This window comes from Heterocephalus glaber, unplaced genomic scaffold, assembly GCF_053883595.1.
Source record: "Heterocephalus glaber isolate CG9 unplaced genomic scaffold, H.glaber_assembly_v1.0 deba00000331, whole genome shotgun sequence".
Classification (NCBI taxonomy): domain Eukaryota; kingdom Metazoa; phylum Chordata; class Mammalia; order Rodentia; family Bathyergidae; genus Heterocephalus; species Heterocephalus glaber.
Window position 1 is genome coordinate 22,816,977 of NW_028258142.1, and position 1,153,433 is coordinate 23,970,409.

General features: G+C 40.6%; 5 protein-coding genes, 4 long non-coding RNA genes and 1 pseudogene across 63 annotated transcripts; 4 read left to right on the forward strand and 6 right to left on the reverse strand.

The window, feature by feature from the left end:
• Nucleotides 1–1,090: 1,090 nt before the first annotated feature.
• Nucleotides 1,091–63,429, reverse strand: LOC101712794 (O-acyltransferase like protein-like). Its single transcript, XM_004858465.4, has 15 exons — nucleotides 61,510–63,429; nucleotides 43,392–43,531; nucleotides 41,775–41,853; nucleotides 35,026–35,167; nucleotides 33,354–33,583; nucleotides 28,764–28,943; nucleotides 27,984–28,086; nucleotides 24,420–24,521; nucleotides 18,433–18,595; nucleotides 16,949–17,028; nucleotides 14,669–14,782; nucleotides 12,560–12,692; nucleotides 9,423–9,609; nucleotides 6,643–6,785; nucleotides 1,091–6,347 (listed from the first exon to the last, which is right to left on the reverse strand). The coding sequence occupies exons 1-15, from the start codon at nucleotides 61,658–61,660 to the stop codon at nucleotides 6,225–6,227; spliced, it is 2,070 nt and encodes a 689-aa protein (XP_004858522.4). The 5' UTR covers nucleotides 61,661–63,429; the 3' UTR covers nucleotides 1,091–6,224.
• Nucleotides 63,430–70,732: 7,303 nt separating this feature from the next.
• Nucleotides 70,733–188,833, reverse strand: Znf532 (zinc finger protein 532). 16 transcript variants are annotated; one of them, XM_087192026.1, is made up of 12 exons: nucleotides 187,890–188,147; nucleotides 186,271–186,352; nucleotides 186,075–186,184; nucleotides 136,598–136,759; nucleotides 132,422–134,775; nucleotides 123,729–123,910; nucleotides 118,993–119,169; nucleotides 111,464–111,626; nucleotides 107,080–107,361; nucleotides 77,315–77,427; nucleotides 74,707–74,854; nucleotides 70,733–73,245 (listed from the first exon to the last, which is right to left on the reverse strand). In XM_087192026.1, the coding sequence occupies exons 4-12, from the start codon at nucleotides 136,683–136,685 to the stop codon at nucleotides 72,751–72,753; spliced, it is 4,002 nt and encodes a 1,333-aa protein (XP_087048152.1). In that variant the 5' UTR covers nucleotides 136,686–136,759; nucleotides 186,075–186,184; nucleotides 186,271–186,352; nucleotides 187,890–188,147; the 3' UTR covers nucleotides 70,733–72,750. The 16 variants fall into 16 exon arrangements, with proteins under 16 accessions (XP_087048152.1, XP_087048154.1, XP_087048158.1 ...); XM_087192028.1 differs by lacking the exon at nucleotides 187,890–188,147 and adding an exon at nucleotides 186,667–187,058; XM_087192032.1 differs by lacking the exons at nucleotides 186,271–186,352; nucleotides 187,890–188,147 and adding an exon at nucleotides 188,629–188,833.
• A 111,219-nt stretch (nucleotides 188,834–300,052) lies between these two features.
• Nucleotides 300,053–375,565, reverse strand: Malt1 (MALT1 paracaspase). Of its 2 annotated transcripts, XM_021239239.2 has the most exons (17): nucleotides 375,135–375,564; nucleotides 368,525–368,691; nucleotides 349,813–349,934; nucleotides 346,564–346,723; nucleotides 345,535–345,704; nucleotides 344,950–345,046; nucleotides 344,342–344,374; nucleotides 341,623–341,649; nucleotides 339,000–339,032; nucleotides 334,148–334,351; nucleotides 322,998–323,175; nucleotides 321,989–322,063; nucleotides 320,566–320,693; nucleotides 312,983–313,132; nucleotides 309,194–309,351; nucleotides 307,659–307,784; nucleotides 300,053–306,376 (listed from the first exon to the last, which is right to left on the reverse strand). In XM_021239239.2, the coding sequence occupies exons 1-17, from the start codon at nucleotides 375,341–375,343 to the stop codon at nucleotides 305,936–305,938; spliced, it is 2,478 nt and encodes an 825-aa protein (XP_021094898.2). In that variant the 5' UTR covers nucleotides 375,344–375,564; the 3' UTR covers nucleotides 300,053–305,935. The 2 variants fall into 2 exon arrangements, with proteins under 2 accessions (XP_021094898.2, XP_021094899.2); XM_021239240.2 differs by lacking the exon at nucleotides 344,342–344,374 and having other exon boundaries at nucleotides 375,135–375,565.
• A 47-nt stretch (nucleotides 375,566–375,612) lies between these two features.
• Alpk2 (alpha kinase 2) lies at nucleotides 375,613–545,852 on the forward strand. Of its 8 annotated transcripts, XM_087192050.1 has the most exons (14): nucleotides 375,613–375,735; nucleotides 415,496–415,575; nucleotides 425,107–425,234; nucleotides 427,754–427,871; nucleotides 460,541–462,215; nucleotides 500,169–503,595; nucleotides 508,739–508,886; nucleotides 514,018–514,145; nucleotides 514,245–514,280; nucleotides 520,405–520,679; nucleotides 522,631–522,719; nucleotides 524,930–525,147; nucleotides 529,915–529,963; nucleotides 544,196–545,851. In XM_087192050.1, exons 3-14 carry the CDS (start codon nucleotides 425,126–425,128, stop codon nucleotides 544,410–544,412), a joined length of 6,489 nt encoding a protein of 2,162 aa, XP_087048176.1. In that variant the 5' UTR covers nucleotides 375,613–375,735; nucleotides 415,496–415,575; nucleotides 425,107–425,125; the 3' UTR covers nucleotides 544,413–545,851. The 8 variants fall into 8 exon arrangements, with proteins under 8 accessions (XP_087048176.1, XP_087048175.1, XP_021094893.2 ...); XM_087192049.1 differs by lacking the exon at nucleotides 415,496–415,575 and having other exon boundaries at nucleotides 375,613–375,845; XM_021239234.2 differs by lacking the exon at nucleotides 415,496–415,575.
• On the forward strand, nucleotides 440,346–443,036 carry LOC101717803 (cyclin-G1 pseudogene; annotated as a pseudogene).
• Nucleotides 545,853–548,964: 3,112 nt separating the features above from the next.
• Nucleotides 548,965–607,439, forward strand: LOC110344629 (uncharacterized). Its single transcript, XR_002387306.2, has 3 exons — nucleotides 548,965–549,100; nucleotides 601,974–602,160; nucleotides 606,063–607,439. It is a non-coding gene; the product is annotated as an uncharacterized LOC110344629 (long non-coding RNA).
• On the reverse strand, nucleotides 562,721–568,265 carry LOC101717596 (uncharacterized). Its single transcript, XR_205795.4, has 2 exons — nucleotides 567,748–568,265; nucleotides 562,721–564,677 (listed from the first exon to the last, which is right to left on the reverse strand). It is a non-coding gene; the product is annotated as an uncharacterized LOC101717596 (long non-coding RNA).
• Nedd4l (NEDD4 like E3 ubiquitin protein ligase) lies at nucleotides 606,621–960,506 on the reverse strand. Of its 31 annotated transcripts, XM_087189008.1 has the most exons (33): nucleotides 810,057–810,158; nucleotides 803,748–803,818; nucleotides 762,274–762,355; nucleotides 759,801–759,839; nucleotides 757,410–757,463; nucleotides 754,692–754,807; nucleotides 686,950–687,000; nucleotides 678,932–678,993; nucleotides 678,681–678,783; nucleotides 676,919–677,085; nucleotides 670,985–671,117; nucleotides 669,704–669,880; nucleotides 666,999–667,073; nucleotides 665,424–665,483; nucleotides 660,390–660,521; nucleotides 659,664–659,783; nucleotides 658,357–658,554; nucleotides 653,184–653,261; nucleotides 651,077–651,131; nucleotides 650,921–650,974; nucleotides 647,029–647,087; nucleotides 640,066–640,131; nucleotides 638,215–638,444; nucleotides 636,567–636,688; nucleotides 634,224–634,294; nucleotides 632,782–632,877; nucleotides 623,223–623,296; nucleotides 621,138–621,198; nucleotides 619,594–619,653; nucleotides 617,992–618,099; nucleotides 616,655–616,751; nucleotides 616,261–616,333; nucleotides 606,621–611,814 (listed from the first exon to the last, which is right to left on the reverse strand). In XM_087189008.1, exons 6-33 carry the CDS (start codon nucleotides 754,692–754,694, stop codon nucleotides 611,712–611,714), a joined length of 2,688 nt encoding a protein of 895 aa, XP_087045134.1. In that variant the 5' UTR covers nucleotides 754,695–754,807; nucleotides 757,410–757,463; nucleotides 759,801–759,839; nucleotides 762,274–762,355; nucleotides 803,748–803,818; nucleotides 810,057–810,158; the 3' UTR covers nucleotides 606,621–611,711. The 31 variants fall into 31 exon arrangements, with proteins under 31 accessions (XP_087045134.1, XP_087045112.1, XP_087045172.1 ...); XM_087188986.1 differs by lacking the exons at nucleotides 754,692–754,807; nucleotides 803,748–803,818; nucleotides 810,057–810,158 and adding exons at nucleotides 840,978–841,051; nucleotides 960,096–960,481; XM_087189046.1 differs by lacking the exons at nucleotides 650,921–650,974; nucleotides 665,424–665,483; nucleotides 754,692–754,807; nucleotides 810,057–810,158 and adding exons at nucleotides 840,978–841,051; nucleotides 960,096–960,497.
• Nucleotides 865,334–868,828, forward strand: LOC147830059 (uncharacterized). 2 transcript variants are annotated; one of them, XR_015442067.1, is made up of 3 exons: nucleotides 865,334–865,795; nucleotides 868,148–868,349; nucleotides 868,470–868,828. It is a non-coding gene; the product is annotated as an uncharacterized LOC147830059 (long non-coding RNA). The 2 variants fall into 2 exon arrangements; XR_015442066.1 differs by having other exon boundaries at nucleotides 868,148–868,262.
• Nucleotides 960,507–1,077,208: 116,702 nt separating the features above from the next.
• On the reverse strand, nucleotides 1,077,209–1,082,431 carry LOC110344644 (uncharacterized). Its single transcript, XR_002387322.2, has 3 exons — nucleotides 1,082,159–1,082,431; nucleotides 1,078,721–1,078,834; nucleotides 1,077,209–1,078,590 (listed from the first exon to the last, which is right to left on the reverse strand). It is a non-coding gene; the product is annotated as an uncharacterized LOC110344644 (long non-coding RNA).
• Nucleotides 1,082,432–1,153,433: the final 71,002 nt, after the last annotated feature.

Genomic DNA, 1,153,433 nt, shown 5'->3' on the forward strand with positions numbered 1-1,153,433 from the left:
TAAAGTGAAATAAATAGGACATGTGTAAATACCGAATAGTTTCTCTAGTGTGAGAAACTGAAAGTGTAAATAAGGACTAAAAGGTATAATAGATAATGTGAAATAGAAAGAAAAGGGGCAAAGGGGAAGGGTAAGTGGGAGGGGTAGGGGACAGGGAAAGGAGGGAATGGAATTAATATGAGAAAATAAAAAAAAGGAAACAAAGTCTTTGTAAATAGGGAAGGGTGGAGGGGGTGAAGGGAGGGCAGGGGAAGGGGGAAAATAAGAACTAAGAAAGATTATATAAAGGTGCAAATTTCCAATGATGAATGTCATTATATTGTATACCTAAAATGTACCAATAAAATAAAATTTTTTAAAGAAAGGAAATTAGTGAAATTGAGACTAAAACACAATACGAAGGATAAGCGAGTCAATGGTTCTTTAAAAGGATGGGAAAGGGATCTGAGGATGAGGGAGATGGAAGTGGAGGTAGGGAAATAAAAGGACCAAGATGTGATATGTATCTGTACCGATTCCCCCATGCTGAATGTATTTCCTATGCATTGCAAGCATACTAGAGTTTAAAAACCAAAGTACTGTGTACCATTTGTAAACACGTGCATATTAGTAAAAACAAAAACAAAAACATATGGGTGAAACTTAAGAAAAGGGAGGAAGGAAATGGGATACATGGGGTCTACAATTGTGTTTTTGATGATTTGTCTTTCAAACAAAAACATCAAGAGGGCAAATAACAAAATGTTAACTTATTTATAGTTGGGGTGGTGGCTATGGAAATTATCAATCCTTTCATTCTTTAGACCTTGAATGTTTGAATGTTTTCTATTATAAAAATTAAACATTTAAAAATAAATATGTCTGAAAAACATAAAACTACAGGCATTGGAAACAGGTGATTGCCCTTAATATAAAGGGGCCATAGGAGTTCTCAGGGGCACCAGGACTGTTCCATGTCTGCTTGTGGTGGTAGTTACACAACTATACGTATTTCTCAAAACTCACAGATGTGCTCACTTTTTAAAAGGTGAATTTTATTATATGTAAGTTATACACTCATTTTTTAAATTTTTTTTATTTTTTGCTACCAGGGATTGAACTCAGGTCCTTACACTTGTGCAGCAGGCAGCAAAACCACTGAGCTAAATTCCCAGCCCTATACATTCATTTTTTAAAAGAAAATGAAAAAATACAAAAAATGGTAGGAACAAAAGGTACAGAGTTAGACATCAATTATTTTATGAGGTCATTACTTAATGAAAAAAGAAATGCTACATAAAATTGGAATATTATTTGGGATTAATTTATTCTTAATCATAATCAATACATTTTTAGTTCAATCAATATTTGAAATAATAAGAATAAATGCCTCTATCTGTACTGCAGAATCTGCTGAAATGCCCAGCACTTTGTCTTTTCCTTCATCCAAAGCAAGATGCAAACTCAGACTATCCTCTCCTGTCCTGACTATCTAAATAAATTTAAAACAAGATCTCTGACATTCCTATGAATATTACTGAAGTCCTTGTAACCACCTGGCTTTCTTGGAAACATTTGCTTATTGACCAAGTGACTGAATAAAAGAAGCAAGAAGCACTTTGGGCAGCCCACTTCTGCTTTACTGTGTGCAGTGTCCTCTCTCTTTGACAGTGTGATGGTTTACAATTTTTCCTCTTCTACATGATTGCCTCTATGAATTTCCTTTAGTTTCACCCTTCTGGATGTCAAAGGCTCTTCTCTGGTTTGTGGGAGCCCTTGGTTGTTCTTCTCATGATGAAGAATGAAGGACTGAAAAGCCGACTGGAAGCTACAAGTTAGAGTGACTGACCGTTCCTGTCTGTCCGGCACTGAGGGCTGTCCCAAGGTAAGGAAGTTTCAGCTCTCAAACCGAGAAAGTCTCAGGAAAAAGTGGACTAAGTGGGATACTCTTCTCCATGTCCACTGTCTGAGTTTGTCAATGTTGAGCTTCACTGGGACATTTTGGAACAGCATCTTCATTCCATATTTCTAGAGTCTTCATCTTGGGCCAGTCAGAATCCCCAAAGAAACAATTTCCACCTCCTACCTGAAGAGCCAAGGCCTACTCTGCCAAAGTTCTGGCAGCCTCCATCATTCTTCAATTTTAATGTAGAATCCACATCACCTAATGTTCCCAGCATCCCTCAGTCCAGAGATCTCTCACCTTGGTGCACCAGCTCTCTCATGTCAGTTCACCAGCCTTGGCCACTCCCGTGTTTACAAGATGCCACCACAGTTCCAGATATCATGATCTGACAAAACTGAAGGAGACAAGAACAAAGTCTTTCCCCAAATGCCTTTAGCTTCTCTTCAGGCGAAACAGTCTTTCCCAGAAGTCTCCTGTGTACTTCTCTTTGCCTTTGATGGGTCAAAGCCGGTCACATACCCACACCAGGACCAATGACTGGCAAAGACAAAGAGGAGGAGGATGATAGACTTATACCAAAAATGATTCTTTCCCTTGGTCTGGACACATTAACACTGGAACAACATCAGAGTTTGCTTAGGAAGAGAGGAGGACCGTAAATGCGGGTCACTTACGGTGGCCTACTCAGCATATACAAGAAAAGCATTCACTTAACTCCTACCTGGAGTCTAGGGACTAGTTTCAAAGGCTTCTCACCTCTTCAAGTACCCTATAGTATGTCACCCTTGATAGTTGGCCCTTTTAGGGGAATGATTCTTATAAACTGGGAATATCTGAAACCTGGTTGGGAGGGGCCTATCAGGATGAGAAGCTTCCTGGAAAAGACATTTCAAGGAAGTAAAGGTTTCCATTACTGTGTCAAATAATGTTTATTAGGGCCAGGGATTTAGCTCAGTGGTTCTGCCCCGAAAGTGTAAGGACCTGAGTTCAATCCCTGGTACCAAATAATAATAATAATAATAATAATAATAATAATAATGTTTATTTAATACCTGCTACAGTACTTTGTTAGTCATAGTGGTAAGGGTTACAAACATGATGGTAAGCAGGACAAATGCAAAGAGAAACCCACTGTCACTCGGGCATCTTGGCACCTATACACTCTACATCCAAGGGAGATTAACCTATGTTAGAATGAGTGGAAATTCCAAGAACAGTATCAGTAACAATCTGTTTTCTTCTTTTTATTCTTGTAAGTTTTGCAAGGCTATGTTAATCACTGGAAAGCTATTTCCACGGGTTCCCGGGCTCTTGCCTCATAAGTAGAAGCATTTGGCAACCTGGCTGCAAAACTGCGTTGGCAGGTGAGTCATTTCCCATTAGAGTCCACCCACATTGGTGTGTTACCTAGTCAATGCCCCTGACCCTCAGTAGCTCCTCTGAGGCCTAATGAAGAGGATTGCGGTGCCCACAGAGCCACCAGGGGGCGCCCGAGGACCTCGAAGAACTTCAAGGTTACCCAAAAGCCAACCCGCCAGCTCTCCACCCCACTCCCAGTTGGCATGGTTTCCTTTCTATTTTTTTATTTTACTCTTTTTTTACTCCCCTGCTTTGTAACATGTGAAGCTTGACACCTCCCTTGCTCAGGTCAGATTCTGTCAGCAGAGACCAGGACTCAGGGAGATGTGGCAGATTCACTGTCAGTTGCTTCTCAGAGGATTTCAAGTTTCCTGCCCTTCCCACCCCTCAGTGATCTTCCTGCTCAGTGCAGAGCACACACAGGGATAGCACATTTTGTGCCAAGAAGCACCTTATAGTCCTGAGACCTTGCTCTGTACTTCGGTTATAAAGCAAATAAGGAGGAGCTGTGTGCTAGAAGCAGAACTAGACATCCACAAGTGTGGGCAGTTGATGTGAAGTTATACACCTAGGGAAACACTCAAGCCTGAAACCCTGGGCACCAAGATGTTCCCTGTGGCCTTGCGAGTGTCCCCTGTCTCTAGACCCCATTGTCAGAAACTGAGGTTGGGGCAGAAGCAGTTCACTGAGGCCTCCTGCTTCCTGGTTAGTTTGCGGGGGACTTATACCTGCAGTTCTGCTCTCTGCAGTTTCAGTTACTTCCAGTCAACCACTGTCTGAAAGTATTAACAAGAAAATGCCAGAAATAAACAACTCATAGTTTTAAATCACACACTCTTCTGAGTGGCGTCATGAAGTCTCTCACACCCTCACCTTCTCACTTGGGCTTTCGGACCATCCTTTATGCTGGGATGTGGCTCAGTGGTAGAGCACTTGCCTGGTACGTGCAAGGTCCTGGGTTCTATTTCCAGGGTTGATGAGGGGAAAAAAATCATGAACCATCCATTGGTTCAGGTGTATACACTGCCCACCTGCCCATTTGTCACTCTGTAGCCTCAGTTATCAAACCAAACACGGCAGTGTAAGAGTGCTTGTGTTCAACTAATCCTGGTTTTGCTTACTAATGGCCCCAAGAACAAGAGTAGAGATGCTTGGATTTGGATACTAAAGATCGGCTACAAAGTGCTTCCTTTGTATGAAAAAGGGAAAGTCCCTTTTTCATATTTTGAGAGACAAATCCACATTCACTTAACCTTCATTATAGCATATTGTTATAATTATTCTATTATTAGTTATTGCTTATTTCTTACTGTACATAATTTATAAATTAATTTTTATCATAGGTGTGTATATATAGGAAAAAGCAGAATATATAGAGTTTGGGACTTTCCCTGGTTTTAGACAACCCCTGGGCATCTTGGACCATAACCTCTGTGGGTAAAGGGGAATACTGTAGTTTCCTGAGGCTGCTGTAGCAAAGTACTAAAGCTGGGTGGCTTCAATGGAAATATGTAGTTCTCTCATAGTTTTGGAGGGCAAAAGTCTGAAATTGAGGTGTTCCCAGCACCATGCTCTCTCTGGGGGCCCTAGAGAAGAACCCCTTCCTGATTCTTCCAGCTGCTGGTGTTTGCCAGCCATCTTTGGCATTTCTTGGCTTGTAGATGGTTGTCTTCTCCCTAGGTTTCTTTCCAGCATCTTCCCTCTCTGGATATCTGTCTCTTTTCATAAGGAATTGGTCATTAGATAAAGGTCTTGTGCCCCAGTGACTTCATTTTAACTTAAGTACCCCTGTAAAGGTTATCTCTAAACAAGGTAACATTCTGAGAAACTGAGGGTTAGGACTTCAGTACATCTTTTGGGTGGAGGGCAGTTCAACCCACGGCAGCAACCACAATGTAGGAAAGACAATGTTCAAAAGCTTAGGATGACAAACTGTGTCCACATCACTCTGAGGTCCCAGGGTAAAGCTGCAAGTCTCTAACCACGCATGGTTGGCACATGCCTGTAACACCGGCACACTGGGAGGCTGAGATGGGAGAATCACAAATTTGAGCCCATTAGTGACTTACAGAGACCTTGTCTCAAAATAAAAAAAGAGGCTGGAGATGCAGTTCAGTATGAAGGCCCTGGGTTCAATCTCCAGTACTGGGGAAAAAGAGTTATGAGTCTATCAAGAGCAATGATAGACAATTGTATTGTGGAAAACTACAAATGGTGATTTCACAAATGGCAGACATCATAGCCCAAGTGAAAATCATAACCCAAATTACAATAAATTTGCTACATTTACAGACCATCTTGGATTGTTAAAAATAAACTCAGGGACATTTCTAGAGTTTATTTGAGCAATCATGATCAAGCAGCTCCAAATCAGAAGTGGCTCAAGAGCGCCACCTTTGGGACACAAGGGGATGAGAGGAGGCCTTTCCAGGCACAGAAGTAGGCGAAGACAACGTGATCGATTTCTGTTCACAAAGGCTTCCTTCTTTGTTCTCTCACTGGAAAGCTCCTATTTACATGACACTTGAAGTTCACTTGCTGCTCCTGATTGGTGGAGCTTAACTTCTGTTTTTCTTTACTATAAAATAAGCATTTACAAGAAATAACTCAAGTTAAGTCTTGGTTATGTTTGCAAAATGACCAAGGTTGAGGTCACTTAGGAGGGTCCACTGGCTTTGTCATTTAGGGAATCCCTTGGGCGTGGTCTCCATTGTCCTTTGCTTTAACACTGTGATCCTCAGAGGCAACCTAACTCCCAAAATATCCAGGTATTTTTGCTTAAAAGTTTCAACACAGAGTGATTATTGTACTGCTACAAACATTGTCATAGAGCTCTTTCCTACAGTTAAGCACAGAGAACTTGTACGTACTGGGTGTTCACAAAATCAGGTTCACATCCTCTCAGGAACACTTTACATCAGGAGGCTGTCCCTGCTTCTGCTCTTCACTATCAACAAAGGGCCATCCATGCTTTTGGGTTTCAGCCAGAGTGCTCAGGGCCCTGCAGGCACTGCTTCAGCTCCTGCCAGGGCTTCTCAATGAACAGTGTCAGGGCCAGCCCAGAGACCAAGGTCAGCACACAGTGTCCAGAGAAGAGATAGAACTGCAGGGAAAGAGAGCAACAGTGCACCGTTATACTCCATGATCTTAAAGTGCACCACACTGGCTATGTAAAATGGATCTGTAGAACAAACAGTCCCAAACATTAGAAAGAAAATAAAGATGTTATCCTGTGCTGAAACCCTCTCTCCTTCTCCCTCAAATAAAACAGAGAATAATAAGGCTCTTTAGAAAAAAGCAAAACAAAACAAGCTTCTATCAAAGCCAGTAGTTTGCTTTGTTGCTAAGAAAACAAATTATGGCATTACCCTAGAACTCAGGGTGGGGTGCTGTCTCACCACGTTGGTGTCGGTGTAGTGAATGGGTGTCTCCTGAAGTCCATTGTAGAGCATGATCAGAATCGGGTGCACCAGGTAGCAGGCGTAACTGATGCTGGACAGGAAACTCCAGAGGTCACAAGAAAGCATCTGGTTCACCAGACCTGGGGAAAGGAACAGTCACTGATTCATCAACCCCAAGCACCTCTCTGGGCTGATGAAGACCTGATATCCTGGAGTCTTCTAGTCTCCCCACTACCCTCACCCATGGCAATATCCTGGAAAGAAGGGGTTTCTTTCACATTTATTGCTATAGCCCCAGCATCCAAAACATTGCCTGTCACAAAACAAATACACAAAAGTATTTCATGTAATTAAATGAATAAGCAAAGACAAACTCATGGACAAAAGAAGCATTTGCCCCAAGTGAAAACCAAATAAGGTGAATCAAGATGTAACTGTGGAACACAACAAAACAAAGGAAAATTAAGTCAGCAAAGAGTTAGTGCTCACACAGGTAGGTCAAACGCACAGTAACATGCACTAAAGCCAACAGCACCAAACGCTCGTGGTCAGCTACAATCAACTCCCGACATAAGCTTCATGTTAATGCAGATCTCACTGGTTTTGTAGTTTTATGGTCACTTTAAAAATTCATTTTGGGGCCAGGGATGTAGCTCAGTGGTACAGAACCTGCCTGGCAAGCATGAGGTCCTGAGTTAGATCTCCGGTACAAAAAAAAGAAGAAAAGAAAAAAATTCCTTTTGGCTTTACAAGTGTGTATTATAGACAGAAAATCTGTATCTAGTTTTATTGTTTTACATGTTTAGGTAAAATTAGAATAAAAATAATTTAGGCCAAACTTAAGGATTGCTGAAAGTGGCAACATATCCCTGAAGAGTTTTAACCAAAAGAATAGCATGTACAGAAGATGTCTAACAACTCAGGAAGACAAATTTGTGTTTAACAAGACCTGCATGGTCCTTGTTGCTACGAACCTAAGATGGTTGACGTAATTATTTGAACTATCAAGATCTTTTCTAGTCCTGAGAGTCTCAATTAAAACTTTCTTCAACTGTTATTTTTTTTTTCAAAAGATTGAAAGATGTTTTCCAAAAATTCATTTAAACACTCACCTCCTCCATTCACTTACTACTCATTGATCTTGACATCTTGTAGAAAGAACTGGAGATATAAATCGATCATCAGTTGTCCCTATCATTGGGGGTAGGCTAGTGACAACACACTTTTGATATATTGCTCAAGAATAAGCAAAGGGACTCATTTGTCACTTAGATGAAAAGAGATGTCACTCTCACTCAGACTAATGATTGAGGGAATTTACTAATTCCTTTGTAATGATAAGGCTAAAATTTGTTTAATTATCACAACCAGTCATTCCTCTCTCGTCCTTGGCTAGCCAGTTGTTCTTGACAGCAGCAAGACTTCTGTGTGCCCTAATACCGTAACCTGCCTCTCATGGGCCTGTTCCGAGGCTCTGATCCGAAGCAGTTTTCTGGGGTGGGGAGGGGTATAGAGCTGTGGTTATGAGATCTGAAGTTTCCCATGAATACAGATACATCACTCAGAGAGAACACAGCCCACTTCCTGTTCAGCATCATTTCCTCATATAAGGGGAAGCTTTTTAAATTGTAATATTAAAGAGCAAATCTTTCATCATTTTATTAAAATACTCAAAGATTCAAGAATGATTTTAATCAACATCTCAGAGGGGGGATATTGTGCAGAAATGAAGAGCATTGGCCTTTGACTCTGCACTTGGTCCTGGGTGCATTTTCCAGCTGAGCGCCTTTCACCATGTGGCTCCATCTCCAGGCACCATTGTTCTCACTGAGAAACAGGAACTGGTTACCTACCAGTCCATCTCAGAGGAGTGTGGTCACTGTTACCTGGAGTCCCATGAGTGACATTTTCCCCAGGACCTGGTACATAGTATGTGCTCGATCAACAGGAGTTGTTAGGATCAACTGTTTTTTTCTTCTTTAAGCCGTGATTTCCAGCCACCTTTGCTGAGGATAACTGGTTTCAGTGCACAGGCTCAGTCTGAGCGTACCCTGGTGCTGTCCCTGGAGGGTAAAGCTCCTGTGCCTCCCCCAACTCAGCTCTATGGCTTCAGGACTTCTGGGAAGTTTGGGGTCAAAGCCTTTTCTAGATGCTGCCCGCCAGCCTTCATCTGCCATTTGCTGACACCACACGTACCCCATTCCCACTTCATGCTTAAACAAGGAAAAAGGAAGGAAAGCATCAGGGATCTTGAACATACAGTATCTCTCATCTGAAAGAAATTCCTTTCTTTCCATTTACATCCTTGATTTACCGGACTCCTTGCACACCAAAGCTGACTCAGTTTCCCCTTTGGAAGAGGATCTTGGCAACATTTATGTCTCCTCCATTCAGACAAGGAAACTGAAGCCCCAAAGCGTGGCTACCAGAAGTCTTCTTGTCCATGGTACTAAATTACCCTCTTTTCTCACTACACCACTCTGCCTGAGTCCTTTTGTAACCTCTAAACTAGTCACTGGAGAGACCACAAGTTTTTCTTTCAGAACCATCATTTGTACAGAAACCAGTATAAAAACTGTGCAGAGTGTTTTCCCCAAGTATACTTTCAAATCAATGTTTCTGAGTCAGTATGAATCATTCATTAACCACTCCAACAGACAGAAGCCCCTCTGAGTATGTACTTTATTTTAAATGTGTCACCTTCACAGAGACAGGATATGACCCCAAGTGTAGAGCTCACCTTCCTCCATAGGTAACATAGGTGTAACACCTCCTACCTCCATAGCCTTCTTGGCAGGCAAAGATGACCCAGCCCACGGCCACTGCCCACAGGGTCCGGTGAAGAGCCTGGTAGACTGCAGCAGCCACAGAAGAGACAGCAGAGATATCATCCATTACATATGCCAGAGCAACAACTGCAAACAGAGTCAGTAGGGAGAAAATCCACCCCAACAGGGCCTGCACCTATGCGGAAAGGAGAAGCAGTTCACAGCCCACGTTAGCCACGTATGTCCTTTTGCATAAACTCCCTTTTTAGGTGTTATTTCTGTCACTTCAGATCTCTATGTGTGAACCTGTTGTTGCACAAATCTGACTAAAATGAAGGTGCAGATTAGTGGTCACCAGGGATTGGGAATGATCTGGGAGAAAGGAAGGTGAATGACTGTAAAGGATGGAACGAGGAGGCTACGTGGTGACAGAAGAGTTCTGCTCCTTAGTCATGGTTGATACATGAATCTCTACATGACACAACATTGTCTAGAACTACACACATATACAAGGGGTGCAAGTCAAACCAGTGGACCTAAGGTCTATGGATTGTACCAATGTCAAGTCCTGGGTGTGAATGTGTACCGTGGTTATGTCACATGGTACCAGAGGAGGAACCAGGCTGAAGGTACATAAGACCTCTCTGTACCATTTTGACAACTTCCTATGAATCTATTACCATTTCCAAAGAAAACTGAGAGAAAAAAGTAAGTAAAGTACTGCTCAAGTCCACTCCCATCAATGCCCCTTATCCAAAGAGGGCTTCTTGTTTGGTCCTGCCCTCACCCTAAATGTGAGGGCTACAGTGTATAGCCCCTGCCTGGGCTACACCTTAGTCACTGGGACGTAAAATGGCTGGAGGATTAAGAAAATGGAGAAGTTGTCTTCTCAGAGAGCAGCCCCATGATTTAAATGCTACTACTGGCTCTTTAAGGTCGTGCCACCTTTCTTGACCTTTGTAGACCCAAATCCATCTTCCCAGGCTCTCTTTCTTCTCTGTATTCTAGTTCTGCTGTGATGGTGCCTCCCCTGAACTGAGCCAACATTTTGTCTCTGAGACCATGCTGGGTCCCCAGGTCCTACCATAGTTTCTGGCTACAGAGAAAGAAAGGTGACCTTTAAGGCACCGTCAGCCTAGGATCCCCTTTATACCTTGGCTAATTCCTTGGCTTCTACAGACCTGTAGTCTTACAAAGTACATCCAAGATACATGTTCCCTTCCTGTCCTTGCCTGTCTGTCTAGTCAGGTCGGCAGGGAGCATGCCATCTCATTCCTAGCACATGGCACACACCAGCTCCCTCTAGCTCAGACTCTGGCTCCTTATTTTCCAACTTCTAAAGGTTTGAGTTGAGTCTATCCAACCTTTCTACATTGTTTCTCCTGCTCAGCTTGGCTGGATTCTACCTCTGTGATTTCTGGTCCTGACACGGGCCCTGGAAGTAGTTCCCCAACGCTCCTTTTTAATCTTAGCTTTTCTCTTTCACTCACACCCATTTTCTCCCTGGCCTCCATATAACCTGGACTATGTTGAAATGACTCTGTTATAATCTACAACTGAACAGTGCATGGCTAGGGAATATCATAAGTCTAACTTATAAAAAAGCCACACAGCCCCTCTCCATCATTTCCATCTGGATAAATCCCGTCTCTTGTTCCTGCCATGAGCAATACAAGGTTCTCCCCATGCCAGGGCTTCTTCCCTGAGAAGCCTAAATGAGGTACACACAAGACCAAGGCAAGCAAATGTGGGCCTATCAGGAGCTGTATCCTAATAGTGCAATAGGATTCCTGGTCTCTTTTCCATTGGGAAACAAATTATTGATTCATTTACTTATTGAACATCTTCAGTGAATCAGAATATCTCAGAACCAGATGCTGGAGATTAAGAGGTGTGTAACAGATGGTGTGTTCAAGGAGCTCACAGTCTCTGGGTAGAAGAGTGTGCTACCCTGTGCTAAGAACAGAAATGGATAGAACATGGTGGATTAGGAAGAAGAGACACAACCTGGCCAGGGGTGGTGGGGGGATAAGGGAAGACTTCCTACAGGAGAAAACTCCAAGTGAGCTTTTAAAGCTAAACAGAATTAAGTCAGAGGAAAGGAATGGGTATTGAGAAAGCTGGAGAGTAGAAAAGCATGTTCCAGGCAGAGTGGGAAGCATGAGCAAACACATAGATGCCAGGATAGTTTGTGTGTGAGTGGCGGTGAGCAGGTCAGTGTCATTGACACACCATACTCAAGGCAGATAGCAGGAAAAAGATGACGCTGGAGAGACAGAGCCTCATTATAGGGACCTTGAGGACTTTCCTGAATAGATCAAACTTTATCCTGGAAGCCACTGAAAGGTTTTGCACAGTTCAAAGTCACAGCCAAGTAGCTTCTAAAGTAGATTTGAGATCAACAAGGCTGGAGGCAAGTAAACTAAACTAGGGAAGAAATCCAGACAAGACATGAGAAAATCCTCAACAAGATCAGTTAGAGAGGCTCAGAGAGGGTGGCAGGAGAACCCATCTGCAGGGCTTGTGGTTGCCTAAGGTGGGGGGAGTGATCAATAAGAAGATGGCTTGCAAGTGAACCTAGGCATCCAACTTGAATAGTGAAGTTGGATGGTGAGCCAGAATGATTGCCCACAAGGGCACCAAGGAAGGCAGTATGTGTTCAGGGCCCACATAGAAGGCAAAGTAACAGCTTCTTCCATTCTAAACACCTCATATCCTAATTCCCAGATGGAACCATCAAGTAAGATGAAGAATCCTGTCTATAGAAACCACAGAGCTTGTGCTATTAAAAATCCAACTCAACTCACTACCCCCTCCCAGAGAGGACCTTGTCATTTTCATTTCACTGGGTGTGCACGCCCAGATCACTGGTTTCTCTGGGTCTGTACCGAAGCTCTGTGGAGGAGATTCCACCGGGCTCCAAATCTGGAGTTTCACAAGGGAAGCTCCGTAAAGAGAATCAGAATTTGGCAAAAGTAAGTTTGTCCCATCTTTCACCGTGAAAAGACATCCACAACACACTACAGCACAATAAAGTACCTAGCGATCCAGTTCCTTCTATCCAGGCTTGGAAGAGCTTGGACAGATGGGCCACACCAATCCCACCCAGACTCTTTCCCTTAAAGGGAGGTATGAAGAAACCATACCTTAGTTTTAAGAATGTTCGGCTGATGGTTTTGATGCATGAAAATACTAAAAAAGAGGCCCACAAGGAATGGTCCACACCGGCAGTAGGGTTTGGTATAATATTCCAAGAAATACAACACAGTCTCTTTTTCACTGAAAAATATAAGGAAACAAGGCCAAAAGTTATGTTTGATCTGGGCATAGGAAAAGGAATCCCTGCAGTGTCCTCTAGAGTAACCATCAAATCCAAGGATAGATTTGGGGCACATTTGTTCATTTCCTCCACAATGGTCCACAAATGGTGGCCTCACGATCATGCCTTGGGTCCCAGTTGGTTTATTCAGATTCCAAGTTCCTTTGGGCCCCTGGACCCCAGATCCCAAGGAAATATTATGACTTCATCTTTCATTTTAAAGAGTCAATTCTGGTGACTGATACATCAGGATAATTCTAAGAATGTGGCACCAGAAGAGACTGTCCTAGAGAAAAGAGTTGTAAGAGGTCCAGGCTGGGTCCTTAAGTGAATACCAACAAGTATTCTTTGATGCTGTGATTTCCAAGGTAAGGTCCCCTGACACCAACATCCAAATTCATACCTCCCCAAACTTACTGAATAGGAGGAAACTGGTGGTGAACCCAGCTGTCTATGCAGTGACACACCCTCCAGGTGACCCGATACCCCTTGTTCGAGAACCAACATCTAGAGATTGCCTGTCACAGGCAATGTTCAAGTTGCACCCAGGCCCACTGAATCAGGATCTCTGGGCATAAGACCACAGAGGAGGACTATTAAAGCTCCCCTGGGCTTCCTAAGTGCAGCCTAGATTGACAGCCACTGCTTTAAATGTATCTTGGTTACCCCAGAAGCTAGAAGCAGTCTTAGCTCTGAATCCCATCACTGTCCATGCAGGGATGATTAGAGGCAGGAAAGTCTCCTGAGGATTAGTGAGTGGTTCTTCAGCCAGGGCTTCCCATTAGGATCCTCGGGAGCTGCCGAATAAGTCAGTTGCCTGGGCCCCACCCCCAGAGATGCTGATTCAATCTGACAGAGGGAAGGATGGAAGCATTCAGAGTTGAGAACATCCAGCTGAAAGTGCATCCAAGGTTGAGAACCACAGGACTAGGCATGTGAAAGCTTCCTCCTGGGTCACCTGGACGTGCTCACAAAGGCAGACGACAATATATGAAAAGAGTTTAGTGTTCTGTCCAGAAGGCTTGCAGTGTAGCCATTCATTCATTCATTCATTCAATCAGTCACACATTCCACCACTCACAAATACATACTGAGCACTTACGTGCAGGCACTGTTCTGGACAGTTTTATATGGGGAGGACACCTGCTCTGGGAATGTGACATTTGCAAAGAAATCTGGAAAAAGTGAGGAAGAAAGCCCTGCAAAATCTTAGACTAATGGAAGAGTATTCTGGGCTGAGGGAACAGTAAGTGCAAAGGCCCTGGAGTCTGGGTTGGGGGCAGAGGGTTAGTGTGTTCAGTGAGGCCAGGGTGGTTGGTCTGGGGTCAGCAAGTAGGAGGGTGATAGGTGAGACTAGAAGGCCACTGGAGGAATTTGAGCAGATGACCAACATGTGTGATTTTCATTTGTGTCACTCGACTGCTGCATTGAGACTAGACAAGCCAGTAATCATATTAAGTAATACTTGTTTAATACACGGGATGATTATTAGGAAGAATCATCATCCATAACTCATTGAGGAGGCAAAATAGAATTGTAGGTAAGGTTCTATGTTCAAACCACGCCTATACCACCTAGTATCTGTGTGATCTGGAAGAGTTTAACCCCAACATAAGCATCAGCCTGCATCTTATAACGGAGCTTCCAAGCAGATTTGCTACTCTAGAAGTAAACATTTCAGCCACGCGGGGGCACTCCTTCCTCTGAGAAGGATTTCAATGGACAAATGACTTCAAGAGGACTCCCAGAGGTTGAGATGTCGGGAGGCAAAATACAATCAACTTTCTCTTCCTGGCCGAAAATTCCACGTCCAGATTCTTCACCAGCGATGGGCACAGTGCAAACAGCCTAGCATTCCGCAGCCCTCCCTGGGAGATCCTGGCCCCAGAAGGGCAGACGAGGGACAGAGAGGGGTAGGTGTGAACCGGTTAGTTACCTGGCTGCAGATAGAGACGCCACTGGAAGTTTATAAGCCAGGGTGAGCATTGCAGTGACAGTGAAAGACAACAGGAACAGCATGGCCCCGAGCAGGACAAGGACATGTTTACTTCTGCAAAGAAGAGAGGTCATGAAGAAAAAAAAAAAAGAGAGAGAGAGGAAATGGGGAGGAGCGGCCCTCAGTTTGCTTCACCACAACATTTATGAAGGTGAGGATCAGAGGAGCCTCTGCCACTTGCTTCTGAGAGAACAGGAAGGGCTTGTGGAGGGGCAAGGGGAGCTGGGCTGGGGTGGGAGAGGCCTTTTACCTTGACTCTTTACTCATTATGTGACCCTAGATGGGGCCTTGAACTCGAGTTTCTCCTTCTAGACAGGAATGATAATAACATTCTTGCCACCACACCGAAGCTTACCATGCTTGGGAATGAAACCATGCCTGGGAAGGTCCCTTGTCATCTACAACACACTATGTGGACATGCACGGTGGCTGATTTAGGAGAGAAATTAATTGTTCAACACAGGGTGGGGCAAGGGTGGACACAGGCATGCACTCCAAGGATGGAGGAGGGAGGATAGAGTAGGAAGGGACCCTGGAGTCCCTGACAACCTGGAAGCAGAGTCTGAGACAAAGGCCTAAGCATGGGTAATCATGTGGGATTCGGAATAAGGGGTAGGAAACAGGAGCAGAAGAGCAGGAAAAGCCCATACAAGGGTGTGCTCTCAAAGTGGCCAATGCTCAGTTCTTCCAGGATGTTCTGCAGAGCCTTTGGACCTGTGCCTTAGAACTGTCCTGAGGGATGAAAGAGAGAACTTTCTCAGTATCTTCTATTCCACCTGGGTCAAGTGTGGCCCCATGCAAATTGATTCCTCCACACTTCAGGATTCTGCATGTGTGAGAACAGAAGGGTCCCTGAGAGGGTCCCAGTTGTAATACTAAAAGGTTCTGGCTAAAGAAAGAAGAGATTTAAGGACATTGGCTCGGCGTGAGGCACTGTCTGCTTGTACCGGATCAGAATTGTAAGGGCTGGGACTAAGTGAATCTCCAGTGATGTAGAAATGTCAAGCACAGGTCTCTTGAATTTTAAAAAGTATTTTATCATTATGATTCAAAATCCCCAAAGATATTCATATCCTGACCCTAAGAAATATCAGAGTTGGAGACAAATGTTTGCCATAAAAATATTCATCAGGCCATTATTGATGGAAGCATAAAATTGGAAATAATCCAAATGTTTAACAATGGGAGAAGGTATAAGGAAATTGCTGTATAAATCACTTAAGAAATGGAATGTTACACAAACATTACAATTATGTTTACTTAAATTAAAATAACATAGGGAAATGCATATGCTACAAAACTATCCAACAAAAGGTAGTAAAGTATATATGCAGAATGCTTTCATGTATAAAAAGCTAAGCAGAAAAAATATTAGAAGAATAAGCACCAAAATATTAACCATAACTTCATCTTGCCTTGAGTGACAAAGGACTCCTGTGGTGAATAGTCACGCATGAATATTTCCCCCTTCTCTTAATCCTAATATTTTCCAGTGTTTCCTACACTGAACAAAATTGAACAAAATTATTGTTGAATTACTGATATTCTAACAAAAAGAATAAAAATCTCTTAAAATATGGCATGAGTAATCTACAAACTATAAACCTCCCCGTGAATTATTGAGGCCATAAACTGCTTCTAAAACTAACAAAAATCAAGGTGATAAATATCCAGCGTGAGGAAGCAGCTACACTGTTACATTGCTGAGGGCACTGTAAATTCACTTCATCCTTCCCAGAGAGCAATCATCTCACACTGTGTAACAAGCACCACAAAATTGTTCCTACCCTTTGACCTAGTAATTCCACTTGGAAATATGCCCCAAGGCAATAACAAGGAGAAAAAAGTAGTGTGTTCAAAGATATTCATTGCGGTGCCATTTATAATCATGAAGAATTGGGCACGATCTAGATGCCTAACCATAAAAAGGGCATATAAATCCTATAACTGGCAGGTATGCAGGTTATGTCAATAGTGGAAATGTTTATAAGAACAGTTGGAATGAGGTACTGCACATACACTGATTGTAACTGCAAAAATGCACTGACTTGAGTACAACAAAGATTGGAAGAGAATGCGGGAGAAGGTAAATGGTAGAGGATGCAGTACCTCCTTTTCTGAAGTTAATTTCCTTAATTTAATAAAAAGCTGCTCTACACAGAGCTGCAGTTTCAGGAAAGAGGCCACATGAGGAAGAAATCTTGCCTGGGTTAGACTCACTTTCCATAGATGAAGATGAACACCGGTGTTATGAGATGGAGCTGGAAGTCGTTGGCCAGGTACCAAGTCCAGCCATTGCACTGAAAAGAGAGAAGCAAGGTGGCAGGTGCACTCCATACTGTCACCAGGAGAAAGAGCTCAGTGGGAGGGGCTGGGGGACTGCCTTGGGCAGAGAAGGAAATTTGAGTTCCAGTTATTTCACATTCCTCATCTTATCCATCCTTGAACAAGCCTGGATAGTGGATATCATTATTGCTATTTTGTAACACGGAGATTCAGACAAGTTCTCTCTTTTGTTTGTAGAAACCAATAATAGCTAGTTTTCTGGGCCAATTGTGGGAACTGAACTCCTTCATGTTACAGGAATGTATGAGGTTATCCTTATGGTATGGTTGAAACTCAGAGGGCTCAGCCTTGTTCTCTTCCCGTGCCTGGCCCCCACCCCCAGCTCTAGGTGGAGAGAATGTGTTCATTTGGCACCAAGGCCTGGCTCCAGATGCACTTTTGTGGGAACCGCAGAATTCCCATGCCAGATTGACATGGGATTGTCTGACCAAAGCCACATGGTTCTACAGACTGACCATACTTGTGCAAAATAAGGCAGTGCTTCTATTTTGTCTTCCATGTGGGGAAATTCCTGTAGGCAATTCTGTTCTTTGGACCCCAGAGTCCCAGGGAGCCCAGACTTCTCTGACAGAAGAGGAAGCTGTGTCCACAGATCGAGACAAGCCCTCGTGGTGGGGAAGAGGGTCAGTGGTTGGGCTCCAGGTCCCTGGCACCTCTCCTTCCAGGTAGGATGCATCTCGAGAGGAGACTGGCTCCTGTCTTTGCAACCGGCTCCTACAAACGGTCCAAGCCAGTCTGCATCTGAGAACACACAAAGCTCTTGGGCACTAGCCATCTTGGTACTAAGTGGTAGGTGCAATCAGTAGGGACCTGCCACGCTTTAGAAATTTTCTTCTCAGCCCCACTTTCAAAACATATGAGGAATTGGTGACATGATTTAACTTATAGCTATTTCACTTTCTATCACAATGAGTTCTTTATGCGGACACGGAGGCTTTGGGGAGACCATGCCATTTCCAGGTTTTGTGCCTGTAAACCTACCTTGTCAGGTCTGGCTTGAGACTGAGTAGAATTCACCATGATGAGAGTACAGTGTGATATTCCACCCCAGTAGAGGATCTTTGTGCACAAGAAAGCAAAGTGGCCTTCCTCATGGGATGACAGGGACTGGCTCAGGAACCACAGTAGAGTGGGAGCAGCTGCCTCAGGCAGGACACGCATGTAGACTGTCACCCCTCACTAGCACTACTGTGACCCATTGTCTCTGCTTCCAGCAGCTTCCCTGGGCATAAATGGGCAGGGTCGCATCTACCCCTACTCCCAGAGATGGGCCTCAGGTTGGCCCTTGGAAAGTTCACCAGACCGTGTGATCAAGATACCCTCTTTGCACCCATCTGCCCTAGCAACTGGAGACTCACCGCATTTCGAACCAACACAAAGTTATTCAGCAGCAGCAGGTTTGTCCACCAAGCTTGCCGGCAGCTATCCCAGTGGAATTTGGGCACTTCCCAGACAGGTCCCCAGGGAACAAGAGAAAACAATCCAACCAAGCACACTGAATACAGGTGAAGAGGCTGCAACCTGGCAGGAGACAGACGGGAGACAGAAGGTGACTGTCCAGGAGGGTTCCATTCAGTCCCCTCTGTGGGCATGTGGTAGATTGCATGGATGGCAGCCACTTCCCTACCAGGCCTCAAGCACCCATGCATTCAGGGATTCAGTACAATTTGCTGAGCACCTGTCATGTGCTGCTGTGGGTCTGCTGATGAAAAAGTACTACGATTTATTGCGCAAGTCATCTAGTCAGTCACTGTGATGGGAGCTTTGTAAATATTCTATCAGGCAGCTCTTACTTCCATGTCCTCTGAGATTAGAGCGCAGAGAAGTGGGGGCAAGTTGCCCATGGCCACCCAACCACAGAGCAGCACTAAGATCTGACACCAGTTTGTGTTCTTTCCACATGGCTCACTCAGTAGAAACCCCTTTCCTCTCCATCTTTCCCTTTCCTCTTTTTCTTCCTTCCTTCACATCCTTCCTCCCTCCAAGCAGGATACGAAGCAGCTACAATGGTGGTGAATGAGGCACAAGGGATCTAGAGCAGTGTGGCTCAAAAGAAGTAGAACTGTAAGGCACAACTGCCACTCATGTAGCATTTTCTAGTAGCTGCATTTTGAAAAGTCAAATGGCACGGGTACAATTAATCTTAATGTCATTTATTTAGACTAATATGTCCAAAATATCATCATTTCAAACATGTAACCAATATAAATTATAATAAGCCATTTTATGTGTCCTTTTACTGAGGGTTCGGTTGCACAAATACATTCAGTTGGCCACTGGTGTCTGTGGCCACATACTGAACGGTGAATGTCTAGGGTTTGGAAATGAGGATGTGGTGGGGAGGTGCATACAGCTCTGGCATAGATTCTGGGCAGTCTGGAATCAGATCGCTCTTTTATTTGTTTTTTTTTTGTACCGGGGATCGAACTTGGGTCCTTGCACTTGCACAGCAGGTGGCGATAAGATCGCTCTTTAAACATTTTGAAACTGGATGTGATGGTGCATGCCTGTAATCTGAGCATTCTAGGAGGCTGAGGTAGGAGAATCACAGGTTTGAGCCCAGCCTGGACAATTTAGCAACTTAGCAAGACTCTGTCTCAAAATAAAGGAAGGGCTGGGGACGCAGCTCAATGCAAAGGTCTTAGGTTCAATCTCCACAACAAGGGAAAGGAAAGGAAGGGAAGGGAATATTTTGGCATGCTTTTCCTGGTATGTAGAATCCAAAACTTTTTACAAAGGAAGAAAAAGATGACATGAAAGTAGGAAAGAGATTATTATTAGATAAGTGAGAGGAAATCGATCGGGGGGGGCATGCAGGAGAAGGTAATGGGATGGAAATGATCAAATTATATCATATACGTGTATGAAAGTTATTGAAACCCAATATTTTATAAAAGTAATGTGCACTGATAAAAATATATTTTAAAATTTATTTGGGGCTGGGAGTGTAGCTCAGTGGCAGAATGACTGTTTAGCATGCACAAGGCCCTGGGTTTGATCTCCAGCATCACAAAATAAATAAATAAAAATAATACACTTAGAAACTCAAGGTAGTTTTCACCCAATGAGGACAGAGGAAATGACCCCCAGCACCTTTAAACATCTGGGTGAGGGGTCAGGCCCAGGTGGGGTGTGACAGATGGGAGCTGGCAGGACTTGTAGTGTCTCCACTTAAAGGTGTCCCGTCCTTCAGCAAGGTGGCAGAACAGCACCAAGACTCTGGTCTGCACCTGTGGCCCAGACCTGTTGAACTCTCTGTCTCCTTGCAGTGACATCATCCTACACAGAGCAAGGCCACTGGGCTTTCAAGGAGCTGGAACAGAGCTGCTGACCAACGTCAGAAAGAGTAGGCAACTGACTGTGATCGTTAACTGTGGTGTCAACTTGCATAAGAAGTGCCCAGCTGATTGGTTTATAACAGTTCTGGGTGTGTCTGGATGATGGACTCTTACTGAAGAGGGAAGACCCACCCTGGGTGTGGGTGGCACCAATCCATAGGCTTGTAGTCTGGGAGAAATAAAAAGGGGAAGAAGAAGGAAGTCTCGCTTCTGCTTCTTCAGAGAAGCTCCAGTCTTTGCCATCGCCTTTGGACATCCATCTCCAGGCCTCCAGCTCAGACTCTCCAGCCTTCCAGTTCAGATTCTTTGGCTTCCACTTTTGGCTGGACCCATCAGACCTCCAGCAAGCAGACAGCCCTTTTGTACTCTTTCCCACTTGACTCTGCAGGCAGCCATTGTAAGCCTGCCTTGTAAATCCTAGATAGTGACTATGTCAGGGTGCACCTTTCCAGATCAGCTCACATGTGTGTTTGCTCAGCTAGCAAGAGCCTCCCTGGGCCTGCCTGGGCCTGCCTGGGTCTGCCTGGGTCTACCTTGCTGGCCATCTGACCTCATGGCTACTCCTGCAGGCCTCTGTCCCCCACCTCCTTGAACTCCCACCTGTCACCTTCTTCTCCCCAGGGGGGATTCAGCCCTGCTCCTCTCCAAACAGTGCATGGGACAGACATCATCAGGAGGTAGCAACCTCCTGCCCCCACAACAGTGTTCCCAGCTATTGTGCACCCTCCAGTCAGGATGCACATTAAAATGAGAGCTCTGTATCAGGGGTCCCGAGGGGGCTGAGGCTGCTGGGAGGGACACTCCTTAAGTTGCAAGCCTACAGGAAAAAAACAAAAAGTGAGTTCTAGTTTTGCCTAAATTGTGCTAAATACAGCCTAAAAATGTATGACTTCTCCTTTTCCCTCTTGCATCAAAGGTGGGTCATGATGGCACTGCATTTGTCTAGCATGCACAAAGCCCAGAGTTGACCACCAGTACTGCCAAAAAATGGGGGGGGGGATTTCTCTTTCCTAAGACTTTTTGAGAATCCAATGAGATAAAAGACAACCTTTGAAACATCTGTAGTACCATAGAGATGGACATGTACTATACCTTTAGCCAAGCTTTCAGGAGGATTAAAGTCAAAGAAGGTTTTTAAAAGTGGCATCCTGAGACTAGGAGTATAGGAGTGTAGCTCAGTGATAGATCTCATGTCTAAAATGTGTGAGGCCCTGAGTTTGATTCCTGCACTGGGAAAAGGATAAAAACACAACAAGAGGATCCTAGCCAGAGTCATGCAGCTGTGAGAAGCAGGCATCCTCACACTTGGTGGGTGGGACAGTAAAGTGGAAAACATCCATCAAAATATTAGATGCACCCAACCACCATCTCCACTGCAGGAATTTACCCCACCAACACACTCACCCACATGTACATATATGTGAATGCACTGTCTTCTTGTCGAAGAGAGCAAAACATTTGGAAACTCCCTCCATGCCCACTAATGGGTTCAGGTGAAATACATATTGGGTCACCCACCATACAGTGCCATAGAAGCCACCTTTAACATCAGTGATGCCTTGCAGGTGGACAGGGAATATTCCAACACCTTATCATTAAGTGAAAAAAACACATGCAAAATAATGTAGTAAGATAGTGCAATCCTACTCGTGGGGGGAGAAACAGTGCTTATAATTCCATGTAAAGTTTCTGCAAGAATTCACAGGAAACTGTTATCCAAAGTGACCTATGAGAGGAGAGACTGGAAGAGGACTCTTCATTAGAGTTACAACTTTCCACTGCAGTTACACATCTTTATCATGAGCTATAAGAAAGACAAGTTTTTAATGTGGCTCCTAGTTGGAGTAATCATGCAGTTATAAGGCTCTAGAGCATGCACTGTCTCCGGTTCCCATCAGGTAATCTCTATTCTGAGTCATCCCTAAAAGGTGGGTTTCTGATGTTCTTACAATTTGTGGTAGGTCCTGCTTTCTACCTCTACTGCCTCACAGCCTGCTTTCTGCCCTGTGGCCAGAGTGACTCTGGCAAAATGTAAATCTGACCATGGTGAGACCTTCCAAAGGCTTCTGTCTCAGAATAGCAGAGCTCCTACACCAGCCCAGGGCCCCACACAATCTGCCCTCATCCCTCTCTGACTTTGGGCCCTTCCGCCTGCTCGCCACATTGCTCACTGCACTACAGGGAACACCTTTGGGCTCTTTAGGGGTCTTCACACCCACCAGCCACAGTCTGTCCTCAAGACTTCACTTCCCCCTGCATGGACTGTTCTTCCTTCACAGCATTTTCTTTGCTTAGAACATTCCTTTTCTTCTTTCAATAGGGGAAACAGTGAGTCCTACCAGCATGAATGAGAATATCCAAAGGGTCAGGATGTGGCTGCTTTGTCTCCACACAGCTCAGAGCTGGGGAGTCGGGACTGTGTGTGCATGGTGCCGCTCCCCTCCAGTTCTCAACAGAGCTCGTGCGCAGGTCAGATTTGTTTCCTTCCTAGCTCCCACTCAATCCTTTCCAGAGTTCTCTATCTCCAGAACGCCATCATCCACCATGTTGCTCCAGCTGGGAATTTTCACATCCTTGATTTCCCCCATCCTTGTTCCCATTGCCCATCACCAATCTAACCCTGCTCTCCTGCCTGGATATTGTGATAATTTCCCCAGTGGGTGACGCACCTCATCTTGCCCCACAGCATTCCCACCACCCCGCTCCCACCTCATGCTCCTCCAGCCCACACCTCTGCTTCTCTGTCCTGACTCCTGTGCAGCAGGTTTCCTGGGCACCCCTGCCATGCCTGTGGATGCCTTTCCCCACCCCTAGCTGACCCCTGCACTAGTCCCTCTCCTCCAGAGAACCTCAGTGCAGGACAGCTACTTAACCCCAGGCATCACACGCAAATGACTCGAGGGGAATGGGCAAACTGTTCTTGCTGGGACAAGGGCTAGGCTTGATAGAGCTTAGAAGATCATGGTGAAAAGAAATCAATAAAAGTCTATTTCTTAGCTCAACCTCATCCTCATCCTATCTGAAGGAAAAAGTAAAAGGTAGAAATAACAGCAACAGTAAAACAAAAGCTTATGTTTATTAAGGACTGAATATCCATCGGGCACTTTTCTAAGTTCTTTACCTACATTATCACATTCAGTCCTCACAAGAGCCCTGTGAAGTAAATGCCATTATTTTCTCCAGTTCAGAGATGAGAACACTCAAGCACAGAAATTCTAAAACACTTGAAGTCACACGGCGGCACAAAACTGAGCCAGAGTATGAGCTCATCAGAACTCTGGAGCCTACTCTTGCCCTCTCCATGTTACGAGCCCTGACGATCATTTCAGCTGTTTTGTGACCGTGCAGTGTACCAAGATGGGCCTGGAGCTGGAGCGATGAGAGCTGGATTCCAGCCCAGCAGTCATCATGACTGAGAAAATGCATACACGAGAGAACTGAAGTTTCCTCTTGTCCCTTAACTATGACTCTCTCATTGAATCACTGCCATTCTGCTGTCACAGATTCTAAATTCTGTGCCTATATGGAGAGTCCTTCTGCTTCAACCAACCACACATTCCAAAGAGAGGGAGACCAGCATTTCCTGCCTCCCCCTCAGCAGAATGACCATTGTCCCAAGATTTGCCCAGCTCCTTTCCTGATCATATTTTGTCATTTGCATTAATCCTCTGATTTATAGGATCCATTGTCTACTAACTTGCAGCCATACTAATTTTCCTATAGAGTTCATAGATTCTGTGGAAATTGTCGGTACATTTATTGAAATCTGTTTCCTATCAGCTGAAAGACAGTTTTTGCCAATGAGACACACCAACTCTCATAGCATTTGTCTTACTGGAATTTGAACCCTAATAAAACAGCAAAAACCAAATGTTTTTAAGATAAAAAAACTATCATTCTCAGTTTGTCTTAGGAAATTCTTTCAAACGTGGATTAAACACTGAAAAAATAGTAATGAATTATTGCATAGCAAACAATTAATTGAAAAATTATATAAATGAACCTACCTTATAAGGCGATTGAAAAAGTATCTGAATATGACCTTCAAGGTTATTCTTTTGTCTGAATTCTGATGCATCTTTAGAAATGACCTTGCACTTAACCAACCACTAAGAGAGAAAAAAGAATTACTTAGCAATAATACAGTTCACTAGTTAATTGATTAGGTTGTCTCACTCAGGATAGACTAAGTGATATTACAGTAATAGAACACCGCCAAGTCTTATAGCAACAATCTCCCCCCCCCCCGCCCCCCTTACTCACATAACATACTGATGGCCTGTTGCTTGGTTTCTTCCTCACCATGGGACCTGGGTTGATGGAGCAGCCACTATCCAAAAGTTCATCAGTGACCACAGCAAAGGACAAGAGCATTCTGGAGAATGCTCTCAACCCAACAATTAAATCTACCAGCCTGACAGTGATATCCTTAAAGTTCTTAGCATAAGACTTTAAAGCACTTTGCATATAATGACAATTTGATACCACTTGCTGGTCAGAACTAGGGGGCCAGGAAAGTAAAATTTTGCCGAGTGCCTAGAGGGTGGTAAGCCAAACATCTCTGGCTAACAATGTGGGAAAGTAAGACGCGGAGATTATTAAATGGGCTTCCCCAGATCACAGTTAAAATTCTGAATCAACACATTTGTTGGTGCATTCACGACCCGGAATGCTCGGCGAAAGGAACTAAAGTTGCAGACTTTACATTGTAACTTGAAGGTAAGCCTATTTGTGAGTTTCCCAACTTTTTGACATTCAAACCAGTGAGCTTTGTGAGTATTTCTCTAAGGAACAAACGTGCTTCCTATTGCAACACAAGACTATGTGTGCTGGGCCTGACTTGGACAGGATCCTGGAGGGTTAGAGAATGTCTCTATTCTCTGCCTGTTAGATTTTCCTTTGAAAAGCAGCAAGTTGGAGTCATTGAAATAGGAATGAAATTTATAGACATCTAAAAGAGACTGCTGAGAGGTGGAAGTAGAGCAGCCAGTTCTGCTTCTGGCCTCTCTTAATTTCAGGAAAGGATGAATGGGGCCATCCTTTCTTTTCTGCATGACTGGTGCTCCCTCCCCCTACCAGCCTGGTTGCTAAGCAAAACCCAGGTCTCACTCTGTGTGTGAGCATACACTGCCCAGCTTTCTAGCTCATAAGAAGGCCAGAGAAGCCTGGTGGGCAAACAGGCTGTGAGCAAGACAGCTGGTTACAAGGGGCTACAGCCCAGTGTCTTGAAGAGGGTGAAAAGTGACAACCACGCAGTGGAGATGTGTGAAGCCCTCCTACAAGGGAGAAAGGATTCCAAAACAGTCACCACTAAGTATTCTTAAAGACAATCAGAAGTCTTTGGTTTCACCAGGCATGATGGCACATGCCTGTAATCCCAGCTACTCAGCTGGCTGAGACAGGAAGATCACAAGTTCAAGGCCAGCCTGGACAACTTAACAAGACTCTGTCTGAAAATTAAAAATAAAGAGAATTAGAGATGGACCTAAGTGATAAAGCATTTGCCTGTCATGCATGAGGCCCTGGGTTCAATCCTCAGTACTGCAAAAAAAGAAGCCTTTGATCCCATTGTGTAATATCAGTGACATTCTAATTAAGACATGGTTTCCTTTGTGAAACAAACTACAGTTTGAATATCCCTTCTCTGAAATGCTTGTTTTCAAATTTTGGAATATTTACACATCCATAGTGAAATATCTGGCTGACGGGACTTAAGTTTAAACACAAAATTCATTTCTTTTTCATACTATCTCATTCACAGAGACAGTATTTTTGATGTGCCTGCATTTTGTCTGTGACCAATCACATGAGTCTGGGAGTGGAGTTTTCTCTTTGTGGCGTCATGTTGGTGCCCAAAAGTTTTCAGATCTTGCAGCTTTGGATTTCAGATGAGGGACACTCAGCCTGTCTTTGTTAAGTTCTGGTTGTGGCCTTAATAGCTGTGTGCACTTGGATAAATTACTTCATCTCTGAACATGGAATTTCTCATCACCAAAAGTGGGATGATATTGTTTCATTGCTCAAAAGAAAATTTTAAATAAAAGAAAATGCGTGCCTGCTAAAGTAATAAAATAAAAACTAAAGGAAAAAAAGAGTCACAGGGACTGGTGTGAGAAATGGAAACCAGCAGGGATAAAGGAGAAAGCAGTGCCTTTCTCTGCCTCTAGACTGGCATCAGGATCTGCCTGTCTGTATCATCCTCAGCTATTTCCCCTGGGCTCAAGCAGTGCTTCTCAGACTTTAGTGGGCATCAGGGTCACCTGGGGGATCTGTGACAGCCCAGATTGCTGGTCCCGCCTCCAGAGAGTCAGACTCAGTGGTAGAGGGTGCCTGGGAATCTGCATTGCTACCAAGTTCCTGGGTGGCACAGGTCTGAGCACCATTGATGAAAGGCAGGGCACTCCCTGGCCCAAGCCAGTCTGGATGTGAGGGAGGTAGCCTCCCTGCATTTGCAATATGCCTGGACATTTGGTATCTCAGCAACCTTAACCTGTGTCTTCGTTATCTTGAGGCTGTCCAGTGGCTCCTCTGCCATCTCAGACTCCCACTGCCACCCAAGGATGACCAGTGGCTTTTTCCCCCTTCATCTTTCCCTATTCCTGGCAGACTTCCTAGTCTCCAGATTGAGTTTGGGTTCCAGTCATCCTGATCTGTCCTTGCCAGCCTCCTTCCCAGGGCTCAGAATGCTGCGGGGCAGACCATCCCATCGTATGACATCCTTTTTTACCTGGTTTTGCCAGGGCCCTGTGCAGGGAACAGAGTTCTGATGTTTGCTATCTCCTGGGCACAGCTCCCCACCCTCCAGGGGCCCTGTAGCTGTGTTTCACCGACCCAGAGAGACCCAGCTGTGTCCTCCCAGAAACCTGGTGCCCAGTGAGTATCACTGCTAGGTTTGCTGCACAGCACACTGACCTGTGCATGTCTGGATTGCTCTCTGTTGTCACCTTGGCTACCTTCTAGCAGGAGCTGCTCCCCATGCAGACAGGCCCAGCTCATTCTGCACCCCACTTGCTCTATATTATAAGAAACTATCACACCAGAATCCTGAGATAAAACAGTGAAGAAATCATTCATTTTGACAACAATGTATTGAGCAGTACTCCATGGTCAGCACTGCTTTAGGCCCTAGTGACATCACAGCACACAAAACAAAAACATTCTTTACATTCCAGTGGAGAGAGAAGGACAATTAATCAAACAAAAGTGTGTCTACAGCACGGTATAGAAAGAGAAAAATAAATAAATCAAGAAAAAAATAAAGTAGAGAGTGCTGGGTGGGTTCATTTTAAAGGGAGGGAAGAGGCAGGAATGCCTGGTTGTGAAGGCAACATTTGAGAAAAAAACTGAAGCAGAAGAAGGTGTGAGGCACCAGGATATTAGGGAAGTAGGAGTTGCAGAAGATAAGTGGGGATTAGAAATCCCTTACTTTTGCTCTGCCCAGCTTGGGAGCTAGTTCTGTCCTAACCTGGTGGTTCAGGCACTGTGGAATTTCATGGATTTGTACCTACTTGTCCACATACACAGCTCTCAGAATTAACACAGCAAAAGGGGACACCGCTTAACCTTATTACCTGATCAGGAAAAATGTATCAACCCCGAGATAGTATGGGCCACTCGAAGAATAAAGGTATAGTGGGTTTTTAGGCACCTTGGTTTTCCATTCAAGCACGTTATCTGTAACAAACATAAAAAACAGTATTTTTTGTTTGGTTAATGGAAAAATACATGTGATTTCTCTTTGCAGAAGAGAGGGCTTTGCACTGGGAGGGCTTTAGGAATCACTGTCATTCACTTAATAGAGAAATTAGGTTGGGAATAAATGCGGTGCCAGAGGTCCCTAACTGCCACTCGGGCCTTAAGCTCCTTTTTGCCCTCATGGTGGATGCAGCCCCCTTGGACTGTAGCGACATCAGGATGCGTGCACAGCACCTGGAAGGCCCCTTCAAGCTTCCCTAGACTGGCCCCGCCCCTTGTTCTGTTCATATGTATGGTCCCCTGTGGAAAAAGTGCCCCGTTATTGATGAGAGGGTCAAGAGTGTGGCAATCGGAAGTGGTAGAGAAATGCTGATTTACTGCTAGCACACTATGTATACTTGCCTATTTTGCAGGTAGGAAAAAAAACATTACTTCCTTCCATTAATCAAGACAGCACAGGTCTCTGATAGTGAGCGTGCAATACTCAGGAATTGCTCTGTGCCACCTTATTCCTAGGAGGAGCCACTGAATGCTGGCCTGGTCTCTAAAACAGAAGGAAGCTGCCAGCCTCCCGCCCCATGGCCCAACATGATCCCCATGCTGAGGGTCTCTCCTCCCCAACCTCTCCTAGACTGAAGGGATACCAGTTCCCGCACCCAAAGACAGCCACGCCGTCATCTGGCTGGTGTGTCCCGAGATAATCCAAAGGAGGCTCAAGACCCGGATGCCATTCAGTGCAGGGAAGGTGCCTTCTGGCATCTTTGTGGTCCAGATGGCTGGCATATTCTTCTGCCAAGAAAAGCACTGCAGAGCATGATTCATGGCTCCTAGAAACCCTGGGCAAGAGCAGAAGCATTACTGTTTATTCCGAAGGCCAGCAAGCCACACAGAAAGAACTTGGCATTCACCTCCAACCCTGGAAGCTTGACTTAGATCTCTATGGTCCCCATTTGACCAGTCTGGGCACTCTTGCACTTGATCTCCCTCCACTTTGAACCTTGACTTCCCCAAGTAGACTCGACCTGAGCTTGGTGCCCCATAATGCCTTGCACAGAACATACTGCCCAAGCCCAGGTCCCCAGATGCCAACCCTTGACTACTACCTAAGCCTGCTTTTCAAAAGCCTGGGGAAAGCAGAATAAGGACTTCAGTTAGAAATCACCTGTTATGTCTTGTGTCCAGATGTCCCCTCAAAGCTTCATGCAGTCATAGGTGGGGCTTTTTCAGAGGTGGCTGGACATAGAGTATGTGATACCAGGATCAAGGGTGCATGATTACTAAATCAGACCGCTGATTGACTTGGCACCCTTCACTAATCCCAGTAGCCTAGATAGGATATAAAAGGCCCAGAAAGAAGCAGCTAAGATCCTTGCTTGCTCACCTGCCTGCTTGTCATGTACTATTTCTCTTCTAGAATCCCCTTCTGCTATGCCCCCTTGCCTTGGAGTCAGCCAACTATGGACTGAAACCTCTACAAACTGTAAGCCAAATAAAACCCTTTCTCCTTTAACTTTGAGTGTCAAGTGTTTTATCTCAGCAACAAGAAAAGTAACCAAGATACCACCTGATCCACTGAGCCAGCATTTTACTTGAATTGGCATCCCTGGGTTCTCCCAAGGATGAACCACTTATAAATAATATCTCTAACATTGGTCAGTGCACAAGTACCCAAACAGGAGGGAAAGCCAGGCCTGGTAAGCACTCAGGAGGCTGAGCCAGGAAGATCACAAGTTCAAGGCTAGCCTAGGCTACATAGTGAGCTCAAGGCCAGCCTGGACTACTTAGCAAGACCCTGTCTCAAAAAACAAAAACAAGCAAAACAAAACAAAAGCAGGAGGGAGTTGGTCTGGTAACTAAGGTAAAGGCTTTAGAATTACTCCTTGCTCTGAATCTGCCTGTCTTTTATTAGCTCTGTGACCTCTGGCAAATAAATTAACTTCTCTGTTTCTAAGTTTCCATATCCACAAAATGGGAGTCAAATTTTTATAATCACAAGACTACATCATGAAGAATAGATGAGGTAAGGCATGTATATCGATCTGAAAAGACACTTATAGAATCTCAGCTATTATTAGCACTATTTTAAGCCTTACCGTTTTAAGAATGTTTAATCCCTGCTCCTTAGTTTATTTCCTATATTTTTTCTTTAAATTTTACTTGACCCATTCTGAGTCATAAAGTGGCTGGAATTTTGGAACAGAAATCTCTATCACTGAAGAGGGCTCCTCAAGACTTGTACTTTCTCCTGAACAGCGCTCAAGAGCTCAGTACCTCAAACATTGTAGACATCAGTGTGTCCTTGCAGAATTAAAACTTATTCACATACAAGATTTGACTTAAAACCAAGTTCTGGGGATCTAAATCAATTTCTTTAATTGAAGGATTTAATCACCTAGCCTTTTGCGGTTCCAGCAGGGATTCTGAGCTTCCTATTTAGGTCACTCCCTGTGATGTTGCCTCTGCGTCAAGGCCAACCCTGGCCCTTTCATTTGGAAAAAGCACCAGGACTTGGCAATGAATGCCACACAGGCAGCAGTCCTGTACCTTTCACCTGGCTCCTCCCATTTCCTGAGAAACTCTGTGTTCTCATGGAAACACTTGGGACCAGGCCTCTGTCAGGTTCAGCCAAAGCTACTTAACCTCCTTGAGCCTCAGTTCCATCAGTTTTAGAACAGGCATAATTTTTGGCAGGGTTGTTGTGAAGATGGTGTTAAATGTCCAGCTCGAGGCCTACATTGGCAAGCAAGTGCTTACTATCTTTTATTATTATTTTGCCATCTAAATTCTACTGGTGGACGAATGTAACCAACAGTGGTTTATAAAATTGTCTGAAAATAACTGATCTATAGGGGAGATAGTCTTCCTGAGTCCCATCTGGCTCATTTGTAAATGGACAGTACTGTAAACCACGAGGGAGGACTCTAGGGAGGACTGGCCTAAATAGTGCATGGGTCACTGGTTCTCAAGATGGAGGTCCCCAGACCAGGAGCTTCAGCCTCACAGAAAACTTGTCAGAAAATGCTCATTCCAGGCTGTAGCACACTTACCAGATCAGAATCTTTGGGGCTGGGGCCCACAGGCCTGCACTGTACTGTGCCAAAGTTTGAGACCCACTGGGTGTGATCATGCTTTAAAAAACCTGGCAGCCCCTTTGGATTCTCTTATTATTATTGTGAGCGCACTTTAAGCAATGGCCTATGAAGTAAAAAATCCTGGTTTCCAGAAGCTGAAATCCATAGCTATTAACTTCATGACAGCATCCTCATAGTTTGCTTTCTCACTTGTGCCTGGCTTATCTAAATAGCAAAAGAAAGGCATGTGTAACAGAAGACCACTCAAAGTAAATGCAATGGTTATTTGGAGGATAAAGAACCAGGACTCCCAAATTCCCAATTTGGCTCTAAGCTTCCAGAAGACACGGTGGTCTTAGGTTGATTTGACTTGCTGCTGACTGTAAAAGGGGAGAGGAAAATTGCTGAAGCTCGGGTAATTTTTTTTAAACTTGCTTTGGAAACAACACAGAGGACCTCCAGCTCCTCCCAATTCTGAGGCTACAATTAGATGTAACTACTGAAAAAGCAAATGTAGCCTCAGTGATTTGATCATAGGAATTTCAGGTTGAGTAAGGAACCTTAGTTTCTGCAGTGCCTGCCTGACACCACGCCAGGTGTGTGCTCCAAACCCTGTGATCCAGTCTTAAACAAGCTTAACACTGAGGAAAGCAATGGGGATTATGCTGCCTGTAGCCTCCCAGTCAGTCTGACAGAGGCCCCTGAGTCCAGTTGACAGCACGCTCTGCAGCCCATGTAAGAGGTCTTGGCAGATGAAAGGTCCACCATCTTTTCCTTTTCCTGCCTTAACTGAAGAGAATGAAGAAAAGGGGGATAAACTTAGGAGGATGTGAGTCCACATTGTCTCATTTCTCCTTCCACAAATCCCCTTTGGAGCCCTTATTTTATACTTGTGGAAATTGGGGGCCATAGAGATCAAGCGATTTGACTGGAGATTGCTAAGCACGCGGTCCAGCCACAACGCCGACCACGGACCTGTCTACGGGGCAGCCAGGGCAGAGAGAGGCCACCAAGGGCAAGGCCACCATAACTGTCCTCTACATCTGACAGGGCTGTACTATAACCAAGAGGGTGGGTTTATCTTCCGGGCTGTTGGGAGATATCACAATGTAGAGGGAACCTGAACAATCATCACTTTCCATCACAACTAACAGAACTGCTTCTGGGTATGAGCAGGAGCTTGTGCCAGGGGACTTGGAGCCTCTCAGCTCCTCCTTAGAATATCTTCATCCCAACCCAAATGTGTTTTCTTGTTCTTCTTCTTGTAGAGCTTTCATGTTACTGTCACTGCTAGTTTTGTTGAAAACTCAAATAGGAACTAAAAAAAGTAATTGTCATGTCTTCTGCATTAGGCATGCTCCCTGTATCCACCTCATCTCATATTCATATTCTTCCACTTCATTCATTGAAAATTTTGCTTTTAATTTTTATCTCCTTCACTGGAATAAGGAAGGACAATTGTGTAGATGACCTAAAGGGGATCTGCCAATAATTATTCCATATGTTCTAAAGGTATTTGTATGGCCAGGCAATTCTTGTGTAAGGCATGTGTGTGTGTGTGTGTGTGTGTGTCTGTGTATACATACACAAGTGTACATGTATGTATGTATACTTTTCCCTTCCATGTAGGCAAATGGAAACAAAGGTAATGCTCTTGATGTTACACTGGCACACAACAAAGGGAAACACATTGAATCTAGCCTCTCACTACACAGTTATCTGTTTCTGGCCCAGCTATATTAGTTAATTTATGTTGCACACTCACCACCCCTGTCAGTTTATATGTAAAGCATTTACCTTAGTGGTGGCAGAAGCTTCTATGAGCTTTCAGTATCCATGACACTGAAAATGGATGTTGCCATCATGGAATTGTTCCTGAGAGAATTACTACAGTGAGATCCTGAGCTCTCCTCTGATCTAGTCTCTGATTAGCACAAACACACACTGGATAATTGTACCCAAGAAATAAAGGAGCATTTTTGGTGGCCTTGCCTTGCCTTAACACTCAGATGGTCAACAAAGACTGAATTGTAAGGAGCGGAGATCCAACCTCCATGCTGACATTTGGAAGCTGCTCAGTGTTCGCTAGAACCCAGCACTGTTGGGGTTATTTTCCAGCCATACACTCATCTAAGCCACCTCTCTTGGGTGGTCCTGCTTCAATAAAATGCTCACTTCTTCCTCTGCTTGGAGGTCCGGCAGGGGAGAGAGGGGCCCGGGAAGCTGCCCCCCACGCCCTGCTTCTGTGCCCATTGCTCCCCATCTCTCTCAAAGGCAGACTCCCGTAGCTGGTCGAGGGGGCCCCGCCTGCCGGTGACAGCACCCTGAGGTCTGAGCCCCAGCCCCTGGCAGCCATCCAGAGCGTTCCAGCGAGAGGGAGAGCGAGGCCCAGCAAGGTGATGAACCTATGGGAGAAGACACAAAACCAGGCTTTCCTCACATGCCACCAAAATAAGATGCAGAGGAAACAGGTTCACGAAAAGCAAAACCACTGACCTTTCCGTGTGGGGGTAGGGAGTGATACTAGAGATTGAACCCAGGCCCTTTGCACTACATCTAGCTACACCCTCAGCCCTTTTTTATTTTATTTTACTTTTTATTGTGAGACAAGTTTTTGCTAAGCTGCCCAAGCTGGATTTGAACGTGTGATTCTCTTGCCTCAGCTACCCTGCTTGGCTACCACTGATTATTTAAATGGTAAATATTTAGCAATTTTAATAATGTGAAATGACATTTTAAGAGCAAAAATAATTTAAAAATTCACACAGGAAAATATGAGTGAATTTCACTTAACTCCTTAACACTAAGGAAGCAATGCGACTGAAGATTAATATACTTTAAAAAAAAAATTGATATGGACCCAGTTAACACATTTGGGAAAAGAGGTGAAAAATGTAAAAATTAACTCACAAGTGATGGATGAACTTAGAGAAAAACTCTCCTCACCAGCTTCTTTAAAGATGTAATTTAAACCAAGGTATTCACCTAGCAAATTGGTACCAGTTTTTATATGAGCCTTGATGCTGGCGAGAAGGCAACAAAGCATGTGTGGCTGTTTCTATTGGGCAGTAGGAATGAATTGTTCAGCAAAACAACATCAAATGATTCCATTGCTATGAGCCAGCAATTCTACTTCTATCGAGGATGTCCTAAGGAACAGTCCAAAATGCAAAGAAGCAGCACAGGGCAAGATTGCAAAGTGGGAGAGGTAATGCCTTCTGTGAAGGAATTAATCTTCAACATGGTCACCTGATGGTGAGGCGAAGGGATATTTCTCACTGGTCCCAAACCCTGGTGTTTGGGTGTGGTCAACTCCCCCTGGGATGCTTCCATATTTTCTTGTTTAAGGTGCATACATGGTGACCTCCCTGTGTCTTAGTGACCTCAGGCTCCTGTATACAATGCCATAGGCTGAGTGGCTTATGAACAACAGAACTTGATTTCTCACAGTTCCAGAGGCTAGAAAGCCCAAGATCAAGGCCCCGGAAGACTCAGGGTGTGGGAAGGGCCAGCTTCCTGTTCACAGCACCCTCTTACTGACCTCACATGGTGGAATTGCCTGAGGAGATCTCTGGATCCCTTTTATAAAGGCACTGATCCCATTCATGAGGGCTCAAATCACCCCCAAGGGACCCACTTTCTAAGGTTGTTGCGGGGAGGCTAAATTTCAATGTAGGCTTTTGTGGGGGCCACAAACATTCAGACCACAAAGCCCTGCAAACAAGCAGCACTGGCTAGACATGGTTCAGTAAATAAAACAAAATGGCTAAATGCACTTGCTGAGGGGAAATTGATACATAAGAAACAGACAAGATCCTAGCTGAACACCTCAGATGTTTATACTCACAGACACATAGCGGTGAAGGTGTCCAGGGGGAACATTCCAGCAGCACATCTGGCCACACTTCCACCAGCCAAGGTGGAAGAATTTGATGCAAAGAGGGAAAGGGAAGGGGCTGAGAATGACGTGTTTCTAAATCTTAAAATACCTACCAAGAGAAAAAGAAGCTGTATCAACATCTTAGTTTCACTTTTTTTTTTGGTTCCGGGGATCGAACTCCGGTCCTTGCACTTGTGCAGCAGACGGCGAAACCACTGAGCTAAATCCCCGGCTAACTTCTTAGTTTCTAATAATGCTTTACACTTTCCCAAGTGCTTTCCTTTTGTTTCAAATAAAACTTTGATATTGAAAAGATGAGCTGGCCTTTAATATCCAGTCAGCCCTCTGTGTCCATGGATGAAACCAATCTTAGACTGAAAATATTTTTTAAAATCACATTTGAAGGGCTGGGGATTTAGCTCAGTGGTTCCGGCACCTGCCTTGCAAGCTCAAGGACCCAAGTTTGATCGCCTGTACCAAAAAAAAAAAAAAAAAGAAAAAAAAATCACATTTGTACTGAACATGTACACTTTATTCTTGTTGCCATTCCCAAAACAATACAGTATAACAACTATTTACATAGCATTATGTACTATAATACCTAATTTAAATGCTATGTAAATAGTTAATGATTTAAAGTACACAAGAGGATGTACATAGGGTTATATGAAAATACTACCCCACTTATAAAAGGGCCTTGAGCATCCATGGCTTTAGATATCACTGGGGGAAGCCTAGGAATCCTCATTGCTTAAAGTTATCAGGAAACACTCTGAGAAGCAGGACCAGGGTACTTCCAAACTCTCAGTGAAGTGTGAGACACAGAGAGTTTCATAATCACCAATGCCAACCGTGAATAACAAGAGATGCCGCTGCTTGTTAAGTGCCTACTAGATATGAGGCACGTTCTGTTCATTATTTCTGATCTTTCAACAACCCTACAAGGAACTTCTATTTATCTTATTTTATAGACAATGAGAATTGGCCTCAGATAAGTTTATGAATTTGAGCTTGGCAGCTAAGAATATAGGTTCTGTGGTTTGGGATCCTGAATTCACCCCTTATGATGTGACCTTGGACACGTTACTTAATATCTCCATGACTCAGTTTCCCTCCACCGTGATAAAATTGGAATAACAATCGTACCTACCTCATGGGGTTGGTGTGGAACTAAATGATGCAGTCATCGTAAAGCACATAGAACAAAGTCTGGCGTGCAGTAAGAGCTTAATAAATGTGGGCAGTTCCCTGTACTGCCTCATCCACCACTGCACCATGACTAGGCTTAGATTCAAGAGGTTGAGGTCAGTTGCTGTGGGGCCTGGGCAAGCCCCTTCACCTCTCTAGGTCTCATTTCCTCTTCCGTGCAACAAGGAAGGGAGAACTGGGTACAGTGGTCTAATGTCTCTTTCACCTCCAACTCTCACTGTTCCCATGAGTCTGTGGTCCGAGGGTTTCCAAAATGTCCAAATAGGCCGCTAAAAGATTAATACTATGTGATTCATTGTGATTCTTAATTGTAACATGTTGAGGCTGGAAACAAGGAAGAGAAAGCATCTGTGTGTCACCAGCCCTGGCCCAAAGTAAGGGTTTGATTTAGGTTTCCACCAGGTCCCCCCAGGGATGTGACAGCAAAATTCCTCATTACTCAGTTCCCTTTGCTTTTTGAAATGATGCCCCTGGAGCTGCTTCCTGTTTATATGTGGATTTCCCAAATCAACTTCTCCCCTGAAGTGAAATGTACTGAGCCACCACCACATGTCCATTCCCCTTTGAATTTCTATTTCTAGTTTTAAAGGAATCGACTCATGCTATGTTTCCCCCTCCCCTTCCCTTTTCTTTCCTTCTCTTCTCTTGCATCGAACACTCCCCAGCCTTCAGGCAATGTGCATTAGGCCTCTGGAGCCTGCTGCCTGGAAGAACCGAGTAGATCCCTCCTGAGCCTGCAGTGCTAAGGCCCAGCTCCAGCACCTGGTGAACTTAGGCTGTGTAGACCCCTGTCCTGCGAGGCCACAGCAGCCAGTACCTTTGCTGTCATCTTTTAGCTGAACAGCAGGCACTGAAAGCCACAGGGAAGTTTAACACCAATATGAAAAAGCTCTGTAGTTCATCTGCACTGATACAAGAGAAGTTTTTTTGGGGGGGGGGTGGTACTGGGGATTGAACTCTGGTCCTTGCACTTGCACAGCAGGCGACGAAACCACTGAGCTAAATCCCTGGTCCAAAACAAAGTTGTTATTTTTTTTTTTTTTTTGGTACCAGGGATTGAACTTGGGACCTTGTGCTTCCAAAGCAAGCGGTGGAACCACTGAGCTAAATCTCCAGCCCCAAAAGAAGTTTTTTGTTTTGTTTTTTTAACTTTGGGCCTTATGTGCAACAAAAAGGAAGAGACAGCAGAATTGGGAATAAAATGATAACATATATGTCTGGGATCCCAGATTAAATTTCCTTCACCTTTCATTGTTTTTAAAAGTGTCTTTTGGAAACATCTGAGTCCTCCCTGCCTACAAAGCACAGACTTACTGGCGTCTTGAAAATGTATCCTGGTTGTCTTCCCAGACAGTCTAGAAGTCTAAATCTAGGAGCTGCACTTACAGGCACCGGGCTAAAGGTAAAGCGAGTCACAATGCCCCACACAGGAGCCCTGGGGCTCCCTTCTGCACAGAGAGCTGCTTGTGGAGAAAACTGAGGGGCATGGAGACCCAGGACCTTACTACCAAGGTGGACAAATCTGAAGTTGACAACTCCTTCCTAACGCAGGTTGACACTCCCTTACTCCAAAGATGCTTAGGCTGATTTCTTACAACCTGACTTTTCCAGTTCTGTCCAGCTCTACAACCACAGCCACTTTGCAGTGTAGCAGTGACTTGGGAACCTGCACACTGCTCTGGCACTCCACGAAGCCAGAAGGATGCTGACAGCTTTATGAGAACTGTGTGTGTATCTGTGCCTCTGTGTGTGCAAGTATGTGTTTCTGTGTGTGTCTGTATGTATGTGTATGCATGGTTGTAGGTATGTTTATGTGCAGGTGTATGTATATATGTGACTGGGTATATGCATGTGTATGTATCTAAGTGTGTGTGTTTCTATGTGTAAGCACATACCTACATAAACGTACATATACCTATGTGTGTGTATATATATATATGTGTATAGACTATATATACATATATATATGTGCTGTCCTTTACCTACTCAGTGTTCTAAAGCGAGAGTGAAAGGAAACTTCTGTGAAACCCACCCACCAGCTCCTGCCCCTCCCTTCCCTCTGTCCACATCTTCTGTTCCTGCATCTTCAGGGGCCTTAGAGGTATAAGTGTGAACAATCTCAGCCCCACCTCCTACCTCACCTCTACCCCAGTCACTCCTTAGTGTACCTGGGCAGGGAACCCTGAGGTCCTCCATGTTCAGACTGTGGACCAAAAGAGAAGGAGCAGGCTGTGGACAGGTACGTCCTCTTGGTGCTGCAGACATCGACCCATGGGGACAACCCAGCCAGAGGAGCCCCTTTCTAAAGGATGCAGCCAGTCAGGGAGCTCCCTGCCTTGGTCCAAGTGTGGCGCTGTGGGTGCCACTCCCTGCTTCCTCCAAAGCGTGCACCATGCCTCATGTTGACCATGTGATCCCACAGAGCCTAAGGGCCTGGGAAGGAAGAGAATGTATAGTCCAGAACTGAAGCCAAGGTCTCCAAAGCAACTTACTAGGGACTTTACAGAGACTCAGCAAATCACTGTCCTCCACAGAGGCAGCCCCGGGGCTGGCCACCTGACCCAGACTCTCAGGATGAGGCTGCCATGATGCTATGGGTTTTCTAGGCCTGCTCAGCCTCGCCCAATAGCTGAGTCAATCAGTATCTGCAGGGCTCCAGAGATGGATGGTCCCGGCAGCGCTGCAGACAGACACCACACCCCAGCTCTAAACTCTTCCATACTTGACAAAATCAATCTGAAGCCCGTGCCTGTTCGATCAGTATGTGTCTACACCGCACTAGGTTCCAAGTCTATACAGGGAAATAAGAAGCCTTTATTAGAAACCTTTAGCTGGGGGTGTAGTTCAGTGACACTGTGTCCACCTGACAAGCACAAGGTCCTGAGTACTGAAAAAAGATTTTTTAAACACCTTTATTTGATCTGCTTCCCCCAACTCCTTGCCCTACCCACACTACGCTCCCCTAAAACAAGGTGCTCAAACCTCTCAGTAAAGTTCCCACACCCACCATACCTCTCCTCCCCTACCCTCCCACCCCTTCAAATTATACAAAGTGTGATCAAACAATACAGTGCCACATCTGTAATCCCTTTTTTAAAATTCAAACATTCATTGTACATTTTGTTCACCCATTGAACACTCCTCTCTAGTGCTCAGTCTAAGGTCGAACATTTATTTCCTGATAGTTTCTCCTAGTAACTCGGGTTCACATACTTTCCCTGCTACATTGTAGGTTTCCCCTAAACGAGTAATCCCCAATTGTTTTGGGCCTCCCAGCATACATGTGTCATGTCTAATACAAAGGCCTGATATGAAATTGCTCAGTAAATACTGTCTGAATTAAACTGAGAATAGAAGGCGATGTTCTGTGAAATGTTTTGGGTTCCTTTTGAATCCTTAGCAAGAGAGGCACTTCTGTGAATAATTCAAGGAGTTGCTATAAAATACTTCCAGGTTTTCAAGCAGCATGAGGGAATCCATAAGAGAGAGCTGTGGGGAAAACCATCCTTGGCAATGTCAGTACCATTGTTCCACTAGTGGGCTGATAATTCTGATTATAATAGGTGAAGCAAGGTGAATTTAGCCCAATAGACAGTAAGCAAGAGGACAGTATAAAGCTTATTATAAAGGACTGTTAAACATCGACTCTTCAAGCAGCTCAGAATTCAATGCTTTTGGTTACTGCAAAATGAAACAATGTGATCATCATAAAATGTACCTGGGAAATGAATATAATAAGTGATACTGAAATGCATGGATCTAAATTTTTATAGGCTCAAGTTGGATTTTATAATCATCATATCAAAGGTTGATCTAAACTTTCCATACTCTGGAATTACACATTTTTATTCTAAGAGACGAGAATAAAGTCTGCTGTGAGTCCCCTGTATAACATCCTGCGACGACCCCTGTGTAGTGCTTTGCCCTAGCCTCGGGCCACAGGCAGACCATTCCATCTGCCCGGGTTCTCTCCCCCTCCAACACACAATCTTCTGTTGCCCTGTTATGGATGCTCCAGCTCTGGCAAGGTCACCTGGCACTGCTGAGCTGGTCATTCTCACATCTGTAGAGGAAACACTGGCAACTCTATCAAAAAGCTTTAAGAAATAGCTTATAAATCCCTTCCAGATGGGGACCTTTTCCCCTGGGAAAAGAGGCTCTCATTTCACCGCTGTGTCTATGCTGGAGCTAGAGAAATGTCTTGGCCTCAGACTTAATTCCACCAATACAGCCCCTGTCAGCTCCCCTCACTCTAACCAGAGCCCTCCCCCTTTTCAGTTCCTTTGTCCCAGTGCAACTTTCTCAAAATATCTATTTACTGATAGCAATTATTTCTAATATGGCATTTTATTCTAATGGCAACTCTGGCAAGTGAGGTTAGCAACAGCCAGGAAAATGAAGGTGACTGATAAATCTCTTAAATGAGAAAGCCTACTCATGAGCCTTAGGGAGTCCCTTATTCACTGGAAATGCTAATTTTATAATAATTACAAATATATCTTTGTTTCAAGGATATTTATGGTTTAACCAACAAAAACTGGAATTTGAATTTGATTCATAGCAATTTTTTTTTTCTTTCAGTGCTGGAGATGGAATCCAGGGCCTCACACATGTTAGGCAAGCACTCTACTACCAACTTGCACCCCCAGCTCTTGTTTGGCTTTTCTGTTTTAACAGTCAGAAAATACTCAGCTAGATGGATAATGTACCCAGAGCTATAAGGACCATCCCATAGTCAAGGCAATTTAAGATTACCATAAACTAGAGCAGTATCAACACCTTAAAAGAGAATAAATGTAAAAGACACTGGCAGCAGAAAGTTTTGGCTTTAAGGTTCTTGTGTGGAATATTTTGAAAGACTTAGAGGAAATCAAATCCATTTCTATGTGGACTAAAATATATTCCTTCTACATGGCTAAGGTTAGAAGTGATTATACAGTTAGAGCCAGCTGAGCTTCAGAGCCACCCATACTTCACAGAAGAGGCTGAAGCTTGGGGAGATTAAGTGATTTGCCCAAGCTCACACAGCTGGGAAGTGACAACCAGGACTGAATGTGAGGCTCTTAGCACTAATCCGTGACAACACATTGGCCTAGACAGTCCTACTTCAGAATGGCCTCTGGGTCCAGCCAGTGCCAAACACATGGGCCGGGGCAGAGAACATGCACAACATGGAAACTGGACATCACCCACCTCCGGTCTCCAGGCTAACCAGGCAGCTGTGGGTGAGGGAAGACTGTTCAACTTTACATCTTAATTACATAAAGATTCAGCTCCTATCTCCTCATTATGGTCTTTCTCTTCCCTTCCTACCTACTCAGTTGCTATGCCAATTGAACCTCTGTTCCCAAGCCCCCCAGGATTCCATTATTCTCAGGTTAGTGGACTGATGAGGATGAAAATTTGGTTCAATCCTGAAAGAACTGCCTTTGTTGGCTGTAAGGAGTTGGGGTTTTTCAAACTTTATACCGAGGAAATGGTTTCACTGTGTATTCCTTTGTACCTACCCAGCTGAGACATCATAGTCACATCCTCTTCGGTACAAGAATCAGGGATACATACGCCCACACTGTAATCAGCTCCATCCTGGGAAACACAATGCCACAGTGCTTTTTAATTTTAGTGTTCATAGCACATATGCATAATCATTTCTAAGTAAGTCTGCTGCTGTGCTACTCATACATTAAGCAGATTGAGAGAGGGAATGGTGTTGAAAGAAGAAAAAGTTTCTAACTTCCTAAGACATGGCTTTTCCATTACAGGGTGAATTTCAAGACATTAGATACACTTATATTTAAATTAAAATATGCCCCCAGGTTCAATGTAGCTGATTAAGAAGCAGTGACTGGTTTTGTGTAATCTGTCCCACTGAATCTCTGTTCCAGATGAGAGGTCATTAACAGATGATTCCACTATGATTTTTACCAATTGCCAAGTTGTCATTTCTGGATAGCAGGCTACGATGTATCGAGTAAAGATTTTATTAATAAATCAAGCCAATAATTAGAATGTCTGTCTCAATAAACAGAAGATCAAATTGTAAATAAAATTTCTGGGCTATTTCTTATAAATTCATAACTTACATGATTGTGTAAACCTGACCTTTTGCTCTGATATCAAAACCATTAATCTGCTTTGAAAGTGATATTAGTATACACTGATTAAACCCTCAAGCAATCAGTATCCCAATCCTCAATAAAACAAAGGAGGCTGAGCGATAATCTCCCTGCGTCCATGGTTTACCATCGTAAGCGTTTTTAGCATTAATTCACAAAGCTTGCATTTCTTATTTCAGACAATAGTTTTTAGCCAACTAGTAATGTAATTTCCTTTTACTATTGTGTTATAAACATAAAATTTATCCTATATTTAATAAGAGACTGTGCTATTCCTGTGGTTTCTTTCTCCCCTGAGCAGTAAAAGGATTAACGTGCTTTGAAGATAGTGAGCTCGAAACATAGGTCAACTGATTTAGGAATGGATTTATAAAGTCATGGTCCAACTGCTAGAATAATCCCAAATTTGTGTTTAGGGCTCTGTTTCTTGGAAAAGGTTAGTGGGAAGTCCATCCTCCATCTGGTATTCCAAAAATTGATGGGAAGTCAGGAGCTGGTGCTCAGGAACTGTGTTCAAAGCTCCTTCCCTTGATCAGCATGGTACCGACCAATGATGAGGCTCCTGATGGCAAGGATACAGAGTAGGGATTTGTTAGGAAGCATGGTGAGAGCCCTCAATACCCCAAGAACAAGAGAGTCCTTGCTGGATCCCATCAGTGACTGTGCCTGGAGGGAGCTGCCAACCAAACCAATGAACACGCACAGGATTCTTGCTAGTGAAGGTGCTAGCCAGGACTTGAAGTTGGGTTCCCCATAAAGGTCATCCAGAAGTCTTGCCCCATACTGTGTGTTTTGTGGACAAGTCCCTCATATAACATCCAGCACTCAGAATAGGCTAAGCCAGTTTCTACCAACTATTAAAATTTAGCTTTATCTTTTTGCAAAACATTGTAATATTTTTTGTGTTCTTAACTACAAAAAGCAATTGTATTGTGGAGTTGTAATGAGTCCCATATCATGACATTCACTTGTTCTTCAAAAGCAATTGCACAGGACCCCCATGCTCACCTGAAGTATATGAAGCTTGCAATACTGCCCTCGGAAGCTTCTAGTGGGGCTGTGGGCGGAGAGGCACTCGCTGTAAGATCCCAGCCTGTCCAGGTTGCCATTAAGAATGTTGCTCCCAAGCTTCCCCACAGAGTCATACACTGAATTTCAAAGGAAAAGAAGCTTGCAAAATTAGCTTCCTGTATCACTTTCAAATAAAGTTACAGGAACTTGGCTCTACCTTCCAACCCTATAAGCTTAGATAATTGAAAAAAGAAGAGAGACAGATTTATTCAGATGCCACTCTTTGGCATCTCACTCATCACCAGGAGAGAACAATGAGGTACACACTGTTACACGATCTGTTAGCAGTTGCTGAAAAAGATGAAGAGTTGGTATTTTATTTATTAAAAATAAATGCTTTCTGGGGAGTGAGAAGATGTAACTAAACTTTGTTAGCTTTTTATTTTCTCTCCTTGTACAAAACCCATAATTTATCCAGTTTTGTGGGACCTTACTTTGTAGAAAGTTAATTTTTTTTAACTTTAGGAGAAGAAAAAGTGATCAAGCCACAGTTAGTGGCATTCTCAACCCCATCCTACAAAGTCCCTCTTTGTTTGTTTGTGCTTATTTATGTCTTTCTTTTCTTTGTTTTAAAATTCATTTTCTTTCCTATTTCTTCATCTCTTCCTATCCCTTCATCAGATTCCCCCCAATCTTACAGGTTTGATGTATATCCTCTTGTTTGTGGATGTGTATAGGTTGTGTGAATACTTTTTTGTTTCTTATCTCTTGTTTCTACATCTATCACTGAGGGCTACATTCTTACTATATCATGATGTTACTGTGCACATCTAGTCCGGGCCTTCTAACTGCTATATAATAATCCATCACTAACTTTGATCTAGCTATTCCCCAGGTGATGGACACATATTGTAGATGCCCTCGATCTATGCAAACACATGGTGATAAATTTCTTATACTTGGCCCTTCCCAGAGCAATGTAATATTGAGCTCAGCTATATGAGTGGAACCACAGGATCAGAAGACACACACGTACTTAGTCTTTGTGAACCCTGCCAGAATACTGGCCAGAGTCACTGCCCAGTCTACATTCCTCAGAGATGCTGGGTGATTGTTTTTTCTTTATACTGCTCAGCTTTCTTTTATGTGGCAGCTAATGGATATAAAATGGTATCTAACTATTGGCTTGCTTACCATTTGTCTAATTACAAATGAGTCTGGATATTTTCATTAGCTGTTTAGATTTTTCTTTTCAGAACCTATTTGCATCCTTTGCCCAGTTTTTATGGATTTTTTCTTTTTCATTTCCAAGAACTGCTTATGATTCTGTATGTTGATCCTGGACTATCTGAATCATTAAAAATATCTACTCTAAGTTATCTGTCAGTTAACTTTAGCTATAATGTTCTCCAGTGAACAGAAATTCATATTTTTGGTATAATAAAATCTGTCAATATTTTGCTTATTGTCTATGTTATTGGTCCTTTGTTAAGAAATTCTTCCCCATCTGTAGGACAGTAAGAGACTTTTCTAATATTATTTCCTACTATCTTTATATTTTTGTCTCTCATACTTAGGTCTTTAATTCATCTGCATCACTTTTTTGAGGGGGGGGTACTGGAATCAAACTCAGGACCTTGTGCTTTTGAGGCAGGCATGGCACCACTAAGCTAAATCCCCAGCCCTGCAAATCTTCCTTTCCATCCTTATGATTTTTCATTTTTGCCTTGATAAACTTAAAACAGATTACATAACACAATTAATTCCTGGAGTGTATACTTGGTTATTTTCCTTGGTGTTTTATTTTCAATTACATCTTCTAACTGATTTGTTGATAAGGTTTTTTGCAATTGATTTTTATAACTTCTTCTAGAATCTGGTAAATTTGCTAAATTTCCTGATTAGTTCTGCAGTTTTATTTTCTCCTCCCTAATCTTTATATCACTATTTTTTCCTTTTCTAGTTTTATTTTTTGTTTTTTGTTTATTTTTTGTTTTTTGAGACAGGGTCTCACTATGTGTCCCAGACTGGCCTCAAACTTGAGGCAATCTTCCTCCTCATACTTTTTAATCCCTGAGTTCTGGGATTACAAAAGTGTGCCACCATGCCCATTTCTAGTTTTGGAATCAAAGTAATAATCAAATTTATAAAATGAGTTTGGGCAAGTTTCACACTTTTATTTTGTGGGAAAATGTAATTATTACTGATTGCCAGGGGTTAGTGACAGTGGGGGGTAGAAAGTATGTGGCTATAAAGATTTAACACGACTTTTGTGGTAATAGAATTGTTTCTTTTTCTTTCTTTCTTTCTTTCTTTTTTTTTTTTTTGCAGTACTGGGTATTAAACTCAGGGCCTTCACACTGAACTACATCCCTACCCCCTTTTTTGGTATTGGGGATTCCCTTTTTATTTGAGACAGGGTCTGGCTAAGTTGCCCTGGCTACACTTAAACTTGTGATCCTCCTGGCTCAACCTCCTAAGTGCTGAGGTTAAAGGCATGCACTGCCACATCTGGCATAGTTCCATATCTCTATTGGCACTGGCTTACACAAATATACACATACAGGCTATAATAACATAGAACTCTAGATACAGATTACAATGTCAGTTTCCAAATATTGTACTATAATTATGTTAGACACGATTGAGGAAAAGTAGATGAAGATACACAGAACCCCTCTTGTTGTGTGTTGTCATAGATTCTGTATTTGTCTAGTTGCCATCCATGCATCACAGAATCAGTTGTATTAACAATATTTTCTTATTTTCTGTATTTTTGTCCCCTGACATACCTTGTTGTCTGGGGAGAGACTCAGCCAGGCAATTTTTACAAATGGCATAGTCTCACCCCAGGAGCTTTCCTTTGATATGTAAACAAATCAATCCAAACCCCACAGTCCCAACCATGTCCTGATTAAACTCTCATGCACCACACCAATGTTCCTCAGCTCTACATCGTGCCAGGGCCAGTTGCCAGGCAACTAGAAGCCACCCTTGCTACCCAGAGCCCACTAGCATTACCCAAATTAGCCAGCTCTAAGCTGTTTACCCTCGCTGTTCTGTCTTCTCCACAGAAACCTCAATACGGTGAGCAGCCCAAGCTTTTCCCTTGATCCTCCTGCCTCTTGCCTAGCCCTGCAGGTCCCTAAGTGGCCCTGTGTGGCATGGCTTGTCCCCTCCTCACAGGAAATGGAAGTGATAAAAATTTCCTTTCTTGTTTTTGTTGTTGTTGTTTTGTTTTGTGTTTCACTGAGACAGGGTCTCACTCTGTAGTTCTGACTGGCCTTGAACTCACTATAGCCCAGGCTGGCTTCAAACTTGCAGTAATCCTCCTGCCTCAGCCTCCTGAGTGCTGGGAAGAGAGGTGTGCACCACCATGCCTAGCTCAAAAATCTTTCAATGGCATCTGCCTCTCCATGTGCTCAGTTACCTCCATAAATTAAACTCCCTTGAAGACAAGTGATATACCTCCAAATTATTTTTGCATCTGCCTGCAAATCAGTAATTATTTTAAAGTTTTATAAAAATAAAGTGAGCTGGGAAGATTTCACGCTTTTGAAGTTTCCTGGAATAACTGGTATTATTCTAGATTACAAGGGAGTAGAACTCAACTGTTCCAACTACTGGTTTGTACTTTACTGAGAAAGAGGAAGGTCTTTAATTACTATTTAAGTTTATACTTAATAATCTTCCATTTTTCTATTTCTTTTTTAACACATTTTAAAAATATTTTTTCAAAAATGTATCCCTTGGGCTGGGGATTTAGCTCAGTGGTTTCGCCACCTGCTGCGTAAGCACAAGGACCAGAGTTCGATCCCCGTTACCAAAAAACGAAAAACAAAAACATATCCCTTTTGTTTTGGTTTCCAAAGCCAAGATGTCTTAGTTACTTTTTCTCATTGCTGAGACAAAATACCCAACACCCAAAGTTAAGTTAAAGGAGGATAGGTTATTTGGCTCACAGTTTGCAGTGGTTTTAGTTCATAGTCAGCTAGCTTCAAGGCAGGGTGGCATGGCAGAGGGGCATCACAGAGGATAAATAGTCCATGGCACAGCAGGAAAGGCAGAAGGCAGTAGGAAACAAGGAAACAAACATACCAGCTTCTTTCTGTACCTTTTACATTCTGTCTAGGCTACCCACCCAGTGGGTAGTATTCACTCAGAACTATGCCAAAGCGATCAGTGGATTAATTTAGTAAACACACACCCTTAATTCCAGCATCAAACTCCAGATCCAGCTACCTTGGAAAAGCCCCACCTAGGACCACATGAGCCTTTGTGGGGACATCTAGACATAAACCATAACACAAGACTTTGCTGTACCTATACGTACGTCTAGTTTTTACTTTTTGTGTCTTTTCTCGTTTATCTGCCTTCAGTCTTGCCTGAGGTCTCTCCAACAACAACTTTCAGTTTTTCTTATCTTGGTTTTCTTTAACTTTTTCTTTTCTTTTCTTTTTTAATGCTTTCCATCCTGTTTTATTATGTCCTTACTGTTTCCTTGACATCTATCTGTTTCTCTTTTTAAATTCATTGATTTGAGCACTACCACAAGTGTTTTCAATCTTTCTTGCATCCTGTCACATATTTGAACACCATCAATTCTAAGTCCTGCTTTACCTGCATCTCTTATGTTTTCATTGTCATTCAGTTCTAACTCCGTGTATGTTTACTTTTACTTTTCCAGTATCATCTTTTGAACACAAAGGTTGTATGGTTAATGTGATACTCAGCTTCCATATATATGTATAGGATTCTGCTTTTAGCTTTCCTTGTCATTTTGAAGTCTGGTGTTCATCTGATTACCTCTCTCTGGGTGGAGGGGGAGGTTTAGAATTTCCTCATTGCATTTAATGTTCTTATTTTCAGTCTGTCCTGATAGGTACAAATTCGGGTGTAAATTTTCTTTATTTGACTTAGCATTCTGTAAATGCTTTCAATCTGACATCTTTTGTCCTCCTTTAATTCTGGAGAAAGAATGGTCATTATTTGTTCAAATAGATTCGTCCTTTTGTTTGCTTTGTTATATTTTTCCTTCTGGTTCCTATTATCCAACCATGGCACTTTAGTCTATATCTCTAGTGTTTGTTTTCAACTGTCTCTTTATTCTTCCCTACTATATCTGAGAACATGCTCAAACTGAACCAAGTTTTCCTGGCCTCTGCCCATGATATTATTTATTCCATTAACTGCATTTTATCTAAACTGTAATACCTGTACTATCTTTAATATTTAATAGTTTCTGTAGACTTTTTACGATTGCTTCTTCATGCTTTGTATTACCAATATTCTCTTATCTCTTTGATCACATTTATTGTGCTTACTTTAATTTGTCGATGACCCATCTCTCTCTGCATTTCTGCTTCTCATCGTACCTATTTTACTCAATTTGCTGCCATATCTTTACCTGTTTGATCCTCAGTGGTTTTAGTGTTGTGGCTCATGCACTCTTATTCCCTGCCTGGCGAAGTGTGCTGAGGGAAGTGTAGGAGCCCAGACCACAGTGTGTGTCCTTCAGGGATTTAAGGAGTGTGCAGAAGAGACTGGGAGATTCTGGCAGAAAGCCCAGCCCCACACAATCACTGGTGACCCCATTTGCTGCTCTTCTGGGCAACTCTCTGAGGCAGGATTTTCTCTCAAATTATTTGAAAGAAGTGGCACCAAGAAGACAGTCTACTGACACTGACCAACCAGCCCTGAGGGCAGAGAGCAGAGGAGCAAATGGTTGGATGTTGGATCCCCAGGACCCTGCTCAACCCTCATTGCTTGGCTGGGGAAGGAGGGGTTCGGCCCTGTGGTGAGCACCTCTGCCTGGGGCTGTCCTGGCTGTTGCAGGGGATTTCTTTCCAAGTGGCAATGGTGCCCTGTAGTATCCAAGGCCAGCTGGCATCAGGATCACACAGATTGCTGGGCCTCATCCCAAAGTTTCTAATTCAGTTGCTCAGGGGTGGGCTGAGAATTTGTATCTTACCAAGTTCTCGAGTGATGCTGCTCTTGTTGGTTGGAGACCACAGTTTGAGAACCATCATGTAGACAGTGACACGTGCAGGCACTTGCACCCATGTGTACATGCGTACATACTTGCACAGGTACACACACACACAGATCCCAGGCGACAGCCTCCAGGACCCCACAGGCTTCTCACAGTCCTGACATCTTTTCCCCATGGATGCTTCCCTTTTCCTTACTGACTCCAGGATTATTCTGACAAAGGAAAATGGTTTGCAAAAGGGAAAGTAGCTCTGGCTAATTCATTATTTTATCAATAATTTCTTTCTTGTGGGACCTGATTTGTCATTATTCTTAATTTCATCCAAACTAAAATGTCTTTGATATTGTGAATGAGAATAAGCTTTAAGAACACAGTAAACAGTATGCAGTTGGAGTTTCTTTTAAGCTTGTTGTACAGACATTCCTCATTTAATGACTGAGTTCTGGTCTTGCTACTAGGTTCTTAGATGGATTGGTCACTAAATGAGGAACCGTATAGTATGAAAGTAACAATTTTCAGAACAAAGAAATGCTCAAAGGAAGCTCCAACTTGATGATCTTGCTTTTATTTGTTTAACTCTTACATGCAGTACTATAATATATAACAGAACATAAAACTACAGCACTGTACTGTACCATACAGTACAATCAGCAAAAATTACAGGACTATATAAACAACAAGTACTGTACAAAATAAAGACATTGAGGTCTATAAACAAGATGTACAGATGTACAGAACTGTACAACAACAACAAAAAAAGACAGGTCATAAGTCCAAACAACATATCCTGGTTGTAAGTCTGAGCAGTCGTTAAACGGGTAGGTCGTTAAATGAGGAATATTTGCATATGATCTATCTGACTTTTTAAAAAACTTATGTGGCAAGACAGACACTGCCAGAACTCTGTGACAGCTAACATACCAGGCCTCGCTATGCCGGGCTTGATTTTAAGTATTTTCTGTGCCCTGCCTCAATGAATGCTCACGTAACTCTGTGAGATAAGTAACAATTTTAATCCCCATTTTGCATCTGTAAACACTGGGGCACAGGGAAGTCAAGTTACTCATCCAAGGTCATGTTAGTAAGTGGAAGAGTAAGGGAGAAGGGCATGTGAGAAAACCGAGTCACAGGGCTGGCAGGTAATGCTGACAACAATGTAAACCTGCATCTTTATTGTTTGTTTATTTGTTGATTCTTTTTTCCCCTTTCCCTTTAAACCATGAATTTATCTCTTTCTAAATGCTAGCAAAAATCAGAGCTATATATCCAAACTCAAAGATCAAAACTGGGTACTCAAATCCAGTTAATCTGCACCCATAACCTCTTACTCTCTAAACTACACCAAAAGGCCCTGTTTTGACCTATCAGTTTGGTAGACAGATCCTTATACATAACTAAAGTGCGCAGAGAAAAAGTCCCAAAGATAGTTTGTTAAAACTGCCCATTGTCTGTCTTCACAATCACGACTGAGTTCCTAAAAATCAAATTGAGAGAACTGCCTTTTGCTCACAAGTATGATTTTTTTTAAAGTCCTTTGTTATTTGGAAAATCTCCTGGCCATAAGTGGCCAAATGTTCTCTCGGCTGTTTGTAGCCAGCAGTTTTCTAACCTAAACTATGTCACAAAGACTCATGTGGCTTCTTCTCTTAAACTCTTCAAGGCACCATAAACAAAGTTAAAAGGTAAGGAGAAAGCAAATTTACCATATTTATAATATAAAGAGTTGCATTCAGGACATATACCTAACCCTTACAAATCAATCCTTTTAGAAAAGTTAATGAAACTGATTTAAAAGCTACAAAAGATATAAACAAGAAACTTCTGAAGATGGGGATCCAAATGACAGGAAAATAGAAGACAGCTGTTCAGGCCCACAAGTAAACAACAATTACACACCACAGTTCTATACCCATTGGATTGGTAAAAATTTAGAAAGCTGACGCAGTTAAGTGTAGGCAAGAATAGGAAGACGTGGTTCTCCTAATTTGGCTTCCTGGAAGCCATTCTCTCTCCTAACATAGCACGTAAGTTTTCTTGGGGAGAATTAATACTCCTCAACTGTGTGAAATCTTGACAAAAAGTCAATGTTCTCTCATTATAGAAGCTGATGTTTCCCCGAAGCAGCTGTTTCCAACTTGCCTTCTCCCTCACTGTAACATGAGGTCAACCCTCTCCCAGAATTTGAAAGCTGTGAGACAAGGGCCAGAGCCTAGCGTGGTGGCCGAGTACCTGCTGTTGGTCCACCGAGAGGCTGCAGAGTGGGTACTGGCATGGAGACTCTTCAGTCCTGACAGGTCCAGAGACCATGCCTCTGACCCCTCTCTCCATCCTTCGAGCTGCCCCATAGCCCACCAATAGATCCTCTTTTAATCAAAGTTGCCAGAATTGGTATGCGTAACTTAAACAAGGATTCCTCCCTGATATGCCCAGTCCTCAAAAATTCAGTATCTCAGAATCTGCCCCAGGGAAACACAGGTAGACACACTGCAAGATGCTCATAGCAGAAATGCTTGTAGTGGTCAAAAAATAGGACACAGACTATTAGGTTGAACTATATGAAAATAATATTTTCAGATCAAAACAAGTTTAATGTCAGCAATTTCAAATAGTTCAACCTAACGGGATAGCTTAATAAGCAGTGGGACTTTCATATTTCACAATACTATGCAAAGACAAAGAAGAGATAAACCTTACCATGTAGGAGAAAGTAAGTTTAAGAATAATACATGTTGGCACCTGAGAGCCCTGCAGCTTTTGTTAGTAAGGTTTTGTGGGAGATAGGCACACTCATTTGTTTTCTTATTGTCCCATCTGCTTTTGCACAAGTGGCTGAGCAATTACACCAGTGACTGTCTGGCCCTCAAAGCTGAGAATGTGTTTTATGTAGCCCTGTAGAGACAAATGTTGCAGACCTCTTATTTAGAGCTATGGTTCTCAGCCCTGACGAGTATTGGACTCATCTGAATTTTTCCCCCAGTACTGGAGACCAGACCCAGAGCCTTCTCACTAAGGTACCATCCCAGGTCTTTTTATATTTTATTTTGAGACAGAGTCTCACTAAGTCAATAAATTGCCCGGGCTGGGCTTAAATTTGTGATCCTCCTGCCCCAACCTCTCAGAGTGCTGGGATTAAAGCTCCATGCTCACAAAAGATAACTGGTCAAGGGTGGGGCTTGGGAATTGTTTTCCAGGTGATTTTCATGTATTTCCAGGTTTGAACTTTTCGATTAATTCCAGACACCTGAGTACATCTTAAAAGGCCCTTCAAGCCCCGACTTTCCCCTCCAGTCTCGCCCTCCCCATCCCCACCCCCTACTTCCTCTGCTTGGTTACAAGGACACAGCAGGCTGGCACTTGTCTGCCTTTCCGCCTGGGTTTTCCCTCGTTTTGTTTCCTGGCAAGTGCTGACTCATCCGTTACATCTAGTCAGAAGGATGTCCTCCCCAGGGAACAGTCCAGACTTGCTCAATGCTGCACCCTGAAAGGTATGTCACTGTGCGCCCGTCTGTCACCCATGAAGGTAGGGTCAGGCATACCACGTCTTAGTTACTTACTGTATTCCTCAGAGAAGGAGTTTGATGAACAGTTGCTGAATTGAGTTAAAATATGATCAAATTAGACTAAATGTCCTAAATCCAGTGTCACAAAGGTATTTTGAAGTCTTTCTGTGTCAGAAAAACAAGACAATCCCTGGGTGCATTATAAATAGCCTAGGGCCGGGGATTTAGCTCAGTGGTTCCACTGCCTGCCTCGCAAGCGCAAGGTTCAGAGTTCGATCCCCAGTACCAAAAAGAAACAAACAAATAAATAGCCTAGTAATTTTCAAGTTATCTTCTGAGTCACTGTCTGGGTATTCCAAACTATAGCCTAAAGTTTAAGGGTCTGGGACTGTAACAGTTAAAGGGGACAGAAACAAAGAGGTGTCAACATTGAGCTTGTCTTTCTCCTTGGATAAAACTCTGAAGGGCACTTAGTAGAAAGGTATCCAGTTCTTCTTTTAAAAAGATTAAATTCTAGTTCTCTTTCCAAATAGTATTTTACTTCAAAAAACTGGTTGCATTTATAACTTTCTTACTGAGTTTATTTTGTGTGCTACACAAGTTGTAAATTGCATTTATTTTTGATTATGAGTTCGAGTGGACAAACTGCCCCTCTCCAGTCTCATCCCCTACTAGTTACTGCCAAGAACACAAGATATTCCAGGGCATGAGCAACATCCAAATCAAAATGCATTGTGATTGTCATGGTGGGGGGAGAGAATAAACTAATGACTAATTGCACCTGCTACTTCAAATCACGCAGCAGTTGTTCCAAGTTTTCATTTTCAAAAGATGAAAAAGAACTTGTTTTAATTTTGCTTGGTTAATTGGCAGACAGATCTATCTCACATGGTGACAATGATATATGGATATTAAAATGTACAGTTGATTAATTTCCGGGTTTGAATGGAGAAAAGACCTCGGTCAACTGTCTTAAATTTGAAAATGTGACTGGGGATTGGCTATGCTTCAGTGGTAGAGTGCTTGCCTAGCATGTACAGGGCCCTGGATTTGAGCCCCAGCTCTGGGGGGAAAAAGATGGACTTACATTATTAAGTTAAAGACAGAAGCTATTACAGTGCTAGGCCAGAAACAAAGCCTAAAAGACACTATCATTTTCAGCATTAACAACAAATATTTATTAAGTATCCACCAGATTTTGTTTTGTTCCACGGGAGACTTTTTAAAACTAGAATCTGATGATCATTGCCCTGTTGTTGATGCCTCAGGACACACATGGTAAATTCTGACACTCTGGTGCCAGGGATCTCCTTGGGGTGACAAAGAGATCTGAATATGCTCTTAATTTCATTTCCAAGTTTCTGAAGCAGGCTCTTTGCAGACACCTCCTGGTAGTGCCCTTTGTGTCTGCTCAACTATTAATCTTAGACTTACAGAGAAGAATAGCATGTGTATTTGTTTTCTATGGCTACTATAAAAGATTCCCACAATCTTGGTGACTTAAAAAAAATAAAGATTTGTTTTCTCACAGTTCTAGAGGCCAGGAGTCCAACATCTGTCTATCACTGGGACAAAATCAAGGTGTCACCAGGGCTGTGCTCATTCTGGAGGCTCAAGGGGAGAATTCGTTCTTTGCTCCTTCCACCTTCTGGCAACTGCTGGCCTCCTCGGCTTGTGGCCACATGAATCTCTGTGGTCACATCACCTTCTGTGTTGGTATGTGTGACACATTTCCTTCTGCCTCACTCTTTTAAAGGTACATATGGTTGCATATAGGGCCCACCTAGATAATCGTTTCCTCATTTTAAGATCCTTAATCATATTTTGCAAAGATGCCGTTTCCATATCAGGTGAAATAAACAGGTTCCAGAAATTAGGACATAGCTATCTTTTGGGAGGGTGTCTATGGCAACATGAATGTTTGATAGCTAACAAACCCAGAAATCTCCATGGAGTGTACATATCACCCTCTCTCTAATATTCAACTTTCTTGGTCTCAGCATCTTTTGTTTCCCAGGGTCCAGCCCTGTAGAGGTGCTGGCCCTCAGAACAGTGCCCTTCAGGCTGACAGCTGGCTGGGAAAGCGGCCATGTGTCCAGAGACTGAAGTCAACTAGATGATCCGTCCACTGCTGGTGACAGAAACAAAGGCAAGGGCAAGGACCAATGACTGGCACCCACCCATGCGGTGTCTTCCTGCCAACTGCCTCCTCTGACGAGTGTCAGCTGTGGGCCTTGGCTTCCAAGAGAAAAGATGAGGCACAGAGACAGCATAAAGAATTGTCTCTTCAGGAGAGAAAAGATGAAATCAAAGAGGTATGCTCGGGGCAGGAAGTGCAGCATCCTGACCTTCAGAGTGGACTCAGGGACTTGCTCCAGGGACATAAAGGGTTAAGGAAGTTTGAGAGCAAACCTGGCCTGGGGGAAGATTTCAAGGATCTTATGAGCTGAGAGAAAACAGGAAATGAAAAGCTTTGCAGGCAGCTTGGGAACAGTGGCTGGCCTTCCTCCCTCATCCTTCTGTCTAGAGGAATAAAGTGCAGGAAAATGCAGAAATCATGTAAAGCCACAGGGCCACACTGGGCAGAGCAGAGGAATAATTCCATGTGTGCCACTGCCCCTGCAAAGCCTGTGCTGCAGACAGTGTCCGGAGTGAGTCACCTTGGGTTTTGAGAAACGGCTCTGTGAGTCTGCTGCATCTCCGGGAAAATGAGGCCCAGGCTCTCCCCAAGACCAGCTGGATGATTTTTTTTTCCTATTGCACATAATAAGGCATGCTTTTACTTCTAAAGAGTGTATTCGAGAGGCCACTGCACTCTATTTTCGTTTTCCAGAGCTGTGGAGCTAACAGAGCTCCACAAAGTGGTGACTTTAAAACAATAAAAATTTATTCTCTCCGTTCTGGAGACCAGAAGAGTGAAATCAAGGGGTTGGCAGGGTGGCCTCTTTTGGAGGTTGTGGGGGGAAGAGTGTGCTCCCCGCCTCTCTCCTGGCTCCTGCTGGCTGCCAGCAATCCTTGGCTTTCCTTTGCTTGCAGATGCAGTGCTCCAGTCTCTGCCTGCATTGTCACATGGCATTCTGCCTATGTGTCTCTGTCTGTGTCCAAATTTCCTCATTGAATGCCACTGATCATTGGATTAGGGCCTGCCCTAATCAAGTAGCAAACCTCATCTTAATTTGCTGTCTGCAGAGGCCCAAGTAAGTTTACATCCACAGGAACCAAGGATTAAGGTTCCAACATCTCCTCCTGAGGACAATTCAACCCCCTCTCCAAGTGGGTGGTATTAAAATTATACTGATATAAAGGACATGGGGCACACTGCATTAGTTCGCTAGAGGTGCCACAATGAAATGCCACACACTGGGTGCCTTAAACCCAGGAACTCATTGCCTCACAGACCTGGAGGCTGTTATGTCCAAGAACCGAGTGTGAGCCGTGCTTTCTTCTCAGGGCTCTCTCTTTGGCTTCCAGATGGCTGCCTCATTGCTGTGTGTCCCCACATGGTCTTTTCCTGGAAGCAGGTCTGTGTCCTAATCGCCTCTTTTATAAGGGTACCTGCCCTTGGATTAGGGCCCTCTCTACTCATCCTTTCAACTTAAATTATCTACCAGTGTCTGTCTGTCTGTATATCTCTCTGTCTATCTCTCTACCTATCATTGCTGGACATTGAACCCAGGGAGGGCCTTTGCACTAAGCTACAACCCCAGCCTCTCCTTTTATTTTTTATTTTGAGACAGAGTCTCATAAAATCACTAAATTATCCAGGCTGGGCTCACCCCTTCCAGAAGGCTGGGATTACAGGTATGTGCCACCACATCCAGTTTAATTATCTCTTTAAAGGTCCTATCTCCAAATGCTGAGGTACTGGTGTTAGGACTTATGGATTTGGAGGGAACACAATTCAATCCATAACACACACATAATACAAATAATAATGAAATCTACAATAATCCTTATGTGCAAATACCCAATTGACTCCCACAAAATACTTTCATTGGTTGTGTGTGTGTGTGTGTGTGTGTTTTGACTGAACTCTTGTATCTATAGCCAATCTGTGGTTTCAGTTGACAAATAAGTATAACCCTGATATAAATATTGGTGTTTCTGTTCGCCATAATGAGTAATACTAATGTGAAACAAGAAAGATGTATGTCAAAACTACAAGCACTGGTCCATGATATGAGAAACTTGTGCTGATCAGATGACAGTTTGAATACTGCAGAATATTTCCTCATCTTTTTTGTGGTATTGACAATGTGATGTCTACTGCTGTTACACAACTTTGTTCAACTTTCGTACCTCACAATGTCTCCAATTACTTAAATCTAAACAGTTGACAAAACAATGAACCCCACCTGCAGCAATTGCAAGATACTGACTCCACAGCTGACTACCAATTCCCACAGTGCTGCTCCCAACTTTGGAGTTGGGAGGCCAAGCACAATAGTGTAGCAGCAATTCCCACCATACAGAAGCAATAGGTGGAAATAGTTTCAAGAGCACAGGTAATAGGGGCCTGGGGAGGTAGCTCAGTGGAACAGCCTTTGCCTAGCTTGTGTGAAGCTCTGGATTTGATTACCAGCACAATCTTACAAACTGACTGTAGATAATGGTAACATATATTCAGATAGCCAGGAAATGATGAATTTTGACTATTACTTTTATTCTTAGCATAATTTAATTATAAATATATTTGATTTAACCCATAAAAATAACTGTTCAACAACCAGCTTGACAATTTAACAATTAACTCTCACAAGCCCGCACGGACCAGATGTAGCACACACCTGGGCCTAGGAATTGGCATTTTTTTAAAGCTGCTGTTGATTTTTCACAGTAGGGGAAACACAGCTGGCCATTTCACGGTGAGGAAACTGGTTGAACAAAGTGAAATGGCCTGGGAGAAATCACGTAACTCTACTGCCAATCTAGCACAATTTCTGTGGCTCAAGAGCTTAACCGCTGGTCTCCAAACCTAGCTTATAAGAAAAATTAAGATGAGGAAAGGAACACAGAACCTGGTTCTGGAAGGTTCTGGAAGTCAGGTGGAGAAAGAAGATCATCAGCGTAGGACAGTGGTGGTAAACCTATGGCATATGTGTATCATTGAAAGCTGTTATTTTTTTTTCTTTAATGTATGAGTGGCTTTTTCTAAATTAAAACTTCAGTATTCAAGTTTAATTGCAGTGTTGCCACTTTAGGATAAATAAGTCATTTTGGGTTGCAATTTGGTAACTCGATCTCTGAAAGGTTCACCATCGCTGGCATAGAACATTGCAGACAGGGAGGGCACAGTCCCTTAAATGGGAAAAGATGAGGGTCCGGAAGGAGGAAGACAGCTAACACAGTAGTGGTGAAAGAGAAAGAAAATGGAGAAGAAAATGATGAATCAGGGGGAGGGTGCCAGCCATTACTATGTGACATGCAGATTTCTAGAATTTCTGTGGATTGTAGAGTTTAAAACAAAATCAGAACCAGAGGGAAGAGAATGCTCAGGGCTGGATAGTGACAAGAGGTATTAAGTAAGAGCCCAATACCCTATAAGGTAGCAAAATCAAAGCACACAGGAATATCTGGTGGATTTTTTTTCTTGTTAAGTTGGTAGATAATTGTCTGTTAGCAAAAGGAGACGAATGGAGGAAAGACGCTGAGCCTCATTACTAAACTTCTTTCCCACAATATCTGTACACTTTAACCTGTCCTGCCCACGCAGACTGAGTCTCTAAAGACCAGCCTTTCTCCTGCTCTGCAGTGACTCTAATTTCTGTCTGCAAGGCCAAACACCTCTGTGTGCTTCAAGGGGCATCTTCCCACCTGATTCCTCGGGTTTCTGCCCATCACCTGCAGCCTACGCGGCCCCATGTGGGTTGTCATCTCTGTTTTGAATTGGGGCTGGCACTTTAAAACTGTAATTATGTAATGCTTACTACATTAAAAAGGCATAAAGAGCCAGGGATTTAGCTCAGTGGTTTCGCTGCCTGCTGTGCAGGCGCAAGAACACGAGTTCAATCTCCGGTACCAAAAAAACCCCAAACAACAAAAAGGCATAAAGAATAATACAATCACCTATGTTCCCATCACTCAGCTTAAAACGAAACTCAGCCAATCCCTTGAAACCTAGTGTGTCCCCAGTCACTCGCTCACCTCCCTCTCCAAAGCTATCCCCAACTGAACATAGAGGTTGTCATTCTCATGCTTTTTTGAAAATTCAGTACTGGGGATTCAACCCAGGGCCTTTGCACTGAGCTGTATCTCCAGCCCTTTTAAATTTATTTATTTTGAGACAGGATCTCACCAAGTCACCTAAGTTGCCCAGGTTGAGCTCAGACTTGCCATCCTCCTGCCACAGCCTCCCAGAGTATTGGGGTCACAGGTGTACGTCACCACACCCAACTCTCAAGCATTTCATAACATTTGAACTATGTACATTTAGCAACAGCCAGCCTTAATTTGCGCTGGTTTAAATTTAGCTGCTGTATATAATCCATCTGTCTGCAACATGTTTTCTTCTTAATGTATCTCGGTGTAATCTCAGTATTGATATATTTTGGCTGCTGGGTTTGGTTTTGTTTTCTTGCTTCTTTTGTTGTTGCTTATTTTTTAGGCAAAGATGCAAAGTACAGGCCCAGGAATGAAAACCTATCCGTACCACTTTGGGCAAGATCTTTCACATCTCTCTGGCTGGGTTCCCCATTTCTAAAATAGATGATAAAAACTCTCCCCACCTCCTAAAAGAGGAGCTTTGGGACTAAACGAATCAACCCCTGCACAGGGCTCAGATGGGTGCCTGCCACTCAAAGAACTTACCACTAACTCTTGTTTTTCCATCCACATGACTGCCAGGAAAACCTTGCTGAGAACCAAAGTCAAAAACACATGCTGTGCTCAAAGATCTCAGGCAAAATGTCAAGGCAGCAATGCCAAGTATTTTCTGGTACATTAGAATGAAAATCAGTTCAGATATCTACAGACAGATGTATTTATCTATTAAAATAAGTTAATAATCCTCTATTCCACTTATATAAGTCATTCAGTTCTTTCTTTGGCTTTATTTATTTATTTATTTGGTACTGGGGATCGAACTCAGGACCTTGTGCTTGCGAGGCAGGTGTGGTGCCCTGAGCTAAGTCTCCAGCCCCATTCAGTTCTTCCTTGAACCATTTATCTTGAGGATTTTTTGTTTGTTTACTAAAAAAGGAGAAGATTTTCTGTTTTCAGGCTCCTACAGTAGATGGAACACGGTTGGTGCATGACTACAGTAGCTTGTAAGGCAAATAATGTTAGAGGGGCTGTGACTAATGATGACAATATGGGCCGCCTCTTCATTACCAGAAACCCCAGCCAGCATCACACCTTCTGGAGTCTCTTGGCCAGCTTATTTGGCCTGGGTTTGTCGCAATGTTGCCTATCAGTATCACCAAGTGTTGTAGCAAAACATAACCAATTCCAAAATGGGACTTGAAGAAAATGGCTACTGAATTAATTGGATTTATATTTTACCACCATTTCATTAAATACCAGGGCATCTGATCCAGTGTAGAATAGCAACTGTTTCAAATCATGTGCTATTTTGAATTACCCTATATTAGATAAAAACTTTTAACTTTATGGGGTATGTTATTCTACTAAGTGTTTTTCAATAAAAAATTAAGTAGTCCTGCATTCTAAATGGAAATTGCTAGGTTAGTTTATCTGGTTTTAGAAATAGTTTCTAGATTTTCTCCTTGTCTGTGCCTTTCACTAACAACAATGAATCATTCTCCTGAAGGAGAGGTTACTTCCCTGGTGTGGGGGGGTGCCGCTTTTTGGCAGAAAAGTATGTATTCCTTCAGTTGTGAGAATGACTTTGGGAAACATTTTTTAAAAATTGCAGGAGCCAGGCTTGATGGCACACACCTATAATCCCAGCACTTGGGAGGCTGAGGCAGGAGGATCACCAAGAGTTTGAAGCTAGGCTGGGCTACATAGAGAGAACCAGTCTCAAAAAAAAAAAAAAAAAATTGTAGCTACCTGAAATCCATACATATTACATGCAAAGTGGCTTGGCTACAATCTCCTTCTAGCCTGAGCCAGGGCCTTTACCAACACACTCCTTAGAATTTATTTATTTATTTAATTTTTTTTTCCAGTGCCGGGGATTGAACTCAGGACCTTGCACCTCCAAGGCAGGCAGCGGCACCACTGAGCTAAATCCCCTGCCCTCCTTACAATTTACTATTATGCATAAAATGGACCAGACTTTCTCCCTGAACAATAAAGACTTATTATCAAAAGCAGAGTAAATGTCTAAAAAAAGAAATAAACCAAGCTATATCATGTGACAATGAGGTTATCAACTTCGATAATAAACAGCAACACCCAATCTAAATAATTCTTAAAAGCTTGGTTCTCAGGAAAGGCCTCTGGCTAGACTGACAACACACGCACACACACACACACGCACACGCACACGCACACACACGCACACACACGCACACCCCAAGCAACTTGTAAGCTGAGGCTTGTCTTCTCATCCCTATTTGGTGCTGCGTTTTTAATTCTCTCAAGTTTGTGGAGAATGCTTCTAGCACAGACATCAGACTGCCCTGTTCACCTACCCAATGGGCTAGGGAAGCCTACTTACTTCTCAGGGCGTATTCTTTGGGCGTCACTGAATTCAGATCAGAAAGAAATTCATCAGTATCTTGCATGCACTTGAGAGAAATGTTTCTTGCAGGAAAAACAAAAGATAATTGAAAAGAGAGCAGGCAAAAGAGTAAAGTGGAGACCATCATTATCTCTCAACCTGTCAGGATGAGCCTCCCTTCTTAGACAAAGAACCTTCTATTTATGAAGCACTTGTCTCTTACGTGTTGGGGTAAATGTGACATTGCTCACTCCTTAACAAGCAGAGAGACAAGCCATGTTTCCTCAGCCACCTGCAAGGCGGCAGAGATGAACAAACCATGGAAACCAATTTATATACAACTTGCTATTGTTAAGTAAAATAGCACTGTGGATGTGGGGGCACCGACCACCTGGCCTGCTTTAGTGATGCAGATTAACGTTTCCCACTAACGTGGATACAGCTTAATTTTCTCTGGTTGGATGGTCTGGTCTATATCTCTGGGTTTAAAAAAAAAATATGCCAGTGATGTTAAGTGGCGACATTTGATTTTTGCTCAAGAATGATGACAAATCCAATGTATAAAATGCTTAGATGGGTAATAAGCAACAGAGGGTCTCTGATCATCTGGGTTATGCGACTCAGTGAATTTGCTTGACTTTGGAAGTGGCGTCTCCCATGGAAGGGGTGATCACAGTAGGAAAAACACACATACACTCTCACTCGTAGGTTTAGGACACACATCCTGAGGGGAAAGGACACTGACAAAAGGCCACCACGATGGCATTCAGTTACCCTAAAGGATGGTAAAACATGTCAATCTGGATTTCTCAGTGTAAAATATTCTTTTTCCAGAAATGCTTTCTTTAAATAGTAACTTTTATAGTTCCATTTAAAAGGTGATGCAATGTCTGCAGATCTTGTTTACACTGCCAGACCGAGTCTGCACATGTGGGTGGCTGTGACTCTGCTCCACTTCCTGTGGGCAGCAGAGCATCTTCCCGCACCCGGCTGGCTGCTGCTCTTCCAGCTCACACTGTCTGTCCGCCTGGCTCCTTTGTTCCTGCCTGGCCCTCAGTGCAGAGCGCCTTCTCTCCAACCCCTCCTCTGGGGCTGTACTCATTCACCCCTGTTTATTTTTCTGAATAGGTGCTGGCTCTTCAAGGACCCCTCCTGGGCTTCCCTTGGGGTGAGACTAGGGCGTGAGGACAGCCTTTCCCTGTGTTCCCTGATGACTTTGCATGCTCTCTACCTCTTCCTGCCTCTTGTCTTACACACCAGGAGCTCCAGCTGGCAGCCATCATGCTCTTTGTATTTTCCTGGGCTTGGCTCAAGAGGCAGTTGGTGTCATTGTTAAGAGACAAACCTAGGTGCACACCTGTGATTCCAGCTACTAGGAAGGCAAGGCAGGATTGAAAGTTTGAGGATAGTTTGGGCAGTTTAGCAAGACCTTGTTTCAAAATAAAAAGAGATCCAGGTGCTGTGGCACACGTGTAATCCCAACACTCTGGGAGGCTGAGGCAGGAGGATCACAAGTTCCAGTAAAGCCTGGGCAACTTAGTGACTTAGTGAGACTCTGTCACAAAATTTAAAAAATAAATAAAGGGGGGCTGGGAATGTAGCTTACTACAAAGGCCATAGGTTTGATCCCTACAGCTTCAATGAACAAATGCAAAAAAAAAAGGAAAGAAAGGAATAAGGCTATCACTACCTGTGTGTCCTAGGCCAGCCTCACTGACTTTATCTGGAAAATGAGAATAATCATAGTCTTTACCTTTTGGGAATTGTGATATTTAAATGATATATTTAAAGTACTAAAAGAGTATTTGACTCATAAATATTCAAGACACGTTAGCTATTATTTATATATTCTAAAATGCCTACGACCACCTGGCAGATTGTAGTATATATTTATATCAGACATCCAGATAATGTACAATAATGTACAAGGAAGCTTTGCAGTCCTGGACCCATAGGAGCCCTTAGTGGATAGTAGCTATTGTGGCAATTTATTATGGTGTGGTTTTGGTCCAACAGGGGAAAAATAGCACTCAGGCTTACAGGCTGAAATAGTTCAGGTATTGATTAAGTGAACTGAAAAAACAGATTGTTGGATCCAAATGATAAAGGGACAGTTTCAAAACGACAGAAGTCTCTAGTCAGAGTGATCCAAGATGAACTAGGCTCTTCTGAGTGGAACAGAGGCTCCACCCTTGGAGGTGCTCAGCCAAGGTGTCAGAGGCCAGAGCTGAGCTTCAGTGGTTCTTGGGCAAAGGAGGGCTCCTGTGACTGAACCCTCTGCATCCCCTGCACCCACGGGAGAATGCCCTGCCATTATTATGTGGGTTGCTGTGACACACCTCTGATGATGGTGCCAAAGGTAGGAGAGCTTGAAATTCCAGTGGAGAAAGGAAGATAGCATCCAGCTGGAATTGTATTTGTGGTAAAGGAAAAACCTAATTTGGCACCAGAAATAGGATTTCTGTCCTGGCTCTGTTGGAAGCTGGTTCCATTTCACCACCTGTAAAATCATAAAGTCAGCCTACCTCATGCAGGTGTTTCATAGTAGTCTGTCAGCACTCATCACACGGGAACATTATAGACTCACGGGTCATAAACATACCTGTTAGCATTAGACTTCTCAAAGCTGTTATTTCCTGTGCTTAACTGTCTTTCTGCCTTTTAGAAAGTGTGAAGGGAAGGAATTCAAAAACTGGAGGTTAGTTTATTTGAATACGTATAAATCATTAAACAGAAAAGGTTTCTGAAAACTGGATTTATTCACAAGAGACAGTTGCTGACATTGTGCAGTCATTGAAAATAAGAATAAGAATGATAATTGGTTTTAGAATTGTGTTAAATACTCCAACTTTTGTTGAATGGGATAAAAAGCATAACGAGCAGACCCTGTACCCATATTTTAATCATTTGTCAAAACTACATAAAATTGTTTTAAAACAGCTCCTAAATAAAAAGGGAGAAAGAAAATCTTATTTTTGAGTAATTAATAGCACAAGGCCCTCTTAAAGTTTGTCACAACCACTAAGAAATAAGATCATGACTAGTCCATGTTTGAGAAAACTTAATAGTTTTCCAAAGATATTTTAGGCCCCTGTTTTATGCAAGGCAGTGTCCTAGGCATGAAAACGGGACAGGAAAATAAATAATGTCTTCCTTTCCTGAAAGCAGGCCTTTATCATTTCTAGCAGCAATCAGCTGGCTGATGCTATTGTGAATGCCACAGTCATTTTATTCAAGAACTACTGAAAAGGAAAGGGCATTAGGCCTCTATCATTTAGTAATGAGTTTGAGAACACAGAAATCTGTCTTTGCTGACAGGAATAAAGACCAACTAAATGGAAAAAATGAAATCCCTCATGCTCTCAGGTTGCAAGATGAAAAATGTCTCTTCCCTTGAGAGGAAAAGATGACTACAAATTAGGAAGCAAGCAGAGCCCATGGACATGCTTAGAACATTCATCCAGAGGGTGGCAGACAGTCAGCAAATAGGCACGTAATGCTGGGCTGAGGCAAGTGCTAGGAAGAAAAATAACAAAATGTCGAGGGGGGGGGGGGGAGCAGATGTGTGCTGCTGGTTGGGCAGCACATTTCAGCAGAGGAGCTGTGAAAGGCTTTCTGAGTCAGGAGACCTCTGACTGGAATGAAGTGAAAAAGCCCAAATGGAAAAAACTGAGGGAAGAACATTCCAGAAGAGAGAGCCATAAGGGCCAAGGTCCTGGAACGAGAATGTGAACAATGACAGGAACAAAAAGGGTGGAGGTGGGAGTGAGAAGTGGCAGGAGATGAGGTAGGGGAGGTGACAGGATGTGGAGGAGGCAGGTCTGGGATTAGTCTCTCGTTATTGAAAACAACACTTGTTTATCTTGGTAAGCCTCTGCTAAAATAATTGACATTGGCATATTATTGGAATGGCGTCTTATTCAGAAGGCAGAAGTCTAAAATTCAGTGTCCCACCATGGTATGGGGACCCCTTGCACCCAAGATGGTTCAGAGATTCCTTAGAAGCAGCCTGGCCTCCCTCCCCCGACCAAACAAGTACAATTCACAAAGTAGCTTTCAGTCAGCAGTCACCAGGACGTTGCCACTGTGCCAAGAGAACGGATTCATTTACTCTGTTCCTGCTTCTTTGTTTCGAGGCAGGAACGTGGTTTTGGTCAAGATCAGTCACCCTCCCAGGCTGCCAGGGATAAAGCGAATGACCATCTGGCCTCCATAGCAGGAGTGAGATATATCTTTGGCCAAGGTTCATACAAAGGCAGATGCCCCAGCTCTAGAAAGGATGTTAAGGAGGCTGAACTGGCACAATAAATGTCGATCATGTCTGCTTATAGGTGGCAGTAGATATAGCTCCACTCTTCCCAGTCCTTCTCAGCTCACAATGTCCCCACCAATTTGCAGATCTATGCTTGCCTTGCTCTTTTTCATAAATGATGTTTATTTTCCAGAAATAAATAGACCAATTAAGCCTGACTTGACCTGAATGTCAGAAATTACTTGTGGGCTAAACCCACAGTACCTGGAACTGAGTGGAAGGTGTGCTCTGGTAGATTCAAATACAGTCTTTTTTCCACCATAGTCTTCTAGACATGGTCTTTCTTGTATTTAGAAGTAGATCTGCCATGGTAGTATAATTTACAATTTTAACTATAACAAAAACTTAGGAATAAGCAGCTTTTAAAAAAAGCAAAGCAAATTGAATAATCAGTTCCCTTAAATACCATGAAACATTATACATAGTGTGGCATTATGACTCAGAACTAACCTCATACATTGAATTTAGAAACTGGATATTTTCTGGAAAATACTATTGTTTCTTTGAGTAAAAATAAGGTATAATTTCAGGATAAACCTGGTGAGATAATTAGAAAGCAAAGGTAAATGTAGAATCCTAAACACACTGTTCCATATGACAGCCTACCAGGAAGAGATAAAATGTGTGTTGATAATGAAACAGGTGTAATCTTTCATCCCCCCTTCTCTGTCCTCTTCTGTGCCCAGCATACTGACATCTACAGACTATCACTGTAGCTACCTGTCCTTTACTTAGCCCTGACCAATGTGGGAGGGGTGCAGCCGGAACATTTGTGAGGAAACATGTTCCTGGTAACTTGCCTCCCCACTTCCTCCCAGCGGCACCATGGACCTGCCAGTGGCTGTGTTCTGCTCTGGCCACGGATGCTGTCAAGTAGCCCTGATCTGAGGCTCCAGCTTCCCTACCTATTTAGGTTTCTCATGCCTGAGTGGCTCCCCATTTTGCTAGTCTCTAGGTGCTTCAGTGTCCCACTGATCTATATATAGTCACTTCCTTAATTTCTTTAAAGTCAGACCTTTTCTAATGTGCTATCTGTATCCTGCTGGGATCCTAATTGAAACAAGATGTTGTGTCAGGCATCCCCAGCTCTACCCTTCCAAAGAAAGCAACAAATATAAACAAGAAAACTCCCACAAAAATGTAGGTTGATTATGAAGATTTTATCATCCAGTGTACTGAATTTTTACTAAAATATTCACCAAAATTCAGAGATTGTAGGGAAGGAAAAATAGGTATGAAAAGAATGCTTAGGGAAGACAACAAATGTGAGAGGAAAAAAATGCTTGTTTCCCGACACTGACCGATCTCAAATTCAGCCCCACACTCAAATCACGTGGATGATGCTGAACTGTTCAAAATGAGTGGGTTTGGGGTAATGGTTACAGAATTACATCTGCTAGTCTAGAATCTTCTAGGAGTGGGAAGAGGTTCTACAGAGATGTAGGGATTTATTGCTATACATTCCTTCTTCAAACCACTTTTGCTGCATCCCATACCTTTTGGAATGTTGTGTTTCCATTTTCATTTATCCGAAGACTATTTCTTTTCTGATCGATTCTTGTTAGTAGCATGTTAATTTCCATATATTTGTGAATTTCGCACAATTTCTCCTGAATTTCTCTTGATTTCTATCCTCTTAAACTTGTTCAGACTTGTTTTGTGGCATAATACGTGAATTATCCTGGACAAAGTTGTGTGTGTACTTGAATATGTATTCTGTTGTTTCTGGATAGAATATTCTGTACATGTCTGTTAGGTCTCTTTGGTCTGAAGCATAGTTGAAGTCCAATTATTTCCTTAATTTGTCTGGATATGTCTATTATTGAAAGTTAGGAATTGAAGCCCCCTATTTTTGTATTACAATCTATCTCTCCCTCCAGGTCTATTAATATTTTCTTTATATATTTAGATGTTTCAATATCGAGTACATACATATTTACAACTAGTATAACCTCTTGATAAATTGATTCCTTTTTATATTTTTGTTTCTGTTTTTTGACTTAAAGTCTATTTTGTGAGTTACAAGTATAGCTACCTCTGTTCTCTTTTGGTTTCCACTTATGTGGAATACCTTTTCCCCTCTATCACTTATTCTGTGTCTGTAAAGGTGAAGCGAGTGCTGTACATAGCATATACAAAGGTCTTTTCAAGTCACCCAACCACTCTTAATCCTTTTTTTTTTTTAAAAAAAAATATAGTCCATTTACATTCAAAGTAGTGACTGATAAGGAGGACTTAATACTGCCATTTTGTAATCTGTGTTCTGGTTTTCTGGGATATAATTTGTTTCTACCTCTCTTGCTATCTTCTTTGTAGTCTGATAGTTTTGTAATGGTATTCTTTGAATGCTTTGCATTTGTTTTGTGTATCACTGAACATTTTTTGCTTTGTGGTTACCATGATCTTTGCAGACAAATAAGTTCATGTGGTCATATCCTCATGGCTTACAATTCAATTAGTAAGGATGTGAGGGCTGTGACAGAATTTTTTTTGTGTGTGGTACTGGGGATCAAACTCAGAACCTTGCGTTTGCCGGGGTAGAAAAATTTTCTAAGCAAAAAAAGAAGGTTCAATAATCCATTTGCATAAACAGCAAGAATGCCAGAGGAGGAGCTCAATTTTTAAGGAAACTAAGTCTAAGTTTCCTTATTTAGATGTATGCTAAGATTAAGAGCTACAATCCAGAATCTTTATAGCATCTGAAATTTGCTAAGCGGGTGTGCATATGTCATGGAAACCACTGCACATCTGAATTGGCATACTCCACTTCATTTTCAGATTTTCCTCTGAGATAAGTGATACGTTTCTCCGAGTCACATTTTACAAAATCCTTCAGGCATTTTCTTTTATTTCCCTTCCAAGTAGGCATTTTTAAAAGTGCTCAGGACATGATTATATTAATATTAATATTTTATATTAATATTGGCTTCCCAAATCTTTCAAGAGGAAATTTCACTGTTGGTCAGTTCCCATGATGGAGCTCACTAGTGTAAATATAGGCAGTGGTGAAATGTATCCACCAGAGATTTGGGAGGAACAGTTGTTCTTTTTTTGTATTGGGGATCAAACCCGGGTCCTTGTGCTTTCGAGGCAGGCGACGGAACCACTGAGCTAAATCCCCGGCCTAGGAACAGTTGTTCTTTATACTACTTAACTATGGTAGGAGTTAGGAATCTGCAGAAAATGTGTTTAGAAGGGAGGAGAGGTCAATGGATGTAGTCTAAGCCTATGTTTTCCTTTTTCTCTTTTTGCTGCCATTCTTTATGCACTGCTGTTACTGTATTCATTGCTGTTAACCACCCACCATCTAGAAACAAAAACTTGTCTTGAATATATATCTAAAACTCAAAGCATATTATCATCCCTATAACCAGGTCTTCTAATTTTTACTACCATGTTTCTATTTAATCTAAACTGACAAACTCATTTAAGCTTGAACTTTCAGATCTGACATCCTTCTCTTCACTCCACTGTATGAAACGCTTTTGTTACTGTTTTGGAAATTTTCATTACAACTGAAGCCTCTTTCCAAACCTGCTCCTACTACATAGGTCAAGTCCTCATACTGTGTCAGCACCAGACCTGTAGTAATTAAACTATTCCTGTGATGGTTATTTATGCTGTCCAAATTTTTTTAGCCTTTTGGGCACATGGGAAGCAGTACTTCCTGGCTCCCTTGTGACAGTGAAAAACATGACTGGTTTTGATCAGTTTGAGAAGTGGCACCTCTCAGTTCTGGGCCAGAGCGTTTAATCACACTTTCCTTTTACCACAGTCACCAGTAATTTTTAAATAGTGGGGAAATGGGGATCAGGAGATAGGAAACCATATGTCAAACAGTCCACACTGGACACTGAAGATGAGCAAATAAGAAATCTGGTGATAAGCCATTTAGACTTGAGGTTGCATGGCATAGCATAGCCTACCTATCCTGATTGATACACTTCCTCACCTTCCATCCTAAACACTGCCACCAACTCAGCTGCTTATGTCATTACTCAGGCCAAAAAACTCATTTCTAATTATCAAAGGACAAACCTTCAGTATGTCATTCAGGCCCTTTTTTTTTTTTGAGGGGTTGGTATAAGGATAGAACCCAGAGCCTTTGCAGAGCTATATCTCTAGCCCTTTAATTCTGAGACAAGGTTTTGCTAAGTTGCTGAGGCTACACTTGATCCTTCTGCCTTGGCCTCCCAGACTGCCGGCATTACAGGTGTATGCCACCTAGCCCGGCTTTCAGTCTTTATAACTTGGCCTAAGCTTGTCTAGTTTCACTCCCACCTCTCCACTACAAAGCAGATGGGCTTCCTAAAAACTCACTGAGCATACCCCCACAGAATTCTGCTTTTGGTCTGACTGCATTCTCTCTCAAAGGCCCACACTTAGCATGTCAACCAATGGAGAATGGACAGAACTTCAGTCCCAACCTGTGTGTTCTTGCTCAGCACTGTTAACCCAAGTATTCGTGTATTTCATTAATGGCTAAAATTTCCATTCTAATCTTTCTAAATTGTCTTGTTCCTCTTTCTGGAACTATTAAACCTAAGTGGGAGCTTTTCGTTTTGTCGTTCTTGACTATTAACCTCTTTCCTATGCTCCGTATCTCCTTATCTCTGTGCTGTATTCCAGGTGACTTCCGTAAGATGTGTCTTCCAGTTCAGCGCCAGCTTCGTAAGACTTGACCATCCAGGTTTCCCTCCAGAGCTATAGCACTGTGTAGTGGTTTTTAGTCTGGATTTTAGTTTCTTCGCTTTGGACCAGAGTATTTTAAAAAACTTCCTTATACATTCAACCAGGCATTTAACAGATAGCGATTCTATATTATCAAGCATTTCTGGGTATTTACAAGTGGAAAGACTTTCAGGTTACCTTATAAAAGCCGTAATGCCAAAAACAAAAGTTCTAGTATCATGTTTTACACATACTTTTATTTGTTGAATAAATGAGTATTTGTCCATATGTACATAACCACATAGAGCGAGCACTAGATTTAGAGCAAAATATTTGGGTTCTAATATGCAAAGCCACTTACCAGCTACGAGGGCTTAGGCAAAGAACTTAATCTAAGCTCAGCTTCCTCAACTGTAAAACTAGGCTATACAGACCCATGCGGCCCTCCACACAGGTTTATTGCAAGGTCCAAATGCAGAAACATGTGAAAGTGCTATGGTTACAACTCAGAGCAATACAATATTACTTGGAACAAGTAACAGCAATCAAACTTCAAGTTGAGGAATACTTAATCACACCCTTGGATTGTACTGATGGAGTCAAGAAGGAAGTGACAAATAAGCTGATTATTAACGAGAATGAATATGCCATTCTTCTGAGTGGGAAGAATATGGCAGTATCCTGTAGTCCGTCCCAGCAATTAATCACTTCCTTAACTTCATGAAGATGTCAGAGACCCACCATCAATAACTCTCTCACAGAAGCACAAGGGCCAAATGTCCCACGTTTATTTACATATGAAATGTGTTTAATACAGTTATGATGGATGTAGTGTGTAACACCTGACAGCAGCAAGACCTTCTGAGGAACCGAACACCAACTACATTCTATCATGCAAGTATCTATATATACACAAAAGAATTTCTTTACTTACAAAAAAAAAAAGTACAAAACACGTTCAGGGATAAATACAAGATATAAAATGCAAAAGAAACCACAAAACAATAACCAAAAGAAAACAAAAAACCCCAAACATATATATAACTCTGCCAGAGAACTACAAACAGAAGGGACAGAAGAGTACCTCGCCGATGCTTCAATACGCAGAACTACGGATGTGAGCTGTACTTACTGAAATGACTAAATGAAACCCAGGTGGCTCAGTGCTTCATCTAATGGCCAACTGCAATGTGCAGGCTGCTGCTTTAATAAGTCGGTGGTTAAAGTTGTGCATCCCAACTCTAAGTACCAGAACGTTTGGCAGTAGCACCCAGAACAGGAAACGCCAACTGGTTAGACAGCAAAGGGTTAGGTCAACTGTGACTTTTTTTCCTGTCAAGAGCCAGAGAAGTACTTGATATTCTTAACTGTGTTATAGTTAATAAGTTACAGGACAAAAACCTGACTAGACATCTACTGGTCTAACTACATATTTGTAACTTTTACAGTAGTCTAGCCCTTTCAAAGCTTTATCTCCTTGTGCTCTTAAGTCAGCCTCTATCAGCCTCATTTTTTTCCCTTCAGAATTCCCTTCTTCCCCATTTCGCAAGATGGAAATAAGCAAATCCACACTCCTTACTGGATTCCTGGCCTGTTCTGTCCACTGCTGGGAAGAAGGTCCCTGCAAGGCTGCTTTAAACACACTGGGTTGGGTGCTGGGTTGGTGCGGCCTGAGCCAACCCACCACCCCATGCCCACCCTGGAGTGCAGCTGTCCCAGCCACCCCTGCTCTCGAGTCAGGCCCACTGGGAGTAGTGCTAAGACACTTAGAAGTTCCCAGTGTTGTTGAGACCCACGATCACCTACAATTTATGTAGTGAGTTCTAAAACTTAAAAACCCTAAAAAGGCATTATGTTAGCCTCTGATTAGCGAACCTATTCAAATCTGTAACATACAAAATGGTTTGTCTGAAGTCAGGAACTGCCCCTAAGAACTCTGTTTTAAAGAAACAGTACAAAAAGAAAAATTCTAACCCAAAAAACTCAAAACATTTTCCACTAAATACTGATACAAACATGTAACAAAGAGTATAAAAAGTTATTCGTTTAAATATATACAAACTCTTTTAAACTCAAATACTGTCATAATACTTATGGAGGAGATAATCCGACAGGTGAAGAAGATACACTGAGAGGAAATATATTGCAACAGCCTAGACAGTACTGTTAACTCTATTACACTGCAAACTTTTTGTAACAAAAATGTTTTTTTAATTCCAATGTGGATGGGGATTTTGCTTACAGAACATCTGTGGCTATTTCTCGGCTGAACTCATTCTTTTGGACTTAATGAAGGCCATGCCGTGTGTCCGCATGTGCGTGTTTAAGGCAGCTTCCGTTTCGAAGGTCTTTGCACACACCTTGCACTTCCTGTCTGATGTAGGGCCGTCCGGGGCCTCGTCCTCAGGGCCGGGCTTGTTCTCTTGCTGGCTGTCCTCCCCAGCCCCGTTCTGCTTGGACACTGGCTGGGGCTCCTTGAGCTTGTGCACGATGAAGAGGTGCCGGGACAGGGAGACGTGGGATGTGTAGCAGAGGCCACACTCCCGGCACTGGTAGGACGAGCCATCCGACTTGTGCTGGGGGATGTGCTCATGGAACTGCAGCAGATTCTCAGTGGTGAAGCCGCACACCGCACACTTGTGAACCTTGAACACGTTGATCTTGAGCTTTTTCAGTGGTTGAGTGATGGCTCCTCTGGGAGGTCTGAACTCTAAAACCGGTTCTTCCAACTTCCGCTTGGGACTGGGGACCTTTGGGGGGAAAAAATAGCAAATAACACAACTGGAGCTGCCCTGCTGTGTCTTTAATGAATGACTGGAGCTGCTAGGAAAGTACAGACTGTAAGTGCAGGACTAGGGCTTCTGAAGTCATTCATCTGCTCCGCCAGAGGAGCAGATCCCTTCATCCCACAAACAGGAACCCAGTTACCGTGTCCAGGCATAGGACAGGGCAAACCAAAACAGGCACAGGGATCTAGAGCACACAGGACTCAGGAAAACAAAGCAGGTGGGAGAGGGCATGCTGGGGAGAGCAGAGGTATGGTATATGGGGCCAGGGAGGGCTGTGGTAAAGGTGGACAGGAACCTCATTCAGGGAAAGAAAGGAGTTAGCCCCAGGGAGTAGGAAGCCACACCCCGCCTCGGCCCCACGTTCTGGGGACAGCAGGGTGACTAGAGGGGCAGAGTGGCCCCAGGGAGGACAGGAGGCAAGGTCTGGAGAGGCAGAGGAGGAGCTCATGTGACAGAACACATCAGGCTCTTGTTTTCATCATGACTAAGCAGGGAGCTGCTGCTCCCACCCCCAGCAACTCCTCTTGCAGCCTCTTCATTTGTCTTTCTCCTCCATTCCAGCTTTCCTAATCCCTGCCCATATCAAATCCTCCACAAGTCCAAGCCCAAGTGACATTTCCTCTCCATTCCCTGTGGTCCAGCTTTCTCTGCCCTGTGCCTAAGCTCTCTTTGCACGCATGTTCTTTTAACTTCTGTGGGGAAGGACTAGGTCTTGATGTGACACTAGTCTGATGAACTTTTTACACAACGATTAACTCCTTTGAAAGCAGTTTTTGGTGAATTTCTTTATCTAAGTGCTTTCAAGGTGTAGCGTGGCACCAAAGCCAGCGATGGCTGCTGAATGGTGGCTTCCCTTAACTCCAACAGCACATGGTATACACTATGCCTTGTACACAGGCTCACAGAATATGAGGGTAAGGCCTGGGGGCTGGAGATTAACTCAATAGTAGAGCACTTACCTAACACATGCAAGGCCCAGAGTTCAGTCCCCAGCACCACAAAAAAGGGTGGGAGGACATAAGTTTGTGGTTTTATCCTTTATCGCTACAAAGAACTAAGGAATCACCTAATTGTTATTAGGAACCTATCACCACTGACATACTATCAAAAGAAGAATCTGTCTTTAATACATTCCTCTAGCTAAAAGACAACTTCCCTAAATCATCATAAAATTTTTAAGTTATATAAGCAAGTAGATCCCTAAAGCTGTTTCTGGAAGGGCACAGAACAAACTTAGCAAGTTACCCTTCAGGAGAAGCTGAGGGGTCAAAATGGCTGTAGAGGGGATTATCCACTGTTTTATACTTATATATAATCTGAATTTGTTAAACTGTAACCATAGTCAAAGGTAGATGAAGAGAATGCATAGAGAAAACAAGTCAACAGAGCTTCACTGTGAAGAAAAGAGCTATAATGTTTAACCTTGGTGTCTTCCTTTATTTCGGTTTCTTCCTCATTGCTGGCTTCAGTCATTTCTTTCACATCCGGATCCTTGATTCCGTGCATCAGCTGGATGTGCTTCTCCAGCATCAGCCGCTTAGTGAAGGTCCGCCGGGAGTCGGGGCAGTGCCTGCAGGGCACAGACAGGGAGAGAGACCACTCTGCTACAGTAGACCGCCTAGAGCTGGAGGGCCTGTGTGACAGCCCCCGGAATTCACAGAAGGCCACCATGAGCTAGATTAACACCAGTGGCTCAAAGAGAAACAAGCAATGTTGCTATGAGTCATAGTTCCCAGTTTGTGAAAAAGGTTTTGAAGAAATGTAAAAATGCTTTTTTGTAAAAAGCACTGTTGGTGCAGAACTAGACTAATTTGCTTCAGTTGGAATATTTTCTAGGTTTAGTCAAAGTATGACTTAATTTTAAAGTGCTGAATATTACATTTCCGAAGTTTTCTTTACAACAACACAGAACACCTTCAGAATTTACACCATGACTGACCCATCAGGCGGAGGACAGTGCCTCCTGGGCCTGCCATGCTGTTGTTAATTCCCCTGTCCACTCTGCTGTGATGAGACAGAGCCTCTAGCCCAGACTTCTTACCAAAACACAGATGTAACCTGAGTCTTTATCACCACAGCACTTGAACAGGTTTGCTCACTGAATACACATTCCCAAAGTACATGGATCAGCAAAAGGGTGCTTCTTTCTCAAGTACACATAGGCTCAAATGTAGAAAACTGAGAGACCAATTCTTTCAGTTTTCATTTTGTCTTGTGCTAAAAATATCGTAATTATGAAGGTAGTTTGTTTGAAAGATAGGAGTTTACTGTTTTCTTAAATCAGGCCAAAAACAGTTTTAAAGAGGCTCATGACCATTATGATGATGGACACTATGCATCACATCAAAAGTACCACTGCAATGAAGGAGGATGAAAAGCATGGTCTTATTTTGAACCAAATCTGCTTTCAAATAATGACTGGCCCAAATCTTGACCTTCTTTGGGGCAGTGGCAGGACATGAGCTCTTGATCCATGAAGAGATTTTTGCTGGCAGTAAATTAAGTAGGAAGTCTTGGCATCTTACTGCCTTACAGTGACTTCACATGGAAAGAAACAAAACCTTTCAGTAAAGGATTATGGCTGAGCAGACTCCTTTCTCTCCTTTCTCAGCCCAGGGCATCCTAAATTCTCATTCTTTTAATTCAGTCTCAACATAGACTATTTATGGAGCACTGTCACCTCACCAAAATCACTTTACCTCTTTGATTTCATTCCTGTTTGGCTACCTAGGAAACTTTCCCTAATAACCAAGCCCCACTGAACTTTCCCTGGGGTGACAGTCAGCTTCATGTCTGTCCCTGTGCGCAAGGCCCACAGCACCTGCTCTGACCCTGTTTGTGTGGCCTTACACACTGGCTCTCCATATTTGAGGTCCTAGAGATCTCTCTGATGAAAAGTACCTTGTTCTACCAACTCCCTTGAGTGGGTAGCAAAGATTGTCCACTAACAATGACATGACACATCTGGTCTTCACATCCAGAGAGGCAGTTTGTGACTGGCCACTGAGGCATGAGACTTTACAGCCCCACTCAGTCCCTCACATGTGTCTGGTCTCAGCCAATGTACCGCCAAAGGGCCCAGGACCTGGTCTGGACTGGGCCCTTTCCAGGCTTCCTCTGAAACTGAATAAACTTACCTGCCAAGTCAATCTACAATGCTGCCCAATTGCTACGGGCAGGGACAAGGACATCCCTACTGCCTACCCACAAACCCCTCCCAACTCTCAGTAATAAAAATGTCACTAAATATTATAAAAGCCTAATGTACATGGTCTATGCAAGTGAGTTGAGCCAATCAATAAAACTGTATGCCAAAATAGAATACAGTTAAGAAATTTAATCTAAAACCTGGAACAGAGGATGAAGAGTCAAAAAGTTAATGGTAAAATATGAAAACACATGGATGCACATTGAAGCCATACTCTTAGATGAAATAAATAGCACACATGTGTAAATACTGAATAGTTTCTCTGGTGTGAGAAACTGAAAGTGTAAATAAGGACTAAATGTATAATAGATAATGAGAAAAGGAAGAATAGGTCTAAAGGACTAGGGGAAGTGGGAGGGGTAGGGGAAAGGAAAGAAGGGAAAAGAAAAAATATGAGCACATGAAAAAAATGGAAACAGCCTGTAAATAGGGAAGGGTGGAAGGGTGAAGGGAGGGCAGGGGAATGGGGAAAACATAAGAACCAAGATACATCATGTAAAGGTACAAGTTCCCAATGATGAACGTAACTGTATTGTATACCTAAAATGTACCAATACACTTAATGGGAAAAAAAACCGAAAACACAGCTGCAAACGGTGGTGCACACCTATAATCTCAGCTAACTGAGAGGCTGTGGCAGGAAGATCAAAAGCTTGAGGTCAGTCTGAACAATTTAGCAAGAAATTGTCTCAAACTGCGAAGAACTAGGTATTCCCTGAATTTAATCTCCAGTACAACAAAAGCAAACAGAACAAAACAAAAACCTTCAAAAGGTGCTGACAACCCTTTCACTTTGCTTCCATGTTAGAAATCATGACTTACGAGCAGGTATAAACTTTCCTGATGCCTTTGTGCTTGATCCTATTATGGCGGCACAGGCTGTGGGAGGAGCTGAAAGACTTGTCACATTGGCGGCAAGGATGCTTCTTCATTTGCTATCAAGAGAGAGGAGAAGGTCACTTAAAACAATAGCAATTTTAAGAACTCTCATATGCTATAAGCTCATCGTTACTTAGGAATACACTAACAAAACCAAAAGGTCCTTTTTAAAAAACGTAGTTAAAATGAGGGCAGCTCTGGGGTAACCATGAAGGGGCTAACTTCAGGAGGGTGGGATAAACAGAGAAAGAAATTACATTCTGTCCCCAGGCACTTATGTTTTAATGCAAATGTCCAAGAATATTTAATAGAGAACATTAGTGTCTTTTTATGCAAAGAGTGCTATTTTAAAAAATGAGACAATATATGAAAACACTACATTTAGAAAATAAAGCCATTACATATTTGTTGTCAATAGAAAGAGCATGCCCCCTTATCCAATGTTAAATTAGACATGTCAAATTAAATCCCTGGCTAGTTACAATTCATTATATCATGGAAGAGTTTTCTAGAAGTCCTTTTGTTTTACCTAATACCATTTGATTATCTCAGGAACACAGAATTTTGAAGCCACTTTAAGGAAGCTGTCAGTATGTGTAGCTGATAGGTAAGAAAGCAAGCTCGCACATTTGCATACAAGCCTTCAAGCTCCTAACCCTAACTTTGTTCGTATTTAAAAGTTTCCCACTTGGCTAAGAGATAATTACATTAATTAGATGTATTTCTGCATAGAACTTATGAAATACATTAGCAGCTTAACTTTAAATTCTTTGAGTACGACATACATAGTATGGAATAAACAATGTCATATCACAAGGAAATTAAATCATAACAGCTGTCACTCATGAATGGAACAAAATTGGCTTAACCCTCACTAAAAATAAGGTGGAAGTGGCAATCAGTCCTCGTGTGTGATAATACCACTATTCTTGGCAGTCAGAGATAAGTAAACAAGTGCAAGATAAGTGATAAATATTTTTTAAAACTTTTTATTAACCAGCTGACAAGAATGTTTTAAATTGGCAAGCAAACCTATTTAAGTGGTGAAAGTTTGGCGCTAGATAACCAAAGATTGGGTGGCACCTGTTTCTGCCATTCACCATCATGTGTCCTAGATCGTGTGACCCAGGGACAGTTACTCAACCTATCAGCAGCACCCCCCCCCCGCCAATGTGAGGTGCGGGTGCAATATTATCTTCCTCAAGGGGTGCTGCAGGAAGATAGGAAACAAGGGAAAGGGAACATAGAAAAGTGACTAAAGTTACGTGTCCAAATTTCACTTAAAGAGTGGGAAACTGTCTTTTTAGTAAAGCAAACTAGTCCAATAGTGACATGAAAGGTTCTTGAACCCAAAGGGAGGAATTTTGTCCTGTTAAAAATTACAATTTTATCAGTGTTTTTACTGTTTTTCTAAGCATAAAATCCTGCCTCTGAGACATGCTGCTCCTGTTCCCAAAGGTATTCCTTCATAACAACTTTTCATCACACACAATAGACCATTAGTAACCCTTGGTCTATTTATGCAGCCAAAAATGAGTAAGAGGCAACAAGTCTTTATTTTGGAATAAAACAAGAACAGAATCATTAACAAACAATATTTCAATAATAACATTTAAAAATCAAATACCTAATCCCTTTTAACTTTGTGTATATTAGAATAACAATAGTAGTCCAAAGAGTCAAAACACAAAAACAAGAGAGTTTTGGCAAATAACAGATGCAGGGGATGGAAATGTGTCTTTCTAGCAGTTTAACAGGGTGAGAGGCAAGGCCCCAGAGAAAGGGCAATTGGATTCTCTGAGGTGAACGGTTTAATATTCTCTTTCTACTGAGTAGATACATTAATATCAAAGCAAAAGTCTAATGGAGGACATCCTCTGTGGACAGTGGAGAAAAGCAGCACAGCTGGGTGAGCAGACAACATATGAGGTACCTACTTCTCCTCATCTCAGTCCCAAAACGGAGCAGAGCTTCAGATCAGGGGCGGAAGCTGAGAGGATGAGAGGTGTAAATACTGGTTTCTAGGTCAAGCCTGCCAAGCTCCCATTACCCAACACCACAAATGACTGGGGGGAGGGTTGCCAGAAATTGAACCCCGAGCCTAGGGTATATGAAGCAAGCACTTTAGCACTGATTTTCTTCTCTGTAAAAATTTAAATACTAATTTATTCAAGGTGCTTGCGTTTATTTTCATAATTTTTATCTTCAATGTTATAAATTTATTAACTACTACTCAATGACAGAAAACAATTCTTAAAAGTCAAAAATGGAAAAACTGTGTGAAGAAAGTATAAAGCCCATTTTGTTTCCAATATTTTTAAGGCCATTTGCTTGTCTGGCTCCAGTGTAATGGAAGTTGATACTGAGTGAACCAGGACTTTGAGTTTCTAGTTATGTACACTTAAAAAAGGAACATGTTTTCTCACTCAATTCTGAGTTGTTTCATTCATTTTTAAATGGAACTCTGAAGGAACAGCTAATGTATAAGCTGTCAAAAGTCCCAAAATTCACATAAAATTTTGGCATATAATACCAAATAAAACAAACATGGGATCCCTCAACATCCTTTCTAATCTCTTTCCCTCTCTCTCCCCCACCCCTCTCTTTCTCTCTTTCTTGCAGTGGTGGGGTACTGGGAATTGAACCCAGAGGGTACTGAGCTGCAGCCCCACCCTTTTTGAGACATGATCTCACTAAACTGCCTTGAAGTTGCAATCCTCCTGCCTCAGCCTCCAGAGTATTTGGGATTACATGTCTTTACAAGATATGATCAAAAAGCTGGTGGGTGCTGCTGCCGAGTGCCATTCAACAGGCAGGTAAGCTTGTAACAACACTGTGATATGTCCTGTTCCAGTTTATTCACCAGATCTGGGACTTGTGATTCCAGCTCTTCCTGAAGTGAAAATGGCCATGAAAGGTCAATGTTTACAACTGATTCAGGACATCAAGGCAGCCATGACAGCCTAAGAAAGACACTCATGAAAGAGGACTTTCAGAACTGCTTCAGAAAGTGGTAAGAATGATGGGGTGTATTCAAAGTGAAGGGGAGCATTTTGGAGGGGAATAAGGGTAATGTGTCTTTTACTATAATAAAATTTTTAAAAACTGTTTTAAACTTTCACCATATTTTCTGATCACAACATAGGTATCTGGCAAGACATCCACTTCACCATATCACCTGCAAGAGGTATCTGCCTCACACCAACATACACAGAGCCTCCTTAACTGTCAAACACCCAGAAACAGCCACAAACTTCCTATTAAAGGGTACACAATTTTCGTAGGCCATGCTGACACATGCTCTTCAGCTCTGCTGTAACATTTTATGAAAAGAAAAGACCAAACCAATTATGTGATTTAAATATATCTCAACACCAGCTCCTCGGTGGTTAACTCCTAAGAATCTGAACTCTTCCACCTAGGAGTCTGTTCTGTTACTCAGTCCCCTCGCCCTTTATTGCTGGGGACTGAGATACATTTCAAGTGTCCCCACAGATGCCTTGAAATCTCAGATAGTACCAAATCCTGCCAAACATATACCATTCTTTTTCCTATATAGGTGGCTCCCTTGACTTACAATGGAGTGTGTCCAAACAAACCCAGCTTAAGTGGAAAATGCATTTAATGCCCCAGTAAATCTATAATGTTGAAAAGTTGCAAGTCAAACCATGGTAAGTTGGATAGTTTGTACGTGCATACATATGATAAAGAAGATTAACTGATAAACTAAGCACAGTAAGAGATTAACAACAACTAAAACACAACAGTTGTAATAATACACTGTAATAAAAGTTAGCTGCTGTATGTGTTTCTCTCTAAAGATTTCACTGTACTTCAGCTTCTCACCTAAACAAAGCACTTTCCAACTTCTCTTTGGCATATCTGAGCTGCCAGTTTCACTACTCTTGCACTTTGGAGCCACTATTAGTAAAACAGAATTACCCGAATACAAGCAATATAAAGCCATACCCAAGACAACAGGTAAATATGCAGTGTGGATACCCTGGACAAAGGGGTGATTCAGTTTCTGGGTGAGATGGCACAGTACAGCACATAATGTAATCAGGCTACCCAGAATGGTGCAATTGAAAATGTGCCTTCTTTGTATCTGGCATCTTCTACTTTATATTCAAACTGCAGTTGACCATGGATAACTGAAGGCTCAGAAAGTGAAACTAGATGTGGGGGGCACTACTGTACTTAAATAAAGAAACCTGAAAATATGTAAGAAACTTGGTGATTATGGGTGCTAAGGGTAGGATGAGGCTTCGTTGTATTTTTTCATGTTTGGTTTTTTGAACCATGTGAATACAGCACATACCAAAAAAAAACATCAGGAGGCTGAGGCAGGAGGACTGCCATGAGTTTGAGGCCAATCTGGGTTACATGTGAGCTCAAGACCAGCCTGAACTACATAGCGAGACCCTGTCTCAAAACACGCCCCCTCCAAATTAAAGTTAGGCTTACCCTGAAGTATAACTTACAAAACATAACATTCACCTTTTTTAAAGTATAGCTCTGAGGGTTTTTTTGTGGTTGTTTTTTGTTTTGGTACCAGGGATCGAACTCGGGTCCTTGCGCTTGCACAGCAGGCGGCAAAACCACTGAGCTAAATCCCCAGCCCAAAAGCTCTGAGTTTTGACAAATGGATACAGTTGAGTAACTGCCGTGGTACTCACGATACATAATAGACACATTATCCCTAAGAATCCATGAGCCCCTTCATAATCAACCCCCTCCTCTTAAGTCTGGCTCATGACAATCATTGCCAATTTTGTATCCCTCTAGTTTTGCTTTTCCATCTGTCACATACATGGGACTCCACAGCAGGGAGCTTTCTATGTCTGCCTCCTTCACTCAGCGCCATAGGTTGATAATTCAGTTTCTGTTCATTTTCACTGCATGGAGGTTATCCCACTGTTTGGATGTACCCCAGCTTGCTGACCCCTCTGCCAGTGATGAATGTCTAGGTTGTTTCTAACTTTTGGAAATAATGAATAAAGTGACTGTAGACCTTCCCACACAGTGTTTTGGGTGGGCATGTGATTTCACTTTTCTTCGACAGATACTGGAACAAGGTTACTGAGCCACATGGTAAGTTCAATAAGAAACTGGCAGACTACTCTGCATTTCCACTGGCCCAGGAAAACAGCTTCAGCTGCCCTGTATCCTTCTCAAAATTTGGTGCCACCCTTTTATTTCAGTCCTTCTAAAGGGCAGCTAGTGGTGTTTCATTATGGCTTTAATTAGCTTTTATCTAATGACTTATGGTATTAAGGTTTAAAATAAAGTTTCAATTAATAGATAAAACATCTATCTACACAGTGTACCAAAAGAAAAACCCTGACCATGACAAGTTTTGATTTCCATAAAAGTAATGTCTGGGCATTTTTACTCCTCCATAAGCTCCTTGAGAACAGAAACTGTGACTTACTCTTGTATCCTTGCTTTGTAGCACAGAGAATATACTTAGTCTTTAAGAATAAATAAAGAATAACTGAATATATCATTATCAGAAATAGCGATAGTTGTGCATAATAATCAAAAAGTAAACTCAGGTAAAAAACAAACTTAGAGCAAACAATGCTTATTTTCCTGAAGACGGGTCACATCAGCATGTTTGCATGCAGATAAGAGGAATAGGAGAGGTGAGAGAGGAGTCAATGGGCAGGGAGGTGGGGAGGGGTCAGGCAGAGGAATAGCAGCTCTTCCCACAAGACAGGACCCCAGGCCCTGTCCCTAGACAGGTGCAAAGCTTATTAAGCCTATGGTGGGTCGGGGAGGAAGAGACCAGGAAATTGGGGAAATTCCAGTTCCAAAGTGAAATTGTATGGCACATCTAGATACACTGCCCTTCAATTTCTTTCTTATTATAAAAGTAATGAATGTATATTGCAAAATAAAATAAACATGAAAGAAGGCTTTTAACCTCACCATAGTCAATTTCTAGTTACTGTATATCTGTCCCATTTCTTTTCTAAATACATGTATATATTTGTATTTGAGTCTATATCATAGATTTTAGCCCATTTTTTTCCACTCAAAAACTGAACACATCTACATATGTTTTAATATTTCTATTTCTTCTTAATGCCTGCAGAGTATTCCATTCCATAAATGGGCTGTAATTTATCTTCTATTACTGATTTGGGTTGTTTCAGTTTTTTCATAATTACAGATACAAATTTCTGTAGTCCACCAATTATTCCTGAAAGTAGTCTAAATCTAGCTTAGTTAGAAGCTGTGAAAACATTCAAGACTCTTTGATACTCTCTGCCACTGGTACTTGTTCACTAAGAGTCTCCAGCCAAGATCACTATTTAACTCCAACAAAGTGATCAGTAAAATGTATTTCACTTTTTTCCAGTGTCCAATAATGTTGAACACCCATCTATGTATTCCTTGGTCTGTGTTTCTTTAGTGAACTGCCCAATCATATAGTTTATGTAGTTTTCTATTTCTACTAACTGGGAAAGACTTGGGGAGAAACAGGGTTAGTGATAGGGAGGAATCAAGAGTTACATTTTGGATATGCTAACTTAAAGGAGCCCACTGGAGCTCTAAGCAAAAATGCTGAGCAGGGGGAAAGGAAGGTTGAACAGACTCTGAGGTACATGGACCATGGTGAGGGAGGGAGGGATGTCCTTGTATGATGAGAATATACCAGAGAGTGTGAGTGGAGGAGTCACGTGACCAACACATTAGCTAGGGTCATTCTGACTGCCAAGCACGGAAGCTAGGAAACCAGTGACAAAGCTGCATTGCAACAATCTAGGGGTGACATCATGTGCCCTGGACTTAGAACCTAGAGAAGGTGAAGCTAAATGGGTGTATCTGGTAGGATTAGTGCAGGTGCTCAACGTGGATGACAAAGGAGAGAGTAACAAAGATCAAGAATAATTCTAAATTTTTTTGGACTAGGCATCTGGTAGGAGTGTTGCCAGTTACTGAGAAAGATGGGGAGAAACAGGGTTAGGAACGGAGAGGAATTAAGAGTTACACATTTTACATATGCTAACTTCAAAAGCCCACTGGCAGTCTAAGCAGAGATGTTAAACAAGTGGTCAGATTCAAGTCTGGGACTCCAGACAGTTCCACATCAGAGATACAAACCCAGGAACATTCACAGACTGGATGGATGGGAAAGACTGAGCAGGGGTTATCGATGAGGCAGGAAGAAAACCAAGAGAAAATGGTATCCTAGAGGCCTGTCAATAAGCATTTCAGTGGACAACTGCTTCGGACAGGCCACATAACTCAGCCAAAACTCCTGGGCCTGGTGACATGGAAGTCACTAGAGACTCTCACAAGATTGTACTGATAAAATGGGAAGAAGACCAGAGGCTCAGTGGGAGAACAGAGAGGGGTGATAAGGGTAGGAAGGTACTTCAGGAAGATTGGCTGTCAGGGAGGCAGAGGAATAAAACAGCATAACAGGTTAAGAGATATGATAGCATACTTTATGATTTTGAGAATGACTAGGAAAAGCTTAAGATGCAGGAGAGAGAACAAGTGTGGCTGTAATGCACTGGGATGGTCAACAAAGGGGCTGCAGATAAAGGCACACAGAGTTACCCTTAGATTAAAGAGGACCAAGTATGTGAATTCAGATACTAGAAGGTTTTCTTTATGTGTACTGCCAAATCCAAATTTTCTGGTTTCCATGACTAGCCATGACTTAATGGAAATAGAAATTCATTCTTTCCTTCCCCTCCGGACACAGCCTCCATTCTTCCTGAGCCCATTCAAACCCTTTCCAGCCTTACACTGGGTGACCACTCGGCTCTGTGACCTCTCCAGCCATCACAGTCCCCTCCTCCTCTTGTCCATATCCCACACAGCTGCCCGAGCAAACTGCTGGAAACTAACATCTTGATGGCTCACTTCTCTCTGTAGCTTTAAGGAGTGATGTCCTTGGACCTGCCCAGTCCCCAACCCCAACCTCTGTCCTCACAATATCTAGCATGTGATGCTCAAACTATTAGCAGCCGCTGACCACATCATGTGGCTTGTACCACATCCCCACTCTTCTGGCTGCTTGGCACATGGGCAAATCCCTCTTGGGTATCTGACAAACACCCTCTCACCAGTCTTTCTTCTGCTAATCCCCCACAGAAGTCACCCTCAAACTCTGCTTCCTTGTCTCCAATTCTTCTCTGCCATCTGTCACACTGAATTTTATTTTTTCATACAAGTCTCTCCTCCTCTGACCTCTGTGAAGGCCAGACTGTATTTTATTATTCACTCTAGTCATAGGACCTCAACAGCACCAAGCTGAAAGTGGAATTCTAAGCAGCTCTCATTTAGCAGTTAATTATATACCAACTTGTGATTCTTCTAAGTCACCCAGCTCTTAAAAGAGTTTTAGCTTTTATAATGTTTCTCTTTTTACCAAACTAATCATCTGTAGGGCATGACTTCATTTAGACTATTCATAGCAAATGCTATGCAATTTAGTAAATATTTGTTGAATAAAAGAGGGAGGTACATTCAGAAGAACAAACATGCTTAAAAGTTAAACATCCCCAGGGTGTGAATGAATGGCCTTTTTTCAGTTTCAGAAGCACACATTATACCTATAACATGCAAGTATCCAGATAAAACAAAAGAATGCAGCAAAAAAAGAAAACAGAAGGGAAAGGGAAAAGAAACAGAGGCTGAACATCCCTAATCCAAAAATCAACTAGTAAAATCTATGCAAACATTCCAAAATTTTTAAAAAATAACGATCTGAAACATACATACTTCTAGTCCCAAATATTTTGGAAAAGGGATACTCTACATGTAGCATACACTGGTAAACTGGGCCGGGGATTTAGATCTCAGTGGTTTCGCCACCTGCTGCACAAACGCAAGGACCTGAGTTCGATCCCTGGTACCAAAAAAAAAAAAAAAGAGTGCTTTCGCCGCCTGCTGTGCACTGATAAACTTGAACAGGGTCCTCCACCACCACCACCACCACCGAGGACTGAACTCAGGACCTTGCACTTGCGAGGCAGGCATGGCGCCACTGAACTAAATCCCCAGCCCTTGAATAGGTTTTTGTGGGGAGGGGCGTGGTGAGACAGGCTTTCCCTATGAAGTTGAAGCTAGCCTTGAACTCAGTGTATTTAATACAGCCCAGGCTGCCCTCAGCCTCCTAAGTGCTGTGATTATAGGCACGCACCACCATACCTGGCTTGAACAGGTTTGTTTGTTTGTTTTTTAAAATCTGTAATATATGTTCTATAAAGTAAGTCAGATTTTCTACAAAATAAAAATAACTAATATAAATGACTTCAATAAAGTTGATTTTTTAAAAAACTCACTTGAGTATGGTATTGCTAGCATACTTATTAAATAAAAGTTATAATTTTCACTCAGATGCTTCAAGCTTTTCATCAAGAAAACAAAAACTACTACTTCATAGGAATTAAAGTTTCTCATTAAAAACAGCTCTGAGTCTGTCATGTAGACACTATCAGCAAAGCTTGCTCTCCAGGGCAGACAAAAATTTATGGACAAAGATTTATCACTGAAATTAAATGGTAGCAAACATGTTCAAGGAATACTATGGGGATCTTGTTCCTTCATGAATAGGAGAAGAATAATACTGGAATGGTGGGAAGGCAAGGGATTGTGCCCATCATGTGAGAAGCCTTGGGACGAGTTTAAATAATGGCTCAGCAGAGAATACAGATATTCTCTCCAAACGGCCTGTTTCACCATGATGTAAAAATTGGGTCGTGTACATTTTTATGTTAAACTTTTTGTTAAATACATTTTGGTAATAGTTAAACAATTAAAAAGGTTTCTCATTTATTCCTATTTGATCTGGGTATAATCAATATATGCCTGCAGAACTGGAAAGCTTTAGCTCCTGTTACATAAATATAACCACCAGCTAAACATGGTAAATTGTAGGAAATAAACCTGCTTGCCCAAGCCACCAGTGCTCTCTTAGCAAGTGATCTTACACACACAAGTAGCCTTTCCCTGAAGTGTGGAGTGCTGTGGGTCATAAACTCTAAAGTCCTCACTGAGGGAATTTAACACCTTTGGCACTGTTGAGATCTTGCAATTCCAATTTCACTGTATCTAAGAATAGACATGGGAGTGTTTTTGGTGTACACAGCACAGCAAATTCAAACTGTCTACATGTGAATGCTTTAGGAAACAGAATTTTTTAGTACTAAAATTAACCAGGCCATCCAGGTTTCTACAAATTATAACTGAGTGGTTATGGGGAAATATTTAGGCACAGAGTATGAGTTTAGACCACAGGTCAAGCTTTTTCTGTACAGTGCCAGAATATAAACATATCAGGCTTTGCAGGCTGTAAACTACTCAATTCTGCCCTTGCAGTTTGGAACCAGGAAATAATACATAAGTGAATGAACACGGCTGTGCTTCAACAAATTATTTACAAAAACAGGTGCAAGCCTGTGAAATGTAGTCTGCCACTCCTTGATTTAGACCATTGTCTCATATTCAATAGAAAACAGGTAAGTCAGAGTCATCTAGAACCAAATCTATTTAACGAAGTAGACAATCTAGGTAAAACAAGTCATAAATTATAAGGCAAGGGGGATGCTTGCATTGTTTCATGTAATACGGTCTGTACAGGTTGTAAGTATTAGCAATATAATTGTAACGTGCCTAGATTTTTGAGGTGACAACTTTGAAATGAACTGTGTTCATAACAAATATGTGCTTGTTGCTATGCTTGTTTAAAACAAAACAAAACCAAGTCTCCCAACTTTCTGGTTAAAGACTATCTGGTTTGGGCTGGGATTTAGCTCAGTGGTTCTGCTGCCTACCTCGAAAGTGCAAAGTCCTGACTTCAATCCCTGGTACCAAAAAAACCCCACAAAACTATCTGGTTTGCTGGACACTGTGCAACTGAAAAAGTTTAATGACCCAGAACAGTAATAAACGCACAACCACAAAAGAACAAGCCAGAGCTCATGAAAAAGAAACATGTTGTTCCATAGTGTACATGCTCAGAGCAAGGCCAGACACTCGGCAGTGGAAAGAGGAAAGTGCTGAAAGGAAGCTTCATCTCCTAAGGAAGTTGCAAGAATTAGGGCAATGAAACTCAGCAACACCCTGCCCTGTGTGGCAGAGTCACCAAGAGGTCCATGCCTGCCTGGGACCGCAGTGTCTTTCCCCACTGAGCAGTGGCCACGTGCAGCCAAAGGTTGGAACTCCCACTACATACCCTAAACAGACCCTGTGTCTGTGCCCTGTCAGGAGAATCCTGGGTCTCTATTCTCCTGCCATCCACTTGACTACATTTTCCTTCACCAATCCTCATTAGGAGGCCGGCACACAATTCATCCTGCCTAACCATTCCTCCGGCTCCTTCACAATTGACATTCCAGGAAGAGAAGATGAGGCTGAGAGTGTAGCTCTGTGGTACAGTATGTGCAAGGCCCAAGGTTCAATCCCCAGCATCACAAAGGAAGAAAAAGAAAGTGGACACACAGAGGCCAAGGGCACACGCCAAGGCTTTAGGAATCCTTAAACCCCTGCAGGGCCATGTGACTGTGAAGCCCATCTTGGCTCAGCTTAGTTTCCCTTTCCTACTTACAGGGATTGGTCTTATCTCTGAGATCTCCTTGGTTCCTAAAATGTTTCCTTACAGCCAGGGATGAGCTCAGCAGTGCTGCACCTGCCTGGCAAGTACAAGGTCCTGAGTTTGATCCCCAGTACCGAAAAAAAAAAAAAAGAAAAGAAAAATGTTTCCTTACAGGGATGACACAGTATTTCTCTATTCTTCCCATTCTCAGAACATCCACTCTTCCAGGACAGACCAATGGAAAGAATATATGAAATGTTTTCTTTCTAATGCAGACCTTTTCAATCCCAGGTACCAAAAAAAACAGCAATCTCAAAAGAAAAACGTCATTATGATCAATAATGTAAAATAGGAATAAAAGGTCCAAAGGGGTAGGGGTAGTGGGAGGGGCAGGGGAAAGGAAAGAAGGGAAAGGAAAAAATGATGAGAAATGGAAAAAATGGAAATAAAGTCTTTGTAAATAGGGAAGGGTGGAGGGGGTGAAGGGAGGGCTAGGAATGGGGAAAAAATAAGAACCAAGATGCATCATGTAAAGGTACAATTCCCAATGAGAAATGCAATTGTGTTGTATACCTACAATGCACCAATAAAAGAATTTAATACAAAAAAAAAAGAAAAAAAAGAAAAACGTCATTGTGAAAGACAAATATTGAAAAATAAAAAAAAATCTGATGACTTAACTAGGGTCTTTCTAACATGATTCATTTCCATGAAAGACAAAAAAACTAATACATCCTTTAAAGATAATCAGTGTTTTAATCAGATCACCTGTTAAAAAACTCTGTCAATAATGTTAAAAAAATAAGTGATCATATTTTAAATGTCCAAAAGCAAACATTAAACTTGATTAATGACAAATTACTTTTATATGATTTAGTCCTACATCATACAGGTTTTTCCAGCTGTCTAAATAAGCTGTTTTAATGAGGTAAATGCTGGTAGTTATAACCAACTATCAAATCCGACTGTGAAAGAAGACCAGGGCCAGAGTCCAAAGGACCCCTGGAATGATCCCTGGGGGCATCACACACCTGGTGTGAGAATGTGTGGCCAGACAACTGTGCAGAGGCACTTCTGCGCTCCCTTTGAGGGGATGAGATGCTGTAGATTCCCTTTTCCTTCCAACTCTTTGTTTTGCAGCAACGTGCAAACACACCCTGGGCATTAATGTGTACTTGCTGGATCTAAGGAATCAGAAAGACCGTTCCTCAATGCCAACATTGCACACTACGCTTTGGCTCTTCTGCCAAACAACAAAAGTTTGTTCTCCTCCAAAACCTGGGGTGGCTACTTTAAAGGCACACCCCTAGGCTTTGGCACAGGGCTAAATGCTATTAAAAAAAAAAAGTTCTTCAGCCCTCCCAGGTCTGAAGTTTTCCCACTCATAAACTAAACTGAGTGAGAATCCATGACCTCTCAGCAACCTCCAGGTACTATTTTATAACTCCTTTTTAAGTCAAGCCTGGCCCAGAACAGCCTTTTATTTCCTTTAATGTCCCCAGTTGAGGCATGTAAAGTTATTTTCTGTTTCAAGTTTCAAGGTAATGTCAATTTACAGACAAAATCAGGGGTTAAAATCTGGTCTGCCGGCTGGGTTTAAGAACACATTTTCCTAAAGCAATCACAAAGGACAGTTGCATTCTTGGGCAAATCTGTAACAGTCCTGCCATGTACTGTGGCAGAACCACTGTCTTGGAGGGACATGACAGAGCCTAAACCACCACGTTCAGTGCTGGTTCCATCAAGAAACCTAATCCCCAAGCAAATATGGGCTCTTCAAGGGAGGAATGACATAACTCTCCTCCACCTTCCTAGCCCATAGGACCTGCAGCTACCTGCCAGGAACCCCAGGGACAGGGAAGAAACCTGCAGCACAGGAGGGACTTGAGGTCTGAGAGATGACAAGGGAGGCATCCGTAGGCTGGGAAAAGCAGCAGCGAGGTGAGAAGCCAAGGCTTTGCCACACAGTAAGCTCCCCAGTGTGGTGGGCAGCACAGAGACACCAAAATCCAACCTCAAACAGAAGAAAAGAACTAAGAGCTAGACTCACTGCAATCATGGCAGTGGAAGGAAGCACAGCTAAAGATAAAACTGATTTTCTGTACAGTGAAGAAGGCAGCCTCTGGCTGCGGGTAATGTTTTTAATAAAGAATGTTCTTCTGAAAAAAATCAGACCCCCCAAATTCAAAGTCCCAATTCAAAACTGGGCACCTGAAATGAACAGACATTTCTCAGACAAAGAAGTAAAAGCAGCAAATAAATATATGGAAAAATGTTCAACATCACTGGTCAGTCGAGAGATGCAGATGAAAACAACACTGAGATTCCACCTCATCCCAGAAAGAATGGCTGCTATCAAGAAATCAACCAATAACCAATGCTGGCAGGGGTGTGGGGAGAAAGGAACCCTTCACTGTTGGTGGGAGTGCAGACTGGTGCAACCACTGTGGAAATCAGTATGGAGATACCTCAAAGAACTAGGACTGGAAGTCCCATTTGACTCCGCTATTCCACTGCTGGGGATCTTCCCCAAAGAATTAAAAGAATCATACCACAGTGATATATGTGCCCCTATGTTTATAGGGGCACAATTTGTAATAGCTAAAGCTTGGAAACAGCCCAAGTGCCCACTGACTGGAAACTGGGTAAAGAAGATGTGGGGTTTTTTTATAAAATGGAGTACTACTCAGCCATAAAGAATGAGAAACTAGAGTCATTTAAAGCTAAATGGATGCATATTGAGGCCATACTCTTAAGTGAAATAAATAGGACACACATGTGTAAATACCAAATAGTTTCTCTGGTGTGAGAAACTGAAAGTGTAAATAAGGATTAAAATGATTAAAACGAATAACTGATAATTTGAAATAGGAAAAGGTCCAAAGGTGTAGGGGTGGTGGGAGGGGAAGGGGAAAGGAAAGAAGGGAAAGGAAAAATTATGAGAAAAGAAAAAAAATGGAAAAGAAATTTATGTAAATAGGGAAGGGTGGAGGGGGTGAAGGGTGCACAGGTAACGGGGAAAAAATAAGAATCAAGATACGTCATGCACAGGTACAAGCATCCAATGATAAATGTAAATGTATTGTTTACCTAAAATGTACCAATAAAAGAATTTTTAAAAAAATAAAGAATGTTCTTAGCCAGAAAGTCCTAGCTGGTCACCCAAAGCAGACTGTGACAGGACCAAGGCTCCTGTTTTTCCTGTCTAGGCAACAGCACCAGGCCCCAGCCTGGCATCAAGGAAGCCTCTACCTTTTGACTGTCCTTAGAGATAAACAAGAAAGGCTGTTGGAGGAATCTTTTCTGCCTCCCAACTTAACAGCAGAACCCATTAGGCATTATGCTGTGTGTGTCTAGATGTCTGTAAACATCTCAGTCGCTGATTTGAGCACCCAGCTTTAACCAGTTACTGCTCACGTGCCTTTTAAGGTACAGACTCTTCAGAGACAAGTGCCATATGTGCTGTACTGCATGTGCAGACATCCAGCTTGCTATCTACAGCCTGAGTGACTGTCTAAGCCCTGTGCAGTGAGCCTGCACTGATCACTCCCTTTTGACTGGTGATTCTGGGCAAAGGCTTGCATCTGCCAGGCGGTGAGGTATAACCAAAGGTGAAGGTGCAAACATTATTATGCAAAGGAGAGCAGGTGGCCATGGTAAGTTTTTGGCCAAACACTGGGGCCTGAACCAGTCTTACTGGCCCAGAGTGGCACAGGAGACAGACCACTTGTGTATCTGCATCCCTTCCTTCCACATCTACCAGGCTCTGGGTTTAATATGCCAAGATCTCCTTGCCCCGAAGGACATTATAATCAGGAAAAAATAGGAAGAGGATGCTAGCACAACGTGAGAAATCACTGCAGATTCATGAAGGCCATAGCAGGCATAGTGGGGATTGGGGCCTGCTACTGGCCTCTGGCGCTCACAGGCAAGCAAGGAAAGGACTTCCTGGCAGAAAGAACAGAAAGAGCAAAGACAAGGGAGAATACAGCACATGTCAAGAAGCCACAAGCAGCTCTGTGTCACTGGAACAACACAAATGGGGACGGCAGAAGGTAAAGTGAAGTCCACATCCTTGGATTTAACAACCACAGAATGAAAGTACCTGGAAAAAACTGCACCTACACGAAACATGTACACATTTTTTCTTGTCATTATTCCCTAAACAACATTGTGTAACAACATTTACATAGGATTTGCACTGCATTAAGTATTACAAGGGTAACATACGCAACTACTTAAAGCATCCTTGGAGTTTTGTATATGTAAGGGAAACAGCAGTTCTGGAACCAACCCCAAAGATATGAAGAATGACAGTTTTGGGTCCAAATCCAAAACTGGATTGATTCTGCTGGGGACCCTCCACTGGGATCCCCAGTTACTCCAGCTCTAGGAATCCCAGCCCCAAAGCCCTAAAAGACTTTTGGGGAAAGGCCCGTTGAGTTGATTACTGGGACTCAACACATTTGCCTTACTACTCTGTGTCACAAATTTTATTGTACATCTCTCAGTCTGGGGTTTTTAAACTTAGTAGTAAATGCAATGAACTTCAATATACTTTCTTACAGAGCACAATCAGAAAATGGTGTCTATCATGACAAAAAAGTTAATAAAGCCATGTCTTTTTCTTTGGAATGTATAACTGAACGTGAACAAGTATTTATTTGCAACCCTTCCATTTATTTAGACAAATTTAGGTGAGTTTACAGAAAAATGCCTCCTAAATGGCAACAACAGACATTTGACAGATACAAATAACTTACCCTAAGAGCAAATACTGAGAAACATCTGAGAGATAACCCTTCTGGTTATAAACAAAGTACAGAATAAGAATTGACTCTTACTTGAGTCACATTTTCAAAAATAACAACATTCTTGAAAGACTTTATTTTCCTTCATTTCTCTTTCCCTCATGGGAACAAAAATAATCGGTAATTTTAGACATGGAAATCAGTTACTTGTTGTCATTTTATTTTCTTTCATTTTAGAGAACTCAAGCTCACTGTTCTTTTTCTGAATCCTTCACTTTATTTTGCGTCAGTGAAACAAAATAGAAATTGCCTCAAAAAGGGCTGTCCAGCTTCTCGTTTGTGACCCCAAGACAAGCAGTTTGCTGAAATAGTTTTGTAAACTAACATCAAGGCAAGTCATTTTTTAAGGTAAACTTTTAAAATGGAGGGTAAGGCCCACAATAAAGGCTTGTGCACTTTCTAGCTATTTTTAATATATACAACTGGGGGTAGCTCTGTGGTAGTTCTTGCCTAGCATGTAGTTGCCTAGCGTAGTTCTGGGTTCCCAAAACTACCAAAAATAATAATACATTAGCTCCCCAACTGAAGTTGTTCTCCAACTTCATCTTCCTGCTAGGGGAGCTTTTACAAGCTCTCCAGCATTAAGAACTAAGTACCCTAAATAGCTTCTCTCTTAGCGGTCAGATGACTTAATACCTTTACAGCAGAACTTCTCAGCGGGGGGAGAAAGGGCAGGAGAGTGGGAGAAAAGGCATGTAAGAGTGCAAAGGTATTAGAATTATCCAGGAGGAGCTAAAGATAGACTTCACACCCATTTAGGCCCAACTCACTTTCCCAGCCCCAAATCCTACAAGTACACCAGCAGGAAGATGGGAAGGGGCCTTGTCCGAGGACCTTTGCTATAACACCTCTCCTCAGGAGGGGCCTCTCCATGTTCTCAAACTCCTTCAGGAAGAGCCTCTTTCTCCAAGAACTATTCAAAGTCTCTCCCAGGTGGTCCAGGCCTGCTACAATCCATTCAGCTTCCATGTCTATCCCAGGCAACTGCTAAGAAATACAGGGTACTCTAAAATGTGGCAGGCTCTGCAGGGAGACTCGCCCAGTTAAGTGACAACACCACAGCACTGTTAGCCACAACTGCAACCAACTCCAGTGAAGCACTAGGTCCCTGCTGAGAACTCTAAAGCCATTATAACCAGCCCTCCCTCCCAGCTATACATGTTCAATGATGATGACCATGACAGAATACCTCAGCTAAGATAACTGTACCAAAGCAGAAGTAAAAACTGGATGGAAAAGTACATTTACTAACTAGTTCCTACTTACAATGAAAGATTCAGTAAGACAAAAAAAACATCTTTTGAATGCCAAGTTTTTATGCTACACAATCAGTAACTGCTCATCTGGGGCTGAGGTGCCTGAGGAGTAGGCTGGAACTCACCCTGTACAGAGAGCAGGACCTGGTGGATCCCAACCTGTCCGGCACCTCACTGCTCATCCAGAAAACCAGCTTGTAACAGCAAACACCTCCACAGGCCCACTAAGACAGTATTTTCACAACCTTAACTAACAGTCATCACCAGCGTGAAGGAGGACAAAAGGGAGATGAGATATTTTTATTTCACAAATTTCATAAAGATTAAGGGAAGAACTTATGCACCACCATTCATTTTACAAACATGACTACGATCCAGGTTGGGTGAGTTGAGTTCCTTAAACAAATTATATATGTTTGAAGACACACATATATTTATAATCCTGTGCAAGTGTGAGGCCCTGCAAAGCTCCATGGTAAGCCTGACTGAGCATGCTGTCTCAAGCTTGAAAACAAACTCAGAGTTGTTTTAAAAGATGCAAGATAGCTCCTTCACGTCAATGGTCTGCTAAGGCTCAAGCACTAACCTTCATTCTTTTTTTTTTTTTTTGGGTACCGGGGATGAGACTTGGGTCCTTGCGCTTGCACAGTAGGTGGTGAAACCACCAAGCTAAATCCCCGGCCCCATAACCTTCATTCTTCTATTTCCTTTTCTGCCACTAGCCTCTTTTTCCCTACAGCTCCACATACTCTGGAAGCATATTTCAGAATAGAAAAACTAGTATTAGATATTCCAAATCACCAGCACTTAGTATGGAAAAAGCAGAAGGTATGATCTGCGGCCTTCCTTTCAAGGATTTACAGGGCCAGGGATTTAGCTCAGTGGTTCCACCACCTGCTTCGCAAGTACAAGGTCCCGAGTTCGATCCCCGGTACCAAAAAAAAGTCACTTTTCTAATAGCTTCTCAGCCTTTTGGCTAATATCAAGTGTGGATTTACAAACCCTTTGGGAGGAGAAATGTCAAGACATCCTAAGATTGCGTAGTCAGGCATTAAATTGTATCAAACAGACTTTGGGCTCAATAACGCTGAAATTTCTTCCTTCCATGGTGTTGCGTCCTGTGAATTCAACACCAGGAATGAACACCCAGTTGGGAACAAACTTTCCTAAATATAAAGTGGCAAATGTGCGTGGATACTTTAGAAGTCACATGAGCAAGGCTCTCAATCTTGGGTACACACAGAATCACCCGTAAGCTTTAACAATGCCTGTGCAGCCCCGACCCCCAGAGGTGAACTCACTGGATGGGGAGCAGGTGTGCTGGGGTGTGGCTCTCCAGGTGACTGTGTGTGCAGCCCTGCACTACACTCAGGCTCCACCTGCAGCTGCTGCTGACACGATGACTTCTTTCTACAAGTTGTTTCCATCTACAAATTAGATCAACTGGGAAAAGAAATGTTTTCTATAGAGTCTTTGGTTAGTTTAAGGAATGACTTTTGGAAGGTGGCTGGTTTAAAACTGCTCCCTCACTGTAGTTACAGCTCTACTCCACACACTGCTTCAGGCAGCTTCACTCCATTCTAGTGTCAGTCTCAAAGGCCAGCGTGGCCCTGGATTCCACCTCTTCAAAGGTGGACATTTGGCCGCTACTAATTCCAGTGACAGGTAGACATTTCTCCCTCACACAGCTCCAGACAGCCTGTAATTATCCTGCACCTGTTCTCCTATGGAGGCCATAGACCTCTGAGGACAACCATCCAAGCTCACTTTGACCCTAGCACCTCCTTTCCTCTGTCTTTAGTCTCTCACCATCCTGGTCACCCTCCTCTGAGTGCTCGTTTGTTAGCATGCATCTTAAATGGGTACTAAGGGAACCTGAGCACATCATCTCAGATTCAGCATAGCCACCTTGCTAGGGATGGTAAACTCCACCTGTCATTCCCTCCCTTGGGGTGCATAGGAGAATATACTTCTTAGCCCCCTTCCATTGTGGTTGCTCACATGATAGGTTCTGGCCAATCACATGTGTTACACAGAAGCAGAACGTGTGAAGGCCAGGTATGATTGTCTAGTGTGCACTTCCCCCCCATTAGGTAATACCTGTGTTGAGATAGCGGGGCTCAAAGCTATTTAGCTTTGATCACCAAGTTCCCAATGTAATGGATGACTCCCTGGGAGAAATGCTCAAATCCACAGCAAACCTTGCATGTACAAGACATGAACTTTCATTGTATAAATCAATGGGTTTTGGGGAATTTCACTGCAACACAGACTAAGCCAGTGGTTTTCAAAGTGTTGCTCCAAGACCAGGAGCACCAGCATCATCCATCACAGGGACAAGCAAAAGTGGAAATGACTGCACTCCAGACCAGACCTGCTGAATCAGATACACTAGGGATGGTGCCAGCAAGGAGGAGTTAACAAGCTCCAGGGAATTCTGATGTACACTCAAGTTTTGAGAACTGCTAACTATCCTAGATGTGAATGCTATTTCAGCAGCTGCAAAAAAAGGATGAATTAAGTCAGGTGTGGTGGTACATGCCTATAATCCCAGCACTTGGGAGGCTGAGGCAGGAGGAATACCATGAGTTCCAGGCCAGTCTGGGCTACATAGTGAGTCCAAGGTTGAACTACAAAGCGATACTGTCTCAAAAAAAACAACAAAAAAGGATGAATAGTGTTAAGACTTGAATAAAAACAAAATAACTTTTCATATAACTCACCTAAGCCACATCTACCTCACATAGTAATTGCACTTGATTTTTTTCTAAGTGAAAATCTATGCATTATTTAAGACTTACTACATTTCTTTTCCTACAATCAAGTCATTGGTAGCAATGTTAGGTAAAATCTGATCCTAGCTGGAAGTTCTCTCTCCAGCAAGCAATTAGCCACAAGTTAGCTATAAATATTTCATCCAGGCCCTTTCACATGTCCTACAATAATATTAAAGGGAATCTCTCAAGAGATATTTGCTGATGCCCAGTTTCTCAGTCTGTAGGGTTAGTCTACCTATTGCAGAGTTACCTCTGTGAAGAAAAGGAGACATACAAAATCATGTATTCTTAGTCTTCATCAAGTTCTTTGCAGCGCTCATTCAGGACCCAGTTACCTTGCAAACTACTCTCTGAAATGGTTGGGCTCTTTCAAGTCAGAAAGACTTTAACTCCTGTGAACTTAGCAAACCTCTTTTACATAAGCAAGATACTCAACCACACTTCCTGCTCCCACAGTACATATCTGCAAGCTCCTTTAGCACATGTAAAGATGGAGAAATGAACTTATACTGGGGCTAGGCTACTCCTTAGGGCTTTGCTCTCTTTTTCAAACTGCTCATCAATTCCTAATTACACTGACTCCCTTTTATTGGAAAAGCAAAATGGAGTTGAGTGGATTATCTTCTCTTAGTTAACTATAAATGTCACATAATTTCTTTCAAAACAATCGTTTGTGCCTGTTCTGTTCATTCATATCCTAAAACCTATTAAATATGCCTTTCAATAATCAGACACATTTTACAAGCTTCAGCTCATTTTAATTTCAACTGGAAGCATCTGATAAGACCCCACTAATTGCCAAATATATCACTACCTCACACTAAACAGTTGAGAAGCCACTTTGAGGCTTGTTTCTTTTTTCCACCCACACTCTATTTTCCCAGTTACAGTTTCCCACGCTCAGTAATGATCAAAATACACGTACCAAGTCTCTTAAAAATGTATTTGCTATCAATCCTCAAAGGATCCAGACTCACAGAAGAAACAGATGACTCTAGGCTGGGGTAAGGGAAATAAATGAAGAACCAGGCATACACCATGACACCAGAAAGGACATCTTTGGAAGGGGCTTACCAAGAGGACACAAGAGCTACAGAGAGGACCTCCTAATGGCCACATCCAGGGCCATTAGGGAAAAAAAATAACAACAGCAATGGATTTTAATCCATTGGGAAAAATAATTTTTCATAAGTCCACTCAGTTCTCAATAAAAAAAAATGAGCATCCTTACATCAGAGTTTCAGTGAGCAAATGTAGAGGCAGAAATACAAACATCAAGTCCCAATGAGGCAAATACCACAATGATAACTGCTACAGGCAAGAATGAGGCTGGATATTTAAATTAGTAGGTAAAAAAATGAGAAACAGGGTATTTACATGGTCTCACAGCATCTCCTCACAAGATACCTATTAGTTACAATGGGAAAACAGCAATTTACAGTGGAGAAACCTGGCAGACACCACAGTAAGCAAGTGATCAGAGCTGGCAGCCCAGGAGTGAGTCACATTACCACCAGGTGCCTCATGGTAAGGTACACTGAGAAGGGCACAACCTCACTTCCGTAATATCCCTGCAAAAATAAATGACCAGAACTAATCATTAGGGAACATCAGACAAGTCCAAACTGCAAGACACTGTACCAAATAACCAATCACCTGCAGGTGTCAACATTATTAAGAAAAGGAAGGAAAATGTCACAGATTCGTAGAGAAGACAAGGCAGCTGAATGTAGTCATATCATGGACTGGATCCTGGAGGAGAAAAGGAGCATTAGTGGAACAACTGCCAAATCTGGAATAAAGCCTCAAAGTTTGTTAATGATACTGCATCAATGAGGATATATAAAGAACTCAAAATCACCCAGACCCCTCAAATTTAAAGAACCAATCCAAAAATGGGCATCTACAATGAATAGACACTTCTCAGATGAAGAAGTAGAAATGGCAAATAAATATATGAAAAAATGTTCAACATCACTGGTTATTCGAGAGATTCAACTTAAAACAACACTGAGATTCATCTCACTCCAGAAAAAACGGCTAATCAACAAATCAACCAATAACAAATGTTGGCGGGATTGTGGAGAAAAAGGAACCCTTCTCCATTGTTAGTGGGTGTAGACTGGTGCAACCACTGTACAAATCATGGGGAGATTCCAAAAAAACCCTAAAACTAGAGGTTCCATTTGACCCAGCTGTTCCCCAAAAGAATTAAAAGCATCATACCACAGTGATATATGCACATCCATGTTTATAGCAGCATAGTTTATAATAGCTAAATCTTGGAAACAGCCCAAATGCCCATCAATGGATGACTGGATAAAGAAGATGCGGTTTTTTTTATATAATAGAGTACTACCCTGCTGTAAAGAAGGATAAACTTGAGAAATTTCTAGGTATATGCATGTATCTTCAGACCTTACTCTTATGTGAAATAAATTGGACACATACGTTCAAATATCACATAGTTTCTCTGGTGTGAGAAACCAAAAGTGTAAATAAGGACCAAAATGTATAATAGATATATTGGACTGGGGATTTAGCTCAGAGGCATCGTGCCTGCCTCACAAGCACAAGGTCCTGAGTTCGATCCCCAGCATCAAAACAAAAACAAAAACAAAATGTATAATAGATACAACAGATATTGTGAAACAGGAAGAAAATGTTCAAGTGGGAAGGTGAACTGGGGGAGAAGGGAAGGGAAAAGGAAAAAAGAGAACAGAACGAAAATATGGAAACAAAGCTTTTGTTAGGGAGGGGAAGGGAAAAAAAGAAGAATCAAAACATATCATGTAGAGGTACAAATTCCCTATGATGAATGTTATCATTATCTATATCTAAAATGTACCAGTAAAATTATTTTAAAAAGTTTATGTGCCTGTTGCAATCACTGTACTATGGTTATGTAGATGCAAACAGCAGGAAAGCTGGGTGATGGGTATCCAGAAACCACACCATTTCTGCAGCATTTGCTGTACTCTAAAATCACTCCAAAATGAAAATTTAAAAAATATATATACTTACAAAAATATATATACTTACATGTTGTAAATTTATAATGTCTATACATTATACATTTATCTTGGTCAGCTTCTTGCATGAAAAATATAATTTTTAAAGATCTAGTGTTCAGACAGAAAATAGAAAATAGTTACTATGTATGATACAAAATATATGATTTCATTATATTTGATCTTCAAAAGAGCCTTCTGTGGTGAATATTACTATTTCCACTCTAGAGGTGTATAAAATGAAGCTGGACAATTATTTTCTTAGAAAGCCACAAGACTTGCAGGTGGCAGTGCCAGAATTCAAACCCTGGTCTGTCAGGCTTCCAAACCCAGAACTCCTTCCACATTACAGACACAGAACTAACCTGCGTCCACATGAAGAAGAACCTCAAAAGATAGTAAGATTTATTTGGATGGGTCTCAGCTCCATAATTCAACATATGCCCCTCTGCTTTAGAATCTTCCCGAACAATTACTGGTTCTCTCATTGTGTAGAGGTCATCAAGCAGCAAATAATTATAATAGATCATACTGCAATTTTAAAGATTTGAACAAATACAGATAGCTTTTACTACCAGTTCACATAATTGCTGAATATTTGATCCATAGGAATGACCTCAGATATTACCTTGTACAGGGGATTTTAACTTGAGGTTCCTAGAACGACTCCTCCTAAGGGGCAAGCAAAAGAGACCCACCTAAAACTATATAATACACACACAGTTGTATGAGAAAGGGCTCACAGTTTGCATGAGATCATCAGGTTAATGACACCAACACAACAAAACAATTTTATGGCTGAGAGCAGAGACTTCAAAGGTAAAGGTTTTCTGTGGTTAGAAAACTATTTAAAAGCCTAAGCCTAGCTTCAATATCTGTACTCATGACTAACACAACGCATTCAAGCAAGAACCAAAAGAAAACTGCTTCAACTGCTAACTCCAGAGGTGGTTCCCAAGGCACAATGCCACAAGCCAGAGGAGGAGTCATAATAAAACAGACAGAGACCTTGCTCTCCAGAGTTTATCACTAAAAAGAACAGCTAAAACTGGCCACAGAAAGTGATTCATTTTTCTTGTTGGTTTTCTAAATAAGAAATCTGTGGGCCAGGGATTTAGCTCAGTGGTTCCAGCGCCTGCCTCGCAAGTGCAAGGTCCCGAGTTTGAGCCCTGGTACCAAAAAAAAAAAAATTCAAACAAACAAGAAATTTGTGTAACCATCTTTTCTTTTGTTGTTGTTTTTGGTTTTTTGGTGATACAGGTGAGTGAATCCATGGAGCACTGAGCTATATCCCCAGCCCTTTTTATTTTATATTTTGAGACAGAGTCAGATTAAGTTGCCCAGGCTATCCTGAAACTTGTGATCCTCCTGCCTCAGCCTCTCAAGTAGCTGGGATTAACATACACAACCCTGCCCAACATTATCACTTTTAAAATGCTGATGTTGGGAGATGGGACAGGGAAGTAAAAAGATGGGATGTATATCTATACCAATACCCCATGATGAATACATTCATTATGGATCACAAACACACTAACAAAAAGAAAAAATACTGATGTTTTAACTATTTCTCTTTTTAAAAATGGCCAAAGTAACCACTCATCAAATTACAAGTTTTTAAATTATACCTTTAATAAATATGCATTATCTGTGCAAAAATTGAAGTATTTGACATATCAGATTATAACAAATTACTGGAAAAGAATTTAAAACCAAAAGTTGTATTAGTAAAGAAAAAAATGCATTTGGGATATAGAGAAGGTAGCTACTGAATAACTAGCAAGCTGAAACTGTATTTTTGAATTTTAGTGACAAAGCTGCTGAATAACTTCATCTAATAGGTATAGCTTCATATAAAATATTTCTTTTAGTAATGATATTTTGGTTGGGAACATGGAGAAAGAGGAGAGGGGGAGAGGGGGAAAGAGAGAGACAGAAAGAGAGAGAGGGAGTTCCTAGCACTGGAGAGGCTGAGGCAGAAAGATCACCCTGAGTTTGAGACCAGCCTGGGCTACATAGTGGGTTCAAGGCCATTCTGGACTACATAGTGAGACTCTGCCAAGAACAAAGGAAGGAAGGTCAAATACAATTAATAGCCGGGCATGGTGGTACATGCCTGTAATCCCAGCACTTGGGAGGCTGAAGCAGGAGGATCCCAGTTCAAGGCCAGCCTGAACTATATATATAATTAATAAAACTAAAAAGGCCATTTAAAATGAGAAGCAGTTATTCTGATAAAATTTTAATTTAGCCAATTAGGCTTACCTCTAACATAATCTTTTCTCTAAACCATATCAAAATAATAATCCATACTAGAAGGAAAAACACTGTGGTACTGACTGTATTGTGTTTGGCAGAAAATGTTTAGATTAATCAAAAATTCTTCTACACATTTTTAAGGCACAGTTACGGTATTAATAAAGTATCCATTCATAGTGCACTGGTTCAAAACCTTTACATACTTGTCATAATGCACAGTGATAGCTCATTGAGCAATCTGGTATAACTTCTGGCCTGGTGGAAGTAAACAATTATGCTCTTCTGAGACCTTTAACCAAATATAATTTTCAGTACCCTATATGTGTATTAGCACCGTTCACACTTATATCTCATATTAAACCCAAAAGGATTGCCGGATGTTTGTCATTTCACATGTAGCTCTTTTTAGGTAGTCCCCCCCCCCCGCACCGCCTTCTCGTACTCATGACCTTGTGCTTGCCAGGCAGGCGAGGTGCCACTGAGCTACATCCCCAACCCCCTTTTTAGGTACTTACAACACAGGACACTGAGGCCACTAAAGCATCTATAGCTCCCATTTTAAAGAAGAGGGGTTAGATGACTTCCAAATCATAACTTAGTGTAGGTACACTGATTCAGTATTTTCCAACTGACTACTAGACATGTACTAAAATCACTACAGATGGCAACTGAAGAGTGGAAGAAAACAAAGTCTAGTGGGAGAAAGAGATAAGCAGCCTCCTTCATATGATGGTGTTCTGATTAAGGAAGTAAGTGCTGCTATGGAAACATTCAGGAAGAAGACCCCATTCAGTTTTAGGAGACCAGAAGGAATTTCCAGATGAGGTGCTAACCTGAGACCTAAAGACTTAAGAAGTTCCCCACTAGCTGATGGAATGTCACCTGAAAAGCCCTAGAGGCAAATGAGCAAAGGGTGTTGGAGAAACTGAAAGTTTTGTCAGGATGACCATATGAAGATATATTTTTTTTTGTACCAGAGATGGAACTCACAACCTTGCACTTTGTGAAGCAGGCAGTACAACTGAGCTAAATTCCCAGCCCTGAAGATATCTTCAGATGCAGGCAGAAGGAACAGGCTCGGTAAGTCATGCGATGAAGGCTAGACTCTTTTGAGGGAAAAGAGAACATAACATTTTATTCAAGAGAGTGACACAAATGAATGCATAACCTTAAAAAATGCCTTCTGCTTAAGGTAAGAATAATAATCAGGCAAGAATTGACAGCTGCCTAAACAAAGGCAGTGGCTGTGAAAGCAAAGATAAATGGCGGGAAGAAAGAGTATTTAATATCTGGCTGGGCCCCAAGATAGGCTGGCTAGAAAGGAGAAATTACCAAGTTAGGGTGGACAAAAGCTAAGGGATCAGTGTGGAGGAAGACTGTAAGTTCACTGTTAGGCTTATATGAAAGCTTCTGTGAGGTATGCAAGAAGTTAAAAAGACTTCATCATAAGTGGCTGGATTTGGGAGACTGAAATTTAGGCAAGAAACCACAGATTTGGATGCTATCTATATATATGCTATATACATGACAGTGGCTGAATTAGAGAGAGAGGGGGGAGAGAGGGGAGAGAGAGAGAGAGAGAGAGAGAGAGGATATGCAAATATGTGAATATGTTTCTATGACAGAAGCCTGGTAAATATTCAGCAACTAGGAGAAAAGCCAGAAGAGCTCAACAGTAAGGTTCTAAAAAGTGTTTTTTGGAAATAACTGCCCATCATGTGAGTTACGACAATGTGCTCAAGTGAGATACATCCAATGGACTCAACAAGCAGGTGGTCTGCATGAAATGGGTGCAGCTGAGACATACACAGGACAGGAAGATGTAGAGACCATGTGCTACACTGGTTTTCAGAACAGAGGAGAGGGAACAAAAAAAAAAGACAGCTGAAATTTGGCCCTGAAAGGGAAGAGTATTCTGATTAAATAAAGGAAAAAAATATGAGAATAAATGTAAGTATGCTTATAGGTAAAAATCTCTGAAAGTGAAGATTTCCAGTCCAATTCAGCATCACGGAATATAGTGCTGGTTTCTGACACTTCATTTTACTATCTTATAAGGTATATCTTTCCTTCCCTTAGTTCCTTCAGAAAGCTGACTAAATAGAATTGAAACTGCAGGGCCGGGGATTTAGCTCAGTGGCACCACACCTGCTTCACAAGAGCAAAGTCCTCGCAATCCCTGGTACTGGGAGAAAAAAAAAAACAAAAAAACTGAAACTGCACTCTAATCTGATATACCTCATCCCAAAAGGCAAGACCTCAACACCTCCAGAGCTAATGCTAACATCTCTTCCAGCTAAGTTCACACCCATGCACATATACACATAGACATACACACATTTTTAAACATGTGTAAGAAATGAAAGGATTGGACTACTAGATAATTATTAAAGTCACCTCCATTTTAACATTTATGAAATCCAGCTTGAGTATCAAGTACAAAAGATTCTTCTAGAATCACCACACTGGGCTCTAAAAGAACTGCTGCTGATGTGTTTATACAGTGGGTTGATGAGATACTGCTCCCTAAGACCCACCCAATATTTACAACGGTACTGTAAGAGGCTACAACAGAAGCCTAAAATTGAGATAATTAAATAAACAATTGTGCCACTAACACCAAATACATCCCATTAATAGCTACATTTTATATGAAAGATACTGTAGTTACATCAGATAAAATAAAAACATCTGTACACAATTTGTGATCATAGTGATCGATCTTCAAAGGTACATTTATACCATTTGGATGAGACCAATATAACACATTAGTTTCATGAGTAGCTAAAATAGTACAAATAAATGAAATTAATAAAAATAATTAACATGTAATATAGTAAGATTTTCAAAGATCTAGTATATACTTTTTGACCTATGGATTATCTCTATTTTATAGATCATTCACTATGATAATTAATCAATTCCTATGTACTCTTTATACATGTTTCCAAAATATAAGTTTTGTTCTACTGGTTTAAGTTAAACAAATAAAATAGTTTTCTGTAAAAATATTGTGCATCTGAATGCAAATTTCAGTATCATTAAAAGCGGGACATACTGGTATTATGTTCCTCCTGACATCATACAAAAAGAATGCAGTACCTATGACAGATCTAAAAGCTTCAATCTGAATCTAATCAAAGTTCTAGTAATTATAAGATACAGAAGAGGGCTGGAGATTTAGCTCAGTGGTTCCAGCACCTGCCTCGCAAGCGCAAGGTCCCGAGTTTGATTCCCATAACCCCCCCAAAAAAGATACAGAAGAGCAAGTTAAATAATATTAAAAAGAAGCAATTATCCAAATCCAACAATATGAGGGATACTCTATAGGACAAACAACTCAATTTTTCAAAAAAATCAATAGTATATTAAAAATTTAGAAAGGAGGACTGCTGTAGAATAAAGAGATTTAAATTATACAACATGAAGACTTTTTGGATCTTGACCAAACAATAAGAAAATATGAATGCTGCCTAATATTGTATCTAGATATACTATTAAATCATATTAAAAAATAATTTTGCTCATTATATTAGGTCTAAAGAGAAAGAACAGGCATATTGTGACTCTATAATTTTTCAGGGTTTTGAAGTGTAGAACTTCTGAAGTTCAAAGATGAGGTTCATCTTCCCACTACAAACTCAAGGAAGAATCACATTAAGTCATACAAATGCTACTACAGCTCTCAGCACACCCACTGCCTTTCTCTCCTCCCTTCTTCCTTTTTGGTCACAGGACTAAGAAGTACATTCAGACATGTGTAACTTTGTTTTGCCCCTGTTTACATTCTTTGGCTATCAACACAGACATCTTACCAACTTACTCCTAGACTTGGGGTAAACAAATGAAAGTAGTCAGCAAAATCATAGAACAAGATTGGGAAAGGTTGGGAATGTCCATTTTACAGATAAACTGAGACACAGAAACATGGAATGATTTGAGGCTTCACTACTCATTACCCACAGGGTTGACCCTGGTGTGGAGCCAATGTGGTATTTGCACCCCTCTTGGCCCAGACAGTCACCTCCACTGACCTTCCCATGTTCCTTCCGCATGTGGGAGATGTACACATCTCTCTGTGTGAACAGGCGGTCACACTCCCAACACGTCCACCCGGGACTGGCCACCTTCTTGGATTCTGCCGACTTTTTCACAGGAGATGGAGACTTCTTTTCCGATTTCTCTTTCCCATTCATGGACTTGGTGTCCTCTTTGTTGTGGTTTGCTGAATTCTGAGTTGCAGGCTTAATGCTCAAAGGCAAGTTTATGCCCAAGTTGGGAGGCCCTTCGATACTTTTCAATGTTCCGTGCATAGACTGCATTACAAAAACAAAAAAAGTATCTATCACAAATCACAACAACCAAAGAAAGCACATGTAAACTATCTTAATGCTTTATAGATATTTTAAAGAGATTATTTATCCATTCAGAAATATTTTCTAACATATAAAGAAAACCTAAGCTAAAATTACAGTTTAAAAAGAGGACATTTTTTAAAGGACATTAACTTTTATTATCACTATAAATTATGGGCTTCTAGTTCCTAATAATTTTTAAAAACTTACGTATCTGCGCCATTTTAAAACCTCTGTATTGAATCCAATTAGTCCTGGTACTCTGTGTTCCCCTTGGTCTCAGAGCAAGTCCCTTGTAAGACACCATTTTCAGAGGGTCTTACTTTCCTGTCTGCAGATATGTTTAAGTAAGTTACTATACTGTAGGTGAGAGAGCCTTAACTCACCAACCTGAACTGACATCTGAGACTATTGTCAATGGCAAGCCTTTCACATCCTGGGAATATGTGGAACCGGGTGGGTTTCTTCTGCTGGGTTTTGGAGGTAATTTTCTTCTCTCTACTCCTATCCCAGTCATCCCTTCTTACTAGTAACACCCGACCTGCAAACTGTACATATTAGGTACACACAATGCCTTTTATAATTGTTTAGCTATTTATTATCATTGATAGTCACAACACCCATCTCAAACTCACAGGATTTAAATGCAAGTGGGAAAAAATTATTGCAGTTTGATTCTGAAGACTAACCCACTTTAGTTTTTTCTTTTATTTGCATGTTAAAGGCATGGAATCCAAATAAATATAAGGCGGCAAGTCTGTCCCTCAGTATCCATTTTATGTTTGCCTTTTTTTCTGATCAGGATGCAAGTGAGCCACTCCCTTCCCCAGTCCTGCACCTACTGAAGATGCACACACCATCCTTCCCCAGGCCCCTGTCCCAGCTGGCACTCAGAGATCTGAGCCCCACTTCCTCCTGAGTGCTCTAGGAAGCAGCTTCGACTTCTGCCTACTCCTGCATGTCTCCTCTAAGCAGTGCCAGCATTAGCCAGCCTTCTTCAGTAGCATCTTTCCCCAAAGGGAAAATAAGCTTCTATAACCTATAGCAGAGACTACCAGCTCTACCCAATAAACAACTGAGAACCTGACCATAGGAGCAGAGAGGAAGGTCTAACAGTACTCCTTGCACAGAGAAAAGCTGGGCAGAACTGGTTTCCTGATGGCCAAAAACTGTACATCTGTTTCTTTACCATATAGGTGGAAGGCCTCTGTGTTTGAATGCACCTCAGGTTTTTTTATCATAAGTTTCTAGGTGAATGCACTTTGAGTAGCTGAAAAGCTGGTAAGAGGGTAAAATGTTAAAGAATTCTTCTGTAAAATAATTTTAAAGTGCTATAGAAATTATAAAAAAGCAGCACAGATTCTGTCATGACAGAAGAGAATGGGGTGTGTGCATGAAACGAAATTACTAATTTTTATTTACATAATGTAAGCAAAAAAGACATTATTAAAGCCAAATCTTTTTTTAATAAAGGAAATGCAACTTGACTGGGGGTGTAAGTCTGTGATGGAGCACTTGCCTAGTATGTGCAAGGCCTTGGGTTTGAGTGACAGGACTACACAAAAGAGAACAAAGAAGCCTGGCATGATGGTGTACACCTATAATCCCAGCAGTCCGGGAGGCTGAGGCAGAAGGGTCGCAAGTTCAAGGCCGGCCTAGAAAACTTTGGGAGACCCTATTTCAAAATTAAAAAACAAAAAAGACTGAGGATGTAGCTCAGTGAGAGGGCCTAGGCTAAATCCCCAGTGCTTGAGGGGTGAGGGGAAAAAATAAAACTTAGTTCTTTTAAAATTGATTTTTTTGTTAGCACATAAAACAATAAACAACTTAAATATGTAAAAGTTTACTTCAAATGTGAATGTCAATGTCAACAGGGAATACAAGGAACCTACAAAAGAAAGAAATCTGAACTTTGGTAGAACAAAGAAATGAACTGAGGCAGATGTAGTGGCTCACGACTGTGATCCCGGCATTTGGGAGGTTGGGGCAGGAGTATCACGTCAAGCTTAAGGCCTCCCTAACCTACACACAATTGAGTTCAAGGCCAGCCTGAACTACATATCAAGACCCTGTCTCAAAAACAAACAAAACAAAAATCTTCAAAGAAATGATCTGAGTTGGGTTAAGTTGGACAAATAAAGTCCACCCATAAATGAGCACGTACCAGCCCACTGCCTCTTCGTTTCTTTCTCAGAGGCACCAGGCATGGTAAACACACAGCAAGAACTACATATATCATCTTAAAAGTAAAAACAGGGTGCTCCTAAAACTATATATATGTTTTACCCACCCTAAGCACATAAATGCAGGATAGTATTTTAAGATGCACATAATATTCAGCAAATGAAAATAGAAGTGAACATTCCCACTGATTTCATATCATGTAGACTAGTAAAGTTTCAGATGAATACAAACAACCCTCTCCTCCTTGTGGCCACAGGACTTTGCCATAAATTTTAATTCTGTATTCCTCCAAACTCACCATTAACACAAAGAAGACCTCAACCACAAAGCCCATAACTCCACATCCAGATGTGAAGATCAGTTCCAGAAAGAAATTCTTTAAAAGTCACTTACGAGGCATGTTTCTTTTCTTTGTGTGTGTGTGGGGGGGGGGGTGTCATTGACCCATATACAGTGGTGCCTCAGTTCTCGACCTTGATTCTTTCCACAATTCTAGTCACAAACCGAGCTGGAGCAGAATCGAATCAATGGTTAGGTTCAATGTTGACCTTATGAGGAAATCTGATTTGGTTCTTGTCCAGTTCAGCTTGTGACTAGAACCACGGAAAGAATTGGGTTCGTGAACCGAGGTTCCACTGAATAGTGTATTAAAACATTCTAGTCTAAATCCAAAGTTCCCATATCTTTATTTTCTTGATCACTCATTAAAATTTACTGTCAAAAACAATTTTATAATTTTTGCTAAAACACTTAAAATATCCTTCGTGGATTTTATTGCACTTCAAATGAGAATGACAAAACACATCGCCCATGCATTTATCCACCCTTGTAACGCCACCACCACCATCTTCACTTTGCCTACGGGAGCAGAATCTTCAAGATGTTAAGTTCCTTTCTAGTAGCAAGTATTCTTTATGACCTCAAATATGTTCAAGACAGAAGCTTTTAAGAATTAATAGTCTATTCATTTAACAGACACAAGATGAGAATAACTGACTTTATTTGCTCTTTAACTGACCATTTTGTACAATATATGTTTAAAAGACAAAAAACTAAGAAAAAGTGATTGAGTTTATGATGATAATTGGTTTCTGTTTCTCCATTTAAAAGGAAATCATTTTAATCTCTGAAAGCCAATGGATATTACCTAGTAACCACACAAATAAAAATGTTAACCTATCATAGTGGACAGTCAAGAAGCTAGAACTAAGCACCAGTCTGAGTAAGCTTAACAGACTGAAAATAGATCATCATGGCCCCTTTGGAGCTGGGAGAGTAGATAGTCCAAACATGACATTTATTCATTAACGGAACACCCGCTAGGTACAGGAACTTGCTATATCCTGAATATTTAGTAGTCAACTTACACAGAATTTTTATAGTGAGAAAAAAATCCTAAAAGATCCAAGCACACCAAATATAACATGAATTTAATTGCTTAGGTAATTTCAAGGGAAAAACTTTCATTTTTCTAAGTACACCAATATTTATATGAAATAACATAAATTGTCAGAGCTCTTGTCCATATCAAAATCCCATACAACATGGAGTTCTCAAAAGTAAACTTCAGTCATCATTTTCACTTATACATTTATGTTTATAAACTCCTAATATTTTATTACTTTTATTTTATATATATATATATATGTTTATAAACTCCTAATATTTTATTTTATTTATTTTTAATCCGGACATGCACGCATCCCACAGTCAAGTGAACACATGCTGACCAAATGTTTTTCTCACCGACAACAACTAGCATCCATCCCTTCCCTGGACAGTGTGCCACACTATACAGCAATCTGCAGCTCAGGCCTGGCTGATGCCAATGCATGTTATCTGCAATTCACTTAAGAGGAGAGGAGAGATGCACACACACCTTGATATGGTCCATCATAAGTTGCTTCTGTGCATATAAAAGAGAACAGTCTGGACACTTGAAAACAGACACCTTCTGGTTTTCAATGTGCTGGTCAAAGTGGCGGTACAGCAAGGTTTGCAGGGTGAACACAGTGTCGCACATGGAACACTTATAGATTATTCTAAAACAGAAGAAGTGCAGCGAAATAACGTCAGTCAGCCTCATGTCTCAAGTCAAAGAAGTGCCACTTGGCATCTGAAGAACTCAGGAGGTAGAAGCACGTTGAAAACACACAAACACAATTAAAAGAACAACATTTTAGCTGTGAAACAAACTTTTCAAGACAACTGGCATCACTCAATCACAGATCAATCTTAACATTCTAAATAAAGATATATTCGGCTCCATCTGTTTAAAGTCTAAATTAATGACCATTTTACTACTAACAAATCTGTAACTGGCATGTATTTGTCAAAATCTTCACATGTTACTTTAACCCAAAGCAAAAGGGTCCTCTGAAGAGGGAAGCTTAAGATCAGACAGGGCTATCCAGCTCAAAAGGGGACCCTAACCTGAAAAAGAATTTGATTAAAGAGCTCTGAAGGCCCATTCAGCACAAATGCCTGAATAAGTTATTTGTTACAAGTTTTACATTAAAGTTAACAGCAATTTTATACATGAATATCAACATTTCTATCCCAGTTCTTTAAAAAGGAAGCTCTATGCCAGTAAAGTTATACACTGAGATAAGGAAAGAAAACATAGCCCGTACTACAAGAAAATTCATTGCTTCTTATGCTTTCAATGATTTAAATTACTCATTTGTCCACTACAACTATTTCCACACCTAATGTCACGCCAAACAGCCCCTTACATTAATTCAGCAGACCTGAATCTTCTGAACGTAATCCCTTCTACTCGCCTACACCCGCCACTGAGGCTTGAGTCTGGCAGAGGTGAACTGCACAACTCTCTCTGCCACCCTTCGCCTCTGACGGATCTGACTTGTCACTGTGAACAGCTCTGACCACAGCAGATCACCCTTTCTCAGTAAATGCTGCTGGTCATCCAGGCCTGAGGGAAGGCGCTATGGGGTTAGTATGGCCTGTGAACAACCATGGGAACAGGCTCAAAGAATCTAGGGGACAGCTTAGGGAAAGGTCAGAGAAAAACAGGTGGAAGGTGAAGGCCATAGAAGAAAAAGGAAAAGTTGCAGTTTCACTTGATATTCCTACAGCAAAGTCAGAGAAAGAAATGCCCTATAACACCACTTGTCTTTCCTCTCAGGCTCTTCTTAAGACAGTACTTCTCACTCAGCTTCAAACTTCACTGTGCAATGCTGTCAAAAAATTACAGATTTAGGGCTGGGGATTTAGCTCAGTGGTACCACGTCTGCCTTGTAAGCGCAAGGTCTTGAGTTCGATCCCCAGTACCAAAATAAAAAAAAATTACAGATTTAACTTTTTTTTTTTTTTTGCTTTTTCCACATAACATTTATAAACTTAATCGGAGTAGCACATATTTTTCCAAGGTCTTGACACATTAGTTTTCACCCCTGATTGTGGATGCTGCAAAGATCAGACAAGGTCTTGTGGAACTTTACCACACAGCCCAATGTTGGTAGTCCATGGTGCAGCTCAAGGAGCATAACAGGTGTGACAAGGATGTTCGGTCCCCACCATCGCAAATTATTAGGGTTGTGAACAGCCCCAACATCCAATAACATAAAAGGTTAAACAGAGCAACCATGTAATGTTTTATTAAAATGTTGTTCCAGACACATACCAATGATATGGAGATTTTCACAAAAAATAAAAGATTAATAAGACAGTATTACTATATAATCATATTTTTAAAGGTATAGGAGAGAACTAGAAGGCATATAATTGTTATCTCAGCTGGATGATGATATATACATTCTTTTTATTGATTTGCTTGTCTGCACTTCTTGGGGCTTTTTCCCTCCCCAATAATTAGAATATAACCATTACAAAACAACTTTAACAAAAGCATTGAGATTTACTAGTTGGATGAAATTTTTCTCAAGATTCCAGCCTTCCATTTTCTTTTTTTTTTCAGTCTTCCATTTTCAGAAGTAGCTTTTTTTTTTGGTACCGGGGATGGAATTCAGGTCCTCACGCTTGTGCAGCAGGCGGCAAAACCACTGAGCTAAATCCTCGGCCCAGAAGTAACTATTTTGTGAAAAAATGGCATGGCTCTCATTTCTTTCATGCTACATTCCTCTAGGGAGGGGTTTTGTCTCTCTTGAGGTGTTATCTTATATCTGCTAACCAAGAAAGTACAAAACTAGAGATAATGTATGTACTTAGCATCTTCCCGAGGAACCTGAGAATTAGGTTGCTGCTATGTTATTGGAGTATCGTTCCACACTATGGCCATACCATCCTGATTGTGCTTGATCTCATCTGATCTCGGAAGCTAAGCAGGGTCGGGCCTAGTTAGTACTTGGATGGAATACCTTTCCACAAAACACTAAAAAATATAAAGCGGGACATTTCCCCTATGACATTACAGTGGAATAACATGGCAGACACCAACCTGGCTTGGTGATGAAGGTGACACCACCAATAATGAGCAGGATGGGGGAATGCTGCCTAAGCCCCCAGTGGGACCCCATGGGAAAGAGTTCAGCATCATTTCTGAGGCAATTCTTGCCAAGAGTGTATGTCCTGTGAGAAAACTGCCATGGACGGATGGAAAGTCATTCTTAGAATGAAAGGCCTGTATCCTCTTTTAAACAGCCAAGACATGACAGGGGTGGAGGGACCAGAGTTGAGATGGAGCAATTATATCTGAAGAGCACACCCAGATTAGAATCTTAGAGACAATCTCAACAGCTGGAGAAGTGTGAATGCAGTCTACAAAATGGATGGTGTTGTGACTAACACCACCTTCCTAACTAGGGACTATGTGGTGATGATTTACATGCATGCCCTTTTTGAGGGGAGGAGCAGAACTCATGGAAGTATGTAGGTCACAGTAGGATATAAGAACAGCGAGCTGGACCTAACACTGAAAGTGCCAACAACTACAGAATCTGGTAAAGGAGGTGCAAGAGTTCTTGGTACATTATTCCAACTTTTTTGTAGGGCAGGAACTATTAAAAATTGCCGCTAATGTTTAAAAATACAAAGAGCAAAATGAAGGTACCACAAAGACACAGGCGTGGTTAAGGGACAGATGAAGATGGAGCAAAGTCTCTGACAACAATGGAAAAGACCCAGGGAGACAGTGTGGGGGGCGGAGAGAAGGTGAGGCGCTCCTGACGGGGGAGGGGCCCCTACTGTCAGGGCTGAGCTCTGCACAGGCACAGCAGGAGGAGGGCACAGCCCGAACCCCAGTGAGGCTGACTGAGTTCCTGGGGTGGGGCAAGGCGAGGAGGTGCTGCCCAGTTGTGCAGGGCTCAAAAAGCAAACCCCAAAACCTAATTCTACAATGAGTACAAGCAACTCTATTGTAACAAAGGGGGAAGAGGACAAGCAGGAGGACAGAAAGAGAAAGCAAAGGGAGAGGGAAAGGGAGAGAGAGGAGAGGACAAAGGGAAGTATGGAAGGAAAGAGAGAAGAGAAGAGAAAGCTAGAACCAAACACACTCCTTAAGGTCAAACTCATAGCAGCCACAACTCTCCAGAACACAGCGCTACACCTGAGCTGGAGGTAAAAACAAATAAGAGATTCTACCCCTCCAAACTGCTGCCATAAACTTCCTACTTTACTACTGATTGAATCCAACGAGGTGCAAAGTAATGTCCTCCACATCACACAACTAACCCTCACACCCTGTTAGGTGCATTTATACTGCTAACCAGTTCACAGATGGCACATTAAGACTTAGAGTTATTAAATCATTTGCTTGATGCTAAATAAATCCCAGGGCCATGGTTCAAATTCAGCTTTTTCTGAGACCTCCTCCCCCGAGTCCTCCACCATGCAGACATTCTAGTTTTTCATGTTCTATTTTTTAGGAACTTGTTTAACAACTCTGTGTCTCCTATACAATTCTTAACTTTGGAGTTCTCATTTCTCCACTCACACATTTAGCAAATAAAAGGCGCAGCAAAATAAACTACTGTTAATCAAATACTGATGAAAAAATATAAAGACAAAATTTTATTCCCATAAAAGTGCAGTAGTAGATATTCAGAATGATTTAAATTACCCAGAAAATACTACAGAATGTTCCATGTTTTTGTTTTTCTTCAGAGACAGAGTCCCATTATATAGTTCAGCCTGGCCTTGATTGAATTCATGATCTTCCTACCTCAGTTTCCCCAGTACTGACAAAAAGTATTGGGCTGGGGATGTAGGTCAGTCGTGGAGCATTTGTCTAGCACGACTGAGATCCTGTGTTTAATCCCCAAGACCACAAAAACAAAAAAGAAACAAAGTGCTTACAACAATGCTTGGTATACAGTAAATACTATATAAATTCATGTTAACTTAAAATCTTGCATTGTGGGCCAGGGATAAAGTATAAGGGTAGAGTGTTTACCTACAGGTGCCAGGCCCTGTGTTCGATCCTCAGCAGCACACATGCACACACACACGCACACACAATAAATAAATAAATGAATGAATAAGTGAGTAAATAAATAATCAATCTTACATTGTGCTTTTCAAATTGAGGTGCTGGGGCTGCAGAACTCTATGGTGTATTTTCAAACATCCATATGTTCACTAAAGACAATGGGCGGAGGATTATTTTAATACTGATTGTTAAAAATTAATGCAAATCACTTGTGTAATTTTGGATCGTTTGCATAAACGCCTGTTAACCAAATACTCCTGGAGATTTCAGTGCCCGTTTCCTTTGGAGTGAGGACCACTTACTTATTTTGGACTTACTGCCAAAATGCTTTGGACTTAACTGCTTTTGGGTCAAATGTAGACCCAACAGCCCCACAATGAGTTTTACAGTATGGTGAGTTGAAAGTGGTGACAAGGGAAGTACTGACTTGGGCTCGCAACGTAGAGGCCTGCCAAGCCCGCATGGGCAAGGCAGCAGTGTCCTTTGCTGCAGCAGTGGTGTCAGCGAGAACTGGATACTGCCAAAGACCAACCATATATCAGACTAATGCTGGCAGCTTAAACTTCATCGGTTTTCCTCTGTAAACTCTTTAGTTTTATAGCTTACAATACAGTAGTTTATATGTAATTTTAGGCTTGCACTTGTTAAAGAACCATGGTAATTTAAAAAAATTTTTTTTAAATACTGAAACAACCTTTTTCCTATAAAATACAGCAGTCCTCCTTTATCCATGGGGTAGGGTATATGAGCCAAGAACCCCAGTGGATGCCTGAGGCTATCCTAGCACCAAACAGTATAACTTAATGCCATTTTCATCTTAGCACTTATCATGCACTATGACTATAACTTTTGCTGTTGGAAATGTGACTGCAAAACTAATACTAATTTCTTCTTACTTCTTCATGATTTCATGAATAGGTATTTTTCTTATCACAGATCTTAGCACCTCAACATATACAATATTTTTTCTTTCCTTATTAAATATAAAGAACTTTAACCTCTTTACGTAAAGGAAGCACTTTAAAATTCTCTTTGGCATTATCTGAATCACCAGCATTACTACTATTGTGCTTAAGGATCACTGTTAAGTAAAATAAAGATTACTTGAACACAAGCACTGCCACACTGCAAAAGTCAATCCAATCATCATGTTGGGCTCTGTGTTGTTAACAGGCAGGTAATATATACAGCAAGGATACACTGGACAAACAGATAATTCAGGTCTTGATGGAGCAGGATGGCAAGAGATTCTGTTACACTGCCCAGAATGGTACACAATTTAAAATTTAAGAGTTTGCAGGGCCGGTTGTCAGTGGCGCTGCACCTGCCTTGCAAGCTCAAGGTCCTGATCCCCGGTACCAAAAAAAAAAAAAAAGTTTGTTTATTTTTGGAATTTTCCATTTAATATTTTCAGACCATGAGTAACTGAAACCACAGAAAGTAAAACATGGGCTGGGGATTTAGCTCAGTGGTTCCGCCGCCTGCCTCACAAGCACAAGGACCTGAGTTCGATCCCCGGTACAAAAAAAAAAAAAAGAAAGTAAAACAGTAGTTAAGAGAGGGATTATTGTACTCAAATTTGAGGAATATTGTTTTAGCTTAATCATCTGCTGTCCTAAATTCCCAAGTTACAACTACTATTTCAGATTTCATATACATTTCAGCACCGAAGTTTAATTTTTTGAATATGGAACCAAATAATTATATTCACTGGGAGGTAAAAGCTGCATTCATATCCAGTTCATATCCAGTGTTGTTATCATGAACATTGATAGATACTAACATTCACTAATCCCTGTCTTCAAAGCCAAGGCACCAAGTTGTTCACACATCCCTAATTTCTAATGTGTTTCATTTTGCATGTCAAAATACAAAAGATCAAAGTGAAGGTCCTATTAGAATAAAATTAGAATTTAGCATTTTAAAAGTATATAATCACTTCTATTTATAAGGATTCAATCACATTTCCTCATAACTAAATGTTATAATAAAAGCTATGTATCTAGGGAGAGATATACAGATATTATAACACATATCTGCTTATATTCCTATAACTCCTTCATAATGTAGTTACAGACAAAAATACACCAACAGATTTGGACATGAAATCTAGCCTCACATAATTATCAAACTACACTTCCATAGTGAAACCCTAAATAAGATGAATACAACCAGAAGCCTCTAATCCAGAGCTATATAAACAAGGAGTGAAGAAATGCAGGAAGGAACTAATGTTTCCACATTCCCAACGGAGGGACAGTGCAGTACACATTTTAAATATGTCATCTCATTTAGCCTCTCATAAACCACAGGATGCAAGCATTACTCTCAGTTTATAGCAGAGAAAACAGAAGCTAAGGCTGGTAAATAACAGACCCAGGTACACAGCTTGCAGGTGGTAGGATTTTGACCAGCCCCTGTGCTCATGGTTCCCTCCTCTCTATAACCCTCCCCTCCTGCAGGAAGGCATCCCCTGTCTGCCGAAGAGCCAATTCATTTTTAAAGACTCTACAAAGCAAAATCAGTAAAATGAAGACTAAAATTAAGGCAAAAACAAGTTTATACCTACTAATGAAGGACTTAATACTGGTGATGATGTGAAACTCATTAACCAGTAATTTAAGCTGACTTTGTCTTGTAAATACTACTGGGAAAAGTGTATCCTATTAGGAAGAAACTATGAAAAAATTTTCAAAGGACAGTTTTTTAAAAAATAATTTTCCTAAAGCTTACTTGTGAAAATCATCTAAATAATACAATATATAAATATTGACTTTAGCAAAAACTGATAGCATAAATAATAGGTGACATTTGAGGACAAAGGCTTTACCTGGAAAGAATTGAAAGGTTTGCATGAGCTATGAGCTGTACTTCATAGAGCATCAAAATTGGAATAGCTACATAATTTTTGTATCTTAAATTTTATTCAAAGGAAGGACTACCTCCTCTAAATTACTAATAAAGTAGAGGAGTACAAATTGGAAGTTGGTATGACTTACTTTGGTTCTCCTATCTTGACGCCAGGATGCTGAGTGTAGGCGTGGGAATGTGTACTCGGGGCAGACTTAAATGCCATTGGACAGATAGAGCACTTGTAGAAGACTTCACAGTGAGAGCCTTGAATGTGAGATTTCAGTGCAGCCACATCAGAGTACACAACATTGCAATGTACACATCTGTTAGAAAAATAACACAGTCATTAGCATAGTCCTCTAAACACGTATGTCTTCTCTGTGTAAGACCTCGGTAAGATGAACATATTTTATAGCCAATTTAGGTTTCTAATGGCTTTTTGAAAGTTTTTTGTTTTTTTCTATTTACAACAGATTAAAATTATTTTTATATGTCTATGAGGGAAGGTCATGAAGAAGAAAAGTGAAACTCAAAAGGTCAATTTTTTGAGCATCTTTAGGCCTGGAGACTGATGGGTCGTGGGAGCCAAATCAGCCCAAAGAACATTAACAAGCCCTCACAACTCCTGGCTCTGGGAAGGACTTCCACATGCTGTATTCTGATACCAGGACCTGAAGCTCCGACCCATCCCAGTTTGCAAATGGCATTTCCAATGGAAGAAGCCCTTGCAGCAGGCAGAACCTATATCCTCTCACAGAGAGGCAGAGAAATGCAAAAGAGCACCAGCTCCCAAGCAATACCCACTGTCTCTTGGTGCACAATGTGTGGTCAGTGCATCTGATGTACCTAATGTATGGTGACCACAGGGTGGAGAAGGTCAACCCCCTAGGTTTTTTGTCTCCTAGAAAATAAATATGAATACACTTGGATATGCTCAAGAAAGTACATGAACTACAAGCTTCCGAAAAAATTATACCTCTAAAAAAATTGCCTCTAGATAACTTCCTTACTTTTTGAATTTCAAATAATTTGACAATTAGGTCACTCTTTATTCCAATCTAACCCACAGAAACAAACTTTAAAACTAAGGATTCATTTCTCCTCTACCTCCTCATTTCATATACATGACTCAGTGGCACTTATATCACTTCCACTGGAGGACAGAGTCATCTTTGTTCTGAAACCTATGCTACAGTGTCTCTCTGCAGACTTGGAAATCTCCAGAGATTTACTTGGATGTATCTGAACATGTGTGTTCCTGGACATGTGCGTGAATTACCTGGGAAGACCGCAGACAGGCCCTTCTGTCCATGAAGCAGTGCCCACTGACTTCCATGGTAGCCTAGAACACTTCCGTGCTTAAAGGCTCCCTTCCAAATCATGGAGATACTGTACTTGCAAAGCCAGACAGGTGTGGCATGTTCTGTACCATATGCATTATATAAAGCATGCCTAATTAGGCTTTGGATGCAATTTTTTAAAAATATAATTAATGCATTAGTATTCTGAATGTCTTAAGGCATAGTGTTCAGCAACACAAAGACACTGACAACAGGAAAACAGAAGGAAAGCTTCACTATACTATCTACTAGAATTGTTATTTCAGGCAATGCAGGAGCCACCCAAGATACTGGAACTCTTCTGAGTTAACTTGTCTTGGATAGGTTAATGTTCCTTTATGGACCAGTTCTTACAAAATGAGAAGAGCTGAAAAAGATTGTTTTTAGTCCTTCTCAACCCTAGAAGCTCATGACTCCAAGGAAAGGGGAGACTGGGCAAAACAGGAGTGGAGAGGTTAGTAAGAAAACTAAGGATCCACCATGCCACAAATCACAAAGATCTTCCCATCAAGAACAAGAAAGTGATGCTCAAAAGACCAGGGAAGGACGAAAAGGAAGAAAGTGAAATGCACCAATTCCCTGAAGTCATTTTCAGAGACAAGATGGTTTAATTAACAGAAAGTACAAAGGAAGTTAAAGTATTTAAACTACAAGTGGCATTTTTTATGGCAGAAGGAAGTGGTATTAACTCAGTCCAAAACCACTATGGAGGCCAAAAGCATACCCTCCTTTTTTGGGAGAGCAGGTGGGGGTGTGCTGAGGATTGAACCCAGGACCTCTTAAATGCTATGCAAGTGCTCTATCACTCAGCTACATCTCAGCCCTATTTATTTTAAGACAGGCTCTCATCTAGTTGCCCAGGCTGGCCTTGAACTTGTGCCTCCTGCCTCAGCCTCCTGAGTAGCTGTGATTATACATGTGCACCACCCATCCCGGCCTGAAAAAGTTTTCCTTTGTGTCCTGGCTACAATTCAGTCCCTTGATTTTCTTTTGTTTCTTTTTTTTTTTTTTTTTTAAACAGAGTCTCACTATGTAGTTCAGGCTGGCCTTGAACTCGCTATGTAGCCCAGGCTACGGCGATCCTCCTGTCTCAGCCTTCCAAGTGCTGAGATTACAGGCATGTGCCACCATGCCCAGCTTCATTATTTTCTGAATATAGTTTTAACTTTTTTTTACAGTACACAATCCTGTAAGATGCAGACCCAATGTATCAGAAGGCAAGAAAATTCAGAAAAAGACTTGACTTTCATCAATATTTGACTTTACCAAGTTAACCAGAAGCCAAAGGACCCCTTAGTATCTGAGAAATGCAGTATGAGCAAGAAAGAGACTAAGACGCTTGCATCAGAAATAGACAAAGGAAGATGTGGGAACCATGTGACAGACTTCTTTGGCTACAGAAAAAACAAATTGAAGATAATTAGCTATGCAGCCAAAGAGAGAGACAAACACAACAAGGTCTACAGGCTGTCAAGCCCCAGTGAAGTATCAGACTGGACCATTATTTAAACAGCAGGGAAAACAATTAAGCTTAAAAATGTTTCTCTCTCTTTTCGAGGAGATATAAACATAAACTAAACTTCATAACAGGCTTAACAGTATTAATACATAATAGCACTTTTAGTTTGTATAGCCTCCAGTTGGGCAAAGGCAACTCTACACTTAATATAAAACTTAAAAATTTGAATCTGTAAAGCACCACATTTAAGAAACTGTGGACGGATCAAAAAGGGAATCACAGATGGTCTTTTCCAAGTGAGGTGATTACTTTAGGGTGCATGCAGAGTATCTGTCTCAGCAAAGACACCATGAAAGCTTCACTACAGCCTTGGTTTGTTTTCATATTAGAAGAATAAAGTAAATGCTTGAGGAAAGTTTGGCATTAATGAAAAAAGCAGTATGTCGCAGAGCTGCCTTCTATCATTATGCATGGAATGTACCAATAACAGTTTCAAAACATGTGATAAGAAACAAAATATTATCCAGCATGGACTTGAAGCTCTAAGGCATCTGATTATCCTGTTTGTAACATCCTAGTGGTGCTGGCCGCAATCAGCCCACCAAGTTTATAGACAGGGCACCACAGCACAGAGAGAATGAATGAATTTCCACACAATCAGTTACAGGCAAAACAGGTACTGTACATGAAACTCTGATTTCTTGATTTCTAAACCAAAGGTTTCCTACCAGGCTAGATCTAGTCCATAAAGCACGCACTACAGGTTTGGAGGCATGAGATAAAAAAGAGAGGTCAGTTTCATAATTTAGTATTAGAAAAATCGGCAAAGCCACTCAGTGATATAATCTAAATTTAAATAAAATAAGACTACAAAACCATCGAATCATACCAACTGGACTTCATTTTTATAAAATATAACCAGATTATAACTAAAAAAATATTATTGCACATTTAACAGTCTAATATTAAAGTTACTGGTTGAGCAAACAACACTAAGATAAACATACAATACAGAAATACCTCCATTAACAAAGACACTGTGCTATATATGACGTTATCTTGGGAGATTTTCATGGAGTCAAAATATATATGGCACAGGAATGAACTTCAGAAGGTCATAAAGTAGAGAATAAAGTTCATCGCTCAATACTGAACTAACATTAAATTTGCCAGATATGGTAAAACACATGTCTGGGAATCTTTGAGAGCAATGAAAGGGGCCACAGTTAATCTGTGCAGGAGACAGTAGAGAAACCTAGACTCCAGGAAAGGAGGAGGAGGACACAGAGGAGCAGGAAGGAAACGTTATTTGGAGTAGAAGATTCTTCTATAAAAAGCAATGTTAGAAAATGGTTTATATCAGGTTCTTCAGTATGGATAAAGTAAGCAACCATCTCACCATTTGTTTTCATTAGCAGAAGGAAGGCATTAAGAGATACAGAAATGGGCCAGGGATTTAGCTCAGTGGTTCCGCCGCTTGCCTCAAAAGCACAAGGACCGGAGTTCGATCCCCAGTACCGAGAAAAAAAAAAAAGAGATACAGAAATACATGGTATTCTTCCACGGGTTAAAATTTAGGGAGTGTGACAACAAAAGTGTACTAAACTTGGTGTAATGGCACACACCTGTAATCCCAGCACTTTGGGAAGATGAGGCAAAAAGAATCCAAGTTCAAGTCCAGCCTAGAAAACTTGGCAAGACCTTGTCTCAAAATTAAAAAAGAATAAAAAGATCTGGGGATGTAGCTCAGTGCAAAGGCCCTGGGTTCAATCTCCAGTAGTCCCCCACACCTGAAAAAAAAAGTGTACTAAAAAGGATCCAGACAGAAAACGTTATGACAGTTGATCAAAGCCGAGCCTCCACACATGCACACTATTAACTAAAAGGATTGGCCCACCTGTCCTCAGCTCTGTGTGGACAGCAGGGCCAACACTTCCTTGAAAGAATTCAAACAGGTCAACTCTAGTACAAATGAGCTAGGCTTCCAGAGAACTGTTAATTGAGGTATTACTGCATGACCCTAAGAGCTATGTGCGTAGATCACTCCAACCACAGTGTAGTTATTAGTGAACAATATACTGACCGAAAACCAACTCTCCGCGTGTAGTGCAGACAGTTCTTGGTGACGTGGGTCTGGAAGTGCACCGACCTGCAGATGGCCCCACACTCGGGACAGGTATAGGGAGATTTGTGCTGATGGATTCTCTGATGTGATGCATAACTGCACTGGTTAGGAAGCAGCATCTGGCAGACAGTGCAAGTCTTCTAAATAAACCAAAGGGGGAAACAGGGTTGGTCCTGCTAAGTATTTTCTAATATGCAAAGAACCTTGGTTAAACCTCACAGCAATTATACCTCTCTCATTTCAAATCCTACTATAATTGATTCTATGCCCAACAGAAGAACAAACTTGAAAATTGTATGTTCAATGGAAAAATTCTTTACCCTGTAAAAAATAAAATTTATCTATATTGAGCAGTCAGGCTCATCCGAAAGTATGAGCTAAAGAGAATGCCAGCCTTAAACAGTTCCAATTTAGTAACTTTTGCATTTTGTTTAATGCAAGAAAGAGGCATTCTTGCAAATTATGTTAGCAAATCAACTTTAATGTATATTAACAAGTTTACAGGCATATGTATCTTGTGGGTAATCACAGCTCCCATGATTCATAAAATTTCTTTTAAAAAAATAAAAATTAACCAGAGGCTAATTCAGTTTCTTTGTTTCTCCCCTAGTCATTTTAGTTATTTGAATTCTGCAGCACAGACTGCAAAAAGAACGGCCACAGCAATTACTTTCCTTCCTGCACTTAAATTTGGCTTTTAAATGGTCAAACTGGCCATAATATAATTTATAATTCAGACCAATGAACTCCAGCTCTGAAACATAAATGTAGGCATTTAGTTGAAATTTTACAGAGATCAGATACATACAAAATAAAATAAAGACTGAAATCTCTTTGGAAAAGACTATATAGCATTACTTAGGAAAAAAAAGACTAAAATATATTATTTTCATCCCCTTAGATGTTAACACCAAACATGGTATAATTTTAAAACACAAAACCAAAAAAAGTTAATATAAACTGAGAACTTACTTCCATTCTAAAAATAACCCTAAAATAGCATCAGATAAAATGCTTCAATACTTTCAGACACTCATGCAAAAACAAGTACCTACTATCTCTAAAATACACAATTTGTATCAAAGTCAGAAAAAGCTTCAAAATACAGATTTGTGCTAAGATTTTAAACACTCTTGAATATTGACAACAGAGTTACAAATTTTAAAAGCTTCTACGCTTCTGAATAAGCCCAAAATGTAAAGTTTAAACTTCAGGGTGACTGAGACCAAGAAAAATAAGAAACTCACTTGAAAATTCTTTCTTGGTTTTCTCCTGAAAGGTCTAAAATACAAATTTTATCCCATATAATGTTTATTATAATCACAAAATAAGAACATTACAGGTAGCTTTGATGAGGTTAGTGTCATTTAAAAATAGCATTCCTTTTCTAATAACACATATTTCAAAGGTTAAAACAAGCCACAAGGAAACAACAGATTCATCATCACAAGATCCTGTTAACATCTACATTATCACCAGCAATCATTTGTTTCTTTGAACTAAAATAGTCTTCTCTCTAATGTCACACAGTGCTTAATCCCAGGCTGTGAATTAATGATGTCTGCATTTCTGCAGGCATCTTAGAATGTCTTGCACTTACTTGGAAATAAAGTTCATATTCTGATACTAAAAGAAGTAAAAGAAATTATATATCTATACATATATCCACAATACACATTATGCATTTATATACACACATACATATTATATGCATATGTATATATAAAATATAAATATAGATTGATCCCATTTCACCAATGAACCAAGTGATAAATTAGGTACTTTAAATACATAAATAAATTTAAGTACCTCTCCCATTTATTTCTCACAATAACCTATGAAGTACACAGTATCTCCATTTTACAGATGCAGAAATGAGGCTTAGTAAAGAAACTTGTCCAAAGCCCCACCAGCTATTAAGTGCAAAAATCAGGGTTTGAACCAGATTCTAATAATTTTAAGGCTTTTGATGGAGCAGCGATGAAGGAATGGATGGGGGTTATAAGGAATGAACAACAACAAGAAAAATACACAAGACTGAAAACTAAGCAAATAAACTTAAATGCCAAAGATGACCATGTCATGCTAGGATTAGAAAGAAATCTGTACCCTCTCCCGCAGCAGCTTCTGTTATCTAAAGTATTGTGCTGTACAATACTAGTTTTATAACAGTACAAAATAAAAAGAAAATTTAAGAATATAAAGTGTTCCCTTAAAAGCTTAAAAAAAAACTTTTCACATTATCTTTCAAGATGTAACAACAAATGGTTAATCTCCACAATACACATGAAATGCACAATGCGTTGTTACTTAAGTTCATCATCATGTCTCCCCAGTTCCCAACCACAAGAATCAGCACTCGTCCATTGCACCAGCCAAGGTTCTTCACCCACATTAGATACGGAAGCATAAGGAGAAAGGGGAGCCAATAAGGACTACAGCCTCAAATCAAAATGCTTTCATATTCTGCAATTGCTGAAATGGGAGAACATGGTCATTTGAGAGTCATGCTGAACACACAGGGGCCTTACCTTGTTTACACAGATGCATGCATATTTTTATACGTACACTGCATCTACTCCCACATCTGTTTACCAGCTTCCACACCTTGCCTCCACTCCATGTGAGAAAAAGTATGCTCTTCTGTTTATAGACTCCTTAATATTTTCACAGTACCAATAATTTTACACCCTTGACACGGTTTACTTAGTTGTACTCAACTTACCTAACTGAATCTGTTTTATAGTAAGCATGTCATTCCTGCGCCTCAAGATAGTAGTCAAATGTTTTCACAGCACAAGGGCGTATTCCACTAGTTTTTCTGAGATGCTCTGAATTCAGAACAAAGGTGCACATTTTTTGGATTTAGAGGATACACTTGAACACTGTGGGGGCGTGCAAGGATTTTTTTGTGGTTTAAAGGAACCTGATTTTCCCTTTCCCCTTCTTTTCTTTTTAACCAAAGAATCAAAATATATCTAAAAATCCTAACTCCACTGTACAAGTTGAGACTCCTGACTAGAGAAGGAAGCAGTTTAATTTGCTGGCACCTGCCTTTCAGATAGAAGCACAATAAAAGGTACTGAAATGGTCTTCTGTGCCTCTTGATATTTTACTTATGTCATCAGATATTTTGCTTATGTTTTTGATACTCAGGTAATAGCTAATTTCTACTCTGGGACACCCTCATTTGCTCAGACAACTGTTACTTTTTAAGGCAGTTATTACTTTTCAGTAAAGTCAGGTGGTACTAAAAAACTATAGGAAAATAAAGCTGAAAAGTTATCATATCCCACACTTTACAATTACCCTTCTTGAGCCCTTTCAGCCCAATGCTGGCACTGAAAGCAACTGCTGATATGTAGATATATAGCTATAAATATACACAGGCCATGGGGAAGGACGAGGGGCCCGAGATGGGCCTGTTAGGGAGTCAATAAGGTGGAGCTCAGCATCCTCTTTCCATCATGAGGAAATATCAGAGTAACAAAGAAAGTAAGTGTATGTGTTTCAATTCATATTTTAGAAAGAAAAACAGCCCGAGAAAGAGACAAGGGAAAAGGTGAGAAATGTGAGTAAACATGGCATATATTCATACTTAAATTCAAATAGACCAAAGCCTGCAACATGAAATACTGAATTCAAAGGTCAGAACACTGCCAGTTTAGTAATCAGCCAGATGCTAAGTAAACTACTGTCCCCACATTAACAGCAGTTCCATAATCTAACTACAGAATAATTACCAAAAAACAGGAATAATAAAACATACCAGTTTGTTTTCTGGTTTTCATTTTCATCCAATTTTACAGTAAGAACACAAAGAAAATATTTCACTTCAGATCTTACTTAAATGGGAATAACACAAAGAAAGCATTATAGGAGAACTGACTACAAATACCCTTTGTTCCCAATGCTAGGTGGGGTAGCTTTGGCCTCAAATTATTCTGCTACATTTAAAATCTCTAGAAAGAGGTGACAGTTAAATGAGCAAGTTGATTGAAAGCTATATGGATGATATACATAAACTACTTAAATGATTATCCTTGGAAAGTACAGGTATATTTGAGAGTTGGTAACACTAAAATAAAAACTGGAACAAGACTAGTTTGAACAAAAGAAAAACTGAGAGCAGGGCCAAAAACCCAGTCATGAGTCTTCAGGTAATAATACTTGGGGAGGGCTGGAGGGGCCTCCACGATTTCCAGGAGAAACTGCTTGAGGAAAGTGTACATAGAAGTGAACTCAATATTCTTAACGTTGTGTTAATGATGTCCAGAAAGTTCCTGAAACTAACATGAACAGTAATCCCTAAAAATGAGGACAACTGCAGACATTTCACCCTTATTCGAACTCTTAAAGCCAATCTGGATATAACCCAAAGAGTTCTTTCTTATGTGAGACTCTAGCTATGATATTCTATGTTTCTGTATCCTAGGAAATCAGCATGATGCAGCAAAAAAATAACAAGCCAACAGTAAAGAAACCTTGCCTTAAAAAAAAAAAATTTTTTTTAAAGAAAGAAACCTTGCCTTGAGTCCTGGTTGTCCTACTAAACTGGGCATTTGTTTTTCCAATGTAAAATGGAAGAGCAGCCCAAAGGGACCTATTACATTCTCTGATTCTATGCCTGACATAGATGCTATAGAAAGAAAACAGATTTTTAACAATTAAGAGGTTACAGCAGGCACTTCCAGTCTCAACTCGACTATATTTAATCATGGTTTTACTAAGAAGTGAAGCAATGATATAAATACATTTAAGTATCAATTATTAAACTCACAGTCATCAGCTCTTAAAACACTTCCTGGACATAAAGAGCATTTCTCTGGCCTCTCTGCCCACTCCTTTTCTCAAGGTGCCCCACAGCAGGTACAATGAATCAGACGGGTCAGAACAGAAGCCCCCAACTGGGACAAATTCACTGGTGTGAAAAAGTCAGTTGGCCACAGTCCATTTTCACTGCACTCCTTATTTCCGTACAGCCTGCGGGGACGTGACCCTCTTTCTCCTTCGGCTGCCCTGCTACTCCGCCTCTGCTGTGCTAACTCCAGACAGGCGAGGGAGGCGAGGAGGCATTCTAACCTCGGCCCAAGCATGCTTTGGGTTCCTGGACCTCATCACTTGCCTGGGTATGAAAAAATTCCAAACTTGTATTCAAGCTTGGGCAAAGGAGAAAGAAAAGAAGGCTTAAACTAGGTCCTGTATTCAACCCAGCTTGTTGGGGACCTGATAGGGGGCATGGCCTGAGCACAGAGCTGGGCCCCATAACCGGGCTCTGATGCTAAGTGATTGTTACTTTTGTATAGACCATCACAGAGTGCAGAGGAAAAGCAACTGGCAAAGCACAACACAGCAAATGCCACCAACACCTTCTTCTGGCCCATGACAGACAGGCACGGCTTGGGAAAGCTGAACAGCCCTGCACAGGAACCGGCGGAGATGCAGCACACACAGCCACCGTTGGGAGTTCTCGGGACCAGAAAATGGGAGGAACTGTTCTGAACACACAAAAGGCATGAAAGATAATGGAAAGAAAGATGAGTGCTTAAAAAAAGGAAGATGAGGCTGAGCTAAACCAAGAAAAGCCATTCTGAGGACGACTGAGGGCCCCTGGTAGATTCAGCAGATTAGAGAGGGAAGAAAGGCAAGCTCCTTCCTAACCCAGGTGTGAGGCCAGGCAAGTTAGGACAATCTGGGAGAATCCAGTTTCTCCATTCCTCATTGAGTTACCAAGAATATAGATGGCAGTGGTGAAACAGAAAGGAAAGGTTTTTGATCCATGGAACACAACACACATGAGAGAAAAGCAGAGAGACTCAGCAAAGTCTTGGTGCTGGAAGTGCCACTGGCCCGGGGAAAGGAAGCCTTTCCCGCCTGGGGCGGGGGGAACCTGGGCCCTCCTGCAAGCTAAGCCAGCACTCTATCCCTGAGCCACATCCCTGCGATTTTTAGGGTCTTATTAAGTTGCCCGGACTGGCCTTGACCTTGTGATGCACCAGAGTTAGTTGGTAGAGTAGCTAGGATATCAGATGTACACCACCGTGCCTGCAAGGAAACCATTTCTGTAGGTATATTTTTTCCCAGCTGAGTTCAAGTTCACAGTTATAAGCTGCCCAATGGTTGTGTGACTAGCAAACTGAAAATACAGAATGAAGACTATGTTGCCTTCTCTTTTGTGTGTGTGTGTAGGGGGTTTATTGGAGACTGAACTCAGGGTCTTCACACTGAGCTACACATCTCCAGCTGTTTTTTGATAGGATCTGCCTAAGTTGCCCAGGTTGGGCTGGAACTTGGGATCCTCCTACCTCAGCCTCCCAAGTGCTAGGATTACAGGTGCACACCTGCATGCCTGGCTTTTTTCCTTCTGCCTTACTGCAGCCCTACAGTTAACAAATACTTCACTTGGTGACAAGTGATAAGGGCCACCCCACCTCCCACTACATCATGAGGCTTGTACACCATGGCTACACGTACGCTGCTGACCTCCTGGGGCTGTGGGAGAGATACAGGTGGGTCTCATAGTAGATGTTAAAGGAGTAACTGCTGGAGATGCTAGGGTAAAACCAGACTCCCCACCTGAATCCAAGCGAGAGCCACCTGGTTTGTGTATGAAAACAAGAAAATGTGCAGTCTTCTGGACCATGACTGTAAGACAGGGGAAATGAAGCTAGGAGAAACTGCGGGGCATTTTTATGTCTCTAACCCTGTAGGACATGGCCACACTGTCAGGTGAAGCTCACTATCTCCTTGCAGGTGCTAGCATGAGAATTATGTTGAGCATGAGAATTACGTAGACATAATAGGGAAGGACAGCAAATAGGAGCAATGTGTTTTGCTTCATGTGTAGTTGGCCTTACAGTTAATGTGCATCCTGCCATGGCTCATTCCTTAGGATCCAAATGATATGGGGGACTTGCATATTTTATGTGTCTCAGCAAAATATAAAAGTAATAGCAGGAGGCCGGGGATTTAGCTCAGTGGTTCCACCACCTGCCTTGCAAGCACAAGGACCCGAGTTCGATCCCCGGTACCAAAAAAAAAAGTAATAGGGTTGGGGATTTAGCTCAGTGGCGCCACGCCTGCCTCACAAGCGTAAGGTCCTGAGTTCGATCCCCAGTACAAAAAAAAAAAAGTAACAGCAAAGCAACAGCACACACAACAGAAGATATTCATCTCCTTCCCATATGGAAAGAACATCCTTGTTTGATAGCAGTTTGGATGTGAGTCTAAAAGGTAAACAGAGAACAAAAACTGAAGGGATATGAGGAACACGGGAAATTTCTACCTATAGCCTTTCGTGTTCCTGGAGAAAGAAGACAAATACATCTGAGGGCAGTTCCAAACTGAGGAGGGCTACTAGTAAAGTAGTGTGCAAACCCTTATGGATCAGGACAGAGTCCATCATTCCACACTACCAACAACACAGAATCAGGAACGTAGGGCAAACTGGACTAAAAAAAATGGCTTTGGGGCTTTTCTCTTTTTCCTTTTATTGTATTATCTTTTGAGGAAGTGATGACAAGATATAGAGTTGTCCGCAAGCATTATCACTAGAATCTAACCCAAGAGCCACAGCAATCAGGGCTGCCCCAAACTACATAGCTGCTTTTGTATTTTTAGAGTGTACTGCTGCAGAGCGGCCAACATATTAAACATCAAACCTCCAAGCATGTTGTCTAAAGTCTTCATTGTTTCCATTGCCACTAACCTGAAAATCCAAAGTAAACTGAGGTACTCTTGATCTTTTATTCTCCAAACTGAAACTCTTACAAATAATTTAAATCAGTAGTAGCACTTGAAAAACTAATCGACAAGACAGTACCAGACTTCTGAACCACAGCATAAACTTGAGGAAAAGAAAAAAGGATCATTGCACACATTTGCTGATTTGAAAAATATATTATGTGGTCTCTGGAGCTTGAAATTATTTCATTTGGTATGTCCAATTATTCCAAGTATTAGGTATATCTGTTGAACACATTTATCTATTAGACAAAAATTCCTCATGGTGAAAAATAAATGACCGAGATAAAAGGCTGATGTACACTGTGGAATATACTTCACTATCACCAACTTGCACTTCACTGCAAACACACATAAAGGTAGGCTATTTAACTGGACATGAAAAGCTTAAATTCACTCTAGCCAAGAGTACTGAATAGACTTCTGAACCACTGTCTTAAGTAGACATGCCATAAATATGGGTACTTATTAGGTGTATTTATAAAAGTCATTTTGGTATTATAAATAACAACAGTAAACAACTTTTAAGCTTCCAACATTGTCACTAATAACTCAGAACTGTACGATGTAACCCAAACTGAGCACTTAATACAACTGAGTGACACTGTAATTAGCTAAATCTGAGGCTTCTAACACTAATTCCAACAACTGAACAATTATCTAAATCTAAAGTAGCATAACCCAACCAATATATATATATACTTTGTAGCTGGCTTAAAATAATCATCTTCATGTTTCAACACTGCTTCTACTATGAAAACAATCCCTTCTTCTGTGCTTACTTACACAACATACATGCACCTACTCCTCCACTTAATTCCTCTGCCATCTCTAAAAATCAAGGCATCTTACTGAGCACTCATGGCTACACTCATCACTGAAACATCAAAATTTAAATGATACTCTACTTGTCCACTTGTATCTGCAGCCTGCTGGAAATGTGTAGCCAGTGATGTCTCGTCCTGGAAGACTTCGTTACACTCCAAACATTTGAGACTGTGTCTACAGAGTTTGGAGGGGTCTTCGTCTAGGGGCATGGCTGGGGTGATGGGTGTGCTTGAAGGAGCTGATATGACTGTCCCAGTTATGCCAGACTGGATTTTTGTTACAGTGTGTGTGCCAGCTCCCACAGAGCTCTGCAGAGTGAGAGATGAAGTGGAAGTATTGCTAGACGGAGACACTATCATCTGATCTGCTGGGACTGGCTTTAAAATTAAGTGGGAGCACTGCATTACCACTCCTTTTTCCTTATGCCCGCGAGCATGGGAAAGGAGGCTGCATTTGTTGTAAAAAACAAGGTTCTTTGTACAATGGTTGCACGTTACTTCAATGCGCACACTACGCCTGTCATAGTGCTGGGTCAGGCTCTTTTCTAGCGCGAAGGAGTCCCCACACTCCAAGCACTTGTACCCACGCGTTGGTAATGAGATCCCCGCATTGGCGGGAGGACTGAGGTTTGGGATGTAAACTGGGACTGGATTGACACTGCTCAGCACCTTGTTGAAAGCTTCCACCACAGAACTCTGCAAGGACGACACCACTTGGACTCGAGACACCTTTTTGGGTGGTTGTGAGGCCGCTGCATTGATTATTGCCTGCTTTATTTGTTGCTGAGGTTTAGTTAGCACTTGGCGGAGTTCAGAGGTGGCCTGGGCACCCTGAGGCAGAAGGTTAAGGTTGGCAAGGTGCACAGTCTTTGGCACGAGTTTGGCATTGGCCAGGCTGGATGCCGGCACCACAACGGTTTGCTGCTGAATGGCGTTGGCGGCTTTAATGATGGCACTGCTGGCACTCTGAACAGAGGCAGCAGATATGACTGTGGCTTTCACCGTTGTGTTGTTAGCAAGCTTCAGATTGATGACTTGGGACCCTGCTGTCTTGACAGCAGACACAGGCAAGAAAGCAGTGGCCACAGGCTTGATGGTGACCTGTTTGGGGGTCAGCTCTGCAGGGGAAACTGCATTGGTAACCATGGCTGACTGGAGAGGCGCCCTGGGGGGAGAAGATAGGACGGCTGCTGATGCTGGAGATGACAGAAGGGATGTGACAGAGGCCATCACAGACGCTGTCTGCTCAGAAGGCTTCTTCCCAGAGTCAAGATCCACTTCTGGCAAAACCCTAGTCACTGTTCTCTTGATCTCCCCAGAAGACGTCTTAATGGTTTTGATGCGGACTTTGGGGATTGCTGGAGTGGATCCTGCAGGAGAGGATGGGGAGCCTTTACTGCTGTTCTCACTTGAGACGCTCCTAGGACTATCCGGTGGCTTCAAGGAAGCTTTCTTGGTGCCATCGATGAGACTCTGGGATTCGGGAGACTTGTCGGTGGCTCTTGGACTGTCATTTACTTCTTTTGGTAATGGAGAGGATTCCCTGGAACTGGCTGCAGGTTCTTTGCAGGAGTCTGAAGCTGCCTTTTTGGCACTCAGTGCTGCGATGGCAGCTATGCATGAGGAGAGTTTAGAAGATGACTTTGTCTTAGATGTGACGCCAGCAAGGTTGGTATCACTCTTCTCGGAGTTGAGTTTCCCATCAAGGACCCTGTTTTCAAGCATCTTTTCAGAGTTTTCCTTCAACTTATCTTCTGATTTTCTGACTTTAAATGGTTCATAAACACTCAGATTTATGGAATTTGTTTCTGTTTCTCTCTTTACTTTATTTTTATCCATATTGCCTGATGTAGAGATTCCAGTTTTGCTTGCATTTTCCCCAAGTGCCTTTAGTTTATCATAGTCCTGTTGGGAAACTGACCCTGTCAACACATTTGATCTGAAACTTGAACGCACATCCTCCTTATCAGGAGGGTCATCCACCTCTATTTTCTCATCATCATCAAACTCTTCAGCACTTGATATTGGGCTGAACTGGCTGAATGCTGAGTCCTTTAGAGTCACCTCTGAGGTAGACCCATCTCCTTTCAAGGACTTCACTCCATCTTTAGTGTAACCATCCAAAGAAGATGCTGTGAGAAACCCATTATGTAAGCCATTACCCGTGGGATTGTGGCCATCTTTTTCCCCACCCTCAGAGGAATCTATGTTCCGAACATTCTTAACAATCACGCTGACACCGACATCAGAAGATGATGGTGTATGAGAGTCATCATCCACATGAGCATTCTGCTTAATGTGGCTTTCGTGGTCATCATGTCCAGACTCAATAGCTGCTTTGGGATCGACCATATCTGGGATGTCAAATGCTGCCAGGAGGTCATCAAAGTCTGGGGTCTTCATATCCCCCATGGTCATGAATTTGATCAGATGTTCTGTCAAAGGAACAAAAAAGTATTCCATTAGCAATTAACATTTGTAATGATGAAGTAAATGTCACTGGAGAGTTTATACTAACACTGTAATGATTATCATTAAAGAGGAAGCTGGTAACTGTACTTAGTACAACGAGGAAATCTAATTCAAAATAATATCTGGAAAATATATACAAAATCCATGTAATTATAGCTTCAAAAATAATCCCTCCTGGCTAGGCATAGTGATTTGCGCATGCCAATAATCTCAGCACTCAAGAAGTTCAGGTAAAAGGATTGTGAGTTCCAGGCTGGCCTAGGCTACAACATGAGACCCCCATCTCAAAAAAAGAAATCCTTTCTGAATGCAGTACAGTATCACCAGTGTGGCTCCTACCTAAGAATGAAGTTGATCCACACTGTTATAGCAGAAAAGCAGGTTTTGGTGGATCAACTAGAAAATCTGTGATTTATCAATAGATTCATCATACTGTTCTCACAAAAAGCTACTTTTTCAAACATATTCTAATCTTGACAGTATTTAATTCCACTGGCAAAATTATCATTAGTTTTTGGGTTTGTTTTTTTTTTGATACCAGGGATCGAACTCTCGGGACCTTGCGCTTGCAAGGCAGGCGCTGGAACAAAATTATCATTAGTATAGTCAGTGCCAAATTTAGAATGCTATATTAAAAAGAAATAGATTATAATACAAAAACCAATTAATTTTAGATTTCAATATTCATCCACAGAAAAAAATGAGCATCCGAACTCACCAAAAGAGATCTACTAGTAAATTTGCCTGGGATTTTTTTTTTTAACCCCTAAGTAGGTGATTCACCTCCCAGAGATTAGATCTAAAATGTCCCCCAAAGATTCATGTGTTCAGAGATGCAGCTTCTGGAAGGTGATCAGATCAAGAGGCCTCTAACTTCATCAGCGCACTGAGATCCATTAACAGATTCACAATCTGATGGCATTATTGGGGGATGACAGAAACTCGGCAGACAGGACCTAGTTGAAGGAAGCTGTTCATAGAGGTATGATCTCGAAGACTATCTTGTCTTCTTTGGTCTCTGTAGCTGTCTGTCTCTGTCTCTCTGTCTCTCCCTCTCCCCCAAGATGAGCAGCTTACCATGCCCTTTTGCCCTGATGTTCCTGCCTCAACACAGGCAAGGAATGGAGCAATGCAGCTGGATACCCATGGACTAAAACCTCGGAAATCATGAGCCCAAACAAATCTTTCCTCCTTTAAATTGTTATTCTCAAGTATTCTGTCACAGCAATGGAAAGCTAGCTAACAAACCATCCATTTTTATTTCATTCTAATTTTCCTTTCATGTTGAAATACTCTTAGATGGGAAGATAAGAGTTTTAGGAAAATGGAGAGGCAAAGCCATTACTTAAAATGAAAGACATGTAGGGCTGGGGATTTCGTTCAGTGGAACTGCGCCTGCCTCACAAGCACATTTGATCCCCGGTACCGAGGGAAAGAAAAGACATCTAAATAGGCTGGGTGTGATGGCACACGCCTGTAATCCCAGCACATGGGAGGCCGAGGCAGAGAGATCGACAGACTGGGCTATATAGTGAGTTCAAGGCCAGCCTGGACCACATAGCAAAACGGAAGGAAGGAAGGAAGGAAGGAAGGAAGGAAGGAAGGAAGAAGGGAGGGAGGGAAGGAGGGGGGGGAAGGGGGGAGAGGGAGGAGAGGGAGGAGAGGGAGGAGGAAGAAGGTAGGAGCAAGAGGGGGAGGGAGGGAAGTGGGGAGAAAGGCAGAAAGATGACAGACAAACAAATATATGCAATGCTTGGGGTCTTTTAAAGGGACCTTCCACCTCACCTGGAAAGGACAAGTGATAGTGGAACTCAAGTAAAACTTCCACCACAGAGAAGATCACTGTCCTATCTGAACCCCAAAAGTGCTCCATCTTCAGACTCCATAACCTTCCAGACGTCCTCCAAATGTGTGCATTTGTCTCGTCTCACCTAGTAAGCCTATACACTGAGCGAGTACAAGCAATGTGTCATTCGTCTTTATACTATAAATGCCAAATAAGTAACAACATCAGGTGGCACAAGAGAGGCCAGCGGCTAGATTTACAACAGCAGAACAGGCCTGGGCCTGGCTCAGTCCCTCACTAGTGCTGAGACCCTCAGGAAGTAATGGGATCTCACTGGACTGGGTCTTCCCTTCTGCCCTGAAAGCAAGCAGCCATGAAAAGAGCAAAAGATGGATGGAAGGAAAGGCAACCGGGAAGAAGAAACAAGGCTTAAACATAGGAGAGAAAAAGAAGGAGGAAGGAAAGATAAGAGAAAAGTAGAGAGAAGGGATAGAAGAGAAAGAGGAACCATGCAAGTAACTATCAAAGTCAGAAAGGAAGAAAGTTAAAGCTGATTTGGGCAACTTTCAATGGAAAAATGAGCCTAAATGATTTACAGATAAATACTCCTGGATTCTAGGCTCTTCAGTATCTACTATGTTATTCCTCCATTAAATCTATTTTAGTGGTCCCTGTGAAGCTGTCTTTCACATTTCAGGTAAGTATTTAATGATTTTCTTTCTTGTACAATCTGTAAAAGATCATGCATTCCTGATGAAAATAACAATACTGGGGTCAAGGTAGACTTTCTACAGAGACAAGAATATACAACCCTGTGAAAGTGATATATACCACAAATGCATACCTGCTAAGACCCACAGCATATTAACTCTGGGGAGATGTTCAAACCCTTTAAAGACTAGTTGGGAAAAGCTGTTGCAGATGAAATAAACACCTGAACTATAAATCACCTTCCATTTGCACATGTGTCCATTATACAGAGTTTAAGAAGCCTTGTGTCCTTTTTTCCCAGTGGTTTGTTCAACTCAGGAAAAAACTATGGTCACTATTTCCTGCCTACAGGACCAGACACAGAATAGCATATCCCCAGCATCAAAATATCACCAATATGACAGGCACATTGGAAACAAAACATTCCTAAAGAGATACTGACATGAAAATAGCTATGAAGTCACACCCAGGAGGAAAGTCTGTGATTATGATTTTCTTTTTAAAATGAAACTGAACATTTAAACTGAAAAATGTGGAGGATGAAAAATTCAGCTGTCAGATACTATATTCATGTAAGAATTCACCCACTTAAGAATAATCCCTGAATGTCACTACTTTTATTTTTAAGTATCACATTTCTGTTATAAATTGAATACCCACAATAAAGCTATATTAATAAACCATCCCTGTGGTCTATCTTTACCAACCACGTGATTCAAAGTTGTAGATCACAGTTTTTAAAAAAACCTAAGACACAGGATCAGGAACCACTCCTTGCCTCCACCACCATTGGTTGAAAGGGCCTAAAAGATGGATCTTGAGTGCCACCACTTATCCAAAGTCACTAGGACCTAGGCTCCAGATATACCCAGTGGTTAAGCGAGGCCCTATCTAAATCCCTCTAGCCTTTCTTTATAGCTATGCAGAATTCATGTCATGATTTGGTAAGCAAGAGACATCATAGAGTTTCATACTGTTCTTCCCAGAAGACAGTCAGATGGTAAAAGATAATTCAAATACCAGGAGGTTGGCTCAAGACACGTGACCAGAAGAAATGACAAAAGGTCACCATGTGAAATGAAACAAGTGACTGGCAGTTCACATCAGTAAATGAGTATTTGTAAGATTAAAACATGACTCTTTTCACCTTCTCCTGTTATATCTACCAGGACCTGCCTGATTCAGACACATGCTCACCACAGCAGCATGACATCATTTAGTCAGGACTAGCTTAATGCCCCTATACTACGTAAATTCTAGTCTATCTGTCCAGCTCTAGCAGAGATAAGGTCTAGAAAGGCTAGAGAGGATCCTCCCAGCCTGCAAACTGCCCCTGGGGGTGAGAAGGCACTCCCAAAACCAGAGTAGCTCTTTCTCCAGGGGGACAGAGCCGCACCCTGCTCCTTCCTCCTCTCTCCACCTAAGATTTAACCTCTTGGCGGGGAAGGCAGGACACTCTGAAGCTATGCAAGTAAATTACCAATGGTTTAAAAACTATAAGTCATAGAGGCCAGCCTGGGCTATCTAGTGAGTTCAGGGCCAGTCTGGACTACATAGTGAGATACTGTTTCAAAAAAGGAAAAAGAACAAAAACAAAAACAAATACTATGAGCCAGCAGTCCTAGTTCACCTGAAGGAAGCCTGACTGTATGCTGAAAGGTATAAGGGACACTTTTAAAAGGCCAGTGCAGCAGCCAATGGAGGGCACATGGTCCCTCTGAAATCTGAGATCCCTATGGCAGGTAGACTTGCCTCTTGAGGTTGCATAATTAATGTAATAAATACCACTCTGTAACTTCATACTCTTTTTGGGTTTCTAGAAATGTTTTTCCTACCCACAATCACATTGTCCTATTACCTTTTCCTTTCCCACACTCTGGAAGCCAAGAGAAAATGTTCCCCTTGGAGAAAAAAGTTCTTAACCCCCACCCCCACTTCTCAGTTATACTGAATGCAAAGAGAATGTTTACGTCTGAAAGTCTCTTTCATTTTCCACCTCAATTCCTAGGTACCATTGTCTTAAAAATAAATATTTTGTTTAAAAACATTACAAAAGTAAATCTCAGTCCTCTCTTAAAAAACAACATAGGAAAAATCTCACTTTAGCTTCCCTTTCCCTCAACAGCTTGATTTTCAAACAGAATTAGCTTTACTTATTATAACGATGTCATTCATTTCATTTATATCCTATAAAATGTATCTTCCTGGGCCAGGGATTTAGCTCAATGGTTCCGCCTCCTGCCTTGCAAGCGCAAGGACCCAAGTTCGATCCCCGGTACCAAATATATACATATATCTTCCTTTAAAGGTACCAATGGTCTTTGATTTTAAGCTACACCTTATATAAATCACAACACTTCACTAATTGCATCTATGCTTAATGTAGAATGCCCTTTCACCCAAAGACACTGAAAATATCTACAGGAAAAAAATGCTGGCCGGGGATTTAGCTCAATGTTTCTGGCACCTGCCTCACAAGCACAAGGTCCTGAGTTTGATCCCTGGTACCAAAAAAAAATAAAAATAAAAATAAAATAAAGATAATAAATTTATTATTTTTTTTTAAATGCTGGACCTGTTTACAAAAGAAGGAAGTCGAAAAGACTGAAATTTGTCATGTGATCACTTTATTCCCTTCTATGACAGAGACAAAACATTTCCTTCCCTACCAAAGCCTCTTAAAATTATAGAAAGACACTGCATCTTTGTTAGCAGAAGCCAAAAGTTATCAAGTGTTTAAAAAAAGACCTATTCACTCTGTAATCATACTTCTTATAGTTTGCAATAAAAAACTTTCTTCTTTGTAATAAATGATGTTGGATTCCCAATTTCAAACTAGAAAGTCAGTGTTAAAAGGCTCCAGATAATCCAACCAGTGAGTCCTAATTTCAATAATCCCCCAAGGAAAAGATATGCCTAAAGCCAGCCCATTCTGCCTTAATGAACAGGCAAAGGTTAATCTAATCACATCAGATTCCCATTTGCACAAAGAAACTAATATTCCTCTTAATAAAAATCAATGAACTCTAGGCCGGAGATCTAGCTCAGTGGTGCTGCCACCTAGCTCGAAAGCAGAAGGTCCTGAGTTCCATCCCCAGTACCAAAAAAAAAAAAAAATCCATGAACTCTAAATCCTAACGGTCTTCCTGACCATCTTGACCATATTCTACCTCTTTCCACAAAGCCCCAGTAGTCATACAAAGTCTGATTTTTTTTTAGAGTGGGGGGTGAACCAGGAATCAAATTTAGGGCCTCGCATTTGCCAGGCAAAGTCTGATATTCTGAATGCAGCACCTTAGACCACTCAGCCATCCTGACAAAGCCTGATATTCTGTTTAGGGACTTTCTGTCTTTTTTTTAAAAGACACTATCTGGTCATTTTGGGTTTTTTTATCCCACTGAATTTTTAAAGAAGTAACAAATTTATAGTGCTAACACTTTTTATCCTTCTTTCCTTCAAACATAAAAGGTCTTATAACATATGTTTATACTATGCAGTGTTTGAAATTTAGCTTCCCCAATCTATGCATTTTCAAAAGGAACACACAGGGATTGTCTTCCCTCGGCTGCCTATATTCACATTCTTCTTCCTCCCACTGCACCATTACGCAAACCTTACCTCTGCCTCTACCACTAATCTCTTTTTCACCTTGAGGATTCTGAGGGCTTTCTAAACCAAGGAAAGAAAAAGAAATCTCATCTCTCTTTCTCCAGCTGACCTTTTGCTTCTATCCCACTTCAATCTGAACTGCTCATCAGGGAAAAAGTATTTTCTCACTGTGATACCATTCCTAACACCACCGCAGTTCAGTTATGCAGCCTGCCTCATGGTTTCACTCTTCCAAACCAGCAGTGGCCAAGTGAAAACAGATGTGGCCAGCCACATCTCCGGAGCAGCTGTTAGGACTCTTGGTTTACTGCTTCTCCATCGGAAAAGAGGAGAGGAGAAACAGGCTCCAAAACTAGTAGATTCAAAGAGAAAAACTAGTAGCGCCAGGAATTTAGTTCAGTGGTTCTGCCACCTGCCTCACAGGCGCAAGGTCAATCCCCAGTACCAAAAAAAAAAAAACCAACTAGTAGATTCCCAGATTTCACAACATACACATAAAAACACATACACATACATACATACATGAATATCTAAGTGTAGAGTTTTTAGTAAAAGGATTTATGGAATCTCTTCAAAACTGCATGCCATCTGAAGGCCACATGCCTTCACGGACTGTTCTTTTTATCTTTACCCTACATAGACAGACTCTGCATAATCTCGAGAGTAGCCTTTAATAAAGTAAAGGTTATTTCGCAGCCACACGGAAGAAAGCTGACACACAGGGACGCGCGCACACCCCTAGGCCCTCTCACCTTGCAGCACAGGAGGAAGACTGACAGCACAGCCCCACACAAGCAGAAGAACTTCACCATCTAAGCAGCGTATGCTGGGTAACACAGTGTGCAACCACAGAGTGTGTGCAAGTGAAAAAACAAAATACATGCCCTCTAAGAAGAAATTAGCAATTACAGTTGCCACTGCCTAGAATAGATATTTACCAGTTTTGTTATCCCCATGTTATCAATTATGAAGACAAATTGATATTTGGCCAGGGAAGTGTTTTCTTCTTTTACAATATTCCCCCTTTGAAATGTAACAGATGTGAATATTCAAACTGCTTCTGGAGATAGAAATGTGGACATACTTACTACCACCATTAATGGAGGCACAAACTTGGGAAATACAGAAATAAACCCACTCCTGGCCCTTCCCTGCAAGGCTCTGCAAACTGGCCTGTACTGACCTGCAGGAGCAGTTAAGGAAAGTGCCCTGCAGAGGCGAAGTTCCCTACAAACCTCAGCCCTCCTCACTAACACACTTGCCTCTCCCAACCCTCAGCTCCATGCACTCCCAGATCCAGGGGAAAGTTCAACAAGAGCCAGCTCTTTTGCTTTTTCCAGCTGCCCAGGGAAGCCCCAGAGAAAGGCAGGTAAGGAGAGGCCAGACTGCAAAGCCCTGCATTCACCCTCCAGTGGGGCCTCAAGGACATACAGCACTGCAATCCCTTTTCGATCTTCCTTATTGACTGCCATGCTGTCAGGGGAGAGAGGCTGTTTTTAACTTTTCCCTCTGCTGAAAGCTATCCTTTTCTCTCTCTGCAGTTAAAAATAATAATCACCAGGCAAGAACTCTCCAGGTGCTTCCTTCCTTCAAATCTCGTCTATCCCTCCCCTATTGGCCCATCCTCCATCCCGAGCCAGTGGAATGTTTTTAAACTTTTGATGACTGCATTATAATTAATGCAAGACATTAACCTTAAAGAAAGTTGTTGATGGCACATGGAAATTCTCGGTACATTTTTTGCAGCTTTTCTACAAGTACAAATTATTTCAAAATAAAGAGTCAAAAAGGAAAATCCAGACAATGGGATATACTAGAGAGAAGGCAGGTTTGGAGGTGAAGCTCTTCTGGAGTTCTTCACTTCCTCCTCACTTCCATCAGCCAGTGGCCTGAGGCCACCTTTATCCTTTCTCTACCATCTCATTCCTCAGAGGTACAAATCAAGATGTAAGTAAAGGTTAGGCATCCCTAATCTGGAAAGGCAAAATGTGAAATGTTTCCCAATTCAAAACTTTTCCAGCATCCTGTAGGTGCCCAGAAGTTTTGGATTTCAGCCAGGCATGGTGATGCATGCCTGTGATCCCAGTACTCCAGCAGGCTGAGGCAGGAATATCAAGTTCAAGCCCAGGCTGGGCAACTAACTTAGTGACTTAGCAAGAGCCTAGCTCAAGGAGGGGGGTGGGGGGGTGGATAGAGATGTAACTCAGTGCAAAGGTCCTGGACTCTCAATAACCAGTACCAGAAAAGAAAAAAAAATTCGGATTTTGGAGCATTTTGGATTTTTTTTAGATTGAGGATGTTCAACCAGTGAAATCCATGAAAATATTCCAGAAACTGAAAAACTGTGGAATCTGAAACTCTTCTGATCCCAGAAATTTCAACCTATTGTTTAGAGCTACTAAACGAAATAAAGCAAGTGTCTCACAGCTAGAAACCCTCCAAAAAGGCTGGAGTGTGGCTCAGTAATAGAACCCTTACCTAGCATGTGTGAGGCCACAGATTCCATCCTCAGCACTGTCAAAAACAAAATAAAACAAAAACTCCAAAAGCCGTCCATTCCTACTCTCTGTTTGCTTGTCCCAGCTCTCACTGCCTGGGTCCTTACTGCAGAATTCATTTTCCACTCATCTTTCCTCTCCTGGATCTCACAGCACTGCCAGGAACCTGTGGGGCTTATCCTTACTTACTAGGAACCTCCTCTTCTCTCTTCTCTCCAAGAGTCCCTTCAGACATGATCATCTACCACCTCAAACCTTAGCAACTCCCACCAGTCACAGCAATCACAAACATTCCAAGCTCACAGGTGTCTACATTGGGCCCTTGTTCTCCTGCCAACTGCCAGCAGAACAGACAATCCACCTGGCTCTTCCCAACAGCACGTCAAACTTAAACTTCCTTGTGTTCCCTACAACCTGTTCCTCCTCCCAGCCCTGTCTGTATGCCAATGACATTTACCTTCTCTAAGAAAACATTAGAAGTCCTCAGATAGCCTTTCATAAACTATGAAACATGACACTTGTTTTGTAGGATGTTACAAGGCTTTCTACAAAGACAAGACTGAGATACATATAGCAAGTGCTACATTTTTCTCAGTTAAACAGATTTCTTTCATAGTTTCTCTTATATTAATGCAGATTATAAATCTAAAAAAAAGCAATAATAAGTCCTCCAATTTTGATCTAACCACAGGTTATCTTTCCTGACCCATGAACACAAATGCCAAAATGGTTTCCCAAAGGCTACAAATTTTCATTGCTGCTAGATATGTATTAGCTATTTTTAGTGCATCTGGTCCCTCAACTTTATAAATATTTATTAGCTAATGTCAAAGGCAACAAAATGATCCTACATACTATTTCAATTTTTATATTAGAAAGTTTTTATTTTTCCCTGTTTTGCTTAGTAGTTTTAAGAGAAATACTTTCTTGGTGAATGATAAATGAATAACTAGATGAATGGAAGAACATAACAAGTTTCTTATTTACTTCTTTCTACAGCTCTATGAAAACAACTTTACTAACTTACATTCTTGTTGCTTATCAATAAGTAAGCAAGAGCACGCAGAGCACATCCCACAGTTCCCAAAACTAAGTTAGTGTCTGAGGACAAACTCTGGTGCACGGATTAGACCTATAATGTTCTGGCTACACAACACCCCTTCCAGCATAGCTCCATTCCAGCACCAGCAATCCCTTTTTTTCCCAGGCTTCTTTGTATCCAAAACTCTTCCACCTAAAAAATGCGGGTAATAGCATACATGCGGATATGGAGAGGGACTGCTGATATTTAGTGGGAACCTTGTCATAATCAGACACAACACAAAACAGTAAGTATAAAATTCAAACAACAAGGAACCACTGGTTTATTCCTGGAAATGTTCCTACCCTTTTCATCTCACAATCACAGGCAGCCCCACGGGCCCCTTAGTCAAGCCCACATTCTAGAGAAGGTTTGTGATGATCCTGTCATTAAGGGAGAAAACCGAGGAGCTAAGGATGGGTCATCCTCAGTGGAGAGGATGGGACTGGGGTGAAGAGGGTCAGGGGGAAGCCCCTGTCAGACACAGGGCCCAGGCTGGGCTATGAGCCTGCCCAGCTGGGCAGGGATCAGAAGGAGATGCTGAGGATAAAGGACTGACCTGCCAGGTTAAAGGCAGGAAGGTGGACACAAGAAATGTTCAAACAGGAGATATAGCAGCAGCACCTCACCTGGGCCCCTAAACCACAGTAAAATCACAAAAGTCACGAACATCACACTTCACAGTACACAGGAGGTTCCACAAGCAGCAGCAGCAGCTCTGGCAGTCAGGTGTGAGGAGCCCAGCTTCTCCAGGCACAGCAGAAGGTAGGCTCTCTCCTCGGCTGGGGACAGGTCAGGAAGGGAGTCCCGAGAGCCATCATCCTGCACAGCTTAAGGACTGCCAAGGGAGTGTTCCCCAGGAGCCCCAAGGATTTACAGAAATATAAAATTCTGACTTGTGGGTTATAATTCATTTAAAGATTAATCTGGGCAGGCTTGTTGTTGCTCACCTATAATACCAGCTCCTTGGGAAGCAGAGGCAAGAGAATCTCAAATTCAAAGCCAGCTGTCTCAAAATAATTAATGTGGCATGGGACGTAGAAAGAGAAAAGAAAAAAAAAAAATAACCTTACATCTGTTTCTTTTTTTTTTTTTCCTTTGGTACCGGGAATCGAACTCGGGTCCTTGCGCTTGCGCAGCAGGCGGCGAAACCACTGAGCTAAATCCCCGGCCCTTACATCTGTTTTGAGAAAAGAAGTAAAGATTATATTCTTTTCAGTTTACAGTTTATTCATATTCAGCAAGAAAGTGGTTCTCAAGTGAGGTTTCTTATAAAGGACAACATGTAAATTTTATATTGTCTCAGTTGCCCACAATTTAACTGCCTCCTTATACAACCTCACAATCCCTGGCATCTCTATGATCTAAGCTGAATCATGAACTGGGAATAACAAACACAAACCTCTAGTTCCCAACATGATTTTATTTCATCTATTTATTTTGCCTTGATAAAACCAAATACTTCAAATTTAACTTTCGGCCAGCCATGGTGGCGTACACCAGCATGCTGGTGTAATGGCCAGCACTCTGAAGGCTGAAGCAGGAGGATCACCTTGAGTTTGAGACCAGCCTAGGCTACATTTTGAGTTCAAGGCCAGCCTGGACCGAATAGCAAGACCCTACCTCAAAACACACACAAAAATTTTTTAATTAAAAATTTTAAAAACAAACAAATAAATACCTTTTGTACTATATCCCCAGGTTCATCCATCTGTAATCTCAGCATTACAGAGGATGAGGCAAGAGGATCACCCCAAGTTTGAGGCCAGCCTGAGCTACATAGTGAGTTCAATGACACCCTGAACTACATAGCAACTATGTCTCAACAAAACCAAACCAAAAAAAAAAGTTAAATAGAACTTTCAAGTTTACATTCTCCATGCTTTCTGCACACAGAATGACTGAGATGATCTCCCCTAACTACAGCCAGCCCCAGTCTACAGCCAGAGACAATAAATTATTTATTTGGTTTACTTTGTTAACCAATGAATGGTAGGCAACATGACAACTGTACACCAAAATTGTAATATAGAAAATGACTAAAATGACTACAGTACCTTTAAAAAGAAAACAAAAGTGTGCTCACTTCGGCAGCACATATACTAAAAAGAAAACAAAAGAAAGACAGTTCCCTCACTAAAGATTTGGTCATGCAGGTCACATGGAAAGAAACGGAACGTTTCCCTCTCTCGCCATCTCTCAGATATGTCCTAACCAGGCCAGCCTCTCCTTCCACAACAGCAATATAAATGGATTTTACAATTCCGAAAGTTAACAGCCATAAGTAGGATACGTAAGTTATACACAGGATAATTTCTCAATTAAACATGAAAAATCTACCCACATCACAAAGCCAACCTAATTATATTAATGACCTGCATTTAGGAACAGAAAGCTGGGTATATGTTTAATTTTTTTTATTTAAACAGACCTAACATAAAATTTATTATCTTAATGTACATTTTATTTATTTAATGGGGGGGGGTACTGGGGATCAAACTCAGGACTTTGTGCTTGCCAGGCACTGTGCTACAACCCCAGCCCTGTACATTGTACTTTTATATGAAAAGTATATAATAAAAGCAAAAATGCTACCTGTTATTACTAGCCAATGGCATGCAGAAGAATTAAAGAAAACAATTATTTGAACAATCACATCAACATAGGCTCAAAATTTCTTAAAACTTTCTTAACATACTGAGTGCAGGGGTGTACATCTGTAATCCCAGCACTCAGGAGGCTGAGCCGCAGGAGGTTCATTTGTTTGAAGGGAGCCAGGCTACACAGCAAGTTCAAAGCTGGCCTGGACTACACAGTAAGACAAAAAACAAACTCTTAACAATTTTGTAAATGCACACATTCTCCAAAGTTTAGACCTCCAATTTATTTAAAAAATATATTCACAGCCAGGCATGGTGGTGCACACCTACTCCCAACACTCTGGGAGGCTAAGGCAGAGGGTCCCAAATTCAAGCCCAGCCTGGGCAACTTAATGAAACCCTGTCTCAAAACTTTTTTCAAAAAATTGTTTTAGGGCCGGGGATTTAGCTCAGTGGTTTCACCGTCTGCTGCACAAGTGCAAGGACCCGAGTTCGATCCCCAGTACCAAAACAAAAACAAAAACAAAAAATTGGTTTTAAAGGGCAAGGGTTTAATGTGTGAACTGAATATGTGAAGGCTTTGGGTTCAATCTCTAGTACCCACCCACGGCCCCGTCACTAAACACTCACAAATCAATCATATAATAGTTACTTCTCTTCAGAGAGGTTCAACTGCAAGTTTTGTTTTATCTTGTGATACCCAGTTACAGTGCCTGAAGTATATTTATAATTAGATGTCCCACAATCATTTCAAATATCTTAAATGGAATTCATCAAAACTGGGCTTTTTCTACACTATTATTTTATCAAACTAAAAATTTCACCTGCCGTGATTCTCTTACCAGGCCTTGTACATTCTCCTAGGAAACATAGTTTACACACACACCCTTTATAATTTCCATCCAGCCTCTAGCATAGATTGTCTTGCCTTACACCTAAATACCCCATTCTCCATTTCTCCACCCTCTAATTGTAACTGCCATATTCATCTTCTAAACCCCATCTTAATTCCATCACTCCCTCAATTAAGCACCTAAAATCTCCTTCCAAATTAAGTGCAAACATCGTGGCCTCCTACTCAGAGGCCCTACACGATCTGACCCTACACAATCTGCTCAGCCGAAGGCCTATGTGGGCTTCTGCCAGATCCACCCTTCCTTCTGGCTTGCACCTTTCCTTGACCTTGAATGCCTACTCTCTCTCTCTCCATTAGCTTAGTACGCAAAACCCCTTCTCCAGCTTCCAAAGTGACATCTTCAATTTCCTCACCTTCAAAATGGGAGGTACTAACAACAGCCATATCACACAGGGTTACTATATAAATAAACACAACATATGGAACACTTCAATCACACAGACATTAATATACTATTTCCTCCCCCTGTTTATTAGTTCTAATAAAACAGGTGGAAAAAAGGAAAACCTGTACTATCCTGTCTGAAAAAAGACAACGAAGATGTTCTGACACGCTGACATTTTGGATCAAAAGGGAAGAGGATTCATCAGCTCTTCACAGAGGGGTGGCACTTGCTCACTAGTGCATTTCACCTCATTTCCAAAGGCACGGTCTTTCTCCTAATGCAGGTGTGGCCCTTGTTCTCCTCTGAGGATCAGCCATTAGGAGGGTCACCTGGAGTTCACAAATAGAAACAAATGCACCATTTTCTCTCAAAGGCAGCAAAGCTCCATCTAAATTATCTCACTGTCTCTTTGACTCTCCCGTGACCTCTTCTCTTGCTTTTGAGACCTGTGTCCCCCGAGTCAAGCACTAGCCAAGGAAAAGCTGTGACATCATCAGTGCCCTGCATAGCCCAGCCCACACCTGGACCCTACGTTCACACAGATGATGGGGCCACGAGGCCAGGCCAGAGGAGCATAGTTCTGGGATGAGGTGCACACACACCACAGGGCTCTCAGCACCATGTCTTTTGTATTTTAATATTTTACATATGGTAAGGGCTACCCAAGAAACAACACAGATTGAATACATCTGTTTCATTCCTCTCCCTCCTGAAATCCTACAAAGATGGCCTTAGAAGTTATTTTTTAAAATATTTCTATAAGTAAACATATATAGCGCTGGAGCTCAGTGCTTGGATATCTAATGCCCTGAGTTCAATAAATGGCACTGAAGACCAAAAAAAAAAACCAAAAGTAAATACAGAGAGACAGAAAGTAGGTCAGTGCTTGCTTAGGGGATTGGGAGAACCGGGGAGTGACAGCTAAAGGTACAGGGTTTCTTTATGACATGATGAAAATGTCCTAAAACTGACTGTGATGAAGGTTACACAACTGTGACTATGCTAAAATCCATCAAGCAGTATTCTTTAAGGAGGTGGATTGTATGCCATGTGAATCATATCTCAAAAACTATTACAAAATATATGCACCCAAGAACACGGCATGAAGGGCAAAGTCAAAGTTAAGGTAAAAGGCACAGAAAAGATCTGGAGAAAGGAAGAGTGCAGGGCAGGCCACTGCCTTGGCAGGCAGACAAGTTCCAGGCAGTGGTCTAGCGAAGGCGGGGATGCAGATGCAGGATGTCCAGTTCCAGGAACTCCAGCAGCTCAGGCCTTGGAGTCAGAGAAGAAACAGAGGCCGAGCATAGAGGGGGAAGTGGTGGGGCTGATGCAGGGCTGGACAGAAGTGAGTCCGTGCAGCCCCTGACCCCTGCTCCCTGAGCAGAGGGAAGGGGAAGAGGGGTCTTCGTCAGCTTATCAAAGCCATGGATGCTCCGTGAAGACCAAACTGAAGGCAGAACAGACAAAATGGCTATGCATGTCCTCCACCCCTAAGGCCAAACCCACATCTGTTCCCCAGGCAGCAGCCCACAGGCATCTCCTAGGAAACAGAGCTTTGGTGAAGAGATTCCAGACAGACTTGTGAGATCCTCCAGTGAAGAGTGCAGCTCCTCAAGGATGTGCAAAGAAGCCAGCTCTGCACAGCCTTATCCCGAACCAAATGCCTATCACCAGGCACAAAAGGTCCAGGACAGATACTACAGGGGTGGAAGAGAATATTATATGCATACATTAATATCCTCTGAGAAAAAGGTTATGAGGGAACTTTTAGGAATCATAAATATTCATAACAGAAACAAAAGATAAAATAGGTGGGAAAACAGAGTCAAGGAAACCAGGATATCTCTCAGAGGAGAACCAGAAAAGAAATTCTGCCAAATAGAAAAAAAAAAGGCATGAAAGCAAAAGCTCAATCCAGGCCTGGGGATTTAGCTCAGTGGTTCTGCCGCCTCCCTTGCAAGTGCAAGGTCCCAAGTTCAATCTCTGGTAACCAAAAAAAACAAGTTATTTTTTTCAGTCTCATAGGAAGGTTTGGTCCTGTAATTTTGGAAACAGGCTCAGAGAAAGTGTGCAGGTCACAGCCTCTGTCCTGGGTCACTAGAGAAAGAGCAGTACCTAGGCAGGCCAGGCATCCAATTACCTGAGCTCCCAGACCCCATCCTGTCCTTCAACACAAAACAGAAGTAGCTTGGGGCAGGTGGGGGGTGTGAGGGAAACACAAGGAGGTTTTCCTGGATAAAGAAATCTGTCTATCCAGGCTCCCTGGAAAGCTCCCGCTGCTCAGACTATCACTGGGCAGAGTGGGTTCATCCACATCTGCTTCCACCTTGGGCTGACCCAGGAGACACAGCTGTCACCCCAGCTCCCAGTGTCCCCCACACCCAAGGGCATCTGTTAGACCCTGATGGAGAAGGAGATGCCTGGAGCATAAGTGACAGGCCCTGGGTGGACATGGGCAGGCCACAGACACAGTTTGATTTAAACCTTTTAAATATTTAGACATATGGTATAGACCTTTTAAATATTTAAATGTATCTTTTAAATATTTAATCACACCTTGAAATATTCAGCCATCTGGTCTCCATTTGTACTATAGCCCCAGGTCCTAAAACATTAAGGGCAAATCTGGGAAACATTGTTATTATTATTATTCCTATCTAAATATTAGGCAGAGGAAGTTTAAGTGTCTAGCTCAGGGACATATGGCCAGTAAGTGGCAGAGGAAGGATAAGAATCCAGACTTTCTGCCTCCCAGGTCCAGGTTTGTACCCTTTTCTATGACTCCAAATATCTTAAATGAAGAAATGCAAATTTAGTAGCATAAGGATATTATTTAGAAATAAGAAAACAAGTAACAAAAGAACAGATCAAAAAGTTCAAATTAACTGCCTATAGGGATTATAACTGGAAAGCTCTATTTGATTTTTTTAATATATGTATATGTATTACTTTGACAAAAACCTTAAAATCTTCAGAAAGAGTTAATTAACCACCTTAACTTCACATTTTTTCCCTTACTATAAACAACTTAAAAATCATCCTATTCCTCCAGCCTCATTCCTCTAAAAATGTCCAATGTGGGACCCATGGGTTTTTCCTCATGCAAAAGCAGACCTGACACAGTAGGAAAGTATTTCATTCACTGTAACCCTCACAGTGTTCCTGCATTTACTGTGCCCTCAAAATTGTTTACAATGAAACACAGCAAGTTCTTTTTGCCAGAAAATATAAAGTAACTGAAAACCCAGAAAGAATAAATTTAGATTGTAAAATTAGATTTCATGATTATGCAGGAAGGATTAGATGTATTTTTCTTTTTTTTTTTTTTAAGTCTACCCCTATCTCAATGCATTTAAGACCCTTACTCAATGAGGGATTTAATAAAAGGAAGAAGTGGGCCTGAGATTTAGCTCAGTGGTTCTGCTGCCTGCCTCACAAGTGCAAGGTCCTGAGTTTGATCCCCAGTACCAAAAATAAATAAATAAAAATAAAATAAAAGAAGTGGGAGAGAAAAGCTTTCAGTATCCAACTACTTACAGATTACCTATATTCCAGAAAACTGAACAGTTTATAAAATTATTTGTTAATTTAGACACAGAGAAACTCTGTGTCAAACTTACCAAGTCTAAGAGCCCACATTAATAAAATGTTAATAACACGACTAAGATCAATATCAAGAGAATTTCCAACCCAGAATATTTTCAGTGAAACTCTTCAACCCCTGGGGGAAAAAAATTTAAAGGAAAAGGAAAAAAAGCTACAACCTAAGATGACCCCAGGAACAAGAACAGGGCTTTGAAAAGCAGTCTATGCAGCCTTTCATGCTCCGCCCAGCCAGACTATCACACGCGGCTGGGATCACCACATACTCTCTTTTTCATTATCATCTGCTCTCTGTGTCAGCCTCAGCTGTCTTCTTTCTGTCCAGAGCCTGACAACACCTCTAACTGATTTATCAAAGCCTACTTCAAGCCCTTCACGGTATTGGTCTTTCCAATATTTATATGCATCATGTGTTGTTGTCATCTTACTAAGTATCTGTAAAGGAGGATCTGAGGTGGTCTACAGTGAAAGATATGTACACAGCACCATAAAAAAGAGAAGGATGTGGAGCTATATCCCTATAACAAGACAGATGAAAGGTGGGTGGGTGGACAGATGGATATGCAGGCCTTTCTCTCCCACCTTCCCATCCCAAATGTGGGTGGTGGCAGTCCTGGGTCAGAGGAGACCCACCAGAAAAAAGACTATTGTGTGGTACTCTGCTCTTCCCTGACATGCCTAGAAGAGGAAAACAAAGTAGAATCAAGATGCTCAGAGGCTAGGGAAAGGTGAGAAGGAAAAGCTATTATTTATCTGTTTCCAAGTCTGCCATGAGTGATGAGAAAGTCTTATTGGGAGTGATTTATTCCATGCCTCTGAACTGTATTCCTATGAGTAGTTAAATTGTAAGTACCTTATGTATATTTTACAACAATTCAAAAAACACCACTACAGGGAAAGCAAGACAGGGAAAACAAGTTACACTGAAGTGAAAAAGATTTTAGTAATGTATTCTACTGTCTGGCACCCTCTGTGACATCATTAGGGAAATGGGCCAATAAACACCAACATGATAGCAAATTTTAAGAACCAGCAATGTGAGGGGTAGGGAGCCCTGGTTTGCAACATCTATCCATTTCTGTGATTTAATTCTTCCCACCATGTACATCCTAGGTGGATGGATGGATGGATGGATGGATGGATGGATGGATTGGTGAATGGATGAATGGATGGATGGGATGGACAGACATGGCATGTGCCAAAACCCTCTTCCTTTCCCTCCCCTCCTTCCCATCGCCAACATGGATGATGGCCTGGCTGGGTAGAATTGAGTAGAGCGAACACAATGGGCTGGTGAGCCCCAAAAAGCTAGCTCTATCCCACAAGTCACCTGTGTCACTGTTTCCAGAAAATACGTACAGAAATTAGGAGCAAAGGAGTGGCTGGGGTCAGAGCGGCTAAATAAAGTTTGAATAGGTTTCTTTACCACAAGACTTCCTCAAATCTTCAACTCCATTCCCTTTTGAGACCCTTAATATATTAATATCCATTTTGACTTATAAAGAAGGGCTGGAGCACAAAATGATTACCAAATTTCTCTGGCTTCCATAGCCTGTTCTTTACCCCTAAGGGCATTTCAGGGATGTGCTGGGCCTTTTTGGGAAACTCTGCCTTCAAGAAATTGGTTTGCAGCTCAAAGCTCAAAGCCAAGCTCAAAGCCTCCAGGGGAAAACCTGGCTCCTCCTCAGCGGAAGGCTATGGACACCTTCTGTGATCGGTAACTGCTGGACAACCCAAGCTGGGCAAATCATTTTGGATCAAACCGTAGCAACAATTTACAAAGGAAAGCCCTAGTATAGCCTCTGACAATGGCCCCAGGCCACAGGGATATGGGGGAAAGAAGTAGTAGAGTGGGGCAGTTTCCTTTGTCCTTTACTTCAGGATCGTAACTTTTCTCTAGTCCCACAATGTTTAAAAAACCACAATCTCTTAGGATTCCAGTAGCCCCCAAAATCTTAATGTATGTTAGTCTCTAAAACATCTCAGGTAGTGAACAACAGTAAACTTGACAAAACTGCCAAAATATCTAGAAAAATCATAGGCAAGTTTTGTTCATAAAATGCTAAGAAGTGCCAGAAAACCTAGAAAGTCTTCTAGTATAATGAAGAGGAAGTGAGTAAAAGGTAGATCAAAGCTGCACAAAAGGCAAGTGATATATGATTTCCTTAGGGAAGAACAAGAAGGTCAATATGCATAAATCTGACAAATTAATACCAGAACAAGCCAAGGAATACTTGATTGGATTAGTTAGGATACAGTTTTCATTATTCTATTATTTAAATCCTTCCTGGAAAGAAGGAAGTCTATTTTCAACAGTCAGCATGTATATTTCTTTGCAAACGTGTTCCAAAGAATGGTAAGAAAAATGAGGGGTCATGTGACCAAGACAACAACCTACCACACGGGTACAAGGGTGAGAGAAACCACTTGCAGAGCCATGTATGGTGGCCCATGCCTGTAATCCCAGGTGGGAAGGTTGGTCCCAGCCCAGGCTGGACTACAGAGCAAGAAAAGACCTTGTCTCAAAAAAAGAACAAATGGCCTGCAGAGCATCTCTCTTCTTCCTGTAAGTGGGGAGTCAACAGCTAGAAAATAAATGGCTTTTATCTCACTATCAAAGGCAGTAAATACAGGAAAAAGTCACAATAACTCCAGTGAAAGAAAGTTTCCTCAGCTTTCATGAAGGATAGGAATAGTCAGAAACTAACCCAAGTGACCTACAATTACGTAAAGATGCATGGTCCTTCACTCCCTGAATATTCCTGGCTCCCTCCAACTTATCCCTTGTGAAGCATAAGGCAAACCCTTTATAGGTAAACAAAATATCAAACCAAACATTTCACAGGTAATGAGTTAGGTCAGTGGTGGTGAACCTATGGCCTGCATGTTATTTGTTTTTCTTTTAAGACAAAAGACGATAATGTATGAGTTGTTTTTCTAAACTAAAACCTCAGTATTCAAGTTTAATTGCACCACTGGTACTTTGCAATAAATATGTGGATTTTGGGTTGCAGTTTGGGCACTCATCTCCAAACGGTTCACAGTAACTTAAGTCATCAAACAATGTATTAAATATACTTGGACCCAAAAATTTGTGCAGCTTCCCAATTATCTTCTTCCTTCCTTCCTTCTTCCTTCCTTTCTTTCCTTTTTTGGTTTTCTGAGACAGGGTCTTGTTTTTGTAGTGGCCTTGAACTCACTAAGTAACCCAGGCTGGCTTCAAACTTGCAGCAATCCTGCCTCAGCCTCCCAAGGGCTGGGATCACAGGCTGTGCCACCATGCCCTGTTTAATTACTAACTTATTAACAGGGAAATATGCATTGAAAGCTAAAGCAATTCACAGAAACTTCTAATTATTCTTTTTCTTTGAAATACACATCAGAAATGGCTGAGTTGGTAACCTGGAATAACATGTTTTCAGTTCATCAATGAGCACATTGCTTAAGACTAGATGAGCACAGTACTACAGAAACAATAAACCAAGAATCTCATCATTCCACCCACTGGTAGCAAAAGCTGAGTTCTTCGGTCTGAGTTCTACTGTGGTGGTGGCAGTCCTACTTCTCTGTCTCCTCCACACCCCCATTCGGTGACCTTCCAGTCAGTGAGCATTCCCATTCCACTGCAATCATTCCAGCTTGAAAAGCCCAAGAAACTTCTCAGCTAACAGGCTGTCACATATTCAGGTATTCTTGGGTTGTACTGTAAGAGTAGTCCATGCTCTTTGGCAGTACTCTGAAACCCAGAAGAACGAAAAACTGAAACCAAGAGCCTCTGAGAGAAACTGTGGTAACACCTGGGATAGAGCTGGGCGTGGTGGCACATGTCTGTAATCCCAGCATTTGAGAGGCTGAGAGGAGAGGATCACTGAGAGTTCAAGGCCAGCCTGAATTACAGAGTAAGACCCTGTCTCAGGGTAAAAACACAAAAACTAAAAATGAGATGGAGATCTCTAAACACATATACATATGCATAAGTACATATACACACCATTTTAAGATTACACGCTCTTTTAACATGCAACAGTAGTCACAGACACTGACGCTCCACGTCTGTGCATGCTCCCTTCATATCACAGACTTGCTTCTCAGTCAGTTCAATAGGAACAGCTGTCCAAGAGTTCCCTTTTGAGAAGGCTTAAGGAGGGAATTGGATAAAGTAAAATTAAATTTTTTTTCAAAAGTTCCCTTTTAAATTTACATTGTGAAATTAAAAAACAAAATTGAGAACTAAATTTACATTGTGATATTTTCCAAAGACAGTTTAAAGCCAAAGCAAGGAGCCTCAGGAGATCGTTTCATAATTCTTGCAAAAATAAGAACATTTCAAGAAATAACCTTTAAGACACATGGTGTTAAGTTTCACTCATTTGCTTTAAAATCCTCAATACATATTTTTAACTCACATGATAAAATGAAAGATGAAGGAAATAAAGACATTAAAATCATTCACTCATGCTGTCAAACCATAACCTTTACAGCTGGGGTGCAGCTCAATGGTAGAGCACCTGCCTAGCACGTTCGAGGCCCTGGGTTTCACCCCAGCATCATGAAAAATCATCTCCATCATCACCTCTACATTTAGCATGTCTCAAGGCACAAATTCTGTCTGTCACTCCATCCACCAAGAGACTACATGTTCTGGATCATAGTAAACTACACCTGCCTATGGCAAGTGGTGCCTGATATTTTAATGTTTTCACTTACACTTTCCTAAAGAATCTTGGCCTGAAAAAAACCCTTCTAATACAAATAATAATAAACTACTTCCTCAACTCAAGAAAAGCGTGAACCTAAAAGTTAATCTAAGATTAGGAGAGAAGGCAAATTCAGTACTATCACGCTAGATGAACAACAAGGCAGCATGGTCAGGCAAGCAAGGTGATGCACGCCTGTAATCCCAGTGAGCTAATGGGAGACTAAGGCAGGAGGAGCTCAAGTCTGAGGCCAGCCCGAGCAATTTAGCAAGACTTGGTCTCAAAATAAAAGTTTTAAAAAGAGGAGGGGCGATAAAGCTCAGTGGCAGAGGACCTGCCTGGCAAGCATGGGCCCAGGGCTCAATCCCTAGAATTCAAAAAAATAATAATAAAAGGTCAGAGATTTAGCTCAGTGGTGCCACGGCCTGCTTTGCAAACACAAGGTCCTGAGTTCAAACTTGGTTCCAAAAAAAAGAAGAAAAAAAAAAGAATTGCTTTGGGCCAGGGATTTAGATCAGTGGTTCCACTGCCTGCCTCACAAGCACAAGGTCCCGGGTTCGATCCCTGGTACCAAAAAATAAAAAATAAAAAATAATAATAAATAAAAAACAAAATAGGTACAGTCAATAACAAAGGAGGCTTAGACAGAGAGAATGAGACAGCCAACATTCTGGGAGGATGTAGCTCAATGGTAGAGCACTTACCCAGCATGCACAAGGCCCTAGGCTTGATTCTCAGCTATTAAAAAAAAAAAGGGTTGAGGGGGTAAAAATTTTTTTAAAACCCTACAGTCAACAGTCAGTAACTTAGCTCAAACTCATCAATAAATTCCTATGGGATGGGGAAGGGGGGGCAGGGGCAGGGAAAGTAAAAAGAATTAAGGTGTGTTATGTACGTGTACCAATTCCTCATGATGAATGTAATCATTATGTACTGCAAACATGTATTAATAAAAATGAAAAGAAATTCCTATTTTAAGTAAAAAGTCTTTTAAAACATACACAAAAACACAGCCCAACACCAACTATAAAAAGTTTTTTAACCCTACTCACAAAGCATGATACATTCTATCTGGTGACTTTTAAGTGTCCATTAAGTACAAGGGTCCTAGGTCCCTTTCAAAAAGAAAGAGAGTTGGAGAGGCAAAAGGAAGAGAGGGAAAAAAAGGAAGAGTGGAGAAGGAAGAGGGGGTAAGAGGGCAAGACAGAGAAGGAAAAGAGAAGGAATGCAACAAGCTTGCAGAGGCACCCATAGTTAAAACAGTGGCTGGTGAGAATACAGGTAGTACACTCAACTAGCAATTTCACCCTTCCTGACATCTTAAACGTCTCAAAAATAAATAAAAACAAAAAGGGGAGGGAAGGGAGGTGGGTGGGGAGAGCAAGATTGCTTTAACAGGACAAACAAGAACCATGACTATTTTGGTGAGTAGTTACCAGCTACAGCTGAAGGTCAAAAAAACAAAACCAATAAAGTCTCACATTTAAAATTCCAATTCTATTGGCAGGTTTATCTATCTTTTAGGGTTACAAGACTTTGCTTTGTGTTTTAAATCAGTTTATTAGTCTTTATGGTCACTTCAGTTGACAGTAGTAGAAGTAGCAGAAGAAAAGAAGATAAATTAAGTAAAACCCACTGAAAAGTGTCTGCATTCATGATGAAAGTGAATACGATGTCTCTCATTAATAAACTGAAAAAACAAAATAAAAACACAAAACAAAATTTATGTAATTTTTCATGGAAGATAACTCAGTAGAAGGATGTTTTAAAGCTGATTCAACTTTCATATCACATAACAAGCTGAATAGAAATTAAGCTTTGTTTCAGTCCTTTACCAAGAGCTGAGGAAGAAAAAGGAAAACAACAACAACAACAACAAAAACCACGCAAGGCTTGGCAGTGTGTTGACACACCACTGTAATCTCAATCATAGGAGGCTGAGGCAGAAGGATCACTCCAAATTCAAGGCCAGCCTGGGTCACAGTGTGAGATCAGTGCCAACCAGAACTAGTGAGGCTCTGTCTCAAAAAAACAAACAAAAAAACCCCCTGGAGATCATTAAGAAGGTAATAACCACCCTTTTAGAGCAAAAAGAACAAATGGAAGCCACAAAGCACAGTCATAGCCTTCCTGTAAAAGGAAGCAAAAGGTTTGGATAAGCCCAGGTTTAACAGTTAAGTCATAACAAGGCTACTTAATTTTACTTTGGTTTATATTTCTTAAGCACCTGCTCCACTTCTGGAAAAATGTTCTTTTAAGTGGAATGTACAAGAGAATGTGAGTCCTGTTTTCTCGATAACCGTATTTTATAGAAAAAGGGAAAGGACATGGATGTATGTTACATGCCTCAAGGACAACCTGGTGAAGTATACAGGTAAACCTTCTTTACTTGTGCCAGCCTTCGGGTGACCCAGAGCCTACAAGAGCTTGGTCACTTTTACCTGGCTAACTTCAGAGCTTATATATATCTGAAAGGCTTGGAGAACAAAGGAAAAATCAAGGAAACAAAATAATTTCCAATATGCTGAAGACAGCAGAGAAAATAAAATGTATGAATACATATATTTACATATTTAAAAAGAAAACTAAAATATTTGATTTCATATTTATTGTCTTAGTTGATTTCCTATTTATTGTCTTGGTCTGGAGACGGGGCATGGTGGTGCCTGTCTGTAATCCCAGCACTTGGGAGCTGAGGCAGGAGGATTGCCAGGATTTCAAGGCCAGCCCAGGCTACATAGTGAGCTCAAGGCCAGCCTGCACTACAAAGTGAGACCCTGTCTCAAAAAACAAAACAAAACAAAAAGCTGATGGTCTGAGGAGGATTCCGGAAAAGTCCTGCCCCTGCTGGAAGGAAAACCATTTACATATTGTTTCCACTCCCCTCCCCTCCCCAGCAGTACCCGGGAGTAGAGCCACTTTCACAAAGCCCAGAGCCTCAGTCACTTCCTCCGGAAGTGGCAGGAACCGCAGCAGCTGCCCCCAGACTCTGCATGGTCTCCTACACTCAGAAAGGCACTAGGACTGGGAAGAGGATGCTGTAACCACAACCAGCAATCCTCACCAGGCCTGAGTGACAGACTGAGCTCCAAGCATGAGGGTTTCTGCTTTGATTTGTGGCCTTGAGCTGCAGCCCGGGTGGAAGAAGACAGATCCTGCAATGACACAGCACAACAGTTTTAGTTCCCTCCCTCTTCCCTATCAGACCACTTCGTGACCCAAAGCACATGAGTGGCAGGGTGCTGCGTCACTCTGGGACTAAATCTGTACCTACCAATATCCACATTAGGCAACTCTGGTCAATCCATAGGACCCACGTTTTCTTTTTCTTGCTCAAGTCAAAAATAGAACTGTGCTGACTTGCTGTGAGACGAAGGTTCTGGAATAGCAGAATGTCTACTTGCTGAATACACAACACTTCCAAAAATACCTGCCCCATGTTTTTCTGAAGAAAATGGAATGTGGATTTAAAGGGCCAGACAGCCCACAGGTCAGCACTTCAAAACAACCCGTATGAAAAAGCTGAGTGTGGTGGTGCACACCTGTGATCCCAGCACTTAGGAGGCAGAGGCAGGAAGATTGCCATGAGTTCAAGGCCGGCCTAGTCTACACAGTGAGTTCAAAGCCAGCCTGCACCACAAAGTGAGACCCTGTCTCAAAAGACCACAAGAAAAAGCCAAGAAAAGCTCGAACCCAGAAGTACATTTACTCAACACCAAACCACCCAAGCGCCCCATAGAAAGGAACAGAGAACATCCAGGTCTGCCCTAGGCCTCCTCTGGTCTCTGCGCAACTGTGCTGTGCCCTATGCCACCTGACGCAGCCACAGAGCCTAGCTTTCCCACAGTGCTGCCCTTCTTTCCTCTCCAGAAACACCTGTGGAAACCAACTCATGTCCAAGCTGACCCTGTCTGCAGACAGCTGGCAGAGCACCGGTAAGTGCCCAGGGCAGGACTGGCCCCGGTCCCCACCAACCCACTAAGTCGATGGGCTACTGAAAAAACCCTCGGCTAGAAAGATCACTTTAGGATAGTCACTTCTCCAACAGTATAACAATAAATTCTTAAAATCTAGAAAGAAAACTCTGCTCCTTCCTTATTCCCAAAGAAAAATGAGCCAGGACCCTATTTGCTTTATCACCCCACACACACACTGGGAATCAAACTCAGGACCTTGCACTTGCCAAGGCAGACATGGCACCACTAAGCTACATCCCCAGCCCCTAGGACCCTATTTGCTGTATCAAGATGACCTGTCATTGATCCCAGGGTACAGGACAATACTGGAAATCAAAGAAGTGAAGAATATATATACAAAAATATTTGGTTGTTATTTATAACACAGTGAAAATACTAGAAATTATGTAAATGGCCATTAATAGGGAAATTATTCTGGTATACAAATGATTATGTAACAATCATATAACTTCATTTTCTTTTGGGGGGTGTTTCAATAGGTTATATAGGTTGGCCTCAAACTTGAAACCCTCCTGCCTCAGCTTCTCCAGTGCTGAGATTAAAAACATGCCATGTACCACTATGCCTGGCTTATTTTGTTTTGAGACAAGGTCTTACTATGTTGCCCTGGCTGGCCTCAAATCAAGATCCTCCTATTCCAGCCTCTCAAGTAGCTGGGATTATAGGCACATGCCATGCCCAGTTCACACTTCCTTTTTTTAGAAATATTTTTATAGGGTCACGGATTTACCTTGGTGGTGCAGCCGCCTGCCTTGCAAACGCAAGGACCCGAGTTTGATCCCCGGTACCCAAAAATATATATATATTTTTTTTTTTAAATAAAATACACATAATGTAAAACTCACCATCTTAACCATCAAGTATATGGCTCAGTAAGGTTAAGTATATTCACTATGTCTCTGGCACATTCTTTTTATGGAATATTACACAGTCATTAAAAATCAGGCAGAGAGCTGGGGATTTAGCTCAGTGGCACCATGCCTGCTTTGCAGACCTGAGTTTGATCCCCAGTACTACAAAAAAAAAATTCAGGCAGAAGAAGGGAATGAAGGGGGGTGGGGGGTAATCAGGCAGAACTGATGGGTGTAATGGCACACACCTGTACTCCTAGCACTCAGGAGGCTGAGGCAGAAGGACTGCCGAGTTTGAGGCCAGCCTGGGCTACATAGTGAAATCCTGTCTCAAAAAACAACAAGGCCAGGGATTTAGCTCAGTGGCACCATGCCTGCCTCACAAGCACAAGGTCCTCAGTTCAATCCCTGGTACCAAAAAAAAAAAAAAATCAGAGCCATTATTAAGTACTGATATAGAATAATCAATGTAAACCATTAAGTGAAAAAACGCAGGTCATAAAACATTACAAATACAGTGCATGCTTTGGCAGCACATAATAAAACATTACAAATACATTAAAACTTAAAAGAAGATAAGCATATAGTCTTCTGTGCTTACACATATATAGACATGTAAATTTTACCAATGTGTAGTATAAAGTTCACAGAAAGTCCTAGGAGACATATCATTTGACCCTTGACAAAGAAAAGGAAGTGGGTTAGTAGTGGGGGAAGGAACTGCAGTACTTTGAGCTTTTACTCCATCCTTGTATTTGTATTCTTTTTCTTGTTCTTTTTTGGTTATTTTGATATAGGGTTATGTGTACTTCAGGCTGGCCTTGAACTCCCAGTGATCCGCTGGGATTGCAGATGTGTACTACCATACCCAGCTGCATTTGCATTCTTGTAAGCTTAAATAAAATTTTTCTCTAAATTCATTATATAAATGTAGATGTACACCTTCAAAATCACCTATCTACACAAAAGAAAGCAAGTGTTTTAAGTTTTCTGCAATCTCGGATCTTCCAAATTATCATCTTGGCCATTCTATCAGAAGTACTATTGTTCAAGCTCTATTTCCCACTGGATACACCACATTCTTTTAACTAAAAAAGTCCCTTGTGCCGGCAGTTTACTAATTTGTCAGTGAATTTATAGAAATACTGAAAAGGTCTAGCCTAAGGCTGTATCCATTAATAAACTTCAGGAAAATTAATTATAGAGTCTGGTTAAAGTAGGTTATTCAAATGATTTCATGATGAGAAAATGAGAAAAAATAATTTCTAGATTTCTTCACTGTTACTTAGATACAAACTGAGAGAGGGTTGTTTTGTTTGTTTTTCCAGTAATAAGGACTGAATCCAGGACCTCCAGCATGCCAGAAAAGCATTCTACCACTGAGCTACATCACCAGTCCCTTTCATTTGTTTGCTTGCTTGCTTGTTTGTTTTGAAGCAGGGTCTCATCTGCTAAACTGCCCAAGCTGGCCTTAAACTTGCAGTCTTCCTGCCTAAGCCTCCCAAGTAACTGGTATTACAGGTATGTGCCACCATGTCCAGCTTTTTATTTTTTTTTAATAAAACATATTTCATAAATTCTAATATCTCATGCTGGGGATTTAGCTCAGTGGTTCCACCGCCTGCCTTGCAGGAGCAAGGTCCCAAATTTGAACCCTGGTACCAAAAAAAAAAAAAAAGGCTTCTCATAAATTCCAATATCTCACAACCAAGAAATTACCATGTAAACAATAGCAACAAAGGATTCCTGGTTTAGGAGTAAATGTATCCCACTTTTAGAAGCATGCCTTTGGCATTTTATAAATACCATGCTTTTTTAGTAGCATCGCTGCAATTCTGGTTTGAAGCAAAATACACATTTCCTAAGTTAGAAGTGATGTTTTGACTGCAGAAGAGAAAGCTTCAAAATAATTTTCCTTTGTCTCCTGAAATGAGCCTTTGAAATTTCTGCAGATAAATTCCAAGTCCTGCACTACAGCCTTTGTCTCTGAGATGCTCCAAACTATCAGCAATATGTGCTCTCTTCTCATCTACTTTGCTAATTTTTAAAATTTCAAATACTAAATAAAAAATATTTGTGCCAAGCATGGTAGCACACACTGTAATCCCTGCTACTCAGAAGTCTGAGGCAGGAAGACCACAAGTTCAAGCTCAACCAGGGCAACTGAACGAGATCCTCTCTTAAAAAACAGAAAGGGCTGGGGATATAGTTCAGTGGGAGAGCACTCCTGGGTTCAATCTCCAGTATGAAGGAAAGAGAGAAAGAGACAGACAGAGAAAGAGAGACAATGAGAAAAGGAAGGTAGGAAGGAAAGAAAAATAGGCTGGGGGAAGCAGCTTGGTCAGGGAACCCACAAGTCCCTGGGTTCAAACCCCAGTGCTAGAAAAAAAAAAAAAAATGCAAACATTTTTGAGACTTTCCACATCAGAAAGCATACTAGTTGAAGAAGGTACCTCAAACTCTCTGGAACTTGATAGCTCAGGAAGTCTTCCTCCATGATTGCTTGCTTGGTTCCTTCAACAGACATATTCCTTTGCCACCCAAAGATTTGAGGTATCGTTCTCACTGTAAGGCTTCAGGTCAGTGGCTCTCCACTGAGGCAAGTCTCCACCACCGACATTTAGCAAAGCCCAGTGACGGTCCCAGTATTATAACTTAGGAAGGAGGTAAACCCTAGGGATGCTGCCTTACATCCTACAATCACAGGACAACTACCCACCCCGAACAACTGTCAATAGTCAATACTGCCAATGGTGTTGAGGTAGAGAAACTGCTCTATGCAAGTACACTTTCCTTGTATCACCCCATCCTTCTCCCATCAACACCTAATCCCACTAAAATCAAGACAAACCTGCTTCCCCGGGTCAGCCACAGCACAGTATGCAGACACGAGACACGAGCAAGCCACTGCCCCATACCTCCCCTGCCCCATACCTCCACCACTAGGGAAAGGAGCAGACAAATGGCTCCCTGACAAGTTATCAGGAGGTTTCTTACAAGCCAAATCGATGCCACCAGCTAACCATGAAGCAATTCTCACTAGACACCAAATTCACTAAAACTTTTTTTTTTGGAGACAGGGTCTCACTATGTAGTTCAAACTGGCCTTGAACTCACTATGTAGCCCAGGCTGGCTTCCAACTCACAGTGATCCTCCTGCCTCTGCCTCCTGAGTGCTGGGATTACAGGCATGGGCCACCACACCCAGACACTAAAACATTATTTCGAATTATGAAATAAAGTATTTTCACTTGTAAAATATAACTAAGAGTACCTCAAAGTCATCTTTCACAAAATGCACACTTTAGCTGATTTAAAAAATAAACTCATTTAGGGCCAGGGATTTAGCTCAGTGGTTTTGCCGCCTGCTGCGTAAGCACAAGGACCTGAGTGTGATCCCCAGTACCAAAAAAATTTTAAAAATAAACTCATTTAAAAGTTCTCTTTCTAGGGCTGGGGATTTAGCTCAGTGGTTCTGCTGCCTGCCTCAAAAACACAAGGTCTGGAGTTTAATTCCCAGTATGGGAAAAAAAAAAAGTTATCTTTCTGGAGTACATAGATAGAAAACAGAGAGGGAGAATGAATTCATTACATTTCAGCAATCACTATTATATTAAGAGGAGGAGAATGGATAAAGCCCTCTGAGTATTCTTCCTTAGTCCCTCTCTCATATTTTATTAATTTCATCAAAGACAACTAACAGCTTAGAACAATGTTTACTCAGGCATGTTAATTCCTGTTCCAAAACCTTCCACCAAAAAATGGGAAGAAGGGCTGGGGATTTAGCTCAGTGGTTCCAGGCCAGCCTAGAAAGCGCAAGGTCCCAAGTTCGATCCCAGGTGCCAAAAAAAAAAAAAAAAATGGGAAGAAAAGGACCTATACACAGTCCAAGAATTGGGACACGCTAGGTGAAACACACATACAAACACAGTTTCTTTTCTCAAGGCGCCTCTGAACTTCCCAGGACATCCAGTGCAGGTATAAACCTCCAGTGTGATCTTCACACTGGGTGCCCAGCCAAGGCCAGGAGCACCACCCAGGCCCATCTGATGCTAGAAGCTTTTAGGGTGAGACATTCTGGACACACATAGAGCAAGGTTTAAGAAATGATGCTGAGTGTGCTGGCGTACACCTGTAATCCGAGCACTCAGGATGCAGAGGGAGGAGGATCTCTGAGAGTTCAAAGTCAGCCTGGACTACATAGTGAGTTCAAGGTCAGCTTGAACTACAAAGGGAGACCCTGTCTCAAAACAAACAAATGAGTCTCAACCAGGCATGGTGCCACATACACATAATCCTAGCACTCGGGGACACTGATGCAAGAGGATTACAAATTCAAGCCCAGCTTGGGCAACTTACCAATTTAGTGACACCCTGTCTCAAAAAGGAATTGGGGAGAGGGTGGTCCTCAGTGTGAAGGCTCTGGGTGTTCCATCCCCAGTACTGCTAAAAAAGAAAAACGAAGGAGGGAGGAAAAGAGGGAGGGAAGAAGGGAAGAAGGGATAGATGGACGGATAGATGGACGGATGGATGGACGGATTTTCTTTAAGAGTTGGTTTTAAGAAATGTATCCATTCTAGAGTTACAACTGGAAGGAGGTGCTCCTTTCCCATTTCTCTGACAACTTCTACTCCATTCCAGGAACACCTCTGTATCAAATGAAGATGACTAAAGCAACAAGCAAGTGAATGAATCTGGAAATATGGAGAGAAGCGTAGTAATTTTTAAAAAGTGGGGAGTTTTTGGTTTGGGGGGGGGGTTTGGTTGAGACAGGGTCTCATTATGTAGTTCAGGCTGGCCCTGAATTCCTGATGATTCTCCCACCTCAGCTTAAAAAGTATTTGTAAAGGGGCTCTGTCTTAAGTTTAATGTCATAAAAATGATTTCTAAGAAACCTTGCTTGGCTGGCTAAGTACCACCTAAAGCAGCCTATCTGTGTGGTAAAAAGCACAGCACACACAAGCAGCACACATGCATGGTGAAGGAGACAAACTAAGAAAGGGAGCGCAGCACCTCTTCACACTTACGGACTTCGGAAGCCATAGCTGCATCAGGGTCTCACACGAGACAACTCCAGGGCGTTGCCCTAGGTGCCGTAGCTTTGGCCTCAGAGATTACCTGAGCCTGCCACCAGTTAACTGTAGAAATGATACCTATAAACCCCAGCACACCTCAGCACTCAAAGCATGAGTCTGGGTGTAAGGCAAACTGAAGCTGAGTCCTGGCTTTCCCCTTCAGAAGCTATGAAATTCCCACAAATGTAAATACAGAGATAAGAAGACCTGCCAGCAAGAGGCATGGTGAAAATTAAGTGAAACAATCCAAGCTGGGTGTGGTGGCCCATTAACCCCGTACTTAGAGAGGCAGGCACCACCCGTACTTAGAGAGGCTGAGGCAGGAAGGTTAAAAGTTCGAGCCCAACCTGGGCAACATAGAAATTTAAGGAGGTCCTGTCTCAAAATTGAAGAAAAGAAAAAAAATCCTGGTAGGCACTTAGTACAGTTCCTGGGACAGAGTATTTACTAAATGTGAGTTATTTTAACATCAGAACCAGGTCAATGATAGGATTTTAGCACAAAATCCAACCTAGAAAAAAAATTAAACCACAACACAGTGCTCTCTGACAGTAACCAGATGTCATCAGAATTCCCAACAATTCAAAGTACTATAATAAAGAGCATCCTTAAGTGTCGCTTGCAGACAACAAGATCTTCTACTCAGAAGCAAAACAGGTACAAAAAATATTTTTCCTATCCTCAATGACCTGAAATTAGAGAAATGTGTAACCAAGGTGTTTCAGCTAAATTTGAAACTTCAAATGGAGTCAACAATATCCTAATGCTCAAGATTAGAAGAACAAACCAGAAACAATAGCCCACACCTGTAATCTCAGCTAGTGGGGACTTTGAGTATTAGGTCTGAAAATTTGAGGCCAGCCTGGTCAACTTAGTGAGACCATGACTCAAAATTTTAAAAAGGGGCTAAAAGAGGGGGGCTGGGGGATACAGCTCAGTGTTTCAATTTCCACTACTGAAAAACCATATATAGAGAGAAAAAGAGCAAAAAAACTTTGACTGTTTTTTTGGGTTTTTTTCTTTGGTGTTTTGAGACAGGTTCTCAAACTTCAGTTTGTTTTCGGTACCAGGGATTAAACTCAGGACCACACGCTTGCAAGACAGGTGCTGTTCCACTGAGTTAAATCCCCAGCCCAGAGTCTCACCTTATAGTTCAGACTTGCCTTGAACTCACCAAATTGATCTGAAATTCGCAGCGACCCTCCTGCCTCAATCTCCCAAGTGCTAGGATTAGAGGTGTGTGCCACCACACTCAGCCAATTCTAACTCTATTTTTTTTAAGTCAAAACCATTAAAGCCTAGGGGTTTTTTTCATTCAGTTTATTGGTACATTTTAGGTATACAATACAGTTACATTCATCACTGGGATCCTGTACCTTTACATGATGCATCTTGGTTCTTATTTTTTTTCCTCATCCCCCTGCCCTCCCTTCACCCCCTCCACCCTTCCCTATTTACAAAGACTTTGTTTCCAAGTTTTTCCTTTTCTCGTATTTTTTCTTTTCCCTTATTTCCTTTCCCCTACCCCTCCCACTTCCCCTGCTCCTTTTGACATTTTCTTCCTATTTCGCATTATCAATTATACATTTTGATTCTTATTTACACTTTTAGTTTGTCACACCAGAGAAACTTATGTATTTACACCTGTGTGTCCTATTTATTTCACTTAAGAGTATCGCCTCAATGTCATATACTTAGCTACAAGTCTCCAATTTCTCATTCTTTATGGCTGAGTAGTACTCCACTTTATTTAAAAACCACATCTTCTTTATCCAGTCTCCAGTTGATGGGCAACTGGGCTGTTTCCAAGCTTTAGCTATTACAAACTGTGCCGCTATAAACATGGTTGCACATAGATCACTGTGGTATGTTTCTTTTAATTCTTTTGGGAAGATACACAGCAGAGGAATAGCTGGGTCAAATAGGACTTCCAATCCTAGTTGTCTGAGGTATCTCCATATTGATTTCCACATTGGTTGCACCAGTCTGCACTCCCACCAACAATGGAGAAGGGTTCCTTTCTCTCCACACTCCCGCCAGCATTTGTTATTTGTTGATTTCATGACAGCAGCCATTCTTTCTGGGGTGAGGTGGAATCTCAGCCTTGTTTTCATCTGCATCTCTTGAATGACCAGTGATATTGAACATTTTTTCATATATTTATTTGCTGCTTTTACTTCTCTGTCTGAGAAATGTCTGTTCATTTCAATGCCCATTTTTGAATTGGGTCTTTATATTTGGGGGGGTCTGATTTTTTTTAGTTCTTTATATATTCTAGATAGTAGACTTTTGTCTGAGGAACAGCTGGTAAAAATTTTTTCCCACATTGTAGGTTGTCTTTTAGCTCTGTTGGTGGTTTCTCTTGCAGTGCAGAAACTTTTTAGTAAGATGAGATCCCAGTTGTTGATTCTTTGTGCTAGTTCCCATGCTATTGAGGATTTGTTCATAAAGTCCTTTCCTATGCCAATGTCTTTGAGAGTTCTACCTAACTTATCTTCCAGAAAGTTTAGTGTTTCTGTTTTAACATTTAAATCTTTAATCCACTTTGATTTTAGTTTAGTGCATGGTGAAAGGTAGGGGTCTAGTTTTAATCTTTGGCAAGTTGAAATCCAGTTTTTGTAACACCATTTATTAAATAAGCTATCTTTCCTCCAGTGAGGGTGGTTGGCTCCTTTGTCAAAGATGAGGTAGCTGAATATGTCTGGAGTTGTTTCTCCATCTTCTAATCTATTCCAATGCTCCTCGGGTCTGTTTCTTTGCCAGTATCATGCTGTTTTTAATCACAGTGGCTTTGTAGTACAGTTTCAAGTTGGGAATTGTGATACCCCCTGCCATGACCCTGTTGCCTAGAATAAGCCTAATTATTTTTATGTCAAGTGCTAAACCATGTGTTTAAATCTTTCTCAAAATTAACACTGGCTAGGGCCAGGTATGGTGGCACACACCTGTACTCCTAGCACTCAGGAGGCAGAGGCAGAAGGATCTCGAGTTCAAGGCCAGCCTGGGCTACACAGTGAGTTCAGGGCCAGCCTGAAGTACAAAGAGACCCTGTCTCAAAAAAAAAAAAAAAAAATCAACACCAGTCAGAGAAATCAGACCTGTATTTTGCCAAATACTGTGTGTACCTATGAGGGGGCCCAAACACACACACAAGCACATACACACTCCTATCTAAAAGAAACCCATTTATGTGTCCATGAAAGACTCTAAACATTAGGCTGAAACAATCCCTCCAGTCATTTGGCCAAGTTCCCTACCCTTCTGTGTCTCAGTCCAATGCACACTGCTCAGATAACCAGCATGGCTACGCATTACAAAGCAAATACTGCAGGCTAAACACTGTTTTGTGATTCGGAGTAAATAGAGAACAGATTCACTTTCTGCACTTCAAAGAGCTCATCCACCTTGGCTCCCATGCTGAAGAATGGCAAGGGGTGTAGCTCACCATCAGAAAGACCCAGGTATGAATGCCAACTCCAACTCAGCCTTGGTCTATCTGCTAATCTCTCTGAGCCTCAATTCCTTGGGTGTGAAATAGGACAATAAGACTACCCACTTTTCAGGGTTGCTGTGAGCCGTGACAAGTCAAAATCAAAAGTAGCTCCATACATAGTTTCCTTAGCTGTATCTTCCCAGGGTGATCAAGGTGCCCTTTAGCTAAGTTTCTTTGCAATTCTTAGTTTTCATCGTTTCTTATAAAAGCTGACCCTCTAGCCAAACAGCTATGCTCAGTGGCCTCTGCCAGTTTTCCTCAAGGCAACTGTAAAGCTTTCCCATCGTTCCCTCTCTGGACCAGCCTCCCCTTTCTGTCAGACTCCATGCCTCACCTTCTTCACAATTCCACCAAAACTGATCTTCTTCAGAACTTCTTTTTCATCTAATCCTTTTGTTCTTTCTACTCTTCCCACCTGGCCCTAGGAGCCAAGAGAGCACATCAGAAAATAAGGCTTAGAAATTAAACATACAGGGCCGGGGATTTAGCTCAGTGGTTTTGTTGGCTGCTGCGCAAGTCCAAGGACCCGAGTTCAATCCCCGGTACCAAAAAAAAAAAAAAAGAAGAAGAAATTAAACACACAAATTCAATTCACTTATAAGTAAGTTATTTCCTGACAACACAGGAATGAATTAAGGCTAAGCTACAAAGTGCAACCCTAAAACAGCACAGTCACGTAACAGCTCGGCACTGGAGGCTACAAGAACAGAGGAAAGATGCAAAGAACCAGGGAAATCCACCCCTAACTTTGAAAAAACCCACTGCTCCCCAGCAATGTCATTTTTACATAAAAATAAGATCATACTCTACAATAAAAGGCAGCCTCCATTTTCACTACCTTTTTGCTGCCTCCAGCTTGTTAAACTTACCTAACACAGCTCATTTCTCACAGACTCTTCTCGTTCACTTAATGTTTTGCCAGTGTCGGAACAAAGGCAGCCACCAGATTTTTTTTTTTTTTTCTGGAGATGGAGTCTTGCTAAGTCACTGAATTCTCAGACGGGGCACAAACTTGGAATCCTCCTACCACAGCTTCCCAGGATGCTGCAATTACATGCCAGACAGCATAGTATTTTAAAATGAAGGTGTCAGGGGTGGTGGTGTATGCCTTAATCCCAGCACTTGGGAGGCTGAGGCAAGAGGATAGCTATGAGTTCCAGGCTACATACCAAGACACTGTATGTCTCTCTGTCTCTCTCTTTCTCTTTCTCTCTCTCTCTCTCTCTCTCTCTCTCTCTATATATATATAAATATAAATTAAAATAAATAAATACAGGCCGGGGATTTAGCTCAGTGGTTCCAGCACCTGCCTCGCAAGCCCAAGGTCCCAAGTTCAATCCCCGGTACCAAATAAATAAATAAATACAATGAAGGAACACCTTGGCTAGACAGAAGAAGGCTAGCATTACACAGCATTTGTCTATGTGGTTCCCTCTGTAATAAAACCCCTCCAAATCCACTGGCTATATTCATGGAAATCTACTGCCACCCACCAAATGTTCTGACACTCACCTGCATCCCCACTATGTGAGAGGCTGAGGCAGAAGGATTGCAAGACTGAGACTATGCTGAATAACTTAGCAGGACCTTGTCACAAAACAAAAAAATATAAAAAGGACTGGGATATAGCAAAGGCCTTAGGTTCAATCCCAAGTACCGCAAAAAAAAAAAAAAACAACAACCCTACTGCCACCCATTTAGAATTAGCAGTAACTAAAACTACAACAGCTGATTAGATCAGGACCAGTTAGATGTTTGGTCTTGAGAAGTGGAAGGTGGACTGAGGAATACAAGTGATGTCCACTAGTATTTTAAATGAGTTTGTGGAAATACAGGGGCTATAGGGCTGCCACGATTGGCAATGTGCATAGGGAGGAAGAGAATACAGTTCTACCAAGGATGAATACAAAGAGACTGCTGAGGACATGTGGCCCTGACAAGAATGAGAAGCAAGCTTAGTGCAAGATGACAGCTGAGTTCCTGAGACTCAAGTACTCCTAACCTTATAATGAGCTCTTTCTCTTTTTCCTAAGTTAGCTTAACAGCTCTATGTTCATCGAACGACCTCTATGACATGCAAACTCCAAACAATACAGTATTTGAAAGCTCTCCTGTATGAACCTTGCCTACAAAAAGCTACTGCTTCTCCTGATCCATATGCCTCATTTATGCCAGCTGGGCCACAAGCATCCTCTGACATGAACGCTGCCAGGGAAGGCTGGTTGGGGGTCAGTTATGCACTGACCTGGCTGTGGTACCTCCTACGGGCCTCCGTCACTCACCTCTTCACTCTCACTGTCACTCAGTGGACCCTCCCTTTTGGCATCATCTGTCACTCAGACCGCTTTGTGCTGTCCTGCACTTTCCCATGTCCATCTGTTCTGCATCTTGCACTCTCCCGGTTCCCGCCTGTTTCACTGTACTTATGACTGTCATACCTGTCCTGCCCTCTGATGGCCTCGAAGCTCCACTCCTAGGCTTTGACTCTTGGCTCTCAGCAAGCTCCAGTCGAGCTTCTGATCTGCTCCCCCAGCGACACTATGAACACACCCCCAACTAATGGGCACCTATAACTCCACTGCCTTTCTCCAGGGCTGGCCTCATGGCCTGTCCTGGCCTAACACCAGCATTATCCCCATTCTGTCAAACCCCACTCCACTCCCCTTCCAGCAAACCGTGATTCTGTAGCAGCCACGCCCATGGCCCCGAGCAGAGGCTCCCAACATGCCAAGCATGGATTCTGCCCCAAACAGGGAGATGCTGGGTTTAGCTAACAATTAATGAACTGAATTTGAAGTCCCAGACTCATGTTTCACAGGAGTTTTGTTGTCCAAATATCCAATTAAGAGCTAAAACTCAAACAGGAATTCTGTGAAATGGCAGGCTTTAGTAAACATGTGGGGGAGACAAACTACCTCATGTGACAGACATCATTTTATTGCCATAGCTGACTTAATCAACAGCCTTCACAAAGAAACCTGGCCAGGCATGGTGGCACACGCCTGTGATCCTGGCACTTGGGAGGCTAGAGAGTTCAAGGCCAGATTGAACTACACGGGGAGACCATGTCTCAAAAAACACAAGGGGGGAAAAAAAAGCAAGAAACCTACTAACTGAAGTCTTCTAGTCTCTTACAGCTCCAGCATTTATTACATCAACTCTTTCCTACAACTCAATTTCTTATTTGGCTGGGGGCCCAGGGTAATCATCACCAGGATAGCTGGACTCAAGGACTCAGTAGTGGCTATCTTCATCATGTGCCAATGCTGCTCTGTGAGGTGCCACTTCTGTAATTCCTATTCTTGGGAAAAGTCACAAGTCACCTCAATTCCTTGTCAGGAATAAGGGCAGAAACATGGTGAACTAACAGCTTTCAGTCCCCTGGGTACCAAATCCCTAACCGACCCAACCCAGCCAGTCACTCTCACGTGCTGACCTCAGCCTGACAGTATTCTTGACAACAAGCTGCAGCGGCACCTCTGCCACACAGCTCCTAGTCCTAATCTCAATATTAAAATTTTTTTGTCTTAGTAGACTACAGGTGCCAAGGAGTCCAATGGAAGGAGATATTAAAAGTGGAGTACGGCAGGGCCAGGGATTTAGCTCAGTGGCACCATACCTGCCTTGCAAGCACAAGGTCCTGAGTTCGATGCCTGGTACAAAAAACAAAACAAAGGGCCAGGGATTTAGCTCAGTGGTTCCGGCGCCTGCCACGCAAGCTCAAGGTCCCAAGTTCGATCCCTGGTACCAAAAAAAACAAAAAAAACAAAAAAACAAAACAACAACAACAACAAAAAACTGGAGTAAAGCAGAAACATACCATGAGGAATAAACTAAGGATCCAGTCAGATTTTGAGTACCTAGAAATCAGTGTTCCTGCCAGAACCGAGTATCTAGGACTACAAATCAGTTCTGGACCCATTTGCACTCACTGCTGGCATCATATGCCAAGCCAGAGGGTGAGTCCCTGTGGAGTTAGGCATAGCCTGGAGAATCAACTAGCTCTGGAAGCAAAGAAGCAGCAGGCCTGAGACCAAGAAAAACTGATACTCAGTGTGGTCCATGGACCAGCATTGCCAACATCAAGCTGCTTAGAAATACATGGGCCAGGGATTTAGCTCAGTGGTTCCAGTGCCTGCCCCGAAAGCACAAGGACCTGGGTTCGATCCCTGGTACCAAAAGAAAAAGAAAAAAAAAAAAAAATAAGAAAGAAATACAAAAGATTGGGGCCACCTTAGCTCTACTTAATCAGCAGCAGCATTTTAACAATATAGTGAATTAATGCAAATTAAAGTGTGAAAGTGCAGTCTAAACAATGGCACCCCAAGAACATCCTGGGTGATGGGTACAGAATACCAGTAGCACACGGAGCTTTTACAGGCCACAGCAATAGGAAGGCAATCAGAGCAGAAGTTCACCCTGGTTCAAATCTAGAGTCAGTCATCTACTAGTGGTCAAGTCTGTAGCCAGTCACTCCACCTCTCAGAGTCTTTGAGTCTTTTGGGCTTCGGGGGTTCCTTTTTTGGTTGTTATTTTGTTTTGTTTTTTGAAACAAGGTCTTGATATGCAGTTCAGGCTGGCCTTGAACTCACTATGCAGCCCAGGTGGGCCTTGAACCTCTTGACAATCCTCCTGTCTCAGCCTCCCAAGTGCTGGGATTACAAGCGTGCTCCACCACCCCTGGCAGCTCTGAGTCTTGATGGGGACATTAATTATACCTTACAGGGTCCAAGTCTAGAAACATGCAGTAACATGAAACAAATATTGCTTTCTTTCCATTCTAAAGTACACACCAACCCACCTAAGCTGCGTAGACCCTGTGACAGAGAGAGATGGCTTAGAAACACCCCTGGGGGAGAAAGGGCCAATCTACAATAGGACAAGTTTCTATAACACAGACACTCTAACATAATTATTACACTGTATTTTCCAATCCAAGGAAGAAATCAATGACATCAACAAATATGAATACTGCAGGACACCAGAAATTACACTGCTGAATTTGTTTAGATGTCCACCCAACGTTCTGGACTGTCACTGTCCAATATAAATACATGAAAGCCACATAGGTAGTTTTAAATCTTCTAGTAGTGGCTGGAGATTTAGCTCAGTGGTAACGTGCCTGCCTCACAAGTGCAAGGTCCTGAGTTCAAACCCTGGTATCACAAAAAAAAACAAAAACAAAAACAAACAAACAAAAATTCATTAAAGAAAAAAAATCTTCTAGTAGTCACAGTAATAAATTATGGGGCTGGGGAGTATCTATGTGGTAGAGTACATGCTTAGCACATGTAAAGCCCTGAGTTCAATCTCCAACAAAAAAATATTAAGAAGTTGTATTTACTCACAATATTATCATTTCAACATATAATCAACATTAAGAGCTAATGAGGGCTGGGGATTTAGCTCAGTGGTGCCGCCACTTGTCTCGAAAGTGCAAGGTCCTGAGTTCGATCCCCAGTACCAAAAAAAAAGAACTAATGAGATATTTTACATTATCTTTACCAAGTTTTCAAAACCTTGAGTACTGTACTTACAGCTCATCTCAATCAGGACTACCTACCTTTTGGTTGTTGTTGTTTTGTTTTGTTTTTGAGACAAGGTCTCACTACGTAGTTCAGGATGGCCTGAACTCACTACATAGCCCAGGCTGGCCTTGAACTCGTGGCAATGCTCCTGCCTCAGCCTCTGGAGTGCTGGGATTACAGGTGTGTGCCACCACACTGGGCTAGGACTTTTACAGGCCAAGGATTATAAATGTGAGCAGGACTACATACATTTCAAGAGCTCAGCAGCCATATCCAGCTGGTGGCTACTTGCCAGAGCAATTCCAGACATAAAATAATTATTTGCAGCTACCTTCCATGCACCTACTGTCATTCCATATCCCAGCATATGAACACTGAGTCACAGATAGTTATGTAAACATGGGAAGAAGACTTTTTGCTCACCTGGCATATTTTCAGTTACTGTTGTTGTACTGAGGACTGAAACCAGGGCCTTTAGGCTGAGCTCCACTTCCAGCCCTTCTTTCTATTTTACATTTTGAAACAGGGTCCCACTAAATCACTAAATTGCCACAGGCTGGACTCCAACTTTCAATCCACCAGCCTCAGCCTCTCAGAGTGCTAGGATTACAGGCATGCACCACCACACCCAGTCCTGTTTTTTTTAAACTTTAGCCAATATAAATTATACCAACAGACAACCTCAACAAGAGTCAACCATCAATTGGGCTAAATTTTTCTCAACAAAACAGTGTTGCAGTATAAGATTATAACAAAAAAAAATGTGGGCATCTTCAACTATAAACAAGTGAAATACACGCTACCCTCTTGCCTATACAGTATTTCACTCACTTTTATTTTACCGTTTTTTTTGGTACCAGGGATCAAACTCACAACCTTGCGCTTGCAAGGTAGGCACAGTGCTGCTGAGCTAAATCTCTGGCCCTCACTCACTTTTAACCTGATGTTGAAGCCCTAGAGACAGACAGAAGACACCCATTCTGTGCATTTTCATAGCCAAAAACAAACATCTAATTGCAAAGGAGGTGAGGTAGGACAAGAGACACAATACCAAAAAAAAAAAAAAAAAAAAAAACAGAGACACAATACCCTCCAAGACCAAAGGCGGGGGCGGGGGGGGGGGGCACTCTTCTAAGGCTGGGGATTTAGCTCAGTGGCACCGAACCTGCCTCGAAAGTGCAAGGTCCTGAGTTCGAACCCCAGTAACAACAACAAATAGGTCAATCTCCTAAAACAGGCAGACCAAGGAACACAGAATGGCTATGATTTTAGGAAACATATTCACTCAGCTAGGCATTTTATAGGTAATGCATCTTCATAACCATCCTCTAGAAAAGTATAGTTTGGAATTTAAGTAACTTGCTCCATGTCCTAAAGCTAGGAAGCAGCACAGGACAGTTTCTACAGTTGAGGATCAGGCAAAAGGTGGATGGCACCAAGTGTTCAGTAAAGGCATCTGAAAATCTGCCATCCTTTACCGCCCAGAGTTAACTAGGATAGTATGCACAACCTCAGGTCCCTGGCTTTCTCTTGCAGTCCTGCTACATGAAATCAGCAGAACTGATAAAGATCAGCTTACCAGTGAGTACCCATGTGAGGCTTAATTTGATTACCTCATGTTTTCAGGTTCATCTGTTAAAAGGATTATAAATGTGAGCAGGATGAAATACCATCAAAACACATACGATAAATTTTGAAAGGAGAGAGAAAGAAGTGAAGGGAACAGCTAGACTAGAGTCCAGATGCTGGGTTCCAGTTGTGGACATGCTATTCACTACCTGATGAGCCGTAGCCCCAATTTGGGCTCAGTAAAAAATGAAGGAAGGGCTGGGAGTGTAGCTCAGTGGTAGAATGGTTACCTAGCATGTGTGAGGCCTTAGGTTCGTTCCCAGCATTAAAAAAAAAATTTTTTTAATAAATTTTGGAGGACAATGAGGTAACTACAAATATATGAAGTATCTCTGGCTATGTGATGCTTTAAAAACAAGGCTTCAGCAGCACTTGGATGGCTGAGGCAGGAGGCTCGCCGTGAGTTGAGGCCAGCTTGAACTACATAGCGAGACCCTACCTCAAAAAACCAAAAATAAAAACAGAAGGCTTTGAAATTTCTGACCTATTTTTTTTTCAACAATCTAATACTTACTTTGCTGATCTCTAGAAAGAACTTAACCCTCAGAGAAGAAAATTATAAAATCAATACCAAGCCAGGCTCAGTGGTATGCACCATTAACTATACACCCTGAGAGTCTGAGGCACAAGGATTGCAAGTTCAAGGCCCACCTGGGCAATTTAGTGACTTAGCAAGACCCTGCCTCGAAATAAAAAATAACAAGGGTTGGAGCTGTAGCTCAGTGCAAAGGCCCTTGGTTCGACCTCCAGTAACTGGAAAACAAAAAATCAACAATACCCATTACCAGCCCCAAGAATCAACCTCTGAAAGGAGAGGTTTGTGTCCCAAAAAGAAAAAGCTGATGTTGAGAAAGCAATCAAAAACAACAACCCGGGGGCCGGGGATTTAGCTCAGTGGTTCCACCGCCTGCCTTGCAAGCGGAAGGATCCGAGTTCGATCCCCAGTACCAAAAAAAAAAAAAAACCCTCCATATATCTTTAAGTCTCTATGGACCATTCCAGATGCCTTGAAGCTCAAATTAAAGTTGTAATAACTGACTAAAAAGAAACAATGCAAAACCAGAATTTCTGGCTCTAAAGAACATTAAGGAGATCTTTGGTAGGAAATATGTGGGACAGGTAAGAAAATCACTCAGGGTTTGTCTAAAATCATTTATTTCAGTCTCCAGATGTAGATTAAACAGAATTTGTTCTACCTCCTCATTCTAAAACAGTCAGAATTTAGAACTTCCTTCCTGTAGGAGAGGATTCCAAAAATTCTTTAAACTACGTTTATTTATTGTCAGATTTTTCTCAGCATCACTTTCAATTTACTTTACTTTTCTTCTCCTTTCCAAGAATACATAAAACACAAGTATTTCTCTATTTCTTCTCTGTTTCAATTGGTAACCTCACCCTAGTGCCCAGTAAAATTGCTTTAAGTCTTTTCAATTTCTAGAGCTGTCTCTGATGCATATAATGGATTTCCTTCTCTTTGTGCTGACCAAGTCAGGAAAAACCTGCCTAAACTGGAAGGCCCTTAGTGTCTCTCAAATCTCGCCACCATACATTCTCCCCTGACAGTCAGTCACCAGTTAACCTCAACAACATCAGTTTTTGAACTGCTCAGCCCAAGCTGTGCCCTCTGGGGCTCCCTCTCCTCCTAGCCCCAACACCCTATAACACTTTCCATGCTCCCCAAGGCAGAACAGCCTACTAATAAGGCCAAGTTCTACATCCCACCTCTACTACCATTCATGATCAGGGATCCTTGGCCAGAGTCTCTGCCTTGGTTTCCCCATTGGTACCATGGTGATATCAGCATACAGCTCATTTCATTCTTTCAGTATTAAACAAGATAGCATGAGTAAAGGCCATCATACACTGTTTACTTTCTGGAACCGTTCTGCTTTCTGATTTATCTTTTTTTTTTTTTTTGCAGAGCTAGGGATCACACCCAGGGCTTCTCACATGCAAGGCAAATGCTTACCACTAACCCACACCTCCAGCCCTTCCTCAATTTTTGAAGCATGTATTTTAAGTTCTTTAGTTGCCTATTCCTCTTCATTTGTCGATTTTACTACATAAGCTATTATCTTAGGGACCCAAAACTCAGTGTATTTTACACTTTTCTTCTATCATCTCTGTTCTATGTTAATTACAGTAGTCCCCCCTTCTCTGTGACTTAACTTTTTGAGGCTTCAGTTACCCAAGGTCAACAGTGGTCTAAAAATATTCAATGAAAAATCACAGAAATAAACAATTCATAAGTTTTAAAGAAACTTTCTAATAGTATAGTAATAATTGTCTTATTTATTAGTTATTGTTAATTTCTTACTGTGCCTAATTTACAAATTAAACATTATAGGTATGCACGTATAGGAAAAAACATGATACATATGGGGTTTAGTACTATCCAAGGTTTCAGGCACCCACTGGAAGTCTTGGAATGTGTCCCCCAAGGAGAAGGGGACACTACTGTCCTCTCAATCTAGGCCTTGGCTCCACATAGCCCTCCCGAATTCCAGGCTGTCAGAGCACAGGTGCAAAGGTCACCTCCACGGGCAACTGAATCCAAATCTGAACGCACATCGAACCCCTTCAGCTCTACTCTGCTCAACCTCTTCTGCCTCTGACCTGGCCATCTCAGGGACAAAGATGTCAGTGGCCAAGCAGCCCGAGATGGCGCTTCCGGAGCATCTTCCACTGCTTCCTCCCCATCGTTCCTCACATCTGCTCTGGTGCCCTCCGAGACTCCATCCCCGCGAGCCACACCTAGGATCCACAGCCCTGGTGGGACCCCAGGACTGCTGCAGGGGCTCCCTCATCCGACTTCTCTGCCTCCAGCCTCACAGCCTCCACTCCATCCTCCAGGGTGCTGTCCGCGGGCCTTGGTGACGACTGCACAAGTGCACACTGAAAGGGACCCTACCGAAGGACCTGCCGCGCATGGCCCTTGCCCGCCTCCAGATGCACCAACAACGAGGAGTCCCACCCCGCACGCACTCTGAGCTCTCAGCCTCCCCATCGCCCGCCACACTCCCACTGGTATTTCCTGGCTCAGCTCCCCGCAGGGGCTCCTCCCCAACACTGTGGCATCAGGTGACCAGTCACATTCCTCTCATAGTTTTTGTAGGCTACTTCCCACTGGATTTTTCTCTCTGGTTTCTTCTTCCCTCTGGATTCCCCGGACCTAGCACAATGCCTGGTCATCAGGAAACAGTATCTGTTAAATGGCTGTAAGAATCCCCAAATTATTCCACCACCTGCCTCGCAAGCACAAGGTCTCAAGTTCAATCCCCAGTACCAAAAAAACCAAAAAAAAAAAAAAATCCCCAAATTAACATCATTTACCATTCTGGAGCTCTATACCACCATTACTTCTATTTATTCTTCTGGATCTTGAAAGCTATTTTGACCTTTAAAAAAAAAAAATCTTTCTAAATCTTCCCTCTTCGTTGCTTTGGGAGTACTTAAATATTTTCACTTCCTTACAGAGGTAGGGATCAAAGCTCAATTAAGTTGAAAGGCTGAGGCAGGAAGATGGCAAAGTCAAGTTCAGCCTGGGATAACCAGTGAGTTCAAGGCTGGCCTGTACTACAATACCCTGTCTTAAAAAATAAAAACAAAACAAAAAAGCTGAATAATACTTAATAATGACTTCAAATATCAGAATATCACCAATATTTTAGCAGTTGATAAATCAATTGCAATTAGGTTATTTACACACAACCAAAATTTCAATAAAGATCTTTAGTATTACTTTCCTGAATTTCAATTCTATTATTGCATGATGTTTTAATGAACCTATAGACAAATGTAGAAATTAAACTGCCAAATGTTTCTGAAGAGTTAAAAGTAACTACTGAAGTAAAACAGGGTATTTTACCACTTGCAGCTTTTTGTTTCCACTTTTGCTAATTCCGATTAGTTCAGGGTTATAAAGCATGTCATCCTATTAGGGAGTATTCTATTATCGTGATCATCTCTCAAGCCTTTTCATCGTTTACCCCTTTCTCTTTTCTGAGAAATTCCAACTACAGCTGTCAAGGCCAGATCTTTTCTGTGAGTTAAGATGAGCTGAATTTACTTTCAAACACACTTTTAATTCTTATAAAGAATTTACTTTCAAACACACTTTTAATTCTTATAAAAACACCATAAAGCCGGGAATTTACCTCAGTGGTTCTGCCACCTGCCTCACAAGGACAAGGTCCCAAGTTCGATCTCCAGTACCAAAAACAAACAAACAAACAAACACTCTAAGACCCAGGCAGACAGCGCCAAGTATTTGCCAAGAGAAATGAAAACTTATACTCAGGAGGCTGAAGCAGGAGAATCACTTGAGCACAAGGGCTCAAAATTAATCTGGGCAGGGCTGGGGATTTAGCTCAGCGGTTCCGGCGCCTGTCCCCCAAGCGCAAGGTCCTGAGTTCGATCCCCGGTACCAAAAAAAAAAAAAAAAGATTAATCTGGGCAATACAGCAAAACCAAAACAATAACAAAGGGCTGAGGATTTAGCTCAACGGTGCCACTGCCTGCCTCCCAAGCGCAAGGTCCTGAGTTTGATCCCCAGTATCAAAACAAAAACCAAAACCTCATATTCACACAAAAACCTACACAGTACACAAATGCTAACAGCAACTGTTTTCATAATCACCAAAAATTGGAAAGAGTTCTAACGTCTTCTAGTGATGAATAAACTGTGGAACATCGACACAGTGAAATATGATACTAACCAGCAATAAAAAAGTATTGACACATAGAATAAAGATGAATCGTGTTCGCTCCGGCAGCACATATACTAGAATATAGATGAACCACATATGAATTTTTTTGGTTTGGCTTTTTTTTTTGACACAGGGTCTTGCTTTGTAGTCCAGGCTAGCCTTGAACTTGCAGTGATCCACCTGCCTCAGCCTCCAGAGAGCTGGGATCACGAGCATGTGCCACCATGCCCAGCCATTCACAAATGCCATTTTGCCAAGAAGCCATTTATATGACATTCTGGAAAAGACAAAACAATAGGAACAGGGCCAGGGATTTAGCTCAGTGGTTCCGGCGCCTGCCTCGAAAGCACAAGGTCCCGAGTTCGATCTCCGGTACCAAAAAAAACACACACACACAAAAACAATAGGAATAAAGAATAGTGTTCCTATAGTAGGACACTGACTGCCAGGGGTGAGGAGCCAAAATACAAAGGGGCAGGTGGGTATGGTGGCACATATAGTCCCAGAACTCTGAGAGGCTGAGGCAGGAGGATTCCAAGTGTGAGTTTAGCCTGGGCAACTTAGCAAGGCTGTCTCAAAATAAAAAAAATTAAAAAGGGTTGGGGATATAGCTCAGTGTGAAGGCCTTCAGTTCAACAGGGAGACAGGGGGCACAAATGACAATGAGGCAGCAGAGGAAATTTTGGCATGATGGGATTATTATGAATTGATTACGATGGTAAATACATGACTATACATATGTCAAAAGAACTGTATGCCATAAAGTAAATTTCACTGCATATAAATTAAATTTTTTACAAGGTCATTCTTGTCTGACACAGTGGTACATGCCTATAATTCCCACTACTCAGGAGGCTGAGGCAAGAAGATTGATAAATTCAAGGTCTGCCCCTGAGCAATTTAGAGAGACTGTCTCAAAATAAAATTTTTAAAAGGGGTGGGGATGTAGCTCAGTGGTATAGCACTTGCCAGCATGTACATGAGGGCCTGGGATCGATCCCCTGTACTGTAAGTTAGCTGGGCATGGTAGCACATGCCTATAATCACAGCACTCTGGGAAGCTGAGGTGGGAAGATCGAAAGTTGAAGCCTACTGTGGGCAATTTAGCAAGGACAGCCTCCAGATAAAAAGCACCACTGATGTACTTTAGTGCAAAAGGATTCAATCCCCAGTACCACCAAAAGAAGAGTTAATTTTTGCTGGGGACAGTGGTGCATGCATATAACGCAGCAGAGATAGCAGTATCACAAAAGCGTAGGCAATTCAGTGAGATCCTGTCTCAAAATAAAAAGGGATGGGGGTACAGCTCAATGGCAGAGCATTTACCTAGCATGCACAAGACCCTGGGTTCCATCCTCAGTATGACACACACGCAAAAGTCAATTCTTTAACCATGATTTATTTGGTTAAAGATTATCCCTAAAATATAATTACCACAAAGGTACAGATTTCTGAAGGGTCTATCATGGCTGCTATTCTTGTTTTGCTGGTGCGTATTGGAAGAAGAGTTCTTTGAGGATTGAGGAAGGAGCAACCCAAATGTCTTTCAGATCCCTTCAGCTTCCCTTGTACCGATGTCCTTTTTAAGGTTCTACATGAGGGCAGCCTCGGCACCAGGTGTGCATAGTGGAGTTCTACGAGGGATAGGAGAAAGGTTATTCAAAAGCTACCGAGGACAAAAAAAAAGCCACCTAGGACAAACTGTACTCCACAGCAAAGCCCAAGAAAGCATTTCAATGGAACAAATTCATCCAAGTCAAAGGTATAAGCAAAATATTCCACTTACATGTTGGCTACTCCTTCCTAGACCTTCCTTAAAAATGAGTCAAGTGGGGGAAGGGGGTCTCTGAGAGGAAGGAGGAAAGAGAACAGAGGGCTCCCGAAGCAGGTTAGGCTGAGATTTCTCAAAGCCCTGCATCCAGCGTTCCTTACCAGGGAAAATATGACTCAGTTTCAGGCAAAAGATAAAACAAACAAGGGTTCAACACCCAGTTACACTTTCTTTCCAGTATATTCTGGGCCAAACCCACACATTCCTGCAGCAAAGGGAATGGCCCACAGGTCCTCCTCAGAGACTGCCCCAGGCACTCCCAGCCAGGCGCCAAGCTCAGGCTCCAGCACAGGCCCCAGGCCCAAGTGTGGGTGCCTCGGTGTTCCTTCCTGGCTCACTCAGGAAGGAGCATGCCCTTGATTATTCTCCGCTCAGGGTTCTTCTCCAGGAAGACCTGGGCCTGCCACATTGTTTTACTCCAGCATGAGATCAACACCTGGGGCAAGCCCCAGTGCAGAATGAGCTCATGGCTGCTGCCTGAAGAGCCAGCTTCCTAACCTTCAGCAACATTTGCAGCTGGAAAGACTGGCTTAAATGCAAAACGAATGCTATTTTCAAGAAGACTCTAGGGGGAGGGGGAAGAACAAAGCTGAAAACCTCCAGGAGAGTAAACCAGAACATTCCATGACATGCTGTGCCTAAAAAGGTTTTTAAAATATTTTTCTCAAGAAATAATCATTGCAAGGGGTGAACTGTCGAAGTTAAATAAAAATCACCGACTCTACAAAGACAAGAATGAAGGACTAAATGATAAAACAGCTTATTGTATTAAGCTAATTAAGGTTTATCATATTAACCATCTGAGTTTTAGTTGGCACCATAAATGCAGGAGCAGCATATCATGCAACATGGATTCAGATCTGCTATGCAAGCATATTTCTGCCACAGTCATCCACAGAACCTCTGGCAGTCGAAAATGAGGTAGAATTGAAAACCAATTTTAGCACAGTGATTTGCAAAGAATTTTGTTCCATCATGTAAGCTATTTACTGGTATATCCGTCTGAGATTACATTTATCTCCATTAAATACTACATAAAGTATTCCAAGCTAACCATGCACTCTTGTTTCTCCTTTTGCCAGTTTCATCACACAGGCGATGTTCTGCAGCCAAATGAAAAACATTTCAACAATAAAAACCCTTGCATAGTTAACACCCTTCACTGCAGATATGCCCACCAATTGCCAGCACAAAACTTAAGCCATTTCAAAGATCCTGGGCATTTCTGAAAAGACTATTCTGCTGAACACAGGAACAAAATACCCACTTCAAAATGAGGGAGAAATTTATTTGCAATCGTGTCTTCTATGAGCTCCTCTTGACTGTACCTCTACCAAGCCAGCAGAAAGGCAGAACCAGTTCTGTTGCTGAGCTCATGTTGGATCTGACTCTGGAGTGACTGGTTTCCTGTTTGGGGAAGTTGCAATTCTTTTCACAAGGAACCCCAAGGCAAAATGTTTAGTGTTCCCCTGAAAGCTCCCACAGCCTTTGTTCTTCACTTTGCTACACTCCTTACCGCTTTCTCTTCTCTTCTCCTGCTCTCTTCTATTCCCCAACCTCTGGTTTGGGAGGGTACATGAAAATGCCAGCTCAAATCTAACTGCAATCATCTGAGGCATAGACATTTCTACCACCCATTACAGTAAAGCTGTGAGTTAACAGGCACCTTTGCACAGATGAAGCCAGACTACCCGATTTCCTCCTGGTCTTGCATTAGTATTCTACATTAAAATGTATGCCACAAATAACCCAATGGCAAACTCACCGTCAACTGCCCCCAAAATCAATAAAAGACATTCCACCACTTGACTCCAAGTGAAAAGCCTTTCAGGTTAACACAGAGCATGGTAAAAGAAAGGTGATGAATGAACAAAAGGCGAATCTACCTCCAGGCTCCTCAAATCCTAAAAAGGTGGCTAGGCTGCCTCGATTTGGTGAAGCCCTTCCTTTTCTTACAATCATCAGGAAAACGCTCCATGTGTACTGCTTCAGCCTTATGCAAAACAGCCTATTCTCCACGAGGCCCTACCGCCTACTATTCTCTAAACTTGCCTCTTTCCAGGCAGGACATGCGATTTTAATGAAGGCATTCAGATTTCACCTTGATAGCAATACCTTCAAAAAGTCACTCGAAATCCCATTAAACGTGGAAAACATTAAGAGTATTTCTTCTCCACTCTGAACCTGGTTTTATCTCCAGGGTATCAATCCACTGTTAAGTCTGTGTATGAATGGATCTGCAAATAAATGCTTAAATTCATGCTCAAAATAGCATATCTCACCTTGTGAACCTTGACCTTTTGGAAAGACTTTGGATCAGTGTTCAGTTACTGTCACACGGTTGCATTCTCTGCAAATATGAAAGGGTTAAAAGCAGCCCCAGTCAACAGGCCTACAAGGGAAAAAAAAAGACAGCATGTATGGCTAACAGCATCATTGGAACGCATTTATGCTCATTTCCTAGAACAACATTGTTACCTTTTGGCCTTCATAATAGTCAGAAGTATCCCAAACACCCTTTAGTAGCTTCTAAAAGGAAAAGCACAAAACAGAACATACCCTGCAAGAGAAAAAAGGCATGCAAAGTAGCATTCTTCAGCAACAAACAAACTACCATTACAAATCCATCAGTTCATTCTGGTTTGGTTTTGTTAAAAACAGAAAGAGAGAGAGAGACTGCATAAACCAAGTGTCCCCACCCTAGCAAGGCACATTTTTTTTCTTTAATAAGGGTCATAAATCTCAGCTCCTTGTCCATCCCTTAAGCAAAAGAAAAAGGCAGGAAAAGCCCAAGTAATCTCAGACCCTGCAAACCTGCACCTTTTTCCCCATCGTCTCTATAGAGGATCTTTTAGGGCTCCATTAGTCACGTACCAGTGCTGTGTGGTGTCTAAGTGTGCATTCACATACTGTGTTGGGATGGCACCTTCCTGCAAGCTCCTCTGCTTTTGGCTGCCATGAAGGGAGGAAGCTGCTATCCCACTGTAGTAGCTCAGTGACTGCATTGTGTTCAGGAGCTGATCTGCCTCAAACCAGTTTCAGCCGGTTCTGGTCACCCTACATAAAAAAGCTATGGCAACCCTCGCTGAGTTGCCAACAAGTCCCTGAAAATCATCAGCACCAGGGGGATCTCACTGGGGGTTACCTCTCCCTTTGAGGTCTTTCTGAGGAGGGGAAGGTCATCGTGTGTCCCCACCACCACCACACAAGCAAACAGCCTTGGAAATGCTCACCTCACCAGCCCCCCAGAGCCCCTTAGGGCGCATTCCCCCTCCCCTCCACCCCGAAGCCCTCCAGACACTGTTTCCCCCTCCTTCTCCTTCCCCCACTTACCTCCCACAACCTGGCTCAGATCTTTGTGTACGTGTGTGTCAGTGTGTGTTCCTTGTGTTGGTGGCTGACAAAGAGCCCCCAAGAAAGCAATCTATGTGTGTCTCCTCACACAGGATGCGTCGGCTGCGAGCCGGCCTGGCCTCCTAGCAGAGCGGTGCTGGCTTGTTGACCAGGCTCCTCTCTGCCTGTCACCCCCACCCCACCCAGCCCCCTCCTCCCTTCCGTCCTTCTCCTTTCTCTCCCAGCCCTGTCACCACCACCAGCAGCCCCCCCAATCTCTTCCTCCTCCTCCAACCTTCTCTTCTTTCAAGCACCTGGGGTGGGGGGGAGTCCAAATCCTTTCATCTCGGGGTACAACACTGGGGATGTATGGGGCGTGGGGGACCAGTGAAGCAAAGCAGTGGGGGAGAGGGGGCACACCGAGGCCTTGCTAAAATCATCTGTACACAGCCAGAGCTGGAAGGGGGAGGCAGCGGGCCGGCGCTCACGTGGCCCCCTCTAGAACCGGTGGGGCCTAGCCAAACTGGCCCTTCCTCGGGCCCCCCAAGGAAACCGGCGGGGCGCAAAGGCCAGCTGTCCCGTGCGCGAGGGTAGAACAGGCCACTGCAGCAGGCCGTGGGGCCTGCGCCTCGCGCGCTCACCCCGACCCGCAGGGGTGGCACGAGGGGCCGGCGCCCCTGCCTCGCTGTCCCCGGCGCCCACCCGCGCCCCTCGCTGCCCGGCCGCCCCGGGTTGCCCCCGCGCAGAGGCGAACACACACCCACCCCCTGCCCGGGGTTGGCCTCTTCGCAGCGGTCAAGCCCGGGCGTCTGGGCCGCAGCTCGGATGACCTTTGTTCTGCGCGGCGCCGCCGGCGGCTGCTGCTGCAGGGGCCGTTGCTGCTGTCGTCGGAGCGGCGGCGACGGCGGCGGCTTCCATGTTACGGGCGTGTCGGCTGCATTCGCGCTGCCGGGGTCTGTGTGTGCGTGTGCGGTGGAGCGGCCTCGCCCGCCGCCGCCCGCAGCCACCCGCCACCGCCGCCGCCGCCGCCGCCGCCGCCGCCGCCGCGCGGCCTCGCCGAGCGCCCGGCCGCCCTGCGCCTCCCCGGGCCCGCGCTCTAGGCCGCGCGGCGGCGACAGCGGCCGGCCTGCCGCACCGGGGCCTAGGCTGGGGTGCGGGCCCGGGCGGCGGCGGCGGGCAAACAAAAGGGAGCGCGGCGAGGGGGAGGGGGCGGCTCGGGGGAAGGGAGACCCGGGGGGACGCGGCGGCGGAGCGCGAAGCCCCGCGGCCGCTGCCGCCCCGAGACCGGCGGCGGCGGAGAGGCGCCCCGCAGACCTGCCAAGCCTCGCCCTTACGGGGCCGCCGGCTTCAGCTTCGCCCGGGATCGCAGAGCCGGGGGGTGGGTGGGGGGGGCGGTGGTGGTGAGGGGACGGAGGGAGGGCTGCTTTTCTTTTTTTTTTTTTTTTCAAACGACATTTCAGACTCTCACCCAGTCCTTTTCCATGGCCCCAAGCCGCAACTTACTCGAGTGGAAGGAAGCAAGGCCTCGCCAAAGATGGTTGAGAAAGACCGTGAGCCTCTACCCAGGCAGGATCTTGAAGCCAAGGTGGTGTTCTGTTCTCGTAATGGTGGCAAATAAGTAAGAAGAGAGCACGCTATCTTCAGAGGAATTAAATCTGAAATTCTCCCCGGAGGTGGAAGAAGGGGCTCTCCTCTGGTTAGTGGTTTGGAGCCCTTTTCGCCTTAAACTGAGCCACAAAAGAATGGAAGACACCCCCTGGGGTGGGGAGAAAGCCCTGGTGTAAAAGACACACGTTTTTGCGTTCAGAGAAAAAGCCACTGGGGCCAGATTGAAACATGGCATGTTCTGTTCATGTAGGGTTTTTTCTTTAAATGGAATGATATTGAGTAAACAAGATGTTAATAGCTGGGTCTTTAAATTCTAGACGGGAAATGGTGTGCAAATGTAACAAGCACATATTGTACATACAGCAGGTGGTCATGGCTTACGGAACACAAAAAGATACATGTATAAACCCACCAAAGGCCACGAAGGGGAATAATCATAACCCATCCTAGAGCGAAACAATGTATTTCCATTCTCTATGAGGTGAACTGTTTTCCAGCCCCATGTCCCGGTTCCAATGTTGTTCCCAGACATGCATGCCATTGGAAGGTTTTTAAAACGACAGAGAAACCTCCATGCCAAGCTAATTTTGCTGACACTGGAAATAGGACAAAATGGAAAGATCTGAAAAAATGTCACCGTTGCCTCTTAAAAAGGCACACTCCTGTTTGATCTGACCCTGAAGACACTAATAGCAGGGGAGTAGCAGTGAAGACCCAGCGCAAGAAGCATTCCTATGTGCTTTATTTTAAATTAGATTGATTAATGTCTGCAAAGTGTGCAGAAAAGTTAAAAAAAATCTCAGTAGTCCTTTCTCTTGCATTAACTTCCATTGAGGAAGCCATTGTTCTCGTTATAGGGGCAACATATGATGTAAATATCAAGTAGGTTGGAGGGACTCTTTAGTACTTTTCATACAAAAGATTGGAATTACTGTCTCACAAAAGAGTTTTTAATTTCAAACAGCAAATTGTTTGGAGCTGCACATAAATTGGAATGCATCTGTATATATTTGCACGTTTAGAAAGACCTATGTAATCTGCAAATTTTGCTGGCCACAGCAACACATTTATCAGTGTTACAAGATGATGAAATTGAAAGTCTCATCTTCTTTAGCCTGAAAACAATGCCAGTACTCTGTGTGTTGAGTTTCCACGTTACCTGGGCTTGATTTCATTTGAAAGGAAGCTTTTTTATTCTCCCAAAGGTGGCCCTTTGTTAATATGCATGCAAAAAACAAACATTATGTGCACTGAAGAGTATGCAATGACCTTGCTAATTTGAGATCTTGATACACTATGGATATAATAATGTATTGAGTTTCATAGTATACATACCATAGCAAATCCTAGGTTTCATAGATTTGGAATCTTTGTTTACTTAACATGTTCTCTTGCCCCTCCCCCATTCTCTTAGAGCTGAAAGCACCACACAGCAGCATTTGAATGGTTACAAGAGTTGTACTCCCAAAACCAAAGTCTGAATTGTTTATCATAAGGAGTCTTCAACTGTATAACTGCCTCCTGTGGCTTCATAATGCTTTTTGAGCAGGGCTCTAAACAAACCCAATGCTTTGGTCAACCCTTGGCTAAATTTGGTTTAAAAGCACAATTCATCATTTGCACAAATGGCAACATAATATTGAATCTGCCTTCAAATACCATTAACAACCAAAAAGTAAAAAATAATAATTTCTAGCAAATTATCTCAGTTCTGTATTTACAAGGAGGATTCCAGAGAGATTCCTTTGCCAGATAGACCAGTAGTTAAAAGAAAAGCGCCTATCCTTAGTCCATTTTGCAAAATCACTGAATTTCACAGCTGAAAAAGCTTTTATTTCTAAGTTATATAAAAAAAGGACACCACCCTCTTCCAAAACATCAAAAGGTTCATTCTATTATTCTACGTATGTAAAAGGTACTTTTTGCAGTGTTCTGCTTTAAGCATAATAAAATAATAATTGACTATAAGAATAAAATAAAACTATTATCTGAGTACAGTGGATAAGAAGGGCAGAACAAAGAAATCGTATGATTCTCAAACGAAAAAAAAACTAAAGGAATTCCAAATCCTTTGGGATTTTGTTATTGCTATTTTTATTGCTCTCAGTGTCTTGGTTTTTCCTCCGTTCACTATATTGCAAAACGCCAGCTTTTTTTTTTTTTAATCTTTTGTGGTTGGAAGCAGGCTTTGCAGAAGCATGTAGATATCATGCTTTCCACCCAAATTCCACTATGAAATTGGGAGATTCCTTTGTTAGGCAGAGCACACAAAAGGTGTGTTCCAGGAGAAAAAGAAAGAAAAGCCTTTTCTTTATCTCATCATCAAAGGCCTTGCAAACTACTCCTAAACCGAGCTGCTCCAAGACTTCAGCAACACATTTTTGAGCTCAAAACCATGGTAGGCCTAGGTGTTCACAGAGAATTTAAGGAGTTAAATTTGTTAGCATGTCTAAATAAATTCTTACATTGTTTGACCCTAGCATAATAAAGATTTGTAGCAGAGTGGCCAGAGAAGGAAAAGAAAAAAAAAAATCTATCCCCTATTTTTAAGAACACCAAGCTATTGATACATATTTTTTTTTGCCAAAAACATATCCTTGAAATAAATCAAGCCAGGTTTAAATTATTATCAGTTTGCCAGAAATAGACTGAGGAAAGGATCTGCCTTATCCTTTGTTAGCGATTTCATAAACAGACTTGCTATAGCAAAACCAGCTCCCCTTTCCTAAGCCTCAATTTGGAAACCCCTGCAAAAGCCTTTCTCTGGGAGACCTGAAGAAGCGGGGGTTGGGCTTAGAGTCAGGCATTATTTAGGAGGCCCTTAGATACTTGAATGACTTCCTAGGTCCTGGCTACTAGCTAGATCCATTAATTCTTACCTCCTGCTGTCTCTTTAGACCTAAGAGCTAAAGCTTGGAAAGCTGGCCTTGTCCAAAGAAAGAGAAGAGTGGAGACAAAAGAAAGTGGGTAGTTTCTAGAGCAGTACCTTCGGGAATGGGAAGAGAGCCAGAAGTACAAGATTTGAGATAGCAGCAAAGAATCGTCTTCCGAAACTGTGGCCCAAAGAAGTCCATTAAGAACTTTCTAAGATTTCCTAGCCCTTGTTAACTATCACACTGCAACTGGGTTTCTTTCCAAAAGTACTTGTTTCCCACTGTCTAAATCCAAGAGGGAAGGAAAAAGAACAAGAATCTAGGAGCTATTTGAGAAAAGGAAAAGCCACCCGGCTTAATCTTTGGGAGGTTTTCCAGAAAGAAAAGGGAACATACAGGCCTTGGGGATTCAGATCCTCCTGCAGGTCTCCTGCAGTGTGGAATCTACCTAAACACATGGTCTTCATCTTAGTCCTCTCCGCCCCCACCAGTCAGCACAGTGCTGGCAGATCCCCACAGCTGACGTGAACTAATTAAACCCACAGGTACCTGAGAGTACACCTATCCCAAATTAAACATACAGTTGGGCCTAGGATTTAGCTCAGAACACCATCTGCCTCAGAAGTGCCAAGTCCTGAGTTCAATCCCCGGTACCCGCCCCCCTAAAAAAGAATATAAACATAGAATCTTTTCCCACTATAGTGGCTAATGTAGATAATGTGGCGCTTTGCCTTGGTTCTCTCTTTCCACTCCTATTCCTAGCTGCTGAGAACAGTGACAGTGGCTGCTAGCAGGCCTTTCACACCTGAGTCCTGCACTGTACACTCCCTGGGCCAATGTCTCCAACAGCTCTTGGGAAATCTTTCTCAAAGATTCTACCATTCCCTCAGGGCAGCCAACTGTCTGGTGTAAAGACAGAAAGGCTTGGCCTTCCTGCTCAATAGAAACCAACTCTGAAGGGCCAGCCCAGCTCCAGAGTTCCCTTCTCACTGAGCACAGGCCCCAGTTACCGGAGCACTGTGGTTCACCTCCTTTCCAACCTCAGTCCTTCACAGATGTATCTTCAGACATGACCCAGCCTGTTCTAGGTAACTCAATCCAGAGTGCTCAAACAGTAGGATCCATCTCTTCAGTGACTACTCTCTCCAGAAATGGCACTTACTAGCCGGATGTGGTGGTGCCCACTCAAATCCCTGTGTTTGAGAAGCTGAGACAGGAGGATCATAAGTTCAAGCCCAGCCTGAGAAATTCATTGACTCAGCTTAGTGAGACCCTGTTTCAAAATGAATGAATGAATAAATAAAAAGTGCTGGGACCAGGCACACTTCTGTAGTTCCAGCACCCAAGAGGCTTGGGCAGGGATTCCAGGCCAGCTTGGGCTATGTAGTGTGGTTAAGGCCTGCCTGAACTACATAGACTCATCTCAAAAGGGAGCCAGGAGCTGGGAATGTAGGTCAGGGTGAAGATCCTTGGGTTCAATCCCCAGTACAAGACAGACAGACAGACAGACAGAAAGAAAGAAAGGAAGGAGGAGGGGAGGGGGAGAGGGGAGAGAGGGAGAAGAAGAGAAGGAAGAAAAAAGGAAAAGAAAATTATTCCATCTCATCAAGTCCATCACTATATGCTAGAAGGATTCTACCTCCCAGCAGTTGAAACTGATGATCCCAAATCCTCCTGTCCATGTTCATCACCTAGATTCAACCTCAGACCCATCACCTCAGTTTGGAATGGGTCACTGACTAGTGTCCTCGCCTCCAGTCCAGCCAACTTCACTGCATCCTCTGCACTGAAATTCTAGGAACCTTTGTGTGTGTGTGTGTGTGTGTGTGTGTGTGTGTGCGCTCATGCGCACACTGGATTGAACCCAGGGCCTTCACGCTGAGCATCCCCAGCCCTGGTTTTATTTTCCATTTTGACACGAGGTCTCACTGAGTCACTAAATTCCCCAAACTGTGTTTGAACTTGGAATCCTCCTGCCTCTGCCTCCCGCAGTGCTGGGATTACAAGTGTGCCCCACCACCCCTGGCTGAGGTTTTTCATTTAATACCAAAAGATCAAGAGCCGCATATTTATGGGGAAACATTGGTTGTCTCTGGAAAAGTTTGTTTTGTTGTTATTGTTGTTGTTTCATTTTGTTTTGTTTTGCTTTTTTTTGAGACCCAGTCTATATGCCATGTAGCCCAATCTGGCCTTGAACTCTCTATGTAGCCAGACTGGCCTCAAATTTGGGATCCTCCTGCCTAAGTCTCCCAAGTGCTGAGATTACAGGTATTTCTGGAAAAGTTTTTTTAAATAATAGTGATACTAATATACATGTACACACAAATAAAAGCAAATTTTAAAATATCCAGAAAACATAGCCACAAAGTATTATACATTTCTCAGCAAACATTTGGAAGATGCTTAGAAAACATTGCTGTAGATTTAAAGAAACATGTATTGGAATAAATTACACGGTGTGGGAGGTTTGCTCACCTGTTGAAAGAAAAGTACAGCTACTTCTTTTTTTTTTTTGGTACCAGGGATTGAACTCAGGTCCTTGCGCTTGCTCAGCAGGCAGCGAAACCACTGAGCTAAATCCCCAGCCCCATGTACAGCTACTTCTCACATGCTGCTGCTTAGGGTATCTGCTTGATCCTGTTCCAATGATAATATACCTGGAAAGACATGTTTTTATGAACTACTAAATAAAAAGCTTAGCAGAGAAGGTATATCTCAACAATAAAGTATTTCTTTAATCAATATGACTTTTTAAAAACTGTATAATAATAAAAAAAATAATAAAAAGAAAACATGAACCCTTAGGCTAAGAATGGAACTCAGTTGTAGAGTAAAGGCTTACCATGCCTAAGGTTCTGGGTTCAACCCTCAGCACTAAAAAGAAAGAATAAATAAATAAAACAAAATAACCACTAATGAAGTAATTTTTATACAGAAATTAAAATTGTGATATTAGCTGGGTGTTGTGGCACATGCCTGCAATCCCAGTACTCAGGAGGCTGAGGCAGGAAGACGGCAAGTTCAAGGCCAGCTGAGGCAATTTAGTGAGATTCTCTCAAAATAAAAAAGTGGAAAAGGGTTGAGGATATAGCTCATCATTCCCTGGGTTCAATCCTCAGGGGTGAAAAAAAAATTCTAGGATTAAATTACAGAAATTTCATTACATACAAGATTTAACATTGATGGTCTGGGGATGTCATTCAGTGGTTCTGCCGCCTGCCTCTCAAGTGCAAGGTCCCAAGTTCGATCCCCGGTACAAAAAAAAAAAAAGATTTAACACTGAGTCATTCAGGAACTATTGCAGCACAAAAGTTGAAGGCAGAAGTTCAACAATTGCTGCAGAATATCATCAGTGAGTTTAATTTTATTTAAAGGGCAGGGAGGTCAAGAATATTTTGCAACAGTCCCTTTAGGAAAGATTGCTTCCTACACTTAGAAAATGAGGCTTGACTCTTGAAATCTGTATCACACCATGGCTTGCTCCCATGTCCTGGCAAAGAACTTAACATTTTTCAATGTCCTTTAAAAAAAAAAAAAGAGTACAATTTCAAATTTGCTGGACTTTTCTTTGGTAAGTGCATTCTATAAGCTATCTGCCAAATGTTTTAGAGGACCAAAAATGTTGACTGTCCCTTTGAGGTAAAGATAATCTCTTAACCACCAGAAAAAAAAATCACTTTTAGAAAGAAATTCATGCTGAATGTGGGGGCACATGCTTGTAATCTCAGCGCTCGGGAAGCTGAGGCAGGAGGATCACCGAGAGTTCGAGGACAAGCCTGGACTACATAGTGAAACCCATGCTATGATGAGAGAATTTTAGAACCAGATGTCTGGAAATCACTCCTTCTGTGATTTTGTTTGATTTTGTGGGGGGTTTTTTGGTACTGGGAATCGAACTTGGGACCTTGGGCTTTCGAGGTAGGTGCTGGAACCTCTGAGCTAAAATCCCCTGCCCCAGTTTTGTTTTGTTTTTGAAACAGGGTCTTCCTATATAATTCTGGCTGTCCTTGAACTCACTATGTAGCCCAGGCTGGCCTCGAACTCAAGGTGATCATCCTGACTCAGCCTCCTGTGTACTGGGATTACAAATATGTGCTACCAGGCTTGGCTACCTTCTGTGACTTTGCTACTAAAAATTATACAAGATTTAAAAAAAATTATATAAGATAATGTAAGATTATTGCCTTGGACAATTATCAGATAAGTACAGATAAAATACTTGAAATATCATAAACAGAATTTTCTAAACTGTTAAAAAACAAACCCTGACAAATAAAGAGTTTCATTGGGCTTAAGCCTATTTGTTTAAAATATTAAAATAAAAATACAATACCTTTCTATTTATGTTGCAGAAATTAATATTGATTAATATCATGGAACACCAATTTAACACCCAAATTTCAACTAAACTTTTTTAAAAAAAACAAGGCTTCAGCCCAGGGATTTAGCTCAGTGGTTCCACCGCCTGCCTTGCAACCGCAAGGTCCCAAGTTCAATCCCCGGTGCCAATAAATAAATAAATAAAATAAAAAACAAGGCTTCATAAATAAATAATGGAATTAACATGAAAAAATGAAAACAAAGTCTTTGTAAATAGAGAGGAGTGGAGGGGTTGAAGGGAGAGTAGGGGAATGAGGAAAAAATAAGAATTAAGATATATAAAGGTACAAATCTCCAATGATAAATGTCATTATATTGTAAACTTAAAATGTACCAATTAAAAAACAATGTACAAATAAAATTAATTTAATTTTTTTTTTTTTTTTGGACTGGGGATCGAACTTGGGTCCTTGCACTTGTGCAGCAGGCGACGAAACCACTGAGCTAAATCCCCAGCCCTTAAAAATTTTTTTTAAATAAAAAATAAAGTCACTAAGTTGCCTGGGCTAGACATGAGTTTGTGATTCTCATCCTTCAGTCTCCCAGAGTGTTGAGATTTGGAGATTATAGGTGTATGCCACCATCAACCAAACCTTTTTACCTAGTTGGTAGAAGACACTGAAAAATGAGCCTGTGATCCCAATACTGAAGGCTGAGGCAAGAGGATCAAGAGTTTAAGGCCAGCCTGACCTACATAGTAAATTCAAAGTGAGTTAAAAAAAAAAAAAGAAAGAAAATGAGCATGATAGAGAAAATGGTAAAAATAATCCATCTCTTCCAAAACTTTGGTATAAAACTTCGTGAAGCATCTTTTCTCACTACAACAGCCTTTAAAACAACCCAAGTTGAAGTAAACTGACCCTGGAACAAGATGTTCAAAGCATTTTATCATCACGTGTTTTACCAAGATTTCAAAAAAAGCAGCATGTTCAATCTTCTGAGCCCAAAATATTAAGAACTTTATGAGAGCAAAAATAGTTTTTACTGATAATAATATTTTAATTAAATTGGAATGACATTGCTTAGCCCATCATAATTCCTTCCTTATTTATGTATTTATTTATTTACGTACTTACTTTTGGTGCTGGTGATCAAACTTAGGGCCTTGCAGTGGAAAGCATCTACTTTCTTGAACTGAGCTGATGCCCCCAGCCTTACCTTTTACTTTTGTGTATATTTTATAAGGTGGATAAAATTTTAGGATAGTACTACCTGTATTTAATTTATAAATATTTTTTATAAACTGAAAGTGAGTCAATAAGTGAATAATTGAGAAGAATACTCAAAATTTTCCCCTTTCTTTCTTTCTTTTTCTGTTTTTTTTAAAACTAAAGGTGTGATCCACCAAAAGAATATAAAGGCCACCAGGTTAGAAAAATTGCCTGAGTAGACAAACTCTGCTCTGCCCTGCATACTGAAGATCTATGCTGTATAATTTCACTTCTCCAGCAGTTTAAATTTAGGGAAATAAAATGTGTGACCCTAAATAAACTCACTCCAAGTATTTGATAAATAATAAGAAAATTTGTCATGCTCATGCTATGTTTGAAAGGCCATGTGAACCGGCCAAGTAGCATTCTTTCATCAAGCCCTTTAGGAGTGTCCATCTCAGCCTCTGACCAGATAGATGTACAAGGAGTCTAGATTGGACCATGAGCTCAGACAGGGCCTCTTCCTTCACCTCTCTTCTAGTGTGTCCATTCAGATTGTGAGTGCGAGGTCCACTTGACTGTGACACATAGAGCATAGGCTCTGTTAGAGCATATATGCTCAGTTAGAGCATAGACAATGCCAATTAACCTACTACTGCAAGCACTAGGCAGCCTGTATTACACACAGACCTCTGAGTTTACAAAGCCAGCATCAAATAAGCCCTTGCAGGAGCTGTCCATCTGTCTTCTTCTTTTTTTTTTTGGTACCAAGGATTGAGCTCGGGACCTTCCGCTTGCAAGACAGGTGGTGGAACCACTGAGCTAAATCCCCGGCTGTCCTAATCTTTTACCTTATCAATTCAGCCCCTTTCTCGTGGGATGTGAGATAAACCCTCAGCCACCTCCCTCAGTAAAACTGCAGGACTCTGTCATCTGAAGAACACTACCCACTTTGAGAATTCTGCATGGAGTACTTCCCATCAGCTCTTTCTGAGATTTCCTCTCGCCTTAGTTTCCATGACATCTTCCCCTCTTTGCTGAAACCCACATCTTCTCAGCTTCCTTCTTGGCTGGTCTTCCAGCATTCCTTTCAGAAATAGGGATTTTTCTCATGGTTCTATCTTTGACCTCTTTAATTTCTAAATCTGTACTTAAAGACACACATTTACTCTCAAGTCTTCAAGTTTATTCAGATAATTCCCAATTCTTTCTTTTTTCTTTCTTTCTTTCTTTCTTTTCTTTCTTTTGAGACAGGGTCTTGCTATGTAGTTCAGGCTGGCCTTGAGCTATGTAATCCACGTTGGCCTCAAACTCACAGTGATTCTCTTGCTTCAGCCTTCCAAGTGCACGGACTACAGGTGTGTGTTACCATGTCAGGCTAAACCTGTGTTTCTCCTCCTCCTCCTCCTCCTCCTCCTCCTCCTCCTTCTTTTTTTGTACCAGGGACTGAACTCAGGTCCTTCCACTTGTGCAGCAAGCGACAAAACCACTGAGCTAAATCCCCGGCCCCAAACCTGTGTTTCTAAGTCTGATTTTTCCTCTAGTTCCGGATCATCATGAGTTATCAAGTGTCTAGAGGAGGGTGGTAGGGTCAGAATTTGTTGAGAATCAAAAACTTGGTTTAAATTGGGCCTTTCAATGCAGGAATTTGGCTGGAGGTAGTCCAGGATCAGTAAAACCAGCCAGGTGCACCAGGTGTGGTGGTGCATGCATGTAATCCCAGCACTCAAGAGGCTGAAGCAAGAGGATCACGACAAGTTTGAGGCCAGCCTGAACTGGATAGAGAGGCCCTGTCTCCAAAAAGCCAAAGGAAAAGAAAATAGATAAAACAGGCAAGTGAGAACTTTGAAGTGAGACATTTAATGATCTTAGGGTGCAAAACTTTCTGTTGTGTCCTATCCACAAGAGGAAGAATTAGTGGGCCTTTTGTGAAGTCCCTTATAAAAAATATGCCATTACCAATTCCCCACAATGAAAAGTAATCACTATGTATTTTAAACATATACTAATAAAAATTTTAAATTAAAAAAATTCAATTAAGGACTGGAAATGTTGCTCAGTGGTAAAGCACTTTGCCTAGCATGCATGAGACCTTGGTTCAATGCTCTGTGTGTGTGTGTGTATGTGTGTGTGTGTGTGTGAGAGAGTGTGCAGTTAAGACAATGGAATACCAATTAGTTTAGGTTCTCCAACAGTTCTGGGTCTCAGTGGTTTTGCGCTTCCAAGGCCTTTCTACTTGACTCCAGCCTTATCTCCCATCTCACCATCCTTGTCTCATAGTAGAGGAGGTGAGGAGACAGGAAAGGAAGTGAGAGCCTGTTCAGAAATATCTCAACGTCTTCCCTCCTGTCACCTGCTCGATAATAAAGGATTTGAATAACTAAGAAAACAATCTCAACTTTAAAAAATAGTCTGCTCTCCTTATACTTTTTTTTTTTTGGTGGTACTGGTTATGGAACTCAGGACCTTGCGATTTCAAGGCAGGTGCTGTGCCACTGAGCTAAATCCCCAGCCCTGCTCTCTTTATACTTAGCAAATTCAGTGTTGCCATAAACTGAGAAGAAATCTTGCCATCTATAAGAACAGCATCTTATTTCAGGCCTCCTCTTGGAAGATCAAGCTGGGATCCAAGGGACACAGGGGAGATCTGGAAAAAGAATTGTGTTTGAAGCTGGGGGTGGTGGTTCATGCCTGTAATCCCAGCACTCTGGCAGGCTAAGGCAGGAGGCTTAAAAGTTTGAGTTAGCCAACTCAATGACTTAGTGAGACCTAGACTCAAAATAAATAAAGTGCTGAGGATGTAGCTCAGTGCAAGGGAAAAAATGCTGTGTTTGAATTTTTGTTCTGCTAATGTATTTTGTGTGTGTATGTGTTAAAATATTAAATTTTTTGTGGTAGTATGTCAAAAAAAACCTTTTTTATTACTGCTATGGTTAAGATGCAAATATGCACTTATCATCAAATAGGAAAAGCCCATGTAAAATTATGAAACCAGGGAAAACTTTCCCTTGACTTAGAGCTGTGAGTCTCTAGGTACGGTAGAAAACCATTCTTTGTGTCATCCAGGGTGCCTTAGGGGAAGCTGGGATGGTCACAACAATAGAACCTGCTGTTATGAAACAATCACATCAGTATCCTACCATAGGGGCCCTGCACTCATTCCAAACTAGTCAGCCACTAGGATGAGATTTGAAGGAGCCCTTCCATCTGGTAGACTCGTCTGCCTTTAGAGCCAGATGTGATCTCTAGCATGGAGCAATGGTCTAGCACAAAATCCCAAAGGAGCCCTCTGCAGCCCCCAGCGCAGACTAAGGCTTATTTCCATTCTCATGCATTTGCACCTGCTTCCTTCCCACTCTCGGTCCCCGCCTTTTTTCTTTTATTTACTTATTTATTTGGTACTGGGGATCGAACTCCAGACCTTGCACTTGTGAGGCAGGCGGTGGAACCACTGAACTAAATCCTTGGCCCTGGTTCCCCCTTTTATTAAAACCCCTAATCATTTAAGGTTAGAGTCGCTCTTCGTGTAATTACCAGATAATCTGAATCACTTATAGAAACCATAGACAGACTCAGAATTAGACCAGCCTGCTTCAGTCATTACATTTCCTGGGTGCAGACCCTGGTTTGTGACCCTGGAACTCAGGGCCTCTACAAGGCTGTCCTTGCTCTTTTGGAGCTACTACTAGCTGATGGCTTGAATCCATCTCCTCAAAGTTTGTATGTTGGAACATTAATTCCAATTGCAGTGAAATGAGGGGTGGAGTCACTTAAGAGGGGGTTAGGGCTGCAAGGGCTTGTTATTATAAAAGTGAGTTCAGCCTCAGTGGCTGTCTCTCCTGCATGCATCCATATCCCCAACTGCTTTTCTGCCATGTAACCATGTAGCACAAGGCCTTGGCCAGATATGGCCACCTGATCTTGGATTTCCAGCCTCCACAACCATGATCTAAATAAACTTCTTTTCTTTATAAATTATTCAGTGTGAGTTGTCAGGATAAAAGAGATGCTATTTCCACAGAGACTTGCCCGGCTCTCTGCTTTGTCATTACTTTGTCAAAGGAGCTTCCATGACCACCCTAACTAAAATTGCACCTTTGAGAGCCAGGGATTTAGCTCAGTGGTGCTGCCACCTGCCTCACAAGCACAAGGTCCTGAGTTCGATCTCCAGTACCAAATAAATAAATAAAATAAAATAAAATCACACCTTTGAGTCTCAAGCTCACCCTTTCTTCTGTTTCATTTATCCCATGCCACTTGAACTATCTCTCACTGTATTTTGGTACCAGGGATCGAACTCGGGACCCTGTGCTTGCAAAGCAGGCTGCAGAACCACTCAGCTAAATCCTTGGCTTCTCTCACTGTGTTTAAAGTTGCCAGATATAATACACACAGTCCTGGAGGCTGGGGGTGTAGCTCAGTTTTATAGCATCTGTGTGAGGTCACCACAAAACAAAAAACAAACAAACAAATCCGAAAAACTATATATATAATTTTTGGACATACTTATACTAAAAAAAAAAAAAATCATTATTCATCTAAAATTCAAATTCAACTGGTTCTTTTGCTTTTTACTTGCTTGATCTGGCAACCTGATTATACTGCATATTAAATTCCTTCCTTTCCCACTTGACTGCAGACCTCACTCATGAGGACATAGGTGTGGCCTGTTGGATTCATTGCTCTGAAATACCAGCATCCACTGTCTGGGCTTTGGCAGACAGTGGGCACTCTTGCACTCTTGTTTTTTTGTTGTTGTTGTTGTTTTGTTTGTTTTTTTTTTGTTACCAGAGATCAAACTCGGGACCTTTCACTTGCAAGGCAGGTGGTGGAACTACTGAGCTAAATCCCCAGCCCTGTTTTGTTTTTTTGAGACAGAGTCTTGCTGTGTAGTTCATGCTGGCCTGGAACTCACTGTGCAGCTCATGCTGGCCTCGAATTTATGGCGATCATCCAGCCTCAGCCTCCCGAGTGCCGGGATTACAGGGCTGCACCACTACGGTTGGCTTGAAGTAAGCACTCTTAAGCATTAAGGGGTGAAGGAAAAAAGCAATACAACACCAGCTAAAGAGTTTTGTGCTAACTGGGCAATTCATGCCACATTCCCATCTGGCATCCACTGTCACCTCGGGAATTTTTCAATTGCAACAGAGATTCCAAGGATGCAAATATTTGCTTTCTGGTCCAGATATTGGATTAAGACCACTAGTGCATACCAAACTGCCAAACCCCAGGCAAATAACAGCTTGCAAATCCTACTAACACTAGTCAGAATTGAGCCATAAATTTGGCAGTGAAAACAATCTTTTTAAATATCCACCTCATCCATTCCTTGTCTTGTTAAGTCTCCCCTATCTATAATCACTGAGTTTCCTTCCTCAGGTTGCTAGTACAGTTACTGCCCTGTTGTGCTTTGGTCCTAAAAGCCAGAAAATAAAACTACATCCATCAAATACTGTCCTCAACAGCTAGTCTTTAAAATACTTGGATGCATCAAAGGTGATAGTTTGGGCAGCCTCATCTGATGTTCTGACAACTGTGTATTGTTAGTTCTGATTAGGTTACTTAGAGAAGACTTTGTAATTCTCTCGCAATCATGCCTGTGTGTTTACTCAGCTAAGTAACTCTTATGATCCATGGCATTCCTCTTACAGGAATTTTCCAGAGGCAGGAAACCAGAAAAGAGGTCAAAGCCCCAAAGACACACCTTTTTATTCAGGAGCACAGCAGTAAAAAAAAATGGTTCTTGCCATGGCTTGGACTTTAAGACTTTTTACCCAGAAGAAAACCAAATTTTCTTTTTCTTCTTCCTGTTCCACATCCCTGGGGGATTTTAAAAAACAAAAATGACAAAAAACTACACATTAACCTTTTATACTTGTTTTCCCTAAAAATTCCTTTAACCTTTGCTGTGACTTAGCCCGATATAATAATTATAATCAATATACATCTTGGGCCAGAGAGTTAGCTCAGTGGTGCCGCCGCCTCCCTCGCAAGTGCCAGGTCCTGAGTTCGATTGATCCCTGGTTCCAAACAACAACAAAAAAAAGTACATCTCAGTGCATGGTAGAGTCCACATATCAACGATGAGCGATAGGATACAGGAGAAAAGTGAGGTTAACTTGGCAGGTTAGAGCTGAGCTACAGTTTAAAGATTTGTAAAGTGTGCTGTTTTCACTGGACCTGTTGTATATTCACATTTTTCCATTCAATATAACATTATTTCTGAAATTCCTGAAACAGTCTCCTATTTGCAAGCTGTATTCTGACCAAAGCCTTTATACTCTCAATAATTTTCTAGTGTACAGTGAAGTCTTCAGTATATTTTAGATGTGCAGGACTCTTCCTGTTTTTCATTTCCTCTTGAATTCTTTCATTGGTACATTTTAGGTATACAATACAGTTACATTCATCATTGGGAACTTGTACCTTTACATGATGTATCTTGGTTCTTATTTTTTCCCCACTCCTCTACCCTCCTTTCAACCCCTCCATTCATTTCCTCTGGTTTTTTTCGGTACTGGGGATCAAACTCCAGTCCTTGTGCTTGTGAGGCAAGTGGTGGATCCACTGAGCTAAATCCCAGGCCCCTATTTCCTCTGTTTTTAATGCTCCACTTCTGCAGGTTGTGTAGCCCTTTCTCATAGGGCAGATACACTTTTGCTTGAGCTGTGTCCTAGGAGGAAGTACTTCTGCCTTGTCTAAGAGACCTGCTTCTGGCAACTCCTTTTCCAATCAGCCATTGAAACCAAGTAACAGTGTTTGCAAAAACCATGACTAAACCAAAAAGAGGACGAGTTGGACATTCTGGGAGTTTCCATTTTCCAGCAGCTCATGGGCTTTCACCCTCTCTTTACATTCCTCAGACATGCTTTAGATAGCTGGCTTTAGATAGCTGGCTTTTTTCTTAAAAATTCCTTTAGGCCCGGGGATTTAGCTCAGTTGTTTCACAGCCTGCTACCCAAGAGCAAAGACCAGAGTTCGATCCCTGGTACCAAAAAAAAAAAAAAATTCCTTTAAATGGGGAGGGGAGGGGAGGGGAGGGGAGGGGAGGGGAGGGGGCGGGGGGGGGTAAGATAAATTCTTTTTAAATATTCCTTTAAGCTTTGCTGTGACTTAACGCTACAAAATAATTATGAACAATGTGCATCTCAGTACATGGTAGAGATCACATTTCAGCAGTATAGTGATGGATACAGGAAGAAAGTGAGGTTAACTGGGAAAAGAATTACTGAAGACCTGTTAGGAAAATATCAAGAATCTAAGAACCCAAGACCCCCTCCCAAACAAACAAACAAACAAACAAACAGGTGCTAGACCCAAGTTGTACTGGTAACTTCCCAGAATTGTCCTAGCAAGAAAAACACCAAATAATACCACCACTGAGAGAGCACTGCTTCCATACCAGGCATGGTCCTCAGTATTTTATTCTGTAAGTACTAGCTCATCTCACCCACATTCTCTCGTACAAATCTCTGAGTTGGATACTGTGATTATCCCAGTTTGTAAATGAGGTTAGGTAACTGCAACGGTTTGAATGTGGTTTATGCCCACCAAAACTCACCTTGAAATTTAATTGTTAATGTAATCGTGGTGGAGCCTGTATAAAATGTTCAGGTCCCTGGGGCTCTACCCTCCCAAAGGGATTAACATATTTCCTGACCTCCTTTGTCTGCTTCATCATTAAAAAGTAAAAAGTAGCATAGCACCTGGCAAGAGTACAGTAATCATAAGTAATGCTTATGCATTCACTCATCCAACAAATTTTATTAATTTTTTTCTGGTGCCAGGGATTGAACTCGAGGCCTCACTGATGCTAAGTTAAAAGCTCTACCAGTGAGCTGCATCACCAGCCCCTCAAAATTTATTGCCTACTACACACCATGCACTATGATGCTCATGATTTTCTCATTTAATTCTTCAAGAATTACTTCTAGCCTTCTCGTACACAAATTACAGACTCACCGAAAGAGAAATTAGGGAAACAATTCCCTTCACAATAGCATCCAAAAAATTAAATATCTAGGAATCAATCTAACAAACGAAGCAAAAGACCTCTACATTGAAAACTACAGCACTCTGAAAAAAGAGATCAAAGAGGATATAACAAAATGGAAAGACATCCCTTGTTCCTGGGTAGGAAGAACCAATATAGTGAAAAAGGCCATACTTCCAAAACTGTTATATAGATTCAATGCAATCCCGATTAAAATCCCAAAAGTATATTTCACAGAACTAGAGAAAACAATCCAAAAATTCATTTGGAACCAGAAGAGACCTAGAATAGCAAAAGAAATTCTAGGCAACAGAGACATGGCAGGGGGTATCACAATCCCCAACTTGAAACTATACTACAAAGCCACTGTGATAAAAACAGCATGGTACTGGCAAAGAAACAGACCTGAGGATCAGTGGAATAGATTAGAACATGCAGAAACAACTCCAGAAATACTCAGCCACCTCATCTTTGATAAAGGAGCCAACCATCCTCACTGGAGGAAAGATAGCCTCTTTAATAAATGTTGCTGGAAAAACCTGATTTCTACCTGCCAAAGATTAAAACTTGACCCCTATCTTTCACCATGCACTAAACTAAAATTGAAGTGGATTAAAGAGCTAAATATTAAAACAGAAACACTAAACTTGGTGGAAAATAAGTTAGGTAAAATTCTCAAAGACACTGCCATAGGAAAGGACTTTATGAACAAATCCTCAATAGCATAGGAGCTAGCATAAAGAATCAACAACTGGGATCTCATCTTGCTAAAAATCTTCTGCACTGCAAGAGAAACTACCAACAGAGCTAAGAGACAACCTACAATGTAGGAAAAAATTTTTATCAGGTGTTCTTCAGTCAAAGGACTACTACCTAGAATATATAAAACACTTTAAAAAATCAGACCCCCCCCCAAATATAAAGACCCAATTCAAAAATGGGCATCTGAAATGGATATTTCTCAGACAAAGAAGTAAAAGCAGCAAATAAACATATGAAAAAATGTTCAACATCACTGGTCATTCGAGAGATGCAGATAAAAACAACATTGAGATTCCACCTCATCCCAGAAAGAATGGCTGCTGTCAAGAAATCAACCAATAACAAATGCTGGCAGGGTTGTGGGGAAAAAGGAACCCTTCTCCATTGTTGGTGGGTGTAACCACTGTGGCAATCAATATGGAGATACCTCAAAAAACTAGGATTGGAGGTCCCATTTGATTCAGCTATTCCCCTGCTGGGTATCTTCCCAAAAGAATTAAAATAATCATACTCAGCAATGTATGTTCACCCATGTTTATAGCGGCACAGTTTGTAATAGCTAAAGCTTGGAAACAGCCCAATTGCCCATCAACTGGAGACTGGATAAAGAAGATGTGATTTTTTATGAAATAGAGTACTACTCAAGCATAAAGAACAAGAAACTAGAGATATTTATAGCTAAATGGATGCACATTGAGGCGATACTCTTAAGTGAAATAAATAGGACACACATGTGTAAATACATAATAGTTTCTCTGGTGTGACAAACTAAAAGTGTAAATAAGAATCAAAATGTATAATTGATAATGTGAAATAGGAAGAAAAGGTCTAGAGAGGTAGGTGAAGTGGGAGGGGTAGGGGAAAGGAAAGAAGGTAAAGGAACAAATATGAGAAAAGGAAAAAACGGAAACAAAATCACTGTAAATAGGGAGGGGCGGAGGGGTTGAAGGGAGGGCAGGGGAATGGGGAAAAAAATAAGAACCAAGATACGTCATGTAAAGGTACAAGATTCCAATGATGAATGTAGCTATAACTGTATTGTATACCTAAAATGTACCAATATACTTAATGGAAAAAAAAAAGAGTTATTTCATTTAGGCTGGCGATTTAGCTCAGTGGCACTGCACCTGCCTCACAAGTGCAAGGTCCTGAGTTCGATCCCCAGTACAAAAAAAAAAAAAAAAGAATTACTTCATTTAAACTGGGCATGGTGGCACAAGCCTGTAACCCTAGCACTTTGAGTGGCGGAGGCAGGAGGATCACAAATTGGAGCCCAGCCTGGCCAACTTAGGGATTTAGTGAGACCCAGTCACAGAAATTAAAAACACAGATGTAGCTCAGTGCCAAGGCCCTGGGTTCAATCCCCAGTTACAGGGTTGGGGGGGAAGGGGGGTGGTGGTGGTAGTGATGTCCATTTACTTTTCATAACAATGTATTGAACAACCTGATTCAGAGAGTAGGAAAGTGAAATGTAGTTTCTTCTCTTTAAAAAAAAATTGCCAGGCCAGGGATTTAGCTCAGTGGTTTGTCCACCTGCTGCGCAAGCCCAAGGACCGGAGTTCAATCCCTAGTACCAAAAATAAATAAATTGGGCCGGGGATTTAGCTCAGTGGTTCCGGCACCTCCCTCGCAAGTGCAAGGTCCCGAGTTCGATCCCTGGTACCAAAAAAACCCCCAAAACCCCCAAAAAACACAAATCCTTCAAAATAAATAAATAAATAAAATTTAAAAATAAAATTAAACTCAAAATTGCCTTGGAACTAAAAGGTGAATCAAGTGATGCGGATGAAAAAATGACTCTTATGGCCTAATTGTCCTTACTTGAGTTGAAAATAAGTAATATGAGAACTTTAAGTAACACTCATAACTCATCAGAAATAATTATCTAGTATTTGCTCTTTAACTCATTCTCTCTCATAATGTGAATCACATTTGCAGTTTCAAATATGGTATTGTAATTTTTATTTAAAAATGAAAGTTGCATTTCATTTATATTAAGTTGCCAAAATAGAAGCTATATTCTGTTTTCATCGCTATAACAAAATACCAGAGGCTGGATAACTTATTATATTATTATATATTATAATATTATATATTATATATATAATATAACTTATTATATATTATATTATATTATTTTCTGCTTTCTCATTATGAAAAGTGATAGGTTTTATTCAGATCTAAAGGTTAGAGAACTAATGATTATAACTGTTACTTCTGAGATACATTATTTAAATTAATATATTAAACATATTTCAAGTATCATGACAAACATGGATATTCTAGAATTTTGTTCTTCAAATAACTTACTAAATGCTAATATATGTTAGTCTGTCTTTTAAAGGAAAAAATAATGCTGTGTGAGATTAATTAGGTATCAACTAAATTGTTAACAATTTATACAGTGTTACAACTTTTATACTTCTGAAAATTAAAAATAAAGTTCATTTCTATAACTTAAAAAGTTGCCTAGGTCACAGCAGACACTCCAAACAGCTTTGTTGAATGGGCACCCGTATAGATGCCCCAGTTTGGCACAGTTTGGCATATCCAGACTAAGACACCCTTGAAGGAACTCAAAAACAAAGTTTAAAATGTGCCTCCTTAGGGGTGAACTATTAAAAAAAAAAAAAAACTAAAGTAAAAGGCTTGAGATAGGCAAAAATCCCCTTAAGAGACAAAGCCTGTGGGCCAAACAAGACTAGACAGTAATCTAATTGAAGGTATTAGCATATCCAAAGAATGTGTCAATCCGAAGAGGGGGGTCGGGTTAGTTTAGAACCCGGGAAACTGCAGTCGGAACAGGCTTTGACAGTGCCCACCTAAAATCTTCCTGGGCCGCGGGAGGTGCCAGCTGATGTGGCAGGTGTGGCCTCGCGCAGGAAGGATGCAGCGACAGCTGAGTCACCCTCCCACCTCTCACCTCCCCCGCTCCAGTTCCTATCGAGCTGGCAACCGGATTGCAATTCCGCTTCAGCCTGAGGGATTGCCTAATAATAGCTCCCACGTGTCGGTCTGTCCTAGCGCTTGGCTCTGGCCCACACTCTTGTTGCATTTCGGGCTCCCATAGCTCAGCGTCCAGCTAGGGAAGCCTGGAGAGCCCCCAAGGAAAAAAACCTGCATACACAGAAAAGGCTAGAGCTGCGGTTTGGACGCACCCGGGCTGGACAGCTGTGGACGCAGGATAACCTCGCCTCTGCTTTGCATGTGCTGCCCACATGAGCACACCCGGCTCTGTAGAAAAAAGCTAAATTGGCCTTCTGGTTTATGCTTTTTGTAGGGCTGGTTTCATGTCTTCCTTCCTTTTTCGAATGTGGAGATTGGAACTTGTCCACATCCGAAGTTCTCCTCCTTTGTTCCTCGCTGCTCCCCATTCACAGGAGCAGCTCAGGGAACACACTGGTGCTCCCTCCCCTCCCCTCTCTGCCTTTCCTGCCTCTGCCACCTTTGCCCTCCAGCCATCTCCCTTCAAAACAACCACCATCATTATTGGCACCCGACATCCTGCCAGGAGCTGAGGGTACAAGGAATAAATGGGTACTTTCCTCCAACCATTGAACAAAACAAACCATTTAACATCCCCACAGCTACTCTCTTGACAGTAGCATGTCCAGCAAAGGGGATATGTGTCTACCCCAGGCGCTTGGAAGATAGTATCTGAGTGGTGGATCTGAAGCCTTGGTTACAGCTGTTACATAACCGTGTGCCCTTGGAAAAGTTCCTTAACCTTCCCAAAACTCAGATGCATAATCTTGGAAACTGGAAGGACAGAAATGTGAGAGAAAGCATTTGAGATGATCTTCTCTTCAGGGGCAGTTTAGAAGAAACAGCAACTAATGTCAGCCTATACACTGGAAAGCACATAATGTCTGGTTTTAGACATTTTCAACCTAGCTCTAAGTGGACAGGACTGCCGGGATAAGAGCAGTATGCGGAGAACGGGGTTGTGACCCGCACTGTTCATTATCATCTCCTTGCCTCTGCTCTCCTCTCTCTTGCTCTTCAAACACACGCCAGTGCCTCATTAAAGTCTGAAAAACCATCCCATTAGGTGCAAATGCATGGAAACATATTCATGATTATTCAAATGAATCCCTGTAAAATAATCAGTGCCACCTTCATAAATATTCATTGTTACTTTGCTAATCACTACGCAATCTCATAAGAGGGTGTGCCTCTGAATTTCTGCTTTCTGTCGCTCTCTCCTCCCTTCTCCCTTTGTCTGAGACTTTTTTCCTCCACTCCTAAGCCTCCGGAGGTCTTCCTAGGTCTTCACAAAATCACTCAAAGGAAAGATATTTCTGGTTCTGTGTTAAAGCTTGCTTTATCTCCATCGGAAGATGATTCTACCAGGTTATCCTTCTGTAAAGCGTGTCTGATCGTGGTTCAACAGCTCCAAGTTCTCAGGCATAGATACTTCCCTGACACTCCCGGTAATGGATAAGAGATCTCTTCACCACATGGGGATCTGGGCAGAGCATAGTGCTGGGGCTAGGGGACCACCCAGAAGGATGACATCTTGCAGTAGGGTATAGGATAAAGACAAGGAAAACAAGGCTCAGTAATAAAGTGTAGAAAGAAATGTGCACAAACAAGTACAATTCAAGGCAAGAACCCTAGGAGCACTTCGGGGTGCTGCAGGTGTCTGGGACCCTGGAGATGTGAAGAGAGGGGCAACTCAGGGCTTAATGTGGCATTTAGGATCACTGTGCCAGCTACATACCTGGCCGCTTAAGCTCATTATCTTTTTTAAGAGGTGGGGTTGAGCCTAGGGGCTTGCACATACCAAGCAATGTTCTACCAGTGAGTTACACCAGAGCCCCGCTCATTTTTGTGTCTTCTGGTTATCTCCTTCTTCCCTAACTTGATTAACTGTTGTCAATTATAGCAACCATGTGTAAAATTAGAAGATTCTTTTTTTTTGTTTTGGTACTGGGGATGGAACTCGGGACCTTGCACTTGCTTTCGAGGCAGGAACCGGAACCACTGAGCTAAATAAATCCCTGGCCCAGGAAGAAGATTCTTAAAAGACTGAAATCCTAGCTACTCAGGAGGCTGAGGTAGGATTATAAATTTGAGGCCAGCCTGGGCAATTGACACGCTATCTCAAAATTGAAAAAAGGGGAAAGGACTGGGATGTAGCTCAGTGCTCCCTGGGTTCAATGGTACTGGGTTCCAGTACCTCAAAAACAAAAAATCCTGACGGCTAGGCCAAAGTTTGAATTGAAGGCCTATAGGAACTTGATCCAGTCACCAGGGCTAGGCACAGTGGCAAGAAAGAGCTCTAGTTCCAATAAAGAAAGACACACGTGTTCATAAACCCAGAGAAGCCAGACTGCAGTGTTGTACCTTTGTCCAGATTTTTTCTTTTGATGTCTTTTTATTTATTTATTTTAAAAATTAATTCTATTGGTACATTTTAGGTATACAGTATAATGACATTCATTGTCCAGTTTTTGATAGTAACCAGAACCAGTACCCAAAGTTGCCTATTTGCACAGCTAACACTATGGAATGGAAGAGTCTTAAGCCATTTATATCCGTGGATGGAAAAAAATACAAGGGAAGAGAAACCTTTTTATCATTATGGAATTTGGAAATACTGGAATGGGAATAAAAATCACAAAACTAAAGGGGGATAATTGCAGCTACCACAACCTCTAGGCCTAGATAAAATGTCTAAGTCTTCTATATTAGATGCTACTCTATAAAATACAGGAGAATCTCATTGTTATCTCTAATTTTAAAAAAGAAACATTTTACTTTTCAAGCTTTTCTGGTGTAAGGAAAAAGTAACCTCACTGTCACTTATGGTTTGACTAAGAATAATTTTTCTTATCAAATGAAAAGCAAATTGCACCTAACTATCAAAAATACATGGATTGAAAATAGTTTCTAAAGCAATACTTTTCAGGAGTTTCATTCGTCTCCTTAAAGGCCAAAAAATAAGACTGCTCATCACAGAAAGCCGTCTGTTTCCTTTTCCTATGAAGCTTAGCAAACACTACCAGGGAAGAAAAAGGATACTGGGTAACAAAAACCATTATCAATTTTTCATGGTTGATTTGTTCATGGTTTCAGAGAGAGAAATAATATTACTTTCTAATCCAAGAAGGTCTCATACCTCATATTTGCAACATTATTTCTTAAATCAACATAGCTTTCTCTTTCTAGAAATTGTCACAAAAAACAGGAGTCCCTGGTTTGATTTAATGAGATTTACACAAAGGGAGTCGTCGGTAACCACAGAAACAGGGCAGGGTTTTCATAATGATTGTGCTTGAATTGTATTTCAGTCTGAAAAGAGCCTTTTTAATTATAGGGTTTTGGAGGTAGAGGGAGCAGGTTGTGGGAGAGTGGAAGGGGCGGTGGGGTGGATGTAGTTTTTCATGCTAAGAGACTGAAAAGTCTTTTATCTATTTAAAAGGATAGCAGGTGGGCTCCACTAACAAGTCTTAACCCCAGGAACTTGCCTTAACCCTAAAGAAAATGTTTTTCATTTTCAACCCTATGTGTTTGCTGGTTCTCTCCTTCTTTAAATTACAAGCTCTTCCAAAGAGCTCAAAAGGCCTGGGGGTGGGGGTGCTGAAGGGTCAGGCCAAGCCAGCCCCAAGGTTTGGAATATCAGAGGTGCTGGTGATCTCCACTTGGTGAGCAAACTGGCATAAATCTGCGGCTCCCAGGCAACGCTTCCGGGAGCCATTTTGAAGCTGGTGACTTTAAATCCTGAGACTGTCTGCTGGATTCACAGCACAGGAAGTGGGATTTTTATGCTGTTAGCTAATCCTAGCTGTTCTGAATTTCCCTATTTCAATTTTTCATGTTAAGCCTGAAAATGTCTTTGGAACCAGATTGGTAGCAATCCAGTTAACATTACCAGTGTGCTGCATAGGACTAGGTCCCAGCACAAAAGGGCAGGCAGAGTCCAGAGCCCTCTTCCGGGGGAAGCCTGCTTGGAGGTTCCCAAGTAGCTCAGCACCCTTGGGTTCTTGTCTTCTCAGCATCTATTCCTCCTCCTCCATTCTTTTTATTTTTAAGTTAGGTTTAGTAAGGTCTAATTTACAGACAGTTTAAAAATTTACCCCTACCAACTAGTTTGAACCAATGTAGAGTGGCATGCATCTACAACTATAGTATTATACAGATTAGTTTCATTGCCCTACAACACCCTCTGTGTACCACCTATACATCCTTCCCTTAACTCCTGGCAACCACTGATCTTTTTACTGGCCCTATAGTTTTGCCTTTTCCAGAAGGCCATGTAGTTGCAGTCATAATATGCAGCCTTTTCAGATTGGCTTCTTTCATTCGGTAATAGGCATTTCCATTTCCTGTATGTCTTTTCATGTTTGATAGCTTGTTTCTCGTTAGCACTGAATGATAGTCTTTTTTTTTTTTTTTAGAAGTGCCTTAGTTTATTCTAATGTAAGGCAAATCCAAACAAAACTGTTCAGTATGTTGACTGGTAATGGACACATGAGCCTAAGCGAGACATAATGAAATTAGTTGTAGAAGCTAGATGGTCGAGTGCTCGCTGTACAGTTCTTTCAACTTCTCTGTGTCCTTGATGTTTTTCATAATAAAGTATCAGGTAAAAAAAAAAAAAAACCTTGGACAGTTTTTGGCTTTGTTACAGTTGCTCAGTGACACCAGCAGGAGCCTAGCAATCCTACCTTCCAAGTTGGTTTTGCTAGAAACTTGTCCAACTCTTGGTCAAAAGGTAGCTGCTATAGCTGAAGACATCACATCATCATTAAAATGAGGGGTAGAGGGAAGGGTTGGTCTGCTGCCACTGTCGCTTTTCACCAAGAAATAAAAAGCTTTTCCTCAAGCTCCCAGCAGATTTCTGCTTACCTGTTACTATCATGAACTTCCTAACATGGCCGCCATACTTGGAAGAGAGTTTGGAAAAGTGATTAATTAATAGTGCTTTTGTCAACTTCCTGTCAAATTTGGTTCATTAGCAAAGGGGCAGGGATGGTCCCTGAGCAGGTACTTTATCTGTCATACCCATTATAGGCTGCATTGCCTGGCATCAAACATTGCTGGTATTGTCAGGTGACACTCATTTCTATGATTCTGGCATTGTTGTGTTCTCTGAATTTCCGTATTATTTGGGCAATGTATAGATTTCCTAAACATGTGATTCCAAAAGTGCATGATTGAAGCCTTTATGTGTCTCTTCTACTCAGTATGTCATACTATTTGGGGCTCCTGGTGGTGTCACGAATTATACGGCTAAAACAGTTTATCTAGGCAAAAAAATTCAGCAATATCAAGAAATGAGATGCTTTGAATTTCTTCTATTTTGGTACAAAATTTATACCGCTTATTAACAAAACATGACATCTAAATGTGTATTATTTGTGTATGCAAATAATCAATTTGAAAACTCCAAAGGCAGTATTCAGTACCTCCAGCACATCTGTGTTTTAACCTGATAAAAATTGATGTAAATGACCTTGGGCCTGAGATGTAGCAGCTACTTACAGATCTATTAGTACCAGCAGGTGTTTTATTAACTTGGAGTAATAGCTATCTTGAGGGTTTACATTCTTTCTCCTCTATCATAGCTAATTTTTATTTGACAAAAGTCTTATATTTTTAGACCCCAAATAAAACACGTGCCTTATAACAAAACACAATGAATTTTTTTTTTAATGCAATGCTGGAATTAAACCCAGGGCCTGGCTCATGCACTCTACCACTGAGCTACCAGTTGGTCTTATAAAATTTGATTGTGGTAAATCTGGTCGCCACTGGATAAATTTTCTTTTTGAGACAGGGTCTTGCTATGTTGTCCAGGCTGGCCTTGAACTCACTATGTAGCCCAGGCTGGCCTTGAACTCATGGAGATCCTCCTGCTTCAGCCTCCCGAGTGCTGGGATTACAGGCGCGCACCACTATACCCAGCCCACATTTTGTTTTGAACAATGTTGTTATAAACATTCATGTACATGGGTCTGCTTGAGTCCCTGTTTTCATCCCTGTTCTCATGGAAGGGGGGTGTATAACTAGCAGTAGAATGGGTCATACGGTAATTCCATTTAACTTTTTTGAGGAAATGCTACACCCTCATGCAATTCTTGCGTGTAGTTATACCTGTTTTCTACAGTTTCCATTCCCACTAGCTGCCAGGAATGCACAAGCATTCCAATTTTCCCACGTTATTACCATTTGCAGTGCTCAAATTCATGCATACTGGGCAAGCACTCTACCACTACAGCCCCCAGCCCTCCTTACTTTGTTTTTGTTTTTTTGGTACCAGGGATCGAACTCAGGACCTTGCGCTTGGAGCGCAGGTGGTGGTACCACTGAGCTAAATCCCTGGCCCTTGTTTTTGTTTTTTTGAGACAGGTTCTTGCTATGTCGTTCAGGCTGGCCTTGAACTCATTGCAATCCTCCTGGCTCAGCCTCCTGAGTGCTGGGATTACAGGTATGCAGTTTATTGTGGTTTTAATTTGCATTTCCTTACTGTAGTAATATGAACATACATAGATATAATCCTTAAAACAATTACATGAGATGCATACCGTTCCCATTTTATAGATAAAGAAGGGTTTACAGGGATTATTTGCTCTTAAGTGGGGGACTGATTGAATTTAAAGTATAACAGCAAAACTTCAACTCTGCAGTGCTGATTCTCCATGTAGCTTGTAAAGCAATAGGGGCTTTGACTTACCATGAACATGGATTAAATTAAACACTGAATCTAGCAACGTGGCTGGGATTCAGAAAATCAATTCCTTGACTCCATCTATTAGGAACACTTAAAAACCCCAAACAGGTTCACTGTATCATTTTTGCTTTCTGCTCAATGCAGAGTATTCCAGCCAAAAACAGTAGTTGCTTGGAGAGTGAACAAATATAGAAAAACTTAGTGCCAGTTTTCTTTTTAATGAAAGGAAGTGGAATATTGGAATGTTCCAGGAGTCTCTAAGAAGACAAAAGACTGTGAAATATGGCTGTTTCCTCCATATTGGTGGGTACACAGGCAATAGTCTGGTAACCCAAACCAATGGGAGGTTTTTTTTACAAGTGAAGAAGTTTCCTGGGGATAAACACAATATAGTCCTTTTCCCTAGGCAGAGAAATATTCTCCAATGCAAAAGGAAAATCTCTGCTATGGATGTCCATCATTCCATCTTGTGAACACCAAACATATTACTGTATTATAAAACTATTAAAAGGTGAAAATGTCCTTACCATCCCCATCCCAGCCTTCTGTTGGTGAGAGGGAAATGTGAGTCATGAGGGACTAACAGTGGAGTGGAGAGATGGTGGCTTGGCCCAGGCTGGTGGCAGTGGAAAGGAATGGACAGTGACAATTTTTTTTTTTTGGTTGTGGGGATTGAATTCTGGACCTTGAGCTTGAGAGGCAGGCCCAGCACCACTGAGCTAAATCCCTGGCCTGCTAGTGACAATTTTGAAGGAATCTTGGAGAGGGGAGGGATTTAGTTGCCTTGCAATCTCCATCCATCTCTGTCTGTAGGAGATGCCATTGACGTCTCCCCCACAACCCTGCAGTCCACCTTGAGTTCACCAGTAGCTTGTTTTGGAAGGGTGGCTGGAGGTTGAACCTAGGACCTTCACACTGAGCCACAACCTCAGCTGTTTTTATTTTTTATTTTGAGACAAGTTCTCGCTAAATCACTAAATTGCCCAAGCTGGTTGCAAACTTGGAATCCTGCTTCAGCTTCCCAGTGTGCTGGAATTACAGGCATGCACCACCATGCGGCTTTGAGACACAGCTCCCTGTACCAAGATAATTTCTTGCCTTAGGTTGTGTGTCTCCTTGCCTTTGGGTCTTCCTTGGCAGTAGACGTGTGCTTGGCCAGCATGCACAGATGGAAATGCTGGAGTTTTAAAGCTGTCAGGAGCAATTGTGAGTAAACAGGCTCCAGAGGGCTAGGGGTATAGTCCAGTGGCTTGACATGTATGAGGCCCTGGTTTCAATTCCACTAAAAAAAATCAAACGAAACCAAAAATCTCAACAGCCTACAGAAATTGGTAGGATAAATCCTCCAGGTTCTTTTCCTTTTGGTGAGACAATTCTAGGTTGCGTACTCTACTCTCTCTCTGAGGCTACCCACAAGATCAAACCTCAGTTGTCTAAAGGGATAACTTACTCATTAGCACACACTGGATGATCTTCATTACCTTCTTGGTCTCACTTCTGCATTTGCTCACAGTGCTCCCTGGAATCACCTCCCCAAAAAACCTCTAGCACCTGAGGAAATCCAAAACTAAGGCACCACCCTATAGGCAACACAAATAAATATGAACCTAAGCAAATATAAGGCTTGCTTTCCAAAGGCAGTTCAAAACTAACTTCGCTTTCTCTACCCTTCTTACACAGAATTTCTGAAATTGCCAGTGTCAGTATATGGGAATAGCTAGCATGATAGAGGAAGATGTGAGGTTTTAGGAGAGGGAGGAGGCAAAAATGGTGGCTAGGTTTTAGACCTTCACGGTTGGAAGGATAATGGTGTCATCCATGGAGCCAAGGAATGCCGGAGAACGATTAGTTGCAGTGGTGGCGAAGCTATGGCACATGTGCCACTGCAGGCAGTTTGTATCTTTGAAAGTTCTAAAACAGTGGCAAACCTATGGTGCGTGTAACACAGCGGATGCACAGAGCCCTCTGTCCACACGCGAGCCAAGCTACCCCAGCAGCCAAGCATTGGAAAACAGTTGTTTTTTCTAAATTAAAAATTCAATATGGGGGGGGGGTTGGTACTGGAGATTGAACTCGGGACCTTGTGCTTGCAAGTCAGGCGCCGGAGAGACTGAGCTAAATCCGGGCCTCAATATTATTCAGGTTTAATTGCAGTGTTGGCACTTTGTGTTTGGGCACTTAGTCTCTAAAAGGTTTGCCATCACTATCACTGGTTTAGGGTAAAGGTCCTGATTCCTTTGGAGAGAGAGTCTGACACTGTGTCTTTCCTTAAGCGCCAGATGTTTATCGCATGGGTAAGCTATAGCCAGGACTGCCTATGTGATTTGTGGGGCTCAGCACAAAACAACAATTTAGGGCCCCTGTTCCAAAGTTAAGCATTTCAGGATGGCCACCACAGAGCACTGAACCAACCAGGGAACTCTTCTGAGGGCCAAGCCCTGTACAACATTCGAGTTTCCTGCCCTGAGGCCAGCCCTGCTACGGCTAGGGGAAGACAAAGAGGAGAATAAAACCTCCTTCTCTCAGAGTTCACAGGCTATAGGGATCAGAAAGAAGCAAACAATTATCTTTGTCTTTTTAGCTGGGTATGGTGGCGTACACCTGTAATCCCAGAGGCAGGAGAATTGTCACCAATCAGGCCAGCCTAGGATACATAGTGAGTTCAAAGTTAGCCTGAAATATGTAGTGAGATCCTATCTCAAAAAAAAGAATTATCCTTGTCTCTTAGATATGCATGCTAAAATATGTTCAGATGAAATGATAATAATATCTGGGCTTTGCTTAAAAATAATTCTGGGGATACGGGAAAGTAGGTAGCCAGCATACTGTCATGAGTTAATCATTGTTGGAGTTGTGTGGTGGGTCCATGACGGTTCAGTATAATAGGCTTTATACTTTCCATGTGTTTGACATTCTCTATAATTAAAATTTTTTAAAAGTAGTAACTATACCATATTAAAAATGATAATCGGGCACACAGCTATAACCTCAGCATCCTGGGAGAACAAGGAAGGAGGATTGCAAGTTCAAGCCCAGTCTGGGCAATTTGACAATACCTTGTCAAAAAAAGAAAATTTAAAAAAACAAAAGGTTTGAGATGTAACTCAGTGCAAAGGCCTGGGTTCAATCCTCAGTATTACAGTCAATCAAGCAATCAATCAGTGGTATAGCTGCTAGAATTTGGAGACTATTTACAAACCATATCCAGTTTATCCTATTTCAGATTAACAGTACTTTTGGAATTTATTTATCCCAGTTTGAAATTTATATATTTATATATACAGTCTCTAAAAAGAGCAGGATGAGGATTTTGCAGGGCTTTTGTTTGTTTTGTTTTGGTTTTTGAGAGAGTCTTACTAAATCATCCAGGTTAGCCTCCACCTGTCCTCCTGTCTCAGTCTCCCAAATAGAGGGAACTACAAGCATATGCCACCACGGCTAGCTTCCAAAATATTTTTATCATACCACTAGAAAACCCTCTACCTGTTGAGTTGCTCTCTATTCCTCCCTTCCTCTAGCCCCTGGCATTCATTACTTTCTTTCTGTCTCTATCATTTTGACTATACTGGACATTTCATATAAATGGAATAATACAGCTAGGCATGGTAGCACATGCCTATAATCTCAGTACTTGGAAGAATGAGGTAGGAGGATCATCGAGAGTTTGAGGCCAGCCTGGGATACATAGGGAGTTCAAGGCTGGCCTAAACTACATAGTGAGACCTTGTCTCAAACAAACAAATGAAAATAAATAAGTCTATGGAGTAATGCAATATGTGACCTTTTATATCAGACTTCTTTTAGTTAGTATGTTTTCAAGCTTCATCACATTGCAATGTTTATCAGTACTTCATTCCTTCATTTGAGTCAATAATATTCCATTGTAGGATAGGCCGTGTTATGATTATCCAGTTGACCAACAGTTGATGGATATTTAGGTTGTTTATACCTGTTGGTCTCTGTGAATAAGGCTGCTATGAACATTCATTTATAAATGTTTGTTTAAGAATTTGTCATTAATTCTTTTGGGTATATACCTAGAAGTGGAATGGCTAGGTCTTATGATAATTTCATTTTTAACTTAGAGAAGCTACTGTACTATTTTCTACAGTGTATCTTTTGCATTCCCACCAGCCATGTCTGAGGGCTTCAATTTCATCATATCTTTACCAACTCTTATTTCCTTTTTTTTTCCCCCTGTGATACTGAGGATTGAATCCAAGGCCTCCTACATACTAGGCAAGCACTGTACCACTGAGCTGTATCTTCAGCTCTTATTTCTTATTTTAAAAAATTATAGTCTCTCAGTGGGTATGTGAAGTAGTATCTTATAAGTTCTTTCATATCTTTTCTCTTTCCATTTAGTTTGACTTTATTTAACTTCCAAAAACATCTTGATTATAATCATTCATGTAATTTTTCCCTCTGATGAGTAATTGTTTACAGTAAAACACTTACTGCATGTACAACTACTACTTAGAATGATGCTGTCGCCCTCCAACATCTCAATGACAGGATATGGACCTGGGAGGTGGAAGACCTGTCTTCCCAGAAGTAAGGAGGATCTGAGGGTCACAGATACTTTGAGGAAACACACCAGGCTGCTGGGCAGATCCTCAGTTGGGAAGTGAGAGGCTGGGACCTTGATCTACGCCCTGGCACTGGTAGAATTGTTTAGTTCCTATATTACTCAGCTAAGGCTGCCATACAAACTAGAACAGACAGTTTAAACGACAGAAATGGATTTTTCCCATTTCTGGCAGCCAGAAGTTCAAGGTGTTAACATGTGTGGTTAGGCCTCAGTCTTAGTTACTTTCTTATTGCTGAGACAAAATACCTGACACCCAAAGTTAAAGGAGGAAAAGTTTATTCGGCTTACAGTTTATAGAGGCAAGGTGGCATGTCAGAGGGGCATTGCAGAGGAGAAACAGTTCAAGGTGGGCAGAAGGCGGCAAAGCAGAAGACGGCAAACAGTGAAGTAGCAAAGCAGCAAGATAAGCAACAAGTGACCACAGGAGCCCTCTTTCTGTCCCTCATGTTCTGTCCAGGTACTGTTGGGTGAGTAGCATTCACACCCAAAGTGGGTCTTCCCATTATCCACACTCAGAACTATGCCAATCAATCAGTGGGCTAATTTAGTAAACATACACCTTTAATCTTAGCATCACATCCTTAATTATCACACACTCTAGATCCAGCCACCTATGAAAAGCCCCACCTAGGACTGAATGAGGCTTTGGGGGAACATCTAAACACAAGCCATGACAGCCTGTCTCTGTGGCTTGCATTGCTTTCTGTGTGTGCACATATCCTTGGTGTCTTTTCCTCTTCTTATTAAAGTACCCATCATATTGGATTGAGGCTCCACCCTTATGACCTCATCCAACCTTAATTGTCTCTTTAGCAGCCTTATCTCCACATATAGTCAAATTGAAGAAGAGGACTCAAAATAATGAATTTGGGGGGGATGTACTCCCTCTGAACTTTGATTTTTATCATCATTGTAAATAACATTGAAATCAACTTGTGAAGTTTATTGAAACTAAAAAGTAAAACCGCAGCCTTCTACTATGCCACTAATAGGCTCATTGAGCCAAACCAGGTGGAAAAATGTGGCAGAAAAAACTGTGGCCTTGGGACCAGAAAAGGATAGTTTTCAGTGTACAGGCTACCACTAAAGCCTTTCATTTCTCTGGCCCAAGTCGTTATTATGAGGATCAAAAGAGAAAATGTATTCAAAAGTGTGTTGAAATTATAAAGCAGTATAAAAAGCAAGCCATTAGTATTATTACTGCTTTTCTTGTCCACTGGATGCAATCTCAGTTAAGCCATGCAGTTATTAATTTTGTCAGTAAATGCCACCTCCTTGAGTGCTTCACTTACACCATTTGCTACAGAATTAGTAATGATTTGGCTTGACTGCAAGTGAAAAAAAAAAACAAAACCAAGTAACAGTTGCTTAACAAGACAAATTGAAAAATAAGCAATCAGTCCCAAGAAGTCTTCTGGGATCTGTTTTTATGATCCAACATGGCAGCACCAAGTTCCAAGCATCAAGATATAAGAAGGGAAAATGAAGAAAAGAGAAGAAAAGAATTAGGAACTACACACCTTTGCATCCCTCCAGAACTTAGTCCTATGGTACACTTGCCTTCAACAGATATAAGCTCAATTCTAAGTGGTCTTGTACTCTGCTAAAATTTTTATTACTAGAAAAGATGAGAAAAATAAATACTGCTGGGAACTAGGAGTCTTTGCTTTTTATGTTCCTGAAACTCTCTGGACTTCAGTAGTTACATGAATCCATCAACAATATGTTTAATGAGCCAAAAAATAAAGTAGGAAATACTTTGATGAGTGTAGTTTCATATTTAAAAAAACTGATTTGAGGGGCTGGGGATTTAGCTCAGTGGTTCCGCTGGCTGCCTTGCAAGCACAATGTCCTGAGTTCAATCCCCGGTACCAAAAACATAAATAAATAAAATAAAATTAAAAAAACTGATTTGAATATCTTGTTTCAGAATCCAGAGGTTACTACATGAGCTGAAACAGATAAAGTTGTGCATATAACTATGAAGATATTACTGTAACAGAATATGCCACACAAGGCACAGGGGGAATACTGGGGTTTGTTCAGGGGACAGCAGCAGGATCAAAGAGAAAGCTGAAGCAGAGCCTTTTGGGGGGTTTCCAAGGAAAAGGGAAGGCAGGGAAGAGCAATCAGTTTAGGGTGGGATAGTTAAGGTAAGTCCAGCAGCTTTGGGGGTGTAGAAGTGGCCTCTAGTTGGTGCCTGGCCTTGGGATGATTTAGGGTAGAGGAAATACTGGCATGGAGTGAGAGTTGGATAGAAGATGGTTAGGGCTCTGGACCCAAGATTGGTTGGTTTGCATATCAAAGGCATATTCATTGACAAGTTATTCATTCTCTTTAGGGATTAGCTAGCCCTAGAGGTGCAGTCCCCTTCTGGATCTGGAGGCATGCGTACTCCCCACCCCATGTCAACACATTATAAGATACAGAAAATAAAGAATGTGACTGACAGACAGCTAAGGATTAGCAATGGCTCTGTATGGAAAGGTGATGTCCAAACTTTCTTTTAGGCAAGGAGACAGCATTGAAGGAAAACAGGCTTTGGAGTCAGGCCTGAACCCAGTCCTGCTTGTAGCCACATGCTATGGAGCAAAACATACTATCTCTAAAGCTTAACTTCTTCATCTACAGAACAGGCAGAACAGTTGTGTCTATATCAGAGGGGGATCAATCCTCCAGCTGCCTAGAAAGATGGACGTCAAGGGCTAAAGAAAAAAAGACAACAGGGACTTGCATAATTTCAAAGTATATGGGGGACCAGGAGGTCAGTGCCTCAGAGTGGGCAAAGTTAAAGACTCTCTGAGCTTGCCACTATTTATTGGTATACACAACAATTGGAGGGAGTATCAAGTGACTTAGGGGGCAGTGGTAATCCTATGTCGGTGAGGATCTTATGCTGATGAAGATCTTAGGTCATGAGGTTCTTATGTTGATGAGAGCTGTAAGAAGAGCATTCTTATAATACTAGGTGGGATGAGTTAAGCTGATAAAGAATTTGTCCCTCCCTAGGTGAAACCTTTTTATTACTACTCAATTCTCAAGTAACCAGCATGTCTTTAGCTCATGTAATCTTGTCCTTGAGTATCACAGCATCACTAGACCATTGAGGTCTCAGTTGTGACCAGAGGCAAAAATAGAATTATATTTCTGTATGCTATAGCCACCTCTTGGACAAGGTGACAATGAGCCTTAGACAGCTATAGTTATACTTTAATTATGAAATGATATTTCCCCAAAATTATGTAGAATGCTCCCGACTTGTCTACACAGAATCGTTATGAGAATTAAATGAGGTAATGTGTGCCCCTCTGGCTTTAAGGGACCTTTCTTGTCTTCACAGATCTCTACTGCTTTGTCTGGTATCTCTTCAAGAACCTCTCCTGGAAAGTCAGGCCTCAAAACTTTGATTAGACTTTACATCCACAGCAGCTTGCTCCCATCCTAACTGAGCAGCTAGACGTTAATAATTGAACTCTAAAGTTGGAACTTGCTCACTATGTGGTTAATATTCCTTGTCTGTCTACACCATGGTAGCCACTTGGCCCAGAGATACACAAGTGAACAGAGATTCTTTTTGGCATGGAGTTCACATTCCTGCAGGGAGACAGATGATAAACACAGAACGAAAAAAATGTGAAAAGGGCATCGGAGAGTAAATGATCTTGCAAACAGCTCCCGTGTCCTCTTTGCATGACAGATCTGTGCCAAGGACTTTCCTTGCAGTATCCTATTTAGTCTTCAGAACAACCCTAGAAGGGAGGTATTATAATCTTCCCCATTTTACGGATAATGAAACTGAGACTCAGAGGAAGTATAATGCCAGTAAGCAGCAGAAGCAGGATTCTGACCTCTGAGTGGCTATGTTATGTTAGGGTGCCTGCCTTTTTCTTGCCATTTGGAGGGGTGGTATGGGGGATCGAACTCAGGAACTTGCACTTGCAAGGCAGGCACAGCCCCGCTGAGGTAAATTCCTGGCTCCTCTTGCCATTTTTAATATAGCTTCTAGATGAGGAGATAAAATTATATATAAATCAAGGAGTGTTACAAATGGAGCTCTTGTGCTAGGGCTGTGGTTCAGTGGCAGAGGGTTTGTCTAGCATATACAAGGCCCTGGATTTGATCCCCCCCCCCACCCCGCACAAATATTTGTGGCTTTTTGTAGTAATTTATATTGCTCATGTTCTTAGACACAGAATATTCCTGAAAGTACACTTTATCTGAAGTAGGCCTGTTCCTGGGAAAGCTACTTAATCACTTTCTTTGTCTCTGAAGCCAAAAGCTCTAGGACAGACTGCAAGTAAAACCTGGTTCACCAGAGGTCTGTTTATTTTTCTCCTGAACTGAGGTTCTTTGGCAGAGGACTTGGGAAAATTTCATACCTCGCAGATTGGGAACTTCTGAGCTCAGAGCCTTGAGAAACAAAGAAGCACAGTTGACCCATGAGATTTTGTGGGATAACTGCAGGGATGGGGTAGGGGGGTGTAGCTCAGTGGTAGAAGGCTTGCTTAGCATACCTGAGGCCCTGGCTCCAATCGCTAGTCCTGGGAGAAAAAAAGGACCACTCACAGGGACTTTCAGAATGCTACTCACAAGAGCACAGTTTAGCAGAGCATTTCTCTATAAAATGTAATGGTGTATTGGCTGGAACAGTTGCTGAAATACCCTTATTTAGACAACATGGTGGATAGGGTCATATTGCATCTGATCTAATAGCTTACCTCTCCCCTTGCTCCCCACTTTTTTTTTTTTTTTTTTGGTGCCGGGGATCGAACTCAGATCCTTCCACTTGCGCAGCAGGCAGTGAAACCACTGAGCCAAATCCCCGGCCCCCCCACTTTTTTTCTTACGATATTGAAGATTGAACCCAGGGCCTTCATACTGAATACATTTCCCAGCCCTTTTGATTTATTTATTTATTATTATTTTGGGGGGTACGGGGGATTGAACTAGGGACCTTGCACTTGCGAGGCAGGCGGTGGAATCACTGAGCTAAATCCCTGGCCCCTTCCTTTTTTTCTTTTGAGACAGGGTCTCAACAAATTGCTAAATTGTCCAGGCTGGGCTGACACTTGTGGTCCTTCTGCCTCCGCCTCACAGATGCTGGGGTTACAAGTATGCACCACAAATTCCGGCTTTGTTTTCTTTCTCTCCTCTTCTTTTTCCAGATGCTAGGGGTGCGTCCCAGGGACTTGAACATGCAAGACAAGTGCTCTACCACTGAGCTCCATCCCCAGCCCTTTATTTTTACATGCAAATCATATTTCCAAGTTTATTTTTTCCCCCAGCCCATTTTCTTTTCTTCTTTTTCATTTTTTTCACCAAGGCCACTACTTTCTTAAGTTTCCTCAGTTTCTTTACTCTTCCAGGACACAAATTTGGCTTTCTGTTGAAGATTCTATGCCTCCGAAAATTGAAGTGTTTATCTCTTTGTGTGAAGTACAGTATTACACATCCAGTTTCAAGTAGGAACCACCATAGCTGACCCACTAAGCTGCCCATGCTGTGAGGCCAACTCGGCTCTTTCCCCAGCAGAAATGCTGCTCATTGCCTCTCAGTAACCCAGGGTCAAATTCATGAAAATCATTGAAGTTGGAAATAATTCCATGACATTTGCATTTGAACTGCTGACGAAAGTTTAACACTAGTAACATCACTGTGCTGAGAACATAGTTGGTATAATATCTATTTCTGTGTAAGAAATAACTCCGAAACATAATTGCTTAAACAAAATAAAGCAAGAGTCATTTATTACTTCTCTTGGTTTCTGTGGGTTAGGAATACAGAGAGGGCACAGCAGGAATAAGCCGGCTCTGCTGCACAATGTCTGGCCCCTGACTTGAAGGCTGTGGGTTGAACTAATCTAAAGGCTCATTCATCCCCAGGTCTGGAGGGGTTCACTCACATGTTGCTGGCTGTTACCTGGGGACCAAGAAATGCTGGTCAGAACATCCACACATGGTTTCTCCCTGGAGCCCGGGCTTCCTCACAAAAATGGTGGTTCACCTCAAAGGGCAAGCATCTGGAGAGAGAGAACAGCTAAAAGGAACTTCCCTACCTAGCCTCAGAAGTCACATGGCATCACTTCTGCTTTGCTCCATCAATCAGGGATGTCACTGTTCAGACACCAGGGATATCTGGGGAAACATATTTCTCCCCTCCCTAGAAAGAGCTTCAGTCCCAGTGTGGAAGGAACATGTGAGATGGGATAAGTATATAGGTGTGGTTGTGTTTGGAAAGTACAATCTGCCACACATGGTATTCAACTAATACTCACTGAGTAAAGCTGTGAGTCCTAAATACCTGGTCTCAGAGAAGTTATAACCTAGCTAATGAGGTAAACCCCAGATCACAGAATCTTGCTAAATGCCCCCCAAATCAACTAGTTGTATGCTTTCCAGCTATTGTTTATCACCAGTTGTATCCAGATGTTACCAGAACACTAGTGTTGTGTCCTGCTGTGATGAAGATTGAAACTGAAGATGGAGGAGGTGAGGTGCAAGCAAATTTATTTAAAAACTATAGCTGGGGATTTAGGCCTGCCTTGAAAGCACAAGGTCCTGAGTTCGATCCCCGGTACAAAAAAAAAAAAAAAAAAAAAAAAAGATATAAAGAAAGTAAAAGCTAAAAAGGCAAGGAAGTAAAGCTCCCATTAGGGGCAACCCACTTTCCGGTTCCCCTTCTCTCTCTCTCTTAGACAGAAGCTATCTTTCTCTCAATAATTTTTTTCTCCTCTATAAAAAACCCCATAAATAAACATAAAAAATAAAGCTTCCATTAGCTGAGAGTTCTAAATAAGATGTCTGTAAGAGCTCTTCATCTAGGGGTTTTTAAGGGGTTTAGAAGGGAGCTTGAGTCATTGTGTAAGCAGTATAATCTCTATAGGAGACTACATTTTTTAGGGTTCAATCTACATATTTTTAGGGTCCAATATAGTGTTCACACTGTATCAAGGCAGGATCCACGTGACCTTGAGGGAATGGCCTGCCTGATCATGCTTTGGTGAGGTCCCGGACAGCCAAAGGACACTTGGCAGATTTAAAAAAAAAATTTTTTTTTTGTACTGGGGGATCGAACTCAGGACCTTGCACTTGCAAGGTAGGTGGCAGCACCACTGAGCTAAATCCCTGGAGCTGGCAGATTTTTTTTTTTTTTTTGCTTAAATTCTTTTATTGGTACATTTTTGGTATACAATACGTTTACATTTATCATTGGGTGCTTGTACCTGTACATGATGTATCTTTGGTCTTATTTTTTCCCCATTCCCCTGCCCTCCCTTCACTCCCTCCACCCTTCCCTATTTACAGAGACTTTGTTTCCATTTTTTCCTTTTCTCATAATTTTTCCTTTCCCCTTCCCCTCCCACTCCCCCTACCCCTTTGGACCTTTTCTTCCTATTTCAAATTATCAATTATTTGTTTTAATCATTTTAATCCTTATTTACACGTTCAGTTTCTCACACTAGAGAAACTATTCAGTATTTACACATGTGAGATTTTTTTTAACATTTATCTGTAAGGTGAATATCTTTCAAGAAAAATTTTCAAAAGGTGAAAAAGAGTAAAAAAGGAAAAAAATTGGGTTTTATTTTTTAATTTTTAAAAATTATTATTATTTTTTATGGCAGATGTTTTTGTAAGATCCCTGGAAGGTGATGACTCTGCAGACTCCATTTTGGGGTTCCAATCTCCATTTTGGAACTACTGTCCTTACTGCCTAATAGAATTGTAGCTCCTAACTCACTAATTCCTGTCACACAGAGGTAATCTAGCTAAATCTTTCATGACAATTAATAAGCACATCCTCCCTGTGTTCCTGTGTCTGTACAGTCAAAAAACTATCTGAAAACTTGGATATACAGTAAAGGATTGATGCATGTTCTTTATCATGCTGGAGTGTTGGCTAGCTGAAGGCCACCTCAATATTATCTCCTAATTCTCTAAGATAATTATTGAACATTTGTCCATCTTGCTGTTTACTTATGACTCAGGTCAGATTCTCTGAAGTGTTGACCTCTCAATTTCCAAGAGTGATAAAGATATTGCCTAAGATTACCATCTCATTGCTCCTTAGGACATTTGCCAGTTTATAATTTAAAAAACATATTCTAGGATGCCACTCTTTTCTATGTGGATCTCCATGTTCTTTGACTTTTCCTTTCAACTAACTTTACTATCTTTCTGGCACTCCCCCATATTAGTTACCTATATAATCCACAGATGTTCTTTCTGTATTTCTATGAAAGTCAGTTTGGAATTTTTTCAAAATTATGCGTAGATGGCCCCTATGTATGGGGGGAAAAGGAAGTATTTAAGAGTTGCAGCAATTCACTGGACTTTAAACTTCGGAAAGACTTTCTAGAAAGGATCTTGCTAGTTATGGGGCATAGCTGGAGAATAGGTGGAGGGGGGTTTTGAGAAAAGGGGCCAAATAAGGGAGAGAAATCAACTGAACAAACCGGAGAGCCATGTCTGGAGAGGATAATAAATATTTTGTAAGGAACCACATTAAAGACAACAGATAACCTCACCACTTCATCTGTTGTGAGTTATCAAGATGAAAACCGGCAGTCGTTATGTATTTGAATTGCATTCGTTTCTGTTTAGCTCTTTTGTTGTTTTGTATTCTCAACACAAGAGGAAACTGAAGTATGCTCCCGCCAGCTCACAGTGAAGTCTTGCTTGCATCTGCACAGGCTGCATGGGTGGCCTCTCAGGGCTTTTGCTTAGAAAGGAAATGAAATAGTGCTGTTGGTCATAAAGTTTTTATTTTTTTCCTGGGCCCTGCAAAGCCACCAAGCCAGGGAAGCCTGACTGCCTGCAGGAAGGGGTCCGATTACCAGCCTAACTAGAATAGGTATGAAAAAGAAGTTGTTTCCTGGCTTTGAAATGTTTCTTTAGAGCTTGCAAATTTTTGATTCTGTAAATTAAAGAATGACCAAGTATAACCCTTGGAATCAGCCAAACCAACCCCTTGGAGAAACCCTTGGCACAGGGTGCCCTGTCGGAAAGTAAACTGTGAAGTCTTTTTGCCTCTCCTTCTTACCCTCATTTATTTTGCTACTGGCATCTGTGCTATTAAACACTGGTTATTATTATTATTTTTAAACACTGTGGTAAACTATACATAACATAACATACACATATACATAGCGTATCACTTTTTTTTAGTGTTGAGGATTGAAACCATGGCTTCATGAATGCTAAGCATAAGTTCTACCACTGAGCTATATCCCCACACTCCTAGTTCCATTTTTTTTTTTTTTTTTTTGAGACAGGGTCTAAGTCGCTAAATTGCCCAAGCTGGACAATTTTGTAATACAGCTGCCTTAGCTTCTCAGAATGCTGGGATTAAACGTCTGTACCACTACAACTGACCGCCCCCCCACCCCATACTGGGGATCGAACTCAAGACCTTGTGCTTTTGAGGCAAGCGTGCTGCCACTGAGTTAAATTCCTAGCCCAAAGACTAACTTTTTATTTTTACCTTTTTTTTTTTTGGTATTAGGGATAGAACTCAGGACCTTGCACTTGTCAGGCAGGTGTGGTGCCACTGAGCTTCATCCCCAGCCCATTTTTACCATTTTTCAAAAGTACAGTTCAACAAGTACCTTTACATTGCTGTGTAACTACCATCACCATCCTTCTTTAGAATTCTTTTTATCCTTCAAAATTGAAACTTAATACCCATTAAATACTAATTCCCCAATTCCCCTTTCCTATAGCCCCTGGAATCCACCACTCTGATTCTATGAATATAACTATTTCAGATTGTGAATACAAATGAAACCATTCAGTATTCAGCTTTCTGCATCTGGCTTATTTCACTTAACATAATGTCTTCAAGGTTCATCCATATTGTAGCATGTCAGAATTTCCATCCTTTCTAAGGCTGAATATCCTATTACACATATATGACACATTTTATTCATCCATCAAAGGGCAGTTTGGTTGCTTCTGCTCTTTGGTTATTATGAATAATGTGGCCACAAACATGAGTGTACAAATATTAGTACACTGCTTTTTAAAGCCCTAATTAATTAATTAAGGTGGGGTGGGTTTTTTTGGGAAATAGGGACTATTTAGTTCAGGCTGGCCTTGAAATCCTTCTGTAGCCCAGGCTGGGCTCAAACTCACAGCAATCCTGCTGCCTTGGCCTCCTGCATGCTAGAATCACGGGCATATGCCAACATCCTCGGCTCACAAAGGACTTCTGAAAACATTTTTGTCTAGTCCTAATTAGACTTTTACCCATTTCATGAAGTGATATTATAGTTGTGATTAACATCTCAATATAGCATTTCTATAGTTACAAATTATCAAGATGAGTCGAGGGATAGCTATTGCAGTCCTGATGGCAATATTTCCCAACATCCCTCATGTCTTGCTGACATTAAACTCAGCCCCTGGGCACAGGAAGTAGGCAGATGATGAAGTCAAAGCAATTAGACTATTTTTCCTGGGAACAGGAAAAAAATTATCTAATGGCTAGATACCCAGTAAAAGCTCTTTTATTTTTTTAAAATATGGTATTGGGGATCAAACCCCAGGTCTGGATCATGCCAGGTAAGGTATACCCCCTTAGAATTTCCCTATAATCCTTCACTGCTTGGCTCTCAGACCTTGCATGGTTCTTGGTCGTAATTCTGTGGGCTGCTTGGTAGCATTGAAATAACCTTTTTTGGCTGGCACTTATGAGTCAGTTTTCTTTGATTTCTATCAAAGACCATCAACTAATAAACTATTCAAAGGCCAATGATTGAATTTCTTCAAGAAATACAGGAATATTCTAAAACTCACTTGACATGAAAATGACCCATTTTATCATCCATTTTTAAAATGTGTCATAGCCAAAACAAACAAACAAACAAGTAAATAAAAACAACCTGCTGTACCACCATCTTTGTGTATGTCTGATTTGACTCTGTCTTTCTCAAAGGAGGCAGAGAAAGGTTTAAAGAAGGAAGGAGAGAGAGTAATATTGTAGAGTAGAATCTTCAATTGTATAAAAATGCAGAAACTTCCCAAAGGGTGTCTGGTTTTGGCTCCTAGGAATATAGACCTTTGTATAAGAGCATTTCTAACTCAATGTTTGATTTACTGTCTTCATTTTTCTGGCAGAGACTCAAAGACTCACTTGGGTTGGAAAATTATTCCCATCCAAGTAAGAATACTTGTGTCTGCATTTCCCATTATTTGCTTTTGTATTTTCTTAAATGAAGAAATTCCTCCAGAGTCCGAAATTCTCCAAGTTCTCTGAAAACTTCTCTCTTTTGGGCTTCAATTTTGAAGCTGTTTCTTCCAAAGAGCTACTTCTGGTCTGGATGCTCCTCCACAAAAGCATTTCAAAATGTGATGTTGGTTTCTTTTTTCTGAACCACATCAAAGAGCACAGATTATTTCCTGAGAACAAACCTCTTTAATGACAAGAAAGAACAAGAAACTGAGCGGCAATCATCCCTATCAGGAGAGACACCAGCAACCCTCACAGTGACAAATGTTCACCTTTGTAATCGCTAGCTACTTTGTGAAACTTAAGCCCTACTTCAGTAATCATGCCTTGGCATACATGCCTTTAACATCCAATCACGTTTTCCTCTAAAAACTCTTCATGAACTTGGATTAATGATTAATCCTCACAGGCAATTTAGTAATAACTACCAAATATTTAGCACAATTAAAAGTAGCAAAATAAGGGTGAAATTTAAAGTATTTACCAAAATTACAAGCATTCTTGACAAGCATTATAAGCACTCTTTTTTTTTTTTGGTACCGGCGATTGAACTCGGGTCATTGCGCTTGCGCAGCAGGCGGCAAAACCACTGAGCTAAATCCCCGGCTCTGTAAGTACTCTTTTGACCCAAAAAAGGCAATCATAAGACTTGAATGTGCACATATATATATATGAACTATACATGCATAAATGCAAAATGATAGATGTAAAAGATTATTTGTTGCAGAAACATTTGTAAGAGCAAAATATTGTGTATTAACTGATGACCATAAATCCATTGGAATAATCCATTTAGTGGAATGCTACGCAGCTGTTAAAAAGAGTACGTTCTTGGGCTGGGGATTTAGCTCAGTGGTTTCGCCGCCTGCTGCGCAAGCACAACGACCCAAGTTCAATTCCTGGTACAAAAAAAAAAAGAGAGTACATTCTTGTGCCGGGGATTTAGCCACCTCTTGTTCTTCCGCCTGCCTTGCAAGCACAAGGACCTGAGTTCAAGCCCTGGTACCGAAAAAAAAAAAAAAAAAGGGAGTACATTCTTACATTCTTATATACTGATATAGAGGAATCTCTAAGACATATTGGTGTGTTTTTTTTTTTAAAGACATATTGTTTTCAAAAAGCCAGGAAAAAGAAGTTCTGGGTATAGTGGAAAATGTTTGTAATCTCAGCATTCCGGGAGGCTGAGGCAGGATGATTACAAGTTTGAACCAGGCTGGGAAATTTAGCAACTTCATGAGAACCTGTCTCAAAAATAAAAAATGAAGTATAAAAGGACTAGAGATATATCTATCTCAGTGTGACTCAGGTCCTTGTGCATGCAGGTGTAGGACTGCTGAGCTACATCTCCAGCCCCAGCCCCATTCTTTTTTTTTTTTTTTAAGGCAAAACAAGACAAGGTGCAGAGCAGTATGTGTGCAGTGTTCTTGACGCAATGCATATTAGAATCACTTGGAGAAATCTTTAAAAATCCATCTAGGAGCTCCCTCCCAGAGATCATGTTTTACATTTTCTGAAGAGCTCCCCAAATGATCCTAATGTTCAGGCAAGGTTGAGATATTCTAGTACATTGTACGCTTACATTTGCTTAAAAAGAAAAACAATGCATTTACTTTTATCTCTAAATTATCTCTCTCTTTTTTTTGGTACCAGATATCGAACTCAGGACCTTGAGTTGTGAGACAAGTGTGGTGCCAGTGAACTAAATCCCTGGGCTGGCACTTATCTCTAAAAGGATACCCAAGAAAGTAGTATTACTGGCTATATTAGGACAAGAACTGAGCATCACCTGTCATTTGTATTCTTTTTCAACCATCTGAATTTTTTGTTTTGTTTTTTTGGGGGGGTACCAGGGATCGAACTCAGGTCCTTGCACTTGCGAGGTAGGTGGCACAGAACCACTGAGCTAAAGCCCTGGCCCAACCATCTGAATTTTGTATCTTGTGAATATATTACCTACCCAAAAATATGTAATTGAATTTTACAAATACTCTTCCCAAATAGCACTTTGAAAAAAAAATCTGAGAATTATTAAGCAAAGCAATCTTCTACTTTTACCCTCAAAGACTAACATCAGAGTTTAAGAAAGACACACAGGGGGCCGGGAATTTAGCTCAGTGGTTCCACTGGCTGCCTTGCAACCGGAAGGACCCAAGTTCGATCCCTGGTAAAAGAAAAAAAAAAAAAAGAGACACCTGGGGAGGTGACTATGAAACCAGGGATCAAAATAGTTTTCACGCAGATCCATCTTTCTGGTGAATCTAGAAATGGAGCTATGTCATTCTTAACTGGATAGGAGGTAACATAGGCAATAGTTAATATCAATTTTTCCATCCATTCAACAATCTACCCATTCATATATCCATGCAAAACGAAGGGCCAGGGATTTAGCTCAGTGGTTTCACTGCCTGCTGCGCAAGCGCAAGGACCCGAGTTCGATCCCTGGTACCAAAAAAACAAACAAACAAACAAACAAATGTCAATAGGGCGTATGTTGAACACTTAATATTTGACAGGCACAGTCTTCCTGCTTTTACGGAGCTCAAGAAAAGTGGAGAGATTGAAGTTTTAAGCAGTACTACTACTACTAATCCAAAGTGATGAAGGCCACAATGGACATGCATACAGAGTATTTTGCTTTCTTAAATACTTGTGGAAAAATATTTGAGATTTCCTGTGCCAGGAAGATGTAAAAATGAAAAATTCATGGATAGGGAATTTCAACCTCACTGACATTTTGTGTTTTCCTCCCTAGGACAGGTACATGGAGGTGGATACACATGGGAAGGGATATGCCAACAAAAGGCAAGGATCACAAGGTGGTGCTTCTGCCTCAAAAGATCTCCATAAGACATCCACTGAACTTCTGCATGCCGGCATAATCTCTATGTTTATAAATATTAACTAGATTAAATTTATCCTTGACTCTAACTCAACCCCCCCCCCCCAATTCAGATGCTTCATTCGTAAGGCATTCTCTACAATCAATTTCAATTCAGCAAATGATTATTGAGTGTCTCACATTCAAGGCACTATGGTAGGTCCTGTGATACAAAACAACATAAGATAAGGTTTTGTAGCAAGAAAGAGAGTCTGGCCATCAACCAGAATTCAGTGCACTGGATGTGACACTGATTTGGAAATACATCCCCAAGAAATGAATCAGAAAGCAGAACCCACAATAGGTATTTCAAACAGAAGAATGCAATACAGAGAATTAGCTTTCCAGTAGGAAGCAGTCATTCCTCTGACAGCATTACCAGAGTCCAGGAGTCATAGAAACATGGGTTGTAACAGGCAAAACCTGGAACAACTTGTTGCTCAACAGCAGAGTGCCTGAAAAGATTGTGATGCATTCACAAATTGGAATAATTGCACAGCAATGTAATGGAACAACTGCCTTACACAGTGGGATTGAAACTCAGAAATAGTGCTGGACAATAGAAGATTGACGGTGTGTGATTCCATCTCTGTAAGCTCCCCAAACAGCAAAGCTAAACGTCAATTAGGGTGCACACCTAGGAGAAAAGGGAGCGATGACTCTGAGACGAAGGAAACCTACGAACCGTGTTGAAGAAGAAAGTGGGTCCTGATACAGGGTAGAAGCATGTGTGCGTGCGTGTGTACGTAGGCGCTTAAGCGTGCGTAAGTGCGTGCCTAAGTGTGTGCTTACATGAGAGCCTATGTGGGTGTGCGCGTGGGGCTGGGTCTTGGTGTCCAGGCAACAGTCTATTTCCTGCCTGGATGGTGGTTGCATGGCTGTTTCATCATTAGTCATTACATCATGTGTTTGTCTTGTGCCCTCTCTTCTCTTTTCTATTATTTACAGTAACATTTTTAAAAAATTCTAAGGAATGTCAATTCAGAGCGCTTGTGGCTGGAGAGGACACTCCCCAGAGATAGGACAGGAAGGCAGGGATGCATGCAGAGGGCGTTGTGTCGGTGGCCCTCGCGCTCCTGCGCAGTCACAATGACTGTTCACAGCCTGCACGGAAGACACCACCCCCAAACCTGGGGCTTTCTGAGGGGATTGTTCACTCTCACATGTGCCCCATTTAAACACACTTGCTTCTCTGCTTTCTTGGTTCGCGATAGATTTTAAAAACGAAACAGCAGATTTTGAAAGGAAATGCTCAGCTGCTGGGTGCAGGAAACCACGGAGGAGACAGGGCACCTGGAAAACAGACAAAGCACAGAGAGCCCAGCGGGCTAAGGCTGTGTGGGAAGGCGCGGAGCCAGCCCTGGGCCAGGCCTTGAGGTCTTGCTAGGTTCATCCATGCTGCAAGACGGCTCAGCCTCAGATGTTTAGGTACCGAATGTTCTGCTGCAAGAAAGCAGGGGCTTGTGTCACTTACTGGAGACAGTTTCCACGGAAAACAAAAATGTTCACTGATGGATACTTAAAGGTTGATTTTTTTTTTTTTTTTTTTGTACCAGGGATTGAATTTAGGACCTTGTGCTTTCGAGGCAGGTGGGTGGCAGCACCACTGAGCTAAACCCCTTGCCCGAAAATTTTTATTTTTTAATTGTGGTAAAATACAGAATACATACATTTTACCATCCTAACTGATTTTTGTGTGTTTTTTTTGGTACCGAGGATCGAACTTGGGTCCTTGCACTTGTTGGGGCAGGTGGCGCAGGCGGCGGAACCACTGAGCTAAATCCCCAGCCCTATCTTAACTGATTTTTAAGTGTATGGTTCTCTGGGGCCACATACATACATTTGTGTGGTTGTGTAACTGTCACCAACATCCATTCACAAAATGTGTTTCATCTTCACAAACAAATTCATTCCGTACCTACCAAATAAAAATTCCCTACTGCCCACTACCACCAATACCTGGCAACCACCATTGTACTTGCTGTCTGTATGAATTTGCCTGTTCTAGGTACCACATAAGAATGGGACCATACAGTATTTGTGTCTGTGATTGGCTCATGTCATGTCTTCAGATTTCACCCATGTTGTAACATGCATCATAATTTCTCTCCTTTTTTTAAAAGGCTGAGTAATAATCCATGGTAAGGATGCCATGTTTGGTTTATCTACTTATTCATGAAGCATGCTTGGGTTGCTTCTACCTTTTGGTTATTATAAATAGTGCTGCTATCATTGCATGTGGATGTATGAGTGTCTGCTTGAGTCCCTGCTTTCATTCTTTGTTACTATAGACCCAGAAATAGAGTTGATGAATCACATAGTAATTCTGTTATAAGGTAATTCCTTTAGGAATGGTTTACCAATCAAAAGTGTTCCAGGTCCTTCTTGCCTCAAAGAATTGGACAAGACAATGAAATAGTGGTCCAAAAAGTTTATTTGAAAAGTGCAGGGTAAATGGATATGGGAGAAACCAGCTGTACAGAGCTAACTTGGGCAGAACAAAGGAAAAAAAGGGTAAAAGCAAAAATGAAAGAATACACCACGTGTGAGAAACAAGGTGCGGACTACAGTGCAGATTCATGCATGATAGCGACTTTCCACGATGGCCACAGCTCTTCTTTTATGTTGTTCATAGCTCATGTCCTTGTGTTGCTCTGGGATTTTGTAATTGACAAGTCCTGCTCATTTCCCCAGGTGGCTTTGCCATGCCCTATCTCCAATATCAATTCTATGGTTAATTTTTAAAGAACTGCCATACTGTTTTCGATAGCAGCTGTGCCATTTTACATTCCCACCAGCACCTTCCTTACATCCACACCTATTTGTTATTTTGTTTGTTTGTTTGTTTTCTGGCACCGGGGATCAAACTCCGGTCCTTGCGCTTGTGCAGCAGGCTGCAAAATCACTGAGCTAAATCCCTAACCCCAATTTTGTTTGTTTTGAAAATAGCTACCCTAATGAGTAAGGCTGAAATTTTACTTAATGAAAAAAAAAACCAAAAAAACAAAAGACTTGTTCTCCAGTGATACCCCAAAAATATATGAGCCTTGTCCTTGGCTGTAGGGAGTGGAGTGTTCCCTTATCTCTAGGGAGGCTGTCCAGGTTGTCCCTAGAGGTGACCAATGTTTCTCCCTCTTCTAATCAAGAAAACTTCTAGCACCTCTCATGCTATTCTTGGAAAGGTGATACATGTCAATGGCAAGGGAAGAGGGGAAAAGAAAAGGACGAGAGGCCAAGTGTGGCAGGGCATGCCTGTAATCCCAGCACTTTGGCAGACTGAGTGAGGCAGGAGGAATGATGCAAGTTTGAGGCCAGCCTGGGCTATATAGTGAGTTCAAAGCCATTCTGGATGTCATAGTGAGATCTTATCTCTAAAAAAAAAAAACCCAACCAAACAAACAAGAAGGATGAGAGTTCAGAAAACTGCCCAATATATTTTGTTGATTTTACTCTTCCTAATTTGTACAGTGTGGTGACAAAGAGCTGATATTTTCATCTGATTTTTGTGGACTTTTCCACCATCCTCCTTTCTGTCCTATTTTTTTTCTTATCTAATCTTTAACCACCAATCTTGCTTTTACTTTCAATATGCATTCAGTCCTTGTGCACAAATTAGATACGGTTTTCTGCTCTTTAAATTGCCTATTTCTATTGTAAATTACACTATTCATAATTTCCAGTTAACTGCTTTTCTTTAAACACTTTGCTTTCATTACAACAAGTTCATAAATTAAAAGCCAACTGCCCTTGTTCTCAAAGATTGAAAAGCTAAATGTCTCCAATTTGAAGAACATCCTCCATCAAATAAATATGCACGTTTCATGGAAGAACTGGCTTTAAAATGTTGCAATCTACCTTTGAGCACATAGGGTTGGTGAAGGAAGAACTTATGGTCTTAGGCATCCTGAGCTTTCAATAGAGCTAGTGCCACTAGGAAGCTAAGACAAAATGTGAACACCCACATTATGAGATAGGATTTGAGCTGTGAAGGAATCGGCTGGATGACTCCTAAGTCACAGATAGCAACTTTTTTAAAAAGATGATATAGGGCCGGGGATTTAGCTCACTGGTTCCACTGCCTGCCTTGCAAAAGGAAGGTCCTGAGTTCAATTCCCGGTACCAAAAACAAAACAAAAACAAACCACCTCCCCACAAAAACCGCCCCCCAAAACAAAAAAGATAATATAAAAATGGAAACACAAAAATTTAACCTCTCTCTTTCTTTCTTTCTTTCCTTTTTTTTTTTTTTGGTACCGGGGATCGAACTCAGGTCCTTGCGTTTGTGCAGCAGGCAGAGAAACCACTGAGCTGAATCCCTGGCCTCTTTCTTTCTTTCTCTCTCTCTCTCTCTCTCTCTCTCTCTCTCTCTCTCTCTTTCAATTTAACCTTTCAAAGGACACCCAGGGTCCTTAGTAGAGAAACTGCTGCATTATGTGGTCAATTGTGATTCTGTCATCCTTTGTGGGCAGTGTGCTTTTCTGCCTCTGTCTGGATTAAGTTAATGCTTTAAAAAGATGAAATTTGCAGTGGTCCTGCATCACCGTAAAGCATACCCGAGTATCTACCGCTGCTCCAGGTAAGAAACTTGCCCAAGGAAAGATAACAAGTGTTTAATTGGTAAAGAGTGATTTTTTCCCCATAGGGTCTTGCTATGTAGTTCAGGCTGGCTTTTAACTCATGTAGCCCAGGCTGCCCTGAAACTCATGGAGATCCTCCTGTCTCAGCCTCCTGTTGCTGGGATTGCAGGTGTATGCCACTACACCCAATTTGAACAATGGATTTGAAATGGAAGATGTGAAAGTATGTTTGCAAACATGCATAATATTCCACAGCAGCCGGAAGTGATGAGTAATGTTTGCTGAATCGAACATGACTAACAGACAAAAGTACCTATTAGTTTGAGATGTTTTGGCAGTAGCAACTAAAAGAGAAAAACTATAATAAAGGATGGAAATCCTCATTAGTACAATTGGCTTTCTTCAGAATAGGCCCATTTAACAAAACAAACCAAGCTCTCTTTGGAGAAGTCCTTGGTGAACTCCTCTACTCTTTTTTTTTTTTTTTTTTTGGTACCAGGGATTGAACTCAGGTCCTTATGCTTGCGCAGCAGGCAGCAAAACCACTGAGCTAAATCCCCGGCCCAACAAAGGTATTTTTTTTGTCTAAGAACATCAACATTTGTTCAACATGATAAAAAAAAAATGAGATACAAACTGTTGCATTTAAGCTATAGTAACTAGCTTATAATACATTACATGCTATTTTGGAATAGAGCCCTGCAAAAGTTCCCATATGAAAAGGAAAATGCAAATAGCAGAGGTTAGACAACAAGATTGGAGGTGGGTTGGCATTATTATTATTTTTTTTAAATTTTGGGACAGGGTCTCATTACATTGTACTCACACTTGCCATCTTCCCGCCTCAGCCTTCCAGAACAGCTGGGATAACATGTATGCATGACTACAGCCTGCTGGCATTGAATATGGACAAAAAACTGAGCTTTAATTTTGGCTCTGTCAGGGCTAGGGATTTAGCTCAGTGGTGCCACTGCCTGCCTCGAAAGCACAAGGTCCTGAGTTCAATCCCGGTACAAAAAAAGAAAAAAAAATCTTGGCTCTGCCACCTACTAGTGACTTTATGGCTTTGAATAAATAGTTTAACTTGTTTGAGTCTTAGCTGCCCATTTGCTCATTGCAAGGATGACAATATGACCACTTTCTAGGCTCCCAATAAAGCTGTCTTGGATAAGGTCCACAGTCAGAAAAAGTTGGCTGCCTACCCGTCTTCTCTTTTTTGTGTTAGTGAGCTTTCTGCCACTATAATGAAATATCAGAGACAGTTATCTATAAAGAGAAAAGGTTTATTTTGGCTCACAATCTTGGAGATTTCAGACACTGTTTTCTGGGCCTATGGGAGAAAGTACATCATGGCAGGCATGCCTATGCAGCAAAACTGCTCACCTCGTGTCCAGACAGTTAAAAGAATGAGTAGGCGGCCAGGATCCCACAGGCCCCTTCGAGTGCGTGCCTCTAGTGACCTAAAGACTGCCCACTGGGCCTTACCACTAAGCCTCCACCTTCTCCCACCAGTGCTGCTATGGGTACCAAGCCTTTGACACATGGGGTTTTAGGGACATTCAGGATCTAAACTATGGCATCCTTTCTCAGGTTTTTAGTTTGAACTACTAGTCACGGGAGTTAGTCTTTGGTATCTTTTTTTCTTACTTCCAGGAAGTGCTCTTTTTTTTGTTTTTTGGTACCGGGGATCGAACCTGGGTCCTTGCTCTTGCAAGGCAGGTGGAGGAACCATTGAGCTAAATCCCCAGCCCTAGGGAGCGTGTCTTCAGGGCAGAGTTGGTGTTTTAAAATGTAGGTTTGATTATTATTCAGGTGTAGTGAAGCCAACAGGTCAGGAGGTAACTGCTGTTGAAGAATTCTTGGGCTTACAGTGTCCTCAGAAACAGGAGGCCTGGCACACCATGCAAATGTATGGAGTAGTGGCAGGGTTGGTCAGATGCAGGGGCTGAGGGCACAGGTGAGTGACAGCCTTCACTGAGGCTCCCATGGGAAGGGATGGGAGGGGCAGGGTGAGCAGCGCAAGCAGGCTCGGGAAGGGCTAGTGTAAAAATTGAATAGTTCTGCAAGATATGGGGCATATGGGCCACCTCAGTCATCCGGTAGCTGCCCCTGCGGGCCTCCTGAAGGGTTAAAAGCCAGAGAGAGGAGGTTGCTTGGAGCCTGGGACTGGATTGTTAGACTGCCTCTGAAAGTTTGCTAGCTCTGAGAACCAGCTAACTCTGGGGGAGGCCATCTCTTCTCAGTCAGTCCAGCACCCCAGATGCCAGAGAATCAAGAACACAGAAAATAAGAAAAGATAGTACATTAGTGAGTGGGAAATTAGACCAGATTTCAAACACAAAGGTCTTAATTCTTGTCCTTGTGAGTCCCTTGGCCCTAACCTGCCCCTGTGACTCAGGAACCATTTAATCTACTGGCCCAAGAAGAACAGTCATTAGGAAAATGGCCTCTCTTCCCCCAGCTCCCCAAGGAGTCTGCCTTCCCTCAGCCCTGTCAGCTGGCTCCTCTTGGCTCTTTTCACACAGAAGGGTTTTAAACTCATCATGATAAATATCTCAGAGAGGTTAAGAAAATGACCTTGATGGGAGGAAAGTGAAATACTCACAGGAAAATTTCAATGCAGGATGGTTCTCTTTCAGAGAGGAAAGTTTAAGGAAAAAAAGAAAAAAGATGAACATGAACATCAATACACATCACAATAAAACATTTTCAAATGAGGTGTGACTCTACTGTAAAATCTCACCAAAGTCTAATCATGAAAAAAGACTTTGAAATAATAAACCAAGCTCCAAATTAGGAGTGCTGGCAAATGTAGTAATTTCTACCTAAGAGGCTTTGTGTCCAAACATGTCATTTGAGATCCCAGGCGGACAAAGGCAAATGGCCTTGGAAACAAGGCCACTATTCAGGCCTGCAGCCCTGGGGCATTTAATTTCCTCTCTGGGCTCAATACATTTTCAGCCACATTAGGCACCAGTTTCAACCTGGTGGGAAGCAAATTTAAGTGTCTCTTTTAGGAGGAAACAATGAGAATGCTGTATTTCACAATAGACAGGAATTCTATCACTCTGGATTGGCAGACCTGGAGTCATAACAATTAAATTTGCCAATAATTTGTAGTCCTAGATGTTGATCCCTTCCCCAACCCCTTTCAGGACTGGGGATTGAACCCAGGGCCTTCACACTGAGCTATGTTCCCAGCCATTTAAAAATTTTTATTTTAAAAAAAGAAGTGTTTTTTTTGTTTTTGTTTTTTTAAAATTTTGAGTCAAGATCTCACTAGTGTAAATTTCTAGGTTGCCCAGGCTATACTTGAACTTGTGATCCTTCTGCCTCAGACTCCCAGAGTGCTGGTGATATAGATAAGGCAGTACAATTGAAGCTAGGAAACCACTCCCCTCCACTCACTTGAACCTGAGCCAACCTAGAGATAAGAATAACAAAGATCCCTGGAAATTCCAAAATCCCAAACCAGGACCCATATGTGCCAGATTCTCAGGTGTGACCAAGGACATGGGCAGTAGATACAACTAACAGGATTCAGCACCCTGTCAATCACATTGTCAGTCATGCTCTGGAAGATCCAATGGGAAGCACTCTAGAGCCAGCACAACATTAAAAAAATTTTTTTTTTAATTGAGATAAGGTTCACTATTACTGTGCAGTCCAGGCTGGCCTTGAACTCACTATGTAGCCCAGGCTGCCGTCAAACTCACGGTGATCCTCTGCAGGTGGCCCCTGTGAGATATGTCAAAGCCCAGGCATCTGAGGACGTCAGAGGTCACCAGAGGACACAACTCTGTCATTTAGTGCAGGTGCACGACAGATTTTGTTATAATAATAATGAATCAGCATGGATGATCACACACATACTACACAACTATGCAAGGTTGAGTGGCTATTTTGTTTTAATGTATCTCAGAAAAGTTGATAAAAGGACACTCAGCTCTTGAGCACAGCAGCTGCAGCTCCAACTCCCTTGCTCTAATTCTGCCCTTATGTGGTAAAATGAAAGTTTTGGTTCCTGTTTTCTGGTGGTATCTGCTCCAAGCATGCTCTTTTCTTTGGGAACCTCACCTGACTGGACCCCACTTCAGCCCACTGGCCCCCATAATCCTCCTGCCTCAGCCTCCCGAGTGCTGGGAATACAGGCCTGTGCCACTATGCTGGGCTAAAACTTTATATTCTTAAACCCAACATATTAAGCACTTGTGCCATTTTCCCTTATGCCAGTGCAAGCCTGTGCACTCTGAGCATAATTTCATTTCTTAAATTTCATTTAATTTTGCTGCATTTTCCTTGCCAGCTTGTGCCACATCAAATTCTTTGCTTGCTGCACACAAGAACCTGGAAACCTGTCCCAGGGCCCTGTTGCCCGTGGGATTACAGGCATGTGACACTGCAGCTGGCTAGATGTTGAGTTTTAAAGATGTGTTTGGGCTGGGAAAACTGATCCCAAAGGAAGGAAATGCCACAGCTCCCTTACTGAGCACTTCTTCAATAGCCTAGGAAAAATGTTTATCCTAGTCATATTTATCTTTGTATTCCCAGGGACAGATAACCGAATGAATGAATTAGTGACTGGTCCTAAAATTAGAGAGGTAGCAACATAGTATTACAGACAGCTGAATTAGGTAGAAATATTACAGTCAGACAGAGGTAGGCCCTCAATGGAGTTAATGCAGAAAATTAGAACACATCAAAAACTGGCGGGAGGCACATCTGAAGATTAAAGTCACAATGGCCAGATTTACATACTTCCCTAAGGAAGCTTGAGATTATTAGTACCACCCTTTTGAGATTTCCTATATAAATAAACCATTATCTCATTAGAGGTGGGCCATCCTCTCCCACCCTTGAAGACTACTAAGACTAAGACTATAGATTATTGATTAAGGTTAATGATGGCATCTATATGTCCTTGCTACTATAGGATCAATATTAGCTAAGTGGCTGTACCTGTAATCTTATTGGTTGATTATAATTTGACCCGGGTTGTACCCACCCCCATGATTTTGCTCTATAAAACTTTCTCAGAGAAGTGGGCTCATTGGCAACCCATTTGGGACCCCTCCTGTCTCTCAGGAGCTATTCCTATTCCCCAATAAATTTCCCTACTCTTAACCTCCATTTGTTTCTTAGAGTTCATTCTTTGACTTCAGGGAACAAGAACTTGGCGTATCTGACATCTAGTTGGGAATTACGTATTTTCCCCCTATGTCAATAGTACTCATATAAGAATAATAGAAGATTTTTTTTTTTTTTAAGACAAGTTCTCATTATGTAGTTCAGGCTGAACTTGAATTCACTATTTGGCCCAGGGTGGCCTCGAACATGTGGCAATCATCCTGCCTCAAGACTCAGATTCAGAAGGACACCGATTGTTGCTGTGTGCCGGGCGCTTGAGACAGAGCTGGCAGAGGGACCTCTGGCAAGAAACAGAAGCAACATCTGCAGGGGAGAAGAAAGACTTTCAGAAACATAAGAGAGGAGAAGGGAGCAAGAGAGTAGCAGAGGAGAGGGTAGAAAGCAGGGAGCAGGGAGAATGCTACCCCCCCCCCCCAAAAATAGAAGAAACCAAGGATTGAGGGGCATATGGAAAGCATCCACTGTCAAGCAGGAGCCCTAGGCCAGTCCAGAGTCCAGGCTCTAGAGGATGCTGGGGAAGAGAAATGGTGTCTTTTCCAGCCAAAGGTCAATGAGCCATCTCTGTCCCAGTGCTGTTATCAGGAAGCTTGTTTCTAAATAGTGGCTTGACAACTAAAAGTTACCAAATTCTAGATAGCTCACTTCTCCTTCTGGAGTTGGATTCCAGGTTCTTCCCGCCTCAAACAAGGAATTGAACCAAATGAGCAAAACCAGTGGCAGTTTATTCAAGAAAGCAAAAATGAAGAATGGGAGAAAAACTGGCTCTGCAGAGCAAGCTTGGACTGAGTAAATAGAAAAAGAGGGTGAGAGCGAAGATAAAAGTATGCCCTTCATCGATCCCCGGTACCAAAAAAAATAAAAAAGTACTCCCTTCATCTAGGAAACACAGCGTAGGCTATCACAGAAAGCTATGGTAGTGCTGGGGATGTAGCTCTGAGGTGCTGCGCCTGCCTGGCAGCCCCAAGGTCCTGAGTTCGATCCCCAGTACCACCACCAGCAAAAAAAAAAAAAAAAAAGAAGTCATGTAGCAAAGCCTTCATGGTGTGGATGTGTCCTTTATGCTGGCTAAATCTTGAGGAAACCTGCAAGAACTTCTACATCTGGGTCCTGAGAGACAGTGCTGGAATCCCACACCTCAGGCTGAAGTCAGACCTAGGCCATCCTATTGAAAACCTGCTCTAGTTCTCACGAGACACCCATGTGTGCAGGGCTTTGGGAACTGTTCTACACATGTGTCTGGGATCTTATAATTAACAGGTCATGGCTACTTCCCCAGCCAGATTTGCCATACCCTATTAGTGTGGCTGCTGGACTTGAGTGTTACCCAAGCCCTGGAATTGCCAGAGGCGGTCAGCTAGAGGCAACCAGCTACCTCTCCTGTGTAAGTCTGGTGCCCAGTTGGAATCATGGCAGCCTGTCAGGTCTACAATCAGCAGCAGGCCAGGAGCCAGGTCAGGGTTTGCCATGGCAAAGAGGGCAGAGAGAAACTGCACAAGTAGAGACCCTCCTACCCCAGTGATTCGTGCACCCCTTCCTTCTTTCCTTCTTTCCTCCCTCTGTGCTTCCCTCTCCTCTCCTCTCCTCTCCTCTCCCCTCCTCTGCTCTCCTCTCCTCTCCCCTCCTCTGCTCTCCTCTCCTCTCCCCTCCTCTCCTGTCTTCTCTGCCCCCCCCCCCCATACACAGGGCCATTGTGCATACTAGGCAAGTGCCCTACCACTGAACTACATCATTTCCAGCTTTTTTTTCTTCTTCTGAGATAGGGTGTCAAACTTGCAATCCTCCTCCCTCAACCTTCTGAGTAGCTGGTATTGCAGGCGCGTGCCACCACACACAGCCTCAGTGGCTGTTTTATACTGTCAAGTCTATGCTAATTTGTTACCTGGCAACAGAAAATGAATAGAGCCTTCCAAGAGACAGCCATGACCACTGCCTTCCAGTATCTTTTTCTTGCAGGGACAACAGATGCAAGCCATTGCAAAGAAATGAAGGATTAAAGGCCAAAGGAGTGGGCACTCCTGAGAGGTTATGAGAAGAGGGGCTGCGAGCACAGATGAGATGGTATCTCAGACGAACTAGGTGGCTCCAATTATAACATGACCTCTGACATTTAGGTGCTGGGCAGAGGGATGGATGTACATGTAGGAGAAATCCCTTCCTCTTTTCAACATCAAAATCAAGAAGTGAGGACTTCATTAAGAACAAGTTATAGTGCTAAGTGCCCCCTTTGCCTGAAAAATAATAAGCTGTTTCCTATGGTATTTATCACAGATAGCAGATTGTATCTGTTTGGCTGTAAAAAATGCTGCTATTGCCTAATTATCAAAAATTATTTTTCTTTTTAAGGTTATTTTATTAAAAAAATTAAATCAGCATATTCCAAAAGGGAATGGTTAAGAAGCCCAGAGGATGAGCTCTGAGCTTAGGGAGACCCTCCCTTAGGAACAGATTGATTCCTTCTCTGTCTCTGCAGGCTCTTCCCCAGGATGCACCGGAGATGTCCTTGTCAGTGAGGACATACACCTGCAGAGTTCCCTCTCTACTCTGAGGGTGGAACTTGGGCAGTAGCACAGGGGAGAAGGAGGAGATCCAGTGCTTACTGAACTATAGCCAAGTGGTCCCTGGAAACACTACTCAGAGTGGGGCATCTGCATCTTTCCAGTTAGCCTCTCCAAAGGCTTTGATAAATGAATGGCAAAACATCCACGGGCTTTGGCCATGTACTGTTGCTGCACTAGCAGTTAGCTTTGCCAAGACAGTGTAGTGTGTCTCTTCTTCAGAGTCACAAAATCAGATCTGCCCCTCTTCCATCTCAATTTAAAATAACAAAGTACTGGAGATCTCAGACCTTGAAGAAATAACCCCGTAGCTGGATATGGTGGCACAGACCTGTAATCCCAGCGCTCTTGGGAGGCTGAGGCTGGAGGATCATAAGATTGAGCTCAGCTATTTAGTAAGACCCTATCTCAAGATAAAAATAATAATAATAATAATAATAATAAAAGGGAGGCTTGGGATTAGTTCAGTGTGTAGGCCCTAGGTTCAATCCTCAGTACTGGAAAAAACAAAAACAAACAAACAAACTAACAAACAAACCAATCCAGTGACAGAAAATAGTTAGATTGCATGCATCAATTTCTTAGCTCCATTTATCTGAGTATTTATCTTTAGTGCTGTGGAATCTATTTCAGGGTTTGGACATGGGTGGAAAATTGAGGATGAAGCTGGTGTTGAATCTTCCCTTGAGATGATCCTGTGGGTATATTGTGCAGGATAGATGTTGCCCTGTGTCCATCCATGTCACTCTCAGTGGCAGCCCGAAGGTCTCTCTCAATGGCGACCTGCAGGGAAATTTCCTCCTCATGGCCTGCCACGACTCCTGAACATCTGTCTTGTTTCCTGTTTGTAATTCTTCCCTACAAGCTGACTGCTGCAGCCACTCCACTCTGGACTGTTTCTGCCTCCTGGGTGTCCTGTGCTCCATTCTCTGTTGTGATAGCAGATCTCTGTCTCTCTGTCTAGAAACTTCTGGGTCCCTGCACCTCTTTTCATTAGGCAAAATCCTAGTTAATCTTCATGTCTCAATGTGGACTCAGCTTCTCTCAAATGCACTGTAGGGGCTGACTCCCCAGCCTGCCTCCTGTGCTCCCATGGTGTGGGGGACTAGGACTCTGCTTGGCAGTAAGGTGCTCCCTTAGGCTCAGCTGCTTGAGGCAGAGACCCTGGATTAGATTGTTCTATTTCATATTAGATTACTACCATTATTACCCTTCTGAAATGAATATTTGTTGGGTGACTGTAGCATTACAGGCTGCTGTGTAGGCAGGTTTTGGGAGGTGCCCCGGACAATATCTAGCTCATCCACCACAGAAGAATATTGGATCTTGGGTTTCTTGTGGAAAAAGAGTGATTAGACAGAAAAATGCAGAGCCCTTTGAAGTGAAGACACCTGGGATGCAAACATACCTGGGGGGACTTGAGCTGGAAACAAAATAAGATTTTGGAAGGTCCAGGTGAGAGACTCAGCTGGTGAGAATTTTAAGAAAACAAGTAGATACAGATTTCCTGTGGCATTGGTCCTCACCTTCAGTCTTACTGATTTCAAGTGCTATCTACTTAAACAGGTAAAGCAGTTACACCCTTTTGATCTTGTCCCAGCATCTCGATGTAAGCTGTCATGGGCCCAGGAATGTTAGGCATGTTTGCTTGAAAAGCCTAGTTCATATGGTTGTCAATTATAAGTGAATAAACAGTGTGATCAGGGTGTCTCTTCTCTTCCTTTCTCTTCTCTTCCCCCCCACCCCCAGCCCCGCCTTTCTGTCTTTCTTCCTCTTTTGGGATACTGGGGATTGAAACCCAGGGATGTTCTACTACTGAGCTACAGCCCTAACACTTTTAATTTTTTTTATTTTGATGAAGAGTTTCACTAAATTATCCAGGCAGGACTTGAATTTGTAATCTCCTGCCTTAGCTTCTCTGAGTGCTGGGATTATAGGTGTGTACCACTGCACCCAACTTTTTAAAATTTAATAGTGGAAAGGACAAGAGAGTTGCAGTCAGAAGACCTCAAGGTCCTATTCTTGACCCTGTCACTCTTTGCTAATGTGACTATAAACTGTCAGTTCCTCAGTAGTGTCATCCTCAAAATGCAGGCACAACACTGACAGTAGAAAGGGCTTCTCAGGGCTATAGTGACTATCAAATGAGAGTTTAAGTTTTAAAAGATATTTTTAAATGGCAAAATTTTAAAAAAACGAAACAACTTTCTTTCCTTCTTTTTTTTCATACAGGGTCTCACTATGTAGCTCAGGCTGGTCTTGAACTATCCTCAGCCTCCCAGGACTAGGGTTATAGGCATGTGTTAGCATGCTCCACTTCTCCAATGACTTTTTTTTTTTTTGATACTGGGGATCAAACTCGTCGGGGCCTTGCACTTGCAAGGCAGAAGGCAGAACCACTGAGCTACATCCCCAGCCCTCTCCAATGACTTTTAATCAACTAAAATAGGTATGTGTCAAAGGTTTTATTTCACTCAAAATAAGAGAGCAATAAAATGTTAGAAACCAACTCAAAAGGGAAGCCAAAAAGCAGGTGCAAATACAATTAGTCAGGAATGCTGAGTGAATTTGCCAACAAATACAAAACTGGTTTCTTAGGGTGATGGTGGTGGTAGGTGTTATCAGGTAGCTCCTTCTAAAAGTGGCTCACCAACTAAATGTTACCGGGTTCTGGGTTGCCTACCTCTCCCTCTGGAGTTAGAGTCCAGGTTCTTCTCGGCTTGAACAAAATGAGCAAAAAGCAGTGGCCGAGTTTATTTGAGACAGTAAAAGTAAAGAGTAAGGGAGAAACTGGCACTTCAGAACAAGCTTGAGCTGACTAAAAGGAGAAAAAGCAGTAAAAGGACACCGTAGAGAAAGCAGGGCAGGCTACCATGAAGAAAGTCATGATAGCAAGCTCTTCTTGGTGTCTGTGTCCTTTTATACTGTCCAAATCTCAAGGAAATCCACGAGAACGTCTACATCCAGGTCCTGAGAGGTGGTGCTGGGATCCCACACCTCAGGCTGACGTGAGGTCTAGGCCGTCCAATTGAAAGTCTGCGTGAGTTCTTGTGAGAAGTCCATGTGTAGGGCTTTGGGAACTGTTCTGCACCCATGTTCTGGGATCTTTGTAATTAAGAGGTCATACTTATTTCCTCAGCCAGCTTTGCCATTCCCTAATCTCCTGTTTCATAGGGATCAATTGCATCTCATCTATACAAAACTCATTTGCAGCTCTATGAAAGAATCATTATATTATAAGTGTTTGTGGAAGGAAGATGGCTCAGGCTTATCAAATTTAAAAACCGTCTTATCTTTTAGGTCATATTTTTGATCTCCAAGACTGGTGGCCTTTTTCTATTTCAAACTTGTGTTAAGTTCAACTTTTAAAAATATAAAATCCAGACTCTCATGCAAATATGAAATGAACATGTGTCAAGATTTTATTTAACTCATTGGTTAGTGTGGAAACCAGTAAGGTGTTATTTTTTTTGTTTTGTTTTTGTTTTTGTTTTTTTTTGTACTGGGGATCAAACTTAGGACCTTGCGCTTGTGAGGCAAGCGCTGGAACAATAAGGTGTTAAAACTGGTTCAAATAAGAATCTAACTTACAGAGATTTTTATCCTCTATAGGATATGATTTCTGCATTGCCATAAGTAGGAAACTCGATATTCCTACAGACAAGGAAAATTTATGTTGTCAGTTTTTTACTACTTCTATCCCTAGAGTTGTTAAACAGATCAATCGTTCAAAACCAATTCAAAGTGCACACCCTACAGAGTCAGATAATTGCTGGAAGTTGCACTAGAGACACCCAACATTGTACTACAAGGTCATCAAGATTCTCTTGCCTGGGGCCGGGGATTTAGCTCTGTGGTGCGCTGCCTGCCTCTCAAGCACAAGGTCCCGAGTTTGATCCCTGGTACCAAAAAAAAAAAGATTCTCTTGCCTGTTTCTGGATCTTTGATGGGTTTTCTTGATGCCTGATAACTGAGCATTCCTGATTCATGGACAATCTTGCCTTGCCATTTCTTGAGTTACTGTCTTTTTCTCTTTGACAATGATCTCATATCTTTTTTTTTTTTTTTTGGTACCGGGGATCGAATCGGGACCTTGCGCTTGCACAGCAGGCACTAGAACCACTGAGCTAAATCCCCAGCCCATGATCTCACATCTTTATCTCACTCTTCCTACTCCGGTGTCTTTTCCACTAAACAAGATCCCAACTCATTTTTATCAGCCTTGGAGAAAAAAGAGTCACTTTTCCCATCAAAAGGATCCCTTTTTCGTTTTTTTTTTTTTGTCCTAAGTTTACTGGTACATTTTAGGTATACAATACAGTCACACTAAAAGGACCTCTTTTTCTCTAAAACTGGTGAGAACATGCTACCCTAAATTATAGTAAACTGAAGGAATTTGAGAAGCTGCGTGTACAGGAATATCTCTCTGATCTATCCCTGCCCTTCTGTCCTGAAGCAGGTTGAAAAATTTAGCAAGGGTTTTTCTGGCCTTGGCCTGCAGCAGGTCAAAGACTCTCATGTGAGAGGTGCCCTTTGAAGCCAGGGACACAGAGAAGAATTTGAACAAGTGGGTCTTGCTAAGTTTATTCAGTTTATTAGATCCTATCTTTTTTTTTTGGAAGCAAAACATTTATTAGTATATTTTAGATGTACATATGATAATATTCATCATGAGAATTTGTACTTGTACATGATACATCTTGTGTCTTCTTTTTTTCCCATCCCCCCTTCAACCCTCTTTCCCTCCTTATATGCAAAAGCTTTGTTTCCATTTTTCCCTCTATTTTTTCTCCTTTTCCCTTTCTTCTTTCCTCCTCCCCCTCTCTAGTTCCCCTTCCCATTTGAACATTGTTTCCTATTTCACAATAGCTTTTATACATTTTGATTCTTATTTACCTTTTCAGTTTCTCACACCAGAGAAATAATGTGATGTTTGAACACATGTGCCCAATTTATTTCACTTAAGATTACAGTCTCAAGGTGCATCCATTTGCTGGAAATGTCTCAAGTTTATCCTTCTTTATGGAAGAGTAGTACTCCATTGTATAAAAAAACCACACCTTCTTTATCTATTTTATCAGAGGCCAATCAATCCCTAGATCTGCCTAGACAGGGGGCTTGTGGGGCTGAAGAAAGACAATAGAGACATAATTTCAAAGTACATGAGGAGGTCAGGGCCAGAGTGGTCAAAGACAAGGATACTCCAAGTTAGACACTATTTATTGGTTACACACAATAATTGGAGGGAGTATCAGGTGGCTCAGAAGACAGAGGTAATCCTATGTTTATGAGGGTCTTCTGCTGATGAGGACTGAGACGGACAAAGCAGTCTTACAATAATAGATGAGACGAGATGGGAGCTAATAAGGAATTTGTCCCTCCCCCAGGTGAAATTTTTTTCTCTTTTTTTTATTACTACTCAGTTTTCAAAGAACCAGGATGTCTTCAGCTGATGTAATCTTGCCCTTGAATGTCACAGCATCATGGGACCATTGAGGCCTCAGCTTGTGACATGAGAGGTACATGGAGTCATGTTTCTGCATACCGTAGCTGGCTCGAGGGCAAGGTGGTATTGGGGCTCAGACAGGCCTAGTTATAATTTAATTATGAAATGATTTTCCCCCAAAATTTATGTAGAATGGCCCTCCACACCATTTGTCAGTTGATGGCCAATTGGGCTGTTTCCAAGATTTAGCTATTATAAATTGTGGTGCTATAGACATGGGTATGTACATAGTACTGTGGTATAATGCTTTTAATTCTTTCAAGAAGATACCAGGAAGAGGGATAGCTGGATCAAATGGAACTTCCAGTTTTAGCTTTTTGAGGAATCTGCACACTGATTTCCACAGTGGTTGCACCAGTTTACACTCCCACCAACAGTGGAGAAGGGTTCCTTTTTCCCCACAGCCCTGCCAGCATTTTTATTGGCTGGTTTCTTGATAATAGTGATTTTTTTTTTGGAGTGAGGTGGAATCTTAGCATTGTTTTAATTTGCATCTCTCAAATGATCAGAGATGTTGAACATTTTCTATATATTTATTTGATGTTTCTACTTTTTCATTTGAGAAATATCTAATCATTTCAGATGCCCATTTTTGAACTGGGTCCTTAAAATTGGGGGGTCTGAATTTTTTAGTTCTCTATGTATTCTAGGTATTAGTCCATTGTCTGAGGAACAGGTGGCAAAATTTTCCCAGTCTGTGGATTGTCTCTTCACTCTGTTGAGTTTTGCTCTGCAAAAGCTTTTTAACAAGGTGAGATCCCAGTTGTTGATTCTTTCTGATATTTTCTGTGAAATCTGGGTTTTGTTCACAAAGTCTTTACCTACACCTACATCTTCAAGAGCTCTACCTATTCTATCTTCCAGAAGATTTAGTGTTTCTGTTTTAATATTTAGATCTTTGATCCATTTTGATTTTAAATTAGTGCATGGTGAAATATATAGGTCTAGTTTTAATCTTCCTCGTGTGGAAAGCCAGTTTTTCCAGCACCATTTATTAAAGAGGCTATCTTTCTTCCAGTGAACCTGTTTGGCCCTTTTGTCAAAGATAAGGTGGCTGAGTATGTTTGGAGTTGTTTCTGTATCTTCCAATATGTTCCATTGATCCTTGGCACTATTTTCTTTTTCCAATACCATGCTTTTTTTTTTTTAATGCACAGTAACTTTGTAGTATAATTTCTAGTCAGGGCTTGTGATGCCCTCTGCATTGCATTCATTGCCCAGAATTGCCTTTGCTCTTCTACATCTCTTCTGGTTCCAGATGAATTTTAGGATTGTTTTCTCTAATTCTGTGAGATAAGCTATTGGAATTTTGATCAGGATTGCATCAAATCGTTATAAGACTTTTGGAATTATGGCCATTTTCACTATATTGGTTCTTCCTACTCAGAAACAAGGGATATCTTTCCATTTTCTTTTTTTTTTTTGGTACCAGGGATTGAACTCAGGTCCTTGCATTTGCAAGGCAGGCAGTGGAACCACTGAGCTAAATCCCTGGAAATCTTTCCATTTTCTGATACCTTTTTCTATCTCCTTTTTCAGAGTACTGTAGTTTTTCTTTCTTTTTTTTGGTACCGAGGATTGAACTCACAACATTGCGCCTGCGAAGCAGGTGCGGTGCCACTGAGCTAAATCCCTGGCCCTGTAGTTTTTCATGTAGAGGTCTTCACTTCCTTCATTAGATTGATTCCTAGGTATTTCTTTTTTCTTTTCTTTCTTTTTTGGTACTGGGGATTGAACTTACAAGGCAGGTATGGTGCCACTGAGCTAAATCCCCAGCCCAGTATTTCATTTTTTTGGATGCTATTGTGAAAGGGATTGTTTCTCTAATTTCTCTCTCCATGAATCTATTATTTGTGTACAGGAAGGCTATTGACTTTTGAGTGTTGACTTTGTATTCAGCTACACCACTGAATTTGGTTATCAAATCTAAAAGTCTTTTGGTGGAGTTTTGGGGTCTTCTATGAGGAGTATCATGTCATCTACAAATAATGATAAATTAACTTCTTCATTTCCTATCCTTATTCCTTTTATTTCTTTCTCTTGTCTAATTGCTCTGGCTAATGTTTCCAGAACTATCTTGAACAAGAGTGGTGACAGTGGACATCCTTGTCTTGTTCCTGATTTTAGAGTGAAAGCTTTCAGTTTTTGTCCATTTAATATGATGTTGACTGTTGGTTTGCTATAGATGGCTTTTATCAGATTGCGATAAAGACCATCTATACCAATTTTCTGTAGAGTTTTTATCATGAATGGCTGTTGGACTTTGTCAAATGCTTTTTCTGCATCTATTGAGATGATCACATAGTTTTTGTCTTTGGCTGTGTTAATATAGTGTATTACATTTATTGATTTGCGTGTGTTGAACCATCCCTGCATTCCTGGGATGAATCCAAGTTGCTCATGGTATATAATCTTCTTGATGATTTGCTGCACTCTGTTTGCCAGTATGTTTTTTTTTTTTTTTTTGGTACCAGGGATCGAACTCAGGACCTTGCACTTGTGAGACAGGTGGCGGAACCACTGAGCTAAATCCCTGCCTCCTATTTGCCAATATCTTGATGATGTTTGTATCTATGCTCATTAGGGAGACTGACCTGTAATTCTTTTTGGTTGGATCCTCTGGTTTTGGAATCAGGGTAATGCTTGCTCCCAGGAATGAATTTGGGAGTATTGCTTCCCTTTCGATTTCATTAAAGAGTTTGAGGAGTAGCAGCATTAGGTCTTCTCTAAATGTCTTGTAGAATTCACCAGTGAATCCACCAGGGCCAGGGCTTTTCTTTGTTGGTATTTTCTTCTTTTTTTTTTTTTTTTGGTACAGGGGATTGAACTCAGGACCTTGTGCTTGTGAGGCAGGTGCAGTGCCACTGAGATAAATCCCCGACCCTGTTGGTAGTTTTAAATTACATATTCAATTTATTGGTTTATTTAGAATTTCTATATCTTCTTGATTCAGTTTTGGTAATTCATATGTATCTAGGAATCTGTCCATTTCTTCTGTGTTTTCCAAATTATTAGAATACAGGTTCTCAAAGTAAGTACTGATGATCTTCTGGATCTCTGCAGGGTCTGTTGTGATTTCTTCCTTTTCATTTCTAATTGCATGGATTTGAGTCTTTTCTTTATTTTTTTGATAAGGTTGGCTAAGGGTTTGTCAATTTTATTTAATCTTTCAAAGAACCAACTCTTTGATTCATTAATTCTTTGTATTGTTTTCTGAGTCTTCATTGCATTAATTTCTGCTCTGATTTTTATAATTTCCTCCCTCATATGAGCTTTAGGCTTGACTTGCTCTTCTTTTCCTAGAAGCTTGGGGTTCAACATTAGGCTGTTTCTTTGAGCCCACTCTGTTTTTCTGATATAAGCATTCACTGCTATAAATTTCCCTCATAGAACTGCTTTCCTTGTATCCCATAAGTTCTGGTATGTTAAATTATCATTATCTAATTTTAGAAATTATCTATGACCCATTGATTGTTCAGGAGGGTGTTATTTAATTTCTATGTGTTTATGAAGTTCTTGTGGTTTCTTTTGCTGTTGACTTCCAATTTCATTGCACTATGGTCTGATAATAGCCATGGGATAATTTCAATTCCTTTGCATTTACTTAAGAATGTACTATGAAAGGCCGGGGATTTAGCTCAGTGGCACGCCGCCTGCCTTGCAAGCACAAAGTCCTGAGTTTGTTCCCCCGTATACTCTGTACTGTCTGTAGACAACTACTAAGTCCATTTGTTCAAAAGTTTGGTTCAATTCTAATATTTCATTGGTGATTTTTTTGTCCAGTTTATCTGTCTATATGTGACAGTGGGGTATTGCGGTTCCCCCATTGCAACTGTATTAGTGCTTATATGATTTTTATGCCCATTAATATTTGTTTTGTAGAGTTGGATGTGCTTCTATTTGGTACATATATTTAGGATTGTTATCTCTTCCTCTTGGATTGTTCCTTTTACCAGGATGTAGTGACCTTCTTTGTCTCTCTTAATCAGCCTTGGCTTAAAATCCACTTTGTCTGCAAATAGAATAGTGACACCTGCTTTTTTCCGGTTTCCTGCCACATGTAATATTGTTTTCCATCCCTTGACTTTCAGTCTGTGAATTTGTTTTTCAATTAATGTGTTTCTTGTATGCAGCATATTGTTGGATCTTGTTCCTTTATCCATTCTTCCAGTCTGTTTCTATTGACTGGTAAATTGAGACTATTAACATTGATGATTATAACTGACATGTATTCTTATCTCTGTCATGTTATTTTCCTGCTGTTGGCTTCCTTGTTTTCTTTTCTGTTTAATTTCTTGCCTTGCCTTGTGGATTCATTCTATTGGGGTTCATGCAATTGTAATCCTTATTGTCTCTTTCTAGAATATCCTTCAGAACACTTTGGAGTGTTGGTTTGGTCTTCATGAATTTCTTCAGGTGTTCTTTGTCATGGAAGTATCTTATTTCTCCATCAATTTTGAAGGATAGTTTTGCAGGGTACATCAATCTGGGCTGGAGGTTGTTGTCCCTTAGGGCTTTAAATGCTTCACTCCAATCTCTCCTTGACTTGACAGTTTGTGTTGAGAAGTCTGCTGTGATTCTGATGGGCTTTCCTTTGTATGTGATTTGTTTCTTTTCTCTAACGGCTTTTAATATTTTGTTGGATTTCTGGAATCTTGACTATTATATGCCTAGGTGTAGAGTTTTTTTGACTACAGCTGGTTGGAGTCCTATATGCCTCACTTGTCTGTATGTCAAATTCTTCTCTCCTGCTTGGAAAGTTTTCTGCCATTACTTCTGTGAACATATTTTTATGTCATTTGCACTATCTCTTGCTTTTTCATTGACTCCAATCAATCTTATGTTATTCTTCTTTACATCATCTAGCAGCTGCTACATTGATTTCTCATGGTCCCTTGCTATTTTTAAGAAATCTCTCTTTTCCTGATCACTAAGTGCAATCTTGTCTTCTATATCTGATATTCTGTCCTCATATTAGCTCATTCTACTGCGTATACTTTCAATGGAATTTTTAATCGCCTGTATATCTGTTTGAATCTGTTTCATAGATCCCATTTCTTTCCTCTGCTGGGTGTCCATGGCTTCCATTACATTCCTGAGCTTCTCTATTTTCTTATTTGCATTTTTCATTCTGGTCACCATCCCTGTAGGTATCTGGGAAATTATTTCTGCTTTGATTTTTTTCTAGAGCCTTATTCATCTGCTTTGTGACTTCTGCTGTTACCACTTCAGAGAGTCCAGGTGGGTGGCTTTTGGATTGTTCCACTTCATTGCCCCTGGGGTTTGCCTTTGGTGAGTTGAAAGTTTGTGGGGGTTGCATCTTGTTTAAGTGTCTTCTCATTTTCTTTTTTTTTAAAGTTTGATTTCTGAGTCTATGCTAATAATTGCTTATGGTGAGTAGCTTTATTGTCAGTATTCAGAATCCTTAGGAAATGACTACTTCTCAGAAGCATCTTCCAGGTTTAGCTGGCTTTTGGGTTTTGAGTCTGTTGCAGGATCCTACCTCTTCAGTTTACTGGAGATGAGAAGTTTCTGCCTACTTGGCCCAGCTGCCAATTCTTTGGAACTGACTTGCAGGTTTTTGTTTTTTTTTAAGATCTGTGGGCAATCTCAGTCTTGGTATATCAGGAGGAACAACTGATTAGCACAATTTTGTCACCTTGGCTAAAGTAGTACAATCAACAACAATAATATCAAATACAGCCTAGGAAATGACAAGTTGCAATACAACTTTTTTACCCTAGGGGAGAAGATTTTTTTTTTTTTTTTGGCACCAGGGATCGAATTCAGGACCTTGTGCTTGTGAGGCAGGTGTGGTGCCACTGAGCTAAATCCCTATCCCAAAGGGGAAAAGACTTAAAAGGTGTTAAGGGGTAAAGAACAAAAATACAAGAAGAGGAAGAGTTCAGATGCAAGACTGGAGGACAAACTTCAGGAAATTAGTGAAGAAGACAGGTGGGAAAGAGAAAAAAATAAAAACAAGAACAGAACAACAAAAAAATGAGAAATTGTGTTCAAACAATCAAGAAAAAACTAAACAGAACAAGAACTAGAAAAGAGGAAAAACAGAAAGAAAAAAGGAAGAGAAAAAAGATAAGGGGTGGAGAAAAAAAGATAAAAACCCCCAAAACATCCAACTCAAGATGTGTCTCTGCTGTCACTGTCAGGCAATGTGGGCAAACAGAGTCCAGAGCCAAATTGATTAATCCCAGCAAGCTAGCTGCAGCTTCACAGTGGGGTCATGGATAATCCCAGCCAGCCTGCTCCTTTAGTTCCTCTGAAGTTCAGGCTGGTTTCTGGCTATGAGGGTGGAACCAGATTCTTTGAGCCTACAACAGTCTATGTGTTTCCTGCTGGCTTGAACTCTGTTCCCTGACCTCCTGCTGAGTTGAACTCAGCACCCACACTGAGGCACTGGAAGCCACTAGATGGAGTTTGCTGAAGCTGTTCTGAGTTTGAAGCTTAGTAAGCCTGCTCCAAGATGGCTACCAGCCAATCACCCTTTCCTGGGTGAGGTCTGAACATGGTTAACTCACCAACTGCTGCAGTCTGGTTTATCTTCTGCTCCATTCCACTGGTGTGTTTCTCTGTGGAGGCCTCTGGGGTCATCAGTAGTCACTGTGGGTCTGCAGTTTTGGCCCACCATTCTCTTGAGAAGAGTCTGGGCTCTGGGAGAGAGTGCTGCTGCTTGGTATCTCCCTCCTCTTTGTTAAAGTCTCTCTCTTCACTCTCCTTGTAGACTTCAATTCTCACCTCAGATCCTTCCTGGGTCTTGGGGACCCACTTCCCTCCTCCTTCCCCTCCTTTTGCAGCTGCTATATTCTAGTGTAGGGACACCAAATCTGGCAGAAACTTTCTCTGCTGCTCACCACTCTGCCATCTTGGAAGTCCCTGCCATTACTTCTGTGAACAGATTTTTTTTATGACATTTGCACTATCTCCTGCTTTTTCCTTGACTCCAATCAATCCTATGTTATTCTTTCCATCATCTAGCAGCTGTTGGATTGATTTTTCATAGTTCCTTTCTATTTTATTTTTTGGTACCGGGGATTGAATTCAGGACCTTGTGCTTGCGAGGCAGGCGCGGTGCCACTGAGCTAAATCCCTGACCCCTGTTCCTTGGTATTTTTAAGAAATCTTTCTTTCACTAATTGCAAGCCTGTCTTCTATATTTGATATTTTATCTTCACAATGGCTCATTCTGCTGTGTATACTTTCAAAGAAATTTTTAATCTCCTAGATATCTTTTGGAATCTGTTTCACTGATTCCATTTCTTTCCCATGTTGGGTGTTCAACATTTCCATCATTTTCCTAAACTCCTTTTTTAAAAAAATCTGTATCTGCTCTGGGATCATTAACCATGTATTTCATTATGGTCACCATTTCTGCAGTTACCTGAGAAACTATTTCTGCACTAATTTTTTCTAGAGCCTCATTCATCTGCTTTGTTACTTTTGCGGTTACCACTTCAGAGAGTCCAGGTGGGTGAATTTTGAATTATTTCACCTGATTTCCCCCTGGGTTTGCCTTTGGTGAGTTGAAAGTCTGTGGTGCTTGCATCTTGCTTAAGTGTCTTCTCATTTTCTATTCTTTTCAAAATTTAATTCCTGGGTTGATGCTTACACATTGCTAACGGTAATATTTATTGCTAGTATTTAAAACCTTTAGGAAATGAGTACTTCTCAGAGATGTCTTCCAGGTATATCTGGGTTTTGGGTGTGTTGCAAAATTCCTCTTCTTCAATTTACTGGGGATGAGAAGTTGTGGCATATTTGGGCTAGCTCCTGATTCCTTCACACTGGCCTATAGTATTGTTTATGACACTTAGGCAAACTCAGTCTTGGCACACCAGGAAGAACAACTGATTAGAACAACTATGTCACCTCGGCTAAAATAGCACAATCAGCAACAATGATGGCATCAAATGCAGCCTAGAAAATGACAAACTATGGTAACTATTAATTTGCCACCTTTAACCATATGAACTAAATTTGTGGTTATTTAACAAAATCTAAAACAAATCAGAACATTGTATATAGTACATATGCCCTCATTATGGTGATTTTACCCTCCTGGGAATTTTTAAAAGAGGTTGAGGGAAAATAGAGAAATAGAAGAGGAAGAGATTAGAAACAAGGCTGGAGAACAAAGGAAGATTATGCAAACCTTGGGAAACTGGTGAGGAAGACAGAAGGGAAAGAGAGAAGGAAGAAATAAGATCAGAACAACCGCAGCAACAAAAACTAGAAACAATGTTCACATTTATATAAAAACAAGGACAAACAATCAAAAAGAGAAAGAAAAAACAAAAACAAGAAAAGAAAAAAAAGAAGAAAATAAGAGAAAGTAAAAACATTCACCTTAATGTGTGTCTCTGCTGTCACTGGTAGACAAAGTGAGCAGACAGAGTCTGCTTGGCTGGTAGAATGTTAGCAACTGTGACATGAGACCATGCCTTGGGTACCTGATGGTACCTATCCAAGAAAAGTGACAGAATGTGGACACAAACTCCAGCTTAGAACCAAGGCTGGCTGGGCCCAGCTGAGAGCAACCAAACCTCAGCCAGCCTGCGGGTGGGAAGTCTAAGATCAGGGTGCCAGCATGGTCAGTTTCTGATGAGGCCTCCTTTTAGGATGCAGACTGCTGACTTCTCATTGTATCCTTTCATGGCAGAGGGACCATGATTCCATTCATGAAGGCTCAACACTTAAGACCAAATCACCTCCCCAAAGCCCTATCTCCTAATGCTATCAGCTGGGGTGTTATGGTTTCAATGTATGAATTTTGGGGAACACAAATATTCAGCCCATTACAAGTGGCTTCCATGACATTAGAATCACCCGGAGAGCCTATTCTAGGGTACTCCTTCCCCACCAAGGTTCTGGCTTGGCAGGTCTGAGTTGTGTTTAGAGGATCTCGGTCACCAGCAGGCTTTCTGAATCTGACATTAGTGTTTTTAAAACCACATTCTGAAAAACACTGAAGTAAAGAAATGACTCATGAATGTTAGATTTGCTCTTTGAAAAAAAATTACAAAAGGAATAGATATGTAGTGTAAGTAAATTCCAAAATGGGAAAGAAAAAAAAGGAAAAAATTCTACTTGAAATTCCATCAGTCAGGGATACTTCTAGTAACATTTTGATGTGTGATCTTGTACATTTTTCCTCTGTGAGTGTGTGCATACCATGTACAGATGGGACCATACTATATTAATATATAATATTCATATTCAATATAATTGATATAAAATACTCTGGAGCTTACTGTTTGCAAGTAACATACCCTCCCATGTCAATAAATGTAGATGTACCTTATACCTATGGTATGTATTCAGGTATCAGTATGAGGGGGCCCATGTGGGACATTTTACTGCCTCTCCATCTCACACTATAGCAAATACCTACTCTCCCCTTGGGTAGGGATAGAATTTGAGGTCATTTCCAGATCCCAGTGTCAGACATGCAGCTGCACTGCACATTTAGACTGGCCTGGAAGTAAAGAGGCATGGCTGGTTCTGGGCATGCTGGGGAAATGCTCACGGGCCTCTGAAAGCATGTGGGCCTTTGCAGCCTCTTGAGGGTCTTCCATCTCCAAAGCCACCGTGAATCTTCACAACTTGCAGCTTTGGGTTACAGTGTCTGACCCAAGTCCAAATCCCCACCTTCCCTGCACATGAAGCTGGTGGGGACCTCAAGGGCCTGCTCAAGGATGGGAACCTTAAGCCTAGTGAAACCAGAGCAGGAGGCCTTTGAAGTACAGCACCGGCTTCCCCAGCTCTCCCCTCCTGCACAGGACCCAGGCTTGCAGCAACAAAGCAAAGTTTAAATATATGGCTATTCCCAAGTGCATTTGGCAACCATTAGGCGGCCCCTGACCTCTCCAGTCCTCTGACCTGTGATCTCAAGTTGGCCTGCCTGCCACAGAGACTTGGTGTATGTCCTTGGAACCAAAGGATGAATGCATTCAGAGTGTTTGGTGGAAGAAATAAACTTAAAAAGCAATTTTTGGTAAGCTTTTTTTAAAAAAGTAATTGGGATAGTTGGCTTCAGTCTGAGATAAACAAAGCAAATCCTTTAACCTCCTGTTCGGGCTGTAAAGGGGCCTGCATTTGTATTTCTCTGATGCTTTTTATGACCTAAGGACCGGCCTCTCTCTCTACCACTGGACTGGGGCCAGCACAAAGCCAGGCTAATCACGGAGCAATTTCGGAAATGAGGGCCTTGAATGGAATTTCCTCAACACGCCCTCCACAGTCTGCAGCCTCCTCATTGAGCTTCCCCTTCTGGAAGGCTCAGGCCGGCTCTGGACAGGGTTGGAGAACAAAGGACTGTTTCTCTGAGTCGTCCCTGGAGCCCACTGAACCTGGCCTTGCACAAAATTTCAATAAAAGCAACTCTTATGCTCCCTTCCCTGTCCTGGGGCTCTCAGAAAAAAATAAATCAAATGCTGCATATTTATGGGGACTTTATAATGTGTAAATCTCCACTGGGGGGAATAAAAAATCGTGTATTGTGGACAGGAGCTTTGCCCTCAAAGTGCTTAATGTTTGCTGGGAGTGTCATAGCCAATCACAGCAAGAGAGAGAAGTCAAGTCATGGCTTGTGGCAGCAATCTAAGCAATCTTTCAACAAATGCAAGTTACAGGCTCTGATTTCCATCGATGTGAAATCTGAGTTCTGGTAGCCAAGATAGGGGGTGGCAGAAACCTGGGGTGGGGGAGCAACTTGATTCAGAAGAGTGGCCATCAGTGCTTTCTTCCGTCTGTTCTCCTGTCACTTCCGCCTTGACAAATTGTGGTGGGGGTGAGGGAGTGCCAGTGAGATCCAAGCCTGGCCTTTAAGAAGACAGCAGTTTCTGCCTCTCATTTCTTAGAACCAGGCTGACACGTTGTGAGGAAGTGTGAAAACCCATCTGGAAAGTCCAAGAGGAGGGAGACAGCTCCAGGACTGGGTCCCAGCCAAGCAGCTTGCCACAGTGCTGATTTCCCAGCTCAGTCATTGTGGGGCAGATCCTTCTCAGCTGATGCTGCTGGGAGCAGTGTGAGCTGTCCCTGCCAAGCTCAGTCCCAGGTGCAAAATTATAAGCAAATAAATGATAGTTACTGCATTCACGCATCTGCTTTTTTCGAACCACATCTTATAAAGAAGGCATTATTATTAGTGTTATTTCCTTTTCACAGCTGAGGGGCTGGAGTTGAAGAGGTTAAGTAAATTACTGAAGATCACACAAGTAGTTCATGGAAAAGTCATCAGATCCAGGATATGTCCCAAGGTTGGTGCACACAGCACTTCTGAAGGAGTTAAGGACATTAATTAGAAAGTTAAATGACATAAACCAGCAAGATGAGTGGGTTGGGATCATATGAAAGAGGGACTTCCAGTGAGGTGGCACACGGCTATAATCCCAGCAACTCTACACTGAGACAGGTTTGCAAGTTCAAGGCCAGGCTGGGCAGTTAGTTTAGCAAGACTTTGTTTTAAAATAAAATCATATAAAGGGCTGGGGATGTAGTTTGGTGCTTCCTGGATTCAATCCCCAGTACCGGAGGGAAAATAAAAAGAAGAGGAGAGAAAAAAGGCAAAAAAAAAGAGAAAGAAAGATCCACATGCTAGGATAGAAGAAGGTCAGCACTTCATTTAATGATGCTTGTCATTTAAAAGTGGCGATTGGTGGCTTTTGAGCAGGATAAGTGATAGGTATAAAGAACATACACAGGGGTTGGACTGGGGAGAGTTCAAAGGGACAAGAGTCTGGGAGCAGATGGGCCAGCAAAGACCCAGAGCTGGTCAGGAGGGAAGTGATGTGGGACCGCTGCCCGGGGTGGCAGCAGTGGGAACAGAAAGAGACATATGGCAAGACTTAAAAGAGCCCACTGGGAGGATTCCATGGCCAGCAATTCAAAAACATTTGAGTCTGGTTGTCCCAAAGGAGGATGGACGAAACCATGGATTGAAATTGGAAATGCAGGCCGGAGAGCCAGTTTGGAGAGTTTTGTGTACTCAGACAGAGAGCAAGTAAAATAATAATAGTAAAGTGAATAAGCTGCCAACGTATTTCCTACTGAGAATAAAGTTATGATAATCAGGGAAGACCAGCTGGCCATGTGGCATTCAGAGGGTTACAGTAGCATCAGAGGAGAACAAGCCTATACAATGTAATACCAGGCCAGGGATTTAGCTCAGTGGCACCATGCCTGCCTGGCACACAAGGTCCTGAGTTTGATTCTTGATACCAAAAAAAAAAAAGATGTGATAGGGATTTGGATTCGAAGACACAAGTCCTGGGATACTGAGGGACAGTAGGAAAAAAAATGCTTATGATAAATATTATACATTCTTTGAAAATGTGATTTTTATCTTCTGTTTTTGAGGTAGGGTCTTACTATGTAGTTCAGGCTGGCCTTGAGCTCACTATGTTGGCCAGGCTGGCCCTGAACTCATGGTGATCCCTCCTGCCTCAGCCTCCTGAATGCTGGGGTTACAGATATGCTGCACCAAGCCTGGCTCAAAAATGTGATTTTAAATGACTATAGAGAATTCTATCTCATGAGTAACCACAATTTATTAAACTGACCCTCTTATATTTTTCATATTTATGAGGCTGAAAGTTTTGGTTATTATAAATAACACTAAAATGGAAATATCTGTAAATAAGTTTTTGTATGCTTTTGTTCATTCTTAGAAGATAAATTACAATGGAATTAATGAATTAAAAGGTAAAATTTTGGGCCAGGGATTTAGCTCAGTGGTTTTGCCTCCTGCTGCGCAAGCGCAAGGACCTGAGTTTGATCCCCGGTACCAAAAAAAAAAGTAAAATTTTATTTATTTTTTGTTAAAATTTTTTTTTCAGTACTGGGGATTGAACTCAGGACCTTATCCTTGTGAGGCAGGGGTGTGGTACCACTGAGCTAAATCCCCAGCCTCTCAAAAGGTAAAAATTTTTTTAAAAGGTAAAATTTTAACAATATTCTTTAAAAAAATATTTATTTTTTATTAGTACATGTCTACAATTCTGGAGTTTACAATCATCTTGAGAGTGGTTACATGTACATATTACAGCTTGTTTCTTTGTTTTTTAATACCTTTCCTCCCCTTCCTCCCTCCCCACCCCTTCCCCTACCCCCTTTTTCATACTTGTTGATATTATTTGTCTTAGCTTACGTTATGGTGTACAGTGTTTACATTAATTGGGGTTATTAGGTTCCTGTCCATGGCACATCTTTATTCTTACGTCCCCTTCCCCTCCCCTTCACTCCTTGGCCCAGTTCCCTTGGATCTTGTCCCTCGCAAGAGAGCCATCCCCTTTTAACAATATTCTTGACACTCATTGCCAAATGACCTGCTAGAAAAAAATCACCAATTGATATTTTCTCCGGTAGTACACAAAGGGGGGGGCATCCAGCACTGAGGATACAAAGGAAAGTGAGGCCACCCCACAGCTGTGTATGCTGTAGGACCTGTTTTGTACATGAAGTACATGAAGCCAGATGACAAGATAACCCAAAGTATTTGCTGACCTGGATGTTGGAGTTTATGACTGATCTAATGTTCTCCTGTACATATTTCTCTATTTTATACATTTCTTACATAGTATGTATATTGCTCACAATAAAAGTTTTCAAGCAGAAAAAATAATGTGGCAGAAGGAATACAGTGCAGCTCTCTGATGACAGTATAAACACAGATGAACCGCTCTGCCCCGCTGGATTTGAGATACAACCAGTGCATCTGAAACAGCTACCAGTGTCCTCAGCCCAGAGACTCACTAAAATCATCCATGGCATTTAACAGATGCCTTTGGCTGAGTCCCACCCCAGACTAACTGAATCCGTAGCTGTGTAGGGTCCAGTGGGGCCTGGGCATGGGTATTGTTAGAAGGCTACCCATGAACGCTAATGTGCAGTTGGGGACAAGCATCCCAGAGTCACAAGGAGGCCTAAGGTCCAGGATGCAGACCTCACCCAGAGGTGGGAGAGAGGAGGGGCTGGTGACAGGGGATGCCTCTGTGTACGTAGGCGGCACCTAGTCTCAGGTGGAAGTTGCTCTGATGCATGTCCATCACCATTCTCAATGAGTCAGAACCAAAGCAAGTCATGACTCTCGGAGCCAAGGCAGTTCCTCCTTGCTTCTAAATGGTGGGAGAGATCAGAAAGGCAAAAGCAGCGCCGGGCTTTTGCTCCCCTTCTCGTGTTAGGGAGTGAAGCTGGTGGTCTCCCTTTTTGGAGGGGTTGTGGTGGAGGAGAGGGATGTAGAGATGGGGAAGGAGGGAGAGGCAGGGTTCAGCTGGTGGCCCCTGGTTCCTCTGGGCCAATGGAGAGCTGCCACCTCGCACTGGCAGGGCGCCCAGCCTCTTCTAAAGCTGAGCGATTAGGGCAATTTAATCCTTTGCTTTCTCCCTAGGCTATTTCTGTGGAGAAGGGGGCTGGGCCTGCTGTCTGTTGGTTCCCTCAGCAACAGGGCCTGGCCAGGCTGCATTCTGAAGAGGCCTGGCTGGGAAAAGCAGCGGGGAAGGAAGGGAGGATATGGCTTTTCCGGGGCCTTCCCTCCTCAGAGGTGGTGGCTGCTGTTGGTTCCAGAAGGGAAGGGGAGGACTTTCCGGACCTCAACCCCTCCCTGGGCAGAGAAGGCCAGAGAGCGGCCTGTGGGCATTTATGAGCTCATTGTTTACCCATGGAAAGTGAGGGTCAGCCAAGCCTGGGAGGAGGCGTTAGGGGACAGGGCAGCCTTTCCCTTTGATGACCCCAGAGGAGACCAGGCCTGCTTGGCTCCCGCCCTTGGCAGTTTTTGACTTGCCTTCCTCAAAACAACTGTCTGGTCTTTTTAGCATTTCTATTTGCAGAGTTTCTTAAAGGCTTCTGCCTCTCAAGTCCCCTCTGCAGTAGCAACTGTTAGACCTTCATCCTTCTTTAACTGCTCCGACTTCTCCACTACCTGGCTGAGGTCCTCTGTCTGCTCCCCCTTGCCTTTTCTATTTCTCTTCCTTCTTGTCATCTCTTCCATGTTCTTCCTTCGCATTTACTTCCCCCTTCCCATTCCAAAAACAAACAGAAATTTCCCATCCTTTTTCCAGTCTGTTTTTGCGCAGGTTAATAAAAGTTCTAATGGCCTTGAGAGGGTCAATAAAACCATCCAGGCTGAAAGTTGCTAGTGAATTTTGTGAACTCAAGACGCCAGATGTGATACCCTGTGGAAAGGTTTTGTCAGGTCTGTTAAAAATGCCTTGGAATTAGAAAATTTGAGCTTCCAGGTCTAAAATACAATCACTGAAAGAGTCACTACTTTTCTGACCACACCCAATGAAAAAGAAGTTAGTGTATTTTACAAACGTCGTTTAATTAGGAAAATAAATGGGGGCTGGGAGTAGTGGCACACATCTGTGATCGCAGCACTTGGGAGTCTGAGAGGGGGGGAATGCTGCGAGTTTGAGGACAGCCTGGGGTTCATAGCTATTTCAAGGCCAGCCTGAGCTACATATTGAGACTCTGTCTCAAAAAAAACAAAACAAAAACCAGAAACAAGAGGGTTACATTGCTGTTTTCAGTAATTCCCATGAAGCCATTCCCTTAGGGACTGTATTTATAGCCTGGAAAATGTCGTGGTGAGGAGACTCAGCCACCCATTTCATGAGGTCCCTTTTTATTGTTAAAACATCATCAACACAGAGGACCAATACCAGGGGTCCAATAGAACCAAGCATGTAAGCCCAGTCTAATTCCTCCTCTCCGCCTTCACCTCAAAGAAAAACATCCAAACATTCTGGTTTCTCACAGGGAAGACGTGGGTGCCTGGGCCAGCACTTCCTTCATTCCCTCTCCTCTCCTTTCCTCCCCCGCACCCCCATACTAGGGATTGAACTCAGGGCCTTTACACTGAGCTATATCCTCAGCCCTTTTCTAACTTGTAAATTTTGAGGCAGGATCTTCCTAGGATCTTGCTAAGTTGTCCAGGCTAGGCATGAACTTGCTATCCTCCGAACTCAGCCTCCTAGTTCACTTTCTACTTTTGCAGAATACGATCGGTTGTGAGGGTTAAGATAATTTACATGTATGGGAGCTGGGGTGTAGTTTGGCGGTAGAGAATGTGTAAGATGTAGTTAGATACTCAGCACCTCCCCCCCAAATTATGTATATTGAGCACCTAGCCCAGTGGCTGGCACACAATAAGCAATCTCAGTATTGTCCTTGTCCCCTTTGCTTTGTGAATGTGCTTATTTTATCTTATGTTGCCATAGCCCACAATAAGATACTGTATCATCATGACTCACACTAAGCTAAGTGCACAAAGATCATCATTTTTAGACACAGAAATGGAAGCACAAGCAGGTTCGATGACTTGCCAGGGTCATCCAGCCAGTTAGTGAAATCTGGATTAGAACTCAAAGAGCCCATCAGAATAAACCACATGATCTGTCCACAGCATCAGCTGCCTCTCCCTCATCCTGACAATGTTAGAAATGGTCTGCCTCCGAGTCTCTAGAGGTTTGTTCTGTGAAGAGGAGTCCATTATGTGTGCATCTGAACACTGCTGCAGGAAGGGAGACCTTCAGCATACAGCCTTTAGTGCCTGTTAAGCAGATGGGAGAGAGCAGGATTGATGCATAGTGAATTTTCTGTGGCTCCTGCTAGGGCTTGCAGTTCTGACCATGCTGTGGGTTCTCAGGCACAGTGGGAGATGAGGCCTTTGAGGGGAATGCTGCACACCAGGGCAGAGGTGGGTCTTCCTCCTGGTGTGATCTTAGGGGCGAGGGAAGATTCCCTACAGTAAGTGCTCTAGATCCTGTAGTCCAACAAGACAAAGACTTGTCTTCTGGGGGCTCTTTGTCCTCTTTGGCATCCCCTTTTCAAATGCATTTGCCCACAAGGAGATCTCCAGGTCGAGGAGGGGCCTCCTGGAAAGCACAGGAGAGGGCAGCTGGGTAGCTGAGGACCATGCTCCTTTCCCAGGCATCCCAGGAAAACATCTCAGACTTGCTATTTATCTCAGGGTCTCTGCCAGGCCTTCTACCTTCTCTCTGCTAAATTTTCGACCAGGAATCTTGAGGGATGATGACCAGGGCCATGGGGTGGAGGATGAGGGAGAAAGGCCAGCAGCTTGTCGATAGCGGGGTGGATGACAGAAAAGCTGCCTCAGTCCTAACCTGTGTGTCTGCACACGCCATACCCATGCTACATGCTGCACACACATCGCACCCCTCACACACACATGCACACCAAACGCCCCACCATACATGATATGAGAATGCACCAAACACACACACACAGCACACACCAAATGTGCACATACATTATACACCACATACACACACTGCGCATGCCCCAAACATAAACGCCTCACAACCCATACACACCACACCTTATACACACAGGCAAACCCTGCATTCCCACACGCTTTAGTGTTTTAAGAGAATGACATCGCCACCTGGTGGCGTTTACATACAACACACCCCCAACCTTAAAGAAATGACACGGATCGTGTACTCTGTGCTTGTATTGGTTCCCCACGGTCAAAAGTCCCTCTTCTACCTCCTGACCTTTTCTCAGAAAACGAATCAAACTATAAAAGCCCTTCTGAGAAGTGGTTTACAGTATTCCCGGTGGCACCCTTGGCTAGAGGGACAATGCTCAGAAATGACTTTCAGCGTCAGTCTCAAGACCCACAGTACTGGGCTTATCCAGAAAGGAAGCCCCAGGCAGTCAAGGGTCTGAGAAGAAAAGTCTTGATTTCAGGAACGACTCCAGCCACTGCTGACATGATGTTTGTAAGCTATAAATTACCAGGAAAGCAGAGCGAACCTTGAGTTATCAACATCAATTTCTGCTTCTCTAACTCAAGCTTGGTATCTGCCATAATGGCTCGTCATGCTATCCATTTGCGTTATTGAGTAGTTCCCCACCTGCTGTGAGGGACTTCATCCTTCTGGTAGGTACAAACACACGCTTGCTCCTTTGTTTTTCCACCAGCACTCAGTCCAGGTCTCAGGTGACCTTTGTCCCCCTGTGTCCCCACAGGTTGCCCTGGACCAGCTCATGCATTTCATGCTAAGTGGGCCTTGAAAGCCACTAGTCATGTACGGAACTAATAATAGCTTTGAAGAGGGAGCCACTCCCAGTCTTGAGTGCTTTAGGATTTTACAAGGATTCAGGACAAGACATCAGAATTTCCACCTGGAGGACCTTTTTATTTATGAAGAAGTCCATGGAGTTCTTTCCAAACATCAGGCTTTTGAATCCTCACAACACCCCCTGAAGTGCTCGGCCTAAAGAAGGGGAGCTGGTGAACGTTAATCTGAGTAACGGCAGCAGAGGCTGGGCAAAGGCAGGCAGTTTTTCAAAGCCTCCCCAGGGCTGGAGCAGTAAAACCATGTTGTAAACAACCTGGCCTAGCTCTGAATGTCCCAGGAAATGGAGACTCCTTAGTGGCCCTGAGGTGAGAAAGGAATAAACTCTGACGGAGGTTTCAGGGTGAGTCCATGAGCAAGAGGCCAGGAGGAGATGATGGAGGGTCGCCTTGTCCGTCTTCCCGACCTTTGGAACACTGGCAAGATCAGGTGGAAACGGGTATGGAGAGAGCCTCAACTAGAAGGACGGAGGCCAGGAGTGCAGAGGGCACATCAGAAGGCTTGCAGGGCCTTGGAGGAGGGAGGTGATCTCCTGAGTCTGGTGTCAGTTGAGGGGCTGAGGTTCCAGTGCAGACTCTGAGGCTCAGATCTTAGGCACTGCTGAGCTGACTCTGACTTCTGCTAGGCAGCCTTTGATGAGGGGTGAGAGTGTGCGCTTCTCCTTCCTCCTGTGCCAAAGTTCTAAGCTCCACCCCCCCATACTGAGCCCTTTTCACAAGGAGTTGCATCCTGAGCCTTCGTTTATTTTGAGATAAGGTCTTACCAAGTTGCCCAGGCTGGCCTCGAACTTTCGATCCTCCTGCCTCAGCCCCCAGAGTGCTGGGATAACAGGGGTGTGCCACCAGGTCTGACTTCTAAGCACTATTCGAGAGGGACATTTCTAAGTCTCTAGAAGAAAGGATAAAAGAGAAGATTAAGAAAAAAATTTAGAGTAAGACTATCATCTATGCATATGATTGCTAGAAGCGAGGTGGAGGCCGTGTTCCTCCCAAGAGCATCTAATTCCAGCATGTTTTTTGTTTTCCTCTGTTTTTAAGGCATTTTTTTCCCTTTTAAAAGAATTTTTATTAGCACATGTTTATGATACATAGTGGTTACATTCAGCTTGGGTTTGATACACATACACACTGCATCATAATCTTTTTTTTGCTGCCCTGCCCCTCTCACCCCAGTTAAGGCTTTTTTTTTTTGGTATCAGGGATTGAACTCAGGACCTTGCACTTGCGAGGCAGGTTGAACCACTGAGCTAAATCCCCAGCCCTGTTAAGGCATTTAAAAAAAGTCTTTTTATTCTGAAATAATTTTAGGCTTACAGAAAAATAGTACCGAGTGTTCCCCCATAGCCTTCACCCAGCTTCCCCGGTGGTAACATCTTAACCTAACCATGCACAGTAATCTGAACTATGAAATTGAGATCAGTACAGGACTATTTTCCTAGCTGCAGAGTCTTTGTGGACTTCACTGGGTTTTCCACATATATCACTTTTGTGTTCCCAGGCCCCAGCAGAACCCTGTGATGTTTCCTTAGTCTCCTCAAATCCATGACAGTTCCTCAGTCTTTCTGGGCTTTTCTTGACCTTTTTTTTTGGTACCGGGGATCAAACTCGGGTCCTTGAGCTTGCAAGGCAGGCAGCGGAGCCACTGAGCTAAATCCCCGGCCCTTGACCTTTAAATTTTACAGTTGCTTTGTAGGTGATTCTTCAGTTGGAGTTGGTTTGATGATTATGTAGAGGTGGTGCATTTTGTAAGAGTCCTGCTGAAGGGATGGTGGGTTCCTGTCAGCAGGTATCTTAGTTACTTTTCTCTTCGCTGAGACACAATTTCAGGAAAGGTTTATTTCAGCTCAGAGTCTGTAGAGGTTTCAGTCCATAGTCAGCTGGCTCCAAGGCAGGGTGGCAGGGCAGCGGGGCATCACAGAGGAGAAACAGTAGGCAGCAGCAGTAGTTTCCTACCTTTCCCCTCTCCCTTTGTAACTCATCCAGGCTACAGGCCTATTGATTAGTGCCACCCACAGCCAGGGTGGGGCTTCCATTATCCACATCCAGAACTATGCTAATTCCAATCAGTGGACTAAGTTAGTACCACACACCTTTAATCCCAGTATCACATGCTCTAGGTCCAGCCAGTCTGAAAAACCCCACCTATGAGTGAATAAGGATTTGGGGGGACATCTAGATACAAGCCATAACGGCAGGCCCTGTCGGGGATACCACAATGACAAGTCTCACTTCTGCTGATGTTGCTGTGATCATGAGACTAACATGTTTGCTGGGTTTCTCCTCCAGCCTGACCTTGAAGAAGGCCGTGCCTCTCCCAGTTCCTGGGCAGCTCCAGTGAGAAAGTAGCTCAGTTTAGATGAGACAGATTAGATGGAATTCACCAACCTATGCATCCAGAGCTTGGCCCTGAAATCTGACCTCAGGCACACTGACTGAGGTCTGTTCCCATGTCTTCCTAGGATGTCTAGGGGATTCCACAAAGTGAGGCACCAACACATAGTCAACACTCAGGGCATGTTTGCTACTCTTTATCAACACAGTGTAACTTTCTAGAAGTCATAAGAGCCACTTAAAATGCAAGCTAAAACGCTGGCTCATAGAATAGGTCAATTCAATTGTTCTCAGCTACTATGTAAGCTCTCTAAAAATTAGCCCTAACTCCCCCCGCCCCCATTTTGGTGGCACTGGGGATGGAACCCAGGACCTTTGTGCTGAGCTACATCTGCAGCCCTTTTTGAAATTTCATTTTAAGACAGGGTCTTGATAAGTTGCCAGGTTGCTTGAGCTGAGCTTGCAGTCCTCCTGCCCCAGCTTCCCAGGGTGCTGGCATTTGCCCCTATACCCAGGCCATTTTTTGGAAGTAGTTTGCTGCAGCATCACGGTTCTTTGGTTAGGGTTTTGCCCGATTCCATATCCCAAATCCACTGTGGCTAAAGGAAGAAAGGGAGGGTGGATGTTGGCATGGAAGCAGCACCTCTCCTCCAGCACTGCAGGGCAACACTGTCCTCCACACAAAAGTAAAGGAAGGGGGACCGGGGATTTAGCTCAGTGGTTCCATCGCTGCCTGCCCCACAAGCACAAGGACCGGAGTTCGATCCCTGGCACCAAAAAAAAGTAACAAAAGGGTTAGAAGTCATACTGAGTGTCCCAAACTAGTGTGGCAAGCACACTCTCAGGTCCTTCTGGAGACAGGAAGTCTGCAGACACTGAAGGCCAGCAGGAAACTTTCTGTCCCAGAGATGATAGGACAAGGCAGAAAGTGTGTGTGGCCTCCACTTGGCTTGTGTTTTTTCAAAAGTAGAGCCTGAAACAAGGCTTTGATGTGGGTGGTTTATTCAGAAGTTGGCCCCTGGAAGCAGCAAAGAAGGAGCAAGGAATGAGTCGGGGAAGGAGGATCTAACCAATCATGTGCACATTAGCAAGGCAGTGGCCACTGTGGACTGCTGGAGCTTAATCCCAGGGAACCCAGGAAAGGGTGTGAACAGCCGGAGCCCTAGAGTTAACCACGTAAGGGTGCTGGGGTAGCTGAGGGACTAAAGCACTAGCTCCTGTCATTTACTAGTTGGTGGAGTGTGGTTGGTGCAAGTTCTCAGGGTGTGGGGCACAGGGAAAAGGTGCAGCTGCTGGTGCTTGCTCATGGCCAGAGCACGCTGATCCGGTGAACCCCCAAGGACATGGCCTGGGCACCGGGAGTGTCAGCCACACTGCTGCAGACAGTAGGAAGGGAGGCAGCACCTACAGTTAAGCCCTCAGAGGACAATCTTCCCTGTTCTGCTTCATGAAAGCTCCTTCTTCTTAGCCTGGAAGCCCTCGCCAGGGAATGGTGGAAAGTGCCAGCAAGCGGCAGTGTACAGACAGCGGATGGCTGAGGAGCAGCGACCTGGCAGAGCTGTGGCCAGGTCTTGTGCTTTGGTAGGACGTGTAGCAAGTCACGTGGGCCTGTTTGAGCTTTGGTTTTTGTTTTTATTTTTATTTTTATTTATTTATTTTATTATGATTTTTTGGTACCTGGAATTGAACTTGGGACCCTGAGCTTGTGAGGCAGGCAGTAGAATTACTGAGCCAAATCCCCGGCACTGGTTTTGTTTTTAAATGGAAACAGAATTATCTACCTTCCAGTGTTACCTGTGGATTAGATGAGATCGAGTTGGTAAAAATTCGGGGTGCACTGTCCGTCCTGACACATGGTGCCCTCTCAAATCATTATAAACTTCCGAGTTAAACACAACACGTTTCTTCTCAGTTTTGAGAACTGAAGTCTGAATTCACTGGGCTAAAGCGAAGGTGTGGGCAGCACTGGTTTCTTCTGGAAGCTTCCTTCCCTGTCAGCCTCTGGTGGTGCCCATGTCCCTTGCTCTGTGGACTCCTCCTTCTTCAGGGAGAGTCACTCCCATGTCTGCTCTGCATCCATCCCCTTCCTTCTGTCTGGCTTTTAGCACATTCCTGTTAGAAGGACCCTTGTGATGCTATTGACCCATTCAAATAGCCCAGGGCAATCTCCCCATTTTGAGATTTCTCATATCTGAACCATCCCTTTTGCCTGGTAAGGTAACATGCGGATGTATTTGGGGGTTGTTTTTCAGCTTTGCTCACTGGAGAACAGGCGAGAGAGGTCAAAAATGAGGAGAGCAACTTTCTCAGGACGTGGAAACCCTCTTGTGGCATCAGTTTCTCTGAGACCGGGGTCAGGGAATAGTTCACCCCTGTGGGTTGGTGCTGATGGCAGCTAGGTGTCATGACTTGTTTCCTCCTTGAGGGCGCGAGAGGGTTCTGGGAACTCTCCTGAGCTCAGGAGGGCCGAGGCCCTGGAGCAGCACATGTTGTCTTCCCCAGAGAGCAAAGCCTGGGAAGTCCAGGAGCGGGGTGGGGTGGGGTGGGGTGTGTCACACAGCTCCACTGGGGAGATGCTGTTGGCCACAGTGATCACGGAGAAAGGAAAATGGATCCAGAAGCAACCACGTTGCTTTTACCATCTCTGATGAGACTTTCTGGCTTTGGTTAGTGAGAGAAATTCTTCTGGGGCCTCGAGAACCACACAGAAGCTTCTCCTTTGCCTCCCTGGAGAAGCAGTTCGAGGTCAGAGCTCTTGGCAGAGAAAGCTGCTTCTGAACTCCTTCAAATTTATAAAATCTCACCTTAGCAGCCATGAAAAGGAGCAGAGCTTCATCCCTCAGCAAGGTGGCACCAAGTGTCCCAGAAGACCTGGGATGGCCAAGCTTATGAATTTCCATCCTGTTTTGAGGTCTTGAGGTAGATCCTGGAACTGGAGCTGGCCCTTGAGGAGATGGGTCCCTGAGCTCTCCCCTACAGGCCCTGGGCATGGAGTTATGGCTGCTGCTCTCTGCTAAGAGTGTGGCTTTGAAGTCCCCAGGGGAAGGCTCTTCACAGAATCCAAGGAAGAAGAAAGCATGGATGGGTCAACGCCAGGTGTGTCAGTCTCACAACCTGAGCCTCCAGCTGGTCAGCTCTCCTGGAGCCTCAATTTCCTGCTAGCATTTCCCTGTGAAGGAGTTAGCTGTGTTCTACAAAGTTTTGAACAGTAGTCACATGTTTAGAACAAGCACATTAATCCTCTTCAATGCTGTTACTTTTTTTTCCCCTTTAGATATTAAAGATAGGATCTTGCTAAGTTGTCTGGGCTGGACTTGAACTTGTGATCCTCCTGCCTTGGCCTCTCAAGTCATTGGAACTACATGCATGTGTCACTGTACCTGGCTTCAATGCTTTTGCCAAGTACTGTACAGAGTCCTTTCAATTCCTTTAAATATATTAGGGGAAAACATCTTAACGAGGAGGGTATCATCAGTTAGGAACCTGTTAGGTTGAAAGACTAAAAAACATGACTAATGTCTGGTTAAACAGGGCAGGGCTCTTGACCTCAGGACTGCTGACATTTAGGGTCTTTGGGGGGGGGGCTATGTATTGAAGAATGCTTTGTTGCACCCCCGACTTCTACCCACTACCATAGCTGTTCTCAACTGAGAAATCTGGCCACCCAGGGGACCAAAGACCGTGCCATGACCAGGTGAGGGGTGGGGAGGTACTGTGGACACAGAGGCTAGGGAAGCTGCTAAAATGTCCCACCGTTCCCAGTACAGCTCCAGCAGCATGGCAAAAAATTAGTGCCTCTAAAAGGCCAGTGCTGCCAAGTTTGAAAAACTCCAGACTAAGGGAACTGAAATGGACACTCAAGTTGATCCCATAGGATGTTGGGAGAAAAATCCCAAGAGAACCACATTTCTGGGCCTGGAATTCATATCCTGCTCTTGGTACAATCTAGCCCCATGCAGGTAAGGGCAGAAAGAGCTAGTTTTAACTGGTGATTCCTGGGATGGAGCCTCTCACTGGGGCACTTCCTGACTAGAGGCTCTCAGAGACCCTGGGGAAGAAGAGGCACTGTGTGGGGCGGGAGCAGGCAGTCAGGGAAGCATGCAGAGGGCTCACAGGTGCAGAAAGGGGCTGTAAAACTTCCAAAGCCACCCAGCATGGAGGTGCATGCCTATAATCCCAGCTACTCAGGAGGATGAGGAAGGAGGATCTCAAGTTCAAGCTCAGTTTGGACAGCATAGTGAGATCCTATCTCAAAATAAAAAATAAAAAGGGTTGGAACTATAGCTCAGTGGAAGAGCGCTTACCTGACATATGCAAGACCCTGGGATTTAGCCCCAGTACCAACAAGCAAACAAATAAATAAAAAACACATTCCAAAGCTTCCTGGTGTAGCTGAGCTTTCCACATGCAAACATAGCCCTGGAGACAGCTGGCAGGGCCGCCTCCGCCTTCTCCTCTTAGTGCCAACCCTCTGCGGAAACACTTCTCTTTCAGCATGCACTCAAACATCACACACTTGTACAGACCTGTCACAAACAGTAACGCACAGACGACCAAGGGGAAAGGAGCCGTGTATGCATAAATGCCTCAGCTACAAAGCCACCGAGCCCTGGGCTCTATGAGAGGCTCTATGTTTGGCTCTATGACAAGTGTAGCTAGGTGATGATAAATAAATTGGTGTGGGTTGTCATCAATTAGAGTGGGTGCTGGTTTCCGGCTCACTCCACATCCCCAGCGACAATGTAGTGGGCACAGGTTGCTGGAGAAGGTCAGACACAGAACTGAAGAAAGGGGAAGTTAATTAAAGCTCAGTGTGCACAGCTGCCTGCTGCACCTGAAATGTCACTGTTTCCAGCCTTTTCTGGCCCACTGACCACTAGCTTGAAATGTAAGAGCTCAGCTGCACTTTAGAAAACCAAGTACAGGGCAATAGAAAATCATTTCATATTTTCTTTTCTTTCTTTTTTTTGTTGGTGCCAGGGATCGAACTCTGGTCCTTGCGCTTGTGCAGCAGGCGCATTTCATATTTTCTGTTCCACTTTTTTCTCTCTGCCTTTTTGGATTAGGAGATGACACCACCTTCCTCAGCTGTCTCTTGGCAAGGCACTTGCAGGTTTAAAGACTCTTAAAGAGCTAAGGCTGTGGATGGGTAAATGAGGAGTTATGAGTGATTGTAAGCAGTAAAATGCATCAGATGTTTGGCCTGCTATGAGCTAGGAAGCTGAGCCCCTCTTACTAATAATGGCTAATATGTAGCATCTGCGTCCTGCGAGCCCAAGTCAAGGATGAAGTTAAGGATGAAGGAGGCTGAGCATGGTGGCACACATCTGTAATCTCGGCACTTGGGAGGCAGAGGCAGGAGAATCGAAGCGAGTTCGAGGCCAACCCAGACTACATAGCATGACCCTGTCTCAAAATAAATAAATAAATAAATATTAAAAAAAGGAAAAAGGATGAAGAAGGGGGAGGTGGAGGACAGTCGGCCACAGGGTGCACCTCCCAAGACATGCTGGGGTGGGAGGGCATTTCCAGGTTTTCTCAGGTCCTTTGGTTGACTTAACTTTTTAAGGGTGTGGTGGTGCACACCTGTGATCCCATTACTCTGGGAAGCTGAGGTAAAAGGATTGCAGGTTTGAGCCCAGCCTGGGCAACTCAGTGAGTTAGCGAGCACCTGTCTCAAAATAAAAGATAAAAAAAAGGACTGGGATGTAGCTTAGGGTGAGGGCCCTGGGTTTAATCCCCAGTATCTCTCTCTCTCTCTCTCTCACACACACACACACACACACACACATTCACGCACACACACTCACGCACATTACACAAAGGCTGAAACAGAGGGTGTGTGGAGGAAAGGAAGTGTGTTGGTGAGTGTGTGCCCTGCCTGCGGTGAGGCTGAGCACTCCTGTTAAAGTAGTGGGAGAGTAGCCCTGTGCGGATGTCACAGGTCGGGTAACTCAGACCCACCAAGACTGGGCACTGCAGTGTTCAGAGGTGGAGAGCCCACCCTCTCTGCAGCCTCTGAGGATGGGAGCCGCACGTGTCTAGCTCGACGCCTAGAGTTAGGCAAGGACGTGGTCGTGAGGGATGTCACAGGAGCCGGTTACCTGGGCTGATTCCAGGCTCTACCATGCAATGTCCCCTGTAGCCGCAGGTTGTGGAGATTCTCATGTCCTCCTCTGTGGAACAGGGGTAGTATCAGCATCCCCAATGCCCCGGCCCAGGCACTGTGCCGGGTTCAGAGGAAGCTGCTCTGCATATTAGCTTTATTCTTTTTCTTTTGGTACCGGGGATCGAACTCGGGTTCTTGCGCTTGTGCAGCAGGCGGCGAAACCACTAAGCTAAATCCCCAGGCCCATTAGCTTTATTCTTATGAGGGGCTCAGGGTCTGTCTTGGTCTGTTTTCTAGCTCACCAAAGGCCACAGAGCTAATGTATTTCATTCCTCAGATATTCTGGATGCAATCACCTGCAGTTTCCTATTCACCTTCTGCGCTGAATATTTTAAACCTGGTGTTTCAGAAGCTTTTCAACGAATGGCCTTTGGTCCTCTTTCCCTCCTGTCCTTGCTAAGGAACTCCCACATGTGCTCTGGGCTATGTCTAGTCTGCGTACGAGGAGGATGTGGGGAAGACACGACTGGCATACAGGATGTAACTCCTACCCAGGGCTGTTTCAGGCTGTTCGGAGGTGTACAGGGATGTGCAAAACCAAGCATGCCCATCTTGGAACTAATTCCTTCTGTTTTGTTTTTTTTTCTCAGCCAGTTCTCCAGATCGCTGCCTTTTCTTTGGGATTCAATGTGTTAAGAAATCACAATAAAATCTAGTGTGAAAGAGTACCTAATACTATGGAACCATACACTTAAAAATCATGATGGTAAATCTCATATATATTTTACTGCAATTAAAAATAATAATAACTACAGGACATGGTGGTGCATGCTGGTAATCCCTGCACTTCGGAGGCTGAATCAGGAAAATCTTGAGCTCAACTCTAGCCTGAGCTACATAGGGAGACCCCCATCTCCAAAAAGAAAAGGTAAAAAAATACAATCATTAAAACTAGAGTGAGAGTGGGAGGGGCGTAGGCACCTTCATGCATAATTTGATACCCTGTTCTGAGAGATGCAGGTCCAGCGGGGGTCTGGGAGCTTTCTGAAATCATTACAGTCCCCTCTTGGAGTGGAGCGGGCAGGATTCAAAGCTTAGCCAGAGCTCTGGATTCTTTTGCTTCCATCCTGACCCCGGCCTCCAAGGTGAGTCCCCCAGATGCCTCCTTGACTGTTTTCAAAGCAAGAACCTGTCCGTGATATGTGGCCACTCCCCATCCAGGACTGGTATTTCTCAATAGTTCTTTGCCCTTTAGAACCAAGCTCATGAGAATAGGCTGGGAGAGGAAAGAAGGGAGCAGGAGTGGCCGCCTGCAAAGGATTGTCCATGGCTGCTGGGTCCAGCTGCCAAGCCTGCTGTGCCGGCTGCGACCCTGGCCTTTCAATTTCTAGGGTTGTGGCTGTGCTCCTCTTCCTCCCCGGGCACTGAATGGACTTGAGTATGAGTCTAGGAAGTGCTGCGGTGCTTGCGAGGTCCTCAGCCGGCTCCTGACGGTGAGGTGGTGTAGAGGGCGCGAACACAAGCCTGTGCTGCCCTCTGCTGGGCATCCCAGAACTGAAGAGGAGGAAGGAAGAGAGCAGAGGCGAGCCTCAAAGGAAGACTCCCCAAGAATCTCCCTACTAGGGCCCTGTGTTTCACTCTGTGGGTACAGGCTAGTCGTAGGTCTCCAGGACGGTGCTCTCCCCTTCAGGCTGCAGGAGCTTCTACTGTCTCCCAGGGATGACTCTGGCTCCTGCTTGCTGCTGCCGAGTGTCCCTGTCTCCAGCCTGTCCTCCGGCCATTGCTGCATACCCTTGTTTCCTTTCCGAAACAGAGTTCAAAGTGCCTGCCATTATCCGTCCTCCCTCACTGCGTGGCTCCAGCTGTTCAGCTAGACTCAGCTGTCCTGAACATTAGCCTCACTCTGCCACGCTTCTGTCGACCTCCTCCAAAGGCTGCCGGTGGCCAAGAGGGTCACTATAAAGCTTAGAGTGAAATCCGAAGCGCCGGGGGTCTAGTTCCTGTCTTCTCCAGGTTTAATCACAATGTCATTGTCCCTGTGTCTGTTACCTTCCTGTCATTCAAACAAGAGTCAGTGCACTCTCAAGTCCAACAGCTTGGATCCCCAAAGCAAAACTTTACCCTTTGCTAAGCTGTTTGACCTTGGACGAGTGACTTCTTTTGCCTTGGTGTCTTCCTCTATAAGATGCTATTAAGAGTGACAAACGCTTAAGCACTTAGAAGAGAATCTGGCGCATAGTAGGCACTTTATAAGTGTTGGTCGTTATTATTCATTGAAAACATAGGTGACATTTTCCTTTTGACGTCAACTTCTGTCAATCTGAGCGCTTAAATATTTACATAAATAACCTACTCTGCAAGCTCATGGCAGCTCCTGATCTCAACCCTGGTGACCCTCACATCCCATTTATCCAGTGCGTGCACACTCGCAGACCTCAGAAATAGGCAGCATTTACTTACTTACTCTTTATTTATTTATTTATTATTTATGGTACTGGGGATTAAATATAGGGGCTTTGCACGAAGCTAAACCCCTAGCCTTTTTATTTAGAGATGGACTCTCATTCAGTCACTAAGTTGCCTAGGCTGGGCTGGAACTTGTGATCCTTCTGCCTCAGCCTCCCAGAACATTGGAATGACAGGTGTGCACCACTGTGTCCAGCTCTAGATAGACAGCACCTAGAACTCTCAGCACTGACTCAGGAATCTTGAACTTTGGCACACACATCTCACAGCAGCCATCCATGCCCCTGTATGTTTGGTGTGCACTACTTTATAGCTGCTCATTACCTTTCCACATCATCTCAGTTTTTGGCCTTTCCCTTTTCCTTGTCCCATCACATCTTTCTAGCTTTAAAAACTTCCCCACTGAGTTAATACATTACTGATCACTTGAATTCTTTTTGTTGTTTGCTTGTGTGTTTTCTTTGAGACAGGGTCTCACTATCTAGTTCAGCCTGGGCTTGAACTTGTGGCAATCATCCTGCCTCAGCCTCCCGAGTGCCACCACATCTAGCTGGATCACTTGAGTTCTTATCAAGATCTTTAATTCTCTTGCACATTTATTCATTCACCCACCTGGTGGTCCTACATTTGGCACACGATCTAGGCCCATAGAGCTTGCAGTCTGGTAGAAGGAGACAAAAATTTAAAGATTGTATAATTACTGGTTGTGAACAGTGCTAGAAAAGTAAGTAGTAGGGTGCTAGGATGAAGAATAAGACAATAGAAAATAGAAAAAGCACTCATTGACTTTCACAAATCCAGGCCATTGGAGACTTCAGCGTAAACAGTTTCAGGAGGAAAGTGTTGGGAATGAAACACTTTTAGAATTAATGGAAGCAATGCCAGGCACGGTGGCACATGCCTGTAATCCCAGCACTCAGGAGGCTGAGGCAAGAGGATTGCCATGAGTTTGAGGTCAGCCTGGAGTATACAGTGAGACCCTGCCTCAAAAAAACCAAACTAAACAAACAAAAGAATTAATGGAAGCAAAGTGAGAGGAAGTGAGTTGTCGAAGTGAGATACAAATAGAAGTAGAGATGATTTACAATTTACATGGGCCACTATCTTGGCAATGTAGAGGAGAAGCAGAGCAAAATGGAAGATTGACTTCAGGGGTCATGTGCCCATGAGACTGGCTCTGACAGCAGGGTCTGATGGGGTCAAAAAGAAAGATATTGCTGGGTGCAGCGATACTTGTCTGTAACCCCAGCTTCTTGGGAGGCTAAGGCAGGAGGGTTACAAGTTTGAGGACAGGCTGGGCAACTTTGTAAGACCCTGTCCCAGAATTTTAAAAAATGGGCTGGGGTCATAGCTCAGCAGTAGAATGGTAGAGCGCTCCTTGGTTTGAACCCCAGCACACACACAGAGAATGGAAAAAGAAAGAAACAATGGGTAAGGTAGGGAAGAAGCAGAGGTAGGGGATAACCAAATAAATGAAATTTTGGACAGAAACAAGAGGAGTTGGGACCCAGAGTATAAGTGGAGGAGTTAGCTAGGGGAAGGGACACATCTTCCATTGTGGAAGGAAGAACAATACAGTTGTAGTGGTAAGAGGCCTAGTAATGTGGCTTCCAATTTGCAGTGATGGTTTCCATTTTCCTAAAGACAAGCAAAGCAAGGCTCTCAGTCAAGAGTGGGATGTGGAGTTGAATGAAGAAGACCTAAAAATTCTAAACGACCCAATATCAATCAATGAAATTGAAAACGTAATAAAAAATTTACCAACTAAGAAAAGCCCAGGTCCTGATGGCTTCACTGCTGAATTCTAGACATGTAGAGAGGAACTGCTGCCACTACTGTTTAAGCTCTTCAATGAAATTGAAAGGGAAGCAATACTCCCAAATTCATTCCTGGAAGCAAGGATCACCTTGATCCCCAAAGCAGAGAAAGCCCCAACCAAAAAAGAGAACTAGAGGCCAATCTCACTAATGAACATAGATGCAAAAATCCTTACTAAGATACTGGCAAATAGAATGCAGAAGATCATCAAGAAGATCATACACCCTGACCAAGTGTGATTCATACCAGGGATGCAGGAATGGTTCAACATATGCAAATTAATCAATGTAATACACTATATCAATAGTGCCAAGGACAAAAACCATATGATTATCTCAATAGATGCAGAAAAAGCATTTGACAAAATCCAACATGCATTTATGATAAAAACCCTACAAAAATTGGAATAGACGGTCTTTACCTCAATCTGATAAAAGCCATCTATGAAAAACCAACAGCCAATATCATACTAAATGGTCAAAAACTGAAGTCCTTCACACTAAAATCAGGAACAAGACAAGGATGTCCACTATCACTACTCCTGTTCAATATAGTTTTGGAAACATTAGCCACAGCAATTAGACAAGAGAAAGAAATAAAAGGAATAAAGATAGGAAATGAAGAAGTCAAATTGTCCTTATTTGCAGATGACATGATACTCTATATAGAAGACCCTAAGAACTCCACCAAGTCTTCTAGACTTAATAACCAAATTCAGTAAAGTAGTTGGATACAAGGCCAACACACAAAAATCAATAGCTTTTCTGTACACAGAAAACAGACTCACTGAGGGAGAAATGGGGCAATCCATTTTTTTCACAATAGCATCCAAAAAATTAAAATACCTAGGAATCAACCTATCAAAAGAAATCAAAGACCTCTACTCTGCAAACTATAGCACTCTGAAAAAAGGGATTGAAGTTGATATCAGAAAATGGAAAGACATCCCTTGCTCCTGGGTAGGAAGAATCAGTATAGTGAAAATGGCTATACTTACAAAACTGCTATATAGATTCAGTGCAATCCCAATTGAAACCCCAGCAGCATACTTCACAGACCTGGAGAAAACAATCCAAAAATTCATTTGGTACAAGAAGAAACCTACAATAGCAAAAGCAATACTAGGCAATAAAGACAAGGTAGGGGATATCACAATTCCCAACTTGAAACTATACTACAAAGCTACTGTGATAAAAAACAGCATGGTACTGGCAAAGAAACAGACATGAGGACCAGTGGAACAGATTAGAAGATGCAGAAACAATTCCAGGCACACTCAGCCACCTCATGTTCGACAACGGAGCCAAACACCCTCACTGGAGGAAAGATAGCGTTTTTAATAAGCGGTGCTGGAAAAATTGGGTTTCAACTTGCCAAAGATTAAAACTATATCTCTCACATGCACTAAACTAAAATCGAAATGGATTAAAGTTCTGAATATTAAAGCAGAAACGCTGAACTGGCTGGAACAGAGATGAGGCTGTGGGGAAAGAGGAACCCTGCTCCACTGCTGGTGGGAGTGTAGACTGGTGCAAGCACTGTGGAAATCAGTATGGAGATACCTTAAAGAATTAGGACTGGAAGTCCCATTTGACCCTGCTATTCCCCTGCTGGGGATCTTCCCCAAAGAATTAAAAGAATCACACCACAGTGATATATGTGCGCCCATGTTCATAGCAGCACAATTCGTGATAGCTAAAATTTGGAAACAGCCCAAATGCCCATCAACTGGAGACTGGATAAAGAAAATGTGGGTTTTTTTTTTTAATATAAAATGGAGTCTTACTCAGCCATAAAGAATGAGAAACTAGAGACATTTGTAGCTAAATGGATGCACATTGAGGCCATCCTCTTAAGTGAAATAAATAGGACACACATGTGTAAATACCGAATAGTTTCTCTGGTGTGAGAACCCGAAAGTGTAAATAAGGACTAAAAGGTGTACTAGATAATGTGAAATAGGAAGCAAAGGGCCGAAGGGGAGGGGGAAGTGGGAGGAGTCGGGGTAAAGAAAGAAGGGAATGGAATTAATGTGAGAAAAAGAAAAAATGGAAACAAAGTCTTTGTAAATAGGGAAGGGTGGAGAGGTTGAAAGGAGAACAGGGGAAGGGGGGAAAATAAGAACCAAGATGGATTATGTAAAGGTGCAAATTTCCAATGTACCAATAAAATTAATAAAAAGAAGAGTGGGAGGTGGGAGGGGGAACAAGAGCTCTGAGTAGAGAGAAATGTGTGTGGAGAAGGTCAGGGTTGGAATTTTGCCAGATAAAGACAATGCAAACCATCACTGGATGAACTGTAGATGGGAGCTAGGAGAGAGACAGTAAGATGAAGCAAAGGAAGTAGGACACATCCAAGCTAGGAAAATCAGTCACGAGAGGGCACTGACAGTAGAGGGATCAGTGGCTTAGTAGTCTTGATTCAGTCGGACAGTTACCACGGGACGTGCACTTGAGAAAGTGGGTGGAGAGGGTGGGCTCTGTGGTCCGAGTGGACGGTGTAAGTTCACGGTTTTGGACGTGTGCAATTTCTGTGAGGACAAGGTCCAGGGTAGCTGCAGGGCTATGTATGGTTCCGTTAGAAGAAGATGTTTCTGTTGATGAGGAAGTCAAGGAAATGAGAGAGAAAAATGGTTGGGTTGGTTGTCACTTTGGAGGTGAATTTCCCCAGAGATCAGAGCGGACAGGTTGGAGCATAAGACGTCAGGACAAGGGCAAAAGCTTTAGCTTTTTTGTCATGATGAGGGGAAATTTTATGCACTATAATTTTTTTTTTTCTTGCAGCCATATTTCTGTCTAAAATTTGAGACTTCTCCAGTTTCATCTGAGGCATGAAATAGCCGAGACTGAAGGGGGCACAGTTCTTTCTTTGTGCCAGAAGGGGGCGCCAGAGACTGCTCCCAAGGCTGCAGGAAGGTTATGGAAAACAAAGAGGTGGATTTTACAAAAGAGCGCATGATCCTCCCTCCCTAGGGCTCTTGTAACAATTACCACCACTGTGCCAGGAGGAGCAAGATGCATATAGGAGGATTCACAGCTTTACAAATCTGGACTCAGTAACCAAGGTCCATAATGGCTCAGTGTTTACCAAGAATCTGTGCAGTCAAATGTCCGCCGTCAGCGGGCCTCTCCTGCAGTGGTTGGAAGACAGACTGGAGCAAAACCAACAGCATTTGCAGGACTTACAACAAGAAAAAGAAGAGCTTCTGCAAGAACTCTCTTCCCTAGACTGAATAAGCTGACAAAATGGGGACAGATGAGAATACCCTCCATGTAATAAGATAAACCAACTTTGGTGAAAGAAAAATTAAGAGGATTCACATTACCTGACTTCACGACTTTTACTATAAAGCTGCAGTAATCCAGATGGTATGGTATTGGCAGAGAGAAACACACAGATCGATGGAACAGAAGACAGAACCCAGAAATAGGTTCAGATAAATATCCCCAACTAATTTTGGCAAAATTCAAAAGCAGTTTAATGCAGAAAAGATACACTTTTCAACAAATCATGCTGAAGCAATCAAATGTCCATAGGCCAAAAATAAAGCAAAACTCAACTAAACCTCACACACGCTATAAAACTTACCTCAAAATATATCGTGGATTTAAATGTAAGATGTAAAACTATACAACTTTAGGGAAAAAGTCGTAGCAGAAAATCTTTAGGAGATAAGTTATTGGACTTCAAAAGTATGATCTGTAAGAAAAAAGTTGCTATGTTTGACTTCTTCAAAATTTTTAAAATTGCTCTTTAAAAAAAATCTCAGAAGAGGAAAAGACAAGCTACAGATTGAAATTATTTGCAAACCATAGAGTACCTGATCAATGTGGAAAGACACAGTAAAATCAACTCAACAATAAAAAATAATCCAATTAGAAAATGAGCAAAAGATATGAATGAACATTTCACCAAAGAGGATATATAAATGGCAGGTAATCACTTGAAAAGATAATGAACTTTATAAATCATCAGGGATTGCAAATTAAAACCACAATGCAGTATGATTTATCAGAGTGGCTAATGGGAAAATAGTGAAAATGCTAAATGCTATTGAGGATACAAACTAGATTTCTCATATGTTGATGATAAGAATGTAAAATGGTATAGCCAGTCTAGAAAAGAATTGAGAAATCTCTTCTAAAATTAAACATACTATAACCCAGAAAATGCACTTCTGGACATTTATCCCAGAGAAATGAAAACCTTTGTTAGCATAGTAACTTGTGGAAAAATTTTCAAAGCAGCTTTATTCAAAAACTGGAAATAATGCAGATGTCCTACAATGGATAATTGGTTACACAGATCATCTATACCTTAAAATGCTACCCTGCAATGGAAAGGAACAGACTATACTAATACACACAACTTAGATGGACCTCAGGGGTATTGATGATGAATTTAAAAAACAATATCAGAGGGTCACATTGTATGACTACATTTATACAACAGTCTTGAAATGTCAAAATTATAGAAATGAAGAACTGATTCATGATTGCCAGGGATGGGGACTGGACGTGGCTTCTGTGTGACTCTACAGGCATGACACATGGAGTTTCTTTGTGCTGATGGAGCAGTTTTGTATCTTAATTGTGGTGCTGAGCACATGAATTCATACTTACGCTAAAACTGTATGATCTGTACACACAAATGGATGCATGTAAAATCTAGCGAAACTGAAAAACGTCTGTAGTCTGTTAAACAGTAAAAAACAAAAAACAAAAAACAAACAAAAAAATTACCACCAGCTTGGTAGCCTAAAACAATAGGAGTTTATTCTCTCATAGTTCTGGAGGCCAGGCCAGAGCTCCAAAATCACCTTTTCTGGGTTGAAATGTGCTGGCAGGGTGATGTTCCTTCAGAAGGCTCCGGGGGAGAGGGCTGCCTGGCCCCTTACCGCTAGGGGGCTCCTGCTACTCCCTCGCTGTGGTTACATGACCAGTCTTTTTTCATTACGTGTGATTATGTAGCATTCTCTGCGTCTATGTTTGTTATTGGATTTAGGGGCCTCACCTGTCCAGGATGATGTCGTATCTAGAGACTTAACCTTTTGGGTTTTTTTCTTGTTTTTGAGATAGAGTTTCACCGTACAGCCCAAGCTGTCCTTAAACTACTGATCCTCCTGTCTCAGCTTTCTGAATGCTGGAATTACAGGCTTGTGCCATCTCCTTCAACTAAATCCTTAACTTACTGGGTTTTCTTTTTGTTTGTTTATTTATTTTTATTTTTATTTTTGGTACCAAGGATCGAACTCGGGTCCTTGTGCTTGCACAGCAGGTGGCGAAACCACTGAGCTAAATCCCCAGCCCCTAAATCCTTAACTTAATGTGATTAAAAAATATGGTGAAACTTTAAATTAAAAAATATGGAGGGAGAGAGAGGGAGGAAGGAAAGGGGAAGTGGAAATAAAAAGAATTAAGATGTGTTGTGTACATGTGTCAACTCCCCATGATGAATGTAATCATTATGTACTGCAAACATTTACTAATAAAAATTTTAAAAAAGAAATTCATTACAGTAAAAAAATATTTTTAGTATTAATCCCTGTCTTAGTTACTTTTCTCATTGTTGAGACAAAATACCCAACACCCAAAGTTAAAGGAGGAAGGGCTTAAAAGCTCACAGTTTGTAGAGGTTTTAGTCCATAGTTGGCTGGCTCCAAAGCTGGGTGGCACATGGCAGAGAGGCATCACAGAAGAGAAACAGTTCATGGTGGGCAGAAGGCAGAAGGCAGAAGGCAGTGAGCAGCAAGCAAAGATGGCAGCAGCAATCATTCCTGTCTTTCCATTTCATCCAGACTACCTACCTTTGGGTGGGGTAGCCTTAATCACACACCCAAATCCAGCCATCTCTGAAAAACTCCATGAGGCTTTGGGGGGACATCTAGACACAAGCCATAACAATCTCCCTCAAAATACTACCTCTTGCCATGGAGACACTTAGCCCATTGTTTTTGCTACTTTTGTTTTGTTTTGTTTTTTTGAGACAGTGTCTCCCTCTGTAATTCAGTCTGGCCTTGACGTCACTATGTAGCCCAGGCTGGCCTGGAACTTGTGGCAATCCTGCCTCAGCCTGCCGAGTGCTGGGATCTCAGATGTGCACCACCATGCCTGGAGTTTCTGCCACTTTCTGAAGGAGTTCTGAAGTCATTTTTTTGTATCTTTAGTTGTGGCTGCCTCAGTCTCCTGAACTGATTCAAAACATTTAGCTTTCATGGTCTTTTTGACTTTGGGGAAAAGCCAGAAGTTTAATGGTATCAGATTCAGTGAATAAGGTGGATGAGGATATACTGTTGTGTTTTGTTTTGTTTTGTTTTTTACAGAAATTGCTGCACCAAAAACAATATGAGACATGGAGCTTTGTCATAACAGAGAATGAAACTATTTCTCAGTCTGTTTTCTACACATGTCATTTCTTAAGCACTCCAACAAGCTCTTATAATATGCAGAATTCACTGTAGTGTTCTTAAGTACAAACTAAATTCACACAATTCTAACAAGGTAAAAAAACCCAAATAGCTGGGGATTTAGCTCAGTGATTCCACCGCCTGCCTCGAAAGCGCAAGGACCTGAGTTTGATCCCCAGTACCAAAAAACAAAACAAAGAAACACACACAAAAACCCCACAATCTATATCACTCTAATGTTGGATCTTGATCCATACACTTTTTTGCATAAGAAGTGGGTGATTTCCACTGAGAACTGTGAACATGGGTCTCATGATCCTAACCATAGAACCTAAAATTTATCTCTCATGATGACATTTCCTAAAAAGCTGGGTTTTGCTGTGGCACCATCTTGCAACACCTATGAGACTGATGAACACTGCTTTTGTTGACAGTCAAATCAGATGGAACAAATTTCATACTCATTCATCTCATGTTCAAATCTGTTAAAATGTTTTGAACAGAGGCATAAGATAATCAGTTCCTCGGAGATTTCCCTACTAGTCAATCACCTGTTTGATTGAATCCTTCCATTTTCTCTTTTAATGTGCTCTTGGGGTTTTGATATTGAAGGACATCCCCATCTCTCCTCATGTCCAACATGTTCACAACCATTAGGAACCTCTTGTAAACCATCTTCGTGGTCATGGCAGGGCCACCATGCACTAATTTTAACATTTTGTGTGTTTCTTTAGTACTTTTTTGCAGATTGAAACAAAATTTCACATTCATGCATGGTTCACGATTGATGATTTATGGCACACTTTATTTTATTTATTTATTTATTTATTTATTTATTTATTTATTTATTGGTACTGGGGATCGAACTCGGGTCCTTAGCTTGCGAGGCAGGCGGTGGAACCACTGAGCTAAATCCCTGGCTATGGCACACTTTAAAACACACCTTTTCTCAACTTCAATGGCACCGAGCAAGTTGAGACTTGTCACACACTGTTACTGAGGTGTGACAGATGGCTTCTTGTATGGAAGATCCCTGCCTTTTCTCTGGACAGCACTTGGCAGCAGCATTCATTGATTGTCAGTCACACCTCAGAGTCACTGCTACAGAGACCCTGCAGCCAAATAAGGTCATAGTCACAGGTTCTGAGGTTAGAAGGCAGGTATATCCTTTCGAGGAGCACCATTCACCCTACGCCTCCTTTCTTCTTTTCTCGGAGTAATAACCCAGGGGATGGCTCAAATTTTATTTTGGTGATCATATTAGTAAGAGTTGCTGAGTTTTACCGAATGCCTGCCTATGCTAAGCTCTTTAGTAAGCTCTTTAGTGCTGCCTTGTTTGATGCCAACAGTGATCCCACAGCAGACAGGAGGACTGCTGAGGCTGCAGTTGGGCTTCAGAGCCCCTCAATCCCAGGCCTGAGCTACTCTGTGTCTCTGTGGTAGGTGAAAGTGTGAAGGTCCCCAAAGCTTGTTCGTCACAAGGCGTTTCCCCACTGCTTGCTTTTTCTTTTCCTTTTTTTCCCTCCTTTCTTACTTCCCTCCCTCCCTCCCTCCGGCCTTCTTTCTTTCTTCCTTCCTGGAGATTGAAACCAGGACCTCACGCATGTTAGGCAAGTGCCCTACCACTGAGCTACATCCCCTCAGCCTCCTGGGACTTTGAACTACATTCCCTTTTTTATTTTTTGGTACTGGGGATCAAATTCGGGACCTTGGGCTTTCGAGGCAGGCAGCAGCATCACTGAGCTAAATCCCTGGCCCTACATTCCCTTTTTTAAAAAGTTTACTGAAAGATAATTTCCATGGTGTACACTCATCCATTTAGCAGATTTATAGATCATGCAGCCATCGCCACAACCAGGTTTAGAATTTTTTAGCACCCCTCAAATTCCAAAGCCATCAGCAGGTGCTCTCCAGTGCCCCCTGCACGGTCCCTGGTCCCTGGCGCCCGCTCACCTACCCGCCGTCTCTACAGAGTGCCTCTTCTGGCCTTTCACACAAACAGCGTATAGCAGATCTGCAGTCCACTTCGTATGTGAAGGGTAGAGGGGCTGGTGCCATTCTTTTGACTCTAGAGCCACATTCAAATACTAAGTCTCATTCTTCCCACGGTGAGTGGAGAGTAGAGAGTGGAGATTTAAATGTTTGGAGACCTTTTAACCAGTGTAGTTCCGAGGCTTGAGAACAGGAGAACCGTCTGCATGATCCTCCTCCTCCTCCGCCTTCCCCCTCAGCCTTGTCATTTGGCACCAGCAACAAACTGAATATGGAGGGTGTTGCTCAGGGCCGGAGGGGAGGGAGGAAGGAAAGAAGAGCAGGAGACACACAGAGCTTCTAACAGCAGCCCTCCTCATCCCGCTTTTTCTGCCCGTGGAGCTCAGGCTCTTGCCTTCTCGCCCACAGCAATGCGGCGAAGGGCGGTGAAGGGTCTCTGCAGGGCTCTGTACCGAGGCAATGAGCCCAGTGAGCAATTTGAACAATTTGTACTTTTTTTTTTCAGTACTGAGGACTAATTAGGGCCTTTGAATTGAGCTACATCCCCAGTCCTTTATTTCTTTTTCAACTTTGAGATAGATTCTAGTTAAGTCTTTCAATTGCCCAGACGGATCTTGCCACCCTCCTGCTTCAGCCTCCCAGAGTGCTGGGATTACAGGCGTGAGGCACTACTCCAGCCTAGGACTGTATTTTGAGTACCTTTACTTATAGCCTATGCACACCCTCCCCTTATACTTCGAATCTTCTCTGACACCTAGTGCAATGTAAATGCTATGGAAACAGCAGTAGGCAAGGACAAGAACAAAGTCCCTGGGTGTTCAGTGCAGATGGCACCACCGCAGGCCTAGCCACACAGTCCCAGCGGGGTGAGGAGAACAAGCTCAGGGCGCGCTGGAGGCCATGATGGATGTGCCTGCGCCTCACAGGGAGTCAGCATTCAGGCAGTTCCAAGTTTTGCCTTTTGGAACCTTCTGGAATTTTTTCCCCTGAGTATTTTTGCTATGCAGTGGGTTGAATCCACCGATCCTGAACCCATGGATACAGAGGCTGTTCATTATTGGGTGACATTCTTTTCAGTTTATAAACAGAATCAATGCTACCAAATAGCCCTTGTGGTTTCTGCAGCCACCCCAACTTGGGCCTTGGTGACCAGTGTACCTCATGCACACCGACAAGGGACTGGGACACGAAACTGAGGGAAATAGCAGTTCTGAGACACACACCATGCAGTGAGGACATCTCGGCCCAGGCCCGAAGGGTGGTAGGGAGCCAGTAGAATGACACCAAGGCAAATCTGCAAGCCAGTCCAAGAACGAACTGCTAAAGGAAGTTTGTCAGAAAGAGGTGTTGGCAGTGGCCTGTAGGGGCCATCTAAGGCTGGGCCTCTCAGCTTGAAAGCATTCCAGGCTCAGTGACAAGGTTGGCCAAGGAGACATTCATCATTGGATTCCTCTAATGACCCCTCTGATTCCTGTCATGCTCACAGAAACGACTGGGTGGTTCACTGAACACACTCGTGTCCCAGTGCTCTGCCCTATATGCTGCCTACCTGGCAGCCCCACAGCATGTGTGTACCTTGGGGGTGAGCATGCCTCTGTGCACCCCCAAATCAGGTTTTAAGAAACATGATACCATTATGTAACAACACCTGATTTAAATGGGTTAGATTTGGCCCCTGGAGCAAACAGCACCAAATCTGAGCCCACTCCTATGGCCTTCACTGGTCAGCAGCAACTCAAGTTGGCTAGCTCACCAGCACCTTTTTTTTTTTTTTGGTACCAGGGATCGAACTCAGGACCTTGTGCTTGCAAGGGAGGTGGCAGAAGCACTGAGCTAAATCCCCAGCCCACGGGCACCTCTTCTTAACAGGGACTAAAAGGCTCCAGCCCTCTCTGCTCAACTGAGGATTTTCCCTCCCCTTCCTTCTCTGCTCTGTTGTCTCCCAGGTCATGCAGCTGGTGTGGGGTAGCTATGTGTGAGGAGAATCAGGCAGGGGCTACTGAGAGACTAGAAACTCTTTGACATGACAGACTATGCAAATCACACTGCACTAGGGAAAGACAATGAGTAAAACAGATAACTGTCATTCTAGATCAAGTGGATCCAACTCCACTCTCAACAAGCTGCTCTAATAGCTTGAAACCATTGGACTCCAACAAGTGAGGTCCATTTTATCAACAGCAAAGGGGGAAGGGAAATAAAACTGCTTACCCAATGTGGAGATGAGAATAGAGAAACTGAAGAGCTGAGGGATAATAATCTAGCAATCTACCTAAGCCTGCAGCATATCTGTATCTATATATCATGAACATCTTTTAGGGTGACACTAAGGCTTCATAATATATATATATTTGTACCGGGGATCAAAATCAGGTCCTTGTGCTTTCAAGGCAGGCGTGGAACCACTGAGCTAAATCCCTGGCCCCTAAGACTTCATAATATAGGAATGACTATTCTAAACAAAGTTGGAAGTGGTGAACCTAAAGCTTATGAACTATTTTAAAAGCCCATCTCTGGTGGGCATGGAGGTACATGCCTGTAATCCCTGCACTTGGGAGGCTGAGGCAGGAGGATTGCAATAAGTTTGAGGCCAGCCTGGGCTACATAGTGAGTTCAAAGCCAGCCAGATCTACATAGCAAGACCCTGTTGTTAAAAAAAAAAAGAAAAAGTAAAGCACATTTCCCCATCAGGACAGGCTTCTCCATCAAGCAGATTAATTTTAGAACAAATCCTTTGGAAATTTTTGGAATGTGAACTGTGGCTTTTATACTTAGAGGTGATATCACTCTTCTATAATGTTTCAATATTTTAAAAATATTTCTCATGGAATAATGAAATATTAAGACAATGTTAAAATGTTATCAACAACCACTGTTGGCTCTTTCCTTGCTGTGATTGGAAAACGTCAAGGACTGAAGTTACATAATTCACGGTGCCACTTCTGTTGTCAAAATAGGACCATTTGCTGCAAGCTTCAAAGAGGCATCTCTTAGAGACAGTCTTTATTTCTACCCCATCAAATGAGAGCATTTTATGTCACACCACCTCTGCACCGATGGTACATGACTGCAGAGCTCCCCCAGTGTTACATAAGCAGCAACAGCACTGTGGAGCAAGGCAGGTCTGTGGTCCAGGTTTGAGTCATCCTGCTTCTGCACTTACCACTTGGGCTATACTGGGTGAATGAACATCAGGTTAGCCCAACAATGTTTCTTCATCCATAACTGCAAGGCTTGGAGGGTAGAAACTGTAGAAAATGTTTACGTGAAACATACAGAAAGTGGTATTATCTAGTGCCCCTGTGCCCAGCAGCTTACTAAGGTAGGAATATTCACTTGTCATCTTTCCACTTAGAATGCTTTTTTAAAACTAAACTCAAACATGCTGAGAAAAAGTGGAATTACTTCAGACTTAGTAGGATTGTCTTTCATCATTTTGTGATAGGCAGAATTAGTAAGCACCTCTGTAATTGTTCATGATATTAAAAACACATAAAGTACTGTGCACTTTTAAACTGAAGATTTTAACACAAAGGTAAAAAATGTGTTCTAAAAACAAATTTGCTGAAGTTGAATACACACATATACAACTGTACATATATTTTAAAAAATTATATAAAAGCTGTTCATTGCATAAAATTTGGAAAATATGGGTAAGCAAGCTAACAAAAATACTATAAAACTATTCAGACTTGTTTTGATGGTAGCTATAAAAGTATTTTATGTCGTATTAACAAGTGGTGATGTTAAATCTGCATTTAAAAAAAATCTGCATTTTTTGAAAAGCAATTTTGGAGTGAATAAAACCCAACCATATGTACTTTATTTTTTTTTGCAGTACAGGAGATTGAACCCAGGCCCTTCACACTGAGGTATATTCCCAGTCATTTAAAAAAAATTTTTGAGACAGGTTCTTGCTAAATCATGAAGTTGCCGGAGGTCCCGAGTCACGCGGAACATGCCGAATCAGCCCGGGCCCTGGCAAAAATCCACTGGACCCCCCCCAACCCTGCTCCTCTGTACAGCCACCTGATTCCACACTACAAAGACGCAGAGGACACCAGACCACCAGACCACGGTACTGAGTCCCACTGCTCCCAGCCCAGAGGTAGGGGCTTCTGAGCCACCATCCCACTGCTCTTGGACCAGAGGAAGGGGTTTCCCGGCCACCATCCCTCCCACTGCTCCCATCCCACAGGAAAGGGCTTTTGGGCCACCATCCCTACCGCTGCTCCTGGCCCCTGTCCCACCTCTCCCAGCTCAGAGGAGGTAATCCGGGCAGGTGACAACAGCCCCCCACCCCAATTAAAATGAGAAAACACATAAATAAGTCTCAAAACCAGACATCCAGATCACCTACAGCAACCCCAAAAGGAAATGAGATGGAACACTCTGATACTCAACCACCTGGACCCACTGAACTGGCAACAAAAGGGGATCTGGAAAAAATGGAATCAGAAATAATTTCTCAGATAACAGGAGAAATTGTGCCCCTAGTGCAAGACATGATTAATAAATCTAGAGAGGAGCTCAGGAGCATGATGGAATCCCAACATAGGAAACAAATGGAATTCATAAAACAGATGCAAATAGATTTCCAGGACATGAAAAACTCCACTGAAAGTCTACACAGCAGAATGAGCCAATGTGAGGACAGAATTTCAGATATAGAAGATTGCAATTAGTGACCAGGAAAAGAAAAATTGCTTCAAAATTATAAGGGAACATGAGAAATCAATCCAGCAGCTGCTAGATGATGCAAAGAAAAATAACATAAGACTGATTGGGCTCAATGAAGAAACAGGAGAGAGTGGAGATGACATAAAAAAATCTCTTCACAGAAGTGATGGCAGAAAACTTCCCAAGCACGGGAAAAGAGCTTGACATACAGATAAATGAGGCATATAGGACTCCAAATAGCCTTGATCAAAAAAAATCTACACATAGGCATATAATTGTTAAGATTCCAGAAACTCAACAGAAGAACAAAGTTCTACAAGCAGTCAGAGAAAAGAAACAAATCACATACAAAGGAAAGCCCATCAGAATCACAGCAGACTTCTCAACACAAACCATCAAGGTAAGAAGAGCTTGGAGTGACATATTCCAAGCCCTAAAAGAAAACAGCCTCCAACCCAGATTGATGTACCCTGCAAAACTATCTTTCAAAATTGATAGAGAAATAAGATACTTTCATGACAAAGAGCACCTTAGGAACTTCGTGAATACCAAACCAGCACTCCAAAGAATTTTACACAATATCCTAGGAACAGATATTGAGGATCACAACCCCAGGAAGCAAAGCAGAATGAACCCATCTGGCAGGACAAGAAATTAAATGTAAAGGGGGAGAACCCAACAAAAAGAAAAAGTCATGGCAATGACAAGTCAATACGTTTCAGTTATAACCTTAAATGTTAATGGCCTCAATTCACCAATCAAAAGAAATAGACTGGCAGAAAGGGTCAAGAAGCAAAATCCAACAATATGCTGCATACAAGAAACACACTTAATTCAAAATGAAGCTCATAGACTGAAAGTTAAAGGGTGGAAAACAATACTCCATGCAACAGGAACCCGAAAAAAAGCAGGAGTAGCTATCATCTTGGCACATCAAGTAGATTTCAAACCAACACTGATTAAGAGAGATGAAGAAGGACACTACATCCTTGTAAAGGGAAGAATCCAATAGGAAGAGATGACAATCATAAATATATATGCACCAAACGCTAGTGCACCCAACTATATAAAACAAATACTAATGGACATGAAAAGTCATATAATCAATAGCTTTCCTCTACACAAATGACAGACTCACTGAGAGAGAAATAGGGCCAATAATTCCTTTCACAGTAGCATCCCAAAACCTGAAATACCTAGGAATCATCCTAACAAAAGAAATCAAAGACCACTTCTCTGGAAACTATGGCACTCTGAAAAGAGAGATTGAAGATGATATCAGAAAATGGACAGACATCCCCTGCTCCTGGGTAGGAAGGATTAATATAGTGAAAATGGCCATACTTCCAAAACTACTATATAGATTTAATGCAATTCCATTTGAGATCCCAGCAGCATACTTCATGGGCCTTGAGAAAACAATCCAAAAATTCATTTGGAACAAGAAGAGACCCAGAATAGCAAAAGCAATTCTAGGTAACAGAGACATGGCAGGGGGTATCACAATCCCCAACCTGCAACTATACTACAAAGCTACTGTGATTAAAAATAAGCATGGTACTGGCAAAGAAACAGACCTGAGGACCAGTGGAACAGATTAGAAGATGCAGAAACAACTCCAGACACACTCAGCCATCTCATTTTCGATAAAGGAGCCAAACACCCTCACTGGAGGAAAGATAGCCTCTTTAATAAATGGTGCTGGAAAAACTGGGCTTCAACTTGCCAAAGATTAAAACTAGACCTGTATCTCTCACCGTGCACTAAACTAAAATCAAAATGGGTTAAAGATCTAAATATTAAAATAGAAACTCTGAACCAGTTGGAACAGAGGTTAGGCAGAACCCTTGAAGACATCGGTATAGGAAAAGATTTTATGAACAAAACCTCAGTTGCCCATGAACTAGCACAAACAATCAACAAGTGGGATCTCTTCTTATTAAAAGGCTTCTGCACAGCAAGAGAAACCACCAGCAGTGTGAAGAGACAACCCACAATGTGGGAAAAAAATCTTCACCTGCTCTTCCTGACTTCCTGAAAGGTCTACTATCTCGAATCTATAAAGAATTTAAAAAGATCAGACCTCCCAAATTTAAAGACCCAATCCGAAAATGGGCATCTGAAATGAACAGACATTTCTCAAAGAAGTAGAAATAGCAAATAAATACATGAAAAAATGTTCAACATCACTGGTCATTCGAGAGATGCAAATGAAAACAATGCTGAGATTCCACTTCACTCCAGAAAGAATGGCTGCTATCATGAAATCAACCAATAACAAATGCTGGTGGGGCTGTGGGGAAAGAGGAACCCTGCTCCACTGCTGGTGGGAGTGTAGACTGGTGCAGCCACTGTGGAAATCAGTATGGAGATACCTCAAAGAACTAGGACTGGAAGTCCCATTTGACCCTGCTATTCCACTGCTGGGGATCTTCCCCAAAGAATTAAAAGAATCATACCACAGTGATATATGTGCACCCATGTTCATAGCAGTACAGTTTGTGATAGCTAAAACTTGGAAACAGCCCAAATGCCCATCAACTGGAGACTGGATAAAGAAAATGTGGGGTTTTTTTTATAAAATGGAGTACTACTCAGCCATAAAAAATGAGAAATTAGAGACATTTATAGCTAAGTGGATGCACATTGAGGTGATACTCTTTAAGTGAAATAAATAGGACACACATGTATAAATACCGAATAGTTTCTCTGGTGTGGGAAACTGAAAGTGTAAATAAGGACTAAAATGTATAATAGGTAATGTGAAATAGGAAGAAAAGGGGCAAAGGGGAAGGAAGTGGGAGGGCTAGGGGAAAGGATAGAAGGGAGTGGGATTAATATGAGAAAATGGAAAAATAGGAACAAAATCTTTGTAAATAGGGAGGAATGGAGGGGTTGAAGGGAGGGCTGGGCAAGGGTGAAAAATAAGAACCAAGAGAGATTATGTAAAGGTGCAAATTTTCAATGATGAATGTCATTATATTGTATACCGAAAATGTACCAATGATTACAGTGAATAATCAATAATCCAAAATAGGAAGAAAAGGTCCAAAGGGGTAGGGGTAGTGGAAGAGGGAGGGGAAAGGAAAGAAGGGAAAGGAAAAATGATGAGAAATGGAAAAAATGGAAAGAAAGTCTTTGTAAATAGGGAAGGGTGGAGGGGGTGAAGGGAGGGCTAGGAATGGGGAAAAAATAAGAACCAAGATGCATTATGCAAAGGTACAATTCCCAATGCGAAATGTAATTGTGTTGTATACCTACAATGTACCAATAAAAGAATTTGATACAGTGCAAAAAAAAATCATTAAGTTGTCTAGGTTGGTGCTTGAACTCGCTATTGTCAGCCACTCAGGATGCTGGGATTACAGGTGTGTACCACCATGTGCTTCTGTTCTATTCTATTCATTATTTATTGATTGGTTCTTTTGAGACAGGGTCTTTCTATGTGGTTCAGGCTGGTCTCAAACTTGTGGCAATCTTTGTGCCTCAGCCTTCTGAGTACTGGGGATTACAGGCATGTGCCACTACACCCAGAGCTCCAACTGTAATGTATTTTAGAAGACATGTGTTGCCAATACTATGACAGTACTATATGGGAAGTATGCTGGTAAAAAATAGTCTTATTGTATAGGTATGGTTTTGAGGATGCCAGATTTGAAGAATATGGATTCTTTTCAGAAAGTTGGTGGTTTATAGGGATAGTCTTTGATTTTTTGTTTTTTGTAATGGGGATCGAACTCAGGACCTTGCACTAGTGAGGCAGGTGCGGTGCCACTGAGCTAAATCCCCAGCCTTTTTACTTTTTGTAGAGACAGGGTATTGCTATGTAGCCCAGGGTGGCCTCAAACTTTCGGGAATCCTCTTGCCTCTGCTTCCCAAGGGCTGGGATTACAGGCGTGGGCCACCACTTTATAGGGATGGTCTTGGTACAACCAGTTCTGTAAAGTATAAGCCCTCTGATGTTATTTCATCACAGTAATAGAAGCATGGATAAGTAAAACATTTCGGGTTACAGGATTAGTAACTACTGAAGCCTTGAATTGCCTCAATTCTCTCAGTAAAGCCGAACTCGTGTCTGATGCCGAAATATTTTTATTGCATGAAATAAAGATGAAAAAGATGATTAGCATATCTATACAACATTCTCATGTTCTGGGTATGTTTTTCTTTACTAACATTTTATTAATATGGCATGTCACATAAAGGAGCAAAAAAGTAAAAAACAAACAAACCCCCAAAAACAAAAAACCAGGGCTGGTGGTGTGGCTCAGTGCTAAAGCAGGTACCTAGCATGCAGGAGGCCCTGGGTTCAACTGCCAGCCCTGAAAAAAAATTTAGTTGGGCCTACATAAAATTCATGGTATCAAACTATGATTTTTTTTTTAATACAGACGATTGAGCCCAGAGCTGCAACAATGCTAAGCATACCCACCACTGAGCTACACCTCCAGGGACTCACACTGAATTTGGACGTCAATGTCAATCAGAGAAACAGGATGGAATAATGCACAAAGGAATGTATAAATGCTGAGTACTGACATCGGTTGACAGATAAAAATACGATAGGATAATACTAGTATCTGGGTATGCTCAAATAGAACTTAAGACTTAAAAACACCTTAAAAGTAAAAATCAGATTTCATTCTCATATTAATCATGTGTGTCTCATATCAATCCATATGTGTGTCAATGATATAAACTCTGGCTAGCTGATTGCATTTCTTGAACCTGAGAAGTAAAAAAAATTGTGACTACTGAAAAGGCCACCTCATGGTTTTCTGTGAAAGTCACCGATGTGAAAAGCATTAAACAGTGGAGCTACAGGAAGAAGGCAATGTCCAAATGCACTTTTCTGTGTCAGTATTCTTTGTGTGTGCGGTTTTTTGAGACAGGGTCTATGTAGCCCAGGCTGGCCTTGAACTCATGGCGATCCTCCTGCCTCATCCTGTGTCAGTAGTCTTTAAAAATTTTCTTTCCTAAGGCTTACCCTCTCTTATTTCACCTGTTCATCACTGTATCGGTAACAGTTCAATGTTTGATACTCAAATCTCATGTGCTGAGATGTGTTCTTTTATTAGAAAGCATGTGACTTCTTTTTTCTTTTTCCAGTACTGGGGAATCAAACTCAGGACCTTGTGCTACATCCCTGAAAGCATGTTAATTTATAATTGCTACTTTAAAAATATTTTTATCTACCTTCCAGAAAATATCTTTTTTTCCAGCATCAAATATTTGTTTTGGGTCTAGGTGAATCTTTAATTGCTCAAGTACTTCCACTATTTTAAACTCTCTTAATTTTTCTCTCTCACATTCTAATTGGTATTGACAAGTTATCTTTCCCAAATTCCAACCCTATCATCTCAATATTATAAAGCAAATGACATATATAAGTAAAATAAAAACATGGCTGACAAAAAGTGTACCTTTTCTTAGTTGTATTAAAATAGTAAGTACAATACATGCTTATATTTAAAAAAAATGCAAATAGGAAGGTATAACATGAAACGTAAAATTTCCTTTACTCTACCTTCCAGTGCTCTTCCACCATGGAGGACACTAGCTGTACGTGGCTGTTTACATCAAAAACTTCCAGGAGACACTAGCTATGTTGCAACTGCACAACCACACGTGGGGGCCGGGGGTGTCACACTGGGCACACAGATACAGAACATTTCGTCATCAGAAACTTCACCCAATGGTGCTGCTCTATGGTAACCACAATTAAGTAATGCAAATATCTATCTTATTACGCTGAGTTCTTTACAAGTCTCTTACCAGATATATAATTTTTTCAAAAACATTTCTGTCACTCTAAGGGCTGTCTTTTCATTTTTTTTTTGGTACCAGGGATCAAATTTGGGTCATTCTGCTTGCGAGGCAGGCAGCAGAAACACTGAGCTAAATCCCCAGCCCTCTTTTCATTTTTTTAACGGTGCCATTAAATTACAAGTTAAACCTGATAGTCCCATTCCATCTCTTTTCCTTGTTGCTTGTGATTTTGGTGTTGTATCCAAGAAACTTACTTAGCTCAAGGTCACAAAGATTTACTTCTGTTTTCTTCTAAAAGTTTTAGCTTTTATAAAGTCTGCGACCCACTTTGAGATTTATCGGTAGTATTACGAGAGTACTTTTGCATGTAACTACTACTAGCTGTCACATCTCTTTCCTCTCTGAATGGTACTGGCATCTTGTTGAAAGTCAGAAAAGTATAGGGCTTTTTTTTCTGGATTCTCAGTTCTATACCTATGTCTACCCATATACCTACATTGTCTTGATTATTGTAGCTTTTTAAGTTTTGAAATTGATGAGACAAAGTCTTCCCATCTTGTTTTTCAAATTTTGGGTGGGGGCTTTTCTGGGTCCTTATATTTCCTTATAAATTTTATTATTAACCTGCCAATTTCTGTAAGAAATCTGGCTGGGATTTTGACAGGAATTATGGTCAATTAGTAAATGAACTTGGGAAGAATTGTCATATTAATATCGTGCTTCAATCCATGAAAATGGACGTCCTTCCATTTATTCATATCTTATTTGTTACAATAATTTTTTTTTGGTACCAGGGATCAAACTCAGAACTTTGCACTTGCGAGGCAGGTGGCAGAACCACTGAGCTAAATCCCCAGCCCTACAACAATGTTTTATACTTCTGGATGCTATTATGAATAGAATTTTGGAGCTGGGAGTGGTGGTGCATGCCAGTAATCCCAGCACTAGGGAGGCTGAGGCAGGAGGATTGCCCAAAGTTTGAGGCCAGCTTGGGCTACATAGTGAGCTCAAGTATAGCCTGAACCTACAGAGCAAGACTGTCTCAAAAAAATTTTTTTTGAATGTTCTTTTAGTATACAAACAATACTGATGTTGATCTTGTATCCCACAACCTGCTGAGCTTGTTTTTAAATGAATTCCCTATAATTTTCACATACAGTGTCATCTGTGAATATATACACAGTTATCACTCATCCAACGTCCTGTGAAGTGTTTCAGATTCTGGATTATTTGCATATACATGAGACACACTGGGGATGGGACTCAAACTTGGAATTATTTGCTTTTACATGTACTTGGTATACATAGCCTGAAGGCTAATTTTATGCAACAGTTTTAGTGTCTCTTTGACTGTGACCTCCTATATGAGATCAGGTATGGAATTTTCCAGTTGTGATACCATGTAAGCACAGAATTAGGAGTGTTCAACCTATAGTTTTGTTTCTTTTCCAATACACACGGCTTTTATTTATTTTTTAAGCCCTGGCTAAAACCTCAAGTATAATGCTGAACAGAAGTGGTTAGGGTGAATATCTTTCCCCCTCCCCACTTGTCTTTTATGCTCTTCATTTTGGCAGATTTGCAGAAGTATATAACGTATTCTGATCACCCCCCACCTACCCCTCTTTACCTGCCTTTTCCCTAGTGTCATTTTTGGTCTTATTCCTGATCTTTTTTTTTTTTTTTTTTTGGTACCGGGGATCGAACTTGGGTCCTTGTGCTTGTGCAGCAGGTGGCGAAACCACTGAGCTAAATCCCCAGCCTTATTCCTGATCTTAAGAGCAAAAACATTCAGCACTCAGTCTGCCCCCATTATGACCCTCAGTGTGGGTTTTTTTGTGGATGATGTAATATGCTGAGGAAGGTCCCTTTTATTACTAGTTTAATGTTGTTACCATGAAAGGGTGGATTTTATCAATTTTTTTTGCATCTACTAAGCAATCTATGTGGGTTTTGTCCATTATTATTGTGGTATAGTTGCAACTACACTATTTACAATTATGTAAATATGAATTTACAAACTTATTAAAATTACACCCCCACCAGGACTTGTGGAACTTTTGTAGTGATTTGTGGACACGTACAGACCAGTGAAAAATCTGAATCACCCAATACACATGTTCCAAGCAATGCCGAACACAGCAATGCCAAACTCCTTGCTCCAGCTCTCACAGAGATGACAGGGGAAGGTGATGATGGAGGAAGAGGGAAGGGGGAAGGCGCAGTTCGGTGCAAGAAGCTCTGGCTCTGGGGCAAGTTGGACAGGGTTTAAATTCCAGCCTCAGGCACATCACTGAATGCCTGTAAACCTCATTTTCACTTCTGTAAAATAAAGAAAACGCCAGAATCTGCCAGGATGAATTGTTACTAGGACTCTGAGACAGAGGTGTTCATGCACAAGTGCATATATGCACACCCATCCCTAGGAGCAACGACTCCATATTCACTCGCTCAGTGTTCGTGGGACTTTAGAGAACATTAATGAGAACTGAGTGTATACCAGTTTAAATGACTTTTGGATGCTAAACCAATCTTTTAATTTCTGGGAAAAATGTCACTAGATCATTGTATATAAACCTTTTCCCATATTGCTGGATTCAGTTTGCCTGTACTTTGTTAATGATTTTTACAGGATATTGGTCTATGGTTTTCCTATGGTCCCCCCACCCCTTTTGAGAAAAGGTCTCCCTATGTAGTCCAGGTTTGTCTTGAACTCACTATGTAGCTTGGGCTGGCCTCAAATTCCCAATCTTCTTGCCTTAGCTCCCAGGGGCTAGGATTATAGCTATAGCTTTCTTGTCTAACTTTGGTGTCAGGGGAACAATGAGCTCACAGGATGAGTTGGGAAGTATACCTTCCTCTTTTGGGGAGAATTTGCTAAGAGCTGGTATAATTTTAATGTCTGGTAGAATTTAGTGGTAGAGCATCTGGGCCTGGGATTTTCTTTTGGGGCTTTAAAAATTACTAACTCAATCTCTTCCTTTTCTATGGGTCACTGCCTTTCCACACCTATGTGCCCTGGGATTGAACCTAGGGACTTCATACTGAGCCCCTTTGTATTTTGAGACAGGGTCTCACTAAGTCACTAAGTTGCCCATGCTGGGCTCAAACTTGCTATTCTCTGGCCTCAAGACTCTTAGAGTCCTGGGACTATGGGCATGTGCCACCAAGCCCAGCTTTCCAGTTGCCCTTTAAACTTGCTTTTAGCAAGGACCAAATATGATAAGGATATTACCTCCTAAGCCCATTTAAAGTTACTAATTCAATTATTTCCCGTTTTACTGCCACTTGTCTTTTAAGTCTGCTTTTAGGTAGAACCACAAGTGATAAGAATTTTCTCTCTTAAGACCTGTAAAATTCAAGAAGGAAATACATGTTATCAAGGAAGACACTTTCAATGTCTGGAAGATTCAAATAAGCAGCTACCCAAACTATCCAGTTACATCTCTATTTTTAACCTCTGCTGTCTAGCTTTAACATAGACAAATATTTCATCATCTCTCATGTGCTTTCATGACTCACAAACAAGAAATGTAAGCCTGTTCTGCATAAGATTTGTATACAAACCTCTTAACTGACACTTGCACCGAAGTCTTAGAATCACAAATCAAGGCCTGTACATTACTCAAGATAATACAGATATGCATTTCCCTCTTTCCTTCCTGTCAAAAATAAAATTGTGTCTTAGAACCCATTAAGAAGGTAGTATGTAGTGGAAAAATTACTAGAATAGAATTCTAGAGGTCTCAGTCCTGTGCCAACTCTAACTTAGACAAGAGGACTCAATCTGTTTCAATAAAACTAGGTTAGGCCTGATGATCAACAGGATTTCTTCTGGTATTAAAAGTACAATGATTTACTTATTCTACAGTAACGCTATTCCCACTCCTCTCACTTCAGAGTAGGCAAAATAAAAATATTTTTGTTATGTACACCTATATACATACATCCATACTTCATTCTCACAGAACAAAGCATTAAATTAACAAGTCCAAAAAATGAAAAAAAAAAAAGGCAAGAGGAAGTCTGTGGTTAAATAACGTAATTCCATTATCTCACAGCCTATGAAACAGTTGTTACCAATTTTCTCTTCATATATACTTACTTGACTTTTCACAGTGCCTCATTTTATATAAGTACTATTTCATGTGAGGCATCTAATAATTATGCGGATCTTTAAAAACAAGGTCACTTTTCAGAAATCCTGAGCCCATCAGAGAAACTGAATGGCATTTCATCGGTTGTCTCCACTGGCATGTTACTCCTAGCAAGCCCACAGGAAAAATGATGGGTGTGATAACTTGAAATAAATGCATTAGGAGTCCGGCTGCAATGACATCTGTCGGATGGCATAACGCTCTCGGAATTACCAAGATGTGAATGGTAGACACCATGGAATGAGTCCTGAGATGAAGGATAATGCCCTGTTCCCCCAGAGGCAGGTGTGGAGCTGTGGTATGGCCCGTCAGACATCAGGCATGTCTGATAGCAAGTGTTCCTGCCCAGACTTCGGTGCATGTCTAACTTAGCAATGAGAGGCTTCCCAACATTCACTTCCTGTTTCTCTTCCACAGTGTCCTCCAGTCCTGAGTACTGATATGATAAACACACTGTAAAGATCAGATGTTCCTGAAAAGCAAAAGAAATGAGGTTCATCATTTTTATCAACAGTGAAAACATATCAGTCTTAAGATTTCATTTCTATAACACACTAACAGAAACCTACTCAGCCCTGTTTCCTAGGCTCAAAATCCTCAAGGCATCCTTCCCCAACCCCCTAAATGGAGAAAGGCCAGCTACAACTGGCTTCCTTTTCTTTCATTCAATACTTAGGAGCTGAGCAGAATTCCAGTTCTTACTTTGGTAACTAGTCAAAATTACACAGATCTTATGTCACATTTCCGGTACCTTATCTTTCCCTATTACTGGAGATGGGAATTGTCCTTTAATGTAAAAATGATGTATATGTACCAATTCCCCAAGATGAATGTAATTATTATGTCTTGCAACATATACTGATAAAAAATAATTTGGTTTTAGACCTATATCAAAATGTAAGCTGTTTAAAAATATTATTAATAATCCAGAATCATAAGAGAAAAATATAGCTGAATCAGGTAACAGGCTACATCTTCAAGAGATGACTTTAAGTAGACTGGGTGTGAACAGGTGACAGTAGGTGTATGTTTGCTGTCTTCACATAACTGGCAAGTGCCCATTCCATTCCCCAAGTTTTGCCTGAGACATATTATGGTATTCAGCTAGGAATAGATTAAATACTCAATTTTTGCAAGGACATGCTTTTATTAGAAAGCTTAACCATGTAAAGCTAGCTTCTCATTTGTAAGTCAAGTAGAAATGAAAGAGATTAAAAAGATATTCCAATTCTAATTTATATGTTTTATAGAAAGACACAGAACAAGAAGTCATTATTTCAAAGTGCTAAGATATTTAGAGGTAGAATATGCTCTATGTTGCTAACTTCTCAACTGTATGGAGAGTAAGCACATGGATGTTCACACAAAAATCCTCAGACCTCTGGCAAGGATAGAACACAGTGGGATCTTGTTCCATGAGCTTAATTCGTTCCATGATTCTGGAAAAGATGGCCACGTTTGAGTTCATGTTTTTGTGGCAAAGATGGCTATGGTTGCATTCGTCACCCAATCCAGAGTTAGCAAACAAAAGCAAAATTTTGTCAAATGCTTCTTTTTGTGAACCAAATTGTTTGCAAACAAAAGTGTTTGTGAACTGAGGCACCACTGTGTAATATGAAAAGTCACTAAGAAGATCCACTAGATTGGTTATCTCTACTTCAATATCCAAAAAATCAGCATATTTATGAACTATGCTAGAGAATTTTGAGTTTCAGGGAGCTTTTTATTAGTAACTATAAACAGGAAAAAGTCACCTTTAATTTTTGCAGGGAGCTGAGTCTTGTGTAGAGGCAGTGCTTGGGCAGCTCCTTTGATACTAAGTAGCTGCCAGTTTCCTCCGGAGTCCCTTTATTTGCATCTTTTGGGTCAATATCTAGGTCCTGTGGGAAAAAAATATGAATGTTATAATGAAATCACTGAAACTTACAATATAGTTTATGGTATTAAAACATCCAGACAAGTATAACTCTTTCAAGAATTTGGCTTGAGTAGGCAGACCCTTATCCAGGACTAAAGAAACAATGAAAACAATGTTCTATGGTTATACGAATTTGAGATTCTGCACAAGTATTTTTAAAAAGTAAAGTTAGTAAGGCACAGTGGCGCACACTTGTAATCTCAGCTACTTGGGAGGCTGAGGCAGGAAGATTTCAAGTTCAAGGCCAGCCTGGGCAAGACTGTTTCAAAATAAAAAATAAAAAGGGCTAGTGCTGACACCCTGGTTTTAATCCTTAGTAACACACACACACGCACAGAGTAGGCTCTGAAAGGACAGTTTCTTTCAAATTATTTCTCTAAACACATCTTACCATACTCAAGCTTCCTTTTCAGTAGAGAGAACCCCACTAGTGCTTGCCCCCTGGATTCTCTCCCTCTTTCCCATCACTTTGGGAAGATGCAGGGGATTCATACGTTTAGAATAACTAGGACAAATAAATGATGCCTTTTTTGTTCATAGGTGAAGGATAGGAGACGCTCTGCTGCTCACAGGAAGCCCATGCTCTACCTAGGCCCAGCACCAGGGAGGCCAACCCTGTGATGGGCACTAATTCTGAAGTTCTGTGCAACATCATCTGCTCTCACATGAGGCAATGGCCTCCATATAGCCTACACAAGTAATAAAAACATTTTTTATTTGTTTCTCCTTGCTTATTTCTCAATCTCTCTCATCTATGGCAGGAAAAAGGGGAACTGTTTATTTAGAACAACAAAAATAAATATTGTAACTAAATGTTTGGAAAGAACAGAACTAGAATTCTATTCTTCCAACATACTAATACTATCATAACTTTACAAGTCTTGTGCTGTTCCAATAAGATACTGGAAATATTCTTCACTTATGTATAGCATATTTTATTCTTTCACATGATATTCTTTTTAGGATATGAGAAATTAAAGGCATCCTTTCTGAGTGAACTCAGACATTTCCAAATTTGACAAACTTAAAGTATTTTGGCAATTATTAAACACTATGGCAAGTACAAATAAACATACGAATAAACTCATATAAATATATTTTCTTCATATTTACCATCAGATTTAAGGTTTTTTTTGGTACCAGGGACTGAACTCAGGACCCTGGGCTTGCGAGGCAGGTGCGGTGCCACTGAGCTAAATCCCCAGCCGTTAAGTTTTTAAAGTTTAGTCTTGAGGTGTTTTTTGGGGGGTAGTGGTGGGGTTTGAACCCAGGGCCTCACACATGCTACCACTGAGCTACATCCTCAGCTCAAAAGTTTACTCTTTAATAGTAAGAATAGATCACTGTAATTTAAATAAAAAAGAGACTTACAAGTGGAAAATCAGTAACATAGGCATCACACATTATTATCTCAGGTGGTTTATGGACTATACTTGTATAGATTATCATGACGTTGGAAAACTCAGCTGCAAATCCTAATTGAATCTGAACACCACATTGAAATTTAAGACACATGCTTTCCGGAAGTTCTGGAAAAAAAAAACCCCAGTAAGAACAACTTAGAAAACATTATTTAAAGAGTGCTAAGCTTTCTGATAAATAGCAAATATCTTATATAGGGCAGAATATAGTTAAGAGTATTTTCTTGTACTTAAAAATATTACATAACCATTATTTTTTAAAACATACACACAATAAAACAAAATTACTCTGTTGGCCAACCCAATCAAATTTTTCATTTACTACAGTTCATCCATCTGTATATATAATTTTCACAGTGGTAATTAAAAGTATACATATAATTGCAGATATATTTTAACTGATGCTTTACTTTTCACGATAAGATGTTTTTCAGTCCTGGACATGGAACCCAGGGTTATTGCATGTTGGGCAAATGCTCTACAATGGAGCTACACCCTAGCACCACGACAAGAACTTTTTTTTTAAGACGAGAAAAACTGGGAGGGAGGAGGGAGAAGAGGTGTAGAGGTGAAGCTTCCTCGGCCACACCCTTCCCCATGTCATTTCTGCCTGGGAGCCAGCTGTCCATGGACTGAAACCTCCAAAACTGGGAGCAGAAATCAATCTTTTCTCCTGTTAGCTGTGTTTGTCAGGTATTTTTGTCCCAGCAACAGAAAGGTGATGAATACAAACATACAGCAAAGAAAGATGTTAGTGCCATGTGGATATGCCCAGAGAATCAATGGAACAGAACAGAAGATGCAGAAACAACTCCAAGCACACTCAGCTATCTTATCGTTGACAAAGGCAGCAAACATCTTCACTGGAAGAAAAATAGCCTCTTTAAAAAATGGCGCTGGGAAAACTGGCTTTTCACATGCTGAAGATTAAACCTAGACCCATATCTCTCACCATGTCCTAAACTAAAATCAAAATGGATCAAAGATCTAAATATAAAAATAGAAAACACTAAATCGGCTGGAAGATAGAATAGGTAAACTCTGGAAGACATGGGTGTAGACAAAAATTTTATGAACAAAACCCTGACCACACAGAAAATATTAAAAAGAATCAACAACTAGGATCACATCAAATTAAAAAGCTTTTGCACAGCGAAAGAAACCACCAACAGAGTGAAGAGACAACCCACAGTGTGGGAAAAAATTTTGTCAGTTACTCCTCAGACAAAGGACTACCATCTGGAATATATGAAGAACTCAAAAAAATTGGACCTCCAAATTTAAAGACCCAATCCAAAAATAGGTATCTGAAATGAATAGACACTTCTGCGATGAAGTAAATAAATATATGAAAAAATGTTCAACATCATTTGAGAAATGCAAATTAAAACAACGAGACTCCAGAAAGAATGGCTACCATCAAGAAATCAATAACGAATGCTGGTGGGGCTGTGGGGAAAAGGAACCCTTCTCTGCTGTTGGTGGGAGTGTAAACTGGTTCAACCTATATGGAAATCAGTATGGAGATTCCTCAAAAAACTAAAAGTAGACATTCCATTTGACCCAGCTATTCCCCTTCTAGGCATCTTCCTGAAAGAGTTAAAAGCATCATACCACAGTGATATAACACACCCATGTTTATAGTAGCATAATGTATATAACAGCTAAATCTTGGAAACAGCCCATCTGCCCATCAATAAATGAATAAATAAAGATGTGGTATTTATATACAGTGGAGTACTACTCTGCCATAAAGAAGCATAAACTTGAGTCATTAGTGGTTAAATGGATGCACCTCAAGGCCATAATTTAAAGTGAAACAAATAAAACACATAAGCTTAAATATCACATTATTTCTCTTGTGTGAGAAACTAAGGGTAAACAAGGAACAAAAAGGAGGACAGATGTTGGGAAGTAGGAAGAACATGTTCAAATGGAAAAGGGAACAAGGAGGGGGGAGAGGGAAGGGAAGGAAGGGAAAAAGGATTTAAAAACAAGGAAAAAATGGAAACAAAGCTGTAAATGGGGAGGGGAAGAGGTTAAAGGAGGGGGGGAATGGGAAAAAAGAATTAAGATATATATTATGTACGGGTACAAATTCCCTATGATAAATGTGAGCACCATGTACGGCAAATATGGAATAAAAAATAGTAAAAAAAAAAAAGAGTAGGAAAAATTTATTGGGAGAAAGATAGCTTCTGCCTAAGAGAGACAGAAGGAGGACCAGAAAGTGGCTTGGCCACTCACTCCACGTTTCAAAGATGTTTTATAATGACAAGAATTTTTGATCAAACATATTATCACTATAGTTCTTGTTACCTTTAATTATTCTTCTACTCTTGAATATCTATAATATTTCTGGTTTTATCATGTTCTATCATAGTTAATATGTCATATATTTCATGCTTTAGCATTGCTGAAGATAGCTATTTGATGGTTCTTTAGATATAGGACAACTCGTTTTCAATTTAGATGTAAATGAGGTTTTATTAATTTTGAAAATGTTTGATGGACTAAACTACACTAAGAATTTTCTTTAGTAACTACATTTGCCATTTTCTACATTTCTTCTTAATTATTAATCTAACTGTGAGGACTGCTGAACTTACAGCACTTGCTTATTCACTGATGGAAGAGTCTTAATGTCTTTTCTTATTTTTATGAATTCTTCACTATGTAAAACATCTATTAGGTTTATTACAAATACCTTCTACATGAGCTTTTATTTTAATTTTACAAAAGGTGTTGCTTACTGTTGATCTTTACCATTGTAATTTTGTTCCTATTGTCATTTACTTTTCTTGTGGATAAGAAATTCAATTTCAATTACTTATGCAATTATCTACAACATCAAGATAATATATTTCTAACACTTTATGTTTCAAAGTGCTCTAATGTTAATTTAACAGGTATACCTTAAAAAGCAAAAAATATTATGAAAAGAAAGATATTTTATAGTGGTTCAATAAATATAATTATTTTCCAATGATCTCTAGTAAGAGATTCATAGAGTATTTAGGACTCAAAGAAAATCCTAAATATTTCAGTCAATATTTTCATTAAATCAGAATTACAAAATTTCTGGGATGGGGATTTAGCTCAGTGGTTCCACCACCTGCCTTGCAAGTACAAGGTCCTGAGTTTTATCCCTGGTACCAAAAAAAAAAGAATTACCAAATTTCCGAAAGGTAATTAAGCTACGATCATTTTTTCTTTGTCACCCCTCCCACTGATCTAGTGTCACAGAGAGGATGCCATCGGTATTTAAGAGCCATTCTTGTTTCTCAGGTGGACTTCATGTGATCTCACCAACTTATGCAGTGGGGACTATGGCTTATCCACAATTTATAGACAACACGTTTCTCTGGCTGTAGAGACTGGGTGAAAATCTAGGCCTGTTTGACTCTGGACAGCTGCATAGAAGTTAAAGACCATATATTAGACAGATACAAAATTAACTCATTTTAAAAACAGAATTAAACATGATCATTTAAATTTTATCTATAATAAAAACAATGGGCTAAATAACTCTATCTCTAACATCAAATAAGTCAGTGCAATGTCTATAATTAAATGTGCAATGTCTATAATTAAACCATTTGTTTACTTTTACATTTGCCTATTGGGCCAACTTGTTCAGTATAAAATTTGGAAGAAAGTCTTGAGTAAGAAGAAAAAATTTTATGATTTAAAAATACATATGAGAGGAAGATCTCGTAAGAAACAGACTTTACCATACCATGAGCCTTGGCCCACTGCAGATTCCGCACCAGAGACTCTGCAGAAGAAGCTGTCCCTTGAATCGGATCAGTGAGTGCTCTCTTTTCAGACAAACTGCTTCGAATCTCCAGAGCCTGTTTACCTTTGGTAAGGTGACATTTGCCCATATCTAAAAAATAAGCAAATATTATTTTTAAGACCACCAATCCTTTTGTTATATTTTAAACATTCAGGTCAAAAACTTTCTGAGAAATCAGGTTTTATTTTCAACATCATCCATTCACTCAACAAACATTTTGCTGAGCACCTATATGTGTCAGGCACAGTTCAAGGTGTTGGGGATATAATAGTGAGCAAATATAACTAGACTAGTTCTAAAAAGCTGGAAATGCATTTCTTTTCTAAAAGAGCAACCATGACCATTTTATGTCCTTACTCTCTTGAGAAGTACATTCTGTTAGAAAAACAGAGGACGACAGGGCCTGGGTTTTAGCTCAGTGGTGCCGCCGCCTGCCTCGCAAGGCCAAGATCCCGAGTTCAATCCCTGGTACCAAAAAAACAAAAAACAAAAACCAGAGGACTATATATATATGATAAAAGTTACAATAAAAGCCACAGCCAAATTTACTTGATACTTTTATTTTTTTGATGTGGTACTGGGACTCCTGGATAGAGCAAGGACTCTACCACTGAGCTATTTTACCAGCACTTAAAAAATTTTTGTTTTTGAGAAAGGTCCTGCCAAGTTGCCCAGGCTGGCTTTGAACTTATGATCCTACTGGCTCAGTCTTCTGAGTATCTGTGATACGGGTGTACAGCACTGTGCCCCAGCTTACCTAAGATATCATTATTGCTAAAAATAGGAAATGAAGAGTGGGGATTTAGCTCACTGGTGCCGCGCCTGCCTCATAAGTGCAAGATCCTAAATTCAATCCCCAGTGCCAAAAAAAAAAAAGGTAAATGTGTCGAAACTACCTATCTGGCCAAAGTACCGTAATTCCCTTCCCATAATCCCCTGCTCAAAGTAACCATTACCCAGTGTGGTGTGCATACTCACATGCATATTTTAATTTTTATTCATGTGTAAGTATTTGTGAGTAACACGCGCCATTTGCCATCTTAGGTTTTGAATTTAACAAAAATGTTACATTATAAACATGTTTTATAATGTGTTTTTATTTAAAATGTTTTAGATACAGATTTTTGTATACTGATAAACATCAATTTAGATTTAAAACTATCAGATATTTGTATGAATAAATTAGTTTACCTTAGGTCTATACACTATGTTATTAATTATTAATAAGAAGGTTGAGCTCAGAGTAGTGGCAAATGCCTGTAATCCCAGCTACTTGGGAGGGTGAGGCAGGAGTATCTCTTGAGCTCATGAGTTGGACAGCAGCCTGGGCAACACAGTAAATGAAGTTAATAATAGCTGCTTTTGAGAAGGAAGGTTACTCAACCGGGGCAAAAATGTATAAAACTAAGATTTCATCCCTTTTACACACACACACACACACACACACACACACACAAACACACGTTTGCAAATCGTGTTAATGTTTTTCAACAGTTTTCTTTGAATACATACATACATATGTACACATACATATGAACGGACATGTACATACACACACCAAAACCCCAAAAAGCTATCCAGAACTAAGTCTAAGTTACACCAACCTGTTAGGGATAGGGTGGGGAAACCAAAGATGCCAAGTACATGTTGAAATTATTATTAATTATTAGGGGATAGAAAATACAGAAATAATTTTTTTTTTGGTACTGGGGATCGAACTTGGGACGCTGCACTTGCGAGGCAGGTGGCAGAACCCTGGCCCCAGAAATAATTTTTTAAAAAGATGAAAAAGAAAAATGAGCCAAATTTAAAAATTAGATGGTTAAAACATACACAAAGTAACAAATGTAAATAAATGAAACTTTCTAGTTTAGACAGATTATCAAATTGGAATTTAAAAAAATCTGATATTCATTATATTGTATACCTAAAACGTATCAATAACATTAATTAAAAAGATAAAACAAAAATCTGATATTGACAGGTGTAGGGGGTATACACCTGTAATTCCAGCACTCAGGCGGCTTAGACAGCCTGAACTACATAGCAAGACCCCATCTCAGAAAACAATAAAAATAGCAAAACAAAGTCTGTTATTCGCTGCCTCCAAAAGCTACAACCAAAGCAGAATTACATGAAATGCCTAGAAGTAAATGAATAAAAAAACAGGCCCAGGGATTTAGCTCAGTGGTTCTGCCGCCTGCCTTGCAAACGGAAGGATCCGAGTTCGATATCCGGTACCAAAAAAAAAAAAAAATCTGGTCAATAAAAAGAAAGCTGAGATGGTTCTCTTAATATGATATATTAAGAAATATATTAATATGATATGATCTATTAAGAAAAAGAGTCAGGGATATAGCTCAGTGGCACTGCACCTGCCTGGCAAGTACAAAGTCCTGAGTTCGATTCCTGGTACCAGAAAAAAGAAAAACAAAAAACCTCAAACAGAAAAAGCATTAGATGAGATGGAGGCATCACTATACAACTATTCATGTGTTAGAAGTAACAACAGAATAAAATCAAAGAAAGCAAGCAAGACATAAAGAGCAGAAATGAATGTTATGGAAGACAATGAAAAAGTAAAGGAAATCAGTAGAGCCAAAGGAAGTTCTCTGAAAAGAAATAGCAACTGACAAAATCTGACAAGACTTATCAAGAAAATAAAAAAGTTGGCACAAATAAGTAATAGTGATGAAAAGGGTATATTACTACAGATAATGCACAGGTTAATTATACTGGGAGATAAAATATTCAGCAACTAAATTCCAACAATTTTGAAAAACTGCCAAAATTTGTAGGAAAATTTTATCAAAAATCTCAACAAACAAAAAGCCTAAATAGTGTAAGAAATATTCACAATTTTGAAAAAGTAGTAGTGTACCAAGAAAATACCAGTAGCAGACTAATTTTCAAAAGAGTACTATCAAAATGTTCAGGAGATCATCACAGTTTTATACAAAATTTTCCAGGAAACAAGAAGGAATACCACGGAATTAAGATTGCCAGAGAAATGGTTAGCAAGAAGACGTGTGGTGGATATGTATATATGTATATATATGTGTGTGTGTGTGTGTGTGTATACAGGGAGAGTGAGGGGAAGGTAGAAGTTAATTTATTTTAAGGAAATGGCTCATGTAGCTGTGGTGGTACAAGTCTAAATCCTGCAGGGTATGCTGGGTGTGGTGGCGCATGCCTGTGATCCCAGCACCCAGGAGGACTGCGGCAAGTTCAAGATCAGCCTGAGCTACACAGTGAGTTCAAGGCCAGCTTGAACTACTACATAGTGAGACCCTACCTCAAAAAAAAACCAAAATGGGGTAAGGAATGTAGTTCAGCGGTGCAGTGCCTGCCAGGCAAGCATGAGGCCCTGAGTTCAATTCCCAGTACTGAAACAAAACAAAACAAAACGAAACAAAAATGAAAAGAAAAAAAAGTAAAATCGGCAGGGTAGGTAGACTGGCTGGGGGCACTGCAGGGCTGCAGTTTGAGCCCCAGTGGCAATCTGCTAATTGATTCCTTCCTGGTTTGGTGAGGTCAGTTTTGTTAGTAAGTCTTCAACTAACTGAAGGAAGCCTACCCACATTATAGAGTTATCTTCTTTACTGAATGTCCGCCAATTTATATATTACCCAGGATAATGTTGGATCAAATATCTAGAAACATTCTGGGTAATGTTGGACTAAATATCCTGGCACTGAGGCCCAGTCAGGTTGATATAAAATTAACCATCATAACAGCCAACTCATTCTATAAAGCTAGCATAAAGCTGATACCAAAATCAAGCCAAGTAGTACGAGAAAGTAAAATTACAGGCCCATTTTTCATATGAACATAGATGTAAAATTCAAAACTTCTGTACATAGGGAGGGAAGGGGGCTTGAAGGGGGGGGGATGGAATAAAAAAAAAATCTAAACAAAATGTTAGCAAAGTTTAGTAGCATTAAAAATATACCCCATAGGGACCGGGGATTTAGCTCAGCGGCACCGTGCCTGCCTTGCAAGAGAGCAAGGTCCTGACTTCAATCCCCGGTACCAAAAAAACAAAAAACCCCCCAAAACCCTCATAAATAGGGAGGGGTGGAGGGGTTGAAGGGAGGGCAGGGGAGTGGGGAAAAAATAAGAACCAGAACACATCATGTAAAGGTACAAGTTCCCAATGATGAATGTAACTGTATTGTGTACCTAAAATGTACCAATAAACTTAATGGAAAAAAAAATACCCCAATGAAATTATCTCATTGAAATAATATTAGAGTTTGTATAAATTTAACCAATTATACGAAGAGATTAAAAGAAAAGAAGCATATTATCTTCTTCACGGTTGCAGAAAACCATTTAATTATGTTAAACATTCATTTATCATGAAAATTCTCAAAAAATTAGGTACAGGAGAGAACCTTCTTAACCTGACAAAGAGTGTCTATTAAAAACTGCCATTGCCAGGGATTTAGCTCAGTGGTTCCAGTGCTGGCCTTGCAAGTGCAAGGTCCAGAGTTGGATCCCCTGTACCAAAAAAAACCCTTCCATTATACGAAATATGAAAACACTAGCAGTGTTCCCTTTAAAATCAGAAATGAAACAAGGATGCCCACCACTACCACTTGTACTAATAATATCTTAGAGGTCTTGGTTAGTACTGTATCAAGAACATATACAACATTCCTTTAACCAGTAAGAAAAGCAAAAACAACACAACAGAAATATGGAATATATGAGTACATTTTTCTCCTAAGAGGATATACATGTGGCCATTGAAAATATGAAGTGTTCAATATCACTAATGTTCAGGAAAAACCAAATCAAGAACATATGAGATATCATTTACAATCATTTGGTAAAAATGAAAAAGTCTGACCTATCAAGTGTTGAAGAGTTATCTCTTGTGTATTACTGATGGGGAGAAAGGTATGTGTAGACTGGTGCAACCACCTTACAGGACAGTTTAGCATTATTCTTGCAACTGAACACTGACATACACTCCAATCTAGCAATTCTAAAGCCAAAGTTATACTCCAGAGAGACTCTTTTGTGTGCACACTCCAGGAGACTTGTAAGAGAATGTTAAACAGTACACAGTAGCAAAATCCCAGAAACAATTCAAATACTCATCAATAGAAGAGTACTGTAGTATTTAGTGCAGTAGAATATCATGGCAAGCACAATGAATGAACTATAATCATGTAACAATACAGATCAATCTTAGGAATACTAATTGAAAATTTCAAGTTCCAAGAGACTACATAGAGCATAATATCTTTTTATGAAGTTAAAAACAACCTATAAAAACATACAGATGTTTTCAGAACATATGTGCAATTAATAAAACTATGTAAGAAGATTGAGGAAACAATAAAATTTAGAATGGTAGTTAGCATAGAAGGGGGGCAGGGAAAAGAGAAACATGTAATTGGATGTAGGTTACTGTCAAGGTCCAGATTCATAATGTACATCTATGCACAATAAAAAATTCAGAAATATGCTCATAGGTACTTATATTATTAAAAATAATTAATCTACCAATTAAATAAGTATTTTTTTTTTCTAGAAGTTCTTGGTGTTTATATAGTAAGATGGTTTCAGGTACCTAAAACCACACTGACAAACTAGATTAGTGAGCAAATTCTGTGCCTACCAACTGAAGCTTTATCTTAGCAACCAATTTATTTCATATTTTGATTTGCCTGCATACAACTGAAACTGACAGTGTTCTTTCCTTTCAAGAGCTTGGCTTATGATCTCTGAAACACCTCTTATACCTCTGAATATTTTAAAATTAATTAATCCAGAAGATGTAAAGGGAGGAGCAGGAAAGTTTTATTTCAAAGTTGGAATAACTTGTGAACTTCTTTTCAACTTCTTAGGCAAGTTTTGGTTTTCACTGATTTTTTTCAGACCTGTCATGTCTACTTAAATTCCCCAGGCAAGAACAGACTACAGTATAGATATAAAACACTTGGTTTGGTGCCATGCACATTGTTTCCGCCATGGGTAATATGAGTAATGGTCAACTAATGTACAGAATAAGGCCTAGAAGGAGCATGATAATACATTATGGTTAAAGTTAGCACTTATTGTGAGGATTTGAGGGCGTTGTACCAAGCCATTTTTTTGGAGGGTGGGTAGTGAAGGGCAAACTTGCCTAAGAAGTTTGTAAGAATTACAAATATACTCACAGCACACACTAGAATGTCATTCGTGGGAATTTGATAAACACCATGAATGATCAGCATAGTGCTTTTTATTAAGTTTTAAAATAATAAAAATGTATTTTAATATTAATTCCATTCCCCTCTTTAATATGAGAAAATGAAAAAATGGAAACAAAGTCTTTGTAAATAGGGAGGGGTGTGGAGGGGTTGGAGGGAGGGCAGGGGAATGGGGAAAAATAAGAACCAAGAGAGATTATGTAAAGGCACAAATCTCCAATGATGAATGTCATTATTTTGTATACCTAAAATGTACCAATAAAATTAATTTTTTAAAAATGTATTTTAAAAATGAAACTAGAATAAGGCACTTTGGAGCAACTTAATGGATCTCAGTTCGAAAATACTGATATAATTCTAAGGGTTCTAATTTTTTTTTAAGCATCAGGATTTTTTTCTTCAAATGAGAGCTTAAGGGAAGCTCAATATGTAAGACAAAAAAGCAGAATTTCTCTGCCTGAAGCTGGAGGGTGGGAGGAAGTCCAAAGCCCTGGCAAGCTACGTTAAGTGATATAGTCACATGGTCTAGCTAAAATATCTACACTGATAAAAACACGAAAAAAAATGTGACTGATAGATGGTTAGTGAAACACTATTTTCAAACTGCAATCTCTGGAACATTCATGAAACTATTTTTCAGTGGTGGTAGTTTGCAAACGTGTTATATTGTCTTTTTTTGCTTGGCTTTTACAAGGGCATTTCAAAAACACACTGCAATCTATTGATGTTAATAGGCATATATTCAGCACCTGACATGAGCATTAGTGTTGTACCAGCAGAGAGAGGAGGGGATAGAAGGACATGTATGAGAGACATGGCATTCGAACTCTACAGCCCATCCTTAAAGAAGAATTTTTAAAAACTACTAAGTTCATTAAGAAAAGAAAGAACTGGGTTACATCCAGTAGGTGATATTTCTGTAAAGTTTTTTTCTCTCTAAAGGTGGGAGAGACAGCTCATTGGACAACACTTTTTCTTCCTTTTCAAACAAGCAGACCGAGCAGCACCAAGGCCCTAGGCATAGAAACAAGGCAAGCTCTGAGGATTAAACTTTACTTCATTACTTGGACTGGGGTCAGCCTCGTTGTCCAAGTGATGCTGCACACATGACATGAAGCTAAGTCAACAGGGAAGGAAGGAAATAGATACTAGAAATATTGCCAAATATTATGTTACAAATTGTTTTATAAAATAAACACCAATTCCAAACACAAACACCAACAGTTGTAACAAAATAACTAACATGCAGGGAATCATGAGTTAGGTTTTTCTCCTGTTCTTTTTCCTCAGTAGTTTACTCTTTTAAAAAAACTTTACCTTCTGCAACTTCATCTAGTAACACAGTAATTTTCTTGTCTTCAAGTAATCTATCTTTTAAAAATTTCATAAAGATTCCATTTGCCAATCCAGAATGCTGGATTTCAAAAGCTTCTGCTCCTTGACACCTTAAAAACACCAAAAGAAGTAAGTGAAATGAGGCAGGTACAGACAGACAAACATCACATGTTCTTACTTATACACAGAAGCTAAAAAAATCAAATTCATAGTGTAGGAGACATCCCTGCCCAGAACTAGTGGGCTTTGAGTGGCACATACTTCTTGCCTTCCATAATTCAGCTATACTGTTTTATATCAGGAGTCAGACCGAAGCCCTGCATGACTCAAACAGGCATGTCAGCTAGCAGAGTTGGGCCAGTACTACTCCTCTGCTAATGGCTGTCATCGAGGCCTAAGTCCTGGTCTGTGAAGTGGCATGGCCCGGCTGAATTATGTGCAGCTGAGGTCAGCATGACCCCAATTAAAGTCCTTTCCCCTAAATTATCACCTCTCACTGACCTTGTAGGTTGGTTGCTAATTGTGCCTGGTGCCAGTACTGGTTTCTTCTACCCTAGCAAGATAAGCAGTGCCGACTCACTGACAGCCCTGCCTGGCGCCATCATCCCAGGTGTTTAGCAGTATTTCACTAGATGCCTTCAAAGCTCCCTAACTCCCTATTCCTTCTCACGATTGTATTCAATAAATACTGGATGTGCTTGGGGCCTTTTGTCTTTGCTGCCATCAGCAGCACTGACCAGGACCCAAGACTCAGCTTCTCCACTCTTTAAGTCTCGTTTCAGTCTGTTCTTGAATTTGCCTTGTGCTGTGGTGGCTCACAGGCCAGGACCCAAGGGAGAGGTCTTGATACTGTCTCTTTCCCCACTAACTATACATAGAAGCAGAAGGCAGAATGGTGGTTCCTGGAGGCTGGCAAGTGAGGGAAATAGGGAAATGCTGGTCCAAAGGCAAGATGCTTTTGTTAGACAGGAGAAGTAAATTGTAAATATCTGGTGTGATTAACTTGATTCAGTCATCCCACATTGTATACATATATCATAGCATCATTTTGTACTCCATTAATATATACAATTTAATTAGCCAATATGCAATAAAAATAAATTTAAAAAGAAAGAAAAAGGTGAAGAAGCAAACACTTGACACATGGAATGTACATACATACTGATGAGCCTCATTTTCTCCTCTAACAGTTAATCCTCCAGCAGGAACTAAGTGCCTTGGTGCTTAGGTGATAAGATACCAAGTCATGAAGTGTTAAAGTCAATTATGTAAAGCTTTGTGCCAAGAATGCTGAGGAGGCAAATTTGTGCCTAGCTGTCCATGGATGCATCTAGGTTTCTAACATGCAGTCAAAAAGAAGGCATCAAAGAATAGGAGTCTCAGCACAAACATAAAGTGTCCTTACGTGGCATATCCAAACACGATATTGGCAGTGACTTTGAGTGCATCCAAGATTGGAATGGTATCATCATAGTCATTTCTATTTAAAGGAGGGGGGAGGAGAGGAGGGCAGAGCAAATATGTAAAGTTAAACAGCATTTTCTAAGAATACAAATAATACAATAAAAACTATTTTTGTACATATAATTTAAAATGACAGATTCAAAATCTTTCATCTAGTCAGCTATATTTACTGAAAATAACCTGTGGTTCCTACACTATTAAGAAAGCACACAGGGCAGGGTAAGCTCAGTGGTTCTGCCGCCTGCCTTGCAAGCACAAGGTCCTGAGTTTGATTCCTGGTACCAAAAAAAAAAAAGAAAGCAGATAGTCATATCCTTCCTTTTGTTAGTTTTAAAACTGGAGCTGCATCTGAATGCTAGCATTGGATTTTGATTGGTAAATGCTATGCATGCAAAAAATAGTAAATTCTGGAGGAATAATAATTGGTTCTGTTTCATAGTGATTCAATGACAAACTAATGGACTCCAAACCTTCGAGTATCTGCTTCGGCTATGTATTTCAAGACCAGGACTGACTAGTGACCAACCACATGTTTCATGGGTGTGGTTTTATTCATTACTGAAGGATAAATGTAGTGAGTGTTAAGAGACATGCACAGGCATTCTGGAGAATTGATCCCTTGTAGTATGAGTAGATACCCATGACTTTTAATTCATTTTTAAAATTTTTGGTACCATGGATCAAACTCATGACCTTGTGCTTGCGAGGCAGGCACGGCACCACTGAACTAAAGCCCCAGCCCTAGCTCTTTATTTTTATTCTACTGCAAACAGGAAAGGAGTTAAAAATACATATGAAAAACATATTCCTCTAGATTTCTTCTTTCAGTTTCAGTGTATAATCAGCAATTCAAAAATTAAAATAGTTCTTAGTATTTCAAGGTTTGTCTTAGATTTGGCAAAGTTGCTATTTAACTCCAACAATAGTTCAATAAAGATGAGAAATTTTACCTTTTCCGACACATATCCAACAAGAACACATTGAGTCCAGTTTCTTTTTCTTGCATCAACTTCAGTATATTTTGTACACACAGACAATTTTCAGATCTATATGGATTTGGAGCATCAACAGGGACCATAAAGCTGTTCCCGAAGTTTTCATAACCATGTCCTGCATAATACAGTAAACCTGAAAAGCAAAAAAAAAAAAAAAGAGGTAGTATTAATTCTAAATGTAATTTGAACACACCATAGAAAACTTTTTAAAAATATGGCTTTTATTTTCTTCAAGTTGATGCATGCATGTTTAAGAAATAATCACACCCGGGTGTGGTGGCACATGCTTGTAATCCCAGCACATGAGAGGCTGGGATGGAGGATCCCAGTGAGTTTGAGGTCCGCCTAGGCTACATAGTGAGTTCAAGGCCAGCCTGGACAACTTAGTGAGACCTTGTTTCAAAACAAACAAACAAATAAACAAACACCTGCAAAAAAGAAATGGCCAATTACATGGTCAATGTTAATTTGGATTTTAAATTGTTTTGGCAATAGTTTTCATTTGAAATCTGTACTTTAAAACATTAAGATGCTGGGCTGGGAATGTAGCTCATTCTCAGTGGCACCTTGTCTACCTGGGAAGCACAAGGCCCTGAGGTCAATTCCGATTCCCGGGGGTGGGGAATTAAGATGCTGTCTGAAGTGTACTCTAATTCACAAAAGTATTACATTTGTGATCAGTGGTATGAAACAGAAAGCAGGGAAGGGGCTTAGTAAATACTTAATGGGTGAACGAGCAAACACAATTCAAGATTCTGAATATCATTAGCCACTAGGGAAATGCAAACAAAAACCATAGTAAGATATTACCTCGCACTTAATAGAAGAGCTATAATAAAAAAGACAGACAAAAACAAGTGTTGGTAAAGATGTAGAGAAACTTGGACTCGTTCATTTCTGGAGGGAATATAAATGCTATAGGAACTCTGGAAAGAATTTAGTGGTTCCTCAAAAAGTTAAACACAGAATTTGCATATAACTCAGCAATTCCATTAACAGGCAGGTAATATGTACCCTAGAGAATTGAAAACTTATGTCCACATATAAATGTGTATACAAATGCTTACAGTAGAATTATTCCTAACATCAGACAGGTGAAAACAACCTAAATGTTGAGCTGTTGATGAATGGATAAGCAAAATGTGATATACTCATATAATGGAATATTATCCAGCCCTAAAATAACAGTCTTGATATAGGCTACAACATGGATGAACCTTGAAAATATTATTCCAAGTGAAAGAGGCCAGACAAAAAAAGGTTACATACTGAATGATTTTTTTTTATATGAAATGTCCAGAATAACCTACTTTTTAAGACAGAAGGTACACTTATGGTTGCCAGTGGCTAGGGTAAGGAGGAATGGGAGTAATGGCTAATGAGTAAGAGGTTTCTTTTGGGGGTAATTAAAATAAAGAGTTAGGCAGAGGTGACCAATGCACAACTTTGGGAGTCAAGTGACCTACTGAATTATCCACTTTAAAAAGTAAAATTTATATTCTTATCAAGTGTTCAAAATTTGTTGTTGTTTTTCTTTTGAGACAGGGTCTTGCTATATAGTTCAAGCTGGCCTTTAACTCACTTGTGGAGTGCAGGCTGGCCTTAGACTTGCAGCAATCCTCTTGCTTCAGCCTCCAGAGTGCTGGGATTCCAGGTGTGCACCACTGTACCCAGCTAAGTGTTCAAAATTTTACTCTATTTCCCACCAGTCTTTTTACTGCTTCTAGAGCAATATGAGCTCATTTTAAAGCTCAATTTCTTTGCTCAAGTTATTCTTTTATCTCACTAAATCTTCACACATCTTCAAGGGGCAGCTTGAGGTCAGACTCCTGGGTAAATTACCACCTGGTTTGTGCTAATACACTGCAATCTCTCCCTGCTTCCACATGTTCAGCAGCACTTTTTAACACTTACAGACTGGCTCTGACATTGTACATATTTAGTTTTTCCTGATGGCAAATGATTATGCTGACACTGATCTTTTTTTTTTTGGTACTGGGGATCGAACTCGGGACCTTGCGCTCGTGAGGCAGGCGCCGGAACCACTGAGCTAAACCCCCAGCCCCTTGATCTTTTATATTTATATAAAATTTGTCATGGTTTTCAAAGGACTTTCATATATAACCTAATTTTAATTAACAATTTATAAACAATTTCTATCCTTATTTTAGAGATAATTAAAGATTTTAAATGATCTGCTCAAAGCCTCATAGCTGATAGGTGGGTAGACATGTTTTCTTTGATTACATTAAGGGACTATAATTTTTTTAGGAGGATAGATCATACTTTTTGTTGTTGTTGCTTTTTTTTTTTTTTGGTACCAGGGATCAAACTCAGGACCTTGCGCTTGCAATGCAGGGACCAGAACCACTGAGCTAAATCCTCAGCCCCAGATCATACTTTTTGTTCTCTATTCCTCAGCAGTAGCACACTCCTTATCTGGACTATGGATATAATAGGAGCTGAGCAAGAGCCAGCATGGTGGTATATGCCTCTTATCCTAGCACTCTGGGAGGCCAAGGCAGGAGGATAGCAAGTCTGAGCCCACTCTGAGTACCTGAGGGACTCAGTGAGACCCTACTGCAAAATAAAAAATAAAAAAGGGTAACCCCGCTACCAGCGCAAAGACTTCCAGGCCACTGTACCACCACTCCCAGCACAGAGGAGGAGGCTTCCGGGCTGCTGTACCACCACTCCCAGTGCAGAGGAGGTGAGTCACGTGGGCGCCAGCAGAAACCCCGCCCCCCGTCAAAATGAGAGGACATGTAAACAAGTCTCAAAACCAGGTTTCCAGATAACCTACAGCAACCCCAAAGGGAAACAAGATGGAACACTCTGATACTCAACCATACCTGGACTCCCTGAACTGGCAACAAAAGAGGATCTGGAAAAAATGAAATCAGAAATAATTTCTCAGATAACAGCAGAGATTGAGCTCATAGTGCAAGACATGATTAATAAATCTAGAGAAGAGCTGAAAAACATGATGGAATTTCAACACAGGAAACAAATGGAATCCATAAAACAGATGCAAAGAGATTTCCAGGAAACTAAAAACTCCACTGAAAGTCTACACAGCAGAATGAGCCAATGTGAGGACAGAATTACAGATATAGGAGATAAGATTGCAATTAATGACCAGGAAAAAAATTGCTTTAAAATTGTAAGGGACCACAAGAAATCAATCCAGCAGCTGTTAGATGATGCAAAGAAGAATAACATAAGACTGACTGGAGTCAATGAAGAAACAGGAGAGAGTCCAGATGACATAAAAAAACTCTTCACAAAAGTGATGGCAGAAAACTTCCCAAGGAGGGGAAATGAACTTGATATACAGATAAGTGAGGCATATAGGACTCCAACTAGACTTGATCAAAAAAAATCTACACATAGGCATATAATTGTTAAGATGCCAGAAACTCAACAGAAGAACAAAGTTCTACAAGCAGTTAGAGAAAAGAAACAAATCACATACAAAGGAAAGCCCATCAGAATCACGGCAGACTTCTCAATGCAAACCCTCATGGCAAGAAGAGCTTAGAGTGATGTATTTCAAGCCCTAAAGGAAAACAGCCTCCAACCCAGATTGATGTCTCCTGCAAAATATCTTTCAAAATTGATGGAGAAATAAGATACTTTCATGACAAAGAGCACCTCAGGAACTTCATGAATACCAAACTAGCACTCCAAAAATTTTTAGACAATATCCTAGGAAAAGATAACGAGGATCACAACCCCAGGAAGCCCAGCAGAATGAATCCATAGGGCGCAACAAGAAATTAAATGCAAAGGGGGAGAATCCAACAAAAAGAAAAAGTCATGACAATGTTAAGTCAATATGTATCAGTTATAACCATTGTTAATGGTCTCAATTCACCAATCAAAAGAAACAGACCGGGAGAATGGGTCAAGAAGCAAAATCCAACAATACGCTGCATACAAGAAACACACTTAATTCAAAAAGATACTCAAAGACTGAAAGTTAAAGGGTGGAAAACAATACTCCATGTGACAGGAACCCCCCAAAAAGCAGGAGTAGCTATCCTCTTTGCAGATCAAGTGGATTTCAAACCAACACTGATTAAGAGAGACAAAGAAGGACACTACATCCTAGTAAAGGGAACAACCTAAGAGGAAGAGATGACAATCATAAATATATATGTACCAAATGCTAGTGCACCCAGCTATGTAAAACAAATACTAATGGACATGAAAAGTCATATATGCACTAATACAATAGTAGTGGGGGACCTCAATACCCCACTGTCACAAACAGATCAACTAGACAAAAAATAAACAATAAACAATGTATAAAACAAAAAAAAAACAATGAAATACTAGAACTCAAACTCTTGAACAAATGAACTTAACAGATGTTTACAGAGTGCCGCACCCCACAAAATCAGAATACACATTCCTTTCAGCTGCACACGGGTCGTCTCCAAAATAGACCACATACTTGCTTATAGAACATGCTCAAGTAATTGCAAAGGAACTGAAGTTATCTTCTGTATGTTATCAGACTATAGTGTGATGAAATTGGAGATTCATAGCAAAAGAAACCATGAAAACTTCATAAACACATAGAAATTGAACAACACACTTCTGAATAACCAATGGGTCACAGAGGAAATTAAAGAAGAAATCAGACAGTTCCTTCAATTAAATGACAATGACAATACAACATATCGGAATCTATGGGACACAGTGAAAGCAGTCTTATGAGGGAAATTCATAGCAGTGAATATGCATATTAGGAAAACAGAACGAGCCCAATTAAATAACCTGATGCTGCACCTCAAGCTTCTAGGAAAAGAAGAACAGGACAACCCCAGAGCTCATACAAGGGAGGAAATTATAAAGATCAGAGGAGAAATCAATTCAATGGAGACTAAGAGAATGATACAAAAAAATTAATAAAGCCAAGAGTTGGTTCTTTGAAAGAATAAACAAAATTGACAAACCTTTAGCCAACCTTATCACAAAAAGGAAAGAAAAAGCCCAAATCCAAGCAATTAGGAATGAAAAGGGTGAAATTACAATGGACCCAGCAGAAATCCAGAGGACCATCAATACCTACTTCCAGAACTTATACGCCATAAGATGGAAAATACAGAAGAAATGGACAGATTCCTAGATACATATGAATTACCAAAGTTAAATGAAGAAGACTTAGAAATTCTAAACAACCCAATATCGATCAATGAAATTGAAAACATAATTAAAAACTTATCAACTAAGAAAAGCCCAGGTCCTGATGGCTTCACTGCTGAATTCTACAAGACATTTAGAGGGAAACTACTGCCACTACAGTTTAAACTCTTCAATGAAATTGAAAGGGAAGCAATACTCCCAAATTCATTCCTGGAAGCAAGCATGACCTTGATCCCCAAAGCAGAGAAAGACCCAACCGAAAAAGAGAACTATAGGCCAATCTCACTAATGAACATAGATGCAAAAATCCTTAATAAGATACTGGCAAATAGAATGTAGAAGATCATCAAAAGGATCATACATCCTGATCAAGTGGGATTCATCCCAGGGATGCAGGGATGGTTCAACATATGCAAATCAATCAATGTAATACACTATATCAACAGAGTCAAGGACAAAAACCGTATGATTATCTCCATAGACACAGAAAAAGTATTTGACAAAATCCAACATGCATTTACGATAAAAACCCTACAAAAAACTGGAATAGATGGTCTCTACCTCAAACTGATACAAGCCATCTATGAAAAACCAACAGCCAGTATCATACTAAATGGTCAAAAGCTGAAATCCTTCACACTCAAATCAGGAACAAGACAAGGATGTCCACTATCACCATTCTTGTTCAATATAGTTTTGGAAACATTAGACATGGTAATTAGACAAGAGAAAGAAATAAAAGGAATAAAGATAGGAAATGAAGAAGTCAAATTGTCATTATTTGCAGATGACATGATACTTTATATAGAAGACCCCAAGAACTTCACCAAAAGTGTTCTAGACTTAATAACCAAATTCAGTAGAGTAGCTGGATACACGGTCAACACAGAAAAATCAATAGCTTTCCTCTACATGAACAACAGACTCACTGAGACAGAAATAGGGCAAACAATTCCTTTCACAATAGCATCCAAAAAACCTGAAATACCTAGGAATCAGCCTAACAAAAGAAATCAAAGACCTCTTCTCTGAAAACTATAGTGCTCTGAAAAGAGAGATTGAAGATGATATCAGAAAATAGAAAGACATCCCTTGCTCCTGGGTAGGAAGGATTAATATAGTGAAAATGGCCATACTTCCAAAACTGCTATATAGAGTCAATGCAATACCAATTGAGATCCCAGCAGCATACTTCACAGACCTGGAGAAAACAATCCAAAAATTCACTGGGAACAAGAAGAGACCCAGAATAGCAAAAGCAATTCTAGGCAACAGAGACATGGCAGGGGGTATCACAATCCCCAACTTGCAACTATACTATAAAGCTACTGTGATAAAAACAGCATGGTACTGGCAAAGAAACAGACCTGAGGACCAGTGGAACAGATGAGAAGTTGCAGAAACAATGCCAGACACAGTCAGTCATCTCATCTTTGAGAAAGGAGCCAAACACCCTTACTGGAGTAAAGATAACCTCTTTAATAAATGGTGCTGGAAAAATTGGGCTTCAACTTGCCAAAGATTAAAACTAGACTTGTATCTCTCACCATGCACTAAACTAAAATCAAAATAGATTATAAAGATTTAAATATTAAAATAGAAACACTGAACCGGCTGGAACAGAGGTTAGGTAGAATTCTTGAAGACATTTGTGTAGGAAAAGATTTTATGAACAAAACCTCAGTTGCCCGTGAACTAGCACAATCAACAAGTGGGATCTCTTCTTATTAAAAGGCTTCTGCACAGCAAGAGAAACCACCAGCAGTGTGAAGAAACAACCCACAATGTGGGAAAAAATCTTCACCTGCTCTTCCTCAGACAAAGGTCTACTATCTTGAATCTATAAAGAACTTAAAAAGATCAGACCTCCCCAATTTAAAGATCCAATCCAATAATGGGCATCTGAAATGAACAGACATTTTGCAAACAAAGAAGTAGAAACGGCAAATAAATACATGAAAAAATGTTCAACATCACTGGTCATTCGAGAGATGCAAATGAAAACAATGCTGAGATTCCACTTCACTCTAGAAAGAATGGCTGCTATCAAGAAATCAACCAATAACAAATGCTGGCGGGGGTGTGGGGAAAGAGGAACCCTGCTCCACTGCTGGTGGGAGTGTCGACTGGTGCAACCACTGTGGAAATCAGTATGGAGATACCTCAAAGAACTAGGACTGGAAGTCCCATTTGACCCAGCTATTCCCCTGCTGGGGATCTTCCCCAGAGAATTAAAAGAATCATACCACAGTGATATATGTGCACCCATGTTCATAGAAGCATAATTTGTAATAGCTAAAATGTGGAAACAGCCCAAATCCCCATCAACTGGAGACTGGATAAAGAAAATGTGGTTTTTAAAAAATAAAATGGACTACTACTCAGCCATAAAAAATGAGAAATTAGAGACATTTATAGCTAAATAGATGCACACTGAAGTGATACTCAAATGAAATAAATAGGACACACATGTATAAATACCGAATAGTTTCTCTGGTGTGAGAAACTGAAAGTGTAAATAAGGACTAAAAGATATAACAGATTATGTGAAATAGAAAGAAAAGGGGCAAAGAGGAAGGGGAAGTGGGAGGTTTACGGGAAAGGAAAGAAGGGAATGGAATTAATATGAGAAAATGGAAAAATGGAAACAAAGTCTTCGTAAATAGGGAGGAGTGGAGGGGTTGAAGGGAGGGCAGGGGAAGGGGGAAAAATAAGAACCAAGAGAGATTATGTAAAGGTGCAAATTTCCAATGATGAATATCATTATATTGTATACCTAAAATGTACCAATGATTAGAATGAATAACTGATAATGGAAAATAGGAAGAAAAGGTCCAAAGGGGTAGGGGAAGTGGGAAGGGAAAAGGAAAGGAAAGTAGGGAAAGGAAAAATTATGAGAAATGGAAAATATGGAAACAAAGTCTTTGTAAACAGGGAAGGGAGGGCTAGGAATGGGGAAAAAATAAGAACTAAGATGCATCATGTAAAGGTACAAGTTCCCAATGAGAAATGTAAATGTGCTATATACCTAAAATGTTCCAATAAAAGAATTAAAAAAAAAAAAAAAGAAACCTTGGGCAAACCCTTAATATGTAAGTAACTGATAAAATAAAAACTGGTCCACTAGTCCAAATCTCAATCTAAAAAAGGACAATCTAAATTCTTTTAATACATTTTTAGGAAACTACAACAACAATAATTGCTGTAATATTTTGAGCACTTTGTGCCAGACACAGAGATAATTACTTTGTCTTACTTTTTCTATAATAATAACTTTGATTTAGTTCTACCCATTTTATAGATATTTTTTGGTTCATAAAACTTATAATACTATTGAATACATTGGACGGAATGACTGCCTCTTTGGGTGAATGAGGCTTCTGTCATACTCTGATCACTCATTTAATACTCTGCTCTACTAAAGCACAGCTAAGCTACAGCCTGTGAGGAATATACAAAGGCATTTGGTGGGGTAAACAGCAAGCAAATAGTCACTCTTGATTTTAGCTATCTATGTAACTAGAAATCTTTATTTATCTTCAAGGGTATGTAAAATAAGCCAATTATTTCTGGGTTTGGTTCTTGCTTTTTAGGCTTACAAATGTTTCAAAGTGAATTATTTATTTCTTTTCTTTTTTTTTTTTTGTGGTACCGGGGATCGAACTCAAGACCTTGCACTTGCAAGGCAGGCGCAATGCCACTGAGCTAAATCCCTGGCCCTGAATTACTTATTTCTTGTTCTACTGTAATTTTTATTTCTATCACAAACTCACAGACAATACAACAGCATAAATTTGAATCTATATGTTTTCCTTAAAGTTGTTCACGTGACACTCCTGTTTCTGCCTTCACCTTCTGCCCACCTCTCAAGTACTACTAGTCACTTGAAGTTACCAACTAGAGGTAAAGGCATGGTTGAAATGAAATTTGAAAGGCTTCTTGATGACGTGCCCTAAACCATCAAGCCTTTACCACACTTACATTTAATGTAGATGTGTTTGATGTTTTGGATAGTCATAATACTTCAAAATATAATGCAGCCACCCTGTTAAGAAATGCATCAGTAAGACTTAAAATTTTTCTAGCTTTCTCAAGCTGCCATTTTGTTCTAATATACCTTTTATTCTGCAGCCCAAGATGATGTTTCTAAAGTGGGCAAAGTTTTGGCCTAAATAGAAATCTTGCCCCAACTTTTTATATTTAAGGTTTTGATTTAAATAGCCCAATAAAGGGCTTAAAAACACAAGGTGACCAGGTCAATAAAAAATATGAATAATCAAGTATATCACTGTTCATATAATTCTCTCATTCTTTAAATATGTTACCAATTCAGAAACCTAAATTCAATATTTTTGTCTTACACATTATTGCTTCCAGTGACGTTTTGGAAGTCTTTTACTGTTCAAGCCATGTAGGCACCTTAAAAATTGAGATAAATTATATAATGTAAATATACTAAAAAAGCCACCTGGTTCTAGGGTGATACAAGACCCATCACCAAGAGGGCAGCATATCTGTGTAGTGCTTTTTTTTTTTTTTGAGACAGGGTCTTACTATGCAGTTCAGGCTGGCCTTGAACTCACTATAGCTGAGGCTGGCCTTGAACTTGCAGCGATCCTCCTGTCTCAGTCTTCCAAGTGCTGGGATTACAGGCATGTACCACCTTGCCTGGATTGTGTAGTACATTTTTAAAAAGAAAAATGGATGGATGCACCCATTAGTCATGGCTTCATAATGCTCATAAGCCTGATGTTATTATATCGGCATAATAACTGAAATTGCAAATATGAGGTGGTTACCTTGTTAATTTCAGTTGTGTTACAACAGTAATCCTTACTGAGAGGTAAAAGATCATTTAAGAATTTAAGACTTTCCCCTAACCCTTATATAATAGTGCGTTAAATCTTGGGAAAAAAAGGTTTTTGTTTGATTAAAAATTTTACTTTGAGAATCATTATCAATTCTTCCAAGCTTGCCTCACCATATCAATCTAATTTTAACTAAAAAAGTCCAACTCAGAAATTACTAAAGTACAGTAATTTGAACCATATAAATGCCAAATTGATACTTTTTATTTATCACTTGCATGCCTAATGACAGGTCTGGAAATGTCACTTTCCTGGCAGTCAAATGTTATTGCACAATGTCATGATAAGCACAGTACTGTGAGATATAGTTTAAATGAGGTCAGCAGGTTGCCTTCCCAAATTTGAGGTTATACATATTAAAATAAATTAGGGAGGAAATTACTTACTACTGACTGCTTATTCTCTTTTGAAAGACATGCAGTGTTCTTAACATACTTAAATGAGGGGATTGGAAAAACCATTAAAAATTTACTGCTCTAATTTTTGTAGTGGTGCATCTTGAATATCTGTATAGAATTTTAATTTATAAATCAATAGGCTCAGCTGTGTAGTACAGTGATAGAATGCTTGCCTACTGCACACAGCACTAGGTTCAAACTCTGGCACCGCAAAAAAAAAAAAAGTTTTTGTATACCTCCTTCATGAACATTTCCTTGTTAAATTCTAGTTCCTATTAAAAAGCTAGAAAATATTACATGAAACAGTTAGAAAAAGAAACAAGCATGTACATACTGTTGCAATAAATAAATAAATAACCCCATACAGTAGTTTACATATATGAATGTATGATTTGCTATTTGGTCACCAAACTTTATAGCAGCTTTTGTAGTCAATAAAAAATAAAATCATGAAAGACATGTGACATAATAACTCTAATAAGAACAATACTGTTTTGAAAACATAATAAATATAAAAGCAAAACATTAAGCTAGTGAAATGAAGATCAATCTATTCTTTTATCAGAAAAATAAAACTTCAATTCAAAGTGTTTATCTTACCTTTATCTGATTTTTGACTCTCAACCTAACTTATACAATGAGAAAAACAGTAGATAATTATAAAAGACAGATTATAATATCTTACCATACACTCCTTTGTCTAAAAGTAGTAAGAATTCATCCACAGCATTACGCATCTCATATTCGGTTAGATCCAGCAATGAAACGACTTTGAAATCCAGCTGTCTTAACAAGTTGGTCAGCTCATACACATCCACCAAGGGAGCTTTAAGCTTGGGGTGTTCCCAGTAATTCATATTTCCTATCAAAAGAGCAACTTTGTCTTTTGCTGTAAAAAGGGGGGAGGGTGTTAAAGGGAATATAAAGATTAAAACCTATGGAAATGGTATTATTATAAAGACAAAGTTTGCTTTAATTTCAAGTAAGAGTTCATTATTATTTTCATTTTAGCACTACTACTTTATATAACAGACCAATACACTGAGGAACATGTGAGGCTAAAAATATCAAATAGCTGAAATTAAACTTATGAATGCTTCTGAGAACCAGGCAGAAGGTATTTGTTAGCTGTATATGGTAACAAATATTGAAGTATACTTTCACTGAATTTCAAAAACGTAAGAGAATATTCAACTAAACATTTAGAGCCCATTTCAATAAGAAATATTTATAACTGGGTCCCATCAAATTAGGTCGTATTTTTCAAACAATAGAAGAGGAAAAAACAAAACAAAACAAAAAACCCTAGAAGAGGGACAGGAAGAAGACAAATCAAAGCAAGCAAGGGGAAAGGCCTGATAAAAGTAGAACTCCACAAGGACTGTGTTGTTTTGCAGTAGATGTATAGATGGACTATCTTCTCTCAGCTTTAAAAATATTTCCCACTGGACTGCCATGAGGCTGCTTGAGGAACTCAAGACTTTCTGAAGGGATGTCTTTTAACAGCTCATTTTCTTTTTTCTTTTTCGGTACTGGGGATCAAACTCGGGTCCTTGCGCTTTTGAGGCAGGTAGCAGAACCACTGAGCTAAAGGCCCGGCAACAGCTCATTTTCTAAACTTAGTGCTATGACACTGCTCAAAGATCATTTTTGTTTGTCTGGTTTTTTTTTTTCTTCTTCTTCTTCTTCTTTGCAATACTAGGCATTGTAACCAGATCCTTTACACCAAGCTACATCCCCAGTCCTTTTTATTTTTTGAGGCAGGGTCTTCCTAAGGTGCCCAGGCTGGCCTGTGATCCCCTCAGCCTTCCAAGTAGTTGGAATTATAGGTGTGCACCACCACACCCATCTAAAATAGTAGGTTCTGACAGAATCCGTGGGGAAGGAGTACATATGCCTTAAAAAGATCAGTTATTTAAAGCAGCAATGTGGCCTGCCCTACACAGTAGGGAATGGTGAATACAGCTTAGTAATGAAGAGGTTCAACAGTATACCTTTTTATGAAGGTCTGGGGTGGGGTCAAAGGGTATACACAAACCTACTGAGCTGCCAGTCATATAAAAGTATAGCACATATAAAATGTAATTCTTGATGATGATAAACAGCTATGCTACTGGCTTATATATTATCTTACACTTTCCACTGTTATTTTATTTTTAAAATTATTGTTAAAGTATATGCCTTTTACTTAGTACAAAAAGTTTATTGTATAATAGTATGTGATGTTATGCTGGCAGCAGGCTCATACATGTCATTTTTGTTTACTGCATGTCTTGATTGCACTGGGGCCACACTGAATAACTAACTTAATGACACATTTCTCAGAAAATATCCTCACTGTTAAGTGACACAAACTGCATTTGGGAAAGAACAATACAGTTTACAGAATGCAAGGGCAGAACAATCTGAGAAAATCTTAAAATGTATCAATTATGAAGCATGATAATTAAAAACTTTAAAAATCTTTTCAATGATAATTTTTAATAGCTAGCTCCTAAGATGTTTAAAATATTTTTTTGAATTTAATGTTAAGAACGATGGTGGGTAAGTAAATCTTACCTTGCCCAATCTAATTGTGAAGCAGTTCCTGGATGCCAGGAGAACTAGGGTGGATGTAGAATACAGAAGCAGAGGCTGCAGTTGAAATAAGAACTGACACTCATTCCAGGAAATTGGTGTAGAAACGGAAAAGAAGAGTCAGACTTTAGAGACAGGACACAGAAAGGAAGAATAAAATCTGAATTTCAGGAGATAAGAGAGAGAAACAAAGAGAACTTCAAAACAGTATCTATATAAGCAATTCCACGTAATAAATGCAAGAAATTTTTTATAAAAACATTTACTGTCAAAGCCACCCACAGCTTCTTGACCACAAGTCATTTATTGGAAAAAGGAAATGTGGAGCTAGGCATGCACCTGAGTGGTGCAGCATGTGTTAACATGCACGAGGCCTTTAATTTAATCTCCAGCACACACAAAGAAAAAGCCAGTTGATTATGCAAAAGAATAAAACTCTTTAGAAAGATATTTTAACTACATGATCCTAAACATCTTCTAGAACTTAGTGCAGTGTGTTCAAAAACTGTCATAGAATTATAGCATTCATTCCACATCTAATAATTCTAATTATTATGTTATTTGTCCAAAATAAGTTATTATTCCCAAGCATTTAGAAAAGGGCCTGGTAGATATTAAGTGGTATTACATATTTGTTAAATGAAAACTATTTTTGGATATTCATCAACTTTTGAGTATTAGCATCAAATCTGACTGGTTGATTATACATTTGTTACTCTAAAATTTTTAGTTCTAGATTTTTAAATGACTTTCCATGTTCTACAAAATTAGGTCCAAGTTCCTCGGTTTGGCATACAGAGCCATTTGCAGTCTAAGCCTACCTTTCCAGTGGCGATAAGAGACTGCCCTCAAGCAACCAAGATACCCTTGCCCTATGTGGTTTTGTCAGCTCCAACCCTGAACCTGTGGCTTTCTCTGAGAACACGACGTGGTGTGGTACTGCCAGTTGTGGGTCTAAGCCTTAAGTCCTGACAGCTTCCACTTTGGAGATCCAGCAGATAAGTCAAGAAGGAAGAAGAAATAGAGGGAAGGAAGTCTTTAACCATCCTTATTAAGATAGCAGGTATTCAAGCAAAGCCACCTTGGATGTTGCAATCCCAGTCACCAACTGACAGTAACTATGTAAGAGACAATTATCTGCTGAATCCAGCCAACCCACAGAATCATGAGCAATAATAACTGCCTGGAGAGATCACATCCTCTATAATCCCAGTAGTGAGAGGTTGAGGCAGGAAGATCAGGTTTGAGCCTAGACTGGGCAACTCAGAGAGACCCTGTCTCAAAATAGAAGGTTGAAAAAGAAAAAAAAAAACTTGCAGCAGCCACTGAATGCCATGTGAAGTAACAAACTAGTTTTGGTTTTTTCTCCCAGTTTTTATGTTATGTAATGTATTTAAGCCCTTATTTAAATAAAACTTGTTTTCAGAAAAAAAAAGGCTTCAAGTTCAATCTGTAGTACTGAAAGGGTGGGGGTGGGGAGGCCATTGGGGCTACAGCTCAATGGGAAGGCCCTGAATTCAAACCCCAGTACCACAAAAACAAACAAAAAACCCCAACAAACCGAAACAACAAAAAACTCATGTTATATTTGAACTAGTGAGCTTTTAAGTTTTAGAATAATGCTATTCCCCAAAGATAACTACAGTTCAATCCCCACTAGTCCTTCCCTAGGACTCTGCTTCCAGCAATACTGACTTGTCTGTTCCTCAATCACACCATCTAGTACATGCTTCTATTACTACCATACCTTTGCCCTTCTGTCTCAAATACCTACTTGGGTCTCCCAATCTACCCTTGAAAATCTGCACTTGGGCTTTGCCTCTTTAGCCTTCTCTGATTCTCCTAGACAAATCTTATCACTATTTTCTATGAATAATTTCTAGATTCTTTACCTATTTCTACTATGCCATGTGTCATACATCTATTTTTATTACACTTGATTTTAGCCAAAACGCCAAGAAACAATGCACCATCTATTTTTTTTTTTTTTCTTTTTTGGTACTGGGGATCGAACTCGGGTCCCTGCACTTGCGAGGCACACAGCAGAACCACTGAGATAAATCCCCGGCCCACACCATCTATTTTTATTATGGCATGTATCATGTACTGTATTATTCTCTTAATATCTGCTTTCTTAAGATTGCAATGCCCTTAGCTCAGGAATCAAGGTGTATTCTCTTACTTCATAAAGGGTAGCCACATAGATGAACCACTTGATAAATGTTTGGTGAACTTCATGATAAAAGTTGACTATGCAACATGCACATCTTTTTGTTTATGTTTATTTACATGTTGCCAGAACACAAAAATCACTCTACAGAAGGTGACTTGGCCCTAGAAATAGAATTTATAATGTTTTTTTTTTAGTGGTATTGAGGATTGGTCCCAGGGCCTTGATGCATGCCAGGCAAGTGCTCTACAACAGAGCACACCACAGCCTTTTCTTTTTCTTTTTTTTGATTAAGTTTATGGTACACTTCAGGTATACAATACAGTTACAATCATCACTGGGATCTTGTACATTTACATGATGTATCTTGGTTCTTATTTTTTCCCCATTCCCTGCCCTCCCTTCAACCCCTCCACCCTTTCTTGTTTACAAAGACTTTGTTTCTATTTTTCACTTTTCTCATGTTCATAACAGCCTTTTCTAAACGTCTGAGACGGGGTCTTACTAAGTTGCCCAGGTTAGTCTTAAACTTGAGATTCTCCCGCCTCAGCCTCCCCAGTAGCTGGGATTACATGGATGTGCCACCATGTCCAGGTAATTTGTAATCATTTCTAAGCTTCCTCTTTTATAATTTCTTTTACAATTATCAAATATAAAAATTTGGTCCCAATGTTATTCAAATGTTTATAAAAGCAATCAAGTTAAAATAGTTTAAATTCCCTCATAGTCACCATAAAATAGAATTAAATACAATAATTGTATGTAATTATGTACTTTAAACTGTACTCACCCAAAGACTGGTCAGTTGTTTGCTCTTTATTGTCTATACCAAGATAAAAAAGGACAAGATGTTATTATCATGAGATAAATATTTTCAGAGCTAAAGATATAAGAAAAGCAATGAATGAAAACATCATCAGCATCAATAAAATACAGTAGAACAGCAGTTACTAGGGACTGGAAAGGGAAGCAGGTGTGGTGAGAAGGGAGACAACAGCCACTAAAACAGAGGCAAGAAGTAGTTTTAATGTCACCTACCACAACAGGGCAACTATAGTCTCCAAAACTAAACATTCAGAATTGTGAGAAGTGTTTGAAGGTTCCCCAAACATGGAAGCGATAGTATTTGAGATGGTTATGCTAATTACCCCAATATGATCATTACACATTATATACATGTATCAGATTACAACACTGTACTCCATGAATAAGTACAAATATATGTCAATTAAAAATTTAAAAAGAAAAATATATAATACAGATGCTGATAGTTAACTTACAATTTTAAGATTTTCAGAGTTTTAAAAATGAAAACATACAAGGAGAGATAGAATTTGAATCAAGGGGGGATAATAACTTTGGTAACTGACCAAGAGCATGGGGTAATAATCCTTAACATTCTAGTAGCAAGTACAATCTGAAAATAGTGATGATATCCAGAATAATAAGTAGCAGCAGCAGCTGTTGACATTTATGGACACTTTATCCGGCACTACTCTACATTCTATCAAACAGATTTAATTAAACGTCACTCTACCCAAACAGATATGTTATTATTAGTTCTATTATATAAATAAAGACACTGAGGCAGAGAGATTAAGTTATTTGTCCAAAATTGTTAAGTTAGTAATAGCAAATCTGGATTCTAACTTAAGTCTCATTCCAAATTCTACATTTTTAATTTCCTTCTTTTTTTTCCTTTGTGATATTTGGGGTTGAATCCAGGGCCTTCACACTGAGTTACATCTGCAGCCCTTTTCTGAAACAGGATCTCACGGAATCACTAAACTGTCGGGCTTGAACTTGGAATCCTCCTGCCTATGCTTTCACCATTACTATACATAACACAAAATCCCTCGTACCCTCAAGCACCACCAGGAAGAGATGTAGGTAAAGATCAGTCTGTGGTGTGTCCATTACTATAGAGAGGGGAATTCTGTTTGCATGTTTAGTAACAAAAATAGGCTATGGGAGTCTATTATATACATTCCCCACATACCACTTTTTTTGTGAACTCAAATTTTGGCATCTTTGAATCTTAGGAAGTATGGAAAAAGGGGTCAAGAAAATTTTAGAAGGTGGGTATATGCAAAAGTTTTTGTGAAATAACTTCATAATATCTGATAAAGAAGGGCAAGAAATAACTAATTTAGGAAAAGGGATTCTATCTAGACCAAGAGACACAATTACTAGGATGGCTCAACAGTATATAGTTTTGAATGCTTGAATCAAGTCTCACTGAGGCTTTGTATGAATTCCAGGATACTACAGCAAGGAGAATGATATGTTGGTAATGGTGGTTTTCTGTTTTGTCTAATTTACTTATATATAGTCAATACAGTCAAAACAGCATTTACAATAATACATGTTTATTAACCAAACATGAAACTAGGAAAGCTGGGGCTGGAGGTGTAGTTCATGGTAGATCCTAGCATATACAAGGCCCTGGGTTCAATCCTAGAACTGGAAAAAAAAAAAAAGGAAGGAAGAAAAGAAGGAAAGGACAAGAGAAAGAAAGAAAAAGAATCTACAAACTAATTATGGTGCTAAAATAGTAATGAGAAATAGTAGGGCTTTCTACAAATATTAAATAAGTGCCTTGTTAATATATTCTTTTTTTTTTGGTTTTTTGTGTACCGGGGATCGAACTTGGGTCCTTGCGCTTGCACAGCAGGTGGCAAAACCACTGAGCTAAGTCCCTGGCCCTGTTAATATATTCTTATAAAATTTTATTTTCAAATTGATCCACAGGTTCTATCACAGTATTTCAGAATGCCCATAACCTATGTTGAAGTCCTCAGTCTGCACATATTCCTCACTACTGATATTCCTCTTATCTCAGTTAAAGGCTTTCCCTTTAACTTAGCTCGTAAGAAATTTGTTCTAATTACAATTGGCCTGGGCAGTTCTGCATACTTCTGCCAACAGTCAATCTGTTAATGGCCACTAATCAACCAGTGTGCACAGGGCAAGCTATTCTCACTTTGCTTCAGGTGAAGGAACCTACCCAACTACTTCAGATGTATTTATCTGAGCAACAAAGGTTCAGGTCTGACCAGTTCAGAAACATGACCTGTCACTCTTTCACACGTGCTTCCCGTCTTCCAAATTAAAGATCATGCACTTTCCCCTTTAACTTCCTTTGTATGATATAAAAAGTAACACACAATGATAAAAAACACATTGACATTTTATATTGCCTCATGTTGCTTTCTACTTTTATGGTTTTATGATCAAGAATATTTTTGTTTCACTTGCACGAAACTGAAATTCATATAAATAGCAATTTCAACCCTAAATTATAAAGAAAAAGTTACTAGGATTATTATAGCAAAAGAGTGTCTACAGGATCTTTATTGTATTTAACAAGTTAAAAATCTAAAACCAAAACATTTTATGTTTGCATTACTCACCAGAATGGCCAAAATTACTTAATTCATCTAAAATAAAATAAGAGAAAATAGATTAATCTGTCAATTTAGCACAAATAAAATAATAAAAGTCATCTTAAATCATGTAATGTTTCATCAATTTAGAACTTTTTAAATTAAATGAGGGACCGGTGATTTAGCTCAGTGGCACCATGCCTGCCTTGAAAGCACAAGGTCCTGAGTTTGATCCCAGCACACACACAAAAAAATTACATTAAATGAACAAGCCATGCAAATACTGAAAAGGAAAGAACACTGTTGTAAACTTCGTTTAGGACTTCCAAGCTATTGTTGCTTTCATTAAATGATGAAAAGATATTCATTATTTGCTCAAAGTTTGATATTCTAGCCAATTATGGGACAGAAATGGTCAAAAGATAGGTCTGTCTGTAGCCTCAACTATTAACCTGTTAAAACTAATTAATCTCAAGTAATCTTTTTTCTTAAAAACCCCTTTACTTTTAGAACATAAGATTTATAGAACTATTTCAGGAGAGAGTAGAGGGTTTCTGTATATCTTAAGCCTAGTTTCCCTAGTATCTTATGTTTGTATGATATATTTATCACGACTAATGAATTGTTCAAATTCCTTTTTTATGGAGGACTCCATTTAGGATACCACATGCATTACTGTTTCCTTAGGTACCTCTTGATTGTAACAGTTGCTTAGATAGTCCTTGTTTTTCATGACCTTGAATATTTAGAGTAGCAACTGGTCAGGTATTTTGTAGAATGTTCCTTAACTGGGATTTGTCTGATGTTTTCCTCATGGTTATTCATGGTTTCTCAAGGTGTGATGTACTTTAGGAAGGTAGAGTGGTTTCAAATTTAACCTGTATGCCCTATGTTTCTTATCATGCCTAAAGGATAGTTAAATAATCAAAGTAAATGTCACTGACACATAGCTTCTATTTTTTCTTTACAAATTTTATGAAGATAAAAATTAACATTAACAATATATTGCAAAAATTACACTATACATAAAATATTATAAAGGAACTTTATATTCTCACTTACACATGAGAGTCTAAGTGGCATCAACCAATGCAAGGGTTATACATAATTTCTTCCACCTTTGGTATTACTGATCAGACTCACTTCTAGTTACTTAGCTAGGCGTTTTCTTTCACCTGTCATCAATGAGGCTGTTCCATACACTTGTAACACACTTAAATACTTTTGTCATATTCTGCACTCCATCTTGGCTACCCCCTTCTTTTTGCCTAATGATTTTTAAAATTTGTACATGTATATTTGCCATTACAGTTATCATACAGGCTAGTTTCAGGGTTTTCCTGAAACTCTCTGAACTTCACCTATTCAAGCTCATTCCCTGTCCTAAACCAAGACCTTTAATGAAATAGAAAATATTAAATAGAGCGCACTGTGTTCTATAGGTTAAAGAAGGAAATAATGTTAAGACATGGTTCATAATACATGTCTATCTACCTTAAATTTAAAAAAATCTCAGTTTAAGTAGGTTTTTTGAGAAAAAAAGTTGCACCTGGTTTTTCCATCTGAAATTTTTAGATTAACTTTATCACTAGACTTTCATCTGTTTCTGAATAGTTACTTGAAATTATTGTTTAAGGTTTTACCACTCAAAAATAATCAGATGGTGAACTATGCAGGTATACAAGCAGCCTCATATGGATCAATCTGAAGCTAAACAGCAGTGCTCACTTAATTTATTCTTAAGTCTTCAATATTAGGAAATTTAAAAAAACATGCAATTAGGCAAAAAGGAGTAAAGAAAGGAAGACATGGTTGATCAAGATTTCTTCACATGGCTTTCCTCATGCAGAGTTCATAGACTGGGACTGGAGCTCTCTTATGGGACAATTTCTGTTTACAACTATGTATCAGAAATGAAAACAGGAATTGTAGTATTTCAAAGTGATAGCACAGAGATACGAAGGAAAGAAAAACTAGGAAACATAAGATTTAACAGTGTTTTCTTACTCTATCCAAGCAGAGCCTAAGGGTTATGTAAAAGTCTGAAGAGGCAGCAATTGAAAAAATACTTCGCTATCCATAAACCATTTTGCAAACCAATGTGACATCACAGTAACAGAAAGCGATCTAAGTTTAATATTTATCATTTGATCATTATAATTTAAGCACAATGCTTTGGTTAATTAAAAGAAGACAGAAGTTTATGTTGAAATAAATTTTGAGTTTTGTTTACATATTGTGGTAAGGGTAACATGACAATCTATAGCCTATTAGCTTCAAAACAACCTTATCAATATTATTTTCAGAATACTTACTACTTGATAAAACACGTTAATAAAGCTGGCCTGAAACTTTTACAGAAACCATATTTATATTTAAGGGGCATCTTACTAGGTAAAGAATCATCTAAACAAATATCCACGGCTATTTATTTTATAAATTTATGAAGATAAAATTAACTTAAAGAATTAATCATAAATGTTCATTACTCAAAATATGTTGTGCATGAGCTTTGCTTTTATGTGCACTAAAAACTGAACATTAGTTATGGAATGTGTGTCAGTTTAATAGTGTCTGTGGCAATTTATAAAACTTCAAAGACTAAGATTAAACATCCTTCAATCGAAACTGTTTGTTAGAGCTAGTATTTTTTCCATCACTGCACTCAGTAAGATAGAGCACTCCACCAGTCCCCAGAGTAACCAGCATGCAGGAGGCTTGGTCTTGAACCAAAGAATTACACTACCTTCAGTGCACTCCACTGCCTCATCTGTTCTTCCTTGTTTCGGAGAAAACAAATTTGATTATATTATAATTCATGATCTTAGGAAGGGTAGCCATTAAGTGAACAGCAAGATAAGTATCACAGAAATATGCTGGCAAACCAAATACATGCATCAAAATCGTCTACTGCTAACAGCACAATGATAAACATTAAATATAAGTAGAACAAACTCCTAAATCATGTAGTTCATAATGGGGATTGTTGGTTAATAATCATTCTTTCCTTTATGCCTGTGATGGTTGTTTTTTAGACTGTTTTATTAAAAATCTTTTTCACCAAATCAAATTTTTTGTAACCAAAGCCTTGAAGACTATATTTTTGTCACAAATACTTAAAATAAATAACACTCAAAAACAACCAAAGTGATCTAAAAGCAGCTTTTTTCCTTTCTTTTTGCTAGGGTATGAATTTAGTATGCGTTCTCTCAAATTTCTATGCAAACAATATTAACTCCTGATATTAAAGACACAAACAGTATGAGTCAACAAAGTAGAATTTCCTTTGCTTATATATGTCAGTTTATATAGTTTATATATATTGCACTTTGAAGAATAGTGAGTAATGCTTACCTATGATGATTTCTACCTTCATACTGTCTTGACTATCTCGATCATTATATACATGACACCAGTAGGTTCCTTGATGTTCCAAATCCACATAAGGCACCTATATCAGTATCAGAACACATACATATTTCCTCTTCAATTTTAATTTTAATTGCCTTAGAGAAAAATCATCTTCTGTTTAAAATTTTTTCAAAACATAACATTTCAAAAGTTTAGACATTCTTTTTTTTGGTGCCGGGGATCGAACTCAGGACCTTGAGCTTACGAGGCAGGTGCAGTGCCACTGAGCTAAATTCCCGGCCCGAGTTTAGACATTCTTAATCTACTTTCATTACGCTAAATATTAGCAAGCAAATCGTATGATTCCAATATTAGTGAATCTGGTACAATATTATTTGACATTTTAAAATGCTGAATTCTAGCATTTTTGCAAATACCAGAATCAATTTTAAATCACAAGAGGCCTGAAATAAAAATACTGAAAATATTACAACACCCCAAAGAACATAAGTTCAGTGTTCACTGTACATTTTAATCACACTATTTTACATATTAACCCCAGAATATACCCCCAAATGAACTACTTACCATGTATACCTTTTTTGTCTCATGTGTTAGTGGTGATTCATTTTTGAACCACTGGTAGTGAGGAATAGGGCTTCCAATAGCAACACACTGTAAAACCAATGTGCTTCCTGGCATTAGCTTCTGGGACTTTGGTTCAACACAGATTTGCAACTTGGATTCATCCCAATGTTCTTAAATTAAAAGAAAAAATAAAATCTCCAGGTTAAAATAAAAACAAATTTTCCTATAATTAAAAAAATTGATGTGTCCAAGTTTACCCCTCAATCTTTATAATCTTTCATCAAACTGTAGCACTCCCAGAAATATTAAGAGATATTCTGTGGATAAAGAATGCTATGGACAAGTTTATAAAATTCTGAGATAAAGTTAGCAGGCAGGCATATTCAAGAAAACAGAAGTAATGGGGAGAAACTAAGCTTGTGCATGAAGAGAGGTTAACAGGCCATGAAAGCTGGCAGGCTTGAGGAGCTCAGCTGCAGGGACCAGACTGAGAAGGTTCAATGTCACCTTAGGGATTTGCACATGCACACTCACACAGATAAAGACAAAGCTCACAGGATTAAATCTTTTTTATTTTTTTCCAGCACCACGGATTGAACTCAGGACCTTGCACTAGTGAGCCAGGCGTAGTGCCACTGAGCTAAATCCCCGGCTGGATCAAACCTTAATAACTAGAGATACTGTCTTAGGTAAAATACATACATGAAATTTTGGTATTGATTTGATACTCTGAAGTTATTTTATTTTAAAAATTATTATTATTATTTTAAAAATTCTTTTATTGGTACATTTTAGGTATACAATACGCTTACATTTACCATTGGGTGCTTGTACCTGTACATGGTGTATCTTGGTTCTTATTTTTTTCCCCATTACCTGTGTACCCTTCCCTATTTACATAGATTTCGTTTCCATTTTTTTTCTTTTCTCATAATTTTTCCTTTCTCTTCCTACTCTGAAGTTATTTTAAAGTAAACACTTAAAATTAGGTGATCTAACAATCAACATTAAATTTCTTTTGTCACTTACTTTGGAAGGTTTCTGTTACTTCTGTCACTTCACAAACATCTAGCTGTGACCACTGGCTGAATTCAAATGTAGAATTATTATTAACACGACAGACATAGAAGCCAGTATCCTTTACACTCACTGCGTTAAAAATAAGTTCTGATGCATTTCCATATGGAATCTGTGAAAGAATCAACAAGAATATAAGTGAATGATCCACCAAAAACACATCTTATAAAACTTGCTGCACAAAGTGTATATTAGTATGGAGCTTTGAAAGCATGCCTTTAATCTTCCATCCACATTTTAAAATTCTGTTGGTAAAGAAACAGACAATAACATTTGAATCACTTAGAATTGAAGTATTAGAAATTCACAGTCTTTAATAAACCCATTAACCAGGAAGGTACACCATCCCTCAAATACCTTCCAGAAGTTCACAAAAGAAAACCATCTGTTCTGCCATTGAAATAGTTCAATCATTTGGTGTTGAAAGAACCTACACCTGCCACCTTTATGAGTTATGCGGCATACAACACATCACAAACACCAATGGTGTGGAAAGAGCACACAGAATCAGTCCTTGGGGTTACTTTCAGTTCTAACCAAATTATGAGTATATGGTCAAGTTATTTTACCTGGAGACCCAATTTTCTCATCAGTAAATTTCTATAATAGGATAGAGTCCTTAACCAAACCATATCCAGCTTCTTTCAAGGTCTGGTTGGAGAGGGGATAATGAGTGTGTGTAAGTGATGGGAGGGAATAGCCATCCAACATCTCCCAAGCTTTGTGTACTGGGATTTTGTCACCAGTTAGACTTCTTTCCTCTTTGCTGCTCCTAGCAATTTATCAGCCCCACCCAACTTTGGCTCCCTGCCAAGGGGTTTCCTCAAGTACCTCAATATTATATCCTTTTAAGGTAGTGTACTTCAACAAGCTTGCAGCTCTCCATTTCCAAACCCTGAGGAACTGAACTCAACTCTCCCCTCAGGGGCACAAGAAGGGCATTTCACCGAAGATGGGACACCTGGGACAACAGGCTGCACTCGGAGGTGCTTGACAATCGGATCACGTTATCCTGCTTTTCTTACAGTGTGATTAACCAGTCTCTCCTTAAACCTCCTGCAATCCTGCTTCTGTCAGCACTTACTATAGACAGGAATTCTCTCCTCTTCCTATCAGCAAATCACAAATCTATCCATGTCCACATCTATTTATAACTGCCCTTTTCCCTCTAGCTAAGATGGAAGATATATCTTCTAACAAAGGCTACTTGGGCTGAAGAGATGTGGGGATCTATTGAAAGCCCAGACCTGGTATGACGACTGTATTGAACTGCAGGCATCAAATTCAACAGATGCAGAGACTTGGGCTCCCCTCATCTGACTAAGAGAAGGAATTCCTGAGAAACAAGGCTGCCATAAATTCCCTCTTGGAGTGGCTTTTACTCCCAGGAAGAAGACCAGAAAGGAGACTCTTTTCTAAGGAGTTTTATGGCCCTAAAAAGAGGAAAGAACCCAACATCTGCATAAACAAAGATTACCATGAACTGTCCTATCCTCTCCTAGTTCTATAAACCTCTTTGTCTATCCTGAAGAAATCTATTTGATCTTCCCCTAGAAGCTCTTTTTTCTAGTAAGTTAGATATATAAGCCTCAAACTTTATTTTAGCAAGTTACTACACTACTTTTGTAGTGTACTTTTGCAGTGTAGTCATATGAACATACTTCTGTTAATCCATTTCATTTCAGTTAACTCACAGGTCTCCAGGGCTGAATGTAAGAGGTTGAAGGAAAAGCTTTTCCTTCCCAACAATTCCATCCTCTCCAACCTTGCTTCTACAGTTTTCTTCCTGCTTCAGCATCTATTTTTCCCCTTTACTCTATCACTGTCAAAATTATACTCTAATACCTTCTATCTTAAATAAACCAAACAATCCTCTCTTGACCTCACACCCCCTCTCAGCTGTACTCAGGAGCTGGGCACTCTTTTCTTCTTCAAACACTGTTTTATTCTTCTTAGTCTCTTTATTTGTTATTCCCATACCTTTCCTCATTATGTAATTCTCAATGTTGTCTCCTCAGATATCTAAGGAGTTTAACTGATTCATGCGGATGTCTAATAGCCATGTCAAATTTAATATGTCAAAATCAAACTCCTGATTCTTCTCCCTAACTCTATTCCTCTCCAGTATTCTCAACATCTCAGTATAAACAGGTCACAGATGCTCAAGTGAAAAGCCTTGTAGTCACTCTGGATTTCTCTTGCTTCTTTCTCATCCTTCACATCTAATTTGTTGGTTTGGCTACTTCCATCTCTCAGATACATACTGAAGTATGCCTCAAAATCCACCTGCACTGCTGTATCTGAGTCCACACCACAGCTCTTTCTAGTCAAGCACAACCATCAGACACTTGGTCTTCTTGCTATTCTCCACTTCCTTCAAGTACCAAGTTTGTCAAAAATACAATCCTACCATGTTGCCTCCCTGGCTTAGAACCTTTACTGGCTTCTCACTTTCTATCATCACCCTGTTCATTTTCTTCCTAACTCTGAATTCACAGATGTGATCTCATTGTCTTACTTTCTCTCTCTCTCCTCACTGCGGTACAGGATTCTTGAGGGTAGAGACCTTGTGAATCCTTGCTGCATCATTACACCCACCTTACAACAAGGCCTAGCACAAAACAGGTACTCAACCAGTACTTGTATCTCTTCAAACAGACCTACAAACATAAGAGTGGTCTGATAAAACTCAACTTGTTAGGGTTTTAAAATCTATTACAGCTCTTCAAGCGCCTTGCTTAGTATACTAAGTGAGCCTTGAGGTTTGGTTCCCAGCAAAAACGAATGGCTAAATTTTGATATAATACAGTCATGTGGAACTCTTAAAATAATTGCATTGCATTAGCATTCCATGTAGTTCTGAAAATCTTTTAGCTAAAAATTTTAGTTGGAACATAATCTGCTGAAAAGAATTGTGTAGAAATGTTACAGTGTACCAGTGATGGCTCCTATTTAACATTATTGACCTCGTAATCCCTACTTTCCACAATTTTTAGAGTGGAAAATTGATTTCATATTGTTTACATTTTTTTGTATGACAATTTTGGACTCAGGTTACCAAAACAACTATTGAATACTTTAGTAATAACACAACAATGTCTATTATACTCCTTAACTCAGTTCCTAAAATCACATTTAGGAAAATAATTTCCTAGCTTTCTCTCTTCTTATATCAGAAGAATTAAAGGACATTAAAATTACCTCTTTATTCATTTTGAACCACTGGTATTGTACAAAAGGATGTCCAGTTGCCCGGCAACATAGTTTCACAAACTGTCCAGCCAAGACTGCCTTTGACTCTGGGTTTAGAGTGATCTTTATCCCTTAAAAAAAAGTTAAATAAAGTCATAGAGTGAGTTTTCTTTTATTTATAAATCTGAAACAAAAATAAAATATTTTAGAAATAACCTGCATAATAATCTTTGTCACAAATCACCCACTTACAGCTCCTTCTGCCTCAGTATATGAGTTTGTAAGGCTTTGGAACTGGAAGGAAAGAAACTTACCTGCAAAAGACTTTGATCTACTCTACTCCAGCATGACTTGGGGAGAAATTATTTGCCATATTTCTTTGATTCTTAGAGATACTTTCCCTCCACATTCTATCACTTCTCAAATCACCGTGTACTTCATAACAGATGGCTCCAAGCAGTAGTCATATCTCAAGGCTAGATCACATAAACACCTGGTCATAAACACTAATTTGGTTGGTACTTCAACTGAGGTATGTGCACTAATTGTAATATAAGCATTAAATTTAATGCCTATTATGGTCTGAATCTGTTGCCCAAAATTCAAGTGTTGCCAATTCAATCCTCAATATAGCAGCGTTGGGAGGAGTTTAAGTCATGGGGGTTCTGTCTTCATAAATACATCAATGCCATTATAAAAAGTGCTCATGGGGTTACTTTCTTCTCCTTTTCTCTTATGAAATGACAGAATGTTCATCCCTGCTTGACCCGCCACCTTGGCACCACATGAGGATGCAGCAACAAAGTCCTCTTCACATATCAGTGTCTTGAGACTGGGCTCCCCAGCCTCTAGCACTACAAGAAATACATTTTTGTTCTTTATAAATTATCCTGTCTGAGGCATTCCACTATAGCAGCAGAAAACAGATAAAGACAATGTCATTGAAATGCCATCAAATGATTGTATTAAGATTTAGTATTGAAATAAAACCTATTCTGGAAGCAGAAGAGACACAGAAAGTAGAATATTAATTTGATACTTGTGACACAAATACTTCTCATTTAAGGAATGAATACCATCATCAAAACTTGGAAAACTTTTGAGAAGAGCTTGTAAGACAATCCTGTGTCAATAATAGAACCATCCTGGGCTGGGGATTTAGCTCAGTGGATCTGCCACCTGCTTTGCAAGCACAAAGTCCTGAGTTTGATCCCCAGTACCAAAACAAACAAACAAACAAACAAACAAACAAAAAATAGAACCATCCTAACCCCAACTTCTCCCTCAATCTCACCCTGAGGAGGATACTCAGGCAGCTCTGTGGAGAGGCCAAAGTGGTAAAAAGACTTTTAGGCCTGCTGTCAACAGACAGAGAGGAAATGAGGTCTCTTGAGAACAGCTGTGTGAGTGAGCCATCAGAAAAGAGGGTATTCCAGCTCCAGCCAAACCTTCAGATGACGGGAGCCTTGGCCAACAGTTTGACTGCCACCTCATGAGAGATCCTAACCTGAATTCCTAGGATCAGAACTCATGTGATAATAAATGGCTGTTGTTTTACCAATAACAAATGCTGGCGGGGCTGTGGGGAAAGAGGAACCCTGCTCCACTGCTGGTGGGAGTGTAGACTGGTGCAACCACTGTGGAAATCAGTATGGAGATACCTCAAAGGACTAGGACTAGAAGTCCCATTTGACCCCGCTATTCCCCTGCTGGGGATCTTCCCCAAAGAATTAAAAGAATCATACCACAGTGATAGATGTGCACCCATGTTCATAGCAGCACAGTTTGTAATAGCTAAAACTTGGAAACAGCCCAAATGCCCATCAACTGGAGACTGGATAAAGAAAATGTTTTTTTTTTTATAAAATGGAGTACTACTCAGTCATAAAAAGTGAGAAATTAGAGACATTTATAGCTAAATGGATGCACATTGAGGCCATCCTCTTAAGTGAAATAAATAGGACACACATGTATAAAATACCGAATAGTTTCTCTGGTGTGAGAAACTGAAAGTGTAAATAAGGACTAAAAGGTGTAATAGATCATGTGAAATAGGAAAAAAAGGGGCAAAGGGGAAGGGGAAGTGAGAGGGGTAGGGGAAAGGAAAGAAGGGAAAGGAATTAATATGAGAAAATGGAAAAATGGAAACAAAGTCTTTGTAAATAGGGAAGAATGGAGGGGGTAAAGGGAGGGCAGGGGAAGGGGGAAAAATAAGAACCAAGAGAGATTATGTAAAGGTGCAAATTTCCAATGATGAATGTCATTACGTTGTATACCTAAAATGTACCAATGATTAGAATGAATAATCGATAATGTAAAATAGGAAGAAAAGGTCCAAAGGGGTAGGGGTAGTGGGAGGGGCAGGGGAAAGGAAAGAAGGGAAAGGAAAAATTATGAGAAGTGGAAAAAATGTAAACAAAGTCTTTGCAAATAGGGAAGGGTGGAGGGGGTGAAGGGAGGGCTAGAAATGGGGAAAAAATAAGAACCAAGATGCATCATGTAAAAGTACAAGTTCCCAATGAGAGATGTAAATGTGTTGTATACCTAAAATGTACCAATAAAAGAATTTTTTTAAAAAAGTTGAACTCATAAAAAAAAAAAAATGGCTGGTTTTTTTTTTCCCCCCCAAGAATATTTGCTAATTTTATTAAGGACTGAGATTTTGTTGCCATCACACTTATATTTCTAAAACTTATAACATGCATACAATAAAATGAATAAAAAATAGATTAAGGAAATGTGTTGAACAAAGGCAAGAAGCCTTTTGTAGCTTTCCTGATCTGTATGAAAATGGCTGTTGTTTTAAGCTTTTGGCTTCGGGGTAATTTATTATGCAGCAACAGATAAATGGCATTAAAAAAAAACGAGTTAGAAAATTTGCCAAGTTTATAATACATGAAACTGAGCCGGTTTTCAGGAAGAAGGAAAGATCATTAAAATTTAATTTTCCATCCCTACTTCTGTTTTCTTTCCTTACCTCATAATAGTGTCTTTTCCTCTACAACCTACCAGTTGGAAGGAACAAGATTATAAGTAGTGAGGACAGAGTATAAATAAAAGCAATCTTAATACATTAAAGGTATTACACTTTCTATAAAAGTATAAAGTAGAATATGTATGATGTCCATAACAGAAAGATACCAAATTTTAAAAAATTTAAATGAGTATATATATTTATTGCATCCCCAGCACATTTAAGTATCCGGAGAAGCCCTAGAAAATCTTTAGTAAATGAAGTAGAAATTCTCAAAAAAAAAAAAAAAAATTAAAACTTTTGAGAAGGGACAGTCTTGTGTTCATTAATCCTTTATGTTGAGGCCAACTTAGGTCAGGATAGATGAAGTTAAGAAGTTTTTTAAATTTTGTGACAAAGTTGTTTTTTTTTGGTACCAGAGATCGAACTCAGGACGTTGCGCTTGCAAAGCAGGTGGGGAAACCACCATATCCCTGGCCCTGTGGCACATACTGATAGGAAAGTTGAAAAATGAGGTCACCAAATTTATAGCACTACATTATAATGTCCCCATACTTATTACTCATCTAGCTGGGTAGTCTTATGTATTACTTTAAGATACAAAGATTCTGATTTTCCAAGTTTAGGTGTGATAAGAGATGAAAAGAATTGTAATAATGACAAAAATGTCCAAGTATATAAATCTGAAAAATATAGTTTTTGGTTTTTTTGGTACCGGGGATCAAACTCGGGTCCTTGCACTTGCACAGCAGGCAGTGAAACCACTGAGCTAAATCCCTGGCCCTGAAAAATATAGTTTTAATTGGCTTTAAATTTGTATATCCTATAATGATCTGAAACTTTACCTGCCTCCAGTCCCTCCTGACATAAAACTAACTCCTCTGATGGTCCCTGCATGTTTCCCATGTCAGGAAAGGTCAACAAGTCTTGCAGCCTACCACTATCTGGTCAGTTACTCAGGACAAAAACTTAAGTTGTGATCCCTGAATGCCTCTACCTCCTTCTTCATTTTACATGTGTAATTTATCTGTAAGTCCTGTCCACTAAGCTTTTCCATGTGTCACCACCTTTAGGGCCAAGATCTTAATCCAAGCTACCATCAGTTCTAGAATGTGTACTGTTAAGGCATGTTCATTTGTTTCTTTGATTCCAACCACTAGCTTAAATGTATCTTTAAAACAAAAATTAAATTTGTATCACTCCTGTGATTAAAACCCTTGTATGCCTGCCCTCTGTACTTGGAATACATCCAGTTCTTTACCATGACCACAACACCCCACATAAGCTGAGCTCTCCTCATACCCTTGTGTTCTCCTCCTTGTCCACCATGCTCCAGCCATAAGGATCCTCTCTCCTTTCATAAGCCAAGCAACCTTCTGCCTTTCTATTTGCCAATCCTCTGCTAGGCACCCCACCTGAATGCCCCAGGTTTCATGGCAAGCTTTTTCCTTTCTAATCATTCAGGTCTCTTACTAAAATATCATCACTAGCTTCTCTAGGAAACATCTCAAAATTAGCTACTCCCCTCATCACAGTTCTCTATTACTTTTAGCCTGCTTTGTGTCCTTTGCTGCACAAATCATTATCTGAAATCCACCCCCACTTTTTTTGGTAACAGGGATTGAACTTGGGACCTTGTGCTTGCAAGGCAGGTAGTGGAACCACTGAGCTAAATCCCCGGACCTGAAATCACCTTTCATACTGCCTGTCTTACCTACTAAAATAGAAGCTCTGTGAGAGTAAGGACCATGTCTGCTCAGAACCAACACTGAGAACAGTACCTGGTATATGGTGATACAGTACATGTTTAACATGCAGCTATTAAATGAAGACATGTAATAAAAATTAGTATAGCCACAATTTACTGTTTTATATCCATGAGGCATTTTTCTCTCTAACCTTCAAAATAATCATATAAGGCAGATATGAATTAAATCTACATTACAACAGAAAAATAATTTGCAGAAGGTCACTTATAATAGCTTAAGTAAATTATTTAACCTCTCTCCTCTTTAGGATTAATCTTTTTCCCATTGTAAACATGGCAGAACCAGGATGCAAACTTAGGTTTTTTTGACTTTAAAAACTAGGATTCTTTTTTTTTTCTCCACCATCAAGTTTATTGGTACATTTTAGGTATAAAATATATTTACATACATCATTTGGATCTTGTACCATTACATGAGTATCTTGGGTCTTATTTTTTTCTACCCTTCCCCTGCCCTCCCCTCACCCCCTCCAGCCCTCCCCACTTGCAAAGATCCTGTTTCCATTTTTTTCCCTTTTTCATATATTTTTTCCCCTCTTTCCTCCCCCCCCCAGAGATCTTTACTTCCTATTAGACAATATCAGTTACACATTTTTAAAATTAAAATATCAAGACCTAGGAGACATTACCACAGATTTTACAGAATTTAAAAGGATATAGAAAGCATATTTCAAAAAACTGTTTTGAAATAAATTTGACAGCTTCTAAGAAGTAACTTGGAAGACAAATTAATGAAACTAACTCTGGAAGAAACATAAAATTTGAATAGCACCTATTAAAGAAAGTATATTCCTAGCTTGAAAACCTACCTATATGACAACAACAGGCTCATATACATTTTATCTGATGAATTATACCAAACATTTAAAGCCGAAAAAAGAAGGAACACTTCTCCCCTCATTTTAGGAAATCAACATTGTGCTAATCCTAAAACTGGATAAAGATAATAGAAGAAAAAAGTATGAACATAGATAGAAATTTGTTTAACAAAGCAAACTATTAGAAGTCAGATCTGGCAGGATGTAGAAAGTGGTTTTGTTATAGGGATGGCAGTGTTGGTTCAGCTTTGGAAGATCCACCCCCAAAAGTCATCATTTTAACAGAGGAAAGGAGAAAGCCATATGATCATGTCACTAGTTGGAGAAAAAGTATTGGACTAAATTCCACAGCTGTTCATGGTAAAAGCTATCAGGAGACTAGAAGTAGAACAGAACCTTCTCAACAGTTTAAAGACATGTACTCCACACTTCCAGTGAAAACGCCTTATATGAATGGAGAAGATACAATGCTTTCTCCTTAAGGTGGGGAACAAGGGCAGATATGCTTACTCTTCATCTGACCATTAAACTTTGAAACCTAGACCCAACCAAAATAGTCTGGCAATAAAATGACACAATTAGGATAGGATTGGCAAGGTAGAAGCAAAATTTTAATATGTAGATGAAATGATCATATACAAAGAAGATACTAAGAAATCTCTAGGAGCCCCTAGAACTTATATTTGAAGTTAGCAGAATTAGAAAACACAAAGTATGTATAAAAATTCAGGTCTGTGTATACTTGCTATAAATGAAGAATTGGATATTGAAATTTAAAAGTTACGTAGGAGTACAAAGGACCTAGAAAAGTTAAAAAAAAAGTGTTGGAAGACGTTTAGTACCTAATTTTAAGACTTCTTCTAAAGCTACAGTAATCAAGGCAGTGTTGGTGGAAGGAAAGACATATAGATCATTGGAATAAAACAGAGAATCTAGAAATAGAATCACACATATATGGTCCACTGAGTTTTGAAAGATTATTTAACAGTAGCATTTTATAGAATATAAACTCAATTCAAGAGCAGAGGAAAAGATAGTGTTTTCAGCAAACGGCACTAGAACACCTGGTATCCATATATAAAAAATTAACCTCAACCCTTTATTTCCATACATGAAAATAACTTGAAGGGATCTATAAACCTAAATATGAAAGCCTAAAAGTATAAAACTTTAAGAAGAAATTATAAGGGAAAATGTTTATGAATTTAGGGTAGGCAAGAACTACCTAGGATACAAAAAACATAATGTATAAAAGAAAAAAATTGATAAATGAGATTCCATCAAAATTTAGAACTTTAAATGACATCATTAAGAAAATGAAAAGTACTCCTTAAACAGACCATATTTACAATGCATAGAACCTATGACCAGAACATATAAAGAACTCTTATAGCTCATTAATAGACAACCCAATTAAAAAGTAGACATAAGAAGATGATAGCCAGTACAGCACAAGGAAAGGTGTGCAACTCTAGAATCAGAAAAATACTAATCAGTACAATAACAAGGTTGAATTATACACTCATTAGGGAAATGAAGTTAAAAGTTTTAAAAGCCTTGTCATGACTTTTTCTTTTTGTTGGATTCTCCCCCTTTGTGTTTAGTCATGCCCAATGGATTCATTCTGCTGGGCTTTCTGGGGTTGTGATCCTCATTATCTTTTCCTAGGGTATTGTCTAAAAGTTTTTGGAGTGCCGGTTTGGTATTCATGAAGTTCCTGAGGTGCTCTTTATCATGAAATTATCTTATTTCTCCATCAATTTTGAAAGACAGTTTTGCAGGGTACATTCATCTGGGTTGGAGGCTGTTTTCCTTTAGGGCTTGAAATACATCACTCTAAGCTCTTCTTGCCTTGAGGGTTTGCATTGAGAAGTCTGCTGTGATTCTGATGGGCTTTCCTTTGTATGTGATTTGTTTCTTTTCTCTCACTGCTTGTAGAATGTTGTTCTTCTGTTGGATTTCTGGAATCCTAACTATTATATGCCTATGTGTAGATTTTTTTTTGATCAAGGCTAGCTGGAGTCCTATATGCCTCACTTATCTGTATGTCAAGTTCTTTTCCCCTGCTTGGGAAGTTTTCAGCCATCACTTCTGTGAACAGCTTTTTTAAGTCATCTGTACTCTCTCCTATTTCTTCACTGACTTTAATAAGTCTTATGTTATTCTTCTTTGCATCATCTAGCAGCTGCTGTATTGATTTCTCATGTTCCCTTACAATTTTAAAGCAATTTTTCTTTTCCTGGTCACTAATTGCAATCTTATCTTCTATATGTGAAATTCTATCCTCACATTGGTTCATTCTGCTGTGCAGACTTTCAATGGAAATCTCCTGGAAATCTGTTTGCATCTGTTTTATGGATTCCATTTGTTTCCTATGTTGGGATTCCATCATGTTCCTCAGATCCTCTATTTTTTTATCTATATCTTCTTTAGATTTATTAATCATGTCTTGCACTATGAGCACAATCTTTGCTGATATATGAGTAATCATTTCTGATTTCATTTTTCCCAGATCCTCTTTTATTGCTAGTTCAGAGAGTCCAGGTAGTTGAGTATCAGATTGTTCCATCTTGTTTCCCTTTAGGGTTGCTGTAGGTGATCTGGAAGTCTGTTTTTGAGGCTTGTTTACGTGTCTTCTCATTTTCATGGGGGGCGGGGTGCTTCTGGTGCCCAAGTGGCTCACCTTCTCTGCCCTAGGAGTGTGAAATGGTGGTGGTGGGGGAGCTTCCTTCTGGGTGCTGGGACTGGCTCACCTTCTCTGCCCCAGGAGCGTGGAATGGCAGCAAAAACTAGGATTCTGGTATCCCAGTGATTCTTAGAGTAACCTCCATTGTAATCCCATTTTCTACCACAGTAAGTCTACTTACTGAAGGAAGTATGTCAGGCCAAGAACAATTTTGCACTGTACACTGTTCACAAATTTACCATGCAAATATTCTCTGCCATTATACAAAGAGACAAGAATTACAGAGATTTAAAGGCTTTCTCCCTAGAGACTCTCACAATGAAATGAATGACTTTATTGGAAGATCATGTGGCCAAGATGTTCTAAAAGGTATGCTTCCCTTGTGATGGACACAAGACTAATGGCTTCTAATGTATATTCTAACTTATTTTATAAGTAGATCCTATATCAACAACTTTAGCAATCCAGTCTTCAATAAACAAATATATACATTTATTACTTGTTGCTTCAGACTGAGAATTTAAAGGCAAAATGTGATTTGGAAACTCCCTTTGGTGAGAAGTTGCAACACCTCTAATTTTAACCATGTTTTCTTTCTCCTATATATCCTTGAGTGACGGAACCATAGTCAACCCTTAGCCACTCGTAAGCAGTCCACACTAGTCAGGAGGTGCTGAACAAACATAAGGAAAAATGTGGTACAGTGCTATGTACCAATGCATACAAATTAAAGTTTTATTTCTAACAATGAAAGCATAGCTTCCTGTCAAACAAGCATATTTTCAGATAACATCTGCAAAGAAATCAAGAGAAGTTACTTGATTTCCTGTAAGTCTGAGAGAATATAATTAGGTATGATGGAACTAAGGACTGTGCTGTCAACACACACATACATACACGTGCGCATGCACATAGATACCTGACATTAAGGAATAAAATTTAAGACAGTATTGGAATTACAAGATAAGGTAAATTCGGATGCTTCTTGATTTGACAAAAGGATTCATCACAGGTTCCCTTTGAGTTATTCTCACAATGTACTTAAATATTGATGTAATTCAAATACCTTTTCCAAAAACAGATCTACTGAATATATTGAAGTGCTTCTACTTAAAGAGGCACTTTTTTCCATTGGCTTCCATTTATAATGCTCCTCTCAGTTATTCTGAGCTCTCACTGAAAAGTACTTATGTGTCCTACAGTATTCTAGGATAACCTTCCTTTTCTTCCAACACTTTCCCTCCCATTATACAACCAAAGTATGTCCATGTGTATCTCTTACAAGTCAATTTGTTTGCATCCACTGTGGCTACATCTAATGTCCCACGTCACAACCCGTCCTGCTACACTGCCTAAGACTGAACACTCCACACCCAGACACATTCAGGCCTCATTTACTGCTATTTGTACTTCTTCCTTGTTGCTATTCCCATCCATACCATCATTTTCTATTTTTCACATCTTAGTATTTTCTTTTCAGGAAAAATTATCAATTTTCTAATGTCCACAAAACAAGAAAAGCCCCTTATAAATAAGATTGTATTTGAGTACTTTTTAGCTAGTCAACAAAAAACCCCTCCAAATATATTAGTCAAAGAGGCAGCTGACTTAATAATCTATAACTCAGTTTCTCAGACAATCTAGAAATTTTCTAGCATTTTTTTGTCTTCCTGTGACTGAGCCCAGGACCCTGAGTGGTTGGAACTACAGGAGTCCACCACCATACCTGGCCAGACCTGGCTTTTAATCCTAATTTTGTCATTAACTGTGACTTTGGCTAAATGATAACTTCTGGAAAAGTTCATTTTCCACATAAAGATTTGCTAGTAAAATGTAAATGTTCACAATTCACAAAAGAGTGAACATAAAATATGAAGTAAAGGTATACTGGAAACTAAAGAATAATGTTTCATAGTCTTTTCACTTAGAAATAGTAAAAGTAATAAAAATTGGTATTAGAAGCATAACATTGAGTATGCTACCCAGGATTTGAAAGAAACATGAAATAAAGAAAGAGGTGGTGCAGGCCAGGGATTTAGCTCAGTGGTTCCGGCACCTGCCTCCCAAGCGCAAGGTCCCAAGTTTGATCCCCGGTACAAAAAAAAAAAAAGAGGTAGGGCAAATGGAAAAGATGCCACTGAACCACATAACCTTATCATAGTCATTTGATGAGTACCCTCAATGAAGCAATTTTTGTATGAACACTGAAATAACAGGACACTCACAAAACGGAGGCTGGAAAGAAATTTAGGATTCATCCTAATGAAACTCACATGCATTTAAATACCTTTAAATATCACCCATTTTCTAGCCTCTGCTTTGCCAATTCCAGGTAAAGGCATTACTTTTTAACTGTTTCATGATCTATATAAAATTGGGCATACAATTGCACTTAAAAAAATCTTTTCACCTAAAACAAAGAAACAAAAACATCTTGAATTGCACTTGTAATTTTACATACATTTGCCAAGAATATAGATGCCAATATTGGTGGTCTTGGGATCAGTCTTTGAAGCTTAAATAAAATAATAAGAGATGACCAAGGGGAACGCAAATAGGGAAACTTATCAGTGCTGCAAAATGAGGATGGGTATCAGTCACACATTAAAAACTAGAAGGAATTTCTCTAAGATACAATTTAAGAGTGATGAGACTGAGCACAAGCTGGCCAGACCATGTACTATGGAAAAGTCCAATGAAAAAGAATGCAGAAAAGGAAAACTTCGGGCTTATGGGTTTCTTTAGAACATGTACCATATTAGGTCTCAGAGCCTAACTTATTTTCATCTAAGGCTTCATATTCAGTGATCACTGAACCTGGCTCCTTCACAGGAATTGTTTAGAGGTAAGAGAATGCTCACTGTCTGAGCTACTTCTGAGCTACCAAAACAAATACTGTATATATGGAAACCTTGGCTGGGCATGGTGGTGCCCTCTGTAATCCTGGGACTCTGGGACGGTGAGGTACGAGGATCACAAGTTAGAGTTCAGCACAGGTAGTGAGACTTTCTCTCAAAATAAAAAAATATAAAAAAGGGGTGGGGATATAACTCAGTGTAAAGGTCCTGCATTCAATCCCCAGAATTTGGGGGTGGCGGTGGGGGCTTAGATTCTTAAAAGACAGAGAGCTCCATAGGGCAATTACCTTTTAGTGCTATACCTAGCTATTGTTCCACAACAACTGGAACGGATTATGATGGCAAAATATAAGAAAGTTGTTTCATTAGTCAGAGTAAGTCTATAGTTTCCCTTCTCCTTGCATTTGAACCTCAAAAGCCAGTTCCCCATTCTCTGCAGAACTCATTTTACTAATCTTAAGCAGACGTCTCTTTGTAAAGACAATCAAAGCAAATCCACTAGATTTTCTGTGGAATAAGAACTAATGTCCTTCTATGAAATGGCATTAAATACAAAATAGAGAACATCAGAATATCTCTATTTTATCTTTTCACTAAGATTCAAGAATACAGAGGGCTGGGGATGTAGCTCAGTGGTGTCACACATGCTTGACAAGCACAAGGTCCTGAGTTCAATCCCTGACATGGGAAAAAAAAAAAGAATACAGTATACTAAAAAGGAAAAAACTGGAAATCAAATAAACTTACTTTATATATATTTGTTTTTACAATTGTCCTGGATGTGATGTTTCTTCCCTGCTAAACTATGACATTTCAACAGTCAGAAACTATTCATTTATCTTTGAATTCACAATGAAGTGTGACCACTGGGGGTGGGGGTCTCCGGACAGATCACTGACCACACCAAGTAGGAGCAAAATCAGCTTTATTGACAGTAGCTTCAAGGGATTAAAATCTTCTCAAAAGTGTCAAACAGAAGCTAATACCCTTATGCTTCTATGAGAGGGGGAAACAGCCATCAGTTTAAACATAATTACATAAGCAAAGGGGCAATGAAGGAGAAGGAGGTTTGGCAGAGCTTTCTGAGACCGCCTTGCTCTAGTGAGTCTGTATTACAGTAGTGACTATAGTTACAATATATCTTTCTCAGTAAGCATAGTTACACACTTAACCCATAGTTGCCCATTTTTACACCAGGAGACATTTTTTACCCTCAACAACACTTAATGCTTGGGTAGCAAAGATACTGGAGTACAGTATGTTTACTGAGTGACTGAACAAAATCACAAAATAAGTTGATTCTGTCAGAACTTTCATTCCTAATTGTGATAGTTTTACTTTTAATATCATTATTGAAAGATTAAATTTATCTATAATTCTTGTATTTCCTTATTGTAATACTTAGAAATAGATTAAGTTTTAGATTATCCATATAAGATATACATCTATTACACTAACAATAAATTACTTCTAAGAAGGGATCTTTACTAGATCCTAAAATATTTTTTTAAATGAAAATATCATTCAAGTAACAATCAAGTCTTATGGATACTAGATGGCTAATATAACATAAAACTTTACAAAAACAGTGCTTAAGTGGTTATGTATAAGCTGTTTTCATTTTCCTCTTCTCCCTTCAAATGTACAAAAAAGTCCTATGGTATGATCTTGACAAAGTCTGCTGGCCACATATCAGAACAACCTGTAAAGGTGAACACTAACAGGAAAGTGCTAATCCTATTATCTGGAGAAAAACACAGAGAGCAAAGAGGAGTTTTCTAAAGTAGATTATTGATGTTTACGAGGGTGATTTTCTTAATTTCTGGCTTATCAAAAAACAAAATATAAATATTGTTTAAAAATCTTAAATTTTCACACATAAATGAATATATGATTCAATTTCAGTCAAGCATAGTTTCACATATGGGAAACTAAAAATTGGGAACCCTAGACCTCAAGCACCAGTGACCACACAACAAATTTTAAGAGAGATTGTCTAGAAACAATTGCACACCATTACTTCATGTAACTCCTACAACTCTGTGAAACAGTAGAGAACACTCCACTTATTTTAGAGTTGGCAACTAATGATCAGAGTAATTAAGTATACTTCCTAAAAAAGACAATGAGATACAAAAATTATATTTATTTCCCAGTAAGGCTTCTTATGTTTTCAGAGGCTTTGGTGTTCAATAAAGTATGAGAACTTAGTAGCAAAGTTATACTCTGGACTAGTGGATTTTCATCCTCACAATTACTGGGCACTTACTATGTGAGGCACTAGGAATTTAAAAATTAATAAATACCACTTTAAGTTTACTGTTTTGTGACACACTATAGTTGCACATGAGGGCATCTTCATTAGCAGCTATTCCTGGCGCACAACTCTTGGTATGAAGAGGCACTGACAAAAGCCAAGTATTCAATACAGAGTATATACTGAAGAAAACATTTATAGGAGGTCTATTTTACCAACTACATTAGGTCTGATAAAGCACGGGATGTTCAACTTTCCTCCTTCATAATCCAGGGCATTTCCCATCTGGAGTAGATTTTTTTTGGTTACATCCCCAGCATCTCTTACCTCTTTTTCCTATTCAACAAGTCTAATTTTGTTGGGTAAGCCATGTGGCTCCTGGAAAGCTGACTCAATCTAACTCTACATCTGGCTATAAGCCAGGCAAATCAGCACATTCCATGTCCTTGGCCCCAGTGACAGGTTTAGGGACAGGCATTTGAACAAAACTAGTTAACTTAAGTGAATCGTCTGATTTTTGCTGAAAATTGCTGGGACAAAGATGAATGAGTTCAGGAAAAGTTAGCATGTATCTTGGACTATGTGAAGCATCAGTCTTGGAAGGAAGCCAAAAGCCAAGAAAGGAAGACCAAAGACCAAAAACCAACCATCTTCCTAGAAACAGCATTGTTCCCTGCCTCTCATGAAGCCCACCATGCTTCTAGACTTTTCAGTCAGAAGTTATATATTCCCTTTATTAAATCAATTTGAATTGGGATTTCAGGTACATGTAATTGACAGCTCACCAATTATACCTTCTGTGCCTACCTAATTTCTCATGTTAATTTAAAATATATCATATCCAACTTGGCTATAAAATGAAATGGCATGCATCAAAATCACATAAAATAGGGAATATCAAATCCTTAGCCTATGGACCTTCCATGCTTGAATGGCCTCTTTTCTTTCAGTCCAAATGAACCCCTGGAAAGAGGACCTGGAGTGCTACTGCCACCAGGCAATTTTGATGGCATGTCCTTCCAACTCGACACCACTACAGCTGAGTAACTATCCACAGCTATAGAAAGGAAAATCTGCTTTCTGTCCCTCATCTAATTTTGGAAGTGAGAAGCCTCACTCAATATTGTTTTTTGCTCCTATTTTATTCTTTTTATCAGTACCTGTTTGTAGTACCTCATTACATTCACCGTGGGAATGTGTACGTGTAAATAGCGTACCTGATTCTTTTTTTTTGTCCTCTTCCCACATTTATAAAAGCTCTGTTTCCATTTTTTCTTTAAACCTCTTTTCCCTTCTTTCCCTCCTCCCCAAACCTCTTGCTCTCCTTCACATTTAAACAAGTTCTTTCTACTTCCTAATATCGCTCCTCCATTCTGCTCCTTATTTATACTTTGGATCGCTCACACAAGTGAAAGAATGTGATATTTAAACTTGTGTGCTTGATTTATTTCACTTAAGATTATGGTCTTGAGGTGCAACCATTTACCTAAAAATGCCTCAAGTTTATCCTTCTTTATGGCAGAGTAGTACTCCATTGTATATAAATACTAGACTTTCTTTATCCATTCATCTGTTGATGGGCTGCTTCCAAGATTTAGCTATTATGAACTGTGCTGCTAGAAAAATGGGTATGGATGTATCACTATAGTATTGATGTCTTAACTCTTTTGGGAAGACACTTAGAGGGAAATAGCTTGGTCAAATGGAACCTCTTTTTTTAGTTTTTTGAGGAATCTACATATTGTTTTCTATATTGGATGTACCAATTTATACTCCCACCAACAATGGAGATGGGTCCTGTCCCCCCTACCCCCCCCCCGCCCCGCCCTGCAGCCTTGCCAGCATTTGTTATTGGTTGATCTCTCAAAGACAGCCACTCTTTCTGGACACAGAATCTCAATATTGCTTTAATTTGCATTTCTTGAATGGTCAGTGATGTTGAGCAGTTTTTCATTGGCTATTTGTCCTTCATCTGAGAGGTATCTTTATTTCAGATGCCCATTTTTGGATTGAGTATCTAAATTTGGGGAGGGGTCTGTTATTTTTGAGTTCATAAAGATATCAGTCCTCTGTCTGAGGAATAGCTGGCAAAATTTTTTTCTCCCACTCTGTAGGTTGTCTCTTCACCCTGTTGGTGGTTTCCTTTGTTGTGCAGAAGTTTTTTAATTTGATGTGATCCCAGTTGTTGATTCTTTGTAATATTTCCTATGTGACTGGCGTTTTATTCATAAAGTCTTTGCCTACACTTATGTTTTCAAGAGTTTTACCTTTTCTATCTTCCAATAGATAGTTTGTTTTAATATTTAGATCTCTGATCCATTTTGATTTTAGTTCACTGCATGGTGAGAGACATGGGTCTAGGTGCAATATGGCATGTACTAAGCCAGTTTTCCCAGCACCATTTGTTAAAGAGGCTTTCTTCCAGTAAAGGTGTTTAGCCCCTTTGTCAAAGGTAAGGCAGCTTTGCGTCTGGAATTATTGCTGCATCCTCTATTCTGTTCCATTAGTCCTCAAGTCTGTTTTTTGGCCAAGACCATGCTATTTTTATCACTGTAGTTTTGTGTTATAACTTGAAGTCCGGTATTGTGATGTCTACTGCTTTGCCCCTGTTGCTAAGAATTGTTTTTGCTATTCTAGGTCTCTTCTTGTTCCATATATTTTAGGATTGTTTTCTCTAGTTCTGTGAGGTATGCTATTGGTATTTTGATTGGGATTGAATTAAATCTGTAACAGTTTTGGAAATATGGTTATTTTTACTATATTGGTTCTGCCTATCCAAGAACAGGGGTATATTTCCATCTTCTGCTATCCCCTTCAATTTCCTTTTTCAGGGTCCTATAATTTTCACTGTAGAGGTCTTTCACTTCCTTGCTTAGGTTAATTCCTAGATAATTCATTTTTCTTGATGTTATTGTGAAAGGTGTTATCTCTCTAATTTCTTTCTTGGTGAGTATGTTATTAGTGTACAGGAATACTATTAATTTTTGAGTGCTGACTTTGTACCCTGCTATGGTAACGAATTCAGTTATTAATTCTAGGAGTGGTAGTGGAGTTTTTGGGTCTTCTACATAGAGGATCATGTCATCAGCAAATAATAATTTAACTTCTTTTCCTATCCATATTCCTTTTATTTCTTTCTCTTGTCTAATTACTCTGGCTGTTTCAAGAACTGCACTGAACAGGAGTGGCGATATTAAACATCCTTGTCTTGTTCCTGATTTGAGAGGGAAAGCTTTCAGTTTTTGACCTTTTAGTATGATGTTGGCTGGTTTGTCTTAAATGGCTTTTATTAGATTGAGATAAAGGCCTCCTTTACATATTTTCTTTTTTTTTTTGGTATCAGGGATCGAACTCGGGACCTTGTGCTTGCGAGGCAGGCGCTGGAACCACTGAGCTAAATCCCCGGCCTTAAAGTTGGTCTTTTTTGTTTTTGGGGGGTTTTTTTGCTACCGGGGATCGAACTTGGGACCTTGCGCTTGTGAGGCAGGCACCAGAACCACTGAGCTAAATCCCCAGCCCCTTCCTTTACATATTTTCTTTAGGATTTTTATTATGAATGGGTGTTAAATTTTGTCAAATGCTTTCTCTGCATATATTAAGATGATCATGTGATTTCTGTCCTTGCTTCTCAGAAGAGCAATTTTTGGGGGGGGGTACTGGGGATCGAACTCAGGACCTTGCACTTATAAGGCAGGCACAGGTGCCACTGAGCTAAATCCCCAGCCCCATGTCCTTGCTTCTGTTAATGTGGTATATTACATTTACTGATTTGTATATGTTGAACCATTCCTGCATCCCTGGAATGAATCCTACTTAGTTATGATGTGTGATCTATTTGATGATTTGCTGCATTGTTTGCCAATATCTTATTGAGGACTTTTGCATCTATGTTCATTAAAGAGATTAGCCTTTGGTTCTCTTTCTTCATTGGGTTGTTTTTTGGTTTTGGTATGAAGATAATGCTGCCTTCCAGGAATGACTTTTGGGACTACTGCTTCTCTTTTGATTTTTAAAGAGTGAAGAGTACCAGCATTAGATCTTCTCTAAAGTTCTTGTAGAATTCAGCAGTGAATCTGTTGGAACCTGGGTTTTTCTAAGTTCATAGTTTTTCTTTAATTACTTCAATTTCATTGACATGGGATTATTCAGGACTTTTACATCTTCTTGATTCAGCGTTGGTAATTCATATGTATCTAATAATCTATCTACTTCTTTTGAAATTTTCATTTTATTAGAGTACAGGTTCCCAAAGTTTTTACTGACGATCTTCTGGATTTTGGCAGAATCCATTGTGATTCTGGCTTTTTCATTTCTAATTACATGAATTTGGGTCTTTTCTTTGTTTTGATAAGGTTAGTTAAGGGTTTATCTATTTTGTTTAAGCTTTCAAAGAACTAAATCTTCTATTCATTGATTCTTTATAGGTATATATATATTTTTTGTTGTTGTTGTTGTTTTTGTTACATTAATTTCTCCTCTGATCTTTATAATTTTTTTTTTGGTACCGGGGATCAAACTCAGGACCTTGTGCTTATGAAGCAGGTGGTGGCGGCACCACTGAGCTAAATTCGCAGCCCCTGATCTTTATAATTTTCTTCCTCATACTAGCTTTGGGCTTGGATTTTTGTTTTTCTAGAACCCTGAGGTGCGTCATTAGGTTATTTGTGCATGTTCTGTTTTTCTGATGTGGGAATTCATTGCTATAAACTCCCCTCTTAGGACTGCTTTCATTTGTGAGTCCCATAGGTTTCAGTATGTCACACTGTCATTATCATTTGATTGTAGGAACTGTCTTAATTTCTTCTTTAATTTCCTTTGTGACTCACTGATTATTCAAGAGGGTATATTATTTAATTTCCTTGTGTTTGCACAGTTTCTCTGCATTGATTTCCAGTTTCATTGCACTGTGAATTGATAATATGCATGGGATAATTTCAATTCCTTTGCCAATATTGTTGTATGAGGAAAAATTCATATGGTTGAGTTAATTAACACTTCAACAGCATCATGTTGGCAAAAACTTCATCAATTTCTGTTCTATGTCATCTCATCCATATATATATATGTACATAAAAATAAGTATGTGTTCATTTTATTGGCAGTACTACTTCAATATATGTTGTACTAATCTTACCTCTAAGTACTTCAGGAGTATATAGCTGGCTTTGAATTAATCCAATCAACATTTATGCATTTTTATTTGCTTTTTATGTCTTTGGTCTCAAGATGGGAAAAAATGAGGTTCTATACATTTATATTTTTCAAAAATATTTAACCCAATTTACCTGGACAAATGAGATATTTTTCTCTAAGATTTACTCCATGAATTTCAAGATAATATTTCTAAGGGAAAAACCTACCTGGGGGGCTGAGAAGCTGAAGAAGCTCAGTATGTTCCATAGCCTGCAAGAAGTCGCTCAATTCCGTGACTGTACAACCTTTTTCACCCATTAGTTTCAGTAAACACAGGCTTGGGCTTCCTTCAGGCTCCAATACCTTAAGAGAACACTGCTCCAGGTCCAGACAACTGAAAATAACAGATTTAATTCAGGTCAATAATGTGTGTGTGTATGTGTGTTTGGGGATCAAACCCAGGGGTTCTCTACCACTGAGCTTTATCCCCAGCCATTTTTCCTTTTTTTTAAAATTAGTTCATATTGGTTAATAGAATAATGGGTTTCATCTTGACACATCTGTATGTCATATAACAGACAGGCTGTCATTAAGTTGGCCATCGGGTTCAAACTTGTGATTCTCCTGCCTCAGTTTCCTGGATAGCTGAGATTTCAGGCATATGCCATCATGTCTAGCTTAAAGTCAACAGTATTCTTCAGAATGACATGCCCATTATATATCTGGATCACTGGAGGTGCCATAAGGAATGGAGCACAAGTTTGCGAGTGGTGAGAAACTATTTACATTATGAATGTTAATGCCTTTCCCTCCTTCTTCATTGTTTCCTCTTCCCTCTCTTTATTCCCTTCTCTCACTCAGTTCTCATTATTAAATCAGAAGACTGTAAGAGGATATTTGAAGCAGGGTATGAGAGAAACTTAGCCTTAATAATCATCAAAATTTTTGCCTTTAATTTGAAAACGTAAATAAGAAGAGAGTGTTTTCTTTCCTCCTTCTTTGAAGATGATAAAGTACAAGATGAATCAAAATGCAGGCACGAGGGGGCTAGATTCTGCTGCTATCTGAAAGGAACATGCCCTTACTCATTAGTGCCCAAATTATGTGGCATATGCACATACATAAACAGAGCTATTAGTACTATGAATGGAGAGAAAGAGAAGCCTATAACTCAAAAATTACACTGGATAGAACAATCAATGTTACAAAGTTAGCAACTGAAAAAGATTTAAAATGTCCAAGTCAAAGAACATATATTAGAAATAATACAAGAATTACTGTTTTCAATTAGAATATTCAATTTATAAAAATAAGGATGCTATATGCTAAATATACCTTTCATGATTTAGAAGTTTGTCAATGTCTGATATGTGAAATTAAGAAGCCATCTCATCAGATGCAACCAAGTGATGCTTTAGTTGATACAGAGAACATTAAAAACAATTTGACTTTTCTTTCCCCCAAAGAACAAAGATCAAATTGAAGTGCACTATTTTTTCCAATACAAGAGGCATAGAGAAAAACAAGACTGCATACGTTCTTTCATTTTACTGATTTTCCGCATCGGCACTGGCTTTCAGGTACAGTGATACATACACATACCCAACTTTTATCTTTCCTTTCTTAGTTATATTCCTGTAAGAGCATGCTTTGAAGTGGTTTCTACAAGTCTTAATTTGGAACTTTTGATTTATTTTTAAAAACTGTCTTATTACTGAGACAAATGGTCTTTGTTTTCAAAACTATATTTTTATTTTTACTTTTAGAAATATAAAATCAAAGGGAACATATTATACAGCCTCTTGGGTACAAACCATAGAAATGCTTTCAGGTTCTTCTGCTTTTGCTCTTGGTACATACACTCTCTGGAATTTTCACTAATTCAATTTATACATTAATCACATAAAATAAGCCATTTTTTTCCAGATATTAAGGAGAGAGCAGCACCAAAATTGCCTATCTTCCTGAATTTTTCATTTGAGAGCAGAGGGATAGATAAAACTCTCTCTTTGGAGAAAACTAAAGCAAAGCAGGCAGATAGGGAATGCTTGAGCAGATGTAGGAGGTAATTTCAATGATGAGAATCAGTGAAATCCTCATTGACAAGATGTCTTTTAAGGAAACACTTGAAAAGGAAGAGTAAATCATGTACCTATCTGGGGAGACCATCTTAGCCTCAGTAAGCAGAAAGTACAGAGACCCTATGGTGTTTAGGGGAGAGCAAGAAAGTACGTATGGCTAGAGAGAGGGAAGGAGGTAACAGCAGGATATCAAATCCAAGAATTAACTGGTAGCTAATGGTGTTTTTGCTGAAATGGAAAAGCAATGAGAGGGTTTTGAACATAAAAGGGACAAGAGCTGATTTAATGTTTTCAAAAAGTCATTCTTACTGCTATGGTGTGAACAGACTGGGGGTAGAGGCAAGGCAGTAGGAGGAAGAAGTAGCTATTGGAATAATACAGGTAAGAGACAATGGTGGCTTGGCCCAATTTGGCACAACCTTAACCCTAACCCTAGATATATAGTGCAAGTACAGCAATGAAGATTTGATGACAAAAAATTACATATGTAAAAGTAGTATCAGAAATGACTGAAGATTCTGGCCTAAGCAACTAGCAGAATGTAGTTACCATTTACCAAGATGCAGAAAACTGCAAAAGAAAGAGGCTTGTGTGAGGAAACAGATTGAGTTTGGGGATTTTATGTTTAGAATGTTTATTAAGCACTGAGGAGATGGCAATAGACATCTATGTATGGGAGCAGTCAACTGTCTTAGTTACTTACCTGACACCCACAAGTTAACAGGATCATGACCAAGGTGGTAATTTATATGTCTTACTACCAAGTGGCTTGAACCACCAGTGGTACATGAATGACTGTCCCACTGGGCAACTTTTTATTACTTTTATTAGTAAAAAGATGGATAAAGGTGATTAGATCTGTTTGTACCACCAGTGGTATAAGCTGCCCAAAGGGACAGTAATACAAGTACCACCAGTGGTTCAAGCTGGTGGGAAAAGGAGGAAAGGTTTAATGTATTTCAGCTTGTTTTAGTTTGTACAGGTTTCAGTCCATAGTCGACTGGCTCCAAGGCAGGGCAGCACGGTGGAGGGGCATGGCAGAGGAGGACTGCTCATGGCATGGCAGGCAGGAAGCAGCAAGCCATCAAGGGAGGAGGAATTATGTATTTATCTATTTTTTGTATCTCCATCCTTCCAGGCCACACCCAGTCACCTACCTCTTCCCACCAGGCTTCACTTCCCAACATCACGCCCAGCTATAAACCTCAGTGAATTAATCCGGTATCACACAGCTGTGATCCATTCACCTTCCCAAAGTCCCTATGAGCACATGAGGCTTTGGGGAGACATCTAGATAAAAACCATAACATCAACCTAAATATGTAAAGCTATGAGACTGAAGGATAACACTGGGAAGTGACTAGGTAAAAAAGCATAAATAAAGAGATATAAAGATTGTGCTCTAGAGCACTCCAAAATTAGAGACTGAGAACAAGGAGAGAAGGTAAACTTCTGAGAGAATTTTTGCATATGTTTTCGTAAGCTGTTTGAGAATAATTTCTACAGCTAAAAGAGCCCCTTTTACACAGCAGGCTTACAATGACTAATTATTTTTTCTGGGCCCATATTCCACAGATCAATTTCTTTCTTTTTTTTTTTTTGGTACTGGGGATCGAACTTGGGACCTTGAGCTTTTGAGGCAGGCGGCAGAACCACTGAGCTAAATCCCTGGCCCCACAGATCAATTTCTTAGCTTCCTTCTCAGCAGAATTTAGGCATTTTGGAGTCCCCTGAAGGCTCTGCCCTCCTTGGAGTTCAGATGTCCCAGCCACAACAGATTTTACGTACCTTGGGCAACACATTCAGAATATGTGCCTATCTCCAATGATGGCAAAAGATGACTGATGTTATATCAGAATGGAACGGAATCAAACTGGGTTTGTATGCAAGGCATTCCCATTTGTACATGGCTGTAAGACACTATCTACAAGCATTCATTCTGAATCAATGATAACTATATGAAAACATAATTATTCCTAATCCGTGGTAGATAGTTTTGAATGGACTCTTCTGTGGTTTACTTATTATATTCTTAAATAAATTCTCATGTAGTTTGAGGAAAAATGTAAAAATTTCAAAGAAAAAACTGAAAAAAAGGAGGAAAGAAACCAGAGGCAGCAATGTTTTGAGCTGTTAGGGCTGTGAATCCAGTGACTCTCAAGAAAGCACTTCACATCCTGCCCAGACTCAAGATCCACTTGGACCAGACACTTGCTCTACCATTCCTACATCAGACACTAAAGACAAACATCTTTATTATGTTCTACCATCAGATGCTCTTATCCAATCAGTTAGAAGTCATTTAAAGTAACTTTTTTGTCTTTAAAATAGAGTAAGAATTACCTAGTGACCCTGCTCCTTGGTTGTTAATTCTCCAGCCCCCAAGTTTCCAATGTTAATCCTTTTTAAGGAGCTTAATTCTTCTGCTTTTAATAGGTTAGGTATGAGTGTAACATTTCTCAATTCTCTAACCATTCCAACCCTAATTAACCTATTCAGAACTAACTTTCATCATCCTGGAAGACTGGTGCAACTCACACATTGCTAGTTAGACTAACCACCCTTAATTCTCAAGATTCCAAAAGTGCACGCCCTTTCATGCTTGTCATTTCTAGCTAGGTACCTACCATCTTCTCTATACTACTCCACAGAAAAGTGGCCTCAAACCATTTCCTAAGTTCCCCCAAACAAAGCTATCACCATTCTACAGCTTTTAGCAAAACCTGACTGAAGACTTGGGGAGGAAAGCTTAACAGCCAACCTCAGGTAACCATTTCTTTTAGATCCCAAGAACCAAGCTTCTTTTTGGCAGAGCCTTTCAGACTTACTTCTTTTCTTTCATCACCAAGTAGGAGTCCCCTCTATGAAGGCCTCTCCAGAAAGCCCAGAGTTTTTTTCTAACTACATTACTGCCAAACACATTACTCTGGAGATTTGCCCCCAAAGACAATATTTTACATTACAATAATTTTAGAAACTCAGGAATTTATGGACCTAGAATAATACCTTGGATTTTCTGTGTACAGTCAAAAGTCAAATGTGTTTCTCCTAGAACAGAAAAAAAAATTATGCCCTCTGCTTGAGGTTTTGCTTTTTTTTTGTACCAGAGATCAAACTCTGGACCTTTCGCTTGCCAGGAAGGTGTTGTGCCGCTGAGCTACATACCCGCCTTTGAGTTTGTTAGTTTATCGTCCTCACCTCATTATGCTTGGACAATAATCCCAAACCCTCATCTTTGCTTCAACCTCAAACCCTAAAACTCAGGGCTGCTGGAGGGTGAAAGTAATAAATAATAATAAGTAATAATAAACAGTACATCATCTGGCATATACAATATACTTAATAAATGATAGAAAACCATTATTATTCACACCCAAAATAGCACTCTATTACTGTGAATGTTCCAAAATACCAGTCTATTATCAGAAAATCCCTAATAATAGGAGTGAAACATTTATCTTTTGTAACTTCTAGCTAATAATAACTAGTCAATAAATACAAGTTTGAATGACTCAATTCAACAAGTACTTACCGTTTAAGACAAATTCTAGGCATAAAAGACAATTAAGAGATGTTTTGTTCTTAGGGAGTTTACGAACATTTGTACAAATAATTACAGTATAAGATAACGTTTAGTCATTTGAGAAGTTCAAATGATAAAACGTTCAAATATAGGTCAAAATCATGGCAATGGTACAGAGTGGTGGTTTTTAATTCTGGTCTTGGAAAACTTGGTGCAGTTCCTGAGATCCCTTGCGGGGGCGGGGGGGGGGTTGTCCACAATAGTTAAACAGTTTTTCATAATAATACAAGACCTTATCTATCTTTCATTCCCTCAAGAGTGGATATTGGAGTTTCCAGAACTCCATCATCTGTGATACTGCAATAGATTACACGCAGCGAAACACATAAAACAATCCAGCTCTCCGTTTAAGACATTAGAGATTTTTAAATTGTAAACCAATACTTACTCTCCCTTAGTTTTTTTATTTGTTTTGGACAAGTTTTTTCTGCAAAAATGTTATTTCAGTTACCATGTAAAGAGTTATTATTTTAAAATAAGTTAATATTTTAGAAGCTTTTTGGTTTTAATTTCAAATGTGGTAAATATTAGTATATAATATTGATAAGCTCGCCAAAAGCTCTCTGTGGTCCTCAATAACTCTTAAAGAGTGTAAGAGAGTCCCGAGACCAAAAAACATCAAGAATTGCTAACAGGGTGGTTCCATGCCTTCCCCTGTCACTGGTTCCTTTCCTCATCACGAAAGTAGTTTTACTTCAGAGTTTAACGTTCGTGGTGAAGTCAAGAAAAGAACGTGGTAACGTGGTCTGATGAGAAAGATGTTTCGATCCAGTCTCTCTCTTTTCTCTACATGAAAAGCTTCATGAATCCCTCCACCCAGTCCTGCATTTTCCCTCTCTCTTTACCTGCACAGCTCCCACCGGACCTTCCTCAGGTCCCCGAGGTTTGGGTCCCTGTCTTTTTCTTTCACGTCTTAAAGCACTTTGGAACTACTTCCCTACAGACAGCTTTCTTTCTCTCATACTTCTCATTCAGCACCGGGGACAGGAAGGTAGAAAAAAAGGTGTGTTCGCCTCTTCCTTCCCAAAGCCGGGGTCCTGCCTCGCACCCCTTGCGTTCCTGGTACTTTGCAGGGTTCGAGCTCTCCAAAGGAGACCAAAGCTTTCCCTGTCTCGGTCCCCGTCTTGCAGGGCCCCGTCCCACCCTCCGCCGTGCGCTCGCCCAGGGGCTCACCTGAGCCGGAGGCGCCCCCGACTGCCCGCCAGCTCGGCCAGCCGCCTCCAGCCCCGGCCCTCGGGCGCGCGGTCCAAGCACTCGCTGAGCCTCCGCAGCAGCGGCTCTCGCAGGTTGCTGACGGTCGTCCAGGCCTGAGCGGCGAGTGGCGGCCCCGAGGGCGCGGCCGGGGGCAGCGGGGCCTGCAGCGGCTCCCCCCACAGCGACATGGCACACGCCGGCGACCCCACCGCGGCTCCCGCTGGCTGCGTCTTGGCTCGGCTCCGCGAACCTTCCGCTAGTCCCTAGTCCGCCTCGGAGATGCCGAGGCAGGGCGGAAGGAGAACTCGGGCGGCACTGAGCGTCCCGCAAGGGAGGAAGCTCCGCAGCCGCCCCACGAGACAGGTTTGCCCCGGGAACAGAGGGCCGCGGCGAGGGGCGGGGTCTCGGGGGCGGGGCCTCTGCTGCGCGCGCGCGCGCGCGCGTGCGTGAGGCCGCACCGCCCCCGCCGCCTCCGTCCGGGCAGGGCGCGTGGCTGGAGAGCTGCGTTGCAGGAAGGGACGGTCGGATACCCCGGCTGGAGGAAGCGGTGGAGGAACTACGCCCGGGTGGCTCTTCCAGGGTGAGGAAGCCTGCGGCGTCAGGGCTTCCCAGGGCCGTGGGAGGTGGCTTACCTTACTCCAGAGAGGAGCGCGCGGCTCCCCGTCGCGGGCCCCCACGCACTTGCTCCAGGTCCGCTCTCAGATGACCGAGAATTAACTTGCATACGCCAGCAGCTCCCCGCTTTGGGCAACCTCAGCAGAGGCTTCCTCGTTTTAGAGTTAGATGTGTGTAGTATTGCTGAAGGGAAGTAGTAATGCTGGAGATTCAGATACTTGAGTAGGAATCGGCTGAAATTTCTGCCTAGACTTTTAAACAATTATTGTATTATTTTAAAAGTTGATCTGCCAGACTGGGCTTGTCGAGGTATAGCTCAGTGGTAAAGCACCTGTGTAGCATGCACTTGAGTTCAATTTCTAGCACCACAGAACAAAGCAAAATCCAAAAATCCAAAACTGGATTGTGTATTTTGAGTAATCAGATCTTGGAAGGGATTGTTTTAGCAGAAATTATCTGCTGTCCTCTGAATCAGACTCCCACCACCCACAATCTTCATATCAAAACAGGTAACCCTATAGGGTATGCACTTCCCTGGAATGATCCAGAATAACTGAAGTGAAAGACTACACTGGAGCTCTCTCTCAACAAAAGCAAAGTGTGACCAGGGGGTCAGGTGTCATGTGAGGCGAGCCAATCCTTCTTAGCCCAGTTTCTGGTGCCATTAGTTTTTTTCATCACTCTAGGGAGCAGGATTTTCTGTAATAATACTTCTTTGGGTGCCCAGTTTCTCATACCTGTAGGTGATGTGGGTACTCCATATGGGCTACACTACATTCTAGCACAATCCATAATCACTAAACTTTTGCACTCAGTTTAAGTTCAGAGTTCAGAATGCAGTGTAATGGCTAAGAGTATGATCTTTGGATCCAGAAAGATCTATTGGATCCAAGTTTTATGACCCTTCTGTGCCTCATCTGTTAATGTAGGACTGAAATATAAACAGTTCTTGACAGAAGGAAAAGATTCAATGCACATAAAGCACCTTCCAAGGATATTACTATCTTTTTTTCCCCGTTAAGTTTATTGGTACATTTTAGGTATACATTATGATCACATTCAACATTTGGAATTTGTACCTGTACACGATATGTCTTGGTTCTTGTTTTTTACTCATTCCCTTTCCCTCCCTTCCACACCTCTGCCCCTCCCTATTTACAAAAATTTTGTTTCCATTTTTTCCTTCTTTTCTCATGATTTTTCCTGCCCTTCTTTCTTCCCCTTCACTCCCCACTTTCCCTTCCCCCTTGGTCCTGTTTTTCCTATTTTACATTATCTATTATACATTTTGGTCCTCATTTATCCTTTCAGTTTCTCACACCAGAGAAACTATTCAGTATTTTCACTTAAGTGAAATAGGACACACATGTAAATGCTGAATAGTTTCTCTGGTGTGAGAAGCTGAAAGGGTGAATGAGGATCGAAATATATAATAGATAATGTGAAATAGGAAGAAAAGGTGGAAAGGGGAAATGGGAGGGGTAGGAGAAAGGAAAGAAGGGCATGTAATTAATATGAAAAAATGAAAAAATGTAAACAAAGTCTTTGTAAATAGGGAAGGGTGGAGGGGGTGAAGGGAGGGCAGGGGATTGGGGAAAATATAAGAACCAAGATACGTCATGTAAAGGTACAAGTTCCCAATGATGAATATAACTATTGTATACCTAAAATGTACCAATAAACTTAATGGAAGAAAAAAAAGTATGGCCTCAAGATCCATCCAGTGAACTATAAATGTGTCTAGTTTATCCTTCTTTATGGCGAAGGAGTACTCCATTTTATAGAAAAACCACATCTACTTTAAGCAGTCACCAGTCAATGGGCATTTGGGCTATTTCCAAGATTTAGCTATTAGAAATTGTGCTTCTGTAAACATGGGTGTGCATATATCACTGCGGTGTGATGCTAGTAATTCTTTTGGGAAGATACCCAGCAGAGGAATAGCTGGGTCAAATGGGACCTCTAATCTTAATTCTCTGAGCAATCTCCACACTGATATACACAGTAGTTGCACCAGTCTACACTTCTACCAGTAGTGGGAAAGCATTCCTTTCTCCTCACAACCCCTCCAGCACTTTTTATTGGCTGATTTGTTGATATCAGCCATAATTTCTGGAGTGCAGTGGAATCTCAGCATTGTTTTCATTTGCATCTCTGAAGTGACCAGTGATGTTGAACATTTTTTCATGTTTATTTGCTGTTTCTACTTCTTCATCTGAGAAATGTCTGATAATTTCAGAAGCCCATTTTGGATTGGGTCTTTAAATTTCGGGGGTCTGATCTTTTAAGTTCTTCATATATTCTAGATAGCAGACCTTTGTCTGAGGGACAGTTGGTAAAATTTTTTCCCCACATCGTGGGTTGTTTCTTCACTCAGTTGGTGTTTTCTCTTGCTATCCAGAAGTGTTTTATTTTTTATTTATTTTTTTATTTTTTGGTATTAGGAATCGAACTCGGGTCCCTGCGCTTGTGCAGCAGGCGGCAAAACTGCTGAGCTAGAAGTGTTTTAATAAGATGAGATCCCAGTTGTTGATTCTTTGTGCTAGTTTACGTGCAACTGAGGTTGTGTTCATAAAGTCAGTGTCTATACCAGTGTCTTCAAGAGTTCCAACTAGCCTATCTTCTAGCAGGTTTACTATTTCTGTTTTAATGTTTAGATCTTTGATCCATTTTGATTTTAATTTAGTGCATGGTGAGAGATATGGGTCTAGTTTTAATCTTTATCATGTTGAAATCCAGTTTTTGGGGCACCATTTATTAAAGAGTCTGTCTTTGCTCCAGTGAGGGTGTTTGGCTCCTTTGTCGAAGATGAGTTGTCTGAGTATGTCTGGAGTTGTTTCTGCATCTTCTAATCTGCTCCATTGGTTCTTGGGTCTGTTTCTTTGCCAGTGCCATGCTGTTTTTATCATAGTACCTTTGTGGTATAGTTTCAAGTTGAGGATTGTGATACCCCCTGCCTTGTCTTTGTTGTCTAGAATTGCTTTTGCTATTCTAGGTCTCTTCTTGTGCCAAATGAGTTTTTGGATTGTTTTCTCTAGTTCTGTGAAATATTCTGTTGGAATTCCCTTGGGATTGCATTGAATCTATATAGCAGTTTGGGAGTATGACCATTTTCACTATACTGATTCTTCCTACCCAAGAACAAGAGATGTGTTTTTTCAGAGTGCTGTAGTTTTTCAGAGTAAAGGTCTTTTACTACCCTTGTTAGGTTGATTTCTAGGTATTTCTTTTTTTTTGGATGCTGTTGTGAAAGGAGTTGTTTCTCCAGCTCCTCTCTTAATGAGTCTGTTGTTCGAGTAGAGGAAGGTTATTGATTTTTGTGTGTTGACCTTGTATCCAGCTGCTCTACTGAGTTATTAAGTCTAGAACACTTTTGATGGCATTCTTGGGGTCTTTTATAGAGTATCATGTCATCTGCAAATGATAATTTAACTCTTTCATTTCCTATCTTTATTCCTTTTAATTCTTTCTCTTGTCTAATTGCTGTGGCCAATGTTTCCAGAACTATATTGAACAGGAGTGGTGATAAGTGGACATCCTTGTCTTGTTCCTGATTTTAGCATGAAGGATTTCAGTTTTTGACCATTTAGTATGATGTTGGCTGTTGGTTTTTCATAGATGGCTTTTATCAGGTTGAGATAAGACCATCTACTCCAATTTTCTGTAGGGGTTTTTTTTTTTTTTTATCATGAATGGGTGTTGGATTTTGTCAAACGCTTTTTCTGCATCTGTTGAGATAATCATGTGGTTTTTCTCCTTGGCTCTGTTAATATGGTGTATTACATTTATTGATTTGTGTGTGTTGAACCATCCCTACATCCCTGGAATGAATCCTACTTGGTCATGGTGTATGATCTTCTTGATAATCTTCTTGAAAATCTTCTGCATTCTGTTTTCAAGTATCTTACTGAGGATATTTATGTCTATGTTCATTAGTGAGATTGGCCTATAGTTCTCTTTTTCGGTTGAGTCTTTCTCTGCTTTGGGGATCAAGGTGATGCTTGCTTCCAGGAATGAATTTGGGAGTATGAGTTCCCTTTTAATTTCATTGAAGCATTTAGTGGCAATAGCTCTTCCCTAAATGTCTTGTAGTATTCAGCAGTGAAGCCATCAGGACCTGGGCTTTTCTTTGTTGGTAAGTTTTTAATTACATTTTTAATTTCATTGATTGATATTGAGTTTTTTAGAATTTTTAGATCTTCTTTGTTCAACTTTGTTAATTCATATGTATCTAGAAATCTATTTCTTCTGTGTTTTCCATCTTATTGGAGTACAGGTTCTCAAAGTAGGTATTGATGATCCTGTGGATTTCTGCTGGGCCCATTGTAATTTCACCTTTTTCATTCCTAATTGCATGGATTTGAGCCTTTCCTTTTTTTGGTAAGGTTGGCTAAGGGTTTGTCAATTTTGTTTATTCTTTTGAAGAACCAACTCTTTGCTTCGCTGATTTTTTTGTATCATTCTCTTAAGTCTCCATTGCATCGATTTCTGGTCTGATCTTTATAATTTCCTCCCGGTATGAGCTTTGGGTTTGTCTTGTTCTTCTTTTTCTAGAAGCTTGAGATTCAACATTATTTTGTTTATTTGAGCTTGCTCTGTTTTCCTAGTATGGGTATTCACTCCTATGAATTTTCCTTGTAAGACTGCTTTGTGTTCCATAAATTCAGGTATGTTATATTCACATTTTTGTTTAATTTTAGGAACTGTCTAATTTCTTCTTTAATTTTCTCTGTGACCCATTGGTTGTTCAGGAGGGTGTTATTGAATTTCCATGTGTTTATGAAGTTCTTGTGGTTTCTTTTGCTATTGATCTCTAATTTCAGTGCACTGTGATCTGATAATATACAGGGTATAACTTCAGTTTCCTTGCATTTACTTAAGCATGTTCTATGAGCTAGTATGTGGTCTATTTTGGAGAATGATCCGTGTGCAGCTGAGAAGAGTATGTATTCTGAATTTGTGGGGTGGAACATTGTAAAGATCTTTTAAGTCCATTTGTTCAAGAGTTTGATTGAGTTCTAGTATTTCATTGTTGATTTTTTTGTCTAGTTGATGTATCTATTTGTGAGAGTGAGGTATTGAGGTCTCCACTACTATTGTATTAGTGCTTATTTGATTTTCATTTCTATTAATGCTAATATTTTGTGCATATATATTTCTGATAGTCATCTGTCCCGCTTGGATTGTTTCCTTTACAAGGATGTTGTGATCTTCTTTGTCTCTCTTAATTAGTCTTGGTTTGAAATCCACTTTGTTGGCAGATAGAATAGCTACCCCTGCTTTTTGTCAGGTTCCTGTCACATGGAGTATTGTTTTCTACCCTTCAACTTTCAGTCTATGAATTTCTTTTTTAATTAAGTGTGTTTCTTGTATGCAGCATATTGTTGGATCTTGCTTCTTGATCCATTCTGCCAGTCTATTTCTTTTAATTGGTGAACTGAGGTCATTAACATTGATAGCTGTAACCATTAATGATATATGTTGACTTATCCTTGTAATGATAGTTTCCTGTTTTTGGATCCCCCCCCCCATCTTGCATTTAATTTCTTGTCTTACCTGATGGATTCCTTCTGTTGAGCTTCAAGGAGTTGTAACCTTCATTGTCTTTTCATAGGATATTGTTTAGAATTTTTTGGAGCGCTGCTTTGCTATTTATGAAGTTCCTCAGGTGTTCTTTATCATGAAAGTATCTTATTTCTTCATTGATTTTGAAAGATAGTTTTGCAGGATACATTAATCTGGGTCAAACATTGTTTTCTTTTAGGACTTGAAATATTTCACTCCAGGCTTTCTTTGACTTGAAGGTTTGTGTTGAGAAGTCTGCTATGATTCTAATGGGCTTTCCTTTGTATGTTTCTTTTATTTAACTACTTTTAATATTTTTTTCTTATGTTGGATTTCTGGAATCTTGATTATTATATGCCTAGGTGTAGTTTTTTTTTTTTTAATCATGACTAGCTGGTATTCTATATGCCTCGTTTATCTTTATGTCAAATTCTTTTTTCCTTTTGGGAAGTTTTCTGCCATTACTTCTGTGAGAAGTTTATTTATGTCTTTTGGGCTATCTCCTACTCCTTCATTGACTCCAATTAATCTTAAGTTATTCTTTTTTGCATCATCTAGTAGCTCTTGGATTGATTTCTCATGGTCCCTTGCTATTTTTAACAATCTTTCTTTTCGTGTTCACTAGCTGCCATCCTGTCTTCTCTATCTGAAATTCTGTCCTCACCTTCATTTATTTTGCTGCAGAAACTTTCAATGGAATTTTAAATTTCCTGGATATCTGCTTGGGTGTGTTTTATGTTTTCCAGTTCTTTCTTATGTTGAGTATTCATGGAGTCTATCATTTTCCACAGTTCCTTTATTTTTTAAAATCTGTATCTGCTCTAGAGTTATTAATTATATCTTTCATTATGGTCACCACCTCTGCTGTTAACTGAGAAATTATTTCTCATTTCATTTTTTCCAGCACCTTTGCATTTCCTCCCTTGTTACCAGTTCAGGGAGTCCAGGTGGTTGGCTTTCAGATTGTTCCATCTCTTTGTCTCCTGGATTTGCTTTTGGTGATCTAGAAGTCTGAGTTTGCATCTTGTTTAGGTGTCTTCTCATTTCTATTTTTTTGTTTTTGGTGGTGCTGTTTTTGGTTTAATTCCTGGCTTGACGTTTGTATATTATTTATTGTGAGTATCTTTATTGCCGATAGTTAGAACCCATATACACCCTTCTCAGAGGTGTCTTCCAGGTACAGCTGGTCTTTGGGTTTTGAGTCTGAATGACCCTTAGGCAATCTCAGGCTCAGTATACCAGGAAGAACAACTGACTAGAGCAGTAACTTCATCTTGGCCAAAGTAAGACAATCAGCATCAATAATAGCATCAAACACAGCTGAGAAAAATGACAAATTGTGGTAACTATCTGTCACTGTCTACCGCATGAACTAGACTTGAGTTTATATATCAAAATATAGAGCTGGGGATTTAGCTCAGTGATACTGTACCTGCTTTGCAAGTTCAAGGTCCTGAGTTTGATCCCCAGTACCCCCCCCCCCCAAAATCTAGTACCAACCAAAAGACATATGTTTGCAGTAAATGAGCCCTTCCATATAGCAAATTTATCTTCTGGGAAGAAGTCTTAGGAGGAGTTGGAGGTAGAAGGATAGAGAAATAGAAGGAAAGGTTAGAAATAGGCCTAGAGGATGCAGGAAGATTTTGTAAGCTGTGGGAAACTGGTGAAGACAGGAGGAAAAGAGAGAAGGAAGGAACAAAAGCAAGAACAAACAGCAACAGGAAAACTAGAAACCGTATTCACGCTCTTGTAGAAATGAGAACAATGAAGAAAAAAACAAGATGGGAAAAACAGGGACAAGAAAGAAGAGAACTGAAGAAGAAGAAGAAAGGAGGAGAAAAGCAAAGAGAAAAAGAAAGAAGAAAAGGAAAGAAACAAAAGGTCCCCTTCAAGGCATATCTGTTTCGTCCCAATAGACAATGTGGGTGGGTAGCAGCGTGCAGATCTGAGTCACTTATTCTCAGTGAACTAGCCATAATAGTCCACTGATTCAGGCTGGTTTCTGGTTGCAAGGCTGGAATTGAGCTCCTGACCTCCTGTGGGTTTGAACTCTGCACAGTTCTGTGGCAGGTTGAGCTGTCACCCCCCCCCCCGCCCCCCGCCCCAAGCAAGTCTGAGTTTCCAATCACTCACCAACTGCTATAGTCTGATGGGTCTTTATTGCAATGGCTATCTTTGCACTCCTAGTGGGCTTTAATTCTCAGCCACCAGTCACAGAGAGGCTCTCTCTCTGCTGCTCACCACTCTGCCATCTTTCCCAAGCTCAGAATGATGGTCTTTCTGCTCTTTGCCATTGTCTGGATCTAGCCTTCTTTCTTGCTGTCAGCCCACTGCTGATGGCAGGCAGGTGGGTGGCCCAAGTTGCTTAAGAATGGTGCAAAGGTAGGCAGGTCAGATACTACTATCTTATCTTTTGTACTTAGGAAAACTTCTCTGAGCAGGAGTATTATGACAGGAATAATACTAGCCATTATCACAGAAATGGCATTATAATAGGAAAAGACTTGAATCAAATCAAATTTATTATCTTCAAAGGAAAACATTCAAAAACTCTGAAACTTAAATTACTACAGGAGACACATTTGAACTGCAGGTAGGAAATACAGTTGAAGTGTTATTTCTAAAGGAAATCAGACACTTTATTATAGTTTTCAATTGGATAATAACTACATTAACCATATAACATGCTTTTGAATTTGTGACAATAACATGCATTGGGCAACAATGCAATTTATGAGGAAATTAATTCAATAATGAGTGAATTAATGGCAACAATTTACCAATCAGTACTCTCTTTGGTTTTAAGAGGAATGTTGGCTATATTAATGTTTCTCACATTTGGCTTAATATATGTCACATGAGGGTACAGCAGTTCTTCATGAAGTTAAATGTGGCCAGGTGTTTATTGTACACCTATGAACCCAGCTACTCTGGAGGCTAAGGCAGGTGGATCACATGTTCAAGACCAGCCTAGGCAACTTAGTGAGACTCTGTCTCAGAATTTTTAAAAAAGGGCTGGAGTTGTATCCTTGCTTAGCATGCACAAGGCCCTAGGTTCACATCCCAGTACTGAAAAAAAGAAGCTAGACGTGGAATTGACATAAAATCCAACAATTCCATGGCTAGGTATATGCCCCAAAGAACTGACAACAAGGATTCAAACAGATTTGTGTACACCTATGTTTATAGCAGTATATTCACAAAAGTCAGAAGGTAGAAGCAACTCAGATGTCTTTCAACAAATGAGTGGATAAACAAAATATGTTTATATATAATTAAAATAGTATTCAGTATTAGCAAAGAATGACATTTTGATACATGCTACACCAGGGATGAACCTAGAAAGTTTGTGCTATATGAAATAAGCCAGACACAAAAGCAAGTATTATATGACCTCACTTAGGTGAGGTACCTAAAATGGTTATATTCATAGAGACAGAAAATAGGATGGTGATTTGTAGGGACTAGGGAAGAATGGAATTGGGAGTTAAAACTGAAAATTAAAGAACTAGTAATGTAGCTCAGCACTCCTTGGGCTCAGACTTCAGTACTCAAACCAAAAATAAAAAAGCAAGTAAAATTTATTGGTTAAAAAGGGACAGGAAGTTACATGGTTAGTTAGCCCAACAGTTTAAATCATACCTAAGTATAGTTAATAATACTATTAACACAATAGTTTTATGTGTTAATCCTTATATGCTAATTGTTAGTTAAATTTACTCTATAAAGCAACATCAGCTAAAACTTTGCTCTGAAACTTTTATAGGAAACTCATTGAAATTATGAGTAAAATGGCATTTATTAAAATATACTATAATTCAAGCTTTTTACTTAATGATTTGAGTTTTATTTAATGTGGTTTTGCTATATATAAATCATAGCAACCGAAGCTTCTAGAAATTTTTATAGTATTATAATACAGTAAGCAGACAATAATTACTAAATGATAATGAGAATAGCTTGACAGAAGTACAACCAGCCCTCTGGATCTGTGGTGTTGACAAAGTTAACTTTCTCATTGCTAGGACACAATACTTGACACCCATAACTTAAAGTAAGAAAGGTTTGTTTTGTCTCACAGTTTGTAGAGGTTTCAGTTTGTAATCATCTGACTCCAAGGCAGGGAGGCATGGCAGAGCAGTAAGAGCTTATGGCCTGGCAGGCAGGAAGCAACACCATTCAGGGGAAGAGGGATCTATCTATCTATATCTATATCTATATCTATATCTATATCTATATCTATATCTATATCTATATCTATATCTGTATCTATATCTAAGGAGGGATGTATCTCTCTATATCGATCTCTATCTCCAGGCCACACTCATGGTGACCCACCTCTTCCCACCAGGCTTCACCTCCCAACATCACACCCGGCTATGAACCCATCAGTGAATACTGATGATCCAGTCACCTCCCAAAAGCCCCACCTATGAGTGCATGAGGCTTTGGGGGGACATTTATTATTATTATCATCATTAATGTTATTATTTTGGTACTGGGAATCAAACTTAGGACCTTGTACTTGCAAAGCAGGTGCAGCACCACTGAGCTACATCCCTGGCCTGGCACATCTAGATATAAGCCATAAGATGTGGGTTCCACATCCACATCTACAACCAAGTGTAGGTTGAAAATATTTTTTAAAAATATATTTGTATTGAGCATGTACAGACCTTTTTTCTTGTCATTATTTCCTAGACAATATAGAAAATTATTTACATAGCATTTTTATTGTATTACAAATAATCTAGAGATGATTTAAAGCATATGGACGAATATGCATGTGTAGGTTCTATGCAAACACTCTGCTGTTTTATATAAGAAACTTGTGAATTTTGGTATCCACAGGGAGGTCCTGGAACATGTCTGCTACAGATAACAAAAGATGACTGTGCATAATTTAGTCACCTGTTTAATATTAATCATGGAATGACAGTCCTAAAGGAGAACCTTAGCTGACCTAGCCCATCACCTTCAATTTTGGACAAGTGTACTGGGGCCTAGAGAAGTTTTCTCTGTTTCTTCATTAGTCTCTACCACAGTGATTCTCGAAGTGTGTTCCTGAACCAGTAGTGTCAACATCATCAGAAAAGCATTTTAGAAATGCAAATTTAGTTCCTGACCCAGCCTACCTGTATCAGAACATCTGGGGATGGGCACAATATGTGTCCTCACAAGCTTTGCAGCATGGGGACCCACACTAATGTTTGAAAATCACTCCTCCACGCTTCAGCTTCAAAATATCTTGGGGCAACAATTCTTAGAGTGCCCTCAGTTGCATAGAGATTACTTCCTGTCTTATGTCTAAATTTATCTCCCTAAAGCTTTGAAGGGTAGACCACACAGCCTTCAGGAGACACTTTTCTCTTATTCCTTTGTGGTAATGGCTCAGGAAAGGCCTCAGCAGGAGAATCAGCCTAAGAGGAGCTGAAGGCAGAGCTGGCACTGGATGGGGACATGGGAAAAACAAACTGGTTGCCCTCATTCCCATAAGCATTATTTGACAATTGGATTATCCACGTCTACTCCAAAGAGAAGCACAACAGAGTTTGTATGTGGGGCCTGGGTTTTTAAAATTAGTAACACAAGTCAAAGGAGTACAGAGTCAGGGAGAAAGTCTGGTTCTACATAGTAAAGATGATGACAGCCTCAGACATGGCCACCATTACTCCAGAAACTGAGTAAAGCAAGGCAGAGTAGAGAAGGGTACAGTCTTCTGCGAACTGAGTACTGATAAGGGGAAAATGGCCCTACATGACTAATTGTGATTTAGAATGTGATGTTTATTTCAGGGAACTCATCTGAAAGAAAATTTTATTTTAGTACCCTGTTACTTTTATGTTTCTTAAATTGGCATTTTCCTGAGTTCACTGATATCCACAAATTGTAAATTTTAAACTTAACACATCTTTATGATATATAATAAGGATTCTTGGAAGGCTGTTTCTTTCCATGAAAAAATTTCCCTTTGTGTCTATCCTTAACTTCTACCATCAAATCAACACCTGAATCATTGCACATGATTTTATCCTATGATGATTGTGTTTAGGACAATGTGGTTTTTTTCCCCAGTAGTGCTGAGGATCAAACTTGGGGGCTTCATTCATCTTAAGGAAGCACTCTTATCACCGAGAAACTCAGTCCAAGAGTTGCTTTTTGTGTGTGACTTTTATGAATAATTTTATAACTATAAGTAATTTACATCCCCTAATCTGCACAGTATTAATTATGCCCTCGTTTTTCTGGATGCCATGTTACTATCTACTTTGTGGATGGTTTGTTCATTTGTTCATGCATTTAGATTTTCCTACATTTAATGACATCTCATGAAAGGAACAAAATAAATATTTTTTTTCATGGAAGTAGTATTGGCTGCACGATAGCCTTCTAGCTCAGTGGTCATTCATAACATCTATCTGAAAAATAATAACTCATTTTTGTCTCTAGCTGTTTTCTGAACTCTTCAATGGATACTGCCTAATTCTAGTGAATTAATAATGAGTTTTAAGGGGCTGGGGATTTAGCTCAGTGGTTCTACTGCCTGCCTCACAAGTGCAATGACCCGAGTTCAATCCCCAGTACCAAAAAACCCCTGAGTTTTAAGTGGCTTCTATTTAATTAAACGTTTCAAAGCTGTTTGCTTCCAAAGACATTTGGCAATAAGACTAGCCCTAGAGTGGGGAGCACAGACTAAAGCAAAGAAAGCTTCAGTGCTACCAATCTTGAATGCACATTGCATTGTGTTAATTTATACAAAATGCAATAACATGAACTCTAAACTTTGGCTTTAAACTTTTGGTTTCAACCTGTTATGTTTCCTCCCTTTGTGGTTAGCCATGTGGGAGGGGATTTCCGGAGATGCAGGCTCTATAGTTTGTTTCCCAAAATATTTTGCATTGCTTTGAGTGAGAAAGAATGTTGCCTACCCTGTGATACGTAGGTCTTAGAGAGCTAATATGACATATAAACATAGTCACATGATCATAATTTATCCTAGTGGTGAGGGAGGATGCTTTTATCAAGACTTGTTTTTTTTATTGTGGTAAAATATACATAACATGAAATATTTGGTATTTCAGCTGTTTAAAAGTGTGTAATTCAGTGGCATTAGTTCACGGTGGTGCGTAACTATCACCTCTATCCATTCCTAGAATTTAAAAAAATCATCATAGAGATAAATGGTATAACCACTAGACAATAATTGCTTATTATCCTTCACTCCAGCCCCTGATAACCACTGTTCTACTCTGTGTCTCTATGAATTTGACTACTCTAAGTATCTCATGTAAGTGAAGTCATACAATATTTGTCTTTTTGTGTCTGGCTTATTCAATTAGCATAATGCTTTCTAAGTTCATACACATTGTATCATTCATCAGAATGTCACTTCTTTTTAAGACTGAATAATATCCCAAATTTTGTTTATCCACTCATTTGTTGATGGAATTTGACTAATTTCCACCTTTTGAGCTTTTGTAATGCTGCATCTTGTACACAAGAATCTGTTTGAGTCCCTGCTTTCAATTCATTTGAGTATATGCCTAGCACTTTGGGTATATACTCAGCACTGGAATTTTTTTATTGTGTAGTAAATCCGTTTAACTCTTTGAGGAACTGAAGAAAGGAAAACATTTGGAGTATCATTTTAATCTTCACTAATCACAAATTGACACTCCAGCCTCCAAATATGATTGGCAAATAAATTTTGATATCAGTAAGAATGTTTCAAATATGGCATCTCATATGGTGTTAGGAGGAATTTAACTGAGTATTACTCCTTAAAGGACAATTTAACAATAGCTATCAAAATGGAAAAATGCATTTACTGTTTGAGCTAGAAATTCCATTTCTAGGAATTTTTCTGTGTTTATTTTCACAAATGACCTAAACTATAATCATAGAGTATTACGCCTACACTTGAAATAGTGTTGTATAAACGGACTTTTCTACTCAGGTAATGAACAGCTTTTAAAAAAATATACAGGAGTATATTTGCATATTTAAAAAAGGGTCTTCTTACTGTGCTCCTCCCATTTCTCTGATTTTTTTCTTTTTCTTTTGAAGCTTTGCAAATATGTATTTAATCACTACAGCAACCTTGTAAAGTAGGTGTTATTTTCACTTTACAGAGAAAGGAAGTGAGCCTCAGATTGGTTACATGCCATAAATCATATGATTGATGATTTATCACCTCTCCACAGCTGGTGCCTTGCGAGTGAATCTCAGCCGCAACAGTGAACCTGTAATTTAATTATCAAACTCTTATTGAACCCTTAGTTGTCTGTGATAAAAAGTACTATAAAAATTTGTTCCAAAATATTACAATTTAAGATAACTTGTGCTTTATTACATAATATACAAAGGTAGAAAGACACATAGATGGAGGTTTCATAAAAGCCAATGATGTCTCAAAATGTATTCCATATTTTTCAAAGCAGAAAATCACTCCCAACTATTTAATTACCTTTGTTTTTTGGTCTCAAAATTGAACCTTTGAGTTTCATTACTTTGAAGTAAATAGTTGCTTTCTCTGGACATTCTCCTTAAAAATGCAAATATCCTCCAGAGTTAAGCATTACTTCTTAACACCATAATGCATATGAGCTTATTACAGAATTTTATTCCAGCCTAAGGTAGATTGAAAAAATAGATGGGCATGGTAGTGCACACCTATAATCCCAGCATCTGGGAGGCTGAGACAGGAGGATTGTCCCAAGTTTGAGGCCAGCCTAGGCTACAAAGTGAGTTCAAGGACAGCCTGAATTAATAGAAAGACTGTCTCAAAACCAAACTGAAAAAATACTGAGTGAAACTGATGACACAATCTGGTGAATAGTAGTTGATTGTCAATAAATGCTGTCAAGTAGTGATTTCCATTGCATTTTTCACTGACCACTTGCACTTGGGCACTTGTTAAAAATGCAGATTTCTAACCTGATTTCAGAATTTTTGTGCCCCTAAATCTGCACTGAATAAGAACTCCAGATGAGTATGATACATAGAAAAGTTCATGACATTAAGTAGTCAGAGGAAGCAACCAGTGTAGTTGGTTGAGATTGCCTTAATTACTTTCCCTGGGACAGGAAGGATTTCCAGGGAGGATGTGAGTTCTGGTTTGAATATCTTCCACCCAATATTCGCTGAAAACTTCACCCAACACTATCATGCATTTTAAAAATTAAAAAAGAAAAATTCAAGGAATTCAAAATGTCAAAACAAATGATAGAGAGGTGAGGTCAGAGAAGGGAGCTGCAGAAATGTTGGACTAGAAGCTGCCCAAAAGGGTGCCCCTTAAGCAGAGCTATGAAGGAGGTAGAAGAAGTGCTGCAGAAAGATTAAAGTAAAGTGTTTGGTGACAAAGAAAAAGATGGGCCTGGTTAAAATACACAGTCCCCACAGGGGAGAAACAGAGTTCCTCCAGAACTCCTTTTCTACAAAGAAAGCAATTCTATGTAGGGAGCAAGATGTTAAGGTCTTATAGCCCTCTGATAGTCCAATTCAATGCTAGCTTAATGCCAGTATGAAATTCATTCTCTTTGAGCCAGGAATGATGGCATATGCCTTCATTTGAGAGGCTGGAGAAGGAGGATCACTTGAATCCAAGAATTTAAAACCAGCCCGGGTAACATAGAAAGGCTTGATCTCAAAACAAAACAAAACAAAACCCCAAAAAGACAATTCCCAACCAATAACTCCGTGTGTGTGTGTGTGTGTGTGTGTGTGTGTGTGTGTGCGTGCGCTTTGAAAAGTCTCTGAGGTCCTAATGATACATCCCACTGACTATCTGTTATTGATGAAGTTCTGATCTATGCACATTACTAATCCACTGAGGTGAGGGTATGGCTGACAACTGATAACAAAGCTGAGGAGAGCTGGTGTGGTGTTGGTTGGTTGCAATTCCAGTTCTGAAGAGGCTGAAGAAGGAGAATCCTAAATACAAACACAGCCTGAACTACAGAGCTAGGACTTATCTCAAAAAACAAAAGAAGGAAAGACAGAAGGAAGGAAGGGAGGGAGGGAGGATAAAAGGAAAAAGGAAGAGATTGGGGAAAATGGCAGAGTGGTGAGCAGCACCAAGTCAGCCTCTCTAAGATTTGGAGTCCAAATGCTGGAATTTAGCAACATGGGGAGGAGAAAGAGGGAAGTGGGTTTCCAGGACCCAGCAAAGAGCTGAAGAAAGAATTGAAGCCCATTGGGAGAACAAAGAGAGGGACCTCAGTGCAGAAGTGGGAGATGGCAAATGGTGCTTTCTCCCTGAATCCCAGCTCACAGAGTGAGAAAGTCAGCTTTAACCTATAGAGGAACAGTGACTGCAGGTGACCCCAGAGGACTCCATGGTGAAATGCAACAGTGAAATGGAGCAGCAGACACTGCAGGCTGCAGTGGCTGATGAGTGACTCCAGTGCAATTCAAATGTCACCAGGAGAGGGCAATTGACTGGTCACTATTTTGGAAAGGGGTCAACTGAACTCAGGACTCAGAGCAGCAATGGGTTGCCTCCATCTCAGGCCTCCCAATATAAGAGTGAGGTACAGCCATAGGAGATACCCAGGGTCAGGCAGCTGAGTTCAAGCCAGCAAGAGGCACACAGAATGTTATGGGCTGAGCAACTCAGGTCTGAGGTCATAGCCAGAAACCATGATCAGCCTGAACTTCAGTGGTGTTGAAAATGCAGGCTTGCTGGGATTATTCACCACCCTGTTGTAATTCTAGTACAGGATTTCTGGGATCAACCAACAGATTTGGTCTTCTGTGCCACTTTTGTTTACCACTGACAGCAGCCACACACCCTAAAAGGTACATTTTTTTTTCTTTTTTTTCTTTAGTTTGATTGTTCTTGTTTTTGTATGAGTATGAACATTGTTTATAGTTCATTTTTGTTGCTGTTGTTTTGTTCTATTCTTGTTTCTATTTCTTCCTTTTATCTTTCCCTCTTATCTTCTTCACCAGTTTCCCAAAGCTTGTGTAATCTCCCTTTGTCCTTCAGCCTTGCTTCTAATCTCTTCCTCTTCTTCTATTTCTCTATTTTTTCCCTCTTACCTCTTTTAAATTTTCTTCTCTGGGGGTAAAATTGCTCTGTTGTGGGGATATTCACTGTATACAATTTTCTGGTTTGTTTTAGATTTCATTATATAACTATAAATCTTGTGTATACAGTTAAAGGTGGCAAATTAACAGTTATCACAGTTTGTCATTTTCTAGGCTATGCTTGATGCTATAGTTATTACCGATTGTACTACTTTAGTTAAAGTGACATCATTGTTCTAATCAGTTGTTCTTCCTTGTATTCCAAGACTGAGATTCCCTGAGGCTCAGAAACAATACTGTAGGCCAGTACCAAAGGACCAGGGGCTGGGCCAAATAGGTAGCAACTTCTCATCCCCAACAAATTGAAGAAGTAGGATCTTCCAACAGACTCAAAAGCCAAAAGACAGCTAGAAAGTATCTCTGAAAAGTAGTCATTTCTTAAGGAGCTCTTTTTTTAAAATTAATTTTTAGGATCGTAATACTTTATTATTATACCACTTTGATAATATTTTTTTTTGTATCAGGGATTGAACTTGGGACCTTGCTCTTGTGAGGTAGGTGGTGGCACCCCTGAGCTAAATCCCTGGGCCCAAGGAGCTCTTGATACTAGCAATAAAGCTACCCACAATAAGCAATATACAACATCAATACAGAAACTAAATTTAAAAAATAGAAAATGAGAAGGTGCAGAAGGAAGATTCAACCCCAGACTTCCAGCTTGCTCAAGGCAAATCCAGGGAGCATTGAGGTAGAACAATTCAAAAGCCACCCACCTGAACTTTCTGAAATGGTAACAACATAAGTAATAAAGCAGGTAAGTGAAGATCTAGAAAAAAATTAGAAATAATTTCTCAGATAACAAAGAGATGATGACCATAATGAAGGACATGGTTAGTGAATCTAGAGTAGATACAGATTTTTTAAAGAAGAGGTGCTAGGAAAATGTTGGAAACCATGAATGCCCATCATAGGAAAGAAATGGAGTCCATGAAACAAATTCAAATAGATACCCAGGAGATTATAAATTCTACTGAAAGTATACACACAGAATCAACAAATTTGAGGACAGAATATCAAATCTAGAAGACAGCTTTATGATTAGTGATCATGAAAAGAAAGGTTTTTTGTTTGTTTTTGAGACAGGGTCTTGCTGTGTAGTTCAGGCTGGCCTTGAACTCATTATGTATCCCAGGTTGGCCTCAAGTTCACAGTGATCATCTTGCCTCAGCCCAATGAGTGCTGGCTAGAAAGATTTCTTAAAAATAGCAAAGGATCATGAAAAATCAATCCAACAGCTGATAGATGATGCAAAGAAGAATAACATAAGATTGATCAGAATCAATGAAAAAGCAGGATATAGCACAAACAACATAAAAACCCTGTTCACAGAAGTAATGACAGAAAACTTCACAAGCATGGAAAAAGTTTGACCTACATATAAGTGAGACATATAGAACTCCAATTATCCGATAAAACAAATCTACACCACGGTATATAATAGTCAAGATTCCAGAAATCCAACATAAGAATAGAATATTAGAAGATAATACAGGCCAGGGATGTAGCTCAGTGGCACTGTGCCTGCCTTGTAAATGCAAGGTCTGAGTTCAATCCCTGGTACCAAAAAAAAGAGGAGCTAATAGAGAAAAAACACAAATCACCTATAAAGGAAAGCTCATGAGAATCATGGCAGACTTCTCAACATGAACTCTGAAGTGAGGGCAACTTTGGAGTGAAGCATTTCAAGCCCTAAAAGAAAACAACCTCTGAAGCAGATTGATGTACCCTGCAAAACTATCTTTTAAAATTGATGAAGAAATAAGATGCTTACACAACAAAGAACACCTAAAGAAATTTATGACCGCCAAACCAGCACTACAAAATGTTCTGAAGGATATTCTAGAAAGAGATAAAGAAGATGACAATTCCATGAACCCCAATAGAATGAATTCACCAGGCACAAGAACCATTTAAACAGAGGAGAAAGAAAAGGAACTAACAAAAGGAAAATTACATGACAAGGATAAGTTAATACATATTGTCAATGTAAAAGGTCTCAATTCACCAATCCAAAGAAACAGATTGGCAGATAGATCAAGAAACAAGATCCAACAATATGCTGCATACAAGTAACACCTTTAACTAAAAAAGAAATTCATAGACTCAAAATGAAAAGATGAAAAAAGCAGGGGTAGCTATTCTATTTGCAGACAAAGTGGATTTCAAGCCAAGACTGATCAAGAAAGACAAAGAAGGTTGTTACATTCTTATTAAGGGAATAATCCAAGAGGAAGAAATAATAATCGTAAATATATATGCACCTAATACCAGTACACCTAACCAATATAAAACAAATATTAACAGACATGAAAAATCAAATAAGTACTAAAACAATTGTAATGTGAGACCACAATACCCAACTGTCACAAATAGATAGATCAACTAGACAAAAAAATCAACAAAGAAATATCAGAATTGAACCAAACTTTTGAACAAATGGACATAGTAGATGTTGACAGAGTGTTCCATCCCACACCATCAGAATACACATTCTTCTCAACTGCACATGGGCCATTCTCCAAAACAGATGACATATTAGCTCATAAAACATGCTTAAGTAAAGGCAAACGAATTGAAATTATCCCGTGCATATTATCAGGCCATCTTGCAATGAAACTGGAAATCAATGGCAAAAGAAACCACAAGAACTTCATAAACACATGGAAATTAAATAACACTCTCCTGAACAACCAATTGGTCACAGATGAAGTTAAAGAAGAAATTAGACAGTTTCTACAATTAAATAATAATGTCAATACAATATACTAAAACTTATGGGGTGCAGTGAAAGTAGTCCTGTGAGGGAAATTTATAATGGTGAATTCCCACATCAGAAAAATACAGTGAGCTCAAATAAACAACATAATGTTGAATCTCAAGCTTCTGGAAAAACAAGAGCAAATCAAGGTCAAAGCTAATATGAGGGAGGAAGTTATGAAGATTAGAGCAGAAATTAACATAATTCAGACTATGTAAACAATACAAAGAATCAGTTTATCTAAGAGTTGGTTCTTTGAAAGATTAAATAAAATTGACAACCCCTTATTTTTTAAAAAAGGAAAAGACTCAAATCCATTAAATTAGGAATGAAAAAGGTGAAATCACCACAGATCCTGAAGAAATACAGAAGATTGTCAATACCTGCTTTGAGAACCTGTATTCTAATTTATTGGAAAGCATAAAAGAAAGGGACAGATTCCTAGATACACAGAAACTACCAAAGCTGAATCAAGAAGATATAAAAAATTCTAAATAACCCAATATCAGTCAGTAAAATTGAGGATGTAATTAAAAAACCTACGAACAGAGAAAAGCCCAGGTCCTGATAGATTCATTGCTGAATTCTACAAGAAATTTAGAGAAGATCTAATTCCACTACTCCTCAAAATCTTTAATGAAAATGAAAGGAAAGCAATATAACCAAACTCATTCCTGGAAGTGAGCATTACCAAAACCAGAGAAGAATCAAACTAAAAAAGAAAACTACAAGCCAATCTCCCTAATGAACATAGATGCAAAAATCCTCAGTAAGATACAGACAAACAATGCAGAAAATCATCCAGAAGCTCATACACCATAACCAAGTAGGATTCATCCGAGGGATGAAGGGATGGTTCAGCATACAGAAATCAATAAATGCAATACACAATATTAACAGAGCCATGGACAGAAACCACATGATCATCTCAATAGATGCAGAGAAAGCATCTGACAAAGTCCAACACACATTTATAATAAAAACCCTACAGAAAATTGGAATAGGAGGTCTTTATCTCAATCTGATAAAAGCCATTTATGACAAACCAACAGCCAACATCATACTAAATGGTCAAAAACTGAAAGCTTTCACTCTAAAATCAGGAATAAGACAAGGATGTCCACTATCACCACTCCTGTTCAATATAGTTCTGGAAACATTAGCCACAGCAATTAGACAAGAGAAATAAATAAAAGGAATAAGGATAGGAAAGGAAGAAGTTAAATTATCAATTTTAGATGACATGATGTTCTATATAGAAGACTCCAAAAACTCCACCAAAAGACTTCTAGACTTAATAACCAAATTCAGTAGTGTAGCTGGACACAGTCAACACTCGAAAATCAATACCATTTCTGTACATGAATAACAGACTCACCGAGAGAGAGATTAAGAGACAACACCTTTCACTCTAGCATCCAAAAAACTGAAATACCTAGGAATCAATCTAACAAAGGAAATAAAAGACCTCTACATTGAAAACTACAGTACTCTGAAAAAGGAGATAAAAGAGGGTATCAGAAAATAGAAAGATATCCCTTGTTCTTGGGTAGGAAGAACCAATGTAGTGTAATGGCCATATTTCCAAAATTATTATACTGATTTAATGCAATCCTGATCAAAATTCTAATAGCATATCTCACAGAATTAGAGAAAATAATCTTAAAATTCATATGGAGTCAGAAGAAACCTACAACAGCAAAAGCAATTCTGGGCAACAAAGGCAAGGCAGAGGACATCACAATCACTGACTTGTTTGACTAGTTTTCTTCTTCCTTCTGCCCTCCTGAGCCCTACCCATCACCTTTGAGAACACAGTACGCCAGTGTAATGTGGGAGACTGGGATTGTTATGTGCCCTGAGTAGAAAAGCTAACTTAGCAAACTTTACAGAGCATATTGGTAAATGATATCTGTAAGATTAAATTGCTTAGATATATTTTGTTTAATTATTTTTAAATGCATTGATATTTATTAATCATTGGATTTAGGGAAGAGAACAGATTTTTGGTAAAACTGACTTGTGGCAGATGGTAAGGAATCTGACAGAACATTTGGGTGAGATCAATCAGGGTGAACTACATTTTTCTGTTACACTGGTAATCATTTGAAAATTGATTTACCTCAGTGTTTAACAGTTTTTTTGTTTTGTTTTTAAATAATAACTAATTGTTAAGCACTGATAGAGATGCAGATATGAGGATGGGGGCAGGGGTGAGGGAGACCCCACCTCACCAATTGGAGTGCATTTGTGTGTTTTTACCCTCAGAGAACTCTGCATTTTAGGGTACTTGAGGCTGACTTGCAAATTAATTAAAGTTTTAAAGTAACCTGTTTTCCACTGTAAATATTTCTGTAAATACTACCAATTGGAAATTAGAACAGTAGAGTACTTTTCTGAATCCAATCCTATTTTTATTTTATACAGTATTTCTCAGCTGTGATCTTTGGAGCAAACGCCAATGGCGGGAAAAAATAGTTTGTACCAGTTTCATGAAGTATATCTTTGAGTTTTTGTAAATAATTTTAACTCAAATAAAATTGCTACTTTCAATACAAAAAAAAAAAAGAAATTATAGTACAGAGCTACTGTGATAAAAACAGCATGATACTGGCAAAACCAAACCAAACCAAAACAAAAAGAGACCGCAGGATCAGTGGAACAGAATAGAAGATTCAGCAACAACTCCAAACACGCTCAGCCACCTTATCTTTGACAAAGGAACCAAGCACCTTCACTGGAAGAAAGATAGCCTCTTTAATAAATGGTGCTGGGAAAACTGGATTTCCACATGCTGAAGATTAAAATAAGACCCGTATCTCTCACCATGCACTAAACTAAAATTGAAATGGATCAAAGATCTAAATATTAAAATAGTATCACTAAATCTGCTGGAAGATAGAATAGGTAGAACTCTTGAAAACATAGGTGTAGGCAAAGACTTTATGAACAAAACCCTGATCACACAGGAAATATTACAAAGAATCAACAACTGGTATCTCATCTTAGTAAAAAGCTTTTGCACAGAAAAAAAACCCCACCAACAGATTGAAGAGACAACTCACAGAATGGGAAAAATTTTTGCCTGCTGTTCCTCAGACACAAGACCAGTATCTAGATTATATAAAGAACTAAAAAAAAAAAATCAGACCCCCCCCCCAAGTTTAAAGACCCAATTCAAAAACTGGCATCTGAAATGAATAGACACTTCTCAGATAAAGAAATACAAATGGCAAATAAATATATAAAAAATGTTCTACTCCACTGGTCACTCGACAAATGCAAATTAAAACAACACTGAGATTCCATTTCACTCCAGAAAGAATGTCTGTTATGAAGAAATCATCCCATAGCAGATGCTGGCAAGACTGTGGTGAAAAAGGATCCCTTCTCCATTGTTGGTGGAGGTGTATTCTGGTCCAACCACTGTGGAAATCGGTGTGGAAAATCCTCAGAAAACTAGAACTAGAGGTTCCATTTGAATTCCTTTCTTGGTATCTTCCCCTTCTTGGTATCTTCTTGAAAGAATCTTGCATTCCCCTTCTTGGTATCTTCTTGAAAGAATCAAAAGCATCATACCACAGTTATATATGCACACTCATGTTTATAGCAGCACATTTGTAATAGCTAAATCTTGGAGAAAGCCTAAATACCCATCAACTGATAAATGGATAAGGAAGATGTGGTTTTTGTATACAGTGTATACTCTGTCCTAAAGAAGGACAAACTTGAGACATTTCTAGGTGAATGGATGCCCATGAGACCATACTCTTATGTGAAATAATCCATACACACATATTTAAATATCACATTGTTTCTCTGGTGTGAGAAACCAAAAGGGTAAATAAGGTCCAAAATGTATAATAGATATTTGGAAATAGGAAGAAAATGTTCAAATGAGAAAGGGAAGATGAAAGGTGGGAGAAGGAAAGGAAGGAAGAGAAAAGAAAAAAGAATAGAAGGAGAGATGGAAACAAAGCTTTTGTAAGTAAGGAGGAGAAGAAGGGTTGAAGGGAGGGGATTGGAGAAAAAAGAAGAATCAAGATATATATAGGTACAAATTTCCTATGATGAATATGGTCATTATGTATATCTAAATTGTACCAATAAAATTAATTTTAAAAAGAAAAGAACTATAGAGGAAACAAGGCAAGAATGCCTATGACTTCCCTTCAGAAGAGCAAATTATTCCTGAAACAAGGCTGCAATACTGCTTGATTTTGTGTTGACCTAACTGGGCCAAGGCATGCCCAGGTTGAACATTGTTCTGGATGCATTTGTGAGGGGATTTCCTGATGAGATCACCATTTGAATCAGTGGACTAAGTAAAGCAATGACCCATTCTTAGTGTCAATGGGCATTCCACAGTCCATTGAGAGCTCCAGCAGAACAAAAGGTGAAGAAAAGAACTCACTGTTTTTGTCACTCGCTTGCCTGAGCTGGGACATTGGTCTTTTGTGCTTGGCTTAGGATTTACATCATCAACTGCCCTAGTTCTTAGGCTTTCAAAGTTGGACTGGAATTACATTACTGGCTTCCCCAGGTCTCCAGCTTGCAGACAAAAGATCACAAGCCTCTGCAGCCTCCATAATCACATGAACTAATCTCTTATTATGAATCTCCTACCACCTGTTGGTTCTATTTCTCTGGAGAACCCCAGTCAAAACAAGGACTTACATTCACCTCAGAATTCACTTCTGGGGTGGCTGCATCACAGGGCAATAGAGGACCAAGCATCATGGAAGATTTTTAAGCAAGGGAAAGATATGAAAAACAACAATGTTTTTGAAGACTGGTCTGATGGCTGTGTTGGGCCACCTTGGTTGGTTGTGTCTGTGATGTTGGAAAGGGGTAGTGATAGTAGTGGCCTTGGAAAAGAGGTTGGAAAACTACTATTATTGGCCCTATTGCTAGTAGGTCCAGAGTGCTGGACCAGATAAAAGGATTCATAACTGAAAACTCATAGAGTAAATGAGTAAGGTGTATATGTATAGCACTCGCAAATGATAACTGATAGTTACATTATTGCATACATCCATCATTGCAGGTTGGAATGATAGCCTACCACCCTGAAATGAATTTCTCTTTTTACTGTCAGGTAGATTTGCACAGCTTATGGGAAAGAAGGCCAAGGAACATAAAGAGAGAAAGGACATCTTCCCAAAAGTGTAGCCACAGATTTCTCAGGGGGTCAGCAAAGATGGGAGTTTTTTGTTTTTTGTTTTTTTGGTTCCAGGGATGGAACTTAGGACCTTGCACTTGCGAGGCAGGCAGCAGAACCACTGAGCTAAATCCCCAGCCCCAAATATGGTAGTTTGTAGGCCAGGCAACATTTATCCCAGAGCTCAGCTTTGTGAATCTTTTATACCAAGGAAAGTTTTTTCAAAGCTTGGACAGAACTTCAGAGTTCAAGAAAGGGAGAGAGGGTAATTGGGGGTAGACTGGGACTCAGAAAGCTATGATTGAGGTGAACTTCATTTGAGAAATTCTGCTTCAGGAAAGGAATTTAGACTTTTCTCATTGACATCAATCAAGTGGGAATGATGGGTCTCTTAACTGGTGGCGCAACTATACATATAAATGCTAGGTACATGAAACATAATATTTTTGCCAGAAACCCTGATTTAAGACCATGAAAACATCACTATGCCTTTTAAACATTAATACTATTAATGCAGAATCTTGGCACTAGACAATGACATGATCACAGGTAGCCCATGGCAGAAGAATTTAGAAGTACTATTCTTGACCTTTGCAGATCTCCTGAAGCATGCTATTCTTCCTTAACCTTTCTGTCAGTTGGAGGACAGTCATCCACACACTGTCTTTGTTATAAGGGAGAAGCATAATAAGTCTGTTGAATGAGCAAGAGTGACATGAGGTACTTGGTGATAATTCCTGTCTTAGACTTTAGGCTCTTGGGCATATGTCATAAGGAGTATCATGTTTGGGAGGATTTATTCACTAGGTATCTGCTTCTCAGGCTCATGGACTTGAAATATAAAGTAAGGATTTAAAGACACAGGTTTACCAAGTATGTCTGATGCTTTTTAAACATAACTCTATAAAATGTGCTATCCAAAGCTGTCTAAAGACTCAAAATACCAATGACATTCTTCATATTCCCAGCATTTGTATGGAACATTAATATGACTCAAGAAAGAGGCCAGGAAATGTCCTTTTCTTGGGCAAGATAAGCAAAGGATCCATTTATTATTTATTTATTTTTGAGACAGGATCTCACTATGTAGTTCAGGCTGGACTTGAACTCGTTATGTAGCATAGACTGGACTAGAACTCACACCAATTCCTCCTGCCTCAGTCTCCCAAATGCTGAGATTATAGACAGGTATGCGGTACCATGCCAGGTTTAGCGAGGGATCTAGCATTTTATTCTACTTTAAAAAATATTTTATGGAGGTATAATTTATATAAAATAAAATTATCCTATGGTTTGTTTATGAGTCAATAGTTTTTATTACATGTATGAAGCTGTGTAGCCATTGCCTCAATCCAGTTTGAAAACACTTCCATCACCCATAAATGGTCCCTCATGTTCATGTGCAGCTGATCCCCACTCCCACCCTCAGCCATAGGACCACTGATCAATTTTCTGTTCTATAAATTTCTCTTATTTTGGACTTTTATATAAATGGAATAATGCTTTTTTAAAAATTAATTTTATTGGTACATTTTAGGTATACAATATAGTGATATTCATCATTGGAAATTTGTACCTTTACATAATCTCTCTTGGTTCTTATTTTTTCCCCCTTCCCCTGCCCTCCCTTCAACCCCTCCATCCCTCCCTATTTATAAAGACTTTGTTTCCATTTTTTCATTTTCTCATATTAATTCCATTCCCTTCTTTCCTTTCCCCTACACCTCCCACTTCCCCTTTGCCCTTTCTCTTCCTATTTCACATTATCTATTATGCCTTTTAGTCCTTATTTACACTTTCAGTTTCTCACACCAGAGAAACTATTCCGTATTTACACGTGTGTCCTATTTATTTCACTTAAGAGGATGGCCTCAATATGCATCCATTTAGCTATAAATGTCTCTAATTTTTAATTTTTTATGGCTGAGTAGTACTCTATTTTATAAAAAAACAAACCACATTTTCTTTATCCAGTCTCCAGTTGATGGGCAATTGGGCTGCTTCCAAGTTTTAGCTATTCCAAATTGTGCTGCTATGAACATGGGTGCACAGATATCACTGTGGTATGATTCTTTCAATTCTTTGGGGAAGATCCCCAGCAGGGGAATAGCTGGGTCAAATGGGACTTCCAGTCCTAGTTCTTTGAGGTATCTCCATACTGATTTCCACAGTGGTTGCACCAGTCGACACACCCACCAGCAGTGGAGCAGGGTTCCTCTTTCCCCACAGCCCCGCCAGCATTTGTTATTGGTTAATTTCATGATAGCCTCCATTCTTTCAGGAGAAGGTGGAATCTCAGCGTTGTTTTCATTTGCATCTCTCGAATGACCAGTGATGTCGAACATTTTCTCATATGTTTATTTGCTATTTCTACTTCTTTGTCTGAGAAATGTCTGTTCATTTCAGATGCCCATTTTGGATTGGGTCTTTACATTTTGGGGGTCTGATTTTTTAAGTTTTTCATATACTCTAGACAGCAAGACCTTTGTCTGAGGAACAGTCGGTAAAATTTTTTCCCCACATTGTGGGTTGTTTCTTCACTCTGTTGGTGTTTTCTCCTGCTGTGCAGAAGTGTTTTAATAAGATGAGATCCCAGTTGTTGATTCTTTGTGCTAGTTTACGTGCGACTAAAGTTGTGTTCATAAAGTCTTTTCCTATGCCAGTGTCTTCAAGAGTTCTAAATAGTTCAAGATAGGCATCTTCTATTACATTTATTGATTTTTATTATTATTAATTTTTTGCAGGTGGCAGAACCACTGAGCTAAATCCCGGCCCTGCAAAAGGTTAAACTTATTTGAGCAGACCTTTTTTTTTGGTACCAGGAATCAAACTCGGGTCCTTGCACTTGTGCAGCAGGTGGCGAAACCACTGAGCTAAATCCCTGGCCTTACTAGCCTATCTTCTAGCAGGTTTACTGTTTCTGTTTTAATGTTTAAATCTTTAATCCACTTTGATTTTAGTTTAGTGAATGGTGAGAGATATAGGTCTACTTTTAATCTTTGGCAAGTTGAAACCCAATTTTTCCACCGCCATTTATTAAAGAGGCTATCTTTCCTCCAGTGAGAGTGTTTGGCTCCTTTGTCAAAGATGAGGTGGCTGAGTGTGTCTGGAGTTGTTTCTGCATGTTCTACTCCGTTCCACTGGTCCTCAGGTCTGTTTCTTTGCCAGTACCATGCTGTTTTTTTAAAAAATCACAGTAGCTTTATGGTATAGTTGCAAGTTGGGGATTGTGATACCCCCTGCTATGTCTCTGTTACCTAGAACTGCTTTTGCTATTCTGGGTCTCTTCTTGTTCCAAATGAATTTTTGTATTATGTTCACCAGGTCTGTGAAGTATCCTGCTGGAATTTCAATTGGGATTGCATTGACTCTATATAGCAGTTTTTGAAGTATAGCCATTTTCACTATGTCGATTCTTCCTACCCAGGTGCAAGGGATGTCTTTTCATTTTCTTATATTGTCTTTAATCTCTCTTTTCAGAGTGCTATAGTTTTCAGAGTAGAGGTATTTGATTTCTTTTTTTAGGTTGTTTCCTAGGTATTTCAATTTTTTGGATGCTATTGTGAAAGGAATTGTTTGCCCTATTTCTGTCTCAGTGAGTCTGTTGTTCATGTCGAGGAAAGCTATTGATTTTTTTGTGTTGAGTTTGTATTTAGCTACTTTGCTGAATTTGCTTACTAAGTCTAGAAGTCTTTTGGTGGAGTTCTTGGGGTCTTCTATATAGAGTATCATGTCATCTGCAAATAATGACAATTTGACTTCTTCATTTCCTATTTTTATTCCTTTTATTTCTTTCTCTTGTCTAATTGCTGTGGCTAATGTTTACAAAACTATATTGAACAGGAGTGGTGATAGTGGACATCCTTGTCTTGTTCCTGACTTTAGAGTGAAAGCTTTCAGTTTTTGACCATTTAGTATGATACTGGCTGTTGGTTTTTCATAGATGGCTTTTATCAGATTGAGGTAGAGACTGTCTATTCCAATTTTTATAGGGTTTTTAATCATAAATGCATGTTGGATTTTGTCAAATGCTTTTTCTGCATCTATTAAGATGATCATATAGTTTTTGTCCTTGGTTCGATTGATATAGTGTATTACATTTATTGATTTGTGTATGTTGAACCATCCCTGCATCCCTGGGATGAATGGCACTTGGTCATGGAGTATGATCTCCTTGATGATCTTCTGCATTGTATTTGCCAGTATCTTATTAAGGATTTTTGCATCTGTGTTCATTAGTGAGATTGGCCTATAGTTCTCTTTTTCGGTTGGGTCTTTCTGTGCTTTGGGGATCAAGGTGATGCTTGCTTTCAGGAATGAATTTGGGAATATTGCTTCCGTTTCGATGTCACTGAAGAGTTTAAACAGTAGTGGCAGTAGTTCCTCTCTAGATGTCTTGTACAATTTGGCAGTGAAGCCATCAGGACCTGGGATTTTCTTAGTTGGTAAGTTGTTAATTTCGTTTTCAATTTCATTGATTGATATTGGGTTGTTAAAAATTTTTAGTTCTTCATTCAACTTTGGTAATTCATAATATCTAGGAATCTGTCCATTTTTTCTGTGTTTTCCATCTTATTGGCATATAGGTTCTCTCTGTTTGTTGCTCGATTAAGTTTATTGGTATAAAATACATTTTAGATATAAAATACAGTTATATTCATAATTGCAATTCTGTAGCTTTACATGAAGTATCCTGGTTATTTTTCTCCCTCCCCTGCCCTCCCTTCACCCCCTCATACCTTTCCCTATTTGCAAAGATTTTGTTTCCATTTTTTTCCCTTTCTCATATTTTTTTTCTTTTTCCCTTCTTTCCTTTCCCCTACCTCTCCCACTTCCCCTACTCCTTTATACCTTTTCTTCCTATTACACACTATCAATTATACATTTTTAAAATTACAATATCAAGATCTAGGAGACATTACCATAGATTTAACAGAATTTAAAAGGATATAGAGAGCATATTACAAAAAACTTTTTCGAAATAAATTTGACAACTTCTAAGAAGTACCTTGGAAGACAAATTAATGAAACTAACTCTGGAGGAAATATAAAATTTGAATAGCACCTATTAAAGAAAGTATATTCCTAGCTTGAAAACCTACCTATATGACAACAACAGGCTCCTATACGTTTTATCTGATGAATTATATCAAACATTTAAAGCAGAAAAAAGAAGGAACACTTCTCCCCTCATTTTAGGAAATCAACATTGTGCTAATCCTAAAACTGGATAAAGATAATAGAAGAAAAAAGTATGAACAGAGATAAAAATTTGTTTAACAAAACAAACTACTAGAAGTCAGATCTGGCAGTATGTAGAAAGTGGTTTTATTATAGGGATGGCAATATTGGTTCAGCATTGGAAGATCCACCCCCATAAGTCATCATTTTAACAAGGGAAAGGAAAAAGCCATATGATCCTGTCACTAGTTGGAGAAAAAGTATTGGACTAAATTCTACAGCTGTTCATGGTAAAATCTATCAGGAGACTAGAAGTAGAATTGAACCTTTTCAACAGATAAGACATGTACTCCATACTTCCAGCAAAAATGCCTTATATGAATGGAAAAGGCACAATGCTTTCTCCCTAAGGTGGGGAACCAGGGCAGATATGCATACACTTCATGTGTCCATTAAACTTTGAAACATAGGCCCAAACCAAAGTAGTCTGGCAATAAAAAGAAACAATTAGCATAGGATTGGCAAGGTAGAAGTAAAATCTTTATATGTAGATGAAGTGATCATCTACAGCGAAAATACTAAGAAATCTCTAGGAGCCCCTAGAACTTGTACTTGAATTTAACAGGATTAGAAAACACAAGGTATATATAAAAATTCAGGTCTATGTATACTTGCTATAAATGAAGAATTGGATATTGAAATTTAATTGAATATTGAAAGTTATGTAGGAGTACAAAGGAGCCTGAAAATTAAAAAGAAAAAAAACAGTGTTGGAAGACATTTATTACCTAATTTTAAGACTTCCTCTAAAGCTATAGTAACCAAGGCAGTGTTGGGATAAAGAAAGACATATAGGTCATTGGAATAAAACAGAGAATTAGAAGTAGAACCACACATGTATGGTCCACTGAGTTTTGAAAGATTATTTAACATTAACATTTTATAGAATATAAACTGAATTCAAGAGCAGAGGAAAAGATAGTGTTTTCAGCAAATGCCAATAGAACACCTGGTATCTGTATACAAAAAATTAACCTCAACCCATACATAAAAATATGTATTTATGTATTTCCATACATAAAAAATAACTTGAAAGGGTCTATGAACCTAAATATGAAAGACTAAAACTATAAAACTTTAAAAAGAAATTATAGGGGAAAATGTTTATGAATTTAAGGTAGGCAAGAACTTCCTAGGATACAAAAAACACGATGTATAAAAGAAAATAGTTGATAAATGAGATGCCATCAAAATTTAGAACTTTAAATGACGTCGTTAAAATGAAAAGTAGTTCTTAAACAGACCATATTTATAATGCATATAACTTATGACCAGAATATATAAAGAACTCTTACAGCTCATTAATAGACAACCCAATTAAAAAGTAGACACAAGAAGATGATAAATAGCCAGTACAGCACAAGGAAAGGTGTGCAACACTAGAATTGGAAAATTGCTAATCAGTACAATAACAAGATTGAATTATACACTCATTAGGAAGATGAAGTTAAAAGTTTTAAAATCCTTGTCATGATTTTTTCTTTTTGTTGGATTCTTTGCCTTTGCATTTAATTTGTCACGCCCAACGGATTCATTCTGCTGGGCTTCCTGGGGTTGTGGTCCTCATTGTTTTTTCCTAGGATATTGTCTAAAATTTTTTGGAGTGCTGGTTTGGTATTCATGAAGTTCCTAAAGTGCTCTTTGTCATAAAAGTATCTTATTTCTCCATCAGTTTTGAAAGATAGTTTTGCAGGGTACATCCATCTGGGTTGGAGGCTGTTTTCCTTTAGGGCTTGAAATACATCACTCCAAGCTCTTCTTGCCTTGATGGTTTGTGTTGAGAAGTCTGCTGTGATTCTGATGGGCTTTCCTTTGTATGTGATTTGTTTGTTTTCTGTCACTGCTTGTAGAATTTTGTTCTTCTATTGGGTTTCTGGAATCCTACCTATTATATGCCTATGTGTAGATTTTTTTTTGATCAAGGCTAGCTGGAGTCCTATATGCTTCACTTATCTGTATGTCAAGTTATTTTCCCCTGCTTGGGAAGTTTTCTACCAACACTTCTGTGAACAGTTTTTTTATGTCATCTGTACTCTCTCCTCTTTCTTCATTGACTCCAGTCAGTCTTATGTTATTCTTCTTTGCATCGTCTAGCAGCTGCTGGATTGATTTTTCATGGTCCCTTACAATTTTAAAGCAATTTTTCTTTTCGTGGTCACTAATTGCAATCTTATCTTCTATATGTGAAATTCTATCCTCACATTGGTTCATTGTGCTGCATAGACTTTCAGTGGAGTTTTTAATCTCCTGGAAATCTGTTTGTATCTGTTTTATGGGTTCCATTTGCTTCCTATGTTGAGATTCCATCATGTTCCTCAGATCCTCTATTTTTTTATCTGTGTCCTCTCTAGATTTATTAATCATGTCTTACATTATGGGCACAATGTCTCCTGTTATCTGAGAAATTATTTCTGATTTCGTTTTTTCCAGATCCTCTTTTGTTGCCAGTTCAGGGAGTTCAGATGGTTGAGTATCAGATTGTTCCATCTGGTTTCCCTTTGGGGTTGCTGTAGGTGATCTGGAAGTCTGTTTTTGAGGCTTGTTTACATGTCTTCTCATTTCCATGGAGGGCAGGGGGTGCTGTTGGCACCTGCATGGCTCACCTCCTCTGCTCTGGGAGTGGTGTAATGGTGGCCTGGGAGCCTCCTCCTGGGAACTGGGATTGGCTCACCTCCTCTGCCCTGGGAATGGTTGAGTGGTGGCCAGGAGCCTCCTCCTGGGCACTGGGATTGGCTCACCTCCTCTGGGCAGAAACATTTTAAAGGGTGCTCAGTGCCAAGAATTATTCTGTAAATGAAATGGGCCATAATTATACCTGCTGGTAGAAACACTGTGCAGATGACTGCTAGAGTTTTGTTTGGCAGTATGTTCTTGAACCTTAAAAATATTGAGTTTTGACCCACTAATTTCACTTTTAAGATCCTGTCCTTAGATAAGACTGATGCACAAAAAGGTCTATATGTATGAATGTTTATCACAGTTACTATTTATAAAAGCAAAAATGCATAAGCAATCTAAATATCTAAGAGTAGAATATTGCTTAAGTATAACATAATGCATTCCTATGACAGAATAACATACAGATTTTCCTAAGAATTTTTAGAGACCTGCTCATGGTAAATAAATTAAAAAAAAGAACAGAGAAGAAAACTGCAAAATATAGATCCAAATTATGTATATATATATATGTGTGTGTGTGTGTGTGTGTGTGTGTGTGCGCGCAAACATGCACAAAGGGAGAATAAAAAAAGTAGAAGGAAATACACCAAAATGCTAATGGTGGCTATCTCTGGGTAATGGGGAATTAGAAATTTAAAAAATAAAAATATTAAAACTTTTCAGTAATGAGCATGTATTGCTTTTATAAACAGAAGAGAAGCCTTAAAAAGTAAACTTTTATAAACTATTTAGTACATATGAGGTGTAATGTAAATGTGCAGTAAATGTTTTAAATTCTAGATGTCCTCTTTCATGGGTGTCTTTACACAGTGTGATAAAATTTTTGATGAATGCTGCTGCTGAATGCTATTTAAACAGAAAGGCAGGCTTGTTAAAACATTACAGTGTGGGGCTGGGGATTTAGCTCAGTGATTCTGCCACCTGCCTCGCATTCGCAAGGACCGAAATTCGATCCCCGGTACCAAAACAACAACAACAACAACAACAAAAACATTGCAGTGTGTTCTCATCCACCTTATTCACCAGATCTGGCATACTGCAACTTCTGGCTCTTCCAGAAAGTCAAAATTACTGTAAAAGGTAAACATTTTGAATCGATTCAGGACATCTAGGAAGCCATGAGAGCACAACTAAAGACACTCACAAAAGAGGACATCCAGAACTGCTTCAGAAAGTGACAAGAACGATGGGATATAAGCATGTGTGAAGGAAGAGGTAGTATTTCAAGAGGAATTAATGGCAATGTGTCTTTTACTGTAATTTTTTAAAAACATAAACAGTAACTGCATTTTTCAGTTATACCTAGTATAACATATGCAAATAATTTTCAAAATTTATATTTTCTTACACTATTCAATTAGTTTATTTTACTTAGCAATTGTGAAATGGGGCTTAGGATTCAACATACCAATTTCTGAAAATTGAAATTTTGCTTTTGTTCTGAGAGTTTCAGTGCTCTTTTTTTTTGAAAAAGCGTTTCACTATGCAGTTCAGGCTGGTCTTGAACTCACTATGTAGCCCAGATAAAGAGCGTCAAACTTGTACCTATCTTCCTACCTCAGCCCCCCAAAGGTTGGGATCACAGGAATGTGCCACCATGCCCAGCTGCAATGCTTTTTTAATGGATATTTTAAAAATAAAATTGAAGCACTTAAATCAACCATGACAGAATATTATCTTGGAAGTCTGGGGGTTTTTTTAGGCATTTAGATTTCATACTTAGTTAAAATGAATTTTTAACATGGTTTTAATATTTTGGTTATAGGAAGCTGAAATATAAAATTTCAGAAACATTATAGATTTACTACTTCTGTGTCCTGTGACCCTAATTACCATTAATAGTTTTGATACTCTCAAAAAATAAAGCCCAAATTTGAAACATTTACATTTGAAATGTTACTCTCAAATAGAACAATTTTGATAAAATTGTGTTTTTAAATGTTATTTGGGAAATTTAAAAAATCTCATGAAAAATTTTACAGAACTCTACTTTTTGGAATGATAGACATCATGAGAAAGCAGTGTTTACTTCTATCTATCTATCTGTCTATCTATCTGTCTATTTATTTATTTATTGCCACTGTACTTAACGGAAGAAAAAAAGCCCACTTAGTGGATCTACCTGAATGACTGGCTGCCATTTTAAACAGGTGAACTGAGTGGAGTTTCCAAGGTGTGTTTCAGGTACTGTCCACTGGGGAGAAACCCTGGGCCTTGGGTAGGGATGAATTGTTGAGAGAAGGAGAAAGAGTGAATGATTTCAGTGCTCAGGGGACCTTCCCCAAACTGACAGGTCTCCGCTACAGGAGGACCTGCACAATTCCAGCTTGGCCAGAGGACCTGGCAGAACCTCTGATTTGACATGTGATTGGTGCTAAGCCTCAGCCAAGAATGTTCTCAGCCAGGAAGGGCATGACATCACTTGTGCCATTCTACACCAGCATTCAAGGACCTTCAGTGCCAGGAAGGCTAAAATGAGCAAATAAACCCCTCATGTGCCAATCCTAACCTAAGTTACGGGAGCAGAGAGCAATGTAAGAACCTAATAAATTTCCTTTGAGTTTTCAGGAGAGTTAGGAACTGACTAGATCCTCATCCCTGATAAGTCTAGAGTGGCCAGTGAGCACAGTGGCACCCATATAGTTGTGAAGCCAAGAAAAGACTTGAAGTTTGCAAGACCCAAAGGCTGTTAGAGAGGGAACTTAAAACGTCTGACCTAAAATATATATTTCCAGCTCTATTTCTGTGGAGAATCTCCCTGCAAAAGAAGTTTTTCTCTTTTTCCTATAGCTTCAGAAAAGTAGCTTATGTAAACATATTTTCTTATACTCCATACTATTTTCACTTGGAATGATGCTAAATATTTTGATTTCTTTGGTATGTATTTTTTGATGCAATAAGGGTACATCAACATCTTACTCCCCCTTCCTCCTGTGAAAAATCACAGAATATTCAGAGCAAGTCTCCTCTCCTACTTGAGTTCAATTAATTCCAAGCTGTGTTTGTTTCTGATATCCTTGCTCCCAAAAATCTAAGATTAAAACAAAAGTTCTACGACTACAGGCTAATTATACATACAAACCTATATGTTTATACATACACATATATATTTATATATCTAATATTCCTCTGCTTCTTACATTTATTTTATTGAGAAATGAATTTCAGCAATTGAAGTAACTAGTCTTTCATCTTGTTTGTGATGAAATTAAATTTCATAGTGTGTTTCAACTCTTTCCTTTAAGAACTTCAAGGCAACTCTTTTTGTTTTTTTCCTGGTACTGGGGATCAAACTCAGGACCTTGCACTTGCAAGGCAGGCGGCGGCACCACTGAGCTAAATCCCCAGCAAGGCCACTCTTTATATAACCTCATCACATTTATCTATTGCCTTGGGACATTTGTTCATTTCTGCCCTTTGTGTATGACAACATGTATTTATTCTTTTTGCAGCACACCTCCTCTCTTCATTCCCATCTGCAGGTTATCTTCCCTTGTCTGGAAAAGTCTCACCCCAGTTTCACATGAAATCACTTGATAACCGCAGTCACAAAATCTTGGTCATTTCCGTCCTTTCTTGCATTTCTTAGAGTCATTCTCAAAGAGATAGGCATTATATTAGAGTCTCTCAGCTTTCAGTATCTTTCTCCTCATGTGAAGATAAAACTGAAAAACAGAACACAACACATGTACGGTACACTTCTGGATATTTAATCACTTTAGATGATTTTTTGTCTTGTGAAAAATTTCATTCCATCAAAGTACGGTGGTGCATATACTGTGCTATGCAAAAACACTTTGCTTTTGAGGATTAAAGTGCTCATCACAGAGTGAAAATTTAGTTATGTCCCTTTTAAAGTCACCCACTTGGAGCTGCTAATTTTAGCTGTCTCTGTGCCTCACAAGAGGTTTCTTTCTAAACTGCCAGTTTCCAGGTGCCATACATTAAAATACTTTCGCAATGAGGCAGTCAGTACCTCTGGATTTTCTACATTCTTTCTTGAATTTGGATAAAATTCAATCTTAATAAATCTACTTGGCAAAAGGAACAGTTCCTCAGAATTGGAAGAAATAGGGTCCATGCTATTTCTTCTTTGGAATTTGCCTGATCTCTGTCCATTCTATCATTTCTCACCACTGTAGTCAAAATAGGAAGAGGGTGTGTGTGTGTGTGTGTGTGTGTGTGTGTGTGTGTGTGTGAGTGTAAGTGAATGTGTGTATGCGTGCGCACACACAGGAGAGAGGGAGGGGGAGATAGAGAAAGAGGGAGGGGTGTATTGCTTTGCTTCTGTGGCTTTTGCACAGAGAACTTCAGAGGACAACTAGTGCCATTTCTTTAAATGAACAGCACAGGACTCTCATTTTCACCTCCTCACCACCCTTCCGAGGGTTTCCTATGTGTACTTTTAGATGCTTGATCTTTTTAGTACAACACAGTTGTGTTACTTTGCCTTTTGACTTTCCTAAGGAGCGAGCAGTTAAACTCAAACTCCTGCCTGAGCTTTGCAAAGAGCTGTCCTGGCTCCTTAGCAGCAGTCAGTGACAGCTCGCCTTGGTTTCATCAGCTCTCTGGGGCTGCATTTCACCAGGCCCCTTTGCCAGGGCCTCCCTGGCGACGTCAACAAGTGTCTCACCTACTGCAGAAACAGCCCTCAAGTTTCATCACAGTGATGCTGAGAATTATTCTCTAGCTTCAGTAATGACCTAGTCCATTCAAGGGCAGGGAAGAAATGCTCTTCTTCTAGAACTTGCCTGGGCCTGGAGGTTTCTCTGTTAGGAAGACATGAACTTTTCTGGAAAGAGACCCAACTGTGCTTTGAGCTGTTTGTGGAAAAGACCCTGTATTTGAATCCCTGTTCCAAGAACAGGGACACCTGATCAATGCCTGACACACAGCCTTGGGAGCCCACCACCGAGCAGCCCTCTGATAACATCTCTTGGACAAACAGTACTGAAAAGTAAGTGTGGAGACTGGTTTTACATAAGATGTGGCTGTGTTTTAAACATATATTTTTTAATATTTTCTACAACAAAGAACAAAGCTGACTGCCTCCTTCTGAGACAGAGCAAGATGAAACAAGCAGAAGCTGGATGGGATATTGGGCACGTGGTGTTGTAATGTGACCAAATTCTCACGGTCTTATAGTTTAAGTCCACTCTGATGCTTTTTGAAAATTATGATTATTTTTAAATGTTTGCTTATTTTGGCTCAACAATAATTAAAATAGTTTCATTCACATCGTGTCTATCTTAACAACTAGAAAAAAAATGTAAAGGATGATTCAGAGGAGTGATCTATAAAGGCTTTGCAAAGTAAATGAAAAATTAAGGCAGTTATCCATGTAACTCCAGCCACAGACACTTCTGGCTGAAATAATTTGAGTATTTTAGTCCAAGCTTATTCCCTTTCCCTGGGATTATCTGAATGATTGAAAAATCTCCCCTCTGTGGGTGAATACAGCAATGTCTTGTCTTATAACAAGCAACACACGTTGCTGAAAAGCTATCAGGCATTTCAAAAAGGTTCACACAAACATTCATCCAGTTGTTAAATAGATTTTTAAAAATTTATGGGAAAAGTCACTTAAAAAAAAAGAATCTGTTGATAAAATGGCACCATTGTTGCATTACATTTTAGTAAACACATCTAAACTTCAGAACCACTAATTAAAGGTGTCAGTTACAGACATCTGACAATCATTTAAAAATAGATGAAAGCAAGAACAGAATTTAGCGCTGCTTTTGCTTGAATTATTTCCTTCCCACAACCTTTTCCTTGTACAAAAGTAGCCTTCGTTTTTGAAGATCAGTTAACCAGGGATGGTGAGTCAGTCTTACTGTTCCAAAGGCTTGCAATCCATTTTATATACGGTAGCATGCCAGCTAAGGGGAAATGGAATGAGATGGTTTGCTTTTTCTGAACCGAAACTGAGGATGTTGTGAGCTACCTTCCAAATCAGTTTGACACATCTTCTATTAAAGGGAGCTGATGGCCATGTTTAGGTCTTGAAAATTAGGATTTAAAAGAAACTAAATGCATTTTAGCTCCCAAATTGCATTGCCCTTTTGAAATTGTTACAAAATATTTGACCACAATTTGGGGACATTTTTAGGTAGGGTGGCTGCAAAGCTTTCCTTTACTCCCATTGCATTAGTTTTTAACACCCCCACATATACTTCAGGTATGTGTAGATATCAGCCTAAGTAGTGAGGAGGTAGTTGTAAGTATCCTAATCTGAACAGAGATGGGGGAAGTAGGGTGCGCCTCAGGAAGAAAGCCCAGGCTTTGGAATCAGATTTGGAACCAACTTCTCTGACTATGCCACAGTTTTTCCAAGTGTCTGAACCCAAGTTTCCTCTCCTGTAAAGTGAAGATATTGACATCCACTCTATCAGGACTGATGGGGAATTAGATGAGGAAATACACTTAAGGTTTCTCAACTGAAGTTAGTTCTTCATCTTTACTCATTAAATGTTTTTCTTTTGCTTTTTTGGCTCAGCAGTCAGGATAAATCATCATATTAACTATATAAAATATTAGAAACTACATTTTATTAACATTGGTATAATAATCAAACAAATAAGGGAAAATTAGATTCTCTGAGAAAAATGTTATACTTAGAAACAACATATTTGGAAACCAAATTTTAAATAAGGATTATATTTTAGAATACACTCACGATAAATCAGAAAAAATATTTTTTACTGAAAATAGTTGGTAGTATGTTTATTATTTAAAAACTAAGGTAGAGATTTATCAACATCATCTCAGAGTACTCTAATACTTATTGATACCATATTTAAATATGAGGGGGAAATCTATAGGAATGGGAGGTACAGTAAATCTATGCATACAAGATGATATCTGTGATTGTTATGGAAACTATGAAAACAAGGCAGAAGCCCAGCCTTTCCTGAAGATTATAGTTGAGCCTTGCATTGATTAAACATAGACACTGTGGGGTGCTGGTTATGGGAGTAGAGATGAGAACTCTCCCAAGAGGCAGGCAGTACCTGGCTGGGCCGTCTCAGGAGCAGTATGGTTTTCAGTCTAGGGACCACTTTGTGGTCTAGAATTGCAAGGTCTGTGATAAAAATTTACAATGTAAGGGTGCTTCCTTTTTCTGGAGTAAGAGCAAGTCAGATATAGGAGGAGATAGGCAAGAATCATAAACAGGGCTCTTGGATAGTGCTAAAGAACTTTAGCAGGTGTCTTTTTTTGTTTTTACAGGGACATCCCCATGGCTTTCTCTAGGCATACCGGAATATCTTGATAAATGCCTTGCTTGAGTTACAGACAGGTTCCACAAGGTACTCTTGTAATTTTGGGCCTAATTCTGCCAAACAAGAACAGTGGATGCTGGGGATCTTCCCTAAAGAATTAAAAGAATCATACCGCAGTGATATATGTGCACCCATGTTCATAGCAGCACAGTTTGTAATAGCTAAAACTTGGAAACAGCCCAAATGCCCGTCAACTGGAGACTGGATAAAAAAAATGTGGGTTTTTTATAAAAGGGAATACCACTCAGCCATAACAAATGAGAAATTAGAGACATTTATAGCTAAGTGGATGCACATTGAGGCGATACTCTTAAGTGAAATAAATAGGACACACATGTGTAAATACCAAATAGTTTCTCTGGTGTGAGAAACTGAAAGTGTAAATAAGGACTAAATGTATAATAGGTAATGTGAAATAGGAAGAAAAGGGGCAAAGGGGAAGGAGTGGGAGGGCTAGGGGAAAGGATAGAAGGGAATGGGATTAATATGAGAAAATGGAAAAATAGGAACAAAATCTTTGTAAATAGGGAGGACTGGAGGGGTTGAAGGGAGTGCTGGGCAAGGGTGAAAAATAAGAACCAAGTGAGAATACGTAAAAGTGCAAATTTCCAATGATGAATGTCATCATATTGTATACCTAAAATGTACCAATGATTAGAATGAATAATTGATAATGTAAAATAGGAAGAAAAGGTCCAAAGGGGTAGGGGTAGTGGGAGGGGCAGGGGAAAGGAAAGAAGGGAAAGGAAAAATGCTGAGAAATGGAAAAAATGGAACTAAAGTCTTTGTAAATAGGGAAGGGTGGAGGGCATGAATGGAGGGCTAGGAATGGGGATAAAATAAGAACGAAGATGCATTATGTAAAGGTACAATTCCCAATGAGAAATGTAATTGTGTTGTATACCTACAATGTACCAATAAAAGAATTTAATACAAAAAAAAAAGAACAGTGGAAATGTAGATATATAAACTTGAGAGAAAGTGATAGTGTCTTCTTAGGGTTGGTAAAAATGAAGGAATAAAAAAACCTGACTTGCACAAGAAAAAAGAACATTTAAAAGTATTTAGAGCTTTTGTTAGAATTTCTGCAGATGTGCATACACCTAGCATGGCCTCAGTTGACATAACTGATCAGGGCATGATGGATATCAGGTCAAAGAGTGAGACACCAGACTAAAGAGAGACCCCGTTCTAGATAGCTTGCATCTGTATCCCTTGCACCCCCCTCCAATTGCCTTAACCTCCGTGGCTGTTACACATGCACAGCAGTGCAGCTCACCTTTGTCATCACCTGATGGGCAACTAGCTCTCATGTAGCCAGGCCCATTTGTTCCTCAATCCCTAGCTTAAGACTGTGTCTGAGTCCATTTGTTCTCAAATTTTCAAAGCACACCAGAATTTAGGGAGAATGTTAAGACACCAGTTGCTTGGTTGTACCCTGAGTTTCTGATTTTGAAGGTCCAAAGAATCCAAAGAATTTGCATTTTGTTCATGTTCCCACAAGATGCTCATGAGTGACCTAGGGACCACAGTAGGCGAACTACTCCTTTAGTCATGCTTTTAGCCTGAAGTTCCTGAAGTTGCGCTGTTGTTTTCAATCACTGAACTTCCCTTATTCTTCAGATGCTAAATACTAAATGCTCGTGTTGTAGAGAATACAAAAGGTAAACCAAGAAGGCACCCTGCAGGCAAATGTTCTAAATATGTGTAAGAGATGCTTGGCCTGTGGAGTGGGGACCATAAACTGAGGTCCTGGTCTATCATTTGGAGGGGCTGATTTATTATTTTTTTTTCTAGCTGAGAATGTCAGGCTTGAGCCTAGGTGTTTGAAAACTGGTGGAATCTGAGTAGACAGAGATGGAAGGTGGTCTTTTTGTCCTTTTGAAGCAAGAAAAACATGGAAGGCATAAAGAGAACAAGGATGCAAATTTTAAGTTAGTTTTGTTGGGCTAGGCTATTCTCAGTTTGCCTCAGCACTCTTTCGGGGAAATATTCTTTGATTAAGCCATATAGTATTAAATTGTTAATTCTGTCTGTAACTTGGTTCCAACATTGAGATCTAGGATGGAGAGCCAATGGCCCACAGTTCAGGAACCACAGGGAGAGGAGGAGAAAGTGTGGGCATTTCACTGAACTTCTAGAAGTAATCGAAAAATCAAATCAAGCTAGGCTAAAGAACATGGAACTCAGTGTTTACACAATTAGAAAAGTCCAGGAGTTTGATCAAAACCCCAGTTCAGTTTCTCTGCATCTCTGAAGGCTCAACTTCTCTTTGTTTTGGTTTCAACCTCAAGTCAGTATCTCAGAGTCTGAAGACCACTTTCTCCATCTCAAGAGAGCTACAAGACCCCCCCCCCCCCCGTCCTCATTCTTTCTCTTTTCTGTTGAGGACAGACCAAAAGACCTAAAGTTTGCATGGGTTAGCTTTAACATTGGTTAATGAACCAATCAGTGAGCAGTGCCTGATCATTTTAAATCAATCAGAGCCCACAAACTAGGAAAGGTGAGGTCTGGCCAACTTAAGTCACGAGACAGCTGAGTAACAAGGAGATTCATGGAATAGTTAGAGCACATGAAATGGCCACCTTTGGAGTTTCAGGTATTTTAGAGAAAGGTCTCTAACATACCATCACTTCCCTTAGTCATCAGGTTAGCCATGGGCAGCATTCATGCTTTAAAATTTTAAGATAAGCCTGCCTAGGCAGAGGAGAACGATTTTTTAAAACCTTCCAAAAATAAGGCAGGTGTAGACATTATATGAAAAGTATTCTCTCAGAATGGAGTACAGTGCTGCTAAAAAGAAAGATAAACTTGAGATAAATTTGTAAGTAACTGGATACAAATTGAGAACATAATGTTAATTAAGTGAAATAAGTCTGACATACAAGCTCAAATATAGCATGGTTTCTCTTATATGAGAAACTATATATATATATACAAATACAGAACAAAATAGAAGACAGACAAATAGGAAGTAGGGAGAAGTTCAGATATTTCCCCAAATTGCATATTCTGTTGTTTTAAAAATGTTTCAACATATAAGCTAATTTGTTTCATTCTTAGTTTATTGAAAAGAAAGGTTATATTATTATGTTTGTTTCTTTTTTGTAAGACTGACTTTGGTGTATGTCTTATTCTGAGTAACTACTTTGAAGATAATGATATACAGTATAAAAACTTGTTATTCTCTTATTATTTGATTGTGAAAGTATGTTTTCTGGAAGCTATCTTTTTTTCTTTTCTTTTCTTTTTTGGTACTGGGATCGAACTCAGGACCGCATGCTTGCGAGGCAGGGAGCGGCACCACTGAGCTAAATCCCCAGCCGAAAATATGTGTTCTTTTCATAACATAAAAAGAAAAAAGGAAAGAAGAAAAAAAGAAATTTTTCTCAAACAGAAGTGTTCTCCTACAATGAGTTAGATGGCTAGGTTGAAAGATAATGGCAGATAAGAGGAAGAGGTGACTGTCCTCACACAGCCAATGTGCTTTGAGTCAGCGTAAGGGAGATGGTTAGTTCAGTATAATAATTTCAGGCTCATTACACCCAGAGCCTGTCTTATTCTTATGTGGAGTCCAGGGAGTGAGGCAAGAAAATGTAAGATTCCCAGGTTCTCCCTACCACTGCCTGATGCTTGAAATTCCACAGTGTTTTACTTCTTGGTCCCATTTTGTAATGTTTATTCCAAGGAGAGTGAGCAGGATGTCACAGGAAGCCTGGGTGAATGTGGAGGACAAGAGAAGGGGCCACAGGGAACATTTCTTTAGGACACAGTGTTCTTTCTGATGGTCCCGCTGACACATCCCTAGGTTGTTCACAACAGTTAGCCCATGACATTCAGCTCCAAACCAAAGTGATAACCCATTGAGTCATCATGCATTCTCCTTTCTTCGAGGCTTCACCCTGAGAGAAGACAAGGAAAAGACAGATAGGGGAATGTACCCTTCTAATACAATGCATTGAAAATTAAAATCAAGAAACCAGCACTCTGCCATTAACAAGCTGGTGACCTTGGGAAAGTCATTTAACCTGTCTGTGTTTCAAGTATGTTTTTCTATTGTGAAATCAGGAAAGGTATTAAGTTCTTGCAGGGAAGGTATTAAGCATGTTTTGTTTTGTTTTTATTCTCCCTTAAAGCATTGGATATTAGTTTAGATGTAAATAGCAGAGAGGAACATTGGTGGGAAAATGATCTATTTCACCTAAAATTTAAAAGAAAAACAAGAGAAAGTTTAAAACAAATCCAGAGAAAGTAGCAGCTACGTAAGTATAAGCCAGCTTACAAGAATATTCATTTTTTCTTATACAAGTGCTAGAATATCTGCACTTACACACTTTATTTCACTTAACAATATATCTTGGAGATTATTCCATATCTGTCCATACATAACTGCCTTATCCATTTAAAAATACTTTATTAATGTGTGTTTGCAATATTAAATAGTGATGTTCATTTTAGGGAATTGGTACATACATATAACAACATATCTTTGGGGTTTTTTTGTCCCAGGGATTGAATCCAAAGCCTTTGCACTGAGCTGCATTCCCAGACCCTTTAAAAAGTTTTTTCATTCTGAGACAAGGCCTCACTAAGTTGTCTGAGCTGGGCTTGAACCTGTCATCTTCCTGCCTCAGCTTCTCAGAGTGCTAGTAATACAACCATGAGCCCCTGTACCCAGCTTCACATAACACATCTTGGTAATTTTTAATCCCTTTACTCCCTTCTCCCTTAACCCCTTCCAACCCATGATTGCTTTATTCCTTCCCCCCCTTTTATTTGTACCGGGGATCGAAATCAGGATCTTGCGCTTGCGAGGCAGGCACGGTGCCACTGAGCTAAATCCCCAGCTCCTGTTTTATCCCTTTTTAATGACCATTGTTGCTGGAAAAAAAGATTCCATTGTTCAGATATACTGTAACTAGTTTCACTAATGGATTGCTTCCAATCTTTTGTTGTCATAAGCAATGTGATATCACAAGCAAATACCGTAGATGCTTAGTGTTTATCTCGTCTATATTTTAAAAACTAACTTTATTGAGGCATAATATTGTGCATTCATGCATTTACCATAAGTGTTCACTGCAATGATCTTTTAAAGTAAATTTACCAAAATGCACAACCGTCATCATTAATCAGTTTTAGAGCATTTTTGCCACCTGCAAAAGACCCCTAATGCACATTTATTTTTAATTTGTGTTCTCTCTTCTGCTCCCAACTCCAGCAACCACTCCTCTACTTTTTGTCTCTGTTGCTTTCTTTGGACACTTCATATAAATGGAATCACAGATACGTGGTTGTTTATGTCTGGCTTCTTTCACTGAATATAATGAGAGTTTTTGGAGGTTCATCCATGTCATACCATACCTTTTGGTCCTTTTTATTGCCCAAATACATGGCTATACCACCTTTTGTTCATCTGTTCACTAGTTGGAGAGTGAGGTTGTTTCTAATTTTTGGCTACTCTGAATAATCTTGCAAAGAATGTTTATGTACAAGTCTTTGCATGGATATATTTTTTTTCTCTTGGTAAGATGTGTAGGAGTAGAATTGTTGGTCATTTGACAAATCTGTATTTAACTTCTTAAGAAACTTCCAAATTGTTTTGCAAAATGTCTGTATTATTTTTGCATCCCCACCAGCAATGTATGGGGGTTCTTGTTCTTTTCCATATTCTCGTTATTTTTTGGTTGTCTATTATTGCCACCCTCGTGAGTATAGAGTGGTATCTCATTGTGGTTTTTAATTTGATTTCTTTAATTACTAATGATGTTGAGTATTTTTCCATGTGCATTATTTTCTTGCTTCTATTTCTCACATACAACTCTAAGATCATACCCAAGAAAGAGCACAACATTTGTGTTCCAGCAAATCTGGACCCATATCTTAGCTCTGCCATTAGCAGGCCATGAGAAATAGGCTTGTTATATCAACCCTTTAAAGTTCCTTAACCTTCCAGGTCATCATCTATGAAGCAGGAAAGAACAATCTGGGAGCTTTGCTGTGATGATTAAATGTGGTCATGACTATGAAGTGCCCTACCCTTGGGACTGACAATTGGTGGGCATCAAAATGTTTTAATTGTCTTTCCCTAGGAAGTCTGTCCCCCACCAAATATCCAGAATCCATCTTTGGGGAGGGTCCTTTCCCTAACAAGAGACTGAGTTTTACATGACAGTGGATGTGGTATCCAAACTTACAGTAACCCAGATGGCAAATGCAGGAACGCAATTGCCACTGAAATAGTCTGGGTAATCAGAACTAATCCTTCCTGTCCCCAGTGAGAAGGCTCTCTGAGTGCTGGCTTTCCTGCCAGGTCTATAAGAGCAGGTTCCCTGCTCTGCATGTCGGCTGATCCCTTGCGCTGACAGCAGGCTTCTTGCTGACAGCAACCAGGTCACTGGCTAATCTGTGTAGGGCAGATTAGCCAAAGAAAACTTGGCATATTTGGGTGTTTAAATGTTCCAAGAACTTGCCTATAGCATTTTACTTACTTTCTATTGATTTAAGAGAAAGACATCATTTTTTTGTGTGTAATTTTGCTTATGTTAAAACCAAAGCCACTGGCAACAACAGCTAGTACTCCTACAATGCCTACTATGCTATTCAAAGGAGCTTTATACAGATGGGCTCACTTAATTTTCATAACAGCCAAATCAAGTAAATACTACTACTGTTTCAGTTTCATAGATAAAGAAACTGAGGCAGAGGGGAAATAAGCTAGTATGTGACAAAGCTAAGATTTGAACCCAGGCAGTGTGGCTCTTCATCACCATCTAATTCTGCTATTCTGCTAAAGGGCCTGACTAGTTTGGAATATATATTAAATATCTCTTAAAATGTAGAATGTGAATAGTATTCTGTCTGACAATTTTTTCTTGGTACCTAATTTAGAGAACAGTTTGCATACCCAAGGAAGCATGTGCCAAGATGTTCATTGAGACACATTTATAAGTCTAAAAAACTCCTGTACAACATCATCAGTACAAGGGCAGACAGATGAACCATATTCTGGCCATACAGCGGGAGCCTGATATTGCCTAGCAGTCTTTAAAAAAAGGATGGAATTGGGCTGAGGATTTAGTTCAGTGGTTGCTCCACCTCCCTTGCAAGCACAAGGTCCCGAGTTCGATCCCCAGTACCAAAAACAAACAAACAAAAAGGATGGAGCCCTTTAGAAACTGGATTAACATTGCAAAATTCCCAAAACTTATAAAATAAACTAACTGCAAGGAAAGCACATACGGTTTAATCCCATATATACAATGAAATTATAAATATGTATATATTATATATGACTATGTATGTTATACACAGAAATATGCCTGAAAGGATACCAAATCCTTCCCTCCTGGGAAAGTATTCTGAGATGAAAGGATGGTGCTCTGGGGGAATATTATATGTATTTTTTTTTTTTTTTGGTACTGGGGATCAAACTCTGATCCTTCCGCTTGCAAGGCAGGTGGCGGAACCACTGAGCTAAATCCCCGGCCCCTATTATATGTCTTTTTAACAACACGGATGTCCTTTTAGGATCTGTATAATTATAGGCATATACATTTTATTAAAAATAAGAAACTTACCTTAGACCATATAGCTAAAAGAAGAGACGGGGCGGGGGGAGAAATCCAGTGATCTCTCTGGTTAACACATCATTTTTCTGAGGTACCTGTGAAGCCCACCACGTTCCCCTCTAACAGCACCAATAATTCCGTATCGATTCATCATCATCTCTAGTGCAGAAAGATAAATCTGTCTTCAAGCCTTCACACCTTCACAGAAGCTATGAAGCATGAAACACGGCCTGATGTAACTATCCCTTTCCTTTCCAGAGTAGTCAGTGCCCTATGACTGCCATGTGTATAACGGTGTGTGTGTGTCAGAATTTTCACATGTGGGGCAACACTGTCTCGAAGTGGTCATCTAGGGAAGAGTCACAGATGACACACAGGGTCCTCCCTTGTCAGCCCAGCTCTTGATATCGTGGTGTGCCCTTTCTTTCTTGGTCATCCACAGCAGTGGTCTTGAGAAAGATGGGAGGAGTCATGGTCTATAAATTATACTTACTCCAGGAGATGTGTTGACCCATTGATTGGTATAGCACTTAAAAAAATCATTGTGGTAAGCCACAGCAGAAGAGGAAATTGATGAAATAAGTGAAGTCTTTCCTTAAAGCCTCCTTATACTATTAGGAGAGCCAATTATGTAATAGAAACGTACAAGGCAATTGACATACATTATTCTAATACTTAGAACATTGTCATTATTTTCTTTTACATATAAGGAAACAGGGCCAGTATCTGGTTGTATATGGTTAAAGAGCTGTCACTGATGCCACATGGAAAGGGATTCCCCCTTTTGCTTCATAATTGTGGCTGTTTAGATGGGCTTCTCCTACCATGAACTTAGCTCAGGCTTCTGTTGTAGAGCCCCCAGAATCCCCAGACTCTTCATTTGTAGTTTCTAAAAGCTGATTCCCTGTTTTTGCCCACCTGCCATACCACAGTGTGATTTTTCCTTTTTTTGATCTCTGTGATATGTGAGTGCTGCTCACCAAGGCAAGGGGAAGTGGGACTTTACATGTTTGAAAAGAGCTAAGTGTGATTTCCCAGCTTGATCTCCATGAAAGATGGACTTGGCTGAGTGGTACAGAGTGGGAAGGAAGGTCCTCTGGATTTAGACCAACCTGCCTTCTTAGGCCAGCCTCAGATCATGCAAGTTGTACCCTGCACAGGCCCAGTGACCTTTCAGTGCTAAAAGTGTCAGCCAGCACAATCCTGAGGGAGGCCTCAGCTTGGCAGTCACTTGAGCATTGTGGTCTTTAACAAGTTGATGATCCCCTCTGAACCTCCTATTCTTCATCTGTAAAGTATAGGAGGTATTAATAACCATCCTCTAGGTAGTTTAAGACTGATTAAATGGAGTAATATATCTCATGACCAATCAAGTGCTTAATGCCTGTTTCTATCAGTGAATGCAATCTCACTCAAAAATGCAGGCCCTGGCCCTCCCCTCCCTTGTGGCAGCTGGGTCAGTGGTTTCTCAATTTCAAAATATCCCCCTTCTGGAAATTTACTTGAATGTAGTCAACTCCTCTTTTAGGACCAATGACACATACCTTTTTGAGTCCAATATGAAAAGACTTTTAGGAGAGAAAGAAAAAAAAAAAAAAAGATGAGCCGCATGAACTATAGGTTTGTGCAATTCTTCCCTCTCAGTCTGGGCTCTGGTTGTCCTGAGCACTATAGTACTAGAGACTCTTAGCTGGGTTTGTCCCCACTCTACCCAGGGACATTGAAAGTGCTATGCCTAGAGGGCTGGGGAGTGCTACTGGTGCCTTGGGGGAAGAGGCCAGGGATGCTGCTAAATGTCCTACAATGCAGAGCCCAGCCCTAGCACTGTGCCACGAGCACAGTGGTTGAGGAAGGCTGCCCCAGGACATTCTGCCTGTCCACAGGCCTGTGTGTAGGTGACATAGCCACACCACACGGTTCTGGAAATCCCAGGGAGGCTGAAACAATCCTAGAAGTTATGATGATGCCAGGCATGTTTATTTTTCAGATTTGTGTGATATGAAAGGATGACAGACTCCGAAGGGCCCCAGAGTCACAGGCTGTGTTTTTTGTCTACGTTGCTTTCCCAGAAGGTTCCTGAGAAGTCAGACGTTGTGCTTCGCTGCATGATTTCTGGTAATCATCACTAGACTAGCTACTCACCCTGTAACACCTCCTGCAGACCAGGTTATTGGGCTCACAAAGGCATTGTGAAAAACAACATTTAGGAAAATTACCTTGGAAGTTTATTCTGAGTAATCAGTTAAGCAGTTAAATCCTCTATGATTTTTTTTTTTTTGAGTGACTTCCTGGATACTGTTTAGTGATTTTCCTCATTTCATGTTGTGGTTCTTGGTTAGACAACTCTTACACTGGTTAATTTTTCACATAACCTATTCTTCACTTCCCCTGACACACAGGGATGGTATGAATAACTTCACTCAAGGAAATGAGTTGGACTTTTCTATTACTCTTTAACTAATATCCCCAGATTGGCTAAATTTGTCTCCTGCTGCTTGCCTTCTTTGGGCATGCTAGTAAATGGTGGGAAGGTTAAAACCAGGGTAAAAGTCACTCAGTGGAGAGAAAGCCAAGAACTCAAATTTCCCCTGGCTTGGAGAATATACCTTGAACGTGTGAAGGCACCAGTGATATTTCCTGAGTGCAGACAGAAAACTCTTGTAAGGAAGCTCAAAAAACAAGAAGAGAAAGCTGAGGATGCAGCTCAGTGCTTGCCTAGAATGTGCAAGGTCCTGGGTTCAATTCTGCAATACCACACACACACACACACACACAAACCCCTAAAAAACTAAAAAACAAGGGGAGAATTTGCGGGTGAGGTTTCCAGCAAGTGTAGGGAGAAAAGAACCACCCACAAGGTACAAGATACCACTTCCCTATATAAGTCTCATTTCAGGCTGATGGTTCAGGTCTATACCACACAAAAGGGAAAAAAACCTGTCAGCTTTTAAGAAACCAGGGAGAATCAAGCAGCCCTGATCAGTCAGAATGAACAACTGGAGCCTGGGAAGTCAGAATGAATTCCCCGGGCCTACTTATCACACCTCTTCTGTACTTTCTTCAAAAAAGTAACGAAGGCACAAAAGGAGCGATTAAATCTTCCTCAGTAGGAATAGAATAAACATTGACTAAATGGGGGCACAAGGCTGATAAGTACAGGCAGAAATAAGATATGATCAGCAATGTCTTTGATGGGTTTTCAGGGAAGTTCATTTTGGGCAGTTTAGTCACTTGCTTGTAAGGCTCAGGCAAAAGCAGCTGCTGGAGAAGGATGTGTCCTTGCATGCTAGTCTTTCTGTTCCCAGCCCCAGGGACAGCTACTCAGGTATCTACTTGGAGGAGGAGGTAAGAAGGAAGAACCCAAGTGCCAAAAAGCACATTCATGGCATTGGCACAGAGAGAAGCAGGGAGAGGGACTCAGCATTTTTAGGTCCTACCCATGGTACAGGTCTTACTGGCTTTTCCTTGTCACCTTCCTGACCTCTTTTAGTTTTCCTTTTCCGATGGCTTCAGAAGAATAGGGGTTCTTATCTTAGTGGTCTCTTGAGCTGCTTGCCAGAAACTATACCCTAAATAAGACAAAAACATAAGAATATTCCTGGGATGGATTCAGTATGGTGTATTGTTTCCAAATACTGGACTTTCCTTCCTGTATATGTGACATAATTGGATAAATTCTTGGTGACAAAGAGGCTAGTGAGAAAGTTCTTTGGAACACACTGAAAACTTTCCTGCCCTGTAATAGAAGGGAAAAAAATCCCAAGGGGTGGATGAAATTCCCAGGGGTTTAGGAAGGATGACCTGCTTCTGAGGGAGGAAATGTATGTCAATTTCTCTCATGACATTAGTCACATATGCATGATCTTGGGGAAATCTACACACCCAAATCCCTCTGCCTCAGGTAGAAAATGGCACTTCTGTTCTTCTAATCCACCTTGTTTTCTTTGGTACCATAACATATACTCAACTTTGAGTAAATTGGTTTCCATGGAAATATGGAATTAACATTTCAAAAATTTTATTCAACTTGCTAATTAATGAGAGAACCACAGTGTATTAAAGCCTGAGAAGCTAGGTATTTATATGCTATTTCATAATGTTAGAATAAAGTTGTTAGGTTAGGTGTAATACTGTTCAATGTCCTGTTGAGCAGTCAACTACTTATGGGTTGCCTTTTATGCTAGCCAGAAATGATTTGCAACTCTATTGGATAAAAAGCTACAATTTAACATATAATATCACTAAATCTGGGAACGTTAATTAGTAGTAATCATTGAATGAAATGAAGTACATTCCCCAATATAATTCTTGGATGATCCTTTGTTCCAGATGACATTGAAAAAAAAGATACTATCCATATCTTTGCCTACTGAACAATTTTTCTTGAGATGAGACAGCATTTTTCATTTTGTATTCCCACTCCCCAGCACAACACTGTCTTAGGCACATAATGTGACCAATTGTGTTTACTGAATCACACATTTGTATTTGTGAGAGGAAGCTTTTTAATTCCTCATCTGACATAACCAACCATGCTTATCCTTGTTCCTTATTACCTGTTCTTGTTCATAAATTTATACCTTTTTCTAAAAATACTTAAAGTAAAAAGAATATTTGTAATTCTTTATTATCAGGTCAGCCCAAGCCAGAGGTCACCTGGTATAAGAATGGTCAAGCCATAGATGAGTGTGGCATTGTTTCCAGTTATGAGCCCTTTGAGAATCAATATATTCATATGTTGCATCTTTCTTGGTAAGTGGCTTTGCCCTTATGGACTGTTTTTTAACATTCTGCATTCCATCATGTGCTGGTTACTAGAAGCAAGGCCAAAAGATTGGCTCATATTTGTATCCTAATTTTAGATGCTATTGGCAGGCATCAGCCGAGGCATCCAACAATGCTTATAGTTGGCCCTTTGTATCCACAAGTTCCATATCTGTTTATTCAATCAATCACAGATTGAAAATATTTTTAAAAATTGTATCTGGACTGGGGGCCAGGGATTTAGCTCAGTAGTGCTACCACCTGCCTTGCAAGCGCAAGGTCCTGAGTTTGATCCCCGGGACCTCCCCCAAAATTGTGTCTGGACTTAACCTATACAGACTTTCCCCTTGTCTTCATTCCATAAACAATACAGCATAACAGCTGTTTACATGGGATTGACATTGTATTAGAAATTGGACATAATCTAAAGATGATTTCAATTATAGTGGAGGAGGTATGTAAGCTATATAAATATTATGCTCTTTTATATGAGACTTGACCATCAGAGGGGTGGGGATGTCCAGGGACCAATCCCTCTTGGATATCGAGGGACAACTGTATTTGCTGAGCTCCATAATAATTATACTTCTCTAGTTTACTGCCACTGATGAAGTTAAATGTTATTGAGAATTTTATTTAAGTGGCCTAGCCATGTTCACTCATTAGATGAGCTTTTCATTTAGTCTTTTTTTTTCTGGAGAGTTAAGAAAATGTGATAGGATATTAGCACTGTCATTCAACCTTCCATGGGGAGGAAGGAAGAAGTGACTGACATGATTCCAGAGCAAATTGATGATGGAATTTAGGATAGGTACCATACTTTCTGGCTTTATTTTAGAAAGAGTGGTAGTCCAGTATAGTGTTTTCTAAGTGTTTTTATTTCCCCAGGCACTGTTTGTTTGGATGAAATTAGGAAGTTCAACATGTAAGAAAATGAGAACTGCTCTGATTGCAGCCAGTTAGGGAGGCTGTGTCCTTGCTTCCAGTGTTACTGAATTGATCACAGCACCCTTCTGAGGCTCCAAGAAACCAGAGGAGATAATGGACACGGTATGAAAATGACTGGTAGGAGCCTGTTCCAGTAGTCCCTGGCCTGAGAATAAGAATATTCTGCAAGCACCATACACCAGTTATTTTGCTAAATGCTAGAGATGGAGCTGAGGAATGTAAGCATTGTCCACATCCTCGCAAAACTTCCACTCCAGCATGGGAGACAGATGGTGAACAAATTAATACATCTTTTCCCCTCACTACACCAATATGCCTAGGAAGCAGTTATGTTGGCATTTGTGCCCTATAAGTATGGTTTGGACTTTCCTGCCTCTTTATTCCAATTTGGCCAAGGCCTTTCCCTCTTCATCTGCAGCTAATTCAGTTTAGACTCTGCCTCTGCATTTCATAGGCAATTCCAGGTACCTATGGCTCTTTGTAGCTTCAAATATTCTCTTCTTCTTTTATATTACTGCACAGGCCTCCCTCTAGGTGCTTATGTATTATGATTATTATAGCTATAGGAGAAATGGGTACAGTTCATTAGACTGTGGGTCTCATAGCATCAGGAGCTCTGTTTCATATAAATGCATCTTTTAGAGCCTGGTACAATGCCTACAACATAAATGTTTCATGTGTGTGTGTGTGTGTGTGATGTTTATCTAGATCAGTGTTGGCAAACTTTTCTACAAAAGGTCAAAGAGCAAATATTTTAGAATTTACAGGCCAAATGCAAAATAGGCCACAGCTAGTCAGACATGGTAGCACATGCCTGTAATCTCAGTGCTCTGAGAGGCTGAGACAGGAGGATCACAAATTTATACACAGCCTGGGCAACTTAGCAAGACCCTGTATACAAATAAATAATAATAAAAAGGATTGGGGATGTAGTTTCAAAGACCCTGGGTTCAATTCCAACCAACCAACCAACCAATAAACAGACAGACAGACAGACAAAGCCATAACTATTCAACTCTGCCACTGTAGTGCAAAAGTAACCATATATAATATGTTTTAAATACAAAGAAACAAAGCATAGATGTGTTCCAATAAAACTTTATTTAAAACAGGTAGGGGGTAAGATTTGAAGGTCTCTACATTGAAATTCTTTATCTGTTTCTCGTTGTTGCTTTTGTCTCCCTCCCCCCCCACCACCAGCACTCACTACACATTTCTTTTTTCTTTTTTTTTGGTACTGGGGATCGAACTAGGGACCTTGTGCTTGTGAGGCAGGTGCTGGAACCACTGAGCTAAATCCCCAGCCCCACATTTCTTAATTAATTATATTCTTAGATTAAACCAAAATATCGTGCTCACATTTCAGCCAGAAGAGAAACCTAACGTGTTCTTTTAAGAGTTGAGATTCGCTGTTAACATTTTTCTTGTGTGTATAGTACCAGGGTGCTAAGGAATGGAGAGGCTCATGATGAAGTCCCAAAGGTAGATAGGCAGGCTAAAGTGGGAAAGATACTATAGGAAGGAGAAACTTCAGAGGGAACTTGCACTGTGGAAGGGGTAGGAAGTCACCATTGTCTCCTCTGAGGTCTACCAGAGCAGTGCTATTTGTAAAAATTGAAGATTTAGTATAACCAAATCCACTCTTTCCAAGCTCCAGTCCTGCCAATTTGAAAAGTAAGAAGTATTCCATCCTAATGCAAGAAACAATGATAGAGCAATATGACCATATATATACTTTTTTTTTTTTTTTTACTGCTTAATACTAAATAGGCTGGGCAATAGTGACCTTTGAAAGTTCTGACTTTTTTTTTTTTTTTTGGTACCAGGGATTGAACTTGGGACCTTGTGCTTTTGAGGCAGGCAGCAGATCCACTGAGCTAGATCCCCGGCCCAAAGTCCTGACTTTTTATACCAATAGTTCTGAACTGGAGCTGCCCTTTGGGATTGTCTGAGGAGGTTTTAATCTCAGGAACTGTTGATCAATTAAATCTGAACCCTAGGTAATTCTAGTATGTTGTCCAAGATGAAAAATGTTTTGCATCCTAAACATTCATCTGCAAAGTAAATAAATTTATATCAGTATAATACATGCTGGTTAGGAAAATGAATGGAATTTTAAGTAAATGACTTTCAAAGATTACGAGTTAGTTGTTAGTTATATTAGTCTAAATTTTCCTGCTGTTATCAATATATCATAAACCACTGGATGAGCTTGTAGCCCAAAGAACAGCACTTTTCTTTATCTACCTGACTTTGGACTTTGGGTCATTAAATCTGAGCTCTTAGATATTTGAAAGCACTGTTTCTCTGTTTCTCAAGGGATTTTTTGAGCTCAGAAAATCTAATCTGCAGTCTTCCTTCGAGGCCAAGAGCACGGTGGGTGTATTTATTGACCTTTGGTGTGACTCTCTCTGTTTTTCACGGTGGCAACCGTTCCTCGCCCTCCCTGCTTTTCCCCCCTCAGACCACTCTTCTTGAGAGAGATGTCATTGGTGCTGTAACCCTTGCCACGGGTCAAGGATGCTTGGCAGGAAGGAAAAGTGGACAGCCAAGAAAGCCCTTAAAGGGAGAGAAACATCAACCATAACATTAGGGTCTGTGCTGGAGCTGGAAGAGAGCATTGCTTTTTAATTTAAAAAATGTGGGAGTTGGGAGGCGGGGAGGAAAATACAAATAGATGTTTTCTACCTCATAGTGAAAGTAAGTGGCACCAATGTGTGCACAAATGGGGAATTGTGGTCTCTTACAAACACAGTTTAAAGAAAGGCAACAAAGCACCAGATAAAAACCTGTCCAAGAACCCACACCCAGAGAGATAGACCCTGCTCCATAGCAAGTACCCCTCTTTTTTGTTGTTGTTGTTTTTGGTATCAGGGATCAAACTCAGGACCTTGCGCTTGCAAGGCAGGTACTGGAACCACTGAGCTAAATCCCTGGCCTAAGTAGGCCTCTTTTGAAGGTCATAGTCATGCCCTGCTATGCTGAGAGAGAGCACAGATTAAAGTGAGGTGGTGGCAGCAAAGCTCAGCCTGTGCTTGCATCAGACTTGGGTGAGGCCCCCCCACCCAGCTCATTAGCTCTGCTCCCGGAGTTGAATAGTATCCCCTCAAGTATGAATGGTTCGCCTGGAACCATTTCCAAATGTGACATCATTTGGAAATAGGATTATGCAGGTATAATTAGTTAAATTGAGTTCATATTTGATTAGGGTGAGCCCGTGCTTTCCAACCTGCCCCAAATTGGGTATTAGCTTTCTATCACTATAACAAAATATCTGAGATAATCAAGAGATAAAGAGAGAAGCTCATATATTACTTAGGCTCATAGTTTTAGGTTCCATGCCATGATTTCTTGGCCCCTTTACTTCTGAACCTGCAATTAGGTAGAATATCATAGTGGGAGCACATGATATAGCAAAACTATTCACCCTATGGCCAGGGAGCAAAAGAGAGCAAGAAGGTGGCTGAAGTCCCACAGTTTCCTTCAACGGACTGCCCCAGTGACCTACAGACCTTCCATAAGGCCTCACATCTCAAGGGTATGACCATCTCCCAGTGGTGCTGTGAGCTAGGGACCAAGCCTTTAACACATGGACTTTTAGGAGGCATTGATTATCAAAGGGTTTGAAGAAGAAATCAGAAAGGCTTCCTGGGTTACTTATGGTTTGCCCCCAGGGGACATTTGGCAATATCCAGAAACTTTTTTTTTTTTCTTCCCAGTACTGGGGATTCAACCCAGGACTTGAACCCAGGGCCTTCATACTGAGCTACCACAGCCCTTTTTCATTTTTTATTTTGAGACAGGGTCTCACTAAGTCATTGCCCAGGCTAAATTTGAACTTGCAATTTTCTTGGCTCATCCTCCTGAAGTGCTAGGATTACAGGAGTGCACCACTACACATAACTCTGGAAACATTTCTGATGGTCACAACTGAGGTATAGGAGTGTTGCTTGGACCTAGTTTGTAGAGGTCAAAGATGCTGGTAGACATTGGCCAGTACACAGAACAGCCCTCCACAATAATTATCCAGTCTAAAGTGTCAGGAGCACTGACGTTGAGAAATTTACAAAACCCACACAACCAAGAGCCTTGTTCTGCTGATCAGTGGGCCTGCTGGGTTTCTACTGGTTTTGCCTGGCCCACTAACACTCATTCATGCCACTGTCACCAGTTTGAGGATTGGTTGGGCCACAAGGTCTGAAATGGCTTCAGTGACAGGGATGATACTTGTTGCTGTTGTTGGCTGGAACCCTCCACACCCCTGTTCTCCTTCCTATGGGCTCTCATCCTCCCAGAGGTGGGAGCTCATTTCCTTACAGGACCATCTTGGGCAGCTTTCCAATGTTATGGAGCTGTATGTCTTCTTGAACCCCATTCAGCACCAATCTCACTGCAGGACAAGATCAAAGAGGCGGCAAGATAGATCTATCTCTTAAAGAGTAAAAGGAAAAGTTACATGGCAGCAAGGTGTGCATACCCCGAGGGGAGGAATTTGTGGCCAAATTTTGTAATTTACCACATCTTCCATCCATGGAACACCTAATCTTTTAAATCACCTATTGTAAATATTTTGTTTTGCTTAAACAACGAAACCAAACAAAAATCCAAGCTATCCTACTAGGTATGGCTACCTCTTGCCCATAGAATAATTTTCTTCACTTTTAATTGACTTATTTATTCAATAAACATCAATAGCACTTAAAATAGCACTGTACCAATTAAAGGCAGGCAGAGTCTTCTAAGTGCCATAGTCCAGTGGAGGAAATAGACAGATGAAAAGAAGTGGGTATTTATCAGGAAGACTGTAATGCAGACAGAAGAGTTGAAGCTGCTTTTGTTGTACATGTCTCACAGCCACATTAAGGTGGACTTTAGAAGGTGGAATCTGTGGCTTTGGTCATATCTCAGCCTCCTCTCCTATTCCTCACAAGTGGGTGAGTGGACAGACCCCAGGAGCCTTGGGATGTAGTGTTACATTCCTGAGGCTACTGAGATTTGAGAATTGGTTATATGTGCTTGTTATCTGTGCTAGAGGCTTGGTCCAGCCCCCGGAAGAACCATCAGCACATCTTCTACACATGGTCACTCAAGGACTGCCAGACACCTGGAAGCCCTGAGTCATTAGCTGTGACTGAGGTAAGGCAGGTGAGGATCGGTGACTCAAAGATACTCTTCCTGGAAGAAAAATGTGCAGCGTGCACTCATCCTGCTAATGGTGGAACTGTCACTATCAACTTTACTTACAAAGGACAGATATTATTTCCTCCACTGAGAGAAGAATCTGTGGCCAGATTGATCTGGATTTAAATCCTGGATCTACAAAGCTACATAATGCTGGGCAAGTTACTTAACTTCTCTGTGCCTGAGGACATATCTGTAAAATGAGGATTTTAATACTACCTGCTTTATAGGGCTATTGTGAAGAGCAAATCAACACATGCAAAGAATTTAGAGTTTGCAATAAGTAATAGCCATTTCATGTGCTTTCAATATGTTCCTTGCACAGAGCTAGAATTTCTAGAGTGGATTAAAATAGGACAGTTTGGGTGTAAGATAAGTAGCTTAGACCTGCAGCATTTTCCATCTCTGTTATTTTCTTCTTGGAGGTAAAATGTAATTAACATGTCTGATCAAAGACTCACTGGATACAAATAAAGATGACTAAATCTCACTATGTCTTAGGTAAGACAGCAATGTTTTTCATCCAAAGCTGGAAAGCATTTTATGAACTTCATGTTCTGTGAGCTTAAGTAGGTGTAAGAAGTCTTAAGGATGAGTGCTAGAACTTTCCGGCACCAGGAAGGCTTCTGTGTCCCCAGCACTTAGCTAAGGAGGGCTCTCGTGGCATTCTTCCTGAATGAATTCAGCAGGCCATTGCTCATACCGTGCCAGAGCCCTACTTGAACAGGTTCCGACGGTCTGACGAGAAACTCCCACTTAGTCCCTGGGGTAATAGGTCCCTTCTGAGAATTCACTGCTCATCATCACATGCTAGTTGTGACTTTAATAGGTGAGTGTCTCAGAGGAGAATGGGTCATAGGCCAGGCCATAGGATACTCACCTTTTCCTGGGGACAAGAATTTAGTGGCTGTTCCCACCACTGTGCTGATCCCGTGGGATGAATTATTCTAGTGTGGGGACAGGAAACAGGTAGATCCCAGAGCTCTCCCAAGACCTTGGGACAGCTAGGGTGTTCCAATCACCTAAAACCAGACACATGCTGTCTCCAAACGACACCTCCTGAGGACTGTGAACAGACTGGGAATATTAAGATCGTTTAGCAAAGTTCTTGATCCTACTCTGTAATCAGAGTCCTGGTCAGATGCTTTGGAGAACTGAAAAGATGGGAATCTTGCTGATGTAGGAACCACAGCATTTCTGAGAACTGCCAAGGCAATTGACAAAGGTAGAGGGTGTGTTTGGGACAGAGTGGGGACCAAATCAGTTCTGGGAGCTGGCACACTGAGCTCCAACGCCTTGAGGTCCTGCTTGGCTCTTTCCTCTGCATCTACCTGGGAAGGAAGGCTGAGACTCTGGACCCTCCCAGGTGCCTCTCCAGACCACACCCACACCTCGTCCCCAAAGGAACCCAAGGTTGAGCATGGTCTGTGAGAGGGGTTTGGAAATGCGATGGTCTGACTGCTTCTATCTGTCTTACCTTGGGCTGCCCTAACAAAATGCATTAGATTCAATACCTTAACAAAAATGTATTCCTTACTGTTCTGGAAGGTGAGAAGTCCCAATCAGGGTGTAGCATGGTCAGGGGCTGGTGAAGGTTTTCCTGGTTTGCAGAAGGATACCTTCTCACTGGTGGAGACAGAGAGAAAGCTCTTAGGTATCCTGTAAGGGAACTAATCCTGTCATGAGGGCCCCATCCTCATGACCTCTTCTAAACCTCAAATCTTCCCAAAGGCCTCATTTCCAAATACCTTTGCACTGGGGGTTAGAGCATCAGCATTTGAATTTGGAGGTGGGGACACAATTCAGTCCATTCCACTGCCCTGAATATAGAAGATATCATAGCCATATGCAAGGGCAGGCTAGAACCAGGTTTTGAGGGGGCAGCACCCAGTGGTTCAGAATCAGAGATTTGCAGCATTCTGTGAGGTCATATGTGGGTACTTACTGGGTCAGTTCTGGATCAGATTTCTTAGGTTCAAGTCTTAGTCTCTTACTAGATTAGGTTTCTCAACCTCCTACTGCCTCAGTTTCTGTATCTATAAAGTGGAAATTCTAATAGTGTCTCTCTTACAGACTCAGTGAAGATTAAATGAATACATACAAGGAAAGTAAGTGGTAACTCTTTTGATCCTGTGGGTGCCTGTGTTGGTGAAGAGTCACTCTTGATCATAAGAGTTTGAAAGTGGAATTAGGCTGCCTGGCTGAAGTGTTGCAGAGAAGATGGAGTCAAAACACATCCTGAATTCTTTTTTTTTTTCCATTTAGTATACTGGTACATTTTAAGTATATAATACAGTTACATTCATCACTGGGATCTTGTACCTTTACATGATGTATCTTGATTCTTATTTTTTCCCCATTCCCCTGCCCTCCCTTCACCCCCTCCACCCTTCCCTATTTACAAAGACTTTGTTTCCATGTTTTTCCTTTTCTTATATTTTTTTCTTTTCCCTTATTTCCTTTCCCCTTCCCCTCCCACTTCCCCTATTCCTTTAAACATTTTCTTCGTATTTCAAAATATCAACTATATATTTGATTCTTATTTACACTTTTAGTTTTTCACACCAGAAAAACAATTCCATATTTACACATGTGTGTCCTATTTATTTCACTTAAAAGTATGGCCTCAATGTGCATCCACTTAGCTATAAATGTCTCTCTCATTCTTTGTGGCTGAGTAGTACTCCATTTCATTAAAAAAAACCACATCTTCTTTATCCAGTCTCCAGTTGATGGGCACTTGGGCTGTTTCCAAGCTTTAGCTATTACAAACTGTGCTGCTATGAACATGGGTGTGCGTATATCACTGTGGTATGATTCTTTTAATTCTTTTGGGAAGATACTCAGTAGAGGAATAGCTGGGTCAAAGGGGACTTCCAATCCTAGTTGTTTGAGGTATCTCCATATTGATTTCCACAGTGGTTGCACCAGTCTGCACTCCCACTAACAATGAAGAAGGGTTCCTTTCTCCCCACAACCCCGCCAGCACTTGTTATTGGTTGATTTCATGATAGCAGCCATTCTTTCTGGGGTGAGGTGGAATCTCAGCGTTATTTTCATCTGTATCTCTTGAATGACCAGTGATGTTGAACATTTTTTCGTATATTTATTTGCTGTTTTTACTTCTTTGTCTGAGAAATGTCTGTTCATTTTGAGTTGGGTCTTTATATTTGGGGGGTCTAATTTTTTTCAGTTCTTTATAGATTCTAGATAGTAGACCTTTGTCTGTGGAACAGCTGGTAAAATTTTTTTTCCTACAGTGTAGGTTGTCTCCTAGGTCTGTTGGTGATTTCTCTTGCAGTGCAGGAGCTTTTTAATAAGAGGAGATCCCAGTTGTTAATTCTTTGTGCTAGCTCCCATGCTACTGAGGATTTGTTCATAAAGTCCTTTCCTATGCCATTGTCTTTAAGAGTTGTACCTGACTTGTCTTCCAGCAAGTTTAATATTTCTGTTTTAATATTTAGATCTTTAATTCACTTCAATTTTAGTTTAGTGCATGGTGACAGATAGGGGTCTAGTTTTAATCTTTGGCAAGTTGAAATCCAGTTTTTCCAACACCATTTATTAAAGAGGCTATCTTTCCTCCAGTGAGGATGGTTGGGTTCTTTGTCAAAGATGAGGTAGCTGAGTGTGTCTGGAGTTGTTTCTACATCTTCTAATCTATTCCACTGATCCTTGGGTCTGTTTCTTTGCCAATACCATGCTGTTTTTATCACAGTGGCTTTGTAGTACAGTTTCAAGTTGGGAATTGTGATACCCCCTGCCATGAATCTGTTGCCTAGAATTGCTTTTGCTATCCTAGGTCTCTTCTGGTTCCAGATGAACTTTTGGATTGTTTTCTCTAGTTCTGTGAAATATGCTGCTGGGATTTCAATCGGGATTGCAATGAATCTGTATAGCAGTTTTGGAAGTACAGCCATTTTCACTATATGGGTTCTTCCTACCCAGGAACAGGGTATGTCTTTCCATTTTCTTTCTTTCTTTTTTTTTTTTTTTTGGTACCAGGGATCAAACTTGGGACCTTGAGCTTGCAAGGCAGGCGGCAGAACCACTGAGCTAAAATCCTTGGCCCTCTCTTTCCATTTTCTTATATCCTCTTCAATCTCTTTTTTCAGAGTGCTGTATTTCTCAATGCAGAGGTCTTTTGCTTCCTTTGTTAGAGTGATTCCTAAATATTTTATTTTTTTGGATGCTATTGTGAAAGGGATTGCTTCCCTAATTTCTCTTTCAGTGCCTCTGTTATTTGTGTACAAGAAGGCTATTGATTTTTGAGTGTGGACCTTGTATATAGTTACTCAACTGAATCTGTCAATTAAGTCTAGAAGTCTTTTGACAGAGTTTTTGGGTCTTCTATGTAGAGTATCATATCATCAGCAAATAATGACAATTTTAATTTCTTCCTTTCCTATCTTTATTCCTTTTATTTCTTTCTCTTGTCTAATTGCTGTGGCTAATGTTTCCACAACTATATTGAACAGGAGTGGTGATAGTGGACATCTTTGTCTTGTTCCTGATTTAGCATGAAGATTTTCAGTTTTTGACCATTTAGTATGATATTGGCTGTTGGTTTTTCATAGGTAGCCTTTATCAAGTTGAGATAAAGACCATGTATTCCAATTTTCTACAGGGTTTTTATGGGTGTTTTATGGCTGTTCAATTTTATCAAGTGCCTTTTCAGCATCTATTGAGATGATCATATGGTTTTTGTCCTTGACTCTGTTAATATAGTGTATTACATTTATTGATTTGTGTATGTTGAACCATGCTTGCATCCCTGGGGTAAATCTGACTTGGTCAGGGTGTATGATCTTCTTGATGACCCCCTGTATTCTGTTTGCCAGGATCTTATTGAGGATTTTTGCATCTATGTTCATTAGGGAGATTGGTCTGTAGTTCTCTTTTTGGGTTGGGTCTTTCTCTGGTTTTGGAATCAAAGTAATACTTTCTTCCAGGAATGAATTTGAAAGTATTGCTTCCCTTTCAATTTCATTGAAAAGTTTAGAGTAGTGGCAATAGTTCTTTTCTAAATGTTTTTTAGAATTCAGCAGTGAAGCCATCAGGACCTGGGCTTTTCTTGGTTGGTCACATCCTGAATTCTTGACAAGAATCCCAGGGCAGGGTCTGGAGTGGTAACGTGTGACTGTTCCTTCTAGAGGGGCTACAAAGCCAGACTCAGGTCAGGGACATGGACTCTACCTGCGAAGGCAGGAGAGATGGGAAGAAGACAGGAGGAGCTTGGGGCAAATTCTGACACATTAACTCAGTTCTGAGCCATTACAGTGTTTAAAGATGTGAATCAGGCCCAGTGGCATGCCCACCTCCAGGACTCTGCTTGTGCTACTCCTCCTGCCTGTCATGGCCTCTCTTTTTTTCCCCATTAAGTTTATTGGTACATTTTCGGTACAAAATACAGTTACATTCATCATTGGGATCTTGTACCTTTACATGGTGTATCTTGGTTATTTTTCCCCCTCCCCTGCCCTCCCTTCACCCCCTCTACCCTTCCCTTTTTGCAAAGACTTTGTTTCCACTTTTTTTCCTTTTCTCATATTTTTTCTTTTCCCTTCTTTCCTTTCCCCTACCCCTCCTACTTCCCCTGCTCCTTTAGACCTTTTCTTTCATTACACAATATCAATTATACATTTTTAATTACAATATCAAGATTTAGAGGACATTACCACAGATTTTACAGAATTTAAAAGGATATAGAAAGCATATTACAAAAATATTTTTCGGCCCTTCGCCGTGGTCCGACCCGGAGGAGGGCGGTGCAGTCTCGCAGCGCTGCGGAGATCTCCACCCAGGGCAGTTCTCCCTCCCTGGGCCTCTCCCATCCTGCTCTCGAGTGTCCTTGCCTCCTAGGCCTCTCATATCCGATACCGTGGGGCGAGGTGAGAGCAGGCCCAGGGAGGGTGATCAGGCGGAGGAGCTGCAGTTTCTACCAAGATGATAGAAATACTGACAACAACTGACTCCCAGAAACTGCTACACCAGCTGAATACCCTGCGGGAACCGGAGACCAGATGTCAGCCAAAGGTCTGCAGCTTGAGACTAATTGAATCTGCACATGATAATGGCCTTAGAATGACTGCAAGACTGAGGGACTTTGAAGTGAAAGATCTTCTTAGTCTAACTCAGTTCTTTGGCTTTGATACAGAGACATTTTCTCTAGCTGTGAATTTGCTGGACAGATTCCTGTCTAAAATGAAGGTACAGCCCAAGCACCTTGGGTGTGTCCGACTCAGCTGCTTTTATTTGGCTGTAAAATCAGTAGAAGAGGAAAGAAATGTCCCATTGGCAACTGACTTGATCCGAATAAGTCAGTATTAGTTCACAGTTTCAGATTTGATGCGAATGGAAAAGATTGTATTGGAGAAGGTGTGTTTGAAAGTCAAAGCTACCACTGCCTTTCAGTTTCTACAACTCTATTATTCTCTCATTCAGGACAGCTTGTCATTTGAAAGGAAAACGAGCCTAAATTTTGAAAGACTAAAAGCTCAGCTTAAGGCATGTCACTGCAGGATCCTATTTTCTAAAGCAAAGCCTTCTGTGTGGGCCTTATCTGTCATTGGATTGGAGATCCAAGCACAGAAGTGTGTAGCGTTAACAGAAGGAGTAGAATGTCTTCAGAAACACTCCAAGACAAATGGCGGAGATCTGACCTTCTGGCAAGAGCTTGTATCCAAGTACTTAACTGAATATTCATCAAACAAGTGTTCCGAACCAAATGCTCAGAAGTTGAAGTGGATTGTTTCTGGGCATACTGCACGGCACCTGAAGCACAGTTACTATAGAATAACTCACCTCCCAACAATTCCTGAAACGGTTTCTTAATTGGTAATTTTGGTTGCTATTCTCTGTATAGAAAAAACTGTATAATTTTCTTCTACAATTGAAGTATTGAAATATTGTCTTCAAAATAAACCAACTGGACTTGGAACAGCAAAAGGGAAAAACTGTATCACCAATCTAGACAGCTAATACTTGAAGGCATTTGCTATATATAAGGTACAATACCCTAAGAGCTGGGCACGGTGGTGCAGGCCTGTAATCGTAGCACCTGGGAGGCTGAGGCAGGAGGATCATATGAGTTTGAGGCCAGCCTGAGCTACATAGTGAGTTCAAGTTCAGCCTAAATTACATAGCGAGACCCTGTCTCAAAAAAACTTAAAAAAAAAACCCTTAGGAATTTCCAATCTCTGATATATATGTTAACCATTTCATTAAATTAGCAGCTTAGAAAACAATGTCCTCTTTAATAATCTGAATTTTTAAGGTAGTGCTGAAGTAATGCTTTTTTTTTTAGTAATGCTTTTTTAATTGCACAGTTTGCTAAACGTAGTCCTAAGCTCTAGCTCATTTAAAGTTATAATAGGACCAAAAGTTTGATCCATATATGAACTAATTGGAGACTATTAGCTTATAAGCAGAGAATCATTATGAACTTGAATGTTACACCTAAAAAAAGAGTAATACAAAGCAGATGATCGCTTTTGGGTTTCTGAAAATTGCCAGTATGTCTCAACATATTGCTATTGCAATTGGAATGATAGAAAGTAATTCTATTCATAAAAAACATAAATTCAGTCACTGCATATATTCTATATGTTCTTGCCATCTAAATTTATTAACTTACAGTAATGATTTATCTTTTCCTGCTCAAAACTGAATGTTAATATTTAATACATCCACAGATGATTATGAAACTTGGACATGAAAAATTTACTTTTAACAACTAGTAGTATTTAGATAAACTTTTGATAAGTTGGGGGTTTTTGTTCTTTACGTAAATAGTATTATTGCAGCAACAAAAAAATTTCTTTGAAGCCTTTCTCCACAACCCTGAACTATGGACTCCATAATGTTATAATTGATTTATGGTAGTATTTAGATAAACTTTTGATAAGTTGGGGGTTTTTGTTCTTTACATAAATAGTATTATTGGAGCAACAAAAAAATTTCTTTGAAGCCTTTCTCCACAACCCTGAACTATGGACTCCATAATGTTATAATTGATTTAAACTGTGAACCCTCGGGCCAGGGATTTAGCTCAGTGGTGCCACTGCCAGCCTCGCAAGCACAAGGGCCTAAGTTCAATCCCTGGTACCAAAAAACCCCAGAATAATCAAAAAACAAAATATTGGGCCAGGGATTTAGCTCAGTAGTTTCGCCGCCTGCTGCGCAAGCACAAGGACCTGAGTTCAATCCCCGGTACCAAAACAAAAAAAAATAATAATAAATTATGAACCCTCAAAACATCACAACTAGATTAGTATGATGTTCTCCATCTTTGGAAAATTACCTAATTAATATAATGCTGCAGTAAGATTGTTTAGATTTGAATTCATCTGTAAAGCTAAAGATATAATGTGTGAAACAATACATCCTGAAAAGGTGAACTGTGAATCTTCTTTTCTAGCATTAATTTAACTTTCTGTACTGGATCAATATATTATAGTTAGGTGATTTGGAAAATGGTAACCTACTTAAATTTAAATGTTAAATTTTAAATTATGAGGTTTACATCAAAACCAACATTTCACACATGCACTTTTTAAAGGCATAATAAGGTTATACTGTAGATAATGTAATGGTTTCTTGGCACCCATAATGCAAGTAATAGATAGTTCAGAGATGAGAATGTTATTGCTATATGGGAATTATATTTACATTTAAAAACATTCTGTATTAAGCCAAAATGCAGACCTACTAAGTTTGGCATATTCATTGAACTATCTTTAATGTTTCTTCTAAAAAAACAGGTGACATTTGTATCAATGATAAAAATTTCTATACAGAATCTACTTCCTCAGTCTTATCTAGTTCCATTTAAAAAAATATGTTCTATTATATTACATAGTTAAGTCAAAATCAATTACCACTCTGAAAACTTGCTTTACTCCAAGTTCTGGTTAGATAAAGCACTCCAGGTTTTACTATGGACTGTTTCTATAAAACTGCCATTGCTTCCAGTTTCGTTTTGTTTTGTTTTGTTTTTTAAGGAATAAAACATACTTTCACAAATTTCCATAATGTATTTTAAGAAAAGTAAGGAGGCACCACCATAATTATGAGATTGCTGAGGTAGTGTTTGGAATTCTCCATATGAGCCAATCAATATAGGGAAATGTACATATATTGTTAGTACAGCCTGAAGCCTGAGTCTATCCAGAATGGATGTAACCAATTTTGACATCACGTTACAGATAACCAAGCATTGAAAAATAAACCAAAGGAACACAGTATATTCTACCTTTAACTTTTTGTAAACCATGTCTTGTGGATACTTTCAGTTTTACCATAAGGCTGATATATTTCAATATTTTGAAAATATCAGCATTAATTTCGAGTTGGCAGAGATAACCTAACCAACTACTTTTATGTTTGGCACTAAGAGATATACCTTTCAATAAAATTATTGAAATGCAAAAAAAGGTCTTTTTTGAAGTAAATTTGACAACTCTAAGAAGTACCTTGGAAGACAAAATAATGAAACTGACTCTGGAGGAAATATAAAATATGAATAGCACCTATTAAAGAAAGTATATTCCTAGCTTGAAAACCTACCTATATGACGACAACAGGCTCATGTACATTTTAATTGATGAATTATATCAAACATTTAAAGCAGAAAAAAGAAGGAACATGTCTTCCCTCATTTTAGGAAATCAACATTGTGCTAATCCTAAAACTGGATAAAGACCATGGAAGAAAAAAGTATGAACAGAGATAAAAATTTGTTTAACAAAACAAACTATTAGAAGTCAGATCTGGCAGTATGTAGAAAGTGGTTTTATTATAGGGGTGGCAGTGTTGATTCAGCATTGGAAGATCCACCCCCATAAGCCATCATTTTAATAGAGGAAAGGAAAAAGCCATATGATCCCATCAGCAGTTGCAGAAAAATTCTACAGCTAGACTAAATGGACTAAATTCTACAGCTGTTCATGGTAAAAGTTACCATGAGACTAGAAGTAGAACAGAAACTTCTCAACAGATAAAACATGTACTCCATACTTCCAGCAAAAATGCCTTATATGAATGGAAAAGATACAATGCTTTCTCCCTAAGGTGGGGAACCAGGGCAGATATGCATACTCTTCATGTGTCCATTAAACTTTGAAACATAGGCCCAAACCAAAGTAGTCTGGCAATAAAAAGAAACAAATAGCATTGGATTGGCAAGGTAGAAGTAAAATCTTTATATGTAGATAAAATGATCATCTGCAGAGAAAATACTAAGAAATCTCTAGGAGGCCCTAGAACTTGTACTTGAATTTAGCAGGATTAGAAAACACAAGGTATATATAAAAACTCAGGTCTGTGTATACTTGCTATAAATGAAGTATTGGATACCGAAATTTAATTGGATATTGAAAGTTATGTAGGAGTACAAAGGAGCTAGAAAAGTGAAAAGAAAAAAAACAGTGTTGGAAGACGTTTATTACTTAATTTCAAGACTTCTTTTAAAGCTACAGTAATCAAGGCAGTGTTGGCATAAGGAAAGACATATAGATCATTGAAATAAAACAGAATCTAGAAATAGAACCACACATATATGGTCCACTGAGTTTTGAAAGATTATTTAACACTAACATTTTATAGAATATAAACTTGAGTAGAGGAAAAGATAGTGTTTTCAGCGAATGGTACTAGAATACCTGGTATCCGTATGTAAAAACTTAACCTCAACCCTTTATTTCCATACATAAAAATAACTTGAAAGGATCTGTGAACCTAAATATGAAAGACTGAAACAATAAAACTTTAAGAAGAAATTATAAGGGAAAATGTTTGTGAATTTAGGGTAGGCAAGAATTTCCTAGGATACAAAAAACAGGATATATAAAAGAAAAAATTGAAATGATATTCCATCAAAATTTAGATCTTTAAATGACATCGTTTAGAAAATGAAAAGTAGTCCTTAAACAGATCATATTTATAATACATATAACCAATGACCAGAATATATAAAGAACTCTTACAGCTCATTAATAGACAACCCAATTAAAAAGTAGACACAAGAAGATGATAAATAGCCAGCACAGCACAAGGAAAGGTGTGCCACACTAGGATCAGAAAAATACTAATCAGTACAATAACAAGATCATATTATACACTCATTAGGGAGATGAAGTTAAAAGTTTTAAAAGAACAAATGTCAGCTTAGGCGTGAACAAGTTAGAACTTTCTAATAATGCTAATGTAAATGTAAAATGATTAAACCATTTTGGAAAAAATACAGAAATTTCTTGTATTACTGTTAAGAACAAACAGTTCTGTTCTTAAGTTTTTACTTAAGAGGAATGAAAACACGTGTTCACAATAGATTTGTACATACAAGTTGACTATCCCTTATCTGAAATTCTTGGGACCAGAATTGTTTCAGATTTTGGTTTGAAATCCACTTGATCTGCAAAGAGAATAGCTACTTTTGCTTTTTTTCAGGTTCTTGTCACATGGAGTATTGTTTTCCACCCTTTAACTTTCAGTCTTTGAGTATCTTTTTGAATTAAGTGTGTTTCTTGTATGCAGCATATTGTTGGATCTTGCTTCTTGACCCATTCTCCCAGTTTATTTCTTTTCACTGGTAAATTGAGACCATTAACATTGATGGTTAAAACTGATACATATTGACTTATCATTGTCATGACTTTTTCTTTTTGTTGGATTCTCCCCCTTTCCATTTAATTTCTTATCGTACCTGACAGATTCACTCTGCTGGGCTTCCTGGGGTTGTGATCCTCGTCTTTTCCTAAGATATTGTCTAAAATGTTTTGGAGTGCTGGTTTGGTATTCATGAAGTTCCTAAGGTGCTCTTTGTCATGAAAGTATCTTATTTCTCCATCCATTTTGAAAGATAGTTTTGCATGGTACATCAATCTGGGCTGGAGGCTGTTTTCCTTTGTGGCTTGAAATATGTCACTCCAGCTCTTTCTGCCTTGAGGGTTTGCATTGAGAAGTCTGCCGTGATTCTGATGGGCTTTCCTTTGTATGTGATTTGTTTCTTTTCTCTGACTGCTTGTAGAATTTTGTTCTTCTGTTGGATTTCTGGAATCCTACCTATTATATGCCTATGTGTAGATTTTTTTTTTGATCAAGGCTAGATGGAGTTGTATATGCCTCACTTATCTGTATGTCAAGTTATTTTCACCTGAATGGAAAGTTTTCTGCCATCACTTTGGTGAAGTTTTTTTATGTCATCTGCGCTCTCTCCTCTTTCTTCATTGACTCTGATCAGTCTTACATTATTCTTCTTTGTATTGTCTAGCAGCTGCTGGATTGATTTCTCGTGGTCCCTTACAATTTTAAAGAAATTTTTCTTTTCCTGGTCACTAATTGCAATCTTATCTTCTATATCTGAAATTCTGTCCTCACATTGGCTCTTTCTGCTACATAAGCTTTCAATGGAGTTTTTAATCTCCTGGAAATCTGTTTGCATCTGTTTTATGGATTCCATTTGTTTCCTATGTTGGGATTCCATCATGTTCCTCAGCTCCTCTATTTTTTTTATCTGTTTCCTCTCTAGATTTATGAATCATGTCTTGCACTATGGGCTCAAGCTCTGCTGTTTTCTGAGAAATTATTTCTGATTTCATTTTTTCCAGATCCTCTTTTGTTGCCAGTTCAGGGAGTCCAGGTGGTTGAGTATCAGAGTATTCCATTTTGTTTTCCTTTGGGGTTGCTTTAGGTGATCTGGAAGTCTGGTTTTGAGACTTGTATATGTGTCTTCTCATTTCAAAGCAGGGGTGTGTGTGGGCGGTATGACGGCCTGGAAGCCTCCTCCTGGGTGCTAGGAACAGCTCACCTCCTCTACCTGTCATGGTCTCTTTGAAGGTAACCCCATGCCTAACATTCATGCTTCCTTCTGGTTTTGAACAAAATCACCTTATCATGAGATCATCCCTGACCAGTCATCTAAAGTGGCATTGCCTGCTCTCAGCATGCCCTCCTTTCTTTAGCGTGTATTATTGTCCACTTAGCACGACATGATTGATATATATATTTATGCTATATATATTCTATATGTATGTGGATATCAACATATAACAAAGTATACATATTTAAAGTATTCAGTTTGATAAGTATTTGCACAGGCAAATGCCCATACAACCATCACCATTATCAAGATTATGAACACATCTTTTTAGGATCCTCTAAAGATTTCATGTACCCCTTTACAATTCCACCTTCCTGCCCTTTCTGCCTACCTGTCCTCAAAAAGCAACTACTCTGTTTTCTGTTCCTAAGGTTCTCTAGAATTTTTTTCTAGAAATGAGACTATAAAGCATGTTCTCTTGTATGTGGTTTCTTTTCTCCATATAATTATCTTGAGAATCATCGATGTTGTGTGGCATATAGATAGTTCATTCTTTCTACTGTTAAGTAGTGTTCTAGCATTTCAGTGTTTGGATCTACTATAATTTGTTATTCCACTTGCCTGTTGATAGATACTTGTGTTGTTCCTAGTCATAATGTTTATTTATTTGTAACTTTGTGTACTGTGACTCTGTCTACTGACATAGGACTCACATAAAGTGGAAGTACCCAGGAAGCTGAGAGAGGTCTCATCTGTTGTGCTCTGCTGTACCTCTGCACCTGGTGCCATGCCCTTCTCTTAGTCAGCATTCAATAGAGACATGGGGAAGGAATTGCGTGGTGCCTGCAGTGACTTTGTTGTATTTTTCAGAGCCTTGCCAAGGGGAGGGGAGAGCCATTCCATCACAGCCTGGGTACTGATTTGAAGTACTGTGGCTTCTTGATGGCAGACCTACCAGTACTTTGGAGGTGCTGCTGTTTAAGAATACTGTTTAGGAAGACAGAATAATTGTAAAGGGCCTCCTGCAGTAGCTCCATGTATTGGTCAGTTTTCCCATTACTGGGACCAAATACCTGACACCCACAACTAAAAGGAGGAGAGGTTCTATTTAGCTCACATTTTGAACAGATTTAATTGATGGTGGACTGGGTCCAAGGCAGAAAACTGTGGGAGAGCAAAGCTGCTCACTTTAAGGCTGCTGGAAGGCAGAGCGCTGGGATAAAGTGCCAGTGAGAGATACACCCTCCAAAGGCATGCACACAGTGACCCACTTCCAACTGGGCTCCACCTCCTGACAGTGCATTCAGCCATGAACATCAATGGATTAATCCACTAATTATAGCCCCCCTCCTATTATTCAGTCACCTCTCCAGGAGTCTCTTAATCCAGCCAAGTTGACAATTAAGATTAACTGGCATACTCCATTTAAGCTGCAGGGAGTCTGAGCTTCTGGTCATTCTGTGGCTGCCCCTTTCTATTCTTGGCATCTTCCATCCCCTAGGCTGCTGCTCCAGCAGGTGAAAGCTCTTGCCCCAGTTACAACTGTCCTCTGGCCTCACTAACCCCTTCCTCTGCCCTTCTCCAACACATGGCCGCTCCCTCCAGGCACTGCGCTCCAGGCCTTCCTGCTTTCCTGTCTGCCACTTCCCAGTTGCTCCTTTGCCTACATTTCCCCAATGGGCACCAAGAGATGGGAAGGAGGTAGAAGCATAAAGAAAGGTTGAGTTAAGAAGACAAAGAAGGTTACAGCAGGCACTGAGGTCCTGCCAACAGATCAGCAGACAAAGAGAAGCAATTAAATGATGAGTTTCCTCCCTGATGGCAGGTCTCTGAGCTATCTTTTAAAATCTTTATTTATTTATTATTATTTCTTTTTGGGTGGAACTTAGGTCCTTGTGCATGTTAGTGAGCCAGATTTTGAGAGAAATGTCTTCCCTGTGTTTGTTTGTTCCCTCGTCTGGGTTTAGCAATTTAAAACAGTTTTTTCAGGGCCTTTGCACTGAGATACACCCCTAGACCTTTTTAAATTTTTAAATTTTGAGATAAGGTCTTGTTAAGTTTCTGCCCAGGCTGGACTCAAACTTGTTATCCTCCTGTCTCAGCCTCTCAGAATTCTGAGATTACAGGTGTGTGCCACCAGACCTGGCTGATTAATTTTCTTTTCTTTCTTTCTTTCTTTCTTTCTTTCTTTCTTTCTTTCTTTCTTTTTCTTTCTTTCTTTCTTTCTTTCTTTTTTAAAGCAAAACTGACTCTTATGAGCCACAGAGTTGTATGTGGGGGCTTCTTGCCAGGCACTGACTAGGGAACTCATTCCAAATTAAGCAGCAAGTCTGGTGACAGCTGGTATTTTTCTGAGACTTTAATAAGGGGACTTTTATCTTCTATAGAATAGTTGGTGTCACAGAGCTGGAAAGGACTCTGAGACCTTGCTACTTGATTTTGGGCATCAGCATCCTCAGGGAACTTGTTAGAAAGGCAGAATCAGTCTCCAACTGCAGGCCCAGCCAATCCAAGCCTGCACTTTGATGAATCCCTGGGGATTCATGCACTGGCTGAGGCATGAGATGCTGAACTCTAAGGATTAGCCCACTCCTGGCTCCATGGGACACCTGGGGAACTAAAAACACAAGGGCCTAAATACTCCCCACCCACAAAAATCCTGCTTCTGTTGATCAAATCCAATTGTTCTACCTCATTCTTTGTACTTTCTAGATTACCCAAGGTCCAGAAAGGTCATGGGCCCATCTAAAGTAACACAGCTATCAGGGAACAAAGCTCAACTCAGAACTCAAGGATTCCATTAAATTGCTCAGCCCACAAGTCCCATCCTCTAACATGCATGCTGAACTGTAACTCAAAAGGAGTGATCATAAGAACTTCCTTCCAAAATGAGGATTAATTGAGGGTCAACTATGTGCCAGGGGCCATTCTAGACCCTGGGGACCATGGGAGCCCCTGATGTTCTGGGATAGAGATACTGTGAGGAGCTAGATATTTAACAAACCAGCAGGTGTGCAATGTTTCAGGTGAAAAGGAAGGAATATCAGGGGAGGAGTTCTCTCTGATGGGGTCCTATGAGCAGAGAGGTGAAGGAGAACAGTGGGAAGGTGATATGGTTCTTACCTGGGGAAGAATGTTCTTGTCAGAGGGAACAGCAAGGGCAGATGCTCAGAGGTGGGAGTAAGCCAGGACACTTGGCTGAGTTCAGCATGTGAAGAGAAGATTGTAGGGCCCGTCATTCATGGCTCTGGATCATGACTAGGAAGTTACTGTGAACAACATGGGGACTTGCTGGAGGGTTTTTAAGCAGAGACGTGATGTTTTCTGGCTTGGTTATAAAAGTATGACTGTGGCCTTAGTGCTGTGAATGTGCCATCTGAAGAGAAGTCAGGGAACATTGAGGATACCCCACAAGCAGACGAGATGACGGTGGCTTCCAACCTGAGATGACGGTGGCTTCTTCTTTTCAGAGAAGGTGGTAGGAAGCATCTGAGTCCTGGCTGGATCTGGCAGGAATTGCTGTTGAACTGGATACAGGAAGGGAGTGAAAATAGACTTCGGGGTTTGAACCCTGAGCAGTTGGCAAGATGAAATTGCAGGGTTTTAGAAATGAGAAGCAGGCTGGGTAGGAACCTGCAGAGTATTGTCTGGATGTTTGATGAACTAGGAGTATTAGTCCTTCAGAATTCCATGCCATCTGGCTTTTATAAAGCACACTGGGCCCTCTGGCTAGTGATACTTGTGCTGCTGAGCACTGACTGCTTACTGTGACTGCTTGTCTGATGAGTGCATTCTTCTTAGGCTCTGAGAAGAATGCTGGGCCTGTCATAGATTGGATTCAGAATCTAATTTAGTATTTTAAAAATGTTGTCACAGTGTCCTTGAGATTTCTGGGACATTATGCTAGGCTAGCGGTCTGTTATTTCTAATTTTGAGTTCTCTTCTGATCAATTGTCTATTTAATAAGCCTCGTAGGAATACTGTGGGTGTTTTTTCCTATCTAAAATCATTTTGCCCATTTCTTGTTCAAAGAATCTCTAGTGTGCCTGTAAGGCTCCCAGCTGTCAAAATTGAACTGCTTCTGTGTCCAGTGAGAGCCAGAAAGCCACTTCCCATGTATTCTCAAGAAAAAAAAAAAAATCTCTGACTTGCTGATTCTCTGAGTTCAACTTCTGTGGAACAAAGATCTAACATTCATTCAGCTCAGTGCTTCTGAGCTCCAAATGTATGTTAGAATTGCCTGGAAGCTTAAGAAAAACTGATGGCAGTTTTACCCTCATGATGCCACTAGATATTTAAGTTTTCTGGTGGGTACCTGGCACTGGTATTATTTTTGTCCTTGTAAGTAGGCTTTATATTTTAGAGCAGTTTTGGGCAACAGGCACAGAGATTTTTCTATATATTCCTTTCCCCACCCACAGGTGCCACCTCCCCCACTATCTGCATCCAGCATCAACATGGTACCTTTGTTACAATCCGTAAATCTAGACTGGCGCATCATTGCCACCCAAAGTCCTTACCTTAAATTAGGGCTCAGTCATGGGGTTTTCAGAATACATCATGACAGGTATCTACCATTTTGTATCGTGCAGCATAGTTTCACTGCCTGAAAAATCATCTGGCACTGGTGTTTCTAAAAAGCACTCTAAGTTATTCTAATGTTTATCCAGGGTTCCAAACTAAAGATTTTCTGCTTACTGTGTGCCAGGCCCTGCTTCAAACACTTTATAGAAATTACTCCCTTAACCCTCATGCCACTCCCACTGTCCCTGTCCAGAGCCATTAATTAGCTTATCCAATAGTGGATGGGCTACCATGTGATCCCAGGCTTGCTTGCTGTACTGGCTTTGCTCTCTGCTCAGAATTGACCCTGGAGCTGTGTTCATGCCTGTAATCTTAGCATACTAGGAGCCTGAGGCAGGAAGATCACAAGTTCAAGCCCAGCCAAGGCAACTTAGAGATGTAGCGAGACCCTGTCTCAAAAAAAAAAGAAAAAGGAAAAAAATTGCACTTGAATGAAGAGCAATTGTAATCTGCCCTGCAGTTTCTTCCTGTGTGATACCTCTGAGTCTTTATTTGTGCCTTGCTCAGAAGTACTTCCAACCCATAACTCTTGTCCTCAGGCCGCCTCCTCCTCCAGCCTGGAACTTCCACACCAGCTCATTGCTTTGCTGACCCTCACACATGACCTGCTTATTCCAGTTCCTGTACATCTGCCTGGAATGCCCTCCCCTCTTTCCCACCCAACCAAAATTTAATCCAGCTGGGTTCGAGTTCCATGTTCTGGCTGTGTTCCCTGAAGATTCAGGACATTCTGACCTCTCTCTTCCTAACCACCAGAAGCACTCACTGCCTCAACTGTGCCTTTTGGAGCTCCATGACACTGGAATTTACAAATCATATACTGCTCCCTATTTAATACCTCAAAGTCTTGTCTCTTGGCAATGTCCACAGCTCCACTAGGGAAAAAACCACGTCTTATATACTAATTTTTGGCTTTCTGTCTCAAGTCCTGTGCAGTGAGCCAGGCATAAACAGTTGGGCATATGGGAGAATGGGGTGTTCCTGCTCAATCAGGACCATAGGCCGTGTCAGATACAGAGAACAAGAGCATTCCCTCCTCATCCCTGGTCCATGGTGTAAAATGCAGTGAGCATCTTACAGAATCATCTTCCATTCCACCATAAATGGCTATTTGATCTTCTTCCCGGTGAACTGGAAACTATGGTCCAAACCCTTCAGTATGAGATGGAAAACCTTCCCTTACCTGGGCCCTGCCGCCTCTCTTGGCATGTGGCTAGAGCTCCTGATTCACCTGGGTCAGCCTCAGTTTTTCTCACATAGCCCCAGTCTCCACCTGTTGTCTTGGTGTATTAAAAGCAACCTTTTTTCACTCCTCCAAGTGTCCTGTCGTGAATGGTGGAGTTGCCCTACCTGCCTGCCTATCTCTCCCTGATATTCCAAGTAAAAAATGTTCATCTTTTCTTGTAATGGCCTGGAGATTTGTTATTTCCTCCCATCTTTAGGGTGTTCTTCTGCCTGGAAATATTAGCCCCCTCCTTACCCCCATGTATATGCCGTCTTTCCTGCTAAAGTCATGCTAGGCCTACTTTAGCTGCTAAGTTCCTAAGGAAACCTTCCCTCATTATCTTGCCCTCCTCCATGAATCCCCATAATTGGCACGATTTTTAATGGCACTTAGAAACACTGTCCTATATTTTATCTATTTGTATAGACATTTCATTTCCCTTATTGGAAGGAAGGTCCCAAGGAAAGGGCCTAGGAATTAAGCACCTTTATCGTCTATACAGTGACTAGCAAGTATCTTATATATGGTAGACATTTCCTGGTTGCTGTTTTTTAAGCTGGGTAACTTAAAACAACCTCTTCCCTGAGCTCCAGATCCAACATCTGTAAACTGCATCATCTCTGCATCCATTTCTGTCTAGCTAGGAAGGTAAAAGCCACTTTCAAGCATTTAGTTCAGGGTTACATAGGTGATTGAGCTAAGTAGGGAACAGTGAGTGTTTTAGTTACTTTTCTCATTGCTGAGACAAAATACTCAACACCCAAAGTTAAAGGAGGAGAGGTTTATTTCAGCTCATGGTTTGTAGAGGTTTCATTCCATAGTTGTCCGGCTCCAAGGCAGGGTGGCATAGCAGAGGGGCATTGCAGAGGAGAAATGGTCCATGGCAAGAAGGCAGGAGACACCAGAGCAGCAAGCAGCAGCAGCAGTCTGCCTCTCCCTTTTATCCCTTCCAGGCTACCCACATTTGGGGTGTGCCACCCACCCTCAGGGTGGGCCTTCCCATTATCCACACTCAGAACTATGCTAAACCAGTGTACTAATTTAGTAATCATGCACTCTTAATCCCAGCATTACACCTTTAATTCCAGCATCACACACCCTAGACCTAGCCACTTCTGAAAAGCCCCACCTATGACAGCATGTGGCTTTGGCGGGAACATCTAGACACAAGCCATAACAGTGAAGATCACCCAGAGATAAGTATTGGCAAGAAGTCTCCAACTCCTGTGCTGCAGAGACAAATGGAGGAGCAAGACTAGCAATTCTGGGTCATAGGTCATGGAGCAGAGGCTGGACCCCTAGTGGCTTTTCTGTGGGACCTGGAACTGCAAAAGAGGTGCAGCTTCTCCTGGAAGACCCCTTGAAGCTGGATTCTCCCTTCTTCCCACCCTCTAATCTTCTTTCTCTCTTTGGTCAAATGCAGCAGGAAACGAGTGGTCATGGAAATCAGGGAGTTATAGACTCCAGGTCCCAGCACTGGTGATATAGAGCAAAAGAGCAAAAGGACCAAAGTGGATGATAGACAAATGGGCCCAGACACAGCTCTGAGGTCCTTTTTGACTCTTCAGATGTGCAATTTAACCCACTGATTGGATAAATTACTGAATAAATGGTAACTGCATGAAGAATCTCATTTGTTTTGAAATGTATTTAGTGACTTATAGAAAATATGATCAAGAAATTTTGTCTGTTTTTAGTATTATAATTGTTCCTGTGGGCTTGGAAAAAACCAAAGCCTTGGGCTGGGACATCACTCAGTGGTATGGTGCTTAGTGCACATGAGTCCTTGGGTTCAAATCCCAGCACAAAACAAAGCAGCAGCAGCAGCAACAACAGCATCCACCTAAGCCTTTTCCATTCCTTCAGTTACTCTGAATAATTTAATTAAGATCATTGGTAGTGGCAGTTAGTCAGGTAATAAAATATAGACACTTAGTCTAAGAAAATACTATGATCTTAACATGGTGTTATGACCTAGGAAAGGACACAGATAAGATGTCTTCATGTAATTATTTATCGAGTACTCCCTCACCCCTGACGGCATGGACAGGCAAGGCTGCAACAATTCACAGGCACACTGGGAAGCTTCAGTGGCCTCCCTGTCCCCGAATTCCTGGAAGCATGGGTGAAGACCCTACAGACATTTCTTTCCCAGATCTTGATTTTCTGCGCTGAAAATGGGATACATCATAAAATGAAATGCTGTGGTACAAGATGGTGGCTGTATAATACCAAAGATGCAGAAGAAATTCCAAATCTTACCTCTAGTCAATAGTTTCAGTTTCTCCTATATACAGTACCTTGTCATTAGGGCACCTGATCAAGTTTGAATTTCAACAATTTTAGTATTGCTGATAGAGTGCTTTGGGAGTGGGAAATGGCCTCAGGGCAGATAACAGGGCAAGAGAAAAGCAGCGATGTTTGGGATAATCCACTTTTTAAAAAAAAATCCATACAGGAATACCTGTCCTGCTTTCATTTTATTTTGCTGGTAGAGTCACCCATCTTAATGGCCAGGGGAATGTATGAATAATGCATGTAAAAATACTCCAAGAGCAGTATTAATAATGATGATGATTGGTGATGAAATTTAGGGTTTTAAAAGTATACCAATTTTGGTGAGCACATTGTGATGATAACTAGAGAAAATAAATTACTACTCTGTGTCTTCTTTTTGTACTTGTTACATTCTACTTCCCAATCCCTTGTCACCATATTCTTATTTGATATGGTTACTAGTCTTCTGGATTCTGGTCTGTCTTAGTTTTTACATTTTTACCTTTTGTTCCCAAAGTACAATATTTTACAAAGTTTGTTGGGTCCTGAGGAAATTCCAGGATTAGCCTTTCCAAAATTGGTAGAACCAATCTTCTCCCCCAAATTGAATCACTTAGGCCTAGGTAAACATTGAATCATAATCTCTAGGGGTGGAGACCAGACATAGGTCTTCCTTCTCCCTTGCAAAGCAGGAAAACAAGAGATTTAAGCATCTGCCTAAGAGATTGCATAAATGGTCATAGCAAACAAAGACAATCATTTGCCTAACAGGGCACATACATGATCATACCAAGCGAAATAACCAACTCTCCAGGTTAAAGCTCTACTTGTAGGGTCCAATAGCCTGTGAGACGGTTGCTCTGTGAGTAGCTTAAGTCAATGGTTCTCCAAGTGTGTTTTATGGACTTCTGGTGATCCCTAAAATCTTTTCAGGGATCCATAAGGCCAAAACTATTACTGTAAAAATAAAACATTCTTTGCCCTTTTCTGTATTGACGTAAGCACTGATGGTAAAAAGCAATGGAAGGTAAGTTGCTTGGCAGCTTTGCATAAATTAAGGCAATGGTTCAAAAACTAGCTGTCACAGAATTCTTCACTGCCATATAGTTATAGTTACAAACAGCAAACAGTATTACTTAATAATGCCCTTGCTGCATTAGTGAAAATGGCTAATTTATTAAATCTAGGCAACTCAACAAGAGCCCCTTTTAATACTCATCTAATCAAATGGGACACACACACAAAGCACCCTGCTGGGCTTCCTTGAGGAGATGACAGAAAACACCTGTATTAATTTATAAGCTGATCTTATCACTTCTTTTCACAGAGTACAATTTTTACTTGAAAAAACAATGGACAGATGGCAAATATTTTTCTGAAAAGTGAAAAAAGTAAAGCTAGCACTTAAAGGAAAACTAAAAGTATCTGTTGCCAGTGATCCAAAACTTTAAACCCAAACTTTAAAACTATCATTCGATCCCTTCTCTGAACTGGGAACTTCCAGTTTTGTTGAGTCTTCTTTTTGCTTTTTTCTCTATCTCCTCTCATATCTATGTAAGGCCAGATTTTCTTCATATACTTCAATCAAAATAGTGTATCACATCACATTGAAAGTAGAAATAGATATAAAACTCCAGCTGTCTTTTATTAAGCCTCATATTAAAGATATATGAAGAAATGTAAACCAATGCCACTTATAAATTTTTGCTTTGTTTTGGAAAAATATAATTAGTTTCCATAAACATGTTATTTCCCCTGGCCATTGCTAGTGTGTTATGAATTTTTTTAATTTTTTAAATGAATTAATAAATTAAAATTTTTTCTGTTTTAGTATTATAAATATTCATAGATATAAGCCATATAAATAAAAGTTCTGTGGAGTCCTTAATTATTTTTAGGAGTATAAAGGAGTCCTGATAACCCAATACTTTTAGAACCTCTAGTTTAGACTGATTCTGGTTGTTCAAACTCAGAAGAAGCTCCATCCACTTACAGTAACATGGGCCTCATTCACTTTAAGAAGGAAATGGTTAACTTAAAAAGAACCTAGAAAATTCAAGCAAGACTTCCCAAGCAGGATGGGAAAACGCTACTGCTTTCCCTGGCCAAAAGAAAAGACAGGAAAGGAGGGAACTCAATTAGTTGTTCAGCGGATTTCTTCCTGGATGGTTTTGCATTCCTGTCAAATCACTGTGGGACACACAGGTCTTTCTGCCAGCATCGTGCAAAGATTCTACATTTCCACTCCACTCACATCTGTTGCTATCACTGAGGTCCCTTCTGTGAGCTCTCTTTACCCTTCCAGTGTGTACTGTACAACTTAGCATGGCACTGCTCTGCAAGTCTTTCTGAGAAGTTCAGGGATGCACATGATATCTCATACATCTTCTTGGCTCCTTCTCAGTTCTTAACATAATGGTGGGCACCAGCACATATTGTACACAAGTTTGCCAGCTTACTGGTCAAGATGAAGACAGGACAAAAGCACTTCATTTATATAATGATTCCCTATACCCTGCAATTTCCTTCTCTGAATGCCAGTTTTGTAAGAGCATACACAGACCTAAGCTTCAGAGTCAAAGGCTCTGCTCTTATCTGAGCTCTACCACTTCCCAGCTTTGCCACTTGGGGGAATATTACTCAACTCCTTTATGCCATAGTTTTGTACATAATGAATCGTTAGACTTTGTTTAACATAGAAGGCATTCAACAGATGTTAGGTTCTGTATTGATCAGTTTTTTCATGGCTGAAACAAAATATCTGACATATACAACTTAAAAGAGAAAAGGTTTATTTTGGCTCACAGTTTCAGAGGTCTCAGTCCATGATTAAGGTTGGCCCCAAGGCAGAAGTATCAGGGCAGAAGGACATAGTGGAGGAAAGCTACTCACCTCATGCCAACTGGGAAGCAGAGAGGATAAGAAGAGTCAAAGGACATATCCTTTGAAGGCTTGCCCTTAGTGAACTATGTCCTCCATCTAAACCCCACGATCTAAACCACCATAGCCCATTCAGCTGTGAACTAGTCTAGATTGATCCATTGATGAAATTAGTGCCCTTGTAATTTAATCATTTTTCCAAAGTTCATCAGCTCTGAACACATTAGACTTTGAGGGATGTTTTAGATCTAAAGCATAGCTGCTCCCTTATCTAATTTTCCCCTTTTTACTGTAGGAGGCTTAGAGACAATTATCAAGGATGTGTCAACCACAAAGCATAACTCAAAACATTCATTAGCTACTGAGAAGTTAATTGTGCTCAATCCAGTCCCTTTTCCTCTGTATTTAGTGTAGTTAGGATGGATTGTAAACTTTATTCAACCAAGACATATGTGCTATAAAATTATTCATCACTAAATCATAACAATCTCCCATCTGTTTATTTAATCATTAAATTAAATATATTTAACCCAATTATTTTCTCTATAGTTCCTAAAATTCTTTTTGTTTGTTTGTTTGTTTCCTTAAGTTGAGAATCCTCTATTGTCCTCCTTTCTCACTTGGCCCTTTGTTCCTTTCAGCCTTAGTTTCTTTCTTTCCTTTCTCTTTTTTCTCCACAAGTTATGGTAGCTTCAGGATAGGTGGTTTCTCTAGCAAAAGGTAAGTGGTCTGCATAGGCCAGGAAATCTGAATTAGGATTTTCCTGTGACCCATAGTGTTCTTTTGTTTCATGGAAACTCATAACTGAGACAAAATCTCCAAGAATTTTTTGAAGGCTCAGTGAAAGAGTGCTTGCTTAGCATGTATTAGGCCCTGGATTCCATCCCAAGCATTGGAAAAACAAAATGAACAAATAAAAAAATAGAATTAATTGAAAAAGTTTATGAAGAGAATGATGTGTGTAATGTGAAAATGCAGCAAAGGTCACATTTCCTCAGCTAAAAAGATTTAGTCTTTCTCTCTCTCTTGTAGTGCCAGGGATTAAACCCAGGGTCTTCTGCATGTGCTGGGCAAATACTCTACCACTGAGCTACAGTGCCAGCCCAAAAGATTCACCTTTAACTAAGAAGGTTAAAGCCTTATTAGTGGGGAAGAAGATGAGCAAATGTCCAAGAGGGACCAAGGACAATTCATATTAGAATGATCCAGTGTCTTTAAAAACACGTCCTTAGTTGCTTTACCCAGGGATTCTGATTTAGGAATTTTGAGTAGAGTTCTCTGATAATTCCCCTGCACACTTCTGAAGAACCAGAGGATATTTAGGCTTGACACTTCCATATTATCAGAGAGTATATCTGGCATAAAGCCTTTTCACGCTGATTTCATCATTTGAACCTGAATCAGTTTGTGAAATAGACAGGAGCAGAAACTTTTTTTCCAGAAAGTTGCCTAAAATTTCATTCTCCCTGTTCTGTTGGCCAAGGCAGAGCCAGACATCAGCTATGAGTCATGACAAAGCCTGGCTTCTAGGAAGCCTGGTTACCAATGAAACAAGACAGTATTGACATCGGAGTTCATCTCTGATTTCTGAAAATGAGGGCTATGTGAGTGGGTACCCAATGATTGAAGGCTGATTGGTAAGTGTGCGCTTGAGAAGGCAAAGGGCTTTCTCCAGTGAGGAAGAGAAAGGACAAAGAGGGTGGTGTTTGAGCTTGTTTGTGTTCAACACTGACCCCTTCCAAGTTAGATATTGTACATATTTTACACCGAGAACTGTCAGTAAAGATCTAAGCATTGCTCCTAAGTCCAAGCTATACCCAAAGCTCCTGCATCCTGAAAATGCTTATTGACAGTTTCAGTATGCATAGATGGATAATACATAGTAAAACTAGCAATTTCATGGTGAGAATGCAATTTACACAACAGATGTAACAAGCTTTTATTGGGAATGCAGAGCCTCGGAGAGGGTGCTACCATAGTAGGGAATGAATCAGTAAAGCCCAGCAGACTCGAGCTCCAGGTGACTCCGGTCAATAAACAGGGAAGAGCCATGGAAGCATTGCTCCTGGAACAGGGAGAACAGGCTCAATGTGATCCAGGATTTTATTCCTTCCTTGCTGGACCAAAGCCGAACACCTGGCTTGATCCTTAGCCGGGATGACATGTGGACATGAGTTTCCAGCCAATGGGGCTCATGGTTGTGATTTAGATCTTTTAGTCACCTTAAATTAAGGAAGGAATGGTACTGTCCTTCAAACACATAATCCTATTATGGTATTATTTTTACAACTTCCTGGCTAGAAAGAGGCCTTCTTAGCATGGTCTTAAAAAGAGGTATTGTTGACATTGTTCCACCACATGAGAGAGAGCACTTTCATTATTTGTGTATAATATCTCACTCCAGAAAAAAATAATGCTCTTTCAAATTCCTACAACATAAAACTAACTTCAAAGGAGAGGAGAAACTGGAATATAAAATATATCTTCCGTTCATCTAACTAAATCTCAGTATTTTCAAATTGAGGTGACATTGTGGAAAGCAGGAAAATGCTGGGCTTCTCAGGGTCTCAGCACTAGCAGCCACCAGAGCCCAGCAGCCAGTTGTCCCTAGCCATAAATCCCTTTCCAGAGGCACAGCAGATCTCCTTGAACACGCAGAAAACCGAATGCCATCTTCTTGTGAGCTGCAATGTGAAAAATGTTGTTATGTCCAACCTCACCTATATGCTCTCTTCATCCTAGCTGTACCAGAAGCGATGCTGCTGTTTATCAGATTTCTGCCAGAAGCTGCCTGGGAATGATCTGCTGCTCTGCTTCCATAGAGGTTGAGTCCCCCTCAGACAACCCACAGCTCCCTCCTACCCTGGGAGATGTCAGAGACACAGGTTGGAAACATGGAACAGAGGCCTATGAGAAGGAATCTACAAGTCAAACCCATGAGAAGGAACACCCTTATAAAGGAGAAGAAAACATGTCCTCAGGGACTCTGTCAGCTGATTCCTCCCAACCCAAATGCAACTGCTTATGCTCACCCCAGTTATTGGCTAATAATGACCTTACTGCATCCCATTCTGGAAATCCTCCGGATGAAGAAACAAGGCAAACTGCAGAGGTTTATGATCCAAATAACACAGAAGAAATTTTCCTTAATTCAAGTACTATTCCCCAAAACCACCAGAGAACAGTACCTCCCCCAGTCTCACAGTTAATGGATGATAGCCTAAATAATGATGGTCCTAATGACGAAGTCTTAGCCTCTAGTCATGAATATCCCAAAGCTCAGAAATATATTAGCTTCACCCTTCCGCTGTCAGAGGCAACTGCATGGGTTTACCCAGGTGAGAGAGCTTTGGTCAACAAGCAGCCCAGTGAGGACTCTGACAGCGATTATGAACTTTGTCCAGAGATAACCCTAACTTACACTGAGGAGTTTTCAGATGATGACCTGGAGTATCTGGAATGTTCCGATGTTATGACGGATTACTCTAATGCAGTTTGGCAAAGGAGCTTGCAGGGGACTGAGCGTGTTTTTTTATTAGAAAGCGATGACGAGGAGATGGAATTCAGTGAGTGTATCCTGGGTGGGTGTGAGCATTTCCTCAGTGAAATGGGTTGTGGGCCTTGGGTGTCGGGTGACACAGGGCCTATGGAGGCCACCACTGGCTTCTGTGGTTATCACTCACAATCCCAAGAAGTGGGGGTCAGGAGCAGCCGTGCCTCCAGGCACAGTGCATCGTCCCTGTTCTCAGGGACTCTTACTCTCAGACCTGGCCAGGATGGAACGGCTACGGTGACCGGACAAGAGAGTTGTCCATTCCCCACTACTTCTGAGGCTGCTGAGAATGATTGTCCAGGAATTCAAGAAGAAACCAGAGATAGCCACCAAGCAGGAGAGGAATTCGCCAGTGACAATTTCCTAGCCATGGATAAAGCGGCAACAGAGCTGGAGATGAAGCCCTTGTCTGAGGGGTCAGAAAGATCAGGGATGAAGCAGAGTTTGGAGACCATGGTGGAGGAAAGAGCCGAGGAAAAGAACTCAGGCAGCCAAAGGAGTACACAGAAATCTACCAGTGTGCGGCGACCTAGAGCGAAGGGAAAAGCTAAGAAGCTGACCCTGAAAGACAGTGCAGCTGAAAGCATCCGGAGTCCCCCTCCCAAGGGACCTACTCAGGCACCACTAATGTGGAGCAATGAAGAAGAGACTCCTCATGCCACATCAGGCATTCCTGGCCGGAATTCTCACTTCCTTGAAGGAGAAAGTGTTACTTCCTCTCCTGCAGAGCAAGACACAAAAACCTTACAACCTTCAGCAGGCGCACTACCTAAGAAAGGGGACACAGGCTTCCAAGGGGAAGGGCTGAGGGTTAGTAACCTACTTGAAACAAGCCAGGCTCCAGACCAGAGTGATCATCCTCAGGTAAGTCCCCTGTTTCTAAAACTTAAAGGAGAAAAGGTGATGTGTGTGTGTGTGCAAGTGTGTGTGTGTGTGTGTGTGTGTGTGTGTGTGCACGCTTCTCCTTGCTTCACCATTGGGATTCCTGCACCATAATGTAAATCAAAATAAGCCTTTCAGTGCCATCAGGGGACTTGTAAATGACAGTGGCTGCTGCTAGGAAGGAAATCTGGTTTTGCAAAACGGCCCAGATAAACCCTAAGCCATCCTAATTATAGCAAAATACTGATAGAAGTGAGAGGCACTAATGGGATTCTGGACAGCTGGAAAAAGAAATCTGATATTTTGACCACTGCATGTGTTTTACTAGGCAATGTTTACTATTCAGAAAGTTTCGCAAGGAAATGTTTTGAGTGTAGCCTTTAAAGGAAAAAAACCACATTCTTTTTTATCATTTTTTGGGTGCACTTTGAAAATGGCAGGTTTGGACTTGAATCAAAATTCATAATATAAATGAAAAAATGTCAGTGTCTGAAAGGCTTTTAGAATTCACTTTGTAATGCTGGAGAAAGTAAACAAAGTTGATTATGCTATGATGGTGGGATATTTTTGATTAGCTGTTTGCTTTATTTTGCTTTTCTTAGACCACAAAATATAAAAGTAGTCAAAACAATTGGAAGAAAATTTAATATTGATATGAGTCATTTTAAAAGATGGAATTACATTAATAGGAACAATTAATGCATAAAGAATATGGTACTTGACATACCACTTGAATTTTTAATTCTATTTTTATATTAAAGAGTTCCAAGTGGGCTTTGCACTGATGCTAAACTATGGACAAGATTTTGTCTTTTGTAGATCCATATCTTTAAGTTATTTATCAATTATTTTTATTATAATTTATGTTCCCTTTTTTTGCAAACTTATACTAGGAATCTTGTATTAGTTTTACAGAAGACTAGAGAATCCAAAGAAAACCAAACATTCCCTAATACAATTTACTCAACTCTGTCTTTGAAATAACAAAAAATTATTATACTGATTTCTAAAGAACTTGTTATAAAATAGCCCATCTAAAAATCTACAGATCCTAGGAAGCTTTTGACTAAGATGTGTTTTGCTAGTCAAATTACCCAGAGAAAAGTCACAATTGTATATTTTACTTTTTGCAGGCAAGCCTGTTTGGTGCTATTTAGTTCTTTAAATATTCCACTTAGCAGCTCATACATGTGTGACCATAGGTAGATTCATGCCTAAAATAAGTTTATGGAGATGGTTTGGCCAAATATTAATATAAAATAAAGTGTCAATGTTAATTTTTTATGTGGATAGATATAGCACTTCTTTTCTATTCATAAAATTCTTTTCCTTGTTAAGTGCTTTTTTACAGCTATTTATCCACTGATAGTGTGTTTCATTGGGCAAATAGCTTTTTTTATTAAAGGTTGGGGATGAGAAAAACATGGCCCAAAAGTAGTAAAAGGGGCTATTAACAATGTCAGTTTTGGACTCACTACCATGGAAGGCAATTTCTAACTCTTTCAATGCTCAAAACTTCAAGGAATGGAAGGGAGGAACCCTGTTATCTTCAGTTTATGCCTGAACTGAATTCTGAAATCAAAACTCTGTGACCGGCAGGCTCACTCATTCACTAGCAATGTAGCTAAATAAAATGGGTTGTCTCTGGGACCAAGGTCATCTATTGTGTGTGGTCTCTGGACATTCTAATGGAACACTTCTGCTTACACATTCTCTCACGCACATTCATGAATGCATAACCACCTTACCTTGACCTGTGCTTTGTAATGTGACTAAGGCAATTATCTCGGAACTCTACACATTCCTGTACAGATAGCCAATTAATAGGCTGCATTTTTTGCAGGGAATGGGACCATGTCTCACTTTGAAATGGTCTCACTTAAGGGACAGCAGAAATTTGAATGGGAGCTGAACATTTGGGAGCAGTTCTATGCAAACTTAAGTTAAAAATGGGATTTTTATACAAACTGTGGCATTTATTTTTCAGGACTAAAGCAGGAAAATTTTGCCACAGTGACTGTCATATTTAAATATGCAGATTAGTTTATTAGTTTACCCATATAAAATGTTACTATTTAATTTTAGGAGATCTCAGGAAGATGAGCTCAAAACCAAGGTGAAGTCACTATAAAATATGGCCAAAGTGATAGCAAATGGCTAATTATTATTGCAAATGTGATACAGAAATGTGAGAGTCATTGGGAACTTAGTAAAATTTTTCATAATACTGTTCAGGAAAGAAAAAAGACTGGCGAATCTTTCCATAAATAAATCCAAAGACATTTTAAATATTTTTTCTCAGACCTTTGAGGCTGTGGGCACCTAAAACTTTTAAATGGTTAAAAATTCTGAGTTAATTAAAGGTTAATATTAATAAACTTGCCCACTCTTGAGTCTTGCCTGATTCACTTACCTTGAGCTGTCCTTCTGCAGAAATAGTGATCAGCAGCGTATCATTTAGTATGTTATCTTCATTGCATATTGATTTTAGCATTCTGAGAAAAATTCTGTTATCTCTAATTTTCTGTTTTATAAACAGGGCATCTTGCAAAATTTTTCCTAACTAAAAATATGTTTCCAGTTGTATTTACTTCTTACCTATACCTCTCTCTCTCTCTCTCTCTCTCTCTCTCTCTCTCTCTCTCTCTCTCTCTCTCTCTCTCTCTGTCTCTCTCTCTCTCTCAGTGCAAGGCCATCTTGTTCTGGTTTGTCTTGAAGTAGTACTTACTCAGGGTGCCCCAGCTTCTCTACACTTATGGAAGATTCCAAAGTTAATTCCTGATTGGGAGTGGAAAATACTGGCTACTCCAGGCTAACTTGAAACCTCTTCAAGGGTCACACTGCCAACTCTTCACCTTGGTTTTGAGTTCACTTTCCTGATTCAACTCAGAGGCGAGGCCTGCCAATCTGCTCATCTTAAGTTTCTTTCCCTAGCCACCCTGGGGTAAGATCATCTTCACTCTTAAATCAGAAGTGCTGTGTCTGTCCTTCTGCAGAGATCCCTTGCTTCATCCTAGGGAGATCTGCATTTCTATTTGGGGTCATGAGGTTGCAGGTGTACAGTATGGAAATGGATTCTCAGGTTCTGGGAACTAAGAGTCTTTTGGACCAGGAATAAACACTAAGCAAGCAAGTGAACTCCATATGGAAGGAAATTTGTCCAGTGTATTATGTCACTGATAAATTCCAAGTTCCTGGAAAAGTACCTGCCACATAATAGGCACCTAATCATTGAATAAATAAGTGTCTGTATAATATAAGATTGATTATCTAGTTGGGTATTATTCCAGTGATCATTATTTTCAATACCCTTTATTTTCCTGAGCATATTCTTTGGTTTCCTTCACTTTTAAGATGCTACTGCCAGCTCCTCACTATTGGAATGCACCTCCCTTGGCTCTTTAGGCCTCGGGAATGGATTGGTTTTTTATAAAAACTATTCATGCCCTGTATTTATGTTCCTCTGTGAATGCTGGCGATTCACCTACAACCTTGGCTTTCTTTCCTGAACTGGCTTCTGTTGGTTTTACACCTGTTTTTAATTGAAATTTTATTAAGACAAATGCACATTCACATGTAGTTGTAAGAAATAATTCAGAGAGATGGCTGTGTGCATTGTACAGGTTCCCTCAATGATAACATTTTGCAAAATTACTGTATAATATCACAACCGTGATGAAGACTGATATAATATGATTTTACTCAGATTTTCCCAGTTTTACTTGTACTCTTGTGTGTGTGCATGCTTATTAAGATCTATAGATATTGGGGTGGGGGTAGCTCTGTGGTAGACTATATAAGGTCTTGGGTTCAATCCTCAGCACTAAAAAAAAAACCACATAGATATTTATCACCGTGTAGGTTCCTACATCTATCACCAGAGCCAAGAGATTAAATAAAGAGGTAGAGAACTCTTTGGTTAGCCCTGGATCCTGAAGATATTTTTTTCTATAATTCTCACAGCTTTATGTTCTATATTTAAATCTATGATTCATGTTAATTTGATTTTTGTTGAAGGTATGAGGTTTATGTTAAGGTTTGCTTTTTGCCTGTGCATGTTCCATTCTTCCAATACCATTTATTGACAATGCTTTATACAGATTTTTATTTATTTTTATTTTTATAAAATTAATTTTATTTGTACACTTTTGATGCATGTAATGATCACATTCATCATAGGGAATTTGTACCTGTACATAATATACCTTGAGTCTTCTTTTTTTTTTTCCCAATTCCCCTCCCCTCCCCTCCTTATTTCCAAAAGCTTTATTTCCATTTTTTCCTTCCATTCTCTTTTTTCCTTTTCCCTTCCTTCCCTTCTTCTTCCCCCTTCCTTGTTCTCCTTCCCACTTGAATATTTTCTTCCTACTTCTCAATATCTGTCATCCATTTTGGTCCTTATTTACACTTTTGATTTCTCACACAAAAGAAACAATGCCAAATTAAAAATATGTGTCTGATTTATTTCACTTAAAAGTATGGTCTCAATGTGTTTCCATTTACCTAAAAATATCTCAAGTCTATCCTTCTTTATGGCAGAGTAGTATACCATTGTATATAAAAACCACATTTTCTTTATCCATTCATCCACCGATGGCCATCTAGGCTGTTTCCAAGATTTAGCTATTACAAATTGTGCTGCTATAAACATGCGTGTGCATGTAGCACTGGGATACGATGCTTTTAACTCTTTCAGGAAGATACCAAGAAGGGAGATAGCTGGATCAAATGGAACCCCCAGTTTTATTTTTTTGAGGAATCTTCATACTGATTTCTATATTGGTTACACCAATTCACACTCCCACCAACTGTGAAGAAGGGTTCCTTTTTCCCACACCTTTGCCAGCATTTGTTATTGGTTTATTGCTTGATGACAGCCATTCTTTTTGGAGTAAGATGGAATCTCAGTGTTGTTTTAGTTTGCATTTCTCAAATAGCCAGTGATATTGAACATTTTTTCATATATTTATTTGCCATTTGTACTTCTTCATCTGAAAAGTGTCTATTCATTTCAGATGCCCATTTTAGATTGGGTCTTTAAATTTGGGGAGGGGTCTGATTTTTTTTTGAATTCTTTATATAGTCTTGATGTTAGTCTTCTGTCTAAGGAGCAGCTGGCAAAAAATTTTTCCCATTCTGTGGGTTGTCTCTTCACTCTTTTGGTGGTTTCTTTTGCTGTGCAAACCTTTTTAATAAGATGAGATCCAAGTTGTTGATTCTTTGTGATATTTTCTGTGGAATTGGGGTTTTGTTCATAAAGTCTTTGCCTACACTTATGTTTTCAAGAGTTCTACCTATTCTGGGAGGGATGGAGGGCTTGAAGGGAGGGTTGGACAAGGGTGAAAAATAAGAACCAAGAGAGACTATGTGAAGGTGCAAATTTCCAATGATGAATGTCATTATATTGTATACCTAAAATGTATCAATGATTAGAATGAATAATCAATAATGCAAAATAGGAAGAAAAGGTCCAAAAGGGTAGGGGTAGTGGGAGGGGCAGGGGAAAGGAAAGAAGGGAAAGGAAAAATGATAAGAAATGGAAAAAATGGAAACAAAGTCTTTGTAAATAGGGAAGGGTGAAGGGGGTGAAGGGAGGGCTAAGAATGGGGAAAAAATAAGAACCAAAATGCATTATGTAAAGGTACAATTCCCAATGAGAAATGTAAATGTATTGTATACCTACAATGTACCAATAAAAGAATTTAAGTAAAAAAAAAAAAGAGTTCTACCTATTCTATCTTCCAGTAGATTAGTGTTTCTGTTTGAATATTTAGATCTTTAATCTGTTTCAATTTTAGTTTGGTGCATGGTGTTAGATATGGGTCTAGTTTTAGTCTTTGCATGTGGAAATCCAGTTTTTCCAGAACCATTTATTAAAGAGGTTATCTTTCTTCCAGTGAAGGTGTTTGGCCCCTTTGTCTAAGATAAGGTAGCTGAGAGTGATTTGGGTTGTTTCTGCATCTTCTATTCTGTTACATTGATCTTTGGGTCTGTCTTTGGCCAGTACTATGCTGTTTTTAATCACAGTAGCTTTGTAATATGACTTCAAATTAGGGATTGTGATGCCCCCTGCCTTCCCTTCTTTGTTGCTCAGAATTGCTTTTGCTATTATAGATCTTTTCTGGTTCCATATGAATTTTAGAATTGTTTTCTCTAGTTCTGTGAGGTATGCTATTGGTATTTTGATTGATTGGGATTGCATTAAATCTGTATAGCAGTGTTGAAAGTATGACCATTTTCACTATATTGGGTCTGTCTATCAAAGAACAGGGGATATCTTTCCATTTTCTGACATCCTCTTTGATCTCCTTTTTCAGAGTGCTATAGTTTTCAGTGTATAGGCCTTTTATTTCTTTGTTAGATTGATTCCTTAGTATTTAATTTTTCTTGATGCTCTTGTGAAAGGCGTAGTTTTCCTAATTTCTCTCTCAGTAAATTGTTATTTGTTTACAGGTTTTTGAGTGTTGACTTTGTAGCCTGCTACTGCTGAATTTGGTTTTTAATTCTAGGAATCTTTTGGTGGAGTTTTTGGGAGTCTTCTATGAACAGTATTGTGTCATCAGCAAATACTGGTAATTTAACTTCTTCCTTTCCTATCCATATTCCCTTTATTTCTTTCTCTTGTCTAAATGCTCTGACTAATGTTTTCAGAACTATATTGAACAGGTATGATGATAGTGGACATCCTTGTCTTGTTCCTGAAGGCTTTCAATTTGGGACCATTTAGTATGATGTTGGCTGTTGGCTTGTCATAGATGGCTTTCATCAGATTGGGATAAAGACCTCCTACTCCAGTTTTCTGTAGGGATTTTTTTTTAATCATGAATGTGTGTTGGACTTTGTCAGATTTTTTTTTGCATCTATTGAGATGATCATAACCTATTTTTTTAAAAGAGAAGTTTAGCATATTGCCAGGCATCTAGTAGGTGATCAATAAATATGTTAAAGTCTCAACCCATGTCTACAGACAGATAAAAGTTCTGGATCACTTCTCTGCCAGGAATATTTAGGAGTAGCCAAGACAACATCAACCTCACAGCCAACACCTGAGGGTCTAGCTAGGAAAGAGGGCCCTGGATGGACCTATGAGACAGATCAGATAAGCCTAGTTGTACTTGAGGTCAAAGAAACCAAGGCTATTTTGGTCTCTAAGAGGTAGTTAACAGTAGAAGTATTTGTGTTATTTGGAATGAAAGGACCAGTCTAGGTTTGCCATCATTCCTGGATTTGCTCACCATCTGAGGATTGATTGATTTAAACAGAAAGGATAAGGCAGACAAAGAGACTAAGACCTTGCAGTCTGAGTCCAGCAGTTCCTACTAAATGATATATTCAAGTCTCTTAAGGTGGACACTGCCACCCTCAACCACCAGCTCTCAGTTATGTTTTAAGTAACAGTTGATTTATCTCCTCTGTGCTAAGATCTGAGCTGATGGTGGCATGAAATTTGTCTAAGTTCAGCCTAGGTGCTGTCAGGCAAAGCAAGAATAAAGATACAACAGCTTGCAAATGTGTGGGCATCCAGGAATGGGCAGAACACAAAGCATGTCTCTAGCAAATATCTTGGGGCATAAAGGAAAAGAAAAGAAGATAATTCTAAACCTTCTTACAATATAGCCTTCATATCTGGGACAGAAGGACCTGAAATTTTGAATTACTTTTCATGACAATTTGTGTCCTTCCAAAACAACAACTTTTAAAACAGTGGCTCCAGAAGCCTGATAAGCGAGACCTCTACTGATAACGGGCAGGACAGAGGTTTTACCGGCTCCTCTCTCAACACGTGGCAGTTGAACCTCTTGTCAGCACCGTTCCATGGCAGACCCAGGGAGTAACATGAACATTTGTTTTGTTTTTAATAACAAAGCATGTGGTGCCATTTCTGCCAAATGCCACTAACCATCCTGGGTGGGCAAAATTCTTTAATGTCTGGTCTCACTATAGTTGTTCTACTCAGTCTATGTTAAACAATTAAAGGTTATTAGTAGTTAGATCCCTGCAACTCACTGTGTGGGCTGTGGATCAAGAGTTAAAAATGCAGGCTCTCCAGTCCTGAGTTAGAACCTCCATTTTAATCAGATTCCTATCTACACCAACATCCTGGAAACCCTGATCTGGAAAAGACTCAAATGCAGTGGGCCCACCCCTTGCTAAATATGGAGTCACCAGGGAACTGCTTGAATTCCACCCCCAGAGATTTTGTCATGATCAGATCCACAATGTGGCCTGGGCACTGGGAGTTTTGAAAGCTGCCAGGTGATTCACTACAACTGCAAGGCTGGGGAACCATCAGAACTACCTGTGATGCCTTCTACATCTACAAGCCCTGCCCTGGAGGTACTGATTCCACTAGAGTAGTTCTAGGGGAGGGCAAGGGCATGGGTGTTTTTGTTCAAATCTTTGCACAATCTTAGGTAACTTGAGGCACAGCCTGGTAACTTGAGAGGGTCCTGGAGACCTCAGGAAGTGGAATGCAAGAATATTTTGGGGGTAGGAATCCAAGTTCCCACCTTTGTTTAGTAGGGCTGCCAAGATCTAAAATTTGTGCACATCTTGAAGGGCTTTCTCAGGGATCCTGGGGTCCATCTCCTGACTTCCCACAATTTTAGCCAAGGAATGAAGTATCAGATTATTCAATACTACTTTTGTAACAGTGGAAGTAGGTCACACTTAAGATGTTTCTGCCCTAGAGGGATATATGCACTCCTGAAACACCTCACATTCTATAAAATCTCACACTTAATCTTCAAGGGCTTCTGAGGAAATCAAATTTCCTCCAAGTCATTTAGGAAATAGACCATTTTAAGACCATGGATGATCAAAAGCAAAAAATACATATATATACTGAGGAACTCACTTCAGCTGTCTGGGGAAATGGCTCAGGTTGGCTGAATGCTGGCATCACACTTACTAAGATACACAATAGAGTAGAAATGCTGGCCACTCTTTCGTTAGAGCAGGCTAAGGGGTACTGAGACCTCGAAAGCAGAAGTAGACCTCCGAGCTGGCCTAGCTGCCTTTGAAATGGGCCTCCGAGGCTGGACACCTTCTCTGTGACAGCCAGACCTGCAGTGTGCTGCTCAGAAAGACCCCCAGGGCCAGGCTCTACTTCAAATTTTGTTCTATTGTACAGCTCTCTTGTAAAGGCTCCTGCTGCCAAGGCAAAAGCCAAGTTAAAGGCCTTTTCCTTTTCTGTCCAAGATTCTATAATTTCTTTCATCTGTTTAGGGTCCCTTTACCTAGCACAACTGCATATGAATCAACACAGTGTCAGTATCATACTGACATCATTGCCCTGTAGACTGATTTCAACTCAGTTTATTTGATGCTCACTAGCACTAGCTCATTTCAGAAGCCTGTTGCAGCAGAGTTGGTTCCTGGGGCCTAGAGCTGCCTTCTGCTCAGGCAGGCCAAGTTCACCATCAGTCCTCGGGGTGGCTTCTCAATGTGGAGGCCTGGATCCTTTCACTGGAATCACTTGATGAATGCAGAACTCCAAGTGTACTCCAGATTTGCATTTGTTAATAAACTACCTGAAGGATTCTCATGGGCAGTAAGGTTTGCAAGCTGCAGGTTTAAATAGACATGAAGTGAATACTACAACTCAAAACATTTCTATAAAGATTCATAGGAGCTTGGGAACAGGAAGTTTAGGGCTTGTCAAGTGTCTAAGTGGAAAAAAGATACGCTCATGATATGAATTTACCTCTACTTTCTATAAATGAAGCTTGTTCTTCACCTGTCTGTGTAACTGAAATAGACAGTCCCTGATTTATTGTAACTAATCCAGAACAGGTGTGCCATTTACAGCTGAGTTTTATTTTGAGGAGCAGTGCAGCCATGGGAATTTCAGTGGCAGCATGGGAGGCTGTTGAGAGGAAGGTCACTTGGCTGTGAGGGTGGGGTTTTGTCCCTGTAACAAATCTCTCACTGCTGTCTTTGGTTAGAGCTGGGTGCCAAAGATAGGCTTTGTCTTTTTTTTTTTTTTGTCTATGATTTTAGATAGACTTGAATCTTTGAAATAAGTTGGGAAAAATATTAAACTGAGCAACCATCTATGAAGACAAATGATAAAACTATGGTAACCAAAATGATGTAGTAGTAGCCCCCAGTGGATAGATAAACCCACCTGAGTAGACAGTACAAAGTCAAATCTAATATTTAAATTTGGTTTATAATAAAAGTAACTTTTCAACTTTTAGGGACAAAATCCAACATCTTCAATGCTAACACAACTGGCTGTCATATGGAGAAGATAACCAGTACCTTCCAATAAGCCCCAAGTAACTTCTGATGGATCTCTGACTTAAACATAAAAAAACAAAACCACAAACTACTGGAAAAAATATTGGAATCATTTTTATGACCTTGAGAGAAATAAAGTCTTCTTGTGGCACAAAGAATTAAATAAAGTTACATTATATATATGATATATATATCATATGTATCATATATATAATAGATATGATATATATCATATCTATGATATATATATATCTTACAGTTTTGTAAGAGCTCTTTTCCTGTGGTCACACTGTTTGGTCATTGGCAGACCCTAAGCCAAAGCCCTTGTCATATTTCTTAGTTTAATGTCTTTACAGTTCACTGTGATTCTATTATAGTCACTTCTTTTGCTCTTAGCAAAGACAATTAACACTGTACTTAGAATATTAAAAAGGAAATTGCTTCTATTCTCTTCCTTTAGCTACTTTATAATATAGGTAATTTCTACTCCATTTTACTGAAAAATATTGTTTTATGTATTATGATACTACAGCTTTTCTAGATACCAAGAGACTGCCCAAAAGCCAGCAAAAGAATGGTTTTCTTGGTTACTAAGGAAATCGCATAGTTATAAACACACACACTAAAGTTACATGCTGGGTACATGCCCCTGAAAGTCTAAGGCTCAAAAAATGAGTTAATATTGTAAAAAATAGGACCAAAAATATGGATAAAGTTTCCTTTATTATCATTTTCCTGGAACCTTATATACTGAGACTATAGTGTACAAAATGCCAAATCCCCTGAGGGGAAGCTACTCAATAATGGTAAGGTGGTATGGACTGAATGTAACCCTAAAAATCCATATGTTGAAACCCTAATCTCTAATATGATAGTATCAGGAGATGGGCCTTTGGTTATGGTTAGATGAGGTTATGAGAGCATGACCCCCATGATAGAATTAGTGCCCTTATAAGAAAGGGCACTTGAGAGCTTGCTCCCTGTCTTTCTCTGCCATGTGAGGATACAGTGAGAAGGCAGAAGTATGCTAGCCAAAAGTGGGTCCTCCACTTTTGTGATTCAATCAGCAACTTGATCTTGATTTCTCAGCCTTTATAACTATGAGAAATAGATGTCTCTTTTTTAAGCCAACCAGTCTATAGAATTTTGTGATAGCAGCCTGAGCTGACCAAGACATAAGGTCACCCTCAGAAATTACATTCAGACCCCTAAGTAAGTCAGGAACCATTTGATACACTAATGTAGTGATCTATTAAAATGCCTCCCCCAAGTCTTACATAGCTTCCACATGTACCTAGTTTATACTAGAGATTAGTCTATTTACTGGTTGAAGAGGCTCTTATGGAGGATGTTATTGGCATTATTTTGCTGATTGCATAACATTTAGATGACAATTTAGTGAAATTTAGTGATTATTTTTCTGAAATTGTTATTTACCAAAATTAAGCAATAAGGTACAAATCCTATCAATCACTCATGTAGTTAGCCTGAAGATGAAACCATCCTGGAGGTACCTTTTCAGATTACCATCTCAACTTCTATACTTGGTCAAAAGTTTGCACTGGTGATGGCAGACCAAGTGATGTTATTCACAAAGAAGTAATCATTCATTGAGTGTTTGTGTGTTCCCAGTACTATATTAAAGCCTGACACTTGGTATTTCCTGTAATTCATACAACAAAACTGTGAGCTGGCAAAGAGGTTAGTTAACATACCTAGGGCAATCTATGTTATGTGGTAAAACTGCAGTTCAGGTTCTATAAGGAAATCAGATCATCATAGGATAAATGGAAGCCAGTAGAGATAATGGCACCATTGAATTCTGACTGAGAGTCAGAATCGTTCAGGTAAAAGTATCCCACTGACTGGCCCCAACATCCAGATTGTTTATGAAGTTACCTAGTTGTTTTGGAGCAGATGCTAATGATGTCCTACCTAATAGCTTCTTGGTCCCCTTGAGAATTTACAATTCTTGACAGCTCCCACTTCCTGAGAATCTTCCTCATGACCTGGGAGGTAGCTTGGCCATACTCCAAAGTGCACCTGAATGTCAGAAAAATTCTTAACCAATGCAGAGTTGGAGTTGGTAGATAATATCTCAGCCACATCTTCTTATCATGGAATGATTCTAAAGCACATGTCACTCAGTGTCTTAGAGGGATGCCATGTGTTCAGACCCCTGTTGTCCTTAGCAACAACATATTCATTTGTGCACCATTCATTGGCTATTTTCTTTATCCCTGTCCCACAATTCCCATCTCTCCCATGCTTTCTGCAGTCATCTCTCAAAACAAAACAAAACAAAAACAACCTTACTGTATCAAAATTCTCATCTCAGGATCTACTTTTTGGGGATAAATTCAAATTAAGACAACTTCCTAAAGCTTCTCATGAAGGTAGAGTTTCCCATGCTCTAGAACACTGAGGGAACTAACTCCCTTTTGAGGTTTGACCTTGAAGAATTCTGGCCCACTCCTGAAGGTGCAAGGTTAAATGTTGCTTATTTCATAATGCTTTTGAGATTCTAATCTCTTGCATAATCGGTCAGCCCAATTCATGCCCTCCTCTATAGTCATATAGCTTTTATTTTACTGACTTCAGAGCCTTTGCCATAAATCATCCTGGATTAGATTGGTTTCCCCTGCAGCTAGACTGTAAATTCTTCGTGGGTTAAGGCTCAGCTTTATTGAGCACTTCTAGTACTTGACAGAGAGGAGAGCTCAATAAATGTTGAGTTGATGGTAAAAGGAATTTAAACTCAGCTACTATGACATCAATCTCAGAAACATAGTAATCCTTGTAAACAATAACAACCAAAATAAATAATTGAATTATATTAATTTGTTTTATACTATACAATGATATACATATAAAACAGTACTTCATAAACCTCTTTGTGTTCATTCTGGGGTGTAGTTCCACTGAGATTTAGGATCTGAAGTCTGCATATAACTACCTCAAAATTCAGACTGAGGGAATTCCTCAGTTGAGCAAAATGCTCAATCCCTTTTCCTTATGCAATGAAGGCTGCGGAGTGTAACCATGAGATCCCCCAGCTGATTGTCCTTGTCCATTTAACAGTATGGCTGGCAGACTAATGCCCCCCAATGACATATACAGTAAATCCTGTAAATACATTAGCATACTGGACCTGTAAATACAGGATGCATTTAGGACCTGTAAATACATTAGGATACTGGTCAATGGAATGGAATTCAGGTTACTGACCTGGATTATTTTGAGCTTTGTGGGCGAGTCTCTGTAGTCACAAGGTTCTCATAAATGAAGGAGGAAGATGAGAGAGTTAGAGTTGGAAAGAGAATTGAAGGTGCTACTCTGCTGGATTTGAAGATGGTGGAAGGTAAGGTAGGCTGATCATCTCTGGAAGCTGGAAAAAAGAAAGGAGATTCTTTTTGCAAAAACCCCCAGAAGAAACATGGCCCAGTTCACATCTTGGTTTTAGCCTACTGAGACTCATGTGGAATTTCTGACATTCAGAATTGTAATATGATAAATTCATGTACTTTTGAGCCACTAGGTTTGTGGTAATTTGTTACAGCAGCCAACAGAAACTAATACAGACAGAATAGGTCATTTACATCCAAGTGGTCCAAAGCAAGTCAGGATTTCTTTTTACCTCAGACATCAGACAAGGAGCCTATTCATAACACAGAATATGCGAATTCCAGTTGTCTTTGGCTTAAAAAATCAGATGTAGAAGAGAAAAGAACTAGAAAAATGGCAATCTTCCTGGAATAGGACCCGTTAATTTAACATTTTGGGATTCAGGAAGCATCAGAGAGTAAGGCCAGAGGCAAGCCAATCACTCTAGAACTCTTGGTCCTTTTCAATGTGCTGCTTAGACTGTCCCCACACCCACAGAATCCCTGCTGTCCTGAGAAGAAGAGCTGAGGATGCCTGTGATTTGTGGACTCCAGGAGAAAGGTCCGCTGGGAAGGCTATCCCCAGACTCTGATGTTTGGGAAGTGGATAGAGCAATGGAGGCTGTGCTTGAGGTAGGCACCTCTGAGCAACCTTTCATGTGGGGCTCCCAATCTTCACGGTGCAGGCAGTGTGGGGTGGGTAGTTCTTTGTTACGGGCACCTGTCCTGTGCACTGTAGTATGCTTAGAAGTGTCTCTGGCCAGTAGCAGTTTCTTCCCCTCAATACCCCATCCCATGGTGCCTATCAAAAAGGTCATTGCCAAATATCCCCAGGCATAGAAGGGAGTAAATGTTAATCTGCATTGATTAGCTCTGGCTAAATTCTGTACCAGTGAGAAGTGAGAAGGCAAACAGATGTTTTGCTTAAATCAGCTCTAATAGAAATTTAATGCAAGCCACATATATAATTTTTAAAAATTCACAAGGTCTGCAACCATCATCACTAGTTAATTCCAAAACATTTTTATCATTTCCTAAAAAACTCATACCCATTAGCAATCATTCTCTGTTAATGGGTATGAGTTAAGATTAGCAAATACCCTCACTCCTCAGCAAACCTTATCTGCTTTCTGCCTCTGAATTTGCCTATTCTGGGCATTTTGTGTAAATGGAATTATATAGTATGTGGCTTTTGTGTGTCCGATTTCTTTCATTCAACATATTTTTAAAGGATCATCCATGTAGGAGCATCTATCAACACTTCATTTCTTTTTGGCTGAATAATCTTACGGATTATTTTAGGGATATATCACATTTGTTTTTAGCCATGCATTCAGTTGGTGGACATTTGAATTGTTTCTACTTTGTGGCTATTGTGAATAATGCTGCTATGAACATTTGTGTACAAGTGTTTTGTGGACAAATGTTTTCAGTTCTCTTGGGTAACTTTGTATGTCACCTCTTGAGGAACCACTATACTGATTTTCAAAGCAGCTATACCATTTTACATTCTCACCAGCAGTATATTTTATGACATATGTATGTATTTGTGTATATAGCAAACATATATAATTTTACATTTTTGGAAGCCACATTTTAAAAAAATACAAAAATACAGGTAAAATAAACTATAATAACATATATTATTAACCCAAAATAACCAAAATATTACCTTAATACATAAGGAATATATAAATTATTAAACAATATTCTACATTCTTTTTTGGTATTAAGCTTTTAAAATTTCTTGAGTGTACCACTCTTGTGGCGTATCTCAATTTGGATGCTAAATGTTCATTGGAAATACTTAATGTACATTTAGAGCTCGTGAAATTGACAATTGAAAGTATAGCTTCATATTTCCAAATTGTTCCAAATCTACTAATTTTTTCCTAATAGAATCACACATATCAGTGTTTTAAGTTTATAATACACTAATTAAAATTAAACAAAATTTAAAATTTACTTCCTCTGTCACACTAGGTACATTTCTGTTCACTAACCACAACTGGCTAGAGTGCCTAGATTAAACAATAGCTCTAAGTTATTTCTGTTCTCATTGTAACTTTTAAAAAAAGTTCACTGCTTCAGGGTGAAACCTTGGTGTTTTTTTTTCTCTCCTGCAGCTGACCCAGTGCCATCCTCTTTCTCTCTCTCTTTTTAAAAATGGACTTTATCTTTTGAATAGTTTTAGATTCACAGCAAAGCTGAGCAAAAAGTACAGAAAACTCTTCTATACTGTACTTGGTGCCCACACAGGCACAGCTTTCTCCACTGTTGCAATCCACGAACCTACTTGATGCATCACAAACTCTCAAAGCCCATAGCTTACATCAGGGTTCACTGCTGGGTTGTGCATGCTATGGGTTTGGGTCAGTGTGCACTACTTGCATCTGCCCTTAGAGTATGCAATTCTGTTTTAAAGGGCAAGGCCATTTCCTGTGTGCCATATATCCCCACCCATGGTCTACTGGTTTGGAGCAAGTAGCAAACAGTAGCACTTGTCACCTGAGAGTCCTTCTGGCCTATCTGCCCTCAACCTTTGGAGACCTCATATTTGTAATGACCAGCTTTGGCTAAGGCAGCCCCTACTGTCAGGGCTTAGGTGTCCCACTGGCATCCTGGCAGATCTGCTGCTTGTTGGACAGGCTCCACTGTGTCTCTTATATTACTTTAAAAACAACACGCCACCAATCCTCAGGGCTATCTCTCGGGTTACCTTCAAGCTACAGGACAAAAGAGGACACATTCTAGTGGTCTGTGAGGTCACAGGTAATCTGGCTTGGGAAATCACTATGGCACAGTGGGGTGAAGATAGCTTTTTGTCATTAGTTTTCATCATACAAGGTCTAAGGGCTCATGTCCACAGGTGAAGAAATAGCAGCACCATTTCCCCAGGGCAGGATCTGTGGCATAGGCCTCAGGCTTCTGAGGTTCACAGGAATAGCTGCATTTCTCCTAGGGGGCTTGTCACCATGCAGCTTCTGACTCAGCAGGTCTGGGGAGGGCCTGAGATCCTGGATTTCTAACAGGTTCCCAGGAATTTCCAGTGACTGCATTTTGAGTATCAAGGGCTTAGGGTTTTCCCCAGGAAGGATTCAGCCTGCCCATCTTTTCCTTCCACCTTCCTCCACATCACCCAGTTGCCCAATTGCTAATGAGAGCTGACACATAGTGAGTGGAAATATGTGCCAGGGACTGTGCTAAGCCCTCTGTTTGGGTTGGCTCATCTCCTTATCTCAACCACCCTGTGAGATAAACCCAGCTCTTATCCAGGCTCTGCAATGCAAGCGGTGGCACCTTGCTTTTAGCAGAGTCTGCCTGACTCCAGGCCCTTGTCTCTATCCATGACTCAGAATAGCTTCCCTGATTCCATTTTAGGTCTGAGTTCCGGAACTCTCTTTGGAACTAAAATAAACTCATCAATAACTGTGGTTGCCTCTGCTGAAAGGCATGGAGTCACTGGAAGGCAGAGGTGGGAGGGACATGTATTTGTCACTAAAAACCCTTTCAGTGGATACCTCACCGACTTTATACTCTGTCTCTGTACAGTACTCATTTGAATAAATTAATGAATACTTTTGAAAAGTAAATAGTTAGGTATGGTGGCACGGTTTTATAATCTCAAGTACTCAGGAGGCCAAGGCTGGAGGATCACAAGTTTGAGGCCAGCCAGGGAGACTAATCAAGACCCTATCTAAAATAAAATAAAATAAAATAAAATAAATTTTTTAAATTGCTGGGAATATAGCACAGTGGTAGACCCTGGATTCAATCCCCAGTACCCCCACCCCCAAAAAGAAAAGAAAGAAAAAAGAAGGCCCATGGCCTCTATAATTATGACCATATACCAATAGCTGGGCCTATAATTAGGGCCAGTTCTCAGGGCAGTGGTGAGGCCTTTTCTTCCACATTGGGCATTCAGCTCTACTGTGGAGATGGGGGAGCTGGGTCCTGGACACACACTTTGCATCCTTTGAGAGTGTGCAGAACAGCCTGCAACTTCCCACCAGATGATAAAAATGCATTATTACCTGGTGGTTGAGGACTTGTCCAGAGGAGGTAGTCTCTGTAGTAGTAGTTTGATGAGTGGGTTAATATTGGTAAAAATAACACATTCAAAGTCAGATGTGAGAATTCCATCCTTTCAGACAGTGTGGTATGTGTTTATCTTTTGTGATATGACACATTAACAAAGAGCAGAAGATCATATTAACAAAAAGTAGTTTGGTCTTAGTTGTGTGTATGCGTATGTGATGTGATCCACAATGCCATCTCACTAACCTAAGCTAATTGCTGTGATAATAAAAATGTGAATTTTAACATACTTTTTAAAGAAATGCAGGTTAATTACTTCTAAATCCACATAACAAATTAATCATACAAAAAGAGACTCAGACCTAAACAGTTCTTATTGAACAGATAAATTTCCAATGTAATTAGTCATAGTAAAGAATGCCCACATTAGAGTATTAATTGGCTTAGTTTAGCTGAAGTATGGTGTATATAGATGACAATATAAGGAAGATTGGCTCCAGAATCTGTAGGCCTGATCACTGGCCTAAAGAGTAGGAAGAAACCAAGCCCAAAGCCAAACAAATAATATTTCTTCTATGGTCCACACCTCCACCTAGCCCCTCCACCCCCGAACCACTAGTACCAAAGACTTTATTTGCTTCATACATCACATGGGCCTGACTTACCCTGCCCCTCTGACCGCTCTTCAAATCATTAACAGAAGGAATATAGGCATGTGTGCACAATGAACCAAACAGAAGTCACTGGAATAAAGCTCAGCCCAACACACAGGTCTAAGAACCATTACTACAACTCTATCTAAGGGCCATTTTGAACCATGCACTTTGCAGACTGCTATCAACAGCCACCTGAGATTTTTGTAGACTGCTGTCCCCCATTCCATGGGCTGCGGTAAGATGTGCATGCACTATCCTTGTCCTGTTGGTCTACTGAGGTTAATGTTGAGAGGCAACCATTGCACTGACGCATGTGACCTTAGGTTCTTTGGCTCTCTGCCTTTGCCATACTGCACCAGCAGCCTACTGTCCCATCTTGCAGGGCCCCCTTTTTTCCTCCCTCATCCCTAAGCCAGTGATTTCCCCCACCAGGGAAAGCTGGACTCCTTTTAAGTCTGTGATCAAAATGTTCCTTCCATGTCCTTTGTTCATCCAACAAATGCTTATTGAACACCCGCTGAGTGTCAGATCCATTTCTGTGTGCCAGGGATGCAACAATGACCAGAGCCAAATGCCAGCCATTGGGGAAGGTGTTGGGCTTCTGGTGGAAGAGAAGAACATAACACATGTATGTTCCTAGAAGCATCAGCCAAGTGACATGTGCTACAATGGAGACAAAAAGCATAGGAGCAATGAGGGATGCTTTTCCTTTTCTTTTCTTTTCTTTTCTTTTTTCTTTTCTTTTCTTTTCTTTTCATGTGTTACTGGAAATTAAACCCCTGGCCTTCTCACTGAGCTACACCACCAGCCCTTTTAAACTTTTTTTTGAGGCAAGTTATCACTAAGCCACTTAGCTGCCCAAGCTGGGATCAAACTTGTGATCCTCCTGCCTCAGTCTCCCAGAGTCCTGGGATTACAGGTGTGCACTGTTATGCCTGGCTGTAAGGATGCTCTTTAGGAAAGATATCAAGCCTCTCCAAATCTTCTAACTGTTCTGAAAATATTCTAAAGTTTCCTTAAGTTTTCCCGGGAGGCTGAATCTAGAATGTAGGCTGGTTCTCCTCCAATCCCTCCCCTGGTGATGAGGAACAACCTTTCCATCTGCTTGAATGGGGGACAGAATAAGAAGGAAAACCAAGGAGAAAGGCAATTATGGTAGAGCATTCTTCACAACAAGGTAAGAGAGAGGGGATGTGATGTGTTACACTTCCTGTAGAGACTCACTGTCCCTCTGATCCATCCAGATCAAATATCTGCATGGTAGTTCCACAGGGGACATCTTGCCCTCCAGAGGACTCACAGAAGTGGCAGTGGGTGGCACAAAGATCAATGAAGGCCAAGAATGTTTGGAGCTGCTAGACATGCTAATCCCATATCTGCACCAGGTCTACATCATTGTCACTGGGCTGCACCTTCCAGAGCACCCAGAAACTCAGAGGATTGACTTGGAAAGGCATGAACAGATTTGAATTTGGAGAAGTCAAAGTTCAAAGTAACAGGAGTGGCCCCAGATTGGAGCAAACTGTTGTCACTCCCGAGGCTCCTCTCTGCTGCCCCAGTTTCTTAGAGACCTCCATCAAGAGGGGCAAGTGCTGGAGAAGGCAGAGAAGAAACATAGGGAAAATAGCAGCTGGCTGCTCCTGGGGCCCCTCCCATGTCATCCTCCTGCCTAGATATTGCTCAGATTTCCTTGAACCTCTGTTTCTTTTGTGGTATTTCCATATTCTCATCTTCTTGGTATGCTGTGTGCCAAGACTACACTTGCAGATTGTGGCACATGTGTGCTGAGCTGGTTCCCGCAATGTGGCAAGGACTTGGCTAGGTAAACCCTCAACCAGGTCCTTCAAGGACCAAACTGCTGAGGAGGAGAGAAGCCTAAGGGAATGTGGCAAATTTAAAGGACTAACTGAGACAGCAGAGACACTGAATCTGTCAATCCCAGGCAGAAGCCTCAAGAGCAGGGGACACTGGGGACACTCTGCAGGCTGCTGGGAGGGGCATTCCACTTTGGGTGGTCAGTGCCCACTCAGAGAGATTGCCATTCCATGATCAGGGCTGGAGGAACAGAGTTCAGGGTGTGGCCTGTGGTGACAGACAGTGAAATGAACTCTGAAGCCCATTGGACTCATGGTGCTAGAATCTATGCGTCTAACATGTCATCCCAAACCTCTATAGCCAGAGATTCAGGAGAGCAGATTTCTATGTTCATGGTTCTGAACTGACTTGGCACTTGGTGACAGCATCAGGTGAGTGTTGCTATCCCCAGATCCACCTTGTGGAACTTTGATGCAAATGACTAAGACATACAGGGCTCCCTGACAGCCTTAAAGGTGACTGCTGAGCTAACAAGCTCATTGCACACTGACTTAGTGCATCAAGTGCTGTAGCAAGCCATCTCAGTCCCTTAAAGAGCTTATTTATAGTGAAACTCCCTGAGCTGGACTCCAGAGAGTGGGCTTTGATCCATTCCTAGTCTTCCTACGTGTAAGAAGACCGCAAATCCTGTCATTCTAATTCTACAGTGCCTCCCAAGTGGGCATCTTTCTCTCCCTATTACTTTCCAAGGCTGTCACAGCAAATGACCACATACTAGGGGTCTTCAGGCAACAGAAATACATTCTATCACACTTCTGGAGGTGAGAAGCCTGCAGTCAAAGTGCAGACAGGATTGGTTCCTTCTGGAAGCTCTGAGAGAGAAGCCATCCTATGCCTCCATCTTGGCTTTTGATAGCTGCTGGCAGTCTTTAGTGTTCCTTGTCTGCATTCCATCAATCTCTGTCACCATTAGCACATGACCTTCCTTCCTATGTTTCTGTGTTTAGATTTCCCTTTTTTTTTTTTTTAAATAAAGACACCAGAGTCATTGGATCAAGGCCCCCTACACTGTAGTGTGACCTCATCTTAACTTGATTACACCTGCAAAACTGTATTTCCAAATAAGTTCACATTTACAGGTACTAGGGGTTAGGATTTAAATATACTTTCTTGGGGGATGCAACTTAACCCATTCTCTATCTCTTCATCTATTTGACCCAGAGCATAAATTTATCTGCATTATTACAAAAGCTTTCCTTCTAGACCACTAATGGCTTCTTTGCTTGATTTGCTAACCCCAAGTCTTGATCACTTCCCTAAACAAAAAGTATGAGATATGATCAAAATATATAGTGACTATTTAAAAAGTGTTGTAGTAAAAAACATTGCTGTTAATCTTCCTTACTTCAAACACATTTTCCCATATTTTTTGCACTTGCTGAAGCTGTTCTCCCCCCCCCCCCCACCCCATTAACTTTATTGGTACATTTTAGGTATACAATACAGTTACATTCATCATTGGGATCTTGTATCATTACATGAGTCTCTTGGTTCTTATTTTTTTCCCCCTTCCCTTGCCCTCCCTTCACCCCCTCCACCCTTCCCTATTTGCAAAGACCTTGTTTCCATTTTTTTCCTCTTCTCATATTTTTTCCTTTCCCTTTTTTCCCTTCCCCTACCCCACCCAATTCCCCTGCTCTTTTAGACCTTTTCTTTCTGTTACACAATATCAGTTATACATTTTTTAAATTACAATATTAAGATCTAGGAGACATTACCACAGATTTTGCAGAATTTAAAAGGATTTAGAAAGCATATTACAAAAATCTTTTTTGAAATAAATTTGATAACTTCTAAGAAGTAACTTAGAAGACAAATTAATGAAACTAACTCTGGAGGAAATATAAAATTTGAATAGCACCTATTAAAGAAAGTATATTCCTAGCTTGAAAACCTACCTATATGACGACAGCAGGCTCATAAACATTTTAACTGATAAATTATATCAAACAAAGCAGAAAAAAAGAAGGAACACTTCTCCTCTCATTTTAGGAAATCAACATTGTGCTAATCCTAAAATTGGATAAAGATAATAGAAGAAAAAAGTATGAACATAGATAGAAATTTGTTTAACAAAACAAACTATTAGAAGTCAGATCTGGCAGGATGTAGAAAGTGCTTTTATTATAGGGATGGCAGTGTTGGTTCAGCATTGGAAGATCCACCCCCAAAAGTCATCATTTTAACAGAGGAAAGGAGAAAGCCATATGATCCTGTCACTAGTTGGAGAAAAAGTATTGGACTAAATTCTACAGCTGTTCATGGTAAAAGCTATCAGGAGACTAGAAGTAGAACAGAACCTTCTCAGCAGATCAAAGACATGTACGCCATACTTCCAACGAAAACTCCTTCTATGAATGGAGACGATACAATGCTTTCTCCCTAAAGTGGGGAACAAGAGCATATATGCCTACTCTTCATCTGTCCATTAGACTTTGAAAAATAGGTCTAAACCAAAATAGTCTGGCAATAAAATGACACAACTAGGATAGGACTGGCACGGCAGAAGCAAAATCTTTATATGTAGATGAAATGATCATCTACAGAGAAAATACTAAGAAATCTCTAGGGCCCCTAGAACTTGTACTTGAATTGAGCGGGATTAGAAAACACAAGATATATATAAAAATTCAGGTCTGTGTATACTTGCTATAAATGAAGAACTGGATATTGAAATTTAAAAGTTATGTAGGAGTACAAATAAGGGAAAATATTTATGAATTCAGGGTAGGCAAGAACTACCTAGGATACAAAAAACATGATGTATAAAAGAAAAAATTTGATAAATGAGATTCCATCAAAATTTAGAACTTTAAATGACATCATTAAAATGAAAAGTAGTCCTTAAACAGACCATACTTACAATGCATGTAACCTATGAGCAGACTATATAAAGAATTCTTAGAGCTCATTAATAGACAACCCAATTAAAATGTAGACATAAGAAGATGATAAATAGCCTGTATAGCATAAGGAATGATGTGCAATTCTAGAATCAGAAAAATACTAATCAGTACAATAATAAGATTGAATTATACACTCATTAGGGAGATGAAGTTAAAAGTTTTAAAAGCCTTGTCATGACTTTTTCTTTTTGTTGGATTGTCCCCATTTGCATTTAATTTGTCAAGCCCAGTGGATTCATTCTGCTGGGTTTCCTGGGGTTGTGATCCTCCTTGTCTTTTCCTAGGGTATTGTCTAAAATTTTTTGGAGTGCCGGTTTGGTATTCATGAAGTTCCTGAGGTGCTCTTTATCAGGAAAGTATCTTATTTCTCCATCAATTTTGAAAGATAGTTTTGCAGGGTATATCAATCTGGGTTGGAGGCTGTTTTCCTTTAGGGCTTGAAATACATCACTCTAAACTCTTCTTGCCTTGAGGGTTTGCATTGAGAAGTCTGCTGTGATTCTGATGGGCTTTCCTTTGTATGTGATTTGTTTCTTTTCTCTCACTGATTGTAGAATTTTATTCTTCTGTTGGACTTCTGGAATCCTAACTATTATATGCCTATGTGTAGATTTTTTTTTGATCAAGGCTAGCTGGAGTCCTATATGCCTCACTTATCTGTATGTCAAGTTCTTTTCCCCTGCTTGGGAAGTTTTCTGCCATCACTTCTGTGAAGAGTATTTTATGTCATCTGTACTCTCTCCTCTTTCTTCATTGACTCCAATTAGTCTTATGTTATTCTTCTTTGCATCATCTAGCAGCTGCTGGATTGATTTCTCATGTTCCTTTGCAATTTTTCTTTTTGTGGTCACTAATTGCAATCTTATCTTCTATATGTGAAATTCTATCCTCACATTGGTTCATTCTGCTGTGCAGACTTTCGATGGAGTTCTTAATCTCTTGGAAATCTGTTTGTATCTGTTTTATGGATTCCATTTTTTCCTATGTTGGGATTCCATCATGTTCCTCAGATCCTCTATTTTTTTATCTGTATCCTTTCTAGATTTATTAATCATGTCTTGCACCATGAGCAAAATCTTTGCTGTTATCTGAGTAATTATTTCTGATTTCATTTTTCCCAGATCCTCTTTTGTTGCCAGTTCAGAGAGTCCAGGTGGTTGAGTATCAGAGTGTTCCATCTTGTTTTCCTTTGGGGTTGCTGTAGGTGATCTGGAAGTCTGTTTTTGAGGCTTGTTTATGTGTCTTCTCATTTCCACGGTGGGGGGGGGTGCTTCTGGTGCCCACACGGCTCACCTTCTCTGCCCTAGGAGCTTGGGATGGCAGTGGGGGAGCTTCCTTCCGGGTGCTGGGACTGGCTGAGCTTCACTGCCCTAGGAGCCTGGGATGGAGGTGGGGAGCTTCCTTCTGGGTGCTAGGACCGGCTGAGCTTCTCTCTGCTGAAGCTATTCTTGAAGTCCTCTTTCTTGAGTGTCTTTTTGTGGCTGTCTCAATGTCCTGAATCAATTCACAATGTTTATATTTATAGCATTTTCTGTCAAATAAAAACACTACAGTGTGTGCTCATCCACCTTATTCCCCCGTTCTGGCACTGTACCACTTCTTTCTGGCTTTTTCCAGAGTCAAAATGGCTGTGAAAATGGTATTAACTCAGAATGCTGAGGCAGCCACAACAGCCCAACTAAAGACACTCATGAAAGAGGTGTTCCAGAACTGCTTCAGAGTATGGCAAGAAGGATAAGAATGATAGAATAAGTGCATTCATAGCTAAGAGGAGGGTTTTTTTTGAGAGGGGTTAATAACAGTGTGCCTTTTACTGTGAAAGTTAAACAAAATCCATTCACCATAGTTTTTTAATCACACCTTGTAAAGACCAAGAAAACAGACTTTGGCTGATGATGTTCTTTCTCCAGAAGCTAGGATGAGTGGAATATTGAGAGCTTTCAACAAGTATTTGTCATATAAAGGAACAAAGGAATTAAAAATGTAAATGCACAAGCAGCAAATGAATTAATTCTGTAACTTCCCCTAATACCCACTTGTCCCTTCTCCCTGAAGCTGAATGAATGTCTCCCACACCATGTTACTTCTATCTCCATGACAGCATTTACCGTAGAGTACAGTCATTCATTTTCCCAGCTGGGATGTTATTCAGTGAGCTATGTGAAGGCAGACATTGGGTGTGATTCATCTTTGAAAGCCCAGAACAAACATAGTGCCTATCAATATCTGTTGAACTGAATTAAATCTAATTAAAGAGGCAAGACAGAAACATGAAAATCATATTCCCCCACCCCCTCCAATTTACTGCCGCCACCACATTTGCAGAGCTGAAGTGGGGGTGAGAGGTGGGGCAGGAGGTAAAATTGCAAATTCTGTAAGTTCCCCTTTCTGCTGATGTTTGAAAATTTATCTTTCTGAGTCAGCACAGGTATTTTGATACTGTCTTGAGATTTAGGGTATTTTTTAAAAAGTGATGGTTTAAAAACAAGTGCTTTCACATTACCATTAGACTGATGGTGTTGGATGGGAAAAAAAAATCATCATCAGAACCGCTTACTCCTTCATCTTTTAAATTTCTGGTTCAGGGTCTAAGTCTGACAACAAATAAAAGGAACTTCCCCATCACAGCCTCTCTGTAAACAGAAGAGGAACGTCCGGCTCAAACATGCACTGGTCTTTATGAGAACATTCTCAAGTGGCTGATGCTGACGAAAGGGTCTGGGAAGCTGCACTACTGACAAGGATGGTGGCAAGGAACAGATTCCTGGTTGACTGAATTTCACTGTTAGGACAGACTTTGCTAACCATAGAAATAGGCCTAACCTCCAGAAAAGAGCCAGTGTCTCTATAATTGTCTCACTGCTACAATATCATTCTAGACGTTTCTAAACAACCAAGAGAACTTCAGTGTGGACTGTGGCTGACGCAATGGAGACTGCCCTCTGGTGAGGTGGGGAATGGTAGTGGGCTGAACAGTGCCCCCTTAAAATATGTGTTCACCTATTGCCTTAAAATGTGGCATTCAACAGTAAGATCTTTGCAGTTACAATTAGTTAAGATGGGGTCACACTGGATTAGAGTGAGCCTTAAATCCAGTGACCAGTATCCTAAAAAGAAAAGAAGATACACAAAGGGAAGATGGCCACAAAAAGGCAGAGGTAGAGTTTGGAGTAATGCCTCTCCAAGTCAAGGAATGACAAAGAATGCTGGGAGCCCTGGGGGCCACCAGAGGGAAGGGAGGATCCTTCCCCATCACCTTCTGAGGGCTCTAGGGACTCCTTGATTTTAGACTACTGGCCCCCAAAACTGAGAGACTATGTAGGTGACATTTTAAGTCATTCAATTCGTGGTCATTTGTTACTGCAGCCTCAGAAAAGGTATACAGTTGTCGATAGTGTATAGAAGGAATTATTACCCTAAATTTTTCTTTTCCCGTTTCTGTCTCCAGGATCTTCTTTCCAAGCAGCTCAGGACACTTAGGTCACCACAGAGGAGAGGTGGAGACAGCAATGGGGGTTGTCCTGAGATAGCTACAAGGGTGGGGCTGTGCCCTGGAAATCAAACAGATGAAAAGGAGCTGATTTTTGTTTTTATTTAAGCAGGACAATACTCTTTAACGTTGGTCTCTGTTGAGAGGGTGGCTCTCTAAATTCTTTTTTCTTTTTGTTAGCTCAAAGAGTCTGAACTCTGCATGATCAAAAAGCAAGAATAGTGGAGGGCATGAGCGAATGAGCTTCCCCACCTCCCTTTGGAGATGCCAGGAGGAGGGAGATGGCAGAGATAGAGTGAGGGCCAGAGTGGGATTTGATCCTGACTTCATTTCTTCTGATGCTAGGAAGTTAAGGGAAACTAGGGACAGGAGAGCTTTCCTTAGTTCACTTTTAGGACCTGGGAGCCAGCCACCACTTCCCCTAACCAGCTGGCACTACTCAGACACCAAATCCAGAAGAGCAGAGCCAGGGAAGCAGAACTAAGAGGGCACACGCATTCCCTGAGGGTGTTCAAGGTACTGGACAGGAAGCAGGCTCTATCAGAGAGAAACTTTCTGTGATTCTCTACTCACCCCCCGCCTGCACGGGATTGGGGGCCCATGAAGAAGACAAAATCAGTTCCAGAGACTAAACAATTTTATACCTTTTAGAAATAATGGATGAGAAGTTTTCAAACCCTTATGCATACAAAAAACAAATATCAGCTTAGTATATTTTTTGCCTTCTTAGCGCAGGTCACAGCATTGAATCCCAGACTTTTTCTTGTTCCTTGGTTCCAAGGTATTTCCCCACCAACTTCAGTTTCTTGGAAGTTTCTTTGCAAATCATTATTTTTTCTTTCCATCTACAAGGAAAAGTTGATTTGGATGGATCCATCCAAAGGAGTCCCTGAATTTCTATACAATATGATCTTCTCATTTCTCATCCTTTTAAAAAATGTTTTAGGGGCTGGGGATTTAGTTCCATAGTAGAGCACTAGTATGTTTAGGCCCAGAGTTTGATCCCCAGTACTAAAAAAGGAAAAGGAAGGAAGGAAGGAAGGAAGGAAGGAAGAAAGAAAGAAAATTAGTGTATTTCAACATAACCCTTTAGTTGCACATTGTAATGTTATGACTCTATGCCCGTGGTAAATAGGACATGGCCACCCTCTGTGCCCAGTGCCTAGCTATAGTTGGTACAGCTGTGCTGATGTCTTCTGGGTAGTAGATATTTAAAACCTCAATTGTTCATGGTGCCTCAAATGGTGAAGAGAACACAAGATGCTTCTGTATCTCTACTCAAAAAGAGAACATGAGAGAGAGAGAGAGAGAGAGAGAGAGGATATTAATTGGCAAAATATGTTGGGCCATGATCAGATTGGATGGATGATCCCTCATTGGACATAATTTTTAAGTACCTACTATGTGCCCTGCACCAAGTTGAACAAAATTAACCCTGAACTCTGGCTCATGGATCTCAGTTTCCCAGGAAATTTTGTCTCTTCTGCTGAAATAAGCTGTCTTTGAATCCAACCAGGTGACATTATTCCTGAACTTCTCGCAACTATACTGCCTGCAGGGATATTTTCTAGTGATCAGAAAATGAAACCTAAGGGCACTGAGCTCTCCTGTTGACCTACTGAAGGAGATAAATTCGATATATCAAGCCCCAAACCTACATGTTCTCATCATCCTTTGGTAATCATCATACATGGCAGGCAGCCTGCCTACTATTTGTGTTTGTATTCAGATTTTCCAAGTGCCAAATACCATCAGTGCTGTACTGTATACTTTGAAGCCTACACTGAGTAGGCAAAGCACAAGGGTAGTAACCGTGACAAGTGTTTCCTGTTTCTATAGTTTACAAGAACTTGCTTTGTACAAGGTATTATTGTCAGTGCAGTACGGTAATTGCTACTATCTTGGTTTTGATTTTGCTCACAAATTCTAGAAACTGTAAAGAGAGATATTTATTTGGAACACTCTCCTAGAACCTGAGTAGGATTTAAATTTTCCCCTTATTATCCAGTCTGAAATCTGCAGCAAAGTTTCAGTCTGTGGGAAGTAAACAATATTATCACACTCACCCCAGGGTTGTAGCTTACAGCAGAGATTCCTTCAGAAGCTTGATGGGCCCCTAGGAAGGAATCCCTGGGCCCAAGGGTATCTGGAGCCCCCTGAAATCATATGCAATGTTATGTAGGTAAAATGAAAATTTCTGAGAAGGCATAACTTTCCTTGGCTCTCCCTAGTGGTCTGTACCCCACAAGTGTTAACAAAGTTGAGGGCCCGTTACTACCAGTCTTCCATTCTGTGGATGTGATGGTTTTCAGTGGCTTGGATCAGATCTATGAGACTAAAGATCAACTTTAGGGCCCATAAGCTCACATGGTGTAGACTACCAAAAGGCAGAAACAGAGAGATGAGGGAGGAAGAAGAGCTAGGAACCCAGAGAGCAGACCCCTTGTGATCACCCCTTCTCTAGTTGGAGATCTCTCCCCTGCTGTCTCTGAGGCCCCTGTTGGCTCATTCACAGATTAGTCTTCATATGATAATGTATGGCATCATTTTCTCTAACAACTCTGGTAGTTATTAAGAAGATAAGACACTTTTGGAGTCAAAGGAAGCTCCAGTTCCAAATGAAGGGTGAGGCTAACCCCATTTCAGTGTTTGTGCTGTTTACATGGCAGCAGGTCACAGAATACCAGAGCTGTCAGGGACTGAAAGATCTTCTCCAACCTACTTTGCTGCAGAGGATACAGCTCAGAGAGATCCCATGACTTCTCTGAAGACACTTTCCATGTAGCAGCAGATCCAGGACCAAACTTGGGTGTTCAGAGTCCCAATCATTTTTCCATCACCTTAGTCCATTTTCCTTTCACCTCATCCAAGTCCTTGTCTCTTCAAGACAGAAGAGGAAAAAGATAAAAATATAAAAGCCAAACTCAGGCTATTCAGAAACATTCAGCAGAATTCACAGCCCCATCTTCTTGTATATTTGCCTCTCTCCAAGTTGCATTTTATGGAAACAAGGACTTTCCCTGACTTCTCCCAGCCAACTTCCAGATGCAGAAAATCCTAGAGATGTGCAGAAAAGGAGATGGCCACTTTTCTGACTGATTTTACATGATACTTTGCCACTAAATGGTCATCTCCTCTGTTAGAATGGGTGGTGTGTATCTCTCTAACAATTCATAACTCAAAGTCCTCAAGGCCTACATACCAATACCATTTCATGAATATTAACTACATTAAGGCATGTAAAGTGATTAGTAGCATTAGTAGTACTACTATGCTCAGCTCACATCACATAAGATGCACAAAAAACACTGAAAACTCCTGACTCGTGCTCATACCACTGCTCACTCAGAGCCCCTTAATCCCAAGAAATCTACAAGTCATGGAAACCCTGTCCTCTCCCAGCCAGAGATCCACTGGTACTTCACAAACCCTGAGACTTTCCCAAGAAATCAAGACAAGATTGCAAGCCCAGCTGGCTGAAGATTACTTGTATCCCAGGAGGGCATGGAATTAAAAAGAGCTGGTCAAATGACAGGAGTGTTTGGGATCCAGTTTCCTAACTGGAGAATTTATGTCAATATCAAGTAAAGCACACTCTTCCTCTTTATTACGTATTATTTTAATATTCAAAGCCTTTGGTGAAGCTTCTTATTGGACAACTAGGTCACTCCTAAAAATAAACTTAAGTCTTGAAATATTCTAGTTTGCTTTAAGCTTTCTTTGGCTGGTGACTTGGCTATCTATTTTCAGTTTTGCAGCCCCAGGTGGTATGGATTTGATCTATCGAATGACCGATGACTGAATGACACTGAGCCTGCTCTGAGGGCTCAGCAGATACTTAGGAAAGGTTATTCATGGGCAAGGCCACAGCACCCCAGATGGTTGGGACTGGGGACAAAACCATTTAAAGATTCTTGGAACCACAAGGGGAAATTGATGATGTGTAGACAACCATGGAGGACACAGTGCTATTGGGATCTAGTCCACATAAAAGGAAAAAATATTAAAAGAGCATCCAGGAAAGAAAAAGGAGTTAGAGAAAGAAAATTATCCTATGGTAGGAGATGTTGGCATCTGGAGTGTTGCCCAGGTGAAGTTTAAAGATCTAAGGGGCTTGCCTGTGCTGGCTCTGGGTGGTTGAATTCGGCTTATTTAGACCCATGGCCTCTCTCCTTTGATGATCCATCTTCTCATATTTCCCCCTTCCTCCCTCCTGACTCTACTTCAAGTTCACCTTGCCTGAGGCCCTTTTGATCCCTAGGCATTTCCCCAGGCCCCTGAGCTCCCTTCCCAGGAGCCACACCTCTTGCCCTTTGTGACACTGTCCTTCAATTTAATCCCTGTTAGAGACTGCCCAGTGGCTCCAGAGGACTCACACACCACTCTCTTCATCCCAGCAATGTATTTTTCTCATACTCATTAGGAGGTTTTTAGCAGCTGTTAAGAGAAAACCAAATAACAGTGGCCTAAGACATGTAAGGACCCTTGTTGTTCACAAGAACTCTTCTGAGAAAAGATTATGTTGTCATACCAGCATCTTAGTGATGTCTACAAGTCCTCATGTTCTTTCCCTCTTTCTTCCCTCTGTCACAGTGAGTTGGCTTGTCCTTCTTGTGCTGGTTGTTCCAGGTCTGGAAGATGACAGCTATTGTGTCAGGCATCACATTTTGATTAAAGGAAAAAGGAGAATTTAGGCAGAGTATCCATCATATGTGTACTTGCTATGGTGTTAATGTGTCCTCCGAAAGTTCATGTATCAGAGACTTAATTTCCGAAGCCATTTGTTAATGGTATTTGAAGATGGGGCCTTTGGGAGGTAATTACAATTAGATAAGATGATGAGGGTATGGCCTCCTGATGCCATTAGTGGCTATATAGGAGGAGGAAGAGAGAGCTGAGCCAACACACTTGCTCCATCTTGCCACATGATGCTCTCCACCATCATACAAACAGCAGGAAGAACCTCACCTGATGCTCAGCAGATGCTGGTGCAATGATCTCTGGACTTCCAGACTCTAGAGCTGTGAGCCAAACAAACTTTTGCTCTTTACAAATTACGTGGCCCCTCAGATATTTTGTTATAGTAACAAAATAGTTTACTATTTCCTCTCATTGTATTCTCTGTTTATTCATTCAGCAAAGGTTTTTGTTGTTGTTGTTTTTGTTTTTGTTGTTTGGTACTGGAGATTGAACTCAGGACCTTGGGTTTGTGAGACAGGTGTGGTGCCACTGAGCTAAATCCCCTGCCCTCAGCAAAGTTATTTGAGCCCCTTCAATGCACTAAGTTTTAGAGTCTGGGAAATGAATAACAAGAATCTTTGCCTGTGGAACTTTTGAGGAAGCAGACAAATAGGTAGTCATGTCGCATGTAAAAAGGACATTGCAGTCTTATACCCGAAGTGTCTCAGAGCTCACAAATTCTGGCTTTATATTAATGGGAGTGCCCAACCCTTGGTGGGGTAGGCTTTGTTCCAACTTCTCTGATTAGAAAATGTGAGTTTAGTCCAGCGGTAGAATACTCATGTAGCAACCGTGTGGACTTGGATTCTATCTCTACAAGAGAGAGGGGTGCAGGGGAGAAGGAAGAAGGAGGAGGAGGAAAAGGAAGAGGAGAAAGAAGAGGAAAAAGAGATAGAGAGAGGAAGAAGGAAAGAAGGTAGGTAGGTTGGAAAGGTCTTTGTAGCCTGTATTAGTCACTTTTTCATCAGCAGGAAAAAAAAATACCCAACACTGAAACTTAGGAGAGGTTTATTTTGGCTCATGGTTTTCAGAGAATTTAGTTCATAGTTGGCTGGCTCCAAGGCAGAAACAGCATGGTAAAAAGGCATGCATTGCTGATGAGAGCTGCTCAACCCATGGCAGCCAGGAAAAGGGAGAGAGAGGGGTGGGGGGTGGGGGGATGAGGAAGGAGGAAGGAGGAGAGGAGAGCAGGAGGAGTTAAAGGAGGAGGAGAAGGAGGAGGAAAGGGAACTGGGAACAAGAATAGTATACACCCCTCCAGATCACTCCTCCAGTGACCCACCTCCAACCAGGACCGCCTTCTAACAGCACATTCACCTACTGAACTCATCAGTGGATGAATCCAGTGATAAGTACGGTGGCCCATGTTCCAATCACCTTCCAAACACTTGAAACTTCTGAAGGGCACTTTAAATCTAAACCACAGCCAGATAGATTTGACTTTAAATCCTGGCTCTGCTGTGGACTAGGGAACTCTGGAGAGATTTCTAAACCCTGAACATCACTGACCCCATGTGTCAGTCCTCAATGAATGCTTCTCAGCTCTGGAGAAGCTCTTCTCTGCTTCACTGTATGCTCTGTGGTAATAGAGTTCCATTATTCCCCTCTAAAGTAAGCAGGGTTCAGGATAGTGGAAGGACACTTAGAGCGGAAGAGGATTCTTATCACTTCAGCACCGCTGTGATTGGTGAGAGGGGTACGTGGCCATCCATAGAGTCTGCCCCAACTTCAGGACCCAGAACGTGGTCCTGTGACCTTGCACCCTCAGTCTAGTGACAACTTCCTGCAGCCTTCTCTATTTGGAAGGCAATGGCCTCCATAACCTATCTGCTTTGAGGCTTCCTGTCTTCATGAACACCCAGGCTCTTACCACAAGCCCCACAAATAGCCACCAGAGGCTAATGTGTATGGAGCAGTTGTTCCCCCTGCAGACCTCCCACCCCCACCCATCCACTGTATGTAGCCACCTAGTCCCTGCCTGCATCTATTGATTGGGCAGCAATTCCATTCTGGTTGTGGCCTGGTTAAACCAGCAAAATTTTCTGCTATCTGGTGGCCTAACCACACCTTCTCCTACTACTACTGAACCTCTTCCAAGTTCATCCTTCTCTGTTACTTTTCCTCAACCTAATGTGCCTGAGAGACTCTCCTTATATCTTACAGTGCTCTTCCATCCTGGTTACCAATTCTTTACATTCCCCTTCTCTTACATAACCCACTGTGTGGCTGCTATCTCTTTATTTGAGCCAGGCTACTCACCTCATCAGTAAAGAAGAGGTAAGAGCATCTTCATGATTTATTTTTCAGACAAATGAGAAAACCCTTATAAAACATATAACTCAGAGTTCTGGCCAATTTCCTCTTTGCTTTAGCTCCACTTTCTTTTTACAGAGAACAAGGGAAACTAATGTCAGTGAGTACCTTCCAGGTACCAGGCACTATGCCAGGCCCTTGGCAGGATGGTGCTGGTTAGCCTGAGGAGGTGGCAGAGGGTCATAGTATAATACGCTACTGTAGTATAACAAGGCCATAGTGCATTAAGCTGAGCTACAAATCCAGGTTGCCAGCCCTCCCAGACCATGCACCACATGACAGTATGTCCCTCCTCACTTCCCAAACATTTCTTCTTTTCACCTGCATGAGAACAATTTTCCCACATAACAAACCCTCCTGAGTCTTATCACTCATGCCATGGTGAGGGCAGTCGAGTGGGTGGAGAATCATTTGCTGGAGTCTTTCTTTTGTCCTCCCTTGAATAATAGATCTACTCCTAACTCATCAGAAAGCCTACAGTTTCCCTTGCTATACAAGCTGGCTCCTGAATGAGGGGCAAGGAGCCTACTCTTAGAACTGAGGCTATAAGCCCTGACAAGTAGGAACTAGGCTGCTAAGGCTGTGCTTTGAAAAAAAATCTCATTGCTTAAAATAAAATGTATAGGATTTCATATCAGCAGTGGACCAGTTGTACAGTTTGTTGCTTGACTCTAACCTCCAAAGACCAACAATCTTTGTTATGTTTACTGTGCTTTCTCAGCTGTTTAGAACAATGGCTGGTATACAGTAGATACTCACTAAATGAATTTATGTAGTCAGGGATTCACTGTATGTCTGTACATGTGGGGCCCTACTAAGGTATTTTAAAGTAGGTTTTTATTTTACAAGCAAGAGGAACATGACTATTTTCTGGGTCAAGGTATGATATTATGATAATATAGTCCAGGGATCAAATTCATCCTAATCAGAACTTACTTGCCTAGCATTTCAGGCCCTCTGGATGTTAGTGTCTCCTAGGTTTCAGCCTATTACTCTATTAATACGGCATTCATCAATAATCGGGGCGTAGGGCCGGGGATTTAGCTCAGTGGTTCCGCCGCCTGCCTCGCAAGCGTGGAGGGTAAAAATAAAGATATCATCTCAGTAGGTATCACAGCAGCTTTTCAAACAGAGCCCTTTGGAAAATATTGCCTGGTGCATGGAAGAGAATTCTTCACATGGCAGCTATTCCATAAATGTCTATTGGCACTGATGAGACTGTAATGATAGCAAGACCTTAAAACGGAGGACTGGGGACTCAGGCAAAATAGAGAAGCCTGAGAGAGGTAGGAGTGATTTTTGTTTCTGTGGTTCTGGGAATTGAACTTAGGACCTTGGGCATGAGAGGTAAGTCCTCTACCACTGAGATACATCCTCAGTGCTTTTTAAATTTTATTTTGAAAACAGGATCTTGCTAAGTTGCATAGGCTGCCCTTGAACTTGTGATCATCTTGTTTTAGTCTCCCAAACAGCTGGGATTTAAGGCATGTACCTCTGTGCCCAGCTGGTGGTAGTATTTTTGACTGGGCAGACTCTACACATCTCAGTGATGACCAGGAAGCTGACCATGCTTTCTGTGCTTAAAAATTAGGTATATTTGTGCTATAGCTCATAAAAACTGTGACCCAAAATAATGAATGAAAAGAATACTGTCTCTGTATGTTACAGCCATTCAGTTACAGAGAGGAAGGCATTTTGGGGAACAAAGATTTCTTATTCGCAAGTTCTGTGTCTTTCATTTGTTATTAAACCCTGGTGTTTGTATGTATGCGTGTGGTACTGGGGACTGAACTCAGGGCCTTCACGCTCTGGGGCTTTTCCCCTGAGCTATAACCCCAGTCTTTTCTTGTCTTTTATTTTGTGTTGTAAGAAAGGGTCTTGCTAAGTTGCCTAGGCTGAGCTCAAATTTGAGACTTCCTTGCCTCAGCCCTCTCAGCATAGTGGGAGTACAAGCATGCGCCACTGTGGCCAGCTCCTTTGACACTTAAAAAAGCCTATGTTCTTTCTTCTCAGAAATTATCTTTCTTGTTTTTCCTTTCCCATCTTAATTTTATCAGGGGAACAAAAAGATTTAGAAAGAGAATAAACTAGGATTTGAACCAGTGATGATTAGTCTTAGAAGTCTACCTAAATAGGATTAGGCACAGATGCAAGTTTAATCTCTTTTGAATACAGAGGTGTAATGGGTGACCTTGAAAAGAGGCGTCTCAGTTGGTACATGATTCATTCATTTATTAATTATTCAAACAAATACTTATTACACTGAGTCCTGAATACAAGACAGAATGAGAGCACCCCACAGACAAGCGTTTGCCTGTCTTGTATCCCCATTACCTGGAAAACTTCCTAGTACATGGGAGGGAGTCAATAAATATTTGTTAAATAAATAAATGATGGTAGCCTTCCTGGAGTTCATATTAACTTTCTTCTTGTTCAGTCAGCAGTTCTTTTTTATGGTGAAAAAAATGTGTATTTAGAATTAGTCAGCTGGACTCAGTTTAGATGATCCCAATTTTGTGGACAACATCCAAAGCATCATAGTCAGGAATCTTCTCTCCATCAGGCGTGTGGAGGGTATTGACCTTAGCCACGTCAATGTCATAGAGCTTCTTCACAGCTTGTTGATCAGGTGCTTGTTGGCCTTGACATCCACAACGAACACAAGTGTGTTGTTGTCTTCTACCTTCTTCAGAGCTGACTCCATGGTCAGGGGGAACTTGATGATAACATAGTGGTCAAGCTTGTTTCTTCTGGGGGTGCTCTTCCAAGGGTATTTGGGCTGCCTCCGGAGCCACAGTGTCTTGGGATGGAGGAAGGTGGGTGACATGCGGATCTTCGTTTTGTGGCTGTGGGTGCCTTTCAGCACTGCCTACTTGGCCTTCAGAGCTTTTGCTTTGGCTTCAGCTTTGGGAGGGACAGGAGCTTCCTTCTTTGCCTTTGGTGCACTTTTGGTTAAAAAAAAAAACAACAGCAGTTTTATGCCAATAAAATTAGAGTTAAATGACTCTCAGTGTAGCTTAAAAAACAGAAAATGTGAGATAAATGATGGGCAGGCAGCAACGGCCTGGAGGAACGTGGAGAGAGAAGTGAGTAAGTTGTTACCCTGCTTCCCACTGGCAGCAGGTATAGGCACTGAACACAATGTAGGAAGACCCATTCTCACAGGTGGTTTATGAAAATTATCTTCAGGGCTTTGGAGCTCCCTGTGTACATGGACGTTTCAGCTTTGTCTTGTCATGGGCTAAAAGTTTTAAGAGACAAGAATGTAGAGTTGGCTATTTTCTTGAACAATATCCAATATCATATTTCAGACAGTGCCACCATGGATTCAGCCCTAAGATTGTAAGATTTCTTCCTCCCTTCCTCCCTTTCTCTCTTCCTCTTCTTTGACAACCTAAGCATTCCTGAATCCCTTACTTCTTGTGGAGGTGGTTGCCTTACCTCAGAACCTCTTTTAAAAATTTTGTGCTATTATCTGTTTTTTTCTTCTTTGTAAGAGAGAGTTTTTGTCTGTCTTATACTCTGAGTAACTACTTTCAAGATTATCATACACAGTGCATTAACTATTGTTACTCTTTTACTATTTTGTTATGAAATTTTTGTTTTATGTTCTCATAAAATAAAGTTTGTTAAAAGTCCTAGAGACTTTCCAGATTTTTATAACTTTTCTGGGAAAAATTTTTGTCAGTGCTGGTGGCCAGTCATAACTCCATTCCCCCACTGGAGGGGGACTCAAAGAACAGGCTCTTTCTGTTCTTTAGAAACATTATTAACCAGCAAGCATCATATTTTGGAAGGCAGCTATGCACACCACTATACCACCAACGCTGCACAAGCTGTCACATTTTGACAACAGGGACTGTTCATTTCTACTTTGTAAATACTATGTATTTCATTTATAATGGCCACGTGAAATTCATCGTCCTAGAAAGATGAACACAGCTTTTTGACTTATTTGATCAAATTGAGAGTCGATTTATTTTCTATCTCTTTTCCTCAGAAAGAGTGAAAAAAAATCATTAACTAAGTCATAATTGACAGGAGGCTTTTTGGTCATAATGGTAAATTTGCACAGGGATCTCCTGGAACATGTAATTGCTGAAATTTGCAGTTTGCCAGGAAATCCCTAAGAGCTATAGTTTGGGGTTAATGTTTAGATTTCAGTCATTCCCGCTCCTCTTGTTATCCATTATTATGGTCATCGAGGATTAACACTCAGGACTGCAGTGACTTCCCACTGTGGGCTCTCCCAGGAACAATTCTATTAATACCACTTTTCATCTTCCTAGGTGCAAATTCAGGAAACGGTCAGGGAAAGAATCTCTCTCAGCCAGATGCCAGCTTTTTTGGAGCCTACTGGGGAGGAGCCTCCATTCATGGGGACCACAACAAATTTCCTCTCCAACACAGGAGGAATCCACAAGGAAGATGCATTATTGGCCCAATACCTGGAGGTAGAAAGCTGTCCCCAAGGTCCACAGCAGGGAGAAAAACAAGACAGAGACAGCACCACAGCTGCAGGTTCCTGGGCAGACCTAGAACATGAGCTGAGCACCCAAAAAACAAATGGTGGAAATGTGCCCTTGGCTGTGGTCTCAGTGCATCTCCCCCAGGATGCTAGCACTGAGCCCAGGGAGCTAGAGACCTTCTCTGTTGCTTCCCCTGAGCCCACAGATTCTGCCCTCACCTTGGAAAATGTGTGCAGTGGGTCAAGAGACAGAGAAGCAGCATGTGTGATGGAGTGTTTTGAAGCTGGTGACCAAGGAACATGTAATGATACCGTGGATTCTCCTGCTGGAACACCAGTTGATAAATATTTGCCTCAAGATATTTGCTCCGTGGACTTTGAGCTGACAGAAGGTCAAAACAAAGTATGTGATTTATATTCTCCTGATGACAAGACACTGGCAGTTCTTTTCCAAACACAATGTTCTGAGCCCCCACAGTCCACAGGCAACAACAGCAAGGATAGAAACTCAGCAGTGCCCCCTCTTTTTGTCAGTACTTTAACCTGGAACATGTCACAGGAGGCCACCAAAAGTGGCAGAGGGGAAAGTCTAGCCAAGGCGGAGAACTCCACTGCCATCTTGTCTTCCACAGCTTTGGCTGACTGGGCGAGGCTGAGCCTCCAGGACTCAGGAAGCCTTGGGGAAATCCAGCCCCTTTCTGCTGAGAACAATTCTTTTGTACATTTTGAACAAGGTGACAAGAGCCCTAGGACCTGTGCCTCAGTCACCACAGACACACCAGCCAGTCATAGTTCAGTTGTGAATTTCCCTCAGGAGAAGCCAACAGCATTAACAGCATTAATGGATAATGCTGAGTGTCTACAAAAGACCAGAAAGATTGAGGACATATCAGCTGATACTGTTGCCACCAAAGGTCACCCAGCCACACATCATGCTGTTTCAATTTCTGTGAACAACCTCCCGAGTGGTGCACAGGAGAACTCACCTGGTGCGCCAGATGAAAATAACCTCAATTTTCCTTCCAATGTACAGTTGAGTCATGTTTTAAGTAGTCCCACACCTGAATCTACCAAACAGCTACTTTGCTTGGCTCCCAATGTGCCTACAGTCTGTGGCAGCCATGTTCCCCTGCTCCTGGAAGGAGAGGGCTCCTGTAACAATTCCCCTCTTCAGACTGATAACCAGTCTAGAGATAAGAGCCAGACCATGGTCAGAGCAGATGAAAAAAGCCTGGAAGAGGATTTCCAAGAAAAAGGAAATGAAACAAAGAAAGGACTCCAATCAGAGAGGCTGTCCCACCAGGGTTCTTTTTTAGCAGATGATTTCCAAGAAAGTTTGCTCCCCACATCTGCTGCACAAGGCGAAGCTAACCTGGTGCTCTTAGAGCACTCCCTAGCAAACTGCAGAGAAGAAAGAGGGCATAGATCAGGCTTGGGGACCAATGTCTCTGTGGTGGCAGAAGCAACGGTAGAAAAAGACAGCCAGGCACTAAGCAATGTTCCATCATTCTCTGAAATCCTGCTGGAAGAATCTGAAGAGACTGGAGCAGAAAATTGGAAAGCAGGCAAGAAGCTGAAGGTTTTAACCCTAGAAGCTTCTGTTTCTGAAATCTGGCCACCAACACAAATAATGGAGCTTGAGTACAAGGAGGCAGAACCTAGTCCTATACTCCCTGACAAGGCCTGGGCTCTACCTGATGCTGTAAAAGCAGATGCTGCCTTGCCTGAACAGGGTCATTCAGATATGGCAGTCTTGGTTCCCAGTTCTCAGGATGAGACTGGTCCAGCCCTTGCTGTCCACAGGGAAACCCACGAGGGCAATGTGCCAACCTGCACCACACACCGGAGAAGTCTTTCTTCTCAGGATTTGAGCCAACCAAGATTCCTGGAGTCCTCTGTAGATGGTGTTGGTGCAAATGAATTGTGGGTCACAGATTCATTATCAGAGTCTTCTGGAACTGAATGGAAGGAAAATGCTAACAGTGTGAGTCAAGACCAGGGGGAAACCCAGCCCCAGGTGGATCACTTAGCCTTCTTTAAACAGATTCTGGCCTTCCCTGGAATCCTAGAGTCCTCTGTTGATCCTGTTGATGATACAGGTGGGATGGAGTACCCCAGGGCTGAGAAACCAGAGACTTCTGATTTCACATTGGGTGTCATCAGAGAGGGGGGACAATTGACTGACAGGAACTTGGACCAGAGAGTTGAAGTCCAACCTGCCATTCTGCAAGTTCCATGTCCCCCAAATATCGGGGGGAACATTCCAAATGAAAACAGAATCACCCAAGGAGATAGCAAGAGAGAAGAGGGTGAACAAAGTCAACATAGTGAAGCAGAAGTGGAGGTCCAGCCTGCCATCTGGCAGGCCCCGTGTCCTAATGCAGGTGAGCAAAGAATTCCAAGTGCATGCAACATTGGCCAAATGCAAGAGGGCAGTGACAGAAGCTCAGAGAAGGCTGGACACAGTGCAGAGAACAAAGCTGGATCTACTTTCCCCAATTCTTCTCTTGCTGATAGTCTTACAATAATGACTCAGGTGTCTGTTGGGGTTATTTCTCACAGCTCTGCAGGCCAAAGTCTTGATCAATCTGAAAATGACTTGGTTGAGCCCAGTAACCGTCAGTATGCATTTTCTGACTCAAAGGAAAGGGGAACTATTGAGAATGAGTGTGGGAAACATGTGCCCTCTTCTAGTGATCTTATGCAATTGCCTTGCACCTCATCTCCTGAAGGGAACACCACACACTTTCCAATAAGTCATAGAATTGAGGAACTGAAGAGAGAGGAGTCTCAAGCCGGGGAGCCCAAACTCCCAAGCTCATCTGGCTCCACCTCAATGACTTCGGCATTCATTTCAGGAAAATGTGAGTCAGAGAAAGCCCCTGAGTTCCTGCAGGACCCATGGCAAAAGGGCTCCATCCTGGGCAGCGGGAAAAAGCCAAGGGAGAAGGAGAAGCCCAGCCATGTGGCCACACAGACTGGCAAATTACTGGGTGCTCAACCAACAGTGCCCAGGTCAGAGGAAGTTAGAAAGAAGCAAGAACCTTCAGGAAGTGGACCTTTAGCTGAGGGAGTAAAGAAGAAAATACTGTCCAGGGTGGCAGCCTTGAGACTGAAATTGGAAGAGAAGGAAAATGTCAGAAAGAACTCGAGTCTTCTTAGAAAGATTCCTAAACTCGAAAAATCATTGTCACGCACTGATGAGAAAAAAGACCCGAAAAAGGTACCTTGCAAAAGAGAACAAAAAGGTGAGGCTCTATTTCTTCTGTCATTGTTGAAGTTTGGGTGTGTAAGACTAGGTGTGAAGCTCTTACATCCTCTGGAGCCCTCTGCAATTCAGGTGAGTGCCCTCCATGTGGACATTTGATGTCATGGTGGTGACCGAGTGGCTTAAGCACTTAGGTCCATGGTTCTCACCCACATGCATCAAGTTCACTGGCAACTCACTGAAATTCAGATTGTTGGGCCCTGTGCCAGTTTCTGATTTAGTGGAGGGATAGGTGGGGCTCAAGAATCTGTACCTCTAAACCAGATGTGGTGGCACATGCCTGCAATGGCAGCTGTCTGGGAAGCTTAGGCAGGAGAATTGTAAATTCAAGCCGAGCCTGGGCAATGCAGTGATTTTGTGAGACCCTGTCAGGAGGGAGGGAGGAAGGAAGGAAGGAAGGAAGGAAGGAAGGAAGGAAGGAAGGAAGGAAAGGAAAGGAAAGGAAAGAAAGAAAGAAAGAAAGAAAGAAAGAAAGAAAGAAAGAAAGAAAGAAAGAGAAAGAAAGAAAACTGGGAAGTGTGAAGGCCCTGGGTTTAATCCCAGTATATACATACATATGTATATAAAATAATCTGCATTTCTCCCAAGTTCCCAGGTGACCTGTGGGGAAAAGGACACTGAGAATTGCTGATAAAGGCTGCCTGTAGGTGTGTTTGATGGTGGGAGTGTGATTAAGATGCCTTTCTGTGTAATTATCCTTTCTAAAAAATCTATTTAAAAGAGATGAACAGAAGCATTAATCAGTGTAGCTAATTAGTCAGGATTTATGAAAAGAAATGTTTTGGTACAAATTGGAATTTTCCTCTTTAATCCTTGATTTGTATTAAAAATGGCTCCGTTGAAACTTGGTTTCTCTTTCAAATGTAAGTATAAAATTTCCTTCCAACTCCTCCTCCCCACTACCTCAGTTTCACCTCCTCTGGGGCCTCTCTTCAGGGTTCTGACCAGGGGAAGCGCTAAAGCCCTTTGAATTGTAGTTACTTCTTACTTTGCCTAAGGGATCGTTCAGCCCCAGATTTATTCCATAAACCGGCAACCAGCTCTTTCAGTTCAGAGCTCCCCTGCCCGTCCTGAGCCACCTGGCAGAGGTCAGAAGAGAAGACACTGCAGCAAGGACAGTGAACCGTGTGTGCTAATGCAGAGAGCACGGCTGTTTTGGATCTGAAGGAGGAATATCCTCCTCTTTCACCCAAGACCTTGAATGTGGAGGCTGGTGATTTTTATTTCCTGCCCACCTGAAATGGTCCTCAGTCCCTGTTGCTAAAAGAATTAAAAATAAAATCACCTTCTGAACGGTGTGGAGGTAATCAACCAGGCCCTAGGTCCACATATTTTTCTTGTTGTTGTTTTTTGAGACAGCCTCGCTAACTAGTTCAGAATGGCCTTGAACTCACTATGTAGCCTAGTCTGACCGTGAATTGGAGGGGCTCGTCCTGTCTAAACCTCCTGGCTGCTGGTATTACAGGTGTGTGCCAACATACCTGGCTAGCCCACATATTTTTAAACCTATCTAAAGAGAATGAAGCAGCTGGGTGTGCAACATCACCTGTAATCCCAACACTCTGGGAGGCTGAGGCAGGAGGATTACAAGTTTGAGACCAGCCTGGGCAATGTGGAGACTTAGCAAGACCCTGTCTCAAAGGAAAAATAAAAAACAGGTTGGGGATGGCACGTACAAGTGAATGTGGACTAATGGAGGAGTTACTGAGGGCAGTGGCCCTGCCAGAGGCCCCAGAGTAGTGACGACCAAAGACTTGTCCAGGACAGGCCAGCTCAGTGGCAGTGAAGGACTGTTCCCAACTCTGCTGGGCCATGGAGACCACTGAGAAGCAAAGACTCAGAGTGGAGGTTTTGGTGGGTGTTTTGAGGCCCTTGGGGAGGAAGCTGCAACACGGTGAGTTTGAGTATAGATTAGGAGTCCAGGTACTTGAGTCCAAATCTATGCTTCACTGCTGGGAACCTCTTTTCCCTCACCTGTAAAACTGGATGTGCTGATAATAGGACTCATCCCAGCATAAAAATGCAAAGTAATAGGAAAGGTGCTTGGCCATTTAAAAAATATTATTACTGCGCCGGGGATTTAGCTCAGTGGTTTCTCCGCCTGTTCCACAAGTGCAAGGACCCAAGTTCGATCCCCCGGTACCAAAATAAATAAATAAATAAAAATTTAAAAATAAAAAATATTATTACTATTAAATTAAAATGAGGCCATTTCTATGCTAAGTATCATGCCCACTAAATAAGAACTTATTTCAGACAAAAATCATTGTTTCAGACTTAGCACAGTGCCAACCTAGTATTAGAAGCTGGTTCTTGCACACCCAGCCTGTCCTCTCTGACTGGAAGGTGGGAGCTGTCTGGTAAGGGAGCAGCCAGGGAACCCTCACCTGAGTGCCTCTGAGTCAACAGTGAACTGGGTCTCAGGTGTGGCTTTTTCACATCTGGGTAGGTCCTTTCCAGCTGTGGAGGAATTGTCCCTGGGGCCAGCCTCTCTGGTGTGCTGTGGGAATTTCCTTTCCAGGGAAAGATAGGAAAGTAGATGCCTGGAGCAGTGGCAGCCACCCTTTCAGGCTTCCTGCTTCCTGCTCTGACGACAAAGCAATGTCAGCTGTTCCACTGAGAGAGCCTCTACCTGACTGGCAAAGGACTGCCTGGCCACTAGTTTATTACTAGTTTATTAAGGACTTGCTATTTTACATGGTGACACCAATTACATATGGTAATGAGCACAACGAGGATTTATCTAATAAGAATCTGCTGTGTGCATTAATCCATGCATAAGACCCAACACCAATGGTAACAAGAAATAAAGGGTTTTTTCTGGCATTTACCATTTGGGACAGCAGCATTTGTAGGGTCTAACCTTGACAATGACCTGCTTTTTCTTTTTAATTTATTATCTTCTAATTGTCCATTAAAGGTTTTTATCTATGACCAAATTCTTTAAGAATCTACTTTACCAGCAAGCACTCTAAGGCTTTTAGTTTTGTTTTTCCAGTGTAAGCCACAGCAATTTCAGTTTGCATTCCTTCTGGTGCTGGTGGCTTTTATGAGACCTGGGTCTCATCATCAGCACTCTGGGTAGTATGCTTCAGACCCTGGTGGTACCTTGTCTGTGTATACCCAGCAGTCTGGTACCCACCCTGTCCTCCCCAGAGCACCCCAAATTTAATACCTCCTTCACCACATCACTGGCGTAGTTGGATGTGATTTGGGTGGTTCTGAAAAAATAAACACTGAGTAACCTTTATTTTTGGCATCCAAAACTTATACAATGAAAATTTCATATTTACCAAAAAATATCTCCATTATTTTCCTTCTGCATTTGTCCAGACCTAGCGACACTCCTGAGTCTCTTTTCCCTTTTGCATTTCTATTTCTCTTTCTCAAAACAAGATCCTTCCCAAGCTTCCAAAGCCCCTTGTCAGAGTCAGTCCCAAAAGCCTGCCATTCTGTTTTGCACCCATTTAATGCCCCTCCCTCCACCTCCAAATGTTCTTTATGTTCAACATGTACTACATCCTTAAGAACATTTAGTTGTCCCCAAGTCACCCATGAAGACAGATACCGCATAGTGTTGGAAGGACCTATGAGGAAATGGCCCAGAGGAGGAGGTGGGCTTGGTCAAAATTTCTAAACCAAGCAGTTGAGGCTGTGTGTCTGATGAATCTCAGTCAGGGTGGGAGCCATAGGGCCAAATGAACCAAAATGAGGTTTGCCATCAATAAAGATTTAGTATATTAGGGGATATAGCTCAGTGGCACCACACTGCCTGGCAAGCACAGGGTCCTGAGTTCAATCCCTGGTACCACACACACAAAAAAAAGATTTAGTATATTCCATCGCTCCTGATGATGCACTTGCTCCTGTAATATTGTTAGTAGTCTCAGCTACTCTCTGGTTGAGGGATTTGGTACCCAACCTGTCCATCACATCCTAAGAACAGAATTAGCTTTTAAACATGCATTTTGCTTTCCTAATCTCCTCTGGGACCCATGAGAAATGGGAAGTTCACTTAACAGATCAACCATTTCAAATCTCTGCTGGGACTCAGGAGAAGTAGGAAGTCACTTAACAGATCAACTGTTTCACAGTTATGGAATTTGAGGAAACATCTACCATAGTGATACTTAATTGAAGACTACATGGTGTTTTGTAATGATGTATTCTTTGCTGTGTGGTTATGGAACTTGGGTTGTAATAAACTGACATTAGGCTCCAGTAATTTCCTTGTTTACCAAATCGTTCTGGCGGTTTGGCCAAGTGGGCTGTTCTTGTCTTGTTCTAATGTCTATACTGCCACCCAGCGGCAACTCTGTCTAATTATACATTTGCCCAGCAAGCCAAGCTCTCATCAGGGTTAAAAATAAGAGGTAATATTCAAAGTTCTCAGCCCAACCTACGAGAATCATTTTCCTATGGTTCCTATTTCATTCAAGTAGATGTCCCTTTGCAAATGAGTGATGTCTGACATCATTCCAATCCATCTTCACAAAGACACTGGTGACGGGGGGGTGGGGGGGGTGGAACACACACTCACGGGACGACGCTATGGATGAATGTTATTCAACAAATAATTTATTGTTGAATTGCCTTTTACATTTGTGGGACTTACCTAAATAATCCAGATTTTGTTCTACTCTTGAATCTCCAGTTTCTAATTTTGACCATTATCATCTGGTAATTATTTTTTAAGAATCTTTATTTTCCTCGAGTATTAAAATCTTTGTATCATATTCTGCCCCATCTCCACTCCTTTAAAAAAAATTCTCAAGTTCTATTTCACTTTAAAAATTACAGATCTTGCCCTAGGAATTTTAAGTAATGAGAATCAGGAGTTTTCTATTAGCCTGAATTGTTCATTTTCCTACTGTTTATGTTTAAGCAAGCCACACCTCATCTCAGACATTCAGTTTCCTGATTCATAAGTTAGGGGAACCGGGGGTTTAGCTCAGTGGTACCACTGCCTGCCTTCCAAGCACAAGGTCTCGAGTTTGATCCCTGGTACAAAAAAAATAAAAGTCAGGGTATTATCTCTGTCCCTTAGGATTGTTTTAAGAATGAAATGAAGTGAAATGGGAAAGTCTTTTGCCTGCACTCACCCACAAACCTCTTGTTTCTAGCTCCAGTATTACTGAAAAAGATCCAAGCAGAGATGTTCCCTGACCACTCTGGAAATGTAAAATTGAGCTGCCAGTTTGCAGAAATTCATGAAGACTCTACTATCTGGTGGACAAAAGATTCCAAGTCAATAGCCCAAGTTCAGAGAAGGTGGGATATTAGCCCTTGGTTGCTTTTTGCAATTGTTGATTGCTTGTTTCTTAGTGAAGTTGTAAAATAAAATAAAAAGTTATAGGAAGTGAAAAGGCAAATTGAAGAGATTCCACACCCACAGTATTCAAGCAATGTAAGAATGAAACACAGATGTCTGGACAAGGAATTCTTTGGAAGGTTCTTTCCTTGGTTCTGCCAGCCTTGAGTTCTGTGTCCTTAGGAGGTCATAGAACCTTTCATTAGAGTTTTAAAATGAAGAAACACATCAAATCATGTTCTAGCCTGAGGGTCTGTGATTCCTAGGTTAAAGAGCTGTCTTCTGTAGGAATATAAATTTTGCTTAGGTGTGTTTTACTGTTTCATAAGTTCCCATTAATATGACAAAAGTCAAACAAAGCTAAGAAAGTGAATTGAAAGGAAAAACAATCCATGAAGTTATAGAAAAGTAATGCCTAGTGAGGATGACAAGCAACCATCCCAAGATGGGAAGGCCTGTTTGTTTTGGAGACCCCAGGAGAGGAAATAGAGGAGAGAGAGGTGAGAGTGAGAATCATTGCCAAGACCTTGTGTGGGATAAGTCTGACTCATGGCTCTTTAAAGCACCTTCTTGCTTCATCCGATACACTCTAGAAACAATCAGCTGGTTCATTGGAAACCAGCATAATTCGTTCAACCCACAGAAGCTTATCTCTGCCACAGGAAGCTCCAGTTCAGCTCCCCAACTCCTGGGACACATCACAAGTAAACTAAAAGAGAAAATCCGAGTTTTCCTATTAATTAAATTAAATAATGTCTGCTGTTTAACTTAATTCAATATGTCTGGAAATTATTTCCCAAATGCAGTCTTGGAAGACTTGAGCTGTAGTTTCATTTCTAATAATATCACTCCAGAAAATCTAATTGGACTGTGATTGATATAATAACCACTTGACCTAAAATGTCACCATTACCCTGCCTGTCTTATGTATGGTTTAAAAAGAATTAAAATGGAAAAGAAGTAGTGCGGTTTTTAAATCAATGAGTTTCCTAGAGCTTTATCAAAAAGTACTAATTAATTCATTCTAATTATTATCTGAAGTTGTCAGCCAAGAATAATTAACCAGATTTTTCAGCATTTTTCAATTAACCAGCCTTACTCTAAGCCCAGACTTGGCATTTGAATTTTCCAGATTCTTTTTCTATTTGAGGCATATTTATAGAAACTTAACCTCTCCCTAGGGAGTATATGTCACTAGTGAGGTTTAAAGGTCTTTAAATTCTTTGTGATGTTTGTTTCATTTCTTATTGTCAGTAGCTTAGTTGAACCCATTTCCTTTCTGTTTGGGAGTCATAAATCCTTGGCATATTGAGAGATCATTTACATTTTTTCAAATATTAGATAATTTCTCTCATCACTACTTCTTTTTACATGCTCCTCCATGAAATATTTCACCACCTTGTGTTAACTTGCTTTACTATAAGGAAATGCCCGAGACAATTAGCTTATAAAGAGAAAAGGTTTATTTGACTCACAGTGTTGGAGATGTCAGTCCAGAATCATGTGAATCCACTGCTTTGAGCCTCTGGTTGGGGTGCTGGAAGGCAATGAGGAGGAGCATGTGGCCAAGAAAGCTGCTTACCTCATGGCTAGGAAACAAAAGAAAGGGGCCTGCCCCTTGATCCCCTTTGAGGGGTGCCTTCGGTGACCTAAGGACCTCCCACTAGGCCCCTCCTCCTAACAGTCTACAGTACCTTCCTAAAAAGCACCACTCTGGGGACTTTTTGGGGGACAGTGAACATCCAAACAATAACCCTTATCAAAGCTTAATTTTCAAAGAGGTGAAAGCTCTGAAGTGTAATACGAGCATGTAGCAAAGGTCTTGCATTCATCAAATAATGAGAAAACCAGTAAGATGGTGAAGCTGCTCAAATGAACATTTGAGAAACTTATATAGTCAATCACAAAGGAATGCAGAACTACATTTTTAAATAGCTATAAAAGTGGTCAATGTTAGACAGATCATAAACCTCGGAGGTCATCTTTTCTACTGCACAGAAAGCTACACATTAACTCATCACTGAAGAGTAGCTGCAGGGGTTCTGTGTAAATGATAAATAGCAAAGTCAAGCACAGGAGCAGTCTCCTGTAACTAATTAATCCTCAGGTGAGATGGATAAACAGTGACCTACAAAGGACATGCAATCATTCTTTCCCTTTATCCAATGTTTGGATACTTATCAAGCTAGTTTGGAAATTAGTTGTCAGAAAACTTTTCTGTGGCCCAAGGCAATACTAGTAGACTTTGAGGAAACTGAGAAGAACAGAGTAGAGGCATATTCTTCTTGTTTGGATAGCAGTGATTTGTCCTGGCTCCATGGAGATCTCCAGCTGGTGCCCTCCAGTACCCCTGGTTCCCTCTCTCCACTCTGGGGAGAGGGGCACTTCTGAGGGCCCTGGGCTTTGGAAAGAGTCCACATGGAGTGAGCTGGCTGGCCACTGAGCAAGGTCTTGGAGCACAGGTCACGCCATTCCTGCTGGATAACTAGCAAATGATGGGCTGGCTGCTGCTGAAGACAGGATCTCACTGAGCAGCCTCAGGAAGGACTTCTCAGCCCAGCCTGGATTGTATGCATTGGGTGCTGCCAAGTGCCCCTGGCTCCTTAGGACTGGTAATGGGTGCTGGGCTCTCTCAGAAGTCTCCAGATTGGGCCCCTCTCCCTCTAGCAAAGTTAACTCTTTTGATTACACTCTAGGCACAGGCTTCTTTTGCGTACTTCTTCACAACTAATTTCCACTCCTGTTCTGCCCTGTCAGCATTTGGTCATATTTCCCCTAAATGTAAAAATATTCATTCCTTCCAGGGTAACAGGATATGAAACTTAGCTTTCCTGTCTTTGTTCAAAAGGTACAAGTTGCTTCTCACATTTATTGCCATTTTCTGTTTATCCGTCACCTCCCAGATTAGATGCCCCTTAATGGCAAGGCTCGTGGTACCCTCCCCCATCATGAAATCCCCCAGTACTGAGCACATAGCAGTCTTCTTTGGGATATGAAGAGGTGATTTCTTTCATGACAAAATCCTAGCAATGCTACTGCTCCCACACTAGTGGCGCATGACCACTCACAAGATGAGAGGTCCTTTGCTAAATCTTCACATATCTGGTGTCATTACTCCTCACAACACATCTAACACGTGATCCTGCTCTTCCCAGTGCCACATACAAGGAAGCTGAGAGTGGAAGACTAAGTAACATGCCCAACGACAGCCTCAGAATTGGAATCCAGGGCCTTTCGCTCCTCACTCATTCCTCCCAGAGGAAAACCTTGGGTGGAAGCAAGGGTACTATGGTTTAGGTGTAAAATCCCCCCCAACCCCAGAAGTCTCTTGTGTTTGGAAGGTGATTGGATCATGGGGGTGCTATACTCATCAGTGGATTAGTCAGTCTGTTGATGAGTTCAGAGCGTACTGTGCCGTTTGAAGGTGGACTTGATCAGAAGAGGCAAGTCAACAGGGTGTAACCTAAAAGGGTAGATTCTTGTTTCTGGCTCCTCTTCTTGCTTTCTCTGCTTGCTGGCTGCCATGGGAGCATGTCCTTCCACCATGCTGTTTCTATCTTGGAGCCAGCTAACTTGGAACTGAGCCCACTGGAAGAGCCAAATAAACTCCTCCTTTAAGTTGTGGGTGTTGGTCATTTTTCTAAATTATGTGCAAGTGACTGATACAGACAGGGTAAGGCAGTGGTCTTCATGGTTGTGGGCCAAGTATGAGAGAATTGCCAGGCAGCAAGGAAAATGCTCTAGGGACAATCCTTCCAGTTCAGCCCCGGCCTTCTACAGGCATCTTGAGCACCCACTGCAATGCCGAGCAGTGTTGTGCTGATCTGTAGAGCCCTGGAGGACATTTCATAATCTTCGCCCACTAATGCAGCTTTATTGTCCTGCCAGACAATCTCCCACTTAGAACAGGACTCTTTTACATCCGGTCATAACCATACATTCTGGATATGCCCAGGGGCCACTTCAGTGGAGGGAGCACTATGATTTAGTGGCCCTTGTTTGAAGCCATGGGTGTATTCCAGAAGAGGCATGTATAAATCAGACTTGAAGTCTATTGAAAAGCCAACTGATAATGAATACTTTTGTTGAACATACAACTGAGACAAATTCAAGATACTCTAACTGAACCCAGATTGAAATGTACACTGAACACACATAGAAAATATTGATGAGTGTTTAACAAAATTCATTATATAGAACAAAATTAAAACACTCTTTAAATATCATTTTTTCTACAAAGGTTTTTGTTTGAGACTTTGGAATAAAGATTGTGGCTATAATCCTCATTCAGACTATCCCAGACTTGAGGGAGGAATCATAATTTACTTAGGGAGGTATCTTAGTGAGGTCAAGATCATTTGTTTAAGTTTTTGGCTTTTAGTTTCCTTGTCTATGAACTGAGGATAGTAATTGTACTTCTCTCGCTAGGTTTTTCTGAGGATGACATAAAATAGACCCTTTAGTGATTTTAGCACAATGCCTGCTACACACCAAGTGCTCGATACACATTAGCTGTCATCATCCCCATTACCCACCATTACCACCACCACTAGTTTCTATATCCATAGTACAGGGGCTGAGACCTAGGAAAACTGAGTGGGTAGATGGATAGGTGGTATGCACTAAGGGAGTATACTACTTAAAAGGGTCATCAGTAAAGCAAAGCATTCTTTTGTTTCAAGCATCCTTATTGTATCTGAGTTTCAGTTTGGGTTAGAGTTAACAGATTTCTTTCAAGCATAGGACACCTCGATTAGCAGCATAATTGAGGGGAATTCTTAACAGATATGTTACTGACAGCCTCAGGATTTACAGTTCCCATCCTTGCCTCTGCTGATGGCAGTTAAACCTCCAGAAAGTTTCTGTGCTTTCATATCAGATGTTGGAGTGAGGACATTAAACCAAATTACAATGATCCTACCCTATGGATGAACAATTTACTTAGGCAGTTTACCAGCATCTTGTTCTTTAGCCAGCCCATTGGCTGAAAACATGAGGGCAAGGAAACATTAGCTTCTTTTTCCTTCAGGGTATTAGGAAAATGCAAATTAGAATGACAAAGTGTGTGAATATTGATGTCCCCCATTACAGCGCAGGGGACAACTCTGCCGTGTCTTTGGCCATCGTTCAAGCCAGTCAGAAGGACCAGGGTCTCTATTACTGCTGCATCAAGAACAGTTTTGGCAAAGTGACTGCTGAGTTTAACCTGACAGCTGAAGGTAAACCTCAGCTTCTGGGTTTCAGGTGAAAACCCCTAGCCTTCCCCAGGTCAGATGGACAGCTGTGCTGACTCCAGTCTCTTCTTTGTCTTCTTCTAGTTCTCGAGCAGCTCTCCAGCCACCTGGATATTAAAGGTAAGCCAAAGTTAGCTGGCCGCTCAGGGAAAATGGGCTCCCCTCAAAGCTGTTGAATGAGTGGTTACACACCGTTCCCATGGACTCTGCTAGCCAGCGAGGGGAGGGCTCAGAAATGGCTGGAGAAATACGTGACAATTCAGGAGCCATTTCCATGTGATTGAAAGGGCCATCCTCCCTATTTTCATTTCTGTAGGCTGCAAATACCCAGAAGTGTATGATTTATGAAAGAAGGTAGACTGCAGTGGTGTAGTTATTGGAAATGTTCGGAGGGGAGCTTGCATTTGGCTTTTCCCTGAAGCGTCAGACTTGCATTCAACCCGGCTTCGTGGAGTTTCCCAGCCTCTGGCCCTTAAACAGCATGTTTTGTTTCTTCAATTCCTGTGGCAAGCTGAGCAGAGAGCACCAAGAGTCTGGAGTATAACCCCATTTGCTTGCATTTTGATTAAATGAAACATGGGTCTTTGTGCTTTCTTTTGGCACATCTGGTGTCGCAACGGCCTAACAGCAGCTGCTCCTGAACACTGGTGCCACCCTTGGGCTACCCATTGAGTTTCCCACAGCTTGGTGAAATCCATGCTTGCTATGTATTCCCTCCTAGGGAAAGTACTCACCCATCTACTCTGGCTCAGATCCACCCCTATGTAGTGTGCTCCCTAGGGCTTAGTGAGGCCTAAATATATGGTTTTCCCATTTCTATGGTATAAACATTCTTTGCATGACCAATTTCAATCTACCAACCTGATAACAGATTGTGGAGGTGAGAAAAGTGCCTACAATCAGCTCTCAGAGCCAGAGCAAGCCAGCTCTACATACCACTGCTGGCCTATCGCACACTATGCTACCTTGACACTTAGCATAGCCTAGGAACTGTGGTTAGTTTTACGGGAGATATGGACAACATTTTGATGGTTAAATTAGGTTAGTGTTGGCCAGGGATTTAGCTCAGTGGTTTTGCCGCCTCCTGCACAAGCGCAAGGATCCGAGTTCAATTCCCGGTACCAAAACCAAAACAAAACAATTAAGTTAGTGTCTTAAAGATGTATTGCATGTGCAGATTTTCAAAGCAAACAAAACTCCTGAAATCCCTGTGTAAACAGCATATAAGAAGTAATCATGATGTACTGATATCTGGTACATGAAAAGCAAGAAACTGGGATTGCAATTTAGAGATGGTCTAGCAAGGGCTGGGTGTATAACTTAGTGGTAGAGTGCTTGCTTAGCATGCCCAAGGCCCTAGGTTCCATCCCCAGCACAAGGGAAGGGAAGGGGAGTGGAGGAAAAGAAAGAGAAGAGAAAGGAAGGGAAAGGAAGGGAAGGAAGGAAGGAAGGAGGGAGGGAAGGAAGGAAGGAAAGAGGGAAAGAAGGAAAGACAAAACAGTCTAGCAAATATTATGATATTTATCTAAAACAATAAATTTATAGGCAGGTTAAGCTCTTCACAGGCTCATTCAAGTACTACATACCTAAACACCTATCTTCAGTATTATACTTGTGATTTAAAATCCTTGCCTCATTTCTGTTCCAAATTCTCAGAAGTCAAAATATGCAAAAGAATCCCTTTCCTTCTTATACTTCAGAAAACAACTTTCAGAAGTTTCCTGTTTCATCAGGGTCTTAGCATCAATTGACATCCTCATCTCGGATACTTGGTGTGACTTTGTTAATTTGGGTTTGCATAAAATCATTTATTTCTCAAGGTTTATACCAGTTAAGAATGAGATCCCAATGGAGATAAGCCATGGGTCACCAGATGGAAACGGTGCCACTGTTAGAGCCCAGTGACTCCAACCATCGAATTTGGGTCTGTACCCTGACGACATCACCTTTACTCAGCTTTGGTCCCCCTGTGACTTGGGATCCCAGTTTCACTGACTCACTAGGCTGGGAGGCCATACCTGGCCCTTCAAATGAAGAAGCTGCAATTTACTCTTAATCATCTTTTTTATATGAATAACTCTCTCACTAAACATTTTATTCATTTAATTCTCGATAGGATGGAGGAACAAATCACATTTTACAAGCAATCTCTAATTTAAAAACTGATAAAACTAAGCTTATGGGAAAGCCCAAAGTGAATGATGGGCCAAATAAAACACAAAGTAGCCCAACATAATGATGTCATTAAATTTTATGAATGTATTCATAGATTACCTTTTTATCCACCTCATAGCAGTCTTTGGCAGTGGGGGTTGTATGTAGCCACATAGTTTCTCTTTGTGCTAAAGATTTGGAGTTTGCTATTTACAGATGTAGCAAAGAACCTAGATGAATGTTTTGCCCTCCCAACATTTATTGGCATATGTACGTTTGGTTGGTTTCAATGAGTCTGTCCTGGTTCTCTCTCAGAACTGCTCCATCATGTTACCGAGGCAGCCAGAAGCACGAGTCCTAGTAATGCTGGGCTCTGCAATTCTCCCAAGAAAGTTCCACCTTCTTCCCCTCCTGAGACTTGAACTGCCACGCTCCTGTCTTTCCTGAAACTCCCCTCTCATGCTCTGTGTTCCTGTTATCTGAATCATTCTTCCCAGAGAAGTCTTTGGTCTAAATAATGAATTCTTACTGTCATCTCTTGCTTTCAGGGAGGTTTAGGTCTCTAACGAAGATGGCTCATGCATTAATGGTGACATTCCAGGGATGGCTACCAAATTCATCTATGGACAGGAGATCCTCTCAGACTTTCTGCAAAGCTGCGAGAGTATACATGCCTCCTCCACAAAAGGAGGCGTGTTCAACTAAAATTCCAGCTCTTTCCCCACAAGACTTTTCAGAGACAGAGAACAGAACTAGGATTTTTTTTTTTCCTTTCATGGTTTTATCCTTTGTTAAGTAGACTTTTCTTTTGGGACTTAAAGACAGAATTGTTAATTATACCACATGTAACACTGTACATTTTTTCCCTGTCTATTTTTAAGCATATAGCTTGAAACAACTTCGGCCTTTAGTTAATTACACTTGATGATTGTGTGTGTGCATGAGGTACTGGGGATCAAACTCAAGGCCTGACACATACAAGGTGAGCACTCTGCCACACTTGCTTCTTAATTGCCTTCAGCTCCACAATCCTTTTAGTAGTGACACATTTGGGGGTGGCATTTTCCGGTCCCCCACAGTCCTTTGCTAGCCTCGGTGACAGTGTTTGAAGCCTCTTTCTCAGTACTCTCTTCCTTCTATAGCTTCTAGTTCTTCACCTAGTTTTTCTTTATGAAAGTTCTGCACCAAGCTCTTATTTCTTTCTGATAATAATCAGGCCAAGCACCAGGTAATACTTTTAAAAATTAGGCTTAGTCTCTTTATCATTTTAACAGCTAATATTATAGGCTGCTTCTTTTTTTTTCTTTTTGTACTGGGAATTGAATTCAGGGTCTTCACACTGGGCCACATCCCCAGCCTCTTTTTATTTATTTATTTATTTTTCAGCCAGGAGCTTGTTAAGTCACTAAGTTGCCCAGGCTGAGCTTAAGCTTGCAATCCTCCTGACTCAGCCTCCCAGAGTGCTGGGATAACAGGCATGCCCCACTATGTCTGGCTACTCTTAAAGCTTATGGTTTGAAAATATTTTATAAAAAAAAGAAAACTATATCTCTTAACAGTCTATATAAAAACATAAAGTGGGATTTTCACATGATCCATGATTTGATTTATTTCTTTTAAATATTTAGAAAGATGTCAGTTTTCATCAGCAGTCAGCAGTGGAAGGTATTTTTAAAAGTCTGAACAATCTTGTTTCATTGAAAGCCTATCAATTTCCTTCTCTTAATATATTAGCAGTCTTCTCTGGTTATCTTGAGTTTAAAATGTAATATAATCCATTGTCATCTGAAACCTCTGTAGAATGAACTCACTGAAAAACAGCTGCTAAGAAACTCAGGGCATAATTCTGTGTTTGTTTTTAGAAAGAAATTAAAACACTCTACTCTTTTTTTTCAATTTCTCTTCAAAAGCATTTCTTCCTACTTTTTTATTTTAGTTTTTGCCTACCCAAAACTGCTTTTTCAGTGAAGGTAGTATCATCCCCTGAAGGCAGTATCTTACTCTTTTGTGTCTTAAGTGCACGCACAAGTAAAGTAAAAATATATGTATATATATGTATATGTGTGTGTATATAAATATTTATATACATATATATTTGTAATATTAAAATTTCATGGGACATCAGATAGAAAAAATGCCCCAAAAGGTTTCTGGAGCAGTAATAATGAATGATGCTACCACTCTTTAATAAATGATGCTGAAAAAACTGGCTTGGTCACATGCCAAAGACTAAAACTAGACCCATATCTCTTACCATGCACTAAACTAAAATTGAAATGGATCAAAGGTCTAAGTATCAAAACAGAAACACTAAATCTGCTGGAAGATAAAATAGGTAGAACTCTTGAAGACATTGGTGTAGACAAAGACTTTATGAACAAAAACGCAATCACACAGGAAATATCACAAAGAATCAATAACTGGGATCTCATCTTATTAAAAAGCTTTTGTATGGCAAAAAACCCCCAAAACCCACCAATAGCATGAAGAGACAACCCACAGAGTAGGAAAAAAATTTTTCAGCTGTCCCTCGGTCAAAGGACTAATATCTAGAATATATATATAAAGAACTCAAAAAATCAGGAGCCCCCCCCCCAAATTTAAAGACCTAAATCCAAAAATGGGCATCCGAAATGAATAGACACTTCTCAGATGAAGAAATAGAAATAGCAAATAAATATGTGAAAAAATGTTCAATATCACTGGTCATTCGAGAGATGTAAATTAAAACACCACTGGGCTGGGGATTTAGCTCAGTGGTGCAGCCATCTGCCTCACAACTGCAAAGTCCCAAGTTAGATCTCTGGTACCAAAACAAACAAACAAACAAACAAAAACACTGAGATTTCATCTCACTCCAGAAAGAATGGCCACTATCAAGAAATTAACCAGTAACAAATGCTAGTGGGACTGTGGAGAAAAGGAAACCCTTCTCCACTGTTGGTAGGGGTGTAGACTGGTGCAACCACTGTGGATATCAGTATGGGAATTCCTCAAAAAACTAAAAGTAGAGGTTCCATTTGACCCAGCTATTCCCCTTCTTGATGTCTTCCCAAAAGAATTAGAAGCATCATACCACAGCCATATATGCCCACTCGTGTTTATAGCACCACAGTTTGTAGTAGCTAAATCTTGGAAATAGCCCAAATGCCCATCAACCTATAAATGGAAAAGAAGATGTGGGTTTCTTCATATAATGGAGTATTACTCTGCCATAAAGAAGGATAAACTTGAGACATTTTTAGGTAAATGAATGTACCTTGAGACCATATTCTTAAGTGAAATAAATCTGGCACATGTGTTCAAATATCACATGGTTTCCCTGCTGTGAGAAACTGAAAGGGTAAAGACCAAAATGTATAATAAATATTATGAAATAGGAGGAACATGTTCAAATGGGAATGGGAACTTGGAAGGGAGGAGGGGAAAAGGAAGAAAAGGGAAAAGGAGAAAAAAGAAAATAGAAGGAAAAAATGGAAACAAAGCTTTTGTAAATAAGGAGGTGAACAGGGGTTGAAGGGAGGGGAGGGAAAGGGGAAAAAAAAAGAAGAATCAAGATATGTTTTTCATGTTCAGGTACAAATTCCCTATATGAATGTGATCATTGTATATATCTAAAATGTAGCAATAAAATTCATTTTTAGAAAAGTAAAATTAAACTATTCACCCATGAAAAGTATACAACTAAATTGTTTTTAGTATAGTTACAGAGTTGCACACACACAAAAGATGATGCTATCAGAATAGGTCTCTGGTCCTTCTTCTGCATTTTAACCACCTTTCCCCTTGCTTCTAGTTACTCTGCATGGTTTTGCTCCTATTTTTCAGGTCTGATATTTTCCCCAGTATGCACAGTTTTGCTCTGACTGATCTCCCCATGTGAGTGACCTACCAGGACTTCAGACTGATCTTGCCACATCCTACTTGCCTGGCCCATCTTCTCTTAGCTATGGCTTTGCTGGGTTAAGTGTAGTTTCTCCCTGTTAGTTCTGCAGGTCAGTCTTGTCCTTGTCCTTATATGAGGACACCAGTTAACCAAGGACCAGGACTGGGAAATATGCTATTGAACCATAGCTGTATTATGTTTTAGGATGTGAAGAGATTGAGTTCAGCCAGCTCATCTTCAGAGAAGACTTCCTCAATGACAGCTACTTTGGGGGCCGCCTGCGTGGGCAGATTGCCACGGAGGAGCTGCACTTTGGCGAAGGCGTGCACCGCAAGGCCTTTCGCAGCACCGTGATGCAGGGCCTCACACCTGTCTTCCAGCCCGGCCACGCCTGCGTGCTCAAGGTGCACAACACTGTAGCCCACGGGACCAGAAACAATGATGAGCTCATTCAAAGGAACTACAAGCTTGCTGCCCAGGTGGGTCTGTGTGCTCAAAGGCACACCCCTGGGTGTGAGAGATACCCACAGTAACATGATGTGAAGATCAGATATGGGGTTGAGGGGGGCGTCTCCAAAAGGCTGATTTTCTTCTTTTGGGGTGTGGATTCAGGCTGAATGCTGGAAGTCACTTCTAAGTCCTCAAGATTCAGTTCTTAGCTTCATGCCAGCCAGTTGGGACTCAGCCAAAGCCTGGAGATACCTCACCGGTTGGGACCTGGAGTGTGATCATTTCTTTCCCTAGGAAGCCCCATGAGGCCCTTCAGGTTTTGAATCTGCTTGGACATAGAATGATATGGAAGGTAGGGGTTCTAAGTGATGTTAGATGCCAGGACCCTCAAGGGTCGCCAATGACAGATAAAATTAGTACCACCTTGTGTGTTTTGTTTGATATTTGTGGAGGGTATTGCAGTGAGTACACTCAGAAGGGTCACACTGACTTGTTTCCTGCTTTCCTGAGTTTGGTTTAACATTAGTCTTAAACCATGATGAGAAATTGACCCCAGTCTCTAGCTAAGTTCTCACCTCTCTCTGTTACTGAGTCCCAGAACTGGAGAATAGAGGGGAGGAGAGAGGGTGGGAGGGGACAAGAAGGGAGGAAAAGGGTTTGCTTCTCTGCCTGCCTCCCCTTCCCCTTGACCACATGTTGACTCTGGCCCTGGATTAGCTGCTAGGGAAGTTGGGTCTAACTCTTTTACAGACTATGTGCCTTTTTCTAATTTTTACCTACAAAATTAGTAGGTTGAACTTAGATGACTCTCAGGGGTACCATCAAGCACTAACTCCATGATTCTGTCAGACGTGGGATGTCAAGCGAGACCATATGCTGATGAGGGCAGCCCCTTTTCTCTGAGTGTAGGTTTGGACTCCATTATCTTCCTTTCTCTTCTAAATCTACCCTTCTCCTTTCTTTCACTGAGTTTTCCTCCCATTTCAAGTATGATCCAGTCATAAAAAAAAAAAAAAAATCTCCTGGAATCTACACTCCCACTCAGAAAGGCCCCACACAATAGGAGCTTTCCCTAAACTAAAAATTTTTTCAAGGTGTTCGTCATTTTCTACTCAAGTTATCTTTGAAAAGGAATCAAAGTGAGAACCTCACAGGAAACCCAGAAGGGCTGCAAACATATTATCTGACACACCCAGGGGCCAGTCCCTAAGCCATGCTAGTTCTAGAAATGGTATGCAGATATTCCTCGTTTAAAAACCAACCTGTTTAACGACTTAGGAACAAAGTGCTTTGGCTTTAAGGTGTCTTCTTCTACAGTACAATACTGGAATTTTTGCTGATTGTACTGTACAGTACAGTACTACTGTTTTATGTTGTTATACATTACAGTACTGCATGTAAGAGCCATGCCAATAAAAGCATAGTCATGAAGTTGGAGTTTTCTTTGACCATTTCTTTGTTATGAATATGTAGTGTACATACTATATACAATTCCTCACTTAGCGACCAATTAATTGGAATGTCTGGGCAGGGGATTTAGCTCGGTGGTTTCGCTGTCAGTGGTTTCGCCATCTGCTGCACAAGCCCAAGGACCGGAGTTCAATCCCTGGTACCAAAACAGTGTGGGAAGTCTGTAGTCCAGGGACACCTGAGTCTACAGACCACTTGACCTTGGCCTAGATAGTCCTCACTTCTCAGAGTCCTCTGTAGTTGGCCAACTCTAAGTTGCAGTAATTGTTGCTTCAGGAGCTGGAAGTGTGCCTCAGTGGTAGAACACTTGCCCAGTGTGCCCAAGGCCCTGGGTTTGATTCCCCACTACTGCAAAGGAAAAAAAATGTTGCCTCTCTGACTTCAACCAAGGGATGGGCTTTGGGAATCCATTGGCTTGACCTATATTGGAAAATCTTCTAAATAGTCTTATTGGGCAATACTCTGAATTCTTCTAATCCCTTGGCTTTCCCGTGTATTTGGGTGCTATAGGAATGCTATGTTCAAAATACTGCCAGACACTATGCCAAGATCTATGCTGCTGAAGCACAGCCTCTGGAAGGCTTCGGAGAAGTACCGGAGTAAGTGTTTTTGTCCTGCCTTGTGTTAACCGCATCTGACTTGTTGGGACTTAAAAGACCTGGAGTTGGGGAGTGAGAGGGTGAGAAGGACCATTAGGTGAAGCATTTCATTTGGTCTCTCTGTCTGTAAGCTGCATGAGGGCTCACATGACTGCTGTTGGGTTCGTGTTTGGTCTCCAGAGGCACACAGAGAGATTCCTGATAAATACTCTATGAATCAATGTATATGTGGATGGATGGATGGATGATGAATGGATTAATTCATTCAATAAATGTATCTGCCATGCTAAATAGAAAAGTATCTACTTTTATGAGTATTACATTATTTAAATAATAAACAAATATAAGGCAGTAAGAGACTATCCCAATACAATTAGCCCTATGATGAAAATAAGACATGGTGGCATGACAGGGAAGAGTGGATTGGGTGATCTGGGACATAGTACCCACTTTCTGGAATCCTTCAGAGATGAGTTTTATTGGGATACTTTTAAATAAAAACACAAAATTACAAATTTCAAGATTAATCTAGGAACTTGGAAAGGGCCCAGGCAAGTTGGGGGTAGGAGCTTAAAGGGCTTCAGCAGCATCTCAGGAAATAGGCCACTGCCCTAAAGATAGACTCGGACATTTTTTTCTATCAAAAAACCCACTTTCCTGTCCTTACCATGGAATAATTTGTGACCACATGGATGATGATAACATACGAAGTGGTAAGTGTCCTCAGAAGGACATCAGGGCCAGACTCCATGTTCAGAAAACCTAACGCAAAGGATTCCACTATAGGAGGGAGCATGCACACAAGTGCACACACGCACATGCTTACACGCACATGCTTACACACACACACACACACACACACGCACAGAGCCAGCCTTGCACTTTTCCAGCCTTCTCTGAAAACCATTTTGTTGAAGCAGTTGCTCCTAGAGAGAAGGCCCTGAGGCTCTGGACCCCTATGCCACCCCCACGTTTACTTTCAGGCAATGAAACAGCCTGGAGCAGTTCTCTCTTGGCTGGGATCTGCAAAAGAAAACACTCCACACTCCCTAGCTTCTGCTTTTGAATTCATGAATATCAATGGAGTCACATTTTCTATGCAAATAACATCCCACTGGGCAGAGACCAGGCTAGTTAAGAACCTGAATAATGCTTAGCCCTTGCTTCTGCGGTTTCTTCACCACAAAGGCTGCAGAATTACTAACCCAGACAGACTGAACCATTTTGCTTGATGGAAGGGCCGTTGACCAGAGGGTCTTCTCAGAGCATCCCCTGAATCTTGCAAAAATGAAGCACAACAGATGAGAGCTTGGTGGCCAGGCTGTATTTAGGGGTATGGAGCAGAGCCACTTCCCCCAATTTGCCCAGTCCTGTCCAGCTGTTATTTGAAATTTCTTTAGCAAGACACAGAGCTTTCATCCTAAAATCAGAAAGAATGCTTTAAGGCCCAGAGCCCTTAACATTTGCTTTTCCTTCCACCTGGAATATTCTTGCCTTAGATAGCCTCGTGACTTTCTCCTCTCTTCCCATAGGTCTCTACTCGTTTGTCCTTTATTAATTAGCAAAGACTTCTCTGACCTTCCTAAATTAAATGGCAGCTTATTCCCCATCTTGTGGAGATTTCCTCTCCACTGCCTTATCTTCCCTCCAAGCAGAGCACTTGCTTGTTTCTGTCTTCTTCATTCAAGATCTAGAAGAACAAGCACCTGTTTTCTTTACAGCTCTTTGTGGAAGAGTGTCTAACCCTTAGAGGCCACTGCAGGAACATTTGTTGAAAGGAAGATGAACAGATGAATCGATGGGTGAAGGGGAAGCTGTACGGACGTATGGATGTATTATGGTCATTGACCAATGGGCTATTAGGATAGGACTATAATCAAGACATTCACTCACAAACAATTGGCGTTGATCCCAAGGAGGAAGTTCTAACCAACTGTGGAAACAAAACCAGAAGTGGATCTTATTCATTAAATAATGATTGGGGGGAATTTTTAGTCTTATCTAATAGATGGCCTGAGGGTGTAGCTCAGTGGTAGGGCACTCGTATAAGCATGTGCAGGGCCCTAGGTTCAATCACTAGTGTGGCAAAAAAGAAATCTAATGGAACCCAAGAGCCCAGGTATTAATTTTGAAGGTGAGGATAGAATGCTCTAGAAACTGTTCTTCACATTTGAGAACTTGACATGTGCCCATGTTCTCCTCTCTGCCAGGATCATTCCTATTTTTCTTATCCATCGGCCTGAGAACACCATCCCATATGCAACAGTGGAAGAGGAGCTAATTGGAGAATTTGTGAAGTATTCCATCAGAGATGGGAAGGAAATAAACTTCTTGAGAAAAGAATCAGAGGCTGGTCAGAAATGTTGTACCTTCCAGCACTGGGTATACCAGAAAACCAGTGGCTGCCTCCTGGTCACAGACATGCAGGGTGAGGAGAACAGATAGTCCTGGGCTTCAGGGATACTGAGGGTCTGGGGTATTCTTAGGGGAGAGAGGAAAGAAGGGGAGGAGAAGGAGAGGTCTGCTGTATACCTTACAGCACCTTTACCTGAGTAAGGCATTACTAATGTCTCATCAGAAACAAGTTTGGCAAGGAACCTGAGATGACTAGATGGAATAATAAAGTGTGTTTTAATACTCGTGCCAATAATCCCTTCCCATTATGAAAAGTAACCAGAAAGAAGCTTTGTTGTTCTATCCTCAACAGGCACAAACTCAGAAGCACATATGAGAACCCACATATACCAAAAGATAAATCATATTTCATTCTTAATACATGAAAGGGTCTTTAGAATGCTCTAGGTTTTAAGCTCCCCCATGAATTCATAGCATACTTCCAATGTGCCTGAGATATTTTAGGAAAGCCGATTCTTGCATGAAGAGGGATTGCCATGATTAGGGTTCTGCCAGGATAGCCCTGAGACAAGTACAGTTATCACTTGGTATCCACTCGTTCCCCAAATCCTTGGATGCTCAAGTCCCTTTTATATGAGGATGTGGTATTTGCATGTAATTTGCACAAATCCTTTAAATCATCTGTAGATTACTTGTAATACCTCATACAGTATAGATGCTATGTAAGTAGTTGTTACAGTGTATTATTTAGGGGATGATGACAAAATTAATCTGTACATGTTGAATACAGATACAATTTTTGTTAACATTTTGGTGGGATCTGAGGTTCCAGAATGCATAGTTGGTGTGAGAGGACCAGAGGACCACTGTATTTAAGAACAAATAGCTCGTTTGGGAGGGAGTCCTAGGAAACAGAGGTAGGGGAGCAAAGAAATACAGCTAAAGAAGGGCAGGCAGCCAACAGGGAACACAAATCCATAGCCAATTATTGATGTGGGCAGTGGGGCTAACTCTGTGGGGGCCTGTGTGGAGAACATTTCCCAGAATCACCCACCATGGAGTGAGGGAGCTGGGGTGTCTACCCCTAACCTCCAGGACCACCAGCTGAAGGCTGCTTATGGCAGGGGCTTTGACTCCCCTGCACTTGCCACCAGCCACGTGGGCAAGCTAAGCTGGACAAAGAATGAGCCGAGGAAGTCCTTGGGCAAAGAAATGCTGGTCACATACAAGGATGCTAAGCTTTAGGTATGGCATGGTGTGGAAGAGCAGGACTGCCTTGCTACTCCCTGGGGGTCAGCCTTTGGGTAAATGACTCAGTGCTTCAGTACTTTGGGCATGAGGTTGCAGTGAGAATTAAATGAGATAGTAAAATGTTTGCTGCAGCAGCACCACATAATAAAATGTTCCCTATTCTGAAGTAATTATCGACTTATAAAAATTTTTAAAAATATACCGAGAAGTCCTCATGGTCCCTTTCACCCAGCTTTGCCTAATGATAACTAATCTTACATAACTAGATCCCATTATTAAAACCAAGAGCTTGACATTGGCACAATATAATTAACTGGACTACAGACTACTTAGGTTTCATTGGTTTTTGTATGTACTCGTTTTTTCTATTGAATCTTCATAATAATACTCCAAAGATAATATTAGATCCCATTTTGCAGATGAGAAAACTGAAAATCAGAGGCAATGATGTAATTGCTGCTGCTGAGCTAGTAAGAGGGTTCCAAGACTCAAAGCCACATTTTCTGTTGCCACATCTTAAGCTTTTCCCACTATACCACAAATTAACAAACTGACAGGAGGTTAACCGCCAACGTTTTGCAGTGTCTCCTGACGCTAGCAGGGCACAGTGTGTACCATCTTCCTCCTCCTGAGCCAGGGCCGGGAATTTAGCTCAGTGGTTTCGCTGCTTGCTGGACAAGTGCAAGGACCCAAGTTCAACCCCTGGTACCAAAAAAAAAATTTTTTTAAATAACCTCCTCCTGAGCCCTCTGAGGGGCTCCTTTCAGGCCAACTGGGAAATGCAACATCACTCTCCTGCAGACAGGCTGCTCTGCAAACTTAAGGCAGCCATATTGGCCCATTCTTTGGAGAGACCTGACCACCACACACATACACACAAAACATGGTCTTAACAGACAGCTCTCTATTCAGACTCTGGCTGTGAAACTGTTGCTGTTCCCGTCTTTTCTCCTTCAGAGTTACTTTTGCATTAAGTATAGTTTCTCTACTGAAAAACCGCACCCCAGAGCTTCACGCACAGCTACTTTTGCTTCTGTGCACCAGTTAACAACTGCAGTAGTGGAATATTACATTTCTCTGTAAATGACTTGTGGTGGTGCAGTGTTTTGGAATGGTGTTTATTTACTCTCTTCTGCTGAGAAAAGTCTTTTTGTTGTCTTCATCATTCTGGAATGAGATGCAAGCACATCTCTTCTCTAAGCAATGTGTTCACTTGTTATAATTATACTGAGACACTGGAATGAGGATTAATACAGACAAGCAAACAAACAAGCACAAAACTCGATCATCACTTTCTTGGACTCCTAAAAGTTATCCAATCCCTGGGTGCATTGGCTTGTTTATAGGATTGTGCAGGGGGCTGCAGCTTTGTGGAATAGAAGCCCTGGCTGTGATTTAGAATTAAGACCTGTGCCCTGGTAATAAATACTGCTAGGCTTTCTAAGGTCATATCACTGAAAAAACCCAAGAACTCAAATTCTAGAGAATAGACTCCTGTTACTGCCAATTTCCTCCTTTCTATCAGAAACAACCTGTAAATCATTATGATTTTCAACTCAGCAGCATGCTAGAATTTAATTTATTGGCCCCAAGTGATTGTGAATAACCTTGGCTGAATTGATGACAAATTACTAAATCAAGAGAGAGAAATTTCTTTTCAAATATTATATTCTCTTTTTCTAAACTGAAAACAACAGCTGGTAATTATGAGAAGCAAGGAAAAGCAATTCTCTAAGTTCAGAGACCTTTTGCCAAATGACTTTTAAAAAATTGAGCTTCTACACAGCTTAGAGCTGTAAATTTTAAATACATCTTTTTGTGAAACACGATGTGCAAAGAGGGCTTTTACAATTTGGTGTCTTTTTAAAAAGATAGACCTTGTAATAAAAGCTATGTGAAGCATTTTTACATACGTTCAAGTTGTTAGCAGCTTTGAAAGAATGAGATGAATTAGTTACTGACTGTGAAAGAGGCTTTTAAAATGCCCACTGGCACCCCCGAAGTGCCATGTCTAATTTAGCTCACAGGTGCACTGCAGAAAAGCCTGCTCATTGCTTCTGTCTGACTAACCAGTCTGAATAGCAACATGTCCTGTATTTTTGTCATGCTGCAGGCAGGCACTGCTGAATTGAGTGTTAACCCTTCAACTTCCCTTTCTTGGGCCTCTGGGATGGAGAACCACAAAATTAGATTGCCATCAGATCTAATCACCATGGTTGACTTTGAGAAGGGGCTGGCTCCTTCTTCTACGGAACAGACTGGTTGCTAGGCTGCCTGGCCCTTCTTTGGCCAGGTCACCTGCTGATGGCAGGGACAGCATTGCTTACAGCCCAGCCCACACAGGACCAGAATCAAAAGTGAAAGAGGCGGGGGCAAAACCCTGGCACAGTGTCTAGCAGGTCACACACTGGTGGGGTGACAGTTTGGATGCTGTGTCCTGTGATAAGAGTGGATGGCACAGTGAGGTCCATCGAGACTGGACAAGTTCCCAGATCCACCAGTGCAGGGAGACAGCAGCAGAGTGGATACCTGATTGGAGCAGAGATGCTAGCAAGGCCCAGGGGCCTCCACATCAGGCATCAGAGAGATGCGTTTCCTTCCTGCTAGGCCCGAGATAGATCAAGGATGCAGGCTGTGAGTGGGGACAGAGGGAGCAAGGATGGCTATTTTCTACTGCAGAAGCTGAGGGCACCTCTTGCTCTCCTCACCACAGAAGACAGTAGACAGTAGACAGTAGATTGTCCATTCTCCTTGCATTCCTGGCTCTCTACCTATTTTCCCAACTGCCCCTGCTGGAAAGGCAGGAGCAAAATATGACTCTTATCCTTGGAATTCCACCAGGGGCATCTGTGGTGCTCTGCAGAGACCCAGTGGGAAACACAAGTGCCTGTTTTATTGCTTTGCCTCTGGGTAGCCTCCCCCAGCCATGGCTCAATGGATAGAGGTTAGGACAAGTGTCAAAGGGTCAGACCGTGGGTTGCAAATGTCAGTGTCCCTAGACCACTGGCTAAAAGTCTTATTTATGTCAGGAACTGCTTTTCTGGATCTGAAACTGGTCCAGTAAATCTTCAGCCCTGAGATGGGAACCCATCTTCATGGAGATGGGAAATTGCATATCAGGACTTTGGCTTTGACCTGAGCAAATGTGACCTTGAACTTTCTCACTGTTGACATTGAACAGTGCAGTCCATGCCCACTCTTCCTTCCATTGTGTAATGATTTCCACTTTCAGTGAAGAAGCGGGGCCAGACCTAAGGCAGAGCATTTCTGAGGAGACAGCACCTGGGAAAGTGATAAGCCTCCGGTGCACCACAGAGCAGCTGGTTCCTTCTTCTATTCTGGGGGCGGCATAAGCCAGGCACAGCTGGACTCCCCAGCACCACCCCCTTTCGGAGGTCTGCCCTCCCCTTAGGCACGCTCCCCACAAGCAGGCTCAGGTCAGAGACACTGTCAGCTCCGGGGCTGGAAACCAGGAGGAAAGTGTGTTTATGCAGGAAGGGATATGATGACAGAGTTGTCCTTATCCCTGACCCAAAAGTAGATGGATCCCAAATAACTCAAACTCCATCTTTATTCTCTCTCACCATAGGTGTAGGAATGAAGTTAACTGACGTTGGCATAGCAACACTGGCTAAAGGGTGAGTAGAAAGAAATCCAGCGCCTGTCATTTAACCCTGGGCTTCCAAACACCTTCCAGGCAAACACTGTTAAGCTGATGTGGGCAAAGTGGATTTCTTGTCCTCACTGTGGCTGACAAATGTTTTGGGATTAATTCATTTCACATCTCTCACTTACATAAAATATTTACGGACTTTGTTCTCACAAGGAAACACATTTGTTTTCTAACTTTAAAACAAACAAGAACTCTTGCAAACACATTCCGAGGTTGCAGGAGTGCCATGGAGGAAAAAAAAAATGCCAGCATTATTGGGATGTCTTTTAACTAGGATATTTCATTTTTCTACATTTAATATCTTCACTACTAAAAAGCTTTTTTAAAAAATGTTCTATTTTTTTCAATTGAGCACAGTGAAGTCAACTTGTGTATTTTTAACTTTTTTCCTCTAAAAGTATTTTAGACAGCTGACAAACACTTGTAATAATTATTACAGGAGCTAAGGAAGAGTCATAATTGTTATTTGTGATTGATGGCTGTTTGTTTCCCTAGTTTAGTGGAGGGTGTCACTTTGCTCAGTTGTCAGCCCAGGTGATGCTATATTCTACCTGGGTATCTTTTTAACAAACTGTCCCTTCCTGCTGCTTTATCTGATCTCCACTGAGGAGAAAGCAGGATAGGATTCTTGGCAAGAATGAAATTCTCCTGGAGCTGCCGCTGCCTTTGCACTTGATTGCTCTTCCCACACCCTAAGACGGTCTGCAAGGAGGAGGAGAAGAGGGCATGTGGCCTTGGAGGGGATGGTTTGTTTTAAAATGTAGGTTCTATTGTTGATTAGGTATAGTGAGCCGACTGATGAGGAGATGACTGCCACTGAAGAGGAGGAGGCACATCAAGCCATTGGTTGGGGGAGCACAAGGAGAACTTCCAGGTCAGGCAGGAGCCAGAAGAGATGAGGCCCAACACGGGCAAAAGCATCTTTAGGATGCTTTTTCAGGAAGGAATGGCTAGGCAGGGTAAGCAGGCTTAGGATCGGCTAGTTTGAAAGTTTTCAATGGGCTCTGGGGCCCAGGGGCTGTCCTTGGTGGTCTGCTTCCTGTCGTGGAGTGACTAGGTGGGCAGATGGCAGTCATGAAGGTGGTAGGTGTGGGCACTGGATAGGTGGTCTGCATATTGAAGGTGCCCTGAAGCTGTGTCCCCTACCATCTCCAGGAATCCACCAGCTCTGACAGGGGCAGTCTGTCCAGGGTCAGTAAGGCCCCAGATGTCAGAAATACAGAAAATTAAACGGGGTGATGAATACAGCCCACTTGCCCTTGGCTGTGGGTGACTTATCTACACATACTTTCTGGATATTTCAGACTATGGGCATCAGCAATGCTCTAATAAATATGTTATTTTTTTAACTTTACAGAAGGATGGAGAAAAGTAGAAAAGGTGAGAGTAGAAAAAGTGAAAAGGGACCACTCTTTCTTTAAACCTCGGGATCAGAAGTCAGATTCATAAAATTCTCCCTAATTACACAAAGCTTCTAATTGAGCCTTAGAACCAAGATGCAGTTTGGACATCTTGCCCTGATGTAATTTCTTCTGAGAAATGCTCAGCAATAATGAAATGTAATGTTGGATTTCTTTCCCATACTCCTCGGCCAGTGCTACCCGGAAGCCCGGTTGTCATAGGCTTTGGGCAGCTTGGTCATGGCCGTGCCTTGTGAAGGGAGCACATCAGAAGGGATTATGATGCAGGAAAATAGCAGGGGCTTTAGCAAGATTTGGACCACTTACTTCTGCTTGTTCTGGCGGGAACTTTGCTTCTGGACATCATGAGTATTGTCTACCTTATGAGAGGGATGACTATGCACTCAGCTTCCCCATGGCAGGACCCTTTTGTGCTGATGGCCTTGCATCCCACCCACTTTAGCATTTGTCCTGGACAAGCTCCCATTTAGAAGCATTCCCAGGCATTCCCATTTAGAAAACAAATTATGTCTCTGGACCCCAAGGGCAGTTCCCAATGGGAGCCTTTCTTTAAAGACTCAATGTTCTTCTCTGCAGGACACGACAAATTCAGGCATCAGCTAGGCCAGGTTTGAGTCTGGCTTCTCATCATAGCAGCTATGTGGGCACACAACTTTATGTGCTAGAAGCCACTCACCTATAGAATGAGGACACTCAGCCTTGCCTGTGGACATATAGACCCTAAAGCTTGGTGTGAGCGACATAAATACTACTTTTTTTATTTTTTGGTTTTTTGAGACAGGGTCTCCTTATGTAGTGCAGGCTGGCCATGAATTCACTATGTAGCCCAGGTTGGCCTCAAAATTGTGGAAATTCTCCTGCCTCAGCCTCCAGAGTACTGAGATTACATGTTTGTGCCACCACATCAGGTTACCATAAATAATATTTTTCTTTCCTCTCTCATGCTTCAGCCTGACACCAGAGCAGGCAAATTTCATACCATTATTTACAACAAATTTCTACCAAAATAAAGCAGAAACCTACCCAAGAAGTTCCAAAAGTTAAGATGGACTTGAGACTGTAATGATTTAAGACATCTTTTAAAAGTGTGTCAGCAGTTTCCAGGAACCCAGACCGTCTGAGAGCTTTCCATGGCACATATATTTTTTTCTCCTAATTTAAAAAGAAATCCAATCCCTCGGTTTTGTTCTCAGCTTTAATGTGACTTATCTGGCCTGGGACAGCTGCCCAAGACCCATTAGAAGAGTGGATGGCTGAGCCCAGGGCCAAACGCTGCCTGTAAGTGTTACTGCTTTCCCACCCAAGGAGAGGTGGGGAGGGGAGGGAAAGGTGACAAGGGAATTCTGCTGTCTGCAGTCTTTTAAAGAAATACTAACTACATCACCTTGTCCATTTTTTTTAAAGTTTACTTTTAAAGTTGAATGAAAAATAGTTGAAAGAAAAGTAACATTTTTAAAGCCACAGATTTTTTTTTCCAAAAAAATAACTATCTTTAGAAGCCTATTTTGAAAAACTAATCAAAAGGGAAACTTCTTCCATGGGAAGGTAAGGGATAGTTGAACGGCCCCTTTACAGGTTCCTTGGGAACCCCGTGCTCGGAAAAAATCCAGCAGCAATGGTGACAGTGAGGAGGGTCAGGGCCAGTGCTGTGTAGAGGAAGGACCAGTAAGGGCTCTGCTTGAGGGAGGGAGCATTCTGAGCTGAGGGAGATTCCCAGCAACAGGAGGTAAGCCAGGATGAGAAATGTTCAGGAGGGACATCAAGGAACACAGGTGAAAAAATGAGAGGACAGCAGCAGGCTGCAGGGGACCTGCAAGGAGTCCAGGAGAGGAGACGATGCCTAAGGTTGGACTAAGTATGCTCTCCCAAGCTTGGCTCTTTCAAGGTAGAAAAGAGGGAGCTGCAAGTTCTGTGGAAGGTTAGTGCCTGGCAGTGCTCAGATGAGGGAAGGGTATCCATACAAAGCAGCGCTCAGGGTCACTGAAAGAAAATATTCCCTGTCTCATTTTGTACTGTGTATTTAGCTGACACCCCCATAAACAGGACCTGTCTTACTCTCTTCTTTAATGAAGTCAAAGGTTGTGATACTATTTGGGAGTAAATAAGTCATTTATAATCTCAGAAAAGAGAGAACTTCTTAATTTCAATTCAACTTTCCTTGGTAGTCTAATCCTTAAGAACAGAAGTACTTCATGCATCTCCCTGTGCTGGTATAGGATGACGTCTGCAAGTGCGTCACCTGTACCTCAGTACTTTTTATCTATGGCAATATTGAGTGCAAAACTTCCAACTAACAGAGTATGGCAAATAGGACTGTTTCAACATCCAATGATCTATTTCATAGGTAGATACTAACTGGAGCTTTGAATACATTTCTTTTTCCTTTTTTTTTTTTTTTTTGTTTTTTTTTTTTGGTACCAGGGATCGAACTCGGGTCCTTGCACTTGCGCAGCAGGCGGTGAGACCACTGAGCTAAATCCCCAGCCCAAAATTAGGAAGGCTTTTAGTTTTTTTGGGGGGGGGGTACCGGGGATTGAACTCGGGTCCTTGCACTTGCAAGGCAGGTGGTGGAACCACTGGGCTAAATCCCTGGCTCTTTTTCCTATTTATTCATTGTATTTGGGTTTGGTACTGGGATTGTACTTGGGTCCTTCACACTGAGCTATATCCCCAGCCCATTTTATTTTTATTTTTGAGACAGGGTCTCACTAAGTCTCTAAGTTGCCAGGCTGGACTTGAACTTGTGACCATCCTGCCTCAGCACATCTCTGATTTGAAATTGCTCAGCCACATAGAGTTCTGTGAGGGAGACAAGATGAAATGCCTATTGTAACTGGAGATTTGGAAATTTAACCTGGTCAACCCAAAGCAATCTGAAGCAATGGGGAGCAGACTGGCACATGTCCTGTGGGCCCTGCAAATACATACATGTATGGCCCTCTCCAGCCAGCTAGCAAGTTCCTGGGGAGAGGGCGGGATTGTAATTCAGCCACCAGAGGGCAGCAGAGCCAATACTTTGCTCTCTGTAGTCTCCAAAAACAAAAACAAAAACAAAAAAACCAGTTTCCCATTGCTGGATTGAAGTAAGACAAAGAGAAGTACCTGAGCTCTTCTCTTCTCTTCTCAATCAGCAGGCATTAGGCCAAAATAAGGTGAAGACAAACAGCCGCTAAGGACACCCCTCAGTGTGGCTGCAGCCAGCCTTGTGCCCTCCTACCCTTGGAAGTCAGGGAGGCTTAAGGATGTGCAGCAAGTGTCAGGCATCACAGACATGGAAAGCACAATCAAGGGACCCTGAGTGGGATAACGAGGGGCTTATTCCCTGCAGAGGAGCAAAGGTGAGGTAACAAGGGCCCACACACCAGGGGACAGCTGCGCTGAGAAGGCAGGCTCTGCTGGCACCTGCCCAGCCGGCTCTGATCCTCTAAGCCATGTCAGAGGTGGAAGTTTACAACAGACATTCCCCTTCAGCCATGCTGAATGCCAGAGAAAAGACTGTCGTTAGCGACAGCAGCAGCCCACTGTGGAGCCATCACGCGTCTACAGGCAATGGAAGTAACAGTGGCCACCGAGACGTTTAACCCAGTCCAAGTCCCAGACGCCAGGAGAGGGAAGGCCAAAAGCACCTTGGGGACGGGAAAAATGGAACCTCATCTACACTGCAGGTCCCACTCCTGGAAAGTTTGGGTGTGTGGGGTGATGCCAGGCAGACTATTTAAAGCAGGGGTGAAAACAAAGGGACCTTGGAACAGGATTTCCCGGCATCTTTGGAATGCATCTCAGCAGGACCTGAGCAGGGCACCAACCAAATAGCTTAGCTTCCTCAAGGTCAGGCCTACCGGGAGCAATCATCCTAAGTACCTGCTTTCCCAGACTGCACCACAGTCCCTCCTACCCGGAAAGAGGGCTGCATGGCGTTTTAATCTGACAAGCCCTGCTGTCTAGAGCCACTCCAGATGATTTATCTGGCCAGCCTTTGCCACAGAGTAAGACTGGAGGCCCACGAGGGAAGAAGGATCTCACGTACGTACGTGTGTGTGTGTGTGTGTGTGTGTCTGTGTGTTTGTGTCTGTGTGTGTGTGTGTGTGTGTGTGTGAAGGAAGCCAGACACCTACTGAAGGCAGAAGACAAGCAGCCTACAGAGAGGAAATAACAAGGGACCAACTGCCAGGATGGTCCACTCTGGAGGAGCAGACACCTCCCTCGGGGCGCTGGAGCTTGTTGATGGGGAAGGCCTGCCATCAGTGCTGTCCGGCCAGCTTCCCCCTGGAAACATGGCCTTGCTTCCCCTCTCCCCTCACGCAGTTGCCCAGTACTCTCCTGCCTGGTGCCATCTCCCACAGTGTGTGGCTAGCAAGAATCCTGTGCACTTCTCCCTCCCCCTCCCTACCTGTGGCCCTACCTGGGCAGAGAAAATGGGGGCGGGCCTTTGGGAGCCAGCCTGATGGGGCTTGGGACAGTGGTAAATCCAGACTGCTTATCTGAGAAATGTCTTCCCTCCAGCGTTTCCGCCTCAGCTATTTACCCTCAGCTCTAGTTTCACCTTCAGATAAGGACGTGCCACCTAATAATGAGTGAATGATGAATGACTGCTTCCCCAGGGCCCCTCTCTGCTCTCTTCCTCAGGCCTCCCATCACAGAGAGCCTTCTGGGGTAGAAGTGCTTTCAGAACCAAGGAGAACAGGAATTCTGCAGATGTGCAGGGTTCTAGAATACTCTCCAGCAGCCAGGACTAGAGCACCCTCCTGTCTCCTCTGTAGAAGGAGGCAACTTAGAGTGTTCTGCTTTCTTCCAGCTGGGGTGGGTGACAGAGAAGACAGTGTCAGGGTGGTTTCCATGGAGGCAGCCCAGGCTGTTGCTTAGACATAGGCTGAGGGAGGAGCTATAGGGGTGGATGATCAGGGCAGAGAGTGGGCAGGAGCTAGAGAGGGGGAGCCTGTAATCCATGGGAAAGGGCTGAGTTTTGTTCTAATGGAGACAGAATATTCCATTTGGGCACTTGCTTGACTATGATCTGACTTATACTCTTAGTGCAAGTGACAGTCAACCACTAAGGGGCCATTTTGATAGGCCTGGAGAGTAGTGGCAGTGGCCAGAACTAGGTGCCCCTAGAGTTGCCAGACTGGTTACTACAGGTCAGTTGTGCAAACAGAAGGTCACCCTGTGGAAACCTCAGAACGCAACTTCTCTAGAAAACACAGATATGATTGCCCTGAAGTGCTCAGTGAATTTACAGAAACATTTTTCAGAGTTACTATGAAAATAAGATTTCCATTGTCAAATGATTTTGGGAAACCTATGTTGAATAGTTTGAGGGGGGTTTTTTAGGGTGAGAGTTCATAGATTTTTGAAGAGCTGATGGGCAAGGAAAGGCATAATATAGCATTTCTCACACAAGTGATACTACAAAATATTTTTGCAAAGCATCTTGTGGGACTCTTACTCCTTGAAACATATTTTAGTAAGTGGCTATTTGTAGGGGGAAATGGCTATGAAGCCACTTCACAAGTGTCCTCTGACCGTGTCTCTTGCTCAGAACACTGTGCTTGTGTCACTTGCCCTGTCAGATGAGCCCTGTACCATCTTTCGGCGGTGAGGCGATATGAGAAGCAGCACCTTTTGAAATTCCACTGCACTCTACTACAGAATCCTGTATGTGTGATTGATGTGTCTGTCTGCCCTGCAAGATGGCTGCTTCTGGAAAAGAGCCATGACACTCAGTGATTTATTCCAGTTTCCTTATAGTATCTGGCATAGAGCTGGTGCCCATTGAGTGAGAGAATGAATCAATAAATATGAAGAAATGAAAGGCATTGATGGAATTTCAGGAATTACTAGATGTTTCCAAAGTGGGAGGCTCCCTATGTCCCTTGCTTTGCATGTAGGTGACAGTCACAATGCACAAATCTAGCCCTGGCTATATTTTACGTATGCACCTACACACAATGTGTTAGCTTTCTGTTACAGTAACAAAATAACTGAGAAAGTCAATTTAAAAGAAGGAAAAGCTTTTCTGGCTCACAGCTTTGGAAGCTTCAGTCCATGGCTAGTTGGCCTCATTGCTTTTGGGCCTGTGACAGGGGGCAGTGCATTGTGCCTGGAGCATATAGTGGAGGAAAATTCTGACCTCATGGCAGCCAGGAAGCAAAGAGAGACAGGAAGGGGTGGGCACGCTCTCAGTGACCTAACTTCTTCCCACCAGGCCCCACCTCTTAAAATTTCCACCCGCTTCCTGTGGTGCCATGATCTGGGGACCAAGCCTTTAACACACAGGCCATTGGGAGACATTTCAGATCCGAGTTATAGCACACACGTGCCTGAGTGTACACATACACACACGCACACATACACACACCAAAGAAGGGCTTTGTTTCAGTTCCTAATCTACATTTTCAAATGGAATCCTTGCCCTTAGAATCATTCCTTATGAATGAAAAATTTCTTCACTAAGTACATCAAATTAAAACTGTTTTAAATAGCTATGGCTTGCTTCTAAAAGGGTTACCAATGTGTGGGCAAGTTTCTCTATAGGGTTCTCTTACCTCGCTTAGATTTCTTCCAGTGAGTCCTTTATTAAGCTGTCCAAGAACCTTGTTCTCTTCAACACAGCCAGAACTGGATGGCTGTTTCTACAGTTTTGCTCTACTCATCCTTCTCTATAGGTGTGTTTGGAGGCAATCACTTGCGCAGGGAAGCTGGGAGCAAGCAAGTGGAGAGAGAGCTGGCCATGCTGTCAGATGGTACCATTTGTGTGAGTCTGAGAGTCTGTGCCATGCCTTATCACGATGAGAGGAGAGAGAGAGAGGAATCATTTCAAAGAAATCAACCTCACACAGTTGCTCACACATAGTGCATGTCAGATCTTTGTTGAGTGAGGGCAGGATTGTGTAAAGATAGCTTCCCAACTTCTCTCTGAGTGGAATGCCACAGTATGATTTTATCATGTTGCTTGACACAGGCCTCAAAAGCAGAAGTTTTACCTGTGTCCTAATTTAAATGTAAAGACTTTTCCAAAGTCAAATGAGGATATATTGAATAGTTTATGTCCTTGCTACTCAAAGTGGGCCTCTTGGTTCCCTCAGGTCTTCTTAGAAATGAAGAATTTCAGGTTCCATCCTGGACCTTCCCTGAGTGATATCCAATGAAATACATGTATTGTTCTGCTTCTGGAGACAGTGACAGCATGGCTATACATAAAGTGATGGGCTGGAAAATTATCCTAATGGGAGGTTAAAGATAAAAAGATCCAGTTAGTGAAACTCAGCAGAGCTGAGGCTTCTAAAAATGGAAATGTGCAGAAGAAAGTCTCAAATACAAGGTTCTTTATTCTATTGTATTAAATGCTTAGGACTGCCGTAAAAAATTATCACAAATTTAGAGGCTTAAAATAATAGAAATTTTTTGTCTCATAGCTGTAGAGGCTAATATCTGAAATCAAAGTGTTGGCAGGGTTGGTTCCTTCTGGAGAGTCTGTGGGAGAGTCTGTCCCAGGCCTCTGACGAGTGCCTGCCATCCTTGCTGTTCCTTGGCTTATGGATGTGTCATTTCAGTCTTCACCTCAAACATCACATGATCTGCCCCTTGTGTGTCTGTGTCTTCACTCTTCTTCTTATACAAACACCAGTAATATTGGGCTAAGGGCCCACCTCACTCCAATAGGAGCTCCTCCTAAGTAACTATGTCTGCAGTGACATTATTTCTAAATAAGAGCACACTCTGAGATTCTGAGAAGGATATACCTTCTGGGGGGATGTACTCACCCCTGCATGTCCATCCAACAAGAAAGACTGGTGTGGCAAGTTTCTGTGATGGTGCTCATGTAGCAGAGATGTCGTGAAAGTCCAGTTTTGCAGTCACCCCCGATCCCGAGGGCTGCAGATAGCATGTGTTACAGGCAAAGTGTGTCACAAGGCAGAAGGACTGTATTTCCCATTGCTTGCCTAGATGAAAGTTTGGTGAAATTGGACTTAGGTCCTTAGAGTGAATCTGGGGTTAATTGGTCTAGAAACCTAAAGGTGTTGCTCTATGTTTCTTCCCAGGCAAAGCCAAAGCCCACGATAATGACTGCCAGTTTGGGAGAACAATAGGCCAAAGCGGAGACCCAACATCTTGGCTGAGAGAGTTCAAATTAAGAAAGGAGAAAGATGCTTAATGCCGTAGATGCTGGGTAGCAAAAAATAAAAAGAAAGAAAAAGTCTGCATTTCAGAGAGCAGTAGGAGGGACGTTCAATATTGCCTGAAAAGCCAAATGGAGAGTCCAGCATTTGATGAGGAATGCTCTCGTTTGGATATGATTTGAAGGGCTGGGAATTTAGCTCAGTGGTTCTGCCGCCTGCCTCGTAAGCACAAGGTCCCGAGTTCGTTCCCTGGTACCAAAAAAAAAAATGTCCTACCGGATATGATTTAATTGTGTCCCAGAGGCTCATGAACTACTTGCTTGGTCCCCGTTGTGATGATTTTGGGGTCATGGAGCCTCTAAGAGGTGATGTGTAATGGGAGGTGAGTAGATCATAAGGTGTGGCCCTGGGAATGGATTAATGCTGGTCTCCTGGAGTGAGTGAGTTATCTTGATAGCTAATTGTTATAAAGTGAGGCCAACCCATGTGCATGGCCCTTTCTGCACTAAAACATTTCCTTTTCTGCTTCTTTACTGTGTTGTATGCATCAGGGGGTCTCTCACCAGGATGCTGATGCCATGCTCTTTGGACTTTCTTTATGAAGTATCCAGTCTCAGATGTTTTGTTATAGAACAGAAAAAAAAAGGATCACTAGAAAGAGGGCAAGTTTAGAAAAGTGAAGTGAAAATTCCCCTGGACCCCGATTAGGTTGCTCTGAGGAAGGGGCTGGTATCTATTCATTTGTTGCTTGAGGAAAAACACCCCTTCCCCTCCCTGACAGAAATTCTGGCCATAGAAGAGTGTCCTGGGAGAGATCAAAGCCTATGGAGAGAAGATGTGCACATGTGCCCCTATTCCAAGAAGTGGCTTTCATGTCCTCAGGGAGATGCAAGCAAGAGGTTGGAGAGATACCTTCTCTGGAGGACTCCAGAGAGTGTGTGCTCCAGCCACGCCTTGAAGGGGGCTTGGGGTGAGAAGGAGCCCCCCAGACTGTGCAAGGCTGCCTTTGCTCGAGGCCCCATGCTTAGACATCTAAGTCACGCAGATCACTTTCCTGTTGCCTGACTGGCTTTTCTGCAAGTATCTAAGCAAAAGGTTAAGTGAGGGAAAGGACACTGCCAGATTCCTGGAAGAATTCTAGGTTCCCAGGGGCTACCTAGAAATCATGCTCCTATCAGAAAACCTGCCTTTTCCATTCCAGAGGCAGGAACCGTTAGATAAGGACTTGCTTATTACACAGCATTAACACTTAGCTGCAAGGCAGTGTCCTGGGAGATCACAGTGTAAGTTGTTTTTTCCTGCAGAAATGATATGTTGTATGAAGGTTTGAAAAGCCTCATGGTAGTCGTGACATAGATGACCAGGAGTTGTCTCCCATGTGCTTAAACTGGGAAGCTGCCTCTGTCCGTGACGTTCCCAGCTTATCTGCGATGGTCAGGAAGTGATATGAGGAAAGGGAGGACTCCTCCCAGCACAGGGCTGAGGCATTCCACTATGCCTGACAAATGCAGATTCAGCTAGCTTTGTGTCCCCCCACAGAATGCTCAGGCATAAAAGAAGCACAGATAGGCTGGCATTATGATCTTTTTTGGGGTCTCCTGAAGAGAAAGATAGAGATGTAGAAATGACACGCTTAAACAGAGGAATTTTCCCCAGCTTGCTAGATTCAGCTCTATTCTTTGGCTGACTTTTTCTTCAATAAATGAGCTTGGCTTTTAGAATGCAGGTCACTTTTCACAGGGAAATGGACTATGTGATCCCAGGGGCACAGCAGCTCCCTCAAAGGATGGAGAAGAGGGTAGGCTGGATTTGCAGCAAGCATGGAATTGCAGGCCGATGCTGTAGCTTCAGAGAGGACAGAAAGCTTTCATGCCCTTAAGAGCTTAATACCCAGCATGGTTTACATAGGGAAAAGAGCACAACCCCAGTCCCCACTCATTTCAAGTATGCTCACACTTATGGTTTCCACCAGCAAATGAAGGTGTCAGGTCAATTTCTTGAGTTGCCTTAGGTACAGCATCTGAACCATGCCAATATTGCAGACTTATTTTTGCCAATTCATGCTGGCCCTATTAGTAGAAGTGGCCTGAACACTCTCATACCCAATAGGGCTAGTCTCAGGGTATGTGATCTATGCACTGGCATGGGGCTCCATATTCAGATGGACCTTGTGTTTGGTTTAATGCTCTGCTGTTTTGTCTTGAAATTCTTAATAATTTTTGAACAAAGAGTTCATCTTTTTTTTTTGTATTGAACCCTGCAAATTGTCCATGGCCCTGTATGCCAGACACACTCCTTCCTACTCTTTTACTTGGAAAATACCTCATCCTCCAGTGTTAGCTTCAACATCCCTTCCACAGAGACCCCATCATAAACTGGTAATGATAATAATAACATGGCCAATATCAATTGAATCTTTACTATACGTCATGCACTGGGCTAGGAGGTTTGTATGCATTTTCTTGTTTTATCCTCTCACAAACACCATGGGGTAGGTATTATCCTTCCCATTTTGAAGATGAGAAAACCAACAGCAGCTAGGAGAAGCTCAGTGTCCAGGCTCACTAAGCCTGCTGTAGGGCTTCACCTGCATCATGGGTCACTGTAAAGATCTGAAGTCTATCTTCTTCCCTAGACAGCAAGTGCCAAGGGGTCAAGTCTTGTTTCTTCTCTGCTGTACCTGTGGCACACAGTGCTAGGCTAGGTAATCCTGTGTGTCTAAATTTGCAAAGACAGCCCTGACATGGGTCAACACAAGAAGAGAACATTGAAAGAATGCTTGGAACAACCACAAAAATTGAAAACACCTCGGGCTTGTTTTAGACCTTTGTCTGTGTGCTGGGTTCCACTGGGTTAGATGTCAGGGGCATGTGGATGAGGGGAGGATATTGGCCTCCGCAGCATGTGGAGGAACAGATATCTCCAGCTCCTCTGCTCACAGTGTGTGAGCACTGTGGAGAAGAGGGGCACAACCAGAGAGTCAACCCTTGGGGATGTGGCTTGGTTGGGGAAGCCAGAAAAGGCTTCAACAAGGACTGAAGACCAATGGGACTGAAGGACAGAAGGGAGGTGGGGATCCCCCACACAGGGAACACTCTAGGCACAGACTCTGGAAAGGAGCGAGCATAGCCTCTTTTGAGGGCTGAAAGGAGGTCAGGTTGGGAGATGTGGCCAGCTGGCAAGATCGCAGGGAGGGCAAGGCATTTTGTCTTCATCTTTGTTTTTCTTTCAATGCCAGGGTCAAAACCCAAGGCCTCACTTGTGCTAGCAAGTCCTCTATAACTGAGCTGCAGCCCCAAACCTATCTTTATCTTCATAGCAATAGAATCTTAAGCATGGGGTGACATGACTCATGTTTTTAGAGGTTTCTCTGGTGGCAGAACACATCAATGGGGAGCAGCTGAGCAGGTGCCAGGTGGGCCATGCAAATGGAAGAATGTATGCTTCCTAGTGCTTATTTGGGGGGCACTCTGCATGTTGAAAGAAAATTCCTTTGGCAATCAAAGGAGCTCATCTGTCGTGAGAAGGAGGACCATTGGGGTGCCTCAGGATGATGTCACACTTGGGAGAGGACAAGGCTGGCTATGCATTCACCCTGGCCCAGCCAAGTTCTGGATGGGGTGTGCCTGGGCCAGTGCATATGGAATTTGGGGATTTTCTGACTGCTGGCATAAATACCTGCAGGGCACTTTTCCAGTTACAAAACAAGTGGCAATAGTTTGGTGTCCATAGAAACTCAGCCCAGAACATCTGAGTTTTCAACTAGCTTTCTTGATGGATCTTGTTCAGCTGCAGGTGAAGAAGGGGGTGTGGAGAACCTCGGCACTGTCCATTCAAGGAGCACACTAACTTGCCATGACTGGGATGGGAAAGCAGAGTCACTTACAGTTCAAGCATCAACCCAAAGTAACGGTCCCTGAGACTACTCCTGGGCAGGGGTCAGCATGGTCCCTCCTACAGCCAGCTGGAGGCAAAGGCCTACAAGGTGGGATGTTACAAGAAAGAGCTGCAGGAGGAAGATTCACAGGGCTTCCTTCTCACCTTGTATCACCCTACTTTGTTTTCTTGGGCTGGTCACATGACCTTTCAGCCTAAATTCCTTCAATTATAAATTGAAGGGTCTACACTGAGTAATGTATTCCAGTTCTAAAGTTCTAGAATTCTTTATTCAGAATCTCTGCATGGACAGGGCGACTTTCAGGTCACTAAGAAATCTAATTTTTATCAAAATGATGCAGCACTAGTCATTATGGCTAAGAGAAGTAGGACAATGATGTGCTGGTATATTGCAGCCATGGTGTCTGCTCTAATCAAAGGTCTCTACATTACAGGCCAGTGGATCTTCATCTCTGCTGGATTCCACAATCTTTGTTTTTCTCTCTTTCATTGACAGTCATGATAATCAAATGGCTATTCTTGCCCCAAATTGGAACAAATATATATATATATATATATATATATATATATATATGTATGTATATATATATATATTTTTTTTTGTACCAGGGATAGAACTCGAGTCCTTGTGCTTGCGAGGCAGGCAGTGAAACCACTGAGCTAAATCCCTGGGCCGGAACAAATATATATTTGTGCAGTTTCTTTTTAAACTAGTAAAGTATCCTGCTTTTAAAAATGTTTTCCTTTCCCTCAAACTTACAGGTACAAAGGATTTAAGGGCAACTGTTCCATGACCTTCATTGATCAGTTTAAAGTATTACACCAGTGCAACAAGTACTGTAAAATGCTGGGGCTGAAATCCCTTCAAAACAACAATCAGAAAGCAAAGAAGTCAAGCCCTGGGAACAGCAAAGTTCAGACAAACTCTGTAACGGTGAAGAACCCAGAGCTTGGGGCCCCAGCAGAAAAGAAAAGCTAGCATCTCTCGCAAACTAGTGGCCACCAGCTAGCAGAACACAGGCTGTGAGTGAAAATCTGCAGACGCCCAGAAGGTGGTAACACAGCCTGCGCGGAGTGTGTGGCATTCCTTACTCCCAGCCGCCTGAGCCCCAAGATGCTTCTGTCCTCATCACCTGCCAACTAATGAAATGACCTCGGAATGAGATTTGTGACCAGACTTGTGGAGACACTGCGTCAGATGTCAGTCTCAAAGACAGTCCCTTCTTTTTGCATTGTTACCAAACTCACGTCTTCTGTCTGTCTGTGTATTTTCACGTGGCTTTGTTGTCAAGGACTTGGTGCTGAGCAGGGTCTGTCCACAGCCCAAATCCTTCCAGTCTCACTCCTCAGCTCAGGGTTCTAGGCCTATCCAGCTTTGATGTGAACACAAATCGTCAATGTCGAGTTTTGCACGAGTGTTGAGTATGCTGCTATTGCTGAAAGAGGCTCCCGAAATGTAAGGCCACTTTCCACCATTGTTCACAGTCACTTACAATTTTCTGTTTCATTAAATTCATATTTAAACAAAAAGTGTAAGATTCACTTATCATCATACACAACAGTTCTTTGGAATTTGTGCCGTATTTCATATTCCTCCAGGATTTAGTAATTTCCTAATAGGTTTACTGGAGCACAAAATGTTTGCAACTATGTTTCCGCTCATTCCTACATTATAACTTGGGCTCCATCACTTTCTGTTTTGCTCCTAAATATGGTCTCCCTAAACCCAGGGCTGACCCTCAGTGGGTTACACCAGAGATGGGGTGCCCAGCTTGCAGGGACCCTGCCCTCCTCTACTCCACATGAGTTTCCTCAAAGGCCGAGCCTCCTTCCTTAGAGATAGATCCTTGTAGGAAATTCTGGAAAAAGCAAAACTGATGCAAGAGGACGTGTGTGCAGCCCCTCTCAGAGGGGGCTGGTGGCCTTCAACAGGAGACTCTTGGCTTCTTTAGCTTTAGAATATTGTTCTCCTCAAGCCTGGGGTTTGATTTTTAAAAGAAGGAGAACATAGATTGGATTTTTGTTTTGAAAAGGGATTTAAAGGAGAAAATGCTTGTTGGTCACATCTCAGAAAATTTGCCATTTCCAGGCTGTCTTCTGAAGTGATTCCCTGCCCTACAGATTATAAACTACTCATTTCTTTAAAATGTAGCCAATAGAGGGATTGCTTTGTCCAGAGAGAACCTACATATGTATTTATCAATGGAGTTCTAGGAAGTTCCACGATAGTGAAAAGGCACAGGGCACAGTTTGATTGGGTCTATCATCTATCTATCTTCTACCTACCTATCATCCATCTATCTATACCAACTATCACCTATCATCTAACATCTATCAATCTATCTATCTCTTTTAATCTATCAATCACCAGTCTGTATGTCAGTGTGGGTCAAACAAGAGCAGAATACTTTCTTTGGTAATAATTTGTACTTATAAAAATAATATCAACACAAGTGTTTAAAAAGTACAGAAAAGTATAAAATGAAAAGCCAAAGTCATCCTGGAACCCTCCTTCCCTCTAGCTGTCTTTGAATCTTGACCCGGAGAGACAGGTACAGGGAAACAATTTTGTGCTTCGTGGCCAATCCATGTTGTGCTTCTCTTAGATGGAGCTATCCCTGCCTCCTCTCATAGAGGCTTAGATTTTTTTTCAAGGTGCCCATGTTGTTTTTGTCATATGATCTCACTTGTTTACAGACATTTGGAGGTTCAGAGACAGAAGGGGCACCTGCACTGGGAATTGCTGTAGCCAGGGCTCTTAAGGATGGCCTTACTGCGGCTGTGTGTGGCCATCTGTCCAGCCACCCCTTCTTTTCTGAGACAAGGTGCTATTTTTCTTGCACAGTCAATTAACAAGATGGGCATGGAGCAGGCTTTCCTACACCAGCGTTGTGGGTGTGAGATCTCAGGACTGTCCATCCTCAATTTTAACACATCCAGTTTCTAATGGTTCTCCCACTGGTCTTCCCATTGGGAGGACTAACCATATAGTGAATGCTCAACCCAGCCACTGAGGTAGGATGGCTCAGTGGGTCTACCTGGGGGTTTTGTACCCTCCTGATGCCTGCAGGGTGGTCACATATGTATATGTCTCTGTTTCCCAAAAGGCGTGGCAGTGGAGCTCTGTGATGGGCAGATCACAAAAATAAATGAAAGCTTCATGAAAATGGGCCTATATTCACAACAGCAGATTTATCGCTAACGAGAATGGCAGGGAAATGATGACTTTTTGCCAGTGGGCATCATGTTCTGGAGAGGTCTAGTGCCGGATGTGGAAACAGCTAGCTTGTATTAATATTTCATGTTATCTTATTGTACCAGTGCCTCCCAGCCGTGCTTCTGACAAGCCTCATAATAGCAAAGGTTTCAATAGAATCGTATTTAAAAGAATGCCAAAAAAGTAACAATTAGTTTCTAATTATAAAGTATTTTCTTTTCTAAATATACATCCTGTTTTGTGTGTGTTGGGCCTGCTTTCAATTGGATCTGGATGGGAGGAGCTTGCCAACTGCCTAGTTCCAGCTTGTTTTCTCTGTGTACATTCTGCTCTGCTGGACATGCACACCAAAGGGAACAGAGCAGCATTTATTCTCCATTTGAATCTGTGGATGCCACTTGGGCTTAACTATTTTTTTTCTTTTATTCAAAGAGGCACATAAAATTGCACCACTATACCACAATTGATTCTGTTGAAATCAAAGTTCTAAGATGCTTTTTTTATTCTTAGAATTTCCAATAATTATCCATCTGTTAGGATGGATATTATTTCAGATCTAGAGTATCCCCAATTCTCATGTGTTCAGAAATGAGCCTTTTAGAAGGTGATTGGATTATGGAAGTGCTATAGCTATAAATGCCTGGATTTCATGCATAATAGAGAAGTGTGTATCATAAATAATCTTACTATTCGTTGGGGGAAAACAGTACTATAAAAGATCACCTAAAATGTTTTAACTGTAAATTAACTGTATGGTTCTTTTTTACTACTTTTGACATTTAAGAAAGAAAGAAAATGGAAAAAAATCATACCATATGGTGCATTTATGTAATAATTCCTTTTCAGGGTGTAGTTTTCAAAAGTCATTCCATACTGACTATTTCCTTGGCCCTATGCTATAGAGCCCCTAGTGTTTAGGCAACTGAGATTTTCATAGTTTTGCTGCATGTCTCTCAAAAACTTGCTTTGAAGCATCAAGAAGCCCTCACTGCCTAAAAATGTTCCAGAAATTTCTGACAAGCCCATGTACATCATCCTCACACTGTTTTTAGATAAATGCAGCTTTGATCAGTAGACCTTCCAGCGTCCTGCTCCTCTTTCATCTCCTATCTTTCTGAAAGACATGAATTTTGAGCAGGGCATCAAAGGAGGTGATGCCAGCAGAGAGAAAAATGGAAGGTAGTCAATATGGGGGAACTGTCAAGAGCCAAGATTCAGCAGAAAGGAAGAGCATCTTTGAGTGACAACAAGCAAATTTACCTGGCAAAAGGAAGTGTTCCATGAGTAAGGTGAGAAGGGAGAGCAGGATGAGGGCATGCTTAAAGTAGGTCTTCCCTGACTGGGCCAGGAACTAGGCTTGTTTTCATGGGCTCTATGAGGTGCTAGAGGCTTAGCAACAGGCATGAGCTGAACTGCTAGTTTCTGCCCAGGTGGGAGACAGATGGAAGGACAGAGAGCAGAGCATCTTGCCACATGGAGCATGTCTAGAGCAGCAAGCAGGAGAGGACAGCTTCACACTACATCTAGAGGGGATCAAAAGCAAGTCATGAGGAGTCAGAGAGACCCAGTGCATGGACTGAATGATTATATCCACCCCTTTCCCTGTGTTCATATGTTGAGTTCCCACCCCCACAGCGATGATAGGGTAGGGCCTTTCAGAGGTGATTAGGTCTTGAGCCCTTATGAATGAAAATTGGTGCCCTTGTAAAAGACGTCCCAGCAAGACCCCTTTCTCTCCATCATGTAAGATTCCATTGAGAAGACACAGTTTATGCATCAGCAAGTTGACTCTCACCAGACACCACAACTGTTGGAGCCTTAATCTTGGACTACCAGCCACCAGACCTGTGGGAAATAAATTTTTGTTGTTTATAAGCCTCCTAGTCCATGGTGTTTTATTATAGCAGCCTAACTTTAGGGATGAAGATAACAAAAATGGAAGGGAGAAACAAGATTAAGACAGAAAGTGGCCCGGGGATTTAGCTCAGTGGCACTGAGACTGCCTGGCAAGCACAAGGTCCTGAGTTCGATCCCTGGTACCCGCCCCCCCCCCCAAAAGACAGCAACAAGGCTGATTCCTTCTAGCACCTGGAAACTTCCTTCTTGAAGTAGATTTCCCAGGGCTTTGTAGGGCAGTGTTATGGTTTATATCTAGATATTCACACCCCCCCCACCCCCACCCCCCCCAGCCTCATGCAATTATAGCCAGGGCTTTGGGAAGGTGAGTGGATTATAGGGACTATAGCTGGCTTGCTGTTAGGAGGCGGGGTCTGGTTGAAGAGGCGGGTCACTGGAGGTGTGGCCTGGAGGGGGTTATCTCCCTCCCTGGCTCCTCTCTTCTCTCTCTGCCTCCTGTCCAATCATGTGAGCCACTTACTCCTCCAGATACTTCCACCATGCTGATTATGCCTGGAGCAGGCTGACTGTGCAAGGACTGAAACTTCTGAAATGTGAGTCAAAATAAACCTCTCCCTTTTTAAAAGCAGGTGTTGGGTATTTTGTCCTAGCAAGGAAGGAAGTGACTAAGACTGGCAGTGACTGGCTGAGCGGGAGTGGAGAGCAGTTTGTGATGGGAAAGTCCCAGCAGTCCATCAGGATGATAGATTTCAAGAGGGGGAGCCACTGTTTGCAGGTAGCCCTGGACATTTGTGAGGATCAGCAGACCACAGAAAATTGGACCCTCAGCAACTGGTTCACTTGGTGTCCCTGTGGCTTCCCAGGAAGTGGTCTTGTTTCGTCATGGTTTATGTCTGTATTTACACATCTTGCTAATTGTGCCTCATGATATGGTCTTGAAGATCAGTAGTCTATTGCTTCCAGGTCTGTGCTACAGGAAACCAATGAATTAAACTCCTTGCTGCTCCAGACTGCAGGTTTGAATTAGATGTGATCTTGTGCCCATAAATCATGCCCCCCTTCCTCCCAGGGACCAAGAGTGAACCAAGATGAATCTACTTAGCCCTGCCTTCCCACTCTCTGCCCTCAGTGCCCCACTTCCTGGAATCCAATTCCTTATGTGCTCATTTCATGTGGCTGAGGAGTTCTAAAAATCCCATCAAGAAAAAAAAAAGTTTGTGTTTGTTTTAGCCATCAGTCTTATTTTAATTTCCTGGAGGAAGTAGGTGGCCTTGCTCCTTAGAAAGCTTCTCCTACTTGGCTTGAATTTTGAGGGTCCATTTGCCTTCATATCTAGGGCTTTGGGGCATTATCTTTGATTTCTAGGCCAGTATTTTCTAGGGAATAAATTTTAAAAGAAAAGTATGACATTTTTCTCTGAATTACTCAAACAATCCCCTCAATTTTTACCTTTTATTTTATTTGGTCTCTTTTATTTAGTATCTTTTCTATAAACATCTTGTTTATAGATGGCTCTCTCCTTCTCTTCTAAAGAACATTGCTATTTCTAGATAAGACTCAAATTCCTCAAGGACCCTTTCCCATTCAACCCACTTTCATTCAACCTAGCCTTCCTCAGTCTTGACCGGGCACTAGAATATCAGGGGGCTTCAGAAGACCCTGGTGTGGGGACCCACTGAAGGCATGCTGAGTGACGTGGTCAGGTGTGACCCTGACATGGAGATTTTGGACTGTCTCTTCATTAGTTTGGGTGAAAGGATCTGCTGCTGTAACATACCCAGGAGACAACCCACATGGAGCGCTTGCTATGTTTAAGTTGCATGTAGTTATGGATGAAATGTTCAGAAGTACTTTCCCCATCTCCATCCATCTTTTGGAGATACGATGGCATAAGTGACAAGTACAGCACACACAAGACACCAGTCTGAGCATGTGGCCAAGTTGTCAAAGAAGCATTCTATGCCAACCTCCAGAGAAATATGAAAGCGAAAGAAGGGATACCCGAGAGACTCCCCAGGACAGCTTTGCTGAACTCTGTTTTCCTGGGGTTCCTCTGTCCCTAGCCTATAGCAGGCCACCTCCTGCTTAGGCTTCAGTGCCTCCTGCAGGTTTACTCTCTTGGCATTGGGAATGAGACAGAGAGAACCATGTGTTGGGTCAGTTCATTGTTTAGTGGACTTTCTGGAATGCTTCTGAGATGTTTTATCAAATGACTTTAATCAGTTCTATTTTTATCCTTTTATCTTTATTGAATAACATCAATTGAAATGCCACCATTCATGCTCATACAACTAAAATACAAACCTCAGGGTTTGTATGTGGGAACACGTATATATTTATAACATCTTCAGATACACACACAATGAACAGTCCTCAAGGCATGGCATATGAGTGGGTGATCCAAAGGTCACTTCCTGGCTATGTATGGAGCTGGCTGTTCTCCTGGACTCTCAGGCACTTCCCATTCTTAGTCTGTGCTGGGGTCTAGGTGTGGTGGTCAGCCATCTGTCCAGGGCCTGAGCTTTGCCTCTCTTACCCCAACAGCAGCTCTGGAGGTTCACCCTGGACACTGAAAAAGGGGGTTATTGTCACAGACCACTGAATGGGGAAGGATAAGGCCACACGAGAGAGGCTCAGCAAGTCCTAGGGAGGGACATTTGGCTGTCCTCTTCTAGACATTCCATGGAACTGAGCAGGGAGTGTTTATGGAAATGTCACCCCACAGCAACCAGGTAAATGACTAATGTAACTCCTAAGACTGTAACGAACTCTCCAGAGACTGCCACAGCCTCCACTGGCCTCCAACATCCCTACACCAGTAGTTCTAATGTATGACATTTTCCTTGGTGCTCCATGCTGTGCCCAGCCTAGGCCACCCTCCTTTTCTGGGTGGGAAGAGAAAACTGATCAGCCACACCCCTTGATTCTGAAAAAGCTGTCACTCTACTGAATTCTGGGAAATTGCTGCCTATTTTTGAGTCTAAATTGTTTTGTAGCACATATCTTCCAAAATCATTCATCTTTGAATGTTCAAAAGAATTTCTTTTTTTTTGATAAACTGTGATGGTTGATTTTTTGTGTTAACCTGGCTGGGCTATAGGATGCCCACGTGTCTAAACATTTTCAGGGGGTGTGTCTGTGAGGTGTTTCTGGAGGGGACAAGCATTTGAGTGGATAAACCTTGCAAAGCAGATGGCCCTCACGGATGTGAGTGGGTCTCATACAATCTTGTGAGGGCCTGAGTAGAACCAGGAGGTGGAGGGAAGTTGAATACACTCTGCCTGACTGCTGGAGCTGGGACATTGATCTTCTACCTTTAGTGCTCCAGTTGCTCAGGTCTGAAGTCTCAAGCTTGAATCTATACCCTCTGCTTTCTAGCTCTAAGGCCTTAGAATTACACCACTTACTTTCTTGGGTCTCCATCTTGCAGTCAGCAGACCATGGGACTCAGCCTCCATAATTATGTGAGCCAGTGCCTTATAATTTGTCTATCTATCTATCTATCTATCTATCTATCTATCTATGTATCTCCCTCCCTCCATCTCCTTCCTAGTGGTTCTGTTTCTCTCAAGAACTCTAATGTAGAAATGAACACACAGCTGCTTACCCGGTATTCATTCTCTCTACCCAATATCTATTTACTCCTTCCCCTTTAATAAAATCCACAAACAATAGCAAAGTGCTTAGTTAAAATACTGCATCTCCCAGGCTCCCTTGCTGTGGAGAGTAGTCATGTGTGACAGTTCTGGCCAATGAGATCTAAGCAAAAATCTCTGGGTGGGGCTTCCAGGAGCATTCTTTAAAAAGGATTGAGCCAGACAGGAGCTGGCTCTTTTGCTTAACCTTTTTTTTTTGTTAGTGTTTAAGTTTTCCTTTTGGAAGATATCTCTAGTCATCATATTGTGACCATGATGACTAGGTAGAGCAGACATCTAGTAGAAGCCCAAATTGCTAAGGATATTTAGGGGCTCCTGCCTAGTTCTAGGCTCCCTGCCTCCTGAGTTTTTATTACAGGAGAAAAAAAAAGAATCTCCATTTTGTCTAAATCATGTGTCATTTGATGCATATGTTTATGTAAGTAGTTTCTGCTTAAAAATAAAATTCCCCAGACTGTTCAAAACAGAGTGTCTTGCTAACACTTCCCTTTGTTGCAGGGTGCTCAGTCCTGACTGTTCCTCAATGTCACCAGTTGTGCCTTCACCTGTCCATGCCTGGGCCCTCAGGGAGTCTCAAGTGGCTGGTCTGGGGCACAGCCTGACATTGGGGTTTCTAGTTGCTCTCAGTGGTGCAGCCAGCACTGGGGAGTCTTCAGGTTTTCTCCTGCAAGGCAAAGTAATTGGTCAATTGATTCCTTCATCCACTCCCCACTCCCGTTAAACACTAATCATACACACAATAGACCAGGCTTGCAGCCCAGCAGCTCGAAACCCAAGTCTGCATCTGAACCCAAGGGCTATTAGAACACAAGTTCCTACCAAAACCACCTGCCCCAAGTTTCTGATGTCAGGATCTGGGGTGCATCAGGTCTACATTTCTAACAAGATCCCTGGTGCTGCTGGCGGAGCCCACAGCTGCTGCTCATGAGGTGAGCTATCTTTTGTCACCAACCCTGTCCTCTGTGGCTTTTTCCTGCTCTCCCTGCCCTCTCATGGCTCCAAGGACTCTTTGGTTTGCCTATTTCCTCACTTCTGAAAGCAGAACACAAAGTATGTTTCTTTTTAAGGGGACTTCAGGAAGTGGTGTTATTGGGTGGGGTAGGGACCAGCAGTGTTTTCAGGTTCTTGTTTGTCCTGATCAATGAAGTGGTCGGGACAATTAGTGGATGTGAAAGATTACCATTTATTTTAGGGAAAAAATAAGAAAAGAAAAGGCAGAAAAAGTGCAAAAGAAGTGCTCAGGAAGAAAAGGATGCTTTGAAGGAAAAAGAAAAGATACATCCTGCAAGCAGAAGGGACCACTGCAAGAACAGGAGGGCTGTGGCCCCCAAGTCAATTGCTGCCATCCTTTATGTCTCCTTTGAAAGTTGATCCAGGTGGTCTCACCTGATCTCATACTAGAAGACTGACATAGCTGCCAAGTTTAGTGTGTTTGCCCATCAGAAGATTGGCACCAGGTGCAGGGCTCCGCTTGATCCCATGTCAGGCTCTGGTGCTGCTGTTCTGCACCCATGGTTAATAAATCTGCTCAGTTGGTAGATTGTCCCCAACTGCTCCAACCACGTTGCCTTGCCCTAGCCTCCTACTACAGTACCACCCTTGGTGCTCATGCCCACACTTTTCCCTCCACTTTCATCTAAATAGTACCCCCTTGTTTCCACGTCTCCACTTTGCTGTCACCTCTTCCAGGTAGACTTCCTTTAAAACTCCCAGTCTGTGTCCTCAAAGCTCCTGGCATGCCCACCTCCTTACACTTGGGTGCAATTACCCAGTTGTATTATTAGTCTCCTAAAGATCTGAATATTCCCAGACTCCAGTACATTGTGGGCACCCAGCACATGGTGGGCACTCTGTAGGAATTTTCCTGCAGAAAGGAAAGGGCAGCTACAGGCAGGTTGGGCCTCTGCTCTATTGTAGGATGAACCTGAACTGGTCTAGCTGAAGCCACAAGAGGCAGAGAGCCTTGTGGGTCCCTTCCTTGCTAGGTTCCCTTGGGACCTAAAGACTTCCCTTCCAAGCTGGAATCTGCCCATTGTTTACTCTTCTCTCTTCTCTCAGGATACTTCCTCCTCCAGCTTAGATCATGTCCCTTCTCAGATTCCCCAACTTGAAGGGGCTTCACATAATTTGCTCTTGCCTCTCTTCTTAAACCTTCAAACATGCATACTTTGTTACATGGGCTGTCATTCAACTCAGCAAGATTTGTCTTGCTGCCGACACCAGTAGCTTCTTGTCATTTCTCTCTCCTTGTGAAGCTCTCAGGCAAGAAATAGCTCCTTAGAGCAGTGATTCTCACCTGGAATGATTTTGACACGCAGGGGACAATTGCCAACATCTGGAGATATTTTGGGTTGTCACAACCAGGAGAATGTTACTGGCACTTAGGACGTGGAGGCTCAGGATGCTACCCCACCTGTTGCAATGCACAGGATGGAACTACCACATAGAAATATCAGCCCAGAGGGTCAGTTGGTTAGTGACAAAACCTGGCTAGCAGCCCCTTTCCCTTCAAAGGCCTCATGAGTGTGTAAGGGATGCTACACAGTTGGCCTAGCTGGGCCTAAGGTTTCTCCAGGGCAAAAGTGTCTGAGAAATCTTAAAATAATAATAATTGTATAATTGATAATTGAAATAGGAAAAAAACGTCTAAAGGAGTAGGGGAAGTGGGAGGGGTAGGGGAAAGGAAAGAAGGGAAAAGAAAAAAAAAACATGAGAAAATGAAAAAATGGAAACAAAGTCTTTGTAAATAGGGAAGGGTGGGCAGGGAAATAGGGAAAAAATAAGAACCGAGATGCAACATGTAAAGGTACAAGATCCCAATGATGAATGTAACTGTATTGTATACCTAAAATGTACCAATAAACTTAATCAGAAAAATAACAATCCTAATAACTAATAGCCACCAGAATCCCAGCCCCAGGTGCACTATGCTGGTACTCGCTCAGGCAAGACAGGAGCTGGGCAGGACTGGTGTCTCCCTCCCCATCTAAGAATAAGAAAGCCAGAGGCTGCCTTTGCTTACAGCTGCTTAGGATGATTTTCTTCCAGGACAGGAAGATCCTTTCAAAGCTGAGGAAATGGTAGAGATCACTTCCTTTCTGACAGCTGCTCTTAGGTAGGACTGAGACTTCTCATGCCCTCCGTAATTATAACTGAATAAATATTGCTCAAATAAAGTCTTGGTTAGAAGTAACATGACTGGGGCTGGGGATTTAGCTCAGGAGTTCCACCACCTGCCTCACAAGCAGAAGGACCCGAGTTCGATCCCCAGTACCAAAAAAAAATGAAAGAAAGGAGAAGTAACATGACCCAGTGAGAAGGGACAGAGCATTAGAGATGTGCATAAAATTGTTGACTCAGCCACTCATTTATCCAATAAATATTGATTGCCATCCCATCACGTGAGTGGTACTGTTCCATGAGCTGGAGACACAGTACAGTTCATGTTCCCAAGTGCCTGACCTTGTAGTGTGGGCACAGAAAACAGACAAATCAATAAGTCATGTCGGGTGGCAAAGGGTGCTTTGACAATGAAGAAGTCTCCCCTGAAAAGATAACTTTGAATGGAAACTGAATGCAGAAGTGTGGCATGGGTATATCTGAGGGAAATGGTCCAGGTAAAGGGAAAGGTAAGTACAAAGATCTTGAGGCAGGAGTGCACTTGCATATTTGAGGAATTACAAGAGGGTGGTTCATACAAAGGCAGGTGGCAGTCTGGATCTGCCTGCAGGTGGTAGGTCACCAGCCCCTGGTCCTGATGATCCCATTAGTAAGTAGAAGTGGTCACTATACCTGACCTCCTCCCTGATGCCAGGCACATGTGGCAGCCCTTTCCTTCTCTCCATTTCCTCCTTGCTTGTCACATTCCGGCCATGCCAGCTCCCTTCCAGTTCTTTGGCCAATCCAAACTCCATTCTCTTCAGAGCTGTCACACCCACTTTTGCCTTTGTCTGAGAATCCTTTCCTTGCCCATTTACCTGGAGAATGGGCAGCTCATGCTCAGAGTAAAGGTGACAGATATCTTTCTGGGTGAGGCTCCCTCAGACATGCCCCCTTTGTCCTTTCCTGCCATGAAGGTTGACCTGAAGCCCGTGTCATGGCCACCTTTGAAAGCTCTGCTGTGACTAGAATGTATATCTTACTTGACACAATCCATTCTCAGCTCAGATATGCAAACATCAGATACATAGAGGAAGTAAGGCACATGGTAACCCACAAAGTAACTGAAAAGACACTAAAGAAAACAGGCATGAAGAGGCCAGGAAGTCATGGGGCCACGACACCCCAGGATTAGCAAAAGATGAGCAAACAGTAGTATAGGTGAGCAGAAACTGCAGGCAGGCTGGAGGCAGTTATGGCAACAGGAAGTACAGAAACAGAGCACATATCCCCTATGATGGTAGAGGACTGTATTATCTCTACACCAGCCCCAATCTTTGGGTTGCTCCTGAATCCTGACAGTCTGCTTATTTTCTGTATGACTCTTTGGGAGTGTCCATGTAGTCCCTGGTTCTGCCCATTTGGCCCCTTATGAAAAATGTACTCAAGCTCAATGCCTTCTACATAGCAGGTGCTTAAGAATACCACTCCGAGAATGAATTACTTGAGATAATCAAAGAAAAAATTACTTCTCCCAAACAAAATTTCCTAATATACAATCTACATTTTTGGGCTGTGATTTGGAGCTTCTTTGGGACACATGTATTGCCCTTTCTTTGTCTTGCCCAACCCAGAATATCATTCACTCTAATTTTTGAGCAAAAGTCTGAGATATACTAAGCTCCAGCAGAGACATAAGAGAGACTAGAAAAATCTCAGGCACAGTTGTCAGAGATCAGTCAGAGGGAATGGAAATATGGTTGCTGGAACACCTGAGTAAAGGGAGATAATCTCTGACATTGTATCCAGCTGCTAAATGAAGCCAAGCAGAAAAGCAGGGCCAGATGTGCTACAGGGAAAACAGGTAGCCCTAAGGAGTGGGAAGGACTCTAATTAGCTCTTGTGCCAGAAAAATAAAAAGGAAGAGATTGTTGTCCAGGTAAAACAAGATCAGTTCTTGTCTGGTGTATTTAATGGATCAACAAACACTTGATACAACAATATCTTCTTCTCCTTTCCCTCTCTCCCTCAAGCCTTTGAAAAATCTACCTTATCAAAATTAAAGCTGGATTCTGCTGGCAGGAAAAATGCTAATACAATCACTTCAGAATACCGCAGTTGCAAACTAGAAATCCTTTTCACCACTGCCATTATGATGTGCAGAGGCATTGCCTACAGGTAGGGGGCAGTATCCCAAGGAAAGTGTAGCCCCAGGTTCAGGCTGCAGAGAGGAACACTCAGCCCAAGTTGGAGATTAGAGCACTGGATTTTCCTGGTTCCAAAACAGAAGAAATGTCCCAGTTGAATGGGACTTTAAGGGTATTTCTCCTTGGAAATTCTCCCTTGAGAAATTGTAATTATTCTCATAAATGTGTGTGAAAACACTCACACACACACACACACACACACACACACACACACACCCCTGCCCATAGTAATTTGCCAAATAAAACAAAGTGCATGTTTCTTTTATTTAAAAGGTGATCCCCCGCCGCCCCCCCCCCCCCCCCCCCGCCCCGTGGGTGTTTGGCTGCGTTTTGGAAAGGGAAAATCCCTACCAGATAAATTCCAGGTTCATAGTTCTGCTATTCTTGGGAGAGAATTGCTGGGGAATGTTCTGGAAACTTGAAATTAACTCTGCCTGTGTCGAGGTGAATAGGTCTGCACTTTACTTGCCAAGGTCACGATGTTCTCTTTCACTATAAGGCTGCCAGGAGCACCAGAAGTACTAGAGTCTTTGTTTCTTATTTCCATTCAGCCTTTTTCTACTGCAATGCTATTTCTTTGCATTAGGCCCCATGATACATGGACCTACTTCAGGATCCTACAGTTCCATACAGTTGTTACTCATTGCCTGAGTCCTCGAGACAGCTACCGACTGGGAGACCATCTCATCTTTGAATTTTCAGTGACTAGTGACTGGCACCTACAGGACCACAGAGTTAGTTGTTGCTTGAATGAAGGAGTGAGTCAGTGCAAGTCTGTTCACTCATTTTTGCACCCTATGCACTCTGTTTAAATATTCCCAGTACACAATGAATTTGTGTGGCATAATTTTTTTCCAGAACACATATGGTGATCCTGCTTTCTAACTGAAGCTGCCCAGGCCCTTGAGAATCTCCAACAGCCAGCTACATTTCTGTGGGCTTGTGTGTGCTTTGGAAACTTTCCTTTTCCTTTAGAAAGCTTGGAAAGCAATTTGGATATAAAAGAGGAGAAAGTGGATGCTCCAGCTCTCCACTTCTGCCCAGACCCAGAGGGAACCTGCCATGGGTTTGCGCTCAGCAGCTTCCTTGAGCCTGTCCCAAAGGAGTAGGCCTTTTGTGACTTGGGAGAAGAAGGCCTAATGCCTTGGTAGTGTACATTTATTATCAGCCTAGCCCTTATTGTGAGCAAACAGCTCAGATTCTACCCCCTTCCTTTGGGAAATTAAAATTCTTCACACACATAATGGAAAAGCCTACTGATCCATCCTCTAGCCCCAGTAGATCTTGGGCTAATCATTAGGCTGGCAAGCAGCACAGTAGAAACAGCATATCTTCATATTACAGTATTGTCACTCAAGACAAAAAAATGCCTTTCCCCCGTGACCCATTGGCAATTAAATCACCAAAATAAACAAGAAGGATTATATTCTTCGAGGTAGCAAAAAAAGATCATAATATCAAGGACTCGGAGTTTTTTTTTAATCTGGAAAGAAATGAAGGATGTAATTCAAGTCTCTCAGGTCCCTGTCTCTGTCTCTGTGCTGGCATCTCATACAGTGAGGTGTAGATGTATTTAGGCATCTATCCAACTCCTAGACTGAGACCAGTTGGGGAAAGGACACAGCCTCCTTCTTTTTTGCATCCCCAGAGCCCATTTCAATATCAGGCACATAGTAACCACACGACAGAGGTCTGATCAGTGAATGGCTGATGATGTCAGGGAGGGAAGGTATAAAACTGGAGCTAGCCAGACAATTCTGCAATACCTGTCCTTCAATTTCCTCACCAGAAAAAAAGGCAAACTGGTTTCCAGCTCTAGGATTCTACTGTTTTCTCTAGGAAGTATATAAGTGGAAAGGTTTACAGGTTCAAGAAGAATTCAGAAAAAAAATGTGTGGATGAGGCATTGACATATGCTAGCTATGCTATGATTTCACAAAACCTCTCCTGGAGCTGGAAAAAAAAAGCGAGGCAGGCCCTAAGCTGTAGTTGTCATGTTCATGGAACCCACTGTAACCAAGATGGAAGGGTGCATAGGACCTCACTGGCATGATCCACAAAGCAAAGGGAGGCTCAGTTGCCCTGGCCTGGAGAAGAAAACAAGACACTGTGGCTGCCTATGTGTCCTGCTGCCTCCCCAGCTCCAGTGTGATTTTTAACTTCATGGCCCAGTTGGCCTGTCAGCATGTGAAGCACATTTGGAGTCAGTAACTATCCCCATTAATGCTTTATTGGAAATGACTGGCCATATCATCCCTGGGGCTGAAGAGGAGGTGAAAGTTGGTTTGGGAAAGGAGGCTGTCATTGGAGATTTGGAGCAGCAGGATTGTATTAAAAGTGTCTTTAAAGGGCCAGGGATTTAGCTCAGTGGTTCCGCCGCCTGCCTCTCAAGCGCAAGGTCCAGAGTTCGATCCCTGGTACCAAAAGAAAAAAAGTGTCTTTAAAGTGGGGATGTGGATGTTTTGTCTTCTATGTGTGTTCCTTAGAGATCTACAGAAAGAACAGACATCCAATCTTGAATGCAGAATTAATCCAGGCAGCAATTACAATAAGCCATACAATGAGCAGAGCTGGTAAAAAAAGATATACTATAGAATCCTCTTCTATTTGCTCCCAGTATAGTTCCACCCGAGCAAACTCTTAGGGTGAGTATAGCAAAGAAGAATGAGTGGGTCAAGTGGTCACATCACCTTCAAGTCTGAGAGCGCTGAATGATCCAGTGCTGCCTCAGTGGGCCAGATTACTAGAATGGCTGTTCCATGTCTGGACAACTTGACCACCCCCTTCCTTACCTCAAAACTGCCACATAGGTGTTACTTCTCTTTTATTTTTCTATTGCAATGTTTTGCAATATTAGGCTTTCTCTGCATTATGAGTGTTCACAAGGGGAGATCGTTATATGACTCATCTCTCTTTTATTTATGGGGTTTCCCCTAGAATCCATCAACAAAGCAGATGGGAAACTGAAGATATGGATCGAATAGGGGTATGATTAATCCAGTTTCTACATAACCTCAGCCATGAAGCATGAGGTTTTGTGAAATAACCTGCCCAAGGAAGGATATAAGTAAAGCACAGAACTTTAGATTTAAGAGGACTATGTTGAATTATGGTTACATAACCAGATGGTTCAAAAACATTTGGAGTCTTCATTTTCCTTCTGTAGGAGGGGACTATATCCTGTCATCTTTGCCCTGTGTTGTACGGGCCAAATGAAACAGTATTCATGGAAGTGATTCTTATAATAGTAAAGCCCTTGATTAATTCTTGTCAATAGTGCTTTCTCTTAAAACACACACACATGAGAAAGAATGTGAGGGTATGGATTATTTCAGGGGGATCTAGATCTCCTCTTGACAGTTGAGGATGCCAGAAGGGAAGAAATGGGAGGTGGAAGTGAGGGCAGGCAGGAATGCACTTCCCTTTCTTCTCTGGACAATAAGTTCTCCTGACCTTGAAACTTTTGCAGTAGATCCTAGCTGTGTGGGCTGCACTCACTGGTGCATTCCAGCAAGGGACTTGGAATCAGTTTGCAAAGTTTTGCTCATTGGATTCTGTAATAAATGTAATTTGGACTATTAGAATTATCCCATAATAACAGAATGTGAGCCAGTGAATGTCTATCTCTGGAAACAATGCCAGACACACTTAATTTTAAAATATTTCCAGGGCCTAAGCTAGTGCCAGCTACATGGGAGTCCGTGTGCACATATTTATTTGATAAATGAAGATTGATTGATTTAGTTCTAGCAGTTGATCCAATCCTGTCAATTTGATCAAACATATCCTAGATTATCTAGCCAAGACACAGGGGAGAAGCTTTAGCCCACACACAGAATCTACTTGTTACTTTAGATGCCCTCGGAGAGAGACTGTGTTCCAAACCAGACCACCCAGCTGGGCCAACTGTCCAAGAAACCGCATGGCTTAAAAATGTTCAGATTTGCTCTGGCAGTTTATACATGATTTATATATAATCTTTCTAATGGCAATTCATTGAAACATAAGGAAGAAGAAATTAGCATACAAATTGAGCAATCCGCCTGGTAATTGGTTAAAATAAGTAGAAATCAAAGATGTTCTGGAATTTCCGAAAGGTCATTTAAGTCATGGACAAGTTTATTGTTGGGTTTTTTTAAACTGTATTTTTTTTATAAAGCGGAAGACCCACATACCTTAACTTAGCACCTATGAGGCTGTGGTTTGCCTAAACTAGATTTAACCGAGTTTTAGTTTTCTACTTTCCTAACTATTCATTTCAACGGAGTAGGCATAAGTTAAATGATTACCAGGTGCCTAACCTTGTGCTGGGGGCTCTACAGGACTCCAATCTTTTTATTGACTTGGAGAAAATAAGAAAATTCATTGTCACTGTGATATTATGATTTATACCTATTTTGAACCACAGTTCCTGGTTATAACTCCGGCCTACCTCACGTGATAGTTGTCATTCGAACCTCCTCACATGGAGGGGGTGCTACCCCAGGCCCACAAGAATGGAATGCTGCACAGAAAGGCTAAGAATCTGGACAGACAGTCCTTGCTAGGCTTTCCCACCCAGTCTATTCATTAGATCATTCTCTTTCATCCAATCACATTTCAACATGGCTATACAAGTTTCAGTCATGTGTGTGCAATGAAGTCTCCATAAAAATCCCAAAAGGACAGAGTTCAGAGAGCTTCCGGGTAACTGAACACATGGAGGGTACTGGAGGATGGCACTCTTAGAAGGGGTGTGGAAGCTCTACACCCACTACCCCTAAACTCACTCTGTGCATCTCTTCCTTTGTAGCCTTTATCGTCTGCTTTATAATAAGCTTTTAAAGGTAAGTATATCTTTCCCTGAGTTCTGTGAGCTGCTCAAACAAATGAATTGAACTCGAGGAGGCAATGTGGGAACCCTGATTTATCGAAAGTAGGTCAGAAGCACAGGGAAAACAATCTGGGGCTTGTGCCTGACATCTGAATGAGGTGCCTTCTTGAGGACTGAGCCTTCACCCTGTGGCATGTGACAATATCTCCAGGTAGAGTGTCAGAGCAGAACTAGATTAGAGGACTCCCAGATGGAGTCTGCTGTGGAATTAACTGCTTGCTTGTTGGGGAGAGATCCTCAAATATCTGGTGCCAGAAGTGATTTGTGTTGTGAGTGTACAATGGGAGAAACTGATTTTGAGTTGTTTTTTCTTTATCATCAGAATTATCATCTATTTAACAACAGCGTGTGAGAGGCAGGGTTCAGGCAGGCAAATAGTTATGACCACAAGAGTATCAGACTTTATTCCAAGTTACACATGATAGAGAACACTGGTTGGTATAAGATGAGCCTTCTTGCCCAGACCAAACAGTTGCCAAGACTTATACTGAGTGGAAGGATTGCCTAGCAGTAGCTATTTAGTGTGATGATGGCGTTTGATAGTTTGGACACAAACACCATTGTCACACTCCACAGCTCTGCTAAGGGAAATCTGTAGGTGTGAAGGTGTTAACTTCACCTCCACATTCCACCATTGTCACTGCCAATCATCAGGGATCCTTTCCAGCTCCACATATGTGACCTGAGCAGAGGAAAGAGGAGTCATGGAAGTCGAGCATCTTGAGGAATGGAGAGAGATCAGGACTCACAGATGGAAAGCATCTGTATTTTGGAATAGTAGTGTTAGTTAAGAGACCCACAGCCTTATGTTCCTACCACCTAACAAAGCTCTCCTGCTGACAGGAATGAAGACTTTCTATGGAAATGAATTGGAAATCTGTTTGCATCAATCTTCTAAAAGGACTGAGTGAAAAAGAATCCTGAGAGGGAATAGATTTTAGAAAGCAAATACTCAGCAGAAGATCACATTAAAATGGCAATAACACCACTGGATAAATGAAACCTCCCCAACTCACCTCACCGTACTTCCCAATCCACCATCAGTAAATGTGATCAATTTTACAGTCTAAGAAAATTAAAATTCTGTTTTACAGGGATCCAACAACAAAATGTAGTCTCTTGGTGGCATCTCTTGGATATAGAGGCTCCCATCTTGCTCAAAATGTAAACCCAACTCACCACAGTCATTTTCCACTAGAGCAATGGGAGGGAGATGAGGAGAGATAAGAGGGAAGAAAGATGGAGAGAGGGGAAACTTGTCAATTTTTAGTTAAAAGTTCTCATTTTCTAGCAAAATGTAAGCTCTGTGAGTGAATCTCTTCTGGATTTACTTGGGTTTCCTGTTAAAAATGGCTTCCAACTGTTACATGAACCCCTGCCCACAGTGGAGAATGAGGAAAAATGAAAGCCTTTTACCTAATCCTTTATTTTCTCCAAATGCTGGGAAAGGGGAAGGTTGGGGGTCAGTCATTTTTCCCTTAGGATAACTGAAGTGTTAACATTTAACCAGAGATTAGCTGTACCCATAAAACTGACCTGGATGTAACAACTGAAAATGAATTTTTTTTTTTTTTTTTGCATTTTTCAGTAAAAATGCCCCTTATTCCTACACAGACTATGAAATCATCCTCTTCAAACTAGACTCCAAATCAGAACACTGTGAAAACCACTGCATGGGCTTGGACTGTTGAACCCTGCCTCTTTTTCCACCCCCCTTTCCTTTCTTACTATGCTGATTCGCTGTTCTTCCACTTCCTTTCCTCCCTGTCTGTGTCCTTGGCTTGCCTTCATGAGACGCTGTCTTCTGTGAAACCATGAGAAAGTGCCACTTGGCCCAGTGTTAGGCAAGCTCTCTGCAGGGAGAACACCCCACATGGCAGCTTTGCTTGGCTCAAAGAAGACTGGGTGCAAACCCTGGAGCTATAGCTGGCCCCACCCTTACCTCAACTGTCCAGGGCGCTACAGGTATGGTGGTGGAGATCCATTCAGCATGATGAGCTGTCTTCTAGTATTTCCCTGTTCCTACTGCTCTTCCTCACAAGTCAGCCAGCCTCACCCTCTTTTGTGTGTGCCTGAGGAGCCTAGAATAGGAATCCCCTCCTCCTGATCACTCCAGGGATGTTGCTAAGCACTACCATGGGAATCTAGAAATCTAAGCTCAACTGGGAAGAAGCAATGAGAGGTGAACCATCGACTAGTGAAAACGGTCCTGCTAGGATATGCTTGGAGAACTCCATCCTGGGTCGTGGTGTGGGCTCACTTCATTTCTCAGGGCCTCACCCAAGTGTCTGGAACCCACTGTTCTCCATGATGGCTTTGTTTGGTTTTGAATAATCTACAAAAGACCAGAAACAAAAGAAAGTAAACAAAGAAGAAGCAAAAAAAGGAAAATTTGATGTATTACAGATAAATCTTACCAAATTCCTCCCTCCTATTTCCATGGCCCAGAAATATATTTCAAGGAAAACGTAAAAATTTGTTGAGAATTTTACTGATAAAGTTGTTCAGGGTGGCATTGTTTATAAAATTAAAAACTAGAAAAAACCCTAAATGTCTAATGATAAGAATATTTATGATAACAACATAGTCATTTAATTGATGTTGTAGAAAAATGATTTCGACTTGGAAATTCAAGATTTGTTACTGAGTGAAGAAGTCATTTATCAAACAATATACACAATATGAGCCCTTTTCTGTGAAAAATACATATATGGCAGCAGGAAAAACATCAAATGTTAACCATGGTTTTATCTTTGGAGAGAAGATTACGGTTTCATTTTTTTCTTCTTTTATGTCTCTGCATTCATTAATTTCTGCAATTCACGCAGCACTTTTGAGAAGAGAAAAATGATTAGAATTTTAAAATCATTATGTTGGATTCCCTAATAACAATTCCTTCTTGTAAAGCACTTTTCTGAAATTTGGAGATTGAGACCTCCCCTACAAATACTTTGTGACAAGCATGAAAGTTAGTGCTGCTGAGAGAAGAGCCTTAGGCCAACTTCTTTGCAAATTATTAGTGAAATACTTTATTAGGGAGTCCAATAATTTATATTATTATTGTATCAAGAGATGTTTAATGAGTGTCGACTATTTTCTCTGCCTGGTGAACAGTGCTAAACAGCATTCATCTTTGATTCCTTCTTTGATTGCAAGAGTGGTTAACTGTCAATTGCTTTACAAGCAATTTAAACAAGCCAGCGGAATGCTTTCATTTTTTAAAGATGTATTTGATAATGTATCACTAGTAAAAATTGAAAGTGGTTAATGCCAAGATCTACTCTTGGATTTTTTTTTAATTCACATAGCCTTTTCTCATTCTGCAGGGTTACAAAGTCTCATGTTTCAGTATTTTCATATTTAACAGCTCAATGTAAATAGTACCAGTTAATATCCAACAGAGGGGCTGGGGTGTAGCTCAGCGATAGAGTGCTTGCCTGCCATACAGGAAGCCCTGGGTTAGATTCTTAGTTTAAAAAGAGAAAAAGAAAGAAAATGTATAAACTACTTGGGAATAACAGTACCTGTAATTACCTGTATAGAAGTGGAGGGGGAAACAATGCTTAAGAAAAAGTTGTAAGATATTAATCAGGGTGACTTGTTCAAATGTCACCAATTTTCTATAGTTTAGAAAAGGAGGGCCAGGGATTTAGCTCAGTGGTTCCACAGCCTGCCTCTCAAGCAGAAGGTCCCAAGTTCAATCCCTGGTACCAAAAAGAAAAGAAAGAAAAGAAAAGGCTTCAAGAGATCTTAGCTTCTCTAGGCCTCTGATCTCATCCACATAAACCTTCTACCATCTTTCTGTGTGTCTTAATTCCTGAGAGCTGCCCATGGGAAGTTGAGGGTAAAGCATTCCTAAATAACTATTAAAACTAAAAGTCAACACTGTGCCCTCGCTTTCCTACATGGGATGGGATCGCGTGCCATTTCTAGCAGCTGTGGTCAATTCTGAATACAGTTTTCCCATTGAACCTGTGAGGAAAAATAAGCTGCACTGGGTTTGCTGCTCTTTGAATGCCATGGCTTTCCTTTCCTAAGTGGGAAAGAAAGTTCATTAAGAAGGAAGCCATATGAAGCTTAACTTTCCAGCAAATCCATCACCCCTTAAGTACTCTCCATGCTCCATAGCTCCCAGGAAAACACCTTAGATTCCTAAGTATCAGAAATATTACAACTTCCTATCCTTCCTCAAGTCAGTGTTCAGTTTGTCTTTACTATAATATTTTGTTCTTTGGGTCTAAGAATACGTAGGGGCCAGCCCCATCAGGTCAAGTAGAGAGTGCTTTGGGGACTGGGAAATGTCACCTCATTGCAAAATTAACCCATCCATACCAAAAATGATTTCTCAAGAAACAAAAAGCCAAAACAGAATAAAACAAAATGATGCTTTTAAATTCTAAATCCACATTTACTGTCACAAAATAAATGTGTTAAATGCATTAATTTGATTCTTTCAGGCTATGATAGTCTAGATGAAGACAAAAAAAATTAGTATCATACTTTTGAGTCTTGTCAATTTGAAAACACATGGAACTTTTAAAATAGAATGTTCTTGACAACAGGCACAAAGCAGCATTTCTGTTTTTATTGAGATCCATTGGATGGTGAAATCTGGAATGTTCCTTATTCATGTATTTAATATCTATGTTTATCACCAACCTGGGGTGAAGGAGGAATTATCAGGCAAATTCTCAGTCAAGATGGGGCCTTAGTGGATTTTTTTTTTTTGGTACTGGAATTGAACTCAGGACCTTGCACTTGTGAGGCAGGCGGTGGAACCACTGAGCTAAATCCCCAGCCCTCAGTGGATTTTTTAAAGAGAGAAATGCTGAGGCTTGGGGATTCCTAGGGACCGGTTTCATTTTTGTGTAGGTGGCCAGCTGAGGGAAGAGACTGGGCAGACATATGCAAAAGGAACAATTCCCATGCCGGTATTTTAGAAGTATGAGAACACAACAACACATTTTGCCCATGTGTTTGCCCTGAAGCACAGGGAAGGGAAGGTTCCTGGTCAAATAAACCTAATCCAGTTAGTCATTCTGGTAGAATCCTGATTCCAGGGCTTGGTGTTATTAATAAATGAGGCCACTGTAAAACAGGAAGCAGTTTACTGCACAGACATTTCAAGGAGAGAAATAAAAGTCCACAGTGTCTCTGGATCCTCAACTTCATCATAGCCTCACTCTTTCCCTCCATAAGGGTGAGAGGAACCTTCAAGAAAGTCTCCAGTCTTCCTTAGGCTTTCTGAAGAAAGTGAATAATCACAGCAGACAAGTGCAAATACGATGTGTTGCTCAAAGACCAAGTTGGCAGCTCACCCTTATTCTAAACAGCCAGTAGCCACCCTGGAGAACAGCCTGCTTCATTCAGGGGAGCTGAAGGCCCCATGGGAGACGGGCACTTACCTCAGTCAGCACTGGTCTTCTCTCAGTCCCAGACCCCTCCTCTGGCTGGCAGGAAGGTGTGTAGGGGCGAGAGTCCTGCGTTTCTGTCGCTTTTAGGCCTCTCCCGTCTCCCTTTATGGGATCCAGGGTTTAAAAGTAAACAATTCTTTCTGTTTCTGATAAGTCACATTAAATTATTGATTGTGGGAGAAGGGAGGGCATGACCTTAGTCCACTAAATCAGCATCACCTTTGGTCAAACACTAAGCAAGACCGAATGTCTAGCATACCCAGCTCTGCTGTGTGTGTGGCCTCCAGCAGACAGACATGGAGGCCAAAGGGGTGACATGGGCATTGTTCCTGGGAAACAATTTCCCTCTCAGAAACCCAATTTAAACTTCGTTAGCTCTTTCCTCACAGGAAGACTCCAGTTTATTACACTGTCATTGCCTCAGGTTCCTAGAACCAGAAAAGTCACCTGCACCCATGAAACGCATCCTTGGCTCATCATACTTTGAGCTCCTGACCAATATTTGGAAGTCAATCTCATGGTCTCCTTGACCTGGTCAGTTCTGGTGTATTTATGATCTATTTACTGGTTATGCCAAGCATTGTTTATGAAGTGCCGTCTCATTTGCTGAGCTCTGAAATGCAAGGGGAATACCATAAACAGTTTAGTCTGTGAGTAAAGACAGATATATAAGCAACAACAACCATGGAGGCTGCCATGGGCCTAAATACATTCTGTTGTCAGCTATGTGTGTGTACGTGTGTGTGTGTGTGTGTGTGTGTGTTTATGATATTGGGGATTGAACCAAGGAGCTCTTTACCACTGAGCTACATCTCCAGCCCTTTTTACCTTTTAATTTTGGGACAGAGTCTCATTAAGTTGCCCAGTCTGCACATTGAGGGAATACTCTTAAGTGAAATAAATAGGACACACATGTGTAAATACCAAATAGTTTCTCTGGTGTGAGAAACTGAAAGTGTAAATAAGGACTAAATGTATAATAGGTAATGTGAAATAGGAAGAAAAGGGGCAAAGGAGAAGGAAATGGGAGGGCTAGGGGAAAGGATAGAAGGGAATGGGATTAATATGAGAAAATGGAAAAATAGGAACAAAATCTTTGTAAATAGGGAGGACTGGAGAGGTTGAAGGGAGGGCTCGGCAAGGGTGAAAAATAAGAACCAAGAGAGACTATGTAAAGGTGCAAATTTCCAATGATGAATGTCATTATGTTGTATATCTAAAATGTACCAATTATTAGAATGAATAATCAATAATGTAAAATAGGAAGAAAAGGTTCAAAGGGGTAGGGGTAGTGGGAGGGGCAGGGGAAAGGAAAGAAGGGAAAGGAAAAAATGATGAGAAATGGAAAAAATGGAAATAAAGTCTTTTTAAATAGGGAAGGGTGGAGGGGGTGAAGGGAGGGCTAGGAATGGGGAAAAAATAAGAACCAAGATGCATTATGTAAAGGTACAATTCCCAATGAGAAATGTAATTGTGTTGTATACCTACAATGTACCAATAAAAGAATTTAATACAAAAAAAAAAAGTTGCCCAGTTTGGCTTTGAACTTGTAATCTTCCTACTTCAGTCTCCTGAGTTTAGATTACAGAAGTGCACCGATATACCCAGTGGCTATTCTTTTTATTGTCTCAGACCAGTTTTTTTTCCTCTTTAGGTCATTAGGCAGTTTGATTGCTTAAGCTTTAAAAGAAAACCATTTGCTACTCTCCTCTAGTAGTAAGCGTGGTCCAAAGTGAGGCCTAGCCTTTCTGATGAAAGCTTATGATGCTTTGCGGGGATGTTCTTGACTGGCAGGTACTGTCACCAGCCCCACACTTTCTTTTAGTTGTCCTATCTCTTTTCAGGTTGTGGCTTTTTCTTGTTCCTCCCCAAGAACTGATCTAAAGAAATGAGCCCAAAATGTTGCCTCTGCTCATCGGTCCCGTGGCCACTCCTTTTTGCCCAGTGGGAGATTCAGTTACTTCCCCCATGTCTTCTGCCCACCTGAGGTAATCGGGTGGCCTCTCTCCTAGAAACCCCAGGGCCTTTGCATGAGGGCTGAGGTTCGGGCTGGCACATTCATATAGTAAAAGCTCAAAGTTCATCCTGAGGTGGGGAAAAAGTCCTAATGATCCTCTGGAAGTCTCACAGTCCTGTGCTCTCCAGCTTTGTTCAGTGGCGACGGCATCAACCTCATCTTTTTAAAGGTCATATTACTGGCACAGCAGTGTCACAGCTGCTTGCCGTAACTTGCTTTGTGCTTTTATTGCTTCTCTTAGTCACAGGAATCATATTTCTTTTCAGAAAATTACTGCAAATTTTTCTCCTTTAAAGTGAAACAGATTCCTCAGGGCTCCCCATGTAGACATCCTTTCCGAGGGCAGGACAAACCCCTCTCACCACCAGGCCTCACCCAGGACATCTGGGCCCTTTCATCAGGTTCTCTTGGTCCATGCAAGTTGATGCCTTTTTACTGAGATAGTTTCTCCATTATTTAGAAAATCATGCCGAAGCAAAAGCTCAACTTTCAGATGATTTTCTTTAAATTCCCAGCCATGGTTCTTAAAAGGATTCTGAATTTCAGAAACAGGATAAAACTTTTCTAAAATTCTTTCAGCAAATCACACAACCCTTCCTCAGCTGCCTTTAAAACTGACTTTTTTTTTTTTTTTAATGTTTTAAGAAATAAAGGATGTATTCTCTTGAGACAAGGTAAGTTTCAAATCTGGCAAGATTGCAGATCAGCTTGGAAAGTTTGAATCACTAATGTTTGTCCTGAGACACAAGCTGCAAAAGTGAGCTTCACCCTCCAGGAAAGACAAAACCAGGTAACTTTCCCCTGGTTGCAGCTGGAAGCAGGCTCCACCCAGTGGCGGGGACTGACTCGAGCGTTTTCTCATCGCCCTGCCATAAGTAGCCAGCTTTCGTAAACACGGCTGGTGGAGGGGAATCAGGGTCAGTGAAGAATGACAAGCTTTTGCCAGGAAGGACCATGAGGTCTGGAAAGTGTTAAACCTGGATGCAGTCAAGATTCTTTGCCATGTGGAACTTTGCTTTTGGACAAGACACTTTATATTTCTGAGACTGTAGTCTCTCTGAGTCGCGAAGCTGAGAATTCTTGCTTTTATTTTCCTCTAGGGTGAAACAGGAGATGGATTAGTCATTAGGAATAAATGGGGGACACAAGGGTGGATCAATTACACAGGTCACGGGCTGTATTGACTAATTGGTTATTTATTCCACTAGGAAAGACAGAGGAGTGTCACTTACCGTGTGCAGGGCACCGGCCAAGCATGGAACTGGAGAGGTGCTGAGTTGCCACAGCCCCTGATTTGTATTTAAGAGAATCAAATCACTTTAAACCAATGTCGCCATCCAGGACCCAAGGGAAAACTGGATAATGACAGCACGTCGTGATTTCATCCTTGTTGTCACACACAGGTCCCTTCACATTAAATGTCCTCTTGTCAGTGAGAACAGGCCCCGTACCCTGGTGACACCTGGGGTGTGGGGACAGGTGCGCAAGTGAGGACTCAAGAGGAAGGGTCATCACATGAATGAATGAATGAACGAATGGTACCTGGTCTCAAGAGGAGGTGGAAACTAAATTGTGAACATTGTGATTTTTCTCCCCTAAACATTTCAGCACACATCTCCAAAGAATAATAGCATTCTATTTAACCTTAGTACCATTATCAAGGTTAATAGCAATTCCTTAATAATATCTAATATTCAGCTCATTTTCAAATTTCCCAATTATCCTCCAATGCCTTTCAGAGTTTTGTTTATTTGTTTGTATTATACTAGGATCTGTGGGCTGGGCATGTAGCTCAGTGGTACAGCATTGCCTAGCACGTGTGAGGCCCTGGGTTTGACCCCCAGTACTGAGAAAACAAGACAAAACTAGGATCTAGTCAAAATTCATGCCGCATTCAGTTCTTCTTTCCTCATTTTTAAAAATGACAAAATCAGTTCAACGCTCTCCAGCATTCTGCCAAATATTAGGTTTCTTCCACAGCCTTTTCAGAGAGGGGCCACTTCTCTTGGATTTCTAAGGAAAGAAGGCCTAGAATCCCGCACCCCACTCTGCCTGGCTTCCCTCGCTCTATGGCCCCTCCTTCTGGGGAGGAGCTAACACGTTCGAGAGAATCATCCTTAAACATCGAACAAGACCCCCAAGGAGTCTGCAGTCATTTATTCATCCAAGAAATATTTGTTAAACTGGGTGCTGTGATACCAGCCTGTAATCCCAGCACTCTGGGAGGCTGAGGCAGGAAGATTACAAGTTTGAGCCCAGTTTAGGCTCCATAGTGAGACCCTATTGAGAGCCACTATATCCTGGCCATATTCTAGCTACTGAGTATAGAGCACCAAAGCATCTAACAAGCAAACGTAACCAAAGGAAAATGTCTTCCTTCCCTCAGGGAGCTTCCATACACAAAGAGACAATACACAAAATAAGGAAAAGTGAGAGAAGGGGTAGTGAGTTTGAGGGAAAGACTCAAATTAAAATAGTGCGAGCAGGGCCTCACAGTGGTGGAGTTTGAGTAGAAGGCAGAGAGAGTTAAGAAGTAAGCCATGAGGTTGGGGAGTGTAGCTCCGTGGTAGAGCACTTGCCTAGCATCTACCAGGTCCTGAGACTGATCTTCAGCACTGGGGAGAAAAAACGTAAAGCACTGGGAAGAACATTCCTAGTCAGACAGATCTGCAGGCTGGGATATGTCCCAAAACAATTAAGAAGATTAGTAAGGCCAGCGTGTTCTGAAAGAGCGCTGTAGAGCCCTCCAGGCCATTGTAAGGATTTGTCCTTATTCGGCATTTACAGTCCAAAGTCTACCTAGCTAATGCTATCTTCAGAAGGTAGAAAACAAATACTTAATTTCTATTGCATTTATTTCGTGTACTGAGGATTGAACCCAGGACCTTTGCACTGAGCCACACCCCCAGCCTTTTTTTCTTTTTTCCCTTTCGTTCTTTCTTTCTCTCTTTTTTTTTTTGAGACAGGGTCTTGCTAAGTCATTAAATTGCCCAGGGTGGGCTTAAACTTGCAATCCTGCCGCAGCCTCCCAGGACGCTGGGATTACAGATGTGCAGCACCACACTCAGCTTAATTGCTACTATTTTTAGTAAGGAGAAAATGAATTAGGATTGGAGTTCCAATGATCATTCAAAAATCAGTCCCAACTCAAGCTCATTTCATAACTGTTTCTAAGAGTCCTTTGGACAGGTTGCAGAGATGTTAAAATGTGGGGAAAATTGTGTGTTTTTAAATCAATGAAATATCTTTTGAATGTCTCCCTCTCTCTTCCTTTCTTCCTGTTTGAGTGCTGTGACACAGACAGGTGATTAACAGCACTGACTGTGGAGCTAAATCTTAGCCTCCCACTTGTTACTCCGAGAGCAAGGTAGTTAACCTTTCTGTGCCTCAGTTTCCTCAATTAATAAATTTGTATCAGTAGTAATACATGCTTCCCATGGTCACCGTGAAGACTGAATGAATTATCAATACATATAAGCTTAGGATGGTGCCTGGCACAAAGTAACGCTATTAAGTGTCAACAACATATTTGATGTTTCTTATTCCAATTTTAAAGGAAAGCAACTGCTCAAATGCACAGCTGGTCTGTGTCAAGCTGCACCTGAAGCCCACTTTTCCAAGGGCTCTGCTACAGCCCTCTACCAGTCTCCCTGCCATGCCCAGGAAGCAAGCCAGGCTCCAGTGCCTGTGACTTTACTTCCCAGGAGTAGCTCAAAGCCCTGAGCTTGCTGCCAAACTCTTCAGTCACATATTTCGAACCAATCCATGTTCTTTGTACAGATGTTCCTTCACTGTGCTTCACAAGCTACCTCCTGTCACTGTGAGAAATAAGACCTGCACCTCAAAACACTAAACCTCCTTTCCCGAGAAGGAAAAGAAACAAGCACATGGAGAATAGGAAGGTCTTCATGCAGGAGACCCAACACTCAGGTCAAAGGTCTGAGATCCTCAGGAAAGAAAGGCCAATCCCAGCAATTCCTCTAACTCTTTCTGATTTTAACAGAATTTTGACCGCATCCTCTCTTCCACCTTCAGAGATCTCATTTGGAAAAAGCAAAATCATGTTGTCAAATGCCACACAAAGAAAGGTTTAGTTGCTGCATTCATTCATTTGTCCCTTTTTCCCATCCTAGGTAGCTCCTTTTGGGACTTGGGCTACTATCGCTGAATCATCTCCCGAACATGCTGCCCAGAAGCGTACTGAGCCTTCTAAGCACAATTCCAAAGTAATGCAGATTTTTAAGGGTTAAAGGAACAGAACGCCCATACACTGTCAACCATCTCAAATGCACCCCAGCTTGGTGGTCTCTGCGGTAATTTTCTTGAAGGCCAGGGCAAGCTACATGAAAGACTTCACAAACCAATGTGCATTTTTTTCATAGTGCCCTTGAAGTGGGAACTTAGCAGGAAATTACGAGCTACCTGGTCACTATAATAATGCTCCTTGGTCTCCCTCCAGTTCTAGTCTTAGGTTGAGAAATTCAGGGGCAAACTCCAGGTCTGTGTTTCTCTTACACGCTGGGGCTCGTGTGCCCCTCTTCCTGAGTGTTACGCATCACCCCTACTTGGATGGAGAGTTCTCTCCCCCATCTTCTGCTACAAGTCACTTTCTTCCCCTTCTGCTCTTCTTGCCCAGTTCCCATCATCTTTCCCTGTTCCATAGAAGGCATCTATAACCCTGAGGTCTGCACACGAGCACCTGCCAACAAAGCTGTCTGTACGCTCTGTTTCCTCTCCATTAGCTCCTACCCAGCCACTTAGCTATGGAGAGAACCAACCTAAGATTTGTCCTGAAGAAAACCAGCGTCCTATATAAGGGATTGCTAGATAGCAAGTTAATTTATTCACTTTCTGTCCTGGTGGCAGCGGCTTTCATTTCACTTTTGTTTCAGAGTCAGGAAGAGACAGAATCAGCACAGTTTATTTTCTGTTTTACAGCACTACAGACTACTCCAGAATTCATGGAGTCAGATGCTAAGCTAATTGGTTTTTTTTTAGGCTAATTGTTTGATCAGTGGTCTTAATGTCTCACTTGACTCTTGACAGAATATTAGACTACATACTTTTTTCCTACTCTCTTCTTGTCCCAACCTGATATTCCTGTCACTGCCAAAGGCAGTGATGATGAACCTTTTAGAGCTTTCAATGATACAAACAGCCCACTGCAGCATGCATGCCCAAAGTTCCCAACCACTGGCCGAAGGTCCAAATGTCAGACTTGAGTGGAGTTAAGACACAATTCCAGCCTACAGGTGTTTGAGCCAAGCACAAGACATAGATGCTGCTGACTGTTTACTTTAGGCAAGGACTGAGGAACTTGGGGCAGATTGAAGAGGTAGGACATTCAAATCGCTTACTCGCACTTTGTGGAAATAGGCACATGAACACCTCAATGAACAAACAAATGGGCTCAAGCATCAGGGAAGGGATCTTAGACTGATTGCCCCAGGAGCCCTCTACAGAAGACAGTCACAAAACCTAGTTCTGAGCTTAAGCCTGCCCTGTGGCTCACTTGTACAGGTCCAAATGTTCCTCATTTACCATACTGAGAAAAGCTTAATTCAGTCACCAGTGGACCCAAGGTGGACTGCTAATGATGAGAACAGGAAATGTGGAAGGCACAGGGGATTGTGGGAAGCATCGGGAATCATAGGAGCCACACAGGGAGGGGATCATGGGAGGAACATGTAGCAGTTCTTTGATAGTCTTTAGGGTATATAAGAAGAGACAGAGAAGGTAGGCTCTAGGAGCAGCAATAAAACAAAGGTAGTGGGATTGGAAAGATGAAGATTTATGGTAGTCAGGGTTTTTTCTCCTTAGAAAACTGTACCATGAGTATTATTCAGAGCAGGAAAATGTGAAGTTTTAATCTTGTTTTTCTGCCACTTCCTTGCTGGAGCAATTTGAACCTAAATTTCCTAATCTGTAAAGTTCAGATTATAATACTTACCTTCTTACCTTCCAAGACTATGAAAATTATTTTATATATAAATTACTTGTTACCTGGTAAGACTTCAACAAATATTATCATCATTAGGCAGACCTTACAGATGAAGCTTTGAGGGGGAGACACTTGCTTGATTGGCTGGTGGAAGGGTGTGAAATTATTTACCATCACAGAAACCACATGCTGATTTCTTGTCCCTAGCCCCTCTGCAGCCAGGACTGTGGAGCCCAATTCCTGCAAATTTCCTCCCTCATTTTGCTAGGAATAAAAGACTCTTGGGTCAGAGATTAGGGAGGAGTCCAGAGGGCAAATCTGAGCATTGGCCGGAACCCCAAGGATTCTCCTCTGCCTGAGTCTGCCAAGTGATCAGAACAAGTTCCAGATAAAAGATAAAGTACTGATTAAGTGGTGGCACCATACCTGTCCATTGGTGCCCTTCCCTCCCACCATTCTTCCCGTCACTCAGAGCTGCTCTGGCCCTTAAGAGGGACAGCTGGAGAGCCCCAGGCACATGGGGACCCTCCCCAATCTCTCTCACCCTTTGGTTTAGCAGAATGGGACTGGATCAGAAGTTAGTACACTGGACATGGTGGTCTCAACCCTTACAGTTGGAATGGGCTCTCCTTCTTAGCTTTGCCCCGAGCCAGCTCTGTCCCTGCTTAAGTGGCCTAGGAACAAGTTAGTTGCCTTCAGTTTCCCTACTGGCCTGTGATAGGCAATCCTTTTGCATATTCTAATAACGAAACACAACCCTCCTCATCCACTTGTTAGTGCCTTCCTCTTGGGTTCTATAAAGCACTCAGTTGTTGTTTTGCAAGAAAATATGAAACTGATCATTTCTCCATGACAAAAAGATTTGTATTACCAAAATCAAATTTAGTTTCTTCTACTTTGTGATTATACTTTTCTGTACACAATATATCTTTTCATTTTTTTCCCCAGTACTGGGAATTGAAACTAAGGCTTTCACACTGAGCTACATCCCCAGTCCTTTTTAAAATTCGAGACAGTGTCCTGCTATGTTCCCCAGGCTGGGCTCGAACTTGCAGTCCTCCTGCCTCAGCCTCCCAGAGTGTTGGCAATACAGGTGTGTGTCACCATGCCCTAACTTTTCATTTTAATGCTCAGTCATAGTGTAAAATTTTGAGGATTTTTTAAAATGGTAAATTAAAAATGCATTGTACCAAAATGCAGATAGCATATTGAGATTATACAGTGAGCACCAGTGCAAGTCAATGTCAATTATGTCACGTCTGCCACCTGGTCAGCAGCAAATGAAGATGCCATGACAGCCCTAAGAGCATCCTAATTTCAGAGATGTTAAACATGAGTGTGGCAGGTGCTTTAATAGGTAAGATACAATTGTTTTACAAAGCTATAATAACTTTAGCAACTTGTATTTTCATTCAGTGTTCTCTCCTTAACGTATTTTTAGGTTAAGGAATATTTGTATTAACACTCTTAAAAATAACTTCGGATTCTACTTTATTTCACTGTGCTCCATTAACGGCATTTATAATTCACCAAACCTAATTTGAGGTAATTGGGACTCTACCTTTTCTTCAGAATGATAAACAGTGATAAAAAGACCATCTTTGCAGATGGATAATTGGACATATCTTTGGTGACTTTTGTAATAATACATTTGGTATCAGAAAAAATGGACAAAAGTGTTTCTTGCCTTTGAGAACGTAGGTAAGTTCTCTCATTTCCATATTCAGAAATCACTGCTACAAGTTAGCTAGTACATTCTCAGATCAAGAATGTCCAAAATCTTGTTATATCTGCTGACAGACTCCCTTTTTAAACTAGAAATCCAGTTAGCAGATAAAAATACAGGGCACCCAGTAACATTTTAATTTCAAATAAACAACAAAAGTTTTTAGTATAAGCATACCCTATGCAATATTTGCAATAATCAGGCATACTTATACAAAAGTATTCATTTCTTATATGAAATGTAAATTTTATTTTATTTGGCCACCCTAACCCCAGTGTATCCTAGGAGTCTGCAGGAGCCTGTGCTAATCCACTGAGCTGGTCAGCTCATTCTGGAGGTTCCAGGTCAGCTTCCTTAGAATTATTTCCTTGAGTACATGATTATTTTAATTAAGTGTTTTATTTAGCCTTAGCTCTTTTATTGCACAAAAAGCACTGTCAATAGGAAGGACAGGGAGAGCTGGAAAAAAACAGTGAACTCAGAGTCAAAAGACAGACATTAGGAGCAAGTGTGCCAATGACATATGTAATCCCAGCTTCACAGGAGGCTGAGGCAGGAGGATTACAAGTTCATGGTCAGCCTGGGCAATATAGTTGAGATCCTGTCTCAAATTTTTTAAAAATAAATATTTTCTTTGAAAAAGGGGTGATGATGTAGTTCAGTGGTAGAGCAAGCATGAGGTTGGATCCCTAGGACCACATACACACACACACACACACACAGAGAGATATTGGCAGTTTTGCCCTCTTGTACCTTATACAAAAGCCTTATCTCCTTGACTTTCATATTTCTACATAAAAACACGGGAACCATATTATCTGACTGTTCTTCATATTGCTGTGTAAAATAGCATGGGCTTATTTATGTGAAAGATTTTATAAACTGCAATCTCCCAAATAGTATTACTTTAAAACCACAGGAGAAAGTCCCATGATGTTCCAGCGTTCGACACTGAATTTTCTCAGGCTTCCGCGGCTGCAGCCTTCCCATAGTCACCTGGACCGCTCACCACCCCGACCAGCATAAGCTACTTCTCAGACCCCCAGAAAGTACAAGCGCTCTTAGCAATGGTTCAGTCGGAGGTGCTGCACTCTGGAGGCCAAAGACCCCAAGGAAGTAGATTCTCTCCAAAAATTTTAGGAAAAGTATTCAAGTAGATTTTTGTGTTTTGAGAGCAAGATTTTGATTAGACCTGATGTCTGGATTTATGAGATACCTTCTTCTGTGCAAGCAGTGGAAAGGGCATTAAAGGATAATCAATAGCTCAGACAAGAATTCTGACCCAGGGAAAAACAAATCAATATCTTAACCTCAAGGATATTGGCTCTTTAGCTGAATTTGTGAACAGGAGAAAACCCCATCTAGCACTGTCAAGAGGAAGATCGGCTGTTGGCAGTTTGGTAAAGCTGTGGTGTTTTAGGGGGCTGAGGGATGTTAGCCACCAGGCTGAATCTTTAAGACAGACCATGGCAGTTAAAAAAAAAGTGTACACACACACACACACACACACACACACACACACACACTTTGGGCCAGAGAATGCATCCTTAAGTAGTATACAAAACCTAAAGTCAAGAATTTCTGAACATTAGATGATATAATTCAAAAAATGCAAAAATGGAAAAATGTTAGTAATACAAAGCACAGTCTCATTTTCTGTTTTCAGAGCATTCATATAGACCAAGATTAAATAATTCAAGATGAAAATAAGGGAAGGATTCGAACATAGGAATTTACAAAAAAGTAAACCATAAAAACATGGTTAACTTCACTAATAATTACAGAAGTGGAGATGAGATATCAGTTCTCAATGAGCAGATAAGTGAAAAATTAAAAACTATTCAATATTCAGTATTGGCTCCACTGTGGACAATTTGCTTCCAAATGTTGCCAAAAGTGGTGACAGTCTACTTTCTCTCTCCCTCTCTCTCTCTTTCTCTCTCTCTCTCTCTCTCTCTCTCTCTCTCTCTCTCTTTCGGTTTCTTGGAGACAGGGCCTTGCTGTGTAGTTAGGCTGGCCTTAAAGTCACTATGTAGCCCAGGCTGGCCTTGAACTTGTGGCAATCCTCCTGCCTCAGCTTCCCAAGCGCTGAGATTACAGGTATGTGCCATCACACTGATCATCAATCTACTTTTTAAAGGACAATTTGATAATATTAATGAAAATTACAATGTACACTCCTCAACCCCATAACTCTATATAGCTACAAAGTGTATTAACTCATGTATGTAAGAATATTTACTAATGCATTGTTTGTTCATAAGAGCAAAATACAGTACTGAAACAAGATAAATGTATGGTAAACTGGTTAAGTAAATAATACAGCCATACAACATAAAACTAGGCGGATATTTAAGCAGAAAAAGAAAGATCAGGAAACTGACAAGATCAGGAACTGGGGAAAGGATGATTATTAATCCTATGCCTTCCAAGTTCAAAATATATCAGAACATATTTGGTATAAATAAAATGGATATGAATACATACGTGCATGGATTTGTTTGGCTATGCATCTATTTGGTAATGAAAGCAAACTTTTCTTTTTTATCTCTTGAAGGGTGAAAAGGAAATAATTGATGGTAGTTCCTTTGAGGAGAGGCCTAGTGACTGGGTGGGGGGCTTTTGAATTTGAGGTTTTGCCTTGCTGTTCTTTAATTGCTTGGAAGCATAATCAGAAGCAGAGTTCTATGGCCCATGATATTAGCAATAGACTCAGGAAGACATTGTTATCCCAAAGCCAAGGACAAGTGCAGTGAAACATCAAAGGACTAAATTTTCTGCAGGAAGACTGGCTGTCTTGATGTCAGAGTTCACAGTAAAGCCCTAAGTCCCAATAGAAATGACCTCTACTTGGAGGCAGAGGACTTTGACACTCAGCTGAAGTCAGGGCCATGAGGGTTGGAGCTTAGTGGAGTCTTAACTTCATTCTGGAAAGGAGCTGCACACCTCAGGGAGCTGCAGGGCAGGTGTCTGGGGTGGTGGGCAGATATAATGAGGGTGGCCCTGACCTACTGGTGGAATCACGGAAGGCTTCTTCTGAGGAGTGATTCCTGATGCGGGCCTGAGCTCAGGTTGTGGGATAGGAATTGTCCAGGTAAAGAAATGGGCTGGACTGCTGTCAGGTAGAGGGAACAGCCTGTGTGATGGCTTGAAATGGAGTCAAAGGTGAGCACATGTAGCTGCAGCAGATGCAGAGTGGAGATGTCACATCTTGAGGCCACAGGGTAGGCAGTGTGTTATGGGGGCAAAGATGGGGGCTGCATCTTTATTTCAAGAGCAATGGCAACCATCAAAAGGGGTTAATTGTGTTTCAGAAAGATCGCTTAGCTGACAGTGAGAAGAGGGGATGGAGGAGGACAGGAGGGAAGCTGAGAGGCTCTGGTGAAATCCACATGGAGAATGGTCCTGGGGGACAATAGAGCTGGTGGGAAATCATGGGCACCTCTTTTGATCGCTTCTTCAAGAGGACAAAACCAGCAGCACAACTTTCATTCTGAGCTGTCTGAAAATGTGGGCTTGTTGGTGGGAGGGAGGCTAAAAATGAAAAGGAATAGGAAAGACCCACAGGTCTGAACCCTAGTCATGGGATCCCCAAGCCCTATAAGATAGTGCTCTACGGCCTGCATTCCCAGTGTGCACTTGGGCCTCCCTCCACTTCTGGGATTTGGGGTACTCAATGATGCATCAGCCTCAGTCTCTAACACTGGCCAGACTAGGATAAAAGTTACTGTGTTCTGGTGGAGTGAATTCTCCTTCAAGATACTGACTACATTGTTAACCCCTGCCTCCTCCTTTTAGCCTCATACTTAGTTTTCATTAATCCCCAGGAACTGGTCCATCTCTAGGCAAAATTGTGAATTTAGAGAACCTGAGGCTCCAGGCCCTTTTAAGGTTCCCTGTCCTCTAAAAGGCCTCATCCTCTTTGGGCTGCAACATGGGGAGGGCAGCCTCAGAGATGCTGCAAAGGCCGGAAAATCCCATGTGCACCACACCTTTGAACACATGTGGGTACTTCGGGATTGATGGAAATATATAGTTACCTCAGTGTTCTACTGAATTCCATATAACTTTTGGTTGTTATGCATTTTCTGTTTGTTTGTTTGAGACAGGGTCTTACTATGCAGTCCGGGCTGGCCTTGAACTCACTGTGTAGCCCCAGGCTGGTTTCAAACTCTCCATCCTCCTGCCTCAGGTTCCTGAGTGCTGGGATTACGCATTATGTTAACCAATAGATTTTTAAAGTATAATTTGCTGCCCTGTGGGGGTCTCTGTGCATCTGGGGGGCAGAGGTTATTATACTTAAGAACCACTAGTCTGGGGCAAAGGATATGGAGATAGCTACTCATGCAGATGCAGACCCTGTCCTAGTGGAAGAGAGATACAAGCAACGAGGCAGTTAGTAACCATGTGATAAATACTAGGGGATCCCTTAAAGACTCAAGAAGACTTCCTAGAGGAAGTGGTGCCTGAGCCAAGACAAGAAAGCACGGAAGGAGACAGCTAGTGTAAGGAGAGGGAGGCTGTGTCCCAGGAGGAGGCAAGAGGACATCAGAGGCCTTAGATGACGGTGTGCGGGGGAGGCTCGAACAGTGGGAGTGCTGTAGGGCAGGTGGAAGGCAGACCCCACACTATGGGAGGACAAGGCTGCATTTTGGACTTTGTCTTGGGAGCAGTGAGAAACATGAAGGACGTTTAGCAGGGGTTCATACTTTCACTGGTGCTTTAGGAAGCACATCCTGTTTGCCCTGGGGCAATGGTTAGCTGAAGGGGTTGGGGTCACAGGAAGGAAGAAAGGGTGGTCAGCGGTACACTTCAGGACTTGGTTGTCAAGGATGAAGAGTGAGGGACAAAGATGAAGCCAGCCATGGCTTCTTGATCGGGCTACTGAGAGGGTCCTGGCGAAGCTCATTTTAGGAGGAAGCTAGGTTTTGTTGGAGATAATGTTGAGTTTCAGGACTTAGGGCTATGATGGCACATCTTTCCTCAGGGATGCGCATTTGGAAAGAGGAGCCCCTGAGGGGTAAATATGAATGGAAGGGATTGGATTTCTATTGATTGAATTTCAGGAAACATTTTGGTAGAATGTAGTGAACCATTTAAATAGCTTGCTAAAATAATAAAATACTATTTAAAGTATTTGTGTCAGTACTCAATATCACCACTATATTAACCTCCTAATGCCTGGTGTCGATTGGTAGTCTACATCTGAATGGAGGACTTTATTTTAAAATATATGTCTGATGAGGACACCCTTAACACTATTAACATGTGCACATAATGTTTATTGGTATGAAAAGATGCCGCTGCTGCTGGGCATTAACTAGTTGTTAGAATTCAAGCCAACATGCACAGCAGAGAAAGTCCAGTGATAATATTGCCAATCATAACAATATTACTAACAAGAGTTGGTACTAACAGCAAGGATAAAATGGGAACATGAGACCTGTTAAGTCATTAAATTCAAAGAACACATTTTTTGTGAGTTGATTATCAGAGCGTGCATAAATGCTCACTTCCAAAAACATGGTTCCTAGTTGCAGCTATGGTTCAGGCTCTGTGCTAGATGGTAGCAGATAGCTAGAGGAGAAAGTGAACACACTTGGTAGAAAATGAATAAAGCTTGCATCTTTGTCTGGTGGTAGGTTCAATTGATACAACCAACCGAGCCCGCTTTTTATCCACAACTGTAATGATCATAGTATTTACTGTGGACCTAATTATGAGCCAGGCATTGTGCTAGGTACTGAATGTGTATATCCCTCTAAAGCCTCAAAATACTACCAAATGGGCTTAATTAGTATTCCTTTTTTCTTAAGCGAGGAGGAAGGAGAAGCTATATAATTTGTTCAAGGTCACACACTTTGGGCTTGAGCTCAAACTGGAACCAGGTCTTCTGACTCCAAGGTTGGTCTCAGGAATTTCGCTAGCCTGCTCACTCTTTCAAATGTGTGCTATTCCCTAAAGGAAAAGTCCTTCAGCATTTCCTTTTTGGGGCCCAATGCAACTGGCAATCAGCTAGTATGTGCTTCTTCACCCCAGTTCCTGTAAGGGAAAACATCTTTGCCAGAGACTTTGGGGACTGGAGCTTCTGGAACGGCTTCTGCTGCCTACAGCCACAGGTGATTGGCAATGTTAGTGTTGGAGGGAGGGTTATGGGAATGTCAGGTACAATGATGATCGAGGGCACCCGTCAGGCCCTCTCTCTCCAAGGGTTTGACCATCTAGAGGTGCCAGGAGTCAGGTAGCTGGTGGTGGGAGAGAAGTGGATGTGCTGCTATGGTGGAGGAGGAGACAAGGCCCTGGAGAGTGAGGCGTGGGGCTGGGACGTCAATGGGACAGTCAGTCAATCACTGCACTGGCTCTTGGATCATTGGCCATATTCCTCGTGTACTCACTTCCTGAGTTTTCTGGAAGCCAAGGATAAAGAAGCTCTGCATGGGGATTTTTAAGACTAAATCCTCTTCCTTCAAGCTCCCAGCCTTAAGTCTTCATAACCCTAAATAACTTAATTTACATTAAAGCTGCTCAGTCTTATGGGGGAATTCCCTAGACACTTCTAGAGAAGGAAGTAGGAGCTCCTATAACCATTCTTTTTGCTTGCTTTTGAGACAGATTCCTTCTGTGGGCTTTATGTGGGAGCCAAAGCACCCCCTTATGGAACTGCTAGCATATGTAAGTTTCCATTTTGTTTTGAAATGTTCTTGATATTTCCTAATTCGAAAGCATTTCATTCTCATGTATGGAAGTTTAGAAAATGGAACGCTATATAAAGTGAAAGAATGGGGAGTAACTGCTAATGGGTATAGGGTTTCTTTTTGGGGTGATAAAATGTTTTAGAATTAGGAAGTGGTAATGGCTACACAAATTTGTGAATTCCATGGATATAATCTCACTTCATTATGCTCTTTAAAAGTTTTTTTATGGCACGTAAATTATATTTCACTAAATACAAACAAAAAATTAAAAACCAAATACATCCAAAACAAAAAATTCCATAGATAGTTTTCTCTTATCACCAGAAACTTTCTTTTTTGGTTCCATAAACATAAACAAAACTATTAGAATGTAGTTTCCTCATGTTTCTAAGTGAAAGTAGCTGTCAGTGCAAAATAATGGCTGTTGTATACATTAAATTTCATTCTCTTTGAAGGAAGGAATGAGGAAGGAAAAAGGGAAGAAAAGGGGAAAAGGAAGCAGGAGAGAGGGAGGGATGGAAGCATATTTGTCATATAATTGGGCCATCTTTTAATAGCAATGTGAAAAATCCAAGAAATATCTTCCCCATTCCTTCTTTCTCTTGCCATTGCCTCAATACATATTCTAAACTGGTGCTTGAAATTTCATCATTAGAAATTTATTCCTTGGAATTCAGCCCTCAATCAACATACCAACAGCATACTCTACAGGTCTTAGAGAAAACAATCTTAAATTCATATGGAGCCAGAAGAGACCCAGAACAGCAAAAGCAATTCTGGGTGATAAGAGTAAAGCAGGACATACAGCAATACCCAACTTCAAGCTATACTTACTACAAAGCAGCAGCGATAAAAATGGCACAGTGCTGGAACAAACACAGATACATGGCTCAATAAAACTGAATTGAGGATACAGAAACCTCCCACACATATTCAACTATTGATCTTTGACAAAGGGACCAAAAGCGTATGTTGCAAGAAAGACAGCCTATTCGACAAGTGGTTCTGGGAAAACTGGTGATCTGTGTGCAGAAGATGGAAACTGGACCTTTATCTCACACCATATACTAAACTAAAATAAAAATGGATCAAAGATTCAAACATTACACCTACTGAAAGATAAATAGGTGAAACACTTAAAGACATAGACGTAGGAAAGGATTTTCTAAACAGAACCTCAGTCACACAAGAAATAGCAGCAAAGCCAGATGTGGTGGTGCGCACCTGTAATCCCAGCACGTGGGAAGTTGAGGCAGGAGGATTGCCTTAAATTCAAGGGTAGCCTGGGCTACATAGTGAGTTCAAGGAGAGCCTAAACTACATGAGACCTTGATTAAAAAAAAACAATCTCCAAGGGTTTGACCATCCAGAGGTGCCAGGAATCAGGTAGATGGTGGTGGGAGAGAAGTGGATGTGTTGCTATGGTGGAGGAGGAGACAAAAAGCAACAAATGAGATTATATCAAACCAAAAAACTTCTATACAGCAAAAGAGTCAATCAGTAGAGTGAAGAGACAACCTACAGAATGGGAAAAAATTTTGCCAGCTACTCCTCAGACAGAGGAATAATGTATACACTATACAAAGAACAGCAACAACAACAAAAACCACTTAAAATTAAAGACCCAGTCAAGAAATGGTCAAGAGAAATGAACAGACACTTCACAGAGGAAGAAATACAAATGGTCAACAAATATATTTTAAAAATGCCCAACATCTCTGGCCATTAGAAAAATGTAAATTGAATGAATGCTAAGATTCCATCTTACTCCGGAAAGAATGGAAACCATTAGGAAATCAAATAATAACAAATGCTGGCATGGCTATGGTGTAAAAGGAACCCTCCTTCATTGTTGGTGGGAATGCAAACTAATATAACCATGATGGAAATCAGTGGGGGGATTTCTCAAAGAACTGAAATTAGAAATTCCATATGAATCAGCTAACCCCTTTCTAGGTATCTTCCCCAAAGAATTTAAGTCATCATATTACAGCCGTACATGCATACCAATGTTTATAGCAGCACAATTCATAATAGCTAAATCTTGAAAGTAGCCTGTATGCCCATCAACAGATGATTGGATAAAGAAAATGTGGTATCTATATTTAAGGCAATACTAGTTGGCTATAAAGGATGACAAATTGGAGACATTTATAGGAAAATGGGTGCACCTGGAATGTGGAGTGAAATAAACCAGATAGACAAGCTTAACCATATGGTATCTCTCATTTGAGTGCGACAAAGTGCAAACAAAGAAAATGATAAAAGGTGACTAGAAGGAATAAAGGGACAGATCTCTTGCAACAGGGATGTGATCCACAGGAACAAGTCCGAGGAGTGAGGAGGGGGAAGGGGAAATAAGAAGAATAAAGATATACCATGTACAGGAACCTAAGAACTCCAATCAATGCAAACACTATATGCCATAATATGAGCTAAGACAAATAATATCAACAAGATTGGAAAAGGGGATAAGGGAACTGGAGGAGGAGGGGGTAGGGGAGGGGAGGAGAAGGGGATTAAAGAAGAGAAAGAAACATGCTGTGATATGTACATGTAACCATTCCCCAAGACAATTGTAAACTATATGGACTGAAAACATGTACAAATAAAATTAAAAATTAAAAAAAATATTCCTTGGAAAGAAAGCTGATGGGTATATGATTGTCTTTCCTGTCCTCATTTCTGAAGTATTTAGGAATTTCTGTACTCAGAAGTACCACAATTAAACCAAAAACCAAGAAAGACTCAAATACTTCAGGTATCAGTTATCCCTATTATCACTTAAGAAATTAAACCTTCTCCCTCAAAATATAATTCTAAAAAAATAGAAGAAACAATTTGGGATCCGGCTGGCTGGGAAGAGATGACATTGGCAGGTTAGCCCAAGGAGTTATTGACGAGGAAGAAGGAGAAAAGAAGAGCAATGGGAAATAAGAATGGCTGACATCAAATAATCATTTCTCTACTTTCTTAGCCTATCAATAATTTTTTTAAAAATTTGAGGGCAAACTGAAGAGCATTCCTCCTAACTGATCTGACTAAAGTATATTTCGTTTGTAAGGAATGTCGGGTTGGGGACCCATCTCCCAAGGCACATGTTGCTGTGGGAGGCTGGGAAGAGCCTCAGCCCATGGGGCTGTGGCCAAGTTTGATTGGATTGGGAAATGAGAAAAAGCCTTCTATCCCTTCCAGAACCTGTGGCACCCAATTCATCAGCAGGGGTGGCCTTACAGCAAGTTTTCAGGTACACAAGAATGTTTCAGCCATAAGGCAAAAAGATCAATGTCTGTGAAATGGCAGAAAGGGCGATGTCCATGAAATCTGTGCAGCCACAGAAGCACCCATCCTGTCAGTGGAGCCCGGCTCTGGCTGGTGTTGACTCTGCTCTGCGAGTTCTACTACCTGGTTGGTTGGCCTTGGTTTTCTCTGGTAAACTGACCGCCCTGGCACTCTGCCACTGGGGGTTTTCTGATTCAGTTTCACTGTGGCAGGTGTGTTTCGCTTCCAGTCCTCTGCCTCACAACTTTCCCTTCTCCCCTCCCCCTCCACGACATGCCACCCGCACTGTGGGAGCGACTGGGGGCCACGTTGAGTAGGGGGGATTTGTCTCAGGAACAAAAGTGCACTGGGGATCTCACAGTTGCTGGCAGCTGTTTCTGTCATTCCTTGCCAGGAACGCAGGCCATATCTGCCTGTCCCTCAGAAAGGACAACATTGTGATGTAGATATGACACTTCACACTGCTAAGCTCCCAAGAAATGTGGTGGACTTTAGCTAAAAAAATTTCCTGGCACCGAACAAGATTAGCAACCAGCCTTGTTCTCAGAAAGCTACTAAAAGAGTCTGGTTTTTATTGACCAGGATGCCAAAAGGCAAAGGTCCAAGGCCTTCTCAGGGGCACCAGTTAATCAGACCACCTTTCAAGGGGACAGTGACAGGAAAGGGGTAGATAACGATGGATCATTCCTTTCTCAGACTTTGCAATCTGGTGGAGAAGCCAGACCCCTACCAGCGGACAGCAAAATAATTATAACTGGTTCCACACGTACTGTATACTAGGCCATCTAGAGGCCACCCAAGTGAGCTTGAGGAATTAACTGCCTTCGAGTACGTGGGACTCAGCTGCCCTGGGGAGGGGTGGGGACGTCTTGGCAGCAGCTCCACCGTGACTGCAGAGTATGGGTCCTTTTTGGTTTCACGCTAGCAGGATCGAGAGGCAGGAGGAGCTGGTCTCAGAGTTCCTCATACCCTTGTGGCAGCCTGTTTGCTCCTCAGGAACAACTTCTGGTGGCTTTCGGCATCACCCCAGGCCCCACAAGCCCTCAACAAACACCAAGCAGGGCCCAGCATTTGTACCCTAGGGCTTTCATGCTTCTACTCGCAAAACACTGATTCTCCATAGGACGGCCAGGGTGTGAGAACAGACATGTTCCTATGCTACTGGTGGGGGTGTAGACCTCTACAGAAGGTGAGTAGCAGCTATTAAAATTATAAATGCCCATATCTTTTCTCAGACAATTCTACTGACTCCCCTGTTTCAGCCTCCTGAATGCTAGGATTACAGATGTGTGCCACCACGTCCAGCTCTCCGTTCCGTTTTATTGCTGGGACTAGTAGTTTGCATTAAAGTACTAAAGGGTAAGTGACCCACACTCTGAGCCAAGGTGTTGGAACGGGATCAGGGGCCTCTGATGTGAAGCCTAACACCGAGGTGCTCTCTCGGCCCTCAGTGGATGGACTGCTTTCCTGGCTGACCAGGGACAGCTGTCTACGCCAGGCAGCTCTGCTCTCACCCATTCCTCAGACTTACAGAGATACCAGCTCTCTCGGAGGGTTCTCACACTCTGACTATGGAGGGATGAGGGAGGGATGCCATTGTAACTTAACAGATCTTCCCAGCATCTGACTGGAGCCTAGAAAGATAAGTGATCGTGCGAATGAAAGATGAAGCATGATGCTGCCTTGGCAACCTCTAAGTCATTGGCTGGGGCCATAAGCACCCGCTGTCGTAGCTGAGATTGCCCATGTGGAACTGCTTCTCTTTTAGTCTGAAGGACAAAGCTTGATGTTACAGCCTACCTCCTCTTCAAGACCTAGATTCTAAGAGGAGAAGGAAGAGCTGACATTTTAGGCCCATGGAAGGACAATTGGTCGCCACAGCTGAAAAAACCCTGGAGAAAGGAGTCCTAGAACCTGAATTTTGGTCCCAGGCAGAATGAGTAAAAGTGATCATACTTGGAGCCAGGAAGACACCGGGTCAGCCGTGGAAGAGTAAGGTTTCTCACAGAGACCTCCTTCCACCTTGAGACAATGTCCCCTTCTCTGGCACATCCCTAGTAACAGAGGACATGAGTGAAACCAAACACTACTCCCGTGAATGCCTCCCCCACCACTGACTCAGAGCCCAGCAGGATTCCAGAATTTTCCTTGAGGGGTTAGGGACAGGACCCCTGCCTCTGACAAGCTGCCAGCAAGTGAGAGAATTCAGTCATCTGGCCTCCTCCCTGTCCCCAATATCAGAAGAGGGAGGAAGAGAGGAGGTGGAAGTGAGCCGCGGCACCTGTCCACGGCCAAGGGGGCAGACGGGTTTGAGTCATTAAAGAGGGTGGAATTTGACAAGGCCTGGACACATCTCAACAGGGGAAAGTGGCAGAATCTGCCTAAGTTGTTGTTAAGGACAGTGAAGGGAGGTTATGAACGAGCCAGTTGAAAACAGTGATTTGGAAGGAAAAATAATTTTATGTCAACACTCTACAGATGGAGGCTTCTCAACCAATTCCATCCAGCTGCCCCGACATTCCACTACAAGGAGGGACCAGACTTTGCTCAAACTGCCCCTCAGGGTCAGCCAGTGCTTTGCTCTTCAGAAACATAGCTTCCATGAAACGTCCCGTGTAGATCTTGAACCACATGTCAGGGGTGGGTTCATTTCGGGGTAAAATCTTTACAGTAGATCTGCAGAATCTTCACAGTATGAACTCGGCCTCCTGCCTCTTCAAGACCATTTCCCTGTCTTAACCTCAAAATCTTTTGTCAGCCAGTAGCTGCATCCCCAATAGCAACTCCGCTGGCTTATTAGCAGCTGAGCCTGGCTTCCCAGAATGGGTTGTGGGGAAAGCACCCACCCACCCACTCCACCCTGCGCTCTGCCCAGCAGGCTGGGAAAGGCCAGTTCTCCAAACTCCACGCACTTCTTCTGCTGTCTCTCTTGGCTTCTCTTTTCTTGGCTTCCTCCTCTCTCCCAGGCTTTGACAGCAGAATCCTCGTGTAGGTTCCCTCTGAGGTCAAGTTGTGGCCCCTCTGACCCATGTTAGTTAGTAGCTTTCACTGTGGAGTGCAATGGTCAGTCAGGGGCCAGCCCTGCTGGCAAAATGGGCCAGAGTAAGAAACATGGTCTAATTCATGCACTGAGCATCTCTTTCTCCTTCCTTTTTCTCGTCTTTTCTTTCCTCTTCTCTTCTCTTTCTTCTTCCTCTTCCCTTTTTCATTCTCTGTCTTCTGCTTTTTTTTTTTTTTGGTTTATTTCAGTATTAGGGATTGAACCCAGGACCTTTGCAATGAGCTACACATCCAGCCCCTTTTTATGTTTTATTTTTAGACATGGTCTCTCTAAGTTGCTAAATTGGTCAAGCTGGGTTTGAAGTTATGATTTTCCTCCCTCAGCTTCCTAGAGTACGGGAACCACAAAGGTGCACCAACATACTCAACAAAATGAGGGTCTCTTAATGCACTTATTTGTCCTGAATGGCACCATCCAACAAGTCACAGCAAAACATGCTGTATCTCAATCACCTAGGAGCAAAACTTGACAAGTCAGTTGCCTTCCAGGGCTTGGACTATAGCAGATATGTTGCGCTCAGCTAGGAGAGTGCCTGTTTGCCACACACTGAATGCCCTCCTCAGAGCAGGTTGGGGCAGGCATCCCACCAGACAGCTGAATCTTATTGCTGCTTTTAATAAGTGACATGTTTCTGAGGCCCATTTAGCCCATCTGAACATCCCCCATGCTCAAGGTCATCGCAAAGCCACAAATATCCAGCAGCAGAGGCAGACAATTCCTGATAACCTTTCTGAAAACCCAATTTCTGACCATATGTGATGAAAGGACCACTTAATAGATACAAGTGTTGTGCTTAAATATTTTCAGTCTTCCTTGTCTCCATGTGAGCCATTTGGAGTGACAGGTTGCATTTTTAAGGGAGAGCAAGGATCTCACCAGAACACTGCCCCTTGGCTAATTTATTCTGTGCTGTTGACACTCAGGAACCCTCTTGGGGACTTTGGAGGAAGCTGCCTTGTGCTTCCTGACAGTACGCCCCACAGCTTCTGGATCAATGAAACTTCTGAGCAGAGCTGGCCCGGGACCACTGTGCACATAGGTCCTCCTAAGGGCAAATCACTTCCTACTGAACTGGCCTTGCCCTGTTTGCTCATATCTGGGCCTGCTCTAAACTCTTGAATATTCTCAATGCATTTGTTTCTTTTGCTGATGGTGGATTGTTCTTTTCATTTTAGTTGTTTCAGGCACTGGTGGGTCCTTGCTGTGCCAGTGACAACTGAGGACTTGTGATGGTTGTGACTATGGTCAGACACTTCTTCAGCCAGAGAGTTTTCTGGTCCCTCCAGAAGGATCTGGGGGGACCAGGAAGAATGACGGGAGGAAAGGAGGAGACAACCTCAAAGGCAGTGCTAGAACTCTTTCCATGGGTTCATACCAGGTTCTAGCCCATCCCTTGGCTCCTATAAGATCCTCCAGAATAAATGAATGAATGAATGAATGAATGAATGGTTGAATGCGAGGTCAAGAAGATGAACTGGGAAGTTTTGAAGACAAATGATAAGAAGACAAATTAGTTTGGTAAGGATAATTCAATCAACCATGGCCCTGGGGGTTGGGTGAGAGGTCTCAGATTTGTGTCCACATTTTCTACTTGGATCATTTGGACAAGAAATCTCCTCTTTCTGAGTGTTAATTTCCCCATCAGTAAAGCAAGGGGTTTGGAGCAAAGGACCTCTAATGTTCCCTCTCTATTTAAAAATTCTCCAGTAGATGCTTGCTATGCCTACCCCTGGAAGTTGGCCATTTTTTGCCATGGGCATGATTCCAGTCCTCTCTGAATTGGCTTAGGCTAGAGAGCAGTTGTCCTTGCCTAAGAACTTGGGGCCATGAAAAGAGGTTGCTTGGTGATGGACTGGCACATACTGATGGTACACCTGGTGTGCAAGAGAAGATGAAATGTTCCAGAACATTCACTGGTGCCCATGGTAATTCCTTGGGGCTAAGAGGGAGCAGATACACATACACTTGGAGCATTTTATTTCTGAAGTGGGCTACAGGCAAGCTGATAGAAACATGGAAACTGAAGCCAGCTGAGGGCCTAAAGTGTCAAAGTTGACTTTACCCCGACTCGACTCTGGCCAGCATTGCCCAATTCTCTCTAAACACAGTGGAATGGCTGTTTATGTGAAGATAAAGAAAAGCTCTATGTTGACTCTATTTCCAAATCCTGCCTTTTGGAATTGACACAAGAAGGGGGCACCCTCCGTTCAGCAGACCCCAAACCCCTTTTGCTGCTCCCTGGCTGTCTCTTCAAACAGAAGCTACTGAAACAGATATTGACCACACAGATAAAACGCAGAGCCACAGGGGCTTTGAACCCCAGGGCTAACAGGCTTATCAAAAACTGTCCATCTCTCTGCCATTTCTGTCTCCTGGGGTGAAAGACCAAAGCTTTGCTCCTTCCCCTGAGAGGGCCTAGTCTCTGTGGGTGGGAGTATCACTCAACAGGACTCAAGGAGGTCCCCAAAGTGGAGATGGGGAACCCTGACTCACTCCACCCATGAGGCTGGTTGTAGTTTGCTGACTTCCATCCCAGGAAAAGAATTTTGAGGATACATCTGTAAGAGGTATAGAGGGATTTGTGAGGCAGAATTTTAAAAGTATACTCAAAGAAACAAGAGTGCCTTCCCTCAAAAGGAGAGACTTGATAATGGCTGAAGCTGGGTATATTTAAGGGGCGCCTGGGAGTAGAAATCTGTAGAACTCGTCAATCTACGAAAAGAGGGGATTCAATTTACAGATGAAAAGCAAGAGCCCTTTCTTCACGGGATGGAAGCATGATGGAGCTTTCATAGGTGATAAAGCTGTAGCCACCCACAAGGGAACGATCCATTTTACAGGTGAAAAGGATGGGTTTTTTTCCCAGTGAAAAAGGTAAAGGGGAATGGCCAAACTTCATTTACAGGAAGAAGGGAATTGCCCCGGGCTTAGTGGGTCTTTAAGGGTCTTAAGAATTTTTGATTGGGTTTGTGTCCAGAAGCTGCAATTTTTATTAAAAGTAGTTTTAAAACTACGATTTTCCTTACTTCTTTTTTTTGGTACCGGGGATCAAACTCAGGACCTTGCACTTGCAAGGCAGGTGGCGGAACCACTGAGCTAAATTCCCAGCCCTCCTTGCTTCTTTTTTACCTGTCTTATTTTGCTTATCCTGGCTCAGGATTACAGGTGTGGCCTGTGTCTTGAGAGGAGTCCAGGCTTCTGCTTTGCAGTGGCTGCAGGTGAGGGTGTGGGCCAGATGCCTAAATCCATGCAAAGGCAATCTTTGGGTTAAAGCACCAGCTCTGAAGTCAGGTCCTCTGGTCTGTCTCTCAACTCTATGACCTTGGATGAGAGTTGTTTTTATTTAATCTTCTCTGTACCTTGATTCCTCCATCTGAAAATGAGAATAATAATGCCCTTTCATAGTAAAGGCTGCCAGGAGGGTTAAATGCATTCATATTTCTAAAACAACTCAGAATGATTGTCACATAGGATGTGTCAAATAGATGAGTGATTCTCTATCTTCATTGTGGTTAAGAATCTCCTGGAGAGCCAGTATGGGGTGCTGGCCTGCAATCCCAGCATGCTGGGAGGCTGAGGTGGGAGGACCACAAGTTCAAGCCCAGCCTAGGTAACTTATCGACTTAGCAAAACCTTGTCTCAAAATTTTAAAATTTTATTTTAAGTTTTGGGAAAATCCTGGGTTCAGTGCCCAGTACCGCAAACAAAAACAAAAACAAATACAAAAACCAAACCAAACCAAACCAAACCCCTGGAGAGCTGTTTACCTGCAGCTCACAAGGTCCCTTCCTGGGTGTTTTTAGCAGGGCCTCATGTCTACTCAGTGCTGCGCCTCAGTCACCCTCATGGGGAGTGGGATTCTGTGTTTCCCTCAGTGCAGCTCAAGTTGCCCCTGGGCCACTTGAATCCTCGAAGGGTGGCACCTGGTGCATGCTGGCTCATCAGCCTGGAAAGTACTCTGCTTTTTGTCCAGTTGATCTTTCAAGTTACAGCTCAAATATGTCTCTTCCAGGAAACCTTTGCCTGGCCTGGACCAGTGCACAGTTCCAAATTCAATTTTTGTATATGTGAAGTGGTCTGGTTTAGATCTGGAACCACATTTGATGGCAAAAACCTGGCCTCAACTGTTATGATGCTATTTATAGTCTATGTATTCCACCTACTGTGAATATTTACGGGATTGCTGTAGAAATATTAATAAATTTGCTGGCAGTGGCCTGTCCCAGACTGTTGGGTGCTACCTAATGGATGGTGTATACAACCTACTGCTTTCCAAAAATCCAAATAAAATATAATTTTAAAACTCTGCATTCCCTCACACATCTGGAACCAAGACTTTCGGATTGTGTATCTGCGGCACATTGCTCTAATTGTTGACTTTCTTCTCTGCTTTCCCATTAAATAAAAATCCTAACAGTAAAGACTGTGGATTTAGCACAGTGTTTGGTGGAAAGTAACTATCGATGATTGTCTCTTGAGTGAATGAATGCCTCCTTGCAGAGCAAACTGCACCTGTCTTTCTTCTTCTCTGTCACATTTGCCATGCCCCCATGGTGTGTGTGACAGGATTTGTAAAATTAATTTCACATGGCTCTTTGATTCCTTCATGGAATCTGGTTGGCAATTTGGGTAGGCAGTCCACACACTGGGGTGAGTGGGATCTAGGAAGATGATGTTTCAAACAGCTAAACTGTTCCCTGCCATTTAAGCCAGATTTTTAACAAGTAGGAAGCATTTGGGGAGCATTGGAATGTCTTTGATGAAAGAATTTTCCAAGAATGATACCCAGACAGCCCCAAGCCCAACCTGTTTAAGGGAAGAGGGGCGTGGGAAGACTCAGAGGCAGATCTCAGAGGCTGAGCCTCACTATGCCTGAGTTAGTAGGCGCAACCCCTTGGGCTGCATTATGATAATGAGCAGGAACCGCCACATTCTGTGTAAAGACAAATGCAATGATCATTTAGATAATTCGAGTCCAAACCTCACCTTGGTGAGCAGGTGCAGAGGTTATAAACTGATGCTTACACAGGCCAGGCAGATAAAAAGTGAGATGGGCCAGGTAGGACAACAGCGCTGGAGGGGAGTGTGACAAACTGGAAGGTTTATGCCCCATCTAGAGAGGGAAGCCCAGATTCTACTCCAGCTGATTAATGCCAGGTCTTCCAATGTGGGGGAATTCTTTTCTTTTTTAAAATTTGTATTAGTTCATGTTTGCAGTGCATAATGATTACACTCACCTTGAGGAGTTGGTACACGTACATAATGATACACCTTAACTCTTTCTTCATCACTCCTCTAATCTCTTGGTCCCCTTCCCCTTTTCAAAAGATCTATCTCCCTGCTTCCTGTTATCTCTTTTTTATGCTGCTCTTTACTTATATTTTGGGTTTCTCATATAGGAGAAATCATGCGATATTTTAAGCTTGTCTGTCTGATTTATTTCACTTAATGTTGTGGTTTAAGGTGTGCCCCCAAGTCTTAATTTTTAAAGAACAATTGGAAAACTTGATGTTTAGGTGAAAACTTCCACTTAAGCCTGGGAAAGGCCAGGTAAAGTTCACAGGCCCTGGAGTTAGGATCCACCAATCACTTTGCAACCTTCGTCTCCGTATTGTTGGTGCTCTATGTGGTCTTTGGGAGGCGCCATACATGAGTTTCTGAAATGTTCCTGTCCTTCTGAGCTGTGAGGATCCTAAGTGGAGGAGGGCATCCTTGTCCTAGTCGCTTCTTGTCCCATACCTAAGAGCAGAGCAGGCTCACCTCCTTAAGTCTGCCTTCTTTGCACACACAAAGTCCTCCTAATCACGTCCTCAGCCAGGTCCCAGAGGAGATTGCTAAGCTGTCACTAGAAATCATTTCCCAGGTGCTCTGGTTTAGACAACCCTGAAGGCTTCTGGGAAAACTGGTGTCTCTTGAGATGTAAATTGTTGCTGACACCAGGAGCCTCAAACATTGTGTTTGAAAGGAGAAAAGGTGGCACAAAAAAGGCAACACGTTCATTTGTTATTTTTCAGGGAGCAAGGAGTATTGGCTGGCACCAAAATGCTTTAGCCAGGGTGGCTGGACTGGCTCAGCAGACCGTTTGCTGTAGTTTCAGTGTCTTTTACCGGCTGCCACCTTCCTTGTCTTCTCTCTTGTCCTCTTGGCAAAGACACCAAATGACTTTCTTATAACCAATTGGGCCCTCTGTTACGGTCATAAGCTGGAGGATCCATGTCAATCTGACAAGGTTTGATCACTCAGGAGTGATGGAGGCAGGATAGAGTGAGGCCCCCCAAATTGGAAAGCCACAGGCACCCCAACCACTTTGCAACCAGTGGCTTCCCCTGATTCCCCCATCCAGTTCAATGAAATCCAGTTGTATTGAGGATCCAAGGGACAGAGAAGAGTGGCTGGACTCGAGGCCTCCAGCTGCTGAGGGTGAGCAGCAGGAAGATGGTTAGACAAGTAACCACGACAAGAGGCAGAGAGGGACATTGTGCCGCAGGCCCAGAGGAGGATGGAACTTCATCTAGCAGGGGAGTCAAGAAGGGCTGCATGGATGAGGTGACACAGGTGATACATCCTGAAGAGTGGCTTGATTTGAAGTGTTGGAAGGTCACTCCTCATAGAGAATGTGGCAGGAGCAGTGGCAAGAAGCCAGGTAGGAAGGAAGGGCAGCCACTATAGGAACACAGAGGGAGAGGGAGTTAGGGCTCAGCCCAAGTGACTTGGAAGGCCTGGGGAGGGAGCTTAGATTTTCACCAGTGGATCCATCCTGGTGACCCTTTGAAGGATTTCTGCAGGGGAAGGCAGGCACTGGGGCTAGGCTGGACTCAAAGTCCGGGGCAGAGTGGGGCGGGAATCAGGAGGGGAAAGTGAGTGACAAGCCCATCAAGAGTTTATTGCCACTCTCTGGATGGAAGTTATGAAGGCATGTGAGGTGGAAGGGAGTGATACAGGTGCCCATGGTGTTAGACAGGTCCCTGCTGTCCCCAGCATCTTCTCCCTTTCCCCCGAGCCCATTCTGGTCACACACGTGCACTGGAACCCTTGCCCAGCCTCTCCTGGTGAGGTCACCAGTGTCGCCCACATTGCCAGGTCTGGTGGTCGTGTCTCAGTCTCCCTCTTGCTGATCCATGAGCAGAGCTGGTGTCCTGGGTCTCCCTTCTGCATTCATGAACTGCCCTCTGCAGCCCCCCAGCCCCACTCTGTCCTGGGTGCCCTCCCCTTGTCTGGGCACTCTTCTCCCGGCTCCCTTTGCCTTCCAGTCCCCGGATCTTCCTTCCATTGCCTAGCTTTCAATTACATCTATGTGACTTTAGTTCTCTGCAGCCTGGACCTGTTTATGAGCTTCTGGATTCCACTTTCTACATGGCCACTTCCTGTGGGTGTCTAACAGAAGGCTCATGCTGGTCTTTTTCCGCAGGGGATTCACTGTCCTTGCCACTCGCACTTAGGGCCTTGGATCAGCTATTCTTCCACCCTAAATGCTCCTCCCCAGGGGCCTCAAGCCTCCTCTCTTCTCCTTGAGATCTTCACCCTGAATAACTTATTTAAAATCACTTCCTGGGACTTCATCTTATTAAAAAGCTTCTGCACTGCAAGAGAAACCACCAACAGAGCTAAGAGACAACCTACAATGTGGGAAAAAATTTTCAGCAACTGTACCTTAGGCAAAGGGTTACTATCTAGAATACATAAAGAACTGAAAAAAATCAGACCCCCCCCCAAATTCAAAGACCCAATTCAAAAATGGACATCTGAAATGAACAGACATTTCTCAGACAAAGAAGTAAAAGCAGCAAATAAACATGTGAAAAAATGTTCAACATCACTGGTCATTCGAGAGATGCAGATGAAAACACTGAGATACCACCTCGCCCCGGAAAGAATGGCTGCTATCAAGAAATCAACCAATAACAAATGCTGGCGGGGCTGTGGAGAGAAAGGAACCCTTCTCCATTGTTGGTGGGAGTGCAGGCTGGTGCAACCACTGTGGAAATCCGTAAGGAGAAACCTCAAAGAACTAGGACTGGAAGTCCCATTTGACCCAGCTATTCCCCTACTGGGTATCTTCCCCAAAGAATTAAAAGAATCATACCACAGCGATATATGTGCACCTATGTTTATAGCGGCACAGTTTGTAATAGCTAAGGTTTGGAAACAGCCCAAGTGCCCATCAACTGGAAACTGGATAAAGAAGATGTGTTTTTTTTTAATAAAATGGAGTACTACTCAGCCATAAAGAATAAGAAACTAGAGTCATTTATAGCTAAATGGATGCATGTTGAGGCCATACTCTTTTAAGTGAAATAAATAGGACACATATGTGTAAACACCGAATAGTATCTCTAGTGTGAGAAACTGAAAGTGTAAATAAAGATGAAAATGATTAAAACAAATAATTGATAACTTGAAATAGGAAAAGGTCCAAAGGTGGAGGGGTGGTGGGAGGGGAAGGGAAAAGGGAAGAAAGAAAAGGAAAAATTATGAGAAAGAAAAAAAAAATGGAAACAAAGTCTATGTAAATAGGGAAGGGTGTAGGGGGTGAAGGGCGCATAGGTAATGGGGAAAAAATAAAAACTAAGATGCATCATGTTCAGGTACAAATATCCAATGATAAATGCAAATGTATTGTATACCTGAAATGTACCAATTAATATATAAATAAATAAATAAATAAATAAATAAATAAAAAATCACACTTCCCATATTGCCTGAAACTTTTCTTCTTTCTTTTTTATTTGGTCCTGGGAACTGAACCCAGGGCTTTCATGCTGAGCTACAGCCTCAGCCCCTTTTAAAATTTTTATTTTGAGACAAGGTCTCACTAAGTTGCTAAGTTTCCCAGTCTGGATTTGAACTAAAATTCTCCTACCTCAGCCATCCAGCGTTTGCTTTGCTTTCTCCCGCCTTGACTTCATCCATATTTAATATAACACATGTTGTACTTATTTATATGTCTATTCCTTGTTTGCTTTTGAGAGAATATATGTTTCACAATGGAAAGGGTCTTTGCTTGGCTCTGTCTTAATTGCTGTATTCCTGGCTCCTACATGTAAGTCAGGTATGGCATGTGGGAGGTACTTAATATGAATTTATTTTGTGAATGAAAAAACACACGAAGAGAAAACTGTGCCTTGTCTCTCTTTCCACTCAGGTACCACAATCATGTGAAGGGTCGGAGATGGAGTTTCAGTATGGGTGCCTGGACACAAGGGCAGGACTTCCAGAAATGTGGAAACACAGAGAAGAAGCCATTTGAAAGGAGTAGGAGTTCAGAAGGGACCATTTTGAGTTTGAGTGACTTGAGAAATACCCAGTGAATGTGTCCATGAGGATTTTGGAGATCTGGGTCTGGACAGAGGTTGGCAGTTGTTTAAATGGAGGTAGTAAGGAGGAAGAGGAGGAGGAGGAGGAGGAGGAGGAGGAGGAGGAGGAGAGACAGAGAGAGAAGAAAGCTCATTAAACAACTTTTCTTGGAACATTTACATTTAAGGGAGGAGAAAAACTAATAGGAGTTTTTCAGGAGTGAGAGAATAACCAAGAGAGCCAGGGAAACCAAAGGTAGAGTTTTGAGAAGCAATGGTCGCTAAGGCTAAACACTGTGCAATTATGAGGAGGACGTGGACTGGCAACAGCTCTGGGTCTGATCCCCACATCTGCTGTCCTATTGTAACGTCACAGATGGCTTGAAGACCAGGCAGGAGTGCAGTGGAAGAACTCCCAGCAGGCCCCAGAGTGATCTGATTAGAGCTTTCTGGAAACAGACTACCCCAATGTGGATGGCTGGGATGGGTGGAAGTGGAGTGGATACCCATTAGGAGGACCTTGTAGTGGTTAGAGCCAGGAGTTCTAAAAATCAACCTAAGGCCCGTTAGCTTCAACATTCTACTTGTCAAGCAGGAGGGCTGGCCCGAGGTCATGGGGGTCTGAGAGCTTTCTGGACCCCAGTCGGGTATGACATTGCTCTTTTCTTGTTGCCAGCATCGGGCATTTCCTAATGCTGTGTCTCTTGGCCTTCAGAGCTAATATTTGTCTCCTATTGATTCAGGATCCAGCCTGTTACTTTTTAACTGGAGCTGGGGTTCAAAGGCCTGACTGCTGTTTAAATACTCGTGTTGGGGATGGCACGTTCCCCTGATAATCTCCACTGATGAATAAGCAAGGATCTTCTAAGTAAACAGACTGCTGAGAAGTCAAGGGGTCCTGGGGTTGGGGTTCAGGCAGGAGGTGGTAAGGAAGAGGTAGAAGACCCCAGGGCAGAGGCCTTAGACTTGAGCACAGAGCTAAAGGACTAGAAATCAAACAATAAATTCCAGTCTCACACTTCTGCCATAAATGAAACTAAATATGTTATTACCTTAACCTTTTAATAAACAGAAAACCTTTAAAAATACAACATCCCAGGCCCCTGTTGAAGAATTCCTGGGAGTGGAAAATCCAGTTTTCGGCCTCTGGTCCCTTCAGCCCTTCAGCTCTGTTGGACAAAGGGACATCTGTGCTTTCCCCGGCAGAGACTTGGAAAATCTGAGGCCCTGGCTCTGTGGTAGGGGAAGGCTGGAGGGTGGGGAGGGCTCTGTCCTGGGGCAGCCAGGAGGGCATGCAGCTCCCCATTAGGTGCCAAAGTCACTGTGTTTTCCCAGTGTGGGGTCACCCATATTCACAATGGATTCAGCTTCCTGAAGTAGGGCCTCAAAAAAACTTCCCTCTTCACTTTGCTGATATCTGAATGCCATAATATTGAACTTTATTCCTTTTGACTTGAGCATCAACTCTGGCACTTGTTAAAAATATTTCTGGAAGGGAACATGTATTTAGCCTATCAGTCACTTACATCTTGGTATAAATGAGGTTACTGACTCTTCCCTCAGGAAGTCTGATGGAGGGGATGGTGGTGGGGAAGTGGAGGTAGTGGTTGAATGTCCATCTGAGCCAGACAGCCTGGGTTCAGAGCACACTCTGCAGGTCCCTGAACCTCCCAGTCTGCTTTCTTGTATATAAATTGGCACCAAAAACACCTGCCTCTTTAGGCTGAGGTTTTATGAAAAGTAGTAGTAGAATCATAAGAGAACAAAATGAAGACACTAGAAGCTTGGCAAAATGCAGCTACTCACCTCAGGGGAAATTCACTCTGCAAAGAAGATAAAATCTTTCTTAATGGCATAGTTTGTCCTGTTGATCCCAGACTCCTTCCCTTTTCCTGTGGGTGCTAAGGTAGATATCTCCCAGCATCCTCAGGACTGTGGTATGGTCATGGGGCTGGCTTCTGGCTAGGGAAGGTGGGCAGGGTTTTCTTCCTCCTGTGCTTGTGGTTGGCAGAGGATCCTGTCTCAGGGGATTGTGGGGCCATCAAGGAGGGTGCTGGGGTCCCTGAAGAAATGCATGGAGCAGAGAACCTCTTCTAACCCACAAAGGAATGTAGGAAATACACCTTTGCTAAGCCACTGTGATTTGGGAATTGCTTATTATGGGCTTAACTTGCGCTTACTGTTGCTTTCTTTCCTTCTCAGGATCCTGCACAAGGAGGAAGGGTGAGGTAGGAGGAAAGGGCCAAGAGCCAAGGACCTAGAAAATAACCCAAAACATCCTCCGCAGGCTGCAGGCACTGGTCATCAGCTGCCAAATGTACCTGGGGTCAACCTGGAAGTTCAAGGTGATCACGGTATGCAAACCATCAAGGCTTCAACGTCCCACAAGGTGATTACATATATTGGGAAGTGGAGATCTCATTACCTGTGAAGTGGGGATACTATTTGAATATTAAATGGACATTTTTTTCCCATTCATAATGCCCTGTGGCTTCCCAGCCACCGACTTAATTTTTATTGCTTCAAGGTAGCAAAGATACAAAGTAGAATTTTAAAAATTCATTATAACAAATTGCATGGTTCCATAAGAAACTGTAGAACAGGCAAAATTATATATGGTAGAAAAATTCAGGATGGCTCTGAGATATGGGGATTGACTTGGAGGGGGAAAAAAAGAACTTGGATGGTAATCTGGGCTACATAGGTGTCTGTGTGTAAAGGAAAAAATATGAGAAAAGGAAAAAATGGAAACAAAGTCTTTGTAAATAGGGAGGGGTGGAGGGTTGAAGGAAGGGCAAGGGAATGGGGAAAAAATAAGAACCAAGATACTCATGTAAAGGTACAAGTTCCCAATGATGAATGTCACTGTATTGTATACGTAAAATGTAAACTTAATGAAAACTTAATGAAAAATAAACTTAATGAAAAAAAATTTACTTAAAAAATCTGAATAAAAGTTTAGCTAATGATAAGAATGCAGAAGTACTAGTACATGAAATCTGCAATCTATTTTGCAATATTTCAGTAATTAGGAGGGGGTTCGGGTGGAGAGATGGCAGATTATTTGATAAGGCAAGCAGAGTAAAGCTAATGTGAATAGGGCGGCATCTTGGTGGCGGGCACAGGCGCATTCACTGTATAGCCTTTTAACTTTTGTTTGCAAATTTTCTTAACAAACTGTTAAGAGGTGTTGGGGGTGGGGAGTTACTGTGTTTTGGAAGTCAAAAGTGACCATCTTTAGTCCTGAGGAAATAAATGACATTGAACACCAGGATTTGCTGAGGGATGTGCAATTTTTGTCCATTCTAAAATCTTTTCTTTCCACATCAAGAGCTAAATCCAGTTGGTTTATGTTACCGAGTTTCACCAAAGGCTTTGCTATCTGAAGGGCATTCTCAGCAGAGAGAAACTGGAAGGGAATCATTGTAGAGTGGGAGGACAAGGGTCTGAGCTCAGGACAGGGGCACTGCTGTGTCTCACCAACTTGGGCCTTGGCAAGGGGGGGGAATCATCAAAGAATGAGCAGCACTCCTCTATGTTCCTGGTGTCATGGGGTGGGAGAGCAGTAGAGCCTTGTGTCCCATGTCCCATTGGGAGCTTTGGCAGGTTCTGGGGAGCAGCACAGAGCAGCAGGGTCTTGGGAGATGCAGAAGAGGCCAAGGAGCCCAGTGTGGGTGCTGGCACCAGGGCAGAGGGCTGGCTGTACAGAGTGAGGCTCCAGTGAACATCCTAGGCATAGGCTGAGGTGAGGCCAGCCACAAGATCCCTGGAGGGCGGCATGGCATACCTGAAACCCACACAGGGGACAGAGAAAACAATACCCTAGGGCTTGCAGAGAAAACAATACACCCTGCCTGTGCCCAGTACTCACCAGACCCCTCTACGGGAAAAGGGCCTCAATGGGGCATTTGATCTATACATTGACTGAATATTTACCCCCAAAGACAATTTTAAACCAAGAGACAAAATTACACTGAAAAAGTCAACTATTGATGTCTTTTATCTTGCCTGGGAACAGGGCCTGGTACGCAAGGAAACCAGACAGGGCAGTGAAGGTGCCATGTGTGTGCCCACCTAAATCAGTGTCAATGGGTGCTGGGCTCCATGCTGTCTATAGCACAGGCTTGTCTCGGCCTCTGGGCAGTGCCCTGCAACTCCAAATCCTATAGCTCGCTGTCTAGAGGACTGGAATGAAGAGCACACACAGCAGGTGCTATGCTGGGGAGCCCCCATTCCCACAAACAGCTTCTTTACCCATTTTTTTTTTTGGTTTCATTCCAACTTGAGTCCTTCTCCCAACTTTGGAGGAGAAAAGGAGAAAACTGGAGGGAGCAAGGGAGTTACTTAGGCTGATGGGCTTTGGCCTGTAACAGAGACAATTTTCTGAAGATGTCTGCTGTGATGTTTCCCAATTGGATGTGCTCCCGGAGATGGTTTGGGGTCTATAAATGGTTCTGGTGCCAAGTACCTGTACCGCCCTCTTCTAGAGCCCTGGAGCTGAGAGGCTGCCAAGGTGGGTACTAGCAAGTTGACCCAACACTGCCCTTGGGCATCCTTGGCCCCTTCCCTCCAACAGAACCAACCACACCCTGCCTTGCCCTGGAGCACATGGTTGTCCTGTTCAGGGCTGGTTGGGCTGTCTCCTTCCCCTACTTTTTTAGTTTTGAGAAACACCCACAATTGTGGCTGTTCCAGGTCTGCATTTGGGAGGGCAACACTACCCTAAAAGTCTCTAAGGACACAAATTAGAGCACATCCTGGTTTCTGGACTGGAAAACCCGGTCCTCTAGGACCGTACATTCCGTAATCACATGATCCGTTTGCTGAGCCCAGGATGTTGCAGTACACAATCTTACTTTTGGCTTGCTCTGGCATTTGATTTGGACAAAACCACCCAGGACTGCAAACTTCCTGATTCTAGTAATTATATCTAAAACTGCCAAGAAAAGGTGTTGCTGAGAAATTGCCCAAATTTGCCTTTAAGGACAGATTTGGCTGCCAGGGCACCCTTCTGCCAGGTTACCCAAGGTCTGCCATGCTATGCCACACATTTACCTCTCTTAAGTATCACTCAGTAATACTGTTTTACTCTGTGCATTTGGTAGCATGCTTACTGTATTCCCCGACACCCCTTTCCATCTAACTGGCAAATTCAGCCTTGTCCTCAGGGAGAAAAAAAGGTTTACCTTCAGTATTAGGGTGCGGTATTGCCAAAGCTTGGGAGGAAACATGGTCCCCTTCCAGCTCTCCCAGCCCCTCTGTTCCATGACGCCAGGAGGCAGCACAGCAGCCAGCTCAGAACTGCACAGGACGGGGCTGGGCACACCTGGGTGGGGCATTTGGATTGTTCCCAGCAGGCCTCAGGAAAGAATGGTGGCCTGCTGGAGGTGGGAGCTACTCTTCACCTATCTTGTCACTGGTTACCCTCTCTCAACCTGTCACTTGCAGCCCACTGGGACTGTATCCAGGACTAGCTTGGGATTTGTAGGGGAAAGGGAAGGTGTAACAGCAGCATAGGGTGGTGGCTAGGGAAGGTTGCGGCAGTTTAGCGGCAATGGAACTGCAAAGGTTCTGGGCAGGAAGCAACAGTCTGCTTGGAGCAAATCCACCTTTTTTTCAAATCTTGTCTGAGGTTAGCATTACAAAGTTCCTAACAGGGAATTTCTGTTCTCACTTCCCTCAGTCCTAGCAGTTTGCAGCTGAGTTCTACCACCTACTTAAGAAGGAGATTATCCTAAGATTTTAGTAAACTCAGGCTCAATTTTTCCCCCTGCCCAGTGCAAAACCTATAGAGAATCTTCAGCCCCAGCTCTCTGGAAACCCATTGTTTTGGAAGTGATACCTTAGAGGGGAGAGCACCAAAGGGATCAGAAAGTGGTTTTCGGATTCTCACCCGTGGGACTTCCTTGAAAACTGTTCCTCAGGGCTAAGCCTGGAAAAGCTAGTCCTAGAATTTGGGGACACCCATGTTCACTGCTGACATCAGAGGCTTTAAAATTTTGGAAGTGCCCACATCACTCTTGAACATCAGAGTAGGTGAAGAGCTTATGAACCTAGCATTTGTGTAAATGATGTCATTTATTCTTTTCACCATTTGTATTTGTCTCTAAGCATGAACACATGGGATTCCAAGAGAGGTTCTATCCACCTGGACCTCTCATGTTATGTCCTTGTAAGCCTGGGCAAGATTGCAGGAGCTCTAGATGCTGCTGATAGCTTTCTGGCAAGATCATTAACTGCTCAAGGAAAAGGCCACGGGAAAGCCAGGACTGATTACATTGTGTCCTGCAGGGTCATCACTGGCTGGCAGTCTCTGAGGGGATGGAGCTAAGGATATGGAGCAGAAGTTCAGTGCTAATGAAAAAGGAAAGATTTGCCAGGAGCCGATTTGACCGGAATGATATGGCAAGAGAAAAAAATGCCACCAAGTTTTAACAGGGACATGACATAAGGTCAAGATTTTGAACACCATTTTGAGAACCACTGTGGCTTCATTATTGAGTCCCATGAACTCTCTCACAAGCTCAGGGCTGGGTGGATAAGGACTGGAGGGAAAAATCTGCTTTTCCAGGAATGGACCAATATGGATTATCTGGTGTTACATAAAACTAGTAATTCTACAGTTTAATAAAAACACAAGTCGGCAGATAAGAAAAACGTGTATCCTCTTATGCTTAAGCCGTTTCTATGCTTAAGCAAGCTATTTCTAAGGGCCTAGAACTTTCAGCTGAGATTAAGGAAATGAACACATTATAAATCTGCAGGCATTTAAGTCTCTTTGACACAAGACAATGAACTCATGAAAGAAGTTTTCAATCAGACAACCCATAATACTTGATGTAGAAAATGTTCCAGCTTCCATACTTCTTTATTAAATACTTGACAAGCTGCATCACTTCTTTACAATGACTTCATTATGTCACATTACTTTTTTGCTGTCAGAAAAACAAACTACAAATTTTCTTTAGATCTCTCAAGAAGAAAGAAAAGCAAAAAAAGACTTGTTCTTAAACAAAACTTTTCCTGTGTGTATCAAATTCAACCATATTTTAAAGCTATTCTGATTGTGAAAATGAGCATTATCCATAAGTTGTCTTAAAAAAACATCAAGGTAGTTAGGTTTTGACCATTGTATCAAATAGTACTTGGCTTTGTATTAGGAGGTGAGTTTATAATAAAAAGTTACAAAACATTGAGAATTCATTTGGAATGCTTGAAACTCTTTTCACCTTAAAAGTCACTGTTTTGTTCATGTTTCATTTGATAACAGATCCTGAATTAAGAAATGACAACAAACGGACATCTTCTTCCTAGGGTTCTTTCAGGCTCTGAGGGTGAGAATCCTCAGGACATAGCTTGGAGAAAACTGTTGAAGGGACAAAGCTCTCGCTCCCTTTTGAAACCAGATTACTCACAGAGGTGTAAAAATGCTATACAAATACATACACATATATTTGGACAGCATATGTACATACATATGTATTTATGTTACATACAGAGCGGTAAAGGAAGAACAAAGTCACACAAAGTTAACATGAAGGTAACTGTGACAATCTAGGTGAAATTAGTCTGAGTACAAGGCATGGGCTTACAAAAGAACACGGACATCTATTGGTGAAAGCCATGGTCATGAAAAATGCTTTCAATGTACTTATACATGGTGGAGAATACAGTACACTAGAGGTCGGGCACCAACAGTGATGTCCTTAGATTCCTACTGCTACTCTTTACAAACAAAACAAAGAGACATGCACTTTAAACATGCACTGTTTTGGGTGTAACATCTTTGACAAAGGATAGATGTCAAATGAGAGGTTTCCTTGGAAAATTTCATACCAACAGAAAGCTACCTTTTCCCTAGAAAACATTAACACAAGCTTAAGTCCTAATGCTATGGCATTTTCTCTGACACACTGAAAATACTCTGGGGTGGAGTGTGCGTATGTAAGTGTATATACACTGTTCATTAAGGCTTATATAAATTAAAAAAATGGTCCAAAGTATATCACATTTTCTTCCCAGTTTTAAAATCTAAAGTACAAAGTGGAGTCTATACGTTTTTGTCTTTTAATACATCTCAGTCCTGAAATTGGCAGTTTTGACATGACTTACGATGTACCCCTATGTCTGAACAAGACAGAAGTAGTGCATGATCCTCTGGGGGTCAGGAGCACCCCTACTGGCAAGGGAGAAATGACACCAGACAGCATCTCCCTTGCTCTCCTGGTGACAGGGGTGAAGAGTCAGGGTGAGGGGAGAGGATAGAAAGAGAAGAGCCAACAGAGTGGGGAGGGGATGGAGAGTTAATGAGCCCAGGCTCTCTGCGTAGACTTTAAAATCTCAGATGTGAGATGCAAGACTATTAGGAAAATATAGGAGTCAAATGGAAAACAACTGGTAACTGTTACAACAATTAGAAAGTTACTGCTTATGAACTTAACTTTTGACAGAGCCAACTGGGACCTGGCAAGATCAAAAAACAATGGTATGGTACATGCTATCTATGCAACAAGCTGAGGTGCAGAAAGTGGTTCAAATATTTTTGCAAATTGTTTCTCAGAATCTGCCACTGGGTCCCTACATGGGAGGAATAATCCATGTCAAATTGCTTTATATCATTTTCCATATGAATTTAGGAAATACCTGAGGTCATTTCCTAAAGGGCCTTAGAAAAAAGTATCTCCCATTCTTAATTTTTCAGAGGACTGGCTATAGAAAAGTAAATGTTTCAGGTGAAAAAGGAAAGTGTACAAGGGAAGCTCGACACATCATAGAATCAACAAACACCCATTCCAGAGGCTGCAGGCAGAAAACAGCACATAGCCTGAACTAATCCTGTTGGGAAGAGTTTCCAAATTTACCCTCAGACCAACTGGGGCAAGAGCTGAAACACCCCAGAATACACAGCAGCCATGTGATTCCTCCAAGCCCTTCCACATACAGTGTGTGCACTGGCTCTCACTAGGCTTTCTGTGAATGGCCTATGACAACTAAAGCTTCTGCAGGGAACCAGAGCAATGGGGCTCTAGTGATCTCCATGGCAGGAGATAACAGGAAGCAGAGACCTTGGTGTGCAGAGCAGCCTGGTTGCTGGGACAAGTAGGCAGACAGCATTGCCCTCCAGCCCCAGGCCAAGCTGCCAAAGTGGGAGGACCCAGGTATGACCCAGCAACCTGTTTCTTGTGCAGTGCATTTTCTCTTCTGCCACCTGCAGTTGTGTCATGAAAATGACCAAGAGTGGCATTAAAATTTACCGACACGAAGATATAGAACCATTCTAGGCAAAGAGTGAAACTTTGTAAATTGCTGAGGATTAGCTGTTGATTAAAGAAAAAAAACAACAAAAAACTAAACCCCAATCCAGCAATATTTAGTTCTCTTTAAAATCAGAGGGTAGGTTAAGGGATAGATGAACTGAGGCATCATTCACAATTACTCCATTTTAAGTATTCATCAGGGTATACTTTGATAATTCTTGTATGTTTCTGACTTAAAAATTATATGAAGTTTTTCTTTTTGTATTTTCAACAATTAAGTCTAATTTGCATTTAGAGAATATTCTGATTTTAAAAAAACATACAATTTAGAAAATGACAGAAGAATCTCTGTTATCATACTAGAATCAGATTTCTCCTCCTACAATTACACAGTCTTTCTCAAAAACTATCAAAGTATACTTCATTTTTTTTGGTAACGGGGATTGAACTCCGGTTCTTGCGCTTGCGCAGCAGGCAGTGAAACCACTGAGCTAAATCCCCGGCCCCTAGCAAAGTATACTTCTTGCCTCAGACTCTGCCATGATTTTTTTTTTTTAAAGATAACTGATTTTAAGCTATCAAAAAAATTTTTAAAAAGAGGATTTTTGCCACTGAGACATTTGTTGTGTTAACTGTAGGGGGTTAAAAAAATCTCACCCCACCCCCCAATAATGAGCATTTTAAAAATAATTACTTATGGGCTGGGGATTTAGCTCAGTGGTTCTGCCGCCTGCCCTGCAAGCATAAAGACCCAAGTTCGATCCTCGGTACAAAAAAAAAAAAAATTACTTAAGGGCCAGGGATGTAGCTCAGTGGCCTCACAAGCGCAAGGTCCTGAGTTTGATCTCTGGTACAAAAAACCAAAAGTTTTCTGATTACTACTAAATATTTTTAAATCAATATGAAAAGGAAACCAATACTCAGCTCTGTAGAAGTCACCTTTCAGAACATCAGGGTTCTGTATTCCCTCAGACAACTCATTTACAATCATAAGTGCCCATGGTTTCTCACATGCCGCCAGAACTGCACAAATATGACTGATTTCTTACACCAAAGGTCTTACACAACAGAGACTCTGCAACCACAAATTTCTGTCTTATCTGTGACTGGCAAGAGACCCAATCTCTAGTGTCTTCTAACTTGGCCACAATGGGGTCTAGGACAACACAAGTTGAACAGGACAGGAGGGTTGCTGAACTCTCCCGCTGTCTTAGGCATCTTCTCAGAACTTGACAGCACAAGTGAGAAAGAATCAAACTCCACAGAGACCCTCAGTCCTCCACCACCACAGCATGACCTCAGTGGATCAAGTCAAGTCTTCTTTCTCACTTTTAATCTAGCTTACGAGAGACGCGACTCAGGCAGTACACAGTATTGAAGCATGCAACAGGTCATAGGTAACAAAAGTTGGTTAGATTAAGTGTCTATTAAATAAATCCTTGTATTGAGTAGAAATCATGAAACAGTTGGAAAGGACAGGTCTGTAGGCTCAGCTTTACATTCAGGGTTTTATACACCAGCAGCCAGATTCACAACTGATAGATATTGCACCAGCAAGATGTGTGCAGAGAAAAGAAATAATCATCACATTGAATGTTTGTGATAAAAAATGAACAGAAACAAAACCAGGTTATGACCTCCATGTGGTACATAAAGTGCCTTCAGAATTGGTGCAGTGAGAGCAAGAACTGGTTATTTAGCTACGATTAGTGAACACACAAAAAGGAGACAGAAGGGATCTGGCTTCCGGAGTTTTGAATCAAGCAGTGCCGAGTTTCATTCAAAATGTTTCTACTACAAACAGCAAAAGGGGAAATATAATAAAAGGGTGACTGTACAGCAACAGGAAGGGTTAAGCAATTTCTCTCAGGAGAAATGATAGTCTAACCCTGTCTCAAATGTGTTATAGCACACGTAATTACTTCTAAGGAATAATGGTGTGATTCCTTTCAAGTTAACACAAATATGTCATGCTATGTTACAATTCTCTCGGCCTGTAGCTACTACCTAAATTTGTACAAAAAAAAGTAACGTCCAGTTTATTTTCATTCTGAGTATGGAAAAATTATCATTATGCCTAACGTTATATTTGAAATTCTCTCCAAGTTCTTGTCTGTAGAAGGTTTTTGAACAAAAATTAATTTCGATTTCTAATAAAGTACAGGGGTGGGGTGTCAGAATACTTCAAAAATAAAAATGTCATTGACATTCAGCCTGGTATGAAATTCAAATACAAAAAAAATATGCTCACTTTACCAAGTACATGAGACATCTTTAATTGTAATGAAATAAAATCTGAAAATCAGTCTAAATCATTTTAAAAAGTAAACATGAATTGTAATACTATACCTGTAGAGTGATTAATTCCATTCACTGTCATTAGAAAGTATGCAAAATATTTATTAAGGGCTTTGCCTGCAGAGGCACAACATAAATAGAACAAGTCTTCCTGAAATGTAATTAGTGTACACATCAGCCAGTTGAGAATTCGTGGTGAAGAGCGGGAATTCGGCTGGGACCAGGTTCCCGAGTCTGAAGGTGGGCATGGCAGGGGTGGAGGCTGGGCTCCGGAAGCCATGCTGCACAGCGGTGCTCTGTCACCGGCTCTGCAAAAGTCTGTCAGGCAAATGCAAAAGAGCACGTGGAACTTGCTGGATGGTCACTGGCCCTGAGGAAAGAGGCCTTAATCCACTCCTTCAAATCCTTGAGCATTTTCCACGGCCATGAGAAGTTTCTCTCGTAAATCTTCGAAGGTTTCATACGGAGGTAAGTCAAGGCGATTAAAGCTGTAAAAGGAACAAAAGGTATAGGTAAAATGCTACCATTTTTACCCTTTAGTCACACAGCACTACCTATATTTGGCTAATGGGCATTTGGTATTTGAACAAGGAATGAAAAGCCTAAGCTGCAATTCTGAGTACCGGGAAATAAATTCTAGCTGTGAAACTGTCCATGCCAAACGGTATATACCTGATGGAGGAGAGAAAAACAATATTCTAATAGTCCATGAAACCTCTGCTATGGCCAGATGTGGATTCTAGGAGCCTGGTGGGAAGGAGTCATGCAGGCAAGATAATGACACACACCCACACGGAGATTTCATATCCTCGAGCACAATGCTTGAGGAATGATGGAGGAGTTGAGATGTGCTCGTTTTCAATGCTATGGCTTATTCTCCACTAGGCCTGAGCCACAGCTCTTCTCAGAATGAACTCCTTCATTTTCACCACCAGCCTGTGAAACAGGTTAAGGTCACTTCCGTTCTGCAGATACAGATCCTGAATCAGGGAGGCAAAGTCAAGGTGCCAGGAATCTCACTTGTAGGACTACTGCAGACCCCAGAGCGAAACCCAGGCTGCCTGGAGTTCCAGAATGTCAATGCTAAGCCACTTCCACTAATTAGAGTCCGGCAAGCCAGCCCCATCTGGAGTGAAGAGCTACATTTATGAAAAGCTCTGGTATCTCGTGAGGCTTCAGATTGGGGGAGCGGGGCTGAAGACACACTGGTGAGAGTGAGGACTTCATACAAATGGATGGCCTCAGCAGGCAATCAAGCCAAGTTCACGTTCTGGTTCTGCCACGTGCCAGCTGTGTAACCTTGGGCAAGTCACCCAAGGTTGGCTCTGCAAAAATGGGGATATTGCTTGCAGGGGTGCTAAGCAGGTCGAATCACAATGTATATAAAGTGGGCCTGGCACGCAGTGAGTGCTCAAAGGATGGTGGTCAGTGGTGTTATTCATTGAACATTCACTGTTTACAGAGTCAGTGTCTGTGTGGGGACTGCTGATGTGTAGCTATCCTGAAAATGGCCACAGACATCTGCCACAGCTCATGATCATTTAGAAGAGAGTAACAGTGGAGTCAACCTTGTCTCAAGACTATGCCGATCCTACCTCATTTACTTCACCCAGGTTTACAGAGGAGAAATTCAAGGTATGGAGAGGTTAGACAATTAGTTCCTGGTCACATAGTGAGTGGAAGAGGAATGTCCAATTCTTGACCCACACTCAGTTTCCACAGCACAAGCATCCATACTATTTGGGATTGAAACAGTCCCCTTCCAGGGGCTGACATGTGACTCCAGGTATGAGGAGAACAACATCTCATGTTTTAAAAGCTGACCATTTATCAGCAGTAGCAGTAAGAACAAAACACACCTCCATGCTGGGGCTGTAACAACTCCTAAAATGTGTAACAAGTCCCATTGAGCTCCATGCAGATTCCCCAAGATCTAGTAACATTAAAAGACAAGAGTGCTTCTCAGAATCCTAGAACTGCAATCCTAAAAGAGACTTAAAAGAAGTTTTTGATTTTCTCTTTTTTATATTGATAATGATCTAGGATCAAAATTGCACCCACTGTAAATGCAGAACTCTACTTTTCAAACAGCACAAGGAGCCTTTCACAGAAGGTGGCTTTTGCCTTATAAGCCAGAGGCCTTACAAGTCCGGGGTTGCAGTTTCTGCACAGTCTAAAGACCTAGTCCTGAAGTTCCCTGACAGCTTTTTTTCCTTAAAAAGATACCTGTACACGATCCATGTTTGAAGAGAAACTGTGCAAAGGAGAGAAAGGGTAAATGGAATACGTGAAGATCTGAGGTTGGAATTGTGTTATTGAGGGTCTGGACTTCAACTTTCTTATCTATAGGAATGGGGTCATCAGATAACCTAACTCTCAGAATTGTTACAATTATATGAGTCAGTCACATCAGTTCCTGGACAGTGTCTGGAAGTGGGACAGGGGCTCAGTAAGGGGTTGTCGCTGTTATTTGTGATTTGGTCCACCCCTGGGATACAGGGTGACCCTGAGCAGGCCACTGCCCTCAGTGGGCTCTGGCTCTCCCTGTGAAAGGTGTGTGAGCTGAAATTATTGGTACAGCAAGTGGGTCTGGGATTCCTAGCGAGAGTACACTGGAAGTGACTTTTCCAGAACAGTGAACTGAAGCTTGCAAGTAATCACACACCCAATGGTGACATCTGAAGACCCTAAAGAAAGAGCCAGATCTTCTGGCCTTTGCTTTTCTACCAAAGGAAATTCTTAATCTGAAGCTTAATTGTGCATTTTACATCCTTGTAGATCATGGAGGAAATGAACCATCCTGTGGCTGAAGGTCACTTGGAACTGTTGCAGAGAAGTGGCCACAAAGCTCCCATTTCTGTATTGAAATATAACTGGGCCTGGCTAGGAGGCAAGCCATGCAGAAGAGGACAACAGGCTTATTCACGAGGGTCAGGGCTGCCTGTGACACATCCCCTCAGGGACAGCAGATCCGTTCGAGGGAGCACCATTAGGAAAGGCTGCTTGCTTTATTTCTGTGACACAGAGACAGGAAAATAAGCTTTGGGAAGAGCCAGTGTGGTATCTTTTACCCTTCCTAGGTCTACTTTTGAAAATATTTTTTCCTTTGAAAATCCCACTACTTGAGCCACACCAACTAAGTCCACATCTCTGGGAGCAGAACTCTGGCATGAGGGTTTTTTTTTTTGGGTACCGGGGATAGAACTCTGGTCCTTGCACTTGTGAGGTAGGTGGCAGAACCACTGAGCTAAATCCCTGGCTTGGCATGAGGGTTTTTAAAAGCTCTCTATATGCAGCTACAGTCAAGAACCACTGATTTCGGGTCTCAGCTGCGCAGCACCATGTCTTAGTCATGGTGAAGCATGTGGATTTCAAAATTGAAGAAAAGTTCAACAGCAAGAATCTGTCCACAGGGTCAAAGAGGGACATGGGCTGAACCTGCACCTGGCTTACCAGATTGGTTCTCTTTAAAGAGTATAAAGAGACGGCTGCATGGATGGAGGCGGTCTATTGGGTGCAGTGGTGAAGGGAGCAGACTCTTTCTGGCAGAATTCACATCCCCTGATTTGGGAATCTGTGAACTCTGGGCTCCTGGGCAAGCGTTTTCATAGTCCAGGGGCATAATCATGGTGTATCATAAGATGAAACAATGCCTGGCCCACAGAAGATGGCTGTGTCAGGTAACTCAGAAGCTCTCATTAGCGCTCCCTGTCTCTGTGGCTCTGAGCCTGGGAGTTCTGCACCGACACCCACAGCCCTGGGCTCAGCTCTGTGCTGGCTGCCTTTCAAACTGAGTTGTCACAGCCCAGAAGACCACATTAGACTCTGACACTGGCTGGAATAAAAGCTCCAAATGACTAAAACATTCTACTCCTAAAATAAAGTGGGTAACACGGGCAATGACCACATTCATTCCATTCAGTCATGTGAATGGCATGAATGGAAAAACCCTTTCTTTCTGGTAAGGCAAAGGAATTACACAGAAGCAAAGAACCTTTCAGAGGCAACTTCTCACAAAGGCATTTTCATGAGAATTCCTCCCCACTGCCCCTTCTTTAGCAAGGGTGTCTCCTGTGGCAAGTGACTGCGGGTTGCCTCTGTCAGCTCAGTATGGTCAGTGCGGGATTCCTGAGCCTTCATTGCCCGTGGGAAAGCCAGGGCTGTGGTGCTCACATTGTCCAGAAGACTGACTCCAGTGCTTCCTAAGGAGTAGGACAGAAAAGTGCCCCCCACCCCCATGCACCAAGAACAAATCAACCGAGGGGCACTGAGTTCGGATTAGCAAAGTGCTACTCTTAAAAACTCATTCAGGCAGGACTGCTCCATGCTTGGTGTCCTGTATCTTCCAAGAAAGTATCCGAGGCCTCTTTCCTCTCCTGGCAGCCAAAAAGGGACCTTTTGAGGGTGCCGAGCCCCTATACTTTGCTGTCTCAGGCCATGTGTCACTTATAGACATCTACACTGCTCTGGCTATAATCATATTAATACTAAATTCCAGGGAACTATGGGTTATTCACAGGCATGGAAGGCATTTTAAGATTGATGCTTCAATAGAGAATTTTATTCTAAGTTTTAAACAACCAATTTAAGGTGGGAATAAAAATCCAGTTCTTTTGAGAGGCTGGGAGCTGCCATGTCCACAAGTGCTAAGTGGTGAAGTCTGCTCCTAGAGCAAACAGGGAAGGCAGGTCTTGGAGGCATCCCCGATAGTGCAGAGGCTTTAGCCCTTATGTGCAAACACACTGGCTCTATTCAGATCGTGGTTGAAGTTTTGCTAGCATTTACTGTACAATTCATGTCCTCATCTGCATTGGTTTTTCACTCTGAGTTATTTACAGACAGGAAGAGTAGCACTGTATACCTCGAGGCCAGTACCACACAAGGCTGAGTATCTAAGATACTGGTGGCTGACACAGAAGTGTTTTGTCACTCACCATGTGTGAGCTCGGGGCAGTTTCTCAGGGCTGCCCCACTGCTCTATTGTAAACAGCTGAGGACCATTGGAACCTGGACAGAAAAGAAAAAGACACGTCAACAGGGCTTGAGGTGGTGGGACAAAGCTGCAGTGACACGAAAGTAGCACAGCTCCCACGGGCAGGGCAGGGCTTGCCGAGTGAGTCCTGACTCACTAACTTTTGCTGTGATGCAGTATTTAATGTTGAGAGGCACGCAGTCTGCACAAGCTCACATGCAGGGCCTGCCTGGCCTCAGGATGAGTTGCCCCAGTGTTAACAGACAAAATCCCACATGCACAGCATTCTCAGGCCACAGGTGAGACCTGGCCAGATCTTCACTGGAGGACAGCAGAGTCTGATGTGTGCTACTCACCATAAAGTTCGGCAAATCCATTCATGGGTACACGGGATGTCCCCGTGACAAACTGCAGTAACCGGATCCGCTTCTCGGCGTCCATCAACAGCACAGCCTGTGCAACAGAGGCAGAACGTTGTTAGGTCTCCAGCTGACAGAGGGTACATGCTACTGTAATGCAGGCAGGCAAACTTGATCTGATGTATACTGTCATGTAAGAAGGCCCAGACAGAAAACTGAGTCTTTTTATTATTTTTTTTATGGCCATCTCAACCTCAGCCTCTCTAATCTTAGCGAGTGATCATCAGATCTTTTATTCTTCTGCCAATGGGCCAAAATAAATGATATGAAAATCAAGCTCTGGGATGGCACTGAGCTCAGGTCTCAGTATTCGAGGTTTGCCAGCTCCCCTCAAACCAATTATAACTATGCAGTGATCCAGAAGGGTCTACACAAGGGGAGCCCAGGTGAAGAGATAGTTATTTCAGACTGCAAACTGCCCAAAGACAACAGCAAAAATCGCTCTCTAAAACAATCTGTGTGCCTAACACATTACAGGAATTGAATTGGCTTCACTGGGAATGTTATTTGAACTACTATAAAAATATCTAAAATCAAAGCTGAGTGAGACTTGGTCTAGGATTTGAAGATTCTGCTTTCTTCTCTCTCTGTATGTCTGCTGGCACTTGAAATATTAGTAGCACACATTTAGAAATTCAAACAAGTTAGATGACCTCTTTTTTGGTGGGGTGAGTTATCTGTTTTTTTAGTTTACCATCTCTCCCTTGGACAAACCCTTTCCTGTTTCCCTTCCCTTTTAAGACGAACAGAATGTAAACACGGGCTTTAAGATAGGAAATCATATTTTGTTTGCATCTAGGATGAGAGATATAAGATCAAAATGGTTTTTGGATTTAAAAAAAAACCTGAGAAATTTATTTTTCCACAAAATATGGCATCTTGGGAAAGCCAGCCCCAAGAGAATGTTTATACGCCGAGAAAGCTCCCACTCTGATTTCCACCTTGGAGGCCTAATTCCAGTACTCTGGGTGCCAATGAACTCCTTTTCAAGAATCATCTTTCTTAATGGGTTCCGCAAATGAAAGTCACTCTAACCAGGTGGTCAAGGACGGACCAAGCACTTGTGTTCGGGTTAGCCTTATTCAACTCTCACTGGGCAATGCAGTTAAAGAAAACTGCAGAGGCTCCGTTTCTCCCTCCATCTCCCATAGTCTGAGTAGAAAAGACCCCAATTTCCAGCATTAGTCCTAGAGCAAGGCAGATGAAGGCACTGTAGAGCCCTGGCCCTGACTTGGGGTGGGGGAGACTGAAGTTGGAGGAGGTGCTGGAGTTACCTTCCAGAACCACTGAATGACAGGGTGATTCGGGCAGTAGCCATTCTTGTAAATAGAATGCTGTCTCCAGTCGTTCACGTCAACGTCACCGAGGCCGCACATCAGCAACTATGAAGGAAATTTACCAGATGTAAATGAGGTAGGATGTGAAAGCTGGAGAAATCACACACTGAGAAATTAGTTTTCCTCAAAGCCAGCATTTTGTCATTCTGCAAAGGAGTTAAGCTAGCAATTCATGAAAGACGATGACTGTGGACATATGTCCCAAACATTTCCTGCCACATCAGATCACAGAAATGTCATAGGTAATGAGGGTGATTTAATTCTAACCTCTGGACAAGGCCATGACATTTCATATTGGAAACAGACAAATAGACACTGGATCAGTCGTCTTCCTAGCCCCGAAGCTAGGCGCAGTGTTCATGATGTCCTTACACTCTGTTACCTTTGTTTCCCCTGAGAGATCTTCTGAATATCAGAGACTTTCTCTACCCACAAGGGAATTACTATTTATGACAGCAAGAACTCATCTCTGCCAGATGGTTCAGTTCAGGTGATGACAACACCTCATTCTAACACAGACCTGTGGACTATGGACATGTACTAATGCAGTAATGGGCTCCTTTAATTATTTATCTAAGGCTTCCTCTTATTACATAACTCTCCAGGACAGAAGGTTTCCAGTGGACAAATGAATATGATATTCCCACTCAGGGAATGGAATAAAACAGAACTACATTCAAAGCCTGAAAACAGGGTTTCTAGGCCTAACTGGCTAAAACCTTGCGGGGTCAACCTGTGAGGTCACTCCTTTCTTTCTGCCTCAGTGACTCCACCTGCAAAACAGAGGGCTTACAGTGTGTGATTTCTATGACATCATTTATCTCCAAGTTCCCACTTTAAGGTGAAAGTACAGAAACCCAGTCTTTGAGAGATAGTCCACTGCATGTGGCTTTGACAAATGCCCAAGTACTGTCACCAGCTTGTCAACAGACACAGGTTCCTTCCTTTTCCTGTTTTTCCTGATACGACAAAGAGTGTTCCTTTGGTTTTCATGTTGCGATCATTCATCACATCAATACCAAGCAGCTGAGGTGCAGCATACCTTCTGCTGCTACCTTGTTGCCTTCTGATATTTTTCCTTAGTCAACATAAACCACTTCAAGTTCAATAAGACATCTATTTCACAGCCTCTAGGAGGTGCTTATAATCACTTGTGGCCAAGTCCCCGACTGGCTTGTCCTGGTGGAGGTAGAGTAGAGCAGGATCCTGGGCTGCCTGGTCTTGCAAACAGGGGACTGCTACAACCTTTGCTCGACTAGATGCAGCTGCTCTCCTCACCTGATGCACAGGGCTATGAACCCAACATGGCTTGGTGGGCATGCTCACTGAATGGCTTGAATGTACAGGGAATCTTGGGATGACTACTTCTGCTATTCCTTACTTCCAAAATCAGAAAATAAACCCCATATAAAACACATAATTCACCTAAACTTACTCAGTAGGACATTATGGATCACAGAATGTTAAAATATCATTTGCAAAGTAATGAGAGATACTTTTAAAAAATCTACTTTACGTAAAATAATTTATAATACAAACCTCTAGCTCATTTTCATCAAAAATTTTAATCAAATCAATAGGAAGCAGTTCCGTGAATCCCTGAAAGGACAAATAAAAAAAATCACCTTAAACATATTTTTCCTCAAAAAAACACAAATTTTACACGAGAAATAAGCTTTATTGGTTTGCCAGGTAAAATATACTCTTTACTGATGATTTATACATCACTGACAGTATCAAATAACTGTAGCCCCAATAAAAACTACACTCAAAACACAAAAGTTTTGAAAAATTATAAAATCTAGATGGTTCAGGAACTTGAGTAATTTTTGAAACCTCATGACAATATGAATCTTGTGGGCAGGTGGTTTCAGAAAGTCCTTTATGACACACTATTGTGAGTCACTGCGTCCTAAAAATGCACAGACCACAGATGTGCTGGAGACACGTTTAAAAATAACTCCTTGAAGGCCTGGGGATGAGGCACAAAAGGAGGAGGTGTGATGTAGTGCAGAGGAGACGGAGTGTGGCAAACCCAGCTTCCGTTCCTGGGCTGTGACCAGCCAGTGCAAGGCTCCAGGATGAGACTCCCAAGGCTGCTGTGCTGAGGCCAGATTCCTCAAAGCCAGGGCTGCTAGGGGTGGGGCCAAGGAATCTGCTCTCTGGGGTTTCTTATCTAAATAAAGTATGAAAGGGCCCTTGTCCACTCAAGCCTTATACTTCACCTTCCTAGGACCCTGAATTTTTTAAGCATTCTGCCTGGAATGCTTTTTTCATCCTGTGTACACAACTGAGCTCAAGAGTGTTGCCAAACGGGAGCTCTCCATCAGTTTACTGGAAATTAATAGTGTGGACTTGAGGCTTTTTCCTGTTATCTTTTAACTCATTATCAGAGTTAAAAGGATTTCACTTCTGTTCAGCATGAAACACTTTTTAAAATGATGAGCCTTTACCCTTTGCTAGGGACCAGGGTTGGAAGGGGCCTGGGAGCATGCCCAGTAGTGACCCCTTGTCTTCCCAGGGTGGAAGCTGGCACAGATGGCCAGGTGTAATACCAAAGCCCAGCTGACAAAAATGTGATTTCCATGTAGTTCTACAAGAGAAAATCTGTGGGGAATCTTAAGACAGCCATGAAGAAAAAGCACAGCCACTGAGGCAGGCAGAGTCCCCAGAGGGATGGCCTAATGGGAACCACCCTCTATATGTTCAGCACGAGCCCTCGGACACTGGCATTGCAGCAGCTGGCAGCCTTCTCTGGGCATCATCTGGAACTCCAAGATGACAGCTCTAGATCGAGTATTTAAAAAGTCCGCTTCAAACACAGTTTAGACAAATTAAAATATAAGAGAAGCAAAAAACAGAACACACAAAAAAAGAAAAAAATGGCAACGGTGCACTATTGAACACTCTTGTCCCTCAGGCAAGTCAACAGTGTGAGCTGGGTAGTGGTGGCTTCCTCTGTGGGTCCCACCCCCATGGCTCGGAGAGTGGTCAGCTCCAGCACATCACCCACAGGAGACCAGCGAGCTCTCCTCAACCCAGGGCTTGAGATGCATGGCGGAGACCCCGCCAGCAGCACTCACCTCCAAGAAGGCATTCATTTGCTTCTGGACCCTGTTCACAAACCTCCACTGGATGACTAAGCTGCAGGAGAAAAGGGAACATGCTTAACCACCCCCACTGTCACCAGGGCTCACTGCTTTGTTCAGAGTAGGGACTGCTGCTCCTCAGGGAGGGAAAAGCAGAGAGTGCAATCGTGTACCAAAGGGGAGGGAGCTACTGTGGTGCGCCCACTGTTGATTCAGGAATTCTTTCAAGAATCAGTGGAATATCTATGATGTCATAACCGGCCCTCCCACCCATCAAGCCTCAGTCGATCAAAGTGCTTTATAGATGTAACTACTTGAAGAGGGGCAAAGTCATGGGTATGAGTACACAGGTGTGTGTGTGTGTGTGTGTACAAAGACACACATCCACACCCATATGTATGTATAACTATGTGCAAGTGTTTGTAAAGACAGTTCCTAGTATGCTGAGTATCATGTACACTAATGTTTTAATACCAAAACTTGGATGATGAATGGTTAAGACTCTAAAAGTAACTGAAATTCACTGAAACCATTTTCCCTGTGACAGTGTTTGGCACAGAGCAGAACCAACTGCAAGGCAGATCGACGAAGGTTTCATCCTCATAGAGGGCTCTCATGTCAGAGGCGGCAGGCAGCACAGCAAAGCCCCCACGAGCAGCCTGCAGCACACCAGCTCAGCCACTTCAGCTCTGTGGGTCTGGGCTGCAATCATCAGCCCACTGCCACTCCTCCACCGCCACAGGAGGACACGGGGCCAGGAGCAGCTGGAGATTTCAATTCTACTTTTTTCAGTGAAACTAGCTGAAACCCTGCCTAGACCAAATGTGAACCCTAAAACAATTAACTGCAAAGAGTGATGCACAGCACACGTCAGATTCCTCAGACTTCAGACCTTAGTCATTCTTGGCTGCAGCTTTTTAAAGAAACTATTCACCATTCTGCTTTCCAAGCGAAGACAATCGTGTCCCAGGTATCATCTGCTAAAATTATTCAAGGTCAGAACAAGGACTCCAATTAGTGTGGACAGGTAAGAACTGTAGTAGCTTACTTCCAGATTATTTATTAAGCATGAACAAGCTTTTGACTTGAGAGTGGAGAAGGGTTGTTATATGACAGTTCCACTCTTCCTCAGGGTCTCTAAGATTATGCCACTCTCCATTTCTTCCTAATTAGGAAGGATATGTCTTCCTTGCCGATCACACTAAAAGATGCTGAGATTCTCAGCCAATTCTCCATTCAAGCCCTCTGACCAATTTCAAACAAGGAAACACTGCTTGTAGAAATGGAGTACTGAAAGCTCAAGTCACTGCTATAACCCACAAGATATGCAGAAACTCGGACCCTACAACCAAACCCTGCAGCACTTTCTTCATGCCTGCACAAGGGGGAGGCTAGCAAAGGCAAACGTGGCCAGCCTTGGAAGAACTCAGAACTATGTGTCTGCATCATACAGACATATCAAAGATAAAAATGTAATGTACCCAAGCAAGAAAGATCTTCTGCCTGCTATAAAAATCCCAGGATTACTTAAGAGCTAGATTTCTGAAAGCACTCAACATTTTCTTCCAACAAATGAGGCTGAGATTGGATTATGAAAATTCGCAAACATCAGAAATAATTCATTCTATTTGCACATGCAAAATTCTATCTGTTTTAACTCTTTTCCTAGGTTTTTACTATGAAGAAGCAGTCAGGAGAGAGGGAAAATACTTTGCCTATGGTAGTTCTTAATTTTATCCCACTGGTCTTTGACAATGTGTTACACTGTTACAATTTAAAGTCGAAATGAGATGTCCACATACTCTAAAAGAGTACCTGCCATGTCACTCAACCACATACACCTTTTCCTTGCTCCATTCCTTTTGAGGGAAGCTCACAGACGTCATGATATAATGCAAACTTACCAGCCCACATTCAACTTCCCATTAGCCCAGGCCAAAAAAGAACTTACATTACTGAAAACTGGCCCATGCAAACCTGGCCATACATAGTGCACATGAGCTATCCTGGCAAGGGATCCCAACCCAATGTGTTGTTCAATTTATTAAAAGAGAAAGTTGTAAATATGAGTATACATACTCAATATATTCCCTTTTGTTTTCATTTGTCACCATTATTTCTGATCCATTGGGCTTCAAATCCACTTGATATGTCTGTAATTATAAAGAAAAAACAAGAATCACCATCATGGAGTTATTTTACATATTACTATTAAGGTCTTAAGAAAGATAAGCAAAATTTATTAAAAAATACTTCCCAGAAAATGGGCTCCATGTATAAGAGAATGTCTAATGAAGCTTTTAAACTGTTAAAATGTCACACATTTATAGATGTTATCACTAAAGGCAAGTGATTCTGTGGTTATTTGTTTTAATTATACTTCATACATTAGCAACAATGGAGAAGAACAACATTTTTTAAATCTGCTATTCATTTACTGATTAATTATATTTAACAGACAAAAACAGTAAATTAATCAAGTCTACAGAGATACAAATTCAAATGCATTTTGTTCCTGGAAATTAAAATTTATAGTCATAAAAAAGGATGCATAGATTTTCTTTCAAACAGGCAAAACACAGGGCCTTGAAAGAAAAAAAGAAGAAAGAAATAGAAGAGAAAAACAAAGAAAAGCTTAAGCATCAGGCATAGTAGTGTATGCATATAATCCCAACTGTTTAACAGCCTAAGGCAGGAGGATCACAAGTTTGAGGGCAGCCTGGCAATTTAGTGAGACCGTGTATTAGAAAGAAATTTTAAAAAATGGCCGAGAATACAGCTCACTGGTAGAGTGCTTGCCTATTAGCATTTGTGAGACCTTGGGCTTAATCCCTAGTATTGAGGTAAAAGAAAAAAAAAGAAAGAAAAACTAGAAACTTGAGAAGCCAGGTTGAAGAAATTTATTTGGACGGGGACACTTCTTCCCACTATCTGTCCCTGATACCACCCACCCTTAGAGGAAACCTTGATCACAAAGGAGCAAAGTTGATGAAACCAGACTATCACATTTCCCCACTCCCCAGATCCAGCAAAATGCAATAACTAGTTCAGGAGGAGGCCTATTTTTTATGGAAAAGAAATTCTAGAGCCCAACTTCCCTGCTACAAGGCAGCCATGTAGATATTTTGGTGAGATCCTCTGTAGTCCACCAGTTTGTATGACCCAGCAAATCAAGAGCCAGAGTTCTCTGCGTAATGACGACACAGACTCCAACGTGTAATGGGATCTATGCTCCAGCAAAAGGTCCCCCAGTGATTCCTTCCTCCAAACCCTGCATGCCCCAAAGACCTGGCCTTCTGGCCTGAAGACTCCGTCTTGTCTTCAGTGTTTGCTCTGTCTGCTTCATTCTCACTTCTGTTCACAGTGAGCAGTTTTCTCAATCACACTGAACAACCATCTCGCCCCTCTGCATGTTCTTTTTCCCTTTTCATTTGGGAGAGGATCTTGTTTTTCCAACACAATTCATCTCGTTGCTGTCGCTATCACAGACTCTTAATCTTGTTTCTGCATTTCCAGTTTCCTTCCAACCCCTTCCTCACAGTTCCATTTCCTTTTCCTGAGGGCGGGCACCTGCTCCTGCCCTGGACAGGCCAGGTGAGTGCTGGTGGATGGCAAACAGTTTTTGCTTGGGCAGTGGGGTGGGGATGTTTCCTATAAGAACACTGACAGTTGTTTTGAGGTTTGTGGCTCCAGTTCATTCACATCTTCTGTAGCAGCTTTTAATAAGCCCTGTACTGCACCCCCCCCACCCCCCCGCAATACCTCCTCTAAGACTGTCCTGCTATTCTTTCCATTAATGGAGATTTCCTATCTGCTCGATAACACTGATGAGTTAATCCCAGATCACCTCCTGGCACTGAGCAGGCTCTTGGTAAAGCTCAGCTAGTCTAAGACAGAATCCCCTTCTTCCCAGCTCTCATGTTCCAGGCAGAGGGAGTAAACAGTATCCACAACCCTGGAGGGCTCTCCTCCCGCCTCTCTTTCCTCACAGGGCCTCCTTCCCCAGGTGCCTCCGGGAGTTGTCATTTTCCAGAACTAATGAATGAGAGTGAGAACTGCAATCAAGGAGGGGAGGAAATCCTGTGATGCTGCCAGGCAGCTTTACCCAATGCACCGGGATCCAGTGCTGCCAGTGCATAGAAACAAAGGGCTCTTGCCTGTACTGCTGTGTGTCTAATGGTTCTATTGTTTGGAAGATAATTTGGCAATAAGTAGGCATCACAATTTTACTTCTTATAATACCGCACATATTCCTTCTTCTAATTTCTTTTATAATTTATATCAAAGAAGAAAAATTAACCAAGTATGCAAATATATATATATATATACATATGTATGTTTATATCCTATGTATATGAAGATCATCTCCAGGATTATGTTAATATAGTAAACATGGAGTAGACCACATGCCCACAAACAAGGTACAGCTAAAATCATACAGTACATATCTAAAAAATGGAATTTCCGTTACAGCAGTACAGACTGATATTTATTGACACAGGGAAGTCTGAGTGATATATTACAAACACTATGCACAGTACAATTCCACTTTCATTCAAACAAAAATAAAACTTGCATCTGTGCACACAGAGAATAGTTCTATTAGATATAATAATTGTTGTGTGTGGTACTGGGGATTGAACCCAATGTCTTTGCACTGAGCTACATTCCAGCCTTTTTCTTTTTTTTTTTTTTTGAGATAAGGTCTCAGCAAGTCACCAAATTGCCCTAGGTTGGGTAAAACTTGCAAGCCTCCTGCCTTAGCCTCCCAGAGTACAGGTGCACTAACTTAATCAAAATTTTAATCTTCATTTTTCTTGAGATAGCAGGAATAGGCGATAGAGATTTTTAGTACTTTTATTGAATTGTTTTATTTTAATTACAACACTTAATATTTTATAACCAGAAAACTGCTGAAAGTGTTTTTGAAGGGAAAAATAAAAGGGACCCAACCATCCATGCTAAATGAGGAGGAGACTGGTATGAAGAGGCAGCAAGGCTGATCTGGACCAGGTTCCTTCCCCAGAGCGTGAAGGGGTGCTCAGGGGCAGGCCTGCCAAGGGAACTCAGCTCAGGGCTGTTTCTCTCCCTAGGCCCCCATGTTGGGGTGAGTCCTTCAGGTCCCTGAAACAAATTTATCAGTTACATTCTAAGTGGTGCTGAGTTTCTGACCTTCTTGGGTTCTCCAGAGACAACATTTTAGTGGGAGCAATGACCAGTGTTTAAATTCTACTTTTTCAGTTAGCTGTCAAGGCCAAGGTTCAGACTGCTTCCTGTGTTGCAGATGCAATGGTGCAGCTGTCACAGGTCAGATCACTGAATTATTCCATCAGGTAGGTGCCTAATGGGGTAGGCATTAGACAACCTACCCATTAGGTAGGTTGCAGTGATTTCTGGCTAAGCACAAGGTTCGGTGGAAAGCAGAGAGTTGGATACAAGGCCTAGTTCACGGATCTGCAAAGCTGGACTCTACACGCTCACTTCTCTTGGCAGCCTCCATTCCTGCGGAGCCTTTTGCCGAGCTATAGCTTTGTGTTTTCATTTCCCTCACACCTCATACTTCTTCATTTCAGACCTCACTGCCACAGGAGAGGACAAAATAGTACAAGGGCTGGAAGCCCGCAGCAGCAGGCTCAGAGGTGCCAACAGCCTGGTGCTGAGGAGGGAGAAGCTGGAGGGCAATCATTGGGCTTCTCTTAATCACGGTCATACCTACGGGCAGCGTCATGGCACATAGAGGGGGAGGCAGAGACTAGGAAGGTGAAACACTCTGACCAAGGATACACAGGCAACTAGATGGAGCTGGTGCTGGAGCCCAGGTGTCCTTTCTCCAGTGAAGCAGTCTTCCCCTCCACTGTGGGTGGATTTCTGCCACTCTTGTCCATTTCCTCACTATACTAAATTCATCCTTTCACCTCTAGCAGTGGCTTTCTAGGGATCATCATCATTTTCTTGGGTCCCAAAGAACCCAATATGGCACTAACACAGTAGTCTGGAACACAGCAGGTGTCCAATAAATACTGATGGGAAAAACCCTACAACAGAAAAGAGTCCTAGTGTCCTGAGCATAAGCGTCTCGATCTTTCTCATAAAGATGAGAGGAAACCAGGAGCAGGCATGTGACCCTCACAGAGCTAGAATCCTCCTCTTGCCAGTCAAGAGCTTTGGATGCATCATAGCTTCCCTGATCTTCCACAACAGATGCTTTACACCAAATGTTTGTGGGCTTAGCTGAGAAACAGTGTGGGTCATACTGAGCACAAGGGACTTAGGCAGAGAAGCTTTATCTGCTTCTGAGACCCCATTTCTGGGTGCTGAGCACTAAAGACTAAAGGCAGCCTGTGCCCTCCCAAGCCCTGTCCCTGGCCAGGCCAACTTCCCCTTCCTAATCCTCCCCAGGATGACAGCAAAGCTTTGGCAAGGACAGCACTGTGGCCTCCAGGTCACCTCTTGCTTTTTCACTTCCAATTTCCTTAGCTTCCATCTGGCTGCTCCTGGAGTGGCACCACCACCACCTCTAGTCTCTTCCTGGCCCTCTCCTCCCAGTACGCTACCAGTTTCTGCCTTCTGACCAACTTCCTTCCCCCAACCTTTTTTTGTCATTATAGTCCCGTAAGGAGCCTTTGTCCAACAGCCCTCCCCTCACTGCCTGGCCTACGACCACAAAATCCTAACAGTCTGATGCACAGCATACTGTGCTCCCTACTGCAGCCCCTGGGAGGGCCACAGACCCTGGCAACTTCTGAGATAATTCTCCTCCAGTGGCCAGCTGGGGCCTGCACCCCGTTAAGAAGTGTACTTAACCTGGCATGCCTTTCCCTGAAGAATTTCCCTACTGGGCCACTGTCCTTCCTCCTCCAGCACAGCTCCTTGAAGGTCACAACCCAGGGCCTCTCCAAACAACCTCATCAAACCTGCTTTGCTCAACATGAAAGAAGGAACATTTTATTCTGCTCTAACAGGCCCTTCTCCTGTGTGTGTGTGTGTGTGTGTGTGTGCGCGCGCGCGTGCGCGCACGCGCACATGTGCATAGGTACAGAGCCAATCATCCTGCTCGGCATCTGAACCTTCTCTAGCAGGCCTCAGAAATGAGCAGCTCCAGATTCTCACTGAGCAGGAAGAAAACAACTCACATAATGGCAACAGCTGCAACTCCATAACAAGAAACAACAGCAGCCACCACACTTCATGGTCTATTGCTTGTAACTGTGAAATGAGAGGAGCTCCGGCAGAAAGCACTGTGGAAAGCGGAGTGCATGTCTATCTTGCTGTGCCCAAGGTGCTGCCTCTGCCCCACTGAGGAGGTGACTTTTAGTTAACTTCTGGGGGCACAGGCCCACCTTGGGTTAGAACCAACTGCACAGCATGGTCGGTGCTCTGCAGAGGGCTGAGAGGCTTGCACAGATACCCTGCCACGGCTCCTATTATTGACTCAACAACCATATTTGAGGGCCTACATGTGCCAAGGACCATGCTAATGGCAAGTGTGTGATGACGAGCCAACAGCACGCACACTGCTGGTGTCACTGAGACAAAGCCTGGTGGAGACAGATGCTAAATACATACTTGGACAAATAAATGCAAAGTTCCCCATGGTAATTCCATCGGGAAGACATGGAAGGAAACACTGAAGTATGGCGGTACTTTGGTGCTTGTTAATTGGTTCTGGGAGGTGGGATGAATCCCATAAACAAGTACCAAACCAACTGTATTGGCTGGAAAGGGTAGTTGAGCTACGAGGCAACTGGCACCAGTAAGTTCTAGCTTGCAAGCTGAGGACCAAACCAGTGTTGAGACCAAACAAGTTATGAGTACTGGGACAAAATTTTCACACCAAAATGCATGGGGTATGAAATTCAATGAGTTTCAGAGCGGTCAGGTACCAAGGTCTAACTAACCGGCCAAGAGCTGACCTCCTAGAGGAGGAGATGTCTGAACCCAGGTGGGAGGAACCTGTTCCCAGCAGAAGAGATGGCATGAACAAAGGTCCTGAGGCAGGAAGGAAGCTGCTACGTTCCAGAAGGCCAGAAGGGCTGGCCCAGAAAGCTTGAGGAGCAAATCTGTGATACAAAACAAATCCAGGGGAGAAATAATGAGGGAAGCCATGCAGCACCTCACAGGACAGACTAAGGACCTAGACCTTTCCCACATGGGCATTGGGAAGCTCCTGAAAATGTCTGGCAGAAGAAAAATGACATGATCATTTTTATATGCTGAAATGATCTCTGTGGCATAAAAAGAACCAAAGAACATACAAAGAGACCTGCAGGGAGCTAGGAGAAAAAGTGGTAGCTTGGACTTGGGGGTTGGCGGTGGGACAGAGAAGGGAGCAAATGCACGTGAGGCCTATCTGGGAGGTACTGTGAAGGGGGCTCAGTGGAGGACTCAGAACAAGAAAGAAGAGATTAAAGAGGCACCTTCGCTCATGGACCTCATTTTCCCCATGATTCTGGTCACAAACCAAATTGGACAAGAACTGAACCAAATTTTCCCATAAGGTCAACATTGAACCCAACCATTGAATTTGATTTGGTTCTCGTCCAATTCAGTTTGCAACTGGAATCATGGAGAGAATTAAGTTTGTAAACCAAGGTATCACTGTACCTGGTTGTTAATTTGCTCTAAATTCCAGCCAAGTACATGGGGGCAGACACATCAGTACTTTGCTCATCAGGTTAGTGCTCTAAAAAAGGGGAGAGAGTAATTTAACAAATCAAGCACCTAATCATCTCTCTCACTTCCTGGGTCTGCACTGATTACATCACTCTGATTTTACTCAAGTCAGAAGAGTCCATGGCATTAACTAAGGAGATTTGAGAACTGTTGATAATGAATGACTAGCATCAACTATAATGATAAACAGAACCTTTCTTAGATGTCTACTTAAAAATCCAACATGCTGCATTTTGTTTTCAATTAGATGGAAATAGTACCTACAGAAGGTTTCTCAAAGTTCATTTGTTTCTACTGTTGGCACTACTAACATTCTGAACTCTGTCATTTGAGTTGGTCATCTGGTTTTCTGTTGGTGGATACACAAAGAGGCTTTTTCATTCATTTGACACACAAGGTTTATCTTACTTCTTTTTTGGTTCTTTATTTCTAGTCCTTCCTACATGTGTTGAAAATGAAAAGATGCACAGTTCTAGGGGACTATCTATGTGCTGTCTTTCGAAAACTGGCAATTAGGATGTCAACAGGTCTGGTTTAGACCTGAAATTCAATTCTTTTTGTTTTCCCACAGGATGTCTATTGCTTACAACATTATTCAGAGTTTTTTTTAAAGCTAGGTTAGCACTACTCATCCATTTGCTCAGTAGGCAACTGCCTGCTAACCACTGAGATATGAAGATCTCAAGGGGCTTATGGCGTATAGGAAGTCAGATAAAGACCAGAGGACAGTATGGCAGAGGTAATGAGACAAGGCAAGTGAGGTCTGGAAAGACAGCAACAGTGCACCAAGCTGCCTCTGGAGACACTGTTTTTTTTGGTTTTTGTACCGGGGATTGAACTCAGGAACTCATACTTGAAAGGCAGGTGCAGTGCCACTGAGCCAAATTCCCTCTGGGGACAGTTAGAAGCTCACTAGGATGGTGAAGGTGAGAGGAAGGAGGTGTCAGGCGATGAGTGGGAAGGGCAGTGTTGGATCATGAGGGGGCATGAGCCATGCCAGTAAGTTTTAAATTTACACTGAAGGTGACAGGAAGGCTGTGCTTGTCTTTCAGAAACATTACACATGGGGGTACACAGTTGAGGGAATTAGAAAATTGGCTGGGAAGAGGACCAGAATATGAAAGATGGAGTCAGGAGGATGTTACAGCAATTCAGCCCGGAAACAAGCAGGGCATGATTAAGGAAAGGTATAGGTAAGAAGAAAAACAAGGGCACAGGGACCTGCTGGACACTGGAGGCTGAGCATGATGAGATTCCCATATGATGCCCATGTTTCATGGATGAAATAAGAGCAGAGGTGGGGCTACAGAGGAGAAAAGGGCCAGAGTGCTGGGAGCCTGGGTCTCACTGATGAGTAGTTGAGGTTTTTGAGCACAGGGCAGTTGGAGACCAGGTCGAGGCGTAAGCTAAAGAAAAGGAGCTGGTGGTAAGAGGTACAGATAGATGCCACTGGTGCTTCCCGTGGAGAGGAGGCCATCTGACTAGTGCCGGAGGGACAAGAAAGCATCAGGCAGAAGACTGATGGCAGAAGGACGCCAGTGTTTGCAAGGTCAGCAGAGAAAGCATGCCTTTTAAGGAGTCTGAAAAATCAAGTAGTGAGAGGCAGGCAGGCAGGAAGGGAAATAGAGCCAAAGCACTGTGATTTCCCACACTTCTGGGGGAGAGAGCAGGGAGGCACTGGAAGGCCTCTTGTGACCCGAGTGGGTTGGGGGGGCAGTAGCAGGAAAGCCGTGTTCCCACCCATTACATGGTCCCAAGGCAGGAAAGTGATGTGCATTGTCTGTGAGGCTTCTTAAACGCTGCGGAGGGATTTTTAATGGACTCACTGGTCAGTTACACAAAGTCACAAGGGCTTTCCTCCTTGGTCCGTTTTTCTATAAATGTTGCCAATCAACTGCCAAATCAACAGATTTCTTGCGATTCACCCACTCCCAAGATGCACTTCGTAGCTGGTTTCCTGGTTCTAAAATATGACTTGGGGGCAAGAAGTAACCTTGATATTTATATGATCATTTTCCTGATCCACAATTTTTACTCCTAGATGTCATTAATTCTTCATGTCTAGCTGCATACAAGTCTTTTCTCTGAGAATCTCTTAAGATTTCCCCTCAAGAGGGCAGGGACCTGATTTCATGACTTTAAAGTATGATACTGAGCCACAAAGGCATTTTTCAATAGTGGAATATACTTTTAATAATCTCTGAAGCAATAACAAATCTATTTCATTTTTTATATAGTAACCCTTAAAATGGGCTCTACGATCTAGTTAATTTCAAGGCCATGTAGATTTGGTCTGAGAGACCAAATAAGAAATATCTCTGCACTTTTGAAAAAGTACTAGGGTCACATAATACCTTTAGAGTACCTCCCAAGAAGCATTATTACTGAGACAACCAATGAATCAAAGACTTCAGATTTTAGACAAAACACACCCTATGACCCTAAGTATGACGATGAAAATTGCAAACAGGCAACCTTATCTTTAAAAGAGACATTATGATAAATCATCTTGAACGGCAGTGTGGGGACAAAGAAAGAAGAAACACCAGAAAAACCGGAGTCATATGACACAAATTTTACCATGACAACAAAACTATAAAGCAGAGAAAAAAAATGCCCAATGCCCCTGGAACATCACCCACTTCTGGACTCACACTCACATCTCTCAGTAAACAATCACACAAATTTCTAAATTCTAAAGCCAATCACCACATACGGATCATGGATCGGCTCCCAAGTAGGTGTGCCAGGATCACACCCCAGAGGGCTCTGAGAATTTCCATAACTTCTGGGAGAGAGAAAGTGTTGTACCCAAGACTTGGCTTCTTGCAAGACAGTGAGATGATGATCTTCACCCAAAAACTCCTGGTAGCTATTCTTAATCATCAAGCACAGTTGTGCCACAGCCTGTGAAACAAAAATGCTCTTTCAGAGCCATACAGCTAATGGAGTTGGCCAAACCTACCTGCCCAAAGTTTTCTTCATCTATGCAGAACATGAGGTCCAGTTCAGTAGGATCGTTTTCTAAGATCCACTTCAAAGAGTTGTAGTATTCACTATCCTACAGAAATGATATAGAAAGTAAAATTAAGCATTAAAAAATTCATGTGAGTCCTTTAAATAATTAGGCCTTTCTAATGTAATTCCATGCAGAATGCTCAAGAATCACACTACTCACTAATGTAATAGCACCTGCTCCACCTCAAACCACTTCTTCCCCTTTAAAACATAAATAGCCTTCAGCAGTGACAGGGGTCTGTAGTCAACTATGGAGCAGGTGGAAGCCACCTCTTCTGAAGGGTGGTCAAATTTGCCAGATTGAGATTTCTTGTCTTTTATGAGTGAAAATATCAGAGCAAAATGGGAAGGAAGAGACAATGTTCTAACTAAACACTAATTTTTTAACTTCTGTTCTCTTCTGTGCGCTCCCAGCTTATTTTAAACAAAAAATGAGGCTGTTCTGGCTTCCAGGAGGAAAATCCAGCCCAGCCATGACCAAACATACAGTGGAGGGTTCCAGGGCAGTGCTGGCTTCCTCCTCCCCTTCCCTATGATTAGGAGAAGCAGCCTCAGGTCCATGGTGGTCAGTTCCGAGGACATTGCTCACAGACCAGCTATGACAAGACACAGCCGACACTCCAGTTAGGCTGAGGAAGATGAGCTTTCTCACATAAGTAGAGCTGCAAATTCCCCACATGATACACATGCCTCCCAAGGCCCCTGCTGGTGTACTGGCACATGGGTACACACCCACACACTCCAGAGGGAAAGGGGAGGATGCAGGGAAGTCAACAGGAAAACCAGCGTAAGGATAATGAGCAAATGCTTTTTACTTTAATATGGTGAGCTCAGGTAAAATTAGTAAGTTCACTGCAATGTGAAAATCTCAATCAGTTTCTAGAGGAACTCTTTCTTCTGTGTCAGCTTTCTGACTCTCCCATTTTGTAATGGTCACTGACTCCTCCACATCTAGGACGATCACGACATTCCTCCTATTGTTTTGGCCTTGCTTCTGCCATTTTTATGAAGTTAGAAAACAGAGGGACAGTGAACGAATCTCTACGCATTCAGTACCAGCAGCTTCAGACAGAAAACACAGGCTACACTGGGGTCTTCAAGTGCCCCTTGGACTTAAATTTGTTCACACAAGTTCTGTGCTGGACAAGCAGAGGTAATTAAGGTTTGGCTGTACCTACCCCAAGTACCATGATTCCAGGAAATGTGAATAATTTGCTTATTAAAAAATTAGGGAGGTCAATTAATTTCTAACAATTGCGAGCTCTGTGTTGTTCACGCTGAGCAGTAACATCTGCAGCAATCACTGTGATTGTGAAGGCGGTTCCCAATCCCTGTCCATAAGGTGCAGGTGCTCTGCCATGGCCCACAGAACGGTCTCCAGTTACTCACCACAGATTCCATGTCGTTCAGAGTGATCTGCTTTCCCAACATCATCTTGTAGAATGGTCGTATGAAGAAACCTAAAACACGGTAAAAACTGTGTAGTTTCAAGTCTTTGACACAGCTGTGCACCAGAGCATGAAATAAAGATTAACGTGCTTTCAGTCTGAATGAGAGACCAGGGCAGAAAAATCAAAAGAAGTCCATGAACACGACCAAGAGCCTGGGGAGAGGGGAGGGAGGGCGGTGTATGAGCAGACATAGCACAGCACAGAGTGCTGGAAATGGCTTCAGGGGAAGGCAAATGAGTCTCCGATCAAGCAGGGGTTTGCACTGCAAATGAGGCATATGACAGAGGAACGGACTGGGGACGTGTCAGCGGTTGGACAGGGCAGAAGCACTGGGTTCCAGGGAGGTACAGCCAGAGAAGGGGCTGGCAGTGTGTGAGGAACAAAAGGAAAGGCTGCTCCCTGAGGGCAGAGGGGAGTCACTGAGAAATGAAGAAAATTCCATCCTCGGTTCAACATCACTGCCTGGGTAGTGATGAGGACAAAGCACAGGAAGAGAAACGAAGGAGACCCCTGAGAAGGCTATGCAATCTTCATTGAGGGAGGGCACAGGCCTCAGTGAGGCCAGAGCAGAGGGTTGACTCTCCCCACGAGGATGTCTTGCTGCAAGGATGTCACACACCTCGTCTCATGGGGCACTGTGCTCCTCCTCCTCCATCATCACCCCCAGACCCGGATCCCACAGCACAGGCCAACTTGTCCTCACTCAACTGGAGCTAGGATTGCAGACTGATACACTCAGCGTCTGGTGAGGGGGCGGTGGCAGACATGCACAGTGTGCCCTTCCGACAGGACCATTGTCATTTTTAGGAAGCTGAAGACCTGCAGATCACACACATCTGTGGGCACTATGGCTCTCAGTCCTGCTATGCCTGGCACACCGTGATCCCCATTTGTAAGCACCCCCTCAGCAATCTCTTAGTTCCCTGTCTGTACTTGCTTTGTTCCATCTCTCCCATCACAAAGCCTTGATTCTTGCACAGCCCAAGCTCTTCTAAAACGCCCTGGCCTCTGATGCTCACACACTACTGGCCCCCGAGGTGGCACGATCCCTGCACCTCCAGTAAGTCAGTTTTCCTTCTGAGTACTCACTGTGTTCCCTTCTTCATGAATCCTCTCACTGTGATTCTTTTGCTTTTGTTTCTCTTTTCCCCACTAAAATACGAGTTCACTGAGTTCAGGACCACATCCTATATGCTACATACTTCCACAGGAATAGCAGTGCCTTTTCACTTGGCAGAAGGCAAATAAACTGCCCTAAGAAGATAGAAGTGAGTCTGAAGAGGCTGACACACTCTAAGGCTCAGTGCCACTGCCACAAACACACACAGGAAGACTGAAACAGAAAAAAGTGTTTACCTCCCCCTGCTCCAAAATATACTGAAATCAGAGCATCAAAATCAGAGAGCAATTAACAGTAAAAATATACTAAAGGAAAAGTACAGAGGGTATATACATTATTTATTGAAATAGCTCAGGCTCCATAAATCCAATTAACATAATTCCCTGGCAAATAGCTCTCTCTCTAGTCAGTGGCATGTCTATCTTAAATCTTACTGTCTTTCATCTTCAAGCATTTCAAGCACAAGTTTAAAAACAATTCTGATGATTTTTCCACACTGATGATTTCTGCAGTGTTGTCTTATAGATATTATTATTTTTTAAAATAAGCCATAAGAAATCTGTATGCTACGCCTATGATACAGATGATACAGCCAGGTATCAGCCAGGCTGATTTCTAATTCTTAATGTAACTTGAAATTTTTCTGTGATTTATATGCTTTTAATAAGAATGACATTCAGTGTCATCTGTTTCAGCAAGGACTCTACTGTTAAGGTCTTTGTGAGTTATACATTGCTTGAAAATTATCTAGTCTCATCACATTAAAAAATAATTTGGGGACAAATGGAACAATAGGAGGAAATTGATGGATTAGATAATTTTAAATAACTTTTCAATTAGCTATTCCATCTGTCACCAAATCTAGCTCTCACTAAAGAAAAGTTATTCTGGAAAACATACAAAATACATAAATACAGAATGTTCTGTGCTTCACAGTCCAAAAAAAAATTTTTTTAACTGTAGGTAGATAATTTGTCTTCAGTGCCCACTATGATACTGGGGAAAGACCAGTACTATGGGTAAACAAAAATAATTTATTGCATTAAAGAGAACTAATGAAGCTTGTACTTATAATCTACAATATTAACGATAATACACCTATTACAGAACCACAAACAGCACTGTCCTATTTTTTTATTTCAAAACTTTTTAATAACTTACCATCTAATAGTTTCCCATGAAATACTGCCAGACCAGCAACTCTTCCAATAAAAGTGAAATAAGACAAATGATCTTCATTACAGAGGCCTGAATTAGGATTGATCTGAAGTGTGTAGTTGTCCCTTTTAGGGAGAAAAGAGAGAAGAAAAACTCAACCATACTTTTAAAAAAGAACTTCAAGAATCTGAATTTTACTTTGTCACTTGTCACTTGACTTATCCAGTGCAATCACAAAAATTCTATACTCAGTGGGAACGGGTATAAGCTAGAGATGTGACTCACCACTTGGTCAGCTCTTTCTGTGACCAACCACTGAGGTCTACTAATACTGACACATGTACCCTGCAGAGTAAGTTAAACTTTCAATAACTGCTGATGAGTGGCTATTTGTGATCTGTAAAAATATCAATTTCAAATAGTTCAGCCAAATATCTTGAGAATATAAAAGAAAGCTCACATAATAAAGAGGCCCATGGAGAGATTCTCAAATGACATGAGTGCTTCAGACTGTCTCTGTGGTGATGGAAGGTTAAATCCTTCAAAAGCTTTTGGTTTGGGATAAGATTTTTTCCTAAGGGTCCTACACTTGGTTTATCTGACCATCACTCTCCCCTAAAAAGGCCTCAAGAGCACAGGGAGCAGAATCTGCTGTTTCAAGCAATGCAAACCTCAAAATGTCTGGATGCATCCGATGTTTCTTTGTTCTCACAATCATTACAATCAGTAGTTTTAAAACTGGGCTTCACTGACAAACTCCTCTAGGGGGTTTCTTTGGGAACATAGGTGAGAGGTGAGAATTTTGTATGCTATCCAGCCCTCCACTTCAAGGGGCTTATCAATTTTACATAGCAAGCTTCCTCATGGAACTCAGTAGCAACCACCAACCACCAAACTGGGCATGTCTTGTAAATGAGCCCCCAGAGACTTGCACCAGGTGGAAGTCTCTGAAGAACCTACATCTCCTTAGAGCCCAGGGCTGGAGTGGTGCCAAATGCCTCTTGGCAAGGTCCATAACTACTGGGAACTCAGGGGTAGCCTTTAGCCTTTGAGGATCCTCAACCTGGAGAAAAACGGTTGGCCTTGTAAGTAGCCAATGTCTGACCACTAAGAGAGCAATGCAATCTGCCTTAGTTTCCAAGCCCGGCAACGATGAGATCCTAACATAAGGGACAGCTTGGGTTTTCCCTTACAGACCAAGGCACGGTCCTTTGTGCCCCAAAAGTGAGTCCTCAAAGATCACATAATTTGCCTTTAGAGTGTGACTTTAGAGACTAACCTTGTTCATATAATTAATGACTTTTTCTGAATTCTGACACTGACAAATTCTCTTCTTGAATTAATGTAACATTACAAATGAAAAGTGCCTCCTGTTCCTTACCATAATTATCCAAACACATTTCAATTTCAATTCCATGAACCCAACAGACAAGAGAAGAATCAATTTTAGGTGTTCACAGAGTACATTATTTCAACATGTAGACTCAGAACCTGTTCTAGATCTTAAAGAGGTGGCAGTGGAGGGGGAATAAAAATCAGCAGTGCTGATTTGTATCATAATTGAGTTACTTATTTTCTCATTAAGTTTAAATTCATTAAAAAATGAAACTATTCCATGGAAAACACCTTCTAATGTAACCCATATACTTACGTTGCAGAGTATTCAAAGAGACCGTAGTAGGGGTTGAACATCTCTTTGGACAGTAAGAAGAACCATTCTCTGGCTACACCCCCATAATCCAGACCTTTCTCTGACTCAAATTCAATCCATAGTCTAGCTTTTAGGACATCTGGTCTTTTTACAGACATGATTCTCCGATAGGACTCCTCAAATATGTTATTTCTGTGTAGTTTCATTTCAAATCTGTTTGGAATATCAGCCTACAAAGAAGAAAAAAAAGTTCATAATCATATAGTAAATATGCTTGCTGGCTTACCAGAAAAAAATCAACAAAGTGTAGAAATGATGGCTGGATTTTAACAAATGAGCAGTGACAGGGATTTGAACTGAATTTTTTTCCTTTATGGAGTTTTTCTTTGCATAGATAGAATCAAGGGACACAGAGTGTCCGCTTGCAGCTGATCAAGCTGAGTCTGTAATGCATGCCACAGAAGACAATCTTCTGAGTAGAAGAAAACCATCCTTTTGCCCCATTATAAGCAATGTGGGTACTTCTCCACCCACTGGTAAGCAAAGCAGCCACCTCTATGTATCACATCAAGGAGAGAAACTTCAGCCCTGGTAATCAAAACCTACAAATAATCTCCACCTGACCAAGTTGAGACTACTGTCTTCTCTATTCTCATCCCCGCGAGGGACTCTGGGTAGTATATATGATCTACCATGGTTGCAAGTTCATTTTGTTGTCATGGGTTGTGGCACCCCTGATTATTCCGAGTTTGGGGAAAGTAACTCAAAGGTCATTACAAACTCTAAAATAACACAGCACTTGACTGAAGTTGTGAGAATGGCCTCCTGGAAGGACAAGGTACAGGGCTGGCTTTGTGCTAGGAGTGGGGCCAGGAAGAACACAGCAGTGTGCCAGAGTGAGCCTAGGGACATTCACATGAGTCACAAGAACCTACAGAATCCTATACATTCAAATCTGAGTTTTTAATGACTTTTTGATTTTTTAAAAATGACTTTTAAAGTCATTATAGATGAGTTACTTGAGTCAGGACTTTGGAACCTCTGAGTGACAGACAGCACAGGCTGAAGACCTGGTCCACAGCAGACCTGGGAACACAAGGTATCAACTAGGAGGATGGCAAGGAGAGGGGCACCAGACCCAGCCAAGGCTGTGAGCCCAGCTGTAGCTGACACTTCCCTTCACAGTGGTGCCACAACTGTCGCTGAGCATACCGTCGAGAAAACTAAGACCCTGATACTGGAGCAGTGGATGAGAAGAAAATAGAAGACGGAATGCAGGAGAACTTGGGGGTGGTGCACAACGAGCAACACAACACTGCAGTTCACAGCCCCACCCATGCAAACCTTACAGTGTGTTCTGTCTCTAAGTTGTCAGTAAGAACTATAATTTAAAAACTACACTTGGATCCGGTACTGCCAAGTATTATAATTATGTTATAAACTTTATACTGGAATTAAATATTATAGTTAAAACTACACTTTTCTAACTAGAATATAGGTTTTCTAAAATATGACAACTACATGCAATTGTATGGTTTTCCCAGATTTTTTTACCAAGATGCTGAGTTATTTTATATCCCACAAAGATCCTTTATTTCTGTCCTCTGTATTACATAAGAAATTACCCTTCAGGTGATTTGATATGTAATCCTGAGTTAATCTTCACTTACCATTTCTGTTAAAAAGAAAATTCAGATTGAAGATCCAGGTGGATCAAAGTGCAGTGCACAAAGGAAGGTAATATTTTTAGTACACATGTAAAAGTAACAAAGTTGTTCCTTCTCACTGAAGTAACTTTGGTGACTTAGGAATGACTGAAACATAGCATTCTGGGAAGAGATGATTACTCACGGGTTTCTTTAATTTCTTCCTAAAGTAGTCATATTTCTGCTTAAATTCTCTGGAGTAAGGAACAGCCTGGAAGATAAATTTATAAATACAGATAATGCAAACAGCATGCTTAAAATTTCGTGTATACTAAGCTAGCATTCAGAGAATTTCATGAGTCATAAATCTTAAAATATTCATGCTGCATATTTTCCATAGAAAATTTACATATTATCTACAGAATACATGGGCAATTCCTAGAACTGATTAAGCCTAATTAGCACTGAAATTAGTTTTTACCCTGGGAAACAATTATATTAATAGTCAAGAAATCATTTAGGAGCATATTACACAAAGTACATGTTTTCTATGTCACTTTTCTCAGTCTTTTACATGTGTGTATTTTTTCCCCTCCCCATAGTTAAGATACTGGCCATTTTAAGAAGCCTAATCATGCTTTTAAAATCTTTGTGGAGAAATTCCATAAGCAGAAAGGGAAGTAAATCCTTTACTCTTTTAAAAGAATATAGAATTGGACAGATGGCATTCTGGAAATCTTCAACTGAGGAGTCACTAGATTTGCCCCTTACTATTTAGTGCTTTTGGGTAAGAATTTCTTTAAATCACAAATGCCTTCTCTACGAAGCAGACCAGCGTCTGAGTCACCTATAACTGTTCAAAAGTTCTGGTATCTACTCAGGCAACATAACAGTTGTAAGTGGTCATCAGAATAGCCTTTATTTGGTATGTTATAAAGAAGCTTAGATTCAGAGCCCCGACTTTGAGCTACTGAAAAGGCATACGATTTTTTTATGCGGCAAAACAGACTGGCCTTTGTGTGTGTGTGTGTATATATATATATATATACACATACACAGATAGATATAGATATATATAGATAGATAGATATAGATGTGATGGCCTCACACTCAGAGTATAGGCTACTTTTCAGTGAACAGTATGAATTTTGGCAGAGAATACTTCTGGTGATATCATTCTGGACTAAGGCAGTAAAACATACTATCCTCGGTAAAACGTTGCCAGATCTTATAACAGCTTATTCTTGACCTAAAGAGACAAAATGAAGAAGAAAAGCTTCTGTCCTCCATCTTCTGTTTTAAGATATGATTATACATATCCCCAAACAAAATAACTACTCTTTACATGTCATTTGTTTTGAATTTGACATATCATATTTATATATCTTAATGTTCTAAAGACAATTCATACTGCCTATGGTCTGATCCTAGTTTTTAAGTCCATCTTCATTTAATTTTCTACATAATCCCATGCTTTTCAGGGAGTGTTTATTCTGATGAAATCATGTATGAATTCTGATTCTTGTCAATATCTGGACAATCATCAACATAAGGACAAGGATACAATGCTCTGACATAAGCTAACAAATACAACCCATAACTACACCATTAACACTATAACCCATGACAAACTAAAATTTCCTCCCTCCCATCATTCCTCTCTCTCTCCTTCTCCCTCTCCCTCTCTTTGGGAGTTCACTCGCTCATTCATTCAGCAGGTATTTCTGGAGCACCTACTCTGCACCAGGCATTTTAAGTGCTAAGGAAATAATTGTACGTAAAGCAAGAATTCCTTTCCCAGTGTCATTCTGGAGCTTCCAACCCCTTGGGAGCAATAGGCAGTAAGAAATAAGTGAATAAATAGAGATAACTGTTATGAGTGTGGGTGAAAAAAAAGGATCTATAAACAGTGAAGGTTTCTGGGGAGTGATTTTATGTGAGGTGGTCAGGGAAGGCAGCTTGAGCAGGGCTGTCTGAATAGAAACCAGAGAGTCAGGAAGAAACAACCAGAAGAATGAGTGCCAAGTCCCAGGGAGGGGAAGCATTCCAGGTGATGGCTTCAGCTAGGATGAACTGTGATACAATGGAACTAATCTGAAAACAATATTTCCTTCTACTCTCTTCTGTTGGCTCCAGAAGATCTGGATTCTAAGGAGTCTACTACCAGCTAGGATATTCATCATTGTGTATGCAAGATCAACAGTCTTAAGCAATAGATTTCCCAAGGAATAGATTTCAAAATGTTGCCCCTAGCCTATGACACCCATTCTCTTGCCTGCCTTGTAACCTGGTAGGTACTGACTAGACGTAGGTGGAGATAAGATGCTGAGATATTTCTGTCTGTACTTTTCTGGGAAATGATGCACGGAAGTTGGGTACTTATTATTTTCCTTTAGTAGTTACTATCTTTCTTCTCTACATGTAATTGTCAGGATAGAGTAAGAAAGGTAAGTTTTTATATTCTCCTGAAAAGATTCCAAGAATGTACCAGGACAAAGACATCTCTCCACTGAAGCTTCTGAAGAGAATTACACTTACATTTCTTGAATCAGACACCAAAATTAATTGTTCTCTCTTGAAAATCTGTCATCTCATTTTCTCACATAGGATTTAACTTGTACAATCAACTTAATTGATAAATGAATACATCTATGAATTAAAGCCCTTTAGCTGTGTACTAAATATGTTTTCTCTTTGTATAGAGTGCAGCCTGCCTTATTGTGTAGGTTGGCTCTCAACGTTTTTTGTGCTTATCCAGGTGATACTGACACTCCTAGGAGAGAAGGGCTTATGCCCTGTGTGCAAATATCACAGATGCCAGTACATCCGGGTTTCAGGGCTGGTCTGACACTTGCTTTCAGAGCCTCTGTTAAATTAGGGATAATAACATCTTCCCTATCTTTCTGAGAGCATTCCTGGGAGTTTCAAATCAGCTGATGAAAAAAGTTCTTGGAAGAGTACAAAGCATTACATAAGCACAAGGTGGTCTCATTCTAAAAGGGTGGATGTACAGCACTCACCGGTACTACTAGGGGTGGGATCTGTCAGAGAGAAAGCATATGGACTTACAGTAATAGTGCACATTCAGAAGAATACACAGAACCATCCCCCTCCTTAAAAAATATGTAAAAATGTTGGCGATATCTGTATCTTTTTTTTTTTTTGAGATAAGGTCTCACTATGCATATGTAGCTCAGACTGGCCTTGAACTCATAATCCTACTTTAGCCTCCTGAGATTACAAGCATGTGCCACCATGTCTGGCTAGACCTAATATCTTCAAAATTTGGGAAAAAGAGAAAAACTATAGGTACCAGATAAGCAGAAAGACTTAAAATTAGAGAATTAAGTGGACACTGGAGCTAGATATAGGTGCTTGGGTTTAGGTGTTTATCTTTCCCCCACAGAGATGCAGAAATTGACCAAGAGTCTGTGTGATCCAGGGGACTAGTGCAGAGTCCTCTGCCCAGACCCTAACATCTGAAAGAGGGCAAATAAACTCTACCAAAGAGCACAGGAAAGCTGCAAGGAGGCTGACCTTCTATTTGGACCATACATGGGAAAAAACAAAACGCAGACCTAGCATAAAGCCATCCTTCAAGAGTCTATCAAAGGGAATATGAGGCTCACAGTTTTCCTGAGTGGCATGTACCCAAGCTAGTAAGCTGACTATAAATACAAGTCAGAACTTACAAAAGCCCTACGGTAAGTCAATGAAGATGAACACACACACTCACAGTCTAAAAATGTAAACCAAACCAATAATAAATCACCATTATGAAGACTTTACAGACTTAGAAAGAGAAGATTTACTACCCTAGGGCCAGAGGTAATAGAGTAACCTGAAAGAGGTCACCAAGTGTTTTTAAAATGATAAGTGATAAAAGAAAGACAGCATGTCTAAAAACACAAAGCAAAATTTAAAAGACTAAATAGAACTTTAAACATAATCACTGAAATGACAGACAAATGAATAAAAGAAACCTTAAGAAAGAATTAAGTAGGAGAACTGAGTAATAGCTCACTGTACAGCAACACATGTGCAGAGCAAGAGAAAGAGAAGGAGAGAGAGAGAGAGGAGATAAAGAGAATAAGGACAGTTAAGAGTCTCAGAAAGACAGAAAGTGAACCAAATGCCCGGAGCTATAAAGTCAGTCAGAGAGTGTGAAAAATGGAATGCGTGAGGAAATAACAGCTAAGAATTTTCCATAACAGAGGAAAGACATGATCTCCATACCAAAGAATCTTGAGTTCAAAGCAGGATAAACAAAGAGAAAGCCACATATACATTCATGACAGTGAAACTGCAGAACAACAAAGACACAGAGAAAAATTCAAAACCGCCAGAGAAAAGATTTAGCCACTGGAAATGACAATTATAATGATAGCAAATGTCTCATCTCAGTTATGGAGGCCAGAAGACACATAGGACTGTCTCTAAAGTGCTGAGGGAATATAACCCAGAATTCTATAATCAGCCGAACTTAACATTTAATGGAGAGGTGCGATTAGACATTTAGAGTTGAAGCATAAGAGGGATCATTCTCAGCCTTGAGCGGACATCAGAATCCCGAGAAGGCTCGGTAAAACATAGGCTGGTGTACCCCGACTCAGAGCTGTTGCTTCAGGTCTGGGGTGGGACCTGAAAACTTGCATTTCAGACAAGTTCCCAGATGATGCTGGTGCACTGAGAGCCACGACCTGTACTTCATTAAGAAGAAAACCCAGGAACAAAATGAATACAACTATGGTGGGCAAAGAAATCTGTTTATGTATAGCTAAAATTAAATAAACACTGACTACTGGAGAAAAAAAGATAAAACATATTTGGAAAGTTTAAAGACAAGGTGGTTTAAAACTCTGCCCAATAATGACATGGAAAATGGGAATGGGAAAGAATGGCATTAATGTTCTCTGAGGTCCTGATAATATCCAGGAGGAAAGACTGTTAATTTTAACCTTAAATTGAGCATGTTGGTTAAGAATTTTAATGTGAGCACTAAAAGAGTAGAAAGTATAACTTACAATCACATATAAAGTACTCTATCAAGGCACTGTAAAGAGACAGAAAATACACACTAGGCAACCAGAAGAGAATGAATGTAATTACATAAATCTCAGAAAAAAATTGATCAAGCAACAATTACTATGGAGATTTTAACATAACTCTTTGATTAGAGCATGTAGTCAGGAAAAATAGTAATGAGGAGATAGACGACCTCAATGCTACAGGCTTGACCCGATGGACACATAAAGAACTCTATATCCAACCAAAGACACAATACATATTTTTGTTTTTTTGGTTTTTTTTTGGTACCGGGGATCAAACTCGGGTCCTTGCGCTTGTGCAGCAGGCGACGAAACCACTGAGCTAAACCCCCAGCAACAACACATATTTTTTAAAAACACAAAAAGAACATTTACAAAAGATGACCAAGACTCCAAGGAAACTTCAAATATCTGATAATATTCCATAGGCAATATTCTCTAACTACAATGCAAGAAAATTAGAAACAATAATTGGATAGGTGAGACCCCTTCATACCTCTTAAGACACTAAAAAGCGGATTCTAAGCAATTATAAAGTCAAGAATAAAAATCATATGAAAGCTGCTATTTATTTATTTATTTATTGTTTTTTTAAATATATTTAGAATAATACACCAAATGCCAAATGTCTATGCTAAGTTGATAACCACCCTAAGTATACATACTGTTACCGAAAGCAGCATCACCAATAATAATAGAAGAAGAAACAAAGGTCTTAGGAGACAGAAAGAAATAGAGACCTTACTTGAGAGTGAGACCACCTGAATTTAAGAGGCTAAATAATTTTCAACACTTAATAAGGACTAGCAGTGTTGGAGTGAAGGTAGGTGACTGATAAACGACAGACATAGTTGAAAACTTTTAAATTATCATCACACGAACCGTTTTCTGCCACTAAAAAATGTAGTTTCTTGAATTTACCTAGATTCTAATGATATAGAGTGGAAAACACTTTTCTAACAACCCACTGTGACTGTATGTGAAAAAACAAGTCATTGTAGTAAGACTTTTTGAAGCTACACAGAAGAAAAAGTAGGTAATAATTTTTGGGGAACACTTTGAACAGGAAACAGTACCAATGTAGCTGAACAAATACAACAAATGTATACAACAAATGGCTAAAGGGATGTCAGTTATCGATGTACGTTTGTATTGTAAAATCTTCTAAGTTCTCATATATACAAATTTTTATACTTTAAAACAATTTTAGATCAGATCAAAATGACAAAATTGGTATTTTAAATATAACTATTGGGCCCTTGGCTTACTGCTTGATAGAATAAACTTTAGTTCCTTTTCTTTCTCCAGTCTTTTAGGGAATTTTCTTTTGGCAGTTCTGGGGAAAGAACCCAGAACTACATATATGCATACATACATACTAGGGAAGTATTCTGCTACTATGCTACACTCCCAGTCCCAATTTTTTAAAAAGGCCACAAATCTATAATCTTTTGCTGAACCTGGGACTTTTCCTATAATTCCAAATTATTTCTGCACATGCCTATAACTACCAGCAAAAGCTACTGGGATATGGTGAGTGTTGTCCCATCCTATAGAACCATCCATAGGGTTCCACAACAAGTGAATTCTCTCTTCTTCTATGAACACAGTGTGCTGCAAACTTCTTAGGAGGTCACTGTACCTAAGTTAGAATGGACTCTTTTTCTACCTGGCATGAGTAAGAAAAAGTCAGTGGGTCAGCAGAGTTGAAGATTCTTGACTCTGCAAGCACCCTAAGGAAGCAACCTCATCAGAAAGGTGTCTACAGATGTTTAAGCTGGAAGAAATTTAAATGTATTGGCACATATTCACTAACCTTGGCCTAAATAAATGGCAATACTCTACATACACAGGGGCTGGGAGGATTTGTACTTTAAAGTTACCTTTTTACAAAGGAGAAGAAACACCTAAATGTGCTACCATTACTAAACCACTTTCTATCCCTTTAAAATGAAAGTCTTGGTGAAAAGGCACATACAGCCATACCTAGAAATGGTAAGGAGGAGACAGAAAGAATGTTAATCTATTCAAATGCACCAGGTCCCTGGTGTAATACACAAGAAACACATGTTTAGATGGAATCAAAATTTATACCAAAGAGTCAGAAACAGAATACTGACCGGACCAGTGATAGCTGGGTTCTGCAGTCTCGGGTCTTCCCACTGGGTTATTTTGCTATCTGAAAGGTTAAAAAAGAAAAAAAAAAATCAGCACATTACTTCAAATCTATTTTATATAAAGGATGTTTCAGAAAGAACTATTTCTGGATTCTTCAAAAGTTGTCCAGTCCCCTATTCTGTCCCCCAGAGATAAAATTTAGTATGTTAGGGTTAGAAGGTAACAATACTCTACGTGGTAAATTCCTCACATTCTGTTTAGTTAAAAATACTTAATCAAAAATGCACAACTAAACTGGAACCATCTATTTGCACTGCTGTTGGCAGGCAATCAGTTGTCATTTTAATTATAAACCCTTGTCCTCTCAAGGATTTATAATTTGATCTTGATTTTCATTTAATTAAAAAAAGGCACAAAAAGTTTTAGTTCCTTAGAAGGTTAACAAACACATAGGATTTTTTGTCATTTCAAATAGTTTTTTCTTCATTTATGGTGTTGAAAAACTGCTTTCAATTAGGAATCCTGCACTGAACAAATGAATAATCCAATACATGCGTCACTCACACGCACACAAAAATCAAAGCAACTATGGCAGTCCAAAAAGAGAGAATTAGACACAGTCAATGAAAACTTCAGAGAATAGTTTCCCTGTAGGCCAGGCTAGTAGAGGGGATTTTCCTTCTTTCAAATGAGTCAAAGAAAGCATGACTGCTCAATGCTACCTACATTGCTACTTGTCCAGGTAACAACGCACAACAGATGTCCTGGGTCACTGGAGATTTATAGTTGTGCCTAAGTAAGATTTCAGGGATCCCTCTGTATGTGTTGGAGGGCCAGGGCTAAAGAGGCTCCTATGAAAGATATAGGTAGGGCAGACTGGGGGAGATGGGTCTTCCAAGATGGTCAAAAAAGGGGAGAAGGGGAAGAAAATTGTCTGAAAAGTAACCGTGTGTATGGTTACCCTGTAATTGGGCTGACAGTAACTAATGAATTCAGCTTTAGTAAGTGCCAGGAATTTCTAAAAGTCTTGTATTACTTTAACTAAATCAGAAGTAAAGTTAAAAAAAGCTCCTCAGGTACATGATCAGCCTAGAATCCTTTGTTTTCATGGGGGCAGAACATTTACATTAAATCTCAATTGCATTTGAGAACCTAAGTGGAAGCAAAAGGCATTTTTGGGTCCTTTACCTTGAAAACAGAAGACTTTGAAAAGTAGAAGTTGCTATTGTGGTGGAAAAGAAAAGACAACCAAATAAAGAACCCAAATACAGCTCAGTAAAAACTGTGCCTTAAAATATCAACTCGGATTATGACTGTATTGACTGTATTTTATCACTGAAACAGAAAATAAACTGCCTATTGCCAACACGTGGGGACTCCCAAATCCTCTGACCAGACCTGAACTGCAAGTGTCATCGTAGACATCTATTTGTATCTGGATTTCCCACAGGGTCCTGAGCACCCTACCCAAACCAGGAAGACCATCACCACAACTGCTCATGCAACCCTCTCTTGCAGGCTAGCAGTTACCACGATCCATTCACTGTCCAAATCAGGAACTCGGCCCTGGCCTCACAACTCCCCGGTGGTCACTGAACTGTGCCCCTCTCTCCTAGGCTTCTTGCTGGAGCATTCATCTTTTTCCTAGATTATTCTCTAGGCTTCCCTGGTCTTGGTCTCATTCAATCCTATTCAAGATTTTCTCTTTTTTTTTTTTTTTCCTGGTACTGGGGATTGAATTCAGGACCTTGTGCTTGCCAGGCAGGCACATCACCATTGAGCTACATCCCCAGCCTCTTCAAGACTTTTTTGACAGCTCTGCTGAAAGGATTGTGCTAAAGCATGCAGCAGACTACTGCCATTCCCGTCTCGAGAAGCCCCCTTGAGCTCCACACTGCTTGCAGAATGAACCAGAGGCTCCACACTTGGCAGACACCTTGTGACTTGGTCTGGGTGCCACACCAGCCTTGTCTGCACATCAGCTGGGTGGAACATGGTGGCCCTTCTCTGAACATGGCATAGTCTGCACAAAAGTGTACACCTGCATACGTCTTCCCTTTCAGATGGCTGCTCTTTGTTGGGCCTGCCAGGCTCGGTGCTTCCTGGTGTTTGAAACCTATCTGAAAGTCAACCCACTCTGTACCACTCTTTTCAGCCTCCCTCACCCCAGCACCCAAGTAACTGGTTCAAACTGCTGACAACAGCTAAGGCACCTCTCCTGGCACTCTCTCTGGATGTAAGCCCCTTGAGGACAGGAGCTGTGTGTTACTCATCTCGGCAACCCCCTTGCTACCATCTGACATTGGTTCTGGCATGTAATAAGAGCTCAATATGTTATCTTTTTAATGACTGAGTGAAGTTGATGGTGAAAAGTTCCTTTAAAACAGAACCTTTCAGAACCAGGTTCTGGTTCCTGTGTGGTTACAATAAAGATCAATTTTGAAGCTAAGTGTTGTTAGTGTATGAATGTATGGTGGCCAGTTATACAATTTTAAGAACTTTTGAGTCTAAATTTCCTTTTCATCTTTGAGACATTATATTTCAAATAAAAGGGCACAAAAGAAGTAGAAGGATGAGAAACAGCCAATTTAGCTACTGCTAACAGTCTGGCAAGACTCTTGGCAGGGAAGACCAAACCAAGAACCAATGGAATTTCTTCTCTTTTAACTTTTATATTTAAGATACCTGTGGCCAATGATTCAGCTGCTGGGTACATCTGGTCTTGAGAAAAATGACATCTTTCTCATGAGGGCTAGACATTCCAGAAGAATTTTGGAAATTATGCAAATGAGAATGTTTTTCTGATCAAAGATGAGAACTAAGTCTGTATGTCTTGAAATATCTTATTTAAATCTAAAGGTATCTTTCCCCCAATAAAAGACTGCTACTTTTGGCTTAATTCTGAATTGCTGGACTTGTTGCTTAATTCAATTTATACTAATCCCTTAAACCAGTGACGGTGAATCTTTTAGAGCTTTCAATGATAACAAACAGCCCGCTGTGGCACGCATGCCATAGATTCGCCACCACTGCCTGAAACTTACATGCCAGAGAACAAAGTCCCCCGGCAATGCACTTGGTGCCCTAGTGACATCTGGAAGGCCATAAGTGAGGCAGAGACAAGTTCTGTATATACAAAGGCCAGGCTCTTCAGCAAGTGGCTTATTAATGTGCTTTCATTTAGTTATGAAAATGTGGGAAAACCTGGCACAGACCTCCTGTTTTTGAACCAAGTGAAAACAAAGGCCAGAATACTACCAAACTGTACACACAATTTGAACTTTACATCTATTTGGAGTCTTAATACACTTTTTCCGAAGTTTTAAGGGGTATAAAAATATGATTCCATGAAGAACATGTCACCTAAAAAAAAAAAAACAGAAAGAAAGAAAAAAGAGCCCCCCCCACCCCGCTAAAAAGCAGACATTTATTAGTGTAACTTTTAGTTGAAATGAGAAACCACACATTTATTCACAGGTGCTGGGGCAAATGTTTTCAGTAAATATACTACAATTTCAAGAAAACAACTATATATATATATATATATATATATATATATATATATATATATTAGTGTGTTGGGTGCAAGGAAACATGCTATGAATAGAAAATAAGGTCAGAATGGGCATCTCGCCATAAGACCTTTGAAGGCAGTGCTCTAAAAAGTTACATGCAGCTAAATGCACTGTTCACACATAATTTGTTTTGACTAAATCACTGCTTCTAATCTTATTTTCTATTTCCAGAGTGTGTTTAATAAAAGCGCAAATATCAAGGGATCGTCAACCAAAAAAAATGTTTCTTTTAATTATAAAAAAAGTTAATAGGTCACAAGGTCAAATTGGGCGAAAGCTTGGGCCACTGGAAAGCAAACTGAGGGTGAAGGCACAGTACCGTGCGAGGGCACTGACTCTCTGGTATCATTCTCTCCACATAACACCTGGCTGCCTGGACAAAGAGTGAAATGACACAGCTTTCACTATCATATTTGAATCCCCTCGGCTCCCATTACCCTGCCACACCCATACGTCCACAGCAGTGCCTACTTACTATGGTCAATATAAAACGTGCGGCCATCCAGGTGAATTCTTTCTTCCCAGCCAGGCTAGTATCCGCAAAGGGGAGAAGAAAGAATATAAATATTAGTTAGCAGGTCCACTATGGAAGGTAATTATTTAAAACATTAGGGAAACTTTTCATTGTCTTCTCTCGGAAGGTACATGTTTACATTGAGAATAGACATAAACATTACTGGTTAACTCCTAATAAGATCTAGCCACATACATACATTCCACCATCTCAGATGCATTCTCTATGTGATGAACAAGAAACAGGAGTGTTCTTTCAAAAGCACCACACAGAACCTTGGCATACATGAAAGCTGAGGTTGAAAAGCTTACTTGGTTAAGTAAATACTGAGTGCTACAGTGAGGGAGGAGAAGAGCTGATAAAAGTATGGCAGACACAGTGACTTTATTTGTGTTAAGTGGCTAAACACCACAACACTGGTATTCTTTGCTCTTAACTCTCACTATTCAAACTCAGGAACTGTTATATCCAGCAGATCTTGGGTCTAGGATCCCTAGACTCACCTTTGCTGGGCTTGTCTCTCTCTCTCTCTAACACAGAAAGAGGAAAAGGAGTCAGAACAGAAGACTCGTGCAAAGTAAAAATAATTTTATTGTAGGTATTGTAAGAGGAAGTGGTAAAGAGCCACTTCAGAGGTATGGCAGGGCCCACAGCTGGGATAGTGCTGAATCTGGGGCTGCAATCCTGTTTTATGGGGTTAGGGGCCCTGTCTCCACCTCCCTGAGGGTCAACACTTGATTGACTGGATATTGGGCTTGTTGCTAGGGGTTTGGTCTTGTGGGCTAATGGGAGAATTGGGGTAAGCATGGGAACCTGCACTAGGCGGGGCAGTGTTGTGGGCACACAGGCAGGTGTCAAAACCACAGTTTCAAACCATAAAACTGAATGGAAACTGCTTGCTGCTCATAGGCACACAGAGCCTACTTCTTCTGCCCTCTAACAAGGACCTGGGTCTTTATTTTAACCCTACTGAAGGGTGCCTTTTGTTCCTGCAGGAAGTAAATGATTTGAATAATTTTTTAGGACAAGGCTGGTATGCCTTCATTATCTGAACTGTCCCTACTTGCCAAATGAGACTCAGGAATCCAATGGACTCAGACAACATACTTTCTAAATTTATTCTCCAGGCTCTCTCCCTCTGAACCCAGGAACCAAACAGATTTGGATAATGAGGGATATATGTGTTATAAATGAATAAAACATGAATCCTAACTTTTGTAGCCCTAAATTTTGCCATAATGAGGGGAAGGGGAAGTAAAAAAGATGAAGATGTGATATGTATATGTGTCAATTCCCCATAATGAATGTATTTATTATGCATTACAAACATATACTAATAAAAAAGGGAAATTTTTTGCTGTACTATATCCTACGCTGGTCAAAAGAAAGGTTCTTATGCTTGGAAGACAACACACACACACAGCTGCACAAATCCCACTTAACATTAGTCTTAGCACCCAACCTTCTGCCCCCTACCCTCCAGCTTTCTTTATGAGCAGGTTGTTGAGGAAGATGCACAATGAAGTTTCATTCAAAATCCATTTGGACCAAAGAGCTCCACTCTCCCAAAGAAAACAAGCTGGTAAAACATTAGATTTATAGTCACCCACAAGGGAGAAAAAACTGAAAATATTTGCAGGGTAAGTGACTTACAGAAACTTCCGGTGATTACTTATACCTTTTTTCTCCCACACTGTTTTCAGTATTTTTTTTGCTATGACTACATCAGCAAACGGATGGAGCTCTGTGGTTATTAACTTGTAAAATAAATGTGTGCTGCTTACATTGCCACCTGAAGTGAATGCCTCTTGCATATTCTAGTTCAAGTGCCTAGCACTTCCTTCCACTAAGTGCCTAGCAACTCAGAAACTTATTTCTCGAGTGGTGGTATCACATACACTGCAATGTAGACTTAGAATGCCAACAAAAATTCAGCCCTACTAACAAACACCGAGGAAGACCGAGGAAGCCTGGAGAAAGAGAAGACTCACAGGGCCTCTCCATCAACACTGGGCAGATTATTGAACAAATGCTTTCAGAACATTCCATGCATCTCCAGTACACTCACCGGAAGAGGGCCAAGGTCATTGGGGTTTAAAGATGCCTTTGATCGCATATGTACTGGAAATTTCAGGCGTGGATCTTCCTGCAAGAAAAAATGGAAAAGGTGGAAGATGTTAAGAGGGACTCTGTATGCAGATATGGATTCCTTCCCTCCTTGGAATGTTGCAACAAGGTTGTTTGTGAGTAGTATATGGGAAGGATCCCACCACTTTGCTTTTTACAGAAAGCCTGGTTAACCATCTCTCAAGTCTCTACTCTTTACCTTCTGCTCAGTGAAAGAAGGAGGGTATAAATATTTAAAAAGGTGAACTATTTCCCCCAGACTTTGGAAAGGTGACAGGGGACAGGGTCCTAGCAGTGTTATGGAAATCAGAACAAAGAGTGCCAGTGATGACATGACTCTGTTCCAGATGGGAGGGGGCAAGGGTTTGTATGTCTCCCTTGGGGTCTTGATACATAGGAGCAGCACCCCATCAGTGCCTGTGTCTCTCTGCTGCTTCCTGAGGTAGGCAGGGTTTCTGAATCTGGTCTAACTGGCAAGTCATGTGGTTGCTCCTGATATAGCCTGCTTCACTGTAAGAAATCAAGTACCCAACTATGAAGCTTTATTGCGATTCCCACCAAGTTCTGCACGGTGGGTTCTCATTTATGTTTTAATATAAAAATGTATAAGAGTTTTTCTTAAGGAGTATGCCTCATAAAATACCACGGAGAATCAAGAAAAGAAAAATGCGTACTGACATCTTGGGTCACGCTTGATTTACAAAGAATTGTCAGACATGATTTTGCAACACTCCTTATTAGGAGGTCGGACATGTGGTCTCTGTTTCTTTAGATGAGAAAAAGTATCAGCAAAAATACAGATTTGGCCATAGGTTATGACCGAGACTGGGAGCTGCCCAATTAAATATGATGGAACTGGGATGATCCACGTCTTTAAACTCAAAAGATTCACAAAACTCAGAAAAATATATTTTCAACTAGAATAACACATTATCTGCCCAAGATTAAAAAGCAAACCCTTAAGACATCTGACACTAGCTTAATTCAATTATTTTCCAGCCTTTGCTGCTGTCAAGTTACTAAAAGTTTGTTGCTTCAACAATTCCTTGAGTCACAGCAAAAGCCATATAGCATCCATAGATAAATTTTGGGAAGTGATAAAAATAAAAAGATCACAGAAATAAAATTAACCTTTGCCTTCTGTTAAGTACAGCAAACTTTTAGTGGAAGAAATAAATCATCTTAGCAGTTTGTAATTAATGGTGACCCTGAATCTAATCTCTTTTTAAAAGTCTGAGAAGTGGTACAAAGTGAGTCTGGAATTCTATAGTACTACAGTGAAGATATAGAGAGTACAGAAATGTGTTAAACATATAGATAATCTGGTAAATATTTTTGACTGCTTAACTGTAGACAGAGGAAAGGTTTAAAGCATCAAAATCCATAAAAGCTATCCACTCAATTCTAACTCTAGGCTAGACTAGGTAAGGATACAGCTCCCAGGGAGTTTGGGCCCCCATGCCAATGACCATGCCAGGTTTAGAGAAAGCCTTGGACAGCTACCACATGAGAGGAGGCAGGGTTCTGGATGCTATATGCAAGGTCAGCTCTGTCTTAGAATCATAATCAGCTGTGCGTTTTGTGGCAAAAAGCTAGTGATTTGGGGAGGGGGAGAGAGAGGGAGAGGGAGGGAGGGAGGGAGGAAGAGAATAACTAAGATTAAAGAAGAGTGCTAGGGAACGGGGGGGGGTGTGTGTAACAAAAGTATAAAATATAAAATTTCACAGGCGTGCTAAAATGGCCTTGCATGGAAACCCAGGCTTCACAGAGTGTAAGGACCAGAAGCCCTAAGGGATCATATCATTTATTTTACCAACATTAATCAAAATAATGGCAACTGCTGCTGTGAACCAAACTTGACAGCTGTCTGGTGGTGACTACTGAAATCACTCTCCCTATGAGGACCCTAAAACACCCAAGGAGGAAGGCACCCCACAGCTGATGCAGTAGGACAGTGGTGGCAAACCTACGGCATGTGTGCCACAGCTGGCTGTTTTTTATCACTGAAAGCTCTCAAAAGTTGGCCATCACTGGAGTAGGAGGTGGCAGTAAAGGACCAGCAGTAGTTATGGCCAACTTTAGGAATGATGGCAAGCTGGAATACTAACGAGGCTGCACAAGACATGAATATAAATGAATGAAATATGTAAACATACTTGGCCGTTTCCCCCTTTTCTCAGCACAGTAAGGGCAATGGATAATTAATTGCTTCCCTCAATCCAGTTGAAAATTTTTAAACAGAATGTAAAGACGACTCTTTGTTTTCTGAAAAAGGTTTCCTTATTTAACAGTATATAAAATATGAGAATACTGATTAGTAAAAAAAAAACAAACCTGTGCTTTATCCTTTATATTTTCTATCCTGGAAGAGACGGGCAATAATGGCTAGGCTACAATCAATCTTATTATGTTGAACTTGAGTATAAATACAAAACTGAGACACTACGGTATAAACTTTTTTTTTTACAAAACTGTGCTAAAGCTTTGAGCTGCTCCATGGCAAGCCCAGGCCTCCTGGTGGCCTCTAGCACTCATTCCCTGGCAGCATGACCCAGGAGAGGACAAAACAAAACCATTTCTTTAGAACGTGGCCAGGTATATTTCCCAAATGGACTACGGGCATGCTGTGTGCCTCATTTGTATGTATAGATGAACGGGTCTTAAAATAGACTTGAAATGGAATTTTACTCTATCAGTGCGCAGAGGGAAATGGCCTGAATATTCTCATACTTCTGACTAGACTAGTGTAAATAGCATCCAGGCCAAAGCAGGAAGTATTATTTTCTTTACTCTCAACCTGTCCTACCAGTTTTCTTCCTTTTACTATTTTAATGAATCTCAGAAGCATAAAGATGTATGATACCTTCTCAATTATTCTTTTTAAAAAACAAAACAAACCCCCAAATCAACTTGAAACAGGTTTTGAGCCAAAAATGATCCCGACAGTACCCTCCCCCTCCATACTTCCGCTGAAATGCACATGTAATTTAGAGTGTGTCTTCCATACTGAGAATTCTGTGCAGGTCTTTGTTGATATGAGATAACACAGCTGTGGCAGCACATCTAAGTTTACTTAAGAAGGGCAGCAACTTGGGGAATTTCCAGTTGTTGCCTTAAGGATCTTCAATAGCAGTGGCAGCAGCAGCAACAAAATGTTTTAGCAATTTTAAGTGAGTGAATTAGTAACAAGTATCTGGGTAGAAAGAGACAACTGAAAGTTAAAACTGGGTTTCATTCAGCAACAATGCTGGCAATAAATAAGGTAGTGCTATTTAAAATAAAATCTGCCCAGTTGCAATTACAGTGCAGTTATGGCGTGAAAGGCTGTGAAAAGGTTAGGGGATTTGATTACTAAGCTAGTTCAGATTACTAAAATCATAGCTTATGTTGGCAAGCCACAGTGGCTCCATACACTAATCCATTTACTTTTACAACATTTACCCCCTGTTTCTGGAGCTCCAATTTCTGGCTGAGGGTTTGAAACTACAGAAGCGGTATGGGAAAGGGGAACACCTGTAGGTCAGCCACAGGTTCTGTGTCAATGACAAAAAACCCACCTAAAACCAATCTTTATTACTCTGTTTTCCAAAGAGCTGCCTGTCTTTAGTCCTATCTGGCCCACAAACCTGTAATACCATCTCAGACTAAAAGGTGAGTCAAACAAACCTCCATGTCATTAGATGCTTTAGAAGTAGTTATCAGTTTACCAAATGAATGTCATCAGATCTCAATGATAAGTGTTCTTGGCAGGTCACTAAATTCTTTTACTACAAAATAGGAAGAGCTTTTAGAGTGGTTCTCACTGAGGAGTGTTTGGAAATGTGTGGAGCATTTTTGGTTATCGGTATATTGGTGAAGGGAGTGATGGCAGCTATTAACATTCAGTGCCAGGAGCCAAGGATGTGAAACATCCCACAGGAGAAAGCACAGGGCTGCCCCAAGTGCCAAGAATGCCCTCAAGGGACATGCTGTATTATGGTCCACAGGACTTAAGGGAGTGCCTTCCAGTCTAATTGTTACAGGACTGGATTAACATCACACAATGGGCCAAGTAGAAACTCCTTAACATACGCTGCTGTTCCAGGGACTAGCTGGACATGCTAGGGGTCCATCACTAGAAATGGGAATTTAAAGTGCAAGTTTATATTCAAGACAACACTGAAGAACCTAGGCCAGGGACAAATCTCCAATACTTAACCGGCTTTCAAATAACACCAGTTCTAAGTAAGCAGCACAAATGATGGGACTAAGTTATCTCTGAGTTAACTCTACCCAGACAATTAGATGGGGATATAAAAAACAAACAACTTGTAGTACCCAAACAAGCCAGAAATAAGAGAACTTACTTCAGTTCAATTGTAGTTCTAGAGATTATACATTAGAAAAATACCAACAGACTTTTAAAAGAACTACATGCTACCTTGAAAAAGCCACCACTGGCTCAACTGAAAAAATGTCTGATAGACGAATATAAAGATATGCATATTCACTTTGCTTAATCTCGTTTTGCCTAAGTTAATACAACACACAGACCTTTTCTCACTCATGATTCGGGAGCACAGGAAAAGTGCAGCAGGATAAGAAAAATAATTTTTTTACAAAATACTGAAAAGAATGATCAGATTTTACAACCAAGTCATACACTACATAAAGGGCTTAAAATGTAATATAGAAATGCAAAATACTAATGTGATTGAACTAAAAAAAGTGACAAATCAAATAACAGGGGTTACGTCAATACTGATGCAAAAAGAAATGGACAAACAAAAAATATCTTTAGAAAGATTATAATTCCTTATAAAATTGCAATGGCGTAAGATGTGCTATGGTAACATCAAAATCCTAGCAATATGGAGGGCCACCCATTTCTCAAATGTGGCCAGTTGTCAAAACCGGTGCTCTGTAGGAGTGCTGTGAGGAACGCAGGGCAAGCTGGCACTGGGCCCCGACCATCAGGTTCTGTCTCCACACTCACCAGCCCACTACCCTGAGAACCCTGTGAGACAGCCTCATAGACACTCCTGTATGAGAAGTATGAGCACCGAGTATGGGAAGCCAGAAGTAATGCCAGACTTCAAGGTGAAAATGGTGCCAAATAAAAGCAGCAGCCTTACCCATGTCGTAGTCTTTGTGTTATGGTCAATGAAGAAAGGCCGGCCGTTGGGAGCTATCCTCATTTCCCAGCCAGGTGGCAGGAAGCTCTGTGTGACTTTGTGTTGTGGTTTGGGGGAGTTGTAAGGTGATGGCTGTGGGGACTGTGGATTGGAAAGAGTATCTTTCACAGCCCGGCGTATGGGTGAATCCTTGGCACCCTAAGGAATAATAATGAGCATTAGAACTCTTTGCCATGTGCTATTCCAATGTATCAAAATGTACCTGGGTACTGTAGAATGCTCTTCCTTGGAGACGGACAGGGAGAAGCTCCTAAAAACCTGTTTCTTCACTCATTTTCTTTCAAATCAGTCTAACTTTATACTTTTTCTCCTTTTCTACACTACTTCTTAGTTGTTGGTTAAACACACAACAGTATTAAGTATTTATAACTACCAATATTTGGTAGCCACTGGGTATGTATCAGAAATATTATTCTGTATTAAACATTATGGATAGAGATTTTACAGAATGGAGAAAAATGTGTCCCTGCTCTTAATGAGCTCACAGTCTAATGAAGAACAGATTGGCAAATTTTAGAGCACAGAAATAAAAACCTCCACTAATGAAGCCAACTGGAATGACATAGTTGTGACCCATGACATTTACATGACAGTCTGCAAAAGCAATCACCCATTCCACTTAGCAGCAGCTTGACCAGAGCAAGGAAGAACCCACAGCCATCTCTAGGGCACAGTCAAGTTTAGAACTTCAAACATTTACTCTCTGGCTTTTCTAGCTCTCTGACATTTGTAACGGCACTAAAACAACACAAACAGGAGAGTGCACAAGCAGATGTCCAGCAATGATTTAAGGATAAAGATATGCATCAGAAACATGAACGCCCATACAATGAAAGACCCTACAGTCAAAGAAAAAAGAATGATCAAAGCAACAGCTATGTTTAAAAACTCAATATAAGCATTGGTATTGCAAAGAGTTATCAGGCAGTTCTAATGAGGTAACAGGCAATAAGGAGCAAAACACAAGAATGGTAAAAGTTCTGAAAAGAGCGTGCCCACATCCAGCACAAGTTACGACGTACGGTGTCAGCCAAATGAGAATGAGAATTGTGTGAGGGTCCAGGATGTTATCTGGGCCAGACAGAGAAGCATGTAGGGAGTCTGCACAGAACACCCCTCACCAGCAACATACGGCTGAGCAGAGAGGAGTTGGCTGCAAAACTGAAGGCCAAGTTAAGAGAGAAAAGAGAAAGAATGAGAAGCCACACGACAGAGGTGACCCTGGTTGGACGAGGTAGCCTTCTCACCTCCAGTGGGGCAGATAAAGTTACTGTTGGCGAACTGAGACTACGAGGCCGGCGGATCTGAGGCTCGATTAGGTGGTTGTTACTGTTTGTGGCTGATCCAGAGGCACCATCTTCTGCAAGCTATTTTGAAGGCAAAAACAAGTTAGCTTCATATGAGGATCTCCCTGTGTGTGATTAGGAGTGTGAACCCAAACAACAACACACACAGCAATAATAAGAGGTCTGGCCTATTTAAAGCATGGAGGAAATAATTAAACATAATAATGGGGGAAAGGATGGGGAAACACATTCAAGAGAAATAAAAATGAATCACTGGTCTGCATAGAAACTAGCTTTGGAAAAGAAGAAGGGGCAGCAGGGGCAGAAGCTTTACACTGCAATAGGCTTGGACTTGGAAAATACCTTGCATATCACACTTGAAAAAATCTGACCAAGGTCTGGGGTGTAGCTCAGGGGTAAAGTGCTTACCTAGCATGTTCAATCCCTAGCACTACAAAATATAAAAACAAAACAATAACAAAATAAAATGTATCCAAGGCCAGGCTGATTTGAAGACCAAGTCTTCCGAAGGCAAAATTACACTTAAAGAAATGCATGTGGTTCTTCAGCAACTTTTGAAAACACAAGTCCTTCTGAACAGTACATAAACATTGGGAATAGGATGTAGGTCATATCCATCTTGGCTGTTATGGCCTGTGATTTTAGGTTGGATGGTGATCTTCATACCTGCATGATTGGTCGAGTCCATGTTGTGGTTCGATTGTTATGATTGACATAGTATGTGCGTCCCTTAGCATCTTTTCTTTCTTCCCAGCCTGAAGGTAGGCCCGGCGTGGTATGTACATAGGCCACTGATGGCTGTTTGTGCAAGAAATCATTATTATTTAACAACTAGCATTTGTTTTCTGATCAATTTAATAAACTTACATACACCTAGACAATTATATTTTCTGGACAAGGTAAGTTAATTCTAATTGTACAGAAAACATTTCAGTGAGTATCTGAAAGAAACCCATGGACTTCCAAGAGCTTCAACTCTACTGTGAGATGAATCTCACCCAGCTTGGGGGATCACATCCTCACATTCTTGCACTCACCTCTCAAAGACACCTCTCTGTGTCTTAAACACAGAGACATTGTTAAGGTGACTATAAGGAGAGAAAAAAATACTGCAGTCTGTTCTAGTTACTAAATGTTGCTACCAAACCACATAGAGTTGAAAGATATGTCAAGTTGCCCGATGCTGCTTTCCTTGAGGGGATCTCTGGATACTTTTCTTCCATCAAGCCACAGGGATGCTTCTCTAGCTTAGTCCTAAATTCTTCCATTAACTCACATCCCACACACAACAGCTTTCAGGGCAAAATAAAAACCCGACATAGAGCCCCTCAGCTTTGACACCTGGACTCCTGCAGTAGCACAGAATCCTGAGGGGCACCAGCAGGTCTGCATGGCCCAGCCTGCCTACCTGATGGAGAAATCCCACAGAGCCTCACAGCTGAGACTGTGCTTACCCCAGTCTGCTGATATGGAGTCTGTCTCTTAGGTGGCTTAAAGAACCACGTGAAGTTTCTGGGTTTAGAGGCATGTGGAGTCACTATATTTTGATAGACCAAATTAGATTGCAAAGGATTCCTGAGACACTTTTGCTTGTAAGAAGTAGCTTGAGAAATACAGTATAGATAGAGGAATACAGAACTACCAAGGATGGGTCATGAGGTGATGAGATGCATAGGGCTGGTGCTGTTGCAGAAAGCCTGCATACACAAGTGCTGTGTCTTAGATTTGCACTCAGAAACTGGGGCTCTGGAGGAGGGGGCTCAGAAAAACAATACTAACCATGACCAGGCTCCTGGTACAATGTGAAAGGCATGGGAGCCAACGGCTAGCAATGACATAGGTGGGACACTAGGAACAGTGCTGCTCTGGGCACTGCTTTCCTTGACTCTCCACAAGTCTCAGCAGGTGTCACTCTCTCTGGATTGGGTTCAGGATGCACATCTCCTCTTCACTCAACTTCTTCCTCCCGTATCCCACCTTTTCTATTAGTACTAACAATGTGCCTTGGTGAAGAAGGTTCCAGGCAGAGCCTCTCAGTGGACCCCACAGAAACTTGAACAAGTTTACTTCAAGTACTGTATTCAGAAAAGTACCTAAAGAGGCTCTATAGTCTGCTTCATAAGCTTAACATCACACTCCAGAGAAAAATTAACAACATAATTAATGAGGAAGCCACTGACTCATTGGTTATTTCTAAAACATGTTTACCAGGCAAGGGAAGATTGTGAGAAACCTTCCTGCTAAAAATGTAGTAACTGTTTCCTTGACATTTTCCCAGATAAGTCCTAAAGGGACCACCAGATAATTCCAAGATTGACCACAAGGTCTCCTGGATCCCAATGTGAAGATTCAATAAGAGCAGAAACATTAACTGGCAGACTTAATCCTTTCATGACCACTGAGACAGATGATTACCCCACAGCCTGAACAGAGCTTTTTCCTTCTTCTTCTCCAGCTGTAGCACCAGTATGAAAGTGCTACCTTCTAGCTACTTCTAAACATCTGTGCAGATCAACTGTGCAGGCAAACCAAGTCATAACCTATGTTAGTGTCAATCAGCATTTGTGACAAAGGATGTACTATAGTTTGACCTATGGTTTATATGGCTTAGTCAAAAATGCTCTGATTCAGTGAAATACTAAGTAGATTTATTATTTCTCTTCTTCCTTGCTGAGTTATTTTGTGAGGAGAGGCAATTTGATATGCTCTCAGGAAACTCAGTTCCAGAAACCTCAAGCCTAATTTTACAGTTACTGCATCCATGAAAAGGATATTTATGAGGCAACTGATAAACTAAAATAACTTGGATGTGCCACAACTAGTCTCAAAATTAAATTCTAAGTTGTATGGATTTCCAGAAGCTGGGTTACTTTCACAGATCTGTAGTTAACAGGACTAATCGAATTATGGAAAATTAGGAGTGTGGCAGAGAGAACACTGAATTTGATTAAAATGTTCATTCTCCCTTCTATAGAGAATTGAACCAGCAATCTGTAAATGAGCTGTATTTATGCAAGATGGTATTATTAAAATGTTCCTTTACAGCATCCTTTCCAAATGAGCATGCAGAACAACCTGTGCTGATGATTCCATTTGTGACTCAGAACATTGCCTCCCACCACACATGGCCAGAGAGCAGCAGGCCTTGGGTTCCACATACAGATCAAGCTTCTACTGCTGCATGCATGCCAACATTCTAGACTCAAGAAACAAGCTAGGTAATCAAAAACCAAACTAAAACTTGCTGGTTAGCATAATATTTTACAGGTTTTCCTCTGGAGAACAAATATACTATACTGTGCCTTATGATGTCAAATAATCATTAACTATAACTTCATGGTGGCTCTGTTTCTTTCATTAAAATGAAGAACTTGAGTATCTTTAAAGTGAAAAGACTTCAATATGATTTTATAAAAAACTACTTTAACAGACAGTCACAGATTTTTCAAGACTTGCTCAAACTCTGTCATGGTAGTACCTTAATATATTTTTAGAATCCAAAAAGCAAAGATCAAAGGACTGCGCTATCCCTCTCCTTATATCTCAAGGGGAGGGCTCTGGCTTGGCCTGCCTGAAAGTGACACCAGTGTGTATTTACTCGCCATAAATCAGAGCTGTGGTTCCTCTGGCGAGAATCAGGCCTCACACTGTACTAAAGGAAAAGCATGATATGGAAAGACATCCTGGAATGGTTACTGCAACATAGTGTATAATGCCTCAATGTCCTTCAATGTGAGAAAATTACATAAATTGTGATGCATTCATATCACTGAATATTAATTATTAATGTCCCAAAAGAATGAGCATCAGTAAAAAATCAATTTGCTTAACATTATTTAGACATTCTGCTTTTAAAAAATAAAATAAAGCAGCATGTGTTCCTTGTGCACAAAGAAGCATCTGAGAAAAACAGAAGCAGGAGTGAGACAACCCATTCCAGGGCGCCCCAACCTAGGCACACATTTCAGTGTGGGTTGATATGGAGAAGAGCCAGGGAGCGAGTCAAAGAGAACAAACAAACAAAGAAAAAACATGATAAAAAACTGGAAAAGAGAAAGTCCACGGAAGTCATGACAAGGAATGATGGGGTGGGGGGAAAGGGATATAATCCCTTCAAACCTATCTTGGTACTGAGAAACCACAGAGCGAAAGTGGGTGACATTCGTAGAAACTACTGAGGTTAGGTCTTTAATAATAAAAAACCAAACCCGATCCATATTTTAATTCATTGATGGGGGAGAGTGAAACACAGGCAAGAAGAAGGATAGTTTCCACAGCCAGATGGCATCTCACTTCGATGGGTCACCTTGTCCTGCCAGGTGGCTCTCGCCATGGAGCCTGGTACTACACTGATTGTTTACTCTGTCATTTATGATTATCAGCTATTCATGTTCCAAAGTTAAAAACAGGTTATTTGGCTAACAAAATGCAAAACTGAATGATACATGAAAGGATGCTCATCCGCATAGTGAAATAATGAAACCATCTCATGAAATGATCTATGTACCTTGAAGTGCATTCCATTATTAGCACAGAAATTACTGGCAGCAGTAGGAAATAAGCTAGTTCATGCAGAGTTCTTTGAATTCTACTGCAGGCTAAGCCTGGCTCACCTAATAGACAGTATAACTTTCATACAAATCATGGCACCTCAATACCTTAAACTGAGTTGATTGTTACTGATTGCTAATTTGATTTTTCTTTATACAAAGCTAAGCACTAAATTCTAACACTATGCCTAATCATTCCTTTAAATCATCAACATCCTTCAGAAAATCAGCTATTGTATATGTAGTTAAATCTATCCACAAAGCAATAAGCAGTTACAGCAAAAGCAACAAAGGTGAACAATAAGGAAAATTTTTCAATTAGCTATCACACTCAGACCATAAACAAAGCTAATCTGACTTCAGGGATCATGGAGAACACAGACAATTAAAATACACAGCCAAATCTAAGTTACCCATAGACATGAATACTATAAATTATTCAACACATCAAGTAAGAAGAGTAATAGATACTTGGCTTAAAGAAACATCAATTTTTCTGGACCATTTAAATATTTCAGGGCTGGGTATTTAGCTCAGTGGCGCTGCGCCTGCCTCACAAGCACAAGGTCCTGAGTTTGATCCCTGGCACCAAAAAAAGATTTTAAAAAAAATTATGATCCTCCATCTTGGGAATTGTTCAAACACATGTCCATTCCTGTGAGTCAAGCCACTGATGGCAGAGAAAGTTTAATGGCTCATGCAGGAGACACAAAAGGTCTAGCAGTCCTCTGGTAAAAAAAACGTGGTATGGGAGACGCAGAGGAGAGTTCAGCACTGGGCACAAGCTGGACTCTCATGTGATTTCCGTGGCTTCCCTGGTTATTCTCCAACCACATTATTTTAACCAACAAGGAAAAGCTTATCAGAAGTACAAATGCTAAAAGGCAAACCTATATTCTAGACGATCAAATCAAACACACTTAACCGAAGCCTGATGATATTCCAAACAAGATAATATGGTACTAAAAATTATTTCATTTTATTTGGTACCTTTGAACAATCTAAAAATAAGCTTAAAACAGGAAATATGTGCCTCTCTGTAGCACAAAGAAGCCAACCTCAATTTAAAGAAGGGAGACAGCATATTCACCATTAATCAAAATATTAAACTGCCCTGCTGACTTTAATGTCTGATAAAATGTGTCGTTACCGTTGGCTCCTCACCACCCGTGACAGTTGATGAGCGCGCTCTCCCAGTTGGGGCGCTGGGCTGTTAAATGATAATTGATGTCAGTGAAATGAACGTAAGGGTCCAACCCATCATTTAGTGAATCAAGAATCACTGCTGTGGCAGCACTGTAAGGCAGGTGGCATGAGATTAGAACCTCTGACATTCGGTCTAAACAAAGATGAGCAGACATTGATGACCAGCAGCCAAAGAGAAGCAGGACCCCCACCTGCCCTCATGCCATCCCAAAAGAGGCCTGGGCTGTTCCCTTGATGTAGGGGAACAATAACAACCTCACCAAAGTGAGACTTCTTACAAGACAAAAATCAAAAGCCAATCGGCTTTGCCCCCACTGTCCAATAATAGCACATTCACAAATCTGACAAAACTCAGGTGAGAGGCCACTGGTGATCAATGAGCTCGAAGCACTGTATGAGAGAACAGTAGAGGGAGGAATTTCATTTTTATGAAAATAAGCTGTTGGGCAAATGAAACTGACACTGATTTTGAAAAGGAGAGAAAGTGCCATTAATTCATCAAGGAAAATCACAGCATTATTAGGCTAAGCAGGAACCCACCTATTCATTATCATTCATTGTTCTGTTTGGGGAGTGGAGGGCCTGTGCTGACCCCTTCCCAGATAAGACGACCTCTTCAAGCTTATTATTAACCAGTACCTGGCCCAAATCACAACTGAATCTATTATCTTGACTAATATACTCATTAATTCATTTTTGAAACTTAAAAAACTAAAACATAGGCAAAAATAACCTTTAAAGCCAGGTAAAAATGTACAGGACCAGGGAGACATTGGTTTCAAAGACTTTAACTGCACTCTTCCACCCCTAAATTCATACATAATAAAGTATGTAAAAAAAATCAAGGATTTGTAGCAATAAAAAACCTAATCAAGGTCAAATATCAAATGGAACCTGAACACCAAATATCTCCCAAGGCAGTGCTGGTGTGCTTTCCAATTTGAATGTTTATTTTTATATACACTAGGCATTATTAAACCCTCTACCACTTCTGTGTTTGCTGATAGTTTTTACAACTGTGGGAGAGTGAGCATGAATTACAGCCACTTGTTTACTTGTAGAGCTGTCTTTAAAGAGAGAGTGCACAGCAGTTTCGTGGAGCTGGGAATTTAGGCAGCTGGTAGTGGAAAGGGGCACAAAGCTGTCTGCCGAGAAGAGTTCTTCCTGCTCGAAGGGCTCAGTGAGCTTCCAGAGTCCAGCTCACTGGATTCGGCTACAGGGACCGAACAAGAATTATAAATGTATCTGGTAGCTTCAGCCAAGTAAGCACACCAGGATTGATATAAATTTGGGTGGAAAACCAAAGCAATGAGGTTTTTAGCATTTTACAGACCTTGGTGGCAGTAACAATTCTCTGTGTTGGAGACTTACTCTCCTTGAACAATTTGCTAGGAAATTTTTAAATGTCTCATTTATTTGGTGAATGGACATGTACAGGAAAAACTCTTTCTTAGAAGCCCAGAAGTTTTTACATCAAAGCTGCCAAGCCAGCTGATAACTGGAAATGAGCATGGGTTACCGGTGGTAGGTGGCCTTGCTCCGCGACTGTGTCAGTGACACTGCAGGACCGTAGCCTGGAAGAGGGTTCTCTCTGCTGGAGGGGAGGAAAAGACAGCAGGCGTCAAGAGGCATATTCCTAGAAATAAGGTTCACTGGTTTAAAAAAAAATCTATCATATAATCCTATGCACTACTTTTTTTTTTAAGTATTAGGGGCTGAACCCAAGATTTTCACACTGAACAGTATCTCCAGTCCTTTTTTGTTACTCATTTTGAGACAGGGTCTCGCTAAGGTGCCTGGGCTAGGCTCAAACTCACAATCTTCCTGCCTCAGCTTCTCAGAGTGCTGAGATTACAGGTGTGTACCACAAGGCCCAGCTCTATGAATTACTTTTGATATTGGGAGGTAATTAAATGAAACATCTTTTCAGAGCAATGAGAGTCAAGCAATCCTTTTTATCAATTCTCAGTATTTTCAGCAGACTGGGATTTTGAATGGATCTTAGAAGTAACAATAAAAATAAGAAGCCAGGTCCAACGATGCACACTTGTAATCCTGGTACTTTGAGAGGTTGAGGCAGGAAGACCACAAACTCAAGTCCTGATTTTGAGAGCCTGTCTCAAAATATAACAAAAGGGCTGGGGATTCAGCTCAGCGCAAGGGGCCTGAGTTCAAGCCACAGTACTGGAAAATGACTGGCGGGGGATGGCCTGTGGAGACCAAAACTACTGGAAAAGAAACTCAACATGTCCCTGCCATGCTCAAGAGCTGCTTTCCAACCACCAATTAGAAGTGAGCAGTCTTGTACTCTGCTTAGGATGCCAGCTCTGGGGAAATTCTAATATAACAGAGGAAAAAGCAGGAAGAAACAGTGATATATGGCTATTTAGCATTTGTTGATTACTACAGTTGATAAAGAATTAGTTGGATTCTATGTCCGGGAAAACTCAGAAATCATCCTGACCTACTTCTGAAAGATAGGGTATTTATAAAGCTTCTGAGTGCAGTTGATGTAGCACAGAAAAAGAATGAAGGAAAAAAAGAGAGGTTACTCTAAAAACAGATTAGTGTGTAATGCGTAATGTTCCTCTCACTTGGTATTCTATGTGGTTAAACACAGTCTAATAGATCTGAATGGAGATCCCAGGCAGAAGTCAAAGGTCTCCTTATTAGCAGGCCTGTGCATGGTATAAGCTTGAAGCATGTGCTAGTTTTTAACAATTTGCAATAACAAGTAAAATGAGATAATGTCTAAGAAGAACTCTGCGGTGATGATGGACTACTCATGGGCAATTCTGGGTAAAAGTTCACACTACTGCCCTTGAAGACAGAGTGACCCTGAGAAGCAAAGCTGGAGCACGGTTCTCTAGCCATTTTAACAGTTAACACAATCTGAAAATGATACCATACTACACTTGGGTCTTAGGGATATTTAATGCTTTTAGAGTAATTAAATACAATTGCTCCCTATGCAAATAGCTAGAAATGTTAATATTAATGCTGATGAAAACTACACTTTTTTTTCACTTGGTTGACTAATGGTATATAATTGCTATGGCTTCTGTGATTCTTTTATAGGTTTAAATTACATGGCTTCATTGCTTATGTTGTTTCCATAGCAACAATTTTACCAATTCAAATTATCTTATATATGAAACTTCTTTTCCTGTCCATTTATTATAAAATTTTCATCTCAATAACATTTTCTTTTTGAAAAAATTCACATAGAATTTTAATGTGAAAGCACATTAACAAGTAAGTAATCAGGGGCAACTCACACTACATAGGCCCATGGAGTCTTTTTAAGTGAAAACACCTAGCCAAAGGAGTAACAATTTTGTGAGTACTTACTTGGTTTGAATATTTTATGTAGTCCAGCTGTCATTTATATTCAACATGATCATAATGACTACTAGTTCTAGGATACCCTTGTCAGTGGAGAGACTACTATCATTTACTATTGTATATTTTTTAGGTTCAATTCTCGAGAAATACTATACATTGGCGCTTGATTCTATGCACATGCAGGAATTAGTATGGGCCTTTTCTGCAGTTTCTGTATTGTCAAATGCAAAGCTCTTCATGAATGATTTCACTGCTTCTCACTGGGGTTCAGTCCCAGCTGAAGCGTCTAGAAAGTGTATCTCTGATGGTTGAAAACCTCAGTTCATACGCTATCTTCATGTGAGTGTCACAATTTTATACCCTTTCTCAAGGACTCATGCTCTGGGACTTAGCAGGTGTCTTCTGCCTCCCATTTAAGCTCTTGTCTTGGGTCTACTTAAACATCTGCTCTTCTCTGTGAAATGGAGTGATAGGGCATGCAGAGTATGACTTCAGAAGCTTCATCAGGAGTCTGAAAGGCCCCTAATTCTTACTGTGAAATACCACTTTCATGATGAAGGCACTATTTTTATGAGCCTCTTGGCTGGGAAAGAAATTCTGTAAGGTTAAAGCTATTAATTATAGAAGTGGAATTCTATTCCTTTGAATTTTTTACAAATCAAGAAAAAGAGTCAGTAGTGCATTGCTGTTTTCCAAATCATGATTGCCACCAGCCTGGGCTGATTTTAATATAGCCCTGCTTTTCCTAGAGAGTTAGAACTTCAGTAAATGTCAGAGTTTGCTAGATAACCCTTGGTTGTTATTTATATACAAAAATCTCCTAAAGCAACAAGAAATGACAGACCATTGTTTAGTTTTTCTAACAAGATTAGCACTTACAATCAGAGAAGTGAATTGTTCCCCGTTGGAATCTGGAGTGATCTGAAGCCTTCTGCTCAGCTCCTCCGACAGCTCCTGTGGGCTGGTCCGAGACACCGGAGAAGCGGGCGGCGGAGGCAGAGCCAGACCAAGGGAGTCTCCGGTCATGTTCACTTCCTCTGAAATGGTCTCCCAAGGCTTTCAAGGACAGAGATGCTGAGGTAAATGCTAGGAACTGGGGATCCTCCCATCCTCCCCTCGAAAAACAGGTAACAACAATAACCACAAGGATGACTGAAAGTAACATCTATCTAGTCAACACTTACAATGAGGCACACAATCTATGTGGTGGTAATCATGAGGAAGATATGACTACTGTCTCAATTAAGAGATGAGGGAACTGAGGCACAGAGAATAACTTGCCCAAGGCCAGAAAGCTGGTGGTAGCAGGGCTGTGACATGAACCTGGGAAGCCTAGGTTCTACAGGTTGTGCTTCTCATCCCTTTATGACTCTATTGCCAGCATCTGTTACTATATGCTTGGGTTAAAGCAATCTTCTCAGGAGTTTAGAAATGATTTTCATAGGCTTTCTTTTCTCTGACTGCTAAAGATTTATAGTGAAAACAGCACAAATGCCAAGGTGTAATTACACAGTAATATAAATTTTAGTGGCTTTATTATGGAATCCTTAATTTGCTTTTCAAATTTTGATCACTGCAACGTTTTGTGAATGATCTTCCTCACACAATGTCTAAAAATAATTGATTTGGTGAGTGGATGGAACAAAGATAGTATGGAATATTACAGCTGATTTGTTTAATTCACATTCTTTTCCAGTAATGGACTATAACCATTTAAAGGGGAAATTATAAACATTTATATTTTTGGTAATAAAATCTTTTTCAAGACATCAAAAATACTCATAAAAACCTTGCCTGTGATATAAAAGCAAGTTATAAGGCTCATGCAGTTGTTCAAATGATATTCTTAATGTTGTTTAATGAGATATGGCTAGACCCTGAGGAAAAATAAATTACAAAGTAAAAATGTCTTAAGATTTTCATACTAGAAATAACACCAATCCCTTTTGTAATGATAAAAGGCCATGAGTACTTATCAAACATGGCTTTTATAAACACTTTCTAAATTAATTAATGCCCACCCAGTAATCAATTAGCTACGAGATCCCAATTTTTACATTCTAGACAAGCCTTACTGAGAAATGTAATTACAACAGAGTAACCCTGTGGGCGGAGGAAAGACTGAGCTCTGAGTCTGATGGCATGTCGGGGACACTGTACCTCAGGGCCCTCTCCACCTTCGGAGGCCTCAGGCTCCAAGTCCTCACTGATGTGCCTTCGAGAGCGGAAGCGCCTGTGAGCAGCCTCCTGGTTGATCTGTCTGATGTTGTTGTCTGACTCGGAAGACACATCCCTGAGGGCAGGAAGCAAGGGTGCAAGAAGAAAGACAATATTCAGTACTGATCCTCCAACTGTCTAACTGTCACTAAGGGCCACCAGGCCTGGTCACCAAATCTGAGCACTTCATCTGAGCTATGCTATAGTACCAGGTTCATTTCAATAAAATAAAAATAGTTTTTCAGTGCACTGTGGGGGACTGGTTCCAGGATCCCCTCACCTTCCTCACAGATGCTCAAGTCTCACACAAAATGCCACAGTGTTTGCATAGAACACACACATATCTCCAGTATACTTTAGTCATCTCTGCATTCCCTATGAAACCCAATACAATATAAATGTGATGGGAATAACTGTTACACTGTCTTTTAGAGAATAATGACAAGAGAAAAAAAGGCTGTATAGGTTCTGTATAGTGGTAATTTGTTTAATGAGTCCAGCCATGACCAAAAAGCTATTGTTTGTCATCAGCAATTGATCAAAGACTACAAACCATTCAAATTCAAGACTGCAATCTGGAAGAAAGGACTCTTGAACCACTATGATTTTTCTCAGCTGCTTTCTACCTCATTTTGACAAAATCTCACAATACTAAATCCTCCGTCCCCCCAAAATTACTTTTAAAAATCCAAATACACACTAGGAGTTAACTTCCCCAGCAAACTGGGGTTTGACGAACACTGCAAATGCAATATCATGAACTATATTTTTGTGACATAGTTCTCAATTTAGGTTCTGAATGCATTAACTTGATCTTGAAAACATTTTGCAGTATATTACAGGCAATCATTCTTTGGGAGAAAAAGGCATTCAGGGTAGAAATTTAAATGCCACAATACTTCTCAGAGGACATTCCCAAGTACTTTCAGTAAAACTCTGTGTTCAGTTATAAGTCATGTTGCAAGTTAATGTTTCTAAATAGTTGAAGCTATTTTAGACAAAGTGAAATACAGTATTAGTCAAGAGCCCTATAGATTCTTAAAAAAAGTTTAAAAATTTCTAATATAGTCTCTAACTTACACTACATCCCAAATGAAGAATCTGCTTAATTAAATGACAATGTAGCTAATTACAGACTAACTGCTTAATTACATGAAAAGGGCCTCCCTTCTGTGAACACTGTCACCACATAAGTCCATGCAAGTCCAGACTAGTGTAAGACTAGTCTGTAATCACACTATTTGCAAGTAAATGGTTGACTTTTTGACACCAGTTGCCAAAATAGTTAAGTATTCCTGTCAAATATTCTTTGCACTATTAACTTTACTGGTAAAGGCGATAGTGTGAAGGTCAGGTTCTATTTAATCCACATTTATTTATTCAAAGAGTAGGAAGAATTTATTGAGAGAAAAACAGCTTCTGTTTAAGGCAGAAAGAGGGGGCCCAGAAAGTGGACTGCCCTTTTAATCCACATTTAAATTATAATTCCTTATTATTAAAGTCTTAATGAATGAAGTTTTATTGTAGTTGTACACCATACAAACCTTTTGCACTCTTAAATGTACACTCTGCATATTTTATTTATATTAAATATAATTAAGAGTAAAACAGTACACTAGTGGTATCTTCAGAAAACTGATTAATATCATAGAAGAAATTATTAAAATTAAGTATATCAATAAAACTTATTAAAGTACAAAAACAGAATGATTAAAAATGACATTGTTGATTATGTTAGGAAGTATAACATGTTTATGTTGCTGTAATTTTTATGTCATTCAATATTTAAGTATACAACGATCATAAAATATAATCAATTATTACAGAACAACAACCCCCCTGAAGGAAAAGATCACAATACATTTATAAAGGATGTAAATGAATTCAGTAATCTAAGGAAAGGAAAAGGAAAGGAAAGGAAGCTATGTGGCACCTTCTTGCAGTTTTTATTAAGGATGAAGGCAATTTCACATTAGGATGATCAGCCTTACTTGACAATACTTCGGATCTAAGATTTTATCAAAGTTTTAAATCTTCCTTGAAATGCTGCTAGCTGTGGCTACCACCCAGTCACAGTGAGGCAGTAACCTACATACAGCTATGTGTGCCAGGCCCTGAAGGATGAGTACATACTGAATTGTTACAAGCACCAGGACTTAGAGGAGTAGAGAATAAGATTTTAATGTTACTACATCTACATCTCACATCCTTCAGAAGTATACGAAAGTCTACTACTCCAGGATGGACTTTTTAAAAACTGAGGTGTGTTAAAAATCAATTATGTCAGTTTTCCTTATCTAACATGCACACATAATCAGTAATCAGTGTGAAGCAGTAACAACTAAATAGTTTCAGAAGCAAGATAACTCTGATTTTGAAATTTTGTCCAGGGGCTTTTATGGACTTAAGTGGTGACAATGTTCACAGAAGAGAGGCCCTCTTCATTTAACTAAGCAAGAGAGATATTGAAATGCACTGAGTTTAAATGGTTACTAATTGGAAGGTGACCACTTACAATTATTTTTGACTTGATAAACTGAAATTTAAAAAATGATTTGTTTGTGGGCAAGGAAATAATTTAAGAAATGCCCACTTCAAATTGTCTTCCGTCATTAGTTTTGTACATATAGTCTTCATTTGACTTTCAAGAGAAATAACACAAATGACAAGAGGAACAGTCAAGCTGCCCTGAAATCAAATTTAGTGCCAGCTAACATCAGTGAGCCAGATAATTTACATTCACCATACACTGTGACTGCAGTCTTTCTCTGAATCACACAGAGATGATTAAATTACCACTAAACAGATAATATACTTTATAATAAAAAGGGTTAAAACAAGTGTTTCAGTTTAACAAGTTTACATTCACTTACAGAATGTCACAAGATAATTTGTTTACTATTTTAAAAACTATATTTTTACACTAGTAACTTTCAGTGTACATTTAAGAAAGATTTAAAAAAATCTATGATTAGGGGTGTCTTAAAAGCCATCACCAAAATTGAACAGGCTGGCATGAGCTCCAGGTTCATCTGTGCTAAAGTTCTGAGTCCAGGCCTAAATCTGACCTAGACAGTGCACCAAACCATGTGCCTAAAACCACTTTCAGAAGGGGCTCCTGCAGTCAACCACCCATTTAAAAATGTATGCTGCTCAGCTCCTACTGTGTGCTAGCCATGAGGGCTCCATCTATGAATAAACAGGCAGGGGAAGACTTTGTGCACTGTGCTATGACTGGCCAAGCACAAAGGCTCCTGGGGAGAGCTGGACAGGGGAAGGCCTGTTAGTGGAGCGGGAAAGGAATATGCTCTAGACTCTTGGTCTTTGTGGTTGGGGTGCTATCCACAGGACCCAGCAATAAGAGGAAAGCAACAAGAAAGCAGCTGTGATAAGACCACTGAATGAATTCCAGCAAAAGACCTTTTGGTGAAGAAAGACCTTGTAGGAACACCCTGAGGACAAGGGAAAGTCAAAGACAAAACATACACCTGTTTCCTGTAGGTTAAAATTTAGGGCACAAGTCTGTAGCAAACTGAACAAGAATTAGTCACTGATGTAGTCTTAATTCTTTGCTCAGCACATGGTAATTACTATGATTTCCTCAGATACCCTGTCAATTAACGTATTTTCTAACAATTATCAATTTTCTTCTGAAGGATGCTGCAGTATTCTGTGAAAACTGAATTATGAAAAAAAACTACTTTTGAATTAAAGTGACTCTTAATCATAATTCTAGAGACCCAACGGCTTCTGGCCGAGCCAAATAAAATTAAGGAGAAAGACCCTAAATTCATAAAAGTTAGGAGGGAATGAGGAGCTAATGTGCTCCCTAACTTTTTCTTTTGCTTTCTAGAAGCCAATCCTAATGGCAATGAGGGCTTTCTTGCCTCCCACCAAGTTGTTCTGACATCTCTCCTGGTTCAGCCTCTCCCTGTGACAGTGGTGCCTCACTGATGGGGACAGTTATGTTGCTGACTTTTTCCTAAACCACATGTGAACCTGAACTTGTGTTAAGGCACGCTTCTTCCTTGTTGCTTCTGGGTTCATGGTAAGCCAGCACTGTATAAGGTGTACCTTTTGTTTGGGCCTGGTTCTTTGGGACACTGCCAACCAAAGATGGTATTTGTCTAAAGACCCTGTTATGGAGGTATGACTGACACACAGGAAGTTGTACTTATTTAATGGATATATCTTGAAGAGTCTGGGGATAAGTACTCAACTGTGAAACCCTACAAAATCATAAAGATATGACATTTAAAAAACATGTGAAGTGTTTTCTTAGAATTCTGTTATTGGTGTTTCACAACTCTGAGGCAACAAAAGTAGCAAACATTCTTATTTATTCCCTAGAGTGCAGACTTCAATCTACACAGCATTTATGAATTAAGTTGAACATTTTTTCCACCTATGTATCAGAGATTAGTATTTCTTTTGTGATCTGTTCCCAGTTCCCTCTCCACAGAGGCCACTTGACATGCTGGTTGCCAGAGTTACCGCGGAGTGTAGCCTTTCCAGATACTCCCTTCTCGTGCAGCTTAGCAAAGGTGGACAACAGTGCTTTTAGGACTCTACTACCACAGTTCTTCTCATTAAGCATATAACCAAGGCAAGGTGATCCAAATTCACTTTTACTATAAATAGCTACGATAGTCAAAACAGCTTATCACACTGTTAACAGTTATGATCATTAATGAAAGGGAAAAAGTATCAATTAAACCATTTCCACTTAAATTTATTATCCCAATGTCCCGATATTGAAGCTTTCCTAGTCCAATACCAAGGATAGCTGGTAGCCACAAGAACAGTTCAGGGAGGACTGGCAATTCACTAATTCACTGCTCCACAGTCTGCAAGCCTTATTTCCACATTCAATAAAACCCAGTCCAGCTGACTTGGCCGCTTTCCCCACCTAGTCATATGCAGAATATCTTTGCAATTTCTGATGATAAAGGGTTTGTAATAACACTTTCCAGCATACCGCTAATACTGCCTGTTTAAAATACATCATCAGCAAATTTCTTTCCATTAGGATTGAAGAGAAAATTTTCTCACCCACTACACTTGTGTTTATTACATACTGAAAATTATATAAAAATATATAATGCATAATTGATAATTATCCTCTTTCTCTTAGCTACTAGGGAGCTCATAGTTTCTAGGATAATTTTTCCTTTCCTTAGTACTTTGGTTTCGCTTCTTACTGTATCAATATATTTGGATCTAGCTACACAATATGATTTAACAGCAAGCTGCTTCAAAACCTTTTTTAATAGAAGTTGAGGTTTAACTAGGATTTATTTGCTAGGGAACAAAACATACTTGGCTCACTATACCCCTGAGGCTGGTGAGCAATTAAAATAAACAAAAATTACTAATTCTGACTTTGCAAACGTCCTATGTGTTTCTAATTATATCAAGGGGGTAATATATAAATTCCACCCCCCGCGCCCTGCCAAAAACAAGCTTTTGAGAAAAAAATAAAACAGAAATTCAAAAACATAAAAAAACCAAAAAATTGAAAAGCCAATTTTGCTTGCTATTTTGTATTCTGGGTCAGTCAGGAAGAAGTCTGCAGGAGAAGGGAGCAATATAATCATCAAACATAAGATAAATCTTGGAAAAACAGATGTCAGAAATCTGTATGAATAAGATACACAAAATATTGCAGCTCATCCTGCTAATGACAGAATGTGGTGGTACAAGGGCCACGGCCTCTTTTCCCGATACACAGTTTCCGACTGCTTTTACACTGTACCTCAGAGAACAGGAACCACCTGATTTCCTGACACCAGAATGTACTTCCTAGCCTCATCCCAGAGTTGCTGAGTTCACTCCGGTGTAGAGTCGACCGGGTGTCCCTGACACTGTGATACTTACATTAAGCTTGGTCGGTGCCACTGTGTGGTCCGGTTGTTGTGGTTGACGTAGTATGTTCGGCCTAAATTGTCCACTTTCTCTTCCCACCCAGGGGGCAGAGGAGGAGGAGGAAGCTCCTCCTGGTGCTGAGAAGCTGAGTCACTGGAGTCAACAACTTCCCACCCATGCTGTGGAATAAAATAAAAAGGATGATTATGAGGGTGATTCTTCTGACTGTGGGGAAAAGACAACAACAGCATGTTCTGCATGTCCTCCTGCTTTGCTGTCATGCCCTGGTTCCTGCAATGGCTTCATGTGCTACAATGGGGTAAGTTCCCAGAAAAGGGCAAACAAACAATTCCTGGTCTCAAAAATCTTTTGAGCAATGGTCAATTAATTGTGTTGCCTACTAAGAATGATTATATTGTGGGAAGCTGTGCAGGTTTGGATATGCAGTTGGTGAAGATACTTAAGTCTCACTGTATTCTTTCGTATCTCATACGATCTGAGGGCCTTCAGGGCTGCAGGAAGCTGTACCGACAACATGGCACATCACAGCCGTCATCCCATTGGCACCTCCACAAGGTAAAGATGCAATCATGCACATATGTGTTCTAACAGAAAGCATGGCATGGGTGAAGGAGACCTCACCCTGCTGGTCTCCACACAGGATGGTCCTGAGGCTGGAGTGCAGAGCAGGTAAAACCACTGTGCATCTGCTATGATCCCGGGGCCAGAAGAAGTCTGGAAGCTGCTGCCACTGTCTACTTAGGCCATGCACACAAACAGGCTTCATGGTACCAGGGTTAGAGTTACATTTTACAATGCATACTTTAGGCATTAAGTATTGCTTTTCTAACATCCCCTAGTAAAGTCACTGGAAAATTAAGTAATTCACTGATTACTGCAGTTGGAAGGCAAGATGAGTGCAAAAAAATTCCTCACATTTGACACAAAAATCTCTTGCTGTGGTCATGAAATCTCAGCCTCCACAACGGCTTGCCACCCACTTTAGTCCTTGTCTCACGAGAAGAGCTGTGAGTGCCCATAGTGGACACTGCCTGGAACTGTGGCCTCCTGGTTGGAGGGGGTCTGGTAAACTTGCCCACAACAATTATTCACGTATTGCATATATGTGACAGCTGCAAACAGATGTGAGAACAGCCACAGAGAGGCCTTGTTCAACAGATGCATTCCAAACACCATGAGAATGTGTTTTTTTTAAAACACCCTGAGCATGTGCTGAGAAGGTATAAAGGGGCCCACAGCACAGGTATGTGACAAGAAAATTAAGAGGCTGCTGTTCCATGAGGACAAAAAGAAAATTCCTCTGACCAGCTAATTTCAAGGAGGCCTTTCCAGAGGGGAGCTGTTCTACTATATGCTATCACCTGTGGATCAAATGACTCAGAAATGGAGGGAGATTTGCTAAATGACTGTATCCATTCTGAAGCAACTTCAAGTGCTAAGAGCTGAAAGTCCAAAGCAGTAACAGCCTCAGGTGTATGTGGGTGGTGGGACTGATAGATGTTGTTGCACTGTGTAAAGAACACTTCACTCAATTATTACTGTAGCATAAAATGAAGAATTCAACTTTTTAACTAGAACAAACACACTGGGTAACTAGCAAAGACACATTTAGGGACAATGGAAGTGCATTCATATTTAACTTCACAAGCTTTTAGCTTCCTTCAATGCAAAATCTCACCACAAAATATGAAAGAGATCTTAGCCAGGAACACATGCCCAGGCCCGGGCCCAGGCCCGCAGTTCTTCCACCTACCTCCATGTCGTCTCTCTGTTCGCTGCTTTCTTCATCTTGCCCTCCATTTTTTGGCATGTAGGCCATTTTCAACCGCAAAAATCCCTTAACTCGAGATTTATGACTGCATAAAGGAAGAAAATTGGTTATAAAGGATATGACTTGCTTACATCCTTCCTTTTTATGGCAACTGATGAAACTGTCCTCAGAAAAACTAACATCTGAAGTGCACAGGATGCACCTCACACCATCGGTCCACCCTCACATCTCACCTTCTTGGTCGAAGGAGAAAGTCCTTAAATGTATAAGGTCGCTCCATGGTTGGATCTTCTGTCTATGGAATGAAAAAGTAAATTAGGTCTCAATAGTCCTGACAATTTTGTACTTTAGATACACCAAACTAGATTGTAAGGGATACATTTCTGTATTTCAAAATATGGCAAGGCTGAAAATAAGAGTTGGTTCTTCAATCACTCTAGATGATTAATTAATTAAACATCTGATAAGGCCATGGGGCTTTGTCTACTGAAGATCCACTAGATGTCACTGTCCACATCGGGTTTTAGGAGTCAACCTCAGCCATATACAAATGACAAAATTATAGTTGTCACTGCCAAGTGTAATTTGTAACTGCAGGGTGTGGCCTCAATCTCATGGAACTAATTAGCTTCGGAGAACTAGGGGTCACTGGTGCCTTGTTATCCCTGTGACTACAGAAATCTACACGAGGAGTCAACAAGACTCCCAAGATCTAGTCTTTAAAGGCAACTTTATTTATCACATTAAAGTATCATGTCATTAACCTAAAAAAAATGACAGATATCTGCTGCACAGAGATTTTCTAGGAAGCACCACTAACTACCCTCCACAGGGGCTTACCTCATGAAGCTCTGTGTGAAACTGGATTATTTGTTCATGTAAAAGAAATCAATATTCATTTTATTGTGCCATTGGATGGCCCAACAAAGCAAGAAGCTAGAAATATAAGTGCTACTATTATTTTTTAAATACTATACATAGTACAACCAAAACCTAGTCTCTTCAAATGAACGCAATTTAAAGTACTTACTTTTGTAGCAAGAGAGACAGACCACAGTACAATGAGTTTTTGTATCAGGGATGTGTATACATATACACTTATATTTGAAATGCTACCTTGTTTACGTCATTCCTTGCTTTTACCTCCCAAATGAAAATTCCTTCCTTTGACCCACAAGGTATACGATCTGGTTCTGAATTACCTTTCACGGTCTCCTTGACAGCTCCTCATACTCCAGTCATTTTGGCCTCAGCTGTCTTGTGTGCAAATCACATCTAATCCTGCTGAAGACCCACACACTGGCAGATCCCTCTGCTGGAGAGCTGACTACATATAGCACGGCTATTGCCACTTTGCCATCGCATCACCAGACTAACACTCCCACCACAAGCCTACATTCATCAGTCTATCATATCACTACTACCACTCTTTATCTTCCTTTATCACTGAGATTATCTTATTCATTTACTTATTTACTAGTTTATCATCCATCAGTTCTAGGATGTAAGCCTGAATTTACTCATCACTGCTTTTCTGTTGTTAAGAATATTGCCTGGTGCTAAGTAGCACGTGGATAAGCAGTTGATAAATTCATTTGACTTACAGAAACTAGCACGGCCCTGAAAACTTAGTATCATGGAAAAAAGTCTATTATAGTCTCTGGACTTATTTACTAAGGCAGTAAAATCAAACTTAGACATTTGGGAATATTTTCTTTTTAAAAAGTTTCCAAATGTACATCATGTATTATGGGAAATGTTGTAATTAAGAACACTATTGCTAGTACTTCTTCCCCTTTTTCATTTACTTGATAAAAAATAATTTTAGAGCAATACCATGGATACAGAAGAGTACCTGCCCTTAGTGTTACATCTATATGGGAGGAGTGGTCAACATCAACAATTCACTAATCTCTAAGGCAGAATGAATTCACTGACATAGCACGGAAGGAAAAGACTAATTCAACTTGAGGGGAAATTATGAAAGGCAGAGGTCTGGGAGAAAGGTCAGTGCCAGATCAGGAAACCAGAGAGCTCAAGCAAATCATATAGAATCACTACCCAGTACAAGGAACCTAGGAGCAGCAGGGCATGTAAGAGTGAGCAGAGAAGGGCACAGAGCTCAGAGGGCTCTGGAAGTGAATTTGTTTAAATGACCAACATCACACATCAAGAGGCAGATCCCCCAGGCCTGTCCCCCTTAGCTTTCTTACTTACAGAGCCAGGAGCCCCAGGGGAAGGTTCTTACCTCTTCTTTGCTCTAGTGTCTTCATCTCTTGTGTGTGTGTGTGTGTGTGCGCGCGCGCGCGTGCTGGAGATTGAACCCAGGGCTTGTGCGTGGCAGGCAAATGTTCTACTATGGAGCTATACCCCTGGCCCTAGCAACTGGATTTATAGGATTGTTGTGAGGATAAACTAATCATATAGTTCTCACAAGGGTTCCCGGTAGACCTAACAAATGTGGCCATTTTCATCATTATTGGTCAATTCTATATTTTCACATCATATGAGCACTGTCAACTCAATGTTGTACAACAAAAGGCAGGGAGCTAGAAATTCTCTAGCCAGAACAAGAAGATGATCTTGTAGATAACTATTCTTGGCACTTATCCAGGTTCCAAACTGATCATGTTCCCTGGAGAAAAGCCAAGTGGAGATTCCCAGGACGGCATGGGGGTATTCCTGATGGGAAGGTATTGCAAATGGACGGATCTGAATACAAATACAAAAGAAATTTTTGGATTCATAGTGCTGCCACCTTAAGGACAGTGGCTGCTTCTGCAGAAGTGCAGTTGCTATAACATGGAGTAAGAGAAACAATTTTGCAGGCAAATGAAGAGGGAAGGCCTTGATAGATTCTCAGATTTACCTCTGCCACTACCAAAAGCTCCCAAGCCTCAGGCTACTCCTTCTTCTTAACTGTGCCTAGCTGCACGATGATGCCGGGAAAATGAGGGGAGGTCTGGCATTGCCATCAACCTGCAGACTACTGCACAAATCAGGTACTTCTCCGGGCTGAGGTTTCTTTACCTGGAAAATACCCTCATAAATGGATAAATGCCTTCAAACTCCCTCCAAACTCCATGATTTTGATTCTGCACACGAGAGGGAACCATTGTCCTGCTACCAGCTATAAACATTAAGAGGGGTAAAAATGCTGACCACCTAGGTAAGCCTTAAATATAGTTAGGCATCACCTTGAAAATACTTCACTCCAAGAAAACTAAAATTCCAAAGTTAGCCATGACTGCTGTAAGTAGCATTTGACTGAGATGGGAAACATTAACATTTTAAAAATAGCTCTACCTGCCTCAGTATACTGTCCATGGATGTAGAGATTTCGTGGTTGGGCAGAGGTAGGTTCTATGGCAAGGGCAGGCACAAGAGACCAGAAAGAGCCAAAAAAAGAAAGCCCAGAGGTACAACAGGTAAATACCTATCAGAATTTCATTCTGTTAATACAGATCTTGGAGTTATTTTTATCCCAAAATAATTAGCCATAAATTATCAAATACTATATGAATGTTAGGCAATGATGCACTGAATTTAGCAAGCAAACACGCAAATGGTAGTTTAAAGTAACCAATGATCATGTGTAGCTACAGCTGAGGTTACTCCTGGTACTGGTGGAGAAGATGACAGGAGCCATGTCTAAGCTGCACCACAGGCACAGGCTGGTAGGACAATAGGACCTTCCTCAATTACAGGTTCCCATCCCCTCTGCATGCCTCTCTCTGGTGCTCTACTGCCAGCATCTCCTAGGTAATGCATATGTCATCACACCATGGAGGCTCTGATCAGGCAACACTGGAACAGCTTTGATGCTCTACCATAGAGCTAGATGGAAAAGCTGGTCTTGTCTATGCAAGCACCCTCATATCACAGGAAAGCAGAGGCCCAGAAAGGAACACTAACGTGGTTAAGGTTACCTAGGGAACTCACCCACCCCCTGACAGAAGTGAACAATGTCTGACAGAGTTCTATCTTTTAAAGCCCAACCTTGGGAGACTTCTTAAAGAGCGTGGACTTGTGGTTCCTTACTTCCCTGACCTGAAGAAAGGGTCAGCCTACTAACCCTATTTGTTTGCCCTTTCCTTCACTCCTCCATTCAAAGTGAAATAAAATGGAAAAAGACATATTAAAGATAAGCAAACCACCCGGAATAGAAGCAAAGGAAATAGAGGTCCCTACTGTTCTAGACAACTTGACTCTTATTTCCTATCCATTTTTTTCCACACAAAAAACTGGGAGGACTGAATCTTATGGCCAAGAATGAAAGTAAATCATAATTCTAAAATTATTCTTTCCTTTAGAAGCACCTGATAAGTACGAAGCGCTGATGAACATATGGTCAAAGCAGGAAAAGAAGTTCATTTGTTCTCATGATCACTTCTTTCTTTTCCTGCTCAGGATAATGACAACAGGCCCTGCAGCTGTTAACTGAGACAGTGATTTTCTACCATGCAGAGTGCCCAGCTTCAAAGACCCTCCCTGCCCTCTCCTCTCCTAGCTGCCTCCTAGTCACACAGGCAGAGCACCAACTTGGACTTGCACATAATGGTCCATAAGGCCCAGCACAGCATTTAATTAATCTAGGTGTCTGACTCTTGGCGGTAGGTGGCAGAGGAGTGTTAAGGGCCAGCTCCATGGTACCGGAATGCTTGTGCTGCCAGGAATCTCCCCCCACCCAGGGGTGTGCTGCTCAGTGAGCCCACCGAGGGGAGGGGCTCTAGTCAGCCTGGGAGGGTTCTCTGGGTCAGGGAAGTTATGGTTACAGATGGGGACATCCTAGGAGAGCTTAGTCTCAGAATCTGAAAGCAAAGTTTTATATTGCAAACATCAATATCCACTGGCAACTGCAGGGAGAGGCCTTTGGAATTGTGGTTAGGAAAAGTTCTTCAGCAGATGTCAGTTAGGAGGGCAACAGTATTTCTTTTTCAAAACTACACACACAAAATAGACAAGACAGAATGTTTAAATTATTAAAAATAATTTTCTAACAATCACGAGTGTACATGCAGTTGCTTTCTGCTGTCTTGACTTCTGTCCATCACATTTCTGATTGAGATAAGAGCTTCATTCAACGCTGGCAATGTCCATAGGCCAGAGGCAAAGCAGACAGCAGTTTTGCTTTAATGAATAAAGGTCTGTAATATTTTTGGCAACAAGATAATGCCTCATTCCTACTCCGAGATGCCTTAAAATAAATTGAGTATCTACTTCAACATGGAGGGACGGTCAATTGAGTATTTTTCTGCTAGAGATTTTGAAAATAACAAAAGATTAATTCTCTTTATTTCTATGTCTCAAAATTTGAGGACTTTTCTTATTATCTAAATTAAATATTTTCAGTAAGTTACATGTATAGAGTGAGAGAGAAACAGCCCCAGTGAGGGAAAAGGAATAAAACCATGCCAAGGAGCCCAGGTGGGCTGGGGAACTGTCTCACCTAGTTTCCTTAATAGTGAGAATTATTATCTGAGGACAACAGAATCGTATTTTTTTTCATCAGTACTGGGGATTGAACCCGGGCCCTCTGTACTGTGCTACATCCCCAGTCCCTTTTTTATTTTGAGATATGGTTGCTAAGTAACTAAGTTGCCCAGAGGTAGGTCTAATTTATGATCCTCCTACTTCCACCTCCCAGAGTACAGGACTGCAGCTGTGCACCACCCTACCCACCCAGAGTCACACATTTCTGATCTAAGTCAGGGTATGGTGGTCTGATTTTCATACATGCTGTCCAATGTGGTCATCACTGGTCACGTGTGACTTAAGTTTAAGTCTTACTTAAAACGAAACAGAATGATAAAGTCAGCTCTTCCATCATATTAACCACATTTCAGATGCTCAAGTGCCACCTGGGGTTCCAGTAATAGTGGTACCAGGCCACGTGAGGGAAGGAACTGCTATACTAATCCATCCTCAAACAACAGAATCCTCTCCATCAATAAGTATGTACTGAAGGAGTGGGTTCTCTAGCAGATGACAGGGCCATATAAAATCAACTGATAATCATACCCTCAATCAGATTCCTGTATCTTTAAAAAGGCATGGGTGGAGCAGAGGAGAAAAATTACCACCACATTTCTGCCTCCAGTGGTCTCCTTCATTACTAATGAGACAACTTGGGGCACTATTTTCACCTTTCTAATTTTCTTATTTGAAATTTGATGATTCTGACAAATGCTAAATCTAGAGGCCATATATAACCGGCCTTGACAATGGTTGTATACTATCATGAAATGACCATCCCTTATTCACTCTATAAAACATTCAAATGCTAACATCCACTTCACATTCTCACATTTGTCTATTCTCACACAAAATGAATGATGCTGTGAAATGTTCCCACAAGTGTCCTACACGTACAATCAAATATGCACACAATAGCACCCCAAATTCAGGGCCCAAAGGCCTCGTCCATTCAGAATATGCTACTTGGGTTCTACCATCACATAAATGATAAAGAATATACCTTCACCCATTCCTTTTGTTTTATTTGTGGTCCATCTCCCTGAATGTAGCTGGCTTGAAAAAAACTAGTCAATCTGAAGTATAGGAATTATAGTGTACCAATGAAGGTTACTTTTGGGGAGGACCCACTATTTCACTGACTTGGTTCATGTTTGAGTAATTAAGTCCTCGTCAGGTGGTCTCTGTTCCATCTCTTTAATTTGTTGGTTTCTATTCTGACCCTGAGCCTCAGCACCATTTTCTTCTTTGAAAGCTCACACTTGCTTCCAACCAAAATCAAAGGTGAACTACTCCCTCTTCTTTAACTCTCTGGACGCCATATCCAGTCTTTCAGGGCCAGTCATTACTGAATCACTCTAACAAGGGCTTGTTAGAGCAAGTTGGTAAAATTTTCACTTACTTTTCTTAGGGAGGATTAATAAATAATCCCCCCTGCCCCCACCAAGATGTGTTTTTTAGAGAAAAAGGTTGCTGGGGATATTCACAAAAAAACTGGCTAGCCAACTAACATTGTCCAATAGCATGAGATGATTACAGCTTCGACCTTAAGAGCATAAGCAGAAGACCTACTGGTATGCAAAGACATGAAGAGTCTTTCCTCACAAATACTGAGACATTCACATGCTCTCAATGGGACCTGGAAAGAATAATTGAATTTCTGACAGTGTATAGAATTGGTCTCATGCAGAAGTCCCACACAGGCACACACACTTTTCTTTTCAAGACACCTTTAAGCTTCAGGTTTTTTTTACAGAAACAAATAAAATATTTTAATGCTATCACTCTTGCTTCCCATTCCTTGCAAGGGAATGCTCTTGAAACCTTTCTTCCTTAATAGCTCCCCTGAGTAGGAATACACTGCTTGCTATCACATTCCTTCACAATACATCTTCAAAGCTTGCTTGGGAAGATCTAGTCTTGGTGTGTAACATATGGGAATAGCCACAGTTTACAGGGGAAGGCTGCGCTAGGTGGTATAAGTCATTTTAGATTATGGACTATTTATGTTTTGCACCCACACAAAGGATTTAAAAAACACAATGCCCTTGTAGGGCAGAAATATTTGACCCTTCTCTCTCAGCTACTACTTCTGCTATGAGTATCTGTGCTGCCCAGGGGAAGAAGGCCAAGAGGAGAGGTAGAGGAATCTAGAAAACTGAAGCTCCACTAGGGGCTCTGGTCTTCTCCCCACATCCTATCTACTGCCTCTGGTTGCACATGACACCCAAATCAGCAGTTACAGTCAACAGCTCTGGCTGTTTTGCTCATTTAAGCAGATACGAATGGGAGCAGATCAATGAACATGAACAATGTTTTTTTTGTTTCTATGCTGAGATAGCCACAGGCTCAAATCTGGGAAACACCAGCATGGTGCCCGTGAAAAGCACCATGTGCTTTTCCAGACAAAAAGAACAGACATCGACCTAGACCCAAAGGATGAATGTGGAAGCAAAGACATCAATGGGCAAGAAGAGGGGCTTGACAAAGAACAGGGTCATTCTGTAGGGTGTCATATGCACAGGTAGAGGAGCTACAGGACCCAAGATGGGGAGCTGCGGATGCCGGTAGGACAAGGACAGCTTGCATGACTCAGACATCTCTATCTATCCCCTTGAGAGGGCTGTTCTTGAGCAAGGAACAAGGGCCTGTGGACATGCTCCTCATTCAGCCTCTCCATCAGGCTGGGGGTATGCCACTCTGCAAATACACCAGCTGGAAACAGTAAGAAATCACTCCCCACGCTGTGCAACACAAAGCATGTAATTGTTCTTACCGGAAGGTGACTAAGGGGCACGTCCACCTGGCCCAGGAAGTCGTCTCGTGTCTGTAAAGAAGAGAGCAAAGAGTTAATGTTGTCATCTGTTTACCACGTGTCAGTATTTCTTAAAAAAATATTTCATTACACAAAGAATCAGAGGTCCAGGGCCTGACACTAGATGATGCACTGAGGAGGGTCGAAGGCAGAGGACCAAGATGAAACACAGAAAGTCATGCCCAAGAGACCTGGGAAAGCTTGTGCATAGGACCGTTAGCTGACTGAGACTCTGGTTAATGCCTACTACAAAACTGAGTGATAAGGAATCATGCCTTAGGGCTGGGAGCATGTGGTTAGTCAGGCTGGACTCATAAGGCTACTGAGATTTTGGGGGTAGAAGCTGGGCCCAGTTTAAAAAGACAGGGAGGACAGAGAGAAGGAAGGGAAAGGGGATGAAAGAAGGAATTAAGATGTGTCAGGTACATGTACCACCTATGTAAGCGTTATGTATTGCACACATGTACTAATAAACTAAAATTAAAAACAACAATAAAAAAAAGAAGACAGTACAAAAATATGAGGAACATTTTAAACAGGTTATTTGTTCAACACATGTTATAAACCAAGAGCTTCCTGACAGCTGAGAGCCTAGGAAAAAGTATGTAGCTTAGCGACTAATAAATCTTATAAACGACAGATGATAAAAACAAAAGCCTTTTCAATCTAGTAAGTATACTGCTTGACAATGCACTTTTGAGTATTAGGTCCTGTACGCTGCCCACATGCCCTGTCTTTCCCTCTTTCCAACTGCCACCCAGCATGTTCCTGGCTGACTTCAACAGGAGCCCAGTGGAACTCATTCGGAGATGCTCCCTCGTCCCCTGAAACACTGGGAATCATTTGGGAAGTCATAACTCAAGATTCAGGAGACCGACAGGCATGCTGACACCATGTCCTGCAGTTACAGTGCTTACAGCAAGGCCTTGGGTGTTCAGATGATCTGAGGTGCGAGTGGACTAATACCACCCTCACAATGAAGCATGCAGCTGCCCCCACACACTCACAATGCACAAACACTCGAAGTTCTTTACACGTAATCAAACTCACCCACAGCTAGCTGCAGATAAGCCAGAGTCCAGATCTCATCACTCCAAATCCTAGGCTCCTATTTTCACTCTGTTGGTTCACTGAGAAATATGCTAATTTACAGAAACTACTTTCCAAAGGTACTTGACAAAACTTTTTCTTCTTCCATTTAGAGAAGCAGCAGGTTAAAACAGACAAGATTTACTGAAATGATTTCCTCTCACCTTAGGTATTTCCATTTAGGTTTTAAACATTTGATAACTAGAAAGCCATCCATCTCTTCTAAATGAAGCATGAATGATAATGAAAAATTAAAGTTAGCACTGGCCGGAAATGCATACTCCTTCGTAAGATTTTCAGTTCTTATATTTTCTCAGCTTTATCTGCCACAACCTAACGTAGGGATGCCTCATGAAGGGTGTAAGGAAAGTGTCACCAAGTTCTGAGTGTCCTCCTGGAAGCAGCAGTCATCAGAAGGCCTAGAAAATGATGACAGTTTTGCTGCCCAGCTTGCAGACAGTCCCCACTGCCCAGTGACTCACAAAGGTGACAGTCACACAAGGAGTTAGGGAGCCTGATCATTTGTTCTCTACTTGGCTGATTTCATTGCCATTCTATTTAAAAAATTTTTAATTTTAAAATCATTTTTAGTATATTTTTGAAGTATGCAATGATTATATTCCTCATGAGGAACTGGTAATGTTACAGGTCATCTTAATTATTTTTACTTCCCCTCTCTCCATTTGTCAGTCTCCTTCTCATTAGCAAAAGATGTTTCCTATTATCTACCTTTAATAAATGTCAGTTAACCATACCATCCAAAAAGAAGTGGAAACCGATTGAAAATTAGCCAGAAACTGAGTGTCTACCTAACTCAAGCACGTTGGTATTGCCACTTATCCCCTCTCCCTATGTTCACCACCCCTATGTTCATCATCCACCTGCTACTGCTAATACATGAAGGAGGATACAGGATGCAATCATCTGGAGACATTACTATTCAAAGCTCTATTTCACAACCTGATATCTATAAAACTACCCATGAATCAAAATGCATTTGGGCAAAAATTCACAAAACATGTGTGCCCATATGTTTTTGTTAGGGAGATGGAGTTCTGAATTGACAAAATAGTTAAGCTCTGCCCATATATAAAGGACAGGTGCCCAAAAAAGCCAGTTAGAACAGTACCTGCTTCCACGGCGCTCATCCTAGTCAGGCTCTATGTGAAAGCTGCAGTGAATCCCCGAAGCAACCGCAGGAGGCAGGCGCAATTACTGTGCCCACTTTACTGATAGGAAACCTAAGCTGTGTTTCACCTACTGAGGTTCCTAACTGGGCACACATTCCAGGTATCTCTGTAAGTGGCAGGAAAACGGAATGCACTAGTTTCAGGCTTCTCCTTGTATGCTGGCTCTCAAGGGTGGAGATGAGCAGAAATTCTAATGACAGCACAGATTCTAATGACTTCAGGGGGTTCTGTTCAAGTGTTTGCTGGGTCTGTCATCTTTCACACTACTTCTGACTGCACCTGCTCCTTTCCTCAAAGGAAACAGTTTACTGAGTTCCCAGAGGCACTGTGAAGCTGTGAACCTGATCCTACCTTATCAATTTCCTCATCACACTGAAAAGACAACTTCTGAAACAGTCAATGACAAAAGAACTTCACCATTAAAGGAAACAAAAGGCTCTTATTGGTTTGTATCAAGGGAAATGGAAATAAAATTAGTTTTTAAATAAAATAGGGATAAAGTCCAAAACAGCACAGGGACCAAGTAAGAGGGCTTAAACCAACATTCCATCAGTTGGTGGGAGATGTGTTTGGCTGAGAGACCTAGGTTTCAAAATGTCCACTGCTGCCCAAACTACAGAAAGAACAAGCCATAAGATACTTAGGTTAAGGCCACTATTCCAATTTTTACAAATGTCTTCAACATTGCAGAAGAGATACAGTAGGGGATGAGAAGCTCCTGGAGACCCTTATATCACAGGAGGCAAAGGAGCATGGAAGGGTCACCTCAGACAATTGTGTGAAGGATCTTGCCTGGGGCCCTGCAGACACAGTGTCTGAGGTCATTACAACTTTTTTAGGACACCATTGTCACAGTACTGACATTTAAATCAATGTTACAGAGACACATTAGTCAAATCAATTTTCATTCATCCACATTAGGAAATTATTTCCACTGAGGCTCATGTTAACTAGGAAAACCAAATTAATCTCAATGCATACAGTGAATACTGGCATTCTTTGTGGTTTTTTTCTTTCTTTCTTTTTAAAGCAGAAAAGGGCTGTGAATTCCAACTTCCTAGTTGTTAAACTGTTCTCTAGGGTGAAAACATACAGGTTCATAACCAGGGCATATAATCCCTTCTAATGAGCCATCACATATTTATTCAATATAATGACAAATGCAAGGGAGCCTCTGAAATTTTATATAACGTAAAACAAAAATCCATATTCCATTACTGAAAAAGTGAAATACATACACAAGTCAAATGCTATCTCTTTTAGAAACTGCTCCCTAAATACTGATTAATTACTATCAAGGCCACCCTTCCCTCCTTTTCAACACAATGATATCCTCTTAAATGAAAAAGAAGGAGACCATGGTACACCATATTTACGTACAGCTATGCTGCTACTGTATATGAATGTCACCCACCTGAGGCCTGAGGACAATTACTGTACTGAACATTTCCCCCAGAATCTGCAGTGGCCAGAAGTGCCAGCACCAGAGTGGACACCAAACTTAGTCACCCTCACAGAATAAACAAGATTCAATTTTCGGAAGGACACATCCACTCAGGGGACCACACAGACTCTTGATCTTTGGGATGGAATTGCAATTCAGGTTGGGACCCGAACGTTACTACACACCCACAACCTGTGAGTGCACGCTTTGAGTTTCCCATCCAAGCTCAGAGCCAGGGCAGGGGACTGGGAGTGGAAGAAAGCACCAGAAGTCAGGGAGGGTGCCCAAGGGTCACACTGGGGCCATAAACCACAACCGGTGTCTTAGTCAATTTCCTTATTGCTGGGACAAAACACCTGACAACTGTAACTTACAGGATGAGAGGTTTATTTTGGCTCATGTTCTTAGAAGTTTAAGCCCACAAGTGGCTGGCTCCAAAGAAGAAAACTGCATGGCAGGGGGGCATGGCAGAGGAAAAGCCGTTCTCATGGCAGCCAGGAAGCGGAGAGCCAAGGGAGAAGGAAGGCAGATACACCTGTTTCGGGTCACACTCACAGCGACCAGCCCCTTCCAACCAGACCCCGCTTCCTAACAGCAAGTCAGCTATCATGCCCTGTAATCAAATTCCCTTCTCAACAATTGAGGTTTTGGGGCCATTTGAGATCTAATGCATAAAATTATGCAATGGATAGGAAAAGGTATCAAAAGGCACTGGTGATTCTCAGAGAAAACATCTCTGTGCAATACTGTGGCTATGTATTGAGGCAGTATTCTTTAAACTGTGAGTTTCAACCCTACAATGATTTATAAGAAGCATTTTTGGTTTTTCTGGTGCTGGGGATTAAACCCAGGGGCAGGTAAGCATTCTACAATTGAGCTACACCCCTAACCTTCCCTCCCTTCTAAAATGAAGTATAACTGAACGGAAAATACTAGTGCCTCATATGGAATACAAACAATTCTGAGGAGCTAATTTTAGTTACATAAATATATAAATGTGTGTACTAAATGGAGACATAAGATTAATTTCTTTTTATGCGCCAACACCAAAAAGAATCTGAGAGCCACTCAACTACAGAAAATGAAAACCCTGTAATGCCAGCCCTCTAGGAGGCTGAGGCAGGAGTACTATTCCAATTCTGAACCCAACTCGAGCAATGTAGTGAGAACCTATCTCAAAATATGAATTAAAAAGAGAGGTGGGGATATCGCTTAGTGCTAGGGCCCTGGGTTCAATCCCCAGTACCACACATATCCACCTACCCTCCAAAATAAAACAAAACATCCAGAACTACCAGTTGCCTGAAGTTTTATCCTAGAAATCACTGAGGATTGACTTCCATTATTACAATTTCTTAAGGCAAATGGAAGCGAAGGATAGAGAATATACAACATAAGCTACAGAATCAGAATTTCAGGGTGAAAGGGGAGTATGGTTACATTTATAAGTCACACATCAATGTAAATATCAAACTGTCTCCACCACAAAGGCAGAAAAAACAGCTTCTGGTCTCCCACTTGACTACCAAATACAACCTCTGCACCTGTTGCCTACTTCCACAGCACAGGCTCCCTGGCTGGCACTGGCTGGTGCCGACTGGACTGTGTGTGTGTGTGTGTGTGCGTGCGTGCGCGCGCGCACACGCACACACACATGCACACATTTGTTTAGAACAGCTTGTGTTCTGAATTATCTAAATAATATACGGCTTCAGTAATTTTCACAGAAGACTCTTAGAACAAATGTTAAAAATACAGTGAGCCTTCAACAGCTTAGCCTCTGGGGAGTCACCGGCCCTCATGATGAATTCCTTCTTTAGACCCCGTCTCACTCCTCAGTAAAGCACAACGCCCCCTGCCATAACATACTACAGGAAAAAGAAGATCCTTATTTCTCCCTCCAGCTGACAGGCACATCAGCCTCCGTCATGTGGACATAGAGCTCTGAGGCTCACAAAAACACCAGGAATTCAGTTTGGCCTCCACCCACACTCTGCCCTGCAAGAGCCATGGCCTCAATGAGCCTCCGGCTTCGAGCTGAACGGCTTCAAAATTTGTAGATCATTGACATGTCTAAATTAAATAAGTCCACTAAAAAGAGTCATGATAAAATGTTCTCAGAATGTACATGCTCATACCCAAATTCCCTTCATATATGCACCAGGACATAAAAGCAAACAAATTTCAGGAACTTTAAAAGGAACACAAACAGACACACACTGCTAGCTCCTCTGCCATTTAGGTTTTAGAGAGAAGGGCTGATATCTGCTATTCACTGCAACAAAGTAAGGTGTGTCCTGGAGACACTGGTTCTTATTTACAACAACAAACAAGACTTCCATGTCAACAAAATATCACAGCAACTCACAGGACTTTTATAGGCTCCAGTAAAAGCACACTGGATAGGCAGGCAAAACTACACTGTGCTGGTTCTATCTGCCATTAGGAAGACCATCTATTTTAAGGGATGCTTCTCTTATAATTCAAAAACCAAAAGCAGAAGGAGCAGTCATAGATGGAGCAAGGAGCAGCTGTGTGGGCAAAGAACAGAGCAGTTTGGTAGCTGAAGTCTGGCTGTGGTCCAGGAACACAACTAGGCCAGTACTCGGGCTGTGAGAGTAGTTCTCAGTGGGCTCAAATGGGGTCCCAGTTGTTCCATATGCCCAGCTATGATGTTTGGGCCTCATGCCCCTTTTGCCTGGCTATGGATGGTAGAGCCTGCCCCTCCACTCCAAATATAAGTATGCTCCAAGGTCAACAGAAGCTGTAAATTGCAGTTTTAGCAGAACCATTTGATAATCAGAATTTAGCACTCAGTCAACTTGACGGGTACAAATGCTGGGAAAGAACTCTGGGAACCAGAACCATGATGTGCACAGCCGTGCTGAGCTCAGAATCTTTTCCTCATTGGCACCCTTCAGGGAGGCCAGCCATAGATGCACGCACTCCTCATACCATGGTGCAGTCTGGAAAATCCACAAAGCATGTAGCTGCTCCATAACAGGCACGACCAGAATGCTGCAGGAATCCCAACAGGGAAGTGGCCCATTCTGCTCAGGGTCAGGGTTGGTATGACTTCAGGGAGGATATAATCTTCAAGCAGGGTCATGAAGCAGGAGTTTGCCCAAGGACAGACAGGGAGGAATGGCCAGGTGCTGCAGTAGAAGCATCAGGCCGAAGTAGTGAGGCACTGAAGAAGCCCACACGGAATGGGTGAGATCTGTGCCACCGAAGCTTGGGCCACTGGGAGAGGGCGTGGACAGAGAGGGAACAAGGGACAGGTCTAAAAGGCCCTAGGTAGCTCACTTAGGTGAGCAAAGACACAAGTGGATATTAAACACAGAATGAATGGCAAGGATGCATCTCAAAAGGCTGCCTGAAGGGGGCACCAGGCCAAGGAGAGCATGAGGACTTGCAGCTGTGGCACCATGATGGTCCAGCCCTGCAGGAAGGGAAGGCCCAGAGTCCGTGAGAAGCTTTCCACTCCTGAGCTTTCTTGCCAGCAGGGCAAGGTTGTCTGCAAGGTGCCAAGCACAATGCTCCTCAGCAATCAATGTTCCTGACTCGATGCTGACATAAAGCAGATGTGAAAGATGGTGGGGGATGGGTCCACATGGGGGTGTGTGGCCAGGTCACTGTCCCACCCAGGCAGTGTGGCTGTGAGAGACACAAGATATCCTTTCACCCTGACCATCATCACTTTCACCTCCCTATCTGTGAAGTCTTCTCATCCAACCCAGACCTAGGAGAACTGATTGTAATCTACAACTCTGCATGCTTCAAGGGAAGGAAGAGGTTGCTGTTTGTCCCTCCAGGTTCTGGGGCATGGCCTGGCATCACGGTTATGTGTTACATCTGTCTCACATCTGTCCAGCTGCACAAAAGCTCCCAGGCAAAGGCCACTGACAGCACCTCATAAAACTATTCTGTAAAAATAAAGCAAATGTAGAAAACCTCAGGCATTACTGTCATTCTCTTATGTATGCTATTCCTCCATTGCTTCCTTGTGAAAGTAATGTTAAATTAAATGAGTAAACTAAAACTTTTTAATGAACATAATGTGCTTAAAGTAAGGTATACATTCTCATATATTCTGCTTGCTACAAAGCAAACAGATCTCAGACTGAAGTTCAAAGTTAACTTAAATGTAAATGTGTCCCTGGGTTCGTTTAGAGATTTAACATTGTTTAATTCTGTGTTTCTGGTTTTATGGTAGAGTATGCCTTAATTTCTCAAGATTTCAGGATAATTTTCTTAGCATAAATGTCTCATTTCTTCTCTAGAAAAGGTTTAAAATCAAATTTTCTCCAAGCAATTTTAACATTAAATGTATAAAGACAAAGAAAAAAATTCTAGATTGCATATTTTCTCTCTGAACTTACCCACTAAAGAACAGATCTTAATAACCTGAAATTATTAGAGACAGACACATCCTTAGTAACATCTGCAGCGACAGGGAATGATTGAGATAATGGGAAAAAGTGAACCCAAGTATACCATGGGCTCAGTGTCATTTTATACTTTGATTTCATTACTAAAAGCTTTCCTCACATATCTCAGGGCATGTGAGACTAGCAGTCTATCTCACTGCCTGGCTGGACAATAGTTTGGATGTTTGAAAAACTGTGAGCGACAACAGACTGCACAGTAATGTAAATGCAGTGTGGTTTCATCCTTGGACTTTTAGTGTCTGAGACTCTGAACCAGAGCCTTATGTTTCTGCAAGGACAGTAACTGATTTTTTCCTAGAGGCTCCTTTAAAACAGCCTCATGAGGGCCAGGGATTTAGCTCGGTGGTTCCGCCGCCTGCCTCCACAAGTGCAAGGACCTGAGTTTGATCCCCAGTACCAAAAACAAACAAACAAACAAACAGCCTCATAATAAGAGTTTTGGCATCCTTGGCAGATCCTTTGAAGTCTTTTTTCTCTAGTGGCCATGTTTTGGCAGAAATCTTATCTCTGGACAGTGGGCTCCATCAGAGTTTGCTGGAGAAAAGCTCTAGCTGAACTTGGGGGAAAGAGCCTAAACACTGTCAAGAATGAAAAGCTCGCCTGTGCTCCCCTCTCATGTGCCAGGCAACTGTCAGAAGGAAGCTACAAAACCTGCCTGAGGCCACAGAACAGCTAGTTGGTAGGCAAGATAAAAGTCCAATAGTCTAGCTCTGGCATCCACATTTGCACCATCAGAAGGGGCACCTGCAACTTCAAGTACCACTGTCTTCATGAAAACCACGATGAGCAGCTCCTCTGGAATATAATCTTAGAGGAACTTGCTATGTGCACACTCCTGCATATGCCCTCTTACCATCTATATTTTAATATAAAAATGAGATGAAAAAGTGTAAGTCTGAAAAAATAAGTGGAAATGAATAGTTTTTATTCTTTTACTCTGCCCCTATCCTAACATCTGTTAAAGCATAACATTTCTAATTGGAGCACCTACACTGTAGGGCTATCCAAAGACTTCCTAGGGTACTTGGACATGGAAAATCCTGAACAAATCATCTTCTAGATCTGCCCATACATATGCCCTCTTCCCTATAACTGATCCGCCTGAGAACAGCATCTGCTTTCTGGTGCCTCTTCTTTTCTGCCTCCACCCTTCTAAATTACACACCTCCTGTTTGGGCTTTCCAAAAATATTCTCCTTTTTCTTCCCAAATCTTACCACAGTCCATTTTGATGGGTATAAAAGCCTCTGGAGTCAAAAGGGAAGGATAGTTTGCAAATACATAGCTCTTAAGCTGGGCATGGTGGTACGTGCCTGTAATCCCAGCACTCAGGAGGATGAGGCAGGAGGATTGCCAGGAGCTGAAGGCCATCCTGGGCTATTTAGTGGGTTCAAGGCCAGCCTGGAACATAGTGAGACCCTATCTTAAAAAACAAAACAAAACATGGTTCTTGAAGGTACAAACATAGCTGAGAAGATGAAAAGGAGATACTACCTGATTTCACCTAGATGACAACCTCATGGAATGACAACATTTTGCCTATTTACTATCTACCCACCCACTCATTCACCTGACTTATTTATTTGATTTACAAGATCAGATTTTCTTGAGGGTAGAAAATAAGTTCAATATAGCCGAATGTTTTCATAAGGAATGGTTTTGTTAATTCAATTTATGGTTGGTACTTTCCATAAAATAAACTGTATCTACAACTATAATACTAAGTTATCTAACATACTGGATATTTGAAGAAATAATTTGACTCACACATATAATAGTCCATTTACTTGAAATGATATCTTTTGCAACTACTAGAGTAATAACTTATTGAACTACTGATAAACTACAGATGTCAACTCAAAAATGTATGAGAAATAGTTTTATAAAATTCTCTAGGAAGGTCACTAAGAAAAAATGTTTAGAGATTTTTTAAGAGCATAACAATGTATTATAAAGTCAGGCCATTATGTAGGTAATTAAAAAGTTTCCTTCAAAACTTACTAAGTATTTAAAGTTCTCCTTCCTAGGGCAGGAAAAGAAAAATTCATTCTTTTAATATATAATGGGAAGAAAGAGTCTATAGTAGAAATCTTCAAAGCTTTGGGGAAAAATCACATACCATATCTTGACATTTAAACTAGGGATTTCTGGGAATGAGGAGAAACAATTTAATTTTGGTTTCTGGCAGGTGCTAATTTAGGTACAGAATATGGACCACCTTCTGTTTTCTACACTCTACTGAGGACCATTCCTTTCCCCAAGGAGCAAGCTCTGACTTATTCTTCTAGTCCAGTGATGGTGAAACCTCTAAGAGCTTTCAATGATAACAAACAGACTGCTGCGGCATTTGTGCTGCAGGTTCACCAACCACTGTTAGTATCCCTAGGACAAAATAATACCTGCAGGTCTTAGGCAGGACTGATGTGTGGTGTGGAAATGAGGCTCTCACCTGGCAGGATATTGGTATTACCTGAAAAGTTCTAAAAGCATGGGTACACGCCTCAACTCAGATAATCACAATTCTGGTGGAAGGGCTCAACCCTGGTCTGTTTCAAAAGCTTTCCGACTTACTCTGATTTGTGGCCAGGGTTAACAAGCACTGAGTAAAGCTCTTGGTTTTCCCTGTCCACAAAAGAGAAACTGTAATTACCTATGAAACTGGCAGGTAATTGCAATCTCTAGCAGTATAAAACAGTTCCTTTCCCCTCTGCTCCTCTGCTAAACAGTTCAGTGGTGTCCCTCCTGTTCTCCTACATGAGAAGTAGCAGGACCCATTTACATATGTGGGTAAAAATAACCGTTGAGCCAGAATGTGGATGAGATGGGGGGAGGGGGCGCATTTTTGGCTGCCCCTGTTTGGAACCCTGGCCCTCTGGCCCGATAGGGCCGAGATATTAATAGGAATAAGACTCACAGGTGCACAGACAAAGCACAGGGATTCTGCTGGTTGTGGCCAAGGGATATGTGCCTGCCAATCTAATATTGGAACTAAAAAGACAAATCTCATTTCAAAATGGAATCAGAGGATGCAAAGTCATTTAGTACAACACATATCTGAAACTTGTGTTTCTATCCATCTGCTTACTCTGTTAGCTCTGAATATCATCAGTGATGGGCAGCTCACTACCTACTGGGAAAGGAGAGATGGGATGAGTTTTGTATACATATACAACTAGTTCAAAATCTTATGTATCTATGATAGTTGAGTGACCAAGGTCTTAATCACCACCAAAGATCAAACTCCTCATCCATAAAGTGAGGATAAAAACAACTGCACGTTGCATAAAACTGGCATTAAATGGGACAGTTAGATTTAAGAAATGTCATTTCCACCAAAATTTCTCAAAGTTAGCACTATTAGCATTAAGGGTGGGATAATTCTTTGCTGTAGGGAGTTGCCTTGAGCTTCATAGGATATTTGGAAGTATCACTCACAAGCTAATCATGACAATCAAGTATGTCTCCAGGCATTGTCAAATATCCCCGCAGGAGGTGGGAGTAAAGTGTTCCCAGTTGAGAACTACTGCCGAATCCCACTGCCCTCCCTCCTGCTGAGGAAGGTGTTTGTTCCACCTTTGAGCGATTCCAGATGAATGTCAGTGTTCTTATGCTTATTTTTCTGTAACTCTCAGGCCCTGAAGCACCAAGGAAGGAGGAAAAGTAAGGTGAGTTTCCCAGACTAGCAGGTGGCGGGGCTGGGACTTGAACCCAGTCTCTTCCACTGTAACACTTAAGAGTCATTTGTTTCTATTGTGTGTATCTCAGGGACTCACTGCTTTACCAAGGGACAGGATGGCTTAATTACTTATTTGAAGAAAAGTATGTCTTTATTCTCCAGCTTGTTTCCTTCCAGCCCGTACAGTATTTCAGAAAAAGAGCAATTGGCAAGCAAAGCTCTAAACACTAGTTTCCTAATTATTGGCCAAAACAGAACATGCCATAGTACAACATGTGGCTTCCAGAAAACCCCTGAGAGGCTGAAATTGAGGGACTGAGCTCCTGGCTTGACTAAGTTGTGTTTAAAAATTAACAGCAGAGGCCGAGGATTTAGCTCAGTGGTTCTGCTGCCTGCTACACAAGTGCAAGGACCTGAGTTCGATCCCTGGTACCAAAAAAAAAAAAAAAAAATTAACAGCAGAACTATTTTCATAAACAAGAAACCATATTCATCTATTCATCTAGGCGTGTAACTGGGAACACACAATGGGGAAGCTGTCAAAGTTAGGAAGTCCCAGGAATAAAAGAAAGTGAATATGAACATACTTTAGATAAAAGTCACAGAGGAGAAAAATGACCCCAATATTCTCTTCAGTGTCATGTCAAATGACTTCAACCATCAAACCGCTAAAGAAAACTAGAAGTAGCATAACAGGGTTTAAACGTACTTCAAACATATTAGGCACCAAACAAACAGAAGACAAACCTGGGAGAGAAAAGTTGAAGTAATCATCTGTGACCAGGAATCACTGGGCACTACAAGTCAAGTGATCATGCTTGCAAGGTGGTTGTGTAGCCAGCCTTTGGGAAACCCACCAGGATGAGGGCAGTGAGGCCTGAGAGCAAGCTTGCCCAACACTGACCGTATGCACCCTGACACCTTGCTTACCTCAGCCCAGTCCCACCCTGAAACCTACATCTTCTGCACATCAGCAGGCTCCACACTGATGACTCTGAGATGGAAGATTTGAAGGAAACACCCTCACCTAAAAGTGCTGGCCTTGATGCATGTGTGCTACATGAGGGGCATGGAGAAGAGTCCTTGAAGGCCTGAGGACTGCACTGGGCCTTGGGCACTGCTCCTGGTTCAGGAACTGACTAGCTGAATGGTCCTAGACACAAGCCTTTCTTGGACCAGGTCCCTCATCTAGAAAGTGGGGCTAAAGACCACTTGTACTTCCCATGTGGTCAACTGTTACAGATGGCAGATGTCTGTGTATGTAGAAAGCTCATGCAAGTTTCTATGGAATGTTATTAAGTTACTGTAGTAATATTTTAAATTGACTATTGAGAAATAGGAGGAGCAGTGAGTTTCTCAAAATAGGCCAACTGGAAAGCACACAGCTACTCTCAGCAACTGGTGAGTCAGTCAGTCTGGTCTCCGATCAAAGAACTTCTATTGTATTGGGAAGTGTTCAGCATGTACAGTTTGAAAAATGATGATCTATCCTGTGGGGGCAAAATGTATGAAAGGGCTTCAAAAAAGGAATGGAGTGTTATATAGTTAATTCATCCCTTAAAACTAAATCCATGAAGCAATGAAATGTAACATGAAGACCAAGATGGAAGATTAAAGGAGACTTCAGAGTTTGGTCTAAATTTAAGATGGGAATATTCTTTAGGATTTTAGAAATAACTTTTCTTTTTTTTCTTTTCTTTAAAAGATGATCTGGCAGGAAGCTGTCACCAACTAGTGAATATGACGGGAACATGAAACCTATGATCCTGATGAAAACTGTATCATGAAAAGTAATCCCTGGGCTAGACTCCAAAGCCAATGAAATCTACCTGGGCCACCAAACAGCACTAACTTAGGAGCTTCATTTACACTCTAACCTCAGGCTGAGGTTGAAGTGAATACTTTCATCAGCTGGGCCAACAAGGAGCATGACAAACCTCTGTCACCCCTTCAAGTGTACACTGGTGAGCACCTGTATATGCACAGAAAACCATGGAGCAATGACTGACAGCTGTAGTGAGATCCTATCGGAGCTGGGCTTGGGGCTAGGGCAAAGTTTCTGGATCATCTTAAATATTCAAGAGAATTCTGCATTCAACTCCATACTTCAATGGCCAATTTGAACACTAGAGTTATAGCTCTCCTACAAAAGTCTTCGAGTGAAACAAAAGCTTCAAGAATACCCACTGCGTTTTTGTTCTATGACGCTAGCTTGAAAAGAGTAGAGTCTGCCTGTAAACTGCGGGGCTCAGCAGAACTGTCCATCTGTTCTTTCCACCCTGTCTAAGACCCAATTGCACTGAGCAGCTCTAACATGGGAACAATGGTATGCAATCCAATACATTATTACTGGATTCATGAAAATAGTATGTTTAAAACCAGCACAAGGCCTTGAGTTTACTGGTACCTGGGAGGTAAATGAAATTGTTATGCTACAGGAGACCTCCCTGAAAGAAACCCAGAAGGAGTGAAACATTGCAGGCAGTTCTTGTAAGCTGGTCTATGTACTCACAGCTATAAACTATACAGATGATTCTCACAGAATTCCTACCCTTCAAATTGATCAAAGCAGTTCTACTTCAGTAAAATCAGACTTCTAATGACTATGTTTACGAGGTAAAATGAGGGAGAAGGGAGTTAGTCAATAGCAATAGTCCAGGGTTTAAATACTTTAAAACAAATATATTCAAACACTTAAATCTTAAATGAATTTTAAATAAATTGTGGTTCTTCTATCTTGTTACCTGCTCTTTTCTTCATAGTTCAAAGGAGTACTAGAGGAGTTAAAGAAACCTAGGTCCTAACCACAGAACCCAAAGAAAATCATTTAAACTTTCTGTTATATTATTTCCACTACAAAATATTAAAGTTAAGGTTCATCTAAGGTACTTTAGATCTAAATAGTTCTCAGAACTATATTGTCAACTTCCTTTGACTTTTATGTCCATTTTGAACAAACTATGTTAACAAATATTCCTGTAAATCAAGCAATATTTACCTTTTAATTTAGACTGGGGAGAAAACTTAGCAAAGTAGACAGCTGCTGATGGTGGAAGCCTTGCCCACTGGACTGCATGCAATCATCCTGGAACCTGAGCACCTAACAGGGCCCAGAGAGGAACAGAGCTCAGCAACACTACATGGAATTGAGCTGGAGCTCTCGGCTGCCATATCCACAGGAACACCCAACATGATTTGTGCAAACAGAACAGGCCCGAGTGCTGCGGTGGGCAGCATGGATGAGTGTGCTTCTGTGGAGTGATTTTACTCTACTTCCAGCCCTACGCCTTACTGGATAGTGATTTAATTCAGTTACTCAACTTCTCTGAGGTCAATTTCCCATCTACAAAGGGGATAGTAACACAGACATAGCAGGTATGGGAAGAATCTGGGAGAAGATGGGGGCGCTGGGTAAAGGTAGTATTAGACCCAAATACAATTCTCCAGGGTACAATTTTGCAAAAACTTCCATTTAAGCTACAGGTAGTAGCCCTCCTGTTTGCATGACATTATTAACTTTAAGCTATAGGTCAACAACAATTATAGATGAAGCACTTGCTTTTAAGCGTTAGGTTAATGAAGGAGTCTAAGTGTCCCACATAACTTGCCTCACAAGAATGTAGAGATACTACTCTTACATTACAGCAAACAAAAACACAGGAAGGTCATTTGTTTAAGGTCACATGGTTGGTGAGCAGTAGAGTCAAGATCTGAACTCATACCACAACAGTTACAGTCTTCCATGTCACAGACTTGACTACTTGTACTCAAAGTGAAAAGTCCTGATTCCTGGGGGCCAGGGATTTAGCTCAGTGGTTCCAGTGCTTGCCTCAGGAGCACAAGGTCCTGAGTTCGATCCCTGGTACCAAAAAACAAAACAAAAAACAGTCCTGATTCCTATTAATCGGAAAGTCTTTTCTACATTTTTCCCTTCTCCATTCCTAGTTCATCTTCCAAAGGGGTTTGGGTAGAGGAGGAAATGGCTTATCTATTTATTTGTGAAATATACAAAGAGTGATCAAAAGATATGGTGAATATTTTTATATAATAAAGAACTTGCATTATAGTAAAAGAAACATTGTCAAGAATGATAGGATAGGGGTTGGGGATTTAGCTCAGTGGTTCCACCACCTGCCTCACAAGTGCAAGGCCCTGAGTTCGATCCCCGGTATAAAAAAAAAAGATATGCTAAAGGTGTTCAAAGTGAGGGAGACTATTTTGAGGGGAATTAATGGCAATGTATCTTTTATTGTAATAAGAATTTATTTTAAACGTTCACCATATATTTTGATCACATCCATAACTTACTAATATCTATTTTAGACTTTTATCTAGAAAAGCTGTCCAAATGTGGTTGAACGGATTTTACCCATCTGCAGAAAACAGTTTAGGGCATCAAAGTCAGAGATGGCAACTAGCTTCAGAGTTAAGATTTTCAAAAAGAAAATAAAATATATTCAATAAATGCAAAGGTACTGAAAAAATGGTTCTGCTTTAGTACATACTGTATTTTTTCTTGAAAGCATCAATCTTACCCCCCCCAAAAAAACCCTTGGTATCTATCAAAGTTTTTCATTTCAGTCAAACTCTGTTTTTATGTCTCCTTCCTTACAAAAGGGACTGAAGGCCAAAGATGGCACTCAGACAAGGGCACTGATATGGCACCATCTCAAACAACTCATCATGCAGAATACACATGGCATGTGAACAACTAGCAGCTTTGAGTAGGAGGAATCCTCTTGTTTACCCTTAAAATTGAAGAATTTTAATGAAATAAAACCATAAACTCCAGAATGTTATCATTCACACAAGACCGAACTGTGTTCAAACACAGTCCTTCCTAAACCTCATCACATACAGGGGTATATAAATGTACATGTTATTATTTATAACAAAAGTACATACAGATAGTCAAGTGACTTGATTAACAATAATATTTACAAGGCAATTGACATCAATGTAATGACTACATAATCCTCTCTCATGTTATGAATCATCATTACCTACCATCAGCAACTTAACTATTTTATTTTGCTTTTTACTGGCAGAAATATGCTATGATGAACTTGAGAATTCATGGGGACAAAAACATAGGAAACATTGTCACATAAAATGTAACTTAGGAGCTCAGCCTATATCCAAGGTGAAATGGTATTACAAGAAATGTTTAATTTGTCATCATAAGCTTGCTGGAGGGGAGCAGACAGAACAGTGTTTGATGACGTGGGCAGTGTGCTAAAGAGAGCCAATAAACTCATCCAATCCACAAACACTTCTCTCTAAAGGAAAAAAGGGGAGCAAGAAAGAAAGGACAAACTTTAATGCAATGTTCTAAACACTACATGTGCTATTTCATTTAATGGTGCCAACAACCTTGAGTTAAGTAACATTATTAGCCCTCTTGTGAATATCAAAAAAGTGTGATTTAGAAAAGGCAAAGTAACTTGCTCAAGGCCCAACAGTAAGTGTGAATCATGCAGGAGATGTAAGATTCAATCAACCTCAGGGTAGTCTTTCTATATTGTCCACATGGATTAAAGATAATCAGGGTCCTGGAAATAAACTGAACATCAGGCATCCCTGGACTGGTATCAATATTATGCATCACAACTCACAGAAATTCAGGCTTCCTTAAAAATATGCACAAAGGCCACCCGATGCTCTCTAAGCTGCAGCAACCTGCTCGGTGAGAGAAGACAAGCAGCTTGAAGCTCCTGTGGTGTCCCGGGCCACGCCCACGGCACGGTGAGGTCGGCTTAGCCACCCGGGTGCCGCCAACGCTCAGGTCCGTCCCCCATCCCCCGCCCCGTGCACCGCCTACCTTCTGGCTTTTCTGCTACCTGGTCCCACCCACACTACAGAGGCACAGGAGATTATAAAGACCCTTGTCCTGAGCGCCACAAGACAGAGCAGAAGTTAGAAACAGAAAGAGGGCTTCTCAGGCTCCTCGAAGAAAACTGAAGCTCAGCAGAAAAGTAAAGAGAATCTCTACCATAAAGGCACATCAGACCACTGTACTTGGTCAGTTTCTGGCTTGCTGAGACTCATTGACTTGTATAAGCACAGGGATTCCTACGCTGCCTACTGTGACAGCAGAGACGTACCCTGAAGGAGGCCCATAATTTCTATTGCTATTTGCAAAAAAGAAAAAAAAACTTTTTTCTTATTTTTAATTCTTAATTTTTACTTTTTTTCTACTCTTCAAAGTTTTACTTTTTTTTCTGTCTTTCTTTTATCTTTTCTCTCCCTCTCTCATTCTCTCACTGTCCCACATAGTTCCTCATCTCCCCATTTGTTCCTTTCTGCACTGAATTCGGATTTCTCCCTTACTGTTCTTTTCTTCTCTTTTTCCTTCTCTTGATTATCATTAGGTTGAAAGGAAAGTAAATTTGGTATCTAGCCTCCCTGTTGCCGTTAGGTGATTCTATTCACATCTTTGTTCTTTCATTCTGCCATTTTCTCTTGCCTTTAACAACTTCTTAGCGTTTGTGTGATCTTTCTGTGTCTTCTGGCCTCACTGCTAATCTTACCTGTTCTTTCTATCTGTCCCTCCCTCCCCAACTCCTTTCAACTCCCCACCCCGAAGGGGAAAGATGCTATATTCAAGAGTTTATTCATTATAAACTTATGTTGGGTTGGTCCTTGGTTTTAATTTAACTCACATAGTTAAAAGCGATAGATTAATAACTACCACAAACTGTCATTTTCTAAGCTATGCTTGATGCTATGGTATTGCTGACTATGTCATTTGAGCTAACATGTTGTGATTGATCTAATTAGTTTTCCTTCCTGGTATAAGAAAAATATAATAGCTTCAGAGTCATTAGAGTCTGAAAACCCAAACACAAGCCATATCTAGAAGACACCTCTGAAAAGCAATCATTCCACAAGGGTTTTATACACAAGCAACAAAGATACCTACATTAAGCAATCTTGAAATATCAACCCAGGAATCAAATCAAGGACAGTACCAAAACAAAAATGAGAAGAAACTTAAGCAAGGCACAAACACAGCCTTCCATGCCACAAAAAGGAAATTCTGGGGGAAATGAGGTGGAAAACTCTGATAAGCAACCACTTGGACACCCTGAACTGATAGCACAGGAAGTAAGAAAGCAGATGCATGAGGCTCTAGAAAAATTCAAAACAGGAATAATCTCCCAGATAAATACAGACATGGTGATCAGAGTGAAAGACATGATTAGAAGCTCTAGAGCAGAAACAGATAAGAAAATAAATGAGATCAGAAACATGCTGGAAGCCATGAATGCCCAGCATAAGAAAGAAATGGAAAACATGATCGCTCAACATAAGAAAGAAATGGAATCCATGAAACAGATTCAAGCAGATATGCAGGAGATTAAAAACTCCATTGAGAGCATGCAGAGCAGACTAAGAGAATCTGAAGACAGAATATCTGATATAGAAGCCAAGATTGTGGTTAAGGACCATGAATATAAATAGAGATTTCTTAAAGATAGCAAGGGACCATGAGAAATCAATCCAACAGCTGCTAGATGATGCAAAGAAGAATAACAGAAGACTCATAGGAGTCCACGAAAAAACAGGAGAAAGTACAACGGACATAAAAAAAACTGTTCACAGAAGTAATAGTAAATAACTTCCCAGACAGAGGTAGAGAGTTGGACATACAGATAAGTGAGGCATACAGAACTCCAACCAGCCAGGACCAAAAAAAATCTACACCTAGGCATATAATAGTCAAGATCCCAGAAACCCAACAGAAGAAGAAAATTCTGCAGGCAGTTAGAGAAAAGAAACAAATCACCTACAAAGGAAAGCCCATCAGAATCATGGCAGATTTCTCAACACAAACCCTCAAATCAAGGAGAGCCTGGAGTGAACTATTTCAAGCCCTAAAAGAAAATAACTTCCAACCTAGACTGTTGTATCCGGCAAAATTATCTTTCAAAATTGATGGGGATATTAGATACTTCCTTGACAAAGTACACCCGAGAAATTTCGTGAACACCAAACCAGCACTCCAAACAATTTTAAGCAATATCCTAGAAAAAGACAATGAAGGTCACAACTCCATGAGGACCAGCAGAGAGAAGGCACCAGGCAAGGTAAGTCACTAAAGCGAAAGGGGGGAAAATAAGAAATAAAAGACCCAACAAGAGTAAAACATCATGACAAGGATCAGTCAATATGTCAATTATAACTATCAATGTTAATGGCCTCAATTCACCAATCAAAAGAAATAGACTGGCAGAATGGATTAAGAAGCAAAACCCAGCAATATGCTGTATACAAGAAACACACCTAACTCAAAAGGAAATCCATAGACTGAAAGTAAAAGGATGGAAAACAGTTCTCCATGCGAAAGGAACCCAGAAAAAAGCAGGCGTGGCAATCTTATTTGCAGACAAAGTAGATTTCAAACCAAAACTAATTAAGAGAGACAAAGATGGTCACTACATCCTTGTGAAAGGAACAATCCAAGAGGAAGAGATGATAATCCTAAATATATATGCACCAAATACAAATGCCCCCAACTATACAAAACAAATATTAACGGACATGAAAAACCAAATAAGCACTAATACAATTGTAGTGGGGAACCTCAACACCCCTCTATCACAAATAGACAGATCAACTAGAAAAAAAATTAACAATGAAATTCTAGAATTAAACGAAGCTATTGAACAAATGGACTTAATAGATGTTTACAGAGTGTTCCATCCCATAAAATCAGAATACACATTCTTTGCAGCTGCACATGGGTCATTCTCCAAAATAGATAACATGCTAGCTCATAGGACATATCTAAGTAAATGTAAAAGAACTGAAGTTATCCCCTGTATATTATCAGACCATAGTGCAATGCAATTGGAGATCAATAACATAAGAAACTGCAAAACACCCACAAATACATGGAAATGGAACAACACCCTCCTGAACAACCAATGGGTGACAGAGGAAATCAAAGAAGAAATTACAGTTTCTACAAGTAAATGATAATGCCAGTACAGCATACAGGAATCTGTGGGACACAATGAAAGCAGTTCTACACGGGAAATTCATAGCAGTGAATGCCCATATTAGGACAACAGAGAAAACTCAGTTAAATAACTTAATCCAGAACCTCAAGCTCCTAGAAAAAGAAGAGCATAACAAACCCAAAGCTCATACAAGAAAGGAAATTATAAAAATCCGAGGAGAAATCAGTGCAATGGAGACTAAGAGAACGATACAAAAAAAATCAACGAATCAAAGAATTGGTTTTTTGAAAGAATAAATAAAATCGATAAACCTTTAGCCAATCTTATCAAAAAAGGAAAGAAAAGGCTCAAATCCATGCAATTAAGAATGAAAAAGGTGAAGCCACAACAAATCCAGCAGAAATCCAGAGAATCAATACCTACTTTGAGAACCTGTACTATAATAAAATGGAAAACACAGGAGAAATGGACAGATTCCTAGATACATATGAATTGCTAAAATTAAATGAAGAAGATATAGAAATTCTAAGCACCCCAATAACAATGAGTGAAACTGAAAATGTAATAAAAAACTTACCAACAAAGAAAAGCCCAGGTCCTGATGGCTTCACTGCTGAATTCTACAAGACATTTAAAGAAGAACTATCACCATTACTCTTTAAACTCATCAAGGAAATTTAAAGAGAAGCAAGGCTTCCAAATTCATTCCTGGAAGCAAGTGTTACTTTGATTCCAAAACCAGGGAAAGACCCAACCCAAAAAGAGAACTACAGACCAATCTCCCTAATGAACAGAGATGCAAAAATCCTGAACATGATACTGGCAAACAGAGTACAGAGTGTCATCAAGAAGATCATACACCCTGACCAAGTTGGATTTATACCAGGGATGCAAGGATGGTTCAACAACTGTAAATCAATAAATGTAATACACTATATTAACAGAGTCAAGGACAAAAACCACATGATCATATCAATGGATGCAAAAAAAAGCATTTGACAAAATCCAACACCCATTCATGATAAAAACGCTACAGAAAATTGGAATAGGAGGTCTTTATCTCAACCTGATTAAGGCTATCTATGAAAAACCAACAGCCAACAACATACTAAATGGTCAAAAACTGAAAACTTTCACACTAAAATCAGAAACAAGACAAGGATGCCCATTATCACCATTCCTGTTCAATATTGTTCTGGAAACATTAGCCATAGCAATTAGAAAAGAGAAAGGAATAAAAGGAATAAAGATAGGAAAGGAAGAAGTGAAACTGTCATTATTTGCTGATGATATGATACTTTACATAGAAGACCCAAAAAACTCAGTCAAAAATCTTCTAGACCTAATCAACAGATTCAGTAGAGTAGCTGGATACAAGGTCAACACTCAAAAAACAATAGCCTTTTTATACACAAATAGCAGACCCATTGAGAGAGAAATTCGGGAAATAATACCTTTTACAATAGCATCTAAAAAAATGAAATATCTAGGAATCAACCTAATAAAGGAAGCAAAAGACCTCTACAGTGAAAACTACAGCACTTTGAAGAAGGAGGTTCAAGACGATATAAAAAAATGGAAAGATATCCCTTGTTCCTGGGTAGGAAGAACCAATATAGTGAAAATGGCTATACTTCCAAAACTACTATATAGATTCAATGCAATGCCAATTGAAATTCCAACAATATACTTCACAGAACTAGAGAAAACAATCCAAAAATTCATTTGGAAGCAGAAGAAACCTAGAATAGCTAAAGCAATTCTAGGCAACAGAGACATGGCTGGGGGCATCACAATCCCCAACTTGAAACTGTACTACAAAGCTACTATGACAAAAACAGCATGGTACTGGCAAAGAAACAGACCCGAAAATCAGTGGAATAGATTAGAAGATGCAGAAACAACTCCAGACATACTCAGTCACCTCATCTTTGACAAAGGAGCCAACCACCCTCATTGGAGGAAAGATAGCCTATTTAATAAATGGTGTTGGAAAAACTGGATTTCAACCCGTCAGAGATTAAAACTAGACCCATACCTATCACCACGCACTAAACTAAGATCGAAGTGGATTAAAGATCTAAATATTAAGTCAGAAACACTAAACTTGCTGGAAGATAAGTTAGGTAGAACTCTTGATGACATTGGCATAGGAAAAGACTTTATGAACAAATCTTCAGTAGCACGGGAGCTAGCACAAAGAATCAACAACTGGGATCTCATCGTATTAAAAAGCTTCTGCACTGCAAGACAAACTACCAACAGAGCTAAGAGACAACCTACAATGTGGGAAGAAATATTTAGCAGCTGTAGCTCAGACAAAGGTCTACTATCAAGAATATATAAAGAACTGAAAAAAATCAGACCTCCCAAACTCAAAGACCCAATTCAAAAATGGGCATCCGAAATGAACAGACATTTCTTAGACAAAGAAGTAAAAACAGCAAATAAATACATGAAAAAATGTTCAACATCACTGGCCATTCGAGAGATGCAGATGAAAACAACACTGAGATACCACCTTACCCCAGAAAGAATGGCTGCTATCAAGAAATCAACCAATAACAAACGCTGGCGGGGGTGTGGAGAGGAAGGAACCCTTTTCCATTGCTGGTGGGAGTGCAGGCTGGTGCAACCACTGTGGAAATCAGGACGGAGATACCTCAAAGAACTAGGACTAGAGGTCCCATTTGACCCAGCTATTCCCCTACTGGGAATCTTCCAAAAAGAATTAAAAGAATCATACCCCAGTGATATATGTGCACCCATGTTCATAGCGGCACAGCTTGTAATAGCTAGAGCTTGGAAACAGACCAAGTGCCCATCAACTGGAAACTGGATAAAGAAGATGTGGTTTTTTTTTTTATAAAATGGAGTACTACTCAGCCATAAAGAATGAGAAACTAGAGACATTTATAGCTAAATGGATGCATATTGAGGCCATCCTCTTTATTTTTTTTTTTGAGGCCATACTCTTAAGTGAAATAAATAGGACACACATGTAAATACTGAATAGTTTCTCTAGTGTGAGAAATTGAAAGTGTAAATAAGGATGAAAATGATTAAAATGAATAACTGATAATTTGAAATAAGAAAAGGTCCAAGGGTTTGGAGATGATGGAAGGGAAAGGGGAAAGGGAAGAAGGGAAAGAAAAAATTATGAGAAAAAAAATGGAATCAAACTCTGTGCAGATAGGGAAAGGTAGAGGGGGTGAAGGGTGCACAGGTAATGGGAGAAAAAATAAAAACCAAGATGCATCATGTTCTGGTACAAACACCCAATGATAAATGTAAATGTATTTTATACCTAAAATGTACCAATAAATATATATATAAAAAAATTTTTAAAAAGTATGTACAAAGAAAAAAGTGATTTTTCTCTCTTAAAGGAATATTTCCATAGCTTATATTAAGATATGTGACATTCATGTAGACAGACCAAGCTAGCATACAATTCAAATTACCCAGAATGATGTAACATGATATTTTAATAGTTTCATCTCTTGTATCTGTTTCCCTGAGTTTATTTTCATTCTGTATCACTGACATAGATGATTCTAATCATACTTGCTAACAGAGATGTGTAATCTTGGAACTGTTGCCCTCTGGGATTTTGAACTGCTCCTTGGAGAAAGAGGAACCAAAGGGTAGACACTGTCATTATCTCACCACTCCAGAAAATGTAAGAAATACAGAAGGGAGCACTTGCAGGAAAAGTGGCTCTTAGGAAAAGACAGAGAGACCATGACAAATCCCAGAACAGGAATTAGTCCAGAGGTGGGCTGGATGTGACCATTTTCCAAATCTCTCCCAGTCGATCTGGCACACAAAGCCATGTGGTGGCGATAACAGGCTTGGCAGCTTGGACACTTACTGCAGGTGCCAGCTGAAGCTTTCTCGGCCTCTAACAGGACCTTTCCTCATGACTCGTCTAACCATATCCTCGTCTTCCCTTCCAGCAAAACTACAGTGACCTCAGGGCAGGCAGTTTAGGTATCTTTGTATCTCCCATGATGCTACAGAATGGCACCAGGACACAATATGTTCTCAATAGTCACTTCATATACCTTCAGGATGCCCTGCAGACAGAATTGAGCTTCTGGTGTTCTCTTCTGTAAGCCACCTTATAGTTGTTGAAAATTTGATATGGTAGGCTGAATAATGGCCCCCAAAGATAATCAGGTCCTAATCCCTGGAACCTACACATGATACCTTACATGGGAAAATGTCTTTGCAGATGTGATTGCGAAGGATCACACCTTTGCAAGGTTGTTAGATGGGGACATTTTCCTTGATTATCTGCATGGAATCAAGTGCAATCACAAATATCTAGTAAGAGAGGACAGTGGGAGACTTGACACAGGCAGAAGAGGGGACAATGTGGTTACAGAGGTGGGGATGGGGGTGATGTGGCCACTGGTAAAGGAATACCAGCAGCCATCAGAACCCCAAGAAGCAAGCAGAGTCCCCCCCAGAATCTAGAGGGGAAAGACCTTGCTGACATTCTGTTTAGGGACCTTGACTTCGATCTGGCCTTCAGAGGTGTGAGAACTGAAGAGGATCTATAATTTTAAGGCAAGTTGGGAATAATTTGCTACAGTAGCCCTGGGAAACTTACACACAGGCAAAGACCAACAATCCGAAAGCCTATCTAAGGAGAAAAAGAAATGAGGGACAGATTGATAGTTACCTTGGCTCTAGATCATCTAAGAAGCTCTTGCAAGACTGCAATGCACGAGGAATCCAGTTTAGCCCTAGGACCTGTCCAACAATGCCTTGAGGTTCCATAGAAACCTCTTCCTGGTATCATCAAAAATAAAAATGCTATTCATGGGTCAAACAAATTCTGCAAGAGATACTTGAAGACCAAAGGTCCATTCCCAAATTATCTTACAACTGACTTGTGACTGCAGCCAGGGGCACACATAGCCAATCCCTTTCTCTTGCCCAAACCCTTAAGTCTGTGTTCACATAGTAGGTGTAGCTTTCTCTCCGGAAAAACAAAAACAAGGAAAAACAGAGTACCATTCTACTCATCAAACCAAATTCCCTGAAAAATCTGTTTGAAACTAGTTGAGTCTATGGCCACACCACCTTGAACACTCCCAATCTTGTGTGAAACTACAGTTTGAGCTTCCCTGATCTGAAAACCTGAAATCTAAATGCTCTAAAATACAAACCTTTTGGGCAGCCACATGACATGATGAGTACAAAATTCCACACTAGGCTTCATGGGACAGGTTTCAGTCAAAATAAGGTGCACTGAAAATACTGTATACAGATATCTTTGAGCTAGGTGTATTAGGTGTGTATGAAACAAAAATGAATTCTGTGTTTAGGCCCCAGTCCCAGACCCAAGATACCTCATTATGGGTGTGAAAACATCCCAAAATAAAAAACATCCCAAGTCTGAAAGAGTCCTGGTCTCAATCACTTCACATAAGGGACAATTAACTTGTCTTTTTTTTCCTGTAAAACTTGAGGGATTCTGAACAGACTCTCTATTATCTGGCAGGAATTTCCTCCCTCCAAAAATCTGCTCTCATTTTAATTTATGCAGCCTGAGGGTCCAGTTGCAGCTGTAGATGACAGAATGTCTGTCACACTCATCCTTCTTCACAGTATTGTATACACAAGCAGAACACAACTGTGTGAAATACTCAATGAGATACCGAACTAACTAGATTGTGCTTTCTGAAGTTGTACTGATCAATCAGGTACCGTAAATATTAAAGCATCAAATTTTCATTGGAATTATTTTTTTAAAGATCATAGCAGCTTTATTTACAACTGCTGAAATGTGGAAGTAACCAAGATGTTCTTCAGTAGATAAATGGGGAAATAAGCTGCAGTATATCCAAGGAGTATTATTCTGTGCTAAAACCTTGGTAAGCCTAGAGGAAACTTAAATACATATTATTATAAGTGAAAGAAGTCAATATGAAAAGACCACATACTATATGATTTCAACTGTATGATAGTCTGAAAAAGGCAAAACTGTGGAGACAGTACAAAGACCAATGGCTTGCAGGGGAGGAGGGTGAAAGAAATGAACAGGCAGGGCATAGAGGATTTTTAGGAGAGTGAAATTATTTTGTATGATGCTAAGATGGATACATGTCAATTATGGATTTTGGGAGATAATGGTTCATTTTGTCAATGTAGGTTCATCAATCAGAACAAATGTGCTATGCTGGTGGTGATGTTGACAGTAAGGCAGGCTATGTATGCATTAAAAGGCAGGGGTTATATATGAAGTATTTGCATCTTCTGTTCCATTCTGTTCGTGAACCTAGTAATTCTCCAAAAAATAAATCAATTTTTTTAAAAAGACAAAAAATCTACTTTAAAAAAAAAACAAAATTGGCCACCCAAATATTTAAAAGTTTGACTGTGGCTGCCCTGTTATTACAGTTCTTTTAATACTGCCTAAATAATGGAGACCATTTTAAAAACAGAACACAAATGTACAATGAAAATCTCTTCAACTGTTTTTATCTATAATCTCAAAACATGAAAGGAAAACAATAAATCTTGTCTGGAGGTTTAACCAAATGGAAAACTGTAAAACTACCCTAGAACAAGTACTTGTGGCTCAGAAATCACAGTCACAGTTCCTAGGTTTTGAAAGAGCAACAAGGAACAAAATCTGTTCACTTCAGAACTGCTATATTTTAATTTATCCACTTCCTAAGAAATTTGTGTGAACAGCTGCATGGTTAAAATAAAAAAAAGACACTGAATTTTCAGCCATTCAGTGAAAGTGTTTTCCTCCCAGCCCAGATGCAACTTTTGCTGAAAAATCATGGATACAAAATCAGTCAACACCAAACCTAATTCAAAACCCTTGATAAGAAATATCACCAGGAAAAAAAAAGAAATATCACCAGATTATGAAAACCTCTGCATTTATCTTAGCTATAACTTAAGTAAGAAAGTATTACCAGAAGGTGTTAGGAAGGGGAATCCTTCAGTTTATTTTAGGAAAAAGAAATAGCAGAAAGCACAGCATATATTTCTATGATACTGATTCATTCTCAGATTTCTCATGTGTAAATTTGAAAGATGGATAAAAATGTTATAGCAAGATGGGTGTTCACAGCACTGAAGATAAATAAGATCTAAACCTTCCTAATATCAAAATTTCCTTACCCAGAGTCAATAGGACATGTTATATAAATCATGAGAGCTCATTATAGTATACCAGAAAATATATGAGTCAATGGTAATAAACTGTTTTGCAAAAACTAGGTTATGTTAATTAAAACTGTAAATAAATAACAGCAGAAGTCAGAAGCAGTTTATTGTTATATGATCACAGCACATGGCTAGTATGATCTTAATAAGCAGGAGCTTTACTGTCCACAACATGGGTCATTAAAATTCTTTACCTTTTAATGACATTGACATGAAAATATCCAATTATCACACATGCAATATCATCTGGCTATTCCAAAGAAGAATTTATATTGTTTTAAAAGATGATTTGTTCTTTAAAAACTAGCTGGACTGGTGCATTAACTATGCTCACATTGAATTTGCTGGGAACATAAGCCATTTCTCATTTTTAGCTTCATAAAATAATTTTATTAAGCAACATAATCCAATAGTTAATGATGAATCCAAGGATACAATTATCCTCCAATCGAAAAATAAATCCATGAATAGCATATACCAGGTAATCATTTATCAGTGTTTTTCCTGATTAAGTGTAATTTTTCTTGTGTTGCTTGGTAAGTTTCTCTGAAGCACTAAATCTCAAATTCTGGTTCATACACAGATGGAAAATAATCCAAGAGAAAAATATTAGGTACATCCTACACCAAAGCCAGGTAACTATATTTTAGGCTCTTAGTAAGCTAAACTTACTGTCATGTTCTACATTATATCCAGTTTTACAGGTAGTCATCTATTAAAGATACTGTGTAATCTAAGTATTCAAGGAACATCAACAAATAGGAGTTTACAATCTATATAGTTATTTGTAAAAAGTGTTTGTATAATAAACTCATCCATTGTACATTTAAATGAAGACTAAATAACATGTAAAGCATACTAGACCGTAGGGAGATGAGAAAAACCCATAAAGATCCCTGGCCTCAAAGAAGCTTAGAGAAGATGTAAAAGGAGACATAGTTAGAAATATCTATAAATTCAAGAGAGAATGTAACATGAACCACAGGCAAGGCAAAAATAAAATACTATAGGGGAACAGAACAGAGGAAAAGTAGCATGACTTTGGTGGGGTTGGGGGAAAGAGAACCCTGGGAAGGAAAGAGGAGTGCAAAAACAGAGGGAGAGGACAGAGACAAGGAAGTGCACTCAGGCAGTTATTAGAGGGCTGCCCACTGGCGAAAGCCCAGACAGTCAAAGGGAAAACGCTATCCAGGGACAGGACCACCTGCCTGCGGTGCAGGGAGAGATCTGCACTCCACTTAGAGGGGCATGAGGAACCACAGAGGTGGCAGCAAGAACAGATCTGAGCCCAGGGAAGTTACTCCGGGTCAGTCATCTGAGAAGTCCTGGCAGCCTCTTGGACTTTCGGTTTAATTTTCTGCATGCTTTTATAGCTGAAGTCTGCGGGTCCCCAGCGGTACCTCTTGTGAGCCTTGGGAGGTACCCATCAGCTTTGAGTTCATGTCTCTGTGAATGCAGTGCCTCTCATGGATCCCCAAAGCTGTGTTCTTTCATGGTACTCTCTCCGCTCAAGAGTTCCAGGTAGTAACAGCCACACTGCTTATACAATCCAGCTTCTCGCACTGGTTGTGTCACAGACATAACAATTTGGATCGCATTTTTTTCAAATAAGCAAAAGTTTTTGAGAGGGGTATGACTGAGAGGAGAGGGGGGAAGGGAAAACTGCACTTCTATCTTGGCCACTATCAGTTGCTGGCAGATATTCACTATAACCATAAGGAAAAAAAAATCCCTGAAAATTCCTGTTTTATTTACCAACAGTTATCAGTGGCCATTTTTTTCTCCTTAGTTTCATCCAAAGATGCTTCAGTTTTACAATCTAGTACATTAGATAACTATACTGGCAAACATGAAACATAAAGATTAAGGCAAATCCCCATTCATCGTGTGCCAGTAAGCTGGCACAGTGGGAGAATTGGCCAGACTCGGATATGCTCAAGGCTCAGAAAATAGCCAACTCACACAGACTTAGGCAAATTAAATTAGTTCATTTAAAACTGCACCTATTTTGCCAACTTGTACCGACTCTAGCCAATTTTATATAAAAATATAGCTCACCGATTCCCAGTCTTTCTCCTTCCTAGGTGCAGAGAAGACTACGCTTTCCAGCCTCCTTGCGATGGATCAGGCAGGGTTATGTTAGGCGTGGCAGATGCATTCTGAGGAGGCACTCTTGAGTGCAGGTTACAGGAAGGATTCCATGCAGCCTTTTCTGGCCATATCTGTTGTGATCATGTGGCTCTGCTACTTACTGATCTATGCTGGCAGTTAGTGTGAAGTGAGAAAGAAACCTGGGGAGTGTTAGGCACCTCATATTTCAGGATATCCTAAGACATCTGTCTTACTCAGTGACCAATAACAGTGAGTTTTTCAGTGGACATTCAGAAGAAAAACAAGAGTGCCATTTCTGTGACCAGAAGACAAGTCTCTGTGGAACAAACAGCGATGTTTCCACCTAAATAAACAGCTTCTTCTTAGCAAAGACAATCTGACTACAATTTTGGATCACTTCTGGCAGTAATAATCCTCTGATTCAAAGTTACATTGGGAGAACCTATTTCTCATGCTAAATTGTAAAAGACACTGCAGAATTCTTTTCTCACATATCATTTCTAATAATATTACTTCATATCAACACTATTTTCACATGCAACAAGATAAGGGACCAGCTCTTTACTAGCTGTGGCCTGGCCACTGTTGTTTCTATACACTGCAGTAACCCCAAAGCATTCTCACTGGGTATTGTTTCATATTTGTAAAGAAGAGTCACGCATCATACACAAGACGAGAAGTACGATCTATTTTATCTTGCATTCATAAAGCCCAGTGAAACAGTAGGTTTGGATCTATTTTAGATTATGCAGTTTAATAATGAATGTGGATCTATTTTTTACGACAAATACTTTCTGGGGCCAGGGATTCAGCTCAGTGGTTCCGCCACCTGCCTCATAAGTGCAAGGTCCCGAGTTCGATCTCCGGTACACCCCCCCACACAAAAAAAGACAAAAACAAAACAATGAAAAAAAAGACAAATACTTTCCACTCATTAGCAAAAGAAATCTGCTTGGTGTACATCCCTATTAAACTTCCTGATTCATAAACCAGATGATAAATGGTTGGTGCATGAGTCTTTTCTTTAATTTGTTCATTCATTTATTCATTAAACAAGTAATCTATTTAATGCTTGCTTTGTGCAAAGCATGTCAGACTCTAACTACACAAAGCCTTATGCCAATCCATGGGTCTATAATAATGATATCCATTTGTGATTTACTGTGTCAGACCGTTGGACAATTGGTAGCTATGGATATTTTAACAGGGAAAGTAGATGGATATTAAATATGTCACTTTTACTTGTTACCAAGGGACTTGATGGATAAAGAATGAAGATGTTGGAAGTCAATTCAATTAATTTTACTAAGGAAATCATGAGTATTAATGGCAGATAACACCATCCATGCAATTCAATTATGGCAGAATTTGAAAGCTTGTCAAAAGCTGCACAGAAGTTTATATTCAGAATACAGATTTCAAGGAATAACTCTGATAATCTTAAAATATGGAGAATCTACAGAACACATTCTCCTCCCTTGGATGCTCAAGACACTCAAAAAGACTTGGTGAAGATGGGGTGTGCAGTGAAGGCTTCTTTGCCCTCTGCACTGAATGCTGCTCTTGCCTCTGCTGCCAGCAGCATCAGTAGCTCCCTTAGCTGAAGGACCAGGCCTCAGAGCACGTGCAGTGGCCTCATCTTACTGCTTACGTGGTGTGGTCTCAGCAAGGTGGGTGCACACACACGCTACTGATTACAATTTTATTCTACAAGTACTTTAAAAAGTAGATTCCAGTGGTAAAAATATTAAAAAGCCAATAAATAAACTGCTCTGGAAGAACAATTCTCAAATTTTTTCCCCCATCAAGTCAGATGTGACATTCAGGTCACACATCCAGGATTCTACCTCACAGCATCAAGAGCGAATAGTAATTCCTGGAGATAAAGAGTCCTTCACTTCCTCCAGCCTGCCCCTCAGCCTCTCTTTCAACAAAGTGGCTGGAAATGCAACTGAAAGTTATTACAGAAAAAATCTAGAATCTATGGTGATTTAAACACAAAGCATGAACATTGTTTGCAAATGTTAGCAGTTTGTTATCCAATTTACTTGTGAATACGTTCATAACTGATCTACCATTTTTGCCACTATACTAAGACATTTCATTCATTTTTACAAATGACCTACTCAGATAAATATGCAGGTTAATTTAGAGGCAGTAGGAATGTTTACATTATGAGAATATACTATTAGACATATAACATTATAGCTATACTTAAACTCAGGCCTTTATTGTGCACTTATATTCATGCCTCTCCATCCCTGGTGTAAAGAATTAAACTGAACCTACTGTGAGAATACAACATAACTATAATACCTTACATACCTGACACTTGCATTTTCTAACTGCAGGGGATACAAACTGTCAGTTATTTGAACTTTTTAACTTTTTGGAAACATGTTCATAATAACTATCTATACTTAAGAGAAAAGTAAGCAGTGAATAATCCATTAAAGGTTCAAAGCACACATTCATTAGGATCTCAATATAATAAAAACCCTCAATGGCCCTTTTCAGACACATCTGGCCAGCAGCTATCACAAGGTTTTGAAAAAAAAAGGTACTATTAATAAAAATGTTTTCCCTTTCATTTTGCAGAGAGCAAATCAAAGCTTATAGTCAATACATATTACAAAATACAGTTTAATCACTCACTTTCTTTCTGTATACAACAAAATTCTGCCATAAAACGTTACAAAATCAGGTTACAGCCTATCTCACTTCCGGTTCAAAGTCTTGCATAAACTTATACTTATTTCTACAGTTTATTGGTTTTACATTTATTTTGTAAGAAATTTTATAGATTTTCTTAAACTACAAGACTACTCAGTTATTCACATTTCTATTTGATGCATAACAAAAACATTCCAAAATTTAAAATAAGAAAAACAAAACAAAGAGAATCCAGTTCCTCAGTGAGTGTTCTTTTGCTCTTCATGGTTTGATAGATATATTTGTGCTCCGGGGAACCACCTCAGGACCTTGCCTTTGCAAGGCAGGCACGGCACCACTGAGCTAAATGTCCGGCCCTGTGCTCTTACTTATTTCCATATCATTTTGTACAATGAACCCTAAAGTAAAAGGTAACATGAGCCAATTTTACAACCTACCATTAAGTTTTTCTCAAATTAGTACAGGAATAGAAAGATTTCAGTGAGAACTACTGGGTGGGCAAATTAGGCATGAGTTAGCAAAGTTCTACTGTAATTTGATTTGAAAACTTATTTCCTTATAATGTTCAAGATCATGTTCAGCTGTATTTGATCTGGAATATGGACTATGCACATGATTATCATCATTGCCTTTTCCTTATTTTTTTTTTTAATGGTTTGAGAAAATCTCCCCCACCTTCTGTGATAAAGCCAATGAACTCTGCTCTTTGCTTACTCACTGTTCCTCCAAGCAAAACACAAGCATGCACATACAAGCAGCTTACAAAAGGACACTGACCTGAATTCAAACTCCACAACACAATGATCCAATTGTCTGCCAAGTCTGATGATCTTTGTTTGACCAAACATCTGATGCATGAGGGAGCATATGGAAATATGTACCACAAAATCTCTTAAATGCCTCATATTATAAAAATATTTATATATAAAAGATTTTCAGATAGCCTGGGGACATAAAAAGCAGTACGAATAGAGGTATGGGTTCTTCTGCATAAAGTCAATGCTTAATTATTTAATTCTTAATTCTATGTTGTTTAGAAATATAGAGGCATATGATCATGAGGGCAAACGTCAACCTTAGGGCTCCTGCTCTACTCTAGTATGCTCATCACAATTCCACTTTACAGTCACCATGGGTAGGAAGTACATAGTAGGAAGCACAACTGCATACTCCTTTTTCTTCTTGTGCATTTATTATACATAAACTTACTTTAGTTCCATATTCTTAATACAATCCCTGGTCAGCACTTTGTCCTCTATTTGTCTGTAAGTCAAGAATACAGTTGTCTGAATTCTTTGGCAGTGGGCAAACAGATCTAAATGAGACTGGAATTCCATGCTGCAGGGAGGGCTGCCCTTTTGATCATATAGACTTTTATTAAGCACCTTGGCATGTGGACAGGATAAAGTGAAATGAGGACAAAGTTAAACTTGAACACTGTCAAACTAAGAGTCTAACAAAAAAGTTACAGAATTATTTTAAAATAGTTCTACTTGTTTCTCAAATATCATCAGCATATAAAATTCCTTTTGAGTAAATGTTAGCTTGCAGTTGTTCATTCTGGGCAAATGAAAACATTATATAACTATGGCCAAAGGACAATAAAATGTTCCTATATATTCTTCGCCTTCTGGGAAAATCTTTACTTGGCCACCATATGTGACCCTTAAGTCATGGAAGTTTCTAAATGCAGATTATAGATGAGAGGAGCAACTCCGAGAAGTTGTCATCTTTATCACTGCAGTCCCCACATCCAGCACAGTACTTGTTGTTTAATACATTACTGCTTATCCAAACTACCTGTCTCATTTAGTACTACCCTGTGCTTGGACCTGCTACCAATCTGACATTTCAAACTGCTGAGACTGTCATTAGTTTATGAACCCCTCAGTCTTGTGACTGAAACAGTTTGTTTTCTATGAAGGTCATTTAATCAACATGATAAAGAATGAAGACTAGGGCCAGGGATTTAGCTCAGTGGTGCTGGAGCCTGCCTCACAAGCACAAGTTCCCAAGTTTGATCCCCAATACCAAAAACAAAAGACAAAAACAAAAACAAAAACCAAAAAATGAATGAAGACTAGGTAAATATAGTTTATTTTCAGAGGATGGTGCCATATTTCAAACACTATTCACTGGCAAAAATTTAAAACTAAATTAAATGCAAGTAACTTACCACAAACAAAAAGATATTTTTAATAAAATATTTTAAAATACCTTATATTAACACTCATCTTCCAGAAAATGACAGTGAATTTTTGCAAAACTCACATCTTTATTGGAATATTGATGACTGTGCTAAAATTGAGGATGGGGTGGCATCTGTCATCCTTCTACTCCAGGCTCCCAGAGTGCTGGGATTACAAGCATGTGCCATCATACCTGGCTTCAGGTACCTTAACTTCAGTCATCCAAGACAGTGATGGCATAAGAATTAAAGTTAGTAAAAAGTTCAGCTAAGTAGAAATTAATTCAAAGAGTCAAGAGCTTCAAAATCATCCTCCAGTAACTTCTCTATAATTTCTCAATAAGATCAACAAATTAATCAAAGGAAAACATCAAAAGGCCAACTGAACAAGGATTTCACAATTTAAAGATATTTCAATATAAGATGAAGAATTATAGAGGGAACTTTGTTAGTATCAGATCCTAAGGACATTTTCAGAGACTTAATGGAAAAATGATAGTAAATCAATCCAAACTTACAGCTGTCAGCATAACTATATAAAAATCAATGGTAATTTATTGAACTATTATTGAGGTTTTATGTATCATTCCCACAGTTAAGTATGCCAGAGGCTTACGACTAGATTTGAGAGCAATATTCACTCTTATCATTAAAGCAACCATTTACAGGATACACCTTCATGTGTTAATACAGGAATATAATACTATATATGTAGTCTTAATGTGGACAGAATTCCAAAAATGAAGATAAGCTATCTTTTTAAACAGCATGTATATTTCTTGAGCACAGTGGTCATTTCTTCAACTTAAATTTCCTATTACAGACATTAGGACAGCAAGGCACATATAAAGATGTTCATAATACCTGCTTAATTTAACCTAGTGGCAGAGTATTAATGACCTCTACATGAAACACAGTGCATATCACTCAAAGCAAGATTTTCCTGTGTCCAAAATGGTCTTTCTCATGGCTTAAGATCTATATTCTACTCTCCTCCCTATACTTGTTTCCAATTCATTAAAATTTATTTTAAAAAGCAAGAGAGAAGAAAGGATTTACATGGAAAAACTTCAGGGACACATCACTTTTCTTGGAACAAGCATCTCAAGCTCAGGAAGCCCCGGTGCCAGTACTGTTGCTATATCACGACTACAGCAGCAATGTGTGCCACCTATTTGCACACATGGTGCCAGATGGGGACAGCCGCTTAAGAAACAGGGAGATGGTTGGGTGATGGAACAAGTAAAGAAAAACCAGAAACCCAAGTCAGCCACACACCAGAGCAGTCACCTAGTTAGAGAAAAAACAAATTCCATATTAATCCTCTAGAGATGCATGAGGCTGAAGCACAGACTCTGTGGCAAGAGAGAAGCTGATGCCAGGGGCAGTAATCCAAGTTTCCCTAACCCGAGGATGATACCCTGTAGTCAGTAATGGGCACACCTGCCCGGTGGCAACCATGATGTTGTGCAAACAGAAACACTGAGGACACTTTCCGTATTACATTCCAAACAACACTCTTAATATCTGAGGAAATACTGCAACAGTGTAAGGACAGCAAGTTCTTTACTTCTTAGTGCAAAATTTTGGAATACCTGAGTCAAATTTTGTTTTCTTCTTTTCCTGACCCTAAGTGACCATGCAAGGATTCCATGACTGGGTTAGTGTTAGAATGAGAAAGGGTCCATTGGTCCTGGGGATGAGTTTTTGTGCTGAAAGCCACCTAGCCACAGACTAATTTTGCAGATCAATTTTCATTTTAGCTGTCCAGAGAAATTGTCAAATTGGACACCCAATTACAAAGAAATGACTCACTGATTCCTCCAGCTCTCATTTTGCCACTTCAAATCTGAAACTGAATCTTTAAGTCAGTTCCGCAACATCAGGACCCAAGGATCCTTTGCAATTAAGTTTCAAAGACTAGATAATTATGTTTGCCTCCAGTCCTCTCTTTTAGAGTTCAGTTTCTATTAGCAAACACCTGTTAACAAAAGATGAACCAAACTGGGCACCACATGCGTACCTAAAATCTCAGTTTCTTGGGAGGCTGAAGCAGGAAGATTGCAAGTTTGATGCCTGCCGGGCAATTTAGCAAGTCCTGTCTCAAAAAAAAAAAAAAAAAAAGTAAATCAATCAAAAGGGCTTAGGAACAGAAACATAGATGACTGATAGAAAGCAGCAGCCATAGGTGCACAGGTGACAGTGACTATCCACCTTGTAGACAGGACCGGGGAGGGCTCCCAAGTCAGCCCAGCCCTGGAAGTGAACAACAAAGTACAAGCAAACGTAAATCAAGAATGAGGAAGGAGGACAGAGGGGTCACTAAAAGGACAGGTCTCTGAACTCTCCAGGAACCTGGACGTGAGTTAGAAGAGAGGGAACAAGGAGGAGAGGAGTAAAGCCCATGGTGTGGATTTTCGGGAACCATCGCTGCTGCTGGGCTGTGGGATAGTCCTTTCATGTCTTTCTATGTATTCTGGGTAAAGGGTGTATGTTTATTTGGTGCATTAAACAAGTGTGAGCCTTGTACCAACAACAGAAGCACCATCACATACTGGGTCCTCAGCCCTGGGGGCAGTTGGGCTATCAGGGAGGCTGATGTGAGCTCTGAGTTTGCACCACGGGGAGAGGCACTTGCTGTCACCTCTGACTCAAGACAGTGAGCATTGTGAGTCTAAGGACTCGCAGACCTGACAGGACCCAGAGTGTCTCTGCTGTGCTGTGACAATTATTTGTACTTCCTTCTACAGTTACATTAAGTATTGTCTCTAATTCCTGAATTTTAGTTTCACTGTTTTCTGTTCTTGAATTCTCAGAGTTTAGCTTTTAATTTATTCATTACTTTTTCAGTTTTATAATTCATATAGTTTTATGATTTCTATTTTTTCTGATATTTGCTTTTTCGTTTGTTTTAAGAATATATGTAATTGCTCATCAAGGAGACTTTGTGATTACTGCTTTAAAATCTCTACCACAAAATTTCACTACCTGAATGATCTCATTGGTGGTGTCTGTAGATTCTTTTTACTCATTAAAGTTGGTTTTCTGGTGCTTGGAAGAGAAAAAAAAAGGGCTTAGGGTTGTAGCTCAGGGTAAGAGCACTTGCTTGTCCAGCACATGTGAGGTCTTGGGTTCAATCCCCATTACTAAAAGAGAAGGTGACAGAAAAAGAGAGGGAAAATAACAGATGAATCAACTGGTAACAACTACTTCGCTCCTGGATCAGAAAAAAATTTCAAAGGTATCCTTGGTAAATATTTGCTTCTTTGGTGGTTATAAAGAAAATGTAAAGAACTGTACTTAGTCATTTTAGGCAACTAAAGTGTCTCACTATCATGTGGGAAGCATCAGATTTCAGGAGAACTCATATACCTACAAAAAGAACTACATTTTACAAACTTTAATAAAGACATTAATTATGATGGGCATGCAAATATAATTGGATGATTTCTGGCTTTTTAAAAAAGATCTAGTAAAATGCATAAATAAATACAAATCCATATGTAAAAAAGCCAAGACACAATTAAAACCTGTTTGGAATTCTACAACTTTAAAATTTTAAAATTCACAGCACACTCAAACTAGTGATAAAGTGTTCTGCATGCTTCAACACACACCTGTGCATATCATCTCACTGAAGATAGGCTTCTCCAAGACTTCTAACACGGGTCCATTTACTGGGACATAAACCATACACAGTTTGGGTTTATAAGCACTGACAGAGGAAATGCTTCATTTGGGAAAAAAGTATATAGCTCGGTAACCATACAGCACCTCTTCTAGCAGTGATCAATTAAGAAATCTTCTGCTCAAAACATCTATTCAGTACTTTTAAAATTATATAGCTCCTGACCCTAAACTATATTAGTGTGAGGACGCTACGTAGAGAGGGACACAGCAAACATGAAAAGGGACACAGCCCAACCACACAACAGCAGCAGCCACCGCCCACTGTCCAGACAACAATGGAGGGCCAACCATGTGACTCCTGATGCCGCTTGTGGTGTCATCCTCCTATGGCCACACCATAAAAATAGTTTCACAACTAAAAAAAAATCCACATATGTGGTCTAACAAAATATTTTAAGTTTGGAAACTTCAATTTTATAAAAAGCGTTTCAAAGAAATAAAGTTGACACACTACCTTTACTGAAAAACACAAGATGATATGAAAAAGAACGCTGTCACTGTGCAGTGACGATACTGATGGAAGCTCCCAGCACGTCAGCAATTCTCCTTCTCCTACCACTGACATAATAACTCCTGCCCTCTAAGCTTTATGAACAGTGTAACAAACATGGATTGTTCATACTGCCCAAAGGGTGCCTTACTTGATAAAATTGAGGTTCTGCTAACACATTTTACTCTACTTCTATGGCCCTGATATGAGAAATACATGCTAAAAGATTCTTCTGGGAAAATTATTTTTTTAAAAAAATCAAGAATGGCAGTCAAACAGAATTTTGCCAGTTAGTGCTAAATATCATCTTTGCAGAGATTCACCAAACTTTCCCCAGATATTCCTATTTCATTCCCCCATGGGTCTACTTCTCAGGCTCAAGGAAAGGGACAGAAAGTATACTGATTAACGTATTTGTTTGTTAAGACTTCAGTAAAAATATGATGAAAATTGTGCTGCAGAGGGCAGAAATTCATAGAAACAAAAAACAAAGGCTAAGTAAACAGGTTTTTGAATGTACACGAATGTAAATATATTCTATTGAAAGCCTTACCACTTCTGCTGGCATATGTCATCTAAGTAGAAAGAAGTTAATTATGAAATAAGTCATTTTTTGATCAATCTTTGACCAAATCCCACTGTTCATCTGATAAATGCCTCTCATTGGTAGCAGAGAATGAATAGTGATTATTTCTGGGTGCTGGGACTATAAGCCTTCCACTTTTCTTCCTTAACTTTTCTACAGTAAACATATTAATGATAGTTGGATACAGAAAAAAGTGTACTTAAAATAATTTACAAAAAGTATTTCAGAGATGGCACCCTCACTCCCAATTCCCCATTACCTTGCTGCCTGAACCTAATCTCTGCTGCTGTTTAACTGATCACCAAGCTACCATACACGGCTTCCTCTGGGAGGGCCCACCAGCTTTTCTTTTCTTTATTCAAGTCAAACCCCAGCTCAGAATTCCTCCCCTCTGCTCCTGCCCAGAGATCCCTTTACTACCAAGGCAGACAATCACATTGTAAACACACACAGTGACTGACGGGGGCTGTTATGATTTATATCTAGATGTCTCCCCAAAGCCTTATGAGCTCCAGAGATGGGGCTTTTGGGAGGTGATTGTATCACAGGAGTGGTAATTAATCAGGAGATTAACTGACCAGCTTTTAAAATAATGTCCACAGCATCTATTACCCCAGTGTGAATTATAAATTGGCTGGTCTGCTGACGATGCTTCAGGGACACAAGGAGCGAAGAATACCTGGCTGGCTTAGTTAGAGAAGAGACCAAAATATTCAGAGCCTTTCTTTCCATTCAAACTTTGTACATTTCAGGACTAAGTACATAATGTAGTTTTTTCTAAACTGATTTTAAATAGAGGCCTACAATATTTACTTTCTGGCCCTTTACTGAAAAAAAAAAGTTTGCTAAATTTGGAACAGATTTTTAGTTGTGAAATAATATATAGATTCCCAGTGGAGAGGCCATTGTAAATTTTTATGCCTACTTGAGATTCAAGTCTATTAAAGAACTAGATGGAATTATGGACATATTTCAATATTTGTTTTAACAATCAAGAAAGAAGGAAGGAATCTTTGACATTTCTCAATGATATGAAAGGTGAAAGTAAGCTTGGGAGAATATTTCTGAAGTTGTCAGTTTTTATGAGGCATTGCTCAGTATCTATTAGATGAAGATTTCCAGGTGGATCATGGGTCACCTACCTGTATTAGAATCATCTGGTGTGTATATAAAAACTGAAGATTTTTACCATACTCTAGCCAGTCCAACCAGTTAGGATAGGACAACAATCTAGAAGTAGATACAAATCAGCTAGTAGTATACCAAAGAATTTCAAACTTTTTTTTTTTTTTTTTGCAAAAAGCACATACAGAATTTCAAAATATAAAATGTATATATGGGCTATTTTATCATTCTATCTTTTTAAATTTAAATTAAATACCTATCTTTAAAGTTGTTAAAGGTAAAAAATAATAAAAATGAATTTGTGTGAAAGGAAGCAGCCATAGGAACAAAGTTTAAAACCATGGGCTTTGATTTTCCCATTTAGATCCACTGAGAAGACAGCAGAGAACAAGAAGGAAATCAAGGGACCATCCAGCAATGAACACCTAGCAGCTACTGGTACCTACAGGAGTCTGATTATCACAACTACAAGTCCAGATCAACCACATTAACAAGATGCTCAACTGAAAGCCCTTGTCATTTCTCTCAGAGTCCTCCTAAACAACTCGACACTCCCCCATTGTAGCCAGGGATTCTTTCCCTCCTCCCTCCAGGAAATGAGCTTCTGACATTCGGGTTACAGCCAGTCTTCCTCTGTGGCCTCAGGGGTTATCCTAGGATTACCCTCTATTTTATTCATGGCTTATATTTTCACAGCACGCGCCCCCCTTTCTTAAAACAAAGTTCCCAAGACCAAGGGCTCAGAGAAGCCAAGGCTATAACAACTTCCCTTCAACAGTAAAGGCTGCTTTTTCATCATCAAGTGTACCTTTTGAGACCAACCTTACAGTCTCCCTTCTGACCTAGCTGTAAAAGCCAAGGGGAGCAGAGTCAGCTAGAAGCCTAGTGCTGAGAAAGAAATACTCCCAGGGAAAAACGGTCTTCACCTAGCAATGCTGAGTCAACAGCAGGACGTGGTTCCCTTCACCAAAACGCCATACCATAATGGTATCAAAGTTTGTACCATGGAGGCCCAACACATCCCAACAATTAAGACACCCAAGGCCCTCAATATGCAGTTTAAATGTAAGTTTGTTCCCAGTATCATTTGGCCTTCCTTAATCGCTCAGGCTGAAGAGTCATCCTCAAGTCTGTCTTGGGAGGGTGAGAGATGACACAGTTCTTAGAGTTACCTGATTTACTCTTTGGAGAGAAACTATAATGGAAGTATTGTCATTTTATAAATAACAAAGTAGATTCAGAAAAGTTAAGTGACCAGTTGTCCTGGAAGCTATTATCAGTGACAGAAAATGATCCCAAACTTTTATTTCTATACTACACTCCAGCAGGCTGCTTTAAAAACTGCACATACAACCTAAACATGAAAGCAGTATTAATTTTTCTTGTTATTAACGTGAAAAAGAATCTTTAGTAAAACATTAATATTAAAAAGTGTCTCAAGTGAGCAGTCATTTCTGCTGGCACCAGTCCACATACACCAAAAAGACAACATTTAAGCTAGGCATCCTGCAGAGCTGCTTAGGAAATGACACCTGCTGCTGTTTACCTTCAGTGCCCACAGGTGACTCTACTGTGCAGCCAGTAAAGGGTGTTTCCCTGCCTTGGCCATTCCCTCCTCCAAATGAAATGCCTCTGACTCACATGTCTCCGTCAGATAACAGGTGGAGTGTGGCCCCAGGCTGCTGAGGCTGCTGATCACAGGTAAGGGTGGTTTTGGGCCCCAGGTGGAGACAAGGTCATGGCAGCAGGAAGGCTGACTCAGTGGCCAGACTGCTATTTCTGAGTGTCAAATTGCCTGAGGATCCCACACACCTAAATTATTAATAAAATATGGAATCCTGTGCTTGTCAATTTTTGTCTGAGATGAATGTAGGTGGTTAATCACATGACATGGGAAAAATCCACTGACACAAAGGGCATGGTTTGTAACTGATACTATTTGTGACTTGGTACACAAGTACAGATTTTGCTTTACAGCAAATTTACTTATATCAGATGCTACAAATTATTAATAGCTACCACACACACAACCACATTAATGAGTGACATGGCTATAGAGGCCTACATGACAGTCCCTCGCCTAAAACTCAAGGGGGAAGAAAATTAGGACTATAACCCTAAACTGAATCATTATTTATTATTGAGAAGTCCTCTGCCATCCACCTATTAGATCACATTAACGAAGAACTGGATCTTGGTGCAGGCCTAGGCTAAGAACCCTTCTCTTTCTGTAACTTCTAAGAATATGGGGAATAAAAACTATGTATCTTTCTTCCTTCAAGTTTAATAGTTCTATTCCTGATAACAAAACACCCACTCTTTCAACTCTCTTGGGCCACTGCAGCTGTTTCTCAGCTGTCTCAACCAAGTGTATCCCTGAGCTATTCTGTCTGCCCACTCTGTGTGTGGCTCCCCTCCTCCGGCTTCCGGGAAAACAGCTGTGCAAGCACCCCACACCCCACACCCCACAGCCCTCAGCTCACCTAGAGGAGCTGGCTCTGTTGAGCAAGCAAAGGTTAAATCCCCCAGGATGGAATGTTAAGGGCACTGTCTCATTTGATTAGCTAACACTAGCCAGCTACCCCAAAACCTAGAGGTTTAAAACAATAGCGATTTATTACCTCAATGGTCAGTCTACAGTGCACAGACTGAGTGGGCAGCTCAGTGGTCTCTTAAGTGACTGTGGTCAGGTGGTGACTGGGGCTACAGTGTCCAAGGTGGCATCCCTCACCTGTCAGGCATGTTGGTGTGGCTGGCTAGAAAGCTGGCACTTCTCTTTATATGTCTATTGGAGGTTCTTTTCATGGCAGCTGGCTCCCCAAAGCAAATGTTTCCAAAAGGCAGGAAGTAACTGCCTTCGGTCTTTGAAAGGCTAAGCACAGAACCAACCCAGGATCCCTCCTATTGAAATCACAGGGACAGAACATATTCAAGGAGAGGGAAAATAAACCTCAACCTCTTGATGGGAAAAGGATAAAAAGAAGAGTGGCCTCTTTGCTTTGCCATTCTGTCTTCTCATTTTAAATTTCATAAGGATATGTGTATGCCATCTTTAACTGGTTTTAGGGTCAGACTGAAAATCCCAGGGAAGGCCATACCGGCTACCATTTTGGTCTGAAACAAAGAAGTTACTACAGTTAACACTCACATAATGACTATGTCCATCTGCCCAACTTGTTATATACTCACAATGCCCAATCTAAAACACTGAACTGTCAGCAACCACACAAACACTGGACATAGCTACTGGTGTTCCAAAAAACAAAAGCAACAAAAAATAAACAGAAAGAGCTAAAACTGCTGTGTCAAATGTTTCAAAAGTAAAGATAGATCCTAAAGGCTGTAAAGAAATTTTTCCAGCCTCATGCACATTCATTACTGTACTGTTTCTGATACCTGAGCAAGAGCAAATCATGTGGCATTCTGAAGAAGAAACAAAAAGTGGCCTCCCATCATTTGGAGAGGAACAGTGAGAAAGAGAGAGGGAGATTAAAATCTCAAGGGATAGATTAGATTCCAGCCTCTGTTTTACCTCTGGAAACCTGGATGCTTTCTAGTTTTTATAACAGCCCACTTTTATCTACACAAGCTTCAGAGAAGTGAAGCTCATTCAAGTTTTGTATCTACCAAGGAGTCACCATGCTATTTACAGACAAGTGGACTTATTTTATCATGTGAATGATCTGGGCCATCGTTACCTGTTACTCATCTGGGACCACTCTCCTCAACTCCTCTCCCAGTACCCAGGACCTCTTGGTACACTATGTCTTCTGTGCTCACACATCAGCCCAGAATGGTACCTGCTTACCTAGGTGGCTCTATGGCATAGGTAGCTCCTGAGAAGTGAGCTTCCTCATCATTCTCATTGAACTCCTGAAAGTAGGCCTCCCTATGACTTCCTGTCTCAGTTTCCTGTTTACTTTTTTTGGTACATGTATGAAAATATGCATGTAATTATTTTACTTATCAGTGTCTCTATTATTCACAAAAACAACAATAGTCTACATGCCTCATAAAAGCACTGGCCATGTCTGTCTTATTTAATATGTGTACCTCTGGAACAGTGCACACAACCTGGAATGGCAAAGGAATTCAGAAGTGTCACTTAGCCTGACTAATTCATGTTTATAAAGGTAGCAAGAGCACACAAATCATTAAACTTTCTGGACTTAATTTATTCTTTTTTAAGGAGGAAGACTGAATATTAATTTCCTACCAGCTATACCACTGAAAACAGGTATTACCTACTCACTTGGGTTTCGGAATATTTTCTTCTTTTTTTTTTTCGGAATATTTATTTATATTTATTCTCTAGTCAGAAAACTCATTATCAGTAAAGAGCTATTTTCTAGTCTCAGCTATCTAATAAACTTAACATTATAAAATCTCAACACAAACCTGGAAAGAAAAAATTCTCACAAGCATATAAACTCTGACTCTTAAAGTCTAATATATAAAAAAACTTCAGAAGTTTTCCTGTTTTTCAGAAACTTTGAATTTATCTTCCATACCAGGGATGATGTCCCATCCATAACAAACTGCTGTCCTGGGTTTGACAATACAATTTGCTGACAATCTCATTTCAAGCACATCCAAAATTAGCAACTAATTCTTTACACAGTCTTTATTAATAGACTCCTGAAATTCAGAGATTAGAGGGGAGCACATTCAGCATTAAGTTGGGAAAACATACAAACTAAAAAATAAGAGGTGCATTATAACATAATTATTATCATCACACATGGTAATAATCCATGAAGGTAACTACTCACTGAATTCCTACCCCTTTATACTACTCAATAGCAAAATACACATTTATTAAGTGTACTAAGAAAACTGGTGACAAAACTGATCCACAATCAACCACCCATCTTTGTTTATAATTTGGTTTGTGTAATTTATACAGGCCTAAAGCTTTCTTGGAACAGGCTACTAGCTGTAAGTTATTTAAATAATCCGTAGTATTTTCCTAGCTAATATAACTGTAAAAGGTAACTTATCTATTTGAGTCTAATAAAAATTAAAAAGTTAAAAAATTAAAACTTAAAAAAAATATATATCCAGAGGAAACATAGCCATTACCAAAAGGTGATCTTGGTTTGGCATTCATAAAAGAAAAAAATAAACAACCAAAGCCGTCAAAGTCCTTTTAACTTAAATTCATAAAAATAAAAGTTGCTGATGGTTGATGTCAAATAAATCATAAAGTATTTTTAAGAATAGTTTTTATTGATTTTTTTTTTCTATGACTCTACCATAGCATAGCAGTACAGCAGAAAATTCATTAATTCTGAAAGGCTAAGGGTATAACTTGGGTAGAAATAAAAAGTTACAAATTGAAAATGTATTTTCTGATAGAAATTCAGCAGATAGGCTTGCTGTATATCTGATCCTTAAACATCTTTTTCAAAGGAGGCAACAATAACAAACAGCTAATATTTATTAATTGCTAATATTTGGCAGGCACTGTGCTAAACAGCTGGTATAAATTATCCCACTGAATTCTTATATCCAATTCTCACAATAATCTGATCTACAGATACCTCAAGAGGAAAAAAAGAGTGAAGTAAACAGAGGTGGGGGAAGATCACCGTGTACTTTATTCTGAAAGGTTCCTACCAAGTTCTTACTCTTAGTCTAAATATTTTTACTTTATAAAACAATGTCAACAAGCTTAGTTAAACACTTTCTACAGCCTTAGTAGATGAGAAGCAGCAAATGAAGAAGAGGGCTACTATCTTCAGAGTCACAAGAAGTGGTCATGGATGAGCAAGAAATACAAGATATAAACATCTCAAAAGCAATCATCTCAAAGATCATGGTGGTTGAGAATTTTAATGAAAAAGCAAAGTGTACTACATACCTTATAAGCCTTGCCAGCATTGTCAATAGAAACATGTAAATTTATATAATGATGAGACCATACAATAATCTGTGGTTATGAAGGTGACACTGAGTCAAAAAAGTGTTAGATAGGGTTATTATGTCTTATTTAAAGACACAAAAGACAATAATAGAACACAGAGAACTACTGGCCAATCTGAAAGCTGTCCCTGGGCCATTCACTTGCAGAAAACTGCAGATTGCCCGGATGTAGCTCTAGGTTAACAAACCCCCATGTTGGGCCCATCAGGCCACCAAAGGATAAGGCACTGCTACCACCTTCCTGTGTGCCCTTGGTCAAGTGACTGTATGATCTTGCTTAAAAAGTAGCCCAGGTAACCTTTACCATCTCTTTCATCATTAGAATTATGCTTTAAATACTGTAAAAAGGATACAACCTTTTGCCTGTTCTCTGAAATTCATGAAAAGTTGACAACCAGCCACCTCTGTCAAGAAGTGGCATCTTCAAAAGCCACAAAAATGCACTCAGCTAATATTTACAGCAGGAAGATACTTTAGTTACTTAGAGAAAAGGTAAAAAAAAAAAAAAGAGAAAAGGTATTTGCACACAAGCTCTAACAGGACAGACCAGTCTTGCCATGGCTAGAATTGGAAATTCCACTTTTACTTACTTACTACAGCTAGAAACTGAGGAGAAAAATAATCTTTTTAAACTATTCAGGAAGACAAGCTCTTTTGTATGTATTATGCAAATACTCAGCTAGAACACCGTGTTGTTCTTAATGCATAGGTACTGTGCAACTTCATCTAAATGGAAATTTGTTTTGTGCACCACTGACCTACCAAAGCACCCCCTGACACACATACTTGGAACAAGAGGCACCACATAAACAAAATGTAGATTTGGAGGTGATGGAGGAAGAGCAGGTAAGAATAGATGCTAGCATCAATATTTATACCAACAATCATTACTAACCAGATCCAGATTTAGGCTGTCAGTTACATCAACTTCTTAAACTAGTTCTTGTCGAGCCTGGTTGCACATCAGAGTCAACTGGGGCACCACCTGAGGAGCACACCTTCTCACCCAAATAAACCCACTCTGGCCAAGGGTCTCTTTATCATGCTGGATAATCAAGATCAGTAAAATTCTTTTTATCTAGTCTGGATTTTCCTTGGCAGATTCTATACCATTAAGAGTTTAACCTGTTAATTTGCAGAAATATAAATAATTGAAGGTAAAATAAAAAGTCTGATGACCGGTGGCTTGCAGATGATTATGTACTGAGTCAGTCAAACACCATTCTAAATACAAGGTGGGAAGTGAAAACGCCAGTCAATATGCTTAGAAATATGTTCATAAACCTAGAATGCTTTTCTGAGAGTTTCAAAGCAATGACTAAAACACGGAGGTGTCCATTCTATAGACATTATCATTACTGCTGTCCCTCCAAATATACTGTACTTTCCACCCCCAACCAATTCCCTCTTGCCTCAGTTCAGGCAGATCTTCCTGCATCTGTTTTGCTTGGCACCCACACACCAGCATTCCAACAGATGTCACCTGGCCACTGACAGAATATTGCAACATATTAGAAAAAAATAAGAAACTTGTTGAAAAAGAAAAACAATCTCCAGTGAGGTTTCTATGAGTGCCAATCGCTTACATTCAGGGCTCAGGTTTGGTAAAGGAGAAGGCAGCACTGGATCATGTAATACCCTCCTCCCCCAGTCCTTGCATGAATGCTCCCAGGGGCATGCTTTCCTTTCTGCAAGGCTCCTCCTGCACCCCTGGGTCCTTCAAACAAAGAATCTCTGCACAAAAGTTAGTTTTTTCAGTGCAAAGAAACCTGAGGATAATCTGGCTGGGGCTACTGTATGATACCTAAAGTACTTTAGTCCAAAGCACGATGTCTGATTTTCCCATTTAAATCTACATTATAAGGAAAATTTTCAGTACATGATGCCAAAAAAGCATCCATTTCCCTAACAGAGACTTAAAGCTTATCTCCTGGCTCCTATTCCTGTCTTTTCCATGAACTCAGATTTTATGTCTACTCATCCTCAAGTCGTCAGCCCCCTAAGGAAATGTATGAAGAACTAGGGGACAATAACCCCAGAAGCTGAGGAAAACCTGCCAAAACTTTGCTCCCAGAAAATGTTTCTAAAGGGCCGGGGGTGAAGTTTGCAGGATAAATGAGCTATTTTAAAAGCTGTGGATCACTTTGTGGCCCACACATTATTCATCAATGGACAATACGCCTTATAATAAATGCAATCTGCAAATCAGCAGCAGACTCTCCGGTGCACAACTACAAAAATACATCCACCCACATCCTGGCATGACACAGACGGCAGAAAATGTCTTGAAATAACACTCCCTGAAGGAGCATAAAAGCTTCCTATTTTCTAGGTATACAACATGAAAATAACTATATACTAAGGGGAAATGACCTCCTGAGAGAACTGATGATTTTCCCTGGTATCCTGGGGAATAAACTCTGGGGGTGGGGTGGGGATAGGGGGAGAGAGGAGAGACAGAACCGGCCAGGGACTGGGCTCAGCCACCCTGAAGGCGATATGAGCTACTACAATGGCCTCCTCCTCTAGCTGGCTCCTGGCTCCCACTCCCTCCCTTCCCCTCCGTCAGTACAGTAGCCAGAATTGTCCATCCCTCTCTGCTCAAATCCTTCCTGCAGTCTTCCATCTACAGGACTCTCTTTGATCTACATATCCTATGACCATTCTGCTTTCATGAGCTCTACAGTGCATCCCTACATACCCTATTCTGCTACAACCCCATCCTTGTGGCTCCTCCTGTTTCGTAGATCAACCTGGCATTTAAGTCTTTTGCATCTGCTTGTCTTTTGTTCCAGACCGATGTCCTCCCAGCTATCTGCTTAGCTGCGCATCATCATCTCAGGGAGGCTCTCCTTGGCCACCCAATGTAAACCCGAAATGGACCATGCGCCATATCCCTCTTCCCTGCCATTTTGAAAGCCTCGACTATCTTGCCATATAGTAATTTTTCCACTTTATTCTGCTCATCCATTTTCCTGCTACCAGAGTACAAGTTGCATGAGGGCACGGGTTTGTTTTGTTCACTGTATGTACTCAGAATTTGGGACAGTTGAATTCCTTTAGTGAACATTTATCACCTTATTTACTAGCAATTTCATAGGACTATTTTACATGTCTCCAGAGGGCCCATGGGGAGAGTTCTACCCATTTGGTCAAGCAGCAAAAAATTCCATGTACCAAAAACAGGGGTTGATTGATTGACTGCTTGATTGTGCTGGGGATTGAATTCAGGGCCTTGTACATGCTAGGCAAGGACTCTATCATTGAGCTATGCTCTCAGCTCCATGGGGTTCTCAAAAAGGGTTTACATAAATATAATGACTGCAAAAGTCAGAATCACATGACCATCTTTTTCACCTTGACATCCAAAATACTCCCACCAAACAAAAGCATTTCATCAACATTTAGAAACATCTGGGTTTTCTCTGTTGCATTACCAGGACATAAACATTAGGTGCAGAATTATATCTTTACTTCATTGCCTGAGCTCTTCAAATTAGGGTTGTTCTTCAATCTGAAGGCAATAGTAAATAGGGGAAGAATGTGATACAGACTTCTCTATCATTTGCTTACATAAACACACACAAAATATCAGAGGCTCTCTGATCACAGAACACCATTAAAGGCACTGGGTCACTCTACATGAGCTCAGTATCTATCTCTCATGTATGCAACTCTTCACAGAAGAACCCACTGCTTGGAGATAGGGTTGGTCCCTGTGCCCCCCAGACTCTAGGTACCCTTCAGAAGTTTAAAATTTCACACTTCTCTGTCAAGAAATAGCAAGCCACTTTTCCAGTGTTTCTGCTAGAGACCAAAGTCTCATATTCCTTGGCAACTGTCTCAGTTATATTTTCACGAGTGATTCTAGCATTACCTTTTAAGATAACACGTCTTCTTTCAAGTTTAATAGGCTTTTAGGGTACATGATTTTAAAACATAAAATATGGACAATTTTTTATAAATTAAGTAGCAATCTGAACATAGACGATTAAAACCTAACAATAAGAACTGGAATTTTAAAGTAATTATGTAAACTCCAGGAAGCACAAAATCTTGTGACACTAGGGTTTTCCTAGTTTTCCTGACACGTAAAACTACCCACTGACCTGTTCCTTATATATATTGGCTGAAATGAAGATTTCAAGTTTTAAAATTCTAGGTGACAAATATACTGAGGAAAGCATTCATTGAGCATTCATTTTTCAAACAGTGTAACAGCTTTGATGTGAATATTACCACACAATTACCAAATTATTTTAGCAGTGCCAATACTTTTGAAAGCATTTCTCTTCATCAATTTGCTCTTTGTAACTTTATGGAAAGCAACCCTGACCTTAAAAGCAGAGAATAAAAACCCCTTACTAAAGGTTTCTGCTTAATTTGTAACTTGAACTCGATTAACTCCAACATTTCAAAGCACAATAATCGAAGAACCCATAATTGACCTTATTTTAAAATATTTAAATGTTTAAAAAGCATTCTAATGTCATGTCTATGAATACTGCCACCAGCAATTCCAGTATACTATTTTCAATTTCAATTTTTCCAATTTTATGTATTATATTTATTTTTATAATGCAAGAGGTGCAAAGCGGTACAATCTAGAGCTTGACCTTTCTGCCTTCGTTGTTAATCCCATTGTGTGACTCCTGACATAGATTTACTTCCTAATGCATAGATGAGGGAAGCAAAAGAGGGAAGGAGCTCAGTAATTTTCTAGTATTTACTAGAATTTTTACTACATAGCTAGGCATCCATTGGCAAAAATATGCACACAAAATTATGGACACTGAAAAATATACTATGAGAGAATCAAATTAATACATTAAGGAAAACATCTGCTATTTTCTTGATTTTATTTCTCATGGCTCAGAAATTTAATACTTTTATATAGTTGACTCTGTCCAACTTTTCTTTGTGATTTTCTTTTCTGCTTCCAAGATTTAGAAATTGATCATCCTACACAGATCTGATACTCAATTTTAACTGCTTCTTAACCTCAGATGTGGAACATTTTATATGAATTAATATAACTTTTATCTTGAAGTTTATTTAGTAGTTGGTTTAGGTTGTAGATCCAATCAATATTATTAATTTTTTTCCAATGGTTGTATCTACATACAATTGATACCATACTTCATTTTAGCTAAAAGGTCTAGTAGAAATATAGCCACATACAGCTGAATATGACTTAACCTGAATGGTGAAAATGTGGACTATGTTTTGTTTCATCTAAACACCTTTAATATTTAAACATACACAGTGTATATAGACAACTCTCCCATATCATAATGCAGGGTAAGGATCAGCATTTTCTTTTTTTTCTTTTTAAATATATATATTTATTGGTACATTTTAGGTATAATACACATTTACATTTATCATTGGGTGTTTGTACCAGAACATGATGCATCTTAGTTTTTATTTTTTCTCCCATTACCTGTATACCCTTCACCCCCTCCACCCTTCCCTATCTACACAGAGTTTGATTCCATTTTTTTCTCATAATTTTTTCTTTCCCTTCTTCCCTTTCCCCTTTCCCTTCCACCATCTCCAAACCCTTGGACCTTTTATTTCAAATTATTAATTATTCATTTTAATCATTTTCATCCTTATTTACACTTTCAATTTCTCACACTAGAGAAACTATTCAGTATTTACATGTGTGTCCTATTTATTTCACTTAAGAGGATGGCCTCAATATGCATCCATTTAGCTATAAATGTCTCTAGTTTCTCACTCTTTATGGCTGAGTATATTCCATTTCATAAAAAAACCACATCTTCTTTATCCAGTTTCCAGTTGATGGGCATCTGGGCTGTTTCCAAGCTTTAGCTATTACAAATTGTGCCGCTATAAACATAGGTGCACATATATCGTTGTGGTATGATTCTTTTAATTCTTTGGGGAAGATTCCCAGCAGGGGAATAGCTGGGTCAAATGGGACCTCTAGTCCTAGTTCTTTGAGGTATCTCCATACTGATTTCCACAGTGGTTGCACCCATCTACATTCCCACCAACGATGGAGAAGGGTTCCTTTCTCTCCACACCTCCACCAGCATTTGTTATTGGTTGATTTCTTCATAGCAGCCATTCTTTGTGGGGTGAGGTGGAATCTCAGTGTTGTTTTCATCTGCATCTCTCGAATGACCAGTGATGTTGAACATTTTTTCATATATTTACTTGCTATTTTTACTTCTTTGTCTGAGAAATGTCTGTTCATTTCGGATGTCCATTTTTGAATTGGGTCTCTGAATTTGGGAGGTCTGATTTTTTTCAGTTCTTTATATATTCTTGATAGGAGACCTTTGTCTGAGCTACAGCTGCGAAATATTTCTTCCCACATTGTAGGTTGCCTCTTAGCTCTGTTGGTAGTTTGTCTTGCAGTGCAGAAGCTTTTTAATACGATGAGATCCCAGTTGTTGATTCTTTGTGCTAGCTCCCGTGCTACTGAAGATTTGTTCATAAAGTCTTTTCCTATGCCAATGTCATCAAGAGTTCTACCTAACTTATCTTCCGGCAAGTTTAGTGTTTCTGACTTAATATTTAGATCTTTAATTCACTTCGATCTTAGTTTAGTGCATGGTGATAGGTATGGGTCTAGTTTTAATTTCTGACAGGTTGAAATCCAGTTTTTCCAACACCATTTATTAAATAGGTTGTCTTTCCTCCAATGAGGGTGGTTGGCTCCTTTGTCAAAGATGAGGTGACTGAGTATGTCTGGAGTTGTTTCTACATCTTCTAATCTATTCCACTGATCTTCGGGTCTGTTTCTTTGCCAGTACCATGCTGTTTTTATCACAGTAGCTTTGTAGTATAGTTAAAGATCAGCATTTTCTTATACAAATGTCATTATGAACACAAAAAGGAAAAAAAAAAACACCAAGAAAATGCTCAGAATACAGTTGACCTCCAAGTCATGACTGGCCTGACATATGAACAACTTGGGTTAATTAAGTTAGTGGAAGATTCATCTGCCTCTTTTTATCTATAGTGTGTACCCAGGTAAACATCTAGATGTCAGCTTACAATCAACTTGAGTTACAACAAGCACCTGAGAACTGATAGAATTTATAAGTCAAGGGCCCACTATATTTAGTTGTTCAGGATAAATTTTCTACTGCATATATAAACAGTTAATAAAGTCAATCCTATAAAGCTTGTGTCTGAGTTATGATCCTCCTGTAAGATATTACAACTGAAGTGACAGCTGTCTGTTTTACTCCTGAGTCTTTCCTACCCCTCTTTGCTACCACCAGCAGGAACATCTTTTGCTGCTCAGACTGGGCCCTGAAGGTGCACAGAGAATAGCTTTGAGGAAGGCTTCTGGCAGGGTAGGAATTCATCCAACTGTGGGCTAGATGAGATGAAGAGGAACTGTTCACGCTAAAAGCCACACCCCAAAATTTTTCTGTGACATTTCACATTAAAAATGATTTCATGATGCCTGCTAATCATGAATGAGGTAATTCTTGGGCAAATACACCCATCACATTCCTGGTAGTCACTTCTACACTCAGGCCTCCATGAGAGCTTCTCCCATTGGCCACTGGGACAAATCTGGTCATCTTTCAGGATGCTGTTCCAATTTTGCCCCTCCATACATCACTCCAGTCTCTCCTGCACTTATGTAAGCAATCTGTCACCCGCTGACTGTGCTGGGTGTCAGCACTTGGTTAGTGCTTGCTCTTGAGAATACAGGCTTTTGCTGGGTGGGCCTCACAGGCTCAGTTGTCCCGTCTGTCTGTGGGACTGAAGCTCTAAAACCAAGCTTCCCAAACATTTATAATTCTAACATCAAGAAGGGGAGCACTAAACATGAAGCAGTTATTCAAAAATAATTACTAGATACTTGAGAAATAAAAAGAATAGTCTCTACCATTGCAAAAGTAGAGCTGTTTCCTTTTTTCTAAAATTAAAGGAACTGACCTATATAATAATTTCTAAAACAACTCAGCTCTTAAGTCTATAAATCTAAAATAAAAAAAAAATTCCTGTGCAAATTAGCTGGGGGAAAAATGCCTCTCTACAGAATGCAGAAGCACCTCTTGCTAATGTAATTTCAACTGAGGCTGTAGACAGGCCTTGTGCACACTGTGTCCTGAGCTTTGGCATCAAGCACCTCAATTACATATCCCGATGGGTAGAGCACGGGATCAACATTTTTATGAAATGTGGTTTCCATTAATACATTAAATTAATTTAAATACTGAAATTTAATTAAAATGTTTACTGTTACATTTCAATTAGTTTCCTTTTATCACCTATAAAGACAATCAGTAAGGTCATATTGAACAGAGATACTATGTCTAACCCATTTTAAAAGAATTTCAGGGGCCTGGGATTTAGCTCAGTGGTTCCGCCGCTTGCCTTGCAAGCGCAAGGACCCGAGTTCGATCCCCGGTACCAAAAAAAAAAAAAAAAAAAAAAAAAAAAGAATTTCAGAGCTGTACTGTTGGTTTACTGTGTTTAATTGGAGCTAATTCCTTAAGTTAAAACATATATTACTTCTTCAATGTATTTCCTAGCCTGAAAAATTCTTGGGTTTGAAGCAGTGCTATATTTTTTGGATGGAGGTTAATATATACATCTCAGTATTTCTGTTCCATCTCAACTTTTACATTCAAGTCAACTGTAAAAATCTGAAACAAAACTCTCAAGTATATGATTTATTATGAAGCTCTGAAGTCTCTCAGGGTAATGGGAAACTATGATATGCGGGTCATTAAATATATTTTAAAAATCTTTCAGTTCTCCACTGACCATAAACAGTATGAAAGAGATCCTGTAGCTCCATCAGGAACTATCTGAATCACCAACTGTTTATCTGCTTACTAATGCTTTCTGCCCACCTGACCCCCAGAAAGAGGTAAACAAGATAATGAATAATGACTGGGATTGAAAGCAGATGCCTCAAAGTTATTACATGGAGAAGTCGAAGCCACATGCCTTACTATAACCTATAAAAATTGGCTATGTAAACTCTAGGGATCCCTAAAAGGCAAATTTGCCTGGGGCAGTTCTAGTCTCTTGCTCGCTGGGGAAATTTTAACCATTCTGCTAAGTATATGGCACATGTAACACTAAACAGTGAATAGTTTCAAAAAATAGATGGATTTGACAGGAATTTAAGAAACTCTTGATAGTAAGCATCTGAATTCTAAAACGTAGCAACAACCATTAAAGCACCAAATTATCAGAGAAGCCTCTTCTAGCTCAATTTATGATACTCTCATTTCGTGATTGATCCCATCACGGGAAGATTTAAACACTTGATTCAGAAGTGTCAAAACAGGCTATGGTTCTAAAATGATACAAGTATAAAAAGCAGGCTTCTTGAAACTTAATATCCTGAAAACTAAACTTCCTGTGAAAACATGGTGATGCCCAGAGACAAATTCATATTCAGGACACAGCAAAAAACTGGCCAGCACATCAGGGACTTACTTTCTGGCCCACTCACATTAAGCCACCTGTCTCACTTATTCATTTATCCCCGCTCTGTATCCCAGAGCTTGTCCAAGAAAGCCATGGTAAAATAATCAAGAGATTCCAAAAATGGGCGCTCCCTTGAGAACATTATGCATTCATGATGTACACTGAGTCAAGATTATTTTTAAACACCTTTCAATAATCTCCACTGGCTCAAAAAATTCAGACATTTTGTAATACTTACTTTAGCTGATTTTTTCTACACTCCATTTTTTTAGGTCTTTTTTTCAATTGGGACAGGGACGTACACAGCATGTGGATTCTGTTTTAGTGTTCTCTCTTGTGTAGGCATGGAATACTATGGTGCTTGGTGAGAATTAAAGGAAGAAGACGACTGAGGACAGAATGATGAGCCTCTGAATAATCACCCGCCAATTCTGGATTTGGTTTTCCAAGCTTCTTTTGGCATTTATACAGGAAGCTCCGAATTCAGATATTTATGTGCTGAATCAAGTTTCAGCACAATCTATCAATTTTGTTTTTTGTCCAACATTGCAAATATCTTGGTAAAGTATTTAAGAGTTAACAGGAAAAAATGCATTTAGGAGAGTTAATCTCTCTTGGCAGTTATAATATGCAGTTAATTGTTTTTATCTTAAAAATCTGCTGATCATTTCAAATTGCCCAAGTACCATTACCATTTAGATTAACTCTGCCTACACACAAATATCCATGGAACAGAAACACCCAATATTTATATAATATTAAGATAATCCTTGCATGGAATAAATTTCTTTTGGTCTTGTGAACTATTATGTAGAGAGAGCAAACATCTTATTAATATTTATTACATAACTGGAGATTCATTTCAATGACTAGGAACTCTGCCTCCAGGCTTAGCCAGGCAAAGCAGCTGCAACATTTATGAAAACCTTCTGGAAGGCAATAGCTAGGTAAGGCATATTCCCAAACACTTCCCTTGTTTTTAAGTCACACAATGTAGAAACTGTAGAGATAACATGACACTGCTTCTCAAATGCCTCTAAGGAATCTAACCCTGACCACTGGAAATTCATCACAGCAAAATGATATGATAAAAATACATGAGAAATGAAGCCAGAATGTCCTGAAGATGTCAAAAAATCAACAATGCAAAAATCATTAAGGTCATTTTCTCCATGTTTCGCTCATAAATCAATTCTTTTTAAGAACTGCCATCATCACAGGGTAGTGTTGGGGACAAATAGGAAAGACCAGATGATGTCAGAGAGGAGATCAAAGCTAGTTATTAAAGTCTACATTTCCAGATATGCCATAAATGCACATTGTTCTTGTGTCTGATACTATGCTGATCAAAAATTACCTGTTCACAACTAACCTAATTAACTTCTTAAGTGAAAGACTCACATACTTGATTCATGAATTGGTGTCTGCACAGATCTGCCTCATTTAACTTAGGAGCTACACCCCTGTTTTTGGTGCTCCAATCTATGAAGTTGGACATTTTTACCTTCATTTTTAATGATGAGGGACTAAGCCTAAGGGGAGTCTAACCACTCAAAGTCTCAAACCCAGTGAGCTGCTGAGGGTGGCTCTTTGGATCCCCAAAGCTGTCTCCTCCCTCTAGTAGGCCAGGACTGCAAGGCACCCAGTGAATTATCTTCAACCTTTTCAGCAAAAATGTTTCATCACAAGAAACATTCATAGTGTCTTTTGGCTTAAAGTATTCTTTTTAATTGTGCATATATAAATCTTTGTAATGTATATATTCTTATTGTATATACATAGTATACTATGATATCACACCTAATGACAGTATCGCATACTTTCATCTGAAACAGGGAAAAACTCTACTTTAGATGGTGGTAAGAAAGGCTATGAGATGATGCCTCTACAATGGAATAGTCATACATTATTAACTGAAGAATAAACAAGCATTCATCAGTTGTAAAGTCCTAAAACATGACCTATCATTGCAAGTCCTATATGATAATGTTGACAAACACAAGTCGGTGTCAACCCTGTACATTGCTGATACAACATTTAAAAAAATAATTTAAGTAGTCAAAATAATGAAAATATTTGAAATTTTGCCATACTAGGTTATTACATGTCACCATATGAGAGACCACTACTACATTTCGGAGAGGAAAAATTTATAGAATCCAATTTATAGAAACCAATTCAACGGAAGGAATACTACTTTTTTTCTTATCCATCACAGTGTTGCTATTATGTTTTCAAAGGAAGTGATGAGTATATATTTGATATTCACAGAGTTATTTTTAGGGTAACAAAGAGACACCAACTGGTATTGATATGAAATTTTTTCTGTATATTAAAACATCTCAAACTGAAATTCCCTCCAAATAAAAATAATATAGATATCTTTGTTGTTCAGCAAATGAACCTTTACTCACCAAAAATTACCACACTATTTCTTTCTCTTTTTTTTCCCCCATTAACTTTATTGGTACATTTTGGTACATTTTAGGTATAAAATACAGTTACATTCATCATTGGGATCTTGTAGCATTACATGAGTCTCTTGGTTCTTATTTTTTTCCCCTTCCCTTGCCTTCCCTTCACCCCCTCCACCCTTCCCTATTTGCAAAGACCTTGTTTCCATTTTTTTCCTCTTCTCATATTTTTTCTTTTCCCTCTTTTCCCTTCCCCTACCCCTCCCAATTCCCCTGCTCTTTTAGACCTTTTCTTCCTGTTACACAATATCAGTTATACATTTTTTTAAATTACAACATTAAGATCTAGGAGACATTACCACAGATTTTACAGAATTTAAAAGGATATAGAAAGCATATTTCAAAAATCTGTTTTGAAATAAATTTGACAACTTCTAAGAAGTAACTTGGAAGACAAATTAATGAAACTAACTGTGGAGGAAATATAAAATTTGAATAGCACCTATTAAAGAAAGTATATTCTTAGCTTGAAAACCTACCTATATGACAACAGCAGGCTCATAAACATTTTAACTGATAAATTATATCAAACAATTAAAGCAGAAAAAAGAAGGAACACTTCTCCCCTCATTTTAGGAACTCAACATTGTGCTAATCCTAAAAGTGGATAAAGATAATAGAAGAAAAAAGTATGAACAGAGATAAAAATTTGTTTAACAAAACAAACTATTAGAAGTCAGATCTGGCAGGATGTAGAAAGTGGTTTTGTTATAGGGATGGCAGTGTTGGTTCAGCATTGGAAGATCCACCCCCAAAAGTCATCATTTAAACAGAGGAAAGGAAAAAGCCATATGATCCTGTCAGTAGTTGGAGAAAAAGTATTGGACTAAATTCTATAGCTGTTCATGGTAAAAGCTATCGGGAGACTAGAAGTAGAACAGAAACTTCTCAACAGATTAAAGACATGTACTCCATATTTCCAGTGAGAATGCCTTATATGAATGGAGTAGATACAATGCTTTCTCCTTAAGGTGGGGAACAAGGGCAGATATGCTTACTCTTTATCTGTCCATTAAACTTTGAAACCTAGTCCCCACCAAAATAGTCTGGCAAGAAAATGACACAACTAGGACAGGATTGGCACGGCAGAAGCAAAATCTTTATATGTAGATAAAATGATCATCTACAGAGAAAATACTAAGAAATCTCTAGAAGCCCCTAGAACTTGTACTTGAATTTAGCAGGATTAGAAAACACAAGGTATATACAAAAATTCAGGTCTGTGTATACTTGCTATAAATGAAGAATTGGATATTGAAATTTAAAAGTTATGTAGGTGTACAAGAGACCTAGAAAAGTTAAAAACAAAACCAGTGTTGGAAGACATTTAGTATCTAATTTTAAGACATCCTCTAAAGCTACAGTAATCAAGGCTGTGTTGGTGTAAGGAAAGACATATAGATCATTGGAATAAAACAGAGAATCTAGAAATAGAACCACACATATATGGTCCACGGAGTTTTGAAAGATTATTTAACATTAGCATTTTATAGAACATAAACTCAATTCAAGAGCCGAGGAAGAGACAGTGTTTTCAGCAAATGCACTAGAACACCTGGTATCCATATATAAAAAATTAACCTCAATCCTTTATTTCCATACATGAAAATAACTTGAAAGGATCTATGAACCTAAATAAGAAGCCTAAAAGCATAAAACTTTAAGAAGAAATTATAAGGGAAAATATTTATGAATTCAGGGTAGGCAAGAACTACCTAGGATACAAAAAACATGATGTATAAAAGAAAAAAACTGATGAGATTCCATCAAAATTTAGAACTTTAAATGACATCATTAAAATGAAAAGTAGTTCTTAAACAGACCATATTTACAATGCATATAACCTATGACCAGAATATATAAAGAATTCTTAGAGCTCATTAATAGACAACCCAATTAAAATATAGACATAAGAAGATGATAAATAGCCAGTATAGCACAAGGAATGGTGTGCAACTCTAGAATCAGAAAAATACTAATCAGTACTATAATAAGACTGAATTATACACTCATTAGGGAGATGAAGTTAAAAGTTTTAAAAGCCTTGTCATGACTTTTTCTTTTTGTTGGATTCTCCCCCTTTGCATTTAATTTGTCACACCCAATGGATTCATTCTGCTGGGTTTCCTGGGGTTGTGATCCTCACTGTCTTTTCCTAGGGTATTGTCTAAAATTTTTTGGAGTGCTGGTTTGGTATTCATGTAGTTCCTAAGGTGCTCTTTACCATGAAAGTATCTTATTTCTCCATCAATTTTGTAAGATAATTTTGCAGGGTACATCAATCTGGGTTGGAGGCTGTTTTCCTTTAGGGCTTGAAATACATCACTCCAAGCTCTTCTTGCCTTGAGGGTTTGCATTGAGAAGTCTGCTGTGATTCTGATGGGCTTTCCTTTGTATGTGATTTGTTTCTTTTCTCTCACTGCTTGTAGAATGTTGTTCTTCTGTTGGATTTCTGGAATCCTAACTATTATATGCCTATGTGTAGAGTTTTTTTGATCAAGGCTAGCTGGAGTCCTACATGCCTCACTTATCTGTATGTCAAGTTCTTTTCCCCTCCTTGGGAAGTTTTCTGCCATCACTTCTGTGAAGAGTTTTTTTACGTCATCTGCACTCTCTCCTCTTTCTTCATTGACTCCAATCAGTCTTATGTTATTCTTCTTTGCATTGTCTAGCACCTGCTGGATTGATTTCTTGTGTTCCCTTACAATTTTAAAGTAATTTTTCTTTTCCTCCTTACTAACTGCAATCTTATCTTCTATATGTGAAATTCTATCCTCACATTGGTTCATTCTGCTGTGCAGACTTCCGATGGAGTTTTTAATCTCTTGGAAATCTGTTTGTATCTGTTTTATGGATTCCATTTGTTTCCTATGTTGGGATTCCATCATGTTTGTGTCCTCTCTAGATTTATTAATCATGTCTTGCACCATGAGCAAAATCTTTGCTGTTATCTGAGTTATTATATCTGATTTCATTTTTCCCATATCCTCTTTTGTTGCCAATTCAGAGAGTCCAGGTGGTTGAGTATCAGATTGTTCTATCTCGTTTCCCTTTGGGGTTGCTGTAGGTGATCTGGAAGTCTGTTTTTGAGGCTTGTTTATGTGTCTTCTCACTTCCACGGGGGGAGGGGAGTGCTTCTGGCACCCGCGTGGCTCACCTTCTCTGCCCTAGGAGCTTGGGATGGCAGTGGGGGAGCTTCCTTCCGGGTGTTGGGACCAGCTCAGCTTCTCTGCCCTAGGAGCTTGGGATGGCGGCGGGGAGCTTCCTTCCGGGTGCTGGGACCGGCTGAGCTTCTCTGCCCTAGGAGCCTGGGATGGAGGCGGGGAGCTTCCTTCCAGTTGCTGGGACCGGCTCAGCTTCTCTGCACTAGGAGCCTGGGATGGTGGCAGGGGAGCTTCCTTCCAGGTGCTGGGACTGGCTCACCTTCTCTGCCCTAGGAGCCTGGGAAGGAGGCGGGGAACTTCCTTCTGGGTGGTAGGACCAGCTGAGCTTCTCTGCCCTAGGAGCCTGGGATGGCGGCGGGGGAGCTTCTTTCCAGGTACTGGGACCACCTGAGCTTCTCTGTCCTAGGAGCCTGGGATGGAGGCGAGGAGCTTCCTTCTGGCTGCTGGGACCAGCTGACCGTCTCTGCCCCTACCACACTATTTCTAAGAAGTACATGTCCAGTGAAGACACGGGCAAGTTCAGAAAGGCTGGGATGGAAGGAAAGAAGGACACTCCCTCCTTTCCTATTAGTGTAAACAGTAGGTGTGAGAATTCCTGTTTGCTTCCTGTACATTCTCTTCCCTCTGTTCACCTTCCAAACTCTTGTGTCAGCAAGAAATTGAGATAGTCACTAAGACTTTCCAAGTAACTAGCGTAACATTATATACACAGTAAACTAAACACTTATTAACATTAATGGAATTAGAAAGCTGGCTCAAGCCTATAAAACGCAGAACTTGGCAGTTATTAGGCACGAAACAGTGTTCAAAGGGGGTTCACATATTCCTAACAGCTGACTCAACTTCCTTAGAATAACACTAATGCAGTTAAATGGCTCATAACCAAAGCAAATTAGCCAAAAACTCACTTGAGAAAGTAACTAAATTATTTTAAAATGCCATAGGTTAATGGATAAATTCTAAGGCCTCTGAAATATTTTAGTGGATTATAAATTGATGCCTATAGGAAACATTTGTGCCTTTTGTTGTTATTGTGCAGGGGACTGAACCAGGAGCTTTACACTTAGCTACATCCTTATCCCCTTTTTAAAGTTTTTATATTGAGACAAGGTCTTGGTACGTTGCCAGGGTGTGTGTGTGGAGGGGGGTTTGAACTTGTGATCCTTCTGTCTCAGCCTCACCGAGTGCTAAGATTTTAAGTCTCACCAGCACACCTTGCTCTAATTCTGCCTTACGGATGGTGACTGATCTGGAGAAGTCTATCGCCACATTAGGTTCTCTCTGTATTTTTTAAAAAAATCTAGCTAGTTAACATTTTTGAAGTCATGCTGTGTTTTAGATTTGTACATGGCAGGAAATTTGGGCGGCATAGACAGATAAAAGTACTCAGCAATTTAAACTTATAGTAAGATCTACAGCATTTCTTATGAAATTTGAGTTCATTTGTAAAGGAATCCTGAGTGGTATTCCCAAGTCAAAAAAGATTTTCTATCACTGAAAAACTATATTGCAGTCAATTTTAGTTAATTTTTCTTGTAAATTTAATAATTAAATGCCCTTCTGACCAAGGAAGCACATATTAGAAATGCCAAAAAGCGTGGTGGTGGCCAGAATGTAGACACCCAAGTGAATGTTTTCTTTCAAGATAAATAAGGCTGTGGCAGCTGCCACTTACCCACTGGTCCTATGAAACACATACAAAGTTGCTGAATGGAGCAGAGTTTTTTCTGTGTGACCAACTTTGTTTTTGTTTTCTAAAGAAAAAAAGCTTTTGCTTGAAAGAAAACCAATTTACCAACTATGTACTAATTTATGTACACGCACAAAAACACACACATATGAAATCCGTTCACTAGATAAAACTTACTCTCCATAATAAACTTTATTGCCGAATTTATATTTCCAACTTCATTAAATTTATTTTCTATTACATTGTCCTTTCAGATAAAAATAGCCCTTGTAGGAGACACATACTTTTAGTATATTCTGTTTTTAATTACATTAAAACTCCAAACCAAATGAGAATTTAATCATATAAATATAAATGCATTTGTTTGACACCAGAGCTGCAAAAATGATTTGTTTTTAGTAATGTAACCAAGCAGTTATCAAGTCTGTAGGATATGTAATTTTTCTCCATCTTCCTATGGTAGGTAGCTCAAGTTAATATGGAATTGTGATGCTAAACAAAAGCCTACAATTGTCATGATATTAATTTGCTGGGGTGGGTTAAAAGCTTCTATACTATTGAAATTTGTATTAGTGCATAATAAGTGGTATAGGTTCAGACCAACACACTACATAGCCATTTCCTAATAAAAGGATTTGAGACAATAAAAAACTGGAAGGATAGAAAAATATATTTACATTTAGCATCTGATTATACATTCAAAATGGTGAAAAGCAGTGATAGAGGAGTGACGACATTTATGTGAATCACAAAAAAATACTTCTGAACACAAAGCAACAAAGGACACTAGAATTCTAGAGTAATATTCAAGGTGCCCACTTTGAAAAGCCAACTTATAAGTGAAATCCAAACAAAAGTCCCACCGACATTTCATAATCATATCCTCAAACTAATAACCACGTGAAGTTCAGGGGAAAAAAATCCAGTTCAAAAATATAAGGAGCTTGTTCTTTAAGAAAACACTCAATGGCTAGTGACCACTAGTAAAAAGAAATCTAACCAATTAAACTTCTCATCCTACTCTAAACTATGAAAGCTGCAGAGTCATCATCTGCCTAGGAGAGTCAGCAGCTGTCTCTCTGTACTCCATTTCGCTGAAAGGGAGAGAGCAAGAACACAGGCAAAGTAAAGCCAGAGTCTTCTGCAAGGCGTCTATCTGCACAGCTGGAGACAGGGCACTTGCTATGCTATATACAGCATCCTTGGCTTAGACACTCAAGTGGGCAGTGTTAAGTTGCACTGCTTTGCAATCTAACCATTATAGGCTCCCCACGCAGCTTCCCCTAACCTTGGTCCATAAGCCAATCTGCTTCAAAACCACATCTCTTACTGTCCCTAAAGTGACACTACTCTTCTTCAGCATTACCTAATGGGATAAAAATCAAAGACAATACATTATATAACAAGGTCCAGTAATAGTCTACAATAAAAAGGAAGAACTAAACTTTATATACACTTAATGATTAAGACAGTAAAACTCTACTCCGTTGCAATACTGTCTTCACCTTTATCAAAACTGATTATTTTTGGAGGGAAGTGTTGTCACTGGCTACATTTGCAAGCAGTTTTTAAAATGCGTTTCCAACATCAACATATCGGGGCACTGGCTTGTTTTTGCAGACTAATCTTAAGTAATAAATTTTTAAAATTCTTTTATTCAGAAGCAAAACAAAAGTGTGTGTGTGTGTGTGTGTGTGTGTGTGTGTTGCTTGGATTTCTAAAACAGAGATCTTTGCCTTTGAAGACCTAAACAAAACATTTTCTGAAAGGATAACTAGCTTCATGGAACTCTACCAAAACTCTGGACCAGAAATTACCTCCCCAGAATGCCGCCAGACGCTGATTTCACTGGCCTGAAGCAGGGAAACTCCCAGAACGGAGGGTGAAGCTTATTTTAATTATGCTGCAGAGTAAGTTTTCTGAGTTGGGACTCTCCGGTGGTCTCTGCAATTTGCACTCATAAACATGCGGACTTACCGGGGCACCCGCTCCTGGAGAATCAGGACTCTTGCCATTCTCCTCCTCGGGATTCTGGGGAGTTTCTTCCGGCCCCCGAGTCACAAGAATCCGGAAATGCTGCTGCCCCGCATTTTGATCTTGCCTGATCTTAAACGTGCACCCCTGACCCTGTGAAGTCCTCTCCGTGGAATTTGTCCTGCGGATCTCAGGAGCCATCCTGCCTGTCCAAGGCAGCGTCTCAGGGGCTCCTCGGTCTTCCGTGGGACTCCCCCGGCCGACCCGGGGCTGGGTAGGGTACGAGGTGCTCCTCTCCAGCCGAATGCGGGGATACCTCACCAACCTGTCCCCCTTTGTGCCAGTGAAGCCAAAATTGAAGTCGCTGCCCAGCCCCGGTGCACCTTTTTGGGGCTGTTGCAACTGGAAAACAAAGCATCGCTTCCCCGAGATTCCAGAAGCATCAGGAAGGTGCTGCAGCGACCAGCGCCTGGGCTCTGGGGCTGCATGGCTGTCAGACCCAAAAGGCAGCAGGCGCACCTGGCGCACGTCTGCACTGGAGGCGCGGTGATGGATACGCAGGCCCGGGGTGGCCTCCTCCACGCCATCTGCCAACCCCGGGCCCCGCATGAGGCGGTCACACGTGCCATTGACCTGGGGGTCCTGGACTGCCCTTGGAGGGGAGCTCCCGGGGGTGTCCCTTGGCGAGGGCTCCTGCACACCACTCTGGGCCGCAGTGGCTGTGGCCTGGTCCCCGAGGTCGGACGTGGCACTCGGAGGCCGGTCCTCAGAGCCATCAGGTGGCCCGCACCCGTCAGTGGCACCATCAGTTGCCTTGCGCTGCAGGGAGATCTGCACGGAGGAGCTGCGCGTCGGGCGGGCGTCAATGCCAGTGAGGAGCTGCGGGATGAACATGGACGAGCTACGCTTGAGAGCGCCCACGCCTTCTTGCAGGCCGCCGCCGTCCTCCCCTCCATTCTGGGCGAAGGGGTGCGGGCCGCTCCGCCGCGGGAGGGTGTGGAATGCCATGAAAAAGTCTTCTTCTCTCTCCTGGTCTAGGATCTCTGACTCGGGGGCTGTGTTGCTGCGACCAGAGCCAAAATGAAACCGAAGCCGATGGGCCATGGTGACCAGGGGGGCTGGGAGGGAGAGGGCGAGCAGCAACCAGCCCGGCACTCCCAGAAGTCAAAAACCAAAGACACCAACTCCAAGAAAAAGTGTCCCATCTGCCAAACCGTTAGCACTGCGGCACCAAAAGCGACAGATAGCAGAAATAGCCCAAGTGGCAAGCGGCATTCCAGGCATGATTGGATAAGAGCAAAAAGCTCTCATCTGCACCGTGACAGAGGGTAGGATGGCCAGAACCACATGACCGCGCTCTCCCCCTCCAATGCCAGCTTGTGGACTTAGTGCAATTTCCCCCGTCTCGCTCTTTTTTTTTGTTTTGTTTTTTTGTTTTAAGCAGCAAGAGCCTGAAACAGCACCTTCCCAGCTGCTGCTATTCTGTCAGAAAGGGGCAGCCCAGCAGGGAGCTGGCGCAGCTGACTAAGGCAGCAAACACACCTCGAGCCCTGCTGCTGTAAATTTGACCGCATCACATTCACTGAACATTTCTTTCCCGACTATGCACTGCACTGGGACTCCGTAGCCTGTGCCAGGGTTCCGGTGCATTAAACACAAACACACACTGGTGCCTTCCCAAACACAGCTTGGCTGAAGGGGAAACCCTTTCATAAGCGTCAGATGGTATGTTTCTGTTATTTATGATATCACTACACTACCATGACGGAATGCAAACTAATAAAACATGCTATAAATACAGTTACACACCCCACAGAACTAGTGTCCCTTTAATGGGAAATAATTAGACCATGATCTACTAGTAAGAAAATAGCTAAGTGAGGTAAAAGGGGGCACAAACTTACTACACAGCCAGTTGTGCGTCTAGTTGGCCTCCTGCTCCTCTGAACATTTATTTAAAAGGGGTGTGTGGATCTCACATATAACATGATTGTCAGACACGGAAGTACCAGAGAAAAAGAAACCCAGCTGGAGAAAACATTCATTCTCATATGGCAGGTAGGAGAAAAAAAATACCCGCCCCCCCCGCCCCCCCCCAAAAGAAAGGAAAATTTAAGAAGGTTGTCCATATGGTTTTTGAAGTAATTTAAATTAAATACCATATTGAAGAAATGCCGCCTGGAGCTGACTATTTTCCAGTAAGAAGTCAGCAATTTTAGCACAGTTAGGATACAAACATGGAATCTTCCTATGTTTGCAGTGAGCCAAAAAGGACCTAAGAAATAAAAGTGCACATTCAAAAACCTGTCATCAGATTTGTAGTTAACTTGGAAATATTCTATGTGTTTTAAACTTATTATTTTCTATGAACCAGAAACATCAGTTATTTTAACAAAGAGGTTTATTTAGCAGGAGGTTAAAAAATAAAAGAGTAAAATACCAGTCCACTAAGAGTGACACAAAGTTTATTTTAAAATCAGCAAAGCAGGACTTTGTCCATAGTTCTAGAATAGAGGGTGTGGTGGATTAACCCTGTGTTTACATAAATCCAAACCTGTTTTCTAAAACCATGAGTTCTGAATGCCAAAAATAACCTCTGTGAGAAATGAAAGCTAGTTTGCTTAATGCTAGAACTTCCAAGTACTACTATAGTCACGCATTCTCTTTGCTGGATTAACAGCCAACAAAGAGAAAAGTCACTACCAGCAGCATTCTTTGCATAGTAAAAACACTGCAGATGGCCTGGGGCAAAGCTAAGTATTAATATTATAAAGTGAGATTGTTCAGATAAAGTGTGTATTCATACTGGCATTCTTAAAAGCTTTGCATTCAAAGCTCTTTTTGGTTTGGAAATATAGTTTCCGATCCAAGGCAATGTCATCTTGACTATAGTCAATATTCTAGATCATGGAAATGGGAAGCTTTTTTTTTTTTTTTTCCAAACAAGAGTGATTGCTCTTAGTAAAAGAAAATTAAATGATGAACTTAAACCCATGAAACAAGAAGCAATTTTTCTTCATTTGTGACCCCTTTTTTCATCTTAGAGAATTATTTTTGTTTTGTTTTGTTTTTTGGTACCAGGGATCGAACCCAGGTCCTTGCACTTACGAGGCAGGCGGCTGAACCACTGAGCTAAATCCCCAGCCCCATCTTAGAGAATTATTACACTTAATAAATCAGAGAAAATGGATGAATCTCTGGAGGCCTCTACATCTGCAGCCACTTACGCTTTACTAACCCTAAATATTCCTGATTCACTTTACTGGGTAAGATAAAAGAGCAAGAACTGTACCCTCAGCATAATCTCTCATTCTCAAGAAAGTGACTTCAGATCCTAGAGTGCTGGAGCACCCTTCTAAATCTAAGCAACTTAGGAGGCCAGAGGCAGGAATATCGAAAGTTCAAGTCCAGCCTGGGCAAATTAGCTCAACCTTTTATCAAAACCAACATAAAAAGGGCTGGCTAGGAGTGTAACTCAATGGTACAGCACTTGCTAGTACACACAGCACCTTGGGTTCATCTCCAGTACCAGGAAGAAAAAATTGTAAAAAGTAACCTTATAAAAAGGACTTAGTTGCTAAATGCTACTAATTATCACTCCCTAAGGTACAAAATGTCCAGTTAACTGCAAAGCCACCAGGATCCCCCCTTTTTTTAACCCTTATTTTTAATAAGAAAAAATATTAGGATGGTAGGCCAGAATCTGTTAGTTTTCTATTTTGGAGAATAACCCCAAGCATGCTGGATTAAGTATATTCTCAAATTCCACACTAAGGTTTAAAAGTTCTGCCTATTCCAAAGAACTGACTTGAGATAGAAGAGACAGAGGTTAGCCCAAGGCCCGAGGCCCGAGGCATGTCCTGTGACTGATGTGTTTAATTTATAAAGGTTCTAGACTGGGGTTCTCTCTTCTCTAAGGAGAAGAAGTAACATAACTTGTGTTTTAAGGCTCTTCCTGATGATGTATTCTGTTAACCTCAAGCTATTAAAAAAAGAAAAATTGGGGTTTCAGCTGGGAGTGGTGCAGCACACCTATAATCCTAGCTACTTGGGAGGGTGAGGCAAGGCCAGCCTAGGCAACTTAGTCAGACTGTATCAAAATTTTAAAATGTTTAAAAGGGCTGGAGATGTAGCTCAGGGTTAAAGCACTTGTTAGTGTGTGTAGGGCCCTGGGTTTGATCCACAGTATTTAAAAAAAAGAAAGTTTCAGTTGAATTCTGTAGAAAGAAGGTTAATAAGAATATTCCTTCTAATCAATCAATGTATTTAAGTCTGTTGTTGTTTGTTTGCAGTCTTGGTATGTAACCAGAGCTTTGCACATGCTAGGCAAGCACTCTACCCCTGAGCTAAGTCCCCAGCCCTATCTTCCCTTCTAAAAGTATTTACAAAGGATCTCTTTTGAGAAGGTACCACTTTTAAAATACAGCTTAACTTTACCTGCTAACTATGGGTTCACTTTTTTCTATATATTGTTAGATTTTCATTTTCCCAGAGAGAATTACCATAGATCTGCTACTGGATGCATCACAGAAGTAAAGTCTGGTTTATATTTAAAATCCCCCGTTGGTTTATGTGCCTGATGGCATCTTTATAGATCTGCCTATTGTTCTAATTTCATAAAACCAGAACATAAGCATTCTGGCTGAGACTATCATCAGTAACTTTCAATAATCTTAACTGAAATAAAAATATACATTCATATTCAAATAAATTTTCCATGTTAGCAAACACAATATTTTTAGAATGATAAACTTTAGTAGAGGGACAAAAGTAGTCCTCTCTTTGAGCATGTACAATGAAAGGACAGAGGTTGGCAGGTTCAGCCCTAAAAATTCAATGTTTAAGACATGAAGCAAAATTCAAAAACAAGGACTCACCAATCTGTTTTCGTCAAATACTTCAAACAGGAGCCTGTGATTTGATGGGTTTACCTAGAAGGAACATAAATATTATTTCATAAATGAACAGGATTCATTGGAAAAGCAAAATAAGGGACAGAAAGAATAAAATCATGCTTGTATAATAGACCCAACTCAACTGTACAATAGGAATAATTAACTTAATTTTCTGGAAATTCTGCATCTCCTAAATAAAATTTGCTATTATTGATATCTCTATTATTCTACCTCTAATATTTAGGTATATCAGAAAAGGTTAAAGCCCTTAACTATATTACTAGAATAAGAAAGGATAATCCCAAAGAACTTTCAAGAGTTAATCTATACTACAAATAGGCATCCTCATATCATACCTTCACATAGGCCCCTGCCAGAGAAAACTCCCTAGGCCTACTATTGCTACTATTAATAATGATAAAAATAATTAAGAAAATACTAAAAGTAGCCATCCATCATTATGATTTTTTTAGGCATTATCTCCTTGTTAAAGATCAACAATGCTTGATCTTATTTAATCCTTACAGAAACTGTAATGTGCTGCTATCACCTCAATTTCAGACATGAAGAACTGAGACTATGGGAGTGAAGAAACTTCCCTGGAGCACACAGCAAGAGTGTTGGGCAGCCAGGATGTGCACAAGTTCCGGCCTGCTGCCCTCCAGGGCCTATCCTATGAACCATCAGAGAGAACCAGAAATTTGCTCCCAGTTCTAGCAATGTGGGGCTAGTGTCAGAACTAATAGGCTTTCAATGGTTTTCCCTTCTTTCTCTTTATCAAAACGTTACTGAGTTGGTCCATGTATCATCACCCAGACTCAGGTACCTTAACAACCAACTGCATGGGACATGTAAACGTTCTCATTTATATTACTGCATGTAAATCAGGGAAATGAGCCTTCAACTAAGAATTTCCCTTCCCTACATGAGAAACAAGGAACCCAGGGAGATTGAGATTCTTCAGTGGCTTTTTTAGGTTCATAAAGGCTATAAACGGGTAAAGCCAGAGATGTGACCCAGGTCTACGTTGAAGGGTTGTGCTGCTGACTAAGTAACACATCCACAGGATGCAGCACGTAGTTAACACCACAAAGATTTGTACAAAAAATAAAGAGATCTTAAAAAAAAAAAATAGAATTTAAATATGTCCATAGCCAATAATCATTGAAAAAGTTTTGGGTGTACTAAAATTCACCCAAATGTGGTTCAAATGAATGGAAAGTAAATAATGTGGCACTCCACAAGAACCTGTATTTGAGAGTTAATGAGGGGCCAGCCACATCTCTTAGTTCCCAATCACTTTTCAGTTCTTCATGGAGTAATTTAAAATACATCTGGTGAAGGCTGAACATAGGATCTACCAAGCATTAAAATATGAGTGCCATATTTCAGCTCTGAAAATAATAAAATACAGGTGCAAGATATGGTTATCCAAGTGTGAAGCACAAAAAATGCTATCACAATTGAAAAGAAGTGGGGACCAATTACAAGGGGCCTAATGGTGATATTGTTCTTTGGGAATGTGCATTAATACAAAGATCTAATGTGGAGCATTTCTGGAGGAGAGCAGTTTTGAATAGCACAGTTTTACAATTAAAATTTTCTCATTTTAAAGAGAAAAACCTTTTTCTTTTAATTAAATAGCTGAGCAGTTTAATATTTTCAGGACTTTGGTAACAAAAAACAGCAACAATCACAAAAGCTCACTGAGCAAAAATCCCAGCTATTTTACAGAATTTACCCATTTTTATATATAGCTGTTGTAGATAAAATTATAACATTAAGGAAAATTTACCTTATTGAGTGGCATTTAAATTCTGAAAATAACTTTATAATACACACACACATACACATATGATGTCTGAAAAACACAATTTCTGCCCTAAACTGGGATGTAATTGGTAGTTTTTCTTTTTTTCCTCTCTCGCTCTTGGGTGCTGGAGGATTGAACCCTGAGCTGTGTGCATGACAGGCAAGTGCTGCCACTGAACTACATCTCCAGACCCATAACAGGTAATGTTTAATGCTTCCTTTAAACATATTTCTCCCACTGCTTCACTCTACCTCTAAAATAATCCATAATCCTTATCACATAAAAATAAACTGTTTAATTTATATTTTCTTATTTTTAAAATAAAAGTTCGAGTTGAAAAGACAAAATATAGTATTTGGATAACTTTCTTTTTATTTCCCCAAAACACCCTCCCCCCAGTCTTTCAACATTTGGGACAAATTAGAAAGCTACCTAAAGATTTCTCACCTTCAAAGGAATCTCCCATTTAAAAAATATTACAGCTTTCCTCACTATGAATTTACTGTGATATAACAATCTAGATATCAATAATGATTATTAGCAAAAAATAAAAAACTTACTCTAAAATAAAATTCTTCATTCCACTTTGGGTTCAGCGTCTGGAAGAGAAATTATCTTGTGATATCTTTTATAGCCTTGGAAACTAACAGTTACTAGTGCAATACAGTCTTTGTATTTGTTTAAACATTTTTCTTGATAAAAAAGATTTTTAAAGTGGTAATAAAAGCAGCAGTTAGTCAATAATTTGAGACTATTGTATAAACCAAGTACATGGGGAAGGAGTGCATTTAAAAAACAGATGATTCATAGATATGAAACCATAAATTGCATGCTAACACCAGAAGGAACAACACCAGAGACTTACAATCAGGAAAATATAAAAATTTCCCTCAAGAATTTAGCACTGATACGAGTATTCTATGAAGAAGGAAATGAACTTTGTTGACTTTACCTGCTACAAATCTGTTTTGGAGAGCAATGAAGTGGGGGAAAGCTGAAAGTGTTCAATCTTTATATACATGTTGACATTTGAAAAACATAAAAACAATATTGATGATCAGATTTTATACAAAGGAAAAAGGAAAAAAAAAAAAAACCTCTGCTGAGTATAACCAAAAAGAAACGAATTTTTTTCTTTCCCCCAGATAACCAGGTTAAGGAATACTTATCTATTTATCCTTCAATCTTCCTCCTCCATATACCCATCTATTCACCTGTCCATCCATTTCTTTGTCAATCTATTTAAATACACATCTTGGAAGAACATGGTGAGGTTACTTTTGTCTTTAGTAAACAAAAGAAGGACTGCCCAGCATTCTTCAAAACTAAGATGAAGCACATTCTACGAATAACACATATATGTATTTTTTGCACTTCCACAGGCGTAATACTCATATAAAAACACTCATCTTAAACACTACAGGTAAAATTTTTGAGACTGAAAAATCATCATCTCATCCACAGCTATAGGTCAAAATGATATCTGCCTTTATGAGACTATTCCTTTTAACAGGATAAAGCAAAAAAAAATTAAAAATAAAAATTACCACAGCATCATAAAAATACAAAACATATAACAGTGAACTGGCATTTAAGCAAATCAGCACTTTTCCCACCAACAAAACCACAGGGAATTCAATCCTAAAAAACTAGGGTTTCATAGTTTTGAATGTGAATGGAGCCATGATGGCAATGCTGCAGAGGAGGAGCAGGGAGCAAAAGCCTGGGGTCAGGGAGGGAGCTGCAGACTGCCTTGTCCTGGCAGCAGCTTCCTGGAGGGCAGCTCGAAGGAAATACACAGGGCAATGGCAGGCAAAGGAAGCCAACAACAATAAGAGACCACAAAATGAATGTCACAGCGCCACAAGGAGAGGAAGATGACAGCGGTGCAGCACAGATATACTAACCAGGAGGCTGGCTGCCTAGAGAACGGAGCAACACCCTCCACCGGTCCAGGGGAGGGAGAAGGAGGACCTCCCCTTGGAAGGACACACATGGCGATATTTCTAGTCACCGCCTGGGGTCCGGCTTCGTGGCTCCAATCCAGCAGGTGACACCAGGACCCCCAGCTGCCTTCCCTGAGAGGTGGCCTGCTCCACTGGTAACAGGAGTGACAGCGCTAACACGGGGAACAATGGCCTCCCTCTTCGGCAGGCATCCTCCCACTAATCACAACACTGGCCTCTGTTTGCAAAACAGACTTTTAATGCCAGTCTCAATGCCAGGCGGAGGACACAGTCCATTATTGTTCCCTACACAAAATGACCTGACCAAAGATCGGGGACGTTGGCACGGCAGCAGGGGAGTTGTATTTTTAAAGCAATCATGCTTCCCAGGAAATGTGTATCAACGTTAGACTATCTAACCACCTCTCCAGAGGTGGGGAGGAAAAATAATAATAACCCACAAATCATTTTAAAACACAGATAAAAACAATACTTTTGTTAGAGTGCATGTATTTTCAATACCTCCTTGAAATATTAAAAAAAATATTTATATATGTATATAAAAACATGATGACAGGCGAATTAAGAAATATTATGGAAATCAAATTTTAATGAAATGATGTACATAAAACTTAAGAAAGTAAAACATACACATACATATAGTTTTTTTTAGCATGTTATACGCGCTTTCACACAGCTAAAGCAAGTATTTTGCTTCCTTTGATAACACTGTTTTGTGTGTCTACCAATTCCACAAACAACTCCAATAAATGCATTTTAAATTATTATAAATTTCATTATGAAGAATAGCAATTCAACAGCAATGAATTTTTATTTTGCTGTATTCTTTGTAAGAAAAATTACCACTTGTAATAAGTCTTAGTTTCAGAATATCATTTTTATAGTCATTTAACAAAAACCAGAATTGCTATTTCAGGTTAATATGGAAAAGAGTCGGTCTATGGAGAAATTTTGGATTTACTACTAGCATCTTATCCGTAAAATACAATTTCTAAAAGCACAAACTCATAATTTTATTGGATTAAATTATGACTTAAATGAAATTTCATAAAGATGAACAACCTACCTTTTTAATTGTTTTTGTCTGTACCAAAGCAAGTTCTCGATTCTCATCTGCTACGTACAGTGAGAGTTTCACATATGGATCACTGCAAGAAAATATTTCAGATTTAATAGAATTATACTTTTCATTAAAAAGAAAGCCAAACCTAAGTGAAAATGTAAACCATCTATTAATGTACCAACTCATATTAATTCCATAAGCTAAGCAATAACATTTTAACATTTTGACAAGTCCATATGGTCTAAAAAAGTTTCTATCAGCCAGAGCTAATATTTATTTAAAAGAAAAAAGGAACTAATATTCTAACTTTAAAGAAAATTTTTCTTCTAATTAATTCAAAATCATTAATCTGCCATCATTTTTTCTAAACAGATTCTGAAAAGATAAAGATTATTGAGAGACATACAAAATTTGTAAAATTTACATTGGTAAAATTTAGCTAGAAAATTTAGTCTACATCTTGTAATCTTATTTACACTGTGAGTAAAAATTGTTTTTCTTCTAGTAGAAAGTATAGCAACAATTGTTCATCTAAACCAAGACCTACTATCTTACAAGTACAACAAAAATGAAACAAAAACCTCAAAAAACTAAAGCCCAGAAAGTCAAGATTACACAGTTACAGATTTGAGAAAAGTCTACATCTAAAATTCTAGGTTTCCTGACTATAACTCCCCCAAATCCTTAATTATTAAATCCTTTAAAAATCCTTAATTATTAAATCCTTTAATAATGACTTTCTTGAAAAACTGAAATCTTTGAGCAAGATATATATTGAAAGGTTTACTTGGTGTGGACTATCTACAAAGAGTTTAAGTCCATACATGCTTTCTAACATTGCTAACCCTGGTGTAGTTCAAATTGTCATGGGGGGGAGGGGGAGACAGTAAACAAGTTTCACAATAGAGATTCTGAACAATCATAGAATCATAGAAAGGCTTCTTATATACCCAATAGCCCATTTTCACTCATCTAATTTTATATATATATCTATCTATCTATCTGACAATTTATCACTATCAACTCATCATATTAGCTTCATGCCAATGCAAGAGCTACACTTTAAGTGACTATACCACATCTACTGACCCTTATTTTGCGATTTTTAGACTGTTTTCAAAGATAACAAGAGTACTTTAAAATGCTGACTATATTAATTTCTGTTTGCTATCTCAAACAATAAATATGCCATGAATTTCTTTATGAAAGAAATGCATATTGGTAGTTACAGACTACAATCAATATTGAAAAATCACAAGTTATAAAAGCCACTGAAAATAGTACACAGAAAAAAGTATTAGTCAATTTTGCCTTTAGTTCATAAACTATAAACCTTGACTTGGTTCAAGAACATCTATCCAGATGCATCCACTTCTTCTTATCTGGACACTCTTAGATTCAAGGAAAGATGGGCCAAGAGCCACATCTAGGAACCTAAGATCTGGGACAGGAGGCAAAGTCACTTCTCAGGCCTTAGCATATCAGAACCACATAAAGAAGAATGTGGTTAAAACACAGATCTCTGAGGTCCCATGTCCAAGACTGTATTGTGCAGTGGCACCCCAGAATTTGTATTTTTAGCAGTTCCCAGTTATGCTGAGGCACCTGATCTCAGAAACCCAACTGAAAAATCACTATTGTAGATAGTATTTGATGAATATTATGTTGCTATAGAAATTAAATTTTCTACTTTAGGCACCAAGCTATTGCTAAAATGAAACCTCAAGGCAACCTCAAGAACAGGGTATGCCCTAAAAGTACATGCATAAACACACACAAACACATGCATGCCTGCATGTACACATACATACACACACTCAATTCTCACATTATAGGGAATATCATAAGCTCTGCCATTAACTCTAGTTTTTATGTCCCTCAGATATCATGTCTGCTGGCTACTATATAACTGCAATAAGGAGCTATGCTTTCATTTTAATAAGCATCCACATTCTTCCACTGGTCATTTATTCCCCTCACTTTGTAATCCCTGAATATCTCACAAACGGACACATGCCCTTGGGGGTGTGGAACAATGCCTCCCAGCTGTAAGGAGGAAGGAATGTCTGAGTACACAATGTTTCCAAAGCTAACCCAGGTAAGTACTAGGGTATGATCAACCCTATGAAAGGGTGACCAAAAAACTTCCTAGAAGGAAATATGGCCTGAAGAGAGTAACAAAGGCCAAAGTGCAGGAGGCAGCTAAAGGTCAGGAGGCCATAAGCTCAAGAGGAGGGGAAACAGTGGCCCAGATATAGCTCTTGAGATCTTCCTCTTTTTCTGCTGGGACTTAATTCTTCAGGCTGTTTATGAATGAAATGGGAATGACAATTCCTAAGTCAGAGTTATTATAAGGAACAGAGAAAATTATGTACTAACACTAATACCCAGAGTACATGTACCCATAAATGACAGCCATGATACATAATTGATATTCTCTTCTTTCTTCTCTGAGGAGACATTTGGGATTCTCTAGTTGCTTCTTTTTACTCCCTACTTCTGCTTTGATTGTTGATTTGATTTGACACTGATTTACCACACAGTACAAAGCTGGGTGCTAGCCAACTACAGTTTGCTAACTAGTAATGATGCTTCCTCATTATTCATATATGTGGAAGCTTTCTGGAGATCTGAGTGGGGTGTTCAACGGCCATCATTATAATTCACTCCTGGCACCTAGTTAGTGTCTGGTGTTCGGTACAACTCAGGGCTAACACTGATATGACTAAGAAAGAAGGTGAATGCTAAGACAATGTGGATCAGAAGAAAATTCTAGGCATCACGTTCTTCCTTCTAGCCTTTCCAAGGAGACAATAAACTAGTACTAGGATTCAAACACTTTCTGTTTACTGAGTGCCTACCACATGGCAGTCAAGGAGACAAGAGTCAGAAATAGAAGACACTGTCCCTGGCTATTTGAATGGAGCACAAAGAAATGAAATGAAGAAGTGACAAAATATGCCAAGAACCTACGAATACAAGGGTCAGAAGCAGGAGTCCCTGACCTTGTGCAAGCCAGAGTTACCTGGAATCTGGGCTCCTGGCCTCAACCTAGACCTGCTTATCTACTCTGATCAAGTGTCCTAGATGATTTCTATACCCTGACCCATCTGGGCACCACTGCTAGAGAGGAGTCTGAGAGAACAGGCCAAGCTCAGGTGAAAGGATTCCAGGCAGAAAGATCAGAAACAAAGGCCCAGCGATAGAATGGAGCTGGGATTCTGAACATTGAAGTATAGATGGGCTGCAGTGTGGAAGGCTTAGGGGAAACAGGCAGTCTGGGCTCAGACCACAAGGAGGCAGGCATCCCCAGAGGGCCTCAAATATTGGCTCCTTTGGCTAGACAGGGGCAAACTCACGCAGTTTCTCTGTGCCTGTTTTACCATCTATGTAATGGGGATAATGGCAGTAGTTCCCTTATAAGGAGATTGCTGGGGAGATTAAAATTACAATAGTATTTGACATATAATGAGTCTTTAATAATGTTAGCAGCTGCCATCATTTCCATCTTTGTGAGATTGTAAAAATATAGATTTGTGGTTAGATTAGTTACAAGAAGATAAAACAGCAGGTAAAGAACCCAGTAGGAAGGTATCTGCATCAAATGAGAACGATTTAAACAGAAGTGGCAAGGATCAGTAAAAAAGGACTGAGAGCTCACCCAAAGGTGGCCCCTAAAGAACTGGGTGGCTGATTGAATGCTGTAAGTATGTAGGTTTGGAGAAGAGTGGTGGTCCATGTAACCTCTAGGTCTCAGTCTCTTGAAAAATTGTCACTTTACAAGGGCACCTTGGATCTTTTGCTCTATGTCCATTGTGATGTGTGTGCATGTAAATGCACCTAAAAGGATCTTACATGGCTCAGTACTTTTTGGTAGTATACAAAGTCAAGAAGAAAAAATACTGAAGATACTCAGGCTATTACTGATTAGCCAGACATCTCATCTATACACAAAAGATTACATCTGATTAGAAAAACAGTTGATGTTACTTTATCTTAGTGATAGAAGACATACAAGCAAATTATAGTGAGTTTAACAGATGAAAACATACACAGGAAAATATTCACAAGGTCTGCTCTCTCATGAAAGTTACCAAGAAATCTTGGTCAAAAATCTATTCTGATTTTGCAAAACTTCCAAGAGAAGAGCTTTTAACTGTCTTTCATTCTCAACCTGGACCCCAGTACTGAAAATGTGGGGCCTCTGCTCTGGTCATCGCTAATAGAGGGACTGCAGGCCCGCACTGACCTCAACTGGCTTTAAAGAATTCAAGAGATGCAATTTTACTCAAGATCTCATTCTGTGGAGACTGCCATTAAGTGAAGATTGTGCTGACAAGGTCATTTCTCAGGGACGGCTGCTCGGGAGCCTTTCCTTCTAGGTTTGCCCTGTTGCTCCACTTTCCAGATACACCAAGCAAGTACAGCCAGTCCTGACATGATACTAACAGAGTAATGCCTGACCAACTCCATTTGATATGCTAAAGTGTTCGGCATTCTTTAGCACCTGTTATTTATTCATTTTGGTCAAAATAAATAGTCTTTGCTGAGATCCACATATTTGCAAGGGGCAGGGCAGGGAGATGGAAGGCAGGAGCCGCCTCTAACCGGCCAAGTGTTGAAGTTGGATCACATTTAGACTGGGTTGCAGTAACTCTGCCTTGTCTACCAGCTATACGGTGTCCTTTCAGGAAGCTTGGACACCAAAAGAATGCTGAGAAAGACCTGTCTCCTGAGGGAGCGTCAGACCACACCTGAAGGAACTGCCATTCTTCCCTGTGAAAGGAATGTGCTCAGTACTGTGGAAGGGAGCCTGACAAAAGGTTGTGTCTGGTTCCCCAACAGCAGTACATTACACATACATCAAACTGATTTTCACTATCTGACATACTGAGACTTACCCAACCAGAGAAAGTTTCACCGAGAAACCTGTATTGCTAAACGACAATTTGTTTTGTTGAAGGTTTCCTCATTCTTTTATCCATTTTTACTATTATCATTAGTGTTACATAAATTACTTAGATCTTCAATAAACAACACTTAGAAAATACTTTCAAGTAAGGGAAAAAATACCTAGAAAGCATGAAAAGGAGTAAAACTTAGGAACACATGCAATAATACTGAATCTGAAGTTTTTAATCTAAGAAATTATCTAAGATTGAAAAAAATGTAACACATTCTAAAGAGAAGATACATTATAATATTCCTACTGAACAAATTATTACAAGATTTCTGGAAAGTAATATGGCAGAAGTATCAAGGGTATTGAAAGAGATGATGCCCTTTAATTCATCAAATCTAGTCCAGAAAATTAATCCCACAGAAATAATCATAGAGGTGGGTAAATATTTATCGTTAAAATGCTCATTACAGCATCATATACAAAACATAAACTAGAAACAACCTTCTAGTCCAATAGGGAAGCGATTAAATGATGGTATAATCATATGCTACAATATTACAAACCATTAACATCATATTTTCAAAGAATATTTTAAAATGAGAGGCAAATTATAGTATGACATTAAGGAATAAGCAGAATCTAAAAATTCTGCCAGCTCTTTCCGTATAGATATATATACATGTACGTATGTATATATGTAATTAAGCAAAATAAAACTAAAAAGTTAATAATAGTCATTCTATCTGGATAAACTTATGAATTACATTTATTTTCTCCTTTACGGTTTTAATTTTTTTCTAAATTTCCTACTGTAAGCAGGTACTAATATATGAGTACAAAAAGTTACAGAAATGCCAATAACATTTACACACGTTAACTACAATCTACTAATTAGTGAGGCATTGACCCTGTAATTTCATTGCCAGCCAAGACCTCAATAACAAACCCACTACTACTTAAAAAAAAAAATCATCTGTCCAAAGAGCCTTTCAAGAATTTAGTACTGAAGGAAATAAGAGAAAGACAAAGATCCTGAGAAATGACTACATCAGTCTACTTGTCCCTCAGGGAGCCTGGTGGGAGACTGAATTACTAGACCTGCTCATCTGCTCCCCTCATGATTAGAAGTCAAACTAAGTGCAATTTTGTTTAAAAAAACCCAAAAAAACCCAAAGATATAGGCTTAACTGTTTAATTATATTATAAATTTCTTTTTAGAGGGTGGCTTTGTCCATGCCTAAAACACAGACACACACAGACACACACACACACACACACACACACACACACACACACACACACAGAGAGATACGCTAAATCAAGGACGGGAATTATTCTCATCCCAAAATCCAGGTCCTTGGCTAACTTCACTTGTGTCCTCATGATCTAGAAGAAAATAACATTGGGCAGATGGAGGGAGGGAGGGAGGGACTGCTAATACTACCATCTCAGACTGCTGACTTCTAGGACTATCAGACAATAAATTTCTACTACTAACCACTCAGCTCCTGGTGCTTTGTTACAGTAGCCTTAGCAAACTCAGAACCTACTAAAGCAAGCCTTTATTGGAAACCCTTGGGGCCAAACATGTTACAGAACTTTTTTCCCCTCATTTTAAGAAGATGGTTTAGTGATTTTCTTTTTTCTCAATCATTACGTAACATTTCCAGTAGGGACTGGAGCAGGAACAATACTCAGATGTTAATATCTGTGCAGCCACATGCATGAAGAGCTTAAATCAAGTGCTATATAGAGAGCCCATAAATACTTTCAAAGTCTATTCACATCAGGTCCTGCTCTCAAACAAATTTCCTGGAAACCCACATAAATGTTTGTCATTTCCAGGTCTTTTCTGGCTTTGGAACTGCAGATAAAAGATTGTGAACCTACACAAAGTTGCCCAACTCTTCACGCACTAATGCCATGCCACCAATCACACTCAGCTTGTGATTGAAAATGCCTGTGAAATCCTAGAATTCAAGTATTCATTCCCTCACCTCTCAAAAAATCATTTGCAGAATAATTTAGAAGTTTTATTTTTAACTCTGTAAACATACAAACAAACCAGCAGACACCTGACTTTGTTGTTATACTGAGTGCTATACTATACCACTATAAGACATCTTAAAATGGAAGTTTAAAAGTGGGTGAAAAACCATTGTGCTGCCAGTGTTATACTCAACAGAGAGAGGGCTGGATTATGATAAAGTCCCATTTCCCAAGGCTGGAGAGGTAAGCATCATAGGGCACATATTTTCACAACTAGGCAGATGAATATATGGTAGGCACTCACATTTGGAATCTATGAACCTGTGTACTAAACCAAGAAGGAAGTTTAGAGAAGAAATGAAAACCTCTTCACATTAAAAGTTTTGGTTGAGGCTGCCATTCCTCACTCCTTGGGTAGAGAAGGTGAGCCAATCCCATTGACCAGGAAGAGGCTCCCCTGCCGCCATTCCTGGCTCCTAGGGCAGAGAAGGTGAGCCGCACGGGCACCAGAAGCACTGCACCCCTCCCTGTGGAAATGAGAAGACACATAAACAAGCCTCAAAATCAGACTTCTAGATCACCTACAGCAACCCCAAAGGGAAACCAGATGGAACAATCTGATACTCAACCACCTGGACTCTCTGAACGGGCAACAAAAGAGGATCTGGAAAAAATGAAATCAGATATAATTTCTCAGATAACAGCAAAGATTGTGCCCATAGTGCAAGTCATGATTAATAAATCTAGAGAGGACACAGATAAAAAAAAATAGAGGATCTGAGGAACATGATGGAATCCCAACATAGGAAACAAATGGAATCCATAAAACAGATGCAAACAAATTTTCAGGAGATTAAAAACTCCATCAAAAGTCTACACAGAAGAATGAACCAATGTGAGGACAGAATCACAGATATAGAAGATAAGATTGAAATTAGTGAGGAGGAAAAGAAAAATTGCTTTAAAATTGTAAGGGAACACGAGAAATCAATCCAGCAGGTGCTAGACAATGCAAAGAAGAATAACATAAGACTGATTGGAGTCAATGAAGAAAGAGGAGAGAGTGCAGATGACATAAAAAAACTCTTCACAGAGTGATGGCAGAAAACTTCCCAAGCAGGGGAAAAGAACTTGACATACAGATAAGTGAGGCATATAGGACTCCAGCTAGCCTTGATCAAAAAAACTCTACACATAGGCATATAATAGTTAGGATTCCAGAAATCTAGCAGAAGAACAACATTCTACAAGCAGCGAGAGAAAAGAAACAAATCACATAGAAAGGAAAGCCCATCAGAATCACAGCAGACTTCTCAATGCAAACCCTCAAGGCAAGAAGAGCTTGGAGTGATGTATTTCAAGCCCTAAATGAAAACAGCCTCCAACCCAGATGGATGTACCCTGCAAAACTACCTTTCAAAATGGATGGAGAAATAAGATACTTTCATGATAAAGAGCACCTTAGGAACTTCATGAATACCAAACCAGCACTCCAAAAAATTTTAGACAATATCCTAGGAAAAGACAATGAGGATCACAACCCGAGGAAGCCCAGCAGAATGAATCTATTGGGCGTGACAAATTAAACGCAAAGGGGAAGAATCCAACAAAAAGAAAAAGTCATGACAAGGCTTTTAAAACTTTTAACTTCATCTTCCTAATGAGTATATAATTCAATCTTGTTATTGTTCATGATCAGTATTTTTCTGATTTTAGTGTTGCACACCTCTCCTTGTGCAGTAGTGGCTATTTATCATCTTCTTGTGTCTACTTTTTAATTGAGTTGTCTATTAATGAGCTATAAGAGTTCTTTATATATTCTTGTCATAAGTTATATGCATTGTAAATATGGTCTGTTTAAGGACTACTTTTCATTTTAACGATGTCATTTAAAGTTCTAAATTTTGATGGAATCTCATTTATCAATTTTTTTCTTTTACACATCATGTTTTTTGTATCCTGGGAAGTTCTTGCCTACCCTAAATTCATAAACATTTTCCCTTATAATTTCTTCTTAAAGTTTTATACTTTTAGGCTTTCACATTTAGGTTCATAGATCCTTTCAAGTTATTTTTATGTATGTAAATAAAGGGTTGACATTAATTTTTTATATATGGATACCAGGTGTTCTAGTGCATTTGCTGAAAACACTATCTTTTCCTCAGCTCTTGAATTGAGTTTATATTCTATAAAATGTTAATGTTAAATAATCTTTCAAAACTCAGTGGACCATATATGTGTGGTTCTATTTCTAGATTCTCTGTTTTATTCCAATGATCTATATGTCTTTCCTTACACCAACACAGCCTTGATTACTGTAGCTTTAGAGGAAGTCTTAAAATTAGGTACTAAATGTCTTCCAACAGTTTTTGTTTTTGTTTTTACTTTTCTAGGTCCTTTGTACTCCTACATAACTTTAAAATTTCAATATCCAATTCTTCATTTATAGTAAGTATACATAGACCTGAATTTTTATATATACCTTGTGTTTTCTAATCCTGCTAAATTCAAATACAAGTTCTAGGGGCTCCTAGAGATTTCTTAGTATTTTCTCTATAGATGATCATTTCATCTACATATAAAGATTTTGCTTCAACTTTGCCAATCCTATCCTAATTGTGTCATTTTATTGCCAGACTATTTTGGTTTGGGCCTATGTTTCAAAGATTAATGGACAGATGAAGAGTAAGCATATCTGCCCTTGTTCCCCACCTTAGGGAGAATGCATTGTATCTTCTCCATTCATGTAAGGCGTTTTTGCTGGAAGTATGGAGCACATGTCTTTGATCTGTTGAGAAGGTTCTGTTCTACTTCTAGTCTCCTGATAGATTTTCCTATGAACAATTGTAGAATTTAGTCCAATACTTTTTCTCCAACTACTGACAGGATCATATGGCTTTTTCCTTTCCTCTGTTTAAATGATGACTTTTGGGGGTGGATCTTCCAATGCTGAACCAACACTGCCATCCCTATAACAAAACCACTTTCTACATACTGCCAGATCTGACTTCTAATAGTTTGTTTTGCTAAACAAATTTTTATCTCTGTTCATACTTTTTTCTTCTATTATCTTTATTCACTTTTAGGATTAGCACAATGTTGAGTTCCTAAATTGAGGGGAGAAGTTTTCCTTTTTTTTCTGCTTTAAATGTTTGATATAATTTATCAGTTAAAATGTATACAACCCTGTTGTTGTCATATAGGTAGGTTTTCAAGTTAGGAATATACTTTCTTTAATAGGTGCTATTCAAATTTTATATTCCTCCAGAGTTAGTTTCATTAAATTGTCTTCCAAGATACTTCTTAGAAGTTGTCAAATTTATTTCAAGAAATATTTTTGTAATATGCTTTTTATATCCTTTTAAATTCTGCAAAATCTGTGGTAATATAGTCTAAATCTTGATATGGTAATTTTTAAAATGTATAATTGATATTGTGTAATAGGAAGTAAAGGTATAAAGGAGCAGGGGAAGTGGGAGGAGTAGGGGAAATGAAAGAAGGGAAAAGAAAAAAATATGAAAAAATGGAAAAATATGGAAACAAAATCTTTGCAAATAGGTAAGGGTGGAGGGGTTGAAGGCAGGGCAGGGGAATGGGGAAAAAAATAAGAACCAAGATACATCACGTAAAGGTACAAGATGTCAGTGATGTATGTAACTGTATTTTATACCTAAAATGTACCAATAAACTTAATGGGGGAAAAAAAAAGATTTGGTTGACCTACCCCACCATGAACAACAGAGCCCCTCACCACACCTCCAAAGTTGGACACACACTGGAGGTTTTCCTGTGTCTGAATCAATAAAAAGGGGAGATTTGGTTCCCTTTCCCCTCAATTTAAGATTTTAGTTTTTAATTAGTACATGTTTATAGTACACAATGATTGCATTTATCACTGGGAGTTTGTACATGTACAGAACACATTTTACTTTTTTCCTCCCCTCCCCTCCTATCCCTTCTTGATCCTCCAACTCTTGTTCCCCTTCCCATGTGCAAAAGATTTCCATTTTTTTCTTCAATTTTTTTCATTTCTTTTCCCTTCCCTCCCTCCACTCTCCTCTGTCTCTTGTTCCCTTTCCCATTTGAAAAAATCTCCGTATTTATTATCTTTCATCTTTCTCTTTATTTCTATTTCTTGTATAAGAGAAACCATGTAATATTTGAACTTGTCTGTCTGATTTATTTCACTTAATATTATGGTCCTGAGGTGCATCCATTTATCTACAAATGCCTCATTTATCCTTCTTTATGGCACAGAGGTACTCCATTGTATATAAATACATTTTCTTATTCATTCAATTGTTGATGGGCATATAAACTGTTTCCAAGATTTAGCTATACTAAATTGTGCTGCTATAAACATGGGACTACATGCATCCCTGTAACATGATGACTTTAACTTTTGGGGAGCGATATCTAGAAGGAGAATGGCTCAGTCAGTAGAATTCCTAGTCTTAATTTTTGAATTTTCTATTATATTTAAGAACCACAATACTGATCTCCACAGCGGTTGTATTAGTTTACTTTCCCACCAACAAGGTAGAAGGGTTCTAGAAGGGCAAGGTAGCCTTGCCAGCATTTATTATTACGTTTTTTGATGACATCCATTCTTTCTGGAGTAAGGTGGTATTTCAGTGTAGTTTTAATTCCCATTTCTCTAATGGTCAGCAGTGTTAAATATTTTTATCATGTATTTATTGGCCATGTGTACTTCTTCTTTTATGAAGTATCTATTCATTTCAGTTGCCCATTTTTTTACTGGGTCTTTTATTTGGGGATGTATCTAATTTTTGAGTTCTTTATATATTCTCTACATGTTATATAGAGAGGAATAGCTGGCAAAATTTTTTTCCCATTCTGTAGGTTGTCTTTCCTCTCTATTCATTGTTTCCTTTGATGTGCCAAAGGTTTTTAATTTGACATGATCCCATTTGTTGAGTCTCAGTTTTATCTCTGTGCCACTCAGGTTATATTCAGAAAATCCTTGCCTAGATCTATGTCTTCAAGAGTTGTACCTATTTTATCTTCCAGCAGAGTAAGTGTTTCTGCTTTAACATTTAGGTATTTGATCCATTTTTATTTTAGTTTAGTACACAGTGAAATATATAGGGCCAGACCCAATCTTCTGCATGTGGATATCCAATTTTCCCAGCACATTTGTTACAGAGGATATCTTTCCTCCAGTGTATATTTTTGGCCCCTTAGACATTTGGTTCCTGATGGTTTCAACTTGGTTAAATCTAAATCTGATAGAAATCTGAGGGTGCCCTGGTCTTTTTAAATCCTCCCTTAAATTACTGGGTAAAGAAAAACTGGATATGGCAGGACATTTCCAGAACCTAGCATAGGCCCTATAATCACTAGTAGGGCATTGTTTGTATAAGCACACAGCCCCTTGTAAAAATATATGTTTGTGCATTAAAAGTTTATGCTAGCTAGATGATTTTGTTTTATGGATTTACCTGTTTCTTCTGTCTCTAAAATCAAGAAGAAGGAGGAGGAGGAGGAGGAAGAGGAGAAGGAGGAGGAGGAGGAGGAGGAGGAGGAGGAGGAGAAGAGGAGGAGGAGGAGGAGGAAGAAAGGGTTAAATAATTATGAGGTAAAAGCATAGGTCACAGATTACTGGGAACAAAAGGGACCTCTTTCCCATTATAGCTGTGGAGGTCAGACCTCTATTATTATTATTATTTTTTAGACCTCTATTATATTTAACAAACAGAACACAGGGGTCTTTCTTTTACCTTTGCTCTGTGCTTCTGAATTTCTATTAGACAGTAAATAGAGCACCCAATTTAAACCACTTGCCAATTATAGCCACATCTGTTTGGTTTTCCAAATATGTCAACCTAATATCTTCAAAGATTTTGGGGCCCCTCATCCCTGGTGTATCCTCCGTCACCAGTGTACGTGCATTCTTAGGGTTCCTTCCCTTCTTCATTCATCGAGGCTCCAGGCAACCAGTACACTTCTTTCCAATCATTAAGACACGTTAACTTCTTTCCAGGGTTACACATTTAGAAACACTATCTTGCCTCAGTTGCTAAATGTGAGATTTTCAGCACTTTTATTGCATATAATAATGAATAACCAGATACAGAGTATTTTCCACATAAATCACATTTTCTTGAACTTGCTCAGTTCCCTTCACTTTTTCACAGTGTGGGAACTAACATGGTCTTTTGTCAGTGTCAAGAAACAAAAGATACTCTCAAAGAAACAAACAAAAAAATACAGGGAAAAAAGTTACATAGTGAATCTCATTACTTGATACCAAAATCTAAAATCATGGGCCACTTTTGCTTATCTTAAATCATGAACATTTTAGCTGATTTATGAAGTTGATATACCCTCGGAGGGAAGGGGTTACATATTCAAAACTAAAGGAACAAGAAATACTAAGTGTTTGAAGACTAACCTAGGGAGAAAATACTAAAACAATCCCAATAACCCTGATTAGATTGCTGGCAGTCACTTACAAACTGAAGAAGGAATTTACATTAAAAAATGGATCCATCCCTAGTACCCCCCCCCCAAAAAGGATACACAGCTCATTGTGCACCATTGTAAATTTTTAAAACATTGTGGGGTGGGGATTTAGCTCAGTGGTTCCGCCGCCTGCCTGGCAAGCACAAGATCCTGAGTTCGATCCCTAGTACCAAAAAAAAAATTTTTTTTTTAGCTGCTTAAATTCTCAGTATCATTTTTCATGCTAATGTAGATTATGGCTGACTTTATGCCAATCTTTGAGATTTCTGTTCAAAATAAAGATGTCTGAGTCAGATGTGATGTCCACCCAGATGTGTTCACATGCTCAACTCACTCTTGCACAGCTCTTACGCAAACAACTGAGAAAACATTCATTGTAATTAGTCTCACATGTCATACAGCTGACATGGAACGAGATACGACTGAATAGTGATTACAAGTGTATCAAGTTTGCATACTTGTGGATACAGCAGCATCACCACAGAAACAACTGCTCTCCGCTCACCAGGTCTTTCAGGGCACAGAGTTAAGGCAGTGTAGGCAGTGCGGGAGGCACTGGGGCTTCCCCTCACTGTGGAATAACACACCAGAGCTGTATTAAAGTAGCAGTTTGAGGCCTCCTTAGCAGTGAGCACAAATCCATAACCAGACATTCAACACTTATACTTAAGAAACAGTTAACTGGGTGTGGACGACTATGTATTCTAGCCAAATACCACTTATTACTTGCTAATTTGATTTACACTCTGGACCTTATAGTCTATCATCTTGATAACATTCTAAAAGGTAAAGGGGTCCTATGGAGTCCCCAAAAGGAGAAGAAAAGACTGCCCTCCTTCCATATAATCAGTAAAGCTGTTCTATGGTACCAAAACAGTTTTGGTCCAGGACTTTAAGGTGCGTAGAAATGCCTGGGGGTCTGGTTAAACTGCACAGTGATTTTGATTCTATAGGTATAAGGTGAGCCCCAAGAATGTGCATTTCTAAGAGCTCACAAGAGGATGGCAATACTGCTGGAGGGAGTGGCCAGGCTCTAAAGGAGATCAGAGCATGGCTGGCTCATTCAGGAACGAGCAGCTGGTGAACAAGATTGTGTGGGCTATCAGAAAGAACTCGGGCTCCAAACCTGCAAGATTATATGGAGATGCTCCCCCAAAGATTCATCTTTGGCTCTTTTCACTCCGCAGTTCTCCCTGGAGGGGCTCACGTGGTCCCCATGTCTCCTGCCCTCACATACACACACTCTCTCTTGCATGAGTATTAACTACTAAGCGATGGTCAGGTCTGGTGTCCAATCAGGACCTCAGCTGAACACCAAGCAGACACGGGGGTTCCCTCCTGGACATCCCAACCTCATCCCTAAAGCACTTCGAGGATACAATTCACAGCAAGCCCTAGCCTCTTCTTTTCTACATCTTGTTAATGCAGCCTATTATTAACTCAAATCTCTTAAGCCGAGCAAATGGCACTCACTCTGAAATGGTTCTCTGTAACCTACATAAAGTCCTAACTGTTGTGGTATAAATCGTTGTGCCAGCTTTGATACTGCCTGCCTTAAAATGCCATCTTCCACATGTCTTGCACATTTAGCCAAGTGGAGCAACTTTGAGTTTTAGTGGTCAGAGAACATCATGCTTTTTCTTCTACTAGAAATGTCCTGCCCCCATCTGGCCGGTACATGACTTTAAAGTCTTTAAAAGACCTTAAAGCTTGATTGCTTCTGTGATGACTTCCCAGACCCCAAGCCCCACACTTATGGGCAAAAGTCTATTGTGCACTTATGGATGCCTTTCTGCTTAGTCTGGAAGCTCCTCGAAAGAAAGGCTATGTCTTGGCCACTTGTATCACACTCCAGTCACATACCTTATTGGGTCTGCAATAAAGATTTGCTTTACATGATATGGTGATGGCCCTAGGGCAGATTAGGTCTTTGGGCATGGGGGCCAGCAGGGTGAAGTGGGAGGGGTGAGTAGAAGTTAGGAGATGCTGGAAAATACTACTGTTTAAATCATGAAACATATAGATTCCATATTCTGGGCCACAGACATTTGTATTATTTTAAAGTGTAAAAATACTGCAAAAAATAGGAGTCAGCTGGATAGACAAAGAGATTAAAATTTATTTTCCTCCCTCCTGATGTCATGATTGAAACAATGGAACAGAAACTAAAAGTGAAGGATAATCTGCTTTTAGGGAGTTCGAACAAGAGCCAATTAATAAAGGATCAAGGCTAAGTAAAACCATAGCAGAACATGTAACTGTAACATGTTGAACACTGAAAACCAGAATGGCAATTAGGTAGAAAAAACCCACAATGGGTAAAACACTTGCCACATCAACGGATGATTATAAGGAGCAGCACAAAGCTATCAACCTGCGGACAGAGCTCTTTCTATAATTGAGGCCGCTCCTGCCTTAGGAAAAGCTTGTAGGAAAGTCTAATTGACTTTGACCTCCAAGTGGTGAGAGCTACCCAGCCAATTCAGTTACACTGATGTACAAAGGCAGGGCGAGGTAGACAGAGACAGTTCACCTCCAGCGCAGTATTGATAACGCGGAAAACCACAGCCTCCAACAGGCCCACCTCATGGGCCCGTGAAGCCCTTGTGAACATCTGGAAAGAGGCCACGTGGAGGTTCCCTGTCCTCATCTCCCTTCACTTCACATTCACTGGGTACCCCAGCATGTGTATGTCAGCCTCGCTGTTTCAGGCACCTGTGATATACCAGGGAAGAAGACAGAGAAAATTCCTTACCCCTTGTGGGGTTTACACATTCTAGCAAAAGGGGAGAGGTAGTGAACAATACAAAATAAATTAGGAAAGTACAGAGAGACATGAGATGAACAATACTAAAGAGGGAAGACAGAGCAGGGGGACTGGTGCTGGGGGCTGAGGAAGACGCTGGCCACAAGGGACCTTTATGATTTTGTGGAATCTGTTATCTTGGGCAGCACCTTAAAGGAAATAGGACATTTCTCACTGAAGACCCTAACAAACATAAAAGTTGTTCCTTTGATAAAAGATAGAATGAGCTGCCTGGTTTTCTTGAGGTTAGCAACATAACTAAGGGTATGCATTCTAGAGTAAGACGTGCCCAGGTGTGCTTTTCAGCTCTGCCACTGAAATAACTAGACCTCGTATGTGGCTCAGCTATTCTCAAATGGTGGTCGGGTGTCCAAAGGCTGAGAGGCAGGACCACCCTATACTCTAGCCCTGCGGCCAGCCTTTGGGGAGCTGGTGGTCCTATTAGCACTGCTCAGGCTTACATCACAGGCCCTTTTCCCCAAGTATAACCCAGAAGTTCATGCCACAGCCACTTGAGAAACTCAGAAAAGATTATTCTCAGCAATAAGAAGTTCAGGAGGTGATGGAATGTGTCTCAGGAATGTGTAGTGGACTCACATTCACCCTCAGCACTTATCCTGTAGTTGCAAAATAATAATTTACCAGGTTGTTATAATAAATCTTGACTTGAAAATAAAAGACAAATTAGAGCTCTGATATCAGAAGTCATTTAGTCTAATACAACTTTATTTGGCAAATGGTAAAACTACAAGACGAAGAGTTCTTTTGCAGCCAGTGTTACAGAACAAATCCGATCCTCTACCTCTGTATCTACACTGCCACAACTCTAAGACAGCAAAATACTTCATTCATTCTGGGGCTTTCCCACAGACATGGATGGTCCTAGTTTCCAATACCGATTTGTTGATACTGGAATACTTCTGATGAGTGGGCATTTTCTTTTCTAGAAAATCTTTTCATTCTGCCCTAAGATCAAGGACCATTTACCCTTCTAGCCCAACCATTTACAGTTTTCTGTGGAAATGATATTTTAAAAGATTTCTAAAACCAACCTTTCCTACCATTAGTCTAGTGTCAGCCATAACTTACATTCTAGCGAAACCATCCGTACTAGACAATGGTAAGAGATATTGTGCAGAAGAAAACAGAACTGTGCTATCCTATAAAATCTTACCTACCCATGTAATTGTTATTTCCTTCCCTAATTTCCTTTGTTTATGGCTCCTAACACCGTCTCTGAGTATATTATCATCTTTGGACTCGGTTTATTATGGTTACTCAGACCTACCAGGCTGAAACTCCCTGCAGGCAGAGGCAGGTGGCCACAGAGCATTGTGCAGGTTGCTGGCCCAGACCTTAATGAGCACTTGGTCCCCTGATTACCTTGGTCTCTCCAGTACCTACACTATAAGTATATAAGTATATATGTATTGAATAAATGAATGAGTTTCACCTTGGGGTTGGAATGCCACTGAGACTAGCTGGTGCAAGCTCAATTCGGAGCTTCCAAATTGCTTTTTATGTTGTTCCTAGGCCCCCACCCACCCCAAGAAGCAAAAGTAAATGTTCACAAGCACAACAAAAAAGCAACTTAATTATGAGTTGGGTATGACCCAGAATTAGGCACTCACAGGAGGCTATCGGAGAGGCCTTTGCTTGGGGCAGCCTGGGAGGCTGGGGTGGCTCCCTGCCCGGGGAGGGGCCAGGGTTGCAGCACTACTCTTCGGTGCTGAATCTCACTATTGAGTCTTCTCTTAACTGGTGATTGCTAAACCAGTGCTGGCTTTGTCATCAAAACTTTCAGTCCTGTGTCATGCTCAAAATCAAATTTTAATGGCAACATCCCTCCAAGAGATGACTGCATCATCTCCGGGGACTCCCAGTTCTACAGAGCCCTGACTTGTACCCTGTCATCTTTACCCCTCCCAATCCTTTGAGCTCATTCTTATATGCATACATGCATTCTCTCTCCCCTTGCCTTCTCCTCCCCCACTATATCCTTCCGCTTTCAGTCTTCCTAGCTTTTAAATAATTTGTTTTCTCCAGTAACAGATAGTTGCCCTGGGACACACATGAGGAAAACCACCCTGGCCTGGGTGGGGGACTTCCTATAAATAAAGAATTTAAAAAATATAGCTAGCAAAATTAGAGGACTTCTTTTCCAGTCTGATTAATCTTAACAAAGTAAGTCTTAATTGTCTTTGATAAATGTTCTTATTTAGCCAATGTTACAATGTTATTAATGCATATATTTTAAAATAAAGCAGTGAAAACAAGAATAAAAGGTAAAAATAAAAAGACCTTAAAAAGATGTTAGCTCAGGGCCTAGAGTACAGTTCAGTGGGAAAGTACATGATTAGCAAGCCAAAGACCCTGGGTTTGATCTCCAGAATCACACACACACACACACACACACACACACACACACACACACACACACACACAAACGTTACCTCAACAAAAAAACTGACAAATATAAGGGAAAAAAATATTCCTCAGTGCCTAGCATAAGAGATGCTACCAAGGTTTTTAATTATAAGACAAATTATTTTCAAGCAATGCACATGGCAAGTGACTCAAATTGGGTATTCAATGAGTTATAGTAAATAGTCACCCAAATATAACACCAGGCAGGACCGTGCCAAAGAGAAATCTTATTTCTCGCTCAGATAAGTCATTCACTGAGTAACATCAGATCCAATTATGACCCTCAACAAAACAAGGGAGAAAAAGTGGAATATTTTTAAATGCCTTGAAGCCTGCCATGTGATTTTCTTTAATGAAGTCAGACTCCCTTCAAGTCTCAAGTTTGTCTATTTAGCATGTTAGATACTAGCCAAAATAAGCTCTTCAGCTCTGTTAATTGAGCTGGAAGGTTCAAATCCCTGTGCTGGCAAAGGCTTCCAGAGATCACACCCGCGGGATGCTACACAGCCTCTTCCTAAATATCCATGACCACGTGCTCTCTGACAGCGTGACAGGATTTCCAGTCACTGACCTTGGTCAGAGGAAGCGGTTTGTAATTGCACGAGTTCTTCTTGCCTGCAGCGGGTCGCATGAGTAAGTGCTGAGTGAGCAAGACAGCTTACATCACAGAAAACGGGGCTGATTTCTACTTAACCCACTGATTCCACTTGACTATCAAAAGTCTTTATTTCTACTTAGTCTGAAGTTCCAATGTTAACTGCTTCTGTGAAGTGATGCTATGTCATGTGCTTTTCAGGAAATTTCCATGTATTCTTCCATTTTCTAGAAGAAAATCAATCCTTTGTTTTCAGAGATGTCGATCAGCAGTTAGACTTTTAACCTTCTTCCAGTAACAACTCCTAGAATGAGTAAACAGCTCACATATGCGTCAGCTGAGAAAGTATACAGGTCATGATTACTTGACCAGATGCCATGATTACTTTGGCTGTTTGGTTTTGGTGAGCACAGTAGGACAGAAAGGATGATCTATAAGATCTAAACCCCAGGCTCTGGAGGAGAGTAGGAAACAAAGCACTCTTTGAATTCAGGGGGGCTGTGGTTGCTTGGTTACTTGTCCTCAGGCCTGGTCCACCTGCCTAGTGGGCAGGGCACATCTGGGAGCTGACTGCCTGCTCCCCACTGCCCACCTCTGCTCTTTGGTACTTAAAAGTACTGAGAAAAGCAGGTCATGCACAAATATTTACTGTGGAAGAGGTGTGCCAAGTGACCCACCCCTCCACGGAATTTGGAGCCCTTGGGACATAGTCCAAATAGGTTCTGAACACAGGGAAGGCATGTTGCTGCTGTCGCCCCTTAGGTGAACGACCTCAGAAGCCTCCAGGACCCCAGATGAGAGCTTGCTTTGGGCCACCTGTACAAAGGAAGCCACAGACGTAACAGCATTAGCCACCCGAAACACAATAAAGAAAAGATTTCCACCAAGGCTAAGGAAAGAATATATAAATGTCTTTATCTTAAAATTCATTTGGAAAAGCCTTAAGAAGTATAAACTGATGAAATAAACATTAACTAGACTTTAAAAAAAAACGAAACAAAAAAAACCCAACTCCCTCCTGAAGGGGAGAGACAACCCTCTACCAGGAGAGCTTTCTGATTCACCAATTGCCTCTAAGAAGTTATCAGAACTTCCCATGATCATCATAGCCACCAAGCACGGCGGAATGCAACCTTCATGTTCTTCACAGGAAGAAATTCAGATAATTCCATCCCTCCCTTCATATTTCGATCATTTTGTATCTCTGCTATATGGTATTTCAGAGACAAGAGAATGTCTTTAACATGTTTTAAAATGCATACTTAGTTGCAACATGTGGTTCCAAAACCTTTTTAAATTAAGAAGCTAAATTCTCATGAAAATAATAGCAAGCACTAGGTCCCGAGTTCGATCCCCGGTACCAAAATAATAATAATAATAATAATGATAATAGCAATGAAAAAAGAAAACCACAACATCTATGATAACCATTCTTATTTTTTGTCCTATCTAATTAAATAAAAAGCATATTTTTTCCTTCATGACTTCACCATCATGTTACTCAGATTCCCATGGGAATAGTTTACCTTGTCTTCACACTTTTTAAAAGTATCTCTTACGTAAGTTTTGTTGTTTGCTTTGTATATATGATTGGCAGAATCTAATTCAAATACATACATTGCATATAGATAATGTGAAAATGTTTTATTAAAGAGTAACTCAGATTTGACTATAGGCTTTGATATTTCACATTGTTGAAAGATTTTCATTGTTTCAGAATTCAGGCATCTTAGTCAACATTTAATGCTATTAGGAATACTTTGTTTTTTGTTGTTGTTTTTTGGGTGGTTTTTTTTGGTACCGGGGATTGAACTCAGGTCCTTGCGCTTGCACAACAGGTGGTGAAACCACTGAGCTAAATCCCCAGCCCTAGGAATACTTTGTTGAAAGTAACCTGGCTTATTAATACGAAGGTGTGGCCCATGTGTACGTTTATTTCAGGATCTGGCAACTACAAATATACACTAGCTCATGAACTAACAGTTTATGAATCACTGTCAAATGAGATGGTAAAGAAACAGAAAAATCACGTGTTCAGCATGAAGTATATTTGCATATATATGAGTAATGATACATGGGAAAGGACAGCAAAACCTATGGGAAAAATTCAGTTAAATATGTTCTGGGCTTTCATTTCTGTTCTATAAACAAAAACAATAATAAATGATTTAATATAAATCATATAAGCCAAATACTGAGGAGAATAAAGATTTGTTATTATCATCCAAAAATTCAAATATGAACCACAAATCATTTTCCCAAATGACCTAAGAGGGTATTTCATTTAAAGACAAGTATAACTAGTATTTCCTTCTCTAGTGAAATTTCCAAGTCAGAAATTCTCAGAGAATAGACATATAACACAGAAAACAAAGGAAAACACAAATTTTTTCCTCTCAAACCAGTGATTTCTAAATCAGAGAACAACATACTCACAGAACATAAGTGATCTACGTTTTCCATTAATGTCAAAAAGGCAACAAAACCATTTTGCTTTCATTTGAGGGAAGAAAACTACATTTTTCTAAACACCCAAGACAAATAAGAAAACAAAGAATAGAGAATCAGAGATCAGATCACAACTTTTTTCAAGATTGTCTACCATCCTTTCTACATATAATGAGGAAGAAAATATCCAACTACTGCTAAACTCAAACATCAAAAAGGACTTATCATGAAAACTCTTGGTAATTCCACTGTTACAAAAACCATTGGAACAAAATCAAATTCTGTGCTGAAAGATGTTATACATTCATCCACAAAATGAAGATACAAATAGTGTCTTTGTTCTTACCTATAATTTTCTTCAAGGCTCATGAAAAACAAGGCATGTGTCCTGCTGGAAAGGGGCAGTGTTGCTGAAAATCTACCCGGTGACCCTGAGACTCCCTTGCTTTGTCTCTTGCCTTTCCTGTTTCAAAGCAGTGTCCACACACCCCTCCTCAGTTATGTGTGGTTTACCAGCAAGTTTTAACACAACTGAGAAGGAATGCCTAGAGCTTGCTACTTATACTGATGATTCACCTCAATGACAGCTAGGAACAAATGCTTGTTGGTGGAAAAGAGGGTTGTCAGGCTCCACCCCTATCGTAAGGATTAAGTAACCCCACCCAGCTCAACAATTAGAGGAGACATCTTCCCCTCAATGCCCTAAAGTAAAGTCACCTGCTACTGTTCCCAAGCACCTCTTCTCCAAGTGACAGTCCTCAGTGGGTAGGGGATGAGCCCAGGGCACCGTTACAAGCAAAAGATGCATGGCTTGTGAACATCTATAAGTCTGCCTGTGCTATCTGCTTACTTAAAGCTGCATCAGTTTCTGGGCAGCAGGCAGTTTGCTGGAGAGGAGTCAGCCCTCCTCCTTCACAGCTAACTCAGTTTCCCTCCTGTTCCCAAAAGCGAGGCTCCACACCAGGCAAGCTAGAGACGACTTCCCAGCCCTTGGACAGCTTAAAATCTTGAAAGGGGGTGGGGTGGGGGGAATATTAACTACAAAACAAAAGAATTTAAGGGGAGGATCTGGTGCCATAAGAGACAACCCCAGGCCGAAAATCTGCAATGCCAGTTTTCCAGTTCCCAGCTGTATGGCCTCAGGTGGGTTCAGGGGCATTGAAGGACACTGGAGGAGCCTCACCTGGTCCTCTGGGGCCCTGTGTCCTCATTTCAGGGGTACACTCTGGCAACCCGTCCAGCCTTGACTAAATGCTCGTAAGCAACTCAAAGGTATGCTGTTCTCAACGCTTGAGACTGCCATTATGCAACTCCTCTTTTATCTCTCTTGAAGACAGCACACCCTACTCTGCAACCCTTTCAGCCCCCTACCCTACTGCAGCAGATGTGGCTGGGACAAGAAATGTTCCTTCTCATTTTTAGCAAAAAGCTAACTCTCTATCCTCACTCAAATTTGGAGGATTGTTCATTCACGCAGTGTTCCTCGCCTATCAGCTGAGAAAACCTATAAACCAGACTTTCAAGTTCCCACCTGTGCTCAATCCCCAGTACGTTCAAGAGTGGCAGAAGACAAACAGATCACTGGGGGGAACCAGCGACCCCTTGTGGCTGGGAGGATGACTGAAGCCTTAGTGGGGCATATGGACACCAGGTTACAATTAGAGAACTGGTCCTCACTGAGACGGACAGACAATGCCAGCTATTTTCAGTCTCATTCTCAAAACAACAGAAATACCTCAGGGTTTTAGTCTTCAGCAGGTGAAGGCACACAAGCACTAAACAGACTACATTTAAGAGCAGGAATGCTATTTTCTTTGATTATATCTAGTATTATAAAACTAAAATACAGTGAATCAGATTTGCACGCTAGTTGGAAGGTTAAAAAAATAAAAAGAATCACAATACACTATAAGAAAATATACCTAAATAAGAAAACATACTTATGGTTTTTTTTTAACAAGTTGCCTGTTCCCTTAAAGATAAAAAACACCAATACTTTCCACTAAGCAGTACCTACTTGTGACGGGCTGAATTCCAAAATTCATACGTTGAAGTCTTAACCACAGTACTTTACAATGTGACTATATTTGGGGACAGAATCTTTAAGGAGGTAATTAAGTTAAAATAAAGTCAGTAGGGTGGGCCCTACTCCAATGTGACTCTTTGTAAAAGGGAAGTCAGCACACAGACAGGTGCAGAGTGAAGGCCAGGAGAAGACAGAGGCCTGCAATTCAAGCACGTGACCTCAGAAGACACCTTGCTGATACTTTGATCTCAGACTTCTAAGCCTCCAGAACTGAAGAAAAGAATGTGTAGTATTCAAGGAATCTAGTTGTGGTACTTTGTTATGGCAACCCTAGAAAATGACTGCACCTATTAGATGGTTACGTCATTCCAAGTATTAATATAAAACTGAAGACAATTTGAATTTCTGATTAATAACCATTCTCACATAACCATACACTTCACTTTCACAAGGCTTACTCCTTCCTTCCTGTCCAGTGAGCCTCTGCCTTGAAAAATACATAGAAAAACTTCATTCCTGAAGGAAAAAGTTTGATTTTTTCCAACTCCAACTCTCCCTGGTATATTTGAGTCAGCTTACTGAAGCAGTGGTTTGCATCTATTTCTCTATCCCCTACACTCTTCTTCCTGACTCACAGAATCAGCTTCTGCTGAGCCTGCATTAAAATGCCTCTGAACCTAGGCAGCAACAACCCTAGTACTAAATTAAGAAATGTGAGGACTGGGGATTTAGCCTAGTGGTACCAAGCCTGCTTTGCAAATGCAGGTCCTGAGTTCAATCCCCAGTATAAAAAAAAAAAAAATGTGAAGAGTGCAGGAAATGTTCGAAGTCTCAGTTCAATTTCTTCTGTCTAGAGGAGGAAATGAGGGCCTGATCACAGCAGCACATGATTAAAAAACAGGTGCCAGAGTGGAACGTTCAGCTAAACGTTCAGTCCCCATGCAGTGCCACTGACCCTGTCCTCTCCCAGTGCCACTACCCCCCAACTAGGGGAGCCAGGCCATCCTGGTAGCCTGATGTCCCTAGGTGAAAAGTGCTAATACTTGGCTACAGTAAAGAGACAAGGAGCTAGCTGGGCATGGTGGCATTCAACAAGACCCAGCACTCTGGGAGGCTGAGGTAGGAGGATGGCAGGTTCAAGCCTAGCCTGGGCAACCTAGTGAACTTGGTGAGACCTCGACTCAAAATTAACGAGAAAAAAATTTTATAGCTCAGTGTGAAGTCCCTGGGTTCAATCCAGTTTGAAATAGACATGACGGGGGTGGGGTGGGGATTGGGGAAGCATCAGTCAATCCAGTCTTAACCTCACACTACTAACATTTGAGCCAGGTCATTCTTGGTTGGAGTAGGGGGTGAGGGAGGTACACATCTCGTGGATATTTAACAGCACCTGTGGTCTCTATCCACTGGGCAGCAACTGAGAACTGTCCAGTTGAGAACCACTGGTTTAAATGCCACCTAGTACAAGCCGAAGAGTTGGAGGCCTTGGAGAGAGGCTGGAAACAGCTTCTGAGTCAGCATGGAAGAAGGAAGGGCAAGTGCTGCTGTAGACAGGTAAGGATCAAGAGAGGGAAAAGGGTAGTTATAGTATTTCCCCAACTGAGAGTTGCTGCTTTGTGTTTTATTTTTCCAAAGGAGCAGAAGGCAAAGTCATAGGCTAGGAGTAAAGGGGTCAAGGAGCAAGTCAAGAATATCAAAGTCTAGAACAAACAGAGTATAACAAGCAGAGCTGGGTTATGTCATGTGATGCCAAGAAGCACCAAGGGTCTGATGGAAACTGATAAACTGAGTGCAGCCCCAGCAGGTTTCCCCAGCAAGTCAAAGCATCAAGGAAGAAGGTACTGAGACTGTGCAGATGAATGTAATGAGAACGTCACAAATATGCTAGCGATTGGCTAGCAGTAGTGCACAGTAGCCTTAAGTGAGGAAGCTGACAATCAGGAAACTTGCTTGCAATCTACTGCAGCAGAATGATGAAGAAAGCCCAAGAAGCAGGTTGTCAATGAGAAGGAAATGAAGAGTCTACAACTGAAACTCATCCCTTGTGTTAATCAGCTTCCCCCTGCTGTGACAAAATACCTGAGAAAAAGAGCTTAAGCAGAGGCAAGATTTATTTTGACTCATGGTTTCAAGGGTTTAGATCCACGACCACCTGGCTCTATTGCTTTTAGGCCCCTGGCAACCATACACCCTGGCAGAAGGTCGTGGTGAAGGAAAGATGCTGGCCTCCGGGCAGCCAGAAAACACAGATAAAGAGAGAGCCAGAGATAGCTTGGAATATAATATATCCTTCAAAGCCACGCCCCTGGAACCCACTTTGTCCAATTAAGCTGTCTTCTAATAAGGATATTCATCAATGGATTAATCCACTTGATGAAGTTAAAGCCCACAGTCCAATCATTTTCTCAAAGCCCATCAGGCAGCAGTTAAGCTTCAAAACAATGAGCCTTTTGGGGGACATTTTTGGGGTCCCTACCCTACCATAACATCCCCTTTCAGACTGCACTCTTTCTCTCTCTCCTTTTCTCAGTACTGGGGATTGAGCCCACAGCCTTCACAGTTATATTCTCAACTTTTTAAATATAATTTTGAGACAGGGTCTTGCTAAGTTGCTAAATTCCCCAGGTTGGTCTTGAGCTTGCAGTACTCCTGTCTCAGACTCCCAGAGTGCTGGGATTACAGGTATGCACTATTTTGCCAGGCCCTTTGGGTTTCATAAGCCTTTTTTAGAGAAATAATCAAAGATACAAGTCAAGTGATAGAGACCAAGAAGTTAATTACAAAAATGTAACTCAAAGACTGTAAGCAACCTTAATGTTCAATCACAGAAAAAATAAATTATAGACATCTATGGGTTTGTGTCCTCAGGAATATTTTAAAACATAGACAACACAACATAAGTAAAAATATGCATGCTGTAGGACCACATCTAACCTCTCAGCTTTAAAAAAAATTATATGCATATATGTATACTTCTTTTCTTTTCTTTTTTTTGTACCGGGGATTGAACTCGGGACCGTGGGCTTCAAGGCAGGCACTGGAACCACTGAGCTAAATCCCTGGCCCTTATATGTATATTTCTATAACTTATGGGTCTTCATCTCTATTTCCAATGTGAAAAAAAATCAAAGGAAAATATAATTAGAATCTTGGAGAAGAAGGCAAAATGGAAGAGGAGAGGTTATCAAAGGAAGGAGAGGATAGAGAACCAAGAAAGTCAAGGGTCAAGGGCCACATAAAGGCTGAAGAAGCACACGATGAGATAATAAAGCCCCTAGATTTAATGAACAGGAGGATGCTGGCACTTCAGTTACACAATATGGGCAGAATGCAGGTAGCAAAGGGAGTGGAGGAAACAGCAGTGTTTACTGTCATTGCCCAGAACCCTCACTGACAAAGGAGAGGCCACAGGAGGGGCACATGTAAATGCCCAGGGTGGGTCTACCAGAAGTCTAGCAGGAGAGAGATTCCCTTCATTCTTGCTTACATCTTTTGCGGATTACCTCCTCCAAATTTCAAAATAATGTTAAAAAGCAATTAAGATCCATTCATACATGTGTCAACTCCTCATGATAAATGTAATCATTATGTACTGCAAACATGTACTAATAAAATCTATGAAACTAAAAAGAAAAAAGTCATAATGTTCCTATAATCCTATATTAATACAATTAAATGTACATCTTTAAACGGCTCCTAACACATGTTACAGAACAACTGCTCACTTCTGTTTATTATGCTTAGAAGATTGGATGGTTTATAGGGTGGGGGTTATATGAAATACCACAATGGGCCCCTCTAAATCAGTACATTCCAATGAACATATTGAAAAGCATATTTAAAAAGGTAATTAAGTTTTGGATAGTGTAACCAAAAGGAGTAAGAAAAGCATGAAGACTGACTTCAGTCAACACAGTATCTTTTTAAGAACAAAAAGGTCAATATTAATATGTATTCCAAAGATAGTTCAATTTTTGTAGTTTGTTTGCTTGTATTTTTAATCCTAAAAAAATTTTAGTGAGATTGTCTTGACTACGAATTTACTCATTCTCTGCAGCCTTCGGAAATCATGTTTTAATAAATATTATGAAGTATCATAAATGTTAACACAAAGTATTAAAAACCATCATCTAAAGAATATTGTAGTAGTCTATCAAATTCACAAAGGACTGCAGTGAAATAAAACCAAGTGGCACCCAATTATCTCTCTGGCTAACTAGATTTACAGGTAGATGGTTCCTTTATATTTTATCTGTTATAATAAAACAAAATTACTTAAAAGGTGGGAAGAATGCACTACCACTTATTTAACAAGAATGAGTAACTAAATGAAAAGAATCCAAATGCTTAGGGGGAAAAAACCAAGTTTCTCTGTTTTGCTCAAAACCAGCTACAGTAGAAGAGAAACTAGGACATGTGGAGGGGGAGGAATTAAATTGAACAAAACAAGGATGATATGACACAGGCAAAACTCCTTACGTAATCCAGGCGAAGTCTGCTGAGTATAACACTGAGCCCTGAATTTCCTCACGAGGTCTTAAAACAGACCCTCCTAACTTGGATTTAGTCTTTTCTTCCAATGAAAGGACAATATGAGGTTTACATGATTCAACAGGTTCATAGATCAAATCTTTGGTAACTTTTCATCTGAAAAGAAAGTGATTTCACCAAGAAAAGGAAAAGGTCTGTTGAATCTTTAAACTCCATTCAGTAAACAAGACTGTGTACCTCTTCTGCTCAAAGCGTAAGACCCAAAGATCTGTATCCTCACCACATTTATAACTTGGCAGCTTCCAGGCAGTTCCTAATTTAGGAAATGTTCAATTGTTAGGGCAGTTACCTTGGATCCTGAGCACACAGTCACAGGAATGAAATACTTCAACCTTACTCGTGTCTTCCAGTTCCTTGGGCTACAAAGACTATCTAAGCACAAATGACTCCCAAAGGACAATTGAACACTGGCCTGTGCTTTGAGTTCCACTCTCAGGTACCTTCACTTCCTCCACATCTCTACTGTAAGGTCTAAGAAGCACCTGGGACCTAACTTGAATGTGGGTTCTGTCTCCACACTATACCCCAGCTAAGCCATCTCACCTCAGTGGTCACCAGCCAGGCGACTGTTCAAGACAAAATGTCTTTGACTTTGCTTTTCTCTTTCTCATATCCAGCCCATTAGCAGACCAAAAGGACCTGACCTCCAAACAAACCCCCAACCATCTCCTCCTCTCTACGCAGGACATCACCCTGGGGTTCAAACCATCCTCTCTCACTGAGCTACTGCAACAGGATCCTACCTAACTGGCCTCTCACCTGCAACAGTAATTAACAGCAAGCCTCTCCCCTTTCTTGCAAATCTCCAGGTCTTCTTCCCACAACCTCAACCATAAAAATGCAAATCCCCCACAAGGACCCACAGAGCACTAAGGCAGTCAGGCTCCAGCCTGCCCTTTATCCTCATCTCTTCCAGTCTCTGGCTAGCCTTCCTCCCCTGCCTCTTTCTGAACGTGCCTTTGCTAAGTCTAGGCTGGCTGGCTCTCCTCTCCTGATGGCAGCTTAAGGAGCCTTTAAAGAAACCAGCATATTTTAGGAAAAGATATTGGTAATAGGAACCAAAAGTATTTACTCCTAATAGTCCTTGATTTAGTAACCCCTTTTCCTGGGGCGCAGTATAAGAACAAAATCCAATTGAAAATAAAAAAAAAATTTTGCACAAAGATAGTTGCAATGTCTTTTTTTCATAAGAAAAACTGGAATCTTAACAGTACATGATTAAATAGGATACTGAACAGTCAGAAAATACAATGTTATATATCACAAACTGGAATAAGTGATGAAAAGCAGGTTATATCTATATTATGATGTTAATGACAAAAATATACATTCTCTCATAAATACAAATAAAACAAAAATGCTAAAACATTAAATGTGATTGATTTTGTTTCTGTTAATTATCTTCTCCTTCTTTTTTTCCCCACTCTTTTTTCAGGCTTAGAAACTGATCTTTAGAGAGGGAAAAACCCCTTCTTATCTTTAGCATGAACAAATTATGATAAAAATAGCTGTTAGAGCTGAGCATACTGGCATACATCTGTATCGGGAGGCTGAGGCAGGAGGATTGCCTTGAGTTCAAGGCCAACCTGGGCTACATAATGAGTTCAAGACCAGCCTGAACTACATAGAGAGACCCTGTCTCCAAAAAAAAAAGCTGTTAGCTTTCCATGTCACCAAAGAAAAACAAATTATTACTCTGCCATAAAGAAAGATAAGCTTGTCTTTTGTAGGAAAATGGATGGACCTTGAGTCCATTCTGTTAAGTTAAATAAACCAGACACTTAAGCTTAATTATCAAATGGTTTCTCTTATATGAGAAGCCCAAACTATAAATATAAAGCAAAATAAAGGGTAGATAATAGGAAGTAGAAAGATAGAACCTTCTCAAACAGGAAGACCGAGAGATGGAGCCAGGGCTGGGGATTTGGCTCAGTGGTACTGCACCTGCCTCAACAGTGCAGGGTCCTGAGTTTGATCCCCAGTACCCAACCCCCAAAAAAGAGATGGAAGGAGGGGGTCTGGAAGGGAAGGAAGGAAAAAGGATGAAAAAGGATTTAGGATGTGTTATGTACACGTACCAACTCCATACAAGGAGTGTAGACATTATATACTGCAAACATGTACCAAAAATTAAAAGAAAGAAAGAAAGAAAGAAGAGGATCAAGATGGGTGGAGGGAGAAGGGAAGAAGGTAAAGAAAATGAAAAAAGGAATTAGGATGTATTAGGTACACCTACCAACTCCTCACAAGGAGTGTAAACATTATGTATTACACAAACATGTACTAATGTTTAAAAAGCACAATTTTGAAATTAAAAGCTTCTATTCAGCAATATATACAGTAAATCAAATGAGAAAAACATTTGTAATATGACCGGAATAAATTTACTAGTTTACAAAGAAATCTTGGAAAGCACCTAAAAAATTAACAACACAAAGGAAAAATGGACAAAAAGACACAAGTTAGCACTTCATAAAAGAAAGACAAATTACAGAGAGATACCTGACCTCACTAAATGAAACCATAAAATAACACGTCTTCCCCTTTCTCCCCGCAAAGATAAAAAGATGAAGAAAACAGAGTAATGTTGAGGAAAGGAAAAGGCGTGGTCTCATCACTTATTGGAGCCAGTGGGTGTCAGCACAATGGCAAGGGCAGTATCTATGAACACCGTGAGCGTTCAATGTCTTCTCATCCAGGAATTCAACCCTAGGAATTTACTACAGAAACAGTCATGGACGTATCAATAAACAACAAAGAGTTTAAAAACACAGTAAATTAACAAATATATCAGTCAGGAAAAAGACCAAAGACACGTCTGACCAATGTTGTGGATGGCAAACAGAGAGGGCATCAGAATAAGCAAAGAATTTTAATTAAGGTGCTGGAAAATCTGGGAGGGTATCAGGGCATCAAAACAAAAACAAGCTGGGACAAGAAAAAAGAACTCAAGGCCTAAGAGAAGGAGCCAGAATTTTTAACCTCAAGACCCAAAGTAATCTGAAGCTTCTACAAGTATAAAAAATGGGACATGGTTAGTGGCAACCTGGTTGTAATTTGGGGGGAAGGAGAGGGTTGAAAATCACTCCCCAACCTCCACTCCACTCCCCCTCTACTTTCATTTTTTTCCCTCATGCTCATAAATTTACATACAAGCATATAGAGTTGAGGCCATGCCTTGCTTGTACTAAATGCTTTTTATGTAAAAGAATGTCCATGAGTCTTTGGGGGGCCAGGGACAGAATGCTATGGCTTGTGTCTAGGTGTCCCCTCAAAGCCTCATGCAGTCACAGATGGGGCTTTTGCAGAGGTGGCTGGAACTAGAGTGTGTGATTCATGGTGCAATGCTAGGATTAAGGGTTGGTGATTACTAAATCAGTCCACTGATTGGTTTGGCACCACCCTAATCCCGGTAGCCTGGATACAATATAAGGGACAAAAAATGGCTTGTCCTGTCTCTTGCTTGCTTTGCTTGCTACCTTCTGCCTGCCACGAACTATTTCTCCTCTGCAATGCCTGCCTGCCATCCAACCTGCCTCAAAGCCAGCTGATTATGGACTGAAACTTCTAGAAACTGTGAGCTAAATAAACCTTTCCTCCTTTAAATTGTGGGTGTCGGTTTTCTGTCTCAGCAACAAGAAAAGTAACTAAGATAGTTTTATTACTAGATGTATACACTTTTCTCCATCTTGCTTCTCATTCATCAAATTCTCATGGAAAGCCCTCCAAAGCCAATCCTGATGTTACTCTAATTCTTTCTGTTAGATGGTTGTATGTTACACAGTACAAATATTCCATAATGCACAGCCATTTTCAACTGAGTGGCATGCATATTTTCAGTATTTTGTCAGTAAAATGGCACAAAAACATTCATATACATAGGACATTGCACACTTTTTTCTCTTTTCTAAAAGCAAACATCCAAGACAAAAATTACTGAGGAGAAAGGCATATTGATTTTTTTTTTTTAATGGTGCTGGGGATTGAACCTAAGGCTTTCACACTGAACTGTATCTTCAGTCCTGTTTCTTTTTTTTTTTAAAGACAGAGGCTCACTAAGTTGCTACAGTGCCCAGAATGGGCTCAAACTCGTGATCTTCTTGCCTCAGCCTCCAAGAATGCTGCGACTATACGTCTGTGCCACCACATCTGGCCAAGCTGACTTTTCATTGTAACACAGACTGCCAATGTGTACTGTACACTGCTTTACCAACAAAAGCCATCATGAGGCATATCTCCATCAGCGCTACTCTGAGACTACCCCTTCCATCACGTCCTTGCCAGCAAGGAGTGTTATTCTGCTGCTGTCACCAGTCTGGTGGGTTTTAAGTAGTGTCTGTTTTAGCCTGCATTTTCCTAGCAAATAGGAACTATTTTTTAATAGGCTGCTGGTACATTGTATTTGCAGTCTGAACTGCATTACTTATATTCTTTACCCATTTTTCTTGAATTGTGTTTTTCTCCTTCATATGTTAGTTGTATGCTATAGACAGTAGCCCTTTGTTGTATGTGTTATAATTACTCTTTGTTGTATGTACTATAATTACTATCTACTGACTTAATCATGTATCTTTCATCATGGAAGTTTTTAAAAATAAATTCAAAATATAGCTCCCTCTCTATAGCTTGCATCAGATCTTGCATAAGGTTTCTCCATCACCCCCAAATTGCACATTTTTTAATATTTTCTTGTAAAATTTGAATTGCTTGTTTACATTTAAATTTGTGAAGATTCTGGGATTGATTTCTGATGAGAATGTAAGATACTGGTATGTGTCACTCCTGCCTCCCCCACTCCACATGAAAAGATGAATATTTTGCACTATCTATCTAGATAATACATTTTTTTCTCAACAATATGGAACTTACTGTTATGTTATTGTATATTAGCTGTATCTCTTATTCCTAGGTTACCTATTTGGTTCCACTGAATTATTTCTGTACACCTGTCTCAGTAGCACACTGATTTGATCACGAAAACTTTCTTGGCATTTTGTGATTACTTGTGAGTCAAGTCTGCTGTCACTGATTTTCTTTCTCGCACTCATCTTGGTTCTTCTCCAGTACTATGGATTTATTCCTGTATGTAAACATCAAGATTTTATTCAACTTAAAAAATTTTTCCACTCTGGAAATTCTAACTGCAATTCCAATAAATTTACTTATTAATTTTGGAATAAATACATTCGTGTATTCCATTTTTTAACTTCTCTAGATTTTATTTCATATCCTTCACTAAGGAGGATACAGAACAATATCTCAACTTCTTCCTAGATTTTCTAGTGCTACTGTGAAAGGAACACATTTCCAGATGCCTAACTTTGAAAGAGAAGAATGACCATTTCTGAGACTTGTTATAGTGACAATTCATTCTAATGGTTCAAGAATTTTTTCCTCTGGAGGACCCTGGTATTTCTAAACACACAAACATTTCACTGAACCTCTAAGATTAGTAACTCTGAATGATGATATATTTTCTAATTCCTAATTAAAAGTTTCAGAGTTTTATATTCTATGAAATATCTGTTATTGGGATATAGATAGATATAATCTTTTTATTTTTATGATTTTGCTGTTTCAGACTATATTAGGAACACCTGCTAAACTATCAAATCATTATCTAGCCTCTATTGTCCTAGTCATACACTTTTTCCTTTAATATGTTGGTGCAACAATGGATGATAGTGACAAGAGTTCCTAATATTTACTCACACTAGGTTTACTGGAAAAAGCTATTAATTATCCTACATTTGCCTTCTGATGCACTCAAGAGTCTGTGCGTTAATAAATTATTTTGAACTTCTGAGTTTACTTGCATAAAAATATTGGTCTATACTTTTCTTCTTTAAGATTTACAAGCTTAAATTTATAGTAGCTCTATAAAATGAGCTGGGAAACATTCCATATTTTACTATATCTTAGCATAGTATAAATAACACTGACATTTTCTGTTTGTTAAAGGTTAGATAAAACTCCACTAAAAATCCATGGAATTCTGGTGCCTTTTTCAACTGTAACTTTCAATCTACTTTCCTAATCTCTTCCACAGTAATTAGTCTGTTCAACTTGACCATGTTTCTTAAATTGATGCTGGTAATTTATATTTTACTAAGAAATGAGTCCAAAGTTTTCAAATGTGTTGCTTCAGGTTACGTGTAACATTTTCCTGTAAAGTCTATTGGTTTGTCCCCTTTCTCATTCCTTTTTTCTATTTCTGATCTCTTTTCCTCAGGGTGATGGGAGGTTGTTATTGTTCCTTTCAAATCACCAAATGTTGGATTTATTTAACCTTTAAGTTTTCAATTTTACCTCTTTATTTTTATCTGTTAACTTCTCCACTTAGTATTACTTTCTATTTAGCTAAATTATTATAATGCATACTCCACTCTTTTAATTTTCATCTTCTTTAACACTGAAGACAGCCTCCTTTTCTAGGTGATACAATCTATATATTTAGATGTTTTATAAAGAATAAGAAAGAAAAATACTTAAGATGAAAATTTTAAGAGCCATAAAGCAGGTAAGCGATGGAACTAATATACTAGTTAGCATTATCAGAAGAAGAGATTAACAGGCCAACAGCAGGGGAGTGGGAGTTGTCTCCATTTCCTGAGCACAAGCCAAGTCTAAACAAAACTTTACCATCTCCCTATCATATTGTTAGCTTTTTACCCTGAATTTCGCATTTCGGAAAAATTGATTGGCTTAAAGGTTTAAAAACAGAAACAGGTAACTACCACCAGAATAAATCTTGCAGTCAATACACATTTAGCTCAGTCTTGAAACTTCCAATCGTAATCAAGACATTTCAAAGCTCAGCCCACCCTAGGAGCTCGGACAGACTTAGCTCACTACTTTGAGTACATGAATGTAGAATAATCCACACCAGAGGCATTTGCAGCACCCATTGATACCTAATTCTCAGGAAGTCAGAATCAATCATTTAGAACCCATTTCTTTTCCCAGTTCTGCAATGTGTATTGCAGGAAGAGACCTCCATGCTACAGCTTCAGGTGGCAAACCTCAAAAGCCGACGCTGTAGAGACCAAGAGGGTTTTCCATGTCCCAGCGTGGAGCAGGGGGTTCTGACCTAATTAAAAAACTGAGACCTGGGCCAGGGATTTAGCTCAGTGGTGCCACCCCCTGCCTCGAAAGCGCAAGGTCCTGAGTTTGATCCCCGGTACCAAAAGAAAAAAAAGAAAACTGAAACCAGAAGCAAAGCTACTACTATTTCCTTCCTTAATCTTCTCTATAGGAGATTTCTGAAACTTAAAGGGTCCCAATCTGGCCTAGGGCACTTGAAAATGACACTCAAATAAAATCACATTCATTTATGCTCTACTAATTCAGAATTATTTTTATAATCTGGAGAGTCTGGACTCACACTTCCATTTTTAGACCTTGTCACAACAGGCTGAGGAGGCTCAACTTCTTATGGGAACACGTTTTAGTTCTGACTCATATGTAAACAACTAACATGTTAATAACTTATCTGATGATTAAAGCAAATCTTTCTATTTGGGTTGCTCATCAAAAGTCTTTTAAGAAGTAGAACCCAAAGGAAAATTTTAATATCTTCTATATTTAATTTTTTTTCACTTTGTTCCTGAATACTTTGCCCCAGAGAATCCCAGTAAGTAAGGAATTCTGATGGCAGGAATTATTTAATGTTCCCTAGGGTTTCCAAAACCAGTAAGGATATAATACATCCCTTCTCTTTAGGCTATGTATACTTTTTGGGGGAGGGGGGAGCACAATTCTACCTTATGTGAACAAAATAAAGAAAAAACAATAGAAAGCAAAACTGTATTAAGCACTGTGTAGAGCCTGATCACCAGCAAGACGGCAGACATCACCGCACACGTGAGAGTCCAGAGGCAAGTCCTGGGTGGGACTGCACCCCGAGAACATCATTCGGGGATGGACAACGGTGCTGAGGCTACCAAGTCACAGAAATGTTAACAAGGTGGGATGAGGCTCAGGACTTTTAGGCTATTAAGTTTCTTAGAACCTACTGGCTGGTTCTGCATAAAACTGGCAACCCAAGAACCTTGACATTGTCCTAGTGTACTAGAAATGAGACTCCCGATGCTGTCTCCCCCACCCCCCGTCCTACCTGCTTTAACCCATTCTGCGGGAAGGACACCATGACTCTAGAAATATGAGGCAGACAGAGCCAAGGACTGCATTGACTGTAACCAAGCACTACTTCCAATTTTCCAGAAAAACCTTTGAAACAGAGTATTTGGTTGACCCCTAGTTTCTTTCCTGCATGGCACTTTGGTTTTTATCTGCAAAAATTAAATGGAATAATTTCTGTTTTCCAAAGTGTGCTGACAGTCAGCTACTTGCTACTGTTTGGGGCCTGGGATTTAGCATTTAGCTTAGTGGTTCCTGCGCCTGCCTTGCAAACACAAGGTCCTGAGTTTGATCCCCGGTACAAAAAAAAAAAAAAAAAAAAGAAAAAAGAAATTACCTGTTTGGGCCAGTCAGACTTTCTAGATATCCCCATATTATCCCTTGAAGTATGTACATTTCACTTTCTGGTGGAACTGTTTCTAAGCATCCCCATCCTTAGCAAACAAGTGCAAGCTAAAGTTTAAAAGATGGGAGCAGATGGCAAAACTAAAGTGTGTTTCTCAATGCAAAAGACAAGTGGGGAGACACACAGCAAGGGGCCTATGTACAGGACCTGTGGGAGGACCCAGTGCCTCAGGCTCCTCCCACTACTGCAGATGGTGTACCATGATGCCCTAAGGAGGTGCCTAGGAGGGAACGCAATGGTTCCTGCCTACATGTTAGTGTGGTATTATTTGCCAAGTGAGGACAAGGAGTTTTACACCCCTGAGCCTCCCCAAATAGCCACATGCTTATCACCTCCAATCTCAGCTAGCAACTCTGCCACCTGCCACTTCTATAGCAGACTTTTGCCTTCACCTCTTCTCTCCCCTGTGCCCTTTCCCTTTTTTGGTAAATATTTTCTCTCACACATCTTAAGCTACGATGCCAGATCACCATGCATAACTATCTTAGTATCAGCAAAGATGAACTTGTTGCTATTTCGGCAGTGTGCTGTCCTCCAGTGGCTTACTCCTGTAAACAGGAGGTAGAGACCCAGTGCAAACATAGCTCCACAAACACCATAGACTGGTTATGTTTGACTGGAAACCTTGGTGTAATCTTCAAACTGACTTTGTGCAGTTAAATCAAACCATGCTCACACTGGAGGATTCAACAGATCCTTTAGCCTATGTCCAAGGGAGCATCTTTCACTCCTCTGCCAATAGTCTTATTTCCATTAAAAGGAGTAAAGGAACTAAGGAAGCCTTCATACAAGAGCTGGCATCTGAACTGGGTCCTATCTGGTAGACAGAGTTCTTTCAGACCTAGGGAAGGAGGAGCCAGACACAGTATTCCCAGGAACAGCCCATCACACAGAGGAAAACAAGGAACCCAGGTACAAAGCAGTGGAAATACACCTGAGGGGAACTGGGCTGGGACAGAATGTATTCAGAAGATTCTACCTGAATACCAAAAAATAATGCGACCCTTATTTCTTTTCTTTCTTACTGGTGGTTTCTACCATTTGCCTGTATCTTCAACTAATGAATGACTAATGGATAGGCCTGAAATTTCAAGATTTTGCTTCCTACATGTTTTCTATTCTTATTCTACACCAATTAATGTAATCCTCTCATTTTCCCATTCCTTCCCAATTGACATTCTCCACAGTTCCTATCAGCAGCTTCTCTTTTTCTTTCCTTCTGTCTCTCCCCCTTTTTCTCTTCCCTTTTCTCTTTCCTTCTCACCTCCCCAACCCTCCAGTCAAAATAAGCCATGCTACTTATGATTACAAAACAAACTTTCAAATATTTTTATCGAAAACATTTCACCTAAATATAACTTCCATAATTTTGAGAAAGGGCAAATATTTGTGCCAGGTGATTATATTTACCTTCCTTTAATCTCTGTTATTCCTTCTGCCACTTGTGATCACAAGACTGCTAGGGGTGTTTTCAGACTTTAAGGCTCATACTCCCACTGCCAAGTACTAGCTGGCTGGTGACCTAACTATGTTAGTTCATTAGGAATTAAAGGGACTAATGATTGAAAGAGCAGAAACACAGTTCATACTGAAAAGGATATAAATAATTGACCCTATATTGGTTGCTGCCCCTAGTAGACCTTGAATATCTTGTGGTTATTGATAAAATAATATTTATTCAATAAATTTTAACTCTCCACCCATTAAGAATATTCACAGTATGTTGGGTATTTTCATCTGAAATGTATTTTTACTTGATTACTGGTATGATAATGAGTTGCTCTTTTTAAATCTTTTATTTTTAATCTGTTCTTTTCTCTTCATTTTGCTCCACCAAATTTCAGAGTTGGAAAGTTTCACTTTATCTTATGAGTAATCAATCTCTTCTCTAGTGCTTTTCATAGCACCTTCTTTGCTTCCTAACCTTTTACGTAAGTGACCCTCCTCAGGAAGACATACAACATTTATAAAACGTTTTAATGCTATGAAAATTATAGAAACTCTAAACCTAATTTTACAAAGACTGACTAGAGCTCAGAAACATATCCAATGATACACATAACGAGTCATCAGTTGAAGAGTGACAAATGTCTGTAAAGTGACACAAATAACATTCATGTCAGTTGGGGATGGGGTGCATACTTGTAACCCCAATACTCTGGGAGGCTAAGGCAAGAGAATCACATGTTCAAGCCCAGCCTGGGCAATTTAGTGACTCAGCAAGACCCTGTCTCAAAATAAAAAATAAAAAGGATGTAGTTCAGTGCAAAGGCTAAGTTCACACCACCACAAAACAAAACAAACAAACAAGCAAGAATAACATTCATTTACCTAAATGCCAGCTCACTTAATTAGCTGGGGTGCTCAGGTGAAATGCTTAGGTTTCTATTAGTCTGCAAGCATCCTGAAGTCAAGGGACTTACTTTTATCATTTTATAATCCACATAACCAAGCTGCCACATATACACTATAAGCTATTTTGTAAATGTATTAATGTCTACCAAGTAAACGTGGAAACCATGACAAACCTGGTAATAATGTCAGCAAGGCTTTTGTACTCATAAAGGTTGAAGAAAAGAATATATATTTTTTTACATCCTGAGGATTGGATCCAGGGCCTCCACACTGAGCTACACCGCCTAGCACTTTTTTTATCACTTACAATGAGGCAGGTCTCACTAAGTCACTAAGTTGCCAGGGATGGGTCAAACTTGCAACACAAGCCTTTGCCTACCAGACTGCTGGGATTACAGGCATGTACCACCACATGTAGCAAGGTTGAATTTTTATTGTCTTTTTCTGAAACCGGTATTTTTTTGTGGCTGACAGCCATTGCTTTTTCACAGTAGCTGCTTTGAAGCAAATTCACTTAAACCATGTTGATAAGATGAGCACAAATCTTAAAATACATTTAAAAAATTTTTAATTATGCCCTTGTAAACTGTAGTACAGTTTTGTTGTTGTTTTGTTTTGTTTTTTGAGACAAGGTCTCACTATATCTTCCAGGCTGGCCTTGAACTCATTATGTAGCCCAGGCTGGGCTCAAATTCATGGCAATTTTCCTGAATCAGCCTCAGGAGTGCTGGGATTACAGGTATGCCGCCACCATGTCTAGCCACAGTTGTTACTTTTTAAATGTTACACAGTTTTAGAGTCTGATTCACTAATCTTCTCAGACAGTCTGGGTAGACTGAAATTATCTGAGAGATCAACTACCAAATGGAGAATTTCACTTAATATATAAAATGGAAAAAGAATATGCAAAATGTTTTGGTCAGTCAAAGTTATTTTAACATTTACTAATTTGAGTGCAGCCAACATAGTTTAGAAAAAATATCATCTGTCTCTTAGTATAAAAATGTGTCTTTAAAAAATTATACATTTATCAACACTACATATTATTATACTAAAATCTTACCTATAGTGTACAGAACCTCACCACTGGACCTATATATTTGGATTACTACCACTTCCCCAAAATTGACCTTCCAAAATTGAAAGTCTGGAAATGCTGACTTTAACAATAAAGGATTTTTATTATGACAATAAATTTCATTACTTGAAATCATGTTAGCTGCTAAGTTAATTTGTGTATAATTTAAGGAATAATTTGTAATTACGTTTTTATTTAAGTACGCATTAAGGCCTAATATCAGTTATTAACACATGCTCACATGCATATGCAACACACATGTATCTCACAGTACCAGTAAAGCGAAGATGTGAAACCAGCAATGCTTATAAGGTGGTAGAGAGACGAGCAAACATTTTAAGGTCCTTCACATCAGTGATGAGGAAATGCTAGTAAACTACAGCTGTGCCTCAGTATTAAAGAGGAACTGGCTTATCATAACCCCCCCATATGGGGATGTGCAAATCCCCTTTATAAATGGTGTAGTATTTGCAGATAAATTACAGACATCCTTCCATACAGCTTAAGTCATCTCCAGATTACTTTATACCTGATGCAATGTAAGTGCTACATAAACAGTTATTGACTATACTATTGAGGGAATAATGACAAAGAAAGAAGTTTGTACATGTTTGGTACAGATGCAATTTTTTCACATATATATTTTCAGTCAGAGGTTGGCTAGATCTGAGGAGATGGAACCTGTAGTTACGGAGGGCTGACTGTAAATACACAGGGAACATACAAATTAATATGAGCAGAGTCATGAAATAAAGACAGCTAAGGCACTTGCAAGATGAGAGAAGTATGATGGATCAGATATGCTCTGTGGAAGTTGAAGGCTATGTGGAATGTATGAAGCATGAATGGAAGGTACATTATCTGATTAAGACCCACAACCAAAGAGATCAATTCTGAACCCCTTCCAGGGGGAGCTCAAGGAGGACAGGGACAATCAGATTGGAGGGGTGCATCAGGAGAAAGAGGGGAATCCAGTTATTGAAAAGGAGCTGGCACCGCCCCCAATATGAATCCCTGCTGCATCCACTCCTGAAGGCGGCCACTAGAGCAGCACTTTTCAAACTTGATTGTGCATGAGTCACTGGGAATCTAGCTAAATTGTGAGTTCCAACTCAGTACCCGTGGGGCAGGACTTGACATCCTCTCTATCTAGCAAGTCCCCAGATGACCACTGCCAGTACATGGACCACACCTTGAGTAGCACTTCCCTAGAGGACAGCCTGGCCAAGGCAGGCAGAGGGAAGGAAAGTTTAACGAAAAAAACTCACCTCCTGGGGATAGGAGGCAAGAGACCTGGGCTGGCAACTCTCCTGTCATTTCCTGGGCTTCAGATCTTTCTCTGCAAAAGAAAGGTGAGCCCATCTTTAAGGCTTCTTTCTAGTTTTTAAGACCTGAAGCAGGAAAAAAAGTTAATGACCTAAAGAGTTGCCTCTGAAGTGAGGGATTAAAGAGCAGGTCTGAGCGTGAGGGCCTGTGGGTCTTTAAGACAAGAGAGAAAGATTTTGTTTATGCCTTCTGGAATACCTAATCAAAAATACAAAATGACATATGCCCAAGGGTATTCACAAAATACCAGATAAGCCTGGGGATAATCCAAGTGCCCATCAGTAAGGGCATAATGTAATTTATTACATCCATAGTAAAGCTATCTTAAGCCAAAGGAAAATGTAAATGTTGGAAGAAACATCATTGAGAATCAGCTGTTATTTAAAACAAATCAGCTCTGATGTTCAGCCACAGGAACCACCAACTTAGAGAACATGCCATTCTTACATATGTAAAGATTTACTCCATGGGAGAAGTTGAGTCCTGCATGAAGACCAGCAGTTTTAACTCTTCTCTGGACTCAACCATGCCATGCTTGTATGTCATTAAATCAAATAAACAAATATCTTCCTTGGGGAACCAAATAACTCTTCTGGAAACAAGTGTGACCCAAAAGTACTTTTAGCCATTATCCCATTCCAAAAGTTAGCTTAATCTAATGAAGGAGTCAAGATGTAAATGCATAACATATTAACCTCGAAGATTTCAAAGAGCAAGGCAGGATAACAATAAAAGATGTCAGAAGTAAGTACATGATTAACTGAAAAGTGAATTAATTAAACAGGCAAAGCTCCCCTAAGAACTGAAGCAAGGGAGAAACCACATCAGAGCAGACTAAAAAAAGGAAAGTTAACCTTTCTGGCCTAGCTTCTTTATCTCTAGAGGAAAAGTGTTAGACTAAGCTATCTGAGATCTCTTTCTGTTTCTACAGTTCCTTCTCATTTCAGCCTCAACCACCCAGTGAAGCAAGAAAGCAGACATGCCCCTATCCCATCCCACCCCATCACAATGATGAGGAAGCCAGCCCAAGCCACAGAGGGTCCCTGAGACAGCAGACACACAGCAAAGTCTACCTAACACAAACTGCTAAGCAGCAGAGGGGAGGGGAGCACCCTTCTGTGCCTTGGGGAGATTCTCTGCGCCACAAGCAAAGGCAGCCTCCCTTCAGGCAGGTGAGGCTAGAAAACTAGCAACCTGGGCTAGGAGTGTAGCTCAGTGACAGAGCACTTCCTAGCACGTGTGAGGCCCTGGATGTGATTCCTAGCACCTGCAAATACAATCAAGTAACTCTCGACTATGTTACCTAATTATTTAGCTATGTTAAAATAAGTCATTTTGCCAAAAATTTTTACTTAAAAGAAAGGTATTTTATTATCCTAAGCCTGTATCATTCACATGCTCCACTCATTTGTTAATTCAATTGGATCTTAGAAAGAAATCTTTTTCTTAAGGATAGGCTACTACCCTTGTAAGATTTAAGAGATTATTGAACAGATTAGAAGTTGTAGAAACAACTCCAGATACACTCAGCCACCTCATCTTCGACAAAGGAGCCAAACACCCTCATTGGAGGAAAGATAGCCTCTTTAATAAATGGTGCTGGAAAAACTGCGTTTCAACTTGTCAAAGATTAAAACGAGACCTGTATTATCTCTCACCATGCACTAAACTAAAATCGAAATGGATTAAAGATCTAAATATTAAAACAGAAACACTAAACCAGCTGGAAGAGAGGTTAGGTAGAGCTCTTGAAGCCATTGGTGTAGGAAAAGATTTTATGAACAAAACCTCAGTTGCCTGTGAACTAGCACAAACAATCAACAAATGGGATCTCTTCTTACTAAAAAGCTTCTACACAGCAAGAGGAACCAACAGTGTGAAGAGACAACCCACAATGTGGGAAAAAATTTTCACCTGCTGTTCCTCAGACAAAGGTCAACTATCTAGAATCTATAAAGAACTTAAAAAGATCAGACCTCCCAAATTTAAAGACCCAATCCAAAAATGGGCATCTGAAATGAACAGACATTTCTCACACAAAGAAGTAGAAATAGCAAATAAACGTGGAAAAATGTTGAGTATCATTGGTCATTCGAGAGATGCAAATGAAAACAATGCTCAGTTTCCACCTCACTACAGAAAGAATGGCTGCTATCATGAAATCAACTAATAACAAACACTGGCGGAGCTGTGGGGAAAGATTAACACTGCTCCGTTGCTGGTGGGAGTGTAGACTGGTGCAACCACTGTGGAAATCAGTATGGAGATACCTCAAAGAACTAGGACTGGAAGTCCCATTTGACCCAGCTATTCCACTGCTGGGGATCTTCCCCAAAGAATTAAAAGAATCATACCACAGTGATATATGTGCACCCATGTTTACAGTGGCACAGTCTGTAATAGCTAAAACTTGGAAACAGCCCTATTGCCCATCAACTGGTGACTGGATAAAGAAAATGTGGTTTCTTTTATAAAATGGAGTATTACTCAGCCATAAAGAACGAGAAACTAGAGATATCTGTAGCTAAATGGATGCACATTGAGGCAATACTCTTCAGTGAAATAAATAGTTCACACATGTGTAAATACTGAATAGTTTCTCTAGTGTGAGAAACTGAAACTGTAAGTAAGGATTAAAAGGTATAATAGATAATGTGAAACAGGAAGAAGAGGTGCAAAGGGGAAGGGGAAGTGGGGCAGGTAGGGGAAAAGAAAGAAGGGAATGGAATTAATATGAGAAAAAGAAAAAATGGAAACAAAGTCTTTGTAGATAGGGAGAGCTGGAGGGGTTGAAGGGAGGGCAGGGGAAGGGGGAAAAAATAAGAACCAAGACAGATTATGTAAAGGTGCAAATTTCCAATGATGAATGTCATTATATTGTACACCTAAAATGTGCCGATAAACTTAATGAAAAAAGATTTAAGAGATTATAAATCTCCTATGGCATTTCTTACTGTGTGCATCTCTTAAACACAGTTTCTCAATCTCAGTATGACTGACATTTTGTGTGGGACACCTGTGTGACGGGCACCATCCTGTGTATTTTAGAAAGTGGAGCAGCATCTGGGCCTCTACCCTCTGCCCGCTTGTCTGCCTCCCACCACTGCCTCCAACCTCCAAACTGTGACAACCAAAAATGTGTCCAGATGTAATCAAACAATCTGGGGGGTGGGAAGTGGAATTACCCCTTTCTGAAGGTTCCTGCCTTTAAGCCATTCTTGACATGTCTAAATATAATATTTCAATATGGGTTGGGTGACTATAAAACGTCTTTTATTAGATTATATAAACTAGCATTTGTCCTTGAAAAACATAATCATTAAGGAAAGCCATAAAAGAAAAATCAATGCCCCCCCCAACTCTTATGAATTGGTGCTTTTTAAAGCAATAAACATAAAGTACAGAGAGAATTCCCCAGAACAGGGTTTGAATCAGAAATCATTCTTAATCCAATTTATCCCAGGATTCTAAAATAAACATCAGATCCTAGAGCCAGCAGCCAAATCAACCAAGCCTGAGGCAGAACTTGGTCTGGGAAAGAAGCCAAAACAGACAACTCATGACCACTGTGTGACACCCAACCCACCCACGTCCAGCCTCAGACGACCACACTGGCCAGAGGTCATTCTGTCTCCTGCAACTGAAACAGTCCCCATTCTCTACATGAAAATTCAGATCAGTGAAGAGGAAAGATGCAGAGGATGGATGTATATAACAAATATTTTAGGGTAACATTCCCAGGTTTCTTTTACATCACTGTGCTTATTTTGGGAGTGCGGGTAGAGAGTCATACTTCAATAATCAACAGACAGAATGCATAAGTTCTCAAAGGAAATCTGACTTCTTAAAAACTGCTTTTAAAATTGTCCCTTAACAATCATACAAAAGGACATTTCTCATTTTTGTGGCTATGAAATTTATTTCTCATTTTTTTATAGATATCAGTATGAACTTCTAAAATCACCATGACCACATATTTAGGTCAGAATAAAATGGGCTAACTCTACCCATCCTACAAGCTCCAAGGCCATTCAGCCAGGTCTTCCATTACGGAAGGTTGCCAATGAGTGTCCTAGCAAAAGGTAAGGACAGCAAATGCCCAGGAGACCAAAGAGACCCAGGCAGTTGCCATCTGCAGATGGGAGACATTAGTTGTCACCCACCACCAAGAACCGGCACAAATGCAAGGCCACAGGCCTCCCTAAAGCAGGCTCACCAGAAGGGCTATGGACTTCAGGGACCCCAAGCCACCTGGTGTCCTCCAACAAGTGGGCTACTATGCAGCTGCTGTCTTCTGCTGATTATCTTTGATCCCACCTCATCTGCTTGAACCCAAACAGCAGCCAAGGGAAAGAGCACACAAACACAGAACTGGCTATGCCCAGTTCCTACAAGTAGACAGGTGGCTGGCAGGGAATAAATCCCATGGGAGGAGGACTCCGAAGTTCAACCTGTGCTGTTTTAACCAAGCTCAATGTTAATCGAGACCTAGAATCATTTGCATTCAAAATCATTAACTCAGGCCTCTGGGTAAGAGGCAAGAGTTCACAAGTCGAAACAATGTTGCTGCCAAACAAACACATTTTTTGGGTTATTTCAGTAGAAAGGAACAGGAATGGCAAGGCAGAGCAGAGTAAATGAGGGTGTCTGGGTTAAGAGGCATAATTTTTTCATCCATGGCTGCATTTAATTCCCTCTGGTTTATTTTTTGTTCTTCCTGTTCCCTTATGAGATATAACTACTACCTCACATGCAAAAGAGTTTATGGGCAAGAAATTATAAACAGGTAAGTCTTGTGAAGTTTTACTTATCAATTTTCTATTCTCAGTAGAAACATCTCCTTTTAAGGTGATGGTCTAGGCTGTACAATTTCAAGTCACAAACAAAAAGAATGGCATGTCTGTAGACATCCAGCACGACAGCACACAATTCTCAAACAAAACAAGAAGTTACCATCAAGGAAATAGTGCCCAAAGTTCAATTTTACATGTTAAAAGCAGCCACAGTTTTCAAAATCTCTGACAAATGTTATTACTGACATGCTTCAAGTAGCTCCACATGCTCAGGCTTCCTCCTCCTCCTACCTCCTCCTCCTCCGACTAACAAAATCTATAAAATCTACGCAAACTCTTGTCTCATCCTTTGTCTAACGCAGTCTGAGTGTTTCTCATTGTTCAAAACTGCAAGCATTGCCCTGGTTTTCCATTCAGTATTACATAATTCAGTTTTCCTTAAATTATATATTTCCCAGAGAGCATGACTTGTGACTGAAGTTAAAAGAGAAAGGATAAAAGGAGAACCACACTGTTCTTGCTACTGAGATTAACATCAAAGGGAAAGTTTATTCCAGGAAATTATTTTTTTATGTTCCTTAATGACATTTAATATGAGTCTTCTTTAACTTAAGAGTAAAGAAAATATAAGTGGCAGTTTTTTATTTTCTCCTAAAGGCAACAAAAGTTTGTATGTTTGGAAATTAAGGAACACAGGAAAAGACAATGAACAGTGACCTAGCCATCAGGCACATCATTTTCCATTTTCAAAAGTTCCTAACTTAGAATCTATCCATATAAGAGCAAAACAACTAAATCTGTGTAACCACATGTAAAAACTAAAGTTAGGAGTCATGTGACTCTTTGCCAAGTATTTCCTGTAAAGGTAAAAACATAAATGAGGAAGGTGAGTGTGCATCCTGGGAGGTAAATCTGACACAATAGAGAGGTACCCCTGTCCCATGGTGACTTAGATGATTCTATGAGCTAGGCTTTAAATTGAATCAAACACATAACAAAGGCTTAAAAGCTTAAAAAAATTAATCAAAAGATGTGCCCTTATTTCACCCGGGGTGTTGTACCAAATTTCTGAACTCTTGTGTGACAGATCTCTTCACTATGTCTATTTTTGACATTTTTAGGAACACAGTGATGACAAATGCAGTAATTATTCATATGGGGTGGGAAAGGGGCACCAGAGCACTATCTGTATAATAATTTTTTCAGTGCATTACCCTGAAAAGGTTTCAAATAAGATGACACTAAATACATGAATAACTTAAAATTTTCACTGTATACCTTCTGAGTTTTCAAGCATGCACAACATGTTTAATGGACTTAAAAAAGCAAGTTCAAAGACTCCCTCAAATTCTGGCACATTTAGGTTAAAGCTAATAGATCCGCAATAAGAGAACATTCTTTTGGTACTGTTGGCACACATCACGTAAGAAGGAAAATACAACCTTTGGTGGCACTTACCAGATTCCCAGCAGGAAGACCTCCGGGAGAGGGGAGCCAGAGAGGCAGGCTGGCCTAGATGCAGGCAGTCTGTCTGTTTCCCCTAACAACAGCAATAGCGGAAGAGAAATCCTGGTCTTGCCTGTTCCGGGACAGGTAATCAAAAGCCAGGAGCAGGCAGAGGGAGGAGCCTCGAGAGGAGGGCTCTGTAGCAGCTGCTGCCCAGGTAGGGCCTGGGCTGCCACTAACCCTGGTACCTCAAGTTGCGTGGGGGCAGGCTGTGCTGAATCCTGCCTGGGCTGCAGGCTGCTGCTGCTGATTGCCTCTCTCAAATCAAGAGCAGATTCAAATGTGAGGAATAGAGAAACAGCTCATCACAGGCAGCCCAGCCCAAGAGTATAGGAGGAACTCGGTGGATTCAAGAGACACACACACAAAAATCCAAACCACAATCGAACAACACTGCCCCCAAAGCAAAACAACACTAAGAAAATCAGCAGCCAACACATGGTAAGAAGTGTGTATGTGCTCTGGCCAAGTGACCCCGACCCTCAGTGATTCCCTACCTTCACCATCCAGAATGCCCCCTTTCAAAAATGAAGTATATTTTCCCTATATGTTTGTTTATGCCAATGATGGAAGAAGGAATATTCATTGGAATAAAAGAACCCCTCTGCATACTTTCATTTAAAACGTTTTTCCATTGTTGCCCTAAATAAAGAATGGGCTTAAAATTCTTATCAGTCTAGCTATGGGCTCAGTCTCCGCCAACTTACTAGTTTGAGGACATGGAGGAAGTGTCTGAACCAGTTCTGCTTGGCTTCCTCATCTGCAGAAATGGAGCCCTGAGACATCCATGCCCTAACTTGAGGAGTCCAGGAGGTTGCAAGTGTTCTCCAGACCAACATTCTGCAATGAACATGGCTTTGCCCCTTCTACATTTACTCACTCTTCAGAAGACTGTAGCTCTAAACTACATATTGGCCTAAATCAGCCAAAATTACCCTTTCCCCCTTCCTTCAGTTTAAAAACTGAACAAGGAGATAGGAGGTAGCTCAGTAGTAGAGCACATGTCTAGCTTATGCATGTGCCTAGCAAGGCCTTAGCTTCAAGCCCCAGCACCATTAGCTAAATAAACAGCCCAATGTGTATCAAAGAGCAGATGATGTTTCTCCTATTGCCCCTTTTACCAATTTCTCCAACAGGTTAGGGAGGTCCATTATAAAATCAGATGTACATACAACAGTTTAAGAGACAGATCTCAAGGCCCTTCGTGTCGAAACCTTGCCAGGGACACCAGAATATAGCCCAATGTGATGTGATGTAGGCCTCTTCAAAATTCTATATAAATTCTCATTGCATGAGCAAGGACATGCTAACCTTTTATCAACTAAGAGTGTTGAAGAAAAGAACTGACACTTAATTTGAGCCAAAAACTCTTTTTCTTTAATGCTTCCTTTTTAAAAGCAATTATTTCTTACAATAGGAATTCATAGCTCATTAATAATATCACTCTTTAATAAGAATAAGGGGATGAGCTACCCGTTCAGAGCTGTCCTCAGAATGACTTTCCATAGGAAGGGGAGACCCAGAGCACCACCTGAGTCAAGAAGCCATCATCACCATCTGCTGGTGGTTTTTGTATATTGCAGTTATGAACCTTCCACTACCTTCAATACACTCTCCAACAGGCAGCCTGTGGAATTCTTGCTTTATTAGTTATTCTTTCCTACCAGATCTTCTTTCCAACCATTATTCTTTCCTGAAGACTTAGAAAAGTTCTGGTTCTCCCTACCCACCTTGTTCCCCCACTCAACATTTAGGGATGCAGACACAAAAAATAAAATTCCCAACACATATGAAGAAACAAGAGGCAGCGAGCCAGTACGTCTCAAAGAGCCAACACTACCAAGTTCTTCATGAAGAAACAGGCATCTGCATGAAGGGCAGTGAAGAAACCAGCTGAATACTTGGGAAATATCAAAGGTGAAAGAACCATGGAGCTGGGTCCAAGGCTTGGGTGGGATCAAGTAAACTGTTCTATATAGCTGGGGTAGAAAATGTGCTGGAAATCAGATCAGACACAATGATCTACCAATCAGGTGACATCTGAAGCAACGTTCTTCAAATTTTTATCCATCTCCAGTCAAAATAATTGGTCCAGCAGGCTCTCAAAAACAGACTCTGGCCATAGGGGAAAATTACCAGAGGAAGAGAAGCCCATGGAAAAAAAGAAGAAACTGGTAAATTCATATCTAAGTGGTATTACTGAGATGGTCTCAAATTGAGCTAGTTATTTCTAAGAAAGTTTGGGGGAAGACAATAAGTATGGGTTTGTGAACAGCTGTAAAAAGGCTGGGATAACCAGCTGTGCTACAGCTGCAAATCTTTCTACATGCAGTAGCAACATTTCTTTGGAGTGTAACAGAAAAAAGGATGCTGCTGAGGAAGATATAAATTATCAGAACTTTACATAAAAGTTCCTGTCTTTTACCATCATTACCCCATATATTATTTTTAACACTATAAAGTCATTCCTTTCTATTTAGTTTTAATTTTATTCTAGGATAATTTAATTGGTAAATACCTTCCAATCAGGTGCACAGTCCCATAGATAAAATAGGCCTAAGAAACAGCTCATGTGTAAAATAGCTTGCGTGAAGAAATACAGTTCATATATCTGACCATACACATTAAGCCACACACTGGCCTTGCTTTTTTCTTAGCTGCTGGGCTTTAAGAACCTTTGCAACCATCACAAGTGTATACTCAAAGGCTCACAGGCGGCAGTGTTGTAGTGGAAAATGACAATATCCAACTACAATCACCAACAGTACCAACAGGCAGAGAAAAAAAAACTTCATGCATTTAAAAGATCCTTTAAGTTAAAAAAACAAACAAACATGGAAATCTGTGGCCCATGTTCATGGGCCAGGCTGAGTGCAAATTAGCATGTGAGGATAAATTCTTGGAGGGCAAACTCTGCTGTGTCTCCAAAGACAGGGCCTATCTCAGTGTCTTTCAACATAAATACATGCTGCTGACTCCACCGAAGATAGAGACAAATCCCCATGGGCTGCCTCACCATCAACTACCCAGTGGAAAGCAACGATGCTTGTGTTTGGCTAGATAGAAAACAAACAAAACATGTACACACTGAAAAGAATGTTCAGGCAGTCTAGTAAACAATCATTCAAAGGAATGGTAAATTGTCAAAGGACTAACATGAATCATTAAACTGGATAATTCAGGAATCAGGAGACTGGAGAACTAACACTAATGATGCCCTTAACTATCCTCTTGGTTTGAAACAACTTAACACCCTAACTTTTCCAAAATCAGCACACATATCATAAGGTACTACCCTGTCATCTTTTCCTCTTGTTAAGAAATGAACAGTGTACTTTGTAAGGTGTCAATACTGCCTGAAAATCAACAAAAGATTTGAGATCATCACCATTGCATTTAATCTCTTATTTTCACAATGCCCATATGTTAAAGTGACAGCTCTGTGTCTCACAGTTTTATGATCCAGGCTCATGTATTTAGGAACCCAAAATACAAATGCTATGTCATTCAGCATCAGGGTCCTACCGACTAGAATGTTGACAATGGGGTTTCCCAGACGGAAGGCCTTACCATGGCTTGCCTCTCTTTGTCCAGTTTAGTTTTAATTGTCCAAAGTCATCAGTGTGTACAATTTAGCCCTCTGGCTATACACCAGGCTCTAGTTAATGTGAGCCTATCTCACCAATAAAATTTTAAGCTGCTATAGAATAAGGCTTGTTTTTCTTAGTAATTTAACAATTATATTGGGGCCACCCTTCAGAGAGCCTCAGTCTACAGAATTTAGGTACAAAAATCCAAATAAATAGAAATAGCCTCTGAATCCTGAAATAACAGCCACTAAAGCCAGGTCTGTGTTCAGAGCTTCACTCACTCACTGCAACAAAATTCTGGACATGCTTCGTTTTTTTAGCTTTCTATTACAAGGATTAAGCTACTGATCTATGCTAAACAACATTATTGCTTCTTCTATAGAAACCCAAACACACTGTAGAACACACACACAACACACAGTTCATTCATACAAATGACATTTAAATATTTCAAATATTACAATGATCAGTAGTCCATTCAAAAATCATCTGACATATGCTCTATTCAATACCTTCCACTTGAAAGTAGAAGGATTTATGTAATGAGGGTAAAAGCTCAACTATGAGTAGAAAGCATAGATTCCCACTAGATAACTTTATATTCTAAAACTAAAACTTTTCCAATTATTATAAAAGCAATTTATATTTAATAAGCTCCTCAGCCCTTTAGTTAAGATCAAGTGCAGCAATTCATAAATTCTTCACAGGAAAACTGTATATGTGCATATATATATGCATATATAAATGAAAAGAAAAAACCCTCATGAGCCCCTTTTGCTGAGGTAATACTGCTAATATATTCCTGAATACCCTTTCAGAGCTTCTTTTATATTACCATATTTACAAATAGGATCAAATTATACAAACTAATATGCAACTTACTTTCTTATTCTGTTATAAAATATTCACATATCATTATTTATCTGCAACATCTTTTAATGGCTTTATACTATTCTATTATAGAGGTATATCATAACTAAACTAATTTAGGTTTTTTCAACTTTTTTAGTGCTTTATCCTTACAGCTGATTCTTCAGCTAAGGATGGATGGATATTGGATATATAAGGATATGATACATTCTTCACTATTTTCTCAGGATGAGTTCCATTGAAGTGTGAGTGTTAGACAAGCACATTTTTCTTTGTACACGTTTATTAGCATTAAACAATATATTTATGGAGAAAATTTAGAAAATATAAAAATGAAAAACAGCCGTCACTCCTACCACCCAAATATAATGTAATATTGTTGTGTACTCTTTCCAAGCTTTTTGAATTATATTCCTTATCTGAAATCCTTTGGACCAGAAGTATTTTGGATTTCAGAATTTTTCAGACTTCGGAATATTTGCATATATAAAATGAGGTATCTTAGGGATGGAACCCAAATCTAAACATGAAATTCTTTTATGTTTCATGCACATCTTATGCACATAGCCTGATAATTTTACACAATTATTTTTAGTGCACCTGTGGGTTTTTTTGTTTTGTTTTGTTTTGGTACCAGAGATCGAACTCGGGTCCTTGTGCTTGTGAGGCAGGTGACAGAACCACTGAGCTAAATCCTCAGCCTAGTGCACCTGTGTTTTGACTGTAACCTGTCCCATGAGATCAAACGTGGAATTTTCCACCTGTGGCATCATGTCAGTACTGAAAAAGTTTCAGATTTTGAAATATCTCATATTTCCAAATTAGAAATGCTCTGGTGATACAGTTGCCCCTACCACTGCCTGTAGGTCTTGGTCTTATTGTCTTTAAAGTCACCCAGTTGCCATTAGTTACAACCTATGTGCTCATGTAAAGAAAGGAGCCAAGGGGGTGAGGATGTAGCTCAGTGGTGCCACACCTGCCTGGCAAATGCAAGGTCCTGAGCTCAATTCCTGGTATCAGAACAGAAAAAAAAGAAAGGAGCCAAACCACTGGCTAAAGAGGAAGCTACCCTAGGTGCCAAGGATATGGTCAAGACCCCAAATCAGCATCTGAATCATGTTTTATGTTACTGAACTTGAAAACTGCTAACTCCTTACACTAGAACCCATCAAGTGATCTTGCTCAGAACTTGGACAGCCAACTGGAGAGCCTATACCTCAAACTAGCCTAGCTGAGCAGGTTAAATATTCCCAGAGCAAATAAAGTCTTAAGACATACCTCTAGGATCCTTTCACTATGGGCTCACTGTTGGGAAAATATCTTCTTCCCCCACTATTATTTCATTATTGTAAAGGTTATTGCCTGTGGTTTTGGTTTTGGTCACAATGAGAGAAGAAACATCCCTAGAGCATTCCAGGGCTGTGGTGTGCAGGTGGGGAGCTAACCAGACAGTTCTGAACTTTAAAGACAAAAGGGCCTGTTGTCTTTCAAACCACAGCAGGCTTAGAGGAGAGAGAGAAAGGCAGGAAAAAATTGATGTGGGCTTTATAAAGTCTAAAAATAGGTACTTCAGGCAGAATGGTTTCTTTAGAGAACAATTTTACAGATTCCCAGGAGGTGTCAGCTGCTTACTACATAACAGAGGATAAAGGCTTTCCAGGTTGTCAGAGGATAGCAAAACCTAGCATGGGGTTCTTTTGCCTGGCCTGGTGCCCTGGACAGGTAAAAAAAAATGTCTTTTGTTCACAGTCCTGCTGCATGACAAAGGAGCCTGAGGAAGAAGGTCACGGCTCAGTTTCTGATTAAAGGGAGCAGTGCTGAACAGGGAGCTGAGAAATATCTCCAGGCTTCTGCCTTGCCATACAGATAGACTGGAGAAGTATCAGGCTTTGCAATCAATTTCATTGGAAAGACAATGAATGAACTTCCCCACTTGTGAGACTAATAAATACTGACTTCTTATGAAAAGAGACATAACTGTGCATTTGTTTAATTTCCACTTTTAATCACATGGTGTTGCAGGCAGCCAGGTAGGTAATAGCACCCTCCCCACTCATGTGGTGTCCTTAGGAAGGTCAAGAGGAGAGACTATGGGACCAGATTACAGCCCTTGAGAGGGCAGCAGGCTTAGGTTCATGTGCCCAGGGCCTGGCCACAATCAGGGCCCCAGTCTACTCCAGCCTGCCCTTGAAATGTCAGGTCCTTAGAGTAATGAGCAGCCTAATTCTGTTTCCCCAGCTGTAAAACTGGGCTCACTCAGTGGCTCCTGGTCTGGCTACCAGATCAATCACTGGTTCCAGAGTGACATCTTGCAGCAATGTATTTCTGAAGCTCCCCTCTGGTTCTAATGTAGAGTCAGGCTTGAGAGCCACTGGTCCTAGAGGCTCCTTGGCAGTCAAGTTCCATGTGCACATTTGAACTTTTCTCTCTACCATGAATGTGCTCTTAGAGCTGCCACCAAATGGAGAGATCCTGGCTTAGAGGAAAAGCAGCACAGAGCAGAGGGATGTGGGAGAGAAGAAGGAATGCTAGTGTCTCAACACACAATTCAGTTGTTTTTTTAAAATGGACAGTTCTATTGTTTCTAATCTTTTGTGGTTGCATCAACCAGGCAATGCATACCCTTGTTTACCTTTCACTTTGCACACATGCACGTGTATCTGTTGGACAAACTGACAGATGAGGGAGAGCTGAGTCTAAGAGGGTAGGCATTTGTCATTTTGATAATCTTTCCAAATTGCTGGAGGCTGTACCCACTTATAAACACCTTCCAACAATAGTTCAAGGGTAGGTGTTTCTTCCCCATGTCAACAGAGAGTGCCATTAAATTTTTAATTAACATTTTGATATTTCCTTGGAATTTTAATTATTATTCTTTCTTATCATCAGTGAGGATATCTTGTTATGTTTAATTCCCACTGGTATTCCCTTTTCTCTAAACTGTCTATTCTCATTCTTGGATGATCATTTTTCAATTAGGCTATTGGTCTTTTTATTGATTTGTAGTTCATTATATAGTAAGGAAAGTAGCTCTTCTGTGACATAAGCTGGTTGGATTTTCCCAGTTTATCTTTTTTTTTTTAAAGAAAATTTTTGGTTTTGAGTTTTATTTTTGTTGCAAAGCCTTTTTCTTAAGGTATATTCATCAGTCTAGTCACTCATACCTTCTCTCATTTAGTCTCGCTGGGATAAAACCACTTTAATCCTCTCTCTTAAAAACTTAAGTCTAGTGGGCATTGTTAGTTTCAAAACGTTTGATGTGGAAAATCTATTGGCCCTTTTTGTTAGGCAGGGAGTTATACATTACCAGGCCAGAAGGACAAAAGAGGGGAGATCCAAAATAGGATGTGTTGCCAGTTAAGTAAAGACACAAACACTTTAGTGTATAATACACTTATAATCTTTTGCTAGGTTTCAGACCTAAAGCAATCCCACAGAGCACAGCGGTATTTCAGGGTTTCACTATGCACAGTCCTTATACTGGCCACCTGGGCATCTAGCTCTAGAACAAGGCATACAGCATTCCTGGCTGCCACAGTCTACAGCCCAATGGTATCAGGAAAGGAAATGTTCTTTAAAGACCCTCCTGGCTTGGGCTGGGATCTGGTTTAATTAAAAACTTATCTTTTATAAGTTTCTTATACGATTAATGCCCCTGAGGAAATACTGACGATCTGAAAGAATAGAAGACATTTTACAATTTGAAAGTAATTTCTAAGTAAAATGTCAGTAAATATCATAATTACCCTAGTTCTCTAAACCTCAAGAGTAACTTTTGCATACATAAAAAGTATCCAAACTTGTACTTTGATACAGATGCCTTTGTAGCATTGCCCACCTTCTCGCCTGAAGGCATAACGCTACAATAAATTCTGCCTATACTTGGGCTTAGCCACTTGTATGTCTTGATTGAACTCCTTCATCAAGGGCACAAAGAATGGAGGACCTCACTGCGTCAGGACCCAGCTTCCCGGTGATACTCTGGAAATCAGGTTCCAGCAACTTGGCTAACTCCAGGCTCCGTATCAGAAGCTGAATAGGAAGTAAACTGTGTTCAGGCCACGGTCTGGTGTGGTTTAATGCCCACAGTCTCATCATGATTAAATTAAGGCCCCTTTCTCATCCTTCAAACATTTGCAGAACCGTGTGCTGGCTGCTCAGCTGCACACTTTCACTGCACTAGGACTGTAACAGGCCAACACTCCCAGTGCCAACTAACCTGTAAATGGGTGGGGACCCACACTCCCTCCCTTGCATCGGTAGGTTCCTGTTGTGGGAGAAGGGTAAGCAGGGCTTGGAGAACATGACCTTTTAGTATTCCAAACCCAAGACCTCATGCACAAACCCTTCTGGAGTACACTGTATACTTTTTCAAACACTGACTCAGGCCTTCTGAGAAACTTCTATAAGTCACCACAGTGAGGAACCAGGCCTCAGGGATGAGGCAGCCACACCTCCAATGGCTTAGCTCCACATTCAAACCTGAGCAGGCTGTAGGGAAAAAACCAAAACCAGGGAGAAGGGGAGAAGGGAAGAGTATCCCACAGCCTTCCTCCCACAAGATATGAGCCCATAGTGCAATGGTTCCTGACAGAGTGGTGCAGCAAGGCTAGGCATCTCCAACAGGCACCCTCCTCCAAATCCTTACCAACATGCTAAATCCTTAAGGCTGCAAAACACAAGTCTACTTCCTTTAGGTAATTATTTCTTCTTTTATATCTAACCTTTTCCTGTTAACACTTTTGACACAAAAAGTTAAAATAAAGTAGGATGGAAAGAGAATAAAGGGTAAGTAAAAATGATTTGAAATTAATCATATTTCTACCTGAAAACTTTAGGCTAAAAAAAAATCTTTTGCTAACTTATGGTGAACCAAGCACAATATTGGTCAATTGATTCTGATGAAGCAGTCAAGTACAAGAGACAGCTAGCTGTGGGGAAGAGGCCCAGGAGTACAGTACATGGCTTTAATTAGGTAAGACGCACAGGTAGAACTCTCTCTCTAAGATTAAGTGCAGGTGAGAAGCTGTGGCTAAGCCAAGGTGGCAATGTTTTTTCTACCCAGCCAGGCAGCCTGCTGAACTGCAAACTGTGAACTCCCAGATTAAAATAGAAAAATGCAATAAGTACCAACATAAGTGTCACACCTTGAGCAAGCATTTGCGCTGAGGATGGCCAACTTGGTGCAGGCAACTCCACTCAGAGCATTATTTCTGTGGAAAGATGTGTTCCCAATGGCGATCCACTTGCCAGGAGGATGAGATTCAGGGTGAAGGGAGTGGGGAGAGTCTTTCAAGATGGCGCCCCCTGCAGTTGGCCAAAGATTTAAAAGATGACAGGAATGCTCTGAGATACAGGGATGTTGTCTAGGGTGCTATTCCTGTCCATTGTTTTGCACAGTGTACAGACTACTGTAAGAATTCACATAATATCTTTTTAAAAATCAAGCCAAAATCCAGCAGACAGCAAATATTAAGGCCACTGTGCTCACTTCTTCCAACCAAATGAACTCTGATGACATTCTGAAGTCAAGACCTGGTTGCTCAGGATCTCAGGAATGACGTGCCCTTCAACACAGTGGTTTCTTGAACATTCTCGAACATTATGCAGCCACAGAAAAGGCTAAGGCAGACGAGTGGACATGTGCTATGACCTAAAAATATTCCACGATAAATTCTGAATTAAAAACAACAAGTTCAGTTGGGCATGCTGGTGAGTGCCTGTAAGTCTACACTGTGGGTGGCTGTGGCAGAAAGATTCCAAGTTTGAATGCCATCTGGGCAACTCAGCAGCTCAGCTAGACCCTATTTCAAAAAATGTTTTAAAAAATTAAAAAGGACCTGGGGATGAAGTGTGAAGGTCTTCAGTTCAATACTCACTATCCCAAAACAAACAAAAAAAGTTAATAAAATTCCGTAGTGTGATCACTACCCCCCACAAATATACACCAAAAAGGCTATGCTTATCTTCATCCATTTTATGCTGCTGTAAAATAACACCCAAGTCTGGATGACTTATAAAAGACAGAAGCTTATTTTTCATAGTTCTGGAGGGTAGACATCCAAGATCAGGGCAGCAACATTCGGTGTCTCCTAAAGGTGGCACCCTTCAATGGAGAGGAACATTGCGGCTTCAGATGGCAGAAGGGAGACAGGCTAGAGAGGAGAACTCCATCAGTCTACCTTTTACAGTGGCCCCAGGTCCCATTCAAGAGTGAAGAGCCCTGGTGGCCTAATCACCTGTTAAAAGTTCTCACCTCTTAACACTATCACACCTTCAGCACTTCAATTTCCAAGGGGATACATTCAAATCGCAGCAGTGTTCAAAAGGTCCAGCTAAGTGGGCTTGCAGAAGAGGGCTGAGAGGATGTTTCTTTCCTGCCTCACCCATGTCTACTGAGGTTTTCACAACCGCATGCATCACTTATATAAACAGGTGAATTTCAAAGTTAAAAAAAAAATCCCCCGTCTGCCATTCTCATTATCATACTGAAAAAAGATTTACAACATGCTGCCCACTGGCACTGCTGGTCTCTTCTGGGGGACAGAGGAACAGACTAGATCCCTCTTCCTTCAATGGATTCTCCAACTGTTTTCTTTAGTATGGACATTCTTACCTTGTCGATCCAACGTTAGGCCCTATTTACAGCATTTAAAACCTCAAAGGACAACACCATTACTGGCCACCCATTCACCATTATTAGGAACACTCTCTAGACCTATGATTCTGCTAACAAAGCCTCAGATGAACCGCAAATGCTCAGGAGGATAAAATCACCACGAGGAAGGCAAAGGGCAGAGAAAAGAAGGCCAGAGAGAACTCCAAGCCGATGAAGTCACTCCTGCAATGGCGACCTTCTACCCTTCCAGCCTCCCCACTGCCACTCTGCACTCCTGCTCCTACCTCATGTGCTCTGGTCCTCAGGCACAAGGAACATCATTTCACTTAAATAGGATTTTTCTTCTCTGCTGAGATAGATTCAGGATTTTCACTTACCTGTTCGCTTTGGAGACTTGGCTTTTTTCAGGGGACGGTATCCAAAGAAAGAACTTATATTTATATAGTGTCTTAGGATCCTCATGGGCTATCATATGAAAACATTATCTCAGGAAAACAAACTGCCTTCTGATTGGGAAAAAAAGTAAGTATTAAAAATGTACCAATGCCCAGGTCACAGGAGAAAGCTGTAAGAACTGTCCTACCAGCCCTGAGAATAAATCTTAACGTTACAGAGGGGGAAGGGAGCCTTTTTTCTAACATCTAAAATTGACACTTTTTTCCCTAAGACACCCTACTTATTTCTCTCCCACTCAAAGTAGGGCTGGCTTTCCTCTTAGTTTGTCAGTATTTGCAGGCAGTAAAGGGTGGTCCAGGAAGGGAAGGCCATTATTCCAAAATGAGGAGATAAATTACCCTCACCATTTTCCTATGGGTGTTTCAAGAACCCCTACTTAGTTTTAAATTCTTTGCTGCACTACATATGCACTTTGGCAATCTGGCCAAGATTTCGTCCACCAAGAGTTTCAAATGGACTCCCTCCCCCCGCCCTCTCCCGTGCCTTCAACAGAATTTTATCAAAACACATACAAAAGGAAAAGATAAAAACTCAAACATACCAAGAAGAAAATGAGCCAAACTTGCAACTGAAAATATAAATTAAGCCAATCATGGTGGTACATTTCTGTAATCCCAGCTACTTGGAAGGCTGAGACAGGAGGATTACAAGTTTGAAGCCAACCTAAGCAACTTAATGAGACCCTGTCTCATTTAAATAAAATGTAAAAAGGGCTGGGGATGTAGCTCAGTGGTAGAACATTTGTCTGGAACCCCAGTACTACAAAAATAAAATAAAAAATAAATGAAAATAAAAAACTGCCGCTGCTGAGAATCAATATTTACAATGTGGAATGTAATGCTATTTGCACACATCATTGCAAAGTTAGCTACAGGAGAGAGGTTAAAAAAAATTTAAAGACCTTTCTACCCTAAGCTTTTTTTTTTTCCTGTCACAAACTGCTAAGTTAATGTATAACTGAAAACTCCTACAATTTCAGAGAGAACCATATGTAAAGAGATTTTTTTATTCCAAAGCCAAACCTAAATATTTCTGAAATGATACATGTCTATTCCCTGTAATTAGAATCCATATAGCCAACTATTTATGATTGTATTATTTTTCTATATTAGTTTAGAAATTCCTTCCTTAAAGAAACCTGAGTGTTAAAGTCCTGATCTATAAGAATTTCAAAATTAAAAATGAATTCTAGTGCATTTTGTTTATGAGACAGTACAGTATAGCATTCCTCATTTGAAGAACTTAATTTCTTTCCACTATCAGTTAAGTATTCCTTTTTTAGTGAGCAGCATCCTATTTTGATGACTCTACAAATTTAGAACCTTATATGGCAGGGAAAGAAAGAAAAATGAAAAAATGGTGCTTAATACTATGTATTATCTACTCTAGAACCAATTAGGTAAAAAGTAGAAAGTGCTTAATATAAAACAATTCTTTCTTCTATGTATCACTACTTGAAAATTATTTAAACACCTGTCAAAACAAACAAGATTTGGGTCAATAATGGTCTTTTAAAAAAATTCCAATGTATTAGTATTAGATTTGTAGACACTGCTAAAGTCTAAAATGAAAACGCACCTGGTGATGTAGCCACCAGAGGGAGCTGTGACTCCCAGTACCCTGGAGCAAAGGCCAGGGGACAGAACCACGTCAGGGGGCAGAGGCTTCACAATTCCCACCTCTAATGAACTCTGCATGGGCAGAAGGGTTAAAGGTGGGGCTTTCCTTAAAAAGAAATGTATCTTTGCTAAATTTAAAGTAGAGAGGAGTGAGAGTGCAATTTGCACGTGTGAAGAAATTTTATATTATTAAAATTTATAATGCCTATTTTGAAGATGATGAGGGTCTTAAAGATACCTAGAGAATATAAAAGGCACGAAAAATTAATGAAATGGGAAAGTAAAATAATATGAACCTGTATAAATCACTTAGCCCAGGGACAGAGATGATCAGAGCCACACGTCTGGGTAAAGGAGCACCAGTGTGCCAAACACGTGCGCAGTGTGGAGTGCGTAACAGCAGTCACTGACTCGGGGGCCCTGCGCCAACACAGGTCCACAGAAGCTGCAGAGGACACGGTTCCCACTTGTACAGAGAGGGAAAGTGTTAACACCTGCTACAGCTCCATCAGAGAGCTGCCTGGGGTGACACCTAGGGAACGTGGGCACAGGGACCCACAATACAAACCCAAGTTAGGGCAAAAACAAGCCAGCTATGCAGAGGGAGAAGCTAATGGCTGCGGGCCCAGCAAGGCACAGACGAGGAACAGGACAACCTCAGAAGACTCACAAGACTGAGTATGGCTGCTCAGAAAAATTCAAGGCAAGGGGCAAGGGACACTCCAGGGCTTCACAGAGGGTTTCTGTGTCTGCATTTATCAATGCCATAGGCAATCACAGCAGGATCTTCCAGAGGCAGAACATGGCCAATATTTATATCTGAGAAAGACAAGTCCATACATACGTGGAGGGACAAAAATCACAGGGAAGATGTGGGCCCTGCTGGAGGAATCCTTTACATGGACACCAAGAACCGGGCCCGGAACCGTAAGAGATGAGAGGCCCATGGGCAACAACACCCAGGTCCCCAGCATGGACAGGTCAAAGAGTTTGACATTCCAGGCCAGAAACTCCAAGGACAAATAATCCAAATTACATGGCCCCACTTGTTCAAATCTCATTTCTACAATAAGATGGTTGAATAAGAGAAAATGAAGTGATAGTGTTGAGAGCCGGCAAACCATTCTAGAGAAAAGGAATGTACAAACTATTGTTGTCTGGACTTGCCAGACACCATTCAAAATCACAAGTGGAAGTCACAGTTCTCAATGAACTTCAAAGTCAGCACAAAAGAGGGAAAGTTCTGATATAATATGCAACCAATACTACTTTTTTCTGACTGAGAACAGAAAACTGGGATAGCCTTGTAAGATTCACCTTTTTCCAACTCAGTCACTCTCAAAACTTGAAACAGGATGTTACTTTCAAACGCATCTCTACTTTCCTACCATGAATGCCTAATTTCAAGCACCTAAAAACCAATCATCAGTTCTTCAATATAGGAAGCACAATAATGTACCTGCAACAACACAGATCAGAAATGCAAGCAATCCTTGAAGTCTTACCATTCACTCTTCTGTACGCCACAGCAATGTTTGCCCACAGTCATTAAGTCAAGGCATAGTTTATATCACATGTTGATATACAGTAGGAATGTCGGTTCCTTTAATAATTTACTGAGGAGTTACACATTGTAGGTTCCTTATTAAACATTATTTGTACTAGGGTCATAAGTCTTAGAAATATTCAGGAGGGAAAACAAGCAATATTTTAATTCCAATACATCCATTTAGCTATGTAACTGCATTGTTTGTATGCATATAAATTCAACTATATATTATTCATGTAATTTATGCAGAAAGCAGTGAGAATAGTTATTTCCTCTGATACCAAAACATTTTACAGTTGCATTCATTTATAGACCTTGAAATTCATTGTATGCAAAAGCTTTATAAGTTATATATATATATATATTTTTTTGGTACCAGGGATAGAACTCGGGTACGTGGGCTTGCGAGGCAGGCAGTGGAACCACTGAGCTAAATCCCCAGCCCCATAAGTTATATTTTAAGCTTGCTGCCCTTGCAAAGAAAAAACAAAACAGCTACACAATATCTAGGAATCCCATTCTCCCACCCCAAAAAGTCACTACTAGCAGAATCACTATGTTATTGAACAACCAGCAACTCTATGAAAGGTTAATTTGGAAATCATGACCAAATACTACAGACTCTCCTAGTTCTAAATATATCTGTTATAGAAAAATCAATGATGCAGGGGCTGGCAAACCATCCTCCATGGGCCACTGGCACAAAGCCATGCCCACTGGTTTTGTTAGAAAACCTCTCTGACCTTCTCCTGCCCTTCTGTCTCTCATCCCTCATCCTCCCACAAGGCCAAAAAAATGAGAATTCTTCTTTCCCACGATGGATCATAAAAACCATAGCCTCTTCATCCCCAAGTCAGCCATAAAACCTAAAATCACTGTTCTAACCTTTCCCTGCACCTTTCTGTATAACAACAGGCCATAAAGAAATTGAGATCTTCATCTCAGATGGGTCCTGCCCCATATCCAGATATGCTACACTGGAAGGCCAAGAAGAATCTGTACAGACAGCCTTGCTGGGTTCCCCCCTCCTATTTCCATTAGCTCAGACCCTTTTTGTCCAATCACATTCTACATGGTCGTCCATGCTTCAATGAATCTGAGGATCAAAATGGATAGTTCACCCTGGGTCTCTGGTCTTCAATTTGAAGGTTCCTGTGTCACATAAAAATGTCAATAAATCACTATACTTTTTCTCCTGTTCATCTGTCTATTGTTGGTTTATCACAGAAGAAGCAACTCCAGGTATCAGAAGGAAGTGTGAACTTCCCTATCGTTTATATATTGTTCAAGTGTGCTTTTAGGTTAAGTCAGAGATCAAGGTTCCTGCAAGGCCTCCAACATCTGTCTGGCTCTTTATACAAAAAAGTTCACTGGCCTTTGATTTACATAACTATACAACACATAAGATTTACCATGCAAGAACCTGCCATTTTCCTTAACTTATAAATAGTCTTTAAAGAATCTTATGAAGTCCATGACAACGTTTCTTAGAAGATTCAGTAATGCAACATATAAGATGTATATCTGAGAAATATGTCTTGGAGTTCCCATGGTATGTCCCATAGCAGATTCTGGATTGTGCCTTATTCCTAAAAGCAAGGAGCATTTGCACCTTTAATGTTAGGAACGGAGGGTGCACTTAGTGAAACCCTTTTTTTTTACGAGTGCCCCAGGCAATACAGATGGGTGGAGGCCAGGGTGGGGCCACCCACAGACAGACAAACACATCCCTTCCAGACTCCAGTGCTGGGGAAGCCAGGGGCACCCTCAGCAGTCCAGTGGCAGAGCCTCTCTTGCCTGCGTTTCTCTTCTGCCTGTGTTCCCAAAGGCTTGGTTGTTAGTTCAATGGTTGTAAAATACTTTCTTCCCTGTCTTACACTTTCAGAAATCCTTTCACTTCTGACTCATTTCAACTTGGCAAGACTCTCCTTTCCTTATACTTCGGCAGCTTCTTATGCTCTTTCCTACCATCAGAAAGAGGGAACAGCAAAGAAGGCGACACAAATGCAAGGCGTTAAAATAGAAAGTAAGGGCAGAGACACAGGGAGGCAATGGGGACAGACGCAAAGGCCTGACACTAAAGAAGGAAAAGTAGCAGAAGAGGGAGGGAGAAGCAGGCAACTGGGGGACAGGCAAAGAATGGGCTCCAAGTGCTCACGACACAGTGTCAGGTGGAGGATTCAGTGGCATTACCCCCAAAACTGTGCTCAGATTCTGCTCTCCTCATTGCCCTTTGTGATCAAGGGACAACACCACCCCTCAAAGTTCTTCACGCTTTGTAATTTTTCAATTCTCTCAGGCTCCACTCTGACCAGGCTGGCAAAGTTTGCCAAGCACTTACTAGGTGTCAGGCATCCTTCTCAGTGACATAGCAGAACTGCATGCTAAGAAACAAGAAAGGAGAGATTCCTAGATTTTCCTTCTGTTCTTTGTCAATCCATTAGATGAGAAAAAGGCTCCTTTGTGATTCCTAGAGACTCATGCATCAGGAGGCAAGGCAAATCCCTTCTAACCCAACATTGAAGAAGACTGCTTTCACCCCTCAAGAAAAAACAATTTAAATGGAAATCTTTTTAAACAGATCAGATATTCTCTCCTTCTCTGCATTCTCAATTAGTGCATACTAGATACAGCACAGTCTTTTCCTGGTGATTCAAGATTGTCAAAAAGATCCATTTTTATGGCACTGTCTAGACTGCAGCGAGCCTTGGGGTCTAACACAGACTGCAGACATGCTGCCTTCTGCAGTTACCCACTTGCCACCTCTAATGTGTCCCTCTGGGAAACCTGGTGAGCTAATGATGTGCAAGCTATCATAGGCATAGTTTCAAAGGATGTTGACTACATTCATATATTTAAAGACCAGAAAGTAAACACAAAACATAAGCAGTTATGTGGCTGTTTTGGAATTAGAAGAGGCTTTAATTTAACTCTGAAGGGAAAAAGTTAATATCCTTTAATGTCATTTTGGTTTCTTAAGGTGGGCAGGAAAACAATTAGAATAGCCAACCTAGGAGTTAGGTTTTCTGGGGCTCTCATATGAGTAACTGTACAGGCTATCTGCTGCAGGGATTTTAAGATTAACACTTTTTGGCCCAGAGGCCACTAGTGTTGGTTGATGTTGTGATCCTCAGCAACGTCCTAGACAAGGCTGCTCACACGGGCCTCCAGAGAGAGACAGTGACACACAAAAAGTATGCAGATCACAAACACGGTCTCTGCACAGTGCAAGGTGCTCTGCGACAAGGAAGGACCAGAAGTCTTTACCAGAAGTAAAGACTGTGTACAGGGCACAAAACCAAATGCAGGCTCGTCTCTTACAGGGCCTCCTGATTCCAGGGGAAGCCAGCTGCGTATGGTACAACAGGAGGTGTGGGGTCCTTGGTGGCCAAAAGTGCTCCATTCCTCTGACGGAAAATTCAGCACATCCCTCCAACCATGCACCCTCCCACAGATGACACTGCAGCGGGCCCAGATCACAAAATTTCCCGGAAACCAGGAATCTGAATTTTTAACATACGATCTCCCAAATGTTAGCTCAGGTTTTTCTTTTTTTTGGTCTTACTGCTTCACTGCCCAAATAAACACATCCATGGAGTCTGTCTAGTCCACAGGGTCCAACAATCTATACTAGCGGTAGTGGTGGTGAACCTATGGCACGTGTGCTGCAGCGGGCTGTTTGTTATCACTGAAAGCTCTCACAGGTTGACCATCACTGCACACAGTCTATACACAGCCTGATCACTGCTGCCCTAAAAGTGTTTACAGTTGAGCAAGGGGACTTCGAAACACAGTCTCAACGTTTCACCTCTAGTCAATGAAGCAGATTTACTTTGTGCAGTGTACTTTTAAAGGGCCAGAAGGGGAAAAAAAGAAAAGTAAAAACAAAACCAGAAATTCCAATGTTTTGTGGAGAAAAAGTAAATTAATATTTAAACTTTACATGTATACAATGCCAACACATTGCCTCACAAATTACTTGCTGGTCATCTGGGGGGAAAATCTAATTTGATATCAGAGGGATCAGATGGCCCCCATATTAACCCAAGGATCAGTCTTGGCACCACTGATAATGGCATAACTAGACACCATGTCCCTCAGGATGCATACAATATCATCCATTCCTGCACCCAATGTTAAACTGAATTTGAGCCAGCCTTTGAATTTGACTTCTAACATGCAGGAAATATGGGGGAAAGAGCACAGTAACTCAGTAATTGATAATACCACCCCGAAATGATGAAATATGGGAAGTAAGTTAAACTACCTTCTAGTCATTTGAAAGGGAGAAGACAAGAACTACTGTAGATTAATGAGTTTTAACAGACCTACCATTGAAAAGCAATACCTGATTTGCAGTTGAATTTCAACAGCCCAGCTACAAAAGGCAGCTTATAAGGGCTGGGGATTTAGCTCAGTGGTTCTGCCGCCTGCCTCCCAAGCACAAGATCCCAAGTTTGATCCCCAGTACCAAAAACGAACAACAACAAAAAAGCAGCTTAGGGACACAGTTCAGGGAATTAAAATAATGGACAAGTAATAAGTGACCATTAGACAGTTATTTTTAATTTTATGAAAACATTACTGTGGTTATATAGAAAAAAGTTCTTATTTTTTTGAGATGTAGGCTGAAGTATTTCAGAACTAAATGTCATAATGTCTATAATTCACTTTTAAACACCTAGGGGAAAAACTGATGAGGCAAACACCACGAATGACAACAGCTTAAATCCAGACAAAGGGATGGAGATGAGCTGGTGACCACATGACATAGGACCCATTACTCTGAATCACTAAGAGACAGAGGGTTTTTTGCCATCCCCCCCCCTCCCCGCCCACCCCACCCCATGCCTTGGAACTTGTGTGTGTTTTAAATTTTGAATCATCAGCTGCCAAAACAAAAAGTTATAGCAACCCCCAGAGATATAACTTAATGCTGTGGGCTTACCATACAAAATGACTTGTTAAATGAGTGTCTTGCAACCTCCTATACAAAGCATAAAATTCTAGAGCAAGTCTGTGTTAGCTATCTTTGCTCAGTTTTGAGGAGCAGCTTTATAGTCTCAAATACACGCTCTGTAACCTTGAATCTGTAACACTGATTGTAACTGAGGAGAAAAAGTGGACTAAATTAGACTAAAACTTGCATCAAAATAACCTTATACCTACGACAAAAGGCTCAACGTCTTGCAATGTAAGCTTAACTGAAAAAGAACACAGTCTGAAGCCTGGAAAGATATCCTAAGTTGAAAAGAAAAATTTTCAGATTTTATTTAGTAAAGTGTATCTATTCTAAATCTGGTAGTTGATGCAAAAAGTTTAGTTAGCTATGATCAAATACAATGGCCAGCTCTTTCAATTTGCTAACTAGAAAATATCAAATCACCCATCTCAATTTTAGAGAGACCCATGTGGTCATGTGGTCCAATGATATATCCAATACCTGAACTTGTACTCTCTGAGAGGAACATCAGCCTATTATTCAACGGAGCAGGACATTAGAAGTCACATAAATTTGGACTTAATTGGTCCCTAAATTCACAATTGCCTCATCTGACCTTGGGCTGATGACAACCTCCCAGTTTCCTCACCTATCAAATGGAAGCAATTACTCTGTCTTCATCAAGTTCAGGCAGAATGTGATAACATCACATTGGGTACAGGTGCACACTGCCAGCCAACCTGCAAGTGCTTAGTACCAGTCTGTATATAAATGATTTCTGTTAGGCACCTAGGCTCTGGCAGGTCCCACCTTGGTAACTTAATGGTGGTATAGATGTTACAACCTACTGAATCTTTCTTCCTCAGTTTCCTTATTTGCAAAATAGGAAGAACATAGTGCCTACTGCATGGAGCTATTAGGGAACCAAATATGCTCTTATAATAAAATTCAAACCATACTTGGGTCTTTCTTTGGGTACCAAGCACTCACTTCCAGAGCCACAACTTATAGAAGGCATGGATAAAGCTAAGAACCATACTACACACAACCAGTCTTGAAGATGACACAAAAATGACATCAAGAAATCCAAATCACAAAGATATAAATGTCTTAAAGGGGCAAACCCTACATGTCCGAGAACACATTTTTTGCCAAGAGGCACAAGGGCCTGAAAAAGACACAGGCCAATGATGACAAAGCCAGTGAGTGCACATGCCAAGGATATAAAGGGCCTTGTTAAGCTAGGGGAGGTTAAGCCCAAGATCACAAAGATGTCAGCCACAAGCTCAACTGACTTGTCCACCTCAACCACACCAAGCTTAGGAACTGTCCTCAACCCCATATTGCCAAGGGTCTTAGGCTCTGCTGCACCAAAATCCAGTGCGGCTCACCTCCAGCTTCATTTTTTACTCTAGCTCGGGCTCCCCAAAGAGTCCAGGTCTTCATGAAGCCCAGGCTCCAAGTAAAGCCTTCTGGCTGCAACACAAGTACAAAAGGAATAGTCATCGGTGCCCTGCCATCTGCATGAGACTAGTGTCTTCCTGTGCTGTCTGTACAAATAAAGTGGGGTGGGGGTTGTGCCTGGTACATGGTAGGTGCTCAATAAACATGAGCTATTATGAATTGCTACCTCCATCCTTACACCCCACTTCAGGTAAACTACAACTTATCTACCCCTAACTATACACATCACTGTGGCCAGACACCAGGAACTGTCCCTGCCCCACCAAAAAGTATCTATAAGGCATCCCAGCCAAGTAAGGTACCCAGCTGATCCTCACCTGTGAAGGCTGATGAGGTTTCTGACACTGCTGTAGCCTCTCCTTCCTGTAACTGCCTTGGTTCCTTGAGCCTTGTGCATGACCCACTGCCTCTACTTCTTTTGTATGGGAGGGTGGCCGAGGTGGCCTGCAGCACCTGTGTGCTCCCTCATCCACTACTCACATCCTTGGCTCTGTTCTGACCTTTAATGCCTAGGAGCTGATGCAGAGCCCTGACCTTCTATTCCCCACTGAGCTCAACCTCATGCACCAAGAAGTTTCTAGGATCTACCATAATAACAGAGTGTACTCCTTCTGTGGGGCGAGGTAGTAGCTTTGCATAAACACCAGCATCAAACAGAAACTGTTCCTGCATGCGTCCCTCAATAGCCTAAGATTCTTTTCTCTGGTGCCAGACTTGAGCTTGCTTCCCTTAACCTCTCTCTCACCTTTCTTTCGAGTCCCGGGTTGGCCTCTTCTGCTGGTCTACACAGCGCCTCTGTGAGAATTAAAGAAAGCAACTCTCCCGGATGCCTAGGAGAGAGGGGTGATGAGCCCAGGGCACATCCAGGAGAAGGAGTAAAGCCAGTCCCTCTTTCAGGCTAGCAGCCCTGAACCAAGACACACATGCTCATACAGCATGCTGCTTTAACAGCCACTGCCACATGCAAAACCCCTGGGCCTAGAAAGAGTAATAAGGCAGGGCTGCAGCCTCTGAGCCTTCCAGCTCTACCAAGATGCGAAGCTGGAGGAAGGAGGAGACTCACACAAACACTATAGCTCAGGGGACAGCAGCTGTTCTGGTTTCTTGGGGAACAGGACCTTAGCAGGTTTGTTGCCACTGGAACTGGCCCTAGAGAGATGAGTGAGAACTTGCCTGAAAAAATGCAAGTATGCTGGGTATGGTGGTGCACACTTGTAACCCCAGCACTCTACCAGGCTGAGACTGAGGCATAGGGTCAGAAGTCTGAGCCCAGCTTGGGCAATTTAGTGATTTAGTGAGATCCTGTCTCAAAATTTAAAATAATTTAAAGATCTGGAGAAGTCGCTTAGTGCAAAGGCCCTGGACTCAATCTCCAGGAAAAGAAAGAAGAGAGGGAGAGAGGGAGGGAGGGAATCAATTGAGAGAAGTGGCAGTAAATTCATGGCAAATTTAAACAGTGAGCTTTCTTTTTTGTTTGTTTTTGTTTTTGGTACCAGAGATCGAACTCCGGTCCTTGCGCTTGCCAGGCAGGCGGCGGAACCACCACTGAGCTAAATCCCCAGCCCTAAATAGTGAGCTTTCTAAGAAGGAGTAAGAAAAGGAGGGAAGAAGAACTTAGACTAGGGCCCAATTCATGCATTCTTTCAGCAAATACAGTATTTCTGCTAGTTTTATGTGCTAGACTAGTACGTGGAAGGTAAAAAAAATAAGCACTGTAAAATATTATCGTAGTCATCGTAAGCTAGCAGTTTAGTTCAGGAGAAAGAAACACTTCTTTTTTTTTTTTAAATTAAATTCTTTTATTGGTACATTGTAGGTATACAACACAATTACATTTCGCATTGGGAATTGTACCTTTACATAATGCATCTTGGTTCTTATTTTTTCCCCATTCCTAGCCCTCCCTTCACACCCTCCACCCTTCCCTATTTACAAAGACTTTATTTCCATTTTTTCCATTTCTCAGCATTTTTCCTTTCCCTTCTTTCCTTTCCCCTGCCCCTCCCACTACCCCTGCCCCTTTGGACCTTTTCTTCCTATTCTACATTATCGATTATTCATTCTAATCATTGGTACATTTTAGGTATACAATATAATGACATTCATCATTGGAAATTTGCACCTTTACATAGTCTCTCTTGGTTCTTATTTTTCACCCTTGCCCAGCCCTCCCTTCAACCCCTCCAGTCCTCCCTATTTACAAAGATTTTATTCCTATTTTTCCATTTTCTCATATTAATCCCATTCCCTTCTATCCTTTCCCCTAGCCCTCCCACTTCCTTCCCCTTTGCCCCTTATCTTCCTATTTCACATGACCTATTATACATTTAGTCCTTATTTACACTTTCAGTTTCTCACACCAGAGAAACTATTCGGTATTTATTCATGTGTGTCCTATTTATCTCACTTAAGAGTATCACCTCAATGTGCATCCACTTAGCTATAAATGTCTCTAATTTCTCATTTTTTATGGCTGAGTAGTACTCCATTTTATAAAAAAAACACATTTTCTTTATCCAGTTTCCAGTTGATGGGCAACTGGGCTGTTTCCCAAGTTTTAGCTATTACAAACTGTGCTGCTATGAACATGGGTGCACATCTATCACTGTGGTATGATTCCTTTAATTCTTTGGGGAAGAGCCCCAGCAGTGGAATAGCAGGATCAAATGGGACTTCCAGTCCTAGTTCTTTGAGGTATCTCCATACTGATTTCCACAGTGCTTGCACCAGTCTATACTCCCACCAGCAGTGGAGCAGGGTTCCTCTTGCCCCACACCCCCGCCAGCATTTCTTATTGGTTGATTTCATGATACAGCCATTCTTTCTGGAGTGAAGTGGAATCTCAGCGTTGTTTTCATTTGCATCTCTCGAATGACCAGTGATGTTGAACATTTTTTCATGTATTTATTTGCTATTTCTACTTCTTTGTCTGAGAAATGTCTGTTCATTTCAGATGCCCATTTTTCGATTGGGTCTTTAAATTTGGGAGGTCTGATCTTTTTTAAGTTCTTTATAGATTCGAGATAGTAGACCTTTGTCTGAGTAAGAGCAGGTGAAGAATTTTTCCCACACTGTGCGTTGTCTCTTCACACTGCTGGTGGTTTCTCTTGCTGTCCAGAAGTCTTTTAATAAGAAGAGATCCCACTTGTTGATTGTTTGTGCTAGTTCATGGGCAACTGAGGTTTTGTTCATAAAATCTTTTCCTACACTGATGTTGTCAAGGGTTCTACCTAACCTCTGTTCCAACTGGTTCAGAGTTTCTATTTTAATATTTAGATCTTTAATCCATTTCGATTTTAGTTGAGTGCATGGTGAGAGATACAGGTCTAGTTTTAATCTTTGGCAAGTTGAAGCCCAATTTTTCCAGCACCATTTATTAAAGAGGCTATCTTTTCTCCAGTGAGGGTGTTTGGCTCCTTTATCGAAGATGAGATGGCTGAGTGTGTTTGGCGTTGTTTCTGCATCTTCTAATCTGTTCCACTGGTCCTCAGGTCTATTTCTTTGCCAGTACCATGCTGTTTTTATCACAGTAGCTTTGTAGTATAGTTGCAGGTTGGGGATTGTGATACTCCCTGCCATGTCTCTGTTACCTAGAATTCCTTTTACTATTCTGGGTCTCTTCTTGTTCCAAATGAATTTTTGGATTGTTTTCTCAAGGTCCATGAAGTATGCTGCTGGGATCTCAATTGGAATTGCATTAAATCTATATAGCAGTTTTGGAAGTATGGCCATTTTCACTATGTTAATCCTTCCTACCCAGGAGCAGGGGATGTCTGTCCATTTTCTGATATCATCTTCAATCTCTCTTTTCAGAGTGCCATAGTTTCCAGAGAAGAGGTCTTTGATTTCTTTCGTTAGGATGATTCCTAGGTATTTCAGGTTTTTGGATGCTACTGTGAAAGGAATTATTGGCCCTATTTCTCTCTCAGTGAGTCTGTCATTGGTGTAGAGGAAAGCTATTGATTTTTGTGTGTGGACCTTGGAACCAGCTACTTGCCTGAATTTGGTTATTAAGTCTAGTAGACTTTTGGAGGAGTTCTTGGGGTCTTCTATATAGAGTATCATGTCATCTGCAAATAATGATAATTTGACTTCTTCATTAGCTATCTTTATTCCTTTTATTTCTTTCTCTTGTCTAATTGCCGTGGCTAATGTTTCCAGAACTATATTGAACAAGAGTGGTGACAGTGGACATCCTTGTCTTGTTCCTGATTTTAGTGTGAAGGATTTCAGTTTTTGACCATTGAGTATGATATTGGCTGTTGGTTTTTCATAGATGGCTTCTATCAGTTTGAAGTAGAGACCATCTATTCCAGTTTTTCGTAGTTTTATGATAAATGCATGTTGGATTCTGTCAAATGCTTTTTCTGCATCTATGGAGATAATCATATGGTTTTTGTCCTTGGCTCTATTGATACAGCGTATTACATTGATTGATTCTCATATATTGAACCATCTCTGCATCCCTGGGATGAATCCCACTTGATCAGAGTGTATGATCTTCTTGATGATCTGCATTCTGTTTGCCATTATCTTATTAAGGATTTTTGCATCTATGTTCCTTAGTGAGATTGGCCTATAGTTCTCTTTTTCAGTTGGGTCTCTCTCTGCTTTGAGGATCAAGGTGATGCTTGCTTCCAGGAATGAATTTGGGAGTATTGCTTCCCTTTCAATTTCACTGAAGAGTTTAAACAGTAGTGGCAGCAGTTCCTCTCTAAATGTCTTGTAGAATTCAGCAGTGAAGCCATCAGGGCCCGGGCTTTTCTTAGTTGTTAAGTTTTTAATTACATTTTCAATTTCATTGGTTGATATTGGGTTGTTCAGAATTTTTAGGTCTTCTTCATTCAACTTTGGTAATTCATATGTATCTAGGAATATGCCCATTTCTTCTGTGTTGTCCATCTTATTGGCATATAGGTTCTGGAAGTAGGTACTGATGATCTTCTGTATTTCTGCTGGGTCTGTTGTCATTTCACCCTTTTCATTCCTAATTGCATGGATTTGGGCCTTTTCTTTCCTTTTTTCTGACAAAGTTGGCTAAAGGTTTGTCAATTTTGTTGATTCTTTCGAAGAACCAACTCTTGGCTTCATTATTTTTTTGTATTGTTCTCTTAGTCTCCATTGCATTGATTTCTCCTCTGATCTTTATAATTTCCTCCCTTGTATGAGCTTTGGGGTTGTCCTGCTCTTCTTTTTCTAGAAGCTTGAGGTTCAGCATGAGGTTGTTTAATTGGGCTCGTTCTGTTTTCCTAATATGCATATTCACTGCTATGAATTTCCCTCATAAGACTGCTTTGTGTCCCATAGATTCCAATATGTTGTATTCTCATTGTCATTTCATTGAAGGAACTGTCTGATTTCTTCTTTAATTTCCTGTGACCCATTGGTTATTCAGAAGTGTGTTGTTCAATTTCCATGTGTTTATGAAATTTTTTGAGTTGAAAGAAACACTTCTAATTATATAACAAGCGAAGTCCACTGACAGATCTGTGCCCTGAGGTGCCTCGGAATTCTGGGCACAGCAATGGCAGAAAGTGACTCTGTGAGGCTGCCTGAGTGATGAAGGAGATGGCAATCACCTAGCTGAGTCCTGAAGGCTGAGCCATCAAAGGCACAGCCCAAACCAGAGTGAGGTCAGGGTTGGGGAGCAATCTCAGGCACAGGACTGCAAGAGCAAAGGCTCAGAGGGAAGACGGGTGGGCTGTGGGGTCTAAAGACGCTTGTTTGGAGCAGAGCTCTACTTCCCTTTTCATGTTGTACTGGCATTTTACACATGGTCTGCTGTTCAGGGGGTTAGATTTACTTTTGCTTAGCATTATTGTTGTTTTTTAAAATCACTTGACATTTTTTTTGATGGTATAGGTAATAAAGAAGGGAAGCTCTGACCTAGGGTGAGTGGGGTCTCAGTTACACCTTGCATCCTGACATCCCATCCCATGTAGCGCTTCTACACTTCTGTACACAAAAGTGCCCACAACTAGGTGACAGGCTGTAGAGACTGTACAACAACACTTCTTGGGCCTCCATGGCAGGAAGGGAACTCCTCTCTCTGGACTGGAGTGCTCCTCACCCTGCTGACTGTGCTGGTGTTCAGGTGGAGCCACAACTCAGCTCTCCAGTCTGCTCTGAACAGAGGTTCCTTTAATAAAACCAACTGAACTGGAGGGGAGAGGGAAAACAATCTTCTACCCCAAGCACTGAACTGGGGCTGAGAGAAGCAAAAACGAGAAAGCCTTTCAGGCAATGGTCTCTCAAGGAAGGATTGGCCAACTCCCTGCAACTAGTTCTCAGACCAGGCCTCAGACAGCCTCCATCTTCATGCTGGAAGGGCAAGGAGGGACAAACTCTCTACAGTCTCAAAGGCATTTCTACCCATCACACATTACACCCCCACTCACCATAACTCTGGCCTACCACTCTGCCTCACCTTGGCCCAAGGGACCAGACCTCCCTGGCAGACAAAGGAGATGGAGCTCCAGAAACCACAGGTCCCTGACTCTAACACATCTCTGCCTATGTGATTTTCATCACATCCATGACTCTGACAGCGCCGCTCACAAACCTACCCTACTTCCTCTATCTGCTGCCCTTCTATAGCAGGGTTTCCTCACCAGCCTTGTTTTCCTTAAGGGAGGCAGGCAAGGTGGAGGGGACACCCAGGAGAGAGCCCAAGGGTGAACAGACCCTGGCCAGCTCAGAGCTCTGAAGGACAAAAGAGACAGCAGGGAACACATGCTACAAAACTTCCTATGCCTGAAACCACATTCTTAAACTAAACCTCAGAACTGCCATCAATTAGATGGGCTCTTCCCCAACTCCAGAACCCAAGCACAAGGAAACCATCACCCTTGCTCTGAACAGACAAACTATGACATAAGTGGTTTTGAAGGATTTCACCAAAGTAATGTAGAGAAAGAAGGCAGGTCATCAGGCAACAAGTGCTACCCCCAGGTGAGATGCCAACAGGGCACCAACCTGTACTGTCACCTGGCCCTTCAGACTTTGCTGGCCTCACCAGCATACAGGTACTTAAAGAACTACACCACTTCCAAGACAGTGGTGCCCGAGAGAGGCAGAGAGAGAAGGAGGAAGGTAGGAGGGAAAATGTGGCTTTTCATTAATTAATTTAAGAGAATGAAGGATGGAACAGGGACTCAGAGGTTCTGGCTCATTTTCTGGCACTTTGCCATTAGACGACAATACTATTTGTCTCTCTAATGAACATCATGGAGAATAGTTCCTCCTTTTCTTGTTCCTAAGAAATGCCTTTGCCTGTTTTCATATAAATAATAAAATATCAAGACTGAATTTGCTTGGCTTTTCTAAGATTTGGAATCTAATTCACTACAATTTCAGCCTCAAATCATCTTAGGCTGAGAAATATAATATGAATCAATGTCATTTTTTTAGCTGGGGATTTAGCCCAGTGGTTCCGGCGCCTGCCTCACAAGCACAAGGTCCCGAGTTCGATCTTAACAAAAAAAAAAAAAAAGTTAATACAACTTCATTTTTTAACAAAGGGATTTGGACAAAAGAAAAACCTAATCAACTTTCAAAACAGCATCAGAATTTCTAAAACCAACTTCTTTTTAAAATGATAAGAGTTCAGAAAGAGGAATTTCTGCCCTAAGAGCACGGCCAACTTGTCATCATGCAGATGTGTAAATATTTAAAAAGCAACATTTTTGTTCTAGTTCTTGGATCTCTGTCCATTGGGAATGGGAGAAAGGCCCAAAAATGTAAGCGTCTGTCTGCCATGAACTTCCAATATAGTAACAGAGACAAGTGAAACAAATACTAGATAGCCACCAGATCATGCATCTGTGACAACCAAAGGGAGACTGTGCCCACTATGGCAGCTAAAGGGGTTAAGAAAAAAATACAGGTGAGCAAAAATTTTCTTGAAAGGCTTCACAGAAAAGGCAAGATATAAGGGACTCTTTGCTAGGTATGGAATCTGAGGACTCCAGGAAATGGTGTTTCATTTTAGGGGAGTGAGGAGCATGGACTCATGGAACCAACTGAAGCTGTTGCAGGGGTGGGGGTGGATTTTCTTGCCTGTGCCCCAGTGCTGTTCACCTCTGCTCAAGTGATAAAGGATCTCCACGTGGATTTGCGTCCCCTTCTGACAGTATGAGCAGTACAGGCTGCGGTCAGTGACCTGAAACAACACTGAGATAGGAGGTTCCAGGTGACATGACTGAGCAATAGCTCTCTATGAGTCATTTGAGACACTCATAGGCACAGGAATTTTTAAAAAGATTGCATCCACTGTTGCATCAGTTTTATCTTTTAATAATTTCTCTAGGTTTCATTCCAGTAACTTACCAGTTTTTTTTAAAGGACAACACTAAATGGTGTATGATGTGTGCTAGTTCTGGAAACAGAGGTGTAATTACCACTAGCAGCAGAGGAAGATAGCCGAATGGAAAGAGGCCTCATCATAAAGGGTCTTCTGAACCATGTGCAGGCCCTCTAACCAGGGAGTCCCCAAGGGCCATAACACAGGGAACTCACAAGAGGAAATCTGATAAGAGGAATCCTCAGGGATCACCTTCTTTCATCATAAAGACTCATGGAGACCCAGACAGGCTTGCTAAAAAGTGCCAAGAGCCCCGGGCAGGGGATAAGGAGGCCATTTTGGCTGCCGTTCCACACTACTAGCCTGTGTAACCTGGTTGTGTAGGTGGGTCCTCCTGAAGTTGAGTTCTGTCAACAATAAGGCAAAGCTGGGTTAGACCATCTCACATCTCTCCTAGGTCCAAGTTCAAAAGATCTCTCATCTCCAAAGTCTGGTTTGTGTCCTACTTCTAAGGGGCTCTACCGTCATCCAGCCACCAGCCAAAAACTTCATGCCGTACATCACAGAGAGCTAAAGGGTGGATTGAAGACTATGAGTATCATGTGTACCATGAAAGCAAAACAGCTTCAACACCTAGAAAGCTTAGGCTGTTTCCCAGCTGGTTCTTCTGTAACCAACACAGTAATCACCAAATTCACCCAAATCATCAATCTCTTAACTCAGATTATACAGGTCCACAATAGCCAATCTCCTGGGAACAAATGACACATTTATACTTCCCCAAGTTAGGAATATGTATTTTTATCCATTGCTCAAGTGTCCACAGGAGACTTATTCCAAGACCCACAGATGCTCAGTTCCCTACACAAATAGCACAGTCATTGGTGTGCACCAGAACTATTCTATACATATCCTCCCATACACTTAAACTCATCTCTAAATTACTTACAGTACCTAACACAATGTAAATACCATGTAAACACTTTTGCTTAGGGAATAATGGCAAGAAAAAAACATCTGTACATGTTCATTATAGATGCAGTATTTTTTACTCAAGTGTTTTTGACATGATGTGGCTGAATATACAGGTGGAGAACCATGGATACTGAGGGCCAGCTGTATTAAAATGAGCACAGCCATATTCCCAAACTGGTTTTCTATTGAGGGGTTGACAAACCCACACACCACAATCTACTTTCCCACATAATCAGCCCATGTGAAGGCCAAGCCTGCTAACTACCATTGTGATGCACTGTTACATCCTCTGCAAATGTGGGCCCAAGCCCAACAGGTCAATATCAGGAACTAAATAAATTTCTGCAGGTGGTCTCGCTGACTTTCCTTAAGAAGCCTCCCAGATGGTTGTGGTGCGTGCCTAAATTTGAAAAGTGCTAGCCAAGCTGTCCAGGGGCAGGAAGGCACACGCACATGAACACACACACACACCCTAAAGCAGACATACCTGGCTCCAAAGATGTCCTTTTTGGCAAGATCAATTCCAGAAACAACTTTCACTCTGAGAATACGGGATTCTCCCTGTTGGAGAGGGAAAAAAAGAAGGTTAGAAACTGACGTTAATGAATTGCTCTCTCACAACCAACATTAAAGTCCATGATTTCTACTCAGTCACACTTAGTCATACAGAATAGATCAATTCAAACACAGGCAATTCTTCCTATAGTGTAGTTTAAAAAGCAACACTGCAGCTCTAAATTGCCAAGACTCTGGAAACTGTAGTAACCAGAATAATCAGGCCCAAGTGTAATTTCAAACTAGGTCATCAGAATCAATTGTTCCTGACATTTGAAGAAGTATTTCCTAGTAATATCAAGACACAACCGCACGCATGAAACCACCCACTAGACGTCTCCAAGAACAACCAGGTGCCATGAATATAATAAATAATTCCTCCTTTGAAGCTAATACATTCGTAAGGTCCAGAGATAGAAAATAATAAAGGTTTCATGTGTTAAGGTATTTCCTCAAAATCACAGTGCTTTTCAAAATGCTGCCATCAGTGAGCAAAAATAATTTTTCAGTTCCAATAAAAAGCAACATCCTGCATGATAACCATCCAAACCATCTCAGAAGTTAGTCAATTATTCATTCATTCCAATATCTCCTATGCACTGGGTATGGAATCTGGCCTCAAAATATAAACATGAATATGCCTGTGGTTCTAATGGAAGCGATAAGCAGACCAACAGTATAAGACCCTATGATGGAACCACTCAAAAGAGCATGGGGTGGCCAAGCATTTAAGAGTGGTGGCGAACGTATGGCATGCATGTTATTTTTCTTTTAAGACAAAAGATGTTAATATATGAGTTGCTTTTTCTAAACTAAAAACTCGGTATTCAGGTCTAATTGTAGGGTTGGCACTTTGTGATAAATGAGTGGATTTTAGGTTGCAGTTTGGGCACTCATCCCTGAAAGGTTTGCCATCATGGCTCTAGGCCATTTCCTGTCTCCTGAATGTCTTAACGATAACTGCAGAAAGTTATCCAAGAAGAATGCAAAGAACACAAATGCTGAGCAGCAAGAGAGAAGTACATGAAATTCATCTGTCCAATACATTTAGTCAAAACCCAGTGGTGAGGGGGAAGAAAACATTAATGTTCTTTAATGTCAAAATAAGACATGGAGAAAACAGGGTAATGGACCTCTGTCAGCCAATCACAGATCATACATCCATGCAATCAAAGAAAACTTACACTCTAGGATTCCTTCACCAATCCAACCATCTATCCCTGAACAAGGCTGCCCACACACAACTACAACAGGAAATACATATATGTTAAAGAAGACAGTCTCAATTTGTGTGTATATGTGCTTGGTCACCCGTCAAACATGGGCTGGGGTACAAGGGATGTATAGCTACATAGAACACTTGTCTTCCATGCACAAGGCCTTGGGGTCCATCACCAGCACCACAAAAACAAAAGCAACAATGTGTGTTCAAGTTTGACAGCTTCATAAAGTGATTAAGAGACATAAAACAACACCAGACAAGTCGAGAATAACTGAAATATATCACTGACATAGCATAACAGTGTCTTCATGTGTTTACAAAAGCGCTGGGGTTAAAGTGCTCTTCCCCTGGCTCTGGTGACTGCCATGGGGACCACCTTGAACTATCTTTTATATTCTCACAGTCCAGAGGGCACAGACTCTTTCATTAGCATGGGAAGTTATATAGGCAGAGGTGCTTTTCTGTTTCTCACCACGTTGTACCCTGCTACTAATTGTGTGATGCTCCCATGACCTGCTCACCTCAAGGGATGACAGTGAACATATTTCTCACATATGAATCAAAATTTGGCAGCCTACTGGTGTGGAGTTCTTTGTATACCTGAGAAGTTTGTAGCCATAGCATACAAATTTAAAACCATCAGTCTGCCAGGTAAAGGTGTTCAGACTTGAGAGGGATGAGGAGTCATTCAGAAGAAATGGAAAACAGGAAACTGTCGGAGAAGAAGGAGCCTAATTACAAATACTGAGGCCAGCAATTCCCCCAAATACTCCAGGGCAGGAGGAAGCCTCAGGGAACCATGGATACTGTTAAAGGGAGTGATAATCTGCAGGCCAATGCTGGGTGCCAGCTAAAAGAGCAGATGTCTGATCTGGCAGCAGGAGGTGAGAAAGACCCTTTGAGAAGAGGAACTGCTAAGCAGCAGGACCTGATTCTACCCAGCTCAGATAATGCCGTGGTTCAGTTTGCACAGCACAGTCCTGTCCTTGTGACTGCTCTGGGGCAGATGAATAAACGTCTGTGTGTAGGAAGGAAAGTCAGGAACTACCAGACACATTCCATGGAGTAGAGGGCAAGAACTCTGGCCAGAGAAACTGCCTCTTTATTGGAGTTTTCAGGAATTCTGGGTAGAGTCCTGGGTCTTCCATAGATTTGATAAAGTCTCAACTGAATCTTAACTGGATTTGAAGGAACAGGATAAGCAGTTAATACCTGGCTGCCCTGAGTTCACATTCATGTTGAATAAATAGTCTTAAATGGGACAGGTCTACTTCTCAAAGGAGGAAAAAAAACCAGACAACATTTATATGAGTAAGTGGATTTGAAAAAATTTTAAAGAAGGACTAGCTAGAATCTTCTAAGGGAATCTGATTCATTCATATTTAATAAATACAAGCACCTGTTCTAAGATGTAAGGATACAACAATAAAGAAGAACCTAATTCCATGCAATTGGCTACAATACTGTCACTAAAAATATGTAAGAACATGTAATCGTTTCCCTACATCTGACAAGTATTTACAGAGTACCACACAGGTACCAGACACGGTATCTGAGGACAGAAATGTTAATAAACAGTGCCTGCCTCACAGAACCCACAATGCAACAGGCAGAAAGAGAATAAGAATGCAGAATGCAAACATACAAGCAAGATGATTTCTGATGATAGGAAGCGCTTTGCAGATACTGCAACAGCTAAGCGAAAGCAACTGGGGACAGGGAAAGGGAGAGAGGGGTGGAAAATGTATGGCTTCATGCTCAGGAAAAGAAAGGCTGTTTTGGAGAGAAGACACTAGACTTGTGACCTAAGGTGACAGAGTGATGAGGTGGGGCAGGGGTTTCAGCCAGGGCTGACACCAACCCCTTATCCCAGCAGCACAGGGAGAGGCCAGTAGGTGGAGGTATTGTGGAGGGGTGGGGTCAGAGACCAGAGGGGCACTGGGAGGTGGACAGGATTCCAACCACTTGGGGGAACTACTGCAAAGTTTCAGGCAAAGTTTGACTTATGTTTCTGGAAAAACCTCCGTGGCTGATGTGGGAAGCAGGGGAGAGGAAAAGGAAAGCAGAAGGCAGAGAGAACAATTAGGGCTTCCAAAAGGATAAAGATGGAGAGGTGCTCAGATTTAGCATATAGAAGCATGTTCAAAATAAAGTATTTGGCTAAGAAATTTGAGTTATAGCCCAGCAAGTTGTCTTTCTTTTCCTCCTGGACACAGGGCTAGACTACATTTCCCAGCTTTCCCTGCACACAGGGATAGTCATGGGACCATGTTTTGGCCCACAAAACAGGATAGGAAGGATGAGGGCCTCTTCCACTGGCCCACAAGCCATTCACCATCTGCCTTCTCATCCCCACTCCTCTGCCAAGAGCAGGTCCTGGTGGCCAAGAGGGGAAAGTTTAAGAAAGCCAGCAAAGACCCCCACCAAGACCCACTTGCCCTCCCCAGATCATGAAAACCAAAGGCTGCTGTAGCAGTTAGCCTATCCTCATATACAGACAGTATTGCCTTGCTTTTTAAAAAAGATGTCACTGATCTATCTGCACAGGAAAAGATCTGGAAGGGAGATGTTAATAGTCATTACCTCTAAATAACTGATAATTGCTTTTTACTTGCATTGTTTTGCCTTTGAAACAGTATTTTTGTTTTTAAAAAATGAAATTTGAGGGCTTGGGTATACTTCAGTCATAAAGCAATGCCTAGCATGAGTGAGGCCCTGGGTTTGATGCCCAGCAAAGAAAGCGGGGGAAGCGGAAAGGGGAGAAGGGGAGGGGGAAAGAAAAATAAAGAAAAAAATGAGCTTTTATAGAAATTTTACAAAATACATAAGAAAAGAAACTAAACATTTAAAACTCACCAATAATGGTACTGTCCAGCCTTGCTGTATTTTTTAAATGAATAAACTTGCTTCTGTCATAATAAAAACACACCAATGAGTTATTTTTAGCCAACTCACAAAGGTATAGCGCTGTGTCTCTGGAGGAAGTAGAAAGGGCTCTCCTATGTAATGTGCAGGCAACAGCTGGGAGGTGAAGCTAGGAAGGCCTTTATTGAGCACTCAGTATTTACAAGCAGCTGTTGCAGGAAATTTCACTCCTCTCTGAAGTTCAAGTAAAGAGCATTACTCTATAAAAATAGTTATTACACAGCAAAATTCTTATCTTTGTTTCCTCAAAGTGACAAGCTTAAATCCAGATAAGGAGCCATTGCCATTCAGTAAGGAAACACATGACAAGGTGTGTGACTAATTTATCACATGCAATAGGCCCCAGGCTGAGCAACTGTACTTTCTGAAGCATTTTATTACTTTCATAAAATCTATGTTTAATCCCTGTTTATCACTCTAGTAGAATCGAATATTTAACTAAGGTGGCTTGGCTCAGACAATGAAAATATTATTCACAGACTGGACAATGGGAGAAGGAGCAGGGAGTGAGAGAGGCAAGGCCAATTATAACTGCCTGTGTCTCTGCCTGCTATTAAGCTACTGTTTTGCATTGCTATTATATAAAAGGAGTGATTCTGTACACTTTTCATGTGCTTTCTTTAACACTAAATTTTCTAACTTTTTATCAAGACAAGGTGCCCAAGCCACACACGACCCTGGATACTAATAAGGTGTCCACCTTACAAATACGCAGGACTGAAGGCTTGGCTATAAAACAGTATTTAGAACTCTGGCAGCCCTGTTCCTTTAACTGTGTGTAAGTGGTTAACACACTTGTATATCCACTCATGAAGCCCCTGGAATGCATAATCCATCAAAATTGTCCCCATGGTAAAATGCATTTCAATTTCTGATTCATCACTCAAGATACTGGGCTCAATTTGCAGCTCTGATAAAAATAAAATAGAAATACTGAGGCTATAGCTCAATGATAGAGCACCCCTAAGTTCAATCCTCAATACTGCAAAAACAAAAACAAACACCAAAGTGAGTAGTGGTACAGAGATTCCCTACATACTGTTTGCTCCCACGCATAACCAGCCTCCCCTACTGTCAACATCTTGCCCCAGGGCTGCATTTAGTGCCAATGATGAACCTACATTAACACATTAGAATCACTTGCACTCCACAGTTTACACTGGGGTTCACACTCAAGAGTTGTATGTGCTATGGATTTGTACAAATGTATGCCATGCATCTGACACTACATATCACACATAGTATTTCCCTGTCCCCCAAATCCTCTGTGCTCTGCCTTCACCCCCACCACCACCAATCTTGTTTAAAAACAATCTCCTATGATGCCCCCACCTCAAACACATTCCTGCCATCTCCACCTCTTTGGACAGCCTGCTCTATACACTTTTGTCTTCTCCACCTTCGGCCTTTTCCACCCTTCACTTTCTCAGTGTGTTCCCTGACCCAATGCTGCTGCCACCCCTCCTAAATCAGTTTTCACCACCTATAATCATGTTCAACAAAAATGCACAAGGCACGTTTAAGGCATGGCACTAGCAAACAGGAGGAGCAAGGCTAAATAAGATGCATCATTCTCCATCCCTCAGAGGCTCACAATTAAACTTTGGAATTGAACCCAAGGCCTTCATTCCCAGTCCTTTATTTTTTATTTTGAGACAAGTGTCACTAAGTTCCCTAACTGCCCAAGCTGGGCTCAAACTTGCAGTCCTCCTGCCTCAGCCTCCCAGAGTACTAGGATTACCATGCACTAAAATGCCTGGCTCACAGTTACCTCTGATACAGGGATGGAACAGAGACAAAAGGTATTACTAGTGAGAACAAATATATAGGGGGGAAAATGAAAGTATCCCAATACCAGGACTACACACTCATCTCAGTTTCAGATAATGACAACTGCAGAAACCCCAAACTCACAGGACTGTTCACTGGAACTGCCTGTTCCCCACTGTCAGCCCAACATGCAACAAATGATAAAGTCCTAGTTCCACAACATTGTAAACAAGAAGAAGTCCCAAGCACATTATGCCTGAAAAATTGCAGGAACATAGGATTCTACACAGACTAAATTTCTTAACCTCTATTAGATAATGGCCATTCTTATGCTAAGTAGGAAAAAAGTTAACAAATGGGACAAAGTAAAGGGATGGCCCTCCTACAGAATATAATTATAATTTAAATACTCAAGGGCATTTGACTTCAAGAAATTATGGTATGTGTGTTTAAAATCTATCCACAAATTCTTGATGTTCCTCTCTTCAAGAGGTAGGCTTGATTTCCCTCTCTTTGTGTGGGGTTGGACTTACTGGCTCTTTTTTAATAAAAGAATACAGAGGTGGTAACAGTGCATGACTTTGAAGATTAGGTCATAAAAGAGTACTGTCTCTCTCCCTTTTGGATCATTCACACGGATCACTCACACGAGGGGAAGTGAGATAAAGTAGCAGTGTTGTGAAGGTATCAAGCTGCCCTATCCAGAGATCCATGAGGTGAGGAGCCAGGGTCTCCTGCCCACAGCCATGTGAGTGACCAGTGCTATGGCTTGGATCTAAAATGTCCCCCCAAGGCCCACTGTTAAAGGCTTCGTCTCCAGCCCATGGCACTACTGAAAAGTGGGAGATTCTTTAAGAGGTGGAAAGGACATCAGGATACCGGGCTCTGCCCTTGGAGGACATACTGAGACTTCACACACACACACATCCCCCATCTCCTATGCTTCCTGGCTCCCATGAGGGGAACAGCTTTGCTTCACCACATGCTCTCAGGATGTGCTGCTGCCTGACCACAGGCCCAAAAGCAATGGGCAAACCAACCGTGCATGGCATCCTCGGAAACTGAGATAAAATAAACTCTCCTTTAAGTTGACTATCTCAGGTATTTTGTGACAGTGATAGAAAGCTGATTAACACACACAGACATGAATCCTCCAGCTGCAGTGAAGCCTTCAGATGACAGTAACTTCAAAGGTCACCCTCACCTGTTACACGGCAGGAACCATACAAGCTGTGTGTGAAAACCATCCAGTAAGCCACTCCTGATTTCTTGACCCACAGCAACCACTGAGATAATAATCCATATTTGCTGCTTTGTAAGTGGCTATGGTTGGGAATAATTTGTTTTACAGCCAGGATAGCTAACATAAGCAGAGAAACCCATGCAAGAATTAGAATCTAATTTATCTCTTCATTGAGATTCCTTTTGTAAGATGATGGCATTTCAATACAAGAAAAGGACACTAGTAAAGACTGTTGCCTGTGTCTTTTATCATGTAAAAGCAGTCGCATTTCTAAGGCAGAATGAACAGAATTTAATGAGCTGCTCAAGATAAGTGTGGCAGCTGTGTTATTTTTTATTAGTATGTGTTTGTAGTACATGATGTTTACATTCCTTGTGGGGACTTGGTACACAAGTACATAACACACCTAATTCCTTTTACCATCCTCTTTCCTTTCCCTCCCGCCCCTCTCCACCCATCTCTTGATGTACGGCCCCCCTCATATATGTATGCAGTACACAATGTTTATATTCCTTCTGTGGAGTTGGTACTTATATAATAAAACATCTTAATTCTTTTATTATCCTCTTTCCCTCCCTGCATTCCCCCTTCCTCCGTATCTTTTTTTTTTTATTAAATTCTTTTATTGGTACATTGTAGGTATACAACACAATTACATTTCTCATTGGGAATTGTACCTTTACATAATGCATCTTGGTTCTTATTTTTCCCCATTCCTAGCCCTCCCTTCACCCCCTCCACCCTTCCCTATTTACAAAGACTTTATTTCCATTTTTTCCATTTATCAGCATTTTTCCTTTCCCTTCTTTCCTTTCCCCTGCCCCTCCCACTACCCCTACCCCTTTGGACCTTTTCTTCCTATTTTGCATTAACGATTATTCATTCTAATCATTGGTACATTTTAGGTATACAATATAATGACATTCATCATTGGAAATTTGCACCTTTACATAGTCTCTCTTGGTTCTTATTTTTCACCTTTGCCCAGCCCTCCCTTCAACCCCTCCAGTCCTCCCTATTTACAAAGATTTTGTTCCTATTTTTCCATTTTCTCATATTAATCCCATTCTCTTCTATCCTTTCCCATAGCCTTCCCACTTCCTTCCCCTTTGCCTCTTTTCTTCCTATTTCACATTACCTGTTATACATTTAGTACTTATTTACACTTTCAGTTTCTCACACCAGAGAAACTATTCGGTATTTACACATGTGTGTCCTATTTATTTCACTTAAGAGTATCGCCTCAATGTGAATCCATTTAGCTATAAATGTCTCTAATTTCTCATTTTTTATGGCTGAATAGTACTCCATTTTATAAAAAAACCACATTTTCTTTATCCAGTCTCCAGTTGATGGGCAATTGGGTTGTTTTCATTTGCATCTCTCGAATGACCAGTGATGTTGAATATTTTTTCATGTATTTATTTGCTATTTCTATTTCTTTGTCTGAGAAATGACTGTTCATTTCAGATGCCCATTTTTGGATTGGGTCTTTAAATTTGGGAGACCTGATTTTATAAAGTTCTTTATAGATTCTAGATAGTTGACCTTTCTCTGAGGAAGAGCAGGTGAAGATTTTTTCCCACACTGTGGGTTGTCTCTTCACACCGCTGGTGGTTTCTCTTGCTGTCCAGAAGCCTGTTAATAAGAAGAGATCCCACTTGTTGATTGTTTGTGCTAGTTCACAGGCAACTGAGGTTTTGTTCATAAAATCTTTTCCTACACTGATGTCTTCAAGGGTTCTACCTAACCTCTGTTCCAACTGGTTCAGAGTTTCTATTTTAATACTTAGATCTTTAATCCATTTCCATTTTAGTTTAGTGCATGGTGAAAGATACAGGTCTAGTTTTAATTTTTGGCAAGTTGAAGCCCAATTTTTCCAGCACCATTTATTAAAGAGGCTATCTTTCCTCCAGCGAGGGTGCTTGGCTCCTTTATCAAAGATGAGATGGCTGAATGTGTCTGGCGTTGTTTCTGCATCTTCTAATCTGTTCCACTGGTCCTCAGGTCTGTTTCTATGCCAGTACCATGCTGTTTTTATCACAGTAGCTTTGTAGTATAGTTGCAGGTTGGGGATTGTGATACTCCCTGCCATGTCTCCGTTACCTAGAATTCCTTTTGCTATTCTGGGTCTCTTCTTGTTCCAAATGAATTTTTGGATTGTTTTCTCGAGGTCAATGAAGTATGCTGCTGGGATCTCAATTGGAATTGCATTAAATCTATGTAGCAGTTTTGGAAGTATGGCCATTTTCACTATGTTAATCCTTCCTACCCAGGAGCAGGGGATGTCTGTCCATTTTCTGATATCATCTTCAATCTCTCTTTTCAGAGTGCCATAGTTTCCAGAGAAGTGGTCTTTGATTTCTTTTGTAAGGATGATTCCTAGGTATTTCAGGTTTTTGGATGCTACTGTGAAAGGAATTATTGGCCCTATTTCTCTCTCAGTGAGTCTGTCATTGGTGTAGAGGAAAGCTATTGATTTTTGTGTGTGGACCTTGTAACCAGCTATTTGACTGAATTTGGTTATTAAGTCTAGAAGACTTTTGGTAGAGTTCTTGGGGTCTTCTATATAGAGTATCATGTCATCTGCAAATAATGATAATTTGACTTCTTCATTAGCTATCTTTATTCCTTTTATTTCTTTCTCTTGTCTAATTGCCGTGGCTAATGTTTCCAGAACTATATTGAACAAGAGTGGTGACAGTGGACATCCTTGTCTTGTTCCTGATTTGAGTGTGAAGGATTTCAGTTTTTGACCATTGAGTATGATACTGGCTGTTGGTTTTTCATAGATGGCTTCTATCAGTTTGAGGTAGAGACCATCTATTCCAATTTTTTGTAGGGTTTTTATCATAAATGCATGTTGGATTTTGTCAAATGCTTTTTCTGCATCTATGGAGATAATCATATGGTTTTTGTCCTTGGCTCTATTGATACAGTGTATTACATTGATTGATTTTCATATATTGAACCATCTCTGCATCCCTGGGATGAATCCCACTTGATCAAGGTGTATGATCTTCTTGATGATCTTCTGCATTCTGTTTGCCATTATCTTATTAAGGATTTTTGCATCTATGTTCCTTAGTGAGATTGGCCTATAGTTCTCTTTTTTGGTTGGGTCTCTCTCTGCTTTGAGGATCAAGGTGATGCTTGCTTCCAGGAATGAATTTGGGAGTATTGCTTCCCTTTCAAGTTCATTGAAGAGTTTAAACAGTAGTGGCAGCAGTTCCTCTCTAAATGTCTTGTAGAATTCAGCAGTGAAGCCATCAGGGCCCGGGCTTTTCTTAGTTGTTAAGTTTTTAATTACATTTTCAATTTCATTGGTTGATATTGGGTTGTTCAGAATTTTTAGGTCTTCTTCGTTCAACTTTGGTAATTCATATGTATCTAGGAATATGCCCATTTCTTCTGTGTTGTCCATTTTATTGGCGTATAGGTTCTGGAAGTATGTATTGATGATCCTCTGGATTTCTGCTGGATCTGTGGTCATTTCACCCTTTTCATTCCTAATTGCATGGATTTGGGTCTTTTCTTTCCTTTTTTCTGACAAGGTTGGCTAAAGGTTTGTCAATTTTGTTGATTCTTTCAAAGAACCAACTCTTGGCTTCATTGATTTCTTTTGTATTGTTCTCTTAGTCTCCATTGCATTGATTTCTTCTCTGATCTTTACAATTTCCTCCCTTGTATGAGCTTTGGGGTTGTCCTGTTCTTCTTTATCTAGAAGCTTGAGGTGCAGCATCAGGTTGTTTAATTGGGCTCGTTCTGTTTTCCTAATATGCATATTCACTGCTATGAATTTCCCTTGTAAGACTGCTTTCACTGTGTCCCATAGATTACGATATGTTGTATTGTCATTGTCATTTAATTGAAGGAATTGTCTGATTTCTTCTTTAATTTCCTGTGACCCATTGGTTATTCAGAAGTGTGTTGTTCAATTTCCACATGTTTATGAAATTTTTTGAGTTTCTTTTGCTATGGATCTCCAATTTCATCACACTATGGTCTGATAATATACAGGGGATAATTTCAATTCCTTTGCACTTACTTAAACATGTTCTATGTGTGAGTATGTGGTCTATTTTGGAGAATGACCCATGTGCAGCTGAGAAGAATGTGTATTCTGATTTTGTGGGGTGCAACACTCTGTAAACATCTGTTAAGTTCATTTGTTCAAGAGTTCAATTGAGTTCTAGTATATTTCATTACTTATTTTTAGTCTAGTTGATCTATCTATCTGCGACAGTGGGGTGTTGAGGTCCCCCACTACAATTATATTAGTGCATATATATGACTTTTCATGTCTGTTAGTATTTGTTTTATATAGTTGGGTGCACTAGTGTTTGGTGCATAGATATTTATGATTGTCATCTCTTCCTCTTGGATTCTTCCCTTTACAAGGATGTAGTGTTCTTCTTCGTCTCTCTTAATCAGTGTTGGTTTGAAATCTACTTGATCTGCCAAGAGGATAGCTACTCCTGCTTTTTTGGAGGTTCCTGTTGCATGGAGTGTTGTCTTCCACTCTTTAACTTTCAGTCTATGAATTTCCTTTTTAATGAAGTGTGTTTCTTGTATGCAGCATATTGTTGGATTTTGCTTCTTGACCCATTCTGCCAGTCTATTTCTTTTGATTGGTGAATTGAGACCATTAACATTGATGGTTATAACTGAAACGTATTGACTTGTCATTGCCATGACTTTTTCTTTTTGTTGGGTTCTCCCCCTTTGCATTTAATTTCTTGTCATGCCAGATGGGTTCATTCTACTTTGCTTCCTGGGGTTGTGATCTTCAATGTCTGTTCCTAGGATATTGTGTAAAATTCTTTGGAGTGCTGGTTTGGTATTCATGAAGTTCCTAAGGTGCTCTTTGTCATGAAAGTATCTTATTTCTCCATCAATTCTGAAAGTTAGTTTTGCAGGGTACATCAATCTGCGTTGGAGGCTGTTTTCCTTTAGGGCTTGAAATACATCACTCCAAGCTCTTCTTGCCTTGATGGTTTGTGTTGAGAAGTCTGCTGTGATTCTGAGGGGCTTTCCTTGGTATGTGATTTGTTTCTTTTCTCTAACTGCTTGTAGAACTTTGTTCTTCTGTTGTGTTTCTGGAATCTTAACAATTATATGCCTATGTGTAGATTTTTTTTCATCAAGGCTATTTGGAGTCCTATATGCCTCACTTATCAGTATATCAAGCTCTTTTCCCCTGTTTGGGAAGTTTTCTGCCATTATTTCTGTGAAGAGATTTTTTATGTCATCTCCACTCTCTCCTGTTTCTTCATTGAGCCCAATCAGTCTTATGTTATTCTTCTTTGCATCATCTAGCAGCTGCTGGATTGATTTCTCATGTTCCCTTAGAATTTTGAAGCCATTTTTCTTTTCCTGGTCACTAATTGCAATCTTATCTTCTATATCTGAAATTCTGTCCTCACATTGGCTCATTCTGCTGTGTAGACTTTCAATGGGGTTTTTCATGTCTTGGAAATCTATTTGCATCTGTTTTATGGATTCCATTTGTTTCTTATGTTGGGATTCCATCATGTTCCTCAGCTCCACTCTAGATTTATTGATCATGTCTTGTACTAGGGGCACAATTTCTCCTGTTATCTGAGAAATTATTTCTGATTTCATTTTTTCCAGATCCCCTTTTGTTGCCAGTTCAGTGGGTCCAGGTGGTTGAGTATCAGAGTGTTCCATCTCATTTCCCTTTGGGGTTGCTGTAGGTGATCTGGAAGTCTGGTTTTGAGACTTATTTACTTGTTTTCTCATTTCGACTGGGGCAGGGGGCTCTTAGCACCTGCCCAGATTACCTCCTCTGAGCTGGGAGAGGTGGGACAGGGGCCGGGAGCAGCGGTAGGAATGGTGACCCAAAAGCCCTTTCCTGTGGGCTGGGAGCAGCGGGAGGGATGGTGGCCGGGAAGCCCCTTCCTCTGGACCAGGAGCAGTGGGACGGTCGCTCAGAAGCCCCTTCCTCTGAACCAGGAGCAGTGGGATGGTGGCTCAGAAGCCCCTACCTCTGGGCTGGGAGCAGTGGGAGGGATGGTGACCGGGAAGCCCCTTCCTCTGGACCAGGAGCAATGGGACGGTGGCTCAGAAGCCCCTACCTCTTGGGCGGGAGCACTGGGACTCAGTACGCTGGTCTGGTGGTCTGGTGTCCTCTGCGTCTTTGTAGTGTGGAACCAGGTGGCTGCCTGTCTACAGCGGGGTGATTCGGCGTCTTCCGCTCGACTCGGGACCTGGGTAGGGCGTGCACAGACCTTCCTGTCTGCAGTGGGCTGACTGGGTGTGTTCCGTGCCACTCGGGGCCTCGGTATGGCGTGGGCAGACCTGCCGGTCTGCAGTGGGGTGATTCGGTGTCTTCCGCGTGACTTGGGACCTCGGTAGGGCATGCACAGACCTGCCTGTCTGCAGCGGGCTGATTTGGCGTGTTCCTTGCAACTCGGGACCTCAGTAGGGTGTACCCCTTCCTCCATATCTTGATGCCTTGCCCCTTTAAGAAAGATCTATCTCCCTTCTTCCTGTTATCTATCTTTTATTTTGTTCTTTATTTATATTCTGGGTTTCTCTTATAAAAGAAACCATGAAATATTTAAGCTTGTTTATCTGATTTATTTCACTGAACATTATGGTCTCAAGGTCCATCCATTTTCCTACAAACAGCTCAAATTTATTACCAAATCCTATACTTTTAAAATATAGTCAGTATTTCAAACAAAGGCAACTCCAAGAAATCTAGGATATGAATCATCCATAAGCATGAAATTTTGGGAACAAAATGTCAAGAAGAATCATGGTGACATTAAAGAGGACCTGAGAAACTACAGCACAGTGGTATGTATCTTAGCTCTTAAAAAAGAACTTAATTATTTCCACAAATCTGGTCACAAACTGAATTGGTTGCAAACCAAATCAAATTCAATGGTTAGGGTCAACGTTGACCTTATGGGGAAATTTGATTTAGTTCATGACCAACTTGGTTTGTGACCAGAATCATGGAAAGAATTAAATTCGTGAACCAAGGTACCACTGTAATTTCCATTAAAACAGTTGTAAATTCACCCTTTCCTCTCCACTTCATGGCCTCAATTTATGTTGTCACTAATGGGAGACTCAACAGAGTGGCTCAACACCAGCTAGCATAACCCCATCTGTTCATTCTTCCAAAAACAAATGGGAGCACATTATATGTCAGGCTCTGTGCAGCTGCTATTGATTTGAGGCAGCTTCTTTCCATTCTAATTTACTTGCTGCCAATGAGTCCAATCTTCCTAAAATGTTTCTTACCTGGCACGGAACACTCATCACAACTGGCTTTACTATAAGACGTACCTGCTCTCCTCAGTGGGACTCAGTGCCCTTCCTCCCCATACCTGCCCCTACAACATCTATTCATCTCCAATGGCGTGCTCAAGTCCATGTAGCAACTCAATCCAAAGTGCCTGCTCTGTGCTGAAATTATAAGGAAACAATAAGGCAGAGGCCAAGCCCACACGAGCTTACTTTCTACACATTGGAAGATAGCACTGCTACAGTCTGCACCTGGAATGTCTTCCAGAGGGCCATGCTTTAGAAGTGTGGTCCCACCTTGGTGCTATTTTGAGGTGGTAGTATGTAACTTTAAGGGGGGTGCTTAGTGGGTGATCTTAAGTCACTGGGAGCATTCCCTTGATGAGGATAATAGGACCCCAGTCTTTTCTCTTCCCTTTCTTTGGCTTCCTGGCCATGAGATGAACACCTTTGCTCCATCAAAAGCTCCTGCCATGATTTGCTGCCTCAGCATGCCCAAAGCAATGGAGCTACTTGGTCATGGACTGAAATCTCCAAGCTGTGAGCCAAAATAAACGTTTTTCTCTTTAGAAGCTGATTATCTCAGATATTTTTATTAAAACAGAACAGAAACATAAATTACAATATAATAAAACGTAACTGCAATATGACAGAATAAGTTTAATAAAGGCAATGGATGACAGTCTGTGAGAATCCCAAGGATGAAGGAATTAGTGTACACTAGAGGGGTGGGGAGAGGAAATAGCCTGGGAAGTTGGGGAAAGCCCCATATGAGTAGACTTTTGAGCAGGGCCGATAAGAACCAGGAAAAAGGAAAAGAGAGAAGTAGGCATGCTGGAGTTGCTGACATGCAGGGGAAGCAAGGTGGCCTGCTGTCCTCTCCCATGTGGCACAGGACAGAGCTAAGGAATGGGAATAGTGGACAGGCCTAAGGGAGGCAAGCCTGGAGCCAGGAGGAGAGGGACACCAATTCTGTATTCTGTTAAGCATCTGGCAGGTGAGCACCATGGCTCTGGAATGGAGGACAGGGGACTAGCTCCAAAGCTACTCCCAGAGGAATAGCATGGGTTGGTGACATGTTCTGCAAGGCAAAGGAGAAAAAATCCACTCAAGATCACTGGTTAAGTGCTAGCGGGGTCTGGTGCTACTGGCTGGTAGCAAATGAGGGAAGAAGAATGGGTTGTGGGGTAAGAGAAATGAGTACTTGGGCTTGTAAAATTTGAAGTGATCTTCCCCATGGGCAAGAGAGATGTCTAAGAGGCAGTGAGAAGTTCCAAAGCAGAGCTCATTAGAAATTGGAAATAGATACTTGGGAGGGGAGGTGGCTCCATACCCCCAGTGCCTCTTTACTAACCCTTTATACTGACATGTAAGTAACAAACCAATGTAGCTTTTTTTTTTCCTGCTTTCTTTCTTACTTCCTCAGCTAGACTCTAAGGCTGCCCTGTCCAATAGGGTACCCACAGGAGGCTCTTCATTAATTAAAATCAATTAAAAGTCAGTTCCTTGGTAGCAATAGTCAGGTGCCTAGTGGAAACTGCACTGGACAGCACAAACATAGATACAGAACATTTCCATTTTATTGGACCATGATGCCCTATGGGTATTAACACCAGGAATTGGAATAACTTCTTGTGAAAGAAAGGACGGAAGGGTTAGAGGAAGAAGAGATGGAGAAAATGACCCCTATATTTAACCCAGTGGTAACATATAACACAAAAGAAGAGTTATCCTGTAAAATTCAGCTATCTGAAAATGAGGTAGTTTCCTTATAACAACATGTTCCAGGGTCAGTATTTCCTCTGTTAAAGTGTGGCATGCCAATTTGGTGCCTATAAGTTAGTAGCTGTAAAGTCTAATAATACAAATACCCTGTTGCACTATACAGTCTTCCTGTATCTACATATTTTAAAAATCACTGTGCTAATACACGAAGAACAGTGAATGTGGTTTCATAGAGTTTGACAACAATCAGGAGCTTTCTGATGAGCCCAGCACAGGGGGCCAATATCCTAACAAGGCTTCTAATCTAGCACTGTATTCACAAAAAGAGCATACAGGAAGCAAGAAAATAGGTAAAATCCCAACCAGGGCTCCTGGTCACTTTAAGAGAACTGGTGACATTCTGGAAAATACTCAGAGGGGAAGGGCTGGTATAAAAACAGAAATGAGACTCAAGTCTGCTGAGAACAGCTAAAGGACAGGAGTGGGACTGCCTGAAAGTGACCTCTGGGGACTGTGCAGAAAGGGTCCAGGGATGAACTATTGGAGAGCTGGGTACAAGGGAAGGGGAAGGAAATGGCCTTCCACTAATTGTGTGTGCCCAGCAAGGTGCTGGCTAACCAGCTGCATCCCAATACTCCTAAGATTTCTCTCAATCTTTGTGCCAATTCTGCAGGCCTTGTGTTGAATCATGCAGGTAACTAAATACTGTTTTGACCCATGCCTTAAAAATGCTCACATGATGTTTCTTCCTGCAAATGACAACACTGGATGCCTTTGTTTCTGGCTTTGGAATACAGCAGAGCCATGGCGCTCTGAGAGGTTGTCCTGAGGTCTTGGCAGGTATCATTATTTCACATTATTTCTCCCACAAACTACCTCACTGGAGAAGAGGTGGTGAGCAAGTAGGATTCGGAAGAAGTGGTGGGTTGGGGAGTTAATAGTGGGTGGGGGTTGAACTCAGTCTCATGTCAAGAAATATGGTTCCCTCTACCCTGACTCACATGTATGCCTTAGCAAGCATGCAAACTCTCCCATGTGTGGCTAGAGTTTTACAGTGGCTCTCAGTGAACAGCGCTCAGTCTTTCCACAGCAAGCACCCACAGTAATTTAGTGATTACAGAGAGAGGAGACGAGGCTGTCATCAAGTAGGGACCATTGAAATGAATGTGTTGGCAAACTTTGCAGCTCAAAGGACATGGTCATTCTCTTCTGCTCAATGAAAATTCTCTTTGTACCAGAAGAGTTGGTCAAAACTCTCTATAAAAAGGTCTTTAAAGAATACTTTCATCAGAGTGCTGTGCAGGAGCAACCAGATGTCCTACGGTTCCTTGTGGCCTCGACGGTGGAAGAAAGCAAGCGTTGTTTTCAGCGGGCTGCTCTGCGTGCTGTGGGAGCCAGGCCACCTTGGTGGGCTGACCCATGAAAAAGTAGCACCTGGCCACTGAAAACAAGTGTCGGCGGGACCCCATTTCTGGGGCAACCCCAGGACAGAGATTTAAACTGTAGCATGGAAGGTGAGCCGGTCCCAGAACCCGGAAGGAAGCTCCCCCGCCACCATCCCAAGCTCCTAAGGCAGAGAAGCTGAGCCGGTCCCAGCACCCAGAAGGAAGCTCCCCCACCGCCATCCCAAGCTCCTAGGGCCAAGAAGCTGAGCTGGTCCCAGCACCTGGAAGGAAGCTCCCCTGCCAATCCAAGCTCCTAGGGCAGAGAAGGTGAGCCACGTGGGCACCAGAAGCAATCCCCCCCATCCCATGGAAATGAGAAGACACATAAACAAGCCTCAAAAACAGACTTCTGGATCACCTACAGCAACCCCAAAGGGAAACCAGATGGAACAATCTGATACTCAACCATCTGGACTCCCTGAACTGGCAACAAAAGAGGATCTGGGAAAAATGAAATCAGAAATAATTACTCAGATAACAGCAAAGATTTTGCTCATGGTGCAAGACATGATTAATAAATCTAGAGAGAACACAAATAAAAAAATAGAGGAGCTGAGGAACATGGTGGAATCCCAACATAGGAAACAAATGGAATCCATAAAACAGATGCAAACAGATTTCCAGGAGATTAAAAATTCCATCGAAATCTGCGCAGCAGAATGAACCAATGTGAGGATAGAATTTCAGATATAGAAGAAAAGATTGCAATTAGTGACCAGGAAAAGAAAAATTGCTTTAAAATTGTAAGGGAACATTAGAAATCAATCCAGCAGGTGCTAGACAATGCAAAGAAGAATAACATAAGACTGATTGGAGTCAATGAGGAAAGAGGAGAGAGTGCAGATGACATAAAAAAACTGTTCACAGAAGTGATGGCAGAAAACTTTCCAAGGAGGGGAAAAGAACTTGACATACAGATAAGTGAGGCATATAAGACTCCAACTAGCCTTGATCAAAAAAAATCTACACATAGTCATATAATAGTTAGGATTCCAGAAACCCAATAGGAGAACAAAATTCCACAAGCAGTGAGAGAAAAGAAACAAATCACATACAAAGGAAAGCCCATCAGAATCACAGCAGACTTCTCAATGCAAACCCTCAAGACAAGAAGAGCTTGGAGTGATGTATTTCAAGCCCTAAAGGAAAACAGTCTCCAACCCAGATGGATGTACCCTGCAAAATTATCTTTCAAAATGGATGCAGAAATAAGATACTTTCATGATAAAGAGCACCTTAGGAACTTCATGAATATCAAACCGGCACTCCAAAAAATTTTAGACAATACCCTAGGAAAAGACAATGAGGATCACAACCCCAGGAAACCCAGCAGAATGAATCCATTGGGCGTGACAAATTAAACGCAAAGGGGGAGAATCCAACAAAAATAAAAAGTCATAACAAGGCTTTTAAAACTTTTAACTTCATCTCCCTAATGAGTGTATAATTCAGTCTTGTTACTGTACTGATTAGTATTTTTCTGATTCTAGAGTTGCACACCTTTCCTTGTGCTGTAGTGGCTATTTACCATCTTCTTATGTCTACTTTTGAATTGGGTTGTCTATTAATGAGCGCTAAGAGTTCTTTATATATTCTAGTCATAGGTTATATGCATTGTAAATATGGTCTGTTTAAGGACTACTTTTCATTTTAATGATGTCATTTAAAGTTCTAAATTTTGATAGAATCTCATTTAGCAATTTTTTTCTTTTATACATCATGTCTTTTGTATACTAGGTAGCTCTTGCCTAGCCTGAATTCATAAACATTTTCCCTTATAATTTCTTCTTAAAGTTTTATACTTTTAGGTTTTGATATTTAGGTTCATAGATCCCTTTAAGTTATTTTCATGTATGTAAATAAAGGGTTGAGGTTAATTTCTTATATACAGATACCAGGTGTTCTAGTGCCATTTGCTGAAAACTCTAACTCTTCCTCAGCTCTTGAATTGAGTTTATATTCTATAAAATGCTAATGTTAAAAAATCTTTCAAAACTCAGTGGACCATATATGTGTGGTTCTATTTCTAGATTCACTGTTTTATTCAAATGATCTGTATGTCTTTCCTTACACCAACACAGCCTTGATTACTGTAGCTTTAGAGGAAGTGTTAAAATTAGGTACTAAACATCTTCTAACAGTGTTTTTGTTTTGTTTTGTTGGGATTTTTTTGACTTTTCTAGGTCCTTTGTACTCCTACATAACTTTTAAATTTCAATATCCAATTCTTCATTTATAGCAAGTATACACAGACCTGAATTTTTATATGTACCTTGTGTTTTCTAGTCCTGCTAAATTCAAATACAAGTTCTAGGGGCACCTAGAGATTTCTCAGTATTTTCTCTGTAGATGATCATTTCATCTACATATAAAGATTTTGCTTCTGCTGTGCTAATCCTATCCTAGTTGTGTCATTTTATTGCCAGACTATTTTGGTGGGGACTAGGTTTCAAAGTTTAATGGACAGATGAAGAGTAAGCATATGTGCCCTTGTTCCCCACCTTAAGGAGAAAGCATTGTATCTTCTCCATTCATATAAGGCGTTTTTGCTGGAAGTATGGAGTACATGTCTTTGATTGTTGAGAAGGTTCTGTTCTACTTCTAGTCTCCTGATAGCTTTTACCATGAACAGCTGTAGAATTTAGTCCAATACTTTTTCTCCAACTAGTGACAGGATCATATGGCTTTTTCCTTGCCTCTGTTAAAATTATGACTTTTGGGGGTGGATCTTCCAATGCTGAACCAACACTGCCATCCCTATAATAAAACCACTTTCTACATGCTGCCAGATGTGACTTCGAATAGTTTGTTTTGTTAAACAAATTTCTATCTATGTTCATACTTTTTTCTTCTATTATCTTTATCCACTTTTAGGATTAGCACAATGTTGAGTTCCTAAAATGAGGGGAGAAGTGTTCCTTCTTTTTTCTGCTTTAATTGTTTGATATAATTTATCAGTTAAAATGTTTATGAGCCTGCTGTTGTCATACAGGTAGGTTTTCAAGCTAGGAATATACTTTCTTTAATAGGTGCTATTCAAATTTTATATTTCCTCCACAGTTAGTTTCATTAATTTGTCTTCCAAGTTACTTCTTAGAAGTTGTCAAATTTATTTCAAAACAGATTTTTGAAATATGCTTTCTATATCCTTTTAAATTCTGTAAAATCTTTGGTAATGTCTCCTAGATCTTGATATTGTAATTTAAAATATGTATAATTGATATTGTGTAACAGGAAGAAAAGGTCTAAAGGAGTAGGGGAAGTGGGAGGGGTAGGGGAAGGAAAGAAGAAGAAAAAAAAATATGAGAAAAGGAAAAAAATGGAAACAAAGTCTTTCCAAATAGGGAAGGGTGGAAGGGGTGAAAGGAAGGCAGGGGAATGGGGAAAAAATAAGACCAAGATGCTCATGTAAAGGTACAAGATCCCAATGATGAACGTAACTGTATTTTATACCTAAAATGTACCAATAAACTTAACAGGCAAAAAAAAAAGAATACTTTTCTCAGTGGCTCTTTTGTTTTGAGTCTCCAATTATAAGGCAGGAAACATTTTTAAATTCCTCTATGATCACTAAGATGAGAATTAGCTTGTGTTTGTAGTTTTAAAAATGATCCTAGTAGGCCGGGGGTTTAGCTCAGTGGTTCCACCACCTGTCTTGCATGCACAGGGTCCTGAGTTTGATCCCTGGTACCAAAAAAAAAAAAAAAATGATCCTAATAAACACTGGCACTTTGTTGAAAACCAAAAATAATAGCTCAGGATCTAAAATTCTAGATTTTTCAAGGCAGAGACAGAGCCGACATCTCCCAGTAAAATAAAGTCTGGGTATCGGATAAAATTCAGCCATTACTACACAGTTTGAATTGAAGGAACTGGAAGTAGTCAAGATCACAAGGTCGGTCAAGAACACATCCCATATATGAGTCCTGTGGCCTCAGAGCTGGAGTTTACCAGGAGGGATCAGAAAGCTGTGTAACTTGAGTTAGCATGCTCCAAGTTCCCAGCATCTTACTGCAGACACACTGAATGAAATACCTCAGACACTCAGACAAGTTGTAAGCTAAGACACATGACAAGTTGTAGATTTTACACCGAGAGAATGTCCTGTGAATGGATATGAAGGCACAAGACCAATGACTAGCATCTTCACTTTGTAGGAAAATTATACTCCAGGGGCAGGCTGCCTAGTGAGCCTGTGCCAAGAACAAAGGCTTAGCCTGATGATCCAAACACACGCTGGGTCCATCTGCACACTGGGAGATACCTGCCACTGTCTCCAAGTGCCCCAGTCCCCGTCCCCCCCACCCCCCGCCCCGCCAACAGGACAGGCCTTCCAGGGCACCACCAAACTGAGCCCTCCCTAAGTCTCTACTTCCTACAGTCCAGCCTGCCAGTTCCTCTCATCCCAGGCTGCATCCTCACCATGCAATGTAACTGAAAAGGCTTTCTCTCTACAGAAGACAATTAAATCCTGCAGATGGCACCCAAGTCACCTCTCTTGGAATCACAAATGATCCCACCCTTTTCAGCCATGTATGCACAGTAATTCCTTGTTTTATTTCCACTGACACTTTATTTTCTACTAGCTGAATCCTCAGATGGTAACTATTTCTAGTTCCCAGTAAGTATAATGCTCTTGTTAAATAACTATCCCCTTGTGAGCTACAGTTGGAAGACTTCCCATGCTAAGACTCAATGACCACAGAACCAGAAACTAGAAGGTAGTAGGAAGACTAAAGGCCAGAGACCCTGAGGAACTGGGGTGGTGCTTGGTATCCAGGCTTTACTCCCAGCTTTAATGAATCATCCCACAGTGATGAGAGAAGCTAGGAGATGAGAGAGAAGCTGCCCATCACTTCAGAGAAATTGCAAAGATAGGCACAATTTCCCACTCTGAAGATAAGAAGTTACAATTCTGCAAATTATGCAGACCAGGTTTAGGACAGTCACTTCCTCTGCCAGAACCACTAATCTGCTACTTTTGCTCAGACCTCCGAATTGTCCTGTAGATGTCATCTTAACTCTTCCTACCTTCTACTGTCCTTGCTTTTTAAATTAGCTCTCCTGCCCAAGACCAAGTCCTCAGAGGGCAGGGGCTAGACTGCAGCTCACAGAGAGCAACAAAGGTAATGGGATCTGCGTAACTATTCCTACACAGAGAGTCACAAGGTGCCCCTCACCTGACTCAACAGTGTCCTCCTAGACTCACAAAAAGCCAGACACCCAAATACTGCTGGGGAAGTGAATTAATTTTGTCAATCCTAAGTAAGTGGTAGAGTAAACTGCTACGTAGTCTGGAAGCATTTAGTAAAGGAAACCAAGGCATACCTACGGTTTGTTAAAAGTAAAATTCACAGACAAACTTCCTTCCTTCTCTGATAAAAACTCCAGAATATGCTGCACTATACACAGACTTTGGCTGGATGGTTGGCAACCATACCACTCTCACATTTTTCCAGACAAGAAGATTGTGAAAACAGACCAACAGTGAAACTAGGTGGGATTAATTGCACTGCAACACCAACTTCTTTCCGAAGTATAATCATTAGAAAACTCCAAGGTGGTCTCGGGGGGTTATGTCACAGGGCTATATGATTAGGTCTAACCTATGCAACATTGAGGCAGAAAAATGTGCATCAGTATATTGATGGCAGGCTAATCCAATTTGCAGCTGATATACACAACTGAATGTCAGATGACTAAATCAGAACCCAGAAAGATCTCATCAGCCTGGCTGATGGGCCAAAAGGCACGAGCTCGGGTCCTGCAGTGGTGTGTGAACCTGGCTGCCCAAGTCAGTACAAAGGGGTAGGCTGGAAGAAAGGGCAACAGAGTACAAAGGAGAGGGAGGTGGATGGAATGGGGGGTGCTCGATCTGAGGCTTAGTATGACTGAGCATATGACAGTGGAAATCTGCATTATTAAAAGTCCTGAACAAAAAATGTCACCATACGGTAAGGTACACCAGCCTTTATATTAAAAAGGGAAGGATAGGTGTGTCTACATAAATATTTGCTTACAAGTGTGTAATGTAAACTTTATAAGGACACAGAAACTGCTAACACTTGCTGATTCTCCAGACAGGAACTGGTAGGCTAGGGACAAGACTAGGAAAGAGAAAGAGACTTTTTCAGATAAGATAAAAGAAATAAAGATAGGTAGATGAGGAAATTGTAATTTTGAGAAATCTGTAATTTTGAAGAAGCTGTAGAGAAGGGTAGCTTCAAGACATTAAGGAACCCACAGTCACAATGCCTTTTTGCTCCGTAGGCCTGTCTTCCAGGCTCACTTCTCAGTTCCTAAGAGTCCATAAATTTGGTCTGTGTCTTTCTTCTGGTTCTATAAACCCATAAATTCCAAAGATTTCCACTCTCAAAGAAACAGTATTATTAATTAGGCACTGTATCTCTAAACTTCAAACACGTACATGGTTTATATTTTAACTTTGCTGACAAAGTTAGTTTTTGCTTTAGCCCATTAATGGGCAACCTGACCTTACAAAAACTGACACTAAATAAATGATAAATAACTCAGAAAAATAAATATCCTAGATTATCCATCTTGGGGATACCTCCAAACTACATAAATACTCCCAATTCCAGATTATAGTGTACCTCACTCCTCTAAGCAGGTCCTTCTTTGATTCTGCCTATACCCCTCGCTGACAAATCATGAAACGCTTTACTGTGACAATATGTCAGGAACCTGCCGGGGACAAGTTGAGGTCCACAGCTCCTCTTTAGCGGGACCACCTCTGACAATCTAGTTACACTGTCACTACATAGCCTTCTTTACTCCTTGAAATGAAAAGTATCTAGATGTATTCACAACTCAGAAAATTGAGTTAAGTACCCAGCAGAGTTAATAAACAAACAAAAGTCATGTGAACATAGGAATGTTTGTTTAACCTGATTAAAAAGAAAAAAGAAGCAGGAAGGCACTGGGTTGCAGCAAAAGCAGTCAGTTTCTGTTATGAAGCTGAGGAGAACAGACCTTACCCAACCCAAGGGGGAAGGCTACAGAAAAGCAGATGCATCTTATTGAGAGGAGAGAATTCTGGTCATTACTCCAGGACCAGCAGGGAGCAGATGGTCTCCAGAAGTGGTAGCTGGCCAGTTCCCATTGGTTGGAGAGTAAAGGTGGGTACCCTTCCAGAAATATCAATCAGGGCAGGAAAATGAAACAGATGGGCCCTGATATCCCTCCCCAACTCAAATGCTGCAATTTTAAGACTTGAGCATCAAAAACCAAAAACTAAAGTCCAAGAATTGTGCAAGATCACACAGCGCTTTAAATATGCATGTCTCTAAGACAAAACACAGGAATAATAATTACATTCCCATTTACTTCGCCATGAAACAGAAGATTATTCATAAAGCAGAATGTGCCCTAGTTGTAATCAAATTATCTTGAATGCAGCAACCAATAAAAATGAAACATGAGCATTTGTCACAGCATTTGGAGAGGAGGCATCTATTTACTGCTATTCTTATTCCACATCTTATTCCAAAAATGATTTATGGTGCATAACCCATTTTACAGGAGATGTTTAAAACTTCCCCTTAAAAAGATCGATATTTCTGCTATGATGAATAGTTGTTTCAATCATTTCAAGATATAAAAACATAAAAGGAAAGACTATATAATATATAACAAAGTGAAAGAAGTCACTGGTTCAAGGAGTGCCTGGAGAGCAGCTTGAATCCCACCAGTTATAAGTTGAAGTGAAACAACACAGAAAAGCAGAATTGCCATCTGGAGAGAATGTGAAGATAAACCTGGCCTCAGAAAACTGCAAGGAGAACTGAGCTATCTCATCAGAAAAACCAAGAAACCACAAGGCCCAGTCCCATCGCCCTAGTAAAGTAGGCTTCAGCCACAGGATCACAGATGCAAGGGTGCCCAGGATTAACAGTCCTCGTGCAGCCATTCATGGCCCAAGACTCCCAAAGCAAGTCCACAGGTTGAACACATCCCTAACTCATTTCCTTTCGAACACCTCTGTGCTGAGTCAGCAGCTGGCCACACACCATGAGTGGTGCTCACCTCCAAATTACCTACTACTTCACTGGTTCTGCATTCAGATGGAGGCAAATAAGCTAGATATACCAGTTTCATAGTGGCAGAATGACTGCTCCTAGAGCTTCACTTCCTAAAAATGTGCAGATGTCCATAAATAGAACAGTGCAATTCAGCCCCATCAGACAGCAATGCTAATTTGTTACAATGATAAACTTATCTCAATAACTCATCAATAAGATGACTCTGAAAATCTCTATTCCCTAGTTTATTGGAAGCCTATGTTTTGAATCATGCATTTTTTTAAAGCAAAAGAGAAATTTATTAATTTATTTTTCCACTTTCATCAACCTGAAGAGACTGAAGAAATTTATCTGCTAATTTAGTGATTTTCTTTTTAATTTAAAACTATCAAAGTCCAGCTTTTTTTTCAAACAAGATAATCTCTATTCTTATATGGGTGTGTACAATCTCAAAAGAGACATATGACTAAGTAATACCAAAACTAAAATGACAAACATTGGGTTAATTCCAAGAGAATGCTTTGGGAAGGAAAGCAAATAAACAAGAAATTAAGATAGATACTCTTTTTTTAAGGCAGCTGCAGAGTTTCTATCAAATATGTTATTCATTTTTCTTTCATGGATCAGCTTCTACTCAACGCTGTTCTTTGTATAACTTGAAATTAATGTTTGATTTTAATCCCAAACACTTTGTACTTGGTTCCAACAGTTCAATGTTTCACAATGTCTCCTGATTTGCTTTTTCTTTCAGTATTCAAACATGCACCCTAGAAGACACAAATGTCAACCTCTTCCCACCTCCAATTTCAATCTCTTCAACTGCAACCTGGGGCATGTCTTGTACTTTTTCACAAAGTTTCTGCTGTCCCTTAGGTCTACAAAGAATCTACTGCATTCAGAAGGCTTTTTTTAAAACTTACGATCAAATGAGAGGTTGCTGAAAGACAAGAACCAGTGCTTCACCTACTGGGCAAGATTTACTCCACAAGTCTGGGTAACTTAGCCTAAGACCAAGAGTCAGGCACCACAGCCAGGCCCCTCCCACAATCTGGGTCTGCTCTTGTGATTCCCTTTTCCCCAACCCCCAAAGACACAGGAAAAGCACCAGCAGCCAAACAGGTACTGGTCAGCAGTCCAGGAAGAAAGTCTGATGCTTACCCTGATTCCCAGCACTGGATAGAGACTGGTTCTTCTCAAGAATCTATGCAGCATGATCACAAAATACAGTGAATGTTCACATTTTAAAAATTTATTACAGTAAAAGACACATTGCCATTTATCAACCTTTGCTTCAAACACACTTATCTCATTCTTCTTGCCACTTTCTGAAGCAGTTTTGGGAATCCTCTCTTAGGAGTGTTATGAGCGTCTTTAGTTGGGTGACTGTGGCTGCCTCAATGTCCTGAATCAACCCAAAATGTTTACCTTTCACTGTCATTTTGACTTTAGGAAGAGCCAGAAGTTGCACAGTGCCAGATCCGGTGAAAAGGGTGGATGAGGACACAACACAATGTTTTCACAAGCCTGTTTTTCCATTGAGTGACGCGTGGCAGCAGCATTCACAGTATGTTTTTTTTTTAACCATACCTCATAAAGATTCAAAAGAGGACTTCCAAAACTGCTTCAGAAAGCAGCCAAAATCCTGGAATAGGTGTGTTCAAAGCAAGTGAGAGTGTTTTCAGGGGATTAATGGCAATGTATCTCTCATTCTAATAAATTTTTAAAATTTAAACATTCACCATATATTTTGATCACCCCTTGTGCACCACAGGATGTGTTAAGACACCACAGGACTGGCATGGAGTATCCTCTGGAGTAACAGTGCTTTCGACATCTAGATGAGTGGTTCTCTAAGTGTGGACCTGACTACCAGCACCAGCATCATCTGGCAGCCTGGCAGAAATGCAGATTCTCAGGCCCTTCCCTGGACCTCCAATGGCAGAATCTCTAGAGCAAGGGCCAGCCATCTACATGTACAAGCCTCCGGATGATTCTAAGGCAAATATAATCTGGGAAACAGTGTTTATTGAAACAAAGAAGGAAGTATCATGGTGGATAGCATGCAACTTGCTCACTTTTAAGATTTCCCATTTGCAACTAAGCTAGGCTGAACCCTCCTCCCAGATTACTGCTGGGGCGGGGGTGGGGGGTGGGGGGATGCTGAGAAGCTCAAACTTCCAAATGCAAGGGACTCCCAGATCTGTCTCCATTCCCACCCTCTTTTGTCTTTAGTATCCTAGTCCTAAATATTCACTTGCTCAGAGCCAGCAATGCTGAGAAGAGCCTCTAGATCTATAAGAAAATCTGATCAAGCCTTAATGAGTGTTCACTTCATTCATCTTGTTCCAGAGCCTTGCTGCTTGTCAATAATTCTGATCAAGAAAAACATATACCTACCATAACATCAACCAAGTTTACTTTAGAGTAGTGGGTGTAGGGGTGTTTTCACTGTCGGTATAATTTTCCAGTGTCTGAGTTGCTTTGCTTTGTTTTTTCAAAGAGCATGGACTATACTGTCATCACAGGAAATTAAACTGTTTTCTGGGGAAACAGAACCAGTTTATCTCATCCAAATTTTACCAAATATCAATGGCTGCACATCAATCCTATACCATAAATTATTTGATATGCCACTTCATCAAATATGCATGAGTAATAAATTACAATATTACCACACCTGCTGTAATAATTACATTCTCTTTCTGTCTTAACCAACAAAACCACTCCTTCCTGTTGCTATCAGTCTAAGCCTTTGTCTTGAGCACCATCCCCTAACTCACTGTACCCTCTTACACAGCTTCCTCCTTGCTCTCTACAGATAGCTAAATCTGGTCAAATAATTAGTATTCATCCATGATCCTATATGTCCAGCACTACTTACAACACCAGTAAGGCTTCTCCAGGCATCCTACATAGGTGTGTGCTCACACGTGCTACAAAGAGTCTGCTCATTAGCTTGTTTAGCATGCACCTTCATCTTTCACAACCATTGTGGATTATGAGCCTGTCATGATTCTTATATCTTCACATTGGCCTCAGACCTCCACCTTCCTATCTCACAAACATTACTGAGCATCTACTGTATATAAGAAACTACTATATATCAGAAATTTAAATTTCATGGACTAAATACTATTTATCCATGACCTCCTGACATTCACCAGGAGGCACAATGGAGATAAAGTAATGAGGTGTTAATGCCTAACACAGACAATTGAAATGGAAAAGCAGTAAAGAGAATACAACAGAGCAGCAGAAGAGGAGAACCTGGACAGGGCCAACCAGCAATATGCAGTGCCATCCTCAAAGGATTTCTGGCCTTACTCCAAGCCTGTGTGCCCAGGAAGGCCCATAAACAGGCAAATGTTTAAGAATCACTGTAGGAGAGCAACTGAGGAATGTGTGCTGGCAAAGAAAAGACTCCCAAAAGTCAAGGTTGTTAGTCACCAGATGATAACAGAAAAGTTACGAAATCCTCTGTGGAGGTATTTTAAAAATAGGTTAGATCCAATCTTCCTGCCTAGCTGAGATGTGGCCTGAACTCCCAGCAGTCAAAGTTAAAGTCTTTTGCTAGGTGAAGGCATCAAGGGTCTTCACTAACTCACCTGGGGCAGGAGAGGAATGATACAAGATCACAGCAAGTGGGGGGGGGTCATTCAGAACACCACCTCACTGGATCAAGCCTCCTCCCAGGATGAAGAACAGTGGCCTGGCAGAGCTGCCAGCCAACCACCCACTGTGGCAAAGCCAGCCAGCAAGTATGTCCACCACCTACAGCTCACAGAAGGGCAAGGCACCTGAAGGAACACACTCCTCTCAGAGAGACAGCTGCTCCTACTCCTCCCTTGCTATTCAGCAAGTAACTAGTCAATGCAATCTAAATATCTGAGATCGAAAATGTGAGCCCAAATCACTGTGGTGTTTTAACTTTCTCTAAACACTAGGATCAAAAGTTTCAAGCCAGGAGTTAAAAACAGAAGGGTCGATGGTGGAGGGCAGAAGGGTAAATTACAGGTAAATGGATGTATTGATTCCAGACCCACTTCTCAGGATACAACAGGTCATGTTGTTCTGCTAATTCCATTGAAATCTTCATCAAACTCTTTTAACAGGAAAATGATGACAAATTATAAAACTGAAAAGAAAATCCACCTCTCTTACAAAAACAGCCTAACAAATTCTCATCATTCACTGTGAGAGACAACCCTGACCTAGACAAATCACACAGGACTCTTAAAATCACTGTTCACCAAAACACTCCTCAGGGTACATCTTGAGAAACAGTCACGGGTGTTTTTCTTTTCCTTCTTCAAACAATTCACAACTTTAATGGGATCCATACACTGTAAATCCATCCATTTTTCTTAATTTATTTCCCAAAGTAATCCCTCCATTTAAGAGCACCAACCAGGTCTTTTCATACTTGTTCCCAAATAATAAAGTTCATAAGCCTAGAGTTTGCACAAAATCTTCCAAGAAGAGGTAAACTAGGTCATCTACGTTAAAGATGAATTACTAGCTTAAGGATCTTGAGTTAGGGCTGGCGTGTAGCTCAGTGTTAAGAGTGTTCGCCTGGCATGCACAAGACCCTAGGTTCCCTCCCCATCACTGCAATCACCAAAATCGTCATCTTGAAACTATTAATGATTATGGATGGGTTCACAGAGTTTTAAGCACTGAAGAGGAAGGGGAACCATTCTCTCCACGAAGAAAAGTCTTACCTAGTAGTAGCAGCAGTTTCTTAAAGGCAGGACATCTCACAGAGGAGAGTAACCTACACATGAAAGGTAAGGTGATCCTGGGACACTCAAGGGCACTGGCAGGTTCTGAAGAGATTGTTGAAGCCTTGGCTGCAGCTGAGTAACTTTCCACTGGCAAGTGGCAAGGTCAAAGGACAGCAATCCCAACTTGGCTCCCAGGAAAGTGCACAATAGGGATGCTCTGCTCTGCAAAAGTCCTGTTCTTCTACCCTGGCTTCTGCCACAGCACAAGTGCCCAAGGCGCCTTCCACCTGGAAGCGGAGGTTCAGACTCTCAAGAGGTCTGCAATTACCTCTCCAGAAATGTAGTGAATCAGCCCCACACAACTCCGAGGAGGATTACATCAGGTATCCAGTCCCTCCACCTTCGGTAAATGTTTGGGGTACATCCCGTCTTAAAGGAACCTTCATAGTTCCCTGTGCAAATGTTGCCTCTCCGCGACCTTCAGCTTATGTAAACATACAGCTGGCTATGAGTTCTCAGAAAAAGGATTCTGGGTTGGTTCCATCAAGACAAATAGATCTGTGGCCCCATAGGTGTAAGACCACACATTTAGCCAGGTGACATTTCAATTCTCACCAGCTTCTTAGAGAAAGTAAATAATAGAATCTTAAAATACTGAAAACATGGATTCACCTTTCTTCTAAAAAAAATTCAATAATATCCTATACATTCTCACAAAGTTTAAAATTAAGCTGAATTATATCCCTTTAATATTCACGCAAGGAAACACTAGTCCACAGTGCCTCACAATGTGACTACATTTGACACAGGGCCTTTAAAGAAGGGATTAGGTTAAAATGAGGAGATACGGATAATCCAATCCAACAAAAGCCCTTGTAAGAGGAAATTTGGACACAGTTAGAGGACTAGGGACCTAGGTGAACAGGGGGAAAAGGCAATCATTGACAGCCAAGCACAGAGGTCTTGCAAGAAAGCCAATCAGCATGTTGGTCTCAAATTTCTGGCCTCCAGGTCTGTGAGGAATACATTTGTGTGGTATAAGCCATCAGAGTGTGGCCTTTGTTAGGGCAGCCCTAGTAGACTAGTAGAGTTAGGAAGAGAAAACAGGATGGCAGTAACCAATTAAGCAAAGTAACTGCATAAGACATGAGTCAAAACATTCTTTCCATGGGTGATTACAAAGGAAAGGGGCAGGGGTAAACTCCTGGGTCCCACATCCTTTGCTGGGCGTGCAGCTTGACTGGCAAACCCTATTCCAAGTCCAGCCCCTTTTTCAGGGCAGGGCCAGAGCAAAGCAGCAGGGCGCCATGCCGGAGAGGTGCCTGGGGCTGCAGCGGATGGTAAGGTGGGCCTGGAATATGGGTAAGATTTGCTGGCAGAGAAGAAAAAGCAGAGGGAAGGAAGCCATAGCCATCAAAAAGGCATTCAAAGTCCCAAGAACAGGACAAAAAGACGAAGAAAAAGGCAAGAGGAACTAAACCCACAATATAGAATGAGCAAGCACACAAAAAAACTGCTGTCTTCTTCTTTGTCATAAATTAAAATCACCTGCACTTTAACACCTTTTAAATTAACCAAATTTAAAAATTGTAACAGTCACTGCCAGTCGTGAAAAAATAAGGACATTAAGAGCAGTGGTATTAATAACCATCATGATAATTCACAAATAGAAACTCTTGAGGCTTAGAAGGAAAGATATGTTTTGTGTATGGTGATCACTGCAGGGGCACTCTACCCAAGCTATCTCCCTGGCTCTGACCTGTCTGACAAACCCTAATAAGAGCTGTGAGAACCGGGGCTGGTAACAATGATGGAGGCAAGTACTCTATCGGGAGAAAGACTCAAATTGACACAGCATTTCTAATAAGCAGTTTGGTAAAATATACAGAGATCACGGAGTAGGGAAGATCTGGATGCGAACAGACTGCTTTTAAAAATCCATTTGACAGGGCCGGGGATTTAATGTTCAGTGGTTCCGGCGCCTGCCTCGCAAGCACAAAGTCCCGAGTTTGATCCCCGATACCAAAAAAACAGAAAAGAAAATATTCTCCAAGAGAAAAAAAAACCAATTTCTTAGACATCAACCTAGTAAGATAGGTAAAATCGGTTACAGTAATTATCATTACTATTATAATTACCAGGTACTGCCAGCCAGGACAAAGTGCTGATATTTTGATATTATATCATTTAATCTTCACAAATTGATAAATTCTGCAAAAGAGGTAAATGTTGCCTAAGTCATTAAATGACAGGTTCAGCTGGTGTCTGAAAATAGGCAGCCTAACTGACTAACTCCAGAATTTGTTCCATTGAGAAAAATGATGTGGAATGCTATATGATATACAATGACGCTCATAACATATTAGTCACAGTAAAATTTAAACTACATTAGAATACAGTGGAATTAGATTCCAGACTGAACTCTTCAGGATGACACAGGAACTGGTTGTTTATTTACTGTCTTCTCAACTCCAAATACACCCTTTCCCTGTCTTTTTCCCTGTGACCCTGGGTCAGGGACTCTACAAATCATAATTTCCCAACTCCCTTCAAGCATCTCACTGGGGCCCACCTCCTCTCAGAACTCCACAGTGCTTTGAAGAGATTAATGATTCTCCCTTAACACTAAACTGGAAAACTTTTAAAAATAGAACTTCTGCTCTTAACAATCATAGTCATAAAACAGTATTTGTGGTAGAATGTTTTCTATTTTGGTCAGAGAAACAAAAGAGATATGATATTATCAGTACAACAACAAAATAATAACTGAAGTGCCTGTTATTTTGATCTAAATAGAAAGCTATAACTTAATCACACTTAAAGGAACATTTGAGGCACCTATCATCACAAGTTCTGATGGGGCAAAGCAGAAAAATGTCTATTTCAATATAATAGTAACTAGGTCCCTTATTTCCTTCTAGTCACACAGTCTGCTATCTTCTCTTCCAATCTCCACTTGTAAAGAGACTGGCGGCCTCCACCAGACACAGGTACTCGATACTCAATAAACACCTGAGATAAAGACTCTTTCAAAACTGAGTTTAAAAATCTGAAAAAGACAATGGAAAATGAGGCTTGTGATTGCAATTTTCAAGCTCCCTTTTGTTGCTGCACAGGAGATGGGAAATTAAATTCTCATTTCTGGAGTCTTCAGGATCTAGGCCTAAGTGCTCCTTAAATATCAACATTAAAATGGTAAGTGGAAAGATCTTTTCCTGAACACACAGATGTCATTAAGCCAGTGATGAGAAATATCTTAAAGGCAGTTGTTTCTACAAAGCACAGCACAAGGTAAGACCCCAAAAACTCCTTTTATACAGCTTGAGTTTCCAGCTCTGTCACTGGAAGACTGCAGTGATCCTCTGAGGTTTGGAACATGTGTGAGCCAATGTCCCAGGCTCTGAAATGTCACAGGAATCTCTGTTGATACCAGCTCCCCAAGCACAACAGGAAGACACAAGATAACCTTAAAAACTGAACGAAATTGCACCACATTAAATCAGAATTTCTAAGTGAGACATTCAAATTCAATTAGACATTCTGCAGGAGAAAGGAAAAGACAAAACGAACAGGCGCCTGCTATATAACGTTTATCTGAAATCTGCTATCACGACAACTTGGCATTCACAAGACAAGGCAGCACTGTTTTCACGTCAGACAGTGGCTTTGAATGCAAGAACTACACCAGGTTTACCAACCACAGGCATGAGTTCTAAGATCATTTCACGTTTCATTTGATTTTGGAAACTGAGAACGAGCCAGGGAAATTTTTCAAATATTCACATTAGCTACTTTCAATCTAAATGGGTGATTTTGATTGATAAGATATTTAGAGATTTAGATAACATGCAGATTAACACGTACACACATATGGTGTCTACATATCTAAATACATATGTACACATGTATTATATCTATCTATATATAAATGATTATTCTTATAACAGTCCTAACACTACCCTAGAGAGGGAACAGAGCTTCTTCCTGTAAATTACACTTATTTGTACACACAATCAAGAAGTCAGGTCCTGCTTTCTGAATCAGAAAAGGGGAGACCAGATCAAAGTTAACCATTACCACATGACATGACTGGGCACTTAAGTTTTTTTTTTAAACAATGACTGCCTTTCAAAGGATCATGTTTTTTTGCCTATTTCCCTCCCACCCCAATGCACTCATAAAATTTTATTTTATTTTATTACATAATTCAAGGATTCTTTAAAAAAATCCAATCCTAACAAATCATATGTGCCTCTCTGATAATACTGAAACAAGCAGTCCTATGTTCCCTAGTCCAAATAGTTTACATTATTTCTCCCATAGCCTCACTGTTTAGGGACAATAAGTGGTGCTTTTTAAAATACTCTCCTACATCCCCTGTGTATTAGTAGCTTTCCTGTCACTGGAACACAATATTCAACATCTGTAATTTAAACGAGGAAAAGTTGACTTGGCTCAAGGGTTCTGGGGATTCACTCCACGGTCAGCTGGCTCCAAGGCAGAAACATCATGGTGGAAAGGAATGAAAGAGGAAAGCTACTTAGCTCAAGGCAGCTGGGAAGCACATCAGGGAACAGAGGTAGAGAGGAAAGGGCCAGGGACTAAATATAGACCCCAAGGTCACACCTCTATGATCCACTCAGACATAGCCACAAGTGTGCTTTACTAATCCCCTTGGCAAATCACAAGCCAATCAAGTTGACAATCCACCCTAACCATCACATCCCACCTCTTGTCAACTTCATACCCAAACACAGCTCCTTAAATCTTCCAGTAAACTTAAGTTCATAATTCCACCTAATATAATTATCCTGCATACAACCAAAACACAATAATCCCTTCAAAGTCTTAACAGCCCCAGCATTGCTAAAAAGTCCAAGCCAGAGTCTCCCCTGAGACTCAAGGAAAACTCTTAGCAGTGAACCCCTGTAAAACATCAAAAATAAGTTACATAATCCCAAAATACAATGGCATAGGATAAACATTCCACCTAAAAGAGAGGAGTCGGAGGATAGAAAAGAATAGGACCAAAGCAAGACCAAAAACCAGTAAGGCAAACATAAGTCCTAAATGTAGCATGCCCAACATTCGGCATACATAGTGGTGAGATGTGAGTCACAGAGGGTTTGGGTGGCCTCACCCCTATCACTATGATGGCTACACACCACATGGCCTCTTTCTTGGGCAGGCTCTGCTCACAGCTTTCCTCTGTAGAGATTTCACATACCTGGTATCTCTGACTTCCTGGCATCTCCACTGGACCTTTGGCTTAATTCCTACAGCTTCAATCATTGCCCTTTCAAGGGGCTCCTTGACTGGTCTCCTAGACCTTCCTTTGAAATGTGGGTGGAAGCTTCTATGACACCATCACTCTTGTGTTCTGCATGCCTAACAAGCAGTGTCACATGGGCAAAGCTAAGGGCAGCCACCAGCTTAAGCAGTAGCCAGATCCCCTTGGACCAAGGGCTGCAGCAGCCTCTGAGTGCCTGGATTGCTCAGCACAGTGAAATATATCTTAGAAAACCAATTTCCTAGGCAGCCCTTGGGGCAGATGGCTCTCCTCTCAAATAAAACATTTATATTTTTGCACCCTTGAGCCTGCAATGGGTGGGGTATTAGTGATTCCTGAGATGCACTCAAGACAACTTCCTTGTCTGACTTCAAAGTATTTGGTTTCTTTTTAATGGTACTAATCTCTTCAGCAACTATACCTCCTCTGGCCTTTAGATGTGTTTCCTTTTGGGTCAAAATTTAAGTTTTCCAAATTTTCTGCTCTGCTTTTGGCTCCTGATTTTCACTATAAATCTTGCTAAAAAGCAGCCAGCAGTGCCCATGCCACAGCTGTTAATGTTCAGCTGCCTTGAAATTTTCTCCACCAAATCCATTAGAACCACTGTCTTCAGTCTTGGTCACCTGCAAAGTCTCAGGATGTGGGCAAAATGTACACAAAGTATTTGCCAGAATGGCCACTAGGCCATTTCCCAAGAGCCTCCTCTGAAACCCCAAGAGCCTGGCCTTTACTTTCTGCATTCCTATCAGCATTCTAGTGTTCTAAACTCTGACCAGAATCATCCATCAGTCTCTGCTTACAGCATTTTAGGGCTTCTCTAGCCCATATCTCCAAACCTTTTCAGATTTCTCCCACAAACCAATTCCAAAGGTTCTAAACCTCATGGTCAGGTATAGTCAGTCACAGTAACTATCCCACTTCTCTACTACCAATTCTCTGTATTAGTCAGCTTTCCCATCACTTGGATACAGTACCCAATATCCACACTTAAAGGAGAGGTTTAACTAACCTCGTGGTTTCAGGGGATTTTGTTCATGGTCAGTTGGCTCCAACCTACAAATATCATGATGAAAAGGCATGAAAGTCAATCACAGCTGCTTAGTTCATGGAAGCTAGGAACCAAATAAGGGGAACAATGCCAGAGAGGAGGGATGAAGGACTAGACAAGACCCCAAGGTCATGTCTCTATGACCCACCTAGACAAATCCAGAAGTGTGCTTTACTAATTCCTTCACCAGATCTCAAGCAAATAAAGTTAACAATCCACCATAATCATCACACCCTGTCAGATGTCAACCCATTTAGCAGTTGGAAGGAGGGACATCTCCAATCCTAGTAATGCATCCTCCTTGTGCTAACAGAAACCAAAGTAGCAGCCATATGTCTAGAATCCACAGTGTGATGGTCCAAATTGAATCTTCCCATTCAGTCCATCAGGAGAGTGAAGCAGCCATTGTGCTACACACGAAGAAACTGATGCTCAGAGAAGAGGACCAACAGGCCTAACGATGGCATGTGACCAGGAAGTGGGCCTCAATCACAGGTCTATCAACCCAGAAAAGCTGCGTTCTTCCCCATCCCTCTCATCAGAGCCATGTTACAGCCAATTTGACAGTTGTCAGAGCAGAATGAAACCCTAAACAATTCTTTCAAGGCCTTCAATTATCTTAGAAAAACAGGCAACCAGTTAGAACAAAGACCATTGCACCTGTTTTTTCTTCACTGGCGACCACAGCATGGGAGTGAACAGCATAAAAGTTTAATTCAGCAGCAGAACTTTGAGGCAAAATGGATGGATTATGCAAGACATTCCTTTTCAGAAAAAAACACTGAGAATCTATCACTAAAAATGGAAAGGAATCCTTTGCTCAGAAAAAGACAAAAGAATCCATTGATTACTACACAAAGGAAGCAATCTGATTAGAGCTTTCATAGCAAGCAGTACCAATCTACACTTCTGTAATATGATGAAGGAACATACTGGACATTTCCTCATGCTAGTGGCCCTTCTTGGAGCAAACAGTGGGCTTTTGTAAGCCTCAGGAATTGTGATTTTAATTAAGTAGCAAACTCACCAGCTGAGACTTGACGAGTTCCTTGACCTTATCTCGCTGGCATAAAAATTTGCCCTTACTTTGCCTGTACAGTAGCTGCAAGACTTCATACTCCATCCTTAACTAGACCAGAGTTCTCTGAGGCTACTGGTACATCCATGCTCCAGCCACCTTCTGATGCTCCGTTCCCAGTCCTGGGTGCCAACATCTCTCAACAGGATGCCTGGGGCAGCCTCCTAGCTACATCCCTGTCTCTTATCCTTGTCGAGTGCCATAAGCACTGAACCAACACTTATTGGCAAAACAACAAAATATAAGTCATATCATGTCACACCCCCAAATAAAACTCTAAGTCCAAGAGTCTCAACATGACCTTCAAGTCCCACTCACACACCTGCATAACTTTCCAGCTTGACCTCTCCCACTGCATCCCTACCACCATCACACGCTTAGTTGTAGAAACACCATACACTTGAGGGAGGACACTTTGCTATGATTTCCTAAGCTTCCCCACTTTAAGAGGGTAGCAAGGAGACAGATGTGTGAGCTCAGCTGTTCTGAAGTCAGGCTCCTCAGACACAGCCATCTCAATTCAGCCAATCCACGTGGCTGTACCCAAATGAAGAGCAACTCTACCACCAACAAAGGCAGACAAAAGTTCTCTGGCCCCTCATCTGTCCTTAACAACCAGGAGATATAGGGGTTTCTCATGTTCTACTTTGATAAGTTTTTTCCTGCACTTGTTTGGTTATTTTTAACAAACATGCATTACTTTAAATATTTTTTATTATAAAATTGATAGAACAGGTTATTCTGAGTATATCAGTACTATTTTCTCTCCATGTCATCAAAACAGTCAGTTCATTAAGTATTCTGTTCCCCAAAATATATGACTGAGGGTGCCGAAAGAATATATTTGGGGGCTCCTATGCAAAGGGGGACAGATATTAAGGAATTCAGCTGTGGCCACATCTTTTTTTCCCCAGTCCATCCCTAGAACATGTGCAACAGTTAGATAAAAACTATGAAAAATAATCTCTCGGTTTTCAAACAGACTAATACAAATTTCAGTTGCATTGTTAAATGGCCAAACATATTAAGTAAGTGTGAGCACTTTAGGTTTATGGGTCACATGGAGGCAGAGATTTGAGAACACAGAAGAATGCCCAGAGAAGGGCAGACATGGCCTCAGGCCTGTCAACTCACTACTGCCTGTGAAATGAGCCAGTGTGGTACTTGCAAGTCTGGTGGCATCAAGTTGTCAGCCACACTGATCCTTATGCCATCTGTTAGGGACTGAATGTCTCTCTACACAAAGTGGCGGGGTTCGGGGGTGTCTTGGGGAGGTGAACACGATTGGTTCACAAGGTGGGACCCACCTGAATGCTATTAGGGCCCTTATAAAAAGACATGACAGAGCTTGCTTCCTCTGTGTTACATGAGGATACAACAATGAGCCATCCGCAAACATGGAAGTGGGCCTCACCAGATACCAGATCTCTAGTACCTTGATTGTAGACTTCCCAGCCTCCACAACCACAAGAAATAAATGCTGATTGGTCAAGACACTCGGTCTATGGTACTCTGTTATCACAGCTGGAGCTAAGACACTGCTTTTCAGATCCAGTAGGTATCAAGGCATCAGCTATGTATCCGTGCATATGCTTGACTGAAGGAGGGGACATAGGAAAGAGAAGGAAGGAAGAAGGTGCCTAGCAATGCTGCATCGCTTTAAGTGGCCACCCTGCTCACTGTTTATCAAAACGTAAGTCATTAAACTCATGGTTATGACACCAATTCAGTGGATCCTACTACTAAAATAAAAATAAAAATAAAAATAAAAATGGATTAGAGTAAAGAACAATCACTCAACCGGAAATTATCAAAACCCAAGAAGAGGAAGGAGCCATTGGGCTTCAGAAAAGCCCAAAGTAAAGGCTATAATGGAAAGCATCCTCTGACCTTCTGCCCTCAGGACATAGAAATGAGAATTCTTCTTCTCCAAGGTGGGCCAGAAAAACCAGAGCCCCTTTCCCTCAAAGCCATCTATAAACCCCGAAAACATTACTGTAACCTTCTCCCAATTGTTTCTGTGTAACCAGCCGTAAGTAAACACCCTGTGGTAGAATCAAGCATATGTGAATGAAAGAGAACTAGTCCTTAATTTCTAAAAATGAAAATCAAGTTGAGAAATGCAAGTAACAGCAGCAAAATCATGATGTGGAGATCTGGAGATAAAAGCTGAAAGAGCCATTTAAACAAATGGAAATGGCTGCCTCTGAGAAGTGGGGAGTGGATATACTTTAGGGCTCTGAGTCTTCTCCTCCCTTTCACTCTCAAGTGCAAACTTCCCTTCCTGGCCTGTAAGGTCTTTCCTGGCTTCCAAACCCATTTCCATTGGCCCGCTACGGTGCCCTCTTCCTCCTCACAGAGCCCCACCCTCACTCATCTCCCACAACTTCCTGTTCCTGTAAGCAAGGCCTACTGAGTGACAAAAGGGACCCCTTTCTGTGGTGTGGATGGAGTGAGCCTACAGCATGGTGTTTGCTATCTAATTTCCTATAATAATGAAGATGCTTATGTCACATGGACCACAAATCACGTGGAATAAGTGGTGCCTCAGTTTACAAACTTAATTCTTTCCATGATTTTGGTCACAAACTAAATTGGATGAGAACTGAATCAAATTTCCCCATCAGGTCAACACTGAACGTAACTACTGAATTTAGTTCAGTTTTCATCCAATTTGGTTTGTGACCAGAATCGTGGAAAGAATTAAGTTCATGAACCGAGGCACTATTACATTTCCTTCACAAGATAACCAGAGCACAGCTCCCTGCCTTAAGGAGCCCTCACACTCAAGGAGGGGACTTCATGGCATGCAGGTGCTGTTCTCCACTTTTGGAAAGACATTAAATATTGCTCAATCACACTTCAAGTGATTAAGGTTTTCTGCCAGACAGCCTTTCTTATTACCCTCGAATGCAATATAAACATCTACAGTAATAGCAGGTACCAAAAGTTCAAAATAAAGTACATAGAAGAAATTTTTTAAATGTTGTTTTTAAAACATCCATTTCTTAATTTTTTTCTTTCTGTGAATTAAGAAAACTGGGCTATTAATTATTCCATTTCAGAGCCAAAACATGTCAGCTGGTGCACACAATACTGGATGGGCCACTTGTGGAATAACATGTTCAGTTCTCAGTTGTATCCTTTGAAGGAGTTAACGAAATACAAAAACATGTCCAAAGAAAAGTTCGACAGGAGTGCTGGATCTGGAAAAGTCTCTCCTCTCAGTTCCCAAATCTTAATGCCTCACTTCATTGGCTTCTCTGGGTCCCATCTCAGGGGTGGCAAACCTACGACATATATGCTGCAGCGGGCTGTTTGTTATCTCTGGAAGCTCTAAAAGGTTTGCCATCACTGGCAAACTTTTGCTCTTCATGACCTGAAACCTGGTAAGCTGCACTTAAATCCCTCTTACTCCATCACCTTTTCCTACTCACTCTGTTTCTTGCATATCAAATAAAATTAAGTCCCTTGAAGACAGAGAACCCCACTGTACCTTCTTTATGTTATTCTTGCCCTATTCCAAACCCAGTTCCAACCTTGGGGAAAGAGTACGCTTAGCAAATGAACAAGTCCCCCAGGCAAGCAGACAATTTGTAGTTAAAATACTTCATTAGTAGCTAAATCCGCAATATCTCAACCCAGTGGCAGGACTCTCACTTGAAACACCTCATGCTCCGCTCAGGTAGAGAACAATCCTCCCTGAAGCACTTTCTTTGACAACCAATTAAATGAAGGAAGCTACTTCCCACAGAGAGCCAAAATTGTTATTAACATCCACAGTAACAACACATGAAATGCCCTCAGCATGAGAGTTGTTATCTTCATTATTTTCCTGCTTTACCTCTAAGACACAAAAGTTTCAAGCTGAGCTTACTCTTATAATCTCCCTTTGATTCCTTAGTTGAAGTAGGAATTGACTAGTAGGTTTGCTTGTAGAACTACCTATATTTAACCACAGGGGGGAGCAAGGATTCAGCTTCCTGGCCAATCACCCTAGGAGTATTAACCAATGAACAAAAGAAAATCCAGTGTCTTCTTCAGGAAATGTGGGCAATGATTGTCTAAATAACCAACCGGGATCTCCTGACATGAGACAACTTCCGTTCTTTCCATACCCACCCTGGCTTTGGCTTTCCACTCATTAAACATGTGACCCAGTAACAAACAAAACAATCCCACAAATCACGGGATGAAGAATATTCCAGTCATACACCAAGAATACCAATGAACAGAACTTTGTAAGTGTGTTAATTCCGCAAGAAAAGCCAAGAACCAGTGGGGAATTTACTAGAAAGAGTTAGGCTGTGGCCAAGTATGCCAAAGGTTAGTTTCTGCAGAATGCCCAAAATCACAACTTGGAATTTCACGGTTTGCACTAATGCAGCTTCTAGAAAGGCAGAAAGTGACTTTTATCTCTGTTCAAGGTCAGATGACATCCACACAAACTAAATTTACAGTCAGAAGGGCAAAACAAGCAAAGAAGGCAACACAAACACAACACAGCCCTAGCTCTCAGAATAGGCACAAACTCATTTATAGCAAGCTGCAACTTTAAGGGCACATTCCCTAAAGAAGAAGAATACCACCAAACTACTACACCAGGCCAAAGTCACTAGAGATCTCAGGATGTTGGGTGAACATGCCACATTATCATCTCTTCTCATTCTTGACAGCCAGGCATTCACCTCTTCCCTCACTCATTGTATTCATTCATTTGCCACATGCTGTTTCAGGACTCTCTTGGGACAGAGTCCTCATGGGTTGACATTAGACAAGTAAAGAGACTAGGACTTGCCTTCAAGGTGACAGAAACAAAAAAGCAGGCATTTCAAAATATGAATTCCCTGACTGGGATATAAAAAAGCACAACACTCCCAGAGAGAAAGAAAAGAAAAAGAGAATAAAAAGAGAAGAGAGACCAATAACAACAAATTCTGATTTTTCACTTAGGAAATGGAATTGCTTTAATTGATCTAAGTGACAAATGAGAGCCAAATTAACAATACAAACCAGGTGTGGTGGTGCATACCTGTAATCCCAGCACTCCGGAAGCTGAGGCAGAAGGATCACCGTCAGTTTGAGGCCAACCTAGGGCTACTAGTGAATTCAAGGTCAGCCTGAACTACTTAAGACTCTTTCTTGTCTAAAACAACAGCAGACAGACCATAAACAACAACAAAAAGAATATAAAGCTCACTTTTTTTGCATTTTATATCCTTATCCTTAAAATGGGGAGAAAATTTAACCCTATATCTGCTAAAGTAGTCATGACGATTAAATGAGCTCAAATACCACCTTCAGGTCACAGATCAGCACACAGCAAGCACTTGCTACGTGGGCTTCTCATCGTCACGCAGAATTCCACATGGGGCAGGTTCGTGCACTGGAGGGCTAAGGGACTGTTCACTGCATTATTAGTATAGTGAGAAAATTCACTTACAATTCAGGAATTTTACTCTTTATTTAAATACATATATATATATTCCCCTCACCACCACACTCATTAATGAAGTCTATGATCTAAAGTAAAAAGATTTGAGTTCAAGTCTTAGCCAGCCACTCATTCCAGCACAGTAACTGTGAACAAGCTCCTTTAACTTCCCCTGAGCCCACCCATAAAAGAGAGGTGCCATCCATCCACCAGGGCAGTGGTGGGCTGCAGGGAATCCTGGGTAAATTTTGGAGCTGCATAAACAGGGAAGAGTGAAAACAGCTGGCATAGAAACTTTAGAAGCACTCTCCTAATTAACCCTTTCCTCAAAAACTTCAAGTGTTAAATAAACAATATACGTAAATAAAGCATATAAAAACCATAGAAAGGGTTGGGGATTCAGCTCAGTGGTGCCGCCGCCTGTCTCAGAAGTGCAAGGTCCTGAGTTCAATCCCCAGTACCAAAAAAAAATCATAGTAATAGGGCAGAGGATTTAACTCAGTTGCACCTCGCCTGCCTTGCAAGTGCAAGGTCCTGAGTTGGATCCCCAGTACCAAACAATAAACCAAAAAAAGAGATCCCAGTTATGTTCCTCTCATGTGCTCATCTGACAAAGGTTTACATAGTGCCACATGTCACGTGTACAAAAGAAGAAGTCATACACGGGATAACTGAAATCTACAGGGAAAAGAGACCTTTCCATCTGGTTCTGGGATGCACACTACAGATTCTAAAGTCAGTATTAATCTACTAAATTTAAGTTAGCTGACATTCTCTAAGTGACTTCTTCATTGATTTGTCTGATCTCTTGATACATGAAATCTAAACCTCTAGTTACCACCTCTGGTAAAATCACTTTCCATCCAGTGCCTTTTTACTTTGACATTTTTCATAAACAAAAGCTTTTAGTTCCTATGAGCTCAAATCTAACACATACTCGAACATGTGCACGAATTCTTTTCAGAAAACCAAGGGAACACCACTGCCTGCTCAGTTCAAAGTCCTTGACAGGCCCAAGGCCCTCTAAGCTGTGTAAGGCAACTGGAAGTGGCTTGAGCACACAAGTCCATGAGCACTGAACATCATAGTTCTCAGTTCTATAGTTACGTCCCCTTGCAAATGGGGAAACCTGGGTGTGTAATAAGTCAATTACTTGCCAACAGCATTCTGGAACAAAGTAACCATGCCATTACTCTACCTGACACAGTTTCATAGTAAAGATGCTTAAGTATCTTTTGTTACACTGTGACAAAACAGGAAAAGTTTTTACTTTTTCATAGCACTGTATGTTCAGTTAAATTCAGTCCTGCAAAATAATTAAATCATTTAAATACATCATACCTTGGATCCATTTCTCTTTGGCAACCCCATATTATGTCACCTTAAGGAAGTTCCCCTGGTTTTCCTTTCCTAATTCCCTCTCCTTGCACATGATAGGCAAGCACTCTCCACTTCTCCTGCCCTAAATGATATTTTTTGAAAGCCACTTCCTAAAACATTCAATATCAGGGGCTAAAACTTTAAGATGCTGCATGCCTATAGGCAAATGGGACTCAGAAACATTTAGTCAGACCTGGCTCTGTGGTTTCTGTCTACTGACATTAAAGCTGGTGCTTTTTGAATTACTCAGACTTGAAATGAACAGGACACAGAATTTCAATGACCACAAGCTGCTGACTAGTATGAGGCCTGTATTCCACCATCAACCATTCTGCTAATACACAGCCAACAAGGTTATGACAGAGCCACAGACAAACAAAATGAATCCTGGACTAACGGGTTACAAGAGCTGCATCTGGGTTTATCTGCAACAGATCTTTCAAGAGTTTATTAAGGATTCAGACACACACACACACACACACAGAATTTAATGACGTCATCTGTTAATCACCACCTATAGCAAGAGCTTTCAAGCTACAGTAACAATTCCCCAACTCAGATGGGCAGAACGATGGATGCTCTATTCTGGTGAAGCGAAGGATAACTAACTGAGAAGATGAGCTGGATGAATTCACTGTGTGCTTCCATTCCTGCTACTTTCTGTCTCCATAAATTTTCCTATTCTGAATATTTCATGTGCATGTAATCATACACTATATGGCCTTTGGTATCTCACTTCTTTCACTTACCATGACGTTCTAAAGGTTCATCTACAACAGCTATATGCAAGTTAGAGTGCATCTATTGAAGGTAAATGCAGATGACTTTGTTAGCCTGTATCCACTGCTGTTTCCCTCTTACTGTTGCTAACAGAACTATAAAGGTTTACACCCAATGCTGGTCATGAACTCCTCAAACTTTTGTGTGATGGAGCAAAGGCAACCAGCCAGGCCGAATTCTTAGGATGTTCTCTATCAGGAATCTGGGCTGAATCAACAACATGTATACAAGCTAAATAAGATGATAAAGCACAGGGCTATTTAATCTTTTTTAAAGTCTCATATGTGTCATCTAGATATTTGACTGTTTTGAAAACAAACACTAAAAATTCTTACCCCCTGCCAAACCCCTTCTCCTGGTAAGCAGAGCTTGTTATATATGCGTGATGAGTGCTTCATAGCTTGGAACTAACCATACTGTATTTGATGGACTCAGCAGAGTGGTTACAGTAGGTAGGAAATCATTAACAGTACAGTGAGAATGCTCTGGGCAATCCAAAGGCCACAGTGAACCAGGAAAAACAAAAGCCCCCACTGCCCTCAGCACTGCATCTTTTGCTCCAGGCATCTCAATGCAGGGTCAAGCTATAGGACTCTATGCAGGAAAGGGTTATGTAAAATTCAGCATTATGTAACAATAGGAATGAGTACCCTCCAGACACACCTGCCCACCAAACCTAGAAGGAAGAGGCACAGTGGGCACTGTTTGTGCCCATGTTTATCACAAGCAGTAACCTGAGAACACAAAAACCCGAGTATCCAATGACACCGAAGAAACAGTTCAGGCTGTGTTTCCTTGTTTATATTATGGAATCTACCATGTTTTGTACTCAAATCTTCATGTTGCTGAGATGTATCCTTTACTCAAAGGCTACAGTATGGGTGGCTAGACATATAAATTCTCATACAGCCCCATCAAAACCACTTCAAAGAGAAGGTTCTTTCACCCATTAGGTTTTCTGAGATAAGAACTTTGCAATTAGCCAAAACAAAGGATGCTGGGATGAATCAATGAGTCATACGCAAAAGGTAGCATCTTGAACCTCCATAGCCAGTAACTATTTCAAAGCTAACACAGCAAGGTCAAACAGACCCTTCGGCGATGACAGGAACATGCTACATGTCCACTGTCCGGTGTGGTAGCTACCTAGCCACATGTGGCAAGTGAGAATCTGAAATGTGGCTAATACTACTGAGGGCCTGAATTTTAAATTTTATTTAATTATGTTAAATCTTAACTTGAACGGTCTCAGGTGGTCAGTGCCTGCTTTTGTTTGCTAGGTATGTTTGTTTGTTTGTTCATTTGAGACATGGTCTGGCTATGCACGACAGGCTGGACTCAAAGTTGTTATCCTCCTGCCTCAGCCTCCTGAGTGCCAGCATTACAGGCAAGTGCTTCCACACCCAGACTGGCCAGTGTTTCTGTACTGGTTAGGGCAGCTCTAGTCTTTGGGAAGTGGGGATATCAGGAGCTGAGATTTACTATTGGAGAATGCACAGTAGCATCCACAGGTGAGCAGTGGGGATGGTTACACCAAGTAGTACTCATCCAGGGCACCTACCCTGAAAGGGAATCAAAGAGACAGGGAGACTCCCACACTCTCCTGCCAGGCAACACGAGCAGCCACCACTATGGGTGCTGAGGTGGAGGTGACAACAATGACAAAACAAGAGTTCTCAGGGGGCTAGGGATTTAGCTCAGTGGTTCTGCCGCCTGTCTCTCAAGCGCAAGGCCCCGAGTACAATCCCTGGTACCAAAAAAAAGAGTTCTCAGGGAGCTGACATGGGGAGGGGTCAGACACCCACAATGAAATCAGCTGATTTTTAGGCTTTGTTAAGTGCTACAGAGAAGACTAAAATGGGTAACTGAGTCTTGGAAAGGATGTGAAGAAACAGCAACTCTCAGACACTGCAGGTGGGAATATAAAATGGTACAGAGAGAAAACAGTTGTTAGTTCCTCAGAGGGTTAAACGGTGAGTAACCATATGATCCAGCTGCTCTGCTGTGTTATACCTAGACAAATACAGCTACACAAAACTTGTACATGAATAGTCACAGCAGTGTCAGGCACAATACTCAGATAGTACAAGCAACTGAAATGTTCAAAACTTGATGAACAGATTGGGGTGGGGGTCAAATCCAGGGCCTCTCACAAGCTAAGCCCATACTCTACCGCTGCACTATGCCGCCAATTCCTGAATGGATTTTAATATATCATACGATGGTGTAGTATTCGGCCTAAAAAGGGAGGACTGATACATGCTACATCGTAGGTGAACCTTTAGAACATCATGCGAAGTGAAAGAAGTGAGATACCAAAGGCCATATAATGTATGATTCCATGCACATGAAATATTCAGAATAGGAAAATCTATAGAGACAGAAAGTAGCAGAGGTAAGGAGTCCAGGTTGGCAGCAGCAGTTTGAGACTCCACAGTTTACAGAGTGTTAAAGCTTTGGACTGTACGGAGGGAGCATTGTGAGACAAGGTGTAGAAGAAAGGACAGAGTGTGGAACAGAACCCTGAAGGTTGTGTGGCAGCAGGAGCCTGGGAGCAAAAGAGGAGCCAGAGGACCTGGGACTTAGCTCAGTGGTTCTGCTGCCTGCTTCACAAGCATAAGGTCCCAAGTTCGATCCCTGGTACCAAACAAACAAACAAACAAAGAGCCAGAGAGAGACTAAGAAGGGATGGTGCGAGAGGCAGAGAAGAACAGACCAAGGAGCAACACAGGAGACAAAGGGTTTCCAGGAGGGGAGAGTCAAATGTCTCAGATACAACAGAAGGCCAAGGAAAATGAGGGCAGATTTTCCCACCACTGTGCAATGGGCAGTGGTGCCTGAAATCCCATACAGTAACAACTTCTGGCACTCTCAGAAGGGACAACTTGTCACCCTGGTCATTTAAGTAGGAATGAACAAATGGTTGCAAGACTGGAGGGAGTAGGAAGACAGCAGACAGTGGCAAAACCAGATCTATTCTCCAGTGGCCACTAAATTCTACAGATGAAAGCACAAACAGAGCAGGGGCTCAAGAGGGACACAGCACTTTCAAGGGAACTTTTAAAGAGTAATGTCATAAGGCCTGTTTTTATATTAATGGAAGCAAACAGAACAAAGGGGTAAATAATGCAAGAGAAAAACAGTTAACTGCAGGAGCAGAGCGACACCCTTGAGAAACTGAGAAGCCGCCCTGGGGGAGGGGAGCAGCCTGGGACAGGGAATGGTGACACTCTGTCTGGGGCAGGGAGAGGCAGCAGGAAGACATGGCGGGGCCTGGTGGCAAGATGAGGCGTCAGGCTGACTACACAGCTTTTTCTAAATGACATAAAAAGCAAAGTCATCAGCTAGGAAGGGACAGAGGTATGGGAGAATTGAAGAGAAAGAGGAAGGTGTAAAGAAAATGTGCTCTAAACTGGTGAAATTACTGGAAAAGTATACTAAGATGCCTGACAGGATGATGACAGCCCATCTGAGGTTCTGGGCACAAATGCGACGGGAGGCCAGTGGGCAGAATTTTGGAATACTTCTCTGGGATAAGATCTAACCGGGGTGGGAGTCTAATCAGGAAGGGGTCTCCTGGGGGAGCACAGGGCAGCTTGGTTGCTCACAGGAGAGAACATGAAGTCTGCACTGCAGAGAGACACCCTCAGGGGGGGGCTCACAGATTTGCACAACTCTGACTTTTAGTTTCCAAGTGAGAATCTCACCAGGAAGAAAGGGAATGGAAGCTAATAGCTAAGGGTACTTTACCTCAAGGTTCTGGAAGCTAAAAACTAGGACAACAAGACCTAAAGAAGGTCATTGAAATGAGGTGCAAAAGGGGGTGGGGGCTGAAGAGGTCATGGTGGAAAGGCTGGGTCGCTGGGTGGTGCTTCATCACCCTCTGGGGCTTCCACACTAAATGCAGCCAGCTGTCATGACAAGGGCCTGTGACCAGAAGGTGGTGACAGCAGCAAGAAGGCACAAAGTAATGGGACCGTTGGTGGCATAAGGTTCAAAGGGAAGTGAAGATTTAAAAGGAGGAAATACAGGTAACTTCAAACAACAGCAGGGAAAAATGACTCCTTGCAAACACTGTAAGGTAAGCAGTGTCTTCAAGGGACAGCCAGCCCAGAGTCCACTGAACAAGAAGGGGACAGAACATTAAGAGGAGGCAAAGGATGAAGGGACTCTGAGGATGACAAGGGACCCAAACGGCACAGGGCAATGAATGGTGCAGCCAATGCAACTGTTATGGTGGACACCACTTTAAAACTGGCTTGGTGGCCAGCAATAAATCAGCCAGGTGTACCCTCATTTATTGATCAGTACCTAAACATACTTTATTTTGAAAAGTTACCACAAATTTTAAGTCTCATACAAAGGGCAAAGTGCAGGTATAAAGGCAACAGCAATACCAGAGCTCACTAAATTGTGTTTCAGACACTTGTCAGCAACTGAAGACAGACAACCAGCACTTCCACTCCAGCCTGTCCCCCACATGGGAGGACAGGATGGCAGCTTTATACCATTGCCTGCCTCCACTAGAGGGCAACACAGCCCCAAAACTTGATCACCTACCTCTCAAGCCCTGGTTTCAATAAAAGTAAGCTCCAAGGAGGAACAGACACAAGTTGAAATTTCTCTAATTCAAAAACTTAGTTCAGGGCCAGGGATTTAGCTCAGTGGTTCCACTGCCTGCCTTGCAACCACAAGGTCCCAAGTTCGATCCCTGGTACCAAAAAACGACTTAGTTTTTTTTTAGGATGAAATGTTACTATTAAAATACAGAAAACACATATGTATGGATATATACACAAAAAGGTCTCAAAGGCTTCACACCAAGCTGGTAAGAGTGGCTGATCTCCAGGGGAAATAAAAAAGAAATTGCAAAATTTCATTTTTTGCCTGTATGTTGAGTATTTTCCAAGAACACATTCACATCTGGGTCTGTTTTTAAAATTACTTTAAAATTAGGGCCAGGGATTTAGCTCAGTGGTGCCACCGCCTGCTTCACAAGAGAAAGGTCCCAAGTTCAATGCACGGTATCCCCCCCCCAAATCAGGAGATACAATACACAGACAGAAAACATCACTGAACAAAACCTTAAGAAAACAGAATAAGGGCCAGAGATTTAGCTCAGCAGCACCACGCCTGCCTTGCAAGTGCAAGGTCCTGACTTCATGCCCCAATACCAAAAAAATGGGAAGACACCACTCACTACAGACAGATCCAGACAGGAGCATTCAGAAGAACCAAACATTCATGTCATCTAACTCTGCATTGTCCCGGAGTATAACAGAAGATACATTTGTTCAACTAATTGTGGCAAACATAAAGTAACACCCAACTCTCTTCCGGGACCCTCACATGTGGGACTCCCTTGTTTTATGTGCTATTAAAATATTATTAGCATGCAATCTTTAATTATCAATTCTCTATCAACCATCATTCTATGCTCTTCTTTTCCCTTCATTCCTACCCAAAAAAGAGACAACTCCTTAAAGGATCACACATCTAAAACAAAATGTCTTCCTCGGGTTAAATTCAGCTTTAACAAATATCTATTGATAATTTCATCTCTTGATAGAAAGCATCATAATCACTCAGTAACAAAATAGGAACGAACATTAAATATCTACCTAGTCCACATCTCCAAATGACCTAGAGTTTACAAAGACAGACTAAGTAGAATATAGTAAGGACCACCCAAGTACAAAAGGGGGATGGGATAACTACATTTGTTGAATTAAAGAAAATTTGCCTAAATTACAGGGTAGGAACATTTTTCAAGAGGTGAACACTTGCTGAACATTCATTCTTGGCTGGGTATTGTGCTAAGAGTGTTTTACCCTTTCACCTCAACTCACCCTCACAAAAATCCATGTGGTAACTACGAGTAACCTCATTATCGAGAGGGGAATGGCAGAGCCAGGTTCAAACTCAGGTCAGCCTAATCCACAATTTTTCCAATCACAGTCATTCATCTTTACTCTTCATATGCATCTCATTCCAACCCCAGACCCTCTCCATCTTTACTGCCTGGCTCAACATTTTTATTTGGGCTGTCCAATCCCACTGACAGCAAGAAAGGCAAAAAATGGCCCATGAACCTAAGTTCCTGAAGATTGTGGGTGATGGGAAGATGCAGAAATGGAGGGGGCAGGCCTTAGGCAAGAGGATTTAATCCTCAAAGTTTCACTGAGTGGAGGAAAGACACTCAAAGATGAATAAGGACACTACCACATTGCCTGCATGGTGATACCATTGATGACACTCAGCTCGAAGGTGAGAATAAGGGAGACGGGTTCCAGGTAAGGGCAGACCTCGGTTCTCAACTCTGCTTTTTAGAACCACCTGGTTAGCCTTTAACACTGCCTAGGCCTACCTGCCATAGCACAATGAAACTAGGGTCTTCTGGGTGTGAGCCCCTGGACAACAGTAAGGTTTCAACCCTCTCCTAGGTAACTCTAATGTGCAGCCCAAACTGAGAACCAGTGAGCCAAATTCCTAACTAGAAGAATTCAACAGATAGGTAAGACGCAGGGGAAAGATAAGCAAGGGAAGACAGCAGAATTTAAGAACTCAGAGGAAAAGCATTTTTGGCTGAGACGGGGACTTATATTAAAGGAGGAGGAAATACCGCTGGATTCATTTTAATTAGAAATGGGGCCAGTATGTGAAAAACCACATTGCTAGGGATGTCAAAGGCTTGGGGATGATGTGGGGGTTTGGGTAAGGATAAAACCAAGACTGCATGCTGCGGTGTGGCCCCAGGAAGATGGCAGAAGGTGGTGTAACTGAGGTCACCATACCACGAGGAACCCTGATTGGGCTGGGGTGCTGAGGATGATCTGGAACCAGCAACACATGTGTGAGCTCAGCTTTCCAGGCCGTGGGAACTGGGGATCTTCACTGGAGAGACAGAGCAAGCATTTCCTCAGGTTCGTTATGTAAGGTGGAAGTAGCAGCAATTTCCTTCGCTGAGAAACGGAGAAATTCGACAGCCCTCCCTTCCAACAGCTGATGGCTTGAGAATTTCAGGACACCGTCAAAGATTTAATGCGAAAGTCCTCAAGTGGTAGCTGACAAGGCCTAGGAAAGGCAAGGTAGTTCTTAGGACTGGTCTTTGTTTTACTCAATTTGTTTTTGTAAACAAACCATTTTAACACAACCATGGATGAAGCAGAATTTCTAAATATAATACTGGAAATGAGGTGGTTTTTTTGTAAAAAAATGAGAAAAGCAACAAGTTCACTTCAGTTGTTTTCAATTTTATTCATAAATTTGGGGGTTACAAATATTCTTTGTCACCCTTATGTCCCCAGCACCATAAAGCACTTGAAAAGCAGTAATGTGGATGCAAAATTAACTGAATTGAACAGAATATGTAAAAGTTCATACATATGCATGACAGTATGTTCATGAATAAATCTGTGTGTTCACTAACATGGGAGATGTGAATTATGAGTCACAAATTGTAAGGTTCACTTGAACTTTCTGTAATTCTGACTACGCTTCAAGGGCTATCTCATGAATGCAAAGAGAAAGTGAGCTAATTAAAAAATCTTGGGGGGAGCTGGGAATGGTGGTGCAACCTATAGCTGCTTGGGAGGCTGAAGCGGGAGGATCACAAGTTTGAGACAGCCTGAGTAACTCTGTTAGACACTGTCTCAAAAAAAAAAAAAGGTTTAAAAAAGGGAGCTGAGGGTGTAAGCAGTGGCAGAGCACTTGCTGCCTAGCATGTGTGAGGCCCTGTGTTTAATCCCAAAAAAGCCTTGGGAGACAGATGGTTGCAGAGCTACGCATCCTCAAGAACATTCCTTCTTCAGCTGTCATTCATACTCTACGTTTGGAGCAAGGCTATAAAAATGAGAAAAAGATCTGAATAAAGCAGAGGCAGCCACTACCCACAGGTTAAGAGCAAGAAGGTTTTCACTGACAGTACCAACAAAGAGGAAGGGAAATGTTCTCTGAGTGTTTCAGGCAAGGATGCAGGGAGCTCAGAATAACATTTGCATTGTTTCGCACACTCCCAGGGAAACACCTTCAAAGGTACCTATTAACATGATTTTTCATACTTATAGGTCCAGTTTCATTTGCTTATACAGTAATTTTACCTTTTCCACAGCATTATGGCTCTCCAATAAAAAGCAAAGAATGCTGTCAGCTTCCCCATAAATAAAGATAATGCACAAAAGCCACGTGGCTGACTTCCAACCACAAAAATATACTCAAATCAAATTTAAACCTGATAAAAAATTAACTGATTGTATATTATCTTGAACATAAACTATTCTAGATAGCAAGAAGGATGGGCTGTTTTTCCTGCTCCAAGACAACTGGGCTTGGATATGGTCCTACATCCTCAATAATATAATGGCCGATTCAAATTAGTGTGTGGAACCACAGCCTGAGATGGATGTGGAAAAAACAAAACACTGAGAAAAGGAAGGGGTAGTTCTGCAGAGGAAAATCCTGAGGTTAAAAATTCTCAACTCTTTCTTCCACTGTCACTGAGCCCTAGCTTTCTGCTGGGTGTGGGGGCTAGGCAATGCTTTTGTCCTATGCCTGAGATTCCCACTAGATGAAGGGAACTCTGGCCAGCATTCCCCTCCCGCCTCTCTTGCCCTCACTCCCTCCACTCGCACGTGTGTTCACAGAACTGGCTGAGCCATGCCAAGCGCAGCAGAGCCCCAGCCAAGCCCCTTCCTCTTGCTTCATTTCATCCTCCATATGGAGATCTGTCCAAGGCTAGACACTCAGTTTGGTGAGGCGGTCCAGGCCCCTCACAACACTCACAGGCATAGTTGGCCCAGTTACACATTACGAAGTCCAGTAGCTTAGCCACATATGCCATACTCTCCCATGTCAACCGCTAGCGCTAATAAAGGATCATGCTTTGGTCCCCTCTGCACAGAGTCGATGCGGCACAGTCCCTGATCCCTTCGAGCTCTGAGGCCTAACACTGTGCTATAGGGCAAGAGAGTTCACAGAGGATGGTGGCTCCAGGTCCAAGAGCCTAGAGCCTAGAGCACGTGCATCTCATCCAGAGAGGCTAATTAACAGTGCAGATTTCTGAGGCCTGGGCCCAGGACTTCTGCTACAGCAGCAGCTCTGGGCAGGGCTCAGAAATCAACATCTGAGGCAACTGCAGCTAACCCAAGACCACATTGTGAGAAAGTACAGAAAAAAACTCATAGCTCTCTGTACCACTGAGCTTTAAAATCTGCATTATTTTATTAAGTCTGATATTCCATTTCCATAAAATTAAATTATTTTATGATTGGCTTGGTGACCCACAAAAAATGTACACAGGACAAGATGACTGCATGCAAGCAATGCATTCTGGAATAGGCCTCATAACCAAGTGACCAGCTGGTCACTGCGGTCAGCCAGGATGCCAACCCAAGTTACCCAGAGCCAAAGGAAGAACACTGTGCGGCATGCCTGGTCCTTCCTCCAGCACAGGAACCACTGAGAAGAGACACAGCAGTTTGGGTAAAATGTTGGCAGTAATGGGTATGATCAAGTTATAAAAAGTATTGGGCCTAGGGCCAAGGATTTAGCTCAGTGGCACCACACTTGCCTTGCAAGTGCAAGATCCTGAGTTCGATCCCTGGTACCTCTCCCCCAAAAGAGTACTGGGCTGAACTACATTTCTTCTCCAGCAACCCCAATCTCCAACCCAAACTTATAGCTGACAAATGGAGAATTTTCTAGGGCCTGACAAACAGATACACTGCACTGACTTTTCTAACCTATTAGTAAGGGGGAATGAATCCCATTCTAAAATCGATAAGACAATGAGAGGCTTGCATCAAAGGTAAAGTTAAAACAAAATTCACTTACTCTGTATTAATAACAACTCAGGAAGAATTTCTGTTTATGAACAGTGGGCTCATGCCCCACTGTCGCTGCTGCACACCATTTCACAACACTCAAGATACATATTCTCTCCATGTAAACAGTTACTACACAGAACGAGGAAAGTGCAAGTCAGTCCTTCAAAGGTCTTAAAAGTCCCAATTGCCCCTTCTCAATTCAGATCATGCTCATAGCCTCCTCCCCTACCAAAGCCCTGGAGGTCAGAATTTAGGATTTCTCCTTAACTTCTATGAGTTAGACCTAGAATGTCCCCCTAAAAGGCTCATGTGTTCAGGGGTTGGGCTTCTGGGAGGTGACTGACTCGTGGGAGTGCTACTCATCAGTGGATTAATCCACTGAAGAGTTCAGAGCTGATGTGCTGTTAGGAAGACGGGACTTGGTCACAGGCAGGTCACTGGGAGCATGACCTGGAAGGGCGTATCTCCCTCCCGGCTTCTCCTCTTGCTCTCTGCTTCCTGGCTAATGTGGTGTGAGCGGCTTTCCTCCACCAGATCCTTCCACCATGCTGTTTTTGCCTTGGAGCTGACCATCTATGGAAGGAAAACATGAGCTAAGATAAACCTCTCCTCCTTTAAGTGTGGCTTCTGAATACTGTATTTTGTTCCAGCAGCAGGAAAGTAACTAAGACATCCTACAAATACAACGAGCTTTTAGAATCATCTTGGGAGGACTTCTATGCGCTCCTCTTAGTATTTTAATATCCTACACTAATTAATGAGGAAAACTCAACCTTTTGTTTCCCAACCACACTAGTCATTATAAGAAAGCTGTTTAAGCATCTACCCTAAGACAGCTTTAAAACATCTTCTAATAACATACATGCATCCCCACGGAGGTTTACACACATTCCACAAGGCAATTCAACATCATGATTTTAAAGCATCTACTTCACAATGAAAGCAGGGGGTGGGGGGGCGGGAATGAGAAGACCAAGGGCACTGAGACAAGTTCTTAATATTTGACAACTTAAAACTAAGTCTACCACTGCAGGATACAGAGTAACAGTCAGTCCCCAAGGATGACTAGGCCCTAATCTCCAGCACCTGTGACTATGTTAAGTTACATGGAAAAGGGGAATTAAGGATGCAGATGGAATTAAAGTTGCTAATCAGCTGACCTTAAAATAGGGAAATCATCCTGATTTATCCAGACAGGCACTGTGTAACCATAACGGCTGGCTCATAGAGGTGGAAAAGACAGGAAGAAGGGTGTCAGAGGAGGGTGTGACAATGGACAGAGGTTGGGGAGAGGCTGTGCTTTGAACCAGAGGAAGGGCCTCAGGAAAGCAAGCGCCTCCAGGCACTGGAAAAAGTCAGGGGAAAAATATCCTAGGACTCTGCAAGGAACACAAGCCTGGTGACACCTTAACTGTATTAGCCCAAGAGACCCTTGCTGGACTTCTGTAAAAATGATGAGGTATTAGCTCTGTCGTCTTCAGCCACTGCATTTGTGGCCACTTGGTAGCAGCCATAGAAACCTATCTTGGATGCCACAGAACATCCTTTTTCCACATACCAGAAAAATTTCTGCTAATCTATGTCAAGGGTGATGCTGAAACACATACAGTACTAGACTGTATTAATTTAAAAATAAGAGGATAAAAGGCTTTTAAAAATACCTCACGATTCCAATACAAAAAGCACCTTTATGGCAGGGATTTGGCTCAGTGGTTTCGCCTCCTGCTGCGCAAGCATAAGGACCCAAGTTCGATCCCCAGTACAAAAGAAAAAAAAAGAAAAAGAGAAAGAAAGAAAAGCACCTTTACCCGACGACAAATGCTCTCCAACAGTGTACTACCACTAGAAGCAACACTGCAGCAGCCAACATAAATCACACGGTTGCTCAAGGATTAGGAACTTGTAAAAACACATTTTCTAACACAGCTGATGAATTTCACTATGGGTCACTCCAATTGTTGTTTTAGGTGTTGCAGGCACAAACATAAAATAGTACAGATGCTTAGAGAATAGTCTGACAGTTCTTCACTTAAGCACAGAGCTGGCATGAGACCCAGCAATTTCACTTCTAGGTACAAACCTGAGAGAAATGAAAACATCCTCACACAAAAATCTATCTACGAATGTTCCCAGCAGCACTATTCTGAATAGCAGGGGTATAGCTCAGTGGTAGAGCATTTGACTGCACTATTCTGAATAGTAAGAGTGGACAAATGTCCATCAACTGACGAAAGCATAAGCAAAACTTTACAGGTGTCCATACGGCTTCCATCTTCAGAAACCATACAATTTTACAACACCCTGTAATCCATACAGAGGAATATTATTCAAACAGTAACAAGGAATGAAGTACCGATTCATGCTGCAATATGGATAGCCAGTGAAAACATTAAGCCACTCTGGGAGGCTGAGGCAGGAGAGCTGCAGGAGGGGAGGGGAGGGAGAAAAACGTAAAGTGTTGGGGATGTGGCTCAGAGCAAGCCCTAGTTCAGTCAATGGAGGAAGGGAGTAAGAGAAGAAGGGAGGACATTACACCAATTCAAGGGTGCTGGCCACAAAGGACCAGGATAGTGAGTGATACCCTGTCTCAACAAAAAGTAAGCTCACAACTTATTTATGGCTTAGCAGAGGTAAGTCAACAAGGTTCAGTCTTTTATACACAAACCCAAGTCAGGAAGGGATAAGTTATGCTAGAAAACAACACCCAATCTCAATGCCATCTTCAACAGTTTAAAACAAAGGCTCCTTTCTGAGTGTAGGTTTGTCCTGGAGGAACTTGGCACTGTGGCTCACAGCACAGCTGCCCTCCAGAATATACCAGGTACGTGGGCAGGAGGAGAACGTGGGCTCTTTGGTTCCAAGGCTTTGCCCCAGCAGCAGTCTCACGATTCACAAATTAGTCAAAGGTGCTCACAAGACCATGCCTGGGCTCCATGGGGACAGAGAATCCCCTCGTGTGCTCTAGAGATGAAAGAATCAAACACCTGTGAATAATCTCAAGACCTACTGCCCAGGGCCAAGCCCCTGCAGGAGACGCTGGGTCACTGTGTCCTCTCACTCCATCTGGAAGCAGCCACCTCTGGGAAAGGGGGGCATATGCTGGCCTCAGGCACCCCAGACTCACCCATCTAAGACCACATCTCTGCTCACCCGCCCCAGCCTGGGCCCGGCCGCAGAAGAATGGTGCTGTCACCTACATGGACACCTGAGCAGGAACCTGGGGTCTCCCCACCCTGGCCACATTCACCTCGATACCAGCTGTCTCAACGGCTCTGCAATCTTTTCCCCTCCTGGGCTCCTGCAGCTCAGGTTCAGGCCCTTGGTCTCAGCAAGATCATCACCAAACTCTAAAACTCTTTCCCTAACCTCTGCAATCATCCTCCACAGCACTGTTAATCATCCTAAACTGTAAATACAGTCACATCACTTCCCAGTTTCAAATCTCCAATGTGATGCAACCTGTCCCCCTTTAAAATCTAAGTTTGCTGGGCCAGGGTGCCACTACCTGCCTCGCAAGCACAAGGTCCTGAGTTCGATTCCTAGTACAAAAAAAAATCTAAGTCTGGCTTCCACCTCCACTTACCTAGCCCCATGCTAATCACTGCACAAATCCCATACATGCAACCTCTCCCCACCCTCTACATTTCTCTCCTGCTATTACTCTTGCCTACGTGAACTTTTCCACTCTTCTCTGGGTGGTGAATTCAAACTTCAGTGCAAGCTCTTGCTCCCCTGTGAAAATGCTCCTGCATAAATCCTGTCTGCTAAAGCAGCCTCTTCAGATCCCCTGAATGCAGGGGACAGCTGCACTCTTCAGGCATTCTCACAGGCCTCACTGCCTGGCCTGGGAGCTCCCTGAGGGCCAGGGCTTTGCCACAAAGCCCAAGCACTTAACCAGCATGAATATACTGATCTAAGTAAGATTCTTTGCTATTTCTTTTCCTCCATTTAAAAAGAAAAAGCTCCGCTGCCTGCCTCGCAAGCCAAGGACCCAAGTTTTATCCCTGGTATCAAAAAAAATTTTTTTTTAATTTAAAAAATAAAATAAAAATAAAAAGCTTTTTTAAGTTCCCCAAATTTGCTTACACCAGTGGTAGCAAACCTATGGCACCCATGCAGCAGCGGGCTGTTTATATCATTGAAAGCTCTAAAAGGTTCACCCTTACTGGCCTACACTGTATCTTCCTTTGTGCCTCAGTCTATGGCACTATCATGAGTGCCACCACAGGAAAGACTCGGTGCCAGAACCTTCCATATATCACTGCACACAGTAACCAATGAGATAAGATTTGTAAAATTATCCACTTTTCACCACCTAGAAAAATGAAAGTCTACTTATGTCATACAACAAAGCTAGTAAATGACAAAGGTAGAATCTAAATCCATATAGTCTTAAATCTAAATCCAATCTCTACTATACCACAATTTGTTCATTCAAATAGTAACAGTACCAAATTAAGGCACACTTAGCCAGGCAGCGTGGCTCAAAACTGTGATTCCAGCACTCAGGAGGCTGAGGCAGGAGGCTTGCCATGAGTTCAAGGCCAGCCTGGACCCCATCTTAAGACTCTGTCACAAGAAAACAAAATAAAAAATTAAAGAACACTTAAGAAATTTAATATTAAAATATTTACATAATCTGTTCCTCTACAAAAATTAACACAATTGTGGATCTAGAAGCTGCTTCTGGGGATCTGACATGAGACCAAAATTCTTTCCTTTAGTGAGAACTGTACTGTGGCCCATCAGGGGTTCCATTTTTTTTTTTTTTTTTTGGACCTGTGGTCTTGGGGATACCCACAGACTCATGCACACTAAACAGGTGCTTTACCACTGAGCTACATGCCCAGCCCCAAGGCCACCATATTTATTTGTTCAATGAACAGCTCAATGCCTATCCAAATAAAATACTGATTTCTCATAGTTTACCAGTCAGCTAACTTGGTACCTCCTCTAATTCACCCAAGCTCTACCCCAATCTAACCATGGGTCTGGCTAATCCCAGACTTGACTATTCTGGGGCTGCTCTTACCACACAAACTTTTCTCCTTGCTTAGGAGTCACTCCTTTGGAAGCCATTTTCAAACATCACCAAGTGCTTGCCTCTACCTGCTATGCTTCCAGAGTTTGCTTTTACTCCAATCCTGAATATCTAGGAATACAAGCCCTCTGTTTTGATTACTAATTCTTTCCTGTTAATTGGCTGAATTTTGTTCCCATAGAAATACTAACCCCCACTACCTCAGAATGTGACTGCATTTGGAGACAGGTCTATAAAGACGTAAGTATGTTCAATGAAGTGATGTGGGTGGGCCCTCATCCAATATGGCTGTGTTCTTATACAAAGAGGACACTTGGAAGCACATAAGGAAGCCCCTGTGAAGACACAGGGAGAGAGAATGGCTGTGCACAAGCCGAAAAGAGAGGCCTCAGAGGAAGCCAACCCTGATGACACTTGAATTTTGGACTTCTAACCTCCAGGATTACAAGAAACTAAATGTCTATCGTTTAAGCCACCTAGTCTGCAGTACTTTAGGGCAACCCTAGAAAATGAATACATTTCTAAATCATTCTCTTGCCTTGTCAATCAAGCAGCAAAAAAGGGGAAGGAGTTACAGGTAAAGATTAGGCCCTGCCTCAAATCCTTTCTAGCACCATGACTTTGGGCAAGTGGTTGAGTTTCTCAATGGAAAGCAAGTACCATCCACTGTGCATGACTGAAGGATTAAATGTAGCCAGGAATTTTATTATAATGCATTTCCATAATAATAAGAAGAACAATAATAACAAAGTTTTAAAAAAATCTTATTCTCTGCCAGGCACTGCTCTTAGCACTCTGCATATATTAAATTATTTAATCTTCATGACAACCCTACGGGACAGGTCCTTCATTAAACTATTTCACAGGTGAGGAAAGAGAAGCACCACAAGACAGGGTTTTTGCCCAAAGTTACAAAGAAATAGCAGGGGACAGGCCTTCTCACCAGGCAGTCCTGGCCTATGCTACTGACTACTCCCAAAGGGACACACAGGGGGTCTCTGTGTCTTACTCTGCCTTAAATCCAATGCCTAGCAATTAGGAGACGCTAAAAACTGAGAAGCCTGTAAGCTCCCTCCAGCAACAGCTTCTTGCTTTTTTGGGTATCTTCCCACAGGATGGTAGTTTCAAAATTATCTAAAACACCTACAGAAAATTAGGCTTCTACTAGGAGTAAAAGCCTTTGGTTGGAGTTGAAGAGGCAAAACTTAAGTGTACAAAGGAACTTCCACGACCCAGGAATCAACTCCACCCACAGTCTAGACCCCAGCTCCTGCCTGAAAGTTGACCTGGGCAGTGTCCCAGGATCTTTGGCCACCCCTCCAACAGGGACATCCCCACCCAGGAGCTGTGACTGGAGGAGGCTACCTGATACCAGCACAGGACTCAGTTGAAAGAGAGGTCTCTGCCCTCAGGGGGCACGTATAGTCAGCCTAAGAATGATTTCTTTCTACAGAGAAAAACAGTCCTGGCTGAGCTGCTCACTAGTGCAGACACTTAGCTTCGGGGTAATCTAAGGTTTCTTTTCTCAGGAGAGTCCCTGAAATCCAAACACCCTGGAAGCCTAGCCACTGGAAAGGGGTAAAGTGTGCTCCACAAGACAACTCAGTCTCTATCACAGACTATGACCACTGCCGCAGATTTCTTATATTTCATTTTTTTTTTCCAAAAAAATACGATTTGAAAACATGCAAGCCACACTGATAAAGAAAACCTGCAATTATAAAATTTTAGTTTAATGAAACTAAGATGTAAGGCAGAGGGTTTGAAGTATAATGTACTGAGTTGACTTCACAGTAATACAGACTTGGGAAGTTAGCCATAATGCATACTGCCCATTTTTTTCTAACCATCTTCATTACCTAAATATGAGGAGTGAAAAATAAAAACATAGGTTAAGAAAGGGGGAGCTTTAGCCTGAAAACATTAACAATGACTCCAAGCAAAGTAAAGATTCCCCTGGCAATTTAAAACACATAGATTAAAATCTTGGCTTTCTATGATGTTATGCTCTTCCACATGTATTTATTAAGCTGCTATCATGTGCTTCCAGGCAAGTGGCCTCTGGAACGAGTAAGACAAACTTCCTCACCCTCACAGTCTCCACCTGGCAGGTAACGTGGTAACCCAACTATAATCCAAGCACAGCATGAATCAACATGGGGGATGAGGGAAGACACCAAGTCCTTGAAAGAGTATCATGTGAACTGCTAAACAGAATTATCATGGCTCACTATGGCATTCCCAGGCATCAGGCATCTTACCTTGTGGGCCTAGTGTTCTCCTTGTGGATAAATTTCCTGAAGCTGGAACATGTCCTGGCCACCATATCTTTTAGTCACTGGCCAGTTGCTAGCCAATCCCCATGAGCTGCTCTGATGTTTACCATACCTTGTAAGCCCCAGATTCTCTACCAGTCCCTAACAGCTGCTGATCTTTACCTTCTCTATCCTAGCAAGAGCTGAAGTTCCAACAATTTAACTGCTAACAACTTCCTCCACTTTTTAGGGCAAGCCCATCACACATACTTCTACCATAGAAGACACACCTCAGAATCCTCACTGGTAGAATAAATGAGTGTGTATATCAACATTTATATATCAATAACTATGACATATTAGTAATGATCATATATAACCATATAATTATAATGCTACCTACCATTTATATGATTATATAATATAATCAATAAATGCTGGTATCAACAATTACACACATATATATATGTACACAAATCTGCCAATTTGTCTGGTACTACAAGATCATGAAAATGACCATGCAAGCTGAAACCATGCAAAGCAATTTAGTAATCAATGGGAGAAAATACGTGCAATCATTCCATGACTTTTAAATATTTCTGTTAAAACATTAATTCTGTCAGTTACAAATACATAAGGAAAAAAAATTTTAAAGGAAAATATTTTAGAATACTGCCACCTAAAACTTTGGGAACACCAAGAATTACAATGTTGTATTTGTTTGTAAAAAGAAACTATGATGAATATTAAAACTGCTTGTCTTCTCTTCTTGTCACATAACAAGCATCTTTTCTATGTCTTAGTTAAATTTCATAATTTGAGGAGGGAGTTGAAACTGGTATAACAACATTTACAATTTTAAGTGAACAATTTGTAGGACTTAGTACATTCACAGTATTATGCAACCACCATTTCTATCTAGTTTCAAAATATTTTCATCATCCCCCAAATAATGGGTATACTGCTTATACCCATTATCAATTATTTTTCATTGACCCCAGCCCAGCTCAGTTCCTGACAACCACCAAATCTGAGTTGTTTCTATGGATGTACCTAGATATTTTATATAAATGAAATGTTAAACATATGTCCTTTTGTGTGTGGCTTCTTCCACTCAACCTAATACTTCTGAGGTTCACTAACACTATAGCATATATCAATACCTTTTAAGAAAAATATACCACTCTACAGCTATACCAAATCTATTTTTAATCTATTCAAATTTAATCTATTCAAATAACAAATACCTTCTCTAACCTAGCAGGAATGAAATTTGTTATTTATCTGTTCATCTATTTATCCATATGTTGATGGACATTTGGGTTGTTTCCACCTTTAAGCTATTGTGCATAGTAGGATATGAGCCATTACTTTAAATAAACATACAGTATTTTAACCTTTGGTACTTTACATGCTGGGAAATAGTTCAGCATTTCTTTAATGTGAAACTTATTTGGCCAGCGTCACTTCCTCTAGGACATCTTTATTCTTTTCTTCAGCTTCCTTGTTTAGGAGAAGTTCACCTATACTGCACTTCTGGGATATACATGTAGTCTCTCCAAGAGCTGTACTGTCAACACCCCCCAACCCCAGTCAGGTACTTCCATGTCTGATTTTATTTCAATTCCACTGTTATCATTTTTAGCTTCTTTGCTGCATGTTTATCTTTTTTGGCCAATCCTCTCTCAATTTTTGATAATTTTGTAAAATGTCACACTGGTAGACAAGAAGACCAAACAACTACACACTTTGCATCAATCAAGGAATTTGTACATGATGATCAGCCAGACAGACTTTGAAGGAAGGGCTGTGGTTGGTCACAAACCTGACGTCCACAAGTTATTTATGAAGTGATTTGTGACACAAGCATTAGGAGGAAGTTCCTGTATTTCACGCAAGTGCTCTATTCATTCAACACCTGGGTAACTGAAATGTGAATTGTGTTGCCAGGGAATGGTTATTTAATCATATTGAAACTTGTGCATATTAGAACAGTGCAAAGTGAAGGCCATCTAATGTGTGGGTATTAGTAACATAAACATTTACATACATGCAAGCATACATAATATGGATAGTATACTCTAGTTAGTTTGAGAATAAATAGCATTGTAACAAATCACTGCCACCACTGAAACAAAGAGAAATATACAAGAGACAGTCTCCAGTCCATACTATTCAGTCCATCCCTGAGTGCTCACTGTGTGTGCAGCAACAGGCCACTGCCATGAGAAGCCAGCCTAGCCTTCACCTCACCAGGAGGCAGCATCTTCAACCTTCCTCACTCACTGCAATCTCAGAAACCAAATCCCAAACTGGTTTTGAGCATGACAAAGGCTCAGCAACCAGGAACCAGCAATAGATAGAAGACAGAACTTTCAGGTGTGGTAGTTTTATACGTTTTTAAAAAGAAGGAAATTTGATGTCAAAACCAGTGGGACTTGAGAGAATTCACTAAAAGAAAAATGTATCATTATTTATTGCCCCAGTATTTTGCCAGATATTTCAAAGGACCAATTCTGTACACTCTCTGATCATGTCCTCAATATATGAATTACAGAGTAACAAGTTTCAGGGAGATGTGCTGGTACTGTTGTTAAAAGGACTGCTTTTATGTTTTTCAACCAGACTTCCCAGGGCCACAGCTCTCCCCACCCTACCATATGTCATCAGTCTTTCCCTTCATTCCATTATTGCCTCTCACTCAAATGAGAATGTGTTAAGATACTGGCGGTGACAAAGGGAGAGGAAGATAAAGAGAAGAACAGAAACTACACACTATACTCCCAACCTTATTTCAAGATGAATGATCACAGTTTAGGGGGAAGAAAGTTAGAAAAAGAGAAAAGGACAAAAATAGACATGGAGTTGATACATAAAAAAAAATAACCAACCAAGGAACATAACACATTGGCTCTTGTTGGTTCCAAAGATTCCTAGTAGCCAGATCAATATTAGGAGCTTAACAAGTGAATTGTTAACCATTTGTTTCTATATAGATTTAAGCTTTTTTTCACTTCATCATGAATAATTCGCTCACTTTCCAAGAAGTACCTAATGTGATACAATGAAAGAGAGGTGGGAAAAAATCTCCACACTGGGTCTTTCCTTCTTCTTGGTCAATAGTGGACACTGGCTGTAAAGTGACAGACAAGGAAAGAAGCAACCATCTGAACAGGTTTTAAAAAGCATCTATCTGCCCTAGGGGAAAAAGTGCACGGAACAGCAATCAAATTCCCATCTGTGAATATAGTTTTCTTTCTCTTGATAGTTCTATAATTTACCAATTTGGGGTATGCAAAAATCTAATTTGCAAACAGAGGCTCACAGGACCAGCCAGATAAGCAACAGTCCCTTGTTACTCAAATGACACTTGACACTGACTAAACCGAGAAATACTTATTGGAAACCTCAGCCCTCATTACCCAAAACAAAGAACAGGCTCTTTCCATGACTAGGCACTCCAGACACCAAATGCAAATTAAACCAGCAAAACAAAAACCGTATTGAGAAGGTGCAGATTGCAAGAGCCTTGTTCTCAGTTCAGCCATTCACAGGCCAGGAGGAGGACATCACACTCAGAAAAACACAGCTGGGCCATGCTGGATATGCAAGAAGTGATGCTTCTTTTAAGCCCAGAAAGTTTGGTTCCACTTACCCAAATCTTTCTGCTTAGTATTTTGCCTTTTCCTGATTACCTATATCATGGTGAAAATTGAAACTGCATCCAAAAGAATAAGATATGTACTCCCTGTTGGCATTTTTAAAAATTATAAACTTCCTTAATCCAAAATCAATTATTTTCTCTTTTGCCTTCAAAATCAGCTTCATCCTGGGCCAGGGATTTAGCTCAGTGGTTCCACTGCCTGCCTCGCAAGAGCAAGGTCCCGAGTTCGATCCCCAGTACCAAAAAAAAATCAGCTTCATCCTGCAACATCCACTTCCATGAACTTCTATATCAGCAAAGTGAGTAGATGGAAGACATTTTTCTCAGGTGTCACAAGAAAAATAAGTCCTGTCCCCTGTCCCCTATTCCCCCCACCCTGGTCAAAAAACAGAAGGAAAAGTACTTTTAGGCCTTTCCTACCATCTTTCTCCTAGAAAAAAGATTTAGAATATTTCAGCCAAGCTGTAGCCCAGCCTAGGCAAGGTGCTTGGGACTGCAGTAACAGGCAATATCCCAACATAGAAAGGGTTCCCCATAGTGTTGTTTCGTTATTGTTTAGTGCTAGGGATTGCACCTCAAGGCCCCATGCAAGATAAGCATGTGCTCTACCAAGTGTGATTTCATCGTACTCATAAAACTTGACTTGAGGATAATGTGTGGGTGTGGGAAGATCACACAAAGGTCAAAAGATGGGAACAGTTCTTCCAGATCTGTTTACTAAAGCAACCATTTATCACCTTGGGAAATTCCCTTACCTGACAATTATCTCTTCCAAGCAGATAACAGAAAATTTTCACTGCACTCATTCATTATTCTGCCCTCCAGGAGGACTAGCTTCAGAAAGCCATAGTATAACATTATAATCCTCAACTTTCAGAGGGTAATTTCAGCCATGAAACTAGGACGCCCTACAGACTGACAGCCCAAGGAGTTGCCCCTCCCACTCTAATCCAGACAAATGCCCCTCTTAGTTCCACTTCCATTAACCCAGGGCAGGAGGTAGGGCCCCTGCTTCCCATTAAGGTCTGAGTAGGCACCATCCCTGCCAGCTTCTCTCATGGTCCTGGCTGCCAGGAAACTCGGAGCTACCATTTGTCTCTGAAGTCCTTGAAATCCATTTCCTACCCTTTCTTTCCTGGTTCTATGTTAATCATTTTCATTTTATTGGGCCTGCACTTTTATTATAAACTGTCTCATATTATTTTGTAAAGCAGGTAAAATACTGTATAAAGCAAGAAACAAAAATAAAACAGGTACATTACTCATCTTACTTGAGGCTGGTTTTCTATGAGGAGTTTTCCTATCCTGTGTGTATTACTAAAGATTGGCCACTGAAGTAGTCCTTGCCAATCCCACTTTCCTAAATCTCCAAACCAAAGGCCATTCTCCGATTCCTTAGGGTCCACTTAAATTGCCCAGGTCAGAGCCCCCAATTCGTTCAACACAAATTAAGCACCTTTTATTTAAAATGGATCCAGAAGGGGCCGGGGATTTAGCTCAGTGGTTCTGCCGCCTGCCTTGCAAGCTCAAGGACCCAAGTTCGATCCCCGGTACCAAAAATATAAATAAATAAATAAATAATAAAATGGATCCAGAAGTGTTTCAGATTTGGGTTTCGGGGATTTTGGAATAAATACATAGACTATACCAGCTGAACATTAGTAATTCAAAAATCTGACACCCCAAAATGCTTTGAAATCTGAACAGGATGCTCTGTGTAACAACCAACCAATTAAGCAAGCAAGCCTCTTGATTATGATGTGGTGGCACCCCACCTCACCCCTACCCCCGTTGTACAATGTGGGGGTCTTGTTTAATGCATAAATTAAATCTCCTTTAACAAGGGGTTGTCCTAAATGGTCACCTGTACCCAGAAGTTTCACGCTCCTACTCTAATAGAGATCAGTGCTACAAGAAGAAAGTTGCTGTCTGGAACACAGAGACATTCAACAAATGTCAGCCATGTGCACGAGAATCCAATCTGCTTTTTTTCCATTCAAAAAGAGTTTCAACCAACATCTGTCAAATGCCTGTCATGAGCAACGCCCTATGCTAGAAGATATAAAGGAAGTAAAGATAAACAACATAGGTGCTGGACTCAAGGAAATGGGGTATAACAACAAAAACAACAAAAACAAACAGATAATCACAATTTCAAATTATCTGCAAGTAAATTCTTTTGACTCCATGATTTCATGTGTGCCAATTTGGACCTGAAAAAAAGTCACTCCCTCAGCATAAAGCTAGTAACTGTACACATGGCAAGCAATACAGAGGTGATCCAGCACTTGTTGAGAACATCTGAATATACTGTGACTTGGTCTTACTGACAAAACCTGTGAGATGAGAAGGGTGTCATCAACCTTCTTTATCAGCTGGGAAACTCAGGCTTAGGGATGCTCAGTGTGATATTCTTTCAGACCCAGTAAGTATACAGTAAGCATTCTCAGCCACCATCTTCTGATCCTACTATTTCTTTGGGCCTCCTCAGGGAATCTAGAATAAAGAAGAGCAATACTCTTGGGAGACAGGGGGGCACCAGAAATGATTCATGGAAGAGTGAACGTGGACCTAAGAGACAGGAGGAAGAGCATCATCATCATTTCAATAGCTAATATTTACTACAGCTCAATAACAGTTTAAGATAGATACTATTCCTGCGGTACAGATGAGGAAACTGAGGCACAGAGAGGCCACACCACTGGAGAGTGGCAGAGCAGGACTTGAATCCAGACATCTGGACTCAGGAGTGCATGCTCCTAACTGCTCAGGACAATGTGTGGCAGTCCAGGCTCCCTCTGGAGACAGAGGTTGTTCAAGAAATGCCAGGAAACAGAACAATATGGGGCCTAAAGGGTTGGACTGGAGTGACATCTAACAAGGCTGGTATCCTGGGGGCAATATATATATATGGCTGTGCATGTATGTCACTATTTTGGTCCTTCCTACAGCTATAGGCTGGTGGGACAGCGCCTGGCTCTCATGGCTGTCCTATGTTTCTGGCCCTCCCAATCTGGGAGATCTCCTTTCAATTCTCTTCAGTCCTCTGCTCAGCCCTGACCTTAAATATGAACTCTCCTCCCTTACAGCTCGCACCCTGCCAATTGCCAGATTCCTCTCTATTTCTGTGACAATTTTCTGGATAAAACTAAGGAAAAACCCACTCTCCGCAGCTATGGTTTTCAACATCACCAGGTCAGTACCTGTCTCTCCCTGTGCCATTCGCATATCTGATTTCAGTGGTCTATTCAGAAGTTAAGGTCCGTGGGCTCAATTAACCTCAAAACTTTAAAGTATCACATACTCTGTGACTTACTCTTGATAAACAGCTGAGGATTCCTGCAGGCTGTGCGACAAACTGCTGAGAAGGCAACCTGGGGCTCACTCTGACCTTTTGTTTCCGATGTCCTTCACCAATTAAACGCAGGACATTTTGGGTGGTTTTGTATTAGTTGAGTTAAACGTGTTCAGTTTAGGTTCTCTGCTTATTCCTCTGGGAAAGAGAATGTTTCCCATTGGATGGGCCTGTGCAATCGCCTGCAGACTGCACACTGCGGCCTGGGCAACAGTTCAGAAGCAGACACTCAATGGCTTTCTCCATGTTCTTAACAGCACTTGGCGAGAAGCTGGCACTAAAATATTACTCTAAACAGTAATTTACAATGGCCTCATTTCTTTCCCATCAGAACAAAAAGCCACAAAAACAGCCCTCATATATCCACTTTTCTTTTTTTTCTTTTTATAAATTAACAAAGCATCCTAAATCCTTTGCCTGTTCAAATGCCATGGTTTGATCTAAAATTTTATGAAGCATTGGCTTTAATGCGCAAAGATCAGAACCTTAAATAGCTTAATGTGAAATCTGTAGAGAAGAAAATATTCCAAAGTTGTAACTGCCACCTGCTATTCTTCCAAGGGTCAATTTACCACAATGACAAAAATTTTGCAAGTCTAAAAGGAATTCACAGCTCTGTACTCCACATTCCATGATTTATAGGCCTGTAGGGCAGATCAATTGTACTTTTCCATTGTAAAGTAAAAACGTATTATAGCAAGTAGAAAGGAGGGAGTTGGGGTTCTGAACTTATTAATGACATCCTTGTTTTAACCAAAACTCACAGTGTAAAATCAACTGCCAGAGGGATTAGTGATAGATACAGATGATCACAAAATAACTTTTAAATAATCAAACCACCCTGAAAAGATATTTTAATCCAATATCCAAAAATAATTCTCCCATATTTTTGGAAGCATATAGCTATTGGCTATAAAGCAGCTATTAGTGTAGAGATGACAATATAAATCAAATGCAAGTCATATGTTATTATTAGGTTCTACCAAGGAGTTAGGTTCTACCAAGGGGTTAGGTTCTACCAAGGAGTAGAGCCTAGTAGGAAGGAACCAAGCTCGTTCCAGTAGAGAAGCCCAAAATGTAAAAAGTTGGCATACCCCAAACCTATGGCCTAAAACTCCTGGTCAAGTAAGGTGAAGCTAGCTGGAAGAATTTAAAGGATAGGGGCACAGTTTTTATATAATCCTGGAAAGTGTTCACAACAAGAAACAGTATGGCAACAAGGACAAGGAAATGGCAGATATGCTTCAGCCTACAGTGTCAATCAATGCCACTGAACCCCAATGGGTGAGGGTGGAGGAAACTCCAGTATTCTAGTCCCACTCATGTGTTCAGGTCTCTCTACTTACCACTGCCCCTCTCTGTCACAGGCAAATCCAATCATTCACCATTGAGGTATAAAGTGGGGCTGGGGTGTAGCTCAGTGGGCAGAGTGCCTGCCTTACGTATGCAAAGCTGTGAGTTCAATCCCTAGTGCACAAAAAAAGGCAGAAAACTAGGGTACAAGTGAGAGTGGCAGCAATTCCACCCAAACTCCCAACCTTCACAACTGTGTTTGTTCTGCTCCCTCTGCCTGGAATCACCTTCCCCACCTGGTCACCTTTCAGATGCCTATGTACTCAAGGCCACCTCAGACCTCACTGGGCCCATGAAACAGCGGAAATGGCTCTGTGTAATGGACAGTCACCCCTCCTTCCTGGACAGCACAGCCACAGAAAGCCTCAGGCAGGCAAGCGGAAGAGCGGCATGAATGAAGGAGTAAGAGACTGTGCACAAGTGACACTGAGACTGATTTGAGTAAATAAGTAAGCGTGCAGGGCTGAGCCAGCAATGAGGCTTGTGCGGACAGGTGCATATGCCTTTCAAATGGGTGTGCGCTCCTTCAGGACCAGTCACCATCCATTTCATTCACACCTGTCCAGAGCCTTACCTGGCACCTGACCCTAAGAACCGCTGAATGGATGTGTTGCTCCTTACCCACCCTCCATGGCCCTGTGTAGGCACATCCTGGGCTCCTGGACAACTGGCCCCCCTTTAGCAGAGAACCCTGCTGAGTGATATCATTGCAGGTGGAAGAAAAGGCACGAGGAATAAAATAATAGGAGCCATACAGCAACATCTTAACTTGTAATATATCAAGAAAAATGCTAACATCTGTATAAATATACATTCAGTGGTGTTATTAGTCACATTCTAGTCACTGGGATAAAATACTGGATACCTACAACTTAAAGGAAGAGCGGTTATTTTGCCACACAGTTTGAAACGTTCAGTCCATGGTTGGTCGGCTCTAAGGTAGAAATGGCATGGTGAAAGGGCAGAGTGGAGGAAATCTACTCAATTCATGGCAGGTGAGAAGCAGAGACAGGGAAGGGAGAAGCAGGAGACAGAATACAGCCTTCTAGGTCATGAACCTGTGACTCACCATTCCAATCAGGCCCCACTTCCTAACAGCACATTCAGTGTGAACTCATCAATGGATTAATCCACTGATGAGTATAATGCCCCCAAGATCCAATCACCTTCCAAAAGCCCCACCTTTGAACACATCAGATTTTTGAGGAATATTTTATATATAAACTATAACAAATGGCCATCTAAAATCTTAAAGAGACAGAGCTAGATCCTTCTAACCTATCAAGGTTGTAGTCAGGAAAGGGCTAAAGAGATATAAATGGAATGACAATGAGTGTGTTTTTAAATTCACAGGCCATGTGTTCTTTCTAGTCATTCATGGAAGAGACAGGTGGAATAAAGACACACAGCCCACAAACTGCTACATTTCTTCTATGTAACCGGGACACATCCACGCTCAACCCATCCCCAGCTTCCCAAGGCTCTTAAGGCACAGCCCATATCTAGTTGGCCCCGGGCAAAGGGAGCCTTCCACCCCTATTCCATCAGCATAGTGACCCGAGGGCACCATCCACTCTCAGGGTGTGGACAGAGGCTGCAGGCAGGGAAAGCAAGAAGGGCTCTGACACTTGACCGAGGGTCCTCAAGGCTGAAATAAAGAACCTACCCCATCTTTCTAAAATAAGTTTGCAGGTTTGCTGACTCTCATCTTAGAAAAAGATTTTTTAGGATGTGTCATTAAAGAGGCACTAAAAGGTTTATTAGAGATAGAGATGTAGGGAACACTCAAAGAATGGAGTGCAAGTTCTCAGAGAAATGAGAGCAATGTATAAGCTAGAGGAGAGCACATTTTAAAGGGGTATCTTCAAGAAGGTGATCTAGGATATGCATTCTCACTGTCAGGTTAGAGTGCAAGCCACCTATGTGTGTTTGAAGTTGAGATACACTGTTATCAATGCAGCTTTCTAGGCAGAAGGAAAGGTTAATTTCAGGTGAAAAAGGACAGGAGTGCCCGGGAGCTTAGAGCTATTATAAAATGACCTTTAGGAAGAGTATTTTCTGTAAGGACAGAAGGAGAGGGGTTCACAAGCTACAGTGGTCTCCAGAAGCAAGAAAGAAAAGCTCATCTTGAAAACTCCGGACCTTGAGCTTGCCAGGCAGGTGGTGGAATCACTGAGCTAAATCCCCGGGCCCAGCTGGAGCTTTTCTTAAAAGCACAACCTTAAAATCTCAAATTTTTTGTCTACTTTTTATCCTCTCCTACTCAAAGAGTCTGCCATATTCAGGCAAGCGCGCCAGGCAGGGAAGAGAGAGCACAGTCGGGTGCCAGAGTGCCAGGGGAAAAGGGAGCAACTGTCCAGTGGGCCTGGTATAGGGGAAGACGTTACATAGGCAGAGCTGGGGAGCCACAGGGAGCCTTTGCTACCTGCACCAGGGAAGAGGCCTTTCTTGCACAGGAAGTGGAGAGTAACCTATGTCAGTGGCATGCTGTCTATGGCAGCATAAGGGATGATGAGAAAAGGGGGTCAGATTCACACCTGCCTCAACCACTCGGAAAGTTAGGCTAGACTACCTGTCCTTTGCTTTCCTTTTTTCCCCCTCCAGTACTGGGACCAAACCTAGGGCCCAGAGGATGTAAGCAAGTACTCTACCACTGAGCTATATTCCTGGGCCCCCGAATGTCCTAACAGTTAGTGGGAAATGAACAATTTTTAAAGAATGGCTACAGGTGCATACTGGGTGCTATAATTCCTCTAAGTTTAACCTATTTTAGATCTTATACATCACTCTTCCAAAAACTTCAGACAATTCCCCTAGTGTGTCAAATGAAGTGTTTGTGTTTAGAATACTGATAGGAATTCCCTTCTTCCGGGATAAATTGTGCAACGTGTAAATTCTGTGTTACATTGTCTGATGACACATGAACACAACTTAAAGTAGGGGAGTGCCACCAAGTGTATCATATGTCTCTGAGCAAGTTTCCTCAAGTGAATTCACCATGAGAACTGGACAGCGCATACTTGATGATCAGAGGGTACCCAGCTTCACTTTGGGTGAGTCCTAATTTTTTTTAACACTGCCTAGAGATAACTCCAGTTTGCTATTCCTGCTTTTCAGGAAAAATCTGCTAATCTATAAAACCAGCTAGCCTAAGGGACAAAAGGTAGCTCTGAAATGTCATTTCTAGCCAACACTGATAGACTGGAAAGCTGAATAAGAAAGTATTTAACCTGTCTTATGCATTTTTTTACCAAACATCTCACTGTTATTCGAGATGGTTGTAAAATTAATACTTCTCAGAAAATTTCTATGTGAAAATCACCATGCTAGATGTCAGGAAAAGTTTTTAAAATCACTATATTCGGCAAAATCTATGTTCCCCCAAAGTTTACAATCTACAAAAAAACCTAGTACAATCACTATGTCATTGAAACATCATTTTGTGTAAGTGACACTCATATTACCTTAATAAAGAATCCATCATTCAAAAGAGAGAATATATAGATCATTTTCCTTTGACATTAGGAACAGGACCTCCTCCCAAAATCTGTAAATATTAAATCCCATATATACTAAAATTTTGGCCATTTGCAGTGCATTTTTTTTTTTTTTTTGGTACCGGAGATCAAAGTTGGGACCTTGCGTTTACGAGGCAGGCGGCAGAACCACTGAGCTAAATCCCCAGCCCTGCACTGCATCTTAAGTCCTATTGTGTCTATGCTTTTGAATTAACTCTTCTACCGACTGCCTCACAAGTGCAAGGTCCCAAGTCTGATCCCCGGTACCAAAAGAAAAAAAAAAATTAAATCTTCTAGATCTTCCAGACCAAAAAGTTTCTTCTTGTCTTCTCCCCAAAGCAGCTGGGGCAGCCTGTGCCCAGCAGCTCAGAGTTAGTACACAGACATCAATTCCTCCTCACCTCCATTTACTCAACACAGTTAAGCAATATTCCCAATAAAACTTTTGTACCCAACCCCCTATTGCAGTCTCATCAGAAATCCCCTGCCTACTCTCCTGACCTGCCAGTTCTGCATCTGTGATCTCTGTTGTACCCCCTATGCACAGGTCCTTGGCCCACCAGGCCCACTCTATCTTAGATTCCAAGCAGAGCCACTCAGCAATCTTCCCTGAAGTAGACACACAATCCCTGATCCATAACCCTTAAATTAAACACAGTTCTGAATCTAAGGTCCTATCATCCATCTTATATGAAAAAGTAAGAGGAAGAAAAGATACCCAGTTGATGTGTCAACATTTGTATTCCTTATATAGCCAATATCCTCTAGCTACTATCCGGATTAAAACATCTTGACCTGAAAGGAGGGTGTTGGGACTTCTCCCCCATTTGCTTCTCCTTTCACCCACATCTTTCATTTGGTTCTTAGAAAGCTTGTTCATCATGCTTGGTGCCAACACAAAGCTACAAAGAACACTTCACATGTAGCATGACGTAATCATGAGTCCCAGAAAAGAAATTTAATGGCTGAATGTGACATCAGTAACTCAGCTCCTAGGGTGTATGTAGGCTCCAATCTTCTAAAAGTAATATCTTACTCCACAGTAAATTACTCCACAGTAGTTGTGATTGACAAAGGAGCTTCCACAGTCCTAGACAACGTGAGTGATGGCATTACCAAGTACGTATTTATATGATGACAAAATCTCATGCCTTAGTGCATTAGCAGAACATAGTATAGGAGTTGAAAAAGCAGATCTGAGAAGACCCTTATGTGAATGAAAACCCTTGCCTCTCCCTCTGCCAACTGTATGAATACTGTCAAGTTCCAAATTCTCTGAATCTCAAATGCATCTCATTTATAAGTTAGGAATAAAGCAAATCTTTACCCTCTAGGCTGTAGTCAAGATTAAATGAGGAAACCTATGCAAAGCCCTGAGCAGTGAACCTGGATCAGAAGAAGCACTCCCTAAAGGGAGTAGATATGTGTATTATCATTTTACGGGCAGCCCCCACATACTGGGCACACAGCAGCCCCATCAGGTAATCTACACATCTTATCTCCTTACATTTCACCTTCCTTTATAAATGAGGGAATGGGAGTCAAGAAAGTTCAGTAACTTGCATAAAAATAAGATAGTGTGATTCAACTCAAAACCTAAGAGGCTCCAAAGCCTGAGTTCTGTCCACCTTCCTACACTGGAAGGCTCTAAAACTTTCCCTCCCTCACTGCTAAATTGTGGGCACTACAGGGAGGATACAGACCATGTTGTGGGTGTAGCTCAGTGGTAGAGTGCTTGCCTAGCATGTACAATGCCTTGGGTTCAATTCCTAACATAAGAAAAGGAAGAAATGGAGGGAAGAAGGGAAGGAGAGGGGAGGGGAGGGAGGGACAGCCAAACTGGTATCTCATCAGTGAGGAGCAGGGAGGGCAGAGATGGGCGCTCACCCAGTGGGGAGACCTGACTGGGGCACAGGAGGGTCCTGAAAGGCTGCTGTGGGGAGACATGCTCACCTGGTTCTTACTCAGCTCAGGGCAGAATGAAGGTCACTGTGTAATGTGTACAAGGCAATAGACTCAAAATAAGGACGAATTTTCTCATCGATAGATGCTACTTTACCAAGGGTAGAAATTCTCCCAAGGTATGGAGTTTGAGGTGAGCAGGGATATTCAACCATCAGCTAGATAATCTCACCAGAGAGGTGACCTGCTTGGACACTGGACTTGGAGACCTTCAGGCTCTTATCCAGTCAGGGAGTCTAATATCAGACAGTGCATTTCTGAAACAACATACTTCAATGAAAAAAAGTTCTCCTGAAGAACAAGTAACAAAGTTTGAAATCTCGCATACAATAAAATAAATCACTGACATTTTCTGGATAATGTCACCATAATAGGAAAGAGTAATTGACGTGAGAGGGGAAAAAAAGGAACCAACAAAAGCTCAGAGCAGTTCCTAAGCCAAAGAACATGAATAAATACAGAGGTTTTACTAGCTGTGCTCAACAGATTTTATAATCTCCTAGCAAGGACTTATGGGTCCCCCACTCTCACTTATAACTTTCTACTGGACCTCTAACCTATTCACATAATGTTCCAACAAATATTCCTAGAGAGCAGTTAGCAAAGACTACCAGATAAGAGCATAATACCAAAAAGAGTGAAAGGTGATACCGAGTAAAAACTGTGGCCAGAGTCACAGCTGAAGAACCAAAACACCCAAAAAGTGTCAAGGTCATGACCAAAAGACTCCTTGTTATAAGCTAAATTATGCTCACACCCCAAATCCCAAGTAGAAGTCCCAACTCCCAGTATTTCAGAATGTCGCTGCACTTGGAAATGGCATCTTTAAAGCTGTAATTAAGTTAAAATGAGATAATCAGAGTGGGCCTTATTCCAATATGACCAGTGTCTTTATAAGAGAACAGGTCACAGATCCACATACAGAGATGACCAGGTAAACACAGTGAGCAGACAGCAGTCTACAAGCCCCGGGAAAAGGCACAGAAGAAATGAACTCCTGCCAACACCTTCATTTTAGGGTTTCAGCCTTCAGAATAGAAAACATAAGAGCCTATTTATGCTACTCTGTGGCACTTTGCAGCCCCAGAAGACTAATACATTCTGAATCACAGTCTTACTCTTGATGGATACAGCATCTTCCATTCACCATATACCATTCTGAGATGCACTGGAAACCATGCAAATCTGGAGTCTACAAAGATTCAAGTGTTATTTCAAATCTCCCATCATCCCATCTCATTCAGTGCCCACCAAACCACTCTCAAAAGTTGTCTCCAAAATCAGTATCTCATATTAAGTACATTTTGTCCTGCCTTTTTTCCTATGAGCAAACTAAAGAATTATAAAACAATATTTGAAGACAGGAAGCCAACAGACATGAATTAAGTTTTCTCTAAGGCCAAAACTTCCACATCCCATTGTAAAGGCTAAAGTGTTTTCTAGTGACTAGGCTGCAAGCTGTAAAGACAGCGGGAGCCTCATCTACCTGCCTATAACTGAATTCATGGTGCCTGGAGCAGCATCTGGCAACCAAGCAGAGTTTAGTAAATATCTGTGGAATTTATGAATACCTGGCTCTTATTCCCAAAAATAACCTGGAACAGCTCATAGCAACAGAGCAAGTAAAGAAGATCATAAATATTGAGGATCAACATAATTACCACACTCAAACCACAAATTTCACTCTCAGCTTCCTCACAGCCAGGGCAAAGATGCAAACCAACCTTTTGCTGATATTGGGGCAGATAGGGAAGGATGATATCTAGACATCTACAAAATGGACACTGGGTAATAAAACAATGCCCCTAGATGCACATATACAACAATGCAATCATGAAGTTCATATGGTCTTTTTAGTAGTACCCATTAATTAGCAGGGGGCACAGATACAATATTAAACTACAACCCAGGGAGACCTAGTCTATGAAAGACCAAATGGTAACAAAATAGCAATTACAATTTAACGTAAGAGACATACAGTCTCACACATTTTTATAACACACTGGTATAAGACAATCAGTTGTAAGATGAATCACTTAATTTTATACAAATTGTGTTAGGCTACATGGTAGCTTCTAAATACTCATGTGCAATAACAAACTACCCTGATTTTATCAGCACGTGGTGGACACATGTATTGAAATAGCACAGTATACCCCATAAATACGTGTATGTACAATTTAAAAAATTAAAGAACTTTAAAAGAAATTTTTCTGCGACAGGGTTTCTCTATGTTACCCAGATTGGTCTCCTATTTGTAAACTCAAGAGATCCTCCCATCTCACTCTCCCAAATAGATGGGACTGTAGGTTTGCATCTTCACACACAGCTAAAAATTAAAAGAACTAAGAAAAACTCCAATGCAATGCCTAGGGAACCATTCAGACAACAACAAAACTCTACGAAGCCAAGATATTGTCTTCAATATTCTCAGCAGAAGTCCAATGTATAGAATAGCTTGCTTTGAGATCTGTGGGTATGGCTTTATCTAATAAAGGAAAACCTAGTAAGATTTTTAGGATCTACAGAACATTTTAAAAAGAATTATACTGGTAGAATCTCATCAGTTTGGAGTAAAAGGCACAGACACAGTATAAAATGAAATTCTGTTGGTAAGAAGCAGATGGAGATGCCCACTCAGCTGGTAATAGGTTAACTTTCATTGAAAAAGATGAATGATAGGATAAATACTAGTTTAAAATGATAAAATGGGGGGTTGTTGCACAGCTTTAGATAATATATTAATAATAAACTTCCCCAAAAATGCATTGAAGATCCGAAATTATCCCTCTAATTGCCTTGTATTCAAATACTGCAGAGCAACAGCAGCAACAACAACAACAAAAGTATGTTTTCTTAAATAATACATTCAAACCATTTAGAGATATATACCAGAAGTTGTATCATAAAAACATCCCTCACCCTGAATCCCCTCTTCCTAGTCTTCTGGGGGTGGAGGGGGGTGGGCCAAGAATATCACTGTTCCACTGCTGCTGGTTTCTTGGAAATTCTCCCCAAGTTTCTTCTTGCAGATACAGGCAGATATGAAAATCTCCTCTTCTCTTCTCCCTTCTGACATACAGGGAGTGTACGTAACACACCACTCTACATCTCAGGAAGCTGTACAGTAGCTGACGAGCTGTCCATTCAAGGAGTTATACCCTGACAAAGGTCTGGGTGATGGGTGTTCTATGTAGCCCAATGAAGTTCAAGTCAAATGTGTTAAGGAGTTTCAAGTCAAAAGCATGTATGAAATTGAGCCAATTCATACTTCTAATCTATAAGCAAAATCTGCTGAAACCTAGGATTATCCTCTCCTGTTTCTAATGGTTATAAAATGAGGTAAAACCCCAAATAGTAATTAGTAGGAATCCAACCACCCATTGGCCAAGCAAACAGCTGTAAAATCTATTTAAAATTCTACAATCTGAACACAAATGATTAACAAATACACTTGCCTCCCTCCAACCTTTAGGGTCAGGTGCCCAAAAACTCTCTGGAGAATCTGTGGTTAATTAGTGCAAAATAAACAATTCCCTTTTTATGAAGAAAAAAAACAACACTGGTGCAAAGATTCAGCTTGGGAGAAAGCTAGACAATTTTCCTTTAAAATAAAGAAAAGATAGCACATTAACAGAGTATCAGTTACACTTTATGTATCTTGTCAACAGTGAGACAGATTTCCTTCACTAAATTTCCCTATTTCACATTACTGTCATGGCAGACTCTCCTGGTCTGAACCCTGAGCTTGTGTTTCCTCGCAGGGGCTCAAATCCTTGTGGTATTTGCCTCGTCATCCCACACATTCATCTTCCTCCTTCCAGCCTCTTCACTCCTGAGTTCATACTACAGAATAGTGGAGAATCATTTTCTTGATGTGTGCTTTCATGACTTGGCTCTCCATTCATCCCCCTGGAATGGCTCCCCCTAGCCTGGAGGACAGAGTCCACACTGCCACCTGGCACACAGCTCTCATACTGCCCACTGCACACCTCTCACCAGAGACAAGCCTGTGGCTCTGCACCTTCGCCCTGAAAAGAAAACAATCAGCCACAAAGAGACACTGGGGATGTGTGCACAAAAGGAAGACAGTATGAGGGTGGAGAATGTAGAGTGCCTGCCATACAACTGGTGTGAGGCCTTGGGTTCAATTTCTAGAACCACAAAAAAAAAAAAAAAAAGGAAGACCACATGAGGACACACTGAGAGGACAGCCATCTGGAAACCTGGGAGAGGGGACTCCAAAGAAACCAACCCTGCTGGCACTTTGCTCTTCAACTATCATTCTCCAGAAATGTGAGAAAATAAATTTCCGTGGTTGAAGCCAACCAGTGGGTGGTATTTTGTATAGTAGCCTTAGCAAACTAATAACTACCCTACCCTCCTTCTACAATGCTAATACTCACCTAATTTTTAATAGCTTTATTGAGATATAACGCATACATTTAAAGTGTACAATTCAATAATTTCTCAGCATAGTAACAGAGTTTTGTAACCATTTTAACAATCTTAGGGCATTTCATTACCCAAAAAAAGAAATACAGCCATCAGCAGTTTCTTCTCCTTTCCCTTCTTCCCCAACCCTAAGCAACCACTAATGTATCTCTATAGATTTGCCTATTTTGGACATTTTATATAACTGGTATATCATTTAAATCATCACACCAATATGTGGTCTTTTGTAACTGGTTTTCTTTCACTATACTATTTGTAAGCTCCATCCATGTTGTAACAAGCACCATTGCTTCATTCCTTTTATGGCCAAATAACATTGCATTGCTGTCTATCCATTCATCAGCTGAAGGACATCTGAGCTGTTTCCACCTAAGAGGAAAGCTTTACCTTCCATCCCAAAGCATAAGTATTAGAGGCAGACTCTGTTCACTGTCAGCATTCCATGGGGTGATGTGTAAATCATTATGATCAGTACCTAGTGCTAAATAATTACACAATAAGCACTTGGTATGATCTTAATTATTATGAACTACTGCAGCACTTCCTGGATATACCACTAACTGGACCCTTATTCATGATTACTGTCTTTTTATGTTCGTTCATTCAGTCAATCAAACTGTAAATTATTACTGAGTCTCTACTAGAGTAAGGTGCCATGGATCTACATATTCAATTAACAAAACATCTTCTTTAATCTTTTAAGTCTTTATTAAGATCTCTACTTAGAATTCTAGTCGCTAATAAAAATATGTATGCTGCTTGACTCAAGAGAAACTGATAGCAAGGGACATTTAGAAGCTGCTGAAGAAAAATGCTTCCCATAACCTTATTAGCATTATAGAACTATAGAAGTAACCAGAGTTCAAGAATATCGGACAAGTAATTAACTGAATATCCACAAAACAGAATATTTTGTAATCACTTACAATGTTTACAATAGCAATTTCTAAAAGGAAATGCTAATTTTACAAATTTAAAAGGTAGTGCAATGAATGTATAAACAGTACTAGCTCAATGTGTCAAAGGATATCCATTAGAAAACAACTAGAATAAAATTTCAAGATGCATATTTAATACTAGGTTATAAACACTTTCTGCCTCTGCTTTTTAAAATTGAAGAAATGTTTTTTATTTCACTCTATAATAAAATAAACAGCCCTGCCAAATATAATGAGAACTTATTCAATTAGCTAGTTACAACCCTATAAGTAAGGTGGGGTTTTTTTTAGGGGGGGATAGGCAATCTGAATTCTATGCAAAACACATTTGTTATGGAGAAATTGCTTGACAGTACCAGACAGTTCAGCAGAGTCAGCCAACTCTTACCTTTTTTTTTTTTTTAATAATAATTAAGATGAGCACTGTGACGCAGAGACAGGGCTCAACTGCACCATGCAGCTTCAGAAATCAGGGGAAAACAACCATCAAAGGTTGTGGCTCAGAAGCAGGGCATGGAATGATTCGAGTCTGTGTGTTTTGTTCTGTTTTGACTGAATAAATCCCAGCATCCCAATTTTCCCACGTGTTCAAACATCCTTTTGTGCAGATAACAATAAATCCTCTATTTATAAGATGTGTTATGTTTCAAATTTTCATTTGCTAGCAAGTTGTTTAAAACTTGGAATGCATTTTCCCAAGTACACATCAGTTTCCAGAGCCAGTAAACTTGCAAAGTGACTGAAATAGCTTAAGTTTTTCCTTCATTGAAAGGTGCAGGGAACAATGCTATTGATGACAGTAATTATCACAGGGTAGCTTTAAAGCACCCCACGTTTAGATTTTCATTTCTCTGACAAGGGATCCCAACCCCCAGCTCCCAATTCTACATCTCTAGCCCACAAGGAAGCCTTGTTCACAGCTTGAGAGGTGGCTCTATACAACTGCTGTCCTCTTTTCCAATAGGTTTTAAGTGGGGAAGGGTTCAGGGAAGAGAATAGGTGTCCTGGGGCAGGGCAAGCCTAGCAGGGCAAGCCAGCCACCAGCATCTCTTTCTGTAACATCTCAGACAAGTTCTCTCCTCTACTGCAGCATCCCTGACTCCAATATTCATTCCATCTGTTGGTGAATTATTGCATTCTTTTTCCTTTCTTACTTGCTTATATTTGGTGTTTAAAACAAACAAAACCCCAACTTTCCATCTAAAGCAGTCAGGTGAGGCTATAGATACCAGTATGTGGAATATACGCCTCATCAGAAGCAGGTACAGGGATAAAGAACTTTTCCTACTCTCTAACAGCAACAAGGTCCCCCACCACCACCAATTTTTCTTCCACAAGTTATCCAGGACATGGCTCAACCTAATGAATATATAGCTCCTCACCTTTCCAGACCAAAAATTGTCTTTAGGGGAATAAGGATACCTAAAAGAAATAATCCCACTTTATAACCTATTTCAAACCCAAGCTTCCAGTGTGTCAAACACTGTGAGAGCCAAAAAACCTCAAAGGTTATGATGTCAAACCTAAATAAAGCTTTTACCAGAACTCTCTAATTTTAGCAAGGCACTGCTCATCTGAAGCAACTGTGCACACATCAGAGCCAGGGGCTTGGGATCCTGCCGAGGGGAAGTCCCCACCTGGAGGGCCTTCCATCTGAGCACTTCCCTAGGGACCACTCTCATGTTCCTCCTCCCTCTCCACCCCTACACTCTGTAGTATTTCTTGCTCACACCTCTTCCAGTTTAGGAAGAACACAAAAACAAACTTCATGATACCACCCACCACAAAACTCCCTCCTGCAACTCCTCATACACACTGCCCTATCAATCCCTCACAAGCCCACAAGTAGCCCCAGCTCCCAGACCCCCATCTCATGTGGCCCTGGGCAGCCGCCTCATGGACCTCAGGCCAGGAAGTGGCCAAGGACTAGCACCTGGAGGCAGACTACTGACATCCCACTGAGCTCTCCCATGTCCTGGCTGTGACTTGGGCAAGCATGAACTCCTTTGAGCCTCAGCTTCTCATCTATACAACAAGATAACAGTAGTACCTGCCTTACTGGGTGTTATGAAAATTTAAAATGAGTATTTTTTAAATTCTGAAGATAAGGTTTCAAGCACCCCATGTGTGTTTGCCCAATAAAATAAATGTGGAAGAGTGTGCACACTGCTATCTATTACCATGCCAGTCTGGTTCCTGAAAGCTCAACATCAGAAGCAAAGAATGCAAAAGATAAACAGACTCTTAGGATCATCTAAGTACCTCTTTCATTGTAGACATGAACAAATGAAGGAAATTCACATCAGAGTCACTAACTCCCGCAAGTGTAGTACATTACATTACACCCCAGAGCTGAGCCAAGATTCTCATGGAATCTGCTTCATTGGCATTAGCTGCCTCCTAGCCTGCGGGTTAATCTGTCCTGAGTTACGTCCACCTTACACACACCCTGCAGGAGCTTGGTGGTTGCCACACCCAGCCCTAAATGCTTTGTCTACCCAGAAGAAACATGCTTTGTCCACCCCTTTCAACATGTGCACTGCACAGTTACTTTTATCAATATTGTTATGTTTGTCTGATTTAATCTTCCAACAGCCACTCATGGAATTAATTTTCGTCAACAATACAGTAGCTGTGAAGTGAACTGACCCTTGCAGAGACTCTGACCAGTTCCATTCAATTCAATCCAGCATGAGCTCCTACCAGGTTCCTGATATCAACCAAGCAAGGAATGGCCTGACCTATGTACCACTCTTGCACTTCTGTTTTCCTCTTCCCTTGAAAGGCCAGAGAAAATCCCATTACCCACTTGTTCCTACCATTCTCATTCAATGTCTCTTTCTGTTCCATTTATATTTTGTTTTCTTAAATACCAGTAAAACACACATAAAGTAGTTACAGCATTACCAGAAATGTATCTTTATCAAGAGATAGGACAGCCTTTTACTGTGAAGTCATATCAGACTGTGAAGAATGTCTACTGAGACCACTGGAACATTCTACTTGGAACAGGTACTGAGGCACCCTTCTCAGGCCTCCCTGACCCCTCCATTCCTGCGCACCTACAGGTCAGGGCCTGCAACACAGCTATCCGTAAAGAAGCTGTGGTTTATATTAATTACTGCAATCCCAAAGCATATTTTCTATTTTTCTTTGGTAATAATACTTGCAAAATTCATTAAAAGAAACCAATAGATACAAGCAACATCACATTTTAGATGAATTTACTCAGTTTGACATCACTGACTTTTTTTTTTTTTTTTTTTTTGGAGACAGAGTCTCACTATGTAGTTCAGGCTGGCCTTGAACTCAGTACATAGCCTAGGCTGGCCTAGGACACAGGAATCCTCCTGTCTCAGCCTCCCAAGTGCAGTGATGACAGGCATGTACCACCACACCTAGTCATCACTAACCTTCTAACAAAACTTTGGAAAATAGTGCTGGGGATTTAGCTCAGTGGTTACACGGCCTGCCTCGAAAGCTCAAGGACCCAAGTTCTATCCCCAGTATCAAGAAAAAATAAAAAATAAAAAATAAAAAAAAAACACTTTGGAAATCAGCTTAATCTAACTGGCACAAAACAGGGAGATACAGGGCCGGGGGGATTTAGCTCAGTGGTTCCAGCACCTGCCTTGCAAGCACAAGGTCCCAAGTTCGATCCCCAGTTCAAAAAAAAAAAAAGAAAATACAAAACAGGTAGGTTCTGACAAGATGATCTCTAACAGTCCCACTCAGCTCTTCAAAAACCCGTTTCATGTGATTTTTTTTCTATCTCTTATGCAATTTCTTCTAAGCAAAAGAAAAAAACCTCCTCAACCTTGGCCCAATTGATATTTCCTTTGGCTCAGATAACTCATTACAGGAGGTATCTCATATATTACTGGATGTTCAGCAGTCTTCCTGGCTTCTAATCACTAGATATCAGAAGCACTCCTACCCTCCCCTCTCACTCCCCAACCCCAGTCTGGCAACTAAACTTTCCAAACATTGCTCAATGTATCAAGGTTGGAAAATTGCTCCCACTTGAGAACCAGTGCTTTAAACAAAAGACCCTAGGGAAACCAAAAATGGAGCTTTGTGATCAGGATAAGGGTAGTAATCCATCAAGTTTTATAGGTGAGGAATGGACATGAAGTAACCCAAAAGTGCTCCCCAGGGCAGGGGAATCCCAGATCAACTAACACATAAAGAGAAGTACCTGGGAGCTGTTCAAAGCCCCTACTCTTCAACTGCGAAAGCTCTATCATGATGCTTGGAATCTGAATTAGAATTAATCCGAAAAAGAATTCCTGCAAGAGCTCCATAAACTCAACAGTAGCTAATGACACACACACACACACACACACACACACACACACGCACTCTCAAGTGTTTAGGACTCAAGTGTATGATGTCTATCATGTACTTTGAAACGTATCCAAAAAGAAGATGGATGGAGTCAGGGAATAAATATGGGATACAGCAAGTATAGTAAAATGCTCAGTTGTATTTTGGCTTGGCCCCAAAATGTGCAATCCAGGCATATGAATGGCACTCACTGTGCATTCTTTCAAGTTTTCTTTCAAATTTTTCATTTAATACTGGAGGAAACAATTGGGACATCTCTGATGATCAGCAGGATTTGCAAAGCATGGAAATAAAATGGTTTCAATTCTTATCTCAGTTGAAGGCTTACACAGACTTAACGTCTCCTCTCTCTTTATGCATTATACAGTCACCCAAAAAAGTGACTAAAGAAATTCATGAAAATGGAATCAAGCTTCAAAAATGATTAAAAACAATCTGCTGGTTCCTTTCCCTCTATGGCTCTACTACTTATGCATTGTACCCTAATATTCCATAAAATAAAACAATATATATCACTTTGCCTAATTTTGTTTAGCTTTGTTCTCGTTAACAGTATGAAGTTTGAGGAAGAATTCATCATCCACTACCAAATTTATTTTATCCTTTACTGCATCCAATTTTTGAAAGGAAGGTGTCCTGTTATTATAAATAAAGTCACAGGTTTGCTCTTCATGTGACATCAGACACCAACCCTGCCTCCCGACATTACAACTCAAATTACTAATATGCTAACACAGTCTGGCTTGGCCCCAAAATACAACACTCTCAACTTGCATATTTGTGGGCTTCTCAACTTATCAAAAAATCCTGACCACAAAAAATAGACAAGTAACATTTCCACTGAACTGTGATCAAGCAATCAAGGGAAACACTCTCTAGTCATCTAGTTTACTATGTTTATCAAATGGCATAATCATTTCTCTTGATGTCAGCAATGGTTAGTTTTCACAGTGTTTTGTGGCAACCTAAAGATTACTTTGTGCCGCTAAAGCAGAGGAAAATCAGAAAATATGTGATCTCTAGATACCACAGGAAAAAAAAATTACTTCCTGAAGACTCATGCCTTCCACCTTTCGCTCTCTAATACAGGAAATCTCTGCGGGTATGACGTATTCTAGTCTTGAAATGCTACCATAAATTGGGCCTATGCAAAGCATACTCCTTCCTAAGAAAATGCATAATTGAAGCATATGCAGGGCTGGGAGTATAGCTTAGCAGTAAACCACAGGCACTATATGTGTGCAGCCCTTAGTTCAATCCCAGGAGGTAGAGGTGGAGCATTTGAGATATATGAACGTTTACTATTATTTTGTCCTAACAACTGCTGTCCACCCAACATCTCACCTATGGAGAAGTATTTGTCTCTGTCTGTGTCTCCCTCTGTTTTTCTGTCTCTGTGTCTCTGTGTGTGTGTCTGTCTCTCTCTCTCTCTCTCCTCTATAACTGTCCACCATCCTCTTACTTTAAGCCAATTATCCTTTGCCTATTGAAATGGTTACAGCTCATATTGTGGCTAGATGCCACACAATCCTCTCTTCCATTTTCCTGCCAAGTGTGCTTTGATTCCCTATCTTAAAATGCACCACCCTCGTTATCCATCAAAGGCAATAATCTATTTTCTTCAAAACAAATGAACTTGCTTACTTTTGAATCAATTACTCAATTTCAGTGTCTTACACCTCTATTAAGCAGATGCTTTTTGATATCCTCAAGTTGCCCGAGATCACCTCTACAGCATTTTTCCTCATGTGTTATTTTTTAAAAGATTTAAGCTGAGTGTGGTGGTGTGCGCCTGTTCCAGCTACTCTGGAGACTGAGCAGTAGGACAGCTTCAGTCCAGGGGTTCATTTGACAACATAGTGACAACCCCATCTCAAATCTGTATTTTATGTACAAATATGTGTATGTGTGTAAGTGTGTGTACGTGTGTATGTTTCTTAACATTTTGGGAAGATGAGAGCAAAATGACAGAGTACAAGGAGTAATAAGAACAGGAGGGGAAAAATCAATACATCCAACACTGATGAAAAGTCAAGCTCATATATTACACTGGTTCTGTTCATGATCTACAGCTTATATTGCCTGCTTAATGCACCTCCTTGTCTGAAGAATGCTGGAAACATTCCTAATGCCACTCCCTCCATTCAGTGATAAGGAACAGGCCCTGACAGGATAGTGACAGTGAGGTAGGAAAACCAGACACAGATCTAAGAATTCCTGTGCTCTCTTCAGCAGCACATATACTAGATCTAAGAATTCCTCACAAGGTATAAAATGACTGAAGTTTGTACAAGCCAGACATTTCACCTTAATGCACTGTCTTACTAAAAGTCTTCATTGCTTCTGGATGTGTTATCTATATATTATTTTTAAATAACAGTCTCATTGAGATTTCATTCATATACCATGAAAATCACCCTTTTGAAGTGTAAAATTCATTGACTTTTAATATATTCACATAGCTTGCTCTATCACCATTAGCTAATTTTAAAAGAAATCTCATACTCATAGGTCAGCCTCCAGCAAATACTAATCTTTCTGTCTCTATGACTTTGCTCATTCTGAACATTTCAAATAAATCTACAGCCTTCTGTATACGTTTTTAAGGTTTATCTACATTGTAAGAGTAATCTGAATTTCATTCTTTAGCAGCTGAACAATGTTCTACTGCATGGATACACCACATCTTGTCTCAATTCCTGTCTTCACAACCTTATTAAAAAGAAAAACTAACTATAAACGTAACAATTTATTTCTGGACTTTGAATTTCATTCCACTCATAGTTTATAGCCATCCTTACAGTAACACTATAATGACTTGAAAACTATAGTGTAAAATTTAAAAATTAAGTGTAAGTCCTTCAACTTTGTTCTTTTTCAAGATTTTGGATATTTTGGGTCCTTTACATTTCCATGTGAGTTTTAAAATCAGTTTATCAATTTCTTCAAAAAAAAAAAAAAAACCAAGCTGGGATTTTATAGGTATTACACTAAATCTGTAAATCAGTTTAGGGAGGACTGTCATCTTAAGACTTCTAATCCTTGAACATGGGGTGTCTCTCCATTTATTTAGGATTTCTTTCCTTCAACGTTGCTTTGTAGTCTGTGGATAAGCACTGCCCTTCTTTTGTTAAATTTATGCACACATATTTTATTAGGGGGTACTATTATACCTGCAATGGTTTTATTCCATTTCTGGGGGTTTTCGTTGTTCTTGTATCCTGTAGCCTTCCTGAAATCGTGTTTAATTCAGTGTTTGTGAGTGTATGTGTGTGGGGGGCAGTGGTTGTATGGATGCTTTATGACTTGCTATGTACAAGATCATGTCATCTGTGACCACCGATACTTTTACTTTTTTTCCAATTTCAATGCATCTCACATTTTCCTTGATTAATTTCCTACTCAGAATCTCTGGTACAATGTTGAACAGAAATGGTGAGAATGGCAAACTTCTCTTTCTACTGATATTATGTGAAGGCACCCAATTTTTCACCATGAAATATGATTTTAACTGTATGTTTCCCACTGATGGCCTTTACCAAATTGTAGGTGTTCCCTGCCACTCCTAGTTGATGGTTTTTCATCATGAAACAGTTGTGAATCTTGTAAAGTGTTTTTCTTTTTTTGTTTTTGGTATCTGCTTAGACAACTGTGTGGTTTTTGTCTTAAATTAATTTGGTATATAGTATGTTAGATTAAGTGTTTTACATGGTAAAACAAGTTTTCTTTACTGCAATAAGTCCCACTTTATCATTCTAGCCAGTTCTTTGTATATCAACATATACAAAAATTTGATTTGCTGGTATTTCATACAGAATTTTTCCATCTATATTCACAAGGGATATATTACAGTTTTGGTGGCTGTGGCTTTGGCTTTTTGAGATAGGGTCTTACTATTCCAGGCAGGCCTTGAACTCACTATGTAGCACAGGCTGGCCTGGAACTCAAAGCAATCCCCCTGCCTCAGCCTCTCAGCTGCTGGGATTACAGGTGTGCACTACCATGCTATTAGTTTTCTTGCAATATCTTTGTCTGGTTTTATATCTGGTTAATACTGTCTTCACAGAAGCAATTGAGAAATGCTGCCTTGTTTTTGTTCTTGTTTTTTTCCCAAAAGAATTTGGAAAAATACTTGGCAGAATTCACCCAATGATTTCATCCAGTATACTATCTGACCCATGCTTTCATTGTGGAAAAATTTCTAGTTATCAATTCAGTCTCTTGTTATTAGTCTATTCAGATTTTCAAATTCCTCTTTGGTCAGTTACAGTAATTTCTACCTGTATGAATTTTTCCTTTTCATCGAATTTATCTAATTTGTTGTCATACAACTGTCCACAGAATACTTTCTTTCTGCCCCTTTACCTCTTCTATCTTCCAGGGCTCCCATGAGGAGTATGCCACATGATATTACACAGGTCTCAAAGGTTCCATTCCTTTCTCTATTATTTTCATTCCTCAGACCAGACTATCTCAACTCATCTAACTTCTACTTCAGTGATTCTTTCTTCCGCCAGTTCAAATCTGCTCTTAGCCCCTCTAATGAATGCTTTGTTTCAGATACTGTACTTTTTAGGTCCAAAATTTTTATTTGGTTCCTTAAAAAAATAATAATTCTCCCTCTTCATTCACATTCTCTGTTTGGTGCACATCAATCCATCTTTTCATTTAACTCTTTAAACATGGTTTCCCATGTTCTTTGAACATATCAATCATAGCTGTTTAAAGCTATGCACAGTATGTCCAGCATCAAGGACTGTATCTATTGACTACCTTTCTTCTTGTGTACAGACCATAATTTTCTGTTTTAGATATCTTCTAATTTTGTCAAAAAGTTGACATTTTAAATACAATGTATCAATTCTGAAAATCAGATTCCTTCTCTCTCCCCAACCTCTACAGTTTGTTTTGTTACTATTTAGTAATTTTCCTGAATTAATTCTGTAAAGTCTCTACTTTTTTTCTCAAGTGCAGCCACTGAAGCCTCTGCTTAGTTTCACGGTTCACTAACAACTGGGCAGAGATTTTCTTAAGTGCACTGAACTTATAAATTTTCTAGCATTTACTAGGATGTGTGTGTGTGTGTCTGTATGTGTGCCCATTCACCAGCACTCAACACTCCTCTGGACAATTTATAACTCTACCTCAGGCTTCACATCCTGTTTGCACAAAGCTTCAAGGTCTGTCACAGTTGATAACTTAGGGCTTTCTGAGATCTTTCCAGGGGTCTTTCCAGGGCATGCATAGAACTTTCTAGAATCCTAGGAATATGCTAGAGTTTTTCAGAGACTCCAATGGACATTTCTTTCCCCAATTTTTTTGTTCAGCCACTGGTTGGCCTCAAATAGCAACATGATCTCAGGCAGCTGTGATTAAACAATTACCACTGACTGTTTTCAAGTTAGAGATGTCTGCATCAAATGAGCTTAGTCAGATCAAATAGAAAGGAGCCATTAAGCAAGCTACCAGACAGGCCAAACAGTGACATTTCTTGGGGGGGGGGGGGGTAGGTTCTTTTGGGACGCTTGTTATGTTCTGCCCATCTAGCAGATGCAGAGATGATGGTTTTCAGAGCTACCATAGTTGCAAAGCTATTGGCTTCCAAGGCCACCATGGAGGCAGAGAGGGGGAAATGGGTCAAGGACAACTTAAAACACCATTTGACTACTCATCCTACTAAGTTCCTAATGTTTACCCTGCATAATCACGCCTCAGATTTCTGCAAGTCTTTAATTTTCTTCCTTTTTAAAAATTTGATGTTACAGCAATAGGTTTGACAATATTCTCATTACCTTTATGGTGTAGATTTTCAGAAGTCCTTACTATGTCGTACAGAATTCAAGGGCCCTTCTTTGTATTGCCATGTGAAATTTTAGTGGCAGATGTGACATTATTTTAATCTCAGTATGACTGTCCTCAGTAACAGCACTATGATACCTATGCATGTCCCAAAAGACTTCTTAACAAAAATTAAACCATCCAAGAAAGATCTGAAAAATTCACAATCATTGCCCTCTATCCAGCCAAACTTTCTTCCAGTGAAATCCCTAGGATTGCTTCCCAAAGTTGAGCTAAAAGAAAAAAAAAATGATTAGAATTTGGAGTGCTTTAATAATGAGTTTCCCATGTTACTAAATTTATATTGACTTCAACATCTGAAAGTTGGTTCCTGGTGAGACAACCTCAATTTTAATTCTAAAATTTCAGGTGGACACCTACTTGAAAAACCATGGAAATAAAGATTTGTACTCATCACACCATTAACACCTGCTGAGGAAGGACATGAGCTCGTCATAACTTCTGATAAACTATTTTACAGCACAGTGTGCAACAAGGAGCCAAAGAAAGTATAACCTTTAAAAAAGAGAATCAGGGCCAGGGATTTAGCTCAGTGGTTTTGCCACCTGCTGCACAAGCACAAGAACCCGAGTTCGATCCCCAATACCAAAAAAAAAAAAAAAAAAAAAAAAAGAATCAAAGCCCCATAGGCTCCACATCATCCTCTACTAACAGCGCACTCCATCTACTTTCAGGGTCAAGTCTGGGCCATGGTCATCTACCTCCTGACATCGCTCAAGCTTCTCTTATTGATCTCCTATAGAATACTTCTGAATTAGTGAACAATGCATAACATAAAATGATTAAGTGAATTTGCTCATTTTTACATCTGAGTGGCCCAAAATCATATTCACTCGTTTCTCATCCAGCTCTCTCATTTTGCAAGGAACAATTGTTTTCCCTTCTGCCAAGATGAAAAGCAAACCATGATTGAGAACAGAGACAGAAATGTTTGTGTTCTTTGTGTTTAAGAATTCTGCAGTTTTGTTACAAAACAGTGCAGTCCCATTTCACCTTCAGGAAGCTCCACTCCACCCCCACCCTCGTGCTCAATTCCCCATCCTGACACAAACAGCATTCCCCTGCTGCCACCACCAGCTGTCACCTAAGATCCTCAAATTCCAGGCCAGCTAAGATCTGCCAACATCCCAGATTACCTCTCCTCATCTCCCATCGATCTGCAGGATGATGTACAGCACTTTCTCCAGCTCTCACTACTCAAGACATCCCCTAGGACACAAATTATATCTCAGAAAGGATATAAAGGTGCAGGCACCTAAAGCACCAAAAGTGTGGCAAAGGCTCCACACCGCTACGCCTTTCACTTTCTACCATGAATTTCAGGCCCAAGTCCATGGGTACGAGACGAGGCTGGTAACCTGGCCCAGAAGGCAATTTTGACAAAGAAATGCAATGTCCATGGTCACCCCATTAAGAGTACATGCAAAACCCCTCCCTCTTAAGAAACCACCTTGAATGACAGTGTTCATTTGGTTATGTCTAGAATATATATTAAAAAATTAATAGTTCATTCCTTATTCTCTTGTTGTTTTTTTTTTTGGTACTGGGGATCAAACTCAGGCCCTTGCTCTTTCGAGGCAGGCACATGGCACCACTGAGCTAAATCCCCGGCCCAGGTCATTCCTTATTGTATCGTTAGCCCAGACTAAGAATCTTAAAACCAAAGCGAAAGGGGATTTTTTTTTTTTTTTTTGCAGTATGGGGAATTGAACCCAGGTACTTCACATTGAGCTATATTCCCACCCTTTTTATTTTGTATTTTGAGATAGGGTCTCAGAAAATTTTTAAACTGCCCAGGCCAAGGTAGAACTTACAGTCTTCCTGCCTCCGCCTCCCAGAATGCTGGGATGACAGCATGCCGTTTTTTGGGGTTTTTTTCGTACCGGGGGATTGAACTCCGGTCCTTGCACTTGCGCAGCAGGTGGTGAAACCACTGAGCTAAATCTCTCACCCCCACCATGCCTTTTTAAAGGTGAAAATACCAAAGCTACATAGGAAACTAGTGCAACTAAAAGTGTGGTCACTGAGGCACCAGGGACACACTGACCAGTGCACAGTGACCGAGCTCTATCTGGCCAGGCACTGTAGATCATCACCAATAATTGATTTTTGTTTGCCTTGTGGGAAAAAAAACCATTTACCCCTGGGGAAATGCACAGGTCATCTGATGGTGACAACAGGAAAGAGGTTGCTAAGGAATGGGAAGATTAGTGACTAAATGATTTGTGTTCATTTAGCAGGGGAATTTTAAGTACCAAACTATCTTTAAAAGACAAGATCTACCCAGGCTCAAACAACAACTGCACAAGATGTCTTAGATCTCACTGACAAGTTCAATGGATGTAAGTTACCAGCACCACCTAACAGTCATCTATAATCTGACAAATCACAGCTGTGTAATGTTATATCAGCCATCCAAAAAGGCTTTACTACCCATGAGAATTCCATCCATGTTGAAGATGACTTCTTTGAGAGCAAAGACTAATCTGACACAGCAAGCCTTACACAATGATGATCTTACTATATTAATTCAGATGTTTCTCAACATACAAGTTACAACCAAGTAAAACCCACTATAGGCAGAAAATGTCATAATTCAAAAATGCATTTACTACACCAAACCTACCAGGCATCATAGCTTATTAGACCAGCCTGCCTCCAACACTTCCCTTAGCTCAGAACACTTCCCTTAGACTACAGTTGGGCAAAATCATTTACCATAAAGCATATTTTATAACATAATGTCAATCTCACACATTTTCCTGAACATAGAAAGTGAAAAAGACCAGGGTTGTATGGGTATGACTTTCACACTGTCGTAAAGTCAAAAAGACAGTGAGTCAAATCATGGTAAGGCAGGGGCCATCCATACAAGCATGACCACTGTATGTAGCTTGGTACTGCCCATGACTTCTGGGCTCCAATCAGCCCTTGAAGTTATGGCCAAGATAGCAGCAGCAGTTCTGCTGTGGCTCCAGCTAATATGACTTTAGGTCAGTGATGTCTTCATCCCCCAGCACAGAGTATAACAGAGCTCTAAACAAAAAGAATAAAACAGTCACCACCACCACCACTGACCACGTGACAGCTGAAGAAAGAAAAACCCTGTTCTAATAGCCAGGACTTTTTGAGCACAAACGATAATGTACTTTCAACAAAACATTATCACCTGTCATGTAAAAATCACATTGTTAATGTAGATTACATTCATTTGAGAATTAGATTTTTTAACAAATCTGTAAATTGGTTATGGTATCTTTAGTGATGGCAATGATATTCTCTAAGGGGGCCTACCTTATTCAAGTTTAAAAACATACTGTTCTATATCATGTTGCCTGCTGTCTTCCCACTGCAGGAGAGGAAACACATGATTAATTGTTCCTCCCAAGGAAAAGCAGTATTAGAGGCAAGATATTCCTCAGTGGGACATTTTGGAGTGGGAGGATAAAGCATATACACAATCAGTTCATCACTGAGTAATACTAACAATAATAGATAAACCATGTTATTTTTATAGCTGTTTAAGAAGTCCCTTTAATTTATTCAGCTTTCAATTTTTTAAAATTTCCCATAACTGCTTTCACATTATACACATGAATCTAAACAAGGAACTTGAAGAAACTGCTTAGTTCAATGCCACAGTATAATCCAGGCCCGCCACCAGAGATATTTTAAAACTCAGTAGTTTTAAGTTCTCCTTTTCTCTATTTTTCATCTTAAAAAAAAATATCGTATATACATATATGCATGTGCCCATGTGTGTGTGTTGCTGAGGACTGAACCCAGGGCCTCAAGCTTGCAAGGCAGTCACACTATCATTTAGCTACACTTCCAGCTTTTCATCTCATTGTGTATTAATCTGTATTGCTCTCTCCCACCATAATGCTTGGGGCTATGTTTGTTTACCAAACTCCAAGACCCCACCCCTAGGCCCACACCCTTCTAAGCATTTATCTTCTAGCGGACTGGAATATAGAGCAAACAACTTTCCCCAAAGAACCACTGCCTGGACTGTGGTGTTTTGGTATCTTTCACGACAACAGCCCCTACAGGTGCAGTACTGACCATCTGATCCCAATAGCCCAACTGTGCCAGGCAAAAAAATAAGACTTGGGACAAACAGAAAGACTTTTTTTTTTTTTTTTACACAAAGAAATGACTCCCACAAAAGCAACTGTGTTAGTCCCAGCCTCATTCAGAGCACAATCAAAGACCAAGTTAACATAGAGATATAACTTTGGAAATACAAATAATGAAGGGTTGCCAAGGAAGGCCAGTCCTTATACCCAAATTCTTCCTGGGAACTGGGATGATAACCATTAGGAGTCGGCAGCAGCTGAAAGATCTACAGAGTCCTGTAATCATTCTAGACTTAACTGAAAACAAACTGATTCTCAAAAGGGTTCCTCACCTCCAGCAAATCAAACTATTTTTAATAGCTTAACAACCTCTAAATACAGTTGGATCTTATATGATTTTTCAAATTCCACTTTTCATCTCCTCCTTTCCCCCAAAATAATAGTGGACACTTGCAAGATTTCCCATTCCCAGGAGAACAGTAGGGCTTTAAACTATAAACTCTACATTTTATCTTAATTATAACAATATTTTTAAAAGAAAAGATGGCAAATGTTCCTATATTTACATTATCTCAATGATGATAGTTCTCTGAATGACCAAAGTCAAGTCCTTCAAGATTAGAAAATTCGATCCACTGCAGAGCTTGCTATAAATACCACTTTGCTTCCTGCCACCTCTAGTCTGGAGCTACCACTACCAAAATCCACCTCACAAGCTAGCATGCTCCTCCTTTTCCATCACTATGAGGAATGAAGCAGCAGGAAGAAGGGAAGAAGGTATGCATCTGGGTTCTGTACTTTGACGTAAGAAGATCTGGGTTCAAAGTCCCCTTCTTTTTTTTTTTTTTTCCTTTGGTACCAGTGATCAAACTCGGGTCCGTGCACTTGCGGGGCAGGCAGCGGCACCACTAAGCTAAATCCCCAGCACCAAAGTCCCCTTTTTGTGTTGTGTTTAGTAATTATACACCATTGGCCAAGTGATTTGTTCCCATCTTGGTCTTCTGATCAGGAAAAAAAAAAAAAACACGAAAAATAGTATGCACTCAATAATCAGTTTATAGATTAATGAAGTAACCATGCAAAACCGAATGTACTAGCATGAGATTTCTCTAAGTCAGCTCTCTCAGCATGTGTGCACCACAACTGTGGGCACTGTCCAATGATCTGTAAGATGTTCAGCAGTAGCCCTGACCTTCGCCTACAAGATGTCCTTTGTACCTCTAAGAACTGTCAAACGTTCTCTGGGTGAGAAGGAAGAGGCAAGAGAGACCCCAGCTTAAAGCCACTGCATTAGGTATTTAATAAATGTAGATGTCTTCCCTCTTCCTAGCCACGTACTCTTCTGAAGCAACAAGTCTGGGCGATTATTTTGGGTGCCTCTTTTTTTCCTCACCTAATCAAGTAGTAACTACAGCTACTGAGATCTTCCTCCAAAAAACCTGTAGCCCTTATCCTGTTTTTCATTTCCACCATCACCACCACCAAATCTGCCAGCACTCAAATCCATTCTCTCCAGTGCTGCCTGGTAAGCATCACTGATTTATTTACCTGGTCCTCCTGCTTGCTATATTACTGGGCTACATCCCCAGTCCCCACTGTGAGCTTTAGAAAAGTCCGGATCTCAACAAGTTTCTAACGGGCCTCATGCAATACAGTCTCAGTTCCCTGTTAAGGCCCACAAGATTGTCCATATCCAGCCACTCTACTTCACAGTCTGGCCACCCAGGTCTCAGCTGTGCTGTCATCCCCTGCTGGCCCAATCCCCACGCCACAGAACTCCCTGACACCCACAGTACAACAGTTCTATTCATGGTGCCAGGAGCCAGATGGCTTCTGTTCCACTCAAGGCCCTGCCACTTACTAGTTCTGTGACCCTGGGTAAGTTACTTAACCTCTTTGTGCCTCAGCTTCCACATCTACAAAATGGAGATAACAATACTTACCTCAAAGTACTACTGTGAAGATTTATGTTCATTTTTAAAAAATTTAATTGATAAAAATAATGATTACTAAGTACATTTTTGAAATATGTACACATTGCAGAATGGGAAAAATCAAGCCAATTAACATATGTTTTGCCTCACTTTTCTGTGGTAAGAATACTTAAAAATTACCCTCAGCAATTTTCATGAATATAATACACTGTTACTAAATACAGATGAGTTTGTTTTTATAACACAATTACATCAGCACTTAACACACGGACAATTCTGTGTCCAATTCTGTGGACGATTCGGAGGTGGACTACCAAATACCAAATTCAAAACACTTGTCATTGTGAGGAAGAGAGACTCAGTTTTCTAGTGTGTTGTGATGGCTTAACCCCAGGCAACAAGGACATCACCTTTCCTAGCCAGAGAGCATGAACTCTAGAGTTGGAAAGGAAAAGTCAGTTCCAAGATGATCTGGTACTGGTAGTCACAACTTCAACAATTTCACTGCCCTTTTAAGAATGAGAATGAGGAAACTGTATAAGTCAAAACAGTCAAAAGTAAACCTGTAGCTGAGTGTGGTGGTGCACACTTGTAATCCCAGCACTCTAGGAGGCCAAGGCAGGAGGACTACAAGTTCAAGCCCAGCCTGGACAATTTAACAACTTAGAGATCCTATCTCAAAACAAAAATATTTTTTAAAGGACTGGGAATGTAGCTCATTGAGAAGGCTCTAAATTCAATGCCCAGCATGTGCGCATGTGCACACACACACACAAAGTGAACCTGTGCTCTTTTATTGAATGTAATTACCTCTCTTGGGACTGGAGAGGTTGGAAGATTTTTCACTTAGAATTTTGCAGAAAGGGCTGAGGATGCAGTTCAATGGTACATCTATGTTCAATCCCCAGGACCACACCCCCTCAAAAAAAAACCTACAGAAAAATAGTTAAGAATAAAATTCCAACTAAAAGTATAGACTAGAAAACAGGAAAGGTAACCTATATTGCAGAACAGATTAGAATTCAAAATGATCTTTTAAAAGAATGTCTTTATTTTTCCTTGGCCAACTGATCTCACGAGATGGTCTAATCTAAAGATCTTTGGAGTAAGCACTCAAGGGGCCTGGCCCTGTGCTTGGGGTGGGAGACAGATCAATAGGATGGAGTCCTTGCCCTGAGGAAGTGTCTTGTCTACTTGAGATAAGCAAATAAAAAAGGATCAACTGCTCCAATCACCTTTGGAGGAGATTATTAAAGTAGTAGAAATGGCTACCCAGGAAGATGCTGTTGAGTCTGGGGAATGAGAATGGATGGAGAGAAAGGATACCTGGCTTTGAAAAGTGACCTCTGAACTGAGTTTTAAGTAAAAATAAAACACACTAGCCATTGTGATTCTGGAATTCCAGCTGTCCTTGGTCCCTGACTACTCCCAAGCCTGGCTCCTTGGTTTTCTTTACAGGTATTTCTATGCTTCAAAAGTTCCTTCAATCAATTCCTATTCTGTTTAAACTGACCAGAATCAGTTGCTGTTACTTGTAATCAAGAAAGAACCCTACCACAGATTTTCCATCACAGAAGAGGTTCTACAAATGACAATGAATGGGGAATAGGAAATTACTAGTTAATGAATAGGGTGTTTTGGTTTTTCAACATGAAACAGTTCTGTGGATGGATGTGGGTGATGGCTTTGTAACAGTGGGAATATACTTAATGCCACTGAACTGTACACACGTTATGATATTAAATATTCATAAATTTTGCTACAACTTTAAAAGCGTTTTAAACTTTGAATTGCTGAGTGAAGTATAGAGGGTACTATGAGTCTGACAACTACAGTCTGGGAGAGATGATTGTTCTCAAATGCCAGAGCCAAAAACAGAGTGGTGTAAACTTCCCATGTTGTCCTACACTATTTAAAAGTTAAGCCTCCAGGCAGAAGCAATGGAGATAGGCAGACAGAGACCTGACACTAAGACCCAGAAACTCCCAGAACCAGATAAGATCACTGGCTGGAATGGGCTGGAAGCAAACAAACCCAGAACCTCATATTTCATGGGAACGGTTTCGTCAAAGAAACTCTCAGCTCAGCTGACACTACTCTGGCTATACAACCTGAGACAACCGATCACAAACTCCCAAACTCATGCCAGAGAGAACCAAAGACAAAGACTTTGCCAGTGTCCATCCCATCCAGGTAGAGCTGTAGAGGTCAATGACAAAGGGAGAGTGGCATACTAGACACACTTCTGCAGAGCCAGAAGCTGCCAGACTGGCAACCAAACTCAGCAACTTGAGGTTCTTCCCGAGTTTTATTTTCACCTTCTCCAAACAAAAGGTTTGTTGTAATCGGCCTGTTATTTCTTTACCATTATAGGTTGAACATTTTCCACATTTTAAAGGACATAACTGCCGGGGATTTAGCTCAGTGGTTTCTCCGCCTGCTGTGCAAGCGCAAGGACCCGAGTTCAATCCCCGGTACAAACAAAAACAAAAATAAAATAAATAAAGGACATAACCTATTTAGTCATAAGTCGCCAGACCATTAAATACAATTCCTTGCAGGTATAACAGAAGTAACAGTGTATCACTCACAGACCCCTGCAATATGTATCTAGATGACTATTTGGGCTGCCTCTCTGGGGAAAAGAAACACGTGCAATTTCATTAAGCCGAGGGCATTCTGAAGGTGACTCAATGTTCCTAAGATAGACTACAGGATCATCATCGCAGCTGACCTCAGTCCAATTCAAGGCATAAAACACTCAGGGTCATTCAACCCTCTTCTTGCCACTGCTGGCTGAAGGATGAGCAGAGAGACAAGCCTTGGTAGAGCTGCGGGACACAAGGAGAGACTCTGGGGAACTGTGGGGATGAAATGGCCTTAATCTTAGGAGGAAGCCACAGGAAACCACCCTCTTTCTTCTTCAAGCAGTCAAAAAAAAAAGAGCATGGCTCTGACTGCCAGCGGCAGCTACTGTCAGATGAATAAGGCTCTTGAAAAGAGCCAAGCTATAGATGGTAAGGTGGAGGAAAAAACAAACTCAGTTCCTTGGTGCCATCCCTGGGCTGACACATATCCTCACTGTCTAGGACTCTAGGTGGACACTCCCTAATTGACTGAACATAGCTCAATGAGACAGATACTGTTAGGAGATCCCAAGACAATTATCAATAATCTAAGTACCTGAGCACCACAGCACACAGGTGCAAACTGGCAACTCAGGCCCCATGATTCTGAGATAGCATTAGCTGGCAGCTGTACCTTGCGAGGCATGGGGCAGCACAGGAGTGTGAGGTAAAAGCAGGCCACTCACAACCACTGGCAGGCACATCACTTATGAGACACATCCTTACCTCTGAAAAGTTAAAAAGCTGACGTAGGGCTATGATTTACCTAATCGAACACAAGTCTCAGATTAGAAGTAACATGTTATTTATCAACTCCACCCTTTGTTTGAGAACGGACTTAAGTCTAGGTTATACTCAACTTCCAAAGGGAATTAATTATAAGTAAGGTGAAAGGCAAAATAAAGAACACACAAGGCCACTTAGGTGTTTGCTGCGTACAGCTATCATTCTGACATCTAAAACTATTCTCTGGGTGTACAGGTGCGCGCCTCTAGATCGATCCACAAGCCCAAGCCGAGGCAGGGAGGATCCCTGCCTTGTGGAAGGGAGTGAGGAAGTCAAGGCCAGCCTGGGCCCCAAGACTTTGTTTCAAAAAATAAATAAAATAAAGCTATCAACACTGAAGTAGAGTTATAATAAGATCTCTACCTCAAAACCCAAGGGAATCAACTGTCCCCATGAAGAGATACAGATCTGAATTTGATCCCAGGCCACAATTTAACTAGAACACTCAAAATAATCTCAAACAGCACAAAACACTACTAAAATTAAATTACTTTTATGCAACCGTCATGTGCAGAGCGATGAAAATACAAATATCAAGTGTCCACATGGAAGGAAATGGAACATACATAAGCGGCAAGTGAGAAAACTAACCAATTTGCCAGTCGCTTCTCTGAAGAATGCTCAATCTTTTATTCACCCCTCCCTTTCCCAACTCAGTGAGGAAGCGTCTTCCCTGGAAATCCAGTGACCCAGGTTCTCTGGCTACAGAGCATGGGCCAGGCCCTTGATAAACACGTTCAGCTGAACAAACAGGATGTCAGCATCTGTACCAAACAAATGTTCTTTCACCTGAACCTTTAAGCACATGTTTCAAGGGGGTTTCTTTCTACTTCACTTTTATTTAATTATTATTTTAATTGTACATACTTAGGGGGTACAAGGTGGAAATTCAATACATCTATAGAATGTGTAATGATCAAATCAGAATAGTTAACATTTCCATCTTCTTAGATATATTTTTAAAATTTTGATTAACATTTGTAATTGAAGCCAGGAGTGGTTGCCCACACCACTAAGGCTGAGGCAGGTGGACTGAGGCCAGCCTGGGCTATGTGATGAGTTCAAGGCTAGTCTGGACTACACAGTGAAACTCTTTGTCTTAAAAAAAAAAAAAAAAAAAGTAATACTTGTATATTTCTATGAGGCACAGTGTGATATTTTTTTTCTTTCTTTTTTTTGGTACCAGGGGTCGAACTCAGGACCTTGTGCTTGTGAGGCAGGCGCAGGAACCACTGAGCTACATCCCCGGCCCACACAGTGTGATATTTTAATATGTGTACACAGTACATACTGATCAGATAAGATTAAATGATGTTTTCATCTCATCATTACTTTGTGTTGGAAGCCTTCAATCTATCTCTATAAAACATACAAGTTACTGTGAATTATAGTCACCTCTCTGTTCTACCTGTCAAACTTATATTAAAAAATAAAGTTTATTGTAGAAATATACAAAATACAAGTAGGCAAGAAAGAAGACAAAAATTACCTGTGATCCTTTTGCTCAAAAAAATCACCATGAACATGCTGGGATATTTTTTCTACATGTAAACACCTTTAACCACAATAGGGTTCTATGGCACCACTGTCTTGTAAGCCACTTTTTCTACATATTTCTACATATATTGTATTGCTGACATCTCCATGTTAGTAAACATTCAACACCTCCCCTCTCCACCCATCACTCCCAGGGCTACACTACACCCCACTCGTTAAAGCAATGGGAGGAAACATTCTCACTCTCAGCTTAACATGTCCCCTTTTGCTAACAGTATCATTAGAAACTAAAACACTGATGCCAAAGACAAGCATGGCCTGCATGGTGTACACCAATTTCTCAAGAATCAGCATAAATATAATCCAGAGTCCAAAATCAACATGGACATTTCAATTCCTCTCCATATAGCTCAATCCTAGAGCTACCTTCTCTTATTCTCTAGTGCTAAGAATTTCAAAACCAATCCACTGACTATACTTGTGGTTGCATCCGATTATCACATACAATAAATGAAATACAGAAGGAACTGGAGAAGGAAGCAAACTGATTCTCGGTTTTGCTTTTTCTTCAAACCTCTGGCTCCTTCCCCTTCTTAAACCAGGAAGTCACCATTATATTGATACCCAAAACCAATTTACTAATTGGAAGATTAAAAAAATGGAGATGAAAAAAGAAGCCATAGGGTTTTCAACAGATTGCTCACTCTTCAGATTGTAAGTGTAGTACAGAGACTTATGGGTAAATATTTAAAACTTTGAATGCAACGGGGGACACACTCTTTTTCATTATTTTTTTTTAAATAACTTTATCATCATTCACTAAACACACACACATATACAAAAATTAAAATTATTGAAAGAAAAGCAATGCAAGGGAAAAAACTATAATAATATTCAAATATAATAGAACTCAACCAAAGCAAAACTGAAAAATACTTAAACATTTTTCCACATAATTTAAAAAAACATCTCAATCATTAATAAGACATCAAAGGATGTGATTTGTTTTAGAAAGATTTTCAAAGCTAATATTGAACAAATAGTGGTCTGGAAAAAAAAATTCTAATTAGCTAGTAAACTTCAAAGAGGCCAAACTTTTTTAATTTAAATTTCAATGCAATCATGTGACACGTGATGGAAATATAATCTGAGAAATATGTTATTGGACAATTTCATCCATGTGTATCGCAAAGTACCACACACAGTGCCAACTTCTAAGTGCAAACTGAGAATGTATATGTCAATCGTCTGTGATGGCCCCTTGATATTATCCAAATACGCAGTTAAACACAGATACATGAGCCTACCATTGGCATAGCAGCACACTGTTTCACAGTAAACTCTTTTACATAAGTAGGATTATGCTCTAAAGGATGAAAAGCACAGCAGGTTATGATAAGTACCTAAAACAGTAACAGTCATTTATCACACTATGGAGTACTGTGTACTATACATAGTTGTATGTGCTTCTTCTGGAAACACACTCTTCTCTCCTTTGATCTCAGTGATTCTTCCTTCCCAACCCACTGATGAGCTCCAGCCTAGTCTCTATCTACATCTCTTCCTATAGTTTTAAACACAATCTGTATATGGATTCTCTCCAGATTCCAGCCTGTAATTCTGATCTCTCCCCTTCCTCTCCTGTCATCCCTACCCCTTTGAACATTTTCTTCCTATTTCAAATTATCCATTATTCATTTTAATCATTTTAATCCTCAATTACACTCTCAGTTTCTCACACTAGAGAAACTATTTGGTATTTACACATGTGTGTCCTATTTATTTCACTTAAGAGTACAGACTCAATATGCATCCATTTAGCTATAAATGTCTCTAGTTTCTCATTCTTTATGGCTGAGTAGTACTCCATTTTATTAAAAAAAAACACATCTTCTTTATCCATTTTCCAGTTGATGGGCACTTGGGTTGTTTCCAAGCTTTAGCTATTACAAACTGTGCTGCTATAAACATGGATGCACATATATCACTGTGGTATGATTCTTTTAATTCTTTTGGGAAGATCCCCAGCAGGGGGATAGCTGGGTCAAATGGGACCTCTAAGCCTAGTTCTTTGAGGTATCTCCGTACTGATTTCCACAGTGGTTGCACCAGTCTGCACTCCCACCAACAATGGATTATTAAATTATTAACACCATCACAAGGTGAAAAAAGAAAGGCTGGATTTGATTGCTGCATGTTGAATGTACATGTTAAAATATCACATTGAACCTTGTCTGCATATTAATTAAAAAATAAAATATTTTTACAAAAAAGTTAATACTGAGTGTTTACTAAACAAAGAAATCTCTAAATAGATTATGCTTGCTTTCATTTTCATAAAAAAAGATCACAATGGCTTTCAGCACTTTATCTTATACATGTAAATAAAACTAATCCATATAATACAAACAGCTTCAATTAAACAAGAAAAATTAATAGGAAGGATTTTCATCATTTTGTTACCTCTCTTCCAACACCTGTGCTCACTAGACTTCTCTGGTGATATTTAACACTCACACGCTTAAACATAAACACAAAACTAACGCATATAGGTCAATTTTTAAAAATCTGCTTAAATTTGCATTTTCCTCCTACAGGGGCAACTCAGTGTGATGCCTCCTTGGGTAAGAATGTGATGCCACTCTTCTCAGCTGCACTTCTCACTACTACAACAACCTCAACGTTTTACCAACAATGGGAATCTTAGCTTTAAAATCACATTATAAAATGTGATCCAGACAGGCATGGTGGCCCACACCTGTAATCCCAGCACATGGGAAGCTGAGGCAGGAAGATCACCACATGTCTGAGGCCATCCTGGGCTACACAGTGAGTTGAAGGCCTAACTGAACCACACAGTGAGACCCTGAGCGGAGGGCGTCCATAACTGCACCCAAGGACACAGAGAGAGCCCAACCTTGAGTCAGACTGGAGGTGGAAAAGGTAATCAGAATGTAAAGACTCTGTTCATAGGCAAGACCCAGAGCTGAGGCCCAACTCAGGCCCCTGTCACTGCGCCATCAGGTCCCCTCAAGACGGGGCACATGTTCAGTACCTGGGAGACGAGGGTGGAAACATGCAGACCCACTTAAGCAATCCATCAATGCTGTGCTTCAGTGTGCTGGAAACCCTGTGTGCCCTGGAGCCCTGGCCAAGTGGCAGATGATGGGACAGTCCCCAAATCAGCAACAGGAGGGCTCCCAGGCCTTGTTTATCCTCTTCATGGGACTCCATCCCCACAAACTTCCGAATTCTATCTTCTCTGGATGGACCACACAGCATATTTTCTTATACCAAAAGAAAACTCACCTTTCAATGGCTCTTTTCCATTGGAGAATAGAAGGTATAAAAAGAATACGAAGTCTCTAAATGCATGTCTGCCTGCCAAAAAGTCACCAAGCACTGAACCTGATGATGGCCAGGGAATCTGAGAGTCTTCACATTAAACTTGGTGAGTTTTGAATCAATACAGAACTCTGGAGTCAGGGACAAAAAGTCAACTGCAGTGTCAAATTTAAGCTACTTACCCCAGATACACTTAGGAAATATGACTTTTCTCACTGAAAGGCATTATACAGCAACAGTCAGCATCTGAACACCTCATGTTCAGAAAAAAATATTACAAATATAATGAGATCCTATATTATGCTGAAATAAGTGGTCCAGATCTATACACCAGTTAAGACTTGAGCTACAGTTTTGCATCAGCAATCAAGAATCTCTCTGCCAATCAGACACAAGGAGTAGTGATAATTGCTCCTTCTCAAAGCTAGTGTCAGTAAGCTATGGAAAGGTTCATGCAGCAGAACTAGACCTGTTTAGAAGTCCCCAAGTGCCCAAGACAAGATTGTGACAGAAAGGACCTCTCCGCATGCTTCAATGTTGCAGTAACTTCTTTCCCGAATTCAAATGCTTCTCCCCTTCTTCTAAAGTTGTATATGCCTTGGGTAAAGGAACCCAGAAAACATGGAAAACCCAAGCTTCCTGATACTGTCCACACTGAAAAACATCGCTGTGGGTGTTTTTATTAGATAAATTTTTAAAATATTTACAGGAAAATACTGTTTACTAAATCTAGCTTTTTTATTGTCATCTATAAATTACAAATTCATTTTCAAATTTCACCAACAAGCAGCAACCAATCCAAAAGCAACATTAAACAGTAAACAGTACAAATATTGCCACCTATGATCAGAAAATGAAACATTGGTCGATACCCTGACCTGGAAGAAAAACAATACAAAAACAGAAACAAACATTTTGTTATACTTCCCACCTCTATCAATAATCCGACTCCTGTTGGAATATTTATTATCACTAATTTTTTTTTCACTAATTATTTTGATCCTCTTCAATGTGGACTATCAAAAGAGCAATGTGTTGCTCTTATTACTACTTAATAAATATTTTTCCCCATTAAGTTTATTGGTACATTTTCGGTATAAAATAGTTACATTCATCATTGGGATCTTGTACCATTACATGAGTCTCTTGGTTCTTATTTTTCTTTTCCACTTCCCCTGCCCTTCCTTCACCCCCTCCACCCTTCCCTATTTGCAAAGACCTTGTTTCCATTTTTTTTTTCCTCTTCTCATATTTTTTCCTTACCCTTTTTTCCCTTCCCCTACCCCTCCCAATTCCCCTGCTCTTTTAGACCTTTTCTTCCTGTTACACATAGCCATGTTTTTATGATCCCATTTTAAATACTACACAAGGCAGAGGGGTGATTAAATTAACCAAGAGATTCTTCTATTCAGAATGAGTACAACTCATTCTGAATACAGTACTCATTCTGAGTACAGAAGCAACTTAGTAGGAATTCAAATGCACTGTTAGAAAATGTTTACACTCTAAAACTATTTATAATTTTAACAGTTTTGGCCTGGAGATTTAGTTCAGTGGTTCCAGCGCCTACCTCGCAAATGCAAAGTTCCAAGTTCGATCCCCGGTACCTCCCCCAAAAATAATGTTAACAGTTTTATTGAGATGTAATTCTCACATACATTTCACTCACTTACAGTATCTGACTCAATGACTTTTAGTATATTCCCAGGGATACATTCCTTGAGATTATTCTTTTTTCTCTTGAATACATACTAAACATACTGATGTTCCCCAGAATCCAGAAACAATTCCAAGTAAGTATCCTGATTGGGTGCCCACTGCCCTGGAGAGATGGATGGGGTACCACACAACAACTTCTCTTTAAATGATGTTCTGCAGAGTAGACACTGAAATCATCTGAGAACTTCCATTTTATCCTCGCTTCCTTTAAACAAATTTATCTTTAGTCCTTCAGTTAAGGAAAACGCTCTTCAGTAACAGGATAATTCAAACATTCTGACTCAACAAAACTGGATGTAATATAAATAAAAATGTCAAGGTCTCCAAATTTTAGGTACCACATCCTTGATGAAAATTAAAATTTAATGAGAGTAGAATTTAAAATCATGCATTGTATTTGCCAATTTAAAAAACTGCTTTGGGCTGAGGGGTACAGCTCAGTGATAGAGCACTTCTGGCTTGTAGCTCCAGCACTACAAAAATAAGTAAAACAAAAATGTTTTTTTTAAATAAACTTTAAAATGTCACCATAAAGCCTAGGCCCTTTCTACAGCCTCTCAAACATTGGCAGTCGTGGCATGTCCTGAGTATAGGACACAGCATCAGCATGCTAGGCCTGACACAGGCCCTTGGAGTTGGCATGACAGGGCAAGCCGGATGTTCCTCTGGAAAATAAACTGCCTGTCAGCAACCACCTTTAGATGCAAGCAACATCTACACTATAATTTCAGAAAGCAATCTTATCCTGACTATTTTGTATAGCTACAGTAAGACAGCACACAGGGTTTGACAAATAATCTCCTGGATATAAACACAGACTGCTTTGAAAAATTAAAATTTTTTTCATAGTGGAGATTGAAGCTAGAACCCCACACATGCTAGACAAGTGCTCTATCACTGAGCTACATCTCAGCCCTTCTCTTAAACTTTGAGATAGGGCCTCAGCAAGTTGCCTAGGTTGGCCTCAAATTTGCAATCCTCCTGCCTCAGCCTCCTGAGTAGCTGGGATTTCAGGGATGCACCACTGTGCCTGGTGATAACTATTATTAATCACTCACAGGTGGCACTAGGCTCCTGATTTCTTCTCTACTAATGCCCATTTAAGAGCATGTCCTTTAGCCCTTTTCTCAGAGAAAGGCAGAAATCAGACTTCAAAGCTGACTTTAAAGCATTGAATTGGAGCTGGAGGTATAGCTCGGGGGTAGATCACATGTTAGAGGCCCTGGGTTCAAGCCTAAGCAAACAGCCCCTCACCCAGAAAAGTGTTGAATAAATGGGGCTGTTGAAACTGATGACTTGGTGCTGTCCAGGTTTCTTACTGCTATAATTCATCAATTCCAAAACATCCATGTTTTCATATTTTAACATTTCTGAAGTAAAGATGCTTCATAAAATTGGGAATATATCATACTACGACAGCAATTTGTCTTTCTTGGTGGTAAGTAACATAATGATGCATCCTAAAACTGTTGTCATCTTTTTTGTTTCTCTTCTTTTGAACCAGGGTCTCACTAAGTTACCTGGGCTAGCCTCAAACTCCTGGGCTCGAGTAGACTTCCTGCGTCAGCCTGTCAAGCAGCTGGACTACAGGAATATGCCACCATCCCTGGCAAACTGTCTGCATCTTAAAGTGAAAGAAATGTGGTGTTTATGCCAAAGGTTAACCTTAAGTGTTTATTATGAAGTTCATAATTACATATGCCTCAGCAAAGAGACCCCTAATATTTTAGACAGCTAAGTTAGACAGAAATTAATATACAATCAGAGAGGGATTGGACCCTCAAAAAAATAAAGACAACAAGATTATGGCTGGAGGCACAAGATGGAAATGCAATGGCCAGGCTTGCATGCCTCCCGAAGGGATAAACAGCAACTTGAGAGTATACTGGAATTAGCACCACCCGGTCCAGTACGTCCAGATAGGCATCAGATGCCCAGGTGGGTGACCAGAGCATCTGGATCCATCCCTTCCCAAAAAAGCCTTCTGGTTTTTCCATATACTCGTGCTACTTGTTTCCCTACTGAATCAATATTAGCTAAGTGGCTACACCTGTAATCCTATAGGTTGCTAGTAGTTTGACTCACATTTGAACCCACATTGTGATTGTGCTGTATAAATTACCTCTGACAAAGGGCCTTGGCGGCTACCAATTCCAGACCCCTCTTGGAAATCTAGAAGCTATTCTTCTGCCCCGTATTCCCAATAAAATTCTAACTTCCTCCTTTGGTTGGAGACTTCATTCCTTGATGTTGTGAAACCATAGACTCAGCACATCTGATATCTAACAGGTCAGGAGGTATACTTCTATATCACTTTGGAGGCCCTAGAAAGATAAATAGAAAGAGGTAAAAGTCTGCTTTTGTTTCATGGCACCCTTAAATATTTTGCCTGGATTCTGGACTATGACTGTTTAGTTAATTAAGAAGTGTCATCCCTTGTTTGCTAGTTGCTTGTGCCTTGTCAACAAGACAGTAGGTTTAAATTGAGAACATGGAAAGATTCTGACACCTTTATATTTGGGTTTCATTGATGGGACATTTTTATTTTTGCAGGCAGGGCCTTGTATTCCTTTCTTGACTTGTTTAACAGTTGTAGAATAGGCTGGTCTCTTATTTCTGGCAGCTCTTAGGGATGGTTTTTTGAACTTCTAATTGGTTTGCCGCTCAGGCTCTGGATGTGTGTGAGGCTACCAGACAGGTTTTGGCAGTTTATCCCTGGTAAGGACGGTTGTTATCAGTATCAGCAGATGGTAATAGGCTTCTATTTGCAAACCTGAAAATATTTTTTTCCACTCCAATTAGAAGCTTCTGAACCCCTGGAAAATGAGTGTTCATCTATAAGGACACTGAAGACAGCCATTCCTTTATAGACCACACAACCCCTATCCCTGGGTCAGAAGAAAATCAGAATTCTTGCTCATTCAGGAAGACGCACAAGGTTCACGGCCTACCTGGTGTCTGAGCAGGCCAATAAGACTGGCAGGAGAAACGCCTATCCTGAGACACAGTGAAGAAACCCGACCCCGGGGTGACATCAGGGGAGCTATCCCCACTCTCCAGTTAGTTAGGAGCTACCTGCTCTGGAGCAGGGAAACTTCAGGGGATGCCCTGAGGGCATATAAAAACCAAGAGGGATTTAAAGAGATGCCTTCCTTTCCCCTTGTTGTTTTGCAGGTGGGAAACTCAATGTTAAATTCCCTTACTCTTCTGAAGTATATTCTTAAGCACTAGAAATCGTTCAACCCTCAGACTCTAAGTAAGCACCATTTAATCTTTTTCTGTACCTGTGCAGGGCCTGGCAGAGGGAAGTGTAGTATATCAAAACAGCAGTTTTGGCTAACAGCTGTGGCTATCAAACAAGTGTAGCTACCCAAACAAGAGAGTCCCACGAAGCCTGTACAGCTACTTCAATAGGATAAACCATCAGCCTAGGTCCCTTCTTTAAAACAGCCTTGCTTTGAAAATATTTTGGGGGCTCAACAATTTCTTTTTCTTTCTTAAATAAACTTCTCTTGAGCTTTCCACGGAAAACTGGTTGTACTAGTTTTCAAGACAGGCTCCAGGCTTTCACAGAACTTTTTTTTTTTTTTGTATTAAATTCTTTTTTTATTTCACAGAACTTTTAAAAACCTTAAATTTTGATAACAAAGGTTATGATTTAGGTTAATATGCATATTAACTTTCAGGTATATATTATCCTCCAAAAGTTCTACTTAAATTGGCTTATAGATAAACAGACCCCCAAGATACTACCTCAAATGCCTGTAGTTCACATAGCTTAACAGTAGACTAATTTAAATCAGTAGGCAAGATTAAAGATGTCTTTAAATTTGGTGACAATTCAATCCAGGTTGTTAAGACAACAAAGATAATAGAAAAAATTAGTTTTATAAATGCAAAATCTATTATTGTCTGTGTAGATGCTGTCAAACTAAACAGTTTGCCTTGGTCAAAGATAATATATACACACATACAGTGGTATCTCGGTTCATGAATTTAATTCACTCCATGATTCTGGTCACAAACTGAATTGGATGAGAACCAAATCAATTTCCCCATACAGTCAACATTGAACCTAACCACTGAACTTGATTCAGTTCTTGTCCAATTTGGTTATGACCAGAACTGTGGAAGGAATTCAGTTCGTGAACCAAGGTACCACTGTATAGAGCTTTAAAAAGTGTCGACTGTCTTGATGAGACATCTAAAGAAACTGCTAAGATAATTAAGTAGGGACTCATTGGCCTTGGAACTGCTGTAAAAAATTCCCCTCTGTGGCTCCACTGATGGCAGTTCTCTGGTTTTTTTCCAGAGTTTAATGGTGGCAAAGCCACCATTATCATACATATCATATACATATGTATGATATATATATGATATGCTGTGAGTCTATCCTTTAAGTGTAAAGAGTAAAGACTACATAATACAAATTAAGTAATACGTGCTTTTTTATACAATATACATCTAGATCTTAGACATATAAAATAATCAAAATTTGGCATCTCTTTAAATCTGGTCCTGCCACTTAAATTTGATCTATATCTATTGGCTTTGATTAAACAAACATTTTGTTACTGTATAAGTAAGACAACACTTGTAATATTGGGTAATAAGTCTATTTGCAGTCATGAACACTACTTCCTAAATTTATAAGAGCTCTAAAGATGTCCCTAATTCTTCTCATTATAGTTACAACCTATAAAACACGTTAAAGGAGTCGCAACTTTGCATTAAGAGTAAAAGCTAAATACAATAAAGGTTTCTATATAGCTGTGATACTAATTATTGCTAACTTCATGATATATTAAATGTACTTGTCTTTCCCAGGCTTTCAAAGATGCAAAACTAAAAAATATCACAATGGTGACTTCCAACTAAAGTTGTTTATGATAACTTTTTCAGGCTCAAACATCTGACTTTACTGTGTTTCAGCTTTTTGTGATAAAATGTGCGCGTCAATCCAATGTGAAACAGCCAGCCACACGATGTGAATACTTTTTCAAGGTTTATGCTAATGTGCTTGTTATATAATTGTGTTGTAACAGTTAGAAGTACCTAAATACTATGCAATCTTGGCAGTGTCACTCAAAAATTAAAGGTTAGACCTTAATAACCTATAAAGTACATCTATAAACAAGTACATTCTACTTAATTGGCACTCTATTAAAAGATAACACATTTAGGTAAAAGTTTCTTTATGTCACTTAATATCCTGTAATTTAAAAAAAGTAACTGGCTAAAAAGTTGTTTTATACTAAAATGGAAATTTAAATGTGTTTCAGGGATAATAGTTCTAAATAATGTTACCATGATTGTTATACTAAAATGTTGTTGTTCTTGATCTCAAATTTCCTCTGTAAAACTCTAAAATTTAGTATCTGTTAACATTCTATGGGAATTCAACTTCTAAGACAACCATGATTAGTAAAGAAATAACAGTTCTTTTGTCATATTACATATTTCAAGGTGCTAGATACCCAGACAAGAATAAACCTACTGCTCCCACTGCAATACTGGTATAACTGATCTCCTGGGTATTTAACAACTGAAGTTTGGAGACCAAAGCTAAAAGAGATAACTGGGCTAAGAAGACAGCCAATATTTTGGCCCTGGCCTTTCAAGGTCAACAAGGACTCAGGACATGAGGGGCATTTTCTACAGGATCTTACAACTCTGGTGAGTCACCTAACCTTGTGAGCAGGGAGATTGTTAGACCCCCAGAAGACAGAAGTCAACCAGTGTGCATTATGCTTAAAAAAAAAAAAAAAAAAAAAAGGTCACCAGAGAGACATCTCCCATGCTTCCACGGGGAAGCCACATGATCAAGACCATGACCCACCCTGGCAGTTGACAATGACAGAGGAGCTGACAGGCTCTGTACATGTTTCAAAAGTAACCCCTGACAAGCTTTAACTGATGCTGATATACACAGCAAGGTTAATTTTGATTAAAATGGGACTTTAACTTGGTCTTAAACACCCAGCAGAAAAGTATAACCAAAAACATAAATTCCCTTAGCTAAAATGTCCTTTAAAACCACAGAGCTCTTTATTTTCTTACAGCTAAAACTGGATGGACTTGTGCACTAATAAATGAAACTTGTTGTCGTTGGATAAATGATTCACATCAAGTAAAAAAGATCTTAAAACAATAAAAACATCAGACAAACAGATAACCTCCATAGCAGATAGGTCTAGGACCCAGCTGGTTATAAAACCTTAAGAACAGTGTCTAGATGTGGCTCCTTGTCCCAATCTGTCTTTTGATTTTAGTATTCATGCTTTGGTCATACATGCTTAATCTCTTGGTAAACTTTGTTTATTCTCACCTAAAGGCTGTCAAACTCCAAGTGATCATGCAGATGGAACCAACAATAAATGTGCCGAACTACTTTTACCAGGGTCCACTAGATCAACTTCATCTACTACACGAAGACAATCCATAACTGCTAAACCCCACCATGACTTCTATCCAAGGCCCCTTCAATTGGCTCTCTGTTGAAGGCCCCTGACTGCAATCTCCCCTACATCAACCCTTGTCAGCCTGAGGCAGTTAGATTGAAACTCTGCCCATTCTCCACTAACTGCAGCTAGGGATACCTCTTCAGAGGGGAAACGTTATAGACTGTTAAATTAGATATGAATATACAGTCAGAGAGAGATTGGGCCTTCAAAGAAGTCAACACAAAAAAATATCAGCAACTGAGAGTATACTGTAATTAGCACCACCCAGTCTAGTAAGTCTAGATGGGCATCAGATGCCCAGGTGAGTGACCAGAGCATCTGGATCCATCTCTCCCCAAAAATGCCTTCTGGTTTTTCCATATACCCTTACTACTCATTTCCCTATTGGATCAATGTTAGCTAAGGGACTATACTTGTAATCCTATAGTTTGACTGTAGTTTGACTCACGTTTGAACCCACATTGTGGTTTTCTGCTGTATAAATTACCCTTGACAAAGGGCATCCGTGGCCACCCATTCTGGAGCCCTCCTGTAAATCCAGAAGCTATTCTTCTGCCCCTTATTTCCAATAAAACTCTCCTAACTTCCTCCTTTGGTTGGAGACTTCATTTCTTGATGTTGTGAGATCACAAACTCAGTCCATCTGACATCTAACAGGTCAGGAGTTATATTTTCCTATATCACTAAAACACTACAGAGCAGTGGGAAGTGTGGCAACTACACACAACTGACACGTCTCAAGGGGCAAAGCCACTAACGGCTGCCAGGTAAGAATATAGCCCCAATGAGCTAAACTGTTCATCATTTTCATGGAAGTTTCCCAGCCTTAAGGCAAGCTAGAGACCACATTAAGCAGGGCTCCTGGTCAAATCTGGCCCTGGAGCAACAGTTTGCAACTAATGGTATTTACCTCTATGTTACATTATCGTGAATAATCTGTCCTCTAACCTCAAACATCTTTCAAGATGCCTGAAAGAAAAAGAAGATTATTTAGTATGTTAAAAACTAGGGCTATGCAATCAATAAACGTGGCCCTATCACTTACTCACTGTCTTTATGCAGTTCACTTAGGCTGAGCTTCTGTTCTTCATCTGTAAATCACAGCACAGCTCACAGAGCTTTTAAATAAAGAGTGAGTTAGCATGTGCATACGGCTTAGCATGGTGCTGGATACATAGGTGGCATTTGAAACAATAGCCAACTGTCTGTCCTTGACTGTATAGAATAAGGAGAAAGGGTGTCAGCCTGGCCTTCATTTGTATGCCACTGGCCTCATTCCAACCACCGAGATATTTCCTATGCCTTATAAGAAGGCTGCCATTCACACCCCAATATTTCATCCAGCAGAAAATTTTCAATAAAAGATACCTTTGAGATTTCAGAAGGCTAACAGTAAGGAGTATTCATGAGTAAACTATGCCAAAATGTGCCAAAATAAGTGGCCAAAAATAAAGACAAAAAAGAAAAAAAAAACTACCAAGGACCCAAGCCAGAAGCAGAAACTAGTCCAAACTGTTCTGATTCCAAACCAAATCTGATCCTTGGCTATGAATAAGAAGTTTTGTTCAATGGCTAATCCCTCCAACACCCAAATTCATCTGATGCTGATTTCAAATTTGGTTCCCTAAGCTGACCTGGTTTAAATGAGAGTGAAATGAATTATAACTCGACAAAGGAACCTCAACTGCAAACACACAACAAAAATTAAACAGCACATATATTCACAGGAGCAAAGTCCACATCTTAATCCTTTTCATCCTACAAAGGAGATAGATCTGGTTCTACCGCCTGCCTCCCAAGCGCAAGGAGTTTGATCCCTGGTACCAAAAAAAAGGGAGATAGATCTAGGCTGATGGTGCAAGGAATAATGTCCTTGGCTTTGGCATCCCACTGTGGCCTAGATTAACATCATGTTCCACCATCAACAGCACTGAGAACTCAACAGTCTTTATGAGACAATACTGCACCAAGTGCGCGCACACATACTATATATGTGTTTCCATCAAATCTCAAAAACAAGGACAAATTTACTGATAAGAAATTTGCTTGATATGGGTGCCAATTTTTGCTAAGAGGTTTGTAAGGAGACTCTAGCAGTCAAAATATCCTCATGTGTTATGTTCTGCAGCACATCAAGCCTGTACACTGAGTGCATATTTAACATATTTAATACACCTTGCAAAACCTACCCTGCTGTTAGTTTCATCAGACATTCTACTTTAAGAGCCTGTTAAAATCTTCCATTTGTTTTCTTACATAAACTAATTCAGGGAGACAAAACAAGCTAGGCAAACTTAACAATCTGTTGTTAATATTCTATGAAGGCATCCCCTGACTCTCTAAAGGGCAACCTGACAGAGTAAACCTCCTATAAAAAGCCAACACCATAGAAATGTGAAGTCATCAAAATAGAATTGGCTGGGGTTTTTTGTACTGGTAAGAGAAGTTGAAAAAAGGAAGACAGATAAGGCTTATCTTGTATAATGTAACGTGTGGAACTAAATAGTACCAGGAACATGGCCATAAAGAAATAAAAGGTGCCCATCACCTCTTGCTATTCTCAACACAGCCTCAGTTACTCTTTTAGCAACACCCAGGATTAAGCCCCACCATCCACAAGCTCCCCCACACTCGGATTGTTTATATGCTTCCTGCACGTTCACACTCCGCACCAGTTAAGATCAGCACTAACTCAACCAGACAAAACTGGCAAGATGCACTGTAGGTAAATCCTGACACTGGCTGCCAATGTAAACAAAGCCCAAATAGTAACATAAATGTGACTCCTTTAGCCAGGTGCATTTTGCAAAATAGTTTTAAAATATTTTTTCCAGGGATCTTTTGAAATAATCACATTATTTTTAAAAATTTTAAAGAACCTAAGATGAGGCGCAGCTGTCTTCATTTCCTCCACACCTCAACAGAAGCAGCCCTTTGTTTAGGGACGTCGCTATCTCGGCACCTCTAAAAGCTCACTGCTTGCCCTCTATTGCTACTAATTAAATGGAGAAGCGGAAAATGTAGGGAAACGTGCCTTAAAAAGTAGAGAGAAAGAGGAGTATCCTCTGGGTAAATGAAATAATGCTACTTTTACCCATCTCCAGGTAGCTACACAAAGAAAAGGGAAATTATTTTACAAAAGCAAAGCATGGCAAAATAATCAAATACACAAGTCACACACTATTTGCATTGTGCTCGTTCTCTGATAAAACACCACAGCAAGCCTTGCCTAGCACCGTCAAGAAAAAAAAAAGTCATACTCTTAAATACCTCCCCACCCCAAGATACCTATTTTATTACACATTTACGTAACAAACACACACACAAACACACACACACACACAAACCCACTGCCAGGTCAGGAAAGCAGCAGAGAGCAAAGCCATAACGTGAGCTGTCTCAGATAATAGCCTCTCTTTAAACCCCACCCCCATAAGCAAAGAAAGGGAACCTCAGAAAGAAAGGGAGGGGCAGAAAGAGAAATCAAGAAAGCCTGAATTTCCAGGCATCAACTTTTCATGAAATGCACAACCAGGATAGGAAATACCTCCCTGCTGAGTAATGCTTCACGGGTTGTAAATTCACCTCTGGAAAGGGGAGCCAGACCTGGGCGCGCACCCCGCCAGATGGCAAACCACTCCTACCTGCTCCATCCAGCCTGCCTGTCACGCCTCGCCCGCGACAAGCCTCCCACCCCCCTTTTTGGTAGAGCAACACACCAATAAGAGCAGAGAGTGGCTGGTTGAAAGAAGGCTCAGCAGTGATTTAGCAGGATTGTTTCACAAGGGAGGAGTGGGAAACGAGAGGAGAGAGTGAGGGTAAAAACAAAGCCCTTTCCAGTCAAACCGACCGTTTGGGGGCGTGGCTTATTTCACTGCTTTATTAATAAAGGGATCCATGGAGCTTTTCTCTCTCCACCCAACCCATAGGTGCGGAGCTTTGAATCGGAGGAAAAAAGAAATGGCAAGGCTGCAAGCTTCCTTCAAGTTTCCAGCAGCACCTGCCACCTTCCTTGACCACTTCCACCCACCAAAAAAAAAAAAAAGACTCCGAAATGCACGATCCTAGCTTCAGACTTTGCAAGGCAGGGACGGTCACACGCCGCTCCCGGCGTCGCCTCGCTCCCACCGGATCAGCACACTCACGCTTCGGAGCGCCCGCTGACAAGATCGTCAGAAAGAAAGTTCCAGGGGGAGATGAGGAAGCTCCCCCACAGCCCCGAACACGCGCCCGGAGCGCGTCTCCCGCCACGACCCAGACGTGACACACAGCATGGACTCCTGCTGCACCGGCGAGGAGCGGAAAGTTGCCCAACAGCCCGGGAAGCCGCTGCTTGCAGAGGAAGGGGACCTGGGGGGCAGAGAGGCGCACGCGCCCTCGGCCACCCCAAGGCTGGCAGCAGTGGAGAGATCCCGGGTTCCACCGGCGTCGCGCCGCTTTATTTACAAACAATGCGCTAGGCTGAAGGAGCACCCTAACTGCTACCCTTCCGGGACCCCGCCCCGGGGCGCTCCAGCGTTTGGGTCTCCCTTGCAGGCAGGCGCAGGGGACGCGCACCTCGGGGTGGCCCCAATCCCTCCGGTGCCAGCGCGGGGTAGCAACTCCCCAGGGAGTCCCGAGTGGGAAGGGGGCTCCGCTCACCTCGTCTTCCGAAAGTCCGTAGACCTGCTCCCCTAGCCCTGTCGCCATGGAGCCGGCGCCCCGCGTGGGGTCCGAGGAACTCCCGGGAGGCTGGGCTGCGTCTCTCTTCTGCCTCCGCGGCCCGCTGGCCCCGCACCCAGCCCCACGCGCGCCCCGCCGGGGAAGCGGCCGAGAGCCGGCAGGTGAGGACGCCGAGCGTGCGCCCCGGCCACTGCCGCTTCCTCCCGGAAGGCTGCGGGACGTGCGGACCGGCGGCTCCCGAGAATGCGGCGCCTCTCCCTGCGAGCGGCGGCGGCGCGGAGCCCGCGGGCTTCCCTTCCCCGCGGCTGCCTCCCGCCCTCCCCGTGTCCGGCCCTCCCAGTCCTCCCGCCGCTGGCGGGCCGCTCGCTCTGCGATCCTGGGGACCCGGCTCTCCCGCCCCCACGCTCACTCAGTCCCGGCCCCCGCTCTGCCCGCCCCCTCCTCCGCCTCCTCCCACCCGGCGCCCGGAGGGGACCCTCCCTGCTCTCCGGGGCGGGCACACTCGCCCCCCAAGCCAATCACAGGCCGGGCTGGGGGGCGGGCCGCGGGGGCGGTGGAGTTCTGCCCCACGCCCCCCCCCCGGGCGTTGGCGCTCCGCTCCCGGGGTCGGCAGGCCAAGGGGTGGTGTGCCGGGGCGCGCCCGGGCTGGTCGGGCTGCCAGCTGACCCTCTCCACGCCCGGCCTCCCCCTGCTCGAGGAGAGCGCGCGGGACCTTTGGGAGCGGTGAAGACATTTTGCAAAGAACAACAAAAACACCCTATGTTTTTTCCTTCCCGTACGCTTTTTCACCCAGAGCTTAGAGCTCGCTGTAATTGTTAAAAGGGGAGAAAGATGGACGTTTCTAGATCCCTTTAAAATTCTTGGCAGCCCCAGCAAGTCGGACTTGGCTACATTGTCAGCTCCCGGGAGTGATCCGCCTGGCCCGGTCCCCAGCCGAGGAGAGGCTGCCCCGGTGTGGCAGCGAGTCGCCATTGCTTGTGTCAACCTTAAGGGGAGCAAGACCAACAGCTCCGGCTCTAAGTATACGCCCACCCACTCGGAAACAGCGAGGTTCTTTGAACAAAAAGGCTGCATGTTTTTGAGACGCAATGTGAAATGTCAAACTCAAGTTTAAGGTTATCCTTTGCATATGCAAACGATTGAGACTTATTAACACTGTAGGAACCTTCCCACATCGTAGCTATGGTTTCTTTCAGCGAGCAGTTCATGTAATCTTTTGGATTTATACGAAGGAATCCAAGAGACTACTTCAAATGAGAATTTCATCACTGGACTTTCAGGAAGCCTTTCCTTAAATTTAAATGTTAAGTGCATTTGTGAATTCAGAAAGAAAACAGATGTAGAACATAACATTTACCTTTGAAAAGAAAACATCAAAGTGCCTACTTGGGCATTAACAGAATGCATTTAGGATTTTCATTCAATGAAATTAAACCAGAACTCTCGAGATTCAACAGAATCATCTTGCTGGTCTCCAGCCTGCCCTTCACCCTCCAGCTCAAAAGGGGGAACACCCATCTTAATGTAAAACCCTTTTGGCCTCCCTTCAGCATGACTGTGGCTTAGTGCGCCGTATAATGGGTGCCTTTTCAAGACCCGCCCCACACAGTCAACACCCTACTCTGGAACCTTCTGCTCTAGCAATTTTGAACCACCGAGTGAATATTATTTAGATGCTGCAGAATCTGAACTGAGAAAAATAAACAATCTTTATGAAAGAGCATTGCAAAGACAGACCTCTGTTCGTTCCATGCCAAGGTTTTTGGACTTTTCAAACCTACATCCTCTTTCTTCTGATAAACAAAACACACACCCACACACACCCACACCCACACACCCCCCCCACACACACACACAGAGATGACCTTTACCTTGTCTATAGGCCCTGTAAATGGGAATTGGTGCCTCTTCACCCTCACCATGTGGGAAAAAGGGTGATTCTTAAATTTTTCTAATACAAGAATGTTTCTGTATGTACACAGGAAATCTTAGAGGTACACAGTTCCAGGGTTAACCTTTAGGTGAAGCCATATTATCTGACAACTGTAGAGAGGTATCAGTACTTACCCTTCCCATCCTTCTTCATCCTGCTGGCACACTCCCTAACCAAACAGCTTGTACCCACCTGCAGTCTCAGGTCATGTCCTTGACTTTCCCTGAGGAATGGTTATTAGAAACTACAATATGAACTTGCCACATGTTATTTATCATGGAGTGTTTATAAATTTGTGATCCATGACATCATTCAATGTAAAGATACTCAAACATGATGTGTATTTCAGTCCTATAAGGGAAAGTTTTTTTCATTCAAGGAACTAAGTTTTTGCACTGTGGATGACATAAAAATTGTCCCAACTGATTGTGTTTTTCTATATGCTTTGGCTACCAGGAAACTCAGGGCCAATTTTATGGCCATAAGCCATAAATGAACTCATAAAAAAATAAATCAGTCCCCTTTGTGACTTTCTCCCAGTCCAGCTTGTCTGTACATTGGATGCATTTTTGAATCACTTAGGAGGTTTCAAATAGACTAAGTGCCCAGTGACCAGCTATGATTTAAGATTCTGAATAGAAGCACAAGTATCAGTAGTTTCCATAGCATCACAGGCCATGATAATATGCATATAAATTTGACACCTAAGCCAGGAGTTCCCAAACTTTGCTACACATAGAAACACCTGGGGGATCTTTATTCAAAGCAATCTGTTTCCTCTAATCTGTTTCGTGTCTACTGAAAAATTATATAGAGCCATAACTTGTAGATTTACCTCTAGAATTAGTTCAGTTATTGGTTTTTTGTTGTGTTTTTTTTGAGATAGCATTTAAAATCTTAGGTTTGATACTGTGGGTGTTTGGTAAATGCTCTTCACTGGAATCAGAATGAAAAATTAGCAAGAACAATTTTAAAGTACAATAAGTAATCACAAATAGAGAACATTTTAATGCTAAGCCTCTTCACAAATTATTGAGTTGTCTTAGCAAAATTATGTGTACCTTAATCACATCTGAGAGGAACCCACAGCAGAATAATACATAATGTCGATATTTATGAAAGTTTCATATAAGCTAAATCTAGATTTTTCTCTTCGCTCTTTGATGATGTCTGTGTTCCTTAAAAAGATTGCCTGAGAAGCAGACACGTTGAATATGGCTGTATAATTGTAAAAACTGGTGTCATCTAGGAACTTAGGTATACTCCATGTGCATAGAAAAATCTCACAAATTTAAGGTTTCTATGGTTATATAAGGAAAAAAACCTGTGCTTCAGATTTTTTTATGAAGAGGTAAGAGTGACTTTTGAATCGTTAATTTTTGTATTGAAAACTAAGCTTTTTAAGGAACACATTTTTAACACAAAGGGATGACCAAAAATTAGGTGAATATTTAAATTTTAAAATTTATTACAGTAAAAGAAACATTGCCATTAATCCCCCTCAAGGTACTCCCCCTTCAAACACATCCCATCGTTCTTGCCACTTTATGAAGCAGTTCCGGAAGTACTCTTTCATGAGTTTCTTTGCAGGGTGTGATAAAAAATACAGTGAATGTCATTGCCATGTGCCATCCAATGAAAGGCAGGCTTGTAAAAACATCACCATATATCTTCATCTACTTTCTTCACTGGATCTGACATGATATGGCTTCCAGCTCTTCACCAAAGTCAAAACAACCATGGACGGTAAACATTTTTAATAGATTTAAGATATCAAGTGAGCCATGACAGGGCAGCTAAAGACATGAAGGAAGACTATCAGAATTGGTTTAAAAAGTGGCAACAATAAATAGTTTGAAGTGAGAGGGAGTATTTTGAGAGATTAATGGCAATGTGTTTTCTACTGTAATTTTTTTTTAAATTTAAGCACACAGGCCCCAGCGGATTCACCAATGAATTCTACAACAACTTCAGGGAAAATCTAACAGCAATACTTCTCAAACTCTTTAATGAAATTCAAAGGAAAGGCATCCCACCAAACTCATTCCTGGAAACTTACATTAACTTGATCCCAAAACCAGACAAGGACTCAATTTAAAAGGCCAATCTCTTTCAAGACCATAGATGCAAAGATCCTTAACAAGATACTGACAACAAAATGCAAGAAATCATTAAAAAGGTTATATATATCACAACTAAGTAAGCTTCATCCCAAGGACGCAAAGATGGTTCAACATACACAAATCAATAAAACATCACATAAACAGAAGCAAGGACAAAAATCACATGACTGTCTGAATAGATGCAGAAAGGGCCTTCAGTGAAATCCAACATCCATTCATGATATTAAAAATGTGAAGAAAATAGGTATAGAAGGATCTTATCTCAATCTGATAAATGCCATTTATAACAAATGTACTGCCAACATCATATTAAATGGGAAAACTAAAAGCCTTCCCTCTAAACTCAGGAACAGACAAGGATGATCAATATTGCCATTCCTGTTCAATATAGTACTCAAAACTTTCGCAGACCAATCAGGCAAAAGACATAAAAGGGACACACATAGGAAAGGAAACAGTCAAACTATCCTTATTTTCAGGTGACATGATCCTTTTACATAAAGACCTAAAACAATCCACAAAAGACTCCTAAAACTAATAAACAAATTCAGCAAGGTAACAAAATACAAAATCGTTGGCTTTCCTGTACAACAATAATGAATTCATCAAGAAAGAAATTAAAAAATAATATCATTCACAATAGAACCAAGAAAAAATTAATACTTTAGAATTAAACTAACAAAGGAAGTGAAAAAACTCATTAACAAAAACTACATGTACTAGACTAAAAAAGGAGAGATCAAACATGACATCAAAAAATGGAAAGGTATCCCCTGTTTCTGGATAGGCAAAACCAATGTTGTCCAAATGGCCATACTTCCAAAACTAATATAAAGATTTAATGCAATCCCAATTAAAATACCAGTAGTGTTCTTCTCTGGACTAGAGAAAACAATCCTAAAGTTCATTGGAACCAGGGGAAACCTGGAATAGCCAAAGCAGCCCTGGGTAACAAGAGCAATAAGAGCAAAGCAGGAGATGTCACAATCCTCACTTTCAAGTTAAAAAGTTACAGTGATTAAATAATAATAATAATAATAATAGTAATGGCACTAGCACAAAAACAGATATACAGATCAATAGAATAGAATAGAATAATGCAAAAACCACCCTAGGCACATTCAGCTATTTGATCTTTGACAAAGAAGCCAAAAAACACATGCTGGAGGAAAAAAATCTCTCCAGGAAACAGTGCTGGGAAAATTGGCTATCCGCATGCAGAAGATTGAATCTCGATCCATGTCTCTCACCATGCACTAAAAATCAAAATGGATCAAACACCTGGGTATTAAGAGACACACTGAATCTGCTGGAGAATGAAATGGTTAAAACTGTTGAAGACATAGATACAAGTAAAGACTTTCTGAATAGAACCCCACTTGCACAAGAAATAATGTCAAGAATTAGCAAATAGAATTCTATCAAATTAAGCTTCTGCACAGTAAAGCAATCAACTAATAGAGTGAAAAGACAACCTACAGAATGGGAAAAAAATTGCCAGCTACTCCTCAGATCACTAATATCCAGAATATATAAAGAACACAAAAAAATAGACCCTTCCCAAATAAAAGGCCTAATACAAAATGGGCAACTGAAATAAATAGACATTTCTCAGAAGAAGTACATATGGCCAATAACTACATTAAAAAATGTTCAACATCACTGGCCATTAGAGAAATGCAAATTAAAACAACACTGAGATTCCAAATTACTCCAGAAAGAATGCCTACCATCAAATCAAATACAGTAATAACAAATGCTGGTGAGGCTGGGGGGAAAAGGAACGTTTCTACATTGTTGGTAGAAATGTAAACTAGCACAACCACTATGGAAATCAGTATGGAGATTTCTCAAAAAGAAATCCATCTAGCCTAGCCTATTCCCCTTCTAGTTATCTTCCTGAAAGAATTAAAGACATATTACAGTAATACATGTCTACCCATGTTTATAGCAGCACAACTTACAATAGCTAAATATTGAAAGTAGCCTGTATGTCCATCAATAGGTGAATGCATAAAGAAAATGTGGTCTTTATATAAAAGGAGTGCATAAAGAAAATGTGGTCTTTATCCTCTGCCATAAAGAGGATAGATTTGAGTCATTTGTAGGAAAATAGACGCTCCGTGAGACCATAATGTTAAGTGAAATAAATCAGACACACAAGCTTAAATATTGCATGATTTCTCTTATATGAGAAACTCAAAGTATACGTAATTTAAAGAGCAAAATAAATGATAAGGAGATCTTTTGCAAATGGGAAAAGGACCTAGAGATGGATGAAGTTGGGAGAGAAAAGAGAGGAAGGGGTAATAAAAAGAATTAAGATGTGTTGGGTACATGTACCAACTCCCCATGACAAATATAATCATTATGTGCTGCAAACATGTACTAATAAAAATTATTTTAATTTTAAAAATAAATATACTGTATTTTTGATCAACACCTCCTATGTACTGTTATTCATTCTAGTGGTCTAAAAATAGTAAAATCTTACCTGAGATATAGATATATGATTACGGTTTTGTCCAATCTAAAAAACAACTGCTTTTTAACTGGCTATCTTAGAGATTCACTTTTAAAAAATCATTACAATTAATAAAGTACCTGAATTTGTTTTCACATTATTACTATTACAGTTTTTAATGAGACTTTTAATTGAGTAATTTTGTTGTGTTGTCTTTTGTTTTACTATTGTATTTGTTTCCTTCTGGCTGTCATGCTAATCACTGCATTGTCTTTTCATCTTACTGGTACATATTCATAGTACATAATGGTTACAATCCTTCTGGGGAGTTGGTACATGTACATAACACATCTTAATTTTTTTTCATTCCCTTCCCCTCTCCACTCTCCCCCTACCCTCCCTCTCTTGGTCCTCCCTTTTCCAAAAAAAAAAAAAATCTGTCTACCGTTTCTTATTATCTATCTTTTATTTTGCTCTTTATTTATATTTTGGTTTTCTCATGTAAGAGAAACTGCAATATTTAAGTTTGTGTGTCTCATTTAATCACTGCATTTCTATTCTTTTCTAGTTACACTTGACATTTTACACATGTGCCTTAGGTAAAAAATTGAAAATTAAGATCTTAATTCTTCATCTGAATAATACAAGGAAAGTTTAAGAATTGTTTTTGATCAGGATTGATATCCAGTTTTTGTTTCTTTTTCCAGTGCTGGTGAATGGAAGCCAGGACCTCATAAGTGCTAAACAAGGGACTTACCACTGAGCTACACCTTCAGTCTCATTGTTTCTTTTTTATTTTTTTTTCATTAAGTTTATTGGTACATTTTAGTTATAAAATACAGTTACATTCATCATTGGGATCTTGTACCTTTACTTGATGTATCTTGGTTCTTATTTTTTCCCCTTCCCCTGCCCTCCCTTCACCCCCTCCTCCCTTCCCTATTTGCAAAGATTTTGTTTCCATTTTTTTTCCTTTTCTCATATTTTTTCTTTTCCCTTCTTTCCTTTCCCCTACCCCTCCCACTTCCCCTACTCCTTTAGACCTTTTCTTCCTATTACACAATATCAATTATACATTGTTTTAATTACAATATCAAAATTTAGAGGACATTACTACAGATTGTACAGAATTTAAAAGGATATAGAAAGCATACTACAAAAAACTTTCTTGAAATAAATTTGACAACTTCTAACAAGTACCTTGGAAGACAAATTAATGAATCTGACTCTGGAGGAAATATAAAACTTGAGTAGCACCTATTAAAGAAAGTATATTCCCAGCTTGAAAACCTACCTATATGACAACAACAGGCTCATATACATTAAAATGATGAATTATATCAAATATTTAAAGCAGAAAAAAGAAGGAACACTTCTGCCCTTGTTTTAGGAAATCAACATTGTGCTAATACTAAAACTGGATAAAGATAATAGAAGAAAAAAGTATGAACATGGAAAAAAATTTGTTTAACAAAACAAAGTATTAAAAGTCAGATCTGGCAGTATGTAGAAAGTGGTTTTATTAAACTTGGAAGTTATGTAGGAGTACAAAGGACCTAGAAAAGTAAAAAAGAAAAAGAAAACAAAAACAATGTTGAAAGACATATATTACCTAATTTTAAGACTTCCTCTAAAGCTACAGTAATCAAGACAGTGTCGGTGTAAGGAAAGACATATAGATCATTGGAATAAAACAGAGAATATAGAAATAGAACCACACATACATGGTCTACTGAGTTTTGGAAGATTATTTAACATTAACATTTCATAGAACATAAACTCAACTCAAGAGCAGAAGAAAAGATATTGTTTTCAGCAAATGGCACTAGAACGCCTGGTATCTGTATGTAAAAAATTAACTTCAACCCTTTATTGCCATACATAAAAATAACTTGAAAGGATCTACGAACCCAAATATGAAAGACTAAAACTATAAAACTTTAAGAAGAAAGTATAAGGGAAAATGTTCATGAATTTAAGGTAGGCAAGAATTTCCTAGGATACAAAAAACATGATGTGTAAAAGAAAAAAATTGATAAATGAGATTGCATCAAAATTTAGAATGTTAAATGACATCATTAAGAAAATGAAAAGTAATCCTTAAACAGACCATATTTATAAGACATATAACCTATGACCAGAATATATAAAGAAGACTTACAGCTCATTAATAGACAACCCAATTAAAAAGTAGACAAAAGAAGATGATAAATAGCCAGTACAGCATAAGGAAAGGTGTGTAACACTAGAATTAGAAAAATACTAATCAGTACAATAACAAGATCATACTAGACACTCATTAGGGAGATGAAGTTAAAAGTTTTAAAAGAACAAATGTCAGTTTATGTATGAACCAGTTAGAACTTTCTAATACTGCTAATGTGAATTTAAAATGATAAAACCATTTTGGAAAACAATATAGAAATTTCTCGTATTACTGTTAAGAACCAAGAGTTCTGTTCATAAGTTTTTACTTAAAAGGAATGAAAACAATAATGTTCACAATAGATTTCACAAATGCTCACAATAGGTTTGTACATATAAGTTGACTATCCCTTATCTGAAATTCTTCGGACCAGAAGTGTTTCAGATTTTGGTTTGATATCCACTTGATCTGCAAAGAGGATAGCTACTCCTGCTTTTTTTCAGGTTCCTGTCACATGGAGTATTATTTTCCACCCTTTAACTTTCAGTCTATGAGTTTCTTTTTGAATTAAGTGTGTTTCTTGTATGCAGCATATTGTTGGATCTTGCTTCTTGACCCATTCTGCCAGTCTATTTCTTTGGTTGGTGAGTTGAGAACATTAACATTGATGGTTATAATTGAAACATATTGACTTATCATTGTCATGACTTTTTATTTTTGTTGGATTCTCCCCCTTTGTTTTTAATTTCTTGTCCTGCCCAATGGATTCATTTTGCTGGGCTTCCTGGGGTTGTGATCCTCCTTGTCTTTTCCTAGGATATTGTCTACAATTTTTTGGAGTACTGGTTTGGTATTCATGAAGTTCCTAAGGTGCTCTTTGCCATGAAACTATCTTATTTCACCATCAATTTTGAAAGATAGTTTTGAAGGGTACTTCAATCTGGGTTGGAGGCTGTTTTCCTTTAGGGCTTGCAATACTTCACTCCAAGCTCTTCTTGCCTTGAGGGTTTGCATTGAGAAGTCTGTTGTGATTCTGATGGGTTTTCCTTTGTATGTGATTTGTTTCTTTTCTCTAACTGCTTGTAGAATTTTGTTCTGTTGGGTTTCTGGAATCCTAACTATTATATGACTATGTGTAGATTTTTTTGATCAAGGCTAGTTGGAGTCCTATATGCCTCACTTATCTGTACGTCAAGCTCTTTTCCCCTGCTTGGGAAATTTTCTTCCATCACTTCTCTGAACAGTTTTTTTTAATGTCATCTGCACTCTTTCCTGTTTCATCATTGACTCCAATCCATCTTATGATATTCTTCTTTGCATTGTCTAGCAGATACTGGATTGATTTCTCATGGTCCCTTACTATTTTAAAGCAATTTTTCTTTTCCTGGTCATTAATTGCAATCTTAGCTTCTATATCTGAAATTCTGTCCTCACTTTGGCTCTTTCTGCTGTGTAAGCTTTCAATGGAGTTTTTAATCTCCTGGAAATCTGTTTGCATCTGTTTTATGGATTCCATTTGTTTCCTATGTTGGGATTCCATCATGTTCCTCACTTCCTCTATTTTTTTATCTGTGTCCTCTCTGGATTTATTAATCATGTCTTGCACTATGGGCACAATCTCTGCTGTTATGTAAGAAATTATTTCTGATTTTATTTTTTCCAGATCCTTTTTTGTTGCCAATTCAGGGAGTCTAGGGAGTTGAGTATCAGAGTGTTCCATCTGGTTTCCCCTTGGGGTTGTTTTAGGTGATCTGGAAGTCTGGTTTTGTGACTTGTTTATGTGTCTTCTCATTTTGAAGGGGGAGGGGGGTGTTTGTTGCTGGCACCCACATGGCACACCTTCTCTGCACTGAGAGGGGTGGTATGGCAGCCCAAAGTCTCCTCCTGGGCGCTGGGAGTGGCTCATCTCCTCTGCACTATGGGGGATGTTAAGGTGGCCTGCAAGCCTCCTCCTGGGTGCTGGGAGTGGCTCACCTCCTCTGCCTCATTGTTTCTTTTTTAAACCACCAAATTAGATATCATTAAACTTTTCAATTTTTTTAAAGCTTCACCAATATGTTTTTCAGGTTTTTCCTGAGGATTCCTTGTTGATTCTTAGATATTCCTTCAGTATCATTTTCCCTTTTGTAGAGGGACGTCTTTTTAAATTTCTTTTGTAAATGATCATTGGTGGTAAACTCTGTTTTTGTTCATCTGAAAATGTCTACCCTCATCCATGGCAGATGGTGAAATTGTGTTAGGAGAAGACTCAAAGCCTTTGTAGAATATGGCAGGATATAAATAAATGTTCTGAATGTGACTTATGTCACTGATTAATTTCACTAATTCCCTATCACTTTTAAGTCTCAAATTTATAATCCATTTGTTTTTGGAAGTGGTAGGGTACAAGACATTCTTTAAGAAAAAGACCCTCAATCTTATCCAAGGTAGAATTATCTCATTCTTTGTACTTTAAGGATGTTATTCCTTTGATTTCTACCTTCCATTGTTGATGAATGGTTGGCTCTTAGTCTAATTATTGTTTCTCTGTTAGCCATTTACTTCATCTTTCGCTGGTTCTTGGTGTTTTACTCTTTCTATAATTTGTCTATATGTAGCTTTCTTTATCCTGCCTAATATTCTTCACTTTCTCCAACATGGATTTAAATCTTTTATAACTTCTGGAAAATGCTCAGCTATTGCTTCTTCAAATATTCTTCTTTCTTCATCTCTATGTTCTATCATTCTGGGACTCCAATTAATTGTATATTAGCTCTGCTCATTCTAGTCTCCATATCCCCTACCTTCCTTCCTATATTTCAGTTCCTTATCTGTGCTCCATTTCAAGTGATTTTTTTCGGCTCTCTTTCCCACTTTGCTAAATAACTATTTCATTGAGTCTAATCATTTGTTTAATCCATTGACTGTGTTTTTAACTCAACAAATATATTTAAAAGTTCTATATAATTCTTTTTCAAATCAAATTCCTCATTCTTATTTCTTTTCGGTGCCAAACCAGAGAAAGACTAGCCTCATCATCTTATTTTGTGTTTCCAATCTTTATTTCATTAAACATTTCATAACTAATTAGTTTGCATTTTGTTAATTCTAACATCTAAAAATTGTGGCTTCCATTGTCTCTGACTTCATTCCATGTTTACTTGCTGACAATTCATTTGAGTGTCATTTCATTTATTTAATCCTTCTCAACAAAAATCCAAAGTGGATTTGTGTTGGCTTTGTCTAAGAACCAGGGGACACTTTCCACTCTGGGACCACTGCAGCTAAATTTGAGAGTCTCAATAGAGAAGTCTGCTCTCTGAAGGGTCAGTGTCCCCTGCAGGGCTGGTGTAACATTTACTCTCTGATTGCTCCATCATTCTTTGGTTTTAGCTAACTTTTCCAATCTGGAGGAGTATGGCAGACCTGTATTACTTTTCAGTCAATAATCACTTCTCTATCTCCAAGAGATGTTCCTGTCCAGTGATAGTGCAGCTGGCCTCTTAACTTACATGTAATCATATCCCTATGGCATATGAACAGAGGTGGCAGAGTGACCAATTCAAAACAGAGAACCTGAGGCTTTGCAAGTTTCTGCCACCTTGTTGGAGCTCCTGACTTCCCCCATGTGAACATTATATCCTAGACAAGGGTTGCTCCTTAAGCCTAAATGGAGATGCACGTGAAAAAGACTTGAGCTTGACCTACAGCCTAGAGCAGGGTCACCTAATGTACAGCTGTCAACATGTAGCACAAACTGGAAATAAATATTTACTATTATAACCACTGAAGTTCTGAGATTTTTGCTACTAATTATTATTGCAGCTAAAGCTAAAATATGGGACAGTCAGGGGTAAATTTCCTTTATGTACTGCAAGAGTAGCAATATATTTAAACAGAATGGTTAGTAATCTCTATTGACTTCTTTTACAAATAAAGCACTTGAAATTCAATACAGTTAAGTTTTTTCGGGGGGAGGTTTTGCCTAAAAGAACCATGGCCAAATTTGTTCTTTTAACAATAACTTTACATTCTTATTCATCCCCATTAACTCATTTAAAACTGAAACTTTTAAATGGAACTTTAAACTTTAAAATTGAATACCAAGTTATTTTCTAGAAATTAGACAACCTATTGATTAGTTTCATATGGCCACTGTAACAAATTACCACAAACTCAGCAGCTTAAAAAGGAAAAAATTTATTCACTTACAGTTCTGGAGCCCAGAAGTTCAAAATCAGCATCACTGGGCCCAAGCCAAGGTGCTGTACCCTCTCTGGAGGGTGTAAGGGAAAACTGATGTTCTTGACTTTTCTGGCATCTAGAGCTGAATCCTGTGTATGCCTCAGCTCATGGCCCTGCCTCCATTAGGCAGGGCCTCAGCATCTTCAAATTCCTCTGCTGAGGCCATCATGTCACCTTCTGTCCTCTACCCACAGACAAAGCCCTGCCACCCTCTAGTAAAGATATATTTTTATATATGGAATCTATCCAGATAGTCTCAAGATCCTTAATTTAATCACACCTGCCAGTCCCTTCAACCAAAAGACAGAATAGTCATAGGCTCCTTGAATTAGGAGTTGGACATCTTTAGATGCAATTATTTAGCCAACCATAAGAAATATGGTCATAAATTTCAGTATTTACTTTTCTGGATGCCACAAATGCTGTTATCTGAGTTCAATTTTGGCAAGTAAAGGGAATGATTTGATTTTTCCTACTTCCTTTGCATTTTCACTTTGTAGATGCAAAATAAATGATGTCCTTCAACTCTGTGGTAGAAATTCTAAAACAGCTGCTTAAATTAACAATCTTGACAAGTTCATTGATTATTCATTCAAAAAATAATAATTTCTTTAGTAACCTGAAAAATTTCTAATTAATTTAAAAGGTAGAAAAATATGTCTTTTCACTTTAGAACTCTTTTTACTAACAAAATTTTTTAAATGTTTCCAAAGGATTCTCTTTAGATTTAACTCTTTGAATTAAAGGCAGAATGAAGAAAACAAACTCATTATGTAACTCAACTGAAAAGTTTCAACGATGCCACTAACAATGTTAGAACAGTTTCCTGCAGTGTACTGGGGGTGGGGTAAAGTAGAGGAAGGAACACTGGGCTTATTTAGTCTCCAGAAGATAAATATTGGAGAAGAGAAAGAAGATTCACATACTGAAAGTGTTCCTTTATTGCTACTGGAGTCCTCACAATTTGAATTTGTACTTGAAACAAACTGAACCAACCCTTTGGCTAATGGGGTGAGGGACAGACATCCTCTGTTTTCTCTAAGGGTTTTTCCATCCCTGTCCTCAAACACAACTGGTTGATCTCACTATCCTCCCACTCCCCCACTCTTACTTCTTTGGGGATGAGATATTTTGATTCTATGGTCTATTCTTTCCGTATCAGTGATTATGTCAGAGTGAGTTCCCAAACACAGATGATTCCTTAGAGACTTTAAATTCTGTTCACCAGCACCTCTGTGAATTTGCATCACAAATGAATGTTTCACAGTATCTGTCAGGACCATGGGTGGAGGTGAGGAGATGCTTTTCCTTTCTAAGGAGAGCAAACCTTAAGAGGAGAGAAAATACAAGAGAGAAAATAAGCCAAAGGTTGACAACACAGCCTGTTGGAAAGATAGTGGGGAAACAAGACTTCCCACATTCCTCCCTATGGAGAATACCTGATATTTACTTTGATACATATTCATTAATCCACCAGTCCTGCTTCCAAAGACTATCTGCCCTGGAAAATATAAAGTGCAGATGCATTTTATATATCAAAATATTGGAAGCAACCCCAAATCCCCATCAACAGAAAAGTGACTGACTCTATTGGTACATCCACCCTTGTGGAGTATTGTGCAGCTATAAAAGGAAACAAGGATGCTCTCCTATTCCAATATGGAGTAATTTCAAAGATATACAAATTAAATAAATCAAAGTACAGAGCCATGCTTATTCTGTCTGGAGTACCATTTGTATGCCATTGGGAAAACATGCCCACATCTAGAAATTCAGATATTATTAGGGTTCTATCTCTTGGCTTTTTATGCTTCTGTTTGGCCTCTTCTGGAGTTGAGTTCATTCTCCCTGCAAAAAGAGAGCTAGGTTTTGTCAATTGCATCTTATTAAGGCTCAGGAGGAAGTTCAGATAGGAAGAGCAGGTCTTTCCCAGACGTGTCTATCAAACAAAGACCTACCCCTGTGCAAGGGGGAGGAAAAGATAGGTAGAGTAGTTGACAGCTGCACCAGGACTATGTGTCATGAGAAGAGAAAAGGTCCCCAAGTGAAAAGGGTGTGCTGAGCACACAAAGACAAGAGATGTCCACTATAGGCCCGGATCTCTAACGGTGAGAAATGGAAAAAGTGATCTCTTTTGTCCAAACTTCAAGATTCTACACTAGACAGTGAGATAATTGACATCTTGAGCTTTCTTATCTTAGGGTATCAGGTGTAAACTAAGTCTCAAAATTTCTTAAAACTTCTTGTGCAAAACAATGTTTTGAATGTATTTAGGGGGTTGCATGATAATCGGCTTCTGGTTTTTCCATTGCACCTACTCAATTTTTTCTTTTTTAAATGAAAATTTTATTGTGTATGTTGGAATTATATAACACAACGTTACAAGATACATACGTATAAAGTAAAATGGTTTCTATGGTGAAACAAATTAACATATCCATCATCTCTCATAGTTGTCTATTCTTCCCCTGTAGCTAGGATAGCTCATGCAGCAAAGATTCTGAATATAATCCATAATTATTAACTAGAGTTCTTGTGTTGTACATTATCTTTCCACTCATTCATCCTACATATTTGGTAATTTCTATCCTATGACTTAGTCTCCCCTTTCCTTTCTCCCCACTGCCTAGATTTCTTTTTCTTTTTGCAGTACTAGAGATTTAACCTAGGACTTCATACATACCACTGAATTACATCCTCATCCCTTTTTAAAATTTTTTATTTTGAGACAGTGTCTCGGTAAATTGCTCAGGTTGATTTTGAACTTGTGATCCTCCTGCCTTAGCCTCCCAAGTAGCAGCGATTACAGGAGAGCACCACTACACCCAGCTATCTTCTTGATTTTTAAAGTGAATCTGAAGCCTAGCCTCAAAGAACAAAGCAGGAGCTCAGGATGTGAATTCTGAATCACAAAGATGGAATTTAAAACATCAGAATTAAAGACTGTACTAGGACAAAATAGCTTTCGGTGTTCTGTTTCCTGCCAAGAGAAGCCTGCCTCCCTTCCTGTGGTGGAGGCTTCTGGAATTCCCTGGGGCAGCAGTAATGGAGATTTGAGAGGGTTTGGTGGGTGCTGTACCTTGAAAGGAGCTAATGACCTCAGAAGCACCCTGGGACAAGCAGAGATTCTTTCAGCAGGCCTTGTACACATAGGCTACCTGCTCATTCTTAGCCTTTCGAAAGACCAGAAAAAGCATACAAATGAAAGTAAAATTTCAGGGCATGAAAAAGCCAGGTGGATGAAAAAACTCAGATTCTATGGAGACTTCCACCTGTTTCAGCACGAAGACTTCTGAAACCAGCTGCTGTAATAGATTTTTACAAAACCAATTTCTCCTTCTTTCTTTTGCTTTATCCTAAAACCAAACATCTTTGGCCCATCTCCCATGGTTGAAACTAAGCCAAGAGAAAAACCTTGTCACCTTTGAGAGATAATTCCAGTCAGCCTCACCAGCTAATGGCCACTTAGTCTGTGCAGTCCCCTGTAGCTGCTGTGTGAGGCCTCAACTCCAATTAATGAAAATCAAATCTCTCTTTCATGACAATAGAAATTTCTCATAATAATATAAACTCTGGGCCTTTAAAACATCTTCTGTTATTTTGTAACAATGATTACTTTTAAGAATCAAAATGTATAACTGATAATGTGAAATAGGAAGAAAAGGTCTAAAGGGGTAGGGGAAAGGAAAGAAGGGAAAGAAAAAATATGAGAAAAAGGAAAAAATGGAAACAAATTCTTTGTAAATAGGGAAGGGTGGAAGGGGTGAAGGGAGGGCAGGGGAATGGAGAAAAAATAAGAACCAAGATACATCATGTAAAGGTACAAGATCCCAATGATGAATGTAACTGTATTGTATACCTAAAATGTACCAATAAACTTAATGAAAAAAATACATTTCCTTCCTTCAATTTTAATTTTTTCATTAGAGTTTAAGTTTAACACTGTAAAGCACTTCTCTGGAACTGGCATAATGGCACCCATTGTCTTTCTTGCACATGACCCTCTCCTCCTAAGCCCCCTACACATGCTGAGGGCAGGCTGGTACCTTTTCACCTTTGTTCTGTTCACCTTAACTCTGGGATATGATGAACATATGCCCAGATGCCCCCTACCTCCAGCTCCCTGGCTTCTTAGGTCCTTGACTTCTTTATCTCTAACAACCAAGGAGGGCCTTCTCTGTACCATACTAGATTTTGGCACACCCAAACACAGCCCATCCACACCCCTGCTCTGCTTCTTCCTTCTTTATCTTAGAGGTCAGTCATCCCAAGAAATCCTGGACCCCTTCCTTTCCAGTTAACTACTTTCTTGCCCACTGGATATATTCAATCAGCATTTTAATTTTCTTCTAACCATTAAAAAGGAAATAAGTGTGCTGTTAGGAGGTGGGACCTGGTTGGAGGTGGGTCGCTGGGGGTATGAACTGGAGGGCTATATTTTTGTCCCTGTATCCTCCTTTCCCTCTTTGCTTCCTGGCTGCCATGGGATGAGCAGTGCCTTGGAGGATGATAGGTTTAACTCTGAACGGGATGTTTGAAGGTCTGAGATGCCTGATGGACATGGAAATCAAAGTGTTGGAAGATGCACTTGTGAAGGAAAATGAAAAGGGTGAACAAAAAGGTAGGAGAAAAACTATGAGCACTGGTAACAGAGAAAGTATTTAAAGAAAACTAAGAAACAAAGGTTTTTAGTCTATAGCCTCCAACTCAAACCTTTCCTAGAAGCTTCAGACTCATAAATCAACACTTAGTGGCCATTTTCATGTGAACAAAAACATAGGTGAAACAGATTAAATATTTCCTTATGTAAAACTTGTGTCCTTGTGAATCAGGAATCAATTCCATTATTTTCTATTTGCACAGAAAACAGAGCCCTTGTAGATTCCTCCCCTTCTTTATTCCCTGCCACCAATTCTTTTATTTTTGCTTTCTGTTTGTTCCTTTCTTCTTTGCTCCTAGGTCTTAATATCTTAACACAATCTCCATATTTTCTCTAAAAAGGAAACACAAACATAACCTTCCCTCTTGCCCACACATTGACCCATGCTAGTGGTATTTTCATCCTAATCTCCTCTGAACTGCTCATATGGACTCAAGAAGAATGATTTGAGATGGCCTTGGACTCCTTTGCTAGGAAAGAAATGACTGACAGCAGAGTAGGAGCAGAGCATAGGAAAGGCAGTGTCTAACCACATAGGATCTGTGACTCTAAAGCCAAGATTCCCTGTTGGCTCCACCTCTTCTCCCCCACGACCTGCCCACTGAGATCACTGAGGAAATGGACTGGGTGAAATCAAATGAGTAGTTGTTAAAGAAAATGTCTGATGTGTGGAGATTAAAAGAACTCTTAAATATGTTTCTATTTGATTGGAACATCAAATTGCATCCTTGGAGTGTGCAACGGTTTGAATAATTCCCCAAAATGTATGTGTCGGAAACGCTTTCCAATGCAAGAGTCTTGAGAAATGGGACCTTTAAGAATTGATTGGATCAAGTGGGAGGGGTAGAAGAAAGGAAACAAGGGAATGGAATTAATATGAGAAAATGCAAAAATGGAAACAGCCTTTAAATAGGAAGAGGTGGAGGGGTTGAAGAGAGGGTAGGGAAATGGGGAAAAAAATAAGAACCAAGAGAGATTATGTAAAGGTACAAATTTCCAATGATGAATGTCATTATATTGTATACCTAAAATGTACCAATAAAATTAATTTTAAAAAGAGTTAATTGGATTGTGAGGGATGTGCTCTCAAGAATGACTTAATTCAGCCCTCTTACCAGGTGGTATCTTCTGCCACATTATGACACATCAGGGAGGCCCTTAGCAGAGGCAGCCCCTCAGTCTTAAACTTTCCAACCTTCAGAACTATGAGCCAAATAAACTTCTCTTGTTTACAAAATACCCAGCCTGTGGTATTATGTTTTAATAGCACAATATGGACTAACACAAAATATAAATTTCGAAAGGTCTGGGTCCCTGTAGAACATACATGTCCCCCATGGCAGCCTTATCATGCTTAGAGCCTTTGCCCCATACATAATAGGCACCTAGTCAATATTTATTCAATAAAGGGACATTTTGTTGGCAACTGATGTGCCACTTTGAAATGATCTAGCTTACAACATTATGATAAGGAGGTATAAAACAGTACTGTGATGCACTCACAGTGGCAAAACCAACCTGAATAATGACTGATGTCCTTGTCTTGATTCAAGTCATCATCCTCTCCCAATACCGCTTCCTTTCTTGGTTGATGTAAAGCCACACAAAGTAAATACTTCTTTTATGACAAAGAGCTCATTTGGAGAGAAAATGTCTCTTTCACATGGTTCCTTTCTCTAGAATGAATTTCTCGTTGCAGTAAGAAACTTATGACACTTGGCACCAGAAGTGATAGAGCTTCAGAATAATAATAAGTTTGAATAAGTGTATAGTTAGATCAGTGGTCAACAGATTTAGAGAAAATGTGTATTACTTATCATTATGGCAGAAACTTATTGTTTGCCAATTTGCAAAGGATTTTACTTACAGCCCTTTAGTTCTTGGCAGTTTACACCATGAACGTAAATATGATGTTCAATGATATGGCCTCCCAATGATAGATGTTAGAATACTGGCTTGATTCACCATCAATCTGACCTAATGCAATGAGCTATTTTAACTCTAGCACTATAAAGAAATTAGGAATGACTTATCATGTAAATTGTAAGTGCACTCAGTTTAGACAAACCATCCTTGAGTCTCTCGTGAAGAATAAATATGATCCTTTTCATATTTTGCTCCAGGCCCTCTAAACCAGCTGTGTGCACACATGTATGCATGTGTCTGTAGCCATGTACAGCTTTCCTTTCCACATAAATAAGAATGAAAATAAATGGAGCAGCTGCCTGTATTTCCCAGATGTATGATCTTGAAGGTAGTCTTGCAGTTTCCACATTACTCCCAGCATGTCATCTGCTTCTAAGTTGGTGTGGACATCTCAAAACAAAACTAATTTCTTGTTTTCTCCAAAAAGAAACTTGATTGCAAAAATGAAAATGTCAAGTAAAGCCAAAGAGCTATGATAAGCAAAACATCAAAATGAAATAAAAAACAGCATGCTTAGAAATCACGGATCCAGGCACCTAAGATAGAACCTTCAAGCTCTCTTTTCTAATTCACTAGGGATATAAAATATTCCAAGCTGAATTTTGAAATTACTCTTACACCCCACTGTATTTAAACAAATTCATGGAATGGGATGCATAGCTCCTCTATGGAGGGAATTAAGGAGAATATTTTTATTGTGAATATAAAATCATACATCGGGGAGGTCATTGAATGAATGAAATTAATGGCTGTATCAGTTAACAAAATCACTTAATTTGGGGCCGGGGATTTAGCTCAGTAGTTTCGCCGCCTGCTGCGCAAGTGCAAGGACCCGAGTTCAATGCCTGGTACCAAAAAACCCACAAAAAACAAACAAACAAACAAAAAACCAAAATCACTTAATTAAATAAAAAGCAAACAATAAACCTGAACTTCCTGAAAATCAGTCAATTCCCAATGCTTGGGGGTAGTTGTCCTGAGAGCCACCATGGCATTCCTAGTAAACAGAACATTTTTATTACCTGATCAAGATAAAATAAGACTTCAGCACAACAAACAATAATGGATTTAGTGCATGTGGCTTAGAGGGAGAATTCAAGCCCATTTAGGATAAGTGACAAGGGTATGTGAGCACAGCTGAACCTCAGGACAGTCATTATACTCTGTCTTCCTCATCCTGCGAGTGGACCTCAGCAAGGCTGTATTAGAGCCTGTTAGGAATCTTATTCTCATCATCAAGGATTCCTGGGCCTCAGCTGATCTGCTTGTTTATAGTCTGTTCTGATGCAAGCAATTGGATGACAGAGGAAATGGAAACATTTCCATGACAACAGTGCTTTATTAAGAGAAGAAAATGCTAGAATTCTTTTTATGACCAGAATGTTCTGAAATGAAAAATTGGCTAAAGAAAAAGGTTACCCAATACTTTTGGTTATTTTTTTTAGTTTTTTCTAACCCAAATAGTGTTTCAATGATTTAGTTAAAATTGAGGACTAATAGCCAAGACTCTTGGATCCTCATTAAATATATAATTTAATTATATTTTTCATTTTGCCAGCAGAAAATAAAGATCATCATAATAATGTCATGTAGAAGCAGTTTTTAAGATTAATTAGTTCATGTTTGTAAAGTATGCTTTGAGGTAGTAAAATGAAAAAATATTGCTAGATCTTATAATATCTATCAATTTTGTTTTTAAAAAAATCTAATGTACTCTGTCCCAATTATGTATGAAATTTATGTACTTTTGCTCTTGTTTCTAAAACTTAATAGCCATAAGGTAATTTTGAATAGATTTTATTAGTATCTCTTTAACCATAATTTAGAAAACATACACACAGACATACAGAGCCTATAAGCCACAAAGATACAAGACACAGTGAGCTTTCCAGGGATGTGGCCAGAATTCTACCTCTGATTCCATTTCTTGCTTCTGTTCCCATTTTTCACTGATTTAGAACACGAGTTTTCCAATGCAGTTCCAAATTTGACCTTCTGGTTAAATATTCAGATAAACAGAGAAACATCATATAACATATTTGAAGTACTAATTTTCTAAAAATAAAATTGAGTAGAAATAACAGTAAATTATAATGCATAATGAATAATCCATTATTTATACTGACATAAATAATGCATTATTTATATTTACAATTTATATTGACAATTTGGAAAGTATTCTTGGGTAATAATTCATATTAACCATCTTTATATTCTACTATGCACTTATAGATATTAAATAGAATGCATAGTCAAAGAAAGTTCACTTTTCTTTTTTATTTTTGTGTCTTATTTATTTCAGTACCACCAGATAGAAAAATCTCAACATAGGGAATTTAATAATTTAAAAATTAAACAGTACCAGCCACAATCATTCTATGCAGGATATAGCATTTTACATATAAGGAAACTGGGGCCCAGAGAAATTAAGGAGCTAGCTCAAGGTCTCACAGCCCCAGTTAGAGCCCACACAAATCTGCCTTACTGCCTCTTCACAGTCCACACCATGAATGTTTCTGTTTGTGTCTTGTCGGTACAGTACAGTGACTACATTCAGGGATGTGTACACACATTCCCCAACATTTCATTGAGCTTATGTGCCCAGCACCAAAGGTGTCCATGTATGGCTACCAGAGTATGGCTACCGCCATGTATATGGTCCCATGGTGATATCTCAATGCTGAGAGGCCTCCTATCCTTCAAGGCTGGATTTTTCTATTCATGATGGGACCCTCACTTTCCTTTGGGTTCCTTGACAGGCTGGCTCTTCCAAAATTGATGATGATACTGTCATCCAGACTTACAGCCCCCTGTGGCTCTCCTACCTAAGATCTTGTGCTCAATGACAAAAACAAAACACCCCAGGTCCTTAATATTACCATCTCCATCAGGATCTCACAGCCCAGGATTAGGTCTTAGCTCCTGTCCCCCTCTTTGGTCTCTGCCTGCCCCACTCCCTCACTCTTCCAATAGTCCAAGTACCAGAGACTCTCAGTTTGCCACTGTCACAAACTCAGGCCCAGCTATTTTTCATCTCAGAGATGAGCTAGGTGGACAAAGTGGGGAATGGGTTGGGGTGACTGAGGTTGGAGTAGTGCCTCAGGCTGTGTCAGAGCTGAAAGAGTATGAATGTTGCTCACAAACAGGGTGGGGGGAAGAATCAATAAGATGTGTAAAGTTCGGGAAAAGCACAACTCATAAAAAAACAAAGTTGACACATGCCTGAGGACCATCTCTTTATCCCCGAGTATTGCCAGTCATGGATCTCTAACTAAGTAAGTAGGTAGACAGTTACTGCACAAAGACGAGGCCCTTCACAACTTCCTTTCCTACACTTTAAGAAAGTGATATCGTGGAAGAGGAGGGAGAGGTAGCGGAGAGGAATCTGGACCCCAACTTAGTAATAGGTATTTCTTTTCTGTAGACAGCTACTGTATTTTGAGAATCAAAAAATCACTGTATATGTTTGAAAGATAAGTGAAACATCCTTTCCGAAGAATGACATAGACTATTTACAACCTTGACTTGCCCATACAATATAGGAGGTATGGTCTCCGTACCTCACATAGGTACATCCAGCCTCCACATGGGAAGAAGGTGTAGCACACTGGTGACTGAAGACTGATGTGGGGGCAGTGTGAACTTGGTCACCTCATTTCACTGAGTTTATCAAATATTTGTTGAGTGCTTGGGACTGGGAAGTGTAGGAAATGTAAAGGTGAACTAGATAAGTTTCTACTCGTATTTTTCTGATTCCCAGTTTTCTCATTTCAGTTGAAGACCTTCCTTATTTTAAGAATGTATGATTAAAAGGTCCTCTATTTAAGAGTGAGGAAAAGTTAAGGAGGTGTGCTCTCAAAGGCATCTATTGCACTTCGATACTCAAGCAGTGGTTAACTTAAATCTTGAATAAACTTTTAATAATCTGGGCCTTGGTTTTCCCATCTGTAAATGGGGAGAATAACATTTCTCCTAACATCATCTGGAAATATGCTTTGTCAAGCCTAACTGCTATAAGGATTTTCTCCACAATGACAAGAGGTGAGATCAATGATCGTCAGTTCTCAGACTTGACAGTATGTTAAAATAAATTGGAAAAACTCAAAGAATACCAACACTACCAGCCTACCTCTAGAATACAGTGATACCTCAGTTCATGAACTCAATTCTTTCCACTATTCTGGTTGCAAACAAAATTGGATAGGAACTAAATCAAATTCAATGGTTAGGTTCAATGTTGACCTTATGGAGAAAAATTTAATTCAGTTCTCATCCAATCTGGTTTGCGACCAGAATCATGGAAAGAATTAAATTCATGAACCAAGGTACTGGTGTGGGGCCTGAACATCTGAGTGTTTGAAACATCTCTAGGTGATTCTCACATGCAGTTAGGTTAGAATAGCTTCTGTCAATTAATTTTATTTTTATTTATTTATTTTTATTTATTTTCTTAAATTCTTTTATTGGTACATTTTAGGTACACAACACAATTACATTTCTCATTGGGAATTGTACCTTTACATAATGCATCTTGGTTCTTATTTTTTCCCCATTCCTAGCCCTCCCTTCACCCCCTCCACCCTTCCCTATTTACAAAGACTTTATTTCCACTTTTTCCATTTCTCAGCATTTTTCCTTTCCCTTCTTTCTTTTCCCCTGCCCCTCCCACTACCACTACCCCTTTGGACCTTTTCTTCCTATTTTGCATTATCGATTATTCATTCTAATCATTGGTACATTTTAGGTATACAATATAATGACATTCATCATTAGAAATTTGCACCTTTACATAATCTCTCTTGGTTCTTATTTTTCACCGTTGCCCAGCCCTCCCTTCAACCCCTCCATTCCTCCCTATTTACAAAGATTTTGTTCCTATTTTTCCATTTTCTCATATTAATCCCATTCCTTTCTATCCTTTCCCCTGGCCCTCCCACTTCCTTCCCCTTTGCCCCTTTTCTTCCTATTTCACATTACCTATTATACATTTTAGTCCTTATTTACACTTTTAGTTTCTCACACCAGAGAAACTATTCAGTATTTACACATGTGTGTCCTATTTATCTCACTTAAGAGTATTGCCTCAATGTGCATCCACTTAGCTATAAATGTCTCTAATTTCTCATTTTTTATGGCTGAATAGTACTCCATTTTATAAAAAAAACCACATTTTCTTTATCCAGTCTCCAGCTGATGGGCATTTGGGCTGTTTCCAAGTTTTAGCTATCACAAACTGTGCTGCTATGAACATGAGCACACATATATCACTGTGGCATGATTCTTTTAATTCTTTGGGGAAGATCCCCAGGAGTGGAACAGTGGGGTCAAATGGGACTTCCAGTCCTAGTTCTTTGAGGTATCTCCATACTGATTTCCACAGTGCTTGCACCAGTCTACACTCCCACCAGCAGTGGAGCAGGGTTCCTCTTTCCCCACACCCCCACCAGCATTTGTTATTGGTTGATTTCATGATTGCAGCCATTCTTTCTGGAGTGAGGTGGAATCTCAGCATTGTTTTCATTTGCATCTCTCGAATGACCAGTGATGTTGAACATTTTTTCATGTATTTATTTGCTATTTCTACTTCTAATTTTAAAGACATCTACTTCTAGACTTTGATGGTTTGAATATGATGATTCCTTCATTTAAATCAGGATCTTTTAAAAGTTATGCAAATAAACACATGCATGCCACTTCTCCCTTCAGCTATGATTGACAGCACACTGGCAGTTATGGTCACAGGCACATGCTGGCGGACACAGTGCAGAGGGGCACTGGATGTTTTCATTTTTGTTTTGTTTTGTTGTGTTGTACTTTGTTTTGTTGCAGCTTATTTCCACTCACCTAACTCCACACTCCAGCTTCAATGTAGGGAAGTGTTACCCATTTCTCTTTTTGGCTTTAGACTTGGGATAGAAAAGCTGGTCTGAAGTGTACTCGAGGACCAGACTTAGTTTCATAATATGCCTGCCTTGTGCATCTCATGACATACAACCTAGTGAAAGGTGGTAATACACAGCGATGGCCACATTTGCATGAAGATGAATCAGGTCAGCAGCAGTGAAATCAATCCAAACCTAGGTCTGTAATTTATTAGACCTTCTGGAAGGCTCATGTACAAGCAGCCACAGTATGTCTAACTTGCACTTCGAGTAATTTGGATTTTATTCCGCAAATGCATGATTGCATGATTCTCTGCCTAAGAGATTGATTTCCTTCCTGGTATTCCTCAAGACACTTTCTGTCTTTGCTCTGGTGACTTTCATAAACATTTATAATGCATTTCACTCAATGTAAATCAAATGGCAAGACCTGATGGGATGTGAAAAGCCTTTTGCTCCTTCCAAAACTCTGTGTACATTTGCTCTGGTTAAGTGCTAAAGTAACATGCTGTTGAACAAAAACAGTAACAGTCAAGGTGCAGTGAGGAGGTCTTTTCTTGTTTTCATCAGAACACCATGTCACACATGTTTTAGGAAATAAGAAAAGCAAAAACACTGACATATTTTACCTTTTCTAATGGTCTCTGGCCAATATTTTTTTTTTTCCTATGCATTCTTCATGAGTAACCCAAAAAGGATAGCAGAAATAGTTCGAGCTTAAATTCATCACATTCTTACCACATACTTGGCACTGTGTGAAAAACTCTATGGATCTGCTCTTTTGTAATCTTTACTATACACCCACAAATGTGTGTAGTTATTGTCTGCATTTTACAGAGAACAAACCTGAAGTTCAAAAGGTTAGGTTTTTTCACCTGGCCTATTTCCATGCTTATGTGCTTAGGAATTATTCATTAAGCCAAGTCTAACAAGAGAGGCCACATTATGCTTGTGATCTCTTAAAATATGGAAATACATATCCATTCATTCAACAAATGTTTGGTGAGTACCTAACATGTGTCCGATCATATACTAAGATCTGAGGATAAGAAGTTGACATGGCTTCTGCTTCCTAGAGATGGCAATCTAATTGGGAAGATAGAAACTCCATAATAGATACAGAATAGATACTACTTAAATTAAACTGTGGAAAAAAGTCAAGAAGAGAAATAGAGTGAGAAGCTGATAGTGGTGAGTATAAATTGCAGAGGGAGAAAGTAGGGTCAGTTCACAATGAGTGCTTATTACAGGCCAGGTATTATTCTAAGCTCTTTGTCATTTGTGTATGAATCAAAAAATACAGTTACTGGGCTGGGGATTTAGCTCAGTGGTTCTGCTGCCTGCCTTGCAAGCGCAAGGTCCTGAGTTCAATCCCTGGTACCAAAAAAAAAAAAAAAAAAACAACACCCAAAACAAAAAAAGCAGTTACTGCTTGAATTTAAAACATTATTACAGAGTCAGAGGCCTGCCCAGAAACCACTGATAAGTGCATGCAGGCCCCAGCCAGAAGCCTGCTTAGACTTCAGTGACTCAGGGGCACAGCCACCAGCCAAATGCCCTCCTGGACAACAGCTGTGCAGGCATGCATGCTCCAGCCAGAGGCCCACCCAGATACCATCCCTAAGCATGTGCAGGACCAGCCAAAAACCCCACCTAGACAACAGTGCAGTGCAGGAACCCAGAAGGCCATCATTCTAAACCCAGGAATTGGTACAGTGGCGAGCAGCAGACAGAAGGCCTCTCTGAGGCTTGCTGAGAATTGAAGACCACTGGGTGAGAAAAGAGTCACCTTAACAAAGGCACAGCAGACTGCATCTGTTGAAATGAGAAGACACCTAAACAGGACTCAAAACCAGACTTTCAGATCACCAAAGGTAACCCCAGGGAACAATGAGATGGAACAATCTGATACTCAAACACCTGGACTCCCTGAACTGGCAATGAAAGAGGATCTGGAAAAAATAAAATCAGAAATAATTTCTCAGATAACAACAGAGATTGTGTCCATAGTGAAAGACATGATTAATAACTTTAGCACAGACACAGATAAAAAAAATAGAGGAGCTGAGGAACATGATGGAATCCCAACATAAGAAACAAATGGAATCCACAAAGCAGATGCAAACAGATTTCCAGGGGGGATTTAGCTCAGTGGTTTTGATGCCTGCTGCGCAAGCGCAAGGACCAGAGTTTGATCCCCGGTACCAAAAAAAAGTCCATTGAAAGTTTATCCAGCAGAATGAACCAATATGAGGACAGAATATCAGATATAGAAGACAGGATTGAGATTAGTGACCAGGAAAAGAAAGATTTCTTAAAAATAGTAAGGGACCTTGAGAAATCAATCCAGCAGCCACTAGATGATGCAAAGAAGAATGATATAAGACTGATCAGAGTCAATGAAGAAACAGGAGAGAGTGCAGACAACATAAAAAAAAAAACTTTTCACAGAAGTAATGGCAGAAAACTTCCTAAGCAGGGGAAAACAATTTGATATACAGATAAGTGAGGCATATAGGACTCCAACTAGCTGTGATCAAAAAAAAAAAAATCTACACCTAAGCATATAATAGTCAAGATTCCAGAAAACCAACAGAAGAACAAAATACTACAAGCAGAGAAAAGAAACAAGTCACATACAAAGGAAATCCCATCAGAATAACAGCAGGCTTCTCAAAACAAATCCTCAAGTCAAGAAGAGCCTGAAGTGAATTATTTCTAGCCCTAAAAGAAAACAACCTCCAACTCAGATTGATGTACCCTGCAAAACTATCTTTCAAAATTGATGGAGAAATAAGATACTTTCATGAAAAAGAACTTCATGAATACCAAACCAGTACTCCATGAATACCAAACCAGTACTCCAAAAACTTTTAAACAATATCTTAAGAAAGGACAATGAGGGTAACAACCCCGTGAAGCCCAGCTGAATGAATCCATCAGTCAAGAAAAGAAATTATATTGGAGGATGGAGAATCCAACAACAGGAAAAGGTCATAACAAGGATAAGTCAATACATATAAGTTATAACCATCAATGTTAATGGTCTCATTTCACCAATAAAAAGAAATAGACTGGCAGAATGGGTCAAGAAGTAAGATCCAACAATATGCTATAGACAAGAAACACACTCAATTCAAAAAGAAACTGATAGACTGAAAATTAAAGGGAGTAAAACAATACTCCATGTGAAAGGAACCCCCCCAAAAGCAGGAGTAGCTATCCTATTTGCAGATAAAATGAATTTCAAAACAATACTAATTTAGAGAGACAAAAGAAGGCCATTACATCCTTGTAAAGGAAACAATCCAAGAGGAAGAGATGACAATCGTAAATATATATGCACCAAATACTAGTGCACCCAACTATATAAAACAAATATTAATGGACATGAAAAATCAAATAAGCACTAATACAATAGTAGTGGGGGACCTCAATACCCCACTGTCACAAATAGATCAACTACACACACACACACACCAAAAACCGAAATACTAGAACTCAACCAAAGTCTTGAACAAATGGACTGATGTTTACATTTTAGTCCTTATCTACACTTTCAGTTTCTCACACCAGAGAAACTATTCGGTATTTATACATGTGTGCCCTATTTATCTCACTTAAGAGTATCGTATAATAGGTAATGTGAAATAGGAAGAAAAGGGGCAAAGGGGAAGGAAGTGGGAGGGCTAGGGGAAAGGATAGAAAGGAATGGAATTAATATGAGAAAATGGAAAAATAGGAACAAAATCTTTGTAAATAGGGAGGAATGGAGGGGTTGAAGGGAGGGCTGGGCAAGGGTGAAAAATAAGAACCAAGAGAGACTATGTAAAGGTGCAAATTTCCAATGATGAATGTCATTATATTGTATACCTAAAATGTACCAATGATTAGAATGAATACTCGATAATGCAAAATAGGAAGAAAAGGTCCAAAGGGGTAGTGGTAGTGGGAGGGGCAGCGGAAAGGAAAGAAGAGAAAGGAAAAATGCTGAGAAATGGAAAAAATGGAAATAAAGTCTTTGTAAATAGGGAAGGGTGGAGGGGGTGAAGGGAGGGCTAGGAATGGGGAAAAAATTAGAACCAAGATGCATTATGTAAAGGTACAATTCCCAATGAGAAATGTAATTGTGTTGTGTACCTAAAATGTACCAATAAAAGAATTTAACAAAACGAAAAAAACCACCACCACCACCACCAACAACAAAAACTAGATGTTTACAGAGTGTTCCACCGGACAAAATCAGAATACACATTCTTTTCAGGTGCACATGGGTCATTCTCCAAAATAGACCACATACTTGCTCATAGAACATGTTTAAGTAAATGCAAAAGAATTGAAGTTATCCCCTGTATATTATCAGATAATAGCATGATAAAATTGGAAATCAATAGCAAAAGAAACCACAAGAATTACATAAATACATGGAAATTGAACAACACACTCCTGAACAACCAATGGTTCACAGAGGAAGTTGAAGAAATCAGACAGTTTCTACAGTTAAACGACAATGCCAGTTACAACGTATTGGAACCTATGGGACACAATGAAAGCAGATATTAGGGAAATTCACAGCAGTGAATACTAATATTAGGTAAACAGAGTGAGCTCAAATAAACAACCTAATGCTGAACCTCAAGCTTGTAGAAAAAGAAGAGCAGGACAAACACAAAGCTCACATAAGGAAGGAAATTATAATGATCAGGGCAGAAATCAATGCAATGGAGACTAAGAGAATGACAAAAAAATCAGTGAAGCAAAGAGTTAGTTCTTTGAAAGAATAAAATTGACAAACCCTTAGCCAACCTTATCAAAAAAAGGAAAGAAAAGGCCCAAATCCATGCAAATAGGAATGAAAGGGATGAAATTACAATGGACCCAGCAGAAATCCAGAGGATCATCAATACCTACCTTGAGAACCTATACCAATAAGATGGAAAATACAGAAGAAATGGACAGATTTCTAGATACACATGAATTACCAAAGTTGAACGAAGAAGACCTAAGAACTCTAAACATCCCAATACAATCAACAAAATTGAAGATGTAATTAAAAACTTACCAAGTAAGAAAAGCCAGGGTCCTGATGGCTTCACTGCTGAATTCTACAAGACATTTTCAGAAGAACTATTGACACTACTGTTTAAACTCTTCAATGAAATTGAAAGGGAAGCAATACTCCCAGATTCATTCCTGAAAGCAAGGATCACCTTGATCCCCAAAGCAGAGAAAGACCCAATTGAAAAAGAGAACTATTGGCCAGCTCCCTAATGAATACAGATGCAAAAATCCTCAATAAGATACTGGCAAGCAGAAGCTGTACTAGGAAATAAGTCATCTCACAAATCTCCAGCCCAAAATCACAAAAATTCTGAACAGTTCAGAAAAGCTCTAGCTATGAGCTTATTTAAAAAATTGTCCCAGACTTGGAAGAACCAAATATAAATATCAGAGAGCCTTACTTTCATCATAGGCTCAAGCAATTCTCTCAAAATTTCCTAAGGAAAAATTCAGAGATCACAGAAAATAAATAAAGACAGATGAAAGGAAACCAGGTCCCAAGAGGGAGAGAAAACAAATAGAAAAAACTGGGGGCAGAGCAGACCCCAAAATTTTCAGATATTGAAATTACTCCAAAGAAATTATTTTTTAAAATACTAAGGAATGAGATCGGGGTGCATCTCAGTGGTAGAGCACTACTTAGCCTGCCCAGACCCTGGGTTTCATCCCCAGCACCACCACCACAAGAACCAATCCAAACCAAATCAAACCAAATCACTAAGCCTATTAGATAGAAACAAAAATCCACAAACAGAAAAGCTTGAAAATATTTTCAGGGAATATAAAACAAAAACAACAAAAGAGAACAGATCTAACAATTGGAACCTCCAGAAAAAAGAAATTCAATGATTGAAGTGAAAAACCTGTTGGACACATTAAACATTGTATTAAATGTGGGTGATGAAATTTTATAGAATGCAGCAGAGAGATGAAAAATAAAAGGGGATATTAAAAGACACAAAAGACAGAGTTTAAAAGTCCCATAATTGTCGAATCAAATTTTAGAAGAGAGGAGAGCAAGGTTGGGCTAAAATATGGAAACTAAGTTTTATTTTGAGGCCAATAACAAACCATGAAAGCATTTACATTGGGCATCCATGAGAAGTATTACAAAAGATGCTGCCATTTGCCCATGTTCAAGGGTATTTGGCTAAGCGGGCTGAAATATAGGCTGTGTCCTATTTAGCAGGCTGATGAGAGATTGCATCTGCCTGAAGGAAAGGAAGCTTTTCTGGTTGTTGTTGTTGTTTTTATTGAAGTACAAATAAAACATGTACACAAACAATCTATTTTCTTTGCTGTGCACCCTAGCCTTGGAATTGAGCTGCTCTGCCCACTGAGGCTTTGTGGTTCTTAGAGGGAGCATCCTGAGCAATCTCAGCACATTAAGCTCTGCTGTGGATCAGCAGCACTTCCAGCTCCTTGGCGCTGTGGACTGGGGACTTCTGACAGCATGTGCTTTCTTTTCTGGTTGTTCTCATCACCAATGTTGGGCATTGGCATCTGGCTCCTAAATGTTCTTCACACCCTGTTGTCAATATCTCTGGGTTTCTGCTAGATGTGTTCAACTTTGACACAGTGATCTTACAAGTGCCTGATGAACTTCTTGTTCTACTTTTTTTTTTTGGTACTGGGGATCGAACTTGGGACCTTGAGCTTTCGAGGCAGGTGGCAGAACCACTGAGCTAAATCCCCAGCCCTCTTGTTCTACTTTTGGATAGTCTTTGGATTCATGAATGTTCTGAGGGCAGCTGTGGTGCCAGGGGTGAGGAAGTCAGATGGAAACTGTAGAGGTGTAGATGGTCAATAGTTAAGGCTCAATGACTAGGAGACACTACATGGCTCGTGACAGCGCCGGATCTCTCATGATAGGCTTCAAGTTTTGCTTTTTGGAAGTAGAACAGAGAATGGCTTTCTCAAAGCAAAGTGATATAAAATCAGTTTTTATTCTCTTGTGCCAAAGGTCAGACTTCCACACATTTTTTTCTCCATATGCAGGCAGAAGGTCACCCTAATAAGAAACAACACACACACCCATGTTTATTTGTTTCACATTAAATCGATTGCAACCAATTTTAATTTTTTAAAAATCTGGATTCTACCTTATGCAGAGTTCAACTATTTTTCCCTTTAGTAGTCCTTTTTTCTCTTTTTTTATCCATTTTGGGGTGGAAAAGGGAACTTCATCTTTTTCATCTTTGAAGTATGTAATGGAATAAGCACATCTCTTTGCATTCTAAAGCATGAGGGGTATTCTCTTTAATTTACCACACAAAAAATATAGTCATGACTTTGTTCATAACTTTGATATTATCTTAAGTCCCTAACCAAAAGAGTAATTCAATGTCTTATCAACTGACATGTATTATGTAAGTTATAGTGAATAAGGGATGGTGGTTGGTTCATAGCTCATATTGAAATATTATTAAAGAAGGGCAATTAAAGTCAAAATAATGTACAACTTGAAGAATAGGAATTAGAACTAGACAAGAAAGACAGACATTTATTTGGTGATAATTATACTGAAGGGAAATAAGGTTGGAAGTTGGTGTAGATTTTAGTGTTTATTTGGAAGTGGGAGCCAAGATCTGAGTAAGAATTGTGTATGGCCTTTGTAGTTGGACGTGAAGCTGGGAGGGAGAGAGGCATTAAATCTGATATGGGTCTTGAGAGAAGAGCTTGAGAAATGTCTCCTGAGCTAGCCACTGAGAGAAAACCAAAGTTACCCAAAATATTCGGGTCATCTTCTGTAAAACACCGGGGAGCCAGCACCAGCTCCTGAGATCAAAAGGAGCCAAGTATTTGAATGCCAGAGAACTACTGTCAGGAAATTACAGTACCTTATTTGCTGAAAATCAGGACATATTTAGAGTATTTTGTGGAGACTGCAGGGAAGGGTTGATGTTTCTACTGAAGAAGGCATAGTAAATTGAATTAATTACATAGCACCACTAATACTAATTAAAGATGTGCAATGCTTCATTGGTATTTTCTTATTTAGTATGTGCTCAGCTGCTCATTTGGCTTCAATGAACACAGAAAATATTAATAAAGGCTTTCATAGACTCACTTTAAACTTTGGAATCCAATTCTATTACCATACAGCTGAAAGTGCTTCATTTCCTAACTTTCCTTTTATGGGAAAATTCTGAATTGTACTCCTTTTGTTGAGTGATAGCATTGCCTTTACATTTTCAAAGAAGAGCTTGTTAGAAATGTCACTAGCATATTTCTAAGCAGAGTTTTCTCGCTCTTCTCACTTTCTGAGAAACAACAAAAGCATGAGCCAAAACTACAATCCTTGGGTTTCATGCCAAGCGACGGAGAAACAATAATGACTATGTCACAAAAGCCTTTTTTAAAAAAGAGGTAGCACTGAAAGGAAGATATACACATAAATAAGTCACATAATTCAATATAGTAAGCATTCAAGTAGATGATTATATAATTTATAGTTGTAGCACAATGGAAATAATACTTTATTCATTTAAAAGTATTTACTAAATAACTGCCGTTTCTAAAACACTATGTTAGGCATTGAATGTGATGAAGGAATAAGAAAAAAATTCTTGCATCTTTTCTTTGTGGAGGGGTGGCAACAAGCTAGTAAAGACATTTCTTTTAAGGTATCAGAAAGATTACTTATGCTTAACAGCTTCCTAACACAGATCTCACTACCTAGGGCCTTGAGATTGAGGAAAGAGACAGAAAAGAATGGCATCTGGCCACTCTTTCATCCCAGGGAAATCTGCTTCTCTGGGAACGAAGATGTGTGGATATGTTGGGTCTGGCAGCTTTTATCTCTGGTGTACCAGAGCATTGCAAGGACACATAGCCAAATTACATCTGCTTTTATCAGAGCTCGCTAGCTGGGCATTTGGCAAATATTTAACCAACAGGTTTGCATTTTACCAGCAGTATAGTTATTATAATCTCTCTTTTCTGTCAGACTCATGGATCAGAGGTCAATAGTAGCTTTGAGACTAGTTATTAATTTATACAATCAAATATTCCTTGGTCTTTATCAAACATAGATGCCATTCCTCATCCAAACTAACTTCTATGAGGTAGCTGCTACCTGGAGAAAAGAATTCTTGTAAGCCCTACTGTACAAGAGAATTTTAACAACAATGTGTGTATTGCTGGCATCTGATTTCATTCAACACCAAGATTAATTGCCTTTCAAAGAATATGTTGACTTTGCCACTACTTTAGTCAGTATTTACTTTGGAACCAATAATGAGAACGAAGACTTTAAAGGTGAAGTACAAAGCCTGCAGATTAAAGGAGCTTCAGACAGACAGGAACTAAAATAGTAAGGAGGAAACAGAAAAAGCACATGTTGCTTTTTAGAGGCAACCGTTTTGCTTTTGAAACTCAAGTCAGGATTCTTGGTGAAGCCAACACCGGCCTGAATCTCAGGATTTTCTCAGAAGGAAAAATTAGGTTTGGCTGCCCAATTCAATGAATTGTGCAATGGATACAGTTTCTTCCCAGAGAAGGGGAGTCAATGGGAGTAACATTTGTGATTAATAGCATTCATGAAGCATACCAAATGTGTGGTATGCATGCCACTCCACATGCATCACACAAACTTTCCTACAGACTTTAGACTGGAAAAAACCTCTCTGCCTGCAGCTCATTATAACAGCCTGTTAACCATAGTCTCAGCTTCTACTTGGGGAAATTGATACTCAGAAAGCTTCAAACAAACAAGGACCATGCAAGGAACTGTAGATCCCCAAGCTGCTCTGCTCCATAATCCTTACTGTAGCCCATTGCTGTATTTATGAATGGAGAAATACTGTAAACTGTGCTTCTCAAATATTACCTGCATCCAAGTCCCCTGAGGGTCTTATGAAAATGAAGATTTGATTCTGCAGGTCTGGCACGCACCCCAGATTTTTGCATTTCTGACATACTTTTGGCCTTGCCAGTACTGTTGGTTCATGACCTTGAGTGAGAAGGCTGCCTGTGATTATGTTTTCTATATTGTGCTTGCCTGCTCAGTACCTTCCAGATCTCACTGGGCATACATTTCAAAATAATTATAACCTTATACTAAATATTAAATCTGATGTCATTCATTGTGTTGTGAAGTAATGCTCAAGAGATTCACACATAGGCCATCTTCTTACAAAAACTTTACAGTATCTTTAGATGATTTTTCTTCAACATCATCCCCATCACTGTTGAGACACGTGCCGGGACTAAGGATGAAAGTGCGGCAGATAAAAAAATACAGGGAGGAGGTGGGCCCGAGATTTAGCTCAGGGGTGCCACCGGCTGCCTTGCAAGTGCAAGATCCTGAGTTCAATCCCTGGTACAAAAAAAAAAAAAAAAATATATATATATATATATATATATATATATATAGAGAGAGAGAGAGAGAGAGAGAGAGAGAGAGAGAGAGAGAGAGAGAGATTATCAACAGTTGTAACAAAACCTTTTAAATATATGTTGGGTCCACCCTGAGATGTGTTTTTCAGGGATGCAGTAGAGAACAGTAGCTATTGGGTGGGACGGGACTCAGGATTCCTGGATTGCAGTTTCTCTGCCTCTCCCATGCAGCCATGCAGGGCAAGGCTCCAGCCCTCCAAGTCTCATGTTGCAGACCTGTAAAGAGAATGGTTGGAAAAGATGATCCAGAATGACTTCTAAATTCTGAATTTGTATAGTTGGCAATGATTAGCATCTTTCATCTAGATGAAAATATGATGAAACCTTTTACCAAAGAAACAGAAAGCTGTCTTTTCCACATGGATAACCAGGAAGATTTTAATGAAAATGACCAGCAACATGAGCCAGTTAGTTGCCTCTCTCAGTTTGCTTGTTGCTACATCAGAGTTATGGGTTAGGAGACAATACACAGGTTGTATAATGTTGAGCAAGTTACCGCACCTGAGGCTCTATTTCATCACCTATGAAATGATGGGATTGATGCTTTACATCTGTTTTGGTGGTAATGACCCATATAATACATGGAAACAGTTATAAAATTCTTGAATCTAGATTTCCTTTCTCATTAGTCCCCATCTTTACCCACAGTGAAGGGACTGGGCCCCTAACCACACCCTCTATTTCATAGGTGTAGTAATTATAAACTCCTATGGAACAAAGGCATGTATACTCTTCTGGCCTTCTTTCCATGGCCTTTGTACAATGAATGAATGAGTGAATGAGACATTGTCACAACAGGGTGCAGAGGAGACAGACTCACTGAGGTCAGTGCAGCCAGATTTCTCCAGGAGCTGGAACCAAGGTCTCCAGCTCATTTTGCAGAAGCTATTGGCTGGCTGGAGGGATTGTGGAAGGTATTTTCAGCCCCTGAAGTCTTTTTTTCTTTGTTCAGAAATCAAACCTAGGCTTAATGCATGCTAGGCAAGCACTTCACCCTTGAGCTACATCCCCAGCCCAGCCTCTGAACTCTTAAGGTACCCAAGTTGTCTGAAAACAAGATGAGTCAAGAAAGGGTGTTATTAGCAAAGCCACGAAGGTGCTGTGAACCCTGGGAGGGAAGAAAATGAGCAAATTTGGGATCCTCTTTAGTTTTCATTTCAATCCTAATGCCAAGTTTTAATTTGAGTTGGGAATTGAGTTTAATCAGAAGCATTTCCACAGTGAGCAGAGCTTGTGAAATTAGAACTCATAAGCAGATGCTTCACTTGGTAAACTTGGTAAAACCTAATCTTGTAGGGAGCCTATGACCAACTGGGAATTGTGGGCAGATATAATTAATAGAATCATAGATGTCAAAATAGGAAGGCTCCTCATCAGTTACCCCTACCCTTTGTTTTGTGCTCTTCTCAAAGGCAAACTTGGCATGTAGAGGAGGGAAAGAAGAATTCACTACACCAGCTTGGGAAGCCACTGCCATCAGAATTATGCTGGCTCTGGGAAAATGCAGAGATCAGTTCTAGGATAGCATTTATTAAGAATGCACACTCTTAAGCTGGGTATAGTGGCACACATCTATAATCCCAACACTTGGGAGGCTAAGGTGTGAGAATCGTGAGTTTGAGGCCAGTTTGGGCTACATGAGGAGAACTTGTCTCCAAAAAAGAAAAGAAGCATATTTTTAGGCCCCTTCATGTCCATATTCTGCTTTTGTAGCAGAGCTGGATTTTTACCAAACTACCCAGATTCTTAGACACTCTAAAGTTTGAGAATTGAGCTTTGAGCAACTTGCAGTCATTCTCACTTCTACCTGAATAAAAGTCAGCTTCTTTTCTTATACCACACTGTATGTTTTTAAAGAAAGGAGAAAGAGAACCTATGATTAAGCACATGAGGGTATTTTGTAATGATTCTGGGGAAACATGCATTTGGGGAAAAAAATAGTACAAATGTGAAGAAAGGATGCAAGGGGGAAATCATTTTATCAGAGGTTGGTTTAGCACTAACATTGATTTAGGCAAATTTTTAGGAGATTATTCAGAACCAAAACATCTCTTTCAAGATGTTTTTGTACAATGAGGAAAGGATTGTTCTTTAAGGTGCACCCCTAGTTTAACTCCTTAAATTACTTCTGGGGTGGTGATGGTAGTGGTGGTGGTGGGGAGTCAAAGATAGGAAGGCCCTCAAAGACATTTTCCAAGACTAGACCTTCTCAGGAGCTGACACACCCTTCTGTGAGCACAGCTGACTTGACACACTTGTCTTTCCTGCCTCCTTCCACAGACTATAGAGATAGATTCCCGAAAAAAAGACATTCATTGAACACCTAGCTCCTTTCTCAAATTCACACTGTGCTTCTTGATGCAAAGGGTTGTTGTGATAGTAGAGCTAATAAACAGATGCCTTTTCCAGGGAGGCTTTCCCAAGGGTTGACAGTAATTTACAAGCAGGGGCCTCATGGGAACTGAGGAATTTATGTATTTCATAAGAATGAGCTGAGTCCCTCCCTTGGGGCTAACATTACTAAGGAATACGGAAGACACAAAATCCAACGTCTCTATTTTCTCAAAGTTTATAGTCTTGTCAGGGAGTTAAAACAGACATAAATAAAGCAGAAGGCAATACCAGACCTTATAAATTCTGGTGCTAATGTGAATATTATTTACTTAACAAGCTCTTATACAGCACCAACCAATTTCCATATCAAAATTCAGCTCAGATGACAAATCCTGTTTTTGAAAATGTTTTCTCCCAAATTGTATTAGGAGCTTTTTGTTTTTTCCTCCCATTGGCTCCCTGTGCCATGTGTCTTAGTTACTTTCTTGTTGCTGTGACAAAATACCTGACACCCACAGGTTAAAGAAGGAGAGATTTATTTTGGCTCATAGTTTGTAGAGGTTTCGGTCCGTAGTCAGCTGGTTCCAAGGCAAGGCTGCATGCCCCAAGGCAGGAGTATGACAGAGGAGAAACAGTTCATGACAATGGAAGGCAAAAAGCAGTAAGACTTCTTTCTTCTTTCCCTTTTTGTTCCATCCAGGCTATAAGCTATTGGTTGGTGCCCCCCACCCAGGGTGGGTCTTCTCTCTTTAGGAAGTCCATCTTCCACACCAAGATTTATGCTAAACCAATTAGTGGACTGATCCAGTATCACCCAGCCATAATCCAGTCACTTCAAAAAGTCCCACCTATGCAGCATGAGGCTTTGGGGGGACATCAACATATAAACCATAACAATAAGCAAATCCAAAATTGGGGGAGAGGAAATAAATGTACTTGGCATGTTGAAGTGATATTTATTGTGGCCAGAGGGCAAAAAGTGGCAGGTTAACTTCTCTAAAATAACTGCACCGATAGATTCCCATTCCCACGTGCTTTTCTTCTAATGTGAGGAACGCCCCTGCCACTGAGAAATGGAGGCTATATTCTGCTGCTTTGATTGTGGAAAGGAGCTGAGGATAGCATCCGACTGACAGTCCTTTGAACCTTATACCACAAAGAAACAAATTCTGCCAAACACCTGAATAAGCTTAGAAGTAGATGTCCCCCAGGTGAGTCTATAGATGAGAACACAGCCCAGCCAACACCTTAATTGTAGCCCTATGAGATCCTAAACATACAATCTAGTTAAGCCATGTGGCTTAAGTTTGAATCGCAGGATCTGTGACATAAATATGAACTGTGTAAGCCACTGTATTTGTGAGAATTTGCTATTTAGCAAAAGGAAACCAATACAGGCAGGAAAAGGGGACTTCAGTTCCTAGCTTTTGAGACCTCTAGATGATTCCAAGTAGATCAGAGACAAATTGTCCCCAATGAGCCATATCCAAAATGTAGATTCATGAGCACAATTAAAGTTGTTACTTGAAGTCACCAATTTTGGGGACAATGTTTTATGAAGCCATGGTAACTGGAACAGGTATAGGCAATTTCCCTATTCATAAATTTTGATGATGGCTAATACCTTCCTGGCACAAATCACTCATCAGATCTTATTTTCTAGATTCTGGATTTTGATAACTTTTATAAGTCTTCCCTGTGTGCCTCATAACTTGTATGCTGGTCCCACCTTAAACCAACAAAACCATTCTTGGAGCACAGGTGAAATTCACAGCCATACAACACTCAGCACATATATATATGTGTATATGTATACACACACACACACACACACACACACACACACACACACAATGCATCTATCTATGAGCTCCATCAGACCAGTAAGTTAGTGCTTTTATAAATCTGGATATAAATGTTCAATCCATTGAATGAATGAGTGAATGAATGAATATGTTATTTGCTGCAGTAAAACCTTTGCTTTTAAAGAACATACAGTCCAGTCCTAAAATACATAGCCCAAATTATAAATGTTATGAAAGCAAGAAAGAAGTATGGACTTGGAAGCCTTCACAGAAGAGAAGAAACTGAAATTTAACATTAAGGGGGATTTTTAAAATTTGGGTGTGAGGAGAAGATGTAAGAAGGGATTTTTTTTCTCATTTTCACCCCCTACCCCCATACTCAGGACCTTCTACTTGTGAGGCAGGTGTGGCACCAATGAGCTAAATCCCCATAAAAAGGAATTTTGAACTAGAACAGAGAACAAAATTATATAGGGGTAAGGACGGGGGAGAAGACTGGCATTTTAGGAACCTCACAGAGATGTTCTGGGCAGAAGCTCTTCTCCAGGGAGAAATAATAGCAACAATCTGTTATTCTATGTGGCTACTGGATTCCACAAATGTTTGCTAATTTGCTTTTCTCCAATTCTATAATTTAGACATCTTTTACTGAGTATCCAGATTTTTTATTAGTTGAAACAATGAAATATTAGGTGGATTAGTTATTAATCTATACTGTTAGGTTGCCATAAATTGATTCATATCCATCCATACTGAGCCAGACCCCAGTGAAATTTCAATTCAACACTAGGTAGATTAATTTGATGTGTGAAGTCAGGTCTACAAATTGTAAAGTCAAGTTAGAACACTTAGATTTCCTAAGCATCGAGAAAACTTGTGAATAAAGTTGAATACTATGGCTAAAGCCTGCCCACACGTCTTGGGGTTGAAGGTTCATGTAATCCTAGGAATTATGATGTTAATAATCTGGCCTCACCAGAGTTGGCTAAAGTATAGTGAGACTAGCAAGTATCCATATTAATTTGAAAGATCTGAATTGCCTGGTTGTTATGGCAACAAGTACTATGCATCTTATGTTGGAAGTTTTCCATGATATAAAAGGGAAGCAAGTCCACTATGGAATCTAGATATCTTTAGTTTCGTGCCATAGCAAAACTTTTAACATAGGCACAGTGATGCCTCATAGGCCTCATTGTGTGGGGACAGGAAACCATTCCCCATCAGGAGGAACCTGGAATTGAGTGGCAGGACCTGCACCAGGTTTCTCAGTCAGGGACATAGGTCCTTACATTCAAATGGCCTCCTTGTCAGTCACTGGAGTCCGAATTATGTTGTAGAAACAACCCCAAAGCTCAGTAGCTTAAGGTGACAAAGAATATTTGTGGCTCAGACTGTTTATCAGGTATGAGTCATTCAAAGGTCTCTGTTTTGCTTTATTCTCACATGAAGACACAGGCTGGTAGTTCCATCTCCATGTTTCCAAGATTTCCCAGATGGTGGAAAGAAAGAAAGAACGAAAGAAAGAAAGAAAGAAAGAAAGAAAAGAAAAGAAAAAGAAAGAAAGAAAGAAAGAAAGGTTGGAAAGAAATTGTAGTGTCAGGCATTGACTTTTAATTTTTGCCTAGAAATGGCATACATCACTTTCAGTGACATCACATTGACCAAAGCAAAAAACATGCCCAAACCAACTCCAAGAGATACAAATCTTACCATATGCCTGGAGGAAAGGCTTGCAAAAATGGGTGAGAAGCTTCAGAGACAAGCACACCAATATTTGCCAGCATGCTTACAGATTTTTCAATACTGTCGAAATCAGGGCCAGATACCTCTTTGTTGTGGGGGATTGACCTGGGCATTGTAGGATGCTTAGCAGCATTTCTGACATCTACTCACTTGGTGCTAGTAGCATCCCTTCCTCAGACTGTGACAGCCAAAATAGTCTCCAGACATTGCCAAAGGTTCCCTGGAGGACAGAGGACAAAATTACCCTCCATTGAGAATCTCTGGTTTATAATAATGCATACCAGAGGCCACACCTTTTAGGTTTCAGAGTTAGACAGCTAAGATCTTAGGTCATTGTGTAACCATGAGCAGTGGCCTTGAACAAGCCCCTTCTGGGCCTGTTCCTTTATATGTAAAATGAGGGTACTGGTTGTATGTCTCTCATAACACTGTTACCGAGATTGAAGGAGGCAATAAAACACATGCTTGCAATAGTACCTCACATATAATAAAATATATAAAAATAAACTTCAGACAAAACCCACCTTCTCTTTCAGTGTGGCCTATTATCTGCAGTCAAAGTTCTAGTTTCAAGTTTATGTTTTATGTTATGTTGAATATGTCATTAAAGCAAGCTAATTGTCAACATTTCATATTAATTACATGCAATGTATCTTTCATATCATAGGAGTTGCCTTGGCTAAGAACAAGTTCAATTCTATAGGGTTAAAAATTTTAAAAAAGGATTCAGGGTGACTAATGAGAGTGACTCAATAGACTTATGTTTAATATGCTTTGCTTCTGTTCTTTTCTCTCATTTGATGATATGGGAAATATTTTTAGTGAGTAAGAATTCAAAGTCTGTTCTTTATTTGAAGGCTTGGTCAGGGCAGAATGCCAATAAGAAATAGGTCAAATGTGTCTGATCCTTATAGACCTAGAACCTGGAACAGACTGCTGCCTGAGAGATGCCATCATGAACACTGCGGGCAAGAGTTGAGGGCTGCCTCAGATGCTTGGGGACCACCAGCAGCAGCTCAAAGGTCTCACTTTAGAACTCTCACATTGCTGTGATTCAATTCTGCAAAATTTTGCTCTACTTCTATTCTTTTTTGTGGCATTGGCTAGCGACAAGTGCAGGGCTGACACATAGTAAATGTTCAATAAATGTTTGTACAGTTAAAGGCACTGTGCTTTGGACCAACCATTTTTGAAGAGAAGAGGAGGAAAGAAAACTGCTTTATCACCTGGAATTAAGAAAGGATGGGAAACACACACACACCTATTTTTTTTTCTGCCTCTCAAATCCTCACAAAAATGACAATCAAGGGATTAAAAAAAGACATAAACCCATAGGAACAGGGATTATAGGAGAGGAGACAACAGCAAAAAAAATTTTGGGAATTGAAGAAATGGCTGGTGAAGGGGGTTGGCAGAGCCAAAAAAGCTGAATTCTAAGCTGGGACTGGGGAAAATAGAGGTACGAACTGTTATAATTATACTACAGAATGAATGGCTTAAAGGCCCAAAATTGCTGGCTCCAGAATCTTCAAAATTGATGGTTAAACCTGCAACTATACTACAAAGCTACTGTGATAAAAACAGCATAGTACTGGCAAAGAAACAGGCTTGAGGACCAGTGGAACAGATTAGAAGATGCAGAAACAACTCCAGACACACTCAGCCATCTCATCTTTGATAAAGGAGCCAAACACCCTCACTGGAGGAAAGATAGCCTCTTTAATAAATGGTGCTGGAAAAATTGGGCTTCAACTTGCCAAAGATTAAAACTAGACCTGTATCTCTCACCATGCACTAAACTAAAATCGAAATGGATTCAAGATTTAAATATTAAAATAGAAACTCTGAACCAGTTGGAACAGAGGTTAGGTAGAACCCTTGAAGACATCGGTGTAGGAAAAGATTTTATGAACAAAACCTCAGTTGCCCGTGAACTAGCACAAACAATCAACAAATGGGATCTCTTCTTATTAAAAAGCTTCTGCACAGCAAGAGAAACCACCAGCAGTGTGAAGAGACAATCCACAATGTGGAAAAAAATCTTCACCTGCTCTTCCTCAGACAAAGGTCTACTATCTCGAATCTATAAAGAACTTAAAAAGATCAGACCTCCCAAATTTAAAGACCCAATCGAAAAATGGGCATCTGAAATGAACAGACATTTCTCAGACAAAGAAGTAGAAATAGCAAATAAATACATGAAAAAATGTTCAACATCACTGGTCATTCGAGAGATGCAAATGAAAACAACACTGAGATTCCACTTCACTCCAGAAAGAATGGCTGCTAGCATGAAATCAACCAATAACAAATGCTGGTGGGGGTGTGGGGAAGGAGGAACCCTGCTCCACTGCTAGTGGGAGTGTAGACTGGTGCAAGCACTGTGGAAATCAGTATGGAGATACCTCAAAGAACTAGGACTGGAAATCCCATTTGATCCCGCTATTCCACTGCTGGGGATCTTCCCCAAAGAATTAAAAGAATCATACCACGGTGATATATGTGCACCCATGTTCATAGCAGCATAGTTTGTAATAGCTAAAACTTGGAAATAGCCCAAATGCCCATCAACTGGTGACTGGATAAAGAAAATGTAGTTTATTTTTATAAAATGGAGTACTATTCAGCCATAAAAAATGAGAAATGAGAGACGTTTATAGCTAAATGGATGCACATTGAGGCGATACTCTTAAGTGAAATAAATAGGACACAGATGTGTAAATACCGAATAGTTTCTCTGGTGTGAGAAACTGAAAGTGTAAATAAGGACTAAATGTATAATAGGTCATGTGAAATAGGAAGAAAAGGGGCAAAGGGGAAGGAAGTGGGAGGGCTAGGGGAAAGGATAGAAGGGAATGGGATTAATATGAGAAAATGGAAAAATAGGAACAAAATTTTTGTAAATAGGGAGGGCTGGAGGGGTTGAAGGGAGGGCTGGAGGGGTTGAAGGGAGGGCTGGGCAACAGTGAAAAACAAGAACCAAGAGAGACTATGTAAAGGTGCAAATTTCCAATGATGAATGTCATTATACTGTATACCTAAAATGTACCAATTATTAGAATGAATAATCAATAATGTAAAATAGGAATAAAAGGTCCAAAAGGGTAGGGGTAGTGGGAGGGGCAGGGGAAAGGAAAGAAGGGAAAGGAAAAAATGATGAGAAATGGGAAAAATGGAAATAAAGTCTTTGTAAATAGGGAAGGGTGGAGGGCGTGAAGGGAGGGCTAGGAATGGGGAAAAAATAAGAACCAAGATGCATTATGTAAAGGTACAATTCCCAGTGAGAAATGTAATTGTGTTGTATACCTACAATGTACCAATAAAAGAATTTAATACAAAAAAAATTAATGGCTAAAAAGACATTCCTGGGAGGGGGATTTAGCTCAGTGGTTCTGCCGCCTGTCTGAAAAACGTAAGGTCCCGAGTTCAATCCCCAGTTCCAAAGAAAAAAAAGACATTCCTAAAGAAAAGAGGCTTATTTTAAAGTGTGCTTAAAAAATCAGTCAGATCCAGTACCTAGGAGAAGGCATGGGGAGAGGGACAGATAATCTCATGCATGCTGGATGTTGAAGCTCCTGGCCTTTTTCTTTCCTAGGACAGCGGCCAGGCCAATATTTTCCTGGCAGGAGCCTGGGAAAAATCTTATGTGAAGACTTACCAGGTAAGGAAACACTAAAAAGTGCAAGGAAAATTGGGTTTCTCCACCACATGGTACAGTCAGGTGATTTTATGGTGACGTTAGTTGTTGAGAGATCTTCAGCACCTGCCTAATGCTTTCTAAGAACATTTTCTTCCCCAGATCTGACATATGAATTGACAACCAAGGATTACTGGCTGCCAAGGAAAACCTCAAACAAGATAGTGACCAAAGCAAATAAACAGAAAAGTCCAAGGTGTAGGAAACAAAAACAATGTGGATAGAAGAAAACTTTTAAAAATCTACCAAATATTCTTAGATAATGAAGACATCACAACCATTAAATGAGAATAGGATGCTATAAAAAGACAGCCCTTGAGGGAACAAAAACACCTGTTAGAAATTAGAAGTATGAGGATATAAATTAAAAACTCAATAGAAGATTTAGAAGATACAGCCAAAGAATTTCCCAGGAAGTGGAGCAAAAAGAAATAGATGCAAAGGGGAGAAAAGTATAAGAACAATTTTAAATCACCACAGAATGTCTACCATCTGAATACTAAAAACCCTAGGGAAAGAGAACAAGAAAAAAGTGGGCATTGAGGATCATTAGGTAGAGGACATAGTTCAGTGATAGAGTGCTTGCTTAGCATGTGCAAAGGCTTGGGTTTGATCACCAATACCAAAAGGAAAAAGATTGTCCAACAAAAAAATTCAAGAAAATTTCTTAGAGTTGAAGGATATGAATTTTCAGATCAAAAGGGCCCAACAAGTGTGCAGGAAAATGAATAAAAATAAACCTATAATTAACACACTGCCGCAGGAAGTACAAAAATACTTGGGGCAAAGGTGAAATCTTAAAAAATTCCTGAAGACAGGAGCTGTTCACAATGAAAAGATCAAGCACGACAATACCCTGTATTTCGCTAAGGCAACACTGCAAGCTAGGGAAATACAGAGCACTACTTTCAAAATTTTAAGGTAAAATGATTTTTTAAACCTAGAATTATGTTCTCAGCCAAACCATCAATTAAATGTGAAGATGAACAAAGACACTTTTGGAATGTAAGGGCTCAAAAAAGTACCTCCCGTGGACCATTTCTCTGGAAACTTCTAGTGTTCTCTTGTCTAATGTGGTAGCCACCTGACACTCCTATTTAAATTTACATTTATTATAATTAAATAAGGGTACTGGCATGGTACTGGCAAAGAAACAGACCCGAGGATCAGTGGAATAGATTAGAAGATGCAGAAACAACTGACGATATACTCATCTTTGACAAAGGAGCCAACCACCCTCATTGGAGGAAAGATAGCCTATTTAATAAATGGTGTTGGAAAAACTGGATTTCAACCTGTCAAAGATTAAAACTAGACCCATACCTATCATCATGCACTAAACTAAGATCTAAGTGGGTTAAAGATCTGAATATTAAGACAGAAACACTAAACTTGCTGGAAGATAAGTTAGGTAGAACTCTTGAAGACTTCGGCATAGGAAAAGACTTTATGAACAAAACCTCAGTAGCATGGGAACTAGCACAAAGAATCAACAACTGGGATCTCATCTTATTAAAAAGCTTCTGCACTGCAAGAGAAACAACCAACAGAGGTAAGAGACAACCTACAATGTGGGAAAAATTTTTCAGCAGCTGCACCTTAGACAAAGGACTACTATCTAGAATATATAAAGAATTGAAAAGAAATCAGACCCCCCAAATTCAAAGACCCAGTTCAAAAATGGGCATCTGAAATGAACAGACATTTCTCAGACAAAGAAGTAAAAGCAGCAAATAAATACATGAAAAAATGTTCAACATCACTGGTCATTCAAGAGATGCAGATGAAAACAACACTGAGATTCCACCTCACCCCACAAAGAATGGCTGCTATCAAGATATCAACCAGTAACAAATGCTGGCGGGGGTGTGGGGAGAAAGGAACCCTTCTCCATTGTTGGTGGGAGTGCAGACTGGTGCAATCACTGTGGAAATCAGTATGGAGATACCTCAAAGAACTAGGCTTAGAGGTCCCATTTGACCCAGCTCTTCTCCTGCTGGGTATCTTCCCCAAAGAATTAAAAGGATCATACTACAGCGATATATGTGCACCCATGTTTGTAGTGGCACAGTTTGTAATTGCTAAAGTTTGGAAACAGCCCAAGTGTCTATCAACTGGAGACTGGATAAAGAAGATGTGGTTTTTTAAATAAAATGGAGTATACTCAGCTATAAAGAATGAGAAACTAGAGACATTTATAGCTAAATGGATGCATATTGAGTCTGTACTCTTAAGTGAAATAAATAGGACACACATGTGTAAATACCGAATAGTTTCTCTAGTGTGAGAAACTGAGAGTGTAATTAAGGATTAAAATGATTAAAATGAATAATGGATAATTTGAAATAGGAAGAAAAGTTTCAAAGGGGTAGGGGCGGCAGGAGGGGAAGGGGAGAGATCAGGTTACAGGCTGGAATCTGGAAAGAATCCATATACAGATTGTGTTTAAAACTATAGGAAGAGATGTAGATAGAGACTAGGCTGGAGCTTATCAGTGGGTTGGGAAGGAAGAGTCACTGAGATCAAAGGAGAGAAGGGTGTGTTTCTAGAAGAAGCACATACAACTATGTATAGTACACAGTACTCGATAGTGTGATAAATGACTGTTACTGTTTTAGGTACTTATCATAACCTGCATTGTTTTTCATCCATTAGAGCATAATCCTACTTATGTAAAAGAGTTTACTGTGAAACAGTGTGCTGCTATGCCAATGGTAGGCTCATGTATCTGTGTTTAACTGCGTATTTGGATAATATCAAGGGGCCATCACAGACGATTGACATATACATTCTCAGTTTGCACTTAGAAGTTGGCACTGTGTGTGGTACTTTGCGATACACATGGATGAAATTGTCCAATAACATATTTCTCAGATTATATTTCCATCACTTGTCACATGACTGTATTGAAATTTAAATTAAAAAAATTTGGCCTATGTGGAGTCTACTAGCTAATTAGAATTTTTTTCTACAGACCACTATTTGTTCAATATTAGCTTTGAAAATCTTTCTAAAACAAATCATATCTTCTGATGTCTTATTAATGCTTGAGATGTTTCTTTTAAATTATGTGGAAAAATGTTTAAGTACTTTTCAGTTTTCTTTTGGTTGAGTTCTATTATATTTGAATATTTTTTCCCTTGCATTGTTTTTCTTTGAATAATTTTAATTTTTGTATATGTGTGTGTTTAGTGAATGATAATAAAATTATACATTAATAAAAATAATTAAATAAAATTTAAACTTTCATTCTTTAGTCATAGTGTCCACATTCAAATGCTCCATAGCCACATATGGCTTGTGGGATTCACACTGGTATATATAGATATAAACACTGTCATCACTGCAGAATTTCTACCAGATACCACTACATCTGTCTGAGGCTGTGCTCCACCAAAATGAGTGGCAAGATGTAATCAGTACTTCTACAGAAAATGATACATAATTTATATATGTGAATCACACTGTCTTTTGTCTTTTTTTAAATCTGAAAGTTTCTGAAGGGTGAACATGTTTCGGATAAAGGATCATGTTAATAAAAATATAATCTAGTAAAGAGCAAGATGGTGCGGCAAACATTCAGTATTGGAAAGGTGTCACTTTCCCCCTAATTAATCGATAAATTTCACCTAATTAATTAAAAAAATCCCAATGGCAATTTCCCCCTCTTTGGGACTTGACAAGCCTAAGTTAAAATGCATTTATAAGGAGAAGGGTCAAAGAGGGAGAGGAGATGACATTTAGAAGAACAAGGTGGAAGGGTCGGCTTTAAGAGATAGTCAAGGTTTAATAAAATGCCACAACAATAGAGTGATGGTAAGAACAGGTGTCTAGATCAATGGAGCAGGAGAGAAGGCACAGAATCAGGCTAATGTAGCTACTTAATAAATGACACCATAATGGGGAAATGTTTTAAAATTAATAAATGACAAATAAATGACGCTGGAGTGTATTTTTTAGCAATAAATGGTCCGGAGACAACTGGTTGTTCATGTAGAAGAGAATAAAATTAGGTCTATGTCCAAAAAACCAATCTGAAAGAGATTAAGATCTAAATGAAAAAAGTAAAAATTATTTCAAAAATAGGAAAGTGGGTTTAAGAAATTATATCAGGGAAGGCTTTCTTAAGCCTTGAAAATTACAAGAGGAAATGTTGATAAAATTTAACTACATAAAAGGACAAAACTTCTACTCAACCATAAAGGAAGATAAACTTGAATCATTTGTAGGAAAATAGACGCATCTTGGGACCATGGTGTTAAGTGAAATAAACCAGACACATAAGCTTAAATATCACATGGTTTCTTTTATATGAGAAACTCAAAGTATAAATACAGAGCAAAATGAAAGGTAAATAATAGGAAGAGAGGAGCTAGATTTTTCTCAAAGGGGAAGAGGATCAAGACATGAAGGGAAGGGAGAGGGGAGGGAGGGAAAGAGGGTGAAAAAAGAATTGAGATGTGTTATGTTATGTCCATGGACCAATTCCCCACAAGGATTGTAATCAGTATGTACTGCAAACATGCACTAATAAAAAATAAAAATTGAGAAAAAAACTTCTGTGCAACAAAGGCAGCAATAAAGTTAAGAGAGATGCCTTAAAATGGAACACAACTATTTGGAAAGCTGAGGCAGGAGGATTGCAGTTTGAGGCCAAGCTAGGCAATTTAGCAAGAACTTGTCTTGAAATAAAATTTAAAATGGCAGGTTGTAGCTCAGTGATAGAATACTTGTCTAGCATGTGTGAGTCCTAAGTTCCTGGTACTAGGAACAGGCAATTCACAGAAGAAATATGAATGACCAATAAATGTATACAAAGATGTACAATCTTACTAATAACTGAAAAAAGGTTAAAACCACAAGTTCTATTCTTGACAGATTGACAAATATTAAAACAACTGCCAATGTCGAGTCTTGGTGAATTAGTGGAACAAAGGCCATTGTCATATAATGCTGGTAGGACTATAAATTGGTACAATCACGTTGGAAGGAAATTTCATAACACCTTTAAGGTTGAAGATATGCACTTCCTACAACCCAGGACTTCTGCCCCTAGAAGTCTGTGTCAGAGAAGTTAGCACTTATGAGGCTACAGAGAAATGTACAACTGTGGTCTTTGCAGGATTGTGGTCAAAAGCAGAAAAACTAGCAACCACTCAGATTTTCCTCAATAGTGAAATGGATTCATTAGCTCTGGGTTGTAATATGATGAAACACTATATATGAAACACTTATAATGAAACACTGTATCACTGTTAATGAACTGGAACTTCAGGAATCAACACGGATACATTTCATATGCTGAACCATCAGTGTTTTAGAAGAATACATATACCATTGAAAAAAAGGTTAAAAACAGGCACAACTATCTGTACAATTAATCTTTAATAGACATTTATGGATCTGACAAAATTATAAAGACATGAATGAAGTAATAAACCTCAAATTCAAAGTAGCAGTACTTCTGGGGGAAATATCATAGAATATATATAAAGAATTTTTAGGGTTAAATATGAAATGTCCCCCAAATACTCATGTACTGAGGGCTTGATTCTTAGTGCAGCCATGTTTAGAGGCTGGGCCTAGAGAGGTGATGGGATCATGAGGGTGCTGGACGGGCTATTAGGAGACAGGGCCCAGTTGGATGAAGTAGGTCCCTGAGGTTTACCTTTGAAGGGTGTATCTTGTCCCTGGCCCCCTCCTCTCTGGTTCTTTTCTCTACTTCTGCTTCTGAGCTTCCATGAAGGGAGCAGCTTTTCTGTACCACATCCTTCCACCATTGTGTCTTGCCTCATCTCAGGCCCACACCATGGAGCCACCTAACCATGGACTGAAACATCTAAAACCATGAGCCAAAAATAAAATTTCCTCCTTTAAATTTTCTCAGGTATTTTGTCACAGTGATGATAAGCTCACTAGTACAGTATTGCAACTATCATGTGTGTGTGTGTGTGTGTGTGTGTGTGTTAATTAGCAGTTTTAACTTCACAGCAAAACTGAATAGAAGATATAGAGATATCTATATCTGTTCCTAATCTCCTTTTTTTTTAAAATAAGGACACCAATTGCATCCCTAGCCATACCACCTCATTTTACCAGAAGAGTCCTATCTCAAAAGTAGTCACATTTTGAGACACTGAGGGTTGGGACTTCAACACATGAATGTGAGTGGGAAATACAGAGATTTCCCGTATACCTCTTGTTCCTACAAACGCACAACCTTCCCTACTATCAATTCTTCCTCGTAGACTGTTAGATTACACCCAATTACAACTGATTTCTGTGCATTAACTCATAACCACCAATAGGCCATTGACTCATCACCACCAATAGGCTATCAATTGGGGTTATTTTGGTTTTGTACGTTCTATGAGTTTTGGCAAAATATAATGATACTCATCATCCATTACAGTATCATAAGGGTAGTTTCACTGCTCTAAAAATTTTCTGTTGTGTTTTGTTTATTAAAAAGAAGAAAAAAAATAAAAAAAATAAAAAGAAGAGAGAAGGGCAGCAAGTTTAGCTTAGTGGCAGAGAATTTGCCTAGCATACCTGAAGTCCTGGGTTGGATCTCCAGCACAAAATAAAAATAAAATAAAATTTATACATGCAAAATTTTAAGATCTGAGAACTGGGTTTATAGTGACTCCGTTTTTAATAATCAATTTTCAAAATGTTTAAAATATTTAAGATTAGGAAAAGATCATAGAGGTGTCTCTTAGGTGAGATTTAAACAAGCAGATGCGACCATTCATCTGTTTTTATAACTGTCAGCCTTTGCTTGCCATTCATTTCAACCTGATTTCACTGACCAAAAAAACACTTATAGGAAAGCTTCACAGGGGGTGCCCTGTTGTCCTCACTTCCTTAGGCCTCAGACAGGAATGTGGATGCATGAACGGTCCCTTGAAACTGGTCTTGCCTGGAGAAGCAGCTCCACAGGAGAGCTCTTCTGATACTGAGTCAGCAAGTGCTGCATTCTCAGCCTTCCAGGTGCCTGCTGAGCAGGGTGACTGATGCTATTGGAACAAGCGATCCTCCCTCTCATTAGTTCTCCTTATTACCTTTTAATCACAGGTGTCTTCAGGAGAATGCTACTTAGTGGGCCCAAGGGACCCTAAAAAGTTCCTTAAGCAACTGAATTCTTTGTTTTTTCTTAAATTCTTTTGTTGGTACATTGTAGGTATACAACACATTTACATTTCTCATTGGGAACTTGTACCTTTACATGATGCATCTTGGTTCTTATTTTTTCCCCATTCCTAGCCCTCCCTTCACGCCCTCCACCCTTCCCTATTTACAAAGACTTTGTTTCCATTTTTTCCACTTCTCAGCATTTTTCCTTTCCCTTCTTTCCTTTCCCCTGCCCCTCCCACTACCCCTACCCCTTTGGACCTTTTCTTCCTATTTTGCTTTATTGATTATTCATTCTAATCATTGGTACATTTTAGGTATACAATATAATGACATTCATCATTGGAAATTAAGCAACTGAATTCTTAAGGTATAAGGGAGTTAAAATTATGTAGGAATAAGACAACAGCCTTACCCTCACCATACACCCCAAAATCCGACACAAACGCATCTAACTCTTCTCTTTGTGTCTGAGGCTGTAATATCAGCTCTGGCGTGGCCATGCTAATTTGGGGGTACCGTGGTTTTGGCATAGTCCTCAATAGGGTTTGATGAAGCAACCGAAGCACTGATGAAATTGACTAAATCCCAGGCCCACCCAGACATAAACTTCTTAAATAACAAAGTGCCAAGCTGTCTTTAGGAGAAATCTCCATAATCCCCTCAAAGTCTGAAACCAGCTTTTCGGGATCAGACATGTGCAGAAGATGCTGGCTCATTTGGTCAATGACCTTTTGATATGACAAGCTCAAAATCCCTTGAGTAGAACATAAATTCCCCCGGAAAGAAAAATACAACCTGTGAGGAGACATGATAACCATTTATGACTGTGAAAAAGAACCCTAAAATGTTCCCTTCTTGCCATCTAATCTTCCCTCTCTCTTCCTATAAATTCCCCCATACTAACTTACGGGGGAAGACACATTTGAGCCTTTGTATCTCTAGTCTTTTTTTTTATCACTGTCTTCTTGACAGTGGCCTTCAATAAAAATCTTTTTCTCTTTATATAAAATCCTGATGCCATAGTGCTGGCTTCTGTGCTGTGGGGCAGCAAGCCCCAGCTAGCTGTTATTGGCACCTCCCCTTCTCTGCCACAGTCCTTGAGGCAGTCCTTCAGATCACAGGACATGTGCTTTAGAATTAGTGTGGCTTTGGGAGTGGCCTTAAGGGAAGCAACCTGATTGGCCACAGAGCGCTGACCAGAAGCAGATTTAGGAAGTGTGATAGGCTGAATGATGATCTCACCTCCAAAGATGTCTGAGTCCTAATTCCCAGACTTTGTGAATACATTAGGCAAAACGACGTGTCAATGTGACTATGGATTCTGAATTGAAGAGATTGTCCTGGGGTTTCTAGATGGGCCCTAAATGGAGATACAATGTCATATGGGAGAGGGAGATTTGACTACACAGAATGGGAGTGTTATGAGTAACAAAATCTTGACCAACCAGTGGGGTTTTCAAGATGGAGGAAGCATCCATGACCAATGAATGCAAGGAAGCCTCTAGAAGCTGGAAAAAACTAAGAAACTCTTCCTCCCCTACAGCCTCCAGATGGGATTCAGTCTCCTGACACCTTGAGTTTGGAGTTTTGACAACTATAAGAGAATGAATTGTGTTGCTTTAAGATACTATGTGTAGTTGGTATCCATTGGCAACAACAGAGTTAAACCTTTAGCAGGTGGAGTACTTGAGTAAAGCAAGGCTGCCCAGCTCATCCCAAGCAGTTGTAAGACAATATGACAACAATGGCCAAAACTGCACAAGATTAAAAACAAACCTTTGTGGGGTTTTTTTTGGTACCAGGGATCGAACTCAGGACCCTGCGCTTGCAAGGCAGGCGGTGGAACCACTGAGCCAAACCCCGGGCCCTAAAAAACAAACCTGTGATGTAAGATTCATTCATTACTCCCAATGAGCCCTGATCCATCTTCTCTAAAAGTTAATATATAAACCTTTTTATCTAAAGCTAGAAGGCCTTTTGTGAGGCCAAAGAAAATGTTCAAATTGTCTTTTTAAACATATAATTTTAGACACAATGCAGGTGCTTTCAGAAGACTTACAAGATGCTGGATGGATGATCCAGAAAAAGACATTCTTTAGATAATCACGTTTGCTACCTAGGCCTTCTTTTTCACATTCTCAAATCCTTATAAAAACTTTCACCCTGTTGGCACAATTCTTATCTTGGAAACTGGTCCATTGTCTCTCTTGACAGTGTACTCTGGCCTAAATAAACGCTTATTTTTGCCAGGGTAAATTATTTTTTACCACTCTTTTTCCAGGGCTTCCCATGCCTTCTCTCGGGGCACTAAGTTTGTGGTAATTTGTTACAAAAGTATTATGAGCTGAATTGCATCCCGCTCAAATTCGTGTGTTGAAGTCCCAACCCACACTGCCTCAAATGTGACTACTTTGGAGATAGGCCCCTTCCAGTAAAATCAGGTGATATGGCTGGGCACGTGATTGGTGTTCTTACAAGAAGAGGAGATGGGGCTGGGGATTTAGCTCAGTGGTTCCGCCGCCTGCCTGGCAAGCGCAAGGTCCCGAGTTCAATCCCTGGTACTGAAAAACAAAACAAAACAAAAGAAGAAGAGGAGATTAGGGACACAGATCTGAGCATGCACAGAGCAATTGCCACAAGGTACACCATGAGCAGGTCCATCTGCAAGCCAAGGAGAGAGGCTCAGAAGAAGCCAAACCTGCTAACCCCTTCCCTTGGGCTTGCAGCCTCCAGAACATAGAAAAATTATATTTCTGTTGTTAAACCACTCCATCTGTGGCATTGTATTAAGGCAGCCCTAACAAATAATACAAGACGCACCAACCAAATTGTGCACATCCCTAGATTATACACTGAATAAACAAGGCATTTTACATGAACCTGAACATCCATCAGTTTTCTGTAGCAAAACGGTAATGGGGAATATGGGGCGTCCTCCAACCCCAGCCTACAGCAGACAAAGTCTCTGCCATTCAATGCACTTCACTTTCTTCTTCTGGGCTCTGAATCACTAGCACACTGCTTGCCACTCAGCTAGCACTTTGACATTCATGACTGCACAATTACTTACCACCCTGTTCCTAGCATGGCAGGAGGAGGTCCACTGGCAAAGCCTGGGGTTGGGGAGCACCCTGCTTGCCTGCACACCCCGAGCGCTCTGCTTTGTTTTGAACACTGTTCCTTCTCAGGCCTTTCTCTCTCTCTCTCTCTCTCTCTCTGGTACCAGAGATTGAACTGAGGACATTGTGCTTGCGAGCCAGGTGCACTGCCACTGAACTAAATGGCTGGCCCCTCTCACGCTTTGCTTTTGCTTGCCTGCCTGGTTTCTGGGGGTATTTGTTTTTAGTGGTTCTGCCTGTCTCACCCCAAAACAGGCTAGAGTTTTGCTCTTCATAGTAAAAGAAAAAAAAATCGCAAAGTAAGATTTTCGTGAAGGACCTTTTTAAGACAATGTTTTATCCTCAGCCTTCAGACAAATTCCATTCTGAGGCTGGGGGAATAGCTCAGGGGTACAGTGCTTGTGAGAGGCTGTGGGTTAGATTTCCAGCACTGCAAAGAAAAACAAAAAGCAAAACAAAGCCTTTCCAATTCAGACAAATCTCCTGCTCCTTTGAGTGGCTGCTTTCAAGCCTGCCAACCATGCCATAAGACAAATTTTGCTGCCTGAGTTCTGATTCTAATTCTGGTTTTGTTTATTGCTCCCTAACTCTACTACTGCCTGGCTTTTCCTCACATTTTCAATTTTGTAATGAAACTGTTCTCTTGCCACATCCCTCCCTCCCTCCTTCCTCTCTTTCTTCTTTTCTCCCTTCCCCTCTTTCTCCTCCTTCCCTACTTTCCTTTTCCTTCCTTCTAGAAATATTGATCTTTGGCTCTGGGCAAAGTGTGTTTTTGAGTCAGTCAATATTATACTCACTCATCAGCTAGGGGGATACAACCAAATACCGGTCCTTTCTATCCCTTGTGAGGTCATCGGCCAGAGGCTACTTATCACAGTGGGGCCTAAGCCATTTGCCCTCTTATTTCATTGCAATCACTCCCTTTTCACCCATCCAGTTATCTATCACTAGCATATTTTACTCAAAGTGCAGCCATTTGTTTTTCTGAGCAAAGGCTAGGATAGTTCTGTAAAGACAAGGTACAGAGGTTAGAGGAGAAAAAGAAGGTCTATACCATCTAGGATATATTTGCCTACTGGCAACTGAAAACTCTATTAGCTATGGCTGAAGCTGATGAATGGGTTCACTCACTTTTCAGCACTAGCAACTCTGTTTCTCATTATTTCTCTTTTGCTCCACTCCCCAAATAATTAGCTGACCAAGTCAGCCTTGCCTGAAAGAAAAATAAGAGAAACAGCAAAGAACAACACCAGTTGGGTTTACAGCAATGCCTTGTGGATAACACTGAAAACACACCAAGAGAACTGATGACCATTCCAGTGGCTATGGCCAAAATTAGAATCTCCATGTAAGCTTTTGTGCCTGTGACATCTGGCAAAAAAGGAATTTAGGGTGAGAGTCCTTCATCTTCCAACTTGCAGATTTGTTGCCAATAAAGCTCTTTCTTTACCCATCAATCCGTCTCTTGAGTTATTGGTTTCACCAAGCAGCAGCAGAACTGGACCATTCATGGTTAAATGGCTTAAACAGTGAAGGTGTCTTATGATCTCATTTGGGGAGAAGTTTGGGAGAATCCAGTTTAGAGCTTAGCAATGGCTTCAAGGAGCTGGGCTCTTTCTATATTTCTTTCTCTGCTAGCTTGATGTGTTGATTCTTTGTCTCTGCTTCAGGGCTCATGGTTGCAGAATGGCTACTGCAGCTTTTGACATTGAAATCGAATTCCAAAGCAGAAAGCAGTGGACAAAAGGCAAGAGCTAACATTTTCTCAAATGCCTCTCTTCTTTCATCTGTAAAGGAATTTTTTCAGAAGATTCTGTCCCATTGTATCTTATTGGCCAGAACTTGATCATATATTGCTTCTATTGCAAAGGAGGCTAGGTAAATTAAGATCTCACTTTCCAGCTCCTCTAACAGGAAGTCACTCAAGGAAGACAGAGGTTGGAATGGCTGTGTGTCAGCCAGTTGACCTTGTATGTCATAACTTTTTTGCATGGTACTGGGGATAAAACTCAGGGGTACTTTACCACTGAACTATATACCCACCCCTTTTAATTTTGAAACAGGATCTCACTAAGTTGCCCAGGCAGGACTTGAACTTGTGGTCTTCCTGTGTTTTTCAGCCTCTTCGGTACTGAGATTATAGATGCTCTACGTCTTGACACTCGAAAAGCTCTTAACTAAAGAAATTCTTAACTTTACTTTTACTTAAAATCTTCCAGAGGGTTAAAAGTGACCAAAATGGAGGAAGGCTGTCTCTGGCACTGCTGAGGTCCTGCTTCACCATTATGTGTCCACAGGTACCTGGATGTCAGTGCCTTCCTTAGCAAAGTTAAGACCGTGCTATGCTCTGAGACTCCTGCAAGGCTGTGATGGAGACCAGTGATGTCCAGTGCTTGGATCCTTATTTACCAGACAGAAGCCCATTGGTGGGAATATGTGATGAGACACTGGTTGTGTTCTGAAAGCCTGCCATTGAGCAGAACCAGCCAGTCTCATTCTAAGCAGAAGCTGCCTCCAGAGTTCATATACAAAATTGACTCTGTATTAGACAGCTTAGAGCAAATGTATCAAAAAGAGATCACATGTGTTTGACTATTTTGACTCATAGCAGTGGTTGTTAGGAAAGCTGTAGAGTCCAAGGCAAGTTTTGAAAATGCCCAGTAGGCACTGAAAAGGAAGAAAAGAACAGACCTAGGCATTGCCAGGGTGGTGCGGATATCACCCTGTGGTCAGGTAGGAGAGTTCCCAGCACTCACCCTCACACCTTCCAGGTTTCAAGTGTGCAGGCTGAAGAACATTCATAAGAATGTTTTGTCATTTATGTTGGAAGATGATCCCAGTGACTCATATTGGTAGGGTATCTTCTAGCTATTTTTCCAGGAGCAGCAATAGACTTGTGTGGGCTGCTCACTCTCTTTTCTTCCCCTCCCAGGAGAATATTCTTTGGGAGGAGTGAACAAGCTTAGAGAAAAAGACTGTGTCCACTGCTCAGAGCAGGAAAGCAGCCTGCTTCCGTCAGCACCTCCATAGGCCCCTGATCCCTTCCGTGGCTCCAGGTTCCAGACCTGGGGCTCCTGAGCCTAAGGTACATGCTCTGCATTTTTAATCCCATGTTCCACACTCACCTCTTCTCTCAAATCACTCCTCTTGGATCTGTTTTAGGCCTTGTTGTCTTTCCCCAAGCTCTTGCCTCCTCGAATGAGCTTGTACAGCTCATCTTGGGTGAAACTACTTATTTTTCAGGGCATCTTTCAGTTGTCACCCCCTAGAATCTTCTGGGACCTTATGTAGCAGAATGAGTTGCTCTGTTCTCTAGCATCTGGTATGGATCCCTTGTGCGCACCCGAACTTGGGACTTAACTGAGCACAGCATTATTTGTGGACTTATGTGCTTCTACGTGTTGAATACAGTGCTTGCTGCAGAGGAGGTGCCCACTAGGAATCTGATGGATGAAGAAATAAATTTCTCTATGCTGGAAAAATTAACTGATGCTGAAACCTGACTGCATTGTAGGGTTTTGTTTTTGTGTTTTTGGAGACAGAGTCTCACTATCTAGCCCAGGCTGGCCTTGAACTCATGATCCTCCTGCCACAGCTTCCCAAGTGCTGGGGTTACAGGTGTGGAACACTGCAACTGGCTGACTGTATTGTGATTTGATCATCAATTTTAAAAGTAAGCTGAAATGGGAATATAAATGATCACTTTCTCACAGAATTTCTAACAGGAAAAAAATGTTGAATAAATTAGGGAGAAGCTCCAATTTTTCCCCAAAATACACATTCCATTGTTTTAAAAATATTTCAATATATATGCTAATTTGCTTCATTATATTAATAGTTTATCTTAGTTCATTGAAAAGAAAGTTTATTGGGCCAGGGATTTAGCTCAGTGGTTTCGCCGCCTGCCGCACAAGCGCAAGGACCCAAGTTCAATCCCCGGTACCAAAAAAAAAAAAAAAAAGAAAGTTTGTGATATTATGTTTCTTTTTTAGTTTATGAAAAATAAAACAAAATTTCAAAATCAAATAATATGAGAATGATAATAACTTTTACACTGTATCATTATCTTTGAAGTAGTTACTCAGAGTATAAGACATAAACCAAAAAGATTCCCGTTATTGTTTGTGTTTAGATGTCACCCCAAAGCCTCATGTGCGGGAGATGGGACTTTCTTTTCCAGAGGTAGTTGAATCTGGAATGTGTGATGCTGGGATTAAGGGCATAGGATTACTGAACCACTTTGGCATCGCCCTAATCCTGGTAGTCTGGATGGGGTAAAAGAGGTAGAAAGACTTTGTGAAACTCCCCTTGCTGCTTTTGCTACCTTGTGTGCATCATGTTGCTTCTCCTCTGTGAAGCCTATTTGCTATCCCTGCCTTGGAGCCAGGCAATTATGGACTGAAACCTCTATGAACTCTAAGGCAAATAAACCCCTTCCCCTCTCACTTTGGGGGTTGGGTATTTTGTCTCAGCAAGGAGAGAAGAGTAACTAACACAATTCCCAAAAGAGTTAAAACCATGTCATTTCAGGTATACATGCATACCCATGATTATAACAGCCCAATTTATAATAGCTAGATCTTGGAAACAGAGTGTATGTTCATCAGCAGATGAATAGATAAGGAAAATGTGGCATTTATACACAATGGCATTCTATGTGAGTAGATGCAACTTGAGAACATAATGTTAAGTAAAATAAGTCAGATGCACAAGCTCAAATATTACATGGTTTCTCTTATATGAGGAACACAAATAAGGAACAAAATAGAAGAGAGATAAAAGGAAGTAGGGAAAAGTTCAAACACTTCCCCAAACTACAGATTTCATTGTTTTAAAAATACTTCAATATCTATGCTAATTGGTTTCATGTATACTACTAGTTTACCTTATTTCACTGTAAAGAAATATTTGAAATATTTGTGTCATTATCTGTTTGTTTCTTTTTTGTAAGAATCTTTTTGGTTTATGTCTTGTACTGAGAAAGTACTTTGAAGATACTACACAGTGTTGTAACTATTGCTATTCTCTTATTATTTGGTTATGAAAATTTGTTCTATTTTTTTCATGAAATAAAAAGGAAAAAAGAAATTTTATTACACAATTTCAAAAGTTACTATAAAGTCATTAATTAACACTATGCAGTATTTACATAAAGACAGACAAATAGATCAGTGGAATAGAATTGAGTCTAGAAATAACCTTTGCTATTATGGCACTTGTAGTCACTTGAGTTTTGGCCAGGTGTCAAAATATTTCTGTGGAATTTCTTTTTAGCAAATGGCGCAACTGTTTATCTAAATGTCAACAAAAAAATGAATTTTAGACTCATATCTCCACTATACACAAAGGATCATGGATACAAATGAAAAGGTTGAAAACACAAAACTTCTAAAAGAGGGCTGAGAGTGTAGCTCAGTGCTAGAGTGTTTGCCTAGTACATACAGGACCCTGGGCTCAATCTCCAGCACTAAAGGAAAAAAAAACCTTTTACAAGAAAACATAGGAGGAAATCTTTATGACTTTGCTTTAGGCAGAGGGTCCTAGATACAGCTCTAAAAACATGATCCAAAAAAGAAAACTATGAAAAATTAATTTTTATTATATTTTTAAATTTTTTACTTCAAAAGGCACTATGAATAAAATGAAAATATAAGCCACAGACTGGGAGAAAGTATTTGAAATTATATATCTGATAAAGAACTTATATGCAGGATACACAAAGAACTCTTACAACTCAATAAAGAGAAGACAAGCAACCGAATTAAAAAATGGCCAAATTTCTTGAACAGACATTTCACCAAAAAAGACATACAAACAGCTAATGAGCATATAAAAAGATGTCTCACATCATTAATCATTATGGACATGAAAATTTTTTTTTATTAAATTCTTTTATTGGTACATTGTAGGTATACAACACAATTACATTTCTCATTAGGAATTGTACCTTTACATAATGCATCTTAGTTCTTATTTTTTCCCCATTCCTAGCCCTCCCTTCATGCCCTCCACCCTTCCCTATTTACAAAGACTTTATTTCCATTTTTTCCATTTCTCAGCATTTTTCCTTTCCCTTCTTTCCTTTCCCCTGCCCCTCCCACTCCCCCTACCCCTTTGGACCTTTTCTTCCTATTTTACATTATCGATTATTCATTCTAATCATTGGTACATTTTCGGTATACAATATAATGACATTCATCATTATATGGACATGAAAATTAAAACCACATTGAGATACCATTTCACCTTCACTAGGATGGCTATAATAAGAAAGAGACAATGCCAAATTCCTACAGAAATTGGACACTTATGTCTTAGTCATTTTCTAGTTGCAAGACATGAATACCTGACACCTGCAACTTAAAGGAGGAGAGGTGTATTTTGACACAAGATTTCAGGAGTCTCAGTCCTTGTATGGTTGGCCAGCTCCAAGTAGGAATGGCATGGCAGAAGGTCCTGGGTAGAGAGAAACTGCTTATATCTTGGTGTAACAGCAAGTTGGCTATAGGACCTCCACAGGCCAATCGCCTTCCAAAAGCCTCACATCTGGGCACTTGAAAATTTAAGGAGACATTATAGTTCTGAACCACAACACCTCATACATGGCTGGTGGAGATGTAAAATAGAGCCACACTGGAAAGCACCTTGACAACTTGTTAAAAAGTTAAACGTAAACATATCCAGCAAATCACTGTCCTAGCTACTTTTCTCTCATTGCTGAGACAAAATACCCAACACCCAAAGTTAAAGAGAAAAGGTTTATTTAGCTCACAGTTTGTAGAGGTTTCGATCAATAATTGGCTGGCTCCAAGGAAGGGTGGCATGACAGATAGGCATTGCAGAGGAGAAAGAGTTCATGGAGGCTAGAACCTAGCAGAGCAATAAGGGACAGCCACAGCTTTTTCTATCCCTTATATCTTATTCAGGCTAATTAGGGTGGGCCTCACTCACGCCGTTAATCCTAGTGCCCTTGATCCTAGCATTACACCATGAATCAATCCCAGCATCACACACTCTAGATCCAGTCACCTTTGAAAAATCATCACCTATGATGCCTGAGGCTTTGGAGGAACATCTAGATACAAACCATAACATCCACCCAAGAGAAATGAAAACATATATCTACATAAAAGATTTGCACACAAATATTCATATCAATATTATTTCTAATAGCACAAAACTAGACACACTCTAAAGAGTCATCAACTAGTGAATAGATTAACATACTGTAGTATATCCATATAATGGAATACTATTCACCAATTACAAAGGAATAAAATACTGATAGATGCTACAACATGATGAATCTTACAAACATTAAGCTAAGTAAAAGTAGTCAATCACAAAAGACCAAATTTGCCTGATTGCTAAACCTGGACATGAGTTGACAGGTTTTGAAGCAAAGTGAATACATGCAATGAAGTATTCTGTATAATTTTGTATATAAACTTCAAATGTTCCTTTAAATAATTTTTAAAGCTTCTACATACTCTACATACTCGTGAACACTAACACACAAAAGTGCTAAGTTTCCTGATTTAGCTGTTCTCAGCGTGGAAGTCTTTATCACCCTCCGGGGTCACTTTCCTCCCAGTGGGTTTTTTCCCTTAACTTCTTTCACTTGGTTTTTGATCCCAGCGGGAGTCCACATACCCTGCCAGACACCATCTGCTCACACTTGGCTCAGACAGTAGTTTCTACTTCTTAGCCTGCACATGGTTCAGTTGTCCATTTACAGCTGTTTTGGAGCTTTTCAATCTTTATTTACGTTTTTGAAAACTATTCCAGTTAGCTTTTCCACTTTAAAAATGCTATATTAAAAAAAAATGCTATATTTAAGCTTCCATCCATTTAAGCTTTCTTCATAGACCTTCTTTTTATATGTACCTTCCTTCGGGAAATGGGTATTCCATAATATTTAATACACACACACACACACACACACACATCACAGTTCCTATCATTTTATACATGCTCCCTTCCTCTTATTATTGTGTTGCTCCCAGTAACTCTTACAATTTGTGATAGATACAAATTCTAATTTAATTTACGCTTCACAACAGCCATAAGAGGTAGAGTTGCTAGCACCATCTAATGAATAATAAAATGGAGACTGGTAGGTTGAGTAGCTTTTTTCCAAGATCACATAGTGAGGAAGTTGCTGAGACAGGCTAATTTGTTGGAAACCTGAGCCCATGGGGACATCCACACACTATTCTGCTTTCTTTTAGTCCTGAATGGGGCCGTACTTTTGACACTGGGGTTGGGAAAGGGGAGGATGCAGAAGCATCGGGGTTGTCCTCTTCCCTCCATACTATACCCTCAGCTAGCTAGGAGGGCTGAAGAAATGTCCAGGGAGGGTTCCTACAGGAGCAAACAGACAAAAATACTCAATTTGTGGATAGGGGGAGGTGTATATTTGTGGTTTCTGTGAGTTGAAAAACTGGTTCGCTTTCTGATAACATGCTGTTTCTCATCGAGTTACTTAAAATAGGAATGGCAGAGTCAAAGCAGGGAGTCAGAAGACAGTCTTGACAATTAATATCTAAAGATTGCTTTTCAGAAGGGGAGGATGTAGCAGCCCTGATGAGGAAGCTGATTCTAATCACAGGCAGAATAGTCAATGGGATGATTTCAGATCCAAAATAGTTATTTCTTAGCTCAGGCTACCTAACAGAGTACCACAGATGAGGTGACTTAGATGGCAAATATTTATTTCCCATGGTTCTGGAGACTGGAAGTCTGAGATCAGAATGCCAGCAAGGTCAGATTCTTGGTGAAGGGCTTGCTCCTTTTCATAGAGGTTGCTTTCTTGTTGCTTCACATGGCTGAAGGCAGAGAAAGAGGGGGAAGTAGGCTTTCTTGTGTTTTCTCCTATGAGAGAATGAATCCCATTATAAGGTCCTCACTCTCATAACACAAGAGCCTCTCAAAGTCCCATGTCCAAATATCATCATATTGAGACTAGGATTTCAATTTGAATTTGGAAGGGGCACATTCAGTGCACAGCGCACATCCTCATGTAATTTTGGAAGAGCAAGGATAATGAGACAATCCTGAAGACTTCTGGAAAGAAAAAGGAGAATTGCTTTGAAAAGAATGAAAATCAGATAGGTGTCAGATGATTTTACTCACAGTGTTGGATAGTAGATGTCAAGAGAGCATCACCTTCAAAGTCCTAAACCTGGACGTTAGAATCAAGCATCTAGCTAGACTGTCAATCAGATGTGAGACTGAAGAAATGACATTTTCAGACATTCAAGACCAAGAAAGTTTACCTGACTCATGTCCCTTTGGAAAAAAATTCTAAGAGTCATTTAAAAATTCAATTGTATAGGGGCCGGGGATTTAGCTCAGTGGTTTCACCACCTGCTGCGCAAGCACAAGGACCCAAGTTTGATACCCGGTACCAAAAAAAAAGAAAAAACAATTCAATTGTATATTCATGGTTAAAATATTACTTTATCAGTGGTATAGTATTATAAAGAGAGAGTCATGATTCCTTCTCTACAGACAGAACCCTACTTATTTTTTCAAGTAGTAAATATTTTATTATTTATATTATATAATTATACTAGTGTAAATGTTCCTTATTGGCTCTTTACTTTCAAAATTGATCTATAGTTACATCATAGAATTATTTCTACTTAATGAAAAGGGATAGCATCATTATAAATTTTTATGTCATAAAAACTAATGGTGTAGCTGGCAGAAATTGGGAGGTAGAGGGAGGGAGATTGGGAAGTGGTAGCACGAATCTATAGAGTGGGGACAAATACTGTTTATAACTGAAAGATCAAGAAATGCAAGTTTAATTCTATTATTTAAGTTGTGAGAGATTGACTATACAAGCAATGGCCATATCATATATAGATAGAACTCTGACTCAGTCTGCAGCAATCTGCCCAGGAAACCAACCCCTTTTCTCTAATAGACAATCCAGAAGCTGCCAGTATGAGTCAGGCCTGCCGGAAGCCAGAATGCTACCTCTAGTGACAATACAGAAAGTGAAACCCTAGCCTCTAACATCCAGCCAAAATGCACAGGACCTGATGAATAATTGACAGCTTCCCTAATTTTTTCCCCTACTTTCAGCTTAATACCAACCAGAGAAAGCCGAGTCTTTACCACTAACGAATTACACAGGAAGACTTCTAGTTACCCGTTACAACTTTCCCATACCAATAGCTTCTGATCAGACCAGAACTGAAGCCTTTCCTTTTATTCACTATGCGCTCTCCCACTCCTCTGCTTGCCTTTGAGTGTCTGCCAAGATGCAAGTGACTGTGGGTGGCTGGTTCCTTGCTATAACATGCTCAGAATAAATAGCGTTTACTTTTTGCATTTGGTGGGGCTTCATTTATTTCCACACTTGACTCATAGCAGGGCCAAAGATAAAAATATAATAAGCAAAATTTTAATAAAGGAGAGAGGAGGTGAACCAACATCTTAATTTTCATGGTGAAAAGTCAATAGGTACAATTTATAGAGATAAATCAAGCATTCAGAAGAATATTATTTAGAGTTATAGGGTTACTTTTTAAGTGATTTACAAAGAGAAAATGGTCAAAAGTAGCCCTCTCCGAGGAGTGGATTGGGATACGGAAAGGAAAGAGGGTAGCTTTCTATTCAAGAACTTGCTACAATGTTTGGACATTTGTTTTCACATCAACTCACTACTTTTATAATTTAATAAACTTCTGGATAGTTGCTTTTTATTCCTCCAGTTAAAATTTCTGCTTTTAAAGTGTAGATGAAGATGTTACTGACCACGGCATAAAGATACAAGGGATGAAGAGGACATGAACAAAAAGGGATCAGCCTCTGGTGCTAAGGTGGTGTGCCTGGGAAGAGGTGTGCAGACGTGGGCTGGTGGACGTGAGGTCACGGTCATAGTCGTGGAGGTAGTTCTTAGGAGGGATTTCAAGACACCCAAATTTTGTGGCCCCATACCTTTCCCGGGGATGTTTGCTACCTACTCTGGTATCTGCATGGAGGGTCAGACCCTCTGAAATGACAATGCTCTGAAGAAAAGGATGAATCCGCAGGGGCAAGTTTTCTTTTTTTAGATTGGCACATGTTAACAATACCCAATAATGAGATTCATCTTGATAAACAGGTACATGTCTATAAGGTATTTTCATCTCTTTTACCCTCCTTTCCCCTTTCCCCCCTGAATTCCCTTCTCCATCTCTAAAGGTCTACCTCCTAGTTTCCTGAAAGACAAGGTTAAAAAAAACTTAAAAAGCAGGATTCAACACCAGGCAGCAAAGCAGAAATTTACCCCAAATTCTCAAATCTATGTTTTCTAAGGAAGATGTTAATCCACTTCCATTAATGCCTAAAATAAAACCGTCTGTTCTGCTTTATGCTTTTTAAAATTATGATTATTTAAATGCCTGATTCTTTCCCTTTTATATCACTTGCGGGGGTGAGATGAATGATGAATACTGGAGTAAAGTCTGAAATGTTCCTTGCAACTCCTAGTGAATAATTGAGCTGGTGACGATGGCTGGCTGAGAAGGTGTAGGTCACAAAAGACTGCTGTTTTATTTAAGAAGCTTTACAGCTTGCATTTGTCCATTAACACAAAGAAAGGACTGAGTGGGGGCACTGTTATCTTTGGACGCCCACTAAGTGGCTGCCTGCTGCAGAATGGCCCAGGCAGTGCTGAAAGCACCGTGTCAATATTCAGGCTGAAGGAAGGTCCCTGCCATCCAAAAGGAGCAAACTGTTGGCATCATCTCAAATCAAGACTTTAGTTTTATATTTTTATCCATGAGTATAGAGCTGTCGAGGACCAGTCTGTTTCTTTTTCTTTGATTTTTAAAAAAAACAATACTGGGGATTGAACCCAGGGAATCATGTATGTTACGAAAACACTCTACTATTGAGCTACACCTAGCCTTCCATATGATTCTTTAAGACTTGGGTCTCAGAGTGTAGCTCAGTGATAGAGCACTTGCATGCACAAGGTCCTAGGTTAAATCCCCAACATGGGGCAGGGGGAGATGCATGCATCTATTTGTCCTCCATGTCATTGCCTGCTATGAAGCATCCAAAGTCCTTGCAATAAACAGCTCAATGCCCTCTCTAATTCCCATGGCTTTGTTCAGTTTGGTAGAATTTCACAAGTCGGCCGCTTGGCTCTGGAAGCATCTGCTACAGCCTTTCTTAGCTTTTACCAAGAAGTCTATTACAAGCAGCATGATAGAAAGAGTGCTAAGCAGGCATCAGGAGGTTTGCCTGAGGCTTGGCTGCCAACTCACAGCATAGGCAGTCAGAGCCTCCCTTTTCCTCATGAGTAAAATTCTATCAAGACTTCTCACTTTCTCTCCACTCCTCTGCCCACAGGAACTCCCCTAGTGCACTTTATGGTTTTCTGTATATCATAGATGTCATAGGTGTGCAGAATCCCAGGGGCAAGAAGAACATAATAAAAAATATACAAGAAAAAATCAATGCTGAGTGCTACATGGAAGCTTAGGTTCCTCCCTCTTTGATGTAATTTTGGGGACTCAGTGGACATTTGTTGATTTTTCTGCCCAGCAACCATACTTACTTTTTTCCCCCCTCAATTCTTTTATTGGTACATTTTAGGTATACACTACATTTACATTCACCATTGGGTGCTTGTACCTGTACATGATGTATCTTGGTTCTTATTTTATTCCCCATTACCTGTGAGCCCTTCACCCCTTCCACCCTTCCCTATTTACATAGATTTCATTTCCATACTTCCTTTGATAACATTGTCTTTCTGTATGCTATTTCCCACCTTTTCCTCAACAACTAGAATCATTGGCAAATTTAACAGAGTTTCTGATGATAAATCAAAGGTGATGCCAAGCCTGGCTTCTTTGAAAGGCAAGTAAGAGTCACAGTTAATAGGCTGAGTGGGATGAAGACCAAAAGAGTCTTGGAAGTTGCTTTTAAAATTATTTATTTATTCTTTTTTAAAAAATTACAAGCATGTGGGCCAGGGATTTAGCTCAGTGGCACTGTGCCTGCCTTGCAAGGGCAAAGTCTTGAGTTCAATCCTCGGTACCAACCTCCACCTCCCCCGCAAAACCCCCAGATGACAAACATGTGCAAACTACATACTATACAGAACTGCCTGACTCAAGAGAATGCTATAATATAACAGTTTTTTAAAAAACACCCAAGTCCACTTCAGCAAAATGAATGCCTTCCCCGCTGCCTTGTGCCCAGCATACATCAGTCTCGAATCCACATCTCACATGAAGGTCTTTGATTGGCAGGACCTAAAGGACAAAAGGAAACCTGGACTCACATGTTGTTTTCTGCTTTCTGGTCTCTGCTGCATAAAAAGGCAAGCTGGTGGGAAGATGGGTGGATCTTATTAAGGCAGCCCACAGTCTCTGCCCCATCCTCTCTGGGCAGAAACTGACAGAGGAATATGGCATTAACCTATCACTGAGGGACCCTCAACCCAGCTCGGGTGATTGCTCTTGAATGTGTAATTATCGTTTCCTATGAATGCACTGTTGTATCAGTCAGTGTTTACTAGAGAAACAGATATAAGATATATAAATACATAAGAATTTACAAGATTAGCTTACAATGGCCACCCACAGAGTCAGATGTGGAAGAGTGCAGAGGGTCTGTCTGCACACTGGAGACTGAAGGATCCAGTCAAAGGTCTGGAGCTCACTGTGTGAGACCGTATCAGAAGGCTGATGGTTCTGTGATGGAAGGCTCAAGAGTCTATACTGGAAGGTTAAAGGATCTGTGCCGGAAGCGAAGAGTCTTCCCTGGAAGCCAGGAGATGACATCCAAGGTGAAGGTGGAGACTGGAGCTCTTCTGTAGAAACAGAAGCAGATCTGTCCTTCATTTCCCCTTTATATCATCCAGGTGAGGAGCCAAGCTAGGCTGTGGAATTTCTGAGTCAATTCAGTTGAGCCTCTTTTACTCAAGTTGACACAATCAATCAGCCATCATAATCCACCCCTTGTCAACTTGACAACCAGACACATTTCTTTAAACCAGTCAACAGAGACAAAGATAAGCTCATAATTATGCCTAACATGTTATAACTATCCTGCATACAAATGGAAATGTACTAATTCCTTCCACAGAATAGAAGACAAGTTTTCTTTGAGTGATGCTTACTCTTAAAATTTTATAATTTGAACATTATAACATAGTTTAACAATCCTTAAGAGTCAGTATTAAGTCCATCATCATTACAATCATATTAGGTGAGAACTAGTACACTTACAATCCTCATTTCAGTAGCTGATCACAGCGTCATGGCAGGTATTTAGAATTACCTTCTACTATCTATTCTGTATTCCTTTGGCCTTCAGCAAGCACCTCAGAAGGTCTTGGTTCTTTCCCTGGTGGAGTGACCCATACCTTCATCCTTGAAGGTTCTAGACCATTTATCATTCTGCCTGGGTTAGGTTGTTGTAGTTTGCTATTTACTTTAATAATAGGGCATGATAATACTAGGAGGGACTCTAAGGGATCCCCTTCACTCCAAGCGTATTCTTCCTTTCTTTCATTGTGGAGTAGTAGTTCATTTACCCTTGATAGTCTGGGTCAGTCTCCCCTAACAACACAGTGACTCCCTTTTTAGCTTGTTTTTTCAGAGGCCCGAGGAGACCAAAATGACCAGGGGGAAGTCTTAGCTTCCAGTTCAATAGTATCATTGTTGTGTTTCCTAGTACAAGCCTTCCCCCCTCTAGAACTAAGACTTCTAAGCCAGCAGAAAATAAGGTAGTGGAAGGGCTGGAGATTTAGCTAAGTGGTTCTGCTGCCTGCCTTGAAAGTGCAAATCCTGAGTTTGGTCCCTGGTACCAAAAGAAAAAAAAAAGAAAAGAAAAAAAGGTAGTGGGAACAGGGAGCAAAAATTTTGCCAGTGGATCACTGGAGGTAATGGTGAGTGATACCATTTCCACTTCTCTAGTGTTACTCCCTGCCCTCCTTCGAAAAAAGGTGATGATGATAATGCAAAGTACCTGATCCAGTAGGGAGCAATTTGTGTCAGCTTATATTTGCTATTGTTATGGTTTAGATCCAAAATATTGCCCCAAAGTCTCAGGTATTCAGAGGTGGGGATTTTGGAAGGTGATTGGATTAATCCATTGATGTATTAGCTAAATGTATTATTAGGAAGTGGGGCCTGGTTGAAGAGGTGGGTCACTGGGTTGTAACATAGAAGGGTGTATTCTTGTCCCTGGCTCCTCCCTTCCCTCTCTACTTCCAGTTGCCATGAGATGAAAACTTTTCCTCAAGCATGTCCCTCTACCATATTGTTTGTGCCTTGCACCCAGCTGATCATGGACTGAGTGCTCTGAAACTATGAGTCTGAATAAATCTCCCCTCATTTAATTTGCAGGTATCAGGTATTTTTGTCTCAGTGAGGACAGAGTGACTAATACAACTATAATATGATCTTAGGGTCAGTACTGAAATCCAATGAGGATGAAGGATCAGTAGAATGTGAAGCCTAGAGTTACATCAATGGTAGGTTTGGAAAGTAGTTAATCCATTCATGGGGCACAGGTGTGGGACACAGGGCCAGCACCCCAGAGAAAGCCATGGTGGGAACAGAGTGGCTGGGCCCAGAAGCCATAGCTGCAGCTTCCTCAGAGACAAAGCTCACACTTCTGCAAGGGGCAGCAATGGAAGTGAAACTCACAGAAAATATACCTGCAAGGTCATAAAATCAAGAACAATACACTCAGATGTTTAGGAATAATGTAGGTCTCCCTCAAGAGTCCCATTGTCTGGGAATAAAAACTTAATAAACTTTCAGTCTAAGCTAACTTCCTCTTCTTCCTCTCTTTTCTTACCCCCTTCAACCCTGCGTTATTCAAGGATCTCCAGAGAGACAGCACCAATAGAGTGTGTATGTAGATATGTGAGATGGAATTCATTACTCAGATTTACAGGCTCCGTTTCTCAGGAAACCCCCTAAACAGACACACTCAAAAGTACGCCTTTCCAAATTTCCAAATTTCCAGGTACTGTATTTTTTAATTCAGTCAACACCTACAATCCATGGTTGTGGGTCTCTCTCCCCCTCCCCCTATTTCTTACTTTCCATAGTGACCTTCATGACCCTTGAGGTGGTGGAGAACAGAAGGGTGAATCTGAGTTGCCTCTTCTGACTCATCTCTACAGCAATATCCTTTATTTACTGGTTGCTCTTGGCCATCATGCATCTGGTAACTGGCATCTCAGCTTGGTTGAGTCTGCTTGCCAGATCCCTAGGCTCTAGCCTGCCTAATTTCTCCTTGTCTTTTTCTTTTCTTTCTTTTCTCCTCCTCCTCCTCTTCCTCCTCCTCCTTCTTTTTGAGATAGTCTGTCTGTGTAGTCCATGCTGACCTCGAAATGGACACATAGTCCAGGCTGGTCTCTAACTAGTTATCTTTCTGCCTCAGCCTCCCAACAGTCTGCCTAACTTTTGCTTTTCCTTCCACTGTAGAATCTGGCTGAGTTTTCCCTGTGTTCTCCATCTGGCCTCAATGTGGGGTTCATTTCACCCGCGCCATTGGAATGCCAATCACAGGTCTACTGACCCTCACCCTGGCTGCTACTTCAAGCTTCAGCTCCAGCTAGAAACCATAGGTTCAACATCCCGTGGAGCTCCATCTACATAAATCTTGGGTAAAGAGAATTTCTTTATAATAATTGGAATACTAATCTTATAATTCATCTGCTTTAATGAAGGAAAAAACCATGGTGCTGCTGTGATCCCTTTGATGGGGCTACCCCCAGAGCAGAGAAAGGAGCAGCCTAAAGGCATGAGCAGGGGGCAGGGCTGCTGGCTTCCAGAATGTCAGCCCATTTATAATAGCCCCAAAGGTGCCTCAAACTAGTCCTTGAGGGCTCAGGAGAGAAAGCAAGAATCCTAGCATCTACCCTTCCACGTTGTCTCCTCCTCTCTTCATCTGGGGTGTAGCTCTTTTCTTTCTTTTTTTTTTATCTCCAGGGAAGCATCTCTAACTGAAATGGGTGCAAGTGGCCAGGCCAGTCTCTTGATTGCCCCTGTGAGGAGATAAAAGGAAAAGTAAATCATATTTCTCAACAAAGCTGGCTTGTGACCCTGACACTGTATCTTCGGGCAAAATCTTGTTAAATCTTGCCAAAATCAGAGTAGTGTTGTTAAACACCTGCCCCCTATTCCCACCCCCCTTCAACTCCTCCCCCTACAGGGACTTCTACAGACCAATGGGAAAAGGTCTTGAATGTGAAATGCAAAAGACAAAAGCACTCCTGAGATGAGGTTGGAGAAGGAGGCATGCTTGGAGGGTGCGTAGCGGGGAAGGTATGTTGCCGATTCGTGCACAGAATCCAAGGCTGAGTGTGTGAGGGACACTACTGGCATCTTTGGGGTTCATCACAGTTCGATCCACAGCAGGCAAGCCAGATGTTTCTCTTCTCTCCTGCCTGGTGCAGAAGAGGAAAGAATGCAACCTACAGCCCCAGCTCAGGCGCCAAGACCTGCCCAGGCTGCCTCCCTCACTGTGTCTTCTGAGCTTTTCCTTCAGGTCCGTAGCTGTGTCTGCATCTTTGCTGTCCCTCCCCTTTTCCTGACCATTTGCCCTCTTGGGAACTTCGTTTTTTTTCAGTGTTGAAGATTGAAGCCAGGGCTGTGAGCATGCTAGGCAGTGCTCTACCACTGTGCCCAGTCCTGGGCTGCTCTTTTAAAACATACAAAAAAATACAAACAACACAAGCCTCTTAAATATTTTGTTGTGGGCAATTTCAAACAAGTTCTCTCTCTCTCTCTCTCTCTCTCTCTCCTCTCTCCCTCTCTCTCTCTGTCTCTGTTTTGAACTGAACCCAGGACTTTTACACTGAGCTACATCTGTGCCCCTTTTTATTTTTTGTTATACTTTGGGACAAGGTCTTCCTAAGTGGTTAAGTTAGACAAGTTGAGCTTGAACTTTGGATCCTTCAGACTCAGCCTCCTCCAAGATTGTTGGGATTACAGGTCTGGGCCACCACGCCCAGCTTCAAACAAGTACTGAGCATAGTATAATCAGCCTGCAAGTCTTCATTACCAGCTTCAACACTGATCAACGCATGGCCAATCTTGGTTACCGTAATGTATTCACCCTGCCTGCCCCTCAAATTACTTTGAAGGAAATCTCAGACATCATATCATTTCTGGAAGCTTGCCAGCATCCCTGTCAAAAATTTACTGTCTTACCTAGAATGCATGATCACTTCACTGAAAACCTAGGCTAGATTCAAAATCAGTGCATAAAGCTTAAACTTTATAACTCTAATTGGATTCAAATGTCATGTCTCTTTAGCAACTTTACAAAAATCTTTGGTCAAGGGAAGAGGTCTCTAGTAATTGGAATAACAATCCCATAATTTCTGTACTTTAATGAACAAAATTATCATGTACAAGTAAGTGCTCTGAAAAATGTTGTTTTGTTTTGCTTTGTGACAGTACTAGGGATGAAACCCTGTGCTTCACCACTGAACTACATTCCAGCCCCTTAAGAGCAATGCAAATTGGTTAAAAGTTGCTTCTCTGCAGCAGTTAACATTTCTGCTCCCTTTCCCCAACCCCTTTCCCTTTTACCTAATTTGTTTGTATAGCAAACCTTGTCTATACACCTTGATCAAGGAAATTTCTCCCTTGCTCTGGTCTGAGTGAATGAGGTTGTACATATTTTGTATGGCTTCAAGTGGAGAGAAAGTACATGTAATTCATCAATTTTCCAGCTCTGATTAATTGGGAAGCCTGGAACTCTATGAAGAACCAGAGAACGGCAGCTTCATTTCTCAGGTGGATTTGAACTTGATCTTGCATCGGGACAAATTTTATTCAGACAAAATGACATTCTCCGCTCTTTTCTAAATGCCTTCTTCAACCAAGAGAGACTGTGAAAGCCATCAATACAAAGCTGGATTCTCTGTTCTCATAATGATAGAAATGGCTACAGAGACACCAGCTTCACTCCTCAGAAGTTTATTTAGCAGAAGAATTCCAGAGGCTTGCTTTTTGCTGAAACACAGTGTCCCTAGGATGATGAGCAGATTGGCTTTGTAGTTTGTCTCTGAATTCTGTATGCACCTCTTGTGAGTACAATAGCCAATTTTCCAGGGAACAGATGACTAAGCAGGTGATCTGGCCTAAGTGGTTAGTGTTGAAATATGGCACATTCTCAAACAAGCCTGTAGGCTTAAGAGTTAGGTATTGTCAACGTTTTGTCAGATAGTTAATGGTTTTCTAAAATACATTTGCAGGCAAATATTCTTATCACTAAATGCCTTCAGAAATAACATTATTATGAAATAACTATATATTAACATAAACCATTAAACCATATTGGAGAAGTATATTTTCTCTCATAAGCAATTTCCATTTGTTCTTATTTAATTCATGTAAGATTTTTAAAAAGTATTCTGTGAAGGCCAGTTTCAAATGTTAATTTCTATTTGGATTTTGTACTATTTAAAAGTGGCTTCAGGATCAACCACAGATTTGATTCCTTCATTTTTTTTTCTCAGAACCAAGAGTGTAAATAATTAAGTGATTTCTAGGAGAGAAAGTGAAGATCTTTCAGTGAAGCCTAAATCTCTCACCTAACAGATGACTGGGGCTTCCAGAACCTCCTGCTGCCAGGAGCAGAGAAGAGCCAGGTTACCATCTGAAGATCATGACCTCACTCACTTTAGTACGGCAGACCATTTTGTTTAGAACAAAATTATTTCTGGGTAATTTCAGCATGACTTTATAGCTCAGTTGCCCTCCAGGTCCTTTAAACTAGGCTCACATACTGGAATATATTTAGCTTGTGTATGATTCCCTTCCCTTTATGGAAACAAAAGTGAAGAGGATTGGGAGTCATTGGAATTCAGGCGAGAACAATGGAAATGCTGAGGATAGAGCCAAACTCAGACCTCTCTGTACTCACTGCATATTTGGTCCTTTGTAGAGAGAAAAGATCTCCCTGGAATTTCACACTGGTTCCTTATAAAGAAGAGATAGTCAAATTCCATGCTGAGCAGTAGAGAAACCAGTTGCTAGAAGATAACCAGGAAGCAGAAGTGGCTGTTTGGGGTTTCTGGGGAGCCTTTATCTCAGTGATCTTATGATCATGGCTCTAGTAAAGTCAAGGCTGAAAGCAACTGAAAAGAACATCTGGCTGTTTTATTTTATAGATAAGGAAAGTAAAGCCCAGATAATGATGCAACAGGTATTGTGTGGCCTTAACGTGGAAGGGAGAGCAGAGAAGAGCTTGGAGAATAGGTTATGGAGTCATGTTTCTTAGGTTCCAGCTACTCACCTTCTGTTGATGCTTCTCAACTTAGCAGATATCTGGCACTGGGGGTGATCTGGATGCTGTAGATAACTTGATATTGAATCTAATGGCCAGAAAGGTATTCCCTTTTCCCGAATCCGCTGGTTAGCCAAGGAGAAATTTCTGTAGCATTTACTGATCTCTACTTTTTCCTTAGATTCAAAGCCCAAAGGCAATAGTAACTGAGTAGAGTTTAATAAACAACAGCATTGTTGTTGTTTTATGTATTTATATTTATGGTGCCTTCAATTCAGGGCAAATAGTAATAATGGTTTTTCACTTCTGGAAAATAAATCAATTTAGATACGAAAGTGAATTTATTTGTAGAAAAAGGTCTCATAAAAATACCACATGTGCATGAAGATAAATCAAAATTGGAAAGGTAGCAAGAGACATGTTTGCAGAACTTTGTAGTAAGAAGATAAAAATGGGCCTGAAGGGAAGAAGTGGAATTTAATACTGATCAAGTGACAGGTATTTGTGTAAGATGTGGCTCGATCTTTTGAAGGACTTATTTGAGAAAATAAGGCATACACATATAAAAATAAACACATAATACGTGTAAAGATGAACAGTCTTTTTGTCTGTTTTTATCTTGCCTGTTTTTCTGCAATGGGAGGAAAATAATTGTTTTAGGCACATGGAAGAGGGGTAACTTCCTTTAGGCTGGTCATAGAGAAGATGTGACTGAGGAGGTGGGACTTTATTTAAGCCTAGAATAGAACAATTTTAAAAATTAAATGGGAGAGGAAGACCATTACCAGCAGAGCTGTGGTTTCCAGGAAAAATTTTTTATGATTTGACATAAAAGCTTGTAGCTAAACTTTATTTTCATATTTTTCTTACTGTATTTTAGAACTGTAAACACACTTGCCTATACTCCAGTGGGATGGAAACAACTTTATTTTTTATTTTTATTTTTAAAAATTCTTTCATTGGTACATTTTAGGTATACAATATGTTTACATTTATCATTCGGTTCTTGTACCTGTGCGTGATGAATCTTGGTTCTTATTTTTTCCCCATTACTTGTGCACCCTTCACCCCCTCCACCCTTCCCTATTTACATAGATTTTGTTTCCATTTTTTTTTTCTTTTCTCATAATTTTTCCTTTCCCTTCTTTCCTTTTCCCTTCCCCTCCGACCACCCCTACCCCTTTGGACTTTTTCTTCCTATTTCAAAATATAAATTATTCATTTTAATCATTTTAATCCTTATTTACACATTCAGTTTCACACACTAGAGAAACTATTCAGTATTTATACATGTGTGTCCTATTTATTTCACTTAAGAGATGGCCTCCATATGCATCCATTTAACTATAAATGTCTCTAGTTTCTCGTTCTTTATGGCTGAGTAGTACTCCGTTTTGTAAAAAAAACCACATCTTCTTTGTCCAGTTTCCAGTCGATGGGCACTTGGGCTGTTTCCAAGCTTTAGCTATTACAAACTGTGCCGCTATAAACATGGGTGCATATATATCACTGTGACGTGATTCTTTTAATTCTTTGGGGAAGATACCCAGCAGGGGAATAGCTGGGTCAAATGAGACCTCTAGTCCTAGTTCTTTGAGGTATCTCTATACTGATTTCCACAGTGGTTGCATCAGTCTGCACTCCCACCAACAATGGAGAAGGGTTCCTTTCTCCCCATACCCCCACCAGCATTTGTTATTGGTTGATTTCTTGATAGCAGCCATTCTTTGTGGGGTGAGGTGGAATCTCAGTGTTGTTTTCATCTGCATCTCTCGAATGACCAGTGATGTTGAACATTTTTTCATATATTTATTTGCTGCTTTTACTTCTTTGTCTGAGAAATGTCTGTTCATTTCAGATGCCCATTTTTGAATTGGGTCTTTGAATTTTGGGGTTCTGATTTTTTTTCAATTCTTTATATATTCTAGATAGTAGACCTTTGTCTGAGGTACAGCTGCCAAAAATTTTTTCCCACTTTGTGGGTTGTCTCTTAGCTCTCTTGGTGGTTTCTCTTGCAGTGCAGGAGCTTTTTTTTTTTTGGTACTGGGGATTGAACTCAGGTCCTTGAGCTTGCGCAGCAGGAGGTGAAACCACTGAACTAAATCCCTGGCCCGCAGAAGCTTTTTAATAAGATGAGATCCCAGTTGTTGATTCTTTGTGTTAGTTCCTTTGCTACTGAGGTTTTGTTCATAAAGCTTTTTCCCATGCCAATGTCTTCAAGAGTTCTACCTAACTTATCTTCCAGCAAGTTTAGTGTTTCTGTCTTAATATTTAGATCTTTAATCCACTTTGATCTTAGTTTAGTGTATGGAGATAGGTATGGGTCTAGTTTTAATCTTTGGCAGGTTGAAATCCAGTTTTTCCAACATCATTTATTAAACAGGCTGTCTTTCCTCCAATGAGGGTGGTTGGCTCCTTTGTCAAAGATGAGGTGGCTGAGTATGTCTGAAGTTGTTTCTGCATCTTCTAATCTATTCCACTGATTTTCGGGTCTGTTTCTTTGCCAGTATCATGCTGTTTTTATCACAGTAGCTTTGTAATATAGATTGTGATACTCACAGCCATGTCTCTGTTGCCTAGAATTGCTTTTGCTATTCTAGGTCTCTTCTGGTTCCAAATGAATTTTTGGATTGTTTTCTCTAGTTCTGTGAAGTATATTGTTGGAATTTCAATCAGCATTGTATTAAATCTATATAGTAGTTTTGGAAGTATGGCCATTTTCACTATATTGGTTCTTCCTACCCAGGAACAAGGGATGTCTTTCCATTTTCTTATATCCTCCTTGATCTCCTTTTTCAGAGTGCTGTAGTTTTCAGTGTGGAGGTCTTTTGCTTCCTTTGTGAGGTTGATTCCTAGATATTTCATTTTTTGGGATGCTATTGTAAAAAGAATTATTCCTCAAATTTCTCTCTCAGTGAGTCTGGTATTTGTGTATAAGAAGGCTATTGTTTTTTGAGTGTTGACCTTATATCCATCTACTCTACTGAATCTGTCAATTAAGTCTAGAAGTCTTCTGGTGGAGTTTTTTGGGTCTTCTATGTAAAGTATCATATCATCAGCAAATAATGACAGCTTAACTTCTTCTTTTCCTATCTTTATTCCTTTTCTTTCTCTTTTCTAATTGCTGTGGCTAATGTTTCCAGAACTATATTGAACAGGAGTGGTGATAGTGGGCATCCTTGTCTTGTTTCTGATTTTAGAGTGAAAGTTTTCAGTTTTTGACCATTTAGTACAATGTTGGCTGTTGGTTCTTCATTGATAGCCTTAATCAGGTTGAGATAAAGACCTTCTATTCCAATTTTCTGTAGCTTTTTTTTTTTTATCATGAATGGGTGTTGGATTTTGTCAAATGCCTTTTCTGCATCTATTGAGATGATCATATGGTTTTTGTCCTTGACTCTGTTAATATAGTATATTATATTTATTGATTTATGGATGTTGAACCATCCTTGCATCCCTGGGATAAATCCAACTTGGTCAGGGTGTATGATCTTCTTGATGACCCTCTGTATTCTGTTTGCCAGTATCTTGTTGAGGATTTTTGCATCTATGTTCATTAGGGAGATTGACCTGTAGTTCTCTTTTTGGGTTGGGTCTTTCCCTGGTTTTGGAATCAAAGTAACACTTGCTTACAGGAATGAATTTGGAAGCCTTGCTTCCCTTTCAATTTCCTTGATGAGTTTAAAGAGTAATGGTGATAGTTCTTCTTTAAATGTCTTGTAGAATTCAGCAGTGAAGCCATCAGGACCTGGGCTTTTCTTTGTTGGTAAATTTTTTATTACATTTTCAATTTCACTCATTATAATTGTGGTGTTTAGAATTTCTGTATCTTCTTCATTTAACTTTGGCAATTCATATGTATCTAGGAATCTGTCCATTTCTTCTGTGTTTTCCATTTTATTATAGTACAGGTTCTCAAAGTAGGTGTTGATGATCCTCTGGATTTCTGCTGGCTCCGTTGTGACTTCCTCTTTTTTGTTCTTAATTGCATGGATTTGTGCCTTTTCTTTCCTTCTTTTGATAAAGTTGGCTAAAGGTTTATCAATTTTATTTATTCTTTCAAAAAAACAACTCTTTGATTCATTAATTTTTTGTATCATTCTGTTAGTTTCCATTGCCTAGATTTCTGCTCTGGTCTTTATAATTTCCCCTCTTGTACAAGCTTTGGGTTTGTTATGCTCTTATTTTTCTAGGAGCTTGAGGTTCTGCATTAGGTTATTTATCTGAGTTCTCTCTGTTTTCCTAATATGGGCATTCATTGGTATGAATTTCCGACGTAGAACTGCTTTCATTATGTCCCATAGATTCCTGTGTGTTGTACTGGCATTTTCATTTACTTGTAGAAACTGTCTAATTTCTTCTCTGACCCCTTTGTTGGTCAGGAGGGTGCTATTCAATTTCCATGTGTTTGTGGGAGTTTTGCGGTTTCTTATGCTGTTGACCTCCAATTGTATTGCACTATGGTCTGATAATATACAGGGGGTAACTTCAATTCTTTTACATTTACTTAGATATGCCCTATGAGCTAGCATGTGGTCTATTTTGGAGAATGACCCATGTGGAGCCGAAAAGAATGTGTATTCTGATTTTGTGGGGTGGAACACTCTGTAAACATCTATTAAGTCCATTTGTTCAATAGTTTGGTTCACTTCTAGAATTTCATTGTTAATTTTTTGTCTAGATGATCTGTCTATTTGTGATAGTGGGGTATTGAAGTCCCCTACTACAAATGTATTAGTGCTTATTTGATTTTTCAAGTCCATTAATATTTTTTTGTAAAGTTGGGGCCATTCACATTTGTTGCATATATATCTTGGATTGTTCCTTTCACAAGTATGTAGTGACCATCTTTGTCTCTATTAATTAGTTTTGGTTTGAAATCTACTTTGTCTGCAAATAAGATTGCTTCCCCTGCTTTTTTCTGGGTTCTTGTCACTTGGAGAACTGTTTTCCTTCCTTTTACTTTCAGGATATGAATTTCTTTTTGAGTTAGGTGTGTTTCTTGTAGACAGCATATTGCTGGATTTTGCTTCTTATTCCATTCTGTCAGTGTATTTCTTTTGATTGGTGAATTGAGGCCATTAACATTGAGAGTTATAATTGATAGGTATTGACTCATCCTTGTATGATATTTTGCTGTTGTTGGCTCTTTTATTTCTTATTTTTTTCCCCTTTCCCTTTAGTTTCTTACCTTGCCTGGTGGCTTCCCTCTGTTGGACCTCATGGAGTTGTGACCTTCATTGTCTTTTTCTAGGATATTGCTTAGAATTGTTTGGAGTGCTGGTTTGGTGTTCATGAAATTTCTCAGGTGTTCTTTGTCATGGAAGTATCTAATTTCCCCATTGATTTTGAAAGATAATTTTTTAGGACACAGCAGTCTAGGTTGGAAGTTTTTTTCTTTTAGGGCTTGAAATAGTTCACTCCAGGCTCTCCTTGATTTGAGGCTTTGTGTTCAGAAGTCTGCCATGATTCTGATGGGCTTTCCTTTGTAGGTGATTTGTTTCTTTTCTCTAACTGCCTGTAGGATTTTGTTCTTCTGTTGGGTTTCTGGGATCTTGACTATTACAAGTGTAGATTTTTTTTTTGATCTTTGCTAGTTGAAGTCCTATATGCCTCACTTATCCGTATGTCCAATTCTCCACCTCTGTCTGGGAAGTTTTCTACTATTACTTCACAATGCCCTGACTCTTCAGAATCTGTTTGTAATGAAGCAATACAGCTGTTCTTGCCTTTACAGCTCCCCAAAACCATTTCCTCATTATGTTAAGCCATCCTTTGAGCTGCCTGTGAACACTGGCTTCCAATGACTCAATCATTTGTTGTTCCTGTGCTCTGTTGATAATATTCATAAATCCCTAAAGTATGCAGGCAAAGGTAAACTGTGTATTCTGGTCATGTTACATTTCCCGTCTAAATTTTATAGCTTAAATGAAGAATAACATGTCTTCCAATCATATCTTCTTTTGGACTCCTTAGCCCTGAATCATTGCATTCCTGGAATTTGTTCTTTCAGCATTGGCTACACCTCTGCCTTGCACATACCTCCAATGCCAGGGAGGAAACATGATGCTGAGTGGAGCAGTACCATTGATGCAAGAAATGTTTCTCTCTCCTCTGTCATGGCTAAAGCTCAACCAAAGGGCAAAAGCTAACATGGAATGGAAGGGCTCAGTGACAGTGCAGAGTGCATAGTGGAGCATTAACCTTACCCAAATTCAGATGAGGCCTTTGTTCTTAGGTGCTGAGAGGTGATCTCCAAAACTGGAATGTCTTGCCTTATGGGAGCATCTGTTTGCCTTGGGACTTTGGTCACTGGATAGTCTAACAGTGATTTATGATGGATACCTTGGGCCAAGCCATATCAGTTCTGATTTCTGTATGAACAGGAAGCTAAAGCTCTAACATTGGGAAGGGCTGAAGCAGTCATGTTGGCATGAACCCCAATAAAGATTCTCAAAATCAAGGCTCAGGGAAAGCCTCCCTGGTTGGTGTATGGTGTATGACAAGCCTCTCTGGTTGGTTTCTGTGTGTATGATATACACTGTGGCTAGTAGAAGGGAATGACTCTATGGGAAGATGATGACGTCAGCTCTTGAATCCTGCCTTCCACCTCTCTGGCCTTGCCTGATTATAATACGCATCCGTTGGGGCAGGAGGTGTGGCTCAATGATAGAGAGCTTGTCTAGCATGTGCAAGATCCACTCCCTCCAACTCTGCACCCCTATCCTGTAATAAGCCATAACTCTTAATATAACAGCTTTGGATGAATTCTGTGAGCCCTTCCAGTGAATTATAAAAGCTACAGATGGGGGCCAGGGATTTAGCTCAGTGGTTCTACCACCGGCCTTGCAAGTGCAAGGTCTCAAGTTTAATCCCCAGTACCAAAATAAATAAATAAAAATAAAAGCTACAGGTCATTTGGGAACCCTCTCAAACTTGCAATTAGTATAAGTGAGTGCAATCTGGGGTATAGAGCAAAGGTCTCAAAAGCCCTCAGAGCAGTGTTAGTTGAGACCTATGACAAGACATGGATGGGCAAGAGCCAATGTCCAGGAACACAGAGGGTTCAAGTCCAAGGGCTTACAGTAAACAGGAGGTAGCCTAGAACTCTGTTTATCTTGTGTTCACATGAATGAGTCACCCCAAATCAGCATGTCAGTGCCATAGTGGTGGTCAGTCTTGAGTGATCCTATGAAAGATAAGAGGAGGAGAGATCAAAGCTTGGAAAACACTTTATGGGGAGAAATGAGACAGCAACACTCCCTGCAACACTCCCTGCACTGGTGGGTCCCCAGAACCAGAGGAGGACCTTAAATAATTATGAGGTTGCTGGTGCTCTTAAAGGATAAAACCTCCTGAGATGCTAGCCCAGGGAGCTTGCCTGGGTCTAAGAACAGAGAGGTCCTGGAACAGTCCTTAGGCCAGAAAGTAAGGAATGACTCCAAAAGTGATGGATCTTATCATTACAACACAAGAGGCAGCGTTGAAGGGGCTCCCCAGCCAAATATGGCACAATCTGAGCATCAAAATGATAAAGCATAATAACAATTTATAAATCATTAAAAAATAAGAATTCACTGATCCATACAGAAAATAGATAAAGAAAGAAAGAAAGAAAAAAGAAAGGAAGAAAGAAGGAAGGAAAGAAAGAGAGAGAAAGATAGATAGAAAGAAAGAAAGAAAGAAAGAAAGAAAGAAAGAAAGAAAGAAAGAAAGAAAGAAAAACATAAATAGAAGGGAGGGATCTCTTTTCTTTACCAGGGCTAAGGACTCACTAATAAAGGGAAGAGAGTGCTGGAGCTGAAAAACTATCATTTTGCAAGCATCTAAGTAAAGATTGAAAGAGACAAACATCATGAAAGGAGGCTAAATCTAGAGGATATTTTGATGAGAAGCAGGGTATTTGTATGGTCTTAAAGTGTCTATACACCAGTGGCATCTTAGTTACAAAAGAGGAAGAAAGCAATTACTAGAGTAGAAAAATCAGATGATACCCTGACTGAGTGTTCAAATGGACATCATTAGCAAGGGCCAGACAGGCAGCATGTGCCTCCAAATATAGCACTTGGGGTACACTATCTATGCAGTAATCTGGCTTAGTATGCATAACCTCAATATAATTACAAATAAATATCAGACAAATACAAAATGAGGAAGGTCCTATTTAAAGAAATGAAAAAGAAGTGAAGGAGAAACTATTCTTGAACAATGTTAATAATATACAAGACAAAGGGAAGTGATGGAAATGCTCCAGACTCAAGGAAGCTGGAGAGACAGAAAAACTAAATGAAATAACTGACTCTAGACTGAATCCTCTAGGGGATGGGGGAAATGTCACAAAGAACATTATAAAGTTAACTGAAAAATTGGAACAAGCATCATTGTGTATTGAATCAATGAAATTTATCCAGTTGGTAACTGTACTGTGGTTACACAATCGAATATCCTCACCTTTAGGAAATCACAACTATTTGAGAGTAAGAGGTCATGATGTATGCTACTTATTCACAAATCCTTCAGAAAAAATTTGTGTGTTAAGAGAGAGAGAGAGAGAACATAAATGCTGAAGCAAATGGAGCAAATTTATAATACATGAATCTGAATAAAGGACATATTACTACATTCTGTGCTGGGGTTTTTTGCAACTTTTAGTGAGTATGACAATATTTATAAATAAAAAGATAAAGTGTAGGGCTGGGGATTTAGCTCAGTGGTGCTACTGCCTGCCTTGCAAACACAAGGTCCTGAGTTCAATCCCCAGTAACCAAAAAAAAAAAAAAAAAAAGATAAATTGTTTTGTGTTCATCAAATTAGCCTTAATCTACAGAAAAATTACTCATAAATGCATGCTTTGTGCAACTTGTGCAAGGTTTTGTTAATCTGCTTGGATGTCTAGAAAGTTTGACATCCAGTGATATAAAGGCATAATCCCAGAGAAGGTATGCTGAATTAACTGTAGGTAGCTGTCGGTGGGGCTGGATTAAAAGCATATCCAGACCCACATGGATACAAACATATGTGTAGACTCTTACACATTAAGCATTTTGGAAGGAAACATAGAGGGCAATAGAAAATGTGCAGTGTTCTTAGAGTCACAGATTTGGAAAGAAAAATCTATGAGAATATTTGGTCAATTCTCTTGCCCTAACTATGCACAACTTAAATTATACCAAGTTAAGGTGTTCACAAAATCATACCTCCTAAGACAACCCATCTCAACATTTAATGATCTTGGGGCTGGAAATTTAGCTCAGTGGTTCCACCACCTCCCTCACAAGAGTCAATCCCCAGTACCAAAAAAACCAAACCACAACAAAAAACAACATTTATTGATCTCATTTGTCAAATTCCTTTCGAGTGTTGACCGTATCTTCTTATGATTGACTAAACTCCCTCTCTTCCTTCTCTGTCCTCCGGTAGGCAGAAAGAATATTTGCACTTGAACAATGAAAATAATGTCCTAAGAGGAAAAGCATTTTTTTAAATCCCAAAGATATATATGTTCTCACTTGCATTCCTCAAATAAAAAATGAGCAAAGAGCACCAATGTGTCCTGAAGGAGTGTTGTGTAGATTAATGAACACAAGGTATTAGAAAACATAAACTCAGGCTATGGTGAAAACATATCCAGCACAAGACAAGGTTTAGGGTAAGTGGTAGGGGAGGAGGATGCCAGCTAAGACTAGGAATAGTGGTTGGCAACTCACTGGCCATCTGGTATTTCCACATCCTGGAAGCCCAGTTAGACAGTCGCCAGGGTTTTGTTTTTGTTTTTGATTTTTTAAAAAAGGTTTCCCAGGTGATTCCAGTGGCAGGCAAGTGAAATCTGCTGCTTTAGATGGCTATTTCCTGGTAATTGGTCTCTACTCTCTACCTGTATGCTTTCTGTCTCTCCTCCATCTCAGCACAAAAGGAGTGTTGGCCAAGAAACAGCACTAGAAGGTTCTGGAAAGTTCTCCCACTCACCAGGTGAAAAGAGATCCTCTTCAGGCCACCATGTGTATCCCAGTGGTTTAGTACAAACTAGTGGGGAACCCACACACAAATCCAGGTGGCAGTGTGTACAGCATGTTTTATGTAATTGGCTGCTCTGGAAATAAACTTGTGAATAATGCCACCAGGAGTAGACAACAGGGTAGCCATAATCCAAATGGTGACCCATGACTGGGAAATAATTAATTTCATATTCCTCTTCATTCTAAGATAGAACACACTAGCATTCCACTCCCTGGGTGCAGCATGAGCTCTACCTAAAAGATTTCTTTCAATATGCCTGGAATTGATTCTTTTAAGAGATAGGGACTTGCAATGTTGCTCAGGTTGAACCCAAACTCCCTGGCTCAAGTGATTCTCCTGTCTCAGCTTCCTGAGCGGCTGGAATTGCCCACAAATGCAATACCTAGCTTCCGCAATTAATTTCCATGCATAATAGAGATTGAGATTTACTTTCTCATGAGGATAGCTGACTCTCCCAGAGCTGCCATCCCTTCCTTCTCCAAGGGTTTGTCATTTCACCTTAGTTGGAGACCAAGTTCCATATATGTCTGGACTAGTCTTTTTATTCTCTTCCATCAGTTGTATGTGTCTGAACATTTCTATTTCTCTTCCTTATTTTTAGATCAGCCTGTCAAATCCAGTAAAAATCCTGTGGAGGTTATTAGAATTCAATTGAATTTATAAATTACTTTTTGAAGAATTTCCATTCTTATGAAGTTCTCTCCTCTCACTTATGAACAAGAGGTATCATCACTCACTGAAGCTTTCTCGTCTCAGTTAATCATGTACATAATTTTTTCCATTATAGTCTTCTTCATTTTTTCTTTAGGATTCACCTCAGTATCTCACATTTTTGTTGTATAAATTTTTAAAAATAACTTTATTATCAAACACACACACATACAGAAAATTAAAACCATTCAAAGAAGAACAATGCAAGGGGAAAAAAACTACAATAATATTCAAATACAGTAGAACTCAACCAAAACAAAACTGAAAAGCACTTCAACATTTTTCCATGTAACTTAAAAAAGCATCTCACGCACAAACAAGACACCAGAGGATGTGATTTGTTTCAGAAAGTTCCCCCAAACCAACATTGAACAGATAATGATCTGGAAAAAAACTCCAGTTAGTTATCAGACTTCACATAAGCCAAACTTCTCCCTAATTTAAATTTCGATACAGTCATATGACACGTGGTGGAAACACAATCCGAGAAATATGTTGTATAATTTTTTAAACATTACATTTTCTGATTACCATTAGTAACTTTTCAAATTTAATTTTCAGTTCTATCATAGTAAGTGTCTCAGTCCATTTTTAGATGCTATAACAAATATCTAAGACCAGGTAATTTATAAAGAATTGAAGTTTACCTTTTGGCTGTGGAGCTGGAAAGTCCAAAACCATGACACTAGCATATGCTCAGTCAGCATCAGGTAAAGACTTTCTCACTATGTCATAACATGGCAGAGGATGTCATACGGCAAGACAGAGCAAGTAGACCAGCTCATGTCACTCCTCCTCTTCTTATAAAGTCACTAATGCCATTATAGGAACCCCACCCTCATGACCTTATCTAATCTTAATTACCACCCAAAGGCTCCACCTCAAAATGCCATTGCCATGGTTTGGGGGATTGTTCCAAGCACATGACTCTTGGGGAGATACATGCAAACCCTAAGAGTTGTACATGATCACAATTTAAATAATCAAATAGTTACATAAGGTGCATGACTGGAACACTCTTTTTCCTTATCCCGTGTTCAAATAGTCTTCAACCAGGGGTGATTTTTCTCCCCTTCATCCCCATCCAGTGCACTTGCTAATGTCTGAAGACACTTTTTATTGCCATAAAGGGAAGAAGGGATACTGGAATATAATCGGTAGAAGCCAAAAATGGCACAGATCCTTCATAACAAAGAACTATCCAGCCTAAAATATCGATAATAGCAAAATTGAGAAGCCCTATCCTATCCCATTCCCCCAAAGGTAACTATAAAACACTGTACTCTTCTAGCTGTTTCTTTGAACATTTAACCTTTATGTTTATAAATAATTTTTAAATCTGTAACTTTTTTTGGTTTCTTTTCTTTTCTTTCTTTCTTTATTTATTTAGGTGCCAGGGATTGAACTGGAGTCCTTGCACTTGCGAGGCAGGCGGTAGAACCACTGAGCTAAATCCCCGGCCAGGTTTCTTTTATTTTAAATGTATCTATCATTGATTTATCTTTAAATCTCTGCCAGAGATGTAATCTTCCAATATATTGAAACACATCAAAGGAAACATCATTTGCATTTCCTTGGGTGGAAACAGCCTCCATCTTGCTTGCTCTCTGGGCCTGTTATGAAAGATTAGTCTGGGACTACTCTTCATTATAATCCTGAGAATTTTTCCTCTGAGTTGCATTACCAGTTTGCTGGATCCCATGTCTTATATTTTTGTAATTGAGCAGAACATTATGTGTTTTCACAAGAGACAAATTTACTGACTCACATTATCTGACATTTTTTATTCTATACTCACTATCAATTAAGGTTGAAAATTTGGCTGCATACAAAATCCTGGATTGGAAATAACTTTCCTTTTGAATTTGAAAGGTTTTACTCCATTCTCTTCTGGCTTCCAGTACTTCTTCTGAGAAGTCTGATGACATTCTGATTCCCAATTCTTTGTATATTATTTTGTTTCCTGTTTGGAAGATTTGGGCATTTTTTTCTTTATCACACAGGTCCTGCAACTTTATGATTCCAGATCTTGATATAGATATTTCTTGCTCATTGTGCTGAATATATGGAGGCCTCATCAATCTGGAAATTAATACCTTTCAGTTCTTCAATTTCTTCTTCTTTAATTTCTTTAATTAATTTTTTCTAATATGTTATTTTCCTTCTGGAACTTTTACATTTCAGACCAAGTGTTCTTAACTTTTTTAAAACTATAAACCCCTTCTTATAATAATATTTTAAAATGCACAAAATGCTTAAGATTATAAAGGAAAGTATGTCTACTGAAACAGAACCAACAAAGCATTAAGAAATAAATCAATCCCATCAGTGTACACGTGCCTAAATAATAAGACCTAGCAGTAAGTTTAAAAACTATCATTTTAAAAGTAATGTTGAGACCAAACTAATGTCAAGATAGCTATAATAACAAATTTTAAGATATCTGCTCTATGATTCAAAATATATGTGATTTCTATTGCTGACAAAATTGTAGATCATATTGTGCTTTGTTGCTTACATTTTAACAGAAAGAAATGCTATGTTTTTGTTAGAGGTTAGGAAAAATAAAGATGATTATTTTTTCTCATCTAGATTCATGGATGAGACACTTTTTTGAAGTCTCAGGATCCTAGGTTAAAAATGCCTAACATGGAGCTGGGGAAAGCTTTTGGGAGTATTCAAGAAGCCCTAGGTTTGATCCCCAGAACTACAAAAGAAAGAAGAAAAAAGCTTGACTCAAATGTTGGATCTCTTGAGTCAATCCTATCTTGGTTCTTTTGTTTGGTGTTCAGAAAATGACTTTTATTTTATTCTTCCTTACTTTGGTTGATTTTTCTAAATTTATGTTTTAAATTTTTAACAGTTCTGTTTTGGTTCTGAAAATGTTCCTTAATTTTGACATCCCTAGTCTTGCTTCTTGCTTTGTATATGCAATATTCTTTCCTATCTTTTTGTTGTTGTTGTTGTTGCTTGAACTCAGGACCTTGCTCTTGCAAGGCAGGCACCATGCCACTGAGCTATATTCCTGGCCTTTTTTCCTATATTTCTTAAAACTAAAGATATAAGATAAGTTTTGTTATCTTTGTTTTAGTTTTTGTTTCTTTCATCATAATTACTTTCCACTATTTAGTTATCAGTGATCACGTATTTAAAAAATCAGCCATAAAACTTTTACTGATTTGATCTTTTATCACTTCAGTAAATTCCCTACACAGTAACTGTAGAGGGTTTTAAAAAAAATGGTACATAATTTACATAAAATAAAGTATATAAATTTCAAGTATACAACTCAATGAACTGTAAAAGATCAAGATATAGAAAATTATTTGTATTATTTCACAGATTCCCTATGAGCCTTTCCAATAAATATTCCCCTCCTAAATATAACACCTAAATTTTCACCATGAATTAGTTTTGCCTGTTCTTGAACTTAGAGAAATAGAATCATAAAGGATTTATGTGCTCTTTTGGGTCTGGCTTTTTTCATTGAATATATCTGCCAGACTTGTCCACATTAGTATATGTATCAGTCTCTGGTTTTAGTCTCTTAATTAAGCAATATTTTATAGTATGAATATATCACATTATAATCTATTTAACAGTTGTACATTTGTCTTGCTTCTAGTTGTTGACTACTCTAACAGAGCCTCTATGAATCTTCTCATACATACATACTAACACATACATACACACATACTAATAAGTATTTGTAGGGCTTGAATTCCACCTATTTAAAATTAAAATTATTTTTTAAAACAGTGATATCACTATTTGATTGATTTCTTTGCTCACTGTTATTAGTTCTGTAACTGTTCCTTTGGGCTCAAATACTTCTTCCTTAATAGTGAACGTTAGAGTGTTGTAAATTTCTGATGTCTTAATTCTGTCGTCACTCTTTAATAATAACTTAAGTAACAATTTATATAACCCACCACAGTGAAGCCATCGCTCCATGATCTTCTGGCTTCTGTTATTGCTGCTGAGAAGCCTACGGCTACCTAGTTTTTATTACTTTTTAGGTAATCTCAACTGCTTTTTCTTTCTGACAGTACCTAAGATTTTCTTTATGAAATTTATATTCTGCTATTTCATTATGATGTTTCTAGGTGTAGTTTTACTTTCTTTAACCTTCTTTTAGGAAGAGAATATTTTTGATTTAAGGACATTTGTAATTATGGAATATTTTCAGTTGTTATCTCTTCAGACATTGCTTCTTTGTTATTTCCTCTTTATGATTCTCTTTATTATTCCCTACTGTTGTCTGCTAAAATTTCTACTAGGTATTCAGTTTCTTCATTTAGCACTCTGAAGATCTGAAATATACTTATTTTAAAATGCTTTATTACTGCAATCATCCACAGTGAATCTATCTTTTGACAATTTTGTTAGATGTCTTAAATTTTTTCCTTTATTTTTCTTTCTTCTCTCTCTCCTCCTATTCTCTCTTTTCACAATTGCATTCACCACTGGCCCAATCCAGACTCAGTTCTTTATTGGCAATGTAGAAATTATGTCCCATAATGAAAAGGATATTTAAAAGCAGTCATGAAGCTTTTATAGCTTCACTTTATTTTAATAAAAGTACTTGTGTTCTTTTTCATGACTTGATTTTATAATTAATTTATTTTATATTTTATTTATTATTATATTGTAATAAAGAGGGGATCCTTAAACTTGAACCTATCATATAATATTGACTAGAAGCCCTCCTTTCTTTAATCCATAGAAATTTTACTTCTGCGCCCACCACACCTCAAAAAGTTCTTTTTAGAGAACATCAGTGGTCACCATGTTACTAAACTATCATCTTAGTCCTGAAACCAAGCACTTGGGAGGCTGAGGCAGGAGGGTTGCCACAAGTTCAAGGCCAGCCTAGACTACATAATGACTTCAAGACCAGTCTGAACTACATAGTGAGACACTGTCTCAAAACAAAACAAAACAAAAGAGAACAAAACACCAAACCTGTTGACCAAAGGAATAGAAGACACAGAAATATGCATCTTTAACCAACTGATTCTTGACAAGGATCCCAAAACCATATTGGAGAAAGGATAGTCACTTCAACAAAGGGTGCTTGCAAAACTGGGTATCCACATGTAGAAGGTAGAAACTAGAACTTCTCTCACAAGAACTTTTTCTGTACAAATAGCAACTCAAAATGAATCAAAGACTTTAATATAAGACTGAAACTGGAATTGGTAGAAGAAAACAGGGTAGACAGTCAAGATATTGGTACAAGCAATAATTTCCTGGTTAGGACTCCAATAAGCCAGGAAACAAAAGCAAGAATTGACAAGTGGGATTATATCAAGTTAAAAAGCTTCTGCACAGCAAAGAAAACTATTAACAGAGCAAAGATCCAATCTAGATAATGGGAAAAAAATTGTTAGTTACTATCTGGCTGAAGATTAATATCAAGAATATATAAAGAACTAAAGAAACTTATTAATAAAAAAATCCAGTCAAAATATAGACAAATTATCTAAATATACACTTCTCAAAAGAAGTCAAAATGGTCAATAAATAAATGAAAAAATGCTCGGTCACATGTGATGGACATATATTTAATTCTAGAACTGTGAGGCTGAGGCAGAAAAATCATAAGTTGGAGCTCAGCCTGGGCAGCTTAGCAACTTAGAGAGATCATGTTTTAAAATAAAAAATAAAAAAGAGTTGGAGATGTAGCTCAGTATGAAAGCCCTAGGTTAAGTCCCCAGTACAAAGAAAGAAAAATATACTTAATATCTGGGAAATGCAAGTGAAAACTACATTGAGATTCCATCTCTCCACAGTTAGTATGGTTTTAATAATAATAAAAAAAGGAACGAATATTGGTGAGATTTTGGAGAAAAATGGACATTTATACACTGTAAATTAGTAAAACCACCGTGGAAAAGCAGTATGAAGGTTTTTCAAAAAGTCTAAAAATAAAACTACCATAGTCCAGCTATAGCACTTCTAGGTATATATAAAGGAAGTTAGCATACAAAAGAGATACTTGCGGGCAGGGGATTTAGCTCAGTGGTTCTGCCGCCTGCCTCACAAGTGCAAGGACCCGAGTTTGATTCCCGGTACCAAAAAAAAAAAGAGAGAGATACTTGCATTTATAGAACTACCTTGATTGAGGTGTGTTCCCAATAGTGAAGATACAGAATCATCCTAGGTGCCATCAACAGATGAATAAAGAAAATGTGGTATGTATACATCATATTGTTCAGCCACAAAAAAATATTTAAGTTCTGCCACTTCCAGGAAAATGGATGGAACTGGATAACATCATGGTAAGAAAATACGCCAGATACAAAAAACAAGTATCACACATTTTCTCTCACCTATTGTTATGTTTTGGATTTGTGATATGCCCCTAAACTTATGTGCTAAAGGCTAGGTTCCCAGCTGATGGAAGTGATTGGGTCATGAGGGCTTTGACTTCATCAAGTAGATCAATCCATTGATGAAATCTTTTTTTTTCATTAAGTTTATTGGTACATTTTAGGTATACAATACAGTTACATTCATCATTGGGATCTTGTACCTTTACATAATGTATCTTGGTTCTTATTTTGTCCCCATTCACCTGTCCTCCCTTCACTCCCTCCACCCTTCCCTAGTTACAAAGACTTTGTTTCCATTTATTTCCTTTTCTCATATTTTCTTTTCCCTTCTTTCCTTTTCCCTACCCCTCCCACTTCCCCTACTCCTTTAGACATTTTCTTCCTATTTCATAATATCAAGTATACATTTTGATTCTTGTTTACACTTTTAGTTTCTCACACTAGAGAAACTATTCAGTATTTTCGCATGTATGTCCTACTTATTTCACTTAAGAGTATGGTCTCAATGTGCATCCTCTTAGCTATAAATGTTTCTCATTTCTCATTCTCTATGGCTGAGTAGTACTCCATTTTATATAAAAAAAACATCTTCTTTATCCAGTCTCCAGTTGATGGGCAATTGGGCTGTTTCCAAGCTTTAGCTATTATAAACTGTGCCGCTATAAACATGGTTGCACATATATCACTGTGGTATGATTCTTTTAATTCTTTTGGGATGGTACCCAGTAGAGAAATAGCTGGGTCAAATGAGACTTCCAATCCTAGTTGTTTGAGGTGTCTCCATATTGATTTCCACAGTGGTTGCACCAGTCTGCACTCCCATCAACAATGGAGAAGGGTTCCTTTCTCCCCACACCCCCGCCAGCATTTGTTATTGGTTGATTTCTTGATAGCAGCCACTCTTTCTGGGGTGAGGTGGAATCTCAGTGTTGTTTTCATCTGCATCTCTCAAATGACCAGTGGTGTTGAACATTTTTTCATATGTTTATTTGCTATTTCTACTTCTTTGTCTGAGAAATGTCTGTTCATTTCAGATGCCCATTTTTGAATTGGGTCTTTATATTTGGGGGGTCTGATCTTTTTGAGTTCTTTATATATTCTAGATAGTAGACCTTTGTCTGAGGAACAGCTGCTAAAAAATTTTTCCCACTTTGTGGGTTGTCTCTTAGCTCTCTTGGTGGTTTCTCTTGCAGTGCGGAAGCTTTTTAATTAGATGAGATCCCAGTTGTTGATTCTTTGTGCTAGTTCCCGTGCTACTGAGGTTTTGTTCATAAAGTCCTTCCCTATGCCAATGTCTTCGAGAGTTCTACCTAACTTATCTTCCAGCAAGTTAAGTGTTCCTGTTTTAATATTTAGATCGTTAATCCAATGAAGTCTTAATTCTATGGTAATACTGGGGGATGAGGGCCTAGTTGAAGGGAATGAATCACGAGCACGTGACCCTGGAGACTCTACTCTTTGTCCCTGTTCCCTTCCTCTCCGACTCTTTCTGCACTGTCTGTCTCCGGGCTGCTATGAGGACAGCAGCTCTTCTTCACCATGCCCCTCCGCCATGATATTTCTGCCTCACCTCCACCAATGGAACAAGCTAATTGTGGAATGAAGCCTCTGAAACTGATCTGGAATAAATCTTTCCCTCTTCAAGTTGTTTTTTCTCCTGGTGTTTAGTCATTGGGATGAAAAGCTGACTAACACATGTGTGGACATTAAAACAACAACAAAAAAGATGACTTGAAAGTAGAAGAGGAACTACGAGGGTCTGAGAAGGGAGACCACTAGAGGGGGAAGGTGGGAGAGAGAAGGTAGGAAAAAGGAGGTTGAAAGTGACCACTGCACAAATATGCATGTACGGAAATATCATAATGAAACCCATTAATTTCTATAATTAACCAATTTCCATGTGTTAATAATCATTTAAAAAATTCTAAAATACTGATTGATTGATTGAATGATTTGTACTGGGGACTGGACCCGAGGCCTTTACACTGTGCTACATTCCCAGTCCATTTTATTTTATTTTTTATTTTGAGGCAGAGTCTTGCTAAGTTGATAAATTTCCCAGGCTGGGCCTGAACTTTCAATCCTCCTGCCACAACCTCCCAGAACACTGGGATTACAAGTGTGTACCACTATACCCAGCTCCATGTGTCAATAACGGTTTTTTAAAAATCAAAAACCTCCTCATGTCTTCTTCTCCCCACTGCCTGGTATCCATCATTAGAATCCTAAAGCATTTTCCCTTTTGTGGTTGGCTTATTTACTTAGCATAAGGTCCAGCTATAACCATCTTGACTTTTTGGTCTCCTCTTCACTCATTCATGTTTAAATATTGGTTTGATTTGGGGTTCAGTCCTGAACATTATTGTTTTTTCATTTCCCTTATCTGAGTGTTCTTCACTGATATGGCTTTGACAGGAATGGGCCTATTCTTCTAGCCTCGAACTTCCTTTTGCTTTGCTTTTCTTTCCTTTTCTTCTCTCTCCTCTCTTCTTTCGCTCTTTCCCTTTCTCTCTTTTTATTTTTCCTTTTTGTATAGTGCTGGTTGTCAGGATGGAGCCCAGTGCCTTGTGTGTGCTAGGCAACCAGTCTATCATAACCCTATATTCCTAGCCTCTTTTATTGTTATTTTTCTATGCACATTGAGGCGATACTCTTCAGTGCAATAAATAGGACACACATGTATAAATACCGAATAGTTTCTCTGGTGTGAGAACCTGAAAGTGTAAATAAGGACTAAATGTATAATAGGTAATGTGAAATAGGAAGAAAAGGGGCAAAGGGGAAGGAAGTGGGAGGGCTAGGGGAAAGGATAGAAGGGAATGGGATTAATATGAGAAAATGGAAAAATAGGAACAAAATCTTTGTAAATAGGGAGGACTGGAGGGGTTGAAGGGAGGGCTGGGCAATGGTGAAAAATAAGAACCAAGAGAGACTATGTAAAGGTGCAAATTTCCAATGATGAATGTCATTTTTCTAATATTTTTAAAAAATAATTTTCTGTGATTTTAAAAGGTCTATGAAATCTTTGAAACCAATCTTTAAATTCTTTAGGCTCGTGAGCTTCAAGTTAAGAACCCCTGTCTTGCAGTTAGGTGAGAACCAAAGAATGGAGGTTATTTAGGAAGGATCATCCATACTTTTAAGAGCAAAGTTAAAGCAAACAGCCATGGAGGGCACAAGTGTAAATTGGCAAGAGCAGGACTAGAAGGACCTAGCAGTGTCCTAGAGTGTCATAGAAATATTTGAGGGCCATCTCCCAAATTGGAGATTAGATTTAAAATGCAAAGCTGTGGTTTGTGTGTGTGTGTGTGTGTGTGTGTGTGTGTGTGTGTGACTAAAAAAGACCCCATGCTATCAGTTCAGAAGGTAGGATGATAACCTGAGGCTGGGAAAGGAAACGGGGAAAAGCTACATCCAATTATCCCTCCCTTCTCTCTCTCTCTCTCTCTCTCTCTCTCTCTCTCTCTCTCTCTCTCTCTCTCTCTCTTTCTCTTTCTTCTCTCTTTCTCATGGTGCTGGGAACTGAACCCAAGGCCTTTGCTCTAAGCAACATTCCCAGCCCTTTTTAAATTTTTTATTTTGAGTCTTTTATTTTGAGCTTTCACCAACTCACTAATGTGCCCAGGCTAGGTCTGAACTTGTGGTCCTCCTATCTCAGCCTCCCACCAACTACTCTTGTAGACAAAGCTCAACACTTCCATTTACCTATTGCTTTAATGAAGGGAAGAGAGATATTTAAATTAAATCAATGATTGTACTTTGTAATAGATTTTAATTAATTAAGGTTTAAAGTAATGGAATAGTTTTCATTGCCTGAAGAACTTGTGCTAAACTGTCATAGAAAAAAATGACATAATTAAAGAATGATACAGAAAAAAACCCCTCTGAATAATGTGATCTTCAGGGCTGAGATATTTTGACATGCTTATTTCTTTAAAAATCACTTTTCGGGCCGGGGATTTAGCTCGGTGGTTTTGCCACCTGCTATGCAAGCTCAAGGACCTGAATTTGATCCCCGGTACCAAAAAAAATCATTTTTCATGAACATTGACAAAATATTCAAACCCCTTTCACGAAAAAAGTTACTGACATGAGCTTTTATGCGTGCGGTGTTCTGTAGCCAAGGAAGCCAGCAAACTTTTACAGTTTAAGAAAAACCTTATCTTTTTTGTACCTCTTTTTCTGCATTTGTAAGAGGAGAACAGTTATTGAATCTTAGGTCTACAGAGAACCTCAAAAAGTTACCTCATCTTTAGGCAAGGTCACCACAGAAGCAAACCTACTCAATCCAATCAATCTATCGAGATTCTGGAACTGAAGATGACCAGGTGTCTTCAGGAGATGTGCCGGTGCTAATAAGCTCTGTGCACAGACACCTCCCTGATCTGTCTATAGTCTTACTTGCTGCTTTAGACTTAACTATGATTTGCCTTTGTACTTGGCCTCCTTGGATGCTGGCACCTTTCCTTGCATTATCTGGTCCTAACTATGCCTTGACTTTAAACCTCTTCTTGCTAACCAGTTTTCTTTCTGCCCTTGCCATTTCAGTAGCCACCAGCCTGATTTCCAGATGCCAGCACCTGCCTTTGCCTGAGGACTTCCTCTGGTTGTCAGAGCCTGCCATGCTTTAGCTTATAGCTGGCAGCAATGTCAAGGAATCAATACCCTAGGAGCACTGATGGGCATCATTAGTAACTTCTTTAGCATCCTTGCCTTTTCGAGGGGACAACTTAAAGTGGTTGAAGCTCCAGTTGTCTAGCAATGGTAATGCGCTGGATAATGTACATCTTTCTGAGTGCTTTCTTTATTCTGTCTTACTTGCTCACTTCCTAACCTTTGTTTCCTTGGATCATTTCCCTAATTGCATTCAATCTTCTCTTGGAATTTGTTTCTAAGAGTCAAAACTAAGACGAGAATCTCAGACTGACCATGACCAAGTCAGTTCTTCACTCTCCCTTGCCCCTATATCTCCATTTCACACATTCCATACCCAAACCATTTCCTTCCCAGTCTTCCCATCTCTGCTAATGCTCCAACCATCTCTCCAGTTGGGCAGACTGTCAATCTAGGAGTCATCTTTAGTTCTCTTTCTCCCTCGCACCCTATATCCTACCAAAGTGCAAGATAATTATACCTACCTCCAAGATTGACTCTAAATTTGATCACTGTGCATCAGCTTTGCTGTTATAACTGAACTTTACATTACTGTCGTCTCAGACCCTGATTGCTTCAGCTACTCCTTTACAGCAATGCTTTACAGAGGTGAATCTCAAACCCAACCCCTTCTCTCATGTAGCACATTCCTGGCTGCTGCACTGTAGCATTAATTGGTGTGTACTGAGAAATACACGTTCATTTTGTCATGAACCTGAGCCAAATACTTGGAAGAAGGGCACACCAACTGTGGGGTGATATCATCATGCAATCTCAATCTAAAGGTAAATAGTACGGGCATTTTTGATCAGCCATTGATTTGTATAGTCATCAATGTTGGAAAGTATTTTCTGGATACCTATGTGTTTAAAATAGGCAGGTTATAGCATTGTTCTTCTCCATTACCTCTGATAATTGAAGAGACGTTGAATACCTATTGATGAGTATTGATGACTAGATTACCTGATTAGCTTATGTGTTCATTCACTAAGCATTAGTAGCTCCCATTTTAGAGGGTGCTTTTCCAATGTAGCACAGAATATGTGAGAATGCACAGGAATTCATTCTAGACTTTAACCTGTGCCCTTTATGATGTTCCCAACCCAATGACTTTCACTCATTTTGCCCTTAGGTAATGTGAGAACTAGGTATAAATGAGTCTTGTATTAAAAATGAAAATGCACTGTCGTATTAAGAAGTGCTCACTGCGCACTTAGAGCATCCCCCTAGGTGTTCAATGGTCTCGGCTGAATGACAGTACTGTCTGCAGAACCTGAAAATTTGCTCTAACCAACTATAGGAGAAGCCTCCACTCCAGCTTCCCTGACAGCTCCAGCAGAAGAATTGCCTCCTCATCACTCTGCAGCAGCACGCTAGGTGGCACTCAGCTCAGAAATGTGTTCAAATCACTGCCAGCAGAAATGGTCACCAGAACCACAGAGCCAGGGAGCGCATTATCTCCAATAATCGCTAAAGCAAATGAATTACTAATAATGGGGCTGGCTTTCTTATCTCAAGTACTTTCTCCAGCACTCTGAGCCCTACCACAGTGTAAAAATATTGCAGAGCCCTAAGAACTTCATTTTTGCAAATAACATTTTCTTTCCACAAATTAAAACTACTCAGTGTTTGTTTCAACAGTGTTTTCATCCAGTTGACTGCAAAGGTAATCATGCAACACTCTGCTTAAAGAGATGGAAAGAGGTACCCTGAGCTATCCCTTCTTGAAGTTCTCACTGACCCAACCAGGACTTAAGCCTGGAAGAGATGTGCATCCAGGGAACACTCCGTGGAGAAGAGGATGTAGTCTTTTTTATAGCCTCTTAATGACAGGGCACTGTGTGCTGAGGCCCCAGTCCAAATGACATAACTTTGCATCCAAGATGGAAAATAAAAAAGGAGCTGATATTTTTACCTGATATAGTAAAAAAGGTATTATCTTGAGCAGACTTTTATACATGAAGTAGTTGATGCAAGCATACAGTATTGGGGCTCAGAAAACAATACCCCAAAGTATGACCTGTTGGAATGCTGAGGGCTCTGAACTTATGGACACTGGAAGGGCCTCAAAAGCAAAGTTTCTGCCTTCCTTCTATCCTTTCTCCTGCTTCCCTCTTTCCTTCAAGGCAAGCCATGAAAATTAAAACACTTCTTTTCCAAAGCCTGCCATAAAACCTAGAAATATTACTCTAGCCTTCCCTCACCTTTCCATTTTAGAGCAAGCCATATTCTTTGACCTTCCTTGTCTGATAGTAGAAGATAAGACTCTAATTCCAGAAGGAATCCTTCCTGATATGGGAGGAAGGAATGATGCACAGAGAAGCCAAGAGAATCTGAATGGACATCTTTGCTGGTTTTCCTTCTTAGTCTGCTGCATTAGATCATAACCTTCTGTCCAAATACATTCTACATAGTTGTCTGATCTTCATTGCGCCTAAGCATAAAAGCAGGTGGCTTTCTCTAGGTCTTTGGGTCTTCATTTTTTTAATCTCCTATGTCATTTTGATTAAATTGGTTATACTTTTCCCTTGTTAACTTGGTGTGTGTGTGTGTGTGTGTGTGTTACTAGGGACTGAACCCAGAACCTCACAATGCTATGCAAAGACTATCATTAAGCTATATTCCTAGCCCATGTTATTTTATTTTATTTTATTTCTGTCAAGATCTTGCTACGTTGTTCACGCTGGTCTCAAACTTGAGAATCTCTTGCCTCAGCCTCCCAAGTAGCTGGGATTACAGACATGCTACTGTTCTTGGCTTTTAATCTGTCTTTTGTAAAGGGAGTGTTAGCTTTGACCCTTATGATGCACGAGGAAACATATCACTCCTTTTCTACCTCTACAATAGTTAACCTGGTATATTTGAGGAGTTCATATTGATATCAAATAAATATTCAATTATTTATTAATATACCACCTCTCCCGGGAGGTAGCATTATCTGTAAAGTCTCTGCCCCAACTGTTACAACTCCTTCTGCCCTCTTTATAAGTTCTAGAGCACATTTGTTTACTTTGGTGGATTTTGCTTCTTGTTTCCACCACCTTGGGTGGTGTTGAGAAGTGCCGTCATCCGAAGGTACTCTGACTACCTTTGGATACAGTTAAGGAACTGCCACATGGAAGAGATACTAGTTCTAATTTGAATTGTTTAGAAGGCAGTGCCTTTGTTCTTGAAGGTAAAATATTCCATGGATGAGGTCATAGTGATGGCCTTGAAAAAAATGTGCCAATCAGAAGGGGGATGAGAGCAAAACAGAACACGAGGAAAACAAGCATCAAGAAGAACACAGATACCATGACAGTCTGAGTCCACCATCATCCCAAGAGTGTGCCCTTCAGTCAAATGCCAGCCCTGGACCACTGGGGAGCAACTTCTCTGTTGAGAGATACATCGTTTAGGCAAATAGTTCTGATGCCATTAAACATTCAGTTCCTAGAACTCATTTGTTTTTAGCTGTCTCAAATGGTCTGCCCAGGAAGGACCGTGCACTGTTCATGGTGACATGAGTATTTTCAGGAATATGCCATTTTTCTTCACATCATGAATTCTGAGTTATTGGGGGATTACAATCATATCCTTGTGTCAGCTAATTATGAAGGAACCCCTAAAAATTGGATCTCATGCTGCTGAGAAAATCAGGCATCAAGACCTTCTATGCTGAAGGCTCTGGCCTAGACCATGGTGGATGCATCAAGGTGATGTCCTTGTGCAGTTCCTTTGCATATGAGCAAAAATTGTCTCACAACATCTCTGTCTTGTTGATCCCCAAGTAAATATCATGTCTGCCATCTTATGGATGAGGAAGCTGAAGCAGTGGGATATTAGTGTCTTATCCAAGATATACTCGACTAAGTGCTGGTGGATTCAGACACAGGCTTCTACACAGGTTTATAACAGGCTTCTCTTTGTAGCTCTGCCATGGGAAGCTGTTACCTCCTGCTCTAGGCTGGCCTTATCCATCTTTCTGTCTACATGTAAAACAATATCTAACAGAAAATAGACCCACAAGGGTTCTGAATAAATGGTAGTGAATGACACATTTAAGTCCTGGCTCCACAACTTCCTTCCTTTGACCCTATTCACCACCCTGAGCCTGGGTTGTTACTCACATAATAGAGATGCTAATGCCTACCCACATTATCAGAGAGATGTCCAGGAAGCTAATGTGCTTGGGCTTGTGAGCATGCTTTTACAAGTGGTAAAATATTATCAACTGTAAGTATTTAAAGTAAGTTCAACTCTAAGATTCCACCCACTATGTATACAGTATCCTCACTGCCTTACCTGAGTGCAGAGATTTTATCTTGTTCCAAACACTGTCATAAGTTCTATCTGTCTTTCAGCTCTTAGCACTTTCAGGAAGTGCTTGCTATTCTTAGTTGCATTTTATAGAAGGGGAAAGTAAGATGCAGAGAGGTTAAACAACTTGCCCAAGACACACAGCTAGGAGGAGAAGCCACAAGATCTGAACCTAGGTGGTTAATGATTACACTATCCATGATCCCCTTCCAGAGTGGCAAAATGGTCTTTCCTATCCCCTCTATAATTTTTTAATAAAATGATCGGATATCAAAGCCAGAAGTGATTATTTGTCCCAACCCTCCTCAGGGAAGAGGTGATGAGGTTGAAGTGCAACAAAGAAGACAGACCTTGAAATGGATGAACTTGTCTGTGGGCCCAGTTCTTGGAAAGCGGTCTTTCCATTGTGGCATGATCTGAAAGACAGAGCAGGTTCCCTCCCTCACTGATAGCACTGAAGGGACACCCAGGTCATTCCAGAGAACAACCCAATTCCAGTGTGTAGGACAGGTCTAGTGCTTCCGACTCCCAGTCTCTGTGTTCCTAATACCTTAATGCCAGACATGCTGCTAAGTAAATATAAAGGTGGGGTGTGGGAGGCTGTCTCTCCTCAAATCATTACATCCAAGCATGAACTGGCTTGTCAGAGCGGCCAGAGCTGCCTCGAAGGGAATCCCTTTTCACTGATGGTGAATGAGACAAGAAAAGAGATGGAGCAGAGGACAGGGAGGTGGGTCCTCACACAAAAGGCTCGGATGGGCAAGGCTTTGGCTTTGAGGTTTTAGAAAATCTGAGAATGGGGAGGAACACGGAGAAGTGGACTGCAAGTTGGGAGGAAGCTGGCAAAGGGGATGAGGAAATAAAGAATGTCAGTGACTCCCTTGTTTAACTCATGTCAGTCCACAGTACAGTTTCCCAAAGCCATTTGGGACTTTTAGTGGAGGTAAGTAAGCCCCTTTTCCATGTCCTGTATCCAGCCAGTGCCCTTTCTTTCCTGGAAGCCTCCCTACAGGAAGCCTTCCCAAGCATCCAAGAATGGATAATCTGTTCATTTTTCCTAAAGAAAACAAACAACAGAGGCGGGAAAGAGCATCCTTTTCCACTGAGACTTTTATTCTACAAGCCTCCTTTACTGTATAAGATTCCATCACTGCAAAGAACTGAGCATGAGATTTCCGGCTGTGATGGTGGAAAACCTGGGCCAAAAGAGGAGTGCTCACTGTTTCCACAGGTGTGCATGTCACCTAGTATCTCCTGGTGTACACAGCAGTAGTAAATCCCTCCCTTTTGTGTATGATATGACATGTGTCCTAAGTTTTATAGAAATTGAAATTTATACAATTATTGTGTGAACATAGGCCCTTTATGAGAAAGCAAACAATACGGATGAATTCAAAAGCAATCTATTTCTCCCATCCCACTCAGTTCTCAAAGGTTAACAATTTAGCATTTTAACATATGTGCTTTCCTATCAACCTCTTCATGTGTTTAAATTTAACTAAATTTTTCATCATCTGTGTCTTCTATATAATTTCAGTGTTTTGATTTTTTTTTTTTCGGTACTAGGGATTGAACTCAGGACCTTGCATTTGCAAGGCAGGTGTGGTGATTTTTCTTTTTTAAATAAACCAGATAGACCATAAGCATTGTTTTACAATCTGTTTCTTAAGATTTTATTCATTCATTCATTCATTCATTCATTCACTACTTACTTAACTCTGCCCTGATAATCTGCACATCCATATACTTGCCGTTATCACATTCTCTAACTGCTGGGTGATATGTAGTATGGATGCTACTTGCTTAATCAATTTTCTCCTGTTGGACATGGACACTGTCCCAGCTTTTTGGTTTTTGCAAACTCAACCAGAATACAAACCCCTGTAAGATACATCTCTCTGCACATATACAAGCATATTTTTAGGGAAACTTTCTAGAAATGAAATTTCTAGATCAGAAGTTCTGTGTATATAAAACTTTTATGAAAATCACCAAGTTGCTCTCCACAAGTCTGTTCAAATTTACAGAGTGTGATCAAAGAATATTCTGAAGTAATATTTCTGAAGTAATTCTGGAAGTTGTATTTTGTGAATGTCTTTTCCTGGCTGCTTCAATGTCCTGAATGGATTCAAAATATTTATGGGAATTTCTGTCAAATAAAAACATTACTGTGTGTCCTCATCCATCTTAGTTATGGGCTCTTGTACCACGTGACTTCTGGCTGTTTCCCAAAGTCAAAATGATCATAAAAGGTAAATATTTTGAATCCATTCAGGGCTTTGAGGCAGCCAAACTAAAGACACAAAAGAAATTCCAGAACTGTTCAAAAAGTGGCCTGAATGATGGGATAAGTGTATTCAAATAAGGGGGATTAAGGCAACGTGTCTTTTACTGTAATAAAAAATTTTTTAAATAATTTAAAGATTCACCATGTTTTTTAATCATAGCTCATAGATATTTTTCTGCACACCTGGTCAATACTGGATATTATCCATGTTTTGCTGGTGTCATGAGCAGAAATGGTACACCATTGTCGTAGTCAGTGGTTTGCAAAGGAATAGATTTGATACAGGATACATACATTTATAGGAATATCCTATAATATTCATCCAAAAAGTTAAATACAGAAGAGTACTAGAGATCTGTCCTCATGCTAAAGACTCGAAGAGTCCAGCCAAGGGCCTGAATCCCATGGCAATGTCTCAGGCAAGTCCATATCAAGGATCTGCACCAGAAAGATTCAAAGGCCGGTGGTGGAAAGAAAGTCTGGGCCAGAGGAGTGAAGGATCTATGCCAGAGACTGAGGGATCTGCACTGGAGAAAGGAAGCGATGCTCAAGGCAAAGACCAGAGCTCTCCGGAAGAGAATAGCAACCATCCCTAGCTATGGGAACAGCCACAAATGACTTTGCATCAGGAAAACCAGCCACAACAAAGCTTCTCCTGGAAAATCAGCAGCATGCAATCTTCCCCTCCCGTTCTCTTTCCATGCCCAGGTGAGTCTTCAGGTGAGTCTTCCATGCCCAGAATCATGCTGATTCAATTTAGCTGGGTGTTCACACCTAAGTTGACCATTTGTTAATCTACCACAACCATTTTGGCCATTTTGCATTTCTCTGATTACTAGTGAAACAGAGCTTCTTTTCAAACATCAGTTGTTTGCATTCTCCTTTTGTGGATTAAGCTCGACGGTTTTACAAAGAAACCAAACATACCTCGTGTTCTATAAGATATTACTGTGGACTGAATGTCTGTGTCCCCCAAAATTCACAGTTGAAATCCTAACCTGTAGGAAATGGGAGTCTTTGGGAAGTCATCAGATCAGAAGGTGGAGCCCTCCTGGTAGGTTTAATGCTTTCATGAATGTCACCCCAGAGTGCTCCCTCACCTTCCTTGCTAGCAAGTGAGGACATAACGAGAATACTGGAGTCTGAAACCCAGCTGCAGGCCCTCACCAGAGATCACCATGCTGGCCCTCTAATCTTGGACTCCCAGTGATTAGAATTACAAGGAATAAATGTTGTTTATAAGCCACTCAGCGAATGGTACTTTTTATAGGCGTTTGAATTGACTAAAACAGATCTCTATATTATCTCAATTATGGATAAAAGGCAAAAATAAGCTAAAATTATTGATGGAATTGGAGTGTTAGAACATATGTGTTTAGTGACTTTTTATAGAAATAATATTCTAGAGGTTACATAGACACAGAAGAATTCTAATTTGAACAGAAGGCAAATCTGCACAGAGAACTTCCTTCAAACAAATCTGATAGAGAACACAAATGTCCAGATTTACAGACAGATTTACTCAGGAAGTAATTTCTTGCTTTACCAGTCACTTCATCCCCCTTATAGGCTCAGCTTCCCTGCATGTATTTGAAGTAAAATGCCTTCTTATAAAAACATGTTGTACCTAAAAATAAGAACCAAGAGACTCATGTAAAGGTACAAGATCCCAATAATGAATGTAACTGTATTTTATACCGAAACTGTACCAATAAACTTAATGGGGAAAAAAGCCATGTTGTACATGCACAGTGTACAGAAAATATCTAATATACAAAGAAAGCAAGATCTCATAAAACATGTGTTCTTCTCACAGGTGAAGCTGTTGCATTCTTAGTTTTCTATTGGGATGGGGAAGAGCTAGGGTTGTTTTTTCCCCTTTACTCCTCCTTTTCAAGCAATGAAGGAAGTGGAAAAAGAATTGATATTTTTCCCTTGGGTAGGGACAAGATTACTGCTCGGATCAATAATCTTGACTATGACCCAGCCTTGTTCAAGGTGGAGTTGGCCATTCCTCATGCTCAGGTTCTCCAGGAAGCTAACAGGTAAATATGTGGCTTCTTTGACGGTCCTCGTTCATGATGAGCAGCTCTTATTCCAGCTGTAGCTCCACCACCAGCGCTGCCCCTCAGGTTCAAGATCATCCTTGAAAACTTATGAGAAGCACAATATAGAAACATTTTGACCCTTAAATCCAGTCACACAATCTTCCTCTAAGGCCCCTCCACAGACAGACACCTCGATTGCTCTCTGCCTTCTAATAAACACTGGCCTTCCTTGTTTTTCCTGGGAAAATGGTTTTATATTGGAACTCAAAGCCTTGGGCCATAAGCTGGTCACCATTGTGTTTTAGATGCAGGTACCTGAGATGGACAGGCTCTCTCTCATCAATAGCAAGAGGCACATTTTATCCTTTCTGCTTTTATCCCATCCACTGAAACTAAGTAGCTATACCTCCCCCAGACCCAGAGATACTGCCATATCCAGAAATTTCAAGACAAAAAAATGACAAAATATCTCTCATTTAAAAGTGACATATAAAAGACTTTCTTAATCTTCCAACCATTTGTTACAAATATCATTTACTTTGAAAGAACTTCTGTTGCTTTAAAAACGTTTACTAATCTTTCTTTAGTAATCCTTTTCTGCATTCTATTTTTATTTGTCATTACAATTTTAAAAGTATACATAATTCATTAATATCACTCATGAGAAACGTGAGTTCAAATTAATTCTTTTACTGATGATATCTAGTCACCGGGATACCATTTTAAGATCACTGATTCAATTGTCTGTCCATTGTATTGCTTGCTTTCTTACATATTAAATTTTTATATATGTATTAGTACCTGTTATATTTCTGTCCTGTTCTATTGGACTATGCTTATATTTTAGAGTAAACCACCAAAATACCATTTTGCCAATTTTGGTATTATAATAAAACAAATTTTCAGGTAAAGTTAGGTGTCTGTCATTGTTCTTTTCATCAGGATTCCCTTGATTTTTGTGAATGAATGTTAAGTTTGTTATATGAAATTCTGTAAAGCAGGCTATTAGAAGTTTAATTGGAATGGTGTTTAAACTCCAATTTATACCTGGAAAGAATTATCGCCTTGACCATATTTCTTCTCATCTTTGTGGAACAGGCCATTTTGCTCCTACTACATTAGATGAATTCCTGAGCATTTTCTATTTATGTCTGCTTCTATGAATATTATAATATTTTTATTTAACTTTCTTTTTACATATGGTGCTAAAATTAGGAGATGATACTCATAATCAGACATTTTATTAAAGTTTTAAAAGTTCTTAGTAATTTTTATGTCTACTTCTTTGGATTTATTAGGAATATATTTTTGCCACTTAAAAACAATGTTTTGGACTGGAGATTTAGCTCAGTGGCACTGCGCCTGCTTCAGAAGCAGAAGGTCATGAGTTCGATCCCTAGTACCAAAAAAAAACCCAAACCTTTTTGTTTCTCTTTTCCAGGTTTTTAAATTCCTCAGGCCCATTTTACTCAGTCTCATGACTTTAATAACCAACAATATAAGAAGAACAGATGAAAGTTCATGTTAAGAACCAATTATCTAAGAGATAATGAGATCCTAGGGGCAAAAATGACTCATAGTCCAATGAAGGAAGAATTTCAAGGTGAGATTTGCCCCAGGAATTCCAGTTATTAGAATCTTCCTTAAAGAGATGATAAAAAATGTGGCAAAGCTTGATATGTGAGGATGTCAGAGTATTATTCACCAAGTCAAAACTTGAAAACTTCCTAAATGTGCTGTAATTGAGAAATTGATAAATAAGTTATGACATTCCACATTATAGAAGCATATATGGGCATTAAAAAATAAAGTTTGCCAAAGGTATTTGATCACTTAAGAAAATAGCCATTTGAGTTGTTTATTTAAGAAGCAAGATATGAATTAAATATACATGTAAACTACAAATCTAAGTATGTATATGGAGAAGACAGAATGGAGGAACATGTGACTCCTAGTTATCTCTAGATCACGGTACTATGAGTCATTTCCTTCCTTATATTTCTTTCATTTTTCATTTTTCTATAATGAGCATATATTACTTTGTGGTGAAAAAGAACGCTGCTATGGACTGAATGTTTGTGCCCCCTGAAACTTCACATGTTGAAACTGAATCTCCAATGTGACAGTATAGGAGGTGGGGCCTTTGGAGGTAAATAGGTTGTGAGGGTAGTGCCTTCAGGATAGAATGAGTGCCCTTATGCGAGACCCTAAAGAGATGATCTCTCTCTCTCTCTCTCTCTCTCTCTCTCTCTGACCCATGTAAGGGTACAGAGTAAATTCTCACTAGAGACTGGATCTGCCCACACCTTGATCTTGGGCTTTCCACCTTCCAGAACTGTGTGACATAAATACTTGTTATTTAAAGCCACCCATTGCTTGTAGTCTGTTTTATGTTGCTACAATAGGGTAACAGTGATAATAGATAATTCATAAAGAAAATAAAGTTATTTCTGATCACTCTTGAGGCTGAGAAGTCCAAGGCTGGGGGGCTTCCTGCTGTACTGTCCCATGGCAGAAGGTGGACACAGAGCATAAGCCAGAGCAAGACAGGGCAAACTCAATTTACAACATATCCACTCTCAATGTAACTCACCTGGTTCCTTGATAATGACATTGACCCATTTGCCTGTTGTTAGGCCCACCTCCCAACACTGTTCATTGGGGTATTAAGCTTCCAACACATGAACTTTGGGGTCACATTCAAACCATAGCACCATGGCATAGTATTTGTGTTATGGCAAGCCAAATGGACTAAGTAAAAAATTATTATATTAATTACTACAGAAAAGGAAGAAGAAGGAGGAAGAGGTTGGATCAAGTAGCAAAAAGAACTAGATTACAGAATTGGACTAGAGTTAAGCCACTAGCATTTGAGTTAAGCATTATAGACATGGAGATAAAAGTCCTGAGCCCTTGATTAGGTACATAAATTCTGTTGACAGCGAGGCAGTCAATCTTGTGATGTAGCTAAAAGCTCCCTCAACTTGCTATGGACTGTTTTCTTTGCAGGGGTAAGATGGATGTCATAGATTAAAGATGGCTGCAATTCTTTGCTTCTCTTCCCACTGACAGATGGAATCAAATTCATCATCCTTTGAATCTGGCCTGGCCTTACTGACTTCCTTCATCAATAGAATGCAGCGGGAGTGACATTCTGAATTCTCTGAACTCAGATCATAAGAAGCCTTGCTTTCTACCTGGCTCCTTGGAGCCTTCTCTGTGGGAGTCCTGAGCAGCTGAGTAAGAGGTTCAGCTACTCTGAGACACCCCCCCCCATGCTGGACCAGTACTGGGTAACTGCTCTAGTTGGTGGTCTCAGCTGAGTCCAGCCTTCCAGCTGTCCCCAACAAGGCCATAGACATAGAAGAGCATCCATGCACTCTCCTGATCACTCCATCCAGCTGTTACTAAGTGACCTGCATGAATGACTTGTGGAATGGAAGCATTTCCCAGCCATAGCCTGCCTGAATTCTTTAGTCAAATGTTTGCAAAGTATCATAAAATGGTTGCTGTTTGAATCTCTACATTTTGGGTTGTTCTTCAAGCAGCAAGAGAGCACTGGAGCACTGGAGGAGGTCTTTTGCAGAAGCTGCTCTTTATTTGGATATTGAAGTGGCTGGGCTTCCTTACTGCTGAGCTTCCTCTTGGCATTTGCCAGAATCACAGGGCAATCTCTGGGAAGCACACAGGCTCCCTGATTGGGGAATTCTACCAAGAAAATTCTGTGTTTCACAGGCAGCAGTCTCTTAAATCTCCATCTAAGAAATTCTCCCAGGAAAATTTGCAGCAATCTGCTGATGGTTGTAGCTACTTTAACTGAAGTAGATATTGGACAAGGGAATGAAGGTACTCTAAAGAGGAAGGAGCTGTAAGAAAGTGCCGAGGGAGACTTCCCAGTGGTGGCCACTGCCAACTATGTAACAATTCATTGAAAGGTAAGTTCAGGTCCAGAACAAGCATTTTCATTTCCCCTATAAAGACCCTCTGCATGTTTGGGCAAATTTTAATCCCACTCACAGGAATTCTTTGACAAGTGTGAGGTGCAGTCCTGATCACTGAGTCCTTAGAGAACAGATAGCTCCCAGGGATCATCTAATCATTCCTTCTCATCTTATAAAAGAGGAAGCTGAAGTCTCATGTGTATGGGGTGTCCTAAATCAGACAATTTGTAACTGGCAGAGAAGTAGCAAAAAGCCCAGTCTCCCTGATCCAGGCTTATATCATGTGTGTGTGCACACAAATGAAAACCCTCACATACCCTTTCATAATGTCAGTATGTAATAAGAAATGGGAAAAGAGAAACAGAAAATTTTGATTTTTTTTTAGTACTTAATTAGCAGCAGGTTCATTCACCAGTTGGTTTATTAGCTTCCCCTACCAACAATAACTGCTGGACGTGTCTCTCTTAGGACCACTGATCAATGCACTGTGGCTGTTTAACAAGTGCAGTTGGTCCTGGTGTAATCACTACCTATGCTAGTGTAGCTGAGCTTGAGGGGGAAGAGGAGACTTGGGGACAAAGCTGTGGCCTCCCATTTGCAGAACCTGGGCAGGTGCAGGGCCCGCCTGTAGCTTCCTGGCCCTGAGAGTGCCTATTATTTTAGGCCTTTGGAACGGCTAGCAGGACATTGTGTTTGCTGGGAACACGCTTGCTGAAAATCTTGCACTGGGTTTGTACGTGCCTTGTGTCAGACATATGTTGTTTTCTCTTTTTAGCTTCCAAATAGGAATGTGCAGCTCTTTGTGTGAATAACAAGAAGTTACACGAGGAAGGATTCAGTAGGTAATATTTCCAGCCAAGCTAATTTTCTTAATGAAAATATTGTAAGAATTCCCTTTTTGAAATTCTATTCTCCTATTTACATTTATAGTCTGTCATGCAGTTTGTTGAGGTTTTTCTACTCTGATTCTATTACTAAGATCAGATAAAAAATACCAACACTTTATCTTCCTTCCAGTCTTTCAAGTTCTCTGCGAAATTTTAGACGGAAGGAGAAAGGGGAGTTGAACTTGTAGCTACCAGGTAGGCTAGGATTCAGGTCTGATTTGAGAGCATCTCCCACAGGTTCCTGTGTTGGAAGCTTGTTCCTCATTGTGGCCCAGTAGAGGCAGTGGGAGCCTAAGTCTTCTCACAGAGAGATTAAAGTATACATAGGACAATGAGTTAATTCTTATCATAAAAGAGCAAACTTGACCCCTCCTCTCTTTTGGACGATACCATCTCTCCCATTTTAAGGGGCTCCTGCCAGTGACCACAAGACCTGAGCCAATGTCAGTATCATACTCTTAAACTTCAAGAACTGTAAGCTAAATGAACATCTTTTCTTCATAAAATTACCCAGCCTCATGTATTTTTTTCACAGACATGAACTTAGAAAATAACTCTAAAGAAAGTAAATTTATTCTGGATGCTCAATGTTGTCCCCAGGTGCAGCTCCAAGATGATTCATAAACATCATTTTAAAAAATTAAATGATTTGGAATTCATGTAATAATTTCTCGTAAAAATAAAATGCTTATGACCCAGAAGTTGGATGGATTCTGCCTTCCTCCCCTTGCTGTTTATATGGGGGAAATGATGAGTTTGTTTTGTTTGTTCAGACTTTGTATTTATCTCGTAGCATTAGCATTTTGCTCTTGTTCCAGACAACATCTGTCTGGTGCAAAATCTCAGCCAATTCCTGTATTACCTGTGCAAAGGAGACTGCTGAGTGTCCTCAGAGGCCCATAAATTAATTCTGAAAACACCAACACAGTCAGTTCTCTGGGCTAGCATGAAGATGCATGATCATAGAAATAAATCTGTGTAGAAAGAGTAAAATAAATGGCTTGGAGTTGTCTAAGGCAATGATCTTTGCTAAATTTAATGTGGAGGAAGAGACTGTTGAAATAATACCTCTGATTATTCTTACTTGCCTGCCTCATTTCTTTTGGGTTTCTCAATTGTGATCAGCGGAGAAATTATTTCTTACCAACACCCATGAGACTTCTCTGTTGGAATAAGTTGACAACGCCATGCTGGCCCAGTGAGGGGAATGCTCTTATTAATTATACTTCTCACCCGTACATATTTGCACATGGGGACTAAGTAGATTCTGCTGAATCCCACAAACATGCATATAAAACAAATTCATTATAAATTGTTTAGAACTTGGCATTCTCAAAACAAGTTAAAACATCAAATATAAGCAATCCCAAGCCTAGATAATATACACTTGGCAGCTCTTTCTGGAAAAAAAATTGTGATATGACATTTGTATAACTATTTTAAAATTTAGTTGAGGATTTTGGAGTCCAATACTTGGAGCAATGCCTGAGTTTTTGAAAGATCTCTGTACATTGGTAGAAAAGTAGCCAGAGGCCTAAGGAACACTGGGCCCCAGGCCAACTGCAGAGGGGTTCTCCACAGAGCCGACACCTGCCATTGGCCTTCTGCCAGATGTTCTGACATTGACTTGGAGTGCAGGCCTAATGTAGATCCTGGAATACTAGCTGTGATCAAAACAGAATAGAAGAAATATGCTGGGGATTTAGCTCAGTGGTTTCACCACCTGCTGTGCAAACACAAGGACCCGAGTTCGATCCCTGGTACCAAAAAAAAAAAAAAAAAGATGAATCAGAATAGAAGAAATAGAAACTCAATCCTACAGGACAGTCAATGTAAAATATGTATATGCTGATAAATGTTTACCAGTCAGCTCTCTGAGAAAATCATGTGTATGCTTGTCATAAATTCTACCAATATAATGAATTGTAGTACACGGTCATAATAATATGAACATATATAATACTCTTTATTATACTTCCATAGAGAAAATGGATTCTCACAGAAACCTTTGTTATTTTATTGAATTCTTTTGTCCATAGTCAGCCTATAGTTGTAAGTTAATGATCATGTGATAAGTGGAGTTGCATCTCAACTTGATCCCTATTTTTCCAATAAATTGATTGTCTTTAAATCTGGTAAATGATGTACTATTAGACTATTTCTCATCCTTGGACAAATTATGTTCATTAAATTGAAACCTCTTTCAACTTCACTACAAGATCACTCTGTTACTTTGGCATTTTAGAGACAAGAATCTGAAAAATAATTTCATGTTAAATTAGTAAAAGTCACAAGGGCACTTGAGGGTTAGTGTGGAATTTTCTGGAAATATTTTTCTTTATGGTAATTTTAGAAAATGAAATGTTTTTTTCTACTTTCACAGTGTTAGGGATTGAACCAAGAGCTTTGTACCAGGCAAAACCATACCACTGAGCTACACTTAAGCCCTGGGTGTGAGTGTGGGTGGGGTGGGGGTTAAACTAAAATATTTACCTTAGTTTTCAATTTATACTTCTGCATCAGTGTGACTTGCAATTTCTTCAAAATCCACCATCAGTTTTAATAATTCTGTCATTAACAATAGTGTAATAAAATCAGACTATGAATAAGTATTTGGTTACTATCCAACTCAGTAGAGAAATTGCTCACAACATTGAGAGATGAGAGCAGTCCTGACACAAATGACAACATGACCCAGGGCCCTGAGTTATTTTCATGGACTTTAGCTCATAAGATGAAAATGAGACAGTGAAGGTGGATATTGGAATTTCATTCATTCATCATAATATGCGTAACTTCTCTGCTGAACCAGGTAATAGTTTTCAATCCTGGAATACTATTTTCTCATTTTTAAGGCCATTCACAATGGAACAGTTGCAGACGTAGAATATTTTTAAGTTTATTTCACAAATCAATATTTTATTTATTTTCTTAAGTTGAGACAATCAAAAAAATAACAAACCAATCTCCATTTTATAACAATTTCTGCAGTGTAAATACTTCTGCTAAGCCAATGTTAAGTTACTACTGTGGGTGGCATCAATGAACGTGGAACTGAAATGAGATCTACCATTGTACACCAGTACATATTTCCCCCAGAGAGATCTGGTGGAGGTAAAAAATTCACATGCTGTCCCTTACATGAGAAACCCAAATTAAACCCAAAGAAACCCAAATAAAGAGCAAAATGAAAGACAGCTGGTAGGAAGTAGAGAGATAGCTCTTTCTCAAAGGGAAAGGGATCAAGAGATGAAGGGAGAAGAGAGGAGAGGGAAAGGGGATGAAGAACGGAAATAAGATGTACATGTACAGGAAGGGTGGAGGGGGTGAAGGGAGCATAGGGAATGGGGAAAAAATAAGAACCAAGATACATCATGTACAGGTACAAGCCCCCAATGATAAATGTAAATGTAGTGTATACCTAAAATGTACCAATAAAAGAATTTAAGCAAAAAAAAAAAAAGAAAAGATGTGCATGTACCATCTCCACACAAGGAATGTAAACATTATGTACTGCAAATGTGTACTAATAAAAAATAATAGAGTGATAATACAATGATATAATTCTTTAATAGCTGGAGAGCATGATTTTGATTAATTTGGTGGAAATTTTAGTGGATTTACTTTCATCTGTAAGAAAGGCATTCTGAAAAATTATTATTTTGGTTGGTATTAATAATATATGAAACTGTTCCTCTAACCTCTGTATTCACTTATTTGGCTGTTTACTCATTGTTTTACACCCATCCCTTGTAAAAAGAACATTAAATGGAGAGGACAAGTGACTCTCGAACAGTAAAGCATGCTGGGAAACAGTAATGGCAAATACATAGAAGCAAAGCAGACTGTTTGCTTGGCACTTTTAATAGTTTGGTAGATCTATGATCATCATTTCATTGTAAATCATATGGTAAAAATTTAGACAATTAAGTTTCTTCCTTTTTTGAGGCTCAGAATCCTTTTATGTGTCTAGAATTACAAAATTAAACTATTGTTGCTTCTTAAAAATAGCAAAATATAGTAAGATTACATAGTGATGAGTTTTGAGTTTTGAGTGTTTGTCATCTTTGTTTTTATAATTTAGTGATAGGTTTATATCTTGTAATTGTTTAATAACTATATTTAACAATTATCTCACAAAATTCCTCACAAAAATGATATAAGCCATCTCCAGCACACCCCTGGTGGGGGTTAGAGAATAAAGAAAACAGAACAGGGGGAATGGGGGCTGCTAGGTTCACTCCCTTATCCTTGAACATTGGAACCTAGTCTGCTTGGAAGTGAAGGCAATGCAGCATGTTATATGGAAACACCACTTTATTTAGATTAATATAGCTTTACAGAATTCAATTTGGGCTACTTCTTAAGAGTCTTTAAAATCTCCATTGTTTTTGACACTATAATCTCAACTCCTAGGAATATATGTTATAAAATATTCAGAAATGCTTCAAATATAGTTATGTAAAGAATTTGTCTTATATGTTATAGGAAATAATTAAGAGCAACATAAATACCCAATAACACAGTTGTGTTTAAATTAATTATAAGTCCATACTATAAAATATTATGACTATTGAAAATTATGCTTTTAAATAATTTTAGAGGTGTGGGAATGTACCTCAGTGGTATTAGTCGTCTTCCAAAACAAAACACCACAAAGATAAATAAGTAAATAATATTTAATGTTATAGGCAATGATTATGATATAATAAAAGATGAAAAAAGCAGTAAACAAAACTATGCATGCAACATGACCCCAATTTTATTTAAAATTTATTTATAAATTAAAATAATATGCAACCAATAGTATCTATACAGTATTATGGGTGATTTCTAGTTTTTTGATTCTGTTTTTTGAGGTGGGGCCCCACTATGTAGCTTAGGTTGGTCTCTTCTTTATGTATCTTTTTATTAGTACAGGTCTGCAGTACATAATGATTACATTTATCCTGGGGAGTTTGCACATGTACACACCACATCTTAGTTGGTTTTTGTCCCTCTTCCTCTCATCCTTCCTTGCTCCCTCCAATTGAACTCACCTACATAGTCCAGGATGTCTCCAACTTGCAGTGCTCCTTCTGCCTTAGCCTACTGAGTACTGGGATTACAGGGGTATGCCACCACACCTGGCCAGAAGTGTAGTCTCTCTAGAATTATCATGTACAGTTGTCCCTTGGTGTCTAAGGGGAATTGGTCATAGGACACTGAGGATACCAACGTCTTAAGATGATTAAGTCCTAAATGTAAAATGGAAAGTATATATAACCTAAATACATCCCCTCGTATACTTTAAATCATCTCTAAATTATTTATAATCCCTCATACAATGTAAATACTCTAAATTGTTGTTATTCTGTACTGTATTGGGAATCATGAGAATAAAAAAGTCTGTACATATTAAGTATGGATGCAGTTTTTTTTTCAAATATTTTCAACGTGCAAGTAATTGAACCAGGAGATGTGGAATCTACAGGTAGAGAGGGCTAACTATATAATATTTAATATCAGAAAAATATAAATGTTAATTTAAAAGATTTTGGCTTGCGAGAGTCTGTTAAGCTCCTTAGTTGATCACTCTAAATATAGAGCTTGCAAATCTATACATTGAAAAAAATTTCCTAAAGGAATAGTCTTCTAATTTCATAAAAAGAAGTAATAAAAAATAAGATTGAGGGCTGGGATTTAGCTCAGCGGTTCCACTGCCTGCCTCGCAATCGCAGTCGCAAGGTCTGGAGTTTGATTTCCAGTACCAAAAAAAAAAAGATTGAGTTTACTGAAATTTACTTTACAATCAATTTAGAAATGTAAGCAAAAACACAGTTACATAAAACATTGCTTTAGTGATAGCAAAAGCAGCTACTAATGGGAAATAGAAATTATAATATAAGCTTTTATTTGGAAAATTTTCTGAATTTTTTAAGTGTAAATGAAACCGATGCATTCTGGAGAGAACTTTGTTCATTTTGTGGCTCTGCCCTATAAATCTGTACCTTTTCAGGGGATGCTGAAAGATTTGCTCTGTCACACTGAAGTCTGTGTCCAAGATGGTGAAGCAATTTACCAAATAATATTAAGAAGTGAGAGTATCTTAAGAACAACAGCATTTTAATTTTTAATTACACATTCTGCCATTACAATGAATATTTATTAAGGGGTCTACAAACTAAAATGCCACTCTGCAGAGCGCTCTGTGAATTATTCAAAGGAAGGTTCTTAGAAAAATGAAACCAAGCCTACAATATGACTTCCACAATTCTCTATCTTTGCATCTACTCTTGCTGCCTTTTTACTCTGGTATCTTGTTCTCACATCCTGATTTCACCTCAACCCACTCTTTTCTTCCTACTTTTGGCACTCAGATTTCTTCCCAACAGGATTGCAAGCTTGATTATAGTCTGTCTCCTATTACTCTCTTTTTAACATGTTTTTATCCTGATTGGTGTGTCAGCTCCTCAAAAGGTGATCCTTTGCTATTTATTTGTGTTCCCCTGGGCATTCGGTCCAATGAGGAGCAAAAAATTTACACTGGAAAAAATCTTGGGCTGAATTGTTTAGTTTCCCCTTTGAGAAGCTCATGTAGAATTATAAATTCAAGTTTTTGGCCTTAAGCAAAATAGATAATGTTCTGCAGCTCCATGGATCTGTCAAAAAAAACCCTAAACCCATGCTAGGTTTTTTCCCCTTCAAATTTCAACCACTGGCAACATAAACAAAAGCCACATCTCAAATATTTGACACTCAGGGTCTATTTCCTCCCATTCAAAGAGTACAATCCATGCTTATTAAAAAAAAAAAAAAAAGCAGAAAGGAGAAATGCAATGAATATAATTCCATTTCCCCAGCCCTTCAATCACCAAATGGAGCAAAAACTAAGTTATCTTTGGAAAAGAATAAGGGATAGTGTTTCCCTCTAAGGATGGGAGGAGGGATGAGGGCATCTGAAGTTTATCTGCAATATTTGAAGCAAATAAGATAAAGTGCTAGCCTTGATTAAAACTGGGTAGTGTGTACCATCGTGCTTGTCGAGTAAATTACTGAATTTAGAATTAAGAAGAAAAAATGGGAGAAGGTTCTAATACTTATATTTTGATCAATCAAAGAAGGAGACAGCTCCATCTTGCATCATTCCTGGAAGCCAGCTTAGCAGGTGGGAGTTCGTTTATACTCTTTTGAGCTTAAGAAGATCTTAAATTACATCTAGATGAAACATAAATGTAAATCTTCAGGAAGTGTTACAGTAACCTGTAAGGTATGAGCTGAGCTCAGGTCATCCCAACAGACTGGTGGCAATTATGAGCCAGCCACCCAGGTAGAGAAGGTAAAAGTGCTTGATTCATCCAAGAGGTAACTCCATCAGGAAAAGCACTGTAAAAAATTTAAGAAATTCAACATGAAAAAAGGCAATAGACAATTATATCTCAGTGGAGAAAGAAGATATAATATTCATAGCATCAAACTGTAAGAAGCTAAATGAGTACAAAGCTATTTCCCTTACAATTCCGATCATTGAAGGAAGAAGTATGGTGTGATGGTCTAAAGGACTGAGCATCCGGAGTCCTCAGCAAGCAGAAATATCTCTGTTTCTCCTCCCCCGAGGAAAAGATAAGCCCTGCCAAGAGATACAGAAACAGGTTTAGACTACTAATCCATGCCTCTTGGAAGTATGAGCTAAAGGGGTATCAGGAACCAGCCATAGCCCCCACCCTGGTCACCGGTTCTACTGATTCACCTGGGAATGAACAATACTTGGGAGCAACCCGAGGTTGATGTACTTAGGGGGAAACCAGAGAGCATCTGTTTCCCTGGGAGCATCTAGACACAGGAAGTGAATGGCCACACAGATGATGCTGATGAGGGATTGAACCTCTGGCACCTGACTCTAATACCACAACACAGCGGTCTTGGCATCTCCCAAATTCTGGAAAGATTGTGTTTGCAAGAAAATCACTGGCCCAGTCAAAATTAGTTTTTCCTGTGCTAACTGAAGCATGTTTACTGAAGAAACGTCACCAATTCCCACCTTCACAACAGTAGCAGCAGCTATTGCTTAGGAGAACTTTTAAGGGGCAGACTGTACACAGTGCCTCAGAATCTCGGTTTTGATTAATTCTCAAGCCAACCCAATGGGTAAGAACTAATAATATTCTAGGTTTAAAAATGAGAAAACTAGTCCCCAGAGAAGTTCAGCTATGATGCCAAGGTCACACAGGTGGTGATGGAAAGGAGACTTGACCTTCTGTCAGATCCAAACCTCTAATTGCTGATTTGACAGTAAAAAGACACCTAAGGTGACACAAATTCCTAAATTTATTAACTTAAAATTCTTTTCACCACTGTTTGCCCTTAAAATAATGTCACCTATTCTTTCCTCTTTTTTTTTCCCCACAAACGCTATGGTTCTTATGATGTCTTAGCATTTTTAGGATCAGTGTTATGTATTAATTTTGTTGGGCTGTCTTAATAAGCACCACAAGCTGGGTAGTTTGAAACTACAGTACAGAAATTTATTTTTTCATAGTTATCAAGGTGCCATCTGGGCCATGCTCTCATTGAGGATATGGGGGAAGAATCCTTCCTTGCCTCTTTCTATGACTAGCAGCTTCCAGTAATCCTTGGCTTCCAGGTATACCACTACAATTTCTGCTTGTCTTGCCATGTGGCCTTGCTGCTGGTGTTTCTCTGGGTGTCTGAATCCCTCTCTCTATGTAAAGACACCAGCCATTAATTTTTTTTCCTATCTAAACCCTAGTGTTCCCTTCACTGCAGCTCAGCACCAGATCTCATGCCAAACTCATTTGCCTGATTTACACCCTGGACATCTTCCTGGTGCTCCTGCTCTGCCCACTGAATGGGGGCTGTTGGAGATTATGACAACTCAGACCATAACCAAGTATGCCAAGCCTCTGTGCTTATGTGCTCACTTCTTTCTTATTTTTTGCCTTCACCTGAACAACTTCTGTACCCCATCAAGATCCATCAGCCTGTCTCAGGCCCCAGTGAGAAAGGCCTTTTCCCTTTCCATCAGTCTTTGCTGCTTTTTTTCCATGAAACCTTGTGTACCAGAGCACTGTGGTTATGGTATCCTGTGGACACCGAACTATTTTGTGGGTTTGCCTCAAGGGATTTGGGCACGGAGGAAGCTGTGGCAGTGAAGGAACTACTGATGCATCTTCAACCCCTTTATGGTGGGAGAGTTCATCTTCACTTCCCTACACAGGAATCCTTCCTGAATGACCTCTTCCAAGGAAGTCTCAGCCTCACCCAAGAACAGAGGCTCCCTGCAAGACCTTCAATCTTGTTACACAACCCTAAAGACACCAAATTAACTCTGGCTCTCATATAAATAAACAGCTCCAGTCAAGGTGGGATCATGTAGTCCTGAAAATTGATTTACTTTTCACTTACTATATCTTAATTTTTCTTACTCTTCTTCTACATCTATACATACAATGGGCCAGGCAGTGTGCATGGCTTTCAGATACAGAACCACCGAGTCTATAGAGCAGGCTCTAGTGGCTCTTAAGCCTTTGCTTGTTTATCTATTGCCCTCTTGATGAGTGTTTCAACATTTTCCGTATTTGCACAACTACAAACTATCTTGCAATGCTCATCTTTGTACATGCATCTTTCCATAATTCTGAAAGTAGTTTTATGTGATAAGTTCCTGGAAGCAGAATTCTTGGACCAAAGAGAATGTGTTCTTGGGGCTGGGGCAGGGGAGCTCAGTGGTAGTGCACCTGCCTAGCATGTTCAAGGTTTGATTTCCAGCACCTAAAAAATGAAAGGAAAGAAGAAAGGGATGGGGAATGCATTCTTAAATTCGTAAGCTTCTAAAATCAACTTCATTGAGGTATAATTTACATACAATAAATAGGCCTATATAAAATATATGACTTAATGAGTTTTAACATATATATTTAGATATGTATACACACACATACATCTGTGAATATATATACATGTCTAGGATTAGGGCCCACTCTAATACAGTATGACCTCACCTTAACTTGATCACATCTATGAAGATCCTGTCTCAAAATGGTCACATCAAGGCAGAGGTGAGAAATCAGGTGCTTATCTACCCATTCCCATTCCTCCTTGGCTGACGTTGCTCCAGAGGACTGAATCCCCCAGTTCTTCCAACCTGCCTCAGGCATGACTTTGAAACCCTCTAACAAAAACACTCAGGCGCTTGAAATAGGAAGCCATTGATGGGTACTGAAAATGAATCCAACCTATTTGGTCTCTGGGCTTATTCTTTCCCTTCAAAACATACTTGGCATTGAAATACTATAGCGTGGTACAAGTAACTCTGTGTGGGGAGATTGGATAGTTAGCTGAGTCTCCATTCTACTTTTGCTATGTGAGCAAGCCAGGCTCTCCATCCTTTGGCCCTCTTGCTCTCTGTGAAAAGAGAGAGTTCGATGACATCTAAATTCTTTCTGTTCTCAATGTTCTCTTCTAATTTGTCTCTGTAACCAAGAATTTTGAGCTTGGGAGAGAAAAAAATGCCAATCCACCAAAAAATAACTCATTAAAATAAAAGAGTCTCATTAATTTTTTTTTCTGGAGAACTGAATTCTTAAAAATAGGGAGGCATATGGAGTAAGAGAGAAGGAGCAGCTGTTCTGTTTTTCTCTGAGGATAGAATGAAGGGGACTGAACTTAAATTACACCAAAAGGAATTTATTTAAATTAGACATTAAGAAAGTTGTGAGACAATGCAACATGTTATCCAGGATTTTGGAACCTGCTATCTAGAGAAAATTTTAAAAGATGTGTTTTATTTTTGTCCTTTAAAGTGCATATGTATGTTTCTATCTAGTCATTTATATGAACACTGTACTTCATCATAAAATGAGAAAGTATAGCTAGGTCTTTCTAAGAGAAAATGACAGACAGGAGGCACCCATTCACCACCAACCCACCATACCCGACTTGTGGCCGTGGCAGACATTTCTAATTAATCGCAGCCATTTTCCTGTCCAAGCCGAGGCAAGGTCTCATTATTTATCTCAACACCATGATCCAGACAGCCATTACCAATCAGTCACAGTTAGCCAAGGAAGTAGGAACACATTTCTCCATTCAGGTTGTGTTCATAGGTGACTCAAAACAATTTGTACAGAATCTTACAATAGATGAAATTTTTGAGTCTTAAATGCAGTCACAGTGCTTCTGCCTCAGAATTCAGTAAGAATATATTGTTCTTATTAAAATTCTGATTCTAGAACAGTGCTTCAGAGATTCTGATTGTTATGGGAAGAGGGCCAGATCCCATTACCAAGTGTTTTGCATAGCGGATTGATCCTGTGTTTACCCTTTGGGGTGCATTGCTATGGAAGGAGGGAGGCAAGTCACAGGCTTACAGCACAGGTGCAGAGACCTGTACGGGAAAAAAATGCTGTAAGTTTTCATGCTCAGTTCTGAGTCTTTCCTGTTCAGAGCCATCTGGAGTCTAACTTCCAGGCTAGCCTAGATTCTGCACAGAAACAAGCCCTTCTTGATTGGTTCCCCTAGCTGGCTCTCTACCTAGGATTCAGGTCAAACTGAAACCTAGAAAGCTTTCTACCATGTTGCTTATTACCCACTAAGCAGGTCAAGAAACTTTGCTCTTTACTTTCTTGTGGCTTTTCTCTTAGCTGTATCTGATGTTTCAGATTCATGAGACAGATCCATCCTTGAACTTTTCTGATTGGTTTAAAAATGATTTTTCTTTTTGTTGATTCACCCTTACTTTCTTTACAGAAAGACCAAAATAGTTTCACACATTTTTTTCAACTCCTTAGCTGTCTACTTCAGCCTCCTACAAATTTATATTCACTCAGCTCCATAATAAAGATGTCTAAAAGATTAAAACTAGACCCGCATCTTTCAACATGCACTAAATGAAAATCGAAGTGGATTAAAGATATAAATATTAAAACAGGAACACTAAACTTGCTAGAAGACAAGTTAAATAGAACTCTTGAAGATACTGGCATAGGAAAAGACTTTATGAACAAATCCTCAGCAGAATCAAACAACTGGGATCTCTCATCTTATTAAAAAGCTTCTGGACTGCAAAAGAAACCACCAATAGAGCTAAGAGACAACTTACAATGTGGGAAAAAAAATTTAATCAGCTGTTCCTCAAACAAAGGACTACTATCATGAATATATAAAGAACTTTAAAAAATCAGACCTCCCAAACACAATTCAAAAATGGGCATCTGAAATGAAGAGACATTACTCGGACAAAGAAATAAAAGCCGCAAATAAACATATGAAAAAATGTTCAACATCACTCGTCATTCGAGAGATGCAGATGAAAACAACATTGAGATTCCACCTCACCCCAGAAAGAATGGCTGCTATCAAGAAATCAACCAATAACAAATGCTGGTGGGGGTGTGGGGAGAAAAGAACCCTTCTCCATTGTTGGTGGGAGTGCAGACTGGTGCAACCACTGTGGAAATCAATATGGAGAAACCTCAAACAACTAGGATTGGAAGTCTCATTTGACCTAGCTGTTTCTCTACTGGGTACCTTCCCAAAAGAATTAAAAGAACCATACCACAGTGATACATGCGTACCTACATTTATAGCGGCATGGTTTGTAACAGCTAAAGCTTCGAAACAACCCAATTGCCCATCAGTTGGAGACTGGATAAAGATGTGGTTTTAAAAAATAAAATGGAGTACTACTCAGCCATAAAGAATGAGAAACTCAATACATTTATAGCTAAGTGGATGCACATTGAGGCCGTGCTCTTAAGTGAAATAAATAGGACACATATGTGAAAATACGTAATAGTTTCTCTGGTGTGAGAAACTGAAAGTGTAAATAAAGATTAAAATGTATAATTGATATTATGAAATAGGAAGAAAAGTTCTAAAGAGGTAGGGGAAGTGGGAGGGGTAGGGGAAAGGAAAGAAGGGAAAAGAAAAAAATATGAGAAAAGGAAAAAATGGAGACAAAGTCTCTGTAACTAGGGAGGGGTGGAGGGGTTGAAGGGAGGACAAGGGAATGGGGAAAAAATAAGGGCCAAGATACACCATGTAAAGGTACAAGTTCCTAATGAATGTAACTGTATTGTATACCTAAAATGTACCAATGAACTTAGTGGAAAAAAAAGGATGGCTAATAATAGAGATTATGTTGAAAATATTTCAGAACTGGTCAGAGTGAAACTATAGTTAAAATATAAACTAACAGGATAGACTTCAACAGGTCAGAATAGACATCGGTTTTCATCATCCAGTATAGCCATATAAATCATGCGAGGTGTGGGTAGGCTAATTATTGACCCTATAAAGATGTTCTTAGCCTATCCCTGGAATCTGTGAATGTGGCTTTCTATAATGGAAGAGACTTTATAGATGAGATTAAGTTAAAGATCTTATAATAGAAAAATTATCTTGGATTATCCAGGATGGCCTTAAATATAATCACAAGTATCATCATAGGAGGGAGGCAGAGGGGGTCTTAATCACAGAAGACAGAAAGAAGGCTATGTGCTTGTGGAAGCAAGATGCTAGGCTGCTGGCTTTGAAGGCAGAGGAGGACAACATGAGCCAAGGGGTGCAGCTGCCATCTAGAAGTGGAAAAGCGAGAAAGCAGATTTTCCCCTAAAGCCTCCAGAAGCCTCCACAGCTCTGCTGATGCTTTGATTTCAGTTCAGTGAAACTAATTTAGAACTCTGCCCTCCACAACTGTAAGAGGATACATTTATGTTGTTTTAAGTCATGTGTTTGTGGTTATGTGTTAAAGCAGGTATAAGAAACACCTGGGATTATCAGACTGATGATGGCCAAGAAAGGGCCCAAGGCATGAAAAAAAATTAGCCATTGCATATCCACACAGAGCTGGACTGCGCATCCCAGAGTAATAAGAGGCAGGCTGGGATTGAGAGTCTGAGATATGCTGGAAAGGCAGGGACATTACAAAAGAAGAGTAGGATGAATCCAGAAAGGTACTTGTGGGAAGAGTCAAAGCAAAATTATAATCAGGTCCTATGTACAGATCCTGATTACAATCCTACAAGATTATCTATCTATCTATCTATCTATCTATCTATCTATCTATCATCTATCTTATATGTAACTAGAAATGTGTGTGTATGTGTGTGTGTCTATGTGTGTGTAACTAGAACTAGAACATCTCTTTATACTATTAGGATACAACTAAAATGTCCAGATTAACTACTGAAGGCAAATGTTTTCCCCTACTTTGTTGGTAATAGGAAGTAAACCCAAACTACACTATTTCCTTCCAAGTCTACCACCCTCCTCCCATAGTACATTCAGAAATCCTCTAGCATTCATTAAAGTCTTGAGCTGGCACTGTGGAAAGCGGCTTTATGAAGAGATGACCTCCTCTATGGACAGGTCCTTAGGCATCCCCACTTCTACAAACCACACTGCTGATCTTTCATGTTTAGAAAATACTGGCATAAAAATAGACATATAGATCAATGAACTAGAATTAAGAGTCCATACATAAACAGTATGTTTATGGTTAATTGATTTTTGACAAGGTTATGAAGATAACTCAATGAAGAAAGAAAAGTCTTTATAACAATTGGTACTGAGACAACTGGACAGTTACATCCAAAAGAATGAATTTTTTTTTTTAGTACCTGGGATCAAATTCGGGGCCTTGCACTTGTGAGGAAGCCAATGGAAGCACTGAGCTACATCCCCGGCCTAAAAGAATGAATGTTGACTCCTCTTTCACACCATATATATATATTGAGTCAAAATTCATTACAGACCTACTTGTCAAAGATAAAACTATAAAACTTTTAGAAGAAAACCTAGAAATAAATCTTTGTGACCTTGGATTAGGCATGGTTCCTTGCATATGACACCTGAAACACAAACAACCAAATAAAAAATAGATAATTGAACTTCATCAAAACTAAAAATCTGTGTGGCTTAAAGAACACTCTGAAAAAATTAAAAGACAAGCCATAGAATGGGACAAAATATTTGCAAATCATATACTGATAAAAAACTTATATTCAGCATACACAATGGGCTTTTACAACTCAACAATGAAAAACTCTTTTACATGGGCAAAGTATTTAAACAGACATTTCTTTTAAGAAAAGAAGTAAAGGGCCAGTAAGCTCACAAAAACATGCTCGGCATCATTAGCTGTTAAAGAGATACCAAAACCCATAATTACATATAATGAGGATGGTTAAAATTTTTAAAAAGCAGAATGTAAAAAACATTGAGAAAGGTATGGAGAAATTGAAACTCTTATGCTTTGCTGGTAGGAATAGAAAATGGTGCAATCACTGTGGAAAACAGTTTGGCAGTTCCAAAAAAGTTGAACAGAGTTACCATATGTTCTGCAATTTTATCCCTAGGTATATAGTCAAGAGAATTGAAAATGTATATCCACAAAAAAAGTGTACACTAACACTCATAGTAGTCTTATTCATTACTACCAAAGAGTGAAAATAACCTCAACGTACATAAATAAATGAATAGAGAAACAAATTGTGATGTATCAATATATAATTATCATTTGGCCACAAAAAAAGGATGAAGTACTGATTCACACAACATGGATGAAACTTGAAAGTGAAAGAAGCCCTACACAAAAGTCCACATAGTCTACGATTCTGTTTATACGAAATTTCCAGCAAATCCATAGAGACAAGAAGTAAATTAGTGGTTTCCAGGGTCTAGGGGGAGAAGGGAGTGAGGAGTACTGTTAATGAGTATAGGTTTGGGGATAGTGATTAAAATCTTCTATAATTATATAATTATGATGGCTGCACCACTGCAAGAATATATTAAACACCAGGAAATTGTACACCTTAAGATAATGGATGTTATGGTATACGAAATACATCTCATTGGAGCTGCTATTTTCAAAGGGGGGATGGTGTTGAGTGGTTCACAGAATTCCTGGAGAGGCTAAGAACAATGTTCAGAGTGAAACAGCTAGAACAGTGCCCTGGGACTTGCTGCAGAAGTGTCCCACTGAGACCACCCTGTTGCAGCCAATGTGTTCCAGGGCTGAATGTAGCACTGCCTTGAGCACCCTGCCACCTTTGGCCCAGACAGCCAGACTTGCTGCCACTTGAATAGTCTCCATTTAGTCTTCGGTGGGCGTCTAACTGGAAGGTTCCAGGCCAGGCATGTCCAAGGTCAGGCTGCAGTGACACTGAAAAGCTAGTTATGTGGCTCCACAAGATTGTAAACTTTTAATATTATTATGTGATTTTTAATGCTACTTGTCCTGACTCAGCTGTGCGGGGCTCTAGTGCAGACTATGTAGGTGACAATGAAATGCTATATAAGGGAAGACACAATGCAGTGCTAACCCTGAGTCTTGCATCTACCACACACAGTCACCCTAATGGAAACCTGAAACCCACATGTATCAGACTTTCCAACATTTGTGTGAATTGCAGCTATTATGGGTAAGAGTATTTCAACCTTCTTATACATGTGTTTTCATGTGAAGACAACATCTACCGTTGTTAAGCAGATATGTAAGTTTTCTTTTTTAATTATTAAACTTTGGTTTGTTATGTTATCTTGTAAAATAATTTAATAAGTTAAAATACAAAAAAGTTTTGTTATTTATATACATTAACTATATTATATATTTTATATGAGGCCCAAGACAATTCCTTTCTACTGAATGAGGCCCAGGTAAGCCAAGAGTTGGGACACCCATGTTCTAGATCATGCCAGCTGCAGGTCAGGCTAGGGAGTATCAGTATCTTCTATAACAGAAGTTAGACACACACACACACACACACCCGAAGTCCTGGATGTAAGATGGGTCAGGTGCCAAGGCACCAAGAGAAATGGTAAATAATCTCTACAGCATCACATTTATTTTGTGGTATTTCTTGAACTTCTGCAGAGTAGAACAAAACTATCTTAATCACAGTTCCTCTTCTTCCTCTTTTGCATTCTTTCCAGATCCCTCAGCCCTCCACTGATAATTATCTACTGAATTTCTATTTTCTGTCAACCTGTATTTCAATTTTCAAAGTCCAGGCATTAGTTCTTAAAGTTTAATACTCCTCTAGATTATTTTGCTTTAATAGAAAACTATTGAGAACTAAAGAGCTTTTATGATAGAGAAATCTAAATGGAAGAGTAAGAAAAGAATAGGCTCTGGAACAGGATGGATTTGAATATAAATCTCAGCTCAGATCTTGCTTTTGGAGTGTCAGTGTCTGTTTCTAAAAATAAAGAAAACATTAACTTCTTCTAGGGCCAATGTGAGTGCTAATGGAGATCCTGTCTGTAGAGCACAGGATCTTGGAGATGCTCAGTAAACAGAAGCCATCACAGGAAAGTATCCTTGACATTGAGATTTTTTTGAGAAGAAAGCAGCTGAATGTTTGAAAGTGCCTACTCAATGTCTAAGCAGGTACTTTGTGAATGGCAAGGTCAGCCACTTCTAACACTATGTGGGGCCCAGGAGAAAGTGGACCCAAATGTGAGGCTACTTCGGAAGGTGGTTATGCTCAATGCAAAAACTTTTGCATAGTCTGCCTTCTTCAACTTGCCAATTAAGCCACTGCCTCTGTTGTGGCAACTTCAGCTGTTAGGATGAAACACCCTGTTTTCATGTCACCTCCCTTAGTTACTTTTCTTGTTGCTGAGACAAAATACCCAACACCCACAAGTTAAAGGAAGAGTTTTATTTTGGCTCACAGTTTGTAGAACTTTTAGTTTATAGCTGGCTGGCTCCAAGGCAGGATGGCAAGACAGAGGGGCATCAGAGAGGAGAAACAGTCCATGGCAGGGTAGGCAGAAGGCGGCAAGCTTCCCTTTCCCTTTTATCCCATCCAGGCTACAAGCCTCTTGGAGTGGTGCCACCCAGACCCAGGGTGGGCCTTTCTATTATCCACACCCAGAACTATGCTAAAGCAATTTAGTTATCACACACTTTTAATCCACTATCACACACCCTAGATCCAGCCATCTCTGAAAGCCCCATCTATTAGCACATGAGGCTTTGGGAGAACATCTAGATACAAGCCATAACATCACCAACCAATTCAGTTAGATTTATTAGAGAACAGAAAAGAAGTATGAGATTCTGCAAAGAAAGTCAACATATGTGCATATCAGAATGGGTCAGAGAAGTCAATGAATTTTATCCCATGAGATGGAGGATTGTGTAAATTATATATATATGAAGATAGTCTATAAGAGAATGAAAACTTATTAGGTGCTGCTAAATTATGCATTTATCATTCAAATATATACTTTGAGAATCTGTTAAGACAGATTTAGAACTATGTTCCCCTTTGTTCCATTTTCCTACACAGGAGTTACCAGTGTAGCACTTCTGAAATCTTTCTATACTCACTTTCCCCCAGAACACACACACACACACACACACACGCGCGCGCGTGCGCGCGTGAAAGAGACATATGTAGATTTCCCTCCCTACTTGTGGGACTGAACCTGTTTATGGAAACGAACTTGGCCTGAGAAGGGAAGGGAAGAATACAGAAAACTACCTGATAGTCTCCAGCCCAGGCTTATTTTCTAGCTAAGCATTCATTTTCTACCCACAGACTTCTTTGTCCTACGGCTAAATTTCATTCTTTCCTTAGTGGCCTAAGGTTTCGTTTTAGTACCAGAAACCTCAAAGTCTTCTGTTGCATCACTTTTAACTTCCTGTCTCTCTGGCCAAATTCCATCCTGAGAGCAGGGTGTCATCTCCTGTGCCTTCTTGCCACCCTTCTCCCTCAGCTTTGAGAGTCCAACTGGCTTGGGAACCATTTTTCTGACCTGTCCTTTGACTCCAGTTTCTCCAAGCCCACCTTCTCACTAGGTTAAAGTCCCTACTTTCTGCTAGCACCCTAGCATCTGATGGCCGTGGCTCCTTCCCTGGTTACTTCCTCCTGCAAAGTTCTGCCTCAGCATTCCTGATCATGGCGGCTCAATGTGTCTCTTCACTCCCCTTTGCTCTAGAGTCCAGGCAGACAAAACTAGGACAGAGGGACCAAATGGAAGGGTTAGGAACTCCAGAAGACAAAAGGAGCCTTTGTTTTCATCTGCCTTCTCCTCCTGGCTCTGGTCTCTTTGAAGAGCTGTACCCACCCTCTGTAATGTTAACATTCATCCATTGATCCATAGCACATGGCCCTCCTTTCTCCACCATCTGTCAGCAGCATAACTGCCTGGCTGTGCTTACTGCAGACTGTAAATAAACCAGTAGTCTCAACTTCTGAAGGGAAACCAAAGCACTGAAATTGTGTTAATTCCATTCCTAACCATTTACATTTGTATTCTCATGAACCATGTTACTGCTCCAGCTGTTTTATTGTTACAGTAATCTTCAGTGGTAAACCCATCAAGTATAAATAACCAAACAGTTCACCTTCTAGCCTGTACCCTTCCACAACTACTATCTCCATTTTACTTACAAATTTTCTCCTATAGAGCTTCAGAATTTAAATGTTCCTTGATAATTCAGTTTCCCTAAAATGGATATTAACTGCGATATTCCCAAGACAATATAAGCAACAACAAGCTAAGGTAGAGCTTGAATCTCAGGCAGACAAGTTCATATGCTCACTAAGATCAATGCACGTCACAGTCTCATGAGCATTGGATCTTACATAATCCTTGAGCAGATGGGCTGTAGCCATGATTTTGTGCAAATGTAAATTATCTTCTAAATGAAATGTGCTTGAGAAAGATACATCAGGTTCAAATTTCCAAACACAGAGAGGAAAAAAAAACAACTCACCAAAGTCCAGTTATTTATTCAGCTGGTTTTGAATGCAAGTCTCATAGCCAATGTTTTGAAAAAATCTATCCTGTGGTCTTGGGAACAGGGAGAAGTCAAGCATCTGATTGCTCTCCTGTCTCTCTCTAGCCTCCTCATCTCTAACTATCTTGGGACAAAGGGACTTTGCTATATATTTGGACATAGAATAAGAAGGCTCACATTTTAATCTTTTAAAATACATTTTAAGTTGAGGTATAATCAACATATAATTTAAGCAACTCTTAGGTGTTCAGATGAATGAATTTTGACAATTGTACATACACATGTAGCCAACACCCAAAACAAAATATAGACCATTTCCATTATGTCAGAAAGTTTCCATTCCTCCCCCAACCAGCAACTACTGATTTGCTTTCTGTCATGATAGCAGTTGTGGCTGTTGCAAAATTTCATGTAAGTAGAATCGTGCAGTCTTAACTCTTGTGGGTTTTTTGGGGTTTTTTTTGGTACTGAGGATCAGTCCTTATGCTTGCACAGCAGGCGGCGAAACCACTGAGTTAAATCCCCGGCCCTTGTGTTATTTTTTTAATTCAACATGTTTCTGAGATTCATTTAGGTTGTTGAATGTATCCATAGATAGCTATTTTTTAAAAGGTTGCAGTATTGTATTCCATTGTATGAATGTTGTACAGTTTGTTTATTCACTTACCTGTCAGTGGATATTTGTATCCCTTCCAATAGCTGCCTCTAATTCAATGGAGAAAGGAAAATCCCTAGCTCACGCCATATACAAAAGTTAAATACATCATAGACCTAAATGTATTACCCATGGCTATAAAGTTGCTAGGATGAAGCATACTGATGTATAACCTTGATGTAGACAAAGAATCTTTGAAAAAATAAAGGATAATCAAAATGCTTAAATTTTAAAATTCACTACAGTTAAGACACAAAATTTACTACAGTAAAGACACATTGCCCTTAATCCCCCTCAGCATATTTTCCTTTGCTTCAAACCCACTTGTCCCATTGTTTTTGCCACTTTCTGAAGCTGGTTTTTTTTTTGTTTGTTTGTTTATTTTGGTACCAAGGATCGAACTCGGAACCTTGCGGTTTCGAGGCAGGCGACAGAACCACTGAGCTAAATCCCTGGCCCTCTGAAGCTGTTCTTAACATCCTCTTTTGCAAGTGTATTTACAATGTGTGATCAAAAATATGGTGAGTGCAATTGCCAAATGCCATCCAATGAAAAGGCAGACTTGTACAAACATTGTGGTGTGCCCTATCTACCTTACTCACCAAATCCGGCACCACGTGACTCCTGGTTCTTCCTCAAAGTTAAAATGACCATGAAAGGTAAATTTTTGAATCAATAGAGGACATCAAGATAGCCACAACAGCATGACTAAAGACACTCATGAAAGAAAACTTCCAGAACCACTTCAGAAAGTGGCAAGAATGATGGGATAAGTGTGTTCAAAGCAAAGGAGAATATTTTGAGAGGGATTAATGGCAAATACGTCTTTTACTATAATAATTTTTAAATTAAACATTCACTGTATTTTAATCATATTTTGTATATTTAGAAGTAACCATAAAAACTGAATTTCATAAAAATTTAAAATTTCAGCTCATAAGAAGATATCATTGAGAAAATGAATAGGTAAACCACAAACTTGGGGAAAAGCACATATATCTGACAAATACGTGTCACAGCACATATATCTAACAAATGACCTGAATCCAGAATGTAGAAAAATGCTTCCATATCAACAATTAAAAGACAAGGAAACCTAAGGGCCAGGGATTTAGCTCAGTGGTTCTGCCGCCTGCCTTGAAAGTGGAAGGACCCGAGTTCGATGCCAGGTACCCTCCCCCAAAAAGAAAAGAGAAAAACAAGACAAAGAACCCGATTTTGAAAGGCCAATGACTTGAACAAACACTTCACAAAAGAATATGCACAAGTGACCAATAAATCCACAAAAAATGCTCAAAATATTTAGGCATCCAATTTCAAAACATCCTTATGTGCAGGCAAGGGATTTAGCTCAGTGGTTCTGCCGCCTGCCTTGCATGCACAAGGTCCCAAGTTCAATCCCTGGTACCAAAAAAAAAAAAAAAGAAAAAAAAATCTTATGTGCAATTCATCTGGTGAGTCATCCAAAGCTCTCCCCATTTCCTTGTCCCACTGAAAGACTAGGTATGAAAAGCTAAATGGAAATGGATTTGGTGTTTGAAGACAGCCTCCAGTGCCCTCAAACTACATGCTTTCTGCTTAGTACTATAATTACAGTGTTTTCTCAAGTTGCTGAGGTGAACATGCCTGTAATTGTGGGGGCCCTTCCTTGTGGGGTTCACTGCTACAAAAGAGAGAAACTCAGAGAGCTTGCTGCCTCAGTCCCATGTGGGAAAGGAAGGAGGTGGCATATGGGCTGCAGGTAGGGCTGGTCAGGCCAAAAGAAGGGAAGTCAACAGCAAGTGCACTAGGTCTCATCAGTGTTGGCTCTTTTTATTCGAAGTTCAGTTTTGGTGCAGCCCTTAAAAGGAGAATATAATTAGAATCTTCAAAGGGCTGACTTTTCATCACTCACCATTTAAAAGAGAAATCACTAGCCTCCATGCTACTCTCAGGGACTGACTTCAGCTTTCCTAAAACATAACATCTGTAATTCATCAACGTAACTACTTACTAAGACCTACTATGTGCCGGGAGCTGTTGTAAGTATGGAGAAGGTCCAACTTCGTGGCAGAGTCAGGATGCTTAAAAGATTCTAATCAGGCTACTTTTTGTCTGATTAGTCTAATGTATATCAGGAAGGGAAGAAAGAGGAAACTCAGTAGTTACAAGTGTCTTGGCCCACAGCATTCAAAACATTAGAAATGGACCATTGCTAGGTCATATGTTTTGAGTTGCACCTTGAATCCAGGAAATACACTGCTAGGATAAAGAACAAGCATTTCGTTTCAATCTCAACAGGAATCAGGTTGGGACAACATTCAGGTGAAAAGAGAGTCTCTGCCTTCTAACTAGTTTTCTCCTGCAGAAGCAGAAAGAAGTAACATGTACTAATAAGGCAGCTCTCGCGGAAGATGCTAACCCGAAAGAATCAAGTGTAACAGAGATACAGTAACATCCAATTAAGCTTCATTTGGGTGTGAGGATTTCTACCCAAAGCAAATTGTCAGATAATTGATGCTCATCTACTGAAAAGAAAATTTTTTAAAAATTTAATAGTACATTTTATTAACACAAATAATATGTTCATTTACCCCAAACATCATTCTATCATATGGAATTTATTAATGAGATGCTTTACTTTTTTCTGTTTGATGTCAAGCTTTGAACATCTGTGTATACTTACGTGCAGCTCTCAGTTCAGCCCCAACTTGAGGGTTCACCAGCCATGTGGCTCGTGGATGGTTGCCACATCAAACAGCAGACATAGAGGATCTTCAGTGCTCCTGTTCGGCTGTCACTGCTGTCACACAGGTATATTTTTCCGTCAAGACTACAGCTGCTGAAAGGCAAGGCAGAAATGTATTTAATATTGTGAATTTCCAGTGTCCAGGGTAAAAGAACTGCTTGTAAGTACTGGCTGGCCAATTGAGATTAACTGAGAGCTAAAGATGTGGCTCAGTGGTAGCGCAATGCCTAGCATGCGCAAGCCCTGGGTTAACTGAATAAGAACTTCTTAGCCGGGTATGGCTGTGCACACTTGCAATTCTAGCACTCTGAGAGGCGGAGGCAGGAGTACCACAAGTTTGAGCCCAACCTGGGCAAGTTTGTGACTCCAGGAGACCCTGTCTCAAATATTTAAAAAGTAAAATAAAATAAAAAGGGCCAGATGGAGTTCAGTGTGAAGGCCCTGGGTACAATCCCCAGCACCATAAAACAAAACCCAACAAACAAAAAAGTGTTGATTCATCAATTATCTGACTTAGTCTCCTGAATTTTTACTCAGAACACTAATATTCTTTAAACTGTTATTTGGGAATTAAATTATTTTTCTCTCTCCTCAGCTACCTTAGATATGTATATGCTGAGCTGCTCTTTCTGTTTGTTTTAGGGACAGCTCCTATTTTTCCTGTGAGCCAGGCCTGAGTACAGCACCCCACTCCCCGCACCCCCATGTGCTGCCTCCTGGCCACAGTCTTTCCCACAGAGGACAACAGTGGAACCATCAGCCAGGACATGCCATCTGTGGTTCCCACACCTGCTGCATAGAATCCCCGGAGTGCTTGTTAGGAATACAGATTATTAGTAAACGCAAAGATTTTAGCATGTCTCATCATTTTAGGTGGAAAATTTTAAAAAATAAAATAACATGTCAAGTGTGCCTACTATTTTATCATTTACAAAATATATCTGAGCTTTGTCTCCTTAGATCCTTAAAATAAATGTAAGAGATCTGTCTAAGGGAAAGCGTTAGGCGCTGCTCTTTGTCCTATAGGAGCACCAGCCCTGAAGGCCTTACTTGGTTAAGCCCTTGTCCATTCCTTGGGTCCCATACTGGGGATCAGACCTAGGGGTTGCTCTATCAAGGAGCTACATCCACAGCCTTTTTAAATTTTTATTTTCATTTATTCATTCGTTTGCTTGTTTGTTTTTATTCTTGAGACAGAGTCTCCCTAAATTACCCAGGCTAGCCTCAGCCTCTCAAGGTGCTGGAATTATGTTTGATTCCTAGTATTTCCCAAATACTGAAAGTCCAACAGTTATAGAGATAACTTCGGCAAAATACCCAAACCATACTGGCTCCAGTCCGGACTTGCTAGCTGTCGGACTCGCTAACTCTTCCTTGTGACCGCCAGAGAGTTCCGAGTCTCTCGCTGCGCCCTCCCGAGCTCCCAGGAGCAGCCCCAGCCGAGTTTCCATTTTGGCCGCCTGTGACGCGCCGCGCCCCCTGCCTCTAGTCAGGCTGACGGCGGGGCCTTCTCTGCTCTGTTGGTCACCTCTGCCCTCTGCTGGTGACCCTTGCTCAGAGCCCCTTCATTCTCATGGGAGTCCCACCTCTCCAGTAACCTGGGGATCATTACAGCCAAATTTTAATAATGTGTTCTTCAGAGGATAGGAAAAAAGGAAATACAACCCAAAGAACAACGGATGACTTCAAATAGATGAGGCTGCACTCTGAGATTCCAGCCTGGATTCATTTCAGAGTTCCTTACCCTGGTTGCTCTCAACCTACTTCCAAACACAAATGTCCACTCCAGCCTTTCCACACACTGCAGTCCATGGGTCCTTACGAGCATGTAAGGGCAGAGGGAAAGGAACATTTCCCCTTCCTCTTCAGGTCTAAAGGTTATCGTTCAAGTTTTCATCTCCTGACCATAGTCAGGCTGGTAAGACTGCCAGCAGAAATGGTCAGGGAAGATCCCCCACTATATGCGCTTGCATTGATGGCCTTGAGGGAGCAAATGAAATTACAATAGAAGGTAGCAACCTACATCCCTCGTTTCTGGGCATTCAGACTTACATGATTCTGAATATTCAGACTAAACTGATTCTGCATTCTTACAGCATGGGGTCTGCAGAGCCCTCTTGTTCCCACAGAAACTCAAATCTAGATCTCCTGCTTGTTTGAGAATAAACACAAATCTCAAGAATAGGAAATACCACAGTCATAAAGCAATCTAATTCCCTGCTGAAAAAAAGTGAAACCTTTTCTAGGAAAAATAATAAACTTTTGTTAAAAAAATACTTTCTTGATTATTTTGCAAAAATGAGAAAAAGTTTAATTCCTCAGTCTAAGACTATCTTTGGACCACTTTGCCCAGTCTGATATCACTCTCCACAGAGCTCTATGCACCACTAGCTCTGCTCTGCTTTGCCTCCAGAAAGGGTCTTTCCTGAAAAGGGACAGAAAGGGATGGTTTGCCCCATGAAGCATTTTACATCCACCTTTTAGGAAGTGCTTCCTTAGGAAACAGTTTCTGCTGTTTACATTTATTTTTTTGGACTGGGGATTACTGCTGTTTACTTTAAAGTGGTGCTTTTACAGACTGCTAAACCCACCAAGGTTTCCAAAAAGAGGTCACATTCTGGGTGAGGGCAGCCTGCTACACCTGGCATTATGCAAGCCTACCACACTGCCAAGACTCCCGTGGCTCCTTAGGTAGCATAGAAGGAACAGAATTCACCTTTACTGATAACTCAGTCATCACTAACATCAGTTACTCACTGTTCTTCTAATACAACAATACCCTCAGGGAAACTGGACTGGACGGGTCAATTTGCCCTGGTATGAAACTGTCCCAAACAGTTCTCCTTGGAGTTTGGTCTCTGCTTTGTAGAGTTCCTATTTCTTACCTAGATTTCAGCTTATTTGTTCCTTCTATTGCTGTCCATAAAGCTGTTTCCCAGAGCAAGGTCTGTCCTTCATTTTCTTATTGTGGGTTGAGAGTCTTGAATTCCAAACTTTATAGACCTTTCTCTAAATGAAGGGAATACACACTTCGAGTGAGGACCTCAGGGTCTTAAGCTTCTTACTTGATTTCTTGTTTCAATTGTTGATCTACCTTCATCCATCTACTAGTTCAACAAATACTTATTGGGTGCTTATGTATGGAGCATTATCACAGTAGTTCATATACCTTGGTTACATGCTGCACTCCTAATATATAAATAAGTGGGTATAATAAAGGAGTAATTATAGGAAACTGCATAACAGAATCTTAGAGATAGTGAAGGAGATAAACAGAGGGGGGAGGAAAAGAGAGGAGGATAAAGGGATTGAAAATGAGCAAGATAAGAGATAAGTTGTAGGAATGTAATGATTTTCCCTAACAAGCATTCTGTAAAATAAACTGTGCATGACTTTGTAATGCAGACATTGATACATTTTAAAAAAAAGAGACCCCAAGGGAGACAACTAGTCTCTGGCATCATGTAAGGACACAGCCAAAGGTATCATGTGTAAACCAGGAAGAGGATTCCTCCAGGCACTGATTCGAGTGGCGCCTTGGACTTCCCAGCCTACAGAACTATGAGAAGTAAATTTCTGGTATTCATAAGCTTATGGGGCTTTTTTTGTAGCTCTTGTTGTTGTTGTTGTTATAGCAGCCCAAACAGACTAAGATAGTTAACCAACATGTGGTCAATTTTTGTGAACATTGTATTTGTGCTTAAGAAGAGAATATATATTCTCTGAGTTACCAAGGTTTATGGTTTGATATATATATATATAATACCTATCTTATTATATTGATTAGGCCATTATGTCCTTATTTATTTTATTGTTTCCATTTGTTTGGAACACCCTTGTTAATTTCTTTATTCTTAGCCTTTCTGAACCATTAATAAGTTTGTGTCTTGTGTATCCCATAGAATTGAGTTTTGCTATGTGAGTCTATTTAATGAAAGTTATGTAATTTATTAATAAAAAGTCAATAAATTATAATACTATAATAAATATGACTTATGTGCTTGGTCAAAATAAAAGACTTCTGCTTCCGGGCTTCCACCTCGAGAAGATTCCTCCAGGGTAGCTGGTCCTGGGTATGGTGTTAACACTGAAATTCTCAGAAGCTTCCGAGGTGATTCTACCATGTAGTCTGGGATGAGAACTCTTGTTCCAAATGTTAAGCAGCTCTTTTTTTTTTTGGTACCAGGGAACGAACTCCAGTCCTTGCACTTGTGCAGCAGGTGGTGAAACAACTGAGCTAAATCCCTGGCCCTAAGCAGCTCTTCAGAAGCCTCTCCATGCCTGGTGTCTCCCTGTCCCAGGGCATCTGGCAACCATGTCTACCTGCAGAAGTCTTCACATCTTGACCTTGCCTATGCTTTTTGCTCCTTGGAATATTTGAATTTTTTAAAAAGATGCTCTTTGATTGAAGATGATATCAGAAAATGGACAGACATCCCCTGCTCCTGGGTAGGAAGGATTAATATAGTGAAAATGGCCATACTTCCGAAACTGCTATATAGATTTAATGCAATTCCAATTAACATCCCAGCAGCATACTTCATGGACCTTGAGAAAACAATCCAAAAATTCATTTGGAACAAGAAGAGACCCAGAATAGCAAAAGCAATTCTAGGTAACAGAGACATGGCAGGGGGTATCACAATCCCCAACTTGGAACTATACTATAAAGATACTGTGATAAAAACAGCATGGTACTGGCAAAGAAACAGACCTGAGGACCAGTGGAACAGATTAGGAGATGCAGAAACAATACCAGACACACTCAGCCATCTCATCTTCGATAAAGGAGTCAAACATCCTCACTGGAGGAAAGATAGCCTCTTTAATAAATGGTGCTGGAAAAATTGGGCTTCAACTTGCCAAAGATTAAAACTAGACCTATATCTCTCACCATGCACTAAACTAAAATCTAAATGGATTAAAGATCTAAATATTAAAATAGAAACCCTGAACCAGTTGGAACAGAGGTTAGGTAGAACCCTTGAAGACATCGGTGTAGGAAAAGATTTTATGAACAAAACCTCAGTTGCCCGTGAACTAGCACAAACAATCAACAAGTGGGATCTCTTCTTATTAAAAGGCTTCTGCACAGCAAGAGAAACCACCAGCAGTGTGAAGAGACAACCCACAATGTGGGAAAAAAATCTTCACCTGCTCTTCCTCAGACAAAGGTCTAGTATCTTGAATCTATAAAGAACTTAAAAAGATCAGACCTCCCAAATTTAAAGACCCAATCCAAAAATGGGCATCTGAAATGAACAGACATTTCTCAGACAAAGAAGTAGAAATAGCAAATAAATACATGAAAAAATGTTCAACATCCCTGGTCATTCGAGAGATGCAAATGAAAACAACGCTGAGATTCCACTTCACTCCAGAAAGAATGGCTGTTATCATGAAATCAACCAATAACAAATGCTGGCAGGGCTGTGGGGAAAGAGGAACCCTGCTCCACTGCTGGTGGGAGTGTAGACTGGTGCAAGCACTGTGGAAATCAGTATGGAGATACCTCAAAGAACTAGGACTGGAAGTCCCATTTGACCCCGCTGTTCCACTGCTGGGGATCTTCCCCAAAGAATTAAAAGAATCATACCACAGTGATATATGTGCACCCATGTTCATAACAGCACAGTTTTTTATAGCTAAAACTTGGAAACAGCCCAAATGCCCAACAACTGGAGACTAGATAAAGAAAATGTGGTTTTTTTTATAAAATGGAGTACTACTCAGCCATAAAAAATGAGAAATTAGACACATTTATAGCTAAATGGATGCACATTGAGGCAATACTCTTAAGTGAAATAAATAGGACACACATGTGTAAATACCAAATAGTTTCTCTGGTGTGAGAAACTGAAAGTGTAAATAAGGACTAAAATGTATAATAGGTAATGTGAAATAGGAAGAAAAGGGGCAAAGGGGAAGGAAGTGGGAGGGCTAGGGGAAAGGATAGAAGGGAATGGGATTAATAGGAGAAAATGGAAAAATAGGAACAAAATCTTTGTACATAGGGAGGACTGGAGGGGTTGAAGGGAGGGCTGGGCAAGGGTGAAAAATAAGAACCAAGAGAGACTATGTAAAGGTGCAAATTTCCAATGATGAATGTCATTATGTTGTATACCTAAAATGTACCAATGATTAGAATGAATAATCGATAATGTAAAATAGGAAGAAAAGGTCCAAAGGGGTAGGGGTAGTGGGAGGGGGAGTGGAAAGGAAAGAAGGGAAAGGAAAAATGATGAGAAATGGAAAAAATGGAAATAAAGTCTTTGTAAATAGGGAAGGGTGGAGGGGGTGAAGGGAGGGCTAGGAATGGGGAAAAAATAAGAACCAAGATGCATCATGTAAAGGTACAATTCCCAATGCGAAATGTAATTGTGTTGTATACCTACAATGTACCAATAAAAGAATTTAATAAAGAAAAAAAAGATGCTCTTTTAGATGTATCTCTTTTGGATAACATATAGAACACATGACTGAAAAGATCAAACCCTTGGGCTAGTGTTGGGAGCAATTCTACATGATTTTGGGGAAAAATCATTCCAGAATTAAATCATGATTAGGGACTAGCTTTCCTGCCTACAGGCCAGCTACGGCACGTTGAGACAACTCCATTTTCACCTCTGCTCGCAGCGAGACCTCAGTGGTCTGGTGATGCTGTGATGCTTCAGGGCAGGACTGCACCTGTTGGAGACACCCTGGGAGGAAACAAATCTTCTCATTGCAGGATTTTCACCCGTGTCATGGCCCTCTGAGTCATCTGCTGCTTTCGTTTCTTCTGATGTTCTGAATGAAGGCACAGCAAGGTTGGGGTCTGGGGTCTTTGCTACCCAGAGCAGCATTGATTAGGCCAAAGCTGAGCTTTCTAGGCTTTCTCTAAGTCTCATTTCTGTCTATAGATTAATTAATTTGCCTTGTGCTGTCATGATTCGCAGGAGATTAGGACCTGATGCAGAGATTCTAGTAATGTCCCCTTTCCCTGTTCCCTACAGACCAGAGGCTGACATCACTGCAGACAATGAGCTGTTATTGGTCAGTGACTGCCACCATATATATATTACATATATATAATCAAATTTCCCTACAAGATCAACATTGAACCTAACCATTGAATTTTATTCAGTTCACAACCAATGTGGTTTGTGACCAGAATTGTGGAAAGAATTAAGTTCGTGGTACCTTGGTACCTTGATATATATATGTGTATGTGTGTGTGTGTATATATATATATATATATATATCTTTTTTTTCTTTTGCAGTGCTCTACACTGAGCTGCATCCTTAGCCCCCTCTCCCTTTCTTGAGACAGGGTCTCAAAAAAAGACAGGTTGCTAAATTGCCCAGGCTAAGTTCAAACTTGTGATCCTGCCTCAGCCTCCCAGAGTGCTGGGATTTCAGACATTTACCACCATGCCCAGTTTTCCATTAATAATTGCATACTACTTGAAAAATAAGAGAAACCTCTCATCGATACTGAGTCTTGGTTTGAATATTGCCCAAGGATTATGAAAATATCTCAGGTGCCAAAAGAGGATGATCAGAGATAATGACATTTGATACTTTAATCAAGATCCTGTGATTCTGTGAATGTTTAGTGCAGTCGTAAGTACATTGCTGGCATGAGAAATAAGATGTTTTAGCCCATGTCATCTTGTTATCTTGCTTTTGTTTCAAATGTATTAGTGACTGGGGCAGCAGAAGTGACAAGTTTCATTTAAATATTTCCTCTCACAGCAGTGAGCAGGCTCCTACAGATCTCCAACTAGGGGAGCTCGGGTGACCAAGTACCCCAGTTACTGTCCTCTGAATCCATTGGGACAAATGTGCTCAGACCCATCACTACACTTTCCCTGGGCTACTCCCAGTGACTGAGTTTAAGGAAACTGAGGCTCATGGAGACCTGATGTTCCTCCCATGGGTAGGTTTTGCTGGTGAACCTCCTGAGAGCCTTCCTGAGACTTCATGGCAGCCTAGGACACTTCTACCCTCTGTTTCATGCAGCCTCAGACTTCTGTTGTGGTCTGGCAGCCTCTGAGTCTTCCCCGGTAGGCCCTGGCCCTCCATTTTCTCAGACTCTTCTTTCCTCTAATACAGTCTTGTATGGGTAAGCATCTTGGTGTTGGCTTGTTGGAGAAACCAGACTAATGCCCTTGGCTTCTTCAACTATAACCCCAGCCTCCTTTCTCACCAGCAGTCAAAGTCCAGCTGAGCACAAACCAGACTGGCTGAGGTAGCAGAACCTTATTTTACCCCCGTGTGATATTTGTCTTGGCTCTGGTGGAGTCAGAATTATAAAGATGCATCATGGTAGACATATAGAAAGAGGATGGTTTGGTGTAAAACTGGGCTTTTTCTAACAGAAAGCCTGGTTTGATCACGAGGTGTACCCTCACCACTTAGATACCATGGCGGACATTTTCTGTTTATTGAAGGAACTAAACTGGTAACTACAAGACTTGAGGTAGAGGGAAATACCCCACATGTTTGATTTAAACATGTAGTTTAAAAATTACATATTTTTAAATTTTAATTTTAAATTATATTTTAAATTGCATATATTTTAAATAACATTGATAAAACCTGGATTTAATGATATTTCAGTTTTTCTAACATTTCTGAATATGTCAAGTATAAAAATATATTTCCAAAGTAAGTGTAGCTGGTATACATACTTGAGAGTCACTTGAAAGTTTTGGTAAAGCTTTCTGGTGTACGTCCTAGAGAGTAAGAGAGATCAGTGACTCTAATGACTGAGTAATGAATTCTTTTGAAAGTCAAGTGGTTTCTAATTCTTACCTTGAGCAAAACTGAAGAAGTACTTAAATGAGTTGTCAACGGAGAGATGAAAAAATATGATTCTTGGTATATACCTTAGAAAGAACTTTAGAAATTGAATGTCATTGCTATAAGCACTATTTTCCTGCTTCTTCCTACTTATTTATGTAAGTCGATGTTTGCAAGCACTTAAAGCTATAAAGTTAAGGGTAAAAATAAAATTATTAGAGCTGGGATGTAGTTCAGTGATAGAGTGGTTACCTAGCATCCCCAAAGCCTTGAGTTCATCCCCAGCAGCATACACACACGCACAAAATTGTTGCTAACTCATTTATTTACCATATAAATGAACTTACTAGAAAAAACAAATGTTTTCATCTAGCTCATTGAAAAATACATTTCAAAAACAATTTTACTTTTCCTCTTCAATAATTGTTTTCATTTTTAATAATTTGTGATATCTTTATGTCATGTTAATCAATGTATACTAATAATAGCATTTGTGATATCCAAGAAGAAACTTTTTAACATTGAGAGCCTTGAGGACATAGTAATAAAACCTTTTATTTGTAGGATTTCAAATTATGTAGGTATTTTTGTAGCAGAGAAGCAAAACAAGATGTTCAACAACAGACTTTGGAGCATAAAATGTGTTACATTAGGACAACGTTTTATGAAGGAAAGACAAAATAAGTTGAAGGAGAAAAGAAGTAGTAGGGTAAAATTTTATACTTTTATAAAGGAGTTTGTTTATGCATTTTTAAATAGATAGTGGATTTCAAATCACTATTATGTTTGGATCCCATTGGACATATTTAAATAATAAATTTAAAGTAGTTCCATTTTAAAATGACTATATTTATAATATCTATAACATGCCAGAAATAACTATCATATGCAGTTATTTAACTTACTTAAGCTTATGATATATGAAGGGGATGAGGACATGGTTTTTCATGATTTGTTGAGATAAAATGAACTAAGATAGCAGAGAATATCTGAAAACCACTGCCAGTTTGGGGGTTTCAACCTCACTTGTACATTAGAATCACCTGGGAAGTTTTTAAGAAGTACTGATGCCTGACCCACTCCAGACCATACCAATCAGACTCTGGAAATAGGATCTGAGCCTTGGGATTATTCTAAAACACTTAGAAATTTTCAGTGTGTCCAGAGTTGGGAACCCCTGGAAGCTGAGAAGGGAGAGTGCTTCTGGAGGGGGCCTGAGGCTTGCCTGAGCCTCTGAGGTTCTGGGACAAAAGGATAAGAACTCTGAAACTTGCCTAGTGCCTTCACCTCTCAGTGTCCTCTCTGGTGAGAGACAGAAGAGCTATGCCCTGGGTTTCAAGACAGTGCCATGTTATGGCCAGCCCTGGATCCCAGTTCTCAGGATCCCAGAAATCCCCTCTTCCTCTCAACTCAAGTATATGGAAGTTCTGGATCAGAGACTTGTAATCTTCAATACACTGATTGTATTTGTTCTGACCCACTCTAAGCCCTTAGATTTGATTTGAATTTGACTATGCTTCATTTACAGTCTGAGAAACAAAGGCCACAAATTGAAAAAACTACTGGGCTGTGTAAGGTAGATAGAACCAGAAAGAAAACCTGAAGAGAACGAGGAACAATGAGACTCCCGGGGCAAGGCCCTGGCAAGACTCCTTTCTTACTTAGCTATGTGATCCTGGCACTTTTGTTAGATAAGTAGATTGAACCAGGCGAATGCCAGCCTGTGCTCCAGCTCTGTGATGATATTATAAAGGCCTCTTAGTGTTATGGAAAGTTTGAAAGGGACTTGAGCCCATTGTCAACCTAGCGATTATGTCTTCCACGTCTGTCTGGATCATCTGTTTTTACCACAAGTTCTAAGAGAAAGGCCAATTTAACCCTGGCACGAGCTGCCTGATCCTGGTTTCCTGGTTGGGTTTACAAAGCCTTGTACATCCTCCTCCAGTGTCTTTCTCATGCAATCGATATGTGACATCAGTGATAAAATTTACTAGCCACGCCTAATTCTGGGAAAGGCCAAATGAGAAAGGTGTGTCTCATGTACAGGACACCTCTGTTAATATTCCATACCTGCCATGTCAGTTTCTTGTGCCTGCTGTAATAAGACACCACAAACTGAGTGACTTAGAACAATATAAATGCATTCTTTCACAGTTCTGGAGGCCAGAAGTCTGAAATCAAGGTACTGGTAGGGCCACCTTGGCTCCTGAGGTTCCAGCAGAGAATCTAATCTGCTCTTAACTCTCCCAGTTTCTAGTGGCTATTTTTTGACTTGTGGTTGCATCATTCCAACCTCTTCACCTTCATTATCATTTTCTCCTCTGTGTGAGTGTCAAATCTTCCTCAGACTCTCTTTAAAGAATAAATGTGATTGCACTTAGGGTCCAGTAACACAGGGTAATCTCTCTATCTCAAATCCTTTAATGTCATCTCATGGGCAAAGGCCCTTTGTACACATATTAAAAGATACTATGGTTTCCATATGTCCCTCTTGCCAAAATGTGTTGGAAACTATACCCCCAATGCAATAGGGTTGGGACTCGAGAGGTGCGACCTATGGGGAGGTGTTAAGGTGAAGATAACCCTCCTGATTGGTTACTGCCGATTAGAAAAGGATTAGGGGATGCAAATCCAATCTTTCTGTTGTGCTCTCTCACCATGTGATGCCTTCTGCCACGTTATGACACAGCAAGATGGGCCTCACCAGATGTAGCCCCTCAATCTTGGACTTCCTAGTCTCTAGAAATGTGACCCCAAAAAACCCTTTATTGTTTTAAAATTACCTAGTCTATGATATTCTGTTATAGCAGCAGAAAATGGACTAAGACAACAGGCTTCAGGATTAAAGGCTAACATCTTTGGGTGCTATTATTCAGTCTACTGTACCTAATGAAGGGATATTAACTTGGTTGTAATGAAACTTATCCACTGTGTGATCCCTGGTCACAGTCTTTCCTGTGAGCTTGGCTTCTAGGCTTCTAAATGTGTAATTCCCTAAATTCCAATAATACTCAATTTGATGGCCCCTCAAACTCTAGGAGTGGCAGTTAGTGTATACTGTCAGCTTGATTGGCTTTGGATCTGCCTGAAAGGATTAGTGGAATACATTTCTAAGTGTGTCTGGGTGGATCATGAAGGCAGGGCTTAGGTTTGATCCCTGGCCTCTTCCTCTCTGGGACTGTTTCATTACTCTGGTTCCTGGCTGCCATGAACAAAGCAGCTTTGCTCTGCCACACCCTTCAACCATGCTGTTACTGCTTGCAGACAGCTGTCCACAGACAGAATCCCCCAGAACTGTGAGCACATGAAATCTCTCCTTTACGTTGTGAGTGTGGAGTATTGTGTCCAGTGATAGAGTCTCTGTATAGCAGAAGGATAATGTTTTAGACCTCAAGGCAACTCTTAAAGGGGCCCAATTGGTCTGGGAAATCAGGAGCCCCATCTCCTAAACCTGTCCCCTAAATGGTGATGGAAGAAGAGGGGAAAAGGGAATAAAGAGAAGCAGAGGGCAATGTGGGTTCATATTTCAATTTTGGATGCACTTGAAAAAGCCAAACAACAAGAGAGCAGAGATGCAAAATCTTGATAGAAAACCTCCACCTGTGTGGTTTTTTAATGAAAAAGTAGATTAACAGCTCAACTAGTAGATGTGAAGCGATCTTGTAGGCAGCCACAAAAATGGGTGCTATTTTGGAAACTTCTCTGTGAGTGCCTCGCACATGGTAAGCACCACTGAAGATATCTTAATGCATTGGTGTTTCCACTGGAAAAGAAGGGCTTCATCCATGCAAAGCATTGTTTTAGATTTGTCTTCACATTTGCTGCATTATTTCATTTTTATTCAGGCAGTTTGACTTAATGTTTGTGTTTGGAGCAACACTGAACTCTTAAACCAACAATGGTAGTGGGTAAAGGGTTTTCTTTTGGGTTTTAACTCTGTCCTTTTGCGGTACTCAATTTATTTTGAATCAATCATATAATTCAAACAAATGCCACAATGCTTTTCTTCTTTATTAACCTTTTATTTATATTTCACTCTTCTAAGCCACTGTGTTAGTCATCTTTTTGTTATTGTGACCAAATATTTGAGTGAAACAGCTTAGAGGAGGAAATGTTTACTTTGGCTCACGCTTTCAGAGGTTTCAGTCCATGGTCACCTGGTTCTATTGCTTTAGGCCAGTGGTGAGGCAGGAGCGTGATGAAGGAAGGGCATGTAGAAGAGAGTTCCTTCCTCATGGCAGCCAGGAAGCAGACAGGTGAGAGAGCCAGAATGGGAGAGTACGTGAAAGAGATTGAGAGAGAGGAAAGGACTGGGGACACCTTTCAAAGGTGCGCTTCCAGTGGCCTACTTCCTCCAACTGTTCCCACCTCCTAACAGCCCATTCCATTGTGAACACATCAGTGGATTCATTCATTGGTGATATTAGCACCCTTGTTATCAAATCAGCTCTCTAGGCCCCACCTTTGAATATTGCTGCATTGGCAATCAAGCTTTTAATACGTGAGTCTTTGGGGGACACTTCAATTTAAACCATAATAGACATTCTGCATTTTTTGTTATCCACTCCTTCAAATACACACACAGAAAGACACATACACACACACACATGCACACACCATATGCAGAGTGTGTGTTATCCCTCTTAATTTGATGCCAGCTGCAATACAACTAACAGGCAATTACTGTTTCCTCTTGAAAGTCATCCAAATATTAGATATTGAGTCCCTGATGGGGTACAAGTGATTAAGTGATGATTTTAACTGTGTTGCATCTAAAAAACTATCAACTTACTATAACTTTTCAAGAATAGGGCTAAACCAGGGACTGTCCAGACTTTGACAGGTTATAGAGAGTCACATTGTAAACCTGGCTCTGCTGCCAATTTACTTTGATTTCTCTGTCCAAAGAAATTACCCCAAGCTGTGTCCTCTGTCTGGAGATTAGTACAGTACTCACTTGCCCTTCTGACAGATAGTTCTCTCCTAAGTGTCAGGTTCAGCCTTAATGTTGCTCTTGAGGGGTGCCTTCCCTGACTCTGAGTATAATTTAGATCCTCCCCACTTCATTCCCGCAGGCCCTGGAACTTCTTTGCTCAATCATTTATTCACTGATGTGAATGTGTAATATACACCAGGAAATGTGCTGGACACTGGGCATGCTGCATGGAAAAGAGAGTGCCTGCTAGGAGCTTATGTGGGTGATAGCAAGGGGTGGAGACACAAACATAAAACAACCTTGAACACAACAGAGCTCAACTATGATAAATACTTCAAAAGAAAAGGAAAGGTATGGTGAGAAATTTTACCAAGGGACATAATTGAGAGTGACCTCAGAGCTAAGCTACCACCAAAGAGGTGTGACACTGTGATTATTATTTTGTGTGTGTGTGACAAACTGATTTTTATTTTAGAAATTTTTAAATTAATTATATTGGTACTTTAAGGTATACAATATAATGACATTCATCATTGGAAATTTGTACCTTTGCATAGTCCATCATGGTTCTTATTTTTTCCCCATTCCTCTGCCCTCCCTTCAACTCCTCCACCCCTCCCTATCTACAAAGACTTTGTTTCCATTTTTTATTTTTTCTCATATTAATTCCATTCCCTTCTTTCTTTTATCCTACCCCCCCAACTTCCCCTTCCCCTTTACCCCTTCTCTTCCTATTTCACATTATCTATTATACTTTTTAGTCTTTATTTACACTTTTAGTTTCTCACACTAGAGTTGGAGTCCTATATGCCTCACTTAACTCTATGTCAAGTTCTTTTCCCCTATTTGGGAAGTTTTCTGCCATAACTTCTGTGAACGGTTTTTTTTTTTTTATGTCATAGGCACTCTCTCCTGTTTCTTTCCTGACTCCAATCACTCTGATGTTATTCTTCTTTGCATAGTCTAGCAGTTGCTGGATTGATTTCTCATGGTCTGTTACTATTTTTAAGAAATTTTTCTTTTCTTAGCCACTAATTGCAATCCTATTCTTAATTTCATTATTATAATAGTAATTCAGTTTCCAGGCCACCTATCCACTGCTCTGAGCTCAGAGGAAGGGGCTTCTGGGGCCCCAGTGCACCACTCCCAGACCACAGGAAGAGGCTTCCGGCAGGCTTTCCACCACTCCCAGCTCAGAAGAAGTGAGCTGAGCAGCCACCAAGAACACCCCCCACCATCAAAATGAGAAGACACGAAAACAAGTCTCAAAATCAAACTTCAAGATCACCTACAGCAACCCCAAAGGGAAATGAGATGGAACACTGTGATACTCAACTACCTGGACTCCCTGAACTGGCAACAAAAGAGGATCTGGAAAAAAAGAAATCAGAAATACTTTCTTAGATAAGAGCAGACATTGTGCCCAGAGTGCAAGACATTAATAAATCTAGAGAGGAGCTGAGGAACATGATGGAATCCCAACACAGGAAACAAATGGAATCTACAAAACAGATGCAAACAGATTTTCAGGAGATCAAAAACTTCATTGAAAGTCTACACAGCAGAATGAGCCAATGTGAGGACAGAATTTCAGATACAAAAGATAAGATTGCAATTAGTGACCAGGAAAAGAAAAATTGCTTTAAAATTGTAAGGGACCATGAGAAATCAATCCAGCAGCTGCTAGATGATGCAAAGAAGAATAACATAAGACTGATTGGAGTCAATGAAGAAACAGGAAAGAGTGCAGACAACATAAAAAACTGTTCAAAGAAGTGATGGCAGAAAACTTCCCAAGCAGGGGGAAAGAACTTGACATACAGATAAGTGAGGCATATAGGACTCCAAATAGTCTTGAACAAAAAATATCTACACATAAGCATATAATTGTTAAGATTCCAGAAACCCAACAGAAGAGCAAAGTTCTACAAGCAGTTAGAGAAAAGAAACAAATCACATACAAAGGAAAACCCATCAGAATCACAGTAGACATCTCAACACAAACCATCAAGGCAAGAAGAGCTTGGAGTGACATATCCCAACCCCTAAAGGAAAACAGCCTCCAACCCAGCTTGATGTACCGGGCAAAATTATCTTTCAAAATTGATGGAGAAATAAGATAGTTTAATGACAAAGAGCACCTTAGGAACTTCATGAATACCAAACCAACACTCCAAAAAATTTTATACAATATCCTAGGAATAGACAATGAGGATCACAACCTCATGAAGCAAAGCAGAATGAACCCATTGGGCTCCACAAGAAATTAAATGTAAAGGGGGAGAATCCAACAAAAAGAAAAGTCATGAAAATGATAAGTCAATATGTATCAGTTATAGCCATCAATGTTAATGGTCTCAATTCACCAATCAAAAGAAATAGACTGGAAGAATGGGTCAAGAAGCAAAATCCAACACTATGCTGCATACAAGAAACACATTTATTGAAAAATAAGCTCATAGACTGAAAGTTTAAAGGGTGGAAAACAATACTCCATGCGATGGGAACCCCCCAAAAAAGCAGAAGTAGCTATCCTCTTGGCAGAACAAGTAGATTTCAAACCAACACTGATTAAGAGAGACGAAGAAGGACACTACATCCTTGTAAAGGGAACAGTCCAACAGGAAGAGATCACAATCATAAATATCTATGCACCAAACACTAGCGTGCCCAACTATATAAAACAAATACTAATGGACATTTAAAGCCATATATGCACTAATACAATAGTAGCGGGGCACATCAATACCTGACTGTCACAAATAGATAGATCAACTAGACAAAAAATAAGTAATGAAATACTAGAACTCAACCGAACTCTTGAGCAAATGAACTTAACAGATGTTTACAGAGTGTTGCACCCCACAAAATCAGAATACACATTCTTCTCAGCTGCACATGGGGTGTTCTCCAAAACAGACCACATATTCACTCATAGAATGTGTTTAAGTAAGTGCAAAGGAATTGAAATTATCCCCTCTATATTATCCGACCATAGCCTGATGAAATTGGAGATCCATAGCAAAAGAAACTGCAAGAATTTCATAAACACATGGAAATTGAACAACATACTTCTGAATAACCAATGGGTCACAGAGGAAAGTAAAGAAGAAATCAGACAGTTTTTTAAAAATAAATAACAATGACAATACAACATATCGGAATCTATGGGACACAATGAAAGCAGTCTTATGAGGGGGATTCATAGCAGTGAATATATATATTAGGAAAACAGAACGAGCCCAATTAAACAACCTGATGCTGAACCTCAAGCTTCTAGAAAAAGAAGAGCAGGACAAACCCAAAGCTCATACAAGGAAGGAAATTATAAAGATCAGAGAAGAAATCAATTCAATGGATACTAAGAGAACAATACAAGAAAAATCAATGAAGCCAACTGTTGGTTCTTCAAAAGAATCAGCAAAATTGACAAACCTTAGCCAACCTTATGAGAAAAAGGAAAGACAAGACCCAAATCCATGCAACTAGGAATGAAAAGGGTGAAATTACAATGGACTCAGCAGAAATCCAGAGGATCATCAATACCTACTTCAAGAACTTATACACCAATAAGATGGAATACACAGAAGAAATGGACAGATTCCTAGATACATATGAAATACCAAAGTTGAAAGAAAAATACTTACAAATTGTAAACAATCCAATATCAACCAATGAAATTAAAAATGTAATTAAAAACTTACCAACTGAGAAAAGCCCAGGTCCTGATGGCTTCACTGCTGAATTCTACAAGACATTTAGAGAGGAACTACTGACACTAATGTTTAAAGTCTTCAATGAAATTGAAAGGGAAGCAATACTCCCAAATTCATTCACCCAAGCATCACCTTGATCCCCAAAGCAGAGAAAGACCCAACCAAAAAGGAGAACTATAGGCCAATCTCACTAATGAACACAGATGCAAAAATCCTTAATAAGATAATGGCAAACACAATGCAGAAGATCCTCAAGAAGATCATACACCCTGACCAAGTGGGTTTCATCCCAGGGATGCAAGGATGGTTCAACATATGGAAATCAATCAATGTAATACACTATATTAATAGAGCCAAGGACAAAAGCCATAAGATCATTTCAATAGATGCAGAAAAAGCATTTGACAAAATCCAACATGCATTTATGATAAAAACCTTACAAAAAATTGGAATAGATGGTCTCTACCTCAATCTGATAAAAGCCATCTATGAAAACGCAACAGCCAATATCATACTAAATGGTCAAAAACTGAAATCCTTCACACTCAAATTAGGAACAAGACAAGGATGTCCACTATCACCACTCTTGTGCAATATAGTTTTGTAAACATTAGCCACAGCAATTAGACAAGAGAAAGAAATAAAAGGAATAAAGATAGGAAATGAAGAAGTCCAATTGTCATTATTTGCAGATGACATGATACTCTATATAGAAGACCCCAAGAATGCCACCAAAAGTCTTCTAGACTTAATAACCAAATTCATTCAAGTAGCTGGATACAAGGTCCACACACAAAAATCAATAGCTTTCCTCTACATGAACAACAGACTCACTGAGACAGAAATAGGACAAACAATTCCTTTTACAATAGCATCCAAAAAACTGAAATACCTAGGAATTAACCTAATGAAAGAAATCAAAAACCTCTTCTCTGAAAACTATAGCACTCTGAAAAGAGACATTGAAGATGATATCAGAAAATGGAAAGACATCCCCTGCTCCTGGGTAGAAAGGTTCAATATAATGAAAATGGCCATACTTCCAAAATTGCTATATAGATTCAATGCAATCCCAATTGAAATCCCAGCAGCATACTTCATGGACCTTGGGAAAAAAATCTAAAAATTCATTTGGAACAAGAAGAGACCCAGAATAGCAAAAGCAATTCTAGGTAACAGAGACATGGCAGGGGGTATCACAATCCCCAACCTGCAACTATACTACAAAGCTACTGTGATAAAAACAGCATGGTACTGGCAAAGAAACAGACCTGAGGACCAGTGGAACAGATTAGAAGATGCAGAAACAACTTCAGACACATTCAGGCATCTCATCTTTGATAAAGGAGCCAAACACCCTCACTGGAGGAAAGATAGCCTCTTTAATAAATGGTGCTGGAAAAATTGGGCTTCAACTTGCCAAAGATTAAAACTAGATCTATATCTCTCAGCATGAACTAAACTAAAATCAAAATGGATTAAAGATCTAAATATTAAAATAGAAACTCTGAACCAGCTGGAACAGAGGTTAGGTAGAACTCTTGAAGACATTGGTGTAGGAAAAGAGTTTACGAACAAAACCTCAGTTGCCTGTGAACTAGCACAAACAATCAACAAGTGGGATCTCTTCTTATTAAAAAGCTTCTGTACAGCAAGAAAACCCACCAGCAGTGTGAAGAGACAAGCCACACTGTGGGAAAAAATCTTCACCTGCTCTTCCTCAGAAAAAGGCCTACTATCTCGAATCTATAATGAACTTGAAAAGATCAGACCTCCCAAATTTAAAGACCCAATCCAAAAATGGGCATCTGAAATGAACAGACATTTCTTAGACAAAGAAGTAGAAATAGCAAATAAACATATAAAAAAATGTTCAACATCACTGGTCATTCAAGAGATGAAAATGAAAACAACGCTGAGATTCCACTTCACTCCAGAAAGAATGGCTGCTGTCATGAAATCAACCAATAACAAATGCTGGCGGGGCTGTGGGGAAAGAGGAACCCTTCTCCACTGCTGGCTGGAGTGTACACTGGTACAACCACTGTGGAAATCAGTATGGAGATACCTCAGAGAACTAGGACTGGAAGTCCCATTTGACCCAGCTATTGCCCTGCTAGGTATCTTCCCCAAAGAATTAAAAGAATCATAACAGAGTGATACAGGTGCACCCATGTTCATAGCAGCACAGTTTGTAATAGCTAAAACTTGGAAGCAGCCCAAATGCCCATCAGCTGGAGATTGGATAAAGAAAATGTGGTTTTTTATAAAATGAAGTACTTCTCAGCCATAAAAAATGAGAAATTAGAGACATTTATAGCTAAATGGATGCATATTGAGGCCATACTCTTATGTGAAATAAATAGGACACGTGTAAATACCGAATAGTTTCTCTAGTGTGAGAAACTGAAGGACTAAAAGGCATAATAGATAATGTGAAATAGGAATAAAAGGGGCAAAGGGGAAGGGGAAGTGGAAGGGGTAGGGGAAAGGAAAGAAGGGAATGGAATGAATATGAGAAAATGGGAAAATGGAAACAAAGTCTTTGTAAATAGGGAGGAGTGGAGGGGTTGAAGGGAGGGCGGGGAAGGGGGAAAAATAAGAACCAAGAGAGACTATGTAAAGGTGCAAATTTCCAATGATGAATGTCATTATATTGTATACCTAAAATGTACCAATGATTAGAATGAATAATCGATAATGCAAAATAGGAAGAAAAGGTCCAAAGGGGTAGGGGAAGTGGGAGAGGTAGGAGAAAGGAATGAAGGGAAAGGAAAAATGATGAGAAATGGAAAAATGGAAACGAAGTCTTTGTAAATAGGGAAGGGTGGAGGGGGTGAAGGGAGGGCAGGGAATTGGGAAAAAATAAGAACCAAGATAGATCATGCAAAGGTACAAGTTCCTAATGAGAAGTGTAAATGTATTGTATACCTAAAATGTACCTATAAAAGAATTTAAGGAAAAAAGAAAACATTAACTCAACAGAGGTTAGCCAAAAAATTTAAGCATCTATTCGCATCTAGGGCATAATCCAGTTCTGGAAACCGGACAGAAGGCAATGACCAAAAATGGCAAAATATCTACCCCCATTCTAGCCAGCTACTTTATTTGGACTGTGTGATTAAGGACTACAGACGGAGTGGCTTATATTTATTTTCTCACAGTTCCATAGGTTAGAAGCCTGAGATCAAAATGTCAGCAGTATTCGTTCCTTCTATTGGCTGTGAAAGAAGGATCCAGATTCTCTCCAGGGCTTGTAGCTGACCATCTTCTCCCTTTATCTCTACATCGTCTTCCTCTAGGTTTATCTGTATCCCCAGTTCCTTTTCTTACAAAGATACCAAACATATTAGACAAGGGCCTGTCCCTTATTTTAATCTAATTACTTCTTAAAGACTCTATCTCCAAATATGGCCATATTCTGAGAGTTTAGGACATCAACATATGAACTTGGAAGGGGACACAGTTCAGCCCCTAGCAACTTTTATTGTTTTAAGCCACTGAGATGTAGGAGCTGTCTGTTTCTACAGTATAACCCAGGCTACCTTGAGTGATACAAAGAAATAATCACATGTAGACTCAAAGAGACTTCTTTGAGTTGTTTGTGCATATTTACTATCCTATTAAAAACCATGCCAGGGACTTTATTGGAAAAAAGTTATGAGTGTTACAGCCATAAATAAGTTAGTTCACACCAGGATCCTCAGAGCTGGAACATCATTATTTTTTTCCAGTTCAGGGCCAGAAAGATAAACAAATATCTGTTTCCAGGCAGACAGGAAAGCATAGTCCACAGGAAGACTCTCAGTCCTGTGCTGTGCAGCAGCCTCCTTCCTAACTCACTGAGCTCCAAGATGGCCGTGCAGTTGCCCAGGCACATTTCCACTCCTCAGGCTTCTTTGTGGATGCTAGGCCTGTCAGTGACGCCTGAGCCTTTCACGTCTTCTTGACTGTTATGAACTTGGATGCTTTTTGCTCACTGAGGTATTGTTATCTGACAGTTGACAGATTAATTCCTTAATCACCGTTCAGGTTTTTCCACTGTCTACTAAGCCTCGCCTTCTATTTCTTTATGGTTCTAAGACAGCCAGAAAGCTACAGGTGGTTTCATTTTTCTGGGCAGGTCCTTCAGACTCTGAGAAGGGCTTCTAGGAATGAAATACCTTCTTAGTTAGCTTTCCATGGGTGCTTTACGAAGTTAACACAAACTTGGTGACTTAACAACCAAAGAAATTTGTTCTCTCACAGTTCTGGAGGTCCTAAGTCCTAAGTTAATGTGTCAGCAAGGCTATCCATCCTCTGAAGGCTCTAGAGGAAAATCTTTCCTGGTATTTCTTGCTTTTGGTGCTGGTTTTTGTCATTTCCTGGCTTTTTGTCTGCATCACTGCTTCCATCTGCATATGGCCTCCTCTTTGTTATGTCTTAAATCTCTCTTGTGTTTCTCTTATAAGGATACTTTTCACTGGATTTACCACCCGCCTGAATAATAAGGATGATCTCATCCCAAGATGCTTAATCTACAAAGATAGGTTTCTCAAATCAGGTCACACCCACATCTTCCAGAGATTCGGATGTGGCTACATCCACTGAAGAGGCAACCGTTCAACCCACTACACTACGTAGCTTCATAAAAATGTCTTCCCAAGATAAGTGTGGAGTATCAGTGAAGTTCCCAATCTACCTGTTTGCTGTTCTCTTCACTAGTTGGCCTCCTTGTAACCTCTGTATACTCATAACAGCACTTCATTTGACACCAGGTATGAAGGAATTTATCCCATTCTAAGCAGTTCTGCAGTTCTCCATGGACACTAACTGGGTGTCCTACAATTCATTTCTGACCATATCTACCTGAAATTAGAGTTGACTCCACAGGTGAAGGGCTCCATCCTACAAAACCACTCCCACTTCAAATGTCAATCCCAAGTCCCTACTGTCACATATGCTTCTGACTCATCAGCTATAAATCAGAGGTTCCCATAACCCCCTCCTTAGGTTTGATAATTTGTTGGAATGACTCACAGAACTAGATTACCAGTTTATTGAAAAAAAATGACTGAATTTAAGAAAAGTCAAATGGAAAAGTTGTATGGGGCAAGGTATGGGGAGGGCCAGGAAGCTTCTGTGCCTTTCCCAGGTGTCCACCCTGCCAGCACGTCCTCATGTCCAGCAACCCGGAAGCTTTCTGAACCCCAAGGTCAGGGATCTTTATGAGGCTTCTTTACCCAGGCATGATCAATTATTAACTCAATCTCTAGCCCTTCAATCATCCCCAGAGAATGGGTTGGGGGTAAGACTGAAAGTTACAAGCTTCTAATCATGGAATGGTCTTTCTGGTGACTAGTTCCCAACTTGGAGCCACCAAGAGTCACTTCACTGGGACATACTGTCTCCCAGGAAATCCCAAGGAATTGGAAATTCTGTTTTAGGAATTAGGATCAAGGACAAAATATGAAAACAAAAGATGCACCTGTCACTCTTATTGCTCGGGAAATTACAAAGGTCTTAGGAGCTTTGGGCCAGGACCTGGGAACAGAGTCCAAATACATATTTTTTTTATTATGTCACAACCTCCTTCTCCTTTCCCCTCCTCTCCACATCCCATACTCATGCTCATAGACTAATTCAGTCTAAGTTTCTAGGGGGTTAGTATGTGGTTCCTTCACAGATATTTGCAATTTAAAATTGAATAACAGTTCTAAACTCAGAGAAATTTTTCTCTTTGGACATTGGTGAGAAATATATTTCTGCAAGAGAAGAGGGAAGTAGAGAAGTAGATTTCCTTCCAGTCAGTGCACTTTATCACCTTCTAGAATTTGGGCAATTACTTGAATACACTTAGCACACGGGCACATAACTTCAGGCCAGGATGTTCTTTGTATGAGTATGTGTGTGAATGTATGTGTGCATGTCTCTGTTTGTGTGTGTAACAGAATTAATATTCAAAATAACTTCTGCAAGCCAGATTGCTAAAACCAGGAAAATTAAACCTAACAAGGATAATAGTGATATTACTAATATAATAACTATCATTTTTATTACTTACAACTAGTTAGGCACCATGCTAGCTTTTAATATAAATATCCCTATTTGATTTCCAAAGTTAACTGTACATGTTCAAGATGGAAAGCTCATGCTTAAAGGTGGCTCTCATGAAAAAAATCTAAAGGTTTTATTGACCACAAGTTCAGTAAAGAAATAATTTCACCAATATGAGTGGCTGCAAAAATGAGGCATAAACCTGATTTAGCTTTTTTTTGTTGTTTTTCGGTACTGGGGATCAAACTCGGGACCTTGTGCTTGTAAGGCAGGTGGCAGAACCACTGAGCTAAATCCCTGGCCCAACCTGATTTAGCAAGAGGCTGTCTCTTACACCTCATTAGCTGAGTTCAGGGTCTCAAGGGACACAAGATAAAAGAGGTGACTTCCAGTGTCACAATTTCTCATTTGTGGAACAAATAACTTCATTGATCCTGGCTTACTTCTTGCTCCTTAGATATGGCTTGAACATTGTGGGAGAAAAGCTTAAATTTCCCCATGAGCTCTCTCTCCCTCCAGAAGCCACAACCCTGAAGTGGCTGGCTCTGGGTTCCAAGTCTTAACCCTGCCTTCTTCCTGGAAACTCTCGAACTCCTCTTCCCTGCTAGAATGGCCCACTCCCCAAGTTACAATCGTTTCACTCCTGCTTCAAAGCCAGCTGTGCCCATTCTGGCTTGAATCTCCCTTCACTGCAGGTCTCCCTAGGACAACAGCCAAAGTAAATGGTGCAACTAGGGGGAGAAGTGAAGCCTTCTGGTAAGTATCGAGACAACCAGAATGGGGTGGGTGCTGGCCTCCAGGCCAGGTGAGAAAGCTGGAGGAAATGGGGATGTTCCACTAAGAGAAGACGTTTGGAGTACCAAGCATTGAATGCAATCAGTGATGATTGTAATTATCATCTGTTGGATAAATAATTTCAGGCTCTCCCCTCCCTGTTCCATCTACCTAATGTTTACTTATCTTCACTTTCAGAAAACTCAGGAAAATCAATGCTCCTCTTTGAAGATAAGCAAAGCCAAGGCAGTGAGGTCCAATGAGGAAATATTGGGCCAACATTGCACTTGGGAGGGTCTAATGACGCTTCCTCCCCACCTTCTGTCCAGAGGGAGAAAGAAAGGAGATTTATTATGCTTCACACCAGAAGATAAATGTAGGAAAAATGGGCTCACATTCCAAGGAGACAGATTGTTGACTCAGTTAAGAGGATTCTGTACAGTTAAAGCTGCCCACCAATGAGCCGGCAGCCCATCATCCCTGGACCTCGCAACACTGGAGCAAGCCAACTTGGATGACCATCTGCATGGATATATTAAGGAATACCACTCTGAGATGAAGGTTAGGCAAGGAGAACTTGACAAGAGGGATGTATGGGCCTTGGTCCTCACAGATTCTAGGTAGTTCTATAAAACCTGGTGTTATAGGTCTCCAAAAGCCTAAAGAACTCCTTTGCAAGATAAAATCCACAACCATCAGTGTCTTCTGATCATACCGGAAATGCAGTATTTGGCCAGGTTTATTTGGCCTGTTTCTCCTAGTGCATCCTCTCTCTCATTTAGGATCAATTTTTACTCTCCTTGCATTTTCTTTTCCTTTCTATAGTGGAAAAATGATGATATACTTCTTATATTCTCCTTAGAGCATTCCTGAAGTATGAATAAGGCTCTCCATCTTATACTTTTGAATGGATATTTTATTTTATTTATTTTATGTTTTATTAGTCCGTGCTTGCAGCCCACAATGTTTCCACTCCTGTGTGTAGTTGTAACAGGTACATAGCACACCTTAATTCCTTTTTCAGCCCCACTCCTTCCCTTTCCTCTCCCTCCCCTCATCTCTTGATCCCCTTCCCATTCAAGAAAGATCCCTGATCCGGCCCCTGCTTCTTATTATGAGTTACTCCACCTGTGCCAAGTATCAACCCACACTTCATTTTATAACAAAGTTTCAGTTCCTCAGGCTGTGAGTTCTGAGAACCTGATATAAGAACTTCCTGGTAGATTGATTCCTTTTGGTTCTCCAATTTCCATAGTGTTTCACGTCTTTATTCTGGGAGGCCTAAGAACACAGACACAGAAAAAGAGGAACCTGATTTTAAAAATAATAATACTATAACAACAATAACTAATACCTATTACTCACTATACACCAGATCCTATCCCAAGCACTTTAAGTATATTAATTCATTTAATCTTGTGACAACCCCCCATGAAGTACATACTATTTTAATTATCCTCATTTTAAAGAAGAGGAAACAGAGGGATGGGGGAAATAAGTACCGTAATTTGCCAGGAGCAGAGTCGCATGTCCTACCTTTAATCCATCTCTGCCTGGAGTGTGGGCCTGCTGCTGGCTGAGGGACCTGGGTGAGTTGTCCACTTGCCTGGGCTTCAGCTTCCTTCTCTGTGAAATGAAGAACAGCCCAGGTACTGCAGTGCTACCTCCAGCCTCTGAGGGGCAGCATGTCAGGGCTGTGACAGGGTAAGTGGGTGAACATGGCATAACAGATACCCATTAGCCAGCCAAGGATCCTAATTCACCTAACGTAGAAGCTCCTTAGTCTGTTTGCTGAGTTCTCCAGGCATGATGATGATATCCTTAAATTCAGAAATCCATTCATCAATGTGACTCTTTCTCTAAGCAGTTTCAACCTATTTACCCTCATTCCTGAATGCTCCTAAAAAACCAGCATGTACTTAAACACCCCCATGTCCAAAATGTTATTTATTAGCATTCTTTAACTTCCTTTTAACTAAGTGTACAATTAATATTTATTGTAGACTCATTTTTTCATTCAATTATTTATTTATTGAGTGCCTGTAATGCATCAGGCACTGTGATGGATTCTGCATTTATATTTATATTTTGGTGAAATCTGATTTTGGCAGTTGTTTTAGGATTACAACAGCTGCTGTAGCAGATAAACTTTCATAGTTCAATGGCTTAAGAAATAAAAATGTATTTCTTGTTCAGGTAGAGTGCCAGTCAGCTCTCTGTCTCTGCCAAAATACCTGAGATAACCAACTTACAAGTAGAAGGGTTTATTTTCTCTCATAGTTTCAGATGTTTCATTCCATGGTCACTTGTACCTGTTGCTTTGGGACTGTGGCAGCACAGTGCATCACGATGGGAGTTTGTGATGGAGACCTGCTCAGTTCACAGCAGCTAGGAAGAAAAAGAGAGAGACAGGAAGGAGCCAGGGTCTCAATAGCCCCTTAAAGAGCACATTCCCAATAACCTAACTTCCTCCCATCAGACCCCACCTCTTAAAGATGGTACCATCTCCCAATAGCACCAAGCTAAGCCCCAAGCATTTAGTTGTTGTTTTGTTTTTTGGTACCAGGGATCGAACTCAGGACCTTGTGCTTACGCAGCAGGCACCAGAACCACTGAGCGAAATCCCCAGCCCGCCCCAAGCATTTAGTATACGGACTTTTGGAGGACATTCCAGACCCAAACTATATTCTCTACCCATTTTGACCCAGATTCTTTCCCCTTTCCCCAGGGCATAGGAGTCATTTGCATACAGCTAACCCTGATGAGAAATGAGCAAAAGCAAAGAAGGCACAACTGTCTCCTAATCATATTTTCCTAGAAGTGATTCACATTCCCCCTACTCACATTATGCTGGTGACAAGCTCCATGTGAGGTCTTGGATGGATGGATAAAAGTGAGACACTGAGAATGTCATCCCAGCTTGGCAGCTTCTTCCCAGTGGAGCTCCTCTCTTGGTGGCAGCTACTTTAAATACTCTTTAGTGGCTATTTGTGGCAAGTAGACCAGAATGCACCCATTTCCCAATAGCTGGATTCTCCAGTGGAGTTTCCCTGGGCCAGTGCCCTATGTCAGTGATGCTGACATTGTTCAACGTATCTTTTGCAACATTTCTTTGGAAATTACTTTTAAAGTAAATTACTTTTTAAAGTAATTTACTTTTAAAGTAATTTTGGATCAAAGAATCCTTTTTTTGGTGAGTCCTTCAATGATAGCAAGACACATTCTTTGTGGATAGATTTAGTTCTTGTACAATCATAAGTCATTCAGTGTCTTGAGCATGAGGCAAGTGTGGAGGTTTATTCCTGCTGTTTCAAGTCAAACTCAAAGTGTATCAGTTAAGCAAAGGGATTGATTCTCTCCTACTTCTGTCAAGTTGGCTCTAAAAACAATTCTATGTAATGAGATGCACTCAACAGTGTTTGAGCAAGGGGATGACTTTTGATTAAGGCCACTAGAGCAAAAGGGCTGTTCTCTTGGATATTAAATATGTAATCAAGGACAAGTCTCCAGAACTTCTCTGAGGCCTCAGTTTCCTTATCCATACATTTGGAGGGGGTGTGGACTAGATCGCCCCTTGCTTTCCCTGGAGCCCTGGCTTGCTGGATGCTAAGGAGAAAGCTTTCTAAGTGACTGCTTTAAGTAGCACTTCCTACCTAGGGGTCAGTGCTAAAGGTTAAATATAGTCTCATTATTGCCAAAACAACCTCATATTACTGATTATACACTGTATTTCCTAGAGTCAGAGGAGCCCAGGCTGGAAGACCACCTTCCAGTTTATGGTTCCTACCTCTGCCACCACATGGGACACTGGACAAGGCCTGGAGGCTCCAATTCCTCAAATATGAACTGAAAAAATAATAGCCCCGCCTTGTAGGAATCATTTGAACTCATAAGCACGATAATGCATTTCTTTAGCACAAAGCCTGATACAAGAAAGCCCCAGCTGATGCTTCTTGTTGGGCTAGATTATGTGACTTTTGCTGTCTCCCATACCACTGCCGATTTGCTACCTAACCCTCTTTGTCAGGGATCCAGAGGGTACAACCCCTGGGAAGAACATACACTGCTTTCCTCAACAGCAGCCCTTTGTGGGGCATGCTGTTTCCAAAAAGTAATAGTACAAGCTGGTAACCTCCCCCTTACCACTATTCTTGGGGCCTGTCACACGGAAATGTGACCCTTCTCTCCCAATTGCAGAATGCCAGTTAGAAATTTCCTACCATCTCTTCAGATCCTCACATTTGTATTTTCTATAATTGCTCCTTTTATCAGAACAAATTCGTGTTTCTTCACAATGCTGACTCCTCCTCAAAAATTATGATGCTTCCTGCTTTGTTCTTGTTTCCCAGGATTGCTTTTGCTATTCTAGGTCTCTCCTGGTTCCATATAAATTTTAGGATTGTTTTCTCTAGTTCTGTGAGGGAATTCTGTTAGAATTTTGATTGGGATTGCACTGAATCTATAAGTCAGTTTTGGGAGTATGGCTATTTTGACAATATTGGCTCAGCCTATACAGGAGCAGGGGGCATCTTTCCATTTTCTGATATCCTTTATAATCCCTTGTTTCAAAGTACTATAGTTTTCATTGCAGAGGTCTTTCACTTTCTTTGTTAGGTTAATTCCTAGTTATTTAATTTTTCTTGATGCTATTTTGAACAGTATTGTTTTCCTATTTATTTCTCAGTGAGTTCTTTATTGGTGTACATGAATACTATTGATTTTTGTGTGTTGATTTTGTATCCTGCTACATTGCTAAACTTGGTTATTCTAAGAGGTTTTTTGTGGAACCCTATGGGTCTTCTATGTACAGTATCATGTCATCTTCAAATAATCATAGTTTGACTTCTTCCTTTCCTATACATATCCTTTTTTTATTTCTCTTACCTGATTGCTCTGGCTAATGTTTTGAGTACTATGTTGAACAGAAGTGGTGACAGTGGGCATCCTTGTCCTGTACCTGATTTTAAAGGGAATGCTTTCAGTTTTCCCCCACTTAATATGATATTGGCTTCTCATAAATGGCTTTTATCAAATTCAGGTGAGGTCCCTCTATACCTATTTTCTTCAGGGTTTTATCATGAAAGAGTGTTGGTTTTTGTCAAAAGCTTTCTCTGGATCTAGTCATATGACCATGTGTTTTTTGTCCTTGCATCTTTTTATGAGGTGTGCTACATTTATTGATTTTATGTTTATTGATGAAACCTACTTGATCATAATGTATGAAACTTTTGATGATGTGTTGCATTCTATTTGCCAATATCTTATTGAGGATTTCTGCATCTGTGTTCATTCAGGAGATTGGTCTGTAGGTTTTTTTTTAATTGGGTCTTTATCTGGTTTTGGGATCAGAGTGAGGCTGGTTTCTAGAAATGAGTTTGGAAGCACTCCTTTACTTTCAATTTCATTGAAGAGTATTAGAGATATAACATCCTTAAAGGTTTTGTAAAATTCAGAAGTGAACCCATCTGGGCTTGTTTTAGTTGGTAGGTTTTTTATTACTGCCTTTATTCCATTTCTTGTTATTGGATTGTTCAAAACTTAGTTTTGGTAATTTTTATTAGTCTAGGAAGCTTTCCATTACATCAAGATTTTCCAATCTGTTGGAATACAATTTTTCATAATAGTTACTGTCTTATTTATTTTGATGGTGTCTGTTATGATTTCACCTTTCTCATTGCATTTCTAACTACATTGATGTCTTTTACTTTTGGTAAGTTTGGCTAAGGGTTTATATATTTTGTGTATTCTTTCAAAGAACCAGCTCTTATATTCATTGATTCTTTGTACTGTTTTCCTTTAGACTCAATTTCATTAATTATTTTAGCTCTGATCTTTATGATTTCCCTCCTTAATTTTGGTTTGGGCTTGATTGCTATTGTTTATTCTCTTGAGTTCTTTATTATGTTATGTATTTGAGCTTGCTCTGTTTTTCTAATGTGATCATTGATTGCAACAATCTTCCTCCTTAGGACTGCTTTCATTGTGTCCCATATTCTAGTGTGTTGTACTGGCATTGTTATTTGCGTCTAGAATTTAGTTAATTTCTTCCTTGATTTATTCTGTAACCCACTGGGTGTTCTGGAGTGTGTTATTAAGTTTTTAGGTATTTCTTTCTTCCATGATTGATTTATAGATTTATTGCACAATGGTGTGATAGTAAGTAAGGAATAATTTTGATTCTTTATATTTATTTAAGCAGGGTTTGTGGACTAGTGGGCTACCTATTTTGTGCTGTTGAGAAGAATGTGTACTCTGTTTAACAGGGTAGAACACTCTGTACATATCTATTAAGTCCATATGTTCATGGGTCTGGTTCAGTTCTGATAATTCTTTATTGATTTTTTTGTTTAGTTGTTTTATGTCTTTGTAAAAGTGGAGTACTGGGGTCACCCACTATGATTGTGTTAGTGTTTATTTGATTGTTTATGCTAAGCATTGCTTGTTTTATAAAGATAAGCTGTCTAATATTTGGTGCATACATAGTTACAAGTGTTATCTCTTCTTGTTGGATTATTCCCTTAACTAGTATATAGTGACCTTCTTTGTGTCTTCTGATTAGTTTTCACTTGAAATTTACTTTGTCTGAGACTATAATTTCTACTCATGCTTGTTTTGTGTTTCTGGTACATGAAATATTATTTTCCATCCTTTGATTTTTTAGTCTATGATTATCTATTTGAATTAGATGAGTTTCTTGTATGCAGCAGACTGTTGGGTTTCATGTTTTGATCCAATTTGTCAATCTATGCCTTTTAATTAGGGAGTTGAGGTCATTAACATTGAGAATTATTATTGAGAGGTGTTAATTTATTCCTACCCCTGCACTCTTTTTCTATTGATGACTCCTTTGTTTTTGTTTTTCTTTTCCTTTCTTTCTTACCTATTAGTCTTGTTTGATTCCATCTAGAATTTGGCTTTGTTGGATTTGTCATTTCTGTCTAGTATATTCTTGAGTATTTTCTGGATTGCTGGTTTGGTGTTCATAAATTTCTTCAGTTGTTCTTTTTCATGGCATGACATCAATATCTTTAAACTGTTGGTTGATTCCAATATGCAGCCAAAGTTGATCCAATTGAACCAGCTAAGGTTAAATCCCAAACCACTGTTCTGGATGCTTTTTCCTATTAACATGATCTTATATTGCAGTCAATTTATCTCATTCATCACAACATTAACTCATACTTAGTGTCCTGTTTTTAAAAGTCACCATGTCTTTTTTTATATGCTGAAAGGTCATGGATCCCCAGTTTTCTACTATACTTGTTTTTTTAATTACTGCAAATAATTTATACTTATACAGATTAAATATTTTCTGACTAAATATGTTTCTTTCCTAGAATCCAGAAATCAGAAAATATTTCCTGAAAGGGCTAAGTCATAAATATGTTAAGCTTTGTAGGCCATATAATCTGTGTTATCACTTCTTCCATTATAAAGCAAACCAGCCATAGACATTCACAAATAAATGGATGTAGCTGTATTCCAATAAAACTTTATTTACAAAAAACAAGCAGAAGGCTAGATTCACCTACATGCTATACTTTGCTAACCTCTAAGTAAATAATCAACCTTATTTTGGTTTCCAATTCTGTCATATAACAGATTTGAAATATAACTGATTCGATCAACAAATCAGATAAGTAATGGTTCTTGTTTCTATCTAAATCACTGATATAAGTGTTGAATAAGACTAGTTTTTTAAAAAAGCCTGTCAAAATTGCAGTGAAATACTACTTCATACCTATTGGGATAGCTGTTATAAAAAATAAACAAACAACAAAGATGTGGAGAAACTGGAACCCTTGTGACTTGTTAATGGGGACATAAAATTGTATAGCTGCTGTGGAAAACAGTTCAAAGTTTCTCAGAAAAATTAAAGATACAATTACCTTATGATTACTTTTGGGAATTGAAAGCAGGAACTCAGATATTTGTATACTAACATTCATAGCAGTATTATTCACAATAGGTAAAAGGTAAGAAGAACACAAGTGTCCATCAAAGAATGGATGAATAAACAAAATGTGGTATATCATGCAGTATAATATTATTCTGTCTTTAAAAGTAATAGAATTCTAACATATTGATGAACTTCATGTTAAGTGAAATAAGCCAGACAAAGTGCATGGTCCCATTTATACAGGGTACCTAAAATAGTCAGTCATAAAGAGAGAAAGTAGAAAAGAGGTTACCAGTGACTGGAGGAGGGAGGAATGGGGAGCTACTGTTTAATGGTTACAGAGTTTCACTTTTGGTGGATGGAAACTGGTTGTACAAGATGTGGATGTACTTAAAGCCACTAAACTATACACTTAAAAATGGTTGAAATGATAAATTTTGTAATGTATATTTGACTACAATTTAGAAGACTAAAAATGAACAGATCCTGTGAAGGTCTGTAAGAATCTCTTTCCAGGTCTCACCAAAGCCTGTTTCAGTGCACCTCAAAGGCAGCCACTCAGAAGGTAGCACAGAGCTGGTGATAGAAAGCTGTGAATAAAAATAAATAAATGATGCACCTATGTTTATAGTGGCACAATTTGTAATAGCTAAGGTTTGGAAGCAGCCCAAGTGCCCATTAACTGGAAACTGGATAAAGAAGATGTGGTTTTTTAAAATAAAATAGAGTACAACTCAGCCATAAAGAATGAGAAAGTAGAGTCATTTATAGCTAAATGGATGCATATTGAGGCCATACTCTTAAGTGAAATAAATAGGACACACATGTGTAAACACCAAATAGTATCTCTAGTGTGAGAAACTGAAAGTGTAAATAAGGATGAAAATGATTAAAATGAATACTTGATAATTTGAAATAGGAAAAGGTCCAAAGGTGTAGGGGTGGTGGGAGGGGAAGGGGAAGGGGAAGGGGAAAGGAAAAATTATGAGAAAGAAAAAAAATGGAAACAAAGTCTATGTAAATAGGGAAAGGTGGTGGGGGTGAAGGGTGCATAGGTAATGGGGAAAAAAATAAGAACTAAGATACATCATGTTCAGGTACAAACACCCAATGATAAATGTAAATATATTGTATACCTAAAATGTACCAATTAATATATAAATAAATAAAAAATAAAAAATAAATAAATGAGCAGGATATCAATCTCCCATCTATATCATCATTTTTGTGTCATCCACAGGTGATCATAATAGAACTCATAAATGCCTTAGCATGTCTACCAATTCTATTAGCATATTTATGAATCTACCAGATTAGTCACTTTCCAAGGGAGGAACTAGGTTGGTTTTTCATACTAGAAAAACCATTTTATGGAAGCTGTGAAACTTGCTGGGGAGCAATATGCAAGCTACCCAACAGACCATAGTCATGAGCTCTTTTGTCTGGGTCCCACAGCATCCTGACCTGGACACTCACCTAGGAAAGTCTTCCAAGGTCCCTCATGACAAGTGTATAAATGAACAAGGCCCTCCTTATCCATGTTTTTATTGATCTCTGTGCATTCCTTGCAAGATGCCCACAACAGAGCCTCTTGATAACAGCTGATTCTGGAAGGAAAGGGGAGGGAGCCAGCTCTGTGGTGTGTCACTCCCTCTAGTGTTGATTGGGGGAAATGGTCAGGCCAACAGGCTTGGGAAACTCGTGTTGGGCACTTTCAGAGCACAAATAAGTTTGTTGTGTAGATTCCATGTTCAACTGTAATTATTCTGAAATGTTCACATGTTATTTGAAAATACATAAGACTAAGATTAACCATCAAGAAAGGAGAGAAGAAGGAAAAAAGGAAAGAAAAAAATCATGCTTTTGGGGGTTCTTTAGTTCTCAGCTTCCCAAAACAGTGTTCTATAGAGGAAAAAAATTCTCGTATTAAAAGACAGCCATGGTGGCACACCAGTAATCCCAGCACTCGGGAGGCTGAGGGAGGAGGATAACAGAGTTCAAAGCCAGCATGGGCTACATAGTGATTTCAAAATCAGCCTGAACTACATGGTGAGACCCTGTCTCAAAAAAAAAAATTAGGATGTAATATTTATTTAGGAGCAAAGTTAATTTCCACTTCTCCAACATGCCAGACCCATGTCATTATCTCACAGAGTTCTATACTATATCTTATATTGTCACAGAGGTCTTCTTTCTAAAGAAGACAATTACAAAAACAGATAAGCTTCCAAGGCAAAATTTGTACAACCCAGATTTATACATTTGTTTTGAGAATGCTTCTATTTTTTAAAAAATTAGTTTTATTGGTACATTTAAGGTATAAAATATAATGACATTCATCATTGGAAATTTGCACCTTTATATAATCCATCTTGGTTCTTATTTTTTCCCAATGGCCCTGCCCTCCCTTCAACCCCTCCACGCCTCCCTATTTACAAGACTTTGTTTTCATATATTAACTCCATTCCCTTCTTTCTTTTCCCTGCCCCCTCCCACTTCATCTTCACCTTTGCACCCTTTTTTCCTATTTCACATTATCTATTACACCTTTTAGTCCTTATTTACACATTCAGTTTCTCACACTAGAGAAACTATTTGGTATTTACACATGTGTGTCCTATTTATTTCACTTAAGAGTATTGCCTCAATGTGTACCCATTTAGCCATAAATGTCTCTAGTTTCTCATTCTTTATGGCTGAGTAATACTCCATTTTATTAAAAAAACACATTTTCTTTATCCAGTCTCCAGCTGATGGGCATGTGGGTGGCTTCCAAGTTTTAGTTATTAAAATTGTGCTGCTATGAACATTGGTGTGCATATATCACTGTGGTATGATTCTTTTAATTCTTTGGGAAGGATAAACAGCAGGGGAATAGCTGTGTCAAATGGGACTTCCAGTCCTAGTTCTTTGAGGTATCTCCATACTGATTTCCACAGTGGTTGCACCAGTATACCCTTCCACCAACAGTGGAGGAGGGTTCTTCTTTTCCCACAGCCCCAGCAGCATTTGTTATTGGTTGATTTCATGACGGCAGCCATTCTTTCTGGAGTGAGATGGAATCTCAGCATTGTTTTCATTTGCATCTCTCAAATGACCAGTGATGTTGAACATTTTTTCATATGTTTATTTGCTATTTATACTTCTTTGTCTGAGAAATGTCTGTTCATTTCAGATGCCGATTTTTGTATTGTGTCTTTAAATTTAGGATGTCTGATCTTTTCAAGTTCTTTATAGATTCAAGATAGTAGGCCTTTGTCTGAGGAACAGCAAGTAAAATAATTTTTCCCACATTGTAGGTTGTCTCTTCACACTGCTGGTGACTTCTCTTGCTGTGCAGAAGCTTTTCAATAAGAAGAGATCCCACTCGTTCATAGTTTGTGCTAGTTCACAGGCAACTGAGGTTTTGTTCATAAAATCTTTTCCTACACTAATATCTTAGAGAGTTCTACCTAATCTCTCTTCCAGGTGGTTTAGTATTTCTGTTTTAATATTTAGATCATTAATCCATTTCGATTTTAGTTTACTGCATGGTAAGAGATATAGATCTAGTTTTAATCTTTGGCAAGTTGAAACCCAATTTTTCCAGCACTATTTATTAAAGAGGCTATCTTTCTTCCAGTGAGGGTATTTGGCTCCTTTGTCAAAGATGAATTGTCTGAGTGTGTCTGGCTTTGTTTCTGCATCTTCTAATCTGTTCCACTGGTCTTCAGGTCTGTTTCTTTGCCAGTACCATGCTGTTTTTATCACAGTAGCTTTGTAGTATAGTTTGCAGGTTGGGGATTGTAATATTCCCTGCCATGTCTCTGTTGCCTAGAATTTCTTTTGCTGTTCTAGGTCTCTTCATGTTCCAAATAAGTTTTTGGATTGTTTTCTCAAGATCTGTGAAGTATGCTGCTGGGATTTCAATTGGGATTGCATTGAATCTATATAGCAATTTTGGAAGTATGGCCATTTTCACTATGTTGAGTCTTCCTATCCAGGAGTAAGCGATGTCTTTTCATTTTCTGATATCATCTTCAATCTCTCTTTTCAGAGTGCTATAGTTTTCAGAGAAGAGGTCTTTGATTTCTTTTGGTAGGTTGATTCCTAGATATTTCAGTTTTTTGGATGCTATTGTAAAAGGAATTGTTTGCTGTATTTCCTCTCTCAGTGAGTCTGTTGTTCATGTAGAGGAAAACTATTGATTTTTGTGTGTGGACCTTGTATCCAGCTACTTGAATGAATTTGGTTATTAAGTCTAGAAGACTTTTGGTGGAGTTCTTGGGGTCTTCTATATAGAGGATCATGTCATCTGCAAATAATGACAATTTGACTTCTTCATTACCTATCTTTATTCCTTTTATTTCTTTCTCTTGTCTAATTGCTGTGGCTAATGTTTCCAGAACTATATTGCACAAGAGTGGTGATAGTGGACATCCTTGTCTTCTTCCTGATTTTAGTGTGAAGGATTTCAGTTTTTGACCATTTGGTATGATATTGGCTGTTGGTTTTTCATAGATGGTTTTTATCAGATTGAGGTAGAGACCATCTATTCCAATTTTTTGTAGGGTTTTTATCATAAATGCATGTTGGATTTTGTCAAATGCTTTTTCTGCATCTATTGAAATGATCATATGGCTTTTGTCCTTGGCTCTATTGATTTAATGTATTACATTGATTGATTTCCATATGTTGAACCATCCCTGCACCCCTGGGATGAATCCCACTTGGTCAGGGTGTATGATCTTCTAGAGGATCTTCTGCATTCTGTATGCCAGTATCTTATTTAGGATTTTTGCATCTATGTTCATAAGTGAGATTGCCCTATAGTTCTCTTTTTCGGTTGGGTCTTTCTCTGCTTTGGGGATCAAGGTGATGCTTGGGTCCAGGAATGAATTTGGGAGTATTGCTTCCTTTTCAATTTCATTGAAGACTTTAAACATTAGTGTCAGTAGTTCCTCTCTAAATGTCTTGTAGAATTCAGCAGTGAAGCCATCAGGACCTGGGCTTTTCTTAGTTGGTAAGCTTTTAATTACGTTTTCAATTTCACTGATTGATATTGGGTCATTTAGAATTTTTAGCTCATCTTCATTCAACTTTGGTGTTTCATACATATCTAGGAATCTGTGCATTTCTTCTATATTTTCCATCTTATTGGCTTATAGGTTCTCAAAATAGGCATTGATGGTCTTCTGGATTTCTTCTGGGTCCATTGTAATTTCATCCTTTTCATTCCTAATTGCATGGATGTGGGCCTTTCCTTTTTTTGAGAAGGTTGGCTAAGGGTTTCTCAATTTTGTTGATTCTTTTGAAGAACCAACAGTTGGCTTCATTGATTTTTTTTTTGTATTGTTCTCTTAGTCTCCATTGCATTGACTTCTGCCCTGATCTCTATAATTTCCTCCCTTGTATGAGCTTTGGATTTGTCCTGCTCTTCTTTTTCTAGAAGCTTGAGGTTCAGCATCAGGTTGTGTAATTTAACTTGCTCTATCTTCCTAGTATGAGTATTCACTGCTATGAGTTTCCCTCATAAGACTGCTTTCATTGTGTCCCATAGATTCCAATATGTTATATTGGTATTGTCATTTAACTGAAGGAACTGTCTGATTTCATCTTTAATTTTCTCTGTGATCCATTGTTTATTCAGAAGTGTGTCATTCAATTTCCATGTGTATATGAAATTCTTGCTGTTTCTTTTGCTATTGATCTTCAATTTCATTGCACTGTGGTCTGATAATATACAGGGGATAACTTTAACTCCTTTGCACTTACTTAAACACGTTCTATGAGTTAGTATGTGGTCTATTTTGGAGAATGACCCGTGTGCAGTTGAAAAGAATGTGTATTCTGATTTTGTGGGGTGGAACACTCTGTAAACATCTGTTAAGTTCATTTGTTCAAAAGTTTGATTGTGATAGGAAGTGGCTTCCTGGCCACCATCCATCCCACCATTCCTGGCCCAGAGGAAGGGGCTTCTGAGCCGCTGTCCCACGGCTCCCAGCCCAGAGGAGGGGGCTTCCAGGCCACCATCTGTCCTGCCACTCCCAGCCCAGAGGAAAGGGCTTTTGGGCTGCCGTCCATCCCGCTGCTCCTGGCCCAGAGGAAGGGGCTTCTGAGCTGCTGCCCCACCTCTCCCAGATCAGAGGAGGTGAGCCACTCAGGTGCTAACAGCACCACCACGGACCCCCGCCCCCGCACCCTGGTCGAAATGAGAAGACACATAAATAAGTGTCAAAACCAGACTTCCAGATCACCTACAGCAACCCCAAAGGGAAATGAGATGGAACACTCTGATACTCAACCACCTGGACCCACTGAGCTGGCAACAAAAGAGGATCTGGAAAAAATTAAATCAGAAATAATTTCTCAGATAACAGCAGAGACTGTGCTTGTAGTGCAAGACATGATCAAAAGTTTGATTGTGTTCTAGTATTTCATTGTTTATTTTTTGTTGAGTTGATCTATTTGTGACAGTGGGGTATTGAGGTCCCCCACTACTATTGTATTAGTGCTTATATGATTTTCCTTGTCTGTTAGTATTTGTTTTATATAGTTGGGCACACTGGTGTTGGTGCATATACAATAAAGATTGTCATCTCTTTCTGTTGGATTGTTCCCTTTACAAGGATGTAATGTCCTTCTTTGTCTCTGTTAATCAGTGTTAGTTTGAAATTCACTTGATCTGCAAAGAGGATAGCTACTCCTGCTTTTTGGGGGGGATCCTGTCACATGGAGTATTGTTTTCCATCCTTTAACTTTCAGTCTATGAGCTTCATTTTGAATTAAGTGTGTTTCTTGTATGCAGCATATTGTTGGATCTTGCTTCTTGACCCATTCTGCCAGTCTCTTTTGATCGATGAGTTGAGACCATTAACATTGATGGCTATAACTGATACATATTGACTTATCATTGTCATGACTTTTTCTTTTTGTTGGATTCTCCCCCTTTGCTTTTAATTTTTTGTCATTCCCAGTGGATTCATTCTGCTGGGCTTCCTGGAATTGTGATCCTTGTTGTCTTTTCCTAGGATTTTGTCTCAAATTTTTTGGAGTGCTGGTTTGGTATTCATGAAATTCCTAAGGTGCTCTTTTTCTTGAAAGTATCTTATTTCTCCATCGATTTTGAAAGATAGTTTTGCAGTGTACATCAATCTGGGTTGGAGGCTGTTTTCCTTTAGGGCTTAAAATACATCACTCCAAGCTCTTCTTGCCTTGAGTGTTTGCATTGAGAAATCTGCTGTGATTCTGATGGGCTTTCCTTTGTATGTGATTTGTTACTTTTCTCTCCCTGCTTGTAGAATGTTGTTCTTCTGTTGGATTTCTGGAGTCCTAACTATCATATACCTATGTGTACATTTTTTTATCAAGGCTATTTGGAGTCCTATATGCCTCACTTATCTGTATGTCAAGTTCTTTTCCCCTGCTTGGGAAGTTTTCTGCCATCACTTTTTCGAACAGTTTTTTATTTTGTCTGCACTCTCTCCTGTTTCTTCATTGACTCCAATCAGTCTTATGTTATTCTTCTTTGCATCATCTAGCAGCTGCTGGATTGATTTCTCATGGTCCCTTACTATGTTAAAGAAATTTTTCTTTTCCTGGTCACTAATTGCAATCCAATCTTCTGTATCAGATATTCTATCCTCGCATTGGCTCATTCTACTGTGTAAGCTTTCAATGGAGTTTTTAATCTGGAAATCTGTTTGCATCTGTTTTACGGATTCCATTTGTTTCCTATGTTGGGATTCCATCATGTTCCTCAGCTCCTCTATTTTTCATCTGTGTCAACTCTAGATTTATTAATCATGTCTTGTAGTATGGGCACAGTCTCTGCTGTAGTCTGAGAAATTACTTCTAATTTCATGTTTTCCAGGTCCCCTTTCATTTCCAGTTCAGGGAGTCCAGGTCGTTGAGTATCAGATTGTCCATCTTGTTTCCCTTTGTGGTTGCCTTGGGTGATCTGGACTTCTGGTTTTGAGACTTTTTTGTGTCTTCTCATTTCAACAGGTGCAGCCTGCTGTGGCTTTGTTGAGGTGATCTTTTGCTCACCCAGTGGTCTTCAATTCTCAGCAAGCCACCAAGTAGCCTTTACTCTGCTGCTCACCAGTACACCAATTTCTGGGTTCAGAGGGTGACCTTCTGAATCCATGAGCTGACCTCTTGTCTGGGTCGGCTTCTGGCTGGGGCATGAGAACACTTGGGATGGTATCTAGGTGTGCCTCTCGCTGGGGCCCCTATGTATCTGTTGTCTGGGAGGGCCTTGGCTGGGTTATGTGCACCCCAGTTCCTGTTGTCTATGCAGGCTTCTGGCTAGGGTCTCCAAGCACTTATCAATGGTATTGGGTTGAGCCTTTGGCTGTTGCTTATGCACCTGTGTAGCTCTTTTCCAGGTGGGTCCTTGGCTGTGGCCGATGGTATGCCAGGCCTCTGGCTGAAACTTGTGCACCTATGCATCTCTTTTCTGGATAAGCCTTTGGCTTGGGCAGGTGTGTCCGAGCCTCTGGGGTCAGGGCGGAGCCCTGGCTGGGATCTTCCTGCAGCCACACTGCTCTGGTCCACAGGTATTTGTACACACTTACAGATGGTATGGCAGGCCCAAGAATGTTTCTCTTAGAAAGAAGTGGCTGACTCAATACTTTGGAGGTCACAAGTTCTTGAGAAATACTGAAAACTATGGACCCAATCTCTTTCTATGCCCCTAATGTCACAAACATACTTTTAAAAATTCACAGAGAATTCCAGAAAATTCAGTCTCCCTAAAATCTATTCATGAACCCCAGATTCCTAGTAAGAATACAAAGGGGACCCAACATTCTCTCCTGTAGGAAGGGATAGAGCCAAATCAAATGGGGTGCACCCCTTCCTTAGACCTGTGTGATCCAGCACAGGCAGAGTTATAATAAGTACCTGTGTGGTACAGCAGCTTGCTGTTTTCAAAAGAGCTCATGCACATTCACTCAGGATCTCTCATAACCTCAGGGAGGTCAGTAGAGCAGAACCACTCCATACATGGTGACAGCCACTAATGGAAATATGTGACATTTTTTTCATTAAAACTTCACCTTTACAGGCTGGGGATTTAGCTCATTGGTGTCGCCGTCTGCCTCGAAGGTGCAAGGTCTTAAGTTCGATCCCCGGTACCAAAAAAACAAAAAAACAAAACTTAACCTTTACAAAGGCTGCCTTTATGATAACCATGGAATCATCCCTTTCTCTGCTGTTGGCCAAAATGAAGGGAAACAATAGTAGAAATTGTCTTATGCCCAGGAAGGAAACAACATCCATTGAGCCAAATGTATTCAGTGTAGCAGCTGAGCCATACTTAAACGTAGGTGTTTGGGGGAAGACTTTTTCAAGAGGCTAGCAATTAACGCCAGGGTTTTCACCAAGTTAATGTGTGTTTTCACCTTGTAGGATATCCGTTCCATCAACAGTGTCATCATCTTCCCACCACCCCTAAAGTTCACCAGGTCAACCCCAGCACTGCTGGCACTTCCCCAGAGTGGTCCCTGCCCACCCTTAGCCTATGCTGTCCTGCGGTTATCAGTCATGCATATTTATAGTCAGTTCTTCAGGGAAGACACCACCCTGGCACAGTCCACATGCAGTACAGTAACTGGTACATCATCTCATTTTTAAAATCAAGTCAACAGCTTCAAAGATTTTAACAGGGGGAAGTGCCTGAGGAAGAAAAAATTTAGAATGTTGGTAAATCTAGGAGAGCTACTGAAGCAGGATACAAGTCTAACCATGTGTGTGGGAGAGGAGATACTTGGAAAGATCCTTAGAAAGGGAACTAAAGGGCTAGTTTATCAACATGAGCCAAGTCAGCCACCCAAAACTTGTGTGTGCCCCTCAACCAACTGGTCTTTGTACCTTGGCCACACTCATTTGTTGCTTTAGAGCAGCAGATGGGCAGTGCAGTCTTGGGCCAAGCATAGGGCCCTTGGTCAGATGCTCCCTGAAGCTGGAAATCTGTGCATACATACTTGTGACTATCTCACCTTTCTCCTGCTGGCTCATTGCAATCTCTAGCCTACTAACCCCCCACATCTCCACCCTCCCTTCTTCCTTCATGTGTTCATTTCCCTTATCCTTGTTTTGGGGCCCGTGTATCACCTTTGATTCTGTGGATCTTCTCCCACTGTGAGGTGTTCAGCTGGTCTAGCAGATGCTAGTAAATGCCTATTCCCATATCCTCCTTCATGACACAACCTTCATTTCACTTTTGGTATTCATTATCTTATACTATGCCAGTAGTTTTAAAGTTTTATAATATGTCAGAGTTGTCTGGAGGGCTTGTTAAAATACAGAGGGCAAAGTTCAACTCCTGTCCCCTAAATTTGTCACAATAGGTCTGTGGTGAGGCCCAAGAATTTGCTTTTTAAACAAGTTCTAAAGCGATTCTCATGCTGCTTGCCCAGAAGTTGCACTTTGAGAACCACTGGTCTAAATCTATCCCAGTGACCCCATGACTCTCACTCATGATGGATTCAGGAGGCCTGACTGAAACCAACCAGCGCACAGCATTCCCACAGTAACTGCTGAACTCTGAGAGAATAAATCTCTGTTCCCTGGCTGGTGAAAGATTTTCTTTTTTGCTTACTCCACACAAAGAGGAAGAAAGTAGACCTAATTGGCACTTGCAGCCACATGACAGCAGCAAGTTGCAAGCCCTGGGAAGAAGCTAATTACATGGACAGCAGAGTAGAGAGAAAAAGAACCTGGATCCTTGGTGAACTTAGGGGGAATCAACCAACCCTTGACCTTGACCCACCCTTGAATCTCCCATAAATAATTCTTCTCCTTATTGGCTTGAGAGTGGTTTTCTGTTACTTGCAGTCAAAACATCCTAACTGGTACACCTAGAAAACACCAAGCCCTAACCTACCCAGCTGTTCCTTGACTCTTCCTTGTGTGCCTAAACAGGGGAATAATTTTTTGAAAACTAATCATTAAACAAGCTGACTTGAGTTGCTTCAAAGTTATGACTGAAATTCTCGAGTGGTGCCTATGGATACTTGTTAAACCTGTTACAATACCCTGAAGCATTGTGTTCCTTACTGTCTGTGATGGCTGTTTCACACTTTCTCCTCTCATCTCAAACACACACACCTGGCCCGCCACTGTGTGGCCCCAAACGTCCTAGAAAGGTGGATATTGTCAGTAAACAATCATTCCATCTCTACCATAATGTCTATTAACTTGCCTAGGTCTGAGTCTTCACTTTCCCTCCTGCTGGGGATGAGGAAGGCAACCCTTCTACTTCTGCTTTGAGTTTCAGTCTCCTTTGGCTTCTCAGGGTTTTGCTCTTAGAATTACTCCCTTCTAATATATCATATTGATTTGTCCCTCTCAGCAGATCATTCTTTTTTTTTTTTTTTTGATACCGGAGTTTGAACTTGGGTCCTTGCGCTTGCGCAGCAGGCGGCGAAACCCCTGAGCTAAATCCCGGCCCTCACCAGATCATTCTTATTGGGAAGTAGTCATGATCAGATTGTATTTCTTTTTAAATTGTATTCTCTCTTGGCTCTTCTAAAAGAATACTCTCTAAAGATACTCTGCCTCTTGCTGTTTCCCTTTCCCAGCTCCTGTTAGCTCTTGAACCCACTCCATGAGGCTTCTCAAATGTCCCCTGTTCTACTGAAATGGCAGTTAAAGGCCATCATCCTGTCATATGATGACTTATGTCCAAATCAGTTCTCACTCTACCTAACCAAGTCTTTCAGCAGCAACTGACACAGTTGAATTTTCCTTTGTTCCCCAAACACTTCAGACTCTGACTCTGTTCATACCATGTGGACCTCTCCACCTATACTGACTCCTCCTCAGTTCTGTAACTTCTAACTATTGATGTTCTTAGGATGTTTGTCTTTACCTTCTCCTCTATATCTACTCTTCTCTTCTGGATGATCTCTCCTAGTCCCAAGGACACAGATGTATAACTGATTACTATCAAACTCAGTTTCCTCTCTGACAAGCCCAGACTCACATCCAACTGTCCACCTGGTACCACTAATTGGGTATCTAATAGGCTTCTCAAACTTGGAGTCACATGTGAAGGAATTAAAAGGCCCAAAACCACACTAAGTATGCCAGCAATCCCTACAAATATGTAGCAGTAACTTACACTGTGCATAAAAACACAGTTGTCATGATAGTTACTTGAATAAACTACATGGTTGTTGAGAAGAAACATTTGTTGACCTAACTGTACTCTTTTACATAACCACGAGGTCAGTTTGTTTTACGTTACAGGAAGTAGAACGTCTCTGTTTTGCATTGAACACAGGCTGGATGTCTTACCTCTCACAGGCAGCAGGGGGTACTTGCTTGCCATCCTGTTGAAAGTCTAGCCCAGCTGTGCACTACAGCTGGCAGCCATTACCACAGCAATTTATATACTCATTTGTAGCAAGAATAAGTAAATAGTCAATATGCAAATATATAAACATGCTAAGGTTACTCTTCATTAACCTTTTAAAATTTGGTTTTGGACCAGGGATTTAGCTCAGTGGTTTCACTGCTTGCCTTGCAAGCACAAGGTCCCGAGTTCGATCTCCGGTACCAAAAAAAAAAAAAAAAATTGGTTTAGCTTCTCACTGGACATTTAAAAACTTTTTTGCTTGAAATAATAACTTTATCAGCGCTTATACATGTACTTATATTGTTCTGCATATGTTTTAGAGTAAATTTTTCTAGGTCCTCAAAATATCCAAACTGAAATTTAGGTTGAGATTCCACTGATGTCTTGAAAATAGTGGGTATCCCATCCAGTACCACACTGTCCTGATTACTATAGTTTGTAGTAAGATTTAATATCTAAAAGTACTAAATCTTTTAACTTTGGGGGATTTTCCACACTCTTTTTACTATTCTTGGTCTTCGGCATTTCAGTATGGATTTTAGAATCATTTTTTCCATTTTTGCAAAATAATTGATACTTCATAGAGATTGCATTGAATCTAAATTAACTTGAGAAAGTTGTCATCTCTATATTATTGAAACTTGTATTTAAAAATGGTTTCTTTCCATTCATTTAGATGTTTTAAAATTTCTCTCTATGTTCTGCAGTTTTCAGTGTCCAAGTGATACACTTATGTTAAACTTACTTCCAAGTAGGTTATTTTTTTTTGATGGTGTTACAAATAAATTTGTTTCTTGGGCCTGGGATTAGGCTCAGTGGTTTCGCTGCCTGCTGCGCAAGCACGAGGACCCGAGTTCAATCCGTGGAACAAAAAAAAAAATTTTGTCTCTTAACACTATTTTTTGAATTGTTCACTGTTAGTATGTAGTAATGTAATTTATTTATGTGTATTGATCTTGTATCCTACAACTCTATTTAACTTGCTTATTAGTTCTAATAGGTTTTAGGATTTTCTATATGCAAGTTATGTTATCATCCATAAGTAGAGATCATTTTAATTCTTCATTTCTACCCTGGGTGCCTTTATTTCTTTTTCTTGACTAAATAACCTGACTAGAAACTCAGCACAGTATTGAATAGAAGTGTTGAGAGTGGACATCTTTGTCTTATTCCTGTAAAATCTTAATAAGAAAACATCTGGTTTTTCACCTAAATTATGTATATCATTTTGCTATTCAATTTCTATGTGTTATATCTTTTTTGTTCCTCTATTCCCACATTATTTTGTTAATAAAAATTAGCATTTAAATTCCCACATTGTATCTTATGCTATTGTATGTAATTACTTTTCTTTAGTGGGAAAGACAACTCCTTAACTTGGAATAAACTGGCTGGATTAATATCAACTTAATTTCAATTGTATGCAAACACTTTGTACAATATAGCTCAATTCTCTTCTCCTTCTTTTGTGCCATTTTTCATACAGATAATATCTTTATACATAATTAATTCATCAATATAGTTTTATAATTCTTATTCTATACCATTGTCTTTTAAGTTAGGTGAGGAAAAAAATGAGGTTACAAATAAAAACACATTTGTACTATCCTTTATATTTACCTATGTAGTTACTTTTATGGATATTCTTTAGTTCTTCATGTAGATTCAAGTTACTATGTAGTGTCTTTCTGTTTCAGCCTAAAGGATTTCCTTCAGAATTTCTCATAGGGTGGTTTTACTAAAGATTAATTCTCTTGACTTTTTATTTCATTAGTTATTATTTTTCTCTCCCCCCGTTTTTCATTACTGTGGATTGAACCCAGGGCCGGTGCACTGAGGTGCATCCCTAGCTCTTTTTCATTTTTTAAAATAACTTTATTATCAAACACACACACATACAGAAATTAAAAACCATTCAAAGAAGAACAATGCAAGGGGAAAATAACTATAATAATATTCAAATACAGTAGAACTCAACCAAAACAAAACTGAAAAGCACTTAAACATTTTTCCATATAACTTAAAAAAAAAATCTCAAGTACCAACAAGATACCAGAGGATGTGATTTGTTTCGGAAAGATTCCCAAAACCTACACCGAACAAATACTGGTCTGGAAAAAAACCCCTCCAGTTAGCTAGCAGACTCCACATAAGCCAAGCTTCTCCCTAATTTAAATTTTGATACAGTCATATGACACGCGATGGAAACACAATCCAAGAAATATGTTATTAGGCCATTTCATCTGTGTGTATCCTTAATTACAATTTCAGTTTCTCACACTAGAGAAGCTATTCGGTATTTACACGTGTGCCCTATTTATTTCATTTAAGAGGATGGCCTCAATATGCATCCATTAAGCTATAAATGTCTCTAGTTTCTTGTTCTTTATGGCTGAGTAGCATTCCATTTTATAAAAAAAAACACATCTTTATCCAGTCTCCAGTTGATGGGCACTTGGGCTGTTTCCAAGCTTTAGCTATTATAAACTGTGCTGCTATAAACATGGGTGCACATATATCGCTGTGGTATGAGTCTTTTAATTCTTTTGGAAAGATGCCCAGCAGGAGGATAGCTGGGTCAAATGGGACCTCTAAGCCTAGTTCTTTGAGGTATCTCCATACTGATTTCCACAGTGGTTGCACCAGTCTGCACTCCCACCAACAATGGAGAAGGGTTCCTTTCTCTCCACACCCCGCCAGCATTTGTTATTGGGTGATTTCTTTATAACAGCCGTTCTTTCTGGGGTGAGGTGGGATCTCAGTGTTGTTTTCATCTGCATCTCTTGAATCACCAGTGATGTTGAACATTTTTTCATATACTTATTTGCTGCTTTTACTTCTTTGCCTGAGAAACGTCTGTTCATTTCAGATGCCCATTTTTGAATTGGGTCTTTCAATTTGGGGGGGTCTGAGTTTTTTCAGTTTTATGTATATTCTAGATAGTAGTGCTTTGTCTAAGGTACAGTTGCTGAAAAATTTTTCCCACATTGTAGGCTGTCTCTTAGCTCTGTTGGTGGTTTCTCTTGCAGTGCAGAAGCTTTTTAATAAGATGAGATCCCAGTTGTTGATTCTTTGTGCAAGTTCCCATGCCACTGAGGTTTTGTTCATATATACCAATGTCTTCAAGAGTTCTACCTAACTTATCTTCCAGCAAATTTAGTGGTTCTGTCTTGATATTTAAATCTTTAATCTACTTTGATCTTAGTTTAGTGCATAGTGATGGGACTTTTTTATTTTTGAGACATTCACCTCACTAAGCTGCCCAAGCTGGGCTTGAATTTATGATCCTCCTGCATCAGTCTCCCAGAATGCTGGGATTACATGCATGTGCCACCACACTTGACTTATTCATTATTTTTTGAAGAATACTTTTACTGGTATGGAATTCTTGATTAGCTGACTTTTTTTTTCAATGCTTTGCATGTTCTCCCACTGTCTCCTGGCCTCCATTTTTCTAAGGAAAAGCCAGCCACTAGTAGTATTGGTTACCCTTGTATATAATGGGTCACTTTCTCTTGTTACTTTCGAGACATTCTCTTTGTGTTTGGATTTTAGAAGTTTAACTGTGATGTGCCTAAGTTTGGATCTCATGAATCCTAATTAGAATGTGTTGACTATCTTGGATGTGTACATTATGTTTCTCCTCAAATATGGAAGTTATTTATTTTAAATTTTGCCATCAAATTCAGAGACATTTCTTTTTGTCTCATTTCCTTTTTTCTTCTCTTCTGGGGTTTCTACTCTGCATATATTGGTACACTTGTATCAGGCTTGTGTCTCACAAGCCTTTGAGGCTCTGTTTCTTATTCTTTGCATTTTTTAGCTCTTCTCTAGATAATCTCAATTGATTTGTCTTCAAAGGCACTGTCTCTTTTGTTAGTTCAAATAGCTATTTAGCACTGTTCCTCCTTCCTTTGTGAGGATCAAACCCAGGGCCTCACTCATCTAGGCAAATGATTTACCATTAAACTACATCTCCAGCCCCCATTACTGTATTTTTTAATTACAGAATTTCTATTTGCTTAAGAAAAAATAATTTCTATGCCACTATTGATTTTTCTGTATTTGATGAGAAATCTTCTCATTCTTCTCTTTAGCTCTTGAGAAATTATTTCCTTTACTTCTTTTAACCACTTAACATTTTACCCTGAGTGTCACTCGGGCAGCACATTTGTTTACATTCTGATTATCCCAGCTGTCACTTGGGCAAGTGTCATTTCAACCAGTCAATTCTTCTTTGCACAAGATATACACTTTTATTTATTTGTTTAATATCGACTATTTTTGCATACTTTATAATTTAAAATGTTGTATTCACCTTTGATGTTTGTTTCTAATGAAATCTAATAATAAGTTCTGGTTATTTTCTTTTACTACTTTGTGTTTATTTGTGAAAAATAACCTATAACTTTGTGCTACAATCCATAAAACTTATCGTAAGTACATTACATATAATTTTATAAATTTTCAGAACTCAGTGATATTTTTTATAATACAAAATGGATATGTGTGGAACACTGAGATTGAATAAGAGGGAGGTGCCAAAAGATCTGCAGAAGAAAAAAGTGAAAAAAGGAGAATGATGTTAGCATATCAGAGAGGAAAAGTCTGTGCTATGAAATGGAAAGACAAAAAAGACATTTCTTTATTGTCAACTATTCATAATACAGAAATGATAAACTTGAAAGAAGAAACAAAACTTTAAAAATTCCAATAGTGGTCAATGATTATAGTAATTCTTTTTTTTAAATTTTATTTTATTGGTACATTTTAGGTATACAATATAATGACATTCATCATTGGAAATCTGCACCTTTACATAATCTCTCTTGGTTCTTATTTTTCACCCTTGCCCAGCCCTCCCTTCAACCCCTCCATCCCTCCCTATTTACAAAGATTTTGTTTCTATTTCTTCATTTTCTCATATTAATTCCATTCCCTTCTATCCTTTACCCTATCCCTCCCACTTCCCCTTCTCCATTACCCCTTTTCTTCCTATTTCACATTATCTATTATGCCTTTCACTCCTTATTTACATTTTCAGTTTCTCACACTAGAGAAACTATTCGGTATTTACACGTGTGTCCTATTTATTTCACTTAAGAGTATCTCCTCAATGTGCATCCATTTAGCAATAAATGTCTCTAATTTCTCATTTTTTATGGCTGAATAGTACTCCATTTTATTTTTAAAAAACACACACATTTTCTTTATCCTGTCCCCAGTAGATGGGCATTTGGGCAGTTTCCAAGTTTTAGCTATTACAAACTGTGCTGCTACGAACATAGGTGTGCATATATCACTGTGGTATGATTCTTTTAATTCTTTGGGGAAGATACCCAGAAGGGGAATAGCTGGGTTAAATGAGACTTCCAGTCCTAGTTCTTTTAGGTATCTCCATACTGATTTCCACAGTGGCTGCACCAGTAGACACTCCCATCAGCAGTGGAACAGGGTTCCTCTATCCCAACATCCCCACCAGCATTTGTTATTGGTTAATTTCATAATGGCAGCTATTCTTTCTGGGGTGAGGTGGAATCTCAGTGTTGCTTTCATTTGCCTCTCTTGAATGACCAGTGATGTTGAAAATTTTTTTATATGTTTATTTGCTATTTCTACTTCTTTGTCTGAGAAATGTCTGTTCATTTCAGATGCCCATTTTTGGATTGTGTCTTTAAATTTAGGAGGTCTGATTTTTTAAAGTTCTTCATAGATTCAAGATAGTAGACCTTTTTCTGAGGGACTGCTGGTGAAAATTTTTTCCCACATTGTGGGTTGTCTCTTCACACTGCTGGTGACTTCTCTTGCTGTGCAGAAGCTTTTTAGTAAGAAGAGATCCCACTTGTTGATTGTGCTAGCTCATGGGCACCTGGGGTTTTATTAATAAAATCATTTCCTACACCAATGTCTTCAAGAGTTCTTCCTAAACTCTCTTACAGCCGGTTTAGTGTTTCTGTTTTAATATTTAGATCATTAATCCATTTCGATTTTAGTGTAGTGCATGCTGAGAGATATAGGCCTAGTTTTAGTCTTTGGCAAGCTGAAACCCAATTTTTCCTGCACCATTTATTAAAGAGGCTATCTTGCTTCCAGTGAGGGTATTTGGCCCCTTTGTCAAAGATGAGGTGGCTAAGTGAGTCTGGAATTGTTTCTGCATCTCCTAATCTGTTCCACTGGTCCTCAGGTCTGTTTCTTTGCCAGTACCATGCTGTTTTTATCACAGTAGCTTTGTAGTATAGTTTGCAGGTTGGAGATTGTAATATTCCCTGCCATGTCTCTGTTGACTAGAATTTCTTTTGCTGTTCTAGGTCTCTTCATGTTCCAAATAAGTTTTTGGATTGTTTTCTCAAGATCTGTGAAGTATGCTGCTGGGATTTCAATTGGGATTGCATTGAATCGATATAGCAATTTTGGAAGTATGGCCATTTTCACTATGTTGATTCTTCCTACTCAGGAGCAAGGGATGTCTTTTTATTTCCTGATAGCATCTTCAATCTCTCTTCTCAAAGTGCTATTGTTTTCAGAGAAGAGGTCTTTGATTTCTTTTGGTAGGTTGATTCCTAGATATTTCAGTGTTTTGGATGCTATTGTAAAAGGAATTGTTTGCTGTATTTCCTCTCTCAGTGAGTCTGTTGTTCATGTAGAGGAAAACTATTGATTTTTGTGTGTGGACCTTGTATCCAGCTACTTGAATGAATTTGGTTATTAAGTCTAGAAGACTTTTGGTGGCATTCTTGGGGTCTTCTATATAGAGGATCATGTCATCTGCAAATAATGACAATTTGACTTCTTCATTTCCTGTCTTTATTCCTTTTATTTCTTTCTCTTGTCTAATTGCCAAGGCTAATGTTTCCAGAACTATATTGCACAGGAGTGGGATGATAGTGGATACCTTGTCTTGTTCCTGATTTTAGAGTGAAGGATTTCAGTTTTTGACCATTTAATATGATATTAGCTGTTGGTTTTTCATAGATGGCTTTTATCAGATTGAGGTAGAGACCATCTATTCCAATTTTTTGTAGGGTTTTTATCATAAATGCATGTTGGATTTTGTCAAATGCTTTTTCCACGTCTATTGAAATGATTATATGGCTTTTGTCCTTGGCTCTATTGATACAGTATATTATATTGATTGATTTGTGTATGTTGAACCATCCCTGCATCCCTGGGATGAATCCCACTTGTTCAGGGCATATGATCTTCTAGAGGATCTTCTGCATTCTATATGCCAGTATCTTATTTAGGATTTTTGCATCTATGTTCATTAGTGAGATTGCCCTATAGTTCTCTTTTTCGGTTGGGTCTTTCTCTGCTTTGGGGATCAAGGTGATGCTTGGGTCCAGGAATGAATTTGGGAGTATTGCTTCCCTTTCAATTTCACTGAAGAGTTTAAACAGTAGTGTCAGTAGTTCCTCTCTAAATGTCTTGTAGAATTCAGCAGTGAAGCCATCAGGACCTGGGCTTTTCTTAGTGGGTAAGTTTTTAATTATGTTTTCAATTCCACTGATTGATATTGGGTCATTTAGAATTTTTAGCTCATCTTCGTTCAACTTTGGTGTTTCATACATATCTAGGAATCTGTGCATTTCTTCTATATTTTCCATCTTATTGGCTTATAGGTTCTTGAAGTAGGTATTGATGATCCTCTGGATTTCTTCTGGGTCCATTGTAATTTCATCCATTTCATTCCTAATTGCATGGATGTGGGTCTTTTCTTTCCTTTTTTTGAGAAGGTTGGCTAAGGGTTTGTTGACTTTGTTTATTCTTTTGAAAAACCAACTGTTGGCTTCATTGATTTGTTTTGTATTGTTCTCTAGTCTCCATTGCATTGACTTCTGCCCTGATCTTTATAATTTCCTCCCTTGTATGAGCTTTGGGTTTGTCCTGCTCTTCTTTTTCTAGAAGCTTGAGGTTCAGCATCAGGTTGTGTAATTGGACTCCCTCTTTTTTTCTAGTGTGAGTATTCACTGGTAGGAATTTCCATCGTAAAACTGCTTTCATTGTGTCCCATAGATTCTGATATGTTGTATTGTCATTGTCATTTAATTGAAGGAACTGTCTGATTTCTTCTTTAATTTTGTCTGTGACCCATTGTTTATTCAAAAGTGTGCTGTTCAACTACCATATGTTTATGAAATTCTTGCGATTTCTTTTGCTATTGATCTCCAATTTCATCACACTATGGTCTGATAGTATATAGGGGATAACTTCAGTTCCTTTGCACTTATCTAAATGTGTTCTATGAGTATGTGGTCTATTTTGGAGAATGACTTGTGTGCAGCTGAAAAGAATGTGTATTCTGATTTTGTGGGGTGGAACACTCTGTAAAAGTCTGTTAAATTCATTTGTTCAAGAGTTTGATTGAGTTCTAGTATTTTGTTGCATATTTTTTGTCTAGTTGATCTATCTATATGTGACAGTGGGGTATTGAGGTCCCCTACTACTATTGTATTAGTGCTTATATTATTTTTCATGTCTGATAGTATTTGTCTTATATAGTTGGGTGCACTAGTGTTTGGTGCATAGATATTTATGATTGTCATCTCTTCCTCTTGGATTGTTCCCTTTACAAGCATGTAGTGTTCTTCTTTGTCTCTGTTAATCAGTGTTGGTTTGAAATCCACTTGATGCACAAGGAGGGTAGCTGCTGATGCTTTTTTTCAGGTTCCTGTCACATGGAATATTGTTTTCCACCCTTTAACTTTCAGTCTATGAGTTTCATTTTGAATTAAGTGTGTTTCTTGTATGCAACATATTGTTGGATCTTGCTTCTTGACCCATTCTGCCAGTCTATTTCTTTTGATTGGTGAATTGAGACCATTAACATTGATGGCTAAAACTGATACATATTAACTTATCATTGTCATGACTTTTTCTTTTTTTTGGAATCTCCCCCTTTACATTTAATTTCATGTTGTGCCCAATGGGTTCATTCTGCTGGGCTTCCTGGGGTTGTGATCCTCATTGTCTATTCCTAGGCTATTGTGTAAAATTTTTTGGAGTGCTAGTTTGGTATTCATGAAGTTTCTAAGGTGCTCTTTTTCTTGAAAGTATCTTATTTCTCCATCAATTCTGAAAGATAGTTTTGCAGTGTACATCAATCTGGGTTGGAGGCTGTTTTTCTTTAGGGCTTGGAATATGTCACTCCAAGCTCTTCTTGCCTTGAGGGTTTGCATTGATAAGTCTGCTGTGATACTGATGGGTTTTCATTTGTATGTGATTTGTTTCTTTTCTCTAACTGCTTGTAGAACTTTGCTCTTCTGTTGGGTTTCTGGAATCTTAACAATTATATGCCTATGTGTAGATTTTTTTTTTGATCAAGGCTATTTGGAGTCCTATATCCCTCACTTATCTGTATGTCAAGTTCTTTTCCCCTGCTTGGGAATTTTTCTGCCATCACTTCTGTGAACAGTTTTTTTATGTTGTCTGCACTCTCTCCTGTTTCTTCATTGAGTCCAATCAGCCTTATGTTTTTCTTCTTTGAATCATCTAGGAGCTGCTGGATTGATTTCTCATGTTCCCTTACAATTTTGAAGCAATTTTTTTTCTCTGGTCACTAATTGCAATCTTATCATCTATGTCTGAAATTTTGTCCTCACATTGGCTCATTCTGTTGTGTAGACTCTCAATAGAGTTTTTATTCTCCTGGAAATCTGTTTGCATCTCTTTTATGGATTCCATTTGTTTCCTATGTTGAGATTCCATCATGTGCCTCAGCTCCTCTATTTCTTTATCTGTGTCTTCTTTAGATTTATTAATCATGTCTTGCACTATGGGCACAATCTCTGCTGATACGTGAGAAATCATTTCTTATTTCATTTTTTCCAGATCCTCTTTTGTTGCCAGTTCAGGGAGTTCAGGTGGTTGAGTATCAGAGTGTTCCATCTGGTTTCCCTTTGGGGTTCCTGTAGGTGATCTGGAAGTCTGGTTCTGAGGCTTGTTTATGTGTCTTCTCACTTCAATGGGGGGGGGGGGTGCTGGTGCCCACGTGGCTCATCTCCTCTTTGCTGGCAATGGGGGTAGATTGTCCCGGAAGGCTGCTGCTCTGCCCTGGGAGCTGTACCACATTGACCCGGAAGCCTTCTCTATGCTGGCAGTTGTAGCACATCGACCCAGAAGCCTCCTCTTGATTATAGTAATTCTATGGGTGGTGTTGATGGGGTTGACCAACATCTAACAAGCTATCCCATAATCAAAAAGTGAGGAAAAATATTATTATGAAATATTTATGGATCTTCTGGATCAAACAATATTGTTATTTATTCTAAAGAAGGGGGTTCAAAAGATCATTTACAATTTAGATTACATCTAATAGATAAAATAATTGAAAAATATAGGATAATGAATCACCAACCAGATGTCCATCTTTGACATCTTCACTGTTATATTTAGTGGGTAGACATTTTTTGTCATGTGTGGCCCATAAAGTATCTGCTTAGTTAACTTAATAGTCAGCTGATGATTGGATAAAGATTTCCTTACATTCCTTGAACCAACAAGTCTCCCAGCTTTTGCTAAGGGTTTTTGTATCTGTGTTGGGTACAGCTTCAGCTTTCCAACAGGCAGTGTAAGTCATGCCTTAGCTTTCACTTTCTGTTTCCACAGAGCCTAAAAGTCAGTCAGATGTGAGAGACGTGGGCCTTTCTCGGGCATGTGCACAAATCTCTACATGCATGTTCTCTTCTAAAGTCTTAGGAATATGATGGGGATTTTCAAAGCCCTGCATTCCCCAATTTTTCCTTTTATATTTTTTAGTCAGCTTCTTATTAGTACAAACTAACAACTCTGCCTCAGACAGCTAAGATGTTAAACCATTGTCAATGATTATTTTCAACAAATGCCCTAGGAAAATGCTTTAGCACGCTCTGAATTGGGTTACAAAAATACAAGTTTTGAGAATGAAGTTAACAGTAAGATCCCAAGTAAGTCAAACAATGACAATTCTCTTTTGTCAAATTCTCTTTGGGAACTCCAAAACTGTTCTGGTCTCTCCAAAACTGTTACTGCTAGACTGTGATTTTCATAGTTGAAAGCTGCTGGATTTTAAGCCCACTGCAGAGCTACTGGGAAGAAAATGAGATTAGGCAAATTAAAACACCACAAGACCTGCTCTTCTTATGTCAAGTGAGCCATTTCTCTGGAATGAGTGCTTCTCAGTACTTTCAGTTCTCAGCATGTTTCCAGCCTTTAGTTAATTTTCACAGTTTAAAAAATTTATTAGTGTATGTTTTCAATATATAGTGACTGTGTGCATTTGGTCATGTTGAACATATTGCATTTTGATCCTGTTTGGTTCTCCTTCCCCATCCCTCCCTCCTATCTTCCCCTATCCATAGATCTCCTTCTGATCTCTGCATTCTATCTCCGTGTTTCCTATCATCTTTCTTTTACTGGACTCTTCAAATTATTTATACTTTGGTTTCTCATATAAAGGAAACTATGTGATATTTAGCCTTCTGTGTCTGATTTATTTCACTTAGCATTATGATACATTTATCTTCCTACAAATGACTTGAATTTTCAGTTTTGAAAAGTTGATTTTGACAAAAGTTCTCATTGCTTTTAAGAAGGAATGGATTTTCAGAACTTTTGGCTTTACTTTTTTCAAGATATTTTGGTTGACTCTTTTTCTTATCATCTCCATCCCTCTGCTGGAACTTCTCATTTGTTCCTGCATGTTGTCCAACTTTAATATTAGATATTTTATCCTATTAATACCAGTTTTCTTATCTGATGGTTTCAAAACCTGGCTCCTCTATAAATCTTAGGTTCTGTTGATAGCTTTTTCAGGCAATATCCATAGGATTGAAGCATTTTTTGTAATAGCAAGCAAGCCAACAAAGGAAACAATTAAAGTGTCAACAGCAGAGTAGATAAATGGAGACATGACAGATTACACAAGGTGACAAAATGCTAAAAAATGGTGAACACACTGGTACTACAAGCAGCCACAGTGATGAATCAAAGAAGTATGGCATGCTAAAGAAGCTAGACTCAGAAAACACATCCAGTATGATTTTGACAAGTTCAAAAACATGTGAATAACCAAATTGTATTTGGGGTATACCATATATCTATGAAGAAAAACAAGAGAATTATCAGCATAAAATTCATAGTAGTTATTATTTTTAAAGTAATAACTTGATAGAAAGCCAATACAGCTTAGGACTTCTGTTTCCTGGTGACAATTGTCCTCAGGTCAGATGTGGTGACTGATGATGTGTTGATTTGATTAAACTTTAACTTTCCATTTCCAGAGGTGGAGCTTGAGCCAGGTTCTTTTCTCTGTGGATGTGAGGACTTTAGCCAGCAACAATGACTCACAGACCACATGAGCTTTATCATCTTGGGACTTAGAGACTCCAGCAAAAGGAAGCATTAAGAGTTCAACTTTCTCTCTAGTCTGGAAAGGGTTTACTACATGTTGACTGCAGACCAAATGGATGTGATACTAGCTTAAGAGACCTCAAAGAACACTGGGTTCCATCTTGTCTCACAAAGGAAAGACTAGTCCCGTGTTCAGGAGGTAACAGTGACTGGACGAGCAGTGGACCATCTGGTGACACAATAAAGAAACTTCCATTTCAAAGTAGGTTGTGTTTGGTCAGGGTCTAACCCCTCATTCTCCTATGAGGTACCAGGAGCTCATCACCAAGCCAATGGAAAGTGCTTTGAAACATGTTTCATAAAGCACTTACCTAGTCCTTAGCAAATATCAAGCACTATCCTAGGCTCCTTAGATACAGTAGCCCTATCCATTATCCATCTTTCTGCTATTTCCCACAGTCAACTATGGTCTGAAAATGTTAAATAGAAACTTTTAGAAATAAAAATTAATAAGTTTTAAATTGTGATGTGTTTTAAATAGTGTGATAAAATCTAGTACAGTCCCATTGGAGACATGCATCATCCCTCTGTCCAGTTTATCCACACTGTATACCCACTAGTCACTTAGCAGCTTTCTTAGTTACCAGATCAATTATCATAGTTGCCTTTGTTGTAGTTAATAATGGCTCCAACACACAAGAGCAATGAAGCTAGCAATTTGGGTGTGCCACAGAGAAGCCACAAAGTGCTTTGATAAAAGTTCATCATAGGCAGATGTGTATACCAGAGACATAGAATATATAGGGTTTATTATTATCTGTGGTTTTAGACATCCACTGGGGGTCTTGGAAAGTACCTGGCACATGTCAAGATGGCTTTATTAGCCTATGTAATCCTCATAACAAGCATATGAGGTGGGTAGTAGAATTGTCCCCATTTTATGGTGGATATTTGCACAAGAGGCCCAGAAAGTAAATGGAAGCTGGCTCCAAAGCCTTGGCTTTTTACCACTACCGGGGCTGCTCACTGGTCTCTAGATGTACTTACTGAGCTCTAGCCAGTTGCTTATCTATAGCTCTGGAGTTTGAAGGTCACTTGTTTGAATGTGCAAAGGGAGAGGACCAATACAACTTCCTTTGCCAGTGTGTAGGCATTGGGTTTTTCCACAGCGTTTAACTCCTGGCCTGGAGCCAGTGGAAGGAACTGCATGGTCCAGGGACGAGCCCAAAGTGAATGCTACCTGTGGCCCTCCCTCGGTGCCTGGTGGATTGTCTCTCCTCCTTGGTACAGGCCCTCTACAATAGTCCTAGTGCTGAAACACAAGAAGGAATAAAGAGCAGGAAGAAATGTGCATCAAAATGACAAGGTGTCATGTGCGGTGCCACAATTGTACACCATCTTGGTAAGCTAAGGCAGGAGGCCTCTAAGTTTAGCCCAGCCTGGGCTTAGTGAGACCCTGTCTGAAAATTTTTAAAAAACTGAGGATGTAGCTCAGTGCAAAGGCCCTGGGTTCAATCTCCAGTATTGCCAAAACAAAAAAAACAAGCTGGACAAACCATATAAGGAATCTTGCCGAAGGTCAAAGATGAAGAAGCGTCTCTCAGCCTTAACCATCTGTAGGGAAGTCTTTCTGTGTCCCTCTCTGGAACATGACAAGTTGTGCAGGATTGCCAAGCACAGCTCTGCCTCTCAATTTCCTGGAGAGACAGGAAAAAGAATTCAGGCCTTTCCTCACAACCTACACAATTCCAATTCAATGCGGGAAGCCTGGCACAAGTCTGGAGCAATTCATTCTCCAATTATTCAAGATAATCAAGTTTATGATATATACAAGATTTATAGGAAATACAGTTCTGCATTACTGTGAGGTTCACATTTATTTCAGAATTGAAATGAATTCCACCTAAAATACCAACAAATCCAATATGTATAGGACCTGATGTGATAGAGTTGGCTGGGGACAAATAGAAGTCTAGGACCCCACCCCTTATAAAAACACATGGTTTTAAATTTTGGATGTGATTGAAAAGTTCTTATTTTTTACTCCAATAGTCATAGCATATAACTCTGACATTGCCAGGCACTGCATCCTCTTATTTGAACCTGACAGAACCCTGCCTGCTATTTGTCATTCTCATTTTATTGGTGAAAAGTGAAATTGGAAAAATGGACTATTTTGCCAAGGATCTCAAAATTCATAAAGTTCAGCTGTTCACTGGATAAATGCATTTTCAGAGAACTTTTCTA

What these genes read in the sequence shown, in the direction of transcription:
- Znf532 (XM_087192032.1), bottom strand. Translation starts at nt 136,685, where the DNA reads ATGGAGCACTTTTGGGGTTCAGATAGGACAGTGATCTTCTCTGTGGTG. An exon ending in CTGCAGATACAAGTGGACAA is followed by an intron (nt 123,911 to 132,421) that starts GTAGAGTATCAT and finishes TGGTTTATTTAG; the next exon opens with AAGACTTGCACTGTCTGCCA. An exon ending in ACGCGGAGAGTTGGTTTTCG is followed by an intron (nt 119,170 to 123,728) that starts GTCAGTATATTG and finishes TTTTTCTAACAG; the next exon opens with ATGTGTACATTGCAATGTTG.
- LOC101712794 (XM_004858465.4), bottom strand. Translation starts at nt 61,660, where the DNA reads ATGATGGTCTCCACTTTACTCTTTTGCCTGCTCTCTTTTCAATTATCT. An exon ending in GACGGCGTGGCTGTCTTTGG is followed by an intron (nt 28,087 to 28,763) that starts GTGCGGGAACTG and finishes TGTTTGTTACAG; the next exon opens with ATAACGTGCTTGAATGGAAA. An exon ending in TTTTTCAATCGCCTTATAAG is followed by an intron (nt 18,596 to 24,419) that starts GTAGGTTCATTT and finishes GTCTCCTGCCAG; the next exon opens with GTTGCAGCCTCTTCACCTGT.
- Malt1 (XM_021239239.2), bottom strand. Translation starts at nt 375,343, where the DNA reads ATGTCGCTGTGGGGGGAGCCGCTGCAGGCCCCGCTGCCCCCGGCCGCG. An exon ending in AGTAACAGAAACCTTCCAAA is followed by an intron (nt 345,705 to 346,563) that starts GTAAGTGACAAA and finishes TTTTAATTTAAG; the next exon opens with AACATTGGGATGAATCCAAG. An exon ending in AAGTAATTTTGGCCATTCTG is followed by an intron (nt 339,033 to 341,622) that starts GTGAGTAATGCA and finishes ATCTTGGTATAG; the next exon opens with ACAATAAAGAGCAAACAACT.
- Alpk2 (XM_087192049.1), top strand. Translation starts at nt 425,126, where the DNA reads ATGACAGACTCCGAAGGGCCCCAGAGTCACAGGCTGTGTTTTTTGTCT. An exon ending in TTGCAAAAGAGAACAAAAAG is followed by an intron (nt 503,596 to 508,738) that starts GTGAGGCTCTAT and finishes TCTTGTTTCTAG; the next exon opens with CTCCAGTATTACTGAAAAAG. An exon ending in CAGCCACCTGGATATTAAAG is followed by an intron (nt 514,281 to 520,404) that starts GTAAGCCAAAGT and finishes ATTATGTTTTAG; the next exon opens with GATGTGAAGAGATTGAGTTC.
- Nedd4l (XM_087188959.1), bottom strand. Translation starts at nt 753,636, where the DNA reads ATGGCCCATCGGCTTCGGTTTCATTTTGGCTCTGGTCGCAGCAACACA. An exon ending in GGACTCGACCAATCATGCAG is followed by an intron (nt 659,784 to 660,389) that starts GTATGAAGATCA and finishes CCTTCAAAATAG; the next exon opens with CTTGCAGAAGATGGTGCCTC. An exon ending in TCATTCAGTGGTTCTGGAAG is followed by an intron (nt 616,752 to 617,991) that starts GTAACTCCAGCA and finishes TCTGTTGCACAG; the next exon opens with GCTGTGCTGTTGATGGACGC.